General features: G+C 33.8%; 7 protein-coding genes and 1 pseudogene across 12 annotated transcripts; all 8 read left to right on the forward strand.

Annotated features, from left to right (window-relative positions):
- The first annotated feature begins 621 nt into the window (after positions 1-621).
- On the forward strand, positions 622-86,549 carry LOC118185205 (uncharacterized). Of its 5 annotated transcripts, XR_015042687.1 has the most exons (14): positions 623-866; positions 20,556-20,582; positions 37,164-37,191; positions 39,925-40,236; positions 47,817-47,958; positions 53,709-53,808; positions 53,965-54,013; positions 59,519-59,681; positions 62,143-62,280; positions 67,523-67,642; positions 78,190-78,288; positions 82,165-82,238; positions 83,228-83,572; positions 86,154-86,549. XR_015042687.1 is itself a non-coding variant. In XM_085822176.1 (13 exons), exons 1-12 carry the CDS (start codon positions 758-760, stop codon positions 82,204-82,206), a joined length of 1,329 nt encoding a protein of 442 aa, XP_085678302.1. In that variant the 5' UTR covers positions 624-757; the 3' UTR covers positions 82,207-82,238; positions 86,154-86,549. The 5 variants fall into 5 exon arrangements, 3 of the variants coding, with proteins under 3 accessions (XP_085678315.1, XP_085678302.1, XP_085678313.1); XR_015042689.1 differs by lacking the exon at positions 78,190-78,288 and having other exon boundaries at positions 622-866; XM_085822176.1 differs by lacking the exon at positions 83,228-83,572 and having other exon boundaries at positions 624-866.
- A 37,942-nt stretch (positions 86,550-124,491) lies between these two features.
- LOC146999341 (uncharacterized) lies at positions 124,492-130,816 on the forward strand. Its single transcript, XM_085822198.1, has 2 exons — positions 124,492-124,744; positions 126,951-130,816. The coding sequence occupies exons 1-2, from the start codon at positions 124,589-124,591 to the stop codon at positions 127,734-127,736; spliced, it is 942 nt and encodes a 313-aa protein (XP_085678324.1). The 5' UTR covers positions 124,492-124,588; the 3' UTR covers positions 127,737-130,816.
- A 19,449-nt stretch (positions 130,817-150,265) lies between these two features.
- Positions 150,266-182,920, forward strand: LOC118195329 (RNA-binding protein lark-like). 2 transcript variants are annotated; one of them, XM_035366628.2, is made up of 8 exons: positions 150,267-150,404; positions 160,158-160,186; positions 166,768-166,890; positions 166,997-167,080; positions 167,244-167,629; positions 169,541-169,561; positions 181,402-181,528; positions 182,620-182,920. In XM_035366628.2, exons 2-7 carry the CDS (start codon positions 160,184-160,186, stop codon positions 181,412-181,414), a joined length of 630 nt encoding a protein of 209 aa, XP_035222519.1. In that variant the 5' UTR covers positions 150,267-150,404; positions 160,158-160,183; the 3' UTR covers positions 181,415-181,528; positions 182,620-182,920. The 2 variants fall into 2 exon arrangements, with proteins under 2 accessions (XP_035222518.1, XP_035222519.1); XM_035366627.2 differs by lacking the exons at positions 181,402-181,528; positions 182,620-182,920 and adding an exon at positions 170,054-170,406 and having other exon boundaries at positions 150,266-150,404.
- A 144,304-nt stretch (positions 182,921-327,224) lies between these two features.
- Positions 327,225-894,794, forward strand: LOC118201240 (neurexin 1-like). Its single transcript, XM_085822212.1, has 21 exons — positions 327,225-327,534; positions 464,051-464,478; positions 473,154-473,341; positions 530,853-531,112; positions 726,220-726,551; positions 778,852-778,878; positions 783,438-783,602; positions 810,326-810,478; positions 822,065-822,353; positions 836,740-837,075; positions 838,333-838,553; positions 841,891-841,999; positions 846,405-846,586; positions 870,379-870,738; positions 873,574-873,787; positions 875,104-875,223; positions 882,071-882,249; positions 885,366-885,537; positions 886,813-887,066; positions 889,138-889,246; positions 892,607-894,794. Exons 2-21 carry the CDS (start codon positions 464,104-464,106, stop codon positions 893,512-893,514), a joined length of 4,953 nt encoding a protein of 1,650 aa, XP_085678338.1. The 5' UTR covers positions 327,225-327,534; positions 464,051-464,103; the 3' UTR covers positions 893,515-894,794.
- Positions 894,795-935,266: 40,472 nt separating this feature from the next.
- SrpRalpha (signal recognition particle receptor alpha) lies at positions 935,267-963,858 on the forward strand. The gene is made up of 13 exons (XM_035373301.2): positions 935,267-935,481; positions 937,136-937,219; positions 937,619-937,762; positions 941,116-941,275; positions 945,740-945,887; positions 947,973-948,135; positions 948,387-948,484; positions 953,800-953,912; positions 956,228-956,487; positions 958,046-958,259; positions 959,421-959,506; positions 960,157-960,333; positions 962,100-963,858. Exons 1-13 carry the CDS (start codon positions 935,365-935,367, stop codon positions 962,223-962,225), a joined length of 1,890 nt encoding a protein of 629 aa, XP_035229192.2. The 5' UTR covers positions 935,267-935,364; the 3' UTR covers positions 962,226-963,858.
- A 25,743-nt stretch (positions 963,859-989,601) lies between these two features.
- On the forward strand, positions 989,602-992,140 carry LOC146999342 (uncharacterized). The gene is made up of 2 exons (XM_085811400.1): positions 989,602-991,084; positions 991,179-992,140. Exons 1-2 carry the CDS (start codon positions 991,070-991,072, stop codon positions 992,127-992,129), a joined length of 966 nt encoding a protein of 321 aa, XP_085667526.1. The 5' UTR covers positions 989,602-991,069; the 3' UTR covers positions 992,130-992,140.
- LOC146999343 (DNA oxidative demethylase ALKBH2 pseudogene) lies at positions 990,458-990,991 on the forward strand (annotated as a pseudogene).
- A 2,545-nt stretch (positions 992,141-994,685) lies between the features above and the next one.
- Positions 994,686-995,855, forward strand: LOC146999344 (uncharacterized protein F54H12.2-like). Its single transcript, XM_085821061.1, has one exon. The coding sequence runs from the start codon at positions 994,686-994,688 to the stop codon at positions 995,853-995,855; it is 1,170 nt and encodes a 389-aa protein (XP_085677187.1).
- Positions 995,856-1,007,298: the final 11,443 nt, after the last annotated feature.

Consider the following 1,007,298-nt stretch of genomic DNA (forward strand, 5'->3'; position numbering starts at 1 on the left):
TGTTGTTGTGTAAAATAAAAAAAAAGCTTTCTTTTATGGTTTTAAATGAATTACATGTGGTTTATCTAAATTATTAGTATAAAATATATAAACTATGAATTATTTTGTAACATAACTCAAATTACAAAATTCATTCTATATACGTTCAAATTTATTATCCTTTATGGAATAACTGTTTTTTTAATTTAGGTAAAAATTGGATTTTTAGAATTATTACAAATACTATGCAACACAAAGGTGATCTTATTGGAGGGGAAGGACTTTTTATTACGGTTTCCAGTATTCAGTATTTATATTACATTTGGCGAAAAGCATCCAAAACTCAGAATGCTGTCCTTTCTTCTTCCATATATGTTATGAAATATTTCACACATTTAAAAGAAAATGTTTCTTTAGAGTCTTGCACAATTATTTCCATATACCTCAGACTTAGAGCCTGAAAAGGGAGAAACAATGTTTAGGGTTTACACAGCTCTGTTCCTAAGAAAATCCCTAGAGAATCATCCGATGCTGTTTATTCGTTCGAAATCTAGAATTTCTTTAGTTCTAAAATGAGATCATTTTCCGTTTTTGCTGACTGCTCCAAATTTCAAATAATTTATCATTACGTAATGGCAACAACTGCTTTTAAGCGAAGGGAATTACCATTAAAGGTTGGCGGGAGCAATGAATACGGAGATTAGTAGAATTTATTTAAAATTGAAGTATTTTGCTTCTATGTGTTAGGAAACTTTTAGACATAAATCAGTTTTTAAGTATGAGTGCTCGAATGCCTTCGACAAGCAAGTGGGATTATGAATGCCCTATGTTTATTGATTTTAGTCAAGACTTAGACAGCACTCAGTCTCAGGAAACGTTTAATTTTGGTATGGTGTGTTTTAATATTTAGGGTCTCGTTAATGTACGTTTTTTCGCATTTATATGTTATGCTTTTAATTTGCTTAGATATCCTGGAATGTAGTGTAATTTTCTTTGATTATTTGATACATTAACGATTATTATAAGATATTAGAATGGTTTAAATATTTAAAACATTTTGGATGGATGAACGAGAATTTGGGAACTGCTTGACATTTCAGAAAATTTGCGTTACATGTCCCGTACTGAAAACATTAGGCATCTCTGAAATACAACCAATAACAAATTAGTATCTGTTATTTTTTTGTTGTTTATTGCATTTATGACAAACTTCTGTTTAGATTATATGTTCCAGGTAGAATTAAAGAAATAGAATTTCTTGAATTTTAGTAAATGTATAAAGTTGGAAGAGTAACTGAAATTAGCATTTACCTATCATCTTTAACCATTTTTATGTTTACCGCAAAATTGACACTGAAAAGGATATTGCTTGAAGGGTTATTTCTTCGGAAAACGGATTATTATATATCCGTATCTTAAAGCATATTGTTAGTTGTTTAGTTCTAAGTACAGTTTACTTTAAAATGAGTTCAGTTGTGCATTTATTTATGTATGTTTTCCGCTTAAATTTTTAACTTTTATAGTATTCCTGTTGGCAGAACTATTTCTACCTGGATATAAAATTAAAGTAACTGCATAAGATTTTTAATTCAATAGCATCTGAACTCTTGGATTTTTAAAACTGAGATTTTGGATTAATTATTATTTTATATTTTGTAATTTTAATTTGACATCATGGAGATTCGGTATACACATTATTAATAAAATTGCTTTAATTTAATGATATTTTCATATAGTCAATCAGTTTTAATGAGCCATAAATTGCTACTGTATAATGTTTCTGGTGAATGTCTCTGTTAGCTAATGTAGAAATATATCACATTTCTAATAGCCTCTGATTAGTTATTTCATAGCAAACAACCTGAAAATTTTCTTTTGTGTAGTTATTAAAATCTACTTTTACAGCCTGATTTTTATGTCATACGTTTTTAGGAGAAAATAATACTCTCACTATTTTTTATATAAAAAATGGAAGACTAAACATGCTATATAGAGCCATTTAAATGGAGATGTTAAAAAAAAAAAAATGATTATGGCTGAGACCTTACAATAATTGACGTCTGAGTGTTTTTTTAAAGATGAATTTTATTTTTATTGTTTTATGCACAGTGAATGGCTTGAGGTAACCATATTTTGATGCCTTGAGATAAAATGCATAACATCTGTTTGGAGTAACTTCTTAAAAAAGGTAATATGATTGCAAACAGGAAATGTTTTTCATTGAAAATATGATTTTCCAATAATCCAAATTAAATATATACATGCACTATTATGCTAAGACTGTAAATATGTAAAATGAAATAAAAGCAGATAACTTTACCATTCCCAGATTTAAGAAATGTGCGAGTCCTAAAGCAGAAGTGAAAGTTTATTATTATACTTATTTCACAGCTGGCTTTCTACTGATAGAAAGCAGTTTTTGCCAGGCTGATTTTTGTGGTATAAACAAATTTTAAACAGTTAAAACTGACAGAAAGTTAGAAAAGGATCTGACGGAAAGTGGGAAAAGTATTTAAAATGTTTTAATTTATTAGTTTTAATGCATAAAAATAATATATATTTTAATAAATAACTATCAGTTTCAAAAATAATTATTACTTGGATATTAGAAGAAAAATAATCCATTGTAACAAAAAGTAGCAAGTAGGTTTATTTTGTGACATGGAAATTGCATAAGTATCTAATCATTTAGTAGATAGTTTACCTCAATTTGCCAAGAAATTTAAATGCATGGGAAAAAAGAATAAATAGACCTTCGATACATTAAACCAATATGAGAGACTATCATGAAAACAACTTTGAGACACAAAGAGATCTTTGATACAGCAGATGCAAATTTCATTTACAGTTTAAATATTTATTCTGCGATGTCAGAATTTATCTATAACATGTATCATCAATATATTAAAGCCACATCATATATTCTGCTCTTTATGTATTAGCACAACCATCTTAACAGAAGTCATATTTTTAGAATGTGCTAACTGTGGCAATTGTGTACATAACAATTCTTGGTACTTTTCTGTTTTGCCGGCACAAGCGATAAAGTCGCCAATAATGGTACAACCGATGCCAAACGGAATATTCTCGCTGGTAACCTTTTACGCCTCATTCAGATAGTTCAGTTTTATGTCTAAGACCATTTTCGGTAATTAAATCAATTAGGATGCAATCACAGCGCTTACCCGAAGCCGAAAATATAGAAAAGGTAAAGTCAAGTGTTAAATTCCTCAATTCTAATGAGAATGCATTGGCGAAGCAAAGCACTGCAGTTTTACATAATTTCTGAGTAAGCTGTTCGTACGAATTGAAGTATTTCTTGCATTTAAACTTGTGTTCCAAATTAAGATTTAACTTGAAATTAATGTAGATAATTACTGAGAGCATTATATTTTTGTAGAGTAGTATACGTGAGATGAGATCGCTTGGGGTCACGTGATATGAACCGGCGAAACAGGATGTTGAACCATGAAAGCATAGTAAATTCTTAAATTAATGTCTTTTTATAAGTTGTCTTTATTTATTGGCTTTTTATAAAATTTTAAGCGATATTAAAATGTTTATGCCTTCAAAAAAGAATTCTTAGGACTAACATTTTTTAAATATTTTTTGTGTGTATAATGTATGTTGTCGCCAATAAAGTCTGCTTGGCGAGATTTGCGCCGGCGAAACGGAAAAGTACCCAATTCTTCAATAACCACATATATAACAATTAATTTTCGCAAGCAAGGTTGTCATTTTGAGGTGCATTCTCTTTGTTGTTTTCCAACTTCTAATGGTTTTTATACAAAAAATGTGATATTTTTCCCTTTAAATTCATTTTAAAAATCTAAAGTTGTGGAATTTACTGCGGTTGAAAAAAATTGCTATCAAATTTCTGCAGGAATGCAGTATTAAAGAAACTAGTTTTGAGTAACTAAGTTTTTTGACTGATTTGGGGGATAAATACCTGATTAAAACATGAAATGTATAGATATAATAAATAAGTGTTTGTAATTATAACCGATCACCATTATTTTTTTTTCTGGAAAGAAACTTGCCAAACAGTGCCAAGTGGCTTCCGTTAATGTCGAAGCACATGCATTCTTTTACGGAAAACTGATTGAATAATACTCATCAATAAATAGTGAAAAGCTAATACTGTGCTGAAGGATTAAAGTAGGAGATTTAGAAAAATGGGTAAATAATTAATGATCCAGGATAAAGTAACATAAACTGTAATTTCATTGTTGCTGTGTACTATGTATGTTCTACTGAAGGTACATATACTGCTGGCCATTAAAATTGCAACACCATGAAGGAATAAGCTGATGAATGTCAAAATCGCATGAAAGGAAGAAGAGATTGGGATATGCAAATCATTAGTATTTCAGTGCATTTAGACGATGCAGGAGGGAGAAGCAACATATGAAGCAGTGCATAAAAGAAAAGTTGTGTAGTGGATTTCTCATTCGGAAAGAGCTTTGTAAGGTCGGAGTTTGCTCAGAATATTGTGTTATGCCTCGATTAAGAAGGAAATGCTTACCAGCAAGTGTCGGAGTTCGACTGATGCAGGATCTTTGCCTATCGAGAATGTGGATTATCGTTCTGTGATATTGGCCATTACACTGGTTGACATCCAACCACGGTCATGCAAATATGGAATCAATGGGTTGCAGAGGGTCATACGGAACGGCATGCAGGATCTCAACACCCTCTCATGACTAATGCCCAAAAGGATAGACGTATTGTGAGGTCAACCTGCAAAACCATACAATCACATAACGGACAATTAGTCAAGGTCGGCTTTCTTTGACAATACACCATAGAGAGAGACAGCGAATCTGGTGCACCAAACGATAAAGTTAGGTACTAGATTGGCACAATGTCGTCTTTTCAGACGAGTCCCGGTTTTGTGTGCGGTATTCTGATGGCTGTAAACGTGTCTAGAGGTTCCTAGGAGACTGCAAGTTGCCTGCTTTTATTTGATCTCGGCTTTGGGACCCTGTACCTGGTGTGATGGTTTGAACAGCCATTGGGTACACGACACACACATCTCTAGTTCAGATCGACGATAGTTTAAATGCACGTCGGTACATTTCTGACATCTTACATCCAGTGGTTGTGTCCTATCTTCAAGGCTGCCAAACGCCATTTTCCAACAAGATAATGCAAGACCATATGTTGAACGTTGTGTTCTGACCTTCCTCAATACACGGCGCATTCGAATGCTGCACTGACCAGCACAGTCTCCAGATCTGTCACCCACTGAAACATCTGGTCATGGGTTACTGAGAGACTGGGCCGCCATCCTTCTCCGGTTAATATGCAAGTGTGGCATAAACTTTATTAAGTGTGGCATAAACTTGAAGCAGTATGGAGTGAGTTGCCTGTTTCAGTCATCGTAGCCCAGTTCGACTCCATGCCTAACCTGGTAAAGGCGTTTTAGTTATCAGGAGTGGTAGCAGGAGTGGTTTTTGTATTTACTTTCCTTCATGGTGTTGCAATTTTTATAGCCAGCGGTGCACGATACAAAGTCCGAGATCTGGTTTCTTTGCGGCTTTGGCGATTCCAGATTTGGGATTTTTCCGTATATTAGATCATCAGTTTTAATCTATTAAGATGGCATGTACAAATTATAAAATTAGAAATATGAAATTGTGATTATGAAATAATGAGGCATTTATGATCTAAAGAGTATCAAAAGTTACAAAAAAAAGCTTAATATTTATTTGTTTACGTTATTAAACATTTCTTTGGATGTGAATTGTTTAAATTGCTTCATATTTTGTGCTAATACTTTCTCTTCAATTCTATAGACAGACAAAATTTCTGGTTCAAGTTCTATAGTTGTTGTGTCGAGAATTCCGATTAACTCGTCCGTCGAAATTTTTTTCTTTCAGTAACCTATCTGTCACTTTCTTCACCTATCGGTAGCAGTATTTTTTGGATCTAGAATCGTATTACAGATTTTGCAGTCCCTTAATTTATTAATGATTGAGACATTGTCATCGCAATTAAAAATTTCTGTTATATCATTTTCATGTATTACCACTTTTCCACATTTCTTTACAAAATCCATTAATTGGAAAATTTCACATGTGGTTTGCGATGTCCGAAAGCCTTGAAATTTGCGCCTGTCATTGTGTTGTACTTTATATGTGTTGGGTACGTGCTCAGTGATGATTACAAGATGTACACAAACATCGTTTATTCTACATTACTCATCTACTATTCTATATTATAGTTATGGTTAAAGATAATAATAGATACAGTTGCAGTTACATATATAACATCTCCCTTTTTTATAAAAAATAATAATAGTAGTAAAATTAAACATATTCTTTTAAATAATAAGGTTTCTTAACAGTCCTACCAGATCGAGTGACGTAGTTATGTCCATTTGAAAAATTTGATGATACTATACCTCTTTCACTATTTGGTGACACAACACTTCTGTTAGATTTTGAAGGACTTACAGGCACATCTAAATTTGTAGTGCTCCTACTATTTTCATGAATCTTGGGTTCACCTATAACTTCATTCTCATAGTTGTTTTATATTGCAAACTCTTCCTGATTAGTTCCTTTAAGAAGGTCTCTTCTGTTCCTTTCTACAATTCTTCCATCTGTTCTTATAATCCTATATGAACGTGGTCTTTCTGCTTCTTCTATAATTTTCCCTCTTTCATTTAGTTTTTTCCCTTTCTCTTTTATGTAAACATGATCTCCTGTTTTCAGTGGTTTTAATGGTCTTGCATTCCTATCATAATAACTTTTTTCTAAGGTTTGTCTCTTCAGTAAATGTTGTTTATGGTCTTCATATCGTTTAGCTTGGACAAAATTCTCTTTTATAGGCATCAATCCATTTACTTTTCTTCCAAACATCAATTCTGAAGGTGACTTAATTTCATCTGAAATAGGAGAGTTACGATATTCCAGTAAAACTAAATATGGATCCTTGTTGTCAACTACAGCTTTTTCTAACATTTGCTTGACAGTTTGAATATGTCTTTCAACCATTCCATTAGACTGTGGGTATTTTGGACTTGAAGTTCTGGTTTCAAAATTCCATCTTCTTGCAAAATCTTTATATTTTCTACAATTATATTGTGGATCATTATCCGAATATACTATTTTCGGAATACCATGTCTTGTAAAAATTGATTTCAATTGCTTTATCACTGCTACACTTGACAAATCTTCCAAATGTCCAATTTCAACATATTTGCTAAAATAATCTATAACTATTAGATAATCCCTTCCTTGAAAGTAAAAGAGGTCTGTTCCCAATACTTCCCATGGACCATTAGGTATTTCTTTAGATATCATTGGTTCTTTAGTATTAGCTTTTTGTAAACTTAAACATGTTTGACAATTCAGTACCAAATCTTCAATTTCTTTGGACATTCCTGGCCAATATAATATTTCTCTTGCTTTGATCTTGCATTTTACTACTCCTAAATGACCATAATGAATTCTGCTTAACATATCTTTTCGTAAACTTCTTGGTACAACAACACAGGAATTTTTAAATATTAATCCATTTGCTTCTGATAGTTCTTCTCTGAAGTTAAAATATGGTTTTGCCAGTTCTGGAACCATACATTTTTCATCTGGCCATCCAGTTTTAATTAATTTTCTTAAAACTTGTAGTTCTTCATCTTTTTCTGTTTCCAGTTGAAAAACTTCCATTTTACCATTAGACATTGGTATACATTCTACAACTAATCCAACATGAGCTTCTATTTCTCCTTCAAAGAAATCAGATCCTTTATCAGTGAATGATCTTGATAATGCATCCGCTATAAAAAGTTCTTTTCCTGGTTTATATTTTATCTCAAACTGATATGGCTGTAATCTTATACGCATTCTTTGTAGTCTTACAGGGCATTTATTTAATGGCTTTTTAAAAATTGATTCCAGTGGTTTATGATCACTTTCCACAGTAATATTTTTTCCAAATATATACTGGTGAAATTTCTCACACGCAAATACAATAGCTAAAGTTTCCTTTTCAATTTGAGCATAATTCTGTGTATCTGTTAATGCCTTAGATGCATATGCCACTGGTAAATTATTCTGCAGTAAGACTGCTCCTAGTCCTTCTTGAGATGCATCTACAGATAAAACTACTGGCATGTTTATATCATAATACTGTAAAACTGGTTTATTTACCAAGACATCTTTTAGTCTTCTAAATGCTTTTCCATGTGTTGCATTCCAGTTCAGATAACTTGTTTTTTCAACAAATCTCTTAAGCATGATGTCAATTCAGATACATTAGGTATAAATCTAGAAACATATGTAATCATTCCTAGAAAAGTTTCTAATTCTTTCACATTTTTTGGTGGTTTTATATCTAGAATAGCCTTAATTTTGTCTTCATCTGGTTTTAAACCATCTTTAGAAAATATATGTCCCATATATTTCACTTCATTCAGCCCAAATTTACATTTATTTAAATTAAATTTAACATTCTTTTCTCTGGCTCTGTCTAACAACTTCTTTAATCTTGAATCATGTTCTTTTTTATCTTTACCCCAAACTAATAAGTCATCTATATATATTTGAACTCCTTCTAAATCACTAAAAATTTCAGAAAAACTTCTGTGGAAAACTTCTGGTGATGAACTCAGTCCATATGGCAACCTCAAAAAACAATATCTACCAAACGGAGTGTTAAATGTAGTAAATTCACAACTTGAATCTGACAGTTTAATTTGCCAAAATGCTTTGTTTGCATCTAAAATACTAAAGACCTTTGCATTTGTCATTTGAGATGAAATTTCTTCAAAGGTTGGTATGTGATAATGTTCTCTCAGTATCTTTTGGTTAAGGTGCTGAGGATCTAAATACACTCTTAAATTTCCATCCTTTTTCCTTACTACCAATAATGAATTCACGAATTCTGTTGGTTGGTTAACTTTCTTTATAATACCATCTTTTTCCATTCTTGCTAATTCCTTTTTTAATGGATTTAATAAGCTAAGTGGAATTTTCCTACAGGGTTCTATTTTACCAACAGCTCCTGGTTTTAATTTAATATGATATGTATATCCAGTTAAATTCCCAGTTCCTTTAAACAAATCTTGATATCCTTTTAAAGATTCTGGTAAATTTTCATTGGAATCAGGATTTACTGTACAAATCCTTTGTATTAGGTTTAATTTTTATAATGTAGGTAAACCTAAAATAGCTGGAACAGTTTTATCACATGCTACGACTTGAAATTCTATTTCATCCTTGTCCCCTTTCGATGTTTCACATAATAATTTACGTTTTCCAACTACATCAATTGTAGTACCATTGTAATTATTTAAAGTGACTTTTGATTTAGTCAAACATTTCTCTCTTAAATTTAATTGTTTAAATTTAGGCAATGGTAGCACATTACACTGAGCTCCAGTATCCAACTTAACAAATAAATATTTAGATATGTTTACTTTTAGTTTTTCAAACCATTCGGTTTTATTTTTAGAAAATGGATTTATATCTTCTACTGACCCTAAAATATATTCATTACCATTATTATGTAACTCATGCTCTAAATTATTCTGTACAACATTAACATTTTTATAAGTGCACATTTTAGAAAAGTGATTTTTCTTTTTACAGTACAAGCAAATCTTATTATAAGCAGGACAGTTGTATAACTTATGAAAAGTTCCACATTTTCTACGTGGTTTTGGATTATTGTACTTATTTCCTTGATAGTTTGAAGAAGATTTAGTACTTTGTTGCTTTTCTTTTACATGAAAGTCTTTCTTACAAGGCTGACATTTTCCTCTGAAGGTCGAAATTTATTACGTTTGATAGCTTCTATTTTATTTTCTTCAGTTAAAGTTTTCAGCTGAAGTTCTGCTAATTCAGAAGTTTTACACATTTTAATTCATTTCTCCAATGTTAACTGATCTTCCCTTAATAATCTATCTTTGAGATTTTTATTTAGAATTCCACTTACTATTCTATCCCTTATTAAACTATCTTTTAATTCTGCAAATCCACAGTTGCTACTTAATTTCTTTAAATCGGTTAAGAAATCATCAAATGATTCACATTCACCTACATGTTGTGTTCGACAGAAAAATATATGTCTATCAACACTTTCGTTTGCTTTCGGTATGCAAAAATTTTCGAAAGCTTCAATTACTTTGTCAACATCCTTCTTATCTTCTTCACTTAAATTAAAAGTATTAAATTTTTCAAGTGCTTCTTCACCAATTATATGCAATAAAATAGCTACTTTAATTTCAGGTGATTTAGTAATACCACCAGACGCTAACATATAAATTTGGAATTTTTGTTTCCATTTCTTCCAATTTTTGCTTAAATTTCCTTCGAAACATAGATTACTTGGTGGCTTTAATCCATCCATATTTAATTTAGGACTTTAAATAGTTTATATATACATATTTTTAGCCACTTCCAATAAAAATAAACAACTCACTTACCAGCGATATAAGTTTAGATTTCACAGTAAACAACTTTCCATGATGTTTTTGTTTAGAACATCTTTACCGAGGCTGCATGGTTCTTCAAAAAAGATTTTCTTTTTTAATCAACGACGGGCTGCGCCATGTGTTGTATTTTATATGTGTTGGGTACGTGCTCAGTGATGATTACAAGATGTACACAAACATCGTTTATTCTACATTACTCATCTACTATTCTATATTATAGTTATGGTTAAAGATAATAATAGATACAGTTACAGTTACATATATAACAGTCATCATCCTTACCAGTAGCACTTATAGTACCTGGCCATAAAATTATGTCAAGCATTTTAAAAATTATCTGGAGGCACATCCTCCCACAATGTTGCGATGCTCCACACAGTAGATTTTATGCTAAAATATTTCCAAAATTCTTGAGTAGTCTTACCATTGTTCAAGAAATTTAACATGGATTTTAAAAATGCCACTTTTTATTTGCATTTCAGCGTCCACATTATTCCGATATCCGTTGGCTGAATGAAAGGCATACAGTTTGGAGGAAAGAATAACATGCACATAATCTTTCATTAAAACTTGAAATATGAGCCGAGCCGTTATCTACTACAGTCAGGACAAGTTTTACGTCATCTGGTAAACCAACTGAATTCAAATTTTGCCGAGCCTTGGGTATGAAATGATTTTTAAACCAGTCGTACATTAATGCTTGTCATCCGTGCTCTTTTATTTGCATGATATATAGTGGGGAAATATTTATTCTTTTCAATGCTCAAGGTCATGTATTTTTTCCGATAACAAAAATGTTACGCTTGTGCGTTCCTGCAGCATTTGCGCATGCTAAAATTGTTAGTCTAGCTTTGGAATCTTTTGACACCAGGTGAAGCCTTTTCTGTAGAGGTTGCTAAGGTGTTTGACAGTACATATTGCCAGGGGGGGGAATTCATCAGCGTTGTAAATTAGTCCTGTAGATAACGTTTCACTATTAATAAGTTTAATGATTTCATCTGCAAATAGTTCAGCAGTATCCAGAAGCTTTCTCAGCTGAATTTTTTACCATGGCTATTTTAAAATTTGGTTAACTGTTGAATATGTGCACTGAGTTTTTAAGTTTATTTCTTCATGAAATATTTTGACTTGAGCCATTAGCATTGGACATGTCAATTGCACGCACTTGCTGCGTCTCTGTCTGACCATTGAATCACTTTGTCATGAGTCTCTTTTAGCATAGCGAATAATCCTTCTGTTATTTGTTGCGAGTGGGGTGTCGGAATTCGCAAAAAATTCATAATTTTTCAGTTATGGCATATACCAGGGGTGGCCAAAGTGCAGCTCGCGAACCTTGTATGGCTCTCATAGGCAATTTCTGTGGCTTGTGCATATAAAGTATATGTATGAAATATGGTAAACTAAAACTATTCAGAGTCCAAAAAGAAGTACCGTAATTTCCGGAAGAAAGGCCGCATCAGCGTAAACGCCGCACTCGAGAAAAATGGCGGGAAAACAATTTAAATTACACAGAAACGCCGCAATAGATTAAATTGCGTGTGACATCATCGTGGGCCGTATAGATGCAAAAACTCAACCTAAGTCCTGATATATGACATACCAGTTAAGAAAAATGCATGAAATGAAACCATAACTCAAAAATAAATTAAAGGTAAGAAATGTATAGCTTCTGTGCCGTTTAGAGACATTTTCAAAACTTTTCCGCTTCCTTCTTACTTAAAAACTATTCAACAAGTACTTGTACCCAAACTGATGGGATCTGTATTTGGCAGAATGCCAAGAAAAATCCATTCATGCTGAAGGGGAAATACGTCAGAGTTCGTTATTGCGAGGCAGGTGGAGTCGTGTCCGCCTTTGAAACAAATTGCAGAAAAGGCAGGGGTGGGGAGAGGATGGGTCCTGGAAGATTCATCGAATTACAGAGGAGAGAGACTATTCAAACTGATGAGAATGTTGATTTGAAAGGGGGAAGAATGTTATTGTTCTGAGATCTCGTTTAGAGTGAATAAGGCATGTAGGTCCGTTCAAGGGAAAGAATGCAAACAAAATAACGTTCGCAAAAAGCAACTGAGTGGTCTTTTGTGTGGGAACAGCACCAGTCTATGCACAATGACAAGGCCATCCAAACTATGTACAATGACCATCATAGGGAATATTTTATTTTTAGTGCACCTAAATGCCGCATGGGTAGAAACGCCACACCCACTGAAAATTTAAGTTTTAAACACGTAAACGCCGCGGCGTTTCTTCCGGAAATTACGGTAATTATTTAGCTCTTTTTACAAAGTTATCAGGGATTTTTTTCTATTTAAAACCTCTTCCACTACTTCTGTAATGATGTAAATATGAACTTGTGGCTTTTAGAAAATCTAGATGCGGCTCTCGAACATTCCTGAATTCTAATGTGCGGCTCTTACTGACATGAAGTTTGGCCAATGCTGGCATATACAGTTGACTTTCCAATGTCATACTCCTATCGAGAGGGGTATTACCAATATTCATTTTTTGCAGCAATTCCACTTTTTGTTTAATGGACATCAAAGCATCCTTTTGTAGATCCAGAATTATAAACTCTTTTTGAAATAATCGAATGTTCAAACTTTAGTTTTCATACAATTGCTGCAATTATAACAGCCTACAAAAAATAATAAACTGGATCAAATCAGAAAATTAAGGAACAGTGCAATGTGCTATATTAACTGAAATTCTTTGAAATCAGTAAAGTATAATTTTAGACTAGATTAACAGCATCCTGTATACATTATTGGCTATGTAGCATGAAATTGACGACGAAAGAGAAAATGTTCCAATAAATTTTGTCTTCCTTCTATCGCACACTTAGACAATTAAGCCTGAATTATTGTATTAATTTAGTTATTTATTATACTTACTTCTAATTCTTGTACATACTTATCCGTGTCCTGAATAAATAAATTCCTCACATATACTTTAACTTACTGAAGGCCGGTGCTAGATATTTTGCCGTCTCTGTGGGTCCTAAATTCTGCTAACAAGCACCTCCCTAAGTTCTAAATATTTACCGTCATTTAATTTTAGGTCCCAGTGCTTTCCCTAAATGCTAAAACTTTTATCAACTTTTATCATCTCTTAAGTTTGTTACTCATTGCTTCTCTAAATTCTGTCGCCAATTCTGGGATTATGTGAATAAAAAATCAGTTTTTCTTAATTCAAATAGCGCTAAATGTAATCTTTTGGCCTATGAGTATCATTAGCAAAATCTATTTTTAGCATATAGAAAGAAATTTTTGTTAAAATTTTCATCAACATTTAGCGCAGTTAACTTAAATCTGTAATTATTGCCAAACGTAATGTCAATATATAAGGTTTCTATACTGTTTGTTATTCAATTACTAATATGAAAGAAAAAAAAAATTCTTTAGGCATCCCTTCAGTCATTACTCAAGTTGTCATGTATTGATAAACAAATGATGAAAGCAGAATATAATAATGAATGATTCCCCAGGTTGGGCATCGAGGATATAAAATACTAATGTACAATGTTTCTATGTAGAATGTTTCAGTTTGAAATAAATGCCAAGCAGATACACAGCTACAGAGCCAAATTATTGATCATAGAAATGTATACTTAAAATGATAGTTTCTTCAATAAAGAGGTATAGTTTGACCATCTCAAGTGCAACCCTGGTTGGCATTCTGCCAAAACACATAGACTCGACCAAAAGGGGCGATATTACTTGCTGCGATGTAAAAGGCCTTCTCTTCTCCGGAAAGAGCTATGCTGGAGGGAAAGAAAGTTCCCATCCTTCCACCCTATTTTGAGAATAATTCGGTCCGAATGGCGCATGCGTGTTTGCGCTCATGGTCGCGGATGAGGCGGTCGAATTATATTTTATTTAGTGCCGATATAAACGGGATTCTCAACATGTTTTCTTATGAGGGAAAAAAGCAAATGAATATAGCATTAAAATTTTTTTTTTTTTTGTTGGTGGCTTTAAGGTCTGGATTTTGGATCATTCCGGATCTCGGACTTTGTACTGCATTTTCTTTAATTCTATAGATACAAGGTCTCGGAAAAACTGTGAGCAAGTTTGCACAAATAATAGAGGCAGAAAAGAAATACAGGTATAAAATGAAAAATGTTATAACAGATAAAAATAAAAATATGATAATCAAAAAGAGATTACATATAGAGAGCTCTTTGATAATTTCTCACAGCTTATGAACATTAATCTTATTATCTAAATCTCTTATGAAGGAAATGGTAACTTAAATACTCATTGCAAATGAGAGGCTGTGAAGCCAAAAATCTTCGGAAATAAATACAAAGTGAAATTATAGGGCAAATTGCTTGAAATCAATCATAAAAAACTGCATAATATTTAGAAATACTTGAAAATAATGAAGGTATTTATAAAAATGTAGTTCACATGATAAATAGCATCAAGATTGTTAGAAAAAATAAATGCCTTGTTGTAGCTTTTATACAGAATGTAATCTAAAAATTAATTGTTCTATTAAGTAATGTTGTGTAATTTGAAGGAAAAGGCTAGAGGGCGCTGTTGCTCGCATAGTTGAAAAAGAATAAAGTTTGTTCATATTGAAGGTGGCGGCCTAAGAATATGCTATGTATATAGTGAATAAAAATAATGTTAAAATTGTAAAAGTGTTAAAATTAGTAAACTCACTGAACCACCACCACCATCATCTGATTTGGAAATGCACATATTATTAGATGGTGCATTGGCGTAAATTAAGGCTTTGTGAAGATTTTAGGTGTTCGATCTAAGTGTTTCGATTTGAATTTAACAATGGATATTTCATATTCAAGGGACATTGGAATTCCAAATAAAGGTAGGGAAATCTTAAATTAATTATTTAGGGATTATTTAGTGTAAGTTAGTAAGTATTTATTATTGCTGTCATGGGTGTATTTAAATTAAATAAAATGGAAGAGAAGTTAGATAGATTGAAATGTAAACGTTCCACATTGAGATCGTCTGTTACTAGATTAATTAAAGTGATTGAAGATAAATTAAAAATTGAAGGGGAGGAAAATTCGATTAAAGAATTACGGGAATTGTTTGAATTATTAACCGAAAAGAAAAATAATTTGAGAACGCTTGATGATGAAATACAAGAGTTAATTGATGTTAACTTAATTGAAGAAGATTATAGTATAAGCGAAGAATAAAATGACAAATGTGTAATTGCTTGTAGTCAAATTAAGCAGTTTCTAGGTGCGGTTACCGTAGTACCGCCAGCGAGGAATCCCCGAAGTTCTGATTTAAACCAGTCTAGTGGTAATGGACTTTTGCATGTAAGTTCCAGTTGTAGTGGGAATAGTACGCTGAAATTACCAAAATTAATGATTGATAAATTTTGGGGAGACCCCAAACAATGGAATGAATTTTATAATAGTTTCGGAAATTCGATACATAAAAACGAAACACTTTCAAAAATACAAAAATTTCCATACTTAAAACTATTCTTAACGGGACAAGCTTTGAATGATGTTTCAGGCTTTGAGTTAACAGAAAGTAATTATGATAGTTGTGTAGCATCACTAAAGGACAGATATGGTCGAAAAGACCTGATCCTTAATTCATTCATGAATAAAATTCTCAATTTAGAAGCCGTTAAAAATTCTGCTAACGTAAAGGCTTTACGTAAATTATATGACGAATTAGAAGTTTCGATTCGTAATTTGGAAACTTTAGAAGTAACTTCTGGCTCATATGGACATTTACTAATTCCAGTATTATTAAAATTAATTCCGGACGATTTAGTTTTGGAATCTAATTGGCAAAGAGGATCGAAAGATAAAGTTGAAGTTTCGGAATTAGCACAATTTATTAAAACGTTAATAGAAGGCAGGGAAGTTTCAAATCTAGTATTAAATGAAAGGAAAAATCCTGTGCCTCCGCAAATCGATCAATCAAAATATGAAACTAGAAAATATGTAAAAAATACACCCACTGCTGCATTTCATACTGCAGTTAACCGAAAATGCATCTTTTGTGATAATTTGCACGAGTCATTTAAATGCGAAGTGAATGTTTCTGATAAATTAAAGAAACTAAGATCCAAAAACCGCTGCTATTCTTGTTTTAAAAAATTTCATACATCAAAAAAGTGTAAAAATAAAACTAAATGTAATAAATGTGGTGGTATGTATCACAATGAATCGATTTGTATTAATAATAAATCCCTTGTAAACAAAAAGTCGGAACAAGGTTATTCCGAAAATGAAACTGAATCTCTGACTTTGAATTCTGAGGAAAGAAATAAAGTTCAAAACTTAAAATTGATTGCTTCTGTTCCTCAAGGTGATAATAATAATGACTGTAATGCCATGGAAATATTATTACAAACTTGTACAGTTTATGCTTGTTCTAAGTATAAATCAAAATTAACTAGATTAATTCTTGATCAAGGCAGTCACAGATCCTTTATAACGAAAAAATTGGCCGACCATTTAAAACTTACTCCAATCCGTTATGAAGGACTTTCTGTTTATTCATTTGGTGCTACCAAGGCAATGAATCATTCCTATCCGGTCGTTGAAATCGAAATTCAGAATTGGAAACAAAATAATAAAATAAAAATTGAATGTTTGATCTCAGATGTTATTTCCTTGGTTGCCCATCAGTGTGCCTAGCGAACAAATTGCAGACTCCATGGAGCATCTGGGGTTGCAGATTGCCGATTGCTCAAGAAAAAATAACATAGATGTTGAGATATTAATTGGCGGGGATGAATTCTGGAACGTAGTTTATTCAGAAAGAATTAAAATATCTGAAGGGTTGTACGCAGTCAGTTCTGTGTGTGGTTGGGTTGCTGCAGGAATCGAGAAAAATAAAACAAATAAAACTTGTTCTGAAAATTTAGCAGTAATGACAAACACTGTTGTGTTGAAAGATTTAAGAGGTTTTTGGGAATTAATGATTCTGATGATTATTACGATATTCACTGTGAAATAATAGACCACTTTGAAAGAAATTTGCAGTTTAAAAACGGAAGATATGAGGCAAATTTAATCTGGAAATACAGTCCGAATAATCTAGGAAACAATTTTAAGGTAGCTAAGAAACGATTCGCAAACCTTCACAATAAACTAAGTAAAACTCTGAAGAGTTTTCAGGAATATAAAAATATAATTGAGATTAGAAGGAATTGTGGAGGAATGTCTGAATAATTATACAAATTTGGGATATTTTATTTTCACCGAGAAGTGATGTGATCTAGTGAAACTACTAAGGTAAGAATTGTGTACGATGCTAACTCAAGGACAGAGGACACGAATTCGTTAAATGACTGCCTTGAATCGGGACCTAATCTAAATCCAAATATACTAAACATTATGTTAAATTTTCGTAAGTTTAAGATAGCGTTTTGTGGAGACGTCGAAAAAGCCTTTTTGATGATAGGGATTGCTGAAGGTGATAGACAATTTCTAAAATTTCTTTGGTTTAATGAAAATAATGACTCCTTTAAGATTATGCAAATGTGTCGCGTAGCTTTCGGTTGGACTATATCTCCTTTCATTTTGGCTGCCACTATAAAATATCACATTTGGAAATATAAAGATAAATGCCGGACAGTTTCCAAATGTTGAATTCTTCTGTCTATGTTGATGACCTATATTTTGGAGCAGTAACGGTTGAAGATGCATATCGGTTATCTGTAGATGCGGTTAACATATTTAAGGATGTTGGGATGAATTTCAGAAAATTAAGAACTAATTCTAAAGCATTAAACGATTTATGGGTCTCAAATGAGATTAAGGAATCAGATAAACTAACTAGTGAATCGAATTTCTGATTCTGGCATGATTTGGAATTGCATTGAGGACACTATAAAGTTAAATTAAAAAATTTTAATTGACTTTTCTACTGGAAATGATTTTGTGACAAAAAGGAAACTTTTGCAAAGTATCGCCCAAATATACGATCCATTTGGATTTATTGCACCCTTTGTTGTTCGGGCAAAAATTATTACGCAAGAAATTTAATGTTCCGTTTCTGACTGGGATGAGGTCCTTCCTGCAGAGATTAAGGACAAATTCAACATTCGGCGGGAGGAACTTAGTGATTTAACTGAAATATCGATACAGGGAAATTTCTTTGATGACGATCCAATGAATATAAGCCTTCACCTATTTTCGGACGCTAGTCTTAAAGCATATGGGGCCATCGCATATTTCAGATACCATATGAACGATTCAGAAATTAAAACTTCCTTTATCATGTCGAAATGCAGGGTTGCACCTTTAAGGTCAATCACGCTTCCTCATTTAGAGTTAATGGGAGCACTCGTGGCTGCTCGAATGTATAAATATTTTTAAAAAATGTTTGGTGATTTAATTGAGGATGTTTATTTTTGGAGTGATTCTGAAATCGCCATTACTTGGATTAAAGGTTCGCCAAATAATTGGAAACCATTTATCGCTAATCGTGTTACAGAAATATAGGGTATATGCAACAAAAAATTGTGGAACCACTGCAAAGGAAAACAAAATCCTTCCGATTTACTAACTCGAGGAATTAGTGCTCAGTCACTAGTTAAGAATGATCTGTGGTGGGTGGCATGGGCCACACTGGTTACGTTTTCCTACTGAAAACTTTCCGAAACAAAGAAATTATAACCAAATTCAGAATCGTTAGAGTTAAGAAAAAATATTATTTTAACTGTACCTGTAATTAACAATGAATCCCCCAATTTTGAATATAGAAAAATTCAGTTCTTTAGCAAAATTACCTCGAATTACTGTCTATGTATTAAGATTTATTGGGAGGCTTCGGAAAAGGTCTACAGGGAATGGACCTTTAAGTGCTTTTGAGATAAAGCAGCTGAACATTATTGGGAAAATTACGCAACAAGAATTGTATCAAGCGGAAATAATTAAGTTATCAAATAAAAAATCAATTCTCGGTTCTTCCATCTACTCCCTTAATCCAAGGCTTGATGAGGAGGGGATTCTTCGGTTGAAAGGTCGCATTAAATTTGCAGACTGTCACGAGAATTTAAAACATCCTATTCTGTTACCCTCTAAGTGCAAGTTTACCAAGTTGATCATCATGGACTCGCATGAAAAGGTATTCCATTCTGGAGTTATTTTGACAGTTACTCAGATCAGAGACAAATATTGGGTCATTAAGAAAAGATAGCGTGTTAAGACTATCATCAGCAAATGTGTGATATGCAAACGATATAGTGCTCATCCTGGGGTACAGGATATCACTCCACTTCCTCCAGACAGAATCCAAGGGTCGCCTCCATTTGCTGTGACCGGGTTGGACTTCGCCGCTCCATTTTTTACGAAAAACAGGCAAGGTAAAGTTTACATGCTGTTGTTAGCGTGTGCGGTCACTCATGCCTTACATATAGAGATAGTAACTGATCTCAGCACTGAAAGTTTTTTGCTAGCTTTCCGAAGATTTTTAGCTCGCCGAGGACTGTGTACCACCGTGTACTCTGATAATGCCAAGACTTTTAAAAGAGCTGACAAAGAACTAAAACATATTTTTAAAACTTTGAGTGATTCATCTGTGAAAGAATTATTTTCTGCTAGAGGCATAAATTGGAAATTTATTATTGAGAGGGGTCCATGATGGGGAGGGTTTTTGGGAGCATATGGTACGAACCATAAAATCCAGCTTACGCAAAATTATTGGTCGATCATCCCTTACTGTGAAAGAGCTTGAAACAGTGCTCTTTGAAATCGAGGCAATGATTAATTGTAATCAATTACCTACGTGTTTACCGATCCCAATGAACCTTCTCCACTAACACCCTTTCATTTTCTGGTTGGTAGATGATTACTATCTCTGTCTGCTAATAAAATAACATCAAGATATTTTAAATCATTTTTGGAAGCGTTGGAGATCAGAGTATCTTTTTAATCTGAGATCTGCCAATATTTGTCCTCCACACTCTAACGCATCTCAGTTTAAAATCAACGATATTGTCTTGATTCATGACGATAAACATCTCGGAAATCTCTGGACAATAGGGAAAATTGTGAAATTAATGCCAGGCAGAGGTGGTAAAATAAGATCTTGCATAATTAAAATACCTACTGGTACCTTAAAAAGGCCTATACAATTGTTATATAATATGGAACTTAACTAATGTTTGTATTTTGTATTTTTAGGTTTGATTCTCCTGACCTTGCTGATAGGTATCATTTAATGTTTTGTAAAATTTATGTTCTTATAATTATGTATGCATGTTTGTTATGTTTAGCCATTTCTCTAGGATTGATTGTCGAAATATTAATTGAATATTCTAGAATATATTATTGAAAGATGAACTCTCCACAGAGTTCAGGTGGGGAGTGTTGTGTAATTTGAAGGAAAAGGCTAGAGGACGCTGTTGCTCGCATAGTTGAAAAAGAATAAAGTTTGTTCATATTGAAGGCGGCAGCCTAAGAATACGCTCTGTATATAGTGAATAAAAATAATGTTAAAATTGTAAAAGTGTTAAAATTAGTAAACTCACTGAACCACCACCACCACCATCATCCGATTAGGAAATGCACAAATTATTAGAAGTAACACATTGCTCTGTAAAACTTAGCTTATATTAATGGCTGATGATAATCTAATAAGGACTTCTGAAAAGCAGTTAAAAAGTGTTCTAGTCGGGCAAAAATTCAATATTACATGTTTGGTTACAAGATCTAAATTATCAAATAAGTGGAAAGAAAGTGATAAGACATTATTTGATGATATAAATTTGCATTTTCTGCTTTACATCAGTGCTGCTTAAACTTTTTTCATTAATGACCCCTTTCTATCTTAAGACTTTTTCAGAACCCCAAATATTAAATGCCAAATAAAGCTATAAAAATAAATATTTACCAATAAATAATTTATTGCTTTGGTAAACAAAATATAAATAGAAAAAATAGTTTTAGAATTTGTTTCAAGTATAGAAAAATTAATGAACGAAAATCAGATGAAGTGAAAATGATTGCTTTTTGATGCAAAACATTAAATATTGGTCCAATATTTGACGTTGCTGGACATAAAACATCTTCTGTGTTATTCAGTGTCAATTGATATTTGAATTAAAAAAATCATTAAAGTTGAAAAAGGTCATTTCACATAAATATGTAGTACTGAATACCAAAAGAACATTTAATGCCATTTCAGAAATTGTGAGGAATTCATATCGAGCTCCAATCATGGATTTTTGTGGAAACTCAAATTTTTAGTTTGAGTCACTCGATAGCTGAACAAATTCTTCATTTGATTTTAAATGACAGGTGATTAATCTCAGTGTCAAACAAAAATATTTTTTGAATCCAGGATAACACTTTGAAATCAAAATTCAATATAATGCATTTGCAGCATTTTGCTCTATGGTTTTCAAGAGATTTATAATAATTTTTGCAGTTACAGTTTTACCATAATTTTTTCCAGCTATAAAATTATTGATAGTCGAAAGTGCTTCAAGTGAACAACCATCCTATTTTTCTAAATGCTGATCTCTTTACAAAATCTTCAATTTTATCGCATGCAGTAAATAATACTGTTATTTTTTCCTTGAAGAGACAAGGTGAGGTTAATTAATTTCTCAATATCTAACAAATAGTGCAGGATTCATAGCTATGAGCCAATTTTAAAAAGAGCAACAAGGTCAGATTTTTTGTTCAGATAGAAATATAAAAATTTTATTTTGAAATCTCTTCATCATTCTTATCATAGAAAAAAAATCTGAAAGCTTTCAGATTTTATATTATGTCCAAAGGGACGTTTTGTCATTTGCATACACATACACATTTCGAGAGCATTTAGACTAATGTGCCTTTGGGCTTAAAATTTCATACAGTGTTGTCATTGCTCCCTTCGAAATCATTGAGTTTGTTAGTCAAAAATTCATTAAAATTTTATAAAATATGAAATGCGCAATAAAACAAATTCAAAGTTCTGACTTCCAAGTATCCATATTTCGGTGGAGAACTATATTATTCAAAATTTGATGGCTCTAGGTTACTTTGTTCTTTCACAATGCGATAAACATGCGACATTCATGCCAATTCTTCATTATTTAATTTCTTTAAATATAATAAAGGGCAATATTTGGTGGCAACAATTTGAAAAGTGATTCAGACTTTTATTGTGATTCAATGCAGAATCCAATTTTGAGACTAATAGCCCTTCTGGGCTAATGATGCTCTTTGATTTCACCCTCTTGACAGTCATCTTATTTCTGTGATTATTATTAATCACATAAGATGATGATGATAAATTTTTATATTTGCTGGCCATGTTTTAAAGAGATTTGAAAAATAGCCGTTAAAGAGCAAGGCATGGCTTTTAATGTAGTTTATAATTTTGAAAGTATCCTGAGGCACATCATTCATTTCCATTGCTAATGTGTTGCATCAAGAACCATCAAGAAAAATTACATGATCACGGCAGGTTTAGTAAATGATTTAAAACCAGTGATTTTATTTGTCACTGCTTTTACACCATATGTGCATACTCCTATGCAATTTCTCCATTATAAACATTCATTTTAAAACAATTCATTAACTTTGTTACTTAAGTCTTCCCCTCTTGTAAGATTTTCCAAAGAGTGAAAATTAACAATCCTTCATTGATATGTTCTTTATAAATGTATCTCATGTGCAGTATTTTTGTGCATATAACACACACCGGTGCATAATGTGCATATATAATTTCAAGCAACATTTTTTAATTTTTAGGTATATTCGCCGTATAACACACACTCAGTTCTTGACGAAGAAACCTAAAAGATAAAGATGTGCAGTGCTCTTATCTTTTGACATCATTAATTCAAATATTTTTCCTAGGCTTTCAAATAATGATATACCCAAATTCACAGGTGATAAAGGGAGTAGTATGTGTGTGGGTTAAATGCTTGAGGAAGTAAATATTATTGCAAAGAGGTTGGATTGTATTCAGTGCAGATGTCCAAAAAATGCTGTTGTAGGGTTTTGAGAAAAGAGGGATATAATTTGGAGTAAGAATGTACTTCCATTTTGAAATGAAAATAGAAGAAAATCACATTTACTTTATTTGAAATCAGTTGAATTAGTGTCAGTTGTAAATATGGCTTGTGCGAAAAGAAACAAACATGCTGCTGATTTCAATACAAAGCCATTCATTTTGCCAAAGAAAATGGAAGTCGTGCTGCAGCAAGATGTTTGGTATTGGTTGAAAGCTCTGTACATGAGTGAAGGAAAAATGAAATTGCAATAATTAATATATGATGTATATTATATGATAGATATAATTAGATAATATATATTTGATTAATATGCTAAAGAATAAATGTGCTTTTCATAAAGATGGCCTTTCCTAGAAGAAATTGTTGTATACTGGGTCCTAGAAAAGTGCTAGAATGGATTAATTGTAACAAGAATGCCTTAAAGGGAGCAAAAAAGAATGCAAATGAAAGGGGAAACTGTAAAGCAACTTTGAGTTGGTGGAGTAGATTTATGGCACAGAATAATTTAGTTCTAAAAGAAAAAAACAAGTTTTGCATCCAAATATTTGGTTAATAAAGACTTCCAAGCTTTAGATTATAAATTGTTTACTTTTCAGAAGTATGTTATTGAACTACAAAGGCAAAAAAATCATTTACTGTTATCCAGAATCTACTCCAGATTCTCCAGATGGATAGAATATTTTATTTGGAGTTCCTATTAATGTAACTGAGGCTGCTATCGAAGGTGCTTTTAAGGCGCTCTTGCCGAGAGATTTAAATTTAAATTTTGTCACAAGTTTTAAATGCACAGACAATAGTAAGAATTTCATTCTACAAATAGACAAGCAGTCTTTGACATTACTGGGTCATAAGGGTTGCATTTATGTTAGATTCCATTCTTGTAGTTTTTGTAAATATATTCGCATTTTAAGATGTTATTGTTGCCTGGCTTTTGGCCATCATATTCGAAATTGTACAAATTATTTAAGTCACTCTCATTGCACTCATATGCATGATAATTTTATTCCGAACTGTAAAGAGGGTCCATCTTGTATTAACTGTTTAAGACCAAATTTAGAAATGCAGGCACAATACAACATTTGTCACACTTCTAATTCTTATGCTTGCCCTGTTTTTTTTAAAAAAGAGTTATGTTCTCAGTTAAGGGCTATGTCTTAAAATAGCAAACTAAATGTTATTGCTATGTTATTTGTTTTTCCTTTCTTAGTTTTTGAGAATAATTGTATTTCAAACTGGAATATGTTAATTAGGAGGACAAGTTCTACAATTAAGATAAATTATTTCCTAGATAAGAATTGATTTAGATAGATAAGAACCATTATAAATAGGTAATGTTCTCTGAATTAAATTTTACTGCTCTGTTTTTTGTATTAACTATGAATAATGAAATTTGATTTTTAATATCAGTATTCTGTAACTTTGCTAGATATGTTAAAATAGCCTCTCTTTACTTTTAGTTCCTTTATGGAAATTTTGTCAAATTATGTTTATTCACAAATTATGTGCTCTTTGGTTGTGATGTATATGCTAGTTCTTTAAATTTAAAATCTCAAACTCCAAATTTCCAATTGCATTGCTTAACTTTCTTATCAATGCTTTTTACATTTTCCCTTCAAGACATTCAAGTTTTCTTCATCATTTCTTCCTAAATCATTTTTCTTTTTCTGAATGCACGAAGCACCTAGTGCACAAGGCACAATAGTCTTTATAACAAAAACTTTCATTTTCTTATGACTATCGTTCAATTTAGCACATCTGATCTGCCACCCGGCCCTTGGCTGCGGTACACTCATAGTGGTTTCTATTTTCCGTGGGATGGTATTATCCTGTTTTGTTGTCCTACAGGACAGCTTAAGTCAAGAGCCGTCACCTCGGGTAGAGCTGTCTTTGTTGCTATAAATATCTGTTTTCTAAAATGCTATGAAAGTGCAAGGTCAGTTCAAAGTTGTGTATGAATATTTACAGATTTTCATAGACAGTAGTATTTTCTTTTACAGATTCCACAAAACAGTAGTTAATGAATTTCCAAGACAACAGTTTTTAACGTTTTAAACATTAAAATTTATGAAGGAATTGGATGAAGATATTTTAGAACTTTCATTAGATGGTAATAATCAAAGTGAAACAGATTTAGTAGTAATCCCCCCCCCCTGGATCCAGATATTGTGACTGGTGGGGAATGCATTGATGGTGACGTGTAGGTTATAATTAAACAATGCCGAAAGCTGTATAAAATGAAATTGTGATTTTTTAATCTAAGAAATGCTAAAATGTATCAAATTCTTCAAAAAATGTTTGAAAAAAAATTCTGAATCATCTAAAGAAGAAAAAGGAAATTGCTTGAAAAAATTGTTCTGGTATACATTTTGTTGCTTGTTGACAAACAGTCTATGGAGAAGGCAAAAGAAGGAAGTAATTTGAGAAAAAATGCACGACTTCAAAACCTGTAGATGTATTTTTACAATTGTATAATCAGAATCTTTTGACACCTATTACCCGAAAAAGTATAAAATATACTACCCGGAAAAATTTACAAAATTTTTCTCCTTCTGTTCCTGTGTTGAAGGACTTTATGCTGGCTATGTATATCTTCCTAAAGAAAGATTTCACTGGTTGCTTGTTGAAAATGTTAGTTATCCACTAATATGTGCAGCAATGGTAAGTTCTACATTTACGCATATCAAGTAGAACTTGCATTTAGTTGAAAATAATGCATTAGATAAAACTGAAAAATGCTATTAATATTCATCCTAATTTAAATATTTTAAATGTCAATTTCTTGCATTGTATGAATTTTTTTTCAATACATCTTTCCTTAAATGAGAAAATGGTTCTTTATTTTGGCAGACATTCATTCAAAATGTTTCTCAAAGGCAAACCTGCTCCTTTTAGGTACAAAATTTGGTGTCTGCGTTCTTCTGAAAGGTACTATATCATTTTGATATATACTGAGATAAATCTGCAAAGAAACCAACTGATCTTGGACTAGGTGGAGAAGTTGTAACACATCTTTTAAGTGTGGTGAAAGTTCCTTCAAATTATAACCTATATTTCGACAACTATTTTACGTTGCACATGTTATTTTCAGAATAGAATGAACTGAGATTTCATACCACTGGAACAGTTTGTGATACTCTTCTGTTATCGGGACCGGATTCAGAAATGTATGTATGCACGTGTATATGCATACAAGATAAAAAATATGTGAATCAAAATTGTAATTTTAACTAATGGTAAACTCTTTAATTCTTCCTCTTTGTTCTAAAAATCGTAATAACTGCTCTGAATTGCGTCATTTCTAGATCATCCCGTTCTGCGCAGCGCTAATGATGTAATAATTGGAAACAAACTTTTTAACTCGAACCAAAACTTTTCTCTTCGTGTGCTTCCATATTGCATAGCTACGCACTTCAGCTTCGCTCTCTGCTCTGCTAGGAAGTGATTTCGCTGTCTTGCTTGCTATCGCAATAATATCAAAAATGTAAATGTTCTGTGAATAGGCATGCCTACGTGCCAAGTGATTTTGGCCGCAAAAGTCAGTTGCAAATAAAAATTGTATTAAAACTGCCTCGATTGCCAAGTTTAAATATTACGATCTCAACACATTAGCCTACTATGCAATCAGAATTCTTCCTTTTCAATATGGATCTATGTAGGCATCAACACTGCTCCGTCTTTTCCTTGCATTTATTTCATGCGTATATGTGTGAGTGTATGTACACAGGCATATATGAATGCGTACATCCATACATATAGACATACATTTCTGAGTCCAGCCCTGATAACAGAAGAACACCCGATTTGGGAGAACAAGTTAGGATAATGTCCCATAACACCTGTAAACAAAAGGATAAGAGAAGTGCATGGAACATATGACAATGCATTTGATAAGGAGCATGGCGTTGCTGTAGTTTGTAGGAACAATTACATCACAACTGTGGCAACTAACTTTGACATAATTAAACCACCCTTAAGTGGCCTAGAGATATTCACAGAAAAAAATTGTATTTAAAGCAACCTAAACTTGTTGAAAATTACAACAAATATGTGGGTGGTGTGGACTTTATGGACAATTTTGTTGCGCTGTGTATAAAGCATAAGCAAAAGGTAAGAAATAGTCTGTTTTTACATATTCCTATAGTTAAATCAAAAGCACAGAAATTTTGCATTATTTTGATAGACTCTAAAAGTTCTCAGTTAGATTTTCAAGGAAGTGTTGCACTGGCACTGCTGGAAACAAAAGATGAATATTCTGAAAATTTGCAGCCTTCATCTTCATATGCTTATTGTGTTAGCCGATCATCTTTCTTTCAAAATTTAGCTTCAGCAAAACAAGAAGGATCCCACAAATCACATTATCGAGAAAAATTAAACAACCAAAAGAAAATAAGATGCAAATACTGTAATAACCAAGCAATAACTGTTTATAACCAATGTAATGTGGCTTTGCACAGCAAATATTTCGATTTCAATGTATCCCAAATGTAATCAGTTTTGACTGACGTTTACATTTTAACAACATTTTTGTACCTTAAATAAATAAATTTAAAAAAAAAAAAAAAAAAAAAAAACTATTTTTTCTTTTAATCAGACCCTAATGCATAAAAAAGGGGAAGTCCTCCCCCAAATTTCATCAAGTGAAATGTAGTGCAGTCATTAATGGGTTAATTTTTATGCATAAAAATTCTTATCTATGTTCAAAACTTTTTTTTATTTCACCCTTAAAGCAGGGTTCGTACGGTCCCTAAGAGTCCTTAACCCTCTGAGCGGCCAGGGCTTTTGCTAAGAAAGCACAAATTTCCCAAAACTACTATGAGAACAAATTATGTTTTGATTTTAATGCAAAAACTCTTCTGGTATTACATACCTGGATTTATGTACTTTTGATATATTGGCTTAATTTCTTTGACATATTTTAATATGCATGTATATATATGTTCTTACAGATATCACAAAAGATATTCTAAGCCGTATATATACGGCCTTGCCGCTTAGAGGGTTAAAAGTCCTTAATTTTGGCAAAAATCAGAAGGTCCTTAATTTTAATCATCTGAAATTTCTGTTGGTTTTTACGACTGCCATTTTGAGTGTGAATAAGCATTTTGAAGGAATATTTTTGGCGATTCACTGACATATGTACATGGTTATCTTTTGAATGGGTTCATGGGTTATAATTTGTTTCTATTTCTAATATAAATGATGGGATACTCGAGTTTCTAAGGAAGAAGTGAAACATAAGCATTTCGAAATTCATTTTTTCTAATAAAGAGTTTTTAAACAAATTGTCGCCTTTGGGGATGTGAATTCTTTTATTAAACGGCTCTAAATTTGGCGATTTTAAGATCAGTTTCTGTAGGAAATTTTAATTTCAAGATCTGAGAATTTTTTGACGAATTATTTTTAAAACATCGTAACATTCATAAATTTCATTAAAATAATGGTAATATATTGAAATTATAATTAAAAAATAACATTAAAATAAAACATTTTTATTTTTCACTGTCATATTATAAAGTTTCATTTTGGCAACTTATTATACAATATTTTGAATCTAAAAAATAAACAAGGTATAATGCTATAAAGCACATTTTACAAAACAGCTCTTAGCAAAAGCAAAATTTGCTATGTAATTAATAAAAAATGTCTTCTTTTTAATTTTTTTCATAGTAAGAGTTTTTCCCATGTAATTGTCTCAGAATATTCAAAATTCTCAGAATAGGTATCGGTTTTCTCTATAAAATTAATTTTACACTTCCCCCCCTTTTTTTCCCCAAAATATTTCTGGCTTTTTGCTGTTACAAAACTGGTAAGGATAATTTTTCTTTAGTATTTTAGACATTGCAGCTTGGAAAGTTTAGAAGGATTTGAAGGCAACATTTATAGATCTACGATTTTAAAAGATTTGAGAAATATGTGACAAAATGAAAAATATCTGCATGGTATTAACACGTAATGGATGTATTTTACAGAAAGTTTGCAATGAATTTCTTACTTTTTGGAGAATGTCTGGAAGAACAATGAAAATATAATATTTGAATGTTTTACTCCTGATACTAGAATCTTTTTCTTAACATGTTTATCTTCCCTTTGTTTTCTCTACTTTTCACTAATCACAAGTGTGGAAAATATAAAAAATGCTTCTAATCTTATCACATAGGCAGGCATTATAGAAAAGGATTTTTCTATTTATAAAGAAATTGAAAACTTACAGTTTAAAAGATTCATCTAATATATCTTAATGCATCATAAACAGGCATTTTCCCACCTGATGCAATCTCTGTGGATCCTAAATTCTGCTGCCTAGTTAGTGCCTTTCTAAATTCTAAAAGTTTTGCCATTTCTAGGTTTTTGTTGTTCGGTGTGTCACTAAATTCTCTAAAAATTCTGCCACACCAGCTCTGTAACTGGCCTTTAACATATATATTTCATATTTCTTCTGAATGTTCATATTACTAAAGAAATAAAATTAGCCACTCTATACATTCTAAACGCATTTAGTGTTTTTTAGAATAACCGAAATCCTTAATTAAATTCCAAAAATTTTAAAATGACAAGGAAATGTATTGAAGAAAGAAACTGAATACATAAAGAAACTCATTCTTCAAAGATATGTGCAGTTATTATTATGTAAATTACCCTATTGTTTATGATTTCAGCCTTTACTCTAATTTCCCACTTCTTTTTCCTCATATGATAGAGTTACTGAGCCAGATTAAATTGAAATTAAATTATATAATCTTTGACCACTGAGCCCAGCAGTGGCCGAGCGGTAAAGTCACTGAACACTGGTAGTTCAGTCCAAGGTTCAAACCCCACGAACGGGCTGGTTGCATGGGAGTTTTCATGGTTTTCTCCATGTGTAATGTGTATACGAGCCAGTTTTTTTCAGAAACTCCTCCACGAAGGCATCCATCCCCTTAGGCAGATAGCTCTCGAGGCTTTGCCAAAATCACACAGACACTTTGAGCACTAGTCCACATTTTTAGTTTGAATTTGACTGTTCTTTTTTAATTACATCACTGTGAGCTGTTATTGATTTTGTTTACATCATAACATGCCTTTATGTTGTAAGTTCTTTTTAAATAAGAGGCTTATTTAAACTATTGTCTGATATTGTAGTTACTTTCAGATATAGCGATAATTTGCTTCACATCTGTCGGGTTTTTGGACTACAGTCAAAAGTCTTTAATCCAGACTCGTCGGGACTTCAGCGATTTCGGATTATTGATTTTTCCGGATTATAGATCATCAGTTTAAATCTGGTAAGATGGCATGCAGAAATTATACAATTAAAAATATAAAACCGTAATTTATGAAATAAAGAGCAATTATGATCTAAAGGGTATTAAAATTTACAAAGAAAAAAAGCTTAATATTTATTTGTTTACTTTATTAAACATTTCTTTCAACGCACGCATGCGTAAAGCATACATTACGCATAGTTGAAATTAGAAAATTGCAGCCAGAAAACTATTTTATGTGTATTCGTGATATTTATAATGACGAGGAAATTATTGATTTAAATCATATCGGAGTACATCGAGATGAAATGCTACATTTAGTAAGGAATTATAAGCCGAATAAAATAAAAACATCTGCCCTGAAGATGAGGATAGTACTGACAGATCAGCTTCCTGTATATTGCCCGTGCCCCCCTCCCCAGAGCAGCGTCAAATTCATAAACAGATTTCGGAATGGTTAGAGAAACAAATCACCTCTCTGTCACTTTCTTCATGCCTTTATCCATTTTTTGCAGCAATTCCACTTTTTGTTTAATGGACATCGAAATATGCTTTCGCTTTGTAGATCTTTTGGCAGCTCCAGAATCGGAAATTCTATTTGACATAATCTAAAGTTCAAGCTTACTTTTATAAAATTGCTCTAACTGTCTGCAAAAAATAATAAGCTGGATCCAATTTGAAGATTAAGGAACAACACAATCTGAAATAACGTGACTGAAATGGATAATTAGATTTAGCTTAGCTTATACCATTGTTTATATATTAAACATGCATTCGTAAATATATTACGTGCATGCGCAAAAAGTTTGTAGCTTTGAGGTCCGGATTATAGATCATTCCGGATTAAAGACTTTTGACTGTATTTAACTTTTACCAGATCAAGTAAACCCTCATAGGTACATTGTGGAGAGGCTGACAAGTTAGGAGATAAAGCATGCAGAAACTAGCGATAGCATTGGTTTGCACATTGAGACAAATCTCTAATTCTTAGACGAGATGCTTAAAGACAAGAAAATCAATATAAACTAGTCAAAATGTTTGGGAGCGCTTCAAATTAAAATGACGGAAAAATATTTTGTTGAGTGTTGTTACAAAACATAAATATTTTGTAGCTTTTAATGTGTAATCATCCTAATATCGTTTAAGAATCAATGTCATAAATTACATTTATTTTAAACTGTGAAATTTTATTAGATTTTGATATTAATAGGGCATAATAGTGGCCATGTAAATCCATAATGGCTAAGGTTATCTAATTGCCTAATTTAATTATTTATAACTAACTGTTTACCCTTAAAAATTATCTCTACATTTTAAAGCGAGTTATTGCCTTTCATTAATACTCACTGTGGTCACAAGATAAAACACAAAAATGTAAAAATTGAAGTAAAACTTATTCTTTGCATCTGTGAGACTCAAAATAATACAAAACAACTTATCACCTCTGGTGCTTTAGTGGATTGTTAGAACCTTAAAGTATATTAACTGAGTTACAACCCCTGGATCTCTATATGAAGCTATGACACTAACTCATCAGACAGAGTCCAGCTAACTTTCAAAACTTGCCAACCATGTTTATATCAGGCCTTTCAGATTTCTTCTGATCAGCAAGTCTCTCTCTAGGCAAGCAGGAGCGATGACAACAGCCAGTCTTTTCTTTTAAATCACGCTGATTATGATTTTACTTCTCATTTTATGATCTTACTCTCTTGGCATAAACTCTACTTACTATTTACTTAACCTCTATACTGACCAAGTAAGTGACAATATGAGACAAAAAAAAAAAAAAATCTGAAATTTTTCAGATTTTAAATTATGTCCAAAGGGACGTTTTTTTAACGTTTTGAGTGTTACCTTTATTTATTAAATATCATGTTCTTTGCACTTAAACCATAAAATTCAGTTCAAGAGCAATATCGCAAAATAATGTTAAATTAAGCATATCTTTAGAATTTCCGATATACACAGTCTCGCAAGCTGGAGATAAAAGTATTTTTTTTCTACGTAACGTTGCGATTTCTCGCTTTTAAAGCATTGAGTTTGTAAATCAAAAATTCGTTAAAGTTTTACAAAATATAAAATCTATAATAAAACAAATTCCAAATTTGGGATTTCAGATGCCCATATTCGCTGTAGGATTTCGTCATTCAAAATTCGATGGCTCTATGTACCATTGTTTTATCACAATGCGAGAAATAGACAATCATTTATGCAGATTTTTCATTATTTAATTTCTTCAAATATAATGCAAGACTCTAACATTTTGTGGCAACAGTTTGAAAAGTGAACCGACGTTTATGAGTCCGACGCAAAATCGCAAAACGAAAACAATAGTCCTTCAGGGACAAAGCCCCTTTGGACTAAAAAAAAAAAAAAAAAAAAAATCAACATAAAGCTAACTGTTAGTAAAATGTAAATGCCACTTATTTTCTTTCAAATATGTCCAATTATTATAAGTGTAAAATATTTAATGCTACTTGATAAATTGCATAAAGTTTATTTTATTCTCAAACTTGTTAATACTTATGTTAATTAATTCATGTTTAGTAATAATGCATACTACTTAGCAATCTATTTTATTTTTAGGATGGTATTACAAAAGTGAAATTCAGGCTTAGATAATAATTTTAATCAAACTTATTCAGTTCCCATTTGCTCAAAGGTCCTTAATTATTTCATTAATGGTCCTTAAAAGTACATTTTCCGTGTGCAGAAATGTGTACAAACTCTGTTAAAGGCTGAAATCTGTGTATATTTTGTTGATGTAATTTTGTTTCATTAATATTTATAAATTCGATATTTTCGTTATTTTCCATTTGCTAATATTTAAACATATTTATTCTCCAAATTTATTTCCAATAGCATCAGTAACACTGAAGGAATTTTTCTTCTTGACAAAATCCATTTTTACATCTTTTACTATTTTTGTGTTATATTTTAACTGTAGATTTTCACTAATTAGGACTTTCATTAGCAAACATTTTGAAAGAATAGGTATATTTTCAAGGTTTTATTGTCTAGATGACATTTTAGAGAATAGATTTAGTTCAATCAAAACACTTTTTATTCATACTACAGTCAAAAGTCGTTAATTCGGATACCCATAATCTGGACTTCAGAGCTACAAACTTTCTACGCATGCGGCGCGTTGACGCATGCGCGTAAGACCTTTACAGCTGCGAATTTGCGTGTGCGCAAAATACGTTTACGAATGCGCGTTTAATCTATAACGGACGGTATAAGCTAAGCTAAAATTATCTAATTATCTATTTCAGTTAATGTTACAGATTGCGTTGTTCCTTAATCTTCGAATTGGATCCGGCTTATTATTTTTTGCAGAGAGAAATTTTATAAAAGTAAGCTTGAACTTTCGATTATGTCAAATAGAATTTCCGATATATATTTACTAATATGTAAAGGATCTACAAAGCGAAAGTATGTTTCGGAGTCCATTAAACAAAAAGTGGAATTGCTGCAAAAAATGGATAAAGGCATATCCTTTGTTTATCTAAACTTTAACGTTTGTTTATCTTTAACGCCGCGGCGCGCAATGAATTGGAAGTTGATCTGTCAGCACTATTCTTATTTTCAGTGCAGATGTTTTTATTTTATTTGGCTTATAATTGCTTACTAAATGTAGTATTTCATCTCGATGTACTCTGTCTTTGATATGATTTAAATCAAATGCCTCGTCATTGTAATTCGCTTCCGATAGCGAAGAAAGTAAAAGAGGTTATTGAAAACGAAAAATTTCGATTGACAAATCAGTCGGTATTCTCGACACAGCAATTATAGGACTTGAACAGCGGAACTTTGTAATTGAACAAGAAATTATGTCTGTTTATAGAATTAAAGAGAATGTATTATCACATAAAAAACGAAGCAACTTAAACAACTTACATTGAAAGAAATATTTAATAAAGTAAGCAAATAAATATTAAGCTTTTTTTTTTTTTTTTTTTTTTTTTTTTTTTTTTTTTTGTAAATTTTGATACTCTTTAGATCATAATTGTTCTTTATTTCGTAAATTACTGTTTCATATTTTTAATTTTATAATTTCTGCATGCCATTTTACCAGATTTAAACTGATGATCTATAATCCGGAAAAATCGATAATCCGGAATCACCGAAGTCCCGACGAGTCCGGATTAACGACTTTTGACTGTATATAAAAAATTTCGAAATATCAGATTTGGGGGATCTGGCCTTCTTAGAAAACATACCATTAGACCAAAACTCTAAAAGACAACTTGTCAATTTTCATTGAGTCTTATTAATCCAAATAAAATTTAACAGATGGCACCCACTCGTGGTTACAGAAGCCACTAGCTTTGGATTTAAATCGAAGATAATGGATGAACTAAAATTAATGAAATTTAAGTATAGCCGAATGGCTTCACATTTTGACTAGCATGCAAACTGGTTCTGACCTAAGTCTATGTAAATAAGCCTAAGAGCAAGACTAACTTAATGCTGCAGAATACTATTTGCTAGAGAATAAAAGTTAGCAATGTGGCTTTCAATCAGGCAGAACACACTCTGATTTCAATCTCCAAAACCTTCCTTTAAAGACTTCTTTCTTTCTACCTAATTTTGAATATTGTGGGCACTGAAAATTTACATTCTGACAGGGAACTAAATATAAATGAGGTTGATAGAAAAATAAATTAACATAAAATTTGTTAGAAACTTAAATGATACTTTATAGCTACAATCAAGTTCGTGCTTCTTTAATAGTTATGGTATTTTAACACAACTTATTGTTACTTTGCGTCATCGAGATGACATACGGCCTTAAGGCCGTATGTCATCTCGCCTTACAGATTAATGTCATCCTGACAATTAAAAAAAAGCCAACAGACACATGTTAACTGATTCAAGCGTTGCAGGTTACATGCTGTTAAATTACTAATGATTACATGGTGCACAAGCTCGTGCTTTGTTAGACTACTACATTCATTATTCACAGTGATAATTTCTAGGCATTGCAGATTACACACAATTATGCTATTACATGGTGCATAAATTCATGCTTCTTTAATTAACAAAAGGTATGATATGCCACTTTAGCAACTTGTTGCTGCACAAGCATAATCTAATCCTCATATATCTACTGTTCAGCACCGTGGCATATGGTGCAGTGACAAATTATATGGCATGGTGTGGAGGCTGGTGTAGTGTATCATCTATTCATTTGTTTTTCAAGTCGTATGAAGATACAAATTTCTAAAAAGAAAAATTATCATTATATTATAAATTTTGTCATTGATGAATCAGTAAATGCCTAAATGGAATCCATTGCTTAAACGGCAATATTTTTTCTAATATTATATCAAATTTTGTAATTCTTAAAGAACATTTAAAATTATGCTTGCTGTGAAGACAAATAAAAGGTTCAGGTTTATTACAGAGTTATTCAGTACCGTAGATACAGTACATGTTTAATTCCAACAACTTGACATTCTATGAAACTCATCACCGCCTGCTGGCAAGAAATTATCAACAGTTTTAAAGGATTTTCATTGTTTGAAAATGAAGCGAAGGAAATTATACAAATTATAAAAGAAACTGGTGGTGGGAAGAAGAAATTAAAAATTTATTTGAGAATGACGATCGTAAAATAACAGATGAAAAATAGGATGGTCTTATAACACCAACCGATGGCAAAGCAGAAGAAGATAAGAAAGAACCTTTATGGTACAAAAATTAAGCAAATTATTTAAAAATAGTAATATATAAATTTTGTATAATTTATATACAAGGTGTAACTATTAATTTCCAGGACTGGTTTCACCAGAACATATTATGTGAAAAACATAACCTTTTAATATGTTTCGAAGTAATCCCCATCTGCCATAATACACTTCTGTGCTCTGCTGTATAAGTTGTGGAAACAACTTTTAAAGTCCTCTTTTGGAAGGCTCTTCAATGTCGACGTCATGTTCTTCTTGATGTCTTCAACATCCACAAAGCATGTTCCTTTGATCACGGTTTTTAGTTTGGGAAACAAAAAAAGTCAAGTCAGCCGAGTATGGCAGATGATGCAGCTCCATGACCTCAAACACAAAAACCTCCTCACTGGGAACGCAACAGGAGGGGCGGGCATCGTCATGCAACGTGACATCAACATTGATGAGCTTTCCGAAAGAGAACTTTAAAAGTCGTTTCCACAACTTATTCAGCCGAGCACAGAATTGTATTATGGCAGATGGGGATTACTTCAAAGCATATTAAAAGGTTACGTTTTTCACATAATCTGTTCTGGTGTTATTAGAGCAGTCCTGGAAATTAATAGCCACACCTTGCACAAAAATTACCTTTTCATAACCAAAGTTTGATTAGCATTATTTCAAATGTTTTCTGTAAATAATGTATAAATTATAACTTTGGATCTCTTGTAGTTTTTAAGCTCTTTCTGTATTTGAAAAGCTTAAATTGCATTTTAATATTATAGTAAAAAAAAAAAAAAAAGAAATGCAACTAATTTCTGAACATTTTTTATCATGAGCTTTCATCCATTTTTTCCACTTTTCTTTTAGATCTTAATGCAGCTTCTTCAAAACTGAGGTAATTATATATTATCTTTGTTTTTAAAAATATTTAAGTTTTGCCTTTTAAGACATTATTTTTAATGCAACAACTGTCAACATTCCTAAAATAATATTAATCAAATCATTTTATGATATCTCAAGTTTATCATTTTAAACATTATTATTGCCTAATGTTCATAATTAGTAGTAGAAAGTATAATCCTGGAAATTATTTATATCCATTTTTAGTATGATTTTAAGTATATCTAGTATTATAAATAGTTTCAAATCATAGTAGCTTTCTGCTAGCAGTAAATAGTTTTGCCATGCTGGTGGCAGAAATTAGTTAAAACTTGCTGAAACTAACAAAAGTATTTTAAAATGTTTTATTTATTAATTAGTAATACTTGACTAATTTATTAAATTTTAATATGTTAAAATGTATATTCTAATTCATGATAAAATAATGCAAATAATTACTGCTTTAATTAGCCTATGTTGCTAATGATGGAAACAGAATAAATTAAATTTTGTTTGCTTATATTCTTGTACTTTAACAAAAATATGTGCTTAAAATTAACCTTAAACTTTAAAAAATGAAATGCATTCTTTCGTTTAGGCAACTGCTTTGCTGACTGAACAAAAAAAGTAAATAAGTAAACCTACAAATAAAAGCTATACTCAACTACAATAAAAGTTATACTCAACTAATGGGTGGTACTCCTAATCGGGGTAATTCACACTAATGAACCATGATCGACTCATCAATCACAACTTCTCGCATATTTCAGAAGTATTTTTGTATTTAGAGGAGTTTTACAATAAAAAGAAAATCTGAATATAATTTAACATTTGTTAATGCTACTATGCCTAGTTTTATAAATTAATAGAAGGAATTAGTTGGCTTTATGTGCAGAAAAAAGTTAATAAAAAGTTATGCATGTGTTAATTACAGGGTTGAATTTCTTCTGAAAGAAACTAGAAGAAATGAATCATAATGCTCCCATAGAACTGTTAAAGGAAATTTATTAATAATGGTTTAACTTATTTAAAACTGAATATTGTATTGTATCTGCAATAAAATGCAAATTAGATACTTTTCTCCAAAAATTTAATGAAAACTGTAGTAGAGTTCTCTTTCACTTATTGATATGGTATTTCATTGAATTTTTTCCCTCTCAGTCATGTTTGCCATTTTCTTTTGTCGATAAAAAATTATCTTTATAGTTATGATTATATATATAGCCAACGAAAACCATTTGAATTTTTTGGCCTTGTCTATTGTAGAGTTTTTGTGTTCTTTTTGGTAGCATACAACTTGAACTCTATATCAAAAATGAAATAGCGAATTCTCACTATGTCTTGAAGAATAAATACTGCAGAAGAAAGCTTTAAATAACCTTTTTATTTAAACTAAATTAAAACAGATGCATGCTCTTTGTGCTCACAAATCACCACCACTTGTGGCTATGTAAATTAACAGAAAATAAGAATGCAACAAATCACTAGTAAATTAAAATATCTAATGACTGGCTCCTTAACTTAACTAACACTAAGTCATCTGCACACAGCAAAGCTGAGCCAAGGAATATCAGTGTAACCTGAAAAGTGTGTAACAGCAGCTACAGAGCTAAATTCAAACATGTAGCATAAACTCGGAACTAGTCCACTACTACTACTGCTATTCAAACTCTTGAAATGCAGCTTAAGTACTGATTTTGAAACACATTTATATTTACATCTACGTCATAACAAATTTGCATTCCGGCAGGAAACTGAAATCAGGAGGGAAAGGAAAACTAAAAATAATTCGTTAGAATAAAATAAATCCTTACACTATTATTCGACTTTTGATGTGGCTCACGATGTTCTCAAGTCTTCTAATACTTGTTCTCACTGAAAGACTGACAGATTGAAGCATATCTATTTTTTCTGAGCACATTTATGGAGCTGTGATTTAATTCATTCAGCATTGGTGAATTTTCCTTTTGTGGCTAATAAATGAACTTATCATAAACTGACTTTAGACACTAATTTGTTATTGTTTTATTTTTATGAATAAATTGCATTGTGATGATGTTTTAAGTTTTCCAGTTTTCCAACAGCTATTATGTCATGGCATGTTAAACATAAAACTTTGTCATTTAATTCTATGACAAAATAATTAGCACTCTGTTCTGCTTTAAAATAATGACAGCCGAGGTGTACTTTTCTCTTCTTATTTTATTTTGAGAGGGACATGGTAATGTTAGGTAATGAATAAAATGCATAAAATGTTGCAGAATATCTGGACAGACAATGCCCCGCTCACTGCTATAGCAAAATTGTCAACGTACTTGCATGGCGCACAATGTACAAATATTTGTTTTGTTAGGAATGCCTTTAAAAATGACAAATGAGAGAATATGATAGTAGCACTATTTATGGTCGTAATTCACAAGTTTTCAACTCAACTATTGTTGGTTGCGTAATAGCTCGTAATTTGATTTATATTTTATTTTTAAAAAATCTTCCCCTGGGCCAGATTAAAAATAAGCATAGTTTTTCGACCCCTGTGATAGTAATGCACTGAAGCTTTTGCAGTGACTTGATCTCTTAAAAATGTGATATTAACGCCCTTTGTATTTGTACCTGTAAATTAAGAAAAAATTCTGTTCATATCCATCTGTTGTTTTTCTTAATTCAGTTTTAGATATTAACTATTTAAAATATTCAAATTTTATTTAATGTATTTTGAGAATCTTGTGTAATATATGTGAATTTTTTCTAGAACACCAGATGCTCACAAAGAAGAATCTAAACCAAAAACAGTAAAAATTGGCAGTAATTTTTCCAGTTTAAGGGGACCCAATAACATCATTTCTAAAGCCCATGAAGAAAGTTATAATTTAAAGTCTCGTTTACTAAATCGTCTTTCCAAAAGTGATAGTTCCATAAACAGAAATTGTAACCAAGTAAAACCACCTGCTGCTCGAAGTGTGCAAGATATATCCACTAACACCTGCCGGAAAAGAAGTATATCAGGAGTTGATTCAAAATGGAAAAATAAAAAGACTTTTCCTATGACACCAATGTGCTTGAAGTATGTGTATTTTTATTTGGTATTCTGACTAATAATGTGAATTTCATTATGTAATTTTGTAATATGTTTGTGTATAACAAACATTCAAAAGAAGTTCATAAGTATCATTTAAAATTATTCAAAAATTCAAAAAAAGTATAAAATGAGAATTGTATAATATAGTAATGGTAACTCGGTAGACTTTCTTTACTGCATAGTAAGGTAAGAAAGACTATATTGTTATCGACTATAGACTTAATGCAAATATAGTATCTCACTAAACTGATCAGATACTTTTAGATTTGGAAAATAATGCTAAAATTTTAAATGTATTCAGTTGAAACTACGAATTGTTTTTTAAGCATGCTAGTTGTATTTTCATACTAAAATAATTTTGCCAACAAGTACTGAGTTTTAAGTTAATGTCCTGGTTATAAGTCAAGATATTATGTCAGAAAAACTGTTGTTATTACAAATAATGAGTTGTAGTAAAAGTAATTTGTAAGTTTATTGTATTTTGCATCAGAGTAACAGGCAATCACAATCATGTAGTATATGATCTACCACTTTTATTTATTTATTTTTTAAATGATAGCACTCAAATTTGTTATTGTTTTAACCTTCTTTCTTCTGCCATTTTCTTATGCATTCAAAAAATATTTTAGTGCCCTCATCTCTTTCTTAAGGACTGCTGTAAGATCTAGCTATGTACCTCCCTATTTTATTGCCATTGATAGTAATCTTGGGTTTTAGCGTTCACACATGGGCCAACTGCATATGGTGCCAAATGCTATAAGGAAAATTCAGATGAAATATTGTAGCACATCTGCATAAAATTTTAAAAAAAATTTATAACTGCCATATTTATTCGCATATTTTTCTGCTTACCCTGAAAATTTTCCAAATATTTACATATTTTCCTCAGGGCTTTCAGAAAGCGAGCTTCCCTAGGTTTCAACACTGATTCATTCGTGTCTTGATTGTTTTGTCTTATTGATTTGCTCATGTATTTTGGCGCATGAGCTATGATCGATGATGAGGTAATAGTGAAGAGTTTCAAGAAATTAAGAATATCTAATGCTTATGTTTTTGAAGATTATTGCTGTGGTAGGACAAATTGAAAGGAGACGGTGATAACGATGACAATAGCAACAACCTGCAAGCTGTAGCAGACAGCACTTCCATCAGCAATGAATGATTTGAGGTCTCGGAAATAGCAATGGACTGTAAGAAAAGCAGATAAAATCCAAAATGCGCATACTCATTTGATGTATTATAAAATGTTATAATACATAAAGTAAGTTTCATACTGAGCTATGGTAATAACCTTGCATATATCTACTTTTGTTAGTACAACAGAAGGATGTTTAGAAAATGTTCAAGACTCAGAGAATGGGAATTTTTTAAATGAGAATTTTGAAAAGCAGAAGAACGTTTGTTACAGGCAACATAAAAGAATATCAAGAGCTTTCAAATTTTTGTGATGATCTACATTAAATTAATCCAAGTCTGCTACTTTTGCTAGAACTAACTCACTATAAAAGGAGCAGCCTCTTAAGCATATAAATTATCACAGTTCCAGTAATTTGTTAAAGGTGTAAGATTCAGTGGGTGAGCAGTTATATATAGCCTGTAATAAGTATTATATGCATGCTTTGGTTATTATGATTGATTTTATTTGCTAATTAACTGAATTCTTAAAATAAAATTCATGTATAGGTAAGAACTTTATATCCAGGAAAAATTTGTATACAGTCAAAAGTCGTTAATCCGGACTCGTCGGGACTTCGGCGATTCCGGATTATAGATCATCAGTTTAAATTTGGTAAGATGGCATGCAGAAATAATAAAATTAAAAATATGAAACCGTAATTTATGAAATAAAGAACTATAATACTTTCTCTTTAATTCTATAAACAGACATAATTTCTTGTTCAGTTACAAAGTTCTGCTGTACAAGTCCTATAATTGCTGTGTCGAGAATACCAACTGATTTGTCAATCGAAATTTTTTCATTTTCAATAACCTCTGTGTCACTTTCTTCACTATCAAAAGCGAATCATAATATCGAGGAATTTGATTTAAATCATATCAAAGATGGAGTACATTGAGATGAAATACTACATTTAGTAAGGAATTATAAGCCAAATAAAATAAAAGCATCTGCTCTGAAGATAAGGATAGAGCTGACAGATCAACTTCCAATTCATTGTGCACCGTGTCGCCCCCCCCCCCCAGAGCAGCGTGAAATTGATAAACAATTTCGGAATGGTTAGGGAAACAAAGGATATGCCTTTATCCATTTTTTGCAGCAATTATACTTTTTGTTTAATGGAAACATACTTTTGCTTTGTAGATCCTTTACATATTAGTAAATATATATCGGAAATTCTATTTGACATAATCAAAAGTTCAAGCATGCTTTTATAAAAGTGCTCTAACAGTCTGCAAAAAATAATAAGCCAGATCCAATTCAAAGATTAAGGAACAACGCAATCTGCAACATTAACTGAATTAGATAATTTTAGCTTAGCTTATACCGTCCATTATACATTAAACGCGCATGCTAAAAGGTATTATTCGCATGCGCACACGCATATTCGCAGCCGTAAAGGTCTTGCGCGCACGTATAAACGCCTATGCACATGTGTCATCGCAACGCATGCGCAGAAACGCCTATGCACATGTGTCATCGCAACGCATGCGCAGAAAGTTTGTGGCTTTGAGGTGCGGATTATAGATCATTCCAGATTATGGGTGTCCGAATTAACGACTTTTGACTGTATATCTTTTGAGTTTATTTTGGATTTGCAGAAACCAGATTCCTTGGGGGGGGGAGGCTACAAAGAAATTATCATCTGAGTTTTTTTTATATTACAGTGAACTCAAGTGTTGAAATTAACTACTTGAAATACTGTACAACTCTTGATTAGCTGTATGGGAATGGTTCACAATTTACTGGATTTTACTATAAAACCTGATTTCTTGTAGTTCTTATATATTTTTGTATTTAGTAAATAAGACAATAATTTTTCTGTTATGAACATGACTATAATGCTCCATATTACAAAAATTTTAGATACTCTTCTGTTATCAGTACTGGATTAAGAGATATGTGTATGTATGCATGTGTGTATAAGTGTATATGTATATATATATGTATGTACGTTTTACATGCATACATTTTTTTAACACATAAATCCATATACAGTGGTGGCCAAAATTGTGGAAACTTTTATGTTTTTTAACTTTGTATGCTTATAGAAAACGTCACGTTTCACAAAATGCAAACTTGTATATATCATTTTAAAGAGAATTTATTACTGAATTCGATACAAAACACAAAATTCAATTATTTGCAATACAAAAAAAGTTAAACCATAATAGTTATCGATATACATTAGATAGTGATGATTGCAATGAGTTATCAGTACTTAGTAGGGTACCCTTTATTTTTGATTACAGCTTCACATCGACATCGATGTTCCATTGAGCTGACTAGAGTTTTAACCCTTTGCGGCATGGTGGGTCAATATATGTCCTACCTAATTAATATTTATTTTCTCAGTTAGCAATTTCCGTTAGAAATTTTCTAATCTTTTAAAAATAATCTATTTTAGTTATTATTTTTCTCAGTAGATGTCATTATTATACCAGGGCTTAAGTTTATAAGCAAAAAATATTTAAAATAGGATCACAAGTGTGATATCCATGTATCTCGCATTTTTCAATATTTTGAAAATTTTGGTATACAATTTATGATATGTATGATTCTTTTTAATATTCAAAGGTATTTTATTTTCAAAAATCTTAATTAGATTCAATATTTTATAACACTAATTTTGCAGTTGAAATAAGTGGGCTAAAATTTGTCCCACCACATACTTGAATTTCCACTCAATAGATGGCAGCACTCACGATTATTTTTCTTTTCTTTTTTGCATCTACTTTTTTCGTGATTGCGCGCGCTTTTACATCCGTTGTATGCTCTGATGTGCAAAAATGTCTAGAAAAAAATTAACAGCTCAGGAAGTTTTGGATCTTTTTGCTGAATTGCCATCCGATTGCGACTCAAATGCTTCAGGTGTCTGTTCTGATTCAGACGAAATTGAAATCGAGGAGAGAATAACTGAGGTTGAAGTTATTGTTGAAGAAGAAAGGGAAGTAGTTATAATTTGTTTCGCTTTTTAAAGACACAGACCCATCTATGCATGTGGTACTGTAAATATGAATCGGAAGTATCTACCCACAAATTTATGTCAAGAGAATATATAGACTTTTCAGTTAGCGATGATTCAATTTATTGCATAAAATGGAAGGATAAAAGATCCGTTTCTATCCTGTCTTGCTTGGAAAAGGCAACTGAAATGAAAGAAATTAATAGAAAAGAACGAGATGGAAAGACAAAAAAAGTACTGTGCCCAAACAGCATTATTTCATACAATAAGAACATGATGTCGACTGATTGATCAACTGAAAGGACTATATGAAATAGACCGCAAAAGCAAGAAATGGTGGCACATGATTTTTTTTTTACTTTTTAGATGTGAGTATAATAAACGCATTTATTCTATTTAAGTTTGTTCGTGAACCCGATCATGATGTAAACACAATGAAAGATTCAGTTATAGAAGATCTAATGGCATTTGCAGGCAAGAAAGAGCTGAAAAGAAAACTGAAATCCCCAGTTCAAATAAAAACTAAAAACCCGTTCGTACAACCAGAAAAGAGATTAAAAAATGTAAGTCACACGCCAAAGAGAACGAGCAGGAGAAGATGTGCATATTGCAGCACATCGAAAGAAGAACGATGAACATTTTGGATGTGTGAAACATGTGAAGTGCCTCTATGCTTACAAAAGAATGAAACAACATGTTTTTCAAAGTTTCATGAAAAATGATTTTTTTTCAATTTTAATCATATATAAATGTTTTTGAATTAAGTACCAATTTTAATATTTTATTTAGTATCATATGTACGTGTATCAAATTTTAATCTTAAAATAATATTCAAGAACATATTTTCTTTTGTTCCTAAAATTTAAAAATATTAAATATATATATGCAAAATTTTACAAGTCATGCATATATGCAATAAGTACAAAATGCATTTTAGTGTGTTTATTATGATTATTTTAGAATGCACGCTTTATGTTGTTTATTCATTCCACATATGATTTTTTTTCCCTGCTATACACCAATATGCTATAAGACGTGCTAGTTGCATGGTGGGACAAGCGCTATCCCACCTTCTCCCGTAAAAACTAAAAGCGCAGAATTTTTTTCAAGCATTAAAGGCACTTAAGTTAAGTCCATCTGACTTATTCTAAGGCATTTTTTTAAAGATTAAAATATATTTTAAATATGCATGTCGCAAAGGGTTAAGCTCTTCTTTTGTTATTGCATGATGCCAGGAAACAATTATAGCCTCAATTAGTTCCCTTTTGTTTGATGGGCGCCTCATTCGGACAAGAGTTTTCAAACGGTGCCAGAAATTTTCGGTAGGATTGAGGTCAAGACTGTTTTCTGGCCATGACAATAATTTAATGCTCTTTGTACGAAACCACTCTTTCGATATTTTGGCCGTGTGGCAAGGAAGAGAATCCCGCTGAAAAATAAACGAAGCATTGTTGGGAAAGAGACCTTTGATGGAAGGTACAAGTTTTGGTTCTAGAATAGTGTCAATGTATTTTCTGGCATTCAGTGTCCCATTGATGACATGAAGGCGACCAATAGCATCTGCTGGCATGCATAACCAAATCATAACACTAACTGGGTTCTTCACAGTTGCTTGAATGCAGTCAGAATGTAGCTCTTCTCCTATTCTACGTCTTACATATTTTCGCCCATCACTACCGAATAACAATATCTTTGTTTCATCACTCCATATAACTTGTGACCACTGATCATCTGTCCAATTAATGTGTTCCTTTGCCCACTGTAGTCTTTTTCTTTTCGTTGCTGAAAATTAAGATAAGGCTTTTTTCGTGAAATTCTACCTCTCAGTCCAACATCTGTTAATCTTCTCCTGATTGTTTTTGAACTGACAGAAACACCAGCATCATTCAGATCACTTCTTATGGTCGCTGATGACATTTTTCTATCTTGGAGACATAGTCTTTTTATTCTTCTGTCATCAATAGATGTGGTGCACCTTTTTCGGCCTTTTCCTTCTTTGTTTTTTATTGAATTTGTCTCCTGATATCGTAAACAAAACTTTCGGACTCCAGATGTAGTCACTGAACCACCCACCTGTCTCGCAATTTCAGCATAGGAAAGACCACTTTCTCGTAACACAATAATATTACATGTCTTTCTAGGTGTCCAATTTACTCTTTTATTTGATGCCATTGCTTCTTGACTAAATATTAAAAATTTTTACAAAAATTTCTACTTGTAATTGCAATGTATAAGAAACAGGTTCTCCTTCTACAGAACAAAGTAAAATAATGAATTGTTTCAAGTGTAAACATGATGTCAGCTTCTACTGGCAGTTACTAACATTTGATTGGTTCTCAGAATAAGAACAGTGATTGGCCAGGAAAGCTAGACATTACAAACCACTTCATAACTGTGTTTTTTATTTATATTAAAGTACATATAACTTTTTTGTATTGCAAATAATTGAATTTTGTGTTATTGTGTCATCAAATGTGAATTTTTTCATCAAAATAATTGAATTGAATTCAGTAATAAATTCGCTTTAAGATAATATATACAAGTTTGCATTTTGCAAAACTTAACATTTTCTATAAGCATACAAAGTTCAAAAACATAAAAATTTCCAAAAGTTTCCACAATTTTGGCCACCACTGTATAGATACATCTCTGAATCCATTCCCGATAATAGGAGAGTACCAGATTTTATTATGATTCATTTTTTAGTGAAACTAGGCAAAAACTGACTTTCATTTTCTGGAAAAACTATCAATTTTAAAGAAGACAAGCAAATGGTTTCTTCTTAAATAAGTAAATAAATAAATCTGTCATGTAAAATTTTTTGAATGATTCTTGGAAATTTTTTAAATGTATATTTCTACATAATCAAAATGATTGGGTGTTAATATGAAAATCTTCGCAGATTATAGCCGTGTTGAAATTAATGTAATTATTCATGTTTTGTATCCAACCATAAATTTTATTAATCAGGAAAAAAAAATTTTCATGTATTTTACATGTTGAATGAGAAGCTTGTAATTATCTTCTTATCCCTCTGAGCATTATGGTTTTCTCCAGAAATTTAAAAGTTTCCTAAAATGTCATGAATAAATAGTATTTTCTTGATTATAATTTAAAAATGACCCTTTGTACCTTGACTGATTTTCTTCCAATATACATCCAACCTGAAATCGGGTGCATTAAAATCTGGCAAAAAAATTCTTATATTATGAATTGGAAAACCATCCTTCTATATGGAATTTTATGCCCGTAAAAGGGCTTAGAATTTAATATTATTCCTTTTTATATTTATCCATTTTAAAATTAATACTTAATTTTATTACATTATTGATGATTATATTTTTATTAGAAATTGATGCTTATATATGTATTTTGTTTTATTATATGCTATTGATGCATATATGTATTATAATTATTTTTCAGGCGGACTATATGCAAATCAAAAGCTAAAAGAACGAAAACTACTGAGGAACTGGAGCTTGAAAAGATTGCTCAACTTCAAAAGGAGCTTGCTGATCATCTTAAATATAATGAAAATAGTTTAAGAAGATTGAAACTGAAAGTTGTTAGTATTTTATGCTTGTGCTGTTTTAGTAATTATTTTATGAGTAAATCATTTCAGTTATTTATTTGATAATTTTTTTGCTGTAGTTTTTTAGCTATTATGAAATGTGTTTAAACTAACTTGCATTGAGCTATGTTTTAGATTTTTTATCCAGATATTGTTAAATATGTCTTTAGATGAGCTTAAAGTTTATCTGGTATAGGTAATAAAAAAATTATCTGATATAGGCATAGAAATTTTTTCTTGTCTTCCAGAAATATTAGCTATCAGCAGAAGTAATATTTTTTATATACTACATTTCAATGTGCATAATTTTTTTCTTTCATCTTTATAAATTATGGTAAAATAATACCTTCAATGTAATGTGTAATATACATTACATTAAGTCTGAAAGCTTTTAATTGTCTATATCTAGATATAAGATTTAGAGCTTATTTTTGCAAAGGCACTTAAAATGGCAAAGGTTTTTCAACATGATTAGTACATCTGTTTCAATTTGTGATGTGTTATAAAAATTTTCATCTTGAACATTTTGTTAATACATTGCATCAGCTGCAATACATACAGTAGATAGAAAGTAATACAATAATATGTATGCTATTTGTAAATGATTGCAAATATGTAAAAGTAAAATATTTGTTGTTAATTAGCTCGAAATAAGTTAATGTTGTTAATAGTCATTAAGTATGAATTACTTATTTTAAAACTTTAGATAACGTATGTCTCTCTCTCTTTTTTTAAAAGGTTCCCGGTGTTCAGTGCCTTTTTCAATATACTTTGGTCAATAGTTCAAATAATCATTGGCTACTTATATTTTGTTTTGTACCTATTTAATATAAGCAGTACAATTTCTTCAGCTGATATAACATCAAACTTGTTTCATTGTGTTTAGACTAATTACATTTCATGATGAATTACATTTTGGTAAAGATTTGTCCTCTTCCCCTTTGAGATCACATAGTACAGGGGTCCCTAACTCTATGTCCCCAGGTATCATTACACCTACTGACAGTTTTACGTATGCCCACTGCTGTACAATCGCGATAAAAATAATTTAAGTTTCCAGTAAAATGTTTTATAAAAATAATAAATTTTAGTTAATAATTAATTAGAGAAGTACAAGGATATTTGTTTAAAAAATTATATATTTATATGCTTAAATTATCGTAAATGGGATTACCACAAGTTCCGATGTGGCGAAGACTACTCCAGTTTGAAGGTATTGGTCCGGTTATTTGTTAAAAATTTTAAAATGTCAAATATACACTCATTTAAAATATTTTTAATGCTTCCCTATCCTAATGCATTGTTTGTGGATGGGGTCATATGCAAAATGTAATTATTTATTCTTCACTGGGTGTCTCATATGAAAGGGAATCCTCATTTAATGGGTGTTTCTTTAAATTCCATGTTATATTTATTGCTAGTTACGTACTCACATTTTTAATGTATATATCCCTACTACTACTACTACTCCTTCCTGATGTCTTCTTCTTCATTGTTTTTATATACTTTATTTCAATCCAAAAGGAGTGACTCGAGGAAAAGACAAAGAACCTGTAATTTTAATACCGACTAGGAAGCATCGTGTTGTGTTTCATCAGTTTTAAAAATAAATGTATTTGTTTTTTGTGTGGCAGTAGCATAGTAGCATGGGAAAAAACATAACATTGAACATAACTTTCAGACAGCTCATGCCACTTTTAATATGACCTATTCAGTTAAATCTGAAGAAAGAGAAATTAAATTGGCTAAAATCAATAGTTACCTAATAATCCTTTTTTATTGATTACTTTTAAAATGTAAAAGTATTACTGCTGCTTCTTTCAAAATTTCTCACATTTTTGCAAAGAAGAATGTCTTTTCAGAATAGTGAATTTTTTTTTTTAAATGTATTTTTAACTGACTATGATAGCTTGAGGATTTTTCTAACGAACATGAGATTGTGTTAGCATACAGAAGACATGCATATATATATATATATATAGCTTGGAAATATGTGACTAGTTTTCACTACAATTTGACAAGTCTACAGATATACCAGATAGGTAATAGTGAGAATGGTATCAATGGTAAAATATTTAGTAATTTTACAGTAAAAGAATTACTGAAAATATTACCCATGAAATGATGAAGTAAGGATATCTACACCATATGCGAAGTCAATTGATTTGCCTCTGCACAAGCTGTTGATGATAAGATGATAGCCACTAGTGAAACATCAGCCATGGCTGGTAATGAATTTATTGATCTTTGTGAGAAAGATAAATCATTTCCAAATTTTATGCTCTATCACTGTATCATACACTGGGAAGATACGCGTTTGTTTCCGTAAAATGGTTTGTTATTGTTCTAATGCTGAATTTAAACCAAAGAGTGTTTTGCCTGCAATTAAATATTAGAAAATAGCCATAATTAAGTATGTAGTGTTCAGTGGATGGGAGTTAATACGAGGGTTGCTATTTATATTTCTGGCCTAATAACGAAAAAACTAATTTTTATGATCGAAATTGGTTTTATTGTTTTTCAAAGTATTCTCCATGAAGATCAATGCACTTTTGCATGCTAAATTGAACCAGTTTTCTAAGCACTTTTCCCACTCATTGAGGCAACTCCAAAACACGTGTTTTTAATGCATCAACAGCTTATTCGGGTGTCCCAAATTGTTGACCACGTAATTTATTTTTGATGTGCTATAAAAAAAAAATAAAAAAAAGGTTGATCTTTACATTATGGTAACTTGGCATTTTTTTGGCGAAAATTTGGCGACCAACTCTCCTACAGCAACCCTCTATTTTTTTTTCCCGCCGCCATTTTGTCTTCACGAAGTAAAGACATGTTTCTTTTCTTTTTATCTACTGAACACTTCTTCCAACAATCTACTAGCCGAATTACACTTATGCTAGAAATTTTATCTAACAAAACTGCTTAATCATGACAAATATTCACTGCAAAATTGGGAAAAAGTGTACAATACCATACTCCTTACGCGTTTTTCAAAATAACACATACACATAAACCATGTACACGCTGACTTATTTTTACATAAAAAAAATCCCAGATTTGCACAAAAATGGCATTGCGCACACTCTTCACTATATCCATGTACACTGCTTTTTTCTCATAAATTAGAAAAATTTCACGAAAATATATGACAATTTTCTCAATCTTTAAACCCGGTAAAAAGAACATATATGAAATTACCTGATCGCGAAAAAGTATTTACCCTTTCCAAATATGAACATTTCCACATATAAAATAAATAAAATATCCAAAAACTTTTACCTCTAAATCATCTATTACATTATACACGTCACCAACGAATTCATACCGCAAGCATTACAAATACTTAGTATCAAATATTTAAATTATTTCCATGCACGTTTACTTCAACTTAAACGTATACCAAATCCTACAAACATAAAATTCACAAAATAACTATCATTTAATTAAAATATCACTAAAGCATGTACACGCCGACTTATTTTTACTTAAAAAAACATCCCAGAATTGCACAAAAATGGCATTGCGCACAGTCTTCACTATATCCATGTACACTGCTTTTTTCTCATAAATTAGAAAAATTTCACGAAAATACATGACAATTTTCTCAATCTTTAAACCCGGTAAAACGAACATATATGAAATTACCTGATCGCGAAAAAGTAATGAACATTTCCTCATATAAAATAAATAAAATATCCAAAAACTTTTACCTCTAAATCATCTATTACATTATACACGTCACCAACGAATTCATACCGCAACCATTACAAATACTTATTGTCAGATATTTAAATTATTTCCATGCACATTTACTTCAAATTCCTACAAACATAAAATTCACAAAATAACTATCATTTAATTAAAATATAATTAAATTCAAAAACACTACTTAAAATATAAATGAGCACATACATTAAATTAATACATACATAAATACCCATTTCGAATTCACTTTAGTTACGGCCATGGGATCCAAAAATTCACGAACACTGTTTCACACAACACAGAATAAAGCCAAATACAAAATTTCCAGATTTTTTCCCGATTTCCCCCCTTTTCCGATTAAAGAACCGTAATTCGTCCATTAATATCACATGACATATCCCATGATCTCTCATTTCCCTCACACAAAATAATGCGTAATCGGAACTGAGTACTGCTCACATTATTACCAAAGTCCCAGGTAGTAACCTTTATCGCCTCCAAAATGTCGCTAAACTACCAGTTACCATATTGTAAAGATCGACCAAAAAAAGTCATCGGGGCTGTATGGCAGATGACCCTTCAATTCAGTGTTTTGGCCCATCAAAAATTCTTTTTGAGCCAAAATGTGAGAGCTCACATTATCATGATAAAGAAAGATTCGCCTCTTCTGCTTTTTTCGAATTTCTCTGATGTCTTCTGTCAAACAAATGGTTGTGTACCATTCGGAACTGACCATCCTACATTGCTGTAATGACCAGTAATGCCAAAGAAAAGGCAATCATTTGCTTCAATGTGCTTCCACAAGCAACTTTTGTTGGACTTGGTTCATCTTGGGAGACCATTGTCGAGTACATAGTCGACTGCTGTTTTATTTCGAGCTGATATGCATAGATCCATGATTCATCACCAATGTAGATGTTATACACAGCCTTTGATGCACCTTGAACAGATTTTTCCAACATTTTCTTGTCCCAATTGACATGAGCCTTGTTTTGAGCATTTGTCAGATTATGCAGGATCCAATGTGAACAAAACTTTTTTATGTAAAAATGTTCATGTAATATCTTATTGAGGCTTGTCATACTAATGACCAGAGATGCCTCAATCTCATGGTATGTCACATGACTATCTTGCTTTTTCAGTTCACACACACCATCAATATTTTCTGTCTGATTTCGGACGACCTTCGCGGAATTTCTCCTGGAGGGAATGCTGACCACGATTGAATTTGTTATACCATTTTTTTACAGTGCTGTAGGATGGTGCTTTATCACTGTATAAAGAAGGAAGTTGATTGAAACATTCTTGTTTCGTTAACCACTTAGAAAGTTATGAAAAATAGTTGCATGAAAATGTTCATGAATCAATTTCGTTTTTTGCCCGAGGTGAATTTTCAGTTTACTGCAAACAACACAAATCATGCTAAAATTGCAAAACTTTCTGAAGTAATGGTTAAAAATATCGAACTTTTGATTGGAATCGTCTGCAATTGCCTAGCAACACTTACTGTTGCCAAGGCCAGAAATATAAATAGCAGCCTTCGTATTTACTATTTCTTGCAAATAATAAACTTAAGCATAGAGAATAACTGCTGTGTAATGCCAAGATTAATCATACTTCCTACTGTAATAAAATTGGTGTTACTGAAAATTTATGGCACACACTGGAATTAAAAATTCAAAAACATTGATATAGTTTATTCAATGTATGAAAGTTTCATATATTATCAATACCAGTACATTATATACTGAATATAAAATGTGTGAGCGAAAGTAAAAAGCATGAGTACACGTATTGTTTCTGCAAATCCACCTCTCCTCTCTCCTATTGTAAATTTAAGATTATTTCTCAGTTTTTCCTTTAGTAAATAATTTTTATTTGGTGGGGAAAATATTGAGATATTTTAGTTTTCTTTTGAAAATATATAAATTCATAATATAGTTTTCTGATTTATTTTTATTTACATGATAAATAATCCTAATTCACTCTTTTTTAACGCTAGAAATAATGGCAGTTTATTTAGATTTTTAAATTTTAAGGGGGTTGCTCCAATCCAGAGAAATATACCTAAGAAAGCCGAAGTTTCTTCAAGAATCAAGACATTAAAGGAAGATACTGAAAATGGAGGAAACAAAGCAGGTAATTTAGAATTTAGATCACAATAATAATATAATAAAATATACATTTAAATGTGTACTACATGCTGAAAAATCTGTGCATTTTTCAATAGTGTAATTGTTTACATATATGTATTGATTGTAGATGTTTTTATGATTCATAAATGTTTCTGTTTAGTTGGTGTTGCTCCTTCTAAAAATATATCTGCAGTGATAAAAAACATGCGGTAAGCATAATTTTAGTGCTTATGCTTTTAGTGATAGAAAGACTCATTTTTTTGTATTTTTAGATTTAAACAGGGTTGCCACGCTACCTGGAAAACCGGGAGACCCGGGAAAAGTCAGGGAATTCGAAAATGGACCAAAAAATTCAGGGAAAAGTCAGGGAATTTAAGTATTTTTGTCAAAATCTGGAAAAGTCAGGGAATTTCATACAATGATCCCGCCAAAAAAAGCGATTTTTGCGCCGACGTCGGAAGAGATAACTTTTTTTGGCGAATTGCCTATCACGTGAGTGTCTGCTGGCATAGAGCCAATTTTCGCAGCTCCAATTTGATTGCCTTTTAGAAAGGCAAAGCAAGTTTCCCGCAACTTTTGGTTTCCAGTATTCTTGAGAATCGCATGTGCAGTGCATGAACTAAAGAAAGTACCTGTTCTCGTATAAAACAAAATGGGTTTAATCTTAGTATATGGTACCATGGAGGTTAGAATCAAAGAATATGTATTGTAAAGAAGGAAAACCTCTCTGCAACAGACGTGGCTCCGTTCCATCATATAGGGAAACAGCTGTGCATGCGTGATATATCTGCCGCCAAAGCTGGAAACCGGTGTCGAAGTTCGAAGGTCACGTTATCAAGAGTTCATTAAATGAATATCCTTTAAAATTTCTTTAACCACTTGCGCTAAAAAGACGTGCCATGCACGTCGAGATGTTTTTGTGTCAAACTGCGAGCGACGTGAATACCACGTCGATAAGCATTTATGGCAAAAATGAAAATAACATGGTGCACATGTCGCCTAACAACGAGATTGTTTATTTCTCGAGTTACAGCTCTGGATTGCACTCGCAGATGCGGAGCGGCGTAAATGAGACACTTTACCACTTGCTATATTGTAGCGCATGACACCGCAACCGTGAAGTTTAGTCTTAGCGCAAGTAGTTAAACTCTAAATTAAAAGAAAATATTTTTTGGTGCAAGTAAATTAATTCATAGGTTAGTAATTTTCAAGGGGGGGGAAACTACGAAAATCCGTTTTTAAAATTATTGCGAAAAATCCAAGAAGAAACGTCCTTTGATAAAACGTTTCTTCTTGGATTTTTCGCAATAATTTAAAAACGGATTTTCGTAGCTTTCTTTTTGTCAAAGAACGTTTCTTCTTAACACGTTTCTCAATTTCCGGTACACATCGCGGAGAGGGAAATTCTGGCCGCCAGGTTCCGTCGCCAAATCCCTTGGCAAATTTTCCCTCCGCATTCTAGCGGCGTAATAGCATTTTACTTGTATGGAAAATTTTCTTCTTTACATAGACCAAAGAATTAGAGATTCTTTGCATAGACGTTTTTTGGTTAAAATAATCTCCATGTATGGATTTGGCGACATGATGATGCGCAGTAAACGGGTCATTTTGGTCTTGGCGACAATTTTCAAAATCGTGCCAAAGCCTTATATTTTTTTCTTATGTATGCTGCGAACTAAATATAAAATACCTCAATTTATTAAAATAGATTTCTTTGTTTCGTTTAGCTGCAGAATGTCTGCAAAAAATGCCTTATTTTATTCCAGATTGGGAAGATTCTAATCTCAATCTTCAATGGAGGAAACAAGAACTATTATAATTATATTTGTGTTTTCAAGTGTTAAGGTGCTTTTTAAGAACATACTTCACACAAATTAAATTTACCTAAAATCTAACCTAACTATTTAGCATTGCGTTGTGATTTATAAGGACCGGATTAGCCTCGTTAAACTGGTGATGATCATGAGTAATAATTAAATAAAACATACATTTGTTATCCAATGTATATATCTTAAATTTTATTAAGTTTCTTAAGTGGAAAACTAAACAAAATTATCAAACAAAGTATACCAAGAATAAATGTCCTCTGGGATTTATTGAATAATTAAGTGAATTTGCTACACAATACAAGTAATACCATAATTTACCTCTTAGCGTAGCCAACGTACATTACGCGGATAGACTGGAATTTTCTTGAAACGCGCCTGGAAAACCTGGAAAAGTCAGGGAATTTCATTCTCCTGTTTGAGTGGCAACCCTGTTTAAAAAAATATTTTTCCCCCTTTAAAATACAAAATATAACTTTTCACATGTTCCTCAGGTCCTTATACTTTATTTAGGAAAATTTTGTTCTTGTGGTAAAAAGTCAAACAAGATTCCATTCCCATATGGAAAAAAAATTTGAGATATTTGATATTAAAATTGAGAATCAGATTCAGGTCCATTACACAAATTGAAAAGTGAAATACTTGCATTTCTTGTACATAACTAAAAGCATAGTTTAGTTAATAAAAGGCTTCTCATGTTAAGAGATTACGTGATGAATATTTTTATGCATTTTATTGTAATAAATATTAATCAGTCCCCCTTTCCAACACACACACACCTAAAATCGAGATCTTATTCACAGAATCATGTAGAATTCATGCTCTAGAAAATCCTCACAGGCTTTATTATTAGCACATAGACATTTGAATGAAGAAAAATAGCCAAATGAAAAATGTTTGTACTGTTATTAATTTTTTATGATTACCAGATTGTTTTTAAATTATAAAAGTTTGGCATTATTAATAACATATCTTTGGACTTTAAAAATTTATGAATTACTTGTGTGAAAATTCTTTTGGCTTGGTAGTTATAAGTCTTTAATCTGGACTCGTCTGGACTTCGGCGATTCCGGATTAGGGGTTTTACTGGATTATAGATGATCAATTTAAATCTGGTAAGATGGCATGCAGAAATTATAAAATTAAAAGTATGAAACCGTAATTTATGAAATAAAGAGCAATTGTGATCTAAAGGGTATCAAAATTTACAAAAAAAAGCTTAATATTTACTTGTTTACTTTATTAAACATTTCTTTCAATGTAAGTTGTTTCATTTTATGTGCTAATACTTTCTCTTTAATTTTATAAACAGACATAATTTCTTGTTCAGAAACGAAGATCCGCTGTTCAAGTCCTCTAATTGCTGTGCCGAGAATACCGACTTACTTATCAATCGAAATTTTTTCATTTTCACTAACCTCTTTGTCACTTTCTTCATGCTTTTATCCATTTTTTGCAGCAATTCCACTTTTTGTTTGATGAACATTGAAACATGCTTTCTCTTTGTAGATCCTTTGGCAGCTCAAGAATCAGAAACTCTTTTTGATATAATCGAAAATTCAAGCTTACTTTTTATAAAATTGCTCCAACAGTCTGCAAAAAATAATAAGCCAGATCCAATTAGAAGATTAAGGAACAACACAATCTGCAACACTAACTGAAATAGATAATTTTAGCTTAGCTTATACCGTCCATTATACATTAAACGCAGATGCGCAGAAAGTTTGTAGCTTTGAGATCCGGATTATGGACGTCCAGATTAAAGACTTTAACTGTAATTATTAACAAATACACTAGTAAGTAAACCACAAAGGAATATTATTGAATGGTATTCAAGGGAGGGGAATCAACCTTGAATTATTCTAATTTGTTTATTCGACCCTTCAGTATAAACTGAAAATGATCTCATATATTGTAAATTTTGAAATTGAATATCTCAATTTGTTTCATATAGGAATCAAACTCTATGTACTTTATTTTTTACTATGAGGGCAAAAGTTTTCTAAATTTGAATATAGGGACTGGAAGAACATGTGAAAAGTTAGATTTTTGTTATTTTAAAAAAAAATTATATATTTAAGTTTAAAAATACCTAAAGAACATCTTGGCATAATTTAAACATTTTCATAACTGGAAAAATGTCTTCGACAAATTATTGCAAAAATAAAGGCTGGGTAAAAATTTTCATAGACACTGTGTTTGGACCCTTAAAATTAAAGGTATTTTTCTCAACTGTGTGCATTTATTTAAAAATAAATCTCATATTATGTTTTGGTGTTGTGAATTGATATTTTTTATATGGAATGTTTAAAAAGATTACCTAACTGAACAACTCTTGTATATTAAATTTAACGAAAATTGAAATGCAGAATTTGTCTTGAAAAACATTGTTAAAAATAATGAACTTCTTGTGCAATAAAATGGCACTATTAAAAGTAATATCAGGTCCAAATATATAAGCTTGAGATACATTAAATAAAAATTAAAAATACTAAGTTTTAATTTTTTACAAATAGTAAATTAGAAACCTGCTTTGAGAAATTTGTGTGTGTAGATGTCTTCAATACTATTTACATACAATTCAAACTTTTATTGATATCTAGGAAAATTTCATTGTATGAAAATTTTTAAAATGTCACCCTTTCTTAAAATATTTAACTAAGCTATAAAATAAATTTTTTCTCCTTAAGGTTTTAATAAAATGTTTCATATACTTTTACTAAAAATATTACATGATTAAAATTATCATAGTCTAGTTTATTTCATTTCTTAGAATGGAATCATGGGTTTACAACAAAAAGTATTTTGCCACTACTGGAGGTGTGAAGGCAACAAGAATCTGCATAATATTCAGAAATTTGCAGAACTTGTTTTGAAGATTTAAATAGGGAACCTTCTTTTTCAGCTGCACAATTGCAAATGGCAAAAAGAAAGAGAAACATTTGCTAAGGCAATAACAATGAGAGGAAGGAAGCTACTGGTGCCATCTATCAATGAAAAATTAAAATAAAATAACTTTTAAAGTAATTTTCTTAAAAACTGAGGATAAAAACACATTGGAATGAAGGTTAGCTAAAACTGAAAGATTTTTATGAAAACAAAACGCTTGTAGAAAATCTAATTCCCTAACAGAAGATTTTTTTGAATGATTCTGGCTGCAGAAAAATGGGAAATGTGATTTTGTGACGGTGTTGGGCAACAGAGGATTTATGTTTCTATTTTCCAACATATGCCTTATGTTTCTTAGTGAGAATTTATAAGGTTGTTTTAGTTTGACTAGCGTAAATTAAATCACATTAGCAAGGGATGCTATACATATGCTAGGAGTTCATATCCAAAGTAGAGTATATATATGGTCACAGTGTGGAACTGTGAATTTTATTGATAGGAGAAGAAAAGGACCTAAAAATTGAATAGCTGTAAAATGTGTTCAGTTTTATTGCTAACTAATGGAAAGAAAGAAATGACTAGAGAATTCTTGTAATCTCCTAAAATTAGAGTACTGTCGAGAATTTTTTAACCGCATGCTTAATAATGCTAGGTAAAATTCCTCTTTCGGTAACAACTGCTTTTAAATAGTTTCGTTCTTGATCAAGAGGTGACTTGGAGGAGCAAACCTTAAGGGCTCAGAAAATGAAGGAATAAAATGAAGCTAACTTCTGTGTAGTCGAATCACAATGATTTCAAGTGTTGTGGAAAACAAACAGTTGAAGGTTTACAGTACACAATAGTACTAAGTTAGACAGATGTTTAGTCATGCAAAATTTTTTAAACACTTTATATGAACCATTATATTTTTGTACTTTGTGTTTTATTAGTCTTATATTTCTTATATTTTATAGTGAAAGTAATTGCATGGATTTTATTTAGTAATAATATTCTTTTTAGTTTGAGAGCACAGAATAAGACATTATTGGTAAAATCTACAGATGTTCAAAATATGCTGGAAACTAATAAATGCCTATCAAATTCTTCAAAAAAAGATATAATGAAAACTCAGAGTTTACATCTACCCTGTACTTGCAAGCGAAAGGACTTGCTTTCAAAAATGGTAATGACTTATATTGCTCTTATTTTATAGTTGGCTTGTACTATACTGCTTTTTGAAAAATGTCTTAGTGTATCATATCATTAATTGTTCTGATTTTATTTTTAAAAAAAAGTCTCCTGCTTGATTGTCTAATCTCTTGGTTTTTAATTTTTAGGTTTTACTAAAAAAATTGTTTTCAGCAATAAAATTAAATTGTGCAAAAAAAAATTTGTGAAGTTTAAGTTTCATTATCAAATTAAATAAGCGTAAATTGTGCAGATTTCATTCCTCCATCCCTAGTAATTTTCAGCATAACTTATTAAATTTTATTTGATCTAAATTGTCTTAAATTGCTGTAAACATCTGTAATACTTTATATGAAGATTCAACCATTGTTTAATCAATAAAAATTTGTATTTAACTTTGTTTTAATGAATATGTAGAGCCATTAGGTCCATTTTGGAACAGGGAACAAGAAACATATGCAGTGGCTTCGCCAGGGTCTGAATTCCTGACCTTTCGATTGCTAGCCAGATGTGCTTCCAGCTACACCATGAAGGCATGGGAGCCTTTGGATTTTGCTGCCAAATCCTGATAGTGTCAAATTACCATTAACCATATTGTAGTTCACACCACTGTGGAGCGATTTTTTGGGGTGGGATCTTTTTAGAAACAGAAGACGTAAAAAGTGTTCAGTGCCCTTGCCTGGATTTGATGTCCAGACCTCCTAACTATCAGTTAGATATGCTTCCAGTTACAACACAAAGGCGTTCAGTAAGAAGACAAAGTATCTTGCAAATATATTGTTTTTGCAAGACAAAGTATCTTGCAAAAACAATTCTGAGTTTATCCTCAGAAATGCTTATTAATTTTATTTTATTTGAAAGTAGTTTGTTAAAGCTTTCGTTCCCCACTCAGAATTTACTCAGTATAAAGGTGTAAGAAAATTACTTAAATTTTATTTACAAAATTTAAGTTGGCTAATATATATATTAGCCAAGGAACATAAAGTGTAGAATATGTAATTAAATATTAATATATTTTATCAGAATCACAGTAGCCCTTCATGTCTTGTTCTTGCTGTTTCACTTTATCTCCACTTCTTATTTTACTGTTGGGACATCTGAAGTGTTCGCTTTTATTCAAGTTGTTATCTGGCTTAGTATTGACTTGGATAGTTGACGGATGATGTCCTGTGGAATTTCTTATCGAACTTCTCCAATTATCAACTTAAGTTGCTGCTATTTTGGCCAGGTGGAGGCACGTCTTCATCAGTCCTCAAATGTGCTATATTAGAGAGAGATCTGGCAATCTAATTTGCCAGTAAAATGTCTGACAAGCACAAAGATTATTAGTAGAAATGAGTACCATATGCAGTTGAGCATTATCCCACTGAAATGTAAGTCTGGTGTGCTTTGAAAGAAAGGGTAGCTAAAGGAGCACAGAGTGTTATCAACATATTATGCACTATGAGAGTATAATGGTTGACAACTAAAGGCTTTGACTGTCCAATGAAATGATACCTCCAATTCTAACTCTTTGTTATCCGGTTGTATGATGGGCAACGGTCGGGTCAATATCCCATCTGCTATCCTGGGCTTTCAGACTTGTTTTAACTGGTTATCACTGCTCAGTCTGAAGTGGGACTCATTGCTGAAGACAATTTTTACTCCAGTCAGCAAGATTCCAGGTCATATGAACCTGGCACCATTGTGAACATGTTTGTGGGTGAACATAACAAAGGGGAAGTTTGTGCACTGGACTATGAACACATATTTCGTTCTCTGAGTTACCTATCAATGATCTAGCTTCTAGTATGCCAGTTACATGATTGCTGATAATAACTAATTGGGTGTTGCAAGAGCCACTCTTGATAATTACTTTACCCTCATATTGTCAGCTCCCTAGATTGACTGCTGCTTTCTTGATATTGTGCTGTCATTAGTGTGTCTGAAACATTCCTGCCAACATCATTGACTGGTGGCTTTTTTCCAGTCTCTGCTTCTTTTAGACATGTTTTGTCTCAGCTGGTATCATATGCTGATAGTGTGTGCGAACCCATCTGCAAGGCACAGTATAGTCAAAGTGAGTAGGTGGAGTCAAATTCAAATGTAGGTTAGCCCTAGAATTAGAATTTCTTCTCTAATACATGTCTAGGTGCTCATTTACAATTCTCTGCAGCTCCACCTATTCATTGGCTACCAAAATTTGATCATTTTTGTGTTGGAACAAAAGGTATTCAAGCATGAAATTTCACTGCAATCAAATTTTTTTTTTTTGGAAAATTTTGTTTGTCTGCCTTGGAATTTATTTTTTATAGTTGGATTCTTGCATAGAAATATTCATTTCTTTGTTTGATGTTTTATTATTAGATAGATATATCTAGAATCCCTGCTATGCTGAAGTATTTTGATGAATGAATGAAATAATTTTAAAAAAGAAAAAAAAAATGTTCAATTTATGGAGTTTTATTTCATTTCAGCCTTTATCCAAGCAGTATGATGCTCATTGTGGAATAACATTTTACCATAATCGGAAAAAAACAACTGTTGTGAAGCCATTCAGTTTCGATGCAAGAGTTAAAGAATTTACAGCTTCTATGAAAAAAGAAGTTGAAAAGGTAATAAAATAAAACATGTTCTATAACTAAATTTAATTTAAACCTTCATGGCATTAAAGGATTGATAAACTAAATGTAGTAGAGTTAGATCCCTCTTTCTTAGAATAATTGGTTTTCAAGTTTGGAAAAAAATGTGACTATATGAAATTAAACTATTTATTTGCAACCATTAGTTTTTAACTGACGAAAAATTATTAAATCTTAAAAATTTTATATAAACAATAAATTCCATTTTCAGCAATAACGAGAGGCGAAAACAAAGAAGAAAACACTTGCTATGATTTCTCATAATTATAGATTTTTCTTAATTACTAATCTCTGGTAACACGTTTACTGTTTTATTCTCTTTGGAACAGCTAAATGCTGAAATAATGATTACAAGAAAACTTAAAAGTCTTAGAACTAAACTCAACTATTACAAGAAGAGTGATTTAGGAAAGTTTAGAGAATTTTGAACTCTTATATTTTAGTTTTTAGAATCTACATTGAGATCTGTCCAAATAAATTCTATCAAGCTCAGATAACTGATTATTTATGTAATCAAATTTAAATTATTCACGCTCTATTATATATGGAATTCTTTACCTGCATTCAGTTCACTACATATGTGATGAATCTAAAGTGTGAATTCCATTTTTATATGTACACTGCTCAAAAAAAAAAATGGGACAGTCCTATATCTCCCAATCTACTGGGCCGATTGACAAAATTCAAACTGCGTTCTTCATGTCTCGAAAGCGCGACTTAGGATATATATTAGATTTATATATAGCACTATTCTAACATAGGTATTTTGACACAAAATCGGACTTTTTCTGAAATAACATACCAGTTTTTTTACATATTTCGATTCTACGACTCAAATTACGCCTAAATATGAAATTTTGTAAAATTTGGAGCAAAATTTACGGAGAAATTCACAAATTTATGTTGGCACTATTTTGTCAATTCGCGCCAAGAATAGTTCACTTGGCGAACTTCTTAATATATGGCAACCTAGTTTCCTTTCCCGTGAGAGGAAAAAAAGTCACCATCGTTCCTTTTTTCCAAATAATATTCTTTATATTGTATTTTTAATTATAACTTATTATTTTAAGTAATTTTTTCTTTTTTGAATTTCATTTTAATTGTTTAAGTTGCTTTTTTTTTTTTTTTTTTTTTTTTTTTTTTTTTTTTAATAATTGTTTTAAGAATTTCTATTTACCTATTCGAACTGCGTAAATATAGGTGCAGCGTTTATTTTTTTTCAAATAGTTTTCTTTATATATGTTTTTGTCATAGTTATTATTTTAGGCAATTTTAAAATTTTTATACTTTTATTTTAATTGTTTGTGTTGCATTGTCAGATAATTGTTTTAAAATTTTCTATTTATTCCTTCGAACTGAGCATTTTAAATATATTTATTAATATAAATTTTCCAGAATTTGATTTTATTTATTTGAATTGCGTTTCTTTCGGAAGAATACATTGCAACCCAGACTACGATGCGTTTGAAAACTGCATATATTAAAAGAGAAAATACAGTAAAGCACAGTTAACACGCCTTTCAATGTTCCGTTCAGAAAAGATATATATAAATAAGAGAGATGTATAACCGACATTTTAACTTAGGATGACTTGCATACACTGCTTTAAACAGTTTTATCATTGTGCCCATTGCTTTACACAATTTTATCCTACATTTGGTTTCTTAAAATGTTATTCATATTTTAGTCAAATATTTTATTTTTGAAATTGCAAGAATCAAATATCATAACATTGAAAAGTTTTAAATTAAAAAAATACAAATACTAAATTTTACGAAAAAATTTATTTTTCTTCTCTTTTTCTTTAAGCCTTCTGAAAGTATATAAAAAAGTATCCAACTTTTCGAAACATTTTGGTATTTCTGACAATCATTTTAAATAAAGTAATCGCCTTCCATTTCATAAAGGCCCACAAACGGCCGAGCGGTAAATACGCTGATCACAGGTAGTTCGGTCCGAGGTTCGAATCCCGCGAACAGGCTGGTTGCATGGGTGTTTTCGTGGTTTTCCCGATGTGTAACGTGTATACGAGCCAGTTTCCCTTAGAACGTCCTCCACGAAGGCATCCCTTCCTTTAGGCAGATAGCCCTCGTGTGTTTTGCCATAATTAAATAATCCAATCCAATCCTTAATTAAATATAATTGATTTGTAACTTCTACTAAAACTGACGTTAAGAATTGAAGTGCAAATAAATAATATCGTGTGCAATCTTGATTAATATAAAATTAAAAATATTTGCACAGAAAAATATTTGCATTCAGACAGAAAGTTTTTTGAAATATATGCAATTACTTTATAAGAAGGATTTATTAATAACCGTAATAATTACTTATTATATTACTGATGATTAGGAATCAGTTCTTGACAATTACATTCTAAATTAGAATTTTAAGAATAATTAGAATTTTAAATTAGAATAATGAAAATACGCTACGCACAAAAATACATTTTAGGATAAAAAATGAGTTTATTTTTTATGTTTTAAAACTTCTTGAATTCATTTAATAAACATCGGATCCTCGTTGTTAATTGAATTCAGAATGTTGGGTGTCGTTTATATAATTATTCTTACTTGTCCACAGAATCTGCTGACTTATCCAGCGATTAAGTAGCTGCAGATTATTTCTACATAACCATTAAATTTCCATTAATTCAGTCTCTAGAGGGTTGTATATTTATATCATAATTTGACTTTTATAAAAATGATTATTCTAAATCTTATGTTTCTATAAAAATATACTGTACTTTAAAAATATGGATGATACTACCAGCCGCTCTTTCAGCCACTTCAAAAGCATCAGTTTGTTTAGAAATAAATTGTGCAGTTAATGTCATAAAATTCAAATAAACATCAAACGAAAATTGTCAGTTTTAGACAATTCGATTTAAACGAAGTAAAGTAGCAGACGATAAAACGTCGAAGGTAAAAATTTACTCTTATTAAAAAAAATGTCATATAATTAATTCTCCGTAAAATTTTACTTGAAATTTAAGGTTAAAAATAGCTGTGGCAATACAGTGTAACAAAAATCCATAGACCACATTTGGCGTTATTATCGCTCAAAAAAAGATGCCAAATTTCAAAACGCGAAAATATGTAAATTCGTGTATATCTTAGAAAATTTTGAATAAAAAAGTCTAATTTTTTGCAGATATGCTTAAAAATATATCCTCTTTAAGATGATGGTAAAAATTTTATAGGTTATAATTCAAAATGTTTTTCAAAAAATTTATAAAAATTATTTAAAAATAGAAATTTAAAAAATAAAACACAAACAATGGGTAAATTTTATTTGGAATGAACCTAAATTTTGAAATGTGAGAGAAAAAATCAAAAAAGTTTAATAAAAAAAGAGATATAAATATTTGCCAAATTCAATTAACATTGAGGAGCTAAAATTTTGAGAGCTAATATTTCAAAAACTACTCGTACGATTTTTACAAAACTTGGTATTCTGGCATAATTTGAGTCGTAGAATCGAAATATGTAAACAAATTGGTATGTTATTTCAGAAAAAGTCCGATTTTGTGTCAAAATACCTATGTTAGAATAGTGCTATATATAAATCTAATATATATCCTAAGTCGCGCTTTCGAGACATGAAGAACGCAGTTTGAATTTCGTGAATCGCCCCAGTAGAACAAGAGATATAGCACTGTCCCCCCCCTTTTTTTTTTTTTTTTTTTTTTTTTTTGAGCAGTGTACATCTTAATCTTTTTCTCTAATTCATTAAAAATTATGCAGAGTGCTGTTTTATATATGTGGCAGATATGATTGCATGCAAGAAGGAAGTGGCATATGGGCATACAGATATTAGTAGAATTTAACCCTATGTGGCTGGAAGGCCACCTAGGGTTAAATTCTACTAATTAATTTTTTGTAGGGATTATAAATTTGTACTTGTATTATTGTATATTAACATTTTTAATCATTAACATGTTGAGCGCAGTGCTGGTCCCTGGGGATAGGCAGTGAACTTTCCGTGTGGCCAGCGTCGGCCTCTGGGTACCGGCACTAGAACTATTTCCTTTGGCTGGCGTCGGTCTGCGGGGCTGACAGTATTAAAGTTAAAAAAATAAATATAGTTTCGATGAAATGGGGTCAAATTTAGTTTTAATGAAATGTATTCAAACATCCTAAACAAAAATATGGCTTAGCTCGCTGCCGGCTGAACGGAAAGGACAGCAAATTTGGCACCGCGCTCAACATGTTAACAACAAAATAGTATTCAAAAGAGCACAGAAAATATGGGAATGTGGAATATTAATGGCTGCAATAAAATACATTGTCATTTTTTAAACATTAAAATGCAGGAGAATAAAATAATTTTTTTATATTCGTCAGTGATTTATTTTACTTTAATATTTAATTTAATTTTCTCTAAGTTAATGGGACTGTTTTTTTTTCTTCATAGTGTCTCTTTGAAAAGAGCTTTATTGCCACAATATATTGATCATTTGCATAATTCTGTATTTCAATTAAATAAAAGCTTCAAAAGAATAAGTTAAGTCTAAATTCCGCTGTAATATGCAGTCTCTCTTTTAAAAAGATCATCAACTGATTTGCTGTAGTAGCTGGTTTAGTGCTGATGGGCTCATTAGAATCCCCAATAAGACATGCTCATTTGTGATTGTTGTAATTTTGCAAAGGAAGGATAATTTGAATCCATTTGTTTAAAAGTTTTTTCGAGAAACTGGTGGCATAGAAGGAGGAATATGAAGTTCTTGAATTTCATTCTTAAAATTGGATGGACTGTGATGGAGAATTTTTTTATGCTTTGCAAAAAGTGAATGATTCTATCCATTCATATCCGAATAATAAAATGCTAGAAACATACATAGTGATAAAGCATAATTTTAAACTAACCGATTTAACATTTGTGTAATGGATATGAGAAAATAAAACAATTTTCATTTATGAAGTAACCTGTTTGTTAATTGTATGATGAGCTGTCATTACCAAAAAAACTTCTCCCAATTTAGTGAATGTAAATTTAGTGTTACTTAAAGACTAGAAATCAAATAATTCAAGCCTTTTGGATGAGCTCATAGTGTTAACTGAATGAGTGATGGTATGCATGAGATATTTTATTATGTTATACTTTGTTTTCCATTTGGTCTTAAAATTTAAATCTTGTTGTAAATGAATCTAGCAATATTTTGAAGGTCTTGACATTGTTTGTGTCTAACTTTAAATTTCATTTTTTGTTTCAGATCCGTCTTTCAAGTTCCTTACAAACTCCATGGCCAAAAGATATAACTAAAGAAAATTTTTCTCCCAATAAAACATCTTGTTCTGCTGAGAAATTCTCATTTAATCCTAAAGTGATAAAGGTCTGCTTTGTTTAATATTTGACATATGGGTTAATAATTTAAGTCTGTTATGCTTTGAAATTATAATATTTTAGTTTATCTGCCTATATTAAATACAAAAGTATCAGGATTGTAATTAGAAATTTTTTTAACCTGTTCACAGAGCAAAATGTTTAGCAGTGAAGGCATGAAAGTGAATGAGTGTAACTGGTAGTTGTATGCCACAAAGAAAATCACATAGTATATTATTATGAATTTTTTACATGGATAATTTTAGTGAAATAATATGGGAAATAGTTGTATTGATCTGTAGAATGTAACATAAAAAGCTGAGGGAAAGGTTACTCTGCCGGAAAAATAAAAATATAGGGGCAAGTGTATGTAACATTGAGTAAATGTCCATTTTGCTAATTTGGCGAGATATTACCAAGCTTGCAACTAATTTTGGTTGACTAATTTGATGATATTTGGGCCCAGTCCCTGTATAACTGTAATGGATATGTTGTTTTTGTAACTTATCTGATTTATCTGACAGCAGCATCCGCATAAGCCAACTGTGGCAAGGAGTGCAAGACTGCACCTGTCATTGGCAAAAGTCTTAAGTACCATACCATACACCGGAAAATGCTCCACTGATGATTATTCTCAGGGCATTATTTTGAGTAGTACAAACCGTGTTCTGTATTGATTCGGAAGCAGTTATGAAAAATTCACCACCATATTTGACATCAGGGCTAATATAAGATTTATAGGTGTAACAGCGGTTTTTAGGTAGTATCCTATTTTACACCAGTAAGCCTTTTAAGCAGTGTATTTCTCATGTTTCTTGTATCCTGTTGACCTGTTTGATCCAACTTAGCATGGAATCCAAAACAATACCCAGTTAAGTAGTCTCTTGAGTCTTGTGGAGCTGTTGGTCATCATAAAATAGTTCTAGCTCTTTGGGTTTGGTGCTAAGGGTAAAAACCTGAATGGTTGTCTTACTCGTATTTAAAATCATTTCATTCTTTTTGTTGACCAAGTCAAAAAGACATCAAGGGCAATGTTAAGTAAATTCTGTATATAATAAAGATGTCCCGGTCAGCAGACCACAAAACGAGGTCATCAGAGGAGAAGGGTCTGCACCCCAGGATACAAATTCATAATACAGTCAAAAGTCGTTAATCCGGACTCGTCGGGACTTCAGCGATTCCGGATTATAGATCATCAGTTTAAATCTCGTAAGATGGCATGCAGAAATTCTAAAATTAAAAATATGAAACCGTAATTTATGAAATAAAGAACAATTATGATCTAAAGGGTATCAAAATTTACAAAAAAAAAAAAAAAAAAAAGGCTTAATATTTATTTGTTTACTTTATTAAACACTTCTTTCAATGTAAGTTGTTTAAGTTGCTTCGTTTTATGTGATAATACTTTCTCTTTAATTCTATAAACAGACATAATTTCTTGTTCAGTTACAAAGTTCCGCTGTTCAAGTCCCGTAATTGCTGTGCCGAGAATACCGACTAACTTGTCAATCGAAATTTTTTCTTTTTCACTAAACTCTCTGTCACCTTCTTCATGTCTTTATCCATTTTTTGCAGTAATTCCACTTTTTGTTTGATGGACATCGAAACATACTTTCGTTTTGTAGATCCTTTGGGAGCTCCAGCATCGAAAATTCTATTTGACATAATCGAAAGTTCAAGTTTACTTTTATAAAATTGCTTCTACAGTCTGCAAAAAATAATAAGACGGATCCGATTCGAAGATTAAGGAACAACACAATCACCAACATTAACTGAAATAGATAATTAGGTAATTTTAGCTACCGTCCGTTATACATTAAACGCGCACACGAAAACGTATTCTGCACTTGCGCACACGCATATGCGCAGTCGTAAAGGTCTTATGCGTATGTGTAAACGCCTATGTGCATGTGTCATCGCGGCGCATGCGCAGAAAGTTTTTAGCTTTGAGGTCCAGATTAAGGGTGTCCGAATTAACGACTTTTGACTGTATAATGAACAATATCATTAGATCTGATAAAGTGCTGGTCCAGAAAAGATTTAATTCAGTGATACATATTTCCACTAATACCAATATCGGTTAATTTCCTGAGCAACCATTTCTCTATACTGTATCAAAGGCCATCTAGAAGTTGGCCAATACTGCTACAGTACTCTTTTTAAGGTGGAAGCCATCTTTCATCTCCTGTGTGAGTCTTTCTATCTGTTCAGTAGTATTTCTATATTTCCTAAAAGTAAGCTGTCTATCAGAAATATAACAGAATTTCTTAAGATTATGATTCTGTTAACAATGAGGCTTTCAGTCAGTTACGCATTAGGCCCCATTCAGACGAGGGCGTAAGGGGTTAAAGCCGAGCTCCATTGCCAAGGCAACCAGTCTCTGCTACGTCACAGAATCTGGTTTAGGGCTCGTGGCATAGGGTTCAAAGTTTTTAACTTTACGCCGAGTTTGGGATAAGCGTCGACCAATCAGAGCGAAGCTAAAAAGAAGCGGCTTTCTTTAGACAATTTCGCTGTCACTTCGAAGGCGCTTTTTTTTTTTTTTTTTTTTTTTTTGCGTTTTTAATGAGTTTTTCAATTTATATTGAAAAATATGGATGAAACTCGTAAAGCAAAAGTTAAGCTCAGGATTATGCACGCTGTGTATGATCCTGTAGATGATTGATTCCATCCAATATTTTTCATTTTATTGTGAGAATTCTTTAAAAAATGCATGATTGCAAAAATTTTATTTTTTCTGTGTAAATTATTATTATTACTTTCTGTCTATAATTTTTTTCCTGTTTAATTATTTTTGTATTTAAGAATAAATTTATTGAAAAAGCTGGAAATATCGTATTGCTATTTGCTTCAAATGCTGATTTTCTTTCCAAACAAACTTCATGAATTAATTTTACTAAAACATCAAATCAATATCAAGAATCTGCTGTTTTTTTTAACAGTAAAAATATTACTTTAAAGAAAAAATTATTTTCACTTATTTAAGAATAGTCACAATAGTCAATTCAATGGTGTAAGCTTTGTATGAGTAATAAAAGATTAATCTTTTGAGAAAATGCTCTTATGAATTCCAAGAAGGAAAAAATGTAGTGAAATATCCTTAAAACAGTCAAGAGTCTAGACAGTTTTGTTTAAGTTCTGTTCTGTTTTTTAATTACGTTCTCCATGAAAGGAATTTACTTTTAATGAAACTGAATAGCACACATAATTCGTAACATGGACTATAATTTAATGAATAGTGTTTATTATTATTTATCCACTCTTTATTACTATCATTTGAATGGAATTTTGATCATTAAATTCATGCTATTTCTCTGGTAGAAATTCCTGGATAAGGTATGAATGTTTATAATTTTGATGTATTTGAAGACTTGTGTACCTAAAATTTGTCAATGTGAAATTACTTTTGAGATTTGGTCGTAAATAGAAATGACAGCATATGTTGAAATTAAATTCAGGGGTGTGGCTTATACATGCAAATTGTTAGAAATAGGCATATACAAACAGTTGTCAACACAGCAAAATGTATTTAATGATTGAGCATAAAATACATTGTTGGGTGAACGTTTCCTAGTATTGTACTAGTTGTGGTTGCTGGTCATTGTGACCAGTTGTGGGATACTAGTACTAGTGATATTTGATACTGGTAGTGCAGCAAACTACTATAGTGATCGACGGGGACAGTGAATAAGAAGTGCTAAGCACACGTTTCACTGTCATAGAAACATGTTCCTTTTAATTGAAAATTTAAAAAATAATAATAATATTGTATGGTAAGTACTGTTTTTAGCTTAACTGCTTTCACACCTGCAAAATGAAAAAATATTATATACAGGCTATCTGTTAGTTATCCTCAAGATTTTTTTTTTTAATTAGGCATATTTAGAATATCGTATTTCTCCTAAGAGAAATTATATATAAAAATTGAAGAAGGTTTTATATATATAAATATGCATGTGCATGTTTATAGTATAGAGAGTACTACAGTACAATGCAGAAATATTCCATACTGCTTTGCACAGAAATATATGTACCAACCAAGTATTGGTCTTTCAAAAAAATATCTCTCGACCATTTCGTTCTTTATCGTCTAAAAGCCTTATCACATTAGCTGTTTGTTGCCGGAACAAAACGTTTGCAGCAACAGTTCTGAGAAACGGCCTTTGGTGAAATAGGGTTACCATCTTCACTTGGTAAACAGGCTGAAAGCCAAACAAGAATCAGTTATCGCTCAGATTGGCGAAAGTGACATTTTTTTTTCAAATGACATTCGCTTCTTCATGTTGTTTTGTACCGCTCACATGCTTTTCGTTTTAAACTTTATTGTTAGTAATGGAAGATAATAGAAAGGTGATTGCTATCAAGTTAATCGCTTTGATCTCCATTCTGGCACTTCATGTAACAGATAAACACACTTCTGGTTATAGCAATCAATTACATCAGTAATAGCCAAATTCTGTATACACTAAGAATAATTTAAAAATATGTGCTGGATAAGTCTATTTATCACACATCGCTTATGTGTATTTTCTGTTGTCTGCATTTCAATGAAAATTTGATGGCTTACTGGAAAATTTGTGACCTGGTGAAAACATTTTCTGACTAACTTTATGGCTCATAATTACTGTTCTGTCCATTCAAGCAAACAGACAAAAAAAAAAAAAAAAAAAAAGGACCTTCTATGACAAAAGTCTATATGGCTGATATTTACCTCCTCACAGCCAGCAGATACTATTCAGCAAAATGAAGATCAAATAAAGCATATGAATGCATGAGCAATCAAACATGTGCGAGTTGTTTACTGTCCCATAGAACACTCGGTAATATACCTAAAACACATTAATTATACCAACTCTAGAAATTAGGTGTTCATGTCATGAGTTTGTTTTATGGTTTGGTTTATTGAGATTACAGCAAAGCACGCTAGGGCTATCTGCCTAAGGGAAGGGATGCCTTCGTGGAGGACTTTCTAAGGAAAACTGGCTCGTATACACATTACACATGGAGAAAACCATGAAAGCGCCCATGCAGCCAGCCCGTTCGCGGGATTTGAACCTCGGACCGAACTACCAGTGTTCAGCGACTTTACCGCTCGGCCACTGGTGGGCTCAGTTTTTTTTATGTGATTACCGCAAAGCATCGAGGGATAACAACAGGAGGAATCCCTTTGTAGAAGATTTTTTAAAACTGGCTCGTATACCAGTTACAAATGGGGCAAACCAATTCGTCCAAACCAAGGAAACGTCATGTAGCCAGCTCGTTCGCGGCATTCTAACCTGAGACAGAACTACCATTGTTCAACGATGCTTCGGCCACTAGTAGGCCCGTGCAATTCATTATGTAAACAGACATGAAGGTGATAATCAGTTGTGCACTGTTTTAAGTAATCAAATGTTATAAATGCACAGCTGTTACATTTGTTATTATTTATTAGTCATGTTTTTATTACGTAGATCATACGTATGATATAATTATGAATTTACCCAATAACAAAACGTGTACACTCTTTAGTACTCAAATACTCATCAATTATTATTTTTCAACTGATTATTACATACCCATAATAATTTGCAAAGAACTGATAACTATAGTTGCTGCCAATTACATAATCATCTGAATTAAAAGCAACTTCAAATAAACTTCTTGGCAATGTTCATTTTTGTATTCATACATACATATATATATACACATCTAATAAGTCATATATTTACATACAGATAGAGAGATGCGATGGTTTAGAAGAAGTTAATATATATTTATTAGTATTAATGTAATGAATAAGATTTATATTAATGAATGTATATACAAATGTTTTTCATCATGCATAATAATAAATCCATAAATTTCCAATGTTTCAATATGTAGCATTTACAATAAAAGTATAGTTTCTAATGTATTTATAATCCAAAAAGTATTTCATTAATAACATGAAAATAATAGACAAATTTAATGAGTATTCTCATTATTACATAAGATATGCTTTTCTTTTTTTATACATCTTTTATGCTGTTTAAAATGTGTCACTGATTATGCAATTAACAATGTCAAAGATAAGTAATTAGGAGAAAAGCCGCGCATATACAAACGCATTTTAAAAAATTATTCAACTTAAATTTAAGAAATAAAATTCTATTATATAACAGTGATAATACACGATCAGCACGAAATACGACAAATTTGGCGACGAACAATTTGTAAACAAATCTAAACTGCAAGAACGTCATAAAATACTGTCAACTCTGAAATTTCCACAAATATATAATCATTTAAAAAATGACTCAGGCAGTTGTATTACAACAAAACAGCAATAATTAAATCGGCCTCTATTTCCACCGTCCATCACTTCACAGTGAGAGCCATCGCCATATTAAAAGTTGCCCGTGATCCTTCAGTAGCAGAACTTTCGTCTGATTGGTTCAACGTTCGAGGAACACGTCTCCAGCCGGAACATTTTCGGGAAAGTTTTAAAATGTTGCTCGTAGCTGGGATTTGTTCCTCCTAGCTAGACGAAACATTTCTCGGAAGCCTGCCGCTTAAAGCCGTGCTACTAGAATCTCGTTTCTCGGAATTGTCCCAGGTAAGCGCGCGCATCTATAGAAGTAATAGGGCCCTAAGTCTGAGTAAGATTTTCAGACTTTTTACCAAGATTAATGAGAAACTCCTATAGGATTCCATCAGGTCTTTCACTCTTTCTGTGTGGTTTTGTCGTAAAATAGCATTAACAGTGAAAATTGGTTTAGTAAATGCTGTAATTGAATATTCCTGAAAAAATTGGTGAATCTGTTAAAGGGGAGTAAAACTGGAAACTGAATTATCTGATTTCCTTTTTGCTGAAAAAGGATTAAAATAGATTCTGTTGCCTTTCAGCCATTTAATATCGCCCTTGAAAAAGTAATAATAGAGTTGAGCATACAAACACAAAAGACTATATTCATAAATTCTGTGCAGTTGTTGGCCTTTGCTGATGACATTGACATCATGGGAAGAACAAAGGCAGGAATAGTTCAGAATTTTTGCGTGCTTGAGTTGGCAGTGAAGAAAAAACTAAGTTCATGACAGATACAAACAGAAGACATAACCTGATACTGCTGAAAATAAATGACAGTATTTTGGAGGAGATCAAACAATTTAAATATTTGGATACAGTTTTAAATAATAATAATGATATAGCTATTAAAATCAAGAACTGAATTAACATGGCTAACATATTCTGTTATGGATTACAAAACCAGTTTAACTCAAGATAATTAAGCAGTAAAATTAAAATACAATTATATAAAACCTTAGTAAGACCGCCTCTAGTGTTGTATGGAAGTGAGTGCTGAACAATGAATAAAGCAGATAAGAATAGCATAATGACATTTGAATGAAAGCTTCTGAGATTAATTTTTGGAGCAGCAAGAGAAAATGAAATGTGGAAGATTATCTCATAAGATTAAATCAGATGATTATTTATCGTAGTTACCTTCACTACTACCAGCTTTCTGCAGCTTCTTTCTTTGAATATAATTAAGAAGTTGCCCATATTTTTCTTCAAGAACTTATTTCACCAGTTTATATTTATTGGCTTAAACAAGTGTTTCTCAATAGAAATGAAGAAATATTCAAATCGACATGGCTGCTGACATCTTTAAGGCAACTACTACTGTATGCATCACCATGTCAATGACTTCCAGATTATTTCATATCTGTTTCTATGTGTATGTAATAAATCTGTAAATAAATTGAGAATTGGGTGATCGTTGCAACAACCTGATGAAAGATTTCCTGCATAGATAAAAAGATGACATTTAGAGATCTTGCTGAAGACTGAACATAATTTATTATTTGACAGCTAATTCAGGATATCATATTCTTGTTCACACATCATCATGACTGTTGTGTACACCCAATGATTTTGAATAGCTTATCATATCTTTAGACACTGGATGAAGTGGAGAGATGAGCAGCATGTCATAATAGTAGCAGGGAGTAAGTATGCATTCATCATCAGCGATAAATAGAGTCAGTTCTTTGTTGAAATTTTGATTTGTGGTGGGGTAAGAGATGTCCACTGTGCTATGCACTACATAAGGTAGTATGATAGATGGTGTATTTTAGATTCATAATGTTATAAACGATTATCAGTTTTAGGTCAGATAGAGGAAGTAGCTGAATTAAAATGAGGTATAAAAGATTCTATAGTCAAGTTAAAATTAGTAGTTTTCTTTCGTATTTTATCTTATATATGTATGCATTTTTTACTCATCATGAGATCATTTTTCCCTTCTGTAAATTTTGACACATTCAATAACTGAATTTCTGTTCATAGCAATAAAGAATGTAGCAAAATTATTTAAAAATAAGAAAAAAAGCAAACTTGAAATTAGAAGAAAATCTAAAAGGGTTAAAATTTTAACATCACACCAGAAGGTTTATAAAGATTATGTTATGTTCTTATCGAGCCAACGGTTTATCTATCTGCTTTTAGACTCCTTCCCGACGTCACTTTTTTATTTTTTATTTTATTTCATTATTAAACAGCACTTTCTTCACACTTATGCTACATAATATTTGACAGCAAAATCACAAAATTTGTAAAAACAACATAGCTTTAGAATTCACAATACATTGTTAAATGTTGCCATAAATTTAATTCAAAAGAGTTATTATTCTAGCTGTGTTAAATTGCTTTCATTGTCCATCTCGTTTTTTTAATAACTAGCCGCCTGAAGTAGTTACTACAAAAAATAAAATATATATACAATGCTTTTAATAAATCCAGCTAGTGTCATTTCAAGGGTCTTACTGGTAATTAATAAAGCAGATAAAGAACTGCGTTTACTGCTTTTAGATTGCATAGTTTGTTAATCAGTAACAGGCAGATTGAATTTAGAAGAAATAATAAATATCTTATGTTTCAGCAAATAGCAGTAAACTGGAGAGTGGGAGTTAAATATATTTTATATCAGAAGTGTTAAATGTTACATACATTTTTTTTATTCACTATATTGTTTCTTTAAAAATTGTACACGTTCATAACATTGACAGGCAATATGCTTTTATTTGTTTTGCTATACTTTTTTATATTTACTGTATCATTTTATAAATAATACATAGATAACATTTGATGGCAACATCCTTTTATTTGTGTTGCCATTTTTTTATACTTGTTATATTATTTCTTTTAAAATAATACATTGTGTTACCATTTGGTGGCAACATTTGAAAAATGATATGGGCATAAAGTGAGGTTTGAGATTAATAGTGCTTCTGGTGATAGAAATAAAATTACAATATTGAATCTATATCATAGGAATAGTGTAGTAAAAGAGAACATTTGTTAGCTATTCTATGCAATAAAACGCTTTGGAGTTTCGATGATGAATGGATATATTCAAACAAAAAAGAAAATCTCTGTAATCTTGCTGAAATTTGTTCTCATCTGTATAACACAGTTCATGTGAAATTTCAGAAATGGTATATTCTTTCAAGTTTAGTAAGTTTTTCCGTGGTAAAGAAAAATCCAAAGATAATTGACTTTTTACTAATTCAACAGTGTTATTTATATTTTTCATAAATAACACTATTATAATACTAATCATATTAAATTTTTTCACATGTGTATATTTACCTTCATTTATACACCTAAAATAATTTTTTTGGTAATATGTGCAAATGTATATACCATATGTATATTTTAATTACTCCCCTTGAAAATTTGCTTTTGTATCTCTGAATTTAGTTGGATTTTAAAACTGAATTTCCATTCCTAATAGTAATAAAAGTAAAAAATTAATATATGTATTCAGTGATAAAAAAAACTAAATCTACATCATCATCAACACAATGTAACATACTGTAAATTTATAGAAATTCTGTCGCACTTGCTAAATTTTTAGGCAAAGTCATTACTTTGCATTTTATTGTAGAAATAATAAATAAGTTTAACTAATGTTAGTAAATTTATCCCATTTAGCAGACTTAAGGTGCGTCATTGTTTTTCTTCCACTATTCTAGAAAAAACATGCTTTTTCCAGAAGAAACCAAATTCTGATTTGAACTTTTCTGAATTAAATTATAACTTTTTAACACCTTTGAATTCATCTATTTGGACTGATTTTCTTAAAATCTGTAGAATATCTTTTATGTAAATAAGTAGCTATGATTTATTATGAGATGTCTCGTCTTGTGTTTGTATAACTAAGGTTTTACTTTTTCAAATCAGTACTGCAGTTATGAGCTGTACTGATTTGAAAAGGTGAATTGCTTTGAACTAATTGCTTTGAAGTTCATGATCAGTGTTTCAAGCAAATATGCTTGATTTTACAAGCTGTAATTTTTATGAAATAAATTACACATTTTGTAATTATAAATTAGCAGTACTTATCTTAATTTATCTTCTGATTCCTGTATACCTTGAATTGGGCTTAAAGTCTGGAAATAGACATTAGTTTGTAACTCTTATGATATTATAAAATAATTTTTATATTTTGGGAAGGGAGGAAAAGACTATGCATTATGCAGATATTACGTGCTGTATTTGAATAGTTCAAATTTTGTTCTGTTGTATTTCAGGTACAGTATTATAATTCTTTTAAGACACCACTAGTAGCCAAAGGAACTATTCCTCCTAATATAGCTGAATTCTCAACTAAAGCCACAAAATATGAAAAGGTAAATGAGATTTTTTTCCCCCTCCTTAATTCCCTAACGTAAGAATTGATTTTCATATTCTCTATATTTTATGTAGTTACTGTATACCAAAAGAAGCATTTAAATTTATCCCAGGGCATTTATTATCTACACGCTAATTCACAGAAAAAAATGCAATACCCTAAAATTTTATTGCAACACCATGTAAAATTTGGGTGCTTTGAGAAACATCATTAACCCTAAAGTGTTTTTTTGTTTCCTGGTTTGGCAATTATGTTATTTGCAGTGTCTTGCATTTCTTTTTTACCAGTGATGCCAATTAAAGTGTGATAAAAGAGATGTTAATTTCTTTAACTAACTTTTAAGTCTCAAGGTAAGTGTATTTTTCTGTTGTTTTCTATGTCAGGATAAATAAATATTTTTTAATTTTGCCTGAACCTTGGATATTATTTTTGTGAAACTGATGAATTTATTGAAAGTTTAATCATAAAACTGTGAACAGCTATTTTTGGTCTTTGCAAGTATTGTTACAGGATATCAATACAATTTACAACTGCTTGTTGAATTTGAAGGCAACAAATATTTTAAAAAGAAAAATTACTGAGCAGGTTAAGGTTTGAGTACCAGAACAAATATCACAGCATGTCCAATATCATTCAGTAGCAGATTCATAATTCATAGGCAGCATCATTCTGGGGGATGTATTGAGAGTGCTTAAATATCAGGATTAAATAGGACTAACTCATTCCTTTGTGCAACTTCTCGCCGACGTGATCCTCGTAGAGGGATAACAGGAAGTAGTCTAATGTCACTTTGTTGTACTTACTCTGACTTTGCCTGTTTAAAACTAGGAATGTGGACATCCCAAATTAATTACAATAATTTAAATACAAATCTTACTTTTTCTGTTTTGCATCATAGAAAAATCTAATAAATAAAAGAGACTAGGTTGTCATTATTTATTCTCAAGTTATGTCCCTCATGGCAAGCTTTTGTATATTTCTTTTCAGTTTAAATTAAAAGTAAGTTACTTAGTATTTCAATATATTAAAATTAGTTGAATAAATGCCAGTCTGAAAGTTTTAATATTTAGCTGTCTGTTTGAATTCCAAATTGTAACCAACAAAAATCTCTTGCACATACCAACTTCTAGATTTCAAACAAAATATAAGTATAAATTTGATATTTTTCTTCATGTCACTTTTTTAAAGTATAAATTGAAATAAAAACAGAAAAGCTAAAATTACTGATTGGTACTATAATGATAATATAAAATTTTGCTTTACCTATTCTTACAGTGTTTTAACGATGATTATTAAGATCATAGCATAGTGAATAGTTTTTGAGATAAATAAGCATTGTGTGTCAGTTTCACTGAATGCAGCTTTTTTTCAGATATTTCAAAGTAGTAATGATATCACATTGTCTTATGATAGCTTGTGCGCGAAGTAAGGGCAAATAACCGAAGTCAGAAGTAGTCTATGCATATTCTTTGACTGATTAAGTTTCAAAGCTGCATGTAGAATGCAAGGTTTCTTTTTACTTGATTACACGTGACAATGCATATGAGGGAGCTACCTAAAGGATGAAGTGCCTTCATGGAGGGCTTTCTAATAAACTCTGGCTTATTCACATAAGCAGATTCAGGGTTACTTTTGCAATAAATTGTAATTAGGTGGTAAAATTGAAAGAACAAATGTGACGATTGGAATAAAAGGATATTATTTTGATATTATTTCATTCATAATAGGATATAAGTTGTATTCATATATATAGTATTCATAATAGGATATTGATGATAGGATATGAGTTGAATAGACTCAACGGTTTAGTTCTTTGTGTATAACTCGTCTTTTAATACTTATCATCCTTCAGTATTGATTTTTAAGCAAAAATCTATATATGGTTCTTTTTGTTGTAGTTTTTAAAATATTATTTTAAATCTATAAATAGTTTTGAATTTATTACAAGATTGTGTTTAGAATGGGGAAGCCATAGCATTACAATCTGTGCATGTCCGTCTTTTTTTTTTTTTTTTTTTTTTTTTTTTTTTTTTTTTTTTGTGTGTGTGTGTGTGAGTGAGTGAGTGAGTGATCTCTTCTGGAACGGCAGGGAACTAATTTTTACACTTGTTTTTTCGAGTGGCGACAGTCTTGCACGCTGGAGATAAAAATCTGCTTTATTTCGAAAAGTGTTGCCACTGCTTGCTTTCAAATTGCAAAGTTTGTTAATAAAACCTGTTTAAGTTTTCAAAATATGAAATAAAATTGGCATTGCCAAACTTTAAACATATTATTATTATATAGTCATTATGATGTTGCAGAAAGCATGGGATTGCATGTGACGTCATATGTCAAAAAATTTTCATTAATATCAGCATTTTAAATAAATAGCTGCTGTTAGCAACATTTTTGTTTCAGGTTTGGTATGATATATTAATGCCATGTTAATTCTTTTATTGATAAAATGTTGTTATATTACATTAAATTTAGATCATGACATCATTAACCTGAAGTGTCAAAATTTTTTTTGTTTCCTGGTTTGGCAATAAAAGAATTATTTATTAAATGGTTGTTGCTTGGAAACAATGAACTGATTTCATTTATACTGAAAAGTTTTCATATATTTGTTTTTCAGGGGTAAATAGAACTTATAAATTTTGGTTTGGCTGCAGCCTGGTCATATGGCAGGCTTGCTCGCTAGTTTTTTTTTTTTTTTTTTTTTTTTTTTTTTTTTTTTTTTTTTTTTTTTTTTTCTTTCTTAATTCCTCTAAGTGTTTAAAATATATGTACTTGAGGGCCTCTGTGCCGGAGTTCAACTGTATGAACTATCAAAATGAACGTGCAAGTTTCAAGTCGTATTTAAATTTGTTACATTTAATTATAATTCATTAATTTGATTGTGTCTGAAAATACCCTAATGCTAGCAGTTATGTTATATAAAGTTAAATATATTTTTACCTTCTATAAAAGTGATTAGGAGGTTTAACAATTATTTATGGAAATTATTTATTTTATGAATTGAAAAACTGGTCTATAGAGCTAAGCATCTATAATCCACAGTTATTGCAACTGATAGCAGATCTGTACCAAAGATGGAACAAGTGAGGTACTTTCTTTTGGTAAAGAATGAAAAGGCTTCATTATTAAAATGTAATAAATGTTAACATAGATATGATAAATATAAAACTAAAAAGTTCTATCTGGGGATACATAATGTATATCATGAATATCTTTCATTAATTAAAATAATACTGCAAAATTTCATAAATATAATCAATTGGATGTATTATAAATTAAATATTATCCATTGCATATGTTATTAACTACAGATTTAAAATTAAGGTGTGTGTTTGTTGTTCATTAATTGCTCAGATTGAGCAGTTCCAAAGTGATTAAATTTGAAAAATGAGCTAAAGATCGTGTGTTCAATGGCAGCATTGAGGGATAACTATTTACAGTGTAGTGTGGGCAATAAAGATCTCATACTTTGTTTCTTGGCAGCATTTAACCAAATCATATGAACGATAAATGCACGATAGTGTAAGGATTTGAAAAGTTTTGGAAAGATTCTGCTAAAAGGGTTTAACAAAGGTTTTATAAAGGGTTTAATAGGGGATGCAATTGTAGGATTTCTTTTAGATGTTAAAATCCTGTTGGTGTGACTTTTTGAAAATTTTTCAGTTTTGTATTATGAATGTAAATTATGTTATGGTTTGAATATTAGAACTGCTGTAAAAATAGAATGTGATTATGCTTATAAGATCCTTAATCATTCTGTATATATGAAATACCAAGCTTATATAAGCTGCAGCTGTAATAAACATTTTTAAAATCATAAATTCTATAGTTTTTATTGTGTTGAAATAAATGACTATTCATTCATTTTTTAATGCAGGAAAGGGCTCCAGAATCTGAAAAAAGCAAAAAAGGGAAGTAAAGAAGCAAATTTTGAAAGCTGTGATCTCATAGGTAAATCTATTGTTTATTTAAAAATGGCTTTACACTTAAAGACTGAAAGGAATAGTGGAATAATATTAGACTTGCATGAAATAAATCTTGTATGATTTATGAATAAGGTTATAATGATATTTCAAACGTATTTCATCAGGAATTAAAATTTATTTTTGCTATTAGCATATTTATGAGAAGTTTGAAATTTTTTATATTAGATGTCATATGGAATCATTTACATTTCAAAACAATACTGCTGCATAACTGTTTTTTTACCTGTATTGAATGAAAGTTACTGCATACAAAAAAATCCAATGGTGTAATATTTTGGGCCCATTCATTTAATTTTCTTTTATTAATAGTTATATTTCTGTGACATAATGCTATCAGGCTGCATAACTTTCTCAAATTTCTTTGAAATTTGCAGAAGGCAAAACTATCCATTTATGAACTAATTGTATAAAGTTTATTTTTGAACTGTATTTGCATCTTTCAGTATGTATAACGCGAATGTAGGTGATTTATTTTGGCTTATTTTGAAGCATCTTTTCTTTTAGGTATCCAAATTTTGAATGCATTATAATTAAGATATTTTCTACTAACCACTCTTCCTTATTAATTTATAATTCTTGACATACTGAATAAGTAGGAAAATACACTACTTATTGAACCTTTATGTAAAGTATTAACAGAATCCTGCAGAAATTTTTCATAAATGGAGATTAAATTGCAGTTTCTATGAATATTTTAAATATTTATAATCTCTACAAGCCTGAGTATTGTAAATATGAAAGATGTTGTAAGATAAGCCGTATTTTATACATAAAATGTATATATATTTATGTCAAAATTTATTGCATTTAATTTATATAGGAAAAACTATTAATTTTGTCTGAATTGAAACAATTTTTCTTGTTACATTTCATATCTTTTTGAGGTGTAAGAAATATACTTACATTGGATCTTTCTCCCTGAGATACCAGACCTTTCTTCCATGACTTTTTTAGGAAGGGCATTTAATCCTGACTACTGAAAATTTCCAGTATGTGGGTGTAACCTTCGATAGAAAACATCTCTGGAAGTCGCATATAGAGGATACAATATATCAAGCTTCAAGACTCTCTCTGTTAAAGATTTTAGTGGGAACTGAGTGATGAACCATGAAGAAAAATTGCATGCTGCATTATTTATAGATAGACTTTGATGCTATGAAATTTTCAACAGAAGGACAGTGGACTATCTATCTTGCTTTCTAATCCTTTCCTTTCTTGCAAACCTTGTTATCCCTTTATGTAAAATCAGTGATTATGATGAAATAATCATTGCCATTCACAATGACAAGCTGTGAATAGGTACAAAATACATTATATAACATAGTGAATTTTAATTGGTATGATTTTTTTAAAGGAAACATTAAATAGTGAAGGCATTTTGTATTTTGAAATTATGTTTATAGAGAAATTAATAAAACAGTCATTTCTTATGCAGAGGTCTGAGTGTGTTAAAGTACTACATTGCTCGAAACAATTAGGGGATATTGTGAGTTTGGTATAAAATAACCGTATAATTAACAACTTTTTAACAAAAATGAGACATTTAAACTACTGTGCATTTTAGATAAGGAGTGAAAAGTGCTTGAGGCATTCCTTCTGCAGGAAGCGATTAAACAAGTGTTGAATGTTTCGTAACAGTAAATGCCTCAGCAAGGTGATTTAGCTGAATTGGTAGTCTGGAGGGCCGTCGTTTGTTTAGAGGCAGGTCAAACACAATCCATTGTCACTGAAACATTAGGAGATTCTTTAATGTGTCATTTCCAGGCTTTGAAATCAATTTTTGGAAACTGGAAAATTTCACTGAAGATCAGGACAATATCATACACCTGCAACAAAGCAGAATGAGGGTCAATATTTAACACTGAGTCAGAAGAAACCACACTTTGGACACCATTTTCTTGCAATAGCACCTTCAGAGGGCTACTGATAGAACTTCGACTCAGACTATTTGAAACCTACTAAATGATCAGTAAAAATGATCTCTGGTGCTTTTGTACAAGCAGCTGAATTCTGTGTTCCGAAATCCTCAACAAAGTTCCCTAAACACTGGTGAAACCATGAGTGTCATGAAATGTCAAGAGAGCAAAGGAAAGCTTGGCTTGTCATGAAATTTCAAGAGAACAAAAAGCTTGGCATATATTTCATAGATATCCAACATTGACAAATCTTCTGGCCTTTAAGGAAGCTAAGGCAAATGCAAGAAAAGTGAGGCAGCAAGGTCAGAGAAAATCATTGTCAGCCTATATATCCACTATCACATCTTCAATATCTAGCAAACAAGTTTGGGAAAGGGGGGAAAGCCTGTGGATTATATAATGATTAATTTTTTTCTGCTCTAGAAAAAGATGGAAAGGTGACAAGCACTAGAGAAGAAATAGCTGATACTTCAGGTGAAACATTTGCTATTGTGTCTGGTGGTAGCAATTACTCAAAACATTCTTCTCCTCGAAGATGCGCTTGGAAAGGACTAAAATTGACTTTTCCCATCCTAATGCAAATCTTGTAATAAAAAATCTTACCGTGTTATAATTAAGAAGTGTAACATCTAGTAAAACTTGCCCTGGTCTTGATGGTGTAAGTTATTTGATGATAAAGCATCTGTCCTATGAATCACTAGTGGTCCTTCAGCTCTGTATAATTGGGTATGGAAAGAACAAACTTTTCCAGCTGCTTGGTGCAAAGCTTTTGTAATTCCTATAGCAAAACCTGGTAAGGAACCAAAAAATCCCTCGAATTATCACCCAATTGGGCTCATTAACTGCCTTTGCAAGATCATGGGGAAAAAAAAAATGTCTCTCCTACTATCTGGAGAAGAATCATTGCTTATCGTCAAGCCAAAGTGGCTTCCGCAAGGAAAGATCTTCACTTGGCAATGCCCTTTTCTTAGAAACCACAGTACGCAGTGCATTTGTGAAAAGAGATCATGTGGTTTCATTCTTCTTTGACATGGAATTCTTCATGTCCTTTATAGCACTGGGCTGTGAGGCAATTTACCTACCTTCATTCGAAACTTTCTGAGGGACCGCACATTTAAAGTTAAGAATGGATCTTTGCTATCTCACGTATTTGTACAACAAAGGGGTCGTACTCCAGGGTTCAGTGCTCAGTGTAACCCTTTGCAGCCTGTAAATAAATTCTGTTTTAAGGAGACTTTCCCCCCACCACCACACACACACAGTGCATGGTTCCCTGTATGTTGATGATTTGATGATATACTGTCGTCGTCAAGATATGAGATATATTGAGAGACAACTGCAAATTCCTCTTAATAGAATAGTAAGGTGGTCAGCAAAACCTTCTATGCTACTGTATCCGGTCCACAACCGACAAATATTATCAATAAAATTAAATATCCCTTATTGATTGCTTCTCTTTCTTTTCTGGCCTACCAGCGACCGAGTGGTAAAGACACTGAACACTGGTAGTTCGGTCCGAGATTCGAATCCCACGAGTGGGCGTTTTCGTGGTTTTCCCATTAACAAGTCCTCCACGAATGCATCCCTCCCTTTCGGCAGATAGCCCTCATGTGTTTTGCCATAATTAATAATCCAATCCAATCTCTTTCTTTTCTGATATCTTAACAACTGTATATCATGTATCAATCACCAAAATATTTCCTCATTCACAGTTTGTATCCAAAATCATAATATCCCCTAATTGTTTTAAGCAGTGTATTTGGAAGAAATGAGTAAATGTTTTGTGTTAGTATGTTTTCCAAGTATTTTAACCATTCTTGGAAAGTATAGTCAGTCGATTAAATTTTAAATAGATCTGCAGTTTCGTATAGAAAAAAGTAACTTTACATTAAATGAATTCATGTATCATAGTTTTTTTTTATTTCCCCCCCCCAGCTTATCTATTTTTTCTTTTCCTTTTACAGGTAAAGTCTGGAAGATATGAAATAATTGTGCACTAAGAGGAGCCGGCTATCATATTTATCACATGTATATTAATTTTATGGGACTATTTTAGTAACATATGCTATATGTATTTACTATTTTTCTGCAGAACCTTTTTATCCTTTTTGGCATTTTATCATGTTCTGTATATTTGATACATTTTTTTAAATTTCAAAATATTTTTGTAACGTATATATACATATTCAAAATTTTTAAATCTTATTTTCACACTAGTGTAAGTACCACTTGGTAGTTAGATCATTCTTACACTTGTATCTAATTTATAATTTTTTAATCCTAGAATGTATTGAATTGCTGTTCATGTGTATCTGAGTGATATTTTGTTATTAATGTCAATAAAAGTTTTTCTTGCATAATTGGTTTTAGTTTGTAACTTTCTTTTACACGGTTAAGAAAAAGAATGTGTCATGTAGATTGCTACTGCAGCTGGACCCTAGTATCTGTACTTTATAGTAAAGAAGTGATAAACAGAAAACATGCAAGCATTAGTTGCCAACTCTTTTGGATTTTCGACATATCTCCCAGTCATCTGATAGATCGCCACATCTCCCGTTTTTATTATTATTATTATTATTATTCTTAGCCTTTACTAATGACAGTGTTTTTCAGCAATAAAATTTGCACAGTTTTTAAGTTTCATTGTTGAATTAGCAGATTTCATTTGATATGAATTGTCTTAGCTGTAGACATTTATAGAATTTTACATGAAGATTCAACTAATGTTTAATCAATAAATATATTTAACTTTGTTTCATGTCAATATGTAGAATCATTAGGTCCATTTTGGAACAGGAAACATGAAAAATATACACTGCCTTCACTGGGGCTCAAAATCCAGACCTTCCTACTGCTAGCTGGACTTGCTTCCAATTACACCATAAAGTTTACAGGGTGTTTGGGACAAAATTGCCAAATCCTGGTAGTGATGAGTTATCGCCTTCTCACATTTCAGTAAGTGCCACAATAAAACAGTTTTTTGATTTTTTAGAGGCAGGAAATGTTAAAAATATACCATGGCCTTGCCGCAATTTGAAGTTCAGATACTAAGTCGGATGCGCTTCCCGTTATAGCGCAAAGGGATTTTGTGAGGAGAAAGTATGGTATATTACTAACTGTATCTGCACAATAGTATATACATTAATCACTAATTTTATTTTTGCTGTATTTAAAAGTACTTTGTTAAATTCAAGCTTTCCTTGCCTACTCAGCATAAAAGTGTAAGAAAATTGAGATGAAATTAGCAAAATAACATAAAATTTAGACTATATAATTAAATACTAATATATTTTTATCAGGTTCATTATAAATAGTTTAATAAATTGAATCATGTTATAAAGAAAATTTAAGTCAATTGAGTTCTTTTAAAATGATTGCCCTGTACAGTACGATCCCACTTTCCAAAATTCCCAGTTTCTGAGGGGTGAATTCTTGTTTTTTCATATTTCAAGGTTTGCATCTATGATCCAAGTCTTAAGTTCTGAAATATACATCAATAACAATGGATTCAACATCGTAAAAAAGCAGTGCAAAAGCCTCAGTTCTATTTTTTCATGTACCTATGCTTGTTTTGAACCAGTGTAAGTTTAAATGGAGGAAAATAAATGGTCATTGAGAAAGCTTATGTATTAATGATGTCTTGAATCTACTATAACAGTGGTCTTATGCCGTTAGGTTCAAGAGGCATGTTTTTCAGTTAACTTTGTAGCTTTATGGCCATTATATTAGTTGGAAATCATTTTAATGTTAAGAAATTGCAGCTGTCAGGTGTTAAAGTATGTGGCTTATATTATTTCTTTTGTTTTACCTTAAAACACAATATTGGTAATAATAGTGCTTGGAAATTACTAGTGAGATATTAGAATTGGAAAAGTAAATGATTGTCATTTTTACCATGCTTTGAAACAGTACTTTTGTTCTTTGTATATGAACTGTATTTTTTTCACATTTCCTATCTGTCTTTTGCTGATTAAAATTCCTCACTTTCATTTCATTTACTATCAAAATTCCTTTTACTTTCATTGGCATGAGAGAGGATGTTCGAGCATGGAGTACAGTATATTACTTTATTCAATTGTATAATATGTAATGCAGCATACAGTATATACTTTATTTAATGTTTTATGGTGATCTAAAATCCCTTTGACAGGTTGACGTATTGAAAGAGGGATGAGAGACCCTCCAGGCTGCACTGTTGTGCCCTGTAATACCATCTGTGGTGTAAATTTAGCAGTTAACAATGCCCAGCGATACTAAGTGTGCTTACATAGATGCACAGGTACCAGTCTTGCTTCAGCCTGTACCTGTAGGTACAGAAGTATCACTTCTATACTTTGCAAACTTGTCTTACCTACTACCATGAAGTTAGGTTTGGACCAAAATAATCTTTGATGATGATCTAGTTCAGTGGTAGAAAGTTTTTAAGAACCAGTTGGCTACCCAAATAAACAATAAAATTATCTTTTAAATAGTGATAAATTAAGACACAATAACACGCCGAATAAATACTGATTCAGAAGTCAAACAACAAAAATCAGCGTTAATTCACAAAATTTTCACAGGACTAGTTTCGATGGTTTTACCGAACCATCATCTTCAGCTGCAAAACCGCAAATGAACAAGATAGGAAATAATGTTTAGATAAGATAAGAAAGCCTGGACAAGAATAAGCAAGTGGTGCCATCTGTTGGCGAAACCAGAACTAAAACATAATTTCTCTAAAAGCCGAAGGCAAATTTGGATTGGAATTAGGATCGTTAACTAGAACAGAAAGATTTTTATGAATGTGAAATGCCTCTAGAAAATCCAGTTCTCCAATGGAAGATGTTTTTTGAATAATTTTGGCAGCAGAAAAATTGAAAGTGTGATTTTCGGACCAACAATGTTGAGCAACAGAAGACTTCTGTGTTTCCTTTTTTCTAACATATGCCTCATGTTCTTTGACGCGAAATTTTAAGGCTCTCTTAGTTTGGCCAATGTAAATTAAACCGCACTGGCAAGGAATCCTATAAATACCCCAGGAATTCATATCCAGAATGGGGTCCTTGAGTATAGAAGTTGGAATTTTATTGATGGGAGAGTAAACAACCCAAAAGTTAAATTTCTGCAAAATATGTGCAACTTTATAGCTAATTGATGGAAAGAAGGGAATGACAACAGAATTTTTATAATCTCCTGAAATAATCGATGGTGTCACTAAACTCTTAAATGAAGGACCATATAATCCGATCCCTAAAGATCCTTCACCTTCAGACTTATCCAAAATAAAAACTGCGATCAAATCTTCGCAAATCATTTCAAGCAACTTAAAACATTCGCTTATCCCATCTGTTGCGAATTGTGCCAGATTATACGCTCTTCCCAAAATTCATAAAAGTGGTATTCCTTTCCGCCCTATTGTATCAAATTTAGGTACTGCCTCGTATCCATTAGCTAAATATTTAGTTTCTAGATTTTCCACTCTATTAGACAATAACATTTACACCATAAAAAATTCAATAGAGTTTGTAAAAAAGGTTAAAAACATTTCTCCTCGTAATTTACTCATGGTTTCTTTTGATGTAAAATCATTATTCACCAATGTCCCAGTGGAGGGTGCATTAAGATGTCTAGAAACCAGACTTCGCGAATTTCATTTCTCTTGCATCGAAATTGATGAGCTAATTTCTCTCACTCAACTCTGTTTGAAACAAACACATTTTGTTTTCCAAAATAAATATTACAAGCAAACTGAGGGATTAGCCATGGGAAGCCCCCTCAGTCCCATCCTGGCTGATATCTACATGCATTATTATGAATCAAAATTGTTTGAAACTTTAAACTTCCCGGCATGGTTCTGCTACGTAGACGATACTTTTACCCTGTTTGAAGGTAATAAAGATGATTTAAATAGAGTTCTTTCAACAATGAATTCTATTGATCCTGCTATTCAGTTCACTTTTGAACTTGAGACTTGCAATTCTCTTCCGTTTCTCGACATTCTGGTCACACGTAACACATCCAACTTCAGTACTACAGTTTACCGTAAACCTTCATCGGTTTGCCTTCCACCACACTTTAAATCATGTCATCCGACTAAACAAAAGTTAGCTTCATTTTATTCCTATGTTTTCCGTGCTCTTCAAGTTTGCTCCTCCAAACTAGCCCTTGATGAAGAACTAAATTATTTAAAAGCAATAGCTATTGACAGGGGCTTTTCACCCAACATTATTAATCAGGCAGTTAAAAAATTCTCATCTCAACACACTAAAAGCCACACTCTTATTTTAGGAGATTATAAAAATTCTGTTGTCATTCCCTTCTTTCCATCAATTAGCTATAAAGTTGCACATATTTTGCAGAAATTTAACTTTCGGGTTGTTTACTCTCCCATCAATAAAATTCCAACTTCTATACTCAAGGAGCCCATTCTGGATATGAATTCCTGGGGTATTTATAGGATTCCTTGCCAGTGCGGTTTAATTTACATTGGCCAAACTAAGAGAGCCTTAAAATTTCGCGTCAAAGAACATGAGGCATATGTTAGAAAAAAGGAAACACAGAAGTCTTCTGTTGCTCAACATTGTTGGTCCGAAAATCACACTTTCAATTTTTCTGCTGCCAAAATTATTCAAAAAACATCTTCCATTGGAGAACTGGATTTTCTAGAGGCATTTCACATTCATAAAAATCTTTCTGTTCTAGTTAACGATCCTAATTCCAATCCAAATTTGCCTTCGGCTTTTAGAGAAATTATGTTTTAGTTCTGGTTTCACCAACAGATGGCGCCACTTGCTTATTCTTGTCCAGGCTTTCTTATCTTATCTAAACATTATTTCCTATCTTGTTCATTTGCGGTTTTGCAGCTGAAGATGATGGTTCGGTAAAACCATCGAAACTAGTCCTGTGAAAATTTTGTGAATTAACGCTGATTTTTGTTGTTTGACTTCTGAATTAGTGATAAATTGCTTAAATAATTATTAAATTCAATTTTAACAAAAAGAATTTTTTGTTTAGTTAATTACAAAAAACTTTTTAGGAACAAATTACGACTGATTTTTCACGGGAGTAGTAAATAAATTATATGGCTTATAGAAATGTGGTTGAGATGATGTTTTTAAAGTGTGCCTTTCTCAAGGTAATAAAACATGTTTTGTAATTATAAATTTAAGACTGCACGGCATTCAAGGACTGATAGGCTAAATATAGTAGAGTGTTAATCATCCTACTTATTAAATCCCCCATAATTAAAATAATCTGTTTTCAAATTTGGGGAAAAAAAGCAAAGAAAAAAATGTGACTATTTTAAAGTAAACTATTTATTTGAACCATTATTTTTTAACTCAACAAAAATTATAAAATCTTATTTTATGTCAATAATATATTCCATTTTTCAGCAATAATCAGAGTAAAAAACAGAAAAGGACATTTGCAATGATTTCTCATAATTATTGAATTTTCTGTATTACGACTGATTTTACGATTGTTCTCTGCTAACACATTTACTGTCCCCCTTTTTCTAAACAACTGAAAAATTATTAACTACTCTTTAATTGAAACCAAAATTCTATTCGTTCAGAATCCATAATTTGGAATAGCACACTCATAAAGTAATGTGTACTGAGGATGGAAACATATTAAAGAAATAAGATAATAGAAGTAAAGGAAGGTGGTAGAATAGGTGAATGCTGAAATAATGATTACAAGAAAACTTAAGTCCGAGAATTAATGAAACAGTCAACTGTTACAAGAAGAGCTATTAGAAAATTTTGCACCCTGTACTTATTTTTTTAATTTTTAGAGTCTACATTGACATCTGTCGAAACAAATTTTATCAAGTATTAGTTATATGATCAAATTTAAATTATTTAGGAAGTATTATATATTGAACTCTTTACCTACATTCAGTTCACTATATGTGTATTTTGTGTATCTACATTTTAATCTTTTTTGCTAATACATTTAACATTTTCCAGAGTACTGTCTTCTATATGTGGCAGATATGATTACTTGTAAGAAAACAGTGCAATACAGACATGATGAAAAACAACGTTTTACAGCAGTCTGCTTCCACACAGTTACAACATTGGTGACATTTCCTTTTTTCTATATTTAGTTAGCAATCCTCGAATGCCATGCAGTTTTAAATTAAATTTATAGTTATAGAGCATATTTTTTATTACCTTTTCAATTTCTTTTTTCATAGAGGCTGTGAATTTGTTAACTCTTGTATCAAAACTGAATAGTTTTACTACAGTTTTCCTTTCTTGATATTCCATAGTGAGCATTATACTACTTGACTGAAATAGAATATAATAAATTGAACACTTTTTTTTAATTATTTCATTACTTTATGAAAAACTTCAGAACACCTGGGATTCTACATACATCTATCTAATAATAAACAATTTTACTTCAATAATTATAGAAATTAAGTCAGATACAACATAAAATAGTTCCAATAGTTTTTCTTAACCTTTTTTGTCCCATGCACCCCTTTTACCATTGATAAACGATATGATATGGTGACGATACCACATTGCTAAACGATCATTCCGAAACTCGGAAAATATATGCAGGTTTATTTAAATTTAGATTATTTTTATTGTGTTTTATAAACTAAATACAAAAAAGGGGGGATAGAAAATGTTGATAACTACCAAAACTTGAAAAGTAGATTTCATAAATCAAACTAAATATGTAATAGGTAAATAAAATGCTAACCTTATTTCTTCTTGAAATTATTAAATTTTCCCCTCCTCCCAGTTTAGAATATTACTAAAATAATCTAAATTAAACATTCTATTTCAAAGAAGATCAGAGAAATTAACAATGATCATATAGCGATGGTGAAAGGGGTGCATGGAGCGAAAAAATGGTTGAAAACAACTGATCTAAGCTTATCTTATGTATCTGAATCTTTATAATTATTAAAATAAAATAATTTAAACTTTTCATTAGTTTCAAATAACATACATAGTTTAGTACACACACATATAGCCATCTGTATTAATTGAATTTCAATTATGCTGCATACTATAATGACTGTTCCTGCAGCTAAAATTATCATATCACAGTATCTACTTTCAAAGTCATTAGATCAGGTATATAACTGTTTTAGTTTTATAGTGCGAGGGGAAATGGAAGATGGTGACGATACCACATTTTTCCAAAAAAGTTTCAACTGTGAAAGAGAAAGCTTGAGGTCTTTATTAATCTAGATAGCAAAAGTAGCTGGGCATGCTTGTTCTAGTATAGCTAACATTTTCAGGGAATGGAAAATGAAATATTGATCACAAACTTGTATATCGCAGAATATATGGAATGCTGCAGTACAGAGTGAGCATTAGAAAAGGCTCTTAAAACTGAATAATAGTTGATGATGTGGGTGGTGTTTTTTTTTGGGGGGGGGGGAGATGAAGTCACGGCTCAGAAGACCATTGCTAAGATGACGAATGGTGTACAAATTACAACTGACTTGATGGTTAAAACATCATTTTTATTTTTCATAGTAACAATTATCCAGAAATACATTTTTGCTTAAAACTGATATAATACTAGGGCTGCTAAACATGCCTCACAATTTTTATGTGCATAGACACAATTTTTATATGCATTTTAGACAATGAAGAAGCCGCAGTTTATTCAGGCAACTGCAAGCAAGGAAAAGCAATGCGTACCCACTTCTACCCTATTTATGGTCAGAAAGTCATTGGGTTAAAGATGTCGCAGTGTGGAGAGATTGCAGGGAAAGAGTGGTGTGACATACGGCAGAGTGATGCAGCTATGCTCATTCTTTGAACTGGAGATGCATTTAAATGCAAGTTATGAATTTGAAGATGTGTTTCCAATTGATTGCAATTAAGTTTAATAATTTTGTTTCATATTTTATAATTTACATATGTACAACTGCAGATACACAGCATGCATATCCTACATGATTATGAGATGTTCTTGAGTTTCTAACAGGTATTTTACCTTTCATTATTAACAAAAAATCAGTATCAACTTCATCCTGCCTACGCACATGAGCACACTTATTGCATAAAGATGTATTGGTAATAGAATAAAGTTTTACTGCTCCTCAGTGATGGAAAGGTGCGTATTTGACATCAGATTGACACCAAGGATGCAGAGGCATAGCTAGTGTTTTCAGCGCCCGGAGACAACTGAAGATTTTGCGCCCCTTTCTCTGTGCCAATAACGGAAAACATTTTATTCTAAAATTTCATAACATCAATTTGCCGCCCCCTGAATGCTGTGCCTGGAAACAGATTTCCCCCACCCTAGCTACACCACTGTAAGGATGCTTCATGAGTGTTGTGCAAGCCATTTGGGTTATGCTGCTGTTTGTATGAAATGCATATGTTTTTTTATATGGCTGCTTTGTAATATCTGTTTTTTAATGTGAGGTGTTGAAGGACCATATACATTCCAAGTATAACATTTCTACCTAAATGATTTAAGTATTTTACAGCACAACACCGATCTCACCAAGAAAAGATCGCACTTGCAGAGTTGTGAACTCTTAAGAAAAACAATTTTTATTTGTGGCATAAGACTGCATGCATGTACAAAATAGATTGCATAAATAAATCATCTCTTATGAAAAATCATCATGCCACTGTTTAATACTAAAATACAGATGTAATGGGTGAAATGTATACTGTATATAAATATTTTACTGCTATGAAAATCAAAAGTAATTTTCCAACATGCTCTAATATCTCCGATCTTTGGTATATAATTTCCTCTTCTTTGCAACATTATTCGATTTAATAGCGCCTTTGTTTATAACAACTGTTAATGCCATCGTATTGGAGAAGTACCTAGGGTTTTCAGCACCTGGGGCAATTGAAAGTTTCATGCCCCCTCTTCTTTACCAAGATGTAATGGGGAACATCAGTTTAGTGCATCCGGGGACGGATGTCCCTCCTTGCCTTGCTATGCCACTAGATCGTTTTTGCTGCCTTTAACTGTAATTGCGCCAAACTTTGTGATCTTACAATTCAAACTGAATGCTGCCAACTAGGCGGGAAAATTGTCAGTTCGTTCATCGGCACGCACCAAGTCGCATCGGTGTCAATTGTCGAGAACCTTGGTTCTAAGTAAGGTGTCACGTATATTATTGTAGAGTTTTAATAAAACTACTAAAAGACATTATCGCCTTATACAATTCACATTTCGACACAAACAGTTGTACTTGGCATACACCATGCAATAGCCAAGTCCATGATATATATACCATCTTCATACATTTCAACAGTCCCTTTTTTCACAGGGTTCGTACACATTTCCTTACATGAAAATTAACGACTTTTAAGGACCATCAATGAAAAAATTAAGGACCTATCAGCAAACAAAAAAATTAATAGAATAAAGCAATTATCCATACAACCGACTTCATGCTTGTAATTTCACTTTAAGAAACTAACAGAAGTGTGTATTATGCACTATTATTAAATTCAATTTAATACTTACCATAAAACAATTTTGAAAATTAAACTAACTCCCTACAAGTTATGAAGTAGATAACATTAAATTAGGAACATAATTTTTTGAAAAACATGTAAGTATATTTTACACTAATAACAGTCACTATTTTAGAGATTTACATAATTATTATTTAACTTATTTGATATTTATTTAAACACAGTCAACTACTATTGTAATCACAATGTAAGAATATTTTGCAGATTAAAATAACTGATTTGTAAACATACAATTTATTTCCTTGGTTTTTTGAAAGATACTAGAATAATAAACTGTACAATAAAAGATACAAAACATTTGTGCTTTTTTTAAATCTGAAATCTTTTCAGCTATTTTAACATCTAATTTATTTATGTCTATTTCCTTTTCTTTAACTATTCTTCTAAGTTCATTTGCTTTGATAAACAAATCGATGTTCCTGCTGGTCTCAGCTTCATCTACTAAAACATCTACTTCTTCATTAATATCTTTAATGTCCCTTTGAAGAAATTTTTTCTTCTGCTTCATATAATCAATTTCTTCCTCAATAATATTTCTTTTCCTCTTTGAATTTTCAGATTTAATTAAAGATTTTTGTTCTAAATCAGGGGTCGCCAAACTTTTTTGATCATCGCCCCCTATATAATTTTTCGAAATCTCCATAGACCCCCATAAAGGTAATTTTCAGGTAATTAAAATAAAACTATATATTAGTCTAAATATTTAATAAATCAGAAACAGTAAGTAAAGTAGCTACAGATTTTTTACTTCTTAATGAGATGAGTGTGCCTGGTGTTTCTTGGCAAGGTTCGCTATATTGGGTTCGAAATTAGTCAATTTTAACCGTAAATCCCCTCGAAGCTCCACATTTAATTTATTTCTGTTTTTAGTTAAAATTGAATTAACATGACTGGAACCGGCTTCAACCATATACGAACTTGGAAACGCCAGCATAAATGGCTGAGCTATTTCGTAACGTTTCACATATTTTTGCTTTATATTTATATTAGTCCAAAATTTATGTATAGTCAAATTTTTAATAAGCGTTTTTGCTTCAAGATCGGACAATAGTTCAGCAAACTCATCTTGTATGTTGATGTCGATGTTATCAATTTGCGCCGAAAATGGCGCAATTATCCAATCAGGGATGTCAATGTTTTCCAAATCAACAAAGCGCAGTTTAAAATCGTCGCTTAATTTTTTAAGATGATTTGTATATATTTCCAAGTCTTCTTTTATTTTTAAATGTTGCAGATTTGAAAAATCGCTCTTCTGGCTACATACTATGAGTCGTGCAAATTACAAACTGGTCACAAGGTCAAGTTGTGACGTCACAGTATACATACGAAAACCCATAAGGAAAATTCTTTATAGAAAATAAAATAATAAATCAGAAATAATTGTTTTCTGATTTATTATTTTATTTTCTATAAAGAATATAATATTTAAGTCAATTATAAAAATATTTTAAATTTTTACGTACGCAGTTAGATATGTGTGATTTGCGTATTAAGAACTGTTTTTCCTTCGAGTCCCAATAGACCCCCATTCGACCCCTTGGGTCAGATAGACCCATACTGTTAAATAGACCCCTAGGGGTCTATATAGACCACTTTGGCAACCCCTGTTCTAAATACTGCATATATTTAGACCTTGCAGAAGCTGCTGCTGATCTCATTTCTTTATTAATTTTGATATTAAGAACACCTCCAGAAAATTTTATGTAATCAAAAACTGTAAACTGTGCGTTGAAAAATGTATGATGAGTCACTTACATTTTCAATTTCAATTGCTTTATTTACAGAGAAGCCCCTTTCCACAGAGGCCTGTTCATGTGACAAGACAAGAATACTTGTCACAGTGAATACTGGAATAGTGAAAGTATACATTATATATATATGTATATATACAGTCAAAAGTCGTTAATTCGGACACCCATAATCCGGAATGATCTATAATCCGGACCTCAAAGCTAAAATCTCTCTGCGCATGCGCCACGTTGACGCATGCGCATAGCCATTTTACGCGTGCGCGCATGACATTCACGACTGCGCATATGCGTTTGCGCAAGCGCAGAATAAGTTTTCGCGTGCGCGTTTAATGTATAACGGATGGTATAAGCTCTAATTATCTATTTCAGTTAATGTTGAGGATTGCGTTGTTCCTTAATCTTCGAATTGGATCCGACTTATTATTTTTTGCAGGCTGTAAGAGCAATTTTATAAAAGTAAACTTGAACTTTCGATTATGTCGAATAGAATTTCCGATGCTGAAGCTCCCAAAGGATCTAGAAAACGAAAGTATGTTTCGATGTCCATCAAACAAAAAACGAATTGCTACAAAAAATGGATAAAGCCATATCCTTTATTTCTCTAACCCTTAAGAAATCTGTTTATCAATTTCGCGCTGCTCTGCGGGGGGGGGGGAGAGAAAGGTCGCAGCGCGCAATGAACTGGAAGTTGATCGGGCAGCACTATCCTTATCTTCAGGGCAGATGTTTATATTTTACTCAGCTTATAATTCCTTACTAAATGTAGTATTTAATCTCGATGTACTCCGTCTTTGATATGATTTAAATGAAATTCCTCGTCATTATAAATATCACGAATACAAATCAAATAGTTTTCTGGTTGCAATTTTCTAATTTCGGCTATGCGTAAGGTATGCTTTACGCATGCGTGCGTTGAAAGAAATGTTTAATAAAGTAAACAAATAAATATTAAGCTTCTTTTTTTGTAAATTTTGATACCCTTTAGATCACAATTGCTCATTATTTTATAAATTACGGTTTCATATTTTTAATTTTATAATATCTGCATGCCGTCTTACCAGATTTAAACTGCTGATCTATAATCCAGAATCGCCGAAGTCCCGACGAGTCCGGATTAAAGACTTTTGACTGTATATATATATACATACATACAGTACAAAGTCCGAGATCCGGACATTCAATATCTGGAATGATCTAAAATTCGGGCCTCAAAGCCACCACCAACCAATTTTTTAGCGCTTTTTTGAAGGGAAAGGGTATGCTTTACGCACGTGCATTAGATTTTTTTCCTCATCATAAAAAAACATGCCGGAAATCCCGATTCTTAATGTAGTATTTAATCTCGATGTACTCCGTCTTTGATATGATTTAAATCAAATTCCTCGTCATTATAAATATCACGAATACAAATCAAATAGTTTTCTGGTTGCAATTTTCTAATTTCGGCTATGCGTAAGGTATGCTTTACGCATGCGTGCGTTGGAAGAAATGTTTAATAAAGTAAACAAGTAAATATTAAGCTTCTTTTTTTGTAAATTTTGATACCCTTTAGATCACAATTGCTCATTATTTTATAAATTACGGTTTCATATTTTTAATTTTATAATTTCTGCATGCCATCTTGATATTGCCATCTTTAGATATTTTATTTAGCGCCAGTTTGGCGCTAAATAAAATATCTCATTATTGAAGAAATAATTATTTTAGCATAAATTTGTGTGATTAGTAACTTGACTCCATAGCTGCGTATCTGCTTGGCATAATCTCAAACCGAAACATTTGTTAATTTTACACCAACTAATATTTTATATCCTTGATGCCGAAATAGCGAATCATTATTTATTGTATTTTGCTTTCATCACCGCATGTTTATCAACGGATGACAACTTGAGTGATGACTCATGCAGCGACGCCAAATAACAGAGTATTATCCGATTACAGATTTAAGTTTAATGCGCTAAAATGTTGACAAGGGGAGATTAAGCAGAAATTTCTTTCCTTATGCTAAAAATAGATTTTGTTAATGATACTCATAAGACAAACGATTATATTTAGTGCTATTTGAATTAAGAATAACTGATTTGTTATTCACATAAAGCCAGAACCAGCGCCAGAGCTCGCATGGCCGCACCAGGCGGCAGAATTTAGGGAAGTTAAACAGAAGTTTTTCATTGTGATGACAATGCCCAATCATCAATCAATTAACGGAGGGCGAAATCTGTAGTATGGTTTTAAATCCATAAAATACAGCTACCGATAGTGAAGACAGTAACAGAGAGGTTACTGAACGAGAAAAATATTTGATTGACAAGTTATTCGGAATTCTCGACACAGCAATTACAGGACTTGAACAATGGAACTTAATAACTGAACAAGAAATTATATGTCTATAGTATTAGTCTAAAGTATTAGCAGAGAAAACAAATCAAACAACTCACATTGAAAGAAATGTTTAATAAAGTAAACATATAAATATTAAGCTCTTTTCTTTTGTAAATTTTGATACCCTTTAAATCATAAATGCTTCATTATTTCATAAATCACGATTTCATATTTTCAATTTTATAATTTCTACGTGCCATCTTAGTAGATTTAAAATGATCTAATATCCGGAAAAATCTCAAATCTGGGATCGCCGAAGTCCCGACGAGTCCAGACCTCGGACTTTGTACTGTATATATATATATATATAATACGGAATGTATATTTTCAGTTAAACTTCTACCCAATAACTTTAGTAATTCATGAAAGTTAATTTTGCGTCTAGTTAATTCAGGAAAATTAGTTTCAATTAGTTGTTTTCAGCTTTAAAAATATTAAAAATTTTTTAATTAGTTAGTTATTTTCAACTAATAATTGTATTGCCATTAGCAAAAATAATGCATTATTATCAACAGCATAAGATTAAACCAAATACTTAATTGTCTATTGAAGCTTCAAAACGTATTTCCGAACTTCACTTTTTCTCGGCTAGCGTTACCGAATTTGCCCTTGGCGACCTAAAATCGAAATGGAGCCAACAGATTTCCCGCGAAATCGATAACAGACTCTCTGTAGAAATAAACTCATAATTCCGATATCCCATACATATAGTATGGGAAAGAGAATAAACTCCGTAGAAGGTGATAAAAAATTAATTTATGGCTTAATTGAAACAAACACAGAAATTAAGCAAAGTAAAACCGTGTAAAAACAAATTGAAATGATGAAACGAAACTTAATTTTCATGTGAATTTTCAGCGCTGACTCTCCCATTCTAGAAATTTCAATTTGTTGCAGACAAAGACCACATTTAGAATTGTCATCCATCAATATCCAGTCTTTGTAATCAGCTTGATGAAGCCACAGTTTATTGAAAATGCACTTTCCAGGCATCTCGTTCCTATTGGCGTCGGAAGGGTTGTGGGCTTCCAGGTTGGGATTGCTCTAATTTTGGCAAATATTTTCAGAATCCCCCCCCCTTTTTTTTTCTCGAGCCCCTTCATCATCACTTTCGCCTCTTAAAGAACTTCCGGCTTCACGTCGGGTAGCTAATTGTTTTTTTTTTTTTTTTTTAATCGTTTGCAACGCAAATCCGCCAACAGATTGGTTAAGAGCCGTGTAATTTTAATTCCATATTCATGAGAAATCGTAATTCACACTTAGAATTGCAATCATTAGAAATGATAAGAAATGTCAAATGAGCAAAATTAAGGACCATTTATTCATTTCGGCCAAAATTAAGGACTTTTAAGGACCAAAAATCATTTTTGAAAAAATTAAGGACTTTTAAGGACCGTACGAACCCTGTTTCACTTCCATGGTGACCCAAACAATTATCTTCATTGCTTGATTCTTTTCATTAACTTTCCTAAAACTCGGTGTTAATAAATTTACAAAAATGTTACTGCAGGAAAACACAAAACCACTTCGAAATTCAGACTTGTAGGGTTGCTTATTGAAGAGTAGTAACGGGCGTATTGACGCTTATGAGCAGTTGTAGCATTATCTCAAAAGAGGTAAACAAGTGTAGTGCACACAGTTTCTTCGAACTCAAGGAGAACGCTCCCAGGGCCAGAGAGTCAGGTGCAAACAAGGCCGCCGTTCCGGAAACTAAAACGACAGCAGGATGAACGAAAATACCAGCAACAACAGAAGAAATTCAAGAAGGACTCCAGACCGGAGGACGTCAAGACCAGCCGTCCAATGGAAAAACGAAAAACACAACAACCCGACGATTGCTACGCCAAGAGGCCAGCATGCAGAGGACGCAAGAGAAAAACTAATGTGGACGACACTCGGAGGTCAGTAAGGAGAAGATTGATGTCCATGAAACCTATAACGTGGGAACAATTTTGCCAGAAAAGAATGACGGAGTTTCAATCATCGAAAACTCAAAGATAAGTTAAAATCTTCTATAATTTTTTTTTCTTCTGTTCCGAAATGTTATGCATAAGTACGAAGTTCTATGTTTTGACGAAAGTCAATGTCTCGGTTGAGACTTAGTTTTGTTTTACTTTATTTAGCTAAGGCAAAAGTATTATTTTCTTTAAGTATAAAATCTAAGAAAAAGCATTTTCTGTTGGTCGAAAGACTAATTCTGCTATGTTAAAGCCAAAATTTGGCCGAAGATAAAAATAACTTTGTATTCTTGTAATAATAAAAACTTTATTTTCAGTGCCGCCAGCTTGGCGAAGAATGAGTAAAGTAAAAATTTATTTTCTCTTATTCATTTTATGGTAAATTGTAAAAATCATATGTATTAAAATTTTGTAAATATACGTAAATACTTGAATGTTATGTAAAAGTAAAGTTTAGTCTAGAAGCATAAAATTTTAGATGCTAAAAGTAAATGCTTAAAAGCAATGAATTCGAATTTAAGTATTAAACTGTAGATAAAGTCATGCCTTAGAGCGAAAGCCTGCATGTCTAAAGATGAATGAAGGGGAAGTTAGAATGAATGTGTTTTGTAGGGTTCTCCACCTACACTTGAATTTTTAAGAATGTTAAAGTAACTCATCGAGTTGTAGAATGTCGAGTAAGGTGTGTCTATTTGGTCGTTGAATTCTAACAAATCATGGTGGTTAGGGGAAGTGTTGTAAGACTAAAACACGAATATTCCCGTTTGACACCACACATGGTGGAGAGCCAGGGTAAAGTTAAATTAATGTTTGAATAATTGAATGAATGTGAATTAAGCAGTAACTAAGGAAAACGAATCGTTTAAAAACAAAAATTTATTCAGTGTCAAGAAAGTGTAAATTATAATGTATTTAGAAAGATACTGATACTTATTCCTTCCAGATGCTGGAAGGAAAAGAACAAGATTGATGGCTGAAGTCCAGGAAAAGTTGCTGTAAGAAGAGAGATTTATATAAGTATCGACAGAAATTTAGTATACATTTTGTTACATAAAATTTTTTTTTGTGTAAACGAGGCTGTTACCAGTTAGTTCAGAATTATATAAACTTTACAACAGGTCGTTTGTAGGACCTGCTTCCAAGTTTTCCAAATTCTGGCGGCGGCAAATGTAGGGTTTATATTTAGTTTAACTAACATTTATTTTAAGTTTAAACTATCTTTCCTGTCAAGCCTTACTTTTCCCTGGAACTGCCAATGCCAGAGTATGTAAATTTTAGTAGAACGCGCAAGGATTCAAATTATCAGCGGAAGTATTCTGAGTTAAATAGAATGGAAACGAGTTCGAGGTGTGCTGTTCGTACTTCACGAGCGCGGAGGTAGTTAGCCAGAAATTGAAGAACCCCGCGTTTCGGCCTGTGTGTTTGCCTCGGAGAAGAATTGTTAATCGTTCAACGTGATATTCAAAGTTTGCTGAATTAGCAGCGGTATTGTAAAACGCGGTGAGGTTAGTTACTTTTAGAGAGCCTCGTAGTTAGAGTCTTGTTATTATTTCTTTTTCAGGTTCTTATTTTTATTTTACCGCCGGGTCGGCGTAGTTTGTGAGCGTCAAGAGCACGCAATTGTAATTTCTTAAGTTGAATAAAAAGGGACTTAAACCCTTAGCAAGACTCTGTCTATTTTCCAGTTTCAACAGTCACCTCTTGGTTGCGTGCAGGTTGGAGGCGCGCAACTCTACAAGTTCATTTATAAAGATATACAAGGAACTTCATAATTCATTGCTTTGGTGAACAACTGAAATTTACTAAATTACCTAACTTTATACATTAAATATCTTCGTAATGCTCTGTTTTATAAAAGCTTAACTACTCTTAAAAGCTAATTACTAACTAAAAGCTTAGCTACTTACTATTCATTTGTTATACATTAAAATATTTTTTGATTTATTTACTAAATGCGTAATCAATCATCAGGATTATTAAATGTATTAAGAATTTTATACCTGCTTGTGCAGTGTGAATGCATGTTTGTGTAATGAACTTTGATTTTCATGAACGAAAAAGAAACACAATCTCCGAATAAGTACTTTTTTGTTTTCCAGTTCCTGTGTTTAGCTGTAAAAGTAAATTCACTTCAAGTATGTGTCTGTGTAATTTTGACGATGTAAATGCTGAAATGTATGTATAGTAAAAACTCAACAAAAAAATATCCAGAAAGCTCTTGAAATTTTGGATAGCTGAGCATATAAAAAATGAAATATTGTAATAAGTGAATGGAAGAATAAACTACTAGTCTAAAATCATAAAAACAGTTCATCTTATTTGTATCAACTTGATTATCAAAAGCCAATATTTAATATTATGCACGATTTTGAAAAAAAATGTATGCTGCTGATCTTTGGAATATGATAACGGGTGATTTTTACAATGGTTGTTATGTGGATTAAGACTGCAAGTTGAGACTTTAAATATGAACAATAGTAATCTGAAAATTTGAAGTAGTAATTTTATATCCAACAATCTCTGCCAAATAACTTCCATGTTTTAAGTAATTAAAAAATATATTTTTAACCACTTATTATTAATTTTATAAAGTACATTCTATAATTTAAATTTTATTTACTTTCATCTATTTTTAATGTTTGCCATTATAAATTTCATACTATGTACTTTTTTTAAGATTTCATAGTTATTTTATGTAAGAAAGGGATTTATGTGCAACAGATATTCAGTGAAATGTGTTTGGACTATGTATATACAAATAATGTTTTAAAAGGAAAATTTATAATCCTTCCAAAAATTTTTGTGCATTATGCTGCTAAAAATTGATCAGTAAATATATAAAAAATGAAATTTAGAACCAATTTTTCAGAAAGAATAAAAATTGAAATTAAAATTCACTTGATAAAATCCTGTTTAGACTAGTAAAACCTTTTTAAATTGGAAGATATTTTTAACTTTTGATTTTACTTCCCCCCCCCCCATTTTCCTTTGCTACTGCTGCTTGATAAGAGGTTCTAGTAAAGTTTTGTGTTAAAATTATTTTGAACTTCCAAAGATTTTCCACTGCAGGATTTAATTTTTTCTACATTTTTAAGGGCATGATTTCTTTTTTCTTTTTCTTTTTTTGGTGAACTATTAAGATAAAAAAAATATATTGAAATGGTTCATCAGCTGATTCTGGATACAGAGAAGCAAGGATTTTGTTTTAGAAGGTGGAAATGTAATTAAATTCGACATACCTCCTCTTGATGATGTTATGTTAAAGTTGGTTGGATTCCTCACCTTTCTTGTTCTTTTATACTACTTTTTTGGTTTTTCTTGTGATGGTTTATTTTAACATGTTGACTGCCGTGGGGGTAACCGGTGACCTGCACTCGACTTGGCTACAGCGCCGTGGGTGCTACTGGCAACGCGACCAATAGTAAAATACATAACTAGAATAAATATTGATACTGATAAATTTTTAAATAGTACCATTGTTACTATAATGGTTTGAAGAATAATAAATCGTAAAAATTTAAATTATAAATCACAAAAATAGTCTACAGATGTTTGGAGGTCCCTGGTGAGCCCCAGCATGAAGCACAATTATATAACATTATTTTTTGTAGATAATATTTCGACATAATATATATCGCATAATAAAAATTTCAAGTAGCCGTCATGGGCAAATCACGTAAAATGCGCGAGACAGTCAACATGTTAATTTTTACATTTTAAAGTATTCTTGTTCTACATTTATAAGATTTTATGAAGATCATTTGAACTTCAATTTTTAAGTCTTTGTGAAAAGTTGGTTCCAAATTTCTTTATATACTATATATAAGAACTTCTACACTCCTAGAAAAACTAATTTATAAATTTATTTATCCCACATTTTCATTTTGAAACATTTTAGTACATGCTTTTCCTCAATATTTTAAAAGTTGATTTTTTGTTGACCTGAAATATGTAATATGGAAAAATTCTATCAAAAAACATAACTCAGAATCAAAACAGGAGATAAATAGAGATAATAATAATGTGGGGTATTTGATTCTCTTCCCCTAATAGTCATTTGAAACATTTTAGCGTGTTTTTCCATTCAGCTGAAACAGTAAAAATATAGAAAAATTCCCATAGAAACAATTTGGCTGAGAAACAAAACAGGAAAAAATTGGGTTGGCGTCAGGAAACTGATTGGTCTAAAACAGAGCTTCTTAAACGTTTTTTCAGTCGTGAGCCTTTTTTATCATAGATTTTTTTTCACGACCCCAAAATATTTATAAAAATTTTGTGGGACTCCATAAGCATTGCGAAAATCTGACACACGTGCGAGTGAAACTGTCAATTTTTTCACTTGTATTGTAAGATAGTATTGCAGTTTTAGGTCATATCTTTAATTTCTCATTTTAAGACATAGAACAATGTGAAAATTTTAATTAATTAACAGACGAAATGACAGCGTCACGTGCAAAGCAAGTAAAGTGAACGTTTATATTATAAACAGAATGCGTTGAAACATTTTTGTTTTTCTCTTTGTCTGTATGGTCTTATCTTTATCTATTTTCAGATACATTGTGTAAAAATATTGGGTAATTGTAAAATTATTCTATTAAGTTTAAGAAATACCAAAACTACTGAAATTTTTTGCGACCCCTGCTGTAGATGGGGGTTGCGATCTACAGTTTAAGAAAGTCTGGTCTAAAATAACGTTACAATATTTGATTTTGTTGGAACATTGAATAACTCAGGCCACACCCAGTGCAGTTATGGCAGGTGTGCAAATTTTGGAATTTGCAGAAATATCAAGTAGCAAAATTTTTGGAATTTAGGAGTGGAAAAGTTTTTAGAATTTAGGACCCACAGAGATTGCATAGCTCAACAAAATGTATCTGCTGAAGCTAGGACTCCAGTGCATGGCTATATTCTTATAAAGAGTGTATGCCTTATTCCAGCAGAAGTTTGCAAGAATTGATCATTCTTTATTTAGTTAGATAATCAAAATACACAAGCTATGAACATAACATATTAAACCGTAATTCACTTTTCATATTAGACAGCCAATGTTTATCAATTTTCACATAAGTCATACTTTCTCGTAAATTTGAAAATACTCTATTGTATGCTGTTCTGTTGAAGACAAGCCTGAAATAATATTTTTTTTTTCAAAATGCAATTGATAACTTATTTTTTTTACAAAATTTTAACCTGGGAGTCATGAACAAATTTGTGGGGGGTCACCAAATTCAAAGAAATTTATTTGACAATAAAAGATATACAGAATTTGAAGAGAATTTTGGATGTTTTTTAACATTTGCCAGGAATTTTAAATTAAACATTTCCGTATTTTAATTCTGATTTTATTGCTTTTCACTTGATTTATGTGTTATGTTTGATGATTTCCAAACAGCTCGAATCAAATTTCAAAGCAACTGCATACGCGTAGCTAAGATTTAGTTTTTTCGGCTATCTTAGCAATGTCTTGCATGCAATTTGTAATTGTAATACGCATCATTTATAAACTATGTTTCTTATATCTAATCAAATTTTTTGTTAAGTAAGAGCACAACATTTCCTAAGCATTGGAAAATTCAGCAGTGTCTCAAAGGATAATAAAAACAATTTTGTTTTCGTTGCAATTTTGTACATGATGGTTAAATGGCCCAAAATCTCTTGTAAGAGAAATGGGATGGATGCACCAACATCAAATAAACTTAGAGAAAAACTATTAATGAAAATGCAAACAAAAATGTAACCATTGGCTCTTTTTCTACTTCTAAAAAAAAAAAAAAAAAAAAAAAAAAAAAAAAAATTGAGTAAATATCAAGAAGAGTGTATTTTATACTGTTTTACATGTTGCATTATCAATGGAAAAAGAATACCCATTGTGTGTTAAATGCAGTGAAAACTTGGCACATGGAAAGCATGAAACCTGCGAAATTAAAAATACATTTAGAAACGGTACTTTTCCCGTTTTGCCGCCGCAAACAATAATGTCGCCAACAATGGTACTACTGATGCCAAACGGAATATCTTCGCTGCCAATGTTTTATGCCTCATTTTCGAAACAAGTCGCAGCCATTTCTTATCAGATTGTTTCTTTCAATATTGGCATACAACTACATAGAATTTTTACAAGATAATTAAAATTTATGCCCCAAGACCATTCGCGGTAATTAAGACAATTAGAGTGCAATCACACCACTCACCCGAAGGCAAAAATATAGAAAAGGCAAAATCAAGGGTTAAATTCATCAATTCTAATGAGAATGCAGTAGCGAAGTAAAGCACTGCGGTTTTACATAATTTCTGAGTAAGCTATTTGTACGAATTGAAATAATTCTTGCATTTAAACTTGTATTCCAAATTAAGATTTAACTTGAAATTAATGTAGATAGTTACTGAGAGAATTAGATTTTTGTAGCGTAGTTTACGTGAGATGAGATCACGTGGTGTTACGTGATACGAACCGGCAAATCAGGATGTTGAACCATGTGTGTGTGTGTGTGTGTGTGATTATGGCAAAGCCTCGAGGGCTATCTGCCTAAGGGAAGGGATGCCTTCGTGGAGGACTTTCTAAGGGAAACTGGCTCGTATACACGTTACACATGGGGAAAACCACGAAAACGCCCATGCAGCCAGCCCGGATGTTGAACCATGAAAACATAGTAAATTCTTAATGTCTTTTTACAAATTTATTATCTTTATTTATTGGCTTTTTACAAAATTTTAAAAGATATTAAAATGTTTGTGCCTTCAAAGTAAAAAATTCTTAGAACTAACAGTTGTTAACATTTTTTATGTGTATATTGTATGTTGTCGTCAACAAAGTCTGCTTGGCGAGATTTGCGCCAGTGAAACTGAAAAGTACCTCAGAAACTAAACATAAAGATTAAATAAATAAATCTGAAGAATTTTTTTAAGGAATGAGCTGAGAGCATGAAAAATTAAAATGTGTTTTTGAAAAAATATACAACAGTTCCTGAGAAGGATTTACAATCTTCGCATAACCTTTCACATTGGATTTTGCCTTATCATTTTAAAATATATTGTATTATAAAGATTAAATCAAAGCAAATTACTTTGTTAGAGATGTGAATGTTTTGACTGAATTTTCTTTTTATCACTTATTATTTAATTGCAGTATTTAAGTTCCGTATTATTAATTGCAGTATTTAAGTTTCGTATTTAATTGCAAAAAATTTAAAACCTCATACAATTGGAGAATCGCTCATTCTTCCTTCAGCAATTAAAATGACATCATTTATGCATGCAGAAAAATATAGTAACGATTTAAAAACATAGCATTAAAAAAGATACCGTTTCTCACCAAATTTTTGTCATATCAGACACTATAGAATACAAAATCCAGTCTTTACTATAAAACTTGAAACTACCGACATTACTAAAATGTTTCAATTTATCGTTTATGTGAGATATGTTTTTGAAAACGACGCAGTAGAATATGTTTTATGTTGTAATATTTGGGAAGGAAAATAAACAGGAGAGAAAATATTTGAAATTATTAACAGACATTTTGAAATAATGTTACCTAGACACACTGTGTCGCAGTTTGTACTAATGTAAGCTTTTAAAACTAAGCCAATACTTTGGCAAGCAGAATTAAATAACAACAACAACAAAAAAAAAAAAAAAAAAAAAAAAAAAAAAAACATGCTTTTGACAATTTACTAAAGAAAATAATACAGATTTCTTGTTTAAAACAACATATGATAAAATTGACAGAAGTGTTTTTGAAAAATTTCCAAATAAGGAATTAGGTTGGATCTGTGACCCATTTTGCCTTTGGTATTTTCAATTCCAATGTATCTCTAAATGAAAAAGAACAAATAATTGATATTTTAAGTGACGGAATACTGTGTGTTAAGTTAAGTTTCTAACTTGCCAAAAATTTTAGTTGATTGGAAACTAATATGCCGATTTAAAAGGAATGAAAGTAAATTATTATGTTTCTTACATAAAATTGTACAGTAAACCTTTAGCTTCTATTTAAAACTTCTAAAATGCTTATGTTACATTTTTCTGTTATATAAGCATTGTAAGTGGATTTCTCACTGAAATAGAAATAATTTTTCTATTGAATTAACATGGAGAACTTTTTTATTGAAATATTTTTTCTCTGTGACATTAGTTGCATCTACTACAAAATAAAGATTAAAGAACTGTTTTTAAAACATTTTGAATTCGTTGTCATATTGATCTATGAAGCACTAGATTAGTGAGTTTTTATTACATTATTGACAAATATGGTTTTTAAGCAATCAAAAAATTTAAAGCGGAGATAATTATTTGTCAAATATGAATGTGTTTTCAAAGAGGAAATAAATAATAAGAAGAAAATTCAGTCAGATCATTCACATCTCTAACAAAGTAATTTGCTTTGATTTAATCTTTATAATACAATATATTTTAAAATGATAAGGCAAAATCCAACGTGAAAGGTTATGCGAAGATTACGATAGTACCTAGAGTATTCAGCATTTCGTATAATCCTATAACCAGATAATAATAATATTAAAATAAATTTTATCTGAATGAAGTTTTCTTATTACAGAAACAGTAAAATTATGCAATTACATAAACGAATACACTTTCAAACAATATACTTAATATCGTTTACAAGCGCAAGCCAAAGTTCTGTTTATGTTACATCTCGCCCTTCAGCGCATGCTCAAGAATTACCATCCAGGCGAAACTAGTCGATTTGTCCATGACGTCAAAAATTCGAAAAGTGGGGTAGGGTTTGGAAATACGCGTACGGCAGTCTACTACAGTTTACATAGAGAAAAGTGAGATAAAATTAAAAACACCCAAAATGAACAAGAGAATGTACCTATATTTAAAAACTGTGTATGCGAAATTATAGAGTTACGTATACACATCAAACAGTTACTTATATAGATCTAACATCTTGAATAGATGTGCTGCATTGGGGCTGGAAAAAAAATCTTCTGAAATAATTTCATAGTTTAAAATTTCAGCATAATTTGTTTCACCATTATGGTAGAAATGTTCGTTCAGCTTTTTGAAGGAGTCCATAATGTAATCACTGTTTAAGTCTTTGGACAAATTCTTGTTGTTGAGAAACCAAAGAGCTGCGATAATATGATGAAGAAATTTATTTTGCAAAATTTAATGGCTTGTCTATCCTTGTCCTGTCCCATAGTGTCTTCAGTCGCCAATCTCATGATGCATCAAGACGGTGTATAGCAGTCGCCAGCCAATTACACCAGCGGAAACATAAGGGGTGCTGAGGCGAGACGCTACTGTGTGTACTAAGGAGGATAATGAGGTGTGTATTGAGCAGGTACTGGAGCGAAGATTCTATAAAGGTTACTGATTGGTCAGAGGAAAGAAGATAATTCAAATTCAGGTTTATGGAGAAGGAAAGAGACAGAGGGCCGTATCCTCCTACCGTGCGATGAGATCTCGATACGAGAGTGACGTAGCAAGCGATTCCTTCTCGTTCGACTGCTACTAACGATTGAGAGAAAACTGGTATCCTCAAGCGCCTCTACCGTGCGAAACGTTAAGGCTTTCGCCGATCGAAAGAGGTATTAGCTCTTTCTTCGCATCGCCCACATTTTAACGTCAAACAATAGTACAACAACCAATGAGAAGACTTGTTGAAAAATAATCGTAACTTTAATATTTTTTTTGTAAACAGATTTGTATTTGTAAACAACGTATCTTTTTCCATCTCTGTTTAGAATAAGCCGTCATCCCGGATAACTTCTCGTCAGTTAGAGACATTTGTGTCTTTCATGGAAAAGCACCATGACAGATACTATTTTATACACATCACACACATGCATATTTATGTATGTTATTTAGATTGCTGTTATTCATTTTCACCATGACATTTCTTTCAAGAAATTAAGGATCATTAAATAACTAAATTTTTTGTAATCTTGTTCATTTGAAGTTCTTTATGCAGTTTTAAGTTTTTTAATCTAAGATATACAAAATTTGTTTATTATTCCCCCCCCCCTTTTTTTTTTTTTTTTTTTTTTTTTTAAGTTTAGGTCAATGAATTTAGATCAGGTTTATACACTTTTTGGTTACTTAAAAATATCTACATATTTTTAAACTGATCTCAGAATAGAAATTCGATTATTCATAGTTTTCAATAACCAATATCTTGCAGCACAATCTGAAGATATATTCCAATAATTTATGTATAATTTGAATGACTAAAAAAATTGAGCCTAAAAGTATATCATTTAATTATGAATTCCTAAATTGAAATGCAAGTTTTACATGTAAGGCAACTTTAATAACTCTGTTGTGGGTTGTTTGCTTGATTGCTAGAGACTCTGAATCTATTTGTGTTCAAGAGAATGACTCATGTGTTTGGACAAAACAAGAAGCAGATGTTCAAGTAATATGTTATTGGAATTTGCAAATGTGAAAAAGACGATGTTAAATGAAAATGTACTGAGGAAACAAGAAAATATTAAATACTGAAAAAATAAAAAATTAGTGTTAATTAATAAGTGTTAGAAGATAAAGTGTGTTTTTTAAATACTTAAAAAAATAAAAAGTTTTCAAGGCATATCATTTTAGTTTAGTTGTTTTTCTAGTAAAGTAGCTAATATAAGAGACTTATTTCATTTACATATACTATCTCATTAATATGTTAAATATAAAAATTGTAGTAAGCTCGCCTAAAAGTTACCAAGAGCTGCTGCTCCAAAAGGTTCAACACGTTTTAAAAAAATTAATACATATGAAAATCAAACCATTAGACATGTAAAACATTAAAAAAAAAAAAAAAAACAGAAACAGATAAAAAGTAAGCGGAAAATGGTAAATTAGCCCAATTCGATTTCCAAACTGGCTTTTCAAGGGAAATTTCATTTATTTGAACGTCGAATCAAGCTAACCCCATTACGCGTTTCGCCGAAACAGACAATTGAAACTTTTTCGCTAAAAAATTTTTAAAATTTAGACAAAGTGTCTTGGAAATTTTAATAGACTCAATTCTCTGTTCCAATTTCCCGACGTGTCCGCACAGAATGACACATTAAGGTGTTAAAATATGTTAAACAATACCTAAACTTCCTAAATCTAGACTAAAATCAAAATAAAAACGAAAATAAATAGCGATGAGCTATTAGTCCTAAAAATGCAAAAACATACGGGCTGGGCCTGCAAAGATTAAAGAATAACAATTTAATTTTTAAATTATAGAATTTAGAAATCTGTAATGAAAACCTGTAATTAAAATAAAATAAAACAAAAATTAAGATGAGAACAAACTAAGTGGGTCTTGCTAAGACCAAGAAAAAGTTGTAACAAAAGAAACAAAAACTGACCTGTGGCGATGCAAAGCTGTCCCTCTTAAAACTTGTTGAAAAATGGCTGCAATTCTTTCTGTGTCTTTCATTCGGATGACGTATGTAGGGGGGAGCGAAGTTCTGTGGGCATTTAGCCAATACGAAGAGATTTTCGTTATCTGCAACTCGTCTCCTATTATCGAAGGGGGCCGGAAACCTCGGAAAAACGTGTAAAGATCTCAAAAATGGCGCTTGGCTTGTAGTAGGATGGAAAAAAAAATTTTCGAAGTGAAAATGGCTAATTCAGCTAAAACTATAAAAACTTGGCCATGAAAGCAAGAGTAAAAGGAAAAAACAGTCATTTGTTAAAAAAGTCGTAATTCTTCAAGCTAGCGGGCGATCAAGCTACTATGAAAAACGAAAAAAGCCCGATTTGTTAATAAAAGCAGTAAAATTGGCCATTATAGAAATTTAAAACTATGTACACAATAGTATTTAAGATTAAAGTGCCAAAATTTTGGAGGAAAGAGAATGAATAAACAAAAATTATCTGTACATTTTTACAATAGATTCTCTGAATTAGTCATCCATCTTAAACCGTCCGTAGCTTTAGGCATAAAATATCATTATCTAATTCAAAAAAATCTAAAAATAGGTAAGGCTAATGCCAGCTTTTGTAAGGGAATTTTTAATTATTTTATGAGGTATTAGGTTACTTTTTAAAATAGTTACGAAGTATAGTATTTCTTCTTGTAAGTGTTCCGCAGTATTGCAAATTCTTTTTATTCTAAGTAGCTGTGAATAAATTGTGTTGAGTATGACTCTTTTGGAAATATTTGAATTCCAGTTGGTTAATTTAAGTGTGGAAAAATTAAATTCTCTTCTTTTGTCGTAAACTTTAATAAAATGGTAATCTATAATATGTAAATCAAGGTAGACTACATTATGCTGTTCTGTATTGGTTTTATTTAGTTTTAAGCAAGCAGGGTAGATATTAGCTATTTCTATTTTGTTGTAGTTATTAAACACAATGACATCATCAATATATCTATAGATGTGTTGGAAAAAGAGACGTTCTTCCGTACTGAGTGAACGTACATAGGTCAATTCTTTAGTAAACAGGAATAATTCACATACTGAAGTTGAAAAATAGCAATAAGTAAATAAATAAAATACACTGGTTTTATTAACACCTCAAAAAAGTACTGTTATGTACTCTAAAAACAAATCCCAAATATCACATCATGATACATAAAACTCTTACAAAAAAAAAAAAAAAAAAAAAAAAAAAAAAAAAAAAGAAAGAAAAAATATGTAAAGAAATTCTTCTTTAAAAGAAGAAATATGTAATTAAGAATATGCTCTTTTTATTTATTTGATAACAAAAAAGAGTAAAACATATGCAACATCACATTATGAAAAATCGTGCAAGTCATTACAATACTATAAGACATTGATTAGCAAGGTAAACATCAGGTGAACATTCTTTTACAGAAGCAATAAATTTTTATTCAAAATTCTTAAAACGCCAAAACAAATTTACGATCGGTGCCTCAGATGTAAGGTCACACAAAAGTAAATTTGATTTAGCAGATCATGAGAAATTTATGAACTATGTCATTTATGAACAAATTGACTCTCTTCAAAATGTACCAGCAAATTTAACATTAACATTTAAAGCACTAGTATTTAATTACAGTTACAGGTATTAAATGAATTTAATCACGCTTTTAAGAATACAATTTTCTGGTAAATTTTAATTTTTATATGAAAATAGAACAAAATTAAGATAAAGTAAGTTTGTAAAGCTACTTAAAACATACTTCCACACAATGAAAATAAATTTAAAGTAACTATAGTTAAAAATACAACATGAAGATTTACAACTAGATCAAGCATGATAATGGGATTAAAATGATTTGTCAAATATTTAAATTAATATTTAACTTATTCAAAATACCCTAAAAATACAGAATATATTTATCTTACTATAAAGAAAAAGCAAAATCATTTATAATTTAGATCATACTATCCAGTTTTTAACATTGGCACTAACTAACAGATTTGGCGGCAATACATCATAAACAAAACATAGAATGTTACTTTAAAGCTCCAATCGTACAGTAGAATTTAATAATAAAAAAAAGAACATCACTTTCCTACGTGCTGTTTACAAAAATAACAATTTTACAAACAGTATAAACTATTCGTGATAATAAAAGGAACAATAACATCACAAACAATATTAACAATATTTTACTGCACAAACACACACATTCCATAATTGATTTTGTATTTATAAAAATCAGATGATCATCAATAAGTGGCAGTTAAATGAAAACATATATTTTGAAGAATTACGAAGAGTAATTTTTCTAACATTCTATGGAAAAATACCAAGCTGAACTCACCTCTCAAATACACGCTCCTGGGCTGGGAATCGATTGAGCTCGGACAAGAATTAATTATCCATTTTCTTCGTCTTTCTTTATTTCTTGGAAAACGAAATATCCTTATGCTATTTTTAGAATGACTGGAACAATTTGGTGCAGCACATCCACCCGTGTTTTTCAAAATTAGGTCGGAATCAATCAGCAAATATGTCAACATAATAATGCTGATCCAATGGCAGATAGCAACAAATGTGCTTTGTTGGCTACAAAATGGACTATGAGTTAGCTCCCTTTTATAGAGGCCCCTTTATAGTGTTGGGTTGTACATCAACACTCTGTGATGATGTAGGCAACGAAACCTTGATTTATGTACACCACTGTATCTTTTCACACAGTTCCTTGCTACTGCATGCTTTTGGTTATAATTTTCTTCTATATATAAAGAGGGATTTATATGTATTGTGTTAAAAGCCAAAGTTCCAATGGATAACCTTTATCACTTGAAATACTAAAAAATAAATATATGGAAATAAAAATTTCTTGTACAGTTGGAGAAATCTAATATCAGATTTCAAAAAGAAAAAAAAATCGTCACCCATTACATTGCAAAATCATTTTAAACTTATTAATCCGAAAGAAAAAATGCATAATTTTTAAGTACAACAATTTGATAAATGGAAGATAGAAGTCTATAAAAGAATTGTCTTTTATCTGCATTTATTGAGAACACACAATTTTTTAACTTGCATGTGTATCTAAATGCATATAAATTAGGTACATTTCATGTTTAATAAAATTTAGTAATCTATTTCTTTCACATTCCCCCAACATTCCACCAATACAAGTGACAGAAGTTTACGGTGAATACGCGATAAGTGACGGAATGGTGAGAAAGTGGGTAAGAATGTTTAATGCAGGTCGAACAAATGTCCACGCCGAGGCTCGGAGTGGTCAGCCTTCTGTTGTCACCGATGATTTGGTAAGGAAAGTTGATGAAGCAATTCATGAGAACAGACGCTTCACAATGACAACTCTTTCAGAGGCATTTCCACAAATTTCATGTACTGTTTTGTTCGAAATTGGGTCTGACCGCTTGAATTATCGCAAACTGTGTTCCCGATGGGTTCCAAAAATGCTCACAGATGTTCACAAAACAAAGCGACTTGGTAGTGCCCTGACATTTCTCACGCGATAAAGTGATGAGGGAAAAACTTTTTAAACCAAATTGTGACAGGTGATGAAACTTGGGTGTGTCATTTCACACCAGAATCGAAACAACAATCGATGGAGTGAAGACACACTCATTCTCCGAAAAAACAAAAGTTCAAAGTGACAATGTCATCACAAAAAATCATGTGCACTGTCTTCTGGAATAGGAAAGGCGTTTTGCTTACTGAATTTCTTCCCAGAGGTGAAACCATTAACGCGGCACGATATTGTGAGACTTTAACCAAACTAAGGCGTGCCATTCAAAACAAACGAAGAGGAATGCTCAGTAAAGGAATTGTGTTGTTCCATGACAATGCTCGGCACCATAATGCTGGTGTCACTCAATCGTTAATTCGACGGTTTCATTGGGAGCAGTTCGATCACCCGCCTTACAGCCCGGACTTGGCGCCGTCCGACTATCACTTGTTCCTGCACATGAAGCGCGAGCTTGGTGGCAAGCGCTTTGGATCTGACGATGACACGAAAAATGCTGTGGAGTCTTGGTTATCGAAACTGGCAGGAAGTTTCTTTGACGATGGTATACAAAAACTGGTCACCCGCTATGACAAGTGCTTGATCATTGGCGGAAACTATGTTGAAAAATAGTTTAAGACATGTATTTTCATGTAAAAATAAAATTGGATTCGAAAAAATTGTTTTACTTTTTTTTTTTTTTTTCAAAACGGTATTTAGTTTCCGAATACGCCTCGTATTATAATCAGAAACCTGCAAAATATTACTGTCGTACATAAAGATCTTATCTAAAGGCTTAAACAAGAATAAAGGAACTATATGCTATCAATAACAGGAAATATAATGTTAGTTAATCTTTGGATTATGGTAACTTTGCGATTTTTTGGCAAAAATTTGGCGACCAACCCTGCTACAGCAACCTGCTAGTTTTTGTTTGGACGCCATTTTGTTTTCACGAAGTAAAGGCATGTTTTTTTTTTTTTTTTTTTTTTTTTCTCAACATTTTTTTCCAACAATCTGCTAGCCGAATTACGCTTATGCTAGACCTTTTATGGAACAAAAGTACTTAATCATGACGAAGATTAGGTGCGAAATTGGGACAAAGTGCAGAATCGCCCACTGCTTGTCGCGTTTTCACGAAATGCACATACACGGTATCATCCATGTACACGTCGACCTATTTTCACTTAAAAAAAATCCCAGAATTGCACAAAAAAAGGCATTGCGCACACTCTTGACTATATCCATGTACACTGCTAAAGTCCTAGCTAGTAACCTTTATCGCCTTACCAAAATGTCGCCAAACTACCTGTTACCATATTCCAAAGATTAGCCATAATGGTTATCAGGATTATAGAAATACATATGTTTGATAACTTTTAAATGCTTTGAAACTTATTAGCTAAATGATAATAATCTACTTAATATGAAATAATATTCTACAATATAAAATTATTGAGGAGTGTTACTTAAAATCCTTGGGTTATTATTACATAAGCATTATACAAATCTTATTTCAAATTTATGAAAAGATACATGTTTATAACATTATGAAAGCTGAGTTATTATTCAAAACTAATCCTACTTCAGAAAACTCTCAATACACAGTTTTATAGTTTTACATATATGTAACAATTATGAGTACAATCTCATAAAATTAACATAACCTTCTCATTTGTGGTGTCAAAAATCAAGATCCGAAAGAGATTAAAATGACCTACTGACACCTATTAATTTTTTTTTATAAACTGTATTAATCTATCACATGAGAAACTTGCAATATTTTCACATGATGCTTCTAAAATAGCATAATTATGTACTGGTAAAGTAAAATGGAGAAAAGAATACTCTTTTTTCAAACACTTTCATAACAACATATCCTTCATAAGAAGAAACAGGGTATTTTACATCAATAGGTAAAAAATTACAATCCCTTTTCACATGAATTTTTAAGCAGTATAAATTAGGGCTAATCTTTGAAATATGGTAACAGGTAGTTTGGCAACAGTTTGGTAAGACGATAAAGGTTACTAGCTAGGACTTTAGCAGTGTACATGGATAAAGTTAAAAGTGTGCGCCATGCCATTTTTGTGCAATTCTGGTATGTTTTTTTAAGTGAAAATAGGTCGATGTATACATGGATGATACCGTGTATGTGCAATTCTTAAAAACGCAGCAAGCAGTGGGCGATTCTGCACTTTGTCCCAATTTCGTACCTAATCTTCGTCATGATTAAGCACTTTTGTTCCATAAAAGTTCTAGCATAAGTGTAATTCGGCTAGCAGATTGTTGGAAAAAAATGTTGATTAAAAAAAAAACATGCCTTTACTTCGTGAAAACAAAATGGCGTCCAAACGAAAACTAGTAGGTTGCTGTAGCAGGGTTGGTCGCCAAATTTTCGCCAAAAAATCGCCAAGTTACCATAATCCAAAGACTAACCCAAAATTTTCATGCATTTTCGTAAAATTTTTCTAATTTATGAGAAAAAAACAGTGTACATGGATATAGTGAAGAATGTGCGCAATGCCATTTTAGTGCAATTCTGGGATGTTTTTTTAAGTAAAAATAAGTCGACGTGTACATGGTTTAGTACCATAATCCAAAGATTAACCTAAATTAGATAAAATATGAACAGATGACTTCAAGAATAATATCAAAATCTAAAATCCCAACAAACACTGTAATTCGTTTTTAAATAATACTGCAAATGAATCCAACTAGTTAACTTTTTTCAGATCCTGATTTTTGACAACAAAACACAAATGAGAATGTTATGCACCAAAGATGTAATTTATTATGAAAAGCAGAGAGAAATTTAACTAATATATTCTCCTCTGTTTACTATTATATAATTCGGAACTTAATTCCAATTGAATTTTTCGAATGTTTCAGGTGATACATAAAAAATATTAAGCAGAAAATTATTCGTTAAGTATAGACGAATTCATAAAAAATGTTTCTACAACTGAAATTGATCAGAAAACCAGAAATCACGACAAATGTAGAATATATTATAGAATAATTGGCTCATTTCGGATACCCGGCTCTTGGCTGAATTTGGTGAGTTTTTGGACGCAATCTTGGATTTCAGAAATGCGCCAAAAAGCGCATTTCGAAATCCAAGATGGCGGCCAAATATTGTTTTCCCTATCCGAGGGAAGTGGACAGGGAAAACAATTCTGAACTGCCAAAAGGAAAAATTGAACTTACCCTTGTTCATGTTGACATGATGACGCCTGACATTCCCTATTTCTTCAATGTTGTACAACATAGTTAATGTTATATTACTAAGCACGATATGATAACTTACTAATTTTAATTCATTCTAAAGTAATAGAACAAGAAATTTTAATTAACGTGTACTTTAACGAGTGAAATGTTTTGCATGAAACGCTATAGGGCAAAGAAGTACTTATGCTCAAACTGTAAACAATCGATTTAAAAGAAAACTTCCAACGTAAAAATTTATTTTGCATGTAATTTCGGCATTATATTATTTGGCATTTAAATTAATAATGGATTTATATTTAAATTAATAATGTTATGCAGGTAAGTGTATGATAGTTAAACATGATATATATGGATGAGAAATGAAAAATTAGAACATTTATTAAGCTATTTGAAATATATGCTAAGTTCTTTTTAAGAAACTTATTTTTCAGTATATAGCACTCATTTTTTTATTAATTAATCAATTTGAACATATATTTTCTATTTTTCCTTGTGTTAGAATTTCAACTTTTTTTTAATTAATCAATTTAAACATACATTTCTTAACTTATTTTTCAATATGCAAGAATTTCAACTCTTTTAATTAATCAATTTGAACATATATTTCTTAACTTTTGTTTCAATATGTAAGAATTTCACCTTTTTTAATTAATAAATTTAAACAAATATTTCTTAACTTATGTTTCAATATGCTAGAATTTCATATTTTTTAATTTATCAATGTAAACATATATTGCAAAATGAAGGTACTTACCCCTAGATGACATTGCTTGTACAATCTTTGTCTTCTTAAATTATGTTATTTATATTTATATAAAAATTTCACTTTTTCACAAAAAAATTTTTATCCAGGTTCTCACAGTTTCACCTTTTCACTAAAAGATTTTTATCCAGCTTCTCACAGTTTCATCTTTTCACAAGAAAATTTTTATCCAGTTTCTCACAGTTTTGCAAGAAAATATGTATCCAGGTTCTCACAGTCAACAAGTTCACAAGAAACTGTGTATCTGATAACCAGGGCTAGAAAGGAGGCATATGTCCGTGGGCACATCATCCAAGGGAAGCCAAAATGATGTTACGAATTTTTAGAGTTGAATGTTTTCCATTTTTGGCCAGTAGTCGGGAGGGGCACAAAATCTTCAGTTGTCCCTGGGCGCTGAAAACAGTAACTATGACGATAACTTATAAAATTTCATTTTTTCACAAGAAAAACTGTTATAGATTCATTCCTTGTTAAAATCCAATACTTTTTCACTGAACTCCACTCTTATAGATCGAGACCTGTTCATCAGATCTGAAAAAGAACAATTTTTACAAGCATTTTGCATTTTGAAATTAGAAATGATTCCATTTCCACATCACCTTAAGACTTACACGTACTTAAAAAAAGAAAAATCTTTTCTTCTGCTTTTTGACTATTCATTTTAATTGAAGCATTGCCAAATTTTGTAAATTAGAGTTTTTATAATTATATTTAAATCAATTATTTATAAAAAATATTTATGCTGATATTATCATATAATTTGTTTAAAAAATAGGCACTATCTATTTTCACATTACTTGACGTTACATGCAGGTTAAAGTAATTTTTAATTAAATCTAAATTTGATAAAAAAAATAGAAACAGTAAGAAATGTGATTAATGATATTAGTGAAACAAAATAGTTACAAATAATCCCAATTTTTAAGCTAGTACGTGTAAGACTAGGAGGTAGGAATCCTGATGCGTTTTTTTTTTACGAGGTTTCGCCAGGAGCCATAATCCTCTAATTTTAATGTGTACACATATATTTTATATTACTTACCATTCAGCACCATATTTTGCATTTTTCAGCAGTATTACTTGGCAGTTCACTATTTGGAGTTTTTTGTAGAGAAAATATCCATGTTATATATGTTCAGAATACGAGATAAGTAAACAAGATTTTAAATTTCATGATCGTCGACATTTCCTGTGGTGGCCAGCAGTTGCTTAGTTCCTTCGCTTTCAGGTGTGGCCCGCATCAGTCCTTTCAACTCGGATGTGTTTCTTGACAGAAAAACCTGGCTATACCCCCAGGCACTGGGTTTGTCATCCGAGTTGATTTCTCCATCTGCTTCTTCCCTCGTCTAAGTGGCAGCAAAATGTTATTTTTGAAGTCCCTAAACAAAATAGCCATATTATGCATATTCATAATACAAGATAAGTAAACAAGGTTACGCTAATGAAAACATAAGTTAGCGTATATATAAACACTTTTATTAAATGTTTTAATATTTTTTCTAAAAGTGTTCTTTCTGTTGTTTAGTTTTAATCTTTTGTTAACTACATCCTCTTTAACTAGAAAATAATAATTGAACATAGTACAAAAATACACAATTACCACAAAAGGGTAGCAAGTTTAAGAAGTTAATAATGTAAGATTGAATCCTTATATTTAAAATAATAAATAAACAGTAAAATTAAAATAATAAACGTAGTATGAAAATACATAATTAAAATAAACAGGCTGGAAACATCAAAAGTAATGAATTCACCTGTATATTTTTTGATTGAAGATTCATTTCTTTCCATGGTAGCCTCATTTCTGCAATATTCTTTACCTGAAAGGGGTTATAAATTATCCTTAACAATAAAATGTTTTCTGGTAAGAAGTAGGCTGGAAACCTTTAAATAATTCAACTCACCTCTATGTTTGTCAATTTATCTGTCAAAATTAGTTTCTTCTTTTATTTATTTATTTATTTATTTATTTATTTATTTATTTATTTATTTGGATTACCTAATTTGCAATAAAGTTTTTTTTTACTGAAAAATAAGTAGGTAAACTTATACTAATAATAACTAAATAAATTTTACAGTTGCTTTTACTGAAGGAGTAGTATTAAAATAAAGTGAAGCACTAATTTGAAACATAAGCTGTAAATGGTTAAAATTTCGTCTTACCTCTGTCATAGTATTTCATGACATTTTGGATCTGCAGCTGTGAAAGAAAGTTTATTTTAATGAAGGAATAACAAAATATGTAAAGAATAGCTCTCACGTCAAAATAAAAGTTGAGAATAACTGAAATACACATTTACCTCTTTCTGTAAAAGATATGCAACATTTTCGCAACACTTCCATCCTTTTGTTTTCTGGGCTCTGTTTTTTGGTTGAATTCTAAAAGGAAATAAAAAATAACAATTTCATGTAGTGAAAAACAAAAAGGTATTAAATCAAAATTTGTGGACCATCTGAACATTTACACAAATTATAGTAAACAATTTACTTGTATGCTTTTCTTATCATTTATTCCAGTTTTAGAAGTTGGTCTGTGTTCCCTTACTCTGAAAAATAAGCACATAGATTATAATGGTATGTAATTTAATATTTAAATGCAATTTTTGTATGTATATATATGTAAATAAATAAATTATGTCAAAAATAAAGTTATATTGGTTGGTTTTACCCCATTTATCATCATCTTCCTGAATGAATGGTATATCATCATCTTGTCGGGCAGATTTCTTTGGAGGCATCAGGTCCTCAATTCCTTCGCTTTCTGATGTTGGTTCGTCCAACATTTTAAGTTCAAGGCCAACTTTTCCGTGGCCTGGATATACAGCTTTAATGTCCTGTAGAAACTGAGCAAGTCTTTCTCCATCATAAGTAAAGGGCTTCAAGCGGAACCGCCTGTAATAATGTACAGCCATGTACTGCGTGTAAATATCATCTGTTCTCTTGCTCTTTATAGACCGCTTAAAAAGTTTGTTTTCACCCTCAAGATCATTGATAGTATTCTGTTTATCATCGGGATCTACGAATACGCCTGTAAATAAAGGATTAATGAATGTTAAGGATGAAAAAAAAATGTCACTCATTAAAAAAAAGACACATATTTACCTTTCTTGTGATTGGTAGTTTTATGTGTTGCTGACGGAAATAAATTTTCTATCCTTTTATATTGTGGAGCAGAGTCAGTGTATATGAAGGTGGTTTCTGGGTGAACATGACGTTTAATGTATGCCACAAATGCCTTTTGCTTTTTCCTTTAACCTTGAAAAATAATCCTTCTTTGTCTTCTCGACAGTAGATGCCTAAAACTACGATGGTCATATTTTTGGTTACCCTGCCGCGGTTGTACTTGCGGCGGGTCAAAAATGTTTCATCAATTAATATAGATTTTCCTTTACCACCTAACATTCTGCTATGATGAGAGGCAAAAATTTCGCATACCTCACGACAATATTATAAAAAGTCAACAATAGTCTCATTTGCAATTACTGGTAATTTTTGCTTTTCCCTCCATAGCTTTAGCTGCTGATTTATGTAGCTGAAACTGTGATCTAGAACAAAGTACACAGTTATGACTAAAGCTTCCCTTATTGGGATTTTTGTACCTTCGAAAAAAGTGTTTTCAATGGGGTTAATCATGCCAGAGCAGTTGTTGCGATTTCTCAGGCTGCAGACCCAACGCCATCCCAGCTTTGATTCCATTCTCTTGTTGCTTCTCATCGGTGCCTGGCACTTAAGGCAAGGTGGTGCCTCATCCTCTCTGGGAAGAAGTCCAGCATCGGTGGCAAACCAGTACCTCCTATATACGAAGCCAAGCCTCTAGGGTTGCTTGAACGGTCTGACGTCATCTAAGTCGTCATTCCTACCATCTTCCTCGCGACAAAGAGTGAAAGAATATACTTCGGTGTCGTAGCGTAGTGAACTGACTGTTGTTTGAAAGTGTAGTGTGCTCTAATAGAACATTTTTCATTTAAATTACTTTATTTTTTATTATGCCACATAAATGCTGTGTTGCAACATGCAAAGGAAATTATAAGAATGGCCCGAAGGTGGCTGTATTTAGTTTTCCTACGGAAGAACAACTGAGAAAACAATGGATTTGGAACTGCAAACGAAAAGATGAATTCAAGCCTACGAAACATTCAAAGGTAAGCATGCATTTCATTTTTAAATTAGAAAATTCCTGAAAGATTAATGTCATTGAAAGAAGCATGACTTGAAACTGTGAAAACAAAAAATTCTGATTGCAAGGGAAATAATTTACTAAAGTTCCATTGCATTCAACCATAGAAAATAAAACGAAGTTTTAATTATTTTCTATACAAGCATAGTTATATATTTATTTACTAGGCAGAAATTTCTCTTATTATGAATGAGTATTATTAATGAATTCTTTCAGTAATTTATATTTTCGGCGTCGGGATCTTTATAACACGCACATTGATTTGGGATTGATTAATCTTTCAGGAATTTATGTTATACAGAGCTTATACTGAATTTTAAAGTGATTATAAAATGGACCCTTTTCTCAATAACTAGTCAATAGAAAATCCACCAACCTTATAATGTTCATATTATAACTTTAAGTAGATAAATATAAAATGCTTCAAGTCGTAATTTTAAAGCCCTTAATTTAAAGTTGTTTTAGATATAAGTATTTAACTGTTTGGGTATACTATTTCTTTTGATTTAGATAAGTCTCGTTCCACCTATTTTATTTTTATTTTTTTTCTTTTTAAAACTGAATGTATGCAATGCCCATTTATTATATGCTAGGAGCATTTGAGAATGCATTTTGCTCGTAACTCATGTGAACAGGAAATTAATGCGAATTATGCAATGTTCTAAACTTTATTAATTCTAAAATCCTTAAAAAAATTATGAAATATATGTAAAAGAAAACAATCGTATAAATGGACTAGTTTTGACAGTAATTATTTTAATTTCTGGAATAAGTTACAAGGTGTTTAAATTAAACTGTCTTGTTCAAATAATATTGCCTAAGATTGTAAGCTTACTAGTTTTCACTACATGTTAGCATAAATCCTAATTAGCCTATTAAATTGTTTCATGCACACACACATTTATAAAAGTACGAGTTTCTTATGCCAATAACACCTACCTTGTTACAGTGGTTCACTTGCTACTGGCAGTAAGTTCTTGTGGGCTTGAAATTTACATTAATTTCCTATCTAAAAACACTTATATAAGGGGTTTTGTTTATTTATACTTGTTGCAGTGGAATATGAAAATGTTTCATTGTATTAATAAGTTATATAACTTTTAAAATTTTTGAAAAAAGTTAAGAAAATTATATGGAAAATAAGCAATCTAGTGAGCCTTCCACAGTAATATAATGTCAAACACGATTGATGAATGTGAATATTTCACTCCAAAATTACATAAGAATAGCCTAAAATATTAATTACTGCAAATAAACTGTTAAATATACAAATTCTTGTTTTTTTTCTTTGTGTATCATATTTTAGCACTTATACTTGTTTTCAATAATTCAAGAAAAATGAATTTTTTTTAATGACTAATGATGTTTTATGCTCTTAAATATAAACATTCATAGGCACACAAGTAAATTTGTACTTCTGGTTGTGAACATATCATTTGTAAAAATGTTTAGAAAAAGAGCAAGTAACTTTATATTTGAATGGTACGAATGAATGTGGTTAATCTTATTCTTATCCATCAACTGATGGTTAATCTTATTCTTTTTATAACTGTATTATCACCATTTTGAATGTAATTCCATAACCAAGTGTTGTTTTCAAATAACTGAAGAAAGAAATATTTAGGATGTAGCAATTATATATTACATGAGCAATTGTATGTTACCTGAGGATGTATCAATTAAATATTACTTTATAACACGCACATTGATTTGGATTATATGATATATGATGATGTTATATGCATTTGACATATGACAACAAACATGTACTAATTATTTGCACTTTTCAAAACTTTATGACAGCATCCATGGCTCTTTTTAGGCCAAAAGAGTTAATAGTTTTGTTTTAAGATTTTGCATTATTCACTCTAAATGGCTGCATCACTTTTTTGCATTGTGCACTTTAAATGGCTATATCTCTTCAAATTGTTACCATCCAAACATTATCGCCCTGTATTATTTTTAAAGAAATTAAATGATGAACGTTTTCCACAACGGTAACCCTTCCCTTAAGCAGATAGCTCTTGAGTGCTTTGCCATGATTAAATAAAAATACAATAAAAACCTTATTAGACTGTGCATGTATTTAAAGGATGGCGAATGCTTACGATTTTATAATTGTTTAACCTTTTGATGCATGTTTATTTATTTGCTCTTTTTCATATTAAAAGGTGTGTGAACTTCACTTCAAGCAAGAGGATGTTCTGAGGCAAACTGAATTCTTTGATGAGAAAACTGGAAAGAAGATCATTATACCATTGTCATATCCTCGTTTAAAGAATGGTGCAATTCCAAGTCTGTTTCCTGATGGTCCGAGTCATCTTAGTTCCAGTGTTTCATCAAGGGAATCACCAGAGCATAAAAGACTCAAAAGAGAACAAGATGCACTCGAAAAAGCCTTAGCCTGTAGCTTAGCTGAAAAGGAAGAGTATGAACAAAAACAAATGTTTTATAATTTAGATGAACTAAAAATTTGTTTTAATACTGTGAATTTACCAGATAACTGGATAGTTATACACAGGCCTATACATACTATGATTCTTAATATTTCTAATGACAATCATTTAAGAATTCTAAAATCATTATTTATTGATTGTAATTTGAATATATCTGTAGCAATTAGAAATATACCTATTAAATCACTGAAGCAATATGTAATCCCATCAAAAATTAACAACCTTAAAGATATTTTAAGTATTTTAGAGAAATTAGACCTATTTGCCTCAAATGATTCATCTGAAGACAGTATTCAAAATTATTTACAAATTGTAAATGAATTAATGACAATTTTAAAAGAGAAAATTCCACATAAAAACAATGAAATAAATTTTCTCCTTGAGCAACTATCAAACTTGAATTCAGAAAAACAGCAATATAGGTATTCTGCAGACTTTCTAATATTTTCCACTTTACTTCACACAATTTCACCACATGCATATAATTTTATTCGAAATTAAGAAAATATTATTATGCCTCATCCACGGACCATTCAGAAAATTTTTTCAGATTTTAATATATATCCAATAAATGAACAATACAACCAAAAGTTCCTAAGCTACATAAAATTTAAATTTCAAGAGCTATCAGAAAAAGATCTGCTTGTTATTTTAATGATTGATGAAATTCATCTAAATCAATTGATTATAAAGGTGGTAATTTGTGTGGAATGGCATATAATTGCAAAAATGCTGCGTCTAGTGCATATGTTTTCATGATTCACAGCCTATTATCTGTTTATAAGGATGTTGTACATATTTTGCCGGTGAAAACACTTAGTGCGGATAATTTGTATATTTATATTAAAAAAATTGTTGTGGGATTAGAAAATATTGGGTTTAAAATTATTGCTATTGTCACTGACAATAATTCGATTAATAAAAAGGCTATGTCTCTGTTTTCAGAACCACCTAAAGTTAGTATTGTTTATCAAAACCCTGTTGACAAATCTAGGCCAATGTTTTTTATTATTGATACAGTGCATATTTTAAAATGCATTACAAATAACTGGATAAATCAAAAAAATAATAATCAGAGTATGTTTTTCCCAAGTTTTGATGATGCTTCACATATTGAAACTGCATCTTTTTCTTGTATTAAAAAATTACATGAATCTGAAACTGGTAAGTTATTAAAGTATGCTTATGGTCTGACAATAAAAGCTCTATATCCAACTAACTTAGAAAAACAAAGTGTAAAGCTTGCATTGCAGATTTTTAATGATAATGTTGTTGAAGCATTATTTTCTTTTGGGCAGCAGAAAGAAATAATAAATTCCCAAGAAACTGGAAACTTTATTAAAATAATGGTGGTCAATTGTAAATGTGAAATCTATTTTTAAAGGGATTCATAAAAATAATGTTTTTAAAACACCTTACACTGTGGAAGATACAGAAAATGATGAAAAATATGTTTTTATGAATAACTTTTTGAATTGGCTAGATAGTTGGCTGGCACGCACACACACACACAACACACACACACAACACACACGCGCACGCACACACACACACACACACACACACACACACAAAGCATTTGTAATAGTTAACTAATTATGACAGTAAAGTGCTAAAGTTGTTAAGTCTCTTATATAATATCATTTTGTGCAAAATAGGTCTATTTATTGTAAACTAGAGAAATATTGATTTTTGAAGATAAAATACTTTGCCAATTAATATTTTTATTGTTTAGATTTTGAAATCAGTATCTTGCAATTTTTTAGTATTATTTTAATTGAAGCAGACATGTTTATTACATTAATTTTACACTGTAAGAAGAAAATAAATATAATTTGTTTTTACCTACAATTTCATATGAGTTATTTTTATAGATATTCATGCATTTTTATGGAGGAAATTCACTGTATTCTTATACAATATTTCATTGTAATACATGCTAGATTCTGTCAAAACTAAAATGAAATACTTTGGAATTAAAATTTCTAATGATGTGGTTGTATATATACAGGGGAAAACTTATCAAAAATAAATTGAGTAAAAAAATATTTTTTATCCTTCCCAGCTGTAAGGTTTCATGCAGTTATACTAAACTATTTTGATATTAAAGAGACTTAACTGTAATAAAAAATAAGTAGCATCAAGTTACATAAATAAATAGTCATCCCACCCTTTTTCCCACTGTAGTATGCAATGCCATTTCCTGTTACTTCCAGTTATAAATTTACTAGTACAAAAAAATAAATAAATAAAATCCTTTTTATATGTTTTGAATGCTAATTGTGTTGCTTTCCTTTAATAAAAATCTGAATTATTTTGAAAATTTTAAATCTTACTTTACATCTTAACAATCAGGCTATATTTATTTTCATTTATAATAGGAAAATACATAAAACTTGTTATTCTTTCAATTCTAAGAATTGAGGACATTTGATCTATTTAGATGTTTTAAAAGTTCCTACTGATTACCCTGATAAAAATTCCAGTAAGTACATATATAAACTTCATATTTATCATTTGCTAAAGAATTCTCAAATAAGTTACAATGAAATGCTTTCAGGAACAAAAATTTACAAGTTACAAAAAAAAAAAAAAAAAAAAAAAAAAAAATATGCACATAATTAGACAAAGGGATGTTACAAACATTTAACAATAAGAATGAAACAAGAATTTTGAATTCCTAGCAAGTGTCAAGTTTGTTGAATTTTTACAATTTTTCTTTTTTTTATTATTGGGGAAGATGCAGTTATGTATTCTCAAATAATGATCTAATTTAAAATGCCTAAATATATGAAATGTTTTGCTTCCGTATTTTAAAACTACCAATGAATAAATATTGATAGATGCTAAAAAATAGTATTTTTCAAATCATTCTCCAGGTTTCTCATCTGTTAAGAAATTCAGTCCCACACTGAAGTGAAAAAAAAGCGGAAAATGACTAAACAATTATGTGTAAATTTGTATTTATGAGAAACAGATAATGCCATTAAAAATTGATTAAAATTAATTTAAGGATTTTTAGTGTTAATCAATTGTAAACTTGCTTAATTATGCGTTATCCTCTTTGTTAAGGAAGAAAATATTTAATAAAATATATATTCTTCAGAAAGCAAACCAGCATCAGCCAGATATTCAGTATATATTTATTACTACTAATCTGAAGTATGTTGAATTAATTTCTTTACTATACTGTTATTATTTTAAGCATAAAAATATATAAGGAAAGTAAGGTTAGGTATTTGAAATTAGAAAATGCAGTCGATGAAATCAAATCGGAATATATATATTTGCACACACACTTATATATATATATTTAAAACCAAACGATATAGTAAGCCTTATGCAAGGAAATAAAAACTACTTTTCATTTTCTCTCCTCTTAAAGGAATAACAGCGATAAGTGGTTTCATGTGGCAACCATGCTTTCTGTACATAAGGACGACTTTAGTGACGTAGTGTGCGGCGTGCCGTGGCTTCGTTTATAGGAGGTACTGGTGCAACTGCCTCTGTATTAACTAAATGCATGTCAGTAATTAAACAGAAATATTTCAGTTTTTCATGCAAAGAAGCCATATCCAAAAAAGTCAGTACAGTGACAGAAATAGTTTAATGAAATTTATTGTTAGAAATTTCAGAAACTTGGCAATTATGCAAAAGTCAAAACTATCAGAAATAAAAAAGTTTAATAAAGATGAAAAGTAATTATAAGTTTAATTAAACAATATTAGTTCATTATAGGAAGATAGAGAAGTGAAAAGTTCAAACTAGAAAGTACTGTTACAAAAAAAAAGGAAAATAAAAATAATAGTAATGATATTTATCTAGAAAACAAAGTATTAAAACAAATTTCAAGTGAAAAATAATATTAAAAAATGTAATGGATGAAAATAGATTAAAAGTAAACTTAGCTTTGGCAAAGTCCAAACCACGTTTTCACGTAAGTACTGAGGTACTGATTTTTTTCAGTACCTGACAGACAGACAGACAGACAGCTGCACGGGCTTAACCGCGGCAAAATATGATCGCGAAAAATCTTCTTTTTTAAATTTATTTAAAATATTTTCGAAAAAAAATATTTTACTTTACAAATAAATGTTTTTCGGTACATATGTTTTTTTAAAACATTTTTAAACAGAAATGCAGAAGAATAATAGGTATTGTTATTTTTGTGTGCAGATATGCGTGCGTGATGAACTAAAAAATGATTTTGAAGGTTTCGTGGCATATTTATCCTCTCAAAAATATGCAACTTGCTCAACTTTTCGATTTTATTAAATTAAATAAGGCCTATCGAATTTTTTTTTTTTTTTTTTTTTTTTTTTTTAAGCACTGACAATGAAAGCTGTTATGTTCTATTTTTGCGTTTTTATCCCAAAGCGCGTTAGCCCAGAAGGGCTATTAATTTCGTTTTCGCATTTTGCGTTGAACTGTTTCTACCGAATATTATCGCTGTGTGTTATATTTAAAGATATTTAATAATAAAGAATCAGCACAAATATACGTATGTTTAACATACATAACATTTATGCACATACTGTGATAAAACAACGGTACCTACAGCTATGAAATTTTGAATATGTACGTCACCACCCGAATATGGGCATCTGAAAGCTCAAATTTGTAATTTGTTTTATTAACTATTTAACATTTTGTAAAGTATTTATGTGTTTTTGATTAAGAAACTCGACGATTTCTAAGCGAGCAATGGCAACACTGTTCGGATAATTCTAAAGATATGCTCTTCTTTTAAATGGTTTGTCATATTGCTGCTTAAGAGAGAAGACAGTTCGGATGTACAAAATTTAAAGACCGTATGTCTGTTGATTTTGAAAATTCATTTCCATTGAATTTAACAATTGTTTTCAGTTGGCGAGAGGTATACATCTCTGTTGTACACTATTATTGGTAACCTTTAATTGTTGGTTATTTGTTACATTTTTTTGTCTTTCATATTGCCCTTGCTGCATTGGAAATTTCGTGGTTTTCCTCGTGTGTATACGAGCCAGTACAATTACACTAATGAATCATATCACTTAAATAATGTGAATAATTATAGAATTATTATATAACTGTAGAATAATTGGGTTGGTTGTTATGTTCACGAGTTGTGTGTAAATGCGTGGCTTTGTGTGATTATGTCATTAATTAATAAAGGGTTCAGCAGCGGCCTGGCGGTAAAGTGTGTGAGCACTAGTAGTTCATCTCATTACACATATACTAGCTACGCATATATACTTTATAGACAGTGGTGTAACTAGAATTCTTGGTCCCGTATGCAAAATAATTTCCTAGGTCCCTAAACCAATAAATTTAATGTGCTTAAAAATAAAAATTAAACTAAAGAAAAAAAATGTGAAAAGTAAAAAAAAAAAAAAAAATCAAGGATTCCTGGAGCCAATGTTTTCATGATTTTTATCACATCTGGATTAATTGTTAAAAAATAAAAGCACGTTCTTAGGGAACCATTTGAAAGTTATGTAATATGAAGAAAGAATAAAAAGAAAAATATTTCCCCTTTGCTAACTGGTGAAATGCAAATTTGCTTTAGTCTGGGTATTTGACGTCAGATGATTTTAATTCTGTAATTTAAGACTTTTTTGTGCGTGCGTGTGAGTGATAGATAATTGATATTGACAAACAAGATAATTGATAAACGTACAGAAAAAATATTACATCAATAGATACTACTCTGTGATTTACTCAACTTACGAACATAATTTATGCAATAATATACAAGTAATAAATAAGAACTTTTATAATATAAATGATACATTTGTTAAATATAAAACATATTTATCATAAGCTTCATAAAGAAAACTATTTGAATATACAATTTTAGTAGAAAATATGTAATATTTTTGCTGTCCTTTTAAAAATCCTTTTGGTACACTAAACTACTTGAATACATCATTTTTATAAAAAAACATGAATGCTAAAGATTTTTCCTGTTTCTTTTTAATTTTCCCTCAGCCCGTACTGCTGTTCTTCTCTAATTACCCCCCCAATAAGTAATTATAACACTGGTGACCGAAATTCATCATAAAGACAAAAATCTTTTTTATTAAAATTTGCGTCTCCTAACCTTCATTTCCGCAAAATTATTTATTAATACCTGGACGTCCATTTTCACAACCATGTCAACTTCAACGCTCAATAGTGATAGGTTTAACAACCGATCTTGTATCATAGTGTTTCTTAAATATGTTTTTATTATTGAAAATGACCTCTCGCTCGTGGCTTTGGTTACAGATAATGAATGATAAATACAATATAAGTTAATTGCACTCCTGATTAACTGCTTGTCATGTCATAGTATTTTACCATTGCTAATTTAGCTTAATCCTTAACGGATTTCAAATTTTGTATATCTGTTCTGAAAGTATTTATAAATAATAAAAGTTGTACTTCCAGTACATTAGCAAAGTCTTCTTTATATTTTTTCTGTATTTTTGAAACATTATTAATAATTTCCGTATTTGTTAACAATGACAAATACGGAAATTTAGGTTCCAAAAATGAAAACATCATTGCGATTTTTGTTATTCCAGTCATTCTGTATTTTAACTGAGTATTTAAAATGTCAAGAGCAGCATAAAAAACTGTTACTTTAAAAGACATTTCGGAATTTTCAAGCCTGTTATCCTCACATAACTCATCAATATTTTCTTGTCTTTATTTTCTTCTATTTTTCAAATTTAGTTTCTATGTCCCATTTATTTTATATACAAAAATTTGTATATAAATGTATTTGTATTTTTGTGAATATACAAAAATTGTATATTCAAAACTCTGCTTCTTTCATAATGTCTTCAAACTTCTTTCTCATATCTTGCATATTAATAGAAACACTTTTTACATGTTGGTGAGCTCCATTCAAGTCGATTGATTTTCGATTGTCGAGTCGATTGATTGATTGATAGATCCTGCAGATATAGCGCAGGACGTGTTTAAAAAATTTTGTTTTTTATTTTTGGCATTTTGCCAGAAATGTTTAATAATTTATAGTTAAGCTTATCGACACAACGTATATTTCAAGATGAGAACTCACACTCTGTCACATGGATTTTAAAAGTAGTACACATAAATACTTGTTTTATACTTTCCTAAACAAGTATAACGTTTCTTCATAATTAGTTAAAATAAAGTTGTATGAAACAAGTTTTGCGTACTTTGTAGAGAAATGCGCAAAACTTCATTTAATGAAAATAGGTTTGTGGTGGATCAAAAAGCAAAAATCAGTTAGGAAATGCGGATATATTTTAGGAGCATTAATATTTATGATTATTGTTATCTGCTTTATTTGCATCTTGAAAAACTATTAATGTCTCGGAAATTAATGACCTCAGATTTCCAGTTTTTACGCTGCGTATAAATTAAGCAGTATCAATTTTTTTTTATCTATCATTAATTTATTAAAGACAAAAATATAAAAAATAAATATAATGTATGGGAACATATATTAACGGAAGCTATTTATGTCTTAGAAAAGTTATGAAGTGGTTCTGAAATGAAAGATAATAATGTACAAAGGGATTTTATGAAATCGCTTCATTTATTATTAAAACGTATTAAATAAATTTTTTAATTTGCGAAAATTATTGAAATATTGCAATAACGGGGGAGAATTCTTTTCTGAAATATTCTATTCGTTTGTGTGGTGAAAATAGCAATGTAATTCGCGTTCTTTCAAATGTTGAAATGCAACTTAAAACTATTAGGGCGACGCTGCCATTGATATGTTTAATATTTTCGGTATTTAAGTTATCGACATTTACGAAGTAGTATCTACTTTTAGTTGTGTGATACCATTTTTATTATCATTATTATATTATTATTGACGGTTTCACGTACTGAATGTTGTAGAAAGTAAATTAAAAGCAAAAGTAAAGTACATTGTAAAATTTAATTTCAAATAACAATTAGAAAGGCGTTCTTGCCCTGCAGCTTATTAGTGTAAATAACAGAGAAAAAAATCTATCTGCCTTTAACTTTGCCATTTTGTAATGTCAATCGTACTTCTAAATCCAAAGTTTTTCTGTCCCTAACCATGCCTCTTGGTGCGACTGCACAGGTTGCAAGTACTGTCGTTTATTACATTGTGAGAACTATACATTTAAACCTGCAATTTCTTCCTTATGTAATGATAGTAAGAGATTCAAGATATGAAAAAAATTAAACGGTACGAAATGACTTGCAAAGTTCATTCCAAATTAAGTATCAGAATCCTGCCTAGTTACTTCTCTGATTTATAATTTTTGAGTTGTGATTGCAAAAAGAGGAACATTTCCTTAAGGGGTGGGTCGCCTTTTTATTTACTTACGCTCCGATCAAGTAGGAGACACCGAATTTACACACATTAATTTATTATTTACATTAATAATTTATCATTTATTTAATTATCCGTTTTAATTCTAAAAATAAAAATGAAAAGCAAAAGGGAATTAAATTTTTTTTTATTGAAACTCCAATTACGACCAATATATGTAAAAAATGAAAAGCAAAAGGGAAAAACATAAAAATAATAATTAATCTTCTTATTATATTTAATTATCCGTATATATGTAAGAAATGAAAAGCAAAAGGGAAAAAACATATAAAAATAATAATTAATTACATTATTATTTATTTATAATTATCGGTTTTAATTCGCATTTAACATTATTATTTATTTATAATTATCGGTTTTAATTCGCATTTAACATTATTATTTATTTATAATTATCGGTTTTAATTCGCATTTAACATTATTATTTATTTACCTACGCTCCGATCAAGTAGGAGACAAACTTCTCAACTTCTAACCACGCAGCAGAAGCGAAAAAAAATTGTCACGTGACCTTCAATATGAGCCCTCAGAAGTTCTCCCTAAATCCCTCCCGATACTCCGGATTCTACAGTAACCTAAACGTCAGCAGAAAGTTGTCGGGGTCGGTAGCCGGGTTTGGAGGAAATCGCCCCCACCGGCCGCCGTAGTGAGGTCGCCAAGAGCCGGTTATCCGAAAACTGCCGAATAATTGATTAAGTTATTTACAATGAAATTTCAACAATTCAAATAATTAACTTACTCTTAGCTCAGGCAGCAATCCAGTAAACTGTAAGTCTTCGAACAAAAGCTGTTAGTTCAGAACAGAATACAACTGTTTATCTTCTCTAAATAACTTTATAAACTGCTTAACAGATAAGGCAAACATATCCAGTATGCTTCGGAACATTCTTCTTTGAATTGAATTACGATGATGTATTCAATTTAAAAGATACATCGCTAAACATTCATCCGACGCCATTACTTTTCGATCGCAAGATTTTTTTAAACGGTTGCATATAAGCAGCTGAAAACCAGACGATCGCTACGCCGCACGAAATGGTTTCGATCGGTGCTGGAGGATTGCAAATTGTCGCTCCGCACGAAAAACCCGTCATATGTGACGTCACTCTCGTATCGAGATCTCGTCGCACGCAAGGAGGATACGGCCCAGAGACACTTTTGAAACGATACTCAATGTAGAGGGGAAAGCCGAAAAGTTTGGAGGGGAATAATAACTAGATTAAAACTCTCAAATGCAAATGAAATTTGATTGTATTATAATGCAAGTGAGTTAATTAAATTTTTAGATTTAACTGAATATCAAAAAAGGCTTGGGGGTAATTACAAGACCCAGATAATTTATAATTACTGAATAAGAGAAAAACAGAGTAAAAGCACCTAGCATATCGTGAGAGGTAGTACTCGGAGATCACCCACCCAAGTCCAAACCTCACATAATGCTGCTTAACTTTGATTCTCTGAGAAACCATGCATAAGTTCAGTTTAATTCCTCGAAAATGAGGAAGTGCATATCTCTGCGTTTTTGAATTGGTTGAGATAATCATTGACTGCTTTGGTGAATTTCGTAAATTTGGCCAATGCTAGAAATTTTATTTAACTCCTTCATGACTTCGAAGAGTTCCATAATTCCTGAGTTACAGCTAGTTGTATTATTATTTTTGCTGGCATGCGGCCAAGAAGCAGTTGGTAGAAGAGTGGTGCCACATTTGGCAAGGCTATGAAAGGAAATATTTGAGGGTCGTTCGTTATATCTCCTTTCAGTAGCTTCTTCGTTTCTGTCCATGGGTTTCATAGATAAAATGCAAATCGGCGATCTTTCGCTTTTATGTAGCGAAAGCATACCGCTCAAAATTCCCACGAAAATTGACATTAATGCCAGCAGAACATGTTTTCTTACTACTGAAGGCAAGAGCTACAACTTCTTCCCTGAGTTTGCCGCCTGAGGCGGTCTCTGAATTTGCCGCCTCTGTTGACATATAGAGAAATGACTACGACTAATGTGAACGGCATACAAGGAAATAAATTAAAGTTCTGCGTTAGGTTTTGAAGAAAAACTTTCAGTATGCAAAATATACATTTGTAGCTCTTAGATAACTCTTAAATGATTTTTATTCAGAAAACGCTACTCGCAACTACTAACACGTAGAACAATTATATTACAGTTCGCAATACTATTACAATACTTGGGCCTCGTTCTAGAGATCATATTTTAGAATAAACTGCAAAACTTCAAGAGGCCTGTCCTTCCACATTCCTGTTTCGATTTCCCCCAACATCAACAGAAATAAAACTCTAGAATACTCCTTTCTTGGGGAATTCTTCCTTATGATTATTTTTCCAGTGGCGGGCGCTTGCCTATGCTGACATTGGCCTATCCTAATGCCAGATGGGGTGGTCTCTTTATTACGGAGGCACCTAATAGATGGGCCACCATTGCCTCCTATGAAGGGACATGCAATTTACATCCATGCCTTCTTCGGGATTCGAACCCGGGCCCTTCGGTATCGCAGTAAGGCTTCCCTAACCGCTATGCCGTCTGAGTGGCTCCTTATGAATGTCATCGTGATCATAATTTAGTTGGTATTCGTAATTTGCATTCAAAAGAATAGAAAAGTATATAACAAATTTATGTAGCTGTTGAAATCACTATATTTCGTCACGATTGTATTATGAATATTTTTCCGGCGAAGTTATCCGAGATAGACTTTTGATCTTCCGGGTCTTGCTATTTAATTCCTATACCTTATTATAAACTTCTAGAGCGCAATGGCACAAATTTAAACCAAAACTTTACATTGTCCTTATTGTCTTAATAAGAGCTAGCTTTCTTTTTGATTGTGTGCTGTTACTAATATAAAGTATTCTTTCAACAGATGCTCTACTTCCTATATTTAAGAAACGAAGAAATTTTGAAATTTTGGAAAAAAATTTGAAAGTTCAATGCATTTTGGTCAAACCAGAAAAACATGTTGTACTCATAGATATACTAATGCTACGAGTAGAGATAGATATACTAATACTACGTAATTTACGTATTAGTACGGTTATACTGGTTGATATACTAACACTAATTTACTAATTAGTACGGTTATACTGGATGGTTTACAAACACTAATTTACTAATTAGTAAGGAAATATTTAAGTTTATGCTCAAATGTCAGATACAGGGATGTTATGAATACTAATTCACGATTGCTTAATAAATGCATATTTGTAGCGTCTTTTGAAAAACTGAGGAAGTTGTCATTTTCTATCTAAACGAAGGGACGTCTGAAAAATCTCGATAAAACGGCACATATTCAACGGGTCAGCCTGGTGGTCAATAACTTCCTTAATACCCCTGTTCCGTACAACTTCACTTTCTTGACTACCCCAACAATCGTTGCCAACACTATAAGTTCCTTACAAACGAAGAAAGCCCCAGGTCTCGATGGCATCTCGACCAAAGCACTGAAACATCTTCCGATCAACGCTCTTATCTGCCTAACTACGATAATCAACATTATCAAATTCGCTCATTTTCCTAACTCATGGAAGCAAGCTATAATAATTGTTTTTGCTAAACCGCAACACAATCCAACCTTCCCACAGAACTATCGCCCTATCAGTTTACTTAGCCATCTGTCTAAAGTTACCGAGAAAATTCTAATTTTCCACATCCAAAAAATTCACCCTTCGATGAATTTTCTCCCAGAAGAACAATTCGGTTTTCGTAAGCATCATAGCACTTGCCACCAACTTCTTAGAGTTATCAACATTATCACTATCGCTACAACTGCAAGCTTCCGACCGGTGCTATATTCCTCTATATCGCGAAAGCTTTTGACAGTGTATGGCATCGAGGCCTTATTTACAAACTAATCACTCTCAATTTTCCAGACCATTTTATTCACTTAGTGGCCTCTTTTCTCAGCAACAGAACATTCATAATCAAAATCGGTACTGCTTACTCAACCACCAGAGTAATCAAAGCTGGTGACCCACAGGGGTCGGCACTTTCGCCGTACCTTTTTAATATTTATACACAAGACATCCCTAAAGACCCTTCTGTTGATCTTGCACTCTTTGCCGATGCCATACTTACTAAAGGCTGCACAGTTATCGCCGTAAGAAACCAATTCCAAAACTATCTCATAAAACTGGAAAAATGGCTCACCCTTTGGAAGATTAAAATTAACACTGATAAAACCAAGGTAATAATTTTCCGTAAGGGAAACATGAAACACTATCCTCCACCCCCTGAAATATTTGACGAAGAAATAGACTGGATTAATGAAACCAAATACCTTGGAGTCACCCTTGATCAGAAACTTACCTTCAAAACCTACTTCCGCTCCGTAGTACAAAAATTTTTAATCACCACAGCTACTATGCGACCTCTTCTTGGTAGAAAAAGCAACTTATCTACTACAAAGAAATTAATTTTATATCGCTCCATACTTCGTTCAGCCCTCCTTTATGCAGCTCAGATCTGGGGACATGCAGCTAAAAGCAGTACTAAACAATTACAAATTCTGCAAAATAAAATTCTACTAGAAATTATCAATGCTCCTTGGTGTGTTCTAAACATCTACATTCACAGAGACCTTCAAATCGAACTTATTCAAGACTATATTAAAGAATTAGCGGTCAACTTCTTTTATTCAATACAAAACCACAGTAATAGCCTTATTAGCAATCTCAGACACTCCATGCACCCCGGTGAAAAACGTCGGTACCCAATGACATCCTACCCACATAAGAATTACAACCTTAATTGACTCATTCATGCTTAACTGACTCTGCGGTCTGCCACCCGCGGCTACAACTTATAACAACACTGAACACCCTTTCGCCGCCGCTAGCGCGGACCTGACTCTCTTTTTCCGCCTCCCACGCCTCATTCCACACCAACAAGGTCCATAGAAAGAACAGGTTAGCTCACTTGGAGTAAACAAACGAAAAGCCAGCGACTCGTTCGGCTGTAACGTCACTGAAGTTCGCCGTAGCATCTCCTAATAGTAGTTTCGTATTTCCTTTTGAAATATTTTCTCTTTTTCATCGGAAAAGTAAAAATTCTAATATTTGGAGTTGAAACTTAACTACCTAAAATATTGTTTACTGTATAGAATACGTTTTAATTACGAAAAGTTCCCTCAGTAATTTATTGTTTCACCAAAAATCTTCCAAACTTCCTTACAGAATTTGCTATTCAAGATTCAGCTGTTTATACCGTTACTCATTTTAGCTTCAACAGATTGAAAACCCACATTTCACAAGAAGTGGAAAATATGTAGTGTAGTCAGAGCTTAAATTGTGCCGGCTCCGGTACTTTTCAGTTCATGGGATAAATGATAATTCTAGCCGGAGCGTATCGGAGCCCTACATAAGAAGGCTCCGGCACTTCTTTTATGTAATTAACGGAACTACAATTTCAGTGGAAATTTAATCTCAAAAATTTTATTTTTAGCAGCAATAAAATTATATTATTATTTTCTTTATTGTTATTTTTTTTTTTCAGATTAACTCGTATGAGCTTTTCCTGTAATATATGATTAATTTTAATAGATTAAAAAAAAAGAAATTGCATAAAATTATAAGTCGCTAGATTCTAAAACTTGTTTGTAATTTCTTGATGTAAAGCAGCAACAAGAAACATAAACAAATGAACTATTCAAGCTAAACTGAAAGGAAATGTAATACTTAATCAGCAGCTGCATTATGTAATTCTATATAAAAATTAAGACTGAATTTTAATTTAAATCTTAATTCTTTGAATTCTTTGAATTTTACTTTTTAGCAAAAATAAAAAATAAAGATTTCTAAAAGTATTCAGATAGAAGATGTTAACTTTTTATATAAAAAATGAGTAAAAGATATTAAAAGAATAGTTGCATATCCTCTATTATGTTTTGCTATTAATATTGTATATTTAGAATTTTATCTTTTAGGTTCCTATATTTATTTCACTTATGTATTGTTTAATTCATAAAAATAATAACGAAATGAAACATGTATTCATTTTCTGGATTGTCACCCTCATTTTTTATTTCAGAGAAGTAAATCCTAGATATTAATAGGTGGTGTGCAGGGGCGTAGCTAGAGGGGGCCAAGAGGCGCATCTTTTCTCGGGCGCAAAATCCAAGGGGCGCCAAACTGATGTTACGACATTTTAGAATTAAATGTTTTCCATCCTTGGCAAGCAGTAGGGGGCGCTAAATCTTCAGTTGTACCTGGGCGCTGAAAACCCTAGCTACGACTCTGTTGGTGTGGTGTGTGTGATTATGGCAAAGCCTCGAGGGCTATGCGCCTGAAGGGAGGGATGCCTTCGTGGAGGACGTTCTAAGGGAAACTGGCTCGTATACACGTTACACATGGGGAAAACCACGAAAACGCCCATGCAGCCAGCCCGTTCGCGGGATTCGAACCTCGGACCGAACTACCAGTATTCAGCGACTTTACAGCTCGGCCGCTGGTGGGCAGATATTAATAGGACTGAATGCTGTATGTGTTTTTTTTTTTTTTTTTTTTTTGGTATCAAAAAAGAAATATGTTTATATAATAACTTAGATATTACATTTCATTTAGCATATTCAGTTTAACCATTCTATGAATAAAAAAAATTAGACTTATCAGTTTAGTTGCGGAAAAATATTATTCATACACAGATAAATGCACTCATAAAAACATTATGCAGTTTATCTTAACGTCATTTGACTGTCATCGTACTTTCTGTAAACACATAGAAAAAGGTTGGATGTTTATTTAATATGATGATCTGGGTACAATATCCCCACAGACATAATGATTACATTCGTAGATACTAGCAAAATATAATTCTGCAGGTAAATTTATATAATTAAATGCAAAAGTCAAAATTGGTACTAACTTTTAAACACTACTTTCAACAAAATTTTAGTAAATATGGATCTTAATTTTATAAATGAAATTTTGTATGAAATATATCATGGTGCACTGTATAGTAATGGAATGCAAACTTTAAAACTATAATAAATAAAATATTTGCTTAAGTTATATTATTCATTCATAATACAAATCATAACAAATTATAAGTACAGATAGAAAATGAAATTTTATATTTTACAAGAATTTTAGCATATTTGTTTTTTAAAACGTTTCTATATTCTTAAATCATACATTTCCTAAATTTTGATTGCATTTAAATGCATGCTGTGTATTACTCTGTTTTCAAATAATATAAAAGAAAAGAGCCTTAATAATTTGAAAATTAATATTGCTGAAGGAATTGCTTTACTATCTTTGCAAAATTACTGTAACTAAATCATCCAGAACTGATAGCCTTAAGTATAATAATACAACTTAATTTGCTCGCCAAATGAATTGTGGACTTCCAATATGTTGCTTTCTGTACTCTGCGGTGTTGTTAGTCCTTCTTATTGCCTACATGTACCCCGTGTATTAATGATATTGTATGTATTTCTGGCATGTACCATATTAACAGTACAATAGGCTCAAATTCTAAGTAATTGACAAGCTGAACACTGGTGGTTTGACTTAAATTCCTAAAGAAAAGGCTGGTTGCATGGCCATTTTTCCATGTGTAACACGAGTTAGTTAATGCAGTGAGCTACATACACATAATTTAAAACTATTTAAGCATATTTATATGCATCTGTCATAATTCACAACAAAACCGTTGGCATTTAAATACACCTAATAAAATGCATAGAAGTTTCTATATATATTAATGAATAAATTAATTTTAGAAACCCGAAAATTCAAAATAACTTGCACCAAATCAAAAAACACTATAAGTTTCTATACCTATGAAATAATACATTTTGCTGATTATTTTTTATTTTGCTTGCATTATTGGCGCATAATGCAATCGCGCAGTGCGTACCAACCATTATACTACATAAATGTAATTATATTTGAGAGGGAGAAAAAAAAAAAAAAAAAAGAATGAGTTTTCACAGTCGCGCACAAGCTTACATTCAGCTTAAATCAATGCAAAAATCTATGTTGATCTGAGAAGAGAAAACTTCAGTGACGTCACAGCCAATAGACAGCGAGAACGCATTTTCGTTTGTTTACCCCAAGTGAGCTAACGTGTTCTTTCTATGGACCTTGATTCCACACTACTCTTTCTCCTCCTCCCTAATTCTTATCAGAAGTCGAGTAAAAAGATGTTTCTACATCTTGACACTCGAGAATAAAATACGATCTGTGTGTAAAACGGCACTGTTTGTTCAAAGCGGTACATATGGTTAATCGAACTTTATATGAATTTAAGAAGTATAAAACAACAATAAAATGATAACTTTACAAATGCTGAAACATTTTGGTGTGAACCTGTTGGTTGTGCATTAGCACTGAAGGCGTAATGAGTACGTTTCCTCAAGCACAGAATTAAAGAATCATAAGTCAAAAGATTAACTACGAAATCTTTATTTTATAAAATAGGATAATTTTGCATAACAAAAAGTAATAATGTTCAAGGACATTAAAATTGAAGCATTCAAAAGAATAACTTACATAGAATCATCATCAGTACTAAATATCATCAGGCTTACCTATATTAGGCAATAAGAAAAATAAACAGGAACATACTTTGCCATCGTATCTGAAAGAGAAGAAAGTACTACTGGATTAGACCTTTGGTACAAGTAGCTAGGGTAGCAAGCATTTAGCTAGGGTGAAAATCAAATATACTGCATTGCACACGAGCTTTACTTTCTCTCGCCAATATATACCTTGGCGCACGTTCGTTTCGTATGCCTTTCGAGTTTCATTATGCAAAATACCTAAATTTATGCTAACAATGCCCCTGTTTTGCTAATGAAACTCATACCAATTGTAATTCATTCCTGCAAAACTGAAATTTAGCTTTAGGAATTGGTTTAGTCATAATATCAGCAACCATTTCCTCTGTTGAAAGATAAGCAAGTTTTACTATTCCTTTGTTATTCAAGTCGCGTATATGATGAACTTTTGTATCAATATGTTTTGTGCGTGAACTGAATTTTTCAGATTCTACGAGTCTTATAGTAGACTGATTATCTTCAAATACCTTTATCGGTAGAGTTTGAGGTATATTGAAATCTTCTGTTAATTTTAATAGCCATAATAGTTCTTGCGTAGCTTGCGATAGTGCAACATATTCAGCTTCTGCTGAGGATAAAGAAACGCAAGTTTGTTTTCTTGAAAACCATGAAATACAGTTCCTTCCTAATAAAATAACACTTCCTGATGTAGATTTTCTATCTTCAATATCTTGTCCCCAATCAGCATCTGAATAAACTGTAATATTAGGTTCTTCACTCGACGGAATTTGTAAGGATAGGTTCTTTGTCGTGTTTAAGTATCTAATGATTCTTTTAACAGCATTCCAGTCCTTTTGACGTGGATTATTACACCTTCTGCTGAGTATGTGAGTTGAAGCTGTGATATCTGGTCTTGTGACAGACGATATATGCAAAAGACTTCCAATAGCTTGGCGAAATTTATCATTTGAAGTTACGAGATTTTCTTCCTTGTTTAGGTTATAATAGTTCGTTTCCATTGGTGTGCTAGCAGGTTTCGCTTCTTCAAGTTGAAATTGCTTCACAAGTTGATTTATTTTATTTTTCTGTGATAAGAGATAACTTCCATCTTCCTTGCGATTTATTTCCATGCCTAAGAAATATTTAGCTTCACCAAGATGCGTTATTTGGTAACGTTTCTTTAAATCATTAATTGTTTGAAGAATTAGTCCTTCTTCTGTAGAACTTATTAGGATGTCATCAACATACACTATTAAATTAATTCTTTTATCACGAACCACTTTTGTGAAAAGACACGGATCTGCTTTGCTTTGACTGAACCCCAGATTCTTCAGTGTATTTTCAATTTCTGCATTCCAGCACCTAGCTGCTTGTTTGAGACCATAAATCGACTTCTGTAATTTACAAACTTTATGTCTTTCTTCCGGAACCACGAATCCTTCTGGTTGTTCCATATATATTTCTTCATTTAAGTTGCCGTACAAAAAAGCTGTTTTAACATCTAGTTTATGTACCTTGGCATTATTATACGCTGCCCATGCTAAGAAAACTCTTATCGTAGTGTGTTTCACTACTGGTGAAAAAGTTTCATCATAATCACTGCCGTATTTTTGAGTAAATCCTTTGGCTACTAAGCGTGCTTTGTATTTTATATTTTTACCAGTTTCGTCATATTTTGTCTTAAACACCCATTTGCTGCCTACTGCATGTTTTCCTGGTGGTAATTCTGTAAGTTTATAGGTTTCATTTTCTTTTAGAGAATGTATTTCTTCTTGCATAGCCTTGATCCAAGCTTCTTGTTCACGTTTTGGTAAGTTTAGAATTTCTTCAAAGCTTTCTGGATCTTTAATTTTAAGTAAGATTGATTCTTCGTCTTCTGCTTTATAAGAGAATCTTTCCGGTGGGACCTCTTTGGTTGATCTGCTAGAAATCCTTCTTTCTACATTTTCTTCACATTTAATTAACTCTTCGGAACTTTTTGAATCTTCTGTAAAATCATCGCCAAGAGATGTTTTTTCATTATTTTCTTCATCTTCTTGCGAGTTATTGAAGTGAATTAATTCTAAATCTTCAGCATTATTTTCTGCAAGTTTGTCAGGTAAAGACGCGTTTTCTGAAAATTTAACAGTTCTACTTACTATTATTTTTCTTCCACCTACATAAATCCTGTATCCCTTACTTCGTAAATCGTATCCTACGAATATTCCTTCTTCGGCTCTGTTGTCGAATTTACGCCGTTTTTGTTTGTTCACGTAATAAAAAGCTGTACAGCCAAATACTCGTAAGTGACTTAAGTTTGGTTTTCTACCATTCCAATATTCATATGGTGTTCTATCTGTGGCTTTAGTTGGTAACCTATTTTGAAGATATGCAGCAGTAGCTGCTACTTCAGCCCAGAATCCTTTCGGTAATTTAGAGTTTATTAGCATAGCTTTTGTCATTTCTATTAAAGAGCGATTTTTCCTTTCTGCGACGCCGTTCTGTGCCGGACAATAAGGAACCGAAGTTTGGTGAAAAATGTCGAGTTTCTTTAAATAATTTTCAGTAATTTTGTTACAGTATTCTGTACCGTTGTCGGATCTGAGAACCTTTATTTTCTTCCTAAATTTATTTGTTGTCGATGCAACATACTGTTTAAGTTTGTCGAATACTTCATCTTTTGAAGTAATAAAATAAATTTGAGTATAACGCGAATAGTCATCAATGAAAGTTACGAAATATCTTTTCCCTCCTAAGCTGTTGACTTCAATTGGCCCACACACATCTGTGTGCACTAAATCCAGTGGATTTTTAGATCTAAAACTAGTTTTGGGATAAGGTGTTTCAGTTAGTTTCGCTTTTACACAAGTAGAACATTCCACACTATGAGTTCATTTGCCAAGTTTAATGCCGTCTGCCAAATCATTTTTCTCAAGTGTTTTTATGGCATCTATATTTCTGTGGCCTAATCTTTGATGCCATTTTAGTATACAGTTCGTATTTGAACATGAAACATTATTAGCTAAGTATGCTTTCTCATCAATTGGGTTTACGATCAATTTATATAAACCTTGTTGAGCGTTGCCGTAGGCTACGAGTATATTGTTACGCTTTATGTAACACTTATTACTATCAAATGTAACAATGCAACCTTTATTGGTAACAGATTGAACAGAAAGTAAATTACTATCTAAACCTGGTACATACAATACATTTTCCAATTTTATTTGTGTAACCTGACCCTTTAAGTTTTGAACTTTAAAATAGCCTTCACCAATACCATAAGAATTTAATTTAGCACCATTGGCTACAGTTAATATTTGTTTATTAGAGTCATTTAACCGAGAGAAAAAAATTTTATCACTCGTCATATGAGTTGAGGCTCCTGAGTCGATAACCCATTCTTGCGTTTGCGTGTTTTCATGTTTATTTTCCACTTTTAGAACCTGATTAAATTGAATCTGTGTATTTTCAGTTTCAATACAGTCAAAAGTCGTTAATTCGGACACCCATAATCCGGAATGATCTATAATCCGGACCTCAAAGCTACAAACTTTCTGTGCATGCGTCGCGTTCACGCATGCGCACAGGCGTTTACGAGAGCGCGTAAGACCCTTACGGCTGCGAATATGTTTGTGCGCATGCGCGTTTAAATTGTAACGGAGTTATACGCTAAGCTAAAGTTATCTAATTCAGTTAATGTTGCCGATTGCGTTGTTCCTTAATCTTCGAATTGGATCCGGCTTATTATTTTTTGCAGACTGTCAGAGCAATTTTATAAAAGTAAGCTTGAACGTTCGATTATGTCAAATAGAATTTCCGATATATATTTACTACAAAGCGGAAGTATGTTTTGAAATCCGAAATCTGTTTATCAATTTCACGCTGCTCTGCGGCAGAGGGGGGGGCAGAAACGTCATTATTAGATTATGATAGATTAGAAAGATTATGTCAAATAAAATTTCCGATATATATTTACTAATTTGTAATTTGTATCTACAAAGCGAAAGTATGTTTTGAAATCTGAAATCTGTTTATCAATTTCACGCGGCGGATTGGAAGTTAATCTGTCAGCACTATCCTTATCTTCAGGGCAGATGTTTTTATTTTATTTGGTTTATAATTCCGTACTAAGTGTAGTATTTTATCTCGATGTACTCCGTCTTTGATATGATTTAAATCAAGTTCCTCGTCATTATAATTCGCTTCCGATAGTGAAGAAAGTGACCCAGAGGTTATTGAAAACGAAAACATTTCGATTGACAAATTAGTCGGTATTCTCAACACAGCAATTATAGGACTTGAACAGCGGAACTTTGTAACTAAACAAGAAATTATGTCTGTTTAATAGAATTAAAGAGAAAGTATTATCACATGAAACGAAGCAACTTACATTGAAGGAAATGTTTAATAAAGTAAACAAATAAATATTAAGCTTTTTCTTTTTGTAAATTTTGATACCCTTTAGATCATAATTGTTCTTTATTTCATAAATTACGGTTTCATATTTTTAATTTTGTAATTTCTGCATGCATCTTACCAGATTTAAACTGATGATCTATAATCCGGAAAAATCGATAATCCGGAATCGCCGAAGTCCCGAGGAGTCCGGATTAACGACTTTTGACTGTACTTTTAAAATACTTATTTTCTTTAAGTTTTGTTATGTTTTCTAGACTTTGCGTATTTGCTATTTGGCATGCATTACTTTTATAATTTTGAGAATAATTTCTTACTTTACTATTATTTACATCTGTTTTCGGGGAAGTTCTAGCGTTGCGTTTTAAATGAAAACAGTCATTTATCGTATGGTTATTTCTCTTACAATAAGTACAAAATTGTGTAACATACTTTGGTTTATTTTCGCTTTTACTTTTTAAAGCAATTGAATCGTACTTTTGAACTTTCTTAGTTTCCACACGTCTACAATACTCATCTATTAGTTTGTTTTTAACATATTCTAGCGACAATTCAGCTTCCGACTTACTTTCTATTGCAGTTATTAAGGAGTTGTGTGAATTTGGTAAAGAACATAGTAGTATTGCTATTAAGTTATTTTCTTTAATTTCTTCACCTATACTACGCAGCTTTTCAGCCAACTCTAGTACTCCTTTGATATGTTCCTGCATTTTAGAACTTCCATTATATCTAATGGAATATAGTTTTCTAAGAAGAAATAACTTATTTGTTAAATTTACACGTTCATGGACACATTTTAACTTCTGCTAAACTTCTTTTTCAGATTTACTATGTAAAACATGGATAATTTGCGTATCCGAAATGTTTAGACATATTAAAGCTTTAGCTTTACGATCATTCTTTAACCAAATATCAGTATCAGTTTCCGGTTTTCCTTCGAATACAACATCATCTAAACCTTTTTTTATTAGAAGTTGTTTTATTTTAAATTTCCACACTGAATAATTTTCATCTGTTAATTTTTCTATACAAATTGATTCTTTTAGAAAATACATTATTATTTGTTACAATTATTCTTATAAACTTTGTAACTAGTTTTTTTTTTTTTTTTTTTTTCAACAAAGAGTTTTAACACTTTATGCCCCTGGAATCTTACAACATTACAAAATTTCAATTTCTCAGTCTCATAATCTTTTGTTGGTTGTGCATTAGCACTGAAGGCGTAATGAGTACGTTTCCTCAAGCACAGAATTAAAGAATCATAAGTCAAAAGATTAACTACGAAATCTTTATTTTATAAAATAGGATAATTTTGCTTAACTTAAGCATAACAAAAAGTAATAATGTTCAAGGACATTAAAATTGAAGCATTCAAAAGAATAACTTACATAGAATCATCATCAGTACTAAATATCATCAGGCTTACCTATATTAGGCAATAAGAAAAATAAACAGGAATATACTTTGCCATCGTACCTGAAAGAGAAGAAAGTACTACTGGATTAGACCTTTGGCAAGGTACAAGTAGCTAGGGTGAAAATCAAATATACTGCATTGCACACGAGCTTTACTTTCTCTCGCCAATATATACCTTGGCGCACGTTCGTTTCGTATGCCTTTCGAGTTTCATTATGCAAAATACCTAAATTTATGCTAACAGAACCATTCTTTCATTTGAAGGATGCTGAATTATTTGCACATTTCTTTGTATTAATAAAAAACTTGGAAATCGGTAATAATATTAGGTATCAAAAATCAGCTATGGCAACAAAATTATGCCGGGTTGTTCTTTCCGTCTGCGCATGGTCAGATTTGTAGGCGTCATAAGATTGTTGGTAATTCTTTCAGTTGTCGTGCGTTCGAGGCGTTTGATAAGGATTTGATCGTAATTTAGTTATATAAGTGGGAATTTCATTTTATAATATAGCCTTTTTTGAGGTATGTACATGGCTATGTAATTTGGTTATTAAATTTTGAATCTTTTGCTAGCTGATTTTGTATTTTACAGTCGGGTAGTTTACGTTTAATGTGCATCGCCATTTTCTTTTTCTGTAGCGGTATGCAAAACTGATCTGCTATCACAATCGTAATTTCTTTATTGTATTGTATTGCGGAAACAAAGTATTAATAGCGCTAATCCTGTATACCATATTTTTATTCTGAATATATTGTAGTATAATAGGCGTAATCAATACCCGTATGGTTTAGACTGCGCATTTTAAGGCGTTGGTCAATGAAATTCTAATGTTATAAAATAGGGTAGTAATTTTTTTTATAATCTACGCGTTGTTCAAAATTCAACGTGATAAATTTAACCATCTCTTTTCCCCAAATTATTCAGTGAATTTCCAGTTAATATGCAATTAAAAAGTATTTATATTAACTGTAAATTCATCATCGAATAATTATAATTTGATTTGTTGAAAAGATCGTTTCCATTTCTATGATATTTCTCTGCGTTTTATTAAAAGTGTGTTATATTTTATTAATCTGTTTACTGTTAATTATTTGAAGATCTAATAGGTTTCCATTACCAAAAGAACGGTAATCATAATTAAGTAATAATTTTTATGACAAATGAACATCATACACATCATTGTTTCCCTATTTCTCAGATTCTTAAAGGACACTCTCTTTGCATATATTAATATTCCGTACTTTAATAATTAGCAAATACCTAATTTCTCACAGTGAAAAAGTAGTTCCTTAATGAGGTGAAAGTTTGCGACTTCTATGCTCTTTAAAGATTTGTCAGACTCTCTATATTTGTAAGTTGGAAACATTATACATACAAAAAAAAAAAGAAAAAGTATACTGTGTCTCAAAAAAGTGATGGGACACTTGTGCTTTACAAAAAAAAAAAAAAAAAAAAAAAAAAAAAAAAAATAAAAATAAAAAAAATAAAAAAACGAAAAAATTTTTTTGTGGTGTGTGTTTCATACTTAAATTTAGTAACAATTGTTACATAACATACATTTTTTCAAAATATTAAAATATTAATTTAATAAAAATACAATTGTTTAGAATGGAGCAAAAAATTGCTCACGTAAGTGATGGCACACTACGTACTATGCAACAAAAATCGTCTGAAGTAAGCAATAAAAATATCTTTTGGAGTATTTATTTTTACTCAAAAGCAATTGGCAATAATTTATAAAATCGTCTGCAATATTTCTCTCCAGTTTGTTTTGGAATTTTTGTGTTTTTTAGCTCTGTGCAGCTGTGAATGCTAAACGAAAAGAAACTTTGCCCGAAATTCGATGATTAGTTATTAATTTGCACATTGAACATGGAAAATCTATTAGAGAAACAGCTGAAACAGTTAACTTGAGTCCTTCAACAGTTTTCAATATCATTAAACGATATAAAGAGGATCATATGATCCAGGATAAAAGAAGACCTGGCCGACCATCAAAACTATCCAATGGAATAAAGCGAATTATCGTTTGAAATATTAAAAAAAATCCAAGAATGAGTGCTCCTAAAATTGCTGCTAATTTACAAGCATTAGATGGAGTAATTGTTAATCCTGAGACTATTAGTAAAGTAATTCGATCTGCTGGATATCACGGTAGAGCAGCCAGGAAAAAATTCTTCGTAAGTGAAAAGAATAGAAAACTCAGACTGGCTTTCGCAAAATCCAACATAAATAAGAATTCTAATTACTGGAATGAAGTTATATTTGCTGATGAGAGTAACTTTAATATATTTGGTTCTGACGGTAGAATCTTGGTGTGGAGAAAACCCAGGGAAGAATTTCGCAAACAGAACTTGGTGCCAACAGTAAAACATGGTGGAGGAGGAGTTATGGTATGGGGGTCTATGTCGTCCGCTGGAGTTGGTAATTTTGTTTTTATTGACAGTATAATGGATAAGTACAAGAATATTGACATTTTAAATCAAAATTTGAAATCTTCAGTGCGAAAATTGAACCTTCATAACGATTTTAAATTCTACCAGGACAATAACCCTAAGCACACTGCTTTGAACGTTAGACTCTGGCTGCTGTATAACTGTCCTGAAATAATAAAAACACCACCACAATCTCCAGACTTAAATCCCATAGAGAATATTTGGCAAGAATTGGAATCAAGAATTCTCAAACACACCATTTCATCAGAATAACAATTAAAATCGGTGCTTTAAGAAGAATGGGGTAAAATCACTCCAGAAATCATAAAAAATTAGTGGAATCCATCCTAAGAAGATTAAATGTTTTAAAAGTAAAAGGAAATCCAACAAATTATTAAAACCTTTTAAAAAGTAAAATTTTTGGATAAATATTTGATGGAAAAGTAAGTGTCCCATCACTTATGTGTGCCATTTTTTGCCTCGTTCTAAACAATTGCATTTTTATTAAATTAATATTTTGAGAAAATGTATGTTATGTAATAATTGTTACTAAATTTAAGTATGAAACACACCCACAAAAAATTTATTTATTTTTTTTAAATTTATTTTACTACAGTTTCCTTTTGTAAAGCACAAGTGTCCCATCACTTTTTTGAGACACTGTAGGTGCAGTAAAACAGTGGAAAAAAATGTTGATTAAAAAAAAAGGTAAAAGTTTACAATTGGGTGCCCCTTGTTTATTGGCGATTCTTTTTTTGACGCCAAGATCGGCGCCAGGAAGATACAATTTCAAGATGGCCGTCACACAAAACCAAAATATGAAGTCGAAGTATTGCATATGATCTGTGTCCATGTACACATCGATCTGTTTTTACTTAATTTAAAAAAACATCCTAGAATTGCTTAAACTAGGCATTGCGCACTGCCTTAAATATGTCCATGTACACATCAATCTATTTTCATTTAAATAAAATCGGGAAGCTAAAACAAAGTTAAAACTATTGTGGTAACCAGAAGTGAGGTTTCATCTGTAAAATTTTCGAAAAAATGTCGCCAATCGAAAGGGCACCCAATTCTACATTAAAGCCCAAAAAAAAAAAAAAAAAAAAAAAAAATGCCTTCGTGAAAACAAAATCACATACGTGGTATCCATGTGCACGTCGACCTATTTTCACCTAAAAAAACATCCCAGAATTGCACAAAAGTAACATTGCGTACCCTCTTGACTTTATCCATGTACACATCAATCTATTTTCACTTAAAAAGTCAAAGAAAATTGACAAAAATCCAATTCTTCTTACTCTTGTAAAAAGTGCCAAACAAATAAGTGGGCAATTCTGCACTTCAGCAGCGAAATTGTTTCTAAGTGCTTATTAGCTAAAATCATGATTGGATTTTTTTGGAAAATGTCACGTCTCATGATCTCTTATTTCTCTGAGACAAAATAATCTGTGATTTGAACTGTGTGCTTCTCAGATTATTGCTAAAGTCCTACCTAGTAACCTTTATTGCCTTGCCAAAATGTTGCCAAACTACCTGTTACCATATTCCAAAGATTAGCCAAGATGGGAATGAGGTGCCTTTTTTCCCTGCTCCAGCGTAATGGAAGGGAAAGGAAAATAGGTTGCCATATATTAAGTTCCTTAAGTGAATTATTCTTGGCACAAACTGAAAAATTGCACCAAGAAAAATTTTTGAGTTTCTCTGTAAATTTTGCGACAAATTTTACAGAATTTAATATGTAGGCATATGCTTAATAATATATTCTTTTCTGTGCTAACTTGAATTTAATACAAATTTATTGGTACTTTTCCGTTTCGCCGGCGCAAATCTCGCCAAGCAGACTTTATTGGCGACAACATACAGTATACACATAAAAAATATTAAAAAAATGTTAGTTTTAAGAATTCTTTTTTTGAAGGCATAAACATTTTAATATCGCTTAAAATTTTATAAAAAGCCAATAAATAAAGACAATAAATTTGTAAAAAAAACATTAATTTAAGAATTTATGCTTTCATGGTTCACCATCCTGATTCGCCGGTTCATATCACGTGACCCCAAGCGATCTCATCTCACGTAAACTACTCTACAAAATTCTAATGCTCTCAGTAATTATCTACATTAATTTCAAGTTAAATCTTAATTTGAAACACAAGTTTATATGCAAGAAATATTTCAATTCGTACGAATAGCTTACTCAGAAATTATGTAAAACTGCAGTGCTTTACTTCGCTAATGCATTCTCATTAGAATTGAATTTAACCCTTGACTTTACCTTTTCTATATTTTCGGCTTCAGGTAAGCACTGTGATTGCATTCTAATTGACTTAATTACCGAAAATGGCCTTAGACATAAAGCTGAACTATCTGATAAAAATTCTATGCAATTATATGCCAGTATTGAAAAAAACAATCATTCTGATAAGAAAAAGCTTGGACTTGTTTTGAAAATGAGGCGTAAAAGGTTACCAGCGAGAATATTCCGTTTGGCATCGGTTGTACCATTATTGGCAACTTTATCGCTTGCGCCGGCAAAACGGAAAAGTACCAATTTATTTTCCTATATCATGTTTAACCGATTAGTTTTACATCTACATGCTTATCATCTGTGAATTTTTACTACTATATGCTTAATATATTGTTTTATTTGCTAACTTGAATTTACATGCACTAAACATCACGTTTACTGCTAGGCTCATCGTCAATGAACCGCGAGCTTGGCGAGTAAAAATTCAATGGCGCCAACGGGTTCTCTGCGGATGAAAACCTGTTTATTCTTATGTATGAATTTAGTTCACAGTGTGTTTTAAAAAACTTAATTTACTAATATAGTTTGTATTACAGACTGATTTTAGAATAATTTTATTTAATATTGGTATACATTAATTTAATCATGATTGGTACATATATGAACATCCTCTTTTGTGTAGTGTTTACTGTTGTTTGTGGTTTTGCATATCTACTGTAGGGTTATTCGCAAATACAGATGTGTGGTTCTTTAATCATTTATTTTATTGCATCTCGGTTAATCATTTTTTAAGGTAAATTTATAAGACAGTGTTGTGGTTAGGAATGTGTATTTGCAATACAGTCAAAAGTCGTTAATCCGGACTCGTCGGGACTTCCGTGATTCCGGATTATCGATTTTTTTGCATTATAGATCATCAGTTTAAATCTGGTAAGATGGCATGCAGAAATTATAAAATTAAAAATGTGAAACCGTAATTTATGAAATAAAGAACAATTAAGATTTAAAGAGTATCAAAATTTACAAAAAAAAAAAAAAAAAAGCTTAATATTTATTTGTTTACTTTATTAAACATTTCTTTCAATGTAAGTTGTTTAAGTTGCTTTGTTTCATGGGCTAATACTTTCTCTTTAATTCTATAAACAGACATAATTTCTTGTTCAGTTACAAAGATCCGCTGTGTCGAGAATACCGACTAATTTGTCAATCGAAATTTTTTCGTTTTCAATAACCTCTGTAAACAGACATAATTTCTTGTTCAGTTACAAAGATCCGCTGTGTCGAGAATACCGACTAATTTGTCAATTGAAATTTTTTCGTTTTCAATAACCTCTGTATCACTTTCTTCACTATCAGAAGCGAATTGTAATGACGAGGAATTTGATTTAAATCATATCAAAGACGGAGTACATCGAGATGAAATACTACATTTAGTAAGGAATTATAAGCCAAATAAAATAAAAAAGGTTAATCTTTACATTATGGTAACTTGGCGATTTTTTGGCGAAAATTTGGCGACCAACTCTCCTACAGCAACCCTCTATTTTTTTTCCCCGCCGCCATTTCGTCTTCACGAAGTAAAGACATGTTTCTTTTCTTTTTATCTCCTGAACACTTCTGCCAACAATCTACTAGCCGAATTACACTTATGCTAGAAATTTTATCAAACAAAACTGCTTAATCATGACAAATATTCACTGCAAAATTAGGAAAAACTGCACAATGCCATCCTCCTTACGCATTTTTCAAAATAACACATACACATAAACCATGTACACGCCGACTTATTTTTACTTAAAAAAACATCCCAGAATTGCACAAAAACGGCATTGCGCACACTCTTCACTGTATCCATGTACACTGCTTTTTTCTCATAAATTAGAAAAATTTCACGAAAATACATGACAATTTTCTCAATCTTTAAACCCGGTAAAAAGAACATATATGAAATTACCTGATCGTGAAAAAGTATTTACCCTTTACAAATATGAACATTTCCACATATAAAATAAATAAAATATCCAAAAACTTTTACCTGTAAATCATCTATTACATTATACACGTCGAATTCATACTGCAAGCATTACAAATACTTAGTATCAAATATTTAAATTATTTCCATGCATGTTTATTTCAACTTAAACGTATACCAAATTCCTACAAGCATAAAATTCACAAAATAACTATCATTTCATTAAAATATCACTAAACCATGTACTCGTCGACTTATTTTTACTTAAAAAAAACATCCCAGAATTGCACAAAAACGGCATTGCGCACACTCTTCACTGTATCCATGTACACTGCTTTTTTCTCATAAATTAGAAAAATTTCACGAAAATACATGACAATTTTCTCAATCTTTAAACCCGGTAAAAAGAACATATATGAAATTACATGATCGCGAAAAAGTATTTACCCTTTACAAATATCAACATTTCCACATATAAAATAAATAGAATATCCAAAAACTTTTACCTCTAAATCATCTTTTACATTATACACGTCACCAACGAATTCATACCGCAAGCATTACAAATACTTAGTATCAAATATTTTAAATTATTTCCATGCACGTTTATTTCAACTTAAACGTATACCAAATTCCTACAAACATAAAATTCACAAAATAACTATCATTTCATTAAAATATAATTAAATTAAAAAACACTACTTAAAATATAAATGAGCACATACATTAAATTAATAAAAATTACCTTACAATCCTAATTACTTTAAACTAAATCATTGCTAATAACAATTTTCCCAATAATGCCAAATTCCTTTCCACCTTACATTTACAACAATGCATAAAAATAATTAAAAATACTAACTTACCTAATCTTCTTCAGAATCTTGATTACGTGGCGGATACACTTTTCTTCCTTCTGTTTCAGAATCTTTAAAATCATACTTTTTCAAAGCAAGATACCAGGTAAAATAAATAACGTAATAAAACATCTTTATTTCTCTCTCGCACAACCTTAAAAAACATTTATTACTATCCTTTTCAATACCACTAAATACCCGTTTCGAATTCACTTTACTTACGGCCATGGGATCCAAAAATTAACAAACACTATTTCACACAACACAGAATAAAGCCAAATACAAAATTCCCAGATATTTCCCCATTAAAGAACAGTAATTCATCCATTAATATCACATGACATATCCCATGATCTCTCATTTCCCTCACACAAAATAATGCGTAATCAGAACTGAATACTACTCACATTCTTAACAAAGTCTAACTAACCTAATCTTCTTCCGAATCTTCCTTACATGGTGGATACACTTTTATTATGGATTCAATAAAATTACTGAACGATTTTTTTTCCGAATTTTTCCTCCTAACTTCCTCCGCTAAATAAAAAGCAAAATTCTCCTTGTCGAAATGCCTAGGAATGGCGCTTTTTATACCACTCCAGGTGCCCTCTATTGTGTTGGTATGCGCACCACTTTCCGGATCTTTAAAATAATACTTGTGGTTTACAGCAAGATGCTTAAACCCTTCATCTTCCAAACATTCATATGATTTCCAACAATCTGAAATAATTATAGTACCCGGTAAAATATATTGTTTTGTGATGTAGCCGTTCCTCAATAGACACAAATGCCGGCTAGCTTTAAAAAGATTTATTAACAGAGCACACAGGAACGGTTACAAACAAAAGAAATATACATAAAAAATGAAACATATACCAAATGGAACATCAAACATTGAGAATAACATAACATAGTAAGCTATCATCATGGCGGCTGGAGGTCGACTGACGTTTTTTCAGAGACACAAATGCCGGCTAGCTTTAAAAGGATTTATTAACAGAGCACACAGGAACGGTTACAAACAAAAGAAATATACATAAAAAATGAAACATATACCAAATGGAACATCAAACATTGAGAATAACATAACATAGTAAGCTATCATCATGGCGGCTGGAGGTCGACTGACGTTTTTTCGTATCGCCACGAGATGGCGTTTAAATAAAATAGTTCGGTTACAGTTCATGAGTTCATGGCGTGAATAAAATAGTTCAATTACACTTAAATAGGTTTGTTACAGTTTTATAAAACTCAATAAACAATCTTTACTTCTATCTCGCACAACCTTAAAAAAACATTTATTACTACCCCTTTCAATCCCACCAAACACCCATTTTCCTTCCACTTTCCTACCTCTCTCATACTTCCGCTTCCCAAACTTACTCTCATCAATTTCTACAATCACATTCATACCACCAAGCATACCCATATCATTTTCGCAAAATTCCACGCACACTTCCCTACAAAAAGAATTCCAATCAGCTGCAGTCCTACTACTAATTTCTAAATCCGAAATCCAATCGTCAACTGGCAATCTATTCACCCAATAATAAGAAATCAATAAAATCTCACCCATACTCAAACGACTTTCAGCAAACCACGTACCCTTCCTTATACTCCGTTTCACAAAATGTCCATTTTCACCAGATTTCTTGCACCGCCATTCAAACTTATCAGTAATATCCTTCCTTTCACACAATCTCATTTCATTCCCACATTTTGGACATTCATATTTATCCGCAATTAAACCTACACTCATGCACCATTCAACCAATTCTTTTGAATTATCACACAAACGTATTAAAAATTTCGAATTCACTTTAGACAGCGCCATACAATCCCAAAATTATTCAACCCTACTTCACACAACACACAATGAAGCTTAATACAAAATAATATACATCCACAGATACTTGTCCAAATTCCCCCCCTTTTCCGATTAAAGAATTGTAATTCGTCCATTAATATCACATGACATATCCCGTGATCTCTCATTTCCCCCACACAAAATAATGCGTAATCGGAACTGAGTACTGCTCACATTATTACCAAAGTCCCAGGTAGTAACCTTTATCGCCTCCAAAATGTCGCCAAACTACCAGTTACCATATTGTAAAGATCAACCTAAAAAAATCTGCCCTGAAGATAAGTATAGTGCTGACAGATGAACTTCCAGTTCATAGCGTGCCGCGGCGTTCCTTCTTCCCCAGCGTGAAATTGATAAACAGATTTCGGAATGTTTAGAGAAACAAAGGATCTGCCTTTATCCATTTTTTGCAGCAATTACACTTCTTGTTTAATGGACTTCCAAACATACTTTTGCTTTGTAGATCCTTTACATGTTAGTAAATATATATCGGAAATTCTATTTGACATAATCGAAAGTTCAAGCTTACTTTTATAAAATTGCTCTAACAGTGTGCAAAAAATAATAAGCCGATCCAATTCGAAGATTAAAGAACAACACAATCTGCAACATTAACTGAAATAGATAATTAGATAATTTTAGCTTATACCGTCCGTTATACATTAAACGTGCATGCGTAAACATATTATGTGCATGCGCACACGCATATGCCCAGCTGTAAAAGTCTTACGCGCAAGCGTCAAAGCAACGCAGAAAGTTTGTTGCTTTGATGTCCAGATTATAGATCATTCTGGTTTATGGGTGTCCGAATTAACGACTTTTGACTGTATTACAGATGCATATTTCATATTTTAAAAATGGATTTTATAAATCTTTCTTTAAAATTTTTCAGCTGAAGACATTCGTTGCTGAAACATCATGGTAAATTCATTTTTATTCTTTACTTTTCATTTTTTATTTGATGGAAAACTTGGAAAGGATTAGAATTAAATAGTGTAATTATTTCATGTAATTTGATTATTAAGCTCTTTCCTTTCTGTCTGCAATTTCATTTATCTATATACCTGTTTTCAAGAACCTAGCAAATTTTAGAATAATGTAGCAAAACAGAAAGGTCATATTTTCAGGTAAATATGCTGTATATAAATGAAGTAACAGTAGTATTGTTATATGTATTTTCTTAATGCTTTTCTTCTTAATGCAGATAGCTTTGGCACACTATGTACTTTTTTAACTCTTGTGTAAAAAACTGCATTGCATGTAGATTAGCTTACTATAAATGTATTTCTTAAGAGCAAAGATTGTGTAACTTAAAAACAATTTTTTTAATTATGAAGTATATAACAACAGACTGTAGTCATTGGTTTTTTTTTCAAGCAGGAGAGATGAAAAATGTGTGATGCTCTCGTTCTGACTTGAATACGCATTGAGTGTGCTACCGTTACACCACAGCGACATGCTAGAAGGAGGGAGAAAAAACCTTATACATTTATATACCTTATATATAATATGATACGATTAGAAGACACAGTTGCTAAATCCTGGTGATGAATCATTGTCCATCACCTTTTAGTTCGAGCATCACTGTAAAGTCATTAGGGTTTTTTTTATGCCTCGGAGACATGAAACATGTGCAATGCCCCTTGCTGGAACTCGAACCTAGATGCCTATTCTATGATCACTGGATCTGTCTAGAACTTGAGTGAACAATATTGTCTCAAAAAAACTGGTATGGACAGCTATCACAACTTATCGGAGAAAGCCATTCTGTGGTCCTCAGTTGGTGGGCGGGTGGGTCAATTTGACTTTACGGAAAGGAGAGAAAGCTTCAGGGAGCTTTAGACCAATCCCAGCACAGACCAGTGACGAAATTTATAGTGCGCGCTGGCTGAAGTTCTGGGAATATTCTCTCATTGTTTCACTAACTCGCACGCTGCATTTGTAGTTCGAAAAAAAATGTCACACAATGGTATTATGACCAACACACAGCAGAATATGCTGCTGTGTTATGTGAAGGAAAATCCTGTTTTTTAAGGGGAAAGTTAACACAGGAATTGAGGGCTAAGAGTGATGTGGGATACCATGAAAGCAACGGTAAATAAATAAGAGTAAATGAATTAAGCTTACTTAAATCTTTTTAGAAATAAACAATTTTAATCATTTAAATTTATAATATGATTAATTTGCATTACAATCTAATAGCAAAATAAGTTGTTTTTTTCCATGCTTACATAAAAACTGTTTTCATGCAAATTTACTTTACAGTTAATATTAGAAAAATATTTTCTTATGTAAGAAATTACAAAGAAAATATTTCTTTCTTAATTTTTCTTCCTTTATCTTATTTTCTTTTTCTATAAAAATTATTTCTTTCTGGAAAAGAAATAAAATTCATTCGCTATTACAGTATGGCCGATTGCTGCTGCATTAAGCTATCACACACGCATCAAAATGTTTTATTTAAGTAATTTATTGTATAATTAACATTATAACTTAAAAAATAAGAAAATTTTTTTCAATATAAAATATATAACCAAAATTATACTAATCTCTCCTGTATATGTGATTAATTGCAATTTTTGTCACACAGTTACTAAGACTTTTTTAATATTACATTGTTGGAATTTTAATTTCTTTATTAAGTTTGCAAAGAAACAATGATTTTTTAATACTAATAGATTAGAAAAGTACTATTCCATGAACAAACCCTCATGCTTACAGCATTGTTACTTTATAGCATACAATATTAATGCAGTATAATTCAATAATAATTCTTTACAATAATAACACAGTATAATTCTGCTAATAAGCCCACCAGCGGCCGAGCGGCATATTCGCTGAACACTGGTAGTTTGGTCCGAGTTTCGAATCCCGCGAACGGGCTGGCCGCATGGGCGTTTTCGTGGTTTTCCCCATGTGTAACGAACGTGTATACGAGCAAGTTTCCCTTAGAAACTAGTTTTAAATCGTAATAAAATTACACACACACACACACACACACAAAAAAAAAAGAAAAAATCTGAAAGCCTTCAGGTTTTATATTGCTCCCAAACAGCCGTTTTTTTTAATGTTTTGTGTGTTACCTTTATTTAATAAATATCATGTTCTTCACACTTAAACCATAAAATTCAATTCAACAGCAATATCGTATAAATTAAAAAGAGCATATCTTTAGAATAGTCTTGCACGCTAGAGATTTTTTTTTTGATGAAATTTTTTTTTTTTTTTAAAAATCCGTACAGTGTTGCCATTGCTCGCTTTGAAATCGTTGAGTTTCTTAATCAAACACTCATAAATGCTTTACAAAATATGAAATAGATAAAACAAATTCCCAGTTCCAAATTTGGGTCTCCAAATGCCTATATTAGGATGGAGGATTACGTTATTCAAGATTTCATGGCTCTAGGTACCATTGTTTTATCACAGTGCGAGAAACATTCATACATTTGTGCAGATTCCTCATTGTTTAACTTCTTTAAATATAATACAGTGCGATAATATTTAGTGGCAACAATTTGAAAAAATATCGTGAAACACCACAAAATGGCAAAACAAAATTAATAGTCCTTCTGAGCTAAAACTTATTTTTTAAAGTATCGCACTTTTAAAAATAAGTTTTAGTAGTAGTACTGCTACTGAAAAAATATTATAAAGCTATTTTATATTTTTATAATTTCGTTTAAAATGTTTATTTTACAGTAGTGTGAATTGCACGTAATAATGAACGACATTCCGTTTTTTGTTCACAGTATTGTTCGTAAGGTATTCAATGGTTAGATTTTAAAATAAACGTAATTCTTGCTGTACATAAATCGAGTAAAAGCTTATCGGATGTCTGTATTTGTATTAAATCAAGAAAGTTTGTGTGCTTGATGATAAACTTATTATCTTCTACATTTTTAAGCATATAATTACAATTTATATCCATAATTTCGGGAATAGTATAAATAACCTTTGTTTCAGTAGAAATTACATTCTTGTTTTCTGAATGTGGCTCCAAATACTCTCTCAAGCCATCGCAAATTAAAATAACTAAAAATTTTGGCAATCTGAAATTCGCAATTAAAACATCTTCTGGCAGTGCAAAAGCATCAACGTATTTTCTATAAATTCGCCACTGATTCAGAGATTTATGACCGTATTCTTCATTTAAATATGAAAAAAAAAAAAAAAAAAAAAAAAAAAAAAAAAACGAAAACACATATAGCGAAAACACAGCCATTGTCTACTTAGTACGTCAACTGCTCAACCCTGATTGAAAACGTGGCAACACTTTTTCGCACACTTTCGACAACTTCCATACTCAGAGAATATAGGATGTCGGGCAGACTTGTTTTTTACGAGTAGCGACATCTAGCGGCCCACAACTTGCTGTCGACTCTCGTAGCCTAGAATAACCGTCCTGGACCTCTCGAATACACGTCAGTGTTAAGATTACACTACTAAGGTATGCTGTAAGGAGAGAGAAAATACCTTATAAAACGTCTAAAATGCTATTTTAAAACTTCAGCATCATAAAAAGCAGCATAAAACTTCTTATGTTTTGCATTGCTTATGAATAAATAGCCTTTCAGATTGTTCACTTACATCTGTTTTATACATGGTGTGTGGTATGTTAACACTGCAACAGTTGAGAATATGCAGACTAATTTTCTTATAACTTCATATGGCAGAGAAAATAATTTTCCTTAATTGTGTATTTTTATATTTTCATTTATGATCTTGAAAAATAATCAAAATTTAGCAAAATGACTCATTTGTAAATTCTTTTTTAAAATTTAAGGTACCTTTTTCATAGAAATTCTCATTTTATATATTATTAAATAGAGTAGTAAGCAATGGTATTTTGGCGGATTTTTGAGATATTGAAATTTGTATAAATATGTGCATTATATACATTGTTACATTTGTTTCCATATGTTGTAATTCTAAAAATAGGAATTCATTTTTTGTTAGTGCAAAATGAAAATACTATTGTTCTTTCCCACCTCTTTTGGTTAACACTTAGACCATACGCCCATAATTTTCAGACTTTTTCATCTGCCAGTATCACTTGTACAGATTTTATTACCTGTTGTCTTTTGCATTTTGTTCCTAAAATTCAGATACACTTATAGAAAGAAATTGTTGAGCCATAATTAAACTTTATTGTATAATATTATTTTTTCATAAACTAGTTATTATATAAAATTGCTTAATATTTTAATTATAAAATACAATACAAATATAAAAATGTCAGAAAATTATGTAAATTTTCATACTCTATTTGCAAACAGAACATGCATACTTAGTATAGCAGCTAATGAATGCTGGCAAATTAAAATCATTCAAGTGTTGCTAGTTTATAATTGCTGCGAGAGTCTAGTGTAAAGTGGGTGCATTGATAATTTATTTACTTTTTATTACTGATTATGATTTACTTTTGCTGAGATGTCCATAACTTTTTTCATTGGCAGTTCTTAAAACTCCTGAATTGCCAGTAAAAGAAATGTGTACATTTATAATTTTTTTTATAGTAGTAATGATAATACTAGACAGAGAGCTCTGCCAGTGAAAGAAAGCTTTGGTTTGCAAATAATATCCAGTTCATTGTTGTTGATAGACTTCTTTTTCCATAAAAAAAGTAGGTACTTGCGTATTAACACCGTTGCAGCTGCAGATTTTGCGGTTTTTAAGTGCCTCCAGTCTATGCCTAAAATTTTTGCAACAAATCATAAATTAAAACACTTTATTTAAAATCAAAATACTTTCAAAAATCAAAACAGTTTATTTAAAAATCAAAGTAGTAAATCGGATTTCGGTGGAAAATGGGCCGATACAGTGTTTAACATAGATTCAAAACAGTCTCTATTTTCTTTTACCTGATACTGTTGCCATATGAACTCTGCTAAGTAAGATTCTAAATGATGTCTTGCTGTCCCCCTATGTCTCTTGTTCCTCCATTTAGCACTGTCCTACATTCTCTCAACTGTTTGTGTATGAACTCCTGTATCAGGATCAATAAAATTGTATTTATGATTAACTTTAGCATGTAGGAATCCTTTTTGTATTCTATTTGTTTGGTAACCTTTCCAACTGTCAGAATAAATTGTGCTACCATCTGCAATGTTTTCAATAATTTTATTAAGAAGGGTAGAGTGCTTTGTTGGCGCATCAGCACAACTTCTGCTGCGATGGCGTGAATACGTAAGTACGAAAAAAATGTACAGCAGAAATATTAACTTTTGATGTGAAAGAATTTAATTTAATCATTGTTTTATAGCTAGCAGTTCTTATTCAAAATGTATGTTACTTTTGTTTTGACAAGACTACCGGGTTGGTAAATTTTGAGCTCTGCTAATATGGTTTTACATATATAATCATTTACCATTTTGTTTGGCTAATGAACAAGTATACATAATATAATTTTGTCTTCTTATTCATAATGATAAAATTAGTAGAAGAGAATAAAATGCGCAAATAAATATTCAAAGCTTCCATTATATTGCTCACAAAATTTGCATTTTAAAAAATATGCTGCTTTATATGAAAACTTGTATAATAACTTCAGTGTAAATAGGAGCATAAGCTTATAAGATGTGGAAGAATTAAAATGCCTTAATTTTTTTCAGTATTTTGAGAAATATATGTTTCTTACAGCCAACTAACAGTTTATCTACTGAGTCTTTAAAAGTTAAATAGAAATAGAACATCTTAATTGCAAAACTTCCTGTATGCAATTAAGATGATGCTTAAACAGTCTGTTTAAGAAATTTTTCAAGTGTTTATGAGCTGACAAGAGTTTCCAGCGAATTTCCATTAAATTTCTAATAGTTTCAGAATAACATGTGAGTAGATATGTTTCAATATGTATTATCATTATTACAAAGCTATTGATGTTTTACAGTACATCAGAGCTAATCATTTCTTTCCAAGTAATAAAAGTGGTACATTCCAATTATCCTTACCCCTATCAGATAGTGGTGAACTATCTGGTAAAATCAAAAAGAAATATTTGAATATCTCTTTGTTTATATCAGTGATGCTATAGATTTTTTTTGGTGCTGCTGTTCTCATGTGCATAGCAATCTGTTTTTAGCCTTCCCCCCATCCCCCTTAAAAAAAAACAGAACTTGCCATCGCACACTAGCCAAGATTGCCAAAGAACAGTTGAAGGTTTGGCGTAAGCTCCAACTAAACACTCCAGTGTAATGAAAATAAGAGGGCATACCTCACAATTATACATCAGTTTGTTAAGACAAAAACAAGTGAATTTAATGCAAAAAGAAATATTAATCAGAAAAATGACCTTTGAATTTCAGAAGTGCAGATCCTAGCATATACTCATACATGTATTATGCTACATGCATACTTTGCTTCAGGAGGCAGATGAAGAATTGTAATCTTGTTTTTTGATATGTTGTTTGTGTGCAATAATATATTCTAACTATAATTGGTGATTTTTTCATTTTATAATATATTTATTTTCATTTGAAAGTAATGGATGGTAAATTTTTATGTAGCGTACTACAAAAATTTATGTTGGGAACTTGCCTGAAAATGCTGATAATGCAGAGTTGCAAGAGATGTTTGAGAAATATGGAGATGTAAAAGAATGTGATATAGTAAAAAATTATGCATTTGTGGTAAGATATCTTTCATTGAATATAATTAAAAATGCAGCTGTGTATTTTTAGAAAATATCCAGTGCATCTACTTGTGAATAATTAACTACATTTCATGTTTTTAAAGCATATGGCTTCAGAAGAAGAAGCAAAAGCTGCTATTGAAGCATTGAATAATATTGATTTCATGGGCTCAAAGATATCTGTAGAAGTAAGTTGATGTCAAGGATATCTTTTGTTTTTAGCACTTTAAGACATAATAAACAAAACATAGAGATGCATAAATTAAAAATTTTTGTTTTTAAATTTTAACAATTTTTAATCCAGGTATTTTAATTTTCTGAACATAGTTAAATGACAAATTTTTATTCTAGATATCTCACAGTAAAGTCCGACAGAGGCCTGGAATGGGAGGAAAAGGTCAGTGTTATAGATGTGGACGTCAAGGCCATTGGTCGAAAGAATGCCCAAGAAATCCTGCTGTACGTATGAATAATGCAGGCCCTCCTGTCGGTTATCCTACTGGTGGATATGGCGAAAGGTTCCCACGTTTTGGAATGGATAGATCGTATGGTGCCGACAGGTCTTTTGGAGGAGAACGTAGTTTTGTCGATCGCATGCGACCCTATCCTGATCCCTATGAAAGACGTCCGCCTATGTCAGCACCTCAGCAAGATAATTATATGTATTACAGGCGACCTTATGAAGGTTATGGATATACAAGACGATCTCCGCCGTCTGTTCCCCAGATTCCAAGCAGGTGAGCAGTTTTTTTTTTTTTTTTTTTTTTTTTTTTTAAGTTTATGAAGCTTTTGCTTTATTTTTTATACTAAAATTATTTTATACTAAAATGATGTAATAAATAAATCATTTCTTTTTACAAAGGTAAATGAAGCTCACTTGATAGTGTTAGAAATCATATTTAGTAATTCGGTGATATATAGTGCAGCCACTTTACACCAGAAAATTATTTGTTGCATACATGTATATTATCACATATGTATTTTACTTTTTAATATGATATTTGTTCCCAGTAAATAAGTTTTACAAGCAGGTTTTAATTATTTTTTTTAGCCCAGAAGTGATATTAATTTTGTTTGGCATTTTGCATTGATTCACTTTACAAACTGTTGCCACCAAATATTACAGCCCTATATTATATTTAAAGAAATTAAATAATGAAGAATCTGCATAAATGTATTTATGTTCCTCGCATTCTGATAAAACAACGGTATAGTTTGACCGCCTCATCCACGACCATGAGCACAAACATGCATGCGCCATTCGGACCGAATTATACTCAAAATAGGGTGGAAGGATGGGTCTTTCTTTCCCTCCAGCATAACTCTTTCTGGAGAAGATAAGACCTTTCTCATCCCAGCAAGTAAAACCACACCTTTTGGGTGAGTATGTGTTTTGGCATAATGCCAACCAGGGTTGTGCTTGAGATGGTCGAACTATACCTAGAGCCATCGAATTTTGAATAATGTAATCCTCCACTGACTTTGGGCATCTCGGAAGCCCTAATTTTGGAATTTGAAATGTGTTTTATTATCTATTTCATATTTTGTGAGACATTAAAGAATTTTTGATTAACTAACTCAACGATTTCAAAGCGAGGAATAGCAACTCTGTACTAGAGGGGGGGAACATTTTTATCACCAGCGTGCGAGACTGTGTATCGGAAATTCTAAAGATATGCTCATTTAAAAATTATTTTGCAATGTTTCTGTGGAATTGAATTTTATGGTTTAAGTGCGAAGAACATGATATTTAATAAATGAAGATAACACACAGAACGTTAAAAAAACCCCTTTAGGTATAATGTAAAATCTGAAAGCTTTTAGATTTTTGTAATTTTGTTTTGGTCTGAATTTTGTGGCTGTTGCTCTAAGTATAGTTTCAGTAGTAGTTCCATGTAGTGATTTTCTTTTAATCCATACTGTAACCTGGTGGAAATTTTACCGCAGTTTCTTCCATTACATTCAAATCCCACAAGCACATGTTTTAAAAATCAAATCAGTTTGTCTATAAAAGTTCTTAAAACTTGGAGTACAGAAGTAAGAAACATATAAAAATAGTGATGTTGCTTCTTGATATTGGAGAATTATTATATGACCGGTCGGTTGCTGGTTGTTATATGAGTGTGGTATATTCCGAAACTGGGTATTTCTGCTAAGGTGCTTGCACTAATAAGTTTGTAATCGTTTTGTAAATATCCTTAATTTTTTAAAAAAAATTCTTTATGGATTTGAAAAGTAAATTCCACTTTGCATTAAACACTTTTACTATTATTGAGGTATATTTATGGATATTAAGATGAAAATTAATGTGAAGTAGTTTTTTTCGTTTTGTAAATATCCTTAATTTTTAAAAAAAAATTCTTTATGGATTTGAAAAGTAAATTCCACTTTGCATTAAACACTTTTACTATTATTGAGGTATATTTATGGATATTAAGATGAAAATTAATGTGAAGTAGTTTTTTTCCCTTCAAGATGAGCTTCCTATTTACTTTTGTAGTATATTAAAGTGGGAAATAAATTTGTGCAAAATTTAATAATTATTGGGCAACTTTGCAGATTATGTAATCTAAAAGTGCTTTGAGTATGTTGTGTTGATTGAATGGGGAAAAAAATCCCTTACTAAAATAAAATTTTTCTTGTTCTAGATACGACTTCACTCAAGATCCGTAAGTAAAAATATACATTTTATGAATTTTTAGTACATATTTCACAAAACTAATAAATTATAGCTATTAGAAATGGGATTCTTTTAGTTAGCTTTTAGAAACAGCTCTTAAGTAAATTTCAAGAATTAATTTCTTTTTTAATGGGATCTTTTGGCTTTTACATTAGTATTCTCATTTTAAGTCTACAAGAGTTGATTTAGCTCTTGAATGTAAGGTTTCCAATTCTTCTTTCCAGTTTTGAAAAAGTAAATAACCAAAATTTGGTTAAATATTAATATGTCATAAAATGGTAATTTTTTATCTCATATTTTCTCTACAGTTTAATGACTTCTTATATTACTGTTTTTTTCTTTTTTTCTTTTCTTTTTTTCTTAATCTTTTACAAGTATTTTAATCTAGCCAGGTATGTAGATTTTGGTCAATAGTGACCATTATTTTTATGAAGTTTTTAGTGATGATCCTAAACAAGAGTTTCAACTTTTTTCTTTAAAGCACTTTTGCGTCGGGACGGCTTACACCCACCACACGTCGCGCTCCGGTGTTTTAACAGAAGCAGGCCGATCGCGTGGTTGATTTCTGGCAGTTGGATCTCGCGATATGACGAAGCACAGAGCATCGGACGTGGATGATGTGAAGACTTCTTTTTATTGTTAAAACTAAGTGGCTGTCGGATTTGTGTCTACGCCTTGTGTTAATTTCATATTAATGTCTCGTGCCGTAAATCATTTACATACGTGTTAAGTCGTACGCTTACGTGTCATATTCACACTTGATTGTTAAAAACGTCTTAACTCACTCTGTAATTTGTTTACCATATTTGATTTCAATAAAAAAATACAGGCATTTTTTTTGAGTTATTCTTGTATCAGTAATTTCAGATTTGGCAGATCAAAATTTCTTTTCAAAATTTTAAAGCGCTAAAAATACTTTTTTTTAAGACTTGCTAACAATTATCCGCAGTAATTTAGTTTTCATGTCATCGGGAAACAAGGTACGTGTTATACATTTTCTTTTTTTGTTAACTTATTTGTTCATTAAACATTCGAATACATGTTTGTTTAAACTAAGAAATGAATTATGCATTGATATATTATATGGCAACAAATACATTTTATTTTAGCTGGCAACAAATACAAATTATTTTAGCTGAAATGGTTAAATATAGTGATTTTTTTTTTAATATTGGGAATTCTAAAATTTGCACCTCGGGCATAAAAGTTAAACACTGCTTTGTTATTTGAAAGTTTTAAGTTTGAAAGTTCTGGTCATAAAAACTATTAATTTGGTTTTCTTTTTTGAAGGGAAAAAATCCCTTTTATAACTTACAGCCTTTAAATAATCTACATTCAATAGGAAGATGGTAATTAATTTGATACCATATGCAGTTTAACACAGAATATTTATAATGTGTATTGTTATTTTAACAAGAAAAAATAATTTCTTGCTTATGCTAGTCATATAGTCAAGTATTTAGATATTTAATTTCCGTTATAATGACATAACTAGTCAAAAAATGAGTGCCAGGAAATTTTGTTATGAAGGCTTGGAAATAATTATATATTGAGTTTCTTTTTATAAATTTAATCTAGTTTTAAGTAGAACTTGGAATTCTGTACTAAAATGTATTTCGGTAGAAGCTTGAATATGAAATAAAAATTATAGATACCTGTTAAGTTCTAATAAATCTGAAGCTGAGCAAATAGTATTTAGTGAAATATTTTGTCTAATGTAATGCTTTCAAGTGCCATATCTAAATATATTAAACCCACATGGGCTTGATAGGAAAATTTCCTGTGTGCATAATGTGTTATTGCAAGTTATTTACTTAGGTTACCCTTCAGTAATAATTTTCCATCATTTACAATAGTGTTCCTGCTCAATTACAAGAGAGCAAAAGTAAGTATGTGATTTTAGTCTGATAATCAGTAAAAATTTACATATCCATCATGCCTTTTAGAGCAGAAGCAGTATTAAACACCTGTAACCTACGTATCCATGCATGTTAAAAAGATCGATATGGTACATTTTTGAAGTAACTGATTTAAATTGGCAAATTATTTGAGATTACTTATAATGTGAAAATAAATAGGTACTTCCTTGTTTAAAGCAGCCACTGCAATTTGGCAAAAACTACATAAATACTGTAATAACCTTTAAACAGTTAAAAAAAAACACATTTGGCTGGGCTGAAAACAATAATTATTAACCTTTATGAAACCCAGTTTTGTTGCTATTAGAATCAAATGTGGGTGCTTTTTGCTATTTTCACTTGTATTTTAACTATGAAAACTAGTTCTTCATTTCAATGGTATATAAAGTGTAAAGCAGTAAGAAAAGGGAAGGAGTCGTGAAACATTTTTTTTTTCTTCTTTCAGTTTTACACCTTCATTTCCAAATACTTTCTTTACCTTCCAATAATTTAGTGGCCATTTGCTCTGTGTCCAAAAACGGTTAATATGAAGGGGGGAGAAATGAAAGAATGAATATCGCAAAGGAACTACTATCTCCACTTGATAGAAAGTTAAAAAATGTCAACATTTTAGAGGGAGAAAAGTAACAATGTAATGATGTTGCATAGTTTACAATGAATGTGAAAATAAAATATATATTGCAATTATTAATTTATAAATAATTACTATTTCTTTTTGAGTTGATCGTAAATTAAAAAATGATAAACATTTTAGAGGAAGAAAAGTATTGATGATATCTTATTAAAAATGATCAACATTTTAGAGGAAGAAAAGTATCGATATCTCATGGACAACTTCATAATTAAATGTCTAAAAATATAAACACATTACAGGTTAACCCATTAACACCCAAAACTTCAAGGAATGTTTCTTTTCTCATGAAAATAATGACAAATATTAAATTAAGCATTTATAACATAAATTTGCATTGAAAATAATAAAAAAAAATGCTTTTAGCTGTGGAAAACGCGTGTGTTGCATTCGCGCAACGTCAGCGGAATAAGACTACGGACGTTTAGTGAATAGGATTGTACTCCTGTGATGTTTCTTTTGAGTGGTGTGCAGGATTACTTTTTAGCTGTATAACATTTTATAAATCTACAAATCACTTTACCTGTAATTAATTTAATATTAAAATATACATTGTATTTCTTTTACAAATACAGATTATTTCAATTGAAAGATTCAAGCATGAAAAGCTTGATTACAATCATGATGTAAAGCTACATTACATACTTTGCATCTGTAAACAGTTTGGCTATGGTACTCTTTACAACAAAGTCTTTTGTTATCAATGGACTTTACGATAAAATATCTACTATCTCCATGCAGTGGTTTTTGAATGCTGAATTTACTAGGTCTTTCTGTTGCTGATCTAGATATTTCTGGCTAACTCTACACTCTCAATAGGAGTTTGCAAAAGGAATAATGCATTCTCACGTCTGAAATCTAAAAGATACTTTATATTTCCAGTAGTAAGAAGTGGTGATATTTAGTAAGTTTAGATACGGTCTCACCTCATACAATTTATCAGTATTGTCAATTTGACTATTGTCAAATGCAAATTCTGCTTCATATTCCTGTACTGCAAACGTGATATTGATTCTCGTACAACAGGAACAGAAATGTCCTTATCAAAAGAATATTTTTTCTTGAGGTAAAGAATGATATCCTGTAAGCAATAATATTCCAATAAATCTTCTCATATAGGCTTCAGATGCCATAAATTCTGGGCTTCTTTTTTTGCTGAGCGTTTTTTTCTGTTCGACGAGAAGAGAGTAAATGTCTAAACCAAAACGAAAATCTGTGCACTAGTTTTACCTTGTATTTTGTCTTTTATAATTTATCTTCTATCTCTTTCTTCATGTTCTTCCTGAGACATAACTAACAGTTCCTTTTTTATCCACTTCAAGATTTCAGTCTTCTGCCTTTTAAACTTTTTAGTATGACTATAACTGCTATTAGAAGGCTAAAACTTACTTCTTACGTGAATTTCAACTTCCCCAGCAGTATCATTTGGTAAAATATCATTATCATTATTTAAAGCATTGCCATTCCTTTCTTCTTCACGACTAGCTTCTACAATTTGTTGGGGAACAACAATATCAGTTTCATTCTGGTCATTATTAACATTATCATCATCATCTGTTTCTTCATCAAAAAATCTTTGAAGGCCTTCTTCTAATGTAAGATACCTCGTTCTAGTCATTTTTAAACAACCAGAACATCGAAAGGAATGAGTGAAAAATGAGATTGACTACCCGTTTCCTGCTGACGCTGCATCAGTGCAACACCTGTTTTCCCTTCCTTCCCAACACAAATATAAACATCTGACTGATGTAATGTTTTGATAAACAGTGACCTTGACTAAAAATAGATCACGCATAAAGACGGCAATTCTTTCGGGAAATATTTTAATCAAAAATACCCGGTCAAAAATTTTGCTTAAATTTTGCTTACAAAATGATTGTTGAAGGCAAATATTTTTTTACAGAAATAATCTTCATAATATCCCCTACACAAAATCATCTGGTGGTATAAAATATCTTAGGTAGTTATATTCATATACGCATTTATTTTGACCATTGCGTCAACGCAACACCAGCGGCTAATGGGTTAATCTGTTGACCGAGTTTACCAATTCTTGCAACCAATCTTCTAATTTTGGTGACTGACTGTAGTAAATGAGGAAGTGCCAATTAATTTTGTCCCTGCATCATAACAGTAATTCATATATTAAATACATGAAATAACATTTTAGGGATATTAAGATTTTAAAAGCCGTAAAAACACGTTTTTAGCAATATTTATCCTAAGTTTTATCAAAGGTAGGAAATTTTGTGCTATATATAATAAGGCAACTAAATAACGGAAATGTAGTAAAAAACAGAAAAATCATAGAATTTGTTTCTTGACGTAGTATTTTCTTGCGTAATGCAAGGAGTGGCTGTAGCAAATAAGAAACAGGAAAATTTTTAAGAGATTGTGATCTGATATGATTTAGGCAAATGTTTTTCAACCAAAAATAAACGAAATTTAAAAAGGTTCAGATTTTGAAGGTCATCCAAAAGGGCTTTTTCTAAAAGTCTCATATGCTTTTGCAGTACTCTTTCATTATGCACCTTGGCAGGATTATTGTAATAATATGTTAGAGTTTAATTATTCTTGTTTTGCAGATGGTGCTGTAGTTGATGACAATTAATCAGTCTATTCTTGTACTCATCCAGTAGGCGTTTAGTTTTCTATTCTCTCGTATAATGGAAAATAAAAGATTTTGTTGGTTGCTGCTTCAAGAGCTACGGAATTCCTGATTTTGCGATATTCTGAAAAGCCCATGAAAACTCTGGCTACCCTCACAGTATGATTAATTTAGAGCGTCTTTTCTGTAGGGTTAACTGATATTGTGACATGTTTATTTGAAAAGTGATATAGATGTCAGTGATTTGATGAAAAAGTCAGGTCCGTGACTGATTCTTTCGGGCTAAGAAAAGGGCCACTGTGAAAAAGTGTGTAGTGAGAAGAGAAAATAATCATAAAGGCACAAACATAATAGAAAACACACGTAGTTGTACAGGGTTTTTAAAAAAAATGTTTTTATTATTTAATTCTTGACTATTATTTTTTATTTTAGTTTTTATTCATTATTTATGTATATATATGTATTTTGGTGTATGGTAGCTTTCATTTAACAATAGCTACCCTTTTATATTTATATAGAATAACATGTATTAGGGAAAACTGCTGGTATTGTTTGTTTTAAGAATTTAAAAAGTAATTGGTTTTACAGAGAGTACTATGAAAAATGTTTTTTGTAGTATATCATGGGGGAATTATGTAATTTTTTAACCAAATCACTCGGTTCTAATTGGATTATTATATAAACTGTTGTGTAATGGAAAGGAACCAAATTAACATTTAATGTGTGCTGTATATCGGCAAGGTTGAGTATTTATATATTATTTAATGCTTTATTAATGTAGTAAGAATAGTAAGTAAGTAAGTAAGAACAGAAATGAAGTAGGTTAATGCATACCGGGATTATGATAGGCTTAAGATGAGTCAGATGGCTAGTACATTATGTTTAACAAGAGATTAGAAATAAAGTTTATTGCATTAATTAATTTTTCTAGTGTCAGTATTCATATGATTGGTAAGTTAATAATTTCTAGAAACAGAATTAAATTTAAAAGAGAAATAACCTTTTTACTTATTTACTATTTCTATACGAGTTTTAATTTTAGAAGTTTCTTTTTCAAATAGAGCATATGAATTTCTAGAATATGTTTTAAGCAAATATGAGTATCAGTGCAACCCCTATAGTAGATGTTGCCAAATTTCCGGAATGCAATAAGTTCTGGCAAGCGCAACATATTTTAATGAATTGGAATTTTAAGGTGGAAATTCTTAATGTTATAAATTTATGTAGTTATTTTTTTATGAATATTGTTTTATCTTAAATATACTGGGTGGTTATAATTAACCTTCCTCTATAAACGACATCCTACAGCACAAGCGGGTGAACAGAATGCAAAGAAATTTGGTACATGGTCTATACACGAGATGCACTCATGGAATTTTGAAAAACAAAATTTTAGTTCCAAAATGTCACCAGAGGGTGCCTTTTTGAGAAAAACAGGAAATTTAACACAATGTAATACCAAAATGGTATACAGAAACAATATTAACATTTATTGACTAGTTTCTGAACAGCTTGTCATTGAACTGCATTAAGTGAAGGTAAGGGAGATACAAAAACAGTTCAGTTTGCAGAAACAAGAACAGCTTAGGACGAAATTTCACAAGAGGAGCAGTTGTTAATCGTGCCCAGGATGATGTAGGGAAAGGTCCTCCGTGTGACCACCCTCGTTCACCTGCAAAATTTCAAGTCGAAAGCAGCGTGTTCAATAGCAAATCGTAACTGATCAGTTGTGAGGCTTTGCAGGTGAAGTGTTATGGAGTTCTTCAAGTCATTTAATGTCTTGCACGGAGATAGATTCGGTGAACGTAGTGGCCATGGATTAGGAAAGGAGCGACTAATAACACGTTTCTCTGTGAAGTATTGGAGCAATGCCTTCACTGATCCATGGTTTTGTGGAACGCACCATTCTGCATGAAAATGTTTAATGTAAGGATCCAGCTTTGCTGTAGTTACGGCACAACAATCGTCTGCAGCATGTCATGGTACTGACGGATCATGTGACAGGCTCACGTTCACCGATTTCCTCAAAGAAAAATGGTCCAAGGATGAATGTTGCCATGAATCCACCCCAGACAGTGACGTTTAGAGACTGTAGGAGAATTTCAGTGTGGATCCGCAGATGTTTCATAGCACAAATGCGGCAATTCTGTGTGTTGACTGTCCCGTTGAGGTAGAAATGAGCCTCATTGCTCCACAGAATATTCCAAGGCCATGGCAGATCAACAGTCAATCTGTAGAGAAAACTGACTGCAAATGAGAGACGTGGCTTGCCCCTATCAAGTAGCTCCTGGGTATGGCAGAAGTAGTACATTATGTTTCTGAATACTTTTCGAATGGTGCTGTAAGCTGTCTGTCAAGAAACTGCACGTGTGCTACTGCCCCCAAACCTCTGATCTCTGTGATTGTGCGTCAACAGCTGTCTTAATATCAACAAGTACCGGTGTGACATGTTTACAGCCTCTTCCAGGTTGAACTCCTTATTTCCCCATCTCTTCAGATCTCTTAATCATGGCCCGCATACTTTCAGTAGACATTGGTCCATGCCGTAGGTTCTTTCTACGACGACATTCACGAATTGCAACAGAAGCATTCCCCTTTTTTTCGGAAAACAGCAAAAGAACATCTATGTAAAGAAGAAAAGGTTTCATATACATAATGTAAACCAGTTTGCTATTACGCCACTGGAAAACATTCACCAAGGAGTTTGGCGACAGTACCTGACGGCGAGATTTTCCCATCTGCGATGTCTACAGGAAATTGGGAAACACGTTAAGAAGAAGCATTCTTTAACGAAACATTTCTTCTTTGAATTTTTGTGATAATTTAAACTCGTATTTTCGTACTTTTTTTTGCTCAAATTAATTTACTTGCGCCAAGAAATATTTTCTTGTCCTTTAAAGAAATTTAAAACGTTATTTGTTTTATGAACTCTTGATGAATGTGACCTTTAAACTGCAACGCCGGGTTCGAGCTTTGGTGACAGATATTTCGCGCATGTGCAGCTGTTTCCATCTGCAATCGGACAGAGCCACTCCTGTTGCGGAGAATTCCTTCCTAACAATACATATTCTTTGAAACAGCCTCACCAATAACGCACGTTCAATTAAAGAGACCATGATCAGTACAGCCGGAAACGTCGACTTCATCTTCTTCCCAAGTATGCAAATCTCGACATTTTTCTCCTACAACTAACAGCTTTTCCTGGTTTTGCATTTTATTATTCATAATTCTTGTTCTGAATATTGTTTCTGTATTTTCAATATTTCGTATTGGTTGTTTATCTTAAATTTCATGCTTTTCCAAAAAAGGTGCCCTCTGGTGGACATTTTAAAACTGAATTTTTTTTTTTAAATTCTGTGAGTGCATCTCACGTATAGCCCATATACAAATAATTTCGGTGCAATTAAGTTCATCTGTTTGCACTGTAGGATGCAGTTTATAGTGGAAGTTTAATTATATAACTACTCAGTATATTATTATATTAAGCAATTCTTAAATAAATTTCCTTTTCCTTTTTCTGCCTCTCTTCATAGGGAAAAAGGGCTTTGATATATTTGATATACGAGGGCCATCCAGGAAGTAGATTACGTTTCCGTCTGTGTCCGCTAGGGGCGGGGCTAGCGCGGCCATCTTGGGGTCAGAGCGTTGCGCAGCTCAGTCTGCATCTAGCCGTGCTAGTGAGAGGTTCGTGCAGTGCTCCGTTCAGATACTGTGACGGTTTGAAATGTCTGCGTTAATTGAAAATCCCGCGAGGTGCGCTCAGTAATAAGGTTTCTGACTGCAAAAAACTGTAAACCGATAGAAATCTATCGGCAGCTTCGTGAAGTGTATGGGGACAACATTATCACTGAAGGTGGAGTGCGTCAGTGGGTCATAAGATTTCAAAATGGCCGAACCAATGTTCACGACGAAGATCGAAGTGGGAGACCCAGCATAGTGACCGCCGAAATTCTCGAAAAAGTCGATGCTAAAGTCCGTGAAAATCGAAATTTCACAATAATGGAACTTTCTTTGAGTTTTCCACAAATTTCGCGAAGTTTGTTGCACGAAATCATCAGCGAAAAGCTTGGTTACCACAAGTTTTGTGCAAGATGGATTCCAAAAATCTTGACAGAGGACCACAAAAATCAGCGAATGGCTGCAGCGTTGAACTTTTTGGACGCTTACCATAAGGATGGTGACTCTTTACTCGATCGCATCGTTACTGGTGACGAAACATGGGTGAAACATGTGAACTGTGAAACGAAATTGCAATCAATGCAGTGGGGGCACACAAGTTCTCCCCAAAAACCCAAGAAATGCATGCAAACAATGTCGGCAAGGAAGATGATGGCGACTGTTTTTTGGGACAGAAAAGGTGTAATTTTGGTGGACTTCCTGGAAAGAGGCACTACAATAAACTCTCAAAGGTATTGCCAAACTCTCCAAAAACTCAGAAGAGCAATTCAAAACAAGCTCAGAGGAATGTTGAGCTCTAAGATCTTGTTGATTCACGACAACGCCCGGCCCCACACGGCAAATGTCACTCGTAAAGTTCTTGAATCTTTTAAGTGGGAGTTGTTTCCTCATCCGCCGTACAGTCCCGACCTGGCACCGAGCGACTTCCACCTATTCCCAGCAATGAAGAAGTGGCTGGCTATGCAGCGTTTTGATGACGACGCACAGCTGCAAGAAGAGGTAACGAAGTGGTTGAAGGCGCAGGCGGCCGAATTTTTCGACGAAGGAATTTCCAAGCTCGTACATCGCTACGATAAATGCCTTAATTTGTATGGTGACTATGTAGAAAAGTAGTATTTGAGTGTGGCTTTCATCTGTATATAATAAAATTTGTTTCCTATACTTTGTTTATTTTTTTATTCCAAAACGTAATCTACTTTCTGGATAGCCCTCGTAACTTAAAAGCACATTCATATCTCACCTATTTTAGTAATTTCAGAATTTTTTCATTTGGAGAAAAAAAACTCGTTAATTAGTAGTTTTAGTAAGAAATTTTAATATTATTTAAAGATGAGACTGTATGACATTGCAATTATCAACAATTATTGATTAATAGAGGTTGATAATTTTTGGTATTTTAATAAATTTAAGATTTCTTAAAATTAGTCATTGTTTATTATTATATGTGCTAAATTTCTGACGAAGGATTGGAGAGTGCTATTATAATTAGTATGAATTCAAATATACAATTAAAAAATTCAAATATACGACTAAAGGAAGATTTCTTTGCGGTTTTAAACCTGTAATTTAAATCCGAGAAATTTCTGTTCATTTATATTTTAGTATTTTGCCGAACTGTGTACAGAAATACCTCACCCTTATGAACTTTTTTTTTTTTATTTCTAAAATTTGCTACATTTGTAAAATAAGGTATTAGTTTGATTTATGTGTCTGAGATGGTGTTACTGTGACAGTGCATGGGAAAATTCAGAGAGTTTTTAGTTAAAAAGTTTTTTTTTAATCTTCAAAAGATGACTTTAGAGGTTTTCTAAAGCAGGAGTTTATAAAGTGAGGTATGACTGTACATATTTGAAATCTTGTTCTATATTTAGATTGTACTTGTGTAGCAGCATATGAGTAATAAAATATTAAGTGAGTTCCAGGAGAAAAGTCTAAAATCAAATTGTAAGTACAGTCTGCTTATATTTTTCTATAAAGTTACCCAATGAATACTTTCTCATTCAGAATGTTGATTGATATATGTATTCCAGGTTTGCTAGTTTCTGGTTAGAATGAAAAGATAACAACTTTACAGTACATTAAAATATTTCCAAGCAATAGAAAATGGGATGGAATGAGGAAAATAAGGATAGATAACTTTATTTTGTATCCAACAAAAGTAATATCACAATTTTCTAAAAATGATTTTGTGCAGTTTTCTAGTTTATGGACTACATCTTTTCTTTCATGCTATTGAGATTGCAGTTACTATGTGATCTTTATTATTACTAGTTTGACCTGTGGCTTTAAATTTTAAATATCTTTATTTAATATTTTATTTATTTATTGATATTCAAGTTGAGAGCTGGATAGCGCTACTCATTTGTATTGTAGAGCTCAGGTTTTGACTGTCGAAGGACACATGATTTACATCAAGTTGCTCCTTTGATCACCTGAATAGGTGATAAAGAATATCATATAATTTAAAGGTTGAGGATTATAATTGCATTGTGGAAATTTAAAATTGTAAATAATAAAATATTCAGGTATTATAAAAACGAACTATAGCTGAATGAAAAGCAAGCTAAACATTTACAGTTTATCTCAGTTTTTTCCCTCTGGTTAGAAATGGCAGGCTGCAATAGTGTTTTAGTCTCTCCTTGTGTAATGTAAAATGAGCAAGTTTTTCTGTTAAAACTGTATACAAAATAAATCTTGCTAAAGAAGATTGCCTTTAATAATGTTTTGTCATAATGAATAATCATCCAATTAAAAATAGCATATTGAAATAGATTTTTGAAAAAAATATTTATCAACAATACTTCTGTTAGAAATTTAATTATTTTCAAGTACTTTGAAACCTGATTAGGACATTTTATAATAAACAGTTGCTGCTTTATTTAAAGCATATTTTAATGCTAAAGTGTGTGAAGTATGAAGCAATAAAAGTTTTAAAAATTGATACATTTAAAAATAATTTATTGATTATCATCTGTTCTGTCATATATTTTCAGATATGGTTATTAGTAAACATAAGAAATACCAACATGTTCACCATAGTATCATCAGTGGATGCAGTCATTTGGAAAAGAAGTTTGAAATTGTCGTACTTCTTACTTGCTTTTAAAACATTTTGCAATAGTGAGTATCTTATTGCATTGTTTTTTATATTACATATGGTTTAAAATGTATTTTGTGTGTGCGGAAATATGGTACTGCATTTTTTTGTAGAAATTTATTTCATATTGCCTGAAACCATATGTAATTTTAATTCAAAAGAATAAATAGTAAGATTAGTTTGCAGCAATAACTAATCATTTATTTATTTGCAATTAAATTTCATTAACTTTTAATTTGCTTTTTACGAATAGAGAATGTTTGTTAAATTAAAATTTATATTTTTAATTCATTGCTTTGCATTGCCTGATTGAAATAAAAATTGAAAATAGATTTGTGTATGGCAGTATTTACCTGTTTGTATTTGTCTTTAATAAATTAACCTTATAAAATGTTTGGAATTATTGTTTTATTCACCTTTTTTTTTTTAAGAATACTGTCAAATAATTGGCTTATTTATTTTTTTTGATGAAAATTTTGCTTATTAATTCTTAAACACAGACGATAAGTATTGATGATTTTTATGGCCTTTTAATTTAGGAACTTGTAATGAATAGCCTTTTAATTGTAACACATGATTTTGTCTGTGTTTTGGTTTTCATTTAAATGAGCTGCTTATCGTAAAATATTTTAATTTTTGAGAAGCAGATAAGAACTTTAAATGAATAAATTAATATGATTTTGGAAAACCATTTTCTATGAGTAAAACTTTGTTAGGAAACCAATTTCTGTGAGTAAATCTTTGATGTGTTAGGATCCATGTTCTTTCAAAAGATTATGTGAGAATTAATAAAGGTAAAAAAAAAAAGTAGTTCCTTTTTAATTGCATTATATTCAGAATATTGAATAAAAATCAATTTGTGTCATTTCAAGATCTGGTAATAATGCATTTTTTTGGGGGGGGAGAGACTTTGTCTTTATCCTTTTTGAGAACTGGCTATGTGGAATTTCTTTTTATAAATTTTTTTTTGGTAAGATAACCAGTTTCATTTTTTTTTTTCATTCAGGTGTCTAGGTTTTACTTATCATGCAACTTTGTTTTTAGTGTGTTATGTGCATTTATAAAGCAGCTGCTGTGTAAAACAAAATACTGTATATTCTCTGCTCATTTCTAGGAATTTAAGTGCCACATGTTAAGAAGAAACTTCAACTATTTAAAAGAACTGAACCTGTGTTTTTGCGTGACAGTTTTCAAAAGAGAAACCTCAAGAATTTGAAGAGAGATGGGGGAAAAACATTCCAGTTACTGACATTGTAAAATTCAATTATTTCTCAAAATTAACTTGTGCTTCATCCAAACTAAGATGAAAAATCTGTTTTAAATGACTTGAATGAAATGCCTTTTGATGAACACCATATTAAATTGCTGTAAAAAGTTAATGAATTTCACAATAAAGTTATCAGTTTTTTTTATTATTAGAGAATACACCATTATTATCTTCGATTGTATTTTGTGTGTGTTAATGACACAAGTGGTGGAAAAAATTTCACAATTAGAGACTGTATTGTTTGTTTGCAGATGATTTTGCTGCTTCTGATGATAATTTCAAAAATTAGGGGAGGATATTCTTAATGTCCTTATTAACCCTCTGAGGTTAATAAGGACATTAAGCTCTCTTATTAACCTCTGGTTTTGCTAAGAAAGCACAAATTTCCCAAAACTAGTATGAGAACAAATTATTTTTTTGATTTTAATGTAAAATCTCTCCTGGTATTTCATACTTGGATTTGTTTTCTTTTGATATATTGCCTTAATTTTGTTGACATATTTTAATATACACGTATATATACGTTCTTACAGATATCACAATAAATATTCTAAGCCGTATATATACGGCCTTGCCGCTTAGAGGGTTAAATTTGAATGTGAAAACATAAAATTATTCTTTGAAGATCCTGATGAATAGTTTTTGGTAAGTTCATTCACACATCCAAGTGATTTAAATTAAGCACTGTCAACTATTCAGTCAGGATTGGTGAAAGGGAAAAAGTTGAGCTTCCAATGACTTTTTGTCCTTCAGAGATGAAAATATGGAAGATTTCAGATATATCCCATACTAGTATTGGGTTTGCTGCCAAATCATAAAAGCAGACACTTGGGATTTAGTACGAACTACATGTATAAATCAATTGAAGGATTTTGAATCGTAACCTAAAGAGTTATTGACATTTTTAATGAATAATGTTTATTTATTTATAAATTTTGTATTGGTACAATCATAGATATTTTTAGCTAAAAGAAATGGGATATTTGTAATTAATAAATATAAATACTTGTGAATATAAAAGAAATGCCTCTTTTAACACGTTTCATCTTTTGTTTTATTAAATAGATTGACATTTTAGCAGTGTACGAGTTCTTGACATTTTAGCAGTGTACGAGTTCATGCGAGTATACTTGTAATTGGCATACAAAATAATATTGTGCTCTTTGTGTGAGCTAAAGATAACTAACAACTAGATGCACTTTCACACAACTCCTGCACATTCTATATGTTATTTTCAATCAGCCTTAATGAGTCACTGAAGTAGAATTTGAGCAGTCTGTATGTAACATTTCTTAAAATAATTTAAACCAAAAATGGGTGGCGTTCGGGAAAGGGTATTGAGTTTTAAATATTTAATTACTAGTGGAAGCACCTGGTGCCAGTTACGTTAGAATGAGAGTAATATATCTAACAACACAGAGAACGATACTGCTGAAATCCTTCTGTAATAACGATGCCAAAAATACTACTCATAGTCATGCATTTTCCCGTCTGATGCAATATGGAACCAACATAAATTTTGATACAAAAATAAACTAATTCTCTCTCATATCAGCGGCAATGGCATGCAATTTTGAATGATTTTCATCTTTCTAATTTTAGTGGTCGTAAAAACTCAAGTTCGATCCAGTATTTCACCTAGATTCAATTTTAGTCGATTAAATATGGCAAAAACTTAATTGTAATTGATCAGAAATCAATAATGCGAACAAATAACACACAAACAGACCTTCTTTTATATATATATATATATATATATAGAGAGAGAGAGATTAAATAAAACTTAAAAATTTTTTATTAACAAATCTACAATTTGAAAGCAAGCAATAGTGACATTTTTTGTCTCCAATGCACAAGACAGCTGCCACTTGGAAAAAAGAGTATGAAAATTAATGTTTCCAGTTGCCACTTGGAAAAATGAGTATGAAAATTAGTGTTTCCAGAGTTTTTAATACCTCGGCTGATTAAAGTCGTACGAAGATGGGAACAGTCGAAATGACTTTCTGTGAATTTTTGGAATTGTGAATAATGTATTTAATATTTGTCAGTGCTATTTTTATTTCATATTTTCTAAAACTTAGAAATTTTTGTTAACAAACTGTATGATTTGAAAGCAGTAGCGGCACCTTTCGAAATAAAGCAGATTTGTATCTCCAGCGTGCAAGACTGTTGCTACTTGGAAAAATGAGGGCGAAAAATAGTGTTTTCATAGTTTTTAATTTATATCTCTGATATCTAGCTATTTTTTTGGAAAAAAGTAGACGTCAACCTTTCCCAGGACCCAGAAAAGAATTGTAGAAAGTTTGGTGATGATAGCTATAGTAGGGACTGTGTTAATTGTGAGCAAACACACAAACAGTCGTTCTTTTTTATATATATAGATTATGTGTATGGTTTGACAAATGATCTGTTTCAGTATGCCAGATATATTTGTCCCTTACTGAATGCCGTGCACTTCCTTGGGTAATACTTGTACTTGGTAATTTAGGTAATGCGATCAAAAATGATAACCTCATAGCTGATTAATAAACCCAGTTTACCAACTACAAGCATTCTCATATATAGCAAATATATATATTGTCATACCTGCCAACTTTTATGAATTTTTCGTAATTTTTACGAAAATGCGTTTGTCTTTATGATTTTACGATCGTAATCCATTTTTTACGAATTTTTTTATTTTTCAAGTGTTTTTAGTGATTTTTGTCGAAATTTTAGAATTTTTTGCCAATTCAGCGATTTTTGCCAATTGCATCGTGTTTTACCGCCAACTACCGACTACTTCGAATCCAGTAACCTGTGGTTTCTCCCAACTCGCCGCTTAACCAGCCAATCCAATGCGCTGAACTTGTTTCTCCCACTCTTTTCTTTGTGGGCGCCAGATTATTTTTTTCGCGTTCGCTTCAGCAGCAAGGGAATTACTCAGCGAGCGTGGATTGTTGATTTTTTTTTTTTTTTTGTTTGCACGTGCTACGAATTTTCTTAATACGTCGTTACGAAATGAGTTAAAAAAAACCCGTATTCTCAATATTTTCGGCCTGCCTACAAAGCCGAATTTCCAACAATTAAAGAATCCTTCAAAGGAAATAACTATGCATTTTGCAACGTGTGCGACTTCATAATAAGTCATGGTGGAAGAAGCGACATAGTGAAGCATGTTAAGTCTTGCTTTGGCTTCTATGACGTCAAAGAAAAGTTAAAGTTATAAATGTTCAAGCTTTTGCTATCTGTGATGGCAACTACAAAACTTTAAATCTAAGAAATTCTTTTTCTTTAATCAGTGCCAATACCTTGACTTAACTTCCTCATAATCTGTGGGCAATTTCTGTCAAGCCAAATTGATTATGGACACTTGTATGAGACAGACAACCAAAGTCACCGTTGATAAAGAACCGTAGCTACAGCAGGAAGTCATTACAAAATGGTAGAACCTGATGCAGAACTTCTAGTTTTGCAGTCAAAATCAGCATCAGGAAAGGTATTGAAACACACTAAATTGCTTTTAGAATAGCACTTGTTAAACATTATTTTCATTGTTAAGTTAGTTGGCAAATTTTCATTTGTGATATTGGAATTCAATTGTTAAGTTAGTTGGCAAATTATCATTTGTGATATTGGAATTCAGAGTATTAAATTGGCTTTCATCCGCATGTGACAGTTGGTCTTTCACTTCTTATTCATATCTGTTTTTCATGTGATTTCTGTGTTTTAAAAACGTTTAGAATATTAAAATAAGAGGTAGAATATCTGTTCTCTTATCTTCTGCTGTCTTAACAGAGATAAAAATTTACTGTAGGTTGTATAATGGAATTATATGGTTTTGGAAACTTCGAATTTGTTTTGTCTGAAGCTTTATTGTTGCTATCTGTATAAGTGTGATCCTGCCCTACCTTTTAGGGAGAGGGTGTGTGGAAGAAAACTTTTTAAAAGAAAATCTGAACATAGCAGAAGTGAAGGGATGTAGGGCCTTTTTCTGTTCTGAAAGTTTTGAGAGCTACTTGGAGCTTTTTGAATGAAATGTTTCATTCTTTTTCAGATGTTAAAATAAAGGAATTTGTCATTAAATGGGTATATATTTATGTATCATTTTGAGCATGACCATTGAAAATGTATTAAATCTGATGATAATCTCCTGAAATGTGCTAATAGCTGCTTCATTCATGCACTGAACAGTTTTGATTTGCTGGCTAAACCAAAATTTCCTTTGAAATCTTTATGGTTTTTGCATCTGCATCTTATTAATAACTTGATCTGTATTTTTGTTTATAAAAGTATCATTTCATTTTGTTTTGCTGCACAATAGTTTGTATTTCATGTGAGCTTTGTTGTGTGATAAGAGTGAAATAGGTAAGAATTTGTCTGTTAAGGCCCATCCACACGACTACACTCAGAACATATCTTACAAAAGGGCATTTACGTTACCAGCAAAACAGTGTCCAAACGAGCATGTTTGTGAAGATTGCGTTTAACCAATAGAATTATTTGGCGCAAAAAATCACGTGATGCTGTAATATAGCGTTGTTGAACGGAAGTACATCATGTTACTTCGCTGTGTTTCTGTATGTTTGTGGCAAGACATCGGAATCAGATGATCTTTTGATAGCTGAAACTAGTTCAATCATTAAGCAGAAGCAAAAACGCAAAAGGGTCTGAAAGATTTATTTAGAGCGACTTATTCAAAGAGTTTTTTTTTTCTTTACTGCCTCGATTGTGAAGTGAATATCCTGAATTATTTTTTAATTACTTCAAGATGAGTATCGACCAGTTTGACAGACTTGCAAATTCTATATTGTATGAAAATTAAGTTTTATATCATCGGTTTGGAATATAGTATATAAATTACTTGAAACACCATCCATCATGTTTTTTAATCAATCAAAGCAAACAAAGGGAGGGGGAGATTAAAAAACAATAAAATCATGTTTTTTAATCTCCCCCTCCCTTTGTTTGCTTGTTTATGTGTGGTATGGGAGTACGTGTAAAGGAATCTAGTAAAGTGTTCTCTAATTTGATTATTTTCTGTATCACACAAATGAATTGGAAGAATAAGTTCATCTAATAAATTTTCTAAAGGTGTGCTGTTTTTAAATATTTTTAGCAGAATGTGACGTTAGCTCAAATGCTCTCAAAACGTGTATATGCCTGTAAATGACCCCATCAAAAAGAGCCCATTTAAGTGTAATATAAATTCTGAAAGCTTTCAGACATTTTTCTTTTTATTTATTTCTGAGTTTAGAATAAAGATCAAAATTTGGGCAGTTTATGTAAAATTATGTGCAGGATAAAATATGCAATAAGGTAAAAATAAATTTACTTAAGAGATGCAGATACAGTCAAAAGTCTTTAATCGGGACTTCGGCGATTCCCGATTATCGTTTTTCTGGATAATCAATAATAGTTATAATAGTGGTTTTCATCACATTTGGCAACATTAATCAATAATAGTTATAAATTTAAATCTGGTAAGATGGTATGTAGAAATTATAAAATTAAAAATATGAAACCGTAATTTATGAAATAAAGAGCAATTATGATCTAAAGGGTATCAAAATTTACAAAAAAAATCTTAATATTTATTTGTTTACTTTATTAAACATTTCTTTCATTGTTGTTGTTCATTTTTGTTGTTTGACTTCTGAATTAGTATTTCTTTCAACTCACGCATGCGTGAAGCATACATAACGCATAGTCGAAATTAGAAAATTGCAACCAGAAAACTATTTTATGTGTATTTGTGATATTTATAATGATGAGGAATTTGATTTAAATCATATCAAAGATGGAGTACATCGAGATGAAATACTGCATTCAGTAAGGAATTATAAGCCGAATAAAATAAAAACATCTGCCCTGAAGATAAGGATAATGCTGACAGATCAACTTCCAGTTCATTGCCTGCCGCTACTCCCCCCCCCCTGCAGAGCAGCGTGAAATTGATAAACAGATTTCGGAATGGTTAGAGAAACAAAGGACATGCTTTTATCCATTTTTTGCAGCAATTCCACTTTTTGTTTGATGGACATTGAAACATGCTTTCGCTTTGTGGATCCTTTGGCAGCTCCAGAATTGGAAATTCTTTTTGACATAATGTAAAGTTCAAACTTACTTTTATAAAATTGCTCGAACCGTCTGCAAAAAAATAATAAGCCGGATCCAGTTAGAAAATTAAGGAAAAACGCAATCTGCAACATTAACTGAAATAGATAATTAGCTAATTTTAGCTTAGCTTATACCGTCCATTATACATTAAACGCGCATGCGTCAATGCATTATGTGTTGACGCATGCACAGAAAGTTTGTAGCTTTGAGGTCCGGATTATAGATCATTCCGGATTATGGACATCCGGATTAAAGACTTTTGACTGTATTTGCAGTGCACATTTTTAAGCTAAATTAAAAACAATAATAATAGATAAAATAAAAAATGGAAACAATAATAATAGGTAAAATAAGAATATAATGATTCATGATTAAATATTAGAAACACATTTCAAAATGCAAAAAACTGATTTGCAGTGGTAACAGGTGAGGTTCGAACTTGCAACTTTTCCCTTTGCAATCCACTACGCTGACCGCTCAGCAATCTATGATAGCAGTGTTTATGAAAAATAATGTACGAGGTAGAAGTCACTGCAAAGGTAATTTGAGTAATATTCAATAAATGATTGCCGTATGACCCAAGTTGTAACTGTCCTTGATAATTTCGTTAATTGTATTTTATTGAATATTCTTTCACAGTCAACTGCTTTATTTTAGAAGTTGTTATATCGTTGAAGTTAGTTTTTAGTTTTTGGTGTATTTAATATTGGGATATTTATAGAGCTTTTTGTTTGACATGAAATAGCGAATATTTATAATAATTAAGGAGATTATTGCAAGGCAGAAGCTGTAATTTATTTAAGTTCCTGTTACTTACTGTGTTATAAACGGGTGAAGCATATGAATATACTGCTCGAATCATTGCCTTTATAAATATACAGTTTCTTCCCTTTAATAAGAATTAGAAATTTATACCAATATATATGGTTTGAGAAATCTGAGGATGCTGTAAACAATGATTATTTTATTGCTGTATACAGTTACGATCCCTTTTAGCAAAAACTCATCTCTGTGTGGTTCTGACGCCATATTGAAACGGGTAAGCGAGAAGATTTTCGGATTATGACACGTAATAAGAACTCGGTCGGCTATTAGCTGTTCATTTGTCTCTGGGAAGAAAAAGCGGAACGGGAGCGAACTCTGTTTTACATCTTCTGTGTAATGCGAATTTATGCCGGGGGAAAAACGTGTCAACTGTGCCGTGAGCGTACTCGTGTGGACGGGGCATTTTCTTCTAATTTGTTACTGCTAATAAGGAGTGGCTTTGATTGAAGCAGATGTTTAAATACAGTCATTCTTGCTCAAGCTGCATAAATCTAGCATGTAGTGTGGCATAATTTTTATTTCAGTGTTGTGCTGAGAATGGAGACCCCAAAAGTTCATTTTCATCATACTGTGCACTTTTATCTTTAAAAAAGAATGTTAGACTACCCTTAAAATTTGTGCTATATGTGGACAAAGTGATGTTTCTTGTGGCGCATTTTAGAGATAATTTGATAAAAGTTTAAATGCGATAATTTCAGCCTCCAAGATGATGCCTGCTGTGGATGATCGTCTACTGTGAGCGAGGATCAATTTAAAGAAGTTGTTGAAAATCCACGTCAGGCACCGCAGGAACTATCAGATAGACTAAATATGTGGCGCATTTTAGAGATAATTTAATAAAAGTTGAAATGCGATAATTTCAGCCTCAAAGATGATGCCTGCTGTAGATGATCCTCTACTGTGAGCGAAGATCGATTTAAAGAAGTTGTCGTTGAAAATCCACATCAGGCAGTGCAGGAACTATCAGATAGACTAAATATTCCAAAATATACAGTACATAATCATTTTAAAAGGTTAGGTATGTCAGCTGCCTTGATGTAAGGTATCCCATACTTTAACAGAGCAAAATATGCTTTTTGAGTTTCAGCATGTGATTCTTTACTGAAGAAAAATACAAGTTCCTTTGAAACTTTAGAGAAGAAAAGTGAATACAACGATAATAATACAAAAAAAAATCGTGTAACCCAAAAGAACCTCCTCTTAGTAACATTGAGAGGGAGCTGTGTTCGGAAAAAGTAATAATTTGTATGCAGTGGTGCTACAAAGGAGTGGTGCACTATGAATAGTTGCCACTGAAGTGGGAAAAAAATTTTGAAAAAGTGCCGTACTCAAATTTTGGTTTTAAAAGGAGAAATCGAAGTAAAACGTCCAGAATTAATTGTCATGAATTGCTGTCTTCCATCGTGGGCCCATATTTTCAGTGAATGCCGAACAGTTTTATTGAGTATGTCAACCCGTATGTTCATTAGACCTTGCTCTGATTTACATTTTTTCAGGTTACTTCAGAATTCTGTGAATGCCGTGGAGTTCAGTTCATTGGAAACTGTCAAAATTTCAGAATTCTCTGAAGGGCATGGAGTTCATTTTCTTGGAAACTGTAACAGCACTTCAAATATTTCTTTATAAATAAACCTGATGATTTTTAAAAAAGAAATTTTCAAGTTGTCAGGGAGATAGCTAAAAGTCATAGAATAAAATGGTGTTTATATCATTCAGTGAAATTTTCTTATATTTTTTTACTGCTTTATTTGTGTTCAATTAAAAAAAAAAAAAAAAAAAAAAAAAAAAAACTCAGAACTTTGTTGTGGACCCATTAAATGATCCATTTTATTGACTACCTTAAGTTTGGAATGTTTAAAATTCTTTTCGAATTTGACCATTTTCTACCCACCAACAAAAATTTGAAGTTTACCTTTCAGCTAATGTTTACATGATTGAAAAAACGCAGGCATCTCTTCACCTTTTTACATTGATATATTTATATGTTAAGACCTAAAACTATTGCAGAACATAATTTTGTGAGTTGCAACTGAATACAAATAAATAAAAAGAAATAAAAGAAAAAAATAAATAAATTTCTTATAAAAGAAAAAAAAGTATTGTTTCTGTTTAATTCATTGTTACTTATTTATGGATGTTAACCATGTTGTTGTGTTTCTAAGCTGCATTTGGTATTTTTGCCTAGGAATTTGGAAAAAATAATGTTTAAATTTGACTTTTTTTTTTTTGGTAAGTGTGGAAGACAACTGTGATGGATAATGCTAATTCTTATGCAGGGTTTCTTAGGTTGTAAGTTGCTTCATTACTTAGAATGTAAATATCGATTATAAACTACGCAAATTTTCGTTTTTGATTACAAAACAGGAAATGTTACAAGATTATTAGCTGAATGCTTATTGATTATACATACATCTGAAGAATAAAAGCAATTGAATATTTACTATACGTTCCATTTGTACCAACATGACTAACAGGCTTTTGTAGGATTTATGCCCCTTTAGTCGCCAGCATTTCCTCCCGTGCCAACGGTATGCCATTGAGCATATGCACAGTAAGCAAAATTCATTAATAATGATGAACTCAATGTGCGATTTTCAACACCTGCATAAATTTCTGAACATTTCGCAGTTTTCAATCATCGGAATAATATTTTTAATGGATGTATATGTGGTAAAAGTATTGTGATTATTCAAAATAATATCCTTAATTAGATTTGTTTAGAAAGCCATTGCCTGTGTTACTTGCATATAAAGCATTTGTTGGATGATTAAGAGTTTTATTGTTTTGAAATAATAAAAAAAAACCAGTAAGTTTCCAAACATTTAAATGCAAAACTTATTAATGCTTTACAGAATATTTTCAAGTCAAATAAACAGTTTCAATGCAGATAAACTGATTTTTCAGATACGAATTTCTTCACAACTTGCTGTAACCTTAATTGGTAACTTCTGTGCCGAGGACTGTGATCCAGGTTAAGAAATATAATTGGAAGTATTTTATACTTCGGATGGCCAGTAAGATATATAATTCTTTAAAAGCCTGTGATGTACAAGGTTATGCATTTGATTTGAGGGGAACTTGAAAATTTTTATCGTTTAATCAAGTACTATTTGTTTATTAAAAGTACAGATGTATATTTGTATTTTCAACTGATCTTGTACAGCTTTAAAAGTGTTCAGATTTCTCATAAAGCAGTTAAAAGTCCATGTTGCGATGTGGAGTCTGAAGAAGAAAGTTAAGTCTGTTCAATCAAAAGTAGTTTCAAAATTGCTGTAATCAATTAAAATATATAAAATACTGAGTATGATGCTATCTCTGTTTATACACTGCATGACCAAATGGTCAGTAATAGAACAAATCTAAACAAAGTACGATGTTGATACAAGATTTCATCTTTTTTTTTTTTAGGTAAAAAGAAGAGTAGATTGGGGGGGGGGGGAGACATAACATACATACTCGCGTAATTTCCGATATTTAGTATGACTGTGTGCCATCTGCTTTGTAATCAAATAATTCCTTGTGAAATCTTGTTTTAGAATTAAAAAAAAAACCTATTTTCACATCTTGTGTATTTTCCGAGGTTTGAAGGGCTAAGGAATTCTGTAACGTTCGAAAAGGTGGTGTGGTGTGGTGTATTTAATTATGGCAAAGTACACTAGGGCTATCTGCCTAAGAGGAGGGATGCTTTCGTGGAGGACTTTCTAAGGGAAACTGGCTCGTATACACGTTACACATGGGGAAAACCACGAAAAACACCCATGCAGCCAGCCCGTTCGCGGGATTCGAACCTCGGACCGAACTACCAGTGTTCAGCGACTTTACCGCTCGGCCGCTGGTGGGCCCCGTTCGAAAAGGATGACAATCTGAAGTAAATCTGGAAAGGTAAAACCAACTAGAGTCATAGCTTTTTTTGAGTGATTAAAATAGCACAAAGTCTGTAGTTTGTATTCTGAAAGGTGATGCCTAGGCTATTGACAAATGCTGCCTACTTTGTATTAGTTTTTTTTTCTCACTTTTTGTCAAATGTCCTTCGATATTTGACATTATTACAGAAATCTTATTTCTCATCACCTGTCTTAATTAATTCAAAGAATAGTTCATTTCTAGAACAAGAAAGCAGAGAAAGAAAGTTACTGGTTCACACATATTGTAACTTTCCAGAGATATGGAACAAAAATTTATGATGAACTCGGATGCATACATTCTTCTTTAAATGCTTGTTCTGAGTGTGAATAGTGTTTTTGCTAAAATTCTTCAGTTGCTTCTGAAACATTTAATATGGCCTGCCCAAATCTGCTCAAAAACCACTGATATACATCCAGAACATGGTTGATTTTACTGCTTTTGTCTCCATCCCTGAATTTTCGAAACTGGTGACGAGTAACATGTACTATCGTCAGATGCATCTTCCCATGTACTTGATGAATTTTTCGTCATACTAGGTCTGCAGTACTGCCTCTGTAACTTTTACAATGAATGATATTCGATATGTGTATCATTCTTTGTCATTTTAAACTGTTTAATTTTTTTTTCCAAATGGTTTACAAATGTATTTCCTTTATATTCTATCTGCCTACATGTCTTACTGGTTGAAAAATGGAAAGACAATCTTTTTATAAGTATATCGTGGTTGAAAAATATTGCTGAATGGTAGAATTATATCATGAACTTCTGGTTAATGCATCAAAGATTGTTCATTCTATCTGTGAAACATGCTTTTCATGAGCAGGCATAACAAAAATATGCTATCAGTACTGTATTGATTGAGATAACCTGCATCCGAGAAACTGCTTATGTGCCACTAGTTGCTAGGATTGGCAGAGAATTTGAGCAGACTCAACTCCAAAATGAAAGATCATTAAGCTCTTGAAATGCGTGCTGAAACCTTATGCTGCAGATGCACCATTTCACTTGTGTGCTGCTGCTGACCATACATTAGTAGATGCTGGCTTGATTGTTGCTGTTAGCTTCAAAATTGAATATTAGTTTGGTGACATCAAATTTCAGTAATGAATTATTTTACTTGCTTTACCGAACTTTGAGAATAATTTAATTTAGAATGTTGATGTGTTGAAGGTTCTATGTTTGGGTGTAATACTATTTCTCATGAAGCATACTATGTCTGGATGTATTTCTGGAATGGCCTTTAAACAGTACATACTACCCAAATACACTGCCCTCCAAAAGTTAAGGAACAACATGTTTCCCAAAGCTCACCATTACAAAAATGTCAGTAACATTTAAATTAGCCGTTTTAATGTGTGATAGTAACGAAATTTAAGAAAATATATGCAAAAGCAATCAGTAGCTACCACTTTTATTTCAAAGGAAAAAAAAAGAGTACTTATGTAGGAGCTGGAGAAAAAATGCGACCATTTTAAGTTTTCTTCACGAGTATTGATCTTCAATTGTTATTAGCAATTTCATTGAAAATATCCAGGAGAGTCTATCAGTGGAAGTCGTTTGCCGATTTGTTGTGGTAGTGGTCGATTGTATGGATGGAAATAGGGTCGTCACTAGCTGATGCTGCTAAACGTCGCAATGTCTCTAGTGTGGTCCACCGACTATGGAATCAGTTTAATCTGAAGATTCTGTGTCTATAAGACATGTTCCAGGCAGACCAAGAGCTAAAACATCTGCCTGAAACCATTATTTAGCTATTTTGGCTCGAAGGAGAAGCAACTTTACAGTGCCTCAGCTCATAGCAGATCATTCATTGGTAGCAGGAACCAGAATCTCAGCTACTACAGTGTGCAGACGCCTGCACAATACAGGTCTGTATGCAGAACAACCAGTTGTTTATGTCCCCTTAACCCTAGGACACAGTGGTGCCTGTTTATATTAGGCAAGAGAACACTTCTGGACCAGTCAACAATGGGTGTCTGTACTCTTCACAGACAAGTCCACGTTCACAATGGAGAATGATTCAGGTCGTCAGCTGATCTGGAGGGAACAAGCCACCAAATACAACCAGTCTCACATTGTGGAAAGTCAGTTACAGAGGTAGTGGAATAATGGTTTGGGCTAGGATCTCTCTCGGTTGTCACACGGACCTGCCTATTTTTCATGGAGGAACTTTGACCGATGTGAGATAGCGAGACGAGATCCTTGATTCATATTTCCGCCCATAATGCCGCTGCTATTGGTGCTGGATTTCTTCTGATGGATGACAGTGTGTGACATTCAGATTTGACGTTAAAATCTAAATTTAAGAAAGGGCAGCTTTTAAATTTTAGTTGCAGATTCATGCAGAATATCTAGAAGTTTCCCAAACCGTTATAAACATTTTAATACCATTCGAAGAAATGTATTTAAGTAAAAATATCTTTCTCAGTGTGTATGGCAATAAAAATAAAATATAGAAACAAATAAAATGAAGAATAGGAAATGCGACAGCAGGCAACATCAGCAGAGAAGACTTCGACGGCTCATGCAAAAAAGTGCAACCACATCCCAGTCACTATCTACACTGGTGTGCAAAAATTAAGAACGAGACGGTTTTTTCAATATAACTTTGTACAAAAGCTTTCCAAATCAACACATTTAATACCGTAAGATCCCCAATACGTAAGGACGTGAGTAATGTAAGCAACACTTACTAAAAGAGAAATCAGAGGGATAAAAAGAAGCTTTATTGAAAAAGTAGCATGGAGCGCAATGCGACTGAAGGCCGAAACATCCCTGTGATGGATGTCCAGCAAGAAACATCCGGTCTTTAATAGGGGATATGATCTCCCTGACTGCTAGGCAGGTTTCACAGCGTCTGCCCATGCTGAGAATGAGGGTGTCAATGAGTTGTTGAGGCATTGTTGCCCATTCGTCTTGCAGCGCCAATCGAAGCTCCGGAATCGTTACTGGTGGTAAGCTACGAGCTGCCAAGCGTCTGCCTAGAAAATCCCATACATGCTCGATGGGATTGAGATCCGGAGATCGTGCCGGCCAATCCATACGTTCAATATCCTCACTCTCTAAGAGCTGTTCGGCAGCTACTGTGCGATGACATGGTGCATTGTTGTCCATGAAAAGGAACTGCGCACCCATAGCGCCTCTAAAAAGACGCACATATGGAAGAAGAATCTCGTTACAATACGGGTCCCGTTGACTGAACCTGAGTCGAAGATGTGAAGGTCTGTACGACTACCAAGCATGATGTCTCCCCAAACGAGAACACCGCCACCTCCATACCTGTCCCTTTCAATGATGTTCGAGGGATGATTGCGGCTTCCCCGCTCTCTCCAGATGAGCATGCGATGAGAATCGCTACTCAGACTGAATCTGCTCTCATCTGTAAAGAGTACTCGTCCCCATTCATTGTATCTCCAATTCCGGTGTTCCCGGCACCACAGAGAACGCCTTCTCCGATGGGCAGGCGTTAGAGGTACACACCGTACAAGGCGTCGTGCAAACAGACCACCACCGTGCAGTCTTCTGGCCACGGTAAAACGGTCGTCCAGTCGCCTGTGTCGTGTGTCTAGCGATTTCTTCCGCTGTCTGCCGCCTGTTTCTTCTGGCCTGTAAGGCAATATACCGGTCATCTGCGGGTGTGGTTCCTCGTGGAAGACCACTACTAAACCCCCGGATAGCTGTTCCTGTAGTTTGAAATTGTCTCCAAAGTCGTGAAACGATGCTGTGAGCAATTCCGAACTCTGCAGCCACACTTGTCACACTGCGGCCTTCCTCCAACTTCCCAATGATTCGACCTCGGGTAAATGCATCCAGATGTCGTCTAACAGATTGATTATTCGCCATTTCTCGCTGAGGCAGCAACTCGGTGTGATTATAACTGCTATACAGCGTGCAATCTCTTTGCCAGAAATACTGATCTTACACCGACAACATGCTTTATACTATTCAGACACTCCCCCATTACGTCTACCTGCATATCTGCGCATGTGCTACCGTACATCGCCTTACTTAATCTCCTGATTGGTCTTTCTGTCCGCTCTGCCTCTTCGATCAGCTGATATGCTAATTTTTCGACTTCGTCCTTAATTTTTGCACACCAGTGTATATAGTGGAATGGTAGGTGGCAGCTGGAATGCGAGTTAATGTTATTAATATGTAACTTACAATGATTTTATACTAAATATTTTTAATAAAAAGTACAATGATTTTATTTAATTCTCATTAGATAAATTACCTGTAAAATATCCTCTACTTTAATTATTAGTTCAAGATAATAAGTTTTTTGAAGGGTAGGATGGGGTTCCCTGAAAAAAAAACCTCATAGTTCTAAGAGTTCTGTGAGTTGACAAAGTTTGAAGACCACTGATCTACACCATCGACTCATTACATACACTGCTCGACATTGAAAATGCAACACTAAGAAGGAGTGGTCAGAAAGTGTTGAAATTTGGAAAGAAGGACAGAGACAGAAAGCAGCAATAAGTGATCTTTATTTCAAAATGATTAGTCAGAATACAGAGCAAGGACGGCGTCGGCTCAGTAGGATGTAGGACCACTGCGGACAGCGATGCACGAAGAAACACGTCTAGGCATAGAGTCAATGAGAGTGCGGATAGTGTCCTGAGGGATGGCTCTCCGTTGCCTTTCAACCATTTGCCACAGTTCGCCTTCTGAACGAGGCAGGGACAGAGTCTGCAAACGGCGTCCAATCACATCCCACACATGTTCGATTGGTGACAGGTCAGGAGAGCACGGTGACCAGGTAAGCATCTGTATACCTTGCAGAGCATGTTGGCAGATGCGAGCACTGTGTGGTCGGGCATTAACCTGCTGAAAAATTGCATTAAGGAGCACCTGAAGGTAGGGGATTGCCACCGGCCGCAGTGCATTATCCAAGTATCGTTGGGCCGTCATAGTGCCCTGAATACGAACTAGAGGTGACCCGGAATTTTAGGCAATAGCGCCCCAAAACATTATGCCATGTTGTCTCGCGGTGGGGCGTTCCACAGTTACTGCCGGATTAGATCTGTCTCCACGTCGATGCCACACACATATGCGGCAACTGTCACTGGATGAACAGAAGTGTGACTCATCTGAGAATACAATGTTTTGCCATTCTGTCATCCACATTGCTCCAGTTCGGCACCATTCTAAACGTTGGCATCAATGGCACTCTTCTTAATGGAATCCGTGAGTGCAGGCCACGTTCAACCAATCGACGGGAAATGGTTCTGGTCAACACGGGACATCTAGGGTATCTTGCACATGCTGCAGAATCGCGGTACAAGTGACTTGTGAGACCGCCACAGCTTGTTGACGGATGCGTCGATCCACGCGTACTGACGTCACTCTGACTGCAACTGCACCCCTCCTTCTTCCCACATTTCCTTGTTCCAACCATGTTCGCCATAGTTGATGCACCGTGCTCGCATCCATGTGGGTATCAGCTGCGATTTGACGTAAGGACCAACTCGCCCTTCTCACTCCGATCACCATACCCCTCGTAAAATCGTCTATCTGCTAGAAGTGACTTCGTTGACGGTGGAGCATTTTTGAAACCCCCTCCCGCAGTGGCGGTACTGATGTGCACTTGTGAATTATGCTCCCAGGGACAACGGAGGATTTCGCGCCCCTTTCTGTGTGCCAAGAATGGGAAGCATTTCATTCTAAAATTTTGTAACATCAGTTTGGCGCCCCTTGGATGCTGCGCTCGGGGACAGATGTCCCCCGCCTCGCCCCACCCTAGCTACGCCTCTGAGAGCGCGGTAACATAAGACTGCATAACGTTCCAAAAATGTTGGGATATTTTTTTTAAATCTCTTTTTAAAAATTTTGACAATGAACACACTCCATTTAAAGATGTGTTCATTGTCAAAGTAGAGAGAATTTCCATTCTGAAATTAAAATAGTTTCTTGACACAATTTCATTCTATTTGTTGTTATAAATGCGACAGAAATTGACTTTTTAGTCTAAAATAGTTATAAAAATCTTTTTAATGAATCTATCTAATAATTCATAATAATAGAGATAAGAAACTGCTTTTAAATCTCTTAGTTTGTTGATTAATAAGAAGCAAATTTGAAATAAAAATTAAGTATCTTAAAAAAAACTTTTTTTCGGCAGTGGGAACAAATTTCTTTTAAATCCCTAAGTTTATTGATTAAATATGAAAGACAAATATTTAACGCTTTGCAGAATATCAATTTTTTTTAAAGCTCTATTTAATTTTCACGTCTCTTGTTACCAAAACGACGCCAGGTTCAAACCATAATCCTCGCATATAGTTGGTGGCTGCTGTATCTCCGCTACTGCTTTTAATTTGTTAAATATATGTTTATGACCATGTATCCTCCGATGGCAGTAGTAAAAAGAAACTGTGATGTGATAATTATGTATATGTATCAGATCGTTTTTGGTGTTCCTAAATAAACGTTGTGTGGAAAAACACTCTGTTTATTACTTTAAATTCGATCCAGTTTGATTTATTAGATACTTACATATATTTTATTTATGGTGCCTTCACACCGGGACTATTACGAACCAGAAAAATCGACAGACTGAATATTTCGAAAATGGAGGGCGTTTTTGAAAATTTGAAAAAGAAACGATTGGTTGTAAGGCAATTAAGTACGAAACTAGTAACCAAAATCGAAACGAATTTAACAAATAATATTTTGCTAAATGAAAAAATTGAAATACTCGAAGATTTGTATGAACAGTTAATTGAGAAAAATCAATTAACTAAAAAGTTTAGATTCAGAAATCGAAACGAAAGATTGAAAATGAAGTGACGCTAAGTCAAAAATACCAGGATAAAATTGTTATATGGAGAGGAAGAATGCAACGATTTTTGAAAAGGAATTTGAAATCTTCTAGAACAACAGTTCATCAGAACGAGACGGCTAATGTTGCACTTTCAGATGAAACGAAAGCGGCGAAGTTACCACATCTGCAAATCGGAACTTATTACGGAGATTCGTCTAAATGGTTGGACTTTTGGAACCAGTTCGAAAATACAATTCACAATCATGGTGGATTGAGAAAAATTGACGTACACTAAAATCCTTACTTAGCCGTAATGCTTTAGCTGCCATTTCCGGTTTTGCTTTGGGTGACCAGAATTACGATTTCACAATAGAAATACTGAAAGAACGTTTTAGAAGACAAGATGTCATCACTTTCGCATATGAATAAATTATTATCTCTTGTACCAGTGCGGAACATTTCAAATGTTAAAGCGCTGCGTAAACTATACGATTAATGCGAAGTCAACATTCGAAGTTTAAAATCGTTAAACGTTATTTGTGGAAGTTATGGAAATAGTCTCTGTCCTGTCTGAGTTTAAAGAAATTTTCCAGAGGAATTAAATTTGCAATTTAAGCGAAGTGGAAAAATACGAAGTTGAAAGCAGGATTTAATATAAAGGAATTTATAGAAATCTTAAAAAAAAAAAAAAAAAAAAAAAAAAAAAAAAAAAAAAGAAGAAGTTACCTATCGAGAACCTGCAAATTTAACGAACTCTGCGAAAACGAATCAGAAACGATACATTCGTCAACATGAACAACTCACGAAAGCTTTTCCGAATTGTAAACCAAAAGTTCGGACTGCTTCAGCTTTGTCAACGATTGGATATAAATGTATATTTTGTGATAAAGAAGACCATATGAAATACAAATGTACTGAAGTGAACTCCGAAGAAAAACGTAACGTTTTGAAATGTACTGGAAGGTGTTTTCTGTGTTTTGGATGTAAACATTTAGCAATCAACAGTAAGAACAAACAGTTTTCCCCCATCTGGGAAACAAACTTATTATATTCCTTCGCATTATTATATTAACTTCGCATGGTTTATGATGCTTCTTCAAAGGAAAAGAATCATGAATCTCTAAATGATAATTTATTTCAAGGACGAAATCTTCTTCCTGAACTTTTGAAAGTTTTAATAAATTTTCGACTTCATCGAATTGCATTTACGTCAGATATTCAGAAGGCGTTTTTGCAAATTTCTGTTGCATCTGAAGATTGGGATTCAACGCGATTTTTATGGATTGATGAGAATTCAAGTTTCAGCAATCTGAGAATTCAAGTTTATTGGATGTGTCGTGTAATTTTTGGAGCAAAATCAAGTAAATTTTTGCTGAGCGCTTGCATTAAGGATCGTTTAAAGAAATTTGAAAACATCTATCCCAGAACTGTATAAATGTTAGAAAACTTCATGTATGTTGACGAATTTATTTGTGGATCAGATACGGAGGAGGAAGCTGAACAAATATATCTTGAAGCCAGTGATATAATGAAAAGAGCATCATTGACTGACCAAATGGAATTCAAATTCGAGTACTTTAAAGAATTAGTACAAATCAAGCAAATACTTCATTAGCTTTAAATTGCCTGACTCTGATTCCCCCTCAGAGATTCCTAGACTTCAATGGAATACTAATAAGGGTATTTTCTGTTCTAATGCTAAAGACGTTATTGATTTCATCCTGTCAAATTACCAAACAAAACGCGGTGTTTTGAAAGCCGCTTCAAAAATCTTCGATCCTGTTGGTTTTCTTGCTCCATGTGTTATGTTATTCAAGCAAATGTTCTGTTTCAAGATTTATGGCTGAAAGGTATTGATTGGGATGAAATTATCCCACAGAATTGCAAGACAAGTAGAACAAATGGTATAGTCAACTATGTGATCTATTTAATATATAGACAATTCGGTTGTATTTTCGTGATGTTGATGAAACGCCTGAAACAATGGAACTACATTGTTTTTGTGATTCATCTCAGAGTGCTTACGGAGTAGCAGTGTACATGAAATTCCGTAGCTTAAAATATTTTGGAACAAGTTTAGTGATAGCCAAGGGCAGAGTTGGTGCCCTGAAAAAATTATCTTTACCAAGACTCGAGCTCATGGCAGCAGTATTAGGTGCAAGACTTGTAACTGCAGACCGTGTGCATTTTGATGAAGCTAAGATTAATTTATGGATTAATTCTTTTATTGTGCTTCACTGGATAAAGAACTTACCACTGCGATGGAAAACATTCGTACAAAATCGAATGTCGGAAATTCAAGATAAAACATCCCCGAGTATGTGGCATCATTGTCCTGGATCAGACAATCCTGCCGACAAAATCACACGTATTTGTTAAACTGCTTGCAGTAGATGAGTGTGGTGGCATGGACCTCCATGATTTCATAAAGATGAAATAAATTTGCCTAAAGTGAACGAGCATTGTAACATAGTAGATAGGGTTGAAGAAAGAGTTGTGACTCAAATTACCAGCGGTGTTCAACTTTTACAGCCTGTGTTAAAAATAGAGAACTTTGGTGACTTAAATAAACTTTTAAGAGTCACGTTATATATATTTAGATACACTAATAATTTAAAGTCACAAAATAGAGTGATTGGTCCTATGACCAAAAATGAAATATGTAATGCTAGGTGTTATTGGATTAACTTATCGCGAGGTGAGTAGTTTTTTGCAGAATTGAATGATGCTAACTGTAAAAAACCATTGTCTCAAAATTCCAAATGGTTTGGATTAAATCCAGTAATGGACGAAAAAGGTTGTTTAAGAGTTGGAAGTAGATTAGTACAATCATCATTAGATGTCTATGAAATTTAGCCTATAATATTACCAAATAATTGTTTTATCGTTTAATTATTTTAAGCTGTCATGAAAAGGTACTTCATAGTGGTGTAAATGAAGCTTTAGTGCCATATGATTGCAGATTTTGTAAAAAAATATAATGCTAAAGCTGGACACGAGATATGGCTCCGCTTCCTGCTGACCGAGTGGAGAAAGCTCAACCATTTGAGGTAAGTGGCCTAGATTTTGTTCGCCCTTTGTTGAAAAGATGGTACAAAAGTGTATATTTCATTGTTTACGTGTGCAGTGACACGAGGAGGACATTTAGAATTGTTATCAAAGTTAAGGACAGAGGGTTTTATTCAAGCATCGTGTAGATTTTTTGCACGTAGAGGTATTTGTAGAGTTATTTATTCTGATAATGCTAAGACCTTTAAAACTGCTGATCGTGAATTAAAATATTTGTATAAATTGTGTAAAGATGAAACGATTCTAAATTTCCTTGGGAAAAATGGGTTTGAATGAAAATTTATTGTAGAAGGTTCTCCTTGGGTAGATTCTGGGAACGTTTGGTAAGATTTGTAAAAACTTATTTTAGGTGAAGCTTCTGTATATTATGAAGAACTCTATACTGTTTTAGTTGAAGCCGTTATTAAATTCTAGACATATAACCTATGTATACAATGAACCAAATGAACCTGATCCTCTTTATCTCATTTTCTAACTGAATCTAGATTAACTGTTCTATCTGCACCTAAATCTAAACTAGAATCTACAAGATCTTCAGTTGATTAAAAGATGGAAGCATAGGCAATTATAATTAGAGCATTTTTTGAAAAGGTTTTATAAAGAATATTTGTTAGAATTAAGATCAGTCATGTTTTCGAAAACTCCAAAAAATTCTCCTGTGTTTAAAATTAATGATGTTGTACGAGAAGATAATGTGAAAAGCTGTAAACTGTAAGTTAGGTAGGATTATGGAATTATTTCATGGAAGAGATGGTAGAATTAGACCTTGTGAGATTCAGTTGGATAAGAGTGTTGTTAGAGGACCAATTAATCTTGAAGTTCTTTATAATCAGTAAAATTGATGCATCCGTTTACGAATTCATAGGGAGAGTGTTAAATGTAAGTTTATGACTATGTAATCCTCCGATCGCCAAAAGATGGCAGTAATGTTTATTTGTAAAAAGAAACTCTGATGTCATAATTATGTATATGTATCAGATCGTCTTTGGTGTTTGTCAATAAACACTATGTGGAAAAACGCTCTCTGTTTATTATTGCTTTAAATTCGATCCAGTCTGATTTATTAGACTTACATCTATTTTATTTTTATTACGACACAAAAAGACCTATCCTTCCCAGAGGATTTTCGCCTCATGAGTTCCGAAAGATACCATCCTAGATGATGTCGAGCCGTACCCCTTTGCTTTTTGTTTCGCCATTTAATAGAGCCCCGCAATCTTTCCATAGTTTGAGTGCTCGACCCGTTGTTGGATCAACAAATTGTAAATGTATGATTCACATTTAAATGGCCATAACTGCTTTTTTTTAAGCTCATTTCTTGTATAGGCTGGCCAACAATCTGAATGTATTGTCAATCTTTCCACTACTTAGTCCAGCGCCGGATCTTTAATTTTTCTGATGTGGGGCAAAAGCTAAAACTGCCCCCCTCACCCATCATCCTTTACGTTTCTCTAAAAAAGTTTTAATTTCTTTAATAAATACAGAAATAGGTAGGGTATGAGGTAAAAACCTAAGCTCCATTTAGTATAAAAATACTAAATTCTTAACGTGCTCCCCCTTTTTTTTTTCAATAAAGGAAAAAAACGTAACGAAGTTACATACAGTGTCTCACAAAAGTGATGGGACACTTGTGCTTTACAAAAGGAAACTGTAGTAAACTAAATTAAAAAAAAAAAAAAAAAACATGTAAAAATCTTTTGTGAGTGCGTTTCATACTTAAATTTTAATAACAATTGTTACATAACATACATTTTCTCAAAACATTAAAATATTAATTTAATAAAAATACAATTGTTTAGAACGGAGCAAAAAATGGCTCACATAAGTGATGGGACATTTACTTTTCCATCAAATATTTATCCAAAAATTTTACGTTTTAAAAGGTTTTAATATTTTGTTGGATTTCCTTTTACTTTTAAAACATGATTTAATCTTCTTGGTATGGATTCGACTAATTGTTTATGATTTTTGGATCGATTTTACCCCATTCTTCTTGAAACACCGATTTTAATTGTTGCTTTGAAGAAATGGTGTGTTTACGAATTCTTGATTCCAATTCTTGCCAAATATTCTCTATGGGATTTAAGTCTGGAGATTGTGGTGGTGTTTTTATTATTTCAGGATAGTTATACAGCAGCCAGAGTCTAATGTTCAAAGCAGTGTATTTGGAGTCATTGTCCTGGTAGAATTTAAAATCGTTATGAAGGTTCAATTTTCGCACTGAAGATTTCAAATTTTGATTTAAAATGTCAATATTCTTGTACTTATCCATTATACTGTCAATAAAAACAAAATTACCAACTCCAGCGGACGACATACACCCCCATACCATAACTCCTCCTCCACCATGTTTTACTGTTGGCACCAAGTTCTGTTTGCGAAATTCTTCCGTGGGTTTTCTCCACACCAAGATTCTACCGCCAGAACCAAATATATTAAATTTAGTCTCATCAGCAAATATAACTTCATTCCAGTAATCAGAATTCTTATTTATGTTGGATTTTGCGAAAGCCAGTCTGAGTTTTCTATAAAAAATTCTTCGTAAGTGAAAACACTTACGAAGAATTTTTTCCCGGCTGCTCCACCGTGATATCCAGCAGATCTAATTACTCTTCTAATAGTCTCAGGATTAACAATTACTCTATATAATGCTTGTAAATCAGCAGCAACTTTAGGAGCACTCATTCTTGGATTTTGTTTTAATATTTCGAACGATAATTCGCTTTCTTCCATTGGATAGCTTTGATGGTCGGCCAGGTCTTCTTTTATCCTGAATCATATGATTATTTTTATATCGTTTAATGTATTGAAAACTGTTGAATGACTCAAGTTAACTGTTTCATCAGTTTCTCTAGTAGATTTTCCACGTTCAATATGCAAATTAATAACTAATTTTCGAAATTCAGGCAAAGTTTCTTTTCGTTTAGCATTCATGGCTGCACAGAGCTAAAAAACACAAAAATTCCAAAACAAACTGGAAAGAAATACTACAGACGATTTTATATATTATTGACAATTGCTTTTGAGTAAAAATAAAAACCACCAAAAATATTTTTATTGTAGTGTGTAGTAGTATCTAATGGTGTCCCATCACTTATGTGAGCCATTTTTTTGCTCGTTCTAAACAATTGTATTTTTATTAAATTAATATTTTAATATTTTGAAAAAATTTATGTTATGTAAAAATTGTTACTAAATTTAAGTATGAAACACACCCACAAAAAATGTTTACATGTTTTTTAATTTATTTTATTACAGTTTCCTTTTGTAAAGCACAAGTGTCCCATCACTTTTGTGAGACACTGTAATTAGAAATTCGTCCACTCCCTAGGAGAATCGCCTTTCTGGTGAGCTGAGCTGGCTGAGCTTACTGGGTGAGACTAAATTTCAACTTGGCAGGAAATTTTGATTGGTTGGCTCTGGTGACGTCATTATGACGTATTTAAACTCCGCCTCCCATGTGGTTTACAATCAAAACTCATCTTGCGCCCTGTTTGGTCACGACCAAAGATGGGTTTTCTTGCTTTATCAAGATATCCGTATAACCAGGGCTTAAATTGCGTCGGAGCCCACCGGAGGCTAGCTCCGGTACTTCTTAGTTTTAGGGAAAATTCATAATTTTAGCCGGAGTAAGAAGACTCCGGCACTTCTTTTATGTAACTGAACAATAATTTCAATAGAAATTTGATCTTGGAAACTTTATTTTTAATAATAAAATTATATTAAAAATTACTTATTAAATTCTAATTTATCAAATTTTAATTATTTAATTACTTTAACCATTAATTTTTTTAATAATGAATTATTTAATTTTTTAATTGTTAAATGATTTTATTAGTCATCTTATTCTTTTATTTATTCTTGTTCCTCTTTCCTGAAGGTCTTCTATAGAGCTCTGATACTTCTAATTTTTGAAATTGAACCCTGCGTATAGCTGACCCTTTTGTTTTTCTAATATGCTTCCTTAGGGATTATGACAGCCATATACTGGTAAAAGGTCTTAGACCATTTACCAAAGCATAGATCCGAAATGGTTTATATTGTAAATAAGAGAGTTCGTAAGGAAGGTTATATTGTAAGAATTTCGTTTGGTACGAAAACTTCAGTTTTCATAAAGGAAATTGAATAAAATGCAGATATTTTTTTCCCAAGAGAGAAAAGTCCCAAAACTACTTCAACTGTTTTATTTTGTAAATGAAGATAAAATAGCGCCTGATATGTGTATGTAGTAAAGAGGACTTCAATTATTTAGTGAAATAAATAAGGACAAATTACAAAATTTGAAATTGTAGTTTAAAAATAGGTTTTTATTTGATTATGGTAAAGCACTCGAGAGCTAACTGCCTACAGGGAAGGATGCTTTCCTGGAGAACTTTCTAAGGAAAATTGGCTCATATACACGTTACACATGAGGAAAAATACGAAAACGCCTATGCAGCCAGCCCAAATCATGGTTAGAATAAAAATTAATTTGTTATTCATTATCATTTGCGATTATTAGTGGTAAATATGTATTGGAATTTATTTAGAGCAAGATCTGCAAAAAAATGGATGTGGAAGAATCTAAATTCTCAGAGGAGATATGTAATTATCTGATTATAATCAGTATAATTTGCTTTAAGTTAATCCATATTAGGTAATGTTATCAAGTGGCTAAACGTATAAAACACTGGTAATTAATTCTCCTTTCCTTGTTTTGTAGTAGTTGAATGACATGATCATAAGGTAATTTCATGACAAAGAAGCACTTAAAAGTCTCTCATGCCTGAAATCTGCTTGAATGTTTAGTCATAAGGGTACAAGATCTCCAAATATATGTTAGAATGTGTCCACGGTCAAAAAAGGGTTGGAGTAACTCCTATACATTTTGTGTTCATTAAATAATCTTGTACAAATAGTACAAATGATTAGGTAAAGTTTTTAAAGTCTTTTACTATTAGCTGATCCGTTAGCATGCTAATATAGTCTAACTTCATGCTTATTTTTACCCTGTGTATCAATGATTTCTTATTATATACAGAGAATATTAAGTTTTGGTCATTATTCATACTGTCAATAAATCAATATGAAGAATACATTTGTGATTTAAATTGAAAACGATTAGTTCAGTGTTTACAGATTCATGTGATGTTATGAAAGTTTATAATAAAATTAAGAATATTCTGTGGTTTATTTTCTTAAATGAAACTTTGTTTTTCCTCTGGAAAAAAATCCAACTAACTTTATGTAAGAATCATTAAAGGGATCTTCATCAATAACAATGTGTTAATTAATGGAAATTATATACTTGTGTCTATATCAATAATATTTTCCTTTGAAATCTGTGTATAACCTTTAGAGTAAATAATCTCAAGGTGTAAGATTTATAATGTTGTAATATTCTGAAAAGTCACTCTGGCTTTATACAGTCACTCTGGCTAGCTGTCAATTATACAGCTTTTAATTTTTCATGAAACTTGCATACATATTAAAGTTTCATGAAAAATTAAAAGCTGTATAATTTGCATCCATACATAAAAGCAAGAACTATGTATACATAAATTCTACAGTTTTACTGTGTGGAGAAAATCAACAAAAGCATTATCAAAGCAGCACTATCAATAGTTTCATCACAAAACAACTACGTTGCAGAGCATGTTTCCAAAGTATCTCAATTTTTTAACGTACTGATTCTACTGAAGATGTATTGTTTACAAGATAAATAGCTCTTGCATGCTTCGCCACTTTATAAAATTTTTGAAGATTTTATTTTTATTTCTGTTATTGGTTGTCATATATCTGCATACTTTTGCAACCCAACAATTTATTTACTGTATTAAGAATTTAAGAATTTACTGAATTTAAGAATTTTAAAGCACCTACTATATTTTTGTGGCATTTTTAATTATTTATTTAGAGAAATACCAGCACACTCTGATTTGTCAGCAGATACTGAATTATGATTTTCCTTGGTACTAATCAAGTGCTATTGTTATTCGTATTATGTTCTCTATCTGTATATGATGTTACTATCTATATTTGACTGAATCTGTAACTGCATATTTCATGCTGAAACTTTTAGTTCTTTTGCACATATTGTTGTGATACGTCCTAATAAACACATTATATGTCGATGTTTTGCAAAATGATGTTGCTAACTGTACTGTATGTGTATCATCAACTGAAGAACTTTACACTAATAATTTAGTAGTGAAATACTGCGACAGAATATGCAGATCAAAAACTGATTAATAAATTACTTGTGTAACTAGCAAGGATGAAGTAGTGACAAGATTAAGAGCATTTTAAATTTATATACTGTTTTTAATTCATCATATTTTAATTTATAAACTATTTAGAGATTATTTTATATACAATATATTTACATGATGAGATATCAATGTACATGATCAAAGGAATCATGAATTATAAGAGTTTCATCATTTCCAATGGCATCTATAGTAGCTTTCTTATATGAAGTTGTTGCAATATTTTCAGTACTGCATAGACCTTTTCTTTTCTTTCTCGTAGAAAAGAAATTCTTTTGTTTCTCTGATTTTTTATTTGTAGGTTCATAGTTCACCATTTTCAGTTTCGGCTTTTCGTTCTTTAATTTTGTAATCACTTTATTCAGTGTGTTTTCAATGTCTCCCAAAGTTATATTATTTGCTGTTGCTGATGTTACAAGTTTTGATATGATACTCACTTGATCTATAATATGGTGCTTGGTTCCTGATTTTTTAAATTTTTGTGCTGATAGATCAAGAAAGGATTTTTACATCATTTGATTTAGTTTTAGCTGGCTGTTCTCTATTAGGTAATCTTGTCTTTAAAATTATTGCATGTATATGTTTACAGACACTTCCTTTAATCGTGGCATCTGTGCATGTGCATACAAATGCATCGTTGCAAATTTTGCACCATTTATAAACAATGTTACAATTAATGCACTGTGTATGTATTTAAGTAACAGTATATTCAAGAGTAGAGTCACTTTCTGAAATCACATGCCTAGAAAACTCATTGATTTCTGTGATATTATTAGCTGGAAAATTTATTGCTCTGTTGTGTCGTAAATTTGTTTGGTTGATCTTTGATGTGTTTGACCCTTTTGTTGTTTTGATAAATCTCTGGAACCATTTATCTTGCACCATATTAATAAGCTTAGAAATGCACCTATCAACCCTCTTGTTTTTCAATCCATCAAGATAAGAATATTTTAAAACTCAATGCAGTGCTTCAAGATGATTGTTTGTTGTGATGTTACATCTTTTTCTAAAACATTTAGCCCACAACTCACATCTGTTTGCATAATTTGAGGCAAAATAATTAGCAAACTTATCTGTATCTCTATCAGCAAAGAGTTTGCTGAGGAAATCAGATATCAGTGCTTCAAATTCTTTTGTATCATGACATTCAGATACTACATTTAAAAATTTCAAAACTTCCTTTCGCTTTGAAGGGATAATTGAATTTGCTGCTTTCAGCCATGCCTTTTTAACGTGCCAGGTGCATAGAATTCTAATTTTGGCATCATACATTACTGATGTCCATGCAGTATAATATACTGGTGCATCATCACTCATAAAGCAGTTTACAGACAGCAGTCCAACTTTGTCCCTAATACACTGAAAAAATTTATGCATTGAACCTAAATTTACTCTATTGCTTAGGCAAAAAGCAGCAGGAAATCCTGAATTAAATTCGTCTATGACTAAAACTGTCGATAATTGAAAATCGTAAGCATTAGTGCCATGTGTGCTATCGATGCATATGCTATCCGATTCAAACTTTAAAAGCATATGCTTTTGAACATTTGTCATTATGATGATGCAGAAGTCACTAATTTTCAAGTGCTGATCTGCTGCTTCTCCTTGGAATTTTACAAAAAGAACTGGATTATCATCTAAACATTTCATTTTTTCTATCCATATCCTTAAACTGACAGCATCAGTTGGATGATATTGTTCATCATTACCAATACAGTAAGAATTAGAAATGTTATGTATGTCTTTTTTTTGTCAATAAATGCTCCCTGTAAAAATGTCTTCTTTAATACTATTCCTTGTAGAATCTAATATTTTCTGTGGTGGAATGCCTTCATTTAACTTACCTGAAAATATTGCATTTATATGATAATGTTGTATAATAATGTCTATTTTATATTGAATTTCACAATCAAGTTCATAAAGAAACTTACCTGCTATCACTTCTCTTAAATCTTTTGTTAATGGCAAATGTTCTAGATCTACTGTGTGTCCCACGTGTGTTTGGAAATATAAAATCTTAATAATTCCATTATTGGTAACTTCAATAGTAGATGGACAGTGCCCCTCTATTTTGTAGGTACCTTGTGATTTTACAGCTCTTACACTTTTACTTTTAGAATTATAAAATCCAGATCGATTACAAAGGAAGTAACTCTTTTTCCCACCTTCTTTAAGAGTTATTGTACTTCTTAAAAAGTAAGAAATTTTTTCCCTTCGTTTTTCCTCACTTTTCCATTGTAAGAAATCTAAATTTGAAGGGTAAACATTAGCCTACATACAATATAAAAGCCCATTATAATTGTGAACTAGTGAATCTTTAAAACACAATTACTAATTTAAAGCTAGCCAAAACAACTACTTTATTGTAAAGAGATACTGGTCATTTTAGCAGAATTTTTTTCTCTTCAAGAAGAGGGACCCGTGTATAATTCCTCTCAAAACTGATAGTTTTATTTAAAATCTACTCTGAAATAAAGTTGCCTAATTTTAAGTTGTACATTGGCATATTTTTCTTCCTATTTGACAATTACTAGTACTCGTGTTCCAGCTAAATAGACTTAAAACATACTCCCCAAGGTTGTATAATAATGCAAGAAATTTATTCTTAAGAGACAAATTGTCATCAGACATTTTCCATAACATGAGTGTCATCTGGCCTATGTCTAAAGTAAAAAAAAAAAAAAAAAAAAAAAAAAATAGCCTGTTTTTTAATAACTGATACAATGTGTAAAGGTTATTAAAGTTTTAAGACATCGATTAAATTTCTTAATTTTATTTAAGTAGTTTTAAAATAACATATAATAAATTTTAAGCCTCATTTATATACACTCATGTCCATAAATTAAGGATAATTCGGAGTCACGCGGAAATCGAACTCTAAAATAAATATATTACCTGTAAAATCACTTTCAAAATGCAAATTTCAGGAAGTAACCCGATGACACCGATGGTACGTCACAATGACGAGAGTGATATATAAGGAATACAGGCAAAGAAGTAAAATTGTTCGCAGGCGCTTTATAAGCATTTCAGTGCAATAACCGAATAGTTATGACACAAAGGACACATTTGGATGATTTTTTACGTAATAGAATTATCGGCCGTCTGGAATGGGGGCGTACCCAACTGGAAGTATCAGACGAACTTGGAATTGCCCAGAGTGTCATCTCCAGGCTTTGGCAACGATTCCAAGTTAATGGTAATGTGAGTAGATGTTACAGCGCAGGTCGCCCCAGAGTTACAACGCTGAATGAGGACCGGTATTTGGCAGTTACTGCCAAAAGAAACAGGCGGAGCATAGCCTGAGACCTGTCTCGTCAGCTCTCTTCAGCCACTGGTACGACAATTTCAAAGCAGACCGTGTACAGATGCTTAGGGCAGATTGGTGTATATGCTCGTAGACCTGTCAGATGCGTTCCACTTACTGCAACTCACTGTCCCCTGCGGTTAGCCTGGAGTAGGGAGCATGCATTGTGGACACCGCAACAGTGGGCTTGTGTGATGTTTTCTGACGAGTCCAGGTTTAGCTTGCAGTCTGATTCTCGCCGGACTTTCATATGGAGAGCTCCAGGTACCCGTTACCACCAAGAAAACATCACCACCGTTACGGTGGTGCAGGAGTGCTCGTTTGGGGTGGAATTATTCTGGGTTCTAGAACTGATCTGCATGTTCAAATTGGAACCATGACAAGCCAAATATACCGGGACGTCATTCTGGAACAACATGTATGTTTGTTTTGGGGCGCCATGGGCGCACAATTTGTGTTTATGGATGACAACGCCCGTCCTCACCGTGCAAACATCGTAAGCGAATGTCTTCAATCTGAGGATATCACCCGTATGGACTGGCCAGCATTCTCACCGGACTTTAATCCAGTAGAGCACGTGTGAGACATGCTTGGCCGACAAGTTGCAGCCCGTCAACCTCTTCCTACATGTCTACCGGAACTTCGGAGAGCATTGCTTTTTGAGTGGTGTAATATCCCCCAAAATCAGATCGATAATTTGATACTCAGCATGCCTAGGCGTTGTACGGACTGTATTGCATCGTCTGGGAGACATACAATGTATTAAAAATCATAGCAACCATGTAATATTGTCTTTTTGTAAATAGTTTTTTTTTGTAATTTGCTCCAGGGAGAAAAAATCGCTTAATTTTTTAAATAGTATCAAACATATAGCATCTTTTTTTGCTCTTCACCTTTTGTTTAATAAATAAGCTTTACAAATAAGTCAAATTTGTTTTGATTCTAACTCTTCCTTTGCCTGATTTTGCATTATCCTTAATTTATGGACATGGGTGTATAATAAAATAAGTGTCTATCATTTTGATACTAAACTTAGCTTGCCACTTTAATAAAGATTTTTACAATTTTTTATTAGGTCCACATTATTTTTGATATCTTTATCATACATATGCATTAAGAGATCCGTTTGTGTAATAACAGGATAGTCTTTTTTTAATGAAGCACTGAATTACATGTGTAAATAATTATGTAGCAGTACATCAGTATATATGTTTTTATTATTTAGAAAATGTTTACTTCATATTTCAAATAGTTGAGAAAGAGAAATATTACTTTGAAATATTTTTACTGAAGAATAATGGTGGTTTATCAGGCTAACAGAAAAAAGCAAGATGCTAAGGAAATTATTCTGTAATTAATTATACTCATAAAAATAGATGTATTTTATTCCCCAGCTTGATGAATGAATTTGCAAAAATAGTAATTTGTACTCATTTTTGGGCTATTCAAATTAAAAACGTTTATCGCAGAAAATGCAAATTTCTAATATCTTGCCTTCATATGTATTAACTATCATTTCAACGGAGTTAAGAGTGTATCCATGTTGATCTCTTGTGTGATTTCTTAAGTCTTCAAACGTTCTACATGAAAATTTGCAGACATTAATAGGACATTTCAAATTTCCTTCAGCCACAACAGGTACTTTATGTACTTCTCGAATGTGTTCATATAAAACCTTTTTCTTTTTGTACTTTTTGCAGCAGTACTGTAATGTATTTTGCAGTAATTTACAAAACAGACAATCTTCTTAGTAGAACATAAATTTTATTTCTAGTTCTCGGTGATAGACAAATTTTATACAATTCTTAAGTGGCAAAATTTTAATACTACTCCTAGCTGTAAAATCTTCAGAATACTAAATCTTTTTAAAACAATATCTCTCGTTGCTGAGTAACGGTTTGATACAAATATGGCGTTGCCACTTCAACAATAATTATATTTATTTATTAAATAACAAGATATTACAACCTCTCCCCCCTCCAGATAAATTTTAATTTATATTTTTATAAATTAAAGTTTACAGTTTTTAAAACAATAATGTCAGCACAACACAGAATTAAAATACAAGCATTTAAAGGAGAATTAAACAAGAAATAACATAATAACATACACTGAAGAAGAGAGGAAGGAACAAAATATTTTTTTTTATCTATATAGAGAAACAAATTATTTAATCAGGCCAGGGAGTACGACTTAATGCGTCTACATTTTTATGTTTTTTACCACTTCGATGAACGATCGTATAATTGTAGGGTTGTAGTACCAGTGCCCATCTCATTAGTCGTGGATTTAGACTCACATTATTTTTGAGCCAAACTAAGGGATTATGATCGGTCATGATGAGGAATTTAGTATGCCCGTCTAAATAACATTGAAGTTTCTTTACAGCAAATATTATGGCGGCGCATTCCTTTTCTGTGGTACAGTACTTTTTTTCAGTTTCTGTAAACTTCTTACTGAGGTATAATACTGGATGTTCATTGTCTCGTTCATCTTTTTGAGCTAAAATGACACCCATACCAGAGTTTGACGCATCAGTTTGCAAAATAAACTCCTTATTGAAATCAGGTGCATGTAGTATAGGCCTTTGAGCCAGTTTTTCCTTTAGCTCTTCAAATGCTTTTGTGCACTCTTCTGTCCAATTTATTTTCCTTTCAAAGTTTCTGTTAAAGGTGCTGCGATAGATGAGAACATAGGAATGTAATGATTATAATATCCCGCTAATCCTAAAAATGCTCTGACTTGACTTTTTGTGGATGGCACTGGAAAATCAAGAATAGCTTTTACTTTCACTTCACTTGGCATTCTTATACCACGACCTACAATATGTCCTAGATATTTTACTCTATCTTGAGCAAATTTACATTTTATTGGTTTAATAGTTAAACCAGCGTCCTTTATTTTGGACAAAACGGCTTTCAGATGACTTAGATGTTCTTCCCAGGGGTTTGAAAAGATTGCCACGTAATCTAAATATGGAACAGCAAAGTTTTCACAACCGTGAAGGATTTCGGCCATCATTTTACTAAATGAAAATGGTGCATTTTTAAGTCCGAAAGGCATCCGTAGAGGTCTAAATGTGCCAAAACTTGTAACAAAAGTGGCTAATCTTTGAGCATTAGGTGTTAAAGGTATTTGCCAGTATCCCTTTAACAAAGGGATAATACCTAAATACCTTTAATCCAAAAGAGTTATCTATTTTGTGCCTGCTACCGTTTCTACTCGTTGTTCGATGTTAGGCAAGGGGAAGAATATTGTGTTTTAGTCAATTTATTCAATTTTCTATAGTCGATACAAGGTCTTGGATCCCTCCCTGCTACTTCTATTAAAATCATAGGAGAAGTGTAATCTGAATCTCCTATTTCAATTATTTTATGCTGAAGCATTTTATCGATTTCTGTTTTTAATATATCCGTTTGTCTAGGAGACATTCTGTATGGTTTACAGTGGATTGGGGTGTTTTCTGTCAATTGAATATCATGCGTTATTAAATGAGTTTTTCCAGGTTTATTAGAAAAGATTTTTGAAAACTTCAGCAGCATATCATGCAATTCTTGAATCTGTTGTTCATTTAGCTTATCACTTAAGGAGCTGTTTTCTTTGATGTCCTCAAAATCGAACAATGTTGGTTCAACGTCAATTGTTGGGAAATTTTCCTCCATATCATCAATTTCAGACTGATCTTCTGTAATCATAAGGTTAACCGATTCTGCTCGTCTATGATAGGGTTTTAGCATGTTAACATGGTAGACTTGGTTAAAGTCATTTTTTTCTTCGAAACTCACAACATAATTAGTTTCGGATAATTTCTTCTCAACCTTCCCAGGACCTTTCCATTCAACTGCTAGTCTGTTTGGTTTATTCATTAATACAACTAATACTAAATCTCCTTCAGAGAATTCTTTATGATCGTACCACACTTTTCTTTTGGTTTGCATTTCCAGTATTTTATTTGTAGCCAGCTCTTTGCATCTTTTTAACCTATTTATCTATTGAAAAACGTATTCAACAACATTATTTCCTTCGTCTTCAGGATTCATCCATTGTTCATATAGTAATGCTACAGGTGTTCTAAGATTTCGGCCATATACTAATTCTGCAGGTGTAAATCCCGTACTCTCGTGCGTTATTGTTCTTAAAGCAAATAGAGCTGCGGGAACTTGCTTCTTAGGGGCTGCTTCGATATATAAGACTTTTAAAATTCATTTGATTGTTCGGTGAAATCTTTCAACAGGCTTGTTCTGCGGATGGATGAGCTTCTAGTTACTTTTATTCCAAATCTTTCTACAAATTCAATGGCTAGATTGCTCATAAAGGAGGTACCTTGATCAGTTTGTATTTCTTTCGGGAAACCCATTCTACTAAATATTTGTAACATGGCTTCAATTACTGACGTTGTGCCAATATTAGGAACAGGTACAGCATCCGGATATTTTGAAGCTAAACAAATAGCTGTAATTAAATATCTATGTGTTATTGGTAAAGGACCGCATGCGTCAAAGTTAATTTTTGAAAATACTTCTGCAATAATTGGTACTAAAGTCAAAGGTGCTTTGGCTTTATCATTAGATTTTCCCACTCTTTGACATGGATCGCAAGTTTTAACATACTCTTCTATTTCTTTATAGCAATTAGGCCAGTAAAAGTATCTTGTTAATCTATCTTTAGTTTTGACGACGCCTAAATGTCCAGATGTGCTATCATGACATAATGACTTTATTTGATCCCTATATTTTTCAGGAATAACAATTAATTCCCTTTTATTTCCATTTTTATCTATTTTCCTTTTCACCAACAATCCATTTTCTTTTACTTTGAAATCATTTGTCTTGCTGGAATTTTCATTTTTAGCTTCGTTAAGCAATGACACTAGATCTCTGCTTTGATGCTGAGATTCAATTAATTCCTTTGAATTAACATTAATCACTTTCTTAAGTTCCTTGTCTTCCTCATCAGCTTGAGGTAAAATATCTTCGTCAGTTTTAATAAACTTCAGTTCTTCTAGTTTCTCCAAATCAATTTCTCTGCTTCGATCATCTTCATGAGAACTTTTTACTTGAGATCGTGTCAAAACTGCATTTATTTTTTCTAAATTTAAGAATGATTTACTTTTGAACAATTGGGCAGTTTTGTTACCCAATACATATCTGCCTGGATCATTTGTAACAACAGCTGCCTTTGTCTTTATATGACCAAGTTCGCAATTAATTTCAACTTCCGCTAACGGTAGACACACTAAATGGTCATTTAAAAGATATTGTACCCAGACATGTTCTCCAGTCATTTTTGCCTTATCTATGTATTTCCGAGAAATAATATCAACAGTGGCTCCTGTGTCTCGAAGAATAGGCATTTCATGCCCATTAACTAAACCGTTAATTGTATATGTCTCTAACAAATCATCATTCGAAGATATGCAATTTACCTTTTCATTTGGTTTTAAGCGAGGACACTGAGGCTTAAAATGTTCGTATGATCCATACTCGAAACAACGTGGTCGATACCTTTTGTCATATAAATTTTCTTGGTTCTTGTTTTGAAATTTACTTCTTTGTCGGTGATCTTTCTGGTATTTTGAATCGTCCCATTTATCAGAATGCTTAAAATGAGGCGGATGCTCTATTTTTTTCACAAAATTATCATAACGCGGTTTAAATGATCCTTTGTTAATTTTCTCAGTCTGATTGACAGAAAATTTCGGTTTGATTGTTTTCCTCACATCTTCAAAATCTTCAATTTTCTTAACTATTTCAGTAGGTGAAATGATGGTTGTCCATTGATCCATAAAAGGTTCTTTGAAATCAGGAGAGGTACGCTTTTTTATTTGATCAACCAGCATGAGATCTTTTAGCTGTTCAAAAGTTTTAATGTTTAATCCGTTAAGCCATCCTTCTAAATAATTCTTTAATTCATAGTAGAAATCATACCAAGTACTTTCAGTAGATTTTTGGTGTTTATTAAATAGTTGTCGAAATTTTTCCGCACTTAATTTAAATCGTTGTAACAGTAAAGTTTTTACATATTCATACTTTCTCGCGTCCTCTTCTGGTTCTCTAGCAATAAGCTGAACAATGTCGGGAGGCAGCAATGAAATAAGTTGAGTCACTTGATTTTCAGCAGGTATATTCATTATTTTAGCTTGACGCTCAAATAACACCAGAAATAAACTTATTTCATCTTCTTTAGGGTTGAAACGTGGCATGACATCATGAATTCTGATTTTTAAAGGCTGCTCAGGTAACTGCGTAGTTTCTACCGGCTGCACTGTTGCAGCCATTGCTTCCAACTGAAGTTTCTGTAGCTCAAAGGCTCTTATTCGCTCTTCTCTTTCACGCTCTTCTTTTCTTTCTCTTTCTTCTCTTTCGCGTTCCTTTTCTCTTTCTTCTCTTTCTCGTTCCTTTTCTCTTTTTTTTCTTTCGCGTTCCTTTTCTCTTTCTTCTCTTTCGCGTTCCCTTTCTCTTTCTTCCCTTCCGCGTTCTTTTTCTCTTTCTCTTTCTTCTCTTTCACGTTCCTTTTCTCTTTCTCTTTATTCTCTTTCGCGTTCTTCTCTTCTTTCCCTTTCTTCTCTAATTGCAGCCAGTAGTTCTCGAGTAAACTCCTCATCATAATCGGGACTTTCAGTAATCAGTTTGTGCAATTGAGCAATCTTAAATTCAGGTTTCACGGTTAATCCTAACTCTTCTGCTAATACTTTCAAATCCTGTTTTTTACTCCTGGCTAAGAATTACATGTTGACACAAGTTACCTTTAATAGGCTTCCTTTTGAAATACAATCTAAAAGCTCGTACTTGTATTAAAAATATATAATTTTTGGAGAGACTTAATTTCTCAAATACGAAATTCACACCAACCAATTGGAGAGATTTATTTAAACAACTTTGCCAGGTTGGCACAAAATACTATAATTCTACGTCGGGTTGGTTGACTTTTTAACTCAATATTCACAAGCCTCGTGAGCTATAACTATATAAACACCTTTGCCAGTTAGGCAATGCAATGGAATTTTACCAACGTCAGTTTGACGATTTTACTATCTATCCCCACGCCTGGTTGGCGATAACAAAAACAATTTTTGCCAGTTTGGCAATAAAACTTTTAGAATATACAATCTGTAATACGTCGGGATGACGTTACTATCTATCACACGCCTGGATGGCGAGAACTAAGAAAACATCTTTGCCAATTCAGCAGTATAATCAAATCACACTCCGTCAGTTTGACGTTATTACTTATTTTCACGCGCCTGCTTGGCAACAAATTCAAAAACTCAGCTAGCAGTTCTTTTTTTTTTATAAATGCCGGGATGGCTTACACATATCATTTATCAACATAAAAATTCAATACAAATAAAAGTAAAGCATAAATAATAATTTCAAAATACTTCTTTACCACAAATACCAATTATTAATTTAAACTGAATATTTTTAGCGTCAGTTATTTTAAACAAAATCTTACACGATAAACTATAATTCTGAAACAAAGTATTAAAATTCAATAGAAGCTTTTTTAAGAAAACCAAAAGTTAATCTTATCTTCAGAGATCAGCAATATCCTATTTTTGACAGTTTTTGCTCGGACTCAAGTTACAGAAGCACAGAAGATAACCTTTGAATGATCCGCTTCAAATCTGACTTTAAAACGGCAAACTTCTTACATCCATTTCTCCTTGAAATAAACAAACTTGGCAATTGGTATTAGCAAACTTGTTCTAAAAAATTCAGTAAATTTCTGGGATTAGGAGACCAGCACCATCGAAATTGATAATTGCACTCCCAATTTCCAGTATCTCGGTGGAACCTCCAATTTATTAAAGACTGTAATGTATTTTGCAGTAATTTACAAAACAGACAATCTTCTTAGTAGAACATAAATTTTATTTCTAGTTCTCGGTGATAGACAAATTTTATACAATTCTTAAGTGGCAAAATTTTAATACTACTCCTAGCTGTAAAATCTTCAGAATACTAAATCTTTTTAAAACAATATCTCTCGTTTCTGAGTAACGGTTTGATACAAATATGGCGTTGCCACTTCAACAATAATTATATTTATTTATTAAATAACAAGATATTACAGTACATACATTCAAATACTGCTATCTTTTTTCATTACATTGTTATAACAAAAAGTTTATGTACTACAATAGAGAATAAAAACTTATTTTGTCATTAGAAATATTAAAAAATGAATAAAAACTGGTAGCATATGATATTAAAATATTTAATGATTGACACAAAAAATGGTAGCATATGATATTAAAATATTTAATGTTTGACTTAAACTAACACGGCTTGCTATTCTGAAACATTTTTCATTTTCCTTTGTTCAACAAAGGAAATTTCCGCTAAATTTATCTGTTCTCAAAAGGCAATATATTAAAAATAAATAGATTACAAAAATTTTGTCTCAAAAATAAATACTTTACAATAATTTGTAATCAGTGTTTAATTACAAGCAAACAATACCTAAATTACCAATTAAAATATTTTATCAAAAAACACATTTAGCCCGCCAAAAAATATCACTGCACAGCTCTGAAAACAAGCAACCGAAAATGGCAGGTAATCCTGTGGGGTAAATCTAAAACACCCCGCGTTTGACGTCACACGTGACGTGTGCTTTCGACCAATCAAATTTTCCTGCCGAGTTGAAATTTAGTCGCTCCCGAGCGCGTAATGGCAAACGGCACATTGAGTTAAACAATGTTAAACGAACTTCGCTTACTGCGCATGCCCAAAAGAGAATTTGGCGCAATTTTAAAAGAAGATAAATACGGTATATGGTTGATATTGTGTTATCTTGGGGGTAAACATTTCGAGGTCAGGTTGTAAGCTGCTTCATTACTTGGAGTGTAAATGTCGATTGTAAACTACCCAAATTTTCTTTTAAAAAGGATTACAAAACAGGAAACATCACAAGATATATTAGCTGATTATACTTCTGAGGAATAAAAACAATCGAGTATTTTCCATACGTTCCATTCACTTTACTTTAACAAATTAAGGATTCAGTCTAGTTTAAATTACTGAATTAAAGGTTAAATAACTTATTGTAAGTAAATGAAATAGACTGTTGCAATCTTAAATAGTCGCTAAGACCTACATGACGAACAGGCTTGTGTAGGGTTGCTTATGTTTAGTCGCCAGTATTTTCTCCCACACCAGCGGTACCTCCACTGAGCATGCGCAGTACGCGAAATTCGTTAACATTGATCAACTCAATGTGCGGTTTGTCATTAAGCCTCCCGAGCTTACTTTCGGATTCAAGCCTAATCATAACTCTAATCAACCCTTCAGTCCTCACCACCATTCGTTTTCCGTTCTAGGGACAACGGGCAACCCCTAAGCTTCTCACTATTCCGTATTATTGCATTACTGGTTAAATTAGGTTGGGTTAGATTACATGAATATGGCAAAGACAGGAGGGCTACCTGTTTAGAGGAGAGATGCTTTCGTGGAGGAACTTTTTAAAGGAAACTGGCTCGTATTCACATTACACATGAGAAAATCCACGAAGAGAAACCATGCAGCCAGCTCGTTCTTTTGGGTTTGAACCCAGGCAAGGTCGAACTACCAGTATTCAGCGGTCTTAATCGCTCGACCAATGCTCAGGACATTTGTTTGATTAATTACTATGTGTTTCGCCATTAGGCACTGCATGGAAAGGGAGGAATGCCTTGTGGAAAAAAATTTTAAGGAGACTGACTAGTATCTACTTAGAGGAGAGGTGCTTCCGTGGAGGAACTTTTTAAAGGAAACTGGCTCGTATTCACGTTACACATGCAGAAATCCACGAAAACAAACCATGTAGCCAGCCACCCAGTCGACCAGGCAAGGTCGAACTACCAGTATACAGCGATCTTAATCACTCGGCCACTGCTGAGAACATTTGTCTGATTATATACTATGTGTTTCGCCATTAGTCTCTGCATGGAAAAGGAGGAATATACCGTGGGAAAAACTTTGTAAGGAAAACTGGCTTGTATCTATATGTTACACACGGGGAAAATCACGAAAATATTCATACAGCGAACACATTCACCTATACTTGACCCTCGGACCGAACTACTAGTGCTCAGCGGCTTTTTTTGCTCAGCCACTAATGGAACCATTGCATACAAAATATGGGCTATTGCCGAAAGGAAGTATTCTGAAAACATTATACAGAATATGTGCTATTACTGAGAGTATTCGTGCTTCCTGTCTTGTTTTTCATACTTCCTAGTTCATAAGTAATTTTAAGTTCTTACCTGCCTTAACGCTATTAAAATATCACGGAATTAGTAACGAAAATTAAAATTTTATACTGTACTTTTGTTCTGCAAATAAGTGCATGAAATCATCATAATTTTATCTGCTGTATGATTTTCGGTTGCCAGAATCGCGAGATGTGATAAACGCTCTTGCTCACCGATGATCGTAGATATTTTTTAATCTGTTTTAATTTGCTGAAACTTCGATCTGAACAGGTTGAAGTGTTCGTGATTCGTCCTCAAACAGTTCATCAGATTGCTTTTTGTGCTTTTGAATTCTTTATTGTCAGAATAGACTCAACTGCAAGTTTTTCGGCTACTGTTTTAGACTCTTGTATCCAATATTCCATAAAATTTTTCTCTCATTTTTTATAATTCCTCAGTTTTGGTCAGTTCTTTAGTTAACTACACAGAACGCGGAAGATGAATTCCTTTTGAATTTATATATTTACTCAATTGAATTCTGGAAAAATATTTGCTCAAATGTTCAGGTTGAGTAAATTCAAATTTTTCACAGCATATAATAGATGTCCAATCTCATGCTTTGATTCCGCATCAAGAGAAATATCTTTAATTTCTTTTAAATATTTGAATATTTCCGGTAAATTCATTAGAAGGACTTTCACAGCCACATATTTTTCTGACCATCTCGTCTGGCTGCTTTCTTTTAAGTTGTATTTTGTACATTTTTTAATAATATACTGTCGAGTAGTGCATCCGACAAAAAAGCGAAGTATTTTCTGAGTAATTCCAAACAGATTAACTGCTTCCGGGCACGAAGAAGCAGAATGCATACTGACAAAATACGAGGAGTGAGCCAAACATGGCACAAATTCATCCAGCTTATTCATTTCTGTAATTCTAGCTTGTACTGTTTTAGAAATGCCAGCCATATTAGACCCATTGTCGTAAGACTGACACCGACATTGTCTAATATCTAAACCATCAAGTATAAATTAAGACACTAATTTTCTACAATGCGTTCAGAAATACATTCTCCTACCTTTCCCTCAATTAAATTTTCCTTTATCTCACACAATCACCACACGTTTTTACGTATTGAGTCACCTGGTTCATTTTTTCTGTATGAGATACATATGGGGGTAAATATGATTCTTTTCTCTTTGTTAGATGCTTTGACTTGTTAGGTGCTTGTACTTAAGAGTTATGTTTGGCAAACGGAGAGATTAAATTCAAAAATTTCCTCCGCTAGTTCGAGGACACTTTGTGAACAGGCTACTTGGAATTTCATCAGACCCAAGAAAAGAACGACAGATTGTTGAAAGATATAGTACCGCATCCATGACTATATAGAATTTTTCTCCATTTCCTTTCGCTGTATGAATGAGTCGCTCAGCGTCGTGATCGAGCGGCCGGGCGGTAAAGTCGCTGAACACTGGTAGTTCGGTCCGAGGTTCGAATCCCGCGAACGGGCTGGCTGCATGGGCGATTTCGTGGTTTTCCCCATGTGTAACGTGTATACGAGCCAGTTTCCCTTAGAAAGTCCTCCACGAAGGCATCTCTTCCCTTAGACAGATAGCCCTAGTGTGCTTTGCCATAATTAAATAAACCAAACCAACGTCGTGATCGATGCCTTGGCACGATTTCATTTGTTGTACTCGAATTTTCCACTTAATCATGCATCTTTGTGGATTCCAGACGCTTCGCGCTTAGTTAATCTTCCTAAAACTTTTTTCCAATTAATGAATCCTGTTGTATGGTGTAACGGCTGCACCATGCTTCTGATAAATCTTGCAGGGTGTACAAAAAATTTCATTCTTGTTTTTAGAACATGTAAACCAAGATCTACGCTTTTTATTATTTACTAATGTTCTGTATAACATGTCAAATGTCTGCCATGACGTTCAATGGGATTGAGGTTTACGTTTTCCCGGATGTTTACCGGCTAATAATACTGATTGACTGCTTAAGAAAGATTGTTGGTGACCGTTCATTTTTTTTTATGACCAGCCAATCGCATGCGTCCAACAAATCAAAAATTTTGAGTTTTTCGTCTTTCTGCTGCCCGCTCCCATCTAAATGAAGAGATATTTATATCATGGTTTCGTGTCCTCCAGCTATTCGTTTGATGTCGATGAAGAAGTTTATTTTTTCAAATGCTGACTTGTAGATTGTTTGGGGATGATATATGCAGTCATGTTTGGTCGTGAAAATTGCAAGAAATATTAATTTCCTCTACAATCTCAGCACAATCGGAATTGCGGCAGGACCTGAGGTTTACTTCTTCCGTGAAGTTATTTTTTCATCTTAGCTGAAATTTATTTCCTCTGTTTGGCCTTATTTTTGGCTCGTTTTCTGTATTCCGCTTTCCTCCCCCTCGAAGCGCAGATGGTTTCTTTTAATCTAAATGAAATTCACTATGAATTACCTTAATAAGAATAACTAAGAATTGACATAATTACACTGAACAGTCCTAAATACATGGTCGTGTGTCGTTAAAATATAGTGCGGGCTATTAAAAACAAGCATCTGAAAAAAAAAAAAAAAAAAAAAAAAAAACATAGAAATAATAAATCTAGCTTAATAAAATCCAACATGCGCTCCACCGTTCCGAGTCAAACCAAAGGTGAGCCTAAGTTGCCAACTGGCTGCAAAAAAGTCTAAATGCCTTGCTTCAGCTTGAAGACATAATATCTGTGTCTTGTATATACTCGATGAATATTAATTTGAATTATTTCATTTCTCCAGGATGGCCCAAAGTTAATTTTTTGGGTTAGCTCTTAAAAAATAGTTACAATGCTTCTCCATTTCCCAGCAGACGTTGGTATGGGACCAGGTGACTTCTTCTATCTGTCTTTCTATTTATTATTTGAATACGCCCGGCCTAGACAGCAAATGTTACAGGGACTCCAGATGTTACTGACAGGGTCAGTCTGATTCTATCAGTGACGCCTGGAGTCCCTCTATTGGCCTCTTTCTGATCTTGTATTTATAGTTGTAATCGGCTGTACTTTATTTTAGCTCATGTTCCTTTAAAAGGGTTCTTAGTATTTAATAATAAATCTTCTTAAAAGAGGTTTTTAAACTTGGCCTTAAAACTATTAACATTGTACTAAAATCAGAGAGCTGTTTTAGCGAACAACATACCAAAACGATCCGGCGTTATATTTGAATTTGCCACCCGGGGCAAGAACCCCGGCTTGCCCCCCGCTAGATCCGGGACTGACGTAGTCCACAATCGTTGATATCAGTGTGCTTGCTTCCCGATATGGAATCCGAACCAAAGAATGTGTACGTAAAGAAAGGAAAGGTTCCATAGACGTAATGTAAACCAGTTTGCTATTACGCCGCTAGAAAGCGGAGGGAAAAATTCGCGAAAGGATTTGGCGACGAAACCTAGCGGCGAAAATTTCCCCTCAGCAATGTGTACATGAAATTGAGGAACACGATGTGAAGAATAAACGTTCTTTGACTTATCGCAATAATGTAAACTCGGATTTTCGTACTTTATTTGCTCAAAATAACTAATCCATTAATTAATTTACTTCCGCGAAAAAAAAATTTTTTTTTTTCCTTTAAAGAAATTTAAAACGATATTCATTTTAAGAACTCTTGATAAACGTGACCTTAGAACTTCGACGCCGGCTTCGAGATTTGGCAACAGATATTTCGAGCCTGTTTCCCTCTACGTTGTGAAGCCACTCCTGTTGCGGAGCAGGGATAAATAGAAGGGCTAGGTCATTTCTTTGTTCGACTCCTCGTCGACGCGAGCCTCATGGAGGGGATGAATTGGAAGTAATCTGACGTGTCTGTGTTGCACCTGCTCTGATTTCGCGCGTTTAAAACTGTACTTTCATTCACTTGCGAAACTATTTTCTGGAGGTCGCATATCCCAAATTAATTTTAATCGTACATATTTGTTTTCTAATAATGCAAATATTTAATAATTTGTATATATATAGATATAGTTTTAGTCAGCTTTCCTTTTAAATTCTATATTTAAAGTATCCTTTATGTAATATGGCTTCTTGTGCTGTAGCAACGTGCCGTAACGCTTATAGAAATACGAAAGGAAGAGATATTGTATTTCATGCTTTCCCAAAGGACAATTTGCTTTTGACGAAAGAATGGATACATGAATGTCGAAGACAGGATTCTATTAATGTGAAAAACGCAAGAATTTATGGCGAACATTTTCTGTGCAGTGATTATGAAGATGACATAAGAAATCGCTTGCTTGGATTGCCGCAAAAGAAACTGTTGAAATGCAATACTGTGCCGAAAGTAAATTTATCGTATGCAATAAACGAAACAACACCAAGAAATCGGAGACATTTGAAAAGAAAATTAATGCAGAGTGGTTTTGAAAAACTACATGAATTAATACCAAAGAAAATTTATTTTGAAGCTGAGAACGAAATTGAAGCTGACAATAATAAATCAAATGTCAATGATTTTGAAATAAAATTCACAAGTGACAATGTCCTAAGTGAAAATATCCCTGAATGCCCTAAGTGTAAAGATAAACAAGAATGTATTGATAATTTGAAGAACAAAATAATATCCTTAGAAAATTGTAATAAAATATTGAAAAATAGAGAAAAGAAAAATTCTAGAATGTTTGCTCAGCGACAAAGAAGGTGGACGACATCTATAAAGAAATTTGTATCGGAAATTTAGAAATTAAAATCCCAAACAGCGAAATTTAGGAAAAAATAGCACGGATCGGAGAATTAGGAAAAACGGTCTAAAGCATATTTTTACAAAGACGCAGATTAACGCATTGCTAGAAGAGAAGGAAAAAATCAGGTGGACTAGTGAAGATATTTCACGTTGCATTGTCATAAGAGCTCTGTCATCTATAAGGAAAGTTTTTGGTAAGAAAAAATTGGGAATTCCTTTACCTAGCACTAACATATTAAGGAGATGGTGCGCTAAATTTTCATGTAGTTCAAGAATTCAGAGTGATGTTCTTCCTGTAATGAAGGAACGATGCGAATATTTAAACTCTGTAGAAAAAATATGCGTTCTCGGTTTCGACGAAATGCATATAGATTCTAAACTTAGCTATGACTCTAAACTGGACCAAATTCTCGGTCTTTTTTCAAAAAGTGCAGTTTGGTTTAATCAGAGGTCTCATTTCGCAGTGGAAACAACCAATATTTTTTGATTTTAACACTCGAATGAAAAAGACATATTCAATCATCTGGGCCCACCAGCGGCTGGGCGGAAAAGTCGCTGAACACTGGTAGTTCGGTTCGAGGTTCAAATCCCGCGAACGGGCTGGCTGCATGGGCGTTTTCGTGGTTTTCCCCATGTGTAACGTGTATACGAGCCAGTTTCCCTTAGAAAGTCCTCCACGAGGGCATCCCTTAGGCAAATAGCCCTCGAGGCTTTGCCATAATCACACACGCAAACACAATCATCTGGAGTAGAAGGGAAAGCAATAGTGTCTGATTTAGGATGATCTAGTACTTTGTGGAAAGAGTTACAGATTTCGATTAATAGTTCTCAGTTTCCAAATACAGTATTGCAAACGAAAAAAAAAATATGGGTTTTTGCAGATTTAGCGCACTGCTTCAAATTACTGAGAAACCGCTTTTTCTTATGGCTTCCACTTTTTCCTATGGAACCTTCTCCTATATCTTGGGAATTAGAATTGAATTCCGCCAGACAATTTTCGACCGCCGAAAAAGAAGCATTAACATATGTTGCAGGTTATATTGCCTACCGTGTGCGAAACAAAGACCCATCATTGGGAACAATATCTAAAAATAGTGCTGATGAACCAATATTTTAATTCAGAATGGATTAAATTATTCATTCTTAATTAAAATATTGGACTTATTAATAGATTGGAGGTTTGACTACACCTTCCCATTCATAGATGAATACAGTTTACGAGTTCGAAAATACATTTTGTGCAGTTCATGGTACAGGTTACTATAAAGGGAAGCATGTAATTGGCTCTTTAATTAATAAACTGGAGAAACATTATCCTGAAGTTAACAGAGAAGCAATTCGCTTATTTTGCAGAGGTAGTTGCATTGTGACTGTACAAGAAAGCATATATAATATGTTTTGATTTGAAGTATTTATAGATGACATTTTAGAAGTTGATAGCGTAAAGCATATTTCAAATGAGAACTAATTTTGTTAAGTTATTGTTAAAGTTATTTTTATTGTATCCTGTGTTATTATTGATTCGATGTTGTGCTAGCTTAGCATTCTAGATAAAATATAATAATATAAAATTAAAGTAATTGACATAAGAAGACCTGCCTCCTTAACCCCCACTTTTGAAAAATTAAATAATTTTTTTTTAGGTACTGTGAGTAAAGTTGTCTTGTCTAAATTAAAATAACAATCTTACATGCATTTATTTAAATGTAATATTGATGTAAGCCTAAGTTACAAAATTATTAAAAAACATATATGCTATTATATTGAATCGGGAAATATACCAATGTAAAATTTACAATTAGGCTGAAACTCAGATTAGCAGAAATTTTGAGAACTATGCCAATTTAAGGTTGCTTTTTGATTAATTTTAAAAAGCTGTTATTATAGTTATCTTAGAAGCAGTAGTAGAATTCTTTTAATTAAATCTCAGATAAAGAAATGATTAGAAATAAACAGGCATTTAAAAACAATCCCTGCAAATTAAAAAAAAGGAACTTTATGTTAAGAGTAGCGTATTTTATTTGTTATTTTAAAATTTGTTAAATTAAATTTTTTAATGTTCAGTGTAAAACGCATACTACAGTAACATTGTCTCTTCTAAATGATAACTGTCTTTCACACACAGCTCATTTTAAACGCTGATTCTTCAAATTTTAAACACTAATTTCTATGTTGTCAATTGCATCTCCGCGTTCAGAGTCATTATGGCTACGTCATCACTCCCCGCTGCCTGTTTCAGGGGAAAAAGCTCTATGAGCTAGCCCTTCTCTTTTAAGTCCTGGTTGCGGAGTAGTTTTCCTTCTTAACAATACATATTCTCTGCCTGAACAAAACAGCGCTCGCGGCTTTCACGGCATAACCCGCTGAATATCCACTGTTGTGGAAGGACCCTGTCAGCTTTGTTTTTTCGCTGCGCGAGCAAACTCTCGCCACTGTCGTTCAAACCTGTCTCATAAAATTCTTCCAGTCAACCGTGGTATTTTGACACATGCAGAGCTGTTTATCGCACCACTTACAACTTCCCACGTTGCACCTCCACATACTTTCGTTTACATATAATTTTATTTCGTGGCCATTTGCACATATTCATCTGCAAGGAAATACATCTTTTTTATGAAAAAAAAATCTGATGTGTACACCACATGACTTCCTTGTACGGAATATTCAATTATACGCATTTTTTCTTGCATTTCATTTAAACTTATTGGATTGAATTAAAACTACTTCGCCGAGAGCGCATAAACCACAATAGAATAAATGCATTCATTAAAATTCACTCTAGTATTTGTTTATCATAGCGTCACTCTGGCGCTAGATTCACTTAACAGTATTATATTTCGTTCATATTATAACTCATAATGCACAAAATTTATATCATTTAAAGAATAGAATTATCTAATCGTTGCCACATGTTTTCTTCAAATACATACTTTTAATAAAGCTAGAATGATGTAAAAAAGAAATTAAGCAAACAAAACAAAAAAGAAACAGTTTTTCACAGACGATTGAGTATTTCTCATTCAATTAATTCAGTTCTCACTTCGCGAGAAAGCAAAAATACATAAAAACTCAAAATATCTATATTAAAAATTACGAAGTAAATCTTAAACACTTATTTCCTCGAAAAAATTCCAGAAAGGATTAAGCATGATTTAATTGGCAATAATAAATGAAGGCATTAACTTTGTTGTTAGCTAGGTTTCTCTAGATTGGCAACAAATCTACTAGTCTGCTGTTTCAAATGTAAACAATCAATAGCCGCCATCAAAAAAAAAAAAAAAAAAAAAAAAAGGCTTAGCGGCACTTAAACAACTTTAAAATTGTTGATAATTCTAAAAATATTGCATACAGATTTACTAAAGGCCTAGAAACCTTAACCGGAAGATAAAAACAACATAGTTCAATCATTTTTAAAGCAAAAAATGTACAATTTACAAACATATAAGAGTAAAGAAACTGAGATTACTGAGCCGCGTTACAGAGTGGATATATATATAAATATATTTACATATGTTTGGTGCGGCCGATTGCAACCAAAATACGAGGTGCACATCTACGTGTTATAGCAGTCCTATATACAAAATTTCAACGTTTTGAGGCTTCTCGTTTTTGAGTTATGCGAGATACGTACGTTCATACAGATACGATACATACAGTTCATACGATACATACGTTCGTACAGATGCCACGGAAAATTCTCTTCAGAATTAATTTTAAAGCAGTTTTATAATTATTTTGGAGGAAACGAGTCTTTTATTCTGTCTTTACGTACAGATATCACGCAAAACCATCTTTAAATTGCATTCGATGGCGGTTAAAATGGATATTTTCGTTGAAATATGCTGCCTGAAACTTTTCGCGATTACAATACTTCCTTTTTACTTCGTACAAGGAAGTAAAAACGATACGGCATCTTCCTCAATCCTCGGTAAATTAAAAATTGCCAACATTTTTTTACATTGTTAAATTGAAAAAAACACTGCTACGATATTACGTTGTTCATCAAATTCGACGAACAGAAGTCGAATGTGAAAGTACTGTGTTTTTGTATAAATGTTTAAAATAAAAAATAGAATATTATGATGTTACTCAGTTCGCCAAATATAGTGAATTGAAAAACTGAAAAAAGATTTATGATTTTATGTGCTCTATATAATATGGCAAAGCCGGAAATTTTAGCTCCGATAATTTCAATATCGGAAAATAGTTTTAAATTGAGCATACTTTTAGAATTTCTGATTTTGTGCTTTGGAGATAAAAATGTTTTTCTGTACAACGTTTCCATTGCTCGCTTTAATACCCCCGAGTTTGTTAATCAAAAATTCGTTAAAGTTTTACAAAATATGAAATCGATAATAAAACAAATTTCAAATTTGGGCTTCCACATGCCCATATTTGCAGTAAGATTACGTCATTCAAAATTTGATGGCCCTATGGACCGTTGTTTTTTCACAATGCGAGAAACATACATACATTTATGCAGATTTTTCATTATTTAATTTCTTCAAATATAATACAGGACTATAACATTTGGTGGCAACAGTTTGAAAAGTGAAATGGACATTTATAATGAACCAACGCAAAATCGGAAAACGACTTTGCGATATTGCGGTTGAACTGAATTTTATGGTTTAAGTGCGAAGATCATGATATTTAAAAAATAAAAGTAACACACAAAATGTTAAAAAAAAAAAAAAAAAAAAAAAAAAAAATTAAAAATTAAAAAAATCTGAAATATTTCAGATTTTATTTTTTCCAACATTCACTTTTTCCTGTTCGAGAAAAAAGTTAAAAAGTAATAAAGCAAAAGAAACTTATTTATACTCAAACAAAGAATGTTCCGTTTGAAAAAAACTGCTTCAGTATAAAAGAGCATTAGCTTTTAAAAAGCTACCTAATGCATTCATTAAATTTATTGCTTGTTTAAGCCTTCGGCTCCCTATAACACGCTGGAAGTAATCGAATTTTAACGGTAAAATTATTTACTGCATAATTTAATTATTTTCTGAAAGAAGCAGTTAAAATCGTCTCAAGAATTTAGATCCTCCAGCTATTTAATTTAAAAGGAGTGGAGAATTGAACTCTCTTTTACCTCCTTGTTTTTAAAGCTGATACTCGCATTCTATACATGCATGCACTACACTCTGCACACGCACAAGAAGGAGCAATTCTACACTGGTTATCATAAATTATGGAAAAATCACAAAAATTACGATTACTGAAAAAGTTACATGTAGAATTTTATGAAACTTACCCACAATATACAACACATAGTAAGGTATCAAATAACATAAAAAGAAATTACCAGACAATTATGGTAGTATAGAAATTATCACACGTATAAAATGAACAAATCGAAGATGTCAGTTTGCTATAGTGAAAGTACCTTCAATATGGAATATAATCACCTCTAGAAGCAATGCAGCACATTCAGCGATGTGTGATGCTTTCAATTATGCGGTCTATCAGTTCCATAGGAAGCGAGAGCAAGCAGTTGAAAGCAGTTTTGCTCTTGAAAAGCAGTTGCAAGCTCGGCAAGGGTCTAAGGGGGCGGATTGAGAGCAGCTAGACGTCTTTTTAAAGCATCCCAAACGTGCTCGATAGGATTGAAGTTCGGGGATCAAGATGACCACTCCATGCGCATAATTGTTTCCTGTTGAAGATAATCATATACGATGCGAGCCCTATGTGGTCTTGCATTGTCGTCCTGTAACAGGAAAAGCATCACCTATTGCCCCGGCATATGGGCGCACATAAGCATCAAGGACGTCATGTCTATAAACATGAGCATTCACGGTTTCCCCTGGAAAGACATGGAGGTCTGTGCGTCCACCCAAAGAGATGCCACCCCAAACACAGACACTGCCTCTTCCGTATGCATCTCTTTCACGGAGGTTTGACGGATGATAACGGGTTGCAGGTTCTCTCCATATCAAATAACGCCTATTATCGCTTTTTAGACTAAACATGGACTCATCCGTAAAGAGAATAGCCCTCCATTGCTCAGGCGTCCAGTGGACATGTTGTCGTGTCCACTGCAAACGGTCCCTCCTATGACGTGACTTAAGCAGCACGCAAATGGTTGTTCGCCTCGCATTCAGACCACCTTCGTGAAGCCTTCTGCGCACAGTTGACGCTGACACCAACCTCTCGGTGGCTGCAGCAAGGGAGGATCTAAGAAGAATCGGAGTAGCGGTTCTATTCCTGAGTGCACATAATGTCAAATATCTGTCATCGGCGCTCGTCGTAGCAGTTGACCGTCCCTGGTTGAACCTCCTAGGTGCCGAATCTGTGATTTGAAATACCCTCCAAAGTCTATAAACCACAGAAGGACTCACATTTAGCCATCTGGCCACTTCTGTTTCACTTTGTCCTGCCTATAGTCTCCCAATGGCTCTCCATCGTAGTTCTGCAGGCAAATGATGCCTGGGGATCATTGTTACGAATTGGCTATCTCATATTTCTGACCTCACTATCACAGTGAAATATGCGGGCTTGCTCTCAAACATGGACTTTTTATGCTCCTCGCAGAATACGTATTCCGAGTGCAGCGCCACTAATTTGCATATTGGAGTTTTACTCAGCTACTCTTACTTGGCAACATATTCAAATTTTACAAGGTTTGGCACATTTTTGAGGGAGTTATCGCTATTTTTGTGATTTTTCCTTAATTTATGATAACCAGTGTATATTTCCCGTTCTGCTGGGCCGGTTGACGAAATTCAACTTGCGTTTGTCATTCCTTGAAAATTAGAATTCCTCGTAACTTAGGATCTGTATTAGATTTATTGTATATAGCGCTGCTCAAACATAGGTATTTTGGCACAAAATCGGACTGTTTTTGAAATGACGTACTGATTTTCTTCTGAAAATATCGATTCTACTAATTTGATAATTCTATTCAAATTATGCCACACTGTCAAGTGTTATGATAATCGCATGAGTAGTTTCTGAAAAATTATATCTCAAACCTTTAGCTACTCAATGTTAATTCAGTTTGGTATTTGTTCATTAGACCTCCTTTTACTTCCTTGTACGAAGCAAAAAATGAAGTATTGTAATCGCGCAAACCTTCGGGTATCATATTTCAACGAAAATATATATTTTGACCTCTATCGAATGTATTTTAACGATATTTTTGTGTTACAACTGTACGTAAGGACAGAATAAAGGACTCTTTTTCTCCCAAAAAGTTATAAAACTGATATAAAATGAATTCTAAAGATAAGCGTAGTGTCTATGCGTACATACATATGTATGTACGTATGTATGTATGTATGCATGTATGTATCCCGCCTAACTCGAAAACGAGTAGCCTCAGAACGTTGAAATTTTGTATGTAGGAAGCTCCAAAAGTATATATATATATATATATTATATATATAAATATAAATATAAATATATATATATATATATATAATTATATATATATATATATAATTAAAAAGCTAGGTAGTAAGTACTATATAAAAAGACCAATTTGGTCTAAAAATTTTTTGCGCAATATGCTGCAAAATTAAGGAAATGAGAAGAAGATAAATTGTAGTTAGCTCTCCAAAAACGCTGTTACTCGGCTCAGTGATCACAGTTTCTTTATTCTGATATGTTTGTAAATTGTGCATTCTTTGGTTTAAAATGATTGAATTATGTTGTTCTTATCTTCCGTTTACGTTTTTATGCCTTTAGTAAAACTGCACATAATATTTGTAGAATCATCAACAATTTAAAAGTTGTTTAAGTGCGGCTAAGCCTAATTGTTTCTAATAAGGCGGCCATGTTTGTTTACATTTGAAACTTAGCAGAATAGTGGATTTGTTGCCAATCTAGAGAAACTAATCTTCTCAACAAAAAAGGTAACGCCTTCTTTTATTATTGCGAATGAGGTACATTCTGGTGACTTCGGAGGTCACGTGATGTAAGAACTGCTAATGTTAACAAACAAGCTTGTGCTGTGATAGATGTGTTGAAAATTCGGAAACTGTTTATTTTTAATTAGTTATGAAATTTGCATTTCATCTTCAATTATTATTTCATCCATCAATTAATTGTTCATTTATTTGGTTAGTATAATTTTGGTAACTTTTATATGTTATGGTTATCTTCATGATACTCTTTTGTTCGCTGCTTTACCATATTTTGATTGTTAATATTTATTTATGAATTCTTTCCTTGATCTGATAATTAACTCATTTATAAAAAATGTAAAAATGAATACATAAAATCATGTTTACATAGATTGCTCTTCTACACCGAAAAGAAAGTTACTAAAATATTTTTAAGTCAAAATTTTATCAGCTTAAGCTTAAATTTTATCAGCTTAAATTTTATCAGCTTTATCAGCTCAGTAAATATAAATAGTTAGTTTCTGAAAATCGTTATAGTCACATTTCCGGAGCATTGTAAATGCAGTTAGTCCTTAAATCATGTAAGAATAACGATGCCAATGTTCTGTGCAGTTTAAAATTAATATATAATTTTATACAACCTAAAAATTAATTTTTAGCAACTGACTATTATCCTATTCATAGTATATACTACAAATTAACACATTTTGTATAGTATAATATAAATGTCAAAAAGAAAAATATAGAAATTTCTACAACTGAATTCACTGCACTACTAGCTGTGAAACTAATAATTTTTCATAATAAATTTTTCTTCATTTTATAATAATAAATAATAAAAAAGTACTATCTGTATACATTTTAAATATTCAAGAAATAATTTTGAAGTTTTTTTTTTAATCTTGTAAGTTATATACTTTATGTGCAGAATTTTTTATTTTAAAATCATGTAGCTCAAAAAAGATTTTCAAGTGTATTTATTGAATAGATCTACCATAGGAAATAGGCTTCTCAAACTGTAGACTGACACAACCACTGATTTTCAAGGACTAAATATACACGCTAATTTAATATTTAAACTAAAAACTCATCAATCTCCTATGAAAATTTAGAATTAAGTATAAATTCTTTTAATATAAAAAGATGCTTTTATATAAAAGCATTCTTTTTATTAAAATGTTTCAATATTGCTGATGCTTCTAATATTACAGCTGTTGGTATCCTTAATATCTACAATGGAAGGTATTAAAAATTAACATTCCGATATTTATGTGTATTTATTAAAAATCAATTACAACAGCTAAAATATTAAAACATATCATGAAGAAATTAATAAAATTTTAGCTGCATAAAATACTCTATGACACTAATATTAATAAGCGAAAATTGGCTTTGTATTTATTTTCTTGCAGATATACAGATCTTTCACGAATTCGACTATTTCAGTAATTTAGAACAACTATTTATGAACTATGAATATGCTATTATTACACTTACATTTAAAAGTTTAGAAAACGTTATTCAAGGTCTCGGGAATAGTTTTCAAGTAACCGATATACACTTAATATTCTTAATGAAAACATTATTAATACTAGTAAGCATCATGCATAAGGAAAATTTATAAATCTTACCTTGTTTTCTGCAGAAATCTGCACACATATTTTATAATTAATTGATTTTTTCATTTCGACCTTAACACAGCTTGTTATAAGTACCGTGCTATCCGGTATTACTTTGAAACAAATATTGTTCACTTGGTTTTCCTTGAATAACAAAAGACCCTTCTTTTTGACATCAAGGAAAGAGAAATCATTTCCAAACGTATTTTTTAACTTCTCGCTAATAGCTATAAATTTCTAAATTCGTAAAATGAATTAATTTCAGCGGAATATCTGCTATCGATTCTACTGTAAACATAGCACATGCGGATGTTGTTGTTATTAAACCACGTGACCACATTTTTCCTCTTCTTCTCTTGCGGAATGTATCTCATTAAATCATGCTAAACCCATTCTGGAATTTATTCCAGGAAATAAGTGTTTAAGATTTCCTTCGTAATTTTTAATATAGATATTTTGTGTTTTTATGTATTTTTGCCTTGTCGCGAAGTGAGAACTGAAATAATTGAATGGGTACTGAATCGTCCGTGAAAAACTGTTTCTTTTTACTTCCTTGTACGAAGTATCGTAATCACAAAAAATTTCGGGTATCATATTTCAACGAAAATATCGATTTTGATGGCTATTGAATGCAATTTAACGATGTTTTTGCGTGACATCTATACGTACGGACGGGGGGTAATGTTACCCGCGTCCGTGATTATCCTTAAGTCACACGTGCCCCCTGGGTGGTGCTAAATGGGTAACTGTCACAAAGTCCTGTGGCATACTGGGGTTTAGTGGGATGAGGTTCGGTCTGATGATGAGTAATCTTATGACGACCCAACGGACCGCTCTTCCCTGGGAAAACCGACGATTGTGGGGAGGATTTGAAATTCCGAGGACCTTTGATCTGGAGAGGAGGGGTCTTGGAGGAAGCAGTCATGTAGAGGATACAGGAGAAAAGCTGAGTTTTGCGTCTCAGGACGCCAGATAGTACAGGAGCCCGGGGCAGCCTAACCAGCATGTCCTGGCTGCTCTCTCAGCTGGTGTATAATCTCGCCTGCCTTGTAGTTCCAGGTGGTGCCTGGGTGGGGTCCTGCATGGCAGAGCGGGGGGCTCTTCCGAGGTCACTACTGGCTGCTGAATCTGGGGCTAGCCCCTCCAAACTGGCTCTTAGAAAATCGGAAGGAATTTTTCTCCCCCTTCTTTCAATCTTATACCAAAATGGATGCTTGCAATACAAAATTAGATAAAAACGCATCTTCTGAAATCCCCACTATAACCACTGTAGTTCCTTCTGAGGGAGTGAATGTGCCCTCGGGTGCGGACGCTCTTCTCTTCAGGACTACAGAAACCAGAACCGCTGGTGAAAGGGTGAATGTGCCTTCGGACACGGACGCCTTGAACCCAGTGGGGATGGATACTGACTCCTCTGTCAGAAGTACTGTGCCAGATGCGCAAGCGGATGACCAGTCACCAATGACGGAGGTTGTAAATAAAAGAAGAGAAAAAAGGCAACGCCAGAAAGAGCGGAAACGGCTGGAGAGGGCCATGGAAGGGATCTCGATCTCTGGGGAGAAGGGAGCGAAAGAGAAAACAGATAAAGCTGGGACCTCTGGAGCGACCTCCAAACCGGTGAGGAAGAACCATCCAAGCAATGAAGAGTCTCGTAAGAGAGAACGCATTACTGGTGACACCCCGGAAATGGCCCTCAAGAAACGACGGCTATATAGTCAAGCTGCAAGAAAGGCAATCACTCTGCGAATCGTCTGCAAGGATGACTCCAGAGACATAACATCGGTGGATTCAGATTTCATCACCTCTATAATTGATGACCAAATTATCGATGGCTCTATCACCACCTGCAGGGTCCACAAGACAGTCCTGCAGCCGAATGGCCTCAACATTGCATGTGAGGACCAGGAGACTGTGGACGTCCTAAAGACTTTAATTAATGATCTACCTGGCCCTGAAGAAAACCATCCAGGTTATCATGCCATGGCTCCCGGAGACAGAGCCCCCATGAAGAGGTTTTTCGCTTGGTTTCCTGGTAACAGGTCACCAAAAGATAACATCAAGCTCCTTGATGCCTGTAACAAGGGCCTGGATGTTAAGAAGATCGCCATCAAGGCAATTATCCCTGGAGACGGAGGTAATACCTTGGTGCTGGGAGTGGAACATGAGCTTATGGATTATCTGGAGGCCCAGAATTTCAAACTTTTTTGTGGTGCCCGTGGCTGTGTACAGCTGAAGGAACCAAGGCAACAGGAGAAATCAATTCCTCCGCCCAAGGATCCTCCGAAGAAACAGTTGACGGAAGAAAGGGAGACCGAAAAGGAGTCGGAACCAGAGCTTTCTTTGGAGGCTCTGGAGAAGACATCTGAATAGTTTTCCCCTGTCACTACTTCCTTTGAAGTAGTATGCTAAGGATGCGGCTTTTAACTAAGTCTCTCCTAAAATCCTTCAGGGTAAGTTCTTTTCTCTCATTTAACCTGTTTTAATGGTTAAGGTTAGTCAGTTAAACCTGCAACATAGCAGAGCAGCTTCATACAATTTAGCTGCTCAATTAGGTAAGCAAGGCACTTTTGTTGCCTTAATTCAAGAACCTTGGGTGTACAAGGGTAAAATCCTTGGTAGGCCCATGAACGCGCACTTCTTTTTGACAGAGGGACCTGATAAAAGACCTAGAACTAGCATTTACATTTCTAAAAATACAAAGGCTATGAAATTATCCCAATTTACATCAGAGGACTTAACTGCTATTTTAATTAAGGACATAAACAGTTCACTGAGAGGAAACATTTGTTTCTGCTCGGTTTACATGGCTTATGACCTTAACATTCCGCAAGAATTTATAGATCTTGTGAGTTTCTGTGAAATAAACAATATTCCTATGGTTATTGGTGGTGATGTTAACGCTCACCACCTGTCATGGGGCAGTTCTGATACTAATCCTAGAGGAGAAAAACTCATGGAACTTATAATGTATACCAACCTAACTTGGGTAAACAGGGGAAATCGCCCCACCTTTGTTAACAGAAGAAGAGAAGAAGTCATTGACCTCACATTAACTTCTGATATTTATAACCTTATTGAGAATTGGCATGTAAGTGACAATCCCTCACTTTCTGACCATCGCCTTATACAATTTTGTATTAGAGATGAAATTCCAGCTGAATATTTCAGAAACATTAAAAACACAAATTGGGACCTTTATAAGGATTTCTTGGTTTCTAATGTCATTAACCTTCAGGTTTTAGACAATAATTGTACAGTCGAGGAGCTTGATACTCAAGCAAACAATTTGACAAATATCATTATTGAATCTTATCATGCATCATGCCCTCTCAAACGAAGGAAGTACTCTCCTAGCAAGAGAGTTTGGTGGACCAAGGAGCTTGAAAGCCTCCGCCTAGAGGTTCGGAGAGCTCACAGGAAAGCAGTCAGAAATAAATCTGAAGTTAACTGGTCTAACTTCAAAATTCTACAAAGGAAATTTAAAAGTGAAATCAGGAAAATTAAATACAACTCATGGAGATCGTTCTGCACAGATATTCTGTTCTACCATGAGACTGCCAGAGTATATAAGATTCTTAAAAGATCTCAGGAGTCTCAACTCTCATCGGTTATGCAACCTGATGGCAGTTATACTATAAACCCTTTGGTACACTTTCGACCATGTTGAATTTTCATCTGGGGGACAAAAGTGTCACTTCTGACCCCCAGGAAAATCCATTGGAACTACTTCATAATCCATTAGATCTGGATTTTGCTAAGACAATTGTGAATTTTGAAAAGGCTAAAGCGGCCCTTGATGTATTTCTTCCCTTTAAATCTCCAGGGAACGATGGCATTTACCCAATTCTGCTTCAGAAAGGCTGGGATATTTTTGGTCACATTCTCGTGGACATATTCGAGTCCAGTTTGATTTTAGGATATGTTCCTAAGGTTTGAAGAACTTCACGAGGTGTGTTTCTTCCTAAACCAAGAAAAGATACATATGAGAAACCAAACTCTTTTAGAATGATCACGCTAACATCCTTCCAGCTCAAGCTGTTGGAACGATTGATTTTATGGCACCTCCAGTCAGATAATAATCTGAACCATACCTTTGGCTTAGACCAACACGGTTTTAGGCCTGGCTTCTCCACTGAGTCGGCCTTACACCAACTCGTGTGGAGAATAGAAAAAACAGTTATAGACGGACACTTTGCCATTGGGATTCTACTGGATATTGTAGGAGCCTTTGATAACATCGGCTTCGAGAAAATACATAAGGCCCTTACTGGAAGTCATATTCACCCTATGATAACTAGATGGGTCATCTTCATGATTAAAAACAGGAATATCTGTGTTAGTCTCGCTGACTATGAAGTAAAGAGAGATATTACTAAAGGGTGTCCGCAGGGTGGTATTCTTTCTCCGTTCCTGTGGAACCTGGTATTCGACTCACTCTTAGTACTTCTACGGGAGGAACCTGGCATGTCACTGGCTTATGCAGATGACCTTATTGTGTTATTACAGGGTTTCGATATCGGAACCCTACATAATCAAGCTCAGCAGATCTTAAATAAAGTTTCACACTGGGGTGATACAAATGGCCTTTCTTTCTCTGCTGAAAAATCTGAGGTCATAGTTTTCACGTGGAGAAGGAAATGGAAAATGGCAGATTTATATCTGGGTTACCAGATTATTAGGCTTAAGGAATGCGTTAAATACCTAGGATGTTACCTGGATAGTAAACTTACATGGATCACCCATATAAAAGAAAAGGCACAAACAGCCACAAATGTTCTAGTACTTTGTAGGCGAATCGTTGGTAAACAATGGGGCCTTAACCCAAAATCTACTCTATGGATTTATACTGCCATAGTCCGGCCAATGCTTTCTTACGGATGCGTGGTCTGCATTAATGTTATTAACAAAAGCACGTATTTAAACATTTTACAAAAGGTGCAAAGACTTGCTTGCCTAAGCATTAGTGGGGCTTTAAATAGTACCCCTACTGCTGCATTAGAATTTTTACTGCAAATTCCACCCTTGAAATTATTCTTGAGCGGAGAAGCAATTAAAGCCATGTATAGATTGAATAAAAATGGCACATGGTGCCAAAGGACAGGTTTTGGTCATAAAAGCCACCTGAAAAGCCCCATTGACATATGTCTGGACTTGGGCAATGAGATCCCTATAATCTATATGCCCAAAGATGCAATTACTAAAACAATAGTTCCAGATAAACTATTCTCAACTCATATACCAAAAAGGAATGAGATAGAATCTCTAATTGACCTAATTCCAACAGGATCAATTGAATGTTACACAGATGGATCAAAATCCAACTTCACTGGAGCTGGAGCTATTATAAGAACCAAGGGATCTGAAGATTTCATTAGATTTCATCTATACCTTGGTAAATTAACAACTGTTTTCCAAGCCGATGTTCTGGCGATCAATATGGTCGCCAGGGAGCTCTTAGCTAAAAATACAGTTGATAAGTATATATATATTCTCTCTGACAGCCAATCAGCCATCCTTGCCCTGGCTAATCGTGTCAAGTTACAAAACTGTGTTTTGAACTGTACTCAAGATCTCAATTCTCTGGCTCAGGCCCATAATACCATTAGTTTAGTCTGGGTCCCAGGTCATTGTGATTTTGCTGGAAATGAACTAGCTGATAAAGTAGCTAAAGATGCTTCGCAACTACCCATGTCTGGCCCAGAACCATTTTACCCAGTTTCATATCAAACGGTTAAAAAAGAAGTTAGAAGCTGGATAAAGAACAAACATGATGATATATGGTCTAAACTACCAGACTGTGCTCATTCTAAATTGGTGCTCAGTACACTTAACTTTTCAGGTAAACTCATACACCTCAGTAGAACTAACTTACGCCAGGTAATTCAAATTGTTACTGGACATGCTTATCTAGCTAAGCATCTCCACAAATGTGGTCTTGTCGAATCTCCTCTCTGCCCAGCTTGTGGAGAAGAAGAGGAAACACCTTTTCACTTTCTGGGACGATGTCCGGTGTTCTCTGTCCCTAGAAACAAATTCCTTGGGTTTCCCTATATTACCTTTGATCAAGCCCTTTTATACAAAGGGCTCTCTGGCATAATAGGGTTTCTGATGTATACTAAACACCTACAGGTAAGGTGAATATGAAACCACAAGAAACAAGCATTGAGACGCCCTATGAGTTCTTTTTTTTTTTTTTTTTGAAAAGAAACTATGCAGGGATTTCCCTCTCATAGCTGTGTTTTGGAATATAATTTGAAAACAGATATCAAATCTTTATACACCACCTGGCCATTTGGCTTGAGAATGCACCTCTGCCCTCCTTATTTATTTATTTATTTATTTATTTGACTCTCCATCGCACTCTTGTTTGGTCAAGAATTTGCGTTTGGTGGTTTGGGAGGGATTGAATCGGTTTTCCATCCAATAGGGAAGTTTTCACGATCCAGCCGACACCTTGAACTTAGAGATGGGATCTTTTGCTGATACTATAGATTGGGTGTCAGTTTGAGATCTTATCTATTTATTACTTACCTTTTACGGGAGTTACCATTTAAATCCCTTGATTTAAATGATCAAATGGCGGAAGAGTAATGGGCAATTTTGCCTAAACTCTTTTCCTTCTTTTCATAAGAAGGAAGCGCCCCTATTGTTATGTTATGTTATACGTACGGACAGAATAAGGGACTCTTTCTTCCCCCAAAAACCATAAAACTGATTTAAAATGAATTCTAAACAGTATTTTTCGTGGCGTCTGTGCGTACGTACGTACAGACGTCTGTGCGTACAAGACGTCTGTGCAACGAGGAAGAAAAAAACAAATAAAAAGTTAAAAAAATTCTGAAATGTTGCGATTTAACATAACTCAAAAACGAGTAACCTCAGAAAGTTAAAAATCTGTGTATAAGACAGCTATAATATTTGTTTGTGCACCTCCCTTTTTGGTTGCAATCGGCCGCACCAAAAGTATATATATGTATATATACATACACACACACACACACACTCTGTTACTCGGCGGCTCAGTAAGTTCATATTTTGTATTCCTAAACGTTGGTAAATTGCGCATTTTTTTCTTTATAAATGACTGAATTATGTTGTTCTTAGCTTCTGGTTAAGGTTTCTATGCCTTTAGTAAATCTGCATGCAATATTTGTAAAATTGTGAACAATTTAAAAGTTGTTTAAGTGCGGCTAAGCCTAATTGTTTCTACTATGGCGGCTATGTTTGTTTACATTTCAAACTTAGCAGAATAGTGGGTTTGTTGCCAGTCTAGAGAAACTAAACTTCTCAACAAAAAATGTAACGCCAGCTTATTATTGCGAATTAAATCACGCTTAATCCATTCTGGAATTTATTCAGTGAAATAAGTGTTTAAGATTTACTTCGTAATTCGTAATATAGATATTTTGAGTGTTTATGTATTTTTGCGTTGTCGCGAAGTGAGAACTGAATTAATTAAATGAGAAATACTGAATCGTCTGTGAAAAACTGTTTCTTTTTTTTTTCTTTTTTCTTGTTTAATTTCTTTTATACATCGTTTTAGATTTACAAGTATTATAGTATTTGAATAGAACATGTGGCAACGATTAGATAATTCTTCAGATGATATAAATTTTGTGCATTCTGAGTTATAAAATGAAATGAGGAACTGTTAACGTCGCGCTTCGCGCGATGAACCAGTATTTATCTTGGTTTTAAATAGTTATAAAATGAATGAAATGTAACGCTGTTAAGTGAACCTAGCGCCAGAGTGTCGCTATGGTAAAAAAATATAGTGAATTTTAAAGAGTGCATTTATTCTATTGCGGTTTATGCGCTATCAACAAAGTAGATTAACTCAATCCAATAAGTTTAAATGAAATGCATGAAAAAGTGCATATAATTTAATGTTCCCTAGAAGGAAGTCATGTAATGTACACATCATATTTTTTATTAAACTTTCTTGATTTCTTCTTTCACAATTCGAAATTTGGGTTCAATCCAAATAAAATTTGCAGACAATTTTTGAGTTATTTTTTAAATTTGTATTGTTTAGCAATTTTTTGTAAAAGTTTACAAAAAGTATTGTAACCTTTAAAATTCTTAACGTTATTTTAGGATGCGTTATGGAATGAATCACTGCACATGCTGCAGCAGCGTGGTGTGTACCAAAATACACGCAGCAATGAAACCGAGCAACTATGTCAGTTTCTGTAGTAAGTAGCTCTCGATGGACCAATACCTTCAGATGGAAGGTATTGGAAGAAATCCAAAGGTGTCAGATCTGGCGATTGTGGAAAATAGAATACTAGACATCCTGTACAATCCAGCGGCTTGAGTGGATCAATTCAATCACGTGATCACCCAATCAATCCGTGATCACCCAATCACGGAAGAGCACTCAAATGCCTCGAAGCTCCATCGTGCTATAATCATGGGCCATGTATTGGCCGCTAAGGGTCATTACGGAGGAAGGATCGTTAAGGATCATTACGGAGAAATCCCACGTATGAATGTCCGGTGAGTCGTTCAAGTAAGAGGATACGATCCAATTTTGCGAATGCCCACACATTTACAGACTAAGGGAACTGATGTCTCTGCGAACGGGATTGCATGTGGTTTGGATTCTGACCACATTTGGCTGTTGTGACGGTCGTTCCCAACACAAGTAAAGCATGCTTCGCTCGTCCACAAGATGTGTATAATGAAAGCATTATCGTATTTAATGCTATTGCTATAACCATTCACAAAAGTCAATGTGTCGCTGAATTCATCCGGATGTAGATCTTGCATGGTTGTGCAGTGAAATGGATCTAACCCCTTTGACCGTAATAGTCTGTGCACAGCACTGCTATTCGCATTCAGCTCTCTGGCTAGTGCGCCGAACTCTCAGCTTGGAAGAGTTTTTTTACCAACCGAAGATTACGGCTTCCTATGCTGGCGTAAGTGCGCCGTGCGTCCTTCCACCAACATTCAGTCAGTTCGCACGCAGCTCAATGCCATTCCGCACCAATCCAAGCAAGCTAACATATTACTTAAGTGTTCCTGTTACAACTATTGCGGGTATACAATATTTAATGTATAATCTAGATAGCGGTGTAAATGTCCCATCTGTCCAAGTCTGAACTTGAAACGGGACATCTGATGACACCTCCAGCAGTGGCAGAGCTTGCGATGTCGGTTGTAGCAAACAACAGAAGCACGTCGACAACAGAACGGCACCGCGGCTCCAGGCAGGCGATTTTAATCTCGATAGATAATGCAAAGGGCCTTTACCTACATACTCAGGATAAACAATAGGTGGCTCTTACACTTATATCTAACATCGTAAAGACTTGTGTCAGGTAGACGCTCCCAGTAGTTCTCAGTTTGTCGTCCAACCCGCGGATATTTGGCATCGGGATGATAGCGTGATGGATAGCGATGTGCATACTCCCTAAAGTCCCTGTATGATATTTGAAGCTTATCACGCTCGACAAGGAAGAAAAAAACAAATAAAAAGTTAAAAAAATTCTGAAATGTTTCAGATTTTAAATTACCTTTAAAGGGGCGTTTTTTAACATTTTGTGTGCTACCTTTATTTATTAAATATCATGTTCTACGCACTTAAATCGAAAAGTTCAGTTCAAAAGCAATAGCGCAAAATAGTTTTAAATTGAGCATATTTTTAGAATTTCTGATACAGAGTCTCGTGCGTTGGAGATAAAAATGTTTTTCAGTACAATGTCGCGGTTGCTCGTTTTGAAAACATTGAGTTTGTTAATCAGAAATTCGTTAAAGTTTTACAAAATGTGAAATCGATAATAAAACAAGTTCCAAATTTGGGTTTCCAGATGACCATATTCGAGTGGAGGACTACGTATTCAAAATTGGATGTCTCTAGGTACCATTGTTTTTCACAATGCTGGAAACATGCATACATTCATGCAGATTCTTCATTATTTAGTTTCTTTAAATATAATACAGGGTTCTAATATTTGGTGGCAACAATTTGAAAAGTGAAACGCTGTTTATAGTGAACCAATGCAAAATGCCAAAACGTAATTAATAGTAATTAAACGTAATTAATTTGCCCTTCTGGGCAAATTGCCCCGTTAGGCTAAGAGAAAAACAATTCTTAAATTTTTAACTTCGAATTTTCTTATATTAATTAAATGGCCCCCAAATCGTTCTAAAAATGGATAAACACTCTCTGCATTATTATTATTAAGTAGTAACTCGAGCCGTGAAATTACAGTAGCGGAACTGATTAAAACCTTTACATGAATTTTCTTTTTATAATAACTATTTCAAACGGCTGACCATGTAAGTGGTTGGTGTAAATATACGATTCTTTAGTAGAATAACTCGTATATTCTACAAAATGGTCTAGACTGAGGACGACTAAGAAGCATAGCCTTCCACAACATATAAAAGACAGATTAGAAGTGATATTTTATACAAACGAATTCATTTGACGTTAAGAGTGAAGAAACGTGTCAAAAAATAAAACCTAATAGAAATTTTACTTCCTGACACGGAAACATCTAGAAAACTATTTAAAATTTGACACAAAAGAAGAATGGGGAACTGATTTCGCCATGTCACAACTTTTTTTTTTTAAGCATACAGATTCTGAAATCAAATCTATTCTTCTTTATTGCTGCAATTGATTAGTAAGAGAACGAAGCTGAAAACGCCAGGAATTTTTCATTTTATAAAAATAAATTCGCTTAAAAGAAAGAATCATTTCTTCTAGTTCTTAAAGAACTTGTAGAAGGTTTTGTGAAAAAGGAACAAGATGGAAACATTAGTCATTCACTTTTGAAATCGAGCCGGCAAAGAGCACAAAGAACTGTTATTTGTTACTCTGACAGTCTTTCTTTCATTTCTCTGAAATCCATTTACGTAAACAGAGCTTAAGAATGATATTATTAATAATAAGAAACTGCAAACAAAAACGAATTCAGGGAAGCTTAGCTTCCAAAGGAGCCAGGGATTGTTCTAACCGTTTCATAGAAATATATATGTTCTGATTTAAAGACACTTTTCTCTGCCCGTGAATGGTCTCGCAAAAACTATTTGAAGCTCATTGATTTAAATAACTCAAAGTGGCAACAGTGTGAAATTTAGAACTTGCTTTCGATTTGTTTGATGCAGCTCGAATTCTTCTGATGAATCGTTAAATAGATTCTAAATTAGATTAATTTGTTTTGGTATTTTAATAAATTCCCTTTTAAACTAGAATGAATGTTGATTTATATAGAAACACCGCTAAACCACACATGCAGAAATTAATGCGGCATTTAAATTCAATGTAGAACGTTGTTTTAGACACACCGCGCCGTTATTGTCTATTGAACGATATATTTTGGTAAATATTTGTATTTATTTGGTTATGATTTAGGTTTCTTGAATTATTTTGATGTTGTGTATTGTTTTTATTAACATATATATTAAATTAGTGCATTTTCTTTGGTAATTTTATGTTTATTTATTGAGTATTTTCTTTAGTTTTGAACTTATGTTTATTTATTATATTAGTGGGTGTTTATTTTATCCATTTTGTTTTAGATCTTTTAATTGTCGCATCGCGAGTGGTAGCGTGGAGGGTCCCGAGAGTATGTGGAGTTCCGGGAACGACCGAGCAGGAGTCGGGAGCTGTAATCTGGTGCTTTGCAATGAAGCTGTCGCCACCGTTATAGCCTGGAGGCTGTGTTGCTGATTGTTACAGCGTGTTTGTAGTAGTTCTTCGACGACTGTAAAAACGTGATTTTGGAGCTGTCTTGAAGAATACTGGCCAATAAAGTATGTTTCGATATCGCATCGAGTGCTGTAGTCGTTATTCACTCCAAATCCGCATGAACCCGCACTTACGAACGTGAAATTAAGAAAAATAACGTAACAATATATGAAACAGACTTGCCAAATTTAACAGAATTAAAAAAATTCACATTAAAGAAGTCATATCGATTGCATTCCTGTAAAACATTTAAATTTATTTGATTTCATTGTTGTTTTTGCCTGTTGCTGTGTTATTTATATATATTTTTACGAATTTTGTACATAGAAAGATGATTTTAGTGCATTGAGTAAATGGCTATCTCTCTAAATTGGCGAGATATCGCCAAGAATGGTAATCCTTTTGGTGACTCATTTTTGTCTGCAAATTTGGCGAGAAACCGCCAAAAGTTGCGAAACTTGGGGAACATTTGGCGTTTGTTTTCCGTCCCTATATAACTGTAATGGGTACTGTAACTGAACAACTGTAATTAATTGTATATGCAGCTGTAACTCTATCCGGCCATCATAGGCTTTCCAGTAATTTTGACAAGTGTTAAGTACAAGAAATTTCTCGGCGTCCGAGAGAAAAGTATATAAGACCTGTGAGAAACATCAGTTTCTGAGAAGCTGTTGCTTAATTCAGTGTGAGTTTGAAATATTGAGATATTTCCGTGTGAGCTTCTCTCTTTAGATGCACTTAGCATTGCGTTGTGCTTAACATACTTAGAAGTTTGAAGTGTAATTACTGATTGTACTCTTTGATATCGTGAAGAACTGTACGAGTATTTCTGTGGAAAATTATAGAACTTAGAAGTGTTTCCATAAAGAAAATTTAATTTTATTAACCTATCATCGAACCTCTGTGCATTCAATCTATTACGAACCCGTACACACGCAGCAATATACAGTGTCTCACAAAAGTGATGGGACACTTGTGCTTTACAAAAGGAAACTGTAGTAAAATAAATTAAAAAAACATGTAAAATTTTTTTGTGGGTGTGTTTCATACTTAAATTTAGTAACAATCATTACATAACATTTGTTTAGAACGGAGCAAAAAATGGCTCACATAAGTTTCATACTTTTGCATCAAATATTTATCCAAAAATTTTACTTTTTAAAAGGTTTTAATATTTTGTTGGATTTCCTTTTACTTTTAAAACATGATTTAATCTTCTTGGTATGGATTCCACTAATTTTTTATGATTTCTGGAGTGATTTTACCCCATTCTTCTTAAAGCACCGATTTTAATTGTTGTTTTGATGAAATGGTGTGTTTGCGAATTCTTGATTCCAATTCTTGCCAAATATTCTCTATGGGATTTAAGTCTGGAGATTGTGGTGGTGTTTTTATTATTTCAGGACAGTTATACAGCAGCCAGAGTCTAACGTTCAAAGCAGTGTGCTTAGGGTCATTGTCCTGGTAGAATTTAAAATTGTTATGAAGGTTCAATTTTCATGCTGAAGATTTCAAATTTTGATTTAAAATGTCAATATACTTGTACTGATCCATTATACTGTCAATAAAAACAAGATTACCAACTCCAGCGGACGACATAAACCCACATACCATAACTCCTCCTCCACCATGTTTTACTGTTGACACCAAGTTCTGTTTGCGAATTCTTCCCTGGGTTTTCTCCACACCAAGATTCTACCGTCAGAACCAAATATATTAAAGTTACTCTCATCAGCAAATATAACTTCATTCCAGTAATCAGAATTCTTATTTATATTGGATTTTGCGAAAGCCAGTCTGAGTTTTCTATTCTTTTCGCTTACGAAGAATTTTTCCTGGCTGCTCTACCGTGATCCAGCAGATCGAATTACTCTTCTAATAGTCTCAGGATTAACAATTACTCCATATAATGCTTGTAAATCAGCAGCAATATGCAAACCACGTTCAATATGCAAATTAATAACTAATTTTCGAATTTCAGGCAAAGTTTCTTTTCGTTTAGCATTCATGGCTGCACAGAGCTAAAAAACACAAAAATTCCAAAACAAACTGGAGAGAAATACTGCAGACGAGTTTATAAATTATTGCCAATTGCTTTTGAGTAAAAATAAAAACCCCCAAAAATATTTTTATTTTAGTACGTAGTAGTATCTAATGGTGTTCCATCACTTATGTTAGCCATTTTTTGCTCCGTTCTGAACAGTTGTATTTTTATTAAATTAATATTTTAATATTTTGAGAAAATGTATCTTATGTAATACTTGTTACTAAATTTAAGTATGAAACACACCCACAAAAAATTTTTACATGTTTTTTAAATTTATTTTATTACAGTTTCCTTTTGTAAAGCACAAGTGTCTCATCACTTTTGTGAGACACTGTATTTTAATTATTAATTAATTTATTGCTTTTAGAGTGACGATTTATTTTGTTATACAATTTAATTTTAGAAGATTTGAAAAAGCACATTTTTGAAGCAGTAGGGCCGATTTCTCATAGAGCTTCCAAAAGCCCCTGCAACAGACATTCAGTATTTATATTATATAAATTCGGCTCCGGACGAGTTATATGTCAATCAGCTGTGAGATACTGCGGCTCAAAGAGAATGAACTGAAATGCGTTTTAGCTTATTACGAAACACTTAAATTCTCAAATATTTATCGTCCTATATTATATATAAAGGAATTTAATAATGACGTATCTTCATGAATGTATGCATGTTTGTCGCAATGTGAAAAAAACAACGATACCTAGAGCCATCCAGTTTTAAATAACGTAATCTTCCATTCGAACACGGACACCTGGAGGCCTGACATTTGAATTTCGAATTTATTTTACTATCTTCTTATATAAAGTAGATATATATTGTATTTATTATCTACTTATAAAAAGTAGATATATATTGTAAAACTTTAACGAATTTTTGATTAACAAATTCAACGATTTCAAAGCGAGTAGTGGCAACACTGTAAGAAAAAAAAAAGAACATTTCTGTCTCGAACGTGCGAGACTGTCTATCGAAACTTCTAAAGATATGCTGTTTTTAAATATTTTGAGGTTTTGCCGTAGAATCGAATTTTATCTGGCGTAAGTGCCAAGAATGTGATATTTAATAAATAAAGTAAACACACAAAACATTAATAATAAAAAGAAAAAAAAAAAAAAGAGAGATTTTAAAGCCATCTTAGTAAGAAAACTGTACAGTGATATAATGAGCTGAGAAAAGACATATGAGTTATAGCATTGACGCGCACATTCATGAAGCAAGCTGAAGATAGATTAAAGATCTTACATTTTATGCAATTGGTAATGTTTTACCAATGTTAATGCCTAGTTAATGTAACGATTTAAATATTTTTGAAAATTTCAAAAAAAGTTTTTCTCTAAAAATGTTTCGAACATCAACAGAAGTTGAAAAAATGGGATTAAAAATACCAGAATTAAGAACAGTGAATGTTCCCAAATTGATTTTTCACTTAGAAGTAAAATAATATATCTATAAAATAATTGTTACTTCATGTCGACTACATTAACATTTTTACAATATTTTTCATTATTAAATGTCCAATTTGCCGAACAGCCGTTTCTGCGGCCAGCCGCCTAAAATAGTTCCTATAAAAAATTATAATAATACTATCATGAAAATTAATTTGGCAGAAGAAGGTACCTAACCTCTGAATTCTGCTCGAAGTAAAATTCCATTTTTGAGATTTAAAATAAGATTAGTACAAATAAAAATAAATTAATATCAATAAAAATAAATAAATCATATATAAAAGTCTGAAAGGCTTGAGATTTTAACGATCGCCCAGAAAGGCTTATTAGTCCAAAGGTCGTTAGCCCACAAGGGCTATTCACTTCGTTTTGGCATTTTGCGTTGATTCACTATAAATGTCGGTTCACTTTTCAAGTTGTTGCCACCAAATATTACAGCCCCGTGTTATATTTAAAGAAATAAAATAATGAAGAATTTGAATAAATAGACATATGTTTCTCCCACTACGATAAGACAACGGTACCTAAAGACATCCAATTTTGAGTAACGTACGTTTAAATTCGAATATGGGCATCTGGAAGCGCAAATTTCGAATTTGGAATTTGATTTTTTATTTATTTTATATTTTGTAAAACTTTAACGAATTTTTGATTAACAAAACTCGACGATTTCAATATGGAAAAAAAAAAAAAAATTATCTCCGGCGCTCGAGACTCTGTATCGGAAATTCTAAAGATATGTTCGTTTTAAAATTATTTTGCGATATTGCTGTTGAACTGAATTTTATTGTTTAAATATGAAGAACATGATTTTTAATAAATAAGGGTAATACACAGAACGTTAAAAAACACTCCTTTGAGCGTAATGTAAAATCTGAAAGCTTTCAGATTTTTTTGTTTTGTTTAAAGTTTAATATGCTTATCAGCAGACATTATGAATAAGGATGGCCCAAGTGGAACAGCATGTTACTGCATATTAAATGAATATGCATTTAGACTAACTTGGGCACGTTATATATCTTTCCTACATCTGAAACGTAAAAAAATATATCATGTCATTCTGTAAAAACATTTAATGTTTAATTAGAAATCTCATAAATGAAATGCATTTTTACTTTCCTGTACGCATTAAAGGAATTTTTGTAATGGCGAAAAATTTCTTGCGTCATGTTTCAACGAAAATACCCAGTTTAACCGCTTCTTAATCTATTTAGACTTTTTTTTTTTTTTTTTTTTTTTTTTTCCGTTGTGTTTGTACGTACGTTAAAGGATTATTTATTCCAAAACGGATGGTAAAATGGATTTAAAACAGATTTACAGAAATTTTTTTTGTACGTATGTATCTCGTATAATTCAAAAATGATTAGCCGTATATCGTAGAAATTTTCTATACGGGACCGCTGTAACAATTGTTGTGCACCTCCATTTTTTATTCCACCCGGCCAAACCAAACCACCCACACACACACATATATATATATTTATATATATTGATATAATTACAAAAAGAAATATAATAAGAGGCAAAATTAAAAGCAAATTTTTATACCCGTCCTGCTCTATAGCTGCAGGATTGAAGTGAAACAGACTTAAAAATTCTAAAGTTAAAATAAATTGGAGTGAAAGCAAGATTATTACTCAACAATATTGATATTAGCAGTCGTATATAAGAGGTTTAACACAAAATCCAAACATATCAAAATTAAAATAAGAATTTATAGTAGTACAAACTCTAAGAATAATAATGAAAATGCAAAAAGAGAAAAAATACAAGATAAAAAACGTAAAAATAATAATTAATCTCCTTATACTGAAACTCAAATTTAGAACTCGTCTGAGGAAAATGAATTAAAGTTTCACAAAAGTTGATTAATATGATTCGAAAACGCGTTTGTTCTCCTGGCTCATTTGAGATCACAAATTGAAGGAAGAATCTATTAAATTTTCTTTTAAGACTTTAAAATTCCTAAAAAACCGAAAATTCGAATCTCAAATGTACCAGGAGTTTCCCTAAACGCCTTCGAAACATTTGGTAAAACGTATAAAACCTAACATTGTGCTAAATTGGCTCCTCAGAAAACCAAAAACTTTACATTATGTAGAAAGACCATTCAAAAAAATCCAATTGGTCTAAAATCATTATATGCAAATCCGAAATTCAAAAGCAAATAAATATAAAGAGTAAAATAGATATACATTAAACCAAATTGTCTTTTAAACAACACTCAAACATTGGAAGGTCCCCGGTTATGCTAAACTATCAATGCCAAGAAAACGAAAATCTTTTCGCAAAAATTCTTTAAATAATAAAATCAAATCTGAGCTTTATTAGCTAAAACTGAAAACTGAAAAATTGGATACAAAAACTGAAAAAAAAAAAAAAAAAAAAAAAAAAAAAAAAGAAAAAAGAAAAAAAAAGCAACCAACCTTGCTGAAATCTTAGGACGACCATCTAAACGAAAATATACTTAATTCGTCAGACGACCAAACTGTGTTCTTTGAAGAATTCAAAGCTATTCTGTGAATACAAAAAATTGTAGTTCTTGGAAAAAGAATGTGACAAGGTTCAAAGTATCTAATAGCAGAACCAAGTCTTTAAATATGTGTTCAAAATGTCCTATCCTGTTAAACTTTGTGTGCGGGGTTGCCGAATTTTGCCGAATTATTATTAATTACTTAGTGGGCACGTGAAATCGTTTAGTTTGTTAATCTGTAACAAAGAGATAAATTTAAAACAAGCGTTTTCTCTCATAGATACACGTAAGTGCGTAGAAGATAAAAACAGTTTTTTTTCCGGACAGTGGCAACATATTTCTTTTAAATCGCTGAGTTTGCCGATTAAATTTCAGACAAGTATCTTGTGCTTTAATGAGTGTCAACGGATTAGTTTTAAATCGCAGAGTTTGTTAGTCAGAATTGCATTCGGCTGATACAAAACATAAAATAAAAGAAAACAAATTCAAAATTCAAAATTTGAGCTTTGAAGTGCAAATATTCGTGTGGAGGACTCTATATTAATGCATACGTACGGGTTCGTAATAGATTGAATGCAAACTGAACCGATGATAGCTTGATAAAATTTATTTTTACCAAAAGAAACACTTTACTGTTTTGGAATTTTACACAGAAATACACTCTTAGTTCGTCTCAGTATCATAGAGTAGTTAAACTTCAAACTACCAAAAACGTTAAACACAGCTCAGTGCAAAGCGCATCATCTAAAAAGCTCGCAATACCATCAGTACTCTGAATTAAACTCTGAACTAAGAAACTGAGAGCATATGCTCTCACTGATGTTATATAGATTTCCCTGACCGCCCAGAATTCTCTAGTACTTTACTTTTCTCCAGATTACTGGAAGGCATATACGGTTAAAGTTACACGTAAGGGCCAGATACGGTTATAGTATAAAGATCGATTAAAGTTATTCAAGTTTACTATCAATTAGTTATACATGAACCCAGAGAGGGGCTCTGATCCAGACATGAAGCCCATAAACGATTATTACCCGAACTCTAGAACGTATCCAATAGTGAGATGTTGCGACACAAGACACCCTGAGAGAGATCTGACAGCACCAGGACCACTGAACTACCACCGAAGAACCGATGGTTCTAGTCCTGGGAAGACTGATTATTTACCCTCGCTTTGGAGCCTAGGTGCAGATCCTAGCTAGAGCATAAGAGAATTTCCTCCGTCGACCTCCGGGAAGAGTTCTTAGTTATACAGGGGACAAAATGCCGCCGAAGGTAGCCAAGTTTGGCTACTTTTGGCTATTTTTCCCAAATTTGGCAACGAAAATTAGTTTTCAAAACCATCGCCAGCGTGGCAATATCTCGCTAGTTCAGCGAGATAGCCATTTAGCTCTACGTTAAATAGATTTTCCCCTGTAATCTTATTTTCAGAGCACAGCTTCAACTCTTTCAAGCATTTCATGTTACATTGTAAGGATTGTAAGTTTTACTAATGTTTATTTTATTTTAAAACTCTCTTATTATTCTCTCTTATTTCTCATTTCCGGCCAGAATAAACGTGAACAGATTTAGTTATGCAAATTGAGCTTGCAAAATTTTAAGTTGTTGCTCTTAGCCAAGAAAGAGAGAGAGAGACTTCTCGCTACCTTACCTCGCGCGCGCGTTACAGTCAGTTCTTGTCTGCCTTTGAGACCAGAACTTAGTTCTCTTTCATACTTGCAAACGTATTCTAGTTTCTCGCATTCATACATACGTAAAGTTTAAAAGGCCAATCTTCGCGTTACTAGTCTTTGTAAAGTATTTGAGGTTAGTTTGTCAGGACTGTCAGTGTTCTATGCATACTTTTGGCAAACACAATGGTGACAGTATCAAGGTCCCGATCTCGAATAGTGAGCTGAAGGCAGCTATGTTTTTTTGAGTGCTAGAAGAACTACAACGTCAGAAGGGCGAAAAAGACCCTTTTATTTAAGTCACTATTTACAGCAACTCCCAGCTCGGGAGTGATAACAGAGAAATAATGACCCCGCTTGGGTCTAAACTGAATAATCAAACAATTTAAAGTAAAGCTTAACTCGATATTTAAATAGTCGCTGTTCACAGAGCTTAAACGCGAGATTGGCCTATCTATGGTGCGTAGCAAGCCTTAGCTAAGTACTAACGCAGTTAAATCTCTTCAATCAGTATTAGAGGAACAGTACTAAGGCGTAAGAATTTAAATACTAACTATTCTGGCGAACGCCCACCGAGCCGACGTGGTCTGAGACTAAAAGCTCTCTCACACTTGAGAAGTTTCTCACTAACCTTTAAATACAAAACTTGGCTCCAACACAAATTAGCAGAAAGCTGAATTCTGAAGGGAAGTTGAAATAAGAGTTTACAGGAAAGGGTAACTTAAAATAAAAAGAAATTTGGTTAGTTTAAATTAAAACCTTACAAGTTCTTATTTAATTTAGCTAGTTTGCAGTTTTTATATTTTACGTTTCAGACTATAAGTACTGGTCTTTGTATCCCGAAGTGCGGGAACAACTGTACACTGTGAAGAATAAAGGGTAACTAAACCCTTCCCATTTGTGTCGTATCTTCTACACTTGTACGAACAACTCAACTCCCCATTCTTACTCAAGACTCCAGGATGCTTGCAAAAGCAATTAGAAGAATAGTAGTCCAGATAACATTATATAAAAATATTGCAATTTCATGAATAATTTCACTAAAGTTACTTATTTAAGAACAAAATTCTTAACAGTATGTTCAAAATTTAGGGGTTCTAGATAATGCTGATTTTCGCAACACATGGAAGATACATACATACACGCAGATTCTTCATTATTTAATACTAGTGATGTCTACGAAATCTGAGAAAAAAGATGTATGGCATTTTTATGTGTATTACATTGCAAAGATAAGGATAAGAAAATAAAGTGATTCAGAGCAGTCTTAAAGCATATCACCATCAACCAGGGACGGCTGGGTAAGACATTATTAACTGTAACCGAACGAAGTCAATTAAATTATAGTAACATGTAAGTTAATTAGGCGAACAACTTTCTCTGAAAAAACGAATCGCATAAGCTTAAAAAGAAATATCGATTAATCGATATGAAATAAAATTTATCCTGTCAGCAAAAGGCACGCCGAGCTCCAAGTAATTAATTTTTTTTCTTTTGACATTGGGCTGACAAAATATACAGTTGCCTAGAAATAAATTAATTCGAGCTTTAGTGGGATCTAAAAGGATCGATTAATAATGTGAACCAATTTCGTGGTCTAAATGTATGGAAAAATAAAAGCCTTTGAGTATGGAAAAGGATTCAAATTCCTAATTTAAATATTGGTTTAATACCTAACTGTGCTTCTTAAACCATCGCTATGGTGTATTTATTTAACTGAATATAGAAAAACACATAAAGAATATCTGCCTAACGCAAGGGATGGTTTCGTGGAGGACTTTTGCTTGCATTTAGGTTACACATGGAGAAAATACCAGACAGCTATGCAGCTAGCGTGTTCTCTCCAATTAAATTTTAATTCACAATATTTCATATGTTTAACCTCAAATTTTTAAATCAGCTTTTCATAATTCATTTAAAGTAAAGTTTTCAGTTAATTCAGAATATACACAGTGCTGACACAGATTCCTATATACACTGTGCTGATATTTTTCGCAATAGAATGTCATAAATATTTACCTCCAGTTATAAAAGTGTTTTAAATAATGTAAGCATTCATTTTTCATATTTTTGAATTAGAAAAAAAATTAATTTCATATGAAATACGAATTGTAATTTTTTGTACGATCTGGTCTCTATGCTTATAATTAGGAAAGTTTTTCACTTAAAAGCAAACTACAGGAAGTTTGACTTTCATACTACAAGAATTTAACGAGATATTTAACTTAAAAGTTTTGACATCTTTGAAGTTACTTTCCACTAGCCTTGAGGAGACGTTAAATATATAAATTAGAATAGTTCGAAGTTTGATTTTTTTTTCTCTAAAATCTTTTAAATTCTTAAATTCTTTTAAATTTAAGTCTTTAAGAGAAAGTAACTGGAAGAATAAGCATTGCAGAAAAGACAAAATTGCTTAATCGTATTAAAATTAAGATATAAACGAAATAATTTACATTATAATTAATTATTGCTTCATTGCTTAAAGCTAAAACATTTATCTTAAGAATATCACTAGAACATTTATTTTCTTTATAAATATATTGTAAGGATCTTAAGTTTTACTAACGTTTATTTTATTTTAAATCTTTACTATCACTTCTTATTTTCTACTTCCGGCCAGAATTATAAGCGTGAAGGAGTTTATGCAAAGTTGTCTGGCGAACGCCAAGTATTTAAGTGTGGCCTTTTTGCCAAGCAAAAGAGAGGAAGCCGTGAGTTCGAAGCAGGCCGCTTACCTTAGAAGTTACGCAGTTGCTACTTTGCCTTCCAGGCCAGAGGTTTTAATCCTCTTGATAAATTAAACGTATTGTAGTGTTCACAGTCTCTGTGCTACATACGCTTTCTGTTATTATAAGGCCAATCTTATTCTAAAGTTTAATTAGAGTTTAGTTTTATTTTGATATCTTTTAAGTTAGACCCCGAGTGGAGGGTCATTGTATTCCGAAGTACGGAAGTCATTGTATATAAAGAAAGAAATAAAGGGTTTTGTATACCCTTCGTCTGTATCCTGTCTACTTACTACAATTAGTGAACATAGCTTTAGTAAGCTCTCTGTTCTAGTCAGGTCATTGTATGTTTCCGAAGAAGGTTAGAAGAAACATTGAACCTGATAGTGGCGCCCGACGAAGAATAACCATGGCCGAGTTTCAAGAAGAACCTGTGCTGCCTGCAGAAACAGCTCAGAATCCAGAAATGCCAGCTGCCGCCCTGGAAGGATTTGGGTATATTGTCCAGACCATGCGCGCTTCGATGAAACCAGAAGCAACGTTTAATGGAAACTCACAGGTAACCAGTTTTTTGGAAAAATTGGATGACCACTTCATGCTCTACCCCGTGCACGAGTTTCAAAAAGTTACATTAGCTACCAGCGCTTTGAGGGGCCAAGCGCTTAACTGGTTCAAATGTATCGGCAGAAGTCTCTTGGGTCAAGCAGGAAGTCCCACCTATACCTACGAAAATTTCAAGACTGCCCTACTAAAAGCCTTCCCTGTTGTAAGGGATCGTGCGAAATTAGAAACAGAACTTTTCAGTATATATCAACAAAGAATGGAAAACATCTCCAGGTTTATTTTAAGAAAAATTCACGTTTTCAAGCTCTTGTATGGAAACCGTCCGGATCCTGAAATAATTCAAGTGATTTTGCCGAGGTTACTACCCCAAGTGCAAGACTTTATTGAATTGAGAAATCCGACTACACTGGAAAAATTATTTGAGCTAGCAATCCAGTTTGAAAGTAGAAGAACGGCGGACGTCGAAAGAAGACGCCAATATCAACAGCGAAACCAATTTGGTACGCCAAGACTACAGCAAACTCAAGCACATGGCTACGGAGAAAAAGCGAATCAGTGGGCAAGGAAACCCGAGCATTCAAAAACAGCCGGCGAACGTCGACAGTTCAATAGCAACCCAGGAAAAAAGTCTCAAGGCCAGTGGAGAAAGAAGGAAAGCACCGAAAGAAAAAATAATTTAAACTAAAACGGATTTCTGCTGACGAGAGGGTGCGGAAATCCGAAGGCCACGAAAACCCCTCTTCCTACAAGTTAAATACAGTAATGGTGAAAAATTTAACTCTTCCGAAGATTGAAGTCTTGGTAAATAATATCCCGGCCACCGCACTCCTGGATACCGGCGCGCAGTGTTCCTGTGTGGCAGAAGTCTTTTTTAGAAAGTATTTTCGCAAATACCGCATATATAATGCGGATAATACAACAGTATTAGCGGCGCAAGGAGAACAATGTAAGTGCGTAGGTAAAGTACCTTTGTACATCCGTATCAAGGACGAACAAGTAAAGGTGATGTTTTTTATAGTAAAGAATTTGCAAGCACACTTAATACTAGGAATAGACTTTCTTTCAGACGCACAAGCTACACTGGATTTTAATGAAGCGTCTCTTAAGCTGACGATGAAACCAGTGCGTGTAGAAAAGGTTGAACCGCCAAGGGTAAATCTCGACCACCTGCCTAATGACGAGCAAGATAGAATCCGACAAGTGGTAAGTGAATTTGCTTCCTTATTTAGTGATATTCCAGGATTTACCCAGGTTACTAACCATAGTATTGACACCGGAGATGCATTGCCGGTTCGTCAAAAACCATACCGGTATGATAAGAATAAGGAAAAAATTATAGAATGGCATATTACCGATATGCTACGTAAAAAGATCGTAACGCCTATCTCAAGTAGTTATGCTAGTCCGGTGGTTTTATGTAAGAAAAATAATGATTATCCTTTGGAGCATCCAAAAAGGTGGAGATTCGCTATTGATTACCGTAAATTAAATTCCATAACGAAATATCCGGTATATCCCTTACCGATTATAGAAGAAATTTTAAGGAACATAAAATCAACCAAATTTATGACAACTTTAGACTTAACGAATGGTTATTTTCAAATAGGGATCAGGCCTGAGGACGTGCCTAAGACTGCTTTTATAACCAAGTCTGGCACTTATGCATTTTTGCGAATGCCGTTTGGCCTTTCAGGCGCCCCAGCAACATTTCAGCGATGCATGGACATTGTGTTAAGACCTGTTCTCGGAAAGTCCACATTTATCTATTTAGACGATATCATTATTACTAGTGATAATCTAGACCAACATGTACAGGATTTAAGACAGGTGTTTTCTTTATTAAATGAGGCCGGTCTAAAAGTTAATGTCGAAAAATGCAAATTTGCAGCCCCTGAATTAAAATATTTAGGTTACAAAATATCGCAAAAAGGGATCGAGACAGATGAATCAAAAATAATCGCTGTACAAAAGTATCCGACTCCAAACACGGCAAAGAAGCTCTCTTCTTTTCTAGGACTTTGTTCATATTATAGGTCCTTTATAAAAGATTTTGCGGCTATCGCTGAGCCATTGTTAAAATTAAAAAGGAAAAAGGCAAGATTCTCGTGGACGGCCGAAGCCAATAGTGCTTTCGAAAAATTAAAACAAGCATTAACGCAAGCCCCTGTGTTGAAATTTCCTGAAAAGGATGAAAATTTAGAAATTTCAGCGGATGCTTCGGATTATGCGGTAGGAGCGGTACTTTCGCAAAATCAGCAGCCAGTAGCATTTTTTAGCCGAACTTTAAATCAAACACAAAGAAACTATTCCGCGACCGAGAGAGAGGCACTTGCAGTTCTGTTAGCAGTGCAAAAGTTCCGAGTCTATTTTGGAAAGGCGCCGATAACAGTATATTCTGATCATGCGGCGGTAACTAGATTGTACTCTGGGAAAAATTTATCCCCAAGGTTAATAAGATGGGCACTCAAGCTGCAAGAATATAATCTGGTAATCAAGCATACCCCCGGAAAGGAAAATATCGTAGCAGATGCCCTGTCACGAATTAAATTAGACGAACAAGGTAATACCGTAAAAGTTGCAATGCTGACAGCGTGTACAATAAATTCCCGAGAAACTGTAATAACCGAACTGGGTAAGGATCCTGAGTTTGGAAGTATTTATGAGTATTTGAAGGATCCTGAAAATTTTAGCCACCAAGATATTGTGGCGATAAGAAATAGGGCGGCCCATTACGAACTAATAGATGGTCTATTATTCTACACAAAAACTACGAATTCCAACAACGAATTTCGACCTGTTATCCCAGCTAGTCTTAGATTAAATATCCTGCAAGAGCTCCATGACAGCCCTTTAGCTTCTCATGCTGGTATTCGAAAAACTACTCAACGCGTACGCGAGGCAGTCTACTTTCCTGAACTGCAAAAGTTAACAAGGCCATATGTCCAGTCCTGCCCAACATGTCAAGCCGTTAATTATATTAATTTCCGCCCGGCCGGGTTTCTAAATAGTATTAAATTCGAATTTCCAAATGAAATAATTGGCATCGATTTATTGGGCCCTTTCCCAAAAAGTCAGTTAAATAAAAGTCGCTATCTCCTTGTTATGGTTGATCATTTTAGTAAATGGACCGAAATTGTTCCCTTAAAACGAGCCTCCGCGAAATTAGTTACCGATTCTATTTTAAATAAATATATTTTAAAATACGGGGCGCCCCTAAAAGTTATATCGGATAATGGTCCTCAATTTGTAAGTAATATATTTGAAGACATGTGCCAAAAACTGGGCATACGTCATTTAAAAATGGTCCCGTATCGGCCGCAATCAAATATAGCGGAACGGGTCAACAGAAATATAGTGAAAATTATCCGTAGTTATGTTAAAAATTTTCATAAAAGCTGGGATAACTATGTCAATGAATTTGCTTTCGCCCTTAGGACCGCAAAACATGATACAACGGGCAAAACTCCTGCTGAGTTATTTCTAGGCAGAAAGGTTATAACACCGTTAGATAAACTATTTTATGTGCAACAAAGAGCCCCAGAATTTAAAATGGGTGATATAGAAAAACTAATAAAAGAAGCAAAAAAGAATACGGAAGTAGCACAAAGAAAACAAAAATTGTATTATGACTTGAAACGACGGGGAGTAACTTATAAAGTAGGGGATGAAGTACTAAAAATTAAGCATTCACTTTCTTCAGCACCAGAAGATAAAACTGCCAAATTTTTTCCACGCTTTGAAGGACCATATGTTATAGAAAAAATAACTCACGCTGTTGTAGTGTTAAAGGCAAGAAATGGTGAAACCTGTTCCGCAAACATTGACCAGATAAAACCATTCTATGACCGTAATAAAATGCAAATCTTTTCAGATCTTTTGCAGGATCCGGTACGGCAGACACCGCAGGTACAAGTTCCAGAGGTGGGAAAACGACAAGTACAAGGGCAAGCCAATGAGAGACAGAAGCAAGTGAAAAGAAAATTGCCCCGCGGAAAAATTGAAGGTACAAAGAAAAAGAAGCCGTTCTACCGTCCAAAAAACAGAGTTCACGAACACCCCCAGAATGAAGAAGGGAGAAGGACGACGTATGTGGAAAAGACCGGGAGAAAGGACGGCAACTATAACCCGGCTGTGAAACGGAAGATTGACTCATCCGACAGAACTCTCCGCAGCAAAAGTCGCCGAACTGCGGAAGGGCCATCAGCGGCGGAGGAAAAAGTACAAGAAAAATTTGAACGGCCAACAACGAGGTCCAAGCAGGATCACGACAGAAGTTTCCCGGTTCCACCAAGACCAGCTGCCTTCAAACGGCCAAGACCACAAGCAGAGGACAGAAGGAAGATGTTCAAGGGTGGCCGTAGTGGTGAAAAACGGAAGCTTCCAGAGGAAAGCACTGAAGGGCGAGCCCGTACAAGAAGGAGGAGCAACCAAGCTACGGTCTGCAGCACCTTTAAAGACTGGGCCCAGAAAAGGATGTCTGAATATTACAAAGATAAGTAAAATTTTATGTTACTTTACAAACTTAAGTTAATCTTTCATTCTTACTGCAAGTGGCAGATTTCAAGAAGTTTTACCTCATGCGAGGTCTACCTTTATCGCCAAAAGGGCGAGAAATGAGTTGTGACCGATTTTCTTATTATGTTTTTCAATTACTCGCGCGTAAAACTAAAGTTGATGTATAATAGCGTTGTATAAAGACTTAAATATTGTAAAAAGTTATTGTATAAATTTTATTTAAAACATTCTAACAAGAAAGACGTTTTAGTCTGAAAGACTTTTTGAAATGTAGTATTATTTCAATGTAGAAAGAATTGGCACTTGCTTTGAAAAGAATAGAAGTTAACAATGTACTACTAATGTATGTTTTCAAATGTGTAAAATTAACGGCATCTTGATATGTTCTTGTATACATGTGAACTGTTATTTTGAATGTTTAGAAATACCGTGATATGGTAAAAGTGAAAGTAATGTTAAAAAAATTTGTTATTCGTGTGACTGTAAAGATTAAATCATGGTGAATATGTGTTAAAGGTTGAATGATGTAGTTAGGCTCTCTGACGCTACACTTTAGAGTTAGCCACTTTCAGAATAGTACCTCAGGGTCTAGAGTTGAAATTAGGGTGTGTTAAGAGGTCTCGTATGTTGAATTTTAACACGTTAGTGTTTTGATTGTAGGAGGAAGTGTTGAACACATAGACAGAAACACATTCGTGTTTGGTGTTTTTACAACACATGTCAGAGAGCACGGGGAGAGATAATTAAAATAGTCATGAATGAAATAAGAATGTTAAGAAAAGCATATTCTATATGTTATTTACAATGTCATTCTGTAACATTTCATTAAACTAGTTTTCCTTCCAGATCTCTGGAAGGAACCAGAATTGAATAAAGCTCCTGTTTTGATGCAGTACAGATGAAAAAGAAAAAAAGATTGTTGTATATTCCGGGAGCTGCTATTGTAACAAATTTCTTTCTTTTAAAATTTTCTAGTTTCTAGCTAAGTTATGATTGTTAAAGGTTGGCCTCGCGTTAGTTTCTAGAGCTAAAAGTTTTCAACAAGGTCGTTTTAGACCTCAGTTTCAAACTAATTAACTCTGGCGGGAAGTATGTAAGGATCTTAAGTTTTACTAACGTTTATTTTATTTTAAATCTTTACTATCACTTCTTATTTTCTACTTCCGGCCAGAATTATAAGCGTGAAGGAGTTTATGCAAAGTTGTCTGGCGAACGCCAAGTATTTAAGTGTGGTTTTTTTGCCAAGCAAAAGAGAGGAAGCCGTGAGTTCGAAGCAGGCCGCTTACCTTAGAAGTTACGCAGTTGCTACTTTGCCTTCCAGGCCAGAGGTTTTAATCCTCTTGATAAATTAAACGTATTGTAGTGTTCACAGTCTCTGTGCTACATACGCTTTCTGTTATTATAAGGCCAATCTTATTCTAAAGTTTAATTAGAGTTTAGTTTTATTTTGATATCTTTTAAGTTAGACCCCGAGTGGAGGGTCATTGTATTCCGAAGTACGGAAGTCATTGTATATAAAGAAAGAAATAAAGGGTTTTGTATACCCTTCGTCTGTATCCTGTCTACTTACTACAATTAGTGAACATAGCTTTAGTAAGCTCTCTGTTCTAGTCAGGTCATTGTATGTTTCCGAAGAAGGTTAGAAGAAACATTGAACCAGATAATATAAGCTATAAAATATGAAAGGAAATTACTAACTTTAATATTTAGCAAGAGTGGTTTTAATTCATCATTTTAATTTGGCTCCGTCCCCTTCCTGGAATCTTTACTCCGTCACTTGAAAACTAATCCTCATTGTGTCATCTGCAATGTGGTAAGCTCTTATCCAATCGCAAGCCAAAATTTAAACAAAGTATTCAACTCTATGAATACCCTTAGCTACTGAATATACACTCGCTTTTCCGTCTTCCTCCGAAATTAACAAGCCTTCGAGAGCTAGTCAAAGTTGGAAATTTAATCCTAATTTTGACTTTGCGCCTGCAAAAATTACTCAGAAAGCTTCTTCAATTGGTGAATTGGAATTTCTTGACGCTGTTCACATTCACAAAGATTTATCTTGTTTCGTTGATGACTTTAAATGCAATACAGTCCTTCCTAACGCTTTTAAAATTCTATTAACTTAATTATTCAATTTCATCACTATTTTTAGCGACAGATGGCGCTATCTTCTCGTTCACTTCACTGCCTTAGGCTATAAATATAGCCGTTGCGCCCGCTGCGTTCCAAGGTCATATATATGACCGTCTAAGCCTGCGAGGGGGCGGTGTAATGACATATGTAAAAAGTAATCTCCAATCCTGTCTCCTCCACGATGTCTTGCAGATTCTTTGCTTCTGATGAAGAGAGACATGTACCTGTTTGCCTCCGAAATTGATTGAGTTCTTGTCTAAATATCTACGCCAGGTGAAATGAAATGAAGTCGAAAATGCCTATACTTAAGTCGTTGAAAAACGCTTCTTTGTCCACTGGGCCTTCGAAGAAACAAGATGTTCAGCATTCCAATCAACCACAGTTTTCTTCCAAGCCACATGCTTCCAATAAGACAAGTCGCTTGCTTAGCCAATTGGTCAGTCCTCTCATTACCGAGAATACCACTGTGGTAGGCGTAGGTATTGTGCGAACGTTGGTAAAATGAATATCTGCAGTATATTCAATAGCGTATAATACAGAGTGAATTTCCACCACCAGTTTTTCACTCGATAGTATATCACGTAGAAGAGACAAAGAAGAAAGTGAATCTGTGTAAATAAGATATTTAAACGTCTCATTTTTAAGACAAGAATTTTGTATCCATTTGATTTATCCATTTGATCAGATTTAAGCTTAGAAGCTCGGCTCGAAAAACAAAACATACATCTGGTATCCTATACTGAACAGTTACATTCTTCCTACCATCCTTATAAATAACAAATGCAAAGCCAACCCTTCCATTTAACTTACTGCCATCTGTGAAACAAATAATACTATATTCTTAGAAAACACTATTATCATAAATAGCAACTGTCACAGGGTTTCTGTTTGAGGGGTGAGGTAAATCTGAAAAAAAGGAAGTACCCCATTCAAGGGATCGCGAGGGTTGTCATTAGGAAGTCTATCTCTAACATCCAGACCATTTAAGGTCTGGATTAATTAACATTAAATCAATTAACATTAAATCAATTGGATTAATTAACATTAAATCAATTGGATTAATTAACATTAAATCAATTGGCGGAAGACCAGAAATGACGGATGCTGCCTTACAGTCCTGTAACCACGAATAATGCGGAGGAGAACTCTTCGTTGAAACCTTCGAATAAGTTTACAGTTAATTTTCTTCCTTAAAGAATTTCCCTAGGCTCTTGAGGTATAGAAAATGTGTGGTACAATGGCCTGATTTTACTAAATCAGTTTGAGAACATCACATTTGACCCCATAAGTGTTCTTTCAAATTTGCAATAAACCTGGTCGAATGCTTTCATCCTTACTGGAAATACAAGAAATATGTTGCTTCCACTGTAATTTATTGTCCACAATAATCCCTAAACATTTAATCCACTGCATTTCTTCAACAGGCTCACTCCCGAGAGTCAAATCAATCTTATAAGACGACACTGATATTTTTGTGCATCATCATAACTTTCGATTTCGAAGGGTTAAATTCAAGCTTGTAATGCTTTGACCAATCAAAACTATAATTAAAAATATTCTGGGAATGAGCACTGGCGCCATTAATGTTCTTAGATTGTACAACATCTGAAATAAGTAAACCATCTGAAAAAGCGATTTGGTGACTGTTCCGGAATTTTCTCAAATTAGAAAGCGAATCAATCATAATAAGATTCCAAATAAAAGGACCAGAAACGGAACCCTGAGGACCTCTTTTCTCCAAATGAAATTTACCCAAAGTAAATTCAGTAGAACGAAACATCATTGACATTTGACATTAGTTTCCCCAATTTTCTTGGTACACTAATAGTGCCTATTTTCGGAATATTTACATTTTTTATACCTTTACGATAGGAAGAGAGCGTAGCAAAATAGCATCCAAGCAGCAACAGAAGTAGAAGTCAAAGTGCGCAATTAATCCGCTATAGAAGCTCACCAAGAGAAGGTTTTGGTTTAAATTAGAAAGATTTCAATTCTCAAAATTTTAAGTTCAGGCTTCGAATGAGCTACGTCATAAGCGTTCCGCAAGCTATCAGACACACACACACACATATATATATGCGAGTTCTAGATTTTCCCGTGTTTTTCTTTGTATTGTTGACGTTTGCGTTTATACATTTTTATAATTGTCCGAAGCTGAGGTTATTAAATACTTCGTTTTCGTTTAAGTAAGAAAATTTAATGCATGCAAACATATGCATTTCGGTAATTTTTCCAAACTCCGCGATTTCATACATTAACTGGAACCGAGCATTAGGTGCCATCCTGGCCGCAGATGCAAGTCTAAATCGAATTATTGTCGGAATGAATGCCTTGAAGGAATCGCTCTTCCTGAATGTTATTGCAGGGTAACATAATACCGAAAATCCTAAACTAGATCTCTCTGACCCACTATGGTCAGGCGAAAGAAGAAATGTTTATTTTGGTAATGGAATTCTGACGAATAAAGATATTCCTTCAGTAAGTATTGCGCATTGGAAAAAAAACTGTAAGGCAACTGTGATAGAGATTATTTCATTTTGTTTTATTTTTTGATAGACGAGGAAAAATAACCTTTCCGAAAATATTATCGTCAGAACCTTGAAGCAAACAGGAATAAAATACGAGAAAGAAGCTTCCAGCTGTAAAGTTACGTAAAGTTCAGCTTTAATTTGATGTTAGTTTTCTAGAAATGCCCTAGACATTTCGAAGGAATATTTAGTTCCATTTTCTCGAGAATGCAAAATTGTAGTTCGTTGGCAAAAGAATTACAAAATAATTAGATAAGATATTGCAGTGTATATGTTACCATAACATTGAATCATTTGCCTTAGATTTTAAATTTGATTTATTATGTAAACAACAATATCATCCTGTAGGCTGAATTAAAAGCAAGGGACGGATCAGATCTGTCCCGCGGGCCGTAGTTTGTCGACCTCTGAGCTAGAGGAAAAAAGCAAACAATTTCCATTCAAAAACTGTTCAACACTTATGATTAAAAAACGTTTACTTTTGCTTTCCTATATCGCATACAGTACAACAGAAGCTGAAAATACGATTTGATTAGAGTTTAGAAACTTTGCAGATTTCTATTGAATCCCATTACGTGAAAGCTTTACAAAATTTCTAATGATTTTTGCAAATTTGCAAAGTAACATTTCTACAGAATTCTGTTCTGTGATGGCTTTACAATACTTCTATAGAATTCCGTTCTATGAAAGCTTATTTTTGTATAGAATTTCGTTTCGTGAAAGCTTTATATTTATATAGATTCTGTTTTATGTAAGCTTTACGATGTTTCTGTAGAATTCCGTTCTTCGAAAGCTTTATAACATTTCTGTAGAATTTTGTTCTCTGAAATCTTTATAAATATTTCTCTAGAATTCTGTTATGTGAAAGCTTCATAATATTTCTATATAATTCCACCCTGTGAAAGCTTCATAGAATTCTGTTCTGTGAATGATCTAAAGCTTTACAATGTTTCTGTAAAATTCCGTTTTCGAAATTCCGTTTTGTAGAATTTTGTTCTGTGAAAGCTTTATAATACCAAGAAACTTTGTAATATTTATATAGAATTATATAAGAATAATATAAGAAAGCTTTGTAATATTTCTGTAGAATTTAGTTCTGTGAAATATTTCTCTAGAATTCTGTTTTATGAAACGGATTCCGTTTTATGAAACGTTTTATTTCATAATAATTCTGTAGCATTTCTTTCTGTGAAAGTTATATAATATCTCTATGGAATTCCGTTTTACGACAGCTTTATAATATTACTGCAGAATTTCGTTCTGTGAACGTTTTATAGTATTTTTATAGAATTTTGTTTTGTGAAAGCTTTATAATGTTTCTATAGATTTTCCGTTTTACGAAAGCTTTATAAATTTCTGTGGAATTCTGTTCTGTAAAAGCTGTAAAATATTTGTATAAAATTCCGTTCTGTGAAAGCTTTAAAATATTGTATTGAATTTTGTTTTTGGAAAGCTTTAAAATATTGTATTGAATTTTGTTTTTGGAAAGCTTTAAAATTTTGTATTGAATTTTGTTTTTGGAAATCTTTAAAACATTGTATTGAATTTTGTCTTTGGAAAGCTTTATAAAATTTCTATAGAACTTTATTTTGTGAAAGCTTCATAAAATTTCTATAGAAATTCGATCTATGTAAGATTTATAAAATTCTATAGAATTTTATACAGAAGCATTTCTGTAGAATTTTTACGTATAAAGTTTACAACCTATAAAGTTTTGTAAGAATATTTATAGAACTGTATGAACTTCTATAAACACTTTTCTTAAGGAAAAAGTGACAAATGTACTTCTCTATCCAAAATATAATGAACAAAATGAGCAGGAAATATTAATTTAGTTATAGGACGTGTCATTTAACCGACAGCGTTGTATTATATCTGATATACTTGTGTCATCGTTGAGACATTAATTTAACAATAATAGTTTCTACGGAGATTTCTCCCTCACCCTCACTCATTCTAATTATACTAAAAGAACTATTACGGCAGTAAAAAGAATCAAAAGGAAAATCGCATTATTCTAGAAGTAGGCCACATTCCTGCACTTAGAAACATTAGTACTCACACATAAAGCTAGCATCCAAAAAACAAATCTTCAATATTTTATGGAAATGAAATGGCAACAGTTGCTAATGAGCTACTAATTGTGGAGCAGCAAGTTGATTTGTTTCTTTAAAGTCTCATTCACTTAAGTGTGAAAGTAAATTAGCTTTATAAACTATATGGCTTGTTTTTAAGTCCTATTTAGCCGTCCACCAAATGTAATACGATATAAAATTTTTTCCAGAGAACTGCGACACAGCTACTGTTCATGTGACAAATGGTGCGGTGTATTTAACACAATTCTAAAATAAATTTAAATGCCACATCTAAATTTCTACATGCGTGGTTCAAAGGTATTTCTACATAAATCAACATTCAATCTAGTTTAAAAGGGAATTTATTAAAATAGCTAAACAAATTAATCCAATTTAGAATTTATTTAACAACTCATCAGGAGAGTTCGAGCTGCATCAAACAAATCGAAAGCAAGTTCTAAAGTACACCCTGTTGCCACTTAGCGTTCTCTAAATGAATGATCTTCTACTGATTTTCGTGTTGCCATTCAGGGAAAGAAAAAATTATCTATTGAAACAGGAACAGCTACTTTATTAGCTTTAGTTTTTATGAATTATCGTAAAAATATAACTAACTAGCTACTTGCTCAAGCAGATAGATATATAGTATATATATTTAAAAAGATAGCTATTAGCTATTTTTTAAAAAAGGGTCGAAAAGGATTCATATTTTAACGATATAAACACATAAGCACAGATTATCAATAGAAATGGCCCAGGGGGAATGGCGAAACATGTTATTGTATATTAGATTGTAAAGTCCAGATGCGTTAACTTCTATCTGTATACTGGAGTAGCAGGAAACTACACAGGAGAAGGGTACACGTACCCCTTATTAACTCTTTAAAATTTATATTATGCGTCAACTCGATGCTAACAAACTTCGCCTCTGCTTGGGCAGAAACTGAAAGTCAGATAATCGAAACTAAAAGTTCAAATATTAACAAGTGATAAAATCAACCTACAGGGCTGAGCGAGATCCCGAACTTCAACCCCCTTCTAAGCTAGTGCAGCAAAGCAATGCAATTAAGCCACTTGAACCAGCAATGAGCAAACATACCTGTTGCAGAGACGGCAGCTAGAGCCTAACTCTCCCTTTCTCCTACCGAAACTCGCCTTTTAACTTCTTCCTTCAACATAGAAAATTTGCATTCGTTCACGCGCGTTACAACATTTAACTGTTCTGGCACTGACAATTAGGGGAATGAAGGCTTATACGAAAGTTTCAAATAAAACTTTAAATTATTAGTTAAAATAAATGTGGTATTCGTAAGTGCAACACAGCCACCAGAGGGCCTCACCTATGCGCCAGCAGCGAGAGCGAGGGGAAAGAGGAGGATGACATATAGACAGACAGTTGTCTATCCCACGCGAAGGTGGTAAGATGTCTCCACGAGAAGGTGGTGAATAATGAACTGTATGTTTCCACGAGGAGGTGGTAATTTGACTGCATATACGACAGCTAGTGCGAATAGGCGCTAAGCTGCTATTTAAATTCTAAAAGTGATAAAGAACAGTGTTTATATCTAACAAGCGCGCAACAGCACTTGTATTTAATTCAATCTGTACCTTTTCTGTTATTTTCATTAAATGTTCTGGGGTGTAGAAGACGCTGGACTTGTTAATTGAGCCTAAGATATTCATCTTCAACTCCCCTACCACAGAAATATAAATCCCTACAGCTGCCGATGCCAGAATTTAGCAGACTTGGATAAAGGTCCTTAAAGACCTGTTACAAACTGTTAAACAGTCCTGAGCCCTGTTTACATACAAGAACTAAACTTTTATTTAATTACAATACAACTAATTTGTTTCATCTATGGTTTCTGTGTAGAATCCATCGTTCTTGATCCTTAGGGCAATCAGTCTTGTCCTTCCAGTCCCCTGGAAGGAATAACTATGAATATATGTTTTTAAACATACAATAAAAAGCACTTTACATTTACAAGCTTTGAACCTTTTATCGAGTTTCTAACTCTTTATCGAGTTTCTGACTTTAATGTAATTTTCTCAAGTTTACCGAACATTGCGGGTTTTAAGGAATACAAGTATTCATCCACATTCATGCTTAATCTTAGCTTAATCCCCGTTTTGGCTCTCCACAATATGTGGTGCAAAAACGCAAGTGCTTCATGTCAAAGTGAACAAACTCTCCACCTAAACACACAATAGTTACACATACCAACCTTCTAAAACACTCCCTAATTCAAATTCTTAAATTCTCCATGAGCTAATAACTGAAGTGTTAGTGGAGAGCCCTACAAAACACATCTATACAATAGTAAATTTTTACAAAATTCGGGCGTTCAAAGCATGCAAGCTATCGCTCGTAAACGTATGATTTAATTTGACTAAAATTTCCTGTCTTCAAGATTTTCTTAAATTAACTTTTAATACAAATTTCGAAACGTTTTGCACTACAGAATTATTCTAATTTCTTTAGAATTTAAACATGCATTTACAGTATAATTTACCTTAGCACAAAAGATATTTTCACATTTTACAATCACCTACCTTTATCATACTAGAGAATAAAATGAGAGGAAAAATATTACTTGACTTCTCTCTTCTCGCCAAAAGGGCGAACCTAAAACAAATTTTCATTAACAAGCACTAATACGAAATTTCTTATATCTGGCTAGAACTTTTGGCGTGTTAGCATAAATAGTCTTTCGCCAAACAAAACCTGAACTACTCGTTCTTTGCATTAACATTACATTTCTACAATACATTTTAGCTTTGTGCTTTCTCCAAATAAACTGGACTAACTTTAGTTCTCCACAGAGGCAATTGACTTCAACATGAAACTTCGTACTAAAAGATTAACATGTAGTAATTTTACAGACAGAAAGAATTTATTGAAAATTCACTTATCTTTGTACACTCACTTCCAAAAGTTAAGCACAGAGAGGAAAATGCTAATTTCTGGAAGTCAATCAGAATTGAAGAGGATGCAATTCGCTGCAAAGGTAAATGGAAGTATGCAAATATGTTAGGTAACAGCCAATCGGCCAATCGCGCTTTCATGTCAAGAAATATGCCAGCTTTATGAGGGGTTACAGAAGTTAATTGTAAGTGCTGATAGAAGGTGTTTAAAACTTTCGTACAATTTGTTTTAAAGACATACGTGTTTCTATGACTTCCAGAAGATGAATGAGAGATTCTGAGCCCTGGTGTGCTGTGGAGCGCATTGAAGCATGACAGTCGATCACAGATGTTGCTCTTTACTTCGGCGTTCATCATTCTGTAATTTCACGTTTATGGAAACAATTTCAAACCACACACACAGTTGTCTGAAGGCCCGTAGCCGGTAGCCCAAGGGTTACAACCCCCGTGGAACATACATATATTGCTATTGTAGCCAAGCGGATCGCAGGGCGACCTCTACACGTGTGACATGTATGCTTACAGCGTCCAATGGTAAGACGATATCTGCAGCTACTGTACGCCGAAGATTACATATGAGTGGACTGTATGCCCCGGTACCTCGAGTTTGTGTACCTCTATCCGTCCAATCAAGAGTGGCACGATTACAGTGGTGCCGGGAACATGTCAATTGGAATATGTCTGACTGGGGCAATGTCATGTTTACTGATGAGTCAAGATTTGCTCTGGAGCTACATGACAAGCGTATAAGGAAATGGCGTGAACAACGAACACGCAATCAGTCCAAAACATCACCGAACATTACGCATTCCGAGGCGGAAGCATTATGATGTGGGCAGGAATTTCATAAGGATACCGCACCGACCTCCACATCTTTAAACGGGGTTCTTTGACGGCTGTCCGGTATCGAGATGACGTCTTAGAACCCATTGTGAGATTGTACGCTGCAGCAGTTGGCCCTACTTTTGTTTTAATGGACGATAACGTACGTCGCCATACAGCTGACATCGTCGATGGCTAACTGGAGAGTTAAGAGATTGCGCGTATGGAGTGGCCAGCATATTCGCCCTACCTTAAACCCATTGAAAATCTTTGGGATGCTCTCGGCCGTGCTGTATCTTCACGTTTCCCACTTCCAGCTACTCTTACTGAGCTGGAAACGTCTCTACAAGAAGAATGGCGATTGCTTAATTCTGAGTTGGTTGAACACATAATTGAAAGCATGGTCACAAGGTGTAAACTTTGTATACAGATGAGGGGGGGGATCACATGTCCTATTAATGTCCTTTTTTTCATTTTATGCTGTTTATTTTCACTTTACACATAATTCTGTTTAAGTCTCCAGTATGTCATTATCTGATAACTTACAAAAAATTAATATTGAGTTCATTTCTGTACATAAATATTGATTTTGTTTTATGCATAAATATATATGCTACTTTCCTCCCAAATTTTGCGTCAATCAAAGCTGTATTTGTTGATTTTTTTGCATTTTACATCTTCGTGCTTAACTTTTGGAAGTGAGTGTATTTTGTTGATTGGTACTCCAGCATCCGTTTCTTGCAGAACTGGTTCCATGTCAAGTTGTTTACGGTCGGACTTCTCACTCTCCGCTTCCGTCCCAGTGGTTGGGTTCGGTCTTGTCTTTTTTCTCCCCTGATCATCGGTTTCTTAGTGTGGAATGGTGGTGGTTCCTGGTTTTCCCGTATATTGGCAGGAACGTTGGTTCTTGGAACGTACGTCGTTGACGACTGTTGCATAGGCACTTTTCGTTACTTTGGGCGGTGTTGAGAGCCTTGCGCCTAGGCCGGTCTCTTTGTTCTACATCGCAGTGGTCTTGTCGTTCTTTCAGTAAACCGAGCCCATTAGCGGGCGAGTGGTAAAGACGCTGAACACTGGTAGTTCGGTCTGAGGTTCGAATCCCGCAAATGGGCTGGCTGCATGGGCATTTTCATGGTTTTCCCCATGTGTAACTTGTATACCAGCCAGTTTCCCTTAGAAAGTACTCCACGAAGGCATCCCTCCCTTCAGGCAGATAGCCCTCACGTGCTTTGCCATAATTGAATAATCCAATCGAACCCTTTCAGTAAACTGCGTCTTCGCTGTATTCTGGTATTGTCTACTGCGAGACGTTGTCATGGCACGGCCATTCTTGTTCTTGGCAGGGGCCTTTCTTCTGAAAGATTCCGTATTCTTAAATTTCTTCCTCGCTGGAGCTTCCATCTGTCTTGGCGTTCTTTTCTGGGGCACACTTCGAGTTGTTTCCGCATTTACAGTTAGTATTTGTACTTTCGAGTTGTTCGCATTACATTACTTATCCTCTCGTCGGTTCTTTTCTTTTCCTCAGGAGGTAGAATCGATGTTGTTACTGCTGCCTCTTCTGTCTCGGAAGCCTGCAAAAAACTATTTAGGAAATCTTCTCTGTCGTAGTACTTCTTTAATTGATTCGGACTAGCTTTTCTTCTTTCGCCTGAATTTGAAGTAATATAAATTACCGAAACCTGAAAAGAAATACGAAGGAAAAAGGGGAGATTGTATGTTAAGGACAATATTTAAAGGAAATATCTGAAATGTCCTTCATCTTTCTAACAATAGCATCGTCAATTGTTCCTCCTAATTTTCAAAAATCTTCATCTAAAACGAAAAATATCTTCAATCTTTAGCATTTTTGGAAAAGTTTCATTTCATCTTAAAAATAAAATTAACTGAAATTATTAGTAACTGAAATTATTAGTGAAATTATTAATTGAGTCATTATTAGGTAAAAAGCCACAGTTCGGTTATCAGTTGTATCACTCCAGATTTAAATATCATAATCAGAATTATTCTATACATCTTCTGCTTAAGCCCGTGGTTTTATGTATTCAGCGCATGTAGTTATTTTTGTGGGTCCTTCAGTATCTTCTTCTTTTACAATATCATAGTTGTCATTATTACTTATTTTGATAATCTTTTATGGGCCTCAATACTTTGATTTTAACTTTGTTTGGTGCAAACTGAGTTTTTCTGATTGCTACTAAACCATTAATTTTATAACATTTTGAAGAAATGTCTTCGAAGGTTATAAGTTTTTTTATTTTCTTCCTGTAGCTGAAATATTTGCTGTTTCGTATCGTTTCGAAGTTCTTCTCAAGTTTCAAAATTATTTTGAAGTTCTGAGTCAATTATTTCTTTAATAAGTTGTTTAACAGACGTGTAATCAGTATCTGCTTGAAAAATAGAGGCATTCTGGTTGCCAAATCCAGATATAAAACTAAGAGTTGATTTTTGCTTTAGGAAACCTTATTTCTGGGACTGAAGGTTCTTCATGGAAAGATTTACGCTTCTTATATGACCTTGTCATAGGCTTAGTTGTTTCGTAAGCTGAAGTCACACTAGATGGTGTTGGAGTAGCAGCACCCCAAAGCTCTCCATAATATTCCCAATTAATCAGCACTAAGAATTTCTGGCAAATGACGAAGTTTTTCATCAGTGATACACACTTTTCTTTTCAGTTCTGCTAGTTTAGCAGATCACTTCTTCTCTATCATTTTTCTCATGCAATGCTTTCTAAAGCTAGCTTTTCTTGCATTTTTAGTTTGACATGTTGAACTCCTTTTCCTTGCTCAGACAGGATTTTATCTTTGGTTGCTCATCTGAAATTTTGTAGTTTCTACTTCATTTTTGGCTTCTGATAGTTGTTTCCATAACATTTATACAATCTGTTCAGACGCAGAAAGTTTTCTTTCCAAAGCTCTAACTTATTGTTTACGAACATCCAAATCCATTTGTGAAATAGAGTTTTCCTGCTTTAGTTGGACACTTTCTATAATTGGTAAACGTATGGGTTTCAAAAAATTAAAAAAAACAGGTTGGTCATTTTTAAAAATAATACGCATTTCAAAACTATTAGCTTTTTCTGTGGCATGTTTTCCTTTAGGTTTTTCAGAAGTACCTAAACTTAGTCCTTCAAATGGAAGTTTCCCATGCTGTTTACTCTTTTTTACTCTTGATATTTCTATTTCACCAGCATTATCTTCAACAAGTTTCTCAGATTCCGAATTCTTTCTTTTTCTGGAACTCTTTGGCCTTGTAGTGGGTTTTTCGGAATCTTTAATTTTTTCATTACTCTCTTTACTTTCCTGAACTTTCTTAAGTGGATATTTTCTTCTTCCTTTAGAAATGGAATTCTTTCCTTCCTCCACATTTTGCAATTTTCCTTGTCCACATTTTGCAATTTTCCTTGTCCTAGTGTTAACGTGTTAACATCACTTTTTTCTTCCTGAGGCTTTTTCTTCTAATTCATCATCAACAGTATCTGTTTGTTCTACAGAGTTTGTAAGGATTATTTTAACTTTCCTAACAGTTAAATTTTGAGTTAAAGTTTCTTTCCTATCATTTCTTAATTTCAACTTACAACTTCCGGCCGGAACGTAGTTTTAGTATTACGTTTGAATGCAAATTTGAATAGTACTTAACCGCGAAGTTCTACTGTCTTAGTCAGAGAGAACCAGAGATTCTGGCTAGCACGCGTCCGTCTTTTTAGGCTACTCTCTCTTAAGCTATTATTACGCTCGGCCGTACTTTAGGCCCTTGATAGCTTCGCAGTCAATTAGCATTAAGGGGGCCAACTCTGTTAGAAGTTTGATAGCTTCGGCTATATCTTTTTAGTTAAGTTTTAGTTGTTAGTATCTTAAGTTCAAGCCCGAGTGTCGGCTTTATTGTAAAATTCCAAAACGGAGTTCTGTTAAACTTTAATTTGGAATAATAAAGGGCCTTTAACCCTTTTCAAGTCTTATTCAATGTCTCACGAATTCAAGCGATTATTCCCTTACCAAGTTCTTAAGATTCTTCAAATTCAACTGAAACTTAAAAGTACACAGTACAGAATCTTACAAGTTTTTAGAGTGTTTTACTTTCGAATTATCTGCTTTATTAATATCCGAACAATTATCTAACCCAGTTTCTTGATCTACATTTATGTGCATTAAAATTCGATTCGTTTTCATTCTTCGGCTTCTTTCATAGATATGCCGTTCTTGTTTATAATAATTTCCATTTGCGAAAGCAATTTATTTCCAATAAAAGTATTCTCTTTTATTTTTTTTCTTGAGGTACAACATAAATATTTGATTTAATTTCACAATCATCGATTCGTATGGAACCTTTAAAATAACCAATAAGTTTTACTTTATTATTATCAAAGCCTACTAGAATCAAACTGGAAGATATAATATTAGGTGAACCAATTACTTTATAAATATTTTCCGATACTATATTTATGTCGCTTCCTCTGGCAGTCAAAGCTTTTACTTCTACATTATCTATGAATACAATTTTATGCATATCATTTAACTACTTTGTTTACAAATATACGATTCGCTTCGGCAATATTTTTTACATTCGTCTTATTTTTTCTACATTCTGCAACTACGTGTCCAAATAAATTACAATAAAAGCACTTTTCTTCCCTTGCAGAAATTCTCCACGTGAGCAAGATTTCCACAATTATAGCAAAGAATATTTGTTTTATTTTACTTTCTAAATGGTCGCCTCTTGCTTTAGAATTAGGCTTAATGGATTTGTTTTTATCATTATTAGTCCAAAGGGGCAATTTGCCCAGAAGGAGTATTAATTTTGTTTTGGCATTTTGCGTTGGTTCACTATAAATGTAGGTTCACTTTTCAAATTGTTTCCACCAAATATTAGAGCACTGCATTACATTTTGTTGTGTAGCGAATTTAATATAATTAAGTTATAATTTAATATAATCAAAATTTTAATTTGTAATTATTCAAAATTTGAGCTACACAACAAGTTTGGTTATATTCTTTTATTTGGTTTATTAATTCTAGTGTAATCTACTTCGGCTATTCGAGTTTACGCGAACTGCGTCTTCAAATTTGTACACTCAGACAATGGATATAGGTGAATTTTTCATGTAATAAACTCAGTTTTTCATGTTAAAAATTAATTTGATTTCTTAGTATTTAATATCATTAGTTGCAGAAAAATTAGCTCTTTAATTTGACATAACTTTCGTTTTCCTAACTTTAATTGCATTTTAGTTATGAGCTTTAATTAGCAGATTTTTTTCCGTTTTCATTGTGATTTCTCTTCTGGGGGAAGAATTGTCCTTTTTCCGGTAAAATAGTCGCTTTTTTTCGAGTTTCAGCGTTCCCTCGTTGAGACTGCTTACAGGGTTGTTGAAATTCCAAGTTTTCCCCTTTCAATAGGCTGGTTATTTGGCAACGGCTTGGCGATTTAGAATTTCCGTTGGGGTTTCAAAGTGGTGGCTTTGGCGAGTTCGCTAACATGAAGGAATGCTGTAGTTGCAACTGGTTTAACTATTGGCGAGGAGGGAGTTGTGCCAAGTTGGAGCTCCGGCGCTATCCCTTTTAACGGCCTGTTTTGTGGGACGAGGTAGCTTTTTGACACGTTTTTGACTGTTTTCACTTGCCGTGAAGTGGAGCTAGCCGACAGCTGATTTTGTTTCTGAAACCATGTTCGAGATGAAAATTTCTGAAGGGCCATTGTTAGGCCCTTGCCTCTCGAAATTACCCTAATGATGTTGGCTCCTGTAGCCGTTTCTCGTGGCACTCGCCCCGAGAAAAATGTTAGGCATCTTTATAAAGTGAATTCCGACAGCATAGATAATAGCTTTAAAAATGAATGATCCGCAAATTCAATAATTTTTTCAACATCGATATTAGCTACATTTTTCGTTCTACTCATGTTTTTTTGCAATAAGTAAACAAGTGCTTCCAACCATGGTTAACGGTCAACGGTCGTGAAGAATCCGCATGGATCCACATTTAATGCCTTATTGATTCCTTTACCTTGCCTTATTGATGGAAATTCATCTCAACCCTATTCCGAGTCTAGTTCAACAAAGAAATGGTCTCCTGCTTTCACCGATGCTTTGCCTCCCAGTATGGACAATGGACAATTCATCTTGCTTGGTGAACTGCCGTTTGCACGATAGCTTGATTCGTAATAAGGAGGAGTGCTACTTCATCCGAAAACGACGTCCATTGTGTTCGGGATGGTTGTCCTAGCTGTCTGTCTGGATGTAAAGCTAAGTTTTTTAAAATTTTTTTGTTTGCTTAACTATTTGAAAAAAAATATTTTTTTTTGCGTTTAAAAGGACTGAATTAACTTAATTTATTGAGCCTTAAATTTTTTTTGTAGTTGATAAATTTATCCTAACTCTATAGAAATCATATTTTTCTTTTGTGTGTCGATTAAGTAAAAGCATTAGATTGAAGAAAGATTTATAACCTTATTAAAATTATTGTAACTTAACTTAATAGTTCAGAAAATTAAGTTCTTCAGGAAATTATTTAATTGAATTTTTTGTTTGAGTTACTTTCTTGGTGAGGATTGATTTGTAATAGTGCCTGTATTAGAGCAATTTTGCTCCTCTCATGACGAACTTTATTTTTGTAGAAGTGTAATAGTGTCACTACTTATCTTTATCAGGCTAAACCATATTTTATTAATAAAAAAAATAAATGATAAAAATTATTATGTGCAATAATAGGATTTAAATGATGGTATTGAGTGCAATATTATGCAATATTTTTTTGTATTGATCAACTCTGTGTGAAGTGGAAAGTGTAACTTGTTAAATTTTTTTTTTAAATTTTTTTTCCCGGGGAGGGTACTGTTCATAAATTTATAGTATATTTTTGGTATGTTTTACCAGATTTGCAATAGTAAATATTATAGAGATTTAGGGTTGTTGAGAAATAATTACTCTGTAATAGTTTGATGTGTAAAACAATAGTACAACTTTTGTTGAATATATTTTGATTTTTCCAATTAATGGATATATATATATATATAATTTGCATTAAGAGTTAAATAAATAAGTTTTTCTAGATCAATCAATGGTTAAATTTATTTTGCGTGCTCATGATATTTACCAGTCTTTTACTCAAATTGATTTAAGGGTTAATCCGGAATAAACACAATGCAATAACGATAATTCTATTGATACTAGGTTGTTATGGTAGGAATGAGTATTTTTAATTGTTGTGGTCAACTAGTGGGGTACCTTATTGGTAAATTTCAAAAACGACACAACAAAATTGGTGCCGTTCCCTTTCAAACCAACTTAGCACCTAACAATTTTTTTTTGTGCTGTGATTTTTGCACCACTTTTTGGCTTGCACTTATAATTGAACTTAATTTTGACTTGAGATTGGTGATTGTCATGTGTACTATTGCATATTTATGTGAAAGTTTTCTTCCACATGTCTAGGCTTTTTACTGAAACCCTACTCGTTAGTTGGTTACAGTGACAGGCCTATACAGTGGTCGTATTTCTGTGCTTATTTTATACTTATTGTTTAAGGGAGCATAACAATATGCTACTGATACACTTATGGACTTTTGAAACTATTGTATCGAAACACAAACATTTTCACGCAGTACCTTAATTTGTTTAGTTCAGTATTTCTTTATGTGCAAAATTTTGTATTGCATTTTTACATATTAAGTTTGAGGATTACTGTTTCACATTTTTGCAACTGTATGTTTGCAACATAATGTTAAAAGACACTCTTGTTAATCACACATTGGGATACATACCTACTTTTATGTGCTGGCAATTGCTGATTGCAGTTTTAAAATGCCAAAGAAAGTGTCAAAACGAGCAGCCAGAGCGGCTAGTAATAGTATGATAGACTGGGAGGAGAGTCAAGAAGTCATAGCTCTAGCAGTTTTGGTTCTGATCCTCTGGATTCTGTTCCTCTGTTCTCAGGTGCAGACAAGGGAATTAGTCTGAATGACTTTTTAGATAGGATTGATCTCATTTTTACATATTGAGTTTGAGGATTACTGTTTCACATTTTTGCAACTGTATGTTTGCAACATAAGGTTAAAGGCACCCTTGTTAATCACACATTGGGATACATACCACTCATGTGGGTTGGTCGGATGAAGACAAGTTAACAGTGATCAGAGTCAAGGTGGCAGGTGAGGCTGCTGAATTAATTAGGAATAATCCTAGGTTAAAGAAAGAAGCCAGTCTTGAGTATGTCGTGAAAGCGTTGAAGGAGAGGTTCAGTTCAGTGCACAATTTGTACTCTAACATCCGTGCTCTTATTCAGGCTTTTCAGAAACCACACGAGTCAATGCGCCAATTTGCAGCACTTATAGAGGCTCTTTCGTACAAAACTGTACCAGTGGAGAGAAGCAGTGACCCTGCAGCAGAAGCACAAAGGCAGGATTTACTTCTGTCAGTGTTTATCGAAGGACTGCAATTGCATTTGCGACGCTTGTTGCTGCCACAGAATCACAAAACTTTTGCATCTGCTAAACAGCATGCAATTATTGAGGAAGACATGGGGGCTAAGACCCATGCTAGTAGTGATTTTGCAACAGCTGAGGTTAGAGCGGTGAATGCTGCTAAGCCAGCAAACGAAAAGTCAGTTACAACACCATCAGTAACCAACTCAGAGCTCACTACAGCTATTAAAATGCAACAAGAAAATATAGCTCAGCTTACTAAAATGATGGGCTCTCTTCAAACACAGGTGCAGAGTTTAATATCACAAGGTACTCGTTCAAGACCCATACAGCCTCGTTGTTACAGATGCAACAGAATAGGGCATGTTAGCAGGGACTGTTATGCAAATATTGTGCCTAATCAGCACTCTAGACAGGGTCAACACAGATTTAGAAATAACCAAACAGCCAAGGAAGGAGACATCCTAATAACACCACACCAGCTGTTTCGGGTACTCCAAATACCACAAGTGTGGCTACAAATGCTTTGAATCCCCAAGCACCAAGTTTTAATTTAAACTAATTCAGGGTGGGGAGAAACCAATCTCCGTTTCGTCTCCTAAAACCTTTTTGGAGGTGCCATCGGTTTTTACAGTATCCACTAGTGAGGCGCCTTTGCCTATTGTAGAAGGATCTATTTTGGGGAATAAAGTTAAGTTTTTATTGGACTCAGGGGCAACTGTAAACATCATAGAAGCTAAATACATTAAATGTTTTGGAAGTAAAATCTCATTGGACTCATGTAACATATATTTAAAGGGTATTGCTGCAGAAAAAGTAAAAATAACTAAGAAAATGAATTTAATAGTAGAATTTCAACAACAATATTTTGAAACAGAATTTTTGATTACTGACACACCTCTTTCATCTCAGTATGGTGCTTTATTGGAACTAAATTTCTTGCAGACAATAATATGCATTTGGATTTCTCCACTTCTCAACTGTTAGGATCAAATGTAATTCTTACATGGAATCTAAGTCAGCCTAGTGCTATGAATAGTAATGTTTTCTCTACTTCAGTTTCTCAGTCATTTTGTTACTCTGTAACCACACATAAATTACCACCTTTTTCAGAAAATATCATTAAGCTCACTGCTCGTTCTGCAAATTTTAATGCTGATACTGTTTTGATTGAACCTTTAATAGAACATGCTCAAAGTAAATTTTCCATAGCCAGGTCAGTTAATCAGACTTCTTCATGTAACGAATTTTATGTCAAAATTGCAAATTTTTCACCGAATACACTACATCTCAATAAAGGAATGAAATTGGCCAATGCCCAACCTGTGAATGTCATCACTCATAACCCTGAACTTGTAAACAATACCATCATAGAAACAGGTGAGGATTTCGAGTCTTGGGGTGGTGAATTTGATCTTACACACTTACCTGAGCAGCAACAAGAACAATTATCACACCTTCTTAATCAGTATAGTAACATCTTTGCTGCCTCAATCACTGAGTTAACAGGGTGTGACACTATCTTACACAACATCAACTTGCGTGATAATATTCCTGTTAGGCAAAAGCCTTATAAAGTACCTTACCATCTCAGGGATTAACTAGATAGACAAGTGGCAGAGCTGCTTGAAGCCAACATCATTCAAGAAAGTGACAGCCCTTACAGTGCTCCTGTTTTATTTGTTAAGAAAGCGGATAACACCTACCGCTTAGTCACTGACTTCCGCAAGTTGAATGAGAAAACGGTAGAAGACAGTTTTCCTCTGCCTTCCATGATTGAGTTGATAGAACAGTTAGGAGATTCGAATTATTTTTCCACACTTGATTTAACTTCAGGGTTTTTCTAGATGAAAATTCATCCTGATGACACCTTCAAAAGTGGTTTCTCGACTCCTTCTGGGCACTATGAGTGGTTACGAACACCTTTTGGCATGCGAAATGCTCCTAGTTCCTTTCAAAAGTTGATGTCTATAGTTTTGGCCAATCTTTCACCATTAAAAATAGGAATTTACATTGATGATATTGTCATTGCTTCTAAAACTTTTGAGGAACATTTGGAAAAATTGAAGTTAGATTTTGATAGACTAAAACAGCATAATTTAAAACTTAAGCCTTCTAAATGTCATTTTCTGAAAGAACAAATTACGTATTTGGGACATAAAGTTACCAAAGGTATTATACAGCCTGACGATAAAAATTTAAAGACCATTCAGGGTTTTATTGCACCTAAAAATAGGAAGGAAGTTAGGCGATTTTTAGGCCTTATTGGCTTTTACAGATGGTTCATTCCAAATTTTGCCCAAAAGGCACTTCCTTTAACTCAGCTAACTAAAGTTCCATTTTATTGGTCACATGAAGCTCAGCAGGCCTTTGATATTCTAAAAGCTGAACTTCTGAATGAACCTATTTTGGCTTTACCTAATTTTCTTAAACCTTTTTCCCTGTGTACTGATGCTTCTAATTATGCACTGGGTGCTGTCTTGTGTCAGGAAGAGTCTAACGGTTTCCAACATCCAATTTGTTATGCTAGTAGAAAATTAAAAGGTCCTGAAACACGTTATAGTACTGTAGAGAGGGAGATTTTGGCAGTTGTCTGGGCCACTGCACATTTTAGACAATATCTTCTTGGTAAACCATTTACAGTATATTCTGATCAAGCTTCATTATCTCATGTTTTAAAACTTAAAGATCCCACTTCTAGAATTGCACGTTGGATTATGGGTTTATCCCAGTTTGATTATAAGATTGTTCACAAACCTGGTAGATTAAATTTAACAGCAGACTATTTATCTAGAGCAGTAAATGTTACACAGTTAATTAAAACTTCCATTACTCCAGAATTGTTAGAATTATTGAAAAAAGAACAGGCTTCTGATCCTTCTTGCCAGCAGATTGTAAATGATCTTAAGAATAATAAGTCTCCTACACCTAATTCTCAGATATTTTTTGTAAAGGAAGATGTTTTATATTGCAAATAATACAAGAAACCCAAGTCACGTTGGCAGAAACAAGATAGGCTAGTTGTTCCTAAAATACTAGTATTAAGAATTTTACAGGAACATCATGATTCTCCTACTGCTGCACACTCAGGCTATCACAGAACACTTCATAGGGTTCAAAAGTCTTTTTTCTGGAAGGGTATGCATAAACAGGTACACAATTACATTAAGTCCTGTCACTCCTGTATCCAGATGAGGGGTCATAGACCTGCTCATAAGGCTCCCCTTATGAGAATGCCTATGGCTAGCCGTCCCATTGAGCGAATTGCGATGGATATAGTGGGTCCCCTTCCAGTTACTTTGGCAGGCAACAGATATATTTTGGTCGTAACTGACTATTTTTCATGATGGCCTGAGGCTTATCCTTTGCAGGACACCACATCCATATCCATAATTGAGAAATTGGAACAATTTATTTCAACTCATGGTATACCTCAACACATTGTTATAGATAAAGGTACTAATTTTATTTCTCAAGCTATAATGGAAGTTTATAAGAAATTGGGGGTTACCAAACATCCTACTACGAGTTATCATCCACAGTCTGATGGTGTAGTTGAAAGATTAAATGCCACTTTAATTAATTCACTTAGCCACTTAGTTTCTCAAACTCAGGAGGATTGGGATAGACATCTGCCTTTTGCCTTATTGGCACACAAAACTGGTCGTCATAGTGCACTTCAGGAATGTCCAGCTTTTATTTTATATGGCAGGGATTTGTGTTTACCAATTGATTTATTATTGCAAACCAATTTTAGAACTTATGATGACGCAAACAACTATTCTTAAGATTTGGTTTTGAGATTACAAAAGGCTTTTAAATTAGTCAATCAGAATTTAACGGAGGCTGCTGATAAGCAAGAAAATTCACGTGGAAGGAATTCTCATGATAAGGACATAAAAGTGGGAGATTTGGTGTATTTATACACTCCAGTAGTTCAGCCAGGTATGGCTAGAAAACTCTCTAAATTGAATCAGGGACCATTCGGGGTTATTGAGCAAGTGACTAAAGTCAACTATAAAATTTCTTCAATTACAAATCCTGATCAGATTCAGACGATACACGTGGACAGACTCACGAAGGTACCAGAGAGAATTACTTTTCCCACACTTCAAAAGGATGACTCAATTTTGACAGATAATGTACAGAACTCGTCACACAATTCACCTTACCATCTAAGGCCTAGGGATACACAGGGTTTTGTGTCTAAAAAGTGAATTGAATTATTTTGGAATATATAATGTGTTTTGTATACAATTTTGGTTAAATAATTATTTGTTTCTGGTAATTGTATTCTATGTAGCTAAATTTTGTAATCAATTAGTATAGTTGTGTAGTCTTCTTGGCTTATCCTTGGTCGAGTGTTGCATTTGGATTTTACATGTTTTGGCATGTGAGGTTGTGATCAAGTTGTCTTGGTTTGGAACTTTCTAGTCTCAATAGCCTGGTTTGTTTTTTTCTTGGAGGTTTTGCTGGGCTGGCCCCCGCCTTTTCTCCACTTCCTTAAGTTCAAAATTTTTTTTTCTCTCTTGAAATCCCTTGGCCATGGTAGTCGGGATTTGTTTCGGTTAGAATTTTGAATAGATAGTTCTCTTGCCAACACTTCGTGGTGATTGTCTTCTGTTCATATTAGTGCAACTCACTTTAATTTCTTTTACCAAGGATTTATTAGTAGTTTAGTTTGCGCTGTACAGTCGCGGTGTTTACTCGTATGCCCTCTCGTGGGGTGTCAGTTCTTAGGGAAGTGAAATTATGTGTGCTAGGGAAAATTATGATTTATACAGCAGATATTTCCTTGAACGTACTTTTGAGTTGGTATTGTCACTTTAATTGGTGATTGCAAGAACTTAGTTTGTTTACATTTTGTGTCAAGCGCCAGTAGCTCTTGAATTGTTTTGCTTTGAACACTCGTATACTCAGTGGTGTTTGTTTATTTACATATATTTTGGTTTGTTTACACATTTTTCACTTGATTTTCCTTTGGGGGGTTTCGTGATTTTACATTTTACTTTACACATTTTATTTTAGGGCGTGTTACGTGTTGTTTGACAACACTTTTATTTTGTTTTGATGTATGCTTAGTTGTGTGCCAGGGACACTTCTTGACCCTTTTGCTCGGTTCACTAATGATTTTGCTAACCGTACAATTATGGTAGGATTTGATTTGCTAACCAATTATTATGGTAAGACTTTGGATTTGCTAACCATTGATTTTGGTAGGATTTGTATTTAATAACCATGATCATGGTAGGATTAATTGTAAATAGGTACATGTATCCCTCTTTGTGATTAACATGTGGTACCAACACTTACTATGATTTTTTTTCCTCTTCGTATTTAGTTCCTTATGTAAACCTTTTCCATTGTCTGTGGGTCCTAAAATTTTTTTGGCTTTGCCAAAAAAATTTTTTCCCCATCATAGGAGGAATGTTGTGCAGCGAATTTAACATAATTAAGTGATTCATAAAAATCAAAATTTTAATTTGTAATTATTCAAAATTTGAGCTACACAACAAGTTGGGTTATATTCATTTATTTGGCTTATTAACCCATTAACGGTTTGGCCCGGATTTTCTCGTTCTTTTATGCAGGTCTCTTAACGGTTCGTTACGGATTATTGTTAGTTTAAATGTACCCTCGAAAACGGACAGTCCCGTGTTTTTGTATTATCGAAAAAACACGCTAAAAAGGACTAGCCCGTATTTTTGTATGTTTTCCAACCCACAATGCCTAAGGCGACAAGGGTCCATGCAATTCTGACGACAATGGGTAATGGCTGTCATTAGCGTGGGGAGAAATCTTCTTGATGTTTTGGGATAAAGGCCTTACACTGACTCTAAAGAAACAAATTTATTACCAGTTACAAAGTGAAAGCATATATAAAGGGATTTAAGAATTTCCGTTTTAGAGCAGTTATTGAATAAAAAATAGAATTTTTTACAAAATGAACGTTTACCTATAAGTGCATTAATGAATTAAAACGAGAAAAATAAAAGTAATAAATGCAAACATAAAAATCTGAAAATGCAAATCTTTCAGATTTTACATTAAGCACAAAGGGCGTTTTTTTAACGGTTTGTGGGTTACCTTTATTTTTAAATATCATGTTCTTCGCACTTAAACCATAAAACTTCAGTTAAACAGCAATACCGCAAAATAAATTTTAAATGAGCATATCTTTAGAATTTCCGATACACAGTCTCGCCCGTTGAAGATAATTTTTTATATTTTTATTTTCATACAGTGTTGCCTTTGCTCGCTCTAAACTCGTTGAGTTTCTTAATTAAAAATTCATTGAAGTTTTACGAAATATGAAACATATAATAAAACAAATTCCAAATCTCGGCTTCGAGATGCCCATATTCGGGTGGAAATGTACGTTATTCAAAATTGGATGGGTCTAGGTACCGTTGTTTTATCACAATGCGAGAAACATACATATATTTATGCAGATTATTCATTATTTAATTTTAAGGCAGATAGCCTCGAGTGCTTTGCCGTAAACTAATAAACCAAAACCATTATTTAATTTCTTTAAATATAATACAGGGCTGTAATATGTGGTAGCAACAGTTTGAAAAGTGAACTGACATAGTTTTCAACGGAAAATGAAAAAAAGGAAGTTAATAGACCTTCTCGGCTAACGCCCTTTGTTTTAAAAATAATGTATCGTGTAATTTAATGGGAATACGAGATTAAATAATTCTCTTTAAAAAATTTATCTACAAATTTATATCACGAATAACAAAAAACGTGAGGCTGTCTTGATAAATTTATAAATATTATGCATCTGACAATGCGATTCAATTATTTGATTTCGTAATTTAAGGACCTATGATTCTTCTTATAAAACTGTACAGGAATTTAGCAAAGAAGCTATTAAGTAATCTCTTATTACCATTAATCTATGTGATAAATTATTATTATTATTAGTAGTATTGGTTCAGTCTTTTACTTCCAAGTATCCTTTTACCTCAAATAATCGAAAAGATATATAAATTTAAAACAAAATTCGCCCCAAAATCAGAAATTAGGTTACGAATTTCATGCAAATTTTATTTCAAAAGCTATTTTACGCTCTGTAAAATGATGCAAACTTAAAAATTTTGAGATTTTTAGTTTATTCTTAAATGGAAATATGCGCAAAAAATTTTTTCGACATTAAATTTTAAAAACTCTAAATCGAATTATTATCATCCGTAAACGGCGTGTGTACAAAATTTGAATTCAATAGCTTATCGATAAGTAGTTCAAAAATCGACGACGAGCTTTTGATTAAACACCGTGAATGAACTGAATACAATTTTTGGAACAGCTCTATTTTTAAGCACTTTGGAAAGATCGGTAAGTTGTTGATATAGCATAACCGTTATTTTTATAACATTCTTGGCATTATGAAACGTGTAAGTGACATTCATAAGCGATTTCCGACAGTTCTGTTCATTTGTCAAAGTGGCTGCTTTTGAAAATATTGTGAAGCTCACTCGATGTGCTCCACTATCTATGATACTCATTAAAGATATTTAATTATGTTTTATTTCTATACAGAAATACTGGTAAAATTAAGAGGTCAAATATTTAATTATTTGAGTTATATAACTACTTATACTGTCTCAAGAAATTTTGAGTCATTTTGTAAAAATAATCTTTTCTTTAAAATTCCTTTTTCCCCCCTACCCCCTATGCTTCATAACTTTATTAATATTCTGATGAATGGAAGGTTTGTAGAGACATTACATTTTTTTTAACAGCAAGAGACATGAAAAATGAGCAATGCCTTACCCGGGACGCGAACCACGGACTTCTCGAATGCTCACCGAGCGTACTGAGACCACGAAGGCATGCTAAAAGGCCGGGAGAAAATACCGTATATACTCCCCCTTTTAAAGGGCGACTGGGGATTGGGGGACCGAAACGCCAAATCCTTGCGGCGGAGAATCATCATCCACCACCTTTTTTGGTTTGGGTGCCACTATAGAAACATTAGGTTATTTCGAAGCAGAACATGTGAAATAGGAGCAATGCCTTCGCCGGAACTCGAACCACCAACCTCTCGAATACACGCCGTGCGTGCTGACCATTACACCACGAAGTTTTGCTAAGAAGGCGGGAGAAAATAACTTATAGGTTATAAAAACCAAAAGTTGAGTAGGTAGTCTAACTAATAAATGCTCTACAAATACAACTTTTAATATTTTAGCAGAATTTTTTGGAAACGTATTTATATAGATTGTTGTAGAAATCGACACAGTTTGATGCCAGTTTAGAGGATGGGTTGTTTATGAGCATATTAAAAATGCTTTTCCCACTCAAAATGTTAACTACTTTAAAATAATAATTCATAATCGCACTGAATCTGATGTTTACAATTATTTCCCCTGAGATTTCTTTAAAAAGAAAGAATTACAATTGTGTTTAATGCAGAAAATTTAATGGAATTGGCATCTGCGCAAAAGGACGGAAACTATCAGGGAGGACTTTCTAAGGAAAACTAGATTTCCTTCACATTGCACGTAGAAAACCTTCACCGAACAAGCGTGTTCAACAGGATTTAAACTTATGTAGGATTACCAGTACTCAGCGGTTTTAGCGCTTGGCCACTGGGGCCCGCAGACCGATTAAAAATCTTGTTTAGAAACCTTTTATCTTGATTTAGTGTGACAGGTGCCGTAGTTTGAAGGTTAGGATTACTTGAATACAGCAAAACACACGAGGACTATCTGCTTTTAAGGAAAGAGATGCCTTCGTAGAGGACTTTTTAACGAGAAAAGTCTCATATTCATGTTATACATAGGAAAAAACATGGGAAAATACCATTCAGCCATCGTATTTGTTCGTCAGGGTGTAAATCTAAGTCGAACTACCAGTATTTACCGGCCACTGATATGGCCGTATTTTAATAGGGGAAATAACTGTTGGATTGTAAGGCATCTAAATTAAGAAATAAAAAAAATCACTTCTGAGGTAATTTTAAACCCAAATTAAGTTTTTTTATCATAATTATGAAAGAGTTCAACTCATTTGTTAATTTACAGATCGTTAAAATTAGTGTGGCTGTAATGAATGATTATTTAGACCTGTTACAGGAAACAAATACATCAAAAGTTTCCTTTAAAATATCAGGAATTATTGAAAAATCTTCTGTAATTTATAAACTAGAAAACGTATTTAACCAGATTTTACATGTGTGAAAAAATAATGAATTTTGATCTCTCCTAGTAGAGACATTTGTAATTACATTTCTAGTTCCAAATTCAAAGTGAAAAATCTAGGTGCCTGAAGCCAGAGAACACTATCGATTCTTCTTGGCTTCTATTTTCAGCGACGAAATAGATCAACTGCATGGAATTTTTATGATTTTTCTCAACATGTAAACTAAATGCTTGTAAGTGTTTCTTAGAAAGCTCGTCGGAAGTAGAATATCTCTATCTTGGTAGATAGATATCGTGTGCTTTAGTAAATTTAGCAAATCTAAACACAGAGCCGACAGTACTATGTTTGAGGCCTTTCTCTAACATAGTCGAATAGTGTATCGAATAGTCGAACAGTGAAATCACTCTACATCGCCCTCTTTTACTTACTTTTATACGTTTATCTCAATATTATATATTGCATCCACAAAAATTTCTCTAAATTAATGTTATTTGGATTCGAAAACCATTTTATGCTTAAATACATCTTTCCAGATGTTTGTCTTTTACTCACTGAGAGTCAATGCTTTTTGAAGATGTCAATTCATGAATGAAAAATTATTTCTTGCTTTTCCGGTTTCCCCTAACCGTTCCCACAAAAGCCGAACATTTGGGCAAAAACAGCCCTCCTATGATGTTAATTCCTTAGTAAAAGAGAAAGCACTGAACGGGGTAAAGTAGTAGAAATCTTGACTTTCCTTTTCACTCAAAATTCAAGCATTCCCAAAATCTACTATAAAAGATATACTCCCTAAGGTATAAAATTTTTGTGTAATGAAATTATAAAATGAAATATATATATATATATATGCATTCTAATATATACATATGCTAAAATATGAATGCATATATATATCATTGGTGACATATATATATCAATTAAACCATTAGACATACTTACACACATACATATACAGATATAGAATCACATAGTATCAGTAGGTGAAAGAAGAAAATAAATCCTACTGGTGAAAGATTGCTGAAGAAATTCAAAGCATAATGAAAGTTTCTTTTATCTTGGAATCAAAGAACTTTTTTATCGCTTTAGTTTTTGGGAGACTATTAGATTAAAATGTAATAAATAAATAAGTATATGGAAGAAAAATAAATCTTTAAAGGAAGAAAAAGGAAAAATAGAACCAAACAAACAAATCATTTTCAGCATTAAAACCAATTTTAAATGCGACAGTATATTTTTCTGCCGACACGAAAACTTAAAAAAATAGACAGAAATCTGCATTGTTTCACCTATCAATATACGACAAATGGAAAAATGATACAAGAAAAAGTAAATTTGAAAAATTTGCGAAAGCGGAATAATTTCGAATGCTGCACAAACAGAAAGATACCATGCAGAGACATTGAATTTTTTTCGAAGCAAGAAATGCGAAAATTCAGCAGTGCCCTCATTGTGCTTCTAATAAGGAGGTCTTCCAAATTCTAGCTGGAAGGACTTCTATTTATAACAAGATAGTGAGAATGACATAATTCCTTTATTATTTGTTTCATTTAAAGGGCGAGAGAGAAGAAGCACGAGGCACTGTCGGAATAATTCATGTGTTAACGAATTATCGTCTGACATGTTTTCGTTGGGGTGCCATTGAAGAGACATAGCGTTTTTACGAGGAAAAAAAAAAAAAAAAAAAAAAAACCACGAAACATCCGTTATCCTATCAGCGGAATACGAACCACAGGCATTCCGACTGATAGTCCGATCTACTATCACTCTACTACCCCGAGTTCAAATTCTAGCTGGAAGAAGCTCCATTGAGCAATTTCCAGCTCAAAGAAGAATGAGATAATTTCTCATAATCAATACGGATATATAACTGATGATTCTAAAATTTTATTAGAATTAAGACTGGAAAAAATACACGATTTAATTCATTTTCATACATTTTAAAAGAAGTTAAATTTTTCAGAGAGTTACTATAAAATATTTATTAGAATGTCAAATTTAAGCATTTCAATTATTTATATAATACAGGATAAATTTTATATTTATATAATAAAGAAAAATCGTTGATAATATCACTCTGATTTTAGTGGAGATATTTTAAGAAGTAAATAAGTGAAAGCTGGAGGAAGAAAAACTATTTCAAGTTATATGTTTATCTTAAAAGTAACGAGAGAAAAACTATGTTAAAAGAAAAGGCACGGATATCGAAATTGTTTCCTGTACTGCTGACAAATTGTTATATGGCATACATACTATAATGTTCATGAATAATTGATTGCTACTAGATTAATACAGGCATAGCATATTTCTAGGGACTGATTTGCTGCAATTTCCAATTTGATTTTTACATACTTTTATATTTAGGACACTAATTACATCACACTGAAGATTACTCAATGCAATAATTCCATTGCAGTTTTATAGAAAATTATAAAATTTTAAGTTTCAATAAACAAATATATAATATTTCGATGACTCAGCAGGTAACATGATTTATTATCTTTCAAGTTTTTTCGAAAACACCTCGGCAGATATAGAATCAGCCGCAGACTGTACTAACTTTAACAAGCGGCAGTATCTGAGTGTTCACATTTCTGTTTATAACTGCAATAAGAACAAGTATAAGTTTGAAAAGTTTACCAATGGCTATGTAGATAAAAGAGATGATCATAAGTATTTTGACCTGGTTTTGGTTTCTGGTCAATACGTTGGCTGTAGGGAAGATTTCGTGATTTTTTCCATGTGAACTAGTTTTCTTTATAAATTCCTTTAAGTCTTTCGTTAAGTACATACAAAGTTGCTACATTAAACATTAGTAAGTGTTTACATAGGTAAACATTTTAAAAGCGACTAGCGTAAAGAAAGATTATTTAAATTATGTTTTTTAAAATGCAAATTCAGAACACTGAAAACCAAACAGTAAACATTATAAGACTAATTTAATAATATTTGGTTTGGTTTACTTGAAATCTTTACTTAAAAAAAACGTTGAAATTTACAATGTTTACAACAAACTATTATTCTGCCATATTCATCGATTGCGTTAATCAAAATCTAAAATTATTTAACGTAAAATGTAATTATCCGAAAATTATGTAAAATGAGAATTTTTTCCCACTATATCTGTAGCTTACAATGGCTAGAAAAAAAGATAGCTCTAGATAACGAGTATTTCTACAATGAAAAAACTCTATTGACTAGAAATAGTCTTTGGAGACCTTAGTGTCAGTTAGCCTGCGGAGGTCAGGTTCCCTTCCAAGTCGTTTTCTTTTCCCAGGAGGCAGGGGTAGAAAGGATTCTTCCCGATTATTATTACTTTTAGCAAAGACTTTTACAATTATCTATTCAATCCTTGCTAATCAGACGAATTTGGGAAGAAAGGGAAAGTTGTAGATAAATTTTGCTTCTTCCAGTGCCAGTTACAAATCGTACAGTTTTCAATAACATTTGAACTATATCATTAACGTTGCATATTACTAAAATGTACTTGTTCTTTAAAGTCCTTGATCTGTTCTAAAAATAATACCGCAGAAGTTTCAGAAATGAAGTACAATTTAAAGCTACTTAACATTTGTATGCATATAAAAAAGTAAATCTGTTTAAAATGCATATAGTTTAACGCTTCCTGTTTTATTTGGAATAATATTTCAAAAATAAAACTCCTGTTGGTTACGACCCAAGCAATACTTAACGGGATAAAGAGCCGTACTTTGATAATGCATTCAGTTTTCGTCGTTTTAATAAAATTCATTATGATACTAATGCTGGTAATTATAAGCTGCATTTACGGATACAGAAGTATGATTAATACACTAATATCACAGAATATACGCTTTTTATGCTCTGACAAGTTTTGTCAAGATACAAATTTTTAGTTCATATACAAGTCGTAAATTCCCTAGCCAGATTCCTTTTTTATATAAATAGATGCATAGAGGACAAAATGGAACAGTTAATTATATTTTTTATTCTTTTACAAAATTTAATTCTTTTAGATATAATTTTTAACGGTAAACGATATTCTGCTAAGTTATAATACAAAAATTATTACTAATAATAATTTATATCCTAATATTTATATCCTAATTTAATAATATTTATATCCTCATTTATATCACTCAAAACAGAATTGGAAAACTTATTCAAATCATATTTAATCAAAACATTTTACGAAGTTTTGGGAAAAAGGAATTTTGGGGTTTGTTTGATTTTTAACTTTGAATTCAATCATTAAAACATTTTTACCGTGTTTCATCATTCATATAACATTAGCAAAATAACTTACTAAATAATTCTTAGATGTAATAGTATTCTTGTTTATCTTTTGTTATATGACTAAAAATAAATAAAAAAGCGGCTGGTATTCAATATTTATTTTTATTTAATTACAAATACTTGGCTATTGGTACTTAAGACATAGTCTTTCCATATTATCACTTTTCTATTCGGCCTTGAAATTATGTTAAGGACCTAATAGAATTCGGAAAATCCTATGATTGCATAAAACTGCGGGAGGTGCTAATAATGACAAATTTTAAATGAAAATAGAAATTTATTTAAATAAATTTATTTAAATTCTATTTGTGCGTGTCTGCTTTATGCATTTAATCTATCAAATGCAGAAAAGTGAGAAAAATCCATCCAACACAGAGAAATAATTCTTTTAGTCTGTGCTAAGATTGTATCAAATTCATTTAAACTTCCGTTTAAATTCGAAATGCGATCTCTCAAATCAACGAAGGAGTACATTTTTGGCTTTAAATTCCACATTAGTAGCAACTGTATAATAGCTAAACGTACCCAAAATATTTGTAGAAAACCGCCAAAATTCTAGAAATTGCTATAAAATCCCGAAAAATATTAGGAAGATTATTGCTTGCCATTTCCATGCTGAAACGATCAAGCGTTTACGAGGATGAGCTCGACTGTTAACGAACAACTTGTGGAAAAAATTCAACGCTAAAATATAAATACGTATGCCAAATTTTCCAAAAATTCCTGATAAATATTGTACTCTCATCGTAAATATATATGGACTTATAATGTGATGAAAACAGTCGGTAAAAAATGAATTAAAATTTAATTTCCAAAAATAAATTGGCCTACTAAAACTAAATAAAATAGATTAGTAAATAGTACAAAATTGTGTAACAAAATAAATAATGATCTTTCTTAAAATACTGCCCAATAAAACATGTCGAATAATTGAAAATTTACAAGCTTGGAAGCTAAAATTCTAAAAAGATTTCGGAAAATTCGGCCGTCACATGTTAAAAGAAACAAGTCTACAGGGTACTAGTACAAAGAAAGAGGAGGGAGACGAAACGAAACGCAAGCCATTCAATACCGGGAAGGCAATTTTATGGCTTATCCATCACACTAAGGGGAAGCAAACATACTGCCTTAGGCTGGGCCATCTTAGAGAGATTTCAGAAAACGAAAGCGATTTTTTGGAGGGGTTTGTTGTCTGACAACGCGGCCGTTTTCAAAGCATTTCGTTCCGAGAGGCGGGCTCGTTGATGGGTTAATTCTAGTGCAATCTATTTCGGCTATTCGAGTTTACGCGAACTGCGCCTTCAAATTTGTACACTCAGACGATGGATATAAGTGAATTTTTCATGTAATAAACTCAGTTTTTCACGTTAAAAATTAATTTGATTCCTTAGTATTTAATATCATTAGTTGCAGAAAAATTAGCTCTTTAATTTGACATAACTTTCGTTTTCCTAACTTTAATTGCATTTTAGTTATGAGCTTTAATTAGCAGATTTTTTTCCGTTTTCATTGTGATTTCTCTTCTGGGGGAAGAATTGCCCTTTTTCCGGTAAAATAGTCGCTTTTTTTCGAGTTTCAGCGTTCCCTCGTTGAGACTGCTTACAGGGTTGTTGAAATTCCAAGTTTTCCCCTTTCAATAGGCTGGTTATTTGGCAACGGCTTGGCGATTTAGAATTTCCGTTGGGGTTTCAAAGTGGTGGCTTTGGCGAGTTCGCTAACATGAAGGAATGCTGTAGTTGCAACTGGTTTAACTATTGGCGAGGAGGGAGTTGTGCCAAGTTGGAGCTCCGGCGCTATCCCTTTTAACGGCCTGTTTTGTGGGACGAGGTAGCTTTTTGACACGTTTTTGACTGTTTTCACTTGCCGTGAAGTGGAGCTAGCCGACAGCTGATTTTGTTTCTGAAACCATGTTCGAGATGAAAATTTCTGAAGGGCCATTGTTAGGCCCTTGCCTCTCGAAATTACCCTAATGATGTTGGCTCCTGTAGCCGTTTCTCGTGGCACTCGCACCGAGAAAAATGTTAGGCATCTTTATAAAGTGAATTCCGACAGCATAGATAATAGCTTTAAAAATGAATGATCCGCAAATTCAATAATTTTTTCAACATCGATATTAGCTACATTTTTCGTTCTACTCATGTTTTTTTGCAATAAGTAAACAAGTGCTTCCAACCATGGTTAACGGTCAACGGTCGTGAAGAATCTGCATAGATCCACATTTAATGCCTTATTGATTCCTTTACCTTGCCTTATTGATGGAAATTCATCTCAACCCTATTCCGAGTCTAATTCAACAAAGAAATGGTCTCCTGCTTTCACCGATGCTTTGCCTCCCAGTATGGACAATGGACAATTCATCTTGCTTGGTGAACTGCCGTTTGCACGATAGCTTGATTCGGAATAAGGAGGAGGGCTGCTTCATCCGAAAACGACGTCCATTGTGTTCGGGATGGTTGTCCTAGCTGTCTGTCTGGATGTAAAGCTAAGTTTTTTAAAATTTTTTTTGTTTGCTTAACTATTTGAAAAAAATAGATTTTTTTTGCGGTTAAAAGGACTGAATTAACTTAATTTGTTGAGCCTTAAATTTTTTTGTAGTTGATAAATTTATCCTAACTCTATAGAAATCATATTTTTCTTTTGTGTGTCGATTAAGTAAAAGCATTAGATTGAAGAAAGATTTATAACCTTATTAAAATTATTGTAACTTAACTTAATAGTTCAGAAAATTAAGTTCTTCAGGAAATTATTTAATTGAATTTTTTGTTTGAGTTACTTTCTTGGTGAGGATTGATTTGTAATAGTGCCTGTATTAGAGCAATTTTGCTCCTCTCATGACGAACTTTTTTTTGTAGAAGTGTAATAGTGTCACTACTTATCTATATCCGGTTAAACCATATTTTATTAATCAAAAAAAATGATAAAAATTATTATGTGCAATAATAGTATTTAAATGATGGTATTGAGTGCAATATTATGCAATATTTTTTTTGTATTGATCAACTCTGTGTGAAGTGGAAAGTGTAACTTTTTAAAATTATTTTTTTTTTATTTTTCTCTCCGGGGAGGGTACTGTTCATAAATTTGTAGTATATTTTTGGTATGTTTTACCAGATTTGCAATAGCAAATATTATAGAGATAAAGATTTAGGGTTGTTAAGAAATAATAACTCAGTAATAGTTTGATGTGTAAAACAATAGTACAACTTTTGCTGAATATATTTTGATTTTTCCAATTAATGGATATATATATATATATATATATATAATTTGCATTAAGAGTTAAATAAATAAGTTTTTCTAGATCAATTAATGGTTAAATTTATTTTGCGTGCTCATGATATTTACCAGTCCTTTACTCAAATTGATTTAAGGGTTAATCCGGAATAAACACAACGCAATAAAGATAATTCTATTGATACTAGTATGTTATGGTAGGAATGAGTATTTTTAATTGTGATGGTCAACTAGTGGGGTACCTTATTGGTAAATTTCAAAAACGACACAACAATTTAAAGAAATTTAATAAGGAAGAATTTACATGAATGTATGTATGTTTCTCGCGCTGTGTTAAAACAATGGTATACAGAACCATCAAATTTTGAATAACGTACGTCTAGAAACTAATATGGGCATCTGGAAGCCAGAATATGGAATTTAAATTTGCTTTATTATCGATTTTTTCATATTTTGTAGCATTTTAACGAATTTTTGATTAAGAAACTCAAAGATTTCAAAGCGAGGAATGGCAACACTGTACCCCCCAAAATATATATATACATTCAGCGCGCGAGACTGTGTATCGGAAATTCTAAAGATATGCTCATTTAAAAATTGTATTGCGATATTGCTGTTGAATTGAATTTTATGGCGTAAGTATTAAGAACATAATGTTTAATAAATAAAGGTAACATACAAAGTGTTAAAAAAACGCCCCTTTGGCGTAATGTAAAATCTGAAGGCTTTCAGATTTTATTGATTCATATTTTTTTATTATCTAATTTTATTTTTTCATATATCTTAAGTTTTCCCGAAATTGTGCCAAGTTTTGCAATCATTAAGAATAGCTTTATGAAGTGTAGAATCGTTTATACCATTAATAACATAGTCAATTAAAGCGGCGTTTTCAATATTACCTTTGGAATATAGATTTTTAATTACCAAAAAATATTCATTTAGAGATTCTTTTTCCTGCATTTTGCGTTTTGATAATAATTCGTGTAATTGAGCAAAGTTATACTATACACTATACACCACGAAGATGACATCCGTCCTAGTTCGTGCCGTACGGAATTGAACGTCATTTCTGCGGAAATCAGTTACATTGGCATACAAGGCCTGTTGTTCAGTACATATTATTTTCTTTTGTTACAAGATATTTTGAATAGCACAGTAATACATATGAGCATTCTTATAACATAAATCAATACTATGTATAAGTGAAATTATATTGTATGTATACACATATATGCATTTGGCAGTGTATTAAATGAGTACTACGTTTGGTGTATAAATAAGTCAAATGTGATATATTTAAGTGATGACAATCAATGTGCAAAGAATATTTTTACACTATAGAAATATATAGACAATTTGCAACATTGTTATTGGTATTTCATGTGTTAGATTGGCATATTTACTATATTGGAATGAACACTTATATTACGAAAATTAGATAACTGTATAAACAATGTATTACACCGGATGAGTACAAATATTTGTATATGTTAAGAAGTTGATTCGATGGAACAAAGATTTTTATAACAAAAGAGTTAAATAACTATATATATGTAAAAAAAAGATATATATATATATATATATATATATATATATATATAAGAAAAATTCAATTACAGGAGCTGAAACTGTAATTTAGCTATTTCGGGAATGACTGTGATGAGAGCTGTTCCAGGTTACTGCGTTTTTGCAGCGAAGTAGGTAGTGATAGCATGTAGTTTCGATAGAGCAACATTGTTATTTTGAATATTATTCCACCACGCTGTGCGAAACATGGGTGCTGGTGGTTTTAGATGGAACTTCGCCGTCAAGCGGCATTCAAAGTAATAGTGGTCTGGACTGCCCACTTTCCCACAGTCGCAGATGCTTGTGTTGGATAGACCAAACCTATGCAGATAGGCTCTGTACGGTCTATGTTTTGTTAGGAAATGTGACATACTGCCAGTTTTGCTCTGCAGATCCATGCTTATACTTGGGAGCATTGCGTGTGTTCGTCGACCCATCGTAGCATCATTCCAGCGGGTTTGCCACTGCCTTATAAGAAGTTTGCATGTAGAATGCTTTAGCAGTGAGGTTGGAAGTGTTGTTGGGCACTCAAGTAAGGATGCACTATTGGCAGCTTCTTTAGCCACAATGTCTGCATTTTCATTTCCTAGTATTCCTACGTACGCTGGCACCCAACAGAGTATAGGACGAAAAGGTATAGGGATACTAAGGAGAGTTCTCTGTATTTTGTTAACCAGAGGGCTCCTGCTGTGAATGCTTGAAAGTGCTTGGAGGCTTGAGGCGGAGTCCGTATAAATATGAACTTGATTAAGACCATTCCTACGACTGTGGCTGATTGCTGCGTGTAAGGCTATGAGTTCTGCCTGAAACACTGAATTACGTTCGTTCAGTCTTCGTTTCCAGGAGAAGATAATGCTGCCTTTATTCAATTCCCAGAATCAGCATCCTTTGTATTAGATCCATCAGTGTATAACACATGATGAGTTTGCGCCGGACAATCTGAGTTTATATGGATGGTGTCCATTAGGTCAAATTGTGCTGGGTGACAAAGATAACGAGATTTGTATTTTTCATAGTCTGTATGGATTATGCTCTGTCCCCACAGTGATTTTTTTTATTAAGCCTTGTAGCCTTTACCACTGCGGCTTCCCTCTCGACTACAAGATCAAGAGGGGATGGACCCGCAATGACTTGTAGAGCAGATGTTGGAGAAAAGTTATACTGATCACCATATTTATTTAGTAATAAAGCCTTAAATGCATTCCACAAATTAGTTTTCCCTTCGCTTTCAATGAATAATTTTGCTTTGGCAGTTAAAGATCTTTTGGTGAATATCAGTTTCTGTAATTCATTTAGTTTTAAAAAATTAGATACATCCTCCTCGAAGTTTTCAACGAAATTGTAAACCTAATTATAAGTATTACCATCCAATTTAGAAATCAACTTTCATATTTTATTTTTATCTAATTTAATTTTTTATTATTTTAATTTTCATTAAAATTTATATACGGAGTTGTAAACTGTGAAAGCGGAAATTGAACTGATGACTTACTAATATTTTGTTTTTCATCATAATTCTCATCAACAGCAGCGAAAGAAGAGTTCAGTAAAAGTTGGAGCAGTTGATGTATCGATTCCACTGTCAGCAGAAACATTCCGTCCTTCGCCCAATATTGCTTCATATTTCTCCATTTGTTGCTTGCAATTTTATCCCGATTCTGACACCATTTTTGTGGGTTTTTGTCTTGAGCAATCACAATTCATGTTCAGACAAAATACATTAAATGAAACATAAACATATCTAAAACGTCGTTCATCTATCGACGCATATTAAACTTCTTAATACGACATCGTTCATCTATTAACGCATCTATGACATCGTTTATCTTCCTTTCTTAAAACAAAATGGCGAGAGTTCTATCAATTTCACTCGTGCAGTAAAAATTAGGCGCGCGAGGAAAAGTGTTAGGCTGTGGAGTTAGAATCCCCTATATATATGTTATGATCCTGGTCACGGCACCAATAATGTTATGGCGTTTTGTCACGGCACCAATAATGTTATGGTGTATTTGAATTTTTCCTTCTAATTTTCCTACGTTACCAAAAGGTACCCTACTAATTGACCATAACACCAGAAGACTTACCACAGAAAAATACTAGTAACAATAAAGTTGAAAATTTTGCGTTGTGTTTATTCCGGATTAAACCCTAAAATCCATTTGAGTAAAGACTGGTAAAAATCATGAGCACACAAAATAAATTAACCATTGATTGATCTGGAAAAAAATTTATTTATTTAACTCTAATTGCAATTTATATATATATATATTATCCATTACTTGGAAAATCAAAATATATTCAACAAATTTTGTACTATTGTTTTACAAATCAAACTATTACTGAGTGATTATTTCCTTAACATTAGTCCCTAGAATCTCTATTATAGTTACTTTTGCAATCATGTAAACATACCAAAAATAAACTATAAATTAATGAACAGTACCCTCCCCGGGGAGAAAAAAATATAAATTTTAACAAGTTACACCTTCCACTTCACACAGAATAATCAATACAGAAGAAATATTATTGCACTCAATACCATCCAACAAAAATAAAATAGTTATTGCACATAATAATTTTCATTTTTTTTCATTTGTTTATTAAAGTAGTGTTTAACCGGATAAATGTTAAGTAATTACGCTATTACGATCCTACCAAAAAGTTAATCCCTGAGAGTAGCAGAGAGGCTCAAACAAAGATATTACAAATCAATCCTCACCAAGCAGGCACTCCAAAGTTGAATTACATAATTACAAGAAGAACTTATTTTTCCTTTACAATTAAATTAAGTTACAATAATAAAAAAATTAAATCTTTAGTCAATTTAATACTTTACATAATCGACACACAAAAAATGATTTCTATAGAGTTAGGTTAATTTGATCTACTACAAAAAAAAATAATGCTCAACTCATCAATTAATTCAATCATTTAACTGCCGAATTCATTTTTCCTTTATCTAACCGGGAAAGAAAACATAAAAAAAAAAATAAACTTATCTGAGGTAAGCAGTTGCTGAGTAGCAGGCAAAATCTGACATTACGAAACAAAATTAGCCCTTGAAGTTCAGGAGTAAAGCCGGCAGCAGGTTGCAGGAAAGGAGTTCGTCGATTATATGGAGGTTATCACGGGAGCCGAGGAGGTTTTCTATTTGATACAGGATGAACAAGGAAGATCCCATCATTTAAGAAAGTTGAAATACAGTCCAGGACTTGGAGACGACAGCTGTCAGCAAGGAAAAAAAAATTCAGCTCAGGAATTAGTCGGTGGAAAAAGGCGAGTCCGACTTCCAAGTTCAAAGAAGAAGCGGGTGTTGGAGTAAGCCAGAAACAAATGAAGCATTTCTATGGTAGAGAACTAGGTAGAGACATCCTTCTAGACGACGATTTTCAGCATTAAAATTCTTGAGAACTTAAATGTAAACGCATACAACCAAAAAAATGATGAAGTTACGAAGAATTAGGTGGAGACAAAGATACCCGTAAATCAGGGCCCGCGCTCAAGGCGCGGAGGCACGAGGTCCGTAACATTATCGCTTAAGAAAATCATTTTCTTGGCAGAATCTGCTGCCGTTGCGCGCAGCACAGAAAGGAATTTAAAAGAAAGCAGAAGACGTGTCAAAAGTGCGCTCGTCCCCCAAAACAACCGGTTAAAAGGGAGGACGCCGGACTGCCAAGTTGGCACAACCCACTTTTCGCCAAAAGTTAAAATAGTTGCAACAACAACATTCCCTCATGTTATCAAACTCGCCAAATCCACTACTTTGAAACCTCAACGGAAATTCTATGCCGCCAAACCCTCGCCAAATACACACCACCTGTGGAAGGCGAAATTAGGAATTTCAACAACCCTGCAAGGGGTCCCAACGAAAGAACGCTGAAACTCGCAAAAAGTGACTTTTCAACCGGAAAGAGGGTATTTCATCCCCCTTTAACTAAATCACAAGCAAACGAAGAAAAATCTACTAATTAAAGCTCATAACTGAAATGCAATTAAAGTTAGAAAAACGAAAGTTATGTCAAATTAAAGAGCTAATTTTTCTGCAACTAATGATATTAAATACAAAGAAATCAAATTAATTTTTGACATGAAAAACTGAGTTTATTACGTGAAAAAATTTACCTATCCATTGTTTGCGTGTACACGATTAACGACGCATTTCGCGTAAACTCGGAAAGCCAAAATATATTACACTAGAATTAATAAGCCAAAAAAGAATATAACCAAACTTGTGTAGCTCAAATTTTGAATAATTACAAATTAAAATTTTGATTTTTATGAATCACTTAATTAAATTAAATTCGCTACACAACATCCCTCCTATGATCGGGAGCCAAAAAAATTTTAGGACCCACAGACAATGGAAAAGGTTTACATATGTTACTAAATACGAAGAGAAAAAAAAATCAGAGTACATAATTGTACCACATGTTAAGTGCCAAACTAATAATCAACTCAAAACTAGTTGTCACGGAGAGCAGTGATAAAAAAAATTAAAATTCAATTACAAAGCACAAAGTTTAAATCAATTAAATTCAAAATCTAATTCCAACTGGAATAACCAATTAAACAGCAGCAGGAATGAAGTGTCACAAAAAAATCCATTTGCAAAACAAGCTAACAAAAGTACAGAAACCAAAAAAAAAATCACAAGTGAGTGAAAATTACACCTTAACTTTCCAGTCAACCAACAGTGACCAAAAAAAAATCCTAAAAAATTACACACTGAACTGAACCAGAAGTTGAAACAAACGGAGAACACTCCCAGGAACGGAAAAGGGAAACTTGACCAACAAAAAAAATTAAGCCGAAAGAAACTAGCGCGCGTCTAGAAACAAAAGGAAAAAAAAATAAAATTTAGATAATCTTACTGGAAACGAGGAAATTAAAATTTGGGCCTGCCAAGCAGTTCAGCAGTATACGTTTAGAATTCCAAATAAAATAATTTAGGGTTGCATACATTTTTATGTGTTTTTTTTCCAGTCTTTTTTCGGTTTATCATATCAATATACAGGTTTCTTAGTAAGATGGCTTGAAAACTTTTTTTTTCTTGTCTTTTTATTGTTAACGTTATGTCTGTTAAGTTTAATTATCAAATATAATGTTTTTCGCACTCATGCCACTTAAAATTGAGTAGAATAGAAAAATCACAAAATATTTAAAAACAGCATATCTTTAGAATTTCCGATATACAGTCTCATGCGCTGGAGATAAAAAATGTACAGTGTTGCCACTGCTCGCTTTGAAATCGTTCAGTTTGTTAATCAAAAATTCGTTAAATCAAAAATTAAGTTTTACGAAGTATGAAATAGATAAATAAACGAAATCGAAATTTAAAATTCGGGATTCTAGGTGCCTATTTTGGGTTGGAGGACTACGTTATTCACAATTTGATGTGCTAAGTACCGTTGTTTTTTCACAATGCGAGAAACATGCATAGATTCATGCAGATTCTTCATTATTTAATTTATTTAAATATAATGCAGGACGATCCCATTCGGTGGCACAATCTGAAAAGTGATAAAACGCATTTAAGTGTTTCAACGCAAAATTCCGTTTCGAGACTAATATCCCTTTGGGTACTAATGTCTTTTTTGGGCTGAAAACGGGAGTTATTTTAATTATGTTATTTCATGTATTTACTTAAAACTTTCATTCTTCTACATTAATTTTAAATTTAGCCTGACACTTCAAAGATATTTCTGAGTCCCATTTTAAATTTAAAAAATTGCGCTAATTATATTAATTTAATTCATTTGATTATTATTTTAAATTATATCTATATATCACCATATGTGTATAGATTACTTATACATAGATATTACATACAATGGTACATAGATATTACATATAATGGCACGTAGTTATTACATACAATGGTACATAGATATTACATACAATGATCATGAAAAAGTTAATCTAAGTCTGCAAGCTGTACGTTATTGTCCGAAAATTAAACAGCAACGTAATATTTTTGAGTGTTATAAGCGTTATGCGTTTTTTGAAAAGTTATGCACTGTAAAAGTGATTTGAAGCAAAATTGGGGATTATTTATTTAAGTGATACACTGCAAAAGTGAGAGTAAGTTACGTGCATTATAAGTGTTATAAGCGATATGCGTTATCGTCGGAAAAACAAATATTGGATAATATGATACTGTGGGGATTTATTTAATTTACTTAACAGTTAATTTTAATTTGACGTAACCTTTCCCATCGCTGTTGCTTTCGAATCATGCTTTCTTTCCAGAATGCAAATGAGTTAGCGCACGTGTATTCAAATGCGGTAGAAAAAAGTTAGTATTTAAGTTTTTGGAAGGTGAATTTAGAACCTGTTCTGCCTGATTGAAGGCCACATTGCTATCTTTGATTTGACAAACGATTAGGGTTCTGTGGCGTTGTGCGCATTTTGCCATTAAACTTGTCTATGCCGACTTTTATGAGTCAGAGCCATCCTGCGTGTTAAGTAATCTCTGAAGGCATTAGGCTAAACTTAACTGCATTTAATTTTTAGTTACTCGTTACCTTTTTGAGTTAAGCCAAAAGTGTTGGCACGAGTCGTTACCATCTGTGAGTTTTAATTTGAATAAAAAAGGATTCTTTACATCAAGGATGTCAAACTCGCGGCCCGCATGCGGCCCACAACAAATATTTTTGCGGCCTGGCTAATATATCGGCAAGTAATAATATATAATAATAAAATAACATATCGACGAAGAAAAAAATGAAATGTTTACTGCTAAGTAATTAACGATAATTTATTCAGTGTTGTTAGATTACTCACAGCGAGCTGACACACACACTACTTAAATTACAAATGCGTGTGAGTAGCTTGCGTTCAGCTACCTTCAGCTTTTGGGGGACACGTGCACTCAGAACTTGTACGCATCCCCCGATAGCCGAATGTGGCCGAACTCATGGTCTCAGTTTTCCAATCATAGTTTTGTACGATATATTGGTGCATGCATGTGCATGCACTTTGCTTTATTATTAATTATTACTTAATTCATATTGTTACGGATTTCATAGTTATTTATTTGGTTAGTTTTTTTTTATTTAGAATTGTAATTAGATTTGCTTCATGTTGCCTTAGCAACGCAGACGATTTTTGAAAAGACGGCTGCGTTGGAAGGTTAAAAATAGAACAGCGCGTGCATTTAATACCTAATAAATAAATATCTCGTAATTGCTGTTGCCATCCACAAAAATCCAGATATTTATAGACGTTTCAAGTATATTCGAGAAATTAATTATAAAGCTTATAAAAGCCGAGAACAAACAACTCATCTCAGTAGTAGCTGTAGTTCTAGCGAACTGTTTGTTTACTTAATGCTGTGATTGATTTGTAGCGATTTCGCTGTGAGATAGAATTAGTTTCTCTGTTTTGAATTGATTTTTGCTAAACGTTTTACATTTTGTGATATTGTTAGAATATTTTTGAAGAAATATTTCAGCATTTTGATTTATCTCTTGTGGAAAGAATAAATTTTTGTTAACTTTTTAACGTTAACCGTGTTTATTCCAGCCCTTTGTATTCAGTATGTCTATATCAAAACCAAGTGGTAGTAAAATTAAACGAAAAATCGCTGACGAACATAGAATATTCCAAGTAAAACGGTAATAGAATATTTTTGCTGTGAAATAAAAGATAAAATAATCTGCTTGATATGTAATAATACTATTGATGTATCAAAGTTATATAATATTAAACGTCATAGTAAACACAAATCGAAATATAACAATTACGAAGGATTAATGAGAGAAGAAAAGTTGAAAGAGCTCAAGTTAGGAGTGAAAAGGCAACAGTCCATGTTTAGTAAAGTATTGCAAGAAAGTGAAGCGGCGGTACATGCAAGCTACGTCTTGTCCGAGTTGATAGCTAAACATTCGAAGCCTTTTACTGACGGTGATTTCATCAAGGAATGCCTAATGAAAGCTGTAAAATTTTTTGTCCTGGAAATGTGAAGGCTTTTCAATCAATTTCATTGTTTCGAAATACAGTTGCGGAAAGAGTTAGTGATTTAGCCGCGAATTTAAGTGATCAGATCAAAGCAAAATCATCTAGTTTCGAAAGTTTCTCCATTGCCTATGACGAGAGCACGGACATTAGTGGCAAAGCTCAATTAGCAGTGTTTCTTCGTTCTTGTGACAAGAATTTTAACATTTTTGAGGAATTACTGGAACTAATACCGATGCCTGGTACTACCACAGGAGAAGATATATTTACTTGTGTTTTTGGACTTCTGCAGAAATACAATCTACCTTTGGAAAAATTAAATTCTGTAGCTACAGATGGCGCTCCATCAATGACCGGGAAAAACAAGGGCTTCGTAGAATTACTAAGAAAAAAACTTAGTGAAATTCACGGTTCAAACATTCATCATATGCATTGTATTATACATTAAGAAATTCTATGCACGAAAGTAATAAATATGGAGAATGTTTTGTCATATATAAAAAAAGTTATAAATATTATAAGATCTCGAGGTTTAAATCAGCGTCAATTCACTGCTTTCTTAAGTGAGTTAGATAGTGAATATTCGGGTTTGTCCTACTATACCGAGGTACGTTGGTTATCTTGCACCAAGATTCTCAAACAATTCTGGGATTTGAAAGAAGAAATATGTCAGTTTTTAAAAACGAAAAATCAAGACGTAAGTTTGTTTTACGATCCAATATGGATACAAGATTTATCTTTCTTGGTTGATATAACCAAACACTTAACCGATTTAAATTTATCGTTACAAGGAAAAGATCATATCATTACGAACATGTTTGACATAATTAAAGCATTCAAATGTCAACTAGTTCTTTGAGAAAAACAGCTTAAAACTGAAGATTTGACGCACTTCCCGACGTGCAGCATGAAGAAATCAAGTTTAGATGATACCTGTTCGTATCAAAAATACGCAGAAAAAATTGCAAATTTAACAACTGAATTTGAAACGAGGTTTTAATGATTTTAGTTCCCTCGGAGACAATTTTTTTTTTGTTTTTTTCGATTTTCTCAATAAGTATTGACTCAGTACCCAGCCATATGCAAATGGAGGTGATCGAGATTCAATGCAACTCAAATTTGAAAGCAAAATTCATTGAAGTGGGCGTGCCTGAATTTTACAAATATTTACCAGCCAGGTTTGAGAATACTCGAAAATTCGCATATTAAATTATTTCCATGTTTGGTAGCACTTATCGGTGCGAGCAGTTATTTTCAGTAATGAAAGGTAATAAGTCTCCTATTAGAAACCGTATTAATGATGCTCAACTTGTGTCAGTGTTGAAAGTTATCACTAGAAACAAAATTTCTCCCAAAATAGGAAAGATAATAGCAAAGAAGAGATGTCAAGTATCAGGACGTAAACATTAAATTTTTCTTGTTCTTTTCTATATAAATATATATATATATATATATATTATTGTATTATTCGAAATAAATCTACGTTTCTATGAATATTGATTTTTTTTTGCGGCCTGCCTAAAGTTAAACCTTGTTTGTTTGGCCCAAGTGTACCTATGAGTTTGACATCCCTGCTTTACATCCTTCTCTACACTTTGCCGTGTTTAGGGATAATTTTAATGTCACGAAAATTTTCGGATGTTATATTTAAACGAAAATATCCATTTTGACCTCTCTCGAATCCATTCAAACGCTTTTTTCTCGTGACATCTGTAAATATGGACTGAATAAAGAAACATTTTCTTCAAATCGAACTGTAAAATAGATTTAGAAAAGACGTGTTTTTCATGGTGTCTGTACGTACGCACGTATTACCTCGCATAACTAAACATGATCTGCCATAGGAAGTTGAAATTTTGTATACGGGACCGATATAGAATTTAGTTGTGCACCTCCCTTTTCTCTTGCATATTTTCACATAAGTCAAGACTTTTCTTAGGAAATCTGTAAAGTTTTACTTATAATGTGTCAAGTATTTTATCAAAGGGATGGAGCACAAAGAGATGGAGTTTCGTACATACGTACACTCTGCACAAACACACACACATACACACACACAAAAAAAGAGCTGAGTGCATAATTTGTATACCTCCTGTTCTATTGGGTCGATTGACGAAATTTATTGCGTTTTTTCATGTCTCGAAAACCCAACATAGGGCGTATATATGTAGAGATCATCGACAAACGATGCTGACTTAGAATACCTGGCGTGGTGACGTCATCCCAGCTTAGCACAGTGCGGAGCAGTCGAGACCAACGTGAGATAGCGTCCAGACGTGCAGACGAGCGGAGGCAAGCAGACGGCTTGTAAATCCTCCAAGAGTTGGTGGAAACAGGCGGTTTCCTTTGATGTTTAAGTTCCTTATAACCAAGCTGATTATATTATCTAAAGCTAGCTGTGGATGTTAAGAGGATAACGTATTCTCTCAAGGCATGAGCCTGCGTGCCTGTGGAACTGATAGTGTGTGAGAAATGTTCATCATTATATGAATCCTGTGTGGACTGAGTATAACTATCATGACATCACCTGCAATATTAATTTTTACTTACTTTTATTACTTTTATCTATTTCTTATTAGTAAAATAAAGCATTTAATAATGCAATATCCGTGCTTTCCTCATGTTTTGAAAGTAAATTCTACGAAATTTGGCGACCAACCGTTGGAACTCAACGAACTCAACAAACGTCGAAAGTGTGCGTATTCTGAACTGTCTATTGACTGACTGTGAATTTAGTGAACTGTTCTTACAAGTTGTTGGATTTATTGGATTACTGTTTAAGCGTTTGGATTACCAAATCTGGATTACTATCATCTGTCGGTTGAGTACAAGTACAAAACTTTCTTTCCAATATGAAGTTAGTAGAAATTCCAGAATTGGTAGCAGCCTTAAAGAATAGTAAAAGTTCTGAAATCAAAAGTTTGCATAAGCTTATTTTTAATACTGATGGGGATCGAAATAACAGGAATAGATCACGACAATTTTCTGGCTTTATATTTAAACCAGATTCTGAAGAAATTAATAAGAAAATAGATACAGTGCAGAATAATTTTTCTTTGAATGAGTTAATTAAAGTTTGTAATGTACTATGCATAAATTCAGATGGTTCAAAAGGAGAAGTTGTAACCCGCATTATCTCTTTCCTATGTGATTTATCTATATTATTTGAAAATATTTTGCATGAAGAAAGTAGTGATATTGAAGATGAAACTGTTAATAAAATTTCTGAAGTAATGCTTGAGGATAATCAAAGAGACAATCCTGGTTTTAACGAGTCTCAAGTAAATAACAGTATGCAGCTTCCAATTCAATATCATTTTAAATCTCATCTTAGTTTTTCGGATATTGAAAGCATTGTTATTCCTTTTTCTGGTAATGCATATGAAAATGTTGATAAATGGATTGATGAATTTGAAGATGTCATAAATTCTTTGAAATTGAGTGATTTGCATAAATTAGTTTTTGCTAAAAGATCATTAAAATGTAAAGCGAAACTATTTATTCAGAGTGAACTTAAAGGAATAAAAGTAATGTAAATTTGATAACTGCTGAGTCATCTCGAAATGCTAACGTTCGTTGCGTTATGGGAAATTTGAATATTGCTGTGTCATTGAAGAATGTTTATGATCTTTCTCAATCGCCTGGCGTCTCCGTTAATCTAAACAAAAACCCCGAAAGCGGAAGCAACTCGAAGTTTAATTACCTTTCACATCTGGTCAATACTATTTCTGTCAACGAGATTGATTTATCGCATATTTGAAATGTGGAACATAAAGAAAGACTGTGTAAATTAATTAATTCGTACCAGCCTCGGAAAAATAGACTATCTGACTTTAAGATAGAAATAAATTTATGCGATGAAATTCCTGTCTGTCAAAATAGAAGATACATGTCTTTCGCGGAACAAAAATTTGTTGACGAACAAATTAATGAATGGCTAAAAGAAAAAATAATAAAACCTAGCAACTCTACCTATGCGGCGCCTATTGTTTTATGTAGCAAGCGAGATAATTCTAAAAGATTGTGCGTTGACTATCGGAAATTAAATAAGATTATTAAAGACAAATTTCCACTGCCTTTAATTCCGGAAGTACTTGATCGTTTAGAACAATCAAAGGTCTTCACGACCCTAGATTAGAAAAATGGCTTTTTCCATGTAGACATAGATGAAAAGTGCGCAAAATACACCGCATTCGTAACACATAATGGCATTTATGAATTTCTTAAAGCTCCTTTTGGTTTATGTATTAGTCCAAATGTTTTTCAAAGGTATATTTATTCAGTATTTCGTGACTTGCTAAATGAAGGTGTACTAATTATTTTTATGGATGATATAGTCGTATCGGCTAATGATGAAGTTGGATGTTTAGGAAAATTAGAAAGAGTATTAAAAACTTCTTCGGAATACGGATTACAAATAAATTTTAAAAAGTGCCAATTCTTAAAATGAAAAATTGAATTTTTGGGACATGTAATTGAAAACGGAACTATTCGACCATCGCCTTCCAAAACTGTTGCTGTTCGAAACTTTCCACAACCGCGTAACTGTAAACAACTACAGAGCATTTTAGAACTAACAAGTTATTTTCGTAAATTCATTCCGCATTATGCTAAAATAGCTAAATCTCTTAGTGACTTACTGAGAAAAGGTATTGGTTTTAAGTTCGATTCCGAACAACAGGAAGCTTTTTGCAGATTAAAAGAAATTCTCTCTCAAGCACCTGTTCTACATATATTTAGGCAAGGATATCCATTAGAACTTCATACTGATGCTAGTAGTCAAGGCTTTGGTGCGGTACTACTCCAATTATCTGATGATGGTAATTATCACCCAATCCAGTATATGAGTAAGAAGACTTCACCGCAGCAAGAGAAACTCTGTAGTTACGAATTAGAAGCCCTTGCAGTAATAGAAGCTCTGAAGAAGTTTAGAAACTATTTGTTAGGGACTAAATTCAAAATTGTAACTGATTGTAGTGCTTTTCAGAAAACTTTAGATAAGAAAGATTTAACTCCTAAGACTGCAATATTTGTTGAATAATTCGATTACAAAATTGTACATCGTTCAGGAAGCCAAATGAAACATGCTGATGCTCTACGTAGAAATGCTTTAGTTTTAACTTCATACACATCCGATGTAACTGAGATGATTCGGTTAGCACAACAGAATGAAGATGAACATGTGAAATTGATCAAGAATTTAGTTGAGAAGGGAGAAGAAAATGGATTCTTCCTGAGAAATGATATTTTGTATAAATTGGAAAATGGTAAAGATCTGCTAGTAGTGCCAGAGTCACTAGAGAACGAAGTCATACAAAAGGTACATAAAAAGGGTCACTTTGCTGTAGATAAAACTGTGAATGCTGTAGAGCAAAAATTCTATATTCCCAGACTGAATGCAAAGTTGAAAAAGTAATTGCAAACTGTATAGAATGTATACTGTACAACAAGAAGCAAGGAAAAGCAGAAGGATTTCTTCATCCTGTACCGAAAGAAAACGTTCCCTTGAGTACATGCCATGTCGACTTTATTGGACCCCTTCCATCGACGAACAAGAGATACTAACACATTCTAACTGTGGTCGATGCCTTTACGAAGTTTACTTGGTTCTATCCAGTAAAATCACCAACTACGCAAGAAGTTATTTCAAAATTGAAGCAACAACAGACTGTATTTGGGATTCCAGGCAGAATCATTTCAGATCGAGGTAGTGCCTTTACATCGAAAGAATTTTCAGCTTATTGTACGGAAGAAGGCATAGAACATGTTAAAATTACTATTGGAGTTGATGTTTCCGCTAAATCCTATGTGATATATCTGAATTCGAATCTAAAATTTTCTGAAGAACACAAAAACCTTGTCTAAAGCTTAAAGGTTTATTTAACTGGAACTTCAACAATGATGAAAACATAACATCATAAAAGAAAACTTAACATCTTAGGTGGAAATATTCAAAATGCTTTAAAGTAACAGCTATGCCGGAACGGTGAAGAACACTTTCTTTTAAAAGACAAAATCCATGTAGCCTTTTCGGCATATATCTCCATTTGCTGGATTCAAACTTCCGCTCCTACGTGTTTTGGATTTAAACGGCCGGACTGGAACTAGAACAGGACTGGATCAGGACAGGAACAGGACTGGAACCGGAGCAAGACGGAAACCGGAACAGGACTGGAACCGGAATCTATCATCCCCTGGCTTCTACCCCGGGCAGGTCAACTCTGGCTCGAACTAAAAATGAACTGCGGTGCCACTAAGTAAAGTACCTCTTTTTATTGACGGCGGTTGCCGTTACTACAGGCAATTATGCAAATATTTAACATCCTTGCACCTAAGGAAAAAAAAAGTGAACTTTCACAACAAAGTAAAACAATTGTAAAGAGCCTTAATATGCCAGTCTGTCCGGCGGAGTTACAGTTCTACCAGATCGTGTTACAGGTCTCACAGATTTATCATCTACGTTGAGTTTAAGTTCAGACAACGAATCTTGTTTTTCATTCTGCAGCTTCACGGGTACATCATTTTGCGTTACCTCTAAAAGATACAGAGTTTGAACTGCTCTAAGCAAAATTCCATTTCGGGTGTTTACTCTTGCAAGCTGATTTATTCCATCAGGTCCTGGAAGTAGTTCTATGACACAACCAAGTTGCCAAAAAAGTCTTTTGTCACTACTACCGATCAAAACAATATCATCTAGTTTAATAGTAACTTTCCTTTCAGCTCTTTTATGCGAGACCTTGAGAATTCCCAAATATTCTTTACGAAATCTATTTTTAAATGCTTCTCGTACAGTTTGAATATACTGAAATCTTCTTTGTAAATTACTTGATTTAATACCGTATTTTATATCCCGCAAACTGCTAGTTCTAATTTCTTTTAAAAAGTCGGCAGGAGTTAAAGCTTTAAATTCAGGATCGGAAGGAATTACTGTCAACGGTCGGTCATTAAGAATCGCTTCACAGTCACACAGTATCGTGTACATTTCTTCATAATTTAAACAAGCATGTTTAAGAACTTTTTTAAGGACTTGCTTCATCATTCCGATCAGACGTTCCCACCAACCCACCCCACCATGGAGCACCAGGGGGAATAAATTTCCATGTTATTCGCTCATTGGCTGCCTGCCGATTAATTTGTTCAAAATCTATTAATTTGAATGCATTTGAAGCTCCTACAAAATTAGTTCCATTATCACTGTACACAGTTGTGGGTTTACCTCTTCGCGACACGAACCGATGAAAAGCCTGAAGAAACACTTCTGTAGACAGAGAAGTCAGCAACTCCAAATGGACCGCTCTATAAACGGCGCATGTAAACACACAAATCCATGTCTTTTCTTTGTTTCTCAGCAATAAAGGACCACAAAGGTCTATACCTGTTACTTGAAATACTACTGAATCATTTACTCGCTCTATTGGCGGGGCTGATATGTGGTCAACAGGTGCAGCAGAATATATCTTGCAAGTAATGCATTTACTCGAAACAGAACGCACAGTTCTTCTGCCAGATAACAACCAAAACCTTTCCCTTAAGGTATTCAGTATATATTGTACACCTGCATGTCCTTCCTTTTTATGTTCTTCCATAATTAAATTTCTAACTAAAGGATGTTCTCCTGGTAATATTATAGGTGTTCTAAACTCTAACGTGTCATCTCTTCGAAACGCACCAGTTTTAATTCTTAGAATTCCCGCATCATAAAATGGACTAAGAGTTCGTAAGCGTGCGTCTTCTATATTCTGAAACGATTCCGATTGAATCAAGCGAATAACAACCTTTTCTGCAAAATCAATTTCATCAACAGTGAGTTCACCTTTCCTCTTTTTCATATTTCCGCAATTAAAGAAAAATCGTTGAATCCAACCAACAACTCTAACTGTTTTTTGATAGCTAGAAAATCGCTCACTCAAACTAAACCTTTCAGTAGACACTAGAGATGAAACCACTGCCTTTTTATTCTCGCTGGCTATTTCCGCTTCATCAGTTATAATTTCGGCACTCGGCCAATTTTCTTCGGATTTTAAAAGCCAGCTCGGACCCTCCCACCATTTTGACCGGGAGAGTTGGCGAACTGAACACCCTCTACTTGGAAGATCTGCAGGGTTAAGGTGACCAGGTATATACCTCCAATCCTCCACACGTGTCAAAAGCCTTATTTCCTGTACTCTATTTTGTATAAATGTCCCCCATAGTTCTTCCCTTTTTATCCATGCAAGGAAAGTAGTTGAATCTGTCCAGAAAAATGTACTTCTAGCCTCAAAGTCTTTTAGAACGTCTGCAGCAAGACGAGATGCAATAGTTGCTGCTAACAATTCTAATCTTACAATAGTCGTTTCCTTTTTACCACAAGGGGAAACTCTAGACCTAGCCTGAAGCAACTGGACTTTAACTGATTCAGGTTCTTCTACACGAATGAAAACTACTGCCGCATACGCTGCTTGACTGGCGTCACAAAAAACATGTATTGAACACTGTTTTGGCTGATATCGTATCCACCTTGGAATTTTAATGTTTTTCAAAAGAGAAATGTCTTTTACCCATTTCAAAAATTTACTTTTAATTTCAGTGTTAACTGCTTCGTCCCATTTTACTCTTGTTTCCCATGTACGCTGTAATAACATCTTAGGAAATATAAGGACTGGACATGTTATACCGATGGGATCAAATACTTTAAGGGCTATTGCCAAAATACTTCTTTTCGTGACTTTCTCGAAACAAAGATTTTGTAAATTAGTAACATTTATTTGAAGAGTATCGCCTTGTCTTTCCCATAACAAATCTAATATATTCGCAATAGTTTCGGTTTCTAAACTGCAGTCGGTATATTCCCAACCCCGTAATTCAAATTTTCGTTCTGCCATAATATCTGAAGATACTTTCATGAAGCGCTGTAATTCATCTTCACTTCCGACACTTGTTACACAGTTATCAACATAGAAACTATTCATTAATTTACAATAATGTTGGAAGGATATTTTACATCTGCATCATTTTTCTCTAAAATTGAATTTAGGTGATATTTAATAACAGCTCCAAGTAAAAATGGACTACTGGTTACACCAATACGACTCGACAATGACGAAAATGCTTCAAGCCATCTTCACCCTTTATCCAAAGAAATCGGAGGAAGTTTCTGTCACTAGAATTCAGGCCAATTTGTAGAAAGGCCTTACGAATATCAGAAATCACTATTTTTTCTTGGCGAAATCTATCCAGTTCAAGTTGCCTAATCGTACCGTGCAACCTTTTAAGCGATAACTCAAAATTATTCGACAGGGGAGGGTGCCCTCCCAACAACCCTTCCAACCAAGGCAAAGACACTACAAAGCGGTTATCTTCTATTTTTACAGTATCAAGAAAATGTTGCCTGGTAGCCTCATACAATTCCAATACCAAGCGAGTCGAGGGCCCATAAATCAGAAATACAAGCCTCTTTATTCAACATTGATGTAACTAAGAATGTTGAACCTTCACTATTCAACTCCCCGGTTTTTCCCATAACCGTCCATCCTAACTTTGTCTCAATAGCTACAAGACCGTTTGAAATTTATTTACGATTCCCCGTTAATAATCGTCCTGCAACATCGGCTCATATTAAAATTTCTATAGGTCCTTCTAAACGATCTGTTAAACTTATTCCACAGTCAGCAAGCTCTTTAAGCCATATTCCTTGTCCAATAGAAGGTATATTATTACAAATAACAGGCTGACTTAACGTATCAAAATTACAACTGTACGAGCCAGACGTATTAGATAAATGAATTTTGTAAACTTTATGTTCACACAAACTGGTCGTCGTACCGCCAAATAATGCGTGGCTAAGGTATTCCTTTACCGTATACCTATAACCCATATCTTGAACTGCGCTTTGCAGAATATAAGACCTTTGAGAACCAGTATCAATTATAACTCGAGCCGAACGAGATTTTTTATCTCCTTTAATTATTACTTATTGTTTGCAGCAAAACTTTAGGAGACCTTGAAGAAATGTTGGCGAGTGTTTCAGCCTGATTTGGAGGCTGTTCCGTTGCCCTTGTCTCACTCATTTGTGAATGGCCCTTACAAAGAAAAATATTATGCCTTTTACCGCATGTAAAACAAACTGTTTTTAATCTACACCTCCTAACAGAATGTCCAGATTTCAGACACAGATAACAAGAGCGTGTCCTTTGGACCAAAACTTCTCTTTCCGACAACGATAAGTTACGCGCCTGAAAACATTCCGCAGAACCATGATTTATACTGGAACAAAATATGCAGCCTTTTCTAGCTTCATGAGAAGAAGTAAACAGTTCAGCTGCCGTAGGTTTTAAGTGAGGTTCTCTTTATCTTTAAACCCGAATTTCCTTCCTTATTACCGTGAGCCAATCGATCGAAAACATTGAAAGATTTAGTTGCTAAAGAAATTCTTTCCTCACTTTCAACTTCACCGCGCAAGAAACATAAAAAGCACTCAAGGTCAGATTCCCTTTCTCTTAACTCTGCGTTTACGCCAGTTAAACTTTCTGATCCTTTACGCGAAAACCCAAGTCTCTCCCACGTTTTTAAGACTTCATTCGGCAATGCTGATTCTACCAATGGATATTGTTTATGTGAGTATCGTTTGCTTCATTTTATTGTTGCAAACAGCGTAAATTCCTTTTGTTTTTCTTCTTTTAGTTTTGAACTTTCTGTGTGGCAACAAGATAATTGATTGATAGAATTGTGTTTGTGACAGCCATGTAGAATGGCTCGCTTATTTTGTATCAATTATTTCGCATCGCTGACAAGTGTAATTTAATAAAAGTGTAGGAACAACAAAGTGTTCTTAAACTTAATATGTTTCACAAACAATAATCAATCAACAAATGGACTGTATTCCTACACTTTTATTAAATTACACTTGTCAGCGATGCGAAATAATTGATACAAAATAAGCGAGCCATTCTACACAAGATAATTGATTGATAGAATTGTGTTCTGTCACAAACACAATTCTATCAATCAATTATCTTGTTGCCACACAGAAAGTTCAAAACTAAAAGAAGAAAAACAAAAGGAATTTACGCTGTTTGCAACAATAAAATGAAGCAAACGATACTCACATAAACATCTTAAAATGTAATGAGATTCCAAAACTTACGACTTTAATTGAATTCCTAAAAAACTATGCAAAAACACTTCAAAATAGCAAATCAACAAGTAATAAAGTACCTAAATCTGTGTTCATCGTATAATTTCCGCAAAGAGCGTGTATCTTGTTTTTGAATAACAAGGGTTAACAAATCACGAATATAAATCTCCGTTAGTAATTCTTTGTTACAAAAACGCGTCTGCAATGCTTCAATTGCGCTCTTGTAACTATTGCCAGTTGGCGGAAAGCTTTTAACTATTTCCTCTGCGGGAGAATTTTTCTCCATAGCCTGTGCCAAATAAGCAAATTTATCATTATTATCTAATGTAGGATCTTTATCAATCTTTTGGAATTGCCCCCAAAAATCCTAGCCATTTCTTCACGTTGCCGTCAAAGATAGGCAATTTAATCTTCGGATAATGTAACATTTTATTCTGAACGGAGGATGGATCAATTAAAGTTACATTCGGGGTACCAGAAGTAAGATCTTTTAGTTTACTTTCCATAAGTCTCCACCTATCAAAATATAATTCAGCTTCATCTATTTCCTTAATAAGTTCCCTTTCTGTCTCATCTGTAATTTCTTTAAACATTAATTCTCGTATTTTCGTTTCAGTATCAAACAAAAACTTAGCTTTCTCGGCAATAACTTTTACTTTAATTAATTTTTCTTTCTGATTAAATTTAGTTTTTTTATTGTCAAATTCATTACACGCTTTGCTAAATAGTCTTCTGTATTGAGTTCGTGCTAACTTTAAGGCTTCCATGATTCAAAAATAAAAATGTCGCTTACCTTGCAGACAATGTCCTGTCGCTTGGCGCCAAATGTTAATTTTTCCGCTAAATCCTATGTGATATATCTGACTTCGAATCTAAAATTTTCTGAAGAACACAAAAACCTTGTCTAAAACTTAAAGGTTTATTTAACTGGAACTTCAACAATGATGAAAACATAACATCATAAACGAAAACTTAATATCTTAGGTGGAAATATTCAAAATGTTTTAAAGTAACAGCTATGCCGGAACGGTGAAGAACACTTTCTTTTAAAAGACAAAAATCCATCTAGCCCTTTCGGCATATAATCTCCATTCGCTGGATTCAAACTTCCGCTCCTACGTGTTTTGGACTTAAACGGCCGGACTGGAACTAGAACAGGGCGGGATCAGGACCGGAACAGGACTGGAACCGGAGCAAGACGGGAACCGGAACAGGACTGGAACCGGAATCTATCATCCCCTGGCTTCTACCCCGGACAGGTCAACTCTGGCTCGAACTAAAAATTAACTGCGGTGCCACTAAGTAAAGTACCTCCTTTTATTGACGGCGGTTGCCGTTACTACAGGCGATTATGCAAATATTTAACAATTGGTATTCCAAGAGGTAACAGACAGATCGAGTGAATCCATAGAATTTTGATTCCTGTTTTGTCAAAATTATCACGTTAGGATTCAACGAAATGGTTTAAGTATGTTCTAGATGTCCAGAGAATAATCAACAGTACAACTACGAGAAGTACAAAATATTCACCGTTTGAGCTTCTCATAGGCTTGAAAATGAAGAACAAAGAAGATCTGAGAATTAGTGAGATATTAAACGAAGAATATCTAAAGCAGTCAAGAACGTGATGAAATGAGGGAAGATGCGAAAAACAAAATTTTGAAGATACAAGAACAGAATCGTAAGCAATTTAACAAAAGACGTAAGAAACCAAAACTATACAAGATTGGCGACTTGGTAGCGATTCAGAGAACTCAGTATGGGACTGGTTTGAAACTACTACCTAAGTTTCATGGACCATACAAAATCATAGCTGTTAGATCAAATGACAGATATGAAGTCGAAAAAGTAGGATGTCATGAAGCGCCTAATTTGATATCTACTGCGGCTGATGATATGAAGCCATGGTCAAATTGATTGATGTTTGTATCAGCTCAAACCTAAGGACTTGATACTATCTTTTTCTGTTTTTAATCTCTTTGCAGGTACTTCATGATGATGGTGATGTCCATTCAACAGACATCGAGGACCATGCCCCTCAAGATGGCCGAAGATGTAGAAATCATCGACGACCGATGCTAACTTAGAATACGTAGCGTGGTGACGTCATCCCAGCTTAGCACAGTGCGAAGCAGTCGAGACCAACGTGAGATAGCGTCCAGACGTGCAGACGAGCGGAGGCAAGCAGACGGCTTGTAAATCCTCCAAGAGTTGGTGGAAACAGGCGGTTTCCTTTGATGTTTAAGTTCCTTATAACCAAGCTGATCATATTATCGAAAGCTAGCTGTGGATGTTAAGAGGATAACGTATTCTCTCAAGGCATGAGCCTGCGTGCCTGTGGAACTGATAGTGTGTGAGAAATGTTCATCATTACATGAATCCTGTGTGGACTGAGTATAACTATCATGACATCACCTGCAATATTAATTTTTACTTAACTTACTTTTATCTATTTCTTATTAGTAAAATAAATAAACTTTAATAATGCAATATCCGTGCTCTCCTCATGTTTTGAAAATAAATTCTACACATATTAGATTTATATATAGTGGAGGGTTTTGGTCACTGCTGTGGGAGTGACTGTCAAGTTTCCCTGTGTTGGGTGGCGGCAGGTAACGTATCTGACTCCTCATGATTTTTGGGTAAGTTTGTGAGGTTGCGTAACTCTTATTGCATTTTAAACTCAAAACATATTTATTACAATTACGGGAAGCTCTTCAAACACACATATATAATTCATAGATAGCATAGGTAGGTATTAAAATGAATTATAGTGTTCGTAGTGTGAGTAGTCTGTTAACGAAGGTCTGTCTATTTGAGAGCTCAAGAGCACTGTAGGTCAATCTAGTCGAGAGTTTAGGAGCGTTCTTCTGATGTTACTCCGATGGCGAAAATCTTCAGACTGAATTAGCGACGACTCCTTAATTTTACATTAACGTTTTACATCATCTGATTCGTTATATCTGGAACGATAGAGGAAAGATCAGATTATTGGTTCGTCACCCCTCCTGAAATCGAGAGGATTTGACGACAGACATGGTGTAGAACGTTAAAATCTCCTGACACTAGTCATGAAGTTATGTCTCTGTGACGTCAAAAACATATCGTGTGACTTATCGTAAAGGCTGGGACCAGTGAATTGCAGCGACCGCACACACGATTTACTTATCTCTGCGAGATCCACCGCAAAAGCATTCTTCTAAAATTTTGATATAAAATCGGACATTTTCTGAAATCACCTACTTATGGTTTTTTCGTATTTCCATTTTATGACTCAAATTATGCCTAAATATTAAAGTTTGCATAATCTGGTGAGATTGAGAAATTTAAAAACTTATCTTGGCGCACTTTGCGCCAAGGATAAGTGTGGAGAAATTTTTAACTTATGGTGACCTATTCTCATTTCCCTTTCATTGTGTGTGAGGAAAAAGGAGGTGCATCATTTATTCTTTCGAATAAATTTAACAAAGTGCGTAAACCCCTCCTGGCGTTATTATCGCTTGCAACAAATATGCCTAATTTCAAAATGCGCCAATCCATAAATTCACGTATGTCTTGGGGAAATTTTGAATAAGCAGCTCTAATGTTTTCAGGTATGTCTAGAAATAAGTTAAATTTAAGGTTATAAGGTATTTTCTCCTTCGTTTCAGCATGGCTTCGTTGTGTAACGGTAGCACACTCGGCGCGTATTCGAGATGTCCAGGGTCGAATCTCCACGAGGGCATTGGTCATTTTTCATGTATTCCTGGTTAAAAAATATCCTAATGGCTTACCTAATAATAATAAGGTGATCACAAAAATTTTATAAGTTAAAATTCCAAGAATTTTTCAAAAAATCTGTAACAATTGTTAAAAAATACAAATTAAAAAAATAAATCGAAAAATCTCTGTGAATTTGATTTTAAGTGAACGCAAATTTCGAGCTGTGAAAGATGGAATCAAGTAAGTTTAATAAAAAAAAAAGATGTACTAATAAATATATCTCGAGTTCAATTAACACTAAGGAGCTAAACTTTTGACAGCTAATTCTTTGAAATGTACTCGAACAATTTGCTATCAGATGTACCAAGCGTATATATTCATATGTATGTATGCATGCATCTATGTAGTTTTTAGATCATATCCTAAGAAAAAGGAATTGTGAAAATTAATAGAAATAGTGAATATTAAAAGAATAGTTAAGTAGAATTAATAAATGTCCGTTTTTATGAAAAAATTCATTAAAACTGAAGAATTAAGCATTGAATGGAAGTAATTCATTAAAAATAACAGCAGGAAAAATTAAAACGTAAGCCACTGCTATATATATTAAATAATAGTAAAATTTGAAGTAATTATTGCTATTAATTGCAAATTAATGGAAAATCGTTGGTAGTAGTCATATACTGCCAATTATAAATGTGTCTTAAGCGAGGAAAATATTCACGATTGGGTGATGCCATATTAAAAGAAAATAAATAAGAAAAAAATCTGAAAGGTTTCAGATTTTAAATTACGACCAAGGGGCGTTTTTTTAACATTCTGTGTGTTACCTTTATTTATTAAGTATTATGTTCTTCGCACGTATGCCATAAAATTCAGTTCAACAGCAATAACGCAAAATAATTTTAAAATGAACACATCTTTAGAATTTCTGATACACAGTCTCGCACGCTGAAGATAATTTTTTTGGGGCCAGTACAGTGTTGCCATTGCTCGTTTTGAAATCGTTTAATTTGTTAATCAAAAAATTCGTTTAAGTGTTACAAAATATGAAATCGATGATAAAACAAATTTCAAGTTCAAATTAGGGCATACATTCATATAGATTCGTCAATATTTAATTACTTTACATATAATACATCTCGATAATATTTGGTGGCAACAATTTGAATAGTAAAACAACGCTTATCGTGAATGGACGCAAAATTCCAAAATGAAATTTATAGCCCTTCTGAGCAAATTGCCCCTTTGGACTAAAAATCTTTAATACCATCTCCCGATGACTAGATTTATATTCAGGAAAGTTTTATAGTCGTTAGGGAAAAAAATAAAATTATAAGGCTTTTGGCTCACGTATGACAAAAATTGACTGCAATGTTTAATTTCTAAATTTGTAGTTTTTGATGTTATTTTCACTTGCCTTGAGGTATCGGTTAATTAAGTCAGAATAATTCAACGAAATAAGTATGAAATAAAGCATTTTTATCTCCAACGCGCGAGACTGTTGCCACTCAGAAAAACGAGTTCAAAAATTAGCGCTTTCCGAGTTTTTAATTAATATTTCGGCTGATTAAAGTCATACGAAGATGGGAATAGTGCAAATGGCTTCCCACGAATTTTTGGAATCGGGAATAACGTTTTTAATGTTTGGAAATGTTGTTTTTATTTCGTCGTAAAAACTTAGAAATGTTTTAATAACAAGCTCTAGGATTTCAAAGTGGGCAGTGGCAACACCTTTCGAAATAAAGCAGGTTTTCATCTACAGCTTGCGAAACTTTACATATAATACATCTCGATAATATTACTTTACATATAATACATCTCGATAATATTTGGTGGCAACAATTTAAATAGTAAAACAACGCTTATCGTTATTATTGCCACTCTGAAAAATGAGTGCGAAAATGATCCTTTTTCGAGTTTTTAATTAATATCTCTGATTTTTTGGAAAAAAGTGGAAGTCTACGTTTTCCAGGAGCCAGAACAGAATTGTAGGAAGTTTGGGACGATAGCTATAGTAGCGACTGAGTTATTAGCGAACAAACACACACGCAGACAGTCTTCAATATATATGTATAGATTGATCAGCTGAGTGCGTGCGCACCACGTAAAATGTTTTTACCTTCGCCGTTTCTAATATAAGATAAATGCAGTTCTTTATCTCTATTATTGTTAGTTACTAGCTGGTCGTTTGAAATTACACCAGCCGTACTCAGAAAAATTATAATACATATGTATATTTTAGAATTACTACTTCAGGCGCGGATAGTAAATAAAAACATATAAATGAATTAACAGTTAACCGTAATTGTGTTGGAACCAGAAAGTAAACTATGTAAGAAATAAATGGAGTTTCGGATAACTCGAATTCCGAAAAAGCTATTACTTGAGAATAAATTTGAGGAACCCTCTCCCAAGATCATAAACACAGAAATTTGAAGCAGTTTTCAAAAACTGCGCTGGATAAAATTAGTTTCACACCAAAATATTTACAATTATTTTTGATCCTAACTTTCGTCAACAAAGTTTTCACCTGATAATTTCGCGTTGCCAAGAGTTGTGTTACAAATATCTTCAATAAATACCGAGCAAAAGTTTGAAAACATTTTACATTTACCGCAGCTGTTCACAATAAAATTTTATTAAGCGTTATAGCTTCCCTTTCTATTGATTGTACCCCTATAACACTTATAAAGACGTCCAGAAAGAATAATAACACTAAAAAACACGAGAAGTTTAATCTAGAGAATCGGTCAGAGACCTTGCTCACTCGAAGCTTTCGAATAATTCTCTAGTCATAGGGGGCGCTGTCGTTGCGTATCGATCCGCCTGCGTCTGTGCTTCGAACCTTTAAGCACTCTCTTCGATTGCTAAACCTTAACGTGAGGCCCCTCAAACCCCTGGACCTAAAAATATTATATTTTTCCGGGACTTAGGAAAGCTAGCAGAGCACGAGAAGTTAGCTAAAGTGTTAACAGAGAACTCATGTGACGCGGGTAACAGTTAAACCTTTACCGAAGTCAAGCATTTCCCGCTAAGACTAGTCACTTTCAGTTTTATTTATTTTGTGCAAAACGTAATGCGCTGGGTAGTGCCATTGGATCCGATGGAATGAACTACTTTCCTAAAAGGGGAGCCGGAGTTATTTGAGGTAAGATTTTCTCCTTTTTTATCAGTTAAAAAGAGGGAAAAATTAAAGTAATGTTTCGTCAGAGTTTTGGTATTGCTGTGCTTTTGGTCCTCCATTGTGATTTGTAGTGCCATTCAAATGCTGCTAAGTGTGCGTATCTCTCGACTCGAAGTCCTTCACGAGGGTTGCTTAGTAGTGACCACTCTTAGAGTGACATTTTTACTACAAGGCAAGGTCACAGTTACGAGAGATCGGTGCGTACATTTTCGTCTCGGTTGCGCTAAATAAAAGTTTCTGAATTAAGTTAATAGAATTTCTTCATGTTTATATCCGAGAGAAGATCATTTGGTAAACAAATCTGCAGGCGCCTGATGTTTATTGTTTTAACATTATTAGACTTGTTGTTTTGACATTATTAATGACATAAAATATAATTTTATAGTTTCGGAGAGCTGGTAAATTTGATTTTTATTTATCAAGTTCTGTTATAAGTGTATTTAATAAAACTAATACAAACTTAAGTGCTGAAAATGTTAAAGAAGATTATGAAGTTTAAAAAACAAAAGACTTATAAGAATTTGAAACTGATGTCAATAAGAAATACTTAAATAACATCCATTTGATTAAAAATTCGTCGAGGTTATATTTTTTTCCATTCTTCATACAGAAACTTATACTAACATGTTAATGAAATGTAAATAAATAAGGAGAAGATTTAGTCTGAACATTTATGTGGAAGTCTAATATTTTGTTTTTATTGCGCATTCATATAAACGTTTTAAGGTAAGTTAAGATCACGGAGATTGGAGTAATACGGCTGATATTTTTAAATGATTAAAAACATTTTCTAAGATATAGAAATGATAATAAAAATTTAATATCTTCGAGTATTTTATATTATTATTTTTTTAAGATATCTTTATATACAGAAGTATATGTTAAATTATACAACTGATAAGACTAATGATTTTTCTGGTACATAACTGAAGAAATGTGCAGTTATATAAAAAGTAATAAACTACAACATTTAAAAATTTTCACTGATATATAAATGTTCAATGTACTATTTTTTATGCTATTTCTAGCAATTAAAATCAGTTTACTTGTACGGCAAGTTCCGAATGCAATTTAATTCCATAATTTAGTAATTTTTCTCGAGAACAGTTACTGGATTTCAATAGGTATCTTATTCAAAAGAGATATATTTAATAGTAAGTTTTTCATTTCGGATTACATTTTATTTCCTTGTATAATTATAATTGATCATTCTTTATTTTATGTTATATTAGAAAAACATTCATAACAAAATTCTCGTTCAAATATAACACTAACTTCTCATTCTTAAAAAAAAATAACGAGTTTGCCAGTAAAAATATCTATAGTTTCTTTTAGTTAACTTATATTTATATCATTGAAAATAGTGACCTTTTTTTAGCATAAAATTAAGAAACTTAGTTAATTTATAAGTTAACTCAGATAAAAAAGCTGTACTTGATGACTGCATCAGGTACAGTTTTGATTTCACTTTTTGAACGGTTATTTTAAGCTTCGGCAACCACGCGGGTCATAATTTCAAGCGACACTTTTGAGTTGTGAAAATAAAGTATAATATAGGAAAATTAATTTATGAGACATAAATATGAGACAAATACTTGAATACTGCATAAAAAATTAAATTAAAAATAAATAAAACAATGATATTTTTCTTTGATGACAAAATTGCAGTAGCGAATATGAATTTTTATTAAAAAAATAAAAATTGTAATATAATTTCGAGGATAAACCGATAAGACTGTAATCGATCAGATTGGGCTATCCGTAATGCATAATTCCAAACCATTGGCTTTGACATTTTGTCCACATTCGGTTCAAATTATAAATACGAGCATTTTCACACATTAAATTTATTTTAATTAAGAACTATAGCTTCTTAACTAGGGAAAATCCGGATGCTTGTATTCGCCTTAAGATGATTAACTGTAAGTCAAACTGACTAAACTGAGGTCAAATGTTCAACATCAAGGGAGTCATAAATAAAGTTCCTTTAGTTATGAAGGAAGGCAGACATTTTGGTTGATTCTGACCCGCAGCAAAAGAAGGTTGTCCTCGCCTGGACGACTATATTGTGTTAACTGTAATATAAATTTCTCTGCATAGTAACCAATGATACAGCAAAAACAATAAGTTGACATTTCTGTAAAGTTTATAAAAAACGAGATGTTAAAATTTCTTTAAAAAAGTTTTGTCAGAAAAAATGAAAGTACATCAAAATTCTACTTTCCGTGAAAATTTTTTATTTCGATCTTCATTTTTAAAAATTTGAAGCTGATTTCCTATTGAATAGTTTTTAACAGCGGTAAAAAGATCGTGCTATTCCATACATTAAATTATGCACTGTATTTTAATTATTTTCATCCTTTGTCTTCAAAAAATAAGTGACTTAAATTACCTCTTAAATTCATAACATCGTATAATGAAATCCTTCCTGCTTATTTTTAAAAGCCTGAAAAATTATTCCTTCAAGAATGCATTTTTTTGGGCGAAATAATTCAGCTTAGATAAATTATTTCGGAAAACATTCAAAGGTTATTTTTTCGATCTCAATAGATATTATTTCACTTCTGTCAGAGGTAACGCAACAAATTCTAAAACTACCTTCGAATTAAGTAGATGGATAGTGGCAACAATGAAAAAAAGACATTCTTTTTGATTTTGTTTCTTGGATGCACACTGCGAAAAAAAAAGGGGGGGACAGTACTATATTTTCCGTTCTACTGAACCGATTGTCAAAATTCACCTTGCGTTTTTCCATGTCTCGAAAGCGCGATTTAGGATATATATTAGATTTATATATAGCATATTTATATATAGTATTATATGTTAGATTATATATAAATATAGTATAATTTATATATTTATATATTTGATTCTTCCTTCCACATTTCGAAATTTAGGTTCATTCCAAATATAATTCACCCATTTTTATGATATATTTTAAAAATTGTTCTTAAAATAATTTTTATAAATTTTCCAAAAAAATTTTTGAATTATAATCTATAAAAATTTTACCATCATCTGAAAGCAGACGTATTTTTAAGCACACCTGCAAAAAATTACAGTTTGTTATTCAAAATTTACGAACGTATACGAGAATTTATATATTGGCCGATTTTGATCTTTCGCGTGTTTGTTGAAAGCGATAAAGCATCAAATGTGGTTTAGACACTTTGCTAAAATTATTTGGAAGTAGAAACGAAGTGGCTTTTTTTCCGCTCATGCACAATGTAAAAAGGTAAGATCGAGGTGGCTTTTTTTCCGCTCCAGCATAATGAAAGGAAAAGGAAAATTGATTGCCACATGTTAAGAAGTTCGCCAAGTGAATTATTCTTGGCGCAAACTGAAAAAATTTCGCCAAGATAAATTTTGCACCAAACTATACAAAATTTAATATCTAGGCATAATTTGAATCGTAGAATCGAAATAGGGAAAAAATTATATTTTATTTCAGAAAAAAATTGGTATTTTATTTAAGAAAAAGTCCTACTATGTGTCAAAATACAACAATTCTATATATAAATCTAATAGATATTTTAAATCGCGCTTTCGAGGCATGAAAAACGCAATTCGAACTTTGCCAGTTGGCCCAGTAGAACGGGAGATATAGAATTGTCCCCCCATTTTTTTTCGCAGTGTACATTAGAATGCTAAATATTAAATTCTGGATTACATTTGTTTACGATATTTCTGATAACAGCTTCTTTAAACTATGTTACGTATTCATTGGAAGAGGCAACCAACGAATCAGGTGATTCAGAGTGATATATGACCTGTCTAATTTAATTTGAATTTATTATTACACTGGAAGCTAGCCGCCATTTTTAGAGTGGCTCACATTTGTTTTCGGACGCCTGAATATTTTAAATTTATTTGCGTAGAGTTTTGTATTAAATACTGAAAAAAATATCGTTCTAATATGTTATTTTTTCCTTACTTGAAGTAGTGCTCTTTGAATAAAAATATTCCTTGGAATAAAATAACTTATTCAAAGAGTGTTAATCAGTAACTGACATAATGATTCTAAGATGTTTCTTGTTGTAATTTTTTAATTTAAATGAAACCACATCTCAGAAAGTATTGTCTCACTTTGGCAATATTGTTCATATTTAGCAAAAACGTTAGAATTTCCGTACCGGAAGTGAACATGACAAGATGTACAAATTAACGATAAACTCCATTAAAAATTTAATTATTCATCATTTTAAAGTTGATAAAAACGTGTTCGAAATCACCACCGATATAAAGGATTAATTATATCTTTGATATTGAGAAACGACAGAAACTACATTTGATTACGAAAAATCAAATAATAAATAAATAAAAGAGGAAAATCTGAAAGGGCTCAGATTTTAACGTTCGCCCAATTTCTACCCTCTCGCTGAGCTCCTAGTTTACAAGTCTGGCTTTTGCACTCTCGCCTGCTAATTTTGTCTTTAAAAATTTTAAAAGCAGCATATGTTTTCAATTTCCGATGAAGTGTTAAGTGTTGGCATACATTTTTCTATTTTTTTCAGTCTTTTCTCAGTTTATCATATCAATGTATAGTTTTCTTAGTACGGTGGCTTGCAAAACCTTTTTCGCATTTTTGTTATTAACGGTTTGTGTGTTAGTTAAATTTATTAATTAAATAACATGTTCTTCGCACTTATGCCACATAAAATTCAGTCGAATAGCAAAATCACTAAATATTTAAATACAGAATATCTAGAATTTCCAACAGACAGTCTTGCGCGCTAGAGATAACAATCAATGTTTTAATGTGTATTGTGTTGCCACTGCTCGTTTTCCAGTTGTTAAAAATTCATTAAGTTTTACAAAATATAAAATTTGAAATTCAAATTTTGGGCTTGCAGGTGCACATGTTCGTTTGGAGGAATACGTTATTCAAAATTTGATCGTCCTACGTACCTTCGATTTTTCATAGTTTGAGAAACCTACATACATTCATGTAGATTCTTCATTATTTAATTTCTTTAAATATAATACCGGACGATAATATTTCGAGGCAACAATTTGAAAAGTAATTCAGATATTTAAAGTGATACGCCCCAAATGTCCTCCGGAGATTAACAGCCCATTCATGCTTACGTCATTTTGGGCTAACAAGACCTAAAGTTTAGACCTGTAAAATATACAGCTGATTTAGAAGAACGTTTTTCGATAAAAATTAACCCTAAAACTATTAGAAGAGTCATCAAGATACATGGACGCAATGGGCGGTCAGGAATCGTGAACAATAAAAAAGGAAAATGTGCCTGAAGTTCGCAGAATCCGCGGAAAGCAAATATTCGTCATGTCGGAGAAATATCATATTTACTGACGCGTCAAAATTTAATACATTTGGGTTCGCGAGAAGAAATACTGCGTGGCGGAAACCAAATGAAGAACTGAATCCCCAAAACCTAATGATTACTATTCAGCAGGAAGTGCCTAATGATTTGGGGATGTTTCTCTAAAACTCAGTTCTTATGCAAAGTAATATGAATCAGTGTAAATATATAAATACTGTGTAGGGGATATGTCTTCTAAAGTAAGCATCTCGTACAGATTAATTGGGATTTTAATGAGGAACTTTAATTTTAAGGTTATTAGCTATTTTGTTTTACAAGATTCTTATGGCTAAAATGGACTAATGTCTTTATTTGGATTGAGTATTAGTTGTGACTTACGATTTGAATCTAGCAAATAATTTGATACTTACTTGGAAGTAAGATGAAACACTCTCTTAATTCAGTTGCTGTTAACTGATGGTAGATTGATTTATCCCCTTGATAAGTCGATTAATCTGCAATCAATGACAATAGCTTCTTATTTAATATATAAAATTTACTTTTGGTTTTGGATTTTTACGATTAAAGACTTTTATTAGCCGATTTATAAACAAGAAGTTGAAATTACTTTTTAAATGCTATTTGCATTCTAATTTTTTTCCTTCGTGGTTTTAAATTCCATTTGTGTTTCTTGGACGTGGTATATGGAAAGATTTCTTATTATAAATTATTATAAATACTCTATAAGGTATTTCTCCAGCCTTCTTAGCATGCCTTCGTGGTGTAGTGGTCAGCACACTCGACGTGTATTCGAGAGGTCCGTGGTTCGAGTCTTGGCGAGGGCATTGCTCATTTTTCATCTCTCGTGCTTTCAAAAAATAACCTAATAAATCTAAAGTGGCGCTTGAACTAAGGAGGTGGTGGATGATGATTCTCCACCACCAGGATTTGGCTGTTGGGTCCCTTTATCCCCAGTCACCCTTTAAAGGGGGGTATCTCGCACCTTCTTAGCATTCCCTCGTAGTGTGGTCAGCACGTCTCTATAACTCTTAATGCAAACTTTAAAGCAGCTGCAGGAAATCAAACTAATGATCCTAAACTTACAACACTAAATATTCGCTCGTGGTTATTATACAGTTGCGCTGAAGCTACAAAAACGCTAAAACTCCTTCATATTATCCGGACTAAATCCTGCTAAGCATGTTTTGAATTAATTGGAAAAGACTAGGGGAACATGGTGTTTCTTCGAAAGCTTTTCTAAAAGCAATTCGTACGGATAATTACGCAAAATGCGTAAGGACTTATTTATTGTTTATGTAACCAGTTATTTTATGTTAAGTATCTTTACTGTTATTCTCCCTTCCGTTTTCCTGCCAGAATGCTGATCCTAGTGCACGCGTATTCAAATGAGGTAGATAGTATTTAAAGAAAGGTTTTACATTAAAACAGGAAAGAAACACTCGTAAAATGGGAAACGCAAAATTATCAAAGCCAAATGTTATCAAATTGTGTATCATCTTGGTTGTTATCAAATTGTGTATCATCTTGGTTGTTATCAAATTGTGTATCATCTTGGTTGTTATCAAATTGTGTATCATCTTGGTTGTTATCAAATTGTGTATCATCTTGGTTGTTATCAAATTGTGTATCATCTTGGTTGTTATCAAATTGTGTATCATCTTGGTTGTTATCAAATTGTGTATCATCTTGGTTGTTATCAAATTGTGTATCATCTTGGTTGTTATCAAATTGTGTATCATCTTGGTTGTTATCAAATTGTGTATCATCTTGGTTGTTATCAAATTGTGTATCATCTTGGTTGTTATCAAATTGTGTATCATCTTGGTTGTTATCAAATTGTGTATCATCTTGGTTGTTATCAAATTGTGTATCATCTTGGTTGTTATCAAATTGTGTATCATCTTGGTTGTTATCAAATTGTGTATCATCTTGGTTGTTATCAAATTGTGTATCATCTTGGTTGTTATCAAATTGTGTATCATCTTGGTTGTTATCAAATTGTGTATCATCTTGGTTGTTATCAAATTGTGTATCATCTTGGTTGTTATCAAATTGTGTATCATCTTGGTTGTTATCAAATTGTGTATCATCTTGGTTGTTATCAAATTGTGTATCATCTTGGTTGTTATCAAATTGTGTATCATCTTGGTTGTTATCAAATTGTGTATCATCTTGGTTGTTATCAAATTGTGTATCATCTTGGTTGTTATCAAATTGTGTATCATCTTGGTTGTTATCAAATTGTGTATCATCTTGGTTGTTATCAAATTGTGTATCATCTTGGTTGTTATCAAATTGTGTATCATCTTGGTTGTTATCAAATTGTGTATCATCTTGGTTGTTATCAAATTGTGCATCATCTTGGTTGTTATCAAATTGTGTATCATCTTGGTTGTTATCAAATTGTGTATCATCTTGGTTGTTATCAAATTGTGTATCATCTTGGTTGTTATCAAATTGTGTATCATCTTGGTTGTTATCAAATTGTGTATCATCTTGGTTGTTATCAAATTGTGTATCATCTTGGTTGTTATCAAATTGTGTATCATCTTGGTTGTTATCAAATTGTGTATCATCTTGGTTGTTATCAAAGCAACAACCTTAGCCAAGAACTCAATCGATTTCGAGGGTAAACGGTCACAGGTTTCTCGTCGTTAGGAACAATGAAATCTATAAGATTAGACAACCGGCGGTGCAAGGTCGTATTTATACCCTACGGCAGAAAAGAATCGAACCATGAAATTATCGGCCAAACTAAAAAGTTTCATTCGAAGGAATAAGAATTTTTATGTCCGAAAAGGCGAAATTTACAAGTTTTCGAAAGCTATTCATAGTTGGAAATTTAATCATAATTTTAACTTTGGGTCTTCAAAAATTATCCAAAGAGGTTCTTCAGGTGGTGAATTGGATTTGCTTGAAGCTTTCACATCCAACAAGACTTATTTTGTTTAATTAATGACTTTAAGTCCAATCGAGTTATCTTGTTTAATTAATCACTTTAAATCCAATCGAGTTATCTTGTTTAATGAATGACTTTGAGTCCAATCGAGTTATCTTGTTTAATTAAGGGGTATCAGCAACCCCTATACCGACAATGTTAAATTGGCCATTTTCGATATATCTTTTCTCAAAATCTATAAATAATGCAAAATTATATGTTCTAAATTTAATGATTATATGTAATTAAAATTTCATATTTGAAGTATTGTGTAAAGCAAAATAAGATAAGAGTTTAATTTATAAGAGTTTATGAATAAAAATGCATATTTGATATGTACGATTGCATCCTTGATTTAAACACTACATCTTAATTTGTATTTAGTTGAGTGATATTAAAATTTTACTTTGAATATGTTTCAAGAGATTACTTTGAAATTTCTTCTTCATTTTATGTGTTTAAGTGTTAAAATTAAGTTTTGTTTCCAATTAAATTTTGTGCTTGGAACATTCCTGTCGAATTGTTTAATTTTACAAGCAGAGTGTCCTTAAAGTATTGATAAATTAGTTTCTTTTAATTTAAACAGGCTCTAATTTGTAAAATTTTATTTGGAGTGTTATAAAACATTCCTCTTTACTAAAAGAAAACTTGAAACTACACTTTGTAGATCTAGGGTTATAGAGACATTGTGTAATTTTGGAAGCAGGCAAGATGAAAAGTGAGCAACGTCTTAGCCGAGAATCGAACCGCAGACCTCTGGAATACGTCCCCAGGGTGCAGACCACCACACCACGAAGGCATGCTAAGAAGGCGGGAGAAATACCTTATAAGGTTATTGTAATAAGCCAAGTGAGTTTCTACTGTCAGTCTTCTTTTAAAGTGTACTAGCGGGCAAGCGCGCCAGATGAGCAGGCTGCAGCCAAAGCAAAATTTGTAAGTTCTGTGTTTTTACCCCTGAAGAGCAAATACATGAAAACATTTCATTATGAAAGAAATCAGTTCATTCTTTCCAAGCATAAAACAATTCGCAAATAATTTTTTTGCGAAATCAGGAAACAGAAAAACCTTTTGACACTTCAGGTTAATACGTATATGTATGACGTCATGATTTTAATTTAATATAATATAACAACGTTTTCTGGATGTCAATAAAAGAATTAACGTGTCCATTTTCCTAATCCGAAACGGAAATAGCTGCCAACAGCAGCTAATTATTTAAAATGCTGACATTAACGAAAAATTTTCGACATACAATGACGTCAGATAAAATCACATGCTTTCTTCGACGTCAGAATATGAACTTTTGTTTACATGTTTGGCAATATTACTTTTATTTCATATTTTGTAAAACTTACAAATTTTTGATTAACAATCTCTACGAATTGAAAACCAACTGTGGCAACACTTTTTAAAATAAGGCATTTCTATATCCAACGCGCTAGACTGTTGCCACTCAGGAAAATAAGTTCGAAAATTAGTGTTTTTAGACTTTCTAATTAGTATTTCGCCTGAATAAAGTCTCAAGAATATAGGAATAGTCGAAATAACTTTCAAGAAGTTTTGGAATCGGAAGTAATATATTTAATGTTTGGCAATGCTATTTTTATTTTGTAGTTTATTAACAAAGTTAGAAAAATGATTGTGAAAATTAGTATTTTCAGTTTTTAATTAATATCTTCGCGAATAAAAGTCGTACGAAGATCAGAATGATGGAAATGGCTTCCCACGAATTTTTGGAATCCGGAGGTACCTCTCTCGAAATTAAACTCTTCGCTGTTCCGGAGGAGATAATGCCGCAAACAAACAGACGCGAACAGATTTTAATATTTCGTATAGAACTTTTCTTTGACAGTAATTTATTTATTTCGGATTTTTTATGTTCCTTCGTCTGGCTTTTAAATGTACCAGAAAAATCGCTGAAGGGAACATCAAACGTTACATTTAAAAACTGCGTAGAATTTTGCTCTGCAGAACAACTTCATAAAAAAGTTCTTACGTATAACAAAATTACAATGAAATAAGCAATATCCCTTAATACAAATATTAATTATCCTAATAAATAAATCAACCAACTTCCTTTTGCAAAATCTTAAGAACTCAAATGGTATAAAGGAGGTTAAGAACTTTGTTTCCTAATAAAATCACTCAAAACTTTTCAATATCTTAAAAACAGTGAAATGAGCAATAAATAACATAAAAGAATACAAAAAAACAAAAAAAATTCTGAAAAACAAAGTATAATTAACGATATTTTGTCTTATATTTTCTAGAGAAAAAAATTACAATGAAATAAGCTATATCCCTTAATACAAATATTAATTATCCTAATAAAAATTATTCAACTTTCCGTTGAAGAAAAAAAATCATGCAAAACTTTTCAATATCTTACAAACAGTGAAATAAGCAAAAAATAACATGAAAGCAACTCAAAAAACATAAATTTTACTTTGCAGAACTGCTCAGAATTTTACTCTGCAGAACAACTTTATCAAAAAAAAAAAAAAAAAAAAAATCAATAAAAATGTATTATATATATATATATAAATGACAGTGAAATATGCCAATCTCTTAAAAACAGTGACATAAGAAATAGCTGAAAACTTGTTGCCAAACCCGTATTTCTAAAAGAATGAAACTATTCGAAATTATGCGATTTCATCAAAAATCTATCAACAACAATAAGACAGGAAAATTGTTGCCAAAATCTAATTTTTAAAGATGTGAGATGTAAGAAGTGTACTCGGAAGCTTCATTTAAATTTTTTTTTAAAAAATACAAAATATTATCATTTTTCCAAAATAATTGTAAAAGCAGTTGCAAGGATGAAAGTTTAAAGTGTCCAAAAATCAAAGAAAAATAAACTGTACATTTTTAAAAATAAACGTTTTTAGAAAAAATCCCGTAGTAAAGGTGTTAAGCTCCCTTTGTTAAATAAATTCGTATTGAATTGATTTATTGAAACACGAAATTTATTTTAAGTTCGTAAAATAGCTAAGTGCCTACGTTTCATGACGATGTGAAAATGAAGTGTGTAGAGTAAAATCTCGCTTTCCTTTAGCCCATCATGTCTCAAAATGACGCGATTTCGTCACAAAACATTAAATAAAAAAATTTTAATTCTAATTTCAAAAAAATCGCTTCGAGGTGCACTGGCTCTTGTCTAGATGCACCTATGTACCAAATTTCGTAGCCGTGGGTTAATAGGCTTACGCGCAGAGCAAACGAGACACACACACACACACGCAGACAGACTCTTTCTTTTATTATATGTAGAGATTATCTGCTTTGAAAATGTTAATACTGCGAGCGTGTTTTGGTGTACATATAATTTTTATCGAAAATATTAACATTTAAAAGTCTCTAATATTCTAATATAATCAGCATTTAAAATCTGGATTGGTCCCCTTCGTCGTGGGTTGAGTGTTCTGCCAAGTAAACTATCAAAGCTTTTAATGCTGACCGGTTTTTTTTTTGTTTTGACAGCCTTAAAATACTTCTCTCTTTTCAAATCAATAGACCATTAGCTTTAAGTGAAATATTCAAACGACGCTAAGCATAAATATTTACTTCAAATTGTGAAAACACTTAAAAAACATCCGCAGGAGAACATTTTACTCATAAAAATGTTTGACAGAAATCGAAAGTTTATGCGTGGAAATGTAATAGAATAAAAGAGTTTAGGCCAGAAAAGGAAAAAAAAATTCGATAAAATTTTCATTACCTTCACAAAAATAAATTATGTTTTCAATGAAATATACCGCTTAGCGTATTCGAGAAAAATCGAATATGTTAATTCAGAATTAGAGACATGCAGAGAAAGGAAAAACATTTTCTTTCTTTCTTTTTTTTCTTGTTCTCGAAAAGGAAAAAGACACATGCTAATAAAATTAGAATAAACGCGTGGGTTGGCCTTTATTATTAAAAAAAATGTTTTACTTCGATTGAATGCGGCAACGTGAAAGTGACTGAGTAGCTTTATTCTATTTTCAGAAGATTCTATTTCTTTCATTAATAAATGCTGTTTTAAAAAAGCAGATATCCAAGAGAAATTAGAGAAAGCGATTTTTTATTATTTAAAAGAACATAGTTATATATTAAGCTCTTTTATGAAAAGTAATTTTTACCTGGAGATATGTGCTTGGCGATTCGTTTTTTTATGGGTGGGGCTTCAGATTGACTCAAGTTTATCCATCAAACTCGTTAAGCATTGAAATGTTATTGCTATTATTGTCAGACAATATGCCTAATATTGTATCCTCAAATTGGAAGAGAAACACGCGAATGTAAAATTCAAAACTAGTAAAGCAGTAACCTTATTATACATACATATATACACATATATACACATATATACACATATATATATCATTTTCACCTGCTTAATAATTCATTTTAGTGCTCTCTTAAAATCTTGCAACTGCAGACAAACACACAGGCCCTTGGAAGTAAGAAAAACTTCGTTCATTGTTAGTTACACTGTACGTTGAATAAAAGTAAGTTTATCGTTACCTTTAAAAAATTTCTAGCCCAATTTATTATTATTTTAAATCTGATCGTTTCATTTATTTGAAATTTTTGAAGTATGTTGTAATATAGAGCATTTTTCTTTTGTTTGCATTTTCGTTACACTTTCACATGTATCGAAATCATTATTGATTTAATACTAACGTACTGTTATAATGTTTTTAACATGTTTAAATGAATGTTTTAAACTGATATAAATTGATTTACATCCTGTAAGGGAATTATTAGCATGCACATGGACTAGCTAAATTTGGAGCATTTAAAATTTAGGTATAGAAATTTTCGATTTATGTATGCATGAGAAGGACGAAACATGATGTCTAAAGGTAATTCCCTCGATGAGTAAGTATTATTTCTCTGTCTTTTCAATTGCTCATTTTTTTTAATATTGTTAAAACTTTCGTTTCAATTTTTGCATCTCGATTGAATTTTCTTTTCCAAAACTTGTGCTTTTCCAAAAAGTGCTTGAAAGATAAGTTTTCTTTACTTCATCTTTCAATTTTCCTTTACAACATTTTTCTTTGAAAATATTTAAAAAGATCTTTGCAAAAATTCTTTTCTAATTTTTACTTTCTTTATTTTCTGATTATGAATTTGATTGGAATATATGTGTGTATATTCCAATCAAATTTTTGAGTTGCCAAAACTTTTTAAACTCGACTTGAAACTTTTGGCACCCTCCGTTCTTTGAATTCCTGCGACCCTTTCTCGCTTTCCTCCTGGCAAGCCGCTTTGCTGTTATGTTTGCTTATCTAACATGAGGTCTTACTTTAAAACTCGTATACATGTAAATTATTGTATTCAAGTATGATTTTAAAATATCTTGTCTGCAAAAGGATAATTTGATATGCCTAAAAATAAAGATTGCGATACTTTAAGCTCAGTTGTGTTAAATGTGTAATCTAGCCTTTCCACTCAGCCCTTTCTACAGCCACAAGCTGATAAAAGTACAGGATTCCTTCTTTTACGTCTTATATAATATATACATATATATATATATATATATATGTCATGTAAGATCTCTGAGCAGAGTAACAGAGTAGGTATATATATATATATATATATATATATATATCTATATTTTTGGTGCGGCTGATGATTGCAATCAAAAAGGGAGGCGCACAACTGCATGTTTTAGCAGTCCTAGATACAAATTGCAACTTTCTGAGGATACTAATTTTTGGGTTATTTATACGAGATACGTATGTACGTATCGAAAAAATCTCTTCTGAATCTATTTTAAATCAGTTTTATAGTTTGTGTGTGGAAAAAGATTGATTTATTCTGTCCTTACGTACAGATGTCACGCGAAAATATCTCTAAATTGCATTTGATAGCGGTCAAAATGGATATTTTCGTTGAAATATAGTACTAGAAATTTTTAGTGATTACAATACTTTCTTTACTTTAGTAAAAAGAGATGTTAGTAAATATGTACCAAATTCAGTTAACACTGAGGAGCTAAAATATGGAGACATAATTTTCTAAAAACTGCTGGAGCGAGTTCTGAAAATCTTGGCACTTTGACAGAACTTGAGTATTAGAATCGAAATATGGAAAAATATCGGTATGCCATTTCAGAAAAAGGTCAGATTTTGTTTCAAAATACCTAGGTTAGAACAGCGCTGTATATATATACATCTAATATATACCTATGTCATGCTTTGGGGAAATGAGAAATTCAAGTTAAATTTCGTCAGTCGGCCTGGTAGAGTGTGAGATATGGAACTGTGCCTTTTCTTTTGTGGTAGGTGCGCATATCTTTGAAATATTCTTTTATTTGTTATAGAAACGAAGAATTACAAATAATTTTTGTAAAGCTTTTTAATCTCCAAAGCACTTACGGAAATATATCCAAAAGAAAAATCTAAATCTTCTAATATAAAATTCTCAGTATACTGCAATATAAATCGTTATTTACCTTAAAAATAGTGTCATGAATTATTAGTTTCGCGCACCGTAGTTATCTGTACTTAGCTTTCAAGAAAGTACTTAAGCATTTAGAAGTCACCAATTTGCTATCTATAAACTACTATATTTAAACACGATGCTTTTAACTTTCTGAATTGTTGGATTTTGTATGTAATTCAACTGTAACAAGCGCCCACGTATCGCAATCTTTTTCCGTCGGGAGCTATGGCAACGGTGATATACGTAACTGAATCTGATTTCAGTTCTGTTTTCGAGACTTTTATATAACACATTTTTAACGGGAACGGAAAGATATTTGAGATCGTTTATGATATTTCTGTCCTCCTTACTGAAGCAGAAGACTATATTTAACGTGGGCATAAAATATTCAGTGTTTTCAAATCTATAGAAAAGAGGCAAAATGTGTAATATATAGGCTACATATAACGTTTCTTTAAAAGTAATCTGTTTTATAATGCTTCATTTTTTTAAATACTAAAATTTGCAAATATAACTCTGAGTTTTTTTGTTTGACTTCTAAATTAATTCTACGCTTCTTTACTTTTTATATCCTTAAAACATTTCTCTTACTTATTATATACCTAATACCGCAGCAAACTAAAAATTATTAACTAAGATACCTGTATTTATAAAGAAGAAAGTCAGTGTGTTTGGTTGTCCTCTAATAACGCAGTCACTACTATAGCTATCGTCATCAAACTTTGTACAATTCTTTTCTAGGTCCTAGAAAAGGTTAACGTCCACGTTTATATAAAAAAGTAGTTAAAAATCAAAGATATTAATTAAAAACTTGGAAAAACGATCATTTTCGCACTCATTTTTCCAAGTGGCAACCTTCTCGCAAGCTGGAGATGAAAATCTGCTTTATTTCGAAAGTTGTTGCCACTGCTCTCTTTTAAACCCTAGAGTTTGTTAATAAAACATTTCTAAGTTTTACGATGAAATAAAAAAAAGCGTTGCCAAACGTTAAATACATTATTCCCGATTCCAAAAATTCGTGGGAAGCCATTTCGACTATTTTCATCTTTCTACGACTTTAATCAGCCGAAATACTAATTAAAAACTCTGAAAGCGCTCATTTTCGTACTCATTTTCCTGAGTGGCAACAGTCTCGCGCATTGGAGATAAAAATGCTTTATTTCGAAAAGTGTTGCTACTGCGTGCTTTCAAATTGTAGAGTTTTATAATCAAAAATTTCTAAGTTTTACAAAATTCTATAGATATAAAGAAGAATGTCTGTGTGTTAGTTCGTGTTATTGATTTCTGATCAAATATGATCAATTTTTTGCCACATTTAATCGAATAAAATTGAATATAAGTGAAATATTGAATAGAATTTGAGCTTTTACGACCATTTTATTAGAAAGGTGAAAATCATTCAAAACTGCGTGCCAGTGTTGAAGATATAATGAGACAGAATTAGCTTATTTTTCTATCGCAATTCTTTATGTGTGTTCCATACCGTATCAGACAGAAAAATGTATGACTATGTATCGCATTTTTTTCTTTATTAGAGAAGGATTACAGCGGTATCGTTCTCTGTGTTGTTAGATAGCGGAAGTACGGTATATATAAATATGGGTACTTCCGCTAGTAGCTAGTATATATGTATACTAGCAAGTACCCAATGCCAGTTAAGTTAGACTGAATAATTAATTTATTTAATTTTATTAATAATTAATTAATTTTTTTTAATTTAAAGTCGGGAAATATAGTGCCAGTCAGTGAATCTGTCATACACGGATTTCCACATCATCCATGAGGTACTGTGTATTGAGATGCGTCCCCATTATTTAACGTGATGGGATCCCCAGTGGGCCTACACCACGAAAAATTGCCATCATCAAACTAAGGTTTATATAGATTTAACTGTTATTAAGTTTCATGAAAATAAATGTTATTATTAAGGAAAATAAAGTATTGTGATGGAAAATAAATGTGTTGTTATTTATGAAAATACAAATACATAAAAGAATCACGGAAAAATAATTATAATTAATTAAAAAAATTAAAACAAAGATAATAATAACATTTATTTTCATTAAACTTAACAACAGTTAAATATATATAAACCTCAATCAAAATCGTAAAAAACAACCTTATATTTAGCGTAGGTATATAAGGTTGTTTTTTACGATTTTGATTGTCACATTAGCGTGTTTCTCTTCTAGTCTATATATAAACCTATTAAAATTATGATAACAGTTAAATATAAATATTATTATTAAACTTATCATTTAAATGTTGTTTGTATTCATTGGATAGATGCAAGTTATTTACCAATTTAATAATTTTAAAAGAAAATGCATTCATTGGCAACATTGTGCTTCATATCTAGTTTAATAAGAAAAGAAAAGTCTGAACTTGGGTTTGAAAACCAAATGTATGGGAAACTTCTATAGTATAAAAAAAATCCATTTTGGACAGGATTTACGTAAAATTCGTTCTTAGTGCGCGTCTACATCGTGGATTGAGTAACTATGCAGAATGTCAAGTGAATCGGATGTATAGGTTTGGAGATCTCGTGATGAGCCAGTAGTATTTCGCTTATATGTATAGAGATATTTAATTTTCAGCTTTTGTACCAATTTAAGGAACTTTGGATTAAGACACACAGCAAACTGAAAATGAGCAGTGGCAACCCTGCTCGAAATAAAACATTTTAATCTTCAGAGAGTCGGGGTGTTGCCATTTCGCAAAATGTAAGATCAGTTTGATGTTTTAGTTTTAATCAAGAAACTCGGCTGTATACATAACTTGCAATGATACGTTTTATTGGACAAGGATTGTGCGTCAGGCACAGGCACTTGCACCATTTTACTGCGAAGAAGCGGCTGTTTAAAAGCGATGTGTTGCCACTGTCTGAAATAAAATAATTAATTTCTTTCCTGCACAAGCGTGTTGCGATTCAGTAAAGATATTTAATTTTCAGATTTAATCTATCTATAGCTAAGAAACTAACTACGCGATTTAAAACATTAAAATCAGTTCTTAAAAGTATTTTTTTCGGATTTTCAATATGATTAATTTAAATAAAAATACATTTAAATAATGATATTTCTTACTTGAAATATTTAACACTTTTATGAAATCACACTAGATGCATTCATTAAAATCATTACATATTTTTTGCTTATTATGATAAATATTTTAGGCAGCTGGTAGCGGAAGTGGTTAGTCTTTTAAAAAACTTTCTAACAGTTCTCTTCACTGTTCTTTTTATATAAAGAGATATGATTGGGAAAGTTGTAAAGAATGGTAAGTAGAGGAAACTGATTGCAAGAAAAATCACAGTATTTGATGTAAAATTGTATTTTTAGTTAGAAGCCTGAACTTTATTGCCTTCTTCGGATACAGCCGTGATTCAGCTACAGCTTTGTTCGAAAGCAAAAATGTTGCCATTCTGTGAGGTGTAAAATGTTTAATTTTTCTTCCCAATCATAAAACTGTGTTTATCACGAGCTTAAATTGATTATGAGAGCATTTTAAAGTATTATAAAGTATATCGTTGAATATTGGAATTCATTAAATTGTGTTTTAAGAATAAAGAAAACACAAATGTATAATAGCACTATAAAGGAGGAAAGAAAATTTTAAAAAAATGTAAATGGAAAAGAAGAAATTAATAATTTTTAAAAGAGCGTATCTTTAGAATTTCCGATGCACAGTCTCGCGCGCTGGAGATAAAAATATTTTTCCCGTACAACGTTGCTATTGCTCGCTTTGAAATCCTTGAGTTTGTTAATCAAAAATTCGTAAAGTTTCACAAAATATGAAATCGATAATAAAACAAATTCCAAATTTCAAATTTTGGCTTCGAGATGCCCATATTCAGAGGAGGATTACGTTATTCAAAACTGGATGGCTCTAGGTACTGTTGTTTTATCACAGTGAGAGAAACATATATATATATATGTCATAATAAAAGCACAAGCAAAAAAGACGGAGCAGTGTAGATGCGTGATTAGATCCATATTGAAGAAGAATTTTGATTGCATAGTATTTAAAGAACTTGGCAGTCGAGGCAGTTTTAATTCCATTTTTATTTCCAATTGATATTTGTGGCCACAATCACTTTGCACTCTAGTCGTGCCTTTCCACAAGATTTACATTTTTGATATTGTTGAGAAGGAAAGCAAGCCAGCGAAATTACATCTTAGCAAAGAAGAGGGCAAAAGCTGAAGTGCGTAGTTATGAAAGATGGAAGCACGCCAAGAGAAAAGTTTTGTTTTACAATTCGGTGATTGGTCGTCAAGAGGCATCTGGTATTAACGGTTACGTAAGATAGCATGATTAATTTGAATGATACAATGTAGATAAGTTATTACGATTTTAAAATAAAGAGGAAGAATTAATGTTTATAGTTATAATTCTGATTCATACATTTTTATCTTACATATATATTCATGCAGATTCTTCACTATTTAATTTCTTTAAATATAATACAGGGCCATAATATTTCGAGGCAACAATTTGAAAAGTGAAACAACGCTTGTAGTGAATCAACGGAGAATGCCAAAACGAAACTAACAGTCCTCTGGTCAAATTGCCCCTTTGGACTAATAAAAGAATTATGTTTTCAAAATATGAAAAAATTAGCGCTCAAGAATATAAAAGAAATCTTTCTTTCTTTATTCTAATTCTTCATCTTGACCTTTTCTTGCTTCGTAACATAATTGTTTCTTCTTAACATTCTTTTTCTTTCTACTGTTTTTTTCTCCATAATTCGTAATTTCTTTTTGTTTAATATAGAAGAATTTTGCTGTCAATTAAAGACAAGTTACCATTTTTTAAAAGTGAAGTAGCCAACACGAATTAAAATTTGTGAAGAGCAGGTAGCAATACTTTGTTTTCGTCGGTTTTCTGTTCATTTTGCTGAAAGTTTTAAATCCTAATTTGGATTCTGGATTGGATTTTCGAATAGGATTATTTTCTGGTGCAATTCTGCGGAAATCATAACAGAAAAAAGAATAAAAATTATTGAAATACAAAACTAGTTTTATCCTAAGAGGGCGTCAGCTCTAATGAGCTATTAATCTCGTAACGGAATTTTGCTTGATCTAGTATAAAAGGCGAATCACTTTTTAAAATTGCTTCCACCAAATACTAGAGCCCCGCATTATCTTTAAAGAAATTAAATAATGAAGAATGTATGAATGCTCCTCGCACTGTGAAAAAGCGACGGTACTTAGGGCCATTGAATTTTGAATACAGTTGTCCTCGACCCGAACATGTGCACGGCGAAGCAGAAATTTTGAATTTCGAATTTAATATTTTTAAACGAATTTTAAATCTTCAACGAATTTTTGACTAACAAACTCAAGGATTGGAAAGCGAGCAGTGGCAACGCTGTAGCGAATAAAATATTATTACCGTGAGACTCTCTGTCGGAAATTCTAAAGATACTCCGCTTTTAAATATTTTGTGATTTTGCTGTTGAACTGAATTTTATGCAGCATAAATGATAAAAACGAGGATTTAATAAGTTAACACATGAAACGCTAATATTAAAAAGACAAAAAAGGGGTTTTGCAAACCATCTGACTGAGAAAACTGAACAGTGATATGATAAACTTAGAAAAGACTGTAAAAAAAAAAAAAAAAAAAAAAAAAAATCTACGCCAACTTCTTCAGCTCTGCATCAGGAACAGGAATTCTAAACGTACACTGCTATACTGCTGTTGAAATTTTTGTAATTTTACTGTTGAGTTGTATATGGCGTAAGTACGAAGAAAAGGAGCTTAATAATAAAGCTAAAAAGACAAAAAAAAAAAAAAAAAAAAAGGGGGGGGGTTTGTAGGAGTGCGTGTAGCAGTAGATTGATAGACTGTGAGCTCATTGAAAGCGTAAGAAACCTTTTGCGCAATCGTAAAAATCTGAAAGCCTTTAATCCAGTTGCGATCTCAATCTATTCGCGTTAACGCTATTACAGTAAGTATAACTCAAAAACTGTAAATTAAAAAAAATTAGTCTTTGATTTATGCAGTTAAAAAGCCATCCACAACAAAGGCCTGTCAGTACATTTTAACATCTAAAGCAAATTTTCAGTTTTCTAAATTTTTTTTTGTAACTTTACCTTAACGCTTAACATATTACATTTTAATTTTGCGCCTGTTCTCATCTGTCTGAGACAACTTCACTCTCTCCCCCGCTGTCGACTTGGCACTGGTCGAAAAATGTCACGGTGCTTAAGTTTTGCTAATTTGCGTTTCTAAAGGTATATTCTACGATTGCAGATGTATATATGCTTTTAGTTGGCTTTTAAAAATTAATCAATTATCAGATTATCCAGTATAAAATTATCTTTATATACTTGTTGTTATTTCTTATGGCTTTATTCGGAAATCAATCCGTTTCAAGAGTAGACGTTTTACTTAATTTCTTCCACATACTTCTTGGGTTAAATGTTTCGAAGAAGTATTTTGAAGTTTTTAAATGGCAGTAACAAAATCATTAGCTCCTGAAAATTACTGCTCTCTTTCGTTAAAATTATTATTCTAAAACAAAGCTGCTGCCAATTATCTATCTATAAATATATAAAAGGAAGAAAGAGTCTGTCTGTGTGTGTGTGTCTTTCGTTCGTGCTTGCGGCGTAAGCTAATAGACCCAGGGCTAGGAAATTTGGTACATAGGATGCATCTAGATAAGGACCAGTGCACCTTGAAGCGAGGTTTTCAAAATTCGAAACAGGTTTTTTTTATTTTATGTTTTTTGATGAAATCGCATCAAATCGATAGCTGATATCAGCACTGTTGCCACTCAGAAAAATTAGGGCGATAATTTTGTGCAGTATTTAAATTTAATGTTTGGTGTGCCCTTTAGGCATTTTTCTGGTACATTTAAAAGCCAGACGAAAGCATAAAATCTTTCATTTATATTTCGAATCATAAAATTGTGTTGATTATGAATGTGTGAAGCAGCAGAGCATCTATTTCTAAGTTTTATAAAATAGAGCTTGGATTACACGAAATAAAAAGCCTTTTAATTAAGCAATTATTCTTAAACATAAATTTCAAACATATATTTCAAATGAAACATAAAAGAATAAAAAAAAATGTTTTAAGAAAGAATTATTCTTAAACATAAAAGAATTATACTTGAAATGAAACATAAAAGAATAAAAAAGTGTTTTAAGAAAGAATTATTTTTAAAGATAAAAGAATTATGCTTGAAATGAAACATAAAAGAAGAAAAAAGTGTTTTAAGAAAGAATTATTCTTAAATATAAAAGAATTATGCTTGAAATGAAACATAAATGAATGCTTGAAATGGAACATAAAAGAATTGAAAAGTGTTTTAAGAAAGAATTATTCTTAAGTATAAAAGAATCATACTTGAAATGAAAGATAAAAGAATGAAAAAGTGTTTTAAGAAAGAATTATTCTTAAATATAAAAGAATTATGCTTGAAATGAAACATAAATGAATGCTTGAAATGGAACATAAAAGAATTGAAAAGTGTTTTAAGAAAGAATTATTCTTAAGTATAAAAGAATCATACTTGAAATGAAAGATAAAAGAATGAAAAAATGTTTTAAGAAGGAATAATTCTTAAACATAAAAGAATTATGCTTGAAATGAAACCTAAGAATGCTTGAAATGAATCATAAAGGAATACTTGAAATGAGGCATAAAAGAATTAAAAAGGGTTTCAAGTAAGAATTATTCTCAAGCATAAACGAATTATGCTTTCAGTAAATTTAATGCTGAAAACCATATTTGAATCCAACATCAGTTTCTTATGGTTTAATTTTAATGAAATCTTTAAAACTGGACATTACAAGAAAGTTTTGAAAACCTTTCTTGTAATTTCTTCCGTTAACGCCCACGTTTAAAGTTGGTGAAATGCTTTGGGCCATCGCTGCTTCCATCTTCCTTGTAGTATTGTTCGCAGGGGTCAAGAAAAGGAGGGCAGGGCGGGATCGAATTCCCGCCTAATCAAGAGAAGAGATCACGGACTTGGACGGCGAAGAAGAGTAAATAAATAAAAAAGAAAAAAAAATCGAACTGCGCATAGGAGTGAAGGAAAAAAAAAGCTTCCAAAAGGCGTCCTAATCATTCCTCCCAAAGAATGGTCGTTCATTGTCCAACTTCGCTGAGAACATTGAGATAAATGGGCGAGGGAAAATAACGTGGAAAAAATAAAAAGGATCGGAGGAAAGCGTGATTGAGTGGCTGCGGATTAGTTGTGTTAGCCTGAAACTGGTTGAATTGAATCTGCGTTCACTGTGGGACAAAAGAGGCAATATTGCAGTAGCTGCGATTCACGGATTCTGATCTGAGGATCTGCTTGATTTGATAAAAAAAATCGCTATTTGTGACTTTGCCCGAATTGGGAGAAACACGGTGTTTGAAAAAGGCGCCTTTTATATTTTTAAATATTGATCCTAGACTATTGCTTCGCAAAGCTTTGAATTGCAAAAACCATATAATACACATCTATTGTTAATACCGTTGTTTCAAAGAGCTAATAGTATATGTAGTATATATAAATAGTGTATGTAAAACAAATGTACATAAAAGTCCTTATACCCACCCTTTAGTTTCGTTACCGCTGGCCACAGGCATATACATTAGCTTCCGGAAGTTCAGCACGTAATGCAAATTATCAATTCAAAATATAAAAATAATAATAAAAACATCTGAAAGCTTCCAGATTTTATTTTACGCTCAAAGGGCCATTTTTAACGTTTTGTGCGTTTCCTTTATTCATTAAATATTATGTTCTTCGTACTCAAACCATAAAATATCAGCAATATCACAAGATATTTTAACACAGCATATCTTTAGAAGTTTCGCAAGAAAATAGTAAATTTAAATTAAATTTAAATAATTCTCTTGCGCCATTGCTGCAAGGAATGAAATTTAAATTTAAAAATATTTTCTATTCGCATAAAGTAAATATAAAATTTTCTATTAGTATAAAGCAAATGTAAAAATAAAATTTAAAATTTAATTAAGAAATTTTAATTGCAAAGAAATAAAAATAAAAATAATTATTACTGCTGCGAATTTACATTATCTAATTTACAATAACTAATTTACAATATCATATCATTGCTGAGTGTCTCCTTACCACACAAGCACTATATGCTTCAATCATCCATGCCTTCTTTCAAAATTATTTATTGCAACATCTTATTGACACAGGTACAGGTTGAAGCAAAGCTGGCACCTATGCATACAGTTAGGCAGTTGCTAACTGCTAAGTTTCCGTCCCGGATGGAGTTCAGAGGGACAGCATCCTAGGTTGCGGTCCAAGGGCTTCCAACCCAACCTCTCGATAAGACTTCAGCTCACCATATATTTTGAGTGCGCCTTTGCCGTGCAGATGCACTCAAAATTATTACAAACATTCATGCCTTTCCTAGGATTTTACAGCAGTCAGCATCACTAACCATTTCCCATCTGGGTGGCATTTTATTGACACAGTGAGATAGCCTGCTACCTAAGTGAGGGATTATTTTGTTGTTGGATGGGCCGACATGGTGAAGGATGGCTAAGCATCATTTAGATGGCCACTGAGATCTCCCGGCCTTATGTCCGATGAAAGTTTTCTTTTGGGATTATGTCAAAGATAATGTTTGTATGCCTTATTGTTACTTATAACTTAGTACTTTCCTAGCTGATTGTTATAAGTAACAATCAGCTAGGAAATAAAACAAAACATCCGAGCTAAGTCGGAATACTGCTTGGATTTGTATCGTGTAATAAGAGGAATACATGTAGAACATTCACAATATTATCATTGACATTTGAAAGACATGTACTTCACTGAAAACATTTTATGAAATATAGCATTTAGAAACCAAATAAATCATATAAAATAAGGCTGTTTTATATGATAAATACACAAATAATTTCTATTTTAATTTTTACAAGTATAATTTATTGACAATCTCATAAAAACTGTTCTTGAATTCAGTATCAGATACAAGTACAGAGGGTATTAAATAGGACAGAGGAAATTGTCTACGTCTCAATTGAAAGGGCAACCCTGTGCAGTGGCAACTTCACCCATTGGCTAGTACAGTTACTCAAGCAACCAATAAACTACCCGGGTCAGACACTTAAGCCGCATATGATAAATACTTATTTATTTCATTTTATATGTTTTTTCATCGTTGCTGGTTGCATATTCCCGAATTCTATTATATATAGATGTTAAATTTATTTATTAAATGTTAAATGAATGTGCTCTTGTATTTTTAATTTTTACGGCTTAGCTTTCTCATAATAGACTAGAAGAGAAACACGCTAATGTCACAATCAAAATCGTAAAAACAACCTTGTATTTAGCGTAAGTATAATAAAACACTCAATCGATTTCGAGGGCAGCTAAAGGTCCCTCCTCATCAGAAGAAAGAATTACCTAGAAAGAAGAAAATAAATGAGAAGGAGTCTCAGAAACACGTGGTCCTTATCAGCACTGCACGTGGTTATAACTGGATTTTTAATCAGAGTTGCACTGGCCGCCTACTTTTACTGAGCCAGTCTATCTGATCAAGCATAAAGGACAAGAAAAATTAGAGAAGTTAAAATAGGGAGCGAGGGGCAAATGCACCTTCACGCTCAAAATCTGAACTTCAAATAATGGAAAGCAACCACTGAACGGATTTTTATACCCTCTGGTAGTACCAAACGCGAGGAGGTAACGCCATCTATCGGCAAAAATAACTGAATTAAGATAGTAGAATTTTAAAGGCATTAGGAAGGACTGGATTGGACTTCAAATCATTAACTAAACCTGCTAAATCTTTGTGAATGTGAAAAGCCTCAAGAAAATCCAATTCATCTATGGAAGAAGCCTTTTGGATAATTTTTGCAGACCCAAAGTCAAAATTATGGTTAAAAGTCCAACTATGATACGCTATTGAAGACTTGTTAATTTCGCCTTTTCTGACATAAGATTCATGTTCCTTGATACGAAACTTCAACGCTCTTTTCGTTTGGCCGATATATCTTAAACCACACTGACACGATATACTATAAATTCCCCAAGAATTCAAGACAGAAACGCAATCTTTTAGAATCGAAGGGTGAATTTTATTAATAGGGGAGAAACCGATTTGAAAATTGAATTTCTGGAGAATCCGTGTAATTTTATAGCTAACAGAAGGATAAAATGGAAGCAAGACAAGGTCATTAATATTATTTCTAACAGTGGAATGTCTTCTTTAATGGGAATCTTAAAATTTTTTAACGGCTTTATCAATAATCACGGGAGAAAATCCACGGTCAAGCGCAACTGCTCTCAAATAATTAAGTTAAGATAATTAAGTTTAAGGTAAGCAAAGATTCAGAGGAACAAACTTTAAGCGCGCGGAATACATAATAGTAAAAAGAAGCCATTTTTTGCTTAACAGGGTGGCATGACTTGGCATGGGGTGGTAAACAAACTGCAAAGGGTTTACGGTACACAGTGGTGCTAAAATCAGTTTCATTGCGAATTATAAGAAAATCAAGGAAGGGGAGGGAATTGTTGGATTCAATTTCTAGAGTGAATTGGATGGCTGGATCAATTGAATGCATAATAGATAAAATCTCGGATAAATCCTCTTTATAACCGTCAAAAAGTTCGAAAGTGTCGTCAACATATCGAATCCAAAGACGAAAAGATAGTTTATCAAATAATTTCATCTCAAAATAGTGCATATAAATGTCAGCAAGTACCGGACTGAGAGGATTACCCATAGCCAATCCTTCAACTTGGCGAAAATATGAATTTTGGAAAACAAAGTGGGTTTGACACAGAGAAACTTTAGTAAGCGAAACCAACTCATTAATTTCAGTATGTGTGAAGTGAAATTCCCGAAGCCTAGTTTCAAGACAATTTAGTGCTCCTTCGACCGGAACATTAGTAAACAGTGATTTGACGTCAAATGAAACCATAATGGAACGAAGTGAAGAAATATTTTTAAGTTTATCAATGACTTCAACAGAATTTTTTACAGTGTGAATATTGTTAGCAAGTAGAGGAGAAAATCTGGAAACTAAATATTTGGCCAAAGGATATGAAGCAGTACCTATGTTGGAAACAATTGGTCGAAAAGGAATACCGGTTTTGTGGACTTTTGGAAGAGCATAAAGCCTAGCGCAATTAGTAATAGGTGGAATAAGTGATTTCTTCAACTGAGTTGGCAGAATGTGGGAAGATTTAATAGCACCTTTAACTTTCGTGAGGTCCGAAGTTGAAGGATCTTTAGGGATCGTTAAACCTTTAAAAAAAATAAAGAAAATTTTCAGATTCCCATCAAAGAAGACATTCCACTGTTAGAAATAATATTAATGACCTTGTCGTGCTTCCATTTTATCCTTCTGTTAGCTATAAAATTGCACGGATTCTCCAGAAATTCAATTTTCAAATCGGTTTCTCCCCTATTAATAAAATTCACCCTTCGATTCTAAAAGATTGCGTTTCTGTCTTGAATTCTTGGGGAATTTATAGTATATCGTGTCAGTGTGGTTTAAGATATATCGGCCAAACGAAAAGAGCGTTGAAGTTTCGTATCAAGGAACATGAATCTTATGTCAGAAAAGGCGAAATTAACAAGTCTTCAATAGCGTATCATAGTTGGACTTTTAACCATAATTTTGACTTTGGGTCTGCAAAAATTATCCAAAAGGCTTCTTCCATAGATGAATTGGATTTTCTTTAGGCTTTTCACATTCACGAAGATTTAGCAGGTTTAGTTAATGATTTGAAGTCCAATCCAGTCCTTCCTAATGCCTTTAAAATTCTACTATCTTAATTCAGTTATTTTTGCCGATAGATGGCGTTACCTCCTCGCGTTTGGTACTACCAGAGGGTATAAAAATCCGTTCAGTGGTTGCTTTCCATTATTTGAAGTTCAGACTTTGAGCGTGAAGGTGCATTTGCCCCTCGCTCCCTATTTTAACTTCTCTAATTTTTCTTGTCCTTTATGCTTGATCAGATAGACTGGCTCAGTAAAAGTAGGCGGCCAGTGCAACTCTGATTAAAAATCCAGTTATAACCACGTGCAGTGCTGATAAGGACCACGTGTTTCTGAGACTCCTTCTCATTTATTTTCTTCTTTCTAGGTAATTCTTTCTTCTGATGAGGAGGGACCTTTAGCTGCCCTCGAAATCGATTGAGTGTTTTATTATACTTACGCTAAATACAAGGTTGTTTTTACGACTTTCTCATAATATTCGTCACGCACTGCACTGTACGAGGAATACAACAATTTACAGTTACGCAAGCAACCAATAAACTATCGACGACAATCACTTAAGTCGCATATATATAAGATGCAGTTAGATTTCGTTATTCGTTGAAAATTAATTTTTTAATTTAGCATTGTTAAAACATGAATTTTTTTGTCACATACACTTTTGACATTGAAAGTTTATGACTATGACCAACTTGTGAAAATAAAGACTGGGGAGGTTTTTTTAAGCCAGGTAACAGGTAGGTATATATACTTTCAGTATATATATAGTATATATATGAAATGTATTTTCTCATACATTACTTGTGTTGTGCAGCCGGGGCAACAGGTATCATTACACACACTCACTGCGGACGAGCAGGGTTTATATAGCTTTCGACTTGTGTTCGAGAACATTGTGGGCTAAACCGGTAAGAATTTGTTCCAGAAGGTTCTTCATCCGCCCATGGCATATCGCCAATTTTGTCGCCAAATGTTACAACCCTGCCTTCCCTTGCCATTTTATGGCAACCCTAAAACTGCTTTGCGGGAAAGCTATCTTACCGCGCCTGTACATTTCGTAGCAATACGTACATTTATGCGGATTCTTCATTATTTAATCTCTTTAAATATAATATAGGGCTCTAATATTTGGGAGGAACAATTTAAAAAGTGATTCGCCGTTTATAGTGAATCAAAGAAAAATGGCGAAACGAAATTAATAGCCCTTGTGCGTAGATTGCCTCTTTGGGCTAAAAAGATAAAAAATGTAACAAAAGTTAAAAATATTAGAAAGATAACAAAAAATATAAAGAATAAAAACATTAAAATATAAGAAAAATGTTTAAAAAATTAAAAAGATTATTTATAAAATTTGATTTCAAGTTTTCACCAATTTTAATAAAGCCGTGTAACATGAAGTAAGAAGACTTTTTAGAGTAGTTTTATATAAGGTTGTAAAGAATTTCTAAAATAAAATTGGTGCCATTGCAATTAATGTGTGCGCGAAAAATTTCAAGAAAATTTATTAGTTTGAAGCAGACGAAAACTTTGTTTTAAAATTTGTTTAAAATAACCAAAAAGGAAACATTGTAATAAAAAGCAAGAAAACGTCTCTTAGATTTGTAACAGGTTGTAAAGAACTTTTGTCACGAATAAAATATTACTTTAAATGTTTTTGCTATTTTCTAGGTACCAATGAAAATTCGCTGAAGTATTATAAATTTAAATGCTCTTCGCTAATAATACATACAAATGTGTCTTTTTAAAGCATCTAATACTCTTGCGGAGTTTTTGGCCAAAAACATTCCTTTGAGAATGGAAATTAATTAAGAAAAAGCACTTTCGTCCAATTAATTAAGAACAGTCTTTCCAGAGACTTCGATTACATTTTTATGTTCAGAATGTATGGGAAGTTCGATCGTCTGCTTTTCCCCTTTTACGTAATTGCTATTTATTTGTTCTTTGGACTTAAGACAAAATTAATTGAAATCCTCTCCGTAAATTTCTCTTAGAAATTCACTTCACTTGCCATTGGTTTTCGAATTTTTCTTTCTTTTTGATGTGCTTCAGCCAAAGATGGAAGAATTAGGAACAAGTAAAGAAATGAAGTCGTTCCATTAGCAGTATTTTGAAGAGTTCCTTTATAAAGTATCTACGTAACTATCTAAGTAAGTACTAAGTAACTACTATCTAAAGTAAGTACTTTTATCCTTTATATAACCTCTACAACAACTGGAGTTTTCTACATTCCCCCTTGTAAACGTAGTTGGCTTGGAAATTTGTTTATATACATGTAACTTCTAAAAAATGAAATTTATATTTGTTGTGGACCTCACAAGTTTTTGAAACACATGTGATTACACCTAAAAATTAAGATTAGCTAGGTTTAATAATCGTGTGGCTAGGCCTAATAATCAAAATTAGAGGCTAGGGATTATTTTATATCGTGGCTATATCAGACGATGTTAGAAACATTTTTTGAAAATTTATTACAATAATGCTGCAGATATCTATGAAATTACTAAATGGATAATTTAAATTTTGTCAGTTAAATGAATTATAAATTATATGAGTTATAGAAATTGTTAAAATATAAAATAAGAATTTATATATTAATAACATTATTGATTCGGACGTCAAAAGTGTCTGTAGAAGCCTTTCCAATTTTTCAACTGTTATAGCAGGTTACGTTACCGAAGCATTTATCGCTTACGTCATCTGGCAGTATAAAATACAGTTTACATTTTATATTTATGTATGTCATTTATTTTTTACTCTTGAAACCTTGAAGTATAAGCAGTACAAGAAGTGTATTTAATTCTTTAAAAATCTCTCAGATAAGCAGTATAATTTAAAGGAACTGCAGCTATAATTTGAAAGATAAATTAAAATTCTTAATTCGAATGGCAGTACTCTAGAAATTGGCTGTTGCCATGATGTGTTGAAGATAAAATGAAAATCGTATGTTTGTTACAAAGGCAACACTTGTCAAGTCGCGTAGACGCTTTGGTAACGTACCCTTGGTAAAAGAACTGGAAAGATTTCTCAACAGACACTTAGAACTAAAAACTAAATGTTTTATTAGTAAATTTATTGGATTATGCTATGTGTCATTCAAGCGGCTTGGCAAGTGTTGCCATTTTATGAGGCACGAAGGTTTTAGTTTCTTTTTTGTGCGGCTTGGCATATAGCAAGTATTCAAAGTTTTGCCTTTGGACACGACATAGGATCTTTATCGTCTAGAACGCAGTTGTCTTTAACATATTAACAAATTAACAGATTTAAAAGCAATAAAAGCATTTCTTTATATTTTAAAGCTTCCTTTCTTTATTTAAATAACTAAACGATGTAATTAAATTTATAAAACATCTAATCAATACACTTTCAAAGATTATATGTTTGATAATTATGAACAACTAATAATTATCAATTGATAATTATGAATATTTGTAGCTGCATCATAACTAATAAATGACGTTCCTAATAACCTATCTTATGCACTTTCAAGCAGAAAGTTTGAGCTTATATTAATGCGACTATCTACCTGAAATAGTTATCACAAAAAAGAAAAAAAAAATATGCGGACGCCACATGACTTCCTTACACAGCTAATCAAATTTTGCACATTTTTTGCTGCCCTTCATTTAAACTTATTTCCCCGAATTTCATTACAGATACATTTCTCAATCTATCAACTCAGTTTTCACTTCGCGGCAAGGAAAAAAATAAATAATAAAACTCAAGACAGACATGATTAAAAATTGTAAGATACAGGAAAACCTAAAACACCAAAAGTCGTAAAAAAATATTTACCTTGATCCTACTCGGCAAATGACACTGAAGTTGGTGCAGAAGCGGACTTAATTTACTACGCTACTAAGTTTCAAATGGAAACGAATGCGATTACAATAATACCTTTTCTTCGTACAGGGGAGTAAAATTATATGTAATGATTTTTATGAACTTGGGTAGTGTTATTTCCCGGCTAATTAATCCAGCAGCTAATTAATCATAGTAGAAACGAAACATTTCGTTGATTGCTTCTAAATTTGTTAATATTAAAAGAGATACTCAATTTAAAAGGGAAATGAAAAATCTTACACTTTGTCGAATGGAAGCACATAGGCGGATGGAAGGTAAGAAATATTTTATTTCGGTCGGCTTCGAGGTGTACACGTTCGAGTGGAGACACGTTCTACGTGTGTTGAAAATTGGTTGTCTTTAGGTATCGCCGTTTTAATACAATTTGAGGAACATACATACGTACGTACAGATTCTTTAATATTTAATTATAGAGATTATTAAGACTTCGAAGGAAATCTCTTTGAAGTGTTTATTTTTAGTCCAAAGGGGCAATTTGCCCTGAAGGACTATTAATTTCGTTTTGGCATTTTGCGTTGATTCACTCTAAATGTCTGTTCACTTTTCAGATTGTTGCCACCAAATATTAGAGCCCTGTATTATATTTAAAGAAATTAAATAATGAAGAATCTTCATAAATGTATGTAGTTTTTTTGTATTGTGATAAAACAACGGTACCTAGAACCACCCAATTTTGAATAACGTACGTTTCCACACGAATATGGGCATCTGGAAGCACAAATTTGTAATCTGGAATTTGTTTTATTATCTTTTTCATATTTTGCAAAACTTAAAGGAGTTTTTGATTAACGAACTCAAAGATTTCAAAGCGAGCAATGGCAACACTGTACCCCCCCCCCCCCCAAAAATTATATCTCCAGCTCGCGAAACTGTGTATCAGAAAGTTTAAAAATATGCTCAATTTAAAATTATTTTGCGATATTGCTCTTGAACTGAATTTTATGGTTTAAGTGCAAAGAACATGATATTTAATAAATAAAGGTAACACACAAAACGTTAAGAAAACTGTCCTTTGGGCGTAATGCAAAATCAAGGGTGGTCATTTCAAGGAAGTATATGTTGAAACCTACTGCGCAAGAGATAAAATAATGCATATGTACGTCTTGAAGAATTAGTTATTTTAACTAGTAAGTGCAAAAATCTGCATGTGCTGTTAACGTATTATGAAATAACAGCATGCAAAAATTTTAAATAGTTATATATTTTTTAATTTTTAAAAACTTTAATGTTAATATCTTTGAAATGTTAAACAGGAATCTTAATTTAGAGATTTTAACGACCATTTGTATCTATAGTGGCTCACAAAAGTGTTCGGACACTTACGAGTTTCCGTGAAGTATTGCTTTATTCATTAATAAAAATTATTATTTTAGATTGCAAACTGTTTAGTAATATCTATAAATTTCTCTTAGCAAAACTACATTAATTATTTTATGAATATATTAAAACTTTGTTTTTGGAAAATCAATAATAAAAATGTAACACAAAAGGCTTCGCTTTAAAGAAATCTGCGCATATCAGTAAGTACTGCAGTATTTCTCTCAGTTAGTATTTTGAAATATATCCTGCAGTATTTATGACAGCTTTCAAACATCAGGGTATAGGAGTTAACCAGTTGTTTTTTTTTTAATATCTGCATCAATGGTCCTCCATTCGTTCATCATTAGTGTTTTAAGTTCGGTTTTTCTTTTAATGTTGTGTCTTTCTACACTAACCTCTAGTTCTCTCTAAATGTGTTCTGTTGGGTTTCAATCTGGTGACTGAGGTAGTGTTTTCAGAACTTGTCGGCAGTTATAGACACCCAAAAGGCAAATATTGAGGGCCATGTGCTTAGGATTGTTGTCTTGATAAAAAAAAAAGTTCTTTTCATAACGTAAATTTTGGGCGGATAATTTAAAATCTCTCTATATAAAGAAACGTCTGCGTGTTTGTTCCCGATTAACTCAGTTACTACTATACGTATCGTCACCAAACTTTCTACTATTCTTTCCTGGGTCCTGATAAAAATCAATGCCCACTTAAAAAAAAAAATCAGAGATATTAATTGAAAAGGCTAATTTTCGTCCTCCTTTTTACGAGTGGCAACAGTCTCGCCCGCGGGAGATAAAAATCTGCTTTATGTCGAGAAGTGTCGCCACTGTTCGCTATCAAATCGTAGAATTTGTTAATAAAACATTCTGAAGTTTTACAATGAAATAAAATAGAATTTCCAAACATTAAATACACTATTCGCGATTCTAAAAATTCATGGAAAGCCATTTCGACTGTTACCATCTTCGTACGACTTTAATCTGCCCAGATATTAATTAAAAACTCTGAAAACACTAATTTTCACCCTCTGATTTCCGAGTGGCAACAGTCTCGCCGAGGATAAAAATGCTTTATTTCGATAAGTGTTGCTATTGCTCGCTTTGAAATCGCAGAGTTTGTTAATCAAAAATTTTATGTTTTACAAAATCTACACATATATAAAGAAGAATGTCTGTTTATGCGTTTGTTTGTTGTTCGCATTATTGATTTCTGATCAATTATGATCCATTTGTTTGCCACATGTAATCGACTAAAACTGAATATAGGTGAAATATTGGATGGAACTTGAGCTTTTACCACCATTTGATTAGAAAGACGAAAATGATTAAAAACTGCATGCCATTGTTGCTGATACTGAGAGAGAATTAGCGTATTTTTCTATCGACAGGTTTTATCGCATCAGACTGAAAATGTATGACTATGAATCGTATATTTTGCATCGTTGTCAGAGAAAGATTATAGCGTCTCTGTATTGTTAGATACATTACTCAAAATCTAACTTAACTGGTATCGGGTACTTCCGCTAGTATTTAATTAAAAAGCATGGAACATTGTGCCATCAATAAATACTAAATTATTTAATCCTGGTGCTGACATGCATCCTCATACAAGAACACCTTCACAGCCGTAGTTTAGTGTTCCAACCAGTTTTGGTATTAAGCTCCTCATTTTTTCTGTCTCCTTACAATTATATGCCCATCAGAACCAAAAATGTTAAATTTGCTTTCATCGGCAAATAAGGCATGATTACAAAATGCTTTGGTATTATTTACTGTTGGGTTTGAAAAGAAAAGCCTAAGTTTTCTATTTTTTTGCACTTCCAAAAACGTTTCTTCGAGCAGAACGCTCATGTAATCCAGCTGATCTGTGTACTCGTCAAATAGTTTTAAGTGAAATTGAAGAAAAACATTTTTCAGTGAATTCTGTAGAAATTTTACAACACGCAAACATGGATTTTTCACAGATTTTCTATCTATAAATCTCTGATCACGTTGAGTCCTCTTTGCCGGACAACTTTTGTTTCCTTTATTTTGGATCCGATTTTCTTCTTTAAAGCACTTCTATCACATACTGCACTGTAGAATACGATATAAATACGATAAAAATAAACCGATACCGTAAATACGATAAAATATTCATAAATAAAACTTTACGAAAATGTTTCGGTGTACAATCACCCTTGTGACGTGTCTTAACTATGTATCCTTACATTTTCAATTTTAGAGAAAAAAAAAAAAAAAACCCGAAAAGGTTTCAGATTTTAAATTACGCCCAAAAGGACATTTCTTTAACATTAGGTGTGTTACCTTTATTTATTAAATATCGCGTTCTTCGCATTTAAACTATAAAAATCAGTTCAAGAGCAATATCACAAAATAATTTTAAAATGAGCATATCTTTAAAATTTCTGATAAACGATTTCACGCGTTGGATATAAAAATGTTTTTTCTGTACAACGTTGCCATTGCTCGCTTTGAAATTCTTGAGTTTGTTAATCACAAATTCGTTGAAGTGTTGCAAAATATGAAATCGATAATAAAACAAATTTCATATCCAAATTAAGACTTCCACATGCCCATATTCTATTCTACGGAAGATTACGTTATTCAAATTTCGATGGCTCTAGGTACCGTTGTTTTATCACAGTGCGAGAAAAATACATTCATTCATGCAGATTCTTAATGATTCTTCTTTAAATGTAATAAAAGGGCGATAATATTGGGTGGCAGCAATTTGAAAAGTGGAAACAACGCTTACGCGAATCAATGCAAAATGCTAAAATGAAATTAATAGTCCTTCTGGGCAAATTGCCATTTTGGCCTAAAACAAATCACTATTAAAAATTAAAATGTTTGGTTTTATTCAAAATTACATGGAGATGATGTGAAAAAAATATTGGGATTTATATTCGAATTCATTTCCAGGTTACAACGCTTTTCTACAAATTCTTAAAGTTCTCGAACATTTTTTGCAGATACTGCGGATACTGATTGCCTTTGCTACTGAAACAAAGTACAAAATAAACGAACAAATTAAACTAAGACGAAATTTTAAATCAAAACTTTGTTAAAAGAAGAAAATTGCCAAAAAGCTAGGAAAATACATTTGAGTCAGAATTGTCTTAATCTAAATTTTTATATTTTGCTAGAAGTTGAATCGAAAAAAGACCTGTGACAATTTTTAAATTAATTAAAAGATTTATGAGTTCATCCATTTTTCGTAAAATGTTTCTGCTTCTTATAGTATTTTTTTTTTTTTTTTTTTTCAAAATTCTATTTCTTGCAACTTTCTTCTATCTCAAAATACCATTACGCCAAAAGGAGTGAATGAAGAATTTATTTATAATTCCGTTTTAATAAAAACCAGACGATATGAATTTTTACCTGCAGTTTTCATGTTGGAAAATTTGCTGGAAAAAGTGTACGAATGGGTGTGCGAAAACAAATATTTCTCGTTAAATAACAGTTCGAAGAAAAATTATTAGTATTTTAATTAGCATAAACTCAACTAAAAACCTTCCCGTGTAAATGCATAAATATTTTTCTGTAAAGTAACTGTAACATATGAAATATCTTCATATTTCTGTTACTAAATTGGTTGGATAATTAAAAATAAATTTTTATTAATAATTGATTAAGGAAAAATTATAAAGAGTCAGATTTCCATATTATTCTTTTAAAAAGTAATGTAACAGAAAAGCGCTGTGTAACATGAATAAAAAGTTTTATCTCTTTTTTAAGAATTTGAATTCGAAGGCGTAAGTTTTAAATTCATAGCTAGCTTGATTCTTTTTATGTACCATTTTTATTTATTTGTTTTAAACGTATGAATTTTGATAACAAGATGAATAAAGTTTATTTTAGAACGTTATTATAACTTTGCATTCAAAGTTTTGCGAACAAAGCTTCTTCAGAATTTTACATTACCATACGTTCGAATGCCTTTATATATATTTAAAAGAAGAGTGAGATTTAAATTTAAATCTTTGGATGCCAGTTAGTTGTGAAGGCGAGCTTTCGATTAAAATTTCACCTTTCTATATTTTTTGTTCAAAGATGTTTCAAAGTCTTCCGATAAAAGAATAAAAAATGTATCTTTTTATTTTCTTTCCAATCTTTATTTATTTTCCTAAACGCTTTTTTTTCCCAGCGGGTTACTATCACTCCAGGCGAATTTAAATTATTCTCGCAGACGATATTTAAATAGATACCGGCAGTTCCGAGAATCACGTGACCTGCTTTCAGATGTGGTGGTAGTAGATTGTTAAAAAATGTAGCATGTCACTTCCCTCAGGAGGTTTTTACGCCAAATTCAGTAAATTATTTCTCAGCGAAAGGTTTTGGAGTTGAGACAAATAATTCTTTAATAATAATGTTGATTGAATTTTTTTCTTTAGTGCTTGGGAATATGTTGATTGAATTTTTTTCATTTTGCTTGTGTATATGAGCGTAAAAACATATTTTATTAGGGTAAAGAAATCTTGATATAAGGCAATATATACGAAATAAATATTTTTTTTTCTATTCTTTCCAAATATAAGATTAAGATTATTTGTTTGGTGTTATAAGTGCTTCTTTTTTTTTTTTTTCTTTTTTTCCAGCCCAAAGGTAGCATTAGCCCAGAAGGGCTCGAAACGGCGTTTCACAATAAACAAATCGGTTCACTATAAACAGCGTATCACTTTTTAAATTGATGCCATCAAATATTATCGCTCTGTTTTATATTTACAGAAATTAAATAATGAAATATCTAGGTTTGGCATGTTTCTCTCACTGTGAAAAAATGACGGTACTTAGAACCATCCAAGTTTGAATAACATAATCCTCCGCCCGAACATGGACACCTGGAAAGCCGAATTCTCAAAATAATTTGTTTTATTATGTATTTCATATTTTTAAAAATTTCTGCAAATTTTTGATTAGCAAACTGAAGTATTTTAAAGCGAGCAGTGGCAATACTATACAGAACAAAGCATTTTTATCTCCAGCGCGCGAGACTGTCTATCGGAAATTCTAAAGATATGTGGTTTTTAAATATTTTGTGATATTGCTGTTGAACTGAATTTTATGTGATTTAATTGCAAAGAACATGATATTTAATAAGTGAAACTAACACACAAAACGTTAAAAAAACACCCCTTTCGGCGCAACATGAAATCTGGAAGCTTTCAGTTTTTTTGAGGGGTGGTTGTTGTTGCAGATGCTGACAACTTTAAACTGATATTCGCAAGTAGGATTTTGTCTGATTAAAAATTATGTTCAGATCTCTGATTTGATTATTGTAATTTCGTTAGAAATTTTCGAACAAATTTATTATACTTTTGATTGATGTTTTTTGATTTTACTATACAAGATTATTCAGAAGCCCATAAAAACATTTATAAAAATTCACAACAAAATATTACACAACCGATACCGATATAAAAATTGATTGCACTGAAAGAGACATAAATTTTATGAATTTATTTTCTTACTTATTTTACATACGCTCAATGTGTGCATATCTCCTGATAGTTTAAACATATTTATTTCATTTTAAGGAACAGATAATAATTTTTAAGATGCCGAATCTGCCGATCAACAAAATTTAATCTGCCGATCAAGATGACGAATCTGATGATCAACAAAATTTACATTTCTTTCTAAAAGCAAATTTTTGAAGATAAATTGCATTATGGGTAATTACAACAAAAATCCATTAGCTAATCGAATATTTCATAATCTATAATACAGGCTTCACTTGACAGAGTTTGGGGGGGAACAAACATTCAAGAAAGCTTAATCTTTGTCTTTTCATCATCCTGCATATACAGGGTGATCAGCGAATAAGCCCTGGTTTCAAAATTAAATATCTCTACAACAAAGATCGATAGAATTATGCGGTAAACTGTACGTTTATTAGCAAAACTGTAAAAATGGTGTACAAAAGTTTAGAAAATTTAGTTACGAAAATCATTAACAGATGGCGCTCTGCGCTTAAAACTCTTTCTCTGAAAGGAGTCTAAAAAAACAATAAAGTGAAGCGGGAGTAGCGGGATTGTTTCGAGAGGCAGTGTCTTTCAATGCGTCCCACAGAAAGAAGTCACAAGGACTCAGATCGGGAGAATATGGAGGCCAAGCAATTCCTGTGTCAGTAAATTGCGGATAATCTAACGCAATTTCTCTATTCCCAAAGTATTCATGAAGAAAGCGAAAAACTTTATCTGCTCGATGTGGTCGAGCCTCATCTTGCATAAGCTAATCGGTACCTGGTCGATCCTCCAACGCTAGTTGAGTGCTGACAAACTGTTCCAAATTCGTAACGTAACGTTCAGTAGTTATCGTTTCTCGTACGAAAAAGGGTCCGATAATGCCTCTGGCGCATACCGAAGCCCATGCAGTAACTTTAGGCGAATGCAGTGCCTTCTCTTCACACAAATGAGGATTTTCGGAACCCCAAAATCTCCAGATTTGTTTATTAACAATTTCATTCAAATGAAAATGTGCCTCATCTGTGAACCAGATGCAGCTCACATCAAATCTGTCGTTGTCGATCATTGTTAGAATCTGATTCACAAAGTCAACCATTTTTTGCACACTTTCATGATGACTTTGGATTTTGTATGGAAACATCCGTAGGCCTTTTTTAATATTTTTGTTGCGTGCTTGTGTACTTTAAATCTGTCTCTGATGCAATCCGTCGGATGCTTTTCCTAGGATTTTACTGAACAATTCCAGAAACTTTGGCTGCATTTTCAGGAGTGACTACAATTTGGCTAGGCCCAACATTTCCCTTTCGATCATCAGCCACGCTGCCAGTCCGTTCGAATTTCGCGAAGAGCATGAGAATGGTTTTCGCGTCGGGTCCAACTGGAACATTGAATCGGTTTTGAAAACTGCGACGTGTTGCCGTAAGACTGTGCTCTAATCGGTAAAATTCCAAAACAAAAACAAAAAAAAAAAAAAAAAAAGTTGTGTAATGGAATACATTATTTCACTTTCTACGCTAGCCTCTTTTCACTAGTACTTATCACTTTCAACGTGTCTCAAGAAATTTGGAGATTTAAAATTTACTCCTTAATAGGGATTAGGAAATGCAAGACCCTGTTGATTTGTTTTTCTGTTCCTTTCACTTAAAATAAGTGACCATAATAATTGAAATTGGCCCCTGTAGCCCACGAGGCTATTGATAGGTCATTGCGATACAGCGCCCTCTGTTGACGATTTTCGCAACTAAATTTTCTAAACTTTTGTACACCATTTTTACAGTTTTGCTAATAAACGTACAGTTTACCGCATAATTCTATCGATCTTTGTTGTAGAGATATTTAATTTTGAAATCAGGGCTTATTCGCTGATCACCCTGTACATTCTTTCTCATTCTAAAAGGGAAGGATAATTAATAATAATAATAATAATAATAATAATAATAAAACAGTACTTTTGAATGTAGAAAAATTATTTCTTCTTATCAACAAAGCAACGAAATAATTTGATTTTCATTTCATAAATTACCGAACAAAATAAACTGCATGTAATTCTTAAGATAGTTTCGTAAGGAATACATAATCTTACAGATTTAAAAACCCATTAGAGAAAAAAAATAAATGAATAAAATAATAAATAGGACTATTATTATTAATAAAATTTAAAGTAAAATAACTAAAAAATATTAAACTATTAAAAAAGGGTAATGAATGACTTTTGAAAAATACAAATGGCACCAGAACTTTCAACAGGAAGTTACCTCTACTTTATAACCAAGCACATCAATTCATACGAAAAATACTTGGCAGCCTGACTTTCCCTCCCTTCACATGATGTATCGCTATTGATTCCGAATGTTCGTTTGGTTACGGTTTTCAGCATGCAAGACAACAAAACAGACGAGTTTTTGTTATTAAGGGCTTGTGAAAAAACAGGCTTTCCGTGATAAGTGGCGACATGAAGTTCTTTAGCATTATTTATCGATTCTTTTATAAAACAGACGTTGATGCAACCTGTTTTCAAGGACAGTTTTATTACGCCTTTTATGGTGGTGGCTTTGGTCTTTCAATCTTTTTTTTTTTTTTTTTTTTTTTTTTTTGGTGCTGGTCTTCAGGCTTTTATCGTTTGGCTTTCCGTGTTTATTTTTTCACTCAAAAAATAAGTAGCACAATTTTTTTGGTAGTAATTAGATTTGGGTATATTTCACGAAGAATAAGTTAAAGCAAGCTGTATGCCCCTGTATAAAAAACCCATTAGAAGTTAAAATAGTTATTAAAGTTCCTTCCATATTAAAAATCATTGGGAAATCTGCCGATATGAAAATTTTTTATAGAATTTTATAAAAATCTAATGTTAAACATCCGCTAGAATTATGACCCAATTTTCTAAAAATTAGGCAAAAATTCTGATGTAAAATTTTTGGAAATGGTGGTTAGTTCTCCAATTTATGACTCGTTTAGTATTTAGAAATACATTAATTTATTTATAAAATGAAAATAACAGAAAGGAAACATATTATGACGATGTAGTCTCGAAAGTAAAATATAAAGAAATTTTGTTGCTCTAAGCTTATCGTTACTATGGCAACTTTCGGTGAAGTTGCCATAGTATATGTTTGTTTAATCGTTGCCACAAATTCTGGAAAATTTTAAATATAGCCTCTATAGAAAATACGGCATGTAATTCGCCTTGTTTTATTGTTGGGGAAGAAATTCTTTGTTGCTGACTGCCCATTTTATCCACGTGTCCTAATGACTTCTATACTATCAAACTCTGCACGTGTCTGTCTGTTTGTAACATTATCTCCTCCGAAACGGCAGGGTGTTCTGAGAAAACGCTAATTTTCGCACTCACGTTTTCGAGTGGCAAAAGTTTCGCGCGAAATCACGTGACCTGCTTTCAGTTATGGAAAAGTAGACTTAAAAAATGCAGCACGTCACTTCCCTCAGGAGGTTTTTCTCGCCAAATTTAGTAAATTATTTCTCAGCGAAAGGTTTTGTAGTTGAGACAAATAATTACTGTTCTTTAATAATAATGTTGATTGAATTTTTTACTGTTCTTTAATAATAACGTTGCTGGAGATAAAAATGCTTTATTTCACAAAATGTTTCCCTTGCTCGCTTTCAAATCGTAGAGTTCGTTAATAAAAATTTTTATGTTTTACAAAATATGAAATAAAAATAGCATTGCCAAGCATTAAACATATTATTATTGTATAAGATCATATTCTGACGTTAGAGAAAGTACGCGATTGCATGTGACGTTAACGCAATGTTTGGTTGATGTCAGCATTTTAAATAACTTTCTGCTGTTGACAACTATTTTGTTCCAGGTTAGGTAAACTGACATGACATGGCATTGCCACGTTAATTCTTTTATTGATATTGAAACAAAGTGTTATATTGCATTAAATTTAAATCATGAGGTCGTTCGTATTAACCTGAAGCGTCAAAAGTGTCTATTTCGTGATTTGGAACAAACAATTATTTACGAACTTTTTGTTGCCTGGAAAGAATGAACTGATGAAAAGGATGTACAAAGGGAAATCTGCTCAAAAGGACTATTAATTTCGTTTTGCATTTTGCCTTGAAATGTCGATTCAGTTTTCAAACTGTTGCCATCAAATATTAAAGCCCTGTATTATATTTAAAGAAATTAAATAATGAAGAATCTGCATAAATGTACGAATGTTTCTCACATTGTCATAAAACGATAGTACCTAGAGCCATCGAATTTTGAATAACGTACGTTTCCACCCAGAATATGGGCATCTGGAAGCCCAAATTTGAAATTTGGAATTATCGATTTCATATTTGTAAAAATTTAACGCTTTTTTGATTAACAAACTCAATGATTTAGAAGCGAGCAATGGCAACACAGTACGAAAAAAATAACATTTTATCTCCAGCGAGCGAGACAGTGTATCGGAAATTCTAAAGATATGCTCATTTGAAAATTATTTTGCGATATTGCTGTTGAAATGAACTTTATGGTTTATTTGCGAAAAATGTAAAATTTGGAAGCTTTCAGTTTTTTTGCATTTCATATTTGTATTCATATTGAAATGTTTTTATGCATTTTCTTTTCAGGTATACATAGAACTTATAAATGTCGTTTTGGCTGCAGCCTGCTCATCTAGTGGGCTTGTCCGCTACCATATAATAAATTTAGATGTAAAAAAGGATAACTTTTTATTACAAATCGTGCTTCTGAATCCGGTGCAAGTTTTGCAGCAGTGCATTGTAGGTCTTATTTCATGTTTAATAGAATAATGTTCTTGGTGTGATTAAGACTTTCTGAAGAAATTATTTATTACATTTTGATGACATTTTGATGACATTTATTTCCTAACAAGCACTTCGTTATGTAAAAAATAGGGAAATTAGGAAACAAAATGTGTATACCACTTGACTTCCTTGTACGGAATATTAAATTATATACATTTTTCTTGCATTTCATTTAAACGTATTGGATTGAATTAAATCTTCTTCGTCGATAGCGCATAAAACACAATAGAATAAATGCACTCTTTAAAATTCACTATATTTGTTCACCATAGCGACACTCTGACGCCAGGTTCACTTAACAGCGTTACATTTGTTTCATATGATAACTCAGAATGCACAAAATTTATATCATTTGAAGAATTATCTAATCGTTTTCACATGTTCTATTCAAATACTATAGTAAATCTAAAACCATGCATAAAGAAACAGTTTTTCATATAAATTTTAAACACTTATTTCCTCGAATAAATTCCAGAATGGATTAAACATAATTTAGTTCGCAATAATAAAAGAAGGCGTTATCTTTTTTGTTGCGAAGCTTAGTTTCTCTAGATTGGCAACAAATCCGTTAGTTTTCCAAGTTTCAAATGTAAATAAACATTACCGCCATCGCAAAAATAATTAGGCTTCACAAAACAACTTTTAAATTGTTGATAAATTTTAAATTGTTGCTTAAACAACTTTAAAATTGTTGATAACTCTAAAAATATTGCATGCAGATTTACTAAAGACATAAAAACCTTAACCGAAAGATAAGGACCACATAATTCAATCATTTTTAAAGCAAAAAATGCACAATTTACAAACATATACGAGAAAATGAAACTGAGATCATTGAGCCGGGTAACTGAGTGGATATATATGTATATATATATATGCATATATTTATATACGTTTGGTGCGGCCGATTGCAACCAAAATAGGAAGTGCACATACACATGTTATAGCAGTCCTATATACAAAATTTCAACGTTCTGATGCTGCTCGTTTTTGAGTTATGTGAGATACATACAGATGACACGAAAAATTCTCTTCAGAATTCATTTTAAATCAGTTTTATAATGTTTTTGGAGGAAAATAATCTTTTATTCTGTCCTTACGTACAGATGTCACGCAAAAACATCGTTAAATTGCATTCGATAGCGGTCAAAATGGATATTTCCGTTGAAATATGATGCCTGAAATTTTTCGCGATTGCAATACTTCCTTTTTACTTCGTACAAGGAAGTAAAAATTGAATTCTGTATTTATATACTTTAGAAAAAACCTATGCAAATGAATTTAAAAGATACAAGCGTCCGAAAACAACTGTGAGCCACTGTATTCTGTTTTACTGCATTAGAGAAATTCATTCAGGTTTTGATATTGTGATCCAGAAACGTTTGATGAGTTATAGGGAAACCCTAGTTTCCGCGCAATAGGAAGACTATCTATCGCTTTAGAACAATTTAATTCCCATGCAGATACATATGCTAAACATCTTTCGAGAAGATGCTCCATAATTTAAAGGGCGTAAGAAGAATGACCAAATAATTAAGAGCGAGTTTGTTAAGCGCGGCGATTCCGTCTGTTGCAACGCCCATCCTCATAATTTAGACAACTCTGTTTCACACTTTTAATGAGAAACAGACGACAAATGCGACCTGCAAATGCGAGACGGAATATTGTTAACGAGAGTTACTGCTGGCGGAAAACTTTATAATCAAATAGCCAATGCCACTTTTCGGTTCGCAGCTTTCGTGTCAGCAGGTGTTATATATTCATAGCGAGATATCGTCTGTAATTAACAATGTTGCCAGGCAGGAAAAGAGTATCAGAAAGCGTTTATTTATTTGATTCAAACTGGGAGGGATAATTATTTAGATACAGATACACATTGCCAGTTTTCTGTGCTAAAGGTGCTGGTTCTGGCATGGATGAAAGTGATGTTAAACGTTTTAAATTGCATTTAATTTAAAAGCTTAGTACATCTTTATTTGTCCGAAGCTTTATATATATTGTAAATATATATAATTTCGTTTTCATCTGTTTTTTGCTGTTTCGAAATAGAACAGATAAGTATTGTTTGTAAATTAAAAAAATAATTACAAAATAATAACAGAACAGAAAATAATGTTTATAAATAGAACAGAACAATGATAGAGCTGAATAAATACAAAGTACTAATATAACAGAATAAATGCAGAATACGAACAGAATAATATTGTTTCTTAGTACAGCATAAGGATATTGTTTCTAAATAACAAAGAATAAATACAAGATAATAATAGAACAGAATAAATGCAAAATGCAAAATGCAAATGCAACAGAATAAATGCAAGATAAGAACCAAAGAGAAATAGAGCAGAATAGTCTTGTTTCTAAATAGAAAAGAATAATTACAAACTAACAATAGAACAGAATAATACTGCTTATAAATGGAACAAAATAATAATAGAATAGAATAGAATAAATATGAGAACAGGACAGAATAATATTGTTTCTAAATAGAGCCGAATAGTATTGTTTCTAAATATATCAGAAGAGTATTGTTTTTAAACAGAAAAGAATAAAAGCAAAATAATAAAGAACACAATAATACTGCTTATAAATCAAATAAAATAATAATAGAATAGAATAAATACAAAATGCTAATATACCAAAATAAATGCAAAACTAGAATAGAATAGAGTAATATGGTTTCTAAATGAACCAGAGTAATAATAGTTTGAATAAATACAGAGTAATTTTCCTTCTAAATAGAATAGAATCATATTGTCTCTAAACGGGATAGAAACTAATTGTTTCCAAATACAATATATGAATTTATTTAGTGAATTTTGCATGAAAACTTTACGCTTATGTATTGCGTATTTTTGATAAATTGAATTTATAGCCACTCAGGGTGTTTCTGTGCATTTACTTTGTGTATTACATTGTGAGTTTTTTAATTCTCAGCTGATTGACCATTGACTCATAAGAATATCTCAAATAGAATAAGTGGTGCGGGTAGAAACCCTCCTACTGGCTTTTGTGAGGCTGTTTGACAATTTCTAGTAAATTTGCTGACATTCTAGAAGTTTCCAGTAAATAAGGTTTTGAAATCTCAGGTGTGGCATTTCTGGAAGTTTTTAAAAATGACAAAATGCCTATGACTAAGAGGTTTTGAACATTAGATAGTAGCCAGTCAGCTGGATCAAGAATTCTATTATTTTTACACTGCTGAACCTTTGGTCTGTGACTATTGATATAGACTTTGCTCTGCAAGCGATTTTGGAAGTCTGTTATCCGTCCCCCCTCCGCATTAAGAACAATTTCGCTTTATGTTTATTTTTCTAGCAGGGCTATTTAAGGCTATTTATCTTGTCTTTAATAGTTGTCATTTATCTCGATGAAGTTTCAGATTTACCTGTTTATCTCCTTTGTTATTGAATAAGATCCTTACCAATCAGTACGTAATAACATTTACTAACACCTGCGATTTTCTGCAGGAAAAATTAAAATGGGTTCTAAAATAGATATTGAAATTTTTTAAATTTTGATATTGAATGCAAACGCATGTTCAGTTCTTTGATTTGTTCACAGTTGTTGAAATTAAATTCAGTTTCGAGTTCACATGCTTGGGTGAAAGACTCTACATGTTTAAAACTTGTCTGCTCTAGGTGCCACGATTTTTACACAGTGCGACGAACATACATACATACATACATGCAGATTTTCATTTCTTAATTATATACATAATGGTGACAATTGCTTGCAAATCATTTATACACATCCTCTTTTGCATTTCCCTATTAATAAAAGAAAGCTATTGTCAACGGATTCCAAAAGTACTTTATTTATTGGCTCTAAGAATGTTGTTTTGTATTAAGAAATACAGTGGAAAGGTTTTTCGATTAAAATAAATCAGATATTTTTAGACAATATTTTCACCTATGATAGAAATTTAAAATGTAAGGGTTTCAAAATTAAACGTCCATTTCATTTGGACTTTATGAAAACACATACTCGCAACTTTTTAGGAACTTGTAAGCATATATTTATTAGCTATAGTTTTCACGAAAACAATAATAAAGAATCTGATGTGTACACCACATGACTTCCTTGTACGGAATATTAAATTATACGCATTTTTTCTTGCATTTCATTTAAACTTATTGGATTGAATTAAATCTACTTCGTCGATAGCGCATAAACCACAATAGAATAAATGCACTCTTTAAAATTCACTCTATTTGTTTACAATAGCGAAATTTTGACGCTAGGTTCACTTAACGGCATTATATTTCGTTCATATTATAACTCAGAACGCACAAAATTCATCATTTAAATAATTATCTAGCCGTTGCCACATGTTCTATTCAAATACTATAATAAAGCTAGAACGATGTATAAAAGAAATTAAGCAAACAAAATAAAAAAGAAAAGTTTTTCACAGACGATTCAGTATTTCTCATTCAATTAATTCAGTTCTCAGTTCGCGACAAGGCAAAAATACATAAAAATTCAAAATATCTGTATTAAAATTTACGAAGTAAATCTTAAACACTTATTTCCTCGAAAAAATTCCAGAAAGAATTAAGCATGATTTAATGTGAAATAATAAATAAAGGAGTTATCTTTGTTGATGCGAGGCTAAGTTTCTCTAGATTGGCAACAAATCCGCTATTCTTCTGTTTCAAATGTAAACAAGAAATGGCCGCAATAAAAAAAAATTATTAGGCTTAGCGGCACTTAAACAACTGTAACATTGTTGATAATTCTAAAAATATTGCATAGACTTACTAAACGCATAAAAACCTTAAACGGAAGATAATAACAACATAATTCAATCATTTTTAAAGCAAAAAATGTACAATTTACAAACATATAAGAGTAAAGAAACTGAGATCACTGAGCCGGGTAACAGAGTGGATATATATATAAGTATATTTATATACGTTTTGTACGGCCGTTTGCAACCAAAATACGAGGTGCACATCTACATGTTATAGCAATTCTATATACATAATTTTAATGTTCTGAGGCTACTCGTTTTTGAGTTATGCGAGATACGTACGTAAGTACGTACGCACAGACGCAACGAAAAGCTCTCTTCAGAATCCATTTTAAATCAGTTTTATAATTTTTTTTGGGGGGGAAAGAGTCTTTTATTCTGTCCTTAGGTACAGATGCCACGCAAAAACATCGTTAAATATGATTCGATAGCGGTCAAAATGGATATTTTCGTTGAAATGTGATACCTGAAATTTTTCGCGATTACAGTACTTCCTTTTAACTTCGTATAAGGAAGTAAAGAGAAATAAAACAAAAACAGAGCAACAATTTTAATACAAAGTGCAAACAAAAGAGAATTTAGAAAAACGAAATAAAACAGAAAATAAAAGAGCAATCTGAAAATAAAATAAAAACTTATCTTTCGTCTTAAACAGACTTAACAAAAATTGGATATTATCCAATATTTTTGCTACAGTTACAGTTAATGCTCTCGTAGCTATTATTAAATAATGGTGAATTTGTAATATACATGTACGTTGATTTTTCGGACTGTGGGAAAGCAATGAAAAAAAATGAAACTAGAATCTGATAATTTTCAGATTTTATATTACGCCCAAACGGGCGTTTTTTCCAATTACACATACATACACGTTTCGGGAGCATTTGGGATAAAATATTAGAAACAGCATATCTTTAAAATTTCCGACAGACAGTCTGGCGCGTTAGAGTTAAAAATATTTTATTCCGTGCAGTGTGTTGCCACTGCTCGCTTTGAAATCGTTGATTTTATTAATAAAAAATTCGTTGTTAAAGGTTAAAAAATATGAAACAGGTAATAAAACAAATTCGAAATTCAAGATTCGAGCTTCCAGGTGCCCATATTCGTTATTCAAAATTTGATGGCTCCAGGTTTCTTTTTTTTTTTTTTTCACAATGCGAGAAATATACATATATTTGTGCAGATTCTTCATTATTTAATTTCTTTAAATATAATACAGGGTGATAATATTCGTTGGCAATAATATGAAAAGTAAAACAACGCTTATCATGAATCGACGCAAAATGCCGTTTCGAATCTAATAGCCCTTCTTGGCTAACGTCCGTTTGGGCTAAAAATATTGAACACACATTGTTCTCCCTCTGAAGCTGTGCATCTCGAAGCGCGAAATTTTGAATTTGTTTTATAATTATGCTTTGTGCTAATTTATTGCTATTTTGATTAACAAACTCATCTATTTAAAAGCTGTCTGTTGCCACTCGGTATAGAGTCAGATATTTGTATTTCAAATTTAATCAGAAAACTATAAAAGAAGTGTTTCGCCAGCCGGGTCAAAATGCAATGCATTCATTTTTCGATTCTGATCAACAAACTCAGCGATTTAAAGGGAATGTTTTGCCACTGTTCAAAGAAGAATATTTTAATATTCCTCACACCAGTGTTTTGCATTAAACAGAGGGTAAGATACCAAATTTAATGTGTCTGATATTGATTAACAAAGTAAGAAATTTGAAACCAATGAATGCATTTCTTTATCTGTATTATTAGAAATTATTAAATGAACCGTGAAATCACATTAGCTGGTTCATGAAAATTATTATATGTTTTTACTATTTAATAATTATTCTAGGCGTCTAATCAAGGGGGGGGGGAAATAAAGAAGAACTGTTATTTTTTACGTAATTTAAAATTTAACATTTGCGAGAACCTGTTCAACGAAGTGTAAGTTATTTTTGACTTGTAATTTTCTTGTAATCCACGTGTGTTTATATTATAGCTTGTATTAATGTAAATGGTAGCACTGCAGTATTTTATGTTATTTTAAATTAATAACTTTAGAATATTTAACTATAATTTACTTAAAGAATACTGCTCATAATGCATACATACACACGTATACTCCAAACACGCAAAAAAAAAAAAAAAAAAAAAAAAAAAAAAAAAAAAAAAAGGAACATTTCTATATCTTGCTTTCTACAGCACCGATTGAGGAAATTTCATTTACATTTTTAATGTTTTAAAAACACCACTTAGGATATATATTAGATTTTTATATAGCCTTGTTCTAACATAGTATTTTGACACAAAATTGGGCTTTTCTGAAATGGCATACCGATTAGTTCCATATTTTGATTCTACGAGTCAAATTATGTCTCATATCTGGTGGGAAGCTTACCGAGAAATTTAGAAATTTATCGCACTTTTTCAGTTTTCGCCAAAAATTATTCACTTGGCGAAATTCTTAATTTATGGTAAATTATTTTCTTTTCCCTTTCATTGTGGAAGAACGTAAAAAAAGTGCGTGCATTCTTTTCAAATAATTTGAACAATTTGCATAAGCTACATTTTGAATTATTAGCGCTTATAATATATGATATGGTTAATATTAAAATATATAAATTCCCATATATCTTAAAATTTTTTGATTAAAAAACTCGAATGTTTCGCACGCATGCCTAGAAGTACGTCTATTTTAAGGTGATAATATAAATTTTATAGGTTATAATTCAAAAGTGTTTTTGAAAAATTTATAAAAATTATTAAAAAATAGAAATTTACGAAATAAACCAGAAAGTATCTGCGAATATTTATTGGATTGAACCCAAATTTCGAACTGAGAAAGAAGAAACCAAGTAAATTTAATAACAAAACATTTTATACTCTTAATTTCATTAATAATTTGTTTTATAAATGGATGAACTTATTAAATTTTTCAAAATTCTTTTAAAGTTAAATGACTCATTCAGGCAATTCACTACTTTTGGTTTTGTTTAATTCTTTACCCATGCCTATATGGTTGACGAAACGCGAATTGAATAATTGAAGAGTTAGGTTTGGAGTCAACTTTTCCTTGAAAAGATTTGTCACCTGCCTGCTCAACAATTAAACACTTTATGCAACATAATTTAGCCTTAAACAATTCTTTCAAGTTTTTAGGATTAGTTTATAGATTATTAAACATTTTTTCATATATTAATTTACTTAATGCTTTCTGAATTTGAATGATATTGCAAATTAGTTCGCAGCAATAATTAATCTTTTATTTGTTTACGATTGAATTTTCATAATTTAAAATTTTAATTAACTTAATATGAATAAGATAATGCTTTTGTATTTGTTAAATTCAAATGTAATGTAATAAATATATATTAATTATCATACACCAAATTCAATTAATATTAAGGACCTAAAATTTGACAGTTAATTTTTTAAAAACTACTCGCGCGATTTTTACAAAACTTGGCACTTTGGCATAAATCGAGCCGCATAATTGAAACGTGGAAAAACATCGGTATGGCATCTCAGAAAAAGTCTGATTTATGTCAAATTGCCCGTTAGAACAATGAATATATAAAAGCAAATATATATCCTAAGTCGCGCTTATAAGGTATATAAATATATACCCTAAGTCGCGCTTTCGAAACATGAAAAATGCAAGTTAAGTTTTAAATCAGCCCAGGATGCAGAACTGTCCTTTTTTTTTTTTTTTTTTTTTTTCCTTTTTGTGCAGAATGTATATACAGAGTGTACCGTAAACGTTGCGACAAACTTCTAGTGGAGGTAGGGCACATCATAAGGATTAAGAATTGCATAGGAACACATGCCCGGAAATGTCAGGGGTAAGTGGTAGCAGAGGTAGGAGATGAGGAAAGGAAACAAGAGTGCTTAATTTTAAACATTTATTCGACCTGAATACAAATGGTGTACGACAGCTTGAATGCTACAACATATGCTCGAAATTTGCACCATCCGAAGCCAAATATGCCTGACACCGACGGACCATTTGAATGCCGCGAATTATTTGATCTTTCTGGAGTAGGTTCTTCCCGATTTGCTTGATGACGTTCCACCAAATGTAAGGCGCAACATGTGATTCCAACATGATGGAGCCTCTGCTCATTTTGGACTGGATGTTCGTAGTCATTTGAACAGATCATTCCCGCATCGATGGATTGGATGTGGTGTACCGGTTCCCTGACCGGATTTATCGAGCCTTGATTTCTTTTTGTGGGAAGCCATCAAAAGTATCGTGTATCACGATCCTGTTGTGCCTGAAATGGATCTTGTGGCAAGACTACGCAGACTGCTACAATCAAATAAACTCACGGTGGGTTTGACCATGTCCGACAATAAATGATCCGTCGGTGTCAGGCATCTTTGGAGTCAGATGGTGCAAACTTCGAGCATCTGTTGTAACATAGCTGTCGTACACCATTTGTATTCATGCCCAATAAATTTTTCAAAATAATCACTCTTGCTTCTTCTCCCATCTGCTACCTCTGCTACCACGTACCCCTGACATTTCCGGGCATGGGTTCCTATGCAATTCTTAATCCTTATGATGTGCCCAACCTCCACTAGAAGTTTGTCGCAACATTTATTGTACACCCTGTATATATATATATTCGAATCGTCGTCTTATATAATATACACTGCGAAATATTATCTCCAACTAAACAGTAAATTAACTTTTATCCTTTTTGAAAAATTTGGATGATATTTTTTCAGATACTTCAGAACTTTCTACAGAAAAAATAAGCTAGTGCCCTAATGATAAAAATTAACTCTGAAATTTAGTTTTTAATAGACACACAAAATTAACAATATCCGCACTTGCCGACTCTGCGGATATGCGTCCCAGCATTCAACGAAGTTTGTAAAAATTCGACGACTCTTCGTCAAACGATAACTTTGTTTCTTTGTTATCAGCAAGCACACGACGAAGTTGGAGACCCGAAAGTGCTTGGAGGTTAAAAAGTACTAAAAAAAAGGGGTGTCGAAACGGTAGAAATACTTTGGAGCGCTACTTCCGCACTTCCGGTTACTTGCGATTACACGGACCATTTACCTCCGGCGTATCAGGCCAGGCGTTAACCGTGAACCGTCGATTACCAGAAAAGAATTTTTTTCTTTTTTGTTCTTGTTTGTTTGGCACTGATTAATATTTTGCCCCATCCGTGGGAAGTAATTTGGTCGATTACCTTGAAAATCAAATTAAAATATGTTTTTAATTTGATTTTCAAGGTAATCAAGGTTGGTTTTTATTTAAAAATAAATCAAAATGTCATCAGAGATTTATTTTTAGTTCTTACGGATGCACAGTGAACCGTAATTTAAATTTCTTTCAAAGGTCAACTCAAAATAAATAAATAAATAAAACCGAAAATATTCAGCTTTTAAAGTCAGACCCAAGTGCTTGTGACTCTCTGTATACCTATATGTATCTATCTATCTGTCTGTCTATCTATCTATGTATCTGTATATGTATATTATAAAACATAAAATAAGAAAATAAGTCTGTAATAAATTCGTAACTTAATTAATTAATAGCTCCTTAATTTTTTTCTTTATATTTTTATCGGTCCTCCTCCTAGCGTTTGCAATGCATAAAAATCATTCCTAGATCAATCCATACGTATGACTTAATAATGCTGATGATATAAACGTACGAAGATGGGAATAGTCGAAATGGCTTCCCGTGAATTTTTAGAATAGTTAATAATGTTTTTTATGTTTGGCAATGCTATTTTTATTTCATCGTAAAACTTAGAAATTTTTATTAACAAACTCTAGGATTTGAAAGCGAGCAGTGGCAACAACTTCCGAAATAAAGCTGATTTTCATCTCCAGCTTGCGAGACTGTTGGCACTCGGAAAAATGAGTGCGAAAATGATCGTTTTTCCCAGTTTTTAATTAATATCTCTGATTTTAGATATTTTGTTTTGGAAAAATGTAGACGTTGACCTTTCCCAGGACCCGGAAAAGAATTGTAGAAAGTTGGTGACGATATGCTATAGTAGTGACTGAGTTATTAGCGAACAAAGACACACATGGACTTTCTTCTTTATGTATATAGATATACGATCGACTTTTTATTGGGAAAGTAACACGGATATAGAAATTAGGATCGAGATTAATAACTCCTCTGTTGATTCAAAAAAAAGTATGATTTACTTGGTTAGCAGCAATAGACAATAAACAGTAAGCGGGTCCCAAAAAGGAACAGTCTTATTGGATTGGAGGACGAGATTGGTTTAATAATTTCCGTCATGTATCCGTCCGTCCTACATCCACCCATTCCCCATTCACACTATTGTGGCTTGATTTCATCACAAAGTATCACCTAAATCTTCATTCTGTATAGCTTTCTCGAAAGACTGATGGTTTTTTTGGCGAGGTACACGGAAGCTTTCAGTGCTAACAAAACAGTGAGAAGACATTCAGTTCCAATACGTAAAACAGACAGACAGAAAGAAGTACAGGAGACACCAAAACATCGCCATGGGAAAAACTGGTATCGCCCCACTGCACTAACCATCTATAGAAGTGTACCCTGACCGGGCACGTTAACACCATGCTCGGGAATTAGTTTACATTGGCAGCATTCATAATACACAGTTATATATTAATGGTGCATAATTTGAATTGCAGACAATATTGTCTCAGATATACTTTACACGGGTACTTTGCAGTTGCATGGATAGATAGAATAATTACAATAAGTTATTTACAGATGTATATACATATTTCTTTTGTGTTTCGGTTTGGAGCTTTGTTGGCGGGGGGAGTAGTGTTTATGGTATGCGGTTCGTTGTTTGTTTGGTTTTTTTTGTTAAACGATTCACAGTTTATAAGTTCTCATTCATAGTGCAGTCCATAGTACAGCATACAGTTTATGAATTCATTTCATGGTACATAGTGTTGAGTACGTAATACTTGTGCATCTGTCACACATTGCACAGTATGAAGTAGTTCATAGTTCGTAGTATGTACGGTTGTCTCAATAAATGGATATATTTAAGTGTGTTTTCTAAAGGCACTCCTGTATAGTATGAGGGTGACAGGTGACAGGTGACGGAGGACGGGGACGCCTGGTGTTTAACAGAGGTAAACAGGCATATGTCCCGCGCCCTCCCCTATCTACCGGAGGTTTATTGAGATCTTAAAAGATTTATTACATTGCCATACAGGGGCAGATGAGAGATACATTGGCTATTTATATTGTATTACAGATTTAGGTTTGCAAGGTATACGTTACATAACATACTGGTTACACATTTAAGAAAAAAAAAAGAAAGAAAGAAAAAGAAAAAAAAATATTAACATAACACATACATGACATGACACATAAATACTATTAATAAAGAAGGTACATGCGCTTAGCAGAAGGAAGATACTGTATTTCCTTAGATGCAGAGGAGTACTTACATTCACTTAAGACCCTGAATTAGTGGGGTTGGCATAGGTCTTGCCCCAGGGCGGTTATCTGGCTGATTATTCTGCAGATGGTATCCACTGTGCCTTTGTTATTAACGATGAATCGTTTGAAGGCTATTTGGTTGTCTGCTGGCAAGTGGAGGTGATTATCCTCCGTGAGCGGGCATTCAAAGATGTAATGGTCTGGAGTTCCGAGCGACCCACAGACGCACAAGCCTGTATGAGAGATACCAAATCGCTCAAAATAGGTGGGAAAAGGCCCGTGCCCCGAGATGTAATTAGTGATGGGAGGTATGGAGTATTGGCGCTCCGTTTTCACTCTAGGCAGAAATAAATTGGTTCTGCGACCCGTATCACAGGTCTCCCATTCAGCTTGCCACTTCTGCAGACCTTTTTCCTTAAGAGTTCTCTTGAGATACGAGGGTGGCGCTGGAATAGTTACCATCTGTGCAGCTATGTTGCGTGCTGCCTCCTTTGCCAGTTGGTCAGCTGTCTCATTACCCTCGTTGTTAACGTGTGCCTTAGTCCATATTAAATTTACAGTTAGTTGAGGATGTGATTGGAGAATATTCTGGAGGTCCGCTACCAATGGGGAGGTGTGGTTATGGTTGACTAGGGCGAATAGCGTTGACATGCTATCTGTAAACAGCATTGCATCGGTGATCCCGCTGTCAATTGCATGCTGAATCGCAGTGGTAATGGCTATGACTTCAGCCTGGAATGTACTGTTTATTGGTTGAAGATGCCCCTTCCACTCGATTTCCTTGCATCCTCCGTGGTACAGGACGAAGGCACTACCTGTACCCTCGTTGAGCTTGGATCCATCTGTATAGTACTGCATTGGGTACCGTGGATCCTGTATTGTAATTTGCTCGCCACTTCTGCTGACGTGAATCCTTATATTTCTTCCCTTGTGCGCAGGGTGCGCCTCCAGGGTATTCTTTGGATGCTAATACTGAACTGGACTATAAGTGTTTCCGCAGAAGATAGCTTCCTTCTTTAAATGGATAACAGTAGCGTAAGCAGCTTCAGTTTCTGCGCGTATGTGCAGTGGCATTAGACCAGATAATACCACTGCTGCACTAGTGGCCGTTGTTCTGTAGGCCTTACACAAGAGTAAGGCGTAAGGTCGTTGTATAATTCCCAGCTGTTTGACTTTTCTACCACTCATCGGACTGGCCCATATTGCTGAAGCGTAAAGGGCTATTTTCTCTGAGACTGTGAGATAAAGAATTTTCTGTATGTGGGGATTTTGACCCCAGTTTCGCCCCTGAAATAGGCGGGCTTTTCTTGCTATTTCGGAAGTTCGCTGTTTAATACTTTGGAGGTGGGGAATCCATGTTAATTTGTTGTCCCACAGAAGGCCAAGGTACTTTAAGGTGTTATTGATTTTAATGTTCCTCTGCATTAATTTGATGCATGGTTTGCGTCTCAGGTTGGCTCTTTGCTTCGGTATGATCAGGGCACAGGACTTTTCAGCAGATAGTTGAAGTTTAAGTTTGCCGCAGAGTTCTGCAAAGAGTGCACAAGACTCGGTGCCATTCTTCTCAAGCTCGTCGCGGGTTCTTCCTTGTACTAACAGTGCGGCATCGTCAGCGTAGGCGACGATGGACGTATGTCTTGGCCATGTGGCCTCCAGGATGGCGTTGAAAGTAATCGTCCAAAGAATCGGTCCCGCACACGAGCCTTGCGGACAGCCCCTTTCTTGGTGTTTAGTAGTAACTCCGTTGTTATGAGTTATTAGTAGACTTCTGTCCTGCAGGTAGTGGCAGAGGACGCTGTAGAGATTGATGGGGCATTGCGCTTTCCTGAGTGCCTGCTTGATTGCTGGCCACCAGAGTGTATCAAAGGCACTCTGGAGGTCCAGCGAGATGAAGGCGGTGTGCAGGTTGCCTGATCTATTCCTTTGTATTTCCTCCAAGATAGCGTGCAGAGCATGAGTGGTGGATTGTCCAACTCTAAAGCCGAATTGTCTATTACTGAGATAGCGGCTGCGATGAAGGTGAAATCTGAGTCTATTGACTATTAACTTCTCATATATCTTCCCTAGGGAGGATAGAAGGCATATGGGCCTGAAGGAGCGCGGATTTTCTGCATCTTTATTCTTTTTTAAGAAGAGGACGACTCGTCCCTCTTTAAAGACGCGAGGGAAAACTCGATGGTGCAAGAGCTGATTGAAGAATTTAGTAAAGAAGGATGGTCTTGCCTTGTAGGCTATTCTAAGGATGTTATAATCGATGCCATCGGGTCCCGGTGCCTTTTTGAGAGGGAGATGGCGGTAGATCTGTCTGATTTCTGAGTCACTGAAGGGCTCGTCGGCTGGAGTTGCTGGAGGTGTTGAGTCTGCACGTATCTCCCTTTGCTCTGTTGTGTCCTGTGTTGGATCGTCATTCGGGAACAGTGCGTCTAAGTAGGTGGCAGCTGTGGCTCCTGCGATGTCTGTTGTAAGAGAGGGGTGGGCGAAGATCTGTGATGGCTGGTAGATTTTATTAGTCGACAATTTATGGAGGACGCTGTATGGATTGTTATTCTGCGTGCAAAAAGTTCTCCAACTTGTTATCTTTGCTGCGAGGATGTTCTTTTTGTATGATGCCCTTTCCTTACGGAAAATTGAAAGGTAGTGCATTTTTGTGTCCTCGTCGGTTGCTGTTCTTATTCTGCGCCTTAGAGCACGACATTTCTGACGCTGTTGCCTGAGTTCTTTACTCCACCATGAAATGCTGTGCCGTTTCTTGGCAGCTCGCGTTGGAAGCAAATTTGAGCAGATGATCTTAATATTATCCAGAAGATGTTCTGTAAATTCTTCCATCTCGTCTTTGCCGTTGTAGGCTTCTAGTGTCTCCTGTTCTGCTGTTAATAAAGTAGAGAAGGCTGCTTTCAGAGGACGGATTTTGGCTTTGGGTAACTTAAAGCGCTTTAAAATACAGATGTTGGTGTCACAGTTGATTGTGAAGGTTATGTAACGGTGATCCGAGCAGCTTAGTTCGTCGCTAACTTTCCAGTCCTGTACTTGCGATAGAGCCGTTCCTGTTGCCAGGGTGACATCTGGCCAACCTTTGCAGTACGTATTATCAAAGGTAGGTGGTGCGCCGCTGGTATTGACCAAATGTAGGTCGTTTGCTGTTAAGTAGTCCTCTAGCGCTTGTCCCTTGGGAGTGATATCTTGGTATCCCCAGTTTACATGATGCGCATTAAGATCACCCCCATAGACTTGTGGCGTTGAATGGCATTTAGATCGGACATACGTTGCGTTTGCTACGAAATTGTCGATGGAATCTGTTGGGGAGGAGTACGCAGATATAAGAATCAGTTGTGCATTTTTGAGCACAATTAAAACGGCAACAAAGTCTCTGTCCTGTTTAATTAGCAGCGGATTCCAGGCTGGGTTACAACATATTAGACCCGCTCTTGGTGCTTGATCTTGGTTCCTTGCTTTTGACTGGAAGACCTGCCATGCTATAGGGAAACCTGCAATGCGTCCTTCCTGGCAGTACGGCTCCTGGATCATCAGGAAGTCTACAGAATGCTCCGTTGCATGTTGTATCGCCTGTGCTGTAGCAACTTCTGCTCTTTGCAGGTTTATTTGTGTGCAGCGGATTATCTGTGCTGTCGTAGGGTTATTTGATTCTGCGGGTATCGGTTGATTATTACTTGTTGCTATTAGTTGGCTGTTAGTACGCTGTGCTGCGTTGTTGCCGTTCAATATATCGTGCGTATGTCGGGCATGAGGCTGTGTATGCTGCATGCGCGGTATTGATTTTACCACGTGTTCTGAAATTAAAATCGGCACAGTTGATGCAGGTTGGTCTGTTGGCTCTGCATTCCTTAACGCTGTGACTTCCTGAGCAGAAGGCGCAATGTTGCTGGAATTTACATTCACTTTGTAGGTGTCCGAATGCCTGACATCTATAGCACCGTCGCGTATTAAAATATTCTGAGATTCTGTAGACTCTCCATCCGAAGCTGATCTTTTTGAGTTGCGTAAGCTTGTCGTATGCCGCAGGTTCGCATTGGATAATCCACTTTGTTCTATTTCGTCCTTCTTTTAGTCTGTACAGAACCTTTGCTGTGGACTTTGTAAGAGCAAATTCTGAAGCTAGAGTCCTTTCGACCTCCTCCCTCTGTACTTCTGGCGGTACAGCGTGAATTGCAACCCTAGGATGCCTTTTTTCCGGGAGTTTCGTCTGTACAAGTTTTTGACCTTCTTCACTGCCCAATGTATTGGCTAGTTTAGAGAGGTCTTCTTTTGTGGGGCAATCTACTGCCAGTCCTCCTTTTTGGATTTTCCTTATTGCATTAACTCTAACTCCTAAGGTAGCAAGGGGGAATTTTTCATTCAAGGTGGCTTTTAGATCTTTGCCTGTTCCTTTGGCGTCTTGGGCCGGATAGATCAGCAGAGTATGGGTTCTGCGTTTTCTAGACTGGCTGGGCTTCTGAATCAGCTTTGCTGCCTCCGCAAAAGATCTTGGGATGGGAACCTGGGGAATTACAGCTGTTTCTACGTCAGTGAAAGGGCTTGGTGCTGCTGAATCACTTGGTCCTGCGTTAGGTTGGAAGTGCGCTAAGCCGCAACAGACGAGGGTAGATGTGTTTGTGCCTGCCTCGTGTGTTGGCGGTTTTGGACTGAAATCTGGCCCTTCGAGTGCCAACCCTTTTAGCACTTCCAGTGAAGCCTTGAGCCTGTTCCTTAAGACTTGGGAAAGAACGTGTTTGCCTCCTCGATAAGTGTCGGCAATTAGACTGATGTCCCTTGCTAGAGCTGCAATTCGCTCTTCGCGTGTAAGCTCAGACGTCAATAAGGCCTCCGTATCCAAGTTATCTTGTGAGGTAGTTCCTGCTTTATCTGATAAAGTTGTCGGACGTGTCATGTCAGAGTGGAACACAGCACTGAGCAATTATGCGCTGAACACTAAAAGACTAGCACTTAGCACTTCGAGATGACACTTGCGTCACACTTGGTGAACTTATAACACTTGACACACTTTAACACACTTTTAGCGCTATTGCACGATTGTGCCTCTCTGGGTATCTTGGCAGACAGACTTCTCTGTTCTTCATCTGATATTAATTAGTTGAAATCTAATAATTGTTATCCACGGTAAATGTATTTCTAACTTTGACACACACACTTGCACTATATAAACACTGCACTGCACTGAATTCTGCTATTTATTTCTAACTTTGACACACACACTTGCACTATGTAAACACTGCACTGCACTGAATTCTGCTATTTATTTCTAACTTTGACACACACACTTGCACTATATAAACACTGCACTGCACTGAATTCTGCTATTTAATTCTAACTTTGACACACACACTTGCACTATGTAAACACTGCACTGCACTGAATTCTGCTATTTATTTCTAACTTTGACACACACGCTTGCAGTATGTAAACACTGCATTGCACTGAATTCTGCTATTTATTTCTAACTTTGTCACACACACTTGCACTATGTAAACACTGCACCGCACTAAATTCTGCTGTTTTTCTAACTTTGACACACACCTTGCACTATGTAAACACTGCACTGCACTGAATTCTGCTATTTAATTCTAACTTTGACACACACACTTGCACTATGTAAACACTGCACTGCACTGAATTCTGCTATTTATTTCTAACTTTGACACACACACTTGCACTATGTAAAAACTGCACTGCACTGAATTCTGTTATTTAATTCTAACTTTGACACACACACTTGCACTATGTAAACACTGCACTGCACTGAATTCTGCTACTTATTTCTAACTTTGACACACATACTTGCACTATGTAAACACTGCACTGCACTGAATTCTGTTATTTATTCTAACTTTGACACACACACTTGCACTATGTAAACACTGCACTGCACTGAATTCTTCTACTTATTTCTAACTTTGACACACACTCTTGCACTATGTAAGCACTACACTGCACTGAATTCTGCTAAGTCCAATAAATAGAGGAAAAAAAAATGTATCTCCGGATCTAATTATCGGAATGACACCAAATTTGGAAACTTCTGTCCGCGAAGGTGAAGTATGAGTAATGGCGTTGGTCCCAGATTGGTGCGTCGAGTTGTTCTTTAATTACTACGTTGAATAAAATAACCCACTTGATAAAAATTCGCCGTTGTGAATGACCTTCGCGAACTTCCTGCAGCTCGCGGGGGGGAGCGAAACGATTTCCTTCAACGGTCGCTCCAACGGTCGAAAAGTGCTTGCTGAGCGAAAATTCGCTAACTTATATTAGTAAATTAATTATAATTAATTCATCATCCAGTTTGCCGATTGAGATTATTAATAGAAAGCTGAAGTAATCCTCTTTCCAATGATACCAGTATTGGACTGCTGCGACTTCAGATGGCTTCCTAATGCAGTTGTGAAGATGGAATTCACGTCGAAAATGGCGTCAAGGAACGCTGATTAATGTTCAAAATTTGTAAAATCCACAGTTAACGAACTAATAGTCGTATACGCATAAAATTGATATCCAGGTACTCCTGAGGGTATACGCTATTACGTGACAACTACTTTTGCGTTCGTAGAACGATTATTGCCGCTGCTGTAGATCAAAACGACGGAGCGCTATCCGAGCGTGGCTCAGTACGTGACACACTGAATTAACATAGTATGAGGGTGACAGTGGATATTCTTATTGTTGCGTTTTATGAACTTAGAGGATTATTTGGGGTTGTAAGCTATGGATGACACAGGTCCAGGCCTTGGCGGTGCAAGAAATCAATAATGTTTTTGATGTTTTGGAAAACTTTACGGTGCTTAATAATGAATCTTCTAAACTCTATTCCAGTGTCGGTGGGATGGCGAATGTGATGGGCTGATGTTAGCGGACACTGAAATATGTAATGTTCAGGGTCTCCGCTTTCCCCGCATATGCATCTATCCGACGTAGTCATATTGCGATCATAAAAATACTTGGGGAAGGGACCGTGACCCGAGATGTACTGGGTGAGGAAGTAGGTTGAAATTGTGGTATTTTCATCAGCCTTGGGTAGTAGTTCGAATGTACGTCGTCCTTGTGGTCCTTGTTCCCATTGACGTTGCCACTTTTCATTCGCCATTTGTTTTAGTTTGTACTTTATTGCTGATTTAGGCCATGGGATATGAATTTGAGATCCTGTTGGTTCTAGAGCTGCCTGTTTTGCTAGATAATCGGCCCTTTCATTGCCTTCACAGGCGTTGTGCCCTCTGGTCCATGACAGGACAAATTTCTTATTACTTGAATTTGCCGGGCTATAGGAGAATTTGTGTGCTGTTGTTTGATGGCTTGTATGGAAGATTGACTGTCGGTGATTACGTGGATGGTATCTGTATTTAAGTCATTAAGTTGCATGATGCTGTTTAGTATGGCTGTAAGCTCTGCTTGATATACGCTGTTTTGCGGCCGAAGGTAACCTTGCCATTCGGAGTGGAGACCTGTTTTTATTTTTATGGTGACTCTGCTTCCTACCTTATTTTCGATCTTTGAGCCATCCGTGTATGCAGTAAAATCAGTTGATGGAGGTGGCTTGTCGAGGTTCCAATGGAGATTGTGAAAACCCAGAGCGGGATGTCTGTTATATTTCGATGGCTTTTCTTCATATTCTTGTGGATTGAAAATTACGCCGTTGTACGTCGAAGTTTTCTTGAGTTGTAGGATGATTGTGGACAGTGCGTCGATTTCTAATTGAATTGGTAATGGGGTCACCCCGGCTATTGTTTGTAGTGCGTTGGTGGAGGTTGTTGAGAATGATCGGGTAATATTGATCAAGAAAGGTCTTTGAATTGAGTTAAGAGTCCGAAATTTTCTTGCTGTCATGGGAAAGGCCTAGATAGCGGCTCCGTAGGTGATTATTTTATTGACTACTGTCTTTAATAGAATTTTCATAATGCGATGATTAAGGCCCCAGGAATATCCTTTCATCGCCCTTAATGCTTTTGCGATTTTGGCGGTGGTTAGCTTCTTTTCCTGAAGATGCGGTATCCAATTGAATTTCTGGTCTATGGTGAGTCCTAAGTACTTAATGGTCTTCACACATTTTATTTTATTGTTTCCAATTCGTAGCATGGGGTTCCTGGTTATTGTTTGTCCTGGCTTGTGTATTATAAGTGCGTGCGATTTCATGTGTGATATTTGGAGTTTTATTCTATGACAAAGGTTATTGAATATCTTAAGGGTGGTGTTGCAGTTTTCCTCTAGTTGTCTTCGTGTAGATCCTTGGATTATGAAGGCAACATCGTCGACGAAGGTTGCAATCCTTGTGTGATTTGGCCACTGATTTGTTATTCTTATAGAGCTTCTAGATGGTGTTCCTGGCACACACGGATTTGGAGATGCACTGTAATATTAATCAGTTGCATGGCCTATTAAAGTCAGTGCGAAGTCGATGCATGGTGCCAATGCATGATACCAAGTCCCACTGGATGTTTGGATGTTTCTTTCCATGCTGCTGCATTTTGACTGACCAACGGTGTAGTATCCATTCTCGAAAGAAAGATATGTAGCTGTATGTTTATTAATATTTTAATTTACAATTTATTATGATTTTGACCTTCACTATAACTTGTCTTTTCTGTTTCCTCACCAGAGTTAAGTCGAGGGTTCCCGGTTGTAAGACAGAACATGTTTCTGCCTCTCTAGGCCACGTTACTAGTTTTCACTAGCTCTGATAAGATTGTAATTCTTCGCCCATGCGTAATTGCTGCTAACATTTAATTCTTACGGCGGTGAGAAGTTCTGAGCCAGCTTCGAATTTAAAATCAATTGTGCAATTTTTAACTACTAGAATCAATTTCAAGTTTGAATTTGACTGCTACTTTACATCGCTACAAGTGGTGGTTGGTATTCTCAAGCACAAGAAGCGTGTTTATGTTCAAGTTATGTTTAGTAAAAGATTGATTTACACCTTTTCAAGATTTTGTTGTTACTTCAGACACAGGTTTAAACCTTTTCAAGATTTTGTTGTTACTTCAGACACGGAATTTGATACTAGTTTATGCTAACAAAGAACATCAAACTCTATATAGTTAGAAACATGCTAACCAGTTTGATTCACCATATTGGGCAGAAGACAAAACTACTGAGAGTTTTTCTTTTCTGCAAGCCTGGAGATCGATGCATCTTCATGAAGAAGACAACACGTATTTCAAAAAGTGCTTTTTACTTGGGCGTATAAAAATTGTTTTCTATGCAAAGAATTCCTTAAAACGATTCCACGGATTTCCTTTTTCGCTGAAATTCTTTCTACCTTGATGTATTTTCTCGGTTGAAACTTTCCATTCGCTTCAGTGTCTTTATTTTTCAGAATACAGAAGCTGTTCGCACATTTTTCAGACGATTTTCATTATATTTGCAGGAATATTTTACCTAAAATTTTGTGTTTTAAATATTCCATGTGATAACTCTTTTTAAATATTCGATGGGATGACTTTTTTTAAATATTCGATGTGATGACGGTTTTTAAATATTCGACGTGATGACTCTTTTTAAATATTCGATGTGATAACTCTTTTTAAATATTCGATCTGTTAGCACTTTTTAAATATTCGATGTGATACTTCCTTTTAAATATTCCACGTGATAACTCTTTTTAAATACTCGATGTGATGACTCTTTTTAAATATCCAATATGATGACTCTTTTTAAATATTCGATGTGATAGCACTTTATAATATTCGATGTGATGACTTTTTTTAAATATCCGATCTGATGACTCTTTTTAAACATTCTATGTGATGACTGTTTTTAAATATCCGTTCTGATGACTCTTTTTAAATATTCGATGTGATGACTTTTTAAATATTCGATGTGATAACTCTTTTTAAACATTCGATAACTCATTTTAAATATTCGATCTGATAAGTCTTATTTTTCAGTATGCTTCAATTTCGTAATTTTCAAGACACTAATAAAGCCATTTGTAGTATCGGAAGAGGTATCTTATCCCATTCCTCTTAAATACCCTTCCAAGGAGTCAAGGAGGGTTGTAGGTCGACGTTTGGGCAATCCGCTTTTTAAAAGTCCAGAAGCGCAAAATTTCATGGGGGATACAACATGCGATTTGGTAGGGATATGAGCGAAGGATATGACCTTAATACTCGTTTCTTGTTCCATTTTTACTTCTTTGTACAAAATAAAGGAAGTATTGTAATCACGAAAAATTTCAGGAAAATAAAGGACTCTAAATAAATTATATTATATTATAAACTGAATTAATTTGTATATAGGATGTAGTTGTGCATTTGGTGGCAATTGGCTGCACCAAAAATAAATAAATACACTCATTGCCATAAAGATTTGCGCACCAAGAAAAAAATGTCAGAATGAAACGAAATTTTACATATGTAAGTACTACTTTGATATAAGTAAGTGATTAGAAAATCAAAGAAAAAATGATTATTTATTGCAGAAAAAAGTACACATGAACGGAAGTTTTAGTACTCTGTTGGACCACCTCTAGCGCGAATGCACGATGCGATACGAGTGGGCACTGAGGCATACAAGTTCTGTATGGTGTCCTGAGATATCTCGTTCCACAGTTGCTGTAAACGTGCCTCTAATTCGGCCAACCTCGTAGGCTGTCCAATTTGACGTCCCAAATGATCCGAGATATGCTCGATTGGTGACAATTCTGGGGATCGAATAGACCAGGTAAATGTAGTATTAATGTGGCGGAGATAGTCTTGTGAGATTCGTGCTGTGTGTGGCTGAGCATTGTCTCGTCGAAAACAGGCTCCCAGGAGCCCTGCCATGAGTAGCAACACATGTGGCTGAAGGATGTCATGGACATACCCTGGCCTGTCATTGTGCCATGGATCAATATTAGGGGTGACCGTGTATCGTAAGCAATGGCATCCCATCACACCAACTTCTCATCACACTAACTGTGGGAGCACTGTGTCTCTGTAAAGCGAAGGTAGAATTGAGGCGTTCACCACGGCCACGAATACGATTGTCATCAATGCTCAAATTGAAGTTAGATTCATCGCTGAAGACGACCTGGTTCCATTCCATTAAAGTACAATTCTGTCGTGCGCGACACCACTCGTCGGTGAGTGGGTGTAATTGGCAGCACGCGTAATGGGCACCACTATACGAGATGTCCTTCAACCAGGCGCCTTGTGATGGTTCGGGAAGACACGAACCCGTAATGAAGCTGCTGCCTGTGTCTGGATAGCGGCCAATGAGGCAGTTGGCTCTACGCGTGCGTGTCGTATGATGTGACGGTCTTCTCGACGACTGGCCTGTCGAGGACATCCTGAGCCTGGTCGCCGTGTAAATGACGTCTCTTCTGCACATTGGTTCCAACACATCCTCACAGTAAAATCAGAACGGTCTACCTGACGAGCTACTCGCCAAGCTAACCACCCAGCTTCCATCATTCCGATGATTCTTCCCTTCTCGAACTCTGACAGCTGTTGATATTGGCTTCGATGGCATGTCTACCTCAGCGTTTCCTTAGCAAAAGATTAAGTACACTCAAACAAGCTCTGCTTACCTGTTTTATACTCCAAGAAGAACGAAGTTATGTAGTGGCATTACGCAATGCGCAATCACGCTGCATTTCTAATCATTTGCATATCTACCCGACATGAACATTCATGCCAAGTTTCGTTACGATCCCACAATTATTTTTTGGTGCGCAAATTTTTATGGCAGTGAGTGTATATATACTGTTACTCGGCTCCGTCAGTTCAGTATTTTTATTCTTATATGTTAGTAAATTACGCATGTTTTGCTTTAAAAATAATTATGTTGTTCTTATCTTCCGGTTAAGGTTTTTATGCCTTCAGTTAATCTACATGCGATAGTTGTAGAATAATCAGCAATTTAAGTGCGGCTAGGTCTAATTTTGTTACCATAGCAGCCATATTTGTTTGCATGCGAAACTTAGCAGAATAGGGGATTTGTTGCCAATCTAAAGAAAGTAAGCCTCGCAACAACATTTTTATTTGTCTAAATTTCTTTTATACATCGTTTTAGGTTTATTATAGTACTTGAATAGAACATGTGGCAACGATTAGATATTTCTTCAGATGACATAATTTTTGCGCATTCTGATTTATAAAATGAATGAGATGTAACGCTGTTAAGCGAACCTAGCGCCAAAGTGTCGCTGTGGTAAATAAATATAATGAATTTTAAAGAGTGAATTTATTCTATTGTTTTTTATGCGCTATGGACGAAGTAGATTTAATTCAATTCAATAAGTTTAAATGATCTTCAGGAAAAAATTCGTATAATTTAATATTCCGTGCTAGGAAGTTATGTGGTGTACACATCGGATTTTGTTTGTAGGAAATTAAGAGTGTATTTTGACGTGTGGCTGCTTGCTTTGTCTCAATGCAGTTCTACTGATTGATGACACTGTTTACAGTTGATACCGAGCACCTTTTATGATTTCGCAACTGTCGTTTAGCTTAGCTGATTTTCTTTTATCATTAAGATCTTATTTCTCCAGCATTCAAAATATTCCGTTTCTTCTTCTATGTGTATTTGGAACAATTTTCCACTCTAAGCCAAACTTAAACGTTTGTTTCCATTTCTGTTGACAATGTTTTCTTCCGAAAAAGCATATAAACTTAGCCTTCTGTTCAGTGCTTTTTTAAAAGCGCCATTTTGCAATGAAACAAAAGGATACGTGGTCAGAGCGGAGAAAACTGTCAATATGTATGCGAGGCAAATTTGTATGTTTAATTACTGCTACGTTTAGATAAAGCCTTTGTTCTTACTAACAGAAATTAACACCATTCAAACAATCGCACCATTTTCTTCAAATAGTATTAATCCCTTATTAAGAATAGAACTTGCATCAGATTCCTTCAAACTGCGTAAACATTTCACAAAATGTAAGCAAATTTATGGACAAATTTAGCTTCATTTAAAACAAATCATAGAAATTCTGAATAATCGTCTGATTCAGATCAGTTCAAGCCAAATGGAGAAGGTTGTATTATTCTATAACTCAAACTTAATTCTTCAAAAATTTTCCTTTTAATGCATTTTAAAACATATGCATATAAGATAATGCATTTAATGTTGTTTACTTTATGACTTAAGAGAATTTCAGAAATGAATACTTTTAAGCATTTTACTGTAATATGCTTTGGCATTGTGAAATGCAAATAAAAGACAATTTTTTGAATTGTGTAGAACAGGGATTTCAAATTGCAAAAGAAATCACAAGAGAATTAGATTTCCGGGAATTTCAAATAAATGCTTCTATTCAATGAAAATGAGTCTTTAAGTGATAAATATTCTTTTAAGAAGCCTTCGTTATAGTAATAATTAAATTTGAAATTTGGTTTCGTATAGAAACATTGCCAGATTTTGGATTTAAACTGATGCTCATTCAATAATAAAGTTGGCATATTTAAAACTTTTCTGTAGGCGTGTCACGATATTGAATTCCGTGTAAACAAACATGTTTATGCAGAATGGATATTCTGGCATTGTTTTAGCTGGAGAAGAAATGTTCTGTAATGAATTTTCTTGAAAGAGTTAAGTTACATTAAGCTACCTGCAGATACATTTAAAAATATTTTCGAAATATTAAACGCAAATATTTTGATGCAGAAGATTAATGCTAACTAAGAATAAACGTGCGATCTGTTCTTTTACACATCCAAATTAATTTCCCTATAAACTTATTTCATGAATTTGCATTAAAAAGAAATGACTAGATATATCTTTCGAAGTCATTTTGTTATGTACAGTATTCTAGAAAGATTTCTCTCTACGTTCTTTGACAGTTTTATTCAAATATATCTGAGATTGCCATGGCTAGTTGATTTTAGTAAACAGGATTTATAGAAACGCTGTAAATTTAAATGTTAGCTAACGAAAGAGGAGGGGGTTACAGGAGTCTGAAGATTTTAAAATTGATATCAACACCCTAAAATGTAAATCTAATATTAATTTATTTTATAAAAGAATACGTATTGGTAAAGATCTAAATAACAAATTGAGATAAAGGCAGAAATGGAATTTTGTTGAAATCAATAACACAACAAAAGCAAACAGCCAAACAATAAAAACAAGCAATTACAAATGGCCCTATGGGAAATAAAACAGATAGAGGAAATGCAAATATCATGCCTGCTCATTCCATATTGAGGAACAATCAGTAGATGTTTCTGAAACAAGTTCCAAAATAAACGTAAAGTAAATTTTAAGAGAAAAATGGCGCATAATTTAATATTTGGAAGTAATTACATAGAAAAAATACTTATAAGAAAGCTGGAAAATTACATACATTATGATAGTTTTAGCATCAGCAGCTAAAATGCCATTCAGAATCCAGATTGATAATTATTATGATTAGACTGGAGACTATTCTTTATTTCAGTTTTGGAAATCGTTTTTACGAATTTTTGATTAGCAAATTGAACGATTTCAAAGCGAGCAGTAGCAACATTGTACGAAAAAACAATTATCTCCAGCGCGCGAGACTGTCTATCGGTAATTCTAGAGATATGTTGTTTTTAAATAATTTGTGATTTGGACGTTGAATCCAATTTTATCTACTGTAAGCGCGAAGAACGTGTTATTTAATAAATAAAGTAAATGCACAAAACGTTAATAATAAAAAGACAAAAACGTTTTATTAAGCCATCTTAATAAGAAAAATGAACATTCATATGATAAACCGAAAAAGGGCTGGAAAAATAAAATAAAATCTGAAAGCTTTCAGATTTTACATTACGTCCAAAGGGACATTTTTTTAATGTTTTGTGTGTTACCTTTATTTATTAAATATCATGTTCTTCGCACTAAAATTCAGTTCAAGAGCAATATCGCAAAATAATTTTAAATGAGATAAAAATGTTTTTTTTCATTCTAAGCCAAACTTAAACGTTTGTTTCCATTTCTGTTGACAATGTTTTCTTCCGAAAAAGCATATAAACTTAGCCTTCTGTTCAGTGCTTTTTTAAAAGCGCCATTTTGCAATGAAACAAAAGGATACGTGGTCAGAGCGGAGAAAACTGTCAATATGTATGCGAGGCAAATTTGTATGTTTAATTACTGCTACGTTTAGGTAAAGCCTTTGTTCTTACTAACAGAAATTAACACCATTCAAACAATCGCACCATTTTCTTCAAATAGTATTAATCCCTTATTAAGAATAGAACTTGCATCAGATTCCTTCAAACTGCGTAAACATTTCACAAAATGTAAGCAAATTTATGGACAAATTTAGCTTCATTTAAAACAAATCATAGAAATTCTGAATAATCGTCTGATTCAGATCAGTTCAAGCCAAATGGAGAAGGTTGTATTATTCTATAACTCAAACTTAATTCTTCAAAAATTTTCCTTTTAATGCATTTTAAAACATATGCATATAAGATAATGCATTTAATGTTGTTTACTTTATGACTTAAGAGAATTTCAGAAATGAATACTTTTAAGCATTTTACTGTAATATGCTTTGGCATTGTGAAATGCAAATAAAAGACAATTTTTTGAATTGTGTAGAACAGGGATTTCAAATTGCAAAAGAAATCACAAGAGAATTAGATTTCCAGGAATTTCAAATAAATGCTTCTATTCAATGAAAATGAGTCTTTAAGTGATAAATATTCTTTTAAGAAGCCTTCGTTATAGTAATAATTAAATTTGAAATTTGGTTTCGTATAGAAACATTGCCAGATTTTGGATTTAAACTGATGCTCATTCAATAATAAAGTTGGCATATTTAAAACTTTTCTGTAGGCGTGTCACGATATTGAATTCTGTACAACGTTGCCATTGCTCGCTTTGAAATCCTTGAGTTAATAACATATTTGTTCAAGGTTTACAAAATATGAAATCGATAGTAAAACAAATTACAAATTAAAAATTTGTGCTTCCACATGCCCACAGCCGCAAGAGGATTACGTTATTCAAAATTCGATGGCTCTAGGTATCGTTGTTTTATCACAGTGCTAGAAACATACATAAATTCATGCAGATTCTTCATTATTTAATTTCTTTAAATATAGTACAGGGCGATAATATTGGGTGGCAACAATTTGAAAAGTGAAACAACGCTTATCGCGAGTCAACGCAAAATGCCAAAACGAAATTAATTGTCCTTCTGGGCAAATTGCCGTTTTGGACTAAAATCTCTAAACGGAATTTTTTAAAAATCGCTTCATCACAGTGCATCGTCAGTCACAAAATACACGTGTACAAAATTTGAACTCGATTTTATATCAGAAAATAGTTCGAAAATCAATGACAAGCTATCGAATATAAGGCAGCGACATGAATGAACTAATTAAAAGTTTGTAATAAGTGTTTTCATCCTCATCTTACAACAAAAAGGCGGGAACCGTATCTGTTGACTTTATCGTTTAAAACATTATTCTGGTTAAACTTCCGGAAACCGCTCTCAACTCCTAGAACGACGATTATGAACTCCACTTTGTTAACCAACGCTTCTTTTTCAGGCTCATTACATCTAAGCTCGTTGTTCTCAACTGCAGCATTCCAAGTCGTAGTCCCGACGGAGACCTGAAAGCAAAAGATACCATTTGCTTTCAACTGTAGAGTCCTCGTTAGCATTTTAAAACACGCAAAGCTTTAAGCTTTGTGATTTTTCACAAAAGCGCCCCCTTGTGGTGGCATTTACGCAGAACTTCTTCATTAAAGAATTACCGAATGATTAAACTTTTAAAACGCTCATGTGTTGAAAGAACAACAGACCTTTTGCGATATAATTCACAGTGAAATTTCAGCCGAGGAGTGAGTGTCTTGTAATTAAAGCTTTGGTGGTTTTAAGAACGGCTAACATTTTAGATTTTTAGGGTTCTTTAATGAGCGCTTGAAGATTATGTTTTGATGCAAAGTATTGGGTAAAGCTCTTGGCGAGTTATTAAAGCTTATGAAGTTTAAGCTGTTAACTTTTTAGGTTAACAAGCTGTTAACCTGAAAAACTTTTCAGGTTCATATTTGAAGTGATTTTGTGGCAGGCACGATGTCGAGAATTGGCTTCGAATGCCATTGCATTGTAAGTGAGTTTATCAATTAAAATTTTGATAGAATATGTTTCTAATAAAAGGATCACATGTTTTTAGTAAGAGAGTCACGTGATGAAAATTACCGATATATCCTTTTCATAAACTATGCCATATACTTGAAACTACGCAGAATCGCAGCCTCAGTTTGGCGTCGATTTTAAGCAGAAACTTATTGATTTCGAGGGCAATCAGATATAGATATCTCTCCCTCAGGAGAAAAACAAATTTGCAGAGGTGACTTAGACAGATCTATGTTACCGAGCTATTGCAGACGCAACATTGCCGGTTCCTTAAATAAAGCCCAAGGGCACATGACATAATGAACTCCGGAAATGAAAAACATTTTGGAAGAGAAAACGGATAAAGGAAAAGTGAGATGGGTACCAAAAGGGAACGGCCAAAGGCATCTGGCAGGTGAACGAAACTTGACAAGATGAAGAAAATACGAACGGATCCTTGACAATACAGAGAAATGACAAATGGTTCAAAATACTATACAACAACAACAAAAGTTCAATATACTACATAACTACATAAATTCAACCCATACAACAGAAAATAAACACACAACGGTCATTACAACATCACGCAAGCTACTTCAAACAACTTAAAGTACAGCACTGTCTTCATCAGATAAAATGAACGAAATTACAGCCACCAATTGAGGAGCAAGAGAAGAAGCAGAGGCCTCATCCCATGAAGGCGTGAGCTGCAAGTGGTCTTATGTTGCGGTCTTCATTGAGTATTTCGTATTTGAAGACTTAAAAGTAGTTCACATAGTCGCATTGGACAGGTTTAGAGAAGAATATCTCATTTGTTCTTTTAATAAAATCTGTGATGGTTTCAAGCTTAAGATCTCTATGAAGAAGTTCATTTCGGATGAAAAAGTCAGCATCAGTGATAATACGAAGAAATTTATTTTGCACTACTTGAAGTTGATGTAATTGATTAAGAGAGGCAGTATTCCAAGCAGGAGATGCATAACAAAGAATAGGTCGGATACAAGTAATATAAATATGTCTCTTGGTTCTTAGGGTCAGGTTAGAAAATTTTCCAATTACTGGAAGAAATCTGCACATAATTCCAATGGCTTTATTTTTAACATTCTTAATATGGTTGGTCCAAGTAAGATTATGGTTAAGAATCACTCCTAAGTATTTGGATTTTGTAACTAATGGAACAGGCTCTTGAAAAAGGAAAAGTTCTTTAAACTTGAGTTTTTTGTTTTTGCGAAGGATTAAAAGTTGAGACTAATTTTAACTCTCCAATTGGTGCATCAGTCCTCTACAGTGTAAAGAAAATCTTGCATTTTATCAATTGCATGATTAGCGTTGATAGATTTGATGGCTATCGGCGTATCATCGGCGTAGCATGCAAGAAGAGCGTAGTTGTCAATTTCAGGATGAGGAAAGTCCGACATGTAAAACAGGTAAAGAACCGGTCCGAGGATGCTTCCTTGTGGGACACTAGATCTTATAGGTCTCAGAGTAGAGGTTTCATTGTCTAGTGAGGCAAAGAACTTGCGATGCTGAAAAAAGGAATAAATCTGGAGAATTAATTCTCTAGGCAATCAAAGGTTGATGAGCTTGAAAACAAGCCCCTCATGCCAGACTCGGTCAAAGGCGTTTGCCACGTCCAGAATAAGGAGCGCTGCATTTTGCTTGTTATGAAATGCAGAACTAATTAATTCCACAATCCTGACCAACTGACGAGTGGTGCTGAGATTTCTTTACGAAAACCATATTGATCATTAGGCAGAAGATGCATATAAAGTTCTAATCTTTTGAGGATGAGACGTTCATAAATTTTTCCAAGGTTCTATAATAAGCTGATTGGTCTATATCCATCTGGTTTAGAAACATTTTTGCCTGGTTTAGGCAGAAGAAAAATTTTGGCTTGCTTCCAAGAATCAGGAAAATAATTAAGAATAAGGCAAGATACAAGTAAGTTTACTAATCACTTTTCTTGGGAGATTTCGAAGCATTTGATTGGTGATTTGATCTTTTCCAGGAGCTTTTTTAATATTTAGATAACGAATGATGTTAGTAACCTCTAATGGAGTTGCAAACTTCGGAAAATTGTGAGCAGTGGAAGAATAGAGTCATGAATGTACATAACTTTCAAGAGTATCTTTAAAATATATTCATCAGGTCCATGTTTGGAATAAATTGTTCTTCAAGGTAATCAGCAAAAATGTTAACTTTATCATGAATCGAATATGCAACAGTAGAACAGAATGGAGAGGTCTATTGTAAATGGTCTTCTTCTTGAGATTTTGAAATTATTTCCAAAGTGAGCCATCATTGATGTACAGTTTGGAGAGGAATTCTTCCTTGGATTCTCTTTTGAAATCAAAAATAAGTTGTTTAATTCTTCTGTTTAAAATGTTAATTTCTCGTTTTAAAGCCAGATCCCAATTACGATACCAGAGTTTAAGTTTTCTATTGCGTTCTTTAATAACTTCTCTTATGCTTCGAGGGAGTTTAAAATTATTATTAGTCAGTTGCCTAGTGACAGTCGCATCATGGAAAGCTTTCAGAATGTTGTCAGTGAAGACCTTAATGGCATGGTCAATATCCTGTTTGATAGAGAGAGCATGGAAATAAGAGTGCTGTTTAATCAGGATGTTGTGGAAACTGATTCAATCAGTATAGCTCTTAATAATTGGAGAGTCTTCTTTCATAACACCAATAGTAGCGATAACTGGTACATGATCGGAGGTAAGCTCAGATTTGACTTAGAGAACAAGGGGAATAGAATTATTAGAGATAATAATGTCTATAAGTAGACTTGGATTAGCTGGTCTATAAGTAGATTCAATCGGGACATGCATTTGGATGGTTTCATATATGGGATGGCATTGTTCATTATAATCGGATGACGCGACAAGCTGTGAGAATAATTCTTTTACTTTTCCGATGATAGAAGTCAGACGATTCCGCCATTAAGACGATGATGCGACTGAAAGATGTTTACATGTAAAAGACGGTCGATTCTCTTCATCTGTAAATATCATCTATGTAAATTCATCCTTCTACACGTGTAATCATTTTGTAGTTTGTAGCAACTATTCATGTTTCCATTAAATATTTAAGTTATTTGTAAATTGGACTAGTTTATTAGTCCCTAGACAGCCACAAAAGAAGTAAGTTTACAGACATCATATTCCTGGACAGTAAGTACCGATTCTACAGATTTGGGCGCTCAGGCCGCGATGAGCTTAGGAAGACTTATGATGAATATTACAAAAGAAAAGAAATAAGTTTTGTTTCGATTATTTCCACATTGTTACTTCTAAGAATAGTGTTCTACGATACTGTGAATTAAGATGACTACCTTAAATTCTATTCCTAGAATTTCAAATTCTTGAAAGACTGGGCCTACTAAGTCAATTAAACTTTTACATCAAATTGTGTTTGGAACTTTGGGTGATCGAAAACACAGAGCGAGATTGCATAACTTTTGTAGTTTTCTATCTGATTTTAATAAAGAAACAAAACAAAAATTACTTAAAACTCTTACTGCAAATGATTTTATTTCTGTGTGTAATTTGTTACACCTTAATATCATGATTCAAATCTTGATAAAAACTGTGATTTAATATTGAATAGTCTTTGTGATTTTAAGTTTCTAAAATCCGAAAGTGATGACGATGATGAGTTATCTGAAAACGAAAGTGTTTATGATTCTGATAAAAATGATGATGTTAATTCTGTTCGGTCAGAATCACCTCCCAGAAATAACTCAGTGGAAGAAAACATTATAATGCCTAGGAATATCTTCCTACATTTTCGTGATATCTTAGAAAATGTTTCTGAATTTAATGGCACTGATACATATCCAGTTGAATCCTTCATTGGTGATTTAGAAGAATCTTTTAAATTATTTAAGTTATCGGAATTACAGAAAATTGAGTTTGACAAAAAATTGCCTACTGGTTCTGCTAAAGTATTTATTAGGTCTTTGAAAGGTGTAATATCATGGGGCGAATTAAAAGAAAATGTTTTATCTGAATTTGGTTCTAAAATAAACAGTGCACAACTTCACAATTTATTACAGAAACGACACTTAAAACCTGGTGAATCACTTTCAGAATATTTAATTGCCATGCGTGAAATAGCCAGTCGCGGTTCTGTTGATGATTCATCAATTCTTGATTATGTAATCCATGGGATACCAGATCAGAGTAGTAACAAAATTGTTTTGTATGGGCGTAAAACTATTTCTGAATTCAAAGAGAAATTAAAAATCTATGAGAAAATTCGCGTTCCAGATACGAAAAATAAGGATTATTCAAGTACTAATACACAAAATAAAGCACGCGCTATACCTAGTAAGATTAAAGAGCCAAGGTGTTATAATTGTGAAAGTTTAGGTCATAAATCTAATTCGTGTAACAATAAGAATAAAGGATTTAAATGTTTTAAATGTAATTTGTTTGGACACAAAGCCGTAGATTGTTCCAAAACATCTTCTAAAAATATCCAAGATGCCAAAGCTGTAACTCCAATAACTCAGACTTGTCAGAAAAAAATGCATAAAACTGTTAATTTGGGTAATTTGCAAATTGATGCTTTAATAGATACTGGTAGTCAAGTAACGCTAATCCGAGAAGATATACATAAGAAGATAGGTTCTCCTGAACGTAAGTCGGCATATCTACAGTTAACGGGGTTTGGTAATGGGAAAATTAAGCCTATAGAAAAATTTGATGGTGAATTCGAAATCGATGGTTCTTCATTTCGATCAAATATTTGTGTTATCACAGAAAGCAAGAAATCTGAGAATGATTCTGAAGAGCAAAAAAATGCTTATTGCAATGGAAATGGTTCTGAAGAAGGATTTGAAAAAGTTGTTAATTATGATTTTTTACTTCCAAAACCAGAAACTGATCCTGTTAGTATAGTTCCTGTTACAGTACAGAATGTGATCAAACTGGATACTTCATCTACAATCAAAGCAAGTGGCAAAGATTCCCTGACTGTGAATTCTGACGACGTTCCGAGTGATGCAGATTCTGCTGCAAATGAAAATGATGCTATTAAAGATGAATTAGTGCAAAAAGGAAACTCAAGCATAATACAATTAGCTTTGATGCCAACGAGGAGAAACACCACTGAAGAAGGAGATTCTCAAAAGAAGCATGTTTCCAAAGAAGAGTCTCATATTAGAGTTTATGATGAATTAATTGCTAATTCCACTAAAAAAACTTCAGTAACATATCTGATAACAGACAAGCAAAAGAAACCACTGGAGACAAGGAAACTACAGAGACTACCGAAGAAGAGGAGAAGATTGAAAAGGAGAAGTCAGTTAGAAAACCTGATGACAACGACATTGATACAGAAAGCAAAGACGGAACAAAAGAAACTAAAGAAGATGAGAAAAAAGAAGGGAAAAAACAGTTTCAGAAAATCCAGGAAGAAAACCAAAAGGCTTTGATAATGAAATAACGATTTTGATGATTCCTGATTTTAGACGTTTTCCTCTTTTGACTAATTTTTCCCGATTTGACTAATGAACTATTGTAAGAATGAAGAGTATGAAGGAAGATGGCTTCAAGAAGATGGTATCTAAGACGACGCATTCAGAAGACGTATCCAGATGATGTTTAAGAAGACGCATTTCGAAGACGTATTCAGACGATGTTTAAGAAGACATATGTACGAGACGAATATAGACGGGTTGTACCAGACAACATCAAAGAAGACGTGTTTGTGAAATACATGTATTCAGATAGACTGTTAAAGATGAACGAACACTGAAAGAGCATTGCAGAAGAGATAAAACCGTTATTTCTGAAGATGTTAAGATGTTGAGAGAAGATGGCTGAAATAAACCATTTAAGACGACTTTTCCTTCAATACTAACTAAAAATCTTTTTTTTTTGGTTGTGGTTTTTAGTTTTATTTTCCAGATTCCTATATGTAGATAGTGGTACTGCGAGAATGCGAGGCCGCATTCTGTCAGAATAGGCGGAGCAGTTGTGGGATGGCATCGTTCATTATAATCCGATGACGCGACAAGCTGTGAGAATAAATCTTTTACTTTTCCGATGATAGAAGTCAGACGATTCCGCCATTAAGACGATGATGCGACTGAAAGATGTTTACATGTAAAAGACGGTCGATTCTCTTCATCTGTAAATATCATCTATGTAAATTCATCCTTCTACACATGTAATCATTTTGTAGTTTGTAGCAACTATTCATGTTTCCATTAAATATTCAAGTTATTTGTAAATTGGACTAGTTTATTAGCCCCTAGACAGCCACAAAAGAAGTAAGTTTACAGGCATCATATTCCTAGACAGTAAGTACCGATTCTACACATATGAAGTTACATATGAAGTTCATTGGCATTTGTTCGGCGGCATCCCCAGTCCATATGTTTGGCGTTAATATCTACAGGAATGATTACTTGTTGATCTTCTGAAAGTAAGTTGTTGAGTATGTTATCAGAAAATTTATGTTTAGGTGGGTTGTAAATAGCAGTAAAATGCATAACTTCTTTATTTGGATGCACAACAGCAGCTGTCACACTTTCATATCCGTCAGTACAAACTGAGGAGACAAGGCAAGATTGAATAGAGTTTTTTATAAGGATTGCAGTTCCACCACGTCGTTGCGTGGTTCTATCACCTCTGTATATATGGTAATTTGGCACATAAAGTCTATCGGCAGGAAGAAGATATGTTTCCGAAATCATGCCGATGTCGATGTTATATTCGGCTAAAAAGTTCGTGTATTCATCAGTTTTGTTCAATATGCCAGCGGCATTCGAATAGCACAATTTGAGTGGATGTGTGAGATTATTGAATTTGTTTATGTGATTTGGATATATCTAATTCTGTAAGAGTTTCTTGTTTTCTGATATTTTGTGCTAAAAGTTGTATTAATGAAGTTTTCAGGAAATTAACTAAGGTATATTAAGATCTTCGAAGATCTTTTTAGCTTCACTGGTGAAATTAGGTATGGATCCATTTGTGGTTTTGATGGCATCCGCAAAGGACTTGTTGATGATAAATCTGTCAGGATAAGTTTTAACAAGTTTTGTTTTGGCTTGTTTGGGAAACATTTCGCAACTTTAAAGGAAGCGGTATGATCCAGTCTGCAGTTAGCACATTTAGCTGGAGCATTCTTATCTTTTTGGCATATTCTAGAATCGTGGCTGTCTCCAAATTTGACACATTAAAAATCATTATGATAGGCGGCTTGAGAATGATGAAAGCCTTGGCATCTAAAGCATTGGACTAGTCCAGAGTTTGCAGAGGTGAGTGAAGAAACAACATAGTCATATGGAAATCAATGAACACAGAAAACCGAAAACAAATATAGTGCCATCTGTCGAGGAAAATGCTAATAAAATGATTGTTCACCAGATTGTTTTTTTTTTTTTTTTTTGTTAGGAACTCAATTATTTGAAATTGTTTGCCATTGACATAAAATTTTCTGCAGTGGTTATTGATAAAGCTTTAATTTCTTTTTAAATTTTTGATTTAAGGAATGTGATAAAGAATAATAATGTTTGCAAACCTATTCTTCAATTAATGAAAAATAGTGAACATAACTTTTTATGGATGACAATGCAATGCTGTGAACAGATTTTTCTAGCATAAAGGAGCGTTAGCTCAGAAAGCCTTTTGTTTCGGCATTTTGCGTTGGTTCCGTACTAAAGTCTGAATCAATTTTAGAATTGTTGCCATCAAATATTAGAGCCCTTCATTATATTTAAAGAAATTAAATAATGAATGAGCTACATGAATGTATGTTTCTCGCATTGTCAAAAAACAACAGTATCTAGAGACATTAAAATTTGGATAACGTAGTCCTCCCCTCAAATATGAGTATTTGGAATTTATTTTATTATCTATTTTATATTTTGTAAAACTTTAAACATACTCAACGATTTCAAAGCTTTCCAATAACATTAACATCGCGTACATCTTCCCAAGCTGAGATATTTTATACGCGAGGTTTCTTTTTTTGTGAATAATTTCATCACTAATGTGTCTTTGATATTAAAAAATGGCCAAAAAATATAAAATAAGCTTTTATTTAAGCTCAAAAATGGAATATTTAATGAACTTAATGTAGAAAATAATTTATCATATATTCAACTAAGTGCAAGAAATAAAATATTTATAAAATGCTTCTACAATCTAATAGCACTAATAATGAGAGCTTGAACCTCCAAACGATGAATTTATTTATCCACTGAGACACGTTAAAGAAGAAGAGGAAGAATGACCATGTTTGTTTACATTAACTATTATACATAAGTCACGAGACCCCTGAGGTCATCTGCGTTGTTTGTTTACTTTAGCTATACATAAGGCACGTGATTTCTAAAGTCATAAGAATGTATCTAATTACACTGTCAAACGTATAAGCCATTAATTATATTTATAAATTTATCAAAGACTTTTCGCGTTTTCACTACTCGGGACGTAAAATTGAGGATTAATTTTGCGAAGAAAATTATTTAATTAATATCTTGTTCGCATGGAGCTATATGATAAATTATTTTTCTTTTTTGAGTTCATATTTGATGATATTAGTTTTATAAATAAAAGCTTATTTTATAAAAACTGTTTTTTAATCTTATTTTATTTTATTGCAAGCACTAAATATGGCGCTCGAAGGTTAATGCAAATAAATACGTTAATTGAATTAAAAACAATGAACGAATGGCATGTTTATAATGTCGTTTAAATTAATTGCATATATAAAGAAATGGAATAAGATCTACCCTAGTCAACTGCGGAATAACCGACGCCGGATTAAACGAAGAAAATGTTATCTGTGTTTAAAGGACAACGATGGGCAAATTACTATTGGAATAAAAATATCTATGCCATAAAATTAGAGAAGCAAAAGAAAAATAGACTAAAATACAAGATGAATAATAAAAAATTTCATAAATATTTGGACATTGTTTTTTATCCACACACAGTTTAACTGTACTTAATACAGAATATATAAACTTTTTTAAGTTAGTCGTTCTAAACAGTAATAACTGACATTTTAACCCGAATCTAAATTCATAAGTTTGTCACTGACTACCTTTTAATAAAAATATATAGCATAAAAACAGACACTGTTTGACATAAATTAATTTATTATTTACAAAATACCTCACAGTGATAGGAATTTTTCTTACTTTTGTTTTTTTAGTGGTTGCTTACACACATCGCTATTAAAGCAATTACAAAACATTTAACATTTTATTGTTGCCAAAATGAAATCTAAAATGCGTTGTTCCGAATCAAGTTTTCCCTTAATAAATATCAAACCCAAAAATAACTAGTATTTATCTGATAATTATAAATAATATTTATTTACAAAAATAAAAATGATATGTCAACAATTAATTCCGCCGTTTCAGTTTCTCTTGTACTAAATATTGTTCTTTAATGCTATTTATCAATTGATTTCAAGATTTTAAAACATATTTGCTTTTCGTTATTTACATTCTTTCTACTTTGAATGATTTCAGTTACGCAACCAAACGATCTTATTCTCCAAATTAAATTGCTTAAAAATACAGGTAAATTGTTGATAGCATTTTTCTTTTAATTTCAAAATGTATTGTTATAATTTACTGTGTCTTTTTAAACTGCTTTTGGGTGAGTCAGTCGTTGATGCCGTTTCGAATATTTCCCCAATAAATTATGCATTGATTGTGCTTTCTTATCGTCTTGTAAAGAAATAATCAAGAAAAGGATTTCTGATGGCAAAATACACGTCAAGATTACGTAGCTGCTATGAATCGAAACACTATTAACACCACTATACGGAAGTAATGCAAAATGAGCAGCGAATCATCGGCCACTTTATTGATATGCGTTGTGCACAATTGCGTTTAATTCCGTAAAAGGCTGGATGTGATATATAGCATCGTCATAGACACCCAAAGACCAAAACGTTCATGATCCATGTGAATGACCCAATCCCCCAACTCATTAATATGCTTCGTCCACTGTTGCATTTAGTTCTGCTACAAGAAATTCTGGACAGGACACATCGCTTTTTTTATAATTACCTATAAAAGTTTTAGTTGATTGTATGAACAATCCAGCTCTATAAGGCTGTTTTATACTGTATGCTCATAAGGCGTATTTATATAGAGAAATATAAATATGTTAGTCAAAATAATACCCGTAACTCCATAAAAAGAGGTACTTAAAATAACTGGAATTATTCTTAAACAATTGTTCTGTAATATAAACTAAAAATGTTTTTAAAAAATCCGAAAGCTTTCAGATTTTACATCACGCCCAAAGGGAACAACAACAAACTCTTTTAACCGCTCCTTCTACTGAAAGCAACTGCGGTGTTTTGTAACTATTCTAATTGTTACAAAACGATTGTTAAAGTGTAACGATTGGAATCCACGCTTCTAACTACTCTGTTACCTCACTCCGAATTAGGCAGGAGGAGACAGGTGCTATCTACCAAAGTGGGCTAAAGCCAATAGGCTAAAACAGGGCAGAGCACGTCAACTAAGCAAAAGAGCTATAACAAAAAAAAAAAAAAAAAAAAAAAAAAAAAAAAAAAACAAGCGGCTAAAAGAGGAGGGGTGCCTTTCGGCTAAAAGGAAAGAAACAAAAAGCCAAAAACTAGTCTAAGAAGGGGAGAACTATTACGGCTAAAAAGAAGGGGAACAGGCGAAATGAAGCCAAGCCTATCGAATAAAAGGGCTGAGAGGGAAGGCTAAACGGAAGTCATGACGGCTAAAACAGGAAGTGAAGGGGCAGCCAGTGACGTTACAATGCTAGCGTAATTTAGGGAAAAAAAAACTTTTTACATAAATGAACAATTAATTAAAGCAGAGTAAAATTAAAATAAACATATATACAAACAAAATAATAATCATAACAAATAAAATAATAATCATAATCATAACAAATAAATAATCATAATAATAACAAATAAATAATCATAATAATAACAAATAAATAATAATAATAACAAAAATAAATAATAAATAACAAAATAATAGAAAAATTCAAAGAAACTTATAAACAGATATACAATTTCCTGCAGGTGTATACACTACACCACTACAGTAAACACTACAGTGACTAAATAAATGACCATTACATTGAAGTGAATGGAAGAAAAAATAACAATCAGAATGACTTAAGCATTGTAGGATTAACGATAAGCAATAAAGTCTGAGTCATTTACATGTATAAATTACATAATTGACTTCATGGTATTAAGAGTAGAACTGCATTTTGCCAATATTTCCAGTGAAGGCAATGGCGATGGAAAAAGAGTTGTTCTTTCTTTTACTGTTATTGGACAAGACGTGATGTAAGCTCTCCACTTGTCTCGCAGCCACATCTTGTGTTCTTTTTATGAAATCTTTGCATATATTGCGGAAATTTACCATGATTTGTCAAGATTTGATTTAAAATGTGATCTGATTGTATACGAGAGAGAGAAATTTGTGGAAAAAAGGCATAAGTCGAACGTCCTGTAGAGTCCTCATTCCATCTTTGCTGCCATGTTTTAAGCGATTCTTGCAGGATTTGATGTTTGGCCGAAACCTCTGAAAGTGGCACTTCAACATCTATCTGATCTTGTTGTGTTGCTCTTTTTGCTTCGGAATCTGCTCTTTCGTTCCCTGCGGTTCCAATGTGAGCTTTAATCCAATTAAGCTCTAGAGAATGGGAACCTAAAAGAGTTTTTATGATTTCCTTTAAGCTAAGCATGCTTTTTTTCGTAATTTTATCACTATTTAAACTTTGAAGGGACTATCTGTAAAAATACGAATAGGAATGTTGTCAGTTATTGTGGAACCTATCCAGATGAGTGCTTTTTTTAAAGCAAGAACCTCTGCTTGGAACACGGAAGCCATATCATTTAATCTATAAATTTCTGAATGAACTTCGTGTCCATTGTTGTACATAACGAAAGCCGCACCTACATGTTTACCCATCTTAGATCCATCTGTAAAGATTTCGATATTTTTCTGTGTTGGAGTATTTTTATGCCAGGGAATTATGTCTTGATGAGCAGGGTGCGTGTGAAAGTGCGGGACTCTTTCTTCTAAGGTATTGTACCATATAACAAGATTGCTTATTTCCAAGTTTTCCTTATAATGAATTAGTCTAAAGAATTTTCTCTCCATCTCAGCTTTTATGTCTAAAGGCATAAGGCCCGAGAGAACTTGCAGAGCTGATGTGGGAGATGTTGAATAACACTTTAATACATAAAAGAACTGACCTTTGTATTTGTGAAAGTTTTTGCTTTGGACGTACGGTTCCCGTGAACCACACGGGACACCCATAAAGTAATAATCGCTCGATAGCTCTGAGATAAAGTATTTTAAGTAATTTTCCTTTCTTGCTCCAGTTTTGAGAAATGATCCGATTTAGTTTATGAATTAAATTTTGTATTTTATCCTTTAAATGTACTAAGTGTGGAATCCATGTGAGTTTCTGATCAAGAATAAAACCCAAATATTTTAATGTAAAACTTCTTGAGATGATAATGTTGTTCCACTTAATACGTGGAGGCGATCTATGTAATATAGTGCCTTTAGGAAACAAAATTAATTTGGTTTCATCAATACTAAAATTAAGTTGATATTTATTGCTCCAGTGCTTAAGTTTTTCTAAAGCTCTATGAGCCTTTTCTTCAGTTCGCAGTCTGTTGCTACCAGAAATGATGACTAAGAAATCATCAGCATATGCTTGAATTTTTACTCCTGTGGCAAATTCTAAATTTAAAGCCGCATCAGCCAAAATATTCCATAAAGTGGGCCCTAGGTTGGAACCTTGAGGTGCCCCTTTTTGATAAGAATGTGAGATATTGACTCCATTTCTTTTATATTGTATTTTACGGTTACTCAAATAACTTCGAATTATGCGAAAAAGATTTCTTGGACATTTGACTTTATTTAACCTTGATAGCAATCCAGGCCACCAAAGTTTACTGAACGCTGATGCAACGTCTAAAGAAATAACACAAGTATGAAGATTGTTTATCCTATTGTTATGAATTTCATTAACTAGGTTATTTACTGCATCAATTGTGCTACTACCCGTTGTGAAACCATATTGTTGGCTATTGAGTATTTTATTTGCAATCAAAAAATGAGCTAGTCATCGTGCAATAAGCTTATCTAATATCTTCCCCCAACCCGATAAAAGGCAAATCGGTCTGTAGGCATTAGGATTTGTAACATCAATCCCTTCTTTTTGAAAAAGGACTAAATTACCAATCTTCCATTCTTCTGGAAAGTAACCAGTTGCTAAACATCTGTTCATAATTCGAGTCATTAGATTTGGATTTGCAATAAAGACTTCCTCTACGATATCTATGGAAAGTTCATCGTCCCCCGGCGCTTTTCCTCTTTTTGTAGAGTTCATGATATTTTTTATTTCTTGGCTAGTTACTGGGAGATCATCATCTGTGTCTGGAGTTATCATAGAACGATTTCTTATCTCTCTGTGTTCTTCCTTATCATCGTCAATGTTGTCCTGAGGGAAGTGAACACAAATTATATAGCGTAGAGTATCTTCATCTGCCTTTTTAATTTTACAGAGTTTAAGTGCTTTATATCCTTTTCCTTTAACTATATCGTAGTAAGTATTAAAGGGAGATTTCAGTTTTAAGTTCTCCTAATAATTCTCCCAAGCCTGTAATTTGGCATTATATATATTTCTTTTATAAGCCGCAGCTGCTTTATTGTAGATTTGACGTTTATCTTTCCTATCTTGATTCCTTGCATTTTGATAGTTTTTGCGCAATTTCTTTAGTTGTCTTCTTTCCTGTGTGAGAGCATGGCTCAACCAAGTTTTTGTAGTTTTGTGTGTTTTATTAGATGGTAAATGCCTTAAATGTTGTTTAAAGAGAGTATTTAATTTTTCTGAAATTTCTTTAATTGTAGAATTAATTTCTGCATCAGAATTCAAATTAAATTCTGAACAAGAAAGATCTGTTATCTCCTACCTTAATGTAAGCCATTGAGAGTTTTCAATTCTCAGTTTGAGTTTTTGAGAAGAAGGCCTCATATCCATGTGGATTTCAAAATTAATTGCTTTATTGTCACTTAACGTGTCTCTCGGATCAACTTCCCAATTTTCTATTTTTAAACTTCGTAGCCCTTTGAGGAGAGTTAAGTCAATCCATGAATTTCCCAGAGGACCTATAAATGTAGGGGGGCTGTTTTGTTCATTAATAACTGTGAGATTAGTTGTTTCTAGAAAGTCTCCCATTTTTGTTCCACGTCGGTTTGTTGGTACTGGACCCCACATACTATGTTTTGAATTAAAATCGCCGCAGATAACTATTGGAAGATCACCTGCATCATTTATTATTCCTTCTAATGTAATTAATATTGGATCAATTTCTGTGCTTGGTGGACAGTAGACGGAGATTAATATAAAAGCGGGCGATCCGTCTACTTTGATTACTGTTATTTCCTCCGTTGTGAGAATCTGAATGATTGAAAAAGAGCCCACTTTCACAATTATTGCAGCTTTTGCTTGTATTTGGTGAGAATAGATCCTACATCTTTGTGGAAATCCACTTACAGCATTTTTAATGAGGTAAGGTTCTTATATGCAAGCTATTTTTAAATTTGGAATATTTTCAATGTCAAATTTTAATTGTGCACTTGCACTCCGTGAGTGCTGTAAATTTAACTGTGTTATTTTAACTATATCCATAATTAATCTTTTTAATTAACAGATCCATTTCTCTTTGCTTACTTGCACAATTTTTACTTACACTACTATGATTGATATCCAAATTCAAATGATAATGCGTATTAGCATGCTTGCAGTTGACACATTTTTCTTGTGGAAATTGCATTCTTTGTTAAGGTGTCCTCTTTTACCACATTTGAAACATCTTTGTTCTCTTGTACGCCCAAAGGGAAGATTTTTTAAACTTTTTGTGTGTTACCTTTATTTATTAAGTCTTCTTTGCACTTCAACCATAAAATTCAATTCAACAGCAATATCGCAAAAATAATTTTAAAATGAGCATATCTTTAGAATTTCCGATACATAAACTCGCGCGCTGGAGATAAAAATGCTTCTTTTTCGGACAGTGTTGCCATTGCTCGCTTTGAAGTCACCGAGTTTGTTAATCAAACATTCGTCGAACTATTACAAAATATGAATTCAAATTCCAAATTAGGGTTTTCAGATGCCCATATTCGGTGGAATATCACGTTATTCAAAATTTGATAGCTCTAGGTACCGTTGTTTTATCAGAATGCGGGAAACATACATACATTTATTCAGATTCTTTATTATTTAATTTCTTTAAATATAAAATAAGGCGATGATATTCGGTGGCAATAATCTAAGGACCTACGTACCTTCTTACCTACTTCTAATAACTAAGTAAAACAATACACAACACTATAACAATACCCCAAAACAACTATGCAGTCATAAAGCGTTTAAATATTTACAAATATTGGCAACAAAGTTAGAAATTATTCTCTGAAATCCAGCAAAACTTTAAGCAGCCAGCTTATTAACACAGTACACAGTATCCTCTCTTTGAAATCAGTTTCGCATCTTTCGTATAAGGGAAGAATGTTTAACTGGCGAATCATAAATAGGCTTTCAGAAACATGTATACGACGACTGTCAAAAATTTTAGAGCATTCTAAAGAGCAGGAGATTTTATGAGGCCGTAACTGTCAACATAATGTCAAGTCAAGATTTTATGTTGAGTGTTTAGAAATTTTATGAATTCTGTAACGTCAAGTGGAAAGATATTTTGGTATCTGACAGTGACGTTGGTCATTTGAAAATAACATTATAATGTACTACGAAGTATTTACGATGTAAGATTTAACTTCTTTTGTGTAAGAATAGCCGCTTACGATTGGAATAATTATTACAAAAAGACAAAGCACATAATGAATTTTGCTAGCTAGCGTTAATAATACAAAAGCTGTTTCTACATTTTTAGAACGATTTCGTGGCTATCAAATTAATTCTTAAAATTTAAAGATTACCTTTTTAAATGTTCGATATGAAAGCCATTCTTTTAGGCTATGTTTTTTAGGGATTTACAAGGGATTGTTTAGTGACTTCCATATGCACGTACGTAGGGACGCATGCTTGCATGTCTCTCGGATAACGCACAAACGATTAATCATTGAAAGTTAAATGAAAGTTAAAATTTTGTATATAGGCCTGCTATAACATTTAGTTGTGCATTGTGTTATGTATTAATTGCTATTATTTTCAAGCTTAAGTTTTGCTTACTATTTCAGTTTTGATATGTAATTGAAGTTCTTAATTAATTTTTTTGCTTTAGTTGTTTAAAGTTGGTCGTAAGTTTAAACTGTAACTTTGTAACTTTAAAATTTAGGTTTGGTTGCTTTAAAAGTTTTCTTAAGTTGAAGTTGTTTAGTTTTAATTTGAGTTTAGAGACTTAAGTTTACTTGGTTTTTGTACTTTTGTTTTGACCCTTAAGGTTGTTTAACTTTATTATTTTAAAGTCTTGTTTGCTGCACTTTTAGTGTGTTAATTTTTTTAACTTAAGTTAATTTTTTTACCCCTCTTTCGATTAAAGTTGTCGAATACATATTTTCTGACTGGCGATAAGGTAAATCAATAGTAATTGAAATTCAATCTGGGTACTGAGTAATTGTACTTAAAATGCTGCTGAAGAAACAATTTATATACTGCTGACATTTTTTGATGAGTTATATTGTTATGTAATAGTTTAATTTTTAATGTCCGAAAGTCGTTTGTGTTGACTTGGTTCTGAAAATTTTCACATCCCAACCGTCGGCTTGGAATTCATTCTCAGAATCCCTTATGAGAGGATTACTGCACCCCGAAATTCTTTCGCGCAAACGAAAAACCACACGTCGGATGACGTGTTGTATGTATATACTGTCTGGAGTTTCCCTTAAAGGGGACCCCGTTGATGGACAGCGCTTAGCAGGGAAAGGTTCTACGGCGAATTTGTGAGGAGGGGGAAATAATCGTTGGGTAGGAAGCTTTACATGGTCGAGTTGGACCTCGATGCGAGGCTAGATCCCCCCCCCCTTGTTTTCGTCTGCGGAGATTGTTGACACTTCGGTGTGGCCTTGGAGGCCGAATGATTGAACTGCGTTAAGTGGCTCTTCTGATAGTCGGGAAACCTCTTCCCGTGAAGATTTCTCTGTTTGGGTTGCAGGACTTGGCTGGTTGCTGTTCACCTTCTACGCCAAATTTTCAAAAAACGCGCCAGCTATTAAAGTGGCTGCGCAGTGTTTTCGAGGAGGGGACGGAGAAAAGATTTTCTATTACACCCTTTTTTTCTCTCTCCGGAGCCAAGGAGACGGAGAAAGAAATTTTCTCGAAGAAAAAGGAACGAGAGATGACTTCTAAGAGGCAGAGCGGAGACCAGCAGTCCGGAGTCCCTGGTGTGATGAACGACTAAACAACCTACAAAGAAGGAAGGCGTATTGAATTCCTGAGTATTTACTGACTTCAGTATCGCCGGTGTTTTGGGAAAGACCGGAGTGCTACCGGTTGGAAGAGGCTATGGGGTTAAAGCCGGGCCTCCGAAAGAATTGCCCGTCATTAATTCTCATATTGTTTTTTTTTCTTTCTTGCATATTGCAAATGTATCTTCAAACGTTTAATTATTATTACCTGCATCGTGACAGTATCTGTCTGAGCTTTTCGCCTGTATCAAGTACCCAAAATTTTGTATGATGCCTCCCAAACGGAGACGGTGAATGTTACATATGTAAAGAAGGTATGTAAAATTTCAGTTGTTTCTTCAGATATAAAGATGACCGGTCACCACCATTTTAAAATGTCACTGTATTCTTACTATTATCTCCATAAATAAACGTTAGCTTGATTTTACCTACCTAGCTTTGTAATTGTTTTAATTATTTGACTTTGCACTGGACCATAGCATTTGAACGAGTTACTGCCCTACATTATGTCTCTCAACGCTACTTCCTGAAATTTAGAATTGTTTTATTTTTTATGTTACACTATGTTAATTACTCGAACTCTTATGTCATGTGATTGATACAGTATTGGTTGAAAAGTTTTTGTTATGTTAACCATATACATACATTTACCTACTACAAAATTTGGTATGAACATTGATTATAGAAATTACCCAGAAATGATGTTGAGAGGTAAATAATACATTTCAAATTATATTATGTTATATTGAATATAACAATTGCCCTTTTTTGTTAAAATCGGCAGTATCAGACATACAATTTATATATGTAAAAATATTGTTGCGTTCTACGGATAACGTAGTCCTCCACCCGAACTTGGGCGCCTGGAAGCCCCATTTTAGAATTTCAAATTTTTTTTATTGTCTATTTCATATTTTTTAAAAGTTTAAGAAATTTTTGACTAACAAAGATTTCAAGACGAGCAATGTCAATACTGTACGGAATAAAACATTTTTATCTTCAGCACGCGAAGCTGTGTATCGGAAATTCTAAAGATATACTGTTTTTAAATATTTTTAGCCCAAAGGTGCATTAGCCCAAATGCTCTCGAAATATGTATGTGTGTGTAAATCTAAAAAACGTGCCTTTGGACATAGTACAAAATTTGAAAGCTTTCAGACTATTTTTTCTCTTTTTTTAGTCCAGAGGGGCAACTTCCCCAGAAGGACTATTAATTTCGTTTTGGCATTTTGCGTCGATTCACGATAAGTGTTGTTTCACTTCTCAAATTGTTGCCACCAAATATTATCGCTCGGTATTATATTTAAAGAAATTAAATAATGAAGAATCTGCATGAATGCATGTATGTTTCTCGCATTCTGATAAAACAACGTTACCTACAGCCATCAAAATTTGAATAAAGTAATCTTCCATAGAATACGGGCATGTGGAAGCCCTAATTTGAATTCGAAATTTATTTTATTATCAATTTCATATTTTGTAACACTTCAGCGAATTTTTGATTAACGAACTCAACGATTTCTAATCGAGCAATGGCAATACTGTATTGGGGGGGAAACATTTTTATCTCCATCGCGTTGAGACTGGGTATCGGAAATCCTAAAGATAGGCTCCTTTTAAAATTATTTTGCGATATTGCTGTTGAACTGAATTTCATGGTTTAAGTGCGAAGAATATGATATTTAATAAATAAAGATAACACACAAAACGTTAAAAAAACGAGTCTTTGGGCGTAATGTAAAAAGTTTCAATCTGAAAGCTTTCAGATTTATTTATTAATTTATTTATTGCCTTTTAACTTCTTTATTAATAATCACCCTTTTCATAGAACGTAACGCATTATACAATTCAACAGCAAAATTACAAAAAAAAAAAAAAAAAAAAAAAAAAAAATTTAACAGGGACAACGTTTAGATTTTCCGATGAAGTGTTAATTGCCCGGATACATTTCTCTGCTTTTTCCATCGTTTTCATCGCGGACGGGCTGGCTGCATGGGCGTTTTCGTGGTTTTCCCCATGTATAGCGTGTATACGAGCCAGTTTTCCTTAGAACGTCCTCCACGAAGGCATCCCTTCCTTAAGGCAAATAGCCCTCGAGAGCTTTGCCATAATCCAATAAAACCAAAACAAAAAAACAAAAAAAAAAAACATTGTTTTCATAGTTTATAATATCAATGTTCAGTTCTCTTAGTAAGATAACTTACAAAATATTTTTGCCTTTTAATTACCAACGTTTCGGGTGTTAACTGTATTTGTTAAATATCACGTTCTTCGCACTTACGCCACAGAGGCAAAATCATAATATATTTAAAAGCAGCATATCTTTGTAACTTCCTATAACAGTCTCGCGCGCTGGAAATAAAAATGTGTCATTCCTTACAGTGTTGAAACTGATTGCTTTCAAATCTTTGAGTTTGTTCAGATTCAGTCAAAAGTCATTAAAGTTTTACAAAATATGAAATAGATAAAAAAAAAAAATGAGAAATGTGTTGCTATTTGGCAAAGCGCAAGGTATGTGCGTTTTAGTAATGAATAAAGTTTGAGATTTAAAATGAATTTTTTTTTCTATGTCCCTCGTGTGTTGCCATTCAGGGAAACGTAAGGTACGTAATTTAGACTCGAAACTTAACCTCTCCGTCCATGAACAGAAAATTTAGAGACTGAAATGTACTAAACGCAGTTCTTCACTTGTCTCACAATCTCTGTGTATATTTTCTTTTTTGCAATAATTATATAACGCGGCTGGCTACGCGAGCGGTTAGTCATAAAACAGAAAAAGCACATAACGATGAGTCCACTTAGTGCAACTTCGCGAATCCACATAGTAATCTATATATATAAACAAGAAAGTCTGTGTGTGTGTGTTTGCTCGCTAATAACTCCATCACTACTATTGCTATCGTCACCAAGCTTTATATAGTTCTTTTCTGGGTCTTGGAAAAATTCAACGTCCAGTTTTTTCAAAACGAAATCTTGCTAAAATCAGAGACATTAATTAAAATAATTTTTTCCGAGTGGTGGAGTCTCCACTCCACGCACACTGGACATGAAAATCTGCTTTATTTCAAGAAATGTTGCCACTGCTCGCATTTGTTAATAAAAAGGTTCTAAGTTTTAAAATGAAATAAAAATAGCATTGCCAAACATTAAATACATTATTCCCAATTCTAAAAATTTGTGGAAAGCCATTTCGACTGTTCGCATCTTCGTACGATTTTAATCAGCCGAGATAGTAATTAAAAATTCAGAAAACACTCATTTTTCCAAGTGGCAACAGTCTCGCTTGTTGGAGATAAAAATGATCTATATTGAAAAGTGTTGCTACTGTTCGCTTTGAAATCGTAGAGTCTGTTAATCAAACATTTTTGAGTTTTACGAAATCTATGTATAAGAAGAATGTGTGTTTGTTTGTTCACGTTATTGATTTCCGATCAATCATGAAAAATGTTTTGCCACATTGAATCGACTAAATTTGAATATAGGTGAAACATTAGATGGAACTTGAGGTTTTATGATCATCTGATTAGAAAGACGAAAATCACTAAAACATTTGTGCCATTGTTGCTGATATAATGAAAGAGAATTAGTTTATTTTTCTATGGAAACCTTTTATGCGGGTCCATATCGCATCAGACTGAAAAAATGTATGACTCTGAATCGTATTTTTTGCATCTTATTAGAGAAGGATTACAGCGGTATGGTTCTCTCTGTTGTTAGATACACTATTCTCAATCTAACTTTACTGGCATCGGGTTTTTCCGTTAGTTAATAATAATACAGATAAAAAACTGCATTTATTGCATTAAATTGCTTTCTTTGGTAATTAATAACAGATAGATTAAATTGGAAAGAAAAATCAACTATTGTACTCCTTGCCAAATGGCAATATACTGAACTTTCATAGCGAGCGATGGCAATACTGTACGGAGAAAAAAATTACCTCTAAAGGGTGAGACTCCGTATCGGAAATTCTAAAGTAATGCTCATTTAAAAATTATTTTTGCGATATTGCTGGTGAATTGAATCTTATGGTTTGCGTACGTAGAACATGATATTTAATAAATAAAGGTAGCACACAAAACATTAAAAAAACGCCCCTTTGGGCTTAATTTAAAATCTGAAACCTTTCAGATTTTTTTTTAAATTTATTTTTTGTTATTAATTTTTTCCAATTTGTGCATTTACACAAAAGATCAAGATGTCTGTTACACTGCTTGATGGGTTTAGAGAGGATTCGCAATATTTCGAATGGCAGATTCGGGACTTAAGACTGGCCTCGTGAGCTAAGTAATTGCTGGTCCTTTTACATCCATAGCCATGTATACACCTTTCACACATAGTTGATAATTGGATTTCATAACTACTAGTTATATAGTCTTAAGAGTAGTTGAATCCATTTTCAGGGTATAGAATATTCAAATAAGCCATTAGTGGTAAAACTGCAGACAAGTTTGTGATCACGTCTCGTGCATTCCAGTGTCGCTTTATGGATTACACGGTCCGAATAATCTAATAATGTATTCTCTTGAGTCCATTGAATCAATATGTAATAACAGAATTACTTTTAGCGCTGTACTTATATTTACTCGTTTATGTTAGGAAGCTGTGATTCAATTCATCATTGGTGCAAAACAGTTTGTCTTTTAGGAAAACTGTTTTAATAAAAATTTGATGCGGGCACCATATGGCTTCCTGGTACGGCGTGTTAAATTATACACATTTTTTGATGAATTTCATTTAAACGTATTTGCTCGAATTTCATTAGAGATATATTTCCCATTCAATCAAATCAGTTCTCGCTTCGAGGAAAGGCAAAAATACGAATAGCTGAAAATATCTTCATTAAAAACTGTAAAACATAAAAAGAAAAAAAGAAAAACCTAAAGAAGTACACACACAGTTAAAAACTACAGGTACAATACAGTTAATAAATAATTTTTTGCAATTAAAATAGGAATTTGTAGGCAAAAACAAGCAATGCGAGCAACGTGCAGAAAGACAAAATGTTCGACGCACTAAATTCTGATTCTGTTCTCACTGTCCAGAAAGATACTGAATTTGGTTCACCAACTAATTTAAATATTGTTTATACGTAAACAGATTTCCCCTCGTTAGCGCCACTTAACGTTTCACCCAGCGCCACTTAACGTTTTACCTAGCGCCACTTAATCTTAAATTGTTGATAATTCTACAACTATTGCACGCAGATTAACTAAAGGCATAAAAACCTTAACCGGAAGATAAGAACAACATAATTAAATCATTTTTAAAGCAAAAAATGCACAACTTACAAACATATAAGAGTAAAGAAACTGAGATCACTGAGCCGAGTAACAGAGTGGGTATATATATATATATATATGTATATATATATATATTTACTTTTGGTGTGGCCGATTGCCACCAAAATAGGAGGTGTACATCTACATGTTATAGTAGTCCTATATATACAAAATTTCAACATTCTGAGGCTACTCATTTTTGAGTTATGTCAGATGCATATATACATATATACGTACGTACGCACAGACGCCACGAAAAATTCTCTTCAGAATTCATTTTAAATCAGTTTAATAATTTACAATTAAAATTAGAGTTTCTACACAAAAGCATACAATTAGACTAGCAGGCAAGAAGGCAGTTTTTCGGTGCACAATACTGAATTTTACTTTTGGTTCCACTCGACAAAAAGACACTGAAGATGCAGAAACTAACTTACTTCTCTATTCTGCTAAGTTTTAAATGTAAACAAAGACGGCTGCTCCGTTAGGCTTAGCAGCACTAAACAACTTTCAAATTGTTGATAATTCTACAACTATTGCATGCAGATTAACTAAAGGCATAAAAACCTTGACCTGAGCATCAGAACAATATGGAAAGCAAATGCATGTACTGAGCGTAAAAACTCAATGATGACCGCAAATATTGGACAAATGAGTTTGTTATTACTAATGGCTGAATTACACTTTCTTGTTCTTCCAGAGCCAAAAATAAATACTAGAAATAATTCAATTAAACATCAAGAATATTCGCCAATGAGGAACTGAAGCTGATAAACATTTATGCCAATATTTGATAGATAAAAGAAAATAACGAAGAAACGGAGTGAAATTTTTAGCTTATTATAATATGGAACTATCTAATTATATGAATACACATATAAAGAAATTTAAAACAGCTAAAAACATTTTAACATGTTTCTTTTAAAAATCCATTTATCAAATAGTATTAAATTTGTTGGTAATGGCAACACTCTGCAATTAACAAAAGCAAACTTTCAATTCGAAATTTAGTTTCATGTTGCCATGGTAGATTCTCTTTTAAAGATATGAAAAATTCCGAAAAAGAAATAAAATCTGTTAGCAAATGAATTTAAGTGAGTTAACTGTAATGACACATTTTCGTGCTATTTTCGAAAACACTAATGATCTTCAGGTTTTGGAATGGTTTCCTTTCCGTTGTCTCTCGTTGAAACAATACATACGTGTTCCTTAAAAAAAAAAAAAAAAAAAAAAACAGAAGTTTTATGTAAATTAATTTCGGGTTTCTTCAGTTTTTATCTTATCTCATATATTATTAACACCCACAACAACGGTTTACACATACGCTCTTTTTTAATAAGGAAACAGTTGTTATATAAAATATTTCTCTTGGTAAAAATTGAAAATTAAGTTTCAGTGCTCTGCTACATCCATTATTCACTTTCTTCTCAATCAAATTCAAAAAAATTTTTAAGAGTCTCGTAGTAAAAATATAACGAGTTATAGTTTAATAATGTAGTTTTGTGTGTTTGAAGTTTAATTAAATGCGAATTAATGAGAATGAGTGGGCTAAATTTATCAAAAAAATGTATTAATATTTATTTTTACTTGCTAAAACTATTCATTTTATGAAACATTTTGGTGCGTTTTCGCTTCAGGTTCTACTTCATTTCATGGCATGTTTCTATTAAATTACATGTTTCATTTCATTTCATTCCATTTCATTTCATGAGCGGCCGAGTGGTAAAGTCGCTGAACTCTGCTAGTTCCTTCTCGAGTCCGAATCCCGGCAAAGGGGCTGGATGCATGGGCGTTTTCGTGGCTTTCCCCATGTGTAACGTGCATCTGAGCTAGTTTCCCTCAGAAAGTCGGCCCACCAACGGCCGAGCGCTGAACACTGGTAGTTCGGTTCGAGGTTGGAATCCCGCGAAACGGGATGGCTGCATGGGCGTTTTCGTGGTTTTCCCCATGTGTAACGTGTATACGAGCCAGTTTCCCTTAGAAAGTCCTCGACGAAGGCATCCCTCCTCTTAGGCAGATAACCCTAGTGTGCTTTGCCCTAATTAAATACACCAAATACACACCCTCAGAAAGTGTTTCATGAAGGCATCCCTTAGGCAGATAGCCCTTGAGGGCTTTGCCGTAATTAAGTGTACCATTTCATTTCATACCATTTCATTTCATGGTATGTTATGGTGATGGCATAACATACCATTAAATGAAATGGTATTTCGCCGCAGATTCCCTTTCATTTTAAGTAAAAATTTAAGAATTCTTTTACCAGTGGAAGCGAGTCCCAAATTTTCATACCTAAAAATTTAAATTAGAGGAAATTTTATACGAAGCATTAGGCATATTTGAAATGCTTTTTATTATTGCACGATTTTATTTAGTTCACTTATGGTATCTGTACGTAAAGTGAGAGAGAGTTTTCTCATTTATTTTTAATCTGCTTCCTGATTGGCTATGGAGTTCAAATTTTGGTACTTGTTTCAGTACTTGAATTGTTTTTCTTTTAGTGTATTGCCTCAGTTTTCGGGACATATTTCAAGATACACGCATACTATAGTGTGCAAAGTAATTGAAACAAAGCGATATTTTCACAGAATTTTAATCTGATTGCCATCTGGCGCCAGTAAGTCCCTCAAAACTGTTTTATCTCACATAAGTCATCTAGATATCTGCTCGAGACTACTTAGAACTGACATGTACAATAAATTAGCATTGTACCATTTTTTAAGCTTATTTTTGTAAGAACAGGAAGCTATTTTTGCATACTTTAAAATACGTTTTGCATTCATTCATTTTAGTGTATTAAAAATAGATATAACGCTTAGAAAGAGAGCAAAGATTATAGCACTCAACAGTCACACATGTCTGTCGCAAATACAGTGGAACCTCCCTTCTATATACGAGAACTTCGAGATAAGAGGAAGGTATGAGCAAAATTTTGTCTCTAAATACGAGCATTGACTCGAGTAACGAGCAAGGAGCCAGGCTGTGGGTATGCGAGGCGCCATTTCCCGATCCGGCTCGACTCGGGAAATCCCCTTGTCAGATCACTCGGTGTTCTTTAATCTACGTGTTTGTGCGCTTGCTAGTCAATTGTTTATTACATATATTATAATGTAAATAATTATTTCACGATGCCTCCCGAGACGATTGTTGCCCCTGATAATGCTGCAAAGAAAAAGAAGGAAGCCATGGCCGTTGAAATTAAAAAAGAAATCATAGATAAAGCGTGGTGTAAGTGTGACGGAATTGGCGAAGAATCGGAATTGGCCTTTCGAAATCGACGATCTGCACTATTTTGAAGAAGCAGGAAAAGAATTTAAGAATCTTGATGTGGCCAAAGGAGTTACCGTTGCTTCCAAGCACCGTCCAAAACTCCGAGAAGATGCTGAGAAGCTGTTGTCGGTGCGGATTAACGAGAACCAGTGAAAAGCTCGGTGTCGGAAGCTATCATCTATGGTTATATTATTTATAAAAAATTGATTTTTATATTGATATTTTTTGGGGTGCGAAACGGATTAACTGGATTTCCATTATTTTCAATGGGGAAGTTTGTTCCTAGATACGAGCTCAATGATGGAACGAATTGAACTTGTATTTCGAGGTTCCACTGTATTGCTTCTGCTGTTGGTGTTGGAAAGTCGGATGTTTCTCGAATTCTGATGACGCACAATGAAACTGGATCAGTTTCTATAGAAGCAAATCTGTAAGAAAAATAAAACAGCCCCAAATCGGATCGATTCCTACACCGAAATAACATTATTAAACCAATAAAAATCAGCCAACCACCTTAAAAGAGACTTATTACCTATTGGTATTGCGGTTCATCCTTCAAATATGCGGCGTGCACTACTCACTGCTAGTCCAATGGCGACAAAAATTATAGGGAGTTTCTTCCTCCTTTCCGCATGCCTTCGGGGTGTAACTGGAAGTACTCTTGACGCCTGTTCGAGAGATTCAGGATCCTAGTCCTGGCGAGGGCTCTTCACGTTTTTCATGTCTCCCGTTTAAAAAATAGACTAATGACTCTACAAGTGGCGCCCGAGTTAAAAGGGGGTGGAAGATAATTCGTCACCACCAGAATTTGCAGGCACCAGGCATAAACCGAGCGAACACTTCAGAATAATTGACTATTACTGCACACATCTGTACCTTGTACGCTCACAATTAAAGGATCATCTTAGGGTAAAGACTTCCTTGTGAAAGACATAACATTAGCTTTATTACCATTGCAGAACCTTGAACTGTTCAATGTTTGAGTGATTTAACCACATTTGTGCATAGATTCTTAATTTTTCATTGTACACATCTTTGTGACTTTTAGATTACCCTACAATTAATAAGTCTCATAACTGAAAGAATCATTAAAACGTATTGTAAAAATTACTAGTTATATAACTGTATCATTGTTGAATTGTATCTATTCCATTATTGGCAGAATTATATTTATTTATTTACTCAGCATAGATGGAGGCATAACTTATTGTTACCAAAATATTTTTTTTTTTTTTTTTTTTTTTTTTTTTAAGTTAGGGTACAGAATATAAATTGGATTATGCTTGAAATATCAATGTTTAAATCATGTTGTTGGTAGTTCCACTGTATTTGCTAACTAATAATGGTTTTGAAAAGTGTATTGTAACCTAACCTTAGTATTTTTCATTTATAGTATTATCTCTGGGTACCTGCATCAATAATGAAGAACAGTGTATGGTCTGACTAACATTGTATATTATTTCTAAATTTTGCAATAATATGGCTAATTAGTACAGTGTGAATTGTAATCAAGATATAGAGCTACTGTATTTTACAGTAATTGTTCAGTATATCTGTATAGGTAGTAGTATGAGGTTATGCGACTTTAATGCTTTTATATTTTGTAAATTTTGTACATATATATAATAGAATCACAATGTAATGTACCCAATGTAAAATGCAATTCTAGCCGAGTTTGTACTTTTGTAGCTTTACTAGAGTGTAAAGTTTCGTAGGCATTGTATTGTACTCGAAATTGTGCGATAGAAAAATGATCTAATATTATCGTATTATATTAATAACCAGGTTTTCTATGTCTTGCATTTATATAGGATATTCTATGTCTTGCATTTATATATTTTTCTATGTCTTGCATTTATATATGATATTGTTACAATGTATAGTACTCAGTGTAAAATGTAGTGTGGTCTAGTGTAAAACATTGAAGTAGTATTGTAGTGTAAAGGAATTATAGCAACATTGCCCATGTTAAAGTAGTGTAGTATAGTTAGCAGCGTAGTAGTTAAAATAGAATTTGAGTTAACAACCAGGCAGTTATAGATACTTAAAACCTAGGTAAAATAATGAGTGATCATGAAACCTAAGATTTTGAAATAATAAATTCTGATCAGCGAGTCATGATTAGACAGCATCTGCCAAGTGGAAGCAAATACCGTAAGGCTTACTATAGTTAAGGGCGGCAGTCCACTTGAGCAGCGTTCAGCAGTCCCATGTACAAAATTTCATACGGCTACTCGTTTTTGAGTTATGCGAGATAGATTAACCCACGTACGTACAGATGATGATAGGAGTATATCTCTCCTGAATCCATTTTAAACCTATTTTACAGTCCGTTTGGGAGGGGGGGGAAGAGTCCGTTATTCTCTTCGTACGTGCGGATGTCACGCTAAAACATTATTATGGATTCGATAGTGATCAAAATGGAGTTTCGTTGAAATATCATGCCCGAAATCTTTCGTGATTACAATACTTCCTTTACTTCGTTCAAGGAAGTAAAAAGTATATCCACAAGACTAGTTAATGCCTCAGAGCATTCTAGAGGTCATGTCTGTTAAATGAGGACATATTTACTGTTGGTTTTGTTATTATCAGTGATATTATTATTACAGTGATGATAGTAAAATATAATAAAATATTTACACAAGCTTGTATCAGCTTACTTGAGCAGAAAACTTTCATTATATGTTTGTAAAAGCTGCTGCAGAATCTTTATCTTTTTCTGGACTGAAATGTCTTTTCTCCTTTCTTCTATCGCTGTCTGATAAATAAATCCATGCGTCATGCGGTGTAGCTGTTTTTTTTTCCTTTTTATTTTTCTCACTTGCTAAAAATATCTCGCAAAGCCGTTTGCATCTCTCACTAAGCCACCAGACTGCAGCTGGTGTTTCTCTTTCTAGCAATAGATACTTAATTGAAGGTCGCTTTCAAGGTCAAGATCTGGATGAATTAACGTGAATGTAAATTGGCTGAAGTGCTTTTTTCTTAGGGAGTTTGGTATGCCCTTCTCTTATAAGCTTTTATTTAGCTAACTCTTGCCGTTCGTCGCTTAGTCAAAAACTTACGAATTTTTAAACTTCAGTAGAATTCCAATTATCCGAATCAACCGGGACCGGACCCCATTCGGATGATCAAAAATTCGGATAATTGGATTTTTCCCGAAGAAAAGGTCTACGTACACTTTAATTAATTACTGCATTCACTGTATGTTGAAAATGGCAGAAAAAACGTTTGTAATTAATTAAAATGAAAAAGCAACACGTTTAGTACATGTAACATAGCGCACTGTGCAGTACTTACAAGTGCTGCAAGTCATTGCTTGCTGAACATCTCGGTCAAAGTCAGCTGTCTGACGGACATCGTAAATGCGCTTAAAATTTCTAGCGATCTTTTACTTGCTTTAGAGGATGAACAACCAAGATTCTGAGCTAAGATCTCTGCTTTTTCACGAAGAATTGGACCCGAAATTGGGTTTTCCATAGAACGTTGCTGCAAAAACCACATGAAAACGGTATCTTCTAAATTTTTGTTTGTTGCTGGATTGATTTTCTTAAAGATCTTCCATCTTCGTTTTCAAGCAGTAACACAAAATTTAAAAGTGAAGGTTTGCTCTCTTAATGTCGGCAATCGTTGATCGTCCAACACTACGTTTCCGTCTTAACTTTTTTCTTAAACTCTGAAAGCGATTCGGATAATCAGCGATTCGGATAGTCGGAGTTCGGATAATTGGAGTTGTACTTCCTGATAAGCTGTCAAATTCAAATTTCGTAATCACACTGTTTGTGGATGATAATACAAAGCGAGTTTCTCGAAATTCGAGTTTGGTTTTTAAGGTTAAATGCTGAAAGGATTTTTTGAAAATAATGAACGCATCAATACACTTTAGAATTTTAAAATTTGCATCACCGGTTAAAGCGAAAAAAATTCTTTTAAACTTAATTTCGTATGAAATTTTTAAATTAATTTCTGACTTTTCGAAAATAATCGCCGTAATTTTTTGCCCACTTGACCTAACAGAATTGTTAGAAATACACTGCTAAGAAATGAACTTTTGAGTTGAATGATTTATTTGATAACATATCATCAAGACTGAAAAGAAGGAAAAAAATAAATGAGAAAAAGATTAAATTTAAAATGTCTGAAAGGTTTCAGATTTTAACGATCAGTCCAAAAGGGTTTGTTAAGGTTTTATACGTTTTTTCTACTAGTCTGTTGTTACCCTTCTATTAACCCATTTTTTTTTTATCTTTTTAGCTTCATCATTAAGCATCATTTTCTTCCTACCTAACGCCATACGCAATTCAAAAGTAAATTTACGGAGACTTTAACAGCAGCATTAGGGTATACGTTTAGAATTTTCGATTAAGTGTTAGTATACATTTTTAAGTTTCTTTTTAAATCTTTTCTCAGTTCATAATCAAAAATTCATTAAAGTTTTACAAAACATGAAGTAGACAATAAAATAAATTCCATATTTCAAATTCGGGTTTCCAGGCGACCAATATTCGGGTGGAGAATTACGTTATTCATAATTTGATGGCTCTAGGTCCGTTATTTTTTCACAATACAAGAAAAATACATGAATATATGCAGATTTTTCATTATTTAATTTCTTTAAATACATTACAGGGCAATAATATTTGTTGGTAACAATTTGAAAAGTGAAACGGACTTTATTGTGAACCGATGTAAAATGCCGTTTCTAGGCCGCCTTTGTGCTAAAAAAGAAAATTCTGAAAGGGATCACATTTTAGCAGTAGGCCAAATGGGCTTGTTAAGGTTTTTCTACGCTCTCGTTAGGCTCGCTGTCTACCAATCCTCTGTTCCACTCATTCCTCCTAAACTATTTCTTTTTATCTTTTTAACTTTATTACTAAGCATAATTTTGTTCGAATTTACGCCATATGCAATCAAACAGCAAAATTACAAGAATTTTGAAAGCAGCATGTGTTTAGCATTCCCGATGGAGTGTTAAATGTTTGCGTATATTTTTCTTTTTTTATGATTAAAGTTCTGAGTGTTAATTATAATTTATCATATTAATTGAATACCATGTTCTTCGCACTTACAACCACATAAAATTGGTTTGGAAGCAGCATAAACAAATATTTTAAAACAGCATATGTTTAGAATTTCCAATGTACAGTCTCACACGCTTGAGATAACAGTGTTTTAATCCGTACAGTTTTGCTTTCAGATCGCTGAGTTTTTTCAACGTTTGTTAAAGTTTTACAAAATATGAAGTGTAAAATTCAAATTCTGGCTTCCAACCGCACGTGTTCGGGTGGAGGACTAAGTTATTCAAAATTTAATGGCTCTAGGTACCGTCGTTTTTCGATAGTGCGAGAAACATACACACATTCTTGTAGATTGTTCATTATTTAATTTCTTTAAAAGCAATACAGGGCGATAATATTTTGTGGGAACAATTCGAAAAGTGATTTAGACATTTAAAGTGATACGCCAATACCGTTTCCCGTTTCGAGACTAATAGCCGTTCGGTCTAACGGTCTAACGTTCATTTGCGCTGATAAAAATAAAAAAAAAAGTTTTCATAAAATAAGCTTTTATTTAAAATACGTAAAATAGTTAAGAAACTAAAAGCTGAAAAATAATTTATCGCATAGTTTCACGGAAGAACGAGATGAAATAACTCTTCTTACATAATTCATCTACAATTTTGTGTTAAGAATAATAAAACAAATATCTCTATCGCGTCTAAATAACGGAATGTATTTACCGAATAGCATTGCCTGAAGTATAAACTACTATCTTTATTAATTTATGAAGGGCGACTTATATGTAGTTTTGGAAATTAAATGTTATTATCAGATTTCGTTATTGGAGGGTCCATGCTTTTATGCTTCGTGATATAAAATTGTAGATGAGCTCTGTAGAAAGAATTATTTAATCTCTTGTTTCCACTAAACTCTGTGATATTTATTTTTCTTCTTTTAGTTCATTAACTATTATATGAGTTTTATTTAAAATTCATATAATAATTAATGAAAAATTAACGAACTAAAAGAAGAAATTTATTTTATAAAAGCCCTATTTTATTTTTTAAAGAAGGTTTAAAGAAGCATCTGAAATCAAACTTTATCAAAAGAACAGCTAAACGGACAATTTATAAATGTTTAATTAAACCTGTTTTAACATTTGGAGCTGGAACCTGGACAATGAATGGAAAGGATAAAGATTTTGAGAAGCTTAATTCAAATAGATGACATCTGATGAAGAACAATGCAAAAATTCAGACATCATCCTTAAGGGTAGCCAGACATCATAAATGATTTTAGCACCGAAATATTAAGATGGGCTAGTCACCCAATCAGAATGCCCGCAAATAGAACTACCAAAAAATATTCACATACAAGACAATAGGCACTCGAAAGAGAGGGAGACAAAATTCCGATGGCTAGACCGTCTGGAAAGAAACTTGTCTAGAAGTCTTGAAAGTCTTGTCTTGAAAGAGTAGAACCTAGAAAGAAATTCTAAAGAAATAATGGCACGTTATCAATCAAAATGTTAAACTGAAAAATCATTTTCTAGCAATAAAAAATCACACTCTGTTTACGTCTGGTCGAAACAAATCTAGCAAATCTGACAAATATTTAAAATTACGTTAAAATCTTATACGAAGTGCATTTAAAGGGTTTTTTCCGCTCTATCCGATGACGCAAACTAAAACATTCTGTAGTTATCAGTTTCTTCCGTTAAACGAAGATATGTGAATAAATCGTTTCAACATTAAATTTAAAAAATCTAACACGAATTTACAAAAAATGTAAAAAATTGTACATTTAATACATTTTTTCATTCTTCCCTTAAAAGTGGACTAAGAGTTGTATTATAATCTGTAAAAATATAAAAACAGTGTAACTAATATATTTTAGATATTGAAATTTTAAAATAACAGACATTAAATAGTGAGAAAAATCTACCGATTTTCGATAATTCGCCAAAACGTCAGATTCTGTTAATATACATTTCATACGAATGTCATTTAAAAGGTTTTCCCTTCTCTCCGACTGGGCAAAGTGTAAAATTCTGACATTTTTAGTTTATTCGTTAAAGGAGGCATGTGTGAAAACTCGTTTCAGCGTTAAATTAAACGTATTTGGTATGAATAACACACGGCTTCTTTGGACAGCCTTTTAAATTATACGCTTTTTTCTTGAACTTCATTGAATCTTATTTTCTCGAATTTCATTGAAGATATAATTCTTATTCAATCAATTCAGTTCTCACTTCGCGGCAAAGCAAAAATACATAAAAACTTAAAATATCTTCATTAAAAATGGTAAAATCTAGGAAGCCTAAAACACCAAATACAGATACAACAGGTTTTAAAACAATTTTTACTCTTAAATTGAGAGCTCCTAGGGGAAAACAAGCAATTCGGCCATAAAACAAAATTTTCGGCTCACAAAACGGAAAGTTAACTTTTGGTTTCTCTAAGCAAAAAAAAAAAAAAAAAAAAAAAAGACACTAATGTTAATGCGTAGCAACTGACTTAATTCGCTATTCTACTAAGTTTCAAATATAAATAAATGGCGGTCTCGCCATTTGTTTATATTTAGCACTACTTACACTTTTAAATTATTGATAATTTCACAACTATCGCATGCAGATTAACTAAACGCATACAAATTTTAACCGAAACATAAGAACAACATTATTCAATCCTTTTTAAAGCAAAAATTGTACAATTTACCAACATATAAGAAATCTGTGAAATGTTCTGCTATAGGAGTCTCATGTAGTAATGTTTGTGATATAGCAGTCCCATATACAAAATTTCAATGTTCTACGGCTAATCGTTCTTGAGTTATGCGAGATGCATAGATACGTACATACGTGCGTGCAGACGTTGCAAAAAACCACTTCTAAATCCATTTAAATTCATTTTACAATCCGTTTTGAAAAAAAGAGTCTTTTATTCTGTTATAGTTTTACCGAAACGCAAACTCGGTAAAACCATCGAAACTAGTCCTGTGAAAATTTGAAAATATAACCCTGATTTTTGTTGTTTGACTTCTGAATTAGTATCAGCCTTGACGTTTTAAAAAAGGGACTTCTATCTTGGAAATCAAGATGTAATATGATAGTTAAACAAAAGGGCTATCAGACTGAACATGTTAGAAAATAAAATTCTAAGATTTGTTTACATATAAATCTTTGCAAAAATGTGTGAACCCCCTCTGTAAGCGAATAAAATTTGAGTTCAATAAAAATTATTCCTTTAATTTATCGGAGCTGGTAATTAATTAATAATGAAATTAATTTAAATAGAAACTTCTGAACTAATGTAATTCCTTTAACTTAGTAAAGTAAATTAACATTTATCACGCATTTGTCGTATAAAATTTCCTAAATCCTAAAATATAAAATGAAAGATACTTATTGCGAGATATTTAAATATTCTTCCACAGAGTAATACTTACTAGTTAATGGAAATATTTAGCTGTAATAAGTTATAAACTTCACAGTTTCAGCACCCAATGAAACATAACTGCGTCAGACGATTCTGAAAAGCTATTAAGTGTTTATCATTAGAAAACCTCATTAGCTTTAATAAATTCAGAGATGGTAATTCAGAGAGTTAAAACAAGTTTCAACATTAGAGGATGGTTCTAAATAGTAATGATAAATAGTTTGGCAGTTTTACGAGAGACGCTGGCAACATGGTATAAGAGTTGGATAGAAATTGATTATGGCATATACGGTAAAATAATCGATTATGAAGACCGTAATGGGTTTGTTAAAGCTATGAAATGGGGTGCTGAACATATTTTCTATCAGTTTGTATTATATAGTTAAATAAGTGAAACTTAGTATCAAAATAAATTGAACTTAAAGCAGATCTTCGTGAATGTTAGGAATAGCTTGCCAGTATACATATTATATACATAAACTGAAAGCATATGAAGTTAATATTAATTTGTTTTACACTTTTATATGAATTTTAATATCTTAATTGAAAATTTAATTGAATCTTTTTTCGGTTTTTGATCTCAAATGAACCAGGAGCATGAAACATGTTTTCGAAACATATTAATAGACTTTTCTGAAGCTTTAATTCATTTTCCCCTGATGAGTTCTGAATTGGAATTTCAGTAAAGGGAGATTAAGTTTTATAATTTGTATATTTTTATAATTTTCTATATTTTTCCTTTCCCATTTTTATTTTTCGAGTTTGTTCTACCATGAATTCTTATTTTAGTTTTGATTTGTTTAGATATTCTGTTAAACATCTTATACACGGTTACAATTATTAATACTGTTGAAGAATTGCCTTGCTTTGACTCCAATTTTATAATAACTTTAAGTTTATCTCACTTCAATCCTGCAGCTATAGCGCACGACGGGTTTAAGAAATCTTTGAGACAATATCATATACATATGTAGGGGAGTCAACTGAAAACCATAAAAGTAGAAATAAAAATCCGCATATGGCGCCAGTGAGCTGTAAGTTGGCATGCCTGTTTGCGATAGTATGCCGGATGTCTCCTAGGTGGCAGCAGCCGGCAGATGCACAAACACCGGTGGAACAACAGTTCCAAAATGGCAGCCCCACTAGCCACATGCACCAGCGAGGAGCAGCGTTCTGTGATTCGGTTTTTGCTAAGTGAAGGTGTGAAACCGATTGACATTTTTAGGCGAATTAAGGTTCAGTATGGAGATGCGTGTTTGTCACAGCCACAAATCTATGAATGGTGCCGGATATTTGCAAATGGTGTTACGCCCGTGGCCGATGCTCCCCTCCCCGGCCAGGCTCGGCGCGTAGTGACTCCAGAGATCATTTCAGCCGTTGAAGCCATCGTTTTGGAAAACCGCCGTGTGACAACAGACGAATTGCAGCATATGTACACATGAGTCATGGATCGGCACATCATATTGTGCATGATGTTCTTCAGTTTCATAAGGTGTCTGCAAGATGGGTGCCCCGACAACTGACGCCTGAACTGAAACAAGGACGTGTTGATGCGAGCGAAGACCTTTTGTGGCGTGCTGAACGTGACGGTAATGCCTTCCTGTCACGAATCGTCACTGGTGACGAAACATGGGTGCATTACCATCAGCCTGAAACAAAGCGAGCGAGCAAGGAGTGGCGCCAGTCCTCATCACCGAAACCCAAAAAGTTTCGGACACAGCCATCTGCAGGGAAGGTTATGCTGATCCTCTTTTGGGACGAAAAGGGCAGCATCTTGGAACACTACACGCCACGAGGAACCTCTGTGACGAGTGCTATGTACTCGGACCTGATAAAAAATCATCTCCGGCCTGCCATCAAAACGAAACGACGTGGATTGCTGTCAGCCGGTGTGCTGCTGCAACACGACAATGCACGGCCCCATACGGCGCGTGCAACGGTTGCGACCATCACAGACCTGAAATTTGAATACCTCCCACATCCCCCTTACTCGCCAGACCTCGCACCGAGCGATTTCCATCTGTTTGGTCCGCTCAAAGAAGCAATGGGCGGCAGGAAGTTCCACTCCGATGAAGAGGTACGCCAGGCGGTGCACGAGTGGTTGCGCCGTCGCCCAAAAGACTTTTTTTCTGCAGATATGCAGGCTCTTCCGAAGCGCTGGCGGACTTGCATTGAACGAGGAGGGGACTATTTTGAAAAGTGATTTACTTCTGTACCCTGTGTGACCAATAAATAATATTAAAAAAAATAATTATGGTTTTCATTTGACTCCCCCTCGTACATACATATGTATATATATTGTAAGATTCTGTACTGTGTACTTTTCAGTTGAATGTGAAGAATCTTAAGAACTGGTAACCGAATAATCGCTGAGTTCGTCAGACAGTAAATAAAACTTGAAAAGGGTTAAAAACCCTTTATTATTCCAATAAGATTTAACAGAACTTCTTCCTGCAGTTTTACAATAAAGCCGCCACTCGGGCTTGAACTTAAGATACTAAGAACTAAAAATAAATTGTAACTAAAAAGATATAGCCGAAGCTATCAAACTTCTAACAGAGTTGTTGTCTTAAAGATGAATAACGGCGAAGCTATCAAGAACCTAGAATACGGCCATGTGTAATAATAGCTTAAGAGAGAGTAGATTAAAAAGGCGGACGCGTGCTAGCCAGAAACACTGGCTCTCTCTAACGAAGTCAGTAGAACTTCACAGTTAAATACTTCTCCTCATTTGCATTCAAACGCGATTCTAAAAATACGTTATGGCCGGAAGTTGTAAGTTAAAATTCAGGAAGACAGGAAAGGAACTTTAATTCAAAATTTAACTGTTCGGAAAATTAACATAATTCTTAAAGTATATATATATATACTAATAATTCATAATAATTTATATATATATATACTAATAATTCATAATAATTTATATATATATGAGAATATATATGTGTAGATATGATATTGTCTGAAAGATTATAATTAAATTATAATCTCTTTGACAATTTTTTGAATTTAGAATAAAGACTAAAATAGATATTTTGAAATCTTTAAGTACGGTAAACTGAAACATATTTGATGTGCCAGATATAAGTTGAAGTATTAAGTTGAAATTAAACCGCCTATTGAAGTCGTTTGAATTTAGAAATAATAAAACAGCTAAATGAGGTTTTAATTTTTACTTTCTTGTACGAAGCACAGGAAATACTTAAATCTCGAAAAATTTCGAGTATTTCAACGAAAATATCGTATCCATTTTCACCGGGCTCCAATCCATTGTACGTATGGACAGAATAAAGGATTCTTTGTTCCGAAACATATTGTAAAATGGATTTTAAATTTGATTCCATTTAAAATCCATTTCACAATATACTTCTCTTGATTTAAAAAAGAATTTTTCTCGACGTCTGTATATACGTGCGTATGTATGTATATCGCATAACTCAAAAAAGAGTAGCCATATAAAGTTGAAATTTCGTATGCAGGTCTGCTATAACATATAACTGTGTACCTCTTTTTTTCCTTGCAGCGAGATGCACCAAACGCATATATATATATATATATCTAGATAGACTAGGTACATATATATATATATATACCTAGATAGACTAATAATATATATCTAGATAGACTAGGTATATATATATATATATATATATATATACATAGTTTAGATGTTTAGATATTGTATATATATAATTCAGGTATATATGTTTAGATATTGTGTTAACTCTCTTATACAAGGATGCAATTATTAATATTGTTGAGGAATTGCCTTGCTTTGAATCCGATTTACTTTTAACTTTAGATGCTTTAAGTTTATATACTATATTGCCATTCAGTTATCCGGCTTCGTGAGTTCAGTTTTTTATTCTTATATTTTGACAAAATGTGGATGTTTCCTTAAAATGTGATTGAATTATGTTATTTTTATGTTTCGGTTAAGGTTTTATGCCTTTAGTTAATCTGCGTGCAATAGCTCAGAATTATCATCAATTTAAAAGCTTAAGTGACGCTACTAAGTCTAACTAGGCCGCCATTTTTACTTCCTTGTACGAAGTAAAGGCAGTATTGTAATTGCGAAAGGTTTCAGGTACCATACTTCAACGAAAATATCCATTTCAACCGTTCTCGAAACTATTTGAACGATCTTTTGGCGTAACATCTGTACATACAGACAAAATAAAGGACTACTTTTGTGAAAAAGAATTGTAAAATGGATTCAGCAGATAATTGTTTTCTTGACTTCTGTACGTACGTATGTATTTTTCATACTTCAAGAACGAGTAGCCGTAGAACGTTGAAATTTTGTATATGGAACTGTTATAACATGTGCTTGTGCATCTCTCTTTTTGGTTGCAATCGGCTGCACCGATATACAGATCTCTCTCTCTCCCTCTCTCTTTCTATATATATTCCCATTCTGTCACATGGCTCGGTGAGCTTTATTCTTATACATTATAAGAAATTTCTTTATTTTAGGGAAACAGAAGTTTATTTTTTTTCTTGTATGTTAGTAGACTGTGCATCTTTTGCTTTAAAAGTGACTGAATTATGTAGCTTTTATATTCCGTTTGAGATTTTTATGCCTTTAGTAAATCTGCATGTAATTGGTGTAGAGTTATCAACAATTTAAAATTTTAAGTGGCGAGTTAAGCCTACGAGCCGCCATTTATTTATATTTGAAACTCAGTAGAATAGCGAATTCAGTTTCAGCACCTTTAATGTCTTTTTTGCCGAGTGGGACCAAACGTAAACGCTCAGTTTTAGGCACCCAAAAAATTTGCCTTATTGACCGCTGGCCGAATTGCTTGTTTTCAAGTAGACACCCTTAATTTCAGTTGTAAAAATTGTTTTTTTAACTGTTTTAACTGTATTTGGTGTTTTATGTTTTTCTATATTTACAAATTTTTAATGAAGATGTTTTCAGCTTGCTTTGCCACAGATTGAGAAATGAATTAATTGATTGAGAAATATATCTGTAATTAAATTCGAGGAAATAAGTTTTAATTAAATGCAGCTGAAAAGTGAGCGTAATTTAATAGGCCATGCAAGGAAGTCATGTGGCGTAAGATTTTTTTAATATTTAAAATAGCTAATAGAACAGTGAATTAAGTCACTTGGTGCACCACCTTCGGTGTCCTTTTGCCCACTGTGGCCAAAATTTAGTTTGTTTTGTGCACCGAAAATGTTGTATTCCTTCCCGCTGACTGAATTATTTGTTTTTGCGTTAAAAATAATTTTAATTTTAAAAATTGCTTTTCTTTAACTGTTTTTGTATTTGCCGTTTTAGGTTTTTCTCTATTTTACAATATTTAAAGAAGGTGTTTTGAGTTTTTATGCATTTTTGGAATGGATTCAATGAGAAATGTATCTGAAATGAAATACGTTTAAATGAAGGGCGGCGAATAATAGGCCGTGCGAGAAACTCAATGTGGTCCACATCAGATATTTCAGTTTAAGTAACACATTTTAGTTTTCTGCAATTCAGTTTGCAGGATTTGAAAATCAATCAAAAGTTCTAAGTGTTAAAAACAAAAAAGCATGCTTATCATAAGAATTCGTTCTTTATTCTTCATTATATCAGAATCATAATATAATCTTTTATATTTCATATTGTTTCTAGCATTCTCTATGCAATTCGAAGAAATAAATCTATCGTAATATTGTAACTCTATACAGTGTCTCACAAAAGTAATGGGAAACTTGTGCTTTACAAACAGAAACTGTAGTAAAATAAATTAAAAAAACATCTAAAAAGTTTTTGTGGGTGTGTTTCATACTTAAATTTAGTAACAGTTATTACATAAAATACATTTTCTCAAAATATTAAAATATTAATTTAATAACAGTACAATTGTTCAGAAGGGAGCAAAAAATGGCTCACATAAGTGATGGGACACTTATTTTTCCATCAAATATTTATCCAAACATTTTACTTTTTGAAAGGTTTTTAATATTTTGTTGGATTTCCTTTTACTTTTAAAACATGATTTAATCTTCTTGGGATGGATTCGATTAATTGTTTTGTGATTTCTGGAGTGATTTTACCCCATTCTTCTTGAAGCCCCGATTTTAATTGTTGTTTTGAAGAAATGGTGTGTTTGCGAATTTTTGATTCCAAATCTTGCCAAATATTCTCTATGGGATTTAAGTCTGGAGATTGTGGTGGTGTTTTTATTATTTCAGGACTGTTATACAGCAGCCAGAGTCTAACGTTCAAAGCAGTGTGCTTGGAGTCATTGTGGTGGTAGAATTTAAAATTGTTATGAAGGTTCAATTTTCGTGCTGAAGATTTCAAATTTTGATTTAAAATGTCAATATACTTGTACTGATTCATTATACTGTCAATAAAAACAAGATTACCAACTCCAGCGGACGACATACACCCCCATACCATAACTCCTCCTCCACCATGTTTTACTGTTGGCATCAAGTTCTGTTTGCGAAATTCTTCCCTGAGTTTTCTCCACACCACGATTCTACCGTCAGAACGAAATATATTAAATTTACTCTCATCAGCAAATGTAACTTCATTCCAGTAATCAGAATTCTTATTTATGTTGGATTTTGCGAAAGCCAGTCTGAGTTTTCTATTCTTTTCACTTACGAAGAATTTTTCCTGGCTGCTCTACCGTGATATCCAGCAGATCGAATTACTCTTCTAATAGTTTCAGGATTAACAATTACTCCATATAATGCTTGTAAATCAGCAGCAACTTTAGGAGCACCCATTCTTGGATTTTTTTAAATATTTCGAACGATAATTCGCTTTATTCCATTGGATAGCTTTGATGGTCGGCCAGATCTTCTTTTATCCTGAATCATATGATTCTTTTTATATCGTTTAATGATATTGAAAACTGTTGAATGACTCAAGTTAACTGTTTCAGCAATTTCTCTAATAGATTTTCCACGTTCAATAGGCAAAATAATAACTAATTTTCGAACTTCAGGCAAAGTTTCTTTTCGTTTAGCATTCATGGCTGCACAGAGCTAAAAAACACAAAAATTCCAAAACAAACTGGAGAGAAATACTGCAGACTATTTTATAAATTATTGCCAATTGCTTTTGAGTAAAAATAAAAACCACCAAAAATATTTTTATTGTAGTACGTAGTAGTATCTAATGGTGTCGCATCAGTTATGTGAGCCATTTTTTGCTCCGTTCTAAACAATTGTATTTTTATTAAATTAATATTTAAATATTTTGAGAAAATGTATGTTATGTAATAATTGTTACTAAATTTAAGTATGAAACACACCCACAAAAACGTTTTAGATGTTTTTTTAATTTATTTTATTACAGTTTCCTTTTGTAAAGCACAAGTGTCCCATCACTTTTGTGAGACACTGTATAATGATAAAACATTGATAAAAAAATGTTGTTGTCTATCATATAAATTCATATATGATCTCAAAAGTGGATATTCGAAGGATGAATCTCCAATTTTTCGACTCCTTAACTCATATAATCTAATCACGTAAAAATAAATTTGCTTTGCTACAAAACTCTCAAAAGCGATTGTCTGTATCACCATTTTCCTCAGCCATTTTTCTTCTTCACACTTTTCCGCTCTTAAGAATAAAACAACCGTGAATCAAATAAAAAAAAACAAAGGTATTAGAAATCCTCCGAAGTATATCACTAACGGGCAATAACGGATTTTAGGATCTTGGATCTTGGATCTTGGATCATATCTTTACTGCTGGCTTTAGCTACTAGGAGCTCTTACCAGTATATTATCATTTTACCATAGGCCATAAAGTTAAAAATTTAAGAGGTGTATTTAAAATACTGCGCGCCCGAAGGCGAGATCAATAAATGAGAGAACTCATAAAATAAGTTTTGCTAAGTTGCATATCATGGCATAGCATGGGTGATTATATACGTAAATGGTGGCGAGAAGTGAAATGAAATTCTAAGCTTCTGCGTGAGTCAAGAAGAGCAGGAGCACGTGATCAGCGTCCGGCATTTAGATTGGTCGAGGAGTCAGAGTTCGAAAATTGAAGTTTTTGTAGTTTTTGGAAATAAATAAAGTTCGAACATTATAAAAGCAACATCTATTTGTGAATTTAAGAGTCTTATGTCTTTTGAGACACTTGAAAATCTTCTAAACTTGCGATATAATCATTAAATGAATAGGAAACTGTAAAAGGTTTTAAAACACACGATACGAAATATTAAAAATAAAAAGTAAACATCTTGGTTAAATAATTAGTAAAACGAAGAATTCATCGATGAAAAATAAAGTCCTAATTTTGCAAAGTTCATCTTTCTTGAATAGTAACTGCAAAGGAATAGTAATTAATTATTATTATTATTATTTATTTTTTATTTTTATTTATTTTTTTTTTATACATTATATACACTACCACCACTTAGAATTGTGGTGGATCGTTCGAGGTCTTTTCACTACGTTCTCAATAGTAGGGTCATAGTCTGTAAGCGATTTAATAGCTTCATAGGGAGAATTTCTCATATCTTCAAAGAAGTTGTGTGCAGAAATTAGGATTTGGTCGTGAATTGGATTGATATCCAGGTCTTTGTGAATTTTGAGAATTTCGCACGAACCAGGGTGCGTTCACTATGCTACGTAAGATTTTGTTTTGGAGTACATTTAATTTTTGTCTGTCTATTTTTCGGGCAGTAGCCCAGGCTGGAACTGCATAGAGGATTATTGGTCGAATAAGTGAGATGTAGATATTTTTCTTGGTACGGAGGCTTAACTTAGAGTTTCTTCCAATTAATGAGTAGAGAGCAATGAAAGCAGCGTTAGCCTTATTTGTAACATATTGAATATGATCTTTGAAATTTAGGGTTTTGTCAATATAGACACCTAAATATTTATAGGAGTTGGCAACAGGAATATCTTGGTTATTGAGTCGGATATTTATATTCACTGGGATATTTTTTCTGTATCTGCGAAAGAGAACTACGCAGCATTTATCAGTATTTAGTTTGATTTTCCAGTCTTGACAAAATTTGTTAATAATGTTGACTTGGAGCTGAAGTTTCTCTAAAGCATTATTTGGACTTCGTGAACTGGTGAGGATGACTGTGTCGTCGGCATATTTGAGTATATTAGAATGAAAAGGTAGAGGCATATCATTTATGAATATTGTAAAAAGCTTCGGTCCTAAAACACTGCCTTGAGCTACTCCACTGTAAATCACTTTTTTTGAAGAGATTGCTTCACCACAGCGCACTTGAAAAGTACGATGTTTAAAATAAGAATGCATAAGCTTAATAAAGCTGTTTGGTAAAAGGAAGTTAGATAGCTTATGAAGTAAGCCAGCATGCCACACTCGATCGAAAGCTTTTTCGAAATCGAGGAAGCATGCCGCTACTCCGTTCTTTTTTGTAAATTCTTGGGCAATAAATTCAACTAAATTTAATATTTGATGTGTGGTATTGTGGCCTTTGCGGAATCCAAATTGATGCTTGTCTATTAGATTAAGGCGTTCTAGATGATTGGTGAGCCGAGCACTAAGTACTCGTTCGAAAACTTTTCCAAGCGCTGGCAGAAGACTGATGGGTCTGTAATTATTTGCTAGCTTTGGATCTTTTCCTGGTTTCGGGATTGTAAGAATGATCGAATGTTTCCACTGCGATGGAAAGTAGCTGAGTCTAATACAAGCATTAAAAATATTTGTAATTAAGACTATGCATCTTCTAGGTAAAGCTTGCAACGCTTCATTAGAAATCATGTCATATCCTTTAGCTTTGCGCTTCTTTAATTTTTTAATAATTTGCTGAACTTCGTTTGGAGATGCAGGCATAAAAAAATTAATGCTGGGACTGTTGAGGATGCTATTGACAGAGTAATTAATATCTTTTTCGTGATCAGAATTTTTATTTTCATGTTGTTTAAAAATGTTTTCTAATTCTTTTGCATGAATTTCAGCTATGGAGTCTTCGGAGTGGTGAATTTTGCCCATGTGATACAGGGGGTGAATTTGATTGGGTGAAAGATTTCTGAGTGATTTAGCTACTTTCCAAACAGAGTTTGGGTAAAGATCCATGTTTTCTAGGAAATTATCCCACGAATTTGATCGATGGGTGGCGATGTCTTCTTTTATTTTTCTGTTTAGATAATTAATATGACGTTTTTCAGTAGGATTGTGAGTAATATGCCATCTTTTTCTAAGTCTATTTCTTTCTTGTATAAGGGATTTAATTTCTTCTGGGATGTCATAGGGATTTTTATTCTTGACTGTATAGGTAGCATTATTGATAGCGTTTTGAATTTTGGAGTTTAATCTGGTGATTTCCAGCTCAATATCGCAGTCGTAACGAAGTGTGGCTCTGCTGTCAATAGAATTTAGCTGTTCGGTAACCATATACCAATTAACTTTTGTATGAGCTTTAGGGAGAGGGGGATAAAATCCATAGAAGTTGAAGACTATAGGGAGATGGTCAGACGAAAGTTCTGGGAGAACATCAAGATTAGGAATATTAGGAAGGTTTTTCATCAAAACTATATCTAAAATATCCCCTAGTCCGTTGTGCGTATAGTGCGTTGGGTGATTGGGAGCAATGAGATTGATGTTACTATTGTGGATGAAGTTGCTTAAATTTTCTCCATTTCTATTTGTGACTCTACAGTTCCAAGAGGAATGTTTAGCATTTAAATCACCTGCTATTAAGGTGGGGTAGTTATTTTCAGTAAGTAGTTTCAGATTATTGAGATCAAGAGTGCTGGAGGGGGGATTGTATACGGAGATAAAAAGAAAAGGTTCTCTAAAACCACTATAGATAAGTACTGCAGCATTTTCTATAGTACAAGCGGGATTTAAATCATATTTGGCTGTTTTGATATGGTTTTTAATGAGAATTGCGTTTCCTCCCCCTTTATTATGTCTTCTGTCTTTTCTGTAGATGCGGTAGCCTTGTATTTTAAATTTGTCGCAAGAGCGGAGATGGGTTTCATTTACTAGCATAACATCAATGTTATGTCTAGTAAGAAAATTTGAAATTTCCACTTGTTGGTATCTGATGCCGTTTGCATTATAGTAACAAATCTTTAAGAAGCTATTTGTAGCTGAGATAAAATTTATTTGACTATGAGTTTGATTAAAATTCATAGTTTAGATTTGAGAAATATTCGAAGGCCGCCATACCGACCTCTAGTTTGTCTAATATTGTTTTTGCTGTTTTAAATTTCTGAAAGAATTCTTTAACTTGAGTGAATTGGATTTTTATCCAGTCAAAAAAGCTAAGTGGGTTTGAGTTTGTGTCTTCTGTTTTACTAGTGTTTTCATTTTCCTTGGAAGTATTCCATGCATTTTTTGGTTTGTTCTCAGGGAGTGAAGGAAAATCCTTTTTGTTAAATTTAAATTATTCTTTTTTCTTTTCTTCTTTGAAAGCTTTAGATTCTTCGATTTGCTTCTGAACATTATAAGGATGTTTACTGCAACCTTTGAAGGAAGAAACGTGATTTTGCCCACAGAGGGCACAGACAGGGAGTTTGTTGTCATTTTTTGTTTGTTTACAAGTGAATGTTTCATGAGGCTCTGCACATTTTAAACAGCGAGGTTTATAGTGACATTTGTCCCGTGTGTGCCCGTACCTTTGGCACTTATGGCACTGCACGGGTCCAGGGCGAGCTTTAAAAGGCTCGATGAAGACATCCAGACCTCTGAGTTTCTTTAGATCATATATTCTTTTACCTTCTTTATTTCTAGTACATTCTGCTATAAAAACAGGAAGATGAACTTTCTTTCCTTCAATAGTGTGAATTACTTGTCGAATTTTTTGAATTGGGATACCTTCTTGGGCAATTTCGTTTTTGATTAGTTCCATATTAGCTGTTTTTGGAAGTTTTTTAATTATTGCCTTGATAGGCTTTTCACTGTTGAGTTTATAAGTATGAAAAGGAATAAGTAGTTTAGTTAGGTATTTAGTAACTGTGCGGTAGTGGTCTGAGTCATAAACTCTTATGGTCAGTGTACCTCCCCTTAGGTTTCCACGATATTTTTTTATATTTAATTGCTCTTCAAAATCTTCTTTCATCTTATCCCAATCCCCCGTGAAGTCTGCTAAGACTATAGGGGGAATGTGTCCTGCTTTTTTGTTGGGTGTAATAAATTCACCTTCCTCTGCTTCCATATTGTCTTCAGGGTTTAGTTCCTCGAATTTATTTTTTTGAGCTGGTTCTTCAATTTCGGAATTTGATAGAGTTCTTTTATGAGTTTTTCTAGGGGTTATGTATCCTTCTTTATCTATTGTGGTTTTCTTTTTGATTCTAGATTTTTGACTAGCAGTAATATCAGATTGATTTGTTTCCTCTGTTGGATTATTTAGGGTTTCTTTTTGTTTCATTTCATTAATGTATAATTCTAAGATTTGTATATCCTTTTCCATAGCATTGACGTGGGCTAAGTGAACTTCAGTCGCATTATTTGGATTAAATGAATTTTGATAAGCATGAAACTCAGAAAGCATAAGTTGCTTAAGTTTTTCTAAGTTGTCGCAGGTAACTTCCAGATTTCTGTGATCACACACAGATTTGATACGGTTTTCAATCGCCTCCTTGTCCATGATATGCATGAATCCTAACTTTTTAACCTAATGGCGAAAAGAATAAAGAAAACATACTTATCGTGAACATCAAGAAGAGACGACAGCAACTCAGGATCAGCTTCAGTAGTGAGAGCAATGTCGTTTTCCCTTACTTCACAAAATCGCAAGAAAAGCAACGCCGTAGACAGAAAGAACAATTTCTTTAATCAACAGCAACACCTCATGCCAGCACTACCAAATCGAGTGTGGGGGTAACGGATTTTATTCTTCGCTTCCTCTATTTTATATATCTATAAACATTCTTTTTTTTTTTTCGTCATCAAGTTAGAAGGAAAAAGAAAAGCTGTTTACGAATTTCTACTTCGAATTTTGGCAACAAGCCCGCGTCGCACTGGAAGCTGGCAGTTCTAATTTATTTTGCGTGATAAAATCTTTAGAAGGCGATCAGAGAGTGAGAAATTGTTAAGCCTAGTCTGCTATCATCAAAACCTGGTGTTAAAATTGGATATCTTAACAACAAACGCGCAAGAAAGTAATGTGAAGTGAATCGATAGTGTAGCAACACGTTTTTTGGTAATTAGTTTCTCAGCCTGAAAGAACGCGCATCGTTTATTAATTTTCAACAAAATTCTTCTTAGCTCATAAATTTGAAATTTCTTATTTGACTTCAGGCAGTGTAATGGCCGAACGCATTAGCTTTTATGAATTCTTAAGCATTATGACGCTGGATGCTGTAGCAGCAGTAAATGCTACATTTATTAAAGAAGAGTTGGTTAAATCGCCAATTTTTCAATGAAAAGATAATGTATTAAAATATTATGATTTACCCTCATTAAACGAAGCAGAGATAAATCAGTGATTGAAAAAATTAATCAAATCCAAATATATCATTTGCTTTTCAAATGTGTTCAAACGGGTTTAGCTTTAGATTAACACAACCAATACCGTATAGCTTTAAACTCATATTAATAATTAAGCACTTCTTTAAATAAACAAAGATATAATTAGTAAAAAATATAAAAGCTTTCAGATTTTAAATTACATCCAAAGGGGAGTTTTTTTAACGTTTTGTGCGTTACCTTTATTTTTTAAATATCATGTTCTACGTACTCAAACAATAAAATTCAGTTCAACAGCAATATCGCAAAATAATTTTCAAAGGAGCCTATGTTTATAATTTCCGAAGCAGAGTTTCGCGCGCTAAAGATAATTTTTTTTTCCCTGTACAACGTTGCCATTGCTCGCTTTGAAATCCTTGAGTTTGTTAATCAAAAATTCGTTAAAGTTTTGCAAAATATGAACCGGGTAATAAAAAAAATTCCAAATTTCAAATTTGGGCTTCCAGATGCCCATATTCGCAGGAGGATTACGTTATTCAAAATTGGATGGCTCTAGGTACCGTTGTTTTATCACCATGCGAGAAACATACATACATTTATGCAGATTCTTCATTATTTCACTTCTTTAAATATAATACAGGGCGATAATATTGGGTGGCAACAACCTGAAAGGTGAAACAGCGCTTATAAGGAATCAATGCAAAATGCCAAAACGAAATTAACAGCCCTTCTGGGCAAATTGCCCCTTTAGACAGAAAAATCTGAAAGCTTTATGATTTTACATTACGCCCAAAGGGGAGTTTTTTAATGTTTTGTATGTTGCCTTTATTAAATATCATGTTCTTCTCACTTTCAATTCAACAGCAATATCGCAAAATAATTTTAAAATGTTAGAATTTCCGATTCTATTAGGCTTAGTCGCAGTCAAACAACTTTTAAATTGTTGATAATCCTACAATTATATTCTATATATACAAATAATCAATTCTGTATTTACATATATTATATATTTTTGGTGAGACCGATTTGAAACAAAAATGGAGGTGCACAACTACACGTTATAGAAGCTTTATATACAAAATTACTGAGGATACTCGTTGATTATGTTGTATTATTATTGCATAATATAGTTTAATGCATATTATTTACTGTGTAATTACTATTATCAATGTTCATACCAGATTATGAGGTAGATAACTGTATGTATATGGGTAACATAACAGAACATTTCAACCAATATTATATCAATCACATAACATAGTAGATGAGTAGTTATCATAGTGTAACATAAAAACAAAATATGCAAACAATTCTAAATTTCAGGATATTTGCGTTGTGAAATGCTAACCCATTCTATGACTAAGGTCCAGTGTAAGGAATTAACTACAATAATTAAAAGGCTAAGTAGGTAAAATCAATCTAACGTTTATTAATGAGCAAATAGTATGAATAATTTACATTTTTAAGAAGAGTGGCGGAAGGTCAGACTTAAATCTGAAGAAACAACTGAAAAGACATACCTGCTTACAAATTTAACAATTTCACCTTTTTTTTTGAGAGGCATCAAACAATATTTTGGGTACTTGCTACAGGCGACGCGAACTGGAAATAACAATTTCGTCGGTAGAGAATTCTGTAAAAGAAAAAAAACAATTTAGAATTAATAATGTGCAACACTTTCGGATGCCAGGCTCTCCACCCCACAGCCTCTTCCAACCGGCAGACTTCGGTCATCCCCAAACCGCTAGCCATTCTGAAAGTCTGGTGCTACTAAGCCTTCCTTCTGGGTAGGTTGTTTAATCTTTCATCTTCTCAGGAACACCGATTGCTGGTCTCCGCTCTGCATCTTAGAAGTCATACGAAAAGTCTCCTTGGTTCCTTCAAAAGAAAGGCGTCATTCAAAATGGTTTCCTCGTCTCTCCTGAAAACACTGCGCATCCACTTTAATAGCTGGCGCGTTTTTTGAAAATTTGGCGTAGAAGGTGGTCAGCAGGAAGCCAAATCCAGCAACCCAAACAGAGAAATCTTCACGGGAAGGGGTTTCCCGACTACCAGAAGAGCCAGTTATCGCCATTCATATTTCAGCTTCCAAGGCCACACCAAATGTGTCAACAAGCTCCGCAGACGAAAACAAGGGGGGATAAACTAGCCTCGCTCGAGTTCCCAGTCGACCATGTAGATCTTCCTACCTAACGAATATTTCCCCCTCCATAAAATACGCTGTAGAACCTTTCCTTGCTCGCCTGCCCAGCAAAACAGGGTTCTCTTTTCGGGAAACTCCATATGGTGTATCCATCCAACACGTCACCCGCACATATGGTTTGGGCGAAAGAATTTTTAGGGTGCAGTAAATCCTCTGATAAGAGATTCCGAGAATGAATTCCAAACTGACGGTAAGGGCTGAAAATTTCTGAACCAAGTTAACACAAAAATGACTTTGGGAAATTAAAAATGAAACTACTAATTACACAACAAAATAATTCATAAAAAAATGTCAGCACTATATAAATTTTTTCTTCAGCAGCAATTAAAGTATACATACTTGTTATCCAGATTGAATTACAATTACGATAGACTTTTCCTACCGCCAGTCAGAAAATATGTATTCGTTTAACTTTAATAGAAAGAGGGGTAAAAATCAAGTTACCTTAAGTTAAGAAAAATTTAACACACCAAAAGTGCAGCAACAAGGCTTTAAAATGCTTAAAGTTAAACAACCTTAAGGGTCAAAACAACAAGATATAAAAACCAAAAATCTTAAGTCCCTAAACTCAAATTAAAATTAAACAACTTCAACTCAAGAAAACTTTTAAAGCAACCAAACCTAAATCTAAAGTTTACAAAAGTTACACTTTAAACTTACAACCAACTTTAAACAACGGTTGTAGGAAAAAATGTCACCCAGAAAAAAAGGGAAACGGAAAGAATGTCCCCGGAAAATAAGGAACGGAAAAAATGTCACCTTTCGTTTGCAATGGGAAATATAAGGCATGTTTAGAAAGATCGCCAAGCTGGGTGATAAAAGTTTTATCTCAACAACCATAACTTCGGATTACCGGAAACATGTGCGAGTAAAAGCAAGAAGATTTGCTAGCTGCTGGTTTCTTTGTTAAGGTTGAAAATAGAGGGGTGTTTGGCGAGAAAAAGCTTTCGCGATGGAAGCCAGCGGAAAAGGCGGGTTGTCCAGCGTCGGTCATTGTCAGGTCTTTAGTAATTACTCTCCTCGCACCGCATGTAGTTATAGCTGCGGTTTAGTGAAACATTTATTGACGCACAACAGAAAACGAATTCATCCTGAGCTTTGGTGTAAGAAACAGTTGTAGATGCAATTTCAAGTTACGGTTTGCAATAAGAATAGTACTAAATTTTTTAGGTAATTAATTTTCGCATAATTTTTTTCTCATTTGATTTTAATTAAAAGTAACATATCTGCAATTGTTTAATTTTGCACTTAAGTTTTAATTTTTTTTTAAAGAATACCACAGTTATTAAAATTAAGAGGTTTATTTCAAAATTATTAGTCCCTGAGGGACTATTGTTTTCATTTTGCGTCAAATCACTCTGAATGTCCGTTTCACTTTTCAAACTGTTGCCATTAAATATTGTGATAAAACAACGGTACCTAGAGCCATCGAGTTTCGAATAACGTAATCCTACTGCGAATATGGGCAACTGTTTTATTATCGATTTCATATTTTGTAAAACGTTAACGAATTTTTGATTAACAAACTCAAGAATTTCAAAGCGAGCTATGGCAACGTTGTACAGAAAAAACATTTTTATCTCCAGCGCGTGAGACTGTGAATCAGAAATTCTAAAAATGTGCTCAATTTAAAATTATTTTGCGATAGTGCTCTTGAACTGAATTTTATGGTTTAAGTGCGAAGAACATGATATTTAATAAATAAAGGCAACACACAAAATGTTAAAAAAAGGCCCCTGTGGACGTAATTTTAAATCTGAAACCTTTCAGATTTTTTATTTTACTAAAATTTTAAAATCTAATTAAAATGGATCCTATAACCACGTGATCTGGATTTAAACATTTAATATGCAATGAAACCTCTTATGGCGACCTCTTCAAAATAATTTCCAAGAATAGAAATTAACATTTGTACCGAGCATTATCTCTTTAAGACGACCACTTCCACCAAAGACCAAAATAATTAGAAACGTGGATGATCGCCTTAAAGAGGATTTAATGCATTTTACAATGCACCAATGCGTAATCTACTCAGAGCCAGACCATCTAGTAGCCCATAAACGATTGGCGACCATCTCCTTAAGACGATCACTTCCAAAAGTGACAGGCATTTCTATAGGTATAAACAAACACTTGCACTGAATATCATCTTTCTAGGGTGATGATCTTCACAGAATACCAAAAATCAACTAGAAACATGGATGGATTAGGATTATTCAATTATGGCAAAGCGCACGAGGACTATCTACCTAAAGGGAGGGATGCCTTCGTGGAGAACTTTCTAAGGGAAACTGGCTCGTATACATATTACACATGGGGAAAACTGCCAAAGTGCCCATGCAGCCAGCCCGTTCGCGGGATTGGAACCTCGGATCGAACTACCAGTGTTCAGCGTCTTTACCGCTCGGCCGCTGATAGGCTGAAACATGGATGGATATCTTAGAAGGATTTTTACTCATAGTAGTTATATTAACTAAAATTACGTGTAAAGCTTATGGAAACTTAAAAGCGGCCGAGCGGTTAAGTTGCTGAATACCCTGGTTGTTAGATCTGGGTTCGATTCCTAGCAAAGCAGCTTTTCGTGGTTTTTCCCATATATAACGTGGTTACGAGCTAGTTTTCCTTAGGAAGCCCTCCACGAAGGCAACCATTCTCTTAGGCAGATAACTTTCGTGCGCTTTGTTATAGTCAAGTAAACAAAACCAAATTAAAGAAACTTATTCATTCTACTCTCCAAATTGAGCTCCAAATAAATCATACGTGGGAGCTTTTCGTATTCATAACGTAAAACGTATCTAAACGGAAAATTAAATAAATTTAATTATTTAACTTGGTTATCGAGAATTCCACTTTTTAATTTATCTCTTGTTTCCAAAAATCTGAGCATGAATAATTGTGTATTAAAGCATAGACCGATAACTTTGAAATTCAGAGAATAACCACTAGCAGCCGAGAGGTAAAAATCGTTGAATATTGGTAGTTCGACTGGCGTTCAAACCATGGCGGATGTGCTGCTGACCAGGAAATTTTAGTAGTTTTCTCCATGTGTAACATAAATGCGAGTCAGTTTCCATCAGACGTATGAAATAATTTGTGTATCACCTCCTCGCTATAAACAGTCCTCCATGAAGGCATCCATATCCACTTCTGCAGATAATCTTATGGTACTTTGCCATAACCTAAATAATCTGATTTGATGATCATGCTAATCTTTTCTCATACTGAAGCCTGTGATGCTTTAATTAATGTTTTATTTATCTTAAACTGTGTTAACTGCTTTAAATTAACGAAATCAGGATTTTTTTCTGTTAGATTTACTTTTTGAAATTTTTGACATTATTTTAGAAGCCTAAATATGTCAGATCGTTTTAGTAAGACATATTATTTGTAACTGTTTTACATATAAGTACAGAGAATCTCATGACGGCGAACTCTAAAAGTGTTTCCTACAACATAAATAAACAGGCTTTTATACATTTGCCTCCTCTAATGCAAATTTAGGTAATTGGATTCTCGTAAAGCTTAGTTTCGCTTGTTAGTTGGGGGTCCATTTTGTTTCTCACGTTGTATGTACAGATGTTTTTTGGACTGCATTGTCAGATTTTCTGGTGTTTGATTCGTCATGGGTGTGTCATTTTTTCAGTTTAGATAACGTAAAATTCCGGCATTGGTGTGATTTTAATTTTATGATTTTTGAAAGCCTATGAACTCAGAAACTAAGATTTCCCGGGTGCTTGCACCAGGCTAGAGTTCATGATTCCTGATTCTGATTTTGAAGCGAAGAGTAAGAGGAGAAAGAGTGGCGGGGCTTGAACCCCCGGGGATCTTGCTCTCGCGAGCGGCGTATACCAGCGAGCAGCGGATATGATTTTCTCTCGGCTTTTAGCTGGCGAGAATTTGCGTTGGCATAAGGCGTAGAGCTCAGCGTAGAACTCCGATTCTCTTGTTCCAAGAATTGAAATGCAGATTCTCGTTGTGATCCTGATGTGGTGTTCCTGTTTTTTCCCGACTTTGACTTCCTAATTAGATTCTGTTCTAAAGTTGCCCTACGTTTTTGGTGGGTTTCGAGGCTCCCAGAATGAAAGAGACTCGTGTAGGATCCGTCTAAGGTGTGCGATGCTGTTTATTCTGCCTGTGTCAGCTGCATCGATTTTTCATCCTTCCGTGCTCTGGAATTTATTTATTGTAAGGACAGCTTCAGTGGTGTTTCAACCAAGTCATCTTTAAAATTCGCAAGAAATGTCTAAGTCCATTAACGAGGATTTTGTGAATAAAGGACAGCAGGAATGCGCTCGAGTAAACTTTGGACGCTGAACGATCTGTAGAGCAGTCAAATCGCCTTATTAATCACTGTACGAAGGTATTCCCGAGTAATTGGAGTGTGCGGTATGGACTTCACCCCGTGAGTGATTTTTTTCCCTGTCTTTTCTATTTAAACTGTAACCGAGTAATGTTACTTATATTAATATACGTGTAAACGAAGTGAATAGAAGAATTAAATAATGAGTAGTTATATTAATGTACTTGAAAACGAAATGATTTGAAGATTTAAGTAATGACAAGTTATTTAAATATACCTGTAAACGAATGATTAGAAAATTGGTACAACCACCTTAATTGTGAGTTATGTAATGTTAAAAAAATTAGTACACCTACACTTAACATGAGTGTAAGATTTGAAATGATATATATGTTAATTTACATCTTAAGGTTAATTTGTAGGGGACTGATCAGTTTACCTAGTTATCATATGTTTGAATATTCTAGAAATTAATAAATGTGTTTGATATATATATATATGTTTCATTTGTATTATTGATTTAGTGTATAATTTACTGTGGTCTGTCATGTCCCTCCATTTGTTTGAGCCTGGAGGCTTTTAAGAAACATGGAGTTTTATTGAATTTAGGTTATTGATTTTTCCTTTGCATAGGTTACTTACAACGCGAACCTAGAAGTTGAATTGTACTACCACTATAGGAATGTTGATAAGAATGTCGATATGATATATGAATGTTATGAATCATGAATATGAATGTTTTATATTATATTTTTGAGTTAGTGTGTCCGGCACCATGAATCAAAGTTAAAAGTTTTAAAAAGATTAAAACCACCAAATTTTAAGATACTTAACAATTATGCGAGATACATACTAACGTCCATTTTATAATTGCAATACTTCCTTTACTTTGTACTAGGAAATAAAAATTCCTGGTCTACAACTGGATAGCATAACGAGAAACCTTCTCCAATTTTATATCAAAATATACTTTATTGTATTATAAAGAACAAACATAGAGAATCCCTTAGCCTAATCAAAAGCCCCTGACGTTATCCCTTATCAAGAATCCTCATTATTTTGTAACTCAAGCTTATGTTTCGCCACTTAGAAAGAACAAAGTCGAGAAGAAAAAATAAATAAAGATAAAAACAGAAAATTAAAACTTAACAAGGGTGAAAAAAACTTTCTTGGCGACCATTCTCCGGTATCCTAATCAGAATTCACTGTTTGACTTTGAAGTGCTAACAAGTTTGGTTACTATGGTTACCACGCAGACGTGGGATAGAACAAAAATACATTTTAAAAAATGGCGCTCGTGGTCGAAGAGTTAAAGTACACAAATTTCGATAAAGAACGTCTAATTTTTGGTCGTTCTTTATTGAGTAACTTTTTTTTTCTTTCCCTAGAGGGAGTAATAATTTATTGGAGATTGTATTTGCTCTGAAAGTTAGCCCGAGGCTAGATATTCAAGATGCATTAAGAACAGCTTTTGTAAGATAATGATGTTTTTCTTATTAGCGGTGGTGATATATCGAATACTGAAGTTTTACAAGCTTGCGTGAAAGTCTTTAAGCCTTGTTCCAATTAGGTTTAATTGAAGAGGAATTTTGAAAGCGATAATGAATGGAAAAATATGTGCATGTATTTGACATGCAGCATAATGTTTCTTATTGCAGAATTTTGTTCACGACGTGACTAAAAATTTTTATTATATTATAAGGAGAATATGTTTTCCCTTTTTAAAAATATCTGATGTAAATAAAACATGACTTCTTTGTACGGCCAATTAAATTACACATATTTTTTTAGCTGCATTTCATTTAAACTTATTTCGGCAAGGCAAAAATGCATAAAACTCAAAAGATCCTCTTTGAAAATTGTAAAATACAGAAAATTCTAAAACACCAAATTCGGTCAACCGGCAGAAAGACAAAAATTTCGACGTACAAACATTTAAAGTTAACTTCTGGTCCAACTGGCAAAAAGACATGGCAGATGGTGCACCAGATAATTCACTATACTACTAAGAGCTTCAGACGTAAACAAATAACTTCCAGTAAGTCTAGCGACACTTAAACATTAAAATTGTTGATAATTCTACAACTATTGCATGCAGATGAACTAAAGGCATAAAAACCTTAACCGAAACATAATTTAATTATCTTTTAAAGTAAAAATTGTACAATTTACCAATATATAAGAATGAAGAAACTTAGCTCACTGAGCCGGGTAACAGTGGGGGTGTATATATATCTATAAATTATCTATTGCAACAAAAAATGGAGATGCACAATTAGATGCTATGACAGTCGTATATGCAAGATTTTAATGTTCTACGTCTATTCGTTTTTAAGTTAGAGGTACATACATACGAAAAGAAGTCACGGAAGAAAATTCTTCCGAATCCAATTTGAATGGATCACAGTCCGTCTTTGAATCAAAAATATCGTTGAAACATCGTTCAAAAAACATTAAAATTAAATCAAGTTTAAAACATCGTTCAAATGGATTCGAGAGCGGTCGAAATAGAAATTGTCGATGAAATATGATACCCGAAATTTTTCACGATTGCAATATTTTTTTTTGACTTCGTACAAGGATGTAAAAATAAACAAACTATAAAGAAAATTTATATTATTTGCAATCAATATGTATATTAAAAATACATTGCAACAATTATTTCAACTGGTAAAAGTTGTGAAGAATGCATTTTAACTTGTTTTATAAACATTTTTATGGATTCGCGATCGTTTGTTTTTATTGAAATTGAAACTAATCTAAAATTAAAACACTGTTCTGTCATCATTTTACATGTAAACACAACATTTTTCAGAAATGTAAGAGTGGATAAATATTTAACAAGCATTTAATGCTAATATTTAAATAATTGCTTAAAATTACAGAAATCGAAAACAGTCGTGATGGGAATTAATATCTCGAGCTTTCTCAAGGAGTTCCTTGAAATTAAAAGTTTTCGGAAACAATTTTTGGAAGATTTAGCCATCATTGAAAAAACGCATTTTTATAACCATTTCTATTCTAAATCCTGTTACATAATTAAAAGGTGCATAAAGTGATCTTGCTGTGTAAGAATTCGAAATTTTTAAGATGGATGTGGGTGAAACGCGGAAGCAGACTTAGTTTAAATTTTGATACCTTGTGTACATTTTCTTAAAAATGGTTCTTAGCTTGAAATTTTGTCTTTTTCAAATCTACAAGAGAGATACGACTGCTCGCATTTGTTTTCGGACACTTGTATTTTTGAATATATTTGCATGGATATCGTACTAACTATTGAAACATTGACTTCAATTTTTACTTCCTTGTACGAATTAAAAAGGAAGTACTGTAACCCCGAAAACTTCGGGTATCATATTTCAACGAAAATATCCATTTTGACCGCTATGAAATGCAATTTAACGATGTTTTTGCGTGACATCTGTACGTAAGGGCAGAATAAAGGTCTCTTATCCCTCCCAAAAAAAAATTATAAAACTGATTTAAAATGAATTCTGAAGTGATTTTTTCGTGGCGTCTGTACGTACGTATGTATGTATGCATGTACGTATGTATGTATGTATGTACGTATAACAAAATAAAGGACTCCTTTTCCCCAAAAAAGTTATAAAACTGATTTAAAATACATTCAGTGGAGATTTTTCTCGTGACGTCTGTACATACGTGCATATCTCAAAAACGAGTAGCCTCAGTACGTCGAAATTTTGTATATAAGTTATAACATGTTATAACATGTAAATGTGCACTTCCTAGCTTGGCTGCAATCGTCAGCGCCGAAAGTATATACATATATATATAAACTCTGTTACTCGGCTTAGTGAGTTCATTTTCTTTATTCTTATATGTTTGCAAATTTTGCATGTTTCGCTTTAAAAATGATTGAATTAAGATGTTCTGGTTAAAAGTTTTATGCCTTTAGTTAACCTGCATGCAATAATTGAGGAATTATCAACAATTTAAAAGTTATTTAAGTGCGGCGAAGCCTAATTTTTGATTACCATAGCAGCCATATTTGTTTACATTTGAAACTTAGCAGCATAGTGGATTTGTCGCCAATATAGAGAAACTAAGCTTCGCCCAACGTCTAATAAAAGTAATGTCTCCTTTTATTATTGCGAATTAAATTATGCTTAATTCATTCTGGAATAATCGTTTAAGTTATTAGCTTGTTTTTGCATAGATACTGTAATTTTAACTTTTAAAAATTGTTTTAGCTGTACTTGATGTTTTATGTTTTTCTATATCTTTCAATTTTTAATAAAAATATTTTGAAATTTTATGTATTTTTGCCTTGCCGCGAAGTGAGAACAGAATTAATTAGCAGCGCATGCGCATTAGGTAAGCGGCGCTGAATTGTCTGTGAAAACTGTTTCTTTTTTATTTGTTTAATTTCTTTAATACATCGTTTTAAATTTATTATGGTATTTGAATAGAACTTGTGGTAATTCTTCAGATGATATAATATTTTGTGCACTCTGAGTTATAAAATGAATGACACATAACGCTGTTAAATGAACCTAGCCCCGAAGTGTCGCTATGGTAAAGAAATATAGTGAACTTGAAATATTGCATTTATTCTATCATGTTTTTTGCGCTATCGGCGAAGTAGATTTAATTCAAAATTCGTTAACTGTTAATTCAATATGTTTAAATGAAAGGCATGAAAATTGGATATAATTTAATATTCCCTTATAAGGAAGTCATGTGGTGTACACATCAGATTTTGTTTTTCTAACGCATTATTTTTTTCTGTTTTAAGCTTCGCTTCTTACAAAATTTGTACTCGATATCTTATCAGGTCAAAGTTTAAAATTCGGTGGCAAAATTGAGCCCACAAAGAAACACAACGAGTGAACTAAATTGAAAGATATAAATTTTACTGCTAAGCTGACTAAACTTTCTTTTGTAATTGCAACTGTAATTAGCCTCAGAAAATATGATGCGGACACCACATGGTTTCCTTGTACGGAATATTAAATTATACGCATTTTTTCCTGCATTTCATTTAAACTTGTTTCCTCGAAATTCATCTGAGATATATTCTCATTCAATTAATTCAGGTCTTACTTCGCGGCAAGGCAAAAATACATAAAACTCAAAATATCTTCATTAAAAATTGAAAAATATAGAAAAACATAAAAGACCAAATGCAGTTAAAACAATTAAAAAAAACATTTACAATAAAAATTAGAGTTTGTACGCAAAAAAAAAAAAAAAAAAAAAAAAAGCAATTCGGCCAACAGGCAAGGAGGCGGATTTTTCGGTGCTCAAAACTGAAAATTTACTTTTGTTCCCACTTCGTAAGAAGACACTGAAGCTGCAGCAGCTGACTTAATTCACTATTCTCCTAAGTTTCAAATGAAAACGAATATGGCTGCTAGGGTAAAAATAAATTAGGCGTAGCCGCACTTAAACGACTTATAAATTGTGCATAATTTTACAAATATTGCGTGCAGATTAACTATAGGCATAAAAACCTGAACCGGAAGGTAAGAATAATTCAGTCATTTTGAAAGCAAAAAATGCGCAATTTACCAACACATAAGATTCAAAATAACTGAGTTTACCAAGCCGAGTAACAGTGGGTATATATATATAATTATAAGCTTTTTGGTGAGGCCAATTGCAACCAAAGAGGAAGGTGCACAACTACACATTATACCAGTCCTATATACAAAATTTCAACGTTCTCAGGCTATTCGTTTTTGAGTTATGCGAGATACATACATACATTCACACATATGTACGTACGTAGGTACAGATGTCATGAAAAAAAAAATCTCTTCTGAATCCATTTTAAATTAATTTTATAAACCGTTTGGGGAAAAAAGAATCTTTTATTTTGTTATTACGCACAGATATCACGCAAAAACATCGTTAAATTGTATATTTTACTTGAAATATGATACCCGGAAATAATCGTGATTACAATCCTTCCTTTACTTCGTACAAGAAAGCTCTTCTTTTGAAAGTGGACTAACACGTTGACCAATACGTTGCATTGCAATCGAATGTTTTCGATTCGATCGAATAATCTTCATTACTTAAAGAGTTTTTCGCACCCAAACTAGAGAATAATCAATATAAGAAATTTGGAAACTTCTCTACAAATTCTTTACGACCACTTGGGAAATCTTCGCATTACCCAAATACACTTAAGTACACAGATGAAAAGCCATTGCTTTAAAAGCTTTCACTTCTACACCATTTGAGACGATTTACCAATTGGTTTGGAAGGGCCTTTTAACTTTTCTCACTTTGTCATCGTAATTCCAATGAAACATTTCTTCCAAATAACACGCGGATTAAAGTTTAGAAACTCTTTGTCAAAAGAATTTATTTTTCCCAAGCGGATGAGAGAAGTCACAATCATTAATCTTTAACATACGGACTTTCAAACATGATTGCAGTTAAACTCTTATTTTTAAAACGACTAATGTTGTTTACTTGTAGACATATTAGCTTAATATCACAAGTTACATTGTAACAAATTTAAAGACATTCTTTTCCTTCTGTTAAGTTTTTATGTTTTATATATATATATATATATATATATATATATATATATATATATATATTATGTCTTATATATATGTTATTTTATGTCTTAAATATATATATATATATTAATTCACTGTCTCGTGTTTTTAGAGGGAACTTTTCTCTCTAGTCCGAACCCACTTACTAAAAATTAATTATTCTTTGTCAGTTTTCAAGTTTATATCACCAAATCGGAATCCACTAATAGAGAGGCTAGAATTCGTAAGCCAAATGAAACGTTTCCAAGCCATCTAATATGATAACTCTTACAGGCTGCAACAATCGGAGAATGATGCTACAACAGCGTTTGGTTTAGAAAAATCGCTGACATTACAGTGAAGTTTAACTAATATTGCAAGTAAATTAAAAAAAATCGGAAAGGTTTCAAATTTTAACTGTCACCCAGAAGGATTTGTTAAGGCTCTTTTACGCTCTCGTTTAGCTCGCTGTCTACCAGTCTGTTGTTACATTCGCTCCTACTAACTCATTTTTGTTGTTTTTTTAGTTTTATTATTAAGCATCATTTTCTCCGCACTTACGCCATACAGAACTCAACAGCAAAATTGCAAAAATCATAAAAGAAGCATAACAATATACGTACGTTTAGAATTACCGATGCAGAGTTAAGCGTCGGCATACATTTTTTTTCCAATCTTTTCTGGGTTCATCATATCAACGCTCAGTTTTTTTTACTGAAATCGCTTTAAAAACTTTTTTGTTTCTTCATTGGTAACGTTTTGTACATTTACTTTATTTATTAAATATCACGTACTTTTGGCACTTACGCCACATGAAATTAGTTTCAACAGCAAAATAATAAAATAATTAAAAGTAGCATATCTTTAGAATTTCTGAGTGACAATCTCACGTGCTAAAGATAAATATGCTTTATTCCCTGTAGTATTTTCATTGCTACATCTGAAATCATTGAGTTTGTAAATAAAATCTTTTTAAAGTTTTACAAAAAATGAAATAGATAATAAAACAAATTCAAAATTCAAAATTTGGTTTTCCAGGTGCCTGCATTCGGGTGGAGGACTACGTTATTCAAAGTTTTATGGCTCTAGCACCATCGTTTTTCCCACAATGCGAGATAATTGCAGACATGCGAGAATCACGTGTATTTACATGTTTCTCGGATTAGGAAAAAAGAACGGTATCTAGAGCCATCCAATACGGTACTTATGCCCATTTTGGGCTAAAACATTGTGAATTTAAAGTTAAAACTTTGTTATATTTGTAATTGCCTGTGTCATAGAACTAATATTTCCAGTATTACATTTATAAATGTTTGTATTGTTTTATGAAATTAATTAATTTTAACTTTTTGCGTAATTTTTGTTCAAGTGTTTCGATCGACAATCGGTTTTCACAGTTTTTTGACCCACATTCAGATTTTAGCCATTTTTTGTTCAGATATGATAATTTCTGGGAATTTCTTTTGTCTATTTGAAAAAAATTGAATTAATCAAATTGGATTGAATTTCATTGAAATATACGAAAGGAGCGAAACACGATCACATCAATATAATTACTGGAGTTTTTTTTTTTTTTTTTATTTTTTTTTTATCGAGAAGAGCTAATTCCTCTAAGAAAGTCATCCCTTTAGTCTTTTTCCATTGAATTCTGCTACAATTAAATTATTTTTAGTCCAAAGGCTCAATTGGCCCTGCAGGACTATTAATTTTGTTTTGGCATTTAACGTTGATTCACTATAACTGTCGGTTCAGTTTCCAAAATAGTTGCCACCAGATATTAGAGCCTTCTGTTATATTTAAAGAAATTAAATAAATAATGAAGAATCTCCATAAATGTATGTATGTTTCTCTCACTGTGATAAAACAGCAGTACCTAGAACCATCGAATTTTGAATAACATACGTTTCCACCCAAATATGGGTATCTGGAAGCCCGAATTTAGAATTTGAAATTCGTTTTATTATCGTTTTCATATTTTGTAACACTTCGACGAATATTTGATTAACAAACTCAATGATTTCAAAGCGAGAAATGGCAACGTTGTACAGAAAAAACATTTTAATCTCAAGCTTGGGAGACTGTGTATCGGGAATTCTAAAGACAGGCTCATTTTAAAATTATTCTGCGATATTGCTGTTGAATTGAATTTTATGTGCGAAGAACATGATATTTAATAAATGAATGTAATGCACAATACGTTAAAGAAACGCCCTTTTGGGCGTAATGTAATGTGCTTTCAGATTTTGTTTTTTGTTACATTTTAAATTTTTCCAGATAAATTCACAATTTTGACTAAGTTCTTGATTACAATAAATTAAACCATTCATTTTCTGAGGATTTCTTCTTTATTAGCCAAAAAGAACGTTAGTTTCGAATGGAATATTTGTTTAGAAACGGCATTTTGTGTTGAATCACTGTAAACGGCGTAACAGATTTCAAAGTTTTGCCACCAAATATTATCACGATCTAATTATATTTAAATAAACTAAATAATGAGGAATCTGCATGAATGTATGAATCGTACAGTTTGTTGATCATCAAAAGACAAATAAATATATTCGGTTTCCCGAATGGCAACCCAGTTCTTTTATATCCCCAAGTTTTCTGATTAAATCTGGAAATAGAAATATTTGCGAAGTGGTAACACAAAGCTTTTGAATCTCTGCGTTTTTAATCGAACGTTCATTAAATTAACTATGTAATTAAATGTATGTAAAGTGCAGTATCTCATGAATTTTGAGAAATCTCACGTAAATAATGATCTTTCTCTTGTTCGAAGTGTGCCAAATTTCATTAAGTTCCGAATAAAACTGTAGATATGTATGAACGCTAAACAAATGGACACTCTTCTTTACTTATACAGATAATAAAGATGAAATTAAGGCCCTAACGAAAAATCACATATTTACAAATCACATTTACAAAATGTTTCACATTTTACAAAATTTATTTTTTTAAATTAAAAATTGCAGAAATGTATGCAATAAAAACGAAATTAGAAATAACGAACTAGCCGAAATTTTGATGGCGTAGAAGTGTTGATCCATAATGAATAGAAAATTGGAGGCGAAGGCAGATTAAATCTTCATTTTTTTATTTCAGCAAACACGTTGAGGCCACAGTGAAATTGGCGCATTAATTGTGCCTATTCCGAAAAGTTTACATTTTAGATAAATTTGCAGTAAGATATAAGGAGCGGACAGACAACAGTCCAGCTAGACCAAAGTGTAGAAAGCCAAGTGCGTAATGTTCAGGATGAAATCTTTATTCAGACTGAGTTAGTTTAGATTTGCCAGAATCAACGAAATTTTATATATGCATTTTGATTGGATAGTTAATATTTCTGTAAAATTACTATTGGCTGCTTGAGTTTTAGTTCCATTTACATGACCAGAATTATGTAAGAGTCATATGACATGGATTAATCTAGAAATGACGCAGTCCAGAGAGAGGTTACTATTTTTAGAATTGAGAAGGGAAATTTACCTTGCTAATTTTATCTTTTACATATTTTTTATTTTTCTTACACGTATATCCGCGCCATTTAAAATACTTTCGTGATTGGTAGTATATGTTTACCATTAACGGTGCGAAAATAAAGGCAGGGTAAGGAATATTGTGGACGTAGTTTGTAGTAAAAACTAACAGTTGATTATACGGGTCTTGAAACTTAATAGCTTTTGTCCCTTCCTTTTGCAGAATGCTGGTGATCGACCTCACAGACCTTCGCTGCTAAATTCCGTTTACCCAGAATGGACTGGAGGCGCTTTCGTTGCAAGATCTTGCCTTTTTGTTTTGTTTGGAAGCCTCAGAGCCTGTTGCTGCAGTTGTTCCTCGTCCACCAGCTGTCGAACATCTTCTCGGACGCCTTCATCCTAGATGGCTCCCCTACTTCCTTTGCGCAATTCCCGAGGTGGCACGCTGGTCTCAACGGCACTCTTTCCTTGAGGTTCCGGACCCGGGAACCCAACGGACTCCTCCTGTACACCGACGATGGCAGCACCTTCGATTTCTTCGAGGTGAAGCTCGTCGAAGGGAATGCGAGGTTGAGGTTCAACCTTGGCGGTGGCGCTGCCATCATCTCTGCTGGGAAGAATCTGCATGACAGTCAATGGCACACATTGAAGGTAAGTTATATATTGCAATATATTTCATACTTAGAAAAGCGTCGTAGAATAAAAAACTGCCAGAAATCCCCCCTTCAATGGAGGGCTCCAGTCGTTTATAGGCGTGGACCACTACTAAGGCAGGTAGTCTCTTTAATGTGGAGGCACGTAATAGGTGGGCCACTGTTGTCTCCTATGAAGGGGACGGACAAATTACAGTCCATGACTTCTCCGGAATATCGAACCCGGGCATCTTTAAGAAACTTTTCTCAGTGAAATCTGAACACAAGACAGCATAGATACACCCAATGTCATAAAAAACGTACGCACCAAGAAAAATTTGCCAGAATCAACGAAATTTTATATATGTAAGTGCAGCGTTTATGGTGACCAGCCAAAAGCCCACTGGGCGAAAGCGAACTCCACACAAGCCCACAAAAAAACCCACACTGTGATAATTGCCCACGCGATAAAAACCAACACTAACGAAAGCGCACGTTGATAAAATCTCACGCAGATAAAAGGCCATATTGATATTAGCCGTTGCTGATAAAAACCCATACTGACAAGAATAACACCGATGTACACATGCTACGTTGACATTAATATTTCCTCCCGTTTTTCATACAGAGCAGATTCATGAAAAAAGATAAAATAAAGAATATGTTAATAAATTAATCAATAAAAAATAAAATAATGATAATTAAAAAAACTGAAAGTTTTCAGATTTTATATTACGCCCAAAGAGACCCTTTTTTTTAACATTTTGTCCGTTTCCTTTATTTATAAATATCATGTTCTTCTCACTTAAACATAAAATTCAATTTAACAGCAATATCACAGAAAATTAAAAAAGAGCTTATTTTTAGAATTTCTGATACACAGTCTCGCTCGTTGGAGATAAAAATGTTTTTTGTTTCCGTACAGTGTTGCTATTGCTCGCTCTGAAATGGTTAATTAAAATTTACAAAATATGAAATCGATAATAAAACAAATTCCAAATTTGGGCTTCCAGATGCCCATATTCGCAGTAAGATTATGTCATTCAAAATTGGATGGCTCTAGATACCGTTGTTTTATCATAATGTGAGAAACATACATACATTTATGTAGGGTTTACTTTCAAAATACTCACGGATAGCACTGATATTGCATTGTTATATGCTTTTATTTTACTAATAAGAAATAGATAAAAGTAATAAAAGGTAAGTAAAGTAAAAATTAATATTGCAGGGAATGTCCTGATCAGTCCACACAAGATTCATGTAATGATGAGCAATTCACACACACTATTAGTTCCACCGGCGTTGATAGAATACGTTATCCTCTTAAGGGGTGTTGGAACAACAAAATCTTCAAAAAATTGTGATTTCGAATTTTTGCATTTTAAAATTCTCTACACTTTTATCTTTCTAAACACCATTCTTTAATGTCTATGAAAATTAGAACTGTAAAAAAAATCTAGTTTTAATATGTCATCGACTGCTTTGATCAATGAGGATTTTTGCATTAAAACGCGTTTTTCTCCAAACGTGATTTTTTTATACTTGATGTGCCTTTTCTCAGGAACTACTGCTTACAGGTTTCTAAATTTTTTATCGCTTATTTATTAGGTTTCCTAATATTTACTGAAATGAGCTTTTTGTGATAAATTTAGAATAAAAAATTTAAAAGTTTTTTGTGTGAGAAAAGTGCTAAATTTCACTATGCCTAACAAAATATTCTGTAAATTACTCTAAAATTCAAAATGTTTCAAAAGCTGATTTCAGTATAATCAGATAGGTATATTTTAATCACACAAAAAATTTGAAGCGTGTGTCTACAGCAGATTTTGAGAAAAGGTACATCGAAAATGGCCAATTTAACATAGGATTTAACATAACAATTTAACATAGGGGATTTCTGATACCCCTTAACATCCACAGCTAGCGTTAAATAATATGATAGGCTTGGCTTAAGGATCAAAGGCACTTAAACACGAAAGAAGACCGTCTGTCTCCTTCAACTCTTGAGGACAAGCAAGCCATCCGCTTGCATCTGCTACTCTCCACTTTCTTCCACGTCTGGACGCTATCTGGCCTTGTCTTAACTGCTCCGCTCTGCGCTAAGCTGGGATGACGTCACCTCTCTCGTTATTCTAATTCAACATTGGTCGTCGATGATCTCCACATTTATGCAGATTCTTCATTACTTAATATCTTCAAATATAATATAGGGCGATAATATTTGGTGGCAGCAGTGTGAAAAGTGAAAATTCAGAGTGATCCGACGCAAAATCGCGGAACGAAAACAATTGTCCCTCAGAGACTCTCCTCCCTTTGGACTAAAAAAAAGTATTTATTTGAATATTTGTGGTAACAGTAGTTTTTTGTTAGAAAAATAAAATAATATCGTCGATCCATATAATCTTCGCTTGCATTTTAATAAATAAATTCTAAAGAACTTAATTTGTAAATTCCATTATTACTTCAGTCTTTACTAATTCCTTATATATGGCGCAGCCGATATCTAAAAATAAATAAATAACAGAAAATAGTAGTTGGAATTCTTTCGCAAAAACTTCTAAATAGTGCGTCGAGTCGCCATTTCTTCTTCAATGGTTTCTGATGAACTCTATAGAATTTGGTTACGAATATTTATGAAGAAGTTTTCATCTTTCGTTTAAGTCTGATCCGAGTTAAGACCGTTTTAGTAATTATTACAATATTATTGTTTTTCTTAAAATTTTCAAATGTAACATTTCTTTGATAAATAATACTCACTCACTTCGCTCCTAAAAACTTTGTGAACAAACAGAATGTCAACAGTCATAAATACTGTTTTGATTTCTTTAGGGGAGCAACCTCTTTGTCATTTTAGCTGTCGAATAGTTTTATCTAGAACTATCGAAACGAAAACGGAATTGCGCTTCAGAAAACTTTCGTTTAAAGGAAATAAAAATGATTTAATCTCACGCATTGTGGAGGATAACATTAAAAGAGTTTCAGATATATCTTTAGATGAATTAATTACTTTTCGTACGCAATCGCCAAATAACGATGGCAATAATTTCGAAGAAACACCTTCTGATGAAATTATTGAAGCAAACTGAAATATTAACAAACCAAGTATAAGTTTTAATTAATTGTCCCCATCCATAGATCGAGATAATTCAGATGTCTAATAATCAAAAATGTTAATGCGTCTAATAATGAAGATTATGTCTGCAAAATTGACAAAAAATGTTTCAACAATGAATAAAAAAATTTTACCTTTATTATTAATATTATTTTAGCTTTATTATTGTTATTTTACCTTTATTAGTAAACATCATTTTCTTTGCGATTACACCATTTATAATTCAGGAACAAAATTACAAATATTTTTAAAAACATCATACCAATATACGTTTAGAATTTCTATTGCAGCGTTAAGTGTGGACATAAATTTTATTGTGTTTTTCAGTCTCTTCTCAGTTTTTCATATCAACATTCAGTTTTAGTACTAAGACGGCTTCGTAAATTTTTTTGTCTTTTTATTAATGTTCTGTATGTTTACTTTATTTATCAAATATAACGTTCATGGCTTTTACGCCGCCTAAAATTCGATTCAACGGCAAAATCACAAAATATGTAAAAACAGCATATCTTTAGAATTTCAGATAGATAGACTCGCGCTGGAGATGATTTTTTTTTCGTACAGTGTTGCCAATGCCCTCTTTCAAATCGCTGAGTTTGTTAATCAAGAATTCGTTAATTACAAAATGCAAAATAGATAATGACACAAATTCGAAATCCAAAAATTGGGCTTTTAGTTGCCCATCTCGGGTGGCGAACTACATTATTCAAAATTTGGTGGCTGTCGGTATCGTAGTTTTTCACAGTGGGAGAGAAATGCATACATTCCTGCAGATTCTTCGTTATTTAATATCTTTAAGTATAATACAGAGCGATAATATTTGGTAGCAACAATTTGAAATAATTTGAAAAGTGATAAGCCGTTTATAATGATTCAACACAAAATGCCGGATCCAGATTAGTAGCCCATTCCGGGCTAATGTCCCTTTTGTCTTGCATGTAATAACGAACTAAATAAGCTAGTCATGCATGTTTTATTATTTGCCCACTTGCTCAGATTGCCTACGGAGTGAATAGAGAAAAATCGTTATTTTTCACAACTGGCTGTTTACCAAAACAATTTTCCCGAAATCTATCTTTACGGTTTAAAAAGGTAACCGTTAAAAGACTAGAACCAAGAATTTAATTAATCACTTTATGCGATCCAAATAAAGTCGTTCATATTATTTACCGCATAAACCACGTAAGACAGTCACGTGATGCATTTTATTTCTTTTAATCAGTTTCTATCATAAGACCCATTAAGTATTCTACTGTTGCCAGCGGCTGAGAACTTGATTTTCGAAATATTCATTTACATTCTGGTGTTGAACTACTCAGGAGAATAAATAATCTATTTTAAAATAAAATGTCCGCAGATTTTAAGCTGTTGTGTAACAAATTCCTGAAGAATGAGATTGTACAGTTTAGGAAACAAATCACATCCTTCCGTTTCATTAAGATGCTTAACCAGCTCCAGTTTTACACAACATGTTATGGTAAAAAGTATCTGATGTGGACATCAACTGACTTCCTTGTACGGCCTATTAAATTACATATATTTTCACCTGAGTTTCATTTAAACTTTTTTCATCGAATTTAGATATATATCTCATTTCAGTCTCACTTCGTGGCAAGGCAAAAATACATAAAAACTCAGAACATCTTCATTAGAAAATTGTGAAATACAGAAAACGCTAATACACCATATACATTTAAAAAGTTAAAACACCATTTTGACAATTGAAATTACAGCTTTTACGCAAAAATAAGCAACCTCGTTAGGCCTAGCATGACTTAAAATTTCAAATTGTGGATAATTCTAGAACTATTGCGTACTGATTAACTAAACACATAAAAACCTTAACCGAAACATGAGGTTATATCTCGTACCGAACGGGATGAGATGCAAAATGAGAAGCCCGAATTTTCAATTTCGAGTTGTTTTTTTCTTTATTTATTCTTTATGTTAATTTAGTTAAATCTTCATTAAGAAACTCAGTGCTTTAAAAGAAATGCGTTTCTATTACCCGAAGAGAAATTATTTTCATCTGCCAGGTGCCAGTATATTGCCATTTGGCAAGGAGTACAATATTTGATTTTTCTTTCCAATTTAATCTACCTGTTATTAATTACCAAAGAAAGCAATTTAATGAAATAAATGCAGTTCTTTATCTGTATTATTATTAACTAACGGAAAAACCCGATGCCAGTAAAGTTAGATTGAGAATAGTGTATCTAACAACAGAGAGAACCATACCGCTGTAATCCTTCTCTAATAAGATGAAAAAAAATACGATTCAGAGTCATACATTCAGTCTGATGAAGTCAGTCATGATGATTTTCAGTCTGATGCGATATGGACCCGCATAAAAGGTTTCCATAGAAAAATAAACTAATTCTCTTTCATTATATAAGCAACAATGGCACAAATGTTTTAGTGATTTTCGTCTTTCTAATCAGATGGTCATAAGACCTCAAGTTCCATCTAATGTTTCACCTATATTCAAATTTAGTCGATTCAATGTGGCAAAACATTTTTCATGATTGATCGGAAATCAATAACGTGAACAAACAAACACACATTCTTCTTATACATAGATTTCGTAAAACTCAAAAATGTTTGATTAACAGACTCTACGATTTCAAAGCGAACAGTAGCAACACTTTTCAATATAGATCATTTTTATCTCCAACAAGCGAGACTGTTGCCACTTGGAAAAATGAGTGTTTTCTGAATTTTTAATTACTATCTCGGCTGATTAAAATCGTACGAAGATGCGAACAGTCGAAATGGCTTTCCACAAATTTTTAGAATTGGGAATAATGTATTTAATGTTTGGCAATGCTATTTTTATTTCATTTTAAAACTTAGAACCTTTTTATTAACAAATGCGAGCAGTGGCAACATTTCTTGAAATAAAGCAGATTTTCATGTCCAGTGTGCGTGGAGTGGAGACTCCACCACTCGGAAAAAATTATTTTAATTAATGTCTCTGATTTTAGCAAGATTTCGTTTTGAAAAAACTGGACGTTGAATTTTTCCAAGACCCAGAAAAGAACTATATAAAGCTTGGTGACGATAGCAATAGTAGTGATGGAGTTATTAGCGAGCAAACACACACACACAGACTTTCTTGTTTATATATATAGATTACTATGTGGATTCGCGAAGTTGCACTAAGTGGACTCATCGTTATGTGCTTTTTCTGTTTTATGACTAACCGCTCGCGTAGCCAGCCGCGTTATATAATTATTGCAAAAAAGAAAATATACACAGAGATTGTGAGACAAGTGAAGAACTGCGTTTAGTACATTCCAGTCTCTAAATTTTCTGTTCATGGACGGAGAGGTTAAGTTTCGAGTCTAAATTACGTACCTTACGTTTCCCTGAATGGTAACACACGAGGGACATAGAAAAAATATTTAATTTTGGCAATGGCAGCATATTCATTTTAAATCTCAAACTTTATTGATTACTAAAACATACATACCTTGCGCTTTGCCGAATAGCAACATATTTCTCTTTCTTTCTTTCTTTTTTTTTTTTTTTTTGTTATCTATTTCATATTTTGTAAAACTTTACTGACTTTTGATTGAATCTGAACAAACTCAACGATTTGAAAGCAAACAGTTTCAACACTGTAAGGAATGAAACATTTTTATTTCCAGCGCGCGAGACTGTTTATAGGAAGTTACAAAGATATGCTGCTTTTAAATATATTATGATTTTGCCTCTGTGGCGTAAGTGCGAAGAACGTGATATTTAACAAATACAGTTGACACCCGAAACGTTGGTAATTAAAAGGCAAAAATATTTTGTAAGTTATCATACTAAGAGAACTGAACACTGATATTATAAACTATGAAAACAATGAAAAAAGCAGAGAAATGTATCCGGGCACTTAACACTTCATCGGGAAATCTAAACGTTGTCCCTGTTAATTTTTTTTTTTTTTTGTAATTTTGCTGTTGAATTGTATATGGCGTTAAGTTCTATGAAAAGGGTGATTACTAATAAAGAAGTTAAAAGGCAATAAATAAATAATTAAACAAATCTGAAAGCTTTCAGATTGAAACTTTTTACATTACGCCCAAAGACTCGTTTTTTTAACTTTTTGTGTGTTATTTTTATTTATTAAATATCATATTCTTCGCACTTAAACCAGGAAATTCAGTTCAACAGCAATATCGCAAAATAATTTTAAAAGGAGCCTATCTTTAGGATTTTCGATACCCAGTCTCAACGCGATAGAGATAAAAATGTTCCCCCCCCCCAATACAGTATTGCCATTGCTCGATTTGAAATTGTTGAGTTTGTTAATCAAAAATTCGTTGAAGTGTTATAAAATATGAAATCGATAATAAAACAAATTTCCAATTCAAATTTGGGCTTCCATATGCCCGTATTCTATGGAAGATTACGTTATTCAAATTTTGATGGCTCTAGGTACTGTTGTGTTATCACAATGCGAGAAATATACATACGTTCATGCACATTCTTCATTATTTAATTTCTTTAAACATAATATAGAACGGTAATACTTGGTGGCAAAAATTTGAAAAGTAATTCGCCGTTTATAGTTTCCAAAGTTTATAGTGAAAAATTTTATAATGATTATTTATAATTATTTTTTCAAAATTTATAATGACTATTGAAAATAATCATTCAGGGCAAATTGCTTCTTTGGACTAAAAAACACCTTCGCGCATAAAATATCCGTGCTTCAAGATGCACCCGATGTTACTGTGAATGGAACGCTTTGAAATCTTTGAGTTTGTTAATAAAAAATTCGTTAATGTTATACAAAATATGAAATAGAAAACAAAACGAATTCCAAATTCGTTATTCCAGATGCCCATATTCGAGTGGAGGACAAGATTATTCAAAATTTGATGTTCCGTTTTTTTTTCACAATGCGAGAAGCATACATACATACATTTTTTCGTTTTTAATTTCTTTAAATATAATATTTTGTGGCAACAATTTGAAAAGTAATTCAGACAATTATAGCGAACCAACGCAAAATGCCAAAATGAAATTAATAACCCATGTGGGCTAACGCCCTTTGGGTTAAAAAAAATGGGTAAGTAGGAGTGAGTGTAACCAAAGACTAGTAGACTGCGAGCTCAGCGAGTGCGCAAAAAACCTTAACAAACCCTTCTGCGCTACCCTTAAGATCTAAGACCTTTCAGACATTTTTTTCTAAATCGCTGAGTTTATGAAACAAAATTTCAATAATTTCGCTCGAAATAGAAATTAGTAAGCAAGAGATGGGAAGTTCTAAATTCTGATATGCAGGTTTAGGTACAGGAAGATACGTGTTCATTATTTGATGTCTCTAGGTGCAACAGATTTCCCTCATACGACGAGCATGCATATATACATATGTGATATATATACATACATGCATATATGCATACATGCGCATGAGCATGCATATATACATGCAGATTCTTCGTTGCTTGATGTTAATCATTTTAGGTAGCTGGTTACGGAAAAAGCTAATGCAGCGAAAAGTAATTTATGTTAAAATTTATTGACAGAAAGCATATATCTTTTTCCACAGTACAGTCATGTCCATTTCCTTTCGTCCGCAGATCACCCGTAATGCAGAAGAGACTATACTGACTGTCGACGATGATGTCCAAAAACGCCTCACCGCCGGTCCCGACTACCTCTTCGGCAACGCTACCACGAACGGGGCGGTCTTCATCGGAGGTTTGCCTCAGTGGTACGGGTCCAAGCTTTCCCTCCTCGCACTTCCTTCGGCTTTCTATGAACCCAGGTAAGTGTTGTCAATACCATATTTAAAATATCATCTACTGTATTTGCCGGCGTATAAGACGCACTTTTTTCTTTGAAAATAGATCTGAAAAACGGGATGCGTCTTATACGTCGATACTTAGTTTTTGATACATTTCTGGAAATTTCCTCTGTTCGGAGTTATGCGATTTTTTTCTTGTTTCCTTGCGTAGTTTGGGAACATCACGTAGGGTTCAGTGAGTGCGCATGCGCTGTCACCGACGATCACAGCTGGGTTCGTTTAAACTTTCCAATTTTTGTGAACGACTTCTAAGTGTGTGAAATTTCTACTGTTTAATTTTCTTGTTCAGCTCGTAGGATATGCCATGTAATGTGAAGTGGACTTTATCTTGGTTCAGGAACCTTACTGTCGCCAAAACAGGGTAGCAGAACTGCCATTAGCATGGAAGGTCATACAGTCCGATGACAACGAGAACCCAAGAGTCGCAACGATCTGCTGCCGGCAAAAACGGGTTCCCAACATAATATTCCTCTCTAGAGACACTGTCACTATAGCTGTAGAAACTGTAGACCCCTCAGTATTTATATTACCAACATTTAAATCCCGCCAAAAGCTGATATTATGGAAGCTCTAGAGATCCAGCAAGGATTACTCAGAAGGTATCCTTCAGCACAACATTTGCTGCCTGGAGATTACAAAGCACATGCCGAGACGTGGGGATACTCTAACACGGATTTAAGAGGATATGAAGTCGAAGACTTCATTGCAAGTAATGACCTGATCCTTCAAAACATTCTAAATAGTCCCCCGACTTCCGAGACTATTCGTGGGAAGGGCTGACCAGACCTTACTATTTCAACCGCCACAACGGCGTCGAAAATTTCCAAATGGACAGTGCAAGATGTCCCGTCTGTCTCCGACTATAAGTACGTCACCTATAGTATCGGCCATAACCATGCCAAGTTCTCAATAAAATGTTATAAGCTGAAAAGAGGCAGTCTCTTAAAATTCACCAACCACCTTGCACGAATGGAATGCGAATTAAAAGACTGCCATACAGTTTCCAAGCTGGACTATTTTACAACGTAGCTAATCGCAAACCTACAGAACCTGTGCAATAGGATCTTCTTTCTAAGAACTCCAAAAGTGCTACGTCGTCCGAACTGGTGGTCGAAAGACCTCAGAACACAGCGCAGTCGAACGAGGGCCTTGATGAGAAGAATGAAAGCTGAGCACAACCAGGAGAGACAAGGCAGGCACTAAGTGTTGCCTACAAACAGGCATTGGCTATCTATAACAAAAATGTACTAAAGGCCAAACTAGAAAACTGGCGTAATTTTTGCACTAATACGGAAGTGTATGGTACTTTACATAAAATCGCATCTAATAAAGTGTTCAAACCAGCCCAGCATAGGGAATACGTGTACTCAGCAAATTCCACTTCCAATTCGATGGAAGCGACACTCACAGCTATCTTGGAAGCAGTATTTCCAGAAGAGCAGCAGGATGAACTGGACCTTCAATCAGATCCAGCCTATTGCTTGTCCACTGATACACGCCTAATGATGTGCCCTTCACGCCATCTGAAGTAAACGCGGTGATTAACATTCTTTCAAGGCGAAAGGGCTCGGGGCAGGACTCTTTGGATTATAACATCATCCGAGCTGTCCATAAAGCCAAGTCAAGCTTCCTGGTCAATTACTTCAGCAGACTTTTAGATCTGCAACACTTCCCTAGAGCCTTTAAGACGGAACAGGTTATTCTGTTCTCAAAGCCTGGTAAGGATCAAAATGACCCTGCTTCGTTCAGGCCGATCTGCCTTCTCCCGGCTCTGGGGAAGGTTTACGAAAAGATAGCGGTAATGCGCTTGAAGTATCCCTTAACTGATTGTTAAAATCAGTGGCACAATATCTGAGACCCAGTTTGGATTTCGGGAAAATGCCCTACGTTAAATGCCCTAGACATTATTCAATATCAAGTAAGATGAATTAAAAGCAACAAAAGCCATGCAGCCGTTCTTAGTCTGGATTTACAATGCTCATTCGATTCTTTGTGGTGGCCCCTCATAATAGAGCCCGTATTCCTAATAATCTCCTGAAGGTTTTCATCAGCTACCTAAGCAACCGCACCTACGTTGTGGTCCACAATGGAGGGATAATCACTCGGAAGCAGACTCGGATCATGTGCTGATCCAGACCTTTGGAATGTTACTTTCAATTCTATACTTAAAGCTCCATCACACACACGAGCTCTGGCATTTGCTGATGACGCCACGGTTATTGTTCAAGGGCATAGCAGAGACATTTGGTGTTTTGGCAACAGAGAGAAGATTTTAAAGAAAAGCTTATCCTTACATTTACTAATTGGCTAATAATAAGTTTAACTTTAGAGATATATATACACTGAGCTTTTAAGTAAAATATATTAAAAAAACTGGAAATGTTTCAATCAAATTTTAAAATACGCTTTCTCAGTTTCTCTTTTTCGATAAATTTTCTAATTGAAAGGATTTGTATTAAGTTCTGAAACTTACATAAATATGAATTAAATTTGCTAATTTTTTTTTACTGTATGTTTAGTATCTATTTAATGAAAGAAAGGGGGATTTTTGCAATGTGTTGAAAAGGGAAAATATTATAAATGGAAATGTAATGAATATCATGATATTTCCAAATTTTCCATATATGAACATGCTTCTTTATTCATCAGGCATAAATCCATTAACTGCAAAAATCCATCCTTAAAGATAGTAAGAACATTCTAATGAACATTGGGACAAAACCATCGAAAACTGCAGAAAAAAATATATTAATTGCGTCTTCCTTTTTTTTTTTTTTTTTTCAAAAATCTTAAATTTAAAAAAAACACTACCATAAATTCATTTTTTCTTCTTAAAATCATTTTGTCTAACAAAAATATTTAATAATATTCTTAAAAATATACGCATGAAAGTTCTTATAAAATCATTCAAAAAATGAAGTCACATTAAATCAAAATTGAAAAATTGATTTTTAGAAGTTAAATGATCTCTTATCACACTTTAGCAGCGAAACTTGTCTCAGGTATATTTCTTCCAATTTTTTTACTCATTTCGTTTTAGTTTTATCCTTGTTGCCTCTTAAAAATAAACATAATCAGCTTTCAAAAGCATTATTCTTTTGTACGGCGTCTTAATTTTTTTAGAACATTTTCCGGCTTGTACATTGCGCAACTTTTTCTGAATTTCATACTAAACAAAATTAATTTCAGAATAACAATTAAAATAAGCTTTTTCATTTTTTAAAGTTAATATTGTTTCCGTCTGAAATTCGAATTTTTAATAAAATATTATGCTTCTAGTTTATAAAGCGTTTTAAGATGTAGCAAAAAGTTTCATTATAATGAAGAACATTGTTGACAACTTTTGCAATTAACTCAAAACTTGTTACTTCCTTAAACGAAGTAAAAGAAGTATTGTAATCGCGAAAGATCTCGGGTATCTTATCTCAACGAAAATATCCTGTCCAATCCATTTGAACGATGTTTTTGGGTGACGTCTTTATGTAGGGAAAGAATAAAGGACTCTTTTTCCCAAAATGGATTTAAAATGGATTCAGAAGATAGTTTTTCGGGATGTCTGTACATATGTATGTATCTCGTTAGCCTCACACCGTTGAAATTTTGTATGTGGAATTGCTATAAAACGTACTTGTGTACCTCTCTTTTTTGGTTGCAATCGGTTGCATCGAAAGTATATATATATATATGAAATGTAATTTCTCATACATTATTTGTTTTGTGCAGCCGGGGCAACAGGAATGAGACAAATTTTGGAATATAAAGTGGTAGGTTTATTTTAGCATCCATATCACAAGCGTTGTTTTCGTACCTTGAGTAAAAGCCCTATTTATACATATGTGTGCGTCACGAGGCTCATCCAATCAGCAATATTAATTGAAATCACGAGGTGACGCTATCTTCTCATCAGGAGTGTTCTTAAGGACTTTATGTAATATGACAGATTTATGAGTTTGGCGATTTGGCGGGCGCCAACAGGTTAATATATTTTATACTAAAGAAAGGATTTCGCCAAAATTTAGGAACAGGGATGCAATTTAGGTAGAGAATCGCCAACACATTATTAAGCAGTATTATTAGAATTTAATTTAATCAATTGATTTAAAAAATATCCTTACAAATTATCCCCCCCCATCTGAAAATGCTTGCAGTCGCGGCCGTCGACCCAAGACAGTCCAGATAGTGAGAAAATTTAGTTATTAGGAAATTAAGTGAGTAGGAAAACTGATTGGATTTACCTCAAGGCACACAAAATGTTTACATAAAGTATGACATAAAATATTTGAATATAATTAATACAGTATATAAAATATAATAAATAATTAATGAAATTATAATATAATAACTAAGTGCAGAACAAATAAAGCACTAACATATTGCTGGTTAGATACGCGGCAATAGGAAATAGTAATATAACTGAATTTGTAAGTTTATATCTTAGGGCATGCCATTCACAGTTTGTGTATCAGTCCGTACAATCATTAGAGTTGTCATTCAGGCTCATCTTCAGTCTTTTACTGGTCTTTGGAGATCTCCGGATCATTTAATTAGCGCTAGAATTATGGATTAGCATTGGCACTGAAAACATTTGAGTTTTTATGTCACGATACTAGAGCTCTTATACTCTTGTTCAAAATACACATTTTGCTAGGTTTTTACTATATTTTGTCACTCTATTTTTCTCTTATTAATGATAACAAAACAAAATTTATCTTCCAACATCTATACCACTTTTTTGTACACGATGCTGCAGAAACATAAAATGAAATTCAGAAGTTTCAACAACTGAAATTTAACTTTTTCAAATGTTGCTACAATTTATAACACAAACATAGGAAAACATGAGCTCAAGGAAATGTGAGGGTATAGTACTCTACTTGTAGTATAGCCTCAATTGAGTGTTTCCCACACGGAAAGTGCATTGAACCTGAAACTCAAGTTTGAAGGAGCCCAGTAAAAGAAAAGGGCAGACAAACTTTTCAGACACTGAGAGATAAATCAACTATTAAGGGTGACAACAGGATGAAAACTAAAAGAAGGGTTATGGATAGTTTATTGATTTATAAATTTTGATTTATTCATGATGTAATTTAAAGTTCTCGGGTGGATAATAGAACCTTAATTTTGACGCATGTACAATCTCAGTTGGTTTCTTCGTATGAAAATTTTCCATGTCGATTTCATAATTAACTTCAGATAATTTATTCATAATCCGATAAGGGCCTGAATAGGGTGAAGTCAATTTTCTAGTATTTGGGTATTCAAATTCCTCGTAAAGGACAAAATCTCCAGGTTGAAATTTAGATTCTACAAATCTGATGTCATATCTAGTTTTATTCTTTCGGTGGTATTCGATAGTTCTTTTCTTTGCTAAAGCCCTTGCTTCATTTAAGGAAGGGTATTTATTTTGATCAATTGGAGATTCAAAAGGGAGGTTACCAAATAGTAAGTATGCTGGGGTGAACTTAGTTACCGTATGAGGGGAGTTGTTATATTCGATAACAACTTGCTCTAGCACTTTAGTCCATGGTACTTTTTTAGAAGAAGAATTTACTTTACATTTTAGTCGGCTTACTATTGATTGATTTACTCTTTCTACTTTACCATTTGTCTGGGGATGGTGAGATGAAGTTAAAAGTTGTTTAACATTATGCTTTTTAAGAAAGTTTTTGAATCTAGAGGAAGTGAAGGCTGCATTCCAGAATTTTTTCGGGGACTTTTATTTGAAATATTTGTTTTAGACAATTGGCATAGGTTTCTGAAGTTACACATTTAGAGGGAAAAGCCCAGATATATCTTGTTGCATGGTCAATAACTATATGTAAATATTTTTTGTAGAATTATAATAATTAAATCCTCCCACAGTGTCAATAGAGAGACATTCGAAAGGTTTGTCGGTTGGGGGTACGTCTTGCATAAGACCAAATTTTTTCTGTTTTTTCTTTTTATTAAGTTGACAAGTATGACAATGTTTAACAAAATTTCCGATATCTTCGCTAATAATATTGAGGGGTGATTAAGTTAAGCATAATCTGAACTCCCGGGTGACCAAAATTTTCATGGGTTTTATTCAACAATTTTAATCTTAAAGATTTAGGTACTACAATTTTATAAAAATTCTTTTTCTTAATTACCATCATATCATTTATCTCTTGGTAATTTTTTCCGCAGACATTATCAGTTTTTTGTTGTTGGATTATTTCATTTCTATCAAGTAAATGTACATAATGTTGGAGGTGCTGTGAAACAGGATGTCTAGAAAGCATGTCAGCTTCAATATTGGTAGAGCCCTTCTGATACTTTACTTCATAATTGAACATACTTAGTTTGAGTGACCAACGGAAGAGTCTACCTTTTAAATTTTTAACATTTTTGAGCCAAACGAGAGTCGCATGGTCCGTATGTATAACAAATTTTTGTCCATGCACATAGTAATAGAATTTGTCTAGAGCATCTACTATGGCCAAACATTCTAACTCAGTAATCGTATAATTTTTCTCATAATTTCTTAAAGTTCGGGAATGATATGATACAGGTGGAAGGACATCATTTTCATCTGGTTGTTTCAAAACAGCTCCAACAGCAGTTTGAGAAGCGTCAACAAAAATATGACATGGCCTACTGGAATCATACAATTGTAAAACAGGTTTGGAAATCAGTATTCTTTTCATTTCGTCGAAAGCTTTTTGACATTGGTCATCCCATTCCCACTTGACATCTTTTTACAAGAGTCTGTTTAATGGAGCTCTAATAGTTGCATAATTCGGAATGAATCTATGATATACATTCACACTTCCAAAAACTCTTTGTAACTCTTTGGTGTTACTGGGGTTTTTAAGTTTCTTAATAACTTCTATATTATGGTTATCGGGAATTATTCTACCTTTTTTTATTTCATAGCCAAGAAATGTGATCTGATCTCTGGCGAACACACATTTGTTTCGATTCAATTTAATATGCTCCTCTTTAAACACCTCAAATAAAAATTTTAAATGTTCTAAATGTTCCTTCTCAGAGGAAGAGTAAACAATTATATCATCAAAGTAACTGCAAGCGAAATTAATTTTATTTTTTGTTAATATTCGTCTAATTGTTCTGTTAAAAATTGCAGGAGCATTTTTGAAACCAAAAGGGAGTCTTAACCATTCGAATAATCCAAAATTCGTGCAAAAAGCTAATTTCTCAGTATCTGTAGGGCGAATCGGGATATGCCAGAAACCAGATCTCAAATCAGTTGTAGAAAATACTTTTGCTTTACTTAATTTGTCTAACATAGTGTCAATGCGAGGAAGAGGGTTTGCATCTGTTTTAGCCAGGGAATTCAATTTTCGATAATCTATACACAATCTAGTTTTCTTACCTTCCTCACGTTTAAGTACTAAAGTCACGGGGGACGAATATGGGCTACAACTTTCCTTAATTATACCTGCTTGTAATAATTGATCAATTTGGGTCTTAATTTCCTCTTCTTCTATAGGGGATGTTCTATAAGGTCTTAATGATACAGGTAAATCAGAATTTAAATTAATTCGGTGAGGTTCAGTATTAATTTTTCCTACATCGTACGTATTTTTAAAAAACACAGATGAATAATCATTTAACAATTTTTCTAAGTTATACTCTTTGTTATGGACAGTATTAGAAACAGCATTTTTCGTATAAATGTTAGACTGAGAAACTAATTCCTTTGGATTTTAAGTCCGAGATTTACAGGTTGGAAAATTTCTTACATCCTCATCATTATTAACACATGATAAACATTTGTTGTACCACCTTGAAGTTGGAGGTGTAGAGATATGGGTCGGCTGTCAAAATGGCAGTCATCATTAAGTACAATAGTGTTGTGTAGCGAATTTAATTTAATTAAATGATTCATAAAAATCAAAATTTTAATTTGTAATTATTCAAAATTTGAGCTACACAACTTTGGTTATATTCTTTTTTGGCTTATTAATTCTAGTGTAATATATTTTGGCTTTCCGAGTTTACGCGAACTGCGTCTTCAATCGTGTACACGCAAACAATGGATAGGTGAATTTTTTTCACGTAATAAATTCAGTTTTTCTTGTCAAAAATTAATTTGATTTCTTAATTTAATATCATTAGTTGCAGAAAAATTAGCTCTTTAATTTGACATAACTTTCGTTTTTCTAACTTTAATTGCATTTCAGTTATGAGCTTTAATTAGTAGATTTTTTCTTCGTTTGCTTGTGATTTAGTTAAAGAGGGATGAAATGCCCTCTTTCCGGTTGAAAAGTCACTTTTTGCGAGTTTCAGCGTTCTTTCGTTGGGACCGCTTGTAGGGTTGTTGAAATTCCTAATTTCCCCCTTCCACAGGTGGTGTGTTTTTGGCGAGGGTTTGGTGTCATAGAATTTCCGTTGAGGTTTCAAAGTAGTGGATTTGGCGAGTTTGATAACATGAGGGAATGCTGTTGTTGCAACTATTTTAACTTTTGGCGAAGAGTGGGTTGTGCCAACTTGGCAGTCCAGCGTCCTCCCTTTTAACGGGTTGTTTTGGGGGACGAGCACACTTTTTGACACTATTTTGACTGTTTTCACTTGCCGTGAAGTTGTGCTGGCGGACAGCTGAATTTGTTTGGAATCATGTTCAAGAGAATGAAAAGTGTGGTAGGGGCCTGGTTAGGCCGTTGTTTCTCGAGTTTTACTTAAATGTATTGGCTCAAGTAGCCGTTTCTCGTGGCCTTCGGCCCGAGAAAATGTTCGGCATCTCTATTAAGTGAATTCCGTCAGCATAGATAGATCCGTCAGCATTTATCTGATATGATCATTTATCTGGTATGATCTGCAACTTGTGAATAACTTCAGCATCGATAATATCCCTTAAAAATGTATGATCTTCAATTTCAGCATCGATAATAGCTCTTAAAAAATGTATGATCTTCAACTTCAGCATCGATAATAGCTCTTAAAAATGTGTGATCTTCAACTTCAGCGTCGATTCAGTGCGTTTTTTTTTTCAAGAAAATTTTAAAGCTTCTAATTAAGGACATTCCATGGCCATAGCATTCAAGAACTTTTCTATTAGACTTTTGGGACTCGAAAAATTTTCAAAAAATACTATTTCAAGAAATTCCGGTTCCGTAGCCACAGGAACTTTTTCCTAACGTCTCTTTTGGTGTGTCAACAGTTGGTTTCAAGAAATTGGTTTGGAGTTCCACCGCCTCTTACTCGCCAACCAGGCTCCTGTGAAGTTTCAGCTAAGTGATTTGTATTTTTTTCTTTTCTAATAGTTAATGGTTAGGGAATTAATTCTGTTTGTTGAGTTGAAGTAAAGTATTAAATTGACTAAGGATTTAAAGATTATTTTTTTAAATTATTGTAACTTAACTTAATTATAAAAGAAAAATAAGTTCTTCATGAAATTATTTAATTGAATTATTTTGGAGTTTCCTTCATGGTGAAGATTGATTTGTAATAGTACCAGTATCTGAGCATTTTTGCTCATCACAGGGATTTACTTTGTTTGTTGAATTGTAATAACAAAACTACTTAACTTTTATCTGGTTAAACAATACTTTAATAATCAAATGAAAAAAAAAATGAAAATTATTATGTGCAATAACTATTTTATTTTGTTGGATGATAATGAGTGCAATAATATTTCTTCTGTATTGATTATTCTGTGTGAAGTGGAAGGTGTAACTTGTTAAAAATTATGTTTTTTTTTTCTCCCCGGGGAGGGTACTGTTCATTAATTTATAGTTTATTTTTGGTATGTTTACATGATTGCAAAAGTAACTATAATAGAGATTCTAAAGACTAATGTTAAAGAAATAATTACTCAGTAATAGTTTGATTTGTAAAACAATAGTACAAAATTTGTTGAATATATTTTGATTTTTCAAGAAATGGATAATATATATGTATATATATATATAAATTGCAATAAGAGTTAAATAAATAAATTTTTTTTTCTAGATCAATCAATGTTTAATTTATTTTGTGTGTTCATGATTTTCAGCAGTCTTTACTCAAATGAATTTTAAGGGTTAATCAGGAATAAACACAACGCAAAAATTTTCAACTTTATTGTTACTAGTATTTTTCTTTGGTAAGAGTATTCTGGTGTTATGGTCAATTAGTAGGGTACCTTTTGGTAACTTAGGAAATTTAGAAGGTAAAAAAATTCAAAAAAACACCATAACAATAGCTCTCTGTTTAATTTTTAAATTAGTACAATCAATACTCAACTCAAATAATTTGCTTTCATAAAGTCCTAAAATTACATAATTCAAATTATTATCAAGAACAAAAAAGGTAATTTGGTTACTAATCTGTCCAATTTTCATTTGTATACAACATATTTTGTTGAAGATTATTTTTCCTCTAGATTGGGTTACTGAAAATGATCTAACTCTTTGTACTTTTAAACGTAATTGTCTAGCTGTTTTGGAAGAAATTATTGATATGGTGGCACCACTGTCTACAATACACTCTAGACGTTTCTTATTGGACAAATATCCCGACAGCTTTAATAGTCAACTACTGTGAGGGGTTTCTGGGGTTGGTTCTATTGCAAGGGGCGTAACATTAGGTGTATCAGATCTCTCCCCTCTGAAAGGACAAACCTGAAACCAGTGAAAAGCATTTGAGATTCCGTTCCGGGTGCAAAGTCTACAGGGACTGGGTGGCAATGGCAATCTATTTTGAGAATTATAATTATGATGGCTTGTAAATGTTGGACCACTGAACCGATTATAAAAATTACTTGGTCTCTGAAAACGTTGGAAATTGTTGGGTCTAGGAGAATCTTGTCTCACAGTAGTTTCATAGCTTGAAGCTGAAATTCTACTTCTATTAAATCGATTGTAATCTTGGGGACTGTTCCCAATCGGAGTAACAAATCTGGGAGGTGCACTTTTGATTTGTTGATTTTCGCTAATCTTAATAAGCTTATGGACATGAGTAAGCCAAGAGATGGGGTCAGAGAGTGCGTTGATCGTCATTAAGGATTTTAGTTCTATAGGAAGGCCATCCGTCAGACCCTCCAAGATCATTTCATGAGTTAGATTTAAGGGGTCACACGACCCTTGAATGAGTCGAAAGATGAATTTTTTTACCTTTTTTCAATCTTGTGCAACTTTTTTAATTCTTATCAAAAATACTCAATATTTTGTTCATTATTAATTTAATGTCTATTCTTTAATTAAATGTACTTGAAATTTGAAAATTATAATAAAAATTGTAAAAACAAATGTTAAATTATAAGACATTTTTCACATCTAATTAATCTGTACGCACACTGCGCGCACATGTACAAGAAATGTTTTGTACCAAAATGTTTAATTTTTCTTTTTTTATGCAGAAGAATGTTTGAGAATATAACTGAACTAAAAATATTACACAATTCATGCATTTTTAATTTTTTTATGATATATATATATTAAATATAATTTTTTTGCTATATTTTGATTTTTACATACCTTATAAAATTGAAACATTTCATTAAAATACCAAAATTTTAGTTTAATTAATTTAGTGTAACATGATAATACTATGGTACAAATTTCAGAAAGATACATTAAAAAGTTTTTGAAATATCATGCGCGACGCATTAAAAAAATACGTTTTGAGATAAAGACCTGTAAAGTTTGCATCGCTATAAAAATGAGTAACATTGTGACTTAATGAGTTTTAACTCGTACTATTTGGTATCTAATTTGTATTTTATGCTTTTTGTTTGTGTTTTGAATAAAGTTAATGACAGAATGTATATTTATAATAAGGAAACTGCATCTGAAAAACAATTAACAATGCATTGTTTAATGAAAGTGATGACACAGTCAACCCTTATCAAGGATACATTATTGCAGATAAAGATATATTTTTCATATACATGAAAGAGAATGCAATGTGCAAACTGTGTTATAAACCTATAAATATTTCTGAGAATAAAAATATATTAATAATCAGTTTCATGAACAAGATGTTTAAATTTTTGTCGACACACATAACTTATCACAAAATACTGTTACTATTTATAATATTTATATACACAAATTAAAAACCTCCAGGTTCATACATTATTCCTTCTTGATCAATTTTCTGATGTTCTAAACTTGTTTTGGATCATTTCCTTGCTTTTCGTGCTTCTATAGTGTTTGGCATTGCTCTCTTCTTAGCAGTATTTACACGTTTCATATCACTGCGAAGTTGAGATTTTATTGCATTTATACCTGGATGGATACCCATTTGCCTCATGACAGATAGCCTACCCTTTTTGCCCATGTTAAATAAAATTGCTGCTTCATATACAGCAATTTCTGCCATTCGTTTCCTAGATCCAGAAGTTTTCGGACACATCTGCCATATGAGGGAATTAAAAGATTCATTCGGATTCTGAGTGAAGCTATCAAGGCATCGTTTCAAAAGATCTGGACTTGATAAAGCTTTAAAAACAGGTTTTATAACATCCATGACTGAAGATGGCAAAGTCACTTTATGATGAAATTTACCCACTGAGCCATTTGAAACTGCTTGTTGATATTTACACCATGAGTCTGCACCAGCAGGACAAAATGTATGTAACGGTTCAGCATCAGTTTATCTCGTATGAAAATAAACTGCCCAAATACCCTTACGCATTTCATCAACTGACAAAGCATTTGAGAGAATTGCATTTCCATAATACTGAGTCAGCCTATTTATCATGGTGTCTGTCAGTCGTCCTTTGCCTGATAAAGGTTTACCGTCCTCCAACTTTTTACATCTATAGTCTTGTTTTAGCTTTCTCAGTCGAGTTCCCATTCTTTTTTGTACGTGACCAACACATTCAAGTTTTGAAACAGTTTTATCATCATATGGTTTGCTGTCACGTATAGCAGGGAATGTTCTAGAATCACCATCACCAATATAATTAATATATTTGAGACCTCTTTCAGCTTCTGATCTGTGAAAAATTTTTATCATACCATCGGATTCCATTTTTCCTGAAGAACCGATATGATTTTTCTGACAATTTGGCAAATGTTTCATTTGCCACTCTTCGAAAGCTTTCCCAGATTTTTTTGCTTTCCATAGATTACATCCTTTACAAGTGGACGAGAGAACTTCAACATCTAAAACCTTCCCTGTTTCAGCACCTATTACAGAACATACTCCAATATGTGAAGTATGTCCTCTCGTTTTCCATGTTCCATCACCACTTACGGTGACAGAATTTGATGCAGTTTTGCATACCTCTTCTTCTGCAGCAATTTTCATACTTTGAATGGCGACAGTTTTTGAAGCTGTATTTATATGTTTGCAGATTTTGTCATAAGCATTCTGTGTCACAGGTTTACCTAGATCCATTACACCACAAAATGTTTTCAGAGGTTCCACACCTTGACCAATGCATCGCATAGCATAAACAATTCGTCTGTTTAATTCAGGAACATTTTTGTGTTCCCAATCAACTTTGAATTATTGAATTCTGTTTTAAAACTACACTTTTCACATTTCACAGAAATTGTTGAAAATAATCCAAAGGGTTTTCTCTCAGAAATATTGACAGAATTACAGCACAATTTGCACAGTACATTCTCTTTCAAAAATGTAAACAATATGTCTTTATCCATAATTATATAGCCATGAAAACGATTCATAATGTCAGTATCACTTTCATTAAATAATGCATTGTTAAGCTTTTTCTCGGATGCACTTTTTACATGTTCAATTTGAGTATTATGGTCATCACCTGATGAAACCAAGCTTTTATCAGAAAGTTCAGATCTGATATTCGTGTAGCGGTTGCCGTGGAAGCGACGTTTTTTAGCTCGCTTCCCAGAAGTTCTTTTATTATTTGCCATCACAAATATAATATATAAATATACTTATTATTGCAGCAAAAAGACTAACGCATCAAAAATTCAATATACACCAAATAAATGCTGCAAACGTCAATACAACTTTGCAGAATCAAACAACGTAGTAATAGCTTACGGAAACACGATGTAAACATTCAGAATAAGTATTAAGTTGAGTAGAATCATTGCTACTGATTGCTGACGAAATAAAAATAAGACTTGTAGGCTAGAATGTAGCAACACTCAGTTATATAACGGCTATGACAGCTGTGACCAAATGACGTGTCCCTTTAAATGTTTATTTACATACGTGATGAAGGTTTCTCGTGTCAGTGACCTTTACGTTTTTAATGATATCTCCTAAACTACACGGAATATTTTAACACGGTTTTTTTTTAAAGTGCGCAGAAATGTTCATAATGTTTATATAAAACATATATGTTTTTCAAAAAATCGATATTTTTGAAGATTTAAAGGTCGTGAGACCCCTTAATTTTTTACCAATATCTAATTTTTTTCGAAAATATTGCGTCATGTCCTCTTTATGATTGTACTTGTAATTGGCAAAATCATCAAACGTAGTTAAAGTGGGGTCGAAAAAATTTTCCTTTAAAATTTGGACTAATTCCACATATTTAGTAATTTTATGGCAGTTTTTGACATATACGCTAAGTGCATTACCTTTTAGATATCGAGCTACATTATTAAGCTTCCACGTTTCATCTTTATCTAAATGAGTTTTGTTAAAGCACTCAAGCCATGAATTTATATCCATATCATTCTGCGCGTCAAAGGGAATTATACTTGTTTCAGGTTCAGCGCTAGCTGCCCTTAATGAATCATCAGGATCAGAGATGTTTTCATTAGTCATTATTCTCTTAATAATACTTTCATAAATAAAACTAACTCAAAAATAATACTCTTTAAATTTTCCCAAAACAATATTAAAACCAAAATACATCCTTTAAATACCAAATTTAAAATACATTTATACCAAAATAATACTTTTTAAAATTTTCAAAATAAAAACAATATTATTAAATCAGTAATCATAATTCAATAGTAATAATATCATTTGCATCGCCAATCTTTTTACTAATTGCTTCTGTTTGACTTATTGTGACGAGAATACGAGTGATGAAATCGACACGAAAATACACATTTTTGTGCACTCTTGATTAGATTTTCGCAAAACACGATCAATCACCAAAGGAGCACAAAGCTCTCGAGGGCAACACAGAACGGCGTAGACGTAGGGAAAGATTTCCATCCTCAAAAGTAGGTCAACGGTAAGAGCACATTTGATGAGCGACGAACTTTCGATGGAAACACAGATCACGCATCACAGGGCCAGAAGGATGCTTCTCTGGACGTAAAATAATCTGCAGAATACCAGAATACAGGTAACAGGAGGATGATTCTCTTGAAGCAAGAACGCCTAGAGAAAAATGTAGAAACATAGAAGTCGCACAGCGGCAAATTCATCTAAAGTGAGTAATATTTTATCAGTATAATCCTTGGGGTATCTTCTTTTTTAGATAATCCCTTTGAAGGTGGTATCTTACCGGCTTTCTGAAATGTAATTTCTCATACATTATTTGTTTCGTGCAGCCAGGGCAACAGGAAAGAGACAAATTTTGGAATATAAAGTGATAGGCTTATTTTAGCATCCATCTCACAAGCGTTGTTTCCGTACCTTGAGCAGAAGCCCTATTTATACATATGTGTGCGTCACGAGGCTCATCCAATCAGCAATAGTAATTGAAATCACGAGGTGACGCTATCTTCTCATCAGGAGTGTTCTTAAGGACTTCATGTAATATGACAGATTTATGAGTTTGGCGATTTGGCGGCCGCCAACAGGTTAATATATTTTATACTGAAGAAAGGATTTCGCCAAAATTTAGGAACAGTGATGCAATTTAGGTAGAGAATCGCCAACACATTATTAAGCAATATTATTAGAATTTAATTTAATCAATTGATTAAAAAATATCATTACACATATATATACTTTCGATGCAATTCCACATACAATATATATATATATATATATATATATATACATATATATATATATATATATATTGTATGTGGAATTGCATCGAAAGTATATACATTTATATATATCAGCGTTGATTTGGTGCCGGATATCAGCATGGGTATATATATATATTAAATATAAAAAATAGGACGGCTTAAATAATAAATAAAAAATGCGAACCAGCAACCTTTAATTAACTTTCTGCATTTTAGGATCTTCCCCCTAGACCAGTACTTTCGAGTATATTCCAGCCTATTATGTAACCGCTTCTATAAATAGAGAACTCGCGCCATTTTGCGTCAGAGAGATTGTTTCACCCGCTGCTACTAAGATCTGTGCTGCTGCCCTTCTCCCTTTCTTTGTTCGAATTATAACGCAGTAATTTAAATTTAATTTTATTTAGCAAAGAATGATAAAATGCCTTTCAATTGAATAAAGAGATGGAGATATAAAGTTAACTTCTTCTGTGTCATCATTTCCTCCAAGCTTCATTCATGTGCCCGACTGCCGAAATATTACATATATATATATATCCATCAGTTTTTTATTCTTATATGTTGGTAAACTGTGCATTTTTTGCTTTAAAATTAGTTGAATTATGTAGTTCTCATGTTCCGGTTAAGGTTTTTATGCCTTTACTTAACCTGCATGTAATAGTTGCAGATTTTTCAACAATTTGAAAGTTGTTTGGGTACTACTATGCCTAACGATGTCGGAAGAAAAAGAGGCAGAGTTCTGCTTAAAGCGCGAAGAATTTCGTAGGTTCTCAAAATCTTCTGCACCGCAAATTTAAAGTGTTAATCACCGAGGAAAACACTCTCCTGTAAAATACTTCCAGAACCGAACTAGCTGCTCAATAATTACTCATGGCCTGCCCATCCTCATGCTCATAGGATTACCCAAGAAGAAAAATAGTTAATTCTAGTAACTGGCAGAAAATCATTCTGCAGGCTTTGGAAACACGCGTACCAGAATCTTCTAGAAAATTTACAAGATAGCAAAAAATAGCTAAATTTTAGGAAACAGTAACTAGCACTACTTCTGCCAAGCTGAGACATGTACGTGTTTGCTCAATGAGTCGTGATTACGTTGCAGTGTCAAGAATAGTGCTTAAAAATTCATATTTACATACATACATATTTCATATTGACGAAAACTTCCTCTGAGGCACATCATCGGACTCTCTCATGTTTTGACTGAAATATGAACATGGACAGATGACAATATGAACAAGAGTGCAGGTCTCTGGGAAGATACGGGCAAGTGTTTTGGAGTACAGATTGCTCTTGGCAGTCCTATTATTTTCGTGACGGTCTATTATACATGAGTGTTTCGAAGTTCCAAATTGTCTCGTACCGAGAGAGAAGCTGTATTCGTGCCCACAGACAAGATGAACAGATGAAAATACGTACAAGATTCTAGGAGTATAAGACCGTGGGAAGTCCTCTGAGATTGTTCTTGACAGTCCCGTCGGTATCGATGGACCTTTGCCGATGGAGTATATCCAGCATTTAAGTAGTATATCCTGAAGGACATTTGTGCATACTGCAAAACTGGTAACGGACCGGTTTGAAGAATAATAAAGAAGCTTTCAAATTTTTCTTATCTTGCATGTTTGTCTGATTTCAACAGCATTGAATTTACTCTGGATGAGCTACAAGACTAAATAGGAAAACATTTTCTTTTTCTACCACCATGAAGTAAAACAATCATTGCTTTGAAGGAAGAATGACTAAAAGTGAATTTGGTATTTGACCAAGAATTCTGTCTCCGATTTTCAAGGAGAAATGGCAATATTAGTCTCTTAAAAACTGTTCGCATCATATTGTTGAATGTTACGGGTTCATTGATAGCTGTTTGAATACTCATACCAAATAAGCAGCAAGAAAGAGACAGTTTATTATACAAATTCGTGACGCACACCACAATAAATAGCTGAAAATAATTCAAGCAGAAAGCGGATTAAGATACAATAACACGCCGAACAAATATTAATTTAGAAGTCAAACAACAAAAATCAGCGTAACATTTTTCAAATTTTCACAGCAACCATTTCACCATTCAATACTATAATCGTGCCTATGCAACATTACAATCGTGAACATGCAACACTATAATCGTGTCCATGCAACACTAAAATCGTGTTCCTTCAACACTATAATCGTGCACATGCAACACTGTGAGAACATTGTGGCTACATCGATTCTTGTATCGTTATCACGCGCGAGCACGTGCGTCGAAAGGTATAAAAACTGGAAGGACTGGTTTGTCTCTCTTTTTCCTTTTTCCCCTCTTGCTGCCTGACGTCGTGTTAACGAGTGTGTGGGCCTTCCACACTCAGCAGTCGCCATTTTGTTCCTGTCTAATTTTGCAGAGAAAGAAGCAGAATGAAGAAATCCAGTACTTAAAGCAGAGTGTTTGATTTGAGACTCACTAAGTCCGGCTGACGTGAATAACATAAAATAAACGCGCAAGCAGAATATAAGTAACTGTTCGACTTCAAGATGTGCTTGACCAGCAATGTGTCACCACGTGATGACGTGTGTAAAAATAATATGAATGTAAAAAGAAAAAAAGAAGAGCTTATAAGTGTGTAACCAGACAGCGCGATGATAAGAAGATAAATATGACCACGTTTCAACCGCAAAATTATTCGATGGGACAGGATTGCGCGAATAGTCACGCTTCGGCACTCCACGGACATTCCATTTGAGTTATCGCATTGCGTGTATCTAAGTTATGATATTTTAGTATTTATATGTGTGTGACAAATTTGTCTTATTTAATCCAGAAAGTATGTGTATTAAAATAAATATGAGATTGGAAAAAGAAAATATTCGGCTCATGCATGCATCAGTGGGTAAGTCTTGTTAATCTATTTAGTAATGATTATGCAATGTACTAAACATCAAATTTTAGTTTAAGTATTTACGCAAAATTAATTTGTACTTGATATTCTTAGTATCGACACTTTTGGCGATCACGCCCGTAACACCACAAACACTATAATCGTGCTTATGCTAGACTACAGTCGTGCCCATAGAACACTTTATAAATACAGCTCTGAGAGCTAGGACGAGTTAGCTGTTAACTAATATGTTTCCATTCTAAAGTAACAACCTTTGATAAATCAAAAACTAAAATCATTGGTAGTTTTCAAATTTGTTTTTTGTTTGACTTCTAAATTAATAGAAAGCGGGTGTTTAGAAATTCCCCCCTTAGCGCTCCAGAAATATCCTGAATTCCTCAAATCACTCCAAATCGCAATTCAGCTTACTTTCTATGAACGGCTAACTCTAGCAGCTGATTAACAGCTAACTGGTTCTAGTTCTCAGAGCCGTATTTATATAGTGTTGCCATGACCGCGACTATAGTGTTGCATAAGCACGATTATAGTGCTGCATGGGCACGATTATAGTGTTGAAGGGACACTATTGTAGTTTTGAATGGGCACGATTAGTGTTACATGTGCATGATTATAGTGTTGCATGGGCACGATTATAGTGTGGTATGGGCGCGCCACTTGGCCTCTGGATGTTTTAGGAAAGCCCTTTCGTAAGGATCTGAAAATATTTTTTCCCGAAGCTTCAAAAAATCGTTGGCAAAGATTCCCAAAATGTCGTTAAGGTTTGGCAGGCGTGTATATGCACATACAGGGTTATTCAAAAAGAAAAAGCAGGTTTCAATCATATATTTCTTCCAAACTACAAAAGATGATTCTAACGTTAATGGATAGAGAAAAGTTTACAATTATGGTATGCATTCAATAACTGCAGTTTGTATGGCTTCATGTGCAGACGATGTTTTAGAACTCGCCATACCGTTGGTTGAGGAATTTTAAGTTCTTTGCTGGCTCGCGATGTGGATTTCTTTGGGCTCCTTTCGTAAAGTGTACGAATACGCTCGACATTCTCGTTCGATGTGCGTGGACGTCCCGTGCTTTTCCCTTTGCACATGCAACCATCTTCTACGAATTTTCGATGCCACTCGTAAATTTGCTTATGACGCGGTGGTTGTTTATTAAATTGACGGCGAAATGCTCGCTGAACTGCAACAATGGACTCTAGTTTTGGCAATTGTAGAACACAAAAAGACTTCTGCTGTGGTGTCGCCGCCATTTCACTACAGACTACCAACCGACAAATAATACCAGAACAAACAACAGCGCTAATGCTGCCATGATTGGAGCTTTTACCCGTACTAAATTGTACACTTTTCTCTATCCATTAACGTTAGAATCATGTTTCTAAATTTTGTAGTTTGGAAGAAATACATGTTTGCAATCTGCTCTTTCTTTTTGAATAACCCTGTATATCGTGCTCTACGTGAGCTATTTTTACAATTTAAACTATTATGTACTTTGAATGGAAAGCTCTACAATTCTGTATAAGGTATTTCTCCCGCCTTCGTGGTGTAATGGCCAGCACACTCGACGCGTATTAGAGAGGTGCGTGGTTCGAGTCCCTGCGAGGGCATTGTTCATCTTTCATCACCACTACTTAAAAAAAGTATCTAATGTCTCTACATCTGTATAAGATATAAACTCTCAGATGCAAAATATGTGGGAACAAAGTCGATTAAACACAAAACAAACCCTAAAACAGCCATTGTAAAAACAACTCAATAAAACAATACACACTACTATAACAATGCACATAAGCAACTAAGCAATAGGAAAGAATTTAAATATTTACAAAAATTCAGAGCATCTTTCTTTGTAGAGTCAATGGTCCCGTGTTTCATTTAAACTGTAGACTTATAAACCTGAAATTTTTAAGTTTATTAACTAATATGTTTCCATTCTAAAGTAACAACCTTTGTTAAATCAAAAACTAAAATCATTTTGCAAAATTTAAATATTCAATATAAATATTAATTTTAATTTAAATGTAATATTAAAAATGCTTGATTAAAAAATATCACCGAGCTTTAAGATTTAGTTCCAAATATATTATTATATATTATTCCGTTAATAATAATATAGTTTCGTTAGGGACATCGAATTAATTTACGTTTTATTTTTTATTTATTTATTTATTTTTCTATGAAATTATTAGCTATACTTCAATTTTAAAGTTAGTTTTTATCGAAGAAAAAAACAAATGAATAAAACGCTTCCAGTGATTTCGAATAATACATCATCTGAAATCATGGACATGTAATTAATAATTAATTAGCTACTTCGTATGATTTAAATATTCAGATAACTTTTCTTGATAAATTTTTTATGTCTAGTGAATTAGAATAATACTATTTTACACACATTTTACATACATTGCACTACACATACAAAAAATTATATGCAGTTAATGGAAGGAATTCCTTTTTCCATTCATTTTATAAGGTATTTCTCCCCCCCTTTCCTAGCGTGCCCTCGTGGTGTAAGGGTAGCACGCTGGGCCGGTATTCAAGAGGTTCGTGGTTCGATTTCCGGCGAAGGCGGTTGCATATTTTTCACCTTTTCTGCTTCCAATTAACCTAATGCCTCTACAATTTTTTCTCAAGTATTTCAGTTGATAAAATTTAAAAAAGAAATAAAAATAAAGGCAAATCAATTATGAATGAATTAAGGAAAAAATATTCTAATAAAATAAGAAATTCATGAAATACAAGAAATTAAAAACAGTAAGCTGAATAAAAACTACCTACTTTTCATGCATTTAAAAAAATTTCCTACTTCTTTGCTCATTTTATACGCATATGTTCCGAACTGCGAGATATTTGATATTTTTGTCTTCAATCGCCTTTGAATTTATAAGTCTTATTTCGTTCTTTTTAAAATTCATAAAATATTCAGAAAAATGTTCAGGTCCTTACATAGCCCGATAGTATTTTTATTTTTTTTTCGTTTTCTCACCTACTGCATTCCTATTATTTATGTAAAATAAAATTAAAATATATGTATAATCTGAAAGCTTTCAATATTACATTACGCCCAAAGGGTCTTTTTTAACTTTTTTTGTGTTACTTTTATTTATTAAATATGATGTTCTTCGCACTTAAACCATAAAATTCAGTTCAAAAGCAATATCGCAAAATAATTTTAAAATCAGCGTATCTTTAGAATTTCCGATACACAGTCTCGCGCGCTGGAGATTAAAATATTTCGTTTTCTTACAGTGTTGCCATTGCTCGCTTTGAAGTCGTGTACGTTTTTAATGAAAAACTCGTTGAAGTGTTACAAAATATGAAATCGAAGATCAAACAAATTTCAAATTCCAAATTCGGGCTTCCAGATGCCCATATTCCGGTCTAGACGTACGTTATTCAAAATCGGATGGCTCTAGGTACCGTTGTTTTATCACAATAATAAACATACAGACATTCATTCAGATTCTTCATTATTTAATTTCTTTAAATGTAACATAGGGCTCTAATATTTGAATATTTGGTGGCAACAATTTGAAAAGTGAACCAATATTTATAGTGAACCAACGAAAAATGCCTAAACGAAATTAATAGGCCCTCTCGGCTAAAAAGCTTTTAAGAAAAATACATTTAAACAATTAAAATCATTGTTGATTCCTCAGAAAGATCCTGACAGTCAATGGCAGTTAGAATATCTATACAGTCACCAACGAATTATTTTTTGCATTTCTGAACAAAATTGTCAGCAGAAATTTTAATTATTTAAACATGCTTCTCTTTAAAATTTTTAATTTTTATTAATTTAGCACTTAATACATTACAGATTCCAATTTAATTAATTTTAAATTTTGATTTCCACGATAGAACAAGTTTATTACCTAAATTTTCTTCTAATTTCCTAATCATATATCTATTCTGTATTAAAATTAAAATTTTCAGTCTTAGAAGCGCTAACTCAGGATTTTGCTTCATAAGCCCTTTCAAAATAAATTTTGAAATTCCTTAATTTTTTGTATTTGTATTTCTTTACAAATTATATATATGTAGTAATAGCGTAATTTTGGGAGCACTCAAGTTGAGGTGTAGAAGCGCAGCAATGTTGTTTAGCGTAGATACTTGATACTTAGAGCGTCCATCCATTTTGATGAAGAAGCCGGATTAAATTCCATATTCATTTAAATTCACATTTGTGGTCACAATTTATTTGGCCCTCCAATCGGGCCTATTTCCAGAACAATTTTCATACTATTGCGATAGAAGCGAACATAGGAGATTGCAGCAGCATCTTAACAGGATGAAAACGTAAGCGAAAAAGAGAGAGAGTGTCGCAGTAGTAATGCGGAGGAAGAAGGGAGGGAGTCGAAAGGTTTTGATTTACAATTACTTTGATTGGGCAAGAGATATTTGCATTAAGAGTTACTTAAGATCACATAATTACTTTGAATGACGCAGTTTAGACTTATGACGTTATTTCTAAGACAGGGGCAGAAAGAGGAAGTCCCCAAATTAAATGAAAAATAAAAGAGGTTATAGCCAATTAAAATTAGAAATTTGCTTTCATATTTTTTATCTTACGTATATATATATAAAGAGAGAGAGAGTCTTAATATAAAGTATTTAAGTATATAGGCTTTATATTAGGTATTTATTTATATAGGGTATAGATCGGGTTTATATACGGTTTTATAGGATATTATATAGGGTTTCTATTGGGTGCTTATATAGGGTATATATAGGATTTATGAAGGGTTTTATAAGGTATTCATATAGGGTTTTATAATGTATTTATGTAGGGCTTACAGGATATTTATACAGAATTTATATTGAGTATTTATATAGGGGTTTGTGTGTTATTTATATATGGTTATGTAGGGTTTTATTAGATATTTATATAGGTTTTATAGGGTATTATATAAGGCTTATATAGGGAATATATATATATATATATATATATATATATTTCTAAACCAACTTTTGAAGTGATATTACGAGCTAAAGGTAAGAACACATCTGGTAGCTTCGAAAGGTTGCCATATTTAGCTCATTTAGTTGAAGGCGCTTAATATTCGTAAACGGAAAGATACATTATTGCTTGTTGCCTCCAAGAGATGTTATTGCTTTCGTTTAGTGGCATATAGGGCAGTTATTCTAACGCGGTATATGTTCACCAGGTGTAATTGAGGGTAAGTAATAAAAATTCGTGTAACATTCACGACATGGGAGTTTCACCAAAATACTGCCGTGGAGAATTTTCACTTACATTTCAGGGTGATGCAGATGTATACCAGAATCGAATTAATTATCATTATTACACAATGAATAAGTTGTCTGTATTATTTGTAGATATGTACAGGGTGATCATAAAATAACTTCCCCGATATATGAACCCCTAGCGGCATATCGTCTCAACCATTCGAAATGAAATTTTAAATATCACTATTTGAATGTATGTACTCGTGATTGTGATTGTGATGATTTAAAACAACAGACTTCTCACGGTTACAGATGTAATGAAAACATTTCGAAATTTTCGAATGGCAACAACTCCTTTTCCCTGCCCCAATCGATCAGCGCTTTGAAAAACCATAAATGGTGTTGGAACGACTCACGTGTGACGTAAGTGCCGGCATTAAACACTTGCATTGAAGAGCTGACAACATAAGAGAGAAGAGGGGGAAATACTTTTAAACAAAAATACAATGTTCCAACGTCCCTACCTTTGGAGGCGATACCGCATTGCATACGAAGGTATCTTGAGAACGATAAGAACGTAAAATCGCATCAGGAATCTGTATAACTTAATGTTTATGGCATCTTTCAGTTCTGAAAATTCTCGGGGATTTGATGTGTGCACTTTACGAAAACATTTAATCTATTTGTTGTAATAAATAAAACTAGTGATATCGCTTAAATCCTTGAAGATAAAGTTATCAGGTTCAATGTTTCTTCTTACCTTCTTCGGAAACATACAATGACCTGACTAGAACAGAGAGCTTACTAAAGCTATGTTCACTAATTGTAGTAAGTAGACAGGATACAGACGAAGGGTATACAAAACCCTTTATTTTTTTCTTTATATACAATGACTTCCGTACTTCGGAATACAATGACCCTCCACTCGGGGTCTAACTTAAAAGATATCAAAATAAAACTAAACTCTAATTTAACTTTAGAATAAGATTGGCCTTATAATAACAGAAAGCGTATGTAGCACAGAGACTGTGAACACTACAATACGTTTAATTTATCAAGAGGATTAAAACCTCTGGCCTGGAAGGCAAAGTAGCAACTGCGTAACTTCTAAGGTAAGCGGCCTGCTTCGAACTCACGGCTTCCTCTCTTCTGCTTGGCAAAAAGGCCACACTTAAATACTTGGCGTTCGCCAGACAACTTTGCATAAACTCCTTCACGCTTATACTTCTGGCCGGAAGTAGAAAATAAGAAGTGATAGTAAAGATTTAAAATAAAATAAACGTTAGTAAAACTTAAGATCCTTACAAAGTAATTGAGCTTTTTTGCACCTTAGATTTCAGACAACCCCTGAGGCAGAACGTCATCAAAGTGAGGTGGGATCCGCTGTGGCCCCGAAACTGCAAACTACGGGAAATGACTCCATCTTAAAACATTTTACACGTTGAAAAACTTATCATTCCAATTATCTTTTACTCTCTTCTCTTGTATTGTCATTGATCCTTTACAGTGTTCTTTTTTACTTCCTTTTACGAAGTGAAAAGGAAGTATTGTAATCGCGAAACGTTTCAGGAATCATATTTCAACGAAAATATCCATTTTCACCGCTATCGAATGCAATTTAACGATGTTTTTGAGTGACATCTGTGCGTAGTGACAGGATAAAGGACTCTTTCCCCCCGAAAAAAATTATTAATCTGGTTAAAAGTGAATTCTAAAGAAAAGTTTTTGTGGCATCTAGAGAAACCAAGCTGCTCAACAACAAAGATAACGCCTTCTTTTATTATTGCGAATTAAATCCTGCTTAATCCATTACGGAGTTTAATAGAGGAAATAAGTGTTTAAGATTCACTTTATAATTTTGAATATAGATACTTTGAGTTTTTATGTATTTTAGCCTTGTCGCGAAGTGAGGACTGAATTAATTGAGTGAGAAATACTGAATCGTCTGTGAAATACTGTTTCTTTTGTGTTTGTTTGTTTGTTTAATTTCTTTTATACATCGTTTTAATTTTATTATTATATTTGAACAGAACATGTGACAACGATTAGATAATTCTTCAGATGATATAAATTTTGTGCATTCTGTGTTATAAAATGAGCGAAATGTAACGCTGTTAAGGGAACCTAGCGCCAGAGTATCGCTTTGGTAAACAAATATAGTGAATTTTAAAGAGTGCATTTATTCAACTGTGGTTTATGAGCTATCGACGAAGTAGATTTAGTTCGATCCAATAAGTTTAAATGAAATGCAAGAAAAATTACGTATAACTTAATATTCCGTACATGGAAGTCATGTGGTGTACACATCAGATTTTTGTAAATGTTTTACGCTGACAAATTTCATCTGACTTGCATCGTTCCAACGTCTTTTATGGTTTTTCAGTGCGCTGATGAATTTATGCCGGAAAAATGGGGGTGTTGCCATTCGAAAATGTGGAAATGTTTTCGTTGTAACCGTAACGGTAAGCGTTCTATTATATTAAATTATCACAATACTGAACGCTTATCCTCAAATAACAATATTCGAAATTTCGCTTCGATTTAAAGAGGGGAACGTCGCTAGGGATTCATAGAAAGGGAAAGTTCTTTTATGAGCAATCTGCATATAACTAGTTAATCCCTGGAAAATTTCATGCAAAACGTAATTTAAAGCACTTTACGAAAACATTTAATCTATTTGTTGTAATAAATAAAACTAGTGATATCGCTTAAATCCTTGAAGATAAAGTAATTGAGCTTTTTTTGTAAACAATCCCAAGAGTGACATAATACAATCAACTATCTTAAGTTCTTAGCTATTAAATGAGGGCTTAATCACTTGTGCGTCTGAGGGAAAGTAGATAATTGATTTGATTGACTTAAATGCTTTTAAACTGCTTAAACAATTACTGCTTTCAACATCATGGATAGAATTAGGTATTTAACTGTTTTTATTTACTTCTTAATTACATAAAACTTGAGAATTTTCTTTCAAATAGGTTAATATGAACGGAGAGCAAAGAAACTCAGAACGATAATCAAGCGTAACGTAGGAAAATAATTGATTTCGAGGTAAGTCATAAATCTGAATTTGAATCTGAAAGATAATTTGGAGTAAACAGGAAGTAAATTTATTTAATTAATTGAAGCGAAAGGAGATATTTAAACCAAACGATTTTAAGACATCGATTAAATACATGAGATAAATATTTTCCAGTAATTCTAATAATGCTGCATATAGTACTTCAATTTTTACTTCCGTGCACGAAGTAAAGGAAGTATCGTAATCGCGAAAAATTTTGGCTATCATATTTCAACTAAAATATTCCGTCGCTTTTATATGTACGTACTACTCGTCTATATATATGTATGTCTTTCACTCACGTCTATATGTATGCATATCTCACTCGAGTAGCCGCAGAATTTTGTATATGGAACTTCTATAACATCTAGTTGTGCAGCTCCGTTTTTCGTTTCAATTGGCTGCATTAAACATATATATACATATATGTAATAAAAACAAAGTTAGAAGTAACTGAAGAGCAGGAAGAGGAATGTTGATGGCGTAGAAGTGTTGATCCACAATGACAAATGTGCCTGTTCCAAAAGACTTACATTTTTTATAACTTTGTAGCAAGAAGGCAGCAGCAGTCAGACAACAGTCTAGCTAGGCCAAAGCGTGCTAAGCAAGTGCGTAATGTTCAGGATGAAATCTTAAGCCAAACTGAGTTAATTTTGGTTCTTAAAGCATTTTGATTTGATAGTTAATATTACTGTAAAATTATTATTGGCTATTTGAGTTTTAGTTCAATTTGTATCACCAGAATTACGTTAGATTCATATGATATAGATTTTTCTCGAAATGACGCAGTGCAAATATATGTTGCTATTTTTAAAATAGAGAAGGGAAATTAATTTACGCTGCCAAGTCAATCTTTCACATGTTCTTCATTTTTCTTATATTTTATTGTAATGAAACTGCGGTTCGATGACACGACATGAATTATTTCATTGTGAATGCGGAATAAACTTGCGTTAAAATTTTCGGTGAAACAGGACTTTTTTCATGATTCACTGTGAACACAGAATAACAAACCCATGCAGATTTCTTCATAATTAGAACTGGCCGAAGAATGTAATGACAGAACACTTTTGGAGGCACTGAAATAAGAACACTGAGACGTAAATGCGTAGAAATACTAGTTGCGTAGATACTTGAAGCTTAGAGCGTCCATCCATTTTGAAGAATAAACAATCGAGCCGGATTAAATTCCTCTTATTTATTTAAATTCCCATTTTGTGGCCACAATTCACTCGGCACTCTACTCGTGCCTATTAAAGAACATATACAATTTTGATATTATTGCCATAGAAGCGAATATAGCAGCACACGCATGCTTCCGGAAAGGCGTCTGGCGAAGAGGAAAACGCAAGCAAAAGTGACTCATCAGTTCATAGAAGAAGGGAGGGAGTCAAAAGTTTCAGTTTTTAGTTTTGGTTTACAATTTGGTGATTGGTCAAGAGGCATCTGCATTAAGGGTTACGTAAGATCGCATGATTAATTTGAATGACTCAGTTTAGATTTACAGGGCTATTTTTAGGACAGATAGATGAAGTTCCCAAATAAAATAAAAAATAAAAGAGGTTATCGAGAATTAAATTTAGAAGTTTGCTTTCATATTTTTAATCTTACACTCACACATATGTATATATATACGTATTATGTTATATATATATAAATATAGACATATATGTATGTATTAGATTCCATACATATGTATTATATGTTATACGTATATATTCCCACTCTATTACCCGGCTAGGTGAGCTCAGTGTTTTTATTCTTATATGTTGCTAAATTGTGCATTTTATGCTTTAGAAATGACTGAATTTTGTTGTTCTCATGTTATGGAGGTATCGCAGCCAAGTGCATTTCTCTGCAATTTGCTTGCTAGTCATTATTGATTATAGCACTCAACATTTATGTAATAAAATGTACCTGTTACATTCACCCCAGCAATAATACCAGTATTTCCTAATAATATACAAGGCATTTTTGTGGTGTTCTTAAAGGGAAAGTGTGTTTTTGTGTCAAATTTACGTGAAAGTTATGTACGTGGCACAGGTGAAAAGTGATTTAAAGGGTTAACGTGAAAGTGTTATTAAGTGCTGATATTGCATGGTGCAAGTGTTTTCAAGTGTTAAGTTATTTACGCGGAAAGGGATTTAAAGTGTTTACGTTCCGTCAATGGTGATTTATAGTGTGACTTAAAGTGATTTAACGTGGTTAAAGTGATCCATAGTGTTAACGTGTCTGCAATTTGCTTGCTCGTCACTAAAGATTATAGCACTGAAATTTATGTATTAAAATGTACCTGTTACATTCAACCCAGCAATAATACCAGTATTTCCTAATAATATACAAGACATTTATGTGGTGTTCTTAAAGTGGAAGTATATTTTTGTGTCAAATTGAAGTAAAAGTTATGTACGTGGCACAAGTGAAAAGTGATTTAAAGTGTTAACGTGAAAGTGTTATTAAGTTTTGGTGTTATTAAGTTATTAAGTTATTCCATTATTATTTAGTGTTATTAAGTTATTCCATGGTGAACGTATTTTTAAGTGTTAAGTGATTTACGCTACAAAAGTTTTGCAGGCTTGGGAATGAAGAGTGTAGAGTCCTCTTCAAGCGCCCGGACAGAAGGAATAGAGCCACAAAGTGGGTGATTGAATGTACCCCTGGTGCCTTTCATGTCCTCATGTCCAAACGAAGATTGTTCCAAGGATGGAGGGAACATAGTATCTACGAGTTTACAGGAGCCAAGCGCTGTTTCGGCTGTCAGGACCTGGAACATACGTCGAAAGACTGCTGCCACAGGCCTTACTGCGGAGGCTGTCATGATATTAACGAATGTAAGGCGGACTGCCCTGAATGCATTAACTGCATCATAGCAAACAGAGATTCAAAAGTTAAAGTGGATACACACCATGCAGCGTACGCAGCAAACTGCCCAACATTCCATGCGCACATACAGAAGATTAAAGCACGCACTGACTACGGCGAGGACAACTAATTTAATAGCCCAGCAAGCAAGGCTTCGTCTACCTACTACAACAGCCAGTCCACTTAATAACAAGCGCACCTCCCTAGGAAGCAAGTCAAGTATTTTCACAGTTAGTAATTTTTACCTTAAAAGTCAATTAGTTTACAAAAGTAATGGAAGTGAATTCAAGAACAGAGGAAAGCAATGTGCTCAAGTTTGTCCAAATCAACCTCTAAAGAGCGCGCGCGGCTACTGCACAGATTGTGAAATATGCTATGGAGGAAGAGGCGGACTTCCTTTTAATTCAAGAACCTTTTATTTATGCAGGGCAGGCAGCAGAATTTCCCCTCGAATGGACCGTCATCCAGGATTGAGGAAGTGAGGGAACAATAGCGGCAGTAGTTTGTTGCCACAGCCAGTTGTGCCAGCAAAGTCAAGAGACATGGTCACAATTGCAGTCGAGGCTATGAAACTGAGTGTCCTGGTCACGAATGTTTACATTCCACCTACAGTAAATGTTTCTCCCACATTAGATGCCTTGCAGAATATCCTTACGTCCTACCCGCATTCACACCATGTATTGGCAGGAGATTTTAACTCTCATGCGGAGGACTTCGGATATCCGACCACAGGCTCAAGAGGTAGGGAAGTTGTGGACTTCATTGCATGCAACGGACTCATTCTTCATAACGTGCCGGATAGTCTTCATAACGTGCCGACCTTCGATACCCAAATGGGAAAAGGATGGCCCGACATCACTCTGTCAACAGCGCGTCTGGCTCAGAAAATGCAGCACTGGACCGTAAGTGACACTCTCAAACTCGGACCATCGCTATATAACGTTCCAGATAGGCCAGCCACATGCGCAGTTTATGAACAAGCGTTATAGAACCAATGGCAGAAAATTAAAACAACTTGTAAGCAGGCTAGGACCAGTACTAGATCAGGTGGACGAGGCACTTATGGAATGTCAGACCAAAAAGGATGCTGACGACTTAACCACAAATATGATACGAGATATTCAATCTATCTGTGATGCCACCCTAGGCCTGAAATCACCAAAAGTTTTAAGAGTGGCAAACTGGTGGACGGAAGAGCTCCGTGCACAACGTAGTCGCACCAGGGCATTTAGGCGTAAGATGAAGAGCGAAAGAGACCCAGACAGGAAACAAGCCCTTAGTGTTCTTTATAATAAACAGCAAGCTCAGTACAAAAGGGCAATCACAGCCGCGAAACTTGCCAGCTGGAGGGAGTTCTGTACTAAGAATGTAGAAGTCTATGGTGCTCTCCACAAGATAGCTTCAAACAAAGTTTACAGACCACTGCAAAGCTAAGAGCCTTTGCAGGGTAGCAAGCTGGACACATAACGGAAATCACGCTCAGGACAATTCTTGACGCCGTACTTCCGGAAGAGGATATTACAGATCCGTCCGACCACCAGGCTTATACGCTGCACACATCTGTCCCAGATGATATGCCATTTACGGAGAAGGAAGTCTCCGCAACGATCAAAATTCTCCCGAAAAGTAAAGCCCCTGGTCCGGACTCAATAGACTATCCAATCTTGAGAGCAATACATAAAGCAAGATCGGGCTTTCTCACGCGTTATTTTAACAAACTGATAGCACTGTAAAGCTTTCCAGAACCTTACGAAACGGGGCAGGTTGTGCTCTTTAAGAAAGAAGGGAAGGATCCAAACAGCCCAATCTCTTTTAGGCCGATCTGTCTTCTCCCGGTAATAGGGAAACTCTATGAGAAGCTCCTAGTCCAGCGGCTTAAATTTCATATGACGCAGAGTGGGGCAATCTCTATATCAGCCACTTGCATGAAAGGAAACAGCATGCAGCGGTCCTAAATCTGGACCTGCAAAGCGCATTTGACTCTCTGTTGTGGCCCTCAATTTTAGAGGCACTGCACCAGCAAGGATCCCTGATAATCTGCAGGTTTTCAAGCAATACCTGTCCAATAGAAAGTTCATAGTAACACACACTGGCGGAATCATAACCAGAAGCCAGACAAACGGCTGTCCACAGGGATGGTGCGCGGGTCCAGACTTGTGAAACGCAAATTTCGATTCCATCCTACGATACAAATGGCCGTCCCATACACAGATAGTAGCCTTCGCGGATGACGCGACCTTTGTGGTGGGCGGCAAAAGTAGAGATGAACTGCAGCAAAACTGGAATGAGGTAATTGATACCTTCTCACGGCTATGTCACGTCTATGTAAACGTCTATGTATGTTACGTCTATGTAAAAAAGGAAAGATTCCATAGATGTAATGTAAACACTTTGCTATTACGCCACTAGAAAGCGGACTGTAAAATTCGCCAAGGGATTTGGCGATGGAACTTGGTGGCGAGAATTTCCCCCTTTGCGATGTGTACAGGAAATTGAGGAACACGTTAAGAAGAACTGTTCTTTAACAAAACGTTTCTTCTTTGACTTACTGCAATAATTTAAAATTTAGATTTTCATACTTTTTTTGTTCAAAATAACTAATCCATTAATTAATTTATTTGCAAGAAAAAATATTTTCTTTAATTTCTTTTAAGTTTAAAGAAATTTAATACCATATTCGTTTTATGAACTCTTGATAAACGTGATCTTCAAACTTCGATGCCGGCTTCGAGGTCTGGCGACAGATATTTCGCGATTTTCCCTCTACGTTCGGACGGAGCCACTCCTGTTGCGTAGAAGTTTTCCTTCTTAAAAAACTCAGTAACGTAACATCCCTAGTGGGTCAATGCCTGAAGTGCCCGAAATCTGCTTTCTGGACCGTGGGCCCCGGGTTGCGTAAGCATATGCCCTAAACAAGGAGTCGGCTTTTCGCAGGACCCCCAGTGTTTAGTCCCCAAGCGAACTTGGTACTCATTTCATCGACCCAAAGGATGGGAATCAAGGTATAAAAGGCTGAATCGACCTTGCCAACCCGGGGATGGAACCCCGGACTTGTGGTACTGCTGCGCGATGCGCTAGCCACTGTGCCACCGTGCCTTTGGTTTCCTTCTTAACAATACATATGCTTTAGTATAGCTACAAAAAAAGACATTATTTATATATGGTAAAATGACTGGAAATCTTGAGAAGAGGCGTAGCTTGATGTCTGTCATCCAAGACTTGGAACTTAAAAAGTGTTGTTTCACGAGCTTGGAAAGCCTTCCAGATGACAGGTACACCTGCAAGAAAGGTTGATGTGGTCAGCTAACGAAAACAACTGTGACTCGTGCATTCAACTGATCAAGGTCTAGGTTTCTCAAGGTCGCTTTCAAATGAGCCTTGCAGGCGACTGAAAACAGACAGCGGGCAACATTGCTCAGCATTTGCGCACGGCTACCGGTCGACAAGCGTACTGGTTTTCTGTGGCCAGACGACATCCTAAAGGTGGAATATTCATCCGCCGTCTTGAACGCTGCATACCATTGACAGCAGCCCATCTGAGACACCATTTACAGTGGTGACAGTGCACAGACAACGAAGTTTGAAAATCTCATCAATGGAGTCGCATCCTCTTTACGGGTGAAAATTGTTTGTCTTACAAACGATTCGGAATGGCATTTGATATGGATAGAGGTTAGAAAATGTTTTCGTTTCGCTAACATCAAGGACAGAGATGACTGGTATAGTCCTGGCGTGCTTGCATGGGGAGGTTATTATCACGATAGACAGAGCTCCACATTTTCGACAGAGGTTCACTTCCGGAGATATTTACTGGGATGAAATTATCCTCTCCAGTCGTGCGTCTTTTTCGGAGTGACATTGGTTCCGATTTTTGTTTTTACGGATGACAATGAACGACCGCATAGCACTTAGGCTGTTGAGTAGCTCCTGTAAAGCTAAGTTATCCACAGAATAGACTGGCCAGTGATTTAAATCCCACTGAACATGTGGAAATAATTTAAGGAAAAGCCTAAGAACACGATCTTCTCTGGAGAACATTAGACAATTGAAACAGATGTTCCTTGAAGAAAGCTCTTACCTCAAGAACTGTTAAATAGTCTCGCGTTGAGTATCGACAGTCTGTGCAACGAAACCACTATAGTTATGGGAAGTCGTATCCCTTCGAAAGGTTCTTTGTTTTGTGATTATCCTTCTTGGTGAGACAGGTTTTTGTACCAATTCCATTCCGTCAAAAAATCTTTTTCTGTTCTTTCCGTACTGTATGCGTCTTAATAATTGTTTTGCTACTACACTTTCTTCATATTTTAGAATCTATGTTATGTCTCTCTAGTATGAATTTCATGTCTTCCAGTTGATGTTTTGCGGAGCTACGGCTAAAAGCAGAAAGTTCCGTACGTTTTTTACACAAATGTATAAAAGACAAGCTTTATATTTACAGAAAGGCTAGGTTAGATAATCTTAATCTAATCAAAGCACACGAGGGCACACGAGAAGCATGCCTTCTTACTAAGGCAAGCTGCTTTTCATTTCAGATTTTATATTAAAACCGAAAATGGCATTTTTTAAAATTAAGTGTCTTACCTTTATTTATTAAATATCATGTTCTTCGCACTTAATCCATAAAATTAAGTTCAACAGCAATATCGCAAAATAATTTTAAAATGAGCCTGTCTTTAGAATTTCCGATACACAGTCTTGCGTGCTGGAGATAAAAATGTTTTCTTTCGTACATTGTGGCCATTCCTCGCTTTGAAAGCGTTGAGTTTTTTAATAAAAATCTTTAATGTCTGACAAAGTATGAAATAGATAATAAAATAAATTCCAAATTAGAGCTTCCAGATGCTCATATTCGCTGGATGATTACGTTATTCAATATTTGATGGTTCTAGGTACTATTGTTTTGTCACAATGCGAGAAACATACATACATTTATGCAGATTGTTCATCATTTATTTCTTTAAATATAATGCAGGGTTCTAATATTGGATGCCAACAATTTAAAAAGTGATTCTCCGTTTATAATAAAGCAACGAAATATGGCAAGACGAAAATAGTTCTTCTGGGCAAATTGTCGCTTTGGGTTTAAAAACCAACACAAAGTTCTATATCTCCAGCGCGATATACAATATATTTCAGATTTATATACAGGATTGTTCAAGCATATGTATTTTTACTCAAAACCAGACTTTTTCTGAAATGACGTATCAAATGTTTTCCATATTTCGATTCTGCGACTCAAATTGTGCTAAAGCGCCAAGTTTTGTAAAAATCGCAGGAGTAGTTTTTATAAAATTTGCTCTCAAAATTTTAGCTCCTTGATGTTAATTGGAATTTAGTATACAGTTTTTATTATCGCTTTTTTTCTCAATGATCTTGCTTGTTTCCTTGTTTCTCTGTTCCAAATTTAGGTTCAATCCAAATAAAATTCGCAGATAGTTTCTGATTTATTTCTTGAGATTGTGTTTAAAAAAAAAAAAAATTATAAATTTTTCCAAAATACTATTTAAATTATTTGAACTATTTGTTTCTGATACACCTTTTTAGCCATTTAAATAATTATCACATCGGGTTAGCCTTCATTTAAAATGTTAGTGCAGCACTAATCTTTAGCTTCGAATTTATTGTGCAACCATTCTGAAGTTCCACCGCAAGTTGTCGGTGTTACTGTAAGCACGAAATACGTGTATTTTCTGTTCAGAGTTTGAATAATAGTAAAGGGTCATTTTTACCCTTCTTTTGTGCTGCTTTCCTTTATGTGCGAGAAGTCGCCAGCCTCCTTAGTAGGATCCAGTAGAGGTTATGTGGCCAAAAAGAATACGATTCTACAAGTGGCGTCCGAACAGTAACCGAACTCATGAGCTACCCTCAAACGCCACCGGTAATATAGTGGAACGTTTCGGCAACCTCGTGGAAACAGTACGGGGCTTTATGAAACCCGCAGTGACATTCGACGGAAGAACGTCGGTCATTAGCTTCCTAGAACAATTGGACGACAATTTTCTTCTATATCCGGTACCTGAAGTTCAGAAGATTACTATAGCGACGACCATCTTACGAGGACTGGCACTAAGTTGGTTTAGAGGCATCGGAAAATTTCTTCTGGGTGAAATACCATCACGTATACGTTCGAAAATTTTAAAAATCGGCTTATAAAAGCGTTCACTGTGGTCAAAGATAGAGCGAAGTTCGAAGCCGAATTGTACCGCAAGTACCAATTTGTGTTGAGAAATTCAGAAAAGAGAAAAAAAAATTGAATAATTGGTTAATTGAACTAGGAGAAAGGGAGCCAAGATAATTTTTAAAATTTCTCTGTAAGATTCTTACGAAATTTTGGAAATTTAATATTTAGGTATAATTTGAGCTGTAGAATCGAAATATATTAAAAAAATGGTATGTCATTTCAGAAGAAGTCCGAGTTTATATTAAAATAACCTATGTTAGAAGAATGCTATATATACTTAAGATATATAAATATAATATTGTTGCGTGCGTACGGGTTCGTTACGAAAAGAATGCACAAGTCCGATGAAAAATGAACAAAATTTATTATTATCATAACAAAGATGCTTAAATTTTCTCAAATTATCATGCAGTATTACAATATCTCACAGTAGTTATCTGTTAACTACTCAAATGTACAATAGAACGTAATTCAAAACAGCTAAAGAACGCTAATCCGCGAATTCGCTATAATCAACAACAGCAGTTTTCTAAACAACAACAAACTAAGCAACTACTACAAACTGAGATGTTTTCCTCCTTTTATAAGATTTTAAAATCACGCGCTAGAATTTTCCAGCACTTTCTCGAAATCAAAAAGAGATATATATTTATTTAACACACGCGCTCTTGTATTTTTAATTTTTCCGGCTTAGCTTTCTTTTAATATTCGTCACGCGCTGCACTGCGCGAGAAATAAAACCATTTAATTTATAATTGAACTAACATTAGCTTTTTAAATACCAAATTCGTAACACTGCCCCCTTCCCAAGGACAGCACGTCTCGGGCAGTACAATCCCTGGACAGGAAGCTAAACTTACAACTGTGGCATAAACATTACTTTACAATATCAAACAATATAAACAATAAATGCAGTAACTAACTTAAACAAATCAAATGCTATCAAATACTAAATACAAAACAAATACTAAATACAAATCAAATACTAAATGCAAATCAAATACTAAATACAAATCAAATACTAAATGCAAATCAAATACTAAATGCAAATCAAATACTAAATGCAAATCAAATACTAAATGCAAATCAAATACTAAATACAAATCAAATACTAAATACAAATCAAATACTAAATACAAATCAAATACTAAATACAAATCAAATACTAAATACAAATCAAATACTAAATACAAATCAAATACTAAATGCAAATCAAATACTAAATACAAATCAAATCAAATACACACTTATAAACAAAAAGGACCATGGTCTGATACTATTTACAATTATTTACATTACGTACTATGGCCATAGTAATGAGCTAACCTGTCGTAATGAACGACTTTAGGTTTAGAGTTCGAAGACTTACGAATCCGATCCACGACGTCATTCAGCCTTTTTAGGACTGTATACGGGCCATCCCAAGGTGACTGTAATTTCGGACAAAGTCCTTTCCGTCGAGTCGGATTCCACAACCACACCTTGTCTCCTTCGTGGAACTGATGTTCAGTAGCTCTTGTGTCGTATCGGGTCTTCATCTTCTCCGTCGCCAAGTTGACTCGCTCTCGTGCAAAGTTGTGCATCACTTCAAACCGGGCCTGGAGATCTTGAATATATCCCTCAGACGATGAAGGAGCATCCGGAGGGCGGCCAAACAATAGATCACAAGGCAGACGAAGGTCACGACCGAAGAGCATCTGTGATGGAGAATAGCCGGTAGTCTCGTGGACAGCACTGCAGTAAGCCAGTAAAAAGAGTGGTAATTTCTTGTCCCAGTCCTGTTGGGTTCTGGAAACCACTAATGAGAGGTTATTAAGGATGGTTCGATTGAACCTCTCTACCATGCCGTCCGACTGGGGATGCAATGGCGTCGTTTGAGTTTTGTCAATGCCGAGTAGTTTGCATAGTTCTTTGATTACTGCCGAGGCAAAATTCCTTCCCTGATCGGAATGTAACTGAAGAGGCACTCCGAACCTGGAAATCCAGTGCTGTATCATTACCTCAGTTACTGTGACAGCCTCTTCATCAGGAATAGGATAAGCTTCAGGCCACTTGGTGAAGTAATCAACGACAACGAGTATGTATTTGTTGCCATCAGCAGTTCGTGGCAGAGGTCCCAGGATGTCAAAGGCGATACGTTCAAAAGGCGCCCCTACGTTGTAACGTTGCAGCTTGCCTCGGCTGCGTCTCTTTGGTCCTTTCCGACCTGCACAGGCATCGCAAGATCGGCACCACTTTTGCACGTCATCCTTTGCATTATTCCAGTAAAAGCGCTCACGAACTCTCTGTAAGGTCTTCATTATTCCAAAGTGACCTCCCGTAGGGCTGCTATGTAGTTCTTTAATGACATCAGGAATGCGGGATCTTGGAAGTATCAGCTGCCATCGGAACGTCTTCCCATCATCCGATTCGAATTTCCGGTATAAGACGCCGTTTCGAATGTGAAGTGAATCCCAGAGTGCCCAATATTGTTTGGTTGTAGGACTACAGATAGAAATGTCGTGCCAGGTAGGTTTTCTGTTTGATGACTCCATTAAATCAATTATGGGTTTAATCTCGCGGTCTTCCAGCTGGTCTTTCCTGACTTCATCATCACTCCACGGTTCTCGATCAGCCGATGTTGATGTTGTAATTTGTCTTGCGACCGGAGTCAGCAGCTCGTATTTCGCTTCCACCCTGGAACAATATCGACAGCTTTCTTGGCAAGGTCTTCTAGACAGGGTGTCGGCGTTTCCGTGTGATGATCCCTTACGATGACGGATAGTGATGTCATATTCTTGTAGTCTCTGTATCCACCTGGCTATTTGACCCTCAGGATTCTTGAAATTTAAAAGCCAGGTCAATGATGCATGATCGGTGCGGAACAGGAATTTTCTACCGTATAGATAGTGATGGAACTGTTCTACAGCTTTGACTATGGCGAGCAACTCTTTCCTGGTGACACAATAATTCCTCTCCGGTTTAGACAGGCACTTGCTCCAGTATGCCACTACACGTTCTTGGCCGTCTATTTCTTGGGACAAAACAGCACCAACACTTTCATTACTCGCGTCGGTGTTGAGAATAAATGGTCGGTCAAGCTGAGGATACGTCAGGATTGGAGCAGATGTTAAAGCCTCCTTTAAGTTGTTAAATGCATCCTCGCATTCGTTTGTCCACAAGAACTTTTGGTTGCTCTCTGTCAGCTTGTGTAGGGGTCTTGCGATGGAAGAAAAGTCCTTCACGAATTTTCTATAGTAGGTGCAAAGCCCTAGGAAGCTTCTCAGCTGATGGACATTTTCGGGACGTTTCCAGGATTTAACGGCTGATACCTTTTCAGGATCCGTGCGCACACCTTCTGCAGAGATGACATGTCCCAGGTAAGTCACTTCCTTTCGGAACAATTTGCATTTAGCGGGACTCAGCTTCAGATTGGCTTCTTTCAGTTTCTGAAGCACCTTCCTAAGATTTTCTAAATGTTCTTCAAAACTCTTTCCGTCGATGATGATGTCGTCCAGGTATATGAGGCAAGCTTCGTAGGAAAGGCCTTTCAAAACAGTTTCCATGAGACGTTCGAATGTTGCCGGCGCATTACACAGTCCAAACGGCATCACCTTGAATTGCCAAAGCTCTTGTCCCGTAGTAAATGCCGTCTTTTCTCGGTCTTCAGGCTGTATTTCTACCTGCCAATACCCACTCTTTAAATCAAGTGTTGAGAACCACTTGCTGCCAGAAAGAGTGTCTAGAATGTCGTCAATTCTAGGAAGAGGGTAACTGTCTTTCTTCGTAACCTCATTCAACCGGCGATAGTCGACGCAAAATCTTGTTGAGCCGTCTTTCATTCTGACTAGGACGATGGGAGATGCCCATGGACTTACTGAAGGCTCGATGACATCGCTTTCTTCCATATCTTTTAACAGTGTTCGCACCTCTTCCTGTTTAGCAAACGGTAGACGTCTTGGATGTTGCTTGATCGGGGGATGATCGCCGGTATCTATTCTATGGTGTGTCAAACTAGTTCGACCCACGTCAGAAGACGAGCGGGAGAAAACAACTTGAAGATCTTTAATGACGCGATCGGCAGCATTCCTCTCTTTATCGTTTAATTGCGCATTCTGCAATAACTCCGATGTAATTCTCTCTGAGGACACGGATTCTTGGATGTTACTCTTTCTTTCAACGGTGGTTACTGGAGTACATGCTGCAACCACTTCACCTTTCTTAATAATTCTCCCCTTCTCAGTTACATTGGCGACTCTCACCGGGATAACCGTTCTGGATAGGTCGACGAGTGTTGAGGCTACTAGTACTCCTTTTGGGCTATTACAGTTATTGGGATATTCTATGATGCCGTAGCGGAAATTTCTGTTTTCGGCTATGGATCCAGGAAGTAAAATTTCTGTTCTTGCCGGTATTGTGATATTGTCTTGTGCTATGATTTTATAGACAGATTTAACTTCATCATTGACTCCAAATAACTCTATGTCCTCAGATGTAGAATGCAATTCGTTATTTTTAAAGTCCAAGGAAAAATTGTATTTCCCTAGAAAGTCCAATCCGAGTATGCAAGAATCAGTGATCTCTGCTACATATGCCGTGTGATGGTAAGCGGCACTTTCAAACGTGATGTTAGCATTTACTTTTCCATCGATGTTGATCTTCTCACCGGACACAGTCTGTAGGGTAACGCAGGGCGGCGTCCAGATAAGTTTGCTTCCCAGTTGTTGAGCCAAATCTTTTCGGATGATGGTAACGTTGGCTCCTGTATCTATCGTCATATTGCGGGGAACTGTCCTATTATGAAAAGTCCATTACTGCCGCCTCTCACTGCAGAAATCTGAAGCGCTTTAAACTGGGGCTTTTCATGATCTGGCAACCTCCGCCCCGCGAGATGGCCACTAATTAGTTTCCCTGCTGTTTGTTAGGAGCGGTCTTAGCATCCGTGCCCTGGGGTGTTCTGCAGTTTCGTCGGATGTGTCCTTCAGCACCGCAGTTCCAGCACTTAACGGTCGGTTTCTTGTCACCAATATTCCGTCTCAAGGCGTTCAGTTGTCTAGTTACTTCGTCTAGACGAGCAGTGACTTGATCCCCTGGCTCCTGGACTTGAGCAGCTCTGACTGGATGGCGGTCTCGACGGGTGGCTTGCTGGGCTGCCTCAAATTTCATGGCATACACTAAAGCGCTTTTCAGATCTTTAACATCCGCCATTCGCAGTGCTTTCTGTATTTCAGGGTCCCGGATGCCATCGATGAAATATTGCAGGGACAGGATTTCCCTTGTTTCTGTCGGGCACTCCGAAAAGGCGTGATGTGACAGCCTTTCAACATCCGTGGCGAGCTCCTGAAGCGTTTCGGTGAGCTTCTGTTGACGAGATTTTAATTGAAGCCTGCTGTAGTCTTTTAAACATTTCTTGCCAAAGCGCAGCTCCATTGCGCCGGATAGAGCTTCGAAGTCAAGTCTTTGGTTTTCAGGAAGCGTCTGCAGGATATCCGCTGCGTCTGCTCTCAGCGAAGCGGCGAGATGACAGGCCATAGTTTGGGAATCCCATCCATTCGCATCCGCCACTATAGAAAATTGTGTTTTATACACTTGCCAGGAGGTCTTCCCATCATAAGTGGATAACTTCAGAGAGGGACGAGCAGGCATGGGTAAAAATTTAAAACCATCACTATTGTTCCCTGCCGTCGCTACGAATTTCTTTAGGCTGTCAACTTCTTTGGCGACGGCAGCAGAAACCCTATCATCAATTTGTTGTTCGACGGCAGAAACCCTCTCTTCTATATGTTCTTTTACAGAAGAAATTCTTTCTTCTACTTGTTCTTTTACCGAAGAAACTCTTTCTTCCATTTGTCCAACTTTAGTTTCAACCGCGTCTATTCTGCCTTCCATAGCCTCAAATTTATTTTCTATTACGCAGGTAATTTCTCTTTTCATTTCGTCCTGACCTGCTTTCATCTCATTTTTAAGAGATTTCATCTCTTCCTTAACGGATTCCTGGCCCAATTTCATTTCTTCCTTAACGGAGTTGACGGCCCCTTCCATCTTTCCTTGGCTTGATTTCATCTCTTCTTTCATTTCTTCTTTAAACGAGGCAAAGGCTGTTATCAATTGCCTTAACTGTTCTTCAATCGCTTTTGTTATTGGCATTCAAATCCCACTTCTGACACCAAAAATTGTTGCGTGCGTACGGGTTCGTTACGAAAAGAATGCACAAGTCCAATGAAAAATGAACAAAATTTATTATCATAACAAAAATGCTTAAATTTTCTCAAATTATCATGCAGTATTACAATATCTCACAGTAGTTATCTATTAACTACTCAAATGTACAATAGAACGTAATTCAAAACAGCTAAAGAACGCTAATCCGCGAATTCGCTATAATCAACAACAGCAGTTTTCTAAACAACAACAAACTAAGCAACTACTACAAACTGAGATGTTTTCCTCCTTTTATAAGATTTTAAAATCACGCGCTAGAATTTTCCAGCACTTTCTCGAAATCAAAAAGAGATATATATTTATTTAACACACGCGCTCTTGTATTTTTAATTTTTCCGGCTTAGCTTTCTTTTAATATTCGTCACGCGCTGCACTGCGCGAGAAATAAAACCATTTAATTTATAATTGAACTAACATTAGCTTTTTAAATACCAAATTCGTAACAATATATGTATTCAAAAGTCACGCTTTCGAGACATGAAAAAGGGCAAATTTAATTTTGTGAATCGGTCCGTCAAAACGGGAAATATAAAACAGCCTTTTTTTTTTTTTTTTTTTTTTTTTTGTGTGTGTGTGTGTGTGTACAGAGCGCACATACCGGGTGGCCATAATTAAACTGACAGTGCTCACAGTATTCTGTAGCGCGATCTATTTCCGAGAATGACGCCACATTTTGTAGGAAGATTAAAAAAGACGGGGGACGAAGCATTCCGCGAAAAAACAAATTAGTTCCAAAAATCACCGCTAGGGGAATATTTGGCGCTCTGTAATAGAAAATACAGTGTTAACAAATGCAAATTAATACGAAATAAAATTACCTTTTATTATGCACATTTTCTGATTTAGTTCAAGTGCAATATGGCAACACTTTTAAAAAAGCGTAAAATCTACATAAACACCGATAAAGTCTCGTGATCTGCAATATCATGTACGCTGAGCAGAAGAAGAAGTTCTCCAATCAAATTTCCCGTTACATCCATTCGCACAGTGTCAGCTGCTTGGGTTTTAAAAGGCAATGTGTTACGTTTCGAATCGATCGGAATTCTTTTACCTCAACCAGTGCAACACGTCAGCCGCTCTTCGTGCTTTTAGAACGCACAAAAAAATGCGTAAAGTTAACGGTCCTGTGTCAGCTAATGGTCTAAAAGCAATGGTTGCGACGTTTGAGAAAACAGGTTCTCTGAATGTTCAGTCAGGCAGAGGACGAAAACCTGTACCACAGGGCACAATCGAAGCAGTTGCCACGGCGATTGTCGACAGAGGACCAGACAATATTGCTGCCACCTCTAGCGTTCGTGGAGTAGGATATGCCTCGGAATATACCTTACAGTACGGTATATGTCTTACAGTACTGTATGGAAAATCATACGAAAGATTATCAACTTCTATTCGTACAAGATCAGCCGTGTACAGGAGTTATTGTACCCCAACCATGATAAGCGACTGACTTTGCTCTCACCTTTCTTGCCAGAATGGAGGTGGATGATGCTTGGCCGTGGAAAATCTTATGGGGAGACGAGGCCCACTTTTACCTGAATGGAACTATGAATACCCAGAACTGCCGAATTTGGGATGACAAATCACCACATGAAATCACAGCAATTCCCTTACATTCGCCAAAGGTAACTCTTTGGTGTGGGTTCACAGCGAGATTTATCGTAGGTCCATTCTTCTATGAGAACATTACCCCGACAGGACCGGAAACCTGTTCTGTTACCGGAGAGAAATATCGCCACATGTTGAACAGCTTTGTCATTCTGGCACTTCAGCAAACACAATGCCTGGGGGAAATCATTTTCATGCAAGATGAAGCCCCTCCACACGTTGCTGTACGAATGCAACAGATGCTACGACAGAAATTCACAACAGAGTCATTAGCCGCTACTTTCCAACTTCATGGCCACCTTGGTCGCCTGATCTTACCCCATGCGACTTCTGACTATGGGGTTACCTTATGTCCAAAGTCTATCAAGGAGTGGTCCAGGACCTGACTACGTTGAAGGATAACATATCACGGTCTGTACGGTAGATTCCTGCAGACATGTTACTTTCTGCTGTTGTGCATACTGTGCACAGAATGCAATATGTGGTCCACAACAACGGCAGGCACGTTGAACCTCATTTGAATGCAAAATAAAAGGTAATTTCCGTATTGATTTGCATTTGTTAACATTCTATTTTCTATCACACAGCGCCAAATATTCCCCTAGCAGTGACTTTTGGAACTAATTTGTTTTTTCGCGGAATCCTTCGTCCCCCGTCTTGTTTAATCTTTCTACAAAATGTGGCGTTATTCTCGCAAATAGATCGCGTTACAGAACACTGTGAGCACTGTCAGCTTAATTATGACCACCCGGTATATACATACAGATTATTCATTATTTAAACAGTTAGGAATTAGGTATCTTCTCACATTTGAGAGGGAAAACAAATGATTGCACGGCTTAATAATTTTCTCTAATCTGATCTGTCAGAGTGTAGTGAAAGAAAAATATTATATTTTCTATGGACTGTCATCTGAGTTCACATCAGCAGATCAGTGTTTTGAAATATATATTGCCTTGGCGGTGTTAACGGAATAATATCGAGGTTTTCAGGTTCTCTCTTTCTATAGACTGTGGTCGGGGATCAATTCGGAAAGTGAATCGATGCACATCGATGGAAAGCGCATTTTAGGCCGTTGACTTAGAATCGACTCTATATGATGGCTTAAATCGATTTTTGGATGTGTATAGATGTGTCATCAACCGGATACTCGTTACGCACCGTCTTGCATACAGATAACCTTCAATTTTGAAGACATGATTTAGAGTGAAACGTGATTTTGCCTTCTGCGTTTCTGTATCAGGTTTAACATTAAATATTTCCCTTGTTTTATAGAATTGCGAAAATGTTTTATAAATGTCATTGTAATTTTCGGTGAGAAATTTAAAACTTTATCTAGATGCTATTTTTTTTTTTTAGTTTGCGCCAAGAATAATTCACTTAGAGAAATTTTTAATTCATGACAACCCATTTTCCTTTCCCTTTTGTCATTGTGCATGAGCGGAAAAAGAAAAGGCCCATCATTTATTCTTTCAAATAATTTTAAAGAAGTGCGTAAATCACATTTGGTGTTTTTATTGCTTACAACAAATATGTCAAATTCGAATTGTGCCAATATGTAGATTCACGTATATCTTAGGAAATTCTGAATAAAAGAACTCAAATTGTTTGAAGGTATGCTTAGAAATACATCTATTCTAAGATGATGGTAAAAATTGTATTGCTTATAATTTAAAATGTTTTTCGAAAATTTATAAAAAATATTTTAAAACACAAATTTTAAAAATAAATCATAAGAAATGGGCGAATATTATTTCGAATAAACCTAAATTTTGAAATGTAAAAGAAGGAATCAAGTTTAATAAATTAAAAAAAAAGAGATATTAATGATATTAATAAATACAGTATGCGCCAAATTATACACTACTCAAAAGAAAACATGAATAAACTTACTGTTACGGATTTTCTATTTATTTAGCTACTTTTAGTAGAATTTGTAATTAAAATTGTTTTATATTCCCGTGAAATGCAACACGAGACTTATTGAAGAGAAAGCTACGCCGGAAGAATTAAAATACAAATGCATGCAAATGCAAATACTTATTAAAATGTTTATTGCACGCGCATTTGACATTTTAATAAACACATATTTCGTAATTGCTTTGGCTATCAAGAAAATACCAGAATGTTCTCGTGCAGGATTAAAAAGGTTATAAAAGCTGGATTAAAACATCTCAATTCAGTTGTTTACTTAGTGTTGTTATTGATTGCAGCGAATTCACAGTGAGATCAGATTAGCTTTCTCAGTGTTTTGAATTGTTCCCGTTTTAGTAGTTTAAAATCTAACTACTGTGAGATATTGCGATATTGTACGAATATCTCTGAAGAAATTTCATCATTTTGCTTTATTTGTTCTGATAAGAATAAATTTTATTCACTGTTCATCGGAGTTGTGCATTCAGTTTATTACGAACTCGTACGCACTCAACATCCCATTATTGCCATCTGTGAGTTTATTTCTCCAGAAAGAACTACATAAATACGAACACACACCATAAGCGTGTTGATTTACAACGGTATGCGTAATGTTAAGTGTTCAAATTGTGCACCGCCTTGCTGTAGACAGTGTTCATATCATTCACGAAGATTCTCAAACATATCCTGGAACAAAGGCTGTAGCAGACTCCTGCAAAAGGAGACGATTTGCTCACTTAATGCAGGCACAGTTCCTCTCGGTGGATCTTCACATCTGAATACACTCTTCTTTAACATTCTTCGCAAATAGGCTTCAGGTGTTGCGAGATCGGGGCAATGAGACGGGTATGGGAAGTCAGTACCACCTGAAATGATTCATCCTGGAAAGTTTTCCTGCAGCATGATCCAGAGCGGTATGACTGGTCGCCCCGTCCTGTTGATACCACTGTCTATTCATCTGGATGTCCCTTGCACGACAGAACTTTCCCAAATCCTGAAGAAATGACCCGATCACTAAATTCCTATAGCATTCTTGGGTGACGGTAAGAGCATTGCCTTCCTCATCTTCAAAGAAACTCGGTCCACCTTCATGATCGCTTCCGTATCAGCGGAAAATTATGCTCAGCTATGAATGCATTTTCTCCTCCGTCGAGAGACACATTTCCAACAACAACTGCACAATACAATTTCCTTTTCACTAATGCAAACACGTACAGATGGAGCTATGCCCCGTCGACAAACGCACACACGTACTCGAGGTGTGCGAGTTTCAGTACTGTATATTTTGGCGCATACTGTACACACCGAATTCATTTAACATGGAGGAACTAAAATTTTGAGAGCTAACCTTTTGAAAACTACTCGCGCGATTTTTCTAAAATTTGGCACAATTTGAGTTGTAGAATCGAAATATTGAAAAATATTGGTATGTTATTTCAGAAAGAGCCTGATTTTGTGTAAAAATACCTAATATAAAATAATGCTATATATAAATCTAATATATGCAGGGTGTCTCGTAAATGTTGCAAAAAACTTCTGAGGGATGTAGGGCACATCATAAGGATTAAGAATTGCATAAGAATACATCCCTGGAAGTGTCAGAGGTTAAGTGGTAGCAGAGATAGATAATGGGAAAGGAAGCAAGAGAGTGATTAATTTGAAACATTTATTGGACATGGATGCAGATGGTGTACGACAGATTTAATGTTACAACAGATGCTCAAAATATGCAATTACAGACGCCAAACATTCCTGACCCCGACGGACCATTCATTGCCGGACACATTCAAACACACGGGCAGTTTCTTTGACTGTAGCAGCTGCACAGGCGAATCTTGCCACAAGATCCATTTCAAACACAACAAGATCGTGATACACGACACTTTTGATGGCTTTCCACAAAGAGAAATCAAACCTCGATAAATCCGGTGAGCATGGGGGTCAGGGATCCGGTACACCACGTCCAATCCATCGATACGGGAATGATCTGTTCAAATGGCTACGGACATCAAGTCCAAAATGAGCAGGCGTCCCATCATGTTGGAACCACATGTTCACAAGCTCTCCATTCGTATAGCGTTGCATGCTCGTATGGTGGTTGCCGCTCGAATGAGGCTATCCTCACTTTCCACTAGCGCTCTCCTGTACAACACACCCTGGTGGCGTATAGTGACGTTTCTGGGCGGGGCTTCCTATGCAATTTTTAATTCTTCTGATCTGCCCTTCCTCCCCCAGAAGTTTATCGCAACATTTACGGAACACCTGCATACAACATCGTGCTTTCGAGACAGGGAAAATGCAACTTAAATTTCGACAATCGGGTTCAGTAGAATGGGAGATAAAGAGCTGTCGCATTTTTTTGGGCAAGGTATACATAAGCTGGATTGTGCTTTTAGTGGATTATTCTTTCTCAGAGTGGCGAGAGAAAACACAAGAAAAGGAAATATTTAAGTGAAACAAAACTGTTTAATATTCGCAAAAATAAAAAGTTTTAGTATCCTGTATCTTAGAAGAGATTTCATCTTTGTTTTCGAGCCAAGCAATAAAATTTTTGATTGCTGTTTAAAATGCAAATAATGTAGTGTTTCGAAATTATGTTAAGAACTTTTCGCTCCTTCGTATTTTCTTTAAATAGATTTCAACAGGAATTTAGGATAAAAGTCTTATGTAATTTTTTCTAGACGCGATTCGAGACAGATATTGAATGTTTATATTTGAGGGTTCTTTCATTTATTATGCACATCTAATTTTATATTCAATTACGCAAAGACTACTTTAATTCTTAATATTGAAGAATACTGAAAATTAAATGTGCAGAACAATTAGCTGATTTCTATTGTGTATTCGAATTTTACAAAAATCTATTTTCCCTCCTTTCTGAATTACAAAATTTTTCTCCGGAATTCCTTTTAAAGTGAAAATTGCTTTTTTTCTCTCGTACGAACTATTGCAATCGGGAAACATTTCGGATGACGTAGTTGTTGTATTTATACTAAGTGATATATAAGTACAGCTAATCTGTGATTGGTTAATTTTAGGTTGTTATATAACATGGAAGGATCTCGAATTTGGGAGAGCAAATGAATTTAGGAGAGCACAAAATCTAGAATAGTTCATTTTGAGGTCGCCAATTATTCTTAAAGCAGCTATGGTATTTTGTTATATCTTACATGACTCATGTACGACATCATGTATATATATATATATATATTACATCCACACTCTTACGCGGTTCGGTGAGCTCTGTGCTTTTATTCTTATATGTTAGCAAATTGTGCACGTTTTGCTTTAGGGTTTTGTGCACTTAGTTAATTTTCATGCAATAGTTGTAGAATTATAAACATTATAACAGTTTAAGTGGCGCTAGTCCTAACGATGCCGGCATATGTTTATATTTGAAAATCTTAGTAGAACGGTAACTCCAAGAAGGTTAGAATCTATTCTAACCTCCTTGATTAAGTCTGTTGATGCAACATCTTTAGTGTCTGTTGATGCAACATCTTTAGTGTCTGTTGATGCAACATCTTTAGTGTTTTCGCCAGTGGAACCAAAAAATTAACTTTAAATTTTGATCATCGAAAATTTTGCTTCCTTCCGCTGGCGGCATTGCTTGGTTTTGCGTCGAAAAATTAATTTTTAATAGTAAAAACTGTTTTTTTAACTGTTTTTAACTATGTTGGATGTTTTATGTTTTTCTGTGTTTTACAAATTTTAATAAGGATGTTTTGAGTTTTTATGTATTTTTGCGTAGTCACAAAGTGAGAGCTGAATTAATTGAATAAGAAATATATTCGTGATGAAATTCGAGGAAATAAGTTTAAATGAAATGCAGGAAAACTGTGCATAATTTAATAGATCGTGCATGAATCATGTGATGTCCGCATCAGATTTTTTAAAAATGGCATCAAGGGATGCGATGTTAAAACAAATATGCATTAGAATTACAATATGAAATAATGTCACAAAATAATTTAACAAAATCGAAATTATGTATAACAATAAAAAGACTAACAAGTTTCTTTTCTTTTTTTTTACGAAGAAATCTGGAACAGATGCGAATGCTTTTTAAACGAGAGATTAATGAATATTTTTTTCAGATATTAAAGAACGATCGTGTATGAATTAATAGCTTTTTTTCTGTTTTAGACGCAAATAACTCAGCCATTTTTTTGACACACGCTTTTTTTAGAAAAGGCAAGTACTTCTTATGAATGCGATTTTAGCTATTTTAAGGTACTAATTAGAGAAGCTTTTATGTTATAAAAATTTACTTCGAGAAATTTCATGAAGTAATCGTTTATGATATATGATGCAATTTAGAACTGGGATTTTCTCTTTTAATTTTTACTGCTACGTAATTGAAAATTTATGTAATTAGAGAAATTCTTCACTTAATTTCATGGATAGAATTTGCAATTATAATTTTGCGAGGTTATGTTAGTTTGACGTTTCTGTACAATGTCAAGCATTAAATATTCAAGTTTCCCAAGTTGGACTGAAAACAGTTACCGAAACTGAAGAATCGGTCCAATTTCAGCAACTTTTTTTTTTTTCATGGATAAATTATAATTAACCCTACAATGCTACCCTTCGAAAAACTTACAGGAATAACAACCATTCGTCTCCGAGACGAAGTATGCGTAAGCGTGCTTAAAACTTATTTTAAAAGCTGCCAATTGAAGAAATATTTCCGCAAGAAGTAAAGTTGTTATCTGTAGTAGCCAAAGTCTGTAGTAGCAAAAATCAGTCCACCAAAGTTTAACAAAATGGCAGAAACATAAGAAAGAAACTGGTGATTCATGGATTTGCATATTATGTGAAGAAACCAAGGAAGAAGAAATGATACGATGCATGAAGTGTTACGCTTGGATACATACTCGGTGTGCTGGAGTTAGTGCTGCAATTAAAAGGTTCTTTTGTTGTAATTGCCGGTTAAGAAAGCTCATGGTCCAATTTAGGAAACTAGCGGTCCAAATAAGGAAACCGGTTTCCTAAATTGAACCGATGACACGATTTCTTTGAATTCATTTTTCACCGTTATAAATAATTTTTAATATTTAATAAATGGTTCTATTTTGAAGGTACACTTAGTAAGCTTATTTTCTACTACTTAATTTTTATTGGCACTTCTTCCGTCCTTCTATGTAGTGAAAAATACAAAATTGGTTCAAATTAGGCTACTCTTCTCTATAGGGGACTCTCAGACTAATCCTTCCGGGGGGGAGGACGTTTTCCTTCAAAATTGGGGTGAAACTGGACAAACTCATAGTATCACCTATATGGTGTCCAAGGCTCTTGCCAAAAACAGACGTTATCCGACGTAATCCATAACAACAGACTCCTCGCCACGATCAGTTTCGTTGGCTTGCTTTGCTGAAGACAGATAAACAAAAATAGTCACAACAGAAAAACAACAGTGTAACTCTCTACCTCTTCTGTTTTTGGGACATTTGAAACGATATCTCCAAACTTAAGCATTGAACAAAGCCCGTCTCGGATGAATCCCCACTGAAACACTTCTGAATGTTTTACCGATTGACATTTTCGAAGAATTTTATATTTCCAGTTTTGGGAAGAAAACTTCAGTTGTTATCTCGACTTCTTCACAGTAGGAAGAATCTTCTCTATGGCCGAACTAGTATTATTGGATTTTAATTTTGCTTAACATTAAAGGAGCCTTCGATAATGTATGAGGCCTGCCATTTTTAGTTTACTGAAGAAAATAAAACTGCTTCATAAAGGACTTAAAGTTGTTGCTGATTTGCTGGAGGATAGGATTATTCAGCTTTTTTTGGGTACTACCACAAGAATTCGTCGACTTCAGAGGGGATGTCCACAACGTTCGGTTCCGGTCCCAGGCTTTGGATCATTATTACCAACGATCTCTTACAGATACTTGCTTATTTCTTCAGCTATGAAGTTATTGATTTTGCTGTTGATGTATTGATCTAGAAAAGAGTTATTGCTTTTGCTGATAATCTGTAGCTCTGGAAAGGAGTTATTGTTTTGAATGATGCTCTGGAAAGGATTCAGGAAAAGAAGTTGTATAGTATTTTGTCTCCTGACCAAGATACCCTAAATTTCATTTGTGAGTGGTCGATAAATTTTAAGCTTAAATTTAACCGTGTAAAATATAAGCTGATGCCCATTGATACAACAAATACTTTACACGATGGATATCACTTGGTTCTTAATGATGATCCCCATGAAATTGGTGAATGAAATTAAATATTTAAATATCTTATACAACAGAAAATTTAACTGGAAAAAGCGTACTTACAATATTTTTAATAAATGCTAGTAACTTCAGCATGTACTGAATCAAACAGCATATAATAGTAATGGACCAAATTTTCATTTATTATTTCATATGTTGGACTCTTTTTGTGTTGCATGCTTTTTACACGCTATCCACTCAAATTGAAAATTATTATTATTATTAGATATTTAAGCTTTCTTGCTTGTTTATGATTAAAGTACTATAATTTCTTGAAGTATATTATTAGGCGTGTAAGGTTTCAGAATTTACATATATTTCTGTTTTCGAATAAGTTGGATTGCTTTTTTTAAGGAGGGGCAGATTTTTTTTTCTTTTTTGACATGGCCTGCTTGCAGCTGTTGGCTCTGCTTACTTCGGCTGCTTTTCTAAAATTAAAGTTTTAAACTTTAAATTATTTCTTTATTACTAGTTCAGAAACAGTCTCAGTTATTACAGTTAGCCATTGTGGTTTCGGTATTTGGTATCCATTTTGTATCTACACATATCACATATTTACATTTGAAAATACTTAGAAACTAAGTTGAACACAAACTAAGTTTTTATAAACTAAAAAGAAATATCTGTAAGGTTTCAGATTTTAAATTGCGTCCAAAGAGGCGTTTTTTTTAACATTTTGTGTGTTACCTTTATTTATTAAATGTCTTAATCTACGTACTCAAACCATAAAATTTAGTTCAACAACAATATCGCAAAATAATTTTAAAAGGAAATTATCTTTAGAATCTCCGAAACAGAGTCTCGTGCGCTAGACATAAAAAGGTTTTTTTCCCCGTACAGTGTTGCCATTGCTCCCTTTGAAATCGCTTAGTTTGTTAATCCAAAATTCCTTGAAGTGTTACAAAATATGAAATCGATACTAAAACAAATTTCAAATTCAAACTAGGGCTTCCACATGCTTATATTCTATGGAAGATTACGTTATTCAAATTTTGATGGCTCTAGGTACCGTTGTTTTATCACAATGCAAGAAACATACATACATTCATGCAAATTCTTCATTATTTAAATTCTTTAAATATAAAAGACAGAGCGATAATAGTTGGTGGCAACAGTTTGAAAAGTTAAACAGCGCTTATCGTGGATTGACGCAAAATGCCAAAGCGAAATTAATAGTCCTTCTAGGCAAATTGCCCCTTTGGACTAAAAATAAGTTTTTAGTCCACCATTTATTTTTAGTTTAAAGGGGAAAATCGCCCCTTTAAAAATAAATTTTGCCATTTTATAAGGAATAATTAATTATGCGCAAATTCAGATATAAATAAAAGAATTAAAAATAATCATTTCAATTATTTTACTTTGAATAAACACAAAAGAAATAAATTAGGAATGGTAATCTATACTGAAAATATTTAAAACATATTACAGTAGTTTAAAATAATTTCTTAAAAAAATTAAAAAGATAAGCTAAATAGCTAAGAACGTGAAACAGGCTGTACTAATCTGTTCATCTTCAATACGATGGACAAAATTAAAACAAATAGGCATTTCTTGAACATTTCTTCTACAATGGATCGTACATTTCTTGCCAACAAACAGGCGCCAGACTTTGAAATTAAAAGGGATTTTAAATCAAAACTCTAACACGAGCTCTTCTGAAAGCGAAGCCTTACATCCATCTATCTTAGACAAGAGGACACGAAATCCTCGCCATTTATCAAAGATTTAATGAATGTAATGTTTATAAAACTTCACGGTCTTCTGAGTCAGAAACGGAAAGCAACATGAACCGAAGTGGCTGGCGATGCCAACGAGCAATTAATCAAGACAAGCGCTAGACTCGAAAAACTGGAGAACAAACAAGATTACAAACGTTTCAAACATTTATTTATTCTATTTGCCTGACATTATGAAGACCATTATAATCTTCTCTTTACAAAAATAATAAATTAAAAGCCCGTAATTGCTTGTTAACTTAGTACCACTCTACATCAACTCCAGTCCGAAGTGCCAGCACTTTCTAAATTACCCCCACACGTCGCCGGAACTATCTCGGTCGTTTATCAAGGATTTAATGATCATGTCATACGTTAAGTGTCGTGTGTGCAGGGAGTGTATGTTCTTGGTAGTTGTTATGTTCCTGGACATAGTAAAATCTTTATGGATTCGTTCAGGCTAAAAGCTTGTAATTGCTTAACAAAATGACAAAGGGCAGTGATTGCTATTTTGTTGTTAGCACATTCAATGAGTTTTATTTCTTTCGCCAAGAAAATTTGGCTCAGTCTTTATCAATTAGGCAGGAAGTATTAAGAGGCAATATGTGTGTGTTGTTTTGTATCACTAGTCATGCTTCGTCTTTACATCCTGACGTGCTTGTAGCAAATTTAAGACCCTTCCAAATTTATAGACATTTGTAAAAATTTGAAACATTTTTTACTCGGATATAATATATGTCAGCGATTCTCAACTGACGATATGCAAAGAAACAAAGCATTTTTGTCCAAAGGGGCAATTTGCCCTGAAGGACTATTAATTTCGTTTTGGCAATTTGCGTTGAAAACTATACACGGCGAATCACTTTTCAAATTGTCGCCACCAAATATGTTGCCCTGTGTTATATTTATAGAAATTAAATAATGAAAACTCTGCATAAATGAATGTATGTTTCTCGCAGTGGGATGAAACAACGGTGCTTAGAGCCATCAAAATTTGAATAACTTAATCTTCCATAGCATGTGGGCATGTGGAAACCCTAATTTGAATTTGAAAATTGTTTTATTATCGATTTTATATTTTGTAAGATTTTATCTTTTATATTTTTATCTTTTGATTTTATATTTTGATTAAAAAACTAAACGATTTCAAAGCGAGCAATGGCAACGTTGTACAAAAAAAAAAAAAAAAAAAAAAAAAAAAAAAAAAAAAACATTTTTATCTCTAGCGCGCGAGACTGTGTATCAGAAATTCTAAAGATAGGCTCATTTTAAAATTATTTTTCGATATTGCTGTTGAACTGAATTTTATGGTTTGAGTACGTAAAGCATGATATTTAATAAATGAAGGTAACACACAAACGTTAAAAGAAAACGCATTTTTTGACGTAATTTAAAATCTGAAACCTTTCAGATTTTCATTTATATTTTAACTATTAATTTAAAAAATCTCGTGAAGAAAAAGAACAACTGATACAAATTTCCTGTGATCTAACTTTAACTGAAGATTTCAAAAATAAACCAATTGTTAACTTTTGGCTGAACCGAAAAAAAGGAATTTAAAGGTGTAGAGACATTAGGGTAATTGGAAAAGCCGGAGTGATGAAAAATGAGCAACCGCCTTCGCCGAAAATCGAACTACGAGCCTCTGTAGCACCGGCCCAGCGTGCAAAACCACTTACGAAATCACGCTAGGAAGGCGGGAGAAATACCTTATATAGGAATTTTAAATAAAACTATTAAATTTTTATTTCGTTTTTGGTCTTTGGTATTTTGTACAACCTATTTGTGTGAACAGGGATTTCCTTATGTGATATACTTAAAAAGTAAATGCAGAACAAAATTAAAGTGGATCCCAATTTAGGGTTAAAATTGAGTGAAATAAGACCAGACAAAGAAATTGATAGCTCTTAAACAGGCCCAAATTTCACACTAAATTTATAATTAAGGTATTATAACTTAAATTCTGGTAAATAAAATGGTAACCACTTTTTAATCTAATATTTTTTTATGTGTGCACATTTAATACCAATAGCCAATAGGTTGTGCAAATGGCAAAGTATATTTCTTTAATATATTTCTATTGAGAAATTGAAAAATAATGATTCCAAAATGTAGTGGTGGTACAAACGTTTTTCAGTTTTTTTGATGGTACACGTTACTCAAAAGGTTGAAAACCTCTGAGCTATATTATTAAATCGGCTTCCCGCTCTAGCGGCGAATCGCCTAGAATAGTTTACATAATTAAAAAAAAAAGTCTCATGTGGACGCTACGTGATTTCCTTGTACAACCTATAAAATTATACGCATTTTTGATACACTTCATTCAAATTTATTAATTAATTTAATTATTCTAACTTAATTAGACGAAATTTCTCAAAACGTATAGTATAGTTGGGCATTGAAAAACTACTATTGGTAACTCCTGGATATTTTAAGCGAACTCTTTCCGTGATGTATATTTTATTTATTAAATTTCATTTTATTTTGTTGGCATGTGTTTTTAAGAATTGTATTCTTAAGGGTATTTTTTTATCAAACGCAAACTGAAATCTTTTTTTTAATGAAATAATAATAGACATTACTATTATTACTATTATTATTGCTTTTACATGAAAGATTCAGTCATACGACATTCGAGAAGCTTCAAGTATTCGGCATATCCATAAAACTTACTACAGAGCTTCTACCATTAAAGCTGACAACTTGCTAGAAGTAAGCTGCCATGAAAAAAAAAAACTTTGTAAAATGTCGTCTTTGCTACAAAATGATAACAGAACTTGCCAAAAAAAGCTGTCATCGTCATAAGTGAAACTACCATGGGAATCATGGCGGCATCTTCATCAGATCCATGCGTCACGCGATTACAAAAGGGTGGCGGTAATGTTTTATCCGGTTGTCACATGATGCAGGAGGGCATATCAAAAGATTATACTTATTTTCCTCCTGTTATGTTGTCTATTATTCTATTACGAAATGACTTGTTGGCGGCGTCCGTTGGGCGCAGAGGGATCTCCGCTTGTTTCTCTGGCTTCACAGAAGCTCGCATGGCATCTACGATATATCTAAAACATACTATCAGGCTTGCCGGCATTCCTCCATTTTGCAATCTTTCAAGGTGTAAACTAAACATTGTTGAAACTAATCATTGTTGAATCTAAAGTCATGATTAAATATGTTCGTTGATTTTGTTTCCAACTTGTATTCGTATATACATTCCTTCTGGTCCTGTACATCTGCTCCACTTTAGTCCTTAACCCTGCAGACCTATTTATTAAGTGCAGTTTACTTTGTAATGTTGTTGTAAGCACTAAACGTAATCTTGTAGACGCATTGTGTATAATTTACCTTACAGTCTTACTTTAACCACTGAACATTTTCCTTAAACCTTGTAGACGCACTGTATGTAAGTTTTGTTGTAGTCCTACGATGACTACTGAATGAATCATTTAACTTGTAGACGCACTGCGTGTAACTTTCTTGTAGTCTTACTGTAAAGGTTGAACTTTAACTGTGTCTTTAAACTGTGTATGCTCACTGGGTGTAACTTCCCTTGCAGTTTTACTTAACTTTTGAAATTAGTAATTAAACCTTGTAGATGCAAAATCGTAATAGTTAAGTACGATGCAAAATCTGGTAACAAACTGGGTAAAGAATATCTTCAGATAGGTGTGTGTTTTGAATAAAGTAGATGAATCTTTGCCTCCCAGGGTGACCTGAGAATATGATTGTTAAAGATGAGATGTGAATGGACTGAACTGTAAGTCACAGATGCAACAATGCTTAAAAAATTTATTTGATGTTTACAGATTCCAAGGTGCTGTCAAGGAAATCGTCTATGCCAGCAACGACGGTGTCCCTAAAGAGCAAGAGCTACAGGAATCGCAGGGTATCCGGACAGCCTCCCTGCGACCCCACGTCACCCCCAATGGAGAGGAGGCCTTAGTAGCAGACGATCATTGCGAGAAAGATAATCCTTGCCTCAATGGTGGAGTCTGCATTTCAACAGACGCTGGACCCATCTGCGACTGTAGAACGACTGATTATGAAGGGGACCTCTGCGAGCAAAGTAAGTAGTATTTGGATTCTTCTTCTTGACTCTTAGGTCGCTTTTGAGGTCCACCTTGTTGACAGAAATGTTTTGCCAAAAATAATTTTCAAAAACACAGGTTCAAGTAGTATTCGATATCCGTTTTCATACGATAATTATCGTACAAATTTTGATAAATTTTAGCATGCATGAAATATTATAAATGCATGATAAATATTTTACTTCAATTATATCTAACGCTGTTACAGTCATAGGAAGAAATAAGTTTGCTTTCAACTAAACCCCATATCTCTATGAATTTTGCATCTAAATGTAAGAAATCCTTTTTATTTTTAACTTTACAGTAAGATTTTTGCTATGTTGTAATCTACGGACACTATTTAATCTTACAGATCCCTTCAAAACGTATTACAGAAATCTACAAAAAATCCGATATTTTAGAATGCTTTAGAAATGACCGCCCAATTTTCTGTAAATTAGGTCAAAAATCTTCTACAGAATTATATATCGCTTATAAATTTATGTGAAGATATTCTATAGATATTTGTGCAGAGATTCTATAAGCATTTTTACAGTATCTTAAAGTGCCACATATAGAATTTTATATTATGTGTATCGAATCAGCTAATAGAAAATATCACTGAGCTACTGAAGATATCAGATACAGCTCGCAGAAAAGGGTGCCAAAATAAAGAATCCTGAACAAGTTTCCTTGCTTTAATTTTTTATAAACGGTCCTATAGAAGATTTTGAATAATTTAAAGCAGTATAAGATTAACTAAATTTTGATACTTAAAATAAAGTACGGCAAGATCAACTAAATTTTGATACTTGAAATCAAGTATTGTAAGATAAACTAAATTTTAAGCACTTAAAAGCATTTTTGAACACTTAAACGTATTTTGAGATAAGTTATATTTTGAACACTTAACGGCTTTTTTGAGTACTAAAAGCATTACGAAATAAACTGAATTTCCCTTCCGAATTAAAATGTATGAATTGAGTTCCGAGTTTCAATAAAATGTTTTTAATTTAAGTTTTTATGTGGTGTGTTTTAAATTTAGAATAATTTTAAAGCAAAGTAAAATAAGGATTTCTAAGAGCCCTGTAAAAAATCAGCCTCTTTTGTTTCGTAATTTTCTACTTTCATATTTGAAATTCGATTCATTAAGTTCTGTTACTTATTTGTGAGATACTGAACTGAAAGCACTTCTAGAATCAGCGGTTACGGAAATAAAGCATGCATTTTAATCATTTCAAGAACTTTAAAATTCAGAAAAAAAGAACAGTTTTTGAAAAGCGTAGATTTTGAATAAAACTCCGTCGATTTCAGGGTCGATCAAAAATTTGTCCATTTCCTGAAAAAGCCAATCGTAGACAGCGTTTTCGAGTAATTTTTTAATTCTACATTGACCTTTTCTCTTTTAATTCTGTATGGTTAGATTTTTGAACTAACTCTGTCGTGAGGACACCTCAAATTTACTAGATTTTCTGTGGCAACATATAAAACCATGTCAGTTCGTTGGTCCACTGAATTCAGGACCGGAAAAAAAATCCTTAATGTGTGAAGAAGACCCATGTCTCAGTTAGACCAGTGTAGATTTCTATGTCCCATTTCGATAAATGTCCAGATGGGTTAGAGACCGATGTCCCAGTTAGTTCATTTCCTTCGTCTCCGGCACAGCCTTTGTGACTGCATTCGCGAAAGCAATATTTGAGAGCAAAGATCATTTTACAATAATGCTAAAACTCGCTGAAAAATGTGCTGTGGAATAACAAAATAATATTACAAATATTATCTCTGATGTTAATTTTCAGCTGTCTGTTGGGAAGTTCGCATGCTTTCTTTCGTTTTCCTTCAGCTGATTTTATGCAAGTAAACAAAATATGGGCTCATTGTCTTTGACAGACATAACACGAGCAACTATTGAATGTATCAAGATATAACGAGGGAAGTTATCAGATGTACCATCCCAGATTTGACATGTGCTTAGACATCAATGCAAAGGATTGATGCAAGGTTACTATACTACGAGATTTGCTCTTATATAACGTTACTGTCTTCTGATCTGCTCAGAAGCAACTTATTCTCTACTTCCTCTGTGTCTTCGTTTTCCTCTGTTGTCTCCTGTAAGTACGTGACATCGGCGTTGAGAAGAGCTTAAACTTGTTTGTCTTCTGAAATGGAAGAAAGGTAAACTTGACTTGATATTTTTTTCTGTTGTTTAGACACCAGTGAAAAAAAGGAGGCATATGATGTTTTGTCTTCATCATATTTGGTCATCAATGCAAACAGTGCGAGAATGACTAATGACATTTAAATGTATATCTTTCTCTCTTATCCAGAAAGTTCACGAGAAACCAGTTAGACTTAACACAATATTTTGTCCTGTTGTTTAGATATCAATGCACGAAGGAGAAAGAAAACAACGCTTCGTATTCCTGTTGCCTGGTTATTGACAAAAATAGTGGAAGAAGGACCAACGAATCTTAAACTTTCATCCTATGTTTGTCTATAGAAAATGAGAGGGAGGGATCAAGTGAGGCTTAATATTCCACACTGTTGTTAAGACAACGATGCAGAGAGAGAAGAAAAGCTATATTATTTGCCGTTATATTACTTTATCTTCAGTGCAGACTGGAAACTTTGCTGTATTATGACTCATATAATATGTGTGAAGAACGAACATTACTTCTCGTTTTGTCCTTTGCTTTACATATTGTTACCAACTTTGTGGATATATAAATACTTTTGGTGAAATTGTATGCGAAACTATAATATAACAGGAAATACTTGAAAGAGATGAAGATAAATATACTAAATACATAATAATACTAAATATACTAAAACGTCCCACCCTAGACGGGACTTATTGTGATTAATAGGGAGTATCTGTTAGTTCGAACTGCAGGATACGGTTCAAATCTTTACTAAGGCTTAAACAAATAATTATGCCTTTTCCCTATTCCAGCAGATGCAATACCTGCTGTGGTGCATTCTGGGTAAAGTACTCGTTGAGGGACTGTTAAAAAATCGATGGATTTAACCCCTACCAACAAGGTGTTCCAACTAGAGTGTTCGGACAAAGGAAGAAATATTACATTGCTGGACATTAAAATTTCTACACCAAGAAGGAATAAAAGCAACATAATCTTATACATGGTACATATACAATATAATAGGAGCAAGACATGATTGAATTTGCAGTTCGTTTGGGCGCAGAATTCAGTACACAAAACTACTAACTCTGCCAGCAGCAATGGCTGTAATCCGGTTGAGCATCGATTCGAACCGAGCTTGGATAACAGATACGGCTACTTCATCCCATGCGTTTTCAAGTCAAGTTCAGTTTCTTGGTAACACATGAACAAATGTTCTCAGGGAATGAGAGATCTGGAAAGGATGCTAGCCAGGGCTACAGTCGAACAGCTTCTGCATCAAGGATGCTCAGGATAGCATTGCCAATTTGCAGTCGCGCATTACCTTGTTCAAACATGATGTCACTCAAGCCTTGAAGACAGTAATTAACCACGGACTTTAACCCTTGAAAAATGTAACTGTGGCTTTCCACATTACCAGTTAAAAGAAATAGAGGGTGATCAGGCTGCGTGACCAACGGCATCCATACCAGCACGTCAGGTGCTGGCTCCGTCTGAAAAGACGACATAGAGCCTCTACTACATCCACTGTCGCCATTCTCTCACCAAGGAGCATCTGTATCTGTTGCAGTGTCACGGAAAGGCACAGCAAGGGTAGCCTTGCTGACAGTCTATAGTGCTGCATACGTCATGGCAGTGTCCGCACGAACGCTTGTCATCCTGCATAACAGCCGAGTTTCTGACTCAGGCTACGATCTATGGCTATACTATCCCTCACGGAGTGAACAGCATGTAATGCTTCCTCTAGGGCAGCGGATCTCAACATTTTGACTAACGCGTACCATCTAAACAAAAAATGTAAACCTTTATTACCACCACTACAAAGTACTACTACCACCACCACTCTTGAACAAAGCTCAGATCACATAAATTTAGGAGTGTTAGAGAAAAAACTCAATCAGGATTTTGGGGTTTTAATTTTTGAATTTAATAGTTAAAAATACTTTGCTTCTTTGCGTACCACCTATTTTGTTCTTGCGTACCACCGGTTGAGAACCTGGCCCGGGCCCATGAAATCCTGCATGGCGTTCAGTATGGCTTTCTGGATTCATCGATACCCTATTCCCCTGACATTCATGGGATCCCGACCAACACCTAACAGCAATATCGCGGAACGGTAAATTGCAGTCTCAATATAGGCCACGATTACCACGGCCGAATTCCGACATAGGCTGGTAGGAGTTTATGCTTCTTGCACGAGGAATAGCACGATCTTTACTCAAATAAAAAGCGTTCAGATATGACTTTCAAATGAGAAACCCGCTGCTCAGTTTTCTCATTTATACACACCGTAGATGACGTTATTCATGCCTGCTTTGAGCGCACGAGCTGGAATGATACTCATTTGCATATCCCAGCATATACTTTTCAAGCAAATTTGACTTTTGTTGCATTTCGCCTTTATGGTGAAACAGCTTTTAATAGCCAGCAGTAAATTTTTATTTAATTTCTCAATTAATATAAATAGCAGCTATTTCTACAACATAACGGAAACTGACAGACAGGTTTTAAAACTTTTAAATGCTTTTTTTGTGCAATGATTCCATACAAATAACATTCCTTTTAGGTTATCAGCAATAAAAAATAAATTATAAGGCTAGTCAGAAGTAGGAATTTAACTTTCAGATGATTGTTCCGTACCCAAAGAGTTTTTAAGTAGAAAATAACAAGACGTGGTGAACATGAAGTTTTTCTAGACTTACCAGATCGCCGATGTTCTTAATGATTAAAGGATTCTCTTATATCGCATTTCTTTAAAATGAAGTATACTTTTATGCAGAATTAAGTTTAAATTGTGAATCTTATGATTAAATTTCATTATAAATATACAATGGTTGTGTATCTTATCATTCAATTAAATTTTTATAATATAATTCAATTAAGCTCAAAGCCGTGGAATTGAAAAATAAATTTATGAAAGCTAGAAAACTCTTTTAATAAAAATTCCTAAGCCTAAAAATAAGTAGAAATCCTTTAGGCATATTTCAATAAGTAATTTTGGAATAATTCTTTACAAAAAGTTGCTGCAGTAATTTAAAAAATAATAAAAAAAAGCACTAGAATCTTAAGTACTTAATACATGTTCTGAAACATGACGCAAATTAATAAAGCAAAAAAAATAATAGCTTTTAATTTCACTAATGGGAGAATTTTGAGCATGGCGAATATAACATAAATTTTAAGCGAAGTTTCTTTCTGTTTATGTTGCCAGAGGAAAACATTTCACGAATCGCCAAACGATTTTTCGCCTTAAATTGTTTGACGTTGCGCCTTTAAAGCCTTTTCAGCATGCAAAGTTGCTGTTCAATAAATAGTTTTAAAATTCTCTTACCTGGGCATACTTTAGGAAACTTCCTTTTTTATATCAATAATCGATTATTGGTTTTTTTATTCTGAGTACCTAATGGACAATAAATTAAAGTTTTAAAAAAATTGCGAGAATTTTCATATAGATAAAGCATTAAAATTAAAAATCAATTTCATGAAATTCTGTTTTTAGTTGTCAGTTTTTTTCGTTGGGAGAGGAACTCGATCAAATATCGAGTCAATAATATTTTACATTAATATACAGCCGCCTATCGTTTGAGGAAATTCTAAAAGAAGAGGATTATGGGAAGGATTTTCATTTCTAAGAAATGTCTTTTCAGAAACTTTATGCACCTTTTTTGCACCAAATCAATTTTTAATGAGAATATGGGATAGTTTTGCGGACGAAAACACTTTTACGTTTTTAAAAAGCATAATTCATTCTTCTCTCAAACATGGAATAGAAATGAAAGAATTACAAAGAGAAATGTCATCAGCAACATGTAGAAATCCCTAATATTAAATAATGTTTCATTTGTGTTTCGAGCAAAGAAATAATTCCATCGCACAAATTATTCAATAATTTAAATGTTTTCTGTAGTGAATGAAAACAAAAATGAAAACAGTGTAAAATATGCAATGATGATATATACGTGTGACATTCAGCGTTAAGAAATTCTTTAATTATTTATACTAATTATATTAATCTTTAACTAGTTGTAATAAATTAGTAATATTTAAGAAACATGCATAATGTTTTGCAGTTACTCAGTGAGCCATAAACAGTGTTTAATGCTATTATTTAAAAGAATTTAAAATTCGTTACGGAAATGGCAACATTTTGAAGAATTGGTAACTTGCATGTTTCGTGAACGATCAGAGAAGTCATAAGGTATTTCTCCCGCGCCTTCTTAGCAAGCCTTCGTGGTGTAGTGGTCAGCACGTTCGGGGCGTATTCGAGAGGTCCGAGGTTCGATTCCCGGCGATGTCATTGCTAATTTTTCACGTCTTCTTCGAAATAACCTAATGTCTGTACAGTGGCGCCTAAACTAAAAAGGTGGCGGATGATGATTCTCCACCGCCACTATTTGGAGACTGGGTCCTTCATCCCCAGTCGCCCTTTAAAAGAGGGAGTATATAAAGTATTTCTCTTGCCTTCTTAGCATGCCTTCGTGGTGTAGTGGTCAGCACGCTCGACCAGTATTCCAGAGGTCCATGATTCGAGTCCTGGCGAGGGCACTGCTCATTTTTCATATTTCCACAGTGGTACGGTGCTTCTGGACACCTGGGTACCTAGGCTAAAAGCCTTACCCCGTGTAGAACATTAATTATCTTTTCGAACATTAATAGTAAATAACCGGTAAAAGGTATAGAGAAGTTTTTTTAATTATTATTATTATTTATATATATATATATATTTGTATTATTAAATATTTTGATAATTTTTTTTATGTAAGGTTAAGTGTGAGTAATGGCATCTCGAATCCATGATAACAAATATAAGGGATTAAAGGAAATATTACACAATTGTTATACAATCATAGTTACAAAAACAATAAAAAGTTTCGGCAGAAGTACAGAGGCATGGATTGAAGTATAAAATAAATTATAACATAAGCACAAAAAATAATCAGTGGCAAAGCACAAACAAAAGCAGATATTAGTGACAGAGTTACATGATCCAGGGGTTGAGGATGGCGAAGACGGTTAATGTTAGCAAGATCATTGGGGTTTCATTTTTCATTTCTTCTGCTTCGAAATAACCTTATGACTCTACAAAGTAAATAGTGATCTTATAACTTAATGATGTGAAAAACAGCAACGTAATGCTGGGTAAGCCAGCATGGTGCATAGGCTTTATTTTTTCCATTTTGTTGCATAACGTTATGCTATCATGGTGTTAACCTTCCCCACTGTATATTATTGGCTGTGTGAATATTCCTATCCAGGGCAAAATTAGCTCCTTAGCATCTCTTGACAAAGTGCCAATACATTTCAGACATAAGATCTATAATTTATCTTTTAAATTAAAACAGGAAGGTTTTGGTTTCGGTTAGAAAAGTTCCAGTTCTCGAAATCTTGAGTTCAAGCTCCCATAGCTAGGTCATCAGCGTAACATAAGCCATGTATCATAAATTGATCTAGAAATGACGCAGTCCAAAAAGTTATTGCAATTTTTAGAATGCAGGGGAAGAAATACTAAAAAATGAGGAACTGAAAGCCTATTGTTAAACTGATTTATAAAGCTGATTTATATATTTTTTATCTTATACCCACATCTATATGTAAGAAAAATAAAGAATATGTTAAAGATTAAATTAGCAACGTAAATTTCCCTTCTCTATTTTAAAAATAATAACCCTTCTCTGCACTGCGTCATTTCGAGACTATTCTAAGTCATATGATTCTTACGTAATTATGATGATGTAAATGGAACTTAACCAGCCAATATTAATTTTAGAGCAATATTAATCCTCCAATCAGAATGCTTTGAGAACCAAAATTAACTCATTCTGACTTAAGATTTCATCCTGAACGTTACGCACTTGCTTTCTACGCTTTGCCTTAGCTAGACTGCAGTCTGTCTGCTTATTCTTTTTGCTACAAATGTAAACCTCTTGGAATAGTCACATTTTATGTGCCGACTTGTGTATAGCCGCTACATGTTGCTGAAAATAAAACTGAAGATTTAATCTGCGTTGGCCTTCTGTTTCCTGGTTATTGCTTCTGAGCCTGAAAAAACACAGTCTCGTCGGAAATCTTAATGGTAACTATTGTTCAAAACACTGTATTTGACGCGCTTTGGCTCCAAAAAAATTCGCCAAATTTTGAAGGTGGTCTTTACTGAAGCCTGAAGCTCTTCGAAACGGATATTTGGGTTGAAATATGAAACAGTAAATTTCTATATCGTACAAGGTGCTTAATTGGTAGAAAATGATTAAATGGGAATCACGTTTGTGCACTAACTGTATTACAAAATTCCTGCAACTGAAGAACATTCCATTCCATTGACGGGAGACGCGAGCACTGTACCTTTACCATAGGGTGAATCAGTTCAGCACCGCGCCCCCCTCCCCCAAGATCTAGAGCAGCCAAAGAGGCCACACGAGAGCCACGCACAGAGAGACCAAGCCTAACGCCGGATCCACCCAGGGCAGTTCAACGAACCAAAGGCCCATAGGGGACCCATACCCCGTCGCCCAGGCGTCAGATTTGTTAAAGAAATATTTACATGGCCAACCAAGGGCATAGAGAGATACAATTGAGTAAAGTACATTAATAATATATCAAGGATTGTACAAATTTAACAATAAGAGGTAAAGATTACAAGATAAAGCCAGTTACAGGAAAATGAGTACATAACACAGAAGGCGTGTTATAAGTTAAGGGCATCACGATAAGACAGAATAGGCCTATTACTAGTTTATGACATTACAATAATACTAAATCTGAATCAAAATTAAATATATTAAATAGGCCAGAGTACATTAGGGAGGATAAAGTAATGGCATGAGTACATAACAAATACAAAGCAAAGATATGAGTGCATGTGAGTAATAGAAATATGAGTAAGTAAAAGGGCAGTACACTATAAATGTGTTACCAATTCAGTATAGAACAATTCAGTATATGACAATGCAGTTAATATTAATCAGCACATAACCGATACAATACAAATATATATATATATATATATATATATATAAAGTCAGTATAAATCAGGTAATACAAAGTCAATGCGTAATAAATGCAATCAGAATGGATCAGCACTTAACTAATATGAATAATATAAATATAAAGAGTACACTACAAATGACAATATTCAATAGATAACAGGTAAACAAATGCAAACAAGATAAAACAGCACAGAACAAATACGAATAAAATAAATACAAATGCATTATAAATTCAGTATAGAACAAGTAATACAAATATAATAAGTGATACAAATTCAGTGCATAATTAATCTAATCAAGATGAACTCATATAAATGCAATATATAGCATGTAATGTAAATTCAGCGCAGATGCGATACAAATTTAGAATATGAGAGGTAATACAATTCAGTATGTAATAAATGCAACCAAGATGAGTCAGCACATATCTAGTATGAATAATATAAATAGAAAGCTAAGGGTAGTACACTACAAATGCAGTACAAATACAGTATATAATAATGTGATCAATAGAATTCAGCACATAACAAATACTGTGAATAGAAATATATACAGATTCAGTATATAATAGACAATACAAAGTCAGTGCATAATATATGCAATCAGGATGAATCAGCACATTATAAAAATGAAGAATATAATATGAGGATAAGGGCAGGACACGACAAATGCATTACTAATTCAGTATGTAACAATGCAATCTATATAAATCAGCACATAAGAAATACAAATACTATTAAATATGAATGCAACACAAATTCAGTACAGAACAGATGCATATATTATGAACCATTACTTAACTAATACAGATGATATAAATATGAGTACAAATGCAATATTTGAATATGAGTGCAATATAATTCTATATGCTATTAAATATGCTATTATAATATGTTATTAAATATAAATGCAACACAAATTATTGAAGATAAATGCAACACAAATATGAATGCAACACAAAAATTATAATATGCTGTTAAATATGAATGCAACACAAATTCAGCACAGAACAGATGCATTTATGATGAACCAGTACTTAACTAATACAAATGATATAAATATGAGTACAAATGCAATACAGAAGAAACTGCAAATTCAGTATGCAGTAAATAATATGTGCAAGTAATAGAAATCACAGATAAATTGTGTTACATAGTGCAGCATAATTCGTATTACTAACAGTATTGAAACAACATTAGACAATAAATGACAACATACTAATTCAAAATGCAAAGGATATGTTAACAATACAGCTAAATTAATTGATAAATGCAGTAAATGAAACAATTTGACATATAATATAGAAGGTGTAGGAACAGCAAGTAATTAGACAGGTTGACATAAGTCGGTACCAAGATGCATAAGTTTTGACATGATGGCAGTCAGTTTCCGAACAAGATGTCGTTGTTTGATTAAAAACTTACTAAAAGCCTGTTGATGTTGAGCAGGAAAAGGGATATGCAGTTCTCGTGTAACTGAAGAACAGGCAACTCACCTTATAACAGTTACCAATTTTGTAGCTTCAGAGTACACAATGAATGCATTAATATAGGATGCTAACGCAAATGTCCGAGAAGAGAATTAGCTGACGAGAACGCAAGGGAAAACGTTAGTATGATTTCCTCAGTGGCGATACGACAATGCTGATACAAAGCGACCGAGTTCATTATAATGATGGAAACGTTTCTTGCACTAGATGATTTAATTCCGTGGTCTTGATCTCAAATTGCGTCAGGGCAAATAGACGATCTGGAAAGAACTGACGAACCGGATTTTTTTAAAAACAAAATGAAAAATTTTACAAGCAAATTAAAAAATGTTTTAAATAAATTTTTTATTAGATAATTATCAAAACGTGTATAATGCATTTTTTTGTGGTGTAAGCGTAGCACACTGGACCTCCTGCTTCGAAATAACCTAATGGTTTTACAGTGGTCCCCGAACTAAAAGGTGATGCACAATAATTCGTCGATTGGGTCCCCTAATCTCCAGTCACACTTTAAAAGGGGGGAGTATATAAAGCATTTTGTCCGTTCTTTCTTTGCATGCTTTCTTGGTGTAATTGGAAGCATACTCGACGCGTATCGAGAGGTCCAGGATTCGAATGTATGCGAGGCATTGCTCATATTTCGCGTGTCTTCCTTCTAAATAAGATAATCAATCTACACATATATAAACAATAATAATACCATGGCATGGGAAAGAAAGTTAAAATTTAATTTATTTTGAATCTGAAATCCAAAGTCTGGTCCTTGGAAGACACTTTTGTTGGTTACACTTTGTAATTCAAATATGCTAACACCTAAACATTAAAATCTTATACTGTCATTTCTTTCAAATAATTCTCAGATGTTTTAATCAATCGTTAAGTAACTTACTTTAATTAAAACTAAAAAAAGAAAAAGAAAATCTGAAAATTTTCAGATTTTAAATTACGTCCAAAGGTTTTTTTTTAACATTTTGTCTGTTACCTTTATTTATTAATATCACGTTCTTCGCACTTAAACCATAAAATTTAATTTAGGAGCAATATCGAAAAATAGTTTTAAATTGAGTATATCTTTAGAATTTCCCATATAGAGTTTTGCGCGCTAAAGGTAAAAATGATTTTTCTGTATAACGTTGCCATAGCTCGCATCGAAATCCTTGAGTTTGTTAATCAAACATTCCTTCAAGTTTTATAAAATATGAAATAGATAATAAAACAAATTCCAAATTTCAAATTTGGGCTTCCCCATGCCCATATTCGCAATAGGATTACGTCATTCAAAACTCGATGGCTCTAGGTACCGTTGTTTTATCACAATGCAAGAAACATACATACATTTATGCAGATTCTTCATTATTTAATTTCTTCAAATATAATACAGGGCGATAGTATTCGGTGGCAACAGTTTGAAAAGTGAAACGGACATTCAGAGAGATTCGAAACAAAATCGCAAAACGAAAAAAATAGTCCTTCAGGGACATAATAGCCCCTTTGGACTAATAAATAAATTATAGAAACTTTCTTGGAGAAATTTACGAAATGGTGTGGTGTGGTGTATTTAATTATGGTAAAGCACACTAGGGCTATTTGCCTAAAGGGAGAGATACCTTCGTGAAGGACTTTCTAAGGGAAACTGGCTCGTATACACGTTACACATGGGGAAAACCACGAAAACACCCATGCAGCCAGCCCGTTCGCGGGATTCGAACCTCTTACGAAATGGTAAAGCATTTTATAATAAATAGTAATAATTTAGTCTCTTTCTCTTATGTATTAAATTTTTCTTCGATATATGAGAAAAATGCATGTATTTGTAAGTAATTAAAAACTTCTTTACTTATTAGAACAGTCTGACATTTGATGACGTTTCGATTTCAATAAAGTTTGTAGCCTTGGAGAGGAAATTACGGGAAATTCTTTTCGTTGCGGACTACAGATGCTCGTCGGTCAATCCAGTTCTTTGCTCATTCATTTTCAGCTGAGAAAGAAAGTTCTTCACATATAAATATATTCCCGAAAAAATCTGATGTGGACACCACATAACTTCTTGTGCAGAGTATTATACGCATTTTTTTGGCTGCCTTTCATATAAACATATTTCTTTGAATTTCATTAGATACATTTTTCATTCAAATTATTTCAGTTCTCACTTCACGGCAAGGCAAAAATACATAAAACCTCAGAATGTCTTTATTAAAAATTAAAAAATACAGAAAATATAAAACATCACATACAGTTATAAAAATTTAAAAACAATTTTTACAATTAAAATTAGAGTTTCTATGCAAAAACAAGCAATCGGCTAGCGGACAAGAAGGCAGATTTTTCGGTGCAAAAAACTGAAAGTTTACTTTAGTTTCACTAGGCAAAAAGGTATTGAATGTGCAGAAACTGACTTAATTCACTACTCTGCTGTTTCAAATGTAAGCAAATGTGGTTACTATGGTAGCAACCGGCTAGCGGACAAGAAGGCAGATTTTTCGGTGCAAAAAACTGAAAGTTTACTTTAGTCCCACTAGGCAAAAAGGTATTGAATGTGCAGAAACTGACTTAATTCACTACTCTGCTGTTTCAAATGTAAGCAAATGTGGTTGCTATGGTAAAAAGTATGATGTGTACACCAGTATGACTTCCTTGTACGGAATATCAAATTATACGCATTTTCTGCATTTCATTTAATCTTCATCGATAGCGCATAAACCACAACAGAATAAATGCACTCTTTAAAATTCACTGTATTTGTTTACCATAGCGACACTCTGGCCCTAGGTTCACTTAACAGCGTTACATCTCATTCATTTTATAACTCAGAATGCACAAAATTTATATCATCTGAAGAATTATCTAATCGTTGCCACATGTTCTATTCAAATACTGTAATAAATCTAAAAGGATACATAAACGAAATTAGACAAACAAGAAAGAAACAGTTGTTGTTGCAAAGCTTAGTTTCTGTAGATTGGCAACAAATCTACTATTCTGCTAAATTTAAAATGTAAACAAATATGGCTGCTATGGTAAAAACTTAGGCTCTTTTAAATTGTTGATAGTTCTACAACTATAATATGCAGGTTAACTATAGGTATAAAAACCTTAACAAAAAATAAAAACAACATAATTCAATCATTTTTTAAAGCAAAAAATGCAAAATTTACAAACATATAAGAATAAAAAACTGAGCTCATGGAGTCGAGTAACAGAGTTTATGTATATATATATAATGTATAATTAAAAAACAATTCTTTTGAAAACAAAACATAAACATGCCTAGTATTTTCAGGCATTAAACTGCAGGAAAATTCTCATTAAAGACATAAAGTAAGAAATTTAGAACTAATATTTCACAAAGACCAGAAATTGAAATTCATAATTAAAAAATTTCAAATAATCATATAAATGCAACAAAGAATTTTAAAATGTTAAAACCAAAAAATTTCAAACAAGCAAAACCCCACTTAAAAATTAATAAAATTTAAACAAAAATTAACAAAAACAGAAGAGGAATTCAATCAACTTCAATGTCACTTCATTGGGGGCGGAGAGGAATTTTGAAATTAATTGAAGTCTCTCTTCTACAAAAATTTTTGCTTTTCTGTATCCAGAATTAGCCGATGAACCATTTAAATGTATTTTAATTATAATTATAACAGTTCATCCGAAACAGGCAAAGGGACAGAATTATCCGGTGAACTATTATAATACTGAAATCATTGGAATAACGTATTTGCAACAAATACATAACTGAAATGCTGCACGAGTCGCATAAAATTGCTTGGACGGCCGATAGTTTGAGACCACTTATTTAAATGATCGTTTGGTCGCCTATTGCAGTTACATTTAGAATTTTATTCTTTTCCTCTCAATCCATTCTTATCTAGTTCAAGGAAATACATAACTGCGGTGGGCTCTCGATTATCCGAGCTAATGCCGGGTAAGCAAAAATCTGATTACACGGCTTCTTTGCACGGCCTTTCCGACATTTCAGCACTTCATTTAAGCTTGTTTTCTCAAATTATTCTAACTTATTTAACCGACCCTTCATCGCCAGTTGAAAAAGATATCCAAAACTGTAACTTTGTAAATTAAATATCTCGGCCAATTTTTGTCGTACGATACTCAAACTGTTTATAATTTAATTCTTTAATAGCAAGTATAAAACTTGCTATGAAAGTTTTATACTTGCCCAGATTCCTATATCAAAATATACGTATAGGAACTTGGAGACCGTATTTAAAGTTAGATTTTTTAATTTGTCAAAAACTAAATTTTTTTTCTAAAATTTGACATTGTCGAAACATGAATATTTCCTTCACGTAAAACTCTTCTGTAATTGGATATATATGCCTATGACCAACGACTGCGAAAGTATACTATCTCTCTCTCTATGTATATATATACATATATACACTCATGTCCATAAATTAAGGATAATTCGGAGCCATGCGGAAATCGAACTCTAAAATAAATATATCACCTGTAAATTCACTACACACATCTTCAAGAATCATATGCAAATTTCAGGAAGTAACCAGATGACACCGATGGTACGTCACAATGACGAGAGAGTAAGAGAGTGATATATAAGGAATACAGGCAAAGAAGTAAAATTGTTGGCAGGCGCTTTATAAGCATTTCAGTGCAATAACCGAATAGTTATGACACAAAGGACGCATCTGGATGATTTTTTACGTGGTAGAATTATTGGCCGTGTGGAATGTCGGTGTACCCAACTGGACGAATCAGACGAACTTGGAATTGCCCAGAGTGTCTCCAGGCTTTGGAAACTACATAATGATGGTAATGTGAGTAGACGTTACAGCACAGGTCGCCCCAGAGTTACAACGCCGAATGAGGACCCGTATTTGGCAGTTACTGCCAAAAGAAACAGGAGGAACACAGCCGCAGACCTGTCTCGTCAGCTCTCTTCAGCCACTGTTACGACAATTTCAAGGCAGAACGTGTACAGACTCTTAGGGCAGATTGGTCTATATGCTGGTAGACCTGTCAGATGCGTTCCACTTACTGCAACTCACTGTCGCCTGCGGTTGTTAGCCTGGAGTAAAAAGCATGCATTGTGGACACCGCAACAGTGGGCTTGTGTGATGTTTTCCGACGAGTCCAGGTTTAGCTTCCAGTCTGATTCTCGCCGGACTTTCATATGGAGAGCTCCAGGTACCCGTTACCACCAAGAAAACATCATTGAACGACACCGTTACGGTGGTGCAGGAGTGCTCGTTTGGGGTGGAATTATTCTGGGTTCCAGAACTGACCTGCATGTTCAAATTGGAACCATGACAAGCCAAATCTATTGGGACTTCATTCTGGAACAACATGTACGTTTGTTTCGAGGCGGCATGGGCGCACAATTTGTGTTTATGGATGACTACGCCCGTCTTCAGCGTGCAAACATCGTAAGCGAATGCCTTCAATCGGAGGATATCACCTGTATGGACTGGCCAGCATTCTCACCGGACTTGAATCCACTAGAGCACGTGTGGAACATGCTTGGCCGACGAGTTGCAGCCCGTCAACCTCCTCCTACATGTCTACCGGAACTTCGGAGAACATTGCTTTTTGAGTGGTGAATAACCCCCAAGATCAGACCGATAATTTAATACTCAGCATGCCTAGGCGTTTTGCGGACTCTATTGCATCGTCTGGGAGACATACAATGTATTAACAATCATACCAACCATGTAATATTGGTTTTTTGTAAATAGGGTTTTTTTTTTTTTTTTTTTTTTTTTTTTTTTTTTTTTTTTGTAATTTGCTCCAGGGAGAAAAAAGTGTTATTTTTTTTAATAATATCAAACATATAGCACCTTTTTTTGCTCTTTACCTTTTGTTTAATAAATAAGCTTTACAAATAAGTCAAATTTGTTTTGCTTCTAACTCTTCCTTTGCCTGATTTTGCATTATCCTTAATTTATGGACATGAGTGTATATAATACGCATCAAAATACGACAGCTGCTTTAAAAATAATTGGCGACCTCAAAATTAACATTGTAAATATGGTGATCTCCTCCTAAATTCATCTGTCATTCGAGATCTTTCTACGGTATGTAACGCTACTGGTAAACGGCAACTAAAACTAACATTAACCAATCATAGCTTGTCTCTAGAATCGCGCCTACTTTGATATAACTACCTCTGGCGACCTAATTACGTCATTATTCTGCTAGCCATTTCATTGTTAATATCTTCCCGCTTCGCTTCTATAAAATTCATGCATCATTCTTTTTAAAAAATAAATGTGTATAAAAAATCATCGTAAATGTAAGTTTAAACAATATGTTGGAATTATTCTCGTGTGCCTGGAAATGTGGAATTAAAGATGATAATTAACTGGACTTAGTTTATCAATTTCTTCCACTCGCCCTACCACTCAGCCATCGAAAGTGTGCTTCGAAATCATCACATACATATGTTTGGTACTCAAGATTACAATAAAAAATTAAATTAAATATTTGGACGTAATTATTTAAATTGCGTCCAAAAGGGCGTTTTTTAACGTTTCGTGTGTTACCTTTATTTATTAAATATCATGTTCTTTGCACTTAAACCATAAAATTCATTTCAACAGCAATGTCGCAAAAAAATTTTAAAATGAGCATATCTTTAGAATTTCCGGTACACACTCCCGCGCACTGGAGATAAAAAGGCTTCTTTTCCGCGTAGACTGTTGCCATTGCTCGCTTTTAAATCGTTGAGTTTGTTAATCAAAAATTCGTTAAAGATTTGAAATCGATAATAAAACAAAATCCAAATTTCAAATTTGGTATTTTAGATGCCCATATTCGCAGTAAGATTACGTCATTCAAAACTGGGTGGCTCTAGGTACCGTCGTTTTATCACAATGCGAGAACATACATATATTTATGCAGATGCTTCATTATTTAATTTCTTCAAATATAATACAGGGCAACAGTATCTGCTGGCAACGATTTGGAAAGTGATACAGCCTTTTAAAGTTTTCAACGCAAAATTGCGAAACGAAAACAATAGTCCTTCAGGGATAAAAGCCGTTCAGCAGTTGTTTACAGCAATTCCATATTCAAAATTTAAACGTTCTACGTCTAATCGTTTTTTAGTTATGGGATATATATACATACGTAGGTCAGTCGTCCCGAAAAAATCCCTTTTGAATCAATTTTAAATCTGTTTTACAATCTGTTTCGGAAAGAAGTCTCCTTTATTCTGTCTCTAGGTACAGATGGCACACACACACACACACAAAATTGTCCACATGGATTTGGGAACGGCTAAAACGGGCATTTTGCAAATGTGATATCCTAAATTACCCCTATTATGCAAATATGATACCTAAATATTTCAAGATTACTCTACTTCCTATCCTACTTAGAAGGAAGTAAATTTGCTTTGTTTTTTTAGACTGTTGAAATATTTGTGGAATTTCAGTGTGTAGGGTTTTGAAATGTTATTTTGCTCTTATAAAGTGCTGTTATGAAAGAAATTCGTATCACTTTGTCGACGAAGTCCAGTAGTGTTATAATAGAAGGCACTGTGGACTCGGAAGTAATGTCTAAAAGTTTGTTTTCATTAGATTGCCCGTTGTTTTTTTTACATACCCTCGCGCATAGTGTTGAGTGTGCATTCTCGGACGCAGGCACGCACGGATAATCCGCAAGCCTGATTATCCGAACCAGGATAATGGAGACTATACTGTATGTAGAAGGCATAACGATAAAGCTGGTGTCTCCGAAACCTCGATGAAGACGCTCAGATAATGCTATATCTAAAAATTAATTTAGAACTCATTTATTTCGCGTATACATACATCCGTACTACATTAATGTCACAATTTAGCTATGAAAAATCACTTTACGATCACCAAACTGCATCATTTCGAGAAACATTCTAGGCTGATAGTAGGGCAACAAACAAACAATCCAGAAAAAAAATGTCTTCCATCTCAAAAAGTCATCTATCGCAGAGAAATTTCGATCCCATAAAAGCTTTTTGATATCTAAACATCAATCGCATTTATTCAGTAATGCATCGGGTCGGCAAAATTCCCTCTATGAAATTTTATTTCTTCCTTTTTATTTTCTTATACCTCCTGCAATTGTTGGAAAAAGAGTTTTAAAAGAACCCGACAGAGCCATACTTGGAGGAATTGGATTTTCCCCAGACGATCATGAGGATAGGTCCAAATATTTTACCGCTACGCGTCGTGAAGATAGCAGTGATTCATGACTTGCATCACTTCGTATTCGGTATTCAAAACCCTGAAATTCGATGCAGAATGTATACGACACAGTAAAATACTTTTAATGATTTATTTTTTGAAATTGCTTACAAATTTGAAGGAAAAGTCTTTTTCAATGGCAGTGGCAATAAAATCCGCGCATATTTATTCGTGTCAGAAATATGTCTTTTCACATTTCGGGTAACGCTACGCGATCACAAAATTAATCGTTCACGTGACTTAGCAAATTACTAATTTTAATAACTGGTAAAATACCTTTATCTCTGTATTTAGTAATGATGAAATTGTATGTATATCTGCGATGTTTAATAAATAATGTTGAAAAGACAAAAAGGTAATAATAAAGGTAAAAAAGCTACTAAATGGCTATTAAAATGTTACTAAAAAGTTGAGTATTACTATGATCAATTGAGAAAAAGAAAAGAAAATAAAGATAGAAGATAGAAAATTGTACAACAGCACATAATAACAAAAGCCTAATTAATGTAATCTATTAATTTAATTGTATAGTCTATTATGTAATGCATAAATCATTTATCATTCCTAATTTATCATTTATGACCCACGATTTTATTATTCACTATATAAAATATAGAAGAACTCTGTAAATATAATTGTTCAATCTGTTATTCCCATTAAGTTCATTAATGATCATATCTCTTTCAAATAAAATTTGATTTATAAAATATTTTTTTAAAACGCTACTTTATTTTTTATTTTTTAATCTCAATTACACGTTTTCAGTAAAATAAGCTTATTAAAAACGAATATCTCCAGTTCGTTATTAAGTGCTCCAAGATTAGCAAACTTCCTCATTATGTGAGCCAAGATGACAAACTGAAAAGTTTTCCAGGAAAAACGCTTTTTTTCTCCCATTCTGCTTCAGACTGCAGTATATGTATATCTTTTAATGTAGAGAATCACTCAATTAATATTTTTTTCCTTCTTGTTTTAAAAGAGGGGTAAATATTTTTATAACCCGTGAAAATTTCAAAACTTTAGATCTGACGTATATTTAGAGGTTGAAATTTTAAAATCATACTTCAAATAGTCTAAAAAATCTAGCAAGTTTCAAAAATACACTAAAATTTCAAAACTTAAGTTACTAATTTCATGCAAGTTTGATTGAAAAGATTATTTTTCACTGTATTCGACAGTAAAAACAATAAAATTCTAATGTACTTAGTTCGTTCGTTAAACGAAGATATCGACAAAAGATCGATTTAAAATTAAATAAAAAGAATCTAAATCGATTTTTGAAAAACTTCGCTTCACCGCATAGCCCTGTCATCGACCATAAATGTGTATAATAAATAGCTTATTATTAATAAATTCACTGAAAAAATCGTTCAAATGAATTCAAGTTGGTGATGTTACCAAAAAAACGATAGTTTTGCCATAATTTGAAAAGAAATCTCGAAGTTAATTTAAACATAAACTTTAAATCAGTGTTTCTCAACCTTTTAGTATTCACGGCCCAATTTTCAATCATAATTTTCATCGCGCCCCTCCTCCCCACCGCATACAATAAAATGTATACAATAATAATATATTTTGAGTATTTTGGCGCTAAACCTACACTACAACCTTAATTTTAAACTTTACAAATTACCAAGAATACGGAAATTTTAATAGGGGATATGATCTCCACTGACTGCTAGGTAGGTTTCACAGCGTCTGCCCATGCTGAGAATGAGGGTGTCAATGAGTTGTTGAGGAATTGCTGCCCATTCGTCTTGCAGCGCCAATCGAAGCTCCGGAATCGTTACTGGTGGTAAAGTACGAGCTGCCAAGCGTCTGCCTAGAAAATCCCATACATGCTCGATGGGATTGAGATCCGGAGATCGTGCCGGCCAATCCATACGTTCAATATCCTCACTCTCTAAGAGGTGTTCGGCAGCTACTGTGCGATGACATGGTGCATTGTCGTCCATGAAAAGGAACTGCGGACCCATAGCGTCTCTAAAAAGACGCACATATGGAAGAAGAATCTCGTTACAATAACGGGTCACGTTGACTGAACCTGCGTCGAAGATGTGAAGGTCTGTACGACTACCAAGCATGATGCCTCCCCAAACGATAACACCGCCACCTCCATACCTGTCCCTTTCAATGATGTTCGAGGGATGATTGCGGCTTCCTCGCTCTCTCCAGATGAGTATACTAAGACGACCACTACTAAACCCCCGGATAGCTGTTCCTGTAGTTTGAAATTGTCTCCAAAGTCGTGAAACGATGCTGTGAGCAATTCCGAACTCTGCAGCCACACTTGTCACACTGCGGCCTTCCTCCAATTTCCCAATGATTCGACCTCGGGTAAAAGCATCCAGATGTCGTCTAACAGATTGATTATTCGCCATTTCTCGCTGAGGCAGCAACTCGGTGTGATTTTAACTGCTATACGGCGTGCAATCTCTTTACCAGAAATACTGATCTTACACCGATAACATGCTTTATACTACTCAGACACTCCCCCATTACGTCTACCTGCATATCTGCGCATGTGCTACCGTACATCACCTTACTTAATCTCCTGATTGGTCTTTCGGTCCGCTCTGCCGATATGCTAATTTTTCAACTCCGTCCTTAATTTTTGCACACCAGTGTATATTTTCGTGTAATTGCAATTCACCATATTAAATATTCACGGCAGCAGACTTATGCAGAATCATGGATAAATTTTTAAGCGGGCGTAAGCGAGCATTAGACGATAGACAAGCATCAAGAAGTACACAGACGAGCATGGTTCCAAAAATAAAATCAAGAAAATATTCTCAAGAATACTTAAATTTTGGGTTCACTAGTACTCAAGTAAATGAAGAAGAAAGTCCCCTGTGTACCATTTGCTCAAAAATGTTGGCGGAAGACAGCATAAAACCTAATAAAATTAAACGACATTTTAAACGCTTCATAGTGACTACGTAAACAAACCCAGAGAATTCTTCGAATTAAAATTAAAATCATATGAAAAGCAAAAATCATTGTTTAAAAAAACTTTGTCTGTGAATGAAAAAGCTTTAATTGCCATTTTGCAAAGTTTCATATAAAATAGCCAGATGTAAAAAGCCTCACACCAGAGCTTATTTTGCCAGCCGTAATGAGTGTCAGCTTTTGTCGAAGTTACGTGACAAATTGTTTTCAATACAACTCGATGAGGCAACAGATAGTAATAAAGATGCTCATTTCATTGCCTATGTTAGATTTTGTGATGATTTGTCAGTAGTAGAAGAATTACTTTTCTGCAAACCAATAGAACTCAAAGCAACAGTACCCGCATTATTTGCTATCTTAAATGATTTTATGAACGAGGCAAACATAGAATGGAAAAATTGCGTCGGAATATGCACCGATGGTGCTCGTTCTATGTCCGGAAGATTCCGAAGTATTCGAGCACTTGTGCACGTTTTGCAACGTGTTTAGGAAACAAAAATCGCCACAGTGCGTCTGGACACATTGCATGATCCACAGAGAAGCTTTGGCTTCCAAAGAAATGAGTCCTGGTTTTAATATTGTGTTAACTACTGTTGTAACCGTAGTAAATTATATAAAAATGAGACCCCTGAAATCAAGAATCTTTTCCGCACTTTGTAAAGACATGGCTGAAGTACATTCAGCGTTACTATTTTATTGCGAGGCAAGATGGTTATCACGAGGGAAATTTTTGCAACGTGTTTATGAATTAAGAGAAGAAATCGCCGTTTTCCTAGAAGAGGAAAACAGACCAGAAGCTGAGAATTTTCGCGATAGTTTATTTGTGATGAAATTGAGCTACATGGTCGACATATTCGAGAAATTAAATAACTTGAATCTTCATCTGCAAGGAGCAAATACACATATATTGGATACGAGTGATAAAGTTAATGCTTTTTGTAGGAAATTGAATTGTGGAGCAGAAATTTAAAGCAAGAAAACTTAACAATGTTTGCAAATTTGAATGATTGTATTAAAACTTACAAGGCTGAAGAACAACATGTAAAAGTTGTTTTTGTAACCATTGAAAATCATTTAACAATGCTAGCAAAGAATTTTAAAAAGTACTTTCTTGCTGACGACAAATTGATATCAAGTTACAAGTGGGTGAGGGATGCATTTCAAAATACACCCGAAGGACTCTCATTTGAAGAGGAAGAAACCTTTATAGACTTCACGGCAAGCGGCGAAACCAAAAGATAATTTAGTAATAAATCACTCTTTGAATTTTGGGCAGGAGTGGATGATGAGTTTTCTGCACTAAAAACAAGGGCATTTCGCATTCTACTACCATTTTCAACATCTTACCTTTGTGAAACTGGATTTTCTGCGGTGGCTTCTTTGAAGACAAAATGTAGATCTCAGCTAAATATAGAAAAAGAACTGAAAGTGTCTATTTCTAATATTAAACCCTTCTTCGAAAAACTTTACTCTGCAAGACAGGCCCAAGGAAGTCACTAATAATTATTAAATTTGTTTTTAATTTAGTAAGTTGTTTTAATTTAATAAGTTAATTATTAAATATGTCGAAATGTATTTTGTTTTGTATGTGTGTGCGTGTTCTTTCCTTTCAGTCACTTAATCAATTTTTTTAAATAACATTTTCTCTTGGATACGCTCGCGCCCCCAATAGTGTGCTCGAGCCCCCCTAGGGGGGCGCGCCCCAAAGGTTGAGAATCACTGATTTAAATGAATGCTTATTAAATGCCATTATTTATTCAAACAATATATATTGTTTGAATAAATAAATAGTTTTATCACCGTCAACTGCCTACGTTTATTTTATTTTATGCACTTCCTCGCCATTTCAACTTCATCTCGAATTCTTTGGCTGTTTTCCTCTGGATGGTATCTCGTTTTCTACTTCGTACCGTTGCCAACTCTTTTATTACAATGCCTTTGTTTTCTTCTGATAAAAGAAGAAGAAAATTTCAAAGATAGTGGATTTGAATACTAAATGTTGTGTTCTGCCAGTATAGAATCGTCTGCTGTCGCCTCATGTTCCAATATAATTCAAAAATCCTTCCAGTGTAGTTTTGGATGAAAGTTCTTTTATACTTCAGCAGAGTCAGAATGCATTTTATAAATGATGCAAACACATACAATTTTCGATTTACATAATTTTTCCTTTATATGCATTTGATTCAGAATGATAAATTATTTATCTTGAGATTTAAACGATTATTTTTCTTTTATATTTTCAATAATATTACCTTTTTTCAGATAATGTATTGTTAATATTTTAATTCCAATTTTGATTAAGTTATTCTGATTATATTTGTTTATAGTCCTCAGATTCAATAATTGTTTGAATTTTATTTTAGATATATTTACCTCTAGTTCACAAATTGAACAATTACACGCGTTTTTATATATCAGCCTCGTTATTTTACATCAGTGTTTCTTAACCTTTCTAGCGAGTCGCATCCCATTGCATCTGAAAATATATCTCCCGCATCCCATTGAAAAATGTGTTTATATTTTTTTAGTCTAGAAATATAAACTTTTTTGCTAAACTTATTGTTTATTGAAAAACATTGTACATTTTATATAAATACAAAACAATATGATTTTTATTAATAACTAGTCTGTTGTTGTTTGTTCATTATTATGCTGGCGAAGCGAGTTCCTTTTTTGAAAGACATACGCGTAAGTCTTCACTTGCATTTAAGCGATTCCTCGCTTTAGATTTTATATGCAAAAGCGATGAAAATCCCATTTCGCACAAGTAGGTGGTAGCAAAGGGTAAGAGTAAGCAGCAAAGGGAGGGTAAGAGGTGGTAGCAAAGGGTAAGGTGCAGTGCTCCGTTCGCCAACTCTGGATAACGTTGTAACTGTGAACACCAGAATTGTTCCAATTCTAATTGTTCGAATTCCATTTGAACATGTCCACTTGCCTGCATTTCAATAAGTTGATCTTTTTTTCAGATCACTATCATCCATCAAACTTAAGTCAAATAGAAATGGATCCTGTATCCATCTCTGAGTTTTGGTAATATTTCCGGTAGAAAAGTATCCATTGAATGATTCGCTCAATCGTCTCAAATGTATTACAATGTCGGGTATAATTGTATTCTTTTCATTTTTCGCAATAACAGAATCAAGCAAGGGGAAGTTTGCAAAATTCCTCTTTTCTGCTCGACGTATCCAAATTTCTAATTTTGCGATAAATGAAGATAAATTTTCACTAGATATTATTATATTTATACCAAATCCTTGCATTGATAGATTCAATTCATTTAAATGGCTAAATATGTCTGCTAAGTAGGCCAGCCTCAGCATTGCATCATTACTCTCAAAATCTTTTACTAAATAACAGTTTTGACTAGTCAATAATTGAATAATTTCCTCACGCAATTCAAAAACTCTGTTAAGCATGCGACCCTTAGATAACCATCATATTTTGGTGTGATATAGGAGCACGGTACGATCAGCACCGATTTCTGCTCAAAATGCACGAAAAATGCGATGATCAAGCGCTCGCCCTCGGATGTATTTTACTGCATTTACTGCTGTAGTTAGATGTTGTTTTAAACTTTCTGGTATTGCTTTCGACGCAAGTGCATGACGATGCAACATGCAATGCGTTATTATAATTTCCGGTAATTCTATTTTCATGTGTGAAAAAAATCCTGAATTTTTGCCTAACATTGCTGGGGCTCCATCAGTGCATATTGAGCCAAGCACATTCATTGGTAATTGATATTTAGTAAAAAAATCTTTGATGCGATTGAAAATATCAAGTCCTCTCGTATTCACCTCCAGTGGCTCACAAAATAGAAATTCTTCTATCACCTCTTTTTCCTTCACATATCTGGCAAATACCAAAAGTTGGCTACTATTATCAACATCAGTAGACTCATCCAGTTGCATGCTTATTTTTAGTGGACTGATTTTTATGTCTTCAATTACTTGCATTAAAATATCTTCACTGAGATCTTGTATGCGCGATCGTATAATATCATTCGATAATGGAATCTGTTGGATTTTTTTACGTGCTTTCGAATCTAAAACTGTTTTAGCAATAATTAAAGCAGAAGGTTTAATCAACTCTTCAGCGATAGTGTGAGGTTTCTTTTGTTTTACACATGGTTTGAGATTGCTGTTTGAAAATATTTTGGAACACAAAATGCATTGCGGTCGTTGCATGCCATCGTTTTCGGTTGTGCAGGTAAATCCATAACCGGCATACTTATCGTTCCATTGTGGTTTTTTTTTTTTTTTTTTTGACATAGTGGAGTTCACTATAATCGATTTAATTATTTAGAAATAATGTAATGTAATATATATAATGTTCTTACGTTTGTAATATCACTGAATTCTATTCGGCTTGAACGGGCAATTAAGAATGTATTAGTCTTAAGAGGTTTCTGGACAAGTCAGAATACACAATACACATGTCGCAGACACAACAGTTGACTCAACCTAACACAGGAGCAGTAGATGCAGATACAAATCTGTGAATCCGTAGATTTCATTGGAGTAGCACATGTTGAACTCAGCGCATGCGCAAGCTGGGATAACGTTCTCCGCTTGTATCGTGGCTTCGTCGCTATCGAGGTTTCTCGAAGGTTACGCTTGTATTCCCACAATTTTTTTTTTTTTTCTTTTCTCCGTCACCTAGCTGCCTGTTCGCGTTCGTTTGTAGCGTTTCATGCCTTTTCGTCGCATAGTGTATACGCCCATCGGCACCGGCTCTTTCCTGTATCTTTTGCCGATAAGTGAGCTAGGTGCTACAAATTTATATGAGCTTCAGTATTGGGGACACTATTGCAGATTTCAAATATTTTATTATAAGAAATTTAATAAATGACATTTAATAGTTTTTATGGTTAGGTAGGGGCTTCTCCCGTACCCCCCAAAATACATTCCCGCACCCACAGGGGTGCCGGCACCCCCGGTTAAGAACCACTTTTCTACATGGATAAAGCTGCTAAAACTGTCAGTTCGACGCTGGTTCGAAACACGGCAGTTGGAACAGTCACATGTGCATTTTTGTATTGTATTTGTTTTTATTTTTTCCCAAAAAGTACAACATTTTCCCTTATACAAGGGGAATTGTCCCCAATCCCCTGTGGTTGGAAAACCCCTGTCCTAGAAGCTTTCAGAAGTAATTTTCTTTCTTCGAATGACACCATTGACTTCGGAGTTATACATTTATTGAAGTCAATTTCGCTTCGCAAAAAACACATTTTAAGTGGCATTACTTTTCAGCTAAAACTACTATATACAAGAAAGTGGCAAAGTTTATAAAAATGAGAGGGGGAATAAATAAAACGTCAACATTTGATGAAACGGGCGAAAGCCCGTCTCAAAATACAATTAATATAGTAGAAATTAATTTAACATAAGAACTTCTGGGTATCACAATTTTACAGTTCAAATTTAGTAATTTTTAACAGCTGAATGGTAACTATTTCGTTCTTTATATACTACATTCTATTGGAAACATTTTTGCAACTTAAATCACAATCAAACGATTCTGAAAAGCAACAACAATTAATTTTTTCCCACCACTTTGCTAAACTTGCTTTCGATTGCCGTGAACATATCTAAAAAAATATTTCAGTTTTTGTTATTTTAATTTGTTACTGATTAATTTATTAAAAAGCATTTTATTATTTAAATAATAAATAAATTTTAACATAATACCTTGAGCCGATATAGTTACAAACTAGCTTTTATTTTGCCAAGATAGAATTTCCTTTACAATATGAAAGCAATCATGCTTGAAATAATTCTCTAAAGTAGTTATAATTTGTCACTCGGCGACAAACAAGTTCGTTAATTCCCGCATTTAACGCAGCCCTTGTTATGATTTGACTGTAATCTGTTGCTGAGCGACAACGCAAGTAATTTCTTCATTAAATCACGTATTTAACGTAGCTATTGCTATCAACTCACAGAGAACTTTAAATCATTTACTACTGCAACTTCAAGGAACTTATGCAAATAAATGCTTAGTAGTATTTTACTGCCTCTTTTTACTTTCTTGCACGAATTAAAGAAATTACTGTAATCGCTAAAAATTCAATTTTCAATCTACAAAGAAAGTATCAATTTTGACCGTTTCCGAATGCATTTTGACTGCTCTTTTGCATCATTTTGACTATTCTTTTGCGTCTGTATGAACAGGCAGAATAAAAGATACTTTTCTCAAAACGGGTTATAAAATGGATTTAAAATTCATTCAAAATGGAATTTTTTTGTCATGTGTGTACGTACGCACATTGCGCAAAAAAAAAAAAAAAAAAAAAAAAAAAAAAAACAATAGAATAGCTCTATATTTCCCTTTCTAGTAGGCCGATTGACGAAATTCAAATTGCTTTTTTCATGTCTCGAAAGCGCGACTTAGGATATACATTAGATTTATATATAACATTATTCTAACATAGTATTTTATCAAATTAGTCATCAAATCATTAGTCATCAAATGTTGACGTTTTATGTATTTTGAACCCAAATCGGCCTTTTTCTGAAATGACATACCCATTTTTTCCCATATTTCGATTCTACGGCTCAAATTATGCATAAATATTAAATTTTGTTAAATTTGGTGTGAAATTTATGAAGAAATTCAAAAATTTATCTCGACAGATTCTTTTTAAGAATAATTCTTTTGGCATATTTTTATAGCAACCTATAAAAATATGCCAAATTATTTAATTTTATAGCAACCTAGTTTCCTTTCCTTTTCTTCCCTGCAGACGAGCAGCAAAAAGTAAGCCTTACTTTCAAATAATTTAACAAAGTGCGTAAACCACATTTGGCATTATTATCGCTCAAAAATTTCAAAAGGTGTCAATATGTAATTTCATGTCCATCTTAGAAAGTTTTGAATGAAAACATCTAGAAATACCTAGAAATACATTTACTTTAGGAGGTGTTAAAAATTTTCTAGGTTATAATACGTACAAAATTGTTTCGAAAATTTTATAAAAAATATTTTAAAACACAAATATAAAAAATAAATCATAAAAAATGTACGAATTATATTTGGATTAAGCCTAAATTTCGAATTCTGGAAGAAGGAATCAAGTAAGTTTAATAAAAAAAAGAGATATTAATAAATATATAATTAATTGAATTATATCCAATGTTAATTAAAATATATCCAATTAACATTGGATATAATTCAATTAACATTGAGGAGGTAAACCTTTCAGAGCCCACTTTTAAAAAACTACGCAAATTTTACAAAACTTGGCGGATTGCCATAATTTGAATGGTAGAATCGAAATATGAACAAAATTGGCATGTCATTTCAGAAAAAGTCCGATTTTGTGTCAAAATTTCTATGTTAGAATAATACTGTATATAAATCTAATATATATCCTAAGTAGGGCTTTCGAGACATGAAACACGCAAGTTGAAATTCTTCAATCGGCCCAGTAGAACGGGAGATATAGAACTGTCCCATTTTTTTTGGGGGGGGGTCAGTGTACATATGTACATATGTAATCTTTATGAAAAAATAAATATATAAGAAGTTTGACTCTCGTACGACAAAAATCGACCAGGATATTCAATTTCAAAATTTGCAATTTTTGATGTCATTTTCGACTTGCCTCGAGGAATCGGTTAGTTAAGCTGGAATAATTCGAGGAAATAAGTTTAAACGAAGTGCAGCCAAATATGTGTGTAATTTGATAGACGGTAGAAGGAAGTCATGTGGTGGTCACATCAGGTTTTTTATTTTTGAATTTACTCATATATCGATAATTAATTGCAGTTCGTTGTAACTATTTTTGATCGCCCTTGGATTTAACTATGCCAAAACAGACCGCTTTCTTTGATTGTCGGAATATTCAGTATTTTGAAGACCCTCTTTAGCGAGATTCAGGTGTAGTAAATATCAGTGGGATATCCATCAAGAATATGAAAGTTTTTCTTTTTGTGACAGCAGAATACCTCCTTGAAGATGCTAACTGTTACAAAAAAAGGGTCTTATGGGTACGCGCGCTTTTCTTGAGGCAGTGTTCCGTGATATTTGAATTGGAATTACAGTGTTTGGATGATGTTTAAATACCGTAATAAAAATTACGTGCGAAATGGGCCATGTCCCGTTTTGAATAGATTTATCGAGAAATTATATGAAGTGAGGTTATACGAGAGTAGCTTATGCATATTTACATAGTCAAAAGTATCTGCTTTTGAAAAAGTTGCTGACATAGTCTAAGAATACAGATTAAGCAGACTAAAAGTAAGCTGTCTCAATTTTTTTATCGGTGCGTATTTTAAAACATCGTCTAACGAGGAGCTGAAGTCCAAATATAACTTTCAAGCAGAGCTGGGAAGAATACTAACCACAAAACGCTGTTGTCAGGAGCTCTAATCTAAAGATTCGAAACCCTTTGTTTAATACACAAAAGCCTAATTTGCATTCTGGTGAGAAATACGGAAAAAGAGGAGTTACAGTATAGATTTAAATAACTGGTGTAACAGACGGCATGAGTGCGCAAACACCTTTCAAAGACTCGTCCGCTTCTCCCATTCTTCCGCTCAGGAAGAGAGGTAGACAGCCAAAAGTTGCTTTGCATTCCCGAAATAATCAAGAACTTGTGGTTCCGGACAGTGCTTCAAAGAGAGATCCCCTTGCCCAGGAATCCAAAGAAACTGAGACTAGAGAAAATATTACAAGACTGCCCAAAAATTTCAGCTCTGTCTCCTTGCCGAGACGTGGGGGATACTTTGATACTTTTGATATGCCTGTTTCAGCAGGACTTATATCCCGCAATTACAGGCACCTCAAATAACCCCGGTTAGGGGAGACATAGCATACAGTGCTTCGCAGGAATACCTTAATAAGGGACTGCAGGAAGATTGTGTAGATGTGGCCCAGGCCAGTGTAAATGAAGAAGTTAAACTTAGAAACTTCAAAAATTCGCTGGCAGAAGTTAGGATTATTTATGGGGGATTCCGATAAATGTGGGTTGCATAGGGCCTTAAATTGATGTCAATTTCTAGGAGCTCGTACTTAAAATTGTCAGAATAATTTACCTCGAGGTTGTAACCAATCCTTTAATATAAACTGTTGGACTAACTGAACAACAAGGGTGCCCTCTGGTGAGCAGCCAGAGAAGGACTTCATTAAAAGCCAACTGTTTCAGACTCTTGCTCTGTAATTTTCTTAAAGTTAAATGTAATGTCCGTATGTTAATGAATAATTGTTACACTATAAAGGGCTCTTATATGACCCTATACAACACGGCCCCTTACACTAGTTAATAAGAATAAGACAAATTATAAACTCTTAATTAATTTTACTAAACAAGTTCGAAATGCAAACGGTAATTCTTGTTATGTCTTTTAATTTTAAACAAAAAATTATGACAAGAAACCTCGTATGGCAGAACACTCCAACAAAACTTTCGAATGTCTAAATAATTGCATGAGTTAGTGATAAACACTCTTTGAATATATTATTTTGTTACAAGAAATATTTTGATGATATTTATTTTGCAAAAACCAAGCGTTAAAACAAAGAAAAAAAAATCTGATTTGTACACCATATAACTTCCTTTTACGGAATATTAAATTATGCGCATTTTTTCCCGCATTTCATTGAAACCTTATATTCTCGAATTTCATAAGAGATATATTTCTCGCTCAATCAATTCAGTTCTCGGCAAGGCAAAAACACATCATAACTCAAAATATTTTTATTAAAAATTGGAAGATATAGAAAAACATAAAACACCAAATACTTTAATTGTTACAATTACAATTAGAGTTTCTACGGAAAAACAAGCAATTCGGCCAGCAAACAGGAAGGCAGATTTTTCGGTACCCAAAACTTAAACGTTTCCTTTTGATAACGTTTTCTAAACGCTAATACTCTGCAATATATTATTATTATTATATAAGGTAATATTTTGACGTTGAAGAAAGCACGCGATTGAATATGACGTCATTGTATATCGAAAATGTTTCTTTAATGTCAGCATTTTAAATAAATAGCTGCTGCTGGCAGATTTTTTGTTGCGGATTAGTCTGATTGGCATGATAATATTAATGCCATATTAGTTCTTTTATTTATATTGAGAAAATGTTGTTATATTACATTAAATTTAAATTGCGATGTCATGCGTATTAACCTAATGTGTCAAAAGTTTTTGTTTCCTGGTTTGGCAATAAAAAATCTATTTGCGAATGGGTCGTTTTTGGAAAGAATGAACTGATTTTATTCCTACTGAAATGTTTCTATACATTTGCTATTCAGGGGTATATATAACTTATAAATTTTGCTTTGACGAGCTTGCCCGCTAATACTAGAATAAAATCTGAAGTATTTGGTACACAATGTATGCAAATAAATTTCAAAAATGCAAGTGTCCGAAACAAAATATGACCCACCGTATATTGAAGAATTTGAAGCATTTATCTTGTCTGGAAGCAGGTATTGTGTGAGCTTGAATGCAACATTATATGAGCGAGTTCTAAAAATAAATAAGCTGTATTCTACGGTATTACTCGTCGAATGTCTATCCGTTTCAATTTTGTCACATATGGAAAAACGACGTTATGTCAGATTTCAAAGATTTCCATTTCATTTGATCCCTTCACTGGGAATTAGACACCAGGACAGAGAAAGAATACTCTATCTTTTTGCTTTCATTTTAATTTTCTTCTTTTTTTATCATTTCACGTTGAGTAATCGAAGCGTTAAAGGATTAAGTTTCACTTCCCGCCATGGAGGGTTTATCTTGCTTTCCCACGTGGCAATTGCCTTAGAATTCCTTTTCCATCCCCTCTGTTTTTTGATGGAATTGGAGAGGTGAATACATTTTTTAAGAGAGGAGGGGGAAGAGTCCAGAATCGCGAAATGATTGATTGCTTTTGTAGGATCAATAACCTGAATAACTGATCATTTTTGTACGTAATACAATGGACGTGAAGGCTAAAAAAGTTTTATTTCTTACGTCGTTGTTCATTTCTGTTCATAAATTATTTATACCTTCATTAAATGTTGTAGAAAGTTTGAAAGAATAGTAAAATGATAGACTATCAACAAAGAAGTGGGATTATGATGTTTCGATGAATATTTTATGTTGATGGAATATATGAAATGTTTAATTCTGCAGCCGGTTCGATGAAACGAAAATTGTTTAGAAAAAAGTGTTAAACTATCTCAGATGAAGTGTTTTTTTTTTTTTTTCAAGGATTTAGCTATTAGACAGTAAACTCCATTTTATGTGATTTTTTCCCTGCTTTATTTATGTTTTAAAATAATAAAATAAGAATAAAAGTTTAGAAAAGCGGTAGTTGAAAAAATGATTACTGTAAAATATGACTACCGTATGTGTACAACTATGGCAGCATTTGATCGCTCTCGAACCCATCTGAACCATGTTTTTGCGTGACATCCGTACATACGAACAGAATAAAGGCCTCTTTTTCTTCAAAACGGGTTGAAAAATTGATTTGAAATGTATTCAGCAAAGACTTTTTTCGAACGCCTGTACGTACATACGTATTTTTTTTTTATGTAAGGTTAAGTGTGAGTAATGGCATCTCGAATCCATGATAACAAGCATTAGAGATTAAAGGAAATATTACATAATTGTTATACAAGCATAGTTACAAAAACAATAAAACGTTTCGGCAGAAGTACAGAGGCATGGGTTGCAGTATAAAATAAATTATGACATAAGCACAAAAAATAATCAGTGGCAAAGTAAAAACAAAAGCAGATATTAGTGACAGACTTACATGATCCAGTGGTTGAGGATGGCCAAAGGATGGTTAATGTTAGCAAGATCATTGGGGTTTCATTTTTCATTTCTTCTGCTTCGAAATAACCTTATGACTCTACAAAGTAAACAGTGATCTTATAACTTAATAATGTGAAAATCAGCAAGGTACTGTTCGGTAAGCCAGCATGGTGCATAGGCTTTATTTTTTTGCATTTTGTTGCATAATGTGCTATCATAGTGTTAACCTTTCCCATTGTATATTACCGGCTGTGTGAATATTCCTATCCAGGGCAAAATTAGCTGCTTAACATCTCTTGACAAAGTGCCAATACATAAATAAATGTACATAAATAATACCAATACATAAATAATTCTCGAAATCTTGAGTTCCAGCTCCCATAGCTAGGTCATCAGCGTAACATAAGCCATGTATCATAAATTGATCTAGAAATGACGCAGTCCAAAAAGTTATTGCAAGTTATAGAATGCAGAGGAAGAAATACTAAAATTAAAAATGAGGTACTGAAACTGATTTATAAAACTGATTTATATATTTTTTATCTTATACCCACATATATATGTAAGAAAAATAAAGAATATGTTAAAGATTAAATTAGCAACGTAAATTTCCCTTCTCTACTCTAAAAATAATAACTCCTCTCTGCACTGCGTCATTTCGAGACTATTCTATGTCATTTGATTCTTACGAAATAATGATGATGTAAATGGAACTTAACCAGCCAATAGTAATTTTAGAGCAATATTAATCATCCAATCAGAATGCTTTGAGAACCAAAATTAACTCAGTCTGACTTAAGATTTCATCCTGAACGTTACGCACTTGCTTTCTACGCTTTGCCTTAGCTAGACTGCAGTCTGTCTGCTTCTTCTTTTTGTTACAAAGATATCAAAAATGTAAACCTCTTGGAATAGTCACATTTAATGTCCCTGCTCTATTAGCCGCTTGGCTGCTTTTTTTTTTTTTTTTTTAAAGCTCTTTTGCTTAGTTGACGTGCTCTGCCCAGTTTTAGCCTATTGGCTTTTGCCCACTTTGGTAGTTAGCACCTGTCTCCTCCTGCCTAATCCGGAGTGAGATAACGGAGTGGTTAGAAACGTGGATTTCAATCGTTACACTTTAACAATCGTTTTGTAACAATTAGAATAGTTACAAAACACCGCAGTTGCTTTCAGTAGCAGGAGCGGTTATAAGAGTTTGTTGTTGTTGTCCCGACTTGTGTATAGACGTTACATGTTGCTGAAAATAAAACTGAAGATTTAATCTGCGTTCGCCTCCAGTTTCCTGGTTATTGCCTCCGAGCCTGAAAAACACACAGTTTCGTCGGAAATGGTAACCATTGTTCAAAACAGTGTATTTGACGCGCTTTGGCTCCAAAAAAATTCGCCAAATTTTGAAGGTGGTCTATACTGAAGCTCTTCCAAACGGATATTTGGGTTGAAATATGAAACAGTAAATTTCTATTTCGTACAAGGTGCTTAATTGGGAGCAAATGATTAAATGGGAATCACGTTTGTGCACAAACTGTATTACGAAATTCCGCCAACTGAAGAACAGGCAACACACCTTTAAAATAGTTACCAATTCTGTAGCTTCAGAGTACACAATGATTGCATTAATATAGGATGCTAACGCAAATGTCCGAGAAAAGAATTAGCTGACGCGAACGCAAGGGGAAACGTTAGTATGATTTCCCCAGTGGCGATACGACAATGCTGCTACAAAAGCAACCGAGTTCATTATAATGATGGAAACGTTTCTTGCACTAGATGATTTAATTCCGTGGTCTCGATCTCAAATTGCATCAAGGCAAATAGACGATCTGGAAAGAACTGACGAACCGGATTTTTTTTTAATAAAATGAAAAATTTTAAAAGCAAATTAAAAAATTTTTGCGTGACATCCGTACATACGAACAGAATAAAGGCCTCTTTTTTTCCAAAACGGGTTTAAAAATGGATTTGAAATGTATTCAGAAAAGACATTTTCGAACGCCTGTACGTACATACGTATGTATCTCGCATAACTCAAAAACGAGTAACCTGATATATATATATGCATTGCATCATTGAAAATATGGGCCTCATACCAGATTTTCAAGAAAGATGAATGTGTTTGCTAAACTGTTCTCGACACGATATATCACACTATGTGTAGTACTTCTTGCGTCCTCTCTTTAGAGAGGAAGTAAGAAGTGATAGCACACGCCGGACGTCGCCCTAGGTAATGCTCTTAACACTCCTTCAAATTTTTATCTTTTTAGTCCAAAGGGGCTTTGTCCCTGAAGGACTATTGTTTTCGTTTTGCGATTTTGCGTCCGACTCATAAACGTCGGTTCACTTTTCAAACTGTTGCCACAAAATGTTAGAGTCCTGCATTATATTTGAAGAAATTAAATAATGAAAAATCTGCATAAATGATTGTCTATTTCTCGCATTGTGATAAAACAATGGTACACATAGCCATCGAATTTTGAATGACGAAATCCTACTGCGAATATGGGCATCTGAAATCCCAAATTTGGAATTTGTTTTATTATAGATTTTATATTTTGTAAAACTTTAACGAATTTTTGATTTACAAACTCAATGCTTTAAAAGCGAGAAATGGCAACGTTATATAGAAAAAAATACTTTTATCTCCAGCTCGCGAGACTGTGTATATCGGAAATTCTAAAGATATGCTTAATTTAACATTATTTTGCGATATTGTTCTTGAACTGAATTTTATGCAAAAGTGCAAAGAACATGATATTTAATAAATAAAGGTAACACTCAAAACGTTAAAAAAAACGCCCCTTTGGACGTAATTTAAAATCTGAAACATTTCAGATTTTTTTTTTTTTTTTTTTAATTTTGTTAGGAGAGTCAGCTATGGTCATGAAACTGGTTTCGGTTTTTATATACTTTTTCATACCAGCCATGAACCTCTGATCATAGTTTAGCACAGAAGTGCTACCACACACAACACACTAACACATATTTTTCACATAATTTTGATTGTTTTGAAACAAAAATTTTTTTTCTTTCTTCTTGTTGTAAGGTAGTATTCATTCCTCGTTTCTAAATTTCTAAAAAAGGCTTGATCATACAAGTTATTTGTCTTGAAATTTTAATTTTGTAAGATTTTGTATTTTAATATGCAGGATTTTGTATTTTTATAAAAACACTTTGATACAATGTAAAATGCCAAAAACCAGTTACCTTTTATTAGCCAACGGAGGTTTTTTTTTATATTTTGTACTGATCACCCACCCCCCCTCCAAACAAAACATCAGCAAGCTAGTCACGTTGATCTGTTGGCGAGGACATGCCAAAACTTTTGATTCAAAGTGTTAATGCCTTATTGTATCATATCATTATTTATATTAAATTGTATCGTAATGTTTTATATTAAATTTTTAAACTATTTTCAAATATGTCAATGTATTGTTAATTACCTGGATGAGAAGAATGAAAGCACATAATACATTATTCATAAATGGTATAAATTGTATATCTTCTAAGTTTTATATGAAAAGAAAATTTTAAACATCTTCTATTCAAAAATTATTATTGAATCCTATTTATTGTAAAAACTGCATAATACTTGTGAACTTGTTAATCGATAAGATGAAATAAGTTGGACTTGCTGGCATCAAGAGGCTTTTAAAAAGTATTTCATTCGACTTCAATTATTTTTATGAAAGGACTGTTTAATGGACATTTTGAGAAACACTCAGGACTTTTACGCTTCTAATTTATTTATTCTTCTTCTTATATGAAATTTAGTTATATGTTTAACTTATAAATCATTGTAAAATTGTATACTTCAAAAACTTTACAATTATATGAGAAAAGATTATGATCTATGATAGGACATAGTTAAAGCTTGTAAGCTATGTCCTGGATGTTTATTCGTGTCTTTCCTCATACTTCCTGCTTCACTAATTTACTAATGCTTTGCTCACCCGGCCTCTTGTTTTTGAGGGGGGGGAAGGGGAAGATGTAAAATATAAAAAATACGATGGCTTTGCTCTACGCGAACACGCAACCTTTAATTAATTTTCTGCAATTTAAGATCTTCCCTCTAGACCAGTACCTTCTAGAATATGCTAGCCTAATACGTAACCGCTACTATAAATACTGAGTATGCGCCATTTTTCAGTCAGATTGCTTCCTAATCTCGCTGCTAGAAGACTCTGCGCTGCTCTGCCCATCTTTTCTTCCTTTGTTAGAAATAGTTATGACGCATAAAGTTTAAATTAAATCGTACTTAGTTAAAACCACTACGGATATGTAATTTAAAGAGTGTTATCTAAAAGGAAAATGATCTGCTAATTGGAGTCAATAAGAATAGGCAACTAAAAGCTAAATCAATTTGTGTCGTCTTTGGATATCCTTCTTACCACTCCGCGAAGCCATGCCTGAACTTTGATGCCGAGCTTCACGACTACCAAAATATCACATAGGCATAATGAGGTTGCCTTTTTTTTATTTGAAACTCTTAACGTAATAGTGAATTAAGTCAGTTGGTGTCCCAACTTTAGTATGCTATAGAGTGGGCCACTACTAAGGTCGGAAACGGTGATTTTTTTTATTATGGAGGCACCTAATAGGTGGGCCACCGCTACCTCCGATGAAGAGACGGATAAATTACATCGAATCCGGGACCTTCGGTACGGCAGTCAAGTCACTAACCACTTTTCCGGCTGGGAGGCAAGGTGCCATGAAACCTGCTTCTGTAGTATTACTTTGAAGTGTCTTGTAAATACAATTTGTTGCTTCTTCAGACTTTTCACAAAATCCGCAGCTCTTATACTGCTTCTTTCCAGGAAACGTTGCAGCTAAACACTCGCTTTGATTTATTTCGTGGTGTCGTTTCTGATTGTACTTCCTAAATACAGCTATTGTTTCAGAGCAAAATAAACACACTTCTTTATTTCCTGTACTTTGTCCTTTCTTTTGTCCTTTCTTCATTAAACACATGACATTAGTAATCTGTTTTACGTTTTTTCAGAGGTTTCATGATTTTAATAAAGATGGAAATTTATACATATATATAAATTGTTTCATAAGAAACTAATAGTAAAGTTAAATAAATAAAGAATTCTCTTGCGCCATTGCAGTAAGGAATGAAATTTGAATTTAACAAATATCTTTTATTTGTGTACAATTGAATTTTCATAGTTTAAAATTTAAATTAGCTTTAGAGAATAGTTATTCTCTATTATATAAAGCTAATTTATATACACCACAGTTTCCTCACCCTTGCACTAAATAAATAAATAACAAATCTGAAATGTTTCAGATTTTACATTACGCCCAAAAGGGCGTTTTTTCAACGTTTTGTGTGTTGCCTTTACTCATAAAATATCAAATTCTTCGCACGAAAGCATAAAATTCAATTCGACGGCAATATCGCAAAATAATTTTAAAATGAGCCACTCTTTAGAATTTCCGATACACAGTCTCGCGCGCTGGAGATAAAATTTTTATTTATTTATTTATTTATTTTATTTTTTTTTTTTAGTCCAAAGGGGCTTCGTCCCGAAGGACTATTGTTTTCGTTTTGCGATTTTGCGTTGAATCACTATATGGTACGTTTCACTTTTCAAACTGTTACCACCAAATGTTAGAGTCCTACATTATATTTGAAGAAATTAAATAATGCAAAATATATATCAATAGATGTTCTCTCATTGTGATAAAACAACGGTACACAGAGCCATCGAATTTTAAATGACATAAACCTCTTACGAATATGGGCATGTGGAAGACAAATTTGAAATTTGGAATTTGTTTTATTATCGATTTCATATTTTGTGAAAGCTTTAACGAATTTTGAGTAGCTAACTCAACGATTTAAGAGCGAACCATGGCAACACTCTACGGTCGAGGGGGGGGGGAAGAACCGTTTTATCTCCAGGCCGTGGAACTGTGTATCGGAAATTCTAAAGATAGGCTCATTTTAAAATTATTTTGCTACATTGCTATTGAACTGAATTTTATGGTTTCAGTGCAAAGAACATATGATATTTAATAAATAAAGGTAACATACAAAACGTTAAAAAACGCCTCTTTGGATGTAATTTAAAATCTGAAACCTTTCAGATTTTTTGGGGGGCGTACATTGATTTTTTTTACCGTGCAGTATTGCATTTGCTTGCTTTGAAATCCTTGTTTGTTAATCAAAAATTCAATAAAAAATTGTTACAAAATATGAAACAGATTATAAAACAAATTCCAAATTCGTGTCTAGACGTACGTTATTCAAAATTGGATGGCTCTAGGTATCGTTGTTTTATCACAATGCGAGAAACATATAAACATTTATGTAGATTCCTCATTATTTAATTTCTTTAAATATAATATATGGCTGTAACATTTGGTGGCAACAGTTTGAAAAGTGAGCCGACATTTATAGTGAACTAACACAAAATGCCAAAACGAAATTAATAGCCATTCTGGGCTAACGCCCTTTGGGCTAACAATACATAACAACGCAGAAATACGTAAAACCCACAATACAATGTAATGTAAGTACCCACCTAAATTTACAACACAGTGCTTGGTGAAGAACAGACTTCATTATTCAAGATATAACTACTCGTATATATTTCTTAAAATAAGGTTTATAACTTGATGCAAAATAAAGATCAAGAGATCCACATAATTGTCATTCTGCTCTACTTTTTACCCAGAACGAATATTTTTCAAAACATTTTATCAATTTATTTGTAACTGATTTCTGGAAAATGAACAAAATGAATTTAAAGTAATATAGAAAAAGATAATTTTATTAAATTCCAGTTTTCAAAAAAAGAAATTTCCAGATAATTACAGGTATCACATAAGTCTCGGAAAAAAAATTGCTAAAAGTATTCTTGTAAAAACCATCATTTCCTTTCCCTTAATGTTATTCCATATCGCTTTCTTAATGATAGGAATCTGAAACATTCCTTTTTAAAGGAAAAGGCAAAAGTTTCAAAATTTTCCTTTAGAAAAGAATCGTTATTACGAGAAGTCCGAATTCATCACGTGACCCTCTCAATTACGCTGCTACGTGGGAGTATGAATGCACGCATGAATAGCGGCAGCCGTACATGATATTTATTTAAGGACTATTTTCTCTCTCGTATTTGCTTCGCGGAGGTATACTTAGCAGTTGGGTGTAACTGTGGCAGTTGCAGCTGCAGTTGAAAAGAGTTAAAAAGGAAACTGTCGATTTTCGGGAATAAAACGACATAAATATGGTGATGTTTTAGTTTTTCTTTTCTTGTTTTTTTTTTTTTTTTTTTTTATCGTCTGCGGCAAATGTTTGAATGACTGGATGTATTTAGATTGTGAATTTCGACTTACGTGACTTTTCCGCTGGCAACAAAAATAAATTTGAAGCTCAGTTGCTAATGGCAACAAATATAAAGAGAAGTAAAAATATGCCAGGAATCGAGAAAGAACTTTTTAAGAATTACGTGAAACGATTTAGAAATATATGTCAACATTAAACTCATATTTTAAAAATTTTGTCACACCATTAAATATACATGTTTTGGAGAATTCTCTGAGAAGTCTAATATTTAATGATGTCGATAAGAATTGAAGAAACTCTTCTTTGTAACGACGGTTTGCAATGTCATACTTCCATATAGACATTCTGAAAGCTTTGAAAATTTTGATTTGCATTCGTTTTATAATGGTAAGGAATTGTGTTCTGACAGTAAAATGTTCGAATTCTATTTATCTGCCATTTTGTTTTTTGTATGCAATTTTTTTCTTCTTAAACAGCTACGAGTATGAACATATTGTTGCGTTTTTCTTTTCTGACACCAGTTGTTGCGTTATTTCGTTTCCTCTTCACGTTAAGATACAGGTTCGTGTGGATTTGGCGTGAATAATGACAGTATTACTTTATGAAGTATCGAAACACACTTTCTTGGCCAGTACTGTCAGGATAGCTCCAAAACACGATTTTACGGTCGTCGATGAACTACTATAAACACGCTGACACGATCAGCGCCAAAGCCTCCACATTAACAGACTATCACTGTGGAGACAGCTTCACGGCAAAGCACTAGAGTGCAGCTCCCGACTCTGTTTGGTCGTACTCGGAACTCCACGAACTCTCGAGACTCTCCACGCTACAACTCGCGATGCACTCGACGACACACAGAGCACAGGACAGGACAGGACTAAGTGTGGGAAACACCAACACATCGCTATTGGCAGACCTGGTGTCGCTCCTTCACACTAACCGTCTTGAGATGAACACCTCCACAGGGCGTACTTACGCCAGGCATCGGTGTTAATTGAAACGTTAATCATTAGGGCATAGAGAACTTGTGGTACGGGAGATACAGTTGCTGATGACAATGACTTTACAAATACGCCCTTTGGCCATACATTATAATTTCACCATACATTACAGTTGATGGTGAAATTATAAATATAAATATATGTACACAAATAAACACAAATAAACAAAAAGAGATGAATGGAAAAACAATAAATATTATTATCTTGGCTAAGTTATTGTGGTATTAATGTGATGTTATTGGGACAGTGTAGCAGTTCATAGATGGTTCACAGTTCATTGACAGTTCATGAATTGGGTCAGAACTCATACATACAGTAGAGTTCACCAGTTCCAGTTATGCCATTTTTAATGTGCATAACTGTGGTCGTATTGTCTAGGTGCTAAATCTGTACTGACATTGATACACTAAGATAAACTATTGCAATGACTATAAAGGCACCCCATTGGAAAACTGGTGTTCGTACCAGAGAAGAAGAAGCACTAACCGCGATACACTACGAGACTCTTGCGGTGCACTAGACGACCCACTCGGCACTCGCTGCCCGGCTGTCAACTCGATCGACTCCGCAGGGACTGACTCGCTAGACGAGGCACACTGACTTGATACTACTAACTCTCCGCGTACCAGCAGGGTTTATATATCTTTTGGCTGGTGTTCGAGAACATTCTGGGCTAAACCGGTAAGAATTCGTTCCAGAAGGTTCTCCATCTGTCCAATTTTGTCGTCAAATTCCAAATGTGGCAATCCTGCCTTATCTTGCCATTTTATGGCAACTCTAAGACTTCTTTGCGGGGAAACTATCTTACTGCGCCTGTACATTTCGTAACACTGCCCCCTCCCAAGGACTGCACGTACCGGGCAGTACAACTCTTGGTCAGAAGCCGAATTCGGTACAAACAAAATATAATAAAACAAATAAATAACATAACTAAAGAACCAAATATTTACACTATGTACAAGTTATATACACAAATTAAACACATAACAATTTTAAATTATACAAATTAAAGTTCATAATGAAATTCAGTCTCAGTATTTTCATTAAGTTATACCCGGGTCAAATACTTTTGCACTGCAGTTATCAGATGCATTTCTGTTTAGCATATCACAGTCTGAAGATATAGTCCTTTCAGACACAGGAAGATCCACAGGAAGATCTGAAACAATTTGTTCACCACTTTGTAGTTCATTCTCAGCATGCATAGAGTTCACCTTGGTATTTTGAGCAGCTGGTACGTAGTCGTTTTCCCCCTTTTCCTGGGAATCAGCTTCAAATTCTGCATCAGAGTCATGAACGAAACCCGATTCTTTACAAACAGAAGCATCCTGGTTTAGAATAAAGTCCTTGTCTGCAAAATCTGCACTATGAGACGCACACATGGTTTGCAAAGTGGGTGAATTTTCTTGAAATACTAGAGCACACTGCTTAATCTGCACATCAGCTTTTTTCATCTCTGCATCACATGCATTTTCAGATGGTTCAATACTCGCTAACTGCGACTTCAAAATTTCACTATCAGTTTCTACCAACTATACTGCCGCATATTCGCGTTGTTCCATCTGTACTTCAGGCATTTGAGAATCAGAAACTTTATTTACATGAATTATTTCTTCACCTCTTTCAGAAGCTTTACAAGTTCTTCATCTTTACAAACAATATTATAACTGTCTTCCAGTTCAACTTCGAACACCTGAGGATGAGAAACGTCTTTCCTGTCTTTTTCTTCATCTTTTCGTTCTCTATCCTTAACCTCGTTAGATGTTTCATCCATGATTTCTTGATCTTCCTCAGACAGTTCATTAGCTACTTAGTTCATTTCTTCATCCTTTGACACTTCAGTCATTTCCACATCATCTTTTCTGGCTCTGGTTTCTTCTGTAAGTTCCACTTTCATCTGTGGGAGTTGCTTTTTCACTTTTTATTGGCAGAAATGTATTTCTTCTCGGCCGGCGTTCTTCTCTTCCAGTGTGGCTTTCATCTCCTTCAGTCCGGCTTTGATCTCTTCCAGGCCGGCTTTCAATTCAGCCTTCATCTCTTGATATCCGGCTTTCATTTCAGCTCTCATCTCTTGATATTCAGATTTTATCTCAGCATATCCGTCTTCCATCTCGGCTAAAATGTCCAAACTCTTCATCTCCTCCGCCATGGCTTTCCTCTGCAGGCGAATCAATATACTTCTAACATCTGAAAACGCAGCTATTAAATGGCGTTGATTTGAAGTGAAAAAGCTGAATTTATTTCAGGGAAAACTGACGTGAATATGTTTTGTACAAGCATTTATTTTATTCATGGTATTTTTCGCTATGGTCAAATTTTCTCATCGATATTGTAACTACTTCATGATAAGCTATGGATCTCAAAATCTGAACATACACTGTTTGTAGATGACCGTACAATGTGGTGAAGGAAATCTTGCAAATTTCGAATTCGAGTTTTAAAAATTTTATATTGAAACGATATTTTGCGCACATCTTCGTTTAACAGACAATTAAAACCCCAGAGTTTTACTGTTTGCATCAACGGATAGAGCAGGAGCCGGGAAACCTATGGCACGCGGAACAATTCTCAGTGGCACTCTACAACACTCTATAAAGTTTTCAGCCAGAGATAAATCGCCTTGTCTTTCTTTCCTGCGCCGTCAGGAAAGTTTAGCTGCCAAAATTTCGTTACAGCTTTTAATTTCTGTAATGAACATTGTTGTTAAAATAGTTAATTTAATACTGTCTCGATCTCCATTGGTACACGGACAATTTAAATCTCTTTTAGAAGAAATGGAATGCGAATGTGAATGCCATGGTCATTGGTTCAGTTGAGGTAATATCTTGAATAAGTTTGTGTTATGCATGGAACATTTTAAACTTTTACTTAATTAGAAGAATCAACATTTCCCCGAAGTGAACGACAAAGAATGGTTATGCAAATTTATGTTTCTGACTGGTTTATCTAAACATCTCAATGAACTAAGGATTGCAAAGAAAGGGTCAAACAATGCTTGAACGTTTTAATTATTGGAAAGCTTTTTATTCGAAACTAGCGGAAGTATCCGAAGCCAGTTAAGTTAGATTGAGAGTAAATGCATCCAACAACAGAGAGAACGGTACCGCTTTAATCCGTCTCTAACAATGATGCAAAAAATGCGATTCATAGTCACACATTTTTCAGTCTGATGCAATATGGAAAACACACATAAATTTGCATAGAAAAATAAGCTAATTCTAATTGATTCAGCAAGAATGGCAGTTTTCAATGATTTTCATCTTTCTAATCCAATGGTCGTAAAAGCTCAAGTTGCATCCAATATTTTACTTATATTCAATTTTAGTCGATTAAAAGTGGGAAAAGATTTATCATAATTGATCAGAAATATCGCAAGCAAACAAACAAATACACATTCTTATTTTATATGTATAGATTTTGTTAAACGTACACATTTTTGATTAACAAGCTGTATGATTTGAAAGATTAACCCTTTGCACTCAAATTCTGGCGCCTTTTATAAGCATTCTTAAATATTTACTCTTTCAAAAGTATAGTTGAAGCTAAAATATTTCCAAGCAGGCGATTTTGTTACAGCAAAGCAAAATTGTCTAAAATATGTGCGAACAGCCTCACAGCCTGTATATGAAAGCAGTATATAGAACTCGAGCTGTAAGCGTAATGCAGTGTCAACTGTGGCTCCAGAGATTCTAAACCGGAAACTATGGCCTAGAGGATAAGGCTTCTCTTGGAAGATCCGGAAACTCGACGAGGACGTCCTGCAAGCCTCAATTGAGTAAACTCTCATCTGTACTATTTTAGGAACTTAAGTGGAGAATGTAAGATAGTATATTTTGGATTATGTAACAATTTCATAGGTGTTTAGATTAACTTAAAAAACTAAAAAGAGATATAAAAAAACATCATTATTTATTTGTGGTACAATACTTTTTTATGAAATCGCAGTCGATTAAGTTATATAATTGCGATGATTTTCTTTGAGAGCAGCCTATGATGTCACAAACTGTAGGTCATTTAGCGTTACCCAGGTTGCACCACAGGAGGTAGATCTTCATTGCACCCCGACTGCGATGGATACGATTGTAACCTAAGAGTAATATGGAAGTAAATTATATGGAACTATAATAAATAACTATAATTAATATGGAAGTAAATTTAGAAAAAAATGTATATCAAACTTTCTACCTCACACACCAACCTATCAAGCTGAATTTATTTTACCAAAACCTTTCTCTCCTTCAGACCAACCACTCCTCTTATTTCGGTGTCATTTTTGACCGTAAACTGACATGGAAAGAGCACCTTACAAATATATTGGAAAGAACTACTGAGAGACTTACTTTACTGAAAGGATTTGCTAGCTCTAAGTGGGGATGCTGCATAACTACCCTTGACCTTATAAGGTATTTCTCCCGCCTTCGTAGTGTAGTGGTCAGCACGCTCGGCGCGTATTCCAGAGGTCCGTGGTTTGACTCCTGGCGGGGGCGCTGCTCATTTTTCATCTCTCCTGCTTCGAAATTACCTTATGTCTCTACAACCTGACCTATAATTACTATTGTTTTGCCCCTTATTACTTACTGTTCCGAAAGCCCTTCGTCTTATCACGGGAACTGTTAAGTCAACTCCGATTGATGCGCTTTTCTGATATCTACCCAATATGAGTATTAAATCGAAGAGAAGGCGCTAACCTTTTGGGAAACGACTACCAGATTGTTTTCCCCTGTGGAATAACCCTTTGTCATCATCTTCACGGAACAGTAAAACCCGATATGGTTGCCCTTCAGACAGTTTTTTATAGGACAGAATAACTAGGAATGAACTGGGAGCTGGAAAATCTCATCAAGTCACAATGACCAATTGAGGGAAGGAAGTACATGGCTGATCGACCTATCAAGTGAGGTTTTTAAGAAGGGAACAAATGACTGCATTCTAAGTGCTGTTAGCCTTGGGGTCTATACATGAACTGTGCCAGATAATCAACGCTAGCGTCTTCTGCAGCCTTTTCTCATTCTACACGCCTGTCGGAAGGGTTCAAGCAGCCTTTGACCAAGAGATCTCTGCATTTAGAGAAGAGTATTGGAAAAACATCAAAGAGGTAAACAAAGACACGAAATGGACTGAGGAAATCACAAAAGTTCCACTATGGACAAGAGACAGATCTGTTGCGACTTTTCGTCTCGCTACTGGCCATGAGTGCCTTTCCAAGCATCTACACTCATGTCCATAAATTAAGGATAATGCAAAATCAGGGAAAGATGTGTGTGTGTGTGTGTGTGATTATGGCAAAGCCTCGAGGGCTATCTGCCTAAGAGGAGGGATGCCTTCGTGAAGGACTTTCTAAGGGAAACTGGCTCGTATACACGTTACACTTGGGGAAAACCACGAAAACGCCCATGCAGCCAGCCCGTTCGCGGGATTCGAACCTCGGACCGAACTACCAGTGTTCAGCGACTTTACCGCTCGGCCGCTGGTGGGCCAAATCAGGGAAAGAAAGAGCTAGAAGCAAAACAAATTTGACTTATTTGTAAAGCTTATTTATTAAACAAAAAGTAAAGAGCAAAAAAAGATGCTGTATGTCTGATATTATTAAAAAAATTAGCGATTTTTTCTCCCTGGAGCAAATTACAAAAATCCCTATTTACGGAAAACCAATATTACATGGTTGGTATGATTGTTAATACATTGTATGTCTCCCAGACGATGTAATACAGTCCGTACAACGCCTAGGCATGCTGAGTATCAAATTATCGATCTGATCTATCTTGGGGGATATTACACCACTCAAAAAGCAATGCACTCCGAAATTCCGGTAGACATGTAGGAGGAGGTTGACGGGCTGCAACTCGTCCGCCAGGCATGTCCCACACATGCTCTACTGGATTCAAGTCCGGTGAGAATGCTGGCCAGTCCATACGGGGGATATCCTCCGATTGAAGACATTCGCTTACGATGTTTGCGTTGTCATCTATAAACACAAATGTACATGTTGTTCCAGAATGACGTCCCGATAGATTTGGCTTGTCATGGTTCCAATTTGAACATGCAGGTCAGTTTTGGAACCCAGAATAATTCCAACCCAAACGAGCACTCCTGCACCACCGTAACGGTGTCGTTCAATGATGCTTTCTTGGTGGTAACGGGTACTTGGAGCTCTCCATATGAAAGTCCGGCGAGAATCAGACTGCAAGCTAAACCTGGACTCGTAGCAAAACATCACACAAGCCCACTGTTGCGGTGTCTACAATGCATGCTCTCTACTCCAGGCTAACCGCAGACGACAGTGAGTTGCAGTAACTGGAACGCATCTGACAGGTCTACGAGCATATAGACCAATCTGCCCTAAGCGTCTGTACACGTTCTGCCTTGAAATTGTCGTACCAGTGGCTGAAGAGAGCTGACGAGATAGGTCTGAGGCTGTGCTCCACCTGTTTCTTTTGGCAGTAACTGCCAAATGCTGGTCCTCATTCGGCGTTGTAACTGTGGGGCGACCTGTGCTGTAACGTCTAATCACATTACCATCATCTTGGAATCGTTGCCAAAGCCAGGAGATAACACTCTGGGCAATTCCAAGTTCGTCTGATACTTCCAGTTGGGTACGTCCACATTCCAGACGGCCGATAATTCTACCACGTAAAAAGTCATCCAAATGCGTCTTTTGTGTCATAACTATTCGGTTATTGCACTGAAATGCTTATAAAGTGCCTGCGAACAATTTTACTTCTTTGCCTGTATTCCTTATATATCACTCTCTTACACTCTCGTCATTGTGACGTACTATCGGTGTCATCTGGTTACTTCCTGAAATTTGCATATTATTCTTGAAGATGTGTGTAGTGATTTTACAGGTGTAATATTTATCTTAGAGTTCGATTTCTGCGTGACTCCGAATTATCCTTAATTTATGGATATGAGTGTATTTCATATAAAAATACTACCAAGTTCTCTTTGGCAATTGTGCAACACTCGTGAGGAAATGGACCGGAACCGTTTGAATTGCTGCCCTGCACTGGGTTCGGGACACTTGTGGGAGAAATACTGGAGAGTTCGCCACAAGAGGAACGATTTATAGGACTTACTGTACTTTAATTTTATTACTTGTTTCTTATGTTTGTATTTCTGACTACAGTTGTCTTCTAATGGTTCACTGGAAATTCAAAAAAAAAAAAAAAAAAAAAAAAAATGTAATTGTGGTGAAAGTCAAAGCCATTAAAAATTTTAAGTAAGGTAACATCCTGGGAGATCCCGAACCTAAGAGCTCTTAAGCATGCATATGGAAATCGATTCCCTCGAGCAGAGAGCGGCCAAAATAAAGTCGTAGCTTCTTTACTGAGACTTATATGATTATCGTGATCGCAAATACTTAGAGGCGAGCGAGTTGACAAGCACTTTAACATTCTTTGTTTTCTTTCCTAATCTCCCAAAACGAGTTATTTTGGCAACTTCACCACCGCCCGCTAAGCCACATACATTGACTCAGCTTAAATCCCTTATTTTAAAGGCCCTCTCTATTTTAACCTACACGTATCGATCGACATACGATGATGCCTTGTATCGATTATGACCATCAAATATTCACAAGTACTTCCACTCCTTTCGTGCGCAAATTAATCCCTCCTGATGCTGTTTGAGATCTGGCAACATCAGAGAAAGTTCATCAGCAAGCTTGATGCTTTAATTATTAAGAAGTTGCGTTACAGATCGTTACAGATCTTAAGTTTCTATTTCATTTAACGATGGTTTGATGATCACGCGCTACGTTAAGAAAGCAGTAACGAAGAATATTGAGGTCTTTAATCTATTCTGTAATTGTTGCCTGAATTTTTAAAATTGTCGATCCCAAAGTAATGCAAGTGGGGTTATGTGATTTAGCGCAAAATAGTTGCACATTTTCCTAGTCTTCCGGGTGCCCGGAAGGTTATCTTCGGAAGATGAACATTTGAAAGCAGTTAAGAATAAATATTAAATTATTACAGTTAATATTAAATTTTGTAAAATTTGGTGAGAAACTTACCGAGAAATTTGAAAATTTATCTTCGTGCACTTCTTCAGTTTACGCCATAATTCACATGGCGAAATCCTTAATTTATGGTAACTTACTTTTCTTTCACCTTTTTTTTATTGTGTACGAGCAGAAAAAAAAGATACCTCGTTCATTCCTTCACACAATTTTAACAAAGTGCGTAAAATACATTTGGCTTTATTATAATATGCCAAATTTCGAAACGCGCCAATAAATCTTTGGAATATATTGGCGCGTATATCTTTGGAAATTTTGAAGAAAGCACTCTAACGTTTTGCAGGTATACCTTGAAATACATCTACTTTTTAGAGGATGGCAAAAATGCTATGGGTTATAATTAAACAAATTTCAAAAAATTACTAAAAAGTACTAAAAATACAAATTTAAAAAATAAATCAGAAAATATCTGCGAATTTTATTTGGATCGAACGTAAATTTCGAACTGCCATAGAAGGAATCGAGTAAGTTTAGTAAAAAAGGAATATTAATAAATATTTACCAAATAATGAGGAGCTAAAAATTTGAGATCTAATAGTTTAAATACCATTCGTGCGAGTTTTACAGAACTTGTCACTTTGGCATAATTTGAGTCATGGAAACAAAATACATTAAAAAATCGGTATGTCATTTCAGAAAAAGTCCGATTTTGTGTCAAAATACCTATGTTAGAACAGTGCTATATGTAATCTAATATACAAGTATATTCTAATTCGCATTTTCGAGACATGGAAAACGGAAGTTAAATTTCGTCAATCGGACCAGAACGAGAGATATAGAATTACCACCCCTCCTTTTTTTGGCGCATGGTCACGGCAAATAATTACACAGTCACGTGACCTACTACTCGATATGGTGAGGCTTTTCATTCTCCTGAATAGACGTTATACAATCTATCCGTATGTGCATGTATTGTTGTATTCGTATATGCAGTGCCCAAATAATAAATGTTTTTCTTAAAATTTAGGGGGAAAATTCTAAGAAATTGGCTTGGTCCGCTCGTGTTACAGCAACGACACACGTAAAAAAAAGGAATAAAACATTTATTTTAAATTTGTGCTACATCAAATTCGTATAAAAAGCGTTTATGTAAAAACAGCATTGGGTGTATTCTACATTGGCTATATCTTCAGTACTCAAACTTATTAGCCTACACCTGTCGGTGATATAGTTTCGTAACAGTTTGGAGCATAGTGGTATAAAAATCTTAACACTATGGTATAAAAATGTCTTTCTTTAACTAGAGTCTAATTACTCAGGAGAATGTTAGGTTTATAAGTTCCTGTAATAGACATTATTTTTACAAATCGTAAAATTTCACAACTTTCTGGCAACACGGAACTTCTTTGAACCTTCTTTCTTCCAGACAGGAAACGAAGGAGAATATTGGTGAGGAACAGAAGAACGTTTTTTATCCCGTAGATTAAGATTATCGATCGGGTGACATCCATTCCTCACCTCCCCCCTTTGCGGAAGAAGGAAACCAAAATAATAATAAAAAAAGGAGAGGAATCAATTTCTAGGAGCAATTCTTTACATCCATAGAAACCAAAAGAGACTGCTGCCACCGGAAAATCTGAAAGAACGAACCGAAATATCCCTCCTCTTCCTCGCCAACGCAAACCCTACGACGTTTTTCACGATAAGATTCTTTCCCTCTATTAGTCTTCGAGGCAGCCCCCAGATGGCACTGGGGGGAAGAAGTTGTATAGAAGAAGTAAAAGTTAGTTCCAGGCACCACACATTAAGATTGATTCGTCCTTACGCCAGCGGATGAGTCATTCGGCTCCCAAAGCTGTCCGCAGCGTTTAGGTTGGCCGACATTTTTGGTGGGATGATTTACGAAGGGGTTTTCCTCTGGGGGGGACTTTTTGGAGGGCTTTATCTTTCCGTGGATATATATTGATATAAATATGGAGTTGTTCTTTTTTTCTTGAAAGCCGGGATCTGTGAAAGCGGTATTGATAAGTACTTAGACGATTTTTCATGGTTGAAAATTCCTTTGCCATTTTGGGTGAGTTTTTTCAAAAGAAATGATGAAGAGTAGGTTGCCACCTCCAGAAAGTTTAAATGCGAAATTTTTTAGAATATACTAGAATCCCCGTTATCCGAAGTAATGTCGGGCAACTTTATTTTAGGCAACTGAAAATCCAGACACACACACACACACACAAAAAGCCACTATCATTTCCGACAGAAATGTTAGGACAAAAATCGTTCTGCCAACTCATAGAATCCAGTTGCAGTTGCGCAGCTTAGTGAACTTAATAATGCATTAGAGTACAAAAAACAGTTCAAAACGCCATTTGTTTTTAAAGTACATCACATATTATTATACAATTAAACTGGTTTTTCGTTCGAAGAGCATTTTTTATTATGAATATTTCTAATTGTTTGGCTTGTAAAGACGTTAGTGTTTTTTTTAAAGCAGGAGTGATGAAAAATGAGCAACGCCCTCGCCGGGAATCGAAACACAGACCTCTTTCTCTCTATATATATACATATATACATACGTTCCTACGACTACTCTTTTTTGCGTTATGCGAGATACATACGTACGTACAGACGTTACGAAAAATGTTGAAATCTGATACCGGACATTTTTCTCAATTACAATACTTCCTTTATTTCGTGGAAGAAAGTAAAAATGAAAACGCTGTAAGTGAATTCAGTAATCCGCAAAAATTACAATCAATAATAAAAAAAAAAACAAAAAACAACAACAACAAAAATAATTTAAATAAACCGTAAGTTACCCTGCCACCCCCCCAAAAAAAACCCAACAAAGCATGGCCGTTCTTTGCACTGAGCACGCTACACTGATGTCCAGGTCAACCCTTCGGTGGTAGTGAGATTAAACAATTTTTCCCTTCCCTAAGACGCACGGTATCTGTCAGTCTTAAACATGTAAATGGGAGCTGGTTCATTTGCGCCCACTGCAATGCCTAACTGGAATGCGAACTGATCTCGTTTACGATCATCAAAAGGTTGAGGATAGAAGCGACGTCGAGATTGAAAATTTTCTTTGCCTACTGCAGCAATTGTAAAAATTTAAAAAAAAAAAAAAAAAAAAAAATTAAAAAAAACTGTTGTGTTTGCTACCACAGTTTCAACATTTCTAACAATTATGATATATTAGATATATTTTCAACGAAAGTACAATTTTTAATAACCTTAAATTACTAGAATTTTCCTTTTAAATGACAGTAATGTAATTAAACTGTTAACAGAAGCTTAATTATAATTGTAAATTTCTCAGAGGAATTTCAAGAATGTTCGTCTAATATAAGTGCTGCAACGTGAATTTTTACTTTCATCTTTTAATTATAATTTAATTATCTGATTTATTTTAGTTGTTGTTGCTTTCAAAAGACAGCGCTTCACAATTAAATTAATTAAAATATGAGTGGAATGCTGAAACGTTTATTTTTGTTTTTCTGGTAAGATAAGAGGGAAAAAATTAAACTGGCTCAGAGTTTTCCTTTTTTTTCTTTGGATGCACCAATTATCCCAGAAAATTGTTGACACCACGCAGAAAATAATTAAACAAGCTTTCATATTAAAATCCTTAGTTTCTGCTTATGCAATAAGATAAGTTTCTTAGAAGAAAGCCCTGTATTCAATAACGCTCAGTTTCAATCCCTTCTTTTTTTAAAAAAAAATAGAAGAGAAACTAAGCAATTATAATTTTTATAGTAATCACGGTTTTAAATATGAGAGCGTTTTTTTATTGATAACTCAAATCTTCTTTCTCCTACTTATTTCTTTCGTTGTATAATTTTTATTGTTTGTTTTGTATGAAGGAAATTCGATACATTCAGCTTTCAAATAAGCTGTTTAGAGCTTTTTTCAGAATCCAAAAGTAATCAATGTTGTTTATGCATTCTCTCTGTTCCTTCTGAAAAATAACTCCCCCACCCCTTTCCGGGAGAAATTCTTTATTCTCTGATAACATTGCTAGCGCCCTCTGATGTCAAAGCCAATTGTGTTGTAATCGTCTGCTGGAAGAAGAGCGCGAATAAAAGAACTAAAAGCAAAACAAATGCTCATTAAATAGAGCTTTGTAGCTCTGTTCTCGAAAAGAACTAAAACATCCTTTTGGGTGTAAGTTTTCTTCCTTATTATTTTCGTCTTAAAATACCATCTTCGTTTCAGAGTATTAAACTTGTTGAAGATTGTTTTATGTAAATAAAATTTTCCTCCAATGAGCAGTTTTGATTAATTTGCTAACAAGTTATCATTCAAAAGTTCAAAAGTTTTTTTTTCGAAACAGTTGAAGCATAAACAGAAATATAAATCATTATATGTGATAACTGTTGGATTAAATCCTTGAGTTTGTTGATCAAAAATTCTTTGTTTTACAAAATAAGAAATCGATAATAAAACAAATTCCAAATTCGGGCTTCCAGATGCCCATATTCGCAGGAGGATTATGTTATTCGAAATTGGATAGCTCTACGTACCGTTGTTTTATCACAATACGAGAAACATACATGCAGATGCTTCATTATTTAATTTATTCAAATATAATACAGGGTGATAATATTGGGTGGCAAAACATTTGAAAAGTAAAACAACGCTTGTAGTGAATCCACACAAAACGCCAAACCGAAATTAATAGTCCTCCTGGCTAAATTGCCGCTTTAGACTAAGAAAATATTGAGCCATATAAAAAGGTCTCCGCGGTTTTTTGGTACATTTTTTAACAAAAACTTTTTTTATTTAATTTAAGTTTTAATCAAGTACATACTTTCCATTCTTATCTGTGACCTTTTGCCATTTTTTCGGGTAGCTTCGAAATTCCACCGGTGTAGAACTTCTGTAGTTTATCGTCAAAAAACTTTGCCAAGCGATTTTCAGTGGTGCTACGGTCGGCAAATTTTTTACCATAAAGAGACCGAAACAAATGGTATTCAGACGTGCAAGATCCGGGCTATATGGTGGAGGCATCAAAATTTCCCACCAAGTTCCATCAGTTTGTTCCGTGTCATCCGCGCATTGTCATGATGGAACATTGTTGTCATGATACATGCATTTATGAAGATTCTTTATTATTTAATTTCCTTAAATGTAATTCAGGGCGATTATATTTGGTGGTAACAATCTGAAAAGTGAACCGACATTTATAGTGAATAAATGCAAAATGCCAAAACGAAATTAATAGTCCTTCTGGGAAAAATGCCCCTTTGGACTAATAGTTGCGCAAGTGCTATTTTTGGCTGTTTTTTTTTTACTAACAAACCTATATTAGTGTTTGAAAATCATGAATGAAACCATCAACACGTGCAAAAATGTTTTTAAGGGTAGGGGGAAGGGGGAGAAGCAAAGCTGTTAGATATTTGCAACACATTCCACACATTTATCAACAGCCGTTGTTCTTTGTTGAATTAGCGCAAACAGAATCGTCGTAAAACGGGAAAATTGAGTTTACCTGCTTTACGCACCTGTTGCTGCACTTAGTAACGAGTAAATTTCAACTGGGGATTTAACGACCTTTCCGGTAAATTATATTTAACCACTCACTGGCCTGGTTAGCATTCAGTGATAATTGAGCCCGCTAATTATCCTTTGGGGATTAAGTAATCTGCCGAATTATTAAACTACGCATCGGTGCTGCTCGCATTTAAATTTTCCCATCAATTTCCACCCATTAGTGAAACGTTTGTTCCCTTTCTACAGCAGAAGTTTCAGATTTTAATTATTTCAGCTCTCTATAACTGATTGAAGGTTAGTTACTCATAAACATTTTAAAAACTGCTTAGTTATTTTTTCTAATTCCTCGTACGAAGCAATCGAAATATTGTAATCGCGAAAAATTTTGTGTATCATATTTCAACGAGCATATCCATCTTGATCGATCTCGAACCCATTTAAACGACGTTTCTCCATCACATCTGTACGTACAGATAGAATAAAGAACTCTTTCTTCCAAATCGGATTGTAAAATTGATTTAAAATGGATTCGATTTTTTTTCATGACATGTGTACGTACGTACATATGTATGCATCTCGCATAACCCAAACATGAGTAGCAATAGAGCGTTGAAATTTTGTTTATGAGATATAATATACAGCTATAATATACAGCTGTGCGCTTCCCTTTCTCGTTGCAACCAAAGTATATGTATATATATAAAGAAATTTAGAACCAATTTTTCATAAAGACCAAAAATTAAAATTAAAATAAATAAGTTTCAATAAATGCTATAAATGTAGAATAACAATTCTGAAAATGTTAAATGAAAAATTAAAATAAACCATCACAAGGGAAACCAATAAATAAACAAATAATGTAAAAAATGAACACGAAAGAAGAGGAATCCAAACAACTCCCACATAACGTCGTCAGGAGAATGATGCATTGAAATTAATTGCAGTTCCTCTTCCGCTCGCAAATTTCAAGTTTAATTATGGGCATCCTGTATATATGCTCTGCTGTATATCCACACTCTTACCTCTCTCGGTTAGCACAGTTTTTATTTTTATATGTTGATAAATTGTGCATTTTGTTCTTTAAAAGGGATTGAAATATGTTTTTATTATGTTCCGGTTAGGGCTTTTATTCCTTTAGTTAATTTGAATGCAATAGTTGTAGAATTATCAACAATTAAAAAGGTTAAATAGTTAAGCTGTTGGTGCACCAACTTGAGTGTCTTTTTGCCGAATGAAATCAAATGTAAACTTTCAATTTTCTGGACTGAAAAATTTGTCTTCTTGTCCGCCGGTCGAATTACTTGTTTCGGGGTGCATACTCTAATTTTAATTACACAATTTTTTAATTGTTTTTAATTGTATCTAGTGTTTTATGTCTTTCTGTAGTTTACAGTTTTTAATGAAGATGTTTTGAGTCTTCATTAAAAACTGTAAACTACAGAAAGACTTGTGTATTCTTACCTTGCGGCGAAGTAAGAACTGAATTACCCGAATGAGAACTATATCTCTAATGAAATATGTTTAAATGAAATGCAGGAAAAAAAATGCATGTAATCATGTAATTTAATAAGGAAGTCTCGTTGTTACACATCAGATATTTTTTAAACATTTCTTTAGTTTGTGACGTTGAGAATTGGTCTAGAATAGATGAAGACTAGCCATTGTAATTATAAGATTTAAGACCTAAACTGCACCAAACAATTGGAACCTGAGAGCTAGGTAAAGCTGGACGTGATCGCAGACGTTAACAAGGAGCAACTGACACGATTTTAGGGTTAAGTTTAAATCCTCCCTACCGGTCAATGACAAAGTCATTTGCAGACTTCGAATTCGGCGTCTGCGAAAGTTCTCGATCAAAATCGTATTAGTTATGTCACTGGAGATGCCCAAGGATGCTCCTGGTTACAGCGTTAATATAGAAAGCGCGGCATATAAATGAAACACAAGGGGGATTCAAATGTCGCACACGTAAAAGTTTCAAAAATTATGCAATTAAAGAATGGACGTTAACGACAAAGTATTTCAGTAAGCGACATCCCTATACTATTGCAAGCAATTACTATATCACATTAAATTTAAGTTGTTGTTTTGCGGCTCGCTTTAAAATACGTTTATTTGGTGCAAGGTGAAGATGATTTTATTTTCCACACGGAAAGAATTTTTATGATTCAGCATGACTTCGCAAGGCATCCTTACTAAAAACTATTAAAGCCTTTAAAGATAACTTCCTAAATACTCGTGAACATATGGATACAATGATTTTTCGCTTGGTGACCTAATTTTAGAGAAAATGGAAACGTTCACCATGAGAAACGAAGTGGTCAAGTCCCTCATCTGAGTTCCGACAAAATGGACAAAGCTAAGAATAAAATTTTGCAGCAATCACCAACAAAGTAAATGAGAGGGACGGCACTGCACTTCTACAGTTTTGCCCCGGCCGCCGAGAAATCTCTAATACTTTCCATTTCCCGAAATTACTAGACGGCATTACGAATTAAAGTTACATAAAAGAACCGGATACGATTACAGTTGCATATAAGAATTATTTACAGTACCAATTACAGTTATAGAGAGACTGCACCAAAATGTCGCCAAACTCTGAACGATTTTTCGCCAAATTTGGCGGCAAAAATTAGTCGCCAAAACCATCACTAGCTTTTCAATATCTGGCCAGTTTAGCGATATAGCTTCCATGTTAAATAGACTTGTGCCTGCAATATTACTTTTCCAGCACAGATTCGTCTGCTTCAAGTATTTCATGTCACATTATACAAAAACTATTACAATTTAATTATTAGTTTACTAAAATTTTTTACATATATTCAAAATTCGTAACAATATTAAAAAAAACTGTAGGATTACGCAATAAAACATATAATTCTTCAATGGTCTTTTGAAAGTTAATATCAGATATGTATACATTCAATTGTAATTTGCGATGAAGCACGTTGCATATTCCTTCAGTTTTTTTTTTTTTTTTTTTTTTTTTTTTGTTTGTTTTTTGGGATCAGTTCTATCTAATTTTTCAAAATCGTAAGGAAGGTGGTGTCCTTTGACCTATAACTAGGCTTAGTTGCTCATATGGTTTCTTCAATGAAGAAAGTGGGGCTTTGAAGCTGCTCTTCTGGTTGTGCTGATTCTTCTTCAGAATATTTATAATTTTTTTTCAAATTCTAATAATTGTCTTCATAGGTTCAACGTGAAACGTTTTAAAAAATCCGAAAATTAATCACTGCATTTTTCAGTCTATTGTTTGCATTATGATTCAAAAATATTTCCCCATCTCTTAAAAGCTCCATCGTTTCTAAGCTTTCGCATGAGCTGAATCATCACGCCACCCACGCTTTAAGCAAGATACGCAATTTTATCATTTGCTATTCTGGCTTCACTGGAACTTCGTCCCTCTTGAGGACAACTTGGCGCATGTCCTCTGAAATAATCTACGCCTTACTCTTGAAGATCGGCCACTGTGAAATTCATGAATTCATAGATGGATGATTCACTGGGCTGCTCCGGTGGCAATCGGTATTATTAACTAATGGAGAATCTTTGTATATTTGTTCTTCGCAATTTGGGAAAAAGGCTAGGCACCCCATTTTGAACTCACGTAACATTCTATCAGAAAATCTACACTTTGAAGACGGAATTCTGAATTTGCGGGGAAGTGCAGAATCGCCCACTGCTTGGCGCGTTTTTAAGAATTGCACATACTCGGTATCCATGTACACATCGACCTAGTTTCACTTAAAAAAACATCCCAGAATTGCATAAAAATGGCATTCGCAGTCCCTTGACTTTATCCATGTACATAATGACCTATTTTCACTTAAAAAGTCGACAAAATTGACAAAAATCCAATTCTCCTTACTGTTGTAAAAAGCGCCAAACAAACGCCAATCAAATAAGTGGGCGATTTTGCACTTTAGCCGAATTTGCTTTTTTATTGATTTTATAATCTCTGTGAACTTAATAAAATTTTATTAACATGTAGGGTTTATATTTATTTTAACTAACATTTATTTTAAGTTTAAACTATCTTTTCTGTCAAGCCTTACTTTCCCCTGGAATTGCCAATGCCAGAGTATGTAAATTTTAACAGAACGCGCAAGGATTCAAATTATCAGCGGAAGTAATCCGAGTTAAATAGAAGGGAAACGAGTTCGAAAGTGTGCTTTCTTGCTTCACGAGCGTGGAGGTGGCTAGTTAGAAATTGAAGAACCACGCGTTTCGGCCTGTGTACTTGCATCGGCAGTTTGTTAATCATTCAACGTAATATTCAGAAGTTTGCTGAATTATCAGCGGTATCTTAGAACGCGGTGAGGTTAGTTACGTTTAGAGAGCTTCGTAGTTAGTCACTTGCTATTATCTCTTTTCAGTTTCTTATTTTTATTTTACCGCCGGGTCGGCGTAGTTTGTGAGCGTCAAGAGCACGCATTTATAATTTCTAAAGTTGAATAAAAAGGGACTTAAACCCTTCTCAAGACTTTGTCTACTTTCCAGTTCTCAGCAGTCACCACTTGTTGCGTGCAGGTTGGAAGCGCGTAACATTACAAACAAACGCGGCGATTTAAAAGCAATGTGTTGCCGCTCGGAAAAGCGCAACTTATAAATGATTATAAATGAATTATAAAATGATTTACCTTTGAAACTAAACCAAAAAGCTTCGCTATTTAAAGACATTTATTTTTGCCTTTCTGCAAAGCGTAACATTTAGACAACAAACAATCGAATTTAACTCGGCGCTTCAAATCAAATGAGTAGCCGCAGTTCGAAATATAATATTTTTATCTTCCAAGCGCTATAGAGATAACGCAGGGGAAATAACAAAACATTTTAGATGGAGCCTTTTTTTACTTCCCTGTACAAAGCAAAATGGAAGTATTGCAACCGCGAAAAATTTCGGGTATCGTATTTCAATGATAATATCTATTTTGACCGCTATCGAATGCAATTTAACCATGTTTTTGCGTGGCATCTGTACGCAAAGACAGAATAAAGGACTTCCCCTCCCCCCAAAAAATTATAAAACTGATTTTAAATGATTTCTAAAGAGAATTTTTCGTAGCGTCTGTACGTACGTACGCACGTATGTATGTACGTATCTCGCATAACTCAAAAACGAGTAGCCTCAGAAAGCTGAAATTTTGGATATAGAACTTCTATAACATGTGGATATGCACCTCCTATTTTGCTTGCAATCGGCCGCACCAAAAGTATATAAATGTATGTATATATTATATATCCGCTCTGTTACTCGGCTCAATCATCTCAGTTTCTTTATTCTTATATGTTTGCAAATTTTGCATTTTCTGCTTTGAAAAATGATTGAATTATGTTGTTCTTATCTTCCGGTTAAGGCTTTTATGCCTTTAGTAAATCTGCATGCAATATTTGTAGAATTATCAACAATTTAAAATATGTTTAAGTGCGGCTAAGCCTATTTATTTACTATAGCAGCCATGCTTATTTACATTTGAAACATAGCAGAAGAGTGGATTTGTTGACAGTCTAGAGAAACTAAGTTTCGCAACAACAAAGATAACGACGTCTTTTATTATTGTGAATTAAATCATGCTTAAACCACTCTGGAATTTATTCGAGGAAATAAGTGTTTAAGATTTATTTCGTAATTTTTAATACAGACATTTTGAGTTTTTATGTATTTTTGCGTTGTCGCACAGTGAGAACTGAATTAGTTGAGTGAGAACTGAATTAGTTGAGTGAGAAATACTGAATCGTCTGCGAAAAACTGTATCTTATTTTTGTTTGTCTGTTTAATTTCTTTTACAGATCATTTTAGATTTATTACAGAATTTGAATAGAACATGTGGCAACGATTAGATAATTCTTCAGATGATATACGTAATATTTGTGCATTTTTGAGTTATAAAATGAATACGATGTAACTCTGTTAAGTGAACCTAGGGCCAGGGTGTCTCTATGGTAAAGAAATGTAGCGAATTTTAAAGAGTGTTTTATTATATTGTGGTTTATGCGCTATCGGCGAAGCAGATTTAATTGAATTCAAAAAGTTTAAATGAAATGCAGGAAAAACTGCATATAATTTAATATTCCGTACAAGGAAGTCATGTGGTGTACACATCAGATTTTTTTTCTGATTGCAAATTACGAAGGCGACTGTAGATAGGACAAGAAAAGATGAAAAAGAGCAACAAAAGTAAAAAAAAAAAAAAAAAAAAAAAAAAAAAAAAAGAGTCTACAGCATGAAGTGTAATTTGTAAATGTGTTTAGTATCTCACCTCCCAGTCTCTCTCCTATAGTGGTTCAGCATTAAGTACAGGGCAATGACTCAGATATGAGGCTCCGTTTCCTAATGAACGTTGCACAACTTAAAGAACTGAGCTTTGGAAAATGCTCATTCGATGCAGATATTTTAAAAGGCAATCATGGCCAGTAACAAGACGAAAGATAGCAACAGGTTTCCTTCTGGTTCATAAAGCAATGCCAAACATTCTGTTAATCCGTACTTTGTGACTGTTCCTTTCAATCCCCCTACGGGGGGTTGACTCAGGAGAATTCCTGGGAAGCACTGGCCAGGCAGTTCCAACCACAGGAGTATATAATCAGTCTTCACGGGACTAGAACCGCTGTTCATTCGGAGGATGGTTCAGGCTCGACAAGGACCGTACTGGTAATGTCTTGTTTGCCCCTTGACTTTGCAGTCGCAGCATTGTTAGATATTGTGGCTGTCCTTGGGGAGTTGGTCCCCCCGGGGTAGCCCCCGGTAACAGTGTGGCTGTGGCCTAGCGGGGACCGAGACGGGACTGCCCCCTTTCGGATGGTCTCCGGAGTATGGATGGCCAACCTGCTAGTGCAGGAGTCCGTCTTTGGCGTCTGTTCCTTTCAGTAACGTCTTTCCAAAAAGCTTCTTGGTAGCAATTTCTTATTACTCTTTTGGCAGTCTAAACATGAATGTGGTTATCAATTAAGTGTAGAATGTTCGCCCCTTGCTTTGCCAACAAATTTCCCTGATCATTTTCATGAAGGCCACAGTAGGGTTGCCTTCGTGAACTAATTTGTTCATTAATTGCTCATATTTTAAAACTTCAACAGACACTTGTGATTCAAAAGAAGATAAATGGCTAGAAGAAGAGTTTTAGTACCAGAAGAGTATGACCACCTTTGAAAAATATTTAAGGTAACATTGGAGTTGAGATAAAGAGATGGTATGGACGCAATCTCAACATCAAAAGCAGTCCCATTCAAGGATTGTAAAATGAAATATCAGATAAGAGCACAGCATGACTTCCTTGTACCGTCTATTTATATATATACACTTTTTGCTGCAGTTCATTTAAACTTATTTTTTCCAATGTCATTCAGACATATTTCTCATTCAATTAACTCAATTCTTATTTCGTGACAAGGCAAAAATGCATATAAACTCGAAGTACCTTCATTAAAATTTGTAAAATTGCAGAAAAGCATCGAAAACCAAATACAGTTAAAAACATTTAAAAAAATTTTTTTTTATGATTAAAATTAGTGTTTCTACGCCAAAAGGAGCAATTCGGCCAGAGGACAGGAAGATAGATTTTTCGGTACGCAGAACTGAAAGTTAACTTTTGGTGCCACCGGGCAAAAACAAAAACACTAAAATTGGTGCACCAAATTGACTCTATTTGGTATTTCACTAAGAATTTGAAATGTAACCGAATCGCGGCCTCATTACGCTTGTAAGGATCCTAAGTTTTACTAACGTTTATTTTATTTTAAATCTTTACTATTACTTTTATTTTCTACTTCTGGCCAGAATTAGAAGCTTTAACTTATTTATGCAAATTTGTCTTGCTACGCCAAGTACTTAAGTTGTGTTTTTTTTGCCAAACAAGAGAGAGGAAGGAGTTATTGGCAGCAAGCCGCTTGCCATAGTTTTACTCGGTTGCTGGTTGCCTTCAAGGCCAGAGGTTTAGTCCTCTTGATAATTTCAAACGTATCGTAGTTTTAGCAGCTCTCTGTACTACATACGGACTTTTATTAAATAACGGCCAATCTTAACGCTAGGCACTTGTATACTAATTCAAAGTTAGTTTTAGTTAGAGTTTTAGTTAGCAGTTTTATATTCTTACGTTCAGACCACAAGTGGTTGGTCTCTGTATTCCGAAGTTCCGGAAAGATCTGTAAAGACAGAAAAATAAAGGGTTTCGTATACCCTTCCTGTGTGTATTGTCTAATTCGCAATTTATTGAACATAGCTTGAGTAAGCTCCCTGTTCCGAGTCAGGACAGTTCATGTTTCCAAAGCAAGTAAAGAGGAACACAAGTCCTGATAGTGGGGCCCGACGAAGAAGAATAACCATGGCCGAGTTTCAAGAAGAACCTGTGGTGCCTGCAGAAGCGGCTCAGAATCCAGAAATCCCAGCTGCCGCCCTGGAAGGATTTGGGTACATCGTCCAGACCATGCGCGCATCGATGAAACCAGAAGCAACATTTAATGGAAACTCACCGGTAACAAGTTTTTTGGAAAAATTGGATGACCACTTCATGCTGTATCCAGTCCAAGAGTTCCAGAAAGTCACCTTAGCTACCAGCGCTTTGAGGGGCCAAGCGCTTAATTGGTTCAAATGTATAGGCAGGAACCTCTTGGGTCAAGCGGGAAGTCCCACCTATACTTACGAAAATTTCAAGACTGCCTTAGTAAAAGCCTTCCCTGTCGTAAGAAATCGTGCAAAGTTAGAAGCGGAACTCTTCAGCGTATACCAGCAACGAATCGAAAATCTTTCCACCTTTATTTTAAGAAAAATTCACGTCTTTAAACTCTTGTATGGAAGCCGTCCGGATCCTGAGATAGTGCAAGTAATTTTGCCTAGGTTACTTCCTCAAGTACAAGACTTTATTGAATTAAGGAATCCGACTACACTGGAGAAGTTATTTGAGCTAGCAATCCAGTTTCAAAGTAGAAGAACGGCAGACATTGAAAGAAGACGCCAGTATGAGCAATGAAGACAATTTAGTGCGCCAAGACCACAGCAAAGGCAAGATTCTCGTGGACGGCCGAAGCCAATAGTGCTTTTCAAAAATTAAAACAAGCATTAACGCAAGCCCCTGTTTTGAAATTTCATGAGAACGATGAGAATTTAGAAATTTCAGCGGATGCTTCGGATTATGCGGTAGGAGCTGTACTTTCGCAAAATCAGCAGCCCGTGGCAATTTTTAGTAGAACTTTAAATCAAACACAAAGAAATTATTCCGCGACTGAGACAGAGGCACTTGCAGTTCTGTTAGCAGTGCCAAAGTTCAGAGTCTATTTTTGAAGGGCGCCAGTAACAGTGTATTCTGATCATGCGGCGGTAACTAGATTGTACTCAGGAAAAAACTTATCCCCATGGTTAATAAGATGGGCACTCAAGTTACAAGAGTACAATTTGGTAATTAAGCACACCCCCGGAAAGGAAAATATCGTAGCAGATGCCCTATCCAGAATAAAAATAGATGAAGAAGGTAATACTGTACAGGTGGCAATGCTCACAGCATGTACGATACATTCCCGAGAAACTGTAATAACCGAACTGGGTAAGGATCCGGAATTTAAAAATATTTATGATTATTTAAAAGATTCTGAAAATTTTAGCCACCAAGATATTGTGGCGATAAGAAATAGGGCGGCCCATTACGAACTAATAGATGGTCTATTATTTTATACAAAACTACGAATTCCAACAACGAATTTCGACCTGTTATCCCAGCTAGTCTTAGATTAAATATACTGCAGGAGTTCCACGACTCCCCTTTATCTTCTCATGCTAGTATTCGAAAAACCATCCAACGCGTACGCGAAGCAGTTTATTTTCCTGAGCTGCAAAAGTTAACAAGGGCGTATGTCCAGTCCTGCCCAACATGTCAAGCAGTTAATTATATTAATTTTCGCCCGGCCGGGTTTCTAAATAGCATTAAATCGGAATTTCCAAATGAAATAATTGGCATCGATTTATTGGGCCCTTTACCGAAAAGTCAGTTAAATAGAAGTCGGTATCTCCTTGAAATTGTTCCCTTAAAACGAGCCTCCGCGAAATTAGTTACTGATTCTATTTTAAATAAATATATTTTAAAATACGGGGCCCCCCTGAAAGTTATATCGGATAATGGTCCTCAATTTGTAAGTAATATATTTGAAGACATGTGCCAAAAACTGGGCATACGTCATTTAAAAATGGTCCCGTATCGGCCGCAATCAAATATAGCGGAACGGTTTAATAGAAATATAGTGAAAATTATCCGTAGTTATGTTAAAAATTTTCATAAGAGCTGGGATAACTATGTCAATGAATTAGCGTTCGCCCTTAGGACCGCAAAACATGATACGACGGGCAAAACTCCTGCTGAGTTACTTTTAGGCAGAAAAATTATAACGCCGTTAGATAAATTATTTTATATCAAACAAAGAGCCTCAGAATTTGAACTGGGAGATATAGAAAAATTAATTAAAGAAGCAAAAAAGAACACTGAAGTACCACAAAGAAAACAGAAGCTGTATTATGATATGAAACGACGGGGAGTAACTTATAAAGTAGGGGATGAAGTTTTAAAAATTAAGCATTCACTTTTTTCAGCACCAGAAGATAAGACTGCCAAATTTTATCCAGGATTTGAAGGACCATATGTCATAGAAAAAGTAACTCAGGCTGTAGTGGTGTTAAAAGCCAGGAATGGTGATACCTGCACCGCAAACGTTGACCAGGTAAAACCATTTTATAATCGTAATAAAATGCCAATATTTCAAGATCTTTTGCAGGATCCGGCACGGCAGGCACAATCTCCAGAGGTGGAACAACGACAATCACAAGGGCAAGCCATGAGTAGACAGGAGCAATTGAAAAGAAAGTTCCCCCGTTAGAAAACTGAAGGTAACAAGAAAAAGAAACCGTTCCACCAACCAGAAAAGAGAGGGCACGACCACCCCCAGAATGAAGAAGGGAGAAGTTCGACTAATGCAAAGAGAGCCAGGAGAAATGGCAGCAACTATAACACGGCTCCAAAACGGAAGATCTACCCATCGGATAGGAGTCTACACAGCAAATGTCGACGAATTGATGAAGTAAAACCAGCTGCAGATGCAAAGAAGCAAGAAAAGTTTGAACAGCCAGCAACGAGATCCAGGCAACAACGAGAGAGAGTTGTCCCGGTTCTGCCAAGACCAGCTGCCATCAAACGGCCGAGACCACAAGCAGATGCAAAAAGGTCTTCAAGGGTGTCCGAACTGGAAGAAAAAGAAAGCTCATGGAGGAAGGAACCGAAGGGCGAACCTGCACAAGAAGGAAGATAAACCAGACGGTAGTCTTCGCCACTTTCCAGGACTGGGAAGAAAAAAGGATGTCTGAATATCACAAAGATAAGTAAAACTTTATGTTACTTTTAAACTTTTAAGTTAATTTTTCATTCTTACTGAAAGTGGCAGAATTCAAGAAGTTTTACCTCATGTGAGGCCTACCTTTATCGCCAAAAAGGCGAGAAATGAGTTGTTACCTATTTTGGTATTATGTTTTTCAATTACTCGCGAGTAAAACTAAAATTATTGTATAATAGGAATGTGTAAATACTTGAATATTGTAAATCATTGATAATCTTTGAGAAAGGTACCTTAAGAAAATTTTAAAAATTATTGTATAAAATTTTATTTAAAAGATTCTGGAAAGAAAGAAGTTTTAGTCTAAAAGACTTTTGAAATGTAGTATTTCAATGTAGAAGAATTGGCACTTGCTTGAAAAAGAATAGAAGTTAACAAACAATGTACTACTAATGTATGTTTTAAAATGTGTAAAATTAACGGCATGTTAATATGTCCTTATATATAATGTGAACTGTTATCTTAAAAGTTAAGAAATACTGTGATATGTTAAAAGTGAAAATATTAGATTAATGCCAAAAAATTTTAACTTATTGGTGTGACTGTAAAAAGAGCAAATTATTGTGAATATGTGTTAAAGGTTGAATGAATGTAGTTAGGCTCTCTGACGCTACACTTCAGAGTTAGCCACTTTTCAGAATAGTACCTCAGGGTTTAGAGATGAATATAAGGTGTGTTCTGAGGTCTTGTTCTGAAGTCTTGTTATTTTAACACGTTAGTGTTTTGATTGCAGGCGGTAGTGTTGAACACTTGTACATAGACACGCACGTGTTTGGTGTTTTTCTTTACAACACATGTCAGAGAGCACGGGGAGATAATTAAATAACGTCATGAATGAAATAAGAATTTTAAAAGAGAAATATAAGTATTCATGTTACTTGCCATTTGATTGTGTAACATTTCATTAAACTAGTTTTCCTTCCAGATCTCTGGAAGGAACCAGATTCAACTAAGAAACTCCTGTTTATAGATGCAGTACAGATGAAAAGTAATTTTCCATGGAGTTGATAATGTAAAAACGACTTTTTAATTTCTAGATTAGATAATTTCTAGTGAGAAATGTTTGTAAAAGATTGGCCTCGCGTTAGATTCTAGAGCTAAAAGTTTTCAACAAGGTCGTTTTAGACCTCAGTTTCAAACTAATTAACTCTGGCGGGAAGTATGTAAGGATCCTAAGTTTTACTAACGTTTATTTTATTTTAAATCTTTACTATCACTTCTTATTTTCTACTTCCGGCCAGAATTAGAAGCTTTAACTTATTTATGCAAATTTGTCTTGCTACGTCAAGTACTTAAGTTGTGGCTTTTTGCCAAGCAAGAGAGAAAAAGGAGTTATTGGAAGCAGGCCGCTTGCCATAGTTTTACTCGGTTGCTGGTTGCCTTCTAGGCCAGAGGTTTAGTCCTCTTGATAATTTCAAACGTATCGTAGCCTTAGCAGCTCTCTGTACTACATACAGAATTTTGTTAAATAACGGCCAATCTTAACGCTAAGCACTTGTATACTAATGCAAAGTTAGTTTTAGTTATAGTTTTAGTTAGTAGTTTTATATTCTTACGTTCAGACCACAAGTGGTTGGTGTCTGTATTCCGAAGTTCCGGAAAGATCTGTAAAGATAGAAAAATAAAGGATTTCGTATACCCTTCCTGTGTTTATTGTCTACTTCACAATTTATTGAACATAGCTTGAGTAAGCTCCCTGTTCCGAGTCAGGACAGTTCATGTTTCCAAAGCAAGTAAAGAGGAACACAAGTCCTGATACGCCTAGCTCTACTTAAACTTTTAAATTGTTGATATTTCTACAACTATTGCATGCAGATTAATTAGAGGTATAAAATCATTAACCGGAACATAAGAACAACATAATTCAATCACATTCAAAGCAAAAAATGCAGAATTTACTAGCACTAAAGAATAGAAAAACAGGGCTATCTATTTATCTATACCTATATATATATATATATATATATATATATATATATATTAAATTTATGCTCCTTGGAAATGATATATAAAAACCTTTCTAATAAACTAATTTTTCCGATGCCAATTTTTAGGAAACTAGATAAATTAAGACTAATATGGAGACGTTATATATCTTCTATGAATTTGAAAAGTGAACAAATATATCACATGATTCTATAAAAATATTTAATGTTTTTAATTAGATATACAGTAGAAGTCCATTAGTCCGGCATCCAACAGTCCGGAATGCCCGATAGTCCGGCATCGCTCCGGAAAATTGTAAAAATTTTGGTTTTCTCTAAAAGTGTGTCTTTAAAGCAAATAAAACCGCTTGAGAGCTACTCGGAAGTTTTCGGGGTAGTTCGAGATCATCCGGAAGCGCTCGGTATTGTTCGGAAAAAAGTAGCGGCCGGCTAGTCTCAGCTGTCACAACAAATTCAGGTGCAGTGCAGCTCCGTTAATCAATCACGAAGCGTCTTCGCCATTTTTTTGTGCGTTGTTGTTTTGTGTCCTTTCACATCGCAGTAAACGTAACTTTTGAAACTTTTTATAAAAAAAGTGATTTTCGTTCTAACTGTACAGTGACCATGTTTTCAAAAACTAAGCCTTCGAGTTCAAAAGGAGAGAAACGAAGACACGTAACACTGACTCTCAATCAGAAACTAAAAATCATCAAACGGCTAGAAAAAGGCGAGAATAGAAATGTTTTAATGAATGAGTTTAATATTGGCTCATCAACTATTTATGACATTAAAAAACAAAAAGATGAACTAATGAAGTTTGCTTCTCAATCGGTAACAACTGAAAAATTGGCTTCTAGACAAACATTAAAAAAACCAAAACTGGAACAGCTAGATAGTGTATTGTTCAAATGGTTTAGTGCAGTACGTTCTGAAGGAAAGCCGGTAACAGGGCCAATGATTGTTGAAAAGGCAAAGAAATTCGGCCAAGATTTAGGAGTTGCTGAAAGTGAATGTTATTATTCTGATGGCTGGCTCAGAAACTTTCGGTATGGAATTCGAAGACTTGATGTAACTGGAGAAACCCTTTCAGCAAACCAAAACTCTGCAGAAAAATACAAAGACGAGTTTGAGAAAATCGTAGCTGATAATGATTTAACACCTGAACAGATTTACAATGCTGATGAAACAGGGCTATTGTGGCGATGTTTACCAACATCTACACTAGCTGGGGGAGGAGAAAAAGCAGCCAAAGGTTTAAAAAAAAACAAAGACAGATTAACCGTTTTGCTATGTGCTAATGCGTCTGGAAACCACCGAGTGACCTCTTTTGTGATAGGTAAATCTGCAAAACTCAGGGCTTTTAAGAATGTTACACACTTGCCTGTCCAATACGATGCTCAATCAAATGCGTGGATAACTGCCGCCCTCTTTAAAGACTGTTTTTTCACCACTTTGTGCCTGAGGTCAAGGAATCCTTCAAAAGCCTTGGTCTACCAGAAGATACTAAAGCCATCCTTCTTTTGGACAATTGCAAAGCCCATCCGCCAGTAGATGAGTTAGTTTCTGGAAATATTGTTGCTACTCTGCTCCCACCTAACGTAACATCTTTGATTCAACCCATGGACCAAGGGGCTATTCAAAATTTAAAATGCTTTTATAGAAGGTCTTTTATTCAAGGCCTGTTAAATGCCGACTGTGACGTGACTGATTTTCAAAAAAAGTTTACAGTAAAAGATGCCGTCTATGCTATTGCACAGTCTTGGAACCAGGTAAAAAATACAACACTCCAAAAATGCTGGAGAAAACTTTGGCCAGCTGCAAACCCTGCATCTGATCTAACTCTACAGACTGATGAGGAAGAAAACCATCAAGACGCTCTGACCAAAGTTTTGGATGTCGTTAGAAGTACTGACAATCCCTTGAAAAACCTGCCTGAAGATGAGGTAGAGGAGTGGCTTTTAATCGACGAGAATGAGCCTGTTGAACAAGAACTAACCGATGAGGACATTATCAACATTGTAGTAAACCCTCAGCCTACTCAAAATCTTGAAGAAAATGATTCAGATGCCGAAACGGAAGAAAAGGAAAAAATCAGCTGGGCAGAAGCTGCAGAATCATTAAATAAGTTTATCTCTTTTGCCGAGGCTAGTACTAGCTACAATGCTTCAGAAATTATTGATTTCCATATCATTAGAAATAAATTTTATACTAAACGCCAAAAGTCAAGAAAACAAAAAGACATTCGTGACTTTTTTAAATCTAAGTGAAATATGTTTTACAGTACGTGTACAACCATTATATGAAATGTAAAATAAACTTTGTTGTATGTATTTGCATACTGTATTTTTAGTTTAATTATTAACCTAATTGTTCTTATAATTACCGCCCGATAGACCGGAATTTTCGGTAGTCCGGCACCGAGCCGGTCCCGAACGTGCCGGATTATCGGACTTCTGCTGTATCATGAATTAAATACATTTTTATTCAAGTCTTTCCGGTAGAAAGTAAAAATAATTATACTCTCAAGAACTGCTTCTATTGCTTTTAAACAGCTAACCAATAGATTCAACTTGAAAAATAAATGGCCTACACTTTGTCGAATGGCAACAAAGTGAAGTGACACATTTATAATAATTCCATGCAAAATCCCGTTCCGAGAGTAATACTCCTTTTGGGTAAGAGTCGTAAGAAAAAAAAATGTTACCCAATGTAGATATAATGAAAACAGCTTATTCTGTGAAATGCTCATTAATGAGAATAGCGCTCATTAATGAACCCTGAGAACGAAGATCATACTAATAAACTCTGGATTATTCAAATGACGAGAAAAATGCACATTTTTAAAGTCTGCAATTGACTTTTAAAGCTGATTTAGTAAAGGCCATAATTCTGTAAAAAGATTGTTATAAACGTTCTTTTGTCACTTCTGTGAAAAATCGAATTTTCTAGAATCTCATTTGTTATGCTGATTGACTAATGAATAATTCAAAATTTTTAACCTTTTGGTATTTTACTTCCAAATTATTCCATCGTTCGAATGCAGGAAAAATGCATGATTTTTAACATATTTTAACGTGGATTACAGCAGCAGAAGATAAAAAAAGTACTTAAGTCCAAATTCTTTTAAGAATAATTTAAAAGTATCTTATATATTTTTTATGCTTTGTTTTAGGAAAAAAAGAGAAAATAACATATAATTACGATATTTTAAATCCTCAAAAAGCATCTCCAGACGCATATTTAGAAAATTAAAATACTTAAAAAAAATAAAATAAAGTAAAGAGATAAATAAATAAAGTAAATAGTAATCCTTGTTTTATACTTTCGCTTCTTCGTTTTCTTCAATTATTTTTATTTATTCTTAAAATCGCTGGAATAGTACATTACCGTTGTCATGGCAACGTCTTCAAAGAGGACTTCGCTCTCTCACGTAACGAGCGCGACATCGCGAGATGTTTGGCGCGTTGCCAAAATGTTGGCGTGGAAGTCAAAGAAAAGTCTCTTTGACAGAGAGGTGAAGATCGAAAAATGTTAAAGAAAAATCAATGCTAGAGGGCGGTGAAGTTCTATCCCAATATTTGATCGTATTGTTCGACGAGGACAGTTTTTGCTCTCGAGATAACGCATGACCGGTGTTTAATGGCGAAGAAAATTGTAAATGGGGATTCGGTTTGAATATTAAGTACCGCGGAATAGCATCGATTGCAAAGTTTAATGGTAATTAAGACATTCTACGGAGAGCCTTAAGCTGTTCGATTTACGTTGATGTAATGTTCTATTTTGGTTTGTCTTTGAAGGAGAATTAGAGGACGTAGGAAATTTAAGAAGGTAATTGAAATGAGTAGTTTCGTTTTCTTTGTGTGCAATTATGCGTATCCTTTACGAAAATTTCCGCCTTTTAATTGGAATACTGATGTTTTAAAATTGCAAACGATGGACATTCTCGTGTTTGAAGATATGAATTTTGTTGAAAGAATTAATTCACTTTCTTTGAGTTTGGATAATATTTTGTGTACACAAGTTTATCGTTATTATGAATTTTGGAAAGTTCTTTTCGTTAATATTAGCTAAATTAAAATAAATTCTTAAAGATTAAAGTAATGCTTTGATAAAAATTGTACTTAATAAGTTTTATCATGAGCTGATAATAAATTATATTAATAATTAAGATATAAGGCAAATTGGACACAAATTGATATGCAAAGAGGTTTCGACGGAAAATGTAAAATGTTACATTTTGGCTGCCAATGAATGAACGGTTGTCGCGCATCTGAACAGCGCATCTGATCTGCGCAATTGGCAGGATATTTAAGAGAAGAAATTACGATTCCAGGTTATTGCATTTATGACTGCAACACACACCTTCTATGAACTGATTTAGTACTATTTTATGTATAACTATTGTAAAAACTTCAGATTTTCAGCGCTAGGATGCCTGGATATCTCATCGCCAACCAGATGTCTTATCGCTCATCACGTGACATTGGTCACGTTCGGCATTTCCTTACCTGCAGCGCTCCTAGAAGTACCAAAGTTCGATAGCCGGAACACAACCTGCAATTTCGCAGGTTAATCGCGGCAAATAAAGCAAGTTGGAGTTTTTTCCAGGTCATAAATTCTTTACGAATTTCATCCCGTGTACTCTGGTAGACAGTAACTATGCCTCGCATATAGGTGCGCGAACGATATGCGCAGATGTCAGAATTTGAGAGAGGTCGTGTAGTGAGCTGAAAGAAGCCGGTTGGACTTATTGTCGAATAGCTCGACATTTGAGCAATAGCGATGCCACTATTAGACGATGTTGGCAGGAATAATTAATTGATAATAAATTGATAGTAATACCATATTTACTCGCGTATTCCACCTTGTATAATAATTACAAGTAGTTTATTTATGAATACTTTTCATTTATTTTCTTACTATATGTATAAAATAAATATTTATGAGTTTATTTAATAAATTACTGCAGACACGTAGCCCTTCACCCAAATATGTATAACTCGAAGCTCGAAGTTGGAAATTTCTATTTCTTTAAAAATTATTTTATATTTGAGGAAAATTTAATGAATGTTTGATTAACAGGCTCTGCAATTTAAAAACAATGTGTTGCTATTCGTGTGTAAGATACGTATGTTTCAAATCAAGGAGGTTAGAATAACTGGAATAAACCTGCCCCGTATGTTTCTTGATAATAATTGAAGCCATTGCCCCGTGCAATGAAAATGAAGCCATGAAACGTCAAGGTATGACGTCACGACTTATCTCGGCCGGTGCCGTAGGCGGACTGCTAGTTGGTTTTGTTTCTGATCTACCGTTAGTTATTCATCATTGAATGCTTATAAGTGTCCTGTCCTAATTTTAATACTTGACATAAAGGATTTTCTACTTAGTACATAGGAAAATCACAAGGATTACAAATAACTGTTTCAAGTTTAACAAAATCTAAGTACATGAAAAGGAGTAAATAATATCTATAAGACAAATGTATACATGGTAGAACTCAGGAGAAGTTTCAATGGTATTTATGCAAATTATGCCTAAAGATACTTTCTGAGCCTCCAGACGTCAATATTTGCTTTCAAAGTAACTAATTTTATTTACCAATATGTTTCAAAATCCTATCCGTACGCTGTATTAGGGTCATGATAAGTCGTGACGTTACGCTGTTGACATTTCCTTGGCTTCATGCTTACTCTGTCTATTGAAACCTCCTTGTTTCAAATGGAATGAAATTGTATGTACGTATATAAAAACTCAGAAATTTAGAAGAAATGTGTTGCCATTACTGGAAAAAATACAAAAACAAAATATTTTTATCTTTTATGCACCAGTATATTGCCATTCGGCAAAGCGTAAGATACAGGAGTTTTTTTAATTTAATATCTTTGTTACTGATTGACAAACGAAGCAAAACAAGTGTTTTAAAAACAATAAACTCATTACTTACTTCATCTTTATTATTATTGATTTCTGGTACTTAAAAATTTTACTAGCTGTACTCCTTAAAATTATTATGCATATTTTTTCTTTTTAATAACTATTATAAACAGCTGCCTGCCCCGGGTAGTTCAGTCAAATGTTGAAATTATTAAGAATTTAACTAGTAAATTATCTCATCCCCCTCCCTTTGCGTGCTTTCGTAGTACAAGTAGTTAGTACGTCCAAGTAGCAGCTGGTTGGAATCCGGGCGAGACCGCACTTCATGTACATATTTCATACTCAAACAAACTCATAGCTTCTACTGTCGTGATCAAAATAAATATCATTGTCACCTGGATATGGTCGACTGGATACCGTCCCTCTTCCCAGCAGCTCTTTAAGTGACGGAGGAGATAAGGAATTATGGACGGTACAAGTAGTTAACATGTCTAGCTAACTGTTGGAAGATCCGTGATTCGAATGCCGGCAAGTGTACAGTTAATTCCTTACGAAGAACCAAACCGTTTTTATAGTGCAGTAGCAGATAATACAATTAAAACATACGTTAAAATTTTAATGATTAAATTTAAAAACCTTCTTAAGCAAGGTAACATGTAAATAAACAAATAAGTAAATGTTTACATTCACACAAATTCATTCATACAATTATTTGCTGGTATTTATTATTCAGATAGTTTTTTAAACTATACATTTGGCAGCGTTTGGTATTTAGCACACGCGTAAATTACTTTACTCATATGTATTTAACTAGCTGAGTTACCCGTTCTACGCACGGGTAACACTTGTTTGTTTGCAAAAACAATGAAAAGCTTAGTCTCAACTTGTTTCCAAAAACAATAAAAAGCTTAGTCTCAACGACTACACACAGAAAGTTGTCCAGGCATACTGACGTTTCCGATTCCCCCCCCCCAGCGTGCTCCATCTCATCCTCACTTCCGGGTGGAGAGCGTTTATTGGCTCCTCCTTGAGAACACTCCACAACTTCCTATCCTTCCTCAATCATTTTTTTCCCTCTCACAAAAATCTGATGTGTACATCACATGACTTCCTAGTACGGAATATTAAATTATACGCATTTTCCCCGCATTTCATTTAAACTTATTTCCTCGAATTTCATTAGAGATATATTTTGCATCCAATTAATTCAGTTCTCATTTCGCGGCACGGCAGAAATGCATAAAACATCAAATTATTTTTTCAAAAATTTGAGAAATATAGAAAAATATAAAACATAAATACAGTCAAAAAATTTAAAGAACAACGTTTATAATTAAAATTAGAGTTTCTGCTCAAAAACAAGCAATTTGGCCAGCGAGCAAGAAGGCATATTTTTCGGTACATAACATTCGGTACAAAACATAAAGCTTATTTATGGTCTCACTCGGCAAAAAGACACTGAACGCGTAGAAACTGACTTAACTAAGAACATATAGTGAATTTGAGTTTCAGAAAGCAGCGCCTCCTTTTACTCTGTATCACGTGAAGAACATCAGTAAAACAAAAAGACGAAAGTAAAAGTCAGGTGGCCGCCATCAGTCGACAGAAAAGGTGAGTGTCTGGTAGAAGGTTCAAATCAGTAACTGAAGAATCTTGTATAAGTAAAAAATGTTAAGGATGGAGAATGTCAGATGGATATTTGTACTTTTCTCTGGGAAATGGAGAACCTCTAAGAGAGTTGATGCAGTTTGTGGACGCTTTCGTACAGTGTTGCCGTACAGTGACGCTTTCGTACAGTGTTTCGTACAGTGTGTACAGTGTTCGCTTTGAAATCGTTAAGTCTGCTAATTAAAACTTCTTTAATGCTTGACAAAATATGAAATAAATAATAAAACAAATTCCAAATTTGGGCTTTCAGATGCCCATATTCGAATGGAGGACTACGTTGTTCAAAATTTAATGTCTCTAGTTACCGTTGTTTTTTCAAAGTGCGAGAAACATAAGATACATTCGTGCAGATTCTTCATTATTTAATTTCTTTAAATATAATACTGGGCTGTATTTGGGATCAACAATCTGAAAAGGGAACTGATGTTTATAGTGAACAGAAGCAAAATGCCAAAATGAAATTAATAGCCCTTTTGAGCAAATTGCTCTTTAGGCTAATTATGAACCACTATCTGTACCCTTTTATAGAATAATCGCTTACGTGTTGTTTAGCAAAAATTTCTGGGAATTTTACACTGTATAATAAGTTTAATATATTACTTTAACACAGAACTGGAATTATAATAGACTGCTGAAAAATAATTTCTGCCGTTACCATATAAAATAAATATTTCCGAAGAATTCTCTTCGAAACCTTCTGGGTATTATTTCAATTACTTAACTTGTATCAAATGGTTTAAGACCCTTTTTAATATTTTTTATCATTCCCCCCCCCCTTTTCGAATAAGAATGGAATTTTAGTTTCACTGTATTTTTTTCTGTCAAAACCAGTCGTTTTTCTTAATTTTCATTGTTGTAAAAACCGGTCTCTTCGAATTTTCAGTTTTATTGGTGATTAACCCGGGTCTTTAACAGTGCACGGTGGCGGACAGGAAGAAAAGAGAGCTGCGAAAATTAATTTTAACCTCATGCAAAGAGAAGAAAGGAAGCGGGGAAAAAATTAATATATAAAACACTTATGTCACTCGATGGAACAGAAGTTGTTTTGACGTGTCCTTACGAGATAGTTGAAACCTGGCAAAAGCTCTAGCGCCGCCATGTTGCTTTGCTTTTATTTATTTATTCCCCCTCCCCCCTTCTTCCTTGCTGAGCAAGTAGGCACTTAACTCATTTACAGCTGCTGTGAAAACAGCTTGCAGCTCTCCTTTCGCGTAATACGTCATATAATTTTTTCGTTCGTGATGTTATGGCCTTTGATGTTATGCGTTTTGACAACTTTCATGCTTGTCGTAGAGTGGGTAAAACAATTTATTTTCACTGTCCCGGTAAAAAATGGCGGAGAGCGCGAAATGCATTACAGCGTCGCTTTTTGAACGGCAAATTCGTTTCGAGGATTTATGAAGGGGGAATAAAATGAATCATTTTTGTTTTTGTTTTGCTTTGTAATGCGATTTAATGTATTATGTTAATACGTGTTTTTTTTTATAAGAAGGGTATTTTTATATTTTTCGCTGTTTTTCGTTGGGCAAATTTTGTTAAGAAACAAATAATGGTTTAGCACAAGTCGAGAATATTTCGTGAATGAAAGAATAGGAAAAATATAGCAGTTCATAATACTGAAAACTCAGAAAACCATTAACAATAAAAATTTTACTACTCGTGAAAATGGTTCTCCTACTTTGTTTAAGTTTATTGCTATGTCTACGCGTAAGCTACCTTTCTAATAATAAATTAACAATAGTCCCTTAACTCCTGGTTTAAATATTAGCATGCTTCATTCTAAAAATAACAAAGCAATAATTTTCTAATACAATCTTTACTTTCTGTAAGTTCCTTCTGAAAAGTGATCCGTCATCTGATTTCTGTTGCGCAGTTATTCCTGGAACGCGAAGAAATCTTTAACCCAGCATTCGAATATTAATCCGCTATATATCGGAAATTTAATTTTCTTACTGTCAATATTCTTCTAACGTGATCCAAAATGTAATCTGTTTAATGTTGGATGCTTTGATACGACTGTTACTATTCTGGCATGCAGAGAGAAATTCCTGTCCCTGCTCTTTCTAGATTCTTGGGTGAATCCCGAATCGGCGTCACGTCTGAAGATGTCCGTAAATAGTGTTCTCCAGATGAGGTATAAGCTGAGGTGAGAAAAGCTTTGAAGCCCATTGCTTCCTGCGAGAAAATGCCAAGACTGTAGAAGGGGCTATGGTCAAGCACTTTTTAGCTGGTCAACGTGGTCTAACGCAGCGAATCTAATGTCATGAAGGGCGTGGCTTGCCGACAACTGCACTAAGTAAAACGATATATGCATATAATTCAAAATAATTACATGAAAAATTCAGAAACTTATAAGTACACTATTTACACGGTAAAGAAATGTTCTTTTAAGAACAGCAATAAAATAGCTGTTGCTTTTCAGGCTGCTGGAGCCAGAGATTGCTGCCCGAGCGGTGGCATGTAAAGTCCAGTATGTCAAAAATCACAATAAAGGAATAAACAGTCTTAATATTACTTGGTTATCAGTTGCGGTGCATTAATTAGCGAAAAAAGAGTTAATTAAAGCCGACGACCGTAGGAGGCTGTCTGCGTCCTCATTGGCTAGCCTGATTTGTTTGTAGTAGGTGGGCGTAAAAGCTTATCTTCGCTCAGGATTTTGTAGGAAAGCACTTCGGCGAAGTTCCCTGGGTTGTTTATCAAAGCTCTTGTGAAGAAATTTTCATTAATCCAAAAAATTAAATTTAGTAAACATTTTCATTAATGAAATCTTGAATTGGTTCGAGTTTCAGGTCGAAATGAAGACTTTTATTGCGGACGTAATATGGGGCACCAGTGATTGTGCGAAGAAACTTATTTTGCACTACCTGAATTTTCTTAATATCCGTATCTGTGGCATTGGCCCAGGTAGGCATGCACACAAATCACGGTCGGATGACCGAAAGATAAAGTCTGTTTCATGTAATCATGACTTGGTATAAAAAGGCTTCTCTACGCACTCGCTTAGCTCCGCCCTAATTTGGATTGGCTCATTAGATCTCCGCCTTCCTCAGACTTCTCCTGCCACAAGAAATTCAAAGATATTACCCACATTTGTAACCTGAGGACCTTTAACTGATTTCAGCGATGCAGATCTGATTTTTCTGCGAATTTTGATTGTTGATTTGTCCTGGTTTCAGCAAATGTTGCTGGCTCCAGCGACAACACACTCACTATTGGATTTCTTTCCGATTAATATTTGTAAATAAGTGTATATTTTGAGTTTGCAATTTTGTTATCTCTGTAACTTGTTTCAGAATTTGCACCACAAGACGAAAAAAAGCCATCCCAGAATGAGGGAGCGAAACCTCAAGATGCCATTGCTTAGGCCCGTGATGTCTCGCGGACCCCATTGAATCCTTCATCGCCTTTCTCTTAGAGAACCTTGGCTCAAGAAGCACTACTGGCGTGCGTCTTCCGGCATAATTCTATAATCTTATTGTGATCAACTATGTAATTGTATGTTAACCTATGTAAAGATTCTGCCCTTGTTTGGCACTGTACGTTATATTCCTGGAAACAAATTAACACTGGACCCGGCATTTTGGCTTAGAGTATTCCTCGGGAGCACTTTGGTCGGCTGGACTGCTACCCGGATAAATAGGGTGCTGGGTCTGGGCGTCTGGTGCGAGTCTCACGTGTGGCCTTATTCTGGCCTTGCTCTGGATTTTGGAGGACGTGGCGCTAAACCAATTAACCATAACGGTAAAGGGATGGTGCCCACGTCCCCCGTTCCTAATCCTAATCCTAATTCGGCACTATCTCAAATGAGTTAGAACAAGTCTTACCCTCTGTACGATACTCGCGGCTAACCAGCATAACACGGAACTTGGAATCTCGCACTTGAAAACTTGGAACTTGGTATCGTTTTGGTCGCTCTGTCTCTAGCCCTTATTTTCACGATTTCGTTTCTTCTCTCTTGCAAAACCTTAACATCATCTAGTCGCTGCTATGTTTCCTCTAATGTTTCAGAAATGTGGTACGTCAAAGACAAATTCCGGTGTGCTTATTCGCTGTCGTAATATAGTGAGGTGGAAAAAATATCTTGCAAGAGTGTTGTCACACTAAATATACAAAAAAGCGCAAAGAAATTAAAAACAAAAATTTACGATTGGAACAAATCCCCCAACGAATAAACAATGTCATAAAAGACCTAAATCCACTAAAAATCTATAATTTTCTAAAACCTTATCCGAAGAAATACACTTATCTGCAAGGAACGAAACAAAACAACAGAATTTCAAACTTTAAGCCGTCTTTTAAAGCATTAACTGCGCTACCATTTTTCTGTTTATCCTTATTGTGTAAATGTTCTTTCGAACTAAACTGGGATTATGTTAAATCCAGTATCAAGTGCACAACTCAGAAGACGCCTTAGATCCCCCAACGGATCCAAACTATCGTTGAAGATAGTTAAAAAGATTATATGCTTACTGAAAAGACGATAAAGCTGATATCCTCATATCGAGATACACGCTGGAAGACTTAGATCGCCATTTTCTTAAAAGACTGCGATAACCAATAGGAAGTAGGCTTTCTGTCTGGATTCTGGCAATAAAAGAAGATCGGCAGATTGATATTGGATTTATCTAAAATCAAACCATTTCTTCTCAGGTCTCCTGTTTATGATTTCTCTTCAAAATGGTTTTCGGAAGTATAAGTAATCGGAGATATTTTCGGATTAGGATGTTTTCAAAAATGTTGGTGTTAAAGACGAACAAAATGAAAAAAAATAAATGATTCTATAGGTCATAGGTCTTTGCCATTTTAGGTTTTTCTACGTAATTCAAGTACATAGTAAGTGGTGGTAAACATCTGTTAAATAGAGTAAAGCAGGAGATGTTAATGAAAATCATTTTAGCTGAGCTTAATTAAAACAAAATCTGAAAGATTTCAGATTTTAAATAATGTACAAAGCGGCGTTTTTTTTAACATTTTGTGTGTTACCTTTATTTATTAAATACCATTAAATACCATGTTCTTCGCACTCAAACCATAAAATTCAGTTCAACAGCAATATTGGAAAATAATTTTAAAATGAGCATATCGTTAGAATTTCCCATACAGTCTCGCTCCCTGGAGAAAAAAAAATGTTTTAAATGTTAAACTTAAAGCATCTAAAGTTAATATAAAATTGGAATCAAAGCAAGGCAATTCCTCGATAATATTAATAATTGTAACCGCGTATAAGATGTTTAACACAATATCTAAACAAATCAAAATTAGAATAAGAATTCATAGTAGAACAAACTCGAAAAATAAAATCGCGAAAGAGAAAATATACAAAAATATAAAAATTATGCAAATTATAAAAATTAATCTCCCTTACTGGAACTCCAATTCAGAACTCATCAGGTGAAAATGAATTAAAGCTTCGTAAAGTCGATTAATATGCTTCGAAAACATGTTTCGTTCTCTTGTTTCATTTGAGATCAAAAACCGGAAAAGGTTTTTCAATTATGACATTAAAATTCATATAAAACCGAAAAAAACGAATCGAAAATGTACCAGAATTATCTCTACACTATTTTCCCTTTTCCCCTATATATATGTAATATAAGGTAAAATGGAAATTCTCCATGCTATTGATTAAAAGCAAATGTGATACTGTGGTTCCCGTGTAAAATTTTTAACACTATGTAAAAATAAATTGTAATTACAAAAAGTTAAAATACAATAAGTATGAAATACTTTACATGTAAACTGACAATAAAAAGTGAATGTAAAACTCAAAGTAAATTTGAATGTTAAAAAATGCTGATTAAAGTTTAAGCAATCCTAAAACATTTTAAAATAAACACAAAATTTATTTAAAACAGTAGCTAAATTACTAAGAAGCGGTAAATGGTAAATTAGCCTAATTCGAATCCCATTATGGACTTTTCAAGGGAAATGCACAATGAGCTTCGAATCCAGCTAATTCCATAGCGTATATATATACTCTGTTATCTGGCTCGGTGAGGACAGTTTTTTTAAATTATTATATTGTGTAAACTGTGCATTATTTGCTTTAGAAATAACGGAATTATTTCATTCTTACCTTCTGGTTAAGGCTCTCATGCCTTTAGTTAATTGGCATGCAATAGTTGTAGAATTATCAACAATTTTAAAAGTTGTTTAAGTGCGACTAAACTTAATTTTTGTTTACCATAGCGACCATATTTGTTTACATTTGAAACTTGGCAGAATAGTGAATTCAGTCATTTTCTGAACCTTCAATGGTTTTTTGCCCAATTAAACCAAAAGTAAACAAACATTCACATTTGTGTATAGAAAAATATGCCTTGTTGCCTGCTGGCCGAATCGCTTGTTTTTGACAAGAAACTCTAATTTTAATTTTAAAAATTGTTTTTTTAATTGTTTTAACTGTATTTGGTGTTTTATGTTTTCTATATTTTTCAATTTTTAATGAAGGTATTTTGAGGTTTTGTGCATTTTTGCCTAGGGCGATGTGAAAAGTGAATTAATTGAATGAGAAATCTATCTCTAATGAAATTCGATGAAAAAATTTAAATGAAATTCAGTATAATGTAATATTCCGTACAAGGAAATCATATGCTATCCGCATTAGATTTTTTTAAATTACAGAATGGCTGAAATCATTGCTGTCTCATAGTGTAAAACAATCTACATAAAACCATATTTACTGAGCACTGTTTGTTCGATAAAGATTTACATATTGTCTAACCGACTAGCTGTACGAAGTTTCCATGGATTTCCTTACAGTTTTCCTAGAAACTCCTCCAATAAAGCATTCCTCCTCTTTAACCAGATAAACTATGAGTGTTTTGCCTTATCACATAGCAATCAACCTGATCAAGCATTGCTGAACGGTGACGGAAGGGACAAGCAATATAAGATTAGTTAGTTTGGATTTATTAATTTACGATAAAATCCACTAGAGTTATCTGTATAAAGAAGAGTGCTTTCGTAAAAGGCTTTCTAAGAGACAGTGGCTTATGGTCCCCATATAGATAAGACAAACTTCAAAAATGCCTACGCAGCAGGCTAGTTTGCCGAGATTTGATTTGGGATCGAATTACCAGCATTGGCGGTCCTATCCGTTCGTCCGCTAGTGCAAGTTTTCTCAGAAAATGAAATTGATAAAGAAATGGACAGCACCGATCAGCAGAGTTTTAAGGTTCGATATTCAGAAATTTTTAAAGCTAATTAAATAAATTATTTATGATGCGGAAATATTTTTTAAAAAAGTGCTAAATGTTAGGGATGTTACGAGGCAAGTTTGTTGACAAGTTTTAATGATAAGTGATAAAATTCTGTTTTTATTTCATTAAGAAAATGATTCCACTTGGGAATCGGTATTCCCAAACTACTGATATTTCATTTCTGTCAGAGAAATATTACTCGGAATACTAAAAATTAATTAATCGGGGCGACTAAAAATAAAAAATGTGCAATGAAAAAAAAAGTAATAAGAGTATTTTTAATTTAAGCATTAATTTAATTTTGCACTGCGTAAAAAATAATTCTGATAGCTTTTTCTTGTTCCAAAAATATTTTATTCAATTTGCATTTCTTATCCCTCGATTCTACTTGTTAATAAAATGGTTTTCAGGACATCTACATATCAGGTTCAATGTTCCGTCTTACCCTCTTCGGGAACATGCAAGGACCTGACTCGGAACATGCAAGGACCTGACTCGGAACAGAGAGCTTACTAAAGCTATGTTCAAAACTGTGGGAAGTAGACAAGATACACAAGAAGGGTATACAAAACCCTTTATTTTTCTATATTTACAATAATTTCCGTACTTCGGAATACAATGACCCACCACTTCTGGTCTAAACGTAAGAATATAAAAGTATAACTAAACTCTAATTTAACTTTAAAATAATAAACGAGGAAGATTGGCCTTATATTAACAGGAAGCCGTATGTAGTACAGAGAGCTGTTAATACTACATTACGTTTACAAAATTATCAAGAGGATTAAACCTCTGGCCTGGAAGGCAACCAGCAACTGAGTAAAACTTCTAAGGCAAGCGGCCTGCTTCGACTTACTGCTTCCTCTCTCTCGCTTGGCAAAAAGCCACAACTTAAGTACTTGACGTTCGCCAGACAAATTTTGCATAAAAACGTTAACGCTTATAATTCTGGCCGGAAGTAGAAAATAAGAAGTGATAGTAAAGATTTAAAATAAAATAAACGTTAGTAAAACTTAAGATCCTTACATACATAGCAGATGAATATGTTTAACAGAATCATAGTCTTTTAAAACAGAATTTCCGTGCAATGCAAATGTTATAAATTTTTTTATCATATAAATTTATGTTATTAAAATATTTTTTAATCTATCACCGATTCGGTTTGCTTCAAAACGGCTCTGTTATTTATTTCTTCTGCTCTTTGGAATATATGAATGAGTTAAATAATTAATGCATTAGCTTGAAAAATGGTTAAGTTAAAAATCCAAAAATTTAATGTTTGGTTATCTAGTTATGTAAAGAAGAAATGTCAGTGTGTTTGGTGTCCTATAACGACTCAGTGACTACTATAGCTATCGTCACCAAACTTTCTATAATTCCTTTCTGGGTCCTGGAAAATGTCGACGTCCACTTTTTTCAAGCAATGCTGTATATAAATTTAATAAATAATATCCTAAGTCCCGGTTTTTAGGCAAGAAAAATTCAAATTAAATTTCGTCAATCGGTCAAGGAGATATAGAGCTGCACTTTTTTTTTTTGTGTGTGTGTGTGTGCAGAGTATACATTGTACAACCAAAGGCGAAATTATGTGAGAGCTATACCCTGTTGTACCTATAGCGCTTGTGCCTATACCTGTTGTACGCTTAAAGGGAAGAGTAAAGTATTTCTTCAACTTCGAGAAACATTTCTGCATGGGTTTCGGAAATGCGTTTCGTAGAAACTTTCGAAAGGTCGCCAAGTTGGGAAAAATAAAAAAAATATCGCCAAGTAGGCCAAAAAAGTACCAAATGTCTCCAAATAGCAAAATACCTAAACATAAGTGCCAAGCTGGGAAGCTTCCTCAGAGTTCCAATGTCAGTTCACTCGAAATTAAAGCACGAAATGAATCTTTACAGGTAAGTTTAAATAAAAATACATTAAATAAATAAATAACTAATAATACGCAAAACAAAATTCTAAATAAACAAGTAAAAATATTATCAAAAATTCGCATTGCGGTAATTAGAGGCTGAAAAAAAACCGATTACAGTACGCGATCTTCGTTTCGCTGTCTAGCTTGCTCCAACGTGAAGATTGGACTAATTATACGAGTAAACTGTTGCAGCAAAAAGAAAAATTCGTGCGAGACAAATGAGAAAATATTTTAGCATTTTATTAAGGCTGAAGTATGTTTTGAGTATGAGAAACAGAGAAAATATATTTAACTAGAAAAATATCTTCGCCATAAAAAAGTAAACAAAATTTCTTCATTTCAAAAGAGAAAAGCAATAGAAATTGTAAAGGCAGATATGAGGATTAAGAAAGTATATTATGGTTCGCTAAGTGTGCCTCGAAATGATCACTGAGAAAATATTGAGAGCGAAATCATGGGGGGGGGAGAAAATAAAAGTTGCAGTATGTTATTGTACTACAGAAGATAATATATAGTAGATGTACAAACTGCATAAAATATGAGTTATGCATATTCAGCTAGGTGAATAAAATTAAAAATAAATAAAAAAAATCTGAAACCTTTCAGATTTTCTTTTTAACGTTTTGTGTCTTACCTTTATTTATTAAACATCATGTTCTTCGCTCTTAAACTATAAAATTCAGATCAACAGCAATATTGTTACGAATTTGGTATTTAAATAGCTTATGTTAGTTGAATTGTAAATTAAATGGTTTTATTTTCCGCGCAGTTCAGCGCATGACGAATATTAAAAGAAAGCTAAGCCGGAAAATTGAAAATACAAGAGCGCATGCATTTAACATTAAATAAATAAATATCTCTTTTTGATTTCAAGAAAGTACTAGAAAATTCTCTCGAGCGATTTTAAAATCTTATAAAAGGAGTAAACCCTCTCAGTTCGTTGTAGTTACTTAGTTTGTTGTTGTTTCCAGAGTTTGTTTAGAAAACTGCTCTTGTAGCGAATTCACGGATTAGCTTTCTCTAGCTGTTTTGAGTTACGTTCTCTTGAACGTTTGGGTAGTTAAAAGATAACTACTGTGAGATATTGTAATACTGCGCGAATATTTTAGGAAATTTAAGCATATTTGTTGTGATAAGCCCCGTTCACATGCAACGCTCCTTCGCACAGCTGCCGTTAGCAAGTGGAGAAAAAGGAGACATGAGAATTTTTGAAAATCGTTTATATTTTTAGACTTCTTGACGCCCATTAATTTTAAAATTTCATATCTAAAAATATAAAGGTTACAAACTTCCGACATTTTTACAGCTTATAAAACAAACGTTTCGCATTTAAAAAAATGATACAACAGGAAATTAATTGGATGATCTTTTTATTTTTTTTTGAAAGATGTGCAATGAAGGAGAATGGGAAATATTGGTTCTTCTTGGGCATCAATTCGAAACATCGGTTTCAAAGTAATAATCTCATTATACCACACTATTTTTATGACATTATTTATGCTATATAAGTTGTTATTGTTGCCAATTGTTAGTTCAGCCTTAAATTGGAGATATTTCTGAGTCAACTTTCTCTTAAGATGCATTTTGCATTCCGTTGTGTTTAACGTTCTTATTAGATTGAAGCATAACTACTGGTTATACTTAGTGATATTCTAAACACTTGTCCGAGTATTTCTGTGGAAAATTCCAGAACTTTGAAGTTTTTCTGTTGATAAAATTAATTTAATTAAGCTATCATCGGATTTGAGAGCAATGACAATCATTTACGATCTATTATCAATCTATTACAAACCGGTACGCACGCAACAGTATTATAATTAATTAATGTATTAACTTGTTTTGAACGTGTTTTACAAAACAAAAACAGGTAAAGAAAAGTTCTGCTTGCGTTTTATGAGTTTTTGCAATTTTCTGGCCACATAAGGTTTTAAAAAAAGGTTTGTAATTTATGTTTATATTTACCAATTGAATAAATAGCACTAGATTTGATTTATATATATATATATGTGTACTAAAATTCAGTAATAAAATTTTAAAGATTTGAAATCATTAAATGTCTATTTAGACAGTTTGTATTCTTTAAACTGCAAATGCAAACTGAGAAACCTTTTGCATTTTTTTTCAATAAATCCTTTTATTTAAAGTCCTAAAACATATACAGGTATGGACTAAATTTTTTATTATTTTTACTGCTTATTTAAAATTATATACTTTATAGAAACCAGGATGGGTTTTGCAAAGTACTGAAAGGAAAAAATTATTTGAAATGAAAATGTGACTGAGATCATATTTGTTTTAAAGATTTTAGATAAAAGTGTATTTGTTTTCTCAGAAACTAATTGATTAATTGAAAAATCATTCCTTAAAGTTATTAAGAACAGTGTAATAAATACAATAAAAAACTGGGGGGAGACATTGAAAATTGTAGGAGAAGAAAGACATTTTAATTGTAAAATTTTTCTTCAAAAATTTAAATTAAAAAAAATACTAGCAAAAACATTTTTTCAGCTTAAAATTATTTTGTCTCACAAAACCATTTAATAATATTCATAAAAGGTAGATGAAAATGCTTAATTTTTTTTAATCATTCAAAAGGTACCGAGTTCCTTGTCGCGTTGAAGCCGATATGCACTTGTCTTAACTTTAGTTTTAATTTGAATGATATTTCTGGAATACCTAGCATCAGATAACCTTGTCTGTATTTGTCTATAATTTGCGTATCTTGTAGTTCTATCTAATTTTTGGGGGGTGCTATCACATCCCCAGATATCTTTCAGCGCGATTGTTTCGCTGACAGTCCAGCGAGCAGTAACTAAAATTAAGTGAACCGAAGTATAGTACGGGAAATCTCCCCATTTGCCCTGCTCCCGAGAGGTAAGAAACATTCAACCAAGTTCTACCTCCAATTCGGCGAGGCAGTTAATGCTTGTCCCATGTGAACGGGACACGTTGGAAGAACCGGTTTTCGCTACCGGTCGAATATGCTCTTGTGAACGGGGCTATAATAATAAATTTGTGTTCATTTTTCATCGGACTTGTGCATTCATTTCGTAACGCACCCGTACGCACGCAACAAATTTTGGTGGCAGTGGTGGGATTTGAATGCCAATAACAAGAGCGATGGAAGAACAACTGAGGCAGCTCATCAGTGCTTTTGCTGCATTCCAAGAAAAGATGGAAGCTGGGCAAGCATCATTTAAAGAACAAAATAAAGAAAAGATGGATGCTGGTCAGGAAAAGATGAAAGATTCTGTCAAAGAGGAAATAAAATCAGTCAAAGAAAAGATGGATGCTAGTCAGGAAAAGATGGAAGAATCCGTTAGAAGAAAGCTGTTAAAGAGGAAATGAAGAGAGAAATTACTTGCGTAATAGAAAACAAGTTCGAGGCTATGGAAGAAAGAATAAATACAGTAGAATACAAAGTTGGAGAAATTCAAGAAAGAGTTTCTGCGGTAGAGGAACAAATTGAAAAAAGAGTTTCTACCGTTCAACAACAAATTGAGGAAAGGGTTTCTGCTGCTGTTACCAAAGAAGTTCACACTTTAAAGAAGAGCATAGCGACAGAAGGAAGCAATTCTGAGGGTTTTAAATTCTTACCGATGCCTGCTCGTCCATCTCTGAAGCTATCCACATATGATGGGAAGACATCCTGGCAAGTGTATAAAACACAATTTTCTATAGTGGCGGATGCGAATGGATGGGATTCCCAAACTAAGGCCTGTCATCTCGCCGCTTCTCTAAGAGCAGACGCAGCGGATATCCTGCAGACGCTTCCCGAAAACCAAAGTCTTGACTTCGAAGCACTATCAGGCGCATTAGAGCTGCGCTTTGGCGAGAAATGTTTAAAAGACTACAGCAGGCTTCAATTAAAATCCCGTCAACAGAAGCCCACCGAATTACTCCAGGAACTCGCCACGGATGTTGAAAGGCTGTTCCACCTCGCCTTTACGGAGTGCCCGAGAGAAACGAGAGAAATCCTGTCGCTGCAATATTTCATCGATGGCATCCGTGACCCTGAAATACAGAAAGCACTGCGAATGGCGGATGTTAAAGATATGAAAAGCGCTTTAGTGTACGCCATGAAATTCAAGGCAGCCCAGCAAGCCACTCGTCGATACCGCCACCCAGTCAGAGCTGCTCAAGTCCAAGAGCCAGGGGATCAAGTCACCGCTCTTCTAGACGATTTAACTAGACAACTGAACGCCTTGAGACGGAATATTGGTGAGAAGAAACCGACCGTTAAGTGCTGGAACTGCGGTGCTGAAGGAGACATACGACGATACTACAGAATACTCCAGGTTACGGATGATAAGACCGCTCCTAACAAACAGCAGGGAAACTAATTAGTGGCCATCTCGCGGGGCGGAGTTTGCCAGATAATGAAAAGCCCCACTTTAAAGTGCTTCAGATTTCTGCAGAGAGAGGCGGCAGTAATGGACTTTTCATAATAGGACATATTAATGGAGTTCCCTGCAATATGACTATAGATACAGAAGCCAACGTTACATCATCCGAAAAGATTTGGCTCAGCAACTGGAAAGCAAACTTATCTGGATGCCGCCCTGCGTTACCCTACAGACTGTGTCCGGTGAGAAGATCGACATCGATGGAAAAGTAAACGTTAACATCACGTTTGGAAGTGCCGCTTACCATCACACGGCATATGTAGCAGAGATCACTGATTCTTGCATACTCGGATTGGACTTTCTAAGGAAATACAATTTTTCCTTGGACTTTAAAAATAACGAATTGCATTCTACATCTGAGGACATAGCCCTATTTGGAGTTAATGATGGAAGGAAATCTATCCACAAAATTATAGCTCAAGTTGATATCACAAAACCCGAGTTTTTACTTCCTGGATCCATAGCCGAAAATAGAAATTTCCGCTACGGCATCATACAATATCCCGATAATTGTAATAGCCCAAAAGGAGTACTAGTAGCCTCAACACTCGTCGACCTATCCAGAACGGTTATCCCGGTGAGAGTCGCCAATGTAACTGAGAAGTCGAGAGTTATTAAGAAAGGTGAAGTGGTTGCAACATGTACTCCAGTAACCAGCGTTGAAAGAAAGAGTAACATCCCAGAATCCGCGTCCTCAGAGAGCATTACAGCGGAGTTATTGCAGAATGCACAATTAAACGATAAAGAGAGAAATGCTGCCAATTGCGTCATTAAAGATCTTCAAGTTGTTTTCTCCCGCTCGTCTTCTGACGTGGGTCGAACTAGTTTGACACAACATAGAATAGATACCGGCGATCATCCCCCGATCAAGCAACATCCAAGACGTCTACCGTTTGCTAAACAGGAAGAGGCGCGAACACTGTTGAAAGATATGGAAGAAGGCGATGTCATCGAGCCTTCAGCGAGTCCATGGGCATCTCCCATCATTTTCGTCAGAAAGAAAGGCGGCTCAACAAGATTTTGCTTCGACTATCTCCGGTTGAATGAGTTTACGAAGAAAGACAGTTACCCTCTTCCTAGAACTGACGACAACTTAGACACTCTTTCTGGAAGCAAGTGGTTCTCAACACTTGATTTAAAGAGTGGGTATTGGCAGGTAGAAATACATCCTGATGACCGAGAAAAGACGGCATTTACTACGGGTCAAGGGATTTGGCAATTCAAGGTGATGCCGTTTTAACTGTGTAATGCGCCGGCAACATTCGAACGCCTCATGGAGACTGTTTTGAAAGGTCTTTTCTACGAAGCCTGTCTGATATACGTGGACGACATCATCATCGTCAGAAAGAGTTTTGAAGAACATCAAGAGAATCTTAGAAAGGTGCTTCAGAAACTGAAAGAAGTCAATCTTAAGCCGAGTCCCGCTAAATGCAAATTGTTCCGAAAGGAAGTGACTTACTTGGGACATGTCATCTCTGCAGAAGGTGTGTGCACGGAACCTAAAAATGTGTCAGCCGTTAAATCATGGAAATATCCCGAAAATGTCCATCAGCTGAGAAGCTTCCTAGGGCTTTGCACCTACTATAGGAGATTCGTGAAGGACTTTTCTTCCATCGCAAGACCCCTTCACAAGCTGACAGAGAGCAAGCAAAGGTTCTTGTGGACAAAAGAATGCGAGGATGCATTTAACAACTTAAAGGAGGCTTTAACCTCTGCTCCAATACTCATGTATAATCAGCTCGACAGACCATTTATTCTCGACATGGACGCGAGCAAGGAAAGTGTCGGTGCTGTTTTGTCCCAAGAAATAGACAGCCAAGAACGTGTACTAGCTTACTGGAGCAAGTGCCTATCTAAACCGGAGAGGAATTACCGTGTCACTAGGAAAGAGTTGCTCGCCATAGTTAAAGCCGTAGAGCATTTCTATCACTATCTATACGGCAGAAAATTTCTCCTCCGCACGGATCATGCCTCATTGGCCTGGCTTTTAAATTTCAAGAATCCTGAGGGTCAAATAGCCAGGTGGATACAGAGACTCCAAGAATATGACATCACTATCCGTCATCGTAAGGAATCATCACACGGGAACGCCGCCGCCCTGTCTAGAAGACCTTGTCCAGAATGCTGCCGATATTGTTCCAGGGTGGAAGTGAAATACGAGCTTCTGACTCCGGTCGCAAGCAAATTATGACATCAACATCGGCTGATCGAAACCCGTGGAGTGATGATGAAGTCCGGAATTACCAGCTGGAAGACCTCGACATTAAACCCATAATTGATATAATGGAGTCATCAAACAGAAAACCTACCTGGCAGGACATTTCTATCTGTAGTCCTACAACGAAACAATACTGGGCACTCTGGGATTCACTTCACATTCGAAATGGCGTCGTATACCGGAAATTCAAATCGGATGATGGGAAGACGTTTCGATAGCAACTGATACTTCCAAGATCCCGCATTCCTGATGTCCTTAGAGAACTACATAGCAGCCCTACAGGAGGCTACTTTGGAATAATGAAGACCTTTCAGAGAGTTCGTGAGCGCTTTTACTGGAATAATGCAAATAATGATGTGCAAAAGTGGTGCCGATCATGCGATGCCTGTGCAGGTCGGAAAGGACCGAGGAAACGCAGCCGAGGCAAGCTGCAACGTTACAACGTAGGAGGGCCATTTGAACGTATCGCCTTTGACATCTTGGGACCTCTGCCACGAACTACTGGTGGCAACAAATACATACTCGTTGTCATTGATTACTTCACCAAGTGGCCTGAAGCGTATCCTATTCCTGATCAAGAGGCTGTTACAGTAGCTGAGGTGATGATACAGCACTGGATTTCCAGGTTCGGAGTGCCTCTTCAGTTACATTCCGATCAGGGAAGGAATTTTACCTCGGTAGTAATCAAAGAACTATGCAAATTACTCGGTATTGACAAAACCCAAACGACGCCATTGCATCCCCAGTCGGACGGCGTGGTAGAGAGGTTCAATCGAACCATCCTTAATAACCTCTCATTAGTGGTTTCCAGAAATTAGAAGGACTAGGACAAGAAATTATCGCTGTTTTACTGGCTTACCGCAGTGCTGTCCACGAGACTACCGGCTATTCCCCATCACAGATGCTCTTCGGTCGTGACCTTCATCTGCCTTGTGATCTCTTGTTTGGTCGCCCTCCGGATGCCCCTTCATCGCCTGAGAAATATATTCAAGATCTCCAGGCCCGGTTTGAAGTGATGCACAACTTTGCACGAGAGCGAGTCAACTTGGCGACGGAGAAGATGAAGACTCGCTACGACACAAGAGCTATTGATCATCAATTCCACGAAGGAGACAAGGTGTGGTTGTGGAATCCGACTCGACAGAAAAAAACTCTGTCTGAAATTACAGCCATCTTAGGATGGTCCGTACACAGTCCTAAACAGGCTGAATGACGTCGTAGTTCGGATTCGTAAGTCTTCGAACTCTAAACCTAATGTCGTTCATTACGACAGGTTAGCTCGTTACTATATCCATAGTACATAATGTAAATAATTGTAAATAGTGTAAGACAATGGTCCTTTTTGTTCCTAAATGTGTATTTTGTATTTGATTTGTATTTGATAGCATTTGATTTGTTTTATTTATTGCATTTATTGTTCATGTTGTTTATTATTGTAATATAGTGCCTATTATAGTATTTATGCCTTAGTTGTAAGTTTGGCTTCCTGTCCAGGGATTGTATTGCCCGGGACGTGCAGTCCTTGAGAAGGGGGCAGTATGTACTGCCCGGGACGTGCAGTCTTTACGAATTTGGTATTTAAATAGCTTATGTTAGTTGAATTGTAAATTAAATGGTTTTATTTTCCACGCAGTGCAGCGCATGACGAATATTAAAAGAAAGCTAAGCCGGAAAATTGAAAATACAAGAGCGCGTGCATTTAACATTAAATAAATAAATATCTCTTTTTGATTTCGAGAAAGGTACTAGAAAATCTTATAAAAGGAGGAAAACCTCTCAGTTCGTTGTAGTTACTTAGTTTGTTGTTGTTTTCAGAGTTTGTTTAGAAAACTGCTCTTGTAGCGAATTCGCGGATTAGCTTTCTCTAGCTGTTTTGAGTTAAGTTCTCTTGAACGTTTGAATAGTTAAAAGTTAACTACTGTGAGATATTGTAATACTGCAAGAATATTAGGAAATTTAAGCATATTTGTTGTGATAATAATAAATCTTTGTTCATTTTTCATCGGACTTGTGCATTCATTTCGTAACGAACCCGTACGCACTCAACAATATATACTATAGTAATTTTAAAATGAGCATAACTCTAGAATTCCCGATACATAATTCCGTGCGCTGGAGATAAAAAGGTATTCCTCCCCTCGTAGAGTGTTGCCATTGCTCGCTTTTAAATCGTTAAGTTTGTTGATAAAAATCGTTAAAGTGTTACAAAATAGGATATAGATAATAAAACAAATTTCAAATACCGAATTTGGCTTTCCAGATGTTCATATTCGTATGGAAATGTACGTTATTAAAAATTCGATAGCTCTAGATACCGTTCTTTAATCACAATGCGAGAAATATGCATACATTTCTGCAGACTCTTCATTATTTGATTTCTTTAAATATAGTACAGAGCGATAATATTTGGTGGCAACAATTTGGAAAGTGGGTCGGACGTTTATATTGAACCAACGCAAAATGCCAAACTAAAATAATAGTTCTGCGCAAATTGCCTCTTTGGACTAAACCTGAAATAAAATAGGGTAAAGAGAAAAAATCTGAAAGGGATCAGATTTCTTCCAAAAGGGATGTTGTAATGCGCTTTAGTGATTATATTGTGGTTGTGAGGAATGACTTAAAGGCGGTCTTTGATTTAACTAAATATATGATAAAGATGTTGTGGACATTGAGCTATTTGGAGGTCTTCTTTGATGACATGCCACCAGAGTGCGCCGCTTTTGGGGTCAACTGAGATAAAGGCTGTGTGCAGCTGTTGTATCCTGTTGAATTTGATATTGCTGCGTATGTCGTTTAGAGCTTGTAAAGTGGGAAACCTTTGTCGAAAACCATACTGTAATGGTGTGACGGGGTTGGTGACTTGAAGATGGTGAGCAAGACATTGTGCTAAGGGTTTTCGTAGACTTTACCTAGAGTTGGAACTAGGCAGATGAGACGTAAGGAGTGTGGCTCGTGTGGTTCTTGGTGATTTTTAAGGAAGAAAAACATGCAACCGGTTTTGAAAGATTTTGGGAAGAGTTAGTGGTTAAACAGCCGATTCAAATATTTTAGAAAGAATGAAGCGCAAGAACTATATGCCATTTTGAGAATACCATAATCCAGGCCATCAGGACCCGGTGCGTTTTTCTTAGGTAACTTGCGGAAAACTAATCTCCTGGTTCATAAAGGGGATATTTCCTGGTCTCAAAGGAGTAGAGCGTTTCTGTCTAACAGCTTTCTGTATGGGAGTATCATTAGCGGGGTCATCGCTTGGAAGTACTGTGTTCATAATGATTGTTAAAGCTTGTACACTGTTATAGCTGGTACAATGCGTTGTTTCATCTTCCTATAAAACGAGTTGGTAGTTGAACGAGCTTAAATACTTTATTAGTTGGCAGCATATGTAGGATCCCAAAAGGATTCGTATTTGCACTACAGAATTTCTTCCAGCTAGTTGTCTTGGTGGTAAGGATGCTGTGCTTATAACTAGTCCTTTCTTGTCTGTAAACTGAGATGGTCGTTTTTGGGAATCTTCAGTTGTTTTGGTAAGTCTTCTCTTCAGTGCTTGGTATTTTTTCTCTGTTGGTGTAAATCTCTTGACCACTGGGATCTCTTGGAGATTTTTTACCGCTCTGCTTGGAACTGTAATGTCGCAGCAGCATTTTAAAACTTTTATGAGCGTCTGTGTGAAAGTTTCAAGTTGCGTTTAGCCGGAACAACTTTGCAGGTGTGACTCTGCAAGGAGGCGAGTTTCAAAGAGAAGTCTTTGAAGAATGCGTAGTTTGCTGCACGGTAGTCTGCGGCGCTCTATGCTGGTTGTTGAAATAACTGCGTTTGTGTGAAAGTTGATATATTTATGGTCAGAGCAGCTTCCTTTTCTGCTCAAATATAAGCGGGAAGTATCAAAACTGGAAAGTATCAAACGAAGAAAGCTGCGTATGATACCTCCCAAGTTTTGATTTAAAAAAATCGCATTGTTAGCAGAAAGGCCAGCTTTTATTATAGATATGGCTGAAAGTTGGGGGTGGCGTCTACGGCGTTATGAATGTATACATTGAGAAAGGCAATATATTCGTCGATACCCTGTCCCTTGGGGTTGGTAGAAGCGTATCCTCATATTATATTATTAGCATTAAAGTAGCCTTCTATGATAAGAAGTAAAGAAAGTCTCTCTGGATGAGAAGAGTCTAGGTCTTCTGATATCTCGACACGAATGTGTTGTCAGAACTTGCGGCAGGATTACTGAACATGAATGAATGCGACGAAAAACAAAGTTCTGGCTGTTTAATCAGCAATAGACAATGAAACCGTACATGGAAATCGCGGGTTATATAGTTGCACTTAATTTCATTTTGCTATTCTGTTTGTTTTTTTACTACATTTTCTTATTAGTCCAAAGGGGAAATTTGTCCAGAAGGGACTATTAATTTCGTTTTGGTATTTTGCGTTGGTTCACCATAAATGTCGGTTCATGTTTCAAATTGTTGCCATCAAATATTAGAGCACTGTGTTATATTTAAAAAAATTAAATGATGAAGAATCTGCATAAATGTATGTACGTTTCTCCCATTGTGATAAAAGAACGGTACCTAGAGCCATCGAATTTTGAATAACGAACGTTTCTATCCGAATATGGACATCTGAAAAACCAAATTCGTATTTGAAATTTGTTTTATTATCTATATCATATTTTGTAACACTTTAACGAATTTTTGATTAACAAACTCAACGATTTAAAAGCGAGCAATGGCAACACTCTACGAGGGGAGGAATACCCTTTTATCTCCAGCGCACGGAATTATGTATCGGGAATTCTAGAGTTATGCTCATTTTAAAATTATTATAGTATATATTGTTGAGTGCGTACGGGTTCGTTACGAAATGAATGCACAAGTCCGATGAAAAATGAACAAAGATTTATTATTATCACAACAAATATGCTTAAATTTCCTAATATTCTTGCAGTATTACAATATCTCACAGTAGTTAACTTTTAACTATTCAGACGTTCAAGAGAACTTAACTCAAACACTGTAAGGGGAAAGAAAACTTTTATTTCCAGCGTGCTAGACTGTGTATCGAAAGTTCTAAGGATAGGCTCATTCTAAAATTATTTCGCAATATTGCTGTTGAACTGAATTTTATGATTTAAGCGAGAAAAACATGATATTTAATAAATAAAGATAACATAAAAATGTTAATGAAAGCCCTTTTGGACGTAATGTAAAATCTGAAATCTTTCAGATTTTACTTTCTTTTATTTTTATGATATTTCAGTCTCTTAAAGTCACTTTTTGGAAAAATTCTGAATCTATTTTAGCTTCAGTCGCTTCCTTACACAGTTTCAATAGACATTGGGAGGGGGCAGCACCGCCAATATTGAGAATCAGAGATCTAAGCTCATTTTAAGTTTCTACAATAGATTCAATTGGGACATGCAGCGCAATTAAGTGGTTACATATGAAGTTATGTACAATACGTCCTATGTTCGGCGGCATACCCAGTCCATATGTTTGGCGTTAATATCTCCAGCAATGATTTACTCGTTGATCTTCTGGGAGTAAGTTGTTGAGCATGTTATTAGAGAGTTTATGTTTAGGTGGATTATAAATAGCAGTAAAATGTATGACTTCTTTATTTGGAAGCACAACAGCAGCTGTCACTTTGTCATACCCGTCAGTACAAACTGAGGAGACAAGGCAAGATTGAATAAAGTTTTTATAAGGATTGCAGCTCCACCACGTCGTTGCGTGGTTCTATCACCTCTGTATATACGGTAATTTGGCACATAAAGTCTACCGGCTGGAAGAAGATATGTTTCCGAAATCATGCCTATGTCGATGCTATATTCGGCTTTAAAGCATGCCTATGTCGATGCTATATTCGGCTTTAAAACAGAATTAGGACAATAACAGTTTCCTGTGGAGTTGCAAATTAAACCTAAAAAGTTAAATATGAAATTTGGTGACAAAAAACGGTGTTTCTTGTCCACCAGTATTTTTATTAATAACATCGTAAATTACAATTTTAAAATCCCGCATGAAATTATTTATATTGCACAAAGCTTTTGACTTAGTGTGTCTCAGAACTACATAACTTCACTTTGGTTTAAGGTATTTGATTAAACAAGACCAAAATCTCCCTGTGTTAAAAGTACAGACTTCCGTTCATCTCCTCAAAGCAAGTTCTTGATTGGTTGACGCAACTTCTGTGCACAGCTGTAATTATTTCCGAAATATATGATTGCGTATGGATATAAGAGAGAATTTGTTGTAGATTAAAAAAATTTTCTTCCTTCAATTTCATTTTTCAGAAATTTGAGGGGAAAAAATAGAAAAAAAAAAAAAAAAACCTCACTTCCTACTTTAAAATGATGAGAAAACTCACTCTACTTATATTATAATTTCAAAAAAAAAAAAAAAAAAAAAAAACTGCCTTAGTAGAAGCGACGTGTATTTATTGGCTGAAGAATACTACAAAAGAAAATTGTCGTCTGCGCACAGCCGAACCACCTTTCACAAGATGTCCGCCGCCACAGGGACTTTAATCTTTCTTTCGTTCCAAAAGAATTGAGACTTTCTTTTATTCCTCTTTTTTATTCCTGCCTCGAATTTCCTATTTTTCCTTTCGTTTTCTCTTTTTCTGCCTGATAGAACGACGAAGTTCTCTCCTTTTCTTTGCGTAGCAGTGGTTCCCATAGCAACCACGCGCTGAACTAACGCCATTTTGTTTACGATCATAGTTCCAGTTAGCTGCGAGATATTCGATTTGTGTATTTTAGTCACCGATTCGTTATATATATATATATATATATATATTTTATTTTTTTTAAATCCTTGGAGGGAAAACTCAATTAGATGTTTATTTTTCCTATGGAAGTTCTCGTATTACGAAGGGAAAATTGAGCCTTTTCGATATTATTTCAAATTCCTTTTTCTTTTTTTAAGCAAATACCAGTTCCTGGTTCTGGTATATTTGAACAGCTTTCATTTCATTTTATTCTAATGCCTTAAAAGTATGAAATACTGAATGCATTTGTGATTACGTAGAAAAGAATAAACAGAAATGAAACTAAATAAAATCGCTTCAGGCTCTTACTGTGTCTAAAATGTTTTCATTCATTTTTTGAAGGGTACGGATTCATTTCATAATAAATAAATTGTGTTTTGATGCGAATAATAAGCTCTTCGACTTTTAGTGCTCCACGTTTGTGTAGAAATTACTCTGTCTGCAGAATTATCAAAAATACTTCGACGAAGAATTAGATAGAATTTTAAAAAGTTGAAAAGTATTTTACGAGTATAAATAAAATTAAAAAACAAGATTAGAACTCTTTTGAAAAGGATTTACATTTAAGTTTAGTTGTCGGTAGTATGTTGCCACAATTTTTTCGGTTTCACCGAAAAAACAGCAAAGTAAAATCTAAACAAATAACTGCTGCCATTTATTAAGAGGAAAGTTTTTAAGATAAACATAAATAGTTTTTAGTGTAAACTTTGAAAAATTCTAGAATCATAACATTTAATTAGCTGAATTAAATGTTATGATGAATATGTTTTAAACAAGATTTTTTTTGCTCATGTACTGTTAAATACGTTTTCTAAAAAATTCAGAAAATTATAGAACAACATTTTACCTATGCTGAAACAAAGATTATACACTTGGGAATTTTGATACAAATTTTGGCTATTATAAGCCTGTTTATGGCTTAAAAATCATGACATAATAAATTATATAATGAATTATGCAATGGTGTAAAAGAACTTTACACCATTGCATAATTGTTATGGATAAAAATTAGATTCATGGAAAGGTCTATCCTGAACGAGAAATAAGCAACTTTGCTATCTCTTGAGAAAAAAAAAATTTAAGTACAGCTAAATCACAAAATCAGCTGGTTTTTCATTTAAAACAAAAATTGATGTGTATGCCACATGACTTTCTTGTACTGCCTGCAAAACCATAAACTTTTCTTGCGGCTCCTTATTTAAACTTATTTTCTCGAATTTCATTAGAGAGATATTTTCACATTCAATCAATTCAGTTCTCACTTCCCGGCAAGGAAAAAATACGTAAAACTCAAAGCAAAGCTCTCATTAAAAATTGTAAAATACAGGAAAACTAAGACACGACATACAATTAAAAAACAATTAAGATTAGAATTTCTATGCAAAAACAAGTAATTTAGCCAATGATCAGGAAGACAAAATTTTCGGTGCACGAAACTTAAAGTTAACTTTTGGTCTCTCTGAGCAAAAAGATAATGAAGTTGGTGAACCAACCAACTTAATTCACTATTCTACTAAGAGTTTTAGGTGTAAAAAAAGTGACGGCCCCGTTAGGCCAGGCGTCACTTTTAAATTGTTAATAATTCTACTACTATTGCATGCGGATTAATTAAAGGCAGAAAAACCTTAATTGGAACATAAGAAGTACATAATTCAACAACTTTTAAAGCAAAAAATGCACAATATATAAAAGTACAGAACACAGCTCACTGAGCCTACTGAGAAGTAGGGTGTGTGTATATATATGTGTGTGTGTGTGTACGTATTTAAGCAACAATATTTTCAAAAACAAAATATAAACATGGCTAATATTTTCGTTCACTAAGTTGCAAAAAATTTATCAGTAAAGACATAAAGTAGGAAATTTAAAACTAATTTTTCACAAAGACCAAAAATTGAAATTCATAATTAATAAATTTCAAATAATCCTACAAATGCTACAAAAAATTAAAAAAATATTAAATCCGAAACTTTTCAAACAAGCAATACCCCAGTTAAAACAACTAATGAAATGCGAACATAACAGAATAGGAATTCAATCAATTTAATTGCTACTTCGTCAGGGGGGAGGTATATTGAAATCAATTGAAATCGTCAGTTTACTTTATTTACTGTTGCCGGATCTAAAACTTTAAATTTTGATTCATACTTTAATTCTTTAGATGATTATTTTAGAGTAGAAAATTCAATTTTCTAAATATTCATTAACATTTAACGTATCTAAGTTCCATTCTTTTGTGGGCAAAATTCTTGGTAATGTGTGTATTTAATAATTTTTCTAGGCTAGTTTTAAATTTGGTTTGACTTATACGAAACGGCTCATTGACAAAACAAGCAACATTTATTTTGAAACTTCTAATAATTTTAAAATAAAGGAATTTTTCACCTTGAAAAGATTTCAATACATTCATTTCTATTTTAAATTCATTAATAATTAATGATCAGTATACTAATTTAAATTCCTAACCAGTTATGCTTCGCACATGACATTAATGAAATTAGTTTTTAAATAGTTCTCTACTTTTAGCAGAAAGGGATTCGAAAACTGAGCTTTATTATATTCATTAACTTATTTATTTTTCACAATCAAAACGTTATTCGTAAGTCGACAAAATGATTTAAAAAGATACTTTAAAATAGGGAATTTGAAAATAAAATTGTTTTATTTTAATCTTATTTTGTTAATATTATAATTCAAATACATTATCATTATTTCAATGATATATTATTAGTGTAAAAAAAACATAATATTTGCAAAACCTTCAAATTAAACATTTTTCGGATGGATTGATGTTAAAATCGCCAAGATGCTGCTAAGTCGCTATATTTTGTGACGCATAACAAAAAAAATTCATGTTCCAAATTTTGTATTTAACGCAGCATAAATATTTGGAGTTTCTGATTCGCAGCAACCATTTATTTCTACAAACCCATTTGCTGAAATTATTTTACTGATTCGCAGCAACCATTTATTTCTACAAACCCATTTGCTGAAATTATTTTACTGATTCGCAGCAACCATTTATTTCTACAAACCCATTTGCTGAAATTATTTTACTGATTCGCAGCAACCATTTATTTCTACAAACCCATTTGCTGAAATTATTTTACTGATTCGCAGCAACCATTTATTTCTACAAACCCATTTGCTGAAATTATTTTACTGATTCGCAGCAACCATTTATTTCTACAAACCCATTTGCTGAAATTATTTTTACAAAACTCCATATTTTATTTGAAGGAAATTTGAAATTGGTTGTTAGAATTAATATTTAAGGAAATAAAGATTATAGCCCCTGCTTCTAATTTATAGAAGTGTAATTCTAATGTGCAGAAATGTTCACAAATGAAAGATATTCAAATCAAAACTTATAATTTGTCAAAATTAGGAATATGGTTTTTCTGGCGATTAACATTAGAGTCTTTATTATAAATTTCTAGTGACTAGTATTATGTTTTCATTATGGTTAATATTTTCTTTATTATTTTTAATATTATCTTCTCTATTAGATTAATATTTTATTCTTTATTACCTTTAATATTACAGTCTTTATTACGATTGATATTATATTCTTTATTACGATTAATATTATATTCTTCATTTTCTTTAATATTATATTCCTTATTATGATTAATATATTATTCTTTTATTTTATCTAGTATTATATACTTTATTACGATTAATGTTATAATATTTATTGGGATTAATATTTCATTCTTTATTATCTTTAATATTATATTATATAATAATATTTTATTCTTTGTTATCCGCAACATTATGTTCTTTATTCTTTGTTATCCGTAATATTATGATTTTTATTCTGATTAACATTATGTTCTTTATTATGTTTAATATTATATTGTTTATTATAATTAATATTTTATTCTTTATTATATTTAATATTATATTCTTTTATATTTAATATTATATAATTTATTGTGATTAATATTATATTCTTTATTGCACTTCAAATACAGTAAATAAGTAAGCAAAATATTTACAGATGAAATTTTTAAAAAAGTAACAAAGAAAATAATTTCATAATGCATCTTTAAAAATTCAACATGGAATAAATTTTTAACACAAATATATTTCACCCTTGAAAGCGGAAAAAACGGCGATATATTTGAGCTAGACATTAACCAATTTGACTTTTGTTGAAAGACATTATTTAATTATTCTTTAAGAATAAAAAAAAAAAACAAAAGAGTAACAGGCTTTAGTTCTTTTTTAATTAATCCTGAAAATAATTTCGAATAATTCTGCTCAAGTTTATTATTTAAACTCAAAATATTTTTTTAACTGGCAGTTAATTTTTAATAGCTGCTGTGTTTAATAGAATTGAACTGTTTGAATTAGATTCGTTTTTAGTTTTTGCTCGCAGACTTAGAAGAAGAATTTTAGCAAAAACGTTAGCTGCATTTAAAAAGTAATTACTATTCTTTTGAAGTTTAAGAAGAAAAGTCGCTTGAGTTCTTAATGAAGTTATCCTAGGAATTAAAAACTTTTTTTGTATGGATGGAAGGAATTTTTATTTTAAACTATAATCTCTCTGTTCAATGTTTTAATTTCGAAGTGCGATCCTTGATTTTCTTTTGGAAAAAAATATGATATTAATACTTTCATGTTTTTTTGTTGAATAATTAATCGTTTATATAACATGCCTAGAATATTATATTAATTACAAATGTTATTGGCATTGTTTTATAGAAAACATTTTTGACTTACAGACGATTATTTTGTACGTGATAGAAACGTCTTTCATTGCCTTTCCTTTAGAGTTTTAGGACTAAGTTTGTACAAAATAGAGAACTAAAGAAAACACTATTCTTATATCCAAGCCTTTGATGTACAGTCCTTGTAAATCTATACAACGCTTGGCAGTTTATATAGCTTCTTGATTCTTTCGCAGAATTGATATTTTTAAGTAATGTTTAAGTATTGGCTTACAGTTTTTCTGAATCTCTTTAATGTTATTAAAATAATGGTACTTTAATTAAGACTTCGCTTGAGAGGAGAAAATAGTCTGCGGGTCACAAATCTGGTGAATAAGAGGAGTGAATGGCAGTGAAAAATATGTTTGGAATAATACACTCTATCACAAAGAAATATATGCAGCCAGAAGAAACCGAGCCACAATCACGAAACTCGGCAGGAATTTAGTCTAGTAAGAGATATGCAAAAGATTTAAATTTCGTCGCCAAATGAGATAAGGGTAAGCGCGTATGAAATGCGCAGCTGGGAATGTTTATAAGCATGATTTCTCGTCTCGTAGGGCTAGTTAAACGAATCTGTCCTCTTGGATGGGCGGTATTGAGACTAAAGATGCCTCTGCGGCGGCAGTACGAACAGTTGTCGGTCTTTGAGAAGGGCCGTTTAGTTAGCCTTGGAGTAGCAGGTTGGTCGAATAGGAGTATCACCTTTTTCGGTCACCACATTTTTCGGAAGGATATGGTGGTTTTTCGGTTTTGGGGACAACGGATCACGGAAGGTGGTCTACCGCCGCGGAGGATCAGGGTGTCCCAGGAACACAACTTAGCGATCATAAGGTTTGCGAATTATAAGAGCAGCCACTTCCGCAACAACAACGTCGCTAGCATCGATTCAACGCCATTTACCACCTTACACGCATCCGGTAGTTCCAAAGGAAACCATTTGGAGACGACTGGCCGACTCTGGTATATGATGCCGACGTCCATTAAGACGCCTACCACTGCCTCACACTCAGATACAGTGTCGTTTGGATTTTTGCTGAGCTCGCCCAAGCTGGTGTGTGACCGACTGCAGGCTTGTGATCTTCAGCAAAGAATCCCGATTCAGTCTTAATGCTGATGATCAAGGTAAACGTGTGTGGAGGCGGCTAGGCTAGGGGTCCAGTGGGGTCCCATTTGTTGTCGAGCGGAGTACATTGATTGCACAAGGTATGAAATTGTTGCGAACAGTTTGTTGGGACACACAATTACCTCACACTTTAAGGCATTATGACGGCTCGCAGTTACGTGTACGGCATTTAACCCCGGTTGTACTGCCTATGTTATCAAGTTGCCCAGGTGCCACGTATCAGCGAGACAAAGCTCGTACATACCCTGCGCTATTCTAAGGATATGACGTACTCCCGTGGCCCGATAAGTCACCAGACCTTTCGCCAATAGAGCACGTCTGGGACATGCTTGGAAGGTAACTGCAGCCCTCCAGGAATATTGTCGAATTAATTGCCCAGTTCCAAAGATTATGGCATGATCTTCCTCAGCGAGGCATAGTATCGATTAGATGCTACGCCGTATTTCGGCTCTTGATAGCTGCCAGGGTTGGTTACACTACTTACTAAATTCTAACCTTCTTCATGCCATAACTTCTTAATAAAACGCTCTTTTGTTTTCAATTTGTAATAATTTGTTTACCTTCTCATACATGTTAACATTTGTCACACACTACATACATGTTAAGTTTCTCCATAGTAGTTCGTTTCCTTCTGGGTGCGTATATGTTTTGTAACAGGGTGTATTTAAGTCTTTGATTGCAGTTTTCTGAATCTCTTCAGTGTTATTAAAATCGTGATCTTTGAGATCTGACTTCGCTTTAGGGAGGAGAATATAATCCTCATATCTCAGATCTGGTGAATAAGCAGGGAGGTTGGTAGCAGAACTCATATTATGTAGTAATTTTAAATCTTTGCTAACATTTCCTGCATCATTCAGTGATATTCAAACAATAACTTATAAGGTATTTCTTCCGCCTTCTTAGTGTAAGGGTTCGTAGTGTAGGGTCTGCACCCTAGAAACGTATTCCAAAGGTTCATGGCTCTATTCCCGGTAAGGGTGTTGCTCATTTTTCACATCTCCTTCTTCCAAAAAATACCTAATGTCTCTACAGTGGCGCCCGAACTAAAACGGTGGTGGATGATGATTCTCCACACCCATCATTTGGCGATTGAATCCTCTAAAAACCTCAGTTGCCCTTTAAAAAGGGAAGTATGTAAGGTATTTCTCCCGCCTTCTTAGCATGCCTTCGCAGTGTAGTGGTCTGCCCGCTGGATGCGTATTCCAGAGGCTCGTGGTTCGATTCCCGGCGAGGACGTTGCTCATTTTTCATGTTCTCTAGCTTCCAAAAAATGCCTAATGTCTCTTCAAACTTTTGAGAGAAACCTTCACTTTAGCGAACAAAAAGTAGTTTGCAGGTTACAAATCTGGTGAACAAGGAGAGTGACTAGTAGTTGTGCTTTTCCCATAGATGCTCGATAAAAATGTTCGAAGGTACATTATTTTGTGACATAAATTTATTAGATAAAATCTTTACAGGGCTTAAATTTTGAGTTTCCTTCCAATGTCTGTCCATTACTTCTTTTATTAAATACAGATCAAATTATGAATTGCAGGTATTTAATTTTCTTTCTGGCGAGCAGTCAATGCAAGATGGATAAAACAAGAATAATATTTTTTTAACCTTCCAGCGGGCGCGCCTTCTGCACCAACAAGAAAGGTCGCGCGTATTTCTTAGATACGCTACTATAAAAAATAAATTTTCCAGAGCAAAGATATTAAAATTAGCTTGTAAATAGTTAAATGTTAATAAGTACAATTGAGTTAAACAATATTAACTTTAAATTAAGGAAAATAAAATAAGTATAAAGAAAAAAAAACAATATAAAATGGACTAAAGACTTAACAAACTAACTTGAAAGTAAAACAAAATTAAACTGCCAATATTTCAATTGAACTTTCATATTTTTAATCAGTAAGTGAAAAAACACATTAAATATTACATAACAAATCAATTTCATAGTCACTTCATTGCATCGGTGCAGTCCGAACAAATATGTTTACAGTGCTCTAGACAAATGAATTTTAAACAAATCTCACAGATGAACCTCGTAATTCCAGTATGTTTGTCATTTTGGCAGGGTTTGCATCTTTTTTCCCTGAAGTCATTTCTTCAACAACAGCTAATTCTGCTTTTCGTTTCAATAATTTAATTTTCAGCTCACTTTGAAGATTCTTCTTTCAACGTTTTCCTTCACAAGAGCATTTGCTAGCTTTCGCAGATATTATCTTCTAAGTAATTTTTCACTATTATTCGTTGAATGAATTATGTAGCTGTTGATTGCTGCTATATTCAGCATAGAGAAGAAAACTACAAGAGTCCACACCTCCTTTGGTACGATTGTAAAATGTGATAATCTCAGACTTTTTTTGGTCTTGGGTATTTTCATCTATTGCTACGTCATCATGAAGATTTGAAATCAATATGACGTTTCTATAACGTTTGGGTACATAGGAGAGAAGTGTCATATTTTTTCTAAATCCAAGAAGACTCATATTGGGTTCCCGAGTTTTCACCAGCTTGAACTGATCCGGAATTTGAGGTTTATTGTTTTTCAAAGTACCTACAAATGACAAATTTTTTCATCTATTTCTCGTGCTAACTCAAAACTTGAAAACCAGTTGTCTGTGGTTACATTTCTTCCAGTGTTATCAATAGGTTCTGTCAACCTTTTTACAACATCTTGTGGTTTGTTGCTTACGTAAAAAGACAATCTGGCTGCGCTCCAGCATAAATGTCCATATTGTTATGGGTAAAACATACGAGCGTCTACCATGGCATAAATTTTTATGCCATATTTGTTCGTTTTTTTGGGGGGGGAATGTATTGAATGACACCACATCTTCCTCAAAATCCTTCTAATTTCTCATCGGTTGTGACATTCTCTCCAAGTGAATAGCACTTCTGGCAATTAGAGACAAACTTTTCAAAGATGTTTCTTATTGGAGTCAAGCGGTCGACTTCTCTTCGTTCTGCTTTTGTGTTTATGTCATCAAACCGTAAAGCTCTTAGTAAAAACAAAACTCTCTTCAAGTTCCTTACTACTTTAAATTCCTCTATTCTCCACAGTTCCTCAAGATTCCAGGCGGCCGAGCGGTAAAGTCGCTGAACGGTTCGAGGTTCGAACTAGTTCGGTCCGAGGTTCCAATCCCGCGAACGGGCTGGCTGCATGGGCGTTTTCGTGGTTTCCCCCATGTGTAACGTGTATACGAGCCAGGTTCCCTTAGAAAGTCCTCCACGAAGGCATCCCTCCCCTTAGGCAGATAGCCCTCGAGGCTTTGCTATAATCACACACACACACACCTCAAGATTCCAGAACTCTGTTATCATAATAAATACCAGCTAAGTAAAGTTAGCCCAAAAAAGCTTATTTCTGCCCATTCGTTTCTCTGCTGTCCCTTATACGAGAATAATTAGACTTCACAGAAGAAATAAACTTATTCGTATCTTCAGCGATGATTTCTATCAAACTATCAGTAAAGAGGCATTTCCATATATCCAAAATATCTGTTAGATATTTAGCTTCACCGATGACTCCAGAAACATGAACACATATGTTACGAGGGGCTCGTTTAGTTTTCTTTTTATGCCATGTCCAAGAATCGATGACTGTTTGGTTTTATGAACTATATACATTTCGGAAGAATTATCATCATTATTTCCCTCTTCAGAGTTGCCCTCTGCACTTATCTCCGATTCTGAATCACCTTCTCTTTCTGAAATTCGCTCTTCTTCATCTGTAATGCTTTCATCTAAAATAATGTCCTCATCGTCATCACTGTCACATAAAAGCATATTTCTTATAATCTCAAGATCATTCATGTCGAGTATTTTACTTTTATTCGCCATAACTGAAAAGAAAAGGACAAAAATATCATTCATGGTCGCGCGTATGTGACGCATACAGTGCTTCTATTTTATCATTAAAAGTAATTATGCACACAAATTATACAAAATTATAAGATTTTGATGCAAAGGAATAAAGATTTTCTATAATAAAAAAGGAAATTAGATATAGCAAAAACTTACTTCAACGGTCGCGCGTATTTCTGGAATACAAATAGTAAATCTGCAGACTCGCATTAACCCCTCTAAATCCAGCAGACGACTGAAAGAAGGGCGAACGAAGAGGAGAGAATAACCAAGAACACGCGGTCATAGCGCCTTCTGGTCTACGAAAAAAAATGCGAAATTAAAATCTAGTGTATGTCACACATACGCGCGCCCGCTGGAAGGTTAAGAAAGTTTTCACATTAGTTTTGTAAGCTTCGTTTGGACTGTTGTTGCTAAACAGTTGTCATTAGAAAAGATCGGCGGCGATTTTTTAGCAACAACTGTGGAATGCTTTTGACGCCTTCATCTGTTCGATCATATTTCGAATGTTTCCATTACCATTTTTCCGTTTTCAAGCAAAACGTTACAGCTACTCTTTGCTCTCTAACCCAACTCAATAGATTTGCTTTGCTTTCTAACCCAACTCAATAGATACTTACTGGATCAAAGCAAATGATTAACTGAGTAAACCTCCTATTTTTTCTTTTTAGCATTCAATATCGTTTCCTTTTCACTTATGTCATATAAAATTCAACATTACAATCACAAAAAAATTTTAAGTAACAGAGCAACATATGTTTAGAATCCATGATGCCGTGTTACGTGTTGGCCTATATTTTTATAAAGTCTTTTCTCAGTTTATCGTATCAATGTACAGTTCTCTCAGTAAGACGGTTCGTAAAACTTTGTTTTTATATTTTTTTTATTATTGTTGCGTGCGTACGGGTTCGTTACGAAATGAATGCACAAGTCCGATGAAAAAGGAACAAAAATTTATTATTATCACAACAAATATGCTTAAATTTCCTAAAATATTCGTGCAGTATTACAATATGTCACAGTAGTTATCTTAAACTACTCGAACGTTCAAAAGAACGTAATTCAAAACAGCTAAAGAAAGCTAATCCGCGAATTCGCTACAGTCAACAAGAGCAGTTTCCTAAACAACAACAAACTAAGTAACTACTACGAACTGAGAGGTTTCCTCCTTTTATAAGATTTTTAATTCGAGCGCGAGAAATTTCTAGTACGTTCTCGAAATCAAAAAGAGATATTTATTAAATGTTAAATGCACGCGCTCTTGTATTTTCAATTTTCCAGCTTAGCTTTCTTTTAATATTCGTCACGCGCTGCACTGCGCGGGAAATAAAACCATTTAATTTATAATTCAACTAACATTAGCTATTTAAATACCATATCCGTAACATTATTAATGTTTTGGGTGTTTATTTTATTTATTAAATACTAGCGAAAGTCCCCGATGCCAGTTAAGCTAGATTGAGAGTAATGCATCTAACAGTAGAGAAAACGATAAGACGACATAAAAAATTTCGATAGAAAAATACACTCATTTTATCTCATTATATGGAGCAATAGGCACACAGTTTTTAAGGATTTTCGTCTTTCTAATCATATGGTCGTAGGAGCTCAAATTACATCCCATATTTCGCCTATATTCAATTTTAGTTGAATCAATGTGGCTAAAAAAATAATCATAACTGATGAGAAATCAATAACGCGGACAAACAAACAAACACACAAACAGACATTCGTCTTTATATGGATAGATTTTGTAAAACTTACAAATTTTTGATTAACAAACTCTATGATTTGAGAGAGAGCAGTAGCAGGTTTCCGAAATAAAGCACTTTTATCTCCAACGCCCGAGACTGTTGCCACTCGGAAAAACGAGCGCCAAAACTAGCGCTTTCAGATTTTTAATTAGTATTTCGACTGATTAAAGTCGCACGAAGATGGGAATAGCCGAAGTGGTTTATCACGATTTCGACTGATTAAAGTCGTACGAATATGGGAATAGCCGAAGTGGTTTATCACGAAGTTTTGGAATTAGGAATAATGTATTTAATGTTTGGCAATGCTATTTTTATTCCATCGTAAAACTTAGGAATTTTTTTTATTAACTATCTCTAGGATTTGAAAGCGAGCAGTGGCAACAACTTTCGAAATAAAGCAGATTTTCAGCTCCAGCTTGCGAAACGTTTGCCGCTCGGAAAAATCAGGGCAAAAATTATTGTTTTCCCGAGTTTTTAATTAGTAGCTCTGATTTCAGCTTTTTGTTTGAAAAAAAGTGGACGTCGACCTTTTCCAGGACCCAGAAAGGAATTGTAGAAAGTTTGGTGACGATAGCTATAGCAGTGATTGAGTTATTAGAGGACAACTAAACACACAGACTTCTGCTTTCTATATAGAGATTATTAAAGTTTTGCGTATTTATTTATTTATACAATATTACGTTCTTGGCTCTTACGCCACATAAATTTCAATTCAACGGCATAATCATAAAATATTTAAAGAAGGCATATCTTTAGAATTTTCGATAGTCAGTGTGCGCTGGAAATAAAAATGTTTTATTCCGTACAGTGTCGCTGCTGCTTCTTTCGAAATCATTGAGTTTGTTAACGAAAAATTCATTAATGTTTTATGAAAAAAAATTCGAAATCTAGGTTTCCAGTTGTGGTGTCCGCCGAAATCATCGTGGGCGAAAACGTCGCGGAGAAAACATTGCAAGGCGAAAACATTGTCATAAGAACATCGTGGGAAAAAGAAAGCGAGGAGAAAACATCGCAGTTCAAAAACATCCTGGTACAAAATATCGTGTTCGAAAATAAAGTGGTTCAATAACTTCTCAATTTAAAAAGATCGTCTTCGAAAATATCGTCGTAAAAAATAAAGCACCTACAAATCATCGTATGACGCTAACGTCGCATATATGCGCTTTAAAAAATTCGCCTATTTGCATAATGACTGGTGAGCACAAGAAGAAATGAGGAATCTTTTTACTTTTGTATTTTTGAATTATACATTTTTGCTGAAAATTTAAGAAGGAAATTAGCATTCAAAGACTGAAACTAAGTAGATAAATAATTTTAGGTATACTAATTAATAGAATTTTAAACTTATGTAGTTAACTAACAAAAGCTACTAATTAATTATCATTTTTATAAAGTTTCATTGATAATTTTTCATGGAAAACAGAGCCTAAAAACGACATAAAGAGACCTTGAGTAAGTGCATGTGGTTACCTCTATTAAAATACGACGACGATGTTTTTCAAATGCGAAATATTTGAATCGTTTTATTCTCGACGACGATGTTTTGAACCACGATGTTTTCTCCTTGCTTTCTTTTCTCCTGCGGCGTTTTGTACGTTTTAGCCTTGTATTGTTTACTACTCGAAGTGTTCGTACGCGATGTTTTCGCCTGAAACCTCCAGGAAAAGACGTTCGGGTGGAGAACTACGTTATTTAGAATTTATGGAGACGGCGGGGGTGGTAATAGTATTAATAGTAATAATAATAATAAAAGAACGGCAAATAAGAGTGTATTACAGAAGTAATAAAATTTATTTTCATACTAAATGCGTTCATGAAGCCACATTTGAGGTGTAAAGCATTAATATTCTTAATTTTATTATCATAATCAATGGATTTTCTTTAATGAAAATATTAAAAGTCAGGAAGATTTACTGATTTTATTGCAAAGAAAATCATTGCGTGGCTGATAAATGTCGTAGCAGCATAACGTGAAGATCGGTTATAATATGAAAAATGGTTATAATATGAAAAATGGTTATAATATGAAAAATGGAAAGACACAGCTATCAACTTCAAAGTATAGAACTGGAATCGCATTCAGTGCTATATGGGTGATACATGCCCCGGCAGCTTTAAGTTACGTAACATGATAATGAAAAACTGAAAAATTATGCTATACAAGTAATTAATACTAATAAGAATTACATTTCCTATAGTTCCCTCAATAATAATAATAATAATAATTTTACAAATCTTGTATTTAGATAGGTAATCTTAGCAGAATTATGAGTAAAATTGTTGTATTTCTTTTGTAACATGAAAAATCTAAGGAGAAACTATGCCAGAAAAGTACGAATATAGGGGCAAGAGCATTAAACATTCAGTAAATGGGTTATTTGGTGATATTTCTTCAAGCTGACAACGGTTTTGGCGACTTAGTTTGTTGCCTAATTTGGAGAGAAATCGCTAAAAGTCTGAAATTTAATATATGTAAGTTGCTTAGTTATTTATTGTTTTTCAAGTTGTTAATTTCGCGTGAACTCAGATATACGAGTTATCTTTCTCTTTAGATGCGCTTTGCATTGAAATTGTGATAAACTTTCGTAGTAGTTTAATTCGTAACTACTGATACACTGCGGAAAAAAAATGGGACAGTTCTTTCGTTCATCTTTCGTTCTACTGGGCCGATTGACAAAATTCAAATTGCGTTTGTCATGGCTCGAAAGCGCGACTTAGTATTTTGTATTGAAATAGTTATATTTGTTCGAATATAACTATTTCAACACAAAATCGGACTTTTTCTGAAACGACATGCCTTTTTTTTTTTTACATACGAGTATTTCCATTCTACGAGTCAAATTATACAGAAATATTAGATTTTGTAAAATTTGGCGCGAAATTTACCGAAAAATTTAAAACTTTAACTTGGCGCATTTTTTCAGTTTGCCCCAAGAATAGTTCACTTGGCGAATTTCTTAATTTATAGCAACCTATTTTTCTTTCCATTTCTTCATTACAGACGAACGGAAAAAAGTCATCGTTCATGCTTTCAAATAATTTTAGCAAAGTGCGTAAACTACATTTGGCTTTATTATCGCTCATAACAAATATGCCAAATTTCAGAACGCTACAATATGTAAATTTAAGTATACTTTAGAAAATTTTGAATAAAATCTCTAATTTTTTTCAGGTGTGCTTAGAAATACATTTACTTTAAGATGATGTTAATATTTTTATATGTTATAACTCAAAATGTTTTTCGAAAAATGTATAAAAATTATTTAGAAATTCAGATTTTATTTAAAAGTAAATCATAAAAATTGGCCGAATTTTATTTGGAACGAACTTAAATTGAAAGGAAGAATAAAATAAGTTTAATTAAAAAAAAAAGAGATTTTTAACAAATATATACCAAATTCAATTAACATTGAGGAGCTAAAATTTTGAGAGCTAACCTTTTAAAAGCTACACGCGCGATTTTGACAAAACTTCGCAATTTGGCCTAATTTGAGACGTATGATCCAAATATGGAAAAAAATTGGCACGTCGTTTAAAAAAAAGTCTGATATTATGTCAAAACACGTATATTAGAACAATGTCATACATAAATCTAACACATATCCTAAGTCGCGTTTTCGAGACATGAAAAACGCAATTTGAATTTTGTCAAACTGGCCAGTAGAACGGAAGATATAGAACCATGCCCTCTTTTTTTTTTTGGCGTACTGTACTTTGTGATATTGTGAACTCCTCCACGAGTATTTCTTGAAGAAAAGGCCCACCAGCGGCCGAGCGGTAACGTCGCTGAACACTGGTAATTCGGTCCGAGATTCGAATCCCGCGAACGAGCTGGCTGCATGGGTGTTTTCGTGGTTTTCCCCATGTGTAACGTGTATACGATCCAGTTTGCCTTTAAAAGTCCTCCACGAAGGCATTCCTCCCTCGAGGCAGGTAACCCTCGAGTGCTTTGCCGTAATCTAATAAACCAAACCAACCAAACCAAACCATTTCTGAAGAAAATTCCAGAACTTTGAAGTGTTTCTGTTAATAAAATAAATTGTATTCGTATTAATCTGTAAGGTATTTCTCTCGCCTTCGTAGTGTAGTGGTCAGCACGCTGGGCGCGTAGTCCAGGCGTCCGTGGTTCGAAGGCGGTGCTCATTTTTCACATCTCCTGCTTTCAAAAAAATACCTAATGTCTCTACAAATCTATTAGCGGATTTGTGTGCACTCAATCTATTACGGAGCCTTAAGCAGGCAATAATAATAACAATAATAGTAATTATAGTAAGAATTATAATAATAATAAGTATCGTAAGTAAATCATTCATAAATTGTTATTTGCATAATTAATGTGTTCGTAATTTAACATTCGCATAATGCAAAAATCCTCCAATAATATTATAATAAAATGGAATCGTAATGAACAAGTGCTGTTTGGCAAAAATATTAAAAATCGCTTGGCAGGAAGATTTATTGGCTTTATCGCAGCAATAATTACACCATTTAATCGAAAATCTGCTTACATGATACATTCTGTACCTTTACACTAAATGCATTTTAGCGAAAACTCTCGCATGTTAAAAATTCTTTCAAACTTTGCTAAACAAAAATCATTAGAAGTAATTTAATCTGCATTTTAGGCAAGATTAATGCTTTGATACCTATTAATCACTCGCAAACCTCAGCGTAAAAACATACAGATATACCTGGAAAACAATATCGTACTCTCCGTCTAATACTATATTATCACCTAATCGATACTCCAAACTCATTCTCAACACGATTAATCGATTTATAGGTAATCGATCACATTCTCACAGCAGGAGCGTATTGTATCGTTCTTTACTTGGCGACATTCTGTTCCAGCCATCAACGATCTATCGTTGCCAAAACCGAATAATAAAACTTGCAGTAATAAGAATAGGATTTCTGCCTAGAAGTTCTGTCAATAACATCTGCATTATAATCTAGTTGAATCGATAAAGTTTTCGCTTCGTCTGGCACACTAGTTGATTTTAATGGCGTACGGAGTTTCCCTTACCTGTGAAAACTGATACTAGAGCTACGTGTTAGAGGCTTAGTTTACTTTGACACTGCATTTGTGCTCGCAAAAATTGCAGCTCGGATAATTAGTTTTGAAAGTTCTTGAAATTGAATTGAAGGTAGGGGGCGTTGTGAAAGAGTTATTTTTTATATGTAATCTCACCTGCTTATTATTTTGTGAGTGACAGGAACATGAAATGTTATGCGTTCTAAAAGTAGTGATGGGAAGTTTTTAAAAACGATTTTGCCATTTACTACTTTTTGTTATTTTTTTTCTGTCGGTTCCTTTTTTATAGTGGATTATTAGAATTTAAATTTCGTCAATATATCGCAATTGATTAAATAATGGTATATATGAATGCAGTGTTTGCATAAGATGATGTGTTATACAGTTTAAATAGTATTATTATCATCATCATAAAAATCTGCAGAAACATTACAAAAAATTTATATATATACACTCTTAGACGAAAAAAAAAAAAAAAAAAAAAAGACGCACCAAGAAGGAGTTATCATCCAAATGGGACGAAAATCGGTAGAAGTCATGTACATGTACAGAAAAACAAATGATTACAGTTTGAGAAAAATTGGATGATTTACTGAAGTGATATAGCTTCACAAAGTGAAAAAGTCAGTAACGCGTTTGTTCAGCTCTGGCCCTTATTCGGCTTGGCATCGATTGATAGAGGTTGCGGATGTCCTCTTGAGGGATATCGTGCCAAATTCTGTTCAACTGGCGCGTTATATCGTCAAAATCCCGAGCTGGTTGGAGGAACCTGCCCATAATGCTCCAAACGTGCTCAATAGGAGAGAGATCCTGCGACCTTGCTGGCCAAGGTAATGTTCGGCAAGCACTAAGGCAAGTAGTAAAAACATGTAAGGCAAGCAGTAGAAACATGTAAGGCAAGCAGTAGAAACATGTAAGGCAAACAGTAGAAACATGTAAGGTAAGCAGTGTTGGGGCGGGCATTATCTTGCTGAAATGTAAACCCAGGGTGACGTGACATGAAGGGCAACACAACGGGCCTTAGAACTTCGTCGACGTACTGCTGTGCTGCAAGGTTGCGACAGATGACAACCAAAGGAGTCCAACTATGAAATGAAATGGCACCCCAGACCATCACTCCTGCTGTCGGCCTGTCTGCCGGAAGACAGTCAGGTTGGTATCACACCGCTGTCCGGGGCGTCTTCAGACTCGCCTTCGCTGGTCATCGGGCTCAGTTTAAAGCGGGACTCATCACTGAAGACTATTTCTACTCCAGTTAGTAACATTCCAGTGCGAATGAGCCCAACACCACTGCAAACGGGCTTGACGTTGTACAGAGGTCAATGGTAGTCGGCGCAAGGGGCACCGTGACCTCAGCCTCCTTTCTGTGAGCCGTCTATGAATGGTCCTTATGGTCACTGAAGCACCAGTTGCACGTACAATCGATGATAATGATGCATCTGTGGCTGTGAGTGCCGCTCTGTCGATTGTTCGGTCTTCACGTTCTGTCGTTTCTCTAGGCCTACCGCTTCCTTTTTGACGCTGTGTGCGGCCATGGTTCACCCATTCCTGCCAACATCGTCTAATAGTGGCATCGCTCCTGCTCAAATGTCGAGCTATTCGCCGATAAGACCAACCGGCTTCTCTGAGCCCACCTACACGACCTCTCTCTAATTCTGTCATCTGCGTATATCGTTCGCACACCTGTATGCGAGGTATAGTTACTGTCTACCAGAGTACAGGGAATGAAATTCGTGAAGAATTTATGCCCTGGAATCGTAATTTATCCTCTTAAATATCCTGCCAGTTGCGCAGATCAGATGCGTTGTAGCGACAACCGTTCATTCATTGGCAGCCAAAATGTAAAATTTGGCATTTTCTGTCGAAACCTGTATCAATGTGTGTCCAATTTGCTTTATATCTTCTCGGTGCGTCGTGGTACGTCGCTTTTTTCTCTAAGAGTGTATATATATATATTGGCATCCCATTGCGTTAGGCTATCTGGAATTCATCATGGAAGGTGTTAAAAAGTATTGACCTTCTAAAGGCATAAGCGCTTTAATTTCATAGTCATGAAAGTGTCGAGTTCTCAGAGATAATGCCATTCGAAGTGGCATAAGATCTTTAATTTATTTTTTCGCTACTCATGCAGAACCAATTTATGAATTTAAAAACATTATGCTTTCTTCTTAACAATTGAATATTTATTCCCTTTAAAAATTACATTTGGTTTAAAGTATATGTTAAAGGATATCTGACTTAAATTTTATGTGCATTTTCAGCATTATTCCAACTAGTATAAAACGTGATTTAACTCCATATTCAATAAATCTTGTCTTTACAACGAACTCTGTAAGTGACCACAGCGAAATTTACAGCCCCTTCCGAAATGAGTAATATCTGAGAACTGGAGGCTGCGTAAACATAGGGAATCGAGGCTGCGTAAACATAGGAAATCGAGGCTGCGTAAACATAGGGACTGAATATCATCTTCCTAAAACGTTCATTAAAGATTTAACAACTTTCAAAGAAGAACAAAATATCCGAACGTTGAGTTATCGCCTTAGAAAGGGTTTCAGCGCATTTATTATATTTGGGTGAGAAATCGTTTAGTTTAGTAATAGAGCTAACTATCTATTCAATTTAACCGTATTTAGTTGATAATGCGTTTAACTAACTCACCTAGTTGGTATATTATTAAAAGCCTTTCATGTGTAATGATTGTCATGAAATTTTAAATATTGTCAGAATTAATAAACGATATTCCTAAAGACTTAACATTCTGCAGTAAGGTTTAGAATCTTTTGGTGTTCTTTTGTTTTTTGGGTTTTGAAACATTTATTTTTCGAAAGTTCCATCATGCAAAAATTAAATATTTATCTTAGCTAACCCTCTTGAGATTAAAAAGTTAGAATTCAACCAAAAAATATTTAAAAAAAGGACTTTTGAAAATGTCAGACTAGTTACGTATATCAACTCTTACGCAAAATTCTTATGACAAAATATGGTACTTTCTTTCAGAAACTATTGTTCTTTCTTCACTCAGGTGAATTCCCAAACGGAAAAAGTATATTTTATCCAATCCACGCGGTGCGATAGCTCTTGTTTCTCTTCCAAATTACACTATTGCTTTTACTTATAAGTTCAGTAAAGGAGAAAATAGATGTTATTAAATGATTTTTGACGCCTTCGAGCTGTAGTTTTTAATTCATTTCTAGTTAGTTAAGTCATCGAAACAGTGTTCTACTTCTAGCAAGTTTATCCGATGATTCACTGGGTTTATTTCTTTGAATTTTGTGAAATTGAAATCTTTGCGAAGTCAACAACTGAAAATCGGTGGCGTTTCTAAATTTTGAATATTCATCTGAAACGCAACAAAAGCAGATTTTTTCCGAGTTCCCAGAAATATTCTAGAACACAAATAGAATTCCTATAGGAAGAGAAATGTTTCTTTCCTGCATGAATAAATAATAAATTAAACTAATTATAAGGAAATTTAAATAATCCCGAATTTTACAAATGGAAAGCAGACGACTACAGATATGAAAGCGTCCTATTAGAACTTATACTGCCACTTAATGAAAATTGCTTAAAATAAAAAAAATTAAACAAATAAACAGTTTAATTTCATATCGATATTGGTACAAGGTCCATGCAAGGTTTTGGGCTCTATTGCAGTATAGGGGCATATTTAGTATATATTGCTTTCGAAATTTTATTTGTGAGCTTTGAATAGTCTTCCATTTTCCCAAAATTAGAAGCTATCTTTCATTTTTCAAACTTTTTAAATTTTAAATATTCTTTCATTTTTCGAAAAGGAAAAAAGAACCTCTACATATAGAACATTTCCCCATGTGTAACGTGTATACGAGCCAGTTTCCTTTAGAAAGTACTCCACGAAGGCATCCCTCCCCTTAGGCAGATAACCTTACTGTGCTTTGCCATAATTAAATGCACCACAGCAACAACACACCACAGTTTTTAAAAAATGATTTTTTTGAAAGTTAGAGACTATCATATTTCAAAGCAATTTTTAATGTTACTGTATCTTTTATTTCTAAAATTTTGTTTTTAATTTTAATGTCTTTCATTTTTTTAAATAAGTAACAAACTTCCGTTTTCCAAATTTCACATTTTAATTTTAAAAAATAGTTTACATTAAAAGATATTAAATTATATTTCTCTTAATAAAACTTCATTTTCAGTTTTTCAAAATCAGAAATCATTTATCAAACTTTATTTTTAAAGTTTTCTTCCATATTTACAAAATTAGAAATTACTCTTCTTTTTTAAAATTTTATTTTTCAATTTTAAACTATTTTTCATTTTTTCAAAAATTAGAAATTATGTTTCCATGTACAAAATTTCTTTTGAATTTTTTTAAATAAAGAACTAACATTTTCCAAATTTACTTATCAATTTTCGTCTATACTTCATTTTTCAAAAATTAGAAAATGTCTTTCCTTTTACAAATTTCATATTTGAATTTTTATCAATTTTTTCTTTTTAAATTGAAAAACTATTTTTCATTTTCAAAACTATCGTTTTTTCACTTTTAATTTATCTTCCATTTTTAAAAATTTAACCTGTTGTTTATTTTACAGTTTTAATCTAGCTTCCATTTTTCAAAAATGCCAAACTATCTTTCAATTTTCAAATTTCATTTTTAAATCTGAATATATCTTTTATATTTTAATAATGACAGATAAAAAAGTTCTTCAAATTTTATTTTCCAGTTTTGAACTATTTTTCATTTTAAAATTTGAATATATTTTTCATATTTTAATAATGACTAATAAAAAAGTTTTTCAAATTTCATTTTTCAATTTGAACTATTTTTCATTTTTTAGAAACAAAAATTATCTTTCTTTATTCAAATTTAAAATTTTTTTGTTGTTGAAATAATTAAGTATTATCTTTCGTTATAATTTATTGCTATTCCCAATCCAAAAAATAATTGTAATATCCAGTATTGGCAAGAGAATAATTTCAGTTTTTGACTGTGAAATAAAACTACATTTTTTCTACAAAAAGGGAACTTTAACCAGTCAAATATCTTCCATTCTGTTCGACGACTTTTTTCCGTCTTTTTGTTAATTTCATGATCCCGCTCTCTTAGAACTTCTGGTCCTCATCATCAAAAAAACTCAACCAAGTGCGATTTGAGGTCATCATCACTGCTGAAAGTTTTACTATTTAAGAGGTTTTGTAAAATTCAAAAATAAAAGATAATCCGATTATGCAAGATCGGTGTAATATGGGGTATGCGACATTACTTTTAATGTCGCATTTAATTTAATACATGTTTAATTTAATAAGTGTCTTTTAATTTAATAGGCGTTAATGTCGTGGCGGCACATGATTCTTTTGCGATTTGACAATTCTAGCCTTTTGTCTTTGATTGCTTCGTCCAGTTTCATAAGTTGTTGGCAATGAACATCTTGATTTTTCGTTTGGCTACTTGGAAGCAGCTCAAAACACTGAACACCGTTGTAATCCCGCCAAATTGGAAGCATGATCTTTTCTGATGCCATTTAGATTTCGATACAAAATATATGTTATTTAGAATGGTTCCCAGACAAAAGCCTACTGGACGAAAGCGCACGCGACAAAAGCTCACAAAAAAAGCCCACTATGATAATCGCCCACGCGACAGCGCCACAGCGATAAAAGCCCACATAGATAAAAGCCCACGTAGATACAAGCGCACGCTGATAAAAGCCCACACGGATAAAAGCGCACGTAATCAAAAGGGACTTACGGTTTTTTTTTAATACTAAAAACTTTATTTGTAATTTTAATTATAATAAATGTAGTCTTCAGATCTGAATTTTATTGTCTCAAATATATTGTCTGTATATTTTATCACTACTTTATTTGTTTAATTTATTAGGTTGAAAGCAAACTTTCTGATAAACTTTGATTAATTGATTAGCTATAACGTTTCGATGATATATCTGAAATTTCATTTTATTATTTATTTACTTATTAACTTTGGTATGTGTATGTGAAAATGAAAAAATATCATTGCGGAGTTTTTCACGTGCTATTTTTAAGGTAATATGGCTGAGATTAAGTATAATTATGTTAGCAGACTCGGCGCGTATTCGAGAGGTTCAAGTTAGAGTCCCGGCGAGCACATTGCTCATTTTTCACATCTCCAGCATGGCTCCTGAACTATTATGATTCTTAGACTATGATTCTTAGATTATGATTCTTCCCCACCATGATTTGTCCCCTAATCCCCAGTCGTCTTTAAAAGGGGGAGAATATAAGGTATTTCTCCCTCCTTCCAGCATGCTTTCGTAGTGTGCACTCGGCTCGTATTCGAGATATTAAGTTTCGAGTCTCGGAGAGGGCATTGCTTATTTTTATATCTCCCGCACTTTAAAAAAAAAAAAAAAAAAAAAAAAAAAAACTTATGACTCTACAGTAAGAATTAAAGATCCGTAAAGTATAAAATTCTATATTTAATTAAAGTTGACTCAGTCTATACCAGTGATTCTGAACAGTTTTTCCCTCATGTGCCCTTTTCAGCATTGCTAAACGATCATTCAATACCTCCTTCTTTAAACTTGAAATGTAATAGGGATTATTTGTAATGCATTTTATAAATTGAACATGTATAAAACATGTTGATAAATAACAAAATTGGAACAAAAGTGTTTCTTTATATTTATCAACTAAATCTAAAGATACGTAAAGAAATAATAATAATACGTAAAGAAAAGGTTGACTAAATAACTCTCTGAAACTATGAAATTCTTTTTAGGGGTATTCCTCCTGATTGAGGACCCATAGTTTAGACAGAATTAGTTTTTAACAGTGACTGAATGTACAGCTAATTTAATTTGTCACACTTCTCTTTTTCTAACTTTTGTTATACAAAACTTCGGATCACGTGCATGTTTTTTGAAAATTAAAGTTAAGACCCAAATTTTAAAAAAAAGTTATGTTTAAAATTTGATGCTGAATTCAAAATCGTTTGTTTATATAATAAACTAATGAGATCAAAGTTGAAGTATACCTTACTTGTTCTTAATAACTTCTGCTTAGTGATTTATTCTTAGGAACGAACCTTAAAAACTGGTGAAACATTTCATGCAGAAAACAAGATATTAGAAATTCTATTCTACATGTATATGTTTTTAATTACATTATTTTGATTGACTCTCTGTTATGTATACATATAGGGTTTTAATTCAGCCGGAGCCCAAAATGAAATGTGTTCCGCTACTTAAATTTATTGTTCAATTATTTGGTATTAATTTAATTAATTTTTATTTTACCTCTATTTATGAATCTGCTTTGTGCAGCTGAAGAAAAAAAGGAAAAATATTAATTTTAACGTAACATATATTTCGGTGTGGGGTTTTGTCAGTGTGGGCTTTTATCAGCGTGCGCTTATATCTATGTGGGTTTTTATCAATGCGGGCTTTTATCTGTGTGGGCTTTTATCAATGTTCGCTTTCATCGGTGTGGGTATTAGTCGCGTGGGCAATTATCCCAGTGTGGTCTTTTTTGTGCGCTTTCGTCCAGTGGGCTTTTGTCTGGTCACCATTTAGAATTTAGCAAATATTTTAGAAAATGCTAATCCATTGAAAAAATCTTTCCCATGCTTAAATAAATTTTTCAAAATGACAGAAAAAATAGCAGTTAAAATTAATAACTAAATAACAAGAATAATCATCAATCATATCAATATTCATTAATATCCAATATTTTTATTGTACAGCATTTAGAAACAAGTTAGCAAAACACATAGTATGAAAATTAAATCAGTGCGTGTTTCAGATATGCAGTGTCAAAAAAACTAAAACTGGTAAATCTGAGAACAAATATCCTCAGAATGTTTGCAACCGAAGCCCTCCGGAAAATGCAATATGAATATCCTCAGATTGTGAAATTGGTGAAGTCCTCAGGATATCTGAGAATCAACATCTTCAAGACATCCTCTCATATCCGGAGACATAGTGACTTAAACAAGATATCTTGAGGTTGTTAAATTACGATGTCCTCAGGACATCTGAAAATCAACATACTCAGGACATCCTAAGTATGTCCTGGATATTGCGACTTAACTAGGACATCCTGAGGATATTCTGTGCTATGGGGAAGAGAGTGTTGATTCCTCATGCTCGGATCATGATATTTTCGAGTAATTTTACTGTAGAGGATCCATTTATCATTACTAGTGATAATTCGTTTAAAAAAAAGGCCTACGATTGTTTTACGTTTGAATTGCGGATCGCAAATACCGATTCGTTGCGTTAAATGAATTTTCAGTTCGTGCGAAACCGAAACGTAGAGCTTCTTAACGAGTTTGAGACATCTTGCGTGATTTTCAATTGTTGTATGTGATATATTTAACATTTGTAATCTTTCGCACAGATATATGACGATTCGGTTTAATTATGGTTTTAATTTTGCCTCTATTAACTTTAGAAGTTCGGCCAGAACCTTCGTTATTTTCAAGGGAAAGGTCTCCAGAAGAAAACTTTATAAACCAGTTCCGACACATGCGTTCTGTTAATACTTTTATCGCGGCAATGGCGCACCTTTGTCCCACCCTCTGCGCCGCGCTCCGCAGCGCTAAAATTGAAACAAAACACAAAATCCCTTTAAAATTTGTTTATTTTACTTTGAAAAATAAAATAATAACCAATGGCAATCAATAACAATTCTCACTATAATGATTTATTTGTATTTACAGATATAAAAATTATAATAATAAAATAAAAAATAAAAATCCTAAATATCGTACAAATTAGAATTTCTCTGAACTATGATATTTTTCAAAACAAGGTACTACACATAATACTGGCTTTGATGTGCACGTTTTGCACAGATAACGAGTCTGTCGGCCAATTTTGTGTGAATTACACACACATAACTTCCGTGTTTGCGTAGCCTTACTTGAGGTTGCTGTTATTATTTCCAAATAATGTTGTTCTTATGTGCGCCACATATCGGAGGATTATTGAAACAGAACAAGAGATATAATAAAAGAAAGACGAAAAATGTAATAAAAGTGAAGAAAAAACGAGAAACGTAATAAAAGTGAGAAAGGAGAAACGAAATAAAAGTGAGAAACGAGAAACGTAATAAAAGTAAGAAGAGAGAAACGTAACAAAGAAAGAAGAAAAAGAAAAATGAATACAAGAAACGTTATAAGAGAAAGGTAATAAAAATGAAGAAAAAACGAGAAACGTAATAAAAGTGAATGAGAAACGTAATAAAAGTAGGAAGAGAGAAACGTAATAAAAGTAGGAAGAGAGAAACGTAATAAAAGTAGGAAGAGAGAAACGTAATAAATAAAGAAGAAAAAGAAAACGAGGAACGTAATAAAAGTGAAAGAGAAAGAGAACCTACGAGAAGTGAAAGAGAAAGAGAACCTACGAGAAGTGAAAGAGAAAGAGAACCTACGAGAAGTGAAAGAGAAAGAGAACCTACGAGAAGTGAAAGAGAAAGAGAAAAAATGAAAGATAACCTACGAGAAACGAATTAAAAGTGAAAGAGAACCTACAAGAAACATAATAAAAGTAAGAAGAGAGAAACGTAATAAAGAAAGAAGAAAAAGAAAGATAAAAAGAAAAACGAGAAACGTAATAAGAGAAACTTAATAAAAGTGAAAGAGAAAGAGAACCTACGAGAAGTGAAAAAGTGAAAGAGAACCTATGAGAAACGTAATAAAAGTGAAAGCACTACAAATTGTGCTCCTGGCGCCACCTTGTAGAAATGCTGTAAAGACAAAATAGGAGGGTCCGCTATACACTAAAATGTCGATGAAACAAGTCGCGGGACATTCTGCAATAATACTGAACAACCTTGAGTAGAGGACGAGTTATCTCGTCCCTCGCGATGAACGTGTTAAGCAATCAGGATAAAAAAACTTCACTCGTCTCTTCGGGAGTTTCAGCCACTTTCTTGCCTTTATGAAAATAAATTAAAATATATCGAAAATGTTTATTGTTGCACCCTATGTTAAAATTGATCGCAAATTAATAGTTGTAAACAAAAATGCACAGAATTTGTTTCTATGCCAACCTAAAAGTATTAGCTGCCAAATCTCAAAAGGAAAAAATCTGTAAGATTGACAGGAGAATACCGAAACGAACATAACGCTATTTGTGCAAACTGAAATACGTTTCCTGCCAACCAAATAATATGCAGGGTGTCTCGTAAATGTTGCAACAAACTTCTGTCGGAGGTACAGCACATCATACGGATTCAGAATTGCATAGCAACCCCTGCCCAGAAACGTCAGTGTACGCCGCCAAAGGGTGTTGTACAGGAGAGTGCTAGTGGAAAGTGAGGATTGCCTCGTTCGAGCGGTAGGCACCATACGAAGAGCATGGAACGCTATACGAACGGAGAGCTTGTGAACATGTGGTTCCAACATGATGGAGCGTCTTCTCATTGCGAACTGGATGTTTATAGCCATTTGAACAGATCATTCTCGCATTGATGGGATTGGGCGTGGTGGACCGGTTCCCTGGCCCCCGCGCTTACCTGATTTATCGAGCTTTGATTTCTTTTTCTGGGAAGCCATCAAAAGTGTCGTGTATCACGATCGTGTTTTGTCTGAAATGGATCTCGTGGCAAGACTCGCCTGCGCAGCTGCTACAATGGAAGGTAGTCCCGATGTGTTTGAACATTTCCGGCAATCAATGGTCCGTCGGTGTCAGGCATGGTTGGCGTCTGATGGTGCAAACATCGAGCATCTGTTGTAACCTTCAAGCTTGTCAAGTTGTAACCTTCAAGACATTTCATGTCCAATAAATGTATTCATGTCCAATAAATGTTTCAAATTAATTACTGTGTTGTTACCTTTCCCAGCTTCTACCTCTGTTACCATTTATTCCTGTCATTTCCGGACATGGGCTCCTATGCAATTCTTAATCCTCATGATGCGCCCTACCTCCCCCCAGATGTATTTCGCAACATTTACGGGACATATTAAAAATTCACTTTGGAAACTCCCTTGGTCGACCACATACGAGGTCAAACAATCAAATATCTCACGAGTGTGCTGAAATATTTTATTTTATGATAATTAAAACACGTAAATTTATCTTAAAATGACAGCTTCTTCTCGATATACTCCTCTTTATTACACCAATTATTTTTTTAAACGGTTGACGACATTAATTAAGTAATGGAAACACATCACATCATTACTCCAAGCAAATCCTGAATAGACATATATAAAAATAATAAAAACACGCCAAAGAGTTTTGTATTAAGTGTAAAACATACTCTGCTTGAAAGAGAAACACAAAGTATACCATTTCAGGCAGGGCATCGCGACAGTTTTATCTCATTCTTTAAGAGATTTAATGAATAAAGTAATTACGTATAAAAACTTTAAAGCACTTTTACGCTATATTTTCTTGCTCTAAGACATTATAAAAAGAAAAAAATCCCTTTTATAAGCATAAAGCGAGGGTTTATAGCAGTATTTCGACCTGAAAAAATCCCCAACGAATGCCTATAAAAAATTGGGGGGTTGCCACTTTATTCTTTCAATAGGACCACGAGAGATGAAGAAACGACCTTGGAAACGCCCTCGCCTTTTATGGGATGGGAAGGTAAAAATTCGCTTTAGGTGCTATTACCATCGACCCTCTTGGTTACCATCGTAACCGAGGGCAACACAGAATGTTCTAAACTCTACTAGCCTTGTTCTCCGCGTGATTAACATCGCCAATTACATCGCCTTAAAATTCCCCATTTACCTTACCTGATTGGTAGACGGAGGTTTCCAATTTTGGCGATAAATTGCCATGAAGCTTAAGCGGTAAAGGATAATTTAAATGGAATTCGGTATCCCTTACCCAATTGCATGTTTGGATATATCTCACACATCTATAAATGGCGTTTCGAAAAGACTGCACGATTAAATATCTCTAAAGCAATTGGTCGTAGACTCACGTTTCCAGTTTAAGAAATGAACGTTTTCAAGCACGTGATACCTTTTCGTGAAAACACTCAAAATCTGAATTCTAATACTGGCACCGTAAGAAAAAATGCGTTAGTATGAAAAATGTCTTTCATAGCTGAATAAATAAACAAAATAAAATTTTAAAAGTCAGAAAGGATTCAAATCTTAACGTTCTACTATAGAATTTCATACGTTATCGTCCAAAAAGGCAAACGTTCGACATGATAATTCGATGAATAATTTGATAATTTATAAGCGTTATATGTGTTATTAGTATTAAACGTTGTCGTTCGAAATGCAAACATTCGACATAATATTTATAAGCGTTCATTCACTAGAAAGGTAATAAAAAGAACTATAAGCGTTGCAAGCGTTAACGATGAAATTTAAATATTTGCAGAAATTTGTAACAATGTTAATTCTGTATCAAAGGGGTTCCAACTTCTGTATATGTGTACAGAAGTCGGTAGTCGGTAGTCCTGTGATTTGCAAAGGGAATTATTTCTGTCTATTGGGAATTCTATTGTGTCTACAAAACTGTACGTAAAATATTTTTCTATTTTGAATTCAAATTCATATTACATCCATTTTAAATAAAAGCTTATTTTATATAAAAAAATATGCCGTTCCAAGGGGCCCGAATAAGACATGGATGTTTGTAAATGTATAGTGTCGGTGCGGCATGGCGGCACTCTAAATATGCAGCAAGCCGAAATTCCTCTCATGTAGTTTGGTGGAAGGGGAGAGGAGTGGAAGAACCTCGGACCCTTCTCCCCAAGGTGATCTCCATCAAAATTGGAGGCGAAACTGAGCTAAATCGCACACTCACCTGAATGGTGCTCTAGGCTGTTGCCAACGGCAAGCGTAATCTAGCGCTCCTTGCCACGAGGAATTTCGTGGGCTTGGGATGACTACGTCAGACAAATGACATAAGCAACAACAACAGTTTTGCTTTAAAATTCTTTTTCAGCAATGCATAATGATTCCTTAAGTTCCAACAAATTCTGTAATTAGTATCAAAGTTAATACATTCCGAATTCTAAATATTCGTTTACATAAAAATTTATCGCAAGGACTGCCGGTAAAATGGTATTAGACGATTGCGAACGCATGATAGCCAGTGATCACTTGAATCATTTTACTTGATTCTAATGTTTGCTATTACTCAAGTGTTAAATACCTGAAAATTAGGGGTTTTAAACATTTATGACTTTAACTCAAACTGACTCATGGTAATGGACAAAAACTCAATATATATATATATATATATATTGAGTTTTTGTAGTGGCCAAAATTGTGGACATTTTTGGAAATTTTTATGTTTTTAAACTTTGTATGTTTATAGAAAATGTTACGTTTCGCAAAATGCAAACTTTTATATATTATTTTAAAGTGAATTTATTACTGAATTCAGTACAAAACATAAATTTAAATTATTTGCAGTACAAAAAAAGTTATATGTACTTTAATATAGATAAAAAACACAGTTATGAAGTGGTTTGTAATGTCTAGCTTTCCTGGCCAATCACTGTTCTTGTTCTGAGAACCAATGACATGTTAGTAGCTGCCAATAGAAGCTGACATCATGTTTACACTTGAAACAATTCATTATTTTTCTTTGTTCTGTAGAAGGAGGACATGTTTCTTATACACTGCAATTACAAGTAGGAATTTTTGTAAAAATTTTTAATATTTAGTCAAAAAGCAATGACATCACATAAAAGAGTAGATTGGACACCTAGAAAGAGATGTAATATTATTATGTTACGAGAAAGTGGTCTTTCCTATGCTGAAATTGCAAGACAGGTGGGTGGTTCAGTGACTACATCTGGAGTCAGAAAGTTTTGTTTACGATATCAGCAGACAAATTGAATAAAAAACAAAGAAGGAAAAGGCCGAAAAAGGTGCACCACATCTATTGATGACAGAAGAATAAAAAGACTATGTCTCCAAGATAGAAAAATGTCATAAGCGGCCATCAGAAGGGATCTGAATGATGCTGGTGTTTCTGTCAGTTCAAGAACAATCAGGAGAATATTAACAGATGCTGGACTGAGAGGTAGAATTCCACGAAAAAAGCCTTATCTTAATTTTCAGCAACGAAAAGAAAAAGACTACAGTGGGCAAAGGAACACATTAATTGGACAGATGATCAGTAGTCACAAGTTATATGGAGTGATGAAACTAAGATATCGTTATTCGGTAGTGATGGGCGAAAATATGTAAGACGTAGAATAGGAGAAGAGCTACATCCTGACTGCATTGAAGCAACTGTGAAGAACCCAGTTAGTGTTATGATTTGGTCATGCATGTCAGCAGATGGTATTGGTCGCCTTCATGTCTTCGATGGGACACTGAATGCCAGAAAATACATTGACACTATTCTAGAACCAAAACTTCTACCTTCCATCAGAGATCTCTTTTCCAACAATGCTTCGTTTATTTTTCAGCAGGATTCTGCTCCTTGCCACACGGCCAAAATATCGAAAGAGTGGTTTCGTACAAAGAGCATTAAATTGTTGTCATGGCCAGGAAACAGTTCTGACCTCAATCCTATCGAAAATTTGTGGCACCGTTTGTAAACTCTTGTCCGAATGAAACACCCATCAAATAAAAGAGAACGAATTGAGGCTATAATTGTTTCCTGGCATCATGTAATAACGAAAGAAGAGCTTTAAACTCTTATCAGCTCAATGAAACGTCGATGTGAAGCTGTAATCAAAAATAGAGGGTACCCTACTAAGTACTGATAACTCATTGCAATCGTCACTATTTAAAGTATATCGATAACTATTATTGTTTAATTTTTTGTGTATTGCAAATAATTGAATTTTGTGTTTTGTATTGAATTCAGTAATAAATTCTCTTTAAAATGATGTATACAAGTTTTCATTTTGTGAAACGTAACGTTTTCTATAAGCATACAAAGTTCAAAACCATAAAAATTTCCAAAAGTGTCCACAAGTTTGGCCACCACTGTATATAATCATCATAAGAACATATCATATATCATAAGAACAACAATCGTATAGTGGTAGTACAAATTAAATTTTTGGTTCGCATTGTGATAAAACCTAAGTAAAAGGAAAAACAATAATCCAAATTCAATTAAAGCTCCATGTTTCTTAAAAGCCTACCGGCTCAAACAAATGGAGGGACATGACAGACCACAGTAAATTATACACAAAAGTAAACAAATGAAACATAAAAATATATATCAAACACATTTATTAATTATTAGAATATTCAAACATAAGATAACTAGGTAAACTGATCAGTTCCCTACCATACTAATACTATGCAAAATAACACTGAATATCACACCCAATTACAGCTTACACATTAATTAAGTTAACATTCTCAAATCCTACAGTATCATAATTGTAACACTAATATTTTATTCATTTCAATTTTGACATAAAGTATTAACCATGGTAATTTCCTATGAGAATAAAGAAATTTGCAGTGTAACGATTAATTAATTTTTTAAGGAAATTTAACCCTTCGATATCATATTCTAATTTCAGCAAACATTAAACTGACAACTATAGCCTGGTTACTAAGAATAATCATGAAGGTAAGTCAAAATAAATAAAAAATACAAAATCATCACTAAATGATTCTTACGCACCATACAATCCTTCTAGACACAGGGAAAAGTCTCTTTCTTTTCGTGAATTCATCACTTAGATTTCTTAGGAACATTACAGTCCTTCTACTCACAGAGAAAAGTCTCTTTACTTTTCGCGAATTCATCTCTTAGATTCTTAGGAACATTACAATCCTTTTACTCACTGAGCAAAGTCTCTTTCTTTTTCATGGGTTCATATCTTAGGTTTCTTAGGAACTTAGGAACATAACAATCCTTCTACTCACAGAGAAATGTCTCTTTACTTTGTCATGGATTCATCTCTTAGGTTTCTTAGGAACATTACAATCCTTCTAATCACAGAGAAAAGTCTCTTTCCTTTTCGTGAATTCATCTCTTTGGGGAAGTTAGTCAATGACCTCCGAAGAACCGTTGTCCGCACCGCGCCGGATACTCCTCGAGCATTTTAAAATGATTCGCCTCCAACGCTCCGTTCATAACAGCAGAGAGTTCTCAAAGAGTAAAGAAGAAGATGCCAGAAGTAATCAGTGCTAATAGTTGTCGGTAAAGTACTCTTGGAAATTAGCACTTTATTTTAAATCTTTCTAGAAGAAAATGCTCTTCTATTAGCTTAGTCATCACAAATCCCGATGCCGTTTTGGGCTGAAGCCAGCTACAGGGCGAAAACCCCCTCCGCAATCTGAATCAACAGCCGGCGCTCGCGAGAGCAAGACCCGAAAGAGGTCAAGCCCCCACAATCTTTTTCTCATTTTTCTTTCTAGCTCAAAAGTCAAACTCCGAATGAATCTAACATGTTGCAAGCCTCCTAAGAAATCTCGGTTTTTCCGCCTCTGTGAGTTCACAGGCCTACAAAAAAACATCAAATTAAATTTTACCAATTCCAGAATTTTACTTTATCTGTAACTGAAAAAATTCCACCCCACGACGAATCAAAAACAAGAAAATCTGACAATGAAGCCAAACATCTGTACTCTCAACGTGGGAAGTAAAGTGGACCCCACAACTAACTAGCGGAAACTACCCAGGCAGCAGGCATTCGTAAATTGCACGAGAAAAATACGTGCAATTTGCGAATGGCCCTTCGTATAAAAAACGTTCAAATTGAACTTAAAATATCATAAAAAGTGTCCAGTGGGAAATACTAGATATTTACGTATATTTTTACGTTATTTTATACGTACGTTTTACGTAAAATTTAGGTATATTTACACGAGTGATGTTAATTCGTAACTTTTACGTATAATATATGTATATTTCAGGGATTTACGTATATTTTTAGAAAACATTTACGTACATTTATCGCATACACGTAAATCTCTCCAATTTTTTGCTTCGCATATGCGTATATATTTAGTAAAAATTTACTTAAATCTCCCCGATTTTTTACTGGATATAAACGTATATATTAAATAGAAATTAAGGTAGATATTCCCCGTATTTTACGGTACAAAAGCGTATATATTTGGTAGAAATTAAAGTAGATATTCCCCGTATTTTACGGTACAAAATTGTATATATTTAATAGTAATTGACCTAAATTTTCCTTATGTTTTCTTTGCATATGCAAATGACTTTGGTAAAAATTTAGTCCGATGTCTTCTCCTCTTTACTGTGTATAAATGCACATTTTTGGTAAAAAATTTGCATAAATCTCCAATTACCTTTTTATTGCATTTTTCGTAAAATGTATTTATTTTAATCTCATATTTTTTATATAAATCTATGCAAAAATGTTCTGCATGTTGTGATTAAAAGGTAAAATGTCATTTTTATATCAAATTCTGACATATCTGCCTTTTAGGTATGTACAGCAATATGGAATACATATAACTGGAAAATTTAAATGCACTAGTAAATGCAAAAAAATAAATTTCTATTTAAAAATTACGTAACATTTAAAGGCTGAAAATCACTTTTAATATTTCATTTCAAAGTGACTACAAAATACGCAATAAATTTCGAAAACGTGAATTCTATGTTTTAAATCAATTAATGCTATCGTTCATTTACATATTTTTAACTAAATTCATTTCATAAATTTAAATTTAGTAAACAACTGTAGCAAAAAGTTGTTTAGTAAATTCACTTTTGCTAAATAACACTTTAAATAAATTATTTCCATATTTTGTAGTCACTTTGAAATGAAATATTAAAAGCGATTTTCAGCCTGTAAGTGATATGTAATTTTTAAATAAAAATTTTTTTTTTTTCATTTACTAGTGCATTTACATTTTCCAGTTAAATATATTCCATATTGCTATACATACCTAAAAGGCAGATATGTCAAAATTTGATATAAAAATGACATTTTATCTTTTAATCATAACATGCAGAAATTTTTTGCAGATTTATATAAAAAATATGAGATTAAAATAAGTACATTTTACGAAAAATGCAGTAAAAAGTTAATTGGAGATTTATGCAAAATTTTTACCAAAAATGTGCATTTATACACAGTAAAGAGGAGAAGACATCGGACTAAATTTTTACCAAAGTCATTCGCATATGCAAAGAAAACATAGGGAAGATTTAGGTCAATTATTATCAAATATATACGTTTTTGTACCGTAAGGGAATATCTACGTTAATTGCCATCTAAAGTACAATATAGTTAATTTCCGAATTCAATAAACGACTGTAGCGCAAAAGAAAACATCATACATTTAGGTTATTTTAATGAGTGTGCTAAATTTTAAAATTGTTAAATATAAACCAGTAGGAATATTGTAGAAAACTTACCTTTTCCAATAGTTATGAAGTTGATTTTTTTGCTTATTTTCCTTGAAGATGAATGTTTAATGTCACAAATATTACATTCATATCTTCAGATAATGCACAAATATTTATATATATTCATTTGCTAAAATTAAGTTTATCACAAACATGTTAAAGAAAATATTATTAATTTGCATGTAAGTTAATCGAGTAACTTCTGTTTTAAAAATCTGTTTTAGTTACACACATAATTATGATATGTAAAAATTTTACATTTATCAGTCAATCTTGCAATGTATTGTAATCTATTATTGTTATCTTTCTCAGTGTAAAATTTCATAAATATATTAGATCAGTACTAAAAGTTCACCTCTACAAAAGAAATGCTTTATCAAGGCATTTTCAAAAAGTTCCTTTTTACAATGTAACTGTTAATTTCATAAATAAGTTCATAAAATTATGAAAATTCAAAATTACTTAAATATGTTCTTTATTTTATCTTATATACCACATGAAATTTTAAAAATTTAATTTGTTTAGTAATATTGAAGTTTTTCAATATTTATGTCATGTGACTTTTTCTCTAACATCATTATAAATGTAAATGTTGATGTGGACATACCAATTATTTTTTTATCAAATAGCTTTATGATATTAAATTATTTAAAAGGACGCAATTGGACAAAAGAAAGCAATTAGAAGTTGGCTAATGTTTTATTAATTTGTTGTCAAATGCTGTGCATTTTAGATTATGCTCATATGATGACAATGAGTTATTTAAATTATAAAATTAATATGAACACTTTGTACTTACGAGAGGCGTCAAGGATACATGGAAAAATTAATACATATGTACTGTTTTAATACTGTAATGTATTATATAATTACAAAAGCATAACTGTAAAACTACACCTTTTCGAAGAAATCAGTCACTTGTGTTTGCTTCTTGCTTTGGAAGCATTTTCTCTTGATCCAAGATTGCAGTTTTCGTAGCATAAGTTTCTCGGCCAATCCGCGTCGTCTTGTTCTTCCAAATAGCTCAACAGTCCGTCGACTTGTTGCAAAGCCTCTTCGTGAGTCTTCCGCATCTGAACTGTGAGCTCTTCTTCGCTGTCCTTCATTCTCGGTCTCTCCCCTTGCTTTCTTCACAATTTCGTCATTTGTCAAGCGTTCGAAGCCAGGTTCATTGACGTCACACTCCAACCACTCTTTAATGTTTTCAGCATCGACGTTCTCACCACCCGGAACTGTTTTCACCATATCGGCATGTCTACATCTTCACTCTCTTCTTCACAACTCAAAGGGGATTAGGTTGTTGTTGGCTTCAACATTAGGCATGAGTTTTCTCCATGATTTTATGACGGTTGACGGTTTCACTGAGTCCCATGCAGATGCAATATCGTAGATGCTGTCCAAGATTGTGTAGTGTTTCCAAAACTCTTTCAGATCATAACCTTCTTCAATTTTGGTCATTAGCAGCTTGGTTCGGTATGTTCTCTTCATTGTTGCAATGACTCCTTGGTCCATGGGTTGGATTAGCGCAGTGACGTTTGCAGGAAGGATGCAAAAATTTGTCCATCAGAAGAGTTAACCACGCTTGTTGCTGGGCGAGAAGTTGCGTTGTCGATCAATAGCACAGCTTTTTCGATTTAAGATGTTTACGCACTTGAAGAACAAAGATTTTTTTCGAACCATCTTGAAAATTGTGCCGGTTCATCCATCCTTTTTTTTTTTTTTTTTTTTTTTTTTTTTTTTTTTTTTGTTAAAGTAATCAACGGGAAAATTTTCTATCCTTGTGCCTTTGAAAGATCTTAGTTTTTTTTTTTTACTTTCCAATGACAACAAGTCTACGTCCACCGGTAGCGTTACTGCAAGACATGATAGTGATCCTTTCCTTGCTGCTTTTATGACCCGCCGCTTTACTTTCACTTTCAAATGCTAAAGTGCGAGTGGGAAGACATTTCCAAAAAAGTCCCGATTCGTCGGCATTGTAAATTTGTTCAAAAGATAGCTCTTCTTTTAAAACGAATTTTTCAAATTCATGGTGGAAATCGTCGGCGGCTTGTTGGTCACCACTAAGTTTCTCCCCATGAAGTCCAATTTCTCAAATTCCATGTCGCTGCTTAAAACGAGTCAACCAGCCAGAAGACGCATCAAAATTTCCTTTCAGGCCTACAACTCAAAAAAAGGTTTTTGCTTTCGCCGCAATGATAGGATCATTTACAGGAGTAACCTTTTTTCGAACTTGAGCTAACCACTTTGTCAATGCCGTGTCTAGCTCATCAAAGGTTTTATAGTTTTACCCGTTTTCATTGCGGAAGCAGTGTCCGACATTGATGCAAAGTTCACCAGGTTGTCTTTTTGCTTTAGAATTTCACGCACTGTTGTTTCCGCGATTCCGTAATTCAATTCCATCTGCTGCCTTGTGGCGCCGTTTGCTACTTTAGAAATTAATTCTAGTTTTTGCGCAATCGTCAACACAACCTTCTTTCGTTTTCCTGACATTTTAAATCGGTAACAAAAAACACAAAACTAAAAAGCACAAGCACTGAACACAATAAAAGATAAGAAATTAACTCCGACCGGCTCGCAAACACTATCAGGCTTAAACTAACGATGGCGAGTGGGAGAAAGTGGACGTGTCAGTAAGATTAAGACGAGAGAGGGCGGTGGAGCGGGCACTGCAAGGATGAGTAAGAAATCACTTACTCATCAGAGGGGAAGGTTGCGAGAAGGCCTGGGATATTTTTGCTATAAATAAGCACGATGTTAGCAAACTTAACGTTTCGCTCAGTTTTGTGAACATTTTTATTTTCTTTGGTTTACGCTTGAAAAAAAAAATCCTTTGTGCGGCAGGCGCGGATAATCGGGAGTCTACTGTACTCGAAAACTGCAATCACTGTTAAACAATAAAAACTAACATTAAATCTGAAGAGCATAATTTGTTCAATAATAAAATTCAACATAGATTTCATTCAGCTTCGCCATATTTGCCGTTCTACATTTCGCTGTCTTTAATATCGATTGTTGTGAAAGTGAATTCTTTGTCACCCAACGGTTTGAGCGTTTGACGTTCAACGTCCCAACGTTTGACGTTCAACGTCCTAAACAAGAAAAAGAAAAAATTGTAATAATTTCACACTTCAGATGTTTTCAGTGTTTAAATATAGTTTAAGTATTAAAAGATGCATATAAAATGCACTGAGCATTTCATATTTAAAAATTTACTTTTCAGTAATTAAAAATTTAAGTTCATACTATCACACAGTAAAATTTAATTATATACCTTAAACATTGCCTTTAATTTCAAGTAAAAAATACCTAAGCATTTGTTTAGAATTGCAAGGTTAAGAGAGTTTTTAATGGCTATGTTTGTATTTATGTACATGAGAAAAAAACTTCATTTTGTATTAATTATATTGCATTAGCCTTTTCAATTTTACTCCTACATACAGTAAAGAATATTCGCTTTCTTACAGATAACACTTTTCTTAAATAAAGAGTAAGCAGAAAACCAATCACACCATATACATATAACAGAATACTTCATAAACATATATATTAACCATACGTACATGCATTAACAGGCTATTTTACACATTTCATAAACCAGAAATCAACACACAATCAAAAGTATTATCACTAATTCCTCCAGAATCAGAACACAAATCTTTAATTATGATAACAACGGCATCTCAGTTTGCAATATATAATATTTTAAGTCTACATTCATGTGCATTCTCAGCAAAACAAGAAAGCGAACCGAAAGCTGAATAACAATAAAATTATAAATACCATAAAAAAGTTAAAAGCCACGTAGAATGATAGCAAGACTAAATTAAGTCTTCCTTCAAAAATCAATTTAAATTCAAAAATTTGCCTTCCTATTTAACATCTCAAAATAGGGTTATTGCTTTCACTAACTAAATTTCCTATCTTAGTAAAATAAAAATTGTCATTTCTGTTGCAGGAACTATTTGCTGCAAACTTTGTATGCAAATAATCCAGTGAAAAAAAATTTAATTGTGGCTTGAATATTTTCTTTATTAAAAAATGAAAAATTCCGTAATATTAATTTATGATCCACATGAAGCTTTTTTACCTCTACCATCTCCCGCAGCTATTTTAAAATATATACTCTCATGTAAAAGCCACAGAATTTTTTACCAATATTAATATGGTATAAATCATTAATAAATCTTCTAAAAACAGCCCAAAAATTTCTGAATTAGATACCCAAAACATAATTCTAAGTTACTGTTAAGTATGCATTTGCTTGCACATACTTAAAATACACACAAAAATTTAAGTTTCAGTGCCAGTAAAATTATACATTTTAATAGCTAATAGCAATTACCAATTTTAGCTTAACATATTAACTTTAATAAATTCTAGCTGGATTATTTATTAGGAATAGAAGTTAGATCAAAGTACCAGTTCTGGAACGTTTTAACCATTTGGGTGCGAAGAAGCAAGATCATCAATTTAAATCTGGTAAGATGGCATGCAGAAATTATACAATTAAAAATAGGAAACCGTAATTTATGAAATAAAGAGCAATTAAGCTAAAGGGTATCAAAATTTACAAAAAAAAAAGCTTAATATTTATTTGTTTACTTTATTAAACATTCATCACTTTGTCATGATCGTCTGCCACAAACCCTTTTCTGTTAGTCATTGTAAGTGGGGTGTCGGAATCCCCAAAATATTCAAAAAGTTCCTTTTTCTTTTTGCTTATGTCATATGCAATTGGCTTTCCAATGGCGTACTCCTCCCATAATTTTAAGACGGATATGTCTTTATCCATTTTTTGCAGCAATTCCTGTTTTTCTTTGATGGACATCGAAACATGCTTCGCTTTGTAGATCCTTTGGCAGCTCAAGAATTTGAACTCTTTTTGACATAATCGAAAGTTGAAGCTTACTTTTTATAAAACTTCTCTAACAGTCTGCAAAAAATAATAAGCCGGATCCAATTAGAAGATTAAGGAATAGCGCAATTTGCAACATTAACTGAAATGCCTTAGATAATTTTAGCCTAGCTTATACCGTCTGCTATACATTAAATACGCATGCGTAACCGCGGTATACATTAACGCATGCGCATAAAGTTTGTAGCTTTGAGGTCTCCGGATTATAGATCATTCTGGATTATGGACGTCCGGATTAGACACTTTGTACTGTATTATAGTGCAAAGAGGAATGGAATATGTGACTAAATATGATATAAATCAGATTACAATAACATTAAACAAATAACATGAAAAACTGAAAAAAGAAGTTTTATTTGAAATTATTTTTTAACTCGTGGAAAGACAGACAGTATTTCCATTTCATTATTAAATTCAATTAGACCTTACCTTTATCAAACTAATATTGGTACTTTTCCATTTTGCCGGCGCAAGAGATAAAGTCGCCCAAAATGGTACAAGCGATGGCAAACGGAATATTCTCGCAAATAAACCTTTCACGTCTCATTTTCGAAACAAGTCACTGCCATTTCTATTAGATTGAATGTTTCTTTCAATACTAGCATACAATTACATAGAATTTTTACCAGATAGTTAAATTTTATGTCCTAAGGCCATTCGCGGTAATTAAATCAATTAGGATGCAATCACACTGCTCACCCAAAGGCGAAAATATAGAAAAGGCAAAATCAAGGGTTCAGTTCTAATGAGAATGCAATAGTGAAGTAAAGCACTGCGGTTTTACGTAATTTCTGAGTAAGCTATTCGTACCAAATGAAATAACTCTTGCATTTAAACTTGTACTCCAAATTAACTTGAAATTAATGTAGATAATTACTGAGAGAATTAGATTTTTGTAGCGCAGTTTACATGAGATCACTTGGGATTACGTGATATGAAACGGCGAATCAGGATGTTGTACTATGAAAGCATAGTAAATTCTTAATCTCGTTTTACAAATTTATTGTCTTTATTTATTGTCATTTTACAAAATTTTAAATGATACTAAAATTTTTATGCTTTTAAAATAAAAATTTCTTAGAACTAACATTTCTTATGTGTATACCAATGTTACCGTTGTCGCCAATAAAAACTGCTTGGCAAAATTTGCGCAGGCGAAACGGAAAAGTACCATAATATTTTGCATTTTTCTTATAATTCTAATAAATTTACTACTTTAGAGGAAGCCCGGTAGCACAGTGGCTAGTGCATTACGCAGCAGCTTTCGATTCACAGGCTGGGCAAGGTTGACTCAGCCTTTCATCCCTTGAGTGGGTCGATAAAATTAGTACCAAGTTCTATTGGGGGGTGGGCCTGCAACTAGCGGACCACTTATGCACAAATACCATGGAGCTCACCGTCTAGAAAGCAGATATCAAGGCACTGCCGGCCATGGCCCTCTGAGGGCTGATTGTGCCATCCCATTTAGTTTTTAGTGAAGTTTTACTATTTTAGTAACATAATAATACATCTGCAACAGGTTTGGTTTAGGTTTATTTAATTATGGCAAAGCACAATAGGGCTATCTGCCTAAGGTGAGGGAAGCCTTCGTGGAGGACTTTCTAAGGGAAACTGGCTCGTATACACGTTACACATGGGGAAAACCATGAAAACGCCCATGCAGCCTGCCCGTTCGCGGGATTCAAACCTCGAACCGAACTACCAGGGTTCAGCGACTTTAATGCTGAGCCTTCTAATACAGAGGACCTGTGCGTGCAGGATCGCCTTCAAAATTAAGAGAGTTGTATTTAAAAATCGGTGCTAAACTAAAGCTGCTTTCTTGCCTAATTTTATACTATTGAAAATACCGGTAATTGTCAAAATTATTCGTATTCAATATGTGTAAGATTATTAATGAGCTGCCAAGCCGCAGTTAATCATCTAATATACTACATTCAACGTTATTATTTTTCTTTTTGAATGCCAGGTTTTCATTGTTTCTGCCAATCTGTAACAGAACATAAAGATTACTTGAGTTAATGTAGAATAGAAAATTACGTTGCAACATATCCAAAACGACTTAGTGGCAGTACTTAACACATCCCAAGCATTCAAAGCTTCATTCTCTAGAAAAACATTTTAAATTATTATACTTAAACAAAAAATTCATATTTGTTACAAAACATCATTAACGCAATTACCCAGAGTTGGAGTTGAATGCAAATCTAGTTTTACTCCATTCTTGAAAACTAGTTTATTACATTCAATTTAATTTTAATATAATAAAAAATAAGGTACGTAATATAAAGACTACCTAGATATCTCGCCCAAACTAACAACCCTTGTAGGTTATACAGGTTAACAGGTCTCTATAACTATAAAGTAGGTTATACAGGTCTCTATAACTAATATAAGTTATAGAGAGTGCTAGGTCAGAGAGTATTAATCCCACACTAGGGACTCAACATTTGGTGGGAACAGTTTGAAAAGTGAAACGGACATTTATAGTGAACCAACGCAAAACGAAAACAATAGTCCTTCAGGGACAAGGTCCCTTTGGACTAATAAATAAATTAACAGCTTTTAGCTATTTTTTTTCATGTAAAAATAGCCATGCAGAATATTTTTAGAAAATAACAGTACTTTAAGCATGCATTTTCCACGTATTTAACACAATAATTTATTCTAGTTCTGTTGCAATGCTCGCAAAGGTACTCCTCTGTTATCAGGACGGGATTCAGAAATGTACAATGAAACCTCCAGATACGAGGAAAGTATGAGCGAAATATTCGTCTCTAAATACGAGCATTGACTCAAGTAACGAGCAATGAGCCAGGCTGTTGGTATGGGTGGCGCCATTTCCCTATCTGGCTCAACTCGAGGAATCCCCTCGTCAGATCAATCAGTGTTCTTTTATATAAGTGTTTGCGCACTTGTACGTTACTAGTTTATAGTAACGTACAAGTTATGTGAAAATAATTACTTCAAGATGCCTCCAAAGAAGATTGTTGCCTCAGATATTGCTGCAAAGAAAAATAAGGAGACCATGGCCGTCGATATTAAGAAAGAAATCATAGATAAACATAAGCATGGTGACGGAATTCGCGTAGACTTCCGGCCTTTCCACATCGAAAACCTACACTATTCTGAAGAAGCAGAAGGAAATTAAGAAACTTGATGTAGCCAAAGGAGTTATCGTTGCTTCCAAACACCATAAAAAACTCCTAGAAGGTATTGAGAAGCTGTTGTTGGTGTGGATTAACGAGAAGCAGTTAAAAGGTCGGTAACATAAAGTTAAGCTATGGTTATATTATTCACCAGTGTTATTTATTAGGAAAAATTGACTTGATATTGAAATGTTGATATTTTTGGGGGTGTGGAACGGATTAACTGGATTTCCATTACTTTAAATGGGGAAGTTGTTTCTAGATACGAGAAATTCGCTATACCAGTTGAATGCTGGAACGAATTAAACTTGTATCTCGAGGTTCCACTGTAGATATGTAAGCATGTGTATATGCATGTATGCGCATATATGTGTATGAGTATATGTATGTATGAGTATGTATGAGTATTATGTATGTATGAGTATACACATACATACATAAAGAATATACACATGCATACACGAGCACCTACATTTAAAAATGCATGCATATAGACACACATTTCTGAATCTGGTCCTGATAACAGAAGAATAACTACATGTATCATAGGATTTACATTAATCAGTTTTATTAGAATTCTTACATGCAGAGGATTTCATCTTCACTATCCGAAAATTCAGTTTAATTTCCAGCTGAAACTATATCAGGACAATCTAATTTATATGATATCTCTCTAGCAACTGAACATTTTTATAACCCTTTTTTATTCCATGGAAAACTAATGCTACATTAAACATATATTTTCTAAATGAGAAAATTTTAAGTTAGCTTAGAAACTGTAATCATTTTTAAAAAAGTTTGATTTATGCAGATGTTAGATCAATAAAATTACTTTCCTCTTAAAAATGTAATATGCCGTTCAACAATATGATTTTACACATCAAGAGTGAAAATGAACTGAGTGAAAATTCCTGAAATGTTTCATTTCTTGGTATCTCACTGTGTACGAATAGTATAAGTAAGACTACCTACCTTTTTTTTTAAATGTTTAGTAAATACTATGAAGAAAATTGGTTACAATATTTACAGTTTATAATTAATAGAAAATAAATCATTTCTTAGCTTATCAGAATTTTATTTGTCATATTCATAAACAGTACTAATTTAAAGATACATAGCATTATGATTTCAATAACTGTGGAATAGAAAATCCAAATCTGTGTCTTTAATCTTCTAGTAGATAGGACGTCTAGTTTACTACAATTCAGCAGGGCGCTGACTCACCAGACGGTAATATTTTATTTTTTTTTTTTAATTTACAAGGAAAAAAGCAACAAAACTATAAACAATTTCTTGGTTTTATATAAGCATTTCTGCACATTTACAATTTTCATTTCTTTAACTATCTAGTTGTATCAAAATACATGATTGAGTAAAATATAATTCAAATAATTTAAGGTTTTTAGATCAAATACTGAATTTTCATTAAATATTTTCATGCAATTCTAATAATGGACATAACTATCAAGTTTTGACTTAGAACATTATGTTTAGAGAAACGTGAAGCTGCAGTAAATAGTAATAAATTTACTCAAAGAAAAGCGAGCATTCTTACTTGAATTTATTTTCTTTCTTTAATTATGGCAGATCTTTTAAAACAACAAAACTCAAACAAACAAAAAAGAAATGCATTCATGAAATGACTTGAAGAAAACTTCATATATATTTCAGTAATTACAAGTGCATAAAAATCCAGTACATATATAAAAAATGAAAAAAGATTTGGAACAAAGTACCTGTGTTTTTATCACATAAAATTACCTTTTTTAATAGCACAATATCTTTGAGTTAACAATTATATATTAAGGTAAATTTATAAAACTAAATTAAAAAATAAGAAATTAAATTATTTTTAGGGAAAACACTAAGCAAATAAAAAATTGAATTTCATAAATCAATGAAAGTTACATGCTTTATTTTTTTGGCATAATGTAGATAGATGTTTCAAGGGCTAGTGTATGCATTTTTCAAAACAGTTTCTGAACAATTGATCATGTTAATATTGCCTTTCTTTTTCCATTAAAAGCTATTTCCTGCTTAATTACAGTGTCATCCTTGAACGAGACGTTCGTTGCAACGGGCGCCTGGACTGGAGTGTCCTATCCCCATCGAATTTATGTCACTTTTCGAACTTTGAATTCTTATGGTGGGTAAAGGCATATCTTATTGTGAGGCAATTATGGTAATCGTTTTTCAAGGCAATAGTCCGTGATAAGCAATTAAGTTAAAGATTTGTGCAATAATTCTACTGATGGGATGAAATAAGCAAATGAAAGGCAGTGGCCAGAGGATCAGTTCGTAGAATCGAAAGTATAATTACAGTATGCTTTATAATAAATATTAAAACGTTTAACTATAACTATAAAAATAATATAACTATAAAAAAGTGAGACACATACAGTAAAAAAAGTGCAAATTTTTTTCAATTTATTGATATTATATTCTATGTCATTTTGTTAATTGCTGAAAATGAATCATTAGGCACATAGGTGACAAACGTATGACTATTAAACACTGAAAATATAAAATGTGCACTTACTTTCTTCAAATAATACTGTAATATCAGATTAGTAACATCTATGGATTCAGTCACAAATGCCAGTCTATGAACAGACAGTATTCTTTGCGAACGCCGCCATTGCTGACTTCACATCACAAATACACTAGCGGAAGTAGAAAGTGTCTGCTTTACCATTGGTCAGTGAACAAGAATTGCAACGCTTTTTTATAATTAAGCATATTAAGAAAGCCTCTATATTAGCATATGAAATAAACTTATTTTTGCATTATATAAATTTATATTCACAGCATCTCTGTATTAAAGTAATAATTCAATTTTTCTACGAAAAATAGAAATGTCTGTATATGCATGCTCAGTGTATAATCGTAAATCCGGTTAATATTTATAAGCTAGCGTAAAATTAACCATGTAAATTTTGAGTTCATTTAACTGGACCCTTGTACTTATTCTGTAGAGCTCCATATTAAGAATGTCTTTAACTGTTTCAGGAAAAATATAAAATATAATATAATTATTTATTTACATTATTTATTTATTTTTCCTCATGTAAAATTATTAAAATTGCTGTATCATTTTCTAGTACATTAAAGAAAATTAAAAAATTTTAGCCTCATGTGATTTTTATAACAAAGATTAAAGGAACTGAAATATATGTAAAATATCAGGATTCAGCTTGCAATTTTGTAGAGTTATTATTATTATTATTAAATAAAAATATTAGTATATCTTTGATTATAATTAATGATCCTGTGATCTACATTAAACAATTGTTCAAGAAGTTAAACATTTTTCGAGCATCTTCTGTTGTATTTATTATTTTATTCCTCGACATGAAAGATTTGCTAGTCTTATTCCAATTTAACTGCCCACATTTGCTAAATAAAATAAGACGAGTATTGTTCCAAACTCAGTAAGTACACAAATTTAATACACAGCTTATTCCAGTTAAATGGGTAATAGGATTTTCATAAAAGAAGTTAAAATGTGTAAGTTAATGTAAGTGTTGATATGAATAAAAATAACAAATCTGATATAAGAAAATAAATAAGTTATTTTGAAGATCTTAAAATTAAGAAAATATATTTTTTTGCAAAAATGCACATAAAGATTTAGCTCACATGTTAAAATTCATAGAAAACTTTTAGCCTCATATATGAATGCCCCTTTTTTCATGTTCGTGGAAAAGGAAAACAAATTGAAATGCCAGTACCACACTAAATATTTTGAATTAATAAACTTCCCTTTCAATCTTTTTAGACTTCGTATAATATCAGTGACGAATGAAATATACCATAAAGGCAGTAGTTTCTTTCAGAACATTCGGATTCGTATGATATGCGTAAAAGTGACGAATAAAATATACCATTATGGCGGTAGTTTTTTGCAATACATTCGGATTCGTATAATTTTCGTAAAATTAACGTGTGGAAAATAACGATCAAGAGTCAACAGTAACTTCTGCCTTTTTCATTCGTATAAATTTCGTAAAAGTAACGTGCAAAAAATATCATACCCTTATTTCACCAAAGTTATATATTATACGTATATTTTTGGAGACGTGCTGCCTGGGTAAGCTTTACGAGAATCCAATTACCTAAGCTTACTGAAAGAAACATTGCAAATACAACAAAGCGAAAGGAAGACGATTTTCGTTACAAACGCGATTAGTAAAAAGGCCACCAGTGAAGCAAACGACAACAACGTAACTGCTCTCACTTTAAAAAAAAGGCCAGAAACCAATAAACCAGGGGGCTGTTGCAACCGTTTCCTATCTTTGTTACACTACAGTCTCAAGAATTACCTGCTAAATTAGGCTTTAACAATTTAAGAAAACTCTTTTTACCAGATTAAAATACACAGGAGTACAAATAAAAATACTAGAATAATGAGTTATCATTATATATAAACAAAATATAAACATTAATATAAACGAAACACATTAATAGAACTAAAATTCGCGACATAACACAAGCAAAAAAAAAAAAAAAAAAAAAGGGGGGGGAATGGCTTTGATTATAATCAATCGTTTAACTCTGTTATTTCTGAGATAGCAAATGCAAAGGTATCTGTTCATATGCTATTAGAATCATAAGACGTAATGACATTATAACCTCCAAAATAATAGGTTTGCAAGCGATGCAATGCCCCGGAATTAACTATTTCTCTCTCCCCCTTCTGGTCGGAACTGCCGTTCCTCCTTTCGGCTTGAAACTGCAGTATATTATTTAAACAAATGTACAAAATCTTCCAATCAATATTTTTTTTTTTTTTTTTTTTTTTTTAAAGAGAGCGAAACGTTTCATTTATAATATGTGAAAATTTCAAAACTTTATAACCAGTATAATTTTAGATCGTCAAATTCTAAAATCATGAACATCAGATAGTCAAAAATATCGAGCGAATTTCAAATAATTTCCGATACACAGTCTCGCGCGCTAAAGATAAAAATGTCTGTTTTTTCATACAGTATTGCCATTTGTCGCTTTCAAATCGTTGAGTTTCTCAATCATAATATCTTTAATGTCTATGAAATAGATTATAAAACAAATTCTAAGATACCCATATTTGCTGGAGGATTGCGGTATTCAGAATTCGATGGTTCTAGGTACCGTTATTTTATCACAATACGCGAAACATATATATATTTATGCAGATTCTTCATTATTTAATTTCTTTTAATATAACGCAGGGCTGTAATAGTTCGTGGCAACAGTTTAAAAAGGGAATCGAACCAAAATGCCAAAACGAAATTAATAGCCCTTTAGACAAAGTGTAAGATATTTGTTTTCAAATGTTATCAAATAATTCAAGGTTTTAAAAGAAATATTTTTCCACTGCGCAAAATAATTTTTTTTATCTTCTACTCGCCGTTGTATTGCCATTCTACAAAGCATATTTCATTTTTATTTCATTTTTTATTGATTATCTCTACCAGTGTCCTAGTGGTTACGACCTGGGTTTGAACCGAAGCGAAATGGCTGGTTATATGGTTGGTTTTAGCGCTTTTTCTCATGTAACGTGAATAAGATCCAATTTCATTTAGATAATCCTCCACGAAGGCATATTTACCCCTACCTTTCTAGATCCATTAAAATCATTATACATATAAAACCTTTCTTATGATAACTATTTTAGGTGGCTGATCGCGTAAACCATTTTAATCTTAATTCTTAATCTAAAATGGATTAGGATTAAGTTTAAAAATTTGCGAATTTACGAGAAAGATTGTAATATTATGTTTGAAGAATTTACGTCCAGTAGTTTTGTAACAGTTGTGTGGTACAATAGTTTAATTTAGTTGCCTAGAAGTTTATGCATTTCCAGAAACTAGAACCGTTTCTAAATGAGCCTAAACCTTTCTTTTTTCTGAACGTTTAGATGAATTTGAGAACATAAAGATATAACTTAAAAAGTAAATAAATGAAAAAAAGCAAAGGTAATTTTCTTACATTTTTTTTATTCAATTTTACTTGGGTAATGTTGAGCTTGTAATAAGTTTTAAGCTAAATTATTGAAAGACTGTCGATTCTGCAAAAGAAAACTGCAAAAAGTGAAACTATGTAAACTGTTTTGTTCGCAGAAAAAAAATAACTTGCCAGTTTAAGAATAATTTACGATACAAAGTACAATTCTAAAGACCATTCGGTATTTCATTTCGGAGAAGGTTGGTTTAGTTTAGTTAATTATGGCAAAGCACACTAGGGCTAAGGGATGGAATGCCTTCGCAGAGGATGTTTTAAGGGAAACTGGCTGGTATCCGCTTCACGAATGGAGAAAACCACAAAAAAAGCCCATGGTGCCAGCTCGTTCACCTGGAATCAAGCCCATGGCTGAATTACCAGTATTCAGCATTTTTACCGCTAAGCCGCTGGTGGGCCGCTGTCGGAGCAGGAGACATGGAAAATGTGCAGTGTCCTTATCGGGACTTAATTTCGGACCTTCCGATTACTAGCCAGATATGCTTTCGGCTTACACCACGAAAGCATGCGTTGAGGAGGGAAGAAAAAAACATAAATGGATCGCTTCCCTAATAGAACTTGGAAACATATTTTCACACGTCATATGCCAATTCATTCATGCATATGTTAATAGGGAGATTTTCTGAATCTCCACGCTCTTGAGGAGATGAACCCATTCCCACTTAGCGGACATTCCCATAAAATTGAAAAGTGAACTGTTCTCGTGAGTAACTGCTAACAGGAGGTTCAATTGCAACTCCTATTTTACCAGGACTCATTTGAGAAGAGAATATAATAGCTTCTTCCTTGACATGCTAAAAACTAAAACATTCTACATTATTAGTTATTTTCTATAATTCCTTTTCGATGTGCAAACACATTTTAATATTCTTTCTCCAATAAGTCCACGGAATTTAACGCCGAAAGGTGAACATAAGAGATATTGAAAAAGGGGGAAGAATTTTTTTTGACTCAAATAAATAATTCATCAATCCATTTCGCTTGTTTGAATGCCGTTGAAGCTTTAACAAAAAACAAACATTTATTTATTTTTTCCTCTTTTTATCGCTAGCTACAAATCTGGCATCAAACTGTTGCCCAAGGAAAAAAACTAAGTTTATTTCGGATTTCGTTTAGTTGAGCTTTATTATCTCAGTGTACCACGATCGAATGGTTTAGAATGACATGCTTTCAAAACGTAGCCTGGACTTATTATCATACAAATACACCATGAATGGTGAATAGAGAATATTTCATGCGATCTGAATTGCAGTTTATCCCCAAACGCCTGCCGTATAAATTCCTCTCCCAATCGAGGCAGACGATGCATCCAAAATACTCGCCTCGCCTTCCTCCCCACATTCTTTGATGGACTGCATCTTCAAAAGTACGACCGTGACGTCACGCAGCTCAGCCAATAGGCGGAAGGATCCGTCAATTGGCCGCAACTAATGTAAGGCCATTCGTCACGTGAGCGGCGATTGACTTTGCTGTCCGGAACAATTATTGGCGTAGCCATCGTTTCTAGTTCAAAATGTTCGCCATTTTGAAGCCAAGCCGGAAGGAACGAGAAGCGATATTTCAGGGATTATGTCAGCGGAAAAGATCCAGATTCGAATAAATGTCCTCCTTTCTTAAGACATTTCAGACATTAAATCCCAGACAGCCCCGTATCTTCAACTAAATAACTCACGCATAACTTAAAGAAGACGGACAGCATTTAAAAGAAAGGAATAAAAGTAGAAGTGTTCTTTAAAAGTTGTGAAAGCTTTTAACAGAGGGCGTTTCCGTGGAAAATGTCTGCAGTTTACGTCACGATGATAGGCTTTAATGAGGCTTTAATCGCTCTTGCTCAGTCGGAAGGGAATTTGCTGATGCCATTAGTGGTATTTTAAAGTTCATATAAAGCAATCTGAAATGAATCCGAGGGGAATTAAATGAACGCATTTCTTAGCTGTTAAGAATTTGTACTACAGTTTTTGGCAGCACAGAATTTTCACTGAATTTGACATCGATCTATGACGTTCTTTTACAGCAATATGTACGATTATTTAAAAAAAAATCTTTTAAATGTATTTAATTTTAAATTTATTTTAATGTAATCATTAAACTAAATTTTAAAAAGAAAAGAAAAACTGAAAGTTTCAGATTTTAAATTACGTTAAAGGGGCGTTCTTTAACATTTTGTGGGTTACCTTTATTTATTAAATATCATGTTCTTCTCACTTCAACCATAAAATTCAGTTCAAGAGCAATATCGCAATGTAAATTAAAATTCAGCATATCTTAAGAATTTCCGATACACGGTCTCGCGCGCTGGAGATAAAAATGTTTCTTCTGTACAACGTTGCCACTACTCGGTCATTCATTCAGAGGTGTGATTCAAATACGAATAATCAGCTACGTCTTTGCAAGAAGGAGATAAAAGCCGTGCACACTTCTTTTCAGTGATAAATTGGGTAAACATTTGTTCGAAACAGATCGGTTGTTTGAGCAGAGGGATGAAAAAGTACTAATCCTGAAGGAAAAATAACGTATTTGTTTTTTTTCCCATGTAGTTCATTTTAAATACGTAAATATACTTCTATCTCACAGCAACATCACGAAATTTACTACTCTACCGTTTTTAGTAAAAGAATAATTGAGGATTTCAGTTATTTATAACTAGTATCTATAAACTCCTCGAAGAATAGCAGAAAAATAGGGGCTAATTTTTTCTACAATAAATGTTAACAGTATATACAGACATATATATGTAATTATAAGAGATGTGTGCATTTTATGCTAATTAACCCATTTCATTATGATTTCGATTTATACTATAGCTTCTTCCCTTCGTCAACTCTCACCAGTATGCAAATAAAATATGACTATTTAAAGCTATTTATCATTATTTAAGATTATTTACGTGCTTGAAAATTTCCAAGATAGACCTATTGGCAGCAGCTCTGGCATATACACGACATGTGCATATTTTCTCATTAATATTCATTTGCGAAACATTTTACGTCTAGTTAATTATCATACACGTTTATTCAAATTAATTTAATAACTCATAAAAAATATGCTACACCGCATTATCATATTATACTTATTAAAAACGTGAAGAGCTTCAAGTTCAAGTGTATACAATATTTTAGCTTCTGAATGCATAAAGAATTTGTTTTTAGAGACCGAAATATAAAATATATCAGACAGAAAACATAAAACGTATTTTTAAGCGGAAATAACATTCAATGCTTCCTACAAAAATGTACACAACGAATATCAGAAGTTGAACGTTCATATTTCTTCACATACAGATGTGTTCTCTGAAATAGCAAAATGTATTAGAAAACACTTTTTAAGCTTTTCTCCGATTGTACTGTCGATGACATTGAATAGCCTGCTAGCCATCGCAACGCCAATCAGATGTGTGGCTTCCTTGTAGAACAGTAAATATTGTCAAGAAACAACATTTACAGGCAAAACTTGAATTTCACGAAGTTTTCCATTGCACGAAGCATAAAATTATATGGGGAAAAAAATTAAAAAAAAATCTAATTTCATGGGGTGGGAATCGTCTTTCAGTTTCGTTTGCGAAAAAAAAGGATACAAAAATATTTCTTTCTCTTAGCGAGAGATGGAGGAAAAAATTAATTTCTTAATAATTTTTCGCCAAATAATTTACCAAAAGCAAAATGGCGTAATTTTTTTAATATCCGCAACTAAAGGAATTTTAGCTGCAGATTGCAGGTGTTCATATTACTGCTAGTTAAATAATGAAATTCAACACGGAGATAAAATAGCATAATAGTAATCAATTAGTCGCATTTATTTTCAAGTATAGCTTTCTTTTTTCAGCGCTAGGGAGTCTTTTATTCACTTTAGTATCACTTTTCCGAATTAAAAGTCCGTCATAATATATGCATACAGAAGTTATCTCCCCCCTCTGTTATAGAAACGCTAATAGATTCGACATTGTTGTAAATCGCCGTAAATATTTAAATGTTATCATCGACGCTTATGGCACATAACGAGCCCACCCGCGGCCGAACGGTAAAGTCGCTGAACACTAGTAGGTCGTCCGGGATACGAATCTCCGCGAACGGGCTGGCTGCAAGGGCGCTTTCGTAGTTTTCCCCATGTTTAACGTGTATACATGCCAGTTTACCTTAGAAAGTCCTCCACAAAGGCATTCTTCTCCTTAGGCGAGATAGCCCGCGAGTGCTTCGTCATAACCAAGTAAACCAAACTGGACACTTATAACGCATGTAACTTGTTTTTACAACACTTATCACATATAGTGGCTCAAACATTTCATGATGTCAAATGCTTGTTTCTCAGACAATATTTTCTATCGCTGATAATGCGAACCTCATTTTGGCGGGTTATCACTTTTCCGGTATATTACTTATTTTTATAACGCTTAAAAGTTAATTTTAAAACACTAATAACACGTAGACATTTATAATATTAAAAAGTATGTTGCTGTTGAATTATCACGGATATCGCTTATAATGCATATCATTTTTATAATTTATTCGCCCTTTTAAGGCATATTACTTCTCAAAGAATGCTTATAAGATATATAATGCTTGTCACTTACTTTTGCGTCGAATCATCTTTGTGGTGCGTAACTTATTTTTATAATGCTTTATATCTTATTGTTATAGCGCTTATAACTTATTTTTATACAACTTACAAATTATTTTTATAATGTTTACAACTTATTTTTATAAAGCTTAAAACATATTTTTATAAACGCTTATAATTTATTTTTACAACGGACATTTCACATTACACATTATTTCATACTGGCTTTTTCGCTTATAACGCTTATAATGTATATAAGTCATCCTCACCTTTGCGGAGTATCACTTTTTAAATAACACATGGATGCTTCTAACGCTTCTAACGTACTCTCTCTCTTTACGTCAAATCACTTTTGCTGTGTAACACTTTTCAATTAGCTCGCGGACGCTTATAGCGTTCAAAAATATTATGTCACTTTCGGAAGGTAACGTATATCGCTTATAGCGTTTGTATGTAATATATACTATTACGAAATGTACAGCCACCGTAAGATGGTTTCCCCGCAAAGCATGTTTAGGGTTGCCATAAAATGCAAGGGAAAGCAGGGTTGTCGCATTTGGCGAGAAATCGCCCATTTGGAGACAAAATTGGCGATATGCCATGAACGGAGAACCTTCTGGAACGAATTCTTACCGGTTTAACCCAGAATGTTCTCGAACACAAACCGAAAGCTATATAAACCCTGCTGGTACGCGGAGAGTCAGTGCGAGATAGTTAGTGTCTCGAGTTAGTCAGTCTGTGCGGAGTTAGAGATTCCATCGAGTTGACAGTCGATCAGCGAGTGCCGGGTGTGTCGTCGAGTGCACTGAAAGAGTCTCTTAGTGTATCGCGGTTAGTGCATCGTCGAGAGAGTGTGTTGAGCTCCGGAAACGATTGAACCGAAGAGTCGGGGGCTGTGCTCTGTGTGTCGTCGAGTGCATCGCGAGTTGTAGCGGGGAGAGTCTCGAGAATACGTGGAGTTCCGAGAACGTCCGAGCAGAGTCGAGAGCTGTACTCTGGTGCTTTGCAGTGAAGCTGTGCCCACCGTTATAGCCTGATAGTGTGAAGGCTGTGTCGCTGATTGTGTCGGCGTGTGTATAGTAGTTCTTCGACGACTGTTAAACGTGATTTTGGAGGTGTCCTTATTAATATTGGCTAAATAAAGTGCGTCTGGTTATTTCATCAAGTAGTGTTGTCATTATTCACTCCAAATACGTACGAAACCCGTAAAGAACGTGCTGTAATATCTTGTTATTTAATAAATAAATATAATTATTATTGAAGTGGTAACGCCATATTTTTATTATGCAAACGTTGCTCAGCAACGTGAGAGATTGTTTTAAAAAAATGAAATTCTGAAGTTTTTACCAGCCAGTAGGAGTATGAAAGTTTTGCCACTAAAGAATTTCTTTAAAATATTTATCTCCGTGAACTAGAAATAAAATGTATGTTCTAATAAGAAGATTGCCTGTTTTGTCAATTACTGAAAATACATTACAGTCTTAATTAATTGGAGGTTCTACCGAGATACTGGAAATTAGGAGTGGAATTATCAATTTTGATGGTGATGGTCTTTTAATCATAGAAATTTGCTGAATTTTTTGGAACAAGTTTGCTAATACCAATTGCCGAGTTTGTTTATTTCAAGGAGAAATGGATGTAAGAAGTCTGCCGTTTTAAAGCCAGATTTGAAGCGGATCATTCAAAGGTTATCTTCTGTGCTTCTATAACTTGCGTCCGAGCAAAAATTGTCAAAAATAGGATACTGCTGATCTCTGAAGATAAGATTAACTTTTGGTTTTCTTAAAAAAAGCTTTTATTGAATTTTAATACTTTGTTTCAGAATTATAGTTTATTTTTTAATAACTGACTTAAGATTTTAATAACTGACACTAAAAATATTCAGCTTAAATTTATAGTTGATATTTTTGGTAAAGAAGTATTTTAAAATTATTATTTATGCTTTACTTTTATTTGTATTGAATTTTTATGTGGATAATTGATATGTGTAAGCCATCCCGGCGTTTATATATATTGAAAAAAAAAGAAAAAAAGAACTGCTAGCTGAGTTTTGAATTTGTTGCCAAGCAGGCGCGTGGAAAATAAGTAGCATCGTCAAACTGACGTAGTGTGATTTGATTATACTGCAGAATTGGCAAAAGTCTTTTCTTAGTTCTCGCCATCCAGGCGTGTGATAGATAGTAACGTCATTCCGACGTATTACAGATTGTATATTCTAAAAGTTGCATTGCCAAACTGGCAGAAATTGTTTTTGTTATCACCAACCAGGCGTGGAGATAGATAGTAAAATCGTCAAACTGACGTGGGTAAAATTCCCTTGTATTGCCTAACTGGCAAAGGTGTTTATATAGTTATAGCTAACGAGACTGATAAATAGTGAGTTAAAACGTCAACCCGACGTAGTGTTATATTATTTTGTCCCAACCTGGTAAAGTTGTTTAAATAATTCTCTCCAATTGGTTAGTGTCAATTTCGTATTTGAGAAATTCAGTCTCGCCAGAAATTATACATTTTTAATACAAGTACGATCTTTTAGATTCAATTTCAAAAGGAAGTCTAATAAAGGTAACTGGTGTCAACATGTCATTTTTAGCTAGGAGTAAAAAACAGGATTTAAAAGTACTGGCAGAAGAGTTAGGTTTAACCGTAAAACCTGAATTTAAGATTGCTCAGTTGCATAAACTGATTACTGAAAGTCCCGGTTATGATGAGGAGTTTACTCGAGAACTACTGGCTGCAATTAGAGAAGAAAGGGAAAGAAGAGAAGAACGCGAAAGAGAAGAAAGAGAAAAAGAACGCGAAATAGAAAGAAGAGAAGAACGCGAAAGGGAAGAAAGAGAAGAAAGAGAAAGAAGAGAAGAACACGAAAGGGAAGAAAAAGAAAGAAGAGAAGAACGCGAAAGAGAAGAAAGGGAAAGAAAAGAAGAGCGAATTAGAGCCTTTGAGCTACAGAAACTTCAGTTGGAAGCAATGGCTGCAACAGCACAGCCGGTAGAAACTACGCAGCTACCTGAGCAGCCTTTAAAAATCAGAATTCACGATGTCATGCCCCGTTTCAACCCTAAAGAAGATGAAATAAGTTTATTTTTGGTATTATTTGAGCGTCAAGATAAAATAATGAATATACCTGCTGAAAATCAAGTGACTCAACTTATTTCATTGCTGCCTCCTGACATTGTTCAGCTTATTGCTAGAGGACCAGAAGAGGACGCGAAAAAGTATGAATATGTAAAACCTTTAATGTTACAACGATTTAAATTGAGTGCGGAAAAATTTCGACAACTATTTAATAAACACCAAAAATCTACTGAAAGTACTTTGTATGATTTCTACTATGAATTAAAAAAATATTTAGAAGGATGGATTAACGGATTAAACATTAAAACTTTTGGGTTAAAATGCGGTTTAGCCCATTGCTTGGCGATTGTTTCTCAATGGGCAATAAACGCGCTAACATGGCTAACCCGATGTTTTGAAGGTGTGTTGTTATTCTGTTGCCACTAAATGTTATCGCCCTGTGTTATATTTAAAGAAATTAAATATTGAAAAATCTGCATAAATGTTTCTCGCATTGTGATAAAACAACGGTACCTAGAGCCATCAAATTTTGAATAACATACGTTTCCAACCTAATATGGGCATCTGGAAGCCCAAACTTGGAATTTTTTTTTATTATCTGATTGATATTTTGTAAAACTTGAACGAAATTTTAATTAGCAAACTCAAAGATTTCAAGGCGAGCAACTGCAACACAGTACGGGAAAAAAAAATTACGTGCAGAGCGCAAAACTGTGTATCAGAAATTCTAAAGATATGCTTATTTTAAAATTATTTTGCGATATTGCTGTTGAACTGAATTTTATGGTTTAAGTGTAAAGAACATTATATGATAAAGAAATGTAACACACAAAACATTAAAAAAAAGCCCGTAATGTAAAATCTAAAAGCTTTCATTATTTTTATTTTATTTATTTATTTATTTTTTTACTTGTTAATTCTGTTGCGGTTTGAATGTTCTTATGTAGTTTCTTTCTTAGTGTTCTTAGTGTTTTCCCCCCTGTGGGTTTTAGCCTTTTTTCTGCATATATTACAGAAACGGCGTATAAACGTTTGTAAATTTATTTAAAGATGAGGGGGGATCCAAAAGGGTTTCCCCCTGAAATAAATTCATATATAAAACCCCTCAAAAAGACTTTACATTTTTCTTGAAAAGGGTAAGTGAAAAAATTTTTCTTGTATGGCTCGTTTTAAAGTTGCTTATTTTAATATTTTGTATTTCTTTTCGTCTCAATCCTAGAAGATTGGAAAAGCTAACGTTGTGCAATTCTATGATGTTTTTTTTTAATGAAAATAGATCGATATGTACATGGGCAAAGCCAATGCAGTGCGCAATGCCGAGTTTGTGCAATTCTGGGATTTTGTTTTAAGTGAAAATAGATCGATGTGCACATGGGCAAAGCCAATGTGGTGCGCGATGCCGAGTTTGTGCAATTTTGGGATGTTTTTTTAAGTGAAAATTGATCGATGTGCACATGGGCAAAGCCAATGTGGTGCGCGATGCCGAGTTTGTACAATTCTGGGATGTTTTTTTAAGTGAAAATAAATCGATGTGCACATGGGCAAAGCCAATGTGGTGCGCAATGCCGAGGTTGTGCGCGATGCCGAGTTTGTGCAATTCTGGGAAGTTTTTTTAAGTGAAAATAGATCGATGTGTACATGGGAAAAGCCAATGTAGCCAATGTTTCAAATTGTGGCCAAGAAATATTATCGCCCTGTGTTATATTTAAAGGAATTAAACGATTAAAAATCTTCATAAATGTATGTATGTTTCCCTCATTTTGATAAAACAACGGTACCTAGAAACATCAAATTTAGAATAACGTCATCCTCCTGCGAATATGGGCATCTGGAAGCCCAAATTTGAAATTTAGAATTTGTTTATTATCGTTTTCATATTTTGTAAAACTTTAACGAATTTTTACTTAACATACTGAGGAATTTCAAAGCAAGCAATGACAATGCTCTACAGATAAAAACATTTTTATCTCCAGCGCGCGAGACTGTGTATCGGAAAATCTAAAGATATGCTTATTTTAAAATTATTTTGTGATATTGCTGTTGAACTGAATTTTACGGTTTAATTGCGAAGAACATGATATTTAATTAATAAAGGTAACACGCAAAGTGTTAAAAAAATGCACCTTTGGGGCGCAATGTAAAATCTTAAATTTCAGATTTTATTTTGTTTTTTAATTTCATTATATTTGTTGTCTTTTTTTTTAATTTCCTATCGTTGACAATATTACCTATTGTAGCTTTAGATATCGAAAAGCCATGGCTTTCACAGCGCTTTTTAATAAATAGATACAAATAAATTTCTTCGGAGAGAGCACAAATGTCCGAAGACAAATTGTCAATTAGCAGACGATAATTTATGCTTTCAAAACTATACTTGCAGTTAAAAAGAATTTCCAAGCAGAAGATTTCTTTGGGAATTTTTACTTTGTAATTTGAGCAGTTAATTCATTTGCCGTTTGAATGTTCTTATGTGGTAGTTATCAATCGAGTGGTTTTATCTGTGTGTTTTTGCTATTTTTCTGCATATATTTCGTTAAATAAACAATTGCTATGGATTTATCTGTGATGCTGAGAGTGGTGAGTGAATGTACATGTAAATTTATTATTTTATTGGAAATGCAAGGGAAACGTGCCGTCATTGTCAAAAAAACTTTTTATTTTCCTGAAAAGGGTAAGTGAAAATATTTTTTCTTTTTAAAATTGCTTATTTTTAATATTTTCTTTCACTGTGAGAAATTAGATTTTTTAAATGTATTAATGTGTAGAATTCTAATACGAAAGTATAGAACGTGGTTTAGGAATTTAAGAAACATGGAAATGAAAGCTGTGTATGATGTTGATATTCAATAATAAATATTTTCTCTTTTTTTATTAATATAAAGCTTAAAAATTTTTAGAAAATTATAAGATTGTTTAAGATTGTATAATAAAATATAAAATATAAGATTGTTTACTTACTAGTGTGTAAGATATAGTGTCGTTACGTAGCAATGAGGTAATTTTGTAAAGATGATAATGTTAAAATGTTCCGCAATATGAAATTAAAATTTAAAAAAAAAACTGTTTTTATTTGTATAAATACTAAAGCTTAAACATATTCACCCTGTATGAGAGACTGCGACGTTGTTTACAGTTTTAATAACTGCTATAATTCACTTCCCGTATTTCATAGTTTGAAATACGAATAATTTAGTATACTTATTTCTACATCTGTAGAGAATACATTGTGACGTCACAATCTTAGTCCCACCCATTTATGAACGTCACATAGCTCCGCCTTCGCAACTTTGTTTATACAACGTTTACTGGCGATTTTCAAAAAATCGCCGCTATTGAAAATCGCCAAGCAGTGGGCTAAAGCACATTTTCACCAAACGTTTGAACATCTAAAGGATCTCATGGTGGTTGATCAAATTAAAAAGCGTACATCTCCTGATTTCAAAGAACATTTTATGGATCAATGGACAACCATCATTTCACCTACTGAAATGAAAATTGAAGATTTTGAAGATGTGAGAAAAACAATAAAGCTGAAATTTTCTGCCAATCAGACTGAGAAAATTAACATAGGATCATTTAAACCGCGTTATGATAATTTTGAAAAAAAAAACCGTAACTAAAACTTTAATTTAATTAAAAATTAATTTTTAATTTCATTAAAAATTTATATAAATGTAAATTAAAGTTTATCTGAAGGGGGGAGAGGTTGTAATATCTTGTTATTTAATAAAAAATATAATTATTATTGAAGTGGCAACGCCATATTTGTATTATGTAACCGTTGCTCAGCAACGTAAAATATTGTTTTAAAAAATTATAAAATTCTGAAGTTTTTACCAGCTAGTAGGATTATGAAAGTTTTGCCACTAAAGAATTTCTTTAAAATATTTATCTCCGTGAACTAGAAATAAAATTTATGTTCTAATAAGAAGATTGCCTGTTTTGTCAATTATTGCAAAATACATTACAGTGCCAAAGGAAGAAAATAACGTAACAATACTATATAGATGATACATATATGTATATGCAGCGTGATTATAATTCAAGTTCCATATTCAGAAGACTGTAAATAAGAAACACTGGTAAGAATGGCCTGCAATTTCTGACCTGAATGTACGTGAAACAATAGGAATTTGCCTGGAGAAAAAATATAGATCGAAAATTTATCAAAAAAATCAACTTTTAATTGTCCACAAATTGTATAAACATTCATTGATTTGGTTTCAGTGTTCTCTCTCTGGACTTACTTAAAAAATGTTCGATATGCTACCCACCATTTTATACCATATGAAATCGTAAAACATCATGTTCCACGACAGATTGGAATGTATCGTGATGATATTACAACAGTGGGGCGTGATGCATGTCTTCACGCCAGCTAGGTTCGCAATCATGTCAATGTAAACAACAGTTTTCAGGTAATACTAAAGCTAGAAATCACAAGGATTAAGGTCAAATGGCGGCCATCTGTTAGAAAATGGCAGCTGATAATTCTATCATTTCGGAGATGAATATTCAGCAGCTGTTGCAATCGCCTTGCAATATATGTGGACGAGGGCCCTCTAGTATAAAAACTGCGCTTCTCACATATGCACGCTGTTGAAGTATTGAAAGGACTTATTTGAGCGAAAGCCATTCATACCGTTTGCGATCGAGGGGACACGTAACAGAACCTCCATTCGAGCAAGAAATTGTAGGGTATATGTTTGTCGTACTGGCAGGTCAGTAGAAAGCAATTTCTGAGGGTGCCTAATTTTGAATGGTTAGCGTTTCAGGATATTTCGTAAAATTTTAAGAATTGTATCGATAGGCATGTCTTAAGATCGAGCAATTTCGCTTGAACACCACATTTCCACACCACTTCTCATCTCTTTGTGCAATGCTATAGCCACATCTTCCAGTGACGTCGAGGCAATGCCTTTTCTCCCTTTTTTAGATTTCAGGTCAAATTAACCAGACTCTTCGAATTTAGGAATCTTCTGCAGACGATGTACAGATTTGGACCAGAGATGCGTCTCATAGCCATTAATGTCCGGAACTTCTTCAGCGCAACTGCGCACGATCGCCGTTCTTTTAAAAAACTTCACCAACTTCACTTCTGATCCTTCTTTGACAGAATCACGATGAATATCTCAGATGAAGAATAACGAGAACTGCATGCTCCCTATGTTTTTAGTAGAAGTCTAATGCGCATGTCAGGTAATTAACGTTATGATTAACACATAGTTTGAACGTGTAATTAGCATATTACTATGAGTACAGCGCCATCTGTTGATGAAAGTTTTGAACTAATTTTCTTTTCACTTTCGCCAGAAAAATGCCCATTATTTCCCGTATTATTCAGCTCAAATTTCAGGTTATTCTCACCAGTGGTTTTTTTTTTTTTTTTTACATACTTTTGAAACTACAACTTTAATTATAATCATCCTGTATATATATAGTATGTAAAAATTTTATAGACATTTAATACACATACACATATATATATAGAGAGAGAGGGTAAGAGATAAATATATGTAATATAAATGTGTATATCTGCATGTAAATGAGAAAGTAGCATATTGTACATGAAGGAGGATTTGAAAGTTTTCTGGTGCGATTTGAATATATGAATCCTTTCAGAATAGAGAGAGGGAAAGATAAATTTTTATGTATAATAAAATATGTATATATAGAGTGTGTCAATTATTGAGCTATATGAAAATAACACTTGATAGCTTCTGAACGTTGGCGAGATTCAGTTAAAACTTGGAGTTCGAATGCGGGACATGTTAGGAATTGGTTTGAAGCATGCCCGCTCGTACTGTTGTGGTTGCTCAAATTTCGTTGAAAATGACGAAATACATCATTTCTTAGCATTTATTCATAGCCAGAGCCTACTATTTGAGCAATGATTCAAAATATTCTAAGATCTATAAATCGACATCAATCACTTTTTAAATGTAACTTTTAATATGTACAATATTTACAGATCATAGATCAAAACATGGTGGTTCAGTTGACAAACAAATCTATATACTTTCATAATCGAAAATCGAAATCAAAATAGGAACCGAAGTGTTCCTAATCAAATAGTGTGCGAAGTATCAACATCCATCTATCGAACTGCCGGTGGAGAGTCTATGGAAATTCAGAAGGCACGTCGCATCGCGTTAACACGCAACGCTAGCGCCATCTATCAATTAATCAAAATAATTTCCACACACTCCCCACCTGAACTCTGTCAAGAGTTCACATCAATCTAACAACAATCAAATTTATACCAATAAGTATTTTAACATATAATTATAAAACAATTGTTAAGTATATTAAATGAATAGAAAATATATTCAAACTATAATCACTATACTAAATTCTAAAAAAGGTATGTTATCATCAAATATAATTTGACACTCAGTAAATTTAAACGATTCTTAATCTAATCATATGAAACTAAATTATCAAAATAAACAATTGCATAAAACATATTCAATCATATTCATATTATTAAACAATAAAATTTTTTTTAAGTTCTAAAGGATATAATAATTGAACTGGTCGTTTTATTATTGTTCCATCAGCAGTTTTTAGTTCACAAGAACGAACTTTGTTGTCACGACCACGAAAAACGTTTATCACTCTACCACAATTCACAAAAGTTTGCACTTATTGTTGCCTTCAATTAATACAAGATCTTCAACTTTTAGATCATCATAAACGTTAGGATTTTTTAATTGATGAGCTGTCCGAAGATCCATCAAATATTGTTTTTTCCATTTAGTCCACAATTGCCTAACCAATAAATCTTGATAAATCTTTCTTTTAGTCAGAGAGGACTTGGTAGAGCCATCTTTAACAATGGAATTAAAGTTGATAGGTAATGTAGAATCTTTCTTTCCAAAAATCAAAAAATTGACTGGCTTTAGTGGCAACGGTTCCTTGTGGTCATTGTACACATATGTCAAAGGACGAGAATTCAAAACAGCTTCCACTTGTGCTAAAACTGTTGACAATTCTTCAAACGTTAGTAAAGCTTTACCGAGAATTTTTCGTAAGCACTCTTTCACTGATTTTACTAATCTCTCGTAGAAGCCTCCCCACCAAGCCCCTCGTTCTATTATAAACTTCCAACTGATTCTTTCATTCGACAGAAAATCTTGGAATTTCTCATTCGACAATAGTTTAGAGAAATGTTCGAGTTCTTTTTTTCCCTTTTTAAAAGTTTTCGCGTTGTCTGAATAAATTACTCGACAATTGCCTCTCCTAGATGTGAATCTTTTGAATGCCATCAAGAAAGAATCTGTAGAGAGATTCGGTACAAGTTCCAGATGTATGGCTCTAGTGATAGCGCATGTAAATAATGTTACATAGGCTTTTTGACTTCCTTCGATGTTTTTTACGTAAATCGGTCCAGCAAAATCTATGCCAGATACGTAGAATGGTGGTGTCTCATTGATTCTGTCTTCTGGAAGTTGAGAAGTGGTCTGGTCAGCAGACTTCAATGAATATCTTTTACAAATAAGACACTTGTTTATTATTTTCTTGATAAATTGACGTCCTTTTGGAATCCAAAGGCGACTTCGAATTTCAGCTAATGTCGTTGCTACTCCTCCATGCATCATTTTAACATGTGCACTTTCTACTATCAAATTTGTTAGCCAGGAGTCTCTTGAAAGAATTGTCGGATGTTTTTCATCATGTGACAAACTAGAATGTTCTAATCTTCCACCCGCTCTAAGTATCCCGTTCTGCTCTAAAAATGGGTTAAAAAGATATAAGGATGATTTCTTTTCGACTTTAATCGCTCTCTTCAGAGACTCGATTTCTTTGGAATAAAAACGTTCTTGTTCAGATCGAATCCAATAATTTTCGGCATCTACTATTTCTTCAGTCGTTAATGGACCTGTCAAATGGTTTGTTTTCCTAATTTTACCGATGAATCTCTTTATCCAACCAGTTATTCTCAACAATTTTCTTAAATTACTATATTTTGAGATGTCTATAAGCCTTTCTTCAACTGCCGTGCATACAAATTCATAAATATCATTAATATTTTTGCGGTATTCTAATTCTTCTTCAGTGACAGGTTTCTCTTCATTCTGTCGAGGCCACAACTCAGACGACATTCTAAGCCATTCTGGTCCTTGAAACCAGATAGGATTGTTTTTCAAATCTGGAAGTTTAGCTCCTCTCGAAGCCAAATCAGCGGGATTACATTTACCGGGTCAATAATGCCAATTTTCTGGGGATGTCAAATTTTGTATTTCCTGAATACGATTTTTAACGAAAAGCTTAAATTTCTTTGCACAGTCTTTTATCCAGAAAAGTGTGATTTTCGAAACAGTCCAGAAAAAACAAGAAAATTGTAACTTCAAAATTTTAGTGATGCTTGTGCCTAATTTGGCTGACAAAAGAGCTCCCATTAGTTCCAACCTGGGTAAGGTGAGGGGTTTTAAAGGCGCTACTCTAGTCTTTGAAGCAACAAAAACCGTAAATATTTGTTCATTGCTAGAAATTATACGTAGATACGCTACTGTACCATACGCCTTTTTGCTAGCGTCAGAAAACCAGTGCAGTTCAATCCTTTCCACATCACTATTACCGATTGCAGAAAAATAATGTCGTGGAATACCGATTTCGTACAAATTGGAAACTTCTTTGCACCATGTTTTCCATACAGAACATAAATTTTCTGGTAGTTCATCATCCCAATCTAAAGCAAGTGTCCAAATTTGCTGCAATAAGATTTTGACTCTAAGTACAAACGGTGATAATAGACCTATAGGATCAAAAATTCGTCCTATTGCTTGTAGGACAAAACGTTTAGTATTAACTTGTTTTGAGAGAAATGTTATCAAATTTTTTACATGAAAGTAAATTATGTCACTTTGGTTGTCCCAAGCGACTCCTAACACTTTCAATGGAGGATTTCCAGCTTCCGAAACATGACTAGATTCCTCGGATTCAATACCTTCTTTAATCCATAATTCGCGCAGTTCTTGAGAATTGGTATGCCATTTATGTAGAATCATACTAGCATCTCTAAAAATGCTGACGCATTCTAAACTGGTATTGAAAGCAAGTTCAACGTTTTGGTGTCCTCCAATGATGTCATCTACATAAATGTGATCATTTAGAAATTCGCAAGTGGCAGAGTAGGTTTTCTCATATTGTTTCAAATGGTGTTTAATGGTTGCAGCCAGTAAAAATGGACTGCTATTTACGCCAAATAACACACGTGTGAACCGATAAGTTATAAAATTTTGTGGATCATCGAATGGGTTTTTAGTAAACAGAAAACGCGTTACATCTCTGTCTTTCTCATCTACTTCTATCTGAAGAAAAGCCTGCTTTATGTCACTTGTAAATGCTACAGGATGAAGCCTGAAGGCCAACAGAAGTCCAAGAATGTCAGGATACAAATTTGGACCAATATGCAAGCAGTCATTTAACGAGATTTCACCAGGTCCACGTGAAGACGCGTCGAATACGATACGTAGTTTACTAGTAGTTCGATCACTACGAACGATTTCTCTGTGAGGCAAATAAAATGTGATTTGAGATTCACTATCAACAGTGTCCGGAACTAGTTCAATGATGTTTTGTTCTAAATAATCTTGTAGAACTGTTTGATACGAATAAAAGAGTTCAGGGTTATTCTGAAATCGCTTTACAAGTTTCTCAAATCGTTTCAGGGCAATCGCTTTATTGTCATGTAACTCATATTTTCTATCAGACTTCCATGGCAGCCTAACCTTGTAACGAGAATTTCTGTATAAAATTTCCGATTCGAATTTTTCCATTATGGTATTGTCTAATGGGTCGGATGATTCATTTTCAGGTTTAATTCCTAAACTTTCAAGCTCCCAAAATTTCTTCATCTGATCAGATATTATATCTTCCTCAACTACGATATTAAAGGCTGTGGAATTATACGTTGTACCTTTAGTGTAACCTAGCAGAGACCAACCGAATAACGTTTCAGCAGCTACTAAATGTTTGTCTAAACGCTTAAGTTTCCCAGTTACTACATCATAATAATGATCAGCTCCTATCAAAAGAGTAATTTTTTCTTTGCAATCTTAAGAATCTGCGAGTTGTAAACCTTCTAACTGTTTGCCTAAAATGTGTCTATCCAGATTAGGAGGTGGTAAATCAGAACTTGAAATTTGTTCAGTCACGAGAGCTTCAATTTCGATTTTCAAATTCGGTGTTTCCTTGTTCTGTAATTTTATCTTAACAACGTCAAATGTTTTTCTAATGGGTGTTTTATTTCCAAACGTAAATACCGAAAGAGTCTCTGTTCGAATAACAGGAAGTTTCAATTTATCTGCGATTTCTTTTCTTAGGAACGCATACTACCTGAATCCAGTACAGCTCTAATTAAAACCGACTGCGTAGTTGTTCGAAGTGTTACGCAACAAGTTTGAAGTGAAATAGTTTTAATTTTGCTGCGTGAGAATGCTGAAAGAACATGCGAATCTTCTATACTTTTATTTTTTTCATTTCGTTCTTTCTCAGCGCGAAAGCATATTGAACGGTTATGTCGACCTTTGCACTTGGAGCAGACGAGATCGCTTCGACACTGCTTTAGGCGGTGGTTTAATTTCAGGCAAAGGTAACATCGGGAATGTTTACGTAATAAATTTCTCTTCTCATCAACTGTCAGTGATTCACAGCCTTCAGTAACATGTTTGGATGTATTACAAAACAGACAGCAATTAGTATTTTTGTTTTCTTTAACCGGCGCCAAGAGCTGGTAAGTGGAATGAACGATACTCCCCTTCCCACCCTTCTCTTTATAAACACAGGAAGTGCTTTCTGATTTATGAGTGGAGAGCAAAAGATGGCTTCTCTCGCGACTTTCCAATTCTAAACGAACAAATTGCAATAATTCGTCAACATTAAAAAAGGATGACGAATCCGTTTTACGATTGAATTCTAAGGTTATATCAGACGGCAGAGTTTTCATTATGGCTGGAATCAACATATAACTGTATTTATCCGGTGTGACTTCTAATGATTTCAAGCTGCGTATTTGAGTTTCGATAGTGTCACAAAGTTTGCGAAGTTTTAAAGTGTCACTGGATTTGGTTACTGGGGTAAGATTCAGGAGTTTTTGCATGTGTGAGTTTATAATTATATCTTTTTTGCCAAACCTGTTTTTAAGTATTTCGACAACTTCATCGTAATTTGGTTCCGAAATGCAAAAGCCTTCTATCGCGTTTGCGGCGTTGCCGCATAAGTACAATTTTAAATAATTAAATTTTTCGATCTTTGTTAAAGATTCATTATCATGGATTGCTACCTTGAAAGAGTTCCAAAAACTTGTCCACTGGGTGTAATCTCCATAGAATTTAGCGATGGTTAATTTTGGCAGACGCGTACATTTATTGCTTTCGATTTTAGAATTAGTTTCGTTAAGAGAGTTTTCATTATCCGAATTTGTTACTTTATTCAATTCTTTCAATTTTTTATTTGCTCTGAATTGCCATAACTGAATTTTCTCTTCGTATTCCATACAAGATAGAATTTCTGTTTCAAACTCTTCTGCCTCTGATTTCAAGTCACGCTCTATCTGAGCATCTAACTCACTCAGAGCTTTTGATTTCGTGATTAATTGATATAAATTTTCTTCTAATGTACTTGTATCAATTTCTTCTTTATTCAACTCCGATTCGATTTTTTTTAGAATCTTGGACACGGTGGTCCTGATAACTTTGCGTTTCGATTTTAATTTAACAACAGACTCTTCCGCCATAGTTACTCTACAAATCAGAAAGTTTAGCCTTACCTTTTTTGCCGACTTCGCACACTTGCAACGTGCTAAATCCAATTCTTGACGGCCTAATGCACCAGCTGATTGAAAATATTCTAAGATCTATAAATCGACATCAATCACTTTTTAAATGTAACTTTTAATATGTACAATATTTACAGATCATAGATCAAAACATGGTGGTTCAGTTGACAAATAAATCTATATGCTTTCATAATCGAAAATCGAAATCAAAATAGGAACCGAAGTGTTCCTAATCAAATAGTGTGCGAAGTATCAACATCCATCTATCGAACTGCCGGTGGAGAGTCTATGGAAATTCAGAAGGCACGTCGCATCGCGTTAACACGCAACGCTAGCGCCATCTATCAATTAATCAAAATAATTTCCACAAACAATAACGGCTGGATATAGGCTCAAAAGAAATTCGTTACCGAGTACAAGCTGAAGACACAGAATCCAAGTGTAATAAAATTTAAAATCTGATTAAAAACTTTGACAGAAGATAGTGTTTCGGATGACAATGTTGGTCTTCGAGAAAATTTTAAAACGCTTAAAGATATCGAGAAAACACGAAATGTGTTTCAAAATAGCCCTAGGTCAGCAATCAGACGAGCTTCCCAATAGGTCGGAATCAATCCGGAGACTTTGGGGCAAAATGTTGTTCAAAATCTGCAGCTTTTTGGCTAAAATTCCATAAGCGGATGAATTTTGAGCCAAATTATTTTGGCCTTCAAAATTTGGCGAATTTTTTAGGCGGCAATGAAAGCACTAAAATGTGATTTTTCAACGTCAACAGAATAGTAACTTTTAAGTTTTACAGTAGTGAAACGCCGTAATTATATGTAAACAGTATAGTAAAATGAGATGATAAAATACTAGATGAGTAAAACAAAGTCCAATAGCTTTGCAAGTAAAAGCCTAGTCCTGTATATATGCAATTCATCATAAAATAGTAGAATGAACAATTCTTGTAAATAATTATTGAGTAAATAAATGTACACACTTATCAAAACAGAGCACTGCGAAGTCAGTTTTAAACGTAAACAGAATAGCAAATTATGCGTATTCAGCATCATAAAACTAACTAAAATATTCAAGTTACTATCGTCGTGGAATTCAACACACTAAACAACTTTCGTTCAAAGCTTTCGTTCAAAATATTCCACATCTTTCGATTGCCACATGCAAGAAACCAAACTAAAAAAAATTAACTAAAAAAAAAAAACAAAATCTGAAATGTTTCAGATTTTAAATTACGTCCAAAGGGGCGTTTTTTAACATTTTGTGTGTTACCTTTCTTTATTAAATGTCATGTTCCTCGCACTTAAACCATAAGATCCAGTGCAACAGCAATATCGCAAAATAGTTTTAAAACGAGCATATCTTTAGAATTTCCGATACAGAGACTCACGCGCTGGAGATAAAAATGTTTTTTCTGCACAACGTTGCCATTGCTCGCTTTGAAATCCTTGAGTTTGTTAATCAAAAATTCGTCAAAGTTTTAAAAAATAGGAAATCGATCATAAAACAAATTTCAAATTTCAAATTTGGTCTTCCACATGCTCATATTCGTTGGAGGATTACGTTATTCAAAATTCGATGACTCTATGTACCGTTGTTTTATCACAATACGAGAAATATACATACATTTATGCAGATTTTTCATTATTTAATTTCTTCAAATATAATGCAGGACTCTAACATTTTGTGGCAACAGTTTGAAAAGTGAACCGACATTTATGAGTCCGACGCAAAATGCCAAAACGAAACTTATTTCGACGAAACCTTCGGGATTCGTCCTTCGGGATTCGGGATAAACCCGAAGGTTTTAAAACGAAACCTTCGGGATTCAAATCCCTTTGGACTAATAAAATTAAATGAAAACATTCATAAATTATAAACTTCATGTCATATGAAATACAACATTTTCTCACCAACAACAGCTTAACCTTCTACAAATATTCATATAAATATAGTATTAAACATATATATAACAATAATATTAAACAGTAAAACTTTTAAAAACAAACACAGTATTTCAAAATTAAATTTAAAGAAAAATCTGGCTACACTAAATTCGCGCTCTTACAGTTACCGAAATAAAGCTCTAGGTTTGCCACAAGAAAACATACAGACGGAAACCACAACCAAATTAAAATTGCGCCAAATAAAAAACTCTCGTCAAGCTTGGCGCTCACCCCGATTATGGAATTTTAACCAGCTTTTTCTATACTGAATTCAAACTCATCAGTCAATGAGGATCATTGCCATTGAACACCTTTTAATGGTTTGTCAATACTGTTGTCAGTATCACTTACAGGCAATAATTTAATGTGAATAAGGTTTATTTAGCGACAAAGCCCATTTTCATTTCGATGGATACGTCAATAAACAGAACAGCCACGTATGGTGGACTGAAAATTTCTACTTGACGATCGAGTAGTCTCTATGTGCAATATCAAGTCAATGCGAGATTCATTGCAGGCACGGTGACTGCTGAACTTTATGTGAAAATTTTAAAAAATGATGTCATCCATCTTATCCAAGGTGTCCAGATTTCGAAAGGAATTCATGCAGGACGGAGCAAGTTCCCACCGGACCGATAGAAAGTTTGGAGTCCTGAACGTGAACTTTAGAGAGCGCATTCTGGCTTTGGGGTGCCCAGTTGCCACTGGAATGGGAATCGTTTAACCGCCATATTCCAGCGATCTCAACCCTTGTGACTCATTTTCGTGGGGCAGTATAAAATTCAAAGTTGAGCAAATAACCCAGAAACCATCGTTGAGCTCAAAACAAGCCTTTCAGAAGGTCATCGAAAGCATCGATATCTCTACACTTAGCCAGTGTTGCAGAATTTTGCTCTCATCTGCGCCGTTTCATATCCGTTGATGAAAAGCATATCGAACATACTATATAATAAATTCGAAATTCTGTTAGTTACTTTTTTTAACTCACTAGTTTTTATAAAATTGATTTTTTATTTTATATAGCTCAATAATTGTCATTCTGTATATGTATATGATAGAGTAGCATATTTTCTATGAAAATGGTTTGAAAGTTTTCTGGTGCAATTTAAAAATATCTAACTGTTTAGATTTGTTTTCATTTATTAGTCCAAAGAAACAATTCGCCTTGAAGGACTATTATTTTCGTTTTGGCATTTTGCGTTGATTCACTATAAATATACAATTAATTTTTCATATTGTTGCCACCTGATATTATAGCCCTGTATTATTTTAAAGAAATTAAATAATGAAGAATCTGAATAAATGCATGTGTGTTTCTCACATTGTGATAAAACAACGGTACCTAGAGTCGTCCAGTTTTGAATAACGTACTTTTCCACCCGTATATGGGCATCTGGAAGCCTTAATTTGGAATTTATTTTATTATCTATTTCCTATTTTGTAAACCTTTAACGAATTTTTGATTAACAAACTCAACGATTTAAAAGCGAGCAATGGCAACACTGTGCAAAAAGAAAAAAAAACATTTTTATCTCCAGCGAGAGGAACTGTGCATCGGAAATTCTAAAGATACGCTCATTTAAAACTTATTCTGCGATATTGCTGTTGAACTGAATTTTATGCTTTCAGTGCGAAGAACATGATATTTAATAAATAAAGGTAACACAAAAAAGCTTAAAAAAACACCTCTTTGGACATAATTTAAAATCTGTAACTTTTCAGATCTTTTTTGTTTTTTTCTCTCTCTTTTTTATTGAAATAAAACTAAAAGGCAGCGGAACAGCTTAGCACGTGTCTCCAATTATCACACTAGAAAAAACTCGAATGTTTTTGTCCAAACATTTCTACCGTCCATAGACTACATAAAGAAAATGAATAATATATAATATTTCTAATAGCACTGCTTTTTTATATACAGTGTCTCACAAAAGTGATGGGACACTTGTGCTTTACAAAAGGAAACTGTAGTAAAATAAATTTAAAAACATGTAAACATCTTTTGTGTGTGTGTTTCATACATTTCATTTTGTGGGTGTGTTTCATACATTTCATTTTGTGGGTGTGTTCATTAGTAACAATTATTACATAATAAACATTTTCGCAAAATATTAAAAAAATAATTTAATAAAAATACAATTGTTCAGAACGGAGCAAAAAATGGCTCACATAAGTGATGGGACCCTTACTTTTCCATCAAATATTTATCCAAAAATTTTACTTTTTAAAAGGTTTTAATATTTTGTTGGATATCCTTTTACTTTTGAAACATGATTTAATCTTCTTGGGATGGTTTCGACTAATGTTTTTGTGATTTCTGGAATGATTTTACCCTATTCTTCTTGAAGCACCGATTTTAATTGTTGTTTTGAAGAAATGGTGTGTTTGCGAATTCTTGATTCCAATTCTTGCCAAATATTCTCTATGGGATTTAAGTCTGGAGATTGTGGTGGTGTTTTTATTATTTCAGGACAGTTATACAGCAGCCAGAGTCTAACGTTCAAAGCAGTGTGCATGTCGTGGTAGTGCATGTGTGCATGTCGTGGTCATTGTCGTGGTAGAATTTAGAATCATTATAAAGATTCAATTTTCGTGCTGAAGATTTCAAATTTTGGTTTGAAATGTCAATATACTTGTACTGAACCATTATACTGTCAATAAAAACAAGATTGCCAACTCCAGCGGACGACATACACCCCCATACCATAACTCCTCCTCCACCATGTTTTACTGTTGGCACCAAGTTCTGTTTGCGAAATTCTTCCCTGGGTTTCCTCCACACCAAGATTCTACCGTCAGAACCAAATATATTAAATTTACACTCATCAGCAAATATAACTTTATTCCAGTAGTCAGAATTCTTATTTATGTTGGATTTTGCGAAAGCCAGTCTGAGTTTTCTATTCTTTTCACTTACGAAGAATTTTTTCCTGGCTGCTCTACCGTGTTATCCAGGAGATCGAATTACTCTTCTAATAGTCTCAGGATTAACAATTACTCTATATAATGCTTGTAAATCAGCAGCAACTTTAGCAGCACTCATTCTTGGATTTTGTTTTAATATTTCGAACGATAATTCGCTTCATTCCATTGGATAGCTTTGATGGTCGGCCAGGTCTCCTTTTACCCTGAATCATATGATTCTTTTTATATCGTTTAATGATATTGAAAACTGTTGAATGACTCAAGTTAACTGCTTCAGCAGTTTCTCCAATAGATTTTCCACGTTCAATATGCAAATTAATAACTAATTTTCGAAAATCAGGCAAAGTTTCTTTTCGTTTAGCATTCATGGCTGCACAGAGCTAAAAAACACAAAAATTCCAAAACAAACTGGAGAGAAATACTGCAGACGATTTTATAAATTATTGCCAATTGCTTTTGAGTAAAAATAGAAACCCAAAAAAATATTTTTATTGTAGTACGTAGTAGTATCTAATGGTGTCCCATCACTTATGTGAGCCATTTTTTGCTCCGTTCTAAACAATTGTATTTTTATTAAATTAATATTTTAATATTTTTAGAAAATTTATGTTATGTAATAATTGTTACTAAATTTAAGTATGAAACCCACCCACAAAAAATGTTTACATGTTTTTTAATTTATTTTATTACAGTTTCCTTTTGCAAAGCACAAGTGTCCCATCACTTTTGTGAGACACTGTATGCATCAAAACGTATTTTTTTAAATGGCGAAGATACTTGTTTAATAAAATCATTTACCTCAAACGGAATTCTAACTTCACTTTATCAAAACAAAATGCAACAACCATTAACATAAAATGGTTTACCATAAACAAAATTCTTTCACCATTAGCTTTAAAACTATTGTAAATAACTGTGCCTCAATATCGTCTGCATTTTTCTTTGATGCCATTCCGCTTACGAACTTAAACCAATAAGCCGATTCTTTTTCTTTAACGACAATCGTTTGCATTAAATACCTGGAAAGAATCCAAAAAAAGTTCTGAATAATCTGGACATTCTTTGCAATCAGCATTAGAAAACGGAAAACTGCCGAGAGGAAAATTGAAAAAAGAAACGGAATTTATGTAACCAATCAAAAAAGTTGAAAGTAAGCTAATATGCATTTATAAATTGAACTTTAGTTTGGAATAATGAACTTGGGCTGAGTTTTTGTAAAAGATGGATATAACTCGAAGTTAAGGAAAGCACACATATGCATAAAATGTAATTTTTCACATAATAACAGAATATTAATCTATCCGTATGTCGTTACATCTTTCCTCAACAATTTATAAAAGCAGATACTAATAGGGATTTAATAAGCTACGCAAAATTTACATATATAGGGTGATTCATATTGAATGGGACAAAAAGAAGGCATACGTGTGAACGTCTATGTCTTATCACTTAGTAAGAGGCAATCGGCCGTTAACGGCCTTTACCAATATATTATATTTGACTTTTAAATGAATAAGTGATGACTTTAATGGCTTTAATGACTTTTTAATAGAATAAGTTGTATCCAATAATATGGGAGTACTTGTGCACATGCTGTGCTAGAACTCAGAAATTACTAGCGACGGAGGCTCCTGTGCCGCCGTCTGTAGAATCAGTAAACTTTGAACAAATGATGCGCTCGTGTGGCGCCATCTATTAGTAGGGATGAAAAGCATTTTAGTTGACTGGAGCTCTGGTGGCGCCATCTCTTTCAGGATGTATTGTAAGGGCATTTTTAAAATTTCATAAAAGTTATTCTTCTGATAAGCAATAATTGGCATGAAGTAAAATGATGAAAAACACAATTTGCAGTACATTGAAACACGTTTCACAAGAGTAAAAACTATTTACACACAAACAGGTTTCACAGAGTAAAAACTATTTACACACAAAGTCTACCTGCTTTGGCGCTTTATAATTTGATAAGTAAAACTATAAGTAAAGAAAATGAAGTAAAATATTGGCTAAATGAGAAGAAAACGAAAATATATACATTACCACCTATTATGGTGAATAGTGCGGGGCCTCTTGTGACGTTGTTCAATTGTGAAATCTTTATTTCCTAGTTTTTTTATATTCTTAGGGTGACTTGTTTAGAATTCTTTGCATTTTTTCGAGGTGAGTTCTTGCAGTTGCAGCCCGCGCTGGGGAAGCATACAGTAAAATCGGGCGGATAGCTTGTACATAAATAACTCTTTTTGTAGCAAGACTAAGTTTAGAATTTCTCCGTAAGAGTGCATAGATATTACCTATTGCTTGGTTGGCTTTTTTACAGATATTTTCGATATGAAGGTTAGTTTTAGATTGAGATAAAAGCCTAAATATTTAACACATTTTTAATTTCGGACGAAGATATTATTAATTGTGATATTGTTGAGATGTCTTCTGGAAGGTCTTTTTGGAAATATATTGTAGTGGATTTGCTTTCATTGATTTTAATTTTCCAAACGTTAAACCATGGGAAGATATAGTTTATTGTAAGGAGGTTTTGGATGGCTCTTTGCGGATTGATGGATTTGCTGAGAATTGCAGTATTGTCTGCATAGCAGGCGATAATGGCAATTAAGTGGCTGGGAAGATCATTTATGTAGATGTTAAAAAGAAAAAGCGAAACATTCGAGCCCTGAGGGACATCTGCTTTCATTACACTGATATTAGATAGCTCGTTCTTAATACCAACTTGAAAAGTTCTGTTTTCCAAAAAACTTGAAATTAGGAGGATTAATACAAGTGGAAATTTGTTTCCAATAAGTTTGATAAGGAGGCCTAGGTGCCAAACCTTATCAAACGCTTTTTTTTTTACATTTCATTCAGAATGCGCATAATTTATATCATCCAAGGAATTACCTAATCGTTGCCACATGTTCTTTTCAAATACTATAATAAATCTAAAACTATGTATAAAAGAAATTAAACAAAAAAAAAAAAAAAAAAAAAAAAAAAAGAAAGAAAGAAAGAAAAAGAAACAATTTTTCACAGATAATTGAATATTTCTCATTCAATTAATTCACATCTCCCTTTGCGACAAGGCAAAAATACATAAAAACTTAAAATATCTATATTAAAATTTACGAAGTAAATCTTAAACACTTGTTTCCTCGAATAAATTCCAGAATGGATTAAGCATGATTTAATTCGCAATTTATAGTTGTTGTTGCGAAGCTTAGTTTCTCTAGATTGGCAATAAATCCACTGTTCTGATAAGTTTCAAATGTAAACAAATATGGCGGCCGTAGTAAAATAATTAGGCTTAGCCGCACTTAAAAAACTTTTAAATTGTTGATAATTTTAAAAATATTGCACGAAAATTAAATAAAGGGAAAAAAACCTTAACCGGAAGATAAGAAAAACGCAATTCAATCAATTTTTAAAGCAAAATATGGACAATTTACAAACATAAAAGAATAAAGAAACTGAGATCACTGAGCAGAGTAACAGAGTGGATATATATATATATATATAATAAACATATATTTATATACTTTTCGTTTTTATTTATATACTTTCGGAAAAATTCTAAAAGACTCTATAAGTGGCGCTCATGCTTTCTTGGTGTAACTGGAAGCACGCTCGATGCGTATTCGGGAGGTCCGGAGTTCGAATCCACTACACATTTTTCATGTTCTTGCATCAATGTAACTCCACTACTCTACCCATTTATACTTCCATTTAGTATCTGAAAGACTTGAATTTAACCTTTGAAACCTACGAAAATAGACTTGAGTCAAGAAACTGCATATTTTCATCTGTACAGCTTACTTCCGAAGATACAGCAAGCAATTATTGGCTATCTTGAAAACTAAAAATAAACTGAACACCTATCTATGGAAACGCATTATCTAAAAATTTGAAATTCCATGAAAACTTCAGTCAAAAACTAAGTAGACTTTTTTTAGTCGTTAAAATTCTTATCAAACTGGAGACTTTCGTGTTTAAATTTTGTCATTTCTGACAGTTTTTTCCAGTGCTGCGACCTTCTTTGGCGCCACCAAGTCTAAACAGAGCTAGGATTTGTTTTTGAGATAGATACTCAAGGTCATTCATCACCATACTTATAAATAACAAAGTATTATGGTATTTTTCCCGAGCAACAAGAAATATTTATAACATTAATATAATTAATAAAAGTCTTTATAATGCTGAGCGTATTTCATCTTCAGAATGTTTAATTTTCTGTCTACATTATCATCTTTACGAAAGGTAAAATTAGATTATGTTTGTAAAATTCTATAACAAGACTGCAGTTGTATGAAAGGTATCTAGCTTTATTTGTACGATAGAATTTTGTTTCATTTAAAAGTAACAGGTATTGTTTCCATTCGCAATGAGAAATGCATATTTGTACAATTTCTTGGCGATTTCAGGTTGGTTTATTCGGAATCTTGGGAATTATTCCTTACCATTCAAAATTAAAGGAAAAAAAATCTGAAAGGTTTCAGTTTTAAAATTACGTCCAGAGGGGTGTTTTCTAACATTTTTTGTGTTACCTTTATTTATTAAATAGCATGTTCCTGGCATTTAAGCCATACAATTCAGTTCAACAGCAATATCGCAAAATAATTTTTAAATGACCCCATCTTTAGAATTTCCGATACACAGTCTCGCGCACTGGAGACAAAAATGTATTTTTTTCCGTACAGCGTTGCCATTGCTCGCTAAAACAATTGGGCTTCCAGATGCCCATATTCGGGTGGAAACGTACGCTATTCAGAATTGGATGTGTTCCGTCCCATCCTATTGTTGTAAAATTCATCTCACTAGAGGGCCCCCCCCTTTAACCAGCAGCACTTCTGTAGACCGCGAGCAGAGCGGTTGTTCCTTTGAACACGTCATCTCTTTGTAATAGCCATCAGCGCTAGCAAGAGCGTATCGCTCTGATCCTTAAGGCCCATGTGCCTTTCTATTGATGAATAAATTCTTATAATTGATTACAGTCCATAATTCTTTCGACGGATCTCACTCTCTAACAGGATGGCTCTAGGTACCTTGTTTTATTCCAATGCAATAAACGTATATACATTTATGAAGATTGTTCACTATTTAATTTCTTTAAATATAACACAGGGTTGTAATATTTGGTGGCAACAATTTGAAAAGTGAACTGACATTTATAGTGAACCAACGGAAAATGCCAAAACGAAATGGTGTTGGTGTTGGTGTATTTAATTATGGCAAAGCACACGAGGGCTATCTGCCTAAAGGGAGGGATGCCTTTCGTGGAGGACTTTCTAAGGGAAACTGGCTCGTATACACGTTACACATGGGGAAAACCACGAAAACGCCCATGCAGCCAGCCCGTTCGCGGGATTCGAACCTCAGACCGAACTACCAGTTTTCAGCGTCTTTACCGCTCGGCCGCTAGTGGGCCCAAAACGAAATGAATAGTCCTTCTGGACAAATTGCCCCTTTGGACTAAAAGAATTTAATACCATTTATGTATTTATTATACGACGGAGAAGATAATTAATTTATACAATTCTGAAAAAAAAGGGCTTATAAAATTTATCATGAAAGTGTTTAAATTAGACACATTATTAAAGTAAAATTGAATCAAAGAAGGCATATGTTACCAGTGTGGGCGAGAATAATGTTTTGTGATATCGCGTCATTTGGCAAGGTATGTGGCTAACCTTACGACTTTACAAAGAGGCTCTTCGCACATTTTTAGACGATTTTCAGTGTAGTATTTACTGAAATACTTAAAATTTTTCTGTTTTAAACATTCTATTCGTTAGCTCTTATCCTTCACTATCTTTCTACACTGTCATTTCCAAGATGTTAGAGGATTTTGTCGTATCGGAAGATGTATTTCATCCCATTGCTCTCAAACAGCTTTCTCGAACGAAGTCTAAGGAGGTTGTAGGTCGACGTTTTGACAAATGACATCAGATATGGAGATTTTGTAGAGATATAAATGAAGGGTATGGGTCTTGATACCAGTTTCTTGTTCCATTCTTTTCCAGGAAATGAACAGTAGTTTTTGACGTGTGGCTGCTTCCTTTGTCTTGGTGCAGTTTTTCTGATTGATGTTGTGTAATTTGTAGAAAAAGGCTAGGGGGCGCTGTTGCTCGCTTATTTGTGAGAGAATAAAGTTTGTTCATGTAGAAGGCCTCGGCCTAAGAATACGCTCTGTATATAGTAATTAAAATACTGTTTAAAATGTAAAAGTGTTAAAATTAGTGAACTCACTGAACCACCATTATCTGATTTGGAGATGCAAAAAATTATTAGATGGTGCATCGGCGTAAGGAATTAAGGCTTTGTGAAGATTTTAGGTGTTCGATCCAAGTGTTTCGATTTCAATGGATATTTCATACTCGAGGGACCATGGAATTCCAAATAAAGGTAGGGAAATCTTAAATTAATTATTTAGTGATTATTTGTAGTACATTAGTAAGTATTTATTATTGCTGTCGTGGGTGTATTTAAATTAAATAAAATGGAAGATAAGTTAGATAGGTTGAAACGTAAACGTTCCACATTGAGATCGTCTGTTACTAGGTTAATTAAAGTGATTGAAGATAAATTAAAAATTGAAGGGGAGGAAAATTCGATTAAAGAATTACGGGAATTGTTTGAATTATTAACCGAAAAGAAAAATAATTTGAGAACGCTTGATGATGAAATACAAGAGTTAATTGATGTTAACTTAATTGAAGAAGATTGTAGTATAAGCGAAGAATACAATGACAAATGTATAATTGCTTGTAGTCAAATTAAGCAGTTTCTAGGTGCGGTTACCGCAGAACCGCCAGCGAAGAATCCCCAAAGTTCTGATTTAAACCAGTCTAGTGGTAATGGAATTTTACATGTAAGTTCCAGTTCTAGTGGGAGTAGTACGCTGAAATTACCAAAATTAATGATTGATAAATTTTGGGGAGACCCCCAAACAATGGAATGAATTTTGGAATAGTTTCGAAAATTCGATACATAAAAACGAAACGCTTTCAAAAATACAAAAATTTGTATACTTAAAAACATTCTTAACGGGACAAGCTTCGAATGTTGTGTCAGGCTTTGAGTTAACAGAAAGTAATTAGGATAGTTGTGTAGCATTACTAAAGGACAGATATGGTCGAAAAGACCTGATCATTAATTCATTCATGAATAAAATTCTCAATTTAGAAGCCGTTAAAAATTCTGCTAACGTAAAGGCTTTACGTAAATTATATGACGAATTAGAAGTTTCGATTCGTAATTTGGAAATTTTAGAAGTAACTTCTGGCTCATATGGGCATTTATTAATTCCAATATTATTAAAATTAATTCCGGACGATTTAGTTTTGGAATTTAATCGGCAAAGAGGATCGAAAGATAAAGTTGAAGTTTCGGATTAACACAATTTATTAAAACGGAAATAGAATGCAGGGAAGTTTCAAATCTAGTATTAAGCGAAAGGAAAAATCCTGTGCCTCCGCGAGTCGATCAATCAAAATATGAAACTAGAAAATATGTAAAAAATACACCCACGGCTGCATTTCATACTGCAGTTAACCGAAAATCATCTTTTGTGATAATTTGCACGAGTCATTTAAATGCGAAGTGAATGTTTCTGATAAATTAAAGAAACTAAGATCCGAAAACCGCTGCTATTCTTGTTTTAAAAAATTCCATACATCAAAAAGGTGCAGAAATAAAATTAAATGTAATAAATGTGGCGGTATGTATCACAATGAATCGATTTGTACTAATAAATCCCTCGTAAACAAAAGGTCGGAATAAGGTTATTCCAAAAATGAAACTGAATCTCTGACTTTGAATTCTGAGGAAAGAAATAAATTTCAAAACTTAAAATTGATTGCTTCTGTTCCTCAAGGTGATAATAATAATGACTGTAATGCCAGGGAAATATTATTACAAACTTGTATAGTTTATGCTTGTTCTAAGTATAAATCAAAATTAACTAGATTAATTCTTGATCAAGGCAGTCACAGATCCTTTATAACGAAAAAATTGGCCGACCATTTAAAACTTACTCCAATCCGTTATGAAAGACTTTCTGTTTATTCATTTGGTGCGACGAAGGCAATGAATCATTCCTATCCGGTCGTTGAAATCGAAATTCAGAATTGGAAACAAAATAATAAAATAAAAATTGAATGTTTGATCTCGGATGTTATTTCCTCGGCGTCCATCAGTGTGCCTAGTAAACAAATTGCAGACTTCATGGAGCATATGGGGTTGCAGATCGCCGATTGCGCAAGAAAAAATAACATAGATGTTGAGATATTAATTGGGGGGATGAATTCTGGAATGTAGTTTATTCTGAAAGAATTAAAATATCTGAAGGGTTGTACTCAGTCAGTTCTGTGTTTGGTTGGGTTGCCGCAGGAATCGAGAAAAATAAAACAAACAAAAATTGTTTTGAAAATTTAGCGGTAATGACAAACACTGTTGTGTTGAAAGATTTAAGAGGTTTTTGGGAATTAGAACATATGGGAATTAATGATTCTTATGATTATTCCGATATTGACTGCGAAATAGTAGACCAGTTTGAAAGAAATTTGCAGTTTAAAAACGGAAGATATGAGGCAAATTTAATCTGGAAATACAGTCCGAATAATCTAAGAAATAATTTTGAGGTAGCTAAGAAACGATTCGCAAACCTTCACAATAAACTAAGTAAAACTCCGGAGACTTTTCAGGAATATAAAAATATAATTGAGAACCAGATATTAGTAGGAATTGTGGAGGAATGTCCGAATAATGATACAAATTTGGGATATTTTATGCCTCACCGAGCAGTAATACGACCTAGTGAAACTTCTAAGGTAAGTATTGTGTACGATGCTAGTTCAAGGACAGAGGACACTAATTCGTTAAATGACTGCCTTGAATCGGGACCTAATCTAAATCCAAATATACTAGACATTATGTTAAATTTTCGTAAGTTTAAGATAGCGTTTTGTGGAGACGTTGAAAAAGCCTTTTTGATGATAGGAATTGCTGAAGGTGATAGAAAATTTCTAAAATTTCTTTGGTTTAATGAAAATAATGACTCCTTTAAGATTATGCAAATGTGTCGCGTAGCTTTCGGTTTGATTATATCTCCTTTCATTTTGGCCGCCACTATAAAATATCACATTCGAAAATATAAAGATAAAATACAGGACAGTTTCCAAATGTTAAATTCTTCTGTCTATGTCGACGATCTATATTTTGGAGCAGGAACGGTTGAAGATGAATATCGGTTATCTGTAGATGCGGTTAACATATTTAAGGATGCTGGGATGAATTTCAGAAAATTAAGAACTAATTCTAAAGCATTAAACGATTTATGGGTCTCATTGGAATTAAGGAAACTGACAATAAATTATCTAGTCAATCGAATTTCTTAGGCATGATTTGGAATTCCATTGAAGACGATATAAAATTTAAAAAATTTAATTGACTTTTCTACTGGAAACGATTTTGCTACAAAAAGGAAACTTTTGCAAAGCATCGCCCAAATATACGATCCATTTGGATTTATTGCACCCTTTGTTATTCGGGCGAAAATTATTATGCAAGAAATCTGGTGTTCCGGTTCTGACTGGGATGAGGTCCTTCCTGCAAAGATTAAGGACAAATTCAACATTTGGCGGGAGGAACTTAATGATTTAACTGAAATATCGATACAGCGAAATTTCTTTGATGACGATCCAATGAATATAAGCCTTCACCTATTTTCGGACGCTAGTCCTAAAGCATATGGGGCCATCGCATATTTCAGATATTGTACGAGTGATTCTAAAATTAAAACTTCCTTTATCATGTCGAAATGCAGAGTTGCACCTTTAAGAGCAATCACGCTTCCTAGTTTAGAGTTAATGGCAGCACTCGTGGCCGCTCGAATGTATGAATATTTGAAAAAAATTGTTTGGTGATTTAATTGAGGATGTTTATTTTTGGAGTGATTCCGAAATCGCCATTACTTGGATTAAAGGTTCGCCAAATAATTGGAAACCATTTATCGCCAATCGTGTTACAGAAATACAGAGTATATGCAACAAAAAATTGTGGAACCACTGCGAAGGAAAACAAAATCCTTCCGATTGACTAACTCGAGGAATTAGTGCTCAGTCACTAGTTAAGAATGATCTGTGGTGGCATGGGCCACACTGGTTAAGTTTTCCTATTGAAAACTTTCCAAAACAAAAGAAATTAAAACCAAATTTAGAATCGTTGGAGTTAAGAAAAAGTATTATTTTGACTGCACCTGTAATTAACATTGAATCCCCAATTTTGCATATAGAAAAATTCAGTTCTTTAGGAAAATTACTTCGAATTACTGCCTATGTATTTAGATTTATTGGGAGGCTTCGGAAAAGGTCTACAGGGAATGGACCTTTAAGTACTTTTGAGATTAAAGCAGCTGAACATTATTGGGTAAAAATTACGCAACGAGAATCGTATCAAGCGGAAATAATTAAGTTATCAAATAAAAAATCAATTCTTGATTCTTCCATCTACTCCCTTAATCCAAGGCTTGATGAGGAGGGAATTCTTCGGTTGAAAGGTCGCATTCAATTTGCAGACTGTCACGAGAATTTAAAACATCCTATTCTATTACCCTCAAAATGCAAGTTTACCGAGTTGATCATCATGGACTCGCATGAAAGGGTATTCCATGCTGGAGTTAATTCGACACTAACTCAGATCAGAGACAAATATTGGATCATTAAGGGAAGACAGCGTGTTAAGACTATCATCAGCAAATGTGTGATATGCAAACGATATAGTGCTCATCATGGGGTACAGGATATCGCTCCACTTCCTTCAGACAGAATCCAAGAGGCGCCTCCATTTGCTGTGACCGGGTTGGACTTCGCCGGTCCATTTTTTACGAAAGACAAGCAAGGTAAAGTTTACATGCTGTTGTTAACGTGTGCGGTCACTCGTGCCTTACATATAGAGATAGTAACTATTCTCAGCGCTGAAAGTTTTTTGCTAGCTTTCCGAAGATTTTTAGCTCGCCGAGGACTGTGTACCACCGTGTACTCCGATAATGCCAAGACTTTTAAAAGAGCTGATAAAGAACTAAAACATATTTTTAAAACTTTGAGTGACTAATCTGTGAAAGAATTATTTTCTGCTAGAGGCATAAATTGAAAATTTATTATTGAGAGGGGTCCATGGTGGGGAGGGTTTTGGGAGCGTATGGTACGAACCATAAAATCCAGCTTGCGAAAAATTATTGGTCGATCATCCCTTACTGTGAAAGAGCTTGAAACAGTGCTCATTGAAATCGAGGCAATGATTAATTATAGACCAATTACCTACGTGTTTACCGATCCCAATGAACCTTCTCCACTAACACCCTCTCATTTTCTGGTTGGTGGACGATTGCTATCTCTGCCTGCTAATAAAATAACATCAAATAATTTGATTGGATCAAGAAATTCAATTATTAAACGATATAAATACCATCAAGATATTTTAAATCATTTTTGGAAGCGTTGGAGATCAGAGTATCTTTTTAATCTGAGATCTGCCAATATTTGTCCTCCACACTCTAACGCATCTCACTTTAAAATCAACGATATTGTCTTGATTCATGACGACAAACATCCCAGAAATCTTTGGACAATAGGTAAAATTTTGGAATTAATGCCAGGCAGAGATGGTAAAATAAGATCTTGCATAATTAAAACACCTACTGGTACCTTAAAAAGGCTTATACAATTGTTATATAATATGGAACTTAACTAATGTTTGTATTTTGTATTTTTAGGTTTGATTCTCCTGACCTTGCTGATAGGTATCATTTAATGTTTTGTAAAATTTTATGTGCTTATAATTATGTATGCATGTTTGTTATAGACCATTTCTCCAGGATTTATTGTCGAAATATTAATTGAATATTCTAGAATATATTATTGAAAGATGAACTCTCCACCGAGTTCAGGTGGGGAGTGTTGGGTAATTTGAAGAAAAAGGCTAGGGGGCGCTGTTGCTCGCTTAGTTGTGAGAGAATAAAGTTTGTTCATGTAGAAGGCGTCGGCCTAAGAATACGCTCTGTATATAGTATTGTTGCGTGCGTACGGGTTCGTTATGAAATGAATGCACAAGTCCGATGAAAAAAATGAACAAAAATTTATTATTATCACAACAAAAATGCTTAAATTTTCTCAAATTATCATGCAGTATTACAATATCTCACAGTAGTTATCTTTTAACTACTCAAATATCCAATAGAACGTAATTCAAAACAGCTAAAGAACGCTAATCCGCGAATTCGCTACAATCAACAAGAGCAGTTTTCTAAACAACAACAAACTAAGCAAGCAACTACTACAAACTGAGATGTTTTCCTCCTTTTATAAGATTTTAAAATCACGCGCTAGAATTTTCCAGTACTTTCTCGAAATCAAAAAGAGATATTTATTTATTTAATGCACGCGCTCTTGTATTTTCAATTTTCCGGCTTAGCTTTCTTTTAATATTCGTCACGCGCTGCACTGCGCGAGAAATAAAACAATTTAATTTATAATTGAACTAACATTAGCTTTTTAAATACCAAATTCGTAACACTGCCCCCCTCCCAAGGACTGCACGTACCGGGCAGTAAAATCCCTGGACAGGAAGCTAAACTTACAACTGTGGCATAAATGCATTAATAAGCATTACATTACAATAATAAACAACGTGAACAATAAATGCAATACATAAAACAAATCAAATGCTATCAAATACAAATCAAATACACATTTAAAAACTTAATGGACCATGGTCTTATACTATTTACAATTATTTACATTATGTACTATGGCCATAGTAATGAGCTAACCTGTCGTAATGAACGACTTTAGGTTTAGAGTTCGAAGACTTACGAATACGAACCACGACGTCATTCAGCCTGTTTAGGACTGTGTACGGCCCATCCCAAGGTGACTTTAATTTCGGACAAAGTCCTTTCCGTCGAGTCGGATTCCACAACCACACCTTGTCTCCTTCGTGGAATTGATGTTCAGTAGCTCTTGTGTCGTATCGGGTCTTCATCTTCTCCGTCGCCAAGTTGACTCGCTCTCGTGCAAAATTGTGCATCACTTCAAACCGGGCCTGGAGATCTTGAATATATTCCTCAGACGATGAAGGAGCATCCGGAGGGCGGCCAAACAATAGATCACAAGGCAGACGAAGGTCACGACCGAAGAGCATCTGTGATGGAGAATAGCCGGTAGTCTCGTGGACAGTACTGCGGTAAGCCAGTAAAAACAGCGATAATTTCTTGTCCCAGTCTGCTGGTTTCTGGAAACCACTAATGAGAGGTTATTAAGGATGGTTCGATTGAACCTCTCTACCATGCCGTCCGACTGGGGATGTAATGGCGTCGTTTGGGTCTTGTCAATGCCGAGTAGTTTGCATAGTTCTTTGATTACTACCGAGGTAAAATTCCTTCCCTGATCGGAATGTAACTGAAGAGGCACTCCGAACCTGGAAATCCAGTGCTGTATCATCACCTCAGCTACTGTAACAGCCTCTTGATCAGGAATAGGATACGCTTCAGGCCACTTGGTGAAGTAATCAATGACAACGAGTATGTATTTGTTGCCACCAGTAGTTCGTGGCAGAGGTCCCAAGATGTCAAAGGCGATACGTTCAAATGGCCCTCCTACGTTGTAACGTTGCAGCTTGCCTCGGCTGCGTTTCCTCGGTCCTTTCCGACCTGCACAGGCATCGCAAGATCGGCACCACTTTTGCACGTCATCCTTTGCATTATTCCAGTAAAAGCGCTCACGAACTCTCTGCAAGGTCTTCATTATTCCAAAGTGACCTCCAGTAGGGGTGCTATGTAACTCTTTAAGGACATCAGGAATGCGGGATCTTGGAAGTATAAGTTGCCATCGGAACGTCTTCCCATCATCCGATTCGAATTTCCGGTATAAGACGCCGTTTCGAATGTGAAGTGAATCCCAGAGTGCCCAATAGTGTTTGGTTGTAGGACTACAGATAGAAATGTCCTGCCAGGTAGGTTTTCTGTTTGATGACTCCATTAAATCAATTATGGCTTTAATGTCGCGGTCTTCCAGCTGGTCTTTCCTGACTTCATCATCACTCCACGGTTCTCGATCAGCCGATGTTGATGTTGTAATTTGTCTTGCGACCGGAGTCAGCAGCTCGTATTTCGCTTCCACCCTGGAACAATATCGACAGCTTTCTTGGCAAGGTCTTCTAGACAGGGTGTCGGCGTTTCCGTGTGATGATCCCTTACGATGACGGATAGTGATGTCATATTCTTGTAGTCTCTGTATCCACCTGGCTATTTGACCCTCAGGATTCTTGAAATTTAAAAGCCAGGCCAATGAGGCATGCTCCATGCGGAGGAGGAATTTTCTCCCGTATAGATAATGATGGAAATGTTCTACAGCTTTGACTATGGCGAGCAACTCTTTCCTTGTGACACAGTAATTCCTCTCCGGTTTAGACAGGCACTTGCTCCAGTAAGCTACTACACGTTCTTGGCCGTCTATTTCTTGGGACAAAATAGCACCGACACTTTCATTGCTCGCGTCGGTGTCGACAATAAATGGTCTGTCGAGCTGAGGATACATCAGGATTGGAGCAGATGTTAAAGCTTCCTTTAAGTTGTTAAATGCATCCTCGCATTCTTTTGTCCACAAGAACTTTTGGTTGCTCTCTGTCAGCTTGTGAAGGGGTCTTGCGATGGAAGAAAAGTCCTTCACGAATCTCCTATAGTAGGTGCAAAGCCCTAGGAAGCTTCTCAGCTGATGGACATTTTCGGGACGTTTCCAGGATTTAACCGCTGATACCTTTTCAGGATCCGTGCGCACACCTTCTGCAGAGATGACATGTCTCAGGTAAGTCACTTCCTTTCGGAACAATTTGCATTTAGCAGGACTCAGCTTCAGATTGGCCTCTTTCAGTTTCTGAAGCACCTTTCTAAGATTTTCTAGATGCTCTTCAAAACTCTTTCCGACGATGATGATATCGTCCAGGTATATCAGACAGGCTTCGTAAGAAAGGCCTTTCAAAACAGTCTCCATAAGACGTTCGAATGTTGCCGGCGCATTACACAGTCCAAACGGCATCACTTAGAACTGCCAAAGTCCTTGTCCCGTAGTAAATGCCGTCTTTTCTCGGTCATCAGGATGGATTTCTACCTGCCAATACCCACTCTTTAAATCAAGGGTTGAGAACCACTTGCTTCCAGAAAGAGTGTGTAGAATGTCATCAATTCTAGGAAGAGGGTAACTGTCTTTCTTCGTAACCTCATTTAACCGGCGATAGTCAACGCAAAATCTTGTTGAGCCGTCTTTCTTTCTGACGAGAACGATGGGAGATGCCCATGGACTCGCTGAAGGCTCGATGACATCGCCTTCTTCCATATCTTTTAACAGTGTTCGCACCTCTTCCTGTTTAGCAAACGGTAGACGTCTTGGATATTGATTGATCGGGGGATGATCGCCAGTATCTATTCTATGTTGTGTCAAACTAGTTCGACCCACGTCAGAAGACGAGCGGGAGAAAACAACTTGAAGATCTTTAATGACGCGATCGGCAGCATTTTTCTCTTTATCGTTTAATTGTGCATTCTGCAATAACTCCGATGTAATGCTCTCTGAGGACACGGATTCTGGGATGTTACTCTTTTTTTCAACGCTGGTTACTGGAGTACATGTTGCAACCACTTCACCTTTCTTAATAACTCTCGACTTTTCAGTTACATTGGCGACTCTCACCGGGATAACCGTTCTGGATAGGTCGACGAGTGTTGAGGCTACTAATACTCCTTTTGGGATATTACAATTATTGGGATATTCTATGATGCCGTAGCGGAAATTTCTGTTTTCGGCTATGGATCCAGGAAGTAAAATTTCTGTTCTTGCCGGTATTGTGATATTGTCTTGTGCTATGATTTTATGGACAGATTTAACTTCATCATTGACTCCAAATAACTCTATGTCCTCAGATGTAGAATGCAATTCGTTATTTTTAAAGTCCAAGGAAAAATTGTATTTCCCTAGAAAGTCCAATCCGAGTATGCAAGAATCAGTGATCTCTGCTACATATGCCGTGTGATGGTAAGCGGCACTTTCAAACGTGATGTTAGCATTTACTTTTCCATCGATGTTGATCTTCTCACCGGACACAGTCTGTAGGGTAACGCAGGGCGGCGTCCAGATAAGTTTGCTTCCCAGTTGTTGAGCCAAATCTTTTCGGATGATGGTAACGTTGGCTCCTGTATCTATCGTCATATTGCGGGGAACTGTCCTATTATGAAAAGTCCATTACTGCCGCCTCTCTCTGCAGAAATCTGAAGCACTTTAAACTGGGGCTTTTCATGATCTGGCAACCTCCGCCCCGCGAGATGGCCACTAATTAGTTTCCCTGCTGTTTGTTAGGAGCGGTCTTAGCATCCGTGCCCTGGGGTGTTCTGCAGTTTCGTCGGATGTGTCCTTCAGCACCGCAGTTCCAGCACTTAACGGTCGGTTTCTTGTCACCAATATTCCGTCTCAAGGCGTTCAGTTGTCTAGTTACTTCGTCTAGACGAGCAGTGACTTGATCCCCTGGCTCCTGGACTTGAGCAGCTCTGACTGGATGGCGGTCTCGACGGGTGGCTTGCTGGGCTGCCTCAAATTTCATGGCGTACACTAGAGCACTTTTTAAATCTTTTACATCCGCCATTCGTAGAGCTTTCTGTATTTCGGTATCTCGGATGCCGTCGATAAAGTATTGCAAGGACAGGATTTCCTTTGTTTCTGTCGGGCATTCCGAAAAGGCGAGATGGGACAGCCTTTCAACATCCGCGGCGAGCTCCTGAAGTGTTTCGGTAGGCTTCTGTTGACGAGATTTTAATTGGAGCCTGCTGTAGTCTTTTAAACACTTCTCCCCAAAGCGCAACTCCAAGGCGCCGGACAGAGCTTCGAAACCTAACCTTTTGTTTTCGGGAAGAGTCTGAAGGATATCCGCTGCGTCGGCTCTTAGAGAAGCGGCGAGATGACAGGCCTTAGCTTGGGAATCCCATCCATTCGCATCCGCCACGATAGAAACTTGTGTCTTATACACCTGCCAGGAGGTCTTCCCATCATATGTGGATAGCTTCAGAGGTGGACGAGCAGGCATTGGTAAGAATTTAAAATCATCACTCCTGCTCCCTGCCGACGCTACGAATTTCTTTAAAGTATCCATTTCTTTGGCAACTGCAGAAACTCTCTCATCAATTTGTTGTTTTATTTGGTGTTGGACGGCACAAACTCTTCCTTCAATTCGTTCCTACACAGCAGAAACTCTCCCTTCTATATGTTCTTTTACAGAAGAAACTCTTTCTTCTATTTCTTCTTTCACCGAAGAAACTCTTTCTTCAATATGTCCAACTTTATTTTCAACTGCGTCAATTCTGCCTTCCATAGCTTCAAATTTATTTTCTATTATGCAAGTAATTTCTCTTTTCATTTCTTCTTGACCAGCTTGAACGGCTTTCATTTCGTCCTTAACGGATTCCTGGCCCAATTTCATTTCTTCCTTAACGGATTCCTGGCCCAATTTCATTTCTTCCTTAACAGATTCCTGGCCCAATTTCATTTCTTCCTTAACGGATTCCTGGCCCAATTTCATTTCTGCTTTAACGGATCTAATCTCTGCTTTAACAGAGTCTTTCATCTCTTCTTTAAATGATGCTTGGCCAGCTTCCATCTTTTCTTGGAATGCAGCAAAAGCACTAATGAGCTGTCTCAATTGTTCTTCCATCGCTCTTGTTATTGGCATTCAAATCCCACTCCTGACACCAAAAATTGTTGCGTGCGTACGGGTTCGTTATGAAATGAATGCACAAGTCCGATGAAAAAAATGAACAAAAATTTATTATTATCAGAACAAAAATGCTTAACTTTTCTCAAATTATCATGCAGTATTACAATATCTCACAGTAGTTAACTTTTAACTACTCAAATATCCAACAGAACGTAATTCAAAACAGCTAAAGAACGCTAATCCGCGAATTCGCTACAATCAACAAGAGCAGTTTTCTAAACAACAACAAACTAAGCAAGCAACTACTACAAACTGAGATGTTTTCCTCCTTTTATAAGATTTTAAAATCACGCGCTAGAATTTTCCAGTACTTTCTCGAAATCAAAAAGAGATATTTATTTATTTAATGCACGCGCTCTTGTATTTTCAATTTTCCGGCTTAGCTTTCTTTTAATATTCGTCACGCGCTGCACTGCGCGAGAAATAAAACCATTTAATTTATAATTGAACTAACATTAGCTTTTTAAATACCAAATTCGTAACAGTATTTAAAATATTGTTTAAAATGTAAAAGTGCTAAAATTAGTGAACTCACTGAGTCATCATCATCTGATTTGGAGATGCACAAAATATTAGAATTGATCACAGTGTAAAGTGAAGGAATTTCGTATTTGAAGATTGGTTGTAAAATATGTTTTCGATAATAATCGGAGTTGATCTTAGCATTCTTCTCCATGCTTATTAATTTTAATTTAACGTGTGGCTCCATGCTTATTAACTTTAATTTGTTATAACCAGCAACAATCATAAATCCCTTTGAAAAGCATTCTTTAGATTCTTTGAACCATGTTTTAAAATTTTGTTATCTTTTTTGATGATAATAAATGGATCTCTTATTGCAGTCATTTAAATACACCAAAGATTTGTTGAACGTCACAGCATTTTCGTGACATTAGCAGCTCGTTCTGCATTCGGGATGGGAAGTGTCGTGAAGAAATGCGATGCACATTAGCATACTTATCTCTACATATAATAAAAGAAAGAGTCTGTCTGTCTGTGTGTGTGTCTTTCGTTCGCGCTGCGCGTAAGCTAATAGACCCACGGCTACGAAATTTGGTACATGGATGCATCTAGACACGAGCCAGTGCACCTTGAAGCGATTTTTTCGAAATTCGAATTAAAAATTTTTTTAATTTTATGTTTTGTGACGAAATCGCGTCATTTTGAGACATAATGGGCTATAGGAAAGCGAGATTTTACTCTACACACTCCATTTTCACATCGTCATGAAACGTAGGCTTTTAGCTATTTTACGAACTTAAAATAAATTTCGAGTTTCAATAAATCGATTAAATACGAATTTATTTAACAAAGGTAGCTTAACACCTTTTCGACGGGATTTTTTCTAACAACGTTTATTTTTAGAAATGTACAGTTTATTTTTCTTTGATTTTTGGACACGTTAAACTTTAAACCTTGCGACTGCTTTTACAAAAAGAATTTTGGAAAAATGATAATATTTTGTATTTTTAAAAATTTTTTAAATAAAGCTTCCGACTATATATATATATATAATACATTTTTATTGATCTTTTTTTGATAAAATTGTTCTGTAGAGTAAAATTCTGCGCGGAATTTTATGTTTTTTGAGTTGCTTTCATGTTACTTTTTGCTTATTTCACTGTTTGTAAGATATTGAAAAGTTTTGCATGATTTGTTTTCTTCAACGGAAAGTTGGTTAATTCTTTATTAGGATAATTAATATTTGTATTAAGGGATATGGCTTATTTCATTGTAATTTTTTTCTCTTGAAAATATTAGATAAAATATCATTAATTATACTTTGCTTTTCAGAATTTTTTGTTTTTTGTATTCTTTTATATTATTTATTGCACATTTCACTGTTAAGATATTGAAAAGTTTTGAGTGATTTTTTTAGGAAACAAAGTCCTTAACCTCCTTTATAACATTTGAGTTCTTAAGATTTTGCAAACGGAAGTTGGTTTACTTATTTATTAGAATAATTAATATTTGTATTAAGGGATATTGGTTATTTCACTGTAATTTTGTTATACGTAATAACTTTTTTTATGAAGTTGTTCTGCAGAGTAAAATTCTACGCAGTTTTTAAATTTAACGTTTGGTGTTCCCTTCAGCCATTTTTCTGGTACATTTAAAAGCCAGACAAAGGATAGCAGCGAAGCTGCTAGTGTAATATATATTCTTACGTATTTCATATTTAGTTAAGATATTTAATAGAATTATAATTAAAATTGTTTTATTTCCCGTGCAGTACAGCTCGGGACAAATATTAAGGAAAAGCTACTCCTGAAAATTAAAAATACAAGAGCACTTGCATTTAACATTTAATAAATAAATATCTCTTTTAATTTACATTTAATTCAAATAGATTTAGGTTATTTCGGAGCAGGAGAGATGAAAAATGAGCAACGCCTTTGCCGAGAATCGAACCACGGACCTCTGGAATACGCGCCCCGCGTGCAAACCTCCACACCGCGAAGGCACGCTAGGAATGTGGGAGAAATACCTTATAGTGTAACCGTAGTTCTACTCTTTTTTGCTTTCCAGAAATTGCTAAAATTGTCTCGTGCGGCCGATTTAAAAGTTATAAAAGCCGGAGAGAAACATCTCAGCTTAGATGTTCATTTAGTTGTTGATTGTAGCGAATTCGCGGTGAGATCAGATTAGATTTCTTTCGGTTTAGAATGCGTTCTATTTAACGCTTAAGTAGTTTAAAATATAACTACTCTGTGATATTGTGGTACTGTGTGAGTATATTTGAGGAAAAATTTCAGCATTTGTTTTATTTCTTGTGATGAGAATAAATTTTATTAACTTTTTATCAGAAACGCACGCAATAATATATACGTTGGCTATAGCAGTGTAATATAGAAAATTGCAATGTTCTACGGCTAATCGTTTTTGAGTATGTGAGATACATTTCTACGTAGGTACATGGTACGTGGTGAAAAAAATCCTTTCTGAATCCATATTATAATTCGTTTTGTAAAAAATAACCCTTTATTCTGTCCGTACGCACAGATGTCACACAGAAAACGTCTAAATGGATTCGAAAGGGGTCAAAATATGCATTTTCGTTGAAATATTATACCCGAAATGTTTCCGGTTACAATGCTTCTTTTATTTCGTACAAGGAAGTAAAACAAACTCAACTTTAGAAATAAATTGACAATGGCACACCTTTAATAAAATGCAAAACAAGAGGCTTAATTCTCCTTCATCTCGCTTTTTTAAGAAACAAGTAATAAAATGCTACAACGAGTATATATCCATCTTAAACCACTTTTACAATGAAACTATTCGACCAAATATAAAAGATATTAATGGAAGCTCGTGTGCAGAAAGTAGGACATTACTTCGCACTCGTCGGTTGATTTACCGAAAGAATTTCAAAAGCTTTAACTTCTCTTTCTCCTCTGTTGCCATCGTAAGTGGTGAAGAAACAGAAACAAAACCAAAACGAAGATCCCTTTGTAGTTCTTTCGGTAATCACTTTCTAAAGATTCTGTATTTTTGTTTGCAAACTTCTCGCAAAATAAGGAAGAACAAAAAGCTTCGGTGGAGATTTTAAATTGAAGAGATGTGAACGAATTGTCGGATTCTTTTCCTTTCCTTGACATTGTATATGTTTCGACAACAATAGGTGGTATCCTGTTGTGAAATATCGCTTGTTTTCTGTACATTAACTTTGTGTTAAAGGTTCAGTGACCTTCATTTTTAGGAATGTCTTTTTTTTTTTCTGAAACAAAGAGTGATTTGAAACTTTAAGTATTTTCGATGCACTGAAACTTTATAATGGAGGTTTTTTTTAGCTCCGATGGGCGTCAGCTCAGAAGGTCGATTAATATCGAAACGGTATTTTGCACCGAATCGTCGTAAACGGCTGTATCGCTTTCAGATTGTTGCCACCAAATATTATCGCCGTGTATTATACTAAAAGAAATTAAATAATATAGAATCTGCCTGAATGTAGGCATGTTTCTCTTACTGTGAAAAATGACGCTACCTACATTCATCGAATATTGAATAGCATACTCCTTCACGCGGACATGGTCACCTGGAATCCAGAATTGGGAATTGGTTTTATTGTCTCTTTCATATGTTGTAAAGCTTTAACAAATGTTTTATCAAAAATCTCGACAATTTCAAAGCGAGCAGTGGCAACACGTAAGGAATAAAACACTTTTATTTCCAGCGCACGCGACTGTCTATCGGAAATTTAAAAAATATGAGGTTTTTTTTAAATATTATTTTTAGCCTAATATGGCGTTAATCTGAATGCTTTCGAAACGTGTATGTACCTGTAAAAGGAAAATAAAACACTCGTTTGCTGCATAACATTAAATCTGGAAGCTTCCAGATTTTATATTTTAATTAATTTTGTTAAGTAATTTTGAACAAAAAACATACTTATCCGTTTTAATCGTTAATCGCATTTTATTTTCTGTTTTTTTAATCTCAGCTATACGTATCAATGATAATTTACTCAAAGAATGAAGAAATATATTTGAATATTCAGTTTCGGAAATTGGATTTAATAACACAGTTTAACGAGCATTTTTCTCGAAGCTAAAATGAAGAAACGAATATCGCTAATTCCTCATTAACAGTGCAAGAATGGCAGTCTTTGTCATTAAAAGAGCAGCAAACTGGCAAACACGAAAGTAATTTTTTCCTCGAGAAAATTTTTTCGTTCGTCTGCGTCCAGACCGTACCACATTTTTTTTTAAATGTAGAAATTCCCTAAATTAATACTTCCTTGCCGTTCTTGTTTTGAAAAGGGCGAATAAATTGTTTAACAATCTGTGGAAATTTTGAAACGTTATATCCTGTATATTTTCAAATGATGAAATTTTAAGATCATAAATGTCAAAAAGTGTAAAAAAATCTTGCGATTTTCAAACATTCGTCAAAACTTCAGAAATCTAGTTACAAATTTCGTACAATCTCCGTTGAAAATATTCTTCTCTGTTCTCGATTCTGCTTTCTTCGATGGCGCGAAAATAAAATTCTCCTATGCTTTCATTTGTTCGTTAAATGAAGATGTATGAGAAAAATTGCTTCAACATTAAATTTAGCTCACAGGGAAACACCTCTAATGAACTAAAAGCTTATTACTGTACAGAAAAATAACAGCGCAATAAAAGGATTCAAGTATTATAAATTTACAATAATACGGTAAACATTTCAAAAATGTTAATTTTCAGCTTCAAGAAAATACTTCTGCGGTATGCTTTAAATATCACTAAAAATAAAAGGAAAGTACTGTAGGCTTATGATAAGCAGTATAGTTCGATCATCTCAAACGCAACATTGGCTGGCATTCTGCCAAAACACATAGACTCGTCCAAAAGATGCGTTATTACTTACTGAGACGTGAAAGGTTGCGTGAACACCTTCGGAGAAAGAGAATTTATATGCTGAAAGGAAAGAAAGTCCCCATCTTTCCACCCTATTTTCAAAATAACTCCGTCCGAATGACGCATGCGTGTTTGCGCTCATGGTCACGGATGAGGCGGTCATAAAACACGAACTATTGTCATAAAACACGAACTTCATGAATTGTTCTTTAAAGATTCAGAATGTAATGCTGTTAGTTTCTCGTATGTTCATGAATGTTTCCTCTCTTTTCAGAACGCCCACCCTCCGAAGCCACCTTCACCGGCGAGGAATATCTTCATTTCGACGTCCGGGGAAGCGGAGGCGAACCACTGGTCAGTTGGAGTGATAAGGTCTCCTTGCAATTCCGGAGTCGGCAGTCGGCCGGCCTCCTTTTCTTTACAGCAGACCTGGGCCCTCACACGATCGGAAGCGAATACTTCCTGCACGTGGCCCTGGAGAAGGGTGGAATTGCCGTCCACACCAAACTGGGCTCAGGACACGTCGAAAAGATTGTTCGTCCCTCGAAAGTTCGATTCGATGACAACCAGTGGCATAAGATAGTTATCCATCGGAAGGTTAGAGAGGTAAGTCAAATGAATCAATACTACAAGGCAAATGAATATGAACCATTTCCATCTTTCTTGGTGCGAGTTTTAAAGAGTTGACATTTGATACCTCATGACTCAAATATTGATGATTTATAAGTCATTTCTACCATCTGATGCTTGGTAATAACGTTTTATTGAATTTTGTTCATGGATATCCTTTTAAATGTTTTGTTTGATTTTACAGAAATAATTGACACTACTTGATTCTCGCGACATCCGCAATAAACTATAAAATTATATTAAACGGCGTTATATCATAATAGTCATATTTCAGTTTAAGCATTTATGTAAAAAATGGCACTTTCACTTTTGACTTCTATTTCCCGAACTTGATGAACAGCTTAATATCGTAGTAGACGTTTCTCAATTTAAACCATGTAAAAACATGTTGGCAGATTTTAATTTACTCAGAAGTGAGGAAGATGTCGTATCGTTTTTCCAAGAAAAAGATATATTACCTCGTAACCGAATATGTGTATATGTCTATGAATTGAGACTATATTTAACCCTCTGAGCGTTATGACCGGGTTTAGGCGGTCAAGACGGCCTATCTCGAAAGCGTTAACGACGCTTCTAGGCGGTCACTGGAAAAGTGTTCGAAAGCGTTACTGACGGTTCTAGGCGGTCAGTGGTGAAGACCTCGAAAGCGTTATGATCGCCTTAAAGCGATCGTGCAGATTTCTCCCGCTCCCCTTATTTTTGGAACCCTGGAGATCTCTGACAACTCTCAGCAGTAGGAGTTTAAGAGGGTTGCTCTTCTTCGTTTTAGACCTCTACGTTTTATCGTCAAGGAAGTGTTTAGACATACGACAGACTGACGCGAACATTCTTCATTAAATAAATAAGCAGCACGTAAAATTTTCCCAATACTATGTTTAAACAGATAACATTTTCATAAATATCCTTTAGATTTCAAACTAAATGCTCAGAAATATGCAAAATGCTTGTGAATTCAATTAAAAAATAGCATTTCAAAATATTTGCATTATTTAAATAAATTTACTTATGATTATGTAGATGCATAAAACCGGCAAGTTAAAAACTTTCAATTAATTCGTGCGAACCGAATAGTACTGCATTCAGTTAACCTGAATTACATGCAATTGCATATAAAGAATAACATTACTTAAGCAATAAGTCAGATAAAAATTAGAAAATCAATAGTCTATTTTAATAAGTTATAATAAGCGTATTCTTGATAGGGGTTTATAAAACGCAAACTAATTTAATAGTAAATACGAGTAATAGCGACTTAATTATTCTTTTTGGAACAATACTCGTCGCTTATACTGGTTTCCTGAAGTTTTGTTCTGATGCATTTTAAATCGTCCAATGCTTTTAATGTACATTGATATGAATGTGATTTTTATTAGAAAAAATTTTAATAAGTTTGATTTCATTGTGTGCTCATGCTTTACGTAATATATATTACTTTGTTCAATGCAATGAAACTACAAGCAGCAACGAAGAGCTGAATTAAAATTTTCATATTTTGTTACATAAATTATTAAAATACTATACAGCGTAACATCTGAGTTTCTGAAATGTAACCCGAAACTTTTCTAGGAGTTACAAATTTGAATTAAAAAAATATCAGTAATTAAATAATAAAAACTAAATACTAATAAGAAAAAAAGCACGAACTTTTTTTTTTTTTTTTTTTTTAATGTTTAGTTTATTTTATTACCGAAATAATAAAAGCTAATCCTATTTTAATTTCTTTATTAAAGTACTACATTCTTTAGTCAGCGAGAACTGATCATAGAGCCTTATGCCCAAGATTCATAGGTCTAAGCAGTAAAAAAAGCTTGTCCTTAAAATCGTCACATATTATCGAAAAGATTTTGCAAGACATCATTATTTTAGACAAAACACGACTTTTTAAATTTAATCTCATGTACTAGAGATCAAGTATTTTACCATAACTTTGTTTTCACATATTCAAATGATCGCCGTGTTTTTAACTTCCATAGCTTAAATTAAAGAAATACACATAGCAACTTCAACCATGAACATTTGACTTGAGAGAAATTTTTTTTGACATGCTACCGGAAGAAATGACTAAATATTGATTGATTTTACATTTATGTTAAATGACAGTGATTAAAAAAGAATAGCTGTAGATGTGTAAAAAATCTGTTCATGTAACCTTCTGTATTTCTAAAGGAAAGCTTAAAATGGTTCACAATAACGGATGGCTTTGATCATTCAGTAACGTCATCGTAAGTACATTCAGTTTTCGTGTTTTTGAAGAACTGCAGCAGTTCAGATTTGTCGCCTAATTACACCCCTGGGGGACTTCTTTACTCACAGAACGGAAAAACAAGTTTTTAAACATACTCATACAAAAGACGTACCTTTTCTCACAACATAAATGGCAGATGTGATAATTTGAACACATGCTTTCAATCAGTTGCTTCCTCCTAACAAAGGTTCCTAGCAAAGTCTTGTACTGTTTTAAATATACTGTGCTCGAGCATTGTGAATGCTTCCATTCATTATTTTTAATTTGAAACAATATTAAGTTGTAATTACTGGTTAAAATGGCTTAAAATAAATTGATATATTATACGAAAGTTTGTAAAAATGAAAACTGGAGTCACTTCCTTTCACATAATTTCTGACTAGCTCTTCCAAAATATTTTAAAGCTGACTTTACAACATGCTAGAAAAGTCTACATTTTGGGAAATTCATTTGCTGTTTTTAGTTAGTAGTTTTAATTGGAGTTGTTATGTATTATTTGGTTTATTAGATTACGGCAAAGCACTCGCGGGCTATCTGCCTTAAGGGAGGGATGCCTTCGTGGAGGACGTTTTAAGGGAAACTTGCACGTATACACGTTACACATGAGGAAAACCACGAAAACACCCATACAGCCAGTCCGTTCGCAGGATTCGAACCTCGAACCGAACTACCAGTGTTCAGCGACGTTACCGCTCGGCCACTGGTGGGCGGGGTTGTTATGTAAGAAGGCATTTAATCGTTGTTGCTGTGTTACAGTGCTTATTTTATTGTATAAGTACTTGTAAGGCAGCAATAACGTAAATATTGCTTTATTTGTTAATATAATGCATAGAGGAACTTAAAAAAAGAACAAAAACAATTTTTCCTTTATAATATGTCCTTAAAGGGTTTACAATGAAAGCATAGATAACTAAGTAGTAACATTAATAACATTATATCAATTAATTTACTAACCGAATATGATAAAAATTTCAAATTCGAAATCCGTCTTTTTACTGAGTACTTTTCTCAGAAAGAAAAATATCTTCAAAAAATCTATGCTGTTAATACATTTTTGGACAACTTCCTGAGAGGAATTCATTGATAATAATAATATATAGAATCCGTTAGGTGGTTAAAGCCATGAAACAGGTAAACTTAACAACGCACTCGGCAGGCTCACAGACATGGCGGGTTCGGTTTTTTAAATACAGGAAAGCTATGAAGACTATCTACCTAAGAGGAGGGATGCCTTCGTAGAGGATATTCTGAAGAAATCTAGCATATTACACATGAGGAAAACCACGAAAACCAACCATGTAGTCAGCTCGTTCGCCTGAGATCGAACTCAAACCAGGCCGAACTACCAGTATTCAGATTCAGAGGTCTTAACTGTTCGGCATATTGATGAGGCCTTGAACACAATCATGAATCTCCAAACTTATTCAGCTGGACGTGCTGTTAATTCCATATATTCTCCTCTCTTAAAGACTGAAATTCGAATCATAGATCTTTCAGTTTACTAATTGGACCTGCTACTACTTGTACCACCAGGGGACGCAAGGCTGAAAAGGGTAAGTCTTTATAAATGTACCAGCACGACAGCATTACATGATTTGTTGGACATCTTAACTTCGAAAATTATATGGAATGTATTTCCAAATGGATATTATGTTCGATTATTTTTTAACTTGTTGATTCTAAACCGATCGTCACCTTTTCAATCCAAAAAAATTTCGTATTATATCTAGATGCTATATAAATCATTTTATCTATATATACTAATTTACGAAATTTAACTTTAAGAAATTTCAAAATAGAAAGTGTTCTTCAACTGCAAAGCAGTTGTATGAATATAATAAGTTTCAGAAACTGTATTTACTATGATTTAAGGCTTTAAAATTTTAATATTTATAACAAAGATTTCAGGAGGAGTCTTGGTATTGAAATAATGGAATACTAATCCTGAATTATTAAAAAGTCCTCCAACGAAGGCATCTCTACTTTCAGGCAGATAGCCCTAGAATGCTTTACATTAGTCAAATAAGCCAAAGCATACTGTTGCTGTAAAAAAAATATTGTATTTTTCTTACATAATTTCGACTGCAAACGTTATATTTGTTACTACGGAAAGATTTTATTTTTGTGTTAAATTCTGAATGCTTGAATTTTTATAATACACAGAAACAGAGATAACAAAAAAGTAAAAAAATATTCATAATTTACTAGGATATATAAACAAAATAATCATTGTTAAATAGATTTTTAATAAGAATATTTTGGAAAAAATAAATGATTAATGTATACTTTACGTCGTACTTCCTAAAAAGCTTGTTTGTTTTAATTGAAAACGATGAAACATTCTTGAATCATCTGACTAAGAAGTGGAATGCTTTCGTGGAAGATTCTGAAAGGAAACTTGGCTCATAATTGTATTTCACACGCAGAGAAATCCTAAAAAGTTCCTATGTAGCTAGGCTGTACGCCATGATTCGAATTCGTATCGAAGGACCAGATTTTGTGGTCTTATCCAGTCGGCCATCAGAAAACTCAGTTTCGTAGAAAACTACAAGAATCGAGTCATTAAATAATTTGCAATTGCATTGCATCGGCTAAATAATTTGCATGTCACATAGATTTAAAAATTTAACATAGCACGCAAAGTCACATTTTCCTAAATACATATGGGCTAGCCAATGGTCGAGCGGTAATATCGTTGAACACTGGTAGTTGGACCCGGAATTAAGTTCTGGGAAACAGGTTGACTGCATGGACGCTTCGATGATTTTCCTTCTGTAGTTCAATACCAGCCAATTTCTCTTGGGAAGTTCTCCACGAAGACATACTTTCATTAGTAAGATAACACTTTCTTACTTTGCCGTAATCAAATAAATTAAACTAAATCTAAAACTGTCATATGTTTTGCTGCCTTTTTTAAAAGAAGTTTCACATTCAACATCCCTTACAGTAATGAAATAATTTTACTTGTTCGCATATGCCATATTGGCATATTTTACCTGTTCAAATATTCAAGAGGATAATTATAACTCTATTTTGGCTGATCATAGAATAGACAGGAACGAATAATAGAATATATGGAAATAGACGATAGAAATGGATCTTTACGTAGATCTGGTGCAGTTGTTATATTGTGTTTTAACTGACTGCTTATAAATATATTTAGATAACATAACTTTAAGAATATCAAATTTATGTATAGAAATATTGCTTTAGATGAACTATAGAATGAATATTACAAAAAGTATTTTTCAGAAAGACAATTTAAGACGCAAATTATTGTGCGATATTCATTTTAAAACAATACTTTCCTCCTTAAAGTTATAAGGTATTTTCTCCCTCCTTTCTGCATGCCTTCGTGGTGTAATGTAGTGCATTCGGCGTATATTAGAGAGGTCCAAGGTTCGAATCCTCGCTAGGGCTTTGCTCATTTTTTACGTGTCTCCTCCACAAACAGTGCCGTCCGAACTAAAAAAAAAGGGGAGGTCCGGGTTCGAATCCCGGCGAGTGCATTGCTCATTTTTCACGTCCGCAGCATCAAAAAAAAACTAATCACTCTACGATTTGCCTTTCTGAAAACAATATCTGGTTTCATATATAATATTTTACAAAAGGTATTTAAAGAAAATTTAATCAGTTATTCTTTAAATTTTGCTTTAAAAAAGTGTATTTAATGTGTTTCTCTTCAAGATATGCTGTTTAGATTACTTCTTATCTTTCCTGTAAAATATTTACAAACAAATAAAGCTCATATATTTGAGATCGTTTGATATTCAAACCATATATTTATTTATTTTGAAACATCTTAAAAATCTGATGCGGACATCACATGACTTGTACACCAAATAAATTAAACACATTTTTTGCTAAACTTCATTTAAACCTATTTCGTTTGAAAAGAAAATGGGCTCTTCCATTTCAAAATGCCCATTTGGAACTGCCGATTGCAATAAGAAGGGAGGTGCACAACTAGGTGTTATAGCAATCGCATACAGAAACTTTCAACATTTTACGGTTTACCGTTTTAGAGTTATGCGATATACATGAATACACACGTCGCGCTAAAACTAGTCATAAGTTTCAAATATAAAATTTCAGCATTTTATGGTGAAGTTATGCGACATACGCACGTGTAAGCGTCAGGATGGAACTAATCAAAATGCAAATTTCCTTTGAAATATGAAAATCGAAATTTTTCGCGATTACAATACTTTACTTATTTGTCATAAATAGCTAACTTCTAATAAATTTATGATGCAATCTAAAGAATTATTCAAATCTAATACTTAAATCTGGAATAAACTTAAAATATTTGAAAACTAAATCTAAACAAAATAATTTTCGAATAATTTGTATTCGAAAAATTAGAACATGAGGGCAAAAATTCTCACAAATTCCCTTTGTATATTAAAAAGTATTTTCTAAGAAAATAACTGTAAAGAATGCAAGATAAATGTTTCACCGTCATCGAAGCAATTCCTTCGAGAAACTGGAAATTTAAAGCATTTTACGTAGTTTCTATTACAAATGCATATTTACTAACTTTCTTATTCGGCACATATCTTGATTAAGGTACGAGCAATATACAGCATATGTGTTTATGTGTTAGTATGCAAACTATAACGTAGCCAAATAGGAGATAAAATAACATTTTAGTAACCAATCCTGTGATGAAGATACCATAGGAAGAAAAACTAATTTCCCTCGCTAAATTAATGGAGGAGAGAATTAGCTTAATTATATCCACATGGTAAGGGGGGGCCCGCTTTTGAAGTAGTTTGAGTCAAAATAGTTGCCTTTTTTGCGACAGACCAGATTGAGTACACATGATTATTTTTCATGCCGTTTCCTGAAAAAGCCGTAACGCTCGGGGGGGGGGGTTAATCGAAAGTATGTTGGGGTGCAATATGAAAAGTTGTAAACGAAAAAAAGAGCATTCGATACACCAACTGGTTTAGTGGTTCCATAATACCATTCCAAATAGCGCCGCGTTTCCTCTAATGTTGATCCGAGGAACTAACTCTGCGTAAGTGGCGCGATTAACAGCTCAACATGTGTCAAACTATCACGATTGTCTGGAACAATTTTATGGGAAAGATTTGTTCGCTAGATTTACTTCGGCAACCTAAAGGACGAATAGATGAGCCTGGATAAAATCAAAATCGAGAGTTTGATCGTTGGGCGAAAAAACAACACTGGCAGGGTACTTCCATAATAGAAGATATTCGGCGAGTTATGCCGTGAAAGTGGCGAGTCCTGTCTTGTTCAGATTCCAAATGGCGAAGCAAACACAATGATATCAATTATTGTAGACCGCGTAATGGAAGGATCGACAATATATTTAGATTGTTGGGAAACCTATAAAACAGATGAGCATGAAAAGGCCGGTTACAGCCATTTAACTGTGAATCACACATTTAATTTTGCTGATCCAACAACGGGTGTTCGCATCCAAAAATGTCGAAAGATTTTTAGGCTCTGTTGGATGGAGAAACAAAAAGCAAAGGGGTACGGCTCGAAAGTCGTATCTTTCCCGGACTTCATGCGGCGAAGATCCTTTGCGAAAGATTATTAGCCTTTTGATGCTATATAAAAGCAATCACGGAGGTATGACTATATGCTAGTAATTTTAATTTAGATGTGATCTTGGCGCGGTTTAACAGGGGCCACGAAAAAGAAATAATACCGAATTATTTATATAGTTTTTCGTTTTCTTTGGTTTATTCTGAAAGTTTACTTATTTAACACTTTTAACGGAGCTTTTATTATCGTCCATACTTTAACAAATAATACCACCAAAGTATCGCTTTGAGAAAGTCATTTCTTTGACAATTATACGTTATTAGTAACATTTATGACTAGAGGTGGCCAAAACCGCAATTATCTTGGTTTGGGTCAGAACGGCTAGCTCATTGAAGTGAATCAGTTCTTTTTTATGACTCACTGCTCACTAATAATAACCTTGATGAAAAAAATATCTGGAATGAGGAGTGAATAAGAAATAAAGAGCGGAAAGAATGGAACGAGCAGTGAGATCGAGACCAGTTAGCTAGGTTAGAGCGAGGAACGAAAGGATTCGAACAGAAGTGGAATAGGAAGAATTGCCTCAATCAAACACTAACTGCCTTCAACCTCTTTTCTCTCAACTATTGGAAAGTGATAAAAATTAAACTCATTTTTAACGTGGTAGGACAAACATTCTTTCTTCCTTAAAATGGAAATCGAACTGTCCTGGCATACTTCCAACGAAAGCTTCCTCAGTAAAGCGCAACGGTTCGTGGATGAATTGCAGATACCGAGCATGCTTCAAATATGAGCTCTCCTGGAACTGTAAGAAAGCTACAACTCCGTTTTGTGGAATCGCAGAAAATTCTTTCAATAAAGTGAATCGGTTATTTGAATCATTTAGGGAACGGAACGTCAAGCTCTATTGTGACTGCAGTCCTCCTCAGTAGAATTTTCGATAATAAATAGGCCTAAATAATGACTGACCACTCATTCTTTTGATAAGTTAATGAACCATGTACAACTCTTCGAGCAATGATATTCATTTCTATGATGAGTCTATATTCAGTATCTGCGATGTTTGCAGATTTTCAGGTCTGCCTTTGTCACCCACGGCATTATTAGGATAGGCTTCCTCATAGATACGACAACAAGAACAACAACAATGAACCATGTATTAATGAGACAGAGGAAAGTACTATGACTGGACGGTTGGGCAGCTACCTTGTGCGAGAATATAATGGAGTTTAGGTAAAACAGTCCTTACCGTAATACCAAAAAAGAGAGAGACACTCTTTCCAAATGTCGGAGATCTACCGACTTGAACCATTCAGTCATCTTGCCACATCCAAATATTTCTTCCCAGTTTCTTTAAGAACAACATCTGTACTCTTCAAAGATTCTTCGAAATGATATTTTGTTATTATGGAAAATTCTTTCTATACGATAAAACCCAAAATAAAACTCTGAATTACAGCAAATAGCTGGAAAAGTATTTTATGTTACTTATTCTCAATCGTATGACGTAGTCAGCCCTAGCTCATGAAATTCTTAGTAGCAAGAAGCGCAAGACTATGCCTGTCGTTGGCAACAGCCTTGAGCCCCTAAGTGGTGACAGTGCGATATGGCTCAGTTCCTCCCCCAATTTTGATGGGGGTGCGAGGTTTTCCCATCTTTCTTTCCCTTCCACCAAACCACACGAGAGGACTTTCGGCTCGCCGCATATTTAGAGTGCCGCTGTGCCGCACCGACCCTATACATTTACACACATCCATGCCTTCTCGGAGATTCGAACTCGGGCACATCGACACGGCAGTCAGCGACGCTAACCACTCTACCGGTTGGGCGGCAAAGTCTTTTATGAAAGCATTTAATAGTTACGCGTCCGTAAGACATCATGCCGTTGTCTGAATTTCAGAACCATGCTGATAAAATTGGTTTCGATGGTGACAACTAGGTTTGCTATTTGTGCATTCAATGAAAAGAGAAATCGAATTGATTGGATATTTCAAAAAATATTATTATTTTTCAGCGTAATTAAAACATTGAACCTCAGCGTAATTTAATACACTGATTAATCAAATTATGTAATGAAATTTAATAATTATTCAGTTACAAATTGTAAAGAAATGATGGAAAATAATGTAATGAAACATCTGTTAAAAAGGTTCTCTGATTATTAGAAAATTCTATTTGTAATCATACAAACAAAATAGTTTTCCTTCAACAATTTTTTCCAGAGAATCTAGCTAACTGGCGAGATAAGGTATTTCTAAATAATACGAACAAATAAGTTAACTGACAATTGATATTTAGGGGACATTTTATTTCGAATTTTCTCATTCATCAAAAGGAAAAATAGCCAGTTGTCGAAGTTACGTATTGTTAAGTGCTATAGAAAGCAATAAATGCACTGACGATTGGCATTTAGACCATATTTTACTATGAATCTTCCCATTCATCTAAAGAGAAGCTAGCCAACTGTAGAAGTAGCATATCGTTGGGTACTAGGAAGAAATAAAATGACTGATAATTGGCATTTAGGTCGTCTTTTGCTAGGAATCTGCTTATTCGTTAAAATGGAAGATATCCAACTAAGATGAAAAACGTATTCTTCGATACTAGGAACCAGCAAATTGAGTGATCATTATCATTTAGGGGATCTTTTACCAAGAATCCACATGGATTAGAAGAGTAACATTTTGCTAGAAACTAATAAACGGCTGGTAATTGGCATTTAGAGGATCTTGCCAATTGACAGAATAACATATTGCTAGGTACTATAACTGGTAATTGGTTTTAGGGAATCTTTTGTTAAGGCTGTATCTCTTCGTTAAAAGTTTTGTAGTTTAACCCTTTCGACCAAGTACCGAATCTGCCCTATTTGAATTCGTACTTCAGACGTTCGATTTAAGTTAGTGTATAACCCTCTTAACATGCGGTGAACCAGATTCTGGAAATAAATAGTTCTACAAGTCAAAACTGTGGTCGCGTGCGTACGTATTCGTAATAGATTGAATGCACAAGTTCGATAAAAAAAATTAATAAAAGTTACTCTTATCACAAGAAATATATCAAAGCTGGAATTTTCCTCAGGGATATTCGTACAATATCACACAATATAATCAGTAGCTATACTTTAAACTACTAAAAACGTTAAATAGAACGCAAAGCACAGAGAAAGCTAATCCGATTAATGTAAACAACAACAGTTCACTAAAAACAAGTGAGCCTTTTAAATCGGCCACGCGAGATAGCTCTAGTAATTTCTAGAAAGCAAAAAGAGTAGAATTATGGTTACAGATAACATAGCAGTCAATTACATTTATTCAAATTAAATATCAATTTATAGAGATAAACTTTTATTTTCAATGTTAAATGAACTCGCTTTAGTATTTTTAATTTTCCGGCGTAGATTTCTCTTAAAATTCGTCACGCGCTGCATTGCACTGGGAAACAAAACACTTTTAATTATCATTCTACTAAATATACCTAGCTAAATACGAAATTTGTAACACTATTTTTACACACATAAATACTCAATAATAAAGCTTATTTTATGAATTAAAAGTAAGATCTAAATAGATTTTAAACGGTGAAAACGCCCTCAAAATTTTATTTTGGAAAAAAAATCAGAATTTATTAATTTTATTCCGAATCGTTAATTAACCTTTACTTTACAGCAGCATTAAATATCGTCTGAACCCGAGCTTGAAAGGAATTTTGCATCTAAACTTCTCCATATGCACCCAAATTTGCGATATGCTTATACAAGAATTTTCCTTCCTTAACTAAAATTAAGCGCGATTCCTCGAGCTTAATTCTTGGCATTCATTTAGAAAAGTCATTAAGAGCCAGTGTTACAGGCTGCTTGTCTTTTCTTAATTGTTTTCGTTTAACTTCAACACTACTGGCAATTTTATTTTTAACAACATTAAATGGCAAACGATTGCGAAATTTCCCTTTTAATGACTGCAAATTTCCTTTCTCGAAAAAGTGAATGACCTAAAAATAAATAAAAATAGAAATAAAAGTGCTCTGATTCTGTTTTTCAAGGAAATAAGAAAACAAAATTATAAAAAGGCAGGATCAGAGAATATAAATGAAGATGCAAAATCCTTTCGAATGAGATAATGTGCAAGATATTTCATATTTTCTTCATGCGTTGTGAGTAAATGTTTCGTTTTTCCCCCCTTTGTAAAAAAACCCGTTTTGTTGAAATTGAAATGGTATTATACTCCTAAGAGAACAAATCATTTTTATCTATTGTGTGATGTTTCCGAATTCTGAACGCTGTCAACAAATGTGAATTTGTAATGATGTAGGGGATATACATTATGAAAATAGCATACTGGGAAATATTTAACCAAAAGAAAAGATTTCGCATAAATGGGGTTTTTTTCTCATAACTTGCTTCTCTCATAATGCGAAAAAGAAAAAAAAATATTTTAAAACTTCTTTTAATATTGCATAAATATTGAAATAAATAATTTTATGAATATAAAAAATCACTTTTTGAACAAGCATCTATCTAAAGGTGACTGCTTAACTCATTAAAGTTGAGGGTCCATTTTATATCCATTCCAAGTAAATCCAAATGATAAATAACTTTCATTACATTTTGTAGAAACAATCTTTCTTTTCTTTTCAGTATTCTTACTGTTAGTAGATTGTCCTGGATCCATCACCTGTGAATCGTCACTTTTCCACTTCGTCATTCCTAGCCATTTTTCCATTTTCTAGGTTTGTTTTAGTATTTTTTCACAAATATTTAAAAGCACAATATATTGCGAGTTCATCAGAAACAGACGACGATATTCTCAAATCGCGTAGAAAAGTAAGGAATGCAAAGCAACAAGAAGACAAAATACCTGCTGTTAGAGACAGCAAACCGACGTAGAAAATGAGTCTTACTGCAAATAGAAGAATATGAGCCCTTAAATGGCGACATAAAGTGCTGACAGGCTAATAAATCGATCCACTCTAAGATTAATGAGCTACTATTATCTTTTTTAAAGGAATTTATTTTTATTTCCTATTAAATACAGCATCCATCACTCCGTTTAAAAACATCATTTGCGGCAAATTTTGTTATGGCTACGGCTAAAAGAATATTTGTGAAACGTTCAACATAGAAGAAACACGAAAACTACCTTGCAGACAGATTGTTCGCCTCTTACTAAAGTCTATAAGCGGCTATTTGACCTTGAACAAAGCTCAGATCGCATAAATTTACGAGTGTTAAAGAAAAACTCAACCAGGATGTTGGAGTTTTAATTTTTGAATTTAATGATTAAAAATACTTTGCTTCTTTGCGTACCACAAGTGGTACGGTTGACAACCCCTAGTCTAGAGAATATGAAAGAATTTTTATAACTTCGGGATACTTGTATAATAATCAGAAGAGAATATTTAAGGCTCTATGTTTACGATTAGTATCTTGACAGAATTTCAATGGATTTTTCACTCCAGGTTTCCTTGCAAATGCTTTCAGGTTTTCGTTAAGAATATTAATATATATTCCTCATTCGTATTATCTTGCATAGAAACTAAAGTACCCATCATTGAGGCAGCGAAATATCTTCAAATCGTCCTACTTTTACCTTCGTGCTGAAGGCTAGGCAATAGATGTTTCGGATTCAATTCTCCGTTTGGCTTTTGCCACTCAGCAGTTCGCCCATCCTACCCAACTATATTCAATTTTGACTTGTCTGCAAATATAAACGCTGCTTCAACGTGATAAATCTTTGATTAGTATGGATTTTGCGAACTCTAGTGGTATTTTTCTTGTTCTCTTGTTGGTAATGTATTCTCTTTTTGCTGATCCTGCACTGAGTTCATATATCTTATCCTAACGACTCTCTTAACAGTATCAGGGATAACGTTTATAGTAAATCGTTCGTCTAAATCCACTACAAGGCTTACTACAGTAACGTTTTTGCTTTGATGGATATTTTTGTAGGAGAAATCTCAGACTTCTCCGTCTTAACTTGGAATGGGCTTCAGTTTTCACTGCACTTTCAGCAAGTTTACGCAATTTCCATCAGTTTATAATTCCCGGTAGGACGTTTTTTGGAAATTCGTGTACTTTACATTCTTCAAAATGATCAATATTTGAATTTCCAGCAAAACATGTTCTCCATTTAATCTCTTTACGAGTTCATCTTAATTTGGAACTCTTAATATATAAGACGCGCCTGTAAAGCAAAAACCAAATTAAATGTCCAAACGATAAAATAAAGTGAAAAATAAGTGTATGTTTAGAAAACATCGCTACTCTTTCTAAAGGCACTTTAAACTTATTTTGTTATTTCCATACCAAAACGCCGGAGTCATTTTCATTCACTGCAAAGATACTGTACAAAATATAGCTTCGAAATAGATATTGCTTCGAAATAAATATTCCCACTCCGTGATCCCGGCTCAGTGGGCTCAGTGTTTTTATTCTTCTATGTTGGTAAATTGTGTGGTTTTTTGCTTTGAAAGTGTAATATTTTTGGTGTGAATTAAAGGATTATAAAATGTAAAATCAAATGAATTACTTACTTAGTAGATTGTCTTGTGGGTGCAATAACCTATAGATACATACAAATGCGTAAATAGAAATGTGTGAAATATGAAAAGACATATGAGATCAAAGTAAACTTACCCCAAAGGATGATAATTCAAATATCACAAAATGAATTAATTTTTATTTTTCCTTTAACATCACTATTTCTGAATAAGCATTAAAGATAAAATAAGAAAATATCAGCTAGACAGACGAACGTAGGTCTTAAACAACATCACGCACAGGACATGTAACACGTGTAATGCACATTACTGAAATAACACGTTGAACTAAAATTTAAAGTCAATCTTTTTCCATCTGTACAAATCAAAGTTCTGGTGAAAAAGGAACTATCAAAATTTAACGGCAGTAACTAAGCCTACATGGTGAACAATGTTTTTCCCCCCTTTTTATATTGGGAAAAGAGAAGACACGTGAGCACGAAAACTTCTCAAAAAGATTAAGTGATTGAACAAAAATTATTAACCGCAGCCATATATTACGAACCTAGGCAAATCCTTTTTTTTTGCGTTGAATATTAATTTCAAAATCTTACCAAAAGGAATTCCACGGTGTTAACAGACAGCATTCAACGAAGTAGCAAACGAGAAAAAAATGGCACATCGCATCGGCAGGAAAGGAACAGCCAAGAGGCCGTCCTACACCTCCGAACCCCAGCAGCAGAAGGAGGAGAAACCGGTTGTTGCATTCTTTTTCGCCTTGTCATTCTGTGGTTGCGGTTATCACACCTGACACTTGAATAATGTGGAGGCTTGCCTGCACAGAAAGTGGTTGAATTATATTGTTGTTATTTTCTGTTTACGGTCTGAATGCCATAGTTATAGAATTATCAACAGTTTAAACGCTTAAATGGCGCTAGGCTTAACAAAGTCGTCATTTGAAAGTCTTAGTAGAATAGTGAATTTGCACATCAACTTCGGTGTGCTTTTGCTCAGTGGGACCAAAAGTTGATGTTCAGTTTTGTGCACCAAAAAATTATCATCCTGCCCGCCGCCTGTATTGTTTGTTTTTGCCTACAAACTTTAATTTTAAGTGTAATAATTGTTTTAACTGTTATTGTAGAAGTTAAACAACAAGAGTTAGAGTAATATTTGTAAATTTTACAGGTTTTAGCTGTATTTCGTGTTTTGCGAGTTTCGGTATTTTACACTTTTAAATGAAGACGCTTTGAGGTTTTATGTATCTTTACACTGCCGAGAGGTGAGAACGGAATTAACTGAATCAGAAATATATCTGTACTGAAAATTCGAGGAAGCAGGTTTAAATGAAGTGCAGCAAAAAATGTGCATAATATAACAAGCCGTGCAAGGAAGTCATGTGGCGTCCACATCAGATTTTTATTACTTGAAAAAGAAACAAGTGCATTAAATTCCTTGGGAATACTACACTCCATATAACCATCTTCATTATCATTTTGTAATGTATCTAATTTGAACTTTACTTTAATGAACCCTTGAGGAAAAATTTTAATTTTGGTGTGAGTCCAAATAATGTTAAAGACTATTTTTATTTAATGCCAAAGTGGTAATGTCATGTTGTGTTTGTTTGAAGTGCATTTTTACTAAGAAAGCATTACACAAGATTATAATTTGAGATTTTTCAAATTAACATTTTCCTAAATTGCAATATTAAAGTTTTTGCGATTATGGAAAGACTGTATTCTGAGAAAGCGTTAAGAAAATTAGCTTAATTTCGCCATAATACCCAAAAGAGAAAAACGAAACATTCCACGTGCGTTAAAGATATGGTTTAATTGACAGAAAAGTGCTATTTTTAGCTCTGAAAGTAGAACGAGATCAAATAACTTATTTCCCAGATTTCTAAACTAAGCTTGGAAGACCGTTTGAAATATACCACAGAATTCCTATTTTAAACCTTTCTGGAAATATTCTAAAACCGCAGTAAAGGTGGCTTTTTAAAGTCGGTGCTCTTCAGTTTTCGGTACTTTTATATCAGTTGGTATAAAACTTATTTAGCATAATTGAGTTCTAAATTATGCTCTTAACAATATTCTTCTGATATTTAAGATCTGATCTTTGATAAATCTTACGCAGTTTTAAATATTATGGTGTTTAATACTATTCCAATTCACTTGTAACTTGTCCTAATGTTCAAATGAAACTTAGGTCACAAAGCTATATTTTCGTTGCAAAAATACTTCATAAGGTGTAAATATTCATGTTTTGCTCTTTTTAAATTTAAAGAGACCAAGTGATATGGACACCACATCCTTGTACTGCCTATTATATTATACACAAATTTGCTGCACTTCATTTAAACTTCTTTCTACGAATTTCATTAGAGACATTTCATTCAATTAATTGAGTTCTTATTTCGCGGCAAGGCAAAAATGCATAAAAACTCAGTCTTCATTAAAAATTGTATAATACAGAACCTGAAACACCCAAAACAGTTTTAAAAACAATTTTTACAATTAAAATTATAGTTTTTATGTTAAAACAAGCAATTCAGCCAACGGGCAGGTAGACAAAATTTTCTTGGCACAAAACTGGAAGTTAATTTTTTGGTCACACAGGGTAAAAAGTGCACCAACTGAATTCACTGTTATACTAAGAGTTTCAAATGTAAACAAATGGCGGAGTCGTTGGGCTCAGCGGCACTTAAACTTTTCAGCTTTTAATAATCTGCAACTACTGCATGCAGATTAAATAACAGCACGGAAACCTTAACGGGAACAAAAGAACAATCTTATACAATCGCTTTTAAAGCAAAGAAATGCACAATCTACAACGTAAAAGAAAAAACAATCTGAGTTCATTGAACCCGGTAACAGAATGTTAATATGCATATAAGTCTGGTGCGGCCGACAGCAATGAAAAAAGGAAGTGTACAAGTAGATGTTGTAGTCGTCGAAGTATATTTAAACGAATTGTAGCAAAAAATGTATATAATTTAATAGACTGTACAAGGACGTCATATCTTGTCCACATCAGATTTTTTATAATGGATATAACATTTTGATGAATTTAAGTATACTGAGCGCCAGAGTGTATAAAAATTTAGGTTTCGTAATTTTTACAAAACTCATTATTTTAAAATCTACAAATGCCACAACATAAATATTTGTAACATTTAAAACTTTTTTTTCAATTAGCAGTATATGTCAGGACTAAGGTTGCGAATGTAAAAGTCAGGCAAGCACACTTTTGTGGGGATGGTATATTGTTACTGTTGCTGTGACTTATCTCACTTGCATGACAGTAACTTCAAGCCCACGAAATTTATCGTGGCAAGGAGTGCAAGATTGCGCCTGTCCTTGGCAAGAGCTTCGAGCACTATATAGATGAGAGTGCTCATTTCCGAGCCCTATTTTGATGGCCAGCCCTCTTCCCCTACCACCAACCTCTTGAGAGGGGTCGCTGCATATTTAGAGTGCCCCCATGGCGCATAGCCATTATACATTTACAAACATCGATGCCTTCTCCGGGATCCGAACCCGGGCCCTTCGGTATGGCAGCCAGCGTCGCTAACCACTATTCCGATTGGACGGCTGTGCATGATATGTAGTAATACAGTACAACTCCGATTATCCGAATCGCTTTCAGAATTAAAAAAAAAAAAAAAAATAAAAAAAATAAAAATAAGATGGAAATGTAGTGTTGGGAAATCAATGATTTCAGACTTTAAAAGGAGAAAACCTACACTTTTAAACTTCGTGGCAATGCTTGAAAACGAAGATGGAAGTTATTCGAGAAAATCAATGCACCACCCAAAAAAAAATTTAGAAGATGTCCTTTTAAAGTGGTTTTTACAGCAGCGTTGTATAGGAAACCCAATTTTGGGTGCGATTCTTTGTGAAGAAGCTAAAATCAAGAAATGTAAGTGCAGACACGGTGTCCGTCAGACAGCTTACTTTGACCGAGATGTTCAGCAAGCAAGGACTTTCAGCACTTGTAAGTACGCTATATGACATGTAGGTAAAAATGTTTCATTTTCATTTTAATTAATTAAAACCTATTTTTCTTTAAAAAGTATTTTCCTCTCATTTTCAACATACATTACACACAGTTATAAGGTATTTCTCCCGCCTTATAAGCGTCCCTTCGTGGTGTGGTGGTCTGCACGCTGGACGCGTATTTCAGAGGTCCGCGGTTCGATTCCCGGCGAAGGCGTTGCTTGTTTTTTTCACATCTGCTTCCTAAATAGCATAATGTCTCTACACAGTCATTAATTAAAGTGTACGTAGACCCTTTCTTCGGAAAAAATTCAGTTATCCGAATTTTTGATTATCCGAATAGGGTCCGTATCACTGGAGTTCTACTGTATTTAGTATGGTAGCTCTTCATTTCAGATACGCAATCCACTTACCAGATTGATACCTACGTATTACGTGTTAAGAGAATTATTGAACCAAGTATTAGTGTGTTCAAAAATATGGAAAACGATCCCATTTAAGCGGTTAATATTTGTTTCACCCTTTTCAGGTATCCCCCGCACGACCGCAATACACTTTCGGCAGTGCTACTTCCAATCACTGAACCCTATTTTAAAGTTGTTTTCCTAAAAGACTAGGATACGCGTAAAATAGTTTAGGTACTTACTTGATGATTAAAATACATTTAGTAGAAATCCTTCCTTCAAGCAAAATCACTAAACGCCAATGCATTCTCTCTGCTGTATTCCAAGTTCCAACTGTTGTCATAGATAAATCGTGATATTCTTTGTCTGAAACTTATTTCAAAACATGTATTTCTAGAATTCGCCAGGAATGGAATAAACCGGGGTCAAATGTTTGCAGGAATACATAGTTTTCACTAAAATCACTTAAAGGAAAAAATGCGAGATTCGTTTACTAGATAGCCGGTGTTGTCGACGTTTGATGAACAAACTCAAAGATTTCAAAGCGAGCAGAAAGAACACTATGCGTAAAAAATATTTTTATCTTTAGCGCGCGAGACTGTCAGTCGAAAATTCTAAAGATATGTTGTTTTTAAATAGTTTGTGATTTCGCCGTTGAATTGAAGTTTATGTCAGATAAATGAGAAGAACGTGATATCTAATAAATAAACACGCAAAATGTTAATAATAAAAAGACACTCAAAAGACGTTTTGTAAGTCATCTTCCTGAAAGCACTGAACATAGATATCACGAACTGAGAAAAAACTGGGGGGGATACAAAAACGTATTCCAAAACTTAACACCACATCGGGAATTCTAAACATATGCTGCTTTTAAAATATTTGTATTTTCTCTGTTAAAGAACTGTGTATGACGTACGTTGGTAGAAAATGGTGCTTAGTAATAAAGCTTGCAGGCATGAAGGGCGAGAGGGTTAAAAAAATTAACAAATCCTTTTAGGAAATCTTGAAAATCTGAATGTTTTCATTTTTTCACCATTTAAAAGAATTTATTTGTAAAAGATAAAAGAAAGTGCAATACTGGTTTTTCCAAATTTCATATATAAACAATTGGAAAAGTCTTTGCGAACGATTTCTTGAAAATTAGTATTGAAAACGGATGATTCCCAATACATTTTCTTCGGAGCAGGTTTTCATTCTAAACTGCGTTACGGTTTTCATTCCAAAGCAAAGGTAAACATCAGGATAACATAGCGGATTGTATCACAATTTATCCCATTGTCTAACTTGCATGCAAAATATCGGGTTGTTCCATCACGTGGTATTTTCTTGCTCGAGGTGCAAAACACACTCGCAACTTTTCGCTTCTTTAATGTTAATAGTGAAAAGTTATGTCTGTGTTTTCCAGAACGAAGATCTAACGCATAACCTTTGACACTTTGGAAGATTAAGTATACAAGTCAGACTTCGAATTTCAAACCAAAAATGATAGACTATGCGGCAAAGTGTAGCAACAGAACAGCCGGACTCTTATGCTCAAGCTTCTGGAAATCAGGGCACGCAAATGTAAGGAACAAAGACAAGCTCTCGCTCAAATAAATTCATCCAAAGGACTGAAGGGATGGCGTCGGTGTTTCATTGAAATTCTTACATTTCAACGCTCAAGAATTAGACACGGAGTGGAGAATCAATCAATTTTATGCATTTCAAAGCGAGTTGGGCATTCCACTTCAAGTTCGGGACAGCGTTATCATATCAAAGACGAACATACAAAGGCTATTTACAGACTTTAAGAAAGATTTCAAATAAAAAAAAATCTGATGTGTACACCACATGACTTCCTTGTACGGAACGTTAAATTATACGCATTTTTTCTTGCATTTCGTTTAAACTTATTGGATTGAATTAAATCTACTTCGCCGACAGCGCATAAACCACAATAGAATAAATGCATTCTTTAAAATTCACTCCACCTGTTTACCATAGCGACACTCTGGAGCTACGTTCACTTAACAGCATTATATTTCGTTCATATTATACCTCAGAATGCACAGAATTTATATCATTTAAAGAATTATCTAATCGTTGCCGCATGTTCTATTCAAATACTATAATAAAGCTAGAACGATGTATAAAAGAAATTAAACAAACAAAACAAAAAAGAAACAGTTTTTCACAGACGAATGAGCATTTCTCATTCAATTAATTCAGTTCTCACTTCGCGACAAGGCAAAAATACATAAAAACTCAAAATATCTATATTAAAAATTACGAAGTAAATCTTAAAAAATTTATTTCCTGGAAAAAATTCCATAAAGAATTAAGCATGATTTAATTGGCAATAATAAATGAAGGCTTTATCTTTGTTGTTTCGAAACTAAGTTTCTTTAGATTGGCAACAAATCCACTAGTCTACTGTTTCAAATGTAAACAATCAATGGCCGCCATAGAAAAAGGCTTAGCGGCACTTAAACAACTTTAAAATTGTTGATAATTCTAAAAATATTGCATGCAGATTTACTAAAGGCATAAAAAGCTTAACCGGAAGATAAGAAGAACATAATTCAGTCATTTTTGAAGCAAAAAATGTACAATTTACAAACATATAAGATAAAAGAAACTGAGCTCACTGAGCCGAGAACAGAGTGGATATATATATACATATATTTATATACCTTTGGCGCGGCCGATTGCAACCAAAATACGAGGTGCACATCCACATGTTATAGTAGTCCTATATACAAAATTTCAACGTTCTGAGGCTACTCGTTTTTGAGCTATGCGAGATACGTACGTACATACGTTCGTACAGACGACACGAAAAATTCTCTTCAGAATTCATTTTAAAGCAATTTTATAAATTTTTTGGAGGAAAAGAGTCTTTTATTCTGTCCTTACGTACATATATCACACAAAAACATCGTTAAATTGCATTCGAAAGCGGTCAAAATGGATATTTTCGTTGATATATGCTGCCTGAAACTTTTCGCGATTACAACGCTTCCTTTTTACTTCGTACATACTTCCTTTTTACTTCGTACAAGGAAGTAGAAAACATAAAAATTGGAAAGGTTTCAGATTTTACATTACTCCCAAATGGGCGTTTTTTAACGTTCTATGTATTACTTTTACTTATTAAATATCATGTTCTTCGCACTTAAACCACAAAATTCAATTCAAGAACAATATCACAAAATAATTTTAAAAGGAGCATATCTTTAGAATTTCCGATACACGGTTTCCCGCGCCGGAGATAAAAATGTTTCTTCTGTACAACGTTGCCACTGCTCGCTTTGAAATCCTTGAGTTTGTTAATCAAACATTCGTTAAAGTTTTACAAAATATGAAATAGACAATAAAACAAATTCCATACTTCAGTTTCCAGAGGCCCATATTCGGGTGAAAACGTACTTTACACAAAATTGGATGGCTCTAGGTACCATTGTTTTATTACATTGTAAGAAACATACATGCATTTATTCAGATTATTCATTATTTAATTTCTTTAAACATAATACAGGGCTCTAATATTGGGTGCCAACAATTTGAAAAGTGAACCGACATTTCAACGCAAAATGTCAAAACGATATTCCTATTTCTTCTGCTCAAATTACCTCTTTGAACTGATAATAAAATTAAAATAAAATAAATAATAATAAAAAATCTGAACGTTTTCAGATTTTATATTACGGCCAAAGGGATTTTTTTAACGTTTTGCGTGTTATCTTTATTTATTAAATATTATGTTCTTCGCATTTAAACCATAAAATTCAATTCAGCAACAGTATCTCCAAAAAGGAAACTTCACGCATAATATATCTGTGCTTGAAGATGCACGTGATATTAATGTTAATGAAATGAGGTTTTTTTAATCAATAATTCATTAAAGTTTTACAAAATATGAATTAGATAATAAACAAATTCAAAGCTGGGCTTCCAGATGCCCATATTCGAGGGTTCGAAAATAAAGGAGTTCAAAAACTTCGCAGTTTAAAAACATTGTCGTCGAAAATATTGTGGTAAAAAATAAAGTGCCTACAAATCATCGCGTGACGATAACATTACACAAATGCGTTTTCAGGATTTAAAAGTTGTAAATGCATGTTCGCGTAATGATTTGGGAATGCAAGAAGGGAATCTTTTACTTCTATATTTCGAACTTTTGAATAAAGTAATAAATTTTTGCTGAAAAAATAAGAAGGAAACTTAAGCATTTAAAAAATTGAAAATGATTAGAAAATTAATGCAACTTTATAGAACTTAATAGAATTTTAAATTTACATAGTTAATTAACAAAGTTCATTAATAAATTAGCCTTTTTTATAAAGTTTTAATGATAATATTTTTATGCAAAATACAGGTGAAAAATGCTTAGAAAAAGGAAGATAGACAACTGCATGAGGTCACCTCTATAAAAATTGCTTAGTTAATTATCAAATTATTTTCTTTGACATTTAGTAATCTGGATTGCTATTCATATTATTGAAAATTATATTTTGTTTCCGTTTATTCTCAAAGTGTCATTAACAATTTTATGTATAAATTTTTAGATGCGTGTAATAAATTATTGGATATCAGTTATGACGAAAGTCAGTTACATAATATGTCAGTTTGAAAAACGCATATGTGCGATGTTATCGTCATGCAATGATTTGTAGGCACTTTATTTTTTACCACGATATTTTCCAAGACGATGTTTTTAAACATCGAAGTTTTTGAACCGCTTTATTTTCGACCACGATATTTCATACCACTTATGTTTTAGAACTGCAATGCTTTCTTTTTGCTTTCTTTTCTCCAGCTGTGTTCTGTACCACGACGTTTTCGCCTTGCGTTGTTGTCTCCCCGAAGTTTTTCTCTGCGACGTTTTCGGCAGTAACTATTTTTCCGAATGGCTACAGTATAGCGCGTATGAGATAAATCGTTTTATTTCGGATAGCATTGAGATGTCTTGCGTTTAAATCGCTCGAGTTCGTTAAAGAAAAATTCGTTAAAGTTGTATAAAATAGGAAATAAATTAAAAACAAAGTTTCGAGGTGCCCATATTTGGGAGGTGAATACGTGCATTATAAATTAGGTGACTCTGTATGCCATAGTTTTTTCATAATGCGAGAAATACTTTTATATATGCTTACGTACATACATACATACAGATTCTTCGAAAGTGGTATGAACAAAAAGTGCGTTTCGAGACAAAAGTAGCACCTATTTTATTTTTTTATAAAATAAGTTTTTTATTAAAACATCCTAAAACAAATAATGAATTAAAAGGGCTAAAAGAATTTCTCGTGTAGTTTAATGCAAACAAACGATTAAGTTATTCTCTTTATATTATTTCACAATGAGAACAATAAAAGCATTTGCGCCTAAATATTAATCGAATTCCATTGTCACAAGTATAAGTTATTCCTTTTTGAAACTTAGGAAAAGCTGCAAAACGCTTTATGTAAACAATTAATTTCATTCCAATAGAAGGTTTTTTAAATAACTGAGTTCTTAGGTAAAATTCGGAAACTAAATAATATATTCACTTATTTATTATTATTTTAAATAATAATCGCAGTCTGAAACATCAATTCTAAATTATAATAAGAACTTCGACTAATATTTTCTTTTAGGGGAAAAACACATATTGCAAGTTTATTTTTAATTATATGCGCATTTTTCTCTTAAAAATAAAACTGCACTAAGGTAGTTAAATACAGGAAACGTAGTTTTTGCTTCAAAACTAACATTGTGAAGCATTTCGATAATGCTTAAACAAAACTATCTGTTTTAAAACAAGCATTCCTATTATGCTTCTAACAATAGCGGAGAAAATTGCATTTGCAATGAAATTTCATTGCGAAAATGTTCTCCGTTCTGAAGCATGCTTTCTTTTAACTAAGTACCTCCGCGAAGCATCGAAATTAACAACTGAAATGAGAAATAAAATTTCGCTAATATTCTTTTAAAACCTCCGAAGAATAATACTGCGAAGAGAATAAAGTTAAAACTAACCTCGGTTGAGAAATTCATCATTTTTTGTTAACTTTCCTTTTGGAACTCGGAATTTACGTGAGCAGAAAGTCGAGAGAAATTAACTTTTTTTTTTTCGGCATTTCCAAGCGCAGCTTAGCTTTCAGTTTTAATAGAAACTCCAAATATGTAAATGAGATTAAAAGAGGCGTAAAATGCATTACGAGTGCCCCAAGTAACTGAAATTTCGTTTGTTAAAAATTCGCTTTCGAATACGTAGTACGTACCGAAAGGCCAAAAGTTCATAAATTTCTTGCCATCGACGGGATTTTAATTGAATTCTTGCTTGTAAAATTCCCACTTGATTAGCTATCACGAAAGACGAGTGAAAAGTCTTAGTGTGTTAGTTTTAAAATGGGTGCGAACGTGTTACGAATTCTCGGAATAATTACAGCAACGCGTTTTAAGGTATCATAGATGTAAATGTTTTATTAAATTTATATAAACCCGTTAAAATACATTAGGATGAATGCCAAAGAAACAGACAGAAATTGTTGCCGATCAGTGATAGCTAAATAAATTTTACTTTAAATATTATAAAACTACACTGTGCATTCTTCGATTTCCTTTTACCATTTCTAAGGAGATATATTCCGCAAGGGAAGAAGATGAAGAAGGACCTTGTTTATTTGCGTTAACTATGCATAAGTCACGGGATCTGTGAGGTCATCTGCCTTGTTTGTTTACATTAGCTATACATATGTCACGTGATCTCTGACGTCATCAGAATGTATCTCATTGTATTTCATATTTCGTGCGAATTTAATCAAAGTTTGATCAAGGAGGTCAGAATAAAATAGAGTAAACCTCCCTCGTGGAATGAAAATGAAGCCATGAAACGTCACGACTTACCATGGCCACCTCTATAGCGAGTTTCTGATCGGTTTTGTTTTACATTCTAATTGGTGTCGTCTACATTTTAGTTTCAATCATTGAATGTTTATAAATCTCCCGTTCTAATTTTAATACTTATCATAAAATAGTTTCTAATTTGTATGTAGAAAAATCACAATTTTCAGACTGTTTCATATTTAATAAAATCTAGGCATATAAAAATGTGTAAATGGTAACTCTAAGACAAATGTAGGCAGGGTAATTTAATAATTAATTATTAGGGTAATTTAATAATTCAACGGTATTTTACGCACATTATTCACTTTCTGAAGCTCCAGATGTTAATATTTGTTTTCAAAATAAAAAAAAAAAATAATAATAATATGTTAGTAAAAAAAAAAAAAAATAATGTTATTTTATCTAACAATATATTTCAAAGCCTTTTCGGTAAGCTGTATGGCGGTCATGTGACGTCACGTTGTTGAGATTTCCTTGGCTTCATTTTTGTGACGTCATGCTTACTCTATCTATTCTAACCTCCTTGTTTCAAATCGAATGAAATTATATGCACGGATCCAAAGTCGGAGCGATTTAGAAGAAATGTGTTGCCATTGTTTGAAACAAAATATTTCATCTTTCATGCGCCAATGTGTTGCCATTCGGCAAAGCGTAAGATACTTAATATTTTTTTTTTATTTATTATTATTTAATCTCTCTGTTACGGATTAAGAAACGAAGCAAACCAAGTGTTTTAAAAACAATAAACTCAGTAATTCATCTCTATTATTATCAATTTCTGTCAGAAATATATGATGATTTTAATGAGTTCATATGATGTAATTTCATAAAAATAGTTTCTAATAAGATATCTCATGATTTAAAACAATCAGATTAAAAACTAGAAAAAAAATCTAAAGAACTGCTTTCATTGCTTTTAAATCTCTTAGTTTGTTACTCAACAATGAACACATTAAAATTGAACTTTAAATATCTCACTCTTTGATATTATACACAAACAAATAAATTAACCAGCCAACGAATACAGATACCAAGCTCAGTAAAATCGATAGCAGCAAAAGTATTTTTATTTGATTTCATTACATAGGAAAAGAGAAAAGGATAATCTATTACAGAAATAATTATGTATGATAATTATCGAGAAAGTATAGGATGCAAATTAATATTAAATATCTAAATGTGGCTAAATCGCAGAATAGGCTGCATCAGTCGATGCTGTGTTTACTTCTCTTATGCTTGGACACGCCTTTTTATGACGTAATATTGGTTACGCCTCTCCTTAAAAACAAGTTATAAGTATGCTATAGCTTCGTATTTAAAGAAAACTTAAATGAAGTTTAAACTGAGTTCTGCGCGAGATTTTTTTAAATATAAATCTACTTTTGTGTGGTGTGTGGTAGTGTTAGAATTTAACGCAACGAATTATCTCTGACAAATGTATTATTAAGATACCAAACGATTGAAAACGATCATTACCAAATGATTGAAAATATTGAATGCATGAGTTAAAAATTATAACCGTAACTTCTGAAAATAGAGAAAAGAATTCTTTTGCTTAAAGAATGTTTTGATTGTTGATGAGTGTGTCAAAATCGGTGCTTAATGCAGAATGGATGAGTATCTGAATCTGGATTTTTTTAATCAGTGTTTTTGAGTTATAAGAAGAGAAAGCAATTAAGATGGACATATTGAGTTTCGATGTGCTTACGTCTAATAACTTGGAGTTTTAATGAATCCTTATTGACTTTGGAGTATTTTTGAGAGGCAATTATTTGTCAACTGGCGTCCGAAAGAAAGGATTGGAACTGCAACTAAAAGTAAGCAATTCATTTTCATTATTTTTAAAGTATGGAAGCTTTAAAACTAGCACGTAAGCAACATCGTAGAGTATTTTCTAAATCGTGTAATTTGATCAAAGAGAAAATAATTTAAGTGACGAAGAAAAAATTTTAGAATTAAGAGTTATTTAAGAGAAATCAAAATTAATGATTTCAACTGAAAACCATTTTGGCTAAATCGCAGAATAGGCTGCATCAGTCGATGCTGTGTTTACTTCTCTTATGCTTGGACACGCCTTTTCATGACGTAATATTGGTTACGCCTCTCCTTAAAAACAAGTTATAAGTATGCTATAGCTTCGTATTTAAAGAAAACTTAAATGAAGTTTAAACTGAGTTGAAATGGTAGGTTTATATTGTTCTGCGCGAGATTTTTTTAAATATAAATCTACTTTTGTGTGGTGTGTGGTAGTGTTAGAATTTAACGCAACGAATTATCTCTGACAAATGTATTATTAAGATACCAAACGATTGAAAACGATCATTACCAAATGATTGAAAATATTGAATGCATGAGTTAAAAATTATAACCGTAACTTCTGAAAATAGAGAAAAGAATTCTTTTGCTTAAAGAATGTTTTGATTGTTGATGAGTGTGTCAAAATCGGTGCTTAATGCAGAATGGATGAGTATCTGAATCTGGATTTTTTTAATCAGTTGGAGCGAAGAGGCAAAAAGAGCGTTATTGAGTGGTGTATGAAGAAAAGTTTGATTGCAATATCGTATAATTACCCAATTTGGGGAACAAATATGAAACTAGTAGAGAGACGGTTTTGAGACGTATAGACGATTTTGAGTGGTGCGCAATGCCGAGTTTGTGCAACTCTGAGATGTCTTTTTAAGTGAAAATTGATCGATGTGCACATGGGCAAAGCCAATGCTTTGCGCGATGCCGAGTTTGTGCAATTCTGAGATTTTTTTTTAAGTCAAAATAGATCGATGTGCACATGGGCAAAGCCAGTGTGGTGCGCAATGCCGAGTTTGTGCAATTCTGGGATTTTTTTAAGTGAAAATAGATCGATGTGCACATGGGCAAAGCCAATGTGGTGCGCAATGCCGAGGTTGTGCGCGATGCCGAGTTTGTGCAATTCTGGGATGCTTTTTGAAGTGAAAATAGATCGATGTGTACATGGGCAAAGCCAATGTGGTGCGCAATGCCGAGGTTGTGCGCAATGCCGAGTTTGTGCAATTCTGGGATGTTTTTTGAAGTGAAAATAGATCGATGTGCACATGGGCAAGCCAATGTGGTGCGCAATGCCGAAGTTGTGCGCGATGCCGAGTTTGTGCAATTCTGGGATGTTTCTTTAAGTGAAAATAGATCGATGTGCACATGGGCGAAGCCAGTGCTGTGTGCGATGCCGAGTTTGTGCAATTCTGGGATTTTTTTAAGTGAAAATAGATCGATGTGCACATGGGCGAAGCCAGTGTGGCGCGCAATGCCGAGTTTGTGCAATTCTGGGATTTTTTAAGTGAAAATATATCGATGTGTACATGGGCAAAGCCAATGTGGTGCGCAATGCCGAGGTTGTGCGCAATACCGAGTTTGTGCAGTTCTGGGATATTTTTTGAAGTGAAAATAGATCGATGTGCACATGGGCAAAGCCAATGCGGTGAGCGATGCCGAGTTTGTGCAATTCTAGGATTTTTTTTAAGTGAAAATAGATCGATGTGCACATGGGCAAAGCCAGTGTGGTGCGCAATGCCGAGTTTGTGCAATTCTGGGATTTTTTAAGTGAAACTAGATCGATGTGCACATGGGCAAGCCAATGTGGTGCGCAATGCCGAGTTTGTGCAATTCTGGGATATTTTTTTTAAGTGAAAATAGATCGATGTGCACATGGTCAAATTCAGTGTGGTGCGCAATGCCGAGTTTGAGCAATTCTCTGATTTTTCTTTATAGATGGATTTCTTCATAGCTGGATCTCTGATTTCCACACCGAGTTTGTGGAATTCTTTGAAGTTTTTCGAGCGAATACTGATCGTTGTGTAGAAGAGAAAACGAGGTTGTGTGTCATGACGAGCAGTAATGTAACTTTATTTATGTGCAATGTTTAACATATCGTTAGTGTATTTTTAATTTGTATTGTTGTTTTAATTGTGAATTATATTTAAGACGTCATTTTTCATTTAAATTGTATTTTTAATTTTTTGGCTTTGATATGTTTATAACGCTTTCCGACTTACGATATATATCGATAGCCGGACGATCTACTCAACAGTAGCAAAATTGTTAACTTTAACTCTTGAAGTAACGTTTACCTCATATTTTAATACGTAGTGTTTGGTATCGTAATTGCACTTGATAATATGAGTTCTTTGATAATATGTGTGTGCGTGCGTATGTGAAGCATTGCTTAGTGTTCCAAGTTTGTAGTATTTATTTTATTATATTATTTTCTTTCATTCTGAGAAATTAGATTTTTTTATTTATTAATGCGTAGAATTCTAACATGCCTACACAGAATATGGCGTGATTTAGGAATTTTAGAAACTGATATGAAAGCTGTGTAATGATGTTCATATGCAATAAAAAATATTCTTCTTTTTTTATTCATGTAAAGTTTAAAATTTTTAGAAATAATGAAAATTGTCTAATTATTGGTATGTAAGGAATTATGTCGTTACGTAGCAAGAAGGTAATTTGTAAAAATGATAAAATTGAAATGTTCCACAATATAAATTTAAATTTAAAAAAAAATATTTTGTTTGTATAAATAAAAATATTAATAAAAAAAATAATAATTCAATAAAAATCTTTGAAAATATTGAAGCTCTACAAGTATTAGAGACTGCAACGTTGTTTATCGTTTTAATAATTGGTACAATTCACTCACTGTATCATGGTAATTTTAAATATAAACAATTTATTATATTTATTATCAGTAACGCCTAAGCTTAAATGTTATAAATGTAAATTAAAAGTAAAGAATTTGATATTAATTTACAATAATAAACTATTTATTATTGTTATTTTTAAGAGAAAATAGAAAGTACACGTAGTATAAATGCGAGACTACATTGTGACGTCATAAGCTTAGTTCCACCCATTTATGGACGTCACACAGCTCCTCCTACTGAACTTTGTTGATGCAGCCTATTCTGCGCTTTTACCCTAAATGTATACGTAAAACCCGTAATGAACGTAACAGTGAATCCGTACTGAGCCAGGGAAGAAAACATTGCTGCTTTGGAAAGTACTTAAATTGCTGTTGCCATAAACAGACTTTGCTCGTAATATTTCCACTGGCTAAGCTTTATTCATGAATATGTGTGATTACTAGCAAACGATTATTGTCTCCCGTCTAACCGAAAATAATTTGGGGCTACGTATTTTGCAAATTGCAGCTATTATATTTAGTTCTCGATCTTTAATTATTAAATAATATGTTTTATGAGATTTTCTTTAGCGGCCTTACTAATTCTTTACTTCAGAAATATTAAATATGATATTATGAGAATTAATGTAAAGAGCATCTTTGTTATTTAATTACGAAGAAGCCATATGTATGTGTGTATGTATGTATGCTGTGCATGTGTGTCTATGTAATGTATATATGTATGTATGTTGTGTATGTGTGTCTATGTAATGCATGTATGTATGTATGCTGTGTATGTGTGTCTATATAATGTATGTATGTATGTATGCTGTGTATGTGTGTCTATATAATGTATGTATGTATGTATGCTGTGTATGTGTGTCTATATAATGTATGTATGCATGTGGGCTGTGTATGCGTGTCTATGTAATGTATGTATGCTATGTATGTGTGTCTATGTAATGTATGTATGCTGTGTATGCGTGTCTATGTAATGTATGTATACCTATGTAATGTAATATATGTATGTATGTCTATGTAATGTAATATATGTATGTCTATGTAATGTAATGTATGTATGTATGTCTATGTAATGTAATGTATATATGTATGTTTATGTAATGTAATGTAATGTAATATATGTATATATGTATGTCTATGTAATGTATGTATGTATGCTGTGTATGTATGTCTATGTAATGTATGTATGTATGCTGTGTATGTGTGTCTATGTAATGTTTTGTATGTATGTCTATGTAATGTAATATATGTATGTATGTATGCCTATGTAATCTATGTATATATGCTGTGTATGTGTGTTTATGTATATGTATATATTTATGTATGTTGTGTATGTATGCTTTGTATGTGTGTCTATGTATATATTTATGTATGTTGTGTATGTATGCTTTGTATGTGTGTCTATGTATGTATATCTTTATGTATGCTGTGTATGTGTGTCTATGTATGTATATCTTTATGTATGCTGTGTATGTGTGTCTATGTATGTATATCTTTATGTATGCTGTGTATGTATGTATGCATGTATATGTAGCATATTTTTTCCTCGCAATGTGGGAAAACAATGGCAGCTAGAATCACTCAATAGCATAAATAGTCCCTCATCGGGACATGCTCCCCGCGAAGCCTGAATTATATTATAATATGAATAATATAAATTTTCTTAGCCCGAATGGGTTATTAGTCCCGAAACGGGATTTTGCGTTGAATCATTATAAATGACAATATCACGTTTCAAATTTTTCCCATCAAATACTATCGCCCTATATTATGAAGAATCTGTATGTATATATGTATGTTCCTGCTTTGGAAAAAACGACGGTAACTACAGCCGCCTAATTTCAAATAACGCAGTCCTCTACTCTAATATTTACACCTGAAAGCCCGAATTTTGAATTTCAAATTTTATGATTCACATTTTGTAAAATTTTAAAGATTTTTTTTTTACCAAACTCAAAAATTTCAAAGCGAGCAATGGCAACACTGCGGGAAATAAAACATTTTTATCTCCAGCGCGCGAGGCCCACCAGCGGCCGAGCGGTAAAGTCGCTGAACACTGGTAGTTCGGTCCGAGGTTCGAATCCCGCGAACGGGCTGGCTGCATGGGTGTTTTCGTGGTTTTCCCCATGTGTAACGTGTATACGAGCCAGTTTCCCTTAGAAAGTTCTCCACGAAGGCATCTCTCCCCTTAGGCAGATAGCCCTAGTGTGCTTTGCCATAATTAAATACACACACACACACCAGCGTGCGAGACTGTCAATCGCAAATTCTAAAGGTATGCTGTTTTTAAATATTCTGCTGTTGAATTGAATCCTATGTGACGTAAGTGCAAAGAACATAATATTTAAAAAATAAAGTTAGCACATAAAGCGTTAATAATAAAAAGATATAAAAAAAACTTTTGCAAGCCTTCTTTCTTATTAAGAAAACTGAACATTGATATGATCAATTGAGAGGAGACTGATACAAAAATAGAAAAATATATACCAACACTGCATCGGACATTCTAAACATATACGGCTACGCTGCTTTTAAAATTTTTGTGATTTTGCTGTTGAACTGTATTTGGCGTAATTTTACGAAGAAAATTATGCTTAATAATAAAGCTAAAAAGGCAAAAAGAAATGGGTTAGCTGTTTTACAACAGCACACTAGTAGACTGCGAGCTCAGCTAGAAGGTAAAAAATAACACATCTTTTTGGCAGATCGTTGAAATCTGAATGCTTTCAGACTTTTCTTTAGTGATATTGTACCTTCTAAAATTTATTTCAGAGTTTTCCTTTTCGAATTTAAGGATTTTTTTATTAACAAAATAAGAGATTTAAACATAACCCGTTGCACTGCTAGAAATAAAGCATTTTTATCTTCCGGACCAGCCTGTTGGTACTCGGTGAGTTGTAAGGTAGCATATGTAAGGTATTCGCAAACTTAACTATTTAAAAGCAATGTGTTTCCATTGCCAGGAATAAAATACTTTTATATTCCATGAGTTGTGCTGCTATTCGGTAAAGAGTAACATAATTAATTTTGGGTTTGAATCTGTCTGTTACTGATATGCTCACTAAGCAATTCGAAACCAATAAAAGTTTAATTTCCAGCTCACTGATTTAAATGAAAAGGTATTTAATTATGTTTCTTAGCTGGACACGAGCTAACAATTCGATAGGAAATTTTCAGTGTTTATTACGTTTAATCCCTCATCTTGTGCCTACATCTTGTCATAGTAGCATTTAAGCTCCTGCTGATTTGTTTCGCAGTTCTTTAAGGAAGATTCTCCAAACTTCCTCGTATAAGCAGAAAGAAAAAAAAGGAATTTTACTATAGAATAATATATATGATGATTACTACATTGTAACGAATTTTGTATATAATATTAGGAATTTTTTAGAAGTGTGTATAACTTTAAGGAAATTATATGTGAAATTGTAGCATTTTTGTTAAATGTAACTTGATAATTCTGCAGCTATTGCATGCAGATTAACTAACATTTGCATTTAACCGCGCTTCTAAAAACACCTTCTGGCCGGAAGTTGTAAGCTGAAAGCGTAAGTTGTAAGAATCAATAGGAAAATGGCTTAAACTAAACATTAACTGTTAAAAACTTCGGATAAACAACTTTAAAAGCAAAAAATTCACAATTTACCTACATATAAGAATAAAAAAACTGAGCTTACCGAACGTACACGTTTGATGTGGCTAATCGCATCAAAAAAGGGAGGTGAACAACTACATCTTGTAGCAGATTTACATATACAAAAAATGCACAATTTTCCTATAATATTTTATACAAATAATATATTTTGTATATACAAATATACAAAATTACAACGTTCTACGGCTATTCGTTTTTGAGTTACTCGAGATACATATATACGTACGTACAGACGTCACGAAAAATCTATTTGGAATCGCTTTTGAATCCATTTTGCATTCTGTTTTGGAAGAAGGAATTTTTTATTCTGTCCATACGTACAGATGTCAGTCGGAGACATTATTCAAATGTGTTGAAGATCGATCAAATGATTCTTTTCGCTGAAACATGATACCCGAAATTTTTCGCTATTAAATACTTTCTTTACTTCGTACAAGGAATTAAAAATCATTTAGAAGTTGAATAATCTATTATAACAATCTATTATATAATCTATTATAACGCCGTTTAAAACTGGAGAACTTTGAGCCGAACTTCGGAATCCATCTTTCTCAAATGAAGGTGTCAAAAACTGGGCAGCTTATCTCAGATGAATTATCCTCAAACTGCCATTTAAGGGCATTAGATGCTTCATAAACCTAATTTTGACAATTACGGTTGATGAATCGCAGCACTCGACGCAAGTTGGCTAACAAGATATCCACATTAGTCGATTATTGCCTTCAAATTTATTACGTATTAGGATGGACGATGGCCTCTTAGATTCTCTCATAACAGCTCAAAATCTCGTGAATTATATCTGAGAACGTCTTCGGACGCCCTCTTAGAATTGGATGGGATACGGGAATAAAAGATAATACCAATCGATCATAATTTGCTACTTTCTATCTAAATCTTCGTTGAAGCTCTGCATATGCAGTCTTCGAAACTTTCTTGAAACTCTTTATAATGTTGAGTAAGCTAGATAAAAGTTTATTAACCGGAATTTATGGCTCATTTGTTGTTCTGAAGGAAAAATGTGTACAATCAAACACCCCCCCCCGCAATAAGGAACTCGCCTTATAAGGAACGCAGCTGTTGGTCCAATTTTTGATACGCTTATAAGGTATTTCTCCCGCCTTCTTAGCGAGCTTTCGTGGTGTAGTGGTCTGCACGCTAAGCGCCTATTGAGAGGTCCTCGGTTTGATTCCAGGCGAAGGCGTTGCATATTTTTCATCTTTCCTGCTTCCAAAAAATACCTAATGTCTCTACACGCTTAATGTTATTTTATGCGGCTATACCGAACTTCCAGAGATATGAAAAATTGAATATAACGAACGATAGAGATAGCTTCGATTGATACCGTTTTTGTATTTTTGCTTCCTTTTGCAAAATAAAGGAAATATTGTAATCGCGAAAAATTTCGGGTATCATATTTCAACAAAAATATCCATTTCACTCGTTATCGAAACCATTTGAATGATGTTTTTTGCGGGATATCTGTACGTACGAACAGAATAAAAGACTGTTTTTGCTAGAAAGAGATGTAAATTATATTCAAAATGGATTCAGAAAATTTTTTGACATATGTACGTATTTACGTGCGTACGTATGGATGGATCTCAGATGACTCAAGAACGAGCATGCATGTCATAGTTGTAGAATTACCAACAATATAAAAGTCGTGGTAAGTCTAACAAGACAGCCATTTGTTTACATTTTAAATTCATAGAGAATAGTGAATTAAATCAATTGAGCACCAAATTCAGCTTCTTTTAGTCCAGTGGGAGCAAAATTTAATTTTCAATTTAATTTGAACCGAAAATTGGATCTTTTTGCTCGTTAGCCGAATCGCTTGTTTTTGCGTGAAAATTTTAATCGTAAAAATCTTATTAACTGTTTTTAACTGTGTTTGGTATTTTGTGTTTCTCTGTATTTTACAATTTTTTACGATCATCTTTTGAGCGTTTAATGTATTTTTGCCTTGCCGCGGATTGAGAACTGAATTCATTGAATGAGAACCTGTCTTAAAATTAAATTCGAGGAAGTAAGTTTAAATTAAATGGAGTAAAAAATGTGAGTAATTCAATAGGCCGTACAAGGAATGTATGTATGGACATCGTATGTCCACACGTACAAAGAATGTCATGTGGTGTCCACTCCAGATACTTATTTTAAAAGGTATATGCTGAATTAAATTGAATGGCTATATGGATGAAAGGTTTGTTTAGATGTGCTCGAATAGAGGGAAGAAAAATAAGTTAGAGTTATGTCTTCTGGAATTCTGGAATTTTGTATAATTTACACGGTTATTTTATTCATATTAATGGGGGATTTATTAACAAGTCGAAAGAAGTGTTACTGTTTTTCAACACCATTCTCATCCGCTTCTGGACGAAGAAGAAGTGCTCAGCCGGAAAAACACTATTACAGGGGGCAGTATATTTATCATTGAAGTAAATGGCTATCTCTCTAAATTTGCGAGATGGAGCGAAACGGGTGTCCGCCGAAAACGTCGTGGCAAAAACATCGTGGAAGAAAACGTCGCGGAGAAAACAGCGCAAGGCGAAAACGTCGTGGTACAAAACATCGTCGGAGAAAAGAAAGCAAAGAGAAAAAACATCGCAGTTCTAAAACATCATGGTCGAAAATAAAGAGGTTGAAAAACTTCGCAGTTTAAAAACACCGCCGTCCAAAATATAGAAGTAAAAAAATAAAGTACAAATAATCGCATGACGATAACATCGCACTCATGCGTTTTCAGGTATTCAAAGTTGTAAATGCATTTTTGTATAAAGATATTAGAGAGCAAGAAGGAAAAAGGGATTCTTTTTACTTCTATATTTCATATTTTTAAACGAATTAATAAATTTTTGCTAAAAAAATAAGAAGAAAACTTATGCATTTAAACATTGAAATTGAGTATAAAATTAATGTAACTTAAAAAACTTGGTTTTAAATGTATATAGTTAATTAAATGGTCATTAATAAATTAACCTTTCTTTATAAAGTTTAACTCATGCTTTTTAGGGAAAATACTGTTTTAGAAAAAGGAAAATAAATAACTGCATGAGGTTACTTCTATAAAGACTGCTTAGTTAATGATCAAATAATTTATCTTACATTTGTTATACTGATATTATTTTAATGAAAATTATATAGTGTTTTGCTTCCGTTTATTCTTAAAGTGCCGTTAACATTTTCATGTACAGCTTGCAATCAATTTTTTGGATGACGATTTGTTAGTTATGATGGAAGTGAGGTACATAATAAGTCACTATGTGATTCGAAAAACGCACGTGGGCGATGTTTATCGCCATGCGATGATTTGTAGATACTTTGTTTTTTACCGCGAAACTTTGATACTTTGATACATATGTAGTTATACAGGGGTTCTACTGCTTTTGCAGTACTTCCCTGTAAACTTGAAGTAAGTCCACAATGGGCATGGTGATGACAAAATCCTGAGTGAATCCCGTGGAGGGAGCAGTGAAATGGAGGAAAAAAGATGTAAAATCCTCAGTTTGCCCCTTCAGAACTGGCGAGGGAGTGGGAAAATTTACCACGATATTTTTAACCTGCGACGATGTTTTTTACCTGCGAAGTTTTTGAACCGCTTCATTTTCGACCACGATGTTTTATAACTCCGATGTTTTTTCTTTGCGAAGTTTTCTTCCACGATATCTTGTGCAGACGTTTTCGCCTTGTGTTGTTTTCTCCATGACGTTTTCATGCGCGATGTTTTTGCCGCGATGTTTTCAGCTGTAATCTCGTCTAGTTCCTCGCGAGCTGCAGCGTCGAGAGTCTCGAGAGTACGCAGAGTTCCGAGAACGACTGAACCGACACGGGAGCTGTACTCTGGTGCTTTGCCGTGAAGCTGTCTTCACCGTTACAACCGGATAGTCTGAAAGCTGTGCTGCTGATTGTTTCAACGCGTTTGCCGTTTCGACGACTGTAAACGCGTTTTTGGAGCTGTCCTGAGTAATACCGGCTAATAAATTGTGTTTTGATACTTCATCAAGTGCCGTTCTCGTTATTCACTCCAAATTTACGAACCCGCACGTAAGAAAAACGTAACAGCATTAATAAGAGTACATTTACATTTGAAAATAAAACAATGTTTCGAGAGCCAAATGTTTTACAAACAGAAACATATTACTCAGTTTCACTTTCTGACAATAAACTGAGAGTAACACCACGAAGGCATGCTAAGAAGACGGGAGAAATACATCACAAACTGCATTAAGACATCACAAACTACCTGCATGAAGACAAAGTACTACTTGCCTAAAAACATCATAAACTATCTGCATCACCCGGCTTCTTTTTACTATTATGTATTTCGTACTCTCAAAGGTTTTCCTTCAGGACTTTCGCTTGTCAATTAATTCAGTTATTTGAGATCAGTTTCCATTGGCCAAGCATTTTCTTCCTTGGTTATTGATAAAGCCTTTTGAAAGATTTTCATCTTCCCATCAAAGAACCAGCTGTTGAAATAACTCTAATAACCTTGTCGTGCTTCCATTTCATCCTTCTCTTAGTTACAAAACCGCGCGTATTCGTCGGTAGTTCAGTTATCAACTTTAATTCTTGGGCATTTAATAACATATCTTCGTGGTGTGTTTTGAAGTGTATTAGCCAGACTGAAAGGGCGTTAAAGTTTCATATCAAGGACTACGAATCTTATGTCCTGAAAGGCGTAATTTACAAGTCTTCCGTAGATAATCATAACTCATGTGGCAACAATTAATGCTTACAGCAGCTCCGAGTAAAATTCAAAATAGAATTACAAACAGTAACAGCAATTTAACTCTAAAAATAATTCTGTCTTAGTAAAGAACGCTTTCTTATTTTTGTCATTAAGATCGTAATTTAATTTCCATTCGTATTTTTCATTCAAAAGTTTTGATATGATAAGGAAGGCTTAGCGAAAAATTGAAGTCACTGAAGTCTCTTTGAAATTTCTTTAAATACTCTGCTTAGTATACTAGCAATTGCCTCCTCAATTCAGTTTTTTATGCCCTTCATGAAGAATTTTAATCTTCCATGAACCCATCACGCTTATGAGGTAGATAATCGTAGTGAAATTTGCTATAATCGAATAAATATAAGTTAGTCGAAGTTCATCAGACTAATCTATATAATATAGACAAACGAGAGTACATTTTTTACATTAAAATTGTTCTATGCATCTTAATTCTAAAAATTAAAAGGAATATAAATCAGACCCATTATTTATGGAATGAACCAATAGTTTGTATAATTTTTGTGGGGGTTTCACTGTTATTTGTAACAGACACAATACTTAAAAGAAATATAAATAAATCCTATTATTTACGCAATGACCCAATAGTTTTTACCATTTTGTTCCTTTCACCGTCTTTTTAACAGACACATTATTTAATTCGAGTGTTAAAAGAAATTGAACTAATGTTCTACCACATAGTCTCGATGAAAAGTCAAACACCTGATTCTGTTTTGTGCACGACTCAAAACTCTTCGGCATACGATGTCTGATTGGACAACCGGATAGCGACAGCAGAAGCACGATAGAAAACTACGTAAAATTGTCCGAAAATCCACTTTTTTCCTTCAGCAAATGTGAAACCCGCAACTACACCTAAGCTTTCTGCGATTTCATTTAGATTTAAGTCTCAAAATAAAAATTCAGAGCGAATTTCAGACAAAAGGATGAAGATTAATCGTTTGAGAAACACAATTCCGTTCTCCTAATCTCTACCCTCCCCACTTCCACATTTTTTTTCCCACTTCCACACTCCTCCCTCTGCTCTTCCGTCTTATTTTGATTGGGTAGCCGAATTTGAAGCCACCCTTCTCGCCACCACCACCACCACACACATACGTCGTTTGGCATCGTGCCAGAATGTTTCCGAAAGTGTCACGATCCGGAAGTGATGATTTCAGTGGTAAAATGTTTGTGCTCGAGGCAGCGCCATCTATCGTAAGTCAAACAAAACTGCAAAAAAGTCTTGTCTGCCATTTCCTTTTTTTTTTCCCCGCTCCATTTTTGCCTTCTTTTCTGCTGCTCCTTTAATTTAACGTAAAGTCTTTTCCACGAAATGATAATGAGAGGAAACCTAAATTGCATTCTCCAGATAGGAAGTGAAGAGGGGGAAAAAAGGAAACCGAAATATTACGCGATTGGTCGTAGCGTTATCGCCGTATGTTAATTACGTTCGTGACAAAATTATTTGAAGTGTTTCCCCGTTCATTCTCTTAGAATTCTCTAAACTGCAAACGACTGTAGACTGACAGTGATTATTACTACAGCTCGGTTATTTTTCACGGCACGTATGTGTACGTGGACCCTGGATAGTAATTAGAAGCGACCTCGAGTAGATTGACATATAATTGGCATAAAAATTCATAACATCATACATGAAATATGTTTAAGAGAAATGTAAAAAGTAGCGGACATTTTCTAACTCAAAGACCCTTTGAAAACTTCTCATTTCACTCTGCAACAACTGTATAATCAAATTTTTTTATTTTTTACATACGAGCTCCCACCAGTTGGGAGGCGAATGCTTTTACTATATGCTTTTACTATTTCTACAACGACGTGTGTAAGTGGCATCTTAAGTGAAAGCCAAGTCTGGGAGCCCCTTCTCCATAGTGTAATGTCTGTTTGTGTGTGACGATTGTTTCGTCGATAACTTTTGCACGGAACCTTCAAAAATTTCTGTGTTTTGTATTTAAGTTTGCTATATTTATGTAAAGAATTGATTAGATTTGGAGTAAAATTGGATAATAGAAGCACATTAACAGTCTTTAACCCTTTGAAGGGCACCGGTATATAATATATATCGGATGTTTGTCAATTTTTTAACCTTTTTAAAAATGCTAATTTTTCTACACCAAAAGCTGTAACCATAAGGTTCTACTGTTTTATTTTGATTCAAAATGGCAGCACTACCCTATGAATGCTCAGTATTTTGCAATTATGAAATTAATATACCTCTTTCAAAGGTATCATGTTTGAATATTCATAAATTCCATTGGAGGGTAGGAAAAAATCACAATCTTCAAATATATGACGCACACGTGCTGAACCTTTTATGTTTACTGCCTTTCAATCAAAACTGATAATTAAAAGAAGATTATGTATGAATTTTTAATACCGGTGTATAATATATAACGGCGCCCCTACTGAGGGTACCTCGCCAATAGATGGCAGCACCAGAAGCACTGTGAAGCACTGTGAGATTACAGAATTTCTTTACATTATAATAGTTTATGAAGTAATAATTTATTTAGGAATTATTTGCAAGTTGTTTAGGTTTCAGTATTATTTTCATGAGGATATGGGAAGCTGTCCTAGGACTGAATACAAGTACATTAGTTTCTGTTTATTCCTTGTTTACACCACTTGAGTTTCTCATTCGTCTCTGTTTAGCTCAAGGAGGTTAGAATAGAAGGAGGGAGGGTTCACAGTTTCCTTCACTATCGGGGAATGAAACTCCACCGAACAAGCGATGTCCATGTTTAAGTTACAAACATGGACGGCAGTGAAACGCACGTGTTTCTAAGCTGTTCCGTGCATATATTTTCCAGTAAAAATATGTTAAATTTATAAAAAAATTGTTTTAAAGTTATAAAGAGGATATCCGTAATTTACTACGTACAGAAAATCATTAAGAAATAGTTTGGAATCTAAATGCATGTGCATAACGTTAAATCCTTCAAAAATGATATTTCTGCATGTTTCAAGAATTTGTTTAGATTTTATTAGCAACCTATTGGGTGTACTTTCCAATTTTGGTTTTAAGAAGTGATATTGCTGATTTATTCACAATATTATCATAATTTATTAAAGAATCATTTCATATACAAAATTTAAAGTGATGGGAATGAAAGTTATTTTAGTATGCTTAAATACCTCAGGTTTAAGTTGTAATACACTAAAACAGGAATTCAAATATTATTTTATTGGCTATAGCATTTATTATAATAGCTAATTTCAGGAGACTGGTACTTGATGCAAATAATATTTCATTTTTTAAAGCATTTATTGGCATACTTTAAAAATTTAAATAATTCTTAATTTCAATTAAAAACACATTATAACTTTTATCCATTTATCAATTTTTAGAAAAATTATTTTTTGGGGGGATAGTCTGTTTTTGTAGAAATCTGAGAAAAGTATTAATTTTGATTAAGGTACAGTAAATGAAATAATTTCATGGAATCAGAAAATCTAAAATGCGGAACAAATAAAGATAAAAATAAACAGCAAATATATTTGCATTATACATGTCAAAAAAAGCTACAGCTCATTAAAAGGATGGTGGATTTACATGGTTTCTCAGCTCAGTGCATCTCCAAGTTAAAAAAAGTTAAAAATTTATTGAAATTCTATTCTGACTTATTTCTAATGCTTTTCTGATCAGAAACTTTTTACGCATAATGGAAAAATATTTTTGTATGATATTGAATAAAAAATGCAACAGTGGAAAAAACATCATCATATTTCATATTTATGAATCTCAAAGAAATTGCCTTGAATTAAGCTGAATTACAGAAATATACCTATATAAATTTTTGGGTACATCTTTTCACATGTTCAATTGTGTAAATATTTTACTTACTTTTATCGCTATACTAGCCAGAAATTTGTAAGTTTATGCAAAAAAAAAAAAAAAAAAAAAAAAAAAAAATTAAAAATAAATAAAAAATAAAAAAAAATAAATCAACAGAACAGTTTATCTTGGTCAAATGCACAAATTATATTCCGAACAGTCCACAAAACTTAAAAATAAATACATATTAATACATAAAAAAGCATTGCTTTGTTTAACACCTTTACAATTCATAAAAATAGCAACACTTGATTTCTTACTTTTCATGAATATTATGAAATAAATTACCTGAAACGTTCAAATTATACAGTTTAAATCCTAGTATATATCATTGTACGTTAATTGAACCAAGATGCCAGCTATAATCAGAAACATTAAAATGTATTTAACATATTTTGATTATTATTAAGTCCTTTTTTTCACGTCTGGAAAGAAAACAACATGACATTGTCATATTTTTTAACATAAATCATAATGATTCAGACTTACATAACTGTACTCATCTCTATAGATGCACATCAAAAGTTCGCAAAAATAGATGAAAAAACAAAAATTAACAATTGGCAGGTACCTGAGAAAAAAATGTCGTAGAGGGGCACCGGTATAAAATATATACGGTCCCTCAAAATTCAGGATTTGACTCTAGACTCTTTTTTAAGTCTTAGTTTTGTGTCCTAAGAATGTATAAGTTACAATTCATTCAAAATTTTAGCACAATTTAAATTATTTTATGTACCACCCCTCAAAATGGAAAATCGGAAGTGGTACTTCATTTGAAGCCCATAACAGTTTTTATAAAATACATATATATACTATATATATTAAAATACAACCCCAAACTTTTTAATTTTCGAATTTAAGACTTATATAAACAGAAACAATATATTAAATTTTCGCTGAAAGTGAAAATTTAAATTTTCGGTTTTTCCCTGTATCCACGATTCTTTTAGTTTGACTTTTGCGGATAGTATTACGAGAATTTTATTGTTTTTAATTTAAATGAAAATGGAGAATGGAGGTCACGTAATGCATTTTGGTATGATTAATTTGGTATTAAAAAAAACCGGCATGCTCCGATAAACCTTAGTTATAATGTTAACCTTAATTATAACTTTAGTTATAAACCTGTCAGTTTTTTAATGTTATAATGCAATTAAATTATTCAAAATTAAAATAATAATAAAAAAACTGAAAGTTTTCAGATTTTAAATTACGTCCAAAGAATCGTTTTTTTAACGTTTTGTGTGTTACCTTTATTTATTAAATATCATCTTCTTCGCACTTAAACCATAAAATTCAATTCAACAGCAGTATCACAAAATATTTAAAATAGCATGTCTTTAGAATTTCCGATACACAGTTTTGCAGATAAAAGTGTTTTTCTTTTCCGTACACTGTCGCCATTACTCGCTTTGAAATCGTCGAGTTTCTTAATAAAAAAACTCATGAATTTCCTATCAAAATATGAAATAAATAATAAAACAAATTCAAAATTTTGGGCTTCCAGATGCCCATATTTGAGTGGATGACTACGTTATTCAAAATTGGATGTCTCTATGTGCCGTTGTTTTATCACAATGCGAGAAACATACATGCATTAATGCAGATTCTTCATTGTTTAATTTCTTTAAATATAATGCAGGCTCTAATATTTGATGGCAGCAATCTGTTAGGTGATTCGCCGTTTATGGGGAACCGACGTAAAATTCCAAAACGGAACAATCCTTTGAAAACGAAAAAAAAAACAAAAAACTATTTCAAGTAAAACCAAATTTGTTATATCATTTTGAAATATATAGTTTATGGCATTGTGTTTTGAGTAAGACGTCATTTAAGTGTCTTTTCACTGAGTGAACACAAGAGAATTCCATGTACTCAGCTTTCCATTGACTGTATGCAATACCTTCAGCTTAGTGTGACGAACGCAGCATTCGATGTTTATTCTTATAGTTTCAAGGGTCACAGTTTGTTCGCATAGACCACTGATTTCCTATAATCTCACAAAATAATTTAAAGGAGCTAAATCTCACCGAGCCGCGTAACAGTGTGGGTATACACATACTTTTGGAGCGGTCGATTTGAGCCAAACGGGAGGTGCACAATTACATGGTATAGCGGTCCTACATATAGAATTTCAACGTTCTAGGGCTACTCGTTTTAGAGTTATTGAAAGATACATACATATGCATGTACAGATGTCACGAAACAAAATCTCCTTTGATTCCATTTTAAATGTATTTTTCCATTCGTTTTGGAGCAGAGTCCCTTATTTCATACGTACATACGGATGTCACCCCCCAAAAAATCGTTTAAATGGATTAGATGGTGGTCAAAATGAATATTTTCTTAAAAATATGATACCCGAAACTTTTCACGCTTGCAATACTTCTTTTAGTTCGCACAAGTAAAAGCGATGCGATGCCGCTACTATGCCTTGAATCAAAACATACAGTGATTGTTTGCGCATGCAAGAGCTTCTCATGCAACTCTTATGGATTGTTTTCACACCGAAAACGAACAATTTTGTTTGTGAACACATCCATTCAAACAAAAATAACTAAATTCCACAAATTTCAAAATATTATCGAGCAAAGTTCGAACATTTAATAAATCTGCATTGCATTATTTTTATTTTTCTGTAAATACTACATTTAGGAAGATTATCTTTGTCCAAACGTTTAAGGTTCTTGAAGCGTGCATTTAGTTGTAAGGACCTGCCGTAGCATACTAAACAGGGAAAAAAAGAAAGAGAGAGAAGAAGAAAAAAAGAAAAGAAAAATTATGAAAGATTCAGATTTTAACGCCGCACCAGAGGATTTGTTAAAGTTTTTTATGCTCTCGCTCAGTATTGCAGATTACCAGTTTGCTCTTGGACTCTTTTCCGATAGCACAATTTATTTTCTTGTCTTTTTTAGCTTTACTATGGAACATTGCTTTCGCACTTACGACACATAAATTTCAAGAATAAAATTACAAAATATTTTCAAACAGCATATGTTTAAAATTCCCGATAAATTGTTAGGGGTTACCATACATTTTGTACATATATATTGGAAACATAAAGTGTTAGAAGAATTGAAGCAAAGAATTCGAAGGATTGAATTTAATACCATTTCTCGCTTTTGGGATGTATTTGGTTGCAACAATTTGAAACGGAACCGGCATTTATAGTAAACCAACGCAAAATGCTAAAACGAAATTAATATCAATTCTGGGCTAAACTCCTTTGGGCTAATAAAAAACAAACTCGACATTTAAAATTCGAGCTTAGAATTGCACATGTTCAGGTTCTACTGCTAATTAGTGACAGTGATAACGTTTTAAATATGGTTGCCATTTCGTTTTATAATCGTGTCATTTTTATTAAATTACCATTTATTTGTCGGTTTATCAAGTGTGTCTAATCATTACTTACATGACTAACTGACTACCGTAGTTAATGAAATAGACTAAATTTGTGTTATAGAGAATAGAACTAGCAGTAATAGCAAGACCAAATCCGACTACATGCTAAATTATAAGCAGCTGTGCACAAAAGTATGATAAATATATGCTCGTTGAAAAGTGCTAAATTATGCTAGTGCGGTATGACGTTGATTTAATGCATTATCTTTTCTTTCTGTTATCTTATTTAATTCATTCATCTTTCTTAGTTTCAAAGAAAATCATCTTATCTTCTTTTCTTTAATAAGTTGTATTTTTATAAAAGCTTAAGAATTAATCATATTATCGTACCAAGTCATTAATTACGGGATTTTTTTAGGGATATTACGCTTCTTAGAAAAATTTGGTATAGAAGATTGCCCTTTTTAATTGAAAAATATCATAATTAAAACTGATAGCCGCAGAACCACCATTAATTATTATCAATTATCTAAATATCATTTTCTTGTTCGAACAGAAGTTATCATAAGGATTCTTCAATTATAAAGCCTAAACGAAGCTAATGTTTTTAAATCTATTAAAGTAAAAATCTTCGGATGTGTTATTTCTTCAGCAACTTTTCCCTTTAGGGAAAAAATCGCTACCATTCAGTAATGATGATATATTGAGAATGCTTCGAAAATTCCATTTTCCTGTTTATTATGCACTGAGAAATGGAAGTTAAGGGAAACAAATAGCCAAAGGTGCACCATTTTATTATGCGTCGTATCTACATTTCATTTATTAGGATTGTTAAGAGTATTTTAGGTTTTCTAATTACTGCTGTGGGTATATTTTCGCGATAAAAGGTTTATTAATTGAAAATGCGTCAACAGAAAATTAAGGGTTGTGTTCTTAAGAGGAAAAGATTTCTGAAAATAAAAAGAAAAAAATCCTTAGCCTTAATACATAAAACAATTACTTAAGGTAAACCGTGCCGGGAAATTAACTATCTGATTTGGACAACACAGGATTTCATTAAATTATACATATTTTTTGCTGCATTTCATTTAAACCTATTTCCGCGAATTTCATTAGAGATATATTCCTCATTCAATTACTTTAGCTCTCACTTCGCTGCAAAAATACGTAAAAATTCTTCATTAAAAGCATTTTCATTAAAAATCGTAAAATGCAGAAAAATATATAACAAGTACAGTTAAAAAATTAAAAAATAATTTTCACAATTAAAATTTTTAGTTTCTACGCAAAAACAAATACGTCACCTAGCGTGCAATAAGACAGATTTTCCGGTGCACACAATTGAAAGTTTACTTCTGGTCCCACTCGGCAAAAAGACACTGAAGCTGGTGCAAAAAAACGGACTTAATTCGCTGTTCTACTAAGAGTTTGAAATGTAAACAAATGGCAGCCTCGTTAGGCTTAGTACCTTTCAACTTTTAAATGATTGAAAATTCTGTAGCTATTGCAAGCAGATTTAACTACAGGAATAAAAATCTTAAGCGGAAGACAACGCAACATAATTCAATAAGTTTCAAAGCAAAAACTGCACAATTTACCAACGTGTAGGAATTAACTAAATTCACCGAACCGAGTAACAGGTTGGGTGTACATATGTTACGGTGAAACACCGAAATCTGGAGAATGTCGACTTTCACCCGTGAATGTCAACATCCACATATTCGCTCGGTGTATGTCCGAAATATTTTCCAAATACTCTTATTTCAGACTTACACCGGTCAATGTCGACATTCCCCATGTACTATGGTGAATGTTGAACATATAAGAATATTATATTTTCTTCTCCGTAATTCAGTCGCGAATAAACGCATTTGAAACTTAAAATAAGAACTTTAGAATATAAGAACTTAAAACACACAGTACATTCAAACTGATAGAAGATAATAGAATAAAATGATAGAAAATAATAGAAGATAGAAATGATAGAAAATAATAGAAGTTAAAAACTTACTCAATTATGTGATTCAAATCTTATTTATTTCAACAACTTAAACTATTATGACACTTTGAGTTGCACAAGAGATCCTTGCTTTTACAAGTGAATTTATTTGGGAAACACTTCCTTTTGCAATGACAGCGTGTACATATACTCCTCTTTTTTCGACCTACACCAGAGCATATCTGTGATTGTCGACATACACCGGTGAGGGTCCGAATGTACAAGAATATGCAGTATTTGATCTTTCACCGACGTATTTGGTGAATGTTGACATTCTCTGGTGAAAGTCGACATTCTCCAATTTCGGGCTTTCACGGTAATATATAACGTTTGAAGCGGCAGATCGAAACCAAAACGTGAGGTGGGCATCTGTATGTTTTAGCAGTCCCATATACAAAATTTCAACCTTCTAAGGCCACTCGTTTCTGAGTTTTGCAAGATACATACATATGTACGTACGTACAGATGTCACGAAAAAAATCGCATCTGAATCCCTTTTAAATCCATCTTACAATACGTTTTGATAAAACGAGTACTTTATTCTTTCCGTACGTACAGATATCGGACAAAAACATCGATCAAATGGATTCGAGAGCAGTCAAAATGGATATTTTCGTTGAAATATGATACACGAAATTTTCGCGATTACAATACTTTCTTTGCTTCGTGCAAGGGAATATATAACGCACATGTATAAATGGTAAAACTGGAAGATCGCTGGAAGTTTCGAAGGTATTTTATGCAGATTATGTTTAAAAACACTTTTCTGAGCCTGCGGACTTTGATATTTGCTTTTATATTCTGTGTATTTTATTTAACAATATGTTTCATAGTCTAATAAAAATACAAATTGCATAAAATTTTGGTTACCAAATAACAATACATACAGAAAATCTGTACCACGAAGTAGTTCTCAATTTTCTTCAACTCGCTACAATTCAAATACAGCGATTTGAAGTATATTTAGTACTGTTGTCACTTCTAAAATAATGCAAATTTAAAAGTGCTTTTCGTAAAATTCTTCAGACCTATGACAGTGTTTATATTCATTTCATTCTCCCAATCGCACACCATCACAAATCACAAATATCATTCGATATTTTTATTTAAGAACAAAAGCAAAATATTTATAAAATTTTCCAATTTTGTTAGTCCAAAGGAGAAATTGGCCCAGAAGGACTATTAATTTCGTTTTGGCATTTTGCGTTGATTCGCTACAAGCGTTGTTTTAAATTGTCAAATTGTTGCTACCCAATATTATCGCCCCTATATTATATTTAAAGAAATTAAATAATGAAAAATCTGCATGAATGTATGCATGTTTCTCGCATTGTGATAAAACAACGGTACCTACAGCCATCCAGTTTTGAATAACGTAATCCCCCTACGAATATGGGCATCTGGAAGCCCAAATTACAAATTCGGAATTTGTTTTACTATCGATTTCATATTCTGTAAAACTTTAACGAATTTTTGATCAACTAACTCCAGGATTTCAAAGCGAGCTATGGAAACGTTGTACAGAAAAAACATTTTATCTCCAGCGACAGAGACTGTGTATTCTAAAGATATGCTCAATTTAAAATTATTTTGCGATATTTGCTCTTGAACTGAATTTTATGGTTTAAGTGCGAAGAATATAATATTGAATAAACAAAGATAACACACAAAATGTTAAAAAAACGCCCTATTGGACGTAATTTAAAATCTGAAACCTTTCAAAATTTTTTTAAATTCTATTTTTTTAATTTTTAAAGGAGAAATTTTCGATAAGATTTCATTCTATAAGCTAAAATTTACAGATTGCATTATTTGCGTTCTCAATAATAATTTTAAGGCATTTCATAATTGAAATCAGATGTCTCACTATTTAATCAAATAAAGCCTGTTGCCATTTTTTACTTCTTCGTACGGTGTAAAGGAAGTACTCTAATCACGAAAATTTCCGAGTATGATATTTCAAAGAAAATGTCCATGTTAACCGTTCCCGAATCCATTTAACCGATATCTTTGCGTGGCATCTTTACCTATGAAGAGAACTAAAGACTTTTACAAAAATAGTTTTAAAATGGATTTAAATTGGATGCAGAGGATATTTTTGGTGACATCTGTACGTACGTACGTATGCATGTAAGTACGTATGTAGGTATGCACGTATGTACACTGCGCAAAAAAAGGGGGGGCAATTTTATATGTTCCGTTCTACTAGGCAAATTGATAAAATTGCATTTTTCATGTCTCGAAAGTGCGACTTAGGATAGATATTAGATTTATATATAGCATCATTCTAACATAAGTAGTTTGACATAAAATCGGACTTTTTCTGAAATGACATGCCAACTTTTTTACATATTTCGATTCTACTGCTGAAATTAGGTCTATTATATTTTGTAAAATTTGGTGCGAAATTTACGGAGAAATTTAAAATTTATCTTGGCCTTTTCTTAGTTTTCGCCAAGAATAACTCACTTGGGGAACTTCTTAATTTATGGCAACCTATTTTCCTTTCCTTTCTTACACTGTGCACGGGGAGGGGAGGGGAGGGGGACGTCACATCGTTCCTACTTTCAAATAATTTTAACAAAGTGCCTAAATTGATGTTTCATCATTTTCAGCAGGCCCACCAGCGGCCGAGCGGTAAAGTCGCTGAACACTGGTAGTTCGGTCCGAGGTTCGAATCCCGCGAACGGGCTGGCTGCATGGGTGTTTTCGTGGTTTTCCCCATGTGTAACGTGTATACGAGCCAGTTTCCCTTAGAAAGTCCTCCACGAAAGGCATCCCTCCTCTTAGGCAGATAGCCCTAGTGTGCTTTGCCGTAATTAAATACACCACCACCATCATTTTCAACAAATATGCCAAATTTCAAAATGAGCGAACATATAAATTCACGTACATTTTCAGAAATTTTGAATATAAAACTCTAATTTTTTTGCAGGTATACTTAAAAATAGATTTACTTTAAGATGATGGTAAAAATATATAGGTTATTATTAAAAAACGGTTTTCGAGAAATTTATAAAAAATTATTTAAAAATAAAAACTTAAAAAATAAATTATAAAAAATGAGCGAAATTTATTTGGAATGAACCTAAATTTTGAAATGTCAAAGGAAGAATCAAATAAGTTTAATAAAAAAAGAGAAATTAGTAAATATTTACCAAATCGAATTAACATTGCGCAGCTAAAATTTTGAGAGCTAATTTTTAAAAACTACTCGCCAGATATTTACAAAACTTGGCAGTTTGGCATAATTTGAGTCGTAGAATCGAAATATGGAAAGAAATTAGCATGTCATTTCAAAAAAAGTCCGATTTTGTGTCATAATACCTATATTAGAACAACATTATATATAAATCTAATGCATATCCTAAGTCGCTCTTTCAAGACATGAAAAACGGAAGTTGAATTTTTGTCAATCGGCCCAGTAGAACGGAAGTTATAGAACTGTCCTCCCCCTTTTTTCCCCCGAAGTATACGTATATCTCACATAACTCAAACATCGATAGCTGTAGACCGCTGAAAATTTGCATGCTACTGCTATAACAATTAGTTATGCACCTCCTGTTTTCGTTGTAATCGGCCATATCAATACTCCCACCCGGCTCGGTGAGCTGAGTTTTTTTCATTTTTATGTATGTTGTTAAACTGTACATTTTTTGCTTTAAACGTGATTGAACTCAGTTGTTCTTATGCTCTGGTTAAAGTTTTTATGACTTTAGTTAATCTGCATGCAATAGTTGTAGAATTATTAATGATTTAAAATTTTAAGTGGCGCTATGCCAAACGAGGCCGCCATTTGCTACCAACTGAAGCTTTTTTTATAACAGTCAATTAAGTACGTTGGTGAAAACAGCATCAATGTTTTTTGCCCAATATATTATCGAAAGTGAACTTTCAATTTTGTGCAACGAAAGGTCTTTCTTCCTTCCTGTTGGCCTAATAGCTTATTTTTGCGCAGAAACTCTAATTTTTACTGTAAAAAAGGTTTTAAACAAAGTTTTTTTTTTCACTTTTTTAGGTGTTTTATGTTTTTCTGTATTCTGCAATTTTTACTAAAGGTGTTTTGTCTTTCCTGCAATTTTTACTGAAGGTGTTTTGAGTTATGTTTTGAGTTTTTACTGAGGTGCCTATATTTTTGCGTTGCCGCGAATTGAGAACTGAATTGATTGAATGAGAATTATATCTTTAATGAAATTCGAGGAAATAAGTTTAAATGAAGTGAAGCAAAAAATGTGTATAATTTAATAAGCCGGTACCAAAAATTCATGCAGTGTCCACATCAGCTATTTTTCTGAGGAAACCTCGTAATAAATAAATATTGTTTAAGTTCGTTTGGTTTCCTAATATAACTATTTCTGAAGTGTATGACACTAGATTTTGCTGTCATGTCTGTGTATAGATTGCTGTCACAACTATGTTTTTTTTTAAATAATACCATTATTCTATTCTTTATGGAACCATGAGTAACTTTTATCTAAGTAATCATGTTAACATTTAAAAATTTTTATCTCTTTTCAGATAACAAGGGCAACCGGATTCTGTCATGTGAGTATTCGCTTTTTTTAAATTTTTTGATCAAACCTAACAAGAAGCTTTTACATATTTAGAGAATCCTGTACATTGCTTTCTTCAGTTATTTCGAAAATTCTTAATAGTTTCTAGATTATTTTAATGAAATTTATGAGCGATATTCTAGAAACATAATACGCAATTTTAGATTCAATTTAAACTCTAAGAAAATTTTCTTTTAAATGTAAATTTAATCTGATTTTTTGTGTAATCCCGAGGAAAGGGTAAGATTCGCACATATTGTAGAAGCTGAATAACATTCTTGATTCCGAATAAGATATCGTTACGAATTTTATATATCTCTATATATAAAGAAAAAAGTCTGTGTGTTTGTTCGCGATTAACTCAGTCACTACTATAGCTATTGTTACCAAACTTTCTACGGTTCTTTTCTAGGTCCTGAAAAAGATCGACGTCCACATCTTTTCAAAAAATAAATAAATAAATAAATTAAGAAATATTAATTAAAAACGCAGAAAACTCTAATTCGCGCCCTCATTTTTCGAGTGCCTACAGTCTCGCACGTTGGAGATAAAAATCCCTGTCTTTCGAGAAGTGTTGCCACTGCTCCCTTTCAAATTGTAGAGTTTGTTAATAAAAAATTTCGAAGTTTTACAGTGGAATAAAAATAACGTTGCCAAACATTAAATGCATTATTCCTGATTCTAAAAATTCGTGGAAAGCCATTTCGAGTGTTCCCATCTTCGTACGACTTTAATCAGCCGAGATATTAATTAAAAACTTTGAAAACACTCATTTTTGCACTCATTTTTCCGAATGGCAACAGTCTCGCGCGCTGGATGTAAAAATGCTTTATTTTGAAACGTATTCCGCTCGCTTTCAAATTGTAGAGTTTATTAATCAAAAAATTTTCAATTTTACAAAATCTATATCGGAATATATAGGACTCGTTATTAAAGAAGGATTACAGCGGTATCGTTCTCTCTGTTGTTAGAAACATTATTCTCAATTTAACCTAACTGGCATCGGGTACTTCCGCTAGTATGTTAATAACTTTAACGAAATTGTATATGAAATTGTAATATTTGTTGGCATAATGTAACTTGAGATGCTTGAACAGTACGAAGCTCTGCCGGAAAAATAAGATTACAGGGGAAGTCTATTTAGCAAGGAAGTAAATGGCTATATCTCTAAATTAAAATTAGTGATGGTTTTGTTGATGAATTTTTGAAGCCAGATATGGCAAGAAATCACCGAAGCCTCCAAAATGGCCATCTGGCGACATTTGGATCCTGTCCACGTGTGCTGCGTTTGAATAACTACAATCGATCTCTGTGTGTAACTGTAACCGTATCTGGCTCTTATATGTAAATTTATCAGTATATGCTTCGCAATAGTTTCGAGAAGTAAAAGATATTAGAGATTTCTCGGTGGCCCAGACAACATCAGCTCTCAGTTTTTCGGTTCAGAGTCGACTTCGAAGTAACCTCCTCGTGCGAGCTTCACTGTTTAGATGAGCTTTGCATTGTGGTGTGTTTAACGTTCTTGAAGCGTAACTACACATTGCATATCGTGATGCTCAGAAGCATATCTAAATTCGATAGTTGGTTAAAAATCGACGGCTGAATTCTGACCCTAGCCAAACATAGAAAAGACAGTTCCTCCATGAAATTGGAAAAATGTTTCATTTACTTCTCTCTCTTAAAACAGATGACCACAATATTCTTTGCATTTGGGTTATAAAAACTGAAACCTCGAATCTTTGATACTTTTTTCAAAGCATACCTTCGAAGAAGTGAAATGGATAAGGTCCATACATCTTTTCGCAGATTTTGACGATGTATTGTAATTCTCCAAAAAAACGCAAACACTCGAATATTAATGGTTTTTCTTGGACAATTTGTAATTTTGGTTGTCCTACTTTGGCAAATTTAACTGAAACAAGGCAATAAAAAATTCTGAAAGGTTTCATATTTTAACCGTCGCCTAAAATGCTTTGTTAAAGCCTTTCACGTTCTCGCTGAGCTCGCTGGTGTTACAGTCATTCCTACAAATCCATTTTTTAGCCCAAAGGGCGTTAGCCCAGGAGGGCTATTGATTTCCTTTTGGCATTTTGCGCTGGTTCACTATAAATGTCGGATCACGTTTCAAATTGTTGCCACCAATTATTAGAGCCCTGTGCTATATCTAAAGAAATTAAATAATGAAGATTCTGCATGAATGTATATATGCTTCTCATACTGTGATAAAACAACGTACCTAGAGCCATCCAATTTTTAATAACCTAATCTTCCACGGAATGTGGCATCTGGAAACCCTAATTTGAAATCTGGAATTTATTTTCTTATGGATTTCATATTTTGTCAATCTTTAAAGAATTTTTGATTAGCAAGCTCAAGGATTTCAAAGCGAACACTGTACTTAAAAAGAATTTTTGTCCCTATCGCGCGAGACTGTTTATCGGAAATTCGAAAGACAGGCTCAGTTTAAAATTATTTTGCGATATTGCTCTTGAACTGAATTTTATGGTTAAGTGCGAAGAACAGGATATTTGATAAATAAACGTAACACATAAAATGATAAAAAAAAGGCCCCTTTGGACGTAAATTAAAATCTGAAACCATTCATATTTTCTTTTTTTCCCTTTTTTCTTTATTACATTTAGTTATTCAAAAAGACCCTGCGTAAAATTGTTCGATCATATGAGAAATAAAATACATAGTTTATGATGTCTGCAGTTATATTCCTAGTAAATGTTTAAGTGCTGCACTTATATTTCTAGTCATGTTTAAGTGCTTGCTAATAAATGTTTATGGTTCAAGTGCGAAGAAAATGATATTTAATAAATAAAAGTAACACACAAAATGTTAAACAAACGGCCGCTCTAATATTTTTTGCATTTCTATGATGGTGGTTAATCATATGATGGTGGTTCAGTGAGTTTACTAATTTTAACACTTTTACATTTTTAACAATATTTTAATTCACTATATACAGAGCGTATTCTTAGGCCGCCGCCTTCAACATGAACAAACTTTATTCTCTCTTTTACTATGCGAGCAACAGTGCCCTCTAGCCTTTTCCTTCAAATTACGGAACACCCCTTTTACAATGGAATTCTTCTAAAAGGAAAAGTCGCTATTTGAAACATTTAGAACTGATTAGGGGAAAAAAATATCTTTAATGATTTTGAAGTTAACCAGTTTCTGACCGGACATGGGCTTTTCCCGGGATACTTCGCTAGGTTTAAGATACAGAACGACGATAAATGTAAACTATGTGATCTGTTTGGTGATGATAAGCATTTCCTAGAGGTCTGTCCCTACTTTGATGGCCTAAGAAACAATAAAAATACTGATTTTGAAAATCCCTTTTTATGCTATAAAGATTTCGCACAATTATGTAAATCTGTGATGAAATTTATTGGCGGTGAGCGCCGGGCAGTGGGAATCAGTGTACGATATTTGCATTTTACTAATTGGTATTTTTTAATAATTTGTTGTTACCATTGTTTGTGTTTGTTATTCGCTTTTTTGTTTTTGTCTTTAGTGTCTGCTCTTGTCTAAATATTTGTATTTGTTCCTTTTCTTCACTTTTATGCTTATATTTATTTATTTACACATGATTATTCTCATTTAGATATTTTATGTTTCATTTTTTCATTTGTTGAAATGGGCATGGCCTGTCATGACCAGAAGACCAACTTGTTTGGTTAGGCGGGTCGGGCTGCGCCCGCTACTGATACTGATACTGATACCCCTTTAGGCGAAATGTAAAATTTGAATGCTTTCAGATTTTGTTTGGAAAAGTATTACTATTATTATTATTATTCATTTTTATTGGTCTTCTTACCTGCATTATTAAACATAATTTTCTTCACAATTACTGTTCGTATGCAACAATATATATATATATATATATATACACATATATATTCAAGTTCTCAGTTCATCCTATCAATGTTAAGCTTACATACTAAGATTGCTTTACAATTTTTTTTTGGTCTTTTTATTTTTAACATTTTGTGTGTTTACTTTATTTACTAAAGATCGCGTTCTTGGTGTTTACTCCCCATAAAATTCGATTCAACGGCAAAATCACAAAATATTTAAAAACAACTTATCTTTAGAATTTTCGACAGAAAGTTTTTCGCGCTGGAGATAAAAAAAAAACTTTTTTTTTCGTATACTACCGCTACTTCTCGATTTCAAATCTTTGCGTTTATTAATCGAAAATTCGCTAAAGTTTCACAAAATATGAAATAAATAATAAAACAAAATAAAAATTTAAAATTCGGGTTTCCAGGTGCTCATGTTTGGCTGCATGATTCAAAATTTGATGCTTCTAAGTACCTTTTCTTTTGCTAGAACTATGTATATGTTTATGCAACAATTTGAAAAGTGATACGTCGTATAAAGTGATTCAATACAAAACGCCGTTTGGAGACTAATATCTCTTTCGAGATTGACGTCCGGTTTCGGTTAAAAATAATTTTATTTTTCAATGCTCTGCAACTTTATTGTAATTTTAAAACAGTTCTTTTAGTGCTTTAACTGAAATATGTTATTTTACAGCTATCTGTGACGATCGATGGAGTATATACAGAACGAGGTTTGACGACTGGGTCCTTTTCGATGCTGTCCAGCAGCGTTATCTACGTCGGAGGGGCTGCACCTACCACCGCTGCCCAACTCTTGCCTGCTTCCCGTATTCCCAACTTTGTTGGATGTGTCCGAAAGGTAAGCTTAAAATATGAGGGTTCGTGTTGTTAATGTTGTCTTGTCCGAGAAGTCGGTTGAGAGCAGTCAAATATGACTGAAAGAATCCAGAACAGCAGCAGCAACATCAATAATCTTCGAAGAATATACGAGTTGGTGCGAGGGAGTTATATCTGTACTGAAGAGCTTGGCCAACATAGCAGGATAGCCGAAGAGATAAACCAGAGAAAGTTGGATATCAGTACAGTGAGGATAGCTATTATAACTTCGCTGGCCATCAGATGATATCTTCATTCCTTTCAAGTGTTTTGTCTTCAGTCTGGCTCTGGTAGTGGAAATGGCACGGTTACAATTTAGGGCAAGAATGGAATTCTTCTTGATTGCTTGGGAGATAAGTCTTCGGCTGGCTATTGCCTCAGCGTCAGCACGTGTTAAGCTGTTGGAAAGTTGAGAACTATTGCGGGCGTCTTTAGCAAGGCCATCAGCCTGCTCATTTCCGCAAATATCAACGTGCGCTGGTATCCACTGCAGTGCGCAGGTCTTTCGGGCTGCAGTAGTTTTGTTCATGAGCACGATAATGTCCTGGGTAAGTTGAGAGTTGCCCCCTTAGGATGGCTTGGAGCGCAGATTTAGAATCAGAGAATAATAAGAGGCCACTGGAGTTCTGAAGGGCCTTCGAAAGGAAGATATCTAAAGCCGTTTTGACGGCCACGAGCTCGCAGGTATAATTTGAGAAAATTTTACCAACAGGTATTTGATGACATTCAGATTCACCATTAGCTTAAATGAAATAGATGATTAGAAAATACGAAGACGAAGGAAATAGATGAGGGTTGGTATAAAGCTCAGTAGGAAATATTTATCAGTTTTATATTACACTCTCAGAATAAATTTTTCTGGCTAACTGACAGAAAGCGGAATTTATTTTTCCGTCAAACTAGCAAGGAAGGTTTTTCAACTAGAAAGGCGTCAAACTAGCAAGGAAGGTTTTTCAACCAGAAAGGCGTCAAACTAGCAAGGAAGGTTTTTCAACCAGGAATGAGGAGACTTACGGCTGAACTATTGATCTATTTACAGCACCAAAATTATTTATGCACCCGGCGTCTAGCAGTGTTAACGAGATATCAAAATCCTATTAGTTAGAAGTGTGCGGGGGAAAACCTCTCTTTTATGTGATCAGATCAGAACCGTTCGTTCAATGAACTGACTCAATTCTTTTTTACGACCCGTCACTCACTAATAACATCCTTGATAAATAAGTTCGGTAACGGGGAGGGAATCAAGACTGGAATGCGAAGATGAAGTGAAGAGCCGAAAGAATGGAATGAGTAGGGGGATCGGAAGAATCGACTCAGTTGAGCTGCTAACTTTTCGGACTGATTTCTTTCAACTGCTATTTTGATATTCCCTAAAAGTATTTTTATACATACAACTAACAAAAAATTACGAAATAAAAAAGATGTTCAAAAAGTTTGGACATGGTAAAAATTTAATTCTAATTCCTTTTCTCCCTAAACAGGAATCGAAATCTCTTTGCACGCTTCCAAGAAGAGCTCTAGGTGGGTGGATTTTAAAACAGCTACCGCTCTTGTTTTGTCCAATTACCTTTCGTTTGCAAAGTAAAGTGAATCAATTTTTCAAATCAGCTAGCGAGCGAATGCCCATCAGTAACCCTAGCAACAATACAAAAGATTAGCAATTATATTAAAATGCCTTGTAGTAAATTAGAATAATTATACGCGTGAAGCCTGGGCTGTATCAGAAAGTTTTTTAATGATGCGGACTAAAGTGCATATTAGATCACAAGCAATTAATAAATGGCTGATATGGACACCACATTTCTTGTACACCATATGTAAGGCCTATTAAAGCCAAACTTCTTGTATTTTTATTTTTTCATAATGAGAACAAAACTTTCCGAAATATAGGTATAGGAACCGGAAGACATCGCATTAAAAATTATATTCAAATTTCGTTATTTGTCAAAAATCAATTTAATTTAAAATTTGATTTTCCCCAAACGTGAATATTTTCGTTATTTAAAACACTTCTGTAACTGGAATTATATATGTACATCCGACAATAGCGAAAATAGAAGCCAGGCAGGGACTTTTAAGCCAGGCAAGGGAATGGGTATATATGTGTATACTTGTGGCACTGCCGATTGCAACAGAAAATTGAGTCACACAACTAGATCTTATAGCAGTCCCATGTACACTGCGCCAAAAAAAAAAAAAAGAAGGGGGGGGACAGTTCTATATCTCCCATTCTACTGGGCCGATTGACGCAATTCAACTTGCGTTTTTCATGCTTCGAAAGCGCGACTTAGGACATATATTTGTTTTATATATAGCATTTCTAACATAGGTATTTTGGCTAAAAACCGGACTTTTTCTGAAATGACATGCCAGTTTTTTTCCGTACTGCGATTCTACAACTCAAATTATGCCTAAATACTAAATTTTGTAAAATTTGGTGTGAAATTTACGGAGAAATTCAAAAATTTATTTTGGCGCATTTTCTCAGTTTTCGTCAAGAATAATTCACTTGGCGAACTTCTTCACTTGGCGGAGAAGAATTCCTTAGCGAATTTCTTCATTTATAGCAGCCTATTTTCATTTTCTTTTTTGCATTATAAAGGAGCGGGTAAAAAGTCATCTTTCATACATTCAAATAATTTTAAGAAAGTGCGTTTTATCTTTTGGCGTTATTATCGCTCGGAAAAAAGATGCCAAATTTCAAAACGTTCCAGTACGTAAATTCATGTATATCTTAGAACATTTTGAATAAAAAACTCTAATTTTATGCAGGAGCGCCTAGAAATACATCTACTTTAAGATGATGTGAAAACGTTTGTAGGTTTAACACAATATGTTTTTCGAAAACTATTTAAAAAGTACTTTAAAATATAAATTTTAATAATAAATAATTAAAAATTTGAGTATTATATTTGGATTAATCCTAAATTTTATTATAATTTATTATAAATTTTATTATAAAATTTAATTTTCAATCAATTCGGTTCTCACTTCGCAGAAGGAAAAAATACATAAAAACTCAAAATACTTTCATTAAAAATTGTAAGATACAAAAAAAAAACAAAAACACCGAAAAAAAAAAAAAAAAAAAAAAAATACAATTAAAATTAGCCAGAAAGACGTGTTTTCCAGTGCACAAAACTTTTGGCCTCACTCGGAAAAAAGACACTGAAGTTGGCGCAGAAACTGAATTTATTTTGCTACAGTAGAAGTCCATTAGTCCGGCATCCAACAGTCCGGAATGCCCGATAGTCCGGCATCGCTCCGGAAAATTGTAAAAATTTTGGTTTTCTCCAAAAGTGTGTCTTTAAAGCAAATAAAACCGCTCGAGAGCTATTCGGAAGTTTTCGGGGTAGTTCGAGATCATCCGGAAGCGCTTGGTATTGTTCGGAAAAAATTAGCGGCCGGCTAGTCTCAGCTGTCACAACAAATTCAGCTGCAGTGCAGCTCCGTTAATCAATCACGAAGCGTCTTCGCCATTTTTTTTTTTTTTTTTTTTTGTGTGCGTGGTTTTTTTGTGTCCTTTCACATCGCAGTAAACGTAACTTTTGAAACTGTTTATAAAAAAAGTGATTTTCGTTCTAACTGTACAGTGACCATGTTTTCAAAAACTAAGCCTTCGAGTTCAAAAGGAGAGAAACGAAAACACGTAACACTGACTCTCAATCAGAAACTAGAAATCATCAAACGGCTAGAAAAAGGCGAGAATAGAAATGTTTTAATGAATGAGTTTAATATTGGCTCATCAACTATTTATGACATTAAAAAACAAAAAGATGAACTAATGAAGTTTGCTTCTCAATCGGTAACAACTGAAAAATTGGCTTCTAGACAAACATTAAAAAAACCAAAACTGGAACAGCTAGATAGTGTATTGTTCAAATGGTTTAGTGCAGTACGTTCTGAAGAAAAGCCGGTAACAGGGCCAATGATTGTTGAAAAGGCAAAGAAATTCGGCCAAGATTTAGGAGTTGCTGAAAGTGAATGTAATTATTCTGATGGTTGGCTCAGAAACTTTAAGTTTCGGTATGGAATTCGAAGACTTGATGTAACTGGAGAAACCCTTTCAGCAAACCAAAACTCTGCAGAAAAATACAAAGACATGTTTGAGAAAATCGTGGCTGATAATGATTTAACACCTGAACAGATTTACAATGCTGATGAAACAGGGCTATTGTGGCGATGTTTACCAACATCTACACTAGCTGGGGGAGGAGAAAAGCAGCCAAGGGTTTTAAAAAAAACAAAGAGACAGATTAACCGTTTTGCTATGTGCTAATGCGTCTGGAAACCACCGAGTGACCCCTTTTGTGATAGGTAAATCTGCAAAACCCAGGGCTTTTAAGAATGTTACACACTTGCCTGTCCAATACGATGCTCAATCAAATGCGTGGATAACTGCCGCCCTCTTTAAAGACTGTTTTTTCACCACTTTGTGCCTGAGGTCAAGGAATCCTTCAAAAGCCTTGGTCTACCAGAAGATACTAAAGCCATCCTTTTTTGGACAATTGCAAAGCCCATCCGCCAGTAGATGAGTTAGTTTCTGGAAATATTGTTGCTACTCTGCTCCCACCTAACGTAACATCTTTGATTCAACCCATGGACCAAGGGGTTATTCAAAATTTAAAATGCTTTTATAGAAGGTCTTTTATTCAAGGCCTGTTAAATGCCGACTGTGACGTGACTGATTTTCAAAAAAAGTTTACAGTAAAAGATGCCGTCTATGCTATTTCACAGTCTTGGAACCAGGTAAAAAATACAACACTCCAAAAATGCTGGAGAAAACTTTGGCCAGCTGCAAACCCTGCATCTGATCTAACTCTACAGACTGATGAGGAAGAAAACCATCAAGACGCTCTGACCAAAGTTTTGGATGTCGTTAGAAGTACTGACAATCCCTTGAAAAACCTGCCTGAAGATGAGGTAGAGGAGTGGCTTTTAATCGACGAGAATGAGCCTGTTGAACAAGAACTAACCGATGAGGACATTATCAACATTGTAGTAAACCCTCAGCCTACTCAAAATCTTGAAGAAAATGATTCAGATGCCGAAACGGAAGAAAAGGAAAAAATCAGCTGGGCAGAAGCTGCAGAATCATTAAATAAGTTTATCTCTTTTGCCGAGGCTAGTACTAGCTACAGTGCTTCAGAAATTATTGATTTCCATATCATTAGAAATAAATTTTATACTAAATGCCAAAAGTCAAGAAAACAAAAAGACATTCGTGACTTTTTTAAATCTAAGTGAAATATGTTTTACAGTACGTATACATACATTATATGAAATGTAAAATAAACTTTGTTGTATGTATTTGCATACTGTATTTTTAGTTTAATTATTAACCTAATTGTTCTTATAATTACCGCCCGATAGACCGGAATTTTCGGTAGTCCGGCACCGAGCCGGTCCCGAACATGCCGGATTATCGGACTTCTACTGTACTAAGTTTCAAATGTAAACAAACGGCGGCATTGTTAGGCTTAGTGGAATGTAAACAACTTTTATACTGTTCATAATTCTAAAATACTGCATGCAGATTAACTAAAGGAGCATAAGAACAGTTACCGGAGCATAAGAGCAGCATAATTCAATCACATTTAAAGCAAAAAATGCACAATTTACCAACATATAAGAATAAAAAAATTTAGCTCACCAAGGAGGGTAACACAGTGGGTATATGAATATAATTATATATATTTTTAAGCGGCCGATTGCAACCAAAGACGGAGATCCACATCTACATATTATAACAGTGCCACACACAAAATTTCAACAATCTGAGGTTACACGTTTTTGAGTTATGCGAGATGCATACATATACTCGTACGTACGTACAGACGTTACGAAAAAAAAATCTCTTTTGAATCCATTTTAAATGCATTTAACAATCCGTTTGGGGAAAAAGAGTCCTTTATTCTGTCCGTACGTACAGATGTAAAGCAAAAACATGGTTCAAATGGAATCGAGAGCGGTCAAAATGGATATTTTCGTTGAAATACGATACCCGAAATTTTTCGCGATTACAATACTTGCTTTATTTTGTACTAGAAAGTAAAAAGTGCTCTTTTTTCTGTCCATACGTTCAGAAATGTAAAAAAATCGCGATATGGATTCGGGAGCCGTCAAAATGGATATGTTCCTTGAAATATGATACCCGAAATTCTCTGTGATTAGAGTACTTCCTTTACTTCCTAAAAAAATTAATAAAAGAATTCAAATTCTAATTTCATATTAATTAAAATAATCTTCCTTGATCACAATTAAAGTATTCCCTTATAAAATTCTAGCCCGAAAGGGAAAAAATAAAACAAACAAATTATATTAATTACCTAATCTTCCTTAAAATAAACTTTCAACATTAATTTACGCGAAAGATATAAATATATAGCCTGCTTTGGGCTTCCTCCATGATCTGTCGGAAAAAACTGAAAATAATCTAAATTATTGGTCCTTTTTCAAGTCTGGAAAGATTACACAAAAAAAATAATTTTCCTCTTTTCCTTAATTACTAGTGATGCATATAATTTGTCAAAAGTAAACATTCTTCGTGGCAGTATTTCTTTACAGGAGCGTGTTTTTATAACGCATGTATCATATTTCATGTTTTTTTATCTTTTTGTTTGTACGCTTTGTGTACTTTCCAAGTTTTTATTTCGAATGAGAGAATTTTTTTCGAAGAAAATTTTCACCTTTTTTTATTTTCGCCACGCGTATAATTTTTGATTAAAAACAGAGAACTGTTCAAAGCGGAGAATTTAATTTATTATTATATACAAGAGATAGAAGGCTCTTTTTTATTGTTGGTAATGGGTTTAAGAAACGAATTCAAAATCAGTTTACTTGACCTACAAGTCATACGTCTTTTTTTAAGTGCTAAACGATATCATAATGTCATTAAATATAGACAAAAGTGAAAAATATGAAAAGAAATTTTTGGTTTAAAATTCGATGGCAGCAGCTTGTGGTGGACTTCCAGCTAGAAAAAATTAAACTAATGTTAGTTTTCTTGCGCCATTTTTATTTGCGTTTTGAGAATCTAATGTTCTTTAACTTTCCGAACTAATCTTCACTGTTTTAAGTTTAAAAACAAGTTTATATATATAAAAAAAATTAAAGTGAATTCCTACTTAAGGCAACAAAGAAAAATTTTTAAAATACAAAAAAAAATTTTAATACAAATAAAAAGAATTTAAATTTAAAATGCAAAAAAAAAAAAAAAAAAAAAAAAAAAAAAATATAACATGCGAAAAAACTGTATTAAGTGTCATCCACTGCAAGTTTAAAAAAATGTATTTGAACTCGAGTAGATGAATAAAAAGTATTTTACTAACAATTAAAAATTTGAACAAGATATAGGTAGAATATGAGCTTAATAGTAGGAATTTAAAAAGCATATATATAAATTAATGCAGAGTTTAGTTGTATGAATATGGACATCGTTTTGGTTAATGACAATTCTAAAGCTAGTTCTACAGCTAATGTTTTAAAATTTTAAAATAGTATTTGTTCAATAAATGTATTTGCTTCAAAATATTTATAAACGCTTGTAGTAAAAAATTGTTATAAAATTATAATTATCGTTTAATATTACAACTTTAAGAAAATTTAGATCTATTATATGACAACACGCGCCAAGCAGTTTCCTGTAGAAAAATATATGCCTTAAAATGACCTCTTTTCTATCATTAAATTAAATGTGTTCTATTTATTTCTTGTAAAAGTTATACTTGTTTTCAAAGTAAGCATAAGCGAGTCATTCTGCTTATTGAAACAGCTCAGCCAAGAGATATATTTCTCATTCTTAGAAGTATTTTATGGCAGGAAAAATTAAACTGACGTATACATCTTGCTAAACATTATCGTTATTTTCGGTTAATTAACGAATTATCATGATATAAGTGTTTACTATACCTTCTCCTTTCCGTAGCCCTCATCATGATACAAATTTACTTGATGTTTATTTTATCCCAGTGGCGGGCTCTAGCTGTTTGTAAAGGCGTAGGCCATTACTACGGCCGGATGCGGTTGTCACCTAACACTTTATAGGCACCTAATATGTGAGCCACCGTTGTCTCCTATTAGGGATTGGATAAATTACATCCATGCCTTCTTCGGGATTCGAACCCGGACCCTCCGGTAAAGCAGTCAGAGTCATTAACCAGTTTCCCGTCGGGAAGGCACTTGAAGTAAATTTCACTCGAGTGTTTCGAATGTCTTAGAAATTTACTTTTGGCAACGGCCCTCGCAGTTTTTGTTCGACCGCCGAGCTCTGCTGGTTAGCCATTTTGCTAGCCGACGTTAATACGCGCCATTCAAGTTTTGAGCGTGCCGATAGACCAATTTGTGTCTGACTAAAACAAAAAATGGAAGAATTTATTTGTACTCATAAATTCCGCTTTTCATTCATTTCAAGTGTTAATAGAAATTTATTTAAAACATTCTTTGTCATAATAATTCAGATATCGATATTCGTTATATGTATAATATATAACTCATATATTATATATGTAGAATTTACTTTCAAACACACACACACACACACAATAGAGCACGTCTATTGCATTATTAAATGCTTTATTTTACTAATAAGAAATAGATAAGAGTAATAAAAGGTAAGTTAAGTAAAAATTAATATTGCAGGTGATGTCATGATAGTTATACTCAGTCCACACAGGATTCATGTAATGATGAACATTTCTCACGCACTCCTGACATCCACAGGCACGTAAGCTCATGTCGTGAGAGAATACGTTTATTCCACAGCTAGCTTTAGATAATATGATCAGCTTGGCTACAAGGAACTTAAACATCGAAGGAAACCGTCTGTTTCCACCAACTCTTGGAGGATTTACAAGCCGTGTGCTTGCCTCCGTTCTTCTCCACGTCTGGAAGCTATTGTCTCGACTGCTCCGCACTGTACTAAGCTGGGATGACGTCACATCGCTAGGTATTCGTCAGCATCGGCGATGATTTCCACAGTTTCGGCCATCCTGCGGGGCATCGTCCTCGATGTCTGTTGAGTGGACATTAACATCATCATGAGGTACCTGCAAAGAGAATAAAAAAAACAGAAAAAAGAGTATCAGATCCTTAGATTTGACCTGATACAATCATAAATCAATTTGACCATGGCTTCATATGGTCAGCCGCAGTAGATGTCAATATCGGTCCTTCATGGCATCCTACTTTTTCGACTTCATATCTGTCATTCGATCTAACAGCTATGAATTTATATGGTCCATGAAACAGGTCGCAGTTTGAAACCAGTCCCATACTGAGTTCTCTGAATGGCTACCAAGTCGCCAATTTTGTACAGTTTCGGTTTCTTTGTTAAATCGTTTACGATTCTCTTCTTGTATCTTCAAAATGTTGTTTTTCGCATCTTCTCTCATTTCATCACGTTCTTGCATCAACTGATTTAGATATACTTCATTCAATATCTCACTAATTCTTAGATCTTCCTTGTTCTTCATTTCCGTGCCTATGAGAAGCTCAAACAGTGAATATTTTGTACTTCTCGTAGTTGTACTGTTGATTATCCTCTGGACATCTGGAACATACTTAAACCATTTCGTTGAATCCTTATGTGATAATTTCGACAAAAGAGGAATCAAAATTCTATGGATTCGCTCAATCTGTCCGTTACCTCTTGGAATACCAGTAGTAATTTTAACATGTTCTATGCCTTTTTCCGTACAATAAGCTGAAAATTCTTTCGATGTAAAATGTTCTCGATCTGAAATGATTCTGGCTGGATTACCAAATACAGTCTGTTGTTGCTTCAATTTTGAAATAACTTCTTGCGTAGTTGGTGATCTCACTGGATAGAACCAAGTAAATTTCGCAAAAGTTTCGTAAAATTATCCTTTCAACTTTGAATTTGAATCTGGGAATATAGAATTCTTGCTTTACAGCATTCGCAGTTTTCTCTACAGCAAAGTGACCTTTTTTATGTACCTTCTGTATGACTTCGTTCTGTAATGACTCTGGCACTACTAACAGATCTTTGTCATTTTCCAATTTGTACAAAATATCATTTCTCAAGAAAAATCCATTTTCTTCTCCCTTCTCAACTAAATTCTTGATAAATTTCCCATGTTCATCTTCATTCTTCTGTTGTGCTAACCGAATCTTCTCAGTTACATCGGATGTGTATGATGTTAAAATTAAAGCATTTCTACTTAGAGCATCAGCATGTTTCATTTGGCTTCCTGATCGATGTACAATTTCGTAATCGAATTCTTCAATAAGCATTGCCCATCTTGCAATCTTAGGAGTTAAATCTTTCTTATCTAAAATTTTTTGAAAAGCACTACAATCAGTTACAACTTTGAATTTAGTCCCTAACAAATAGTTTCTAAACTTCTTCAGAGCTTCTATTAATGCAAGGGCTTCTAATTCGTAACTACAGAGTTTCTCTTGCTGCGGTGAAGTCTTCTTACTCATATACTGGATTGGGTGATAATTACCATCATCAGACAATTGGAGTAGTACCGCACCAAAGCGTTGACTACTAACATCAGTATGAAGTTCTAATGGATATCCTTTCCTAAATATGTGTAGAACAGTTGCTTGAGAGAGAATTTCTTTTAATCTGCAAAAAGCTTCCTTTTTTTCGGAATTGAACTTAAAACTAATACTTTTTCTAAGTAAGTCACTAAGAGGTGAGTGAGTGAGCGCCACCAAGGAAGACCACTGACCTGGCCTTAGCCTCACAGTGTGATATCTTCCTGGCAGAAACCGTCTACTCTCTGCTCCACCCTGCTCCGGAAACGCAGCCGAATAGACGGCTAAGAGCCTCATGAAGTCTACATGTAACCTTGGAAGTTATTGCACGGAGTCAGAGTATCCTGTTAGGAAGTACTTAAAATTAAGAAAAGAAGCAATTAAAAGACTGTTAAGAATCGCTGTTAGAATAGACAGAAACTTGTGTTAGATAAGGTAAAGATAGGAGGACTCTGCCTGAAAATTTAACTGCCGTGGATTTTCTGGACTTGCTAAATGTCTACATGCGGGTGCTAATCTTGTGCGGAATGAATTTACGAAAATAACCTGTTAGTCCTAAAAAGCTTTGTAGTTGTTTACAGTTACGTGGTTGTGGAAAGTTTTGAACAGCAACAGATTTGCAAGGTGATGGTCGAATAGTTCCGTTTTCAATTACATGTCCTAAAAATTCAATTTTCCGCTTTAAGAATTGGCACTTTTTGAAATTTATTTGTAATCCATATTCCGAAGCAATTTTGAATACTCTTTCTAATTTGTCTAAACATTCAGCTTCATCATTAGCCGGTACGACTATAACATCCATATAAATAATTAGTACACCCTCATTTATCAAGTCACGAAATACTGAATAAATATACCTGTGAAAAACATTTGGACTAATACATAAACCAAAAGGAGGTTTAAGAAATTCATAAATACCATTATGTGTTACGAACGCGGTGTATTTTGTGCACTTTTCATCTATGTCTACATGGAAAAAGCATTTTTTAAATCTAATGTCGTGAAGACCTTTAATTGTTATAACCGATCAAGTATTTCTGGAATTAAAGGCAGTGGAAATTTGTCTTTAATAATCTTCTTATTTAATTTTCGATAGTCAATGCACAATCTTTTTTGTTACACAAAACAACAGGCGCCGAATAATTAGAATTGCTAGGCTTTATTATGCCCTCTTTCAACCATTCTGTAATTTGGTCGTCAACAATTTTTTGCTCCGCGAAAGATATGTATCTTCTATTTTGACAGACAGGTATTTCATCACATAAATTTATTTGCATCTTAAAGTCAGATTCCTTATGTTTCCGAAGCTGGTACGAATTAATTAATCTACACAGTCTTTCTTTATGTTCCACATTCGAAATATGCGATAAATCAATCTCTTTGACAGAAATAGCATTCACCAAATGTGAAGGGTAATTACATTTCGAGCTACTTTCGCTTTCGGGGATTTTGTTTAGATTAACAGAGACGCCAGGCGATTGAGAAAGATCATAAACATTTTTCAATGACACAGCAATATTCAAATTTCCCATAAAGCAACGAACATTAACATTTCGATATGACTCAGCAGTTATCAAGTTTACATTACTTTTATTCCGATGAGAAATTATTTGAAGGCCGTTCTCGGTAAAAGAGAAGTTAAACTGATTCATTACATCCAAACCGTTTACAATTTGATTACGTAACGACTTGACCACATAAATTTTCGTACGAAGTGAAAAACCATCAATTGAAATATCAGAAATAAAAAAGCCAATGGGATACGTTTTCTTTGATTCAATTGCGTTTAATGTGATATCGCTAAGATTCAAATTTGCGTATGTAACTCCCCGCTGCATATTGTAACATCTGAACCAGTGTCAACAAGACTATCAACTAAATGATTATTTGTTTCTACAGTCTTCATAATTGTAATTGTATCATATTCGCTGTACTAAAGCTGCTTGTTTCTTGAGGTTCTGGTTTTGACAGTCAGTCGATTTATGCCCACACTTTTTACATTTAAAACATTTTATTCCATTCGATTTGTTTATACATTGAGAAGATTTATGCCCAAATTTCTCACAACTAACACACTTGAGTTTGTTTACGATAGATTGATTTCGGTTTGATGACGCAAGCTTACTTCTATCTTTAACTTGAGTGTCTACTTTCGGTTTCGGATTTTTAAACTTATCATTGTCTGATCTCATTCTATCATAAATTTTTAGGATTTGTTTAAATTCAGATACTATTTCGCAACCATATAGTATAGTTTTCCTCACCACAGAATAGGGAATACCATCTATAACATATTTAATTAATGAAGCATCTTCAATGTTACCTCGCGAACACATTTCTTTCATTTTCAAAAAATACTCATTTAAAGATTCATTAAGCATTAATTTACGCTTACATAACATTTCATGCAATTCAGCTGAATTAAAAGCGTTACCAAGTTCAGATTTCAAAAGCTTTTTTAACTTACACCAGTCATTAACTTTAGGTTCAATTTGAATAAATAGTTTTGCTTTACCTTTTAATGATCATTTAGCAAAATCTAATTTATGCAAATCGCTCAATTTCAAAGAATTTATAACATCTTCAAATTCATCAATCCATTTATCAACATTTTCATATGCATTACCAGAAAAAAGAATAACAATACTTTCAATATCCGAAAAACTAAGATGAGGTTTAAAATGATCTTGAATTGGAAGCTGCATACTGTTATTTACTTGAGACTCATTAAAACCAGTATTGTCTCTTTGCTTATCATCAGGTACTACTTCAGAAATTTCATTAACAGTTTCATCTTCAATATCACTATTTTCTTCATGCAAAATATTTTCAAATAATACAGATAAATCACATAGGAAAGAGACAATGCGGGTTACTACTTCTCTTTTTGAACCCTCTGAATTTATGCATAGTACATTACAAACTTTAATTAACTCATTCAAAGCAAAACTATTCTGCACTGTATCTATTTTCTTATTAAATTCTTCAGAATCTGGTTTAAATATAAAGCCAGAAAATTCACGTAATCTCTACCGATTATTTCGATCTCCATCAGTATTAAAAATAAGCTTATGCAAACTTTTGATTTCAGAACTTTTACTGTTCTTTAAAGCTGCTTCCAATTCTGGAATTTCTATTAACTTCATATTGGAAAGAAAGTTTTGTACTCACCCGACAGATGATGGTCTTCAATTGGTAATCCAAACGCTTAAACAGTAATCCAATGTCTCGTAAGAACAGTCCACTAAATTCACAGTCAGTCAATACAGTTCAGAATACTATTCGCACACTTTCGACGTTCGTTGAGTTCGCGCTACGGTTGGTCGCCAAATTTTGTAGAATTTACTTTCAAAAGCACATACACACGATAGAGCACGTCTACTGCATTATTAAATGCTTTATTTTACTAATAAGAAATAGATAAAAGTAATAAAAGGTAAGTTAAGTAAAAATTAATATTGCAGATGATGTCATGATAGTTATACTCAGTCCACACAGGATTCATGTAATGATGAACATTTCTCACGCACTCGTAACGTCCACAGGCACGTAGGCTTATGCCTTGAGAGAATACGTTTATTCCACAGCTAGCTTTAGATAATATGATCAGCTTGGCTACAAAGAACTTAAACATCGAAGGAAACCGTCTGTTTCCACCAACTCTTGGAGGATTTACAGGCCGTCTGCTTGCCTCCACTCGTCTCCACGTCTGGAAGCTATCTGGAGTTGTCTCGACTGCTCCGCACTGTACTAAGCTGGGATGACGTCACATCGCTAGGTATTCTAAGTCAGCATCGGTCGTCGATGATTTCCACATATATATGATTGATATGCATTATATATACATGATTAGATTCACAGATTAAAACTATGATTATATATATATGTGTATATATATGAGTTTATCAATATGTATAATCATATGCATGACTATATACATAATATTTCAGATATTAATAATAATGACATTACTATCAAATTTTGTCATAACATTTCAGTCGGAGCGTTAATTCGCTTATTAGTCTAGTAGTGTCTGAATGATTTTGAATTAATGCCACACCATTAGAAATCTACAGAGTATACTTATATACAAAGGGAAACATTATTATAAATATGCTAACACCGAATTAGGTGTGAAAGATATGTAATTTAGCCAAAATCTACTTTTAATTACATTTATTCTTCTGCAATTTGTATATGTAAAAGTAAAATTCGTTCACAAAAAGCATGCGTTTAACTAATTTACGGGTAGCCCTTGTATTAGAACGGAGGAAACCCACAGTTCTGCGTCTCTCGTTCTACAGGGCCGATTCACGAAATTTAATTTCCATTTTTCACGTCTCGTAAGCGTGGTATTACATTTATATATATAGCATTGTTCTAAGATAGGTATTCTGGCACAAAATCGGACTTATTCTGAAAAGACATCTATTTTTTTCCATTCGATTCGATGACTCTAGTTTTACCCAAGAGCCAAGTTTAGTAAAAATCTCACGAGTAGTTTTTAAAAAATTAGCTCTCAAAAATTTAGTTTCCCAATGTTAATTGAACTTGGTGTTGCGTTCTACGGGTTCGTGGATTTGGAATCGTTGATCGTATCACTTGATAAAGAATCAAAACACAATTTATTCGTCATTATTACACAGTGCAGATCAAAGACACGTTACAGGCGTTGGAAAACTACGACAAACACGCTGAAACAATTAGCAACACAGCCTTCAGGCTCTCAGACTATAACGGTGGAAACAGCTTCACGGCAAAGCACTAAAGTACAGCTCCCGACTCGGTGGATCGCTTTCAGGCTAATCTTTGAACTCAAGACACATTCTACTGCACAAGATACACAGCTGCTCCGCGTGCAAGTAGGTTTTATATAGCTTTTATTTATATATTTTATATAGCCTTCGAGAACATTCTGAGGAAAACCGCTTAGAGTTCCTTCTAGAATGTTCTCGCTCTGTCTATTGCTTATCGCTAATTTTATCTCCAAATGGGCGATTGCGCTCGAAATCTGGCAACCGTAAACCCGCTTTGCGCGGAAGCTCTCTTATCGCAGCTGGCATTTCGTAACATTGGTACATATTTTTTCATATCTCTTTTTTTATTAACCTTACTAGATTCCATATTTCACGATTCGAAATTTAGGTTCGATCCAAAGAAGATTCGGAGCTATTTTCTGATCTTTTTTTAAATCCATATTTTTTAGTAATTTTTATAAATTTTCGAAAACAGTTTTGAATTACAATCTTTTTGCCATCACCTTACAATATATCTATTTCTAGGCATTTTTGAATTACAATATGTAAAATTTTTACCATCACCTTAAAGTAGATGTATTTCTAGGCATTCCTGCAGATAAAGAATTCTTCATTCAAAATTTCCTAAGATATATATGAATTTATATATTGTTGCGTTTCGAAATTTCACATATTTGTTACAAGCGACAATACCGCCAGTGGTTTTCTCGCCTTATTAAAAATATTTCAAAGAATGAACGATGCACTTTTTTTCCGATCGTGCGCAGTGAAAGGGAAAGGAAAATAGGTTACCATAAATTAAGAATTTCCCCAAGGGAATTATTCTTGCGCAAACTGAAAAATGTGCTCTAAGATAAATTTTTAATTAACTGTATGTTATATCAGAAGAAGTCCAACTTTATGTTAAAGAACCTGTGCTAGAACTATGCTGCATATAAATGAAATATATATCCTTTCTCTTTCGAGACATGAAAAAGGCACATTAAATTTCGTCAATTGGCCCAGTTGGACGGGAGATATAGAACTGTCCTATTTTTGTGTTGTGTTGGAATTATATGTTTTCATTTGTTTTATTTCATAATATTCCTTTTTTTCCCCCTCTTGGTATTCTCTGGGTCTCGGCCGATTTTTGGCTATGAAGGGAATTCATATTGACAAGGCTGGCCGGACAACGTTCAGATTCTAACTAACTAACGGGCTCTACTTCGTCTGAGTAGTTCTCAACTAATTCTTCAGATACTCCTGTAACACTATATTCCGCCTCAGAACTCACAGCTAAAACTTTTCAACGGTCACGCATATTTATTTAAAGTTCCGCAGGTTCTACTTATTTTATAATACCTGGCATTAATATATTCTAATGTAAAAGCCTTAAATATTTCATTATCAAACGGTAATTATTTACTATTAAATGCCATTTTTGTCGCGGCTATTTTGGTGCGATCTTGGGCTATTGCGTCAAGACTCTTACGACTCGGGCTATTTGGGCTATTTTAACGGGTTACGCTTACAAACACCACCGCTAATCTATAGCGTGGTGTTTATAGGCGTGACAGAAGAAAGTCTGTTTGTCCTCTAATAACTCAGTCACTACTATAGCTATCCTCGCCAAACTTTCTACGATTCTTTTTTGTGTCCTGGAAAATGTCTACATATACGTTTTCTCCAAAAAAAGTAGCTAAAATCAGAGATATTAATTAAAAACTCGTAAAAACGATCATTTTTGCCCTCATTTTTCCGAGTGGCAACAGTCTCGCAAGCTGGAGATGAAAATTTGCTTTATTTCGTAAGTTGTTGCCACTGCTCGCTTTCAAATCGTAGAATTTGTTATTAAAAAATTTCAAAGTTTTACGATGAAATAAAAAACAACATTTCCAAACACTAAATACGTTACTCCCTCAAAACCGTGAAAAACAACCTTATATTTAGCGTAGGTATAATGAAACACTCAATCGATTTCGAGGGCAGCTAAAGGTCCCTCCTCATCAGGAGAAAGAAATACATAGAAAGAAGAAAATAAAGGAGTCACAGAAACACGTGGTCCTTATCAGCACTGCACATGGTTATAACTAGATTTTTAATCAGAGTTGCACTGCCCGCCTACTTTTACTGAGCCAGGCTATCTGATCGAGCATGAAAAATTAGCGAAGTTAAAATAGGGAGCGAGGGGCAAATGCACATTACGCTCAAAATCTGAACTTCAATTTGAAGTTCAGATTTTGAGCGTAATGTGCATTTGCCCCTCGCTCCCTATTTTAACTTCGCTAATATTTCTTTATGCTTGATCAGACAGCCCGGCTCAGTAAAAGTAGGCGGCCAGTGCAACTCTGATTAAAAATCTAGTTATAACGACGTGCAGTGCTGATAAGCACCACGTGTTTCTGTGATTCCTATTTTCTTCTTTCTATGTATTTCTTTCTCCTGATGAGGAGGGACCTTTAGCTGCCCTCGAAATCGATTGAGTGTTTCATTATACCTACGCTAAATATAAGGTTGTTTTTCACGGTTTTGATTGTCACATTAGCGTGTTTCTCTTCTAGTCTACGTTACTCCCTATTACAAAAATTCGTGGGAAGCCATTTTGACTGCGTACCACTTATTAGCCGAGAAATTAATTAAAAACTCCGAAAATTTAATTAGTTTTCGTACTCATTTTTCCGAGTGGCAAGAGTCTCGCGCGTTGGAAATAAAAATACATTATTTCAAAACTTGTTGTTACCGTGCCGAAGGGTCCGGGTTCGAATCCCGGAGAAGGCATGGATGTTTGTATATGTTTAATAAAAATTTGTAAAAACGTTTGTTGTTAATTTCAATATTAACCCTCACGAATGGGAGGAAACGGCGTTCGCCAAAGTCCTCATCATCTTTCTTCTTGTCTAAAAGGCAAGATTGATACTGATACTGATACTGATAGTGAAACTTGTTGCTACTGCTCGCTTTCAAATCGTAGATTGTGTTAAGCAAAAATTTGTAAGTTTTACAAAATCTATCTGTCTAGCTATCTATATATATGTGTAAGGAAGAATGTCTATTTGTGTGTTTGTTTGCTTGTTCACGCTATTGCCTTCTGATTAATTATGATAAAAGTTTTGCCATATTTAATGGCCACATTAAAATTAAATATAAGTGAAATATTGGATGAAACTTGAGTTCTTACGACCGTTTGATTAGATGAGTTGTTGCTGATATAATGAGAGATAATTAGCTTATTTTTCTATCGAAATTTTTTATGTGGGTTCAATATCGCATCAGACCGAAAAATGTATGACTATGAATCGCATTTCTTTCATCGTTATTAGAGAAGGATTACAGTGGTATCGTTCTCTCTGTTGCATTATTCTCAATCTAACTTAATTGGCATCGGGTACTTCCCCTACTATTTAATAAAATATTCTTCTTATGAGATGCAATATTTAAAGCAAAATTTCGAATTCCTATTTCAATATTTAACGAATTTCAGTTAGTAACTCTAACATCTTTGGTATTTTAATTAATAAACAATTTATCAAAAATGTTAAAAAATTCTTTTTTAGCAGCCAAACTTTTCAATTTTAACATTCACGAAACTGCTTGTAGTTATAATGATATTCAAAAATGCATCTTTCCCTTCTTTTTTTTTCCTTGCTGGCATCATGGAATGCTTTTCCGCAGATTGCTTCTCCTTCATCAACTCGAACTGATTAAACCAAATCACTCTAATGGATCATTTAATGCCTCCGTTGCACGTGCTTCGCATAGCGTTAATCGCCAAAAAAATCACCATAGTGTTGATTGAAGCATAAACTAAATGACGGCGCTCCAGAATTGGCTTCCTATCTTCACCTTTCTGAGACCATTGGCATGACATTTAGGGCGCCAAATGTTTAATTAAAGGATCGATTAAGTGTAGTTACTTAAGGAGAAGTTAGGATATTAAATTTTATGCCAGTTTTGCTGGAACGGGATTTGATCGACGTCTGACAGTTGCACAGTATTAATTAAGAAACTTACGGGTATTTTATCTTAATGAACTTGCGTAGCGAATTATAATATTTTAACGTACTTAAATGAACTTGCTACTAGTTTTCGATGTAGGAATGACCCGAAAAGGGTTTTGATGATATCAAGTTTCTTGCTGATTTTAGACAGCTGTGATGACCCTAATTTATAAGAATAGGAGAGGTTTGATTTGGTTTGGTTTATTGAGATTATGGCAAAGCACATTACAGCTATAAGCCTAAGGGAAGGGATGCTTTTGTGGAGGATTTTCTGAGGGAAACTGGCTCGTATACATGAGTTGCACATGGCGAATGTTACGAAAACGCCCACATAGGCAGCTCTGGAATAGAACCCATATCGGAACTACCAAAGCTCAGCGACTTCACCGCTCGGCCGCTAGTGGGCCTAGGCCTTTGTAAAGTTGTGATTATCTCTCTATAAAAGTATATGATCCATTTTACTTGTGAGTTCTTTGTTAAACTAATATAACTCTGCTGCCCGTTTTCCAAGGATAGGAGAGAAAAAAGTTTTTTGAATTATGTCCATTTATAGTGATTCGTTATCATAAGGGTGAAACATATGTTATTTTTTACTTTGCATAGGGTGTGATAACATATTTTTATAATGATGCAACAGTATATTCAACAGCTCAGTTCATGTAGAATATAAATAAGTATAGAGACTATTTGCACATTTTTAGACGATTTTGCTTTGCTATTAAAATATCGTCTGCTTGTAAATTACTTTTTAACTGCAACTTTATTTTCGAAAGTATAAATTCTCGTCTTCTACTGGACAGATTTAATTTCATGCAAAATGCCCTTTTAAAGAAGCGATGGAAGGAAGGCTACGTTAGTTAATTTAGTTTGATTTTTCTGCATTGTTTATCATGCCTTCATCCATTCATCATTTCACTAAATTACGCCTGAAGCGGCAGAAATTGCTGAATCCTCTTGACTTTTTACTTCAGTGTAAATGTAAAAAATTGATCCCCAATTTCATTCAAATCAAATATAATCAAAAACTTTCCATGTTGCGTTTCAAGAATTCTGTTAAACTGCAAGCTAACGTTACTTCGGTCCATCATTAGGAATACACGTCAAAAGTTGTCCAAAATTGAACATGAGCTCTATACGCTTCATCTAGAACTCGCTAATTCATATTCAAATTCACTACCCTTGAACAAAAGTGTTGGTCTAGAACGGACCCTTCGAATTTAACCTTGCAGTTAAATTCGAAAAACTTCTTTTACAGTATTTCAGTTCATGTAGTTCAAAAAAAATCTGCCAATTGTAAACATTAAGCCAATAGTTAATATTTCTAATGTTAGTTTATCAGAAGAACAAGAGAGAATTCTAAAATATAATTTTAACTTCTCACAAGCCTCTCACAACCCTCGATTCCAAATATTTTGGCTCCTATCGAAAAAGCTTTCAAGTTCAGTAAAGTTTCCGATTCTCAGAAAGAAATGATTAGGCATCTTATCGCTCATAATGTGAAATTCAATAATAAACCTTTGAAACCAAATCTAACTGCGACAGAAAAACTACAATGCGCGAAATTCATTCTAACCCGGATATTATCATTTCAAAGGCCGCCAAAGGTGGCCAGATAGTCGTCATAGATAAGAACACTTACATCGATGGTGTCACTAAACTCTTAAACGAAGGACCATATAATCCGATACCTAGAGATCCTTCACCTTCGGACCTTTCAAAACTAAAAACTGCGATCAAATCTTCCCAAATCATTTCAAGCAACTTAAAACATTCGCTTATCCCATCTGTTGCGAATTGTGCCAGATTATATGCCAAAATTCATGAAAGTGGTATTCTTTTCCACCCTGTTGTATCAAATTTAGGTACTGCCTTGTATCCGTTAGCTAAATATTTAGTTTCTAGATTTTCAACTCTATTAGACAATAACATTTACAATATAAAAAAATTCAATAAAGTTTGTAAAAAAGGTTAAAACCATGTCTCCCAGAAATTTACTCATGGTTTCTTTGGATGTAAAATCATTATTCACCAATGTGCCAGTGGAAGGTGCATTAAGATATCTAGAAACCAGACTTTGCGAATTTCATTTCTCTTGCATCGAAATTGATGAGCTAGTTTCTCTCTGTTTGAAACAAACGCATTTTGTTTTCCAAAATAAATATTACAAGCAAACTGAGGGATTAGCCATGGGAAGCCCCCTCAATCCCATCCTGGCTGATATCTACATGTATTATTATGAATCAAAATTGTTTGAAACTTCAAACTTCCCGGTATGGTTCCGCTACGTAGGCGGTACTTTTATCCTGTTTGAAGGTAATAAAGATGATTTAAATAAAGTTCTTTCAAGAATGAATTCTATTGCTCCTGATATTCAGTTCACTTTGAACTTGAGACTTGCAATTCTCTTCCGTTTCTCGACATTCTGGTCACACGTAACGCATCCAATTTCAGTACTACGGTTTACCGTAAACCTTCATCGGTTTGCCTTCCACCACACTTTAAATCAGTCATCCGATTAAACAAAAGTTAGCTTCATTTTATTCCTATGTTTTCCGTGCTCTTCAAGTTTGCTCCTCCAAACTATCCCTTGATGAAGAACTAAATTATTTAGAAGCAATAGCTATTGACAGGGACTTTTCACTCAGCATTATTAATTAAGCAGTTAAAAAATTCTCATCTCAACAATCCAAAAGGCACACTCTTGTTTTAGGAGATTATAAAAATTCTGTTGTCATTCCCTTCTTTCCATTAATTAGCTATAAATTTGCACGTACTTTGCAGAAATTTAACTTTCGGGTCGTTTATTCTCCCATCAATAAAATTCCGAGTTCCATACTCAAGGAGCCTACTCCGGATATGAATTCCTGGGGTATTTATAGGATTCCTTGCCAGTGTGGTTTGATTTACATTGGCCAAACTAGGAGAGCTGTAGCATCGCTAGGTTATTTCGAAGCAGGAGACTTGACAAATCAGAAATGCCCTCACTGGACTCGAACCTAGACTCTGGAATACACGCCGAGTGGGCTGCCGTTACACCACGAAGGCATGCAGAAAGAAGGCAGAAAATGCCTTACAAACATAATTCAATCCATTTTTCAGATCACGATTGACATCATGGTTGGGGAAAAATGGAAAAGTTTAGCTATATGAATGCGCAAACTTTGTTTTGTCGAAAATCGATGACCTCCACAATGTTTTCTCAATATCTTGTGGACAGATGGGGCTCGTTTTTCATTGCATGGAAAGTCAACACTCAAGTGTTGAATAGTGTAGAATTGTGCATCCATTATTGTGGGCCCGTTTTACTTTGAAGAGTGCTGTGGAAAAGCTGGCTGGAAGACCTTCTCAATTACTGGAAAACGCTACTCGTAACTGTTACAGGAGAGAATGATAGTGAACTTACTGGAACATAATGTCTTTGACACAGCGGTGTTCATGCAAGACGGTGCACCTCCTCATATCGCAACCGAATTGAAGAAGTTCCTAAGATGAATTTTCACCGAAAAGCGATTATTTAGCCATCACTCTAGAAATGAGTGGCCCCCTCGCTCGCCGGACATAACAGCACATTTTTTTTTTGGTTATGTCAAGTCCAGAGAGTACTGCAATATCCCATCTTCTTTGGTGCAGTTAAAGGACGATATTCATCGCGAAATCTTTTGCACCCATGTGGATATACTGCATGCTGCAGTTAACGGTTTTGTTAACTCGTTTGCAAATTGTAAATTTAGTGATGGCACACACGTAGAATAAAAGTGATATGCTTTTAAACATTTGCCTGCATGCAAATAAATATAGTTTTCCTTGAAATGGTTGATTTGCTCTCGTACAACGCCCTCTATCGACGAACATTTAACGATTTTTTTCTTTGCCCCCCCCTCCAAATCCCCTTTCACGAGAATAACTTGTTCGGAAATCTATAACAAGATAAACGAGAATAACGTATAACTATAATACGTATAAATAAATAAATTATATAAACGAGAATAACTTGTTCAATTCTACCAATTCCTTCAATTTTTATGAATTTTTAAATTATTTATAGACGTATGGAACACCCTGTGTTTATATGTTTGTTGCGGCTGATTTAGACGAAAACGAGAGGTCCACAACTAGATGTTATAGCACTCTCACGTACAACATTTGAACGCTCTATGGCTAGAAATTCCACTTGCGTTTTTCATGCCTCGAAAGCGCAACTTAGGATATGTATTATATTTATACATAGCTTTGTTCTAACATAGGTATTTTGACAGAATATTGGACTTTTTCTGAAATAACATACCACTTTTATTCCATATTTCGATCTTGAGTCGTACGACTCAAATTATGCCTAGATATTAAATTTTCTAGTTTTTGGTGAGAAATCTATGAAGAAATTTAAGAACTTATCTTATCGAATGTTTTTCAGTTTGCGCCAAGAATAATTCACTTCACGAACTTCTTAATTTATAGCAACCTATTTTCTTTTGCCTTTTTTCTTTGCGCACGAGCGGGAAAAAAAGTCATCGTTCATACTTTCAAATAATTTTACAAAGTACGTACACCGCATTTTCGTTATTGTCGCTTATAATAAATACGCCAAACAACGAAACGTGCCAAAATGTAAAAGCATGTATATTTTAGGAAATTTCGAATAAAAAACTGTAATTTTTTGCAGGTGTGCCTAGAAATACATTTACTTTAAGATGATCGCAAAAATGTTATAGGTTATAATTAAAATTTGTTTCGAAAAATTTATAAAAATTATTTAAAAATATAAATTTTAAGAAATAAATCATAAAAAATGGACGAATTTTATTTGAAATGAATTTAAATTTCGGAATATGAAAGGAAGAATCAAGTAACTTTAATAAAAAAAGAAATATTAATAAATATATATCAAATTCAATTAACATTGAGGAGCTAAAATTTTGACAGCTCATTTTTTAAAAACTACTCGAGCGGTTTTCACAAGACTTGGCAGTTTGGCCTAATTTGAATCGTAAAATCGAAATATGGAAAAATTGGCATGCCACTTCAGAAAAGTCCGATTTTGTGCCAAAATACCTATATTAGAACAACGCTATATATAAATCTAATACATATCCTAAGTCGCGCTTTCGAGAGATGAAAAACGCAATTGGAATTTTGTCAATTGGCCCAGTAGAAAGGGAGATGTAGAACTGTCCCCCCCCTTTTTTGTGTGCGCAGTGTACATACGTACCTTTAAATGGATTCCAGACCAGTCAGAAATGGAAATTTGAATTCTGATACTCGAAATTTTTGGCGATTACAGGACGTCCTTTACCTTGGAAGTGAAAAAGACCTACATGAAAACATTCTTCCTGGCAGACAAATAATTTCCGAGATAAACTTCACAACAGTTATTCAACATTTTCTGTGTTGACATTAATCAATCCTATAACAGAATTAGCTACTTCTGGTACATTTGCTTAGCAGTTAAATAAATTTGTAAAAGATCATGAGCATTGAATTTTAAATTTAATTACAAAATTTATGTCGGTTGTAGTCAAGCAATAACAGCCTGGCGAAAATGAATAAGCGGATGGCATGGCTGGCAGCTCCGATAATGAGGAAATCACGGCTATCATTTAATGCATTTCGGCAGGTAAACTCCCATTAATTTGCTGTCACAGTTGTGAGTGACATTTACATAATATTTCGGCTTATTGCATTAATGCTTTGCTAATAGATCAGCCAAACGAACGTGAGTATATAAAATGCATTACCTACGCACGTGAATGATAGTGCATTAAGATTATGAGATTTTCTCGTACCTGCCAGTTTAATATACCACATGTCACAGAAACGTATTTGTTTCACAGAAATGACTGTCTTAAATTGTCCATCAAACTAATTTGATACGAATACCGCAGCCATCATATGGTTTAATGAACATTCAAGTCGTCTCTGGCACTTAAAGCCGCCGAATTTTAAACACACGTCCTTCACCCGAAAATGTGCGTCTGGAAGCCCGAATATTCAATTTTGGCATATTTTAAAAAATTTTATTTCCTATTTTTCGCGAATTTAAGAAATTTTAGTTAAAATCTCAGCCATATAAAAGCTTTGTATCGCTCCACGGCTAAGCGTCAGATATTTATGTGTCAAATATAATGAAAAAACTCTGCCATGTATTAGATGTGTGTTGCCACTCTGCCAAACTAAATATATTTGTTTTTTCGAATTTAATCCACATACCAAGCGATTTAAAAGAAATAGGTTGCCACTGCTAGAAATTATACTTCAAACACCAGTATGTTGCCATTCGGCAAAAACGCTAAAGTACTTTCTTTAGCGTCTTTAGCTTTAAAGAATTTGAAAGAAAAGAATTTTCTTTCAAATTCAAACTGCCTATTATTGATTAACACACTAAACGATACGAAAGCAATAAACGCAAATTTGTGTTAGTTCCTATTAAGTACTAGTTCGACGAGCGAAATTACATCGGCTGGATTTCATTCAAAACATTTTTAATTTTTTAAATTTTTAGAATAGCTATTTTAGGCAAGCGGCTAGTTAAATTTATAATATTAAGCTCTTCCAATGTACATTGGGGGGGGGGACAGTTCTCTATCTCCCGTTCTAGTGGGCCGATTGACGAAATTTAGCTTCCGTTTTTCATATCTCGAAAGTTTAATCTGTAGAGACATTAGCTTGTTTCGAAGCAAGAGAGATGAAAAAGGAGCAGTACCCTTTCCGGGAATTGAACCACGGATCTCTGGAATACGCGCCCAGCGTGCACACTATTACACCAAGAAGGCGGGAGAAATACCTTTTATACTCACGCTTTTAAAGTGTGAATGGGATTTTTAGGGGACCTAGTCGCCAAATCCTGGGTGTGGAGAATCATCATCCACCACTCTTTCAGTTCGGGCGCCACTGTAGAGACATTACGTAATTTTTGAAGCAGTACAAGTGAAAAATGAGCAATCCCTCCGCTGGGAATCAAACCATAGACCTCTGGAATACGCGCCCAGCGTGCAGACCACCACACTACGAAGGCATGCTAAGAAGGCGGCAGAAATACCTTATAAATCCTGCAGAAAATTCTTTCCGTAAGTAGACGATATTTCAGGAAAAAGCAAATTCAGATATTTTAATATTAAATGGTGTCAATGATCGCCTGGCAAGTTTGCTGAAATTTGCTAAAATTGTAGTCCTAAAACTTCCTTCTTCACACATAAAGCCGTCAAAATAACTTTAAAAGACGTCTGAATCATAATTTTTCGAAAAACTGAAATATCGTTTTATTAATTTAAAAATTTATTGTCATTATTTATATCTTTTATCTGAACTTAAGTAACGTTTAGGTAGTTAAATTTAATTTATCCGAAACAGAGATTCGCAAAAGCCTCCGAAGGAAAAATTATTTTTCAAGATTGTAATCCAATTCTAATGCTACCACATATATGTTACACGCTCTCTTCTGCAGCTGGTTAACATTTACTTTTCTTTTTCAGGTGGAATTTGTTGCAGATAGCGTTTCCTTGGACCTCTTATCCCTCGCCAAATCTCAAAGCAAGCTGCTGCGTTACCATGGTGATGTCCAATTCTTCTGCCAAGAAATGGAAGCGGCAGATCCCATTACTTTCACAACTCGTGAGTCCTTCCTGGTGAGTATAGATTTTAAATCTCTACAATTAAATTTCCAGACGAACTTGACAATGCGTTTCACGGCAAAGTGGTTCGAAGAGGATTCAGAAGAGGCTTACGTGTCTACTGCAAGTTTTCTGGAGCATAAAGTTACATCTTGGTTCATGTAACTTTAAAGAGAGGTAATAATTTAGGAGCGAGTAATTTGGTTTTGAAGCTCTAATATTATCCTTCGTTTGAATAAGTACTTTCAAATCTTACATATTATAATAATAGTAGTAAGGAACCAATTCTATAACAAATCGAATAATCCTTGAAAATGATCAACCGAAGTGCCTGTGTTCTGCCCAACGTTGAATTATTGTTTTCAATCAACAGTGATCTGTCTCCAACAGCCTTTTGATGTGGTAATATTGACGTTAGCACGACGAGCGTAAAGAGATAACTAAATTTGTTTTGAATGCTCAAAGATTGACATTATCTCGTCGAGCTCAAGAACAGAACTAACATTTTTTTATTTCTCAACGACCTCACTCAAACTGTTTTTGATTAATCTCATTTTCGACAGTATTAATTGTAAACATAACAGATTGTAGCTCGAATTTGCTTTTATTTATAAACGGAAACATTCATTAGCTGAGTGCGTCCACGTCACATTTTTTTTCTCTTTCCTTTTTTATATTCTTCGCTTTTCTGAATCATAATAACCAAGATGTTGAAGTCACTGTTAGCGCTAGAATTAATAACTAAAGTTATAGTACAGATTGCAAATTATATAATTACATCATAACAATAAGGTTTATGACATCTTTTTTATTGTATTATTAAAATCTTAAACTTCACACTTTAAAATATATAAATATAAGGTCTTTCCTGTTTTCCGAAATAAAAGTTTTAAAATTTAGGATTACATTTTAAATTGATTTACAAACGTTTTGTATCCTCAGCTTCAAAACAAAGCAAAATTAAATTAAACAGTTTCAAATTTTCCAGTGTTTCAAATATTGTGTTACTTTTTTTTTGTATGTTATGTTAACAGTTCATATAAATTTTGTGAATAAATATGTCAGAAGAGCTAAAAAATTAACCACTATTTTAAATAAATACATTTTGAGCCTTTTCAACAACTGTAAGCAGTAGGAATTTTTACATGTGAAAGTATCCGAAAAGAATCCGGACATCTTCATCATCCGGTTTACTTTCATCAGTTTAAATCCCAAATATGAGCACTAAAGATAATATTAAAAAATATGTATAGCAACAGACAATATGTAAGCGTGAACATTGATAAAGTAACTGCGTCCACCGGCATACACACTTTTTTCTCTCTTCGCCTTTTCTAATGTAAAATCTAACATTTAAGGACATTAATAAGAGGAATTAAAATACGCTTCTAGTGAACTATCTGCGAATATGAAATTGATAATACAATATGTAATTAAATTTACTTTTGTCGGTTTTCATGATAGTAATACATCAAGATTGAGATCAAGAAACGAAAATGTTTAAATTATTTAAGGAAATCAAAGTGCAATTTGCTAATAAGAATTCTAATAAACGTGATAAGTTAAAACAAAGTAAAATACCTGATGTGGACAGCACATGACTTCCTTATACGGCGAATTAAACTATGCACATTTTTTGCTGCATTTCACTTAAACGTATTTCCTCGAATTTCATTACAGATATTTTTTGCATTCAGTTCTCAATTTGCGGCAAGAAAAAATACATAAAAACTGAAAACACCTTCGTTAAAAATTGTAAAATGCAGAAAGACATAAAATCGCAAAGAGAGTTTCAAAAAATAAATAAATAAATAAATAAATAACAATTAAAATTAAAATTTTTAAGCAAAGCAAGCAATTCGTCCCGCAGGCAGAAAGACATATTGTTTTTTGAAAAAATTGAAACTTAACTTTGTGTCCTACTGGGCAAAAAGACGACGCTGAAGTCGCTACACCAACTGATTAATTCACTATTCTTCTAAGAGTTTCAAATCTAAACAAATGACTCATTAGGCTTAGGGATACTTTTAAATTTTTGATAATTCTGCAACTACTGCATGCAGATTAACTAAAGGCATGAAACCCTTAACCGGAACTTAAGAGCGACGTAATTCAATCAATTTTAAAGCAAAAAATGAAAATATAAAATTAAAAAAAGAGAGTTCGTGAAGCCGGGTAACAGTGTGTGTTTGTGTATACTCGGCAAAAAGACACTAAGGGTACAGAAACTGACTTAATTGACTATTCTGCTAAGTTTCAAATCCAAAAACATATGGCTGTTATATTAGGTTTAGTTACCCTTAAACAACCTTTAAATTGCTGATAATTCTACAAGTATTGCATGCAAGTTAATTAAAGGCATAAAATCCTTAACCAGAACATAAGAACAACATAATTTAATGAATTTCAAAGCAAAAGATACTCAATTTACCATCATATGAGAACAAGAAAAAAACAGAGCTCAACGAGCCGGGTAACAAAGCGGGTATATATGTATATATACATATACATTTACGTATGTTTGGTGCTGCCGAGTACAACAAAAAAAGGAGGTGCACAACTACATGTTATAAAAGTCCCATATATAAACTTTCAATGTTCTACAACTATTCGTTTTTGAGTTTTCGAGATACAAACATAGTAACGAACAGAAATCGCGAAATATTCTCTTCTGAGTCCATTTTACAATCCGTTTTTTAATAAAGAGCTCTTTCCTCTCTCCGTACCAACAGATGTCATGCAAAAACATCGTTCAAATGGACCCAAGAACGGTCACATTGGATATTTTCGTTTAAATATTGCACTCGAAGTTTTTCGCGATTACAATATTTCCTTTACTCCGGACAATGATGTAAATATAACTTATCAGATATGACAGATTTTTAAGGTCTCCGACAAGGTTTTGTTCAGGTTTTTTATGCTCTCGAAATCACCGTCTAACAGTCTGCTGTTACACTCACTCTTACTAAACCACTTTTTTGTCTTTTTAGTTTTATTATTATCATTTTCTTCGTACTTACGCAGTATACAATTCACCAGGAAAACTACAAATTTTTTTTTTATTTTTTTCTTTTTTTTCCAGTATTTTCTCAGTTTATAATAATCAATCTTCAGTTTTCTTACTAAAGTGACTTTACAACACTTTTTTGTTTTGCTTTTATTAACTTTTTGTGTTTTTACTGTTTTCATTAAATATCATGTCCTTGGCACTTACGCCGCATAAAATTCCATTCAAAGCAAACTAGGAAAATATTCATCAGTAGCAAATCTTCAGAATTGCCGAGAGACAGTTTTGCGCACTGGAGATAAAAATGTTTTATTCCGTACAGCATTGCCACTGCTCGCTTTGAAATCGTCTAGTTTGTTAATCTAAAATTCGTTGAAGTGTTACAAAATACGAAATAGACAATAAAACAAATTCAAATTAGGACTTCCACATGCCCATTTTCTATAGGAGATAACGTTATTGAAATTTTGATGGTTCTAGGTACCGTTGTTTAATCTCAATTCGGGAAACATACATACATTCATGCAGATTTTTCATTATTTAATTTCTTTAAATATAATACAGGGCGAAAATATTGGGTGGCAACAATTTGAAAAGTGAAACAACGCTTATCGGGAATTGACGCAAAATGAAATTAATAGTCCTTCTGGGCAAATTGCCGCTTTAGACTAAAAGTGATGCAAGTAATGAAACACCTTTTATATTAATTTTAGTACTATTTATATTATTTCAGTGTTATGTGCTTTTTTTCAAAAAGACACATTTTAATCCTCATTTAAAGCTACGAATTGTTACAGGAATTAAATTTCTGAACGCATTAGGTTGGGATTGAAATTGAAATAAAAGTTTCTGTATGATTTTATATACACTCACGTTTGTGAAAATTGCAACACCATGAAGGACTTATGCGAGTGAGCTGAAATTTTCAGGAAATGCAAAGTAGCGCATGATATGCAAATGATTAGAATTGCAAATCCGTAGCGCATGCGTATGCTGAGCAGCGCCCTCTGAACGGCTGATGGATCCGAATAAATAGACGGCTGTAGCGAGGCGTGTATGGTTATCGGTGGTTATCTGCTAGTGGTAAACGTTAACTCAATCTGTACTTATGCCTCGTCGACGAAAGAGAGCGAGATTTGAACAACTTACAGAGTTTGAACGAGGGAGAATCATCGGCCTTCGTGAAGCTGGATTGTCGTATCGTGCAGTAGCCTCTCGTGTGCAGCGTAACAGCAGCACAGTGATGCGCGTTTGGAAGCAGTGGACGGACGAGTGTCGGACAACTCGGAAATCCGGGAGTGGACCCCGAAATGTGACGTCAGCTCGCGATGATAGACACCTGGTCCGCATGGCGCGGACGGACCGTACAGCTTCCTCTAGACAATTGGCAGCACTGTGGTCAATAGCTACAGGTGTTTCATTGTGTGCTTCATCAATTCGTAGACGTCTGCTGCAGTGTGAACTGCGCGCACGGACTCCTTTATACAGGATCCCCCTAACGCACGACCATCGCCGCCTGCGGCTACAATGGGCCAATCAGCATAGAGACTGGCGTGCTGATTGGCAGCATGTCGTGTTTTCTGACGAATCCCGCTTTAATTTGTGGTACCATGATGGCCGCATTCGTGTCAGACGCTATGCCGGTGAACGCCACCTTCCGGAGTGCATTATCGAACGCCACAGTGGACGAACACCCGGAGTTATGGTCTGGGACGCCATAGCATATCATAGACGATCTCAATTGCTACGAATTGTGGGCAATCTGAACAGCAACCGGTATATCCGTGAAGTTCTACAGCCCGAAGCTGTTCCCTTCCTTCAAAGCTTGCCAGGCGCTGTATTTCAACAGGACAATGCCCGCCCTCATACTGCTCGGATTGTTAAATCCTTCTTTGCAGCTTCTTCAAGGTACAGCTTCTTCCTTGGCCTGCGTGTTCCCCGGATATGTCGCCAATTGAACATGTGTGGGATGTCATTGGTCGGCGTCTTGCTCGTGATCCTCGTCCTGTTGCGTCTGCAGACGAACTTTGGGTACGCGTACAAACGATATGGAATGCTCTTCCTCAGTCAGACATTCAAACTTTGTTTGACTCCATGCCACGTCGTGTAGCAGCACTTATTGCGGCGCGTGGTGGCCACACAAAATACTGATTCTGATCTCTTGTTCTTGTTTGTTTGCTTTGAACATTTAATCATTTATTTGTACCACTACCACTCAACTGTGTATTAAATTGCATTCAATTATGACGATTCCTTCTTGGTGTTGCAATTTTCACAAACGTGAGTGTAGTTACCTTTGTTGAATATAGACTTATGTTGAATATAGCCTTGTTGAATATAGACTTATTAGAATACAATTGTTGAATATAGACTTATTGTATATATAGACTTATTGTTGAATATAGACTTATACCTTTGTTGAATATAGACTTATTAGAATACAATTAATTTGATTGCCCATAGAGGCGCATATTTAACTGTTCGCCTCGGGTGAAAAAATACTTCGGGACGGTTCTGATGATTGGCTTAAGTTAACTGAACACAAATGAATTTTTTATATTCAAGTTTCATCCTTTACGAATATCTGAAATAAATATACTATTCTTATATTGTAAGGTATTTCACCCGCCTTCTTAGCATGCCTTCGTGGTGTAATGGTCCGAGGTTTGGGTTCCGGCGAAGGCATTGCTCATTTTTCATGTCTCATGCTTTCAAAAAATTAACTAATGTCTCTACAATATCTCGGATAGTATTCAGCAGCTTTTACGACCCATCTGATGATACGTAAAACTAGCTGTCAATTTTTGTGGCAGTTGTTCCCACCTTTTTTTAGACGATTTTGCTTTGTTATAAAAAAAAAGTCTCTTACTTGGGAAAAACATTTTTAACTGCAATTGTATTTTTGAAAGTGTAACTTATCGTTTGCTACTTGAGAATTTTGTTTCCATGCAGAACTGCGCTTTTTAAGAAGCAGTGAATGAATGGTGCTCTTTCCGAAGAAAATTATTTTATTATAGTTATTAAAAAATGCTGCGAAAGGCACAATTTTTCCGTTATCTAAAGAAACGATAAATAGTACTGTCAATAAGAAAGGGGAAAACGTCGAAGCTTGGCTTCAAGGAGAAAAAGTGTTCAAAATACATAAACAAGTTAAAAACGGAATGTTTCGAATGCTGCAAATGTAAGATCTTTAATTAATTAAGACACAATAACACGCCGAACATAATACTAATTCAGACGTCAAACAACAAAAATCAGCGTTATATTTTCAAATTTTCACAGCGCTAGTTTCGATGGTTTACCGAACCACCATCCTCAGCTGCAAAAGCGCAATGGCAAATAGTTTGACTTTTGAATTACTTAAAAAAAAAGCGAAAAAATATAATGTGCATCGTAGATTTCTGCTGCATATCACCGAAAGCAGAATGCACTGCAGAATTGTCTTTGAGAAACAATTATTCGGGCAAAAATAAAAAGAATGCTGTCACCATAGATAAATCTTGTTTGCATTTAAATAACCTCCTCAAAAGAGATCCATTTATTATCATCAAAGAGAAGAATAAAATCTTGGAACATGGCTCAAAGCATCTAAAGAAAGTTTTTCAAAGGGATTTATTATTGGTGCTGGTTTTCGATATGACGACAAATCAAAATTATAGAGATAGCATAAAGCTATTAAGGTTAACTTCAGATATTATTAGAAACTTATTTTTACCCAATTTTCAAATATTAAATGCCTTCTCCTTACCCACAGTGCCATCATTCAGTAGAACTGCAAGAAGACAAAGCAAGCAGACGTGCGTCAAAATCTACTGTTAATTTCCTGGAGAAAATGGAACAAGAAATGCGTGACAAGGCCATACCCTACTCTCAAATCCCTACTACACTGGTTATCATAAATTAAGGAAAAATCACAAAAATCACGATTACTGAAAATGTTACATGTAGAATTTAATGAAACTTACCCACAATATACAACACAATAACACAGGTATCAAATAACATAAAAAGAAATTACCAGACAAATACGGTAGTATAAAAATTAGCACATGTATAAAATGAACAAATCGAAGGTGTCAGTTTGCTGCAGGAAAAGTACCTTCAATATGGAATACGATCGCCTCTAGAAGCAATACAGCACATACAGCGATGTGTGATGCTTTTAATTATGCGGTCTATCAGTTCCATAGGAAGCGAGAGTCATTGCTCTTGCAAAGCAGTTACAAGCACGACAAGGGTTTAAGGGGGCGGATTGACAGCAGCTAGACGTCTCCCTAAAGCATCCCAAACGTGCTCGATAGGATTCAAGTCCGGGGATCGAGCTGGCCAGTCCATGCGCATAATTGTTTCCTGTTGAAGATAATCATCTACAATGCGAGCCCTGTGTGGTCTTGAGTTGTCGTCCTGTAACAGGAAAGCATCACCTATTACCCCGGCATATGGGCACCAAGGATGTCATCTCTATAAATATGAGCATTCACGGCTCCCCTTGGAAAGACATGGAGGTCTGTGCGTCCACCCAGAGAGATGCCACCCCAAACACGGACACTGCCTCTTCCGTATGTATCTCTTTCACGGATGTTTAACGAATGATAACAGGTTCTAGGTTCTCTCCATATAAAATAACGCCTACCATCGCTATCTAGACTAAACGTGGACTCATCCGTAAAGAGAACTGCCCTCCATTGATCAGGCGTCCAGTGGACATGTTGTCGTGCCCACTGAAAACGATCTCTCTTATGGCGTGACGTGAGCGGCACACAAATGGCTGGTTGTCTCTCATACAGACCATCTCGTGAAGCCTTCTACGCGCAGTTGACGTTTACACGAACCTTCCTGTGGTTGCAGCAAGGGGGGATCTAAGAAGAGTCGGAGTAGCGGTTCTATTCCTGCGTGCACGTAATGTCAAATATCTGTCATCGGCGCTCGTCGTAGCAGTTGGCCGTCCTTAGCTGAACCTCCTAGATGCCGAATCTGTGGTTTGAAATTGCTCCAAAGGTCTATGAACCACAGAAGGACTCACATTTAGCCATCTGGCCACTTCTGTTTGATTTTGTCCTGCCTCTAGTCTCCCAATGGCTTTCCATCGCAGTTCTGCAGGCAAATGATGCCTGGAGGTCATTGTTACGAATTGGCTATCTCAGATTTCTGATGTCACTGTCACAGTGAAATATGTGGGCTTGCTCTCAAACATGTACTTTTATGCTCCTCCCACATGACGTATTCCGAAAGCAGCGCCACTAATTTGCATATCGCAATTTAACTCAGCTACTCTGACTTGGCAACATATTCAAATTTTACACGATTTGGTTTATTTTTGAGGGAGTTATGGCTATTTTTGTGATTTTTCCTTAATTTATGATAACCAGTGTAAATCTCCTGATGTATCATCCACGGATATTTGTAGTTTTGGACGTTTAAAAAACGAATTGTCCAAACGTCCACCTACAGCTCTCCCTAGATTTTGGAAAGCTGTTCGAGAGGAATGGGGTAATATATCTCTTGTGATACTAAAGAATATTTTATTATCTTTAAAATTACGGTGTAGAAAGATAGTGAAGAATAAGGGTTATGAAATGAAACATTTAAAATACAAAAGGTTTAGGTGAAATATTCTTGTAAATACCATGAAAGTCGTCTAAAAAATATTGTTACGAAATGTCAAGGCGGGGTGAGATGGCTTTCCCGCAAAGCAGTTTTAGGGTTGCCATAAAATGGCAAGGGAATACAGGGTTGCCACATTTGGAGATAAATCGCCCGTTTGGCGATTGGTGATATGCCATGGACGGATGGAGAACCCTTGGGAACAAATTCTTACCGGTTTAGCCCAGAATGTTCTCGAACACAAGCCGAAAGCTATATAAACCCTGCTGGTCCGCAGTCAGTTAGTGTGCCTCGTCGAGAGGGCGAGAGTGTGTGCCTCGCATAGAGTTAGTCAGTATCGAGTTGGTGTCTCGTCTGGCGAGTCAATCCCTGCGGAGTCGATCGAGTTGGCAGCCAGGCAGCGAGTGCCGAGTGGATCGTCGAGTTCACCGAAGGAGTCTTTTAGTGTGTTGCGGGTAGTGTATCGTCGAGAAAGCGTGTTGAGCTCCGGGAACGACTGAACCAAAGAGTCGGGAACCGTGCTCCGTGTGTCATCGACTGCATCGCGAGTTGTAGCGTGGAGAGTCTCGAGAGTACTTGGAGTTCCGAGAACGACCGAGCAGAGTCGGAAGCTGTACTCTGGTGCTTTGCTGTGAAGCTATCTCCACCGTTATTGCTTGACAGTGTGAAGGCTGTGTCGCTGATCGTGTCAGCGTGTCTATAGTAGTCCATCGACGACTGTAAAACGTGTTTCGGAGCTGTCCTGACAATACTGGCCAATAAAGAGTGTTTCGATACTTCATTAAGCAATATTGTCATTATTCACTCCAAATCCTTACGAACCCCGTACGAACGTGAAGGAAGAAAATAACGAAACAACTGGTGTCAGAAGCAAAAAACGTAACAATATGCTCTTGCACTCGGGCCTCAAAACGTACTTTTATTGGCACTTGAGGACAAAAAATCCCTTGCAGAAGCTGCTCAAAATGAATAAAAGAAAACAAAACTTTTCATAAGATTTAACCTTACCATAACTCATTGCCGATGGCCTAGTAGCGCCGAGCAGTAAAGTTGCTAAACACTGATAGTTCGGTTCAGGTTTCGAAGTCGGGAAACGGGCTGGCTGCATGGGCGTTTTCTTGTTTTTCCCCATGTGCAAGATGTATACCAGCCAGTTTCCCTTCGAAAATTCCCCACGAAGGCCTTCCTCTTCTTAGAGAGATAGCTCTCGAGTGCTTTGCCATAATTAAACAAACCAAATGCCGAAATCCTTATTGCCGTAGTTTTCAAAGTAGCATACTTAATGACTCCTTTAATGCGAAACAACTGTTCCTAGCGCTTTCTGACGATTTGGCATCATCTATTATAATATTATAATATTGATTTGGGGGAAATCATTTTTCATACTTTTGAATATAAATTATGCATTATTGATCATTGAAATTTTCTTTTACAATTGCAGATTTTGCAAATCTTTGGCTAATCCAGACCGCCCTTAATTCTTTTCCGGCTTTTTAGCCCAAATTGGACTATTACTCTAAATGGCTGGAAACGGCGTATCACTTTTAAAATGGTGCTACCAAAATAAGCTCCCGGTGTGGACTCTTGAGGCCACAGGGAATTGTTGCCATTAGATAGTGGAAGGCGAGGGACACATGCCTGTTTAATCTCTGGTAGCCACCAGGCGTCCCCGTCTTCCGTCACCTACCTACCTACCTACCAAATATTATCGCTGTGTATTATGCTTAAAGAAATTAAGTAATTCAGAATCTATATACATGTATATGTATATATATTTCTCGCATTGTGAAAAAAGGACGTTACCTAGAGCCATCCAATTTGGAGTAACATTGTCTTTCACTCGAACATGTGCACCTGGAAGCCCGAATTTTGAGTTTAGAATTTCTTTTCTTATTTATTTCAATATTTTCTAAAACTTTAATGAATTTTTAATGAACGATATCAACGATTTGAAAACTGTTTTAAATATAACACTTTCTTCTCCAGCCCGCCAGACTGTTGCTATTCGAAAAAATACAAGATATTTATCTTTCAATTTTAATTAACAAATTCCGCTGAATGATAGCAGTTTGTTGCCGCTGCCGGAAATAAAATACCTTTATCTTTCACTTGTCTTCGTGTTGCCCTTGAGTAAAACCTAGGATACTTTGAAATTTAATATAGAATGTTTGTAGAGACAAACAAAGGGGGAGTATCCTTATATACTTCCCCTTTTAAAGAGCGACTTGGGTTTTTAGGGAACCCAGTCGGCAAATCCTAGGTGTGAAGAATCATGATCTACGACCCTTTTAGTTCGGGCGCCACTGTAGAGACATAGGTATTTTTTGAAAACAGGAGATGTGAAAAATGAGCAACGCCTTTACCGGGAATCGAATCACGGACCTCCGGAATACGCGCCTAGCGTGCTGACCACTACACTACGGAGGTATGCTAAGAAGGCGGAAGAAATACCTTATATGTTACTGAGTTAGAAACTAAGCGATTTAAACAATAAACACAGTTCTTAATATACATTTTAATGGGATTGATTTAAATATACGTGTACGAAAGCCATGAGATGTCTAACTAGAAATATTCATTAGTTTTATGAAATTACACTAGCTAGACTCATTAAAATCATTATATAGTTTTTCTTTTCTCTGAGAAGTATTATAGGCAGCTGACCGCGCCAACGGCTAGCTTTTAAAGATGCCATGTAGCGAATATAAAAACATGTAAGACAAGTTATAACGCTCTATCCGGAAATCCCAAACATATGCCGTTTTTAAATATTTTGTTATTTCGCTACTGAATGGAATTTATTTGGCTAAGTGCGCAGAAAATTATACTTAATAAGAAAGCTATCACCACAGCAACATAAATGGGTTAGGAGAAGTGAGTGCACCTTAGCAGTCCCTTTTGGAAAACTTTTGAAATCTAAAACTTTTCAGAGAAGAATATGGATATATTATGAATTTACTAATCTTGTCAATTTTTCATTCCTTTTATAGGCGTTGCCCACATGGGAAGGAAGCAAAACGGGGACCATTGCTTTCCGCTTCCGTACCAATGAGGCGACGGGTCTACTCATGTACAACGGTGGACCGGGCGATGTGTTTGCCTTAGAGCTTCTGGATGGACACGTCTATTTAGTCCTGGGTCTCGGATCTGGGATAGCTAAGGTAAAGGCCTCAGGGAAAAGGTGTGATGACGGTCAGTGGCACACCGTCACCCTTCGTCGAACTGGGAAGACGGGCAGGATAGCAGTGGACGAAGCGGCATACGATTTCACTACCCCAGGCAAGAATGTTTTTTCCCTATTAACTACTATTCACAAAAAACGTGCGTTCTTTTTATGCGCCAGAAGTCTTCAGATAACTTTAGCCGGTAGAAAGAAGGTACTCGTGCATAGATCTAATATTTTGTGACTTCATTAATACAGCTGGTATCAGAAGAAGCCATGCCGTATGTTTTTGACGAAAACAATTCCGCAAATTCGACTTCCGATTACTCGGCATTCCGTATAACTCGAAGATTACCTTTTTCTAATCACTATTATCTGATAATTGAGCAGAATATTATCTTTAAAATAATATGCTGATGTTGGTAAGTAAACTTTTAATCATTTATAATGTCCATACTAGCCAAACAGTATCAAAAGCAGTAACAGCAGCCAAGAAGTATCATATTTTAATTATTGTATTACTATAATTACATTGTATATTCATGGTTATGAATGTGCACGCGTTTTCTTATTTTCTTTATACATTTCTTTGGTTGTCTAATTTTGTAATTTCGAAAATATGTTGTTGTTGCTTATTCTCCAAACGTCTGACGAAGTCAGAGAAGATCAAAAGAGCCCTTCACCGTAAGAAAGTCGAGAACAATAAAGGGGCTGGGAAATATGTCCTTTTTCTTGAGAAACCTAAGCAATCCAGGATGTATTCCAAGGAAGCCTGACGTTCGTGTCACTGAGTGCAGGAGTTGAAAACGGAATAGAGAGGGACTTACTTGATGTGACTGCTTGCTAGTCACGAAAGCGCCGTTCACGAGCCCTTGCCAAATGCAAAGGGTGCCAGTGATAGGTGAGGACTGCAACCACTCCACCTTATTTTGAGATCTTTTCAAGAGCAATAGCTTTAAGCCCGTAAGGCCAGAAGGGATAAAACGAGTACAACCCCCTTTGAAAACATAAATAACATATATAAACATAATCTTTCCCTTTGTGACACTATTTATTGGAAGCTGTATTACAAATTTGGAGACAGGCTTTTTTTTTTTTTTTTTCTTTTCTTTTTTTTTTTTTTTTTAAATAAAAATTCCCATTTCCTTCATTTCTACGCTCAGTGCTAATGTGGCTGAAGAAAATCAGGTAGCTGCTGTTGACTACCACTCGCATTCCTCCTTTTTGTTGTTAGCCTGTAAGGTTTTATTGTATCTGGTAATCATCTTAATAAGTCCAAAATGCCTAACCGACGAAGAGCGACTTATCGCTATATCTGAAGCACACTATATCTGATCGCTATATCTGAAGTCGTGGAAATCACCTTTTTATTTAAACAGAATTTAGAATACAAACGCACTGTCTTGTGCTATAATATCAGCCATAGCTCGTTGGGAAGCAACTAAACAGAACAGTCAAATTTAAGTTAAACGTGGATGAGTAGTCAAAGACTACACAGTTATATATTACTGGAAGCTGAATCAGTAACGCTACCGGCGCGCAGAACCAAAGTGTTGGTAGCGATAGAATGCAAAGCCGAATAATTACAACTACCAGAGCTATTAGGAAACGAACACGTAACGTGTACGCGAAGTCAGAAACATGGTATGTCTCAAAACCCCAAAACTATCAGTTAATACTATCGATCTCAACTTGCATTCTAGTCAGAAAATAAAAATGAGAAGTTATAGTGAAAACTGTAATTTAAATTTTTTTTTAAAAATTCTGAAAGGTTTCAAATTTTAAAGATCGCCCAGGAAGGTCTGTTAACGTGTTTTACGCTTCCGTTGACTCGCAGTCTACTAGCCTGCTGTTATATTCATTCCTACTAACCTATTTCCTACTAATCACTTCTACTCACCCATTTCTTTTTTGTCTCTTTAGCTTATGAATCATTTTCTTCGCATTTAACATCTTAAACAATTCAACAGCAAAGTTACAAAAATTTTAAAAGCACACAGTAGTATACACTTAAAATTCCCCATGCAGCGTTCAGTGTTGGCATACATCTTTCTCTCTCTCTCTCTCTCTCTCTTTTTTTTTTCGGTCTTTTCTCAGTTCATCATTTCAGTGTTCAGTTTTTCCCCTAAGACGCCCTTTTTCTTTGTCTTTTTACGTTCTGTGTGTTACGTTTATTTAATTAGACATCACATTCTTCGCACTTACGTGACATAAACTTCAAATGAATGGCAAAATTACAAAATATTCAAAAACAGTATATCTTGAGGGTTCCCATTCCGAACAATATTGCTACCGATCGCTTTCAAATAGGTTCATTTTGTTTATAAAATTTCATTTAAGTTTTAAAAAATATGAAATATAAATTTCTCAATTCAAAATTCGGGTGCACAATATAGCTGCTAACGTCGGATACCAATTCTACTTAGTCAGAGATAATGAAGCTGCTCTTTGTTGGCAGCTTACTACACTGGTGAAATAAATTAAATTTGCATATTTTATCGAATTACATGAAAAGAACTGAACTGAAAGAAACACCACTGCTTCTCGATCAAAAGGCAAATCTTGTATGGCAAATACGTACGCGTAGACGTGTGTGTAGGCCGATCCAGCAGAAAAACAGGCTTTATAAGCGCATGGAGGGTAATAATTGGGCAGCAATATAAATACACATCGGAACAGTAAAAATGAGTAACCACTAACGTTTACCAATCGCAAGTCCAGATATGCAGAGAGTTTGGATGTTGCAAAGATAAGATATTTAATGTTAAAAAGAAATAAACCAAATCAAAGGAAAGTTGTAGAAACATTAAAATTCTCAGTGTCAGCTGTTAACAAAGCAAAAATTGCTGATTTGAATCTTAAAAAATCTGATGTGTACACCACATGACTTCCTTGTACGGAATATTAAATTATAAGCATTTTTTCTTGCATTCCATTTAAACTTATTAGATTGAATTAAATCTACATCGCCAACAGCGCATAAATCACAATAGAATAAATTCATTCTTTAAAATTCACTCTAGTATTTGTTTACTATAGCGACACTCTGGCGCTAGATTCATTTAACAGTATTATATTTTGTTCATATTATAACTCATAATGCACAAAGTTTATATCATTGAAAGAAGAGAATTATCTAATTGTTTCCACATGTTCTATTCAAATACTATAATAAAGCTAGAATGATGTATAAAAGAAATTAAGCAAATAAAACAAAAAAGAAACAGTTTTTCACAGACGATTGAGTATTTCTCATTCAATTAATTTAGTTCTCACTTCGCGAGAAGGCAAACATAAATAAAAACTCAAAATATCTATATTAAAAATTACAAAGTAAATTTTAAAAACTTATTTCCTGGAAAAAATTCCATAAAGGATTAAGCATGATTTAATTGGCAATAATAAATGAAGGCGTTATCTTTGTTGTTGCGAAACTAAGTTTCTTTAGATTGGCAACAAATCCACTATTCTGCTGCTTCAAATGTAAACAATCAATGGCCGCCATAGAAAAAGGCTTAGCGGCACTTAAACAACTTTAAAATTTTTGATAATTCTAAAAATATTGCATGCAGATTTACTAAAGGCATAAAAACCTTAACCGGAAGATAAAAGCAACATTATTCAATCATTTTTAAAGCAAAAAATGTACAATTTACAAACATATAAGAGTAAAGAAACTGAGATTACTGAGCCGGGTAACAGAGTGGATATATATATAAATATATTTATATACGTTTGGTGCGGCCGATTGCAACCAAAATACGAGGTGCACATCTACATGTTATAGCAGTCCTATATACAAAATTTCAACGTTCTGATGCTACTCGGTTTTGAGTTATACGAGATACGTTCGTACAGACGCCACGAAAAATTCTCTTCAGAATTATTTTTAAAGCAGTTTTATAATTTTTTTGGAGGAAACGAGTCTTTTATTCTGTCCTTACGTACAGATATCACGCAAAAACATCGTTAAATTGCATTCGATAGCGGTCAAAATGGATATTTTCGTTGAAATATACTGCCTGAAACTTTTTGCGTTTACAATACTTCCTTTTTACTTCGTACAAGGAAGTAAAAAAGGGAAAAAAGCATAATGTAGTCGGCTTTCTCCACGATTTATAACCGAACGCAGAACGCGCTGCAGAATTCTATATGAGAAGCATTTACCGGGATAAAATTGCAAAAATGTTGTCGCGATAGATGACTCTCGGGTGCATTTAAATGACTGCAATAAAAAGAGATCCATTTATTACCATCAAAAGATCAGAAACACTCTTAAAATATGGTTGAAATAATCTAAAGTTCTTCAAAGGGATTTATGATTGCTGATTGTTTTTCATACAACAGGAAATTAAAAATGAAGAGATTTGGGAAAACTGTTAAGGTCAACTCCACATAGCTTTATTGTCTTAAAAATTACGATGTAGAAAGATAGCGAAAAATAAGGGTCACCAAAGACAGCATTTAAAACACAAAAATTTTAAATAAAATATTTCTGTTAATCCAACGAAAATCGTCTAAAATGTATACGGACAGCTTCTATATAGAACAGATGAGAGTCTGGAAGCTTCGGGAAAAGTCAATCATCGTGCCTCAAAAACCTGTTTTTCCGAATCCTCCAAAATGTCGCCTAGTGTGCGGAAAACCGTAAAATATCAGCATGTTGAAAGAAATAACTTTTCTCCAAGACCCGTCAATAACGTATTTGTCCGTATCTGTTCTTGAAATGTATATCTACTTGTGTTCTAGTGGAACGTTTTTAGTAATTGAAAGGTTTCTGGGCTGAGAATTGAAGGATTTCCAGTTTTATATAAGAAATAAGCATTAAATGCAAAATCATGGCGAAAAATTCGATTGAATGTAAAAGAAACCCCAAAATTACCATGCTAAAATCAACAAATAAAAAAATGACTAAGTAAAAACAATGTTGAATATTTCAACAATTCATGATAAAAACTGTACAATCAAAAATGATTTAAATACCTACGGAAATTTACTCTTGTTATATTTATTGGTATCAGGTTTCATTTAACTTTATTAAGTAATATTTCTGAGTTCTGAAGTGAAAGCCTACACTATATAACAAAATAACCTCATTTGTAAAATGTCAACATTGAAAATAAATGTACCCACAGATACATGAATATTAGTTTTAATTCTGAATGTAATATTAAATAAGTTTGATTTAAAATGCCATGAGCTAAAATTACTTAGTTTCAAATATATTATTTCGTTAATAATAATGTATTTTGTTAAGAAACATCGAATTAATTTATATTTTTAATTTTCTTTGTACGAAAGTATTAGTTATATTTCAATGTATTTTTATAGTTTTCATCGAGGAACAAAAAAAAAAAAAAAAAAAAAAAAACACTTTCGTAAAATGCAATATTTTTTAACTCATCGTCTGAAATCGGAGACATCCGTTAAAATCTTCCTACGATTTAAATATTCAGATATCCTTCCTGTGTGAATTTTTTAGCACCTTTACTGAAATACGTTTTTTACGCGTATAAAAAATTAAATGCAAATAAAGGAAGAAATTCTTTTTTCCCATTCATTTATTCGTAAATATTTCTGTTGAGAAAACTGTAAAGATGAAAATAAAAGCAAATAAATTATGAATGAACTTCGGAAAATATATTCTAAAAAAGATAAAAAATTCATGAACTTCGCCAATTTAAAAATAGCAAACTGAGTAAGAATTGTTTGCTTTCGCTGATCTTTTTAAAACTTTCTATACTGTTTTGTTCATTTTATACGCATATGTTAAGAACTGCACGTTATTTGTTTTTTTTTTTCCTTCTCTCGCCTTTGAAGTTACAAGTTTTGTTAGAATTCATAAAATATCCATAAAAGTAACAAATGAAAAATACCATAAGGCCAATACTTTTTTCTCTGTACTGAATCGGTATTATGTTCGCAAATGTAATGTTAGAAAAATGCCATACAGTATCGAAAATATCTTATATTTTTACTTCCCCATACGAAGCAAAGGAAGTATTGTAATCGCGAAAAATTTTGTTTATCATATATCAAAGAAAATATCCATTTTCACCGCTTTCTAATCCATTTAAACAAAATTTTCACATGACAGCTCTACGTAAGAACAGAATAAAGGAATCTTTTTTTCCAATACCAGTAGACGTAGAACGTTGAAATTTTGTGTATGGGACTGTTTTGACATCTATCTGCGCACCTCCCTCATTCCTTTCAATCACCCCACGAACCCCCTCCCTCATATATATATTCCCATTCCGTTACTCGGCTCTGTGACATGAATTTTTTTATTCTTATTTGTTGGTAAATTGTGCATTTTGTGCTTTAAAAGTAATTGAATTATGTTGTTCGAACTGTCCAGTTACGGTTTTTTTAGTTAATTTGCACGCAATAATTGTAGAATTATCAAGGTTTAAGTGGCGATAGGTCTAAGAAGGCCGCCATTTGTTTTACATTCGAAATATTAGGAGAATAGTGAATTAAGTTAATTGGTGCACTAACTTTAATGTCTTTTTGCACAGTGGAACCAAAAGTTAACGTTCAATTCTGGGCACGGAAATTTTTGTTTTCCCATCATACCATTATGAAGAAATATAATCCTACGTTAAAAAAAAACAGTAAAAGAAGAAATCGAAGTTAGGATTACTACAAAGCCAACGTAGGCGCCAGGACATCAAAGCTCTCTAAGAATAATCTTAATTAAGCCCTCTTTAGTTAAGGATAAAGCTGAAGATCTCGCTAATTAAAGATTGCCGCGATTCAGCATGAAAATCTTGTCAATTTCACAGATTCTAAGCTACGTAATCAAAGTCTGGTCTTGTTCAAACGTAGCCGGAGTAACTAAAAAAAATTCATTTTCTGTTTCGGAGGAGCAAATGATGGCTTTTATTAATTTCAGACAATGAGCCGGAGGGGATTAGAAAGGATTTACGAACTTTGTTCTCCAGTTTTCTGAAATCAGAGCAAAGAAAATTTTAAAAAATACCCAAAATACTTTAAAAAACAAAGATTTGATTATGCATTAAATTCACGCACTTAGCGCTGCTCTTAGCTTGAATGAACTGAAAACTGAATTTGATAAACTCCCACTTTGGATGTTTTTGAAATACGATTAAAATAAGCAGATTTCGGATTTTCCGTTTGCATTTGTAAGAAAAGAAGTGCTTTGTCGGGAAACAACGAGAAACGAAATATTTAATTCTGAATTTCTGATGGAAAAATGGAAGAAACATTTTTTTTTTATCTCCCAGAATAAGTGATGGTATGCAGAGAAACATTTACATCGATTTTCACAGATATTTGCGTTTCTTTCTCTCCCCCTTCCCGTCCTTTTCTTTTTCTTCCACGAAATGGTGTTTTTTATAAATTCAAAAATAATAATCATAGCATACGGATTTGTTTCTCGCCAGATCTTCGTAGATCGCAAGCATTTCTCAATTCAAGCGATTTTTCTTCTTTATTCTTTTTTCTCTATATCGTTACCGGTTATTCATAGGACTTAAATTTAGGTAATTCAATGAATAACCATTTGCGACGGATAATTGCTTCGTGCAAAACAAACTTGAAATTAGTTAAAAATAGCTAATGTGGACACCACATAACTTCCTTGTATGGCCTGTTAAATTGTACCATTTCTGCTGCATTTCATTTAAACGGCCCACCAGCAGCGGAGTGGAAACGTCGCTGAACACTAATAGTTTGGTTCGAGGTTCGAATCCCGCGAACGGGCTGGCTGCATGGGTTTTTTCGTGGTTTTCCCCATGTGTAACGTGTATACGAGTCAATTTCACTTAGAAAGTCCTCCACGAAGGCATACCTCCCCTTAGATAGCCTTCGAGGCTTTGCTGAAATCACATAAAACCAAAAACATTTCAGTTAAACTTATTTCTCTGAATTCAATTAGCGATAAACAAAAAAAGAACTCTCAAAGCATCATTCTTAAAAAATATAAAATGCAGAAAAACCTGAAATACCAAACACAGTTACAAGTTGTTAAAAACAAACGATATTTTTAATTAAACTCAGAGTTTCTACGTCAGGACAAAATTTATTCGTACGCAAAATTAAACGTTTTTGACTCCACTGGGCAAAAAGACACTGAAATTAGTGCTCCAGCTGACTTAATTTAACTACTAAAATTTTCAAATGCAAATAAATGGCGGCCTCGTTAGGTCTAGGGCCACTTAAACTTAAATTTTTGATAATTCTGCAACTATCGTATGCAGATTAACTAAAGGCATAAAAACCTTAAGTGAAACATGACAGCGCTGTAATTCAATCACTTTTAAAGAAAAAAAATGCACAATTTATCACCATATAAGAACAAAGAAACTGAGCTCACGTAGGTGGGTAACAGAGTGGGAATATATACATACTTATTTATATACGTTTCGTGTGACCGTTTGCAGCGAAACAGGGAGGTACACAACTACATGTTATAGCAGTTCCATATGCAAAATTTCAATGTACTACTTGTAACCGTTTTTGATTTAAGCGAGATTTCCTTTACTTCGTACAAGCATGTAACAAAATAGTAGCAGACGATTACATTGAAACTGCCAAATCTTCATCTCAGAATGTGAAAGAGAAAATTTAAACAGAGAATCGTTTCCATGATGGGAGACCGACCTTTTGTATAACGGGGCATGCTATGTAAACCCATAGAATAACTGAACCAAATGAGCAGGAAAGACTTGAAACTTCATTACAAAAGCTAGCATTTCTGACAGGCAAAATAACAGCTATAAATAACCCAAACATAAATAATTTTTCTTAAAAATTCAACATTAAGTAGAAGCTAAATACAGATTTTCTAAACTATGTTAGAAAATAATATTATTTTTCAGTAATAATTTAGGATTTATATCTTTATAAATGCCCTTTAATATTGCTTTTCTTACGATTTGAGATTTGTCGATAGGTTATTGAATGTTTGCTTGAAGCAAATAAAATGGCAAAATGTCAAATAAATGATAGGTTTAAGTTTAAAGTGTTTTCCTCTATATTAGTTCATAGTTGCAAATAACTGATAGGTTTCAGTTTAAAGTGTTTTTATCTAAGTTATTTCATAGTTGCAGTTATCTAGATCCTGCCAGTCAATAAACTTGTTTACGTCAGAAAACGTGACATTGCATCAGTTTCATATCACGTACAACACCATTTTATATATATCTACAGAGAGAAGAACTTTTTAAATTATTGTACTTTATCCAATTCCACCTGTTTATTTTACGATAAATATTTTAAAGTCATTATAGTCTTTTCTACTTCACATTTTATTACTCAATATTCCTTTAAAATCATCAGATATACATATATGCTAGAAAATGTTCACTTGAGAATTGATCCATTATTTCAGAGCGTCTCAAACTATGATAATAGCGCATTATTTTTGGTGGTAAAATTTTGAAATGAACTAATAAAATGAATGTTCAAGTTGAATATAAAATATCCATTTTGCTACATATAATGGCAAATGATGTTACATATATTTTTGCTTCCTTGTACGAAGTAGAGGAAGTATTGTAATTGCGAAAATTTTTGGTTATCAGATTTCAAAGGAAATACTAATTTTGACCGTTCGGAAATCTATTTTAACCATTTTTTTGCGGAATTTCTGTACATACAGAAAGAACAAAGGACTCTTTATTCCAAAACAGATCGCAAAATGGATTCAAATTCGATTTTTTCGTGACATCTGTACTTACAAATGTATGAATCGTGCATAACTCAAAAATCATTTGACGTAGAACTTTCAAATCTAGCACATGGGACTGCTATAACATTTAGTTGTGCACCTCGCGTTTTGATTGCAATCAGTGGTACCGAAAGTATATATATATATATACTAAACATACACCCACTACCCCATGGCCGGCTGAAAAATCCTTATCCGGCCTCTATTTTCGCTGTGATTGGTCGTAGTCATATACACTGCCCTCCAAAAATTAAGGAACAGCATATTTTTTGTGTCTAATTTGAGAATGAAGCAACATACAAACAGAAAATTTACAGTACATGTTCGCTAAACAGTTTTTTAACGAATGCGATATAGAATGTTTCTAAAGTTCAACACAAGCATGAATTACAAGAAAAAATTGCCCACTTGGCAAAGGAATCCAGTCTTGGAGAAACAGTATATCACATTTTTTTGAGGAAAAATAGGGTGGTAACATTACAAAAAAAAAAAGGGTTCTAATAAGGAATGTATCCACCCCTAACTGCAATACATTGGCGGCAGCGTCGTTCTATACTGTCAATTAAGTTGTCAGTCAGTGAAATGGAAAGCAACGATTAAACAGAGTAATTCTTGTTCCAACTCATCTAACGACCTCGGAGCAGGACTTAAAGCTGAAACCTGTCTCCGAAAGTAGTCTCAAAGAGGCTTTATAGGATTCAGGTCTGGGTATTGAGCTGGCCATTCCATCCGCTCCATACCGTGACCCTCAAGATATTCTTCAACAACCCGAGCTGGGTGCGGTCGCGCATTGTCGCCCATCAGAAGAATTCCAGGACCAATAGCAGCGGCATATGGGAGGCCATATTGATAAAGGATCTCGTTTGTATATCTCAAACCAGTCAAAGTTCCTTCATGGAACACATGCAGGTCAGTGTTACCACCGAGAGAGATTCCATCCCAAACCATTATTCCACCACTTCTGTAACTTTGTCTTTTCACAATGTGGGATTCGTCGTATCCGGTGCGTTGTTCCCTCCAGATCAGCTGACGACCTGAATCACTCTCCAATGTGAACCTGGACTCGTCTGTGAAGAGAACAGACGCCCATTGTTGACTGGTCCAGGAGACGTGTTCTCTTGCTCAACATAAACGGGCACCTCTGTGTCCTCGCGTCAAAAGAACACGAACAACTGGTTGCTTTGCATATAGACCTGTATTGTGCAGGTGTCTGCGCACTGTAGTAGCTGAGAGTTTTTTTCTGTTGCCACTAAATGATCTGCCATGAGCTGAGCCACAATAATATTATTTCTCCTTCAGGGCGAAAGAGTTATATAACGATCTGCTACAGGGGTTGTAACTCTAGGTCTGCCTGGAACTTGTCTTCTAGACAGAGAATCCTCGGATTCAAACTGATTCCATAGTTGGTGGACCACACTACGAGAGACATTGAGATGTCTAGCAGCATCAGCTTGTAACATCCCCATTTCCATCCATCCGATCGCCCGCCACCTCAAGGAATCGGGCAAACGACTTCTCCTGGACATTGATAGACTCTCCTGGATATTGTCCGCGGAACTATAATAACAACTGAAGATCAACACTCGTGAACAAAAATTACAATTTTTGCATTTTTATTCCAACTCCTATATAAGTATCCATTTTTATAAAATAAAAGCCGTAGCTATTGTTTTTTGCATACATTTTCTTAAACTTCATTAGCGCCATGCATATGAACTGTGAATTTAAACGTTACTGACGTTTTTGTAATGGTGAGTTTTGAAGTACATGCTGTTCCTTAACTTTTGCAAGACAGTGTATTCCAGTTATAGAAGTGTTTGAATTGAAGAAAATATTCATGTTTTGGTAATGTCAAATTAAAAGAAAATTAATTTTCCACAAATAGCGAAATCTAACTTTTAATGCTATATCCCGAGTCCTATACTTATATTCGGAAAAGTTTTACACTCGTTATAACAAAATAAAAATAGAAGAAGTTTACTCCCGCAATACAAAAATTAATCGGGATATTTAATTTTAAAACTTGCAATTTTTAGTGTCATTTTCAATTTACCTTGAGGTATCGGTTCTATTAGAATAATTCGAGAAAATAAATTCAAACGAAGTGCAGCAAAACACGTATGCTATTTAATTTTATTAATTAAATGTATTAATTATAATTTAAATTTAAATTGACCAGCCATATTTTTATAAAGGGCATTCATATAAGACCCAGGTGAATGGAAGATTGAAACCGTGAAGAAATTATACATAAAATTGTATTAAATATGAGTATATACGGACAGAATGAACATATAAAATATTAAATGTCGTAACTTTCATAAAGTTGATTGCTTTAAATTTAGAAATGCCGGAACAGGAATATTTGCTTAATTTAGAACATTTTTGTAATTAGAAAAATATGTCGACGAACAATAGTTGTGAAAATGAAGGTCGGCTGAGGCGTTTTGTCGACAGGTGAATATTTTTCTCTACAAATGCAGCGGTGGGACAAAACGCGAGTGTTTTTAAATTACTTGTCTCTAGTTTACATTTAATTCTTGCTGTGTGCCTAAACAGTACAGTAGTGGGACAGTTCCACCATTAATGGCAATATTCTGGTGCTCTGTCCACTTACTTGTTATTTATACCACTTGTGCCCTGTTTTGACTGTGTACCTTGTAGGTTCCCTTGGTCTTTTTGGAGAGGACCTAGTTAAATGTGGAGGAACCTAGTGAACTGTTAAGCGACTTATCGCTGAGTTCAAATAATTAAAGATGAGGACTTGAGATGGGTTACCTACCCTTTATTTCACTCAAAATACAATGAACGGTTGGCCCCTTTCTCGGGCTTACAACATAGCCTCCACTCGGGATAAGAAATAAGAGCTAAATTATAACTAAGAGACTTAGAAGCTAACACTAGTATCTAACTTAACTAGCTGGCGAATATGAAAAGACACGTAACATACGGCCGAGCGTAACAGCTTCAAGAAAGACTTGCCAGAAGGCAAAAACGCCCTACTCAGAATTCCTAGCTCTCTCTTACGAAGTAAGTTTGTAAGGATTTTAAGTTTTACTAACATTTACTTTATTTTAAAACTTTGCTGTCCTCTCTTATTTTCCACTTCAGGGCAAAATAAGCGCGGTTAGTTTTGGTTATGCAAATTGAGTTTGCAAACTGTTAAGTATTTGAGTATAGCTTTTAGCCAAAAGAAAGAGTTAGAGAGAGACTTCTCGCTACTTTACCCCGCGCGCGCTTTTCAATCAGTTCCTGTCTGCCTACAAGGCCAGAACGTAGTTCTCTGTGATACTTGAAAACGTATTGTAGTTTACCGCATTCTGCACACTACATACGTAGAGTTTAAAAGGCCAATCTTCGTGTTACTAATCTTTGTAAGGCTCTAAGTTTATAATTTATTTTAAGTTAGTTTATTTCTTATTTTTCGTGCGAGTGTTTTGTCGTACACTCGCACGAGCATAGTTTTGAGTGAACTCCCTCTTCCTACTCAGGACTCCAGTGATGTTTCCAAAAAGTATGAGAAGGAGAAGAAGTCTTGACAAGTTAAACCTTCTTTAAATACTTCCTTTCACTTATTTGCATTCAAAGCGATTCTAAAAACTCGTTCTGGTAGGGAATTGTAAGTGGGAACAAGAATTGATAGGAAAAAACTTTAAAATTAAAATAACTGTTGTAAAATTAAACTGTATCTTACAATCTAATATATAAATAAGCGTATATGTTACGAATACGTAATTGGAAAGTATATGTTCCATTCCCCTGTTGCCTTTAACCCGCGAGCACTCGCCCCGGGTATCTCATACCCGGGGGCGTATTCTTTGTCCTTTATCTCAAAATCCCTTTCCTTGAAATGGACGAAACCTTTTGTAGCTGAACTCAAGGTCACATTCATGAAGCTGGGAAATCCGTGGAGTGATTCTTCGAATACTTTTTTAGGAAATGTACCGTTTGTGTATGACACCCGCACGCCTTCTCGCGTCTCTCGGATTTTCACCCTCACTTTCTTAGTTAGTCAGCATGGCGCGGCATCTAAGTTATGATAAAGAAATGGAAAAGGTTGAGAAATATGCTAGAAACCATTTCAACAGAAGATGAAACGTTCAGAGAAGAGGAGGAAGAATTAACAGATGAAGAACAAACACAACAGCAATTATAATTCATCAACAAACAGTGATACAGACACTGAATTAGATAGTGAATTAGAAAATCAATGAAATGATGAAATTTATGTTGATAAAAATGGCTTGGTATGGAAGCGAAACAAATTCCAAACGAATGTTAGGACTAGTTCTAAAAGCATTATCTTTAAAATTCTAGGAAATATTGGTTATTCGAAAGTGGAAAATTACTCAAATCAGCGGCGGCAGGAAATCATGCTTCCTTTCAAACTAAAAGAAAAAGTAATTTCAGGAGATTACAACATGGAACCACCGTCTAAAAAGATGAAAAACGTTTAAAACAAAGACAGAAAGACACGGTTTCTGTGCAAGAAATGTAATATCTGTATTTCTATAGAGCGTATGTGTACAGTCTGGCAGAGATGTGCAAAATAATTGTATGTTAAGTACTTCATTTATTATATTCTTTAAAATATTCTAAGGTTCTTCATGTTAATCCACATTTATACTCATATTTATATTATTAATGTAATTTAAAACGTGTTAATTGCTTTCGGGTATGACCCAGCGCGCCTTCTCGTGTTCGTAATTTCGGCGCGCGTGCTCGCGGGTTAAAATGTTTCAAAAGTACATAAGCATAAACCTCACAAGAGAAACTTCAATTCCATAGTCATATTCTCGTTCTAGGTAGTGCCAGTCAATTAGACTTGGATGGTCCTCTCTTTGTTGGTGGTCTTGCTCCTTCGGATCAAGGACCAAACGTGCCCAGCGAAGTATGGACTGCCAAATTGAATTACGGCTACGTCGGCTGCCTCCGACAACTGGTGATCAATGGTAAAACGGTCGACTTAGCAGCACAAGCTCGAGAGCAGGATTCTGGCAGCTTGCGACCCTCCTGCCATACATCGCCATCGCAGTGTGATAGTCAGCCTTGTCTGAACGGTGGACTTTGCTCTGAAGGATGGAACAGATTTGTTTGCGACTGCACGAGAACGGGATTTACAGGTCCCGTCTGTGCAAAAGGTGAGTAACGACTATACGCATTACTAGCCTTTTGCATTTTGTTAAAGTTTGTACATTTTTTATTCCAGTTAGTACATGTTTTCTACGCTGAAACTCCGAATTCGGTAGCCTATTTGCGTAGAACAATTGTATGTTCTAGCTAGTTGTGTACAAGAAATTTTAGCAATCCAAATGTTCTTCTGAAATTATATTACCCCTTTTTTTCATATTCCAATTCTACGACTCGTATTGTGCCTAAATATTAAATTTTTGTAAATTTTGTTGGTAACTTACCGAGGAAATCGAAAATTTATCTTGGCGCACTTTTTTTCAATCTGCGCCAAGAATAATTCACTCGGCGAAGTTCTTAATTTATGGTAATCAGTTTCCCTTTCCCTTTCATTGTGCAAGAGAGAAATAAAAGGTACATCTTTCGATCTATCATATAATTTTAACAAAGTGTGTAAACCATATTTGGTGTCATTATCGCTTATATTATAACTAGCTCAAGTTCAGAACGCACCAATATATAAATTCCCGAATATCTTCGGACATTTTGAATAAAAAATTATAATTTTTTGCGGGTATGGCCTAGAAATACATCTACGTTAAGAAGATGGCAAAACTTTTATAGGTTATCGTTGATATTTCTTTGAAAAATTTAAAAATAAAACTAAAACGTTTTTTGAAAAATTTTAAAATATAGCTAAAAAATAAAATTTTAAAATAAAATGAGAAAATTGCCGCGAATTTTATTTGAACTAAACCTAAATTTCGAATAGTGAAAGAAAAATCAAGCAAATATTCAAAAAAAGAAAGATTAATACCTATGTAATCAAAGTCAATTAACACTGAAGAGCTAAAATTACAAGAGTTAATTTTTTAAAAACTACTCGTGCGATTTTTTAAAAACTTTGCATTTTGGCATAATTTGAGTCCTAGAATCGAAATTTGGAAAAAGATAGGAATGTCATTTCAGAAAAGTCCGATTTTATGTCAAGATACTTATGTTAGAAATCTAATAGATATCCTAAGTTGTGCTTTCGAGACAAGAAAAACACAATTAGAATTTCGTCAATCGGCCCAGTAGAACGAAAGATATACAACTATCTCGTATTTTTTCGAGGAGTACATAAACTTTGGTCAGTGAGACGACCTGCTTTGCAGAATATGGAACCTAGCCGATGGTCTCGGAGTTTATAGCATTTTGTTGCTTGTTCTTCTTGTTGGATATAAAACATGCACATAAATGATGGTCTTTTCTCTTCCATGGTACAGACGCCAGTACTTTAAGCTTCGATGGCAGCCAGTATCTGAAGATAGATTTGCTCCCAGATGGATCCAAAACTGAAGCCGAAGACGTTCAGTTACGTTTCAGGACCCCTAGGCCTGGAGGCCTTCTTCTGGCAACCACGTCAGAGAAAGCATCAACGTTCCTCGTGCTTGGACTAGAAGGAGGCAAACTGAAGATTGTCATAAATCTTGGCAACAAGAACAAGGTTCAGTACTGCATGCTTCTTTTCTTTCTAGTAACATAAGAGGTAATATGTGGGAAGTGTATATTGTATGATGAATTTGGAATTAAATCTGTCGCTTTTGTTGCTGTTGTAGCTAATCTCTCTTGATTGACCACATCATCAGAACAAGCCCCCGAAATTGATCGTGACTTCGAAATGATTTTATATATTTTCTTTTTAATAATTACTGTTTTGCGCGGCTAGTTGAAATAAAAGGAAGAAGAAACCGTCCATACTCCTCTCAGAAAAGTAAATAAATAATATAAAACAAAATCAGAAAAATTCGAAACATCTATGGAAGCTGCAACGGTCAAAATAAAACAGAATATATAAAAAAATGCCGAATTTTTTAATATCTCTTTTTTTTATTAAGCTTATTTCATTTTTCCTTTCAGATTTCAAAATATAGGTTTCATTCCAAATGAAATTCACTCATATTTTATAATTAAATTTTTAAATTTGTATTTTCAAATAATTTGTATAAATTTTTCGAATAACCTATAACATATAGTTTTTAATAATAACCTATAACATTTTTACCATCATCTAAAAGTAGATGTATTTCTAAGCATACCTGCAAAAAATGACAGGTTTTTATTCAAAATTTCCTAAGATATACGTGAGTTTACATATTGGCGCATTTTGAAATTTGGTATGTTTGTTATAAGCGATAATAACGCCAAATGTGCTTTACGCACTTTGTTAAAAATTATTTGAAAGTTTGAACAATGATCTTTTTTCCGCTCGTGTAACAATGAAAAAATTCTTATGTGTACACCACATGGCTTCTTTCTACAGAATATTAAATTAAATACAATTTTTCCTGCATTTTATTTAAACTTATTTCCTCGAATTTCATTTAGAGATATATTTCTTACTCAAATAATTCATCTCTCACTTCGCGACAAGGCAAAAATGCATAAAACCTCAAAGTATCTTTATTCAAAATTGAAAAATGTAGAAAAATATAAAACACCAAATACAGTTAAAACAATTAAAAATTTTTTACAATTAAAATTACAGTTTATACGCAAAAACAAGCAACTCGGCTAGCAGGCAAGAAGATAGATTTTCCGGTGCACAAAACTGAAAGTTTACTTTTGGTCTCATTTGGCAAAAATACACTAAAGGAGCAGAAAATGACTTAATTCACTATTCTGCTAAAGTCCAAATATAAACAACTATAGCTGCTAAGTTAGGCTAAGCTGCATCTAAACATTACTTAAATTATTGATAATTCTACAGCTATTGCATGCAGATTGACTAAAAGCATAAAATTCTTAACTGGAACGTAAGAATAATATAATTCAATTATTTTTAAAACAAAAAATGCAAAACTCACAAACATATAAGAATAAAAACCTGAGCTAACCGAACCGAGAATCAGAGTAGGTACATATGTATATTTATTTATATACTTTTACTGAGAATGATTGCAATGAAAAATGGAGGTGCACATCTACATGTTATAGCAGTCCTATACACAAAATTTCAACGTTCTGAGGCTACTCATTTTTGAGTTATGCGATATACATACATTAGTACGTACGTACAGACATCACGAAAAAAATCTCTTCTGAATCCATTTTAAATCCTTTTTGCAACCCGTTTTGGGAGAAAGAGTCCTTTATTATATCCTTGCGTACAGATGTCACACATAAACATCGTTAAATTGGATTCGACAGTGGTCAAAATGGATATTTTCGTTGAAATATGATACCCGAAATGTTTGCGATTACAATACTTCCTTTACTTCTTGGAAAGAAGTAGAAAATTTTTCAATGGATCATAACTGATCAGAAATCAATAACTCGAACAAGCAAACAAACAAAAGCAAACAGACATTCTTCTTTATATATATATATATAGATTTTGTAAAACTTACAATTTTTTTTTAACAAATTCTACGATTTGAAAGCGAGCAGTAGCAACATTTTTCGAAATAACGCATTTTTATCTCTAACGGGCGAGACTGTTGCCACTCGAAAAAATCAGTGCGAAAATGAGCGCTTTTGTGAGTTTCATTATTCTTTCGGCTGATTAAAGTCGTACGAAGATGGAAATAGTCGAAATGGCTTCCCACGAATTTTTGGAATCGGGAATAATGTATTTAATGTTTGGCAATGCTATTTTTATTTCATGGTAACACTTCGAAATCTTTTATGAACAAACTCTGAATCTGATCCGAAAGCGATGAAGATCTGAAAGCGAGCAGTGGCAACAACTTTCGAAATAAAGAAGATTTTCATCTCCAGCTTGCGAGATTGTTGCCAGTCGGAAAAACGAGGGGGGAAAAGTGGACGTCGACCTTTTCCAGAACCCAGGGAAAAATTGTAGAAAGTTTGGTGACAATAGCTATAGTAGTGACTGCGTTATTAGACAACAAACACACAGACTTTCTTTTTTATATATATAGAATTATTGATTAGAGACATCGTCATCGCATTCAGCATAAGTACATGCATATAAATCCTTATGTACCCGCAAATGATTTCGGTTGTAAACATTTCTAGCTCTAAAATTATTCTAAATGAAGCCAATGTTTATGCTACGGTACTTTCAACTTTAATGTATGAAAATTACGAAATGTAACTTTTTTGCACCATCACTCGTTCTATAAAAGTTTATTTTCACTCTAAAAAACTACCAAACTACTATTGACTACTTTTTCACTACCAAAAAAATATCTTTTCCAACTTTCCTCGACGGATCGGTTAAAAATTAAATTGGAACAATTAGAGATTATCTTTTTCCCTATAATTGCATTCAGTAATGTTCCTTTGGGATTTATTAGAATGTAATATTGTTTCATATACCAAAAACATTTTCAAACAAGTAATTTAAAATCATGTTAGTAATATTCACATGCAGATTTCTTCATTTAGAATGATAATATAATAGTGAGGTAAAAATACATAAATAAATCATTTGGCTAGAAATATTTTTCATGTTTAATTTGTGCAAATAATGTTTACCTATGTGCCATAATTTTTGAACACGTAATCTATAAGATTCTGTGATTAAAATCCCCTTTTCGAAAACATAGATCAAAACTATTTGCGATAGTATGTATGCTGCATTGTCGTCGTAATTTTAAAATAATTAAATTTTTAAATTTAAAAACTTCCCGAAAACATATCTTCACTAAGGATTACGAAAACTAAGGCTGGAATTGTCGCATTTTAAAACCAGCACAGATCCCGTTCCCAATGGTACTTCATTGAACATCTATAAATTCTAGAAGAAAAAATAATGTACATAAATGAATGCTTCTATGTAAATTCTTTTATGCATAAGTAAATGGAATTCTTTTCTTCAGGTAATTGACTTGGGCCAGAGCTTGAATGACGACACTTGGCACACAGTCCACATTCGCAGGAGAGGGCACAAAATGGATGTGCACCTGGACTCGGACTCAAAGAGCTATGGTAAGATCTCCTGAATGTGTCATTTCGTATTGATTCGACTGAAATAATTATGTGCAGTATTAATTTAATATTTCTTGATCATTTTGCTGTCGTGAAACCCTTGAAGGGATATTCATTCCCTAGGGCAGTCGTTCCCTATGCATGATCTTGAAAACTGCTGGCCTGGTATAGAATTATTTAAGAAAAATTAAATTTAAAAATATCTGGAAGCTTTCAGATTTTAACGGTCGCCCAAAGGGTTTGTTAAGTTAGTTTAAGTTCTCGCTGAGCTCGCAGTCTACTTAGTTTGGTGCTGCGCTTTTTCCTGCTAGCCCATTTGTTTTGCCTTTTTAGCTTCATTATTAAGAAATAGTTTCTTCATACTAACGCCATATACAATTCAACAGGAAAATCACAAAATTTGTATTTAATTTAAAGAAAATTAGAATTCCCGATGCTGGCATACATCTTCACATTTTTTTTTTTTTTTCGTTCTTTTCTCACTTCACCTGTTCAGTGTACAGTTTTCTTAGTAAGATGGCTAGCAAAAATGTTTTTTGTCGTTTTATTATTAACGTTTTGTATGTTAACTTTATTTATTAAATATAAGGATTTTCGAACTTACGCCACATAAAATTCCATTCAACAGTAAAATCACCATATTTTTAAAACACCATATCTTCAGAATTGCAGTTAGACAGTCTATCGCAGTGGAGCCCAACCTTTACCCCTCAACATTTTTGTTAAATATATTTCCAATCTTATGTGATACATCTGAATTATAAATTTCGACGAATGGGTTTGAGATGAATAATAATATTGGTTAAACTTTAAATCAGAGAAGTGGAGTTCAAAATTTAATGCATTTAGGTTTTCCGAGTATTTCTCTGTTTCAATTGTCTCGTGGTTATTAATATGGCTTGATAAATTCTGAAAATGGGTGAAATTGTTTTATTCCATCTGATTTATCCACAAATTTAACTTTATCTGAAAAGCAGTTACAGTCCCAGTCAATTGAAAAAGGTTTTTTTCTAGTTTAGCTGTTATATCCGTGAGAAAATACAGATCGGATAACCAATTATTATCGTCCAATTATATATAACTTTCATTTCCGGTTTTCAAAAACTGCTTTATTGGAGAAAGAAATTCTACAAATCGTTGAAATACTTTTCTCCTGCTGAGCCATCTGACATCGGAATGAAGCAATAAGATTCCATGTTCGCTATCATCAGTCAGCAATCAATTATTTTATAGTCTTGTAATATATCTCTTATGATTATAAATGCTTACCATAATTTAACAATTAGAAATATCAATGAATGGTTATTTTTAAAATATTTTTGTTCATATTACCTAATCGAGCTGGCGAGCGCATACAAAACTATCGGCGAGCACAAGGTGTGCCACCGATAGTCTAGCGCATTGGAGATAAAAATGTTTTATTCCTTACAGTGTTGCCACTGCTCGCTTTGAAATCGCTGAGTGTGCTAATCAAAAATTCATTAAAGGTTTACAAAAAATGAAATAGATAATAAAACAAATTTCAAGTTCGGGCTTCCAATGGCTGATGTTTGGGTGAAGGACTACGTTATTTTAAATTGGAGGGCTCTAGGTACCGTTGTTTTTTCACGATGCGAGAAACATACATACATTCACGCACATTCTTCATTCTGTAATTTCTTTTAATGTAATACAGGGCGATAATACTGGGTGGCAACAATTTGAAAAATGTTACAACTCTTTCGAGACTAAAGCCTATCTGGGCTAATGCCGCCCTTTTGGGATATAAAATTAATTTTTTTAATAAATTATTGACCAAAACACGTATAAACAATAATAATAAAATCGAAAAGGAAAAAATTCAAACTTATATTTATTTTCTCTCTGAAACTTAAAGTTTTGTACCTGTAAGATACTTTTATCGGAAACACTTTGCAATTCAAGTATATTGACAGCAAATTATTAAATAATATTAATTCTAACGTGTATAATCATCACTAAATAACTTATTTTAATTTGAACTTAAAAAATTATGAAACAATTTTTCAGAGAAATTTTACTAAGTGGACGGTGGGACAAAACTCGGGAATAAATAATAACAATCTAGTCCCTTTCTGTTATTTATTAGATTTTTCTTCGAAGTATAAATAAAAATACGTGTGTTTATATGTAAATAATTTTTTGATCCTTACTATAGATTTGACATTAAACCGCGTGTTAACGCTGATAAAGTTTGTATGTAGCTTTGCAAAGGAATTATTAGATATTATCTTCTTCACGGATTGCAGATGCTCAAAGGTGGACTTTTCTTATTCATTTTCGACTACGAAGAAACGCTGTTCACATATGAATGGATTCTCGAACAAATCTTAATGCAAAAAGTCGTAACGGAGCTTATTTATTTTTTCACAAATATCAATAAAAGTTAATAAAATCTGCATCTTCAAATCTTTTATTGGGATTTATATTACATGGTGAATTAATTAGCTCGATTTGTAAATTTGCTGGTGCGTTATTCATCCTCCTTTTTAACGGCAATGAAAATGGTATAAACTCGGACATCGGTTTACTAAAAATCTTTAAAATTTTACAGCATCATATTTGCAACAAATTTATCATTGAAATGTCTTCGCGGACTGTATAATATTGCCTCTGCGGGCAGCCAGTTTGAGACCATTGCTCTTGAGAAGCCATGCAGACGATTATCAATACATTGTAAAGAACTCGGGAAATGTACTTGTTTCTCGGGGAAATGTAATATAAACATTTCTCAATATATTTACTTTCGTGGAGCTCTCGAAGTTATGTTAGAAGAAATCCTTGCATAAAATGTCGCAATATTTTTACTTCTGCGAATCCTTGAAATAAAACCCATATCTCACTGAAACGCTACAGACATTTCTCAATGTTTTTAGTCTTCCGGGGTCCATAAAACGGTGTTAATGTTTTTTTAAAATCTCTATCCACGAGGGTAAAAGTATTGTAAAGCAAAATGTTTTCCAACAATTTTATCCTAGTAAAAACCTTGAAATGATATCCATATTCTATCAGGAAGCTACTTAAATTTCATAGTATTTGGTGCAGCGGTCGTCAACCCTTAGAACTTCACGTACCCACTGCATATATAATTTTATATTTGGCGGACCACTAATATGAATTTTAAAAAAGGTAGATACACTCATACAATCATCAGCGAACTACACATATTTTGTTCACATTTGAAAAATTACAGAAAAAATAGAAAAATCTTATTTTTTGTGCAAAACACTTCACATTTCCATATTACTGAAAAGAAACTTAACGAAAGGCAAGAACAAACCGGCAAACGGAAAGAAATATCGAGAAACTGACAATGTTATGCCGCCAATTTTTAACTATTGTAAACATAATAATCATCGCTTACTCAGCAATGGCGCCATCGATCAATAGTTAGACAAAATAAAAACGGAAACTTCCAGCGATGCAATTATAAACAAGAATGCAGAAAAAAGAAAGAAAGGTTCTCATAAAAATTCATCAAGACACGGAGAAAAACTGTGTTATTAACGACGACAATAGCATATGTTTGTAATTCAAAAGGAAAAAGAATTCCAGTTCACGCTATTATTGATAGTAGCAGCATATTCATGGATGCCAACTCTTGCTTTCAAATGTCGCTAAATACACCTGTAAAAGTAGCTAAAAAGTCGCTAAATTCAGAAGGAATCTCGCTAAAAGTAGTAACTAAAATTTTAAAAAAAAGTATAATCCATATTTCATAATAGATTTTGTTACTCGTCATTTTTTAAACTGAATCTTCATATAAATATAAATAATGTCCCAATTTTTCTTCGGACCATCAAAACGTTTATCACAGACCACCAGTGGTCCGTGGACCACCAGTTGGCGACCGCTGATTTGGAGCCTTCCTGAACCCTAGATTAAAACTGCACATTTTAAGAACCCTTACATAATGTTCTCAATATTTTTACCATTGAAACGTTACTAACATCTTAGAGAACCTCTAACAGATATTTTTTAACATTTTTACTTTTTTTGAGCCCTTAAAATGCTAAGCTTGCACCGACACCACTGGCTAAGACTACTACTCAACGTCATACAGGTTATGATTTCCTTCTCACTTTAACCTGGGCCGCTTGACATTAAATTTACACAAACCTCTGGACTGAGCGACTGCGTAATGAAAAAAGATATAAAGGAAAGAATCACATTCAAATCTAACTGGTATTTTACTGTATTTAGATTCATGTTGTATGTGTGGTAAAAATCCTCAGTTAGTTCTCATAATTACGTAACACTCAGTCTTAAATGAACTTATTTTCAGAATAATGACGTCATACCTCATATGCCTTACAAATAGATTATTACCGTTGTTATTTCAAAAGTATTAATATTTACGTCTTTTTTTTTTTTTTTTTTTTTTCAGATTTGGGAGAAGTGGAATCGATGACTTTAGACGTGCAAATCCTACATGTGGGTTCTGTGCATCCGAAACACGTGAAACCTGTACCAGATATGCCTAATTTTGTTGGCCACCTGCAACACCTCATCTTTAATAGAAAGCATTACTTGGATATGGCACACAGCGGACAGATTGCGAATTTTGAAGTAGAATATCGATTCTTATTCGAAATGTTTTGTGGAAAAATATTATATGTTTTAGTTCTCTGTTCAATCTCTATTAGCCATCTATTATTAAATAATGTATATAATCTGTATGTGTGTATGCATGCATGCATATATAGATATGTATGTTTGTTTCTCCCATGCTGGAAAAAAAGACCTACAGCCATCAAATTTGAAACACTTCATTCGAATATCAGTACCTCGAAGTACAAATTTTAAATTTCGAGTTTGGATTTTAGTTATTTTATATTTTGTACGAATTTAAAAAACTGTTAACCAGCGAATTCAGCTATTTAAAAGCAATATGTTGCCAGCCCTGGAAATCGGATGCTTTTATCTTCCACGCATTAGTGTGCAACCATTCAGCAAAGTCTCAAATATTTCATTTTGAAATTCAATCTATATGTTATTAATTAAGAAACTAAGAGATTTAAAAGCAATAAACGCATAATAATAGTTTTTAACGTTTTAATCCGATTGATTTAAGTAAAAATTTATTGAATTTTCTTGCTTAGCTAGAAAAAATTCGTAATGGAATCTTGTGATTAGGCCATCTGGTCTATCTTCTATGTATATCGCTATAAGCTCCTTTCTTGATTTGTTTCGTGGTTCTGTCAGAAAGATGGTGTTCGCCGAAAACAATGCGGCAAAAACATCGCCGACGAAAACATTGCAGAGAAAACAACGGGGCAAAAACATCGCGGACGAAAACATTGCAGAGACAACAACGCAAGGCAAAAACGTCGTGGTACAAAACATCGTGGGAGAAAAGAAAGCAAAGAGAAAATTTCGAGGTTCTAAAACATCGTGGTACAAAATATCATCGTCGAAAATAAAGCAGTTCAAAAACTTCGCAGTTTAAAAACATCGTCTTCGAAAATATCGTGGTAAAAAATAAAGTACCTCCAAATCATCGCCGCACACATAAGTTTTTTCTGAAAAGAAGGAAACTTTAGCATTTGGAAATTGAAAATAAGTGGAAAATTAATGCAACTTATACCACTTAACATAATTTTAAATATACATAGTTAATTAACAAAGGTCAATAATATATTAATCTTTTTTATAAAGTTTACTCATATTTTCATGAAAAACACAGCCTAAAAATGTTTAGGAAAAGGAAGGCAAATAACGGCATGAGGTTACCTCTATAAAATTGCTTAGTTAATTAAAAATGTTTAGGAAAAGGAAGGCAAATAACGGCATGAGGTTACCTCTATAAAATTGCTTAGTTAATTATTAAATTAATTTCTTTCAAATTTGTTAATCTGATATTATTTTGGTTAAAATTATATCTTGTTTTGTTTCTGTTTATTATTAAAGTGTCATTAACATTTAAATTCGACGACGATATTTTGTACTATGATGTTTTTAAACTGCGATATTTTCTTTTTGCTTTCTTTTCTCCGACGATGTTTTGTACCATGATGTTTTCGCCTTGTATTGTTTTCTTCGCGACATTTTCCTCCGCGATGTTTTCGGCTGTAACCAGAAAGATTTGCCAAGCTTCGGTAAATATGCAGCAAGAAAAAAGGAATTTGATTGCAGAAATATTAATATATGATGACGAGTACAGAATAAATAATGAATGTGTCCGCTATCATCCTATTCTTCAATGAAAACAAAAGCAAAATAAACTGAAATAAATATATGAGCTGATATTAATACTGTCGACATATACTGAAAAATACGTAAAAGTAACATAAATAGAGAAGGTCTCAAGGAAAGCAATAAGTAGATCCCTTTTTCGTATGTTATTGTTATGAATTTTGGAGTTATGAACATTGGAGTCCGGTCCCTGTATTACCGTAATCAGTATTTGTAACTGTATAAAATGTAGTATATGATCACTATATTAGCTGCAATTGTAATTCACTTTCGTATTGCTTTCCAGTAATTTCGAAAAGCAAAAAGTGCTAGAAATATCTCGGCGACCTGTTGAAAATTATTTAACGCCAAAGAGACATCTACTCTCATTTGCTTAGTTAAGTTAATTAGTTGTTGTTTAGTATTTTTTGTTACCAAACGATTTACTAGTGTGTCTTTGTAACAATAGATGGCGTTGCTGCCTGATGATTTAATTCTGGTTGCTATGGTAACGAACTTTCAACTCATAATTTATGTGATTTGTATTCTATTTTTTTTTTTTTTTGTTTTATTAATTGCTACTGTGCTTGGAGTGATGTCAGCTGTGTCGTCACGTGGACGGCATTCCTTCTATTTCAAAGTGTTATGTAAAATAAATTAGTGATATATTAAAGTCCGCTTACCTTTTTTTGTGAATTTATTCATAACATTCCTGGTCCTAGCGACCGGAGAGAAGAGTTAGCGAGCTTTGGATTTGATGTGATTTATTCAAATATTAGCAAATTAAATCACTTTCGATTTGTGAATTAATAATCAACTTAGTGTTCTTTCGAGTCGATTTGTGGATTATGCGTGTGTCATCTGTGGTGAAATCAGTTTCGTTTTGTGGAATATTCCCGTGGTATGGTGTAGCGTAGAAACCTCAACATTGGGGTGAGTACGTTCCAATATTTCATCTTCTTTTGCTAGAGTTGTTAGTATAATATTTATTGTTATTCATAATGGCTGATTTGAAACCAGTTTTAACTAAAAAGAAGGTTCTAAAAAGCAATATAACAACGTTTAAAGGCAAGGTAAATTCGAATTTAGAACAAGCAGAAATTTTAGAGGTAAAGTTGTTCGAAACGAAACTAAATGCTCTTAACAGTGAGCTTCGTTCTATTTATGAGAAAATATTTTTGTTGTGTCCTGAAAAAGATTGTGATACTTTCATTACGGAACAACAAACAATACAAGAAACTTTAGATGAATTATGGATAACTATAAATAAAAAGTTACAGAAACTTTCCAGTGACTCTGTTATCGAAACAAATAGTGTAGCAAAAGTAAATTCGTCTGACGTTCGATTACCAAAATTAGAACTTTCTACCTTTACAGGGGAAAATATAGATGAGTGGATTAGTTTCTATGGTCTTTTTAAGGCTAGTGTAGATAACAATCCGAATATTTCTAAATGTCAGAAGTTTCAATATTTAAAGGCTTCTTGTAAAAAAAGGCTCTGTCTATTATTGAGTCAATTCCTATTTCTGATGCTAATTATGATATAGCGTTGCAACTTTTACAGGAACGTTATTCTAATAAAAGAGAATTAACTAATGCATTAATCCGTAAAATGTTTAATTTGCCAAATGTTTCTGATTCAGCTCAAGCTATTTTACATTGTGTTGATATAGGGAATGAATGTGTACGCTCTTTGAAAACTCTTAAGCTAGAAGTTTCTGATCTTTCTGATGTTCTTTTTGTTTATCTGATAACTGAGAAATTAGATAAAAACATAAAATTTTGGTGGGAATGAACTTTGAAAAAAGATTAATTAGGTACTTTAGATAATTTACTCGAGTTTCTAAAAGACCACGCTAGAACCCTTCAGAATAGTAGAAACCAATCTAAAGATTTTAGGAAATTTTCTAATTCCAAATTAACTTCTTTAGTGTCGAGTAAAAACAGTTGTATAATGTGCAAGGAAGATCATTCTCTTCACAAATGTGGTAAGTTTTTAAACTTAAGTGTCCAAAAAAGAATCGAATTTGTTAAGAAACACAAACTTTGTTTTAATTGTTTATCTTCTCAGCCTCATTTAGTGAAAAACTGTCGTAGTTTACATAAATGTATGACGTGTAAGTTACCTCATCATACTGTTCTTCATTTTGATCGAAATATCAAAACTAGTGAAAATGAGAAACCAAAACAAACGTCCTCACTCTCCCCCAAAACCGAAGTGTTCGTATCAAAGAATGAAGTCGTTACAAATGCTACAACATGTGCAGGACAATTTAGTTATTCTAAAGGTGAATCAAAATGTGTATTACTGTGTACTGCTTTCATTAAAGTTAGTGATTCCAATGGTAAAGCCATTCCTTGCAGGGCTTTACTAGACTGTGGCAGTGAAGCCAGCTTTATAAGTGAAGAGTGTGTCAGAAAATTAAAGTTAGGTAGATTTAACAAAAAAATTGAAGTATCGTGCCTTGGTTCGTTCAACACTGTAACAAGTGGAGAAGTGGAATTAATCTTTACTAATTAAAGATTAAGAGCATTAAAGATTTATAAAAATGCAGCACGCATTGAGTAAAGCAGTGAATTATGCGAATACAGTACCTCAGAATGTATGACTTGGTTATTTAATCCTCCGACATCTCCTCACTATGGTGGCTTGTGGGAATCTAATGTGAAATCCATGAAATTTCATCTTAAACGAGTATTAGGATCCACACTTCTAACTTACGAAGAATTTTTAACAGTGCTTACCCAAGTGGAAGCGTGTATGAATTCCCGTCCTCTTTGTGCGATGTCTAGTGATCCAAACGACTTTAGTGCATTGACCCCAGGTCATTTTCTGATTGGAGCCCCTTTGCTTGCCATTCCGGAATCTGACTTGAGTGATGTGAAATCTTCACGACTTAAACGTTGGTCTCTAGTTCAACAGACTGTGCAACATTTTTGGAAACGATGGTGTGCAGAATATTTAACAACACTTCAACAACGTGCTAAGTGGTTTCGTGCGTCTCCAAATCTAAAATGTGGTGATTTAGTTCTGATCAAAAACGAACAACTGCCTCCAAACCAATGGAAAATTGAAAGAATTGCCTTAATTCATCCAGGTAGTGATAAAAATGTTCGAGTGGCTACAATCCATACAGCCGCTGGTGATCTCAAACGAGCTGTTACTAAATTGTGTCTTATCCCCAATCATGACTAATATGAATTATGAACTATTGACTTTTTTCATATTATTGGACTTTAATTTTAGTTATATTTTCAATTATTTTTTTTTGTTAATGTTATTATGTATGCTTTAAATATTTGTCTTTTTTGAACCCTTAGAAGGCTTCAAGGCCGGGGACTATGTTTAGTATTTTTTGTTACCAAACGATTTACTAGTGTGTCTTTGTAACAATAGATGGCGTTTCTGCCTGATGATTCAATTCTGGTTGCTATGGTTGTAAGGATCTTAAGTTTTACTAACGTTTATTTTATTTTAAATCTTTACTATCACTTCTTATTTTCTACTTCCGGCCAGAATTATAAGCGTTAATGTTTTTATGCAAAGTTTGTCTGGCGAACGCCAAGTATTTAAGTTGTGGCTTTTTGCCAAGCGAGAGAGAGGAAGCAGTTAGTCGAAGCAGGCCGCTTACCTTAGAAGTTTACTCAGTTGCTGGTTGCCGTCCAGGCCAGAGGTTTTAATCCTCTTGATAATTTTTAAACGTATTGTAGTGTTCACAGTTCTCTGTACTACATACGCTTCCTGTTAATATAAGGCCAATCTTCCACGTTTATTATTTTAAAGTTAAATTAGAGTTTAGTTTTGTTTTTTATACTTTAACGTTTTGACCCCAAGTAGCGGGTCTGTGTATTTCCGAAGTACGGAAGTTATTGTAAATGGAGAAACATAGAGGGTTTTGTATACCCTTCTTGTGTATCCTGTCTACTTCCCCCAGTTTTGAACATAGCTTTAGTAAGCTCTCTGTTCCGAGTCAGGTCCTTGCATGTTCCCGAAGAAGGTAAGACGGAACATTGAACCTGATAGTGGCGCCCAACGGAGAAGAACAACCATGGCCGAATTTCAAGAAGAACCTGTGCTGCCTGCAGAAGAGGCTCAGAATCCAGAAATGCCCTGGAAGGATTTGGTTACATCGTCCTGACCATGCGCGCTTCGATGAAACCAGAAGCAACATTTAATGGAAACTCACCGGTAACCAGTTTTTTGGAAAAATTGGATGACCACTTCATGCTCTACCCCGTGCACGAATTTCAAAAAGTTACCTTAGCTACCAGCGCTTTGAGGGGCCAAGCGCTTAACTGGTTCAAATGTATAGGCAGAAGTCTCTTGGGTCAAGCAGGAAGTCCCACCTATAATTACGAGAATTTCAAGACTGCCCTAGTAAAAGCCTTCCCTGTTGTAAGGGATCGTGCGAAATTGGAAACGGAACTTTTTAGTATATATCAACAAAGAATCGAAAACCTCTCAAGCTTTATTTTAAGAAAAATTCACGTCTTCAAGCTCTTGTATGGAAACCGTCCGGATCCTGAGATAATTCAAGTAATTTTGCCGAGGTTACTGCCCCAAGTGCAAGACTTTATTGAATTAAGAAATCCGACTACACTGGAAAAGTTATTTGAGCTAGCAATCCACTTTGAAGGTAGAAGAACGGCGGACGTTGAAAGAAGACGCCAATATCAACAGCGGAACCAATTTGGTTCGCCAAGACTACAGCAAACTCAAGCACACGGCTACGGAAGCAAAGCGAATCAGTGGGCAAGGAAACCCGAGCATTCAAAAACAGCCGGCGAACGTCGACAGTTCAATAGCAATCCAGGAAAAAAGTCTCAAGGCCAGTGGAAAAGGAAGGAAAGCACGGAAAAGAAAAATAATTTAAACTAAAACGGATTTCTGCTGACGAGAGGGTGCGGAAATCCGAAGGCCACGAAAACCCCTCTTCCTTCAAGTTAAATACAGTAATGGTGAAAAATTTGACTCTTCCAAAGATTGAAGTGTTGGTGAATAATATCCCAGCCACCGCACTCCTGGATAGAGGCGCGCAGTGTTCCTGTGTGGCAGAAGATTTTTTTAGGAAGTATTTTCGGAAATACCGCATATATAATTCGGATAATACGACAGTGTTAGCGGCGCAAGGAGAACTATGTAAGTGTATAGGTAAAGTACCGCTATATGTCCGTATCAAGGACGAACAAGTAAAGGTGATGTTTTTTATAGTAAAGAATCTGCAAGCACATATAATTTTAGGAATAGATTTTCTTTCAGACGCACACGCAACGCTGGATTTTAATGAAGCGTCCCTTAAGCTGACAATGAAACCAGTTCGTGCAGAAAAGGCTGAACCGCCGATGTTAAATCTTGACCGCCTGCCTAATGACGAGCAAGGAAGAATCGGACAAGTGGTAAGTGAATTTGCTTCGTTATTTAGTGATATTCCAGGATTTACTCAGGTTACTAACCACAGTATTGACACCGGAGATTCAATGCCAGTTCGCCAAAAAGCATACCGGTATGATAAGAATAAGGAAAAAATTATAGAATGGCATATCACCGATATGCTACGTAAAAAGATCATAACGCCCATCTCAAGTAGTTATGCTAGCCCGGTGGTTTTATGTAAGAAAAATAATGACTATCCTTTGACACATCCAAAAAGGTGGAGATTCGCAATCGATTACCGTAAATTAAACTCCATAACTAAATATTTGGTATATCCGTTACCTATAATTGAAGAAATTCTAAGGAACATAACATCCACCAAATATATGACGACTTTAGACTTAACGACTGGTTATTTTCAAATAGGGGTTAGGCCTTAGGACGTGCCTAAGACTGCTTTTATAACCAAGTCTGGCACTTATGCATTTTTGCGTATGCCGTTTGGCCTTTCAGGGGCCCCGGCAACATTTCAGCGATGTATGGACATTGTGTTAAGACCTGTTCTTGGAAAGTCCACATTTATCTATTTAGACTATATCATTATTACTAGTGATAATCTCGACCAACATGTACAGGATTTAAGACAGGTGTTTTCTTTATTAAATGAGGCCGGTCTAAAAGTTAATGTTGAAACGTGCAAATTTGCAGCCCCTGAATTAAAATATTTAGGTTACAAGATATCTCAGAAAGGAATAGAGACAGACGAATCAAAAATAATCGCTGTACAAAAGTATCCGACTCCAAACACGGCAAAGAAGCTCTCTTCTTTTCTAGGACTTTGTTCATATTATAGGTCCTTTATAAAAGATTTTGCAGCTATCGCTGAGCCATTGTTAAAATTAAAAAGGAAAACGGCAAGATTCTCGTGGACGGCCGAAGCCAATAGTGCTTTCGAAAAATTAAAACGAGCATTAACGCAAGCCCCTGTGTTGAAATTTCCTGAAAAGGATGAGAATTTAGAAATTTCAGCGGATGCTTCGGATTATGCGGTAGGAGCGGTACTTTCGCAAAATCAGCAGTCCGTGGCATTTTTTAGCCGAACTTTAAATCAAACACAAAGAAACTATTCCGCGACCGAGAGAGAGGCACTTGCAGTTTTGTTAGCAGTGCAAAAGTTCCGAGTCTATTTTGGAAAGGCGCCAATAACAGTGTACTTTGATCATGCGGCGGTAACTAGATTGTACTCAGGGAAAAACTTATCCCCAAGGTAATAAGATGGGCACTCAAGCTACAAGAATATAATCTGGTAATCAAGCATACCCCCGGAAAGGAAAATATCGTAGCAGATGCCCTATCAAGAATTAAAATAGATGAACAAGGTAATACTGTAAAGGTGGCAATGCTCACAGCATGTACAATAAATTCCCGAGAAACTGTAATAACCGAACTGGGTAAGGATCCTGAGTTTGGAAGCATTTATGAGTATTTAAAGGATCCTGAAATTTTTAGCCACCAAGATATTGTGGCGATAAGAAATAGGGCGGCCCATTACGAACTAATAGATGGTCTATTATTCTATACAAAAACTACGAATTCCAACAACGAATTTCGACCTGTTATCCCAGCTAGTCTTAGATTAAATATCCTGCAGGAGCTCCATGACAGCCCTTTAGCTTCTCATGCTGGTATTCGAAAAATTATCCAACGCGTACGCGAGGCAGTCTATTTTCCTGAACTGCAAAAGTTAACAAGGGCGTATGTCCAGTCCTGCCCAACATGTCAAGCAGTTAATTATATTAATTTCCGCCCGGCCGGGTTTCTAAATAGTATTAAATCCGAATTTCCAAATGATATAATTGGCATCGATTTATTGGGCCCTTTCCCAAAAAGTCAGTTAAATAAAAGTCGCTATCTCCTTGTTATGGTTGATCATTTTAGTAAATGGACCGAAATTTTTCCCTTAAAACGAGCCTCCGCGAAATTAGTTACTGATTCTATTTTAAATAAATATATTTTAAAATACGGGGCGCCCCTAAAAGTTATATCGGATAATGGTCCTCAATTTGTAAGTAATATATTTGAAGACATGTGCCAAAAGCTGGGCATACGTCATTTAAAAATGGTCCCGTATCGGCCGCAATCAAATATAGCGGAACGGGTCAATAGAAATATAGTGAAAATTATCCGTAGTTATGTTAAAAATTTTCATAAAAGCTGGGATAACTATGTCAATGAATTTGCTTTCGCCCTTAGGACCGCAAAACATGATACAACGGGCAAAACTCCTGCTGAGTTATTTTTAGGCAGAAAGATTATAATGCCGTTAGATAAATTATTTTATGTGCAACAAAGAGCCCCAGAATTTAAAATGGGCGATATAGAAAAACTAATTAAGGAAGCAAAGAAGAATACTGAAGTAGCACAGAGAAAACAAAAACTATATTATGACTTGAAACGACGGGGAGTAACTTATAAAGTAGGGGATGAAGTTTTAAAAATTAAGCATTCACTTTCTTCAGCACCAGAAGATAAAACTGCCAAATTTTTCCACGATTTGAAGGACCATATGTCATAGAAAAAATAACTCACGCTGTAGTAGTGTTAAAAGCTAGAAATGGTGAAACCTGCTCCGCAAACATTGATCAAATCAAACCCTACTATGATCGTAATAAAATGAAAATTTTCAAAGATCTTTTGCAGGATCCGGCACGGCAGACACCGCAGGCACATGCTCCAGAGGTGGAAAAACGACAAGTACAAAGGCAAGCCATTAAGAGGCAGGAGCAAGTGAAAAGAAAGTTTCCCTGCGGAAAAATTGAAGGTAGCAAGAAAAAGAAGCCGTTCCACCGTCCAGAAAAGAGAGTTCACGAACACCCCCAGAATGAAGAAGGGAGAAGGACGACGTATGCAAAGAGAACCAGGAGAAATGACGGCAACTGTAACCCGGCTCTAAAACGGAAGATCTACTCATCCGACAGGACTCTCCGCAGCAAATGTCGCCGAACTGCGGAAGGGCCACCAGCGACGGAGGAAAAGTTACAAGGAAAATTTGAACGGCCAGCAACGAGGTCCAAGCAGGAACACGAAAGAAGTTTCCCGGTTCCGCCAAGACCAGCTGCCATCAAACGACCAAGACCACAGGCAGAAGCGAAAAAGAAGGTATTCAAGGGTGACAGAACTGGAGAAAAAGAAAGCATCTAGAGGAAGGAACTTAAGGGCGAGCCCGTACAAGAAGGAGGATAAATCAAACAACTATCTGCACTACCTTTAAGGACTGGGCCCAGAAAAGAATGTCCGAATATCACAAAGATAAGTAAAATTTTATGTTACTTTGCAAACGTAAGTTAATCTTTCATTCTTACTGCAAGTGGCAGATTTCAAGAAGTTTTACCTCATGCGAGGTCTACCTTTATCGCCAAAAGGGCGAGAAATGAGTTGTTACCGATTTTGGTATTATGTTTTTCAATTACTCGCGCGTAAAACTAAAGTTGATGTATAATAGCGTTGTGTAAAGACTTAAATATTGTAAAAAGTTATTGTATAAATATTATTTAAAACATTCTGGCAAGAAAGAAGTTTTAGTCTGAAAGACTTTTTGAAATGTATTATTTCAATGTAGAAAGAATTGGCACTTGCTTTGAAAAGAATAGAAGTTAACAATGTACTACTAATGTATGTTTTCAAATGTATAAAATTAACGGCATGTTAATATGTTCTTATATACAATGTGAACTGTTATTTTAAATGTTAAGAAATACCGTGATATGGTAAAAGTGAAAGTAATGTTAAATTTTTTTTTATTCGTGTGACTGTAAAAAGACTAAATCATGGTGAATATGTGTTAGAGGTTGAATGATGTAGTTAGGCTCTCTGACGCTACACTTCAGAGTTAGCCACTTTCAGAATAGTACCTCAGGGTTTAGAGTTGAAATTAGGGTGTGTTACGAGGTCTTGGTATGTTGAATTTTAACACGTTAGTGTTTTGATTGTAAGAGGAAGTGTTGAACACATAGACATAAACACATTCGTGTTTGGTGTTCTTTTACAACACATGTCAGAGAGCACGGGGAGAGATAATTAAAATAGTCATGAATGAAATAAGAATGTTAAGAGAAATATAATTATACATGTTACTTGCCATTTCATTGTGTAACATTTCATTAAACTAGTTTTCCTTCCAGATCTCTGGAAGGAACCAGATTTGAATAAAAGCTCCTGTTTAGATGCAGTACAGATGAAAAAAATTGTGTCCTGGGAGCTGCTATTGTAAAAACAAATTTCTTTCTTTTAAATTTCTAGTTTCTAGCGAAAAATGTTTGTAAAAGATTGGCCTCGCGTTAGATTCTAGAGCTAAAAGTTTTCAACAAGGTCGTTTTAGACCTCAGTTTCAAACTAATTAACTCTGGCGGGAAGTATGTAAGGATCTTAAGTTTTACTAACGTTTATTTTATTTTAAATCTTTACTATCACTTCTTATTTTCTACTTCCGGCCAGAATTATAAGCGTTAATGTTTTTATGCAAAGTTTGTCTGGCGAACGCCAAGTATTTAAGTTGTGGCTTTTTGCCAAGCGAGAGAGAGGAAGCAGTTAGTCGAAGCAGGCCGCTTACCTTAGAAGTTTACTCAGTTGCTGGTTGCCGTCCAGGCCAGAGGTTTTAATCCTCTTGATAATTTTTAAACGTATTGTAGTGTTCACAGTTCTCTGTACTACATACGCTTCCTCTTAATATAAGGCCAATCTTCCACGTTTATTATTTTAAAGTTAAATTAGAGTTTAGTTTTGTTTTTTATACTTTTACGTTTTGACCCCAAGTAGCGGGTCTGTGTATTTCCGAAGTACGGAAGTTATTGTAAATAGAGAAAAATAAAGGGTTTTGTATACCCTTCTTGTGTATCCTGTCTACTTCCCACAGTTTTGAACATAGCTTTAGTAAGCTCTCTGTTCCGAGTCAGGTCCTTGCATGTTCCCGAAGAAGGTAAGACGGAACATTGAACCTGATATGGTAACGAACTTTCAACTCATAATTTATGTGATTTGTATTCTATTCTTTTTTGTTTTATTAATTGCTACTGTGCTTGGAGTGATGTGAGCTGTGTCCTCACGTGGACGGCATTCCTTCTATTTCAAAGTTTTATGTAAAATAAATTAGTGATATATTACAGTCCGCTTACCTTTTTTTGTGAACTTATTCATAACAGTTGTTATTGTGACGAGTTGTTACTTTAGCGTGCGAGCAGGAGTAGTTTGAGTGAGCAAGACGCATTATCTTCGCTCCTCATTTCAACCTCAATACTACGGAATATCTGCAATTACCATCGTAAATCTTATATCTTCTGAAAGAGCACGCTCAGCTACATATGTGAGTGAAAAATTTTAGACGTATGTTAAATAGTTCAAAAGTAATTGAAGTTTCAATTTTTGCACTTTGCTAACAATGCAAAGTCGCTAATCTCTGCAGATCTCATCTTATAACAGCTCAGTCGCTGTTTGGATTCGCATGAGAGTTATATCACTGTATGCGTGGAACAACATCGAAAACTTTGATAGTGGTTTTATGTCGTTAGGATTATTAGAAGTGTCTCAATTAATCGAATTACGAATTAAGCACGGGGCCAGTTTACTGAAGCGTGAGCGTTAGCTTCCAACGGTCAAGTCTCCATTCAATCAACATCCTGTTTACTCAAGACCATTCGACTTTGCAACAACAATAGGCACTGGGCATACTTTCAGAAATTGCCTATCTTCCAAAATATTCAACATAGAAGCTCCAAATTAATTCCATTCATTGTTTCATTGCCTGGCGAATCCTAAAATCTAAATTTCAAAGAAATCGGTCAATTAGTACAGATTTTACCACTTTTTCCCCGATTTTTCCGTACTTAGAATTTTTCAGCTTCTTCAACGGATTCTGATTCATTAACAGTGTGATATTCAAGGCCATTCGACCTCGCACTAACAATAGCCACTGGGCCAATTATCAGCATCTGCGTATCTTCGAAAGTAATCATCATGGATCCTCCAAAGTAACTCCATCCACTGTTTCATCAACCGGCTGTCTCAAGTTTCTAAATTTCAGAGAAATCGGACAATTAGTACGGATTCTACCACTTTTTCATCGATTTATCCGGACTTAGAATTTTTCAGCTTCTTAAACGGATAATCATACATAAATAGTGTGTGTGTTTTAAAAGAATCTGTGAACTAATCGTAGTGTGTTTAATTGGATTGCCATCTAACGTCATAGATGAATAACAGAAGATGCAACGCTTCCAAGGTAGGCTGTAATGTTTAAAAATTAATTAATGTAACAGTTTCCAATCCAATTCAAATTTCTAAAGTTCTAGACTGTGTAATTAACATAACTTTAATGCTCTGTTCACCATCTCATTCCACATTTAACACGACTTTTGTTAGACTCAACAACTTTTGTTATACCAATCCCTTCAATATTTTTTTTAATTATACATTTTTTTTAACTGCTTAATTAATTTTTACTATTAGCTTTATCTTCCAGTACCACTAGTATTCTGCAATTCACTGCTTACGCGCATAAATTGCTGTAGAATGTTGTAAAAGCGATATTGAATTGTGTTTCAGTTTCCTCAAGAATAATTTTATTTGATTGTTTTACTGCTTAATTGACTTTAAATATTAATTGCATTTTTCAGTATCCCGTTTTATTTAACCAGCCATTACTTGCGCACATAATTTGCTGTAAGATTTTGTTTAAGTGATACTTAATTGCGTTAAAGTTCCCCCATGTTATATTATTAATCGATTATTTAAATGAATAATTAATTTTTACTACTAGCTGCATACTTCAGTATCACGTAATATTTTGCCATTCATATCTTACTCACTTAATTGCTTCAAAAAAGTGATTTTTATAAGTATTTTTTTATGTTTGTTTGTTTGTTTGCTTATGATTTGCTATGCTTTTAGAATGTTTCAGCAGTGTATGTCTATATACCCAGTCGGCGTAATGGCAGTACTTAATTTACTGCTTCTACCTGTTTCTTCCGCTTAGTCTTACCCCAATAGGACTTGTTTTGCGCCGTAGGTATTGATTGATTGTATGATAATATATTTTAACTTGTGAATTAGTCAAAATTAGTTTTAAATTGTTATTGAGCAATTTACTTTCTCAATTACTACTGTACAGTTTTTCTAGTAACATTGTGCATTATTTTAGTGTTAATTAGTATTGTAGTGTATAAGCTCCTTTACCTGCTTAAATATGCCTGTTAACATACTTACACAGACACAAGGTCACAAGCACATACTTAACACAAGATCACAAGCACATACTTTCAGAGAAGGCACCCCCACGGAATCCCGGAACGTCCTACTTGACTTAACTAGAACAATTATTCACGACGTCCCAAACAACACGGATTTCATATCTGATCCAACAAATGTTGACGAAATCCACGCACGCTGCCTGAAGATTTGTAAAACCAGATTTAGCTCCAAGCCAATGATACCGCAAGAGCTGCGAGAAGAACTTATCTTTCTTATTCCCACACTTCGAGATCTCGCCGGCTGTCATATAAAAGAGGGCACGCATGAAACTTCCACTACCGAAAAGTACAGCACACATCCCAAGAGCAAAGAGTTAATTCTTTGACGCCTACCAATGAACAACTACAAATTACAAGTAATGACAGCCTACAAAACAAGCATAAGTCTGGTCAAGTAGAAACTCCAGAGGATCGAGCCAAGAATAGAAATGAGAATACCATATTAATTTACGCAAACGACGCCCGGAACGTGTCCAAGCTACCTGAAAAACTACAGGAAATAATCCCTATACAACAAGTTCAGAACCAAATTAGCAAAATCGTACCGATTAAACAAGGAGGTCTTGCAGTAAAGTGCGAAACCAAAGAGGACGCTGAAGAAATCGAAAAACTACTGAAAAATTCAGAGAAAGCTCCAGACTTCATGCACACTAAAATCCCACGGAAAAGAACTCCGAAAGTCATAATCTACCAGCTCCCACCATCCACGCCAGCCGATGTTGTCTCGAATACCCTAGCGCAGGAAACGGGCTGCGGCGGAAATAATTTCAAGCCACTTTTCAAACTAAAAGACCGCAATAAAAAGATAAAATGGATTGTTGAATGTACAGCGACGGCCTTTCAAAATTGCATGAAACTGAGCTCAATTCTTTTCGGTTGGCGCACGAATGTCATTAAAGAGTTCATAGGTGCCCACAGATGTATTACGTGCCAGGCTTTTAATCATCGCACCAAAGACTGCCAGTATCGTCCACACTGTGCATACTGCGGTGGATTTTATGAAGAAAAGGAATGTACAGCGAACCAATCCCATTGCATCAATTGCGAAATAAGCAATCTCCACAACCACACTAAATATGAGTGCAGCCACCCAGCGTATGCCAGCATGTTCCCCACGTTCAAAGAAGAAGTGCAAAGAATAAAATCCCGTACAGCTTATCATGACTGATCACTTAATGAGACAAGAAAATGCTGCTACCCACTTAATCCATAACCCCGCAAAATCCAACAATATCAAAGCGATGAACCTGAAAATGCAGCGATCGAAAACCGCAACGGATCACCTTATCCAATACCTGTCAGAAGATTATCACGACATCATCTTTCTGCAAGAACCTTACTGCAATGAAGGAGAGTTAGGAAATCTACCCATCACATGGAACACCTATTACCACAAAAAACCAGGGTCAACACAATCTCCAAGAGCCACAATTATAATCCTTAACAGAAACTGGAACCCTATAGTTGTCAAAACGCACAGAGATGTGGTAACAGTTGCAGTTAAAACTACAAACACCACGCTGTTAATGACGAGTGCATACGCTTTTCCAGCAGAGGATCTAGACGAAACACTGAAAATAATCCAAGAGTCACTACGCAATCCAACGTACCCTCATGTAATAAGTGGTGGTTTTAACTCACCAAACCAATTATGGGGATACCCTCACTCAACCCCGAGAGGTACAGCAATGGAAGAATATATCGAAGCCAATCAGTTGATACTGCATAATAGCCCAGAAGACCCACCAACATTCACCACCACTAACGGACAAGGTTGGCCGGATTTGACAATCACCACTCATCACCTCACCAATAAGATCCTTCACTGCACAGTAAGAGAGGATTGCTCAATCTTGGATCATCAAATAATTACCTTTACAATAGCCCAAGAATTCGACCCCATGCAGTTTAAACGATTCAAAATCAACAAAAAGAAGAAGTTTACGCAGCTACTCGTCCAAAAGCACAGGATATGTTACAGAACATCACAGAAAGTCGCACCAAACAGGAGATTAATAACTGTACATCATACTTAACCCAAGAACTCCAAATGTTATCCCAACAGGCTTTCGTAATCAAAACAGCAAATAAAACCAGCAAGACCAACTGGTGTACTAAGGAGTTGCGTGCAGCAAGACAAGAGCTCTTCGCAGGAGGATGAAAACACACATCGATCAAGAAGAGCGTAAGCAAGCATGGCTACAGTATAATAAACAAAGAGCTATCTATAAAAAGATGATCTTACAAGCTAAATTGAAGTCTTGGAATAGATATTGTACTAACAATAAAGATGTTTATGGTTCATTGTATAAAATGGCCACGTCCAAAGTGTACCATCCAACTCAGATCCACGCGACCAGTACAGCACAAACGCTCAACAGCTCAGAAATAACAGAAAGCACACTCAATAGCATCTTGAACCATGTTTTCCTAGAATACGACGAAGACACTCCTGCCCAAAGAACAATTAGAGAAGACACGAGCATACCAGACACCCACGACGATCGCCCTTTTACCAAGAATGAACTAAATCATACCGTCAAAAGTCTGAACAACAATAAAGCGTCTGGCACAGAAGGGATCTCTAACCAACTGCTTAAAATCATCTGCAAAACAAATCCAGAAATACTGCTCTCCCTCTACAATAAATGCCTTGAACTTCACTGCTTCCCAGACTGTTTTAAAGTCAGACAGATTGTGTTGTTTGCGAAGAAAAACAAGTCACCAAAGGACTCTCGCTCATAGAGGCCCATGAATTTCCTACCCTCCATAGGCAAACTTCTAGAACGTCTGCTTATCACTAGGATTAAGTACCATATTTACAAGTAAAACAGGATCAGTCAGCACCAATATGGCTTTAAACCCAGTAATTCCACCGCACACGCCATCGATGCTGTCATAACGCACATTCAAGAAAATAAGAGCCGCCAGCTTCACTCTGCACTGCTATGTCTCGATCTTCAGAACGCCTTTGACTCTCTCTGGTGGCCAGACATCAAGCAGGCTCTCAGAGAGATGGATGGACTGTCTTAAAAATCTCTTTCTGCTTACAATAGAATACCTAAACAACCGAAAAAATCAATTATAACAATGTAACAGTTACCAAACAGCAGACGAGAGGATGCCCACAGGGGTCCTGTATGAGCGCAGACCTCTCGAACATTACCTTCAACAAAATCATTCAACACCAATGGCCCAGCCATAAGAATATCATTGTATTTGCAGACGACGTGTCGTTTGTTGTCAACGGATCTACGCGCAATGCGCTAGAGGAAATCTGTAAAAGTACTCTGTCAATATTTTACTGTCTATGTCAACAAATAAAACTCCGTATTTCACACACAAAGTCACAAACATTAATAATCCACAAACCTGGCAGCAAATTAACAAGAAATCCGATAATAAAGATAGACAACCAAACAATTAAGTGTGTAAAAACAGTCAAATACCTGGGCCTGACAATAGATCCCAAATTCACATGGATCCCATATTTGCAGGAAAAGAGGATCCAAACGTCAAAAATTGCCAAAGCGCTGAAATCGATGAGAGGATATCAATGAGGCCTAAATAACCATATTATGAAGATTCTTCTAAAGACTGTTATCAATAAGATAGTAAACTATGCAGTACCCATATGGGCACTCGCAATGATTGTAAGAAAAGCCAAAATGCTGAACTCGATACAAAGACCATTCTTAATAAATATCACAAGAGCTTTCTCACAACCTCAACGACCGCACTTTAAGTACTTGCGGGAGTACGTCCATTATCCATAGAAGCTGAAATAGATGCCATTGCAGCAACAGTCCTACAGCTTAAAAAAAACCCGCCGAATTCAACGGGACAGTATTCCAACCAGATAAATATGAAACCAAGCCACGTAAATTCCATACCCATCCAGCAATAACACTGGATAATTTGAAATGTAACCTAACCCAAACACCTCCCAACACCACTCTCATTGCCTACACAGATGGATCCAAAATAGACAACAAAGTTGGATGCGGCGTGACCATTCGAACTGGAACAGATACCACTACTGAATGGCAAGGGCATCTACTACCGGACAATAGCGTATTCCAAGCTGAACTGGCAGCAATAAAACACAGCATAAGCTATCTCCAAGCACGTAACAACGTAATTCATATTATTACGGACAGCTAATCATCAATATTCGTACAAGGGGTTCATGACACTGACAAAAAAAAGGGGGGGGCAGTTCAAAAACTTCCGTTCTACTGGGCCGGTTGACGGAATTCAACTTGCGTTTTTCATGTCTCGAAAGTGCGACTTAGGATATGTATTAGATTTATATATAGCATTGCTCTAATATAGGTATTTTTACACAAAATCGGACTTTTTCTGAAGTGGCATGCCAATTTTTTGCACAATAAAATCTCCAACTACCAGCTCTCCAATAGCACATAAAATTCAAAATATCATCTCATCCAGCAATAAACCTTTTATCATCACATGGACAAGGGGTCACGGCAACTGCGAGGATAATGAGAGGGCAGACACCCTTGCAAAACAAGCTGCGATAGAACAGCGAGGCGACCTTATCCACGTCATATGGCCCCAATCAGCAATCAAGCTAAAGCTGAAACAACTTGCCAACGAGGCTTGGCAAATGGAATGGACAAATGGACATAATGGACGACGGGCACACAGTCTGGGCCGATTGACGAAATTCAACTTGCGTTTTTCATGTCTCGAAAGTGCGACTTAGGATATGTATTAGATTTATATATAGCATTGCTCTAATATAGGTATTTTTACACAAAATCGGGCTCTTTCTGAAGTGGCATGCCAATTTTTTTCATATTTCAATCCTACGACTCAAATTATGCCAAATTGCCAAGTTTTGTAAAAATCGCACCAGTAGGTTTCAAAATATTAGCTCCTCAATGTTAATTGAGTTTGATATATATTTATTTATTAATATCTCTTTTTTTATTAAACTTATTTGATTCTTCCTTTCACATTTCGAAATTTAGGTTCATTCTAAATAAAATTCATCCATTTTTCATGACTTATGTTTAAAATTTGTGTTTTTAAACAATTATTATAAATTTTTCGAAATCATTTTTGCATTATAACCTATAAAATTTTTACCATCATCTTAAAGTAGACGTATATCTAAGCAAACCTGCAAAATATTACAGTTTTTTATTCAAATTTTCCGAAGAAATATGTGAATTTATGTATTGGCGCTTCCTGAAATTTGCATATTTGTTGAAATCGATAAAACATCAAATGTGGCTTAGACACATTGCAAAAATTATTTGAAAAGTAGAAATGTTGTGACTATTTTCCGCTCATGCACAATGTAAAAAGCTAGGAATGAGGTTCTTTTTTTTCCCGCTCCGGCATAATAGAGGGATGGAAAATTGGTTGCCATAGATTAAGAAGTTCGCCAAGTGAATTATTCTTAGCGCAAACTGAAAAAATTTCGCCAAGATAAATTTTTGAATTTCTCCGTAAATTTCACACAAAATTTTACAAAATTTAATATCTAGGCATAATTTGAATCGTAGAATCGAAATATGGAAAAAGAATTGGTGTGTTATTTAAGGAAAAGTTCGATTTTGTGTCAAAATACGTATGTTAGAAAAATGCGTTATATAAATCTAATGTATATCCTAAGTCGAGCTTTCGAGACATGAAAAACGCAATTTGAATTTCGTCACTCGGCCCAGTAGAATGGGAGATATAGAAATGTCCCATTTTTTCCCTTTGCGCGGTCCCATTTTTTTTTCCTTCACACCCTTTTGTCTTTCACACCCTTTTCCCTTTTGTCTCATTTTTTTTGCTTCACACAAAACTCTTTTGTCCCATTTTTTTCCTTCGCACAAAACCGATAATAGCTTGATAAAATTTATTTTCTCAAGAAACACTTTACAGTTCTCGAACTTTCCAGAAAAGCATACGGTCATCTCTTCTCAGTATCACAACCAGTAGTTGCTCTTCGAACTGCTTAGAACGATAAATACAACGCAAATGCAAAGATCAATAAAAGACGAAGCTGTCATGGATAATACTCCAAAGTCAGCTCTGAACTGAGAAACTGATGCTGTCTCCGGTTTTATATATAGTTTACCCCGGCTACAGATGTTATTTAACTTCCCATTTCTAATTTTTGAGACTATATTTTTCATTAAAATACGTACAACTTCAAAAAGGAAATTATTTAAAAAATGGTTTTAATTAGGTCAGTACATAAATTTGAAATTCTATTAACTGCTAGAAGTGTAGAGACATTAGGATTTTTTGGAAGCATGAAAGATGAAAAATGAGCAACGTTCTCGCCGGGAATCGAACCACGCACCTCTGTAATACGTGCCCAGCGAGCAGACCACCACACTACGGAGGCATGCTAAGGAGGCGGGAAACATACCTTATAGAAGTAGCATTAATTTTCTGCTCATTTTCATTTTTGAATGCTCGAGTTTCATTGTTACTTTTGCAGCAGAAGAATTACTAATTAATCTAAAAATATAAATAATAGAAGCAAAAATATTCCTCATTCGTTCTTAAGCTCAAAAGTTATTATACGAATACGTATTTATAACTTCTGAAGCCTGAAAAGCATGCGTCTGCTATGTTATGGTCATGCGATAATTTGTAGGTGCTTCATTTTTTTGCACAATATTTTTACGATGTTTTAAAACTGCGATGTTTTTGAATCGCTTTATTTTGTCCTGCGATGTTTTTGCTCTGCGTTGTTTTCCTGAAGGCGTTTTTGTCCACGACTTTTACCTGTCACCAAAACACCATTGCTGGATTGGATTGCTGAGTCAAACGATATGCCATTGTTTTATTGGCTACGGAGGTCTCCAGATCCAACCCCTTGCAATTTTTTCATACGGGTTTCTATTAAAGATAAAGTGTTCGTGTGTTCATTTCCTAAGTACTTACAGCAACTGAAGCGGCGGATAACTAAAGTGCTCGTGCTTTCGTTTTGCATTTTATGAAATTATACTAAATGGGTCCTATTAAATTAGACTAATTAAACTCATTAAGTTCATTTTATATTTTACTTTTTATTAATAATTGTTTTAGGCGGCTAGCAAAAATTAATGACATATGAATGAAATAAACAACAACATGGGAAAATCCTTCTTCAAAAAACACAGAAAACGGTGAGCATTTTCCAATAAATTTACTCTTCAAATTACTATGTCCAATTACTGATCATGTTAGAAATAATTTTAAGAAAGAATATAAGCTATAATTTTAGCACGGCTAATTAACTAGAATTTGATACTTGAAAATGTGAATGTTAATATGAGTACCAATTAACGAGAGGTAAGTGGAGTTATTTATTAGTATATGAACTCACTCTACAAAGTACAACAGGATCAATAACGTGAATTATAACACTTAAGCTGCTTATGAACTTCATGTGAATATTCTGCTTAATTTTATAAAGCTGATATTTTAAGCAAATACGTAAGCAAGAAAGTAACAGGAATTTAAAAATGTTTGTTTTACATATACGAGTTGAGAGCCAGATTTCTATGGTCTTTCAAATACCAATCGCAAAACGCTCTTAAATCATCTTCCACATTAAAAATAAATAAAATTGGAAAGGATACAGATTTTAACGTCGCACCGAGGTAATTTGCTAATGCTTTTGACGCTTTCGCTGAGCTCGCAGTCCAGCAATCTGCTGTTGGATTAACACTCACGTATACAACTTCTGTCTTTATGAATAAATGTCATTTCCTCCGCACTTACGTCATTTAGTACAAAAATTACAAAATTCTTAAAGTAGCATATCTTTAGGATTCCAGACAGAATGTCAAATGTTGCCATTTCCAGTCTTTTCTCAGCTAATCATATCAATGTTCAGTTTTTTTTTTAGCAACATAACCTGCACAGCATTTTTGCTTTTATCTTTATTGTTAAACAGCAATTTCTTATCACTTAAGCTACGTAAAATCCAACAGCAAAGTGACAATATTTTAAAACACAGCTTATCTTTAGAATTCCTGCTGCAGTGTTTGTGTTGCGACACATTCGTCAGAAGGGCTAATCTCGACCTTCACTTTTGCGTCGAATCACTTTTGTTGTCAGTTTCACTTTTCAAATAACTAACCGCTGGCTCGGTCAGCCACCAAACAAACATAGTTCAATGAAAAAGAAGAAAAAAATACCATTAATAAATCTAGCTAATATTATTTCACGGATCCAAACAATAATTAATAACAGAGGTGAAGAATTGCATTTAGTGCTTTTAAATCTCTAAGATTTATAACCGATATAAAGAAAAGGAATTTTTTTAAGTAAATATCTTACCTTTCGACAAATGGCAAAAACCTGACGCATGAAAGATAAAAATATTTTATACCAGGCAGTGGATACACATACCATTTCAACAGCCGAGTATCTTTATTAAATCTTAAAGACAGATAACACAAATTTCTTACGCTTTGCTGAAAAGCAACACATTTGAAACGAGAAATGGACAAAAAGGTGAGGATTGAGGCTAATAGCACCTCTGGCGTTAAAAAAAATCATTAATACACTGCTTGTTGCCTAACAGCAAAATCTGTATTTTCTGCAGCATGCCAGCAGACGGTATGAAAGGTACAATATCCTAGGTAATTCAAAAGTCACTTAATTCTTTTTTATATTCTTTTTAATCTAAAAGTCACTTAATTCGAAGTTTAAAAATTTCTGGAAATTCCAGATTGAATGTTAATGGCAAATCGTTTCCGCCATATATTGTTATGATTAAAATATTGCTTTAAATTTCAGCTCCAAATTATGTTGTTAGTTTTATAAGTGGTTTTGGGGGCGGCTTCGTGGTGGTGATGAGTTTTTCTCAAATCAAAACGAATTTTTAAGATTGAGCGTTATTTCGCAATACATTTTCACAACTTCCCCAACTGTTTCGCAATCTTCGCAAAAGAAAACTTCCCAAATGCTCGTGAATGCTACAAGAAAATGATTTTTTTCTTGGCAACCGAATTTTGATAAAATTCACTACAAGAAATGACGTGGCCGCTCGTCTATTTTGTCCTGTGCTGATACTACAATAAACAATGTCAGGAGTAAAATATCCCAATCCCCTAAAAGCGTGTGAGAAAGATGGCTTCGTGCAATGCGAAGTAATGCTCAATCATAAAAATTCATTCCGCTTGTGAAAAATTCATCTCCGTCACGCACCAGACAAAAAACTTTTAAAGCTTAAAGCACAAATTGCAGCTGCAATTTCGAAGTATGTATTACTTCTAATATATAGAAGTGTCATCCATTAACAAAGTTACCATTAATATCCATTTTAAAATTTCCACAGCTTTTATACCAATGAATATTTAAATTTGTTATAGCATTTTTATGTTAGATTAGGTATTTCTGTGGTAGATATGGTTAAAATGAACCAAAAATACATTGAAAGAATTTTTATAAATATTCTTACGTAAATGAAAATTATCTCGTAATGTTGCATATACTGGAAAGGCGTGAATAAAATATGAATCTCAAATGAATATTTTCTTCTGAAGGTTACAGCCAAATTTGGCAAGAAAGACAACATAGTGCATCACCCCATCACCTTTAAATCCAAATTTACTTTCCTGGGCCTGCCACAGCTGAGAGCTTACTCCACTCTGAACCTCTACTTCCAATTCAAAACCATGGAACCCAATGGACTCATCTTGTATAACGCTGGAAAGGGCCAAGATTTCATCGCTGTGGAACTTGTCGATGGTCACATTCACTATGTTTTCAACTTAGGAGATGGACCTCGGGAAGTGAGGTCCAATACCAAAGCAACCCTCAATGACAACCAATGGCATGCTGTTACGATTGGAAGACCTGCCGTTCATCAACAAACTCTAATGGTGGATGATATGATAACAAAGGTAAGCTTCTAATCTCACGTAGAAAACTTCTTTCCGGTAACTACTTTACCTTATTGGCACAATTTTAAAACTTTTCTATTAAGAGGTGTCACTCTCCAAATGCGCGCCGAAGCACCAAATGTGGCAGCCTATGTACATGAAAAACCAAGGTTACTGTATTTCAAAGTTTGCTCTTTCTGAACCAAAAAATCTTTGAGTGTGTGACGTCACTACTCTAAAGCAACTACTCTCTACTCCATTTACGACTTCGTTTCTCCCACTTCTGTAAGTCAAGTGACGTTACTGAGCTCGAGAAATGACAAAAGCATAACCATTTTGGTCTTGCAATGAAGTCATCACGAATTCCTGGTCACCTTGAGAAGGGTTGCTTTCTTCATGTTTCCGAACTTTAAAAGCTTGCTGGCATTTTATATCAGGACGCACTTGTGTTATGGTGAGTCCTGATCAATCTGAGAAAGGTATCTGTACCTTTGTGCGAGTTGACCTCCGCTTGGCAAAATTAAGACCATCACATCGCTGCTCTACAGCCTTAATGAGGGTTGCTTTTATTACGCCTAATAATAAGGGTGTTGCCTTTAATAAGGGTGTTGCCACACTTGTGCCATTATGTTAAGATACCGCTGTGAGAAAGTGAGAAAGTCTTACTGAGTGATGGTCAACTAGCACAAAAATACCTGCACCTTTATTATTCGCCAACAATAAAACCGCCAGTTGACGGCCGATCATCAGTATTAAGCCCTACCACTAAAGGTGTCCCTACAGCCTTGATGAGCATTACTTTTCTCGTGATATTGAGTTACATAATGGTGCTAATATTTTGTGCCTTAGTGAATGGTGAACTACTTGGAAAAAGATACTGGCACCTATTCCCAAGTTGGCCGCGCTTGTTAGATGAACTCCATCCGCCTCTACTTACATTCATAAAAATGGCTTATGTTCTTTATATCTAAATATTGATTAAAATTCCACTTATATAGTCCAAGAGAAAAAAATTAACAGTAGGGTCTCTCTCATCTAGTTTAAAGAGCCGCTAGTGTTGAATGCCTAAGATTACTAACAAAAATGTGAGGATGTGACAGAACAAATAAAACAAACGAAAGCTATTTCGCACATATATATATATATATATTTTTTAAATTTATAAATTTATTCATTTAAAATGGCCTTATATAAAATTGGTCGATGATATGAGAAATAAGTTTATGATGTCTGCAGTTATATTCCTAGTGAATGTGAAATCTATAAATGAATTATCAACTGGTCTTGGGATAGATGCTGAGCACCCTATCGAGATTTAAATGACGTTTCATAAAATTAAATGCCTTTTCATTTCGTTTGACACTTTTGTTAGTAATCTTAGGCATCAAACACGTTTGAAATCTCCTATAATAATAACAGGAACATCTGTATCTACGGTAAACTCTTCATCGATCAATAAAGTTGTCTCATCATATTTCATCGATGCACTAAACAAGAACATTTTTAAATCTCCCGAATTAAGTTGTATGGATATATATACAGGTTGTCCCGTAAATGTTGTGGCAAACTTCTGGGGGAGGTACAGCACATCATAAGGATTAAGAATTGCATAGGAACCCATGCCCGGAAATATCAGGGCTAAGTGGTAGCAGAGGTAGAAGATGGGAAAGGAAACAAGAGAGTGATTAATTTGAAACATTTATTGGGCATGAATAGAAATGGTGTACGACAACTTGAAGGTTACAACAGATACTCGATGTTTGCACCATCAGACGTCAAACATGCCTGACACCGACGGACCATTGATTGCTGGAATGTTCAATCACACCGGGAGTTTCTTCGATTGTAGCAGCTTTGCGCAGGCGAGTCTTGACGAGATCCATTTCAGACCCAATAGGATCGTGATACACAACGCTTTTGATGGCTCCCCACAAAACGAAATCAAGACTCGATAAATCCGGTGAGCATGGGAGCCAGCGAACCAGTCTATCACGCCTAATCCATCCATGCGGGAATGATCTGTTCAAATGGCTACGAACATTCAGTCCAAAATGAGTAGACGCCTTATCATTTTGGAATCAAATGTTCACAAGCTCTCCGTTCATATAGCGTTCCATACTCTTCATATGGTGCATACCGCTCGAACGGGGCAATCATCACTTTCCACTAGCACTCTGCTGTACAACAGCCTCTGACAGCGAACAATGGCGTTTCTGAGCCCCCAGCGGCTCCTATGCAATTCTTAATCCTTATGATGTGCTCTACCTCCGCCAGAAGTTTGTCGCAACATTTACGAGACACCCTGTATACGGATGGTAGAATAAATCTTGACTGCCCATTGAAAATTACGTCATCCACACAAATTTCACCTGCTTCTGAATCCTGTATTCTCTTACGCTGCTTAACAGTAAATTCTACTGGTACAAAATCTACTACACTTATCAGATTTCCATAAATCGCAACACCACTAGCTTGGCGAAATAAAATAAAATTCTGCAAACACGACCCGATCACTGACTGCCTACCAGACGACCGGATCGCTCACATGCGGTCGCAAGGACCTTTGACTTCACCGAAATTTCTCTGTTTTTGACGCGTCACTTTGCGTACATCCTTTAACCAATTTTTAAAAAATTGTGATTGCTACGGTACTCTTTCACTTATGTAATGACGTATTTATATTGATTGTAACATTTGCAGTTTCGAAGATATAATCATTCTGGCACACCTCAAATAACGTCTCAATTTTTGCTTTCCCATCAGACCATTATGGAGGAACGTAATCCTACGTTAGTAACTGAACTGTATTATTTTTAATAACTTACTCTAAAATGCCTGTACATTTCTTCTGCTTAGGTAAGGAGCGCTGGTCCTAATACCCATCTAGATCTCCAGGGTTTATTATATCTAGGTGGTGTCAGACGCTCTATGTTTGCCACTCTGCCTAGACTCTTGCATTCTAGGCAAGGATTTCAAGGATGCCTTGCCTCACTGGACCTCAACGGAGAAACCGGAGACCCCATCCGGGATGCTCTCATTCCATCAACTCTGGTTACCAAGGGATGTGCAGGTGAATCTTCCAGTTTTGTTTCATTTTTGTATTTTATTTGCATTATTTGAACTTGTGAACTCAGTGTTAGTACTGAGAATTCTTCCAATGTGCTGTGAACTAATAGAGATCGGAGCAAGTATCATATCTTCATTATATTTTTAAGTATTTTCTATGATTATAAGTCGTTAGAAATTATAATTGTAATAAAGCAGAATACCATAAGAACAAAAAACAGAGTATTCGAACGTATTTGAAATTAAGTATATTTGTTTTAAGCGATAATAACGCCAAAGGTGATTTACGCACTTTGTTAAAATTATTTCAAAGAATAAAGATTGCACATTTTTCTCCCTCGTGCACAATGAAAAGAAAAGTAAAATAGATTACCATCAATTAAGAAATTCGCGAAGTGAATTATTAAGTGAAAAAGAAATCGCCAAGATAAATTTTTAAATTTTTCGATAAATTCCAGACCAAATTTCGTAAAATTTAATATTTACGCATAATTTGTGTAGTAAAATCGAAATGTGGAAAACAATCTGCGTGTTATGACAGTAAACGTCCGATTTTGATTCAAAATACATATGTCGAAATAAAATGAAAAAATTTCGTTAAGATAAATTTTTAAATTCTCGAAAGGTTTCAACAAATTCTATAAAATTTAATTTTTAGGCATAATTTCAGTTGTAGAATCGAAATATGCAAAAACGTCTGCGTTTCGTTTCAGAAAAATTCTGATTTTGTTTCGAAATAAATATGTTAGAACAATGCTACATAAAAATCTAATATATATCCTAAGTCACGCTTTCGACATATGAAAAACGTAAATTAAATTTCGTCAATCGGCCCAATAAAACGGGAGATATAAAACTGTCCCTTTATTTATTTCAATCGGCCCAATAAAACGGGAGATATAAAACTGTCCCTTTATTTATTTGTTTATTTTATGCAAATTGTAATTTCTATTTATGGTTTCAAATAACTAAGCTTATTCGATAATATTTCCCATGAATAACTTGTTAATGGTAATTTTTTATTATGTTTTCAGTGCCTTGCTGATGTCTTTAGTAAAATTAATTATAAAATTCGACATTCCAAGGAATTTCTGGAGTGATAATATCGATAATGCTGCTATTTGAAGAAAAAAAAAAAAACTATTACTAGTGATAATTCGAAGAGAATTTCTATGATATTTTTTATTTCTAAAATTTCATTTACGTTATATAGCATTGTACTGTTTTATTTTAATTTTTTGTTAAACACATTTGTTTTTGTTGTTGTTTTGTTTGTGTTAACTGTTTTGCGTTTGGTAAAGTTTTTTCCCCCTCAAACAGGTCCTATTACGAAGTGCAGCCATTCCGCCTGCGCAAACCATGGAGTTTGTGTACAGATGTGGAACAACTATGCCTGCGACTGCGATATGACGTCATTCTCTGGACCCATTTGTGCCGATGGTATACCATCAATCTTCTTTCATTTAGATACCATTTTATAACGTCATGAAAGGGAAAGTGTAGATTGTTTGGGAATCAAGTAAAATCTAACTACATTTAAAAATCATGCAATAAAAACTGTAGCCGATGAGGCTTAGTCAAAAAATTAGGTAGTATATGTTCTGTTTGTCTAGGGTGAAAGAATAAAATATAACAAAAGCAAACCTGGGGTTTAAAAAAACCTTATTTTTTTTTTTTTTTTTATTTTTTATCTGAAGCTTTCAGATTTCATATTACGCCAAAATGGGCGTTTTTTTCTCGGAGAATTCAAAATGGGATTTGAAAAGTGATACAGATATTCACAGCCAACGCAGAATACCGTTAGACATGTCTTTGCATTGCTATGCTACCAACATAATACCAGTAAGAATTGTAAAGAAACCTCGCGCATAAAATATCCATGATTAAAGATGCACGCGATGTTGATATTCATGAAACGCTTTGAAATCGTTGAGTTTATCAAACAAAAATTCGTTCAAGTTTTACAAAATATTAAATAGATAATAAAAAAACTCCAAATTTCGGCTTCCAGATGCCCATATTCGAGTGGAGCACTACGTTATTCAAAATTGGATGTTTCCAGGTACCGTTGTTTTTCCACAATACCAGAAAAATGCATAAATTCATGCAGATTCTTCATTATTTAAATTCTTTAAATATAATGCGGGACTCTAATATTGGGTGGCAACAATTTGAAAGACGATTCAGACTTTTATAGTGAACCAACGCAAAATGCCAAAACGATATTATTAGCCCTTCTAAGCTAACGCTCCTTTTTGGCTGAAAAAAAAATTAGAGTTTCACATATAATTTCAATAAAATTATTGGCATATGTACAAAATTCGTAGCAATACTTTTCACCAATTTTCACATCAGCGATATAGAAGTGAAACAGGGATTTTAATTACGTTGCTTAAAATTATGCTGTTTTAAAATTAACAAGCAGCATTCAAAATTAGACAAAGCGTGTCCGTTAGGTTTTATTAAGTTTCGTTATCGAGAAAAAAAAACCATTGCCAAACAAGGAAAAGGCAAGTTTATCATATTAAAACCAATATCTTTCAACGCAGTCGCCAAACTTCGCGTCCCTCCCATTTCACTATAGAGAAAGGAACAAAATCGAAAATCAAACACCGAATTTGAAAACAAAATGAAAAAAAAATTATAATTTTGGTTTATTTTTTAAAAATTCTCTTAACTGAAAATGTTTATTACTGAAAAAAATCAAGAAATAATTGATAAGTATGCATATAAAAAAATATGATTTCACCGAACACAGTAGAAAGGGAAGCATGCAAATACGTGTGTAAACATAACTTAATGTTGCCAAATCCGCAAAAAACAAACGATTCCAGCCACAGCGAAATCTAAGCATTTAAATCTTGAAGTTCGAATGATGTCTCCATCAAATTAGGCCTCCCAGCGGGTAGGCAAGCAAAGTGAAGACTTTATTAAATAAAATTGCAAGTAAATCCTAGTCAACAAATAATTATTATTAGCCCAAGGGGGTTAGCCCAGTAGGACTATAAATTGCGTTTTGGCATTTTGCGTCAAAACTTTAAAAATTCAATCACTTTTCAAAGTGTTGCCACCGAATATTATAGCTTTCTATTATATTTAAAGAAATTAAATAATAAAGAATCTGCATAAATGTACGTATGTTTCTGTCACTGTGATAAAACTAGAGCCATCCAATTTTGAATAACGTATGTCTCCACCCGAAAATGAGCATCTGGAACCCCAAATTTTGAATTTTGAATTTATTTTATTATGTATTTCATATTTTGTAAAGCATTTATGATTTTTTGATTAAGAAAGTCAACGATTTCAAAGCGAGCAATGGCAACACTGTACAGGAAAAAAAAAAATTTTATCTCTAAAGCGAGCGAGACTGCGTATCGGAAATTCTAAAAATATGCTCATTTTAAAATTATTTTGCGATGATGCTATTGAACTGAATTTTATGGTCAAGTGCGAAGAACATGATATTTAATAAATAAAGGTAGCTCACAAAACGTTACAAAATGCCCCTTTGGGCGTAATATAAAATCTGAAAACATTCAAATTTTCATTTTATTATTACAGTCTAAATTTTGTAGTTATCGATTTAAAAACAGATTCAAAGCAACTGTTCCCTTTAGCCATTTTGCGGCATAATATCATATATTTTTGGAAACTTTATCTCCAAAACCCCCATCTGCGTAGTTTCAAATTCAGTTTAAGATAAAAATTATCTGATATGTTGACAAAAGTCCTTGGAACTCGAGATACAACAAAAAGAATGCATACAAAAGAAATATCGCGATGCCCGCTCGTTCAAATAGAACTTTTATTCTCATGGTTGCCTAAATTGTTTGACGCCTTCTGAACACTTGGCGACTTTTACTAAAGTGCTAATTCTTAGTTACGGAAGAGAATTTGTTAGAAATATTAAGAAGATAATAAATGCATTTTTTTGGGACCATCAGGTTTCATAATCAGCAATTTAGTAAAAATTTTCGGAATTTTGTTTTCACATTTTATAACCTCTAACAAAAACTGAACAAATTCCAGTTTTTAAGATGTAGAAGTGTAAAAATGAAATACCCGTAACAAAATTTAGAGTTACGAGAATTTAAAACTCCGTTTGTTCGAATTGAAAACTGTCAAAAATTAGTTAAATTTGCATAAAACTTAAAATAAATAGAAACCAAATTGGAGATCCAAAATCCAACTTTCGAGGTGCACATCTTCGCGTAGAAAACTACTTGTATTCAAAAGATGTGTTATTTCTCAGTTCTACAGTCTTTTCATAGTCTCAAATATTCACCCACAAACGGTTTATTTTATAGTAACAGGAATTATAGATGCTAAACAACAGGTGTTTCAAACAGAAAGAAGTTTAACTGAATTAAAACGATGACTAAAATAAAAAATCTGATGTGGACATCACATGACTTCCTCATACGACCTATAAACTTATACACATATGTTGCTGTATTTCGTCTAATATTATTTCTTGCTATTATTCTAGCTTCATAAACCGATATTTCTTCTTTATCAATCAAATTTTGGCATTAGTTCCATGCTAATAGTGTGGAATTACCTGATCAACCCGTAATCGGTTTTTGTCAAAAAAATTTTAATTTAACTTCAAATATCTGTAAATAAATGAAGTATAATTGTTAGTTTCTGAACGAATAATTATTAGTTTGAGAATGGAATTGTTATTACAGAAGCATGCCTTAAATTGAAGGTTAACTTAAAACATTAAATAGCCTTAAAAATTTTAATAATGAAATGCAATTTAACGAGTTTTAACAAAGGTCTTAATGATTATTCGAATACTTTTCTCCTTTTAAACCTTTCAAGTTGAGTCATCCGATATTACATCTCTTATCGAGGTAAAATGCACGCTATACTAATCGAGTTTAACTTTTCGATTAGGTTGCTGAAAAAAATTAAAAACTGTACTTCAGAATCTTTACTGAAGTTCTGCATTATAAAACACTTCTAATATTGTTGGCATTAAAATATACTATAAGCAAAGGGAATATATGCAAAAGTAATAAAGTATTTATAGAGTTATTCACTTTTATCTTGTTAAATGTAATGTCGAGGAACTGCTAAGCGAAAAATCGCTTAAGGGGAATCATCACTTTTGCGCAACACAAAAAGTGAGAATTTTGGCTGATTTTCGAGTTTTAATAAGTCAAATTGTTATGGTCATACATATATGAAATTTTCAGTGTGTCATCGCTATACATAGATGATTATGTTTCTTGATTTAGATTACTAATAGTGTTTAATTTGTTTTATAAAGAGAAAACAAACTGTATTTTTCGAAAATTTAAAATTTGTGCTGAAGCACTGCGCGCAAACTGACAGTAATACAAATTTTAGTTTACAGTAATAATTTTTACAATTTTGTGATGAAACATCATTAGGTATGATTCTTCACCTATTTAAATTTTAAAATATCAAAGAATATTAAAATTCTTTGATAATAATTTTGATTTGAATATTAAATTCAAATGAATTTTAATTTGAATATTAAAATTCTTTGATAATATAAATATTGTATTTTTCGAATCTGAACTGAATTTGAATTGAACTGAATTTGAATTCGAACTGAATTTGAATATTTTTCGAAAATGGAGTAATTTGTACTTTTATGCTTTTTTAAAAGTTTAAATAAATTTAAAACTGTATTTTTCGAAAATTTAAAATTTGTGCTGAAGCACTGCGCGCAAACTGACAGTAATACAAATTTTAGTTACAGTAATAATTTTTACAATTTTGTGATGAAACATCACTAGGTATGATTCTTCACCTATTTAAATTTTAAAATATCAAAGAATATTAACACCATTACAATAGGATCTTAGAAAACAGAAAAAGCATTAAAAAGTTGTAAGTAAAGTTATATAAATACTTAAAAAATAATATTTCAAAGAAAACGGTAGGTGCATTTTTTTCAGCAATATCATCATGTACTTAAAATAATTGAAATTTTTAAATCAATATTTATGAGAGATTTTTTTTTAAAAAGTGCGCGCAAGTATACTGCGCATACCATTTTGAGAAAAACGGTTTTAGTTTAAAATTTCAAACTTTTCAATGTATTTTCTCTCAAATAACACTAAAACAGTTTAAAACTGCTCGGGCTGCATATACCATACCCTCCTATTCTTCAATAGCTGTTACTGAAACAAGTTTGGCTCTTTTTCTTGCTCTGCGAGTATCTATTGTAGACGTCTCTGCCTTTATTTCGGTCCACTGAATACGACGTTTATTAGTGTCTGCTGCAAACTAGACTGCGTTATCACCAATTCGGTACCCAAGTTCATTTATAGTATGTAATCACTCAGCTTGACCATCATTGTATATAATAACTGCCTTATTCACTTCTGTCTTTAAAATATTACAACCACACCCGAAATTTTTAGAACATAATTTCCAAATCAAAGCATTCAACGATTCATTTGGATTCTGTGTACGTCCTCCTAAACACTTTTTTAGTAATAATGACATGCTAATATCTTTAACTATATCTTTGATAGTATCCATTACAGGCGGTGGATTGAATTTTTATGTTTGTACGATTTCAGATTTCCACTCGCACTTGCTCTTTCATATGTACACCCCCAACCCTCCCCTGTTCGGCAAAAATTGTGAGTAGGTTCCACCTCGGTTGAACATTTGTGGTAAAAATATTGCACTTATTGCCTTTTTCATATCTTTTACAGAACTGCAAGTTTTTTAATAGTATTTCCATAATAAATTGTCAATTGGTGTATAATATCATCCGTAAGGCGACCTTTTCCACTGAGAGTTTTACTGTCACTAAGTTTCTTCCCCTTCATTTCTTGCTTTCTCTTTCCTAATTTAGTACCCATTCTTTTATGAATGTGTCCGACATATTCAATTTTACCTATATACATGATGTTAACAGTAAAAATTAAAGCAATCTACGAGTGAACATTCGTAAGCAGCTGCGCATATAAATGTAAACAAACGTCAGGTGACGATTAAAATGCCCGAGCTGGCAATATTTACCTCAGAATCGTTTTCTTTTATTTCATAATTTTCAAGGTTCTAATTCGAATATTGTAACGCCGTTTGTTTCAACAGACTCAGAAATGGTTGCAGTTTCTAAAAATGCAAAATAAATAAATAAAATAAAATAAAATTCGATTTTTTTGAATGTGTAAAGGTGATGACTCCCCTTAAGTGCAAGAACAGAAACTTCAACTTCAAGAAGGGTTAATTACCCTTTATTTACTCAAAATAAAGATTTAACAATCGGCTGTGTATAATTGTAATATTCTGTTGGTTTTAAATACAAATGGTTTTTTTTTTTTCAGACGATAAATAAAATAAATATCGCGAGTCACGTATAAAAGAGTTGTGCTTTACCGGAATCGCAACATCCGAATAATATTAGAAATCCTTTGATATAAATTTAATTAGTGGAATGTTTAAAATGGAGTAATTTGTACTTTTATGCTTTTTTAAAAGTTTAAATAAATTTGGTAACGTTATCAAGATAAATGTAATTATTGTTGAAAAATCTAGTTTTTATCTCCTCCAAGAAACTTACTAACTGAAATTTAGTAAAGTGCGAGAAAAACACGTTTCAGCACGAAACTATGGAATATCCGAAGAAATTCGTTTGCTATAATGAAAGTACACAAAAACTTCATGTTCGAGGGTAAATATATAACCATTCTGAGAGAGCATTTCCTAGCATACAATATCAATATAAATATCACATTCTTGTTAAAGGTTTTATCTGTAAGCATGTATACCTCATCAGTATGTTGTGCTTGAACGAATTCATAACCCATATTGCGCAAGCATGTATCTACTTTGGTTCATAGTCCATAATGAAAAACCTTTAGTAGCTTCCTAGATCATAGTGAAGAGTTTTTTGTAACTCATACATATCGCTTAGAAGATGATCGTCAAAATAAAACAATTCAAACATAAATTTGAAGAAAAACATTGGTAGTGATGTAGTATGAGATCTACCCGCTTTTAGTTAGTTAGCTATTTGTTAGATGGTGGCACTGAAATGGGTTGTTGTTTCAATTATTTCTTTTTTACCTACCATTTTATCGCATGCTCGCGTTTAAAAATAGCGTTTTAGTGACAAAAAAAATTAAAAATAACAAACTAATTAAAAGCGGTAGATCATACTTCCTCATTACCAAAATAGTATTTGTTTTCGAGAATTGCTGTCAACTGCAGTAATGATTTTTTTTCTGAAATGCTTAAACACTTCTCGCTTCAATACAGAACTCATTGTTTCTTTTTCCCCTTTCAGAAAGCATATCTTACGAATTTGGACCGGGGACTGGCTTAATCACGTTTACATTCCCACCCGACAAAAGGCCTGATACAAAGTCTGACCTGGTGGCATTGGGATTCATCACCATGACCGACAACGGAGTTCTGGTGCGCATAGATAGTGGGACTTCGAATGATTATATGGAACTCGAAATTGTAAGTCACTACCGTAGGCTATTCCAAGATTTTTATATTGTACGAGTACATTACTTTTTGATCTAACATACATGTCATTCACTAAACGTTATACTGTAAATAGAGGTACTAATCAGAAGATCTCTTTTATTGTTTTGCATAGATTTACTGCCTTAAAATGATATTTAGTTATTTAACCATACGACATCCCTCATAACGCAAAAGCATCTTAAGGATAATCTCAAGATGTTGCTCACGAGATAAGCGGACATTTTCAGGACATCATCTAACCTCCTAAACACACCTCCCGAGAACTTAGGTCACATCCCAGTATGTCCTTAGAACATCCACTCATCGGAAAAGTACGGGATGTTATCAGTCCTAATTACTACATCCTCAGGACATCCCAGAATATCCCTCTAATCTCTTAAACACATCCTGTCGAGTGCTTAAAGTCTTATCCCAGTATATTTTTAGAATTTCCTCTCTAGGTCTCATCGACGAAGTACGAGATGTTATCAGAATTTGAAGTCTTTCTTATTACACCTTCAGGACATCCCGGAATATCTTCCAGATCTCCTAAACTAAAAACTTAAAATCACATCACAGTACATCTTTAGAATATTCTCTCTAGGTCTTATCGACAAAGTATGGGATATTATAAGGGTTTCAAGCTCTCCTTACTGCATCTTCAGAACTCACCAAAATATCCCTTAACATCCTAAACACGTCCTCCCGAATGTTTAATGTAATCGGCCGCAACAAGCACATAAAAGTACATATATATCTTTCCATTCTGTTATCCAGCTCATTGAGCTATTTTTTTTTTCATTCTTATATGTTGTTAAATTATGCATTTTAGCTTTAAGAGTGATTGAATTATATTGTTCTTATATTTCGGTTATGTGTTTTATGCCTTTACTTAATCTGCAAACAATAGTTGTAGAATTATCGACAGTTTAAAAGCTTACCTGATGCTAGGCCTAACGAAACAGCATTTGTTTACTTAACTTAGTAGAATAGTGACTCAAGTCCGCTGTTTCACGAACTTCAGAATTTTTTTGCCCAGTACGACCAAAATTTAACTTTCAGCTTTGTGCACCGAAAATTTTTTATCTTCTTGTTCATTGGCCGAATAGCTTGTTTTTCTCGTAGAAACTCTACTTTTAAATGTAAAAATTGTTTTATTAGCTGTTTTTATCTGTATTTGGTGTTTTATGTTTCAATATATTTTACAGTTTTTAGTAAAAATGTTCTGAGATTTTATGTATTTTTGCCTTGCCACGAAGTGAGAACTGAACTGATTGAATGATAAATATATCTCTAACGAAATTCGAAGAAATGAGTTTAAATGGAGTGCAACAAATTGTGAATACTTTTAGACCGTACAAGGAAGTCACGTGGCTGTCCCCTTCAGAAATTTTTAGTAGTCTTAAATTAAATAGTACAGGAAAAGCTCGTGCTACAACGTACTTTAGTTACCTTTCGGGCATTTAAATTAGCATAATACAAAGTTTCAATGTGAGTTGATTAGTGTGTGTGTGTGTGATTATGGTAAAACCTCGAGGGCTACCTGCCTAAGGAAAGGGATGCCTTCGTGGAGGACTTTCTAAGGAAAACTGGCTCGTATACACGTTACGCATGGGGAAAACCACGAAAACGCCCATGCAGCCAGCCCGTTCGCGGGATACGAACTACCAGCGTTCAGTGACTTTACCGCTCGGCCGCTGGTGGGCTGAGTTGAGAGTAGAGTCTGAACACCCATGCGGCTGACTTAGACTATTCGGGTTCTAGTCCAAACTCCGCAACTATCTGGGGCAACACCTCATGGGCCCCATAAGGGATACATTGATCCTGTTCATAAAACATGCTTACATAGTTCATACTTACACATGCTTACATGGTTCATAACATACGTTTACATAGTTCATAATAGACATAGTTCATAGTACATGCTTACATAGAAGTAGTTCATAATACATAAATCCTGTTTCATAATGCATGCTTAAATTTTCATTGGCCATAATACGTACATGTTTCATAATATATACAGTACTTAAGCAATACATAGTTTGTAATAATTTTCATTGTCCATAATATATACAATATACATGTTTCATAACATATACAGTACTTACGCAATGCTGATCTCTACTAAATCTGCTGGAAAACAAAAAATAAATAAATAAATAAAAGAGAGAGATTGACTGGGATCTATTCCGCACTGCACAAGTCTGTTCCCAATTCCTCCAGTTTCTGCATTATCTTGCATATTCTGCTACGAAATGCTGGCTGGCTGTTTGATCAGATAACGCTTGTGAGAAATTGCCTGTTCCGGAAGCTGCACATGCCACTGTGCGGTTAGAGGGCATTGGGTCAAGTAATCTTATGGTTTGACCATGGCTCCACAGATACATCTTTCGGTATTTGCTCGCTCATAGTAATTCTACACAGAAGTAAACTAATTAAGATGGTTTAGAAATTTACCGGCACGTATTTTAGAACATTTAGCTAAAGCTGGAATATATCTTTAGAGAAAGCTGGCAAGAGCAAGAAGCAACTACCAGAAGCTTTCATCTAAACATTCAGAACTCTCAGTTTAAATGCACCTGAACCTAATGCGTCTTCCCCGTACAAGCTGTTTTTTTACTTTGAAGACACATATTCAGAAAGCATTCCTTTGCTCTAAAGAATTAGCAAACTAGTTCACATTTTCAGATCGAACCACCGCATGCATTTACCCTTTACTCATTTTTCTCTAGTATACGGACATTATTACTGACCATGAATTGTACACAGCGGTATTTATTTAAGCCGTGAATTAGACATGTTTAATTTAAAGAAAATGATTCATAAACCGAATCAGATCTGAAGATACTGCATAACTGCTTTCTTTACCCTGTCATACGTTTTTACATGAGAAACTTTGATTCGTAAATGTTTTATCTGTTTAGAAATACGAAACTTTCAAGAAGCGTTTTAATATCGTTTAATCTTAAATGAAAACTTCACTTTACATCTAATATTTTTGTATCAGCCGTGGGCTCTTTCCCTAGCAATATATAGTTCTTTTTTTTTTTAATCTATTAGTATGTTTCCAATATTTTTCTTTTAACTCAGTTTTTACTTTTGAACAGGTGGATGGCAACGTTTACATGTTGTACAACATGGGAACGGAGGATCATCCAATTGGGGAACACAGCGTCCATGTCAATGACGGACAATATCACGTGGTACGATTCACTAGATCCGGCGCCAACTCGACAATACAGGTCGACGACCACAACGTCCAAGTCAAACATCCCCCAGGTATGAAACATTTCCCCAAAGTTTATAAAAGTTAGACTTTAATTATAGTTTTTTTATTTTGAAGGAGTATATTAGCTTCAGTGAAAACGGTCAAATAACTATTTAAAAACTTTAATATGTATGAAAATGATAGATGATGCTTAACTCTTCCACAGCGAAATCGTCCTAAACGCCCGAACATTCAGATATCGGCAGCTCGCCCGAGCGCCTGCATCCATTTCGACTTGGTGCTTTTCCCCATCACGTTAGTGCATGGCCAGGGGTTTCGGGAGTTGTTAAATGACATGCCAATCATTCTATTGAAGCGACTAAAAGCAGCTCTGTTATTTTGAATGCACCTTTCCTTTCCTTTGTTTAGCATCAGCGTTTAGTTATTGAGGCTCGCAATCCTCTTCTAACAGGAAACTGCACACAGTGGCTGAAACCACACAAAAATCCCCCAAGAGAGAAACTATTGTTTCACTTATTCTACTTGGCTTGGCTAAAGGAAATCCTTTCCTACAAAAATTCGTATGCACGAGGGTTATAGATATTTGAAAGAAACAGATTTTGGCCTCGACCAATGCGAAGGAGTTAAACGAAAGACTCGCAAACATTAGGTATGAATTTTCAGAGCACGGAGAAGAATATATTTTGTCCTGAAATGATAAGTCATCTCTGAAGCTGTAATTATTGAAACTATATAGAAATTATCTCATCCTCATGCGCATACGATCGTCGTGAAAGTGGTTCGCACGTCTGTCTCTACAAGATAAGAGAATTTGTTCGTTTAAAAATAAACATTGCTTTAAATTTTATTATTGTAATAACGTTTGTAAAACAGGGGCATTAGTAGATGTTACATTATTAAATTAACGACTTCGTTTTTATCAGAATTAGAAAGGACAAAGTTTGGAGATGCTTTGTTCAAAAATATATGCAGTTAAAAGTACTTCTACACTTAAATATTATTAAAAGTATTGTTATACCTACTTTCTGAATTTGTTTAAATTTAGCCGAATCTTGAGTTTCGATTTTTTTATTATTTATTACATAATTTTTAAACTTTAACCATTTTTGATTAAAGAACTCAACCATTTGTAGGCGAGCAGTGGCAACACACTATACGCAATATTTTTTTTCCTCCAGCGCGCCAGACGTTCTATCGGAAAATAAACGCCCCTTTGGGGGTAATATAAAGTCTGAAAGCTTTCAGATTTTTTTCTTTCTATTATTACGCATTTGTTTTAAATATTATTTTTCCATATTCGATTTGTAATGACGTTTCCTTTTCAGGTCGTCAGCTGACGGTATTCAACAGTCATTCAACCATTCAAGTCGGTGGAAAGAAAGACCCATTAAGAGGTGGCATCGAGAGGCCTTTCCAAGGCATCATCTCGGGTCTCGTGGTGAACGGAGACCGTATACTGGACATGGCAGCCGAGGACGATCCTCGGATAATGGTCCAAGGGGATGTAGAACTCCTGATGTCGTTGCCTTTGAGTCTTCAGCAAAGATCGGTGCCTACTGACCATCACCAAATGCAGCAGGTGGGTTTATTTGCCAGTTTTGGTAACTCGCACGAAACTTTACACTTTTTCATTTCCGTCACACGTTCCTACTAAACCAAAGTGATATTATTATTTGTCAAGTAATATTGTTACGGATTTTGTATTTATTTAATTATTTTAGTAGAATTTGTAATTAAAATTGCTTTATATTCCCGTGCAATGCAGCACGAGACTTATTTGAAGAGAAAGCTATGCCGGAAAAATTAAAATACTGGAGCACGTGCATTTAATATTTTAATGAATTGACATCACGTAATTGTACTCATTCGCTATCCAGAAGAGTACAGAAAATACGAGAAGATTCTCGCGCGTGATTTAAAGAGCTTATAAAAGCTGGAGGAAAACATCTCAATTCAGTTGTTGCTTCGATAACTGTTGTGTTTACCGTAGCGAATTCGCGATGAAATCGGATTAGCTTTCTCTGTTTTGACTTAAGTTCTGTTGAACGTTTTAGTAGTTTAAAAGATAAATAAACTCCACGCACGCAACACTATTTTGGATTCTGTAAAGAAAATCTATATTAGGAGTACATGGAAGTCCCTTGATAGGATATGCGTGTGTGTTAATAATTGGATTCTGTAAAGAAAATCTATATTAGGAGTACATGGAAGTCCCTTGATAGGATATGCGTGTGTGTTAATTAAACACAACACGATCATACCGGGGATTAGCCCGTTATCTAAGCAAAGAACGAAATTGTGCTGAGTTAAGGAGTATAACGATTTCAGTCGCAGCGCTTCAGAAAATTTACGCAATTTCTTCATTGGCTCAACAAGAGGGAAAAATTCTTTAATTTCTTTACTCTTTGTTTGGTATTATTTATATGATACATACAAAGGCGAAAATTTTCGGAACATCATTTTTTTTTATCCCATGGGCTTTCCTCCTATTTTAGCAATTTATCAGAAGGTAAATTTTGAGTGCAAGAAAATATTTTTAAATTTCCAAAAGGGACGTTAGTCAGGAATGGGATATTAGTCTCGAAACGGCATTTTACGGTGAAACACTTCAATGTTTCGCCGTAAAATGCCGTTGTTATTATAACATATTTTCTGTCTTCTTTCTTCATGCCTTCGTGGAGTAACGGTAGCACACTCTACGCGTATTGGAGAAGCCCAGGATCGAGTCCAAGCGAAGGCATTGCTCATTTCTTACATCTTCTGTTTCAAACTAACCTAGTGCTCTACAGAAGGGATTCTGGGTACAGCGTACTACTGGTGGTAAAGAGAAAAATAGGTGGTACACAAAGTATGTTTAACTATTAAATTCAAAAATTAAAACCCCAACATCCTGATCGAGTGTTTTCTCTAACACTCGTAAATTTATGCGATCTGAGCTTTGTTCAAGAGTGGGGGTGGTAATAGTACTTTGTAGTTGTGGTACTAATGGTTTTCAATTTTTGTTTAGATAATACTATGTGTCAAAGGTATCTCTTTCATATTTTGAAAACATTCAACGAATTTTTTATTAGCAAACTCAACAATTTAAAACCCAGCAGTACCAACACTGTAATAAAACAATTTTATGTCCAGTGCGCGAGACTGTCGATCGGAAATTCTAAAGATATGCTGTTTGGAAATATTTTGTGGTTTTGCCGTTGAATGGAATTTTACGTGGGTAAGCGCCAAGAACATGATATTTCATAAATGAAGTAAACAGATTAAACGTTAATAATGAAAAGAAAAAAAATTAAAGCCATATATTAGTAAGAAAACTGTACATTAATATGATAAACTGATAAAAGTATTAGGAAAATATATTCCACCACTTAATGCTGCATCGTAATTCTAAACGTGCACTGCTATGCTGCTGTTAAATTTTTGCAGTTTTGCTGTTAGTATATGGCGTAAATGCGAAGACAATGATGCTTAATACTGAGGCTGAGAAAAAAAAGTGTCGTTTAGTTGAAGTGAATGAAACTGCGGACTGGTAGACTGCGATCTCATCGAGAGCGTAAAAAACCTTAACAAACTCTTTTGAGCGACCGATAGAATCTGAAACCATTCAGATTTTTTTTCTTTTTTATTGATTGATTTTATTTCTTTTTCAGCACGCCGGGTCTCCTAATTACGAAGGAGACGATTTGGTGTATTCTGGGGGTGGCGGTTCTGGCTGTTTCGATGACGAAGATGATTGTGGAGAAGCTGAACCAACTACAGGTAAGAACAAGATATTTTAAGTTATATTTTCGCAACCGTTATATTTTTGACATATTCATATTTTCGCATTTTAAACTTTAAAAACATCAATTTTATAAAAAATACTAAATCTAAATTTTTATGGGTTCCCCGATCTCTATGTTTATGTTTAAGAAAATTTTTTCGAAAAATGAAATACAAAGAAATTTGAGTAAAACACCACAAAAAGACAGATTATTTTTTTAAGTTGTAAGTTACATTCTGGCCCTTTACATAAATTGAAGAGTTTTGCATTAAAATTTAAAGACTTAAATTTTTGGGGTTGTCTTGGCAAAAAAATAAAAATCGTTAGCTCTGTTAAAAAGTCTCATTAATATTTAATGCACCTTTACGTCTGATAAAACCAGTTGTGGTTTTTAGTCCAAAATATTCTTATCAGGAGAAATATAAAAATAACATTTTCAATCTAAAATATAAACATTTTTTCTAATATCTTGCGTTTTTAAATGATTTGTTAAAGAGTAGAGATTGCGAAAAATATATTCGAAATGTTTGTTTCGATATTTTCTTTCTTATTTCCACGCTTCCTTGTTAAAAATCTGTTGTAAATATATATATATCTATAAATATAATTCCGCATAATGAATAGAAAATATTTGGGAAGAGTTGAAAGATTTTCTGAAGTTAAAACACGAGCAATTTTACATTTTTATCTATAAAAGGCAGATACAACTTATAATTCTTTTACGGCTGTCTTTTGATTATATTTGGAGGGTTTGGTTTTTGGTTTATTTCATTATGGCAAGGGCTATCAGCCTAAGGGGAGGGATTCCTTCGCGGAGAACTTTCTAAGGAAAGTTGGCTCGTGTTGTAGAGTCATCAGGTTATTTTTGAAGCAGGAGGGATGAAAAATGTGCAATGCCCTCGCTGGGACTGGAACCTGCACCTCTCGAATACGAGCCGAGTGTGCTACCCTTACTCCTCGAAGGCATGCAGAAAGGAGGGAGAAAATACTCATCTTTTTAAAGGGCGACTGGGAATTAAGGGCCAAATCCTGATGGTGAAGAAGCATCATCCACTGCTTTTTAGTTCCGGTGCCACTGTAGAGACATTAGGAGTTTTTGAAGCAGAACATAATAAAATGAGCAGTGCCTTCCACGGGACTCGAACCTGGACTTCTCGAATACACGTTTTGATGTGCTACCGTTACACCAGGAAAACGTGCAGTAAGAAGTAGAAAATACCTTATAGTATACACGATACACATGGGGAAAAAACACGAAACCGTCCATGCAGCCAGCCCGTTGACAGATTTGTTACAAGAGATAATAACGCGCAATGGCGTTTATGCATTTTGTTATAATTGTTACAATAAAAGGGGTAAAAAATGGGTAGTTCTTTCAGAAAAAGTCGGATTTCGTGTCAAAATACCTATGTAAGAACAAGGCTATATATAAATCTACGACTGAAGTTGCCTGCGTCCTTTCGGGTGTTCCGCCCCTCTCGATTTTATACAAATTATACTACAAAAGGTTTCTATTAGCTAATAAAATTATTATAGATACTGAAATTGCACAAAACGTACAAACGTAAGGCTTTTCAACAAGAGAATGACGAACAACAAGAGAACTCACCCAATGACACGATTCCGGATTATTTTATGATCTTTATTTTCCTTCTGGTTGCGAAATAGACGTTTTTACACACGGTTCTGGAATGGAGGGGGGAGTGGGTAGAGCTGTGGTAATCTATTTTCATGGAGTGGAGATAGACAATTTGAGAATAAAACTTAAGCCAACGAATTCGATTTATCAAGCAGAACTATACGCAATGACAGAGGCTTTGAATTGGATTAATAAAATATTAATAGTTCGATGTTTTATAAATATTTATATTGATACCCTATCTGTGCTACAGACACTCTCCCAGCCAAATTATAAAAATAGACTGATTCATGAAATAAAAGATTTATTTAAAGAGGCTGAAACAAAACATATTGTTAAATTACACTGGGTAAAAGCAAACAGTGGAATTGTCGGAAATGAAAGGGCGGAACCCTTGCTAAAAAGGCGGCACTTGGAGAGGGGATCGATTATTTTGATATCCAACATTCAAGAAAAAACACCATTGCTGAAACGGAAAACTGGATTTATACAGAATGGAATTTTTGCTGAGAGTCGTCTAATAATAAAAGAAAGTTAATGAAAAATATAAAGCTAAACTAAGAAGATGAATATTATAAATAATGCTGATATAAATCAGGTACTGACTCATCATGGGCGTTTCCCGGGTTATTTCAATCGGTTCCGTCTACAGAATAATGATAAATGCTTAATTTGTGATAAGTTTGAAGATGCCAGGCACTTCGTCGATGAATGAACGCTTACACGGAGTGCAAGGGAGAAATACAAAAAGAATTAAAAGGAACTATTCAAATTTGAAAGATTTTGCAGAGACAACAATAAAAATTATAAATACGAACAAAGATAGAATTGGAATTCGGCACTGAGACTCGGATTTTGGACACTTCTTGTTTTTAATTATATTTTTTTTCTGTCCAGCCACAATTTTTTTATCATACGGACGGCTTGTGCCTGCTAGAAGGATCGGGGCTGTGCCCTTCTAATGATAAATGATAATAATATCCTAAGCTACGTTTTCGAGATATAAAAAATGCAAATTAAATTTTGTCAAGCAGCCCCCATAAAACGGGAGATATAGAACTGTCCCGCCCCCTGTTTTTGTGCGTGTGCGTGCAGAGTGTACATCATAATAAGAATTTGCTTAGTTTGCATATCTGCTTGTGCCTGTAAAATTCCATTTACAAGTTCGTAGATAAATTTGATACCATCTGAAATTGGAAAAGCAGATATATTTAAACGTAATTCGCGTTTTCTGAATTTTGAAAATTACATTGAAAGTCTTCTAATAAATAGTAATTAATACTGCAATATTTCCGGTATTTTATGTAACTTTGTAAAGATATGTATAAGGAATTATATTAATGAAGCAACTGAGTTGTTATACTTGAGGGAACTGAGTTTTTATAGTTAAAGAATTGAGTTAAGTGGAATAATAAATTGAGTTATTATGCTTAGTGAATTGATTTCATCTGAACAATGTATTGATTTGAGTTGAACAATCAGTGGAGTTGTTATATTTAATTATGCAAGGGCTAATTTTCCTAACTGCGTATATTTGACTAAAGGAGTAATTTAAAATTCATAAAATACTAAGAAAGTGCAATTGGCAAAATTTCTCAATCTTTTATTTAGCCCTAATAATAATTTCTTTTTTAAAAATAATCACGGTTACGAAATGTTATTTCTGCTGTATTGAATCACGTGTAAAACTGGTATATTTTCTTCTCTTTCATTGCAGGCGATGACCTTATTACACCCGTGTACATCCCACCAACACCCAGACCTTACGCTCGCACCACCCCTAGTATATCTTCAGGTGGAAATGGTAATTACATCCACGGCCGATCGTCGGCACCTCCTCGTCACGCTGGCGGCCTGGAGGACACAACCTGCGATGATGAAGAAGACTGCGTAGATGGTGGATCAGGGCTGGGGGAAGTAGGCTTTACACCTAACCAGCACACCCCTGCTACTCCATCATTTGTAACTACTAATAGTGGCCATCGTGATGTCTCAGAGAGTTTTATCTACCCTCCTCGTGTCATTCCACCACCCACCCACGATGTCCTTCACAAAGTTGAGATAACTCCGCCATCTATACCTCCGACACCTGCAGAACCACCCTATCGAAGACCTCCACCAGAGGAAATAGGTATCAGTCATCGGCGGCCGCCACCTGCACCACCTTTGATGCCAAGTATTCCTCAGCAAACACCCCGCCCTCCCCACAGGACATCCACTAGACCTCCTCTCTCCGTGATAGATGTACCCATTCCAGACTTACCTGTAACTGGCAGTAATCGCAACAAACCCCCGCCAAAAGTCAAGACGTCATCGGCAGCCGACAATACAGCAATGGTTATTGGAATTATAGCTGGTGTGCTCATCGTCGTCGTTATCGTGGCCCTTGTCGTGTTCCGCGTGCGCAGCTGGACCCTGGCAGCAAGTCCAGGAGCCGCGGGCTACAAAGTCGATGAATCAGCTAAAAGGTACCACTTCCCACCAGCCGGTACAGCGCCCTACCAGTCCCAACCCCCCTCCGCGCAACACATGAATGGAGCTGTCAAGTGCGATCCAGCTCAGAACAAACTTGTTAAACTGTCGAAGAAGAAGGACATCAAAGACCTCAAAGAGTGGTACGTGTGAGGGCAAAACATCAACCTCGACTTCTTTCGATTGGCACGCTACGTTGTCTCGTTCCAACTATTACTTGGTCTTCTAAGTCTTTGCATGAACTTCATTCCTGAGTGGCAACGGTTCTTTCGTTATTTGCTGCGCCATTATGCATGTCTTACTCTCTGACAATAGAACTCAAAGGAATGGCGAAATGATTAGGTATCCAGTTCCTCGAAAGAACTTGCTGCTCTATCATGACAAATATCTTTCGTTTTGTTTTTATTTTGTTTGCAACATTCAGATACTTTATTCCGCATCTATCTATATATATAACAGATCATCAGATAAATATTTGTGTAATTTTACACAAAATTTTAAAAATAATTTTTCGAGTCTTCGTTGCCGGAAGCCATCGGCAAGTTGTTGTGAATATGGTTTATAACATTGTTCTTGTGATAGGTATGAGATGAATACATTGTGTGAAAATTATACGCAATAAATACCTTAGAAATAAACGAATTTGCCTGAATATAAAATGGCTTTCGGAAGATATGTAATATAAATTCGCGGAAGGAGTCGTCGTGGTGGATCGTTGTTGTCGATGTTACAAAAAACATCGTTCACTTGTACAGTAAACAAATAGAATCGGACGAAGTTAGTTTGAATTCATTCGCTTCAGCTGACCAAACATACGTTGGAACGAGTAAATATCAAAATGCCAAAAATGGGGCGAATTTGAGAGAAACCTTTGCAGCACTAAGCATCTTCTGTGGTTTGTTTTAACAGCCTTCTTGACATCAAAGTGTTTATAAAAGCAAACTATAGCTGTGCTGCGTGGCAAGGAAGCTATACCATACCACAGAAAATTCGAGGAAAATTGCGTAAATATTATGTGGTACAATAGCAGCCAAACTGAAATACAAGCACCATCGAATTTCACATTTTGAATCCTTGAGAGAAATCATTAGCATAACGAATGTTCGAAAGCTGTGAACTGTTGGTTATTGTGTGGAACTGCTTTGAGGCCCAAAGAGTTGACTGAAGAGCTTACCACTAGCATTCTGAGGGCTTAGCCTGTGAGACAGTCCGAAATGTGCGAATGATCGAATAAAACAGAGTTAAATATAAATTTTAATCTATGAGGTACAACTGGAAAAGTGAAATATAACGTTCAAGTACTGTACTTTTGTTCTTCGCCTGCTTTAGAGATATTAAACTAAAATTATACCTTATCATTAGAACTGTCAATTGCATTGGTAATATAATGTTACACAGCATTCTGTTTAAAACATTAAAAGTTTTAGACTGATCTTTCGACTGTATTATCAATTACATGTCCACCCATTGTTTCATTTAATCGCTTTAAAAAACGGTCCATGTATTAATCGAAATGATTTTCTACTGTTCCATTCTAATGTTCCCCATTCGAGAAAACAAACCTACATCGTAAAATACCGTACATTTCGGCGTATAACGTGCACTTTAAGATCGAAATCTACGTGTGCGCTTTATACGTCGAATATAAAAATTCTAAGGTTAAAAATAAGGAAACGATGAGTATATATAGATTATATTTCTACCTGTACACTGCGAAAAAAAAGTGGGACAGTTCTATCTCCCATTGTACTGGCCGATTGACGAAATTCATATTGCGTTTTCCATGTCTCGAAAGCGTGACTTAAAGTATGTATTAGATTTATACACTGACTACCAATAAGTATTTGGACACCTGTGATATAAAAGATAAACTAACTTTATTCGAAATCAATAGTTGGTAGAGCCTCCACGAGAGGTAATTACAGCGTGGACCCTCCGGGGCATACTTTCCACAAGTCTTTGTGTGAACAGTTTCCACAGTCTTTGTACAGCTAGTGGTATTTTCTTCCACTCGGCTTGGAGAAGGCATAGTAGTTCCTTCACCGATTTTGCACGGGTAGTGCACCCCTGAATTCGGCGATGTAACTGGTCCCAGAGGTTCTCGATAGGGTTCAGGTCTGGACTCTGGGCAGGCCAGTCCATTCGATGAACTCCATTGGCACCATACCAAGCCTTGGTTAACGTCGAAACATGACAACTGGCATTGTCGTCCTGAAAGTAACAGGGGTCCAACCCGTAAAACTGCCACAACGTAGGAAGCACATTGTCATCCAAAATAGTGGAGTAGGCATCGGAGTTGAGCTTACCATGAATGGGGACCAAGGGTCCCAGTTCATACCAGGAGAAACACTCCCAGACCATAATTCCACCTCCGCCGAACTTGACTGTTGGCACAATGCATTCTGGCAGGAGACGTTCTCCAGGTAGAAGCCAGACCCAGACCCTGCCATCCGAACGGTAAAGGGTGAACCTTGATTCGTCACTCCAAAGAACCCGTTTCCACTGATCTACGGTCCAATTTCGATGTGCTTTGCACCACATTAACCGAGCAGCGCGGTTGGACTTTGTGATCAAAGGCTTATGGGTAGCAGCACGACCATGAAAACCAAGCAGATGTGCTTCCTTACGGATGGTATTCATTGAAACAATACTCCCAGATGCCTGTTGAAACTCCTCGCGGATGAGGGCCATCGGTTGGGTGCAGTTCTTCCGAATTTCTCTGGACAGCACTCGTCGGTCTCTATCTCCCAGTTTCTTTGGTCTGCCGAGTCGGGGCACATTCCCACAGTCACCGCTCACCTTCCACTTCTTAATCACATAGGCCACTGTCGATTTTGGGTACTTCAGATCGCTAGACATGTCCCTTAAGGATCGGCCACATTTGTGATACCCGATAATTATACCTTTCTTGAAATCAGAGAGCTCTGAACTGCAAGGCATCTTGCATGCGACTAAAGCCGATGCTGTTTCCTACATGATATATACCGGCGGAGTCCGTGACGTACCTTAGGGCCGCAGATATCGTCATTTGCATAGGTCTCCAAATACTTATTGGTAGTCAGTGTATATAGCTTTGTTCTAACATAGGTATTTTAACACAAAATCGGACTTATTCTGAAATAGCATTCACATTTTTTTCCATATTTCGTTTCTACGACTCAAATTATGTCTAGATGTTAAATTTTGTAATTTTTGGTGAGAAATTTATATAGAAATTTAAAAATTTACCTTGTCGAATTTTTTTCAGTTTGTGCCAAGAATGGGAGCTTGTTAATGTATAGCAACCTATTTTCCTTTCATTTTTCTTCTTTGTCCATGAGCGGAAATAAAGGTCATCGTTCAAACTTTCAAATAATTTTGACGAAGTCCACAAACCACATTTTCGTTATCATCGCTTATGATAAATACGCCAAATTTCAAAACACGCCAAAATGTAAATTCACCTACGTCTTAGGAAATTTTGAATAAAAAACTAATTTTTTTGCAGGTATGCTTAGAAATGCATCTACTTTAAGATCATAGCAAAATGTTAATAGGTTATAATTGAAAATATTTTTCGAAAAATTTTATAAAATTATTTAAAAATACAAATTTTAAGAATAAATCATAAAAAACGGACGAATTTTATTTGGAATGAACTTAAATTTCGAAATATGAAGGCAAGAATCAAATAAGCTTATTAAGAAATTAAATATTAATAAATATATATCAAATTCAATGAACATGGAGGAGCTAAAATCTTGAGAGCTAATATTTTAAAAACTACTCGCGTGATGTTTACAAAACTTGGTAGTTTGGCATAATTTGAGTCGTAGAATCGAAATATGGAAAAACATTGGCATGTCATTTTAGAAAAGGTCCGATTTTGCGTTAAAATATCTATATTAGAACAATTTAGCAAACATTCTGTATTCGTAAAAATCAAATTTAAAGTTAATTAAATTTTAAATAATGAAACTGAATTACAAATAAATGATTAATTGCTGCTACCTAATCTACAATATCATTTACTTTTTCAAATCATTTAAATTATTTAAATTTAATTTAACTTTAGTTTTGTTCTTTTGAAACAATTGTATTAGAACAATGTTATATATAAATCTAATACATGTCCTAAGTCACGCTTTCGAAACATAAAAAGTTGAATTTCGTCAATCAGCCCATTAGAACAGGAGATATAGAACTGTCCCCTTTTTTTCCCGCAGTGTATCTGAATGCTGTTTGTTTACAAAAAATAACATTTCTTATGAACTTAAAAATTTCCTTATCAGATAACATAAAAAAAATCGCCATAGTCGTGTTTCTTTGTCTTCAATCGCATCACCGAATTCTGTTTCTTTTTCACCGCCTCTGTTATGCTGATCCATTAATAAATAATCATCTTCCATTTCACCTAGATTGTTAGATATACTACAGTTGTTAAGTCTTTTAAATTATATCGGGTTCAATTTTCTTCCTTGCCTTCCATATTCATTTTAAAATCGCTGCTTCAAATGACTACAGAAACATAAAAGTATGTTCTTACCTCAAATGCCCCCTTTTCTGAAACCTTAGAATAACATTCTTGTGCACAGCTACATTGAATAAAATGCATCCTCTTCGTGGAAATATCGTACTTCCTCAAGCATTTCCCCCACACACATATTGTTCCCCTTATCGCCTCTCAATTCAGTACTTTTCAGTACTCAGTTCAAAATAATTTCAAAAGATAAGATCATCTCACATATATTTTTCAGGTTTCTCTGTAAAGAAAAGGGTGCGCGTTATAAGTAGAATATACCTAAAAACTAAAAAAATGTAGTTTGAAATTTGCGCGTTATACACCGGTGCAAGTTTATAAGCCGGAATATGAAGTATAAGGTTAGTCAAAAAGGTTTCGATGTTCTGTTTCATAGTCTCCAAGCCTCTTCACTCATCATTTGAAAAAGTAGATTCTAAGCTTTGAAGAGTGGCTAGAACGTACCCACCTCAACTCTGAGTTGCTTTTTAACGCTCGCAACGGTGGCAGCACAGCAAAAGGCGTTCTGCAGTCTCGAATTCGCGAACATTCGGAGTAGTGGCTTAGACTATTTGAAAGCATTCGATGTTTGTGTATAGGAATAAGGTCTAAAGGGCCCCGAGTTGTGGATTAAATGTGAAAATTTTCTGGCAGGCATTTCAGCAAAACTCGAGGAGGTTTACAAATATTGAGGTTATGCCTTCAAAAAATGTCTTATAGAATTCTATAACAAAAAGTACATAATCTTAAAACTTCTTCAGAGTCCATCAGAATTATAGCCCAGTTTTCTCAAAGCCATGTCTATAAAATTCTTATAATAGAATATTATTGTACCAAATAATTAGGTTATTATGTTCAACTTAGTACATACTACACGAAAGGAAATATCGAAAGTTAATTAATGATGCAAATTTCAATTAGTGTCCAATAAATACGTGATCTTAAAATAAAAATAAATACATTGAACATAGAATGTAATAAGTGAATTTTAAAAGTTACGATAAATATTAGCGCCTTTTAGTCTATTACTAGCAAATTAGAATAACATTTGTACGTAGTCCTTACTTGTATAGTACCGATAACTAGTCTCACCACTTTCACATGTGATTACTTTATTTCTTTTTCTTAGCAACTACTAAATAAAGTACGTCAAACATTTTCAAAGAGACAAAACAGATTCCACCATCATTTTTACAGTATTTGAGAGTTCTTTCATAGTTCATGAAAATCATGAGACACGTGGCTATCTTGAATAATCCTCCTGGATAAACTGTGGGCAAAATACTGTTCACAAAAATCACAGTCAAAAATACGGAAAAATCACTGTTCTTAAATCTATGCAGATTATTTTGTAAGCATGAAGAAAATACTTGGACTTAATGCCTAGTTTATTTTTTAGACTACAGCATATGGCGAAAGCACAAAATGGGAGAGCGAATTGTTAACAGAAAAACATCGTTCTTTGATGGATGAAAGTACTTGCCTCAAAAGGACGTTAATCGAAGACTTTCTATGGTGTTTTCCAGCGTATTGTTGTTCTCATGATTACACAGGTAAAATTTTGCAAGTCGCAAAGGGCTGGGAAAAACCGATTCAGTGAAGATTTATGCATTCCCTTTGAGCGAATTCGATGAAGATGAATTCGTAGAGCGAATTCGATTCGATTTGTTCACATTTTCAATTACAGTCCAAGTGTGAATGCTTACTCGCAAAAAAATATAAATATTTTCAAAATAAAATTAAAATTTTAGATAGAGCTTTTATAGAGTTATGTATAATTCTATATGAATGTGTGTGTAGCTATTCTTTTAAGATTTGTGCAGTCATTCTATAAGATTATTTGCAGTTTTTAAAGATTCCTCTATAGAATCTTATATGATACATATAGAATCAATTAATAAAATTGCCTATTAAAAATGTTTGATTCAGTTTGTAGAAATCGGCAATAATTCTAAGCAAATTTCTTTTCTTTAATTTTCTAAAACATATTTGAGTATTTGAAAGCATTATAAAAACAAGAAAATGCCTTTTTTGGGAGGGGGATTAAAAAAAGAATAAAATTTTCATTTCCAAATAAAATTTTTAACCGTGTCTAAACCAAGCTGAACAGACGATTCAGCTAGTCTTGTTGTAGAAATTTTCAGTTCTGCTTTCAGGAAATGAAATTGAATTTGATATATTCGATCAAATTACGAAGTCATGCGACTTTTATTTCTATTTTTATTGATCATAAAAGGAAGCGTATTATGATTAAAAAACAAATGGAATGTCTCCACAGAGAATATTCTTTATATTAATAACTACGCGAATGGCAACTTATGTTTATTGAAAGAAAAATCATAAACGAAATAACGATCTTCTTTAAAGGAACAGTAATTTAATATGGAAAATAAATGGTTGAAAAGATGGTCTTGGAAACCTTTGGGTTCAACATCTTTTACTTTCATTTCCTTTAATAAATAAATAATAAATAAATATTTCTTTTTACAAAAATTGTTCAAGGCATTATATCAAAAGCTATAGACAAGCTCATAAACAAATCTGCAATTTAGTGCTAAAGTTATCCGAAGAATTTTTACTGCTGAATTGGCTCATAAAAAAGACAAATCTGAGTTTCTGAACTAAAATGATGCATGCCAAGAATCTTACACGATTACTAACAAAGTGTGTCATAGATTTATAATGTAGATAGTAATTTATTCGATAGAACATATTAATAATTAGCACTGAAAAAAGTTAACATTTCTGTCCTTTTCTATTTGTAACTTTTCTTGTAACTTTTTCAATTTCAGTAAATTTTTCAATAACAAATTCAGATGGAAAGTGATTTATCATAGATTATAGTGATTATAGTGATTTATCATCGGTAGATGGCGCTATTAGTATTACACTGTAAGAAGAAATGGAGAAAACGATGAGCCAGAATTTTTTCAAAATAAAAGGTTTTAATCGCACATTTAAAATAAAGTAATATAAATAATATTTCAATAATAATACACCATTTAGAAGAGAATATTTTTTTGAAATATGCCTGGCCTTATTTTCAATAAAATGAAATTAAATAAAAAACACATACAAATTAATTAGTTAAATTTTAACTTGACATGATTATTATATGTTTATTGTCGACACTGATTACGGAAGGCAAATTATTTTCGGCTTTAAATACCAGTGAATATTCCGGCGTATTAATATGCACTTTTAATACAAAAAAGTGAGATTGAAATTTAAACATGCACGTTCATACAAAAATTTGATTTCTACATGTACAGTGCGACAGAAAAAAAAATTGGACAGCTCTATATCTCCCGTTCTACTGGGTCGATTGACGAAATGCCACTTTCGTTTTTCACGTCTCGAAAGCGCGATTTAGAATATGTATCAGATTTATATATATATATGGCATTGTTCTAATATAGGTATTTTGACGCAAAATCGGACTTTTTCTGAAATGACATGCCAATTTTTTTTCCATATATATTTCGATTAGACAACTCAAATTACACCAAACTGTCAAGCTCTGTAAAAATCGCGCAATTAGTTTTTAAAAAATTAGCTCTCAAAATTTTAGCTCCTCAATGTAAATTCAATTTGGTGTACATTTATTAATCTCTTTTTTGTTCTATTGAACTTATTTGATTTTTCCTTTCACATTTCAAAATTTCGGTTCATTACAAATAAAATTCGCCCATTTTTTATGATTTATTTCTAAAATTTCTGTTTTTAAATAATTTTTATAAATTTTTCAAAAATATTTTGAATTATAGTTTGCCATCATCTTAATATTTTGAATTATAAATTATAACATTTTGCCACCATCTTAAAGTAGGTGTATTTCTAAGCATACCTGCAAAACATTGGGTTTTTTATTCAAAATTTCGTAAGATATACGTGAATTTACATTTTGGTGCGTTTTGAAATTTGGTGTGATTATATTAGCAATAATGACGAAAATGTGGTTTAGGAACTTTGTTAAAATTATTTAAAAATATGTACGATGACTTTTTTCCTCCGCTCGTGAACAAGGAAAAAAGCTTGCTGTAAATTAAAAAGTTCGTCAAGGGAATTATTCTTGGCAAACTTAAAACAAAATCCTCCAAGGTAAATTTTTGAACTTCTTAGTAAATTTCACACCAAATTTTACAAAATTTAATATTTAGGCTTAATTTGAGTCGTAGAATAGAAATACCGAAAAACATTAGCACGTCATTTCAGAAAAAGCCCAATTTTGTGTCAAAATACCTATTATAGAACAATGCTATAGATTAATCTAATACGCATCTTAAGTCGCGCTTTCGAGACATGAAAACCGAGATTTGAATTTCGTTAATCGAAGCAGTAGAAAGGCAGATATAGAACTATGCCCCCCTTTTTTTTTTCGCAGTGTGCCTAAAATGCTGTTACTATTATTGTGATATCACTTTTCTTCCAGTCGTGCATGGAAATTTCACCAACACCAAACACCCTTGCTGAAGGATGATTTTAATTTTCATTTGCAAACTGAATGAGTTTGCATTTGAAACCAACACTATGTTTGTTTCGTTTGGCAGGAACCCGGTGTAATACTAAAAGAAACACTAGGTCAACTGTATTTCAACTAAAGCAAATGCGATTTACTAAAGCCTTCGATGTTTGCTTCAAAATCATACCTTCAAATGAGTGCAAAGCTTCTGACACTTAATTCCAAAAATTCATTCGGGTCGAAAGTAGATCCGTATTCTATAATATTTTTCCCTTTTCTCAAAACTCTCGAATAACATTCTTGTGCACACCTGCCTTAAATACAGCCCACCCGCTTTGCAGAATTATTTATTTACTCAAGCATTTCTCCCTCCCGTACACGTTGTTCTCCTTATCTCTTACCAATTCAGTATACCATTGTCCAAAAGCCTGTGTAAAATCTTCGGCAATAGAGCGAGAATGTTATGTGGAAGGACGCTAACGAAGAATTGCAGACCTTCGTAAGATTTGCCGAGAAATATCCATCTATACCATTGTGTGATATTACGAAGCTTTATTGTAAGCAGAAAGAATTTTTAAAAGTATGGGGACAAACTCGTAAGCATGAAGCACGCGAAGTTATATGCTATCAAACTAAGACATTCGTAGCTTTCATGTGGTAATAAATATTACATTTTTTTTAACTTTTTGTACGAAATAAAGGAAGTATTGTAATCTCCAAAAATTTCGGGCATCATATTTCGACAGAAATATCCATTTGACCGTTCCCGGTTCCGTTTTTGACAATCTTTCTGCGTGACATCTGTACTTACACACAGAGTAAAAGACTCCTTTTTCCAGAACGGACTGTAAAATGGATTAAAGAAGACCCTTTTGTGACGTCTATCCCGCAACTCAAAAACGATTAGCCGCAGAACGTTGAAATTCTGTATACGGGACAGCTAATAATATATATTTGTACATCTCCTCCCTTTTTTTAAATTTTTGCATTTATATGTATATATATATGTGTGTGGGTGTGTGTGTAAGATAAAAAATATGAAAGCAAACTTCTAAATTTAATTGGCTATGACCTCTTTTATTTTTTATTTAATTTGGGAACTTTGTCTTAAAAATAGCTTAAGTCTAAACTGCATCATTCAAATTAATCATGCGATCGTGCGTTACGCTTAATGCAGATGCGTTTTGCCCAGTCAAATAATTGTAAACCAAAACTTTTTTAATCGAACTGAAACTTTTGACTCCCTCCCTTCTTCCTCTGTATTGATGCGTCACTTTTCGCTTCATCCTCTCTCCTGCGTGGATGCTTCGCTATGCTTGCTTCTATCGTCATGGTATCAAAAAACGTAAATGTTCTGAAAATAGGGACGATTGGAGTGCCAAGTGAATTGTGACTACAAATATGAATTTAAATAAAAAAGGAAATTAATCCGGTTCGACTTGTTCTTCTTTAATATGGATCAAGTACCTAAGCTAATCAACATTGCTACGCTTCTACATCTTCTAAACTTTTACTTTAATTATATATATATATATATATGTGTGTGTGTATGTATATTCGACTATTATGATATTATAATAGTATATTCGACTATTATTATTTATTATTATTATCATATCATGTCATCGCACACTATTATGACTATAATTTTTGGCCTTAACTAAAAGTGTCATTCTTTTTTTTTTTTTTTTTTTTTTTTTTTTTTTACTTACAAGAATATGAAATGCAGTATCCAGAAATAGATAATGAATATATCAGCACAGGAATTCAAAATAACACATCATGGAAATCGCATGCAACCTTAAACTCTAAGGTATTTTTTCGGGAAGGGGGGAATTCACAAAAGGACCAAAGCACTAGATTCCTCACCTCCTATTAAGTACACAGCTTACAAAGGTAAACATATAAATTCCACCAGACGCTGGAGGAAATGTTAAGGCATGTCTTCTTACAGCATTATTTACTACTCTACATTTGACAACAGTCCTGAATTAATAGCATGTTTTACTCAACAGTATCCAAAAAACAGCTTATATCCAAGGTCTTAAAAGGCCACTAAAACATAAAACAAATCAGTGTGGATCAGTTCAATGGCTGTATGTTTGATTTATTTTTAAGATTCAGTCGTTTACTTTTAATGAATTATTTAATGAAGTTTATATACATTAACAATTAAAACTGTTATGGATAAAATAATCACTTATCTATGGAAAACATTGGTATCATTAGTATTACTTGAGTCAAAAACGAAGCACCTTTGCATCATTTATTAATTAAACGGAGGTTGGTTTGTTCCCCTTGAAAAGTCAACCAATTTCCGGTCAGTGACGATAATTACTTGGTTTATTAATTTTCATTTTAAAAGTTTGCATTTCTATTTTTCATGATTTAAATTCAAGTTCCTTTCAAAATATTATTTTCGAGATTAAATTTCATACTTCGGACTTGCTTCATTTAGATACATTCTACTAGTATTGCGCAAGTATTAGGAAATTTATTTCGATGAATTTCAGTTCATTAATTCAATATACACTGGTGTGCAAAAATTAAGGACGAAGTCGAAAAATTAGCATATCAGCTGAACGAAGAGGCAGAGCGGACAATAATTGTAACCAAAACTTTAATAATTGTAAACCAAAACTAATACTGAAATACCAATCAGGAGATTAAGTAAGGTGATGTACGGTGATGCGCAGATATGCAGGTAATGGGGGAGTGTCTGAGTAGTATAAAGCATGTTGTCGGTGTAAGATCAGTATTTCTGGCAAAGAGATTGCACGCCGTATAGCAGTTAAAATCCCACCGAGTTGCTGCCTCAGCGAGAAATGGAAAATAATCAATCTGTTAGACGACTTCTGGATGCTTTTACCCGAGGTCGAGTCATTGGGAAGTTGAAGGAAGGCCGCAGTGTGACAAGTGTGGCTGCAGTTCGGAATTGCTCACAGCATCGTTTCACGACTTTGGAGACAATTTCAAACTACAGGAACAGCTATCCGGGGGTTTAGTAGTGGTCGTCCACGAGGAACCACACCCGCAGATGACCTGTATATTGCCTTACAGGCCAGAAGAAACAGGCGGCAGACAGCGGGAGAAATCGCTAGACACACGACACAGACGACTGGACGACCGATATCGCGTTTTACCGTGGCCAGAAGACTGCACGGTGGTGGTCTGTTTGCACGACGCCCTGTACGGTGTGTACCTCTAACGCCTGCCCATCGGAGAAGGCGTTCTCTGTGGTGCCGGGAACACCGGAATTGAAGAGACAATGAATGGGGACGAGTACTCTTTACAGATGAGAGCAGATTCAGTCTGAGTAGCGATTCTCATCGCATACTCATCTGGAGAGAGCGGGGAAGCCGCAATCATCCCTCGAACATCATTGAAAGGGACAGGTATGGAGGTGGCGGTGTTATCGTTTGGGGAGGCATCATGCTTGGTAGTCGTACAGACCTTCACATCTTCGACGCAGGTTCAGTCAACGGGACCCGTTATTGTAACGAGATTCTTCTTCCATATGTGCGTCTTTTTAGAGGCGTTATGGGTCCTCAATTCCTTTTTATGGATGACAATGCACCATGTCATCGCACAGTAGCTGCCGAACAGCTCTTAGAGAGTGAGGATATTGAACGTATAGATTGGCCGGCACGATCTCCGGATCTCAATCCCATCGAGCATGTATGGGATTTTCTAGGCAGACGCTTGGCAGCTCGTACCTTACCACCAGTAACGATTCCGGAGCTTCGATTGGCGCTGCAAGACGAATGGGCAGCAATGCCTCAACAACTCATTGACACCCTCATTCTCAGCATGGGCAGACGCTGTGAAACCTGCCTAGCAGTCAGGGGAGATCATATCCCCTATTAAAGACCGGATGTTTCTTGCTGGACATCCATCACAGGGATGTTTCGGCCTTCAGTCGCATTGCGCTCCATGCTACTTTTTCAATAAAGCTTCTTTTTATCCCTCTGATTTCTCTTTTAGTACGTGTTGCTTACATTACTCATGTCCTTACGTATTGGGGATCTTACGGTATTAAATGTGTTGATTTGGAAAGCTTTTGTACAAAGTTATATTGAAAAAACCGTCTCGTCCTTAATTTTTGCACACCAGTGTATATATACATATCCAACTCTTTACCCTGCTTAAAAGTCCTCACCTGGCTTTATTTTCGTAGTTGTTGGTTGAAGTATATATTTCCAGTTACAGAAATGTTTATATACTGCAAATATTCATGTTTCGGCAATGTCAAATTAAAAAATATATATATTTTCGATGAATAGCGAAATCTGACTTTTAATACTGTGTTCCGGTTCATATACTTATATTCGGAAAATTTTATACGGGTAATAAAAAAAATGTTATAAGAAATTTGACTCCCGTATGACAAAAATTGACCGCGATATCTAATTTCAAAATTTGCAATGTTTGATATCATTTTCAGCTTGCCTTGAAATATCGGTTCAGTTAGAATAATTCTAGGGAATGCGTTTAAACGAAGTGCAGCCAAAAGTCTGTATAATTAAATAAGCCATACAAGAGAGTTATGAGGTATCCAGATCAGAATTTTTAATTTAGTTTTCCTGAAATATAAAAATTACCCCCGTGTATTTCAAGTTTTAAATAATCGATTCCATCATCCGTATTATTTATTTAAAGTTCCGATACATATCACCAACGGACCAAAAAAATATAATAATAACCAACGGGCATTCAAGCTGCAGTTTCTACAAATGGTAATTTTAGAAATACAAGATATATTCAATTATCTGAAAAATCTTTTTTCCGGAATCTGTTAGATCTCGTTGCTGCCGATTAAGAGATATTCTACTGAGCAAGACTATCGAAAAATTGCACACAAAAAACTTTCAAAAATAGTGGAAATTTCAAAGTAGATTATATTATTGGCAAATTGTTGCAATGGGTGACATCCTTATCGTATTACAAGCAACACATCGCTTGAAATTTTAGTTGTAGTAAAGCTTTAAAAAACGTTCGTTTTTTCTAGTTTTTCTCAAGCGCAAAAAATTTTAATGACTGAGTATTACTTCACAACATATAAATTCGATTTTAGTGCCATCTTTTTCACACCCCTTGTTTGAGATTGCAACATTTATTCTCGACTTCGTACATTTTGTCTTAGAGAAGACTGTCTTTCAGTTCCAATAAGACCGGCCACTTCGTTTATTTTTATCAAGACTTTCTTTTCTTTCGAAATCAAGTTATCCAGAAGAAGATCTTGTTAGATTTAAGAAAATTTGGGATGGAGTTTTTAAAACCCTATAACAACATTTTTTGGGAAAATGCGTTGCAAAGTAATGCTCAATCATAAATATTCATTCCGCTTGGGAAAGCTCATCTCCTCCTTGCAACAAATAAACAGTTTTTAACTTTAAAAGCATAAAATGCAACTGAAAGTGCAAGTGCCCCATATCACTTAATAACAGGTGCAAACCATTGAAACGATTTCCAATCTACTTTAGAATTTCACCGTTTCTGAATGTTGGATGGGTGCGACTTTTGAATCACCCTGTGTAATAGAAAAGTTAGGCTGCAGAACAGAAGGTGATGGATGTTGATGCTTTCATAAACACATATATAATTAGGAGATTCATCAGTTGTCGAACGGTTAAGATCGCTGAATGCTGGTAATTCAATCTGGTTTTCTCTTTCCATGGTTTTCTCTATGTGTAACGTGAATATGAACCAGTTTCTCTCAGAAAATCTTCCACGAAAGCATCCCTCCAATTAGTTGCTGTATTCCAATCACCTAACCTATCTAAAGTAGCAGAAGAGTGTTATTTACGAAGTCACAGAAATACGTTTTTATGTATTCTCAGCAACGCAATCGGAAAGAAGGAGAAGCTGAGGGTTATATTTAGCAGGCCAGAAAGAGGCCTGGGAAGACAAAAATTATTTATTAATTACACATTAAAAAATTTGAACTTATTATTGCGAAATACCCAGTTGAGGTTAGATAGCTTCCTGGCAGACCAGGGTTAGAGCTGCCAGAAAGTGGCGCGGAAAGACAGGATTGCCGTATTTGGAGCGAAATTACCCTTTTTTCGATATTTGGCGATAAAAATTGGCGATACGCCATGGTCGGAGCGAGGACATTCTAGAACACATTTTAGCGGTTTTCTCTGGAATCTTCACGAAGGTAAGTTAAAGCTATATATACCCTGCCTGTATCCGGAAAAAGTAGCGTGTCTTGATTTCAGAGATTGGTTAGTTGATCGCTCTCAACGACCGAGTTAAAAGGTGTACTTTAGTGCTCTGCCGTGAAGATGTCTTCATAGCCTGAAGTGCAAGTTCAGCAACACAGCCTGAAGGCTGTGTTGCTGATTGTTTCTGAGTGTGTGTCGTAGTTATTCGACGAGTGTAAACGTGTCTTTAGAATTGCCCTGTGTGATAGTGCTTACTAGCGAATGAATTGTGTTTTGATTCTTCATCAAGTGTTATCGCATCCATTACTCCAAATCCACGAACCCGTAGAAAGCAACATGATTTTAATTCTTAATGCTTGCAGAACCGCTTAATTACTACTGATTGAGTAATAGTTTCAATTCGATATTAATTGGCTGAAAAATGTTATTTTCCCTTTTGCCATTTTCATTTGTATCTTTATTGTATCATGACAAAACACACTAAAGTTATCTGGCGAAGGATGCTTTATGGTGGGCTTTCTAATGGAAACTTATTCGTAACCATATTACAAAATGGTGAAAATCCCGAAGAACGCCGTGAAACCAGTCTACTCTTCTTAATTTGTAAACAAGTCGAACAACCAATGCTCATCCCTTGCCGCTAGTAGGGCCGTACGACAGCGATTAATTATGAAAGGACGCATTTATGAAAATACTTTGTAAGCAACATTTTGTTGTGAATTTTGTATATATATAAATAGTTTTAGCGAAGTTAAATGTAAATTATAACTGTAACTACGTATAACGTTATATGAAAGTCCTCAAAAATCCAAAAATTAAGGTTATTACAGGGTCAAGTTCATTGAGCATCAAGGTAAATGGCTATATTGGGGAGATAGCGCCAAGCTGGCGATAGTTTCGCAACTAATTTTTGTGGCTAAACTTGGCGACATTTTAGTCCGATTTGTAAATAACTGTAACTGCTCCGATCCTATGTTCCTATGTAACTGTAACTGTATCCGATCTTATGATCCTATGTTTCTATGTAACTGTAACTGTATCCGATCTTATGTAACAATTTTGAGGCATCGAAGGTACTGGAAATTTCTCGGCGTACGTGAAAAAACTATACAAGCCCAGAGCTAGTATCAGTTTTCAGTTTAGTTCAGAGCTGAGAGTACTGAGAGTATCGAAAGGACACTGTGCTAGCTTACACATTTCAGGCTTTTTATATTGTCTCCTGAGTACTGGGAGTATCGAGAGAACACTGTGCTAGCTCACACATTTCAGGCTTTTTATATTGTCTCCTGAGTGCTGAGAGTATCGAGAGAACACTGTACTAGCTCACACATTTCAGGCTTTTTATATTGTCTCCTGAGTACTGGGAGTATCGAGAGAACACTGTGCTAGCTTACAGATTTCAGTCCTTTTTATATTGTCTCCTGTTTCATATTCTTAGAGTCTGAAGGGGTGATTATTGATTGGGTTCTGTCGTAGTGAAAAGAGCTGTACGAGTACTTTTGCGAAAAGTTCAAGAACCATAATGTGTTTCTTTGGGGAAATAAATTTCATTGAGCTATCATCGATTCTATGTGCATTCAATCCATTACAGCCGCGTAAACAATATACTAAAAAGTTAATTTTTAAAATTTTTACAAAATGAGTTTTTTTACATTAAAAAGACTCGAGTACATTGATTCCAGGCTTTCTAACAATCGTATCAGTGCCGGTAGCACTGCATTGTGATTTATGAGTGTTACGATAAATGGATGTATAGCAGGAATGTGGGTGGTATCAGTGGATGTGGTGAAGTAGTGCAATACCATGCCTTAGACCTTAATTAATGTAGTAATATATGCAATACATTATTTTATCTATGTTGGGTAATTATTATTGCAGTGGTATATTTCATTACCCTTTTCAATCTGAGGAGTTTTCACTGTGATCTTTAAGCAATTTTAAGTCATTTTTTACTATGAGGAACTTTGAATTTGCGGACCTATTACTTTTGATCCTGTTGGAAAATTTACTCCAAATGGGTATGTGATACTGATCTAACAGTCTTTTTCTGTTGAGGTGTTTGCGTTATTCGAGTCGCTCTTTATGTCTTTGATTAACATATATTGCTGTTAGCATCGCCATATCAGTTTTCATTTCTATCATTTTCAGTCAGATTATCTCTGTATAGCATTCTTTACATTAAAAAGGCTAAAAAATGCCCGAACATGAATCTTTACGTCATTTAAAAGATTTTTGCAGCTGGAAGTATAATGTCTACGACCAAAAGTTACGGAAAAATGAAGGCCAGGTAAAAGCTTTTGTGGACACGGTAAATATTTAGTCAAGTAAACCAGTATTTTTGAAAGAAGAATAATTAACCAGTTAACTGTGGCGCCCCTCGTTTAAGAGTGCTCACCGTTTTGTGTCGCCAAAATCGATCCATGACGAGTATATTCGTCAATCACAGAGTAAGTTGCGGTGGTAAGATACTGGATGAAAAAGATCGGTTTATTTTATAAAATTGAAAACTGTATTACTAATATTTACTTATTTGGTTAACATAAGCATATATTACATACATATTAAACTAAAAACGCAATAAATTAAATTAAATATTATGCATATAAAAGTAAGGATTTAAATTCCTGCTGTGGAGTGATATTCAGCAAAACAGGTTACTATACACAATAGAACTTTGCAAATCGAACACCAGTAATGCAATTCCTTCCTGATCTTACGTTTGTAGCAATGCAAACACCTTCGCGTAGGTTTTTCTTTTCTTTTTTTTTTTTTTTTTTTTTTCTTTTCTTCTCTCTCTCTTTTTTTTTTTTTTTTTTTTTTTTTTTTTTGTTCCCGATGTTTCGGCTATATAATCCGGAACATGATTCCCGCTTATGTTAGGTTTAAATGGCCGAGTTTGTGTCGATGTATTTCTTTCATTTGGATACGTCGCAAGAGTGTCTTCAATAAATTTGAGCAAAAAGTTGATACGCGATAATGTTCCATTATTTTTTTTATATAATATGACTGCATTCAGACACATAATGTCTAAGAAATTGAGAAATATCTTTTTGTACTATTTTTGAGTCGTTTTCTTGCTGTGGAGTAAGCTATGATAAATCCATCGCTCATATCCACTCCACCCATTTTTTTTATTATAATCAATCACTAGCTCCGGTTTCTTTGTTATTATTTTTCTTTTCTCTGTTTCTATTATATACTTACTAAATAAGCCTCTCTCTTACATTTCCATTCCATTAACATAATATACGTTTGACGAGTATACTTATCAATACACAAAATCTTGTCGCATCTCCATAACGAGTATACTCGTCAATCACAGTTAACTGGTTAAATCCCGCACGTAACAGCGAAACATCAGAAGTTGAACTTAGTTCACGTAGCTTTGCAAATGTTTGTCGGCGAACCATTATGTGTCGAGCAACATGATGTCCTGATGGTTATCGAGTTGTTGCCATATGCATTTGATATGTGTATGGTTTTCATGATTGTATGTGTACGTGTCATACTTCTGCTGTGTACGAATAACGTGCATTTAGAGCGCCCTTGTCACCTTCTCATAAAAGTAATCCCGAAGAATAATATCACGTGATGTAGAGAGCTAACTGCGAAGTTTTCAAGTCCTTTTGGCAGCAACATTAGCCAATTCAGCTGCGAAACAGATGTTTCTTGGAGCATTGTTATGAAATAGCAGCTAACAAACAACTGTGACACTTTCTTCCTGTGTTTCTGTCATAAATAATTCCTTTTTAACAAACGCACTAAATAGGGTATTTTTAGCCTAAAGGGAAGGCAGCCCAGAAGGCCTGTTAGTCTTAAAACGGAATTTTGTAGCATTTCAGTATAAACGGCGATAACTTTTTAAATTGTTGCCACCAAATATTATCCGCCTGTATTATGTTTAAAGAAATTAAATAATGAAGAATCTGTGCGAATGTACGTATTTTTTTCATACTGTGAATAAACGACGGTACCTTAGAACCATGTAATTTTTAATAACGCAATTCTCCCCACCAACATGGGCACCTGCAAGCCCAAAGTTTGAATTTCGAATTTGTTTTATTATCTATTTCATGTTTTGTAAAACTTAACGAATTTTTGATCGAGCGACTCAACGATTTTAAAGTGAGCATTGGTAACACTGTACGGAAAAAAATATCACTTTTATCTCCAGTGCATTGTCTATCGGAAATTCTAAAGATAGACTGTTTTCAAATATTTTGTGATATTACCGTTGAATTGAATTTTATATGGTTTAAGTCCGAAGAACATGGTATTTGATAAATAAAGGTAACACACAAAACTTTAAAAATAATCCCTTTGGATGTAATATAGAAACTGAAATCTTTCGTATTTTTTTTATTACTATTTATTTAGGCTCGAAATGGGATTTTGCGTTACCCACTGTAAAAAGCGAATCACTTTTCAAATTGTTGCCACCAAATATTATAATCGTGTATTATTTTTAAAGAAATTAAGCAATGAAGAATATGCATGCATGTATGTTCCTCACATTGTTGAAAACATAACGGTATCTAGGGCCATCGAATTTTGAATAACGTAATCCTTCACCCAAACAATGGAGGCCTGGAAGCCCGAATTTTATATTTCATATATTGTAAAACTTTAATGAATTTTTAACAAACTCAACAATTCGAATAGTGGCCACACAGTACGGATTAAAACATTGTCTAGCGGCGTAAACTGTCTATCGAAATTATAAAGAAATACTGTTTTTAAATAAGTTGTTATTTTGCCGTTGAATCGAATTTTATGCAGCTTAAGAGCAAAGAATATGATGTTTAATAAATAAAGTTAACACAGAAAATGTTAATAATAAGAAGACAGAAAAACTAGTTTTGCGCACCATCTTACTAAAAAAACTGAATATTCATAAGATGAACTGAAAAAAATAGAAAAATGTATGTTCAACATTGCATCTCGAATTCTAATATATTGTTATGCCACTTGTAAAATTTTTATAGTTTTACTATTGAATTGTATATGGCGTAGGTACGAAGAAAATAATACTTAATAATAAAGCTAAAATGACAAAAATAAATGGATTAGCAACAGCAGACTGGTAGACTGTGAGTTCAGCGAGAGCGTAAAAATAAAAACTTTAACAAAACGTTTTTGGCGATCGTTACAATCTGAACACTTTCAGATTTTTCTTTTTTTGTTTATTTATTAATTACTAGTAGCTACGCGGTCAGCCTTCGTCTGGCTTTTAAAGTACAATGCCTGAAGGGAACAACAAACGTTAAATTTTACCACTGCGCAGAATTTTACTCTGCAGAACAACTTCATTTCATTAACTTCACTAAAAAAATCTGAAAGGTATCAGATTTTAAATTACGTCCAAAGGGGCGGTTTTTAACTTTTTTTGTGTTATTTTTATTTATTAAATCTAACATGAAAGAAACTCAGAAAACAAAAACTTACGCGCAGAATTTTACTCTGCAGAACAACTTTATCAAGAAAAATCAATAAAAATGTATTATATATATAAAAAAATTACAATGAAATATGCCAATCTCTTAAAAACAGTGACGTAAGAAATACGATGAAAATTTGTTTCCAAACCATATTTCTAAAAGAATAAAACTATTCAAATGATGCGATTTCATCAAAAATCTATCAACAACAAATAAGAAAGGAAAATTGTTGCCAAAATCACATTTTTAAAGATGTGAGAAGTGTACTCGGAAGCTTCATATAAAAATTTTTTAAAAAAATACAAAATATTATCATTTTTCCAAAATTCTTTTCCAAAATCTCGCTTTCCTATAGCCCATTATGTCTCAAAATGACGCGATTTCGTCACAAAACATAAAATAAAAAAACAATTCTAATCCGAATTTCGAAAAAATCGCTTCGAGGTGCACTGATTCTTGTCTAGATGCACCTATGTACCAAATTTCGTAGCCGTGGGTCTATTAGCTTACGCGCAGCGCGAACGAAAGACACACACACGCACAGACAGACTCTTTCTTTTATTATATGTAGAAATTTCGAAATTTTTATATCTATTTTATTTGGCAGCATACAAAAGATTAATAATTACAAACTACAATAATTGTTTCCGCTTAGTTTAATTTTTATGTACAACTCGAAAATACGTATATATATATATTTTCATTATTTAGCGATAAAACCCTATTCGCTGCAAAGGAAGATTACAAATATGAGACAACATTGTTACTAGTCAACAATACATAAGATCATTCATTTACTTTTAATCTGATAAATGTGCATTTCTTACCAGCAGTTTATTGCACGGTGTTCTGCATCAAAAGAAGGGCCAAAGAAAGTCGTCTCAAACCGGCAGTACGTTTCACTTATACCGAGTATATTTGTTTCAAATACGGTGTTGCAATAGTTTTAAGATTATAATTATTTGAAGTTCAATTTTGTAGTGTTATTTTCCTTGCTGTTAAAAAATCTAAAGTGGCCACCACATGACTTCCTTACACATCTTATAATAATCTGTACACATTTTTTTTTTGTTGCACTTCATTTAAACTTACTTCCTCGAATTTCATTTGTTTCTCATTCAATCAATTCGGGCAAGACAAAAATGCATAACGTTTGAAATTAATTCATTAAAATTTATAAAATATAAAAAAACCTAAAACACCAAATGCAGTTTAAAAAGTTTAAAAGAAAAGAAAAACAAATTTTATAATTAAACTTAAGAGCTTCCAGGCAAAAACAAGCAATTCGGTCAGTGGGCAGGCAGACAAAATTTTCCGCGCACAAAATTAAAAATTAACTCCTGCCAGTATTTAGCAGAGTTTTGTATGCAGACAATGTGTAGCGCAATAATATTTAAATCGCTGAAGAATCGATGAGGAAGGAAATAAAATGAGATGTTGGGTGTAACTCTGTTTGGAGGTCGCCTAGTAGCATGCTCTATTTTTTTTTTTTTTTTTTTTTCACCCTTCCTCCTAACTTAATAAGCTTTAAGTACGAAAAAAACTTGATTTTCTTGCTGGGCATGCTGGGAAAGTTTCTAATTTCAAACAACGCCGTGCGGCCTTTCCCTGTAACCACGATTCTTCTAGTTTCACTTTTGCGGATGGTATCACGAGGATTTTATTGTTTTTAATTTAAATGAAAATGGAGAATGGAGGTCACGTAATGCATTTCGGTATGATTAATTTCGTAAAAAACTGGCATGAGATGGTATGCTCCGATGAACCTTAGTTATAAAGTAATACCTGTCAAATTTTTAATGTTAGACTGCAGTTATATTATTCAAAATTAAAATAATAATAATAAAAAAAAAATCTGAAAGGTTTCAGTTTTAAATTGCGTCCAAAGGGGCGTTTTTTAAGGGGACTCGTACACCTTAAAACCCATAAGATCTTCGAATATGTGACTGTTGCAAGAAATGGGATAACTTATTTATTTTAAAAGCAATTACGTACTTCCAACTTTCTACAGCTGACTACATAATATAGCTGCTTTCTGAAATAGTAATCAGTAAGTTTGTGTTGCCACAAATATTTTTATAATTTAATCCGCTTTGTGACGAAATGTTTCGTCATGTTTCCACCTTGAGCGCACAGTTTAAAACATACTGTTGCATGATTTAATTCCATATTTAATATATAGCTTTAATAACATTTGCAAACTACTGAAAACCGAAAATTCTAAGAATTTCAGATTAAACTTTTATTTTATTTCGAGTTGAGTTTATAAAATGTATTTTATTAAAAAAATCTGTAATGTTTTCTTTCATAAACTTTTTTAATATTAAAATATTCATCAGATTTGGGGTTCAGTTAGAAAATAGTGCCCATATAAAGAATTCAGTCCAATTTCAAGTATGTACCATTAGCCATTTTTAAAACATCATGCGCGCAAGGTGGAAACATGACGAAAAATTTTGTCAGAAAGCGGATTAAATTACAAAAATATTTGTCGCAATACAAACTTTCTGGTTACTAGTTTCCAAAGCAGCTATATTGTGTAGTCAGCTGTAAAAGGTTGGAACTAATTGCTTTTAAAATAAATAAAATATCTCAATTCTTTCAACAGTCACATAATTCGAAGCTCATAAGTTGTTTAAGGTGTATGAGCCAACTAAACGGTTCGTGTGTTACCTTTATTTATTAAATATCATGTTCTTTGCACTTAAACCATAAAATTCAGTTCAACAGCAATGTCGCAAAATAATTTTAAAATGAGCATACCTAATGATATGCTCATTTTAAAATTTCCGATACACAGGCTCCGCATGCTGCAGATAAAAAGGTCCCTCTCCCCCCTCGTAGAGTGTTATCATTGCTCGTTTTGAAATCGTTGAGTTTGTTAATCAAAAATTCGTTAAATTGTTACAAAATATGAAATCGATAATAAACCAAGTTCTAAATTTCAAATTTAGGCTTTCAGATGCCCGTATTCGGTGGAAGATTATGTTATTCAAAATCGGATGACTCTAGGTACCGTTAAATATATATACGTTTATGCAGATTCTTAATTATTTAAAGTCTTGAAATATAATGCAGGGCTCTAATATTGGGCGGCAACAATTTAAAAAGTGATTCGCCGTTCATAGTCAATCAACACAAAATTCGAAAACAAAATTTATAGCCCTTCTGTGCTAACGCCTTTTGGGCTAATAAATAAATCTCTCTATCTGATCCCTCAGACTTCAAGTCAATATCAGAAAATCCACATGAATTTAATCCTTAGAATCATAAAAATGCTTTAAAAAAATACCAGTATCGAATTTTTTCAGCCGTCAGAAGCTTTTAAGGTGATATTTCATTTTCACGGCACACGCGATAAACTTGCATATTAATTATAAAACGGGACTTCCAGGAATTTCAGGAACCCCGTGTAACATCATATAGTATTTTTTCAATTTAAACATTGTAAGAGGCCTCCTTATCAAACTTATCGGCAACAATTTTCCACCTGGACTAATCCTTCTAATTTCTAGTTTTTTGGCAAACAGATCTTTTCAAGTTCGTATTAAGAACGAACTCTCAAATATCAGATATATAAATGCAGGTGTCCCTCAAAGCTCGAATTTTTCGTCTTTTTTCTTTAATATGTATATAAACGATCTTCCCAGCCACTAACATGCTCTTATCGCCTGTTATGCAGACGACACTGCCATTCGCAGCAAATCCATGAACCCTCAAAGAGCTGTTCAAAATGTACAAAATGCAATAGATTATATTTTTCTATGGTTCAGTGCATGGAAAATTAAAATTAACGAAAGCAAATCAACTACAATTTATTTTTAAAAGAACCCTAAAAGACATCTCAATAGTGTTATCATCAGTAACATCTCTATCCCCAAGAAAAATGCAAAGGTATTTAGGAGTTTATCTCGACCAAAAACTCACATTCAAAGATCACGTTGAAAATACATACAAAAAAGCTAATCAAGCAATAAGAAGTATTTATGAGTTAATAGGCAGAAATTCGAAACTTAGTCTAGCAACAAAAAGAGCAATTTATCTTCAGGTAATACGTCGCATTCTTCTTTATGCATCTCCAGCTTGGGCTCCTACTGCAAGAACTCACCGCACAAAAATTCAAAAGATTCAAAACAAGGCAATTCGAATAATTACCCATGAACCCTGGTTTGTGCGGAATAGCACCTTACACAACGACTTAAAAATCAAACCAGCAGATGCAGAAATTTTAAAATTATCTCATAACTTCTATACAAAGTGCTTTCTGAAATCATCATCATCCTGAAAATATCATTAAAAATCATCCTGAAAATATTATTAAAAACTCGGAAATTATGATTACACAGTAGAACTACGCCACAAAAGACACCGCACTATTCACCACAATAGTCGTTGGTAATTGTATATACATTTTTCGTTCTTTACTTTATTTAGCCAAGTTTTATTTTATTATTATTATTTTTACTTTTCATCTTACTGCATTACTTTAGAAAGCGCTATGGACTTTGTTCCTGCCAAAGCAAGTATGAGTATCAGTAGCGGGCGCAGCCCGACCCGCCTAACCAAACAAGTTGGTCTTATGGTCATGACAGGCCATGCCCATTTCAACAAATGAAAAAATGAAACATAAAATATCTAAATGAGAATAATCATGTGTAAATAATAATTATAAGCATAAAAAATGAAGAAAGGGAACAAATACAAACATTTAGACAAGAGCAGACACTAAAGACAAAAACAAAACAAAAAAGCGAATAACAAACACAAACAATGGTAACAACAAATTATTAAAATATACCAATTAGTGATGGCAATAAAATGCAAATATCATACACTGAAGCAAGTATAAGCTTTAATGTGTATATAGTTTTATTCTTGTGAACCGCTCTATACTGTGATAAACTATGCTATTTCATCATATAATCACTTGCCAATAATTGCTTATCCAAAGAATAGTATGAAAGTTTTTACAAAAATGCCTCACGATGCAACTTACAAGAGATGGCGCCACCGGAGCACCAACCTACTGAGAAGCTTTTCATTTCCAAAAATAGATGGAACCACATGAGCACCCTTGTATCTTCTAAGTTTACTTATCTCAACAGATGGCGGCACTGGAGCCTCCATTAAAAATATCTGAGTTCTAGCACAGTATGTGTACAAGTACTTTCCATTCTAGTGGGTTCAACTCCTGTGATTCTCAAGATTTAAAAAAGTCAAGAATAATATATTGGTAAAGGACGCAATAGGCCGATTGCCTCTTAGCCGACATAAGACATTGTAAGAGAATGTTGCCAAATTATGTAGAAAATGCTACTTTCACTTTCAGCTGCTATCGCCCGAATTGGACAAACCACGTGATAACGTCAGAGGTTTGTTTTGTTTTGTTTTGTTGTTGTTGTTGTTTTGTTTTTCCCAATTTAAACAATGTAAGAGAATTTGCCAAATTATGTAGAAAATGGCACTTTCACTTTCATCTACTATTTGTCGAATTGGACTAACCGCCAGAGTGTGTTTTAAATTTAAAGATTGTATGTGAATGTTAGCAAATTATGTAAAAAACGGTACTATTTGCCTAAGACAAACCGCGTGATATCATAATATCTTTTTTTCAATTTAAACATTATAAAAAGATAATGCCAATTTTCAATTTACTAGTTGGGGAAGATGCCGTATCGTTTTCCCAGAAGATAAACTACCTCGCATTCGAATATGCGTAAATGGCCACGAAATGAAATTAAACGAAAGTATGTGGAGGTGCAACGTGAAAAGTTGCAAAAAGAAAAACAAAAAACAAAGCATTTCGTTGCGATAACTGTTTTATTTGTTCCAGAATATTATTTCTAACAGAGCTGCCTTTCATCTACTGTTGGACCACCAGCGGCCGAGCGGTAAAGTCGCTGAACACTGGTAGTTCGGTCCGAGTTTCGAATCCCGCGAACGCGCGGGCTGCATGGACGTTTTCGTAGTTTTCCCCATGAGTAACGTGTATACGAGTCAGTTGCCCTTAGAAAGTCCTCCACGAAGGCATCCCTCCCCTTAGGCAGATAGCCCTAGTGTGCTTTACCATAATTAAATAAACCAAACGAACCATCTACTGTTGAGCAGAGGAACTATCGTGGCTTAAGTGGTGAGATAATCAGCTCAACATCTGTCAAAATACTAGGATTGACTGAAACACTCTTATAGGAGAGCTTTGTTTGCTGAATTTACTTCGACAACCTAAAGTACAGATTACTTCGACAACCTAAAGGACAAATTACTTCGACAACCTAAAGGATAACTTGGAAAAATTGTCATAATTGACGAGAATTTCGTGTGGCGAAAAAACAACTCCCGCTGGCAGGATACTTTATGCTGGCCACTATACTAGATATTCGGCGGGTATGCCGTGAAAGTGGCGAGTGCTTTCTTGTTCAGGTTACAAATCAGTAAGCAAGCATATTGACACCAACCATTGTATACCACGTAGTGGAGAGATCGACAATATATTCAGAATGTTGGCGAGCCTGTAAAATTGACGAGCTTGAAAAGGCCGGGTACACCTTTTTAACTGTGAATCACAAATTTAATTTTGTTGATCCAACAACGGGTGCTCGTCCCCAAAATAGGAAAAGATTGTGAGGTTCTGGTAAATGGTGAAACAAAAAGCAAGGGGTACGGTACGACATCATCTAGAGTCGTATATTTCCGAATTTATGTGGCCGAAATCCTTTGGAAAAGATAGCTTTTCCATGCTATACTAAAATAAATCACGGAGATATGACAGCTACAAGCTATATACGAGTAGTTTAAGCTTGGCGATACAAAAGGGGCAGTGAAAATCAAGTAGTACCATTGTTGCCCACGTATATGCGTAATATGCAAACCAAATAAGAACTATGAAAATTTTGAATTCAATGAATCGAACTATCTAAAATAACAAACTAGCATGAAGATATTTAAATGATTTCGCTTCTGTTCCATTAGGCAAGAAAAGAACTCTATCGTTGTATATTACTGAATATAAAATTAATGCCAATCTAAGATTCTTTTTCGGAAAATTTTATCTTCCACTGTTTTCTGCAACTCTCCCATATGCCATATCACCTCTCTTTAAAAATGAAGGGTGGGAGACCCATTTTTACGATACAATGAAATCAAATTTTCGCTTTTTAACTTTTCTTTTGTTTTTTAGATGATTATCAAACACCAATTTGTAAAGAATAAATTCTTTTAATAAATCAAAATATATGCATAGGATTAGAATGATGCAATCTGAGTGATGAACACAGTGTGTACATGAACTTGTAAAAACAGAAGGGAAAAGTTCTTTTTGGCAAACCCGCATAGTCTAGATTCTTAGAGACCGTGCGCTAGAGGAAGGTTTGGTTTGGTTTGGTTTATTAGGTTACGGCAAAGCACTCGAGGGCTATCTGCTTTAAGGGAGGGGATGCCTTCGTGAAGGACTTTTTAAGGGAAACTGGCTCGTATACACGTTACACATGGGGAAAACCACGAAAACACCCATGCAGCCAGCCCGTTCGCGGGATTCGAACCTCGGACCGAACTACCAGTGTTCAGCGACGTTACCGCTCGGCCGCTTGCTAGAGAAAGGAATCAGGACATGACGTCAGAGTCGATGTTGAAAAATGTAGGGGGAAAAATAAAACCCCGTAACTTATTATTATTATCGCTGTTATTAAACAATAAGAATCTGTCTGTATTTATTTCTATACTTTCCTCGCCTCGTGGAATAAAGGCGGGACCTAGAGTCACCTAATTTTGAGCACACATTATCCTTCTCCTGAACATGGTCATCTCGAAACCTGAATTTGAATTTCGAATTTATTTTTTAATTGTTTCATATTTTGTGGAAATTTAAGGAATATTTAATAAAAAACTTAACAATATAAATCTTTCTGTTGTCACTTTGCAAAGTACAACGTAGTTATGTTTTAAAATTAATCAAAAGACTCAATGACGAATGCTACCCCTCGGCAAAACATAATATATTTGTTTCTCGAATTTCATCAAAAATCCCAATGATTTGAAAGAAAAGCGTTGCTACAGCCCGAAGTATAATATATTTAATTTTCTTTTAAATTTATTCTTCTATTAATCAACAAACTGAGCAGCTTAAAAACAATAAAGGCAGATTCGTTTTAATTATTATCAATTATTACGTGGACCTATGTGAAATTATATTTGCTGGATTCATTACAACCATTTTATACATACTTCTTTGACAATAATTATTTCAGGCGGCTAGTATTAAACAACAAGGAATCTGTATGTATATGTGTATATACACTCGGGAGCAAAATTAAGAGAATTTGCACGTTATTTCAAATTTCTAAAATTCCATTGGATATATTGTGATGAAATTTAGTTTGAATATGCATTTATAATAGAGAAAGAGTTGTACCATTCAAAAGTAATTTTTGTACGCATACTTAAAGTTCATAGTGCAGGGATATCCACAATATACATTGTGATACCGAACTGAAATCGAGTCTAATGTGGGCTATGGTCCCTCTCATAGTCAGGTATGTTGTGCAGCCTGACGACATATTATAGATGAGGTATTTGAGGAGTCTCGGTGGTAAAAGACTCACCCCTACAAACTCAAGGATGATTCCCGGAGAGGAATGGTGAGATGAAATTCGCCTCACAAGAGATTTCCAGACATGTAGTATAGGATTAAAGTCAGGAGATCTAGCTGACAAATCCATGCGGCAAATATCTTCAACTTCCAGGAAGTCTTCGACCAGCTGAGTCCTATATGGAGAAGGGACGTCGTCCATTAATCTGAACCCAAGACCAGCTGCATTCCAAAGTCGAATATAAGGCTCTAAGATCTCCTCTCTATACCTCATAGCAGTTAGGAAGCATTTGCCAAACACATGCAGGGTGTTCGGCCATCCAACATAATATCTACCTAAATCATTACACCTCAACCACCTCTTTTTTTGTGATGAGGGAGGAATGGTATCGTGCTACAGGCACTCTGCAGATGCAGGTATCCCGAGAATCAGTGTTCAGGTTGCATCTCGACTCATCTGTAAAATGCGGTGCTCCACTCAAGTGTGGCCCAAGACGTATGTTGTCTGCACCATACTAAACGTGCTCTTTTGTTTGCTGCAGGAAGCGAGACGCAAACAGCATGTTTTATAGCATACAGTCTTATCTTATGAAGCCTTTGGGTAAATATAAACTATAAAAAAGGGATTCCAGTGGCAGCACACAGCTCACGTGGAAGCTGTGAAGCTGTAGCAGTTCTGTGTCGCCACACTGAAAGTGCTAAACAATGATCCTCATTGGTCGGTGTGGATTTTGATCAGTGGTGTAGAGAGGGTGGGGCAACGGGGGACGTCTGCCACCGGATGCAGCATCCAGGGGTACCAAATTAATAGTATGAAATTTTAGAAAGAAACTTTTTTTCATTTTTGGCACACTGATAGGGAAGTAAGATTCTTAGTTGTCCCCACGCGCTGAAAACCCTAGCTACGCCTCTGATCTTGGTAAAACTTGCCCAGGTCTTCTCAATATGGATCTAGTACCCGGAAACCGTTTTCACCAACTGCAGATAACACAGTGGTTACATTGAACTCTATAGCCACATGCGCTTGTGATTGACCTGCCTCCAGTCTGACGACAGTTCTCCATCTCATTCCACCATAACACATTCGTGATTACTCATTTTACCTGATACCTTATAAAATTGACCCAACTCTTGCGAGAACCACTTAGAATGTCTCGAATGAGTGCAAGCACACTAATGGCTGCTCGAAAACATTAGTATTGGGAAAAGTGCCTCTTTTTATTAATAACATTATTGAATTCCAATTATTCTCAGTGTTTTCAAAGTTCTAATAGCTTAGCTTTGCAACATTTCAATTTTCTTAAATAAATGGCACCGTATCAATTCTCTCTCTTTGCTCCACTTATTGATTTCCATATATGTTTGATTGTTTCTACTCTTTTCCCACTGTTATTAACACTTGCATTTTCGTTTGTATTCTTTGGGGGTTTTCGATGCTTTATTAAACACCAATTTGTAAAGAATGAAATATTTCAGTAAAGTAAAATACATACATGGCGTTAAAATTACATTAATCACAGATGTGAACAGAGTGCTTACATAAACCTGTAAAACAGAAGGGAAGAGTTCTTTTTGACAGTACCGCAGCATCGAGAGTCGTATCGCGCATGCACTAGAGAGAAAAATCAAGATACGACATCAGAATTGATGTTGAAGAACTGAAGGGGGAAAGGTGAAATCCTACAGTTTCATGTATTCTTGTTTCTATATAGCTTGTCGAACCTGCATACTTATTTTGAGTCCTTTGAATTTCGAAAGCTAGAGAGTTTCCTTTTTTCTTAAATTCAAGCTCCTTATGGGAGATTTTTCTCGCCTTTTATCTCCTTCATTTGATGTTCCGGAAAAGATTAACTACTGCTGAGGGATAGCAATTTCTGATGAGTACGTGACAGCTTAGCGTGTTTCAGTATATCTTTTGCAACATTTTTCAGTACATGAAGAGAAGTACTGTTTCAGATTCCCCTAGAACTCGAGAAAAATATCATTTGAAATCTAAGCCCATCTAAGGTTATATTTTCGCTTAATTTCAAATCGTTCGATTTTTGTTAAGGGAAACAAAAGTCTTTTTCTGTTTTGTTATGCTGGCTTTCTTATTTCAATCAAAGTCTGAAGTAAAACTTCATAGCTGAGTCCATTTTTTCAAAATTAAAGTACTGACCGGTTATAGCCAAGATCTTATAAGATGTCCTACAACAGGGGCTCTCAACGATGGGGAAATTCCCAGTTAGGGGAATTTCATAGTTTGAAGGGGGGAATGCGGTCAGCATTTTATTTATCTTTTAAGAATTTTCAGTTTCTGAATATAAATAATTACTTTTGTTCACATTTTGTATTTATCAGCATCATATACAGTTTTGCTGTTTAATTTATGAAACACATTAAAAAATCACTTAAATCTAGATAAATATATATATTTGTTTTTCCGGTTTTGGAAAGGAGGGGGAATGATCTAGAAATGGTGAAAGAGTTGCATGGGGCAAAAATGTTTGTTAGACACAGCACTATTAAGTTCTTTCGGCAAGCCTTCATCCTAAATCAGCTGACTGTGACTGCAAAGCGTGTGCGAGAGAGCCATAGCAAAGAATCTCTAAGGAGATTCCTTACAGATTCTTTGGCCATAGATATATCGCGCATCTCACAGCGAAACTTGATTCCAAGCGAGAGAGTTGGCAACAGCCATGAGAGTGGCAAAAAGAAACGTAAACACAAGGGCGAGTTGTTGGAGATTTTAAATTGAACTATATGTCTCAGAATAATGAAAATTTTAATTATTGAAATACCGTCTTAAATCAATGGTGTCAGTACTTATTCTATTTGAAAATAACGCTTATTGATATCAGAATTACGTGAAATACAGCAGTTTTGATATTTGCCGTAATGTACAGAATTCAGAAGAGATGCATTAATGTTATCAGTAAACAACGGATAGAATAAATTTCAGACATTTCTTAAATATCTTGTTTATTATAAGGAATATATTTGTAAGACTTAGTTTAAAATGTATTACTTAAGTATTGTGTATTACAGCAAACTCATATTTCAGACTTAGTGTTTTTTCGTGCTATATTGTCATACAAATGAAATTTGGAGATAAATATAATTTGAACTCATTAATATCACCTAATAATTAATGCAGATTAATAAAAATAGCTGATTTTAATTATACCCTAAAATGTTTCTAAGTAAACTACCAAAAATGTATTGTAAATAAATGTGATATTTATCCTATAGCTAGAGATATGATTTGCTTTTAATGCTATTATTTCCGGATATGTTATTTTATGCCTATTATTGTGAAATGTTTTTCTGAATGATGTCATATAAAGATTTTTTTAATGAAAAATAGGTAAGTTATGAATTGCAGTTTTACAGTGGATCATTAATATAAATAAGCTTCTAGTTAGTTGAAAAAAATAGCATGTCAACAACAAAATATTTTTGAATATGTGCAATCGAAAAAAAAAAAAAAAAAAAAAAATCTGAAATATCTCAGATTTTATATTACTCCTAAAGTTTTTTTTTTTTTTTTTAAACATTTTGTGTGTTACCTTTATTTATTATTAAATATCATGTTCTTCGCACTTAAACCACATAAAATTAAATTCAAAAGCAATATCACAGAATATTTAAAAATAGCATATCTTAAGAATTTCCGACAGATAGTCTCGTAATGCACTGGAGATAAAAATGTTTTTCTTTTGCTATAGTATTGCGATTGCTCACTTTGAAATTGTTGAGTTTGTTCCAAAACTCAGGCTACCAGGAGGTTCGAGTTGAAGATTATGTTATTCAAAATTTGATGGGTCTAAGTACAATTGCTTTTTCACAGTGTGAGAAATATACATACATACATGCAAATTCTTCATTATTTTATTTTTTTTAAATATAATACAGGACGATAATATTAGGTCACAACAACAATTTAAAAGGGTGATAACCCATTTATAGTGAAACTGACGCAACATGCCATTTCAATATGCTTTTTCATACAGGTGACAAAAGTCCATGTGTATGATACAATATACACCATATCCATGCAAAATACCTCATACGGTACTTCGTGTCCATGATATATAAGGCTAACCTAAATTACTATGGGCCCACTCGACTGAATTGCCATAAACAGGTTACTTCTTGTTTTTTATCATAGATGCTAGTGACTTTTACGTGAGACATTTCTTTCAAATATAAAAAATCAAGAGAAATTCATTTTAAAAATATTTTTTTATCAAAAGACTGAAAACTAACAAAATGGTGTGCTAAAAACACGACATATCTATACATGAACCTATTTGGATTCCTAAGGAAATTTATGTAGTGACATAAAATGGCACAATAACACCACCACACAGCAACAGTCAAAGCCACCTGGATTTCTATGTAAGTTAATTTATGAGGTGATTTATTCACCAAGTTAATGACTATTTAATGTCTTTAAGAAGTTTTGGCTTAAGGAATTAACCGCCTTAAAATATAATGAATTTGTTTGCCAGATATAATCTCAAACTTTAAGCACATATTAGTTTAAATTTCTGTATGCTACATTTGTAGTATATGGTGAGTATTGAAAACACATGTTCTTTCAAACTTCCTCTAAAACGACTGCTACAAATATGGTGGGATCATAACCAAATTACAACATAAAATAATATTGAAGCAAAATAAGTCATTTCTTTTATTTAGTCTGATAGACTTCTCAGCACAAAATATGAAAACTTAAAACACTTTTTAATCATAAATATGTAATAGACCATTTAATGGAACATTGCACAAATATTATTAATTTGTTCAAAATACACCTTTAATTAATTTAATTTACATGTTGAAAAAATGCTTTGTTCAAAAGATATTTTAAAGCCAAAATTAAAATTTTAATGTAGTTCTGACAGCATTTAAAAAAATATGATATATTCAAAAAAAAATCATTAGCATGGAATGAATCTCAGCAAGTACCATATGTTATATAAAATTTTAGTACTTTTCCATTATACGGGTGCCACAAAAAATATAAGATACTTTGTATTATAACAGCATTAATGAATCTTAGTTTCGTTAACTGCCTCCTACTCATCTTTAGGTATCTTGCAGATTGTGAAATCCATTTTTTTTCTATAAAAATATGCTTTTAGTCAAATAATGTTTATATAATCTATGTAATATAAATAATGTTAAAGTCATCTATCAAATTATGTTTTGCACAGTTCTAAAAATGTTTGCGTATCCTAACGTGAATATTTGGCTGTTTCACTCAAAAAATCGAGATAGTTCATCCGATCACATTGTTGTCGTCTTCGGCATGTTATCACATATTTTAGCAATGTTTTTTATTAGTACCCATATAACAGTAAAGTACCAAAGGAAGAAATATGTTCTGTATTTATTTGATAACAGGGAGGAGTAAAACATATATGCAACATTTAGAAATGCAAAGTCCTGCAAATCATTACAATGTTTATAGACACTAACTAGTAAGGCAATCATAGATAACATTTGTTCACACTTTAATATCAGCAATAACTTTTACATTCTAATTTTTCAAGCATTCAGCCAAAACAGATTTATTATTGGTGCCTTTAATACAAGGTCACGCAAAAATAAGCTTGATTTAGCATCTTGATCTGTGACTTATTCCATGTTCTTTCTGCAGTCTCTGCCTCCAGCAGCACATAAAGAAGTTAACCTTTAAATTTAGTGAAATTAAAAGTTCAAAAAAGCTCTTTCCTTCCTGCAAAGAATTTTGAGGGACTCATTGCTATTGTTAAATCTGATTAACTGGAGTAATATGAAATGTTTACATACATACATAATTCATTGCTTTTTAAACAGCACTAACTTGGTACATTTTTGACGAATATTTCTACCCTTTAATTTGATATTGGCAATTTTTGTGAGATGGTGGAAACGAATATTTAAAAATTCATTTACTATAGCTTTTGTAAGGGAAACAATATGATTTTCAGGAAATGAACTTTCTAACACATGGACTGAAAGAGTCTCAAAAAATGATTTACCTAAACTAAACTTTAACACTTTTAATTTTAATTTTGCTTTAATGTTACCAGATGGTAATTTTCCCTGATTCATGTTTAGTTCTTGTCTAATCAATTTCTCTACAAAATTGCAAATTGTCACCACATCTTGTGACGGCTTTATTAAACCACCTTTATCTTTATGTTGCAAAAAAGTCATTCCTCAAGCTCTCATTTTGAAGATAAAGAGCTTCTGAACAATCAGGACATTTAATCTTTTTTACAAGTTTTCTGACGATATAACCTGCGATATAAACAATAATGCTATTTGTATATTCAGAAAGTTGCGAGTAGCTATCAAGAATTTCATCGTCTGCACTGTCAAAATTCTCATCATCATCTACAAAATTATATAATCTCTCAGCTGTTATATTTTTAAATACTGTTTCAGTTACTGATGGTAAAACAGTTAGACAAGGTAAAAGCTTTGTATTGTCCTGAGATGTAACATTGGCAGACTTGCTTGATTTTATGTCATTCTGCACTAATAACTGTTTATATGCAGCACGAAACTGTACTGCAGATGGATTATTGTTCCAACCACCTCGTTGGCGAATACGGGAAAAAAACATCTCCAGGTGATCTTGGCTCATTTTGTAAGTAGGCTATATATTTCAATTTATCACTTAAAACCAAGTCTTCAAAAATACTTTTTAAGCTTTTTGAGAGGCATAAAAATCCAATAACAGGAGTTTTACGTTGTGTTTCATATAAATACTTACCAGTTTTTAGGTCTTTCAGTTTAAGTAAATAATTTTCACAGTCTTCTAATAAGGGTTCCCAAAAAGTCTGATTGGAGATTTTTAAAGCTGCTTTTGAGCCTTTTGATAATGGATTTTTTGAGTTACATATATCAAACAAATTATTTATTTTCAAGAGAAACTCTACAGTTGACTCACAACCTTGAAACTGCGGAAATTTTAAGAAATTGTTAACATACTCAAGTGCTTCTGCAACTGATCTACTAAATACTTGAGCGGCTAAAGAAACTTTCATTTTATTACTATAAAAATTCAAATGGGAACTATTCAATTTATTTCCTAAATGTAATCCTTCAGCATTCTGAAGAGAATTTAAATCCTGAATATACTTCCACTGAATTAAATTCCCATTTTCAGCCATTAACAAGCGTTCCGCAAAAACATTACGCATCAATTTTAGCATATGACATGCATCAGGTATCATATATACATTTTTAGAAGGATTAGCTGGATTAGCAAAATATGGTTTGATACTTAAAGCATTTTGTAATTTTGCGCCTAATAATTCAGCTGCTGAAAAGTTCGTAGATATGCCATCAAATGTTATGGATATTACATTCACATCATTCAGAATATGAATAGCTTGTCTAATCAAGTTTGCTTTTTCATCAGCATTTATGCTATCAATCAAAAAATAAGCAATTGGAATTGACCATGGTACATTGATACCCACAATAAAAAATACTAGAGCTTCTTTAGCTTCAATAAGCTGACTGTTACAGATATTTTTACCAAATGTGGCATACCCAAAAAATTCTTTATCATCCCAATCTACATGCTTTCTTATTGACATTTCATCAAATATAAGTGCTACATAAACTTCATAATTTATTTTATCAACTCTTTCTCTTATAGCAGATAGAGCTTCTTCAGTGAATCCAGGACATCCATTGATGACATTATACCATCTTCTAATTGTGGTAGGATGTGGTAGTGATGGCATCAAAGTCTGCCTACAATATTCATAGGCTTTTGGAGAATAAAAAAAGAGAGAGAGCAAAAGATTTTAATTCATTGCCAAACGACTTGGTCTTCTTTTTCAAAACCTGAAGACTAAGTTCACTGAAGTTTTGTTCTAGCAGTTCTGCAGTTTGACAATTAACTAAATTTTTCTCTTTTAAGTCTTCGATAACATTAATCAAATTATTAATCTTTTCAGCTTTCCTTGATACTCGCAAATTACAAACTTTAATTCTTTTCTTCAATTCTTCATGCAAAATTATGCTTGAAAACATTGTAAAATATACATGCTATAACTGTTTGCCTTTAAAAAACTATGTATAGATGACTCTAAACTATGGCAGCATTAGGAATGTTAGCATACCACACATCGCTGCAAATCCATATATACTTGCCCTTCCATAAATATTATATTAACAGACTGCCGCTGAGCAGCTTACAATATTATAAATTACCTGCCATATTATTATAAAAAATAAGTTACATTTTTATTTAAGAGTACAAATATTTACTCATTAATAACAAAGCACTAAAAATATAATTACTTTATAGCAACTAGTTAAATGAAATCAACACTGTTTCATGACAACTCATCCATTACAATTAGAATAAAAATGTCATATTCATGCAAAGAAATAAGCTAAATTTTTATTTAGGAGTATAAAGATGTATTCATTAATAACAAAACAATGATAATACAACTACTTTATAATAACCAGTCAAATGTAATCAACACTATTTCATGAAAACTCAGCATTAAATGAATCATTACAATTAACATAAAAATTTTAAGGCTAGGCAGAGGTGGCAAACTTCTGAAGGTAAGAGAGCCAATTATAATGCATGCTGGCTCTGTGAATTCAGTTACTGAAAATATTCATTTAAAAATTATAAATAATAAAAATGCATTGCAAAAACTATGTATCACATCTGCTATATACTTCTGTAGTACAATATAATCCCTGTCTAATGGAAAAAGGTCAAAAGTTTTTATGTACCTTTTTAAGATGCTCTGGAAAATCAAAAATGGTTGGAACTGCATTCTCTTTTAGGATTTTTCTGGACATGTGGTTTTCATAAAAACAATCAGGTGTGAAATGCTTGGAGCAAATAAAAGAATGCATGGTTGGCACAAAATCTTTCCTGTGTAATGACGAAACCCACTTATTTAATCTTTCCCTGTTAGAAAATGGAAACCTATAAAATAATAAGTAACTTTAAATATTATGAAAAAACACAATACACTAAATAAAATACAATACTACTATTAACAAATACAATACAATTTGAATATAAAAATCCTACATTCAGCAGTATAATTTTTTTTATAAACAAGCATTAACTAATGTTAACATTTTTGACCCAATGTTTCAGAAAACCATTTCTACCTCCTATATTTTAGATTTTGCAATAGATATATGAAATTTACTGAATAAGAAAACTTACGTTATTTCTAATATGTGAGTCATCTTATTTCATGTAGTATATATTAATAAATTTTCACAATATATACTTAGAGCTTACTCACGATAATGAAACTTATATTAATTCTAAATATGAGAGTTACGTCTTTTCATACAATATATTTTAATAAGTAAAATGAATTCAGGCAAAATTTCAGCTCAAAAGTACAAAAATTTAAATAACTAGCACATAGTTTTTTTTATTTATTAATTTTACCCGTCCATATCTACTTTAATACATTATTTACAATATTTAATACTTGATTAAGAATGAAGAAAATGGTTTAAAATTTCGCAAACAATTTTCATATATTACAAAAATATTACAAATGGAAAATTTGTTCCTGATGCTTACTTATGAAAACTTATTCCATTTCCTTTCACAAATCGATTAGTACAATTATAAGCAACGCAAGACTTCGGCATGGCTAAACCTATGGAAATTTAAGGAAACGGAAAAAACAAAAAAAATTCACCATATCAAAGACAAAAATTAAAAACAAGGATGTCGAAAGGTAATGTTTACTATAGATAACTCACACAAGAACCAAGGAGGTTAGAATAGAAGGAGGGAGGGTTCGCAGTTTCCTCCACTATCGGGAAATGAAACTCCGCCGAACAAGCGGCGTCCATGTTTGTGACTTTAAAACATTGCATTACGGCAGTGACATGTACGTGTTTCTAAGCTGTTCCGTGCATTTATTTTCCAGTAAAATTATGTTAAATTTATAATGAAATCCCCCGCTATTGTTGAATTTTTGTTTTAAAGTAATAAAGATGATATCCATAATTTGCTATGTACAGCAAATTGTTAAGAAATAGTTCGAAATCTAAATGCATGCGCATAACATTAAAGCCTTTAAAAATGATGTTTCTTCATATTTCACGGATTCGCTTAGGTTAGAAAATAAATCTTAATAAAATAAAACAGAATTCATTGATTTCACTTTATGCGCATTTCATATTTATTAATCTCAAAGAAACTGCCTTTAATTAAGTTGAATTACAGAAATACACCTATATAAGTTTTTGGATACATCTTTTCACATGTTCAATTGTGTAAATATTTTACTTAATTTTATCACTATACTGCTCAGAAATTTGTAAGTTTATGCAAAAATTTTTAACAACAGAACAGTTTATCTTAACTTAAAAAAATGAATAATAATTAATATATAAAGAAAAGCATTGCTTTATTTAACACCTTTACAATCAATAAAAATAGTAACAATTGATTTCTTCCTTTTCATGAAAGTTATAAAACGAATTAACTAAAACGTTCAAATTATACAATTTAAATCCTACCATATAGCATTGTATCTTAAGGAATGAAGATACCAGCTATAAACAGAAACATTAAAATGTATTTAATATATTTTGATTATAGTTATATTAGATAACCTATTTTAAGTCCTTTTTTTCACATCTGGAAAGAAAACCACATGACATTGTGATATTTTTTGACATAGTTGTCATATTACATAAAAATAAAGAAAATTAATACTTACGTGTGAAAAATAATGCCCGGAATTTTTTCCGAGAATCTATTTGTGCATCCATATGCAATACAAGCTGACATGCTTCAAAAAGAAAAGAAAAAAATGTTGCAATGACAGACTTCCTTGCACAAGTCACGGTGATAACAGGAAGATGGCCGCCATGCTTCACCGTTTGAGTTGAACCTTCCCTCCTTCTATTCTAACCTTCTTGACAAGAACCATGCTTCTTGCCACTATCATGGCTGATGCCACAAACTTCATTTGGAATCAAAATTACGTGTTTGAAAGACTAGGCGTGCTCCATTTATTAGTATTACTATATCTATGGAGAGAGCCCTTCTTTTCGTTCCACCTTCCCTGCTCTGCTTCAGTCGTAAGACTCCCTCCCCCCCAGCCCATCCCCAAGGCATTAGCGATTACTGCGGTTTTCCGTATTACCTAATATACCTTTCCCGAGCCCTGGAAAATTATGATTCCCGGCTAATTGTCTTTCAATCTTTGCGATTCCATTAATGCAATGCATTCAGGAATCTGCCCTTATCCGTCACCTCTCTCTCTTTCAACCTAGTAAAACAGGTTGAAAGCAGAAAGAATTTATCGTCCATAGAATGGACTCCTTATTCACTTCCTTCCCCGTCAGCCCATAATGGTCTCCTTCATTACCCTTCAGCCAGTGCTTTGTCTTAATCACCTCAGTTTTCTCCTTAACGAAGTTGTGGAGGTAATTGCATTAAGTTGCAAAGGTACTCCGGAAAATATCGCCTTGGGCCTTGGAGAGAGCAAAAGGGGGGGGGGGTCGATGAAACTTCAGTATTTGCGGCAAAAGAGAGAAAGGAAGAATATAAATTAGGAATTAAATTAAGAATGCATATGAACGCGGAACGATTTTTCTTTTACTTATTCATTTATTTTTGTTACAAAAATTTCAGTTCTAAACTGCTCACCCCCTCTCTTATTTGCTCCAAAAAAAAAAAAAAAAAAAAAAAAAAAAAATTAGAACCGTTCTAAAGCTTTACTTATGCAGTCATGATTTATTGCCAGGGGTGTTTTTTTTCCTTTATGAACGTTGAAGTCTTACTTGAAAGTGTTTCAGCTGGTTTTTCTTGATCATTTCGTGTAATTTTTTTACACGAAACTAATAAGTTTTTTCTAAGAATTTTTCTGTAACATCTAGGAATCTGTGGCTATAAATATTATTTAGACTAGGGGATTATATTGTAATATTGGTAATTTACTCACATATTTAGGGCCTTTATCTGAAGCGTCACAGCATGTTACAACTTTTAACTATTTATTGTAAATACAGCTGTGTATAGGTGTCTCTCCCTATTTTTTTAAATTTCTGTTTCATTCCCGAATTGTATGTCGATATCTATGTTTGTCTGCTTCATTCTGAAAAATGTATGAAAATCTGCTTTTGTCTGATGGTGTGTTTCTCTTCTGGTGTTGTGTCTCAAGGTGGAAGTAAGCATATTGCCTTGTATTCATGTTTGGACTCACCATACTTTTTATTTTATTTTTATTTTACTTTTGTATCTTAGATTAAAGTTAGCTTACTAACAAAGTTTCAGATTGTTGTCAAACTGGACCCCCAACTTTTTTCCTCTTTCCTTTGCTTTGCCTACGCTTTCAACTAGCTCAAGTACCCTTAAACTGTTTTGAAAGCGTCGCACTTCTGATTAGAGGTTTCTTAGCTTCTTTTTTTCTCTGATATGAAGCAAATTATTCTGGAGTTCTCAATTCATGGAACGAAGCATCCTGTCCTTTTTTAACCCCTTTCTATTTCGTTAGGTTAGTATTTTCAATACCTCACCCAACATATTATGTATTTACAATAGCACAGTGGACGCTTCATTATAAGGTGATATATGCATAACTTCTTCGTTATTGGAGACACATTGTCTATTGCATATTAGAATGAATAAAACTTTTTTCTGTCAAACAAAATTGCCTTCTTTTATCTTTTCTTCCTACTTAAGTTTGATTTTTCGACCTGCGGGCAGAAAGACTTAGCAAGTCCAAAACAACTGTCTACTTTGTCTGTCTGTCTGTCTGGTTGGCGACGTTTGAGGAAAACATATGTTTTGAGGCAATTTGTTACGTCCTTTTACGTTCTGCGTGTGGTAGTGGAGTATCTCCAAAATGCTTGATCTCTTCACTATATTCAGTAAAAGTGGAATTGTTTTGTGGTGCTTTCAAGGCACATCGCAGATATTTACTTCTCCTGTCAATGCACTTATACGTACTGTTATTTTACAGGTAAATCTGTCACCTGAGCGCTTAGAATTTAAACATTGACGCATAGCGAATGTTATATGACCTATTTTCTGACTGGCATAAAAAAATGTTTTATTTTATCTGTACTATGTACATCTGAAAATTTTTATTCGATTTTCCCTTCTGATGTAAGTGTGTCGTCAGAATCTTTCTGATACTCTGAATATTTCACACTTTCGAATCGAATTCGGTTATGTGATCTTTCTGTTATTTCGTAATCTCTATTGACTCAACTATCTTTCTATTTTTGCCATTTCAAATAATTAAATGTCTACGTTTAGTCATTTCGAGTATGAAACAACATTCTTTAGTGCATCTAGTATGGGATATATTCGCCAGAGTGAATATTTGGGATTGAAAAGCAAGTGAGGTTTTCATGTTACCATACTTTTCATATATTAAGTATTTTTTGTACAGAATTTTAAAAGCACACCATATTTTAAAGTATGTGTTTTAGTAATCCATGTAATAAGTATTGATTGTTATCATTTATTTATTCTTTAGAGCAACTTTTTAAACTGATTTCTTATAAATCTTACTGTAGAGGAAATAACAACAAAACTAGTATTTTATATTTCATTTTTTCTGTTATTTAATGTAAGTTAATTTGAAAAAGGTTTATATTTTTAAATTTTTTATATGTAAGTTTATGAAACCACCAGTGTGTAGAAAAATCAGTATGAACTGTTTTAACATGCTTTTAAGACTAGTAATAATTAATATTATTTGTAGAGGCAGATTTATTGGAATTTTATCGTTATGAGAACTGATTAATAAATTTTGAATCTTGAGCATTTTGTTAATGAAACATTAGTGATTCATGAAGTAATTTTTTTGCTATCACTTATACTGAACTCCATTCCACAATAAGGGAGGGCAAAAAGAAAAAAATGATTTCAAAATGATAATTTTTTTTTTTTTTTTTTTTAAGAAAGTTTTTGATGCAATGAATTTTGTTATTAAAGCTTTCAAATTTGGTGAAAATAGGAAGTGGAGAAAAGGGTTTTAATACAATTAATGTCATTCTTAAGGCTCTGAAATCATGCTAATGTATAATGCTGATTTATATGGGAGGAATAGTTAACTGCATGAGTTTTAATGAAAATATTCATTTTTATATTGAAATCAACAGAAAGGGATGAGAATGTTGTTTGTAATGAAAATAACTTAACTTGTAATTTACAGGCATTGTGTATTAAAAAAAAATAGTTTTCGATTATAATGTGATTGTGATATTTTTACATAATTCTTGAGATAGAATACACATTGCATAGCATAATAATGAGTTTTCTATTGCATTTTTGTTGTAATTAATATTAATTTTATTTATTTTTAGTGTACAAATTTTGAAAGAATGCTTTATGCAGGGAATAATTTTAATCCTTATAATTAAATCACACAGAAAAAATCACACAGAAACTTCAAATTAATTATACATGATAAAACTAATTGTACATGATATACATGATAAAACTACATGATACATGATAACCTTATACATGAAACCTTATACATGATAAAACTAATTTGTAAAATTAAATGAATTAGAAGTTACATAATCATGTTGTTTAGTATTTTTAAAAAGCACATATTTTATTAAAAAATGTAAAAAAAAAAAAAAAAATTTTTATTGCAGGAAAGAAGTGGAAATGAAAATTTTACACATGAAGGCCTTACACTCAAGTACAAACTGGATAATGAATTTGAGCTTGTATTTGTTGTAAGTAAAACATTTAAATTTTCTTTTGAAAACTACTATATTCATAAAACAAGTTTACAATATATATATATATATATATATATTGAATAAATATATCTTTTTCTAAATTTTTCAGGTTTTCTTAAATAAAGTTTTTTTGAATTAATTAATTTAGTGCATTTTTTATTAGCTTTCTTCATGTTATAAGCTCAGTTGTGAAATTTTTTGACATAATTTTACATAAGAATAATTAAAAATTTCATGTATGATGTATATTAATTTAAAGTATTTTTCTTAAATATTGCTGTTTTATTTTCTGTTTTAATTTACTTGTCATGTTAGATAACATTTTCTGCAGTTATAAAATAAAATTATCATTGTGGCAGTTATCACTTCTGAAATTTCTATATGTATTTTTAGGTTGCCTATCAAAAAATATTGCAGTTATCTTACGTAGATAAATTTCTAGATGATGTTCATTTGGAGTTTAGGGATAAATACATGAAGCAATTAGAAGATAGTGACTTTTTTTCAAATTATGATTTTAGTAAGGAGTTCCAAAAAGTAAGTTAAAATCTAACGAGTTTAAGTATAGTGTATTTATATGAGTTATATAGTTGATGATTTTGATGGTGAATAATTTATGAAGTAACATACAAAATATTGTATATCTGTGCATACATTTCGATTATCAGCTTTTTCCTCCTAAAATCCCCTTGGTTAATTTTTGGATTATGGTAACTTGGCAATTTTTTGGCGAAAATTTGGCAACCAACGCTGCTACAGCAACCTGCTAGTTTTGTTTTGGACGCCATTTTGTTTTCACGAAGTAAAGGCTTTTTTTTGGTTGATCTTTGGATTATGGTGGCGCACAATTAACTGGAAGTTGATCTGTCAGCACTATCCTTATCTTCTCAGCAGATGTTTTTATTTTATTCAGCTTATAATTCCTTACTAAATGTAGTATTTCATCTCGATGTACTCCGTCTTTGATATGATTTAAATCAAATTCCTCGTCATTATAAATATCACGAATACACATCAAATAGCTTTCTAGTTGCAATTTTCTAATTTCGACTGTGTGCAATGTATACTTTACACAATCGCACGTTGAAAGAATTGTTTAATAAAGTAAACAAATAAATACTAAGCTTTTTTTTTTTTTTTTTTTTTTGTAAATGTTGATACCCTTTAGATCATAATTGCTCTTTATTTCATAAATTACGGTTTCATATTTTTAATTTTATAATTTCTTCATGCCATCTTACCAGATTTAAACTGATGATCTGTAATCCAGAAAAACCGATAATCCGGAATCACCGAAGTCCCGACAAGTCCGGATTAAAGACTTTTGACTGTGTATCTTTTGCAGGAACTTTAGTTCATCCATAAAATATATTCAAAATCTTGAGTCTGAACTTCAGTTTTATTACAATTCCATGGTCATATCATGCATTGTAGTGGAGTAACCGCCTTATCAACAGTTTGGTGCACATAAATGTCATCCAATTGAGTGACCCATAAATTATTCAATATTATATATTGAAAATATGTATTAGGTACTTTTCTTTGTGTAAAATCGAGTAGAAGTCGGTATCAGATTCAACTTTGCTGCAAAACAACAATTTATAAGGTGGCAGATAATGAGCAGTTGAGTTTTGAACAGAAGGTAAAAGCTGCAGTGTTTTTTTGCGATGAAGAGTTTGGTGGCAACACAGATGTTTTTATGCACACTTTGGCACAAGCTGAGCTCATTGCAATGTGTCAGAAATCAGAAGCCCTAGGCTTTGTGTTAAAGAATTGATGGCACACATTTGAAATGGCAACAGATCTCCCTTCACACAGTCGGGGGTCCCATTCTCACTCTACAAATATCATGTAATGTCACATTGGTTTCCAGGCCCACCAGCGGCCGAGTGGTAAAATCGCTGAATTCTATATTCACTTAAAAAGTCAAAGGAGCAGCCAACAAAAAATATATAATCTCAATAAACTACATTTTAAATCAAACAGTGAAATAACATAAAAAAGGAAATTCATTAGCACTACACAAAGGAAATATCCACTTACCTTATTTACAACTTTCCCTATCTTCAGTCAAAGTTCCTTAACAGCATCCAAAACCTTCCTAAAATTATCTGAACTAGAATCTGTATACTGGCATCGCCATATAAATTCACAAAAATAAGAGTAAAAAATATCCTCTGATGTTTGACCATACACATTTTCTTCCTACATACAGGACAGTTATATTGGCAGCTAAGTAAACCTTCATTTACACACCAGTCAATTAATGCTTTTTTTCCCTTTTGTTCTAAATCTTACAGAAACTTCAAATTAATCTTACAATATTCACCCATTTTACCGTGTAATGGCAATTAAGTAAACTTTCATTTACACACCAGTCAATTGATGCTTTTTTCCCTTTCATTCAAAATCACACAGAAACTTCAAATTAATCTTACAACATTCAGCCATTTTACTGTGTAAACCACAAATTAACAATGTACTTCTTATCCAAAATCCATCTCATCATTCAAATTTGCCACAATCACACAACCTATTACATCATAATAGGGTGTTCATAGCATTAAACTACTCAGGTTACCATAAATGAAACAACAACTTAGTGATAATCCAAGGCACATTCTTCATTCTACTCTAACCATGAAAAGTTTTGGATATTGTTCTAATATGTGGATTATTATCATCAAATATTTTGCTATACTTATAAGGTGTTTTTTCCTCCGTCCTTTTTCTGAATGCCTTCGTGGTGTAACAGTAACACACTTGGCGTGTATTCGAGAGGTCCAGGTTTGAGTCCCGTCGAGGGCATTGCTCATTTTTCATGTTTCCTGCTTCAAAATAACTTAATGACTCCACAGTGTTAAACATCTTGTAGGTATGCAACATAGCCCTGGAGACTTTCTGTCTATGTAACATATGGATCAGCTAGCACCACCAAATTATCTTCTTTTGAATGCTGATATGTCCCCTTCTTCATGTCGTATATTTCTCAATATTTGAAGCCAATGCTTCAAGTGTTTGTTTTACTGTGCACAGCTACAGCTATGGTGTATTATGCACATGGACATTTTTTTAAATTCATTTATTTAGGTTTTTTTAATTTTTTTTTTTTTTTTTTAATTTAGTCATAAAAGTTAATGCAGTTGCTAAATCTCTAGATTTTGAATGAATGGTCATTTAGTCTGATATCATATCCATAATTGCAAACTATCCTGGTCTCTTGGTAGATCACAGAATCACTGTATTTAATTTTATTTTCCATCAATATATATGTTGCATTACTAAAGTTATCCACATGATAGTATGTAATTTTCATTTTCATTATGTTTAAATGTGATAAATTAAAGCTTTACTTCTCTATTTCAGATTTTTTTTGTGTAAATGTATGAAAATTACAAAATGAAATTGGCCAAAAATCATAAATTTAAGGATATGTAATTAAATATCAAGCTATTTTACATCAGAATCCTATTTTCAATAGTTAAATAACCTGTGTATTGTAGTGTGAATTTAAGCCAATCTGGAATTCTTTTAAAATGGTGTTCCCATGCAGCACAAAAAACCTCACAGAATTTTCTGGCTTTTCATATTTCAAGATTAGGAGCTATGCCATATCATATCTGAAGCAAAAATACTTTGCATTTTATGAGAATTCAACTAGAAAACAATTTTAAAAAAAAAATTCCTGGTTGATTAGTAGCCCCCATTTTCTTTCTTTCTTTCTTTTTTTCTTTTTCTTTTTCTTTTTTTTTTTTTTATAATTCTTCTAAAATATATTGTGAGAAAAATTATAAACTATTCTGATTTAATTTTATCTGTGTTCAGTAGTGCATAGTTTTTTATATTATTATGAGTATAGAATTATAAATATATAAATTCATTATTTTCAGATTTTAAAGAAAGCAGAGGAATATGGTCGTAAAATTGCAGACCAACCAAGAAAAATGAGAACTTTTGATGAATCTTTGAAGTCTAAGAAAACCATTGCTTCAATGATAGAAAATAAAAATGATCCTAAACGAAAAGAGAAAGATTCATCAAAGAATTCGGGTGAGATGCCAATTATTTTTTCAACCCATTTTAGTACTAACTGATGTAAATGATTAATTAGGTATTTGAGGAACTTTCTTAGTATAATTGAAATTATGAAAATCTTTGAAATATGCAGCTTTCCAAAGCACGGATTGTATACTATTGTGTATAAGGCAGGGGTTCTCGAAGTTTTCCGAGTCGCGGTGCCGTTTTTCAATTAAAATTTTTCCCTGTCGCCCTACCCTGAATAAAAGTATGACTAATTCTAAATAAGAAATAAAAATAAGTAAAATGTGTGTACTTTCATCATTTAACCTTTTTTTAAACTTTATTTAACATTACATAAGTAATTAATGGGATAGATGAGCTTGTAAATTACTGCACATTATCTCAAATCATGAAATTCAACTGGACCCTGCCACCCTCATTTCCTTTTCCATGTTGAGTTTTGTATTACATTTTCAACATCGTGCTTGTATGAAGCTGGGTTTTCGGCAGTTGCTGTACAAGCACGATGTTGAAAATGGAATTAAAATCCGCCGAGTCTTAGAAGGGGACATCCATCTTTTATTGAAATCCAAAAATCTGTCAATTCCATCCTGCCAAATGTTGCTTTCAAGCTGTTGTAAGACAACTTGATAAGATTCTCTTCTTCTGCAAAGGAAACTCAGTCACAGCACCATTGTTAAATGGATCTTGAATCCATGCAAAAGTATCTAATTATCCATAGTTTCATCTATCTACAATCCAAATTTCACTCCTTTAATTTTTTCAGTTAATTAATCATTGATATCTTTCATCATATGGTTATTCCCACCTCATTGTGCTACTGGACAAGGGGGAACTTTAAAAGGAGCTTCTCAGCAGACTCATTAACCATTATGTTTGCAAGCTACAGCAGCCAATAAAATTAGCTCTTTTGTGATGGTACAAGGCTTCTTATGTTTTGTGATTCTGAAAACCATTTTGCAAGATGCTAGCAAAGCATTGTTTGGTATTTATGTTGAGTTAAAAAAATGTGTTCTTGGTTGTAGTGATTAGCTTCTACATGATGCTTCAGTGTATTTGGAAGCATACAATCTGCTGCCAAAACTTTCATACTCAGTACACATTACAGTATCTCTTCACAATTAATTTCTGTTGACGTAGAAACAAACTCTAAATGACCGTCATCATATTTGCGATATTTTCGTTTCTTCACAATATTGCTACTGGTTGAAGATATACTTTCTTTATCTGCACTATTATGTTTATTACAGTTCAAAAATCGGTTCATCATCAAAGATACAAGAGTGAAAAACACAAAACTATTTATCAAAGGCAAGAAGTAATGTAACACTAACTATACTGCATGAATTAATTTATTCACTATTTATTTACATGAAGTGCTGAGTTTAATTTCATTAGACTTCAATTTTAAAATGGCTGACTGAATAAGTTGGATATTGTGTTTTAAAAATCTACATTAGCCTTAAGGCTTTAACTCAGCTCATCTTGGTAAATAAAGCCAAAGGCACATTGTTGTGAAAAAGCTAAAGTACTGAGTGCTGCTTAATAGGCCAAACAAGCATCAAAACATCACACAAAAAAAACTATTTTTAGCTTTTCCGTTTGTTTTTTGTTTAGCTTGCCAAATGTTCTGGTTCAATTAATTATGAAGCTTTTACAATATTTTGCAGTGCCCTTGTGAATAGGCCGTGGCTCCTACACACAGTTTGGGAACCACTGGTCTAAGGAAACACAGATTGTGAAAACTTTTATTATATTACATTGTCGAAGAAATTTTGATACTTTTTTTACTTTTCAACATTTTATTAAGCAAAAATAAACTATTTCATACACAGTGCATTCAAAGTTTTTTAATTTGTTGTGAATGGTTTTCTGAATCTCTTCAGTACTGTTAAAATAATGGTGTTTTAAGCAAGAAGTAGTCTATCAGTGCACCTTCAATAATTGTCAAAATTGTCCTTCAATAAATCATCACCTTCAGTAATTGTCCTTGATTGCAGTGATTCACCAAGCCTGGTGAATAAGGACAATTACTGAAGACAGATGCTTCTCTATGCTAGAAACTGTTCAACATGAATACAATTTTGTGGCACATTGTTGTGCTGCAGAAACGAGTTATCCCATGGAGGTTTTCGTGGCCTAACATGGCAAATTCATATCAAAAGTCTATCTGTTGTCTATTTTTCAGAAATAAATTCATCATAAATTAACTCATTACAAATGTCAAAATTTAGTCTTTTTACTAATGAATTAGCACAACCACCATCACCTTAATAAAAGTTGACAAATTTTCAGGATGCAGATTATTTTAGCAACAATGCACATAACAGATCTTTATTTTTAATAAGCAATGGTACCATTTTCATGTATTTTGTTGTTTAATTTCAAGTTAATCTGTTTTCATAGACGTATTGTGATATTTTGTCTTTATCTCAGTTTCAAAATATGCACTAATGGAATTTACATACAATAGAAGAAACAACAGTAAAATTTCTGCTAGAATGCTACATGCTAAATTTCTGCAAAATTGCTAAAGAGAGCAGTTGCTCAAATCTGTTTTTTTTTTTTTTTTTAGTCCAGTTTTCACCAAACTAAATGGGGTGGGGGAACTAATTATAAGTGGATTTTTTAATATTTAACATAAATAGTTAATTATGGTAAAAAGTATGTATGTACTAAAATGTGTACTAAATAAAAGTCTGGCTGTTTCACATTCAGCAACTGAGAAGCTTATGCAGCTGAAATATTTTTAAAAATTAAAAAAAATTTTGTTTAACAAAAAATTTAAGCAAATGGGAGACTTGCAAAGTCATCATGAAGCATTTGTCGAACTGTGACTTAGAACAAATGGAGGCTATCACCCCACAGTGTGATTTAAAGCTGCAAGATTGCTGATCTTCCTAATACCTTAAGAGGAGGTAAATTACACTGGTTATCATAAATTAAGGAAAAATCACAAAAATAGTGATAACTTCCTCAAAAATAAGCCAAACTGTGTAAAATTTGAATATGTTGCCAAGTAAGAGTAGCTGAGTAAAACTGCGATATGCAAATTAGTGGCGCTGCTTTCAGAATATGTCATCTGCGAGGAGCATAAAAGTCCATGTTTGAGAGCAAGCCCACATATTTCACTGTGACAGTGACATCAGAAATCTGAGGTAGCCAATTCGTAACAATGACCTCCAGGCATCATTTGCCTGCAGAACTGCGATGGAGAGCCATTGGGAAACTAGAGGCAGGACAAAGTCAAACAGAAGTGGCCAGATGGCTAAATGTGAGTCCTTCTGTGGTTCATAGACTTTGGAGGCAATTTCAAACCACAGATTCAGCATCTAGGAGGTTCAGCCAAGGACGGCAACTGCTATGACGAGCACCGATGACCGATATTTGACATTATGTGCATGCAGAAATAGAACCGCTACTCTTGACTCTTCTTAGATCCTCTTCTGCTGCAGCCACTGGAAGATTGGTGTCAACGTCAACTGAGTGCAGAAGGCTTCACGAAGGTGGTCTGTATGCGAGGCGACCAGCCATTTGTGTGATGCTCATGTTATGCCATAGGAGGGACTGTTTCCAGTGGGCACAACAACATGTTCACTGGATGCCTGATCAATGGAGGGCGGTTCTCTTTACGGACGAGTCCAGGTTTAGTCTAGAAAGCGATAGTAGGCATTATTTGATATGGAGAGAACCTAGAACCCGTTATCATCTGTCAAACATCTGTGAAAGAGATGCATATGGAAGGGGCAGTGTCTGTGTTTGGGGTGGCATCTCTTTGGGTGAATGCACAGACCTCCATGTCTTTCCAAGGGGAACCTTGAATGCTCAGATTTATAGAGATGACATCCTTGATGTTTATGTGCACCCATATGCTGGAGCAATAAGCGATGCTTTCCCGTTACAGGACGACAACGCGAGACCACACGGGGCTCGCATCGCAGATGATTATCTTCAGGAAACAATTATGCGCATGGAGTGGCCAGCTCTATCCCCGGACTTGAATACTATTGAGCACGTTTGGGATGCTTTAGGAAGACGTCTAGCTGCTCTCAATCCACCCCCTGAAACCCTTGTCGTGCTTGCAACTGCTTTGCAAGAGTAATGGCTCTCGCTTCCTATGGAACTGATAGACTGCATAATTGAAAGCATCACACATCGCTGTATGTGCTGTATTGCTTCTAGAGGCGATCATATTCCATATTGAAGGTACTTTTCCTATAGCAAACCGACACCTTCAATTTGTTCATTTTATACATGTGCTAATTTCTATACTACCATATTTGTCTGTAACCCTGCCTTTCCTTGCCATTTTTTGGCAACCCTAAGCCCGCTTTGCGGGGAAGCTATCTTACTACAGCTAGGAATTTTGTAACGATATTTTTGATAAATGTAGTAAAAAATAGCAAATATATACTTTTTGTATGAAATTTTTATGCATGTTTACCATAACAAAAATATTTTTTATTTAACTAGGTCCAAAAAAGGATGCTAACAAATTGCCTCCAGCAAATTTAGCAATAACTAATGATAAAGAGAATGATATGGAAGAAAATGATTCTGTTCTTAAGATGCGCTCAAAATTTTTACAAAAGCAAGGGAAAGGAAAGAAAGCTGATACTAAGTAAGTCTATATATATATATTTGTTTTAAAGCTATATCTTGTCATATATTCATAAAATGATAAATTTTATTGGCCGGAATGCTGAATGTAAAATTTGCATTTTGGAAGTTTCTTTTATATATGTAAGCTCAGTGATCTTATTATTGTACGAAGTACTGTTAGATTAATTGTTTAAAACTTGTTGCTTTCAAGGACTAAACAGCACTAAAAACTATTTCACATGAATGTAGATTTCATTACTAACAAAATATAACAATCTTTTGAAAGTATAATGATGATTGCTTTCTTATTTCTGAGATAACATATTTATGTAAAATTCACTTTTGGGATTTCATTATTTAATGCAGTGAGTCGTAGGTAAGAAATCATAAATTAATGTGTTATAAATGGAGGCAAGGGCTGAACTTTTTCTCATTCAATTAAATGGTTGTTAGCTAAATTACAGTATAAGAAGTATAATCTGAGACATTGTGTTGCTGTCTTACAAGAATATTAGCACATCTCTTTATCCATACTCTTAATCTGTTTCTCACATTTCATGAGGTACAATATAAATTGCTTAATTTTCTTTTTCCTCTCTCTTAGTTTTCAAGCAAAGTGGGCAAACTACTTGAGTAATAAATGTTATTCTTTAGGTGTATTATTCTAATATAATTGTAGTCAAAAGTTACCCACTTTTCTAAAGTCATGTTGTAGAATCGCTGTCTCTTCAGTATTATGTAACAGTGTAGATCTCAGTAATAAGCCAGGCGACTTCTCGCAAAGGTATGAAGAACTAAAACACAGGGAAAGCGTTTAAAATGCCCTTTTATTTGAATAAAACTCTTTAACAAAACTGCACGACTTTGTGCTCACAATATCACTGACTACTTGCGATGAGAACTAAAGAATAATTTAAATGCCAAAGAGTATTGCTGGACTGCTTAAACCTAACAGACTGAACAATCTACATCATTTATTAAAATGACTAGAAGGCATATCAGTAACTAAAATTAACTGCAGGAAAGACAAAATAGCAACTTGTTTTGTGCTTTCAAAATCACGTTCTGTCTATCTTTCTCATTTTGCCTATTGGAATACTCTTCTTCACTTTAACTTAATTTGCATCCTGGTGAGAAAATGCTAGATGAAATGAGGAGTTTAAGAAAGGTAACAAAAAGTATAATAATTGATTATTCAAACTAAGGGAAATGTCAAAGTCAGTTGTCAGCCTAGATAAATGTAGTATGTAAAGTACTGGTCAATTAAAGGATCAACTGGGACTATAGTTATAGCCAACAGTTATCATTGCTGGTACAAAGAAAGTAAGTGAAAAGTAATTTCATGCCATTACCTTTTGTGCTATTTGAGAAAATATTGGTACATAGAATTCTTTCAGGACATTCTCAGCTATCCTTCTAAGTATGCAAATAAGATGTTAGCAACATGCACAATGTTTTGTTCTCCTCCCCCCAATTACCCATCATAATGTATAGCCTCTAATTAATTCATATTGTCAGCTTCTAAGTTTTGTTTTAAAATATCTTGTTTATTAGTTTCAGTATTTGAAGCAGAAAATACAACGCTAACAGTTACTGTTTAGTATAGCTGGATGGGGGACATATGTGTGATTGTAATAAACTGGCGTGGTCCGTATGTATTTCTCTGGTTTCACAGAGCGCAGTTATGGATTGTCTACAACAGCCAACATGTGTGACAAAATGTGAGGCATTTTTTGGAGCAAATGTGCAGTATTGTAGCTTTTGGGCTAAATGAAAAGCTTTCTTTTTCCTTAAGAAGCCATGACATTAGGAGACTGTTACAAGCTATCTTTTGTGGTGGTGATGCAATTACTCTTGTTTTTGTTGTTTGTTCCATTATGTGAGACATTAAGTACTGTGTCATCATATTCCAGAAATTTACATTGTTGCCATTTTTGTTTTTTAAGAAAGTAAAATGTTAATTGTAATTTTCTTGTGAGTGCAATGAAGTTGTATGTGTTACAATTAACTGAATATTATGGTGTGTTTTCATAAAGATAATAAAAAATTATAATTAGATAATTTAGTGTTTTCAAAACAACTTTCGTTTCCTTTTTATTTGCAGAAAAAGCCCTGCTCCAAAAGATAAATCAAAGAAACCACGCAAATGGGATGGTGCTGGCTCTATGCAAGAAGCTAGTGTTTTGGACTTCAGCAAGAAAGGGGAGAATGGTGTACCAGAGACTAATGGTTTTGACACATCTGAAGAAGCTTTCTGTGACAGAATGGTAAGAATGAAAGTACTGAAATTGACATATATGCCTTTAAATTTTTTTAACACACCAAATGAAACCTTTTAATGGTATTTTAGTAAAACAAAAAAAGTAAATGTATGTTTTTGTTGTATGTTGATAAAGAGATAAAATAAAAATATGCATGTTTTTGTTATAAATTTGAAGTAATAAAAATAATTTATATAAATATGATATTAGTTTTTAAGCTTAGAATTTGTTTAATTAGTTTAAAATGTGAATATTAGGAAGTTGGAAAATACCGAGGTCCGGTGAAAAGAGTTGAAACATCCGAAAGTGAGGAAGAATCAGAAGAGGAGGAGATTGAAGAGCAGCTCAAGAAAGGGTAATTTTTAATTTCACATAATCATAAATTAAACTTACAAGTACAGCAAGACTTTGCTTAACATTGTTTTATTTAGCGCTGTTTCGGTTTAATGTTCTTTTATTTGAATTGTGGGATTCCCCGAAATTACACGCAGCATTAGATACCCGAAGCAGTTTATTTATGTTTCTTCTTTCCTCTGGTGTTATACGAACGTATTTTTATTGTTTCAAACATTTGTTGACATTATTGTAAGTATAAATCTATACAATATAACGATTGATATATGGTTTTTAGGTTTTATCGTGGGTCATAGTAAAAAACACGAAAAAGTATTTCACTAGAAACTAAAATGCAAGTGATTAGAAGATTAGATACTAGTAAACATCAACCTCAAATTGGTGCTACATTGAATTTGGCAACTTCAACAATAAGGACTATTCTTAAGAATAAAGAAAAAATACTATCATTGGCAACTGCAAATAATCTTCATAACATACATATTACAGGAGGAGCAGCAAGTGGTGATACGAAAGCAGCGGCTGAATTCCCAGCAACATTAAAGACAATAATGGAACGAGGAAACTATCCTCCAGAATTGGGTTTTAATGTTGATGAAACAGGCCTATTTTGGAAAAGAATGCCAAAATGAACATTTCTATCCCGTGAAGAAGAACGTGCACCAGGATTTAAAGCTGCAAAAGATTGCTTTAACACTTCTACTGGGTGGAAATGCAAGCGGAGATTTCAAATTAAAACCACTACAGTCGAAAGTCGTTAATTCGGACACCCATAATTCGGAATGATCTATAATCCGGACCTCAAAGCTAAAAACTTTCTGCGCATGTGCCACGTTGACACATGCGCATAGGCGTTTACGCGTGCGCGCAAGACCTCTTACGACTGCACATTTTTGTGTGCGCAAGCGCAGAATACGTTTTCGCGTATGCGTTTTATGTATAACGGACGGTATAAGCTAAAATTATCTAATTATCTATTTCAGTTAATGTTGATGATTGCATTGTTCCTTAATTTTCGAATTGGATCCGGCTTATTATTTTTTGCAGACTGTAAGAGCAATACTATAAAAGTAAACTTGAACTTTCGATTATGTCAAATAGAATTTCCGATTCTGGAGATCCCAAAGGATCGTACAAAACGAAAGTATGTTTTGATGTCCATCAAACAAAAAGTGGAATTGCTGCAAAAAATGGATAAAGACATGAAGAATGTGACAGAGAGGTTAGTGAAAACGAAAAAATTTTGATTGACAAGTTAGTCGGTATTCTCGGCACAGCAATTAACGGGACTTGAACAGCGGAACTTTGTAAGTGAACAAAAAAATATGTCTGTTTATAGAATTAAAGAGAAAGTATTATCACATAAAATGAAGCAACTTAAACAACTTACATTGAAAGAAATGTTTAATAAAGTAAATAAATAAATATTAAGCTTTTTTTCGGCAAGTTTTGATACCCTTTAGATCATAATTGTTCTTTATTTCATAAATTACGGTTTCATATTTTTAATTTTAGAATTTCTGCATGCCATCTTACGTGATTTAAACTGATGATCTATAATCCGGAATCGCCGAAGTCCCGACAAGTCCGGATTAACGACTTTTGACTGTACTTGTTTACCATTCCAAAAACCCAAAAGTGAAAGGAATATCCAAATCAACTTTACCTGTACTTTGGGAGTCTAATGAAAAACCATGAATAAGTATGACAATTTTCCAGAATTGGTTCACTGAATATTTTTGCCCATCTGTTAAATGCTGTTGCGAAATTTAAAAACTTGAATCAAGAGCATTACTTTTAATTGATAATGCTCCAAGCCTTCCAACAAATTTATCTGACTTAATAACATGCATTCCAGTCAAAGTGGTTTTCTTGCCGCCTAACACAACTGCCTTAATCCAACAAATGGATCAAGGCGTTCTATCAAATTTTAAGGCTTATTGCCTGCGGCAAACATTTAGACAGACGTTTGGAAAAACAGATGGAGAAGAGAAACAATCAATAAGAGAGTTTGGGGAAAACTACATTATCCTGAATGCTGTAGAAAACATAAGCCTTTCTTGGAATGAGGTAACAGAAAAATGTTTGAAAGTGGTGTGGAAGAACATTTAGCCAGATCTAAGCAAGGGCGGTGACACTGGACACTCTTTCTATATGAATGAAATAGTGGAATTAGCAAAACAAACCGGTTTAGATGAGGTAAATGTGGAAGATGTCGAAGAAATAGTGCCAGAAACAGCAGCAAGTCTTTCTAATGATGAGCTCAAGGAATTAGCAGACCAAGAAGAACACAAAAATATTGAAAGTGGTGATTCAGAAGAAGAGCAAAAAGAACTTTCAACAGCGTTTCTAAAAACCAGTTTGACCATTATAACAGAAATTATGGACCAATTTATTAAACATGGCTCAAATTTTGACAGGAGTTTAAAGGCAAGATGGGGTGTTATGGATGCCTTATCCACTTACCAGCAACTTCTTACAGAGTGCAAAAAGAAAAATGCAAATTACATTGGAACCTTCTTGATAAAAAGGCAGAAAATTGGAAATACAGAAGAGACTGAATTATTGTCATAAAAAACATAATTAATAAATTTAATGGCAAAATATCTGACCAATTTTCTACCCATCTTCCCCTAACCCTATTATTTACATGATGAGATAACCTCGTTTAACGCTGTTTCATATTACGCTCTACTTTGATGGAACGTATACCCTGCGTTAAGTAGGGTCTTGCTGTATATCTTGGGCCTTCATTATTGTTGTAGCACAAGGACTATAGATAAAATCACCAGTATATGTCACAAACCAGTGCTTAAATTGGGCTCCGGTGCTTTTCAGTTTATAAGATAAATTACAATTTTAGCCCGAGTGCACCGGAGCCCTAAATAAGATGAGATCTGGTACTTTTTTTATAAAACTAAACCACAATTTAAAGGGGAAAAAATTTAGAATTCCTAACATTTTAGTTTAACAATAAGCAGACCTTGCAATACTTTATTTCCCTAGAAATGCAAACTCATGAGAACATGAGACATTCAAGTGAAGTCCCCTCACTCGCATGCGGAAACCTTTCCCTCTAAGAAAAGCAATAAATTTGGGGAAGTTTCTATCAGAGCGATCAGAGCTTAAATTGGGCCGGAGCCCACTGGATTTCGGCTCCGGTGCTTCTTAATTTTTGTAATAAATCATAATTCTAGCCGGAACGCACCGGAGCCCTGAATAAGAAGGCTGCTGCACTTCTTTCATGTAATTGAATAACAATTTCAGTAGAAATTTTATCTCACATTTTATTTTAACAATAAAATTATATTAAAAATCGCGTATTAAATTTCAATTTATCTCTTTACATTTTATTTAATTTTAATTATTTAATTATTTCAATAAATAATAATTAATTATCTAATATAATTATCAATTAAATTATAATTAATTATATAATATTAATTATTGATTAAATAACAATTTATAAACATTAATTAAATAGCTATTATTTAATTTGATAGTAATTAGCTATTTAATTTTTAAATTATTAATGAGTTTAATAGTCATTTTATTTATTTATTTACTCTTGTTCCTCTTTGCTGATAATCTTCCATAGGGCTCCGGCACTTCTCATCTTAGAAATTAAGCCCTGTCACAAAACATTGTTGAATGTCCAGAAGTCTAGCAGCTGTAGACTGCCTGTAACAAGAACAACTCTTAGTAGACCAAATGTTATTGTTGCATTTTCTTTTTTTCTTCAAAAAATGTCAACAATTTTTGGTCCTTGCATATTTTGCCATTAACCAGTTTTCACAAGTAGAAACCATCACCAAGCAGTGTGATTTATTAATAGTAATTGATGATTTTGATGTCACAACACACATAAGATCTTCACTTTGTTTTATTTAATCATGATTAACTCCTGATAAGCTGGTTTATGTATTGATTATTTAACTAAATTTGATCTATTCCTTACAAATTTATGCTGAAATGATTGGCGTAAGTTTTAGCTTATATTTAAGTTTTCTATGTGAACAGTCCACAATGAACAGCAACTTAGCAGTAAAGGCAGATGAAATATTAATTTTTATTTCAGTAGACATTTGTGGCCGCAAACCAATTGGATCACTACTCGTACCTTTTCAGAGCATTTACATTTTGGATAGCTTTGCGATAAAAAGAGAAGCAGCAAGTAGCAGTCTATCTAGGCTGAAACACAGAAAGCAAGTGCCTTGTGTTCATAATGAATTTTCCCATTTGTGCATTCACACTTATCTTGTCCTTTCCAACTCTGAAGTAAGATATATAAAAATATGACAGAAATTTATTAAATTAAACTTAATTGAAACAAATTGGCATAGCCCTGTTAAAGTCCTAATTTTTATCCTAATACAAGCCAAGACATCTATACTTCATCATTGATGCCACGATTTCCCTGCAATTTCTCTGCATTGCTGTAAACATTTTCCCAATCGCTTTCCAGAATTCAAAGGAATCAAGATTATAAATAACTCCAACTGCTTAATACACTTCATTTTTCACCTGTTGCTGTGCATGAATAAGCAATGCCCTCACTTCACTTTACTTATTTTTCTGCCATCTGAAATGAAAGCTGCATATGCTAAATTGCAAGGTGCCTATTCCACTCATAATCATGTATGAAGAAACTATTGTGTCTCCAAAACTGCTTTATCTAAAAATAAAATTATATTGAATTTGGTGCAAGCTGTCACCTGCAAAGTTTATTTAACCATGACTAAAATGTGATTGGTTTCGTCTTCCCTAGCTGATTAGCCAACTCTATACTAAGTTCTATCAACATACCAACAAAATATTACATATATATTTTAGATAATGTTTTAATTTCAGTTTGCAAAGCCTTAAAATCTTCATTGTAAAGTATATCCCCTTTTTCTTAAAAATAATAGCACAAATGTCCTCTTTTGAAAATGTAGTTATTACAGTATATACTTCTATATAAAAGTGTCATACATTTTTGAACTATGAAATATCCAAGAGGCTGAAAGTGGGATGTAACAACTAAATGCATAAAAATATACAGTATTTCTCTTGTATTTTTCCTCGTAGTTCCTGCTGTAGCTTCATAATAACCAATATCTTATTTGTAAATATTTTTCATTTGTTAAAGGGGGGAAATATGGTAAATGTGAAAGTAGTAATGAGATGTATTAATTGTAATTTTCCAATTTCTTTCTGTGTAGAAGTAGATAAAATCAAAGATTTCATATAAAAAACGTTACTTAGTTTGTCAATTTTTACATGTTATATTTTTTTCTGCTTAGTTTTTTAAGATAATTTTCTTAAATTTTTTAGCCAGTCAAAAGGATATGGCATGTTTAACATGTTCAAAGGCCTCGTGGGTCAGAAGAATGTCACTCGTGAAAATATGCAGCCCATCTTGGATAAACTCAAGGATCACATGATTAGTATGTTTAATTTAATAATTATGTATACATGATGTATTTGTATGTATATGAAGTACAAGTATATACTTGAAAATATTTTTTAATGAAGTTCAAAATAATGAAAATTAAAATTGCATATATATGTATGTGCTTGCAATTTCACATTGTTACAGTGTGTAAAACAGCAGTATGGCTTCTGGCCAAATGAATGCTTGGGCCCACATTGCTACTCGCAGAAATTAAATGTAAATAAAAAAGCATGGGGCTGCTATGCGTGCATTATGATAGCTCTGGTGATAGGGAAATAGGGTTGGGAAAGCCTCAGGTGTTCTTCCTCAAAATGGGGATGAGAGCTTAACAGTTAGCTAAATTCAATAATACCTCAGTCACCTGTGATACTACAGAAGTGCTGACTTAGCTTTTACTTGCACCTGTTGTGACTTATCTTATTTGTCTGACAGTAGTATTAAAACAAGTCTATGAATTTTATCATGGTGAGGAGTGTGGGATTGCATTTATGGTTGGCATGAGGCTTGAGCTTCTTTTGGGTGACACTACATCTTTGGCTAGTGCATTACTATAACCAGACATTTTATCCTATTGTTCCAAGTAAAAGGAATAATAATGATAAAACTAAATTATACCTTTTGACAGAAATTGTAGTCACTTAAGGACTGTTGAAACAACCAGCTTTCAACCACCCTATAGTAATAAAACTGAAACAGGGATTTTTATTTTTTTTTATTTTAGTCATTTAAAGGGACACAGTTTTTAAAAAATAGCAAAACATATTTAAAAAACAGTGGGCATGTGGCCAAGAGCTATAGCCCATTGTCTCATTAACTTGGGTTATATAATAAGTGAGGTTGCCAGAATAGAATTATTACCTAACAATGAAGAAAGTAAGGTTACCAGATTAAAATCATTATCTAGCAATGAAATTGCCAATGTTGATGTAAACCTGTTACTTTGATTCATTTATGTTAAACAATTATTGTACTCATTAACATAATTTAATTTTGTTACTTTATAGCCTGTATTCAAATCGTAGCTACTGAGTTTGTCTTGAATGAATGTTTCATGGCTTTCCCTATATATAACATAGAGTGAATTTCTTATAGAAAATGCTCCACAGAAGCATTTTTCCCAACCCTTCTCTTATGAAAAATGTATATAAATATTGGTACGACTGTTTAGAAATTCCCGTAAACTTAATTGGTAAATCTGCTGGTAGTTAAAATCCTCTGTAGAAATGCTGCTCTATAAAATTCAGCAGAAATTTTATGAACCTTTTCACAGAACAAAATTTTGTAAAAATGTTGCTTTTCAAAATCTCATAAAAATTTGATAAAGCCTTATAGTGATATTCTACTGAAATCTTTAAAAGTTTTCAAATTGCAAAGTTTCAGTTTTTGATGTATTATATGGGTATAGAAGAGCAAAAATAAACAGCTTTTATCGATAAATTTTGCAGCATTTCTTAATGGAAATTTTTGTCTTTTCTCCTCTAGCCTAACATTTTTTAGTTTCTGAATTTATGTAACTTTTTAATAGAATTTTTTGTTCAGCATTGCTTATATAACACAAAAACTGAACCTTGCAGAAATACAAAATCAATTAAAATCATAAACTTAGTTAAAAGACTAAGTTTATGCTGTTAATTATAACATTTTAATTCCTGAAATGATTGCTCTTAGCCCTGTTTTGAAAATTTTTATCACCCCTTACCATGTTATTATTATTATTATTTTTAATCCTACACTAGACCTAGGCATGACTGCCATCAGGACTGGATTTAGTTTTGATGAGATCCTAAGCTATTTGAGATAGAAGGCTCTTTATCAGGGATATTAGACTTTTTTTATTAATACGGAATATAGTACAATTTTTAAAGGTGGGGGCCCTAGATATAGCTTGTGTTCGTAAATCCAGCACTGACCGCCATTAATCTGTGACAGGCAGACCAATAGAATTCAGAAATACTAAAAGAAGTACAATAATTTTTGATGGCATTAGCCATTACCATGTTATTAAGTCCAGAACAAGTATTGAAATGGTCAATATTTTTTTATTATAGCAAAGCAAAATCGTCTAAAAAAGTGTGCCGACATCCTCTGTATACCAGTTTATTTTAGAAATTCTCCCCCACATTATGTAATATTATTCGAAGAACCAACATCTTCTAAAGTTCTTTACTGTTTGTTTTGTACAAAAATATTTCTTTATATCATTGCTGCAATATATATTATCTATGTATCTGTGGAGCATAGTTTTTATTTTTTGTGTAATTATTATAAGAATGAAGTGATTTTTTTTTTTTTTTTTTTTAATCTTAGCTAAAAATGTGGCTGCTGATATTGCTGACAAACTATGCGAATCTGTGGCAACCAAACTGGAAGGTAAAGTCCTTGGTACATTCACTGGTGTAACTTCAACTGTAAAGGCCACTCTTGTTGATGCCCTCGTGCAGTTGCTGTCCCCCAAACGTCGAATCGACATCTTGCGTGACGTGATGGAAGCTCAGAAATCTCATCGTCCTTACACCATCGTCTTTTGTGGTGTGAATGGAGTTGGAAAATCAACCAATCTTGCAAAAGTAAATCAAATAATGCATTTATAATGTATGCATTATACAGAGGCTGTTCGCACATTTTTTAGACGGTTTTGGTAAGCGGTAATAAAAAATCTTTTGCCGCAAAAGAAGTAATTGCAATTGTACTATGTTTTTAAAAGTCAAAATTATTGCCTGTGGCTTGAAAGTTTTGTTTTTATTCAAAATGGCAAATTTAACAAAGCAGTGGTTCGAAGGCTACATTTACGCTCTTTCCGAAGAGAAATATGCATACTCTGTTATCCAAAAATGATGTAAGAGTCATGATTTTGTGATATCTAAAGCGTCGATAGGTAATATCATCAACAAGAAAGAAAAAAAAAAAAAAAAAAAAAAACGCCAAATTGGAGCCTCAAGTGGGACAAAAATTCCAAACAAATATCCAAGGAAAAAACGGACATCTTCGACTATTGCAAAGGTATGTTGTTTAATGTTAAAAGAAAATCCCCCTAGTCAAAGGACAGCTGCAAAATCATTAAAATGCTCGGTGTCCATTGTAAACAAAATGATAAACGTTGATTTTTAAATCTTAAGAAAGCGAAAAAAACACAATGTGCATCGTCTTCTTCCAAAGCATATCGCTCAACGCAGGACACGCTGCAGAATTCTATATGAGAAATACTTATCCAAAGAAAAATGGAAAACAATTGTCACAATAGATGAAGCATGGGTGTATTTAAATGATTGTAACAAAAAAAGAGCCAATTTTTTTCATAAAAGGGGAGAAAAAAATTTAAGTACATGGTTCAAAGAATTGAAAGAAAGTTTTTCTAAGGGATAAATGATTGTTGCTGGCAATAAAATGATTGTTTTTCTTATAATGATAAATGATTGTTTTTCTTATAATGGCAAGTTAAAAATAAAGAGAGTGCAAAAAAATGTCAAGATTAACTCCAAATACTATCAGAAATGTATTTTATCACCAATTTTTCTGAATGAAATACCATCGCTTTACCCACAGTGCCATCAATCTGTGAGACTCCATCAAGACAAAGCTAGCAGTCACGCATCAAAATCCACTGTAAGTTTCCTAAAAGAAACGGAACAAAAAACTGGTATCAAGGCCATACCCTTCACTGATATCTCTATTAAATCTCCCGATGTGTCATCTATGGATTTATGTGCTTTCAGACTTTTAAAAACTGCATTATCCAAACGTTGTCCCAAAACCCTAACAGGACTCTGAAAAGCTGTTTGGGAGGAATGGGATAGAATACCTCTTCTGCCACTTCAAAAGGCATTATTATCCTGGAAATTGCAGTGTCAAAAGATAGTTCAGAATAAGGGATGTCAAATAGAACATTTAAAACACAAGAATTTTATGTAATTTAATTTTGTGAATACAATATACATCGTCTAAAAAATGTGTGAACAGCCTCTGTATATTGGATAATTTAACAAATTTGTCCATCTTTTCCTGTAATTATTTTTCTTGTAATGAATTGGAATATTTGAATATCAGTTTGTAAGTGGTGTTTTGAGAATATTTTAAATGCCTTTTAAATGTTGAATATGAACATGCATGTTTGTGTATTTTTTATAGATTGCATTTTGGTTGATCGAGAATGATTTAAGAGTTCTTATTGCTGCCTGTGATACTTTCCGTGCGGGTGCCGTGGAACAGTTGCGAACCCACACTCGCCATTTGAATGCCCTTCATCCCCCCGAGAGCCACAACGGTCTGCAAATGGTGCAGCTGTATGAGAAAGGATATGGAAAAGATGCAGCTGGAATTGCAATGGAAGCTATCAATTATGGTTAGTTACTTTGATTGATTGACTGATTGATTGTAGTTTGGAATGTATCAGTTGTGCAACTGTTTAAACTTGCATATCATTGCATTTAATTTTTTAACTTGTGTATAATGGCATTTTTATTTATATGAAATTTTCTGTCATTTAAAGGAATATAATTTACTCTATATATTCATGAGGACTTAGTCTGAGAATGAATAGTTACTGAGTCCATCTTATCGTTGAACTAAATTGTTTCTAGTTTCACAGCTATTAGTTTTGCGTTACAATACTCCATACTAAAACTTTGTCAATATGTATTCCATTAGATCATTGCCTACTCTTGTAGTTACTGTGTACAACTTTCATTTATGATAATCATGATACTACAGTATATTGCAGAAATTTCTGCTTTTATGAGACTATGCCATAAATTTTATGTGTTGGGGTTTTCATTTCTATTGAAAATGTCATATTTATGCATGTGCATATTCTTTGATATAAAAAAGAAAACTGCTATAGGCTTATATATGTTTTGCCGTAATTATATTGCTATTTCATTTTTGAACTATAATTCCATGTCATCTTTCATGTTTTCTATGGTTTAATATTCCACACAATTGGCACTATAATTCCATATCAATCTTACTCTTGTAGGTATAGTGTAGCTTTCATTTATAATAAGTAAAAGTCAGAATTTTCTGCTAAACAGATTGTGCCATTGTGAATTCTATATGTTGAGCTTTCTTGTTTCTGCTGAAAATTTCATATTTATACATGTATTCTTTAGTATAAAAAGGAAAACTTCTAAAGGCTCATATAATATATGCTTGTCAGTAATTATGTTGCTATTTCATTTTCAAACTTTAATTCTCTATCATATTTATATAATCAACTATAGTTCCATATTTACATTTTGGAAGAGGCATGTTATGTCAAGCTATTATTATTAAGTGTTGCCAGCCAATAAATTTTATGTGCTTAAAATGTTTTAATTATGTTTCATAAGATTCCTTATTCAGTTTATTGAGATAATGAAATTCCTTAGATTGAATACTTTTGTATTGAAATAAACAGAAAATTATCTGCCAACATTATTTTTTTATTTTTGACTTGAAATGATATATAAAGTATGTATTTTTAATATCAATTTTTATTGACAAACCTATTATTCTAATTTATTAGCCAGAGATATGAAGATTGATGTGGTACTTATTGATACTGCGGGTCGAATGCAAGATAATGAACCTCTGATGCGAGCATTGGCCAAAGTATGTGTAGCAGTTTATCTATTCTCATTAAAAAAAAAAAAAAAAAAAAAGTATTGTATTCATCCTTGAGTTCAGGATGTTAGCATAATGGGGAATAAAATACTGCAAATTAAAAGTAATAACAAATTTTTTAAATCGATTAAATTAGACTGTATGAAGTGTATTTTGATTTCTGGTTAGATGGAAAGAATTATAATTGAAAACAAAACTTTATTATCTGGAACCTCTTCAAACAGTTGTAAATGCATTGCCAACTTTGAATGCATTTTCAAAGTCATTGGCACCTAATTTTTCACCAAGTTAATCAACAGTATTGTTTTGGGTTAAGGAAGCTGTAATAAAGGGATCTTGAACATTGTAATCATTGTGTGATTGAGGTTATATAAAAATGACTCCTGAAACATGGAAAATGTAAAAAGAAATTTCATACAGAAATTACACTGAGAACTTGTAAAGTTAGAAAATAGTTAGAATAAAGTAAGTGGAAAATTTTTGTCTGTTTCCATTGTTATATGTAATTTTCTGTAAATTTTTGTAAATTCTGAGCAATTAATTTTTTTAAAAATAAGTTAAATTTTCTTAGAAAATTGTTTCTGCTTGATAGCTGCCTGCATATTTTTTGTTTATATGATGATAATTGTGTTTCTCAGCTGATCAAAGTAAACAATCCTGATCTGGTAGCTTTTGTGGGTGAAGCTCTAGTGGGAAATGAAGCGGTAGACCAGCTAGTGAAATTTAACCGTGCCCTGGCTGACCATTCCAGTCAAGATAACCCTCACCTCATCGATGGAATAGTGCTCACCAAGTTTGATACCATTGATGATAAGGTATGTTGAATTGTTTCTCATATTGCTTTTAGAGTTGTCATGCTGATGTCAAGCCACAGAAATATACATTATTTTAGAAAAAAATGGATTGAGTTTAAAACTGGATAAAACAATAACTTTGTGTGTAGCATAGATGTTTATTGGAAGTCCAAAGTTTTATTTGAATCTGCGATGCCATTATAAAAGTAATCCTGTTTTTCATGCTTCCTTATAGACTTTTCTAATATTGTTTTTATTTATGCATCCTTATTAGAAAGAATTACATGCAAAGAAATTCTGCTGCCATTTTATAAATGCTGTTTTCCCCCTTTCTTTATGCATTGACTGCAAAAGCAACAGAGCATTTTATGCAAAAATAGATTTTAATAATTGATTAGTATTTAAAATTTAAAGGAATTGCTGGAAGTAAGAGGGATTATTCATTGTTAAAAATAAGTTTTCATCTGAATAATTTCCTTGATAATGTGTATTTCAGACTTAATTTAATAAAGTAAGCTTTTATTTAAAACTGAATAATTAATAAACTAAAAGGACAAAAATATTTTATCATATAGTTTAGTGGGAACAGTTGATGGAACAATTATCTTTACAAAATTCATCTACAGTTTTTATATCGTGAATAATGAAATATGTGGGCGTCTAAACAATGAAATCTATTAATCAAATTTAATTGTCAGAAGCCATTATCTTTTATCAAAAGTGGCCTACACTTTTATGATTCATGATGTAAAATTGCATTTATATCTGAGATAGAGTGCCTTTTGGCTTAGCTTGACACAATCATCCCTGTTGCTATAGTATGGATCTGTCTGTTAACATCTGCAAATCTGGACTGCAGCTTTTGTTCTTCATAATTAAAGCAGTGTAGTACTCAACATAAAGCATTGTATGCCTTAGTCGAAATTGGATATTGGGTACCCTTGGTACTTGGGCTTGAGATTAAGTTGCTTTTTAAATTTGCCCTCTGTTGAGAAGATGTAATACATGATGTGCGTCTGTCTCAAGAACTGCGGTTGCCGGTATGCTGGAGGTGGCAACTGTTATAACAACAGAATTTATGCGTTTCAAGCAGAGGTGAGTCAGAGGAAAGTGATTGGTATTTTGTTTTTGGGGAAGGTAGGACTTGGGAGAGACATAACAATATAATGAAGATTTTACTTAAAAGTGTATATTGCCAACTCATTGTTAAGTGCATCAAGATAGCAAACTTAAATGCCTTTTTCCTAGACATTCCTCCAAAAATGGATTAAAGCTCATTTCTATGTCAACAGACATCTGTGAGCATTTTGTTTTGAGGTGTTCTTGTGGTAAACAGACAGTATAAAAGGCTCTTCCTCTGTGTCTGGCATGTCACCAATTTTGTCGCCAAATGGGCGATTTCACATCAAATCTAGCAACCGTAAACCCGCTTGAGGCGGAAGCTATCTTATGGCAACTGGGCATTTCATAACAATATTTTATTTATTGGTTTGGTGTATGTGCTCAGAAATATTTAGAACTAAATTATGGGAATTACTATTGTTCATTTTCGCATAAATGCACCTGTAGATAAAATCGTAGGTGACCTTGGCTTTGATCTTATTACTTTCGAAACAAGTTAGTTATAGTGTATCAGTATGGATAGAGTTGATTTCTTATTATAAGGATGGATATACGTAAACAATATCCTTATGCACGGTATCCTGTTGTGACAGGTAAATTCTGTGTATTTATCTGTAATTGATATTTTATTTTCCTTTTTAATAATTTTTTTATTTCTTTTTTAGGTTGGGGCTGCTATATCAATGACGTACATAACTGGTCAGCCGATTATCTTTGTTGGTACTGGACAAACTTATACTGACCTCAAAAGCCTTAATCCTAAAGCTGTTGTTCATGCTCTTATGAAATAAAAATATATAAACTATTAATTAATCAAAGTTTTACTCATGCATGTAAGCCTTGCCTATTCAGACTGTTTTACAAAAACTCTAAATGTACAAAACTTAAGATTAAGAATATGCATATAAATGGAGTTCACTTTCTGTAGTTTTAAAATATTTAAATACTTTACGCCTATTTTGGAACTGTAATGTCGTAAAAGTTCGTTAAATAAATTTAGAATTGTTTTGAATATGCTGCTAAACTTTTCAGGGCAGAATTTATATATATATATATATATATATATAATTTATACATAAATGAAGTTCTCTAGATTAAAAAAATATTTGTTTCTTAACAAGTACTTGATTTTGTATTAAAACTAGTCATTAAAACATTTAATATATAAATCAGTATTCTATCATTGAAAGTTTCTACTAAAATGTTGGCTTCTAAATGTAATTTTATTTTGTTTATTAGTTTTTAACTAAAGGAAATTGGATGTGTTTCATTTAGATTGCTGTTTTTAATACTTCTTTTTATTTAAAATTCTCATTTTTGTAGTTCAAAAATAATTTAAAACATTTAAATTATACAATTAAATTCTGCATAGTAAAAGCTTATGTAAAGTACTTTCAAGTGCATTAGACCTATAGACTTAGAGAAGTAAAATATTTTACCTGGTTGCTCATCTCTGATACAAAAATTTTTAACTCGGGTAATTTTTTTATTAAAAATTATTGCATTTTATATGCAGATTTTTTGCACCCATTAGTAATTGTTTGGTATGTTATTCTGCATCTTAAGTTCTGGTAATGTTTTATTTTCTTATAACTGAACACAAAGCAGTTTTTTTTTTTTTTTTTTGTCTTTTCTGAGTTACTGAGTACTTGTGTATTAATGTGGTAAAATATGGATTCTGATTTAATTCACTTGTAGTTAAATTTCATTTGTCAAAAGTGGATTAATTGACATTATTATAAATAATTTGGAAATATTTGTATAAAATTATATTCATTCTTTTAGTCCCTTATGAATCAATCATATTACATTTTTTACATATTTTATGCTGCTTTATCATTAACAATCTCTGAAAATTTAAACTGCTATTTTTATATGAAAAACTGATCTATTGGAAAAGGAAGAATTCAAAAGTTTATACAAAGGAAAGGCAGTTGTTTAAGAAATATAAATTATTTTAATTAATTTTTTGCTATGAGATAATGCTGGAATGTGAACCTAGTAATTTATAACCGCTGCTAAAATAAAGTAAATGCTACTTGCTGTGTCCTCTCCGTATGATCACATGAGTTTTTAAAGTTATGAGTTAGATTTTCGAAGTTTTTTGCTGACAGTAGAAAATTAAGTAAGTTGATTTCAGGCATTAATACACAAATACCATTTATTATTTGTAAGTTATATTTATTACCTTTAAATTGTTACTTACCATGCTGTGTTTGAACTGAAAGAACTGAATTTATGACTGTTAAAAGCATTCCAATTTTATACATTATTGCATGGTTTTGCAAAATGGTTTTTATTTATAGTATAACCTCCTTTCCACCTAAGGAAATATTTGTGAAATCAAAAGAGAAAAAATTATGGTTTTGGAAAGTTATATATATTTTCGAGATTAAATAAAAAGCTACTTATATAAAATAGAAAGAGTTTTTTTTTAAACATTTTTCATTGATATATCAATGTAGTCTGGAAATTAGCATTAGCATTATGGCATTTCTTGCTTTACCTCTAACTATGGTGTGCAGTCACATTTATATTAGCTTAATTAATGGAAGAAATCTAGCATTTTTGAATTTTTCAATAAAATGTGTTGTACTTTAGTTCATTAAATTAATTTTAATTGCAGGGTTAAAAATTTTTCAAAAAAAATTTATTTTTAATATTACCAATTCATATGGCAACAATTTCTCTTTCACAGTATAAATTATTAATATTAATCTTATATGCTACAAAAATTTTTCAATCTAAATATTTCTTTTAAAAGAAAAAAAAAGCATAAAATTACTTACATTATTGGTCTGAGCAGTTTATACAAATGATTAATTTAGTAATTCATCCCATGTACAGCCCAAACATGTTTATTGCACCTTGATTGAACATTTACAGTCTTATTTTTCTTGCACTGTTCAGTCTTATTTGCAGAAAGGACATCTTTTAGGCTTCTCATGGGAGCAAGAAGGTTCTTTGAGGAAGTGTAATTTTCATGTAGCTGTTTGGCCACATCTAAAATAAAATCACAATCGCTAATGTTTGTATTATCTGTATTAATCTTATAAATGATGCATTTATTGCAGATAAATCAGATACTAAAAAGCGCATGTGCTGGCCAACATGGACTTGAAGGTTTGATGTAATATTTTGGGGGCATTTGATCCAAAACATCTATTGTATATTTGATTGACCAAAAACTCATGGCTTCATTTTTTTTCATCATTTCATTTATTCTTCTTAGTTGGATGAAATGAATTCAAGAAAAGGACATTTTTATTCTCTTTTCCTTGATGTGATGGGAGAGATATATTATCATGTTTGACAATTTTATTAGAATGTAATTAATCTTTTGTATTCTTCAGCAAAAAAGGGATCTCTTTGCGCGATTCACTGTGCAGTCATAATGAATACCTTTATTTCTCAAATATTTTACTAAAGTCAAAGAAGTAAAAAAATTTACCATTGAATTGAAGAAGTAACATTTCTTCTGTTGTTATAATAAAGCTGAGTTGACCAATAAATGGCATGCTCCGCAAAATTTTGTTCAACTCGTCTGCTTTCTACTCTTCTCAAATAAGGGTATCCATTTACTATGTACTTTATTTCAGCTTACAATCAAAATTTTGTGCTGAATTTACTGGGTTTTTAGCAGTGTGTACGGAATAAAATGACATATTGCCTTTGTAAGGAACAATTAATTATTAATTTTAATGTTTTCATCTGGCTTTTAATACAATAAGTAATTTTCGTTCTCGATAAAGGTGTTCCATATCTCTAAAGCAAGAGCAGGGACAGGAAAAGGTAGGCGGAGCACCAGAACTTCGCCTAAGGATGTATGGGTTTTGCTTTGTTACACTACTGTTTTAGCACAACATCCATCACAGAGCATACTGCACCTTGCACCACGGGAAACAGCTCAGCAAAGAATACAGTACACAATATACAGCATTCTCACCTTTGTCCTACTGAGTGCCCCTTTCATTTTATGGTCTCCATAATGCATTCTGCATTTCTTTATGTACAATTCTAGTTATTTTATTTTGAAATACCAGTTGATAGTTTGATAATGCCTTGGTACATTTTTTATTCATTTCATTTGGATCAAGTAATCTTTTTGATCTAGTTGACTTTAGATCAAAGTGAAAATATTTCATTATTTTCAAGAATCTGTCCCTAGGTATTGTTCCTCTGAAGATTTTTGGATCATAAACTCAAAACAGAAAATCATTTGGCCGCTGAAGCACCACAAGCATGTAATAGAGCAGTGAAGGTGTTTACCTCATCAAGCGACAAGCTCCAATTTAAATTTCCAAACTTTTGATGTGCCTGCAGTTCTGTGCATTGCTGTGTATGACACAATTTGCTTTCATTGATAAGACATCTCCATGCACTACTGGTGCTCCCATCAATTACTTTTCTTTCGCCACTCCAATGGGATAGTGGTTAGTGACTGCGACTATCATACTGAAGGGCCCGGATTCGAATCTCAAAGAAGGCATAGATGTTGTAAATTTATAGGGTCTTTGTGGTATGGGGGCACTGTAAATAAATGGCTAGTAAAAAGTCCTCTCATGTGGATTGCTTGTAGGGAAAAAGCAGTGGAAGACCCTCAATCTCACCCCCGTGCGGTTCTGTCCCTGAAAACTGGGGTGGAACTGGACAAAATTGTCATGACACTTGTATGATGTTCGTGTTTCTTTCCAACGACAGGCATAATCATGTGCTCCTTGCTATGATGAATTTCATGGACTTGCTCTGATATCAGATGAGCAAGAAAAGTCGCACCAACTTTTATTTGCAAAAATAATTGGCCCTTCTGCTTCTTTCAAAACATTTTGTCCAGTGAATTTGCTGAAGTAATTTGCTTTTTCTGCATTATATCATCGTTTACTGTTTCTTCATCTTTTGATTGACTTCAAAACATCTAATTTTTCTTCATTTTCTCATTGGTCTATGGCTTATTCCACACCTTTGTTGTCTTTTTGGACCATGATTGCTTCCTCGCTGCTGACTAAATTTTCATTCAAGGCTAAATCCTTAATCTCTTGGACTTCCTTTTGTTAGAATTTTGTTATGGAATCAATACAATATGGAAATGGTTAAGGAATGTTTTGTTCTTCCTGTGAACTAGATAGTGAAATGAGGCCTGTTGGCGCAGTGGCTAGTGCATCGTGCAGCAGCGCCACAGGTCCAGGGTTCGAACCCTGGGCTATCGACTCAGCCTTTCATCCCTTGATTTCCATCCATTGGATCAATAAAATGAGTACCAATTTTGCTTGAGAACTAAATACTGGGGGTCCTGCAACCCAGCTGACCACTTGTTCAGGGCATATATGCTTATGCACCCCGGGGCCCACGGTCAAGAAAGCATATTTTGGGGCACTGCAGGCCTTGGCCCATTAGGGCTGTTTATGCCACTGAGTTTAGTTTTTTAGTTGGTGAAATGTTATGGTACTTCCCTTTTGAAGGAATAATAGAACTGTGATTTTATTAACTGTATTTACTTGTTGTTGTTGGAATAATCCAGTCTTCATCAGATGAAATAGAATAAATTTCCATATTAGCTCATTCTATTTTAGACGAGAAATTTGTGAACCGGAATTGTCATCGGATAATTCTTCTGAAGTTTTTACCATTTTTTATTCTGATAGATATTCTTCTTACAATAGTCCTAATTCCAGTTCTACTAGTCAACATGACTAATAGAAAAAAAAAAATACAATGAAAAAAGTTACAATAAATAGAAAAAGTGTTAAGAAGCCTTGAACAACTGTATGTGAAATGAAGAGTACTGTGTGACACACAACAAGGCGAAGAAACTGTTAAAAGTTTAGACAGACAAGAAACATGAAACCCATTTGAGACATTACTACTTCCATTCTAACCAGGTGTTGAATAGTATCTGGCATGAAAACTAAAAGAAAACCAAAACAAATGGCATGAAGATGCAGTGACACCAAGCCACGTTAGACTTCTACTAAACAAGAAAAAACAGTCAAATGACCACTAGCCATAATTCTGGGTTTGTACAGTTATATACAAAAATAATAATTTAAAATAGATGATATAAATTGTTTTGCCAACTTTGTATGTTGGCCAAACGGCAAAGTCGCTAAAACACTGGTAGTTCGACCTGTGTATGATTTCTGGCAATCCGGCTGGCTGCATGGAGGTTTTCGTGATTTTTTCCGTGTGTGAAGTGAATGTGAGTGAATTTTCTTTAGAAGGTCTTCCATGAAGGCATCTCTACCTTTCGGCAGACTAGCACGTTAGGGCCATCCTTTAGGCAGATAGCTCTTGTATACTTTGCCATAATTAAATAAATTAAATCAAATCATCTTGGAATATATTTAGGAAAAGTTAAAATATATTAAAATGTTTTAAAGTTAAATCCAAAAAATGCAAAAAGTTTGATATCGGTTTCGATCAAAATAACCGTTTCCGTAATTCTAATGTTAATATGCAGGGTGATTGATAATTAAAAGTTCCACTTTCGAAAGGCTGTAACAATAAAGCTACTGGTCGGAGTGACCTGAACATGCACGAAGCAACGGTAATTTGTCTGACAAGAGAAATAATGATAGTTTAAAATTTTTATTGGTGCTGTATTTATCCTAATATGTTAAAAGACATGACATGCGCACCTTTTATTAATAAAAACATGGAGTAAAAAACATAGTTCAGAATTTTATCAGTGGATGGTGCAATATTTTTCATGGTATGCTAATTAAAAGACGTGACATGTGCACCATATATTAGCCGAAAGGCCTAAACTTCATCTTAACTGATAAAATTTCGTTTTGTGCAAATACCAGCAATTAAGTATTATATTTGTGTTTAGTTCCCATTATTCTGCATCTGAGAAGCTCGTCATCAATCTGTCAGTGAAAGATGGGGTTCTGCTTGAAAAGCTATTTTTACAAGAACAGTGACTGTGCTTTAACTCCCCTGAAGAAATTTGGAACCATTAATGGGTATAAGACGTTTCTGTGGTCCAATGTCTGTCAAAAGTTTGCGTGAAGATGATTCGTAAATTCAAAGAGATCGTTTCATTTGACATGAGATCGAAACATTCTGCAGTGCCATTCAAAATTATGCGCGTTCAGGAGTTTCTTCCTACTGACCTGTCAAAACGACAAACTTTAGCCATACATTTCCCTCCTCGGATGGAAGTGGGAATGGAAAATTTTGTGGACAGACAGAAGCCCATTTCCAACTCCAAGATTCTGTTATAAAACTCAGAATTGAGGACACTGGACTATCTTATACCCATTGCTAGTTAACATCTTGAGGGCAGCTGAAGCACATTCACATTCATTCTTGTAAAAAAGCTTCATAAGCAGAACCCGGTTCTTCATTGACAAAGTACTGACAAGCTTCTCAAGCACAAAATAATAACTATCAACTGCATGTACTTCATGTTTTTATCAAGTCTAATATGTGGTTTAATATCAAGTCATAGTCTGATATGCGCATGTCACGTCTTTTAATTAGCATATTATGACGATCACCTATTGATAAAATTTTGAACTATTTTTTCCTTTCGCCATCACATTGCCATTGCTTCAGGTTACTTTGACCAGTGGTTCATTTTTTACAGCCTTTTGAAAGTGGAATGTTAATTATAATCACCCATAAAAACCTGCTGCAATAAATTAATAATTTTAATTACCTACTCAAAATACATTCTAGTAATATTTTTTGTTCTCAGATATATTTAAACTCTATTTTGTGGTAGATAACACAATTTGAATAATATTTTTTGAACATTTTTTAAACTTGTTATTTTAAATTCAGAAATTTGGGAGATATTATATTTATAAATATTTAATTGTAAATAAGAAGAGAAATTGTAGTTAGCTCACCAAAAAGTTACCAAAAGCTGTGGCTCCAAGAAAAATCCAACATATGCATATTCAGTAGTTTTTACGAGTTCGAATAAAAAACTATATGTTAAATAATTTCGGAAATTTTAACACAGTTTTAAAAAACTAATTAAATTGAATGAGGTGATAAATTAGGCTAAATGCGAAATAAAATGTAAATTACAAAACACAGTAAAATACTAATCGATGGAACAAGTTAAAGGCAAAAATTAAAACACAGTAAAAAACCAATTGATGAAACAAGTTAAAAAACATATTAAAAATTAAAAAGCGAAAATGGTAAATTAGCTCAATTTGAGGTCTACTCTGGCTTTTCAAGGGAAATTTCTGAGTGAACATCGAACCAAGCTAACTCCATTACGCATTTCGCTGAAACAGACAATTGAAACTTTGCGTTACAAAATTTTTTAATTAATTAAATAAACTGCCCTAAAAATTTTTTTAGTCTCAATTCTCTGTTTTACTTACTTTTTACTGTGCAAAGAATTGAAATTAGGCGACTTGAAATGCAAAAGTTGAAATTCTTTAATCATTGCAGCTTTCCATTCAAGAAAAGTAGTAGTAGGTAAATTGGATCTATTACTAGCTAAAATGATAAATTTATCAAGATCATTATTGAATTGTTTGAGGCAAAAGTGCTTATTAATACTGAAAGTAGGACGAAATTTGGTGCTAAGTTGCTTAAGGGCACGCAATTCTAGGTCTTCAATGATATTGAGATCTCCAGTAACAGCATGTTGGTGAAAAGGATCTACATATTTATTGTAAATAGGAAGTTGGCAATTACATATGCTATCTTCTTGAATAACGTGGTGGTTGATAGCCAGTTGACCTAATGTCTTTTCAAATTTAAAACAGGGCTTAATTTGAAGTTGTTGGTCAGGAAGCAAGTGTTGATATTTTTTAAATATGCTTGGAATTTTTAACTGATCATAAGAGGGGTGCTTGAATTGTATAGTACAAAAAAGTTTTTTCTGAAAAAAATTACTTTTCTTTAGTTTAAAATTGCAAAAGTCTATTATCAGATCTTTAACTATTTGGAAACATTGAGATTGTTGATCAATTATTTTAATAAGATGTGTATCAAAAAAAATTATTGTAATGTGCCTGGAAATAAAGATGGTAATTAGCTGAACTTTATTTGGTATCAACGTCTTCGTCCCGTCTTTCCGCTCTGCTATCACGACTACGCATCAGAATTATTTACATATACTCGTACAATATACACACGTTTGGTGCAGCCGATTGCAATAAAAAAGGAGGTGCATAACTACCTGTTATAACAGTTCCATATACAAAGTTTCCACGTTCTACGGCTGATCGTTTTTCAGTTATGCGAGATAATACTTAAAAAGTTCCCTCTAAATCTATTTTACAATCCATTTTGGAAAAAAATAGTCCATTATTCTGTTCATACGAAGAAATGTCATCCCCAAAATATTGTCTAAATGGATTCAATAGCGGTCAGAACGGATATTTTCATTGAAATATGGTGTCCAGAATTTTTCGCTATCACAGTACTTCCTTTACTTTGTACAAGGAAGTAAAAAATGCACTTAATTCCATGCTATGTCCAATTAAAACCATTAAGTATTTTTATAGAATTACATTATATGTTTTTTATTTTCCACTTTTTAAATACATAGACTATATATAACGTTTCGACGTTAGTCTCTTAACGACTCGACGTTAGTCTAGCATATTAATCTAATCTAGCAGGGCTTTCCAAACACTTTCAGTACGCGTCACAATTACAGTTTTGTTATTTTTTCACGGCGCGGCAGTTGCAATATTTCTTCTATAGCGTCTGTAGAGACATTAGGTCATTCGCCGGCACTCGAACCTGGACCTCTGGAATACGCGCTGAATGTGCTAACCACTGCACCACAAAGGCATGCAGAAAGCAGGGAGTAAATACCTTATAAGTTAATCAGGCACAGAAATGAAAACAACATTTTAGTGAAAGAGTATAATAAGTTTAGTGTGTAAGAGACATTAGGATTTTTTTGGAAGGAGGAAAGATGAAAAATGAGCAAACGCCTTTGCCGAGAATCGAACCGCGGACCTCTGGAATACACGCCCAGGGTGCAGAACCACTACACCACGAAGGCGGAAGAAATACCTTATATGCTCCCCTTTTTAAAGGGTGACTGGGATTTTAAGGGGACCCAATCACCAAATCCTGGGTGTGGAGAATCCTCATCCAACACCCTTTTAGTTCGGGCGCCACTGTAGAGACATTAGGATTTATTTTTGGAAGCTGTAGAGAGGAAAAATTATCAACCGCCTTCGCCGGGAATCAAACCATGGACCTCTTAAATACCGGCCCAGCGTGCAGTACCACTACACCGCGAAGGCACGCTAGGAAAGCGGGAGAAATACCTTATAAATGTATAAGAAAACTTGCAAATCAAATGCTCACAAAAGAAGCTTTCAATAGCAAATTAGAAAATCATTGTGACAGATGAGCTTGTTGATCCCCACAACAGTTTTTGATATCGCGGGAGATGGCTTGATACAGCTATTCTAACCTCTTACTCCGCACTAATTTTCGAACGATATTTGGTCTTTTTTAGAGCAAAAACTAAAAACCAAGATAAGACCACACAAAGGGAATGAGAATTCGTAGAGCTTTTGAACTTAGAGTTAAGTACTTGATTCTGATTGAAATCTAAAACACCATTAAATATGAGCAAGCAAATTTTGATGTCAGGCTGTTGTCGCAAGAGAGTGCAGTTAAATTCTCTTCTTGCGAAGTGAGGTCCTGAGGAGCTTGAGAATGAAAAGGATTTTCGATTCTATATATATTTCTCTATATTATCTTCCGCAAAGTGTTTTGCGAACCAGTCCGTGAGCTTTGAAAGGTGTTCCATGAAAAGAAGCAGCAATTCCTATAGAATAAAGACTTTAGAAGAAAGCTGTGTATTGGTACAATGTAGGAAAACTGTCTTGAGCATCAGCGTCATTCAATTTTTTTTATTCACAACGGAAGCTTTCGTTTAAAAGCTGAAATCATTTCTACAAATTCCGAGATGTGCATACATTGCCCGGTAGAGATAGATTCAAGACATTTAGTTTGTCAAAAATGTCGCCGTAATATGCTAATTTCAGCAAAAAGTCTGATTCTACAAGGTACGTAGCGATCGCATGACTTTCCTCTTGCAAAAAAGTACTTACTTAGGAGCATACTTTCGAGCGCAAAGATGTTTTTAAAAAACAACAACACATCGGTCAGTTTGGTCTTTCGTCTACTTAAGTAAAACCAAAATGAAAGTAACTTATCTTGTAGTTACGGTATTGTTCATTTTTTTCTCGTTTGCCAGTTGTTCATGTCTTGTCACTCAAACTTGAACTATCGGTACGCTTATGTAATAATAATAAAAAAAAATCATTTTGAGAAATATCAGTAAGGATTTATCGATTTATTGCAGTATTTTGTCGAGATCGCGACGTTTTTTTTTCATAGACGGATAAGATTGTTTGACCTTCCCTACCCGTTCTTGAGTTTCAAACTGATGGTCGCGAACGAAAAAAAAAAAAAAAAAAAAAAAAAAATATAGCCAGTAGATGCCAATGTTGAGAAGTCAAATATAGCAATCCTGTGAGATGTTTATTTAAGTTATGGCAAAGAACTCGCGGATTATCTGCTTGGGGGGGGGATGCCTTCGTGGAGGACTTTTTAAGAGAAGCTGGCTCTTATATACGTTACACATGGGGAACACTACGAAAACGCCCTTGCAGCCAACCCGTTTGTCGGGATTAGAACTCCAGTGTTCAGCGACTTTACAGCTCGGCCGCTGCTGGGCCTCGAAAGAAACTGGTGCAAAAAAATTATAAAAGAATAATCGAGTAGCAATCTGACGCAAGGACATAGAATTACTGCAAACTGGAAAAAACTAAGTGATTGAATGAAATGGTGCTTTAAAAAACGAAATTTAGAACAAGAATTACTTAAAAGGAAAAATAAAATTGTTAAAAATATAATTTAAATACAACTACATGACCACATGAAATACAAGTAGTGAGTAAAACTTAAAGAATTATTGTTTTAAGAAATAGAATGCAATTGGTGAAAAATCGGCCGAGCGTACAGCGCGTCCGGTCTCTCCGCGAAGCAAGGAATGGGCGCGGCGAAGCACACTTTAGGAACCCCGCAACACGCTATAAAATGTTTCGCCATTGCACCTAGGCCATTTCCATTCATAATTGCTGTAGATAAACCTATTACACTTTTACAAGAGGCATTTCGGTTGAAATTTTGTTTTTAGTTATTATCTGTGGATGGTTGCTCCAGCGGTTGCTTATACGTAGCTGTAAACATGACTTCACTTTAGAATTAAGTTTTCGTATGGAATATTTATAAAAAGCTTCGTTGCAATAAAATACGGGGACAGTAACTGCCTACATGGTTTGATGAGTGAAAAGCAGAAGCAGTATGCCAATTCCTGCCCTATCTGCAACAACTCAGGAAAGAGGAGAGCGAGGTTTTAGAAACAAATAAAACGGCTCGATCTTTTGTTTAAAAGACCATAGCCAGAAAAAACATCGCAGCGGCCAAAAGCTCAAGGCAGCTCCGCAGTCATGAAAATCATGTTCGGCGTGTTGTAGAGCGCATAAAGCATTTTGGCTGTGGAATTCGAGGAACTTGGTAACGAACGAACGAAAAAAACTATGCAGTTTTTCGGTGATAAAAGCAGGCAGTTGACAGGAGGCCGAGTTTTTTCTTCAGAGGTAAGTAACTTCAATTTTTTCTGTAGTTGTTATGTGGTGATTCTCCGACAGTACATGTCACACGTCCAATCTTTTCAAAGCTTAAATTGCTCGGGAGCGCAACGACGTCCGATTGCGTTACTTTCTAAATCTGGAGATAAATTATAATTCTAGTGGAAGTGCACCGGAGCGCTAAATAAAAGGGCTTCGGCACTTCTTTTATGTGACTGGAAGAATAATTTTAGCTGAAAATTCTTTTAATCTAAAAAATGTCTTAAATCTAAAAAATATTAAATTAAATGACGATTCTAAGTTCTGAGTACATATCTCCCTTTCCATTGGAAACAAAATCTTGAGCGGAGGAGGAGACTTTTAAGGAAAGAGAAAGCCCCACTCAAATGTCAAAAGCTTATTTTCTAGGAAATTTAATGAATTTAAGACAACGAGCAAATTTTTCGTTCCGTAGCTAGTGTCGGCTAATCTTTAGAATATGGTAACAGGTAGTTTGTTGACATTTTGGTAAGGCGATAAAGGTTACTAGCTAGGACTTTAGCAATAATCTGAGAAGTACACAGTTCGAATCACAGATTATTTTGTCTCAGAGAAATGAGAGATCATGAGACATTTTGCGGAAAATTCCGATTGTGATTTTAGCTAATAAGCACATATCGCTTGTTAATAAGCAAATGTCGCTTGTTCTCAACTAACTCTTGGATTAGTTGAGAACTCGGATTCGGGGAAATATTTCCCTTCTATCACGTTTGGTTTTACAGCTAGAATTATATTGATTAGTTGGGGGATCGCGGTCTGAATGCATCGCGACTTTTCTTTGTTTCCTTACCTGCACATCCTTCATTAAAATTTTCTCCGTGATTTATTATTGTGTATAACATTCTTCCTATTATAATTAGTGATGTTTAAATCATTTTAACCTTTTCCATTGGTATGCTGGAAAAAGACTAGTCTTTATCCCGATCATCAATTCAAATCGTACATTATAATGTGTATTCAGGGTACATGCATGTCATATTTTCTAAGCACAGTCGCGATGGCTGGAACTCTCAACAGCTTTCGATGTCCGTCTTGGTTGTGGTTTCGGCATACAAATGAAGATAATAAAACATGAACATGAAGAATTTCCAGTCTTTATTTTCACACATATCCAATTAATTTGGTGGACACTTATTCAATCATAATTAAATATGGTAAATTTCTACGTACATTGATTCTAAAAAATTAAGACTCGGGCAGTTTAGACGGGAAAGCGAAGCGAGGAATTATTAGCAATGTGACAGCTAGGAAAAAATTGTGATGTGAATGTTCCAGAAACAAGAACTTTTTACAGATTGGACTTAAATCTTAATAGCACTTTAAAAATGTGCAATTGTTTCGAATGAATATAGTGCTGTGAATTCAAAATTTTACAACTTATAATTTTTTAATTTTATGTTTTGTATTTTTCAAAATTATATCTTTCATGTATTTGCTACTCTAATGCTTTTTCTCTCTAAGAGGCTTCTCTATCGCTCCGCCTTCTTCTTTTGAAACGTGGGAATGTGTAAGATAAAAAAAAATATGAAAGCAAACTTCTAATTTTAATCGGCTATAACCTGTTTTACTTTTTGTTTAATTTTGGGACTCTCTGTCTTAAAAATAGCGCTATAAATCCCGATATTATTATTATAAATCCCCACTGCGTTATTCAAATTAATCATGCGATCTTACCTAGAGCCATCCACTTTTAAATAACGTAGTCCTTCTACCGAACATGAGCATTTACAAGCCCAAATTTTGAATTTGTTTTATTATCTCTTTCATATTCTGTAAATCTTTAGCGAATTTTTAATTAACAAAGTCAACGATTTCAAAGCAAGTAATGGCAACACTGTACGGAAAAAAAGCATTTTTTATCTCCAGCAGAAATTCTAAAGATAAGCTGCTTCGCTGTTTTTAACTGCGATACTGCTGTTAAATTGAATTTTATATGGTTTAAGTGCGAAGAACATGATATTTAATATATAAAGATAATACAGAAAACGTCAAAAATACGCCTTTTTGGAAGTAATATAAAGTCTGAAAGCTTTCAAATTTTCTTTTTTTTTATTCATTTTTTAATGTAATTTTACTGAATCATTTTCGTATAGTTTATTAATATATTTATCTATTACTCATGTTAGTTTTTTGAAATTGATATCTCTGTTATTGTACGAATATCTTTGGTAATATGTATTATATTTTAAATGTTAACGTTAGTTACTGTTCTTATTTTTAATTCCTTTCGAGTTGCTAGTTCGCACGAGATAAAAAGGCCTCCAGTGCAAAGGGTTACTACCCTTACTTTCCTTCAAATCATCCACCACTTTAGCCTTATGTGGACTGGCTTTTAAGTCCATAAAACTGAACTGAGAGCCAGCTGCACCCCTGAAACGGTGAACATATGTCAGTAATGTAAATATATTAATGATAAAAAAGGTATATTATTGATGATGCCAAGGAAAGTTTTCGAATGCCGGAAATTTAATAAATTTTTGGTTTAATTAGATTCAAACTGTCTCTAAAAATTAAACAAAGTACTTCGTGAATAACGAGTGTTACAATTTTTGTATATATGTAAATAATTTTACCGAAGTTACATTTAAAATTGTAGAATCTTTTGTATAATATAACATACAAAACTGAAAAGGGGAAGCTATGCCAAAAAATTAAGATTACAAGGGCAACTCTATTTAATATTGAGGTAAATGGCTGTCTTGTTAAACTGGTGAGATATCTCCAAGCTAATTAATTTAGCAACTAAATTTTCTCCTCAACTATGGCGACCATTTAGCTATATTATGGACCGGTCCCTGTTATACCTTTAACTAGTGCTGGATAATTTTAATTAATTCCTATATGTAAGTGTAACCGTATCAGGCCCTCGTACGTAGCTTTAACCATATATCCCTACCAGTAATTTCGAGAAATCGAAGGTACTAGAATTTCTCGGAGCCGGAGGAAAGCTATATTAGATCGAAGAGAGCTTAATCTCTCAGTTTTTAATTTAGAGTTGATTTCGGAATACTAAGAACATTGCGAGCTTCGCCTTTTAAATACGCTTTGCAATGCGATGTGTTTAATGTTCTCAGTAGTTTGAAGTGCAACTACTGATTGTATTAATTTAGAAGTCAAACAACAAAAATCAGCGTTATATTTCTAAATTTTTGCAGGACTAGTTTGGATGGTTTTACCGAACCATCAACCTCAGCTGTCAAAGCACAAGTGAACCAGATAAGACATAGTGATAAGATAAGAATGGCTGGACAGAACTAAGCTACTGGCGCCATCTATTAATGAAACGAGAACTGAAACATAATTTCCTTAAAGGCTGAAAGCAAAGATGGGTTGGAATTATGGTCGTTAACTGGAGCAGGAAGATTTTTTTGAATGTGAAACGCCACTAGAAAATCTAATTCACCAATGAAAGATGTTTTTTGCATAATTTTGGCTGCAAAAAAAATTGAAAGTGTGATTTTCGGGGCAACAATGCTGGGCAACAGAGGATTTCTGTGTTTCCTTTTTTCTAACGTATGCCTCATGTTCCTTAACGCGAAATTTTAAAGCTCTCTTAGTTTTATTTTTGTTGTTTGATTTCTAAATTATTACTTTGTAAAGTCGTGCGCTTCCAACCTGCAAGCAACAAAGTGGTGACTGCTGAGATCTGGAAATAGATCAAAGTCTTGAGAAGGGTTTAAATCCCTTTTATTCAACTTTAGAAGTTACAAATGCATGCTCTTGACGCTCACAAACTACGCCGACCCGGCGGTAAAATAAAAAATAAGAAACTGAAAAGAGATAATAACAAGTGACTAACTACGAGGCTCTCTAAACGTAACTAACCTCACCGCGTTCTAAAATACCGCTGATAATTCAGCAAACTCTGAATATTACATTGAAAGATTAACAATTTGCCGAGGCAAGCACACAGGCCGAAACGCGTGGTTCTTCAATTTCTAACTAGCCACCTCCACACTCGTGAAGCAAGAAAGCACACTTTCGAACTCGTTTCCCTTCTATTTAACTCAGAATACTTCGGCTGATAATTTGAATCCTTGCGCGTTCTACTAAAATTTACATACTCTGGCATTGGCAATTCCAGGGGAAAGTAAGGCTTGACAGGAAAGATAGTTTAAACTTAAAATAAATGTTAGTTGAAATAAATATAAACCCTACATTTGCCGCTGCCAGAATTTGGAAAACTTGGAAGCAGGTCCTACAAACGACCTGTTGAAAAGTTTCTACAATTCTGAACTAAATTTTAAGAGCCTCGTTTACATAAAAAAAATCTGTTATCTCACAAAAGGTATAATAAATTTCTGTGTATACTTATTTAAATCTCTCTTCTTACAGCAACTTTTCCTGGACTTCAGCAATCAATCTTGTTCTCTTCCTTCCAGTATCTGGAAGGAATAAGTATCAGTATCTTTCTAAATACATTATAATTTACACTTTCTTCACTCTGAATAAGTTTTTGGTTTTAAATGATTTATTTTCCTTAGTTACTGCTTAATTCACATTCATTCAAGTATTCAAACATGAATTTAACTTTACCCTGGCTCTCCACCATGTGTGGTGTCAAACGGGAATATTCGTGTTTTAGTATAGCAACACTTCCCCTAACCACAATGATTTGTTAGAATTCAACGACCAAATAGACACACCTTACTCGACATTGTACAACTCGATGAGCTACTTTAACATTCTTAAAATTCAAGTGTAGGTGGAGAACCCTACAAAACACATTCATTCTAAATTCCCCCTCATTCATCTTTACACATGCAGGCTTTCGCTCTAAAGCATGATTTTATCTACAGTTTAATACTTCAATTTGAATTCATTGCTTTTGAGCATTTACTTTTAGCATCTAAAATTTTATGCTTCTAGACTAAATTCTACTTTTACATAACTTTCAAGTATTTACGTATATTTACAAAATTCTAATACATTTGATTTTTACAAAAATTTTTACTTTACTCATTCTTCGCCAAGCTGGCGGCACTGAAACTAAATTTCTTATTAATACAAGAATACGAAGTTATTTTTATCTTCGGCCAAATTTTGGCTTTAACATAACAGAATTAGTCTTTCGACCAACAGAAACTGCTTGTTCTTAGATTTTATACTTAAAGAAAATAATACTTTTGCCTTAGCTAAATAAAGTAAAACAAAAATAAGTCTCAACCGAGATACATTGACTTCCGTCAAAACATAGAACTTCGTATTTACGCATAACATTTCGGAACAAAAGAAAAAAAAATATAGAAGATTTTAACTTATCTTTGAGTTTTCGATGATTGGAACTCAGTCATTCTTTTCTGGCAGAACTGCTCCCACGTTATAGGTTTCATGGACGTCAGTCTTCTCCTTAATGACCTCCGAGTGTCGTCCACGTTAATTTTTCTTTTTCGCCCTCTGCATGCTGGCCTCTTGGAGTGGTAGTCGTCGGGTTGCTGTCTTTTCCGTTTTTCCCCTGGATGGCTGGTCTTGGCGTCCTCCGGTCTGGAGTCATTCTTGAATTTCTTCTGTTGGTGGTGGTCTTTTCGTTCCTCCTGCTGTCTTTTCATTTTCGGGAACGGCGGCCTTGTTTGCACCTGACTCTCTGGCCCTGGGAGCGTTCTCCTCGATGTATAATTTCTACTGCGATACGTTGTAAGTGGTGTTTTCCTCTTTACCAAGGTTTCTTTACGCGACGGCTATGCTTTCTTGTTTTTCTTAAATGCTGGAGTCTGAAAGTTTTCGTTTCTTCTTTTCGGTACCGTCGCATGGGTTGTAGAAGGGCTAGGTTTCTCTTCAGTTCTCTGCTTCTTGGGTGGTGGAACGGGTGACGTTACTTCTGGACCTTCTACTTCTTTTGCGATTGAGTCCTGAAAGAAACTTTTAAGAATTTCAAAATCATTTTGATTATAGTATTTTTTCACCTGGTGGGGACTTGCTTTACAGATTTCCCCTCTCTCGTTCTTAAGGTACAATACGACTCCTTTGATTTCCTGAATTACTAAGGGGCCTTCAAATTTTGGAGCTAACTTTTGCAGTAAAATTGTCTGGGGCACTTGATAAAGAAAATTTCCACTTCAACACTTTATCCCCAACTTTAAAATCTGCTTCACGGCGTTTTCTATCAAATATACTTTTTGCCTATTTCTTGCCGTATCCGAGCTTTTAACCGTCTGGTCAATAAGCGTTTGCACGTCTTTCTGTTTAAATTCTTGCTCTCTTTGTTGCACAAAGAATAATTTATCTAAAGGCGTAATTAACTTTCGGCCTAAAAATAATTCTGCTGGGGTTTTTCCCGTAGTATCGTGATTTGCCGTTCTTAAAGCATAATCTAACTCATTTATGTAGCCATCCCAGCGCTTGTGATGTGTGGTAACGTAACTTCGAATTATTTTTACAATGTTTTTATTAACTCTTTCTGCTATGTTTGCCGGTGGTCTATACGGAACCATTTTGATATGGCGTATGCCAAGTCCAGTGCATATGTTTTCAAATATTTGACTAATGAATTGTTTACCGTTATCGCTAATGACTTTTATCGGTGCACCGTATTTTAAAATGTATCTGTGTAAGAATGCATCTGCGACTGTTTTGGCTGACGCGCGTTTAAGTGGAACAATTTCTGTCCATTTTGAAAAATGATCTACAATTACTAAAAGAAAACAATTTTTATTTAACTCACTCTGGGGGAAAGGACCAAGAAGATCTATGCCTAAAATTTCATTCGGAAATGTAGCGCGAATGCTATTTAAGTACCCGGCCGGGCTGTAATTAATATCATTTATTAACTGACATTGATTGCAGGACCTGACATACGCAGTTACTATTTTGTATAATTGCGGGAAATATACCGCCTCGCGTACCCTTTTTAAAGTCTTTCTGACCCCTAAATGACCCGCTGTTTTCGCCTCGTGTAATTCCTTCAAAATGCTTATTCGAAGCGAGGCTGGGATGACTGGTTTGTACTCGAGATTTTCGTTTGTTGTTTTCGTATAAAATAATAAATTATCTATTATTTCATAGTTTTCTGCTCTATTTCTTATCGCATCGATATCTGTGTGTTCAAAGCTTTCGGGATCTTTCAAATATGCATAGATACTTCCAAATTCAGGATCAGCTTTCAGTTCAGCGATAATTGTATCTCTAGAATCTAAAATTTTTGAAGTCAACACAGCGCATTTAAGTTCATTCACTTCGTCGTCCGGTTTTATACGAGAAAGTGCGTCAGCTACATTGTTTGCCTTACCCGGTTTATATTTGATTATTAGATTATATTCTTGGAGTTTTAAAGCCCATCTTATTAACCTGGGCGTTAGGTTTTTCCCCGAGTAAAGTCTACCAACAGCCGCATGATCCGAAAAGACTGTTACTGGCGCTTTGCCGAAATAAACTCGAAATTTGTGTACAGCCATTAATACGGCTAATGTTTCTCTCTCTGTAGCTGTATAATTCCTTTGTGTATGGTTCAACGTTTTACTAAAAAATGCCAAAGGATGGCTATTTTGCATAAGAACCGCACCCACAGCATAGTCCGACACATCTGCTGCAATTTCAAGGTTTTCGTGCCCCTCCGGGAATTTCAAAACAGGGGCATTGATAAGCGCTTCTTTTAACCTTTCGAAAGCGGTATTTGCTTCCGCTGTCCACGTGAATTTACTTTTCTTTCTTTTAATTACTAACAAGGGGTCAACAATATTAGCCAAATGTTTTATGAATGACCGATAGTAAGAACATAACCCAAGGAAAGAAGAAAGTTTCTTGGCGGTGTTGGGAGGTGGGAAATTCTTGATTGCTTTTATTTTTGAATCTTGAGTTTCTATACCCTTTTGCGAAATTTTATAACCCAGATATTTAAGTTCTTTAGTTGCGAACTTGCATTTTGAGGCGTTAATTGTAAGACCGGCCTCTTTTAATAATTTAAAAACTTCTTCTAGATTTTTAATATGTTGTTCCAACGCACTACTCGTTATAATTATATCATCTAGATAGATTAAAGTCGATTTTCCTAGGACGGGCTTTAGAACAATGTCCATAGCTCTCTGGAATGTTGATGGGGCCCCACACAACCCAAAGGGCATGCGTAAAAATGCATAAGTGCCCGATTTTGTTATAAACGCGGTTTTATGTATGTCTTCGGGTCTCATAGCTATTTGATAGTAGCCAGACGTTAAGTCCAAAGTAGTCATGTATCTAGTAGATTTAATCTTTCTAATAATTTCCTCTATAACCGGCAAAGGGTAAACTGGGAATTTAGTAATACTATTCAGTTTTCTGTAATCGATAGCAAACCTCCAAGCCCTTTTATCCGAAGGAGGAAACTCGTTCTTTTTCCTACATAGTACGACTGAACTCGCGTACTCACTATTTATAGGCGTTTTTATTTTGTTCTTTAACATTTCCTGAATATGTTCTTCTATGATTAGGTCTTTCTGTTTATCATAGCGATAAGGTTTAGTCCTACGGGGTTTGTCGGCAGTTAACTGTATCTGATGCGTAACTATTTGACAGCTGCCAGGCCGTTCTGAAAACAAGTTTGAAAAAGTACTCACCACTTGCTGGATGGCTTGCCGTTCATGGTCATTCAAATGGCTAAGGTCAACTTGCGGTTTTTGCACTGGTTCTACCACCCTCTGGTCCATCTCCAGCACAATAGAACTGTCCTGAAAATTCAATTTTGCCCTCGCGGCCCTGAAAATCTCCATACCTAAAATAAGTGGATTTTGAAAATTTTTTACTACAAAAATTAATACTTTGAGGCTTTCATCTTTTACCTGTATGTTTAAAGATAATTTCCCGATGCATTGACAGGTTTTTCCTTGCGCCGCTATAATTTCTGTGTTTTTGTTTTTAAATAATCGTAACCTATAAAAATTCTTCTTGAAAAATGTATCACTCATAAAATTACCTTCTGCTCCTGTATCGATGAGGGCTTCTACTGGTACATCGTGAACCAAGACTTGTATAATTGGTAGATGTGAGTTCTTTACGATGACCGTATTTAAGTGTCTTTTTGAGGGTTTTTTCAAATCTTCCGGGGTCTGGACCCTCGCGTTCACAGGCCCCTCTACTCGTTTAAAGCTTTCCTTTCAACTTCTGCCTTCTGGGTACGCGGACGTTTGTTTTCAAATTTCCTTTTTGGGCCTTGACCTTCGAGGTTCGATGAGTTAGCTTGATAGCTCTTTCCTCCATAAGAGCGGTTTGCATTTCTGGTCTGCTCATTTGAAGATTGCCTTCGGATACTTTGAGCATACGATGCCCCTCTAGCATTTTCCGCTATTCTGCGATTTTGAGACTTGGCCGCCAATTCGAAGAGCTCCTGCAATGTGCTTGGGTTTCTAATTTCAAAGTAATCTTGAACCGCAGGTAGCAATCTTGGTAAAATTATTTCAATAATCTCCGCGTCGGGTTTCTTCCCATACAGCATATCCGTCAGCTTAATTTTTCGCAGAATAAAGTCCGTCAACTCTTCTATATCCGGTTGATAGAAACTATATAGTTCGGCTTCTAGCCTTGCTCGATCTTTCACTATGGGGAAGGCCTTTAATAACGATTTTTTGAAATTTTCAAATGTATATGTCTGGCCTCCGAATTCCCCTAATAAAAATTTGCCTACATTCTTCCACCATAGCGCGACCTGTCCTCTTAGTGCAGATGTGGCGATGGCAACTTTTTGTCTTTCAGGCACAGGGTAGAGCTGAAAGTGATTGTCGAGGCTTTCTAGAAATATCGCCACCGAATTTTTTCCGTCGAAATTGACGTTTGGCTTGATTGACGCTCTCAAAGTCTGGACCACGTATCCAAATCCTTCCAATTGGCTTGCCATTTCTTGTTGTTGTCCCGCAGCTTCCATCTAATTTTCGGCCATTTCAGTTGGACAAGTGTTCGGGCGCCAATGTAAAGTTGCGCGCTTCCAACCTGCATGCAACAAAGTGGTGACTGCTGAGAACTGGAAATAGACCAAAGTCTTGAGAAGGGTTTAAATCCCTTTTATTCAACTTTAGAAGTTACAAATGCATGCTCTTGACGCTCACAAACTACGCCGACCCGGCGGTAAAATAAAAAATAAGAAACTGAAAAGAGATAATAACAAGTGACTAACTACGAGAGTAGTATAATTTTACGGGTTCTGGAACAGTTGAGTTGTTTTGCTCCTGCTGCATGGGAGTTCTGGAACAGTTGAGTTGTTTGTTCCTGCTTCTTGACGCGAGTGACGTCAGAGACCACGCCCCTTTTTAGAGGTGAGCTGTTTTCTGCTGGTTATTTTAGCGGAAATGACGTCATAAGGCATACTCATTTCCTAGTTTAGTTGTTTCACGATAGCTTCTATACCGGAAATGACATCACATCGGCATGGTATGTTTTTCGTTAATTATAATTCTGGTGTATGGAAACAATAGGACTTAATGAAATTTTACTTTGGAACAATGCTCTTGCGCTATAATTAAACATTTTAATAAATAATATGCGTCATTAAAGCAAATAAATTTTAATTATAATTTATATAAATTATTTAATTTATGAATATGAATTATAATTTGAATTGTATTCGAATATAAAAGAATTCAGCGGTGGAGCATGACGCCATTACTTTTGCGGTGGAGCATGACGTAATTACTTTTGCGGTGGAGCATAACGTCACTGTTTTGCGGTGGAGCAAACGATGGAGAATGACGTCATTGTTTTGCGGTGGAGCAAGCGATGGAGAACGGCGGCATTCATTGTTTTAGCGGTGGAGCACAAGGTTATTACTTTAGCGGTGGAGCATGACGCCATTGTTTTGCGGTGGAGCAAGAGGTTAATGTTTTAGCGGCAGCGATTGATGTTATTATTTTTGCGGTGGAGCAAGCGACGGAGAATGACGTCATGATTTTTGCGGTGGAGCACAAGGTTATTACTTCAGCGGTGGAGCAAGAGGTTAATGTTTTAGCGGCAGCGATTGATGTTATTATTTTTGCGGTGGAGCAAGTGGTAGAGAATGATGCCATTTTTTTAGCGGTGGAGATTAACGCCATTATTTTTGAGGTGGAGCAAGCTGGGGAGAATGAGATCATTGTTTTAACGGCGGACGACGATATGATTCATTCTGCGGTGGAGCAAAGTTTTCAGCGTACAGATGCTCTGAGAAATGACGTCATGGATTTAGCGGTGGAGCAAAGTCTTCCAGTAAGAAACTCATCGCGATGTCATGAGGGTTTGTCTGAACATGTTATGCTTTCTAAATGACGTCATTGCTTTTGCGGTGGAGAACTTTTTCTAGCTGAGAGGGTTCCTGAAGATCGATAACATCATTTAGCGGTGGAGTATACCTTTGGTGCAGATTGGGAAAGAAACTCTTACCCCGCCCCAGGGAAAATAGAAACTGTTGAAATTGTGCACGTAGCCCTTTGTGACGTCATGAAGGCTATCAGTGGTTAAAAATGTTTAAAAGGTGCGGTTCATGACGATATGGGACTTGAATAACAAAGGTGTTCACATTCCGACCACAGTGAAAACGTCCTTTCTCTTGTACCATATGGGGGCCTTGGAGATGAAATTAGAATAGTTAACAATGGAGGCCTTGTTGCAACAGGATTTGTCCTATCGTTTGAAAGAGACAGGATTACATTCGGAATTCGGTCTACCTGGGTTAAACCATTTAAAGGATGTTTGTACAACATCGTCATAGTACAGTGCTTTGTTCTCTCCTCCTTCAAACAGGTGTGTAAAAATAAAGAACAAAGGAAGGTTGCCATTGTCTGGAAGTGATAAACCAATACCTTTGAATGTATTGTGCTGAAGACACTATTTATGGCTTCCCTAGCAGTTCACCCATCATCAGAAGCATCTAGAAAGTGTGGTCTACTTAGTGAAAGTGAGTTGAAAGTGTTGATATTAGCCTTTTTTCTTTCCTGTGGATATTCTAGTAATTATATTATTTTTGTTATATTCTAAACCATCAACTGAAAGATTATGAATACTTATCATTGTGAAGAGTGTAAAAAATGTTTTTCTACTCATTTCAATTATAAAAGACATTATGCATCCATTCACAAACCTTATGCTTTTGTGTGTATATATTGTGAGAAGAAATTTAATAGAAAAAGTACCCTTGATCGACATACAAATGGCGTTCACTTAGGTAATGTTCATGCGTGTGAATTTTGTCAGAAACGTTACACACGATTAGACTCCCTTACTCGCCACAAGCGAAAGCATGATGAAGATAAATGTGCTATTGTTGAAACAGTAAAAAGACGGAAAGTCAGCCCAGACAGTGAAAAGCCTGTTTACGAAACTGAAATGAAAAATGATAAAATGAATCTAACTGAAGATGCGGCTGTCGCATTAGTTGCCGTAAGCTCTCAGTTACAGCAAAATCCGCAAGGAGGAGGAGGTACTAGTGAAGCTCATACTCAATTAGTTCGAACAACGAATACCAATGGACCTTCTGAAAATACTGTAAAGAGCGAAGAAAGAATAACAAATGTAAATGAGGTAGAAAAAAGTAAGGAAAATTTCTTAAAAGAACATGCTTTTAATAAGAGACTTCTCACTTACGCTTTGAGGAATATGGAAAATATCCTAGAACTGAAGGAATTTCTAAATTCCAAACGAAATGAAGTTTATTATCTAATTGAAGAAAAGCTTAAAGAAAACAGCGTCAAAATAAATTTTCAAGTTAATTGTGTATATGAAAGAAAAGTTAATGAAGAAGTAGTTGAAAAAAATTTTGCATTCAAGACGAAAAATAAAATTATTTTGCTACCGACAGATATCAGCGTAGTTTTTAATGAAGCCATTGATAAGTTAATTAAAGAAAGTGAAGACTTGGAAGCAAAGGATTCAGGATGGTCCCTGAAAGAAATTATCGATTTAGAGATAAGACTAAACAAATATATACCATTACGCGGTTCTACTTATTTAGAGCTTCCGCGAGCTTTACAAAGCAGAAAGGCCATTATCAATGTTAGAAATTTTGATAAAGAGTGCTTTCGCTGGGCTGTGATTTCAGGTTTGCAACCCGTGGCAAGCAATCCCCATAGAGTATGCCATTATATACCTTTTAAAAACTATTATAATTTTTCAGGTATCAGTTTTCCTACTAAGCCAGAAGATGTTAAAATATTTGAAAGGCAAAACGCTGTAAGTATCAACGTATATTCATTTAATAAAGATTTAATTGTTTATCCTTTAGTTATTACGAACAATCCGAAAGAAAAACATATCGATTTACTTTTTTTAAAATCTGGAGATAGAGCTCACTATTGTTTAATCAGAAACCTTTCTAGATTAGTATCAGGCCAACTTTCAAAAAATAAATGACGTAAATTTATTTGTAGACGCTGTTTGCTCTTCTTTCGCAATGAGAATGCGCTTGCAAGACATGAGGAATTGTGTAGTCTTATAAAACCGTGTAAAGTCATCATGCCAAGTAAAAATGAAAAGTGGTTAATCTTTAGAAATATTAAGCATTCCTTGCACATTCCTTTTGTTATTTATGCAGATTTTGAATGCATCGTTCAAAAGGTTGATACATGTCAACCGAATCAAAGCACTTCGTTTACGAATGTTATACAAAAACATATTGCAGTAAGTTTTTCCTATTATGTTGCATGCAAAGATAATCGATTCCAGAAACCGCCAGTAATTTACAGAGGTTTGGACGCTCCTAAAAAATTTCTAGATTGCTTGAGAAGAGAAGCGAAACTTATAGAAAATATATATAACAACCCAAAGCCGATGACTCCTTTGGATTCTATGACGCAAGAACTACATAAAAGAGCAAACAAATGTTATTTATGCAAAAAACGTTTTACTATAGCTTCTGATCCTAAAGTCTGTGATCATGATCATATAACCGGTAAATATAGAGGACCAGCTCACCAATCATGCAATTTAAAACTTCAGCTACCAACTTTTATACCTGTTTTTTTTCATAATCTCTCTGGTTACGACGCTCATCTTTTCATTAGAGAGTTAGCGTTTGATGATGCCCTCATACGGTTAATCCCTAATAACGAAGAAAGATACATTTCTTTTTCGAAGAAAGTGACTGAGAAACTAAGTTTAACTTTTATTGATACATTCAGATTTATGCCGGCGAGTCTTGAGTCGCTAGTGAATAATTTAACAGATGAAATGTTTACACATATAAGGAGGAATTTTAAGGAAGACAAAGTTAATTTACTTCTTAGGAAAGGGATTTACCCATATGACTATATGGATGATATGCAGAAATTTGAAGACAAATTTCTACCACCAAGAGAAAAATTTTTTAATCTTTTAAATGAGCAGCATGTAACAGAAAACGACTATGAACATGCGAAAAACGTCTGGAATACTTTCGATATAGAAAACATGGGAGAATACTCCGATTTGTACGTTAAAACTGATGTACTCTTACTATGCGATGTTTTTGAACAATTCAGATCACTTTGTTTGAAAACTTATGAATTAGACCCTGCATGGTATTTTACGGCACCAGGTCTATCTTGGGATGCAATGCTTAAATGCACTCAAGTCGAAATTGAGTTATTTGTTGATTATGACATGCTCCTTTTTATTGAGCAAGGGATAAGAGGTGGCGTATCTCAATGCTCTAAACGCTATTCTAGAGCCAACCATAAATATATGAATGAACATGATGATAAAAAAGAATCGCTATTTTTAGTATATTTGGACGCAAATAACTTATACGGTTGGGCCATGAGCCAGAAATTACCTCTAAAAAATTACCAGTGGTGTACTATAACAGATATTAATTCTATTCCTAATGATTCAAGTGAAGGATATATCCTCGAAAAGGATTTAGATTATCCGGAGGATATTCATGACGCACACTCTGATCTTCCTTTAGCACCTGTAAATATCGTGCCCCCAGATTCTAGGGAAAAGCGTTTGGTTTTAACCTTAGAACCCAAAATAAGATATGTGCTTCATTTCAAAGCCCTTAAACAATACATAGCTTTAGGTATGGTTTTAAAGAAAATTCACAGAGTTCTAAAATTTGAACAATCGGAGTGGCTGAAACCTTACATAAACCTTAATACAGATCTGCGTTCCAAAGCACGAAATAGTTTTGAAAAAGACTTCTTTAAACTCATAAACAACGCAATATTTGGAAAAACAATTGAGAATATCCGGAAAAGAGTAGATATTAAACTGTGCAGTAATGATAAAACAGCAGAAAAACTTGTGTCTGCTCCAAATTTCAAATACAGGACAATTTTCTCCTCTAATCTTGCAGCATTTCACATGAAGAAAACAAAATTAACTCTTAACAAACCAATTTGTATTGGAATGTCAATATTAGATCTGTCCAAGACGCTTATGAATGATTTCCATTATAATCAAATGAAGAAGAAGTATGGAGATAATATAACGCTACTGTATACTGACACAGATTCTTTAATATATGAAATAAGGACAGAGGACTATTATGAAGACTTAAAGGAAAGTATTTCTTTTTATGATACATCAGATTATCCCGAAAATAATATTTTTGGACTTCCGAAAGTTAATAAGAAAGTGCTTGGAAAAATGAAGGATGAAAATCACGGGAAGTTTATGATCGAGTTTTTAGGTCTTAAATCAAAAATGTATAGTTACAAAATTCAAGATGAGACTGATGAAGTGAAAAGGCTAAAAGGAATTAAAAAACAAACTGTCAATAGTAAAATCAGCTTTCAAAATTATAGAGATTGTCTATTTGGGAAAGAGTCTATGTTTGCTACCATGAACATGATTAGATCAAAACACCATAATGTTTATTCTGTGTGCCAAAACAAGCTAGCTTTGTCATATTCAGATGCTAAACGCTTCATTATGGAAGATGGTATCCATACGTTACCTTGGGGTCATTATAAAATTTCTTCTAACACCAGAGATCAATTATTAGTATAACAGCCAAATAAAATTTTGTGACGTCATTTAAAGTTCGTCCGTGATGAGGTAAGCAATTTTCTTTCTTGGTTGATGAAGAAAGAATTGCACTCTCTGAGATGAGTAAATTTTTATTTAATTTATTTATTTTTCTGTTTAGAGGATGTAATTGGTGAATATTGTATTATATAATTTTGATTAAGTACATTTGTTACCTTGGCTGGGAAAAAGATGCTATCCCTTCCCTCTCCCACTTTTTTTTTTAATTTAAAATACAGGATGATGTTTGCTTTTTCACCCTTTTCTACTTTTTGTACGCATCCGCCAAAGTGAAAGTTCGCATACCTATTAACCAATCAGCTTACTCTAAAAAAGAAAAGACGTCATCACCTATTAGCCTATCTGCGATAAGACCAAATAAAGAGTTCCAACATGAGGTACAATTGATTATTACCCCGAAGAGCAGTTCTCTAAAAGTTTCTTGAGTTGATAGCACGCTTATTTTTCTTTAGACTTTTTTTTGTTTGAACCTTACGCCGTGCAGTATGGATAATGGTCTTAATATCAAACTTTGTGAAGGTGTTTTACAATCACCCGATGAAGTATTAAAACAGTTAGAAAAAGATATTGTTTATTTACCTAAAGAGAATTCTCAAATACGTGCTAAAGAAAAATCTTTTCCGATTCCCCGAGAAATTGCTGCTTTTGGAGATCAAGGACTTACATACACGTTTTCAGGTATGAGTATTTCATGTCAGCCATGGACCCCTCTACTGTTTGAAATCAAGTCTTTAGTCGAACATTTGAGTGGTGCGAATTTTAATTTTGTACTTATCAACCGATACAAAGATGGTAATTCTTGCATTGGACAACATAAGGACAATGAACCATCTTTGGATAGTAATCATCCTGTATGTTCCCTGAGTTTGGGTGAAACGCGGACTATAGTATTCAAGAGGCAACAATTTCAGGATTATAGACTAGAACTGGTGAATAATTCTTTACTAATTTTAAGCTCCCCAACAAATGAACTTTGGACTCATGGAATACCTCGTCAAAAAGAACGAAAAGGTGTTTGAGTCAGCCTGACTTTCCGAAAGCTGCTATTACCTGGTAAAAGAAAGTTTGATGAGGATCACAGTCAACCTAAAAAAGTCATGAAAGATCAGAAGGTAAGCATAATGTTAATATAAGTTTTAAGGCACACAAAATTTAATTATTTGTTGCTATATCAGTTCCTTACTTGGTTTTTTAATTATTTTATAGGAAATGACATCTGACAAGCTATTGCCAGTGGATACACACCTGAATTCTGAAGGACCTCAGTTAACAGTGAATTCCCTTCCTCCAAATATGTTTCATCTAGGAGATCAAAATTTTGTCATCGTTTCGTGCTTCTTGGGTCATACTCGTGTTCATATTCGTCGTTATGGTACGAATGATCAAGGTTTTTTGTATCCGACGAAAGATGGAGTTTCGCTATGCCCATTAGTATGGAAAGAATTATGTACTCATTTAAACACTTTTGCTACCTTTGAATCGACTGATGATATATTTTTTGTTAAAAACGATCTGTGTGTTTCAACACAAAATGTGAATGGTAAAATAATCATATCCCTACAGAGACTATTTCAGAAAAAGGATTACAGTTTTCAGTTTGTTCCAGAACGTGTTTTAATGAAGAAAGATCAGCTACAGAAACTTGATAGAGAAAGTGATGCGATAAGCGTTCTGGTGAGAGAAAGTCTTATATCCCAAACTATGGATTATTTTACGAAAAGACAAATTCATGAATATTCATATACCGAAAGTGGTTTTTCAGGTGATCCGGACAGACCGCACGGATTTCAAGAACTTGAGGATTCTTTATGTGAATGTATAAGTAAGTCTATTTGTAACGCTATTTCTGAACTTTTTAAATGTTTTGCTTGTCAAATAGGATATGAATCAATGTTTATGCATACTTGCTTAAATTTGAAATCTGTAGAAAATTTTAAAAAGTACTTTGATCAAGCATTTTACACCATTAATTGGAAAGCATTGGCTAAGGACTTCGTCGAAGAAAATATTAATAACACTAATTTTGTTAAACTCATTTTTGATTATGATTTTTTCCAGTGCATTAACTTTAGTGATTTGTACAAAAAGATTGAAAATGTTTATGTTAAAGACGGAAAAACTTTGTTTGAATCTTTAGAAAGCACTGATGATGAATAAAAGTTGTTTTTGTTTTTTAAAATGTATCATTCATTACTTAGCCTTTGAGAAGTTACGTTTACTCTATTTTTCTTTTCAGTCTGGTTTAAATTCATTATAAATAGTTTTTTTATCTTCACATGCTTTAATTTATGATTGGTTTAATGTGTTAGATAGAGATGTTTTATGAATTCGAAGTAGATGTTCTAAATTTTAAATTTAACACAGAATTATAATTTTGAAATATATATATATTGCGGTTAGATCATAACAGCTGCTGTAATGGAAGCGATTCTATCTCAGACTTATCGAGATCCTCAAGTCCCTGCCAGTTTTGGTGGTATTACTGCTTTACATCATGCTTTAAAAGGTCGCGTGAAAACGAAAGACATCCAGAAATGGCTGCAAAGCAAGGATTCTTATACATTACACAAACCCGTGAGACACAAATTCCCCAGGAACAGAGTGATCGTAGGAAGCTTAAACGAGCAATTTCAGTCTGATTTAGTAGATATGCAATCATTAGCCTCTTTTAACGATGGGTATAAATATTTACTAACCTGTATAGATATCCTTTCCAAATTTGCTTGGGCAATTCCCCTTAAAGACAAAAAATCTACTTCAATCATATCCGCTTTCGAAAAAATATTTTCAGAACGCATACCGAGATCTTTACAAACAGATGCTGGGAAAGAATTTACCAATAAATATGTTCAAGACTTTTTAAAACGGAAAAATGTACGCTTTTTCACGACACATAATGCAACAAAAGCCTCTGTCGTTGAGCGGTTTAATCGTACTCTTAAAACTAAGATGTGGAAATACTTCACTGAAATGAATACGCGTAAGTATATTGATGTTATAAGCAAATTAATCCATAGTTATAATAATACTTGGCATCGCAGTATTAAGACAGAACCCGCATCGGTTACATTACAGAATCAAGAGAAAATCTGGAAAACGCTATACGGTCAACAAACGACACGGAAACAAGTCAGATCAGATTTAGAAGTGGGGGACACGGTTCGCATCAGCCGAGAAAAAATGCTCTTCGAAAAAGGATACGAACAAAACTGGACAAGAGAAATTTTTACAATTCATAAAATTATTCGCCGGATTCCTGTTGTCTATAAGCTAAAAGATTTAACAGGAGAAGTTATACAAGGGACTTTTTATAAGCAAGAACTTCAAAAGGTTTCTGACTCTGGTTATTATCCAGTAGAAAAAATTTTGAAAAAAAGGAAATCTCGCGGTAAAGTTGAATATTTTGTGAAATTTCAAGGGTACCCTGAAAGTTTCAATGCTTGGGTTGAAGACGTTAGAATGATATAAAAAGCCCATACATTCTTCCTACCTTTCATTTGAACGAAAAATGTCTTTCTTTGTTACACTGATAAGCGATAGCTCTACACACTTTTTCCCGGAAAATAAAATATCGCAATTTACCACTCAGCTTCCTTCTCCGATCGATTTAAATGGTGAGTGGGAATTATCTCTTGTGGACTTTATTTACCCGCATTCCTGGTATAACGTTCGAAAAGACAACAATTTATTTGGATTTGATTTGGGCGATGGAATATGGGAAGGTAGAAGAGTTCCTCCAGGATGTTATGAAAAGGTACCAGATTTATTAAAAGCTTTGAAAATACCATCGCATGAAAATAAAATTGAATTTAATTATCATCCTGTCACGAAAAAAGTGACAATTAAGACAGACGAACATTCTAAAGTTATTCTTCATGAAGGATTAGCTGAGCTTTTAGGATTCGAACCCGGTATTTACAGAGAAATTGTACAAAGTCCTTTCGTAGCCGATCCAAAAGTCTCTTTTCCTGTTATGTATGTGTATTGTGATCTAGTAGAGCCTCAAATCGTAGGAGATGTGCAAGCTCCATTATTAAAAATTGTCACCGTAGAAGGAAATGATGGTGATATCATAAACGCTCATTATCCCAGACCCTTTTACTTACCAGTCATCAGACAACACTTTCAGACTATACATATTGATATAAGACTTCATTCTGGAGATTTAGTACCGTTTGAGAGAGGAAAAGTTTATCTTGTATTGCATTTTCGTCTGAGACAAATTCTATAAAAGAAGCACCCATTTTAAAAGTGATTTCATTTTGATTTTATACTCAAAAGTAGAAGCATCACAATGTTGAAGCCTTACACGTGTTGCACGAAAAAATTTGAAGATTATTATGAAGAACAAGCCGGAAACGGACTACCTTATTATCGAGGAACTATTTTACAGAAAGGATATAGTATTGGAGGATTTTTTGCAAAACTATTTCATAGCGCTATGCCTTTTTTGATTAGTGGAGCTAAAACTAATGGCAAAGAAGCTTTACGGACTGGAACTATGGTTACAAACGATGTGTTATCAGGCGAAAATTTTAAAGCATCTCTGAAAACAAGATCTAAGGAAGCTGGAAAAAAATTAGCCAAAAAAGCAGCTCAGAAAACAGAGGAGATGATCGGTCGCGGAAGGTTTAAAAGGAAACGCAAAACCTCGAAATGCTTCATTTCATCTAAAGCCAGGAAAGCGCAACGACGCGACATTTTTGACTCGTAATGGCTTTTCTGTTAAAAGATTCTCCAGAATGTACAAAATCCGAATTGGATTTATTTTCATTACCTCCAACGCAAACTGTTATTGAAAGAGGTCAGTGGGTTGAATTTCATCCCGTGGCCAATGTATCAGAAGGAAGTCCTGTAGAGTTTAGTATTTCCGGAAGCGGAGATGAATACCTTGATTTATCACAGACTCAACTATATATCAAAGTAAAAATTTTAAAAAGTGATGGCAAGCCTCTCACGGCTGAAAGTAAAGTGGGACCTGTCAATCTATTTTTACATTCTATGTTTTCTCAAGTAGATATCAGTTTAAATGAAAGACTCGTTTCCTCAAGTAATAATACTTACCCTTACAGGGCCATGATTGAAAAATTACTTAATCATGGGTTTGATACAAAAACTTCTCAGCTTTCATCAGAAATGTTTTTTAAAGATACAGCAGGTCGAATGAATGTTTTTGATCTTAAAGATTCTCACCCTAATGAAGGATTCATCCAAAGAGCTGAAATGTTTAAGCTGAGTGCCTCGGTCGATATGATTGGCCGGTTACATTTGGATATGTTTCATCAAGAAAGGCTCTTATTGAATATGGTGGATATGAAAATTAAACTCATACGCAGTAAGCCTGAATTCTGTTTACTGGGTGCTGGTGAATTTAAAGTTCTACTTGAAAATGCCTCTTTATTTGTAAGAAAAGTGAGAGTCAGTCCTGGTGTTGTTCTAGGGCATGCAAAAGCCTTAGAAAAATCAACAGCCAAATATCCAATTAATAGAGTGCTCTGCAAAGCGTATTCCATTCCCACAGGAAACATGAGTTTTGTTCAAGACAATATTTTCATAGGACAAATGCCTAATCGTATTGTGGTGGCATGTATTGATAATGATGCATTTAACGGAAACTATAAAAAGTCTCCTTTCGAGTTTAAACATTATAATATTAACTTTATTGGAGTTTATATAGACGGTCAACCTGTGCCTCATAATCCACTACAACCGAATTTTGATAAAAATCAATTTATACGAGCTTATCACAATTTATTTATAAATGCGGAAGACAAGGGTCTTTATCTTTCGCGATCAGAATTTTCAGAGGGATATTCTTTATTTCGCTTTGATTTGTCACACGACTTGTGTGATGGTTCCCTATTTAAATCTCGTTCGGCATAGCAACTTAAGATTAGAAATAAAATTTGGCACTCCCTTACAGCAAACTGTTTCTTTAATAGTGTATGCTGAATTTGAAAATTTAATAGAAATTAATAAAGCTCGAAATATTCTTTATGACTTTGGAAACTGATGAATTCATCAGAGATTCATCACATCTTATCTAGAGATCCTGTTTCTCTGAGATGTTATGCGGGTGTTTTTCCTTGTGACAAAATACCTGTAATTCAAAATTTCCCTTGCGCTTTGGTGCTAAACACTGACAAGCATGATAAAGAAGGCACTTACTTACTGGCTTGCTGTCTATGTTATAAACAAGCAAACTCTTGAATTTTTTGATTCTTATGGACTTCCCCCTGAAGCATACGGAGAAGATATAACCAAATTTGTCAAGAAATATCATAATGTTCATTGGAACAAGACTTCTTTTCAAAGTCTGACTTCTAATGTATGTGGACAATATTGTATTTATTTCATTATAAAACGATGTCAAGGCTTTTGTATGAAAGTAATTGTATCGCAGTTAGCCGGAAGGAAAAGTGATTTTCGAATATTTCAGTTTGTCAAAAAACGATATGGTGTAAACATGCTTTTTAGAAAATAAACCATTTTTGTTCTTTTTTTTTTAAAGAATTATGTGTATGTGCTTTCTCTCCTTTATTTCTATATATATATATATATACGAGGGCCATCCAGGAAGTAGATTACGTTTCCGTCTGTGTCCGCTAGGGGCGGGGCTAGCGCGGCCATCTTGGGGTCAGAGCGTTGCGCAGCTCAGTCTGCATCTAGTCGTGCTAGTGAGAGGTTCGTGCTGTGCTCCGTTCAGATACTGTGACGGTTTGAAATGTCTGCGTTAATTGAAAATCCCGCGAGCTGCGAGGTGCGCTCAGTAATAAGGTTTCTGACTGCAAAAAACTGTAAACCGATAGAAATCTATCGGCAGCTTCGTGAAGTGTATGGGGACAACATTATCACTGAAGGTGGAGTGCGTCAGTGGGTCATAAGATTTCAAAATGGCCGAACCAATGTTCACGACGAAGATCGAAGTGGGAGACCCAGCATAGTGACCGCCGAACTTCTCGAAAAAGTCGATGCTAAAGTCCGTGAAAATCGAAATTTCACAATAACGGAACTTTCTTTGAGTTTTCCACTAATTTCGCGAAGTTTGTTGCACGAAATCATCAGCGAAAAGCTTGGTTACCACAAGTTTTGTGCAAGATGGATTCCAAAAATCTTGACAGAGGACCACAAAAATCAGCGAATGGCTGCAGCGTTGAACTTTTTGGACGCTTACCATAAGGATGGTGACTCTTTACTCGATCGCATCGTTACTGGTGACGAAACATGGGTGAAACATGTGAACTGTGAAACGAAATTGCAATCAATGCAGTGGGGGCACACAAGTTCTCCCCAAAAACCCAAGAAATGCATGCAAACAATGTCGGCAAGGAAGATGATGGCGACTGTTTTTTGGGACAGAAAAGGTGTAATTTTGGTGGACTTCCTGGAAAGAGGCACTACAATAAACTCTCAAAGTTATTGCCAAACTCTCCAAAAACTCAGAAGAGCAATTCAAAATAAGCGCAGAGGAATGTTGAGCTCTAAGATCTTGTTGATTCACGACAACGCCCGGCCCCACACGGCAAATGTCACTCGTAAAGTTCTTGAATCTTTTAAGTGGGAGTTGTTTCCTCATCCGCCGTACAGTCCCGACCTGGCACCGAGCGACTTCCACCTATTCCCAGCCAATGAAGAAGTGGCTGGCTATGCAGCGTTTTGATGACGACGCACAGCTGCAAGAAGAGGTAACGAAGTGGTTGAAGGCGCAGGCGGCCGAATTTTTCGACGAAGGAATTTCCAAGCTCGTACATCGCTACGATAAATGCCTTAATTTGTATGGTGACTATGTAGAAAAGTAGTATTTGAGTGTGGCTTTCATCTGTATATAATAAAATTTGTTTCCTATACTTTGTTTATTTTTTTATTCCAAAACGTAATCTACTTTCTGGATAGCCCTCGTATATATATATATATATATATATATTTCACATTTTCTTTTTATTCTGTCATTACGGAGCTGCCATTTCCCTTTTCGTTTATTCGAGCTTCGATAAAAGAAAAGGGAAGCCCACACTTTTAGTACGTAAAATATTTATGTAGAAAGGCTTCTATAAAAGTGTTGAGGTAATTCACAAAGAATCATAAGAGCGAACACTGTGACAACTTAAAGCAGCAGATTTTGTGTAAAGTATAAATATCAAAACATTTATTTACAGTTATCATTCAAAAGATGGAACTGCCTAAGTTAGTCCATCCTTCTACTTGTCTCATCAGCGGTCCTACGGGTTCCGGAAAAACTATTTTTGTTAAGAAATTGATAGACCACCAAATGTTTGATCCTATGCCGTTAAATATAGTTTATTGCTATGGAAGTTATCAGCCGCTTTTCAATTCAATAAAAAATGTAAAATTTGAAGAAGGACTGCCCTCTAATCTCCAATCATTACAAAATGCTTTAATTATTATAGACGATTTAATGTCTGAGCTAGCAAGCGATACCCGTTTAAGCAAGCTTTTTACAAAAGGAAGTCACCACCGAAAACTCTCAGTTATCTTTATAACGCAAAACCTTTTTCATCAAGGCAAAGAGATGCGAAATATCCACTTAAATTCGCATTACATTGTCATATATAAAAGTCCTAGAGATAAAAGTCAAATCATGCATTTAGCTAGACAAATGTTTCCATGGAAACTGAAGGCCTTTCAAGAAATCTTTCAGGATGCTACTTTGTCTCCTTTCAGTTATTTGCTAATGGATTTACGACCTGAAACAAACGAAAGTTTGCGTCTGCGCAGTGGTATATTTCCAGGAGATAAGCATCGCTAAGTCCCTTAATGTCACTTGACGTCGAGCTGTTAACATGTCTTCTAGAATTGTTATTGACTTTCAACTGAAGCCTCATTGTTACATTGTGAAAGAATTCGCATTTTTCTCCGTACATGAAGGACATCATGCCTGCTGGTCATTTCTACCCCCTCATTCATGGGAAAAATTGTCGCTCCCTCAACAAAAGTGTTTTTCATGGGTGATTAGAAATCGCCATAATTTGAGTTGGAATGATGGTATTCTACCTTATACCATGCTTCGTATTATTTTACAGTACTTATCATCAGTTTATTCTGACATATATGTGAAAGGTTTGGAAAAGAAAAAAATTTTAGAAAATCTGTTATGTCGAGACATTATAAGTTTGGAAAGCCCCAAAATAGAAAATTTAGAAAAGAAACGTTCATTAATATGCTCGTATCATTCTTCTGGATTTAACTGCTGTGCCTTAACCAAAGCCGCCGGTTTTGCAACCTTTATAAAAGAAAGTATGCAATAAGGAGAATTCATTTACGTTCAGAATGTCTCATCAGAAGGATGTAGATTATCTAAAGCTCTTAGGAAAAAGTCGAACAAAAGCAGCTGTTCTAAAAAAGTGTCCCAACTATCTCATCAAATCCGTTTGTGAATGTGTGTTAAATCTTTTGAAAGGAAACATTCCCATCAATAAACGCACCAAAAATCGAATCTCTCCTTTTAAAAGAATCTTAAGAAAATTAGCTGATAAAAAATTACCTCTTTTTAAGAAAAGACGTCTCTTAGTTCAAAAGGGCGATGGCTTTTTATCGCTTCTCATTCCAGCAGCCGTAAGCGCCTTATCATCGTTAATCCATGGAACATAGTAAGAAATTTGCTTTGGTACCCCTGGATCGCATGCAGCATTTTGCGGATGAACATGTGAGTGATTTAGATTCTCAGATTCAACATATCTTAAAAAGGAAAATGGACGATGAGGAAAAGGCAAAGATGTACATACAGGTTTTACAAAAATATGTGACGTTTCCTAACGTTAATGCTGTTAAAGTTTCTGAAGTAGAACCTCTCGAAGAATCTTCTGAGAGACGTTTTGATATAGAAAAGGAAATCATTAAGGCAGTTCCTGTCAAACAGAAAACAACTGCAGAGAAAATAATAAATTTTTTAAAACAACATCAGGTTTCTTGGACGCCGAACAAAGAACTGATACTGGATGGTAACGTGTTTCCTGGCTCAAATATTGTACAACTCATAAATTTTCTGTTAAGAAATATAGCTCGAAGGCCTGCTGCCTTCGAACAATTTAAAGAAATGCTAAATATAAACAACTTTCCTAAAGAATTTATAAAAAATAAGCATTTACTGATTACAAAAACTATGTATGCTAGACCTAAAATAACCAAAAAGAAACTATCCTCAAAAAGGTGGTTGAAATTGTGAACAAAAAAGAAAAGGTTTGTAACATTAATTGGTATTTGAAATATGAATAAAAGAAATAATATCTTATTATTTTTTGGTTATCTTTTTATTATTAACACAACACACTTAACTTGCGCTTCTTAATAGAGCTTAATTCCTTTTCCACGTCGAAAAATAGAATATTATACAAATCAGTAATTTTTCTTCAAGATAGTTTAAAAATTTTTTTATAATAATTTACATTGGTTATTCTTTCATGCTAGGACTAGCTGAGGACCATTCCTTTATTCTTTTATTTTTATGCACCTGTTTAAAGAAAGGGAGAACAAAGCAGTGTACTATATTCAGAAAAGCCTTCATGACGTCACAAAGGGCTACGTGCACAATTTCAACAGTTTCTATTTTCCCTGGAGCGGGGTAAGAGTTTCTTTCCCAATCTGCACCAAAGGTATGCTCCACCGCTAAATGATGTTATCGATCTTCAGGAACCCTCTCATTCATAGAAAAAGTTCTCCACCGCAAAAGCAATGACGTCATTTAGAAAGCATAACATGTTCAGACAAACCCTCATGACATCGCGATGAGTTTCTTACTGGAAGACTTTGCTCCATCGCTAAATCCATGACGTCATTTCTCAGAGCATCTGTACGCTGAAAACTTTGCTCCACCGCAGAATGAATCATATCGTCCTCCGCCGTTAAAACAATGATCTCATTCTCCCCAGCTTGCTCCACCGCAAAAATAATGGCGTTAATCTCCATCGCTAAAAAAATGGCATCATTCTCTACCACTTGCTCCACCGCAAAAATAATAACATCAATCGCTGCCGCTAAAACATTAACCTCTTGCTCCACCGCAAAACAATGACGTCATGCTCCACCGCTAAAGTAATAACCTTGTGCTCCACCGCTAAAACAATGAATGCCGCCGTTCTCCATCGCTTGCTCCACCGCAAAACAATGACGTCATTCTCCATCGTTTGCTCCACCGCAAAACAGTGACGTTATGCTCCACCGCAAAAGTAATTACGTCATGCTCCACCGCAAAAGTAATGGCGTCATGCTCCACCGCTGAATTCTTTTATATTCGAATACAATTCAAATTATAATTCATATTCATAAATTAAATAATTTATATAAATTATAATTAAAATTTATTTGCTTCAATGACGCATATTATTTATTAAAATGTTTAATTATAGCGCAAGAGCATTGTTCCAAAGTAAAATTTCATTAAGTCCTATTGTTTCCATACACCAGAATTATAATTAACGAAAAACATACCATGCCGATGTGATGTCATTTCCGGTATAGAAGCTATCGTAAAACAACTAAACTAGGAAATGAGTATGCCTTATGACGTCATTTCCGCTAAAATAACCAGCAGAAAACAGCTCACCTCTAAAAAGGGGCGTGGTCTCTGACGTCACTCGCGTCAAGAAGCAGGAACAAACAACTCAACTGTTCCAGAACTCCCATGCAGCAGGAGCAAAACAACTCAACTGTTCCAGAACCCGTAAAATTATACTACTTACGAGGCTCTCTAAACGTAACTAACCTCACCGCGTTCTAAAATACCGCTGATAATTCAGCAAACTCTGAATATTACGTTGAAAGATTAACAATTTGCCGAGGCAAGCACACAGGCCGAAACGCGTGGTTCTTCAATTTCTAACTAGCCACCTCCACACTCGTGAAGCAAGAAAGCACACTTTCGAACTCGTTTCCCTTCTATTTAACTCAGAATACTTCGGCTGATAATTTGAATCCTTGCGCGTTCTACTAAAATTTACATACTCTGGCATTGGCAATTCCAGGGCAAAGTAAGGCTTGACAGGAAAGATAGTTTAAACTTAAAATAAATGTTAGTTAAAATAAATATAAACCCTACAACTTGTTCGGCATGTTACTTTATTACTGTTGTTATTTTAATTACTGTTTGTACTCCGTGATACTAAGCAGAGCTTACGAATGCTTTTGTGGGAAACTCCAGTTATCAAGCTATCATCGGTTCTGTGTGCATTCAATCCGTTAAGTACCCATGCGCACACATTATTTTCAGAAATGAAGCGATTTTATGTTTCGTTGATTTCAAGTACCATTTAAAATAGTGGCAGAAGGGAAAACATTGCTGAACACTGGTTAGGAAAGTAAAATGAACCTTACAAGTATACTAAAAAAAATTTTAATCGAAAAGATTTGGAAAACATATTGCCGCACCGCATCATATTGTCATCCACAGTTAGTTCATGTGCAATTTTTGAGCTAGATAGCTTATTGGGAACTAGTTTAAAAAATCAATGACAAAGTTTTTACTGTAGTGACAAAAGCAGGAGCGAATTTTAAAAAAAGTGTTTACGACAACATGGCTAGTTAAAAAAAAGAAATTCTGAAAGTCACCCTAATGAATATATTTTCGACGTTCTTTTTTAAGAGTTTGTTCTATCATCTATAAAAATTTCGGAGCTTCATATCCGATGCATTTTTAGATGTTGAACTTTTAAAATAATTAATGTGAAACAGTCGGGAAAATACAGCGACATTCGAAAATACCCCCTCCCCCCAAAAAAAAAGAATTAAGTTGAAAATTTCATATAAATTTTATTTAAAAGAACCTTTCCGCTGTACCTGATGGTGCAAACAAAAATATCCCATAAATATCAGCAAGTAATATTCTAATATTTTTAGATTATTCACTAGGATATATGCAAAAAATCATTTGAATATTAAATGTTAAAAAAAAAAAAAAAAGATAAAAAAGAAAAAAAAAAAAAAAAAAGTAAATCTGAATGCTTTCAGATTTTACATTATGCTCAAAGGGGCGTTTTTTAAAATTTTTTTTTAACGTTTTGTGTACTGCCGTTATTTATTAAATATCACGTTCTTAGCATTTAAACCACAAAATTCAGTTCAACAGCAATATCGCAAAATAATTTTAAAATGGGCATATCGTAAGAATTTCCGATACGCAGTCTCGCGCGGTGAAGATAAAAAAGGTTTCTTTTCTTTTCTTTTTTTTTTTTTTAACAGTGTAGCCATTGCTGGCTTTGAAATCGTTGAGTTTGTTAATCAAAAATTCGTTAAAGTTTTATAAAATATGAAAACGATAATAGAAAAAATTTGAGATTTGGGCTTCCAGATGCCCATATTTGTTTGGAAACATACGTTTTCAAAATTTGATGTATCTAGGTACCGTTGTTTTACCACAATGCGAGAAACATACATACACTTCTGCCGATTCTTCATTATTTATTTTTTTTTTTTAAAATATAATACAGGACTGTAATATTCGGGGACAAGAGATTGAAAAGTGAACCGACATTTATCGTGAACCAACACAAAATGCCGAAACGAAATTAATAGCTTCTTTTAGCCCAAAGGCTAAAAAATAGCACTTCTGTACAACTAATGTTTTGCTGTTAAATTTAGAGTGGAAAATAACAACAATCATTCTGCAATAATTTTAAGCAATCGCCATTTTACACATGGACGTTATAAGAAATAGACTAACCCAAATAGTTTTTCTCCCTCGTCTGAGGCATTCCCGGCTGTCACCTTTCACATCCGAAGGAGTAGGGACGACTTGCAGAAATTTAACAGTGGTTGCCTATTGCAACGTGTATAATCGTCAAGAAAAAGCTGGTTGTAGCGCCTCATTTCACAAATTAAAATTTCTCCATATTTTTATTTTTGAAATTGAGATTGATTTTTAAAAATTTAGCATATTTATCAAGCATAATTAACGTTCCAAATAAATATAAAGCTATTGCATGCTTTTAGAGCTGGATATTTTTTTAGATTTTCCTATGCTGTAAGGATATTTGTAACAACTTCTTTTAGAAAATAATATTTTAAATCTGAACTAATAGAAAATTTCAAACAAGCAATTTTTATGCTTTTTATTGGCGTAAATAAGTAAAAAATAATAAAATATTTAAAAACGAATTTTTGAAAGTTTTTTTTTTAAATTCTAAATTGTGCTGTTTTTCAAAAATTATACACTGGTGTGCAAAAATTAAGGACGAGACGGTTTTTTCAATATAACTTTGTACAAAAGCTTTCCAAATCAACACATTTAATACCGTAAGATCCCCAATACGTAAGGACATGAGTAATGTAAGCAACACGTACTAAAAGAGAAATCAGAGGGATAAAAAGAAGCTTTATTGAAAAAGTAGCACGGAGCGCAATGCAACTGAAGGCCGAAAAATCCCTGTGATGGGTGTCCAGCAAGAAACATCCGGTCTTTAATAGGGGATATGATCTCCCCTGACTGCTAGGCAGGTTTCACAGCGTCTGCCCATGCTGAGAATGAGGGTGTCAATGAGTTGTTGAGGCATTGCTGCCCATTCGTCTTGCAGCGCCAATCGAAGCTCCGGAATCGTTACTGGTGGTAAGGTACGAGCCGCCAAGCGTCTGCCAAAAAATCCCATTTATGCTCGATGGGATTGAGATCCGGAGATCGTGCCAGCCAATCCATACGTTCAATATCCTCACTCTCTAAGAGCTGTTCGGCAGCTACTGTGCGATGACATGGTGCATTGTCGTCCATGAAAAGGAACTGCGGACCCATAGCGCCTCTAAAAAGACGCACATATGGAAGAAGAATCTCGTTACAATAACGGGTCCCGTTGACTGAACCTGCGTCGAAGATGTGAAAGTCTGTACGATTACCAAGCATGATGCCTCCCCAAACGAGAACACCGCCACCTCCATACCTGTTCCTTTCAATGATGTTCGAGGAATGATTGCGGCTTCCCCGCTCTCTCCAGATGAGTATGCGATGAGAATCGCTACTCAGACTGAATCTGCTCTCATCTGTAAAGAGTACTCGTCCCCATTCATTGTCTCTCCAATTCCGGTGTTCCCGGCACCACAGAGAACGCCTTCTCTAATGGGCAGGCGTTAGAGGTACACACCGTACAGGGCGTCGTGCAAACAGACCACCACCGTGCAGTCTTCTGGCCACGGTAAAACGCGATATCGGTCGTCCAGTCGCCTGTGTCGTGTGTCTAGCGATTTCTCCCGCTGTCTGCCGCTTGTTTCTTTTGGCCTGTAAGGCAATATACAGGTCATCTGCGGGTGTGGTTCCTCGTGGACGACCACTACTAAATCCCCGGATAGCTGTTCCTGTAGTTTGAAATTGTCTCCAAAGTCGTGAAACGATGCTGTGAGCAATTCCGAACTCTGCAGCCACACTTGTCACACTGCGGCCTTCCTCCAACTTCCCAATGACTCGACCTCTGGTAAAAGCATCCAGATGTCGTCTAACAGATTGATTATTCGCCATTTCTCGCTGAGGCAGCAACTCGGTGGGATTTTAACTGCTATACGGCGTGCAATCTCTTTGCCAGAAATACTGATCTTACACCGACAACATGCTTTATACTACTCAGACACTCTCCCATTACGTCTACCTGCATATCTGCGCATGTGCTACCGTACATCACCTTACTTAATCTCCTGATGGGTCTTTCTGTCCGCTCTGCCTCTTCGTTCAGCTGATATGCTAATTTTTCGACTTCGTCCTTAATTTTTGCACACCAGTGTAGATGAATATTATAGCACAATTTATATAAAGGAATTTTATTTCAATTATATTTCATAATACATCATAGTGATAAACACTTTTGACTCCTTAATAATTTTTATACATTTATTTCTAATATTAAAATCGTATTTAACCGTAATAATTAATTTTGCTTGTATTTTATAGTGATTATTTTTTAAATTTACTTTTAGTTCTTCATAAGATTTTTTTTTTTTTTTACTGTTAATTTAATTTATTAGCCCAAAGGGGCGGTAGCCTAGAAAGGCTATTAGTTTCGAAGCGGCATTTTGAGCTGTTTGACTATAAATGTCCATGTCTCCTTGCAAATTGTTTTTACCAAAGATTATCACCCTGTATTATATTTAAAGAAATTAAATAATGAAGAATGCATGAATACATATATGTTTCTCGCACTGTGTCAAAAATGACAGTATCTAGAGCCATAAAATTTTGAATAATGTAATCCTCCACCCGAACGTGGGCATCTGGACGGATGAATTTCGAATTTGTTTTAATCTATTTCATATTTTTTAAAACTTTAACGAATTTTTGATTAACAAACTCAACGAATTCAGAGAGAGCACTGTACGGAAAATAACAGTTTTATCTCCAGTGTGGAAATTCTAAAGATACGTTGTTTTCAAATGTATCTGGTTTACGGGCACTCAGAAAATTTCATGCTCCGAATTTTATAAATTACTAAAATAAATATTCCACTTTAATGTTAATAAGTTAATGATGAGATAATCAAATAAATGATTGTTTGTTAATGTTATTACAGTTTTGAAAATCAGTGCCTAAAACTGATCATTAAATTTTTTAAAAAAAGTTATCAGATCTTGTTTAATTTTACCTTATTTATTTCAAAGCACTATCAATCTTATTTAATTTTACGTTATTTGTACGCAAAATTAAGTTCATAAATTTTGTGCCTAGAGTTTTTACCGTTTTACCAAAGTAAAATGTTTGTGCAAGAATTACGCGTGAAAAAAATGCGCAAATTGCAATAAAAAGTGCTTTAATAAGATATATTAAATCCTATTTGGAAAAAACTGTGGCTTTCATAATCTCATCACTATACAACGTATCACATTTAATAATTAAAAAGAGTTATGTGATACAAACACCATAGGTTTCAGAGTTAAAGTAAACCAGATCGTCCCTACTCTTTCTTGCCAATATGTCGGTTACGCGCGCCCCGCCCACTGGGTTAATCTATCTCTTATAAGGTCCATGATTTTACAGTTATTACGTCATAGAATCAAAACTTTTAATGATTTACTTTCCAAAGTGCACACTGGAATCAAACAAAATTAGTCATATGAAAGGCATATTATGCTTATGTCAACACTTCCTACAACTTTGCCCACGCAGCGCGAAACTGTCAGTTTAATTCACACTTCCAGATTATAGTTTTTGCAAACTTCTTGTGTCAAAGTCATATTAATGAGCTATTATAGTAGCGGTGGAAACAGTGGTTGCTTCCGGTGCAGAAGATACCGCGCGAGGATGCTCAAAATAATTTTTCTCCTTGCCTCGGCATCCGTCTTACGTCACTAGGAGTATTTTGGGATACTATCTTACTCCAGAATACACTTCGCAGTTTGTGGCAAC

This window comes from Stegodyphus dumicola, chromosome 1 (assembly GCF_044657685.1).
Source record: "Stegodyphus dumicola isolate Sdum_Otavi_A_Nest chromosome 1, ASM4465768v1".
Taxonomy (NCBI): Eukaryota; Metazoa; Arthropoda; class Arachnida; order Araneae; family Eresidae; genus Stegodyphus; species Stegodyphus dumicola.

What these genes read in the sequence shown, in the direction of transcription:
- LOC118185205 (XM_085822176.1), top strand. Translation starts at nt 758, where the DNA reads ATGAGTGCTCGAATGCCTTCGACAAGCAAGTGGGATTATGAATGCCCT. An exon ending in GCAGCTTCTTCAAAACTGAG is followed by an intron (nt 37,192 to 39,924) that starts GTAATTATATAT and finishes AATTTTTTCTAG; the next exon opens with AACACCAGATGCTCACAAAG. An exon ending in AAATGGAGGAAACAAAGCAG is followed by an intron (nt 53,809 to 53,964) that starts GTAATTTAGAAT and finishes GTTTCTGTTTAG; the next exon opens with TTGGTGTTGCTCCTTCTAAA.
- LOC118195329 (XM_035366627.2), top strand. An exon ending in TAAAAAATTATGCATTTGTG is followed by an intron (nt 166,891 to 166,996) that starts GTAAGATATCTT and finishes ATGTTTTTAAAG; the next exon opens with CATATGGCTTCAGAAGAAGA. An exon ending in GTTCCCCAGATTCCAAGCAG is followed by an intron (nt 167,630 to 169,540) that starts GTGAGCAGTTTT and finishes TTCTTGTTCTAG; the next exon opens with ATACGACTTCACTCAAGATC.
- LOC146999341 (XM_085822198.1), top strand. Translation starts at nt 124,589, where the DNA reads ATGCCACATAAATGCTGTGTTGCAACATGCAAAGGAAATTATAAGAAT. An exon ending in AGCCTACGAAACATTCAAAG is followed by an intron (nt 124,745 to 126,950) that starts GTAAGCATGCAT and finishes TCATATTAAAAG; the next exon opens with GTGTGTGAACTTCACTTCAA.
- SrpRalpha (XM_035373301.2), top strand. Translation starts at nt 935,365, where the DNA reads ATGCTTGATCTCTTCACTATATTCAGTAAAAGTGGAATTGTTTTGTGG. An exon ending in TACGTACTGTTATTTTACAG is followed by an intron (nt 935,482 to 937,135) that starts GTAAATCTGTCA and finishes TTTTTATTGCAG; the next exon opens with GAAAGAAGTGGAAATGAAAA. An exon ending in AGATTCATCAAAGAATTCGG is followed by an intron (nt 941,276 to 945,739) that starts GTGAGATGCCAA and finishes TTATTTAACTAG; the next exon opens with GTCCAAAAAAGGATGCTAAC.
- LOC146999344 (XM_085821061.1), top strand. Translation starts at nt 994,686, where the DNA reads ATGGCTTTTCTGTTAAAAGATTCTCCAGAATGTACAAAATCCGAATTG.
- LOC118201240 (XM_085822212.1), top strand. Translation starts at nt 464,104, where the DNA reads ATGGACTGGAGGCGCTTTCGTTGCAAGATCTTGCCTTTTTGTTTTGTT. An exon ending in CAACTCGTGAGTCCTTCCTG is followed by an intron (nt 810,479 to 822,064) that starts GTGAGTATAGAT and finishes TTCCTTTTATAG; the next exon opens with GCGTTGCCCACATGGGAAGG. An exon ending in ATTATATGGAACTCGAAATT is followed by an intron (nt 882,250 to 885,365) that starts GTAAGTCACTAC and finishes ACTTTTGAACAG; the next exon opens with GTGGATGGCAACGTTTACAT.